Source organism: Neovison vison, chromosome 12 (assembly GCF_020171115.1).
Source record: "Neovison vison isolate M4711 chromosome 12, ASM_NN_V1, whole genome shotgun sequence".
NCBI classification, from domain to species: domain Eukaryota; kingdom Metazoa; phylum Chordata; class Mammalia; order Carnivora; family Mustelidae; genus Neogale; species Neogale vison.
The window spans coordinates 130,531,521-131,672,285 of NC_058102.1; the positions used below are offsets into that span (position 1 = coordinate 130,531,521).

Genomic DNA, 1,140,765 nt, shown 5'->3' on the forward strand with positions numbered 1-1,140,765 from the left:
GCTCAGGGCATAAGAGTAACTAAAATTTCTAGGAGAAATGGCAGGAGAAAGAAACCACCATGTCCAGCAGGCTGAGAATTCCATGCTGGATCAATTAAGCCCCCATAATGGTTGTCACCAGTGAGTCACTGAGGCATCTTTCTTTTATAAATAAACAAAAATATTAAAAAAAAAAAGGTTCACAGAGGAGGCTGGAATCAGAGCAACATTGAAAGGAGAAAGGATTCAAATGGTAAGAGGGGGAAGAGGGGAGGTATCTCTGGGCCCACACACCGGTGAATGCTGGCTGTTGCAAGGACTGTGGTGCATTCAGATCAGTAGAAAAACAGTTCTATGTTCCCTTAAGGAGTTCCTATGGAGCACTGGGGAAATGGTTGGATAGGTGGGGCAGGGCTACATTACAGAAGGTAATGACAGTCTGGAAAAAGAGGTTAAATTTGATGCATTAAAGATGGTCAACTTTATTTATTTATTTATTTAGATTTTATTTATTTTGACAGACAGAGATCACAAGTAGGCAGAGAGGCAGGCAGGCAGAGAGGAGAAATCAGGCTCCCTGCCGAGCAGAGAGCCTGATGTGGGGCTCGATCCCAGGACCTGGACCGTTTATGACCTGAACAGAAGACAGAGGCTTTAACCCACTGAGCCACCCAGGCACCCCAAAGATGGTCAACTTTAAAACAAGGGAGTGATTTTTCTTTGATGTATCTTGACTTAAAATAGAAGTCTTATTTTTTTCTTATTATAGGATTAAACCTACCGATTATAGAAAATACATGCATCTTAGGTATTTTTTGATAGAGTCCGATGGGACAGTTCTGTTAGAAGTGGAAAAGCTTGAGGTTTGAGATTAGATCTAAGTTAAGGTCATAACATGGCCCCTGGTAGTCTGTGACCTTAGGGAGAGTTCCTTATTCTTCCTGAACTTTGGTTGATTTCTTCATCTTTTAAATTGGACACATGTGGTAGACACCTTTGGATTTACTCAGTTCTCTCCCCCTTTCCCTAGAAACTTTCCTGTGCCCCCATCTGCAGGGATCAGTCCTTGGGAAGCCTTATACCCCCAGTGCTCTGAGTACACATCTGACTAAAGTTGTGTTCATCAGTTTAGTTCTTTTGGAAATTCGGCACATTTGTCGGCCTGGGAGGGTAACATTTGAATTTAGAAGGCCCTGTGTGTAACCTCTTCCAGAGTCCTGGGGAAACAGAAGAGGTAGCTGGTTTGCAGAAAGCAAGGAGAAGAATGAAATCAGGTGCTGAGAGAGCTGGGTGATGGATCAAGAATCCCCAGCTGTTCATTTCCAGCACTGACCTTTTTTGAGGGCTCTGTTGCTGTCTTGTATCCTTGTTGTAAGTTACCCTTTCTCCCTTAAGCTAATTCAAGGCAGTTTTTATTGACTTAAAATGAAGAGTCACATGAGATAAAAATAGCTCTTTGTATAGCTTATGCACTTCTCCATATTGCTTGGCTTTACCTCCAAATTTTGATGTTGGTCCTTGCTGGATGGAGATCCCAGTCACCATCTCTTCTCTTGGTACCACTGGCGGCCTCTGCTGCCCCCATAGTAGAGCTTCAGTATGGCACCCATCACACCCATTATGGGGAGACTGTCATGGTTTCAGTGATATTGGATCGGAGCCCCAGAAACCACAGCTCCTCCAGCCATTTCTGGACTCCACGGAAATACTGAAACATGGATCGCAGGATCTCGCTTCTCCAGCAGCTGCCCAAAGGGCCAGCTAACCCCAATCTCTACTGTGGTCAAGTCCATCAGTTGGCTTTTGCTGTGCACCCCAAAATGTAATGTCTTTAAACAACACCCTTTTTTTTTTTTTCTCACCGTTCTGAGGGTGGCTGGGCTGTTCTGGTCTACGCCGCCTCTTCTGGCTGGATAGTACAGAATGGAGTGATAGGCCTGTTAGCTGGCAGCTGGTGGTCTGCAGGACCTCCCCCACATCTGGCAATTGGTTCAACCTTAGCTGGGACAATTGCATGTAGCTTCCGTGTGTGGTAACAATGAGTCTAGGGTTATGCACCTGGTGGCAGAGGTTCCCAGCAGTGAGAGAGGGCATGCCCCAATGCACATGCGCTTTTCATGTCTCCACTCAGCATCATATTTGCTAATGTCCCACTGGCCAAAGAAAGTCATATGGCCAAAACTAGATTCAAGGGGTGGAGAAAGAGACCTGTCCTCTTGCTAGGACTTGCTGCAAAGTCACATTACAAAGGGATACATACAAGGATGTATACAGAAATGGTAGGAATTATTGTGGCCATTTTTGCAAACTCTACTACTGGGCTTTAATGCCTACTGGGGTGAACTTGGATGATTAGAAGATAGAACAGAAAGATCCACAATCGCTTTGTTTACTTCCTCCCCATTGGTCTGTTCTGAGGTGCACTGGTTCCACATGTGCTCCCTGGGGGTGTCCTGTGTGATGAGGTAACTGTCGTGACAGCTTTCCTTCTTCCCTAGTCCTCAGTCCCCACTCTTGCTGCCCTGGGCTAGTACCCACCAATAAAGCCTGCATACAGTCTTTGCCTTGGGTTTATTTCATATGTATGTATATATTCTGAGCAAAGACACTATTACATCAGATTCTCGAGGGGATTAAAGAGGATATAATGTTTCTGGGTTATACTCCATAAGTTCGTATTACTAACCAAAGTATTTCATAATAATAAAATCTTAATGGACTTTAAAAGGATAGGGATATCTCCCTTTACTGCACTTCCTTTACTGTGCCTTGCAAATATTGTGTTTTTTACAAATTGAAGGTTTGAGCAAGTCTACGGGGCCATTTTTCTGATAGCATTTGCTCGTTTCATGTCTCTTTGTCACATTTTAGTAATTCTTGCAATATTTTGAATTTTTTCATTATTATTATATTTGTTATGGTGATCTGTGTTCAGTAATCTTTGATGCTACCATTGTAACTCTTTTGGGGTTCCACAAACCACATTCTTATAAGACAGTGAACTTTAACTGATAAATGTTTGTGTGTTCTGACTGTTCTGCCGACCAGCCATTCCTCGGTCTCTCTCCCTCTCCTTGGGTCTTCCTATTCCCCGAGACACAACAATATTGAAATTAGGCCAGTTAATAACCCTACAGTGGCCTCTAAGTGTTCACTGAAAAGGAAGAGTCTCATATCTCCACTTTAAATCAAAAGCTAGAAATTATTAAACCTAGTGAGGAAGGCATGTCAGAAGCTGTGATAGGCCAGAAACTAGGTCTCTTGAACAAAACAGTTAGCCAAGTCGTGAACGCAAAGGGAAAGCTCTTGAAGGAAATTAAAAATGCTACTCTAGTGAAGCATATGAATGGTAAGAAAGGGGAAACAGCCTTATTGCTGATATGGAGCAAGTCTGAGTGGCCTGAAGAGAAGATCAAACCAGCCACAATATTCCTTTAAGCCAAAGCCTCATCAGGAGGAGAGTCCTGACCTTCTTCAATTCCATGAAGGCTGAGAGATGTGAGAAAGCTGCAGAAGAGAAGTCTGAAGCTAGCAGAGGTTGGTTCGTGAGGTTTAAGCAAAGGAGCCATCTCCATGACACAAAAATGCAAGGTGAGGCAGCAAATGCTGATGTAGAAGTCACAGCAAATTATCCAGAAGATCTAGCTAAGATCATTAATGGAGGTGGCTATGCTAAATAACAGATTTTTAATATACATGAATCTGCCTTCTATTGGGAGAAGATGACACCTAGGACTTTCATAACTAGAGAGGAGAAGTCAATGCCTTGCTTCATACGTTCAAAGGACAGGCTGACTCTTGTCAGGGATAATGTAATTGACTTTAAGTAGAAACCAAGGCTCACTCACCATTCTGAAAATCCTGGGGCCTTTAAGAATTACACTAAATCTACTCTGCCTGTGTTCTAGAAATGGAACAAAGCCTGGGTGACAACACATCTCTTTAGAACATGGTTTACTGAATAGATTAAGCTCATTTTTGAGAACTGATGTTCAGGAAAGAAAGATTCCTTTCAAAATTGTACTGCTCATCAACAGAGAACCTGGTCATTCCAGAGCTCTGATGGAGAAGTACAGTGAGATTAATGTTGTCTTCATGCTTGCTAATACAACATCCACTTTGCAGCCCTTAGGTCAAGGAGTCATTTTGACTTTCAAGTCACATTATTTCAGAAATATGTTTCATAAGGCCACAGACAGCTGCATAGACACTGATTTCTCTGATGGATCTTGGAAAAATAAGTTGAAAACCTGCTGGAAAGGATTCCTCATGCTACATACCATTAAGAACATTCATGACTCATGGGAAGAGGGCAAAATATCAAACATTTACAGTTTGGAAAAAGTTGATTCCAACCTGCATGGATGACTTTAAAGGGCTTAAGACTTGAGTGGAGAAAGTGACTACAGACAGGGTGGAACAGCAGGAGAATTAGAATTAGAGGTGGAACCTGAAGACCTGAGTGGCTGCAATCTTGTGATCTAGCTTGAGTGGACAAGGAACTGCTTCTTTGAAATGAGCAAAGAAAGTGATTTCTTGAGATGTGATCTGCTCCCAGTGAAGATGCTATGAAGATTGTTGACCTGACAACAAAAAATTTAGAATATTACATAAACTTAGTTGATAAAGAAGCAGCTGGGTTTGAGAGGACCGACTCCAATTTTGAAAGAACTTCTACTCTGGGTCAAATGCTATCGAACAGCTCTGTGTCCTACAGAGAAATCATCTGTGAAAGGAAGAATCTGTTGATGTGGCAAACTTCATTGTTGTCTTATTTAAAGAAATTTCCACAGCCAACCCAGCCTTCAGCAACCACCGCCACGATCAGTCAGCAGCCATCCACATCAAGGCAAGACCCTCTGTCAGTAAAAAAAATTGTGATTTGCTCAAAGCTCAGATGACAGTTAGCATTTTTTTTTAACAATATAACATTTTTAAATTAAGGTAGGTGTATTTTTTTTTAGAGATAATGCTATTACACACTTAATGTAAACATAACTTTTATATGCACTGGGAAAACAAAAAATTCATTTGACTCATTTTATTATAATATTTGCTTTAGGGATGCCTGGTCTGCCTTCACTTCAGGGCATGATCCCAGGGTCCTGGGATTGAGCCCCACGTCGGGCTCCCTGCTCAGTGGGAAGCCTGCTTCGCCCTCTACCACTTTTCCTGCTTGTGTTCCCTCCCCCCTGTCTCTCTCTCTCTGTCAACTAAATAAATCTTAACAAAATACATTTGCTGTATTGCAGTGCTCTAAAACATATGTCTAAGGTATGCCTTAGAAATTATACAAGCTACCTTCTCAAGTCACACTGCAGTAAAACTAGAAATTAAAACACTCTAATTTGATGGACAAAAAGAAAAACAAAAACAAAACCTCAAACATTCCTAAGTAGCATTTGGTCAATAATACAAACAACAGACTATTTACAAAGTAAGTGAAAAGGGAAAATTAATGTTTAGAAATCTTCATGGTAGACAGCCAAAACCGTTCTCACAATTAAATTCCTTAATGGTCTTGATAAATAATTTAAAAAAAAAAGACAACAACAAGACCTAAAGTGAGTATTCTACTTAAGAGATTAGAAAAAGGACATAAAACAGACCCAAGAAAAGAGGTTACCAAAATAACAGAGGTGCAATGGAGTCCAACCTTAACTGGCTGCTCAGTCGATTTTTAGGAATTTGGGGAGGTTGTTGTTAAGTAGCCAGCACTAAAGAATCACATTAAATAAACTTCAGTAACTTGGGTTAAAAACAAAAGTGTTAAATTCTCAAGTTGTTACTTCTTAACTAATTTAGGTCATTTTGCTAGTATATATGTTCTTGAGTTTATTTAGGTCAATTGCATCTGTAGGGTGGAAATCCCATGCATCTCTTTGCAATTCTGCATTTGTCGACATCTCATTGGCAGCTGGAAATCAGCCACGGTGGGAGTATTTACACCGTGGCATTTGGTAGGGCTACAAATCAGAGCCTTTGTCTCCTCCTCCTCCTTTTCTACAGAGTTGCTGTTAACGAGCATACCACTGGCCATCAAATAGATGATCTTTTTTAAGGAACATGAAATTCCCAGGTTGAGATTAGAATAACAATAAAGCATGAAGATGCTTTATAAAGTTCAAACTTATTTCGGGGTGGTGGAATGCTCCAGCTTTCAGGGATACATTTCTTTCATTGTGATGCTTGCAGTTAAATCAGTACTAATTAATGCAAGATGGACCTTAACATTCAAGAGTGAGCCAGGTCTCACAATGTTTTTTTGGATTAGTAATAAGTAAGGACTGGACTACACAGAAGTTTTCTGGCCAAGTCGCTGAATACTTCTAGGTTATTAGGGGGGAATGTATTGCGGTATATATGTGTGTGTCTATATATATATATATATATATATATATATATATATATTTTTTTTTTTTTTTTGGTCAAATGAAATATACCTTATACATGTTTTTCTATAAAACATGAGGAAAACGTAAGTAGGCTGGTGAGTATTAAGTGAAAAAATAATGAATAGCAACAGTGACTAAATCCCTTTTTCACGGTGGGGGTTATTTTCTTTGGCTTTGGGATAATTCTTAGTAAAAAATTCTTTGTAAGGGTGCCTGGGTGGCCAAGTTGGTTAAGTGTCTGCCTTCAGTTCAGGTCATGGTCCCAGTGTCATGGGATCAAGTGCAGTATCAGGAACCACATCTGCCTTCCTGCTCAGCAGGGAGTCTGTTCCCTCTCCCTCTGCCTGCTGCTCCCCCTGCTTGTGCTCCAGCTCGCTCACTCTGTCAAATAAATAAAGAAAATCTTTTTAAAAATTCTTTGTAACAATTTAAATTAAGACATTTTAAACCGTAAGCTTAGTTTAAAAAATAATGTTAATTTAAAATACAGAGTTATGTTAATTAAGTTGGTTGAGGAAAAAGTGGGAGCCAGCACCCAGCTCCTTTAGGTACCAATAGTTTATTCCTGCTTGGTTTTTCAAATTCACTAAACTGATTTTGGGAAGAAAAGGTTCTCTTGATTCACTCTGTATACCTGATTACGTTTGTTTTTTTTTTTTTTTTCACATTTCATCGTATTAATATTTATACATAATGCAGAATGGATTTTGGAGGAGAAATTGTACTGTGAAGGAAGTTTCTGGCACAGCTCTCTCCTTTATGCCCAAGTTGTGCTGTGGCCCTGTGAGGGAAAGGAAATACTTTGGAGCAATTTACCCCTAGAGCAGAGTATTATTGAGGTGTCAATGCTTCAGTTTTTAAGAATGCTTAATTTGTGCCCAAGTTCTTATGGCCTATAGAATATATTCCATCTTTTATTTCTTCATTTGATTTTTTTAAAAAAAGAGTTAGCATTAGGCTTTAGCTTTTTTTTTTAAACCAAGACCTTTCCTTATGCTAATAATTATTTTTACAAATTCTCTTTAAATAAGGTAAGATTTATTTTCAAGTCTGTTAGAAAATTTTCAGCTTGAAAATAAACCATTTCCAAAGATATCTTTGAACTCAGTCTGACATCTGAACTTTCTTTTTAATTTGTTCTTGGCATTGTTAGCTCTTGTGCATTCCCTGGGCTTATTAGAGCATGTGAAGCTCTTACGACTTTCAGTTAATATAATAAAACCTGTTAGTGTAAATTTATCTTAGTGTTCTGCATGTGTTTGCTGATTCTGCACACTTGAGTCATTCAGATCTAAATATAAAAGATCATATTTTGAAAGTAAGGAATGAAATGATCCTTTCCAATTATGTTAAAATACTTAAGCCTTTGGATTTAGTTTTAGACTAGATTAAAGATCTCTGGGAAATATGACTCTGCATGTTTTTTCATTTGCCTCTGGGAGATAACCTAGTTGGTTTATAACATATGTGAAAGTGGATTTTCTTTGCTTGCTTTCTTTCTTTTTTTTTTTTTTTTAAGATTTTACTTATTTATTTCAGAGAGACACAGAGAGAGGGAACATAAGCAGGGGGAGTGGGAAAGGGAGAAGCAGGCTTCCTGCTGAGCAGGAAGCCCAATGCAGGGCTCAATTCCAGGACCCTGGGATCATGACCTGAGCTGAAGGCAGGCGCTTTAAGGACTGGGCCACCCAGGTGCCCCGTTAAAGTGGATTTCGAAGCGGAATGGGCTAACGTGAGATTTGGGTGACTCTAGTAAACAAAATGGGATGAAGGATAGACATTATGGACCATACCTCTTATTGGGTCATGAAAATCTATCCCTGGCTGTTTAAGTAAGTACTCAGTTTGAGTCATTAAGCATGATTTGAAGAGCCTACTGTTAAATAGCTCTTTTACCTACCTAACCTGTATAAATAAATATTTGTTAAGTGACAGGGAAGGAAATCATAATCTAGAGTAACAGTCCATGTTTTCCAGCTAATTTTATATTTTTATTTGAAATCTCTTACCTTTCTAAATGTAAGTTTAAGTAACAATCTGGGTTATTTTATTCGTGGATTTGCCCAAGTGAAATTGAGGGCTTTATCTGCAGTCTATTTTTGTATCATGATAATTCATCCATTGGAAGCAAGTTTGACATGCTGAGGACGAAGTGGTGTCTTCTAATGAGGACTCCCAGAATAGAAGCAGCATATTAATAAACCCACCCATCACCCATGTGAAATCCACTAATTGAGCATTGTTTGTCAGCTAATCACAGGTCACGCCTGTGCTGACATTTCTCTTCCCCATCTTTAAATTTCACTAATTCCCAGCTATTGAGCTCATTAGGTGTTTTTAGTAGAATAAAAGGGTAGTAAGCTTTGAAAAATGATAAATGATGGTTGTTTACTTAAATTCCAAAAGCAGAGTCTTTAAAAAATACCTTTTGTATGAATTTTAAAGACCCTCTAATTGATTACAATGACCAGTTAACAATCAAATCTGTCATTACCAGAACAGCTACTACTACTTGATTGATTTTAACCAACAGGTATCAAGCAACTGACGGTCCTTAGCACAAATAGGGTGCCCCTATAGAATAGACTCTTTGGCTAACATATTATGGATATATTGTAAGATTTTGTCTTCTTGGTTGTCAGTCAATTAAACAGGAAACAGTAAGAGATTTCACAAATACCTATGAGGGTAGGGTCGGCGTGGAGCTGAATTTTTTTTTTCTTTTTCTTTTTATGGGAGGTTTAGCTTTATTTCTACTCTCAAACTCTTATAACTTTGCATAAAGTCCTCATCCTGACTTCAGAGATGTCAGAAACTACAATAAGCAACCCCCTGCCCCAAACAATATGTGAATTTTAATATCTCTCTCTCTGGGGAACGGGAGGTTACACTACATGCTTTGGGAGACATCCCAAAGATTGTCTGGCACTTTGCTACAGAAATGCTTTGGTCCAATCTCTTGTTGACTTAGGATACTAAAAGGCACAGAAAATGGGCTGTTCAACCCTCTGACCTGGGGTGGGACAGAAAGTAGACAGCAAGGTGGTCTGGGACAGGTGGGCAGACCATAGGAGTGGGCTCAAGTTCTTGGACAGAGGTAGTTGATCTTGGGTGGCTGCTGAGGCAGCCGCAGATGCTGCTCTGGTGGCCTTCATCTGCCTAGTTCACCAGCTCACTGGAACCATAGCTGGTCTTCCTCTGGGCCCCCTCCATGGAGTCACTGTGATGTTCTGCTGATGTGGATGCTAAAGTCCTCCCTGATGGTGCTGGGGCAGCCTCAGCTGAGCTGGGGGTCCTCCATGGCCCTTGAGGCATAGACCATGTTGGGGCCTTTCTAGACCATGGCCACCATGGGGCCAGAGCTCACGTAGCTGATGAGGCTGGGTAGAAGGTCTTCCTCCTCAGGTCACGGTGGTGCTCAGCAAGGATGTTCTCTGGTGCCTGCGATATCTTCATTTCTATCAGCTTGAAGTCCCTTCTCTCAAAGCTTGGGATCACATCCACAAGGAGTCACCAGTGCACCCCATCTGGCTTCATGACAAGGGTCCATTCCTGGGTCCAGGAGGGCCTTCCTGAGCTGGGATCCAAGAGCAGGCTTGGCCAAGTGCTGGGGACACCATGAACTGCTCAGCAGCCCTGGCAGTGAGGCATACCCCAAGAAGCTACCCATGACCCCCCTACTGGCTCTGAACGTTTTTTGGTAATAGACATGTTTGCCTGTAACATTTACCAATTAGTTGCTATCCACATGAATACCTGACAGCAAATTTGTTATATTCTAGCACTATGATTGTGGTGAAGTTGGCATATACCTGAAAATTCAAGAGAAGTATTCATTTATTCAACAGATATTTACGTAATGAAGTAGGAGATGAGGCTGGAGGTGGGGGCGGGGGGGGGCCAGGACTTGTAGTGTCTTGTAGGCAACAGCAAGGAGTTTGGGTTTTAATTCTAAGCAACTTGGAAAGAAATTGAAGGGTTTTAAACAGGAGAATAAACAAAAAAAATTTGATTTACTGTCTAAAAATATCTCTGTGCTGAGTAGAGAATAAACCGCAGTAAGGCAAGAGTTAAGGGTTTATGGCAATAGTCAAGGTGAGAAAGGATGGCAGCATAAATTGGGGATGAGTCAAGGGCAATGGAGAGAAGTTGGCAGCCTCAGGTTGTATAGTCTAGAAACTGGTAGTTGAGCAAACAGAAAATTTAAACTCTACTTAATACCTAGACCTTCCTTTCTTAGATGAAAGATGATCTTGCCTCTCTTCTGAATTCTTCAACCTGAAGTTTTGGAAAAAGATCTACAAATCATGCCATCTCACCCATTCTACAGTTAAGTGTCTGAACAGAACTGTATGACAGGACTTGCAAAACAGAACAGAACAAACAGACCACTAAATATTTTCAAATGATGTCCTGACAGAACTTTCTAAAGTTCCAGGTGAGTGATTTTCAATGCAGAGAGAAAGGTAAAGTTTTCTCCCTGTTGAATGATCCAGGATAATTGTTGGTGAGAACACAGTTCCTATACCGGTGAAGCCAATTTTCTACCGAGTGGAGATGCAGCGTGCAAGGAGGTTGCGCAGGGTATGGGAAGGCCGACAAGTGACACGGAGATTGTCTGAGCAGCAGTCCAATATTTGGGCCATGTCACCAAGTGATTTGTGATTCTCATGTACATCCTGAAAGGTCAATTTGGTTGAGGAGATTTTTGATTCGAAGCTTTCAGGAAATGATTTAGTGAGGTTGGTCTGGCTGGGAAGAGAAGCCATCACTTCTTTTTATGTGTTATTCCTACTGACGGTTTTAGGACAACACCAATACAGCGAGGCACTGAATTCTCTGTGAACACATTTTTTCATCTATTTGAGGATATAACAGATAAGCATGCAAAAGCAATGAACAAAATACCTTGAACTCTGAGAATTCCAAGATGGCAGAAAGAACATAGACTTTGAAGTCAGCCGTAGCTCTGAATCCTGCTTCTTGCTTCTATCAACTGAATGATTTCAGGCAAATTACTAACCTCATCATCTTTTTTAGTTTTATCTGAAGGAAAAAAAATGGAGGTTTTGTTTTTGTTTTTTCCTTCCAGTTTCCTAGGATTAAATTAAAAAAAAATCCATTCAGATTTTTGTTAAGTAAAAAGGAAAACTGTGAACAGGAATATGTACTTAATGTACATTTTGAGATTCAGGAAAGAAATTTTGAATTCAGAGCAAACAAAACAAAAGGAAACAATCCCCAGCATCCTCATATTGAAGGAGTTAGGATAACCATTGATAAGAAAAGATAAGAAAACCGTTAGCATATCCATTTGTTGTAATTGTCTCAAGGTTTGAGATGAACGGGAGTGTTAGCTTTCATGCTATTGAATAATCAGAGACTAGAGAAGCCTAAAATGTACAAATTGTGCAGTACAGGCAAGTGTAAAAGGAATTAGAAAGGGAAAGATGAGTGTAGGCTTTTAGTAAAGCTGGAAACTATTAGTCTCAGAAGGCTGATCAGAATGTGGATAAGCATGTGGGAGAAGGGTGTGACAGGAAACTGGAAATATCTATTACCTTTCTTTTCTGCACTGAAATTCTCTTCCCTGGCCGGCATCCCGGCTCGCAGGGCCAGCCAAACCAGATGATCTTTCTGTGTTCCTTTTCTGGTTCAATTTCTGCAGGACTCTGACTCGCAGCCAGAGTAACTCAAAAGGTCTCTGCTTTCAAAGCAGGTTTTCTGCCAACTCCTGTCTCCACATCTTCAAAATCAAGGTAGACTCTTATGCTGCCAAATGCAGTGGGACAAAAAGCAGAATGATTCCAATTTCTTAGAAGCAGTGATACACAACGGAGCTCCTCTCTTCTGCAATGAAGCTTATGGAGTGCTTTGTAAAATAGATCTGGAAATCGGGCTTCATCTCCAGGCCTGAGAGAACTCAGAATCTAGGCTAAGGGGCTGTGGATATGTGGAATGAGACCGCCCTGAGATTCAAGTGGAAAAATCCACCCATCGAGGGGTGGTGAAGAGGGAAGGGTGTTCTGTGAAGGAACGACAGCCCTATAGACGGTTGCTGTTGGGAAATGAGCAAAGTAAATGACTAAATGGCAATGAACAAAATAGCTTAAATACTGAGAATTCCAATATAGCAGAATGAGCAAAGTAAATGAGCAAAGACGGAGGAACCCTGAGCATAGTGTGCATTCAGCGAATGTGAATTATTGTCTCCAGTGTTTCCTAATTTGCCTAGTGATAAAAAACCACATGGAGGGACTTGTTGAATTCAAAGATTTCTGGGCCCCTCACCGAAGATTCTATTTCAACTGGCCTAAAGAGAGGGGGGTGTGGAGTTTCTATACTTAGCAAATGTTCCAGGATTCCTTTGTTTCTCTCAGTTTAGAAAACGCCACCTTAAAGCAATTGTTCTGAGGGTTTGGGTGCTCTGGTCCCCTAGGTACTCCACCCTTAAAGTCCTCAGTAGGAGTGAAGAATCTGCATTTTTAGGAGTCCAGGGTAATTCTGATACCTGTAGTGGGGGAAAGGGGCTTGCGCGCCCCACACCCAATAAATGTCTTCTCAAAGAGATTCACTGACTTCTTGTCAACTATTACCAAACTTTGGTTCTTGGCCCAAGTATCACAATTATTGGGGTCTGGAAGGGGAGGCAGGTGAGTAGCTTTCAATTTCGATTCCTACAATTATCCTGCTAAGATTCTTTATCAGTAGGTTTGGGCTGGGGTCAGTGCCTTTCTGTATTTTCAGTTTCCTTAGGCAAGTTTGTAATGCACCGTGGTTTGGGACCCATTAGACCCTACCCCAGAATAAGGCAGCATGATTGGTATTTACATATCTTGGGGAAAAATGTGTCCGTTCAGATCAGGATTGGTCCTTGGAGAAACACAGGGTAAAAAAAGAGAGGCCCAAGGCAGGTGACGAGCCTCCTCAGTCAGGGCTCCTGCTAATTCATTTTTGCTTCCAGGTTTCTAGACCTGCCCCGTCTGTGGGGTTGTCTACATCAGCAAGCTCAGAAAAAGGAAACTGCTATTCAAGACCTCACTAGGGTTTTCTTCCAGGTGGGTCTAAGAAGTCCCTCCGGTAGAGGCCCTCTGTTGGGCATATACCCATGGCCTTCACAGCCTCTTCCCATTGGTCTTAGCCTGGGATGTAGCTCCTGGATCCCCTGATCGCTGTCCGTTCCCTCCCATCAGCCCTCATTGCCCCAAACAGCTTCCTGCTCCAGCTGCCTGCCAGCATATGCCTTCCATATGCCTGCCAGCCTTCCCTGCACCGTCCAGAGCTCCCGTTCTGTGATCAGCACATGCCCTTTGGCCTCCAACTACCTTAGACTGTTTTCTTCACTTTCTTGGCTCTACCGAGAGCTTCTCTCATCGGGGCTCTTTCCCTAAATATCTCGCAGTCGGGATGAGGGGAACAGTGTCCTTTGTGGTTCTCTCCAAAGCCTTTTCAATGTCATGGGTCCACAATGGAGGGCAAAAATCTGTCTTTCTCCTGGTTCTTACCTATCACCTCAACTCCTGATTGTCTTAGGAGATGGCAGAATAAAATAATCTTTAAAAAAAGAAGAAGAGAAAGAAAAAGAATGGGGGTGCCTGGGTGGCTCAGTCAGGTGTCTGCCTCCAGTTCGGGTCATGATCCCAGGGTCCTGGGATCGAGTCCCGCATCAGGTTCGCTGCTCAGTGGGAAGATTGCTTCTCCCTCTCCCACTCCCCGTTTGTGTTTCCTCTCTCACTGTCTCTCTCTCTCTGTCAAATAAATAAATAAAATCTTAAAAAGAAAGCAAGCAGGCATTAGTACCTCATATTTGCCTTATGAATTACCATAAAATTTACCTAATATGTTGTGAAAGAAGTTAAGTTTTTGGATACAGAGTAGTCCTCTGAGTGGTGGACCAAGCGAGAGAAAGTGAGGCTGGTCAGCCCCAGACGCAGTCAATAAAGGAAGGCACTGATACAGAGAATTCAAAAACAGTGATGAAACAAACCAAAAATCAATGCAATTTTTAAAAAAATCATCACATGCTGGCAATTCTAAATAATATTAATAATAAAATGCACCGCTCCTAAAAAAATCAGTTCTGAATAACTGCCGTGGTACTTGTTGAGTTTCTGTGAGAGAGAGAGATCACAAGTAGGCAGGGAAGCAGGCAGAGAGAGGGGGAAGCAGGCTCCCCGCTGAGCAGAGAGCCTGATGTGGGGCTTGAGCCCAGGACCCTGAGATCATGACCCAAGCCAAAGGCAGAGGCTTAACCCACTGAGCCACCCAGGCACCCCAACATGAGCACATTTTCATTAGGTGTCCTTTAATCGCCATTGCATTATACCTGGAAGTTAATTTAGAGAACTTCCGGTTATTCAATGGGCGCTCTCTGTGTTTTTATTCACAGAATACACTTGCCAAGGTTTGACCTCTCTGGAGCTAGCCTGAATGGCCTTTTCCAAGCCTGTGGTATCCCATATTCCTTCATTTGACAGTAGGCTTAAAATAAAGTGATAGCACAGGCATTATGAGGACAAAAAATGACTTACTTCAGATTTGTCATTCTCTGTGACTGCTTGGGGTTTCTACTTGCATTAAAATCTTGAAATTGTGGGAAAGAGCAGGAATTGCAAGGTGCATTATTTTTTGTTTGGTAGGCACAAGTTTCAGGTCACACATGAAATAGTTTGTTGAATTTGAGTAATATCTTTAAAACTGAAATGTTAAATTTAATCATAAATTATGTTTTACAACTAAAGAACAAATCAAGAAAATAGTGATTATTACCGATTATTGCATGATTACTGCTTTTTGGCATATAGAAGAAGGGGATGTTAAAACTGATAATCTTTGGGGCTCTGTGTGGTTCAGTTAAAAGGCTGTCTTCAGCTCAGGTCATGATCTCAGGGTCTTGGGGTGGTATCCTACATTGGATTTCCTCCTCACTGGGGAGTCGGTTTCTCCCTCTGCCCCTCACCCTGACTCATGCTCTCTCTTTCTCTCTCTCAAATAAGTAATTGAAATCTTAAAAAAAGACAAAAAAAAAAAAACAACAAAACCCTGGTCCACTCTGATTGTCCATTATGGGTAATATACTAGGTATACTAGATGTGCCACTGGTTCCTTAAAATACCACTGTTGGCTTCAACTAAGACATCACATGTTAATCAGGATAGAAAGGAAATAGACCTTAAAACCAGCTTTTTGTCTCCCTCCTCCTATAATAACTCAAGACAAAAAAAAAAAAAAAAAAAGGACCAATGAAGACCTTCCAGTATGCTTTAATTTGGGACCTGTGTGTTTCACACACCAAAGGAATTTGTTTCTTGACCCTTCGGCATTCCAGACTTTGCATATGTCTGTATGATGGTAATTTCAGGAGGAGTTGCCTTTTAAATATGGTATACAAACTGAGGGGTATTTTAAATTTGTTCATTATCTGCAAAAAGATTCCTAATAATTTAAAAATAGGCATATATTCTTGGCATTGAGTGGCATCAAGTGGCACAACTCATGAAGCAGTGCTGGATTCTGCCACCTAGTTTAATTTCAATAGGGCGGTGTTTTGCATGTTCTAATGGCAACACTTAGTGAAAGTTACTTTTGGAAAACTAAGCTCTTGGATGAGCTATTTGTAAATCCCTGTTGTCCTGCTGGCCAGGATATTGTCTCAGATTGGGCAAGTTTTCACTCCTAGTTGCCATTTGACCTCCCCTGCACACACTCATGCAGGCTCTGGCGGTGATCACCTGAACTACTTAAATCCTTTCCTTGCCCTTCTCCTCTCCTCTCCTCCTCCTTCTCTTCATCACCCATCTGCTTTTTTGTCCTCCTCCTCCCATTTTTACCACATCACCAAGGCTTAAGTTTCAGTTCCCTTGATACTGTCTCATTAATTTATATATGATGCAATTCCATGGTATTTGGCAAGTCACGACATTTTGGCTTCTATTTTCATTTAACTTGCCCAGTTCAGGAAACAGAGCATGCAGGATTCAGATCAGTGCATGGAACATGCATTGATTATTATGTGCAAGCTTTTGCAGAGTAGACTGACCTTAAAAGGTATTTGCTTTGGGGCCTTGCCAAAAGCATACTTCTGATTCTCTAGGGTTAGTGAGGAGTGGAACTGTCAGGGTGCCAAAAGTCAATGATTAGTCAAAGGGTATTTCTACTGTCCCCTTTTTTTTCTACCCAAAACCACATTAAGCAATATCTAGATATTACTCTCATTGGTTTGGGGGCATCGACAAATGAGATATTTCTTCATAAAATCTTGGAACAACCCCGAACTCTTATTTATTTGGGCAAAAGTGGATATAAGGAATTTGCCTGCAACATACAGCTGGCCTCTATGACCCTGAGTGCATTCTACTCCAAAGGGCAACAGTGTTCTACCCCTTAACACCTCCTCTAGAATAGAATAGAAGATGTTGTGGAGAAGACATCTAGCCATGGCTCTCTTCCCTTTGGAGGCATGTTTGCAGGGCAGATTTTCTCTAGTAACTATCCTAATTGGCAAAGGTACACACATTTTATGTGACAGAAAAATTCTTACAGGCATTTTGCAAACATAACATATTCTTCCCTTGCTGCAATATTTGTCTTTTGGGAAATGGCCTGCAGAGCCTTGTGGTAAATTGCTTAAGAGTAGTTATAGTCTGTTAATCCCATGTTTTCCCCCCTAAGAGAGAGCGGAAATAAAACTGTCTGGTGAATATCAGGATCTCTAGGCTCATACAGGGGCATTGGACCAAAGGTCTCCCAGAAAGCAGTGTTTTATTCTAAAATAAAAAGACTGGCTTACCAGAACTGGATCTTAACCAGAGTTCATGGCAATTTTGGGACCAGAGTCCAAGGGGCATCTTTGGTGGGGCTACAGGATTCTGGAGATCTCTCTTAAAAAAAAAAAACACAGCTGCACTATGTTTTTTATTGTATATACATTTCATCAGGTTTTTTCAAATGCTTCTCTTTCTTTCTTTCTTTCTTTGACAGAGATCACAAGCAGGCAGAGGCAGGCAGAGAGAGAGAGAAGTGGGAAGCTGGCTCCCTGCTGAGGAGAGAGCCTGACATGGTGCTCCATCCCAGGACCCTGAGATCATGACCTCAGATGAAGGCAGAGGCTTAACCCACTGAGCCACCCAGGTGTCCCAAACGCTTCTCTTTCTAAAATGATTTTCTGCAGCTTTCAGAAGCTAAGGCTTGCATCTCAAATTATGTTAAAATTCTTTTTTTCCCCCTTCTTTAAGAGAGAGTGTGCGGGTGTTGGGGAAAAGCAGAGGGAGAGAAAGAAACTCAAGCAGACTTCACACTGAATGTGGGGCCTGACCCGGGGTTTGATCCTACGACCCTAAGATCATAACCTTGGCCAAAATCAAGAGTTGGACACTTAACCAACTGATCCACCTAGGCACCCCTAATATTAATTTGTAATGGCATGCCATTGCCATAGTCCATCTTTCAGGATGGAATTTTTCAGAGCCCATATGTATCTATCACCCAGTGCTGACAAGCATCCACATGGGACTAGCCTGCTTCCTCTCTTATCCTGTACCTCCTGCCCCATTTCTGTTATATAGCAAGTCCTAAACAGCACATTAATTTATTGAAGGGAATATTTAAAGAAACAAAAATACAGGGGCATCTGGGTAGCTCAGAGCATCTATCTCTGGCAGCTCAGGTCGTGATCCCAGGGTCCTGGAATCGAGCCCTGCATTGAGTTCCCTGCTCAGCGAGGAGTCTCCTTCCTCTCCCTCTGCTGCTCCCCCTGGTTATGCTCTCTCTTTCTCAAATAAATAAAAATCTTAAAAAAAATCAAAAAAAGAAGGAAACAAAAATACACATCTCTGGGTGAGAATTGTGATCCCATTATTAACAGTATCTTGGATTCAGCTATTGTACTTATGTACAATTGTATTGTATTTTGAAATGTACTATCTCCTTATTTTAAAAAATATTTATTTATTTATTTATTTTATAGAGGAGGGGAGGGGCACAGGGAGAGGGAGTCTCAAACAGACTCCATGCTGAGCACAGGGCACCATGTGGGGCTCTACCGTGGGGCTCAATCTCACAACCCTGAGATTAGGACCCAAGCCAAAACCAAGAGTTGGCACTTAACTGACTGCACCACCCACATGCCCAAAATTTACTATGTCTTAAGAGAAATATGGCTTCAGAATTTTTTTTCTTGCATCTCAGTCTGCCAATCACAGAGAAATTTGGTAAGTGCCCAAGAAACTAGGTATGATCACCTGGGTCCTTGATTTTTATTTATTTATTTATTTTTACTTTCACCATAATATTTTATTACCTTTTTTTTGATGTTCCATAAAATATCTATGATGTCTATGTCTTGGCTGTTTTATGTTGCAGAATTGTATGATTTCTAACTGGTGCTCTCTTGTTATTTATGGGCAAATATTTACCTCTATTCTGTTCAAATGGAACATCCTGAAATTACTTGGTATCTCAAAATATTACCAATTTCTTTGTTCAAAAGATTATTATTGATCTCTAAAATTATTATTTATAATTTAATCTTTCAATTAGTTTTACTTTTTAAGTCAGAAAGTAAAGCTACTTTCTGCAAAAAAAATAATTTTTGGAGGAAATCAGAGGTGTGCCTTATGACATATGAGTGTATATCGGTAAATGTTACCAAGCTCCCTCAGTTATCTGTGCATACAATATACAACACACTTCACAATCTACAGGGTTTGAGTACCAACCAAGAAGAACAAGACATTGTCTTAGATCTAGGGAAAATTGCTGGATATCCAAGAGGGCTCCTGAAGTAGTTGCTATAGCTGTACCAAGAAGACCCAGCTACCAGAAGACCCGTTCTATTGTTGAAGGACTGTGGCAAGAGCCTAGATTCCATCTTGATACAGGCTGGCCAAGGAATCATTTACAATACATTCTAATAGAGCAGCATGACACTGAGCAAAGTCTTCAAAATCAGAAAGGCCAGTTTGGATTCTGCCTTTACAGCTTGTGTAGCCCTGGGTTTAAAATTTCTTATCCTCTGGGTGTAAGATTTCCTTCTTCATAAAGGAGCGTGGAGACATCCTCCATGTAGGGTTGCCAGATGGTTACAGCTACCACGGTTTAAACATAGTGGCCAGCCCACAGGAAGAGAGCAGGCACTGGGGGGTTGCCACCATTCCATTCATTTCTGTGGCCCCATTCTTCTGGATTGCTCTTTCCTTCTTGGAAAACCTCTTCTGGGCTCTCGTCTTGAACCTGAGTGCTTCCCAGCTGCCTTCTGTTCTCTTTGAGCTCACTCTCTCCACTGATCTTATCCAGAACACTGACTGTTGTCCTAATCTCAGCAACAACTTCCTAGCCTGAACCATTCTTCAGCATTTCTCCTGGGCTCCCAATACAACTTGTTACTAGTAATTTCTGCTTGAATATTCCCCAGCTACCACAGACTCCACATGTCCACTATTGAACTCACCATCTTCCCTGTCACACTCTCTAGTCGCCTCCCCTACCTGGGTTAAAGTAGCGCCATTCACTTATTCTCTTAAGCCAGAAAACCAAGGGTCGCTTTTGAACATTCATTACCATTTTTATATACAAATATGTCAACTATTCCTGTCAATATTGACACTTAAGTATCTTTTCATTTCCACTGTCCTAGTTTAGGCCCCCATTGTTTTCCTACTATTAACTAGCTTTCCCCATTTCCAGCATTAACCATCTTCAGACTATATACAAAGTCAAGAGAATCATTTTCTTCTTGATACTACCTTCTTTTAAAATTTTTATTGTACCCAAAATGGCTTATAAAAAGATCATAAAATACAGTTATATAAGAAATAACTACCTATAATCCACTAGCCAGATGAAACCACTACTAAAATTTGGCATACATTCTCTCAGACTATCTCAGACTTCTAAATAGTAGACTGTGTTGTAAGTTCAAACCCTAACAGTTTTGGAAAGCTTGATATGGTGAGACTGAAACTAAACAGCTAACGGAGTGCCTGAGTGGCTCAGAAGGTTAAGCCTCCCGGTCTTGATTTTGGCTCAGGTCATGATCTCAGGCTCCTAGGACCCAGCCCTGCATTGGCGTACCCAATCAGTAGGGAGTCTGCTTCCTTAAAACTCTCTCTCCCTCTCTCCCTCTCCCTGGTCGCTCACTTTTTCATATAAATAAATAAATAAATAATAAACCCATTTTGAAGAAAAGAAAAGAAAAAAAAAAAGGAAATGAAAGGAAAAGAAACAACTAGGATCTGCCACCTGACCCGCACTGGGCAATGGATGGTCCTTACACTGTGCTGATAAAACAGAGGCCGACCACTGGCTGGAGATTGATTTTTGGCCAATTTCATTTTAAAGGACATATGGTCAAATCACGTACCTTTGTTAAGATTATAGTTTCTCCTGAAAGAAACAGATGCCATCTGAGTGATCAGTCCTGGAGCATGAAACTCGGACGGTAAGCTGAGGTGCGGTAAAAGGCTTTCTTCTCCTTACTACCAGAATTTCCTTCAGCCCGGACTCTGAGGATTTCCGGGCATTTCCGGTGACGTAACGGCAGCGGCTACACCGGGGAAGCTGGGAGCAAACCAGGCTTATTAGAGACGGAGGCTGTGCCCTGGTCATGCGCAGTAGAAATTCTGCCGGTGGTTCTTCCTTTCTGGGATTCCCAAAACTACAGCGAGACTCAAGATAATAGCCTGCTTTCTGCTGAACCGTGGAGAAACAAGAGAAAGGGGCTGTTTGATACTCAAGACAAAATTAAATGGCTAAATACATGCAACTAGAAAGGCTAGACAGCTAAAATAACCAATAAGTAAATGTTGTTGAAATACATTCACTGCTCAGTGACTTGAAGTCAGCAGCAATTGAAGGCGAGTACGTTGTAGCAGACAACTGTCCCCTTTTCAGCACTGATGGGTCTTAATTTACTCGCACTGTGTGTTTTATAATCCTGTGTGTGGAAATAATTGAATGACCTTTAAAAGGTAAAGTCTTCTCTAGGTGTTTGATTTTTAGCTAGATGCCAATCCTTTGAGAAAACAAGCCTTCATAAACAATAGGTGGTCCGTTTCTTTGTTTGGTTTCATTGTTCTGAAGCCTTTCATTGCTGACTGTCATTCACAGGTTTTGGTCACCAGTGGGCAGTTTCTGGGGTTAGCAGCACCCTCCCGCCGCCCCCAACCAAGATATTTCAGTGTTGCCTGGGGGTAGTGGTGGTGCTTTGGCATTGGGTGTATGATCCATTATCTTGTGTAGGAACTTGCAGCTCTCCAATTTAAGTCTGTCTTGTTAATGCTTCCTTGTTCTACTCTTGGAAAGTAGATCTGAGATTTCCCGAGTCTCAAAAGGCATTTTTATATACCAATTATTTTAGGCTAATATCTTTGAAGACAGCAATTAACATGGTATATTTAAATGGCTAAGTTAAAAAAAAAATAGCTCAGTTTTTCCTCTGCATATCCTGGCCTCTGAAATGTCACTGATCATGTGTATCGCATGCTATTTAGATCATGGGGAGGAGGTGTTTCAAATTAAAGTAAAAACAAATTCAGCCTTTCCATTCCTAAAGTTAGTTTTATTTCATTGTTGTGTAACAGATTCAAGTGGGAATCTGTTTCTGTAAGTTACCTTTAGTTGCTTAAGAATACTCTTCTCACAGAGTTAAGCTAAGTATCTTTTCAGTCTTTTTCTAAATATTTGCATTTATGGATAAGAAATGGAAATATTTTTAGTTTTCGTAGCACCAAGATTATTTCTGAACTTTTTATAATGCAATAAAATAGACCAAGATGATGTCTGTTTTATAAATTGTTATACAATTATAGATGATTTATATTAATTGAATTAAATGTACACTAATGTTTAAATATTCATTTATTCCACCATTTAAATACCTGTTTTCTTCTAAGGCCCAGGATAGTGGGTTGTTTATACCACTAGATTCCCAACTTTAATTTGTACCCTGATTATCTAGAAAATCCTGGGTCCTATCCTGAGTATCTGATTCTATAGATCTGAGGAGGGGCAAGAATTTACCTTCCTAACAAGTTTTTAGGTGATGCTGATGCTTCTGGCCTGGGGAACCCCTCTTGGAAAACCACTGGTTTAAAACATTCAGAGGGATGCTTTTCATAGGGCTTGTCTGGGTACTGGAATGTTTCTGTGCCTGATAGACACAAATAGGGACTTCTCACAAATAGGTTCTAAATCTAAATCCTTTGGTTTTACATCTCCACTTAATTTTAGGATTTTTGGCATTCTGGCACTAGGGACAGGAAGAGAGCTAATGCCATTAGCCCCAAATCAGTTACAGGAGAGTAGGCAGGAGTAGAAGAGTGTGTTAATTTGGGTTTGTACAAATTGAGTTGGATGTCCAGGTAGAAGTGTGCTAAAGGCAAGTAGAAATTATGGACCAGCACTCAGGAGCAAGAACAGGGCTGTCGAGAGAAGGAACTAATAACTTACTGATGTTGTTATGTTAGTTATGTTGTTAGTTGTCTATGTCTTCACTGTTTTGTTTCATTTAATCCCCATAAGTCTCCTGAGGGTAGTCAAAAAGTATTTTTATTTTTATCCATGGGGAAGGAAACTGAGATTTGGAAATTAGGTAACTAATAATTAATTGTCTAGGACCCAAATTTGAACCCCAGTTGGTCTGTTTCTAAACTCTTTTTTATATTTGTGGATGAGAGGGTTTGAGAAGGGAAGGTAGGCTTTAGTGTCCTGTACTGCAAAAGGATCAGGCAGCAAGAAGGCTGAGAAAAGTCATTCAGAGTTTCTCTCTGAGAAGGAAGCCTTTAGTATTTTGGTTGATAGTGTAAGTCCATCAAATGCGGTAGGTGAGGAAGAAGAGGCAATGAGTGAAGTATTCACTTATTGAAGATTGGTTTTAAAAGGAAAAAGACAGGATATTTTGAAGTTGACAGTTGATATTTTGACAGTTGATATTTTAAAGATTAAGGCCTTCCCTGGTACAGGCACCTGTTAAGGACTGAATGTTTGTATCCCACCCAAGTTCGTAAGTTGTGGTCCAACCCCCCCAATGTCATCATGATATCATCATATTTGGAGATGGGGCATTTTTGGAAGGTGATTAGGTTTTGATTAGGTTATGAATATGGGACCTCCATGATGGAACTAATGCCCTTGTAAGAAGAGGAAGAGACAGATGTCTATTTCTCCATGTACTTGGCACCCAGAAAAGGCCATGTGAGCACACAAAAGGAAGGTGGCCATCTACAAGCCAGAAGAGAGACCCTCGCCAGAACTGGACTATACGGACACCCTGTCCTCAGACTTCCAGCTTCCAGAACTGTGAGAAAGCAAATGTTGTTTAAGCCACCCGGACTATAGTCTTTTATGAGAGCAACCTGAGCTAAGACAGCGCCCATGCAAACTGGTGGGGTTGTTTACTCAGACACGGTCCATTAGAAGCTTGCTCTGAGGGTTTTGAATATATGAAATTGGTTTCTCTTGATGTCTGCTCCCATCCCCACTTCTGTTGGAACACCTACAAACAAGCAGGGTATCCCAGTCTTGTCAGCGTTCTCCTGCCAAATATGCTTAATTATGTAACTGGGTGAGGTGTGCATTGCTTCTTACATAAGAACCGGTTTTTCTGTCATTTATCAAGCTGGATTGGGCTACTTCTCTTTCGCTCATGTGCATGTGATACGTGAGGTGGTAAAGGTGGTTTAAAACTATTCCTTGAAAAAAAAAAAAACTATTCCTTGAATGGCTTTCAGTTTTAGTTTGAGCTTCAGCACTGATGAGCTAAAGTTCTTAACACTTAACGCTAAGGAAATCAACCCTATTATATTAGGTCTCTGTAGTATTTAGAGAGCAACCCAAAATAAATGAAATATCAAATTATTGATTCATATGGGTCACTCCCTTCATATAAAAGATACAATGTTATTATACAATGTTATTTCTGTTCTGCTTTGAACTCACTGTATCTTTTGATTTTGAACTTAGAGTGGAGATGACTTATAAATGACTACAGATTTTATTTTTCTGCGGCATGACTAAAAAGATTCATAGTTGATTTATTACCGATCTCCCAAATATGTAACAGGTAGAGCCAAGAGAATGAAAAGCATATTAAACATGAAGCTAGTGAGGCTGAACTTCTTTTTCAACCAGACAGAATATAGAATGACTAATATATCACCAAGATACTAATTAGAATCTAGGAGAAAATGATATTGCTGATATCACATCATTTCTATGAATTGGAATATGTTTTGGAAATGATTTATGGGTTTTTTTTTTGTCTGAAGAATATTCTAGCTGAGGTTTTTAAATGGGTAGGAATTCTTCCTGAGGGTAAACATGAAGATTGTGTGAAGCTATGGCCTTATTGTTTAGCAATTTGAGATGTCAAGAGTAGACAGACACCCAGACTTCCCCCAAAGTCAGCCCGGTGTGTAGGTGAAATTTAATAACTATCCATAGAAGTTTAGAGAACCAACAGCAGCTTCTAAGATGGATATAGATATAGATGTCATCTTTTACAGGCCAGTGGTGGCACTATCTTTCTTCTAAGTCACCTGGAAAAAAAGGATATATAAAACCATAACCTTTTTGTGTCTCATCTGTAAAATGGGGATAAAGTACCCACTTTATAGAGTTGTTGTGAAGACTAACTATCAATGCACATTAAGCCCTTAGAACTATACCCACCATAGAGAAAGTCCCCAATTAAAAGTAATATATTTACTACTTGGAAGGGAAAATGGAATAAGTCGTCTTCTCACAGCTGTCAGCAAAGAGTAAGAAAAAAAAAAAAAAGACAAGAAAGGTAGGGTAGAGACAACTCAGCCAGAGAAGCTCAGCAGTGAAGGGGCAGACTGGAGAACACTAGTGCCGGTGAGGCCACCCACGATGTAGAGGGCACGTCACAACTGAGATCTATCTTTCTCACCTGGAGCGCACTTCTTGTGGGGACCGTGTCTCCCGGTGGGTGGCCAGGGTAGGCAGGGATGCCCCTCTTAATTCCCTTTCCTTGAACTAGGTATTTGCTGTGGATTATTGGCATCTCTGAGTACGAGCTCCAATTCAAACATTCTTTGAAGGAAGCCACCTTCTCCCGTTCAAGACTCAAGGTTCACTTAGATGTGGAAGGGACTCTACTTCTTGCCCATGCTCTCAACTCTTGCCTTCGTTTGGGAAGACGGCATGTGGTTTGCCTCTTTAAGCATGTATGGACAGATCCTTTTCTGAACGGACCTCTCTAATCAAAGACTCACAGAGCCTCCTCCAGATATATATTTAGAAATGTTGCCATGGTCACTGTTTCCTGTTTGGGCATCTGTCATCTGGCTGCCGCAGCCTGCAGGTGAGCTGCTTCTAACAGCTCATCACATATGTCTGCGCCAGCTCAGTGGGAGGGACGAGGACTCGGGAAGAATCCCTTATTGCCATCAACAGTCTTGCTAATTGCTTTACAATTTAATTGTAATTGGGCAAGTCCCTTGGCTTCCCTGGACCTCTGTTCCCTCCCTATGTAAAATGAGGGTGCTGGGTGAGCCTCTAAACTGCTTTAGAGTATGATGTCACATCTGATACACATGATCCCGGTCACAAAGAAGTTAACCAACTCTAGGTCTGGGTCTGCTGACACATTTCTTATATACCGATCACAAAAGTGATCCGATAGAAATCCCTCCCACTCAGCAACAATCTCAGGGAGATTGGATCTAGTGACCCGGAAGCCACTATTACTGTTGACTTCCCCTTGGGCTCCATGCCGTCTAGTCTGACCTATCCCCACCCTCACGTTACTTGAAGCAAGATTTGCTGTTATTTACTTCTTGGAGGCTCCCAAAGTTCAAACCAGTTCTTCAGAAAGATTCCTGGGCTCACAAGACTTTGTGGAAGTGAAAGCTTTTAATTCGAGCCTGGGCAGGATCAGCCTGACCTTGGTAAGAATGGTCTGAGTATCTTATGGGATTCTTCTGTTATTGTCCATTGCTGATGTAGGAACTGTTCGATAATTCTTTGAATAGGGTCATTTTCCAGTCATTATCATGACAGCATTTTTCTAGGTGGCTAGCAACCGTGCAGAGAGGGAATGCAAAGAAAATTACTAATATGGACTACGAGGAGGCTGTAGAATTGCAAAATGGGCTTTTTAAATTTTAGGGATGACAAAATGATCAGCAAGAAAGTATAATGGTGACTCCACTAGTGACTGGCAAGCTCTGGGGTGAGCATAAATGAGCCCATGGATATTACATATGAAGATGAGATTTGCTCCCTATGTATTTTTTAGCAGCCAGACATTTAAGTGTGCAGATAGTCTATTTATGCAGAACATGAACTTGAACTTGGAGTGTTTAGATCAAAGCTTTTGTAAATTATTTCATGGACTTCTCGGGAGTAGGCAATGTCTATTACATGTTGTCATAGCCCAGGTACCAGAGTTCATTACACTCAAATAGAGGTTTAGCTGCTTCAGATGATTTGAGATGAAGAGAAGAGATACCTATATATATAAATAAATTGCACAGTGCGTTCGATAAGTATTTTAAGTGAAAATGTGGTCCTCTCGTCTCTGAGAGAAGCTCATAGGTACTCTTGAGCAAATGACTTCTTTAAAATGTTCTATTTTCATTTTCTCATTCTGGTTTGGGGACCTAGAAGATCTGTCATACCAGAATACACAAAACAAGAAATTTTCTTAGTATTGTTAATATCTCGTCCTGGTTTATTAGGCTTGAATGCTGTCAGGGAGCTTTAATGGGGATGTTAAAATCTAAAATATTTTTATGAAACAGGTAAAATAACTTAAAGTACTAAGGGTATGGGGCACCTGGGTGGCTCAGTTAAGCATCTGCCTTCACTCAGGTCATGATCCCGGGGTCCTGGGATCAAACCCCGAATCAGGCTCTCTGCTCAGCAGGAAGCCAGCTTCTCCCTCTCCCATTCCCCCTGCTTGTGTTCCCTCTCTTGCTGTCTCTCTGTCAAATAAATAAGTAAGAAAATAAATAAACAAATAAATAAAGTGCTAAGAGTTCACTTACTAATAAGCCAAGCTGTGGCAGATATGCCTCCATCATCTCCCCCTCCACCCCTGCTGAGAGCTTCAGGAGGCCCAGGAGTACACACAACTATTGTAGACCTGTAAAAAGTGTAAGTGATAGGATAATTAGTACTCACTATACATACTGGTCACCTGATTTAGGAACATCACAAATACAATTGAGATTCCCCATGAAACCCCATCAAAAGTGTTCATACTTTTACTACATACTATATAGCCTTAAAATTCTGGTATTTTTTTGGCATATCTTTAAATTTATGTGTACCATGCCACGTATGTCCTTCTTCAAAAACCTTTTTTTTAAATCCATGTATTTTTTTAAAAGATTGTATTTATTTATTTGACAGAGAGAGATTACAAGTAGGCAGAGAGGCAGGCAGAGAGAAAGTGGGGGAAGCAGGCTCCCCGCTGAGCAGAGAGACTGATGGAGGGCTCGATCCCAGGACCCTGAGATCATGACTTGCGCCAAAGGCAGAGGCTTAATGCACTGAACCACCCAGGCGCCCCATCCATGTATTTTTGACATTTAACCCTATTGGCAGATGTAAGTTCTATTTTGTTCACTTTCACTGATATTTGGTATTGTATTAGGTGAATAGATCAAAACTTTTTTCATCTGTTCTCCTGCTGTTCATTGTTTCAAATTTTTCTGTTTAAAAAGATATCACATTAAACATTCTTTAACATTTCTGCATCTCTTATGGAAGAGTCCCTTTAGGGATAAATACATAGGAGTGGAACTTTTGGGGTATAAGGTACACACATCTTTATCAAGACCAGCTGGGACCAAATTTTTTTTTTTCCCCAAATTGTTCTTTAACATGTCTATGTCATGTCACCTGGGTGACTCAGTCAGTTAAGCATCTGACTCTGGTTCAGGTCATGATCCCAGGGTGCTGGGATCAAGCCCCACATCAGCTTTGCTCAGAAGAAGAGGGCCCACTTCTCCCTCTTCCTCTCTCCCTGTTTGTGCTCACTCTCTCTGTCAAATAAAAAATAAATAAAATCTTTAAAAAAAAAGGGGGGGTCAGTAATATTTTTTCTCCCAGTCTGTGGTGGTTGTTGTTGTTGGTTTTTTTTTTTTTAATTTTTAAGTGTTATCTTTTAATCAGCAAATAATTTGCTAATTATTTTTAAAGTTTTCTCTTTAATAAAGCTTTTCAAACCCTGGGATTATAAAGCTGTTTACCCCAATTTTGTTTCATAAACATTTCAAAGTAATCCCCTCCCTGCATTTAACTTTTAATTTATCTTGTAAATCGTGTAGGGTAGGAATCTAATTATATTTTATTTTCTTATGTAAATAACCAATTATTCTAGTAGAACTTTGAGAGAGAGAGACAGAGAGAGAATGAGTGTGGGGGGGGAGGAGAAGTGGAAGGAGAGGGAGAGAGAATCTTAAGCAGGCTTCACGCCCAGCACAGAACCCAAGGCTGCCTTGATCTCACGACCCTGAGATCATGACCTGAGTGGAAATCAAGAGTCTGACTCTTAACCAACTGAGCCATCCAGGCACCCCTCAAGTAGAACTTACTGAATGGAATTGTCTATGCTAAGAATAGGTGAATTTTTATTAATCCAATTTGGGTTTGTTTTGCTTCTTCAAACTAAGGGATAGGATTATTATCAATTCTGGGAAAACATAAGACATTATCTCTTTGGATTTTTTCTTTCCTGCATTCTCTTTATTTTCTTTTTCTGGAATTCATATTAGAACTATGTTCGAACTTCTGTCTTCCACATTTCTTGATTTCCTTTTCCTGTTTTGCACATCCTTGATTTTCTGTCTTGCCTTCTGTGCAACTTCCTCCAACTTAAGTTCTCTCTTACTAATTTTTTCTTTAGCTGTGTCTACTGTGCTGCTTAACATTTCTAAGTTTAATATTAATGATTATATTTTTCATTTGTATAACTTGTAGTTAAGTCTTTTTCAAATCTCTCTTATCTTTTTTGTGTTTTTTTTTTTTTTCATGTGTTCAGTTGCTCTTCTGCCTTTATTTTGGTGTACTTGTTTTATGTCTCTGATACTTTTGTTACCCGCAGTTTTTCCACCATGGGTTGATTTTAGGTTGGTTTTTCAGTATAGTTTCTTTGATTATTTGTAAATTTTGGATTATGAAATCATCTCAAGTGGGATTTATTGGTGGGAATCTTGTACAACCTCCAGAGCAATTTCTAATCTCCTCCTGCCAAGGATATTTCTAGCTTGAGAGGACCTTTTGTTGTTTATTTGGTACCTTTTTTGGTTCAGACATCTCTAGACAATGTAACAAGTGCATGATTATACATTTTGGGGGGGATAATTATTATTTCCACTCAACAGTTAGGTCAAGATAAACAGTCTTCTTTTCTTGGGCAGCTCTCCCCGCCGCTTCCCCCCCCACCACCACCACAGTCTACCTTTTATAGAGGGGTAAAACTTTCTGGAACCTCTCTTGATTCAGTTTCCTCAGTTCTACCTCTCTTGCCTCAGAAAGGCACCAGATGTTATCTGTTACTCATGTGGTGATTAAGAACCTCAAATTCTGGTTACAAAGACACACAAAACCCTGTGGAATCGTTTAGTATTATCAGCCTCTTCTTACCTTTCTAGTTTAAGTGTTTCAGTCATTTTTGGCCACTGTAGATTTCTCTTGCATAAGTAATTACCTTTAGTTTTATAGCAGGAGCATTTCAACTCCCAAATTGCCAGAAAGTCTGCTTGCTTACCTCTTAAAGCTTAAGCTATTTAGGTAACAGTCTTGGGTTAGGATGAAAATGATTTAACCAGGGATAGAGCCAAACAAACACAGAGTGTCATATAAGTGGGTTTACTTTAAAACTGGGTATTGTGATTTTTGTCTGCATTTGACTGTATCTTCAGGAAAATAACTTGCTCCTAATTGAAAATGTTTTTATTATTTCGACAGGCTAGTACTAAGTGTCTGATCTGCCTGACAGCCTGGTGTATTGACTACTGTGTACTATTAGTGTATTGACTACTGACCTATTTCCCTCTTGGCTAAGAGATAAACAAACCCATGTGTGAAATAGAAAAAATGACAACTGATGTGGTGCAGATCTTCTATAAGAAAAATGTCTCCTTAAAACAAAACAAAAAGAAATTAGGCAGTGCTGGAATTTTGACAATGTTGTCATGAACGGCTGCCAATTAAAAGCAATTAGCCCCATTGTTCTTTATTAACTGGACATGCAGCTTAATGGAGCTCAAAGGGCTCACAGTCTGAATCTGGTCTGATCTCTTTTTACAAGTAATGATGACTCAAGGGAAGACTGAATAGATGTATCTACAATTATACATAGTGTATGTCCACTTGGTTCCCTTAGAAACAGTGTCCTGTTATTTGTACCAATTTTCTCGAAAATTAACTTTTCCAGTTGGGCAAGCTTGGTTTACTTGGCAAGAGAATGCATAAAAGCACCCATTTACATCTATTGATTTGGCAGAGCCAGAAATGGTATGGTGAGTAATGCTGTTCTATTAGGTACACCTCTCCTGAAAGATTGCTGCAAGGGATTTTTGAAACAAAGTATTCTTTTGAGAAAAAAATAACCAAAACTAAAAAAGTAATTTTATTATTATATTAATAAACCATTTTTATTATTACTTTATCTTATGCCTATAACAGAAAGTTTCTCTGTCCTTAAATGGCTATGGGGCTGCTAGGTATAAGGGTCAAGAAAAAATAACTAGTTCTTGGAGCAAAAGAGATCTTAGGAAGTTTGTTCCAAGGTCATTGTGACCTTAAAGGAAGCAGGGCACAAGCAATCTCCACATTGCTCTTTCTATGGCCTTAAGCTCTTGTGAAGTGGCTCTGAAAACACAAATGACATCCCTTGAGGATGAAGACAGAAGGGCAAACATTCATGAATGCATTGTCATGGCTTCTCTGACATTTTCTCACCAATGCCTGAGCGGTCCATGGAATCCCCGCTGCCAAGGGTGATAGAAAAATCTGTGTGACCATTTTGCTTCTCTCGTAGTTGAGCTGTCTAGGAGGACTGCAAAGCTGCCAGCTTCCCTAGGATTGAATTCATGATTTCTTTGACTCCATAAATCATCAAGGAATGAATGATGAATTTAAAAACACTTAATGAGAGCCTACCAGGTGCTTGGGTTGAAGTGACAGAGGCAATTAAGAAATACTTCCTGCCCTGAAGGAATTCCCAGGGTGGCTGTGGAGGTCAGCACAATGGATGAGTGTTAACATGGATAGAGTAGGGGCACAGATCCAACTCCGAGAATGTGGGGGAGAGAGTCAGGAAGGGATCTTGGGTGAGTGACCTCTGGCTTGAGTAAAGAGGGAATTGCACTGGGACGCCTGGGTGTCTCAGTGGGTTAAGCATCTGCTTTTGGCTCAGGTCATGATCCCAAGATCTTGGGATCAAGTCCCGAATCTGGCTTCAGCCTCAGCAGGGAGCCTCCTTCTACCTCTGCCTGCCGCTCTCCCTGCTTGTACTCTCTCCCTCTCCCTAACAAATAAATAAATAAAATCTTAACACCCCCCCCAAAAAGGGAGTAAATTGCAGTGTGCAGCTAAGTCTATGATGGGAATCATATTGCATTAAATAAGTATATCAAATCAACACATTGTATACCTTAAACTCACACAATGTTATATTTTGATTTTATCTCCATTAAGAAAAAGAAGGGAATTGCATGTGTGTTCGCCAAATGAAGAAGTGTTCTCAGTGATCAGAGAAAAGCAAAACCTAGGAACACAGTAGGCATAGCTATCTTTCGTAATAAAGTATTCCATTTAATTATCTTAATTTTTGTTTAATTTCCTTAAAAGATTTTAGTTTTTAAGTAATCTCTACACCCAATGTGGGGCTTGAACCCACAACCCCAGGATCAAGAGTTGCACGCTCCACCAACTGATCCAGCCAGGCACCCCTGTTTATTTTTTATTCCCTTGATAACAGCCCCTCCTATTATGTACAGTGTTATTTTTATTTATTTATTTATTTTAAAATATTTTATTTATTTGACAGAGATCACAAGTAGGCAGAGAGGCAGGCAGAGAGAGAGGGGGAGGGAGGAAGCAGGCTCCCCCCTGAGCAGAGAGCCCGATGCGGGGCTCCATCCCAGGACCCTGGGATCATGACCTGAGCTGAAGGCAGAGGTTTTAACCCATTGAGCCACCGAGGCGCCCCTACAGTGTTATTTTTAGAAGCAAAAGCGTCTCACATTCTGAATAACTTAGACTTTACCGATCACAATGAATACCTAGCGAGTGAGTGCTCCATTATCCACTCCAGGTCTGGGCCTGACTTGCAGGAAGAGATGCAACGAGAGGGCGGGCAACAATGGACTTTTCCTGTGCTCAGGAACCACGTTAACTGGGAGACTTGGAGTGGTTGTAGACAGATCTTCAGCATGGGGCCAGCATGAAACCAAATGTGCCTTATAACTGCCGTGCTTAGTGTGAGGCTTAGACCATTCGTTTTGGGCTCTGTGCTGGTGAATGCAAACAGTGGATTGATTGAAATGAAGAAAGGTAGCTTTAGGGTGAGGGCATGGCAAATCGGGGGCAAACACTCAGAGATTCCCAGCACAAAGTGTTCTCTCTCCCTGTGCCAATGAACTGACAATTTCCTACAAGAAATTTAGGAAATTCTTTGTGTTATTACAGAAAGGAAACAATTTAATTCAACATGAATTCACTGTGTGCTAACTTCTAGACAGCTACTATAATGAATGCTGGGCTTAATGATAGTGATAGAAGACTTCTGCCTCAAGTTACTCACAATGTCGACAGACTCTGAAATCAAGGTAACCACAGTACAATAATAGAATGGATTTGGCTAATTCATGAAAAGATTATATCCCTGTGACCTAATGACCACTGATTCCCTGACCAGCCTGACAAAGTGCAGGGGGAGATCATCAGGCTCTGAGTTTTCCGTTGCAGATCTTTCCAGAACTGTCTGTCGTGCCACGATTTTGCTTGCATTTCATACCTCCAGCTCTCGGTCCCAGTGAATAGTTTGTCAGTTTACCATGTGACATTTGTGGAACTGCGCAGTGGCATGAAACCCCTGTTCTTTAATTTCTAGGTTAGGCTCTGTCTCCAGATTACCCCTGTCCCTTGAACCCCCACCTCTGTTCGGTGTCTCCCCTACCCTCGTGTTAACCTTGGCCCCTATTTATTCTCAGTCTTTGATGGTGTCCTCTTCTCCTCCCGCACCCTGCCCCGTCAAAGAGTCCTGCCATTTTTGAACCCCTGTGGGGGTCAGCAAGATAATCACTCCTAAGCGTTGCATCCTGGGTGGTTTAAAAACCCCACGGGTGGGACTTGCAAAAATAAAGCCAGGATCCTGAAAGGGCTGAAGGTGGCAGTATAGGAGTGAACATACTCTCTGGTCCCGCTGCTGGGAGAAAAAAAAACCCGAGCACCGAATACAGGAATTCTAGCTAGTTTCTGTTTCTCTTCTCTTTATTCCTGATTCATCAGATTCTCTCTCCTTTCTGATTTCCTTTTTCTGAGTCTTCTCAGTTGCTTTCGAAGACCTGGTGCAAGCAGAGAGAGCATTTCTTGTTCTTTTTTCCTCCCCATCAAGAAGTATTAAATCGCCTGTCTTTTGCTTCTTTGCCCATTTTAAGTCTTACTAAATAAATGGGCTCTTGGGATTGTTAAAAAGAAAAACCACAGGGCCCAGACGGCATCGCTTAGGTGAAGGCCCAAGTCAGTAAACCGGGGCTCAATGCCTGATCTCATGGTACCCCAGGAACAGAAGTCTTAACCGGTCAGTCAGGAATTTCCTGCTACTCACCAAAGAGGTTTCTGTTTCTGGGCCTTCTCCATCCAGAGAAGAAGAGATAATCCATATAATAAAACCCTCTGCCCTTCCTCCTAAGGGAAGGTGATCTTGCCAGAAACAACCCTTCCTTTTCTTTTGCTAGTAACTTTCTTGCGCCACCTTCTTTCCTTACAAAACCTTCCATTTTGTGCCAGTCCCCAGAGCTCCCCTCTATTTACTAGCTGGGGTGCTGCCTAACTCACAAAGTGTTTAATAGAGCCAGTGGGATCTTCAGATTTATTCTGTTGAATTTTGTTGGAACTAATCCAACAAAGTATGTTCTCTATCTTCTTTAATAAAAAACTTACCAAAAGAATACGGGCTGGGTAAAATTAACATGTGATTTTAGGCAATTGCCTGTAGAATTTTTTAGCCATGGCTAAATTATTTAAGGAAAGTCCTCAGAATTATCTTTTCCACCTGTCCCTGAGGGTCAGATCTGGGCTGCTGCTTGTTTTTCTAAAGAAAGTTTTATTGGGACATTTCCAAGGTCATTTGTTTGCCTCTAACCTCTGGGTGCTTTTGCATGATAATGGGGGAGTTCAACAGTCCTAAGAAGACTGTTGGGCCTGCAAAGCCTAAAATAACTTACTTTCTGGTTCTTTACAGAGTTTTCAGACTCTGCTCTAGGTGTCTATATTAATTAATTCAACATGAATTCACTGTGTGCTAACTTCTAGACAGCTACTATAATGAATGCTGGGCTTAATGATAGTGATAGAAGACTGCCCCAGGGTATTAATATAGAGGCAGATAATAGAAAACCTCAGTGGTTGACCACAAAGGGCCACTTTCTAGTCACCTGTGGCCATTCTGGAGGGTTATGCTTTGATGTCTCACTCCAGGCTTGGGGCTGAAGGAGCAGCTCCCATAGGGGATAGTGATGGTTTAGGAAAAAGGGAAAAGAGAGAAGGCAGAATCATGATCGTTCCTAAAACGGATGCTGCCTGGGGACCCAGAAGGTGTCCCGCAGGACAAGCCAAGAGGGTCCTTGGCGTCATGTAGGATGAAATCAAATGGGGGCCAGCAGCAGGTGAATGCACAGTTTATGGAAGATGGAGAGACAGCAGATACAGGTGGGCCCTCTGGGAGACTCTGAAAGGGAAAGGAGCTTGAGTCTCCTCTTTGACTGGGCTCTGGGGTTTTTATTGGAAATCGTGGTCTGATGCACGTGTCCTCTCAGCCCAGGCATCCAGGAACTGGTCAGAATAAGGATAGGAGCCGAGTGTCCTTCATAAGTCACTCATTCCCCAAAGCCAGGGGTCTTGGTGTCAAGGTATTTATAGTCAGTGTTTTTTTTTTTTTTTAAAGATTTTATTTATTTATTTGACAGAGAAAGATCACAAGTAGGCAGAGAGGCAGGCAGAGAGAGAGAGAGAAGAGGAGGAAGCAGGCTCCCTGCTGAGCAGAGAGACCGATGCGGGACTCGATCCCAGGACCCTGAGATCATGACCTGAGCCGAAGGCAGCGGCTTAACCCACTGAGCCACCGTATAGTCAGTGTTCTTAAAGAACATTTACGACGACCCGCCCAGTCACTCCTTGGATGTTAGCCTTGGTGCTGAAGACTCCACAGGGAAATCATTAACTCTTTGACCTTTACGAGGAGGACATACATTAAGGTCTGAGTTAGGTGGAGGTTCAGGTCCTAGCAAGAGTAGAAGCAGAAGAAGAAACAAAGGAAAAACCCCACCTTTTTCTTTCATGGCGTCCTTTCGGTTGGCCTGCCCCAAACTCTGATGGCATTGTCACTTTCACTCATTTCCCTCATGTTTCCTTGGCCAAGCAAGTCACAAGGTCAAATCTAGGAAAGGAAGTTTATTCCTCTGTCAGACTTGCCAGAGGGAAAGGCCTGGTGAGGAATTCAGAGAACACTTTGACAATAATACGGCCTATTACAGTGGCCATTCAGCTTTTGTTAAGGGTCCAATATCAAAATGGAGACTTACACAAGGTCTCAGGGTAGAAAGGCTAATCATTTTTGTCTTCTCTTCCCTTAAAGCATATCAAAGAATCTACAGTAAGTACAGTCACAGATTTCTGTATGTCCTGGGTTGAAAAGGGAATCTGGAGTCCTGGCAAGACTCTCCCACCTGGCCCTTCTCCTTCCAGACATCCTAGTGTCCCCTTACTCTTGGCTTTGAGAATCTCAGGTGTCCTGTCACCATTTTCCTGGTGTCACGGATGGAGTTCTGTGAGATTTGAGCACAGGTGTTCATGCTGGGCCTTCCTTCAGCAAGGGGCAAGGGGCAGGGAAGGTTGCAGAATGGGGCCTAAGCAGTGCAGTGTGGACTCAGCAGAGGCCTGCACAGATCTTGCCATGTCAAGGGAGAGCTCCCGGCAGCTCTGAAGACGCCCTTCTTTGTCCCACTTGTGACTGAACTCACAGGAGTTCATTCCCTGGGGAGTGACACAGGCAGCGACACTGCCTACACCAGGTGGAGTTGTCCTGCAAAGGAAACTTCATTTGCAGCAAAGTAGAAGAGCATGGGGAATAACTTCCAAAGCTATCACTCCCTGAGTGGGGCTGAGTGGGTTTCTTTTATTGGGGGTTAGGATGAATATTTGGAAAGGGGAGTTTTGTGGTCACAGGCCAGGGCGGGCATGCAGTTGCACAGATGTACTTAGAAAACATGCCTCGGCCTATATCCTGTGTTACGTCAGGGACGCTTGGGCTCCTCCCTGGGTGGAGACTGTAACGTTATAATGAGGTAGAGGTAACTGTCGGACACTCTGGTCCAACTGTGCGACTGTGCGGCGTGAGTCAGGGGTGGGGCTCAAACTGGTCTGGGCCTCCAGAGCGCTTCCTCCTATTTGCCTCTATAAGATAGAGTTCACATTCCTGTGAAGAAGGCCAGGTCTCGCTGGCAATGGTTTTAACCTCCCAACCACCTACCCGCCTCCCCCACACTCAGACTTTTTGGAATTCACTATATTCATTTCTCCGTATCTACAAATTCTTCTCTAACCGTTTCTCACCTCTTCCTGCTCTAAGGGAGACCTCGCCCTTCCCTGAGGCCATTGCTTCCTCAGCACATCTTCCAAAGGACACTTTTTTCTTGCCTACACCCTGTAGCCCTTTGGGCACAAAGGGTTGGCGGGTATCCTCTTTTCCCCCTCACTGACACTTCCAGGCCCTTCTCCTTCCCTCTGCAGTAATACTCTGAGCCCCAGTCCTCCTGTCAAGAGACACTGCCATCCCCTGCTGCTCCTTGTTGCCGACCATGGGTCATTCCTGCCCATTCCTTAAGGACTTTAGCTCCTGGCATACTAACTCCATTAACACAAGTTCACAACTCTAAACAACATCATTTTTGTGATCTAAATGTCCATGCTTTAACCCACTGATCTCCCAGTTTGTTACCACCGCTCCTGGAATGCCTTTGGGACCCACCCGTCCTCATCACATTCCCCTTGTTCCTTGTCTTGATTTTGTTGTTACCAGCGATTGTATTCCATCCCAAGTCCCCATTTTAAGCATCTCCACTCTCTAGCCATCATCTTGTATTTGTCCAACTCGTTTCCTCTTGGCTTCTAACTCCAGTAATTCTTTGATCTTGTTGGGACCTCAACTTGCACTTTTCACTCTGTCCGGCTGAGAATCCTTGCGTGCACCCATCATCCATTGTATTGTTTCTCCCTGGGAAAAAGTTCAACCCTTACCCCACTGCAGCTGGACAGGGCTTGAGAAAAACATGCTTGTTAAATTCATATACTGTTTTAGCCCATTCCAGCTGCTAAAACAAAAGACCACAGACTGGGTGGTGTAGAAACCACAGAAATTTCTTTCTTACAGTTCTAGAGGCTGGAGGGTCCAATATCAAGGCACGGTCATGCTCTGATGAGACCTCTCTCCCAGGCTTATAGCTGGTACCTTCCGGCTGTAGCCTCACACGGTGGAAGGAGAACAATAGGGGCTCTACCCTTGTTGCCTAAGCACCTCCCCAAGTCCTATCTGCCAATACTATCGTATCAGGCAGTGGGATTTCAACCTATCAATTTTGGGGACATTCATACCATAGCATGAAACTTCAGTGAGGTCTCAGGGCCATAGGTCACGATGACCATAGTTATGCAGCCTGTTTCCTTCCCACCTATTCTAGATAACAAACACTTCCACACTCTCTCCTTTCTCCTCAAGCTCCCAACATCTTCCTCTTCCTCTCAGCTAACTTAGTTTTTCGTTGAGGAAATAAGAGCAAAGAGAAGACTTTTCTCATGTTCTCATTTCCATCTGTGCCCATGTAGTCCTCTTGACGTGATGGAAGAACCATCTTGGTTTCTATCCAAAGTCATACCCCCAGCCCACTTTTATGTAGCAGATCCTTTCCCTTCCTACGTACGCAAGGAAACTGTTCAGTGTTTTGTCTTCTCTTATCCATAATCAAATGATTCTTGTTTAATATATTAATGGTATCAGCAAAGAAACATGCTGTCTTATCTTCCATCTTAAAATGCTTCTCTTGATCCCACCTCCCCCCCTAGGTACTGCACATTTCTCTGTACCTTTCAGGAGCAAAATGCAGAAGAATTGTGTGCACTCATTGTCTTCTTTTCCTGTCCTTCCCCCCACTGCAATTCGTCTTTCATTCCTGTCCCACCAACAACCCACCAAAAAGGCTTCCACACTGTGGGTCTAATGGCCCATTCTCTATCCTCATCTGACTTCACTTCTTAGCAGCATTTGACATAGTTGATCATTTTCTCCTTGAAATATACTCTCTCAGCTCCCAAGACACTGTAAGCTCCTGGTTTTCTTTCTGTCTTGCTGGCGTGTGCTTCTCAGTCTGTTTTGCTTGCCCCTCCCTATCCTCTGGGGTTGCTATATACTACAGTACTTAAGTGATTCTCCAGCAAACATTCTCTCTACTCTAACCATGCTTCCTCCTGAGGGAGTTTATTTAGTGCCATGACTTTAAATGCCATCGAATGTTTTTGTAACTCCCAAATTTATTTCCACACCCTGGACCTCTGCCTTGATTCGAGACTCATAATCCAGGTGCCCACTTGACCTTTCCACCTGGATGTCTCATGGGCAGCTCAAAATTAGCATCTGTGACATTAGACTTTTGATAATATCTGTCATGAGGTTGTTTTGTGAATCAAGTGAAGCAATGCATATATTGTATTTAGATTATCTGCTATGGTAAGCATTCAAATAATATTACCTATTATTATAACTGCATTCAGCAAATATTTGTTAAATAAATGACTATTACAGTAAACCACTAGGTAATAGTATGCTGTCTTAAGTAGTCAGCAATAATAAATACATGTTGATAATAAAGAGAAAGAGTAATATGGTTTATTTAATTTAATATCTACTATGTACCAGGCACTGTTATAGGCACTGAGAATGTAATGGTGAAAAATAACAGACAAAATCCTTTTTCTTTTGAAGTTTACATTCTGGAGGGTACAAGGGGAAGGAGACAAATAAACAAATAAAATATATACTATGTCAGATAGTGATAAATGCCATGGAGAAAAGTACAGTAGGGGAGAGAGATTAAGAGGGTGGGGGGTGAGTGCCTGGGTGACTCAGTCAGTTAAGCATCTGACTTTGGCTCAGGTCATGATCCCAGGGTCCTGGGATCAAATCCTGCATTGGGCTCCCTGTTCAGTGGGGAGTCTGCCTCTTATTCTTTCTTTCCCTCTGCCCCTCTCCCCCTGCTCATGTTCTCTTTCTCTCTCTCTGTGTCACATAAATAAAAAAATAAAATCTTAAAAAAAAAAAAAAAAAAGAGTGCTGGCGTTTGGTAGGGGAGGATCTTTTGGATAGCATGGTGGATTGGTAAATTATTGCTATATAACAAACCTCCCTTAAACTTGAAACATTATTATTGTTATTGTTATTATTTACTGTTATCTCACACAGTTTCTGTGGGTGAGGAATTTCAGGGCACCTTAGCCTGGTGGTTCTGGTTTGGAGTCTCTCATGAGCATGCAGCCAAGATGTTAGCTGAGGAGACCGCCTTCTGAAAGGGTGGCCAGGCCTGGAGTTGGCTGGAGGCCTTAGGCCTCACCATGTGGACCTTTTCATAGGGCTGCTTCATGTCCTTACATCATGGCAATTCGATTCCCTTAGAGAAGATGATCCAAAACAGATCAAAGCATGAGCCCCAATGTTTTCTATGACCCAGTCTCCAAACGACACACTGTCATTTCCACAGTATTCTGTTGGTTACACAGGTCAGTCAGGTTCATCGTGGGGGGGGACCACACAAGGTTGCCCATACCAGGAGGTGAGGTGCAGGGACAGCTATCTTGGAGGTTGGCTACTACATGGTTGCGCAGTCTCTGACCTTCCATCTATTGGCAAGTGGGGTCTATATCACCTTCTCTCCTGTCCTGGACTGTGAGGCGTGCTCTGAGACGAGGCAGGCCCAGAGAATCTAACAGAAGTGACCCTATGTTAGTTTCTGAGCCCAGGCTTTAAGAGACTGCGAGCTTCCCCTTATTGCTTCTTGAAATGGAACACCTGCCCCACCATGTCAGGAATCCTGACTACCTGAGACCCCTGTGCTGTGCGGAAGCCCAAGTTCGCTCTGGGAGAGACACAAGAACTCTGAATGAAGAAGCCTTCAGATGATTCCAGCTTCGGCCTCCATTTGACTGCAACTGCATGAGTGCTCCAAGCGAGAACCTCCCAGCTGAGACCTTCCACCCCCAGAATTATAAGAGATAATAGTAATTTGTGCAAATCACCAGTTAGGGGACGGTTCCCACAGCAGATGATGGGAAGTCAGGGATAGCTACTCTGGAAGATAACATTCTACCAGGGATCTGGCTATTTGAGGACAGGGCTGTCCAGGCAACAGGAAAAAAATAATAATAATTGAGAAGCCCTTGAAGAGGAGCAGGTTTGGTGAATTTGAAGAACAGCAAGGCAGCCCATGATGAATCAGAGTACACGGACCAGAAATGTAGGTGATGAAGTCAGCTTATGAAAGTTATAAAAACGTTCAGTTTCACTTTGAGAAACACAGAGGTTGTTCAAAGGGTTTGTTGAACCAGAGAAGTAATTCACTGAACTTTTATCTTATTTATTTATTTATTCATTTCTTTATTTTTAAGTAGGTTCCATGCTCATGGGGCCCAATGTATGGAGTGAACTCATGACCCTGAGATCCTGACCTGAACTGAGATAGAGAGTCAGACACCTAACTGACTAAGCCATTTAGGTGCCCCTGAACTTTATTTTATTTTATTTTTTTAAAGATTTTATTTATTTATTTGACAGACAGAGATCACAAGCAGGCAGAGAGGCAGGCAGAGAGAGAGGGAGGAAGCAGGCTCCCTGCTGAGCAGAGAGCCCGATGTGGGGCTCGATCCCAGGACCCTGAGATCATGACCTGAGCTGAAGGCAGAGGCCTTCAGGCACCTCAGCCACCCAGGCACCCCCTTGAACTTTATTTTAAATGGCTCAGACTTGTTGTTCTGTGGGGGAAAAAAAATTCTAGGAAGGCAAGAGTGAAAAAAGAAGAGTAGTTAAGAAACTGTTCTTATATGTCTAGGGGGTAAGCTGGAGGTGATGGGGATTGGTAGAATTCTAGAGATGGATTGGAAGAAGAGTCAACAAGATCTACTAATGGATTGGATGTGAGCTGCAATGACAGAAAAAAATACATCAAGAAGGAGTCTAGGGTTTAGCCGAAACAACTAAATGAACCAAGTTGGTATTTCCTAAGATGGGAAAGAAAATGAGGAGAATTCATGTCTTATTTTGGGGGAGGGCTAAAGTTCTGTTTGGGGAAGCTTAAGCTGACTTCCAAGTAGAAATGTAAGTTAGATAGATATGCCTGGGTTCAGGGTAGGACTAGATACATAATGAGTCATAAGCATTTAGATGGCATTTGAAGCCAGCAGACTGAGATCATTGTGGAAGTGGTCAAAGAGGTCCAAGAAGAAAGCCCTAGGACATTTCAGCATTTATAAGTTGGTAAGAAGAGGCTCCATCAGAGAGGTTGAGACTGAACGGCCATGGATGAAGGAAGAAAGCAAGAGTGTGTGGTCCAGAAACCAAAAGAAGAAATATTTCAAGAAGGAAGCATGGTCATATGTGCCAAATCCTGCTGATTAAAGAGGGAAACTAATAAAAATTAATGATTGGATTTGATCATGTAGAGGTCATGGGTGACTTTGATGAAAGCAGAGGAGTGATATAGTACCTACAGGGAAATGTGGGGACAATAGAGATATTTTAAAATGGAATCATGGATAAATGCTAATAGAGATGATTAAGTAGAGAGAGTAAAGTTGTGATATAGGAAAAAGGCGGTATTTGCAGAATTGAAGTTGCTGAGTAGGAAAGAGAAGGTGGGACTGAATTCACAAAGAACAGATTCATTGTTATAAAAGGAAAGACAAGGAATATAGCTACTATAGGTGCAAAAAGTTAGTGGATTTGTGGGCAGGGATTTTATTTTTTCTCATTGAAATAAGAAGCAGTTAGCTGATCTTGCAGAGAGTAAAGGGTTTGGGAGGTTTGAGAAGAAAAACGGAGTTGTAGAATATCTGTTTAGGACAGAAGACTTTCTAAAAGCTCCCAAGAATTGGCAGGCAGCATGAGGACCGGCCTGTTACTTGTAGTTGTGATCTTACAGAAAGAGCAGGCAGCGTGATTGTGTCTTCCTTAGTAGCACCGGTGCAGGGAAGGAGAGGCGAGAGAGGGGCAGATGTGGCCAAGGTTGGAGTTTTTTAGACAGTTACACATAAAGGAGTGATGAAACTGACATTGGGGGGTGTCTGCAAAGGAGGGCTTATATTGTTGAGCATGGAATTTGAGCTGAGTGTGAAGAGAAGTGAGGGTGGGGGAGGGGGAATAAACCATGAAAATGAGGTGCCAGTAGGGCCAAACACTGTTGGAGTTGGGGTGTAAGAGGGCGAGCTGGTGGGAGGAGAGTAGGAGTCTGAAAGTGGGGTTTTCGATGGGATGCACTTGTTGGTAATGATGCGACTAGGGTGTGAGCATGGAGGGGTGTGGCGGAGGTGAGAAGGAGCCAGATCCTTGATGGTGAAGAGTCAAAGATTGGTAGGCTAATGAGTTCAATGTATCTTCCATATAGAGTAGTGAAATCCCCAAAAACGATGGCAGAAATATTGTTGACACTGTATGGGCTCTAAAAGCTTGAGTGAATTAAAGGCAGTGACCGAGAGATCTGTTGACAATGAGAATAATTAAAGGTTGCAAGTACCTTCTAATGCTAATTTTATGAAATTAGCTGTTTCATTCAATCAGTATTGGTCACATTTTACTGGACAAAAAATGGGGAAGTCAGTCTATGCTATCTCCAAATTCCCCCTGTTCTAAGATTTGACAAAAAATTTATTTATTCATTACTTTTTTAAAAAAGATTTTATTTATTTATTTGACACAGAGAGAGAGAGATCACAAGTAGGCAGAGAGGCAGGCGGGGGGGGGGGGCTGGGGAGAAGGCCCCTTGCTGAGCAGAGAGCCCCATGCAGGGCTGGATCCCAGGACCCTGAGATCATGACCTGAGCGGAAGGCAGAGGCTTTAACCCACTGAGCCACCCAGGCGCCCCTATTCATTAGTTTTTTTTTTTAAAGTTTATTTATTGGGGCACTTGGCTAGCTCTGTCAGTTAAGCATCTGACTCTTGATTTTGGCTCAGGTCATGATTTCAGGGTCATGGATGCTTGGCATCCTGCTTAAGATTCTCCCTTTCTCTCCCTCTGTACCCCACTCTGACCTGCAAGCACAATCTCTCTCTTTCTCTCCCCAACCTCCCCAAAATAAAAGTTTTATTTGAGTAATTTCTATATTCCACATGGGGCTCAAACTCACGACCCTGAGATCAAGAGTCTTATGCTCCCCTAATTGAGTAACAAAAAACTTAAAAAAATATGAATGAAAATATGATTGAAATATGAATATATATATATGAATGATGATCTTTGGAAACTCTTCTGATAACTAGAGAACAGCTGAACTGTAACTATTTCCAATTTCCTGACCATATAAGGAAATCTATTTATTTCCGGCTTTAATGTGTAACCGTGCTAATTTATAAGGGCATTTTCTTAGAGCTAACAAGACAAACAAGGGTCTTGTTGAGTTAAAAGAGGTGGAGAGAAGGAGGGAGAAGGAAAATTCAATTCTGCAAGTGTTTATTAAGTACTAACCTGGGAAATTTGGAATTAATGTTGTTGGAGTTTTTACCATTCAAGAGAAAATCTCATGACTTTTTAGTTTATGAAACGAGTCAACAGGGCGTCTTTGGTGCCAGAACTCTAACTGAATGAACACCCCCACATATCAGAGAGGATTCCTTCACTCTTCTATTCCCAACCTTCCTCCCTACCCCACCCCCGCCCTGACCTTGCTGTCATCCTCCTGCTAAAGCACTTTCTCATTGCAATGTAGTAGTAATTTGATTTCTTCTCTACCGCTCTGTCTGGGATTGGAGGTCCGGGAGGGAAGGATTGTTTCTTATTTATCTTATTAAAAGCTCAATGCATTATCGCTAATCACTTGATAAATAGCTCATCAATTCAGGATCAAACGATAGATTGAACATGTGAATGGGAGCAGTAGCCACGCTTTTATTTGCTTTACCATCTATTAAAAATGACCATTTTATAGGTTGTTGGTCCTGCACCATTTAGGAGACTGTAGGTATTTAACATGTCTCGTGGAACTAGAATGTGAGAAAATCACCTAACTAGGTAGTCTGACAGGATGGCTGCTTCCTGCTACATATCATCCCTTATTGTCGAATCTCATACATGTGTGTGGCGGTATCTTCTTTCCTCGTTCGACGCCTTCTGATTTAAACTTACGTTACACCAGCGAAATATTTCTAATGATCTAGGTCTTTTAGAAACTCAAAACATCTAGAGGAAGAATTTTGAGAAACTGGGACCTCTCTTGCCCTTGCTTTGTTGGGGCCTTGGATATAGTGTCCCGCATTGGACTTTGGAGAGTCAGGGCCAAGTGTGAATGGGAGGAGTCTCATTGGTATCTTATTTCGAACTGATAACACTTTATTTATTTTTTTTTATTGTATTGTATTTCTAACTGGACATTGAGTGATTTGCCCCAGTCCTGGAAATAATCCGTGAAGCTCTGACATGAACCTTCTCTTCTGACAAGCCAGGCCTATTCTCAATACCTGGGCCATCCCAGTGGCCACTGGTACATGGAGCTCTTGGGACTCAGGGGTGTGTGTGTATAGGAGTGTGTGAGGGTGTGTGTGTGTGTGTGTGTGTACGGGTGTGTGTGGGGGGTGTGTGTGAAATCATTCACTGTCTCACCTTTGCCTCTAATTGGCTGAGAGACAGTAGGCAAATTGCTTCCCCCATGGACAGCTCTTCTCGCTGGTAAAACAGAGTCAACCTAAGAGGACTCTGTCAGTCTTTTGCAACTCTCATTTCCGAAACGCTGTGAACTTACTGTTTTTCTAGTACGGGTTGTTCTTCTAGCTCTAAGGGAGCCCAGCCTAGCCACTCCCTTCTTGAGATAATGTTTCAGTTGCAGTTTTCTCCCATCTCCACCTCGGTCCTCTGGTTTTGATCTCTTATATCATTGTTTTCTTGTTCATAGCTAGCCTGGGTTGGTTTATAAACCTTCTGGAAACATTGAAATAGACTCAACATGCTCTGGGGACCCAGGAAAATCTCTGTGCCCCAAGCTCACAGAGCTCAGCAGGAACGTCAGTTAGCTTGATGGCTGTGGATGCCGCTTTAAGACTGTACATGCTCACGAACATCTCCTCTCTCACCCACCCTGAAAATTCCATTTATGGATTTCTAAAAGGATATAAGGGAGTTACCAGTAGTATCAGTGACTACAAATGGTGAAGAGCGTTTTTCTCTGCTTTTTTGGAGCCAAGATAATAATGGACCTTCCATCTGGTATTAACTCACTTGGACTATTCCATTTGGCAGAATGGAATAGAACTGTTATCTTACTGTGACTATTGACTATACATATATATATATATATATATATATATATATATATTTTAAATTATTTTATTTATTTATTTGACAGAGATCACAAGTAGGCAGAGAGGCAGGCAGAGAGAGAGAGGAGGAAGCAGGCTCCCCCCAGGACCCTGGGATCATGACCCGAGCCGAAGGCAGAGGCTTTAACCCACTAAGCCCCGCAGACGCCCGATATATATATATATATATATATTAACCCTGGGGAAAGCATGAAGTAAGAAGTAGGATGTTTAAAATTCCGAGGACTTGGAGTTGGAAGGAAAGGAGTGCCTGTGTGCTATGCGGAGCCACGGAGCCACCCTGGAAGGAAAGGAGGGCGGTCAACCAGGGCGGACTGAAGGCGCAGTAGCGCCCCCTCATGGTAATGTTGTTGAATTACTTCGCTGATACACTGTTTACCCATTAAGAGTGTTTGAAAAGCAAAATTTTAGCTTCACTTCTGCTCCAAGAGAAGAAATTCTATTTAGGGCAAAGGAAATTTGCTCAGTTCCACTCCAGGAAAGATCTGAGCCAGAGTGGGGGTCGGGAAATGGCAACTTCCTAGGTTTCCATTGTGAGCTTCGTTTTGTGACCTCATAGCCTCCAGTAAACACAGTAAACAGACTTCCAGTAAACACAAAATACTTCCAAGGAAAAATTCCAGTGAGTTTGGAATGGTCCTCACCTCTGTGCCTATCCATTATCTTAAATACTAGGGAATTGAGAACGGTATATTTTACACACTTTATAGTTGATTTGTTTGGTAACTCTTCATTGTTGGGTAGTTTTATTGTCTGATCATTCATTGTTGACATTTATCACTAATGAATGACTATCTAGAAAAAAATTATATCACTTTCACACAGAATTTGTAAAACACTAGAAAACATGCTTGCTGTTATGGAATATTTAATTAGAAAAAATGCATTTTAGGAAACACATCTTTTTAATGTAATTTATCTCATCTTTTACCACCACTTCTGAGCTCTTATGTCCTCTCCTGAATTGCTAGCTCTTTGAAATAGAATATCATTTTGCTCACTTTTGTGTTCTTTCCAATTCTAAGTACCTATCATGAAGGAAGAATGTAATAAAGGTGTGGCTTAATGATCATGGATTTTAGAAAAACCCTGTGATAGAAACAATGACCCAGCTGTTACTTGACAAGAGAGGACAAGTGACTTGCCCATGGTCATACAGCTAACGAGTGGAAGGACCAGGATTCAAACACAAGCAGTAGTTCCAGAGTTCCCCATATTTAGTCAGGTGTATGCGCTCACATATACCCCTTCTTCTGCCCTCCCACTGCAATTGATATGGTCTCCCTTTCCCTTAGGAGCCCTGCCTTTTACACTGGTATCCATACCCCTGCATGTTGCTCATTTACTGGGGAGTGCGGGGAGATGATTTCACTTCTGGCTACTGAGATGGGGCATGTAGCTTGGGTCTAAAGTAACAATGGGGTTCCTTTTTCTGGCCAGACCTACTGCATCGGGGGTGGGCAATAACCCTGCAGACCATGTTTGCTGAGGAACTTCTCGGAGAGAATTGTCCTCTCTCTTCTGGAAAAACTTTGGATTACCACCCTCATCCTCTATCCTTAGACAGGAATGGGAGCAGGCAGCTGTGGATAGCCAAAGGAGAGAGACCCTGGGAGTGAAGCTGACATGGCCAAGGTCAGACAGATGCAGAAGTAAACCTGGTCTTGGAGGACACTGATGAGTAACTGAGTCAAATCACCCTTGAAATCAGCCCTACCTCTAGCATTCAGTCATGAAAGCCATTTAGTCTCTTCTACTGTTTCAAGCACTTTGGGTTTTTTAAAAAATTTATTTATTATTATTTTTTAAAATCACCTGGTGGAAAGTATTCATGGCCTTAATTTTGGAAGGTAAGATTCTCTTTCTCAAAAAGCCAGCTTGTTAGAACTTTGACCAAGCATAGTGGTTAAATTTGGAAAGAAGTAATTAGATTTCAGTGTTTAAGAGCTATGAGATAACTAGTTCATGTCATATTTACAACTCTACATTCAAATAAAACCAAAATGTCAGGTGCCTGAATACAAATATAAAAATATCAGGACCTGCTGTTACTGCAGCTGAACCTAAATGATGGTTCCCTAGGGAGAATCAATACTTCTCTTTTAAGCCCAGCTCAGATTCCTGCATGTATTTCCAAATGACAAATAATAAATGCTCAAGGAAAATATTTTTAAAATACCTCTACTGAGGCTAAAAATGTAGGGGAAAAATGCTAGTTACCTCCTACAAGAGTTTGAAAAATCACCCCTTAAGGTCCTCCCATACAGAGGATTCTACATCTCTCCCAAAGTAGAGCCAACTAAATAACTTTTAGAACAGAAGTTTCGATTATCAGTGATTATAATGACAAGTAATTCAATGATAGAGACAAATAATCCAAAGATAAAACCAATATCTTGAAAGAGCATTTTTTTAAAGATGTCAAGAGTCCTAAAATTTTATACAAGAAGGAAAGAGCTTCTGTTGGTATGAAGAAAGCCTAGAGAACCAGGTATCTTTAAAATAAATATCAATTCCTGGTTAGGAAATCTCTAAGTCCCTCCTATTCTAGGGTCCTTGTTCTGTTTTTCCTTCTTTGACAGAATCTAAATGCTAAATACTTCCCTTTTCGGCTTGTAGACAACCTCTTTTCTTCACCTCCTGGCACTTTATCTTGAACAAACAAAATTATAAGATGCTTATTAAAGTTGGGGGGAAAATAACCATTTTCTGCTCTTGTTTTATGTGTATCAGAAAGACTAGAGGGTCCCAAGCCATCAGATATAATGGAAGCAGCATACTTTATTTCAATAACTAATTATGAATAGTTTGATTTCCAAGGTCCCCAGACTACAGAGAGCTCAAACCCTTGACTGCAAGTTGTTTGCCTCGAAGAGACATAAATAACCACAAATGCCAAGAAATAGAGCAGGTAATCTCTAGAAATGCCTGGATAAATTAAATGAAATACAATCCAAGACTCTAGGCCTTCAGACCCCATCGAATACTGCGTTCTCAGTCAACTGCCAGGATTTTAATTTTATTATTATATTTTTATGACAAAATATAACAGAACTCATTCATTTTGTCCATTAATCCTCTCTCCTTCATAAAAATGGCATACATGATGATGACGTGTATTAAAGAAATTGTCTACCATGTGTAGTGTTATGATGATAATCTGTAAATAGCATCAAAGTTTGTAGAAAATTAAAGTATAAAGCATATAACTGCAGAAAAAGATATAAATCTTTAAATATTTGGCTTTTTTCCTGCATGTATATTATTTTAGCCACTTGAGCCACCTAGTGGTAATATCTGTGAAATATGATTTCTTACACTGAAAACTAATATAAAAGCTTTTAACAGATTCCAACTTAAAAGGACTGAAGTAAATAAAGTGAATGATAACCATTGTATACATTCAGATTTCCAAATTAATATTTATTTACTAATAGGGATAAATTTATAAGTAATTAGCAAAGTAAGCAAAGTGCTATGTTTTTATAATTATTTTACAATATTCTATCTACCAATTTAGCATCCATGTTTGTTAACAAATGTATTTATTATTAATTTATAAATTAAATAAACAAATTATTAAAGCATAGCCCTTCGCTTATTTTGTTTCCTCTAGTAAAGAAAAACAGCCAAGAAAATAAAAATTATATGGAATAATTAATAAAGGGGAAGTTTTCAACATGTATAACAAAGAAATAGCTATCAAACATTTAATGAAATAAAATGACTAGCATACTTTAGAACTTGTATTTAAATGTAACCTTCGATCAATGGTCTTGGATATAGCCCTGTTTTCCAAATCTGTTTTCTGGCATATCATCAGTCTCTCGTCTTCTTCCATTCAAAGGACAAGACTTAATTACCAGTCTGCTTTGTGGTCCACTAGAAATACTCCATACCCACATTATACCATGACTAATTTTAGATTTCTTTAACTGGAAATTGTAGCTTAAACTAAGTTTCCACGTTGGCTCTGTGCTGGTGCAAAAACTTCCAGCAGAGCCAAATCACAAAATACTTACTAACTTCACGTGTTAGATTCCACATTCGTCTTTGCCTTGTTAACTTTTAAGAAGCTTTTTATTTGTTGTTCCAAGAATATCAGGTTCTTTGGTTTCCTGCTTTCTTAAATTACCATATGTCTCTAAAGTGTGTGTGTGTGTTTGTGTGTGTGTGTGTGTAAGAAATCAGAATTGCCACAAAGGAATAATAGATTTGTTCTCTTTGAATTCGTGGAGCTCTATACTTAGTAGGATTGAAAAGTCATAATATGAAACCATCAGGGCAAATGTTATCTCTTTTGAATGATCCAGCTTTACGTAAACTCTGCTCTCCCACTTCTCATTTGGCTGGCATTAGGTGAGCAGAAGACAGGTAGGTTTCATGAGTTCCTAGAAGCAAAGGGATCTAAGGAAGTTTAGAGGAGTGAAGAGGGTCAGCCTGAAAGCCAGTAAGACCGTTAAGGAGTGACTGACCAGAATAAAAATCAGTTCTAAAGGAAGAGCAGCTTTGATGCCTAAGGCACCCCGGCAGATCTGGTGGGGGAAATGAGGTACCAGAGGGAGGATGCTGCTGTAAGCATCTGGGGAATGTCTGTGCCCTTCCTTCTGGGAATGCCATCTTTCCGGACAAACTGGGCCAACCAGAGAATTTCCTCAGGCATGTTGAACTTGGGACCAGTGAGAATGAGTCTGACATGGTCTTGGGGGGATGGGTCCTGGTGGATTTATGGTACTTCTTATTGCTCTGTGGAGAAAATCTGCTTGAGAGAGGAGAGACAGAAGCCAAACTACGGAGACACAGGGCAGGAAGGGTGTCTGAACCAAGAGTGTCTGAAGATCACTTAGTTTGACTTGGGCTTCTGTCGCTTGCAACCTAGAGAGCTCTGATTTATTCAGAGTAGATGCCGCCTGCACACTGACAAGTGACTTGTTCAAGTATTTCACTGAACAGAATGTGCTGAAAGGTGAGGGAGAAGACCAGGTTCCAAAGCCCTGAGAATCGGGTAGATAATGACCAGAAGAGCCTGCCCAGACTGGTGTTGACCAACACAGGTTCAGTCACCTCATGGAATATTCATAAGACACTGACATAAGGTATGCCCATATGGGTGTTCAAAGGATTGCTGGGGCATATGGAATTTTAATCCATTCTGAAATGCTCATTACAGACCGTATGTTTCCTCAATTTCTTTTTTCACCATTGACATTTCTACCAATACACTGTAATGATGACTAACTTTTATAAGTGGGGAGTACCCAAGTACCTAATACTAGTTCTGCATTGGGACTGATGCTAGCTACATCAGTTTTGGTGCCTGCTATGCCCATAGCCCCAGAGTAAAATGGCCCAATGTTCCCCTTTCCTAAAACTGTACTTTCCTGTGCAACCATGTTTGGTCTCAGGTGACTTATGCATCTGCATCCTCATCGAAACCCTTCCTCTTAGCTCCTTAGACAGATTCAAATTTGAAAATGTTGTGTTCATGAAATAACACAAATCTCCAAATGAACTCTAGAACAGTGAGTGAACCCATCCGGAGAATATGGAGGAATAGGACTTTCCTTTGTTCTGGGTACATGTTGAATGTAGAGTGGTAGACGACAGCTCAAGCTAGGGTCCGCTCATGGTCAATCTGTTCTTGATTCCCACCTACTCCTCATTCTTAAGATTTTTTTTTTAAAGATTTTATTTATTTATTTGAGAGAGAGAGACAGCGAGAGAGAGCATGAGCGAGGAGAAGGTCAGAGAGCGAAGCAGACTCCCCATGGAGCTGGGAGCCTGATGTGGGACTCGATCCTGGGACTCCAGGATCACGCCCTGAGCCGAAGGCAGTCGTCCAACCAACTGAGCCACCCAGGCGTCCCCTTACTCCTCATTCTTCATGGGTTCTTTGAAGGAACTTCTTTACCTTCATGATTTTAGCTCCCACCGATGTGGTTGCTAATGGCTCCTGAATTTGTACCTCTACTATTGAATTCTTTCTTGAACTCAAGATCTGTATATCTAATTGTATATTGGACACTGCTTCTTAGTTCTATGGAAATGTCCAAATCAATGCACCTAGCAAGTAAACTCTTCCTGAATTCTTCATATTCCCTGGGGCAGAGAGTGGTATCACTACCTACCTGGTGCTTAAGCCAGAAAGCTATGAATCCTTGGTGACTCTTTCAGTTTTTGACCCCTAGATCTTATTGTTTGTATTATTTTCCCACACCATCTCTTTATTATTCCTCAAATGCATCTCTTTCTTTCCACCCCCACCATTATGTCCTTAGTCAAGATGCTTATTATTTCTTGTGTGACTTTTTATAACAGCCTCTTAACTTTTGTCCCAGCCTGGAGTTATTTACCACTTTAAAAAAGTTTATTTGTTTGAGAGAGAGAGAGAAACAGCAAAAGCAGGGGGTGGAGGGGCAGAGGGAGAGAGAGAAACAGACTCCCCACTGAGCAGGGAGCCTGAGCCACCCAGGTGCCCCTGAGTTATTCACCACTCTACATCACCCTCCTTTCTGTAATTAACTTTCTCAACTGAAGATCTCATGGTGTCGTTTAAAAAATCTTGCGTGATCCCCTAGCCAAAGGACCGTAAGTTCTTCTGTATGATTTTCCCTCTTTTTCCCACATGATCATAAGTCAGTACCTTCCTACTCTTCTAGTTCCCAGCCATGCGAGTTGCACCCCAAATGGGCCGTGCTCTTCTTTGCCTCCGTCAGCAGACTGCTCCTTCGGTGAATCCTGAATCCACCCCTTCCCAATTCAGCCCAGCCACTCCCTTCTTCAGAAAGGCTTTCTTAACCTTCTTATTATGTGGGTAGTTCCACCACAGACTTAACACTGTGCTGTGCTATCCTCTGCTTGCTCCCGTGTCTTCCCAAATGGGCTATGAAACTCCTTGAAGCTAAAACCAGCACCTGGCTATTGACTGAATAAACAGAGTCTTGTATCCAACCGATGAGTTCAAAGATGAATAAAACCGTGAACCATTACTAATTATTCTGTTTGGAGTTTACCCTCTGGGCAGCATCAATTGTGAAGCAATAAATAAGAAAAATGGAGATGGCAGGACTATATTAGTATTGACAAAAGACTGCAAAGGAGGATCCTCCTGCCATTATCTGCCCACTTCTAACAGAACAGATTGGTGGGTGAGAAAGATGAAATATGGTAACTTGAACTGACATAAGTTAGGGTGGGAGGAAGGCAGTCCTTTTGTTCTGATGGAGTAAAATCCACATAGAGACTCTGCTCCATTATTAACTTTGAAGCAGATCTAATAGACATTGGCAGGTGTCTGAATAAACAATTTGGAAAGCTTCTGATTCTCCCCCCTCAAAAAGACTGGAAAAGGCTTTTCTTCTTCTTTTTAAAAGATTTTATTTATTTATTTGACAGAAAGAGAGAGAGGGCATAAGCAGGAGGAGCAAGGCTCCCCGCTGAGTGGAGAGCCCAACAAGGGGCTCAATCCCAGGACCCTGGGATCATGACCTGAGCCAAAGGCAAATGCTTAGCCAACTGAGCCACCCAGGTGCCCCTGGAAAAGGCTTTGCTAGAAACAAGACAGAAGAGGAGCTATGTGGGGTTCTATGAGGACTCAAACAGAGGAACAGATTTCATTTGGATTTTTATGTTCCCAGCTCAAAGGAATTAGCCAGGTAGTTTCCTGTTGTTTTATCAAGACTTTTTCTGTCTTGATAACATTTAGCAAAATAGCATTTGCTTTCTTTGTAGGTCAACTAAATTAGTTGTAGGATTTTGGCCCCTTTTCTCCTGGGACCGCAAGCCAGCTCAACTACCTGTTGGAGCTACCATGGTCTTTACCCTCCACAAAGGGGAGCTAGAGACACACTTGAGGGACATAAAGCAAGGGATTTATGAGACTGGTCAAACAGAATTTCAGGAACATTTATTTGGCACCAGCTCAGATGTTGCTTCAGAATTTCTATTTAAAAAGGGAACTAGTGCACAGTTTATTAGTAAAGGGGAATGGGAAGAGGTTGAGGAAGATATGGAGATTATGGAATGATAGGGTGAAGCTAAAGCCCTCCGGAGCCCTCTGTGTTACTATGGTAATTAGTTTCTTAGTAAATTGTGCTGGACGTTGTGGGGAGTTAAAACAAACAAACAAATAAACAAACCAAAAACCCCAGCTTGATTAAAATGAACTCTGGCCTGAAGGAAATTAGAGTTTAGCCAGGAGAGACAGAAAAACTAACAGGTTTAAGAGGCTGTGAATCAAGGACACATGGCTGGCTCAGTCAACCAGTAGAGCATGTGACTCTTAATCTTTGGGCGGTGAGTTCAAGCCTCATGTTGGGTGTGGAGCCTACCTTAAAAAAAATAATAGTCAAAAAAAAGAGAGAGGCTCTTAACCCAGAACAGTTTTCTGGAGGCCAGTCTGTGAGCTAATTGACTGGGAATTCTGGGCTTCATGACATCATTTAAATCCCTTTCTAGTCCCAAACCCAATTTGGTACCACTTGGTAGTCCTTGCGTCTGTCCACTGCCTAAATATCAATACAATAGAGATGATTCTGGGTCGTGGGCATGGCTAGGCTTACAGGGCAGCAGTGGGCATTCAGAGATCTCTGGGTTACATGTGCCCCTTTTTTCAGCCAAGTGAGGGAAAACTGGGCTGAGAGATTGCTGGGGATACAGACATGCTCCCCTCACAGCCCTATTTCCTAAAGCAAAGTTGCTACAGTCTCTCCACCCAGCTTTACCTCCTCATCCCATCTGTTTTCCTTTCAGAAAGTGAGAGTTTTGCATGCTCTGCTCTGTTTGAAAAGTGGGATTGGGCACTGGTGAAGACACTTGTCAATTTCCAATTGCATTGTATCTAAATTTACACTACCTTGGGGCATGATTATCAAGGGAATTTTCTATAATAATGTTCTCTCTGAGTTGAAGGAAATCAGAGTACTGCCCGGAGGAGAAAGAATTAATAAATAATTAGTGTATACGGTGGCTATGTGGGAATAATAATAACCAAGGATTATTGAATCTTTTCTATATCAGGCATTAGTCTAAGCAGTTTATTCATGTTGCCTCATTTATTTCTCACAGTGGTCCAGTGAAGTCTCACCTGTCATCAGCTCCATTTTAGAGAGGTGGAAATTTGGGTATAGATAAACTAATTTGCTCAAGAGTACATAGCCACTCAGTGGCAAAGTTGGAAGTATAAGCTCCGCCAGTCTTACTCTGGATGCCATGTTTTTAACCACAAAGTTATATGGAAGTGAAACAGTATATATAGGTTGTCTTCTCTTACTTGTTTTGCTTTAAAACTAGCTCAGACTCATAGCTTAGCTCAAATTCACAGCTGGACAATAATAATTAAAATCTGAGCAGCGAGCTTTGTTATAAATGGGAAGAGTACCACTGGGATAGGAAAACCCTGCAAACACTTAGAATGTTAATTTCCCATTTCCAGAGAAATTCTGATTTGATATTTAAACCTAGCCTCTTCTCTCTTCATAGGAACATTTTGCTGCCTTACTTGCTTTTGTCTTTTCCTAAAGACTGCAGCTTTTCTCTCTTAATTTCTTCTTCTTTCCATTTATATACGCCCATGTCTACTGCATCATGGGGGATAAAAGTCTTGGCTGCTTCCTCTAACTTTTTAGAAAGACCTGTTTCTTCCTTGCACTTCCACTCCATTTCCTCAGGTTTGTCCCCTGAAGCTCCAGCTGATCTCTTTTCTAAGTTCAAAGGCATTTGTCATTTTCATTGCTTCTGGCTCTTTTAGCCTCTGTATTACTGTAAGATCCAGCTCTTCTACTTCTCTTTTTTTCTTTTTTTCATCTCTCATCTTCCTCCTATCTACTTCTCTTTTTTTCTTTTTTTCATCTCTCATCTTCCTCCTACCCACCCTCTGTGAGCCTGTCCAATGGGTACTTCTTAGAACATTGCTTATCTTTCCATGCATTCTTCCCTTTGGAAAGGTCAAGGTCATCCATTTTTAAAGTTTCATCTTTTCCTTTCATACTGGCTACTTTATACCTATCTTTACCTTAGTCATTTCCTCTTGCCCAAATGTATTTATTTCCAATAAATTCTTCCTGAAAATTTCCATTTAAGGATTCCACTGCCACCATTAGGCTCAAAGTGAATAGCCCTTAGTTCATAATCAGTATTTCCCATGTGAGCTCTCGTGAGAACAATAATAATAGAAAACACTTATGCAGCATGTACACTAAGCCTGGCACCATTCCACTTATCATCCTGACTTCACAGATGAAGGAACTCAGCCTTGAGATGTAAAGCAATATTCCCCCAACTGACATCACATAGCCAAAAAGTGGAGGGGCCAAGATTCACTCCAGACAGTTCGAGGAATCTTTACTCCTGGCCATCATTTGATATTTCTATGCCATGTTTTCTGATTTCTCACAGTCAAAGTATTCATCAGTGTTCTTTTCTTCCAGCCCAATTCATAGCTTTTTACTTGGCCCATTCAAAAACAAATAAACAAAACCCAGTGGTACAGTTAAGGAAACCAGCAACGGATGGCAGAGCTCCCAGGTGTTAACACACTGGGATGCTCTCACTATCCCTAATCTTGAAAGGGTGTGGGGTGAACAATGCTATGGGAGTGCAGAGAAAGCTGGGGCTATGGAAGTGGGACCATGTGCCAGTAAGGCATGGGGATGTGCGTGGAGAGAATAAATACCCCAACTCCCTCTCTCCATGGCTTCTGATTTCCTACTTGTGCTTCACTGCCTAATGCCTGGATCATTATGGCTGTCTCCTCAATGATCTAACATCATTTCCCTCTACTTTATCCTGCTGCCCTATCACCAGACCAGAATCTCTAAGATGCCACATTCGCTCTGTGAGTTTTCTTGTCACAACCTTCAGAGGCTTGTCATTGTTCTTCATTCTATTATCAACAGTCTTCCAAATCCTGAGTCGAATCCCTCTGTCAAATGTTCTGTTCTGCAAATATCCTAGCCTTTCACTCCAATTGGCCTCCTCATTCTTGTCCCCTCTTCTATAAATATATCCCTCTCATATTTGCAGCAAATCTATGGCTCATATCCTTCCCAAGGCCTGAATTGCCTTCTTTAGTCTTTTACCCAAATGTTATACATCCTTCAAGACTCATCTCTTCTGTAAAAATTTATCTGACCATGCCAGATACATGGTCCCTCTATCTTCCCATGTTTCTGCTGAACTGTGGATAATACCTTACCAATTAAGTCTTTTCTAGATGTTTCACAAACATGAGCCTTGTCTCCTCTAACTGATGGGTAAAGACCCCAAAATCAAGAGTATGTTTTTAAAAAAATTTTAAAGATTTATTTATTTATTGAGAGAGTGAGAGAAAGAAAGACAGCAAGAGCAGAGAGAGGGTCAGAGGGAGAAGGAGGAGCAGGTTCCCCACTGAGCAAAGAGCCGAATGTGGGGCTCAATCCCAGTCAAGTGGGGATCATGACTGAGCCAACGGCAGACACCCAATTGACAGATTGAGCCACCCAGGCACCCTCAAGAATATGGTTAATGATTCATCAGTGTGACTCCCATTTTCTAAGCTATAATGGTTTGGAGAGGCACAATTAAAGCAGTGTAGGGGATGGCTAACATGCCAAAAAAAAAAAAAAAAAAACCAACCATAATCTATTCTCTAAGCCCCCTACTGTACAAATTGGGGCAATCCCAGCTTTCAAGTCCCTCCCTTTCCTGGCAGGGCCCCCATGTTCTCCCTTGCTGCTAGAAGCACTTCAGATGAAGTGCCCATGGGCATCTCTGTTATGCCCCTTCTTTGCTTCTGTTGGCTGCAGACCAATAAAATTGATCTGTGCTCTGTAGGCATCCTTCAACTTTCCTTCTGGTGACTTTTCATATCCATATGACTGGCATTCTTCTTGTTCTTTTTGGTATAAACCATCCTGTTTTCTAACAGTTGCCTGATGGGTGGGGTAATTTGGTTCAGATGCCAAGGGAATTCCAATCTACTGACCCCCTACCTAGTATTTCTGCCTTAAACTTGTCCATGTCAACTCTCCCACTGTGTAGGGCAATTACTGGAAGATGATCGTCATTCCTATTCTTTGTTTAGGAATCCCAGTGCTGGAGCTGTCTGTGAGCTCCTTCTGGCTGAGAACCCCCCTTTGAACACTGTGACATGCTTGGACATAGCTAAGTTCCCTTAACAACTATTAACTACTCATTCTCACAGGATCTTATCTATCTGCCATCTACTGTGATGTCTACATATTGATTTTTTCTCTTTACTTTTCTAATCTCATAATGTAAAGACCCTTTACATTGTGTTGCTGCTACTAGGGAGTCTTAAAAATGAACTTTTAATAGTTAAGTAGAGGCAGAATGAGTCAGTGAGTATAAATGGACTCATTCTATTGGTCATTTGGATGGGTTCTCTGACCTTAAATTAGAAGTGTCTCTCTCTCTCTCTCTCTTTCTCTATTAAAAAATTTCTCTACCCTATCTTTTTCAATGAATGTTCCTAGGACGACAGTTCTCTAATAGGTTAATCAGAACTAGAGTAATAAAAACAAACAAACAAACAAACAATCCTAAGAAAGGCCAACGTATTTCAGAGGGAGGAAGAATCTGCATTGTGAAATCTACTCATCATGGATATACTGGGTTTGTTTGAATGACATACGTACGGCTAAAAAATTATTTGTTGTGCCCATTAATTTTGGAGCAAGGAAATGCAACGTTCAACTTTCCTACTCGACTGTGGTTTGTAATTAGGTGATGAAAAGCAGTCTTCTCCAGATTCAGCAGCTGTTAGCTATCTAGATGTTTCTTTCCATCAAGTAAAAGCTATATTGCTTTTTTAGAGATGATCACAGAAATGAAAAACATCACCAGTCTAGCTAAATCAAGACATAGGGAGTGGAGGAGAAAAAAAAAGAACCATTTAAAAAAGCAATTGAGTCCCTACAAGAGCATTCCTTCTGAAGATTTTGACATCCTGAAGGAACTTATTTGTCTACCTCAACTCTTACAAAATTGCATGATATGAAAGAGGGAACTAGAGCTAGATGGGGACAGAGGAGGGGGTCTGGGCCATTCCTTTTGCAAACACAAAGACCTTCTTTTGTTAGAATGGAAATGAAAAAAAAAAATCAGAAGCTGAACTTAGTGGGTTTGAGGGCTTACAAATGTAACCAGCTGAAACTTTGTAAACATTTAGCATAAAACTCATTTTTAATCTCATAAACTTAATTTTTTCCCCTAGCATATGGGATGCATAAAAAGGAAATAAAACTTTAGTAAATTGAGCCTTACTTGTGCTTTATAAAAAAGAAATTGAATTGCTCTAATGGCAGCTGCAGCTGGCATTCAGCTTCGAACAACCAGTGTAAATCTAGTTTTTAGTGCTTGATTTAGTAAACACTCAGCTGCAAACAGGCCTCCAGAACAACAATGCAGTGTTTTCCGTAAAGGCAGTTATGTAACCTCTGTGTGTTATGCCTTTAAAATATGTGAAGAATAGCAGAAAACCCTGATTGAGATCTCTGACAATTATCCTTTACTCTATATTTAAATCTGCACAGAGTTTGCTGCTCATTATACACGGCGCTTGCACAAATGGATTCTAATAGGCCGTAAATTTCAATGTATGCGTAATACGCATTAATAATGTAAAAAAAGTAGAGTGCTAATAACCAGCTCGGACGCCAGAGTGGAGTTGGCCCGGTTGTCTGGTTATCGTATCTCCAAGTGATAATCACAGCCTGTGTGTGGTTCTGTCCTTCTCTGAGCCTTGTCCTGCTCCCCCACGTTGAGAAGCCACAAGAAACCCTGTTTCGGATTCTGTTTAGCAAAGGCTGCACGTGCCCGGCTTGCAATTTTTGCTAAAAATAGAGAGAAAAATCTTGTCCCTGACAAACAAGATGAAACGTCCAACTGGTTTTAAAATGATGCACAAATAACTGTTAGGATTCTAATGCCAGTTTATCCTAAATATTTCTTAGTGACCTGGGTTCAGTGGGGATTTCTGTGTATCGCTTGTTGTTTTTTTTTTCCAATCCCTCCATATATTCACTGGTAGACAAAATGAGGATTGGCACCTTGTGGCGTTTCTGCTTAAGGAATCTTTTGTAATAATTCTGGCTCAGACGGCCAAGGTTAAAACCCTGGGAACGATCTGGATTTAGGATAAAAGGGTGCCTCTTGCTTCCTCCGTAAATATCTTACAGTATCTCAGGCTTATGTTTAAGGGGCTGCCAACCAACCCTGTCTAAGGATTTCTCTCTTTCACAGGGACATTTCCAGACCCAGATTTGTGCGGTTTGCAAGGCAGGATCCGGGGTGAATCTTCTGGGCAGAGGGCAGTTTGTTCTAAGGCTGGCTCTAGGAGGAGCTACTGGGCTTTCGAGAAGAAATTCACATCCACCCTCTCTTTTTCCCACCATCTGGTTGTTCGGCTGCCAGCAACTGGAGGTATTATACAAATGGAGACTTCATGAAATTTGAAAACAAGACTGCCGCACGGCATGGTAGGTGGAGAAAGTCAGGAGTTGATGCTTCTACTCACCACATGGCTGTTACCCGCTGAGCTTCCTTAGGGAAGTCACTCAAACTCTCTGAGCTTCTGTCCTTCCTACGTTTCAGGACGGTGACAGGGCTACACATAAACATGAGAAAGTCATTTGAAAACTTGGGTTATGTATACAGCGAGGAGTATCCTCTTATTCCCCAGGAAAGGCTGATCGGCACCCGTACCATTGTGTTTCAGAGAAATTACGTCAATGTACTGTAGCAGATTCTGTTATGCCTGTAGATGAAATTCGAGATCCTGGAGAAGATTTGATCTCTGACTACTCAAATAATGAAAAAGGATAAAAGCAACTACTGAAGTCAAGTGAAAGTAGTAAGGGGGAAACTGGTGGGCTGTTCCAGATATAATCTGTTTTATACCTCTCCCCAGCCAGGAGACACAATCAAATAATATCACGCCTCTTTTTAATATTCAAAATCAATCACCTGAGAGACCACCTGTTTATCTTGTGTTTTTTTTAAATTTTTTTATTTTTGAATTTAAAACCAATCATTCACAAGCATATAGTTTTAAAAGTTGAACAGTAATAAAAAAAAAACTATTACAAAATTTACTTTCCTGACTTGCCCCTTCTCATTTCCCTAGTTCCCTGCCTCAAGGGCAGCAGCTCTAGACTCTTTTAAAGCTCCTCCTGGCCTTTACAACTTTCCCAAGTTCTAAAAATGATGCATATATTACTATTGGTTTATTGTCAACTTTAGACATTCTCTATTGAATTCCTATCATGGAAGACAGAGGTTGCTCTTTATGCTGCTGTCATTTTGCTTCTCCTTTCTCAACTTCTTCATATAATTCTATTACAATTTTGGTGAAAGTAGTATTAGGATTATTCTCATATTCTTTATAACTGCGCATGGTCACAAGCCATGGTTATTTTTTCCTTACTTACTTTATATTTTTCAAGAAGTTAATAATGCTTGTCTTTCCTTTGCCTCATGAGTTTTCTTTGTGTCTATTTTTAATTATTTCCATTTTTTCTAATGGCCTCAAACAAATGTCAATCACAACACACACAATAACTATCAGTTCTTGTATGTGGTTTTTGAGACACTGCCCCTTTGTGCCTCCCATCTGGCTGGACTGTGGTCATCTCTGGATTACCTTTGCTCCCATTCCAGGCCTGGGTGGGATTTCTGAACTCCTACCTTGCTCTATTTTTTTCCCTCTCTAATTTTTTATTGAAGAACATTCTCTAACAGTTTCATCTAGTAGGTGTTATAGTAGCAGAGGGAATCAGGATAGCAGTCTTTGCCATGCCAATTGTTCCAATCACACTATTTCATTCATTCCTTATCCTTGTGCCCAGTTATCATTAGAAATCTCTCTACCACCATCTTGAAAATTGTCCTTTTTCTCTCTCCTGTTTTGAAGTGACTCTTCCTAGTAGCTTATGTATTCTTCCTCCAAGCACTCCCTCCCTCCCTCCAGTGAGGGCATCTTCAACTGCTTCCTGGGATTGTGTGACTGAGAAGCACATTTTTATTTTTATTTTTTTTTGAGAGCTTACATACCTAAAACTGTTCAAATTTCTCCTCATCTATAATTTATAGCTGGGTACTGAATTCTAAGTGGGAACTTATTTTCCTTCAGAATTTCGAAGGCCTTGCTCCATTGTCTTCTGGATTCCAGAGTTGGTGCTGGGAAGTACCAAGCCCATGCAGAGGTACCATTCCTCGGTCCACAGTGTTCTGAACTGATGTGCCTCAGGATGACTCTATTTTTGTCTCCATGCTGCGTGCTTAGTGGGTCTCTCAGTCTGGAAACTGATGTCTGTAGTTCTAGGGAATTTTGCTTCTAACTTCCTCTCTTCTGTTTTTTTCCGTTCTTTCTGGTCATCAGCTAATTCTGGTATTGGAGTTCCTGGAATTGTTTCCTAATTATCTTATGTCCTTAGTTGTCCTTCTCTTTATCTCCTTCCCCAGTTTCTGTGTTTTCTCACTCATTAAGGTTTTTTTTGTTTTGTTTTTTTTTTTTAATTTCCGTTACCATGTTCTTAATTTTCAAGAATGCTTTTTGTTCTCTGAAGGCTTCTTTTATAGGATTCTGTTCTCACTTCAGGAATGAAGTATCTTTTCTTTGCTTCTGAGGATACTAGTTGCAGTTTTGTTGCTAAAGCATTCCTCTTCTTGGATTGTTTCTGCTTTCTCCAAGTCGTTCTTTTCTGTTTCCTCTGATCTTTATCTTCCACTTTTGAGGGTTTCCTCATATGTCTGCCCTTGTTTGCCTGCTCATGATCAAGGATTAGGAGGGAACTAAAACTCTGATTGGAATCTCAGCAAGCTCTGGGCTTGTGAACTTTGACTGTCACCATGGGGTCATCTTCAGCTGGGTCATTTGTAGGGGAGCTCTCAGTGTTAATATTTTGAAGTCTCTCTCCTTTTCTCTCTTATTGTTTTGCTAGTCTTTTTTAAAATAGCTTTTTCTTGTTATTTATTATTATTTTTAAAGGTTTTATTTATTTATTTGAGAGAGAGAGAGCACAGAGGGAGAGGGACAAGCAGACTCCCCAATGAATGGGGATCCTCATGCAGGGCTGGATCCTGGGATGGGACCCTGGGGTTGTGACCGGAGCTGAAGGCAGATGCTTAATTTACTGAGCCACCCAGGCATCACTTTTTTGCTAATCTTAATGAATTTTTTTCCCCTGAAATTTCTAGCTCTACATAGCATCATGCACAGCAGTATAAGAAGATACTGCTTAAGTATAAGAAGATACTTCAAATAACTTTTGTTATTAACTAAGACATTGCGAATCTTGTTTCTTTTTTCTTTTCCTGATCTTGTAAGCTATGTAATTATACAATGTGGTTTATTGCATATTATATTCCTTTTGAAAAAAGAGATTTTTCCATTGCAAGTAAGACAAACAATGATGTCTTTAAAATAAAAGAACTATTTCCCGGTCTCCTTACTTGAAACACATGATTTTCATCAGCTGTTTTTCTCTCTTGGCAGCAACCATTTGGAAAATGACAGACTCGACTCACACCATCCATATCCACTCTTTCCGCCCTCTGCCTTCCCTCCAAGCCAACAGACATACACTCCTATCCCCAAAGCAAATCCAATCAAGGATTATTCTCCAACCACCCTACTAGTGATGGTTCATCAGCATATACATTACAGATGTCATAGGGTGTACCCAAATTGAGATAGGGGCCTTGTCTCTCCAGCTATTAAGTAAGAAGAATTCTGATATTAGAACTTGGGCTTCCTTGTCTCTCCTAACCTCCCTTTCCCCATCTTTAAAAAAGCAGATAATGACACTAATTTTCAGGGTGGTCATGTGTATTAAAACATTATTAGGCAGGAGGCTTTTTTTTTTTTTTTTTTTTTGGTTATTGCCTTAGAACATTCTTAGCACTTGGAGATTTTCAAGGAGGGTTCTGAGCACCTTAAAGCATGCTTACTCTGCAGAAGAATGCAGGTATCACCCAGCACCCTAATATACAGACTTTAGGGCATATGTTGTTTCAATAATTACTCACTTCAAGATATTTCCTTATGAGGTTGGTTTTGTTCCTTATAAAAATTTTATTGCAGAAAAGAAAGCCAGGTTATGAGAAATCACTGAGTTTGATTTTTCATATTGCTGTAAGGGACAAATGGAAACAAAGTGCTGTGTTCATTCTCTTTTTTCTTTTCAACTACAGGTTCTATTGGATGGGCTCCAATGAATGGTTTTACACTGGTACCACTACAACTACACTGATACACATTAAACGTGTTTGTTCATTGGGGAAATCAGGCCTGATCTGGGGAGATGAGGTCAGAGCATGAACAAAGAATGGATTCTAGAGCCAGACTGGCCTGGGTTGGAGTTCTAGCTTAGTCTCCTGCCTTTTTCGCTTTGTGTGAGTCACTTGACTGCATTTTCCTTGTCTGTAAGATGAGGTTAATGACACTTCACAGTGTTGATGAGAATACTCAGGGAAACTATGGTCATAAAGTATCTGTTACATAGTCGCTGTTCAGTTAATATTAGCTCTCTTCTACTTAAACTTTTTTTGTCTTATAATATTTGTTTTAAAATATTCTTACTGTAGGGGTGCCTGAGTGCCTCAGTCATTAAGTGCCTGCCTTCGGCTCAGATCATGATCCCAGAGTCCTGGGATGGAGCCCTACATCGGGCTCCCTGCTCTGCGGGGAACCTGCTTCTCCCTCTCCCACTCCCTGTTTGCTTTCTCTCTCTTGCTGTATCTCTTTCTGTCAAAAAAATAAATAAAATCTTTAAAAAAATACTTGCTGTATTTAAATGTGTGTTTATTACAAAATAATACCAAATAATTGTTTTTACTAATAGTCTATATTTTCTTGTGGGCTTTTTATACCTTGGCCTGAGTTCATCTTTCAAACAGGATGCAAGTTACAGGCTTCCCGGGATAACTACCCACTGTGATTCAGAATGGTTGCTCACTGACCCCGAGGGGAGGACAGATACCCAAGGGCACAGATACTCCATGGCCCCCAAAGTCACCAGTATAGCAACAAGATGTCTCTTCTATGAACAGCTTTTTTCTACCCTGGGATCAAATGAGCACAAGGGAAAGAAATACCTATACACTGTTATAAATGCATGCATATGAAGTTCAACTTCTCTTTCCAAGATAACATCTGTCCACTTAATGCTTTAGTCCAAATGAACCTCTTAGTCCTTCCAGCTGCATTCACTTTATTATTCCATCTCTCTGTGTATTTGTATTTTCTATTATTCTATCTCTCCATACATTTGTTCCTAACTTCAGATATTTTTTAACCACCATTCTTTTTGGAAGAGGGTGGAGGAAATGATTTCAATTCGTTTTGAACTTGTGAGAAACCATTTGTATTAAATGCCTAATTAGTTAAGCTTCTAAATGAGATATTTTATTAAAATCCAGATATATTACATTTATAGGATCCATTCTAGCCACTGAAACTCCAGCCAACTTGATATGCATTTATCCAACAGGTCTGGGGTGGATGGGCAAAATAGTTGTAAGGATTATGTTAAGTTGCAATTTGAATTTTTAAGTGGACCCCTGAACACATTCTTAATGTTTGCTATCTGTTAAGCTGAGAAATATAACACAGTAACCACCAATCTATAAAGTACTTGTTAAATACCAGGAAGAAAATGTGTGGAACAGAAAAGTACAGTAGTTAGTGGTAAAAGCAAGAGTCCCGGAGTCAGAAGGACACATTTCAGTCCCATCATTTACTAGTTGGGGGGTCTTGTATAAATTTTTTTACCCTCATTTTTAACCTAAAAAATGAAGATAATAATAGTTTTCAATTTACAGGGTAATGAATATCAAATGGAATAATGATTTCACATTACTTAACATAGTTTCAGTGTATATTAAGTTTTAAATGAAAGTTCAAAGAAATGGTTTTTATAATTTCAGTTAGCATATCAACATTTCATTAAACAACCATTCAAATACCTGTCTATGTATGTAAATTCATGAAGACATGAAAAGATTTCTTTTTATGTAAATGGATCAAACTACATATGCTATCCCACTATTTACGCCATTATTTATTCACTTAACTGAATGTTGTAAGATTTTCCAAGTCAAAAATAAAGATCTCTATCATCTTTTTAAGTGGTATAGTACATTTTATTTACTGTATTTAATATAGTTTATATAACCGTTTCATTATATGTAGAGTCAATTTGTGTCCATTTTTCTAATTAAAAATTCTGGAATGGAAATCCTTATGGGTCATTTTTGTTGTTGTTGTTGTTTTTAAATACATGTGCATTTTTCTTTACACAGTAAGCTTCAAAAAGCAGGATAACAGGATCTTATTGCAAGTAAGATGCCAGTTAAAATCTTTATACATGCTTGTTATGCACATGTATGACTAGGTCTCTAAAACAGATGAGAGTGGAGTTTTAGGGCCAAATAGTAGGCACAAATATAGCTTTAATAAAATGTTGCAAAAATAACCATCCAATGAATTTTACAAATTCCTACTCCTGCCATAATATATGAAAATAGTCATCTGCCCACAGCTTTGCTGATAGGACGGTATCAGTCTAAAATACTTTTTGCCAATTTGATGGGTGAAAAAAATGCTATTTTAAATCATATTATAATTAATAATGAAATCAAATGATTTTCAAACTTCAATGTTTCATCCATAGCCATTATTATTTTTCTATTGGGTTCCTTATTGACTGTAGCGTATTTTATAAGTACTTTTGTATACGGTGAAGATGCATGTGCCCATACACCAATTCCTGTTCTTTTATATACGTTGCAAATATTTTTTCTAGTTTATACTTTGATTTTTAACTTTGTTTATATGGTCTTTTCTTGTGTAATGTGTGTGTGTGTATTAATGTACTGTCTAGTACAAGATAATAAGCACATTTTCCTTGAATTTTTAACTATATATTTTTACTAGCTTAGGTATAAATCACATATCATAAATTTTTCTATTTAAAGCACACCAATCAGGGATGCCTGGCTTGCTCAGTTGGACAAGCATGTGATGCCCAATCCCAGGGTCATAAGTTTGGGTCCCATGTTGGGCACAGAGATTATTTAAATAAAAACTTTAAAAAAAAATAAAGTGTACCATTCAGTAGTTTTCAGCATACTCACAGAATTGTGTACCCATTATCACAACTAGTTTTAGGACATTTTCATCAACCCAAAAAGAAACCCCATAATCCATTTGTAGTCACTCTCCATTTCCCCTCCACATTCCTTTGTCCCACCCGAGACAGCCATTAATTTTTTTTTTTTTTTTTTTTTTGGTCTTGTAATGTTATCTATTCTGGATGTGTATAAATGGAGTGATGTTCTATGTGATCTTTTGTGACTGGTTTCTTTCATTTAACATAACATTCTCAAGTTCTATCCATGTCGTAACTTTATGTTTTTAGAATTAGATGTAAGTCTATCTGGAATTATTGATTTGTATAAATTGGGTAAATAATCATATATGTATTTTTGATCTTTTAAAAAAGTATAGCCAGTTGTTAACAATATTATTTAAGATTCGGTCTATCCTTTCCCAACTAATTCAAAGGGTCTCCCCACACATATGTGTGGACCTGTGTCTGAAATTTTGTTTATTCTTGTGCCTTTATCACATGGCTTTAAGAGCTGTAGTTTTACAGTATAGTTTTACTATCTAGTAGGGCAAGTCTTCCTTCATTTTCCTTTTCCCAAAATTTTCCCTTGCTTTAAAATTTTGGAATCAGCTCATTGCATTTCATCAAAATCCTACTTAAATTGGATTTGAATGTCACTGTACATAGTAGATCAGTTTTTGAAGAAATTTCATCTCTATAACACTGGTTTTTCCTATATTCTTATGGAATTTATAGTTATATTTTTTATTCATTAGAGAGAGTGTAGATATTCTACCTGGAATTAGCTTTTTAATTGGTTATTGATGTAAGGAAGGTCACTTACTGTGGTAGGAGCTGCAGAGGGAGGAGGAGAGTTTGATGAAAAGATAATGAGATCTGCTTCGATGCATTCTGCCTGAAAATGTCGATGAGAAATGAAGATGAAGATGCACACACCAAATGTTGCACCATTTATGTTGGTGACTTTTTAAGAATGGCAATAGGAAGGCAGATGATCCATGAGGTCTTTTGAAGGAGAATATGGTGTTTGAACTAAGAATGTTTGAAACAATCGGATTTGAAAAGAGCAGAGCTTCTATCCTTTCATTGCAAAGTTCTTTTTTAATAAAGAAGAAACAAAGCATAATTAACTGTTTAATTTGACTTAGCTCCTATTGAAAGGCTACTGGAATAAATAATTCTTGAATTCTTATCTGGCCAGAGGAGAGCTGTCTTGGGCTCCCATCAAACAACTGTCGGCATGGGACTGGGTAGCTGGATGTGCTAAGTGACTACACTGTGCCCAACATCTCCTTCCTCTCCAGTTGTCCAACTGTGTGTGGGGCCTTGACTTTGAACCAAGATTGCACATCAGCACCTTCAGTATTGGTCCCATGTATACATAGACCTCTGATGCCCCATCATCAGGGCCTTCCAGATATGACCAGAAGGTTGAATTCTGGGATGACTACAGTTTAGGTTCAAGCTGGAACTCCTTCTTCTCATCAAAGGAAATGATTCAGAATCATGCATTAAGTTTGAATCATCCTGTTAGGCTTGTGTCCATCTGCTCATACTTGCAAGGAAAGAGACAAATTGTGGTTTTGGGCATATGGCTTTTGCTACTAAACCTTATTGTTTTCTCTTAGTGGTGAAAGTGATACATTGTTTAAAACTAAGGAATTATTATAGCATGTTACTAAATGTGTAACAAAATACTATATAAATCATATTGATAATTTGATGCTCAAACTAATGGAGTAAGTGTAAAGGCAAGAATGGATGGAACTTAGAGAAAATTATAGTTATAGACCAAAAAAGCCCAGATTATTTTTTGGCTCATCCTCTCCTCTCCTCTTTTTTTTTCTTTTGATTAAGAATGTCAGGAAGTTGTTGGAGAGGATACCTGGATGGTCACTCTTCTTCTCACCCAGTAGCGAGCCTTTTGGTAACCACTTTCCCTGTATTTGTCTTTCTCTTTACTTCAAAAGGATGAAGAGGTTTGGTGCCCTCAGCTGCCCAAACCTGTAGGACCTGCTGTGGATGACACTCATTATGACTTCTCTGGTTTGGATTTATCTGAGCCACTGAGAACACAAGATGTAATTTCAGAGAGTACCACCTTGATGATTTTAAAGAGTCGAACAGTAGTAGGAAGAGATAGAAAGATGAGTATCACACGTGAACTTGAGAAGCATGCTGTTCTAAGCCAAACTCTGCTTTCAGACAGGACCTCAAGTTGGTTGTCCATTGCAATCTAATGCTTATTTCAAAGATTCCTGTGGTTACAGACCCCTGTGTCTCACAAGCATTATTATTTAGGAAGAGTTTTCCAACTTTTGAAATCTAAGTCATCTATTCCTATTCCATCTGCAGTGAAAATGATGAATAGTTGAGTCTTCCCTGCTCCAAAATTCATGTGGAATGGAATGTAAAGAAAGTATAGAAGCTCGGATATCAGACAGACCTGAGTTTAAATCCTGGCTTCACCACTTACTAGATATGTGACCTTGGGCCAGTCATTTAACCTCCCCAAATCCTGCTTTTTATAGCTCTACAGTGGAGATCTAATGCCCATCTCAGCAGGCAGTTAAATGAACTAAAGGAAATGATAGATGTGAACATGGCTGGCATGCATTACATGTTCAACAATGCCCTTGACCTTTATGCTATTTTCAGACATGCCCTATGTCCAAGGAATTATTTTGCATTGATACTACTGCTTATGTAGTAGGTGATGTCAGCAAGGGAAGAGTTCATTACAATTAAGGAAGTCTTTGGGAATCGAGCTACAGACTGAACATTGGACTGATATCCAGGAGATGGAATTATTTTGCAACCTAAGATTGGCTCAGTGAAAAAGATTAATGAGCCACATTATAGAATCAGCTTAAGCTAATGACAAATGAAAATGTTCTGGGTTTTAGCTAGAGTTGATTTAATAATATTTGTGCAATAACAGCATTAAATTCAAAGTCTGTTCTAGTGAGCTGGCCTTTACCCAGAGCTTTCCTCTTGGAGGTGAGGTCATTCTCATCATCTGATTGACTGTGCTGGAGGCAGCCCCTTCTATGGTGCAATTTCAGGGATGGCAAGAAACCCTTCAATTCTCAAACACCCTGCTCTTTCTCCTCCCTCCTGTGATGTAACTATGAGGTGATCAAAGCTTTCATCCACTTATTTCCATGAATTAAGTCCTCTGGAAGAATCCTAGATGAAGCAAGAATCAGGCATTCATACCTTTATAGGCATTAATTTATCTGACTAACCCCAGCAGAACATACAGTCCCAAGGTAAATTGCTTTGGGGAAGAACAAGTCAGAGCAGGAGACCCAGAACCCTTGGGAAGAAGTGGGTAATGTACAGGGGCTGAGCAACTTCTGGTGAGGGGTTATTTAGTACCCCCAAGCTGCCAGAACACTGTTTATGTTTCAGTTCGTATTTGGGCCAATTATGCCTTCTTCTAACATTACTGTTTTCATATTTCTGTCACTCCCAGTAGCCCATAAAATCTTCAAGGGAAGGGAACTTCCCTTTCATATCTCTGACTTTCCCTCAGAGTGCCTTCCTTATGTCTAGCAGGCATTCATAAATGCCTGTTGAATGAGTAAGTAAGTCAGTGGAAGTAAAGGGGGATATTCAAAGTGAAATGAAGAGGCATTGAAGAAAGTCTTTTTTTTTCCCTTGTTTTAACCTAGGGCTGAATTTCGTAATTCTATGTTCATTTGTTGCTCCAGGTAAACTACCCTTTTGTGAAGTCGTTTCTATTTTTTGCCTAGATTTGGGTCTCTATGCCCCTTTCTTTTGATCTTCCTGCTCATCAACCCCAATATATCTGAGCTGCCTCACCTTGCATGTCAACTTGATGTCTGTCTCTGCTTCTTTCTTCTCATTAGAATCCTGGAGTCCACACTGTGGGCAGGAAGAAATCCATCATTTGATTGTAATATCACACAAGTGAGAAACAATCAGGAATCACAAGGCTTATGAAGTGCTTTGTTTTTAGGTGCAAATTATAGTACAAAAGTCAATTAATTCACTGATAGAAGCAAACAAATATTGAATACACCAACTATATGCCAAGACTGGAAATAGAATGTTGCACATGGTGTGAAAGCTCTCAGATACATACAAATTTTGTTGCCCTGAATAATTTCTAAAGTTTGTTCTGAAATATTGGAATGGTTTTTTATTACAGAAAATTAATTTAAACATTTATTTTATTTAAACGAATTGTGTTGGTTCTTTCTCTTTTTTTCCCTAGGGGAGAAAAATATATTCAGATATTTTTATGATTGTTTATCTTGAAGTAATTGTATATTCCCATGCACTTTATGAGATATAAGACACAGAGATCCATGTACCCTTCCTACAGTTTCACCCATGCTAATATTTTTGCAAAACTACAATACAGTATCACAACAGGGGATTGACACTGATGCACTCAAGACAGAGAACATTTCCATCACCACGACCAACATCCTTCCTATTGCTCTTTATAGCTACATCCAAATCCCACCCCACACACCCCTTTCTTAATCCCTGGCAACAACTAATCTGCTCTCCAGTTCTATACTTTTGTCAATTTCAAGGTAGTTATATAAATGCCCAGACCCAGAGCCTGCCTCTGGAATCTCTGCTTTGGGGCAACCCTATGATGGAAAACAGCACTCTTCCCATCCCAGTGAAAGCCACCAAGGGAACATCTCCTGTCCCCAGAAAGAAACCGTGTTCTTGGACCTGTGTCAAACCCTCAGGGAAGATGAATCCCTAGGAGCATGTCCCTAAAAGGAAACCATGATCTTTAACTTGTGCCAATGGAATCATATGATCTATAACCTTTTGGAATTAGTGTTTTTCACTCAATATAATTCTCAGAGGTTCATCCAGGTTGCTGTGTATATCAATAGTTCATTCCTTTAGAGTGCTATGGTATGCCTGCACTGCAATTTGTTTAACCATCCATCCATTTCTAGTATGGGGCTATTACAAATAAATCAACTATAAACATTTGGGTATAGGTTTTGCAGGGAACCTAAGTCTTCATTTCTCTGGGATAGAGACCCAGGAATGTTGATTCCTGGCTTCTATGGTGGTTGCATGGTTGTTATTATTTTTCCAAAGAAACTCCCAAACCATTTTCCAAACTGGCTGTACCATTTTACATTCCCACTAACGATGTGTGAGTGATCAAATTTCTTAGCTTTTGTGGCAGCATTTGGTGTTATTATTTTTTAGTTTAGCCATTGTGATGTGCATAGGGGTATCTCATTATGGCTTTAATTAGCATTTCTGTAATGACTAATGATGTTGAACATCTTTTTATATGCTTATTTGCCATTTCTATATCTTTTTTTGGTGAAATGTTTCTTTATGTCTTTTGCTCATGTTCTAATTGGATTTTTAATTTTTTTTACTGTTGAGTTTTGAAAATTCTTTACATAATCAAGATATTAGTCCCTTGTCAAATATATCACTTGCAAATATTTTTCCCCAAGTCTGTAGCTTGTCTTTTAATCCTCTTAGTAGAGCCTTTTACTGAGCAAAAGTTTTTAAATTTTATGAAGCCCCATTTATCAATTTTTACCTTATGGATTGTGTTTCTAGTGTCAAGCCTAAGAAATCTTTACATCAGTCCTGAAGAATTTTTCCTATTTTTTTCTAAAAATTTTACAGTTTTACATTTTAAGTTTGTTGATACATTTTTAGTTAGTTTTTCTATAAAGTGTGAGACAGATTGAATTTTATTTTTTTGCCTATGTATGTCCAATTGCTCCAACACCATTTGTTAAAAGGGCTATCTTTTCTCCATTGAATTGCTTTTGCACCTTTGGCAAAAGTTAGTTGGGAATATTTTTGTGAGTCTATTTCTAGGTTCACTAGTCTGTTACACTGACCCATGTTTATGTTCCTTCACCAGTAACATCTAGTCTTCATTACAATACCTGTACAGTATGTCCTGGAATCAGGTAGACTGTTTCCTCTTACTTTAACCCTCTTTTTCAAAATTATTTTAGCTATTCCAGTTCCTTTGCCTTTATATATAAGCTTTGGTATAATCTTGTGTGATGTTTGCAAAAGAATCTTGCTGGGATTTTGACAGAAACTATATTAAAGCAATCTGGAGAGAATTGCCACCTTTATTCTGTGGAGTCTTTCAATCTATGAAAGATATCTGAACACTGTACATCTCTCCATTTATTTGGATCTTCTCTGATTTCTTTCATCAGTGTTGTGTAGTTATCGTACAAGTCCTACACATTTTATTAGATTTACACTTAGTGTTTAATTTTTTGAGAGGTTATTAATGATACTGCATTTTTATATTAGATATTTATGTATTCATTGCTCATATGTACAAATATGCTTGATTTTTTCCCACCTTTATTGAGAAATGATTGAGATACATCACTGTTTAAGTTTAAGGCATACCAACATGATGGTTTGATTTATATATATTATGAAATGACTACTACAGTAAGTTCAGCTAACATCTGTCTTCTCATATAGATGCAATTAAAAAAAGAAATAAGAGAAAAAGAAAAGATTTTCTTCTTGTGCTGAGAAGTCACAATTTACCATCTTAACTTTCTTGTATGTCACACAACAGTGTTAGCTATAATCATCATGTTGCACATTACATACTTCATGCTTATTTATCTTATAACTGGAAATTTGTACCTTTTGATCCCATTCTTCCAATTTCCCCTCCTGCCACCTTCTGCCTCTGCTAAGGGCAAGTCTGACTTCTTTTTCTATAAATTTCGGGGGCTTTTTTATAATGTATTTCTGTGCTTTACCTTATATCCAAGTGACCTTGCTGAACTCACTTGTAAGTGCTAGGAGTCTTTTTCGTAGATTCTTTTGACATTTTTATATATAAATCATGTCATCTGCAAATATAGACAGTTTTATTTCTTCCTTTCTGGTCTGTATCAGAATGTCTTTTTATTTTTTTTCAATTTTCTTGTCTGAATGCACTGGCTAGAACTTCTAGCACTATGTTGAATAAGACTGGTGAGAGTAAACATCCTCCTCTTTTTCTCAATCTTAGGAAAGCTTTCAGTCTTTTACCACTAAGTATAAGGCTAGCTCTGGATTATTTTTAGATGTTCTTTATCAAACAGAGGAAATTCTCCTCCATTTCCAATATTCTGAGGGCTTTTTACCATGAAGATGTGTTAAATTTTGTCAATACCTTTTCTTCATCAATTGATGTAATCATGTAACCTTTTTCTCTAGTCTGTTAATATTATGAAATATCTAGATTGATTTAAAAATATCAAACTAGCCCTACATTTCTAGAATAAAACTCACTTGGTTATAGTAGCTAAATCTTTTTATATATTATTATTTACTATCATTTTATAACTATATTAATGTAATATATTATTCTGTAGTTTTATTTGTACTATCTTTGCCTGGTTATGCTATTAGGGTAGTACTAGCTTCATAAATTGGGAAGTGTTCTCACCTTTTCTATTATCTGAAAGATTGTGTACAATTGGTGTTAATTATTCTTTAAAAGTTTGGTAGAAATCTTCAGTGAAGTTTCTAGGCCTGGAGACATAAACTTGTGAATTCAATTTCCTTAAATGTTAGAGGGCTGTTCAAAAATTATCTATATCCTATTGAATGAGTTCTGACAGTTTGTGTTTTTCAAGGAAGCAATTTGTGTCATCTATGTTGTCAGATTTGTGTGTGCAGAGTTGTTAGTGTCCCCTTTTACTTTTTTACTGTCTGCAGGGTCTGTAGTGATAGTCCATGTTCCATTCCTACATATACTGGTATTTTGTGTCTCTCAATCTTCCTACAAGTTTGTCAGTTTTTTTCAATGAGCTTTTTGTTACTATTTTCTCTATTTTTTGTTTTGTTTTGTTTTGAACTCATTGATTTCTGCTATCTTTATATTCCTTTCTTCTGCTTGCTTTGGATTTATTTTTGTTTTTCTTTGTCTGTGCTTTTGAGCTGGAAGTTTAGATTATTACTTTGAGACATTTTTTCTGATGTCTGTATTTAGTACTATAAAATTTCTCTTTCACATTGCTTTAGTTATGTCCTATAAATTTTGATACATTGCATTTTTGTTTTTATTTAGTGCAATGTATTTTTTAATTTACTTTCAAACTTTCTTTTTGACTCATTGATTACTCAGAAATGTGCTGTTCGGTTTCCAAGTGTTAGAGATTTTCTCGTTATCTTTCTGCTATTGATTTCCAGTTTGACTTCATTGTGGTTGGAGAAAACACAGTAAAACTTCAGTTCTTTTAAGTTTTTTCAGGTTTGTTTTATGGCCCAGGATTTGGTCTATTTTTGTGTATCTTTCCTGGGGACTTGAAAAGAATGTACATTTGGCTACTGTGGATGGAGTTCTATAAATGTCTGTTAGATCCTGTTGGTTGATGGTATTGTTGAGTTCTTTGATAGCCTTGCTGGTTTTCTGTTTAGTTGTTCTATTAGTTGTTGAAAGTGAGATATTGACATTTGACTATAAATTGAATTTGTCTTTCTCCTTTCAGCTTTGTCAGTTTTTGTTTCACATTTTGCAGCTTTGTTGTTTGATACATGCACATTTAGGATTACTGTGTCCTCTGGTGGAATGGACCTTTTATCATTATATAATGTTCCCCTCTGTCTTTGGTAATTTTCTTTGTTAAATCTACCTAGTCTGATATTAGTGTATATATGACATCCCTTTTCCATCCTTTTACTTTCAACTTACTTATACTCTTAGTATTTGAAGTTTCTTTTCTTTATTTTTTAAAAGTTTTTCATTTTTATTTGAGAGAGAATGAGAGAGAGAGAGAGAGAGAGAGAGCAAGCGCACGCACAAGACAGGGGATGGGGCGGGGGAGGCAGAGGAAGAAGCAGACTCCCCACTGAACAGTGAGTCCGATGCAGGGCTTGATCCCAGGACCCTGGGATCATGACTTGAGCCAACAGCAGACGCTTGAGCCACCCAGGCGCCCCTTGAAGTGAGTTTCTTATAGACAGCAAATAGTTGGGTCATTTATTAATTTATTCTGCCAAACTGTCTTTTTATTGTTTTTAAAAGACCATTTACATTTAATGTAACTAACCTGCTATGTTGGGGATTAAGACTGCTTCTTTATTTTTTGTTTCTATTTGTTCTGTTTTTCATTTCTCAATTTTTCTCCATGTGGGTTACTTGAAAAAATTTTTAAATTTTGTTTTGATTTTTCTGTATAGTGTTTTTGAGTATATCTTCTTCTGTAGTTTCTTTAGTTATTCTCTAGGCATTACATTTAATAATTGGATGCCATCATTTTACCAGTCCAAGTGAAATACAGAAATTTTACCCCTCTTTACATTCCTTCACCTTCCCTTGTTTATAACATACAGTTGATTTTCATCATCACAGTAGTTGTATTTCATAAGGTTTCTGTGAATACTAAATGTGCAAATACTAAATCACTTCTCCTGGAGGAAACACAGAGTTAAATTCCTTCAAGCCTCAGGTTACATTTTCATCAACTGATCAATACATAACTGTTTAATGTATGTTTCCAGTTAAAGACACCTTATTTAATATATATTGTTGATTTAGTAACATTGAATTCATGTCTGACAGCACTATAACTCATGCGTGAATGAAGCTTATCTAACACATATATTTTCTCCATAAAGCACATTACAACCTTCTTACATTTTGGAACAAAAAACAAAACTTCAGCATTACACTTGGAGGCCATTTTAAACAACATTTATTCATAAATAAGAAGTATAGAAAATGTCACACTAGGTAGATAGAGGAAGCATTTGTTTACAATACAAGAGTTGAAATGAGGAGAGAATGTCACCTTGTTTGATCTCAGCTTCGAACACATATGTCAATGACTCAAATTTTCTGCTAGTCAGCACCTGTCTGCAAATACTGTAAAAATTAATTAAATTTTAATGAGCCAATGAATTTGCAAATATAGAATCTGTAAACAATGAGGATAGATTATAATAGTTTTAAATATTTTTTCTACATACATTTAGAACTACATCAAACAGTTATGATTTTTGCTAAAATCATAAAACAACTTGGAATGCTCAGGGAGATAAAAAAAACTTATATTTATATTTTTGCTTGCTTTGTTCTTTCTTCCTTACTGATGTTCCAAGTTTCCTTCTTTTATCATTTCTTTTTTGTTTGTTTTATCATTTCTTTTTGTTTGTTTTCTCTCCATCTTTTTAGGGTAGGTCAGTAGGTGACAAATTCTTTTTTTCTTCTTTAATCTGAAAATGTCTTGATTTTCTCTTCGTTCTTTTGTGATATGTTTGCTGGGGGTAGGATTTGAGGTTGTTGATTCTTTTCTTTCAGCACTTGAAAAATGTTGTCACTTCCTTCAGATATCCAGAGGGTCTCATAAGAAATTTGCTGTGGGGGCACCTGGGTGGCTCAGTCATTAAGCATCTGCCTTCGGGTCAGGTCATGATCCCAGTCTCCTGGGATTGAGCCCACATCAGGCTCTGCTCAGCAGGGAGCCTGCTTCCCCCCACTCCCTCTGCCTGCCTCTCTCCCTACTTGTGTTCTCTCTGTCAAATAAATAAATACAATCTTTAGAATATACATATATATACATACACACACACACACACACACATATTTATATATATATTCCTTATCACTAGAGAAAAGATACAACTAAGTTTCCTTGAGGAACTTCTGAATTTTTTGTTTCTATCAAAAACAAATGAATTCTTTTATTTAAAGTAAAAGTCTTCACCTCATCTGGGCCTGTCAATTGCCTAGATACTCTATCTTCACCCATGGTAATTTTCATATGCACACCTACTGTTTCCTTCTGTCTTTATTCCAGTATTTCCTGCTTCTCTCGCGCCTCCTCTATTCCTTGGCTTCTCATTGTTTACTCCTTTGAATGTTGGTCTTTCCAGAGCATTTTGCTTTTAAAATAAACCACAGCAAAGAGGGCGTTAAGTTAAACTGCTGAAAGTGTTAAGTCAGTGTCTCTTCACCTGAGACATCTCCCCCTGGGTGCAGGAAGGGCATCTCAAGTTGACCATGGAAAGGTCAATAGAAGAGACTGGCTGAGGAGCTGATTTTGAAGACTGAAACCCGTTTCCTCTGAGGAAAGGAAATAGTGCAAAACTATTTGAGGTCATATTTCCCTGTCTTAGCCACTTGAATGGTGTGGTGGTAATCAGAAACTATAAATAGATAAACTTTGCTAGAAGCATCTTAAAGAACCATCAGGAAATGGCTGGCCTCGTTCATGATATTTTAGAAACCGGCACATTAGCAGCTGATAGCATTATCTCTAATTTCACTTTTGCAAATATTATTCATGGACATTGTTATCCCTTTGTCAATCTCTGGGATTCTCAGAAGTATCCTTTTATTTAATGTCCCATCCCCCCTGCTCTGCACACTCTTGGGCTTCTGGATGGCCAAATAGTATTTGGGTGATTGATTAGCCAAGTTTTACTAATGATTTTGGTTGGCTTTATTTGTTTAGCATGTAATAATCTTTTTCTGGTAAATGAGGGTTTAGTCACAGTATTCATACTTGATATAATTTTGGATTAAGATTACCCCAGCTAAACTCAACTATATTTATAATTTCCAAGCAATTGTAGAACAATTTATCCAAACCTACAATACTTCTATCTTCTGAGGTGAAATAAAAATCCTGTTTTATTTTGTTTTAAAATATGAAGTAATTTTTGCTTATGAAAGACGACTGACAACACGGGTTGTGGTTTTAAAAATAATGGTTTCCAACAAATTGTTGGATAAAATTGGTATCAATCTAGGATATAGTAACCTTTTCTTTGGAGAGGCATTTGAATGAGCTGGCCTTTGAGATCCATTTATTAGATTAATCTCTTTTTAGAATCCTAACTATGCCATATCTGGCATCTGGAAAAAAAGAGTATCGCGTCCCTGTCCACTTTTGTTCACGGACCCCAGTAAAACCCAACTCACGCGCTATGCATTCAGCGGGCGTCTGGGCAGGTCTCCTTTTACCCCTGAGAGAAAATGGAGTAGTTACCGGGACTCATCCAGGTCAGCACAAGAGCGCGGCTGAGGGGATCTTTACCTGAGCCTTCTCTGGTTGCGTGGGGAGCCACCTGAGCCCTCGCTGAGAGGAACAGAAGCGCCAGGACACCTCTCTGGGCTGTGCTGGTGACGGCTCCTTCCGGGGCCTTCCAGGAAAGCCTCCGCGAGGAAAAGGAGCCTCAGCACGCCTCTTCCGGTCTGCGTCCCGTCAGCCATGTTCTTCCGCCCACTCCCTCCCGCCTGCCGCGATGCTGAGTGTGAACTACTTCCTGGAACTACTTTAAGGGCATCCCAATTGGCTATAAAGCCTTTCCAAGAGACTCGCTGCCTACTCTCTTACTTGCAGCTGCATGTTAATAATATTTCCTTTGGAGTTCGATGAAAGCGGCGTCAACTCTGATGTTTGTATGATTCCATAGTGGTTACAGAATGATCTCAGCGGAAGCTCCCAGCGTGACACAATTCCTCCAGCCCCCCCAGGGGACGGCCACCACGTTGGCACAGAGGAACTCCCGTGCACAGGCCTCCCGGGCCACCTGGCTGCTGTGAATGGCCTCTCCTAAGCAGGTGAAGGAGCTACAGGCGGGGGTGGGGGGCTCGTCACCATCGCGCTAATGCTGCTGCCTGAACAGCTTCCCAGCCTTCGGCTTGGTTTTCCCGCCGCTGACACTGGTACTGGCGCTGCTGCTAAGCCGGATAAGGCTGGGTGGGGGCCGCAATCCCGGGACTACTCTTAATTATGAAGGAGCAACACGTCTCGATGGACACGTCCGCTGGGGGCCAAATAACTGGGTCTGCGCGAGAGAAGTTTTGTTCTCTTTAAATTAGCAAAGACAAACGCGTGAGTATTTGGGGACGGGGGAAGCTAAAGGGTCGTGGCCATATCCTGATTCTGATTTGGAACGGAAGCTGTTGATGAAAAAAGCACCTCTTGCCCTCCGGACTCAAGCCGCTGGGTGATTGAGGGGTCCGTTTGCAGACACGATCTACAACTTCATGAGCTGGACCTTGACTCGGCCCCACACCACGGAGCACTTGGACCCAACAGCACAGAGCCCTAGCGGGGCGCTGCGTGACCACCGTGACTTAGCGGCTTCTCTTAGCCTAAATGAAGCTCCTCGAACCACACATCGAACCTATCTACAAGGTAAATGTTTCTGCTCAGCCAACGCTGGTTCACAGCATCGAAACAATCCTCGTCTCTCTGCTCCCTGTCGGCCACCGGGCACGCGGTGAGTCCTTGCTGGGTGGTGTGTGCCTGGGGTTGGGGGTTCCTCAAGCTTTTCCCGCGGTGATCACGGGGCGCCAAGGGTGAGCCTGAGGAATGGGCGCTGTGCCTTTTCTCTCCCCTTTTTTCTTTCTTTCCACAATTGGAGGGAAAGGTGTCAGGATTTTTTGAGGAGCAATAAAATTGGATTTAACAAGAAAAAAAAGCAAACCGCTCGATTGAAATACCTCAAGTTAGCAAAGGAAAAAGCCAAAAAAATTGAGGCACCTGGGTGGCTCAGTGGGTTAAGAGGTTGCCTTTGGCTCAGGTCATGATTCTGGACTCTCAGGATCGAACCCTGCATCACACCCTGTGCTCAGTGGGGTGTCTGCGTCTCCCCTTGGCCCTCCCACCCCCCCATGCTCTCCTGCTCTCTCACTCACTCTCTCTCAAGTAAAAAAATTATATATATTAATAAATTAAATATTATATATTAAATAAATTAAATATTATATATAATATATTAATAAATTAAAATAATAGAATAAATTAAAATTATATATTAATACATTAAAACATTTTTTAAAAAGACATAAAATAAAATTAGTGGCTGGATGGGTTATCTCCAAATGCTTATTACTGATGAGATGACGCTGTCTTGAAAATCTGACTGCAATGACTAATCAGAAGTATCTGTTCCAAATCTGAACAAGAGTAGGTTTCTGGGAGTCTGCAGGGGTATCCTGAGCACATGACAACTTCCCTTTTTCGTTGCTGGGTGTTGCACATCCACAGCAGAAAGAGTGAAGAATAGAGACAGACAATTCACTCTGAAAAAACAATAAAAATGAACATAGAAAAATGGGTTGCAATGCACCAGTAAGCCTAAAATTCAAATGAAAGCAATCTATTTTTGTCTATCAAGTTTGCAAAGATAAAAGAAACTGCAATTCCCTGTATTGGCAAAGGGCTGGGGAGCTCTGAGTATCAGACTGGTTTTGCTCCTTAGTTCTTCCTCTTCCTGGCAATGGGGACTGGGTCATGTAATTTATTTTCTCTAAGACTATTGCCTGTTCTGTAATATTAGATAATAGTAGTAACCACCTCACAAGGGTTTTGAGAGATTTCAGTAAAGTAATGCTTAGAAAGAGCTTACTATATCATTGGACACAGAGTAAATGCTTAATTAACATTAGAATTACAATAATTATTATTGGAAGCTAGAAACCTAGTGCATTGATGGGAGAGTATGAACTGGCAAAATCCTAAATAATAAAAACTTGACATATGTTAAAACCTTAAAAATGAATACACATCTGACTTAAGCATTTCACTTCCAGAAATCTGTTTGGGAGAAAGAGAACACAATAATATGTTTTACAAGGGTATCTTTCATGGTATTTTTTTATAATGACAGAAACAGAAACAATTTAAATACCTAACAGTAAGGAAGTAGCTAAAATTATACTTTGTCTGCCTACTAGAGTTTCAGTCAGGTAGGTGTCTCCAAGAGAGGCAGAGCATGTTTTTCAAGAGTATTTAATGGCTGAGAAGAAATAATACTATGTGAAAATAATGGTTTTCAGTGGTCAGTGGAATTGCCTATAATTTGTGATTTTTAAATTAATCCTTGTTTGTAATTTTAAATCTGTAATCAGTCAACAAACACTTTTGGGAGATCCATGGTAGGCACCATGGATAAGGTCATGAATAAAACTGATGGAGTTCTGCCCTCACAGAGCTTCCGGTCTCTCCACTGAAAATGTGTTCCTTTTATAACAGAGGACTATTAGTAAAACAAAAGGGGAACCTATAGTAGTTTCTTAGGGTTGCTATAACAAAGTACCATGGGTTAGGTGGCTTAGACAACAGAAATTATTTTTCTCACAGTCCTACAGGCTTCAAGTCTGAGATCAAGGTGTCGAGACGGTTGGTTTTATTCTGAGACCTCTTTCCTAAGTTTGCTGGTGGCCTAGGAAAACCTGGCCTTTCCTCTGTAACTGTGCCAAATTTCCTCTTCTTATAAGGACACTAGTCTGATTGGATTAGTGTCTACTCTGTTGACCTCCTTTAAATTAGTTACCTCTTTCAAGATCTTATCTCCAGATTCAGGTATATACTGAGGTACCTCACTTGGTGGGGGAGACAATTCAGCTCCTAATAGAAACCATTTGATAATATTTCTTGTATGGTTATTACTCTTTTGAGCTATATGGTAAAGAAACCATGTGCCTCTTCCTTTTCCTTTCAATGGGGCATTTTAGCCCCTTTGGAGAGCTCCTTTAGGAAGACTAAGAACAGGTACCTCTCTGAAAGCCTGTTCATTGGCCCTAGCATGGGCAGCTGTGGAGATTTTAGTTCAGAAGAAGGTGACCTCAGATGGGAAGTCCTAAATCATCTGTAGATGATTATGATGTGATGGTGACATTCAGGGGTTTCCATGGCACTTCAAGTCTAAGTGAGCTTCAAGTATGAACTTGAGTCCAGGGTCTCCACCTCAGCCCAGAACTAAGCTTTCCATGTTGACCTCCCAGGGAAGACTTCCCAAAGATGGTGTCCCAAGGTCTAACCAGATTCAGGTGCATAGTTTGAAAATGAAATCTTCTGGATATGGCAAGTGCCATCCAAGGAGAAGGAGTCTTGATGAAGAATAGTAAAACCCAGAAGTTTCTTTTTTTATATAAATCCAAATTTACTTTATTGAAAGAGAGATACACAGAAGAGGGGATAGATGACTGTTTTCACCTGGAGGATTACCACAGCGTCAGATTAATGTAGATGTGGATGGGACCTACAGACATCAAGTCCATTCCCTTGTTTTGATGGTCAGGAAACTGGCCCACCAAAGCCACCTACTTTTGCCCAAATCACACATGTGATGAGCAGCAAAGGCTGATCTCAATTCCAGGGATCTTGATCTTGATCCAAGGTTCTTTTTTTTTAACTTTTTTTTATTAAGATTTTTTTTTTATTATCTATTTGAGAGAGAGAGAGAGAGATCACAAGTAGGCAGAGAGGCAGACAGAGAGAGAGGGGGAAGCAGGCTCCCTGCTGAGCAGAGAGCCCGTGCAGGGCTTGATCCCACGACCTTGGGATCATGACCTGAGCTGCAGGCAGAGGCTTTAACCCACTGAGCCACCCAGGTGCCACGATCCAAGGTTCTTGATCCAAGAAACAAACCTAACTACCTACTTTTCTTCCTTCCTTCCTTCCTTCCTTCCTTTCTTTCTCCTTCCTTCCTTTCTTCCAAGATTTTATTTATTTACTCGACAGAGCTCAAGCAGAGGGAGCAGCAGGCAGATGGAGAGGAAGAAGCAGGCTCCGCATTGAGAAGAGAGCCCTATGTAGGGCTTAATCCCAGAACCCTGGGATCGTGACCTGAGCCGAAGGCACACTCTTAACTGACTGAGCCATCCAGGTGTCCCAATCCAGGGTCATTTCTGTTCTATAATATGAGGGATGGTGGGATCATGTGTGCGGGAGGAAACAGTGGACCTGAAATTCTGCCCTAGCTGCTGACTGATGGGTGCTCTGAGTACTCTCTTTGGTCTTCTGTTGTTGGTGGTGGTCGTGGTGCTTTTTACCTTCAAAATAAAAGTTAGATAATACAGGGTTTTTTTTTTTTAAGATTTTATTTATTTATTTGACAGAGAGAGATCACAAGTAGGCAGAGAGGCAAGCAGAGAGAGAGAGGAGGAAGCAGGCTCCCCTCTGAGCAGAGAGCCCTATGTGGGACTCGATCCCAGGATCCTGAGATCACGACCTGAGCCGAAGGCAGTGGCTTAACCCACTGAGCCACCCAGGCGCCCAATACAGTTTGTTTTAACACAAATGTCCCACAAGTCTTCCATGGGTGCCACTCATTCTACAAAAGATTTCCAGCACACTAACGAAAAGAGCCATGGCATCATGTTTTGTCTAAGGAAGACTGAGAATCAGAAGGCAAAACCAAAATAAAACAAAACAAAAAAACATTGCAAAATGTGGGAAACAAAAGATAGAAGAATTCCCAATCTTGTGTTTGCCTCCACTTACATTAAAGAATGAGCTTCTACCTCCCTACTCATAGAGTGATTACACACTGATACATTTTGTTTGCTTTTTCAGATTCCTGCAATGTCTTTTTTTTTTTTTTTTAGGATTTTTATTTATTTGAGAGAGAGAGAGAGAGCACATAAGCAGAGGAAGAGGGAGAAGCAGACTCCCCGCTGAGGAGGGAGCCAGATGTGGGGCTGGATCCCAGGACCCTGAGATCATGACCTAAACTGAAGACAGACACTTAACTGACTGAGCCACCCAGGTACCCCATACCGCAATGTCATTCTTGCCTCTGTTTTTATTAGCAAGTGAAATATCTTCCATCTCATTTTCCTCCCCTCTTGAAATGCTACACTGTAGTTCTCAGGATGCCAAATGTCAAGGGATTGATAACAGTTATTTTAACTTTTTTTTTTGATTAGTTTTAAATGTTTTTCTTTTTCTCTTCCTTCTCTCTGTCTTTGTGTTCTCTTCAGTGTGTGATTAGGTTTGTTTTCAAAAGGTGTTGTAACCTTAGCAAAATTTTCATTAGCATTCCCTGTGCATGCTTTAATTAAAGGAAACTCATGCTTTGCTCAAGCCATCAGAGAAATGAAAGGTATAGTCTAATGCTCTACATGCTTGTACTTTGCATTAAATTAACTGGACCCCCTTCTCCGATGTAAGAACAGAAAGAAGGCCATAGACCAACACCCACTCAGAAAAATTCATAAGTAGCGGGGTTCCAAGACTGTTTCCAATTATCTCATGTCCTTTTTGGTTTTAAAGGACAAAGATCTAAATGAGGAGTTGTACCTTCCTGGATGAAATGGAGCATTAATTGCTGACATTTTTACATGCTGCTTAGAGTGTACGTGAGGTGAAATGCATATATTTCTACAAGGTTCCTGCGTCAATTATACAATTTTTTACTTGGGTTTCTTGCATTAATCCTTTTACTAAATCGATGCTGCTAATTTCATTTATTTTGCAAAAATAGAAATTTAAACCATTAGGCTTTCCTTCAAATATACAGAAACCTACTAAACTATATTTTACTTGTCAAATCATCTTTTATTATACATAGTGATTATGGAAATAAGGGTTCTTAGAATTTTCTGCTTTTTTAAAATTTCGGCAACAAGGGAAGACCATCTATTTTATTTTGATATGAACTCTCATTTTCTGTGATTTTAAATGAACCTAAAACATTGCTCTTGACTATCAGATCCAAGAATCTGTATTTTTAGCTAACTTCACATGGTCACTTTAAAAGTTTGCTTTTAAAAAATCTTTCATTTTTGTGTTCTTTGGTCAGTGTGACTTAGAAATTACTCGGGTTGGTGAGTAAATTTTAAGATAACTCTCTCCGTGTGCCAAAGAACAAAATGTTGGAATAACTGCCTGTTGATTTGCTGTGGTTGCTTGACAAAGAATCTTGAGCTATCCAGGAGCCCGCTGAGGCCTGGAAAGAACTGACAGTTACAGTGCATGACCCCTGCCCCTGGTCCAAACTCCTTCCACCCTGTGTTGTGGGCCTCTAGCTCCTTGTTCCTTCAAGGGCTGGCCACAGAACGTGAGAGGTAAAGTAAGAGCAGTTGAAATGTCCAAAGAGCAAAGTGGATGGGAGCCCACCTACCTCAGTTTATGATCAGAGCACATGATGACCTGAAGGTAATTCACTAATTCATAATGAGAAATCACTGTCACAGAGATTTGAAATACTTAGAATCTAAATGTCCTTCTCATGGACAGACTGACATGGGAAGTCAAATAATAATTATAAAATTGCTACATGAGAATGGAATTAGAAACTAAGGAGTTAATGGCATCCAGCTAAAAGAGTTGAACATATCCATTTCATAAAAGGGATGTTCTTACTAATGGGACCACAATATTTGAAGTCCATTAGCTAACTCTCCTTCATCCCTGGATATGCTTGGATAGGCATTCTCCCATTTACCTCAATGACTCACCTTCTTCTATGTTTCCTAACTGACTGGCTCCTTTAATGATTTATACATTCTTTATTTAGACATATCAATACATTTAATCATATCATGGTGAAATTAGCCCTGCCTGGGAGCCATGCTGTCTCTTTAAAATGATGGTCATTTATCCATCAAATATTTATAGAGTGTCTCCTGTGTGCCAGGACTTGTATTTTGCATTACTCACACAGCAGTAAGTGATGACAAACAAGTTATACAGTCTGGTGGGGGAAATAACTAAACAAGCAATTATAGTCACATGTGACAGGTGTTACAGAAGGAAAAGGGCAGGGAGTTATGGACCACGTCATCCATAGTCTAAGGGACTCAAGAGGGTTTCTGAGAGAAAGTGACACCAAATTTGAGAACTAAAGGACAGAGATGGGAAGGGCAGAGATGAGAAAAGTACTCTTGGGAACGTCCTATGTAAAGGCCCACGCAGGAGAGAGTGCAAGTGACCTTCAAGGCACTGAAACAATTTCATTAAGGGCCACAACACAATGTGGAGATGATTAATGGCTGGTGAGCTCAGCAGGGACCAGATCAGGAAGGGTCTTATTAGACGTACTGAGAGAACTGGACTCTCTCCACACTTGCTACATTTCATGATGAGCAGAAATAAACCCAGGAGGTTGGCACAAAGGACATCCACACAGGCTTCTGGATGGGCTATAATACAGCACTATGCCTTGGACTAGTCTGGGAAAAGTGGAGGAGAGTGGAGGGATTCATTTGCCTGTTTTTTCCCGTTTCCTGTTTTCCATTATTAAAGGCTATCCCAGGTGTATCATTTATAGTTACAGTTAACCAGAGAGGCAGAACGAATGGGAGACTCTATACATGGATTTGTCACAGGAATTGGCTTATGCTGTTGTGGGGGCTCGCTCAACTGTCCTGTAAAGCTGTCTCTGTATCTGAGGCTGACGCTTGAAGTCCACAGGACAGGTGGTCTAGAGGAGGTGATCATGAGCAGGCTGGAAGTCCATGAGGACAGAACAGAGCCTACATCTGTTCTTGTTTCCTTTGACCTCTGTGAAGAAGTTGGTCTGGAAGAAACTGGTGCTCTTTGTCATCGAGCTTAACACACACCCATGGCCTAGGACTCACAAACACTGAAGGTGAATTGAGAAAGTAGGACAATGTCAAGCCCAGCTGCTGCTTCATGTGAGTGCAGTAAGTCACCCAATTAGCAACACATGTCAGCTACAAAATGGCATCATCCTTTTGTCCACCTAATGAATCTCCCTAGAATCCCCCTGTGATCCATCTTGGGGCGTGGCTTTCAGACCAGAATGCCACCTACTTCTCCTCCAAACCTCATTCTCGGACCAGTTCTTGAAAGCACAAGACCTAGTGGGAAATTAATTCTAGGTGGCATCATCTGGCCTTTCTGTAGTGTGGGGCTTCATCCAAGTGTAGAAATTCTAGGAGAAGCCAAATACTTTGAGCAGCTGTTGTTCAGGCCTGGCATGTGTAGAACAAGTGTTGGTTGGCCCCTAACAACCAACACTTGGTAGCAGAATGGGCTAGGAATCTGAGGTGCCTTATAAAATAGGACTATCTGTTGGGAAATTTCAAAAAAATTATACATAAGAGGATGTTCAAGTCTGAATGGAAAATGTTTTAAAATTGAGCCAGAAGACTTTGACAAGTTTATTTTTGTTGGGCAAAGAAACATAATATTTCAGAATTATAACCTGTAAACTGAAGTTTATAGTTCTTATGTAGTGACTCTAAAACCTTTTGCGTGATAAATAATTTGCAAATTTGGGTACTTTACCACTAAAATTTTTTTAAAAGATTTTATTTATTTATTTGAGAGAGAGAGCATGAGATGGGAGTAGGTCAGAGGGAGAAGCAGACTCTCCATGAAGCTGGGAACCTGATGTAGGACTGGATCCCAGGACTCCGGGATCATGACCTGAGCCAAAGGCAGCTGCTTAACCAACTGAACCATTCAGGCATTTACCACTAAAGTTTTTAATATACATATGTATCATTAAACATTAATAACACAGGATGGTGCTTCACTGAGATTGAGAACTACAATTCTAAAAGCTGGTTTTGAATGAGAATAACCTTTTGGTCAGCTTTTTAAATGTTTTTGTCAATAAAACTTACTGATGGGATTATTCCCATTGATTAGAGTGACTGGTTGTAGAGGGGGGAAGGATTAAACTAATCGTGATGTTCCTTTGTGGTTTGAAATAATACTTTATATTATTTTTTAAGTTATAAACTGATTTATCAACTGATCAATTATCATAACTTTCTTGTGGGGTATAGATCAATTTGAATTTCTTGGTTAACTTCAAGTGAAAACAAGCCAGAGTGTACTTTTAGAAAACTAGACAGTAGGAATGATCATGGACAGCTTCACAAAGGTGGTAAAGGTGGTCTGTAGCTATCCTTTGTCTCTACTTCAATACTCACAAAAATTTGTCAGATATTAGACATGACTCTTTAGACTGTGACAGAAAACTGACCTGAAGTAACTTAAGCCAAAAGAAAAAAAAAAGGGACTCTATCAACTCTTGTAACTAAAGTCTAGAAGATTTCCCAGGTGGCTGAATTTAGAGACTCGAGTGATATTGTCAGATCTTTCTGTCTGTCTCTACCTCTCATGCACACAAACAAAATTTCTACCAAATCCAGCCTGAGGTATGCTCAACCCTGAATCACCCACTGAGCATTGTCATAGGATGGGATGTTCCAGCTGACCAATGTGAGTTAGGAGGTTGGCAATCCCATTTTGTAATAATGAATTGACTTTACCCAATGAGAGATCTGGCCTTGGTCCTGGCCCTAAACCCTTAGAATTTCCAAAGTGATGGGAGTGTCTTAGTTACCCATGGTTGGCTCCTTGGACCACGTCTGATAGCTTATTCTAGTGAGGTGATTCAAGGCAGGGGCATGGCCACACCAGAAAGATCAGCCATTTGATGAGAAAGTTGTGACTTAAAACCATGAAATATCAGCTAAAAATCAGGGGAAGGGTGGTGGTTAGAAATTGAATTCAACCAATGTGGGCAATGATTCAATGAGTCATGCCTAAGTAATGAGATCCACTTTGGAGACCAAAGCTTGGGTGAGTTTCCCTGAGTATGCTACAAGCTTCATATTTAGAACCCTCTCACACTTTACCTTCTGTATCTCTGGTTCTAATTTGTACCATTTTGCTATAATAAAGCCATACTTCTAGTAAACTGAGTGTGCTCAGGGATCCCCTAAATTTGTAGCCAGCTAGTCTGAAATTAAAATGGCCCTGGGAACCTCTGAGCTTCTGAGGTGAGGATAGGCTTGTGAGAACTGTTCCTTCAGACTTTGACATTTGGCATACTGATCAGAGTTGGTGTCAGAAGTTTTGAGGAGACTTGGTAGTCTAGAGGACTGTGTTTTTAACCTTGAGTTTGTCTACATCTGGTACCCACCACTGGTGAATGGCAGTTTCTGAAAGGAAAAATCCTGGGTGAACAACAAAATAAATAAACAAAACAAAATAAAAACAGATGCCCAATTAACTCCCTCCATCACTCTCAAAAATATGGTACCTATAACAATGCTCCATGGCTACTGTTATGGACTGAGTGCTTCTACTCCCCCCAAATCCATATGTTGAAGCTCTAAACCTCAGTGTGATGGTATTTCGAGGTTGGCTTTTGGGAAGCAATTCGGTTTAGATGAGGGCATGAGGAATGGGACTCCCATGATGGGAGTAATGTTCTTTTAAGAAGAGAAAGAGAGACCAGAGCTCATTCTCCCTGCCATGTAAGGTCACAGAAAGAAGAAAATGGATGAATCTGGAAAAGCAGTGTTAGAAAGAAGACAGCTGTCTACAATCCAGGAAACAGGTCTTTATCAGGAACTGAATCTTGATCTTGGACTTCCAGCCTTCAGAACTGTGAAACATAAATGTCTGTTGTTTAAGCCATCCATCCTGTGGCATTTTGTTATAGCCGCCCAAGGCAAGCAAGACACTACTAAGACCTTTCAGGATATGCTTACCCAAAGCTGTAATCTTTGACAACGTTTTATCTTTTGTACCTTCCCTAATGACCAGTCCTGAAAGAAAAACTCAAGTTATGTAGCTAGTTATTAATAATGAATTAGTATGTTACCTTTCTTCTAACATTTACTTTTGAAAGCCATTGAGTGTTTAACCCAAATCACGGAGTCATCTAGAATGTAAGCTTCAGGAGGGCAAGGACAAGTTAGAAATCTGCCTGGTGTCAAAGCAGTAAATTAAGACAATGAGCCGAACACTTAAGCCTTTATTCACTTCCTGCAATAGTGTCAGCAAAAATCCACAAAGAGAAAGAAGGTGCTGGCTTCCCCGCTGTTTCACGTACTCATAAAGGGAGCTGAGTGAGAACCAGGTAGATCAACATATTGCTGAGGGAGCATGGAACCACAGGCTTCTGCCATGTTGTGGAAGGAGAAATTGGAGGCAGGAGAAGGAGAAGGGCAAGGGGTGGAAAAGTACAGAGTGTGAGTCAGAGTGGAGGAAGAGATCTTCTAGGACCCTTCCTGCCATCAGGAGGTTCTCCGGGAAGCCTGCCAGGTTAAAACCTTGTGATTATCTATGGTCAGCCTGAAAGATCACATGTAGGATTTTGGCCTGGGGGGGGTCTCCTCAGGACCCTTTTCTCTTTGTTCCCTAATACATCATAAGTGCCTGAGACACTGTGAGGCACGTAGCAGGCGCTCAGTAAATGACTTTTATACCTGTCAACACAGAGCCACCAAAGATGTTCCAGGAGCTGTTCCATTGGCCCTAATAGCGTCACTGAATGTTAGAGCACCTGTCTCCAAAATTGATGAGCTCAAGAAACACATCAGATGCCCAGTCCAACAGATGCCCGAGTCTCCCAACAGAGCAGTGAACACTGGAATTGTGGCATGGGGTTGGGAAGTAGAAGAAAGAAAACAGCCTGCAAAAGACCAAAAAAAAAAAAAAAAAAAGTGAAGAAATGAATGGACGGTTACTGGAGGTTTGGGGAAGTGCCCTTTTGTCCTCATTGCATGAAAACGTAGCTTTATAATTCTAAACCCTCATGTGAGGAAAGCAGATTAGATTGTAAAATTTATACCAACTCCTGGCACCTCTGCCATTTGGCTTTTGGGCTCATTCACAATGTAATGGTCACAAGGCGTTTTGTTCCCAGAGGTCAGCAGACGAATGCTCTTCCCATCTCTGATTATAACATCTTCTCATTTAAGAGGGGCCTCTCCTGATCTTTGCACGCTGCTCTCCCATCTGTCCTTCCAGTCTGTGCATTTGCCTGAATCTAGAGCTGTAACTCACAGTTCACTCCGTCATGTGGGATGTCTGTGGTGCTTACTCAGCCTTAACTCACCGGTTTGAAAGGATCAAAGAACCTAAACTTTTCTAAACAAGAGAAGTCGGCTCTGTTGAATGCTTCTTGGAAATTTGCATATTTTCATTTCATTGCCTTATAAATTATTACCAGGAAGTTAAATCTTTGTAGTCTATAAACAATATGATGGAGTGCGATTTCTTCCCCCTAATGGATTTGTTTTTAAAGAAACAAAGCTTGGATTCAAATATTTCCAAGATGTTTTCTATGATCCTGTGTTATTTAAAATTCATTCATTAAACATCTGATGAATAGGCCTATTACATTTTTTTAAAAAGCTGATTGCTCATTTTGGAAGGATGGAATGAATTATCACACAATGATTTCATTTCAATACGTCTTTGTAGGTGTCCGGTGTTATAGGGAATTGAATCAGAATTTGCTCTACAAATTGACAGGCTAGCAATCATTATTGTTCATGTAAAAGCAGGAGTCTATCTTTAATCTCATCATATTTTCAGTGGTAGAAGAGATGGAGGTGGTGAAGTATTATTATTTGTCCCGCACAGAAAATTACGCCACAAAATAAATCATGTCCAGGACTGTCATAATGGTCACAATGGTTATGGTGACAGGAAAAAAAAAAAAAAGAGTAGTGACGGCTAGCTTTCAGTGCACAGTGAAATAGTGAACAATTTGTTAAATATCCCTGGAGTCAATTAAACTGGCATATGATCAGTTTGGTGGCTGCCAAGCCTCAGTGGGAGCCAATTGGAATTCACCAAAAATGAAAATGGATGAATCTGGAAAAGCAGTGTTAGATTTACGGGGGAAAGCACACATGTCATCGAGCCAAGAATAATGTTCTTGGGCATTCTCTAAAGGAGATCGGTAAACAGAGGACTGTAGCGTTTTCCACGTTCACAGTATTTTGAATGTGTCCTCTGCAATATTTTAAGCCATTACTGCTAAGGAATTAAATTAGTCAGATTTAGCCTACACTACATGAGAGAACCATTCCGCAAATTGCAGCCATTATTAATTTTGTTCCAGACGCTGCCTTGCATGAAACATTAGAGTGATTTTTCTTTTCTTTTTGCATTTAAACTACAGATAAACACTGCAGATTGCTCCAGATGAATGCTACAGACGCTGAAGACTGTCCGACAATTTCTTTTAAAGTCAGATATTCTATTGTGAAAGATGTTCGAACCATCTAGTGATGGATGTTCATTAGTTCGCTGCTGTCAAGACGAGTTACTACTCCACATCTCTGATACTGATCGTGTTTTTGCAGTCATGATTGAGTTGTTGAAGAAAAAACACTCCATGGAGCTCTCTCGACTGTGTCCAAACCAGCACTGACTTGAAATATCATTGGCTTACTCAGCAGCATCAAAACCCACAAAGCGAATAGGCCAGATTCATCCCAGAGACTTTTCTCCAGCAGTAAATGGATTTGCCCTCTTTAGAGCAGGGAGCAGAGTTCCAACGCAATTATTCTTATTGGAACAGACTAAAGAATTTACTTCAAATGAGGTTGCTGGTTATCCCGTGGAAGCTGTGTCAGAATAAATATCCAGCTACTCTTCCGAGGCATAATTTGTTCATTCTCCCATGAAACATTCGTGCCACGTGAGCGGTCGATACGCAACTTTGTTTGGATGGAGGAAAAAGTCTTTCCCTGTAGCAAAACTTGCACGTGGCTCAGGTAGGGTCCTGTTTTAACGAAAACCATGTAATATTCAGTTCTTTGCAAAGAGCCATTTCCATATGCCAGATGTCCTGAAGCAATAAGCCTCTGTTACTTGTTCACCATCAATTTTATTAAGGGAAAAAATTCCAAGTGACAGATGTCACCAGTGAATGTCCACGTCAGTTTAATGAAGATCTGGCTTTGAAATGTATCATTGCAGGGTAACTCTTTAAATGAAAAACCTATACTGTTAACAATTTGACAAGATAGGATGCTTTGCAAATTTACAGCAACAGGCACAGACAATTTCTCACGTGGTAGAGCATATACTTTATCCTTTTTCAGCTCCAGATCTCCCTAAGCTTAAGCTAGGGCTTGAATATAGTTAATACTCAGGAGGGGTTTGGTAAATGAAAGAGATGATGAATGTGGCCCAGTGCCTTTTATGGGGTTGTTTGGCAAGTGAAGGCCAAAACTGGGGTGACTGGCATATGTTATAGGAAGTGGGAGTGGGGTGGGATGGGCTATCAAGAGCAAACTAAACTTTATGAAAGTGTGAAAATTCATTCTTTTCAAATACAGTGTGTCCCTCCTAGGTATAAACTATGAGAATAGGAATTTCCAAGTGATGCAAGTTTACTCTGTGATAACTTGATGTGGCTCAGGTTGTGCATGGTGGCATCTCCTTTCTTCATATTGAAACGTAGGGTCTACCAACTATGAGCTTCCAGGGGTTTTTTTAAGAAAAAGATTTTATTTATTTGAGAGAGAGAGAGAAAGAGAGGGATGGAAAGCTCAGAGGGAGAGAGAGAAGCAGGCCCCCCATTGAGGAGAGAGCCTGATGTGGGGCTCAATCCCAGGACCCTGAGATCATGACCTGAGCCGAAGGCAGATGATTAACCAACTGAACCATGCAGGTGCCTGCCATGAACTCCCACTTAACAGAAGGTCTTAATATTGGCTTATAACAATCTGGAAATGAGATAGTGCTGTCCCTAAGCGGAGCTTTTTGGCAGGGTTTCTTCAATTGGACTGAGTTAGTTAATAGGAGACCCAAGGATACTAAAAATGACCTTGGGAGCATTTACATAAGTCATTCGTAACAGCAACATCACTATGCATATTTAATGCAGCCGTTGAGGGCACATAATGCTTGTATCTTATTCCTTGTCCATTGACACTGTTTGGAATTGTCAACACCATTTTGTGTTTGTCTGAGATAGCCTCCATTTGTATATGTCAAGCTGGGAGACACACTTCAGTTGACCTCATAAACTAATGCTCCTTGTCAGAGACATGACCCTAGGATCCTGGACTTGACCGTTCCCTGTCCTCCCTGTAAAGTGATCATTAAGAAACATGTCCAGTCTTTATCTTCTTTGTGTGTGTTGCTGGAGTGAAACAGGTGTTACTATCTTTTGGTAGAGATTTTCTTTCTCCTTAGACTTTCTAATCCTTTAAACATTTAACCCATTAAACCGAAGGCTACCAGTGAGTCTGGTCTTTCATTGGTACCAGGGATAATAGTGAGAGAGACAGTATTGGAAATATCCCATTTTCAAAGGTATGGCTCTTTTTTTTTTTTCTTTTCCCATTTGGTATTTGATTAAATCAGTGTTTCTAATTTATCAGCATGTTGGTGACAAAACCAGTCAATTTTTGCCAGGGCCACTCCATCTTCTAGTAAAGTCTCTAGGACACAAAGAGTACATTTATCATGAAGAGATTATAAATGTTCTCTTCAACATTTCAAGGGGGACTGATTATATGTATTCTTTTCATAAGATGATGAAAGTCTATGTGAATATCGGTTATGTACAAGGATCTTCCAGATCTTGATGACTTCCCTACCTCCAAAGTTAGACTATTGGATCCCACAATTAAGAGAAAGTTTTTCTTTTCAGCTTGCTCTGAGCTGAATATATTTGCTGCCCTCCCATTCATATGCTGAAACCTAACTGCCAAGGTGATGATATTGGACAGTAGGGCCTTTGGGAGCTGCTTAGGTCATGAGGTCTCTCATCACAGTGACCCAAGAGAGAGTTAGCTTGTCCCTTCCACTGTGTGAGGTGACAGGAAAAAGATGTCATCTGTGAACCAGAAAGTGGGCTCTTGCCAGACTCCAGATCTGCTGGCACTGTGATCTTGGGCTCCCCACCTTCTAGAACTGTGAGAACTGAATGTTTGTTGTTTAAAAGCCACCCAGTTTGTAGTGCTTCTGTTATAACTACCTAAACTGACCAAGATGCTTAAATAAGATTTCTAGTATGTTGTAAGTAAAAGGAATTTTTAAAAAGATTTTATTTATTATTTTATTTTATTTATTTTATTTATTATTTTATTATTATTGAAAGAGATAGAATGAGCAGGGTTGGGGCAGAGGGAAAGAAAGAGGAACAAGCAGACTTCCCACTGAGCAAGCAGACTGACGTGGGGCTTGATCCCAGGGCCCTGAGATCCTGATTGAGCTGAAGGCAGACACTTAACCAACTTAAACGACCCAGGTGCCCCAATAGATGGAATTGTAAAAGCTTTTGAAGCACATCTATAATATACTGATAATTGGGAAAGTAAACACTTCTTACAGTTTTGTTTGTTTGATTTTTTGAGAGAGAGAGAGAGTGTGTGTGTGTGCATGCAAGAGGAAGGTGAGGGGCAGAGGGAGAAAGAGAATGCCAAGCCGACTCCATGACCATTGTGGAGCCCAACCAGGGGCATGATCTCATAGATCCTGAGATCATGATTTGGGGGGAAATCAAGAATCAGATGGTTAACCATATGAGCCACCCAGATGTCCTTCCAAGCCCTTTTTCTTAATGATTTTCTGAATCTACCCTAAATTTCTTCCCATGCAAAGAAATCATTTGCTTTCAAGACAGGGCTCCATGGTTTATAATAAGAATAGATGTTATTTACTATTTGTTTACCATGTGAACAATGAGCATGTGAAAATTCATGTGTAATTAATTAATCGGAAATTATTTATTCAGTAGCATTCATCAGCTAGAAGATTCTAGATTCTAGGTGCTTCTGTGTTCCAGGTCACTGACAAATCACTGCAGTTCCTCCAAGTAGCCTCTATGAATCCACAGGACGGTGCAGATGAAGGCCCCACAAGCCTATCAAGTGGATGATGCCACATTGTAATTGTGTAGTCTTGCAGCAGAGAGCAAGTTAAAGAGCATCCCGGACTTTACTAACACATCTGTTTTTAAAACACTGACAAATCAGCATTTGATAGGGAAAGGGGGAAGGTGGTGAAGAAAACTATATGTTTTGGGTGCCTGGGTGGCTCAGTCAGTTAGGCGTCTGCCTTTGGCTCAGGTCATGATCCCGGGGCCCTGGGATCAAGCCCCACATCTGGTTCCCTGCTCAGTGGGGAGCCTGCTTCTCCATCTCCCTCTCCTCCCCACTGGTGCTCATCCTCTCTTTAAAATAAATAAATAAAATCTTAAAAAAAAAAAGTTCGGCAGCATATTGGGGGAAATGGAGAGTTTAGAACATTGTTAAAGAAAGTGCCTTTTTTTTCTGAAGCATAAAATTGGTGTTCAGACTAGGGATAAGGAGTGGGAGGGGATCCAGGGATGCAGCTAAAATGAGCATGGGTCAAGAAGTCTTGAGTACATGACTCATTGATAATAAATCTCTGGTCAGTAAACATGTAATGAAAAGGGACTCATTTGGAGGAAAGTTGATGGCAAACTTCATAATGGAGACATTGAATTCATTCCACATGGACACACTATCCAGTTTTAGCATCACCAAAATAACTGGTACAACCAGTTACTACACACCTGATGATGCAGTATAGCCCACATCATCCGTGAAGTAATCTTGTCTACAAAAAACAATCTGAATCTAATCAGTTTTCTAGACCTGAAGTTCTGTTCTAGGAAATACAAAGGAGAGAAGAAATAGTTAGTTGGCTTAATGAGGAAGCATCCGGCCAAGTTCAGAACGTGTGACATTCCGAGAATATGACTCAGCTTCTCTAACAAACCAATGACACAAATAAAGGGAGGGAGAGAGGGGTGTGGTTATAAGATGGAAAATGCCCAAAATATTCATTAAATACTGTGTGTGGACCTTATGTGGAACGTGATAAAAAGATAAGCCAACTGTAAAAAGACAGTTTTGAGATAATTAGGGAAATTCAAATATTATTTGGGTTTAAATGCAGTTAAAGAAATTATTGTTAATGTTGTTATCTACGATAATGGCATGGTAGGTATGTGTCTTTTTAAAAAATAGAGGGGGAGACCTTGTTAGTTAGAAATACATACTAAAGTGTTAGATATAAAATAACACAATGTCTGGCTGGGGTTTGCTTTAACATATTGCAGCAAGAATAAAAAACGGGGGTGGAGGGAATGAAGCATAAACAACAGAATGTTGACAATGGCTGAAGTAAGGTACATGTAGGTTTATTATACTAGATTCTCTATCTTTGACTATATGAAAATTTCCATAATAAAAACTATAAAAGAGGTACCTGGGTGGCTCAGTGGGTTAAGATTCTGACTCTTGATTTTGGCTCAGATCATGGTCTCAGGGTCGTGGGATTGAGCCCCGTGGGCTCCATGCTGGGCATGGAGGCTGCTTGGGATTCACTCTCTCCCTCTCCACTCTCCCTCTCCTTAGGCCCTTGCCTCCCAACCCATCCCATTGTATATATATAATCATACTTATGTACATATGTGTGTGTGTGTGTGTGTGTGTGTGTGTGTATATATATATACGCACATCATCTTCTTTATTCATCTGTGGATGGATATTTGGGCTCTTTCCACATTTGGGGTATTATGGACATTGTCGCTATAACCATGGGGGTGCAGGTGCCCCTTCGGATCACAGTGTTTGTATCCTTTGGGTAAATACCTGGTAGTGCAATTGCTGGGTCGTTGTAGGGTAGTTCTATTTTTAACTTCTTGAGTACCCTCCGTACTGTTTTTCAGAGTGGCTGTACCAGCTTGTGTTCCTACCAAGAGTGTAAGAGGGTTTCCCTTTCTCTGCATCCTCACCAAAACTCATTGTTTCCTGACTCGGTAATTTTAGCCATTCTGACTGATATGAGGTGGTATCTCATTGTGGTTTTGATTTGTATTTCGCTGATGACAAGTGATGTTGAACATTTTTTCATGTGTCTGTTGGCCATGTGGATGTGTTCTTTGAAGAATTATTTGTTCATGTCTTCTGTTCATGTCTCTTTCTTGACTGGATTTTTCTGGAGGGGTGTTGACTTTGATATGTTCTTTACAGATCTTGGGTAGTAGCCTTTTGTCTGATAAAACATTTGCAAATATCTTCTCCCATTTTGTAGGTTGTCTTTTGGTTTTGCTGACTGTTTCCTTTGCTGTGCAAAAACTTTTTATCCTGATGAAGTCCCGATAGCTCATTTTTACTTTTTTTTTCTCCCTTGCCCTTGGAGAAATGTCTAGCAAAAAATTGCTACAGCTCAAGTCAAAGACGTTGCTTCCTATGTTCTCCTCTAGGATTTTGTTGGATTCCTGTCTCACATTTAAGGTCTTTCAACCATTTGAGTTAGAAAAAAATTAAAAGAATAAAAATAAATAAATAAAAACCGGTGTTTAATTATACTTGTGATACACGAGTACATTCTCCCTCCAAAAATCTGAAACACTACTACTGGCAAAGCAAAAATTTAATATTTATCCTGGGGTTATAAAGTAATTCTTCCTGAATAGATCTCCACAAGTAACAGAAAGTAATTAAATCAAATGAGCTTACTTTCTGCAGCCACGGATGGGGAATTGTTGAGGATGAATCCTCTGGAATTGACCCAATTTTCTGTTTATTTCCACGGTGTAGCCTGGCCATGTGTTGCATGAGTTAACAACTTATGTCTGGGGCTTACTAAAAGGAATTTCAGGGGTCATGTAGTTTATCGCCCATCTGGAAGCAAAACCAGCAAAGATTCCATTTCTCAGGGGATTTGGCAATGGCATACACTTAAAAAAAGACCACGGCGATATTTTCTGTTTTGTTTTTCTAAGATTATTTCTCTTTCTGCAGATTCTATAATCAGAATAGTATCCATTCTACTACTTAAAAAAAAAAAGTAACATTTTCTGTGTCATGATTCTAAAACATATTTTTAGCTTTGTTTTTGTTATCTTTTCCTGTAGGCTCGCATTAAAGTATGCCAATGAGAAGAAAAACAAAATTAAAAGCTGTTCTAAGAAATGAGAAATTAAGATTCTTAGAGGCATTTTTTTTTCATGTAGAAGAAAAATTGGGGATTTGAGGTTACTTTCATTACTGCTTTTCAAAAATCACAAATAGCTTTTACTTTTTTCCTCTTTCTTCTTTTTTAAGCAGTTCAGACAGTTTTATTTTAAAATAACCTTCAGTCTAGAAAAAAAGGCAATGTAAAACTTGAGTATGGCAGAAGAATCTGGATAAACGTGTAGGGCACTTTTTCCCTGGGGGGCTGGAAGACTAGGGTTAGCTCCTATATCTGAATTACCAGTGGGTCTTTTTCAAACTGTGTTTGCTGAGTAAGGGCAAGACGGGAATAGAGGGGATTGAAGGTGATAATGTGAGGACAGTGGCCCCTTTCCTACCAAAAGTGGTTTAGGCTGCATTTTGTCAGAAATGTTGAGAGGTTCTCAAATGAGTCAACATTTCTAGATTCTTCCTCCTTCCCTTCTTTTCTCTTTTGGAGAAATTCTTTTAACACCTGAACTCACTTGCTCACTTACTTCTCACTGAAGAGGCTGAAAAAAAGCCAGGTACTTGGCCCTACCCCACTCCCACCAGCAAAATTTGAGAAAATGATTTGGCTTGACCAATCACATGCTCTCATTGGAAATCTGAATTAAGAGCAAATGGTGCATAAAGGCAAGGCATCTCCAGTTGCCGAGGGCAGTGGTGCCATGGCCATCCTCAGCCCTCAGAGCTGGGAAGAGGGAACTAGCCGCAGAGAGGGACCTACGTGCATTTCTGGTCCTAGTTCCCTGGCCCAATTTTGGGAGCCAGTCAGTGTGCTTCTGGCACATTCTTTTTCTGCTTCAATGATTCAGAGTGGGTTTCTGTTGCTAAGAAAACAATCCTCACTGACACAGGCTCTATCTGAGATTTGGACCTCAAGATCTTGAAGTGAAAAAAAGCAAGAAGCATTCATGGGCGAGGGGAGGGGGTGACCTTTCTAACATCTGACCTGGTCCCTTGCACCAGATTTCTCTCAGGACACTCTGCTGGCCTAAGTACCCCAAGAGGTACTTAGGGAATGATGTCATCACCAACTCTCAGAGGGAACAGAGTCAAAGAGGCATAATTTCATAATGCCACTCTTTCCAACCCTTTCAACATTGGTAGAATACTTACTCTTTCTCCGAGAGTGATAGCTCTGGAAAAGGGACCCTGTCTGGAGGTTCAGTCTTGGGGTTTACTTAACTAAGCCTCGTCGAAGACAAACTTGCCAGTTGGTGATCATTACCTTTTCCTAATCCCTTCCTACCCACCCGTTGAATTCACTCACGGGAGGTGAAAAGTAGCAACCAGACCTGAGGACGGCTATTACCTGCTAAGGCATTCGGAGATGGAGCCTCTGAAAATGAGAATAGAATTTATCAAGCAGTGTGTGTTCAATGATTCAGAAAGATCCATATGTGCTTTTGTTTCAGCTACTCTAATGAGAATGTGTCAACTTCAGTTATATTCTTCTATTATCAGCCTCGCTCCTGACTAAAGCAGACTGGCTGCTTTCCAGAGGCATGTTCTCACTGCAAGGATATGCTAGCTTTGCACAGAGGCTTTCTTCATCATAGAGGATCTTCAGGTTAGGACTGAGCCCCCTCCGATTGTCAAAAATCAGTATTTTATTTCTAGAAGGAGTGTGATAACACTCCAGCATCGTTATCCACCACCAGTTTTTGGAAAGGGAAGAAAAAAGTCTAAGGCAGTATCTTCAAGAGTGAGGGATGCTGAGGGGTGTGGGATGGGCTGAAGCTAGAGGCCGAGACAAAACAAGATGTCACATTGTTTAACAGACCAAAGGAAAATGACATTTCTTCCAGTTCTCTGCTGAAACGAAGGACAAGTCTTCCGGTTTGGACACAACCGGTATCCCAAGGGGACAGAATATTTTACGGTTATAGGAATGTGTTGTCCAACAGTAGATGTTGAGATACATGAACGGCCAAGGATTAGTATAAATGTTCTACTGAGGGAAAATGATCCTCACCCTAATTCAGCAAAAACCCAGATGCTTTTGTATCAAAAGAGAAAACCCTGAGGATAAAAATGGGAATTTAGTGTGAAGCAAATAATCTTTTTTTTTTTTCCTTCCAACTCAATAGCCCATCTGCCTTAAGGGTGAAAAACACATAAGAGTCGCCATGGCAGCAGGAATTAAAGCAGGGGTTTGTCCTTAAATAGCTCAATGTGCTCTACGTGGGGGCAGTCTAATGCCTTATTTGCAGTGATGGTCATTTAAGGGTGGGCTGTGTAGAAGGTGGAAGAAGAGGAACCAGGAAGAGCTCTTCAGAATCTATTTTTATGCCATCTCTTGGGGCGCCTGAAACCAAGATGCTTCACCTGATTGTCTGGGTTGACATTTTCATGCTGACTCCTTCCCAGGCAGTTTGCAATAGACAATCTGCAATCCGATGACACATCTTCACAAATTTGCTTGGTTTTACTGTTTGGTGGCTATCTCTTTACAAAAAACCAGTCCCAGGAAACTTCAGTAACAACTGCCAGCCCTTACAAGGACAACACAGTAGAGAGCAAAAATCTGAGTCCTCCTTGGAAACATGGAACCTCACGGATTCTTGGATGGAAAACCCCATCTGTAACTTACTTCTGCCATCCTCCCTTTTGAGTGATGTCTTTGTGTTCACTGACTAGTTTCTAGTGTTTATGGCTTCATAACAGGCTGACGCCATCTTGAGATTGTTGGCAGGTTTAGCAAATTACTAGAATTTCGACAGCATTCGGTCATTCACCTTTTGATGTTCTAACAATAGTAAATAGTCCTATTTACTGAGTGTCTGGTATGTGTCAATCACTGTGCTAGGTGCTTTATGTACATTATCTTCAATTTGTATAACAAGTCTGCTCTCGTTTTAAGGATGACGGAACTACGGCATGGAGATTATCTAAGTAATTTTTTCCACACTTGTTGTTTTCTCCTTTGCGATGATGTTGGTTTGGTTTCATTGCATGAGTTCCGAGGGGCGGGGTGCGGGTTGCTGGCATTGGGGGTTGATTAATGCATGTTCCTGATACTTCGCTTCTTCATGCACATCTCCCTGCCATGTCAGTAACACCTCACTCGATTTTGTAATTGTTTCTGATCCTTTTCAAGTTAAAGCGGCTTACCTCTCCGTTCAGCTGGGTATCAAAGTTGGCTGCTGGCAGTGGATAGGCATTATCAGAAGCTGCAGATCAAAGATGCTTCATCACACAGAGTGTGCTTGGCTCCCAGAGAGCAAGCAACTTGGGCATTCCTTTCCATCACTGTGATGAGACGTTAGTAAGAATTACCTAATTTGCTGTCTATAAATGGGTGTCTTTGACTCAAAGCCCTAGAACTATGCTAATACTGCCTATTATCTGTTTGAAACCTTCTACTGAAATTTCTAGAAGTCTTAAAAATGTACTGCCTTTGAGTACATAAAATTGTCCTTTTTCTAGATGCTGGGTTAGTTAAGCATACACACACATGAATTCGATTTCTTTAATATTTGACCACATGCTGTCAAATAAAAGAATACATATAGGACATGTATGAACCAAGAATTCTTAAGTATGGATACAAAATGAGCATCCTGGGAAAGAACTGTTAAGATTTCTAAATAAGAGTTCCCAAAATGATTATAACATTTCTCAAAATATATTCTTCGGGACACTAGGCCCCAAGTTGTTCTTTAGAAACAGGAAGTTAAGCGGTCATGTCAATCTGGGGTACAGCGCATGCTTTATTTCTCCCTTAGAGAGTCACGATGTACATCAGCAGCCTGTAGAATCTGCAGCCCTCTGCAGTGGGCACTCTGTGCTTTCCTCAAGCCCATTTTTTCCTCCAATGCTTTGGGAAATGCTAGACAGTGAAAATGGAAAGAAAGAGACAATTGTTCTCTTTCTTTTTTTTTTTTTTTTTAAAGATTTTATTTATTTATTTGACAGAGAGAGATCTCAAGTAGGCAGAGAGGCAGGCGGGAGTGAGGGGGAGCAGGCTCCCTGCTGAGCAGAGAGCCCAATGCGGAGCTCGATCCCAGGACCCTGGCATCATGACCTGAGCCGAAGGCAGAGGCTTTAACCTGCTGAACCACCCAGACACCCCAAGTTTAAGCTTTTTAAATGTGGAGTCTTCTATTAGGGGAGATTTTGAGGGTGCCAATCCCTGCAATCAGGTTTCTTGCAGCTTCGAGCCTATGAAAAAATTTTGGGGGTTCTTCAGCAGGGACAGACTTGTACTGAGATGCCCATGGTCAACGCAAGGCCACCTTCCAACAGCCCCGTGTATCATTTAGACCAGCTCCCCACCGGATCCTATCCCCATCCCTTGATGTCACTCTTAGAAACTGGAGAGGAGATCCAGTGTCCACCCCTCTCCCCCTACCACGTGCAAGGAAGGGGACAAGGTCTGAGAAAACTGGGTAATCAATGCCCATATGTATTTTTAAGAAATTTGGTTCATTAGAGTTTTTTTCAATGCGTGTCACATATATATTTTTCTCTTAAATGGAAAAAATAAGACTTTTGAGCATCCTCTGATCAGTCTTAAGGTCAGTTTTCTATGCACTGATCTCTTAAGATCAGTTGAACAAGGAACGAACTCATATCTGTCACTCATATCTATTGTTTCATATTTGTTTTGAATGTGAATACTGCATTTCATGTCTCCTATGCTTTGCCGCACCCTGTTATATTATTCTTGGGAACTATTCCAGGTAGAGCGTGGCCCTTTCACGCTGGTCCAGCCTCCACCCAAAAAGGCACTGTGTCAGTTTTCATTAGTGCTTTTGCTTATGTAACAAGCATCCAAATGGAAAAAGTGACAGGGCAGAGTGCAGGAAGTATGGGAAGGCTCTACCGTTCCACAGATCAACAACTTGAACTTTTAAAAGAGATTTCGTGTCTTTTGGCTGTCCTTAGCAGAAGCAGACTAGATCAGGGTTTCATATGTTTGAATTCTTGGGCCATGGCCTCTCGCCAGCTTCCTGGCAGGACCTCAACCAGCTTTCAGTCTTGCCAGCCGGTTTGTGACATGTGACTTCTGAAGAGAGCTTTCTGATCTGATAACTACACTGTCCCCTTGTTGAGACAGAATCTGGAAGGACATTCATGGCCCTCATGGAATCTCATTCAGCCTAATGTACTTGGAAATGAATTCGCTTGTCAGAGAACAATTGGCAAAAGCAAGAAAAATGTCGATTAAATTTTGGGTCTAAAAAAAGCTGCTCTTAATCACTTCTTAAAATAGGAGCGCTCCATTTGATCATTGAACCCACAGAAATGTGCAGGCCTGAAATTTGGTCAGCCTTGTTTCAAAGACATGCTTATAAAGTCTGCATCGGCCTTTGCTACTTAAAACAAAACAACAAAAAACAACCACATACATATACACCAATCAACCAGAAAAAAGTAAGTTACTTCCTAAGCCCATCCCTATATGTCCTTGTATTATTCGGGAATAAAACTAGCTTTGTCTTTAGTGAACATATTTTATTAAGAATTTTTTAGCATCCAGGGATTCCAGCCCAGAGATAGTCAGGACAATGGTTATCATGTCCGTGTCTTCAAGTGTCTCAGTCTTCTGAAATAACCACTGAATGCCTCTATCAGTGAGGATTGCAAAGTGTGACCCAAGCCTGAGGGGATCCCTGCTGTCCTGTCCATATGGACAAGTTAATCAGTTCCCTTAAAATGGTGTCTCGCTGGTGTAGAAGGAAGAGAAATCTGCTATAACTGCAGTGGTTGGAACTTGGGGTCACCAGGCAAACAGATAGAGATAGACACATAGATACAGGACAGTGCATGAAAGTCGCAAGTTGCGTTTCTTGGGGAATAGACTCGAACACGAAGAGTAATTTATCAGCTTATCAGTGCACTTGGAATCAGTCTCTCTGGAAGAGAAGGGATAGCAGCGAGATTGGGCAAATGGAGAAGCTGGTTTGCGAAGCTTTGATGCTGGGGTGGTCCTTCAGTATGGAGCCAGCTGGAGCCAGGGCACTGTCCCTTCACACTCTGCTGGTGGGTCATTGGACTGATCTGCCCTAAAGGGCAGGGTGACACAGTTCCCAAAGGGGCCTGACAGCTGAGGGGCTTCTGCCAGAGGAAGGCCCAGTCCTTCATCCCAGAGGGAGTGTCCACTACAGAACTCTGCAGTTTTCTCTCTTAACACAGCCGTAACTCAGTTAATGACCCCAGCGAATCAGAGCTCCATTAGGACAGAAAGTTTTATTTTAAAGAACTGCTCACGACTCAGGAGAAGCATGGCAGCCAGGGGCCATGGTCCAGTTTTCTACAAGTTGGGGAAAAGCTCTGCCATAATCACAGCTTCTCTGAAGGGTAGGAAAGCAGTTTCAGTTGTGAAGAGTTTGGTTAATGATGTCCTGACCTTGGCTTAGCACTCTTTCTTTGCTCCCCTACACCTCTGCCATGACGCTGTCTCTTCTCTTCACTTTATCCCTTTGCCCCACAGACCCCTTAAGGCACACTTTTTTTTTTTGCATATTTAAAACTATTTTATTTTTAATAATTATTTTATATATGCCCATTCCTTTGATATCCTTATATTATATTTCAACCTTGGTAATGAAATTCTGACAATGAAGAATGGGTTGAACATTTTCTTTTGTTATTATGAAAAACAGCAGGTGTAGAATTGAAATGCAAACCGATGACCAGGGTTTGAACCTGGCCCCACCACTCATCTGCTGGGCCAATTGGACAAGTTGTTCACTCTCTGTGCCTCAGTTTCTTCATCTGTAAGACAGAGAGAACAATAGCACTTTTCAGAAATTATAGTAGGGTTTTCACAAAACAGGTTGCTATGAGAATTAAATGAGTTATTTGTGAAGCGTTTAGGATAGTACCCAGTATATAGCAAGCATTATAGAAATACGTTCGTACTAAAAAGTGAATTAAAATACTCCATGCATGCTATCTACATTTCTTTATCTGGAAAGGGTCAGGTTTTGGAAGTGGGAGGAAGGAATTAACATTGCTAAGCACCTGGGGTGCCTGGGTGGTGCAGTCCGTTAAGCTTAAGCACCCGACCCTTGGTTTCCATTCAGGTCACGATCTCTGGGTCCTGGGATCAAGCTCCACGTGGGGCTCCATGCTCAGTGGGGACCCTGCTTCTCCCTCGGCCTCTGCTTCTCCCCTGGCTCATGCACACACACACACACACACACACACATTCTCACACTCACTCTCTCTTTCTTTCTGAAATCAATCAATCTTAAAACAAACATAATTAAGCACCTACTATATGCCAGAAACCATTAAGGCACACAGATTAGGCTCTACTTAATCCTTATGATAGTCCTGTCCTCATATATTATCCCCTTTTACAGACGAAGAAATTGTGATTTTCAGAGTTTAAATTGCCCACCATCATAGAGCTTCTGGGTGGTGAGCTGGAATTCAACCCCCAGAGGACCTGGCATCAAAAGCTTGCTTTGTTCCATTTTGTGATCCTTCCCATTCCATTCTTGCTCCATGTTTATGATGCCCCCTCACAGTGGCTTTCCATTTTGCAGTGAACAAAAATTGATGTACTCAGAAGTGATACAAACCAGAACTTCTAACTCCCATGAGAATTTCCCCTAAAACTGTTAGTTTCATTTTGTTTCTCCTGCAACAAGAGTAATGGCATGAAAAATAGGACTTGACAACATCATTTATATTATAATTTTTCCCATATTATGAACTTTCCCCCTAAAACAATGCCCTTTATGGCAAAAAGAATAGCTTACTTTTGCCCTATTATCAATTGCAAAAATTACGCTTTAGTTTTGTGGATTTATTGGTAGTCAGTGAATTCATGAGCAAACATTTCTACAAAGAGTCAAACTCAAAAGTGAGAAGATTAATTCATAATAAGTCAAATTTTGATGCTAAAATAGTTTGATCTGAGATTACCATTGACTACAAATTGCCATCTGTGCTTACTCGTTAAAGATGTCAAGTGTAATTAATTTAGTGGACCCCCATTTGACAACCTCTGTTAACGGGATCTGCAGAATACATACTGTATGTTAATTTTCAAATTGAACCTGCCAAGGGGTTGTTGGCTTTATGAAAGTAACTGCTTTCCTCTTTGGACCAAACTTCGAAAATCCCATAAGGGGAAAAGAAATGATCATTTATTAAAGACATACTGTATGCCAAGCACTCTGCTAAGTACTCTTACCCACATTAACCTTATTCATCTTCCATGCATTCCTGCAACGTGTAGCTATTAGCTCCTTTAGTGAAAAAAAGGCCCAGAAAGCTTTTCTCCACACCCTATGAGACATGAGAACTCTTACTCTAGCCCTTTATATGCAAAACTCATTGTTAACATATATGTTAACATATATGTGCAGACCAGATGTCCCTTTCCATGTTCTGGGGGGGAGTGCAGAGGACAAAGAGAAAGAAGGGAATCAGTTCACTCTATCACTCATGTGTTTCTCAGTAACAACCAGTGTTCTACACTCTGAGAATTCCTTGCTGGAGGGCTGAAGGGGAGAACCCAGTAGGCTGATCTTGTTCTTAATGGTTAGGGAGGAACGCCATCTTGGGTGGAGGAACCAGGGAGTGGGAAGGAGAAGGGATTCTGGTCAGCTGCTGCTTGTGAAGAGTATCAGAAACAAGACATTGATCCAAGTCATAATAGTGAAGGGAAAGATTTGACCCAGGAAATTGGCCCTGAAACTCTGTATCTCTTCCCCCAAACTTAGGGGGAAAGATATCTCTGCATCTCTTCCCCCAAACCTTGGGAATTGAGGCATTGCCTCACTGCCTCACTGCCTCATTTCCTGTCAGTCTCATCATTAGTCCTGCCCACTCCAGCCCCTACACTAGCCTGCAGAGGCCTCCCCAAGTGTTCTGGGTTGGAGAAGTTCTCACCATGGGCTGACCTCAGACAGAAGAAGGGACGGATGAAGAGGATGTTCACAGTTCACCTCAGCATGGGAATAAAATGCATTTCTGATACCTCAGCTTGAAACACAACTAATTTCCCATGATATAACTGTAAGAAATGGTACATAGACTCTTAAATTTTACTGGAGCTAAACTTCAGCAACAGTTTGTGAAAAATAGGTTGTTTGGTTGGCTGATTGGTTGTTTTTAATAAACTGTCTTGAGGACCTAATAACCATGAACAACAAATTTCTCTAAAGAACAGTATCTACCCAATTTCCTAAAAATTTATTTTTTACAACATTCTTAGCAAAATATCATAAGATGGGGTTAGCTTAAAGTTAAAGAGCTATGGAAATCACAAGAATCTAACAAATTTCCACAAGTAGGAATGGAACAGATGACAGATGAGATTAGAAATGGCTCACGAGGGGCACCTGGGTGGCTCAGTGGGATAAGCCTCTGCCTTCGCCTCAGGTCATGATCCCAGGGTCCTGGGATGGAGCCCCACATCAGGCTCCCTGCTCAGTGGGGGGTCGGCTTCTCCCTCTCTCTCTGCCTGCCTCTCTGCCTACTTGTGATCTCTGTCTGTCAAATAAATAAACAAAATCTTAAAAAAAAAAAAAAAAAAAAGAAATGGCTCATGAAAGGAGTTACTAAAATTGACCAAAATGGAGGGAAAAAAGTCCAGCTTTACTTTGAAACAATTAAGTAATTCACAAAATACATTAATGCTCAACTTTACTACATTGTTTTCTAGACTTTATCTCAGATAACATGCATTCACCGCAGGATAAAATGCACATATATGAATTTATTTTACTAATTTCTTTTCTTTCTTTCTTTCTTTTTTTTTTTTTTTTGAGAGAGAGAGCACACATGTGAATCAGGAAGGAGCAGAGGGAGAGGGAGAGGGAGAGAAAGAATCTTAAGGAGGCTCCACGCTCAGCGCCGAGGCCGACATCTAACATACTGAGCCACCCCGGAGCCCCACTAATTTATTTTCATTTAAAATTTTATATATTTGGACTAGACACCGATATATAAATATGTACCACAATTATTTTCTGAAAAAAATGTAGATTGTGCTAAATATTGTGTCCAATTTTTTAATTAATAAAACAGATCAGGGGCGCCTGGGTGGCTCAGTGGTTCAGTCCTCTGCCTTCGGTTCAGGTCATGATCTCAGGGTCCTGGGATCGAGCCCCACATCGGGCTCTCTGCTCAGCGGGGAACCTGTTTCCTCCTCTCTCTCTGCCTGCCTCTCTGCCTACTTGTGATCTCTGCCTGTCAAATAAATAAATAAAATATTAAAAAAAAAATAAAACAGATCAAGCTTCCTGGTTTTTATAGTCTTGCAGTATCTCACTGTACTCTAGCTTTTGTTATTTTCAGTATTGTCTGAGCCCTTGCTAAGTGAGGTTTTCTTCTGTGTTTTTATTTCTGGACTTCTGTATTTAAGATTGGGCCTTTAATTTCTGTATGGTCACAAACTAAAAGAAAAAAAATCCTTGCTTACGTTCTAGGCAAGGTATGGTAGCTAAGGAAAAGCTTTCTGTTTCTTTAATATTTTCTACATAATTTGATCTATTTTAGCAGTCTGAGTTATTGCAGCTATTATAAACTGAACAATGGAGGAAGGCCAATTATTCCAAAGCTGCACTTAATGGCTGCTCACCTAGCACAGATATCTCTCTTCAAAATCAGCTGCAACACAACATGCATTTTCTGAGGAATTCAAGAGGCAGGCTCATCAACACCATTAAATAGCATCATTTTGAACTCTAGGAGCAGACATTAAGAATCTTGGACCATCTGTACTTTTATCCTGCTTTCTTAGAGTTCTTGGCCAGTTGCACTCTTAACTATATTTAAAAATGCCTATCCATGGTTAGGAACTATGTCAAATAATTTTTGTTCATAAAATCTTCTATAGGAGAAAAGAATGTTCTCATATGTCCTATGTACTCAAAATAGATGTGTTTTCCCAAGATTAGCCTCAAAATTGGCTTGAGAAAACAGCCATAAGCATTAGAAGAAATATGTTGAGGTGAAAATCCGAATGAAAAGGTACCAGTTGAAAGAGACTGGGAAATTGGGTAATAAAACTCAGTTTACATAAGAGACTCTTAATCACACAAAACACACAAAACAAACTGAGGGTTGCTGGGGAGTGGGAAGGTAGGGATAGGATGGCTGGGTTATGGACATTGGGGAGGGTATGTGCTATGGTGAGTGCTGTGAAGTGTGTAAGCCTGACAATTCAAAGACCTATACCCCTGGGGCAAATAATACATTATATGTTAATTTAGAAAATAAATTAATTAATTTTTTAAAAAACTCAGTTTAGAAATAGCAAGTGAGTAACATTAGCTAGTAAAATGGTCTCTGTGTGTCCAGGAGTGATGTCACTAAGGCAAACCTGACACCTAACAGTTCCCAGGCTATTTGACTGACTCCTCTTTGCCTTAAGAAAAATGGTCACTGGGGGGATGTTTGTTTTCAGCACCTCCCTACTTTATGTGCTCGCCCATCATTGCTCACCTCAACATCTTGCTTCAGTTTCCTGAGTGCTTGGGATCCCTCCCTGCCTTATACCCTTCTTGGCCAGTGTCCCACATCACCAATCTTTCCTGCCTTGTCCCCACCAAAGTCTATCATTCACTTCCTTGAGGGCAAGTCTCCCACTGAGGTGGCATAGCATGATTTGGGACTCAGGCCTGGGTTCAAATTCTGACTTGGATAATTATTAACTGTAAGAACTTGGGTGAAGTATTTATGAACATCAGTATGTTCATAAATGAAATGATATAACAATAGGAGTTCCTAAAAAGGTTGTTGTGAGGATTACAACATAGTACATTTGAAGTGCTAATATGATATCTGAAAAACAGCTAGACCCAAAAAATGGATGCTATTATAAATGAGTTGATAATTCACAGTAAAGAGGGGAAGAAAAGGTTCCACCTTAGTGAAAAAAATCTAGGAAAGAATGCACAAATGCATCATAAAAATTACAAAACTTCAATGGGAGAAACTAAGGAAGATCTAAATCAATGTGGTGATATGCCATGTATATGGATTAAAAGAGTTAATATAACAAGGATTCAAACCTTTCCCAAATCAAACTAGATATTCAATGTACTTCTGATAAAAATCTCAATAGTCTGAATTTTCATATTGACCAGCTGATATTAAATTTTATAAAGAAATAAAGAAAATCCCAAGAATATTTGAGACACTCTTGCAGTAGAATAACAAGGGAGAATTTATTCTGCCAAATATTAAAACTTGTGAAGCTACAACAATCATGACTTTGTGGTATTGTTACAGGTAAATAGACCCAGGGAAGAGAACAGGGATACCTAAGACAGAGTCATGTTTATATTGATATGATATATGACAAAGGAAACGTTCCAAAACAAATGGAGAAATGACTGTCTTCTCATTAAATGATGTCAAGATAATTAGGTATCTAAATGAGAACAGAATGAAACTGGACCCCTTCCTCACACCATATACAAAAATCAACTCGAAGTGGGTTGTAAACTTAAACGTGAAAGAAGAAAATATAAAGTGTTTATGTATTTATAAATACCTCCAGGACATTGGGAAGTATTTTAAAATATCATAGGAAAAGAAAAGAGTATAATAACATTAAAGTAATTGAGCTCATGAAAAGATACTATTTTAAAGAGTGTGAAAATACAAGCCACAGAATGAGATATTTGCAACACATAATCCACAAAGAACTTGTATCCACCAGTCAATCAGAAAAAGGCCGACAACCCAATTAAAAAATGAGCAAAAGACTTGAACAAACACTTCACCAGAAGGAAATGCAAAAACTAATAAGAATAAGCAAAGATGTTTAAGTCCACTAATGATCAGGAAGTACCAGCTAAATCAAGCAGAAAGCTAATGTCACACACACCAAGAATGGCAAAATAAAAAATCTGATAAAAACAAGTGTTGGCTGGGATGTGGAGGAATGAGAGCTCTCATGTACTAGTGGTGGGAGCAGAAATTAGTATAATTACTTTGGAATCCAGTTTTCATTTTCTAATTAAATTGGAGCTACACATAACTCATGAAATAGCAATCCCACTCCTGGGTATATCCCTAGAGAAATACATGCATTTGTATATCCGAAGACATGTACAAAATGTTCTAAGCAGAATTTTGATAATAGTCTTAAACTGTAAATGAACCCAGTGTCCATTAAGAGTAAAATGGCCATAACCATTAACAGGATGAATCAATTGTGGTATGTACATTAGTACACTGAAATTCTTACAACAACATAAAAAAAAATCAGAGCTTGTTTTGGAGGAAGGATCTTACTATACTAATCAAAAGAAGCAGAGCACAGAAGAATGTATGCAGTATATTCTTAACTGATATACAATTGAAAAATAGGAGAGACTGTACTTCAGAGGGGATGAAATTACAAAGAAAAACTATGAGCGCAAAGACGGAATCACCATTAGAATCAGGGCAGTGGTTACCGCTAAAAAGAGAAAGAGGGTTTCAGTTAGCAAGGGACACCCTGTGAACTTCAAAGGAGCAACCAATATTTCATTTTATATCTTGGACATTGGTTGCCAGCATAGTTCCTACATAATCATACATCACACTATACATTTCAATGTTTTTGCATTCTTCTGGATGTGTATCATATGTCAAATACACACACACACATACACACACACACACACACACATATGTGTGTGTATTTATATATCTCCACCCCAGAAAGAGAATCATGTTGGTCTTATTTTAGACTCCAAAATAAAAGTTATTACTCAGCCTCTGTGCTTTGAAACATAAAGCCAATGTCATGGTGACATCTTGAGCAGCCTTCCAACTGTCATTGGCAAGCTTTATTAACTTACATAGCTTACATAAATAAAGAACTTACTATAGGCCCGGCAACGTGCTCAGGGTCCAGCACACATTAGCTGATTTAATCCTCCCAGCAACTTTGTGAGGTACGGCTATTATAATCATTTTATAGGTAAGAGTCATGCGTGTTCATCAGGGAAATATTTATGGAGTCTCCCTCAGATGGAAAGAATGGCAGAGGTGGACCCTAACCCAGGTCTGCTTGACTGCCCAGAAGGCATGCTGAGCTACTGTCCTGTGTCACGCCCTTGTTAACGCTGAGATCTCATCTTTCATTGCAAAATCTTGAACATAACCAGATTGCTCCTTCACAGAGATGACGGCATTCACTCATCCCACCCGTGCACCAATCTCCACATTGGACTTTGTGGCTACACAGAGGAAGAGGACACTAGCCTTACCCTCAGGGAGCTCTTAGTCCAGAGGAGGGACTCAGAGAAGTAAACAAATAAAATCAGTAGTTTATTGGAGCTCAAAAATGGGGTGAGGACAAATAGGGCTGGAAGAAGAAAATAGGCAAAGGTAAGAGAAGCTGTTTTAACCTTTAGCCTTTTAGCCAACCAACCTATTCTTCTTTATGACCTGTTCCTTTACTTGCCTCTAACTACCTTGAAGTTAAAACTCTGTCCTATCACTTGTTTTTTCACTGGGTTCCAAGTTTTTCTATTTTTTTGTCTTAGAAAGTTTGATTCTTTTGGATTCCCCTCTCCCTACCCTCCAGCCCCTCCCCCATCCTAGTTCCCCACCTCTCGTCCCTACCTTCCCCCACCTTCTCAGCCTCTTCCCCTTCCTCATCCTCTTTTGACTTCCTGTATCAGACGTATTCTTTAATGTCTGGATCAAATGCACCTTTCTTCGAAATCTTCCTGATACTCGCCCCCGCCCCCAACACACACCCCTCCAGGAGTGAGTATTCCCTTTTTGATATCCTTCCACATTTCATTCATGCAATTTTTGCAGTCTACAGCATATTTGATTCTGTGTTATAATTATTTATGAGCATGTTTTGCCTCCCCTGCTAGAGTGCAAGCTCTTCCAGCCCAGAGACCATGATCAATTTTGCTTTGTGTTTGTCCACAGCCTTGCTGAATAGAAATGGGCACTTAACCAGAGCTTAGAGGTGTTTGGAAGCAACCTGGACAAATTTTTGGAGGTTGGATGGGTCTTTTGGAAAGAAGGTGTCATGAATTGTATAATAATAGCAATTTTATTGCTATTTTAACATATTAAGACATTTTTAGTTGGGAAAAATAGAACCAACAAAGAGATACTGTCTCCAAACCAAACACTACTGCTGTATTTTCTCCTTTTGCAAGAAAAATCATTTATGAGGAAACATAGCGTGTCTTCACATGTATAGAATATGGAAAGTATGACAAAACACCCACTAATCTAGTCCACCATGCTCAAGAACTCTACCTTTAGCAGTTATGATTATAGAATTTAGAGCATGAAAGGTATAAAATACTATGTTACCTTAAGTTTACAATTGTTTTGTTTTTGCTTAATGTTACTGAATCCAATCATTAAAATTCTTTCAATATTTTGGTTTGGAAATTTCTCCTCTTTTTATTTCTTAGTGGATTTCTTGTCATTTCTTTATTACAGCTTTTTCTGGGATTTTTCTCTCTTGGAAAAAAATTTTCCAGCTACCAGACTTTTAGAGTAGTTAGGAATTTGATGAAAATCTATGAAAGTCTGATTACTTTCAAAGACCTTTCCTTGAAATTTCTTTATGTTTTTGCATGTTTAATGTTAAATGATCCCTAGGGAACTCCACTGCATAGCAAGCTAGAAGTTCAATTTAAAATACTCAAGTTAACCACATTGGAGGCATGCTTCCAAAAGAGAATGAATCACAGAAAAGGTGCAATTTTTAAGGCCTATCAGTGGGATGCTAGCCTTGATTCCAAATCCCTCCTCTCCCTGATAGCGTCTGAGGACGGTTTGCACACTCTCTGTGATCATTTGAGTTACCCCTCCAAAGGCTTGTGGCTCTGATCTTCCCTTCCTCCGTCTCTGGACATAAAAGGCAGTTGTCCTCATGGCAGCACAGATCAAAATTGGCCTCTGTCTGGTGGTTGGGCATTTTTCCAGGGACACACTTGGGGTGACTCGTTAGTGGGGATTTAATGTGAGGAAGTACAGGAAGAGAAGAAGGTCAGACAGCAGCCCTAACTCTGGGCTTCATGGCAAAAAGGAGCATTTTCAAGATGCCACATCACTCTGGTGGCTGTCCCTGCAGGACTGGGTGACTGCTGCTCTGTATATATTTCTGCAGTGGCCACAAGTGTTTTGAATAATAATTCAAAATTATTTTTGAATTCATCAGTGAAAACATTTGAACGTGCTTTCCCCAATACATGCATTTACCAAAAAAAATTTTTTTTTAATTAATTTATTTATTTGAGAGAGAGAGAGAGAGAGAGCAAGCACTCCCTTGAGCAAGCAGGGGGAGGGGCAGAGGGGGAGGGAGAGGATGAGGGAAAAAAGCCCAAGCAGACTCTCCGCACTTAGCCTGGAGCCTGACCTAGAGCTCGATCTCACAACCCTGAGATCATGACCTGAACCAAAACCAAGAGAGAGATGCTCAACTGACTGAGTCATCCAAGTGCTTCAGTATATGTATTTTTTTAAATGCGCATAAATAGTAACAATGAAGAAACAATGAGATAAAGAAATGTAAATAGTGTTCTAATATTTTCTTCTAATGGCCTCAGTGTCTCTTGTAAACTTCACCTTGGATGTCATTGCTTGGTTAGGGGTAACCACTATTAGAGCGTCTCAGCTACCCTCTATCTGCCTCTTTTGCTGCTGCTGGAGCTAATAGCGAGCTTCTATGTTATGACTTCTCCTTACCGTACTCCCTGTGTCTCTGCACTTTCGCTTTGCCTCCTTCGGTGCTGATTCCGTCTGTCTGGGTTCCACACAGACTTCCTGAGAAACAGATTCAGCGAGGCCCGTCAGTCACTGCTCTGTGTAGAGCTCTCGTGAACGAGCTTTCTTGCCAGGCCCCACGAGAACTGCTGACCAGCCTAGAAAGCTCTGTGAGTTCCGTGTCAGGCCCCAGGCCAGCCATCTATGGGCAGCAGTACTACATTTTAGAATGAGGGCCCCAGTTGTGGAGGGGTCCGTGGGGGTGACAATTCCTGATGGAGACCATGCACGGCTCTGTACAGGGTGGTGGCGCCCTTCTTCTCAGAGCCACTCCTCTGTGGTTTATGCTGGGGTTGTTGATGACAGATCCTGATTTAATTCTTTCTTTCTTGTAGTCTGCCTCTCCAAACACCCCCAAACCTCCCAACTTCAGAACCACAATTTACATACTAAGCTCACAGTGGGAAGGCCCTGCTACTTCTGTCCTCTGATGTCCCCAGTAAAGATGCATTCATTTAACCCACTCTTTGTTAATACAAGTCCCCGTACTGAGGAAGGCAATGAGTTTTCAGGACAATGTGGCACATCTCAGGACGAGTCCTCTTTGCATATTGAACCCTTCCCAGGAAGTATAGGGGTGGTTTTTTGCCCACCTCTTCCTCCATGTTGGAGCAGTTTAAATCTAGAACCAGCTGACTGCAATCATTTGTCTGGGTCTTTCCTGGAGCTTCTGGACATTTGTCCAAATCGTATCCGTGTCACTGAGCACAACATGCTTACTTGTCCTGCATGCCCTGGAGGCCAAGAAGACAAGGCTTCCTCTGGGCCTCACTCTACCTATGCAAAAACAGCACAGAATGAAGGCTAAGATCAAGGGCTTTGCAGCCAGACCACCAGACAATCCAAGGTTGGCCAGTATTCACCCTATGATGTGAACAAATTACCTAATCTCTTTATACTTTGGTTTCCTCCTCTGTAAAATGGCAATAATGATAGACATGCCTCACAGGATAATTGTGAAGAACAGCTGAGTTATTCTATAAATGCTTATTATAGTTAGTGTTCAGTAAATTCAGGTTTTTACTCTCTAAAAGGAACAGTATATAGTTGACCCTTAAACAACGCAGGGCTTAGAGACATAGATCCCCTGTGCATTAGACAGACACATATCACTACTGATTTCCCCAAAACCTAACTACTTAGAGCCTACTGTTGACCAAAAACCTTACCGATAATGTAAACAGTTGACTGACACATATTTTGTATGTTATATATATATACTGCATACATATGTACTTCACACATACATACGTACATATATATGCATACATATACTGCATATATGTATGTTATATATATATTGCATTCTTACAATAGAGTAAGCTAGAGAAAAGAAATGTTATTAAGAAAATCATAAGGGGCGCCTGGGTGGCTCAGTGGGTTAAGCCGCTGCCTTCGGCTCAGGTCATGATCTCAGGGTCCTGGGATCGAGTCCCGCTTCGGGCTCTCTGCTCAGCAGGGAGCCTGCTTCCTCCTCTCTCTCTCTCTCTGCCTGCCTCTCTGCCTACTTGTAATCTCTCTCTGTCAAATAAATAAATAAAATCTTTAAAAAAAAAAAAAAAAAAGGGCGCCTGGGTGGCTCAGTGGGTTAAGCCGCTGCCTTCGGCTCAGGTCATGATCTCAGGGTCCTGGGATCGAGTCCCGCATCGGGCTCTCTGCTCGGCAGGGAGCCTGCTTCCTCCTCTCTCTCTCTGCCTGCCTCTCTGCCTACTTGTAATCTCTCTCTGTCAAATAAATAAATAAAATCTTTAAAAAAAAAAATATTAAAAAAAAAAAAAAAAAAAAAAGAAAATCATAAGAGAGGGGCGCCTGGGTGGCTCAGTGGGTTAAAGCCTCTGCCTTTGGCTCGGGTCATGATCCCAGAGTCCTGGGATCAAGCCCCGCATCAGGCTCTCTGCTCAGCAGGGACCCTGCTTCCCTTCCTCTCTCTCTGCCTGCCTCTCTACCTACTTGTGATCTCTGTCTGTCAAATAAATAAATAAAATCTTTAAAAAAAAAAAAGAAAATCATAAGAGAAAATATGTTTGACTACTGGGTTTATAAAAAAAAAAATCCACATAAAATTGGACCCATAGAGTTCAAAACCATGTTGTTCAAAGGTCAGTCGTACTTTTTGTGATTTTTCAGACAAGTAGGGCTTACTACACTTTTTGCTGAAACAATTGAAGATGAACAAAGTGGATGGATGGGTTTTATTACCCGTGAAATGCATGACCAGCAAGCCTGTATCTATCTTGTTACTCCTCTGTCCTCAGTACTGAACCCCATCCCTGATGCCATGTAAACACTCAATAAATATTAGTTACTGGTTTAGAAAATGTTAGAAAGTATAATTGCATAAAAATGACTATTCTTAAAGGGATTTCAGTATGTTTTTATTTGTTCGAAGAAAATGCAGTGATGTTTGTAGACTCTAGGGATGTGCAACAGTGATCATTTCCACTTCTTGAAGACCTCCCCCTCCCCCAGCCAGTGTCTTCTGTACACCTCATAAAATCCTCAGAGGTGGATGGTAGTAATCACATTCTCCATGGGAAACAGATCATCCCAGAATTTGTGACTTTCATGGAGGTTGCAGGGCATTAAGGGGCATAAGGAGGATTTGAACCATGGCCCCATGGATGGTTCTAATGTCTGTGCCCTTTTGCGGCTCTATTTTCACAGAGGAAGACCTGTCATCCAGTACCTCAAACGTCTAGAAACTTGATAGTAAAGGGCCCTTCCGGGATGTGGAGTTCTCAGGCTTCCTAGATGTGTCACTTAAAGCACCCTTACCATTCACTTCCTAAACAGATCATCAGAAACTGGTGTTCATCTGATTAGAATTAAGAGATAGACAAATTACTGTATGAAATACAAGTGCCTGATGAACTTTTTACCAATGTCTTCTCTTGTTTGATATTTCTTATTTTTTTAAAATGCAGAGTCTAATTGATGTATTATGCAAGAAGGAGCAGGATGGCAACGATAGATATTTGGGAGCGAGGGGGAAAGTTGCAGAGAGTGCGGAAGGGGGCAATTAATTTCAAGCTTTTGTTGTCATCTACAAAAGGAGTTAATGCCTACTTACCTTTTAAACCAAAGGGGAATTTGCAGGAAACATTATTTAATGCTTAAAAATTGGTTTTTAAATAATTAAGATAAATGCTAAAAATAGCTAGGCAATAAACCTCTTTTAAATATTTTACCATAGTCTATTGCTAACATGACTTACATTCAGACTATGTCCTGATTTGGATATTTTGTGTTTCTACAGTTTACTTTGTAGATCACTAATCAGAATTAAATAGTGACTATGCCTAATTATGATGATAAGTTTTGCCAGGCCACCAAGAGAATGACGATTTTTAGAAATAAATGCTTTTTTTTTTTTAATTTGTAGAACCAACTAATTGTATTTTTATTTTTTTTATTAAGATTTTATGTATTTATTTGACAGAGAGAAATCACAAGTAGATGGAGAGGCAGGCAGAGAGAGAGAGGGAAGCAGGCTCCCTGCTGAGCAGAGAGCCCGATGCGGGACTCGATCCCAGGACCCTGAGATCCTGACCTGAGCCGAAGGCAGCGGCTTAACCCACTGAGCCACCCAGGCGCCCCAGAAATAAATGCTTTTGCTCTGAATGAATTCTCTCTGAAATAATTTGTTGCTTAGATGAGTAATTTGTTAAGATAGTTATGATATAAAGGAGTTACAACCAGAAGTAATGAGATCAAATGAAACAACAGAAAACTCGGGACAAGTATCAAGAAAGTATAAGGTTTTAAACACTTAGACTGGGTGAAAGCCTTCTTGGGGAACAGGTAAAAGTCCTGGGTATTTGTATCAGCTAAGCTCCAAGGTGATTATGAGGCTGTTTATTCGGCAGGAAATATCCCAGTGCTTCCTAAATACCACTCAAGAATATTATCAAGCGCACTACTAATGTTATCTCTTAGCTCCTGAGCAGGTTAGACTTGGTGTCTGTGAGTAAACAAGTCATTATTTCCCGAAGTGATTTTCTGGAGAAGTGTAAATTGTCCTAGTCTATCTACCGGCAAAGATGGGGATGTTTATCTTGAGCGATGGCCTGATCTTGCTGGGAATGGCCTGCAAACCCTGTATCCCTGGATGAAAGATTGCTCCAAATTTTGCTCCGAAAGAGAGAAGGCAAGGGGGTCAACGCTTAGGGACCAAAGACCCTGTGCTCTTCTTTGTTCCCACTTTTATTGGTCCTTCAGGATAATCACAAATCCTTATCACTGTTTCTCAAGCACAGGATGTGTGAGTCAAGGGGTCTTACTGGAACTAGGAGGAGCTGTTTATGGGAAAGACACGATATGCTAATTCATGGTGCTAATCTGCCCATTCTCTGAGTTCTGCTAAACAGAGCCTAAGGGATAATGCTTGCCTCTCTTGGATCACAGGGTGGCGGTTTGTGCTGAGAAAGCCGCTGGGAAGGCAACTCCCTGAGGCCTTACTGGGGCTACAGGCCTCCGCATTCCAAATGCCTACGCCCTTCTCAGAAACCTTCCCTGCCCCCAGCAGCCTCTGTGTTACATTTTAGCAAGCCAGGTAATGTGGCTGATTTCATACCCTCCAGTAACCCCAACCTGATCTGATATGGGAATGCGGAACCAAATGCAGGAATCTGCTCAAGGTCCTCTCCTTGGGAATCCGGATGGGATGTAAGCACAAGCACCTCCAATCCAGACAATAATGCGGTCACATTTGATTTGCCTGGGGGGTTTTCTGGGCATCAGGAATTTTTTAAATAGTCCGCGGAAGTGGTACAGAGCAGCCGAACTAGAACCCCTGCCGGGACAGCTGAGATCTGCATCCCTTCTCTTCTCTGCCCTACGAATCTCTCTCACCTCTTCTGATTCTGGTGCGTCTCCAACAGCTGCCTCCGTGGTTTTGCCTGAACTCAAGGAAAGGGGCCTATAAAACCTCTACCATGGTTCTTAACTGTGATGGTTAATTTTATGGGTTAATTTGCGTGGGCCATGGGTGGCCACATTAGGTGTGTCTGTGAGGGTGCACTGAAACCAGTGGACTCCATACATTCGGTTGCCCTCCTCAAGTGGTTGGGCTTTATCTAGTCTTTGGAGGAACTGAATACGACAGAAGGCAGAGGAAGGAAGACTGTGTCTCGCTTTTTTCCTGCCTCACCAACTGAGCTGGTAGGTCTCATCTTACAGACTCCTGCCTTCCAGCTAGGATTTATGTCGTCGGCACTCCTGATTCTCAAGACTTCCAACTTGGGCTGAATTACACCACCAGCTTTCCTGAGTCTCTGGCCTACAAGTTCCGTATTATGGAACTTCTTAACCTTAATAATTGCATAAGCCAATACTTCCTTATATATTATCTCCTACTGCTTCTTTATCTCTGGAGAACCCTGACTGATATGGTAATCCTTCTAAATTCATTGATACCTTGAAGAATCTGATAAAAGCAATGGACCCTCTCCCAGGAAAATGCACATTATCTTGGCTATAATTCAAGCATGTTTTAGAACCCCAGAATCCCATCCCTAAAAACTCAAATTAAAATCCCTATCTTACCTAGATAATGCCTGAAACCAGATGCTCCGTTCTTCTCTAATTGGAGTTGTTGCCTCTGAAGTTGGCACTTGAGCCCAGGGGACTATGAAATTGTCATGTCCTTTCACTGTAAGGACCTATTTAGAAACTGTCCCTGCTCCCCTTCTCTCAGGGGATTTACTTGGAGACAAGTCCCGGAAACCAGCTTCAGGTAACAAAGCCCAGATACAAAGGTGGGTCAGGCCAGGTGGAGACATCTGATCAGTGGGGGGATGCATACTGTCTCCCTGGTTACCAAGGAGTATGGGCCCCGCCCTGTGGGAGCCTTTTTGGCGCCAATCCCAATCAAGGTGTAATAGGCTGGTTCAAATGTCTACTAGGGTAAATCGTAACTCAGTTGGTCACTTAGCATCACTGTGGAGTTTCCTATGTTGTTACAATCTCATTGGCCACGTGTGAGTGGCCGACCGCATGGCCTTTGCCCTTGAAAGCTAGTCTGTGAAACAGAGAAGGGTCGCCCTCTCTTTTAAGAGGTGTGGCCCAGAATGTTCGGTTAGATTCTTGATGCTTGGCGTGAAATAAAGCTTTGCTTGACCTTCGCTTTGTATCAGTTTCACTCCTTTAATCACGGGCCCATTATTGGGGCATAACATTCACAAAGAAGCGGAAGAGGCCACTCGTGAAACCCAATGCTGAACTTCACGGATGAAGCTGTTCAAATATTACCCAGAACCCTGGAGATGCAGACAGGAAAATACAATTCAATACCAGAGCAGAACTGCAAAAATTCAGCCCCATAAATGTTACATAAAAATGCCATGGGATGAATTGCTTTGGTCTGGTTGTCAGAACCAATCTTAGCAGCAGAGCAGATGGGATTGACTTGATTGGTTTATTGGGTCTCACCCCTGCAGCTGCAAGAGAGTGGACGGACAGTACAGGGGCCACTGTGGAAACAACCCCAAATTCAACACATGTTCTCTGTGGTTATCCTGTCGCTCTAGGGCATGCGAGATTCACTGCAGAACCTCTGACCACATGCTCTTGGAGCTTGTGACTCCAACGAGACGGCCACATCCCTAAAGTGTTCATCATTTGTCAGGAATCCCAATGTCTGAGTCTGCTTTCAAGTGCTTTAACAAAAATGGTTTCTTCATTATTAAAGGGCTTAATTTTTCACCTAAAATTTAAGGACCTATAGGATCAGGACATAAAAGTTTGTGGAACACAATTTAGTTCTAAACAAGAAGCATTTGAAACTGAATTGCTTTGTTTTATCAGTTGCTTAATAGAGAAATATGGTTTGAATCATAGCTCCTCCAACTACTCATCTGAACTGGGATTTTTTTTTCCATTTTAAAGAAAAAAAACCACGATCATCTTTAATCCAACACCTCTCCACCCAAATGCTCATTGGTCCATTTATTTGAAACGTTTCATTTTTAGACTTTTGCATACCTTTCTACTTGGCAGTACTCAAAGTTAGAAAATCCAAATGAAATGAATGATAATCTAAAAGTCATTGGCTCAAAAAGAGAAAAATTTGTTTAGATCATTAACTATAGTAGTGAAAAGCAGACAAATATCAACATGTCTCAAAAGGCAATAGATCTAGTTTATGGATGAATTCTGCAAACCGGTCAAGTAACAGGTTTATATTAATAGGTTAATATTTTAAACAGGTTTAACAGGTTAATATTTTAAACTGTTGAAGAGTATTAAAAAAGAAAAGGAGGGGCTTCCTAATTTACTCAGTATAACTAGCATAAACCTGATTTCAAAACTGGACAGGCAGGGCATTCAAATGAATTACAATCCAATTTGAAAATAAAGATGCAAATGCACAAATAAAGTATTAGGAAATCAAATCCAGTAGTATTTTAAAAAATGCATGGTGACCTAGTAGGTTTCATCTCGTGAACAGAAAGGTAGTTCAGCATCAGGATACCTATTATTAATCTAATTCACGATATAACAAATGAAAAGAGAGATCAAATTCAACCCTCAATCATGATAATGATTATTTGAAACATGATAAAAAAAATAGAAGGGAACTTTCTTAAATCCCTAAATAAACCTGATGATGAAACATTAAAACCCCTTTTCACCATAATTGGCAAAAAGATGAGGATAACTACTGTCACTGTCACTATTCAGTATTTTTTGGTCATTTTAATTATTGGAATAAATCAAGAAAAAAAATCAAGTAAATGATCTGGAAAAACTATTAGAGAGGACTTACAAGAGAATTAAAAATGTGGATGAAAACAAGAACATACAAAATTGATGGCATCTGGAATTACCAATTAGGAGATATCATGAATAAAATAATGCCATTTATAATTAGCAACTCATCTTTAAAATACTTGATAGGGGGCGCCTGGGTGGCTCAGTGGGTTGGGCCTCTGCCTTCGGCTCAGGTCATGATCTCGGGTCCTGGGATCGAGTCCCACGTCAGGCTCTCTGCTTGGCGGGGAGCCTGCTTCCTCCAATCTCTCTCTCTTTGCCTGCCTCTCTGCCTACTTGTGATCTCTGTCTGTCAAGTAACTAAATAAATTCTTAAAATAAAATATCTGATAGGAAATGTTAGAACTATATTAATAAAATGAAAACAATGTATAAGACATAAATCAAGGTGTATATATATTGCTGTATCAAGGCATCTTTCTCTTTCTCTCTCTCTTTACCTCATGGGAACAGCCAACATTATAAAGACATCAAGTCTACCTCAAATTTATTGATTAATAAATATGACACTAATCAAAATACCATCTGAATTTATTCAGAAATCTGAAGCTTATTCTAAATATCACATGAAAGGGGGATCTGGGTGGGTCATTTGGTTAAGCGGCTGCCTTCAGGTCAGGGTCCTGGGATCAAGCCCTGTATCCGGTTCCCTGCTCAGCAGAGAGCCTGCTTCTCTCTCTCCCTCTGCCTGCCACTCTGCTTACTTGTGCTCGTTCTCTCTCTCTCTCTCTCTGTCAAATAAATAAATAAATAAAGCCTCTTACATATATATATATATATATATATATGTTTTACATATATATGTAAAAGGTTTTATTATTTTACATGTAAAAGATCTTTTACATGTATTTATATAAAATGCACAAGAGTAACAGAGAAATTTATGGAGAAGAAGAACAGAGAAAGGGAGATCTTCCCTGCCAGGCAGGAAAACATGCCTAGTAAAGCTATCATAAATAAAACAGTAAGATAGTGCATAGAAATAGACATGGTAATCAATAAAACCCAGGAGTCCTAAGACAGACTCCTCCTGTAAATATGGGGATTGAGTTTTGATATAGGTAGCAGTTTGTTTTGTTTTTTTTAGATTTTATTTATTTATTTGACAGAGACACAGTGAGAGAGGGAACACAAGCAGGGGGAGTGGGGAGAGGGAGAAGAAGGCTTCCCGCTGAACCCGGAGCCTGATGAGGGGCTCCATCCCTGGACCTTGGGATCATGACCTGAGCCAAAGGCAGACAATCAAAGACTGAGCCACCCAGGCACCCCTCGGTAACAGTTCAAATAGGAGATAAAGGGTAAGCAATTTAATAAATGGCTACTAGATAATTTCCCACACATTTGAAAAAATATAAAGCTATAAAGTACCAACATGTACAAGTAAGGTATTTAAGAAGGGAATAAAATACCTCTTGGAAGGCATTTTGTCATTCTGTATAAAAATGAGAAAACAAAAGTACAAAACAAAATTCAAAAATTATTAGGAGGAAATAGAGGAAATTTTTTTTAAAGATTTCATTTATTTATTTTAGAGAGAGAGAGAGCACATGAGTATGGGGAGGGGTAGAGGGAGAAGGAGAAAAAATCTCGAGCAGACGCCACACTGAGCCCAGAGCTGAGGTGGGGCTTGATCTCATGACCTCAAGACTCTGAGACCATTACCTGAGCTGAAACCAAGAGTTGGATGCTTAACAGACTGGGTACCCCTGGAAAATGTTTTTTAAGGAAGCTCCATGCCCAATGTAGAGCCCAACACTGGGCTTGAACCCACAACCCCAAGATCAAGACCTTAGTCAAGATCAAGAGTCAGACCTCTAACTCACTGAGCCACCAAGGCACCCTAGAAAATGTTTTTATAATACTGAGTTGAGGTAGGCCTTCCTAAGCAAGACAAAAATTTTAGAAACACAAAGCTAAAACAGAGAATCTCTTCTTTAAAAATTAATATAAAAAGACAGTATCGTTCCAATTTTAGTATATGTGCTGCCAAAGCGAGCACAATATAAAAAGACAGTAAAGGAGAATTAAAATATGAGCAATAAGACTGGGGAAATATTTACAACATATTTAATAGGTAAAGGTTACTATCCAGAACATGTACAGAGAATATATAAATCAATAAAGAAAACTCAGATTAGTTGAAAGATATAAACAATTCATGAAGTGGAAATAAAAAGGGATAAATGAAAAAGTTCTTAATGTCACAGGTAATCAAGGAAATACAGATAAAAGCTCAAAATATATTTTAACCATCAAACTGTCCAAATTGGAGAAAATGCTTATCTCCACTATTTGGTACGGATGCTGGAAAATATACATTTCTATAAACTGTAGGTGAGAGTGTAACTTGATATAGCCTTCTGGAAGGCAATTTGCTACTTACATAAATGATAGAAAGTTCCTAGGATTTGGCCCATCCATTCTTTCTGGGATTCAAGTCTTCGGGAATATTTACACTTAAATATAGGAACATATGTACAAAGAAGTTCCAGTATTGTTTTTAGCATAAAGAATTGGGAATCATCTAAATCTTAAGCAAAACATGGTATTTCTGCTACTATTGAATCCTATGCAGTCTTTAAAAGCAATACTAGAAAATCATCAATTCATAAAGTATATAGCTAGTAGATCCCATTTATAAATCTTCCATCACCTAAACATCTGTGTGTGTGTGGGTGGGTGTCTGTGTACACATTCACAGGAAAGTTTTAGGAAGGATCCATCAAGTACTGACAACCAATATTATGTCATGAGCAGAAGAGAGGGAAGAGGCAATGTTACATTTTCTTTTTTTTTTTTTTTCATTTATTAAGTCTTTCAGTTGAGCAGCAAAGTGAAAGGTGAGACATGAACTGGGAGAAGATATTCTCAATGCACAGATTTGACTGCGGACTTGTATTCAGAATCAATTAAAAAGTTAAATGGACAACTCCTATAAATCAATAAGAATTGAAATAAACAGCAGAACACATCTAGAATGATAGATTGAGGATCTCAAAATATCTGCTCCTCCATAAAAGCAGGCAGATAAAAATTGTCAAAATAAAACTTTTTTTGGAACTCTGGAAAGTAATTAAAGGCTTACAACAATCCAAAGATCATCCAAAGACATCACAAAAAAAGAAAACTATGGATCAATATACCTTATAATATTGACACAAAACCCTCAAGGAAATATAAGCAAACACATAAAATTAAACATAAAAAATATAAAATGAAAGCAACACATAAAATGAATTATAAACCATGACCAAGTGGGTTGATCCCAGAAGTGCAAGGTTGATTTAACAAACAAAAATCAACCAATGTAACACAGCAAATTAAAACAATAAAAGACCAAGAAACATGATCCTCTTAATAGAAGCAAGAAAAAAAAAAGCATTCAACAAAATTCAATGCCTTTTCATGATAGAAACATTCACTCAACAAAGTGGTAGAAGGAAATTTCCTGAAACTGATTAAATCCACCTACAAAAACCCCACAGTTTAACCCTTAATGGTGAAAACCTGAAATCTTTCTCCTTCAGATCAGGAACAAGACAACAATTTCGTCACTGCCATCCAGCACTGTATTCAAGGTTCTAGCCACTGCATTTAGGTAAGAAAAGACATAAAATCCATCCAGATTAGAATGGAAAAAAATGAAACTATCTCTATACATAGATGACACCAGCTTACACAGAGAAAATCCCAAGGAGTTACACACATACAAAATGTTAGTACTAGTAAACAGGTTAGCAAGGTTGCAAGATACAAGATACAGAATCAATACACAAAAGTCAATTATATTTCTATTTGTTAGCAATGAAGAACTTGACAATGAAATTGAGAAAAATAGTTCCATTTACAAAAGAATAAACTACTTAGGAATAAGTTTAACAGAAGAAATGCAATATGTATATAGTCAAAACTCAAAATTTTGTGGAAAGAAATTAAAGAAAACTAAGTAAACAGAAAGACATCCTATTTGTATAGGGTATAAGTTTTAATATTCAGATGGCAATACTCCCCAAATTAATCTACAGATTCAACATAGTCCCTATCAAAATTCCAGCTAAATTTTTCCAGGAATTACCAAACTGAAATGGAAATGCCAGGGATCTAGAATAGCCAATCTTAGAAAAGTTGGAGGACTCACACTTCCCCATTTCAAAACTGACTTCAATACTACTATAATCAGGAAAATGGGGTACTAACATAAGGCTGGCATACAGATTAATAGAATAAATTGAGAGCACAGAAATAAACACTTATATTTATGGTCAATCAATTTTTGATAAAGATACTAAGAAAATTCAAGAGGGAAAGAACAGGTTTGTTTTTTTTTCCTTCAACAATTGGAGTTGTATCCATATCTATAAACAAAATAATGAACTTTGGACCCCCATTAAACCATATACAAAAATTAACTCATAATAGATCATAGAAATACATGTAAGAACGAAAACTTCAAAACTCTTACACGAAAACTTGGGAGTAAATCTTTTTTTATTTTTTTTAGGATTTTATTATTTATTTGACAGACAGAGATCACAAGTAGGCAGAGAGGCAGGCAGAGAGAGAGAGAGGAGGAAGCAGGCTCCCCGCTGAGCAGAGAACACGATGCGGGGCTCGATCCCAGGACCCTGGGATCATGACCTGAGCTGAAGGCAGAGGCTTTAACCCACTGAGCCACCCAGGTGCCCTGCGGGAGTAAATCTCAAGATCTTAAATTATACTGTGGTTTCTTAGATGTAATACCCAACAAAAGGAAGACCAAAGAAATTGGATTACATTAAAATGAAAAACTTGTGTATGTCAAAGGACACTGTCAAGTAACTGAAAAGACAACCCACTGAATAGAGAAAGATATTTGTAATTTATATATCTGTCAATATAGATATATTTTCTGTATATAGATATACACATACATATTATATATATATATATATATATATATAATGTCAGTATATAGATATCTTCAGTAACTCAACAGTAAAAAGAAAAACAACCCAAGTTAAAAATGGGTAAAGAATTTGAATAGATATTTCTGTCAATAAAGTATACAAATGGTCACTACACATGTGAGAAGACGTTCGAATCATTAGTCATTGAGGAAAGAAAAGTGAAAATCACAATGAGATACCAGTTCTAGAGATACTCTCTAGGATGGCAGCACTTAAAAAAAAAAAAAAAAGACAGGCAATAACAAGTCCCAATGAGCATGTGGGAAGAATTGCTCATGGTGGTTTTTTTTTTTTTTAAACATTTCATTTATTTATTTGAGAGAGAGAGATCACTTGCACTCGAGAGCAGGGAGGAGGGAGAGAAGGAGAGGGAGAAGCAGACTCCCCACTGAGCAGGGAGCCTGAGGGGGAGCTCAAGCATCCCAGGACCCTGAGTCAAAGGCAGACACTTAACTGACTGAGTCACCCAGGTGTCCCTGCTTGTGATACTTTAAAATAGTGCAAACTTTGGAAGTTTGGCAGTTCCCCAATATGGTAAACATAGAATTACCATATGATCCAGCAATTTTTCTCCTAGGTATATATCCAAGAAAACTGAGAACATATGTCCATTTAAAAACGTGTATACAGGAGTGCCTAGGTGGCTCAGTTGGTTGGGAGTCTGTCTTCGACTCAGGTCATGATCGCAGGGTCCTGGGATCCATCCCATGTTAAGCTCCCTGCTCAATATGGAGCCTGCTTCTCCTTCTTTCTCTGCTCCTCTCCCCTATTCACTCTCTCTCCTACTCTCTCTCAAATAAATAAAATCTTAAAAAAAATAAAAATAAATAAAAATGGGTAAACAAATGTTCATAGCAGAATTATCAATAACAGCCCAAAAGAGTTAACAGTCTACATGTCCACCAAGTAATGACAGAAATAAAAAAGTGACATGGCCTTTCTGTTCAATCAGCTGGTAGAATGGCCACAGAGATGCCGATCTCTGTGAAGACCTTGACAGGCAAGACCATCACCCTCGAGGTTGACCCCGGTGACACCACTGAGAATGTCAAAACCAAACTCTAAGGCAAGGAGGGCATCTCAGCAATGTCTGAGTTTCACAGGGAAACAGCTGGAGGATGGCCGGGCACTCAGACTATAATATCCAGAAAGAGCCCGTGGCAGTTCACCTCTGGGGTAGCATCATCCTTCCATAGCCTTCCTCCACCAGCTCACCCAGAAATACACCTGCAACAAGATGATCTTCCCCGAGGGTATGCTCACCTATCCTCCCATGCTGTCACAAGAAGGACGAGGCCATACTGGCAACCTGTGCCCCAAGAAGGTCACATAAGGGCCCTCCACCTACTTTTTCTTTGTCCACAGGAGGCCCAAGGCCCAGAGGGGCTTCAATAAAGTTTCCTTTTCATTTAAAGAAAAAATGTGGCATAACCATATAAGGGAATATTGTTCAACAATAAAAAGGAATAAAATATGGATACATGGTACAACATGGTTGAATTTTGAAGATATTAGGTTCAGTAAGAAAAAAAAGCAACAAAAAATCCCCTCCAAAACAACACCCCCCCCCGAACTAGGCACAAAGTGTCACATCACATGATTTTTTTAAAAAATATGAAATGTCTAGAATAGGGATATAGACTGGAAGTAAGTCATTGGTTGCCAGGCGTTGTGGTAGGGGGTGGGGGGCAGATGCAGAGTGACTACTAATGGGAATATGGTTTCTTTTGGGGGTGATAAAAATGTTCTGAAATTAGATGATGCTGATAACTGTACAGCTCTGTAATATACTAATACCTCCTGGATTCGTACTTGAATACCGAGAAATTTATGGTATGTGAATTAAATCTCAATAATGCTGTTACTAAAAAAATGGGCAAAAGACTTTCACAGGCACTTTTGAAAAGAGCGTATCTGACGGTAAGCATATAAGAAGATGCTTAACATCATTAGTCATGGAGAAAATTAAAATTAAAACCACAACAAGATATCACTACACACCCACTAGGATGGCTAAAATTAAAAAGATTGACAACACCCAGTTTGGCAACAACATGAACCAACTGGAACTCTTATGCATGGCTGGTGGGAGTGTAAACTGGTACAAACACTTTGGAAGATAGAATTCTATACTCAAACTAAATGGATACCTACTTTCATATTCCCAGTAATTCTACTCCAAAGTCTATGTCCAACAGATAGGAGTAGAAATCTCTACAAAAAGACATGTACAAAAATATTCAGAGTTGGTTTCTGAGGGGGCACACTTTTACCATCCTCCCCCTGTCTTCTCACTCCCTATGCTTTGTCCATCGCTTTCCTACTCTTTTTCACGAGCTTAACTTTTTTTTTTTTTAGATTTTTTTTAGATTTATCCCTTAGATATAAACGATGCCATATCTGGTTTATCTCAGTGAGTATAACTGCCCTCCAGTTTTTTTCAGGTTATCACAAACACAGGACTTCTTTCTTTTTAAAAGCTGAGTAATATTTCATATGTATTTCAATATCACCTTTTGTTTTCTTTTTTTTTTTATTATCACCTTTTCTTTATCCACTCATAGGTTAATGGACACTGAGGTTGTTTCCATGCTTTCTTTGTCTATGTGAATAATGCTGTGACGTACGGCGTGTGCAGATATCTCTTCAAGGTCATCATTTGGTTTCCTTTGGATCTATCCCCAGAAGTGGATGTGCTGGATCAAATGGTAGTTCCATTTTCAGTTTCTGCAGGAATGTCCACACTGTTCACCATAGTGGCTGTACCAGTCTACATTCCCATCAACAACATACGACCTTTCCCTCTTCTCCACATCCTCACCAGCACTTGCTATCCCTTGTCATTTTGATAATGAACATTCTAACTGGTGTGAGGTGATGCTCTCTCGTTACGGTTTAGATTTGCATTTCCCTGCTCTATGGTGTTGAGCTCCTCTTGTACCTGTTGACATTTTGTCTGTCTTTGACCAAAGTGTCTATTTGGGTGCTTTGCCATTTTTTCATCGGGTTATTTGTTTTTGATTTCTTTAAATTGGTTTTTTTTAATTAATCTTTTATCAGGTATGTGGTTTGCAAATATTTTCTCTCATTCCAGAGGTTGCAGAAGCTTTTTAGTTTGATGTAGTGCCACTTGTGTATTTTACTTCTGTTACCTTTGTTTTTGGTGTCAAATCCCAAAAAAGTACCGCCAAGACCAAATAGCTTACCACTTATGTTTTCTTTTATAAGGTTTACAGTTGCAGGTCTTACATTCAAGTCTTTAATCCATTTTGAGTTGATTTTTGTGTATGGGGTAAGAAGGGGTCCAGTTTCATTCTTTTGTATGTCCAGTTTCCCCAATACCATTTATTGAAGAGACTGTCCAGAATAGTTCAACATTCTTTTCTGATTCTTTTCCCCAAAAGAGAGAAATAAGAATTTATTTTTGTAAGCTCTCCTAATTTTTAGATGTTGAAACTATTTCATATTTGGTTTAAAATCATTCTGCATGCCTAACAGACCACACTGGGCATGTTCCATTCAGATCCATGGACAGCCATTGTGCAGCGTGTGAGCGACACTATTCTTGTCCCCTTTTCCAGGGTTAAGTAATTATAATAGACTTCTGGATCTAAATGCTTATTTAAAATGCCTTTGTAAGTAGCTACTTTACAGTAATATATAATTAGTAAAATTCAATAGTGAGAGTTTTAGTTCAGTAAGGGTGACATCAAATTAACAGATAATCCATTTGTCTGGGAGTTAATCTATTGTGGAGCAAAGTAATATTCTTTCTTTTGTGAAAGATTGTAGTAAAATATGATATATTCTTAGAAGCATTACCGGCAAGTGAAATAAGGAATAAGACGGAATAATAAGATAGGAATGCACCTAAAATAATGGCACATAGAGAATGAGAAAAAAGATGGCTCTAATGACAGAATGTCAGACTTGTAAAAGCATATGAATATAGAATCTCCCGAACACAATCGAATACTAATTCTTTCTTCTTTTTACTGATCTCATCTACAAATACTGTAGCTTTCTCTGAAGTGGGTTATAGTTTCCATGAGTATGTAAACACAACAGACCTTGGCAGTTACAATACATCAAACTGATAGAATTTACTACCCGATAAGGAGAAAAAAGGTTCTTCAGGATCCCATTTCAGGGAAGTGATTGAGACTGGGGTAAACAGAAGCCTCTGGGAGGAGGCTGGGAGGGACTTGGACTGAGTTCGAGATTGAGCAAAACCTGTAGGTGCTGAGGGAGACGCTTTCTGACAGATGAGGCAAACTAGAAAAACAGTGAGGCTGCAGGGCTGATGAAACTTATTTCTAATTAGAAGGAAGTGAGCCAAACCTTTTTGTGTCTGAGCAGCAGAGAGAACACACTTGAGAAGAGGAAAATGTTGGCTTTCATCACTCAAACGTTAACGGGTAAATGTGAGGGTTCTAACTGACAGTGGTCTGTACAATTACCTAGAAAAACAAAATCATTGATTTAAGTGACTGAACTCGTTTCCTGGGCCTGCCTTAATAAAGGGTCATGGACTGTGTGACTTAACACAACAGAAAATTTATCATCCCGCGGTTCTGGAGGCTAGAAGTGTGAACCTCAAGTGTCACCAGGGCTGTGGTATCTCAGAAGGCTTTGGGAAAGAGGTCTTCCTTACCTCTTCCTAGCTTCTGGTGCCTCCTGGCCCCAACTTCTGGCTGTCTTTACATGCACTTCTTCCCTGGGACTGTGTCTTCAAATCTCTGTCTCCTTTAGGGGCTCCATTCATTGCGTGTAGGGCTCGCCATGTTTCAATATGACCTCACCTTACTTGATTACATCTGCAGAGACCCTATTTCCAAATAAGGTCACACTCCCAGGTGCCCAGGCTTGGGACTTCACCATGTCCTTTTTTGGGGACACAATTCAACTCACAACAATGACCACAGCTGGGGTAACTGTGAAGAAGGCACACGAAAGTGAAATAGCAAATTACCTTCAAAAGAGTTTCCATTATATGAAAGATGCAACATAGACAGGTACACAGTTGAAGTCCAATCGTATGCATAAAATAAGGAGAATCATCATTTCAGAGCTTGAAGAGATATCCAAAATCATCCATTCAAAGCCCTCATTTTCCATAGGAAGGGACGTCTGGTAGGGGACTGGAGTTACCTGTGTTTTGTTACCATACAGGACATTTTAATTTATAAATACGCTAATTTTTTTTATCTTGATTTCCTTTGCTATATCCAGCAAGGTATTTCCCAGCACCGAATTATAATATTATGAATTGACATTACTTTATGATTTTATTTTCTTTATACTTAAACTTTTGGATATTGCACAACGTAGAATGACAGTTAATGCTTTTCTCCAAATCACCATTGTTTATCTCATTTACTATGTCTATACTGACTAGACATAGTAAATGAGATAAAGAAGATATTCTTCTCTTTCTTTAATCATCTCTTTCTTTAATCTTTTTGTTTTTCATGAATTTGTCTATTCCTGAGTCAGCATCTATTTGTTTTAATTTCTGTGGTCTTACAGTATATGGTAAAGTAAGCCTTTCCAGTCTTTTTCAAATATATCTTTGTGCATCTCAAGCTGTTCTTCAAGTAGAATCTTAGCATCATTTTTTGAAGCTCTAAATAGATTTTGTTTGGAATTACGAATGAGATTGCATTACATTTATAGAGTTCTGCAAAGGATAGCAAAGCTGGAGCAGGGTACAGAGGACGTTCATATGGGGGGGCAGTCTGGAGGGAGTTGTCAGGGTGCAAGTAGGGTAAAGAGGAAAACCACTCAGAACCATCTTTTGGAATCAGGTGTCAAAGCCTAAGGAGGGCCTGGGGGATAACCACAAAGGTGGGGACAGCTTAGCAGGGGAATCAAAAGCTCTTGGTTCATATCTATGGCATTCCTGCTAAGGATGTATAACTAGAATTCCATCAGGAGGAAACCTCAGACAAGGCCAGACTGAGGTACATTCTGCAAAACAACTGGCCTATTGTCTTCTAAAGTATCAAGGTCATGAAAGTTAAAGGAATGCGAAGGCACTGTTAGACTTGAAGTATATTAAGGGAGAGAACTAATTGACATGCATGATTCTGAACTGGATATTTTTGCTGCAAAAGATCATTAAGACGATTGATGAAATTTGATTATGGGCTTTAACAATTAGATGGCAGTAATATAACAGTAATAATTTCCTTATTTGAATTGTTGTATTCCCATTCCATAGAATGTCCCAGTTTGTAGGAAACACACACTGGAGTCTTTGATAATAGGGAAGCAGGAAAAGCAGTTTACTTCAGATAATTTGGAAAAAAGCAGGTTTTCCTCAAAAATAATTTTTCAAACAGGAAGCAATTATGTGCTCACAATAAATTTATAGACTAAATTGAAAGAGAATTCAGTGTTTTCAAGATTGACTCTTCCCATTTAGGAACAACTAACTTGTCTTCATTAATTCAAGATTTTTTGTTTTTTTGGTTCTATATTATCCAGGAAATTATTATTTCTTCTGTATAGACCTTGATTATTTAATTATCAGGCATTTTATAATGGATTTTGCTATTGTGAATTTGTGAATGGGATCTTTTTTTCACCCCCCCCCCGCTTTTTTTTATGCTGACACATAAGAAATCTATTAAGATTTATATGTTTATTTTTATCTTTGGCACTCAGCTGACTTCTGACTTTTTATTCTATTTTCAGTTGTTTCCCTTGTATTTCCTTATTAATAAATCATATTTACAAATAATTTTGGTTTTGTGCCTTTATTTAATGAATTTTTACCTTATTTATTTTTTTCTCTTATTATAGTAATTCCAGGATGAGGTAGCATAGAGTCTTAAAAGCTGATATGTTTGTCTTAATCATGGCTTCAGTGGGGTGCCACTAATATTTTACTCTGAACTATGATTTCACTACTTGTTTTTAGTAGATACTCTTTATTACACTAAGGGTATATTCTCTTATTCCTTAATTTGTGAAGATTTTTTCCCGCAAAGGATTGGATATCGAATTTCATCAAGTATTTTTGTGGCAATATTCACATGATTTTTCTCACTTTAACCATTTGAGTTTTCCTACATTTCCTACAGTTGACTTGATTAATAAATTCTCAGAAAAAAATTCAACTTTGGAATTAATATAATGTTGGGTTTACTGTGATTTAATGTACTGTTGGATTTAATGTTCCCCATAAGATTTTACAACTATAAAGTACCTTTAAAATTTTCTTTTATAACTATTGATAGTGTATCCACCATTATTTTTCAATATATTGATATTAGATCTGCTTAGCCCTTGCTAGCTTCCCTTATTAATTTAACTATTTCTTTGAAGAATCTTTTGGCTTTTCTATAGACTGATGAATCATAGACCTGTATCCCTGAAACAAATAATACATTATATGTTAATTAAAAAATAAATAAAATTTTAAAAATTAAAAAAATTTACAACTATATTAAAAAATATTACTGCTCATTTGTTTGTGTCTATTATGTTCTTGTACATCTTTAACTTTAGAGCAATGGAAACCTCATAAAATTAATTGGGAAACATTCCAGTGTTTCTCTCTTTTGTAATTGCACAGATAACATAGAACATGATCAAATCTTCAAGGAATAGAAAGATCTTGTCTATAAAGCATGTAGGTCTATTGTTTTTTCTTTTCTTTTTGTTATTATTATAATTATTATTTTCTAAACTTTTTGGTGTCTTTCTTAATCATTATGCTCCATAAATTTGCTATGCTTTTGAGTCAATTTTGGTATTTTACCTTTTCCTATAAAGTCATTTCTTTATCATGTGTATCCTCTTCTCTGGTGATTTGAAGGTTACATGTCCAATTTTTTTCTATTACTCATTATCTTTATGTTAAAAATATATTTGAATTTAAATTTCTCTGTCATTCTCAAGAACAAAATAATATCTATGTACTTTGCCTGATCTGTTTTTCTCTCCTTTCCCCAAAAGCTGGTGAGTTAGAATGTTTTATGTTGCATCTTTTCAAGTCCTTACTTAGATTCTGTTTAAGTAGCTCTAGGTTATTTTAGGTTATTTTAAAATATTATGTATTTTCCCATGAACAAGGTGTATAATCGCTTTACCCTTCACAACCATAATTATTATTCTTTAAAAATTTTATTTCTTGGGGCACTGGATGGCTCAGTCAGTTAAGCATCTGTCTTTGGCTCAGGTCATGATCCCAGGCTTCTGGGATCAAGCCCCAAGGCAGGCTCCCTATTCTGCAGAAAGTCTACTTCTCCTTCTGCCTCTCCCCACTGCTTGTGCTCACTTGCTCTCTCTCTCTCTCTCAAAAAATAAATAAATAAAATCCTTTAAAAAATTAAAAAATTCTTTCCAATTATCAAGTAATAAAGGAATATATTCTAATCGTAAAACTTTAATCTTTACACATAAAACTAAAGTCTTCTTCTATTAGCACTGGCAATGTCACTTCCTTCCAAAGAAGTCATTGCTGTTATGAATTTGATCTGTCCTTTCAAGTATATGGTGATGCATGCCATATATACCCAAACCATGTGCTGCATGTACAATATTTAGAATAAATAGTTTAATAGGGCACAAATTATTATGTAACTTCCTTTTTTTAAAATTTATTTTTATTTGACAGAGATCAGAAGTAGGCAGAGAGGCAGGCAGAGAGAGAGGGAGGAGGAAGCAGGCTCCCCGCTGAGCAAAGAGCCCGATGCGGGGCTTGATCCCAGGACCCTGGGATCATGACCTGAGCTGAAGGCAGAGGCTTTAACCCACTGAGCCACCCAGGCACCCCTGTAACTTCCTTTTTTAAAAAAACTGACCAGCATATCATAGAGCTTTTTTCACGTTAATATGTATAGATTTACTTTATTCTTTTTAACTTTTTAACTTCAGTATCCCATAATACAAACGCACCATAATCTCTCCGCCCATTCCCCTAGGATTAGACATGTAGGTAATTATTTTGAAGCTACTGCAATGTTGAAGTCAGCGTCAATTTACATGCCTAGAGTTACATGTCAATTGCACTTTAACTCAGGCCATAGAAAACACTTTAGGCTTTCCAAATGTAAAAGGATTTAATATAGAAACAAGTTGTTGATAAAATAATTTTAGTGCTGGAGGTGTGTAAGTGAGGATAGTCCATTGGAACTCTGGCTTCCGTTTTGGCCACTGCTGATGTGATCCCAGCGTCAGGTGATGACGGCTGTCACCGCTCTCATCACCACCATCTACAGTGACTAAGACAAGCATGATGACGTTTGGGACTCCCTCACCCTTGACGGCTTGGTTGTCTGTTCACATTGTTGCAGAAAGATGGTGTAACTCCTTCTTCTGTCTTTGAAAAAGCTCACGAAAAGCCATCTGATTGGCAGAACCGAATTTATACCCAGAATCCTCACAGTAAGATAATCTGAGGAATGTAGTTGTTAGCTTTCTAATATTTTCAAATAAGAAAAAAGGATGAACTAGTTGAGAGAGTCAAAGCAATCTATCACAGTGTAAATCTTTGCCTACTCAATATCCCTCAGCAAGTTTTTATGCATTTGGAGCCTTCCAGACAGTCACAATAGCAAAAACTTACTCCCACCTAACATGCAACTACACCCCATACCAATAAAACACACTCTCTACCCAAAGAAAAAGCACAAATCCCATGAAGTCCTCTATCTACCCCTGAAGACATTCAGTCCTTTTCCAGTTCAGTTATGTACCCATCTTGGTATGCAATAACCTCAAAACTAAATTACAGTTAACCATCACCTCATAGATATAGACATGAAAAGGAGAAGAGAAATAGAAAATTGGTTAATACATACAAATATACACATAATAAAGCAAGCAGGAAAAACATGCACAGTTAGGATAGTCCCCCAGTCCTACAACAGATTAGAAAAACATCACTGGAATTTGTAACTTTCTTTGTCTACTACCAATCTTATGGGTCAATTTGCCCTTAGTCATCAATTCAATGTTCTATATCTTTATGGGGTGACCCAAGCCTGCCTTCCATAATTGCCTGAGTTCTGTTGTGTTGTGTTGCTGAGGTCCTCCATTAATCTTTGGTATTGGATGTAGAAGTATTAGGAGACACCCAAGGGATGCTCTGGGTTATAAATACTCCTCCCTGCCCTTGATATGTACCAGTAACTCTATTTCTGCTTCATAATCAAGGTCAATCACTCAAGCTAGGGCAGCAAATCCCTTCTTTGTCTTTGTTCTTTCTTCTTCAGTAGCAAGAGAATCCAAAGGTGGCTGGCTGGCTAACTCATCTTTTAGTTCGGTGAAACCACTGTTGTGTCATAGGTGGAAGTAGCCATCCATTGGGAAATAAGAAATTTAAGCCAGCAGAGTTCAAAATCATAGCAGAGGGAAGTAAACATTTTGCAAGTGAGTCTTACGATAGGGAGAGGAACCACTCAAACTTTGCTCTCTTGATTCCCAGACCCTCATATTTTAAAGACAGGCAATCAGCACCGTATTATAAGACTGTCCACAATATCAGGGAGTTCCCTTTCAGCGGGTGCATACATGAGTTTTCAGTGGACCATCTCACCATTGTATAAGGTGTTGAGATCAGAGTTAAGATCCATAAATCTTGTAAAAATAAGTCCATTGTCCCATTTAAAAATATATAAAATGAGTTCCTTGGTCAGAGGAGTATCGTGTGAAATACTACGACAACAAAAATGACATCTGGTAAGATCATGGATGATGATTTGCAGCAAAAGCACTTGGACAGAGAAGGCAAACCCAAATTCAGAATTAGATCATTTCCTGAGTTCTATATGAAAGACTAGACCCAAGCAGGTCATGAGGAAAATTTCAGGAGCTTCCCTTGCTGACTCTGACCTGAGAGTCAGTCAGCTGGCACACGGAGGCATGGCCAGACCAGAGGTCAGAATATTTAAATACCTCTGTATGGTTAGTAAATACTACTTCCAGAGCCTCCTTCTCTGAACTCCCTGGCTGCCCAGCAACTCCTTTCAGCTCTAGGCAGTAGGAGGAGGAAAGGTATAAATGATCAGCTTTTGATTTTGTTATTGTTGTCTTAGGGACATAAAGACATTCACGTTTGTTCACATACTGTCCCTGACATTCCAAATTCAGCTGAGGTCGAAACCTTCTCCTTAATGAGTAAGAACCACTACAGCTTTTCTGGCTCCACATCTGTACCTTGTGAATACATGTTACACCCTCACTGTATTTCGTTTGATAAATTAAAATGTCTTAAATTAAACTTTGATTTGAAACTTTTCCCCTGTGAGTTCCGACCCGAGACTCAAGTTCAGAACTCGGCTTTACCCCGTCTTGGGTTTGTCCTGTCCCATGTTAATGAGCTTTTGGAGAGAGAAGGACAGCGTCCCTTAGCTGACCTGACGGACTCCGGGACAACAAACAGCGGTATGTTGGCTGTGGATTTGTCTCACCATGTCCCTCTCTGCTTTCGCCAGCCAGTCTCCCTGAGAAGCCCTCTGTCTCTGCATAGAAGCTGGCACAGTGCTCTAGCTTATGTCAAAGCTCTGCGTTTCTTCTTCTATATGGCTCCCTCCCTCCAGTGGAAAAGTAGGAGGGGGGGAAGGAAAGAGATGCATAGGCTCAGGCTCCAATGTTTGCCTCAAAGCGTCTCTAACGAAGGGGCACCAGGGTGGCTCAGTTGGTTAAGCGACCACTCTTGATCTCAGCTCAGGTGTTGATCTCGTGCTGGTGAGTTCAAGCCCTGTGTCGGGTTCCATGCTGGGGTAGAGACTGCTTTTTATTTTTATTTTTTAAAATTTTCTAATGAAGTTCCTTTAAAAACCTTTCATATTTAGGGGTGCCTGCATGGCTCAGTCAGTTGAATGGCCGGCACTTGGTTTCTGCTCAGGTCGTGATGTCAGGGTTGTGAGATCGAGCCCCACACAGGGCTCCATGCTCAGTGTGGAGTCTGCTTGAGATACTCTCTGCCTTCCTGCTTGTGCCTTCTCTTTCTAAAATAAATAAATACATCTTTTAAAAAAAAACCTTTAATATTTATTCTGAATATAAAAATAATACCTGGTCATTTAAAAATGTTATCATACAAAAATATATGGGAAGAGAGGTTTATTCTCACACCCCTCTTCCAGTGATGACCACTGGTAGCAACTTTATATTTTATGCAAACACACATATGCATGTATGTACACTACTATAATAACTTATTAGTATTTTTACTAAAAGGAATATTAGTATGCATTTTTAAAAATTTAATACTATATTCATTTACCCTTAATGGATCATCTTGCTCATCTTACTCCTTTCAACAGTGAGTGGTGAAGGATTCCCTAGCTGGTCTGTATCATGATTTATTTAATCAGTGCAGTATGAGTAGAAATTTGATAGTTTACACATTGTGCTTTTTTGTATCTATGTGCCTATGGTGATGATTTTTAAAAGTAGAAATTTCACCTTTTCCTCCTTGGACCTTGGACTCTTTACAAAAGTTTGCAAAATTAGGCCATCTAAACCTCTGGATTCACCAATGCATTTGGAAAGCTGCATTTGTTGTTGAGGGCTAGTTCAGAATCATTTCCAAGCCAAAAAGGCTTCTCTGGTTTTGTTTGGAGAGGAGCAAATTGGAGCAGGTAGTGTTGGTAAATGTAGTTGTGTACAATTGTTCCTTAAATAAATGTGTGACATAAAAAGCTTTCTAAAGAATTTATATATCTGTAAGGCACATTAAAAATAGCCTTTATTTTTGTCTTTAAAGACAATAAAAGTAATCTGTGCAATATTTTAACTGAACACCCCCACACACACATTCACACATACCCACACACACACTCCCCCAGAAGTTGCAACTGCCTGGATTAGAGAGGTTTTCATACTCTATGTGTAATAACTAAGTTTTTTAGTCACTGAACCATCCTATCATCAATTTTCATTTCTTTTTATTTTACTTGGAGGTGGACTGGTTCCAAGCTGGCTAAGTCACACATTTAAAATAATTAAAAGTTTCATATTGCTGAAGAAAAATATACTCTTTCCTCCACCTTGGTGTGTGTCCTTTTCTCCATTCATTTATCACCATAATGCTGAAAAATAGTAAACCAAAGCAGCATTTCATGTCTAACCTTCCCACCTCAAACATCCAAGATGAAACCGGTAAGTCTCTACAAGCTCCAGGGTGCGGGGCCTATAGTCTGAGCAAAGACGCCAAAACAACTAAGGGTTTTTGACACTATAGTTACAAATAATACTTGTATATTTATAATATTTTAAAATAAGAGTACTTCCTGCTAGAGATGTGGCTCTCTACGGAGAGTAAACCAAGGTGAACAAGACAAGTGCTATGTACTGCTAAAGGCAAATGCATCTTATTTGGAGACAGATGGCAAAGCCCACTTACATTAATGAGGTCACACTAGCCTGGAAATTCTCTTCTCTTGCAATCTCCTTTTCCTACACCCCTTCCCTCCCCACCTCCATAAACTGCTCTTCTGAGTGCCTTGCACTTATATTTATTTCTCTAATTTTAGGCGATGGAGATTCCAGAATTCTAGCACAAGGACTTAAGGGGGTGGCCATTGTGTAGGGAGAACTGGAAGCTGGATTTATAGTGCTCTTTACAAAAATTTGAGAAATTATTAATTATAGTAAAGAATGCCCTTTTCCCACCTACAATCCAACAATACCAGTGCCTTCATTTTCTTTTTCAAAGATTTTATTTATTTATTTGAGAGAGAGAGAGAGAGAGAGCATGAGTGGAAGGGAGGGCCAGAAGGAGGGGAAGACGCAGACTCCCTGCTGAGCAGGGAGCCTGATGTGGGGCTCCATCCCAGGACCCCAAGATCATGACCTGAGCCAAAGGCAGATGCTTAACCAGCTGAGCCACCCAGGTGCCCCAATATCATTGCTTTTAAAGTAGAAAAGCAATATAGAGAGAATCCGTTCTGATTCTCTTACTTCATCCATTAGGTGTGCCAGCTAATAGCACATCCAGTCCCCTGCCTCTTACTCCAGTTTGGTACTTAATGAAATATATTCAAAGCAATAAGTAATTACCACCAACTTGGTATCTGGTTTTTGGAATTGACTTCGTATTTATGTTTAAATGTTGCTGTTCCTGGTTTTGATTTACTGGTGAATTTAGGAATCCACGTTAAATGAAGAATGAAGTCATACAGCCAAGATCTAACTTAGGGAGAATACACAGAAGTTGAAAAAACTCACTTGTTTCCTCTTTCTCATCGCAACTTCTCTTGAAATTTTCCTAAAATAGTGTTGTGGTTGAATGTCCAAGTGTTCTTTCTGCTTCATGACAATTTAATGCTTTGGATGCACTAAAAACAAAGTTTCAGCAAAGATAATTAGGGAGTTTATTGTAGGTTCTTTTTTAAAAGCATTGAAAAAGATTTTCTAGGGAGAAGCTGTAATGAGCTTGAAGGTAAGATGATCGCTTTATCTACAATGACAGTTTAATTTGTGCTTATGTGGAGATTTGGAAAGACTGACACGATGGGATCTAAATGCCCTCCTTGCCATATAAGGTTCCATCTCACCATGAGTACATCTTCCTAGTCTTTACTTTCACCCAAACAGAAAAACATGCCTTGAGGGTACACTAAACACCCCCCACCCCAAAGATTGATGTTAAGAACTTCCATACTTGTTAGCAACAACACCAAATTGCTTCTGGAAGTGAATATCCACAGAACCATATGTGTTGGATGCCAGAGAGAGTTCTATGAAACAACTGTTGCATTTTTTGTGTGTGCAAAGGTCCAGAGATATGAGAAATCTTGGTCCTTTCAAAAAGGTGCAAAATTTTCAATAAAAGTGAGCAGTGTCATCCAAGAGAACTTTCTTCAGTGATGGAAATGTCTTATATCTGGGCTGTCCAATACAGTAAGCATTTGCCCCATGTGGCTACTGGACGCTTGAGAAAAATGACTAGTAGAACTAAATAACCAAATTTTAATTAATTTGATTTTAATTAGTTTATATTTAAATAGCCACATGTGGCTAGTGGATACCCTGTTGGTCAGTGTAATTCTAGAGCATAAAGGAATGGATGAGAGCGAGATGGGCGTAGAATAAGCCATGATAGAAAGTATGGCCTTTGTCCTACAGGTAACAAAGAAGAAAGGAATAGCTGATGGCTCAGGGCCCTGAAGTTAGCATGAAAAAAATAAGCTCAAGGGCACATGGACTACAACATGTTACCGCCTGGGATGAGAGGAAATGGGGCAAGTGTGGGTGTGAGAGAAGCTACAACTTACAAAGGCAATGGGAAGGGAAGGAAAATTTGAGGCAAGTCACATCAGGTTCATTTGTTCCCCAAGCAAGAGACCAGTTTGTCTACTGAAATTGAGGGAATGGAAGGTGAGCAGAGTGCTTGGAAGATGGGAAGAGGAGAGAGAGTAGCGTTGGTCTGAAACCTCACTTGGGACTGACCAATGAAAACTGATGGGATTTTCTGGTGGTGGGACTGATGCACAGCTGAGGTTGAACACGGGCTTTAAATGGCTCCAATCTGCAGTTCCAGAAGGGTTTATTCCTCGGGATATGAAATGGAAGAAAGTATATGTAGTGAGAATCCAGCGTTGTAGCCCCAAGCAGTTGCTGCAAAAGGCCTGGAGTGTGAGGAAATGAAGTAAGCTGGTGAGGGATAATAAATAATAATAATAATAATAATGATGATAAAATATTTATACTATATGTGAGGAATATATTTGAGGGATATATATGAGGTATAATGTTATAATTATATAATAATAATTATTATATTTATATTATATATGAGAGATATATATGAGGGATAATATTATAATTATATATGAGGGACAATAATAAATGAAGTAAGCCAGTGCTTCAGATAATGACTTGAAGTTCTGAAAGACCTAGAAGAGTAAGTTAGATCAAAGAGTAGAAGATTGGAGTTAGGGACGCCTGGGTGGCTCAGTTGGTTGGACGACTGCCTTCGGCTCAGGGCGTGATCCTAGAGTCCCGGGATCGAGTCCCACATCAGGCTCCCAGCTCCATGGGGAGTCTGCTTCACTCTCTGACCTTCTCCTTGCTCATGCTCTCTCTCACTGTCTCTCTCTCTCAAATAAATAAATAAAATCTTTAAAAAAAAAAAAAAAGAAGATTGGAGTTAAAGACTTCAGAGGCATGCTTATGTATGACCACGAGAGCCATGGTGTGGCCCTGGTGATTGATATAGGGCTGCAAAGGATTAGTGAAAGTCAGTGGAGTTGAGGTTGGAGGGACATCTATATTAACAAGAAACAATATGGCAAGACTTTTCCCTATGGGCTAGGGAAAAGTGATGTGAGCCAGATGTCACTGACCCATGAGAGAAGCTAAAAAAAAATAAATGAGAGAAATTATCAGGACCTCAGAAATAAACATGCAGAGGAGGAAGAAGAAGAAGGCGGCATTGTAAGGGGACGGGAGCATTAAAGAAGGACATTTTTATGTGAAAGTGGAAAAATCATGCCAACTCTACCTCCTGACTCTGGAGCAAGACTGTTGGGAGATGCGAGGTCTCTAGCAGCTTGGGCTGATGGGGAAGCAGTATCCTTCAGAGTAGCAATAGACCTCAGTTAGGGAAGGAGATGGAGGCAGTGGTCCCCAAGTTAATGATGTTGGGGAGCTTATTTCCTGGATATGGAGATTCAAGAGGGCCTGTGGGTTATATACAATGAGGCGACCCATGAGAGAGAGGAGAAATGATAGTAGAGAGATGGTCTTTTGATAGTGTGACAAATTTGCTAATATGATATGTAGTCTTTTTTGCTGACTTCGGAAATGTTTTAGGGGAAAAAACCCCCCCAGAATTTAGACCCTATTGTCAGTTAGATACTGCAGCAAACAGCCTCTACCACAGGTGTGGGATGAACAGGTCTAGGATTTTGCTTTTTCTCTCATCCAGCACAGGGCTATGCATTCAGAGAGGGAGGGTGGGATGGAAGAGGTTTGTTGATCTGCTTTTCTGACATTTTGAGAAACAGGATAAATTCTCATTAGTCTCGGATGATTCAGGTGTGACTGCTTACCTGAAGGGGAAGGATAAATTACATTACCGCCCAAGTGCTTTTACATTCCAGTGATTTTGTGAATCTAAGCTAAATTAGCTTAGATTTCCAAATATTGTAGACATAGCAGAATATTGCTACAACATTTTTTGAGGGTTCATGGTGACCTTTTATAGACTCAAAACCACAACACATGATCCAGCAGTAGATGTTTTCTCATCTCTAAATTGAATAATATGAAACCACACTTGGTTAAACATTGAATGTACTGCCTTTGTAGAAAAGAATAAAATAAATTTATACTGGAATTGTCCCAGAAAAGCCCAAGATATATGACTACTATGCTTATAAGTGAGAATAATTTATCAGGTGGATATTTCAGTAACTATACCTTTTGGATATAGTTTAACAAACTCTGATCTAGAGCACGGAATGTCCCAGTGAGGTTCCAGCAAAGTGGTCCAAATTCAAGAAATGAAAGGTATCATTTGAATGGAAAGATTTAGACTTTTCTTCTCTACTTGAAGGCCCTCTGCTCTTATCTTTCGCCTGTTTTTCCAAATATTCATGCCTTATTCGGGTTCCTTGTTTAATTTGACTGCTCAGAAACACATTATCTCACTTAAAGAGCGGTAGTCAGCGAGAGAAAGTTGGCTCTGTTTGCAGTGCCGTAACTCAAGGAAAATTCCTTCTTCTGCAAATGATAAAGAATTCTCAGCATGTTTAGCCACAGCTAATCCTATTCCTTTGGGTGTAGTGTGGGGCTGCACGTTGGAACGTTTTAAGAGCATTACCCAGTGAAGCAATAAACATGCTTTTAAGGGCTTATAGGTAATACGCTGACTCAAAGCAGGAAAAATATGATGTTAAGTTGTTACATTCTCCTTCATTCTTTCTAAAGACCCGTGTAGGCTTTTCAAGGTCTTTTGGCCCCTCTGCGACAGTTTGCTTATGTAAGAGGTGTCTCAGATTTCAGTTTGTTCTATGATCTTAAAACAGAACAAACCAAACACAAACAAGAAAATCTCAATATTTATTTGAAATTTCATGAGGTGAGGACTTCTCAGCCCAGGGATCAAGGGTAGCCTCTTCTTACTGGTGGTGCACCTGGAGTCACCTATGAGCTGTGGCTGGGACTTGCCCACTCGGCAGAAACCACTTTTTGGTGACAAGAACTTTGGTTGCGCTTATAGGAACTGGAGGAGAAGAAAAATAAAGGAGAAAGGAATAAGAGGAAAGATACCCCATTGGAGTTGAAGTGGGCAAAGAAAGGTAAGGTTAGAGATAGACTAGGGGTTTCTGAGAATAAAACTATGGGAGCAGAATGGAATTTTCCATAACTTCTAGAATCTGAGGGAAAAAGATGTTTAAAATACATATTCTTGAAAATGTGGGAGCTTTTTCTGAAGTTCCAAGATAGTAAGAATGAGCGTTAGGAGCTACAAGTCCATGAGGACCTTGTAAGAGTATCTGAACCTCATATAATGGCCCCAAGTTATTGTTATTACAGTAATACGGTAGACTAGATACGTCAAAATCTTGCAACAACAAATCAGTTAAAAATACCAGGAGATTTTTATATTAAAAAAAATCATATCAAAGGAAAGTCAAGAAAAGCACTGTGGTCAGAGACAAAGGGAGAAAGTCAGTCCTAGGAGAGCAGGGTTTGCTGAAACTGCTACAGTCCCCAGGAACATATAGACAGCCTCCTGCTAGCACTTTCGTGAAAGGAGTTTTAGGAACCGTTACTACCTAAGAAATAGAGGAAGAAAACAAGTCTAGAAGACTGAGACAGCAAGGACTGTCTCAGCCTCAATTTGGAGTAGAGATGAAAAAGAATCTCCCTCAAGATTTTGGGGTCCCCAGTCATAACAAGGGGTTTAAGTCTTGAATGTGTACTATTTGTGTGATGTATAAAATCCCGAGATAAAGGTGGCCCTGTTTAGACATTCCCTCAGATGACCTCAGAAGTAAAATCAAATTCTTCCTCTGGAAATGCACCCTCAACCTAAGACTTTCAGTCCCAAAAAGGGAGTTTCCACAACTCTGAGCCTGTAAACACACACACATGCATGAGGCAAAAACAAGCCAATATGAATGAGTTAGCAGAAACAACACGCACAAAACTGCATCCACAAAGAATTATCAGAGGCAATGAAACAGCTAGGATTATACTTTTAAAGAAACAGAAGAGTAACTTTTTTTTTTAAAACATGTTATTTATTTATTTGACAGAGAGAGAGAGAGAGCGCACAAGCAGGGGTAGTGGCAAGCAGGCAGTTAGAGGGAGAGGGAGAAGCAGGCTCCCCATTGAGCAAGGAGCCTGATGTGGGGCTCCATCCTAGGATGCTAGGATCATGACCTGAGCTGAAGGCAGGAGCTGAACCAACTGAGTCACCCAGGTGCTCCCAACTTTTTTTTTTTTAGGTAGGCTTCACGCCCACCATGGAGCTCAATGCGGTGCTTGAACTCATAACCCTGAGGTCAAGACCTGAGCCAAAATCAAGGGTCAGATGCTTAACTGACTGAGATGCCCAGGCACCCCAAAAGAGTAACTTTTTTAAACGCATGAGGGAAGAGAGGTTATACAATGATCACTTAGATTAGAAAAAGAACCAGATTACTTGTAATATTTAAGTGAGGTACTTAATGGAATGGTTAAATCACCAAATAGACATAGCTGAAGAGAGAATTATGAGGAATACGTATTATTAAAATAGCAGAAAATACAAAAGGGAGGTCAAAATATCTGATAATTTTCCAGACTTGTTGCAAAAACACATCTCCAGTTCAGAAGACCAAAACATCTCCCCCTGGATAAATAGAAAAAAACTCATATCTAAACTCATACTGCAGAACACAAAAAATAAAGAGATGCAGTTAAGAGCTGCCAGAGGAAAAAAAGAAAATTTACCCAAAAAGGAATAATAAGCAGAAGGAAGTTTGAGTCCTCCACAGCAGCAATGGAAATGTGGACCGCAGAATATTAAAATTTCAAAGTACTGACAGAAAGCAACTCTAAGACAAGAATTGTGTTCCTTGAAAAATTATCTTTCACAAACAAGAGGGAAATATTTTCTCTATAATAAAACTGGGACGATTTACCACCAACAAATTTTCACTTATGGAATTTGCTGAGGGTGTGTTTTAAATGGAAGGAAGAGATCTCCAAAAGAACATCTGAGCTACTGGAAAAACGTAACATGAATAAAACCACAAACGTATCACTAAATCTACTCAGTATTAAGAGTATATAACAAGAATGCCTAATTTGTGAGGCTCATGATAAACGATATACAACTAAAAGACTGGACAAAAATGGAATGTAAGCTGGGGGATGGGTTAGCAGACGTTGGAAATAAAATAAAATTCTGTGTATTATTTAGAAAGTGGGTAAGTATATCCTCTAAAAAGCTACAACAACACTAAATATACATACACCTAATATAACAGACTAAAAATATGCGAGGGAAAAATGAACAGAACTATGAGAATAAATTGACATTTACAACTGCACAATAAAAATTTCAACATACCTCCCATTATTTATAGGTCATGAATTACAGAAAAAATATAAGCATTTGAACAACACAATTAGCAAGCTTGAGTCAATGGACAATATAAAATTAGTTAAAGAATAGGAATATTCTCTAACATGGACATTTACAAATTAATCACATACTAGGGCATAAAACAAGTCTCAGTGAAATTTTATTTTATTTTTTTAAATTAAAGATTTATTTATTTATTTTTCTGAGAGAGAGCAAAGTGAGCGAGAGAGAACATGACTGGGGGGAGAAGCAGAGGGAAAGGGAAAAGCAGGCTCCTCACTGAGCAGGGAGCCCCATGTGGGGCTCCATCCTAGGACCATGGGATCATGACCTGAGTGAAGGCAGATGCTCAACCAACTGAGCCACCCAGGAGCCTTATTTCATTTTATTTTTAAAGATTTATTTATTTATTTATTTGAGAGAGAGGAGGGAAGGGACAAAGGAAAAGGGAGAGAGACACTCTCCAATAGACTCCCTACTGAGCATCGAGTCCCAACACTGGTTCATCATGACCTGAGCTGAAATCAAGAATTGCAAGCTTAACCAACTGAGCCACCCAGGCTCCCCCAATGAATTGCAATAAACAGTTATATAGACCACATTCTCTGACTGCACTCAAATAAGTAAAAAACAATTCACGAAAAAATGAATTAAAAAATCTCAGTGTATTTGGAAATTTTAATTAATTCAGTAACTCATGGATCAAAGATGGGTCAAAATGGAATTAAAAAACACTTAGAAAATAAATGATATGAAAACACCATATATTGGGGCACCTGGGTGGCTCAGTGGGTTAAACTCTCCGCCTTCAGCTCAGGTCATAATCCCACGGTCCTGGGATCGAGCCCTGCATCAGGCTCTCTGCTCAGCAGGGAGCCTGCTTCCCCCCCCTCCTTCTCTCTGCCTGCCTCTCTGCCTACTGCCTACTTGTGATCTCTGTCTGTCAAATAAATAACCAAAATCTTTAAAAAACAAAACAAAACAAAACAAAACACCATATATTGAAACTCAGACAGTGCAATCAAAGAGAGGCTTCAAAGGACATTTACAGCCAAAAAATGTACATAAGAAAAGGAGAGAGTTGAAAATTAATGCAATTTCCAATTTCAAAAGTTAGGAAATGCAATAGCAGATGATAGCAGTAAAGATCAAAGCAGGAATCAGTGAAAAAGAAAAAGATACAGTAGAGAGAATAAAAAAAGTGAAATGATGGCTGTCTGAAAAATACAAACAGAGAAATCTTATTAAAGAAAAAGTGAGAAAAGACAAATAATATTCTGAATGAAAAAGGGACACAACTAGAGAGAGATACAGCAAAGAGAGAAGATGGGACAAAACCACCAATAACATTTTTTCCAATAAATTTTGAAAATAGATTAAATGGGAAAGCTCCTAGAAAAACAAAACTTACTATAAGTGAGTATCAAAGAAATTAAAGCAATAGCTAAAACTCTTGTCAGAACCAGGAAGGTTTTTAGATGATCTCTACCAAACTTTTAAGGAATTCCATTCCAGTCTTTTGCTAACTCTCCCAGATACCAGAGAGGAAAGGACAATAGTCCCAAATTCATTCTGTGACCCAGTTTACTCTTGTATCCCAACCAGATATGAACAATAAATAAGCATATTTATGAAAATAAAACAAATAAAATGCAACAGAATGAAAAAGCTAGATGACAATGGTACGTAAGCTCTGACATCGGATACTGGGCTAAAGTATCCTAAGCCATTATATTATTCAGTATGCTGGTAAAGATACTGATTACTGTAAGAGTTTTAAATGTAAGCATGTTAGGGGTACCTGGGGGGCTCAGCTGGTTAAACTTTCAACTCTTGATTTCAACTCAGGTCATGATCTCAAGGTCATGATATTAAGCCCTGCAGTGGGCTCATTGATCTGTATGGAGACTGCTTTGGATTGTTTCTCCCTCTCCCTCTGCCCCTCTGCCTGCTTGTGCTCTCTTTCTGTAAATATATAAATAAAATCTTTTTTTTTTAAATGTTAAGCACGTTAAAATTTCAAGGACAACCACCTGAAAACTAGAAATAAATATGTATCTTCTGGATCATTGTAGGGGAGAAAAAAAATGAAATGAAAAGAAAAAATCAACTCAGAAGACTAGAAGGAAAAAAGGTGAACTTTAGAGAAAAAAATGGGTGAAATAAGATCAAAGAAATTAAGACAAATATATAAAGAACCACAGTGAATGTTAAAAGCAAAGATTGATAGTCTAATTTTCAAAAAGTCCAACTATATGTTGTTAATAAGTAAAAAATGATAGAAATTTTCTTTACCTGGTTTATCTGTGTGAAACTATACTAATTATGCCTACTCTGAATACTTCAGGTGCCTAACATAATAGAAATTCATAGATGTCTGAGCCAACAAATGTCACACAAGTCAGAATTAATTTGCCTCCAAGTTTCTTAGAGACCTTCAGAGGCATGTTTTTATTTCATCAGTCACCGTCTTGGGAGGGTGAGATATTTTAGGTCAGTTCACAGTTCTTTGAAAAGTCTCTCCGGATCTCAAAGAATTGACCACTTGACCAAATACTTGTACAAAGCTCTTCACTATTAAAACACCATGGATCTTGGCATAGAACTTCAGCCTCAAGATGTTATTCTAGGACCTTTTCCTAGGGCTGAATTCTTTCTGGGAGAGCCTAAGGGCTGACTTCACTAAAATCCGATTCCCCGTTTTCTGTCTGTAGTGACATTTAGTTATGTCAATTTCATAATGTCAGGACCAATCTTATTATATAGGCTGGTCGTCAGCTGTCTAGGGCAGGAAAATATTACGGGCATTAAAGTGCTGGGTGACTATTTATGCTGTCAGAAAAAAAATCTATTTAAAAGACCTCACAAAAAAGAAAACAGAGCTAAAAAGAAAACTTTAAAATATAGGAGTTCTTGTGCCTTTGCTTCCTTTAAAAAAATGCTATAAGAAAATGCCAGTCTGAAACATAAGAATCATGCTGTGCTTCTTTCCTTCCCCAGAAGGAAACTGAGAGGGCCAGCTATAGACCTAGGCAGATCTGAAAAATAGAAAACAGCTTCCCTTTTCTCCAAAATATATTATCCTGCAGACTTCCACTCTGACATTCTCACAGTAGCCAATAGCTGTTAAAAATGTTTAAATTATAGGGGTGCCTGGATGGCTCAGTGGGTTAAACCTCTGCCTTCGGCTCAGGTCATGATCTCAGGGTCCTGGGATCGAGCCCCGCATCGGGCTCTCTGCTAGGCAGGGAGCCTGCTTCCCTTCCTCCCTCTCTGCCTCTCTCTGCCTACTTGTGATCTCTCTCTCTCTCTCTCTGTCAAATAAATAAATAAAATCTTTAAAAAAATGTTTAAATTCTATTTTTATCAAAGTAAAACAGGGATGAAGTTTTTAAAAATTAACACACCCAATCAAAATCTTTTGCCCGTACCTGAGCTGGGTTTCATAAAAGCACTCTGTTCATTATTTTCAGTTCTTTCTTCCAATGATTACTTACATAACTCTAAATACTAGCTTCACTTTGATTTTTCAGTTTTACACATTGTCTGTTGACTTCTTAGCATGAAGGATGAGCATTTGGAACTCTTATGAGACCACTCCCCACCCAACTTCCTCCTTCCCCTATCTTTCCAATATGTTTATATAACACTTTTTAATAAAATCAATAATCAATACTGCATTTTGATGGTTATGAAACTTTCATTTACTGCTGAGCAAAATCTCATTCTATGTTTGTATTTTCTTTATTTTTTTTAAAGATTTTATTTATTTATTTGACAGACAGAGATCACAAGTAGGCAGAGAGGCAGGCAGAGAGAGAGGGGGAGGGAGGTAGCAGGCTCCCTGCTGAGCAGAGAGCCCGGTGCGGGGCTCAATCCCAGGACCCTGGGATCACAACCTCAGCTGAAGGCAGAGGCTTTAACCCACTGAGCTACCCAGGCACCCCATGTATTTTCTTTTTTTTTTTAAATCAAACTTTCCATTTTCTTTGGAACTGACACTGCTTCAGTTTTATTAGATTATTTTTTCACGTTCCTATCACAAATCCTTTTCAAACTCTTCACAAGATCTATAACACCTGTGCTAGTATTTAAAATACTTTCCTATGGGCACCTGGGTGGCTCAGTGGATTAAGCTGCTGCCTTCAGCTCAGGTCATGATCTCGGAGTCCTGGGATTGAGTCCCGCATCGGGCTCTCTGCTCAGCAGGGAGCCTGCTTCCCTCTCTCTCTCTCTGCCTGCCTCTCTGCCTGCTTGTGATTTCTCTCTGTCAAATAAATAAATAAATCTTTTAAAAAAAAAATTAAAAAATTAAAAAATAAAATACTTTCCTATATGGTAAAACATTGCAGATAATCTATCAATTCCAGTTTGCTTCCCCCCAGAGACATAGTTCTTGAATCCTTCTATTCTCTTCTAATCTGGGTCGTGTGATATTGATTATTGCAGAGATGGCATCCAGGACTCCCCTTTTCTCCACTTCTGTATTAGGTCCCATGTACCTTAAGGATTTTTTTTTTTTTTGACAGAAAGAGAGAGAGAGAGATCACAAGTATACAGAGAGGTAGGCAGAGAGAGAGGGGGGAAGCAAGCTCCCCACTGAGCAGATAGCCCAATGCGGGGCTGGATCCCAGGACCCTGAGATCATGACCCCAGCCAAAGGCAGAGGCTTAACCCACTGAGCCAATCAGGCACCCACCGTGTAGATTTGCTTTCTTTGTTTTTCTTGTTTTCTCTGATTTTGCTATGTAACATCATCCCATAGCTTCCTAAGATATAATCATATGGGAATTTCCATGTAACATTTCTGAGATCTCAGATGTCTAAAACTGTGTTTATATTACCTTTGTACTTTTGATAGGTTGACTGGATATGGAACTTATTTTTTTTGCCCCATAATTCTGGAGATTGCTCCATTGCCTTCTAGCTTCTAATGTCTCTAATAAGAAGTCTAACGTCAAAAAAAAAAAAAAAGTCTAATGTCATTTTGATTCTTTAGCCTTTGAAAGTAACTTAGCCTTTGAAGGTATGTGTTTTTTTCCTGGAAGCTTTTGGATTTTTAAGAAAATCTCTGGTGTTTCGTAAATTTGTAATGACATGCTTTGCTTAGGTCATTTATTACTCGTTTTGCTGGGCTTATCATTTCAATGCTAGGAAATTATCTTGAACCTTTTATTGGTCAAATCTCCGCTCTGTTTTTTGTTGTTTGTGTGCTTGTTTTGATTGTGATTGATCTTCTTTTCTATATTACCTATTATTTTAGATGTGGAATTTTGAATTAATAACGTAATTTTCAAAAATTTCCTTTCATGTTTTATATATCTTGTCCTTAGGTTCTGTGTTCTGGGAAATATCCCTCAATTTATCTTCTAGCCTTTCTGATATTTTTTATTTTGCTGACCTCTTTTTAATGAATTATTTATCTTTCTCTGATTGTGGTTATTATTATTATTATTTAAAGATTTACTTATCTGAGAGAGAGAAAGGGAGGGAGAGAGAGAGAGACTGTGTGTGTGTGTGTGTGTGTGTGCGTGCTCACGCGAGTGCATGCATGAATGCATGTGTGCATTTGTGCATGAGCTGGGGGGTGGGGCAGAGGGAGAGGAAGACAGTCTCAGGCAGATTGCCCTGAAGCTCAGCAGGGGTGGAGCTTGATCTCACGACCCTGAGATCATGACCTGAGCCAAAACAGAGTCATTGCTTCACTGACTGAGCCACCCAAGTGCCCCTATTATTATTACTGTTTTTTAAATTAAGTCATTATCTTCTCTTAGCTATTTGTGGATATTAAATGCAGGTTTAATATTTTTTCAACTTTTTGCATTGTTATATTCCCCCTGAAAGCCTATGGCTTCTTGGATATCTCTTTATATTAAGAAGCTATTTGGAATATATGTGTGTGCAGGTCGGACATATCTGCTAGGGCTTCATGCAAGCTACATAGCAGAGGCCCAGCTCTATCAGTGAGTAGTATCAAATGTCAATATATGCAAATCTTTCCCTCATCCTCCACTCAATCTTTTTATATCTCAACAGAAGAGAATTATCTAGTCTCCAGCCTTGGGGAATATGTCTAGTTGCCTGCATTCTTGGGATTGAGTCATGGAAAAGTAGTGGGTGTCTCAATATTCAGTATATAGGTTTTTAAATTTTATTTTTAAACTTACATACAGTAGCATTCCCTTTTTTTGGTGTATAGTTTTATGAGTTTTGACAAATGCAAAGAGTCACAAACCACCACCACAATAGAAATAGAACAAGTTCATAATCTTCCAAAATACCTTCACGCTTGCCCTTTGTAGTTGATCTTTCCTCTACCCCTAACTATTAGCAACCACTGATCTCTTCAACATTCCTGAGGTTTTGCTTTGCTAGAATAATATATTCATGGAATCATTCATTTTTTACCTTATCATTTGGCATAATGCATTTACAACTCATTCATTCTATTATGGATGTATCACAGATTGTTCATCCAATCCCCTGTTGAAGAACATTTGGATTGGTTCTGGTGTTTGGTGATTATTAAATAAAGCTTCTATAAACATTTGCCTACAGGTCTATGCATGAAAATTTTCATTAAATCCCACCCTCTAGAAGGAAGATCATATGGTAAATGAACATTTAACTTTGCAAAAAACCCTGACAACAGTTTTTCAAAGTGGCTGCCTATTTTGCATTTGCATGAGCAAAGTCTGAGTTCCAGTTGCTCTGCAACCTTACCAGAAACAGTATTAAGATTTGTTTGTTTTTTAAGTCATTCTAATAGCTGAATGGTGATATCACAGTGTGGTTTTAGTTTGCATTTCCCTAATGACTAATTGTGCCGATTATCTTTTCAAATGCCTATTTGTAATCTATATATTTTATTTGATAGAGTAGCTTTTGAATATTTTGCCCATGTTTTCTAGGATGTTTGTTTCCTTTTGTTGAATTTTAAGACTTCTTTATGTATTCTGGATGTATCATGGCTTTTTCAGATACCTGGTTTGCAAAATTTTTTTCCTAGTCTGTGGCTTGTCCTTTTACTCTTTTAATAGTGGCTTTCACAGGCATAAATTCTTAACTCTTTTAGTGAGGTACAATTAGTGAGGTTCAATTTATCCATTTTTTTTTTGTATGAATTGTGCTCTTAGCATCATATCTCAAATTTCTTTCATAAATGTTTCCTCATACAAGTTTTATTGTTTTACAAGCATTTAGATCTAAAACCCAGTTTAAATTAATTCTTGTAAAGATGTGAAGTACATAACAGTAGTTTTTTTTCATATATGTATGTCTAATTTTTCCAGCAACATTTATTGAAAAGATGATTCTTTCACTGTTGGCTTTCCTTGCCCTTTGGTCAAAAATAAATTGACCATATTTGTATGAGTCTATTTCTGGACTTTATGTCTTATTCCATTTCTCTATCCTTGAACCAAATATCTCAGTTTTGTTGGTTTATGGTGAAATTAAAGGTCAGATTGTATGTGGCCTCCAACTTTTTCTGTGTCTTCAAAATTTTTGTTGTCTTTCTCTTTCTTTTTACAGAAATTTTAGATCACCTTGTTGATATCTACAAAAATTCCTCTGGGATTTTGATTGGGATTGCAGTACAAATATTTGTAGAGGACATATATAAGATACTTCTCAGAGGCTCTTAGATATAGTCAAGAAAAGTTTGCAAAAGAGTTCATCAGCATGCATTTCCAACAAACTTTGACATAGGACTCCTGCTTCTGGTCATGGTGGAATAACAGGAATTATTTCCTGGTAGAAACAACAACAACAAACTAGAAAAATATATTAAACAATGGGTCCCAAGACATTGTGCATCAATGAATAAAGAGCAGTTTCCCCTGAGAAATGGGAACAAATGAGGTAGGTGTTGTGCATGATGGACTTCAGTATCTGGGAATGTGAAGTCTGATAAAATCTACAGGATAGAATGCTAGAGAGGAGAATGCTGCATTGGGAGGGAACTCTGGAGATCTCCTGATATTACCTTTTCAGTATTCTTTAGGGAAGGATAAACACGCCCACATGAGAAAACTACTCTAGGCACAGGGAAGGACCACTTAAAAGGGTTAAAATGAATGTACTTAGTATTTGCATGGGGACTGAAATAGTGCTTGTTGCCACCAGCCAAAATGGAAAAACTCAATTCTGGGAGAAATGATAGAATGCTCAATGAGCTTCTGCCTAAGAATTCAGGTAAATAATTAGTCTTAGACTAGCACTACTCTGAATCAAACTAACAAATCAGGAAGGCCATATCCAAACAAATATCACTGTTTTTCAATAACTTAACTGCATCCAAGAACAAAGCTTAAGAAGATTTATAGGAATACAAAAATATCCAGTACCCAATAGGATAAAATTCTCCACCTGGCATCAAATAAAAAATTATCAGGCATGCAAAGAAACAGGAAAATATGATTCATAATGAGGATTAAAAACCTGAACCAATCGAAGTGGACCCAGAACTGAAACAGATGCTGGAATTAGCAGACAAAGACGTTAAGACAGTTATTATAACTGTATGCCAGATGTTCAAAAAGCTGGAGGAAAATTGAACAAGTAGAGACATGATATAAATAAAAAGCCTAAATCATACTTTTGAGATGATAACTAAAATCTCAGAGATGGAAAAAGTCACTGATAGAACTACTGGAAGATTAGACATCACAGAAGAAATAATTATTAAACTTGATGACACAGCAAGAGAAACTAGGCAAAATGAAAAACAGGAAAAAAAACACAAAAAATCAAAAAACAAAACAAGAATAAGAGAATCACTAAGATATGGAATCACTTCAGTAGTTCAATATGTGAACTTGAAGTCTACAGAAGAAAATACAATGAGGTTGAGACAGAAAATATTTGAAAAAATAATGACTGAAAGTTTTTCAAATTTGATGAAAACTGGAAACCCATATGCCCAAGATGACAGATGAATCCCAAATGAAAACACACAAACAAAATAACAAAAAACTACATCAATGCACATAAAATCACATTCTTCAGACCATGAAAAGGACAAAAATCTAAAAGGGGCCAGAGGGGGAAACGATGCATTAAGTAGAGAGAAACAGAGATAAAGATTCCAGCAGATTTTTTTTTTTTCCCCACAAAACAATACAAGAGGAAAGGCAGTGGAACAACATCTGGAAAGTTTGCTGGAAGAAAAACTGTCAACTGAGACTTCTATACTCAGTAAAAATGACTTTTAAGTTCATACATGAAGTAAAGATTTTTTCCAATATACAAAAGCTGATCGAATATGGCACCAACAGAGAGACAATACAAAAACTATTAAAAGAAGTCCTTTAGGGGCACCTGGGTGGCTCGTGGGTTGAGCCTCTGCCTTCGGCTCAGGTGATGCTCTCAGGATCCTGGAATCAAGCCCCGCATCAGGTTCTCTGCTTGGCAGGGAGCCTGCTTCTCCCTCTCTCTCTGCCTGCCTCTCTGTCTACTTGTGATCTCTCTCTCTGTCAAAAAAAAAGATCTCCTAAAATCTTTAGGAAAAAAAAAAAAAAAAAAGGAGTCCTTTAGACAGAATGAAAGTACCAGATGGAAATATAGATCTACACAAAGGAATGAAGAACACTGGCTACAGTAACTATATGTATAAATGCAAAAGGACTTTTTCCTGTTTACTTAAATGTCTGAAAAGGATAATTGACTATTTACACAAAAACAATTAACAAGGCATTATGGAGTTTAAAACATATGTAGAAATAAAATGCATGATTACAGCAGCACAAAAGACAGTTGGCTGAAATGGAAGTATACTGCTATGGTTCTTTTATAATATGAGATGTGCTACAATATCACTTGAGGTTAAAGATAAGTTAAAGGTATATATTAAAGTCCCTAAAGCGATTGCTAAAATAAAAATGTGAAGAGTAATATCTAATAAGTCAACAAAGGAGATAAAATAGAGCTGTAAAAATATTTTATTAATTCAAACATAGGAGAAATGAAGAAAATGGGAACAAACAGATGGGAAATATAACAAGATTTAAATCTAACCATATAACTAATCACATAAAATTAAAGGGTTTAGGGGCGCCTGGGTGGTTCAGTGGATTAAAGCCTCTGCCTTTGGCCGAGGTCATGATCCCAGGGTCCTGGGATTGAGCCCCACATCGGGCTCTCTGCTAGGTAGGGAGCCTCCTACTCCATCTCTCTCTCTCTGCCTGCCTGTGATCTCTCTGTCAAATAAATGAATAAAATATTAAAAAAAAAAAGGTTTAAAAACTTTAGTTGAAAGGTAGAGGCTTTCAGATTGGCCAAAAAGCATGACCTAACTATTGGCAGCCTACAAGAAACCCACTTTAAATATATTAGAGTTAACAGTAAAAGAATGGAAAAGGATATACCATGCTAAAACTAATATAAAGACAACTGGAATGGTTTATTAATAACAGACAGAGATGACCCCAGAACAAAGAATATTATGTTGGATAAATGATCATTTCACAAGGATAAAGACTTCAATTTTTCAAGAAGATGTAAATTTTATGTACCTAGTAGAAAAGTTTCAAAATACATCAAAAAACTTACAGAACTGCATGGAGAAAGAGACAAATCCACAAATGCAATCAGAGAATTAAATCTAGCTGATAGGATAAATAGACAAAATGTTAGTAATGATATAGAACATATATAAGGATATAGAACATCTATACGGATACAGAACATATATAATACTATAAATCAACCTGACCTAATTGATATTTATAGATAACTTTAAGAGCAATAGCATACACATTCCTTTCAAACATGTGTGGAATATTTGCCAAGATAGATTGAGTTTTGGACCATAAAACGGTCTCAAGTTCTTAGACCACAGTGGAATTAAGTTAGAAATCAGTAACATACTTCTAAATAATCTACGGGTTAATTAAGAGATCAAAAAGAAATTATACAGTATTTTGTACTGAATGAAAGTGAAAACAGAAAATATCAAACTATGTGAGATGCTATTCAAGCAGTTATTAGAGGGTGATAATAATAAATATTACTTATGATATTTATTATTAATAAATAAATAAATGTCTATATTATTAGATAAAAAATTTCTCAAATCATTGACTTCAGTTTCCACTTTAAGAAACTAGAAAAAGAGCAAATTAAACCCAAAGTAAACAGAAGACAGGACATGATTAAAGATTAGAATAGAAAATAAAGAAACAATAGAAAAAAATCAGTGAAACCAATAATAAATAAAAACTGTTTATTTAGTATTTATTTATTTTTTATGAAAACAAATAAAATTGGTAACCTTATTTATTAGAGACAAAATAGAGAAGACACAAGTTACCAGTATCAGGAATAAAAGAGGAAATGTAATGATAAATTTTACAGACAATAAGTGGGTAATAAATATTATGAAGAACTTTATGCCAATACATTTGACAACTTTGAAGAAATGAACAAATCCTTTGAAAGACACAAAGCACTAAAGCTCTCACTCAAGAAGAATTCAGATAACCTGAATAGTCTTATATCTATCAACGTACTTGAATGTAGAGTTAAGATCTTCCCTAAAAAGAAAAATCCTATTTTCATTGGTAAATGTTATTAAACTTTTGGGGAAAAAAAATAATACCAATTTTATATGAATTCTTCCAGAAAGCTGAAGTATAAGGCGTACTTTCCATCTCATTCTATGTGGATGACATGCCCTCGTACTAAAACCAGACAAGTATACAACAAGAAAAAGAATACAAATCAATATACCTAGAGGACATAGATAATGAAATTCTTAACCAAACTAGCAAATGAAATCAAACTGAATGCTTTCCCCCTAAGAAACAAGGCAATGATGTGCAACCTTACCACTTTTGTAGATCATCTTGTGGAGTTTATAGCCAGTGCAACCAGGCCAGGAAAAAAAAATAAAAGGCATTGAGATTAAAAAGGAAGAAGTAAAATACATGACGTGGTTGTCTATGGGGAAAGTTTGAGGGAAATGTGCAAAAAAGTTACTAGAACTAATAATAACTTAGAAAAGTTGCAGGATACAACACCCACATATGAAAGTCAATGTGCTTCTGTGTATTAGCAATGAGCTATCAGGAACTGAAATTTTAAAAATATCATTACAGCAGTACCAAAATTATGAAATATTTGGGATGAGTCTGACAAGCAAAGTTCAAGACTACAAATCACGCTAAGAAGAATTTTAGGGAGATTTAAGTAAAAGGAGAGATACATTGTGCCCATATGTTGGAAGACTTAAAACTGATGAGGTATCAATTCACTTCAAATTGATCTCTAGGTTCCACATAATCCCAGCGGAGAACAACAAGGTCCTGGCTAACATTCCGCTAACACTTATAAGCCACACGGTAGAATGAGCTAGAGGAGAACTAGGGCCATTGTTACCACTGCACTAGATTCCCGACTTTGCAAAGTTGCCTGCAACTTAACTTGGCCCCAACTGTTCCTCCTGCCAGCTGGGATCCCACTCGTAAAGACTCTGCCTTGCAATCACAGCTTCTGCTAAAAGCAAAAGGCTTTGTCATCACTCTCTCCAGTAAAATGAATGCTTTGCACGGAGGTGGTTTCTCATGTGCCCACTTCTGGACTGAAGTCTCCCAGGGGCATAACACACCACTGGCACCCAGTTACCTGCCTGTACTCTAGCTGCAAAGGAGGTTGAACAAGTGAGACATCCACATGTTTAATCTTGAAAAGGTGAAACTCACAAAGTGGAACATTTCCCAAAATTAGAAAGGTGTTGGAAAGTGTTGGGAAGCCAGAAACGTGACATATGTCCCGTATATAGGCCAAATTCTAAAAATAATCAACATAAAATAATTGGACCTTTGCTTGTGTTTTAAAAGAAACTGCCTACATTAGAAGTATGGGAATCCTTGTGTTAGTCCTCCAGACAAGAAAAACCTGCATTTTAAAGCAGGGTGTACATCCATCTCCACTTCCAAAAATGTGTATACAGATGACAGAAAGACAACATACAAGAACAAAACAGAACCTAAAGGATGTGGAGGGTTTTCACCAAAAATCTAAGAAGGAACAACCCATGTCTCTTTGCCGATCTGCATTGCTTTCCAGGGAGTCCTACAGGCAAGGGAGACAGGGGCTCATAAAGCAGTTAGCTCATGAGCGGACATGCAACTCTTGGGGGAGTGTGTCTATCAGGGAGCCCTACCTTGAATCCTAAAGCTTAGGTAGAGGAACTGTGGCAAATGAAGTTTGTAGCTTTCCAGCCTCCTCAGCTCCGGGTGCCGGGATGACAAATGAGTGAGTTGATGAACAGTAGCAACCACTAATGGCCAAGAAGGAGCTCATACATAGACTCAACCCATTCTCAGAGAGAGGAGAGGTCTAGTGGAGCTGGGCTGTAGCAAGGAAGGGGTCATTTTGAGAACCTAAATGTCTGTCACTCAGATGATCCTCTCGCTCATGTCCCTTTATGTCAGCGACTTGGAGAGAATTCTAGTAAGAATGAATGAGGCATTTCATGGCACCCTCTCCAAGTCCCCAAGCACACAAAGAAGCTCTGCTAGGAGCCTCAGTAATGAGGTGTATATACACAAGGGGGGGAACTTTTCCTTTACAGAAAACACAGCAGAAGGAGGACTGACTATGAATGTCATTGGCACAAGAGAGCACTAGCTGTATTCACTATGGCAGCATGGTGGATCTCCCAGCCCTAGAAGGTGGCTCCAGCGCCATCATCATTGGTTCAGAGGACACTTCCCTGGTCCCCTGGACCACCCGGAAACCAGAGAAGAGGGAAACCCCATGATCCCCAAGGTAGCTGAGAGTAGCTTTCATAAAAGAAGCTTTTAGAGGCTTAGAAATAATTGCAGCCTCTAGGGTCAGGATCTGCTGATTAGAGGTGGGGGGAAGCTGGGTTCAGTGCTGAGGAGCCCTGAACAAAAGGCGGCTGCATTTTTATGCGCCTGTGGGGGAGGAAGGGGAAGGGGAGGACTGATCAGGAATGGAAAAGTACTGACTCAGAGTTGAGAAAAGTGCCTTAGTCGGGGTCCCCATAAGGAAGCTTCTACATGGAGGTGCTTGTGCTGGGAGTACTGGTCTGAGGATGGGCATGGCTGGCCTCGGGGGCCCTCAGTCTTAGCGGGTAGCTCCCCGAGGCAAACTGCAATGCCGTGGCTGGGCCCTGAGTCGGCTGTGGAGAGGGCAGCGTGGGGCCTGCTGGGCAGAGCCTTTGTAATCTCCTCTGGTTGACCTGCAAAGATCCCACATAGGATTTTGGCCCAGAGCTGGACTCCTCAATGCCTCAGAACCATGCAAGGAATGCTCTTTAGGTGGAGAATCAGTCTTGTCATAGAGTGTGGGGGTGGGATTATATAAATGCTGTGTGTGTGTGTGTGTGTGTGTGTGTGTACCCTTATTAAGTCTCTACTCTTAATGGTGGTCTGGACAAACAGAATACGTATTTTTAGACTACATCCACTTAAAGCTATATAAAAAAAATTTTTTTTAAGCCAAGAGGCTTTTTTAAAAAGCCAAGACACCCATAAAGAAATGTACTGTTCTCTCAAAGCCTACTTGCTTATTTGTTCCCCAAGACTACCAGTAATGCCTTAAATTATAACAGCGATGTTAACAATGACTCTGCTGCCTGAATTCCCTCCCCACCCCCCGGGAACTTCTGAAATCCTACAACAACAAGAAGAAACCATGCGAGGGAAAAGCCCTGAGAGCCAAGCACTAACTTTTCTAGAAACATGTCCAAGGAGGTGGCCCGTGAGCCCGGGTAGCCTCAGAGGTCATGGCCAGCCAGGAAGTTCGGTTCTGTTATTTTCTGTATGACATTTCTGGTGAGAACTTTTTCCTCAAGATCTTCCAATGATTTTGTGAGCCCCTAATTCCGGACATTGAGTCATTGCTTTCTCAAAATATCCAGAGTAATTTCTGTTTCTACACCTGTCTTGTAAGTCGACCTCTGGGATGCAAGTTGAAATGCAAGCTGGAATGTGTTTCACCTTAAACCCAACTATCCTTTGCCGCTATAAATATTTCTCCTGGCATATATATTTTTTTCCTTCCTAGCACTGAGTAGCGTATATCCTTCCACGGTGTTTTAACTAAGAATATATATAGTTTAAAACTTCAGGAGCTGTTGCTACTTTTAATCATTTTAATGGGAATGTTCAGGGAGGCATTTTGACTTGCATTTCTCACCGGCCATGGTCCTTCGCACACAAGTTTGAGGATTAGGTCAGGACAGCTTTTCATTATTAAAAGAAAAAAGTTTCTTTTTTTGAAGTAGCTGCAAGTGAAAACTTACACACCTAATGATTATTTTGGTGGATTGGATACTGTTTCAAATGATAACATCTTCCAAAGTCAGCTCCATGTACTGTAAAATCAATGAGTTTTGCTCTGCTGGAGAGAATGCGGAGAGCCAGAATTGTTGAGTGCAGATTTTGGGGGCTTTGCCAGATGGAGCCTCTCAGCTCTGTGGCCAGCCAGCAGTTCTTTCTGGGAACTATGCCTTAGGGATTTCTGCGTCAGTGTCAAAGGGGTTTTTACTATAGGGTGCTATATCCAATTAATTCAGAAGACTAAAACTACAGCCTGAGACACTGGAATTTTTGATGGTAGAAGTCTCTGGCCAGGGTTCCCATTCTGGCACATTAAAATAACATTACTGCACTAGAAGAAAACCCCTGGGCAAAAAAGCAAGCAAGGCAGGGAGCTCCCTCTTCTTAGGTAGTAGAATGGTGTGAGGTTTTCAATTTTATGTAGCACTGCTCTTTCAACAGTATAGCTTTTCAAATGCCATGGGTATTTTGGTCATGTAACCTGTCTACCTAAGATGGAAGCTGTAGGACTAACTTGGTAACCTCAACCTGGTAAGTTTATTGCAGGAAGAGATCAGCAATGCTTATTGTAAAGCAAGAGGTATTTATCAACTGCATTTTCTGCAATTTCTTTGCTCTTCTCCTCTGAGTTTGAAAATGCAAGGCAGGGCGCCTGGGTGGCTCAGTTGCTTAAGTGTCTGCCTTTGGCTCAGGTCATGATCCCAGAGTCCTGGGATCCAGTCCCTGCTCAGTGGGGGAGTCTGCTTCTCTGCCCCTCCCCCCTGCTCAAGCGTGTTCTCTCAAATAAATAAATAAAATTTTTACAAAGAAAGAAAATGCGAGGCAGTTCACTGTTTTTATAACAAAATCAGACTAATTTTCTGGTTGCTGTTTAATCAGACAGCAAAACATCAAGCAGCTTACAGCTGTGCCATTGGTAGTTACCAATGGCTAAAGCTTACAGGAATGACCCAAGGCCCTAGATTTTTTGCAATAAGTGAGTGTAGCAATCTGTAATTCTCATGCGATCCTTTATGTGGGGCAAATTATACATTCCCATCTCCTTGTTCAAGTTACTCCTTTAGGACACATATATCTTAGCCACACTTAATGCTGGCTGTCTTTTGGAGAGGAAAAGGCTGAAAAGGAGATTACTTTGAATAGTTTGCAGCATGAATACAACTTAAGTATCACCCTGCCATTTCTGAATCTTAGAGGTGGGTGGAGGAAAACCACAGGTGCATCTCTCTGCCAGAATATATAGGAACATATTTTTGGAAGATTGTATAATGTAGTGCCCATTATACCATTGGTTTCATGAGGTAATTATGAAGCACTAGAGCAAATCAGCATACTAGACTGGTTGAATATGTTAACATTCTAATTTCGTATAGAGGGTGATTACTGTTATTATTATTTATAAGTGCCCTAAGTGTACAGAATGCTCTATAAACACGTAGGCAGATAAGAGCTCTGCCCAGAGGTACCCAAGTTCTAACTGCTTGCATTAGACAATCTAAATGAAAAGCAAAACAAAACAAAAAAACCCCACAGTAAATAAAACTACTCTGTGCCAAAGTGGGAGGAGACCAGGCCCAAAATGGGGTTAAAGAAATAAGTGCTCTAGAAGGACCGAAGCTTTGAAGCAAGTGTACTTCCAGATTTGAGACTGGAACTCCTCCACACAATTCAAGGAGAATCAAAACACCGTAACACATCCACTTAACAAGATTTCCTGACGCCCCTTAAGAAGTTCTAATTGGCTCTTACAAATTCAATCCTCCCCTACTTGCCCAGGTACAAATGTTTGGGCTCTGAGCCCATTTTTTTCATTTTTTAAATGTCTAGTTATATTAGATCCAGCACAACTCACAGGAAATCACATGAAAACCAGCCTGATCACATTCTTTCCTTTTTATTTTCTTTTTTCAACCAACTTTTATCAATTCCTTTTTTAGGGTCTTTTTAAATTTTCATCATTACAATCATATTCTATCCCTTCATTGTGTTTACCCTTATTTTTGTATACATATAAGTTTCTCTTTCTTTAAAATTTTGGGAGGCAGTTTCTTCTAACAGACCAAAATACACTCAAAATAAAGTGTGTGGCTCTGTTCTATTCACCAGTGTATGTTTATATATATATATTATATATATATAATATATATATTATATATTATATATAATAATAATTAATAATATATATATAAATATATATTATAAATATATATAAATACATTATATATATATATATATATATATATATATTTGTTTTTTCCCCTCCTTTCTTCTTCCCCCTTACCCCCTAGTTTAGGGTCTCTTCTGATTTGGTTAGTGTATATTTTTCTGGGGTCATTGCTACACTTTTAGTATTTTGTTCTCTCATTCATCTATTCTTATCTGGATAAAATGACAAGGTAGGAAAACACCTCAAAAAAAAAAAAAGCAAGAGGCGGTACCAATGGCTAGGGACCTAATCAATATGGACATTAGTAAGATGTCAGATCTAGAGTTCAGAATGATGATTGAAGATGGTAGCTGGGCTCAAAAAAAACCATGGAAGATACTAGAGAATCCCTTTCTGGAGAGATAAAATCCCTTTCTGGGAAAAATAGAAGAACTAAAATCTAACCAATTGACATTTAAAAAAGCTATTAATGAGATAAAATAAAAAATGGAGGCTCTTACTGCTAGGATAAATGAGACAAAAGAGAGAATTAGTGATATAGAAGACCAAATGATGGAGAAAAAAAGCTGAGAAAAAGAGAGATAAACAGCTACTGGATCACGAGGGGAGAATTCGAGAGATAAGTGATACCGTAAGATGAAACAGTGTTAGAATAATTGGGATCCCAGAAGAAGAAGAAGAAAGAGAGAGAGGAGCAGAAGGTATATTGGAGCAAATTGTAGCAGAGAATTTCCCTGATTTGGCAAAGGGAACAAGCATAAAAATCCAGGAGGCACTGAGGACCCCCCTCAAAATCAGTAAAAATAGGTCGACACCCCATTATCTAATAGTAAAACTTACAGGTCTCAGTGACAAAGTGAAAATCCTGAAAGCAGCTCAGGACAAGAGGTAATATATATTTATATATATATAATAGGACAAGACCTATCCACAGAGATCTGGCAGGCCAGAAAGGACAGGCATGATATATTCAGAGGACTAACCAAGAAAAATATGCAGCCAAGAATACTATATCCAGCTAGGCTGTCATTGGAAAGTAGGAGAGATAAAAAGTTTCCAGGTTAAATAAATACTAAAAGAATTTGCAAATGCCAAACCAACCCTACAGGAAATATTGAAAGGGGTCCTCTAAGCAAAGAGAGAGCCTAAAAGTAACAGACCAGAAAGGAACAGAGACAATATACAGTAACAGTCACCTTACAGGCAATATAATGGCACTAAATTCATATATTTCAATAGTTATCCTGAATGTACATGGGCTAAATGCCCCAATCAAAAGACACAGGGTATCAGAATGGATAAAAAAAAAAAACAAACAAACAAAGACCCATTGATATGCTATCTGTAAGAAACTCATTTCAGACCCAAAGACACCTCCAGCTTGAAAGTGAGGGGGTGGAAAACAATTTACCATGCTAATGGACATCAAATGAAAGCTGGGGTGGCAATCCTTATATCAGATAAATTAGATTTTAAGCCAATGACTACAATAAGAGATGAGGAAGGACACTATATAATACTTAAAGGGTCTGTCCAACAAGATCTAACAATTTTTTTTTTTAAAGATTTTATTTATTTATTTGAGAGAGAGAGACAGTGAGAAAGAGCATGAGTGAGGAGAAGGTCAGAGAGCGAAGCAGACTCCCCATGGAGCTGGGAGCCTGATGTGGGACTCGATCCTGGGACTCCAGGATCACGCCCTGAGCCAAAGGCAGTCGTCCAACCAACTGCGCCACCCAGGCGTCCCAAGATCTAACAATTTTAAATATCTATGCCCCTAACAAGGAGCAGCCAATTATATAAACCAATTAATAGCAAAATGAAAGAAACACATCAACAATAGCACAATAATAGTAGGAGACTTTAACAGCCCCCTCACTGAAATGGACAGATCATCTAAGCAAAGATCAACAAGGAAATAAAGGCTTTAAATGACACACTTGACCAGAAGGACATCACAGATATATTCAGAACATTTCATCCCAAAGCAACAGAATACACATTCTTTTGTAGTGCAAGTGGAACATTCTCCAGAATAGATAACATCCTGGGTCACAAATCAGGTTTCAACCGGTACCAAAGATTGAGATCATTCCCTGCATATTTTCAGATATGAATATATCTACTTTGAAACTAGAACTCAACCACAAAAGGAAAGTTGGAAAGAACTCAAATACATGGAGGCTAAAGAGCATCCTACTAAAGAATGAATGGCTCAACCAGGAAATTAAAGAAGAATTAAAACATTCATGGAAACAAACGAAAATGAAAGCACAACTGTTCAAAATCTTTGGGACACAGCAAAGGCGGTCCTGAGAGGAAAGTATATAGCAACACAAGTCTTTCTCAAGAAACAATAAAGGTTTCAAGTACACAACCTAACCCTACACCTAAAGGAGCTGGAGAAAGAACAGCAAAGAAAGCCTAAACCCAGAAGGAGAAGAGAAATAATAAAGATGAGATCAGAAATCAATGAAACAGAAACCAAAAGAACAATAGAACAGGTCAACGGAACTAGGAATTGGTTCTTTGAAAGAATTAATAAGATTGATAAAGCCCTGGCCTGAGTTATCAAAAAGAAAAGAGAAAGGACCCAAATTAATAAAATCATGAAAGAAAGAGGAGCGATCACAACCAACACCAAAGAAATACAAACAATTTAAGAACCTGTTATAAGGGGCATCTGAATGGCTCAGTGGGTTAAAGCCTCTGCCTTCATCTCAGGTCATGATCCCAGAGTCCTGGGATCAAGACCCCGTCAGGCTCTCTGCTCGTTGGGGAGCCTGCTTCCTTCTATCTCTGCCTGCCTCTCTGCATACTTGTCATCTCTGTCTGTCAAATAAATAAATAAAATCTTAAAAAAAAAAAAAAAGAACCCATTATAAGCAACTATACGTCAGCAAATTTCACAATCTGGAAGAAATGGATGCATCCCTAGAGACATATAAACTACCAAAATTGAACCAAGAAGAAATAGAACACCTGAACAGACCCATAACCAGTGAGGAGATTCAAGCAGTCATCAAGAATCTCCCAACAAACAAGAGCCCAGTGCCAGATGGCTTCCCAGGGGAATTCTACCAAACATTTAAAGGGAATTAATACCTATTCTCCTGAAACTGTTCCAAAAAATAGGAATGGAAAGAAAACTTCCAAACTCATTTTACAAGGCCAGCATTACTTTGATCCCCAAACCAGATAAAGACCCCATCAAAAAGAAGAATTACAGATCAATATCCTTGGTGAACATGGATATAAAAACTCTCACCAAAATATTAGCCAATAGGATCCAACAGTACATTAAAAGGAGTATTCACCATGACCAAATGGGATTTATTCCTGGGCTGCAAGGTTGGTTCAACATCCAGAAATCAATCAATGTGATACAATACATTAATAAAAGAAAGAACAAGAACCATATGATACTCTCAATAGATGCTGAAAAAAACATCTGACAAAGTACAGCATCCTTTCTTATTCAAAAATCTTTACAGTGTTGGGATAGAGGGTACATACCTCAATATCACAAAAGCCATCTGTGGAAAACTCACAGTGAATATCATCCTCAATGGGGAAAAATTGAAAGCTTTTCCTCTAAGGTCAGGAACACAGCAGGGCTGTCCACTATCACCACTGCTATTCAACATAGCACTAGAAGTCCTAGGCTCAGCAATCAGACAACAAAAAGAAATAAAAGGCATATGAATCAGCAAAGAAGTTAAACTCTCACTCTGCAGATGATATATTTTATGTGGAAAACCCAAAAGACTTCACCTCAAAATTGCTAGAACTGATACAGGAATTCAGTAAGGTGTCAGGATATAAAATCAACGCACATAAATCAGTTGCATTTCTATACACCAACAGCAAGACAGAATAAAGAGAAATTAAGAAGTTGATCCCATTTATAATTGCACCCCAAACCATAAGATATCTAGGAATAAACCTAACCAAAGAGGCAAAGAATCTGTAGTCAGGAAACTATAAAGTCCTCATGAAAGAAATTGAGGAAGACACAAAGAAGTGGAAAAATGTTCCATGCTTCATGGATTGGAAGAACAAATATTGTGAAAATGTCTATGCTACCTAAAGCAATCTACACATTTAATGCAATTCCTATCAAAATAACCATCAAATTTTTTCAAGGAAATGGAACAAATAATCCTAAAATTTATATGGAACCAGAAAAGACCCCAAATAGCCAGAGGAATGTTGAAAAAGAAAACCAAAGTTGGTGGCATCACAATTCCAGACTTCAAGCTCTATTACAAAGCTGTCATCATCAAGACAGTATGGTACTGGCACAAAAACAGACACATAGATCAATGGAACAGAACAGAGAGCCCAGAAATGGACCCTCAACTCTATGGTCAACTAATCTTTGACAAAGCAGGAAAGAACGTCCAAGGGAAAAAAGACAGTCTCTTCAACAAATGATGTTGGGAAAATTGGACAGCCACACGCGGAAAAATGAAACTGGGCGATTTCCTTACACCATACAAAAAAATAGACTCAAAATGGATGAAAGACCTCAAAGTGAGATAGGAATCCATCAAAATCCTTGAGGAGAACAGAGGCAGCAACCTCTTTGATCTCAGCCGCAGCAACTTCTTCCTAGAAACTTTGCCAAAGGCAAGGGAAGCAAGGGCAAAAATGACTATTGGAACTTTATCAAGATCAAAAGCTCTTGCACAGCAAAGGAAATATCAACAAAACCAAAAGATAACCAACAGAATGGGAGAAGATATTTGCAAATGACATATCAGATAAAGGGCTAGTATCCAAAATGTATAAAGAACTTATCAAACTCAATACCCAAAGAACAAATAATCCAATCAAGAAATAGGCAGAAGACATGAACAGACATTTCTGCAAAGATGACATCCAGATGGCCAACAGAAACATGAAGAAGTGCTCAATATCACTCGGCATCAGGGAACTACAAATCAAAACCACAATGAGATACCACCTCTCACCAGTCAGAATAGCTAAAATTAACAAGTCAGGAAACAACATGTTGTTGGCTAGGATGTGGAGAAAGGGGAACCCTCCTACATTGTTGGTGGGAATGCAAGCTGGTGCAGCCACTCTGGAAAACAGTGTGGAGCTTCCTCAGAAAGTTGAAAATAGAGCCACCCTTCGACCCAGCAATTGCACTAGTGGGTATTTACTCTAAAGATACAAATGTAGTGATCCGAAGGGGCACATATACCCCAATGTTTATAGCAGCAAAGTCCACAAGAGCCAAACTATGGAAAGAGCCTAGATGTCCATCAACAGAAGAATGGATAAAGAAGATGTGGTGTACATATACAATGGAATACTGTGCCATTTGCAATGATGTGGATGGAGCTAGAGGGTATTATGCTGAGCAAAATAAGTCAGTTAGAGAAAGACAATTATCATATGGGCTCCCTGATATGAGGAATTTGAGAGGCAGGACAGGGGGCCGTGGAGGGCAGGAAGGGGAAAAAATGAAACAAGATGGGACCGGGGAGGGAGACAAACCATAAGAAACTCCTAATTTCAGGAAACAGACAGGGTTGCTGGGGCAGGGTGGGTGGTGCGGTGGTGCGGAACAGGGTGGCTGGGGATGGACATTGGGGAGGGTATGTGCTATGATGAGTGCGGTGAATTGTGTAAGACTGATAATTCACAGACCTGCACTCCTGAAGCAAATAATATATTATGTGTTAATAAACAAATAAATAAATAGAATTAAAAAAAAAAAAGAAAAGCTACAGTAAAGTAGCATTATAACTGTAAGGACCTATTTAGAAACTGTCCCTGCTCCCCTTCCCCCAGGGGATTTACTTGGAGACATGTTCTGGAAACCAGCTCCAGGTAACAAAGCCCAGATACAAGGGTGGGTCAGGCCAGGTGGAGACATCTGATCAGTGGGGGGATGCATACTGTCTCCCTGGTTACCAAGGAGTATGGGCCCCAACTTTGGGAACCCTTTTTGGCACCAATCCTAATCAAGGTGTAATAGGCTGTGTCAGATGTCTACTAGGGTAAATTGTAACTCAGTTGGTCACCTAGCATCACTATGGAGTTTCCTGTGTGTGTTACAATCTCATTGGTCATCTGTGTGTGGCCAGGCCCAACCACATGGCCTTTGCCCTTAAAAGCTAGACTGTGAAACAGAGAAGGGTCGCCCTCTCTTGTAAGAGGTGCGGGCCCGAACGTTCGGTTAGATTCTTGATGCTTGGCGCGAAATAAAGCTTCGCTTGATCTTCACTTTGTATCAGTCTCGCTCCTTTAATCATGAACCCATTATTGGGGCATAACAATAACATATAAACACATGTATAAGTTAAATGTTGTAATATTTTAAAATATAGTAACACCACCCTAATCCAATTTTTAATCACAAAATTATTGTTAATCTGTAATGGTACTTCAAGAGTACTCTTTTTTTTTTTAATATTATTTATTTATTTATTTGACAGAGAGAGATCACAAGTAGGCGAGAAGCAGGCAGAGAGAGAGGAGGAAGCAGGCTCCCCGCTGAGCAGAGAGCCTGATGCGGGACTCGATCCCAGGACCCTGAGATCATGACCTGAGCCGAAGGCAGCGGCTTAACCCACTGAGCCACCCAGGCACCCATCAAGAGTACTCTTTAAAGATATTTATTTACTTATTTATTTGAGATAGAGAGAGAATGAGAGAGAGCAAGCATGAGATGATGAAGGTCAAAGGGAGAAGCAGACCTCCTGCTGAGCCCCACACAGGACTCAATCCCGGGACTCCAGGATCATGACCTGGGCTGAAGGCAGTCGCTCAACCAAAAAAACAAACAGACAAACAAAAACGAGCACTATTTATAAATATATTATGCCACCTACTTGTTTTGGTTATGACATTTGTCAAATTTGAAATTTGAAATCATTTATAACTTTAACTTCTTAAAATAAATTAGCCACTTAGATTTTGTCTTTGAGGTTAACTCTACCAGAATTAGAAGGTACTATAAAAACTATACAGTTCAAATACAAAGCTATCAATATATCATGAAGCATAAAATATTAAGAGCAAATCCAAGTCCTGAGGGAAGTTACAGGAAAATTCCAGTGTTTTATAGCGATTTTACTATGTTCTAAAAACAAATGTTTACAATTTTTGATGTTTTCTTTAGTGTGAGCTATTTTGGGTTCTTTTTATTCTTTTTAAAAAATGTAGTATCTACATAATTGGACAGATTTGTTAAAATTATTTTGACCATAATCTCTCTTTATAAATGCATAGAATAAATATATACAAGATATATGTGGTTTTTATTTTAAAGACTATTTATTTGAGAGAGAGAGACAGAGAAGGAGCACAGGAGTGGTGGGGGGGGGTAGATGTTGAGGGAGAGGGACAAACGGACACTGCTGAGTCAAGTCCAATGTGGGGGACTCAATCCCAGGACCCTGGCATCATGACCTGAGTTGAAGGCAGACCGTTAAACCTACTGAGCCACCCAGGTACCTCACAAGATAAATGTGTTAATTGTTTTTTTAAGGTAAGCCCTATGTGAAATAAATTTTTTTCATTTTTCCTTTTTTTAAGGTTTTTATTTCTACCCCAGTTAGTTAAAATACAGTGTTCTATTAGTTTCCGGTGTACAATATAGTGACTCAACACCTCATACAACACCCTGTGCTCATCAGGACAAGTGCCCTCCTTAATCCCCATCACCTGCTTCACCCACCCCCCTGCCCACCACCCCTCTGGTAACTATCAGCTTCTCTATAATGAAGAGTCTGTTTCTTGGTTTGTCTCTTTCTCTTACTCCCCCCACCCTTCGCTAGTTTATTTTTTAAATTCCACATATGAGTGAAATCATATGCTATTTGTCTCTCTGACTTATTTTGCTCAACATTATACTCTCTAGCACCATCCATGTCATTGCAGGTGGCAAGTTTTCCCATTCTTTTTTTATGGTTGAGTAACATTCCACTGTGTGTGTGTGTGTGTGTGTGTGTGTGTGTGTGTGTGTGTACGTACTACATCTTCTTTATCCATTCATCAATCAGTGGATATTTGGGCTACTTTCCTATCTTGTAAACAATGCTGCAGTAAACATAGGGATGCACATATCCCTTTGAATTAGCTCTTTTTATTCTTTGGGTGAATACCCAGTAGAGGCAATTGGAGGGTCATTAGGTAATTCTATTTTGAACTTTTTAACCTCAACCTCCATACTGTCTTCCTATATGAAATAATTTTAATCTTCATTCTTGTCCCTTTTTCTCCCCTCTTTCTTCCTTCTTTCTCCCCCCCCCCCTTTTTTTTTTTGGTTGTTGTTGCAGAAAATAAGAAGTTGAATCACAGAAATTGTTTTGCTCAAGAGATGGCTTCCGGTAAAACAGAATTATGAGTCTCCACAGTTTTGCCAACATTTATTTGCTAAAGGGTTTGGTTTAGAGGCTTTAATGGCTACAGAGTGTGCGGTAAAAAGCTACTGTTATATTTTAATAGTGCCTCCTTTGAAAAACCCCCACCCTGACTCCCAGCAGAGCTGTTCCTTATTTGTAAACACGATAATCTGACTCTGCGGTAGCTATGAACTGGTGTGTACACGTACATAATTTTCCACCTGGTCCCTGGACTGTGTCTGTTGATTGAACTGCTCGGCCACAGGTGTTCTGTGTTAGAGAGCATGGTCGCAGAAGCACTGGCCTGCAGCCTATTGGGCCATATTGGCAGTGTCTGGGACCCATGTGAGCTGTCTCACACTGATTAGGGCCAAGTCCAGGGTGAGCTGAACTAACACCTCTTAACGAATCAGAAATGCTTAGACCCAACTGAAATTATTTGCTGCTTTCTGACCAGTGGGAAAATACCTGTAATGCACTTTGGATAGTGCTTCTGTGCTCCAAACATCAAACTTAAAATACATAAATAAATGTCAATTCACAAACATGAAAGGATTCTCAAGGGATAAGATCATAGGGTAAGGGATATTTCTCTGGACAATTTAAACTCCAACTCAGCCACTTATCCTCTTGAGAAATGATTTTTTTCCTCCCCTTTTCATTTCATATATAAATATATATAAGATATATATATATATATGAGACACACATATATATACTGTATACATTTTGTTTCACATAGATGGCATGAGACAGTTTGGAACACACAGATTTTAACTTGTAGTTATTTTAGACTCCTTAAAAAGTAGTTAATTCAGTCAACATGTATTTATTAAGTGCCTATCATTTTCCAGGCACTGTCCTGGGTCCTGTGGAAAGAAAGGCAAAATTCCTGCTCTGAAGGCGATTTTAAATCTAGAAGGGAGACAGACCTGCAAACAACCAATCATATTAGAATGTGAAAAAAAGTTCTCCTGGAGCTGTGAACAGAATATAATAGGAAATCAAGGAAGGAGTACTTAGGCCTGCCACATTAAATAGCCATTACTTACCTTGCCTATGCCAGCCAGCTGTCATACCTGCAAAGATAGCATTACTAATTAGCTGTTGACAGAGAACATTAGGAAGCAAAATTGTGCCCCAGCTTAGAAGGTTCATACGTACCAGGTTAGCTGCCACTTCAAAATCTTGTTTTCAAACCATTTCTTTGTCAATGCCTTGCTCATTCCCACACTGTTAATCTGAATTAACATTTTCAGGAACTGTCATTCCTACTGAGGAATCGCTGTTTCTGAAACATGCATAATTAGGATCTAGTTATGTAATTGCTTTGTGATGACAGAGTGTTTTCCAACTTATATATTAAAAATAAAGGACCATCTCAAGAGGACCTGGAAACTGATACCCTATGTCCTTCTCTGAAAACTTCCTGTTTTTTTAAATTAGGAATATGCTGTTTCTTTAGTTATTTTAATTATTCTAGTTGTTGAATCTGACTCACAGTTAAGAGTATCCATATATTGTCTGATTAGCTAGAATTCTAATTTTCAAATGTGGGAATTCCTGAGACTTTTAAATCTAAGGCAGTGGCCCAAGATCCCAAACGTTCTTCTATTCTGTTAAGCTTCCATTTGAGATTCAAGAATGCAATGAAAACTTTCTACTGCTTCAAGTAGGGCTGAGCCGACTTTTAGTAACCTTAAGAATCTGAAGTTAAAAAGTATTGTGGACAGGGGATCTTTTTTTTTTTTCATGCTGTTCACTTCCCACACCTCACCCTTTCCGTTTTAACCAACTATTTTAATGAATACGAGGCACATCAGGAATCAGCGTTCAGGAAGGAAGACGCTGGCGTTAAAAATCAGCGCCACTCAACGCGGGCAAAATTGCTAGGGTCTGCTGCTGTCACTGCAGTGCGCACCTGACGTTTCGCTGCTGACAGCGGATCCGGCCTCGCAGGGAGCGCACTGCACATTTTGCTCCAGCCGGGAGGCGGCAGGCGGCGGGCACTCCCAGCAGGGTACAGCCGAGCGGTGCAGAGCCCAGCAGGCGCACGGAGCCAGGCACCCCGCCCCAAAGATGACTAGGTCGCCGCTAAGGGACAAACGCGTCAGGGACAACTTTAGCCATCTCAGAACCTCTCGAAGGTCCCTCATTGAGTTCTTCGCAGAAACTGTCTCCCATTTTTGGTCCCCAGGAGAACTTCAGAGAACGAGGAAAGTTGGGCGGCTACTTAGGTCTCTTTTAAGAGTAAGGATCTGGAGTGTGGCAAAGACTCCAACTGTGGGCCTTGTAACACTGATGGTCTCTAGGGACTCTGCGCAGAGTTCTGACCATCGCAGCCTGAGACCCAGAACCCGAGGGAAGGGTATCGCGCCTCTGCAGCCCATTCTGGGTCTTGACCCCTTTCTCTGGTTCCGGGTGCCTTCGTCCAGCTGGGGCGGTAAGTCCCCCAGGCTCACGCAGGGCGGGGAATTAGGTGGGTAAGTCCCGGCCCCTTGATCCCTTTGCAGCAACTTCTAAAGTACACAGCGGCGGCGGGTCGGATGTCTGCTCAGAGTAGGCGACAGACGCCCTTGGCAGACCAAAGCGGGCCCCTTCCTAGGGCCTCTCGGCGGGAGTGGAGGACCCCAAGAGGGCTCTTCCATCCCCACCCGCCTTCTTCCTATAGGAGGTGAAAAGCAACCCTCCCGCAAGGTTTACTCCTGTCTTCCTCCTCAATCTCCAGCGCAGCGTTGTAAAGGCGTCCAGCGCATCCTGCAACTTTGGGGAAAGAGAGAGCCCAACTCCCGCTCTCCCACGGCCCCTATCGCGTTAATCCGTTCCCTCTGGTCGCCTTCAAACTCGCGGGGGGTAGTATCCTCGCCCCAACTAGGAAGCGAGCGCCCCCGGCTGTTCACAGCAGCCCCTCGGCGCCTGTTTGCAGGGAGCTCGGTTTTCTGACTCGTCGCACATCCAGCTGCGGTTCCGACCAGTCCCCGGCCTCGCGAGGCACACGCGCGCGTGCACACACACGCGCTCACACTCCCGCTCACACTCCCGCGTCCTCGCTCCCGGCACCCCACCCTCCAAGCCGCTCCTCCGCGGGGTGGGGGGGGGTGACGTCAGGACTGCAGTCCCGAGGAGAGCGGCTGGAGAGGGTTGCGCGCTCCTCGCCTAGGAAGCTGGAGGCGCACTCGGGCAGGCGCCGCTCCCGCGCTCCTCCCTCTCCTCTGCACCCGCTGTCACGCTGCCCGCCCGCGGGGGAGCATCGCGAGCCTCCAGGTGAATTGAAAGTCGTTTCCGGGGGAGGACGGAGAGGGTGCTGCAGTCCTGGCATGCACTGAAAACTGCAACTCGGACAGAAACGACCCGGCGGAGGAGCGGGCGCGCGGCGCCGTGCGCAGCCTCCCCGGGCTGCTGGAGGCGGCCGCTGCACAGCTCGCAGCCGAGCGCGGCGGCCGGACGTCGGCCCCGGGACTCAGGCCCTGGGCGCGCTCGCCCGGGAGAGACCCCCACCCCACCCCCCCGTCCCCGGTCCTGCGCATTTCGCAGCTGCGCCGGTGTGGGGAATGCGAGCGCAGTGGCTCCAGGTCGCCGCCGAGCAGCTGCCTGTGGGAGAGAGAGGCGAGGCGAGGGGGCGGCAGCCTCGGCCCGAAGTAAGTGCAGCAGAAGTTTGCGTCGCTTTCCCCGCCGCTCCCCTTGAGCGAGTGGGAGGCACATCTCCTCCCCTCGTTCGCGGAGGATACGGAGGGCAGACTTACGACGAGGCAGTGTCGCCCGGGAGAGAAAGTGAGCGTTACCAAAGGGGGTGAGGACCCCGCAAGGGCAGAGGCAGGGAGGGGTCCCGATGGGGTGAGGGGTGCCCGAGGAAGAGACCCCAGCTGGGGTGAGCGACGCTGGAGGAACCCGACCCTGGAGATCTCCGAAAGGGAGGGCTCTTGCGGGGGGTGGGGGTGAAGGTGGAGGTAGTCACGCCTATTCTGGTGACCTTGGTGTGCCCCCCTGGAGTGGCGAGCCGGGGGCTTGTCAGAGGTTGCAAACAGTACGACTAGGATATTGCGTGGCTTCTTACCCGAGGCTGCGGTGAGGCCATCGCGCTTCCGGATGCGGGACGACGAGGGCAAGAGGAGCGACAAGCCGGCGCCAGGCGGCGACGCTGGAGGGTGGGGACGCCGGCGAGTCCGGAGCCGGAGCTGGGAGCGCGAGGTTTGGGGTCCTCTGAGACGCGCTAGCCTCGACGGAGGAGACCCGGGTCGAGGAAGGAGGGGGGTGAAGCTTCAGGTCGCTGCCCTTGCTGCTGGGCGTCTCGGGAGCCTCGGTGGCGAGTGCTCGTAATTGCGCGGCTTCTCCCAGGGCCAGGGCGCTGGGAGCACCTGCCTCCGGCTGCTCCCTCTCTACGCCGCCTCGAATCCCCAGAGTCTGCAGGGTCTTCCCCGCCGCCGCGAAGGCCGGGCGCCGCCGGAGTTGCCCGAGACCCTAGCTTTCTGCTCACGCGTTCTCCGGGCACGTTCCGCTCTTTCCGGCTCCCATCTCTAATCGGACTCCCGGAGGAGGTTCTATCCTTTAACTGACCAAACTTCTAATGGGGAAAAAAAAGTTCATGGAAGCCGCGCGCCTCCCTCGGAGCAGAGCCCCACAGAGGGCAGGCGGGGGCGCCGCGGGCCGGCTCGTCCACCTCGTCTCACCTGGGGAGGGCTCTAAGGGAATTTTGTGCAAAATGTGAGGCGATCCTTCTGGGAAGGCGACGGAGACATCTTCTTCTAAAGTAGCACTGTCTGTGCCTAGCAAACCAGGATCCTACCCAATTTCTGGGACCAAGGGTAGATCCATTTTGGAGGAAGAAGGAGATGGTTAATTAAATCCCATCTTTTAAAAAAGTCATTCACGATGCATCCTGATTACCCCATTTCATTTACTCAGATTCATTCATTCATTCATTCATTCGTGCAAAGCACTTTATGAGACCCAGTGTGTGCCAGGCATTGTGTTAGATGCCAGGGCCATAGAAATGACCAGTACTCAGGGAGCTCACGGTTTGTAAGAGCATGATCCGGAAAGAAGATGGGAAAAATACATGTCCTACAGGAAAGGGCGGGTGCTACCTGGTATTCACCACAGTGACTCACTCCGGGCTCATTAAGTGTGGAGCCCAGCATCTGCTATATTTTATCCTCCCTGAAGGCAGGGATACTGTCGTTCATGTTTGATGCTCAGAGGCCAACACTGTGCCAAGCACATAGTAGGTCATCCATAAAGTCTGTTAAATGAATGGGTGAAGGGATAAATTATTTATAGTGACAAGTGTCTTAAAGATAACCATGCTGTATAGTAGTCCCCCCTTATGGGAAGGGAAGGGGACACTTCCCAGACCCCCAGTAGATGTCTGAAACTTTGGATATAGTACTGAACCCTATATATACTGTGTTTTTTCCTGCACATACATACTTGTGATAAAGCTTGATTTGTAAATTACACAAGTAAGAGATTAACAGTGACAAATAGAATACTTATAACAATATACTGCAATAATTATGTGAATGTGGTCTCTCTCAGAATATCTTACTGTACTGTACTCCCCCTTCTTGTGATGATGTGAGATGATAAAATACCTCCCCAATGAGATGAAGTCATTGTGATGAGGCATTAGGCCACACTGACCTTTTGACCAAACCTCTGTGGGTAACTAAAGCCTTGGAAAGTAAACCTATATAAGGGTTGTGAGGCTAATGTATTGGGGAAACATCAAAGGAGAAAGAATGAGTTGAAAGGGAAAGAAATCAAGGGATCTGGAGAGGCCAGAGGGGAAAAAAAAAAGATAGGGCTTGTGAACATTTGGAAGTATATATTCTTTAACAAACAGCTTTTGTCTTCCATGATAACCCAGTGGAAATTTGCAGCACGCAACTCAGTGCTCTCTCTCTGAAATACATACGTCTCTGTGGATATTGATTAATAACTTTTTTAGAACAAGGCTCTATTAATTACTGTGTTATGGTAAATATTAAGATCATGATGCCGTATTCATGTGGATGTGTTGATAATATGGTGAATGGGATGTGTCTAGGGTAGTGGAACAGGTTGATGAAAGCATTCTTTAGAATTACCAAATAATTTTTTTCAAACATCTTATAATATTTTGCTATTTAATGTGCAAATTTCTACTTGTGTATTTTAACCATATTTAATTTAAACTTGATTAAAATAATTACACATAGATCTTAACCAGTGTAGATTAAACACATACACAAACTCTCCTTGGCTTAAGAATTGAACTCATTACACAGGTAGAAGGTGGTAAATTCCCAGGTAAATGATAAGGGTTTTATCCCCATAAATTTAATTGTATTACTTTTACCAGAAACTAAATCTTCATATTTTTTAATTATGTGTACAACTGCATTACTTACTTTTTTAAACCAATATTTGTCAATAGTAATAATAATTTGGTGGTTTGAGTCAAGAGTTTATATGTGGTAATCCTGGATTTAGTTATTGGAACCTTAGTGCTGTGTAAGTTGGGACCATTCTAGAATTTTTATAAACTTCATTTTTTGTACTTATGAAACAAGATTATTTTACTTAATTGATGTAATTAGGCATTTAAAATCAGAATATGTCAGTGTAAGGTGTGCTATTTTTAGACATTGTATTCTGTGGTTGATGTCATTAATTTAGTATACCAACACTGACAAACGATTTGTATTTAATAAATAGAAAATAACCCATATTTTCCATTATTAGGTATTTTGAAGATGTTTTAAGACATTATCAGAGTTCTAGGGAGAGTATTGTGATCGTGGACACTGTACGATGATTAAAAATTGTATTTTAGAAGTAAATATAAATAAATACTTCAAAAAGGTAGCTGAACTTTGGGATTCTTTAGCCAAACACTGAAATGTTTCTTCTGTGGTGGATATGTGACTTGAACTATTATTAGAATTACAGTGTTAGATCTAATGACTCTTTGAATGAAACTTACAGATTTGATAAGGAGCACATTCCAAAGGGCAGGACTTTATTTTGGAAATGTAGTTAGGGTACAGAGATGCTGAGGTTACGGGAGTGTGAGGTCCTGGATTACTGAGTTTAGAAAGCACCTAGCCTTGTTTCTGCAGATGAGAAAATTGGGGCCTAGAAGGTGAAGGATTAAATTTCCCACCTGCTCACCTCCTCCTCTCCCTGTTCCTGCTGCTTTTCCAGGTCCTTCACAGGACAGGACAGTGAAGGACTTCCTCAGGGATCCATGACTTCCAGCCTCACACACAGGTCTAGACCCAGGCAAATCCATGGAGGGAGTCAAGTTTGGACTGGGTGCTTTCCACGTCTGCTTTCCTATATTTCCCACTGTGCGTCATAGGGTTCATAGGGTTGTGGTTTCAGAGCCAGAAGGGGTTTCAGAGATCATCGGTCTTTACGTAGCTTGTCTTGGAGATGAGAGCATTCTGGCTTGGAAAAGATTCTGTGACAGTCCTATTAACAGCCCCTGTGCAGGACTTCAGGTCCAGTTCTGATTCTCTTTGGCTGCTGTGTTCTGTCTCCAGTGAACAGCACTGGCTGGTGTTTTATGGCTCCAGTAACATAACTGTGTGGGCTCTGGAGAGAGACAGCTTGCACTGAAGTTCTGGCCCCGTCCCTCCCCAGTTCTGCAACCACGGGCAATGACTTAAATGCCCAGCACCTTTGTTTATTTGTTATCAAATTTTTGTTTTGGTTCGTCTATAGATACAGATGTTTCCATCGTTGTTCCCATCTTTGTTCCTTTATTGCTTTGCTTTAGGTTGTAAGTTTCATAGGGAAAGGAACGAAGTATTTTCTTACTTGCTGCATGTCCAAGACAAAGCATATTGTCTGGCGCACAATAAACGCTCGGTAAACATTTGAATAAAGGAACGAATGAATGATGAATAAGTGAGTTATAATGACGGAGTGAAAGAGGGGGGGTGTCACTTAGGTAGAATTAGAATTCTGGATATGAGAGCCGTGTCCTTGTAAAGATTCTAGATGTAAAATGCTGTACTCATTGCGTATCACTTTCTAGGTAGATGGGACCCTGAAATGCCCTTTCTCTAAGCCCAGTTCTGGCCCTTACTCATCCTCTCAGCAAGAGGCAGCTCCATTTTCCTGGTGGCTTGGGCCAGAAGCCTCGGAGTCCCCCTTGACTCCTTCTTCTTTCCCAGCTAGCATTTAATGCATCCACAAATCTCTCAGCCGTGCCTTCAGAGTATATTCCAAATCTGACCAGCTCTCACCACCTGCCTTGCTACCAGCCTCAATAAAGCTTCTACCATTTCTCATCTGGATTATTGCAGTGGCCTCCTTACTTCTTTCTCTGCTTCCATTCTTGCCCCACACCAGAGTGTAGGGTAAGCACACAGCCAGAGCAATATTACCAGCACCAAAGTCAGGTCACACCTATCCTCTGCTTACATTTTACATATTCCCACCTTACTCCTATGTTTCATCGAGACCTTCCCATTTCTTTTAGTAAAGAAAATGATCTAGCCCCGTCTAGCCCTTCTGACTTCTCCCGCTTCCCCACAATCACTGTGTTTCTGCATACTGATACCCAATGTACTTCCTGCCTTCCTCTTCCTGTGACATACCACATACTCTGTCTCCTAAGAAACTTCAGACTTGTTCTATCAATTATCTGAGAGAGCACTCTCCTAAACTCCTGCTTGGTACTCTACCACTTCCTTCAAATCCTTTTTTTTTTTTTTTTTGAGACAGAATGGGAGAGAGAACACAAGAGCAGCCCAGTGGGGTGGGAGACGGAGGAGAGAGACAGAGAGAGAATCTTTAAGCAGGCTCCATCTCAGCACAGAGCCCTTCCTAGAGCTTGACTTCAAAACCCCCAAATCATGACCTGAGCTGAAACCAAGAATCAGTTGCTTAACTCACTGAGCTACCCAGGCGCTCCCCTTCAAATATTTCTTTAAATTCCTCTTCTCCATAGGGCTTCTCTTTGCTACCCAAATTTACGATTATACCCCCCTAACGTTCCATCCTTTCTTGCACTAATTTCCCTTTTAGCTCTTGTGACTATAAATACCATATCTCCTATTCAAGCTACGTTTTGTGTTTCTCTGTGCATCTGGCATGCAGTACATGCTTAATTAGTATAAGACATTATTCTTACTGTGTCATCTATGGTCTCTTGACCTTTTAGTCTCTCCTTTGACCAAGATTGTGGTCAGAGGCAGAATTCTGCCAGGATCCTCAGCTCTTACATTTGGAAATGACCTTGAAGGAGTCCCAGGGGTTGTTTACATCTGCTGCTAGAAATAATTAGGAAATAAAATGCAGTTATCTCTCCAAGATATGGCCTAATCATTTCCACAAATACCTTCTGACCAGGGGCTTCTGGAAGGATGCTGGAGTAAGGTCCATCCTTGGGGTGACATATCACATTTTATCATGCTGTCCATGCAAGTCCTTCCTATATGGGGCAAGGGTCTTCTTTCCCTAAGGGATCGCATTGTATTTCTTTTTTTTTAAATTTATTTATTTTCAGAAAAACAGTATTCATTATTTTTTCACCACACCCAGTGCTCCATGCAATCCGTGCCCTCTATAACACCCACCACCTGGTACCCCAACGTCCCACACCCCTGCCACTTCAAACCCCTGATTGTTTTTCAGAGTCCATAGTCTCTCATGATTCACCTCCCCTTCCAATTTACCCCAACTCTCTTCTCCTCTCTAACACCCCTTGTCCTCCATGATATTTGTTATGCTCCACAAATAAGTGAAACCATATGATAATTGACTCTCTCTGCTTGACTTATTTCACTCAGCATAATCTCTTCCAGTCCCGTCCATGTTGCTACAAAAGTTGGGTATTCATCCTTTCTGATGGAGGCATAACACTCCATAGTGTATATGGACCACATCTTCCTTATCCTTTCGTCCGTTGAAGGGCATCTTGGTTCTTTCCATAGTTTGGTGACCGTGGCCATTGCTGGTATAAACATTGGGGTACAGATGGCCCTTCTTTTCACGACATCTGTATCTTTGGGTTAAATACCCAGGAGTGCAATTGCAGGGTCATAGGGAAGTTCTATTTTTAATTTCTTGAGGAATCTCCACACTGTTCTCCAAAAACATAGGCAGTAATCTCTTCGATATCAGCCACAGCAACTTCTTTCAAGATATGTCTCCAAAGGCAAAGGAAACAAAAGCGAAAATAAACTTTTGGGACTTCATCAAAATCAAAAGTTTCTGCACAGCAAAGGAAACAGTCAAAAAAACAAAGAGGCAACCCACGGAATGGGAGAAGATATTTGAAAATGACAGTACAGACAAAAGGTTGATATCCAGGATCTATAATGAACTCCTCAAACTCAACACACACGAAACAGGCAAACATATCAAAAAATGGGCAGAAGATATGAACAGACACTTCTCCAATCAAGACATACAAATGGCTATCAGACACATGAAAAAATGTTCATCATCACTAGCCCTCGGGGAGATTCAAATTAAAACCACATTGAGATATCACCTTACACCAGTTAGAATGGCCAAAATTAACAAAACAGGAAACAACATGTGTTGGAGAGGATGTGGAGAAAGGGGAACCCTCTTACACTGTTGGTGGGAATGCAAGTTGGTGCAGCCTCTTTGGAGAACAGTGTGGAGATTCCACATTGTATTTCTTAAATGGCAGTGTCATTGGGAGGCCAGAAAGAGTGGCATTCCAGGACTCAAAAGTGGAGATCAGGGCTGAATTGGAAAACAGAGCTGTTGCTGGAACATTCTGTCTTAATGGAGTCACCTACTGAAGTCAGGTTTAAGAACAGGAACGTGAGAGGAAACTGGGAGGAACTTTATACACCACCTCGTTGATCACGCAGGTCGGATTTTCACTCCTTTTTCTTGTCTCTTGCTACTGGGTTTTCTTCTTGCTTGCCTTAACATGACCATTCTTTTTTTTTTTTTTAAGATTTTATTTATTTATTTGTCAGACAGACAGAGAGGGAGAGGGAGCACAGGCAGAAGGAACAGCAGGCAGAGGGAGAAGCAGGCTCCCTGCTGAGCAAGGAGTAGGATGTGGGGCTGGATCCCAGGACCCTGGGATCATGACCTGAGCCAAAGGCAGATGCTTAACTGACTGAGCCACCCAGGCATCCCTTAACATGGCTATTCTCACTGGTTGTCCTGAGGAGGAGTTATGAAGCCATATCAATTAACCAATGAGACGCTACATGAAAAAATAATAATTAAATAAAAGGATCCCTGTAAAGCTATCCCGAGGGCTGGGAACAGCCTGTGCTAAATAACACTCCTTAATTGCATAATAATAGGCTGTCCCTGTTTAATGCATTGTTGGCTGAACCGATAGGATGTTTTTATGGGTTCTACCAGGATGTTATGAGCAGATATAGTGCTTGTGTGGTAAAGTTGGGCACGCTATTACATTTCTGTAAAATTACCACACTAAACTCTACAGCTTATAATTCCTACTAGCTCAGAGTAGTCTTGAGCTCAGAGCAACTTGTAAAGTTGACTTAACAGGCAGTCTTTTCAGTCCGAAGTGTTCATAATGGTTTTGCTTTAACAGAGAGAAATGTTACCTTGTGCCCATTTTTTGCTCTAGAAATAGAAAGAGAGTCTTGGATTTAGGACTTATAGGTTACCAGTTCTGTTCTTAGCACTCTCTGTGACCTTGTCCAATTTACGTTAGTTTAGAGTGGCTTTTCTGGAGCCAGGAAAAGTTACCACAGCAGCAAAAATGGGGCCAACAACCTTGAACTATAGCCGTGAGAAATCCATTTTCTTTTAACTGTGAAAGATGCAGCCAAAGCAACTCTAAAGGAGAGACTGTGTGTGTTTTGGGGGAGCGGGGCTGCGGGGGGGGGGCACGGAGGTGGGGTCGGTGGTGGTTCCAATTCAAGGATAGAAACCCAAACTGTCCTAACAATGAAAAATGGAGAGGAAGTGACTTTTAGCTTTTCAGACAACTGGTATACACATAATTTTTTGCCTAGCTTACAAACACATTTTGTTTGGAATGGTTTTCATTAAGTAGGTTGTTTGGAAATGTTTTTCTCATAGGGACAATGTTAGGTGTGGAATTTAGGTTCCCAGATGTCTTGGAAAAAGCCTATTTAATTCATTGCTGAGTGTTAAAAAATGATACTATACTTTGATTTTTTATATGGGAAAATGAGTATTAATTTCTAATGAATAAAATCCGAATATCTATCATATTACACCGTGATAATCTAGGTTAGCAGCTTTGTATGTAGCCTCTCTCTTGGCTCCTTACATGCTTGTTCTACAGTACAGAATACAGTTGACCCTTGAACAATGTGGGGTTGGGGGTCCTGACTCCCCATGCAGTCAAAAATCTGCATATAACTTTTGACTCCCCCAAAATTTAACTAATAGCCTGCTGTTGGATGAAAGCCTTACCTATAGCATAAAGTAAGTTAGCACATATTTTGTATGTTACTCGTATTATCAACTGTATTCTTACAGTATAGGAAGCTAGAGAAAAGAAAATGTTATTAAGGAAATCCTAAGGAAGAGAAAAAACATAGACTATACAGTACAAAATTCGTGTATAAGGGGACCCACACAACGCAAGCATACCTTGTCCAAGGGTCAACCGCGTGTCTTATTTATTTATTAGCTTTTAAAAACAAGTTTATAAAATCATGTTAAATTAACAAAGTAAATTAAATGTAAAAAATGCATATCAACATGAAGTATGTAGACCTCGTTGAGAATTAAGATTTCATGCAAGGCAAGTATCAGGGTTGATGTTGGGAATCAGGATGTTCTCCTAGCCTCCCATCCTGAGGCCTCTGCTTTGACTCCACTCTGCACAGGATATGGGTACTCTGTTGAGAACTCGCTGAGAGTTTTTATGCCAGTTTTCTCAATCTCACCTGTGTCCTTTGCTCACCAGGTCCATCAGATTGGATGCTGGCATCTAGTACCTCTTTGTAGAAGACAGAAAGCAATTACTCTTTTCTCTCCACTTCCTCCTCCTCCCCTCCATTCCGCAGTCTTCCCCTCCTTCCTTGTGGCTTCATTTTGACCAGCGTTCTGATCTTTCAAGTTCCTTTGTGCAAAGTGGGATCTGCCCTCCCTCTAGTGGTGATCAAGAAATCTTCCCTTCCAGTTGCTGCCCCCTCTGCCCCCAATTGAGATGTAATTGACAGAACATTGTAAGTTTCAGTTATACAGAGTATAACATTTTCATTATGTCACATAATTACCATTTCTTTTCTTGTGGTGAGAACATTTTAAAATGGACTTTCTTAGCATTAGTTTACCTGGGTTAAGGCCAGGAGCTTGTTTTTACCTACTGCAGTCTTGGCTGTGTCTGGGTCCTTTAACTCACAGCCGCCTCCAGGGACCTGGGCCTGGATATCCTCCAGGCAGACAATCATGCAAAGAATGGGTGTCTTGGCAGAGGAGGGGCAGGGGGTAGGGTGCAGGGGATTAGAGACAGTCACAGTGAAACTCAAAGGTTTCTTTGAGGACCTCAAACATTGCCCTATGTAGTTTCTGTCTATTTCATTTCTAGCTTTGTACCGTGGTGTCCTACCTACACATTCCCAGTGGACCAGAAAGCAGGTTCAAAGCATCTTCCTTAGCCTCTCTTTTCTGAAAAGGAGAGAAGGGACAAGATTTTCAGAAAGTTTTCATTTAGCTGGGTCTCTGGAAGAGAGAAAATCGTGGCTATTTTTACGATAGTCGACTTCACCATGCTATCAACTGGCTCACAAATTTCTTGAAAATTTAATAATTAGCTCTCATGAATCTGTACAAGCTGGCTTCCAAAGTCTAGTCTTTTTATTGTGAACAGTCATGATAAAAATAAGTTTTCCTCTTGTCTTCTCCCTCTCCTGACCACCCCCCACCTTGCAGCCTTGCCTTTTTTCACTCAGTGAAGCGTAGAAAAAAATTGGATAGACCCAAGAGTCATCACATTTGTTCTATAAAGGTCTAGATAGTAAATATTTTAGACGTTGCAGTCCACATTCAGTTTTTGTCACTTTTTTTTAAATAAAAAACAGCCATTTGAAAACATAAAATGTATTCTAAGCTACAGGGCAGTATGAAAACAAAAAATAGGCCAAAGGTTAGATTGGTCTGTGGGTCTTAGTTTGCTGACCCCTGGAATAGATGATCAGAGTAGACCTTTGGAAATTCTAATTTCAGGAATTTGAAATTGAGGATACATAAATATCTAATTAAAAAATATATATATAATAGAGATTATATGATACATCACATGAATTATATTATATATATTTCAGAGAAAAAGTCCTGACTGGGTGAAGTTATCCTGAGCATTTCACCATAGGAGCCAAGCTTGCATCTCTGTTGGAAGAATGGGGTCTCTGGGAATTGGGGGTGGGAAAAGAGATGAGGACACTCAGTGTGAGTAAGCTCAGTGGTAAATAAGGAAAAGCATGGCCTCTGGGTATGTTTTTTTCTACCCACTTTCTTACCCAAAAAAACCCAGTTTTTTATTGAAATATAATTCATATAATACAAAATTCACCCATTTAAAGTACAACTTTAAACTTCAACTTTTCTTGGAGGATTCATAGCATTATGCAGTGATCGCCACCATCTCATTTTGGAACATTTCCATCTCCCCTAAAAGAAACTCATACCGTTTGTTATTCCCTTTCTGCTGCCTGCTCTGCCAGTCCCTGGAAACAAACCACTTACCTACTTTCTGTCTCTGGATTTGCCTTTACCGGACACTTAATATAAATGGAATCATAAATATGTGGCCTTTTGCGACTGGCATCTTTCACTTAGTGTAATGTTTTTAGGGTCTGTCCATGTTGGATCAGTGCTTCATGTCTTTTTATTGCCAAATAATCGTCCATTACATGGATAGACTACATTTTATTTATCCATATATCAGTTGATGGATATTACGGTTGTTTCCAATTTTTGGCTATTACAAATTATGCCCTTAGGAAGAGTTGTATAACAAGTCTTTGTATAGATACACATTTCCAGTTCTCTTGGATGGATATCTAGGGATAGGGGTGTTGGGTGGTATGATAACTTAGGTTTAGCATTTTTAGGAACTGCCAAACTGGTTTCCAAAAAGGCTGTATCATAGTACATTCTCACCAGTAGTATAGGAGGGTTCTGTTTTCTCCATGTTCTCCCCAATTTGGCTCTTGTTTTTGATTACAGCCATCTCAATGGGTGTGAGGTGTATCTCATTGTGGCTTTGATTTGCATTTCCTTAATGGCTAATGGTAATAGGTGAATGTCTGTTCACATACATTGTCCATTTTTAATGATTTATTTATTTATGCATTTGAGGGGGGGGGGAGAGAGAGAGAGAGAGGAGGGTGGCCAGAGGGAGAGGGTGAAGAAGGAAGCAGACTCCCTGCTGAGCATGGAGCCTTATGCAGGCTCGATCCCACAACTGACCCGAGACCCAGACCTGGGCCAAAATCAAGAGTCTGATTCTCAACCAACTATGCCATCTAGGTGCCCCACATGGTCCATTTTGAAATAGAATTGTCCTTTTATTCTTGGTTTGTAAGTTGTCTAGATATAAGTTCCTCATCAGATACACGATTTGCAATATTTTCTCCTTACAGGTGGGTGTCTTTTCACTTTAATGATGGTTTAGTTTACAGCACAGAAGTTTTGATACTTTAAGTACAATATATCTGTTTTTTTCTTTTGTCACTTGTGCAATAAATCCAAATTCAGTAACACTTATTCTTACGTTTTTTTCTAAGTCTTTTGTAATTCTAACTCTTAATTTAGGTCTAATACATTTTGAGTGAATATTTGTGTCTGGTTTGAGGAAGACATCCAATTTCATTCTTCTGCATGTGGATATCTAGTTGTCCTAGCATCGTTTGTTGAAGAGTTGAATTGCCTTGGCATCCTTGCTGAAATCAGTTGAATATAAATGTGAGGGTTTATTTCTGGATTCTCAGTTTTATTCCATTTATGTATCAATATGTCTGCTTTTATGTCAGTGCCACATTGTCTTGAATACGATGTGTTTGTAGTAAATTCAAATTGGAAGTGTGAGTTCTCCAGCCTGCTGCTTATTTCTCAAGACTGTTTTGGCTATCTGAGTCCCTCGAATTTCCATAAAATTTAGGATCTGTTTGTCAAATTCTGTTAAAATAGCGAGTGGAGATTTTGATAGGAATTGTGTTAAATCTGTAGAGGCATCTGGGGAGTAATGCCATCTTAACAATATTAATTCCTCTGACACATGAGCACATGATGGCTTTCCATTTATTTAGGTCTTTAATTTTTTCATCAGTGTTTTATAATTTAAGAGCATAAGTATTATACCTGTTTGTTAATTACTCTTAAATATTTCCCCCTCCTTTGCAATCTGAATGCTTGCTTTCTTCTTACCTCCTTCTCCCTTCCCATCGTCCTCCCCTCCCTCCCTCCCTCTCTTTCTCCCTCCCTCCCTTCCTTCCTTCCTTCCTTCCTTTTCTCTTGCCCTGGATAGAAACTGCAGAACAATGTTAAATAGAGGGATGCCATTGGATGTCCTTGTCTCGTTTTTGATCTTAGAGGGGAAGCATTCAGTCTTTTGCTGTTAAGTATAATGATATCTGGGGTTTTTGCAAGATGCCTTTTATCAGGTTGAAGAAGTTCCTTTTCCCTTCCTGGTTTGTGGAGTGTTTCTGTTATAAAATGGTATTGAGTTTTGGGAAATGCTCTTTCTGTGTTTATTGAGATGATTGTTTGATTTTTGTTCTGTGAAAGTGATATGCTATGTTAATCACATGTTAAACCAGTGTTGCATTCCTGGGATAATTCCACTTGGTCATGTTACACAGTCCTTCTATGTTGCTATATTTAGTTTGCTGGTATTTGTTAAGGATTTTTGTGTCTATATTCATAAGGGATATTGGTCTGTAATTATCTTTCCTAGTGATATATCTTCTTCTTGTTTGGGTATCAGCATACTAGTGGCCTCTCCTCTCCTGTCCTTCATTCTCAATACTGCTGTTCTAGCCCCTTCAGGGACAGTACAAATGCAAGATGGGAAGAAGAGAAGGGAGTCAGTGGTGTTCTGGACCCCAGGCAGCACATGGATATGGGGAAGAAAACCCCAGCAGGGTCTGCAGAGACCACAGGATTCTTGGTTGCCAAGTGGACACCACGCTGGGGACTTACTGTTGGGAATACGTTATATATAGGATGTGTTCTGTTCTGTTCTTTTTCTGCTAATATTCTGTTAATAGGTGTGATGGAGGTACATTTGTTATAAGTTTAAATAGAAGTGGTTCCTATCCTATGAGAACATAGAGGTTAAAGGAGTAGGCAGATAAAATAAAAATAATCACAAATTAAATATAACAGTACGGCTGCATTCAAGACAATGAAGGGAAGGGTTCTGGTGGCCTGACAGTGGGTAATCGGGGAGTTTGGTTGAGCATTCTGGTGGTGGGAACGGTGTGCCTGAAGGCTCTGCTTGGGGAATGAGTGAGGGGGGCCAGTGTGGGTGGAGTGCACAGAGCAGGAGGAAGAACGGGCAGGAGGCTGATCGAAAGAGCCAGATCACCATGGCCTGCAAGTCCAGGTTACAGGCCTGCGTCATGAGCTCAGAGCACATGGCACGTTTTCACTCTTTAAATTTCCTTGTCTGGATTCACCAATCATATTTTTGTTTCTTGTTTTCCTGAAAGAAGGAAGTGTATCCCTCATTATTTCTGCTCTTTCCATTTATTTTAGGTTTTCACTTTTATGAGGTTCAGAGTGGAGACCAGGGGGACATGAAATAGAATGAGGCATGGAAAGATGGTTTCAGGCTGGTCCTAGAGAGAAGGAAGGAAGGAAGAGAAGATGACAAGGTCACGTTCGTTTAAGGGCAGAAGAAGGATGGGAGCTGGACGGAAGAATGAGCGTGCGTCTGGCCCCGCCCTAATTTTACAGGTGGATGCGTAGGCCCAGAAGCACCACCAGGTGACTTCCCTGCTCACCTAGCCTGAGGCAGCAGAGCTGGGATGCCCTCTCCACTTGCACACCTTCCCTTTGAGTACTCCTTCCTCTGGTGGACACTGTTTCTCAAACTGAGCTCTAAAGGAAAAGAAGCCATTGAAAGAGGCTTCAGGGAGAGGGGCTGATAGGCAAAGTCCTTGGGGCAGGAGAAAGCTTGAATGCAGACCTGAAAGATGGCCACTGTGTTTGGAGCACAGGCAAGGAGGCATGCAGGGGAAAATGAGGTAGGGGCCTCTTCACAGAGTGTCTTGGAGGTTGGTAAGGAGTGTGGATCTTGTTTGAGCACAGCGTGAACAGTCCCCCCCCCATTTATTTATTTTTTTAGTCGACATATAATGTATTACTTATTTCAGGGGTACAGGTCTGTGACTCATCAGTCTTACACAATTCACAGCACTCACCATAGCACATACCCTCCCCAGTGTCCATCACCCAGCCACCCCATCCCCACCCCTCCCTTCCCTCAAGCAATCCTCAGTTTGTTTCCTGAGATTAAGAGTCTCCTATGGTTTGTCTCCCTCTCTGATTTCATCTTGTTTCATTTCTTCCTCTCTTCCTCCATGATCCTCTGTTTCTCAAATTCCATGTATCAGGGAGATCATATGATAATGGTCTTTCTCTGATTAACTTATTTCGCTCAGCATGATACCATCCAGTTCCATCCACGTCATTGCAAATGGCAAAATTTCATTTGTTGATGGCTACATAGTATTCCATTGTATATATATGCCACATCTGCTTTATCCATTCATCTGTTGATGGATATCTAGGTTCTTTCCATAGTTTGGCTATTGTGGACATTGCTGCTATAAACATTGGGGTGCACGTGCCCCCTCGGATCACTACATTTGAATCTTTGGGGTAAAAACCCATAATGTGATGGCTGGGTAGGCAGCGTGAACGGTTTTAAGGAAGGGAATAACATGAAAAGATTGGCATATTAGGACAATGACTTGCTACTTTGTGGAGAAGAGGTTAAATGGGACCAGAACGGAGGTGACCCATCCAGATAGGACTGTGGAAGGTGACATGGGCAGACATGGACAGACTAGAGATTTGGTTTCGAGTTAGAATTGATAGGATTTGCAGATGGTACCTTTAAGGCATTGGGGAACTTCCTAGAGGATGTTGGGTGTGCTTAGACGAGAGAAAGGGTCAGCAGAGCTCCTCCTGAGGGAGCTAGCTTTTTCTGGAAGTAGACGTATGGGCGGGCTCTCCCTGAAGCTGCCCCACCAGCAGTGGGGGAAGATCCCTAAAGAAAGAGAAACTCGGGTCCACCTGAAATGCCCTTCTTTCTTTTGTGTTGGACAAATGTTTATCTGTTCTTTGAAGCCTGTCTCAAATTCTTACCTCTCTTTGAAACGTCAAGTTAGTTATGTAACACTTCTATAGCATTTATTATGCCTGTCTAGCCCTTATCACTATGACTGTATAGCTCTTCTTGTGCCTAAAGTGCTGTCATAATTTCTGACTCATACCCAGCACCTGGGTAGCTCAGACATGAGCCTGACTTCGGCTCAGGTCATGATCTCTGGGTCGTGAGATTGAGCCCCATATCAGGCTCCTTGCTCAGCACAGAGTCAGCTTTTCCCTCTCCTGCTGCCCCTCCCCCGATGCTATCTATCTCAAGTAAATAAATAAGATCTTAAAAAAAAAATACACAGCACTAAGAAGCAAGATTAGTCACCAAGAGGTGGCCTGGTTCCACAGACCCGTGCTCTGCCACTTGGCTGTGTTGCTTCTTGCTGGGAGCTCTGTGTAAAATGACTGACTGCTCCTCTCGCTCCCAGTGACCTCTGCTATAGCTCTTGGCAGAGCATGTGAAGAGCTCATCTTTTGAGTGTTTTTCTGTGAACCAGTCGAAGGCAGGGACTATGCTGTTTACTTTCACATCTTCGGGGTTGGGCGTATAATAAACGCAGGGTGAGGGAATGAATGAATGGACAGACATGAATAAATGAATGATGTTTGAGGGAATAAGAAATACAGTGGCAGGAGTGGAATAGAGCCTTTCCGTAACCTTCTGCAGCCTGCATTTTTCTAGGCCAGAGAATCCCTGAGCTGCATTACAATTCAGGCCAGCGTAATTTCTGGCTTTGCCATCCTATTGTTTTAGAATTTCCATTAATGCTTTGTTGTGTTCTAATCAAATAATGCTATTCTCGGTTAAACAGATGATGAGGCTCCTAGCAGGTATTATGTTCTTTAAACACAGTTGCTCTGTTGTCACCAAGGACATTTCTGCATCTGATATTGATTTAGATATTCAGTTACGAATGTCAGGAAGACAACTTTATTTATAGCTAATGAGGATTGTATTGGCTGAAGAAACTGACAGTGTGAACAGCGTGGGTTTGCTTGTTAATTCAGTGGGAATGAGCAGAGTTGCTTCGTTGATCAGCATTCTCCAGGCTTCTTGTTCTGTACCGATAGGAAATAGGAAAATACCGGGCGTTATGATTTTACTGTATTTTAGTGTCAAATAGTGAAAGTGTTTTTGGAGAATTCGTTGTATTTTGCAGAGGGTTCGTGTTGTGTTGAACTTGCACTCAAGTTAAGATTTCTACAGGTGTGCCTTGATTTTGAAGAGTCTGTTTCACTAAACCTGAATTGCAGAAGAGGTACATTAGAAACCAAGTCCGTTTGGGGCACCTGGGTGGCTCGGTGGATTAGTCTCTGCCTTCAGCTCAGGACGTGATCCCAGGGTCCTGGGATCGAGCCCCACATCCAGCTCTCTGCTCAGTGGGGAGCCTGCTTCCTTCTCTCTCTCTCTCTGCCTGCCGCGCTGCCTACTTGTGATCTCTGTCTGTCAAATAAATAAGTAAAATCTTTTTTTTTTTTTTTTTTTAAAGAGGGGTTCCTCATTGGCTTAGATGATAGAGCATGGGACTCTTGATCTCAGGGTTGTGAGTTTGATTCTCATGATGGTTGTAGAGATTGCTTAAAAATAAAATCTTTTAAAAAAAGAGAGAAAGAAACCAAGTCTGTTATAAGAATATAGTTGGGTAGGTCATCACATATCTGCAGAGTGAGTATAATGATTTTTGGGGACTGGGACACCATCTCCTCTTCTCATTCTCCAGGATTCTGATCTGTAACGCAAACCAACCAGGCAAGACTGCTAGCCAGATGGAAAATATAAGTAGGGATTTTGTCTGTATCATCTTCAATGCAGAGTTTTGTGCAATCTGTATTACAGTATGTGCTTTGGCTTCATTCAAAGTAGGACTTTGTACTTATATTCTTTATTAAGAATTGGGCCTTACAACTTCAAGTGTGCTTGCAGAGGGACAGAGAGACTAGATATTCATAACAGACCCTGGTACCACCTGCTTGGATGTGGAAGAGGCTGGCAGGCTGCTTCCAGAGGAAGATGTGGCAGAATAGTGCCTTTCCCCTGGCCGCCCAGTGTCCACATCCTAATTCCCAAGAGCTGTGAATATTTTACCTTACATGGCAAAAGAGACTTTGCGGATACGATTATGTTAAAGATCTTGAGAGGGGGATATTATCCTGGATTACCTGGGTGGTCCTCTTATAATCACAGGGGCCTTTTTAAGAGGGAGCAAAGGGTCACAGAGAAAGATGTGATGACAGAAGCAGACACTGAAGTGATGGAGGGCCACAAGTTGGGTGATGTGGACCATCTACAGGAGATGGAAAAGGGAAGGAAGCAGATTCTTTCCTAGTGCCTTCAGAAGGAACACAGCCTAGCCAACACCCTGATTTAGTCCCATGAGACTTCTGACCTTCAGAACTCTAAGATAATGAAGTTCTCTCACTTTGTGGTCATTTTTTTACAGCAGCAATAAAAAATAAATACAGAAGTTGGGGGGGGCTGCTGCCAGATGTGCCTATTGCATGGAAGAAGGAATATGGACAAGTCCTCTGGGTCCCTGTGAAAGGAAATGTACCCCTACCTGCTGGTAAAACATCATCCAAGGAATAGCAAGCTTCAGCAGATCAAACCAACCACTCTTCCCTCCTGGGAAAAGAGTGAGTGAGAACACGCGGGAGTCAATTAAGACAACTTCGCAGGAACAAGTTTAATTCTGGGACTTAGAGACGCACACAACCATTAGAAGATGGGAGAGCCAAGCCAAGGACAATCATTTTTAGGAAATCTGGACATGGCAAATCCCTGGGTCAAAAGTTACTTTGGTTGTCTGCTGATACTCATGAGCCCACCCGTGACTGCCTTCCAAGAACAGTACCTTGCACTTTCCAAATTTCACATGAGCTCTAGGTAGGGACTTTGCTGCTAAGGGAGAAGTGTAGCTTCTAGACTTTACCCCTTTGAAGCTTGAGGGCTGAAGCGTACAAGGAAGGAGTATAAACATCCCTCCCTCCAACCTCCAGTTCCTTTGTGCCCTTGACTTGTTGGGGCAGGGCTGTAGCCGCCATTATGGGCCCAGGGAATGAAGGGCTGCCAGTTTCTTTGTTAACTGCAGAGCTGTGCAGTAACCTCGTCCCGAAGAGAGAGGAGATGGATGTGAAATTGAATGCTAGTGGGTAAATTTTTAAATGATTGTATTGTAATGTAACCGCAACTTAGCAGGTATCTATTTTGAACCTACATTATTTCAAGGGCATTTTTCTTTGAAGCTTTTAACAAATAATTCAAGTTGAATTAATATTCATTGCAAATGTCAGAAGCAGTTGAATTTTATTTTCATAGGGCCTTTGAACTTCTGTGTTTACTGTGAAAGATCAAATGTTATGCCATTATTTCTACTTTTAACATTTGATGAAGTTGCACATGTAACTGTAATCTAATTATTAATCATTATAAATACCATTTAATTGATTAATGCATGCCTTATTTCTTATTGCTGTCAATTGAGTATTTTCAGATGAGTTGAATATTACCTAGTCAGTCGTTAATTGCCTCTTAAAAGTATAGAATTGCTCCCTGTATGCCAAAAGCAGCAAGGAGAGGGCTGGTTGGGGTGGAGGGGAGCAGACAGGCTTTTGGTTCTATATGTAATCTCAGAGGATGAAGGTGGGGAACAAGCCAAAGGTAACAACAGGAGGTTAGTAGGAATCTCTATAAACTGGGCAGGGTGGGAAGCCAAGTCAAGCCAAGGTTTCCAGCTGTGATCTAAGGGTTTGGAAAAGAGCAGGGGTAGGGATATGTCATGGAGTAATTGACAGAGCAGACGGTAGGAGAGCAGAGAGCAAGTTGTTAGGACATTACGGGATAGTCCTCTTTGAAACGATCATACTTTGGACTGCATTTACCTGCTCGGGTACCCGGGGTGGCCCTTGCAAGCCCGTCGGGCATGAGTTCTGGTCTGTAAAACTGTTCTTTTGGCTTTTGCCCCTGGCTATCATCCTGAGACATGTCTCCGTTTCTAAGAACCATAAGGCCAATATCAAGGGCTGTTGATTTCCGTTCACAGTCACTCATCATTTCAGTTTTATTTTATCATCAGAAATTTTGTTTCTGTACTTCCAGCAGATTCATTTGATTCCTTACCCAAGCAGACTCTCATGGACCAGAAGGAAGATCCAAATACCATTCTTCTCTAAAAACGCATCCATAAGCAAACATCTTAAAGGCCCTTTGCCTGTTTACCAGCATGAGAGGAATGATCATTTCAGTCATCAAGACCATTCTGCAGATCATGTTTTCAGTTAATATGGAAGTTCTGCTCTTCTATGGTCTAATTATTAAGGTTCTGCCAAATTTTTCTCCATCTAGGAGCTTGTGTTGATTTGCATGGTGATATTTTTGTCATTATCATCATTAGCAGTAGGAGTTTTTCTTACATAAGCCACCCATTAAAACTCTTCAGTGTCTCTAATAAAGTTTGGCTTTAATTCCCAGTAGAATATGTGATGTGATTTTGGGGTTGAAAATATTCTTTAAAAAATAGTCAGGTTAGATTATTCCAGTCTTCCGCAAAATTAATGCTTCGTGATCTCCTATGTCTGGTACTTCTAGGAAATTTCCTTTATATCCTTGGCTTCACACTTAACTCTCAAATCTGTTCAGCTTAGAGTTCTTTTCTGAAGCCAGACCTGCGTATATACTGACATAAGAAGTACCATTCGGAAATAATTACCCTTTCTTCCATTCCTCCAGATTACTCCCCATTCTATATTTGCTTCCTCAGAGATAGATGCCAGCGAGTTGTCCAAGTCTGATAACCTGCACTTCTCTTAGATTTCTTCTTTGACCTTGTCCATGTACAACTGGTAGTTGAGACCTCTCAGGTAAGGTGTGGGGTGGTTCTTCTATCCCCAGGGTAGTTTCTTCTCCTGTGCCTTCCCAGCATAAGTAAGCACTTCTAGTCTAACAGTTATTTGATTATATTGTAACTGTTACTTGCATGTCTGCCTCTCCCTTTTGATGGTAGAGGAGAGAGACGAGGCCTGTTCATTTTTATCCCTTTGGCAGTTAGCTCAATGTTTGTTCAGTCAATGAAGTGAGTGAAGAAGTAAATAAATTTGATGGAAGTACTATGACCAGAGTTTGTACATAGAATGTCCTAAATAATTTATTTATGATGAGCCTGTGATTCCTTATTTTACCTTACTTTCTCTTTACTATTGAATATTATGTGACCTAATGATAAAAATTGATTAATTTTGGAGTTTCTTCGACATAGCTATCAGATTTTATGTTTATTTTATGCTTCACAATGTGAAGTCTCAAGTATATACCAGGGAGATTTAAAATGAGCATGAAGCAGATGATTATCATGTAACTTTGGGAATTTCAATGTCAAAACATATATATTCATTTTCTCTCATCTGTAGACATTATCTTTACCAAAAAAAAAAAAATAATAATAAGGTGGAACTGATTCTAAAGGAAATAATCACATTACCTAAATTTCAACAGTTAAACTTGCCCATGAGAGAAAAGCAAAGCCGACATGATTTTACATTTAACTTTCACAGCATTTTATTTAAAAGATAAATGGCATTACTAAGTTCACCAAAATGACCTTTGAAGGACATGATCTTTAAAAAAAAGTTTTGTTTTAAAGGGAAACACTTTCCCCTAATTTGCAAGTTAATGGTTTTATTTTTGCTTTAACAGTGATAAGAAAGTAGAAATTGTGGCACCAGTGATACAAATGGTGTGTTTCTGTTTTGAAAGGAGTTATTGTTCTTTTCATTCCTTTTATGGGAGCATTCTGACTACTGCCATATATAAGAAATTTATGCTTATACTTCCACATTAGATGAGAATGTATCATTAAAATATATGAACTGTGCACCAAAATGAAGCAAAAGTATGCTCAGGGCGTTTTGAAAGTTTCTCCTTATGAAATAAATGAGCAATACCTTTATTTAAATCCATCTAAAACAAAACTTTGATATATGATGTTGGGCTTAGTGTGATTATCAAATTCCCTTTGTGTTGGATTCTTATGTGTACATTTTTGTCGTGGTTCTGAATAGGTAAACTCATCATCCTTTTGTACTAGGCATCCCTTGTGTTAAATCAACTCAACATATAAAAATTTTGGGTAACAAATTACAAATTAAAACAAATTCAGTATATACAGTTAGGATTTCCTGCCCTTTTCCCAAATAAAATGAAATTTGCTGGACCTTCCCAAGTATTGTATTTACAACTGACATCTCCCTCTGGTGACTCTCCCCGCTCCCCACCTCCTGTCTGGCCCAGCATTGGACACACATAGCAAAATTTGAAGTTATAAGTCTATGGGGAAAGCTGATCTAGTTTACTAGGAGCAGCTTTTTATATCTCCATCTATTGTGTAAATTAAAAGGTATTCACATGTCCATAACAGCAAATGGACATGACCTTTTTTTTTTTTTTTTAAATCTTTGACATTATTTGTAGTTCTTTGAGGTACTTATTTTTCATGTATTCAACTTCGCATATGTAAGGTTTGTTTATACTTATTGTCATTGTCCCTGAACCTGTCATGGTGTATATTAGTGTTTTACCCATTTTGAGGGGTTGCAGAGAGCAAATGAGCAGGAGCATGGTGGGGGAGGGGCAGAGGGAGAGGGAGGGAAGGAAGGAAAGGTTCTCAAGCCGACTACCCTCCCTCCCCCCTCCCCTTCTCCCCCCAGCCTGACTCCCCCACCCAACCCCCGGCTGAGGGTAGAGCCTGAGGCAGGGCTGATCCCACGAACCCAAGATCAGGACCCAAGCCACCCAGGAGCCTCACATGTTTCCCCCATCTGAAGCATGCCCACAGGCACAAACACACCTTAAACAAATAAACAGAAACCATGCACAAAAACAGCATTTTCCTTCAATACTAAACTCTTTGTCTACTTTGCCCTTCTTTTTACAACTTGTCTTAACCTCTTCACCTTATCGTCACCTCCAGGTTTCTCTAAACTCAAAATTCTTCTTGGTATTAAGAAATGCTTAGTTTCCCTCACGCCAGTGCACTTGTAAATGAAGCAAATTGGATTCTGCTTTCAGATTTTTTTCAATTTGCTCTAAATTAAGCTCACAGGAGGACTTGTTAATATACGTGGCTAACAAGAGCCGATTTTTACTGAGCACTTAGTATGGTCCGTGCAGAGTACTAAACTCTTTGCATGGATTGTGTAAGTCCTGCATCACAATCACACGATGAGGTATGAATTTTACCCGCTGACAACTGAGGGAAAGTGAAGCCCAGGAAGTTGTGCCCATGTTCTCAAGCTCAACAGTAAAGATCGCCCTAAGATTGCCCCAACCTTAAATGATCACAGAAAAGATACCATATAAGGTTAGAATCCTACTATCCCAAGTCCGGTTGTGAGTGGGATGGCTGGAGATGCTGATTTCTTTATATTCTTACATTCTTCCCATTAGGTTTTAACCCAAGTCAGAGCAGTCAAGATACATACAGTGAGAGTGGAAACGGGAATAGGAAGATAGTGACCCGAGGATGAGATTAGTATACAAAATGGACGCTATGAAATCCTCCTCCTTGGAGATGTGGTTCGGAAAATTGGGCTCTGAGCTCATTAGCAGCCAATGCCAAGGTAAAAATATCATCAGCGACATGATTCGTTGTGTCTACCATGTAAAAACAAACCAGTTGTTCAGGAAAAGTGCAGCTAATCCTGATAATGAGACCTAGACCCTATGATCATAGCAATGATCATAGTGGATTACATATAAATCCCTTGAAAATATGTGTGTCTTCTTAAAACATTTTCATACGGGTTTCTTAACTTTCTAGAGCTGTGTTTTAGTGTCAGAGTCATTACGATCAGGCTTTCCTGCTGGTTAGCATAAATCCGCTTTGTTTCAGTTTTCAGGGTGTGATTTAGTAGGTGCAGCATAAATTCGAATGTTCTGTCCCTCCTCACCCAGTATCCTCAATAGTGTGGTGCCAGGAGTTAACCTAAGGGACAGCCTCTGAAATGGCCCTTCATCTATTAAATATCTTTGTGCCTAGGAGAACAGTTTTCTTTTTCAAAATATTCCAACGTGGTGTATAGGATAGCAGAGGATATTCTGAAGAGCCATTTCTTTATAAGCAAGTTTTGTTGTCACCCGGGAATATTTCATGATTCAGGATTTGTCTCGTTTGTTTTTTCCACGTTTAAATGATTCTCATTTGCTTGCTTTGTTATTCATCACAACCTTAAAGCAGTTTTAAAATTGCATTATTTTTTAGTTACTGATAAATCCTTTATCTGGGGAGAAGAGTATGTGGGTGGAGAAAACATCAGGACTAGTTTGATGTGGAATAAATGTACAGAGATGGCAAGCAAGGAAAATCTATACATTTTTAAACCTGAAATCTGTTTAGCGAAAGAAGATAAATGATGGGATTTCTCTTTGTTAAGAAGGACCATATTGTTTGCAATATTTTCTTAGAGCAATCTCCAGGTTTATGTAGATGAAGTCACTATTGAATAAGTAGTTTTGGAGTATCTGTGAAGGTATATCAGGAGCCATATAACTTGGGGAAAAAGAAAGAGACGGAAAGAAGGAAAACGAGCAAGCACAATGCAGACTTAATTCAGAGTAAGGCCTTCCATTCAATTTATTTAGAGTGTACACACAAGGTAAGTTCTGTGCTTCATGACTCCTCCAAAAGCTAAACGTGGAATTACCATATATTCCTGCAATTCCACTCCTAAGTACATACCCAAAAGAACTGAAAACAGGTATTCAAACAAGTACATGTATTTGTACAGGTGTCTGCAAAACATGGAATAGTATACAGCCAGGATAAGGAGCAAGGTCATGGTACATGCTATGGCATGGTTGAACCTCCAGGATGTTATGGTAAGAAGCCAGAGAGAAGAGCTTACCTATTGGATGACTTTATTTAAAAGAAATATTCAGATAAATCCGTGGAGACCAAACACTGATTGGTGGTTGCCACGGACTGGGGTGGGGGAAGATGGAATGGGGAGAAATTGCTTAATGGTTAAGAGGTTTTACTTTGGGAGGATGGAAATCCTCTGCAAGTGGGTAGAGGTGGCGGCTGTACGACATTGGGAATGTCCTGAAGTTCACTCAGTTCCTCACTTTAAAAAGGTTAATTTTATGTTATGTGATATTCACCTTGTTAAATCAAGAAATAGCCTTATATTACATATTATGGGGAAATGGGGAGAGAGGTAAATGCCAGATCAAACAGCCGAGAAATTCGAAAGTGTTTGCCTCCACGGCAGAAGAGGGGCAGTTTGGGGAGGGAGTGGGGTAGTGTCAGGGTATTTCTGTTTTTAAACCTTGAGATAGCATTTAACCTATTTAACCTGTGTGTGTGCCTTTGTAAAATAAAATGAAAAATTTAAGGTGTTGCTTACCAATATTTTATAGTAATATACAGTAAACAATAATGAAATATCAAGATCCTGGAGAAGTACTGAGTAAAGAAACCAATTAGAATACAGAGGGTTACTTTTTTTTCAAATCTCCTTGTGGAAATGAACTTTGAGTTGGATTTTGAGGTTGAGCTGAATAGAGGCATGAAAGGAATTGTGGGGGGCAACAGAAGGAGGGGAGACAGGCGGAGGGACTGGGCTGAAGCACTATAGCATCGCGAAGGACCTCCCCAAAAACGAAAGGAGAGGTAGCAGGAATCCAAAAACCTATTAGCCCCTTTCCACTTTTGTTATTTACCTGCCCTAAACACCTCTCTTTGCCTTCAGTTTTCCATTTGGTTAAACAAAAAAGGGCATTGGGGTCTCAAAACTCCCTCCTGGACATATTATAAGAATACTCTGTTCTGGGACAGGAAAACCCATCCAAAATTTCAGAGATTAAAAATTCAGTGTAAGTATATTAATCACTTTAAGCCTAGAATTATTATTACACTAACATTCACAGGTCACCCATACAGAAATGGCTCACGTCCTCTAAGGGATAAAAAACCTGTGAGTCTGGGTTTTGCTTAGAAAATTAAAATGAAAAGGTATGAATTCCACTGACACCTTTTTAACTTATCAAAGACCCTAGGAATATTTTTGGATTCAGGGCATTAATAATAGCTTCCACGCACCCAATTTTGTATGGTCTTTTGTTGTCTTTAAGTCCTCGTTTTTAAGGCCCATTAAAAAATCATTTTTAGAATGAAAATGTGAGAATTTCATAAAACATCTGGGAAATTAGCCAGTTGCCCTGAGGAAGTGCCCTTGAAAAGTCAGATAAAACTTCCAGACTGCCATCAGAACCCAGTCCTTCATCCCATCCTGATCACTTCTGCCCCAAAAGTGCAACCACTAAGCAGATTGGAAAGTGGGTTAAGGGCTTTCTGTTCCCAGTATTATTTTAATTTAATGTCTTAGAGTTGTCACCTTTCACCTGCTTGGCTCTGACAGACCCCAGGCACTGCACAGCATGTGGGTAAAATAATAGGTAAAGCATTATCATCTGTTGGAGTCAGGGTCACTATTATGAATAACATCTTTTATTCTTTTTTAAAAAAATAATGAAATCCTGCTATTGCTTTCACTGCTGGGCTGTTATTCCTTTTCAGTGCTTATATAAAAGTATAAGTAAATCAATAATCCCTGTTCTTGGTTACCTAAACCGATCCAAACCAACGAAGGTCATTTGGAATGTTCTCTGAGTATGTTCCCTTTAGTATAAATAAGGTGTTAAAATTTTACTGAAAAATTTCCCTCATTTAGGAATCAGAGTATTTGCCTTCTGGGACAATGGATGAAATTAGCATAACCCCCCCTGTTCAGAGTTGAAAAGAAATCAATCCTGATGCCTAAACACACACAGTGGGTGCTTCTGATAACAATTTTGGAATTTTTCCTTTGCATTTAATCAGGCGCACAAGGTTTCCTGCATTTTCCTTCATTATTCTTGTTTCTATTCAGATTTCCTTTCTTTTTGATTTTCCAGATATTTTGCCATTGCAACCCAAGTGTCCGTTGACAGATGAATGGATAAATAAAATGTGGTAAACACACACACACACACACACACACACACAGGAATATTATTCAGTCTTAAAAAGGAAGAGAACTCTGACCCATGTTACAACAGGCATGAACCTTGAGGACATTATGCTAACTGCAAGAAACCAGTTACATAAAAAGTCCGTTAGGGGCACCTGGGTGGCTCAGTGGGTTAAAGCCTCTGCCTTCGGCTCAGGTCATGATCCCAGGGTCCCGGGACTGAGCTCCGCATCGGGCTCTCTGCCCAGCAGGGAGCCTGCTTCCTCCTCTCTCTCTGCCTGCCTCTCTGCCTACTTGTGATCTCTATCTGTCAAATAAATAAATAATATCTTTAAAAAAAAGTCCATTATAAGGCACCCAGAGTGGTTAGATTCATAGAGACAGAAATAGAATGGTGGTTGCCAAGGGCCAGAGGGAGGGAGAGTCGAGAGTGAGTGTTTAATGGGTACAGAGTGTCAGCTTTGCAAGATGAAAAGAGTTTTGGGGATAAAAGGTGGTGATGATAACCCAGCAGTATGAAGGTAGTTAATGCTACTAAATAGTACACTTAAGATGGTTAAGATGGTCGGGGTGCCTGGGTGGTGCAGTTAGTTAAGTGTCCCACTCCTGGTTTCGACTCAGGTTGTGATCTCAGGGTCTTGAAAGCAAGCCCCACATTGGGCTCCAGGCTCATTTTGGAGTCGGCTTGAGATTCTTCTCTCCCTCTCCCTCTGTGTCTCCTACTTGTGTGGCCTCTCACTTTCTCTCTCAAATCAACAAATCTTTAAAAAAATGGTTTAGATGGTAAATTCTGTGGTAAATTTTACCACAATTAAAATTACATATATATAAATTAAAATATTATGCATATATAGCTATAAACAGTTATAGCACTTTCCATTAGATCTGTTATTAGCTCTGGGATTAGGATACTCATTGTCATGTTAAAGAAAAAACTTCGTAGAATTTGTTATTAATTACCTTAAAATAAATCTGGACAAAAATATGTTCCACTCGATCTAGCTTCTTAAATATAGTCTGTTTCTAGTCTTGATTTTTGGGATGTGCCAGCCTTTGGAGGAACAGACTGCCATATGATGCAATATGTTTTTGCCTTAAATTTTCACAGTTATCAATGAGGAAACTTTTCTCAGTGTAAAGCTGAGGCTCAAAGAGATTAAGTCCCTTACTCCCAAGTCCCCCAGTTCAGCTGCAGCCAGGTCTTCAGCTGAATCTGTGGGATGAGAAGTTCTGGACTGCATGGAATGGAAATCCCAATGGAAAAGGCTTCAATAGGTAGATAGTACAGTTCACATAGCTCCTGATGGCCAGGTTTTGAGTCTAGTAACTTGGGTCTAGCTGTTCTTCTGTTCCTTGTTTAATTCTGCCCTACCTCTTGTGCTGGGCACCATTCTCTGTCTGTGGCAAATGGCCAATGAATTCTTGGGGGTCATCGCACAGACCTCCTCACAGAACTCATTGGACAGGATTGGTTTGCATGCCCATTTTTAGACCAGTCACTGGCCAGCAGAGAGTGATGAACTTATTATAATTTGGGGTCAAGTGGATATTGAGGAATCCAGCACAAGGACCATCATCCTGTCCATGCCACTTGTTTGGGGCTATTGATGTCTTTGATGTCTTTCTGCACTGAATGGCCCTACACTTTTTTTTGGCTTTTTGATGAGTGTGTCCGGTTGGTTAGTTTCTAACTCTTGCTGTCACTGTTTCTAACTCTTGCTTGCACTTTTTGTTAGTGCACTTGTCCCTGCTACTATTCTCATTCCCCCCTGCTTATGTAATTATCTACTTTTTAACTGCTGTGTCCTGGGAAAATGAAAAAAAGTGACCTTATTAGGGGTTTATATACAAATTAAAAAATAGACAAATAGTAATGGTATGTTGGTTTCTTCTAAAACAAAAATGTGTGAGCTTTAATTGGCATCATCCCTTTTTGCTCTGCACATTCATGTTTGTACATTTATTCCTGCTTCGTAAGTTTCTCAGTAGTTGAGACGGGCTAATGAGTAACTTCTAATTGTGAATATTTGAAGTTATACAAAGGAGAACGTAATACTTGTACATTTAATTTTTTTTTTAAATTTTACCAATTTTCTGAGAGAGAGACAGAGCACCAGTAGGGTGGAGGGGGAGAGGGAGAGAGAGAACAGACTCCCCACTGAGCAGGAAGCCGGATGTGGGGCTCTATCCCGGGACCCTGAGATCATGCATGACCTGAGCCAAAGGCAGATGCTTAACCATCTAAGCCACCCAGGCACCCCAATACTTGTACATTTTTTACACAATTAGTAGAATTAGAATTTTTAGCATTCTTAAGGTGTTGTCCAAGATTTGTTTGTTTGTTTGTTTTTGGAGGTGTTACTAGATCAATCTATCTGTCACAGGGGAAGATTTACTTATTATAGGGGAAGATAACGTTGAAAGGTGGACAAGAATCTTATTGTGAAAGATTTTTATTGCCATGTTGGGTAACTTAGCAGATTCTCTCAAATTTTACCCCTGAGTAATTATCCCTAAAGGAGGAAGAAGAGAATGAAGGCATAATCCCAAACTAGGGTAGTTAGCCCTAAGTGGTCTAAAAAAATAAAAATTAAAAAAAATCAAAATTTATTTAAGTCCTCGTGTTGCAATTTATTCCCCTCCATAATATGTGTGTAATTATTTTAATATGAGTTATGCTTTGATTACTTGTCATTGAGTTAATTGATGCACCAGAAAGACATGCCATGTTTATCTGATAGCTTTGCCTTCAGATTGTCCTATGCCCAGGAGAACTTGCTCATCTGGCCATGACCTTGGTCCCAGGTGGAAGTTGAACCCCTCAAGTCCATTCTTTCAGCTATTTGAAGCGGTTGTGTCTGCCTCAGTTTAACCCAGTGGGCTCCCTCCAATACCCGGTATTTTACACCAGATTTTCTAGCAAAGTTCTTGCAGCCTGCCGACCTCATTGATCTTCTTAGGTCTTCAGCTATAACTGCTTCTGTGTTTCTGGCATTTTTCTACCCTTTTAAACCCTGGATTTGGATGCTAGCTATCCTGCTGTCTGCACCCTAGCTCAGCCCATTCCATAAAGGAGTACTGAAAACTGAAGGTTTTCATAAAATAGGGCGACTGAGTCAGAGTCTTTCTGGAAAATTGCCCTGAGAATGGTTTGTGAGAAGGTTTCAGTGGGCAACAGCATAGGGACACCCATTAAAAGACACATTGAAAAAAAGCCTCTTTGGCAGGAAGGCTGGTGTGATTTGATGTTCCTGCATAAAGACTATAGAGAGACTGTGAACTAGGTCTTGAATCAGACTTTTCGCCCTCTTTTGATTAAAGATGGTTATGTGGGCGAAATGTTGATTCATGTGAAATGTTTAGGCATTTCCCTATGTTTAACTTTATGATTGCAATCATGTATGGGATCTATGAGAATAAGACATAATTAAATATAACGCAATAAATGAGCTAGCTTCCCCCTTTCTTCCAAGTAGAATAAAATTAAGAACATTGTAGTTAATGGAATAATTAATGTCCACCACTGATTAGAGTGAATTCTTTGGTTTGGAACAATAAATGTCATTCTGCTTACATACAGGGCTTGTTTATTCATTGAACTTTTGACTTACGGAAACTAGCATTTTACTGTAATAAACACTTGGTTACATCTGTTACAAATTGAACACAATTGGTTATTCCAAGAATAGTGTTCCAACTCTAAACCAAAATTATAAGCAGCTGTCTGCTAATGGATATGCACACCAACTCCTCACCTTTGTGTCCTGTTGTTTAAAAATGTGTGTATCTTAAAAGTCAAGTTCAAATGGATATACTTTCTCACTTGAAAAATATGTTTCAGGGGTTCGTATTCTTTTCTGTGCTCACTCTGAAAAAAATGAACCACTCTGTGTGGAGAGAAAAAGGCTGTTGCAACTTTTTTCTCTGCATTGTCCTTTTATGTGAATTCAAGGAAATATTTCTCTATTTGTTTTATTCACTATTCCAACTAAATTTAGCTTTCTTTTTTTAACTTATGGGCTTTTAAATTCACTTTGTTAGGTTTTGTTTTGTTTTGGTGTTTGATTTTATTTAGTACCAGCTTGGATAATGTTCCTATGACTTTGGGGAAGGTAAAACTAATTTGTTTATAAATGGTAAGCCTAATATTTAAGCATTAGCTTTTCATTTTCTTATTAACTCCTAATGATAAAAAAATTATAATTCACATACGAAAACCTTGGAATATAGAGAATAGTAAAAAGAAATAGAAAAAAAAATTTGTTATCAACCCAATAAAACTAGTGTTATAGTTCTAGAGTATTTAATTCCATGACTTTTTATAGACTTGTTTCTTTTTAAAAGTATAGTTGTCATAATGATGTGTGTACATCCTTACCTTTTTTTCATCAAATGTTTATTAACATTGCTTTTTTGTTGCATGATGTTCAAAACTATCAACTTTTATGCCTTTGAGGAGATACATGATGATTTTCTAAATATTTTCCATGTTGTTGAATATTTACTTTTCACTATGATGAATAAACTATAAAAATAAAGATTATAAAAAATAAGATATTTGGCTTAAAGTAGAAGAATATTTTCAGATGCTAAAATGTTTTGCTAATTGACTTTTTAGTAGTATCTTAGGATAAACAAGTTCCAGGATTTTAAGTGTACAATAGAATTATAGCTATATAATAGTTGATAATTTAGTTGACTGTAATATGTGGCTTCAAGAGGCAATTTTCTGGATTTTAGGTGAGACTGAATCTTTTTCCAAGTTTATTTTCTGGGTGCATTTGGTCTCTTGTAAATTGTTCTTTGTTACCTGACAACTTATCTACTGTATTTCTAACATTTGTCTTATATATCTGCATATTAACTTATTGCTCTTTATCATGCTAAGAAGTGTAAAATTTTTCTTTCAGATGTTTTTACCATGTAGTATTTGATACATACAAAATGTTGAAACACATGTGTAAGTTGTAAAAATAAATCTATGATACCAAGGTAACTGGAACCCAGCAGCTTAACCAGAACATCAGCATTTACCTTAATGCTGTCTTTCCCCCATCAGTTCACTGGTGTGTTCTTCCTAGCCTCCCCTTCACTGGTAAGCACCAGTCTATGGGATTTCTTATTCTCTTAGGCTAAGTTAGAAGAAATAGAAAATCTGAACAACTTGATTACTAGTAATGAAATTGAATCAATAATCAAAAAACTCTTGGGGCTCCTGTGTGGCCTAGTCAGTTAAGGATCTGACTCTTGGTTTTACCTCAGGTCATGATCTGGGGTTGTGGGATCAAGCCCCACTTCGTTCTCCAAGCTCGGTGAGGAGTCTCTTAAAGTTTCTTTCTTGCTCTCCCTCTGTCCCTCTGCTTGCTCATTCTCTCTCTCAAATACATAGATAAATCTTAAAAAAACAAAAACCCCCAACAAACAAAAGTCACAGACCAGATGGCTCTACAGGTGAATTCCCCCAACCATTTAATAAAGAATTAATATCTATTATTAAATTTTTCCAAAAAATTGAAGAGGTTGGAACGCTTCCAAATTCATTCTGTGAGGCCAATGGCAAACCAAAAACACGACAGTATAGAAAAAAAGGAGTATAGGCCAATATCACTGATGAACATAGATACAGATATTAGCAAACTGAATTCACCAGTACCTTAAAGGGACCATATGCCATGACCAAATGAAATTTATTCAGCACTGCAAGGATGACTCAATAGCCACAAATTCAGTGTAATACATCACATTAGTAAAATGAGGGCTAAAAATCATATGAGCATCCTAATTGATGCAGAAAAAACATTTGACAAAATTCAACATCAATTTATGATAAAAACTCCAAATTATGATAAAAACTCAACAAACTGGATATAGCAGGCCTATATCTCACCATAATAGAGACCATAATACATGACAAACCCACAGCTAACATCATACTCAAAGATGAAAAGCTGAAAGCTTTTCCTGTATGATCAGGAACAAGACAAAGATGCACATTCTTGCCTTTTTTATTCAACATAGTACTGGAAGTCCTGGCCACAGCAATCAGATAAGAAAAACAATTAAATTGCCTCCAAATCAGTGAGGAAGGAGTTAAACCATCAGTATTTGCAGATGACATGATACTATGTATAGAAAACCCTAAAGTCTCCAGTGAAGAATGATTAGAACTAATAACTGTATTCAGTAAAGTCACAGGATACAAAATTAATATACAGAGATCTGTTGCATTCCTGCACACTAGTTAACCAACAGAAAGAGAAACTAAGAAAATAGCCCCATTTATAATAGCATCAAAAGAATAAAATTAACCAAGGAGGTGAAAGACTTGCACATTGAAGTTATTTTTAGGGTTTTGTCACATATGTTTGCATTTTTAAAGCAATGCTTTGTTTGCTTTTGCTTTTTTTAATTTTAAAAAATTGTATACCATAGATACATTCTATGCAGCTTGGTACTTCATCTGCAATATGACATTTCTGTGAATTATCTGTGTTGTTGCATTTAGACTTAGTATATCCATATTTATCCTGATAAATTTTTTGGTTGAGAGAATGTACTACAGTTTATTCATCTGTTCTCTGGTTGATGAGCATTTGAGTTTTTTCCAGTTTGTTACTATTGTAAATAATGGTACTGTGAATGCTGCTGTAGGTATTGACTAATATGCATGTACAAGAATTCTCTAAAGTGTCTTCCTGAGAACAGAATTGGTGGGTTATAGAGTATGAAGAACTTCAATTTATGTGAAAGCGGCATTTGTTTTTGAAGTGGCATACCATTTTAGCTCTCCCAGTGATGTGTAAGAGTTCTTATTGATCTGCATCCTTGTGTATGCTTTGTATTGTTTTCCATAAATATGTGGAAGTAAAATGGTACATTATTATGATTTTACAATTACGTTTTCCTGATTACTAGTGGGATTGAGCATCTTCTTCTTAGTTTATTTACCATTTGTGGTCCCTCTTCTGTGAAATGCCTGTTATGTCTTTTGCCTGTTTTACTGTATTACTTGTTTTATTCTCATTGGGTTCAAGGACTTTAAAAATATATGTTGAATGCTATTCTATATATATGTGTGTGTGTGTGTATTTTATATATATACAAAAATATATATAATGAATGCTATTCTTTTGATGGTTATATGTATTGCAAATAGTCTTCTTCCAGTGTTTGGCTTGTCTTTTAACTTTCTTTATGATACCTTTTTTAAAAAATACAGCTTAATTGGGGCACCTGGGTGGCTCAGTGGGTTAAGCCGCTGCCTTCAGCTCAGGTCATGATCTCAGGGTCCTGGGATCGAGTCCTGCATCGGGCTCTCTGCTCAGCAGGGAGCCTGCTTCCTCCTCTCTCTCTCTCTGCCTGCCTCTCTGTCTACTTGTGATCTCTCTCTGTCAAATAAATAAATAAAATCTTTAAAAAAATACAGCTTAATTGAGTTTTGATTAACCTTCGATAAACTGCACTTATTTTAAATGGGCAACTAAATAAAATTTGACATCTGTATACATAGGAAGCCATCAGCACAATCAAGATAATGAACTTACTCAGCACTCTCAAAAGTTCCCTTGTTCCTCTTAGTAATCCTTTTCTCTTATTCCCTACACTCCCCATCTCCAGGTATCCACTGATCTATTTTCTGTCACCTAGATTAATTTACATTTTTTAGAGTTTTATAGAAAGGAAATCATATGGTCTGCATTCAGTTTTGTCTGGCTCCATTCACTTAGTGCAGTTATTTTGGATTCATCCATGTTGTTGCATATATAGTTAATTCGTTTTTATTACCGAGTAATACTCAATTATATGGATAGGCTACAATTTATCTATCCCCCCCATTTTTAATAAGATTTTATATATTTGAGAGAGAGTGTGTGCATTAATGGGGGCAGGGGGAAGGGCAGAGGGAGAGGGAGAAGCAGATTCCCCACTGAGCAGGGAGCTTGATGCGGGGCTTGATCTGAGGACCCAGGATCATGACCTGAGCTGAAGGTAGACACTTAACCAACTGAGCCCCTCAGGTGCCCCATCCATTTCGCTTTGGTTGCATATTTGCATTGTCTCAATTTTTAGGCTGTTAAAGCCATTCACAGAAGCCTTTGGATGAACATGTATTTCTTTTATCTTTTAGCATACCGAGTAGTAGAATGGCTGGGTGTATGATTGGTGTGCATTTAAATTTTAAGAGAGTGCCCAACTGTTTTCCAAAGTAGTTATACCATTTTACACTACAGCTAGCAGTGCATGAGGGTTTCTTCAGGGTATCTTTCTAGGAACAGAAATTCTTAATTTTAAGATGGTTGAATGTATTGATAATTTCTTTTATTACCTCTTCATGTTACTTAAGAATTTCCTTCCAACCTGAGACCATAATGATATTCTCCTATATGTTTAAGTTTTTTAGGTTTTCACTTTTGAATTCAAGTCTTTAATCCCTTGGTGTGGTGAGTGTGCTGTGATTTGGAATCCAATTTCGTTTTTCCCATGTGGATAATGAGTTGTCTTGGCATCTTATATTAAACTTGTATCCTTTCTCTTGTGATCTTTAATGCCACCTCTGCCGTACATCACATTTTCATGTGTAAGAGGCTCAGAGGGTCATCTCTGTTCTGTCTCATTTGTCTGTCCGTAAGTTAGTGCCACACTATGGTGATCAGTCACTACAGTTTTATTATTGTAAGTCCTAAGATCTGAGAGTGCAAATCCTTTTACCTTTTCTGTCTTCAAGTGCTGTTCTTGGTTTTTGCTCTTCCATATACAGTCTGGAATTGACTTTCCAAGTTCTGTTGGAAAAAAAAAAAAACATGTCTGGAATTTTGATTGAATTGCATTTAATTCAGAGTTCAATTTGAGAAGAAACAAAATGTCTAAAAAATTGAGTATATTATTGTGACCCACGGACATGACATTTCTTTCTCTCTGAGTCCTTAGTCTCTTTCAAAAGAGTTGTGGTTTTTTTCCATGCATGTTTTGCACACATTTGTTAGGTTTATTCCAAAATTTTGTATATTGAAGGAAGATAGTCTCTTTTAAATTCTACCAGTGCTTCACATTTTAATAAGAATTTAGTCTCTTGCTTTTCAAATTTCCCTACCATTATCCACTCCGTCAGTGCACACACAGATTTACACTTCCATGAAATTAATCTGAAAGTTAACACACAATAAACAAATCTTTTGGAATAACACACCCTTTTTTTCAATAAATGTATGTTTTGCATTCTGTTTCAGTTACTATATAATATTAATTAAAATTATATTTGTTAGACTATATCATTTTTTTCATAACTATTAATGTATTTATTTAATTATCTCTTGGTAATTTAACCCGTTTCTATGTTTACTGGTAATTATTTTCTTTTAAATGCCTTCATTTTTTTTTAACTTAAATTAACCTCTTGGTGAGCTGGAATGTATCATCAGTCAGTTTTTGTAAAAAACTTATTGGGAGGTAAATTTATCAACTTTTTTCATCTGCTAGCTGATTTTTTTTTTTATAACATTCTTCATTTGCAGGGTAGTTACTTAACAGATGTTGTCCTAACATATGGATAGTACATAGATACTTATAAAAATCCTAAATCATAAACTTTTCTCCTCCATGTGCTATAAACGGCCTTATTGTCTGGCATTTATTATTATAGCAAAGATAATGGAAAAGAAACTGTAGTCAATTTTTTCCCCAGTTTGGTTGATTTTAGGAAACCTTAAAAATATTCCTTAAGTTTTGAATTTTTATGAGGCTATGTCATAATATTTATTTCTGTTCATTAAGTTTCTCTGGAAGATGTTAACCTATCAAGTTCTGATGTCAAGTTTGCTTTTTTTAGGTCTGGAATATTTTATCTTCTCCTTCCTTCTATTATTGTTTCTTGTCCATTTATTCTTTACAGGTGGGTTTCCTATCTAAGATTTGCCCTTCAAATATGCCATTTCTTTTGTGCATTTTTTTTTTACAACTTTATTCATTTGGCCTTTATTCTGGGAGTGCTTCTCAAGTTTATTCTCTATGATATGAATTGCTTTTATGTATACCTACTGATTTTATTTCATTTACTACATATTTCATTTTGCTATGCTTGTATCTTATTTCAAGTAGTTCTTATTTAATACATTCTTTTAACCTATTGGGCTCAAAAAGCAGATACTCTTAAAAATATTTTTCTGTTTCTTAAAGTCTGTGTGAGCGAGAGGATGAGGAGGAGGCAAGAGAGGGTTTTTCTTTAAGTCATATACTTTTCTTTTTTCTTTTTTTGTGGGGGGGCAAGAGAAATTTACAGATAGGTAATTGATTAATTTGGCACATACTTACTGAACACGTACTACATCCCAGGCACAGTTTTAGGCACTGGTGATAGAGCACACACACAGACACACATGCACACACACACACCCCCACTCTCAATGGAGGTTGTAGTCTGTTGGGGAGACACAGGCAATCAGCAAACAAAACGTTTATACATCAGTGGAGAGAAAAATAAGGTGAAGAAATGAGAGAGGAAGTGTTGCCTGGGGGTACATTTGGGCAGCTTTCATAATGGTAAAGGTAAAGATTTTTAGGGGAGGGGATTCCAGGTGGAAAAAACTGCTAGTCCAAAACCCTGCAACAGGACCATGCCTGGTATGTATGAGGACGGATAAGAATGCCCAGGTGACTTGAATTGAACCAGTGAGGGGCCCAGTAGCAGGACATGATGTCAGGAAGGCAACAGGGACCAGATCGCACAAGGCTCCTTGGCTTTGACTTCTGGCTTCATGAGATGGGCATGTAGCAGAGGATTTGAGAACAGAGGTGTGACATGATCTTACTTTTTTTTTTTTTTTTTAACAGGATCACTCTGGTTTCTTGGTTGGACACTGAGTGTAGAGGCCGGAAGACCAGCTGAGAAGCTGTTGCAGTGGCCCAGGTAAGGGATGCTGGTGACTTGGGCCAGGGGGTAAGCGGCAGAGAAGTGCCAGCTCTAGGTTGATTTTTTACATACTTTGAAGCAGAGATGACATGATTGGGTGAAGCTTTGGATGTCAGGTGGAAGAGAGAGAATTCAGGGTAAGTTCAAGTTCAAGGGTATTTGCTTGAGAAGTGAAACGGAGTTGCCACCTCTGAGCAGAAGACAAGAGAGAGGATCAGATTTGGGAAGAGGAGGCTTCTGTTTTACATGTCGTAGGTTTGAGCTGCCTCTTGGATATTGACATGCAGACGATTGGACTGGCCAGTGTGAGGTTGAGGCGAGAGGTTCGTCCAGAGAAATGACTTGAGAGTTACTGGTGGGTGAATGGTCTTTAAAACCGGAATTCCAGATGACACCAAAGGGGGAGCTGTAGATAAATAACTATGCTGATATTTCCGCCTGTAATTCACTTTTGAGTTTGACTTGTTGATCATTACTTATCTCTGCAGATAAGTAATGAGGAGATTGGCTTTAGGGAGATTGGCTTTAGGGCTTCTCCGGCATTTGTGAGCGTGTTGGGTTGTTCTGTGAACATAGAAGGTCCACGTGGGTCTGTGTGGGAGCAGATAAAGAGTGGGAGGTTTGTCCTCCCCTCTTTGCTGCTGAGTGCAGAGATTTTCTTGTAGACCTAAATTCTGTGTGCAGGTTGAGATGAAAAACATCTGTCGTACCTGGGATAAAAAAGACATTCGCAAATCCTGGTTCGTTCTGCTGGCTGTGGGTTGCCCACTCCTTCAGTCTGGTTGCTTAGCACGCTGGCCAGCCTCGGCTCTGTTGCTCTTCAGCTGGACCGCGGGGGTGAGCACCGCCCTCAGGCGTGTACCCCTGGACAAGGCATTTGTCCAGTGGTGGATGCAAGGCCCCTCGAGTCATTCCTGGGATTGATAAAAGGCTTTTGGAAAAAAGAAATCCCCTTTCCACTGGAATTACTTAATGGTTACAGTCCCCAAATTGACAGTTGTTACTCCCTGGCTACACAGAGGGAGCATGTTGATAGCAGGGGAGAATACAGCTTTCATAAAGAGGACGAGCGAGGTGAGAGATGGGAGAGAAAATGTGTCCTAACAATATTGTTTAAAGATCCTCCTCTGAGCCGTTGGATGGCTTCAAGCTTGCTTGTTTCCTTCCTTCTTTCCTTCCTCTGCTTTTCCTCTCCTTCCTTCCTTTCCTTTCCTCCTTGCCTCTCTTCGTTTCTTCCTTCTTTCTGGAATACGCTTTTTGGAATTGGCTTTCTGTACATTTGCAATTGGAATAGTTCTGATTTCATGCCCGTTCAGTCCTTCAGGCAATCCTCAGGCACAGGTGTGGGAAATAAAGGTCTTACAAATGGTTCATTGAATGAAAGAAGCACGTTCAGATGCTCAACTAAACTCTTTTTTTTCTGTATCTCAGAGATGCCGTCACTAAGTCGCATCCGGGTGGGGTTTTCTGCGGCGCGTAGGCTGGGGGAGCAGAGCCAGCTCCGGTCAGCTTGAACTGCCAGCCAAGACCGGAGTGGGAGTCCGTGGCGAATGAGTTTGTAGAAGTCCTTTCCTCCCTGTTTGCATTTTAGTGGAGGAGACAGATATTAAACAACTTATTTAAATAATAAAGCAGAGAAGGGGACAGGATGCTTAGGCCCAGTTATGGATAGGAAGAGCCACTCTGGAGAGAGGTCTTTGAAGATCGTAAGAGCAAAGTAAGCGTGTGAACATGTGGTCATCTGAGGGTATGCGGTCCAGGCAGAGGAAATAGGGCCCCGAGAGGGAATGAGCTTGTGTAAGCAGCTGCCAGAAGGCTGGTGGGGGGGCGGGGACCATGGTGAAGGAGGGGAAGAATGGCAGTCAGAGGTGTAAAGGGACCTGGTTCTGTCCAGCCTCAGGGTGTGAAGGTAAGAATCTGGGATGTTCTGAAGAGAGGACCTTCATGTGGGTAAAATTAGGGAGGGCTGCTGGGAGGAGGTGGCAGGGCCAACAATGCTGGCCTAAGCTCTTCCCATCTGGGCCTCTTTCTGCTTCACTGCAGCCTTGGCGGTTGGGGAGGAGGGGGCGTGGAACAGGGTCTACAGGCCACAGCAGGATGTTGGTATTTGTCCAAGAGCAGTGAGGAGCCATGGAAGGGTTTTAAGCTGTAACAGGGTATGGTTGGATTTTCATATCAGTATAGTACTTGGAATCAGAGGAAGGGAGCGTTATATAGTAGAAATCTCTGGTATTCCCCCCACCCTGAAAATATATTTAAGATTGAAAACAACAAATATAAAATTCCCTCTAATCCACACCTTTCCCCACCTCCTCAGAAAAAAAGAAACCAGACCACTTCTGAGTGTAATGAGGAGCCTTAGGTTGGCACTTTTTCTTTTTTTTTTTTTTTAAGATGTATTTATTTATTTGAAAGGGGAGGGGCATAGGGAAAGGGGGAGAGAGAGTCCCAAGCGGACTTCACGCTGAGCATGGAACCCTGACGTGGGGCTCGATCTCACAACCCTGAGCCCAACTCTAGACCCGGCACTCAACCCGCCGCACCACCCAGGCACCCCTGGACTGGCTTTGAACAGGGAAGTGATGTGATTCGATTTATACTTTAAAACCATCACTAATGTTAGGGGCTGACACTGTGGTCCAGGGGAGAGGCCGCGGTGACAGAAAGTCGCAGAAAGCGGGAGATAAAGCTGATGGGATTTACTGATGAAGTAGCCCTGGTGTTTGAGCAGGGGACAGTCTCGTATTGCCTGAGGGAGTCATTGTGCCTCTTTACAGATACGGGGAAGTCCCAGGGGCACATTTCCAGAGAGGCTGTAGAAGAGTTGTATTCGAGTGCCCTTTGTGCTCACATAATGTGGCTGTGCGGAGCTGATCCAGATGTCCCGCTGGAAGGGCATGTCTGCTGTGTGGATTTGTCTGGAGCTCTCGGGAGAGGCCAGAGAAGGAGATACTTGAAGAAGTCAGCGGCCTGCAGGTGGATATAAGACAGTCCAATGGGTTGCGAGGTGCTAGGGTGTGAGCTTGGGGAAGTTGGAAGCCTGAGCTCCTGAAAGAAGAGGCTTCTGGGGGCGCCTGGGTGGCTCAGTGGGTTAAAGCCTCTGCCTTCGGCTCAGGTCATGATCCCAGCGTCCTGGGATCGAGCCCCACATCGGGCTCTCTGCTCTGCGGGGAGCCTGCTTCCTCCTCTCTCTCTGCCTGCCTCTCTGCCTGCTTGTGATCTCTGTCTGTCAAATAAATAAAATCTTTAAAAAAAAAAAAAAAAGAAGAGGCTTCTGGACTTGAGAAGGACTGCCACAAAGCTGGACACTAGGGCTGTGTGGCGCCCTGGGGACCAGGTGCATGAGTGTTTCAGGAGAAGGGGGTTTGTATAAAATACTGCTGAGTGTCCAGGTATAATCAGTGGGACATGAGTCATTGGACTTGCCTTTATCATCATACAACATCAAGGCCAAGTTTTGAAAGACATGGAAGACACTCCAGCCAGAGACTGGTTCTCGACCAAGCACAGAAGGGGCAGTCCCTGCTCTGTGTCAACCACTAGGTTGGACAGGACGTCCAGAAGCTGCCGGAACCCAGTCCGGCTCTGGAGCAGTATTATAAGTGATGAGTTGACTTATCTGGTATAAAAGCCAAAATGGCACCCCTCATGCTGTGGTGGGGAAAAACACAGGATGCTGGGAGTTTCAGTAAGAGTGAGATTATTTTATTACTTCTGTGTAATTAATGTTTAAATGTGAGCCACCCAGGAAACGTGAATGTTAAGTTCGGTACCAAACTGAAGCTGCTGCCCCTGCCCAACCCCCCAACACGGCTCTGCGGGCTCCAGGCGACAGATGAACTTTGCAAAAATCAGGGCGTGGTTATGGTAGTTCTTAGCATGGTCTGTTGGCAATCCCGTCCAACATCTATTTCCACGATTAGCTCAGATTTATTGTTTCTTTTGCAAATCACCACATGATATGTGCTGAAGTCAGTCCGGAGCATTTAAATGGATTTGACATGTGATGGTTTGGAAAGTTTGGGAGGCATCTTATTAGGACATTTCAGTGGAATAAATTAATAGCCACTTGAACTATTTTGAAGACAGCACAATTCCATTCCCTCTTAGGGAGGAAGGATCTAAGGATTAGAGGTAACAAGGGTGATTATGATATAAACAGTTGTAGTTGTAGAGCGCACACCCAGCTACGTGGAGAGAAATGACCAGGACTTACCTCATGAGCACTGCACTACATGTTTTTATATTTTGGAGTTCTCATATTTGAGGCTTATATCTGGTTTATGAGCCAACTAATCTCTGGAGAGTAGCCGCTACTGAGCTGTCCAGTGCTGTCAGCCTGTTTACAAATTGCATTTTTATTTATTTTTATTTTTTTTAAGATTTTGTTTATTTTACAGAGAGAGACACAGCAAGAGAGGGAACACAAGCAGGGGGAGTGGGAGAGGGAGAAGCAGGCTTCCCGCCAAGCAGGGAGCCCCATGCAGGGCTTGATCCCAGGACATTGGGATCACACCCTGCGCCGAAGGCAGATGCTTAACAACTGAACCACCCAGGTGCTCCTACAAATTGCATTTTTAAAGACTGGTACTGAGAGAATAGAACCAGTAAAACCTGAACCTTCTCATAGTTAGCTCAGTTTTCTCGAACACCTTTCATTGGGCTGATGTCTGAATATTTGGTTAATATGACCCTGTTTTTGATGTGTCCTTTCTAATCTTCAGAAGAAATTTAAATATCTCTGGGAACACAGTTAAGGGAGTAATTAACTTTTGCTGGCAGGGGTTAGGAAAGACTTCAGAAAACATGTAACATTTGAGAGAAGGCTGGAAGAACGGGTAGTTTTCTGATAGAAAAATGGAAGAAAGCACCCCACACAGAGGGGAAGCAGGAGCAAAGGCGTGACCGTATGGAAGGGCCCAAAGGCACTTAGATCCAGGCCAATCCCAATGAGCGAATGAATACTTTGGAATGAAGAACTTTAAAGACAGGATCAGACCTTTGTGGTGTCCACGGTTTCTGGTTAGCAAGTACGGGAGCTGCTAGGTGGCCTGCTGTCTCTGGGGCAGGATTGATTGCCGCTTCCTACTGTGGCACTCTCCTGCTGCTTTGACATTTTCATGAACTCAGCAGAGGATGCAAACTGGTATGGCTCAGAACTAAGGATTGATTTTCATTCCCAGGAAGGTTTGTAGGGGACTTCTGGAGCCAGCAGAACTGGGCGATTTCCCCGAGAACAGGTTAAGGAGGTACCAGGGGTAGGTGCCTAGGGTCCGACTTCCAAAGACCAGGCTTTCCTTGATAGCTGTTAACCCAAGTGGGGGTCCTACCCAGGTGTATCATGAAGGGTGTCAGGGGAGGGGCAGGGATAACCAGTTCCTCCAGTGCTGGGAAGTATGTGGGAGACGCCGTCATGGACATGAATATGAGTATGGGCATGCTAAGACTGGAGACTTTCCCATCGAGATCAGAATACCCCTGTATTAGTCAGGGTTCTCCAAAGACAGAGAATCAATACATGTGTGTGTGTATGTGTGTTTGTGTGTATATAGAGAGAGGGCAATTTTAAGGAATTGGTTCATGTGATTGCTGAGACTGGCAAATCCAAAATCTACGGGTCAGACAGAAGACTTAGGACTGAGCTCATACTGCAGTTCTTATTTGAAGGCTGTCATCTGATGAAGTTCCATCTTGTTTGGGGGAGGTCAGTCGTTGTTTCTTTAAGCTCTTCAACTGATTGGACGAGGCTCACCTATGTTATGGAGGGTAATCTGCTTTACTCAATGTTTGCTGTTTTCATTATTAATATTTGGGTGCTTTGGTGGTACATTTTGTTGAGCATCTGACTCTTGATTTTGGCTGGGGTCATGATCTCAGAGTCGTGGGATCAAGCCCTGAGTTGGGCTCTGTGCTTAGCCAGGAATCTGCTTGTCCCTCTACCACCCCTCCACCCTTCTTCCCCGCTCTCTCTCTCTCTCAAGTAAATACATAAAATCTTTAAAAATAAAATTAAAAAAATACCAATATCCAAAAAACATCCTCACAGAAACATTCAGAATAATGTTCGACAAAATATCTGGGCACCATTAACCATCACAACCTCTAACAACTGATACAGAATGAGGGCACTCTGTTAGAACTCAGGATCCATCTATCATCTTTTTGCCAACAGCAGGGATTCTTTATTATTTTTTCCAAGTTGCTGTGTCCCCAGTACAAATAGTATTCCCTGGCACATACTAAATGCTTAAGAAGTGTTATATAAATGAATGAATAGTAGAATAAACACTTGATTTCAGTTATTTAGAAACATAGGACCTGATGGTTCCTTCCATCCTTCCCACAATGTGCAAACATAATACGATCGCACTGAGCTGCTCTGTATGTCGGGCTTGACCCTGTGCACCTTCCCTGACGTAAATTAGGCATCTGTGGAAATTGATTGTGACTTTTTTCATGTTGCTGATTACCATGCAGACACTGGGACTAGATTTCCTGCATCATGGTTTGGCAGGTTGCACTGAGCAGCTCTGCACTCATTGAGAGACCCCAGTGAACATTGTGGAATTTCAGTGATTTTAGGTGTGTATATTGTAGCGCTTTGAAACACAAACCCAGCAGAGCTGGTAAGTGACGGCTGCTTGTAACTGTACCTGGCCCACAGATCATGGGAAGCCTTGGAACATAAGATGGGCAAATGGGGAAGCTCTCGTAGAGCCCACGGTGAAATGAGTAGTAAGTTGCAGCCAGTGTGTGTATGGTTAAGCCCAGGGAGAGCACGCTGGCAAGAGGAAGTTCATCAGGCAGTGAATGCCAGTGCGAAGGGCAGTGAATAAAAACATCTGCTTCTGATTTTGTCTACAAGTGAATGAAGAGAAGCCTGACGCATGCTTGTATTTCTCTTGTGGTTCCGATTTCCCCATTATTTTGCACCCCTTGCCAACACTGATATTATTCTGAGGACTGCACTCAACAGTCACACACCCTGTTCCCTGCTCCATTCACCTACATCCCAGATGGGTGTTTGGGGCCGAAGTGTGTGTTCACCTTTTCTACCTGGGGTGGCTACATTATCTGTATGGATCAGAATTTGAGTGAGAACTTCTGTGGGCAAACAGAGGAACTGGGGGATGGACTAGGGGACCATTGTCTGCCAGCTGCAGTGGGGAAGGAGTCTGAGGATGGTTTTGGAAGGATGAAACAGAGTGCCAAAGATTATTTGTTTGGTTGGAGTGGAGGAAAGGGAAAGGCAATCGGCACAGCAGGAAAGCTGGCAGAAGGCCTTGAAGCCACCAGAGGAAGCCACTTAGGAAGAAGCTAAGATTCTAGGGCCCAGAGGACCGTTCTGACTCATAAGAATATGTCTTTTGGAGGGCACTTTATAGTGTGTAGCACTCAGCTCATAGGAATGTGATCTGATCCAAATATTTGGCGAGAAAAAGACCTCTTGTGTCTCTGCAGATGAAACTAGCAAGAAACAAGGGGTTGGCTGAGGGGATGGCAGTAGCTAGAGTTTTGTCTTGAGGAATAAAAGAGAAAAGAAGGCCATGAAGGTGTTGCGGGAAGCACTGGCATTTTAGTTCTTTCAGAATTTGGATCAGGATAGTGATGCGTCTTTTATTTTCTGGTCGCCTGACCCTGGGTGACAGGGGTGGTGCTCAGGGGTTTTATGAGGTGAGCAGCATGGTGGGTTAGGACTGTGGTCTTCAGGCAAATATCCTACCAATACAACTGTAGATCGACATCTTGGGTGAGGCCAGAACATGTCAGGATGGGCCAACTACGGAGACCATGGTAGTGGAGATAATGATGGATGCAAATTCCTTGTTAAGAAAGTATCAAAACTGGACCCGAAGGGGAGAGTCACATATCGTGAGGAAAATGATGAAGATGAGCATCAAGGAGATACAAAGGTTCAGAAGATACCAGGGTCAGAAGTGGGTTCTTTTAGAACCACAGTCTGGAACCGTCTGGCTCCTTTGCAAAAGGTCCACCTTCCTCCTGAGCACCAGGGCTGTTTCAGTAATGGGCATTGGGGAAAAAAATCCCCATGCCTCCACTGTCCTATGCTCAGATTCCCTGGGCCCCCAGTCTAACCAAGTCTAGGCTGGTTTTGTTATGAGAACCAAGTGCCGGAAGCTACCATCGTATTGCACATTTTAATTCTCCAGGAAGCCCCATTAATCAGGACCTGCCCATTTGGGATGAATTCCACTGGAAACCCCAAGTCCTGTTAGCCAGTTCCTCCAGGATGCACGTCCGATGTTTTTAGTTGCGCTACAAATGGAAGTCCCTACAGCGCGTGTTGCCTCTTCTGGGCAGTCCAGCCTGCTCTGGACTTCCTCCTTCTGGCCCAGCCTCCACCACTGCCTCCCTCCAAAACCTGTGCACTGAGCCTTATGGAGAACCAGTTTCCTCGTGAACAAAAGTCCCTTCTTTTGCTCTCCTCTTCAGTGGAACAAATTACTTTGGGTCTTTTTTTTTTTTTTTTTTAAGTATTTTTTTTTTTTTTCTTTTTGAAAGAGAGAGCTAGCGAGCACAAGCAGGAGAAGTGGCAGGCAGTGGGAGAAGCTCACTCCCCGCTGAGCCGGCAGCCTGTGCAGGGCTCCCCGGGATCATGACCTGAGCCAAAGGCAGCCACGCAATGGACTGAGCCACCCAGGTGCCCCTACTTTTGGGTCTTAACTGACATTTTCCTCCATCTCAAGGCTTTCACATGTCCAGCAGGCTCCCTACTATAGGTTTTGGGAGAGCAGGAAGCACATGTGGATTCATTTATCCAGAATCTTCCTGGCATCTAGCACAGCTCCCAAAGTAGCAGCTACTGAAGAAATACTTCTTGAATGAATGAATGAATGAAAGAATGAATGTAGAATTTGCTCATTTGTTCACAGTGATGTTCTGAGAGCCAGGAGTAGGGGTTGAGACCCCTTTGTTTTCCCATCGCTGTCAACAGCTGTCCTCACGTCTGTCCCTCATGTCATCAAGTGTTTGTTCTCTGGGTCCTGCCTCACTGCTGCACCAGGTCTGGAGTAATTTCAGTGATTATGCCACAACTGACAATTTTGTTCTCGTGGGCGGAAATTTCTAGAAGTGGACATTCACAGTTCATGAAAATGTTCTTTATACTCGTCTCCAATCCCTCATCTCCAAGTGCAACCTAATTCAGTCCAGTTGAGCATTTGTACAACCAAGATTCCCAACTCATCTGTCATCCTTTTTTTATTAAATCCCTTGCACTTTTCTATTTCGGTTGACAACTTGGCAGCTCTTGCCAGTTGCCAGCTCTTGCCATGACTGCTGCCTTCTTGAAGTCTTTGATCTTGGTTTTCTCTCTACGTACTTCTGCAGTTTCTTTTTTCTTCTCCTTCTTTATTCTTTTCCCTCTTTGCCCATTTCTAAAATGTGGGTGCTTTCTTAGTGTTTAGTCTTCTGAGCTTTTTTCCATTAATCTTAAAATTTCTACCTGCGCTATCTCTGCCACCCCTTGAATAATCATTTGTATTGGAGATGTGTCTTCCAAATATAGATCCTCCTCCCACCCGCTTGTGAGGTCCAGATAGGTATCTCATTGTTCTGCACTAACTATGCATTTGACCTTAAATGCAGCTGGTTATAAATTGAACACATCATTTCCCAACCATCTCTCCAAATTTGTTTTGTTCCTTCTTTTTCTTTGGTAACCTTCCTTGTATGTCTTGATTCTATTTCATTCTCTTGAATTTTGCTCCCATAGCCTTCTGGCCATCAGCATTTATTGCCTGCGATAGTGCAGTCCTCTTAAGCTGCTTTCCAGGTATCTACTCCTAAGTGCATCCCATATAATATCCAAACTGTCATCTTTCTTTTTTTTATTAAAAAAATTTTTTTTAAGATTTTATTTATTTATTTGACTGAAAGAGAGAGAGCACAAGTAGAGCAGGCAGCAGAGGGAGAAGGAGACGCAGGCTCCCTGCTGAGCAGAGAGCCTGACGTGGGGCTCCATCCCAAGATGTTAGGGCCATGACCTGAGCCAAAAGCAGACGCTTAACTGACTGAGCCCCCCAAACCTCCCAGCTCTCATCTTTCTAAAATAAAAATCTGATCATGTCATTCTCCTACTTAAGACCCTTCACTACCTCTGCATTGCCCTTAGTAAAAGTCTAAACTTTTGGCATCACCTGAACAATCTTTCAAAATCTAACCCAGAGTATACTTGCTGAATAAATGAATGACTAATTTAAGAGCGTGAATGAGAAGCTGTGACAGACTAATGGTGGCGTAAATGCAGGAGGGTTCCAGTAGCAGCATCCTGGTGGCAGAATTAACTTGGTCTTGTTTTATATTAACGTTAATACGTTCAAGTGCTTTGTGAGCTGGGAAATGCTCGAGGTTTAATGCTTCATCAGCAAGCATGCACCTTGTCTTTCTTCCCCATAACGAGCCAGCGCTGGAGTGCTGTGTGCTGTGTGCGGCGTCCCGTTCCCAGGAACGGATGTATTGTGGGGGAGGTTTGTTCATTCACAGATTTTAATAATTTAAACCAATGAGAGTTGTGTGTGCTGAAGCATTTTGAAATGTAAGCGGAAACCGTGTCTTCTCATTCCCACTTCCCCGCATTATGAGTCATGAGGTCCTTACAGGAGCTAAAATGTCTTTCGGATAATGGGACACCATTTCTCCATCTCTTCCCTAAGTGCCCTTGAATTTACTTTCAGTATGAAAAAAAAATTCTCAATTTCATCCCATTTTACCGTGATTGATGAAATTAATTTGTCAGTGTGGCTAATGGTCTTGCAAATCAAATAATTTCCTTGGTTTAGCAGATCTTGTTGAAGAAAAATGTGAAGAAGGAGTTTTAACCTCCTGGCTTGCTTTACTATATTCAGAGACGTCTCCAGGGGCCTTCCTGTCAGATTATGTGTCTTGAAAGTATTTGTGACTAATTACGGGCAATGGAAACTCAGGTTACAGGTTTTGAAAAATGTTCAGAGGAGGGAACATCAGCAGATATATTTTATTGTGTCTCCTCTTTAAATAAATTTTCTGGAAAATTTTCTTTACAGGTGAAAAGTGGGTCTGTTGTGTTATTACTTGTTTTGCTTTTGACAGAGGATTCTGTGTTCACATGCCTTCGGTTAGAGGGAAGACAGAGGCAGTTTGTGGGTGTTTGTGAACCCTTGCTAGAGCCAGCTGGATGCTGGCTATCCATGTTTAATTATCCTATGGTGTATGGTAAGCACAAGATAGTTTTCATAAAGAAACAGATTGAATTTCACTGTGAACATTCTCATCAATTCCTGAAATCTCAGAATGTCATTAATTAGCAGTTGGAAGTGTTGTGCTGTGTGTCAGGAACGATTTAATGAATTGAAAGAGTATTAACTTTGACTTTTGTTTTTGTTTTTTGTTTTGGTTCCTAAGACATTTACATTTTATTTACTCTTTAGCTGTGGGCTTAAGCGAGCCTTTTTCTTTTCTTTTCTTTTTTTTTTTATTAAGGGTGGAAATCATTGAACAAAATATTTGTTTGCTTCAAAGGTAGGTTTATTTTATCACTTTGAATTGCATGGGGGGAAATTATAATTTGATCCAAATGTTAATTGAATGCTGAAGAATTGTTTGTCAAAATTTGACTATTTTTAACCACCTTGATATAAGCTCTAATTAAAATAACCACATATGACATTCACCTTTATTTTCATTAAATCAGAATTAAGAAGCGTGTTATAGATATAATTTTCCACTATTCATGCAATATTGCACTTTCTCTGTTTCCCTGAGGTAGTTTATGTTTGATTACATGGATTTTGAAATGGTTTTTCGTCCTCTTATATCAAAAGCATTAGTTATGACATGTTACTAATGAATGTAAGCATAAAGGAGAGACATTTTTATTAAATCCTAAGTATTAGATTTTGTTCAGTGCCTTTAGGTTGTTGGCTACTAAAAAAAACTCATCATGAGCCAAATAAATGGGTTATTTGCTGGGTGCCTTCAGTGGGTAGGCCCTGTGCTAACCTATGTATGCTACAGACATTATTGCGTTAAACCATATAAGAACCCTATAAAGTACTGTCATCTCCACTTTTCTTAGAAGGAGCTAAGTCACAAAGAGGTTGAGTACCTAACCCAGGTTTGCCTGTTGATGGGTTTGGGATCATAGATCTTTAACATTAATGATAAATGCTCTGCAAACCTATTCACCAGTTTAATGCTTCTTACTTTTTAAGGGAGCTCAAATCTTATGTAGAAAGTATTTTTGCCTATTTGAAAAAGATTACAGATTTGATATACAGTGGTGCCAATGAAGAAGATAATAGAGGAACAGTAATAGAGGAAAAACTAGCTAACACCAGTGTCACTGGTTATAATCAGAGTGCCCATGTTTCATCATTTAAAAGGCTTGCAGAAGGGAAAGATAAAATCCTCAGTACAAGAAATAAGAGATCATTGTACCCAAAGAAGTATGACCACTAAACTCAACAATTAATGGAAATAATTTGAGAGCTGTGGGTTGTAACATGTTCTGTTTGTTATGCCTACTTCATCTGTACATTTGCTTAGGAACATAACCAAAAGTCGAATAGCTATCCGTCTGTTTCTTGGCTGAAGTAACATCATAGTTTTAGAAAATTTAGGATGCAAGCTGGGAATTAAATTTGGAGTTTTGCAGTTTGCATGCGGCTGAGTTGACCCAACTCTCTGTAATGTACTCTCCAAAACAGTTGAGAACAGAAATCTCATGATTGAAGCAAGAGTTGTCCGCGCTTCCAGGTTCTAGAAGAATGTTGGTGAATAGAATGGCGGTCTACTCCACAATAAGCAAATTCATCTTTTTTAATGATTGAAAGAACCATATGTCCAACCTCTAAATTAATCCCAAGAGCTGATCAATGAAAACTAATAAAGATCTTCTGATATGCCAACCTGAGTTTTAAGACATCTGTGTTTCAGAACATAAAGGAAATTATAGATCATAAAACTTTCAACTCCACCTTTGCAGCTTAATTACTCTGTTCCCTCCTTGTTTTCCTGGCAAACTGCTGCTCACCTGCAAGACCCAGCTTAAGTGTCCTCGTCTATGAATTCTCTCCCCAACTATTGGCTCACTCTTCCGTCCTCCCTGCCCCCATCAGAGTTAATGCCTCCCAGATGTCCCCTCTACTGTTGAATGACCAGTCTTCCTGGGTATTTCCTTTGCTGAGCTGGGAGTGCCTGGGAAGGAGTGGGATTCATTTCAGAAACTTCAGGGTATGGACAGTGCCTGGAACATAAGAGGTACTCAGTGTTTGTTGAACAAATGAATCGGTGACACAAGGTAGCCAAAATGTGTGTGTGTGTGTGTGTGTGTGTGTGTGTGTGTATAATGGAGACAATCATATCAAAGGAGAGAGAGAAAAGGAAGGAGAAGTTAGTTTCCCAGAAGAAGTACAAAGACAAAAGAATCCTATTACTGATTCATCTCTATTTTAAAGAAATGTGGTGATGGCTCCTGGCACATGTGACCCATGGGAAGAGTTTCTTCAGAATGAACCTTCCCTAAAATGTACTTTCTGTGTTCTGCCCAGGGACCTTCCCAGTATTTTCCCAGATAGCCTAACAGACAGACTCTCCTCCTTTCCCCTTACAATCTTTGATGAATCTTGTTGGATATTCTGATCCTTTAATAGGGGACAGTTGAGGCCTGGGGGGAGGAGGTGGTAGATGTCAAGGCTGCTGCCTCCATATCATCCCCCTCCCCTCTCTCTCCCTTTTTCCTTAATGTCCCCGTGTCCCAAGGATATAGCATCCCTTCCCTTGTGATTCTGCTCTCCATCTTCTCTTTGGGGCCCTTGAAATCTGACATTCGACTTCCGAATGCTCCTTCTTTGTTGCATTCTCATGTTTCCTTAATCTCTGGGGGAAGGAGTTGTTGGGTCCATTGTACATTTCCTACAATTTTTTTGTGTGAGGATTGCTGATTCTTTGCATTTGTGAGCCATAATAGGTGGTATTTAATTGCTGCATTAAGAGGAATAGAATCAAAGGGAAAGGAATTTTAAAATACCATTGGTAAGTGATTTAGAACCATGGGATTATCAAAACAATAATTAAATACAAACTGAATTTCATCCTCATTATACAAATACTCAGGCAAATCACAGGCTGTGTAGCCGCCAGGGTTGATGCTTCCGATCCAGAGGTCTGCAGCTGCACCACCCCCATCCAGACTCTTGGAGGCCCAGCTGCCTCAGGCTGTGGCCCACATTCTTTCCCGAGCTGCAGTGCAAATGGAACAAAAAAGTTGGGAAAAGAAAATAGCTTGGATCCTTGGCAATGGCTAAGAGAAGTTAAAATCCTGAAGAAATCTTCAGAAGCCAAATCTATGGGTAGAGAGATAAATTTTTAAGAGTATATATGCAGTTCCTAACCATGGATCTTTTGGCATGATCCGCTGGATGGAGACTCCTGGTGTAGTCCCAGTGCAGTTGAGTAATTCAGTTTTATTATCCATCTGGCCATACAATTTTCTTCCGAGTCTCTCCATCTCTGTCATCTTCCGTGATCATAGTAGTCCCTAATAGCACTAAAGTTCAATACCTCTGTGATCCTGTTGGTAGGAGTATCCAGAATGTGCAGTGCAGGGATTAATGGAGATTATCTTTTCTCCCCAGGGGCCTCGAGTGAGGAGTGAAATACTTATAGCTATGTGAATGTGAAGCAACAACAGATGAGGAATGAACAGGGAGGAGAAACAGAAAATAATAAGCCTAGAGTGGAAAGTTTTAATATGTTTTGTAGAAAGTACAAAGACCAGCAGGAAAAAATATAGAAAAGTCAGTAGTCCACATAAGAAGTGTGGCTGTGCCGTGTGTCACTGAGAGAGCGTGATGGACTGATTGGGAGCTGATGATTACAAAAAGGATTTCAACTTACCTCAAGTAACCATGTTATTTGGTTACTTCTGTCATTTACGATTATGAAGCAGTACGTTATCACATTGATACTTCCTTTTACTTTCTGTTGGCTCACGTGGATTCATATTACCTGTGGTTATTATGTGATTTTGAGGCCTGCTTTAAAGAAGTGTAAGGTTAAAAAAAAATGGATATCTTTTGAATTCGTGTTTTCATTTTCTTTGGCTAAATACCCAGATGTGGAATTACTAGATTGTATGGTACTTCTATTTTAGTTTTATTGCAGCATTATTTACAATGGAATGATGAAGGGTCAAACAAGATGTGGCATGTATATACAAGGCAATATTAATGGAATATTACTCAGCCAAAAAAAGAATGGATCAAATCATACATTCATAACAACATGGGTGGACCTAGAGTGTATTATGCTGGATGAAATAAACTCAGACAGAAAGACAAGTACCAGAGTTTTCACTTGTATGTAAAATCAAAACAACAAAAAAAATGAATGACCAAACAAAGATACTGACTCCTAACTGTAGAGAACAAACTGGTGGTTTCCAGAGGGGAGAGAGGCTGGGAAGCAGATCAAACAGGTGATGGACATGAAGAAGTATAAACTTATAGTTATAAAATAAATAAGTTATGGGGATGAAAAATACAGCATCGGGAATATAGTCAATAATACTGTAATAACTTTGTATGGTGACACAGATTGTAACTATACTTACCATAGTGAGCATTTTATAATGGGTATAATTGGTGAATCGCTATGTTGTACACCTGAAACTAATGTAATAGTGTCAACTATGTAGGCTTCAATTAAAAATTTAGAAAAGAACAAAAAAGTAGAAACCTATAGATAAATAAGAATTAATGTGGGTTAATATTTTAAAAAGTAATATTGGGAATGCTAAAGGTAAATTTTGATGGTCAAATATGTGGTGTCTGTAGTGTTTGTTAAAAGATTGCTGTCGATTTTTAGATTATAAGGTTTGAATTTTTTTTTTTTTTTACATTTTCCAGTTTTAATTGGAAAATACACATGACGTAGAATTTATCTTAACCATTTTTAAGTGTACAGGTTGGCGGCATGAATACAGTCATATTGCTGTGCAGCCATCTCCCCTGTCCGTCTCCAGAGCGGTTTTTATCTTGCAAAAATTAAACTCTATACTTATTAGACAGTACTCCCCATTTCTTCCTTCCCCCAATCCCTGGCAGCCACCATTCTACTTTCTCTGTGATTGTGACTGCTCCTAGTCCCTCTTGTCGGTGGAATCATATGGTATTTGTCTCTTGACTGGCCTAGTTCACTTAGCATCATGTCCTTAAGTTTCATCCATGTTGTGGTACCCAGCAGGACTTCCTTCTTTTATTAAGGTTGAATAGTATGCCATTGTGATTCTAATACCACATTTTGTTTATCTGTTCATTGGACACATGATGTGTTTCCACATTTTAGCTACTATGAATAATGTAGCCTGAACATGGGTATACAGATGTCTCTTCCAGACCCTGCTTTCAATTCTTTTGGTTATATATCTAGAATAGGAATTACTAGATTATATGGTCATGCTATTTTAAATTTTTTGAAGAGACACCGTACTGTTTTCTATAATGGTTGTACCATTTTAAGTTCTTATTAACAATGCACAAGGATTCCTTTCTCCACATCCTTGCCAAAACTTGCTTTCTGTTTTTTTTTTTTTTCCCCTAAATGTAATCGTCATTCTGATGGGTCTGAGGTGATATCTCATATAGTTTTGATTTGCATTTCCTTTGTGATTAGTAATGTCGAGCATCTTTCCATGCTTATTGTCCACTTGTTTATCTTCTTTAGAGAAGTGTCTATTCAGATTCTTTGGCCATTTTTGAAATAGGTTGTTTATTTTTTTTGGTGTTGAGTTGAGTAATTCTCTTATATGTATGATTTGAAAATACTTTCTTCTGTTCTGTGTGTTGCCTTTTTTTTCTGTTGATTGTGTCTTCTGAGGCACATTTTAAAATTTTCACCAAGTCCAATTTGTTTACTTTTTCTTTTGCTGTCTGTGCCTTTGGTATCCAATCCAAGAAATCTAATATTGTGAAGCTCTTGTTCTCTATTGTCTCCTAAGAGTTTTTTTGTTTTTGTTTTTGTTTTTTCCTATTTTGGGGTTTCACATCTGGGTCACAGATCCATTTCAGGTTGAATTTTGTATACAGTATTAGCTAAAGGTCCAGCCTCATTTGTTTGCATATGGAAACACAGTTTTCTGAGCACCATTTGCTGAAAAGATTTCTGGTGGTCTTGACGTCCTTTGTCAAAAATCATTGGACCACACATGTGCAGGTTTATTTTTGGACTCTCTCCTATATCTTTGGTATATCTGTTTATCTGTATATCTCTTTACTTTAAAGGTAAGGTACCACACTGTTTTGATTACTGTAGTTCTTTTTTAAAAGATTTTATTTATTTATTTGAGAGAGAGAGGGAGAGAGAGAGAGATTGAGGGGAGAGGTCAGAGGGAGAAGCAGACTCTCTGCCAAGCAGGGGGCCTGATGTGGGACTCGATCCCCGGGCTCCAGGATCATGACCTGAGCCGAAGGCAGTTGCTTAACAACCTGAGCCACCCAGGTGCCCCTGATTACTGTAGTTTTGTAGTAAGTTGTAATCAGGAATTTTGAGAACTCCAGTTTTGTTCTTTCAGAATTGTTTTGGCTATTCAGGGTCCCTTGTGATTCCATGTGAAGCTTAGGATGGATTTTTCTATTGTAAAAAATGTCTTTAGGATTTTGATATGGATTGCACTGAATCTGCAGATTGCTTTGAGTAGTATTAACAACACTGTTAAGTCTTCCAACCCATGAATAAATGGAATGTCTTTTCATTTGTTTATGTCTTGTTTAATTTCTTTAAGAATGTTTTATAGCTTTCCTTGAACAAGTCTTTCAGCTCTTTTGTTCAGTTATTAAAAGGAAATTCTTTCTGATGCTACTATAGATGGAAATATTTTATTTATTTATTTATTTATTTAAAATATTATTTATTTATTTATTTGACAGAGAGAGAGATCACAAGTAGGCGAGAAGCAGGCAGAGAGAGAGGAGGAAGCAGGCTCCCTGCTGAGCAGAGAGCCCGATGCGGGACTCGATCCCAGGACCCTGAGATCATGACCTGAGCCGAAGGCAGCGGCTTAACCCACTGAGCCACCCAGGCGCCCTCTTTTTTTAAATCTTCCTTTTAGATTGTTCATTGTTAATGTTTAGAAACGCAATCGATTTTTGTGTGTTGGCTTTTTATCTTGCTACTTTGCTGAATTTTTTTTTTATCAATTCTGACTTTTTTGCATGGAATCTTTAGAGTTTTCTATGTATAAGATAATAACAAGTGAACAGAGGTATTTTTTCGCTTCCTTTCTAATATGGATATCTTTTATTTCTTTTTCTTGCCTAATTTCTCTGCCCAGGTATTCGGTACTGTTTTTTTTTTTTTTTTAATTTTCCCCCTCCATTGTATTGACATATAATTGACTTACATCACTATGAAGTTTAAGGTATAGAGGATGATGGTTTGATTCACAAATATTGTGAAATCATGACCCTAATAAGTTTAGTTAACATCCATCATTTCATATAGATACAGTGAAAAGAAAAGAAAAAAAAACTTCTTGTGTTGAGAACTCTAAGAATCTATTCTCTTAATGACTTTGCTGTATACCTTAGTGCAGTGTTGGCTCTAGACACCATTATATCCTTAATACCTACTTACCTTACTGGAAGTTTGTACCTTTTGACCACCTTCCTTCAATTCCCTCTCTTCCCATTCCCCACCTCTGGCAACCACAAATCTGCAAATCCAATCTCTTTTTCTATGAGTTTGGTATCTTTTTTTTTTTTTTTTAAGATTCCACATATAAGTGAGATCATGTAGTATTTGTCTTTCTCTGTCTGACTTACTTCATTTAGACATCTCTGTTGTCACCAGTGGTAGGATTTCCTCATTTAAAAAAAAAATTTTTTTTAAAGATTTTATTTATTTACTTGAGAAAGAGACAATGAGAGAGAGCATGAGCGAGGAGAAGGTCAGAGGGAGAAGCAGACTCCCCGTGGAGCTGGGAGCCCGATGCGAGACTCGATTTGGGAACTCTGGGATCATGACCTAGGCCAAAGGCAGTGATCCAACCAGCTGAGCCTCCCAGGCATCCCCTGATTTCCTCATTTTTAAATGGCTGAACAATAGTCCCTTCTACATGTGTACCACAACTTCTTTATCCATTCATCTGGTGATGGATACTCCTATCTCAGCTACTGTATGTAATGCTGCTGTAAACATAGAGGTGTAGATATCCTTTTTGAGCAAGTGCTTTTATTTCCTTTGGCTATAGTCCCAGAAATGGAATAGGTAATCATATGGCAGTTCTATTTTAATTTTTTGAGGGACCTCCGTACTGTTTTCCATTATGGGTCTTCCAATTTATAATCCCACCAACAGTGCACAAGAGTTACCTTTCCTTCACATCCAGGCCAGCATTTGTTATCTCTTATCTTTTTGATAATGGCCATTCTAATAAGCACGAGGTGATATCTTATTATGGTTTTAATTTGCATTTCCCTAATGAATAGTGGTGTTGGACATCTTCATATACCTATAACTATTCATAAATTTTCTTTGGAAAAATGTCTATTTAGATTCTTTACCCATTTCCCACTCACAAAAATTAACTCAAAATGGGTTAGAGATAAGACGTGAAACCATGAAACTCCTAGAAGAAAATACAGGAAAAACACTCCTTGTCATGGCTTTTGGTCATGAGTTTTTGGAAATTACACCTAAAGCGCAGGCAACAAAATAAAAAATAAACAAGTGGGACTACATCAAACTGAAAAGTTTCTGCACAGCAAAAGAAACCATCAGCAAGGTGAAAAGACAACCTACAGAAGGTGAAAAAAATATCTGAATATCATGTTTCTGATAGGGGATTAATAGCCAGAATATAGAAAGAACTCATACAGTTAAATAACAAAAAAGCAGTACTATGCTGACTAGAAGTAGCAACAGTGGGCATTTTTGCCTTGTTTCTGATCTTCGAGAAAAGCTTTCTGACTTTCACCATTAGTATGATGTTTGCTGTAGGTTTTTCATGTCTGGTTTTTATTATGTTGAAGTATATTAATGCTTAATTTTGAATGTTGCAATGTCTCTGAAGGCGTGTTTTCAGAATAGGTAGCTTTATTGAGTGGACCACAACAACAGAAACAACAGTCCTACTACAATGATTTGTTAATGGTGTAGAGAGAGGATGATTACGTCTGACAGACCGTGGGCTGATTCACAACTCTTCTGTTTTCTGGATATCAGATTGGAACAAGGTGCTCAACTTCTGTGAGCCACTTGTTTTCTGTCTTTGGAATTTCCCTCTAGAAGTTGTACGTGTGCTTCAGAAGTCTCCATCCACACCTGCAATGCATGTATGAAGAATACTTTACTTCCTGTGCTTCTTGAGTAGAAGGAGGAGGAAATTATTTCCTTTGATTTGATGCCATGTTCCCCTTTAGCTCCCTTCTCCCATTGCCTCATGAATACCTTACTAGGGAACGAGTCAATTTTATTTTATTGTGAGCTTTTTTCTCTCTTCTCTGATTTAGGGAAGTTTTAACTCACTGTCCAGGCCATCACATATGTTTTTAGGAGATGTCACACATAGGTTAATAGACAACCATGAATCCAGACAAGAGGGTGAGAAGCTGAAGATGTATTCCACCATATTTTTGCTCTTCCACAGGTCAGCCTTCCTTTCATTTGAAGCACGGAGGGTATGAGGAAAAGGGGCACTGGCCATAATGAGGGCTATAGTCATCCCTGGGGCAGATGGAATAATCCTTTATATCTTAGTGATGGTTGATTTTTTTTTTAAGATTTTATTTACCTGACTGACAGGGATCACAAGTAGACAGAGAGGCAGACAGAGAGAGAGAGAGGGAAGCATGCTCCCCGCTGAGCAGAGAGCCCAATGTGGGGCTCGATCCCAGGACCCCAAGACCATGGCCTGAGCTGAAGGCAGAGGCTTAACCCACTGAGCCACCCAGGTGCCCCAGTGCTGGTTGATTTAAACTCATCTTCAATGTTCCCATACCATCTGAATAGTGAAAGTGAACTTAATAAAGAATTTGTGATATCCTAAGGTTGCCTCAGCATACACTAAGTAATGATCAAAAGGGGTTTGGACAGACACATAGACCAGTGGAACAGAGTAGAGAGCCCAGATATGGACCCTCAACTCTGTGGTCAAATAATCTTCGACAAAACAGGAAAAAAGATACAGTGGAAAAAAGACAGTCTCTTCAATAAATGGTGTTGGGAAAATTGGACAGCTATATGTAGAAGAATGAAACTCGACCATTCTCTTACACTGTACACAAAGATAAACTCGAAGTGGATAAAAGACCTCAACGTGAGACAGGAATCCATCAGAATCCTAGAGGAGAACAGAGGCAGTAACCTCTTTGATGTCAGCCACAGCAACTTCTTTCAAGATATGTCTTCAAAGGCAAAGGAAACAAAAGCAAAAATGAACGTTTGGGACTTCATCAAAAGCAAAAGCTTCTGCACAGCAAAGGAAACAGTCAACAAAACAAAGAGACAACCCACAAAATGGGAGAAAATATTTGCAAATGACAGTACAGACAAAAGGTTGATATCCAGGATCTATAAAGAACTTTTCAAACTCAACACACACAAAACAGATAATCATATCAAAAAATGGGCAGAAGATATGAACAGACACTTCTCCAGTGAAGACATACAAATGGCTATCAGACACATGAAAAAATGTTCATCATCACTAGCCATCAGGGAGATTAAAATTAAAACCACATTGAGATACCACCTTACACCAGTTACAGTGGCCAAAATTAGCAAGACAGGAAACAACGTGTGTTAGAAGGATGTGGAGAAAGGGGAACCCTCTTACACTGTTGGTGGGAATGCAAGTTGGTGCAGCCACTTTGTAGAACAGTGTGGAGATTCCTTAAGAAATTAAAAATAGAGCTTCCCTATGACCCTGCAATTGCACTCCTGGGTATTTACCCCAAAGATACAGATGTAGTGAAAAGAAGGGCCATCTGTACCCCAGTGTTTATAGCATCAATGGCATGGTCACCAAACTGTGGAAAGAACCAAGATGCCCTTCAGTGGACAAATGGATAAGGAAGATGTGGTCCATATACACTATGGAGTATTATGTCTCCATCAGAAAGGATGAATACCCAAATTTGTAGCAACATGGACGGGACTGGAAGAGATTATGCTGAGTGAAATAAGTCAAGCAGAGAGTCAATTATCATATGGTTTCACTTATTTGTGGAGCATAACAAATAACATGGAGGACATGGGGAGATGGAGAGGAGAAGGGAGTTGAGGGAAATTGGAAGAGGAGGTGAACCATGAGAGACTATGGACTCTGAAAAACAGTCTGAGGGTTTTGAAGGGGCGGGGGGTGGGAGGTTGGGGGAGCCAGGTGGTGGGTTTTATGGAGGGCACGGATTGCATGATTGCATGGAGCACTGGGTGTGGTTCAAAAACAATGAATTCTGTTATGCTGAAAAGAAATTTAAAAAAAGAGGGGGGTTTGGAATGGACAGTGGTATAGAAGTTGAATTCTAGCAGCCACCGTTGAATGTCTACACTGTTGTCCAAAGATTTTTTTCAAAAAAATTTTTTGCCAAAGCAAAGAGAGGAATAGCAATAGGAACCCCCCCCCCAAAAAAGTATCAACATGGAAGGATGAAAAAATGAGTCAGAGGTTAATAGTTAGACCAGGGCTCTGCATATGCTCATGTTGAGGCAGTTTCCCAGTTGGTAAAGAAAGAAAAGCTCATTCATGTTCAAAGCTGATCTAGCCCCAAATTCAGTCACTAAAACTTTAATGTCGTTTTAAAAAATTTAACTGGGCAAGCCATGTACTTTGAACTTCCTTATTAACACATTGCAGTGTTAGTTATGATAAATACTGTAGGACAGCTGGATAGAAAACTCTTTTCCTTTTCTTCTCTTTTCCTTCTCTTTATCACTTTTTTCCAATCCTAGAAATATGCATTAAACATTGGAATAAAAAGCATTCACTTGCCATCCTGCCTAACATTTGCAGCTTTCAAATTTCCGTGTCTTATCAGGGTTACTCAGTAATTTAATTTTTTTTGAATATTTACAGTGAGGGAGAATTTGAAGGTGACTTGCAGAAGAAAATGTGGCTAATAAGAAGTAGACAGCAGTTAGATTTCTTTAATTAGCAATGGTTTCAGTATTCTACTATGTTGGAGATTTGAGTCAGATGAAAATTTTCAGTTGAAAATCATGTATTGTAAAAGAAAACTGGGTCCTTCCCCAAGAGACATTTACAACTTCTAAATCAGGGGTGGTTTCTTTATGCCCTGTAATTGTCACTAGTGGTGTGGTAGGGTGAATATGGCAAATACTGGTTTTGCTTTTGTAACATTTAAAGAACAGCTTTTATTTATGGCAGTTATCTATTATCATAGTTCGATCAAGTTTATCATGATGTTATTTCCTCTAGGCACTGCTTACCAGCAAAGCACAGTAATTTATTTTTCATCCCCAATGTTAACTGGAAGTTGATTCAGCAAATATTTAGGTTGACAGAAGCCAATGACAGCAAAGGCGTGGTCATTGCTCTGCGTTCATGTGTCCTCTCCAGAAACATGGCATTCTTAGTCTCATTTCTGTTAGTCATTCTTTTAGCAAATGTTCATCCAGAGCCGATCCTGTGCTAAGTAAAAGAGATACAGAGGTAGGCGGAATCCTACCTCCTTAGGACCTTATGGATTAGCCGGGAGACACAGGAATGTTCAGGGTGCTTTGGGAACAAAGAGAAGCCATGAATAGTAGGATATTGGTGAGCAAGGATGTTCATAAGTGGTTTCTAAAAAGAATGGACAAAGAGGGTGGGGAGTGAGTGGGAAGAGGCTGGACATGTGTGTAATAACCCCCGAAACTTACAGTTGAGGGTGAGAGAAGATGGGGCAGGAAAGGCACGTCACATGAAAAAGTTGGGCTTCGCTCTGAAAGCTTTGGGGAGACAGAAGTTCTGAGCGAGGGAGTGATGGGATCAGGCTTGCAAATTCCTGAGAGGTGCTAAAGCCCCAACTAAGGAAACAGAAATGAGAAGGACATATTTGCATTCTACCAGGAAAGAATTGCAAGGGCAAGGTAGCAAACTGTGAGTAAGGGAGAAGAAGGACAAGAGGACCACTTGGGTTGGGCCCTGGGGAGGCGCGGATTACTGAGAAAAGAAAGGGCTGGCAGTGGATTGGGTTGGGAATGGCATTTTAATGCTCTTCTCCCTTCTGTAGTTCCCTAACATAGAAGTGTATACATAAGGAGAAAATGTGAATGAGACATAGAGCATTGCTTTAGTAATAATCAGGTAAGCAACTTACACCCCAGACTAAGCCCAGACACAAGGCCCAAGTCTGGGACTCGAGGAAGAGCTTTTCTCTTTCCTCCTCGAACACGGATGACTGAATCTGGGAGGCAGATGCTGCGACTTATGTTTCAGGAGACCAGAGGAAGTGGGGTGGCTGGTTGCCCTAGGGTGTGCTAACCTTGGGAGAGCAAGGTGTAGGAGAAAAGTTACCTCTGAAGTAGATAGTGATAACGATGTGAGTGAAGCCTCATTCTGTCTCCAAAGAACAGAAACCCCACACTTTCCGAAAATGCATCTCAATCAGTATTTCAAGAGCTGACCAATAAGATTTTAACTTTTCTCTCAGGGAAGAAAGAGTGAGGGGGTGGAAAGTGCCCTGGGAACATTATGTCTTCTGTGGTCAGAACTACAAGCATAAGGACAGGGACAGAAGCGTGTTCCTTTTCACCCAGCTACCCCCAGCACTAGCTACAGTGATTCTAGAGGCTCTGACACAGCCAAGAGGACACATGGCAGGGATTTTTGCCCTGGAGAGAGAGTTGCTTAGGAAGTCATCCGAATGTTGGCTGTAGTGAAGTGTGGGGCTGGGGGAGATCCCTGGAGAAGAATGTTTCATGAACGAGAGGGGAAATGTGTTGAGGATGGAACATGGGAGCCAGTATTTAAGGGACAGACTAAAGAAATAGTGTCTCCGTAGGTAAATAAAGGCAAGAAGAAACATCATCACTGAATCCAAGAGACGAGAAAGTGTCACAAAGTGTCAAGAAGAAGGGGGCAGTCAATAGGGCAGAGTCCTGTCAACAGATCAAAAGTGCCTGTTGAAGTACTCAAGTAGGGGCCACAGGTAAGTATTAGAGTGTGGATGGACAGTTGGTGGGAGAAGATGGATTTGGTGCACACGGAAGCAGAGAAGAGAGGGAGAGGCTGGAAATTCAGGGGCCATAGGGATAAAAGAGGGAGCCAAGTTCCTCGATGCTAGGAAAGGTAGCTGGGAGCTGGATCCTGATGTTCCCCAGCCTCCTTCCTGCCTCAAGGACTTGACATCTGTGCTCAGACTTCTTCTTCTTCTCTTTCATCTTTGTCTTCGTCTTTGTCTTCTTCTTCTTCGTCTTCATCGTCATCGTCTTCTTCGTTGTGTTCTTCTTCATCGTCATCGTCTTCTTTGTTGTGTTCTTCTTCATCTTTGTCTTCGTCTTCTTCATCTTTGTCTTCGTCTTCATCATCTTCTCCTTCTTCTTCGTCTTCATCGTCTTCTTCTTCTATTTAAATTCATTTAGCCAACATTTAGTATATGGTTAGTGTCAGATGATGTAGTGTTTGGTAATTTATCAGTTGTGTATAACACCCAGTGCTCGTCACATCATGGGCCCTCCTTAATGCCCATCATCTACTTACCCCATCCCTCAGACCACCTCCCCTCCAGCAACCCTCAGTTTGTTTCCTATAGTTAAGAGTCTCTCATGGTTTTTCTCCCCTCGTACTTCTGATTCTTTACCTTCCAAGTCTTGCTCATCTTACCCGTCACTTTCTCAAAGAACATTCCCCAGAAACCTCAATCTAAATAAGTACCTCTATTTTATTTTCATCAACACCTTACATCTGTTCTTGAATTTCAGAGCACTTGCCACTGTTGGCAGTCACCTAGTTTTCTCCATGCTTATTTGTTTAATGCTTGACTCTCTTATTAGACCAAAAGCCGCATGAGGGCAAGGATCAGACCCAGTGTTGCCTGTGGTTCTGTTTTTGGCTCTTAGGATGGTCTCAGGCATATATTTAATGCTCCATAAATATTTGTTAATTTTATAGGTAAAGTTTCTTGGACTACTCCTGTCTATTGGAAGATACTTTGATTTTTAATTGTGCAGGAACAAAGGTGTATTTGTGAACTCTCTATGAGGAAAGTGTAAGCTGCCATTTTAAGGATATAAGGAAAATTAGTACCGATTTTTTAACAGAGCGGTTGATCTTCACTGTGGCTCAATATCGCAGGAGATGAGGGGTTGAAAAAAAATACCCGAACATGTCTCTTTACTATTTACTGCAGCCCAGAAATGGGGTAATTCAAGGATCATTGACTTGCCCATGGGCAGTCTTGGGCTGAAATTATCTGGAGCTGAAGGTGATGCAGGTTTACCTGAAATTTCTGGAGTCACACAGAACCACAAAAATCTTCCAGAACCAGCCCAGGGAAGTCAGTGAGCATTGACCCCTGCACTGCGGGGTTCCCATTGCTAGGCGCTAGGTGTCCTCAGCTGAACAGTGCCTAAACCCCCATTCCCACAGAATTTCCTGTCTGGTCAGGACTGCGAGTAATGGAGAAGGAGGTGAGCCAGCTAGTGGGTTTTATCAAAGGAATGGGAGTGATTGCTACAACATCATTCTTTCATCCCAGCTCTCTCCCAGGTTTTGCTTTAACGACTTTGGAGTCTAAGAAACTCTATTCAGAACACCAGAGCACATTTGGCTTTGACATATGCAATCAGTGCATGCCATGGGAGCTCGGCTCCCTCAAATTCAAAATTAATTATAGGCATTTATATTTTCAGAAACCAAAATGGGTAATCAGGCTTAATTAACTGGTAATCAATCAATGCTTCTTGTCCTCCCCATGTACAATGGCAAGTAAGTGAAGATGATTTTGATTCTGAGAAGATTAAAAACCCTTTGGAGACTAGGGAGAACCCTTCTGACATCATGCATGGGGAACCTGCTGTGTGGTTTCCACTATTGTTATTGACGTATGGTAGATCAACGCCATCTTTCTTGTTGTGCTCCCAACCCACTCCTGCTTGGGGTTTTCATGTCTTCTGTGCCAGGGTCTGTACTAAGTTTTGCATATCCCATATCGTTACTATCTTATTCAGATTGCAGTTGAGTTCAATTGAGTTGAGTTTCACATTGTTTATGATTATTTCAATTTCAAAGATCCTTTCCATCTAAACTTAATTTTCACCAACTACTCACTAGTAGGTAAAATTCAGTAAGTTCAGGTGTGATGATGGAAAAGAGAAAGACAGGAGTGGGTGACATATCACTTCAAGAACAAGAGCAAAACATTGCTACATTAGCCTCCAAGGATGGAGAAGACCCTTTTGAAAAAGGTTACTCTATTTTAGCAGCAATCTAAATGTTATTTTCTAAAAGAAAGTTATTGTATTGAAGCACCAATCTAAAAAGTTACTAAGAGATGAGATCTAAAAAGCTCTCATTTCAAGAAAAAAAAGTTGTAACTGTGTTAAAAAAAAAAAGTTAGTTTCCAGTGATCTTTTTGAGAAACTGATAGTAGTTTTCCTCTTATTCACCACTGAGTCAATCTTGATCCTCTAGAATCTCCATGATGCATGGGTCTTCCCAATTTCCTCCAAACAACCGGGAAGACAGAACTGGCTTCTATGCACGGATTGCCCATTGTGTGTCTCTGGAGTCTCCCAAGAGCTGTCTGTTTTTCCAATGTCATGGAACTCAATGAAGTGGGAAACCTGATAGGATTAAGGAATATACTGGTTATAGAACACAAGTTACCTTTTTTATGACTGGATGTTTTAGTGCTGCACATTCAAGGTACGTCTAGCCAAGTTAGAGGCACTTCCTTAATATGACAACATAAATTAGCATATTACCAACCAGGCATTCTTTTGGTGATCAGCTTTTCTCTCGGTTCATCGCCTTGATAGAAGTCCTCAAGTTTTTCTAAGTTCTAAGGAACTGCAGTCTGTAAAAGCTGAAGTATTATTGTATGGATGCCACCCCGTATGATAATGGTCTTTATTATGCCACTGTTAGATCCACTCTAGGAATGGTTTCCAACGACCGTAAAATAGGAAGCTTTGCCTCCTATTTTAGTGCAGGTTGAATAAAGCTCTCTTCTGATTCAGATGACCCAGTTTGTAGAGTTTCTGCAGTGAATTGTAGAACTTGGTTGTTCCTCCTCTTCATATAGTGTGTTTCTGAACCACTTCCTTGTGCTAGACATGTTGATTCAGGAAATGCAAGCAGACTTTTAATAGCATGAGTGAGATAGAGTTGGAAAAATACCTGTTTTACTACCAAATCCTCCAAATCATGTAACTCTAATTCAGGCCATTAATTTGTGCATCGAGGGTAATGGTGCTTCTTGATGATACTTTGTAATGTTTACGCTATATATGGCAACCCTGGCCACTGGACAAAGGATAAAATTGAAACTCTTAAGGGCTGAACAGAATAACGTTTATTTCTCATTCACATAGTGTGTGTTCCTGATTAGTGGATAGTACCCTTCCAAGTAGTGATTGGAGACGCTGCTTTTCCTCTTCTTGTGGCTACGTTGCCATGAAAGAGGAAAGGGCTGGAAGGATTGCATGTGTTCAAGGGCTAGGCTGGCAAGAGGCATGCATAATTTCTGACTCACATTTCCTTGGCCAGAATTCAGTCACATGCAAGAAAAACTGAAACTAGAGTCCAGCAGTAGAAGACATAGCCACCACAGTCCTTGGCCAGCCTGTCCCTGTCACAATTGTTTCCTCTTTTCCTTCACATCCTTCTCCTTTCCTTTGCAATTTATCTTTTTTACTTCTACAGTCTAAAACTTGGCAGAGTAGCCCAAGTGTTGAAAATTTAAGAAAGCTTTTAGAAATATACAATCTGTCAAATTTTATGAATTTTAAACTATGCGAATTTAAAAAGTGTGATTTAAATGTTAGTAAATATTAGCAGAATCTCATTTTACGTGTAAAATTTGAAAAAACCAAAATATACCAAATTTAAAAATAATCTAAATTGTATGATTTCAAAGTTGGCTGGCAAAGCGAATTGCAAAGTATTTCTGCCATTGACACAGTGATGCTGTCTACCTTATGTGATAACAGAAATATCCACCCTCCTCGGTGGATAGAACCTCAGTTGTAAATTTCTTTACATGCATTAGAATCTCTGATGATTTTAATGGATTTTAATGACTGATGTGCTTTCATCTTAATGTCCATTTTTATTTCTAATTTAAAAATCTTTTTTATATTCTAAAACAACGTTAAACACTCATCAAATGATGATATTAGGGACCATGTTGGAAATGTACTTAAAAGTCAATACCATTGAAATGGAAAGTGAGTGATAGGATTCAGGTGGTGGAAAAGGATAAGAAGCAACAACAGAAGAACAGAAGGAAAAGATTAACATTTGTGAGCACTGGGCATTGTTCTAAGCCCTTGCATTATATTGATTGTTTTAATCTTCACACGAACCCTCTGAGGTAGGTAGGAAGGTTCTATGATCACTCTTTTCTAAGAGCAGCAGCATAATACTCTGGGTAGAAAGCCACACACTGCCATCTCGTGCCATGCCACAGCGTTAATTTAGAATGAACATTCTAGAGACTATTAGGGATATTGCAGAGAAGAGCTCTGCAAGAATTCATCGAAGAATGAATGCAGTCTTTTCACCCTGCCCCATTCTAGAATTCATCCTAAAGGATTAATTAACAATTACCTGTTGTGATGATATAATTCTTCAGAAACTCATCTCTGATGTACAAGCAGCTGCCTTCTTATTTTCTTTATACACAACCCAGAAGACACACCCTTGTGAGTTCTTTGTACTTTTGGAGCTAGAGCCCTAATTTACTCTTTCTCGTTTCCCTTTCCACCACGTCCTCACGTAAATAGCCCGTTTCACTCCCATCCTTGGGGTGCAGTTTTATTTTTCCCTCCTGGAATCCCAGATGGATTTAGAAATCTAAATATGAGAATGGAAGTTAAGGAGGCAAACAACAGGGGCTGGGTTGAGATAGGGACATAACAGAACGATTCATTCATTGATCGCCTCATTCATTCATTAAACTGTTACCAAGGGTGCTATGTACTAGGCATTTTGGTAGACTTGGGAGATTCAGAGGAGGGAAGAAGAAAAGCCTCAGAGTCTACTAAGGAATAGGAGTGTTAGAATATATAAAAAGAGGACTGCAAAATATTTCTGCCTTCCTTGGGAGAAGCCTTCTCATACAGCTTGTCCAGACAGGAAGATGGGAAAGGACTTGCCATATTCCGGGAACCAAGAGGCATTCCACGTTGCTGCTGTGTGTGTGGTGTGCTGGAGCATGGCGTAGCCCTTAGAATTAGGTGACAGGACAGGCACCCTTCCTTGATTTAGGTCTTGCACTTTGGAGGGTATCACTCCGGTAAGAGGTTTGTGGGGTCTGGGGTGACCTGCCAACCTGGAGCTCATGCTCCCTATGCTCCAGGTACCCCAGGATGCCCTGTTCATACAGCCCCCATGTTCACATCCAAGGTCTGTGTAGAGCTCTACTGGCAGTTCTCCCGAGGTGGGAATGAATGGTGGATGTAAGCATCTCTAGGCCTAGGTGGCTGTTTTCAGGGGTGTGTGGTTGAGCTCTGACATCAGCCAGGGGTATCCACAGCCCGCCCACAAGGTTGTTTGGGGGAAGCCCAAGAGTGGAAGCAAAGGGGGATGAGGTGGTGGAATGCAGGCTGTGGACCCAGATTATTCCTCTGCTCCTCTTTTCCATGTGAGACTTGTTCATGCGAGGCGTTCAGACATTCTAAATTCCCTCCAGCTCTTCAAGTTCTTTAAGCAGTTATGTTTGTTAAGATAGAAACCTAGAGCATATTTAATAGCTAAAACTTGATGTATAAGTTTTAATCTTCATAAATGTGGTCTATGGGCCCCCTTTTCTGCTCTTGCCTAGGCCCACAGGTGGAAAGGGTGGGCTTCTTGCAGAAAACGAAGCCGATGAGATAGTTTGCTGTAAAATGTTAAATATCTTCTGGATCATGCCAAGTAGCAGCGGGGAGTCAAGAGACATTTTTAAGAAGATGGATTTTTGCAAAAGACAGCCCTGGGGACAGGTGAGGTGTAGACGGGGAAGACCTTCCGGCAAGGAGCCAGTGAGAAGCTGTTGGCGTTGATTAGCTCACAGATGAGGAGCAACTGAGGAACGGCTGTGGGAGACGCAGGGAGTGTGAGGGCAGGATGGTGTGGAGGTTCTGGGTTTGAGGGACATTTATAAGGTGGAATCAGGGAGCTTTGCTCATGTATTACTAGATTTATGGGTGGAGTGACACAATGGGAGGTGGGTTGTTAGAAAAACAGCCCTTGAGGATTGAGAGGGCCTATTTTTGTTGTCGTCTGGGAAACTGTAAGGATGGTAGTGCCGTTGGTGGGGTTTGGAAAGCAGAAGGATTTGGGGGAAGACATACGCGTTCAGTTTCAGGAACCCCGAGTTGGAGGTGTCACTAAGACAGTACAGAGCACACACTGGGGGAGAGGCCAGAGCTGCACCTGGAACTTTGACCCTTCCTCATGCCTTAGACCACACCCATGTTGTCCTGTGAGGTTGACCAACATTTCCCGTCAAACGAATGGCCAGCATTAATGATCACTTTGACTAAATAGACTAAATGCCAAAGTTAATTCAAGATTTTCAGCTTACTTTTGGGTGGACTTAACATTTTAGGTCATGCTAGCATTTCATATTATATGGAGCTTCAGTGTGATTAAATTAACTCTCTAGAAGTATTGCATGAAAATGGGATAAATCTGCATTTTCTTCCTTTGATGTAACTGATGTAATTGATGCAAGGCATTTCCATCACACACATTTTCCCACTGATCGGATGCCTCTCTCTGTATTTTATATAGCCTTAATTTAGACCATTTTATGTTGTAACCCTTTAGCTTCTATAACTATAAAACACAGTTATCCCTCAGACATAACAGATAATGTTATGAAAGTAACACTGAATCAGAATGATTTTCACTGAGTCAGGTAAAGATCTCTTATTATTTCTTTTAAAAGTATAGGGCAGCCATGTTCAGAAAAGAATCAAATATTAATTAGAAGAATTACGTGGGATTGGTGCCTGGATTCTGGAGAGAGACCACTGAAAATGATAGTCTGGTTTCCTTTGGATCCTGAATCCAAACCATGTCTCCTTGATAGAGCCATCCCTGACAGTAAGCCTGGGGATGAGTGTGATTCTTCAGAGTCTTTTCTAAAGGGTCCTGGTAATAATGTGGTTTATAACTTGATTCTTTAAGGAAGTTAGTCAATGCTAAAGACATGAGCTTTGGGGAACTATTGGGTTCCCCCAGTATGTATAAATATACATAAATGAATGTTTATATATTTAAAAATTTTCACCTAGGCGAATGTAGTTGATGGTATTTCTGTGCTTAGCTCCTGCTGCCTTATTCACACATTTATTTCATACATTTATTCATGATATTTCTTTTATGTCAGATTCTTCTTCCAGGTGACAGTTACTTGTACACAGTAAGGGGCATATTTGGATGTAGATATTACCTGGGACTAGTATCTCAATAAAATACTAATAGTCATAAACTCTAAAGACCTAGTAGTATTTTAAGATGTGTAAGTAAAATTACTAGAAAAAATACATTGGAATTACTAGTATGTACACTGAATGGAATGACAGTGGTACTTCCCCCCCCTTCATATAATAGCCTATATTTTCCAAAATTTCTCCGATGAACATAATATTCTTACATTTGAGAAAAAGAAATCTGTCATTTTAAAAGAAAGAAATAAGACACAGAAGGGACACAACACATATGGTTGAGGAACAGAGTGATGAGGTCACAAGAAGTCGTTTCAATTTTCATGTGCATGTACTCTTATGCATTAAAAAGGAAATAAAGGCAAGAAAAAAAAAGAGAGAGAGAACAACTATAAATATCTCACCATCCTTGTAGGATGGAAAAGAAGTTGAATTACAGGAAATTCTGGGTTTCTGCCTTTAAAAAGTCCCCAACTACCAACATTAACTAAAGATGTATTTGTGGCAGGTAGAAGCATCAGTTCCTGCATAAGAAATATTTTTACTTCATGATTGGAAGAGTTACCATTACAGTTGCTTTTTAGTATCATTAAAGATTTAAGTACATGGAAAACTACAGAGAAAAATGTAACAACCATCAGCTCACAATTCAGCTTTGTCAAAATGAGGCAGTTTGCTAGATTTGCTTCCGATACTGAATTTGTGGTAAGAAGAATACTACATCTTTATAGTGGGAAAAGACAGTTCAGGAATGTCCTGATTGGAGGCTGTAGGCAGCAGGAAACTGTAGTTGGTTTGAGTAGAAATGGGGCACCCTCTGTGACGAGTTAGAGGTGAGTATTTGGCTTTTTCTGGTCGGTCCTAAGTTGGAAGCAAGACAAAAATCAGGAAGGTTATTAATCATGTCCTGGCCATCACAGGATGATTATTATAGAAATTATTGTGCAGCCTTCTGGGTGGTCCCTACTGATAGCAGTCTAACTTTCTGAAAGTCTGACTTAAAACACACTGTCTGCCTGGGCTGGTTATTGGAGATATGGGGTGGTTTTCCTGGGTTGTTGGTCACCGTTTTATTTTTATACATGGTTTGGCCATTGTCTTGTTGCTGTGTTCTGTCCCTCATGATACATAAGCCTCAAATTCATTTCTGTGTACCAACTGAATGATATTTGTGTGTATCAATGTACAGCAATGTTTATCGATCTTGGAGTTGATCTGTTTGGACCCCCGCTTTTTACCAGTGTGAACACTGCTGCAATTAATATTGTGTCTATCTGTAGAAAGAATGTTTCATACCATGGCTTTCCTGCCATAGGCCTCCTTTTTGTTCTTGGACATGGAAGACATGATGACTTCTTGTCTTTCCCTTTGGTCAAATCTCATGTCCAAGATCACTAGAAATTACTAAAGCCTATCTGGGACTTCTAGAACCTACAGAGGTAGGCCAGCAAATCACATTTCCCTGGTGTTTACATTCTTCTGGTTAAAAAAGAAAATCACTATTTCTCCTCCTTCTGCAAAAATACTAGTCCCACCTTCTCTTCCTCCTTCTGTTCTCTTCATCTGAGATTAATCATCTCCACCACTTCACCAGGATAGGTATCTCTTTAAGCTAGCCATTATGAATAGCCTTCAGTGTTGTGTGTATAGGACATTATCACATAAAGCTTACCCAGTGTGAATGTTTTTGGTCAAGGCCATGTGACTAATACATACTTAACTAGAAGTTAAATTGACTGCAAATTCTAAGATGAACCTTTGGTATTGAATAATTGTCAACACACTTATTTTATGTTTACCCTCTCCTTGCCCAGCTCTTCTGTGTTTTGAATATTAATATTGCAATACAACCTTTTACATGTATATGCTTTCTAGGGTTTTCCTAGTTTTTCTCTTCACTCCAGGTAATGGCTTAATGCACATTCATATAAACAGTCAATATTTATTTCAAAGAAATAGTAGAAAAATAAATACATACCTGATAGGAAAAATAGGAACTTAACAATCCTTATTTATGTGACCAAGTTTCAAAAAATCCAATCTCTTAACTCACAAACCTGTTCCATTGCCTCCATTATTGCTGGCCTGAACTTTCAGAACAAAAAGGCACTTCATAAGGAGTCTTGCTGTCCCTGGGCTTGTGCCCTTCAGTCTGTTCTTCCAGCTGCTATCAGAGTAGTCTTTCTAAAATGAAAATACAATTATTCCCCTATGTAAAACCAGTTAAGGCATTTTATCACCTGTAGGATAAATTAACAGCTACTTAGCCTGGTGTGAAAGGCCCTTCGTGACCAGAATGTTTTTTCTGGAAACTCCCCTTCTGGCCCTCTCCAGCATAGCCGCACATCAGGCAGCCCTATTCCCCAGCTATACCCAGGAGTTCCTGAAGATGCCATAGAGCCCTAGACCCTTGGCTGGAATATTCCTCCTTCTCCTATTCATCTGACTAACTCACCCTTCAGGTCTCACTTCTGGAGTGATTTCTCTGAAGCTTTTCTGGAGCCTGCTCCCTTGCTCACCGAATCTGGATTCCCCTCCCCCTCTGCGCCCTGGGCCTGCTTGTGCCAAAGAGTTCTGCAGCTGAGAAGACATAAGCTTGTTCTACCCTATCTCTCTCTCTCTCTCTCTCTCTCTCACACACACACACACACACACTCACACGCACACATACACGTACCTGACTTTAGCTCTTCTCTGACACTTGTTTTTGGACTTGGACATGCTATTTAACCTCAAGGCTTCACTTTTCTTTTCTTTTTTTTTAAAAGATTTTATTTATTTATTTGACAGACAGGGAGATCACAAGAAGGCAGAGAGGCAGGTTGAGAGAAGGAAAAGGAAGCAGTCTCCCCATGGAGCAGAGAGCCCAATGCGGAGCTCTATCCCAGGACCCTGGAATCATGACCTGAGCCAAAGGCAGAGGCTTTAACCCACTGAGCCACCCAGGTGCCCCAGGGCTTCACTTTTCTTATGAGGAAGTTGAGCCTGGTTAGATCTGGGGACTTTGGAAAAGTCACTGAAAATCTGAACCAAAGATCTACCAAGAATAAGGCTATTTCTCTGGATTCCTTTTTCTCTGCGTAGCACCCAAGGAATAGCTAGCTCAGTAAGTGTTTGTTGACCAACATGAACAAGGAAAGGAATGAATGAGGAAGGAGGGCAGGGAGAGAAGGCGAAAGGAAAACAGGCACAGGGGAAGGGGGCAGAAGGGGTGAGAGGGTCGGAAAGGCACATGTGACAGTGTGAAGCACTTCCTGAGATCTGGACGGGTGAGGGAGACACTGACCAACACTGAAATTCTGTCAGAGTGAGGAAACTGATGCTGGGTGGGCCGCTCCCACCCCAAAAATGTTTCTGGGATATAAAACTAAATCAGACATGAGACTTGACCCTGAGGAACTTTCTCTCTAGTAAGGGAGATGAAAACACGTTGTCTACATAGAACTGCAAAGCAAGCGGAGAGAATCGTCTGGGGCAATAAACCTTCTGTAAAAGTCTGTTGAATGAATAAATAAGTGAGCAAACAGAAGAACAGATAAAGTTCTTCGGGAACTTCAGAGGAGGAATAAATTCCACCTGGCTGAAAGGCTCTGGGGAGGGAGAAACAAACTTACTTGGGTCTTGAGTACAAGGAGGATTCAGAGAAGATGAATAAGGGGCAAGGTTTTGTGGTGAGCGAGGATGGCGAGGAGAACATTCCAGGTAAAGAGAGGAGTGCATGGGGACTGGGATGAATTCTGTCTGGCCAAACAACTCCGTTTTGGTGGCTTATCATGAGAATGGACATGCCACTGTTGCCACAAATCCTACAAATTAAACATGCCTTATTTTCTCGTCTTGGCTTTTCAACTGCTATGGTGACCGTCAGGTGTCCTTTCCACCACTCTGAAATCTTAAAAATATGATCGGAAGTAACCAGAAGAATAGTAGTCAAAGGTGAAAGGTGACTATTATAATTCCGGCCTTGTTACATGCACCAAACTTGGGGACTAGGAGGCGAGCTCCCAGATGTTGGAGGAGGCAGAGTTTGCATAGTTCTGGTGCCTAATGGATGATTGGGAATTCCTTAGCCAGAGTAAACCAAAGGCTAGATGGGGTGCTGAGATCAGCAGGTGCAGCGAACCCAGGTAGAGACTGAAGTGGGACCACACCTGATCACATGGCCCTGTCCTTCCTGTTTGTGCAGCTCGGAAGCCTGGTTCCTGAAATAAATAAATAAAAATGAAAGAAAGAATGAATACTTGCCCAGTCGTCAAAGTTTAACCTGTAATGGTCATGACAGCTGTGTTTGCGTGCCGCTCACAGATCCTGGGTAGAGGAGGTTGCATATGACCATGAGAAAGGAAAAAAATGTTTTGTTTTATAGACATTTAAAAAGTGTTAACGTTTAATGGCATGATCCTTTTCTTTCTGGTAACATTTTGAAAATTTGAAGTAGGTTCCTGAATCATTTTGTATCATAAGCAATTGTATAAGCGACAGTACAAGGGGAAGTTCAATGTATTTTTTAAATGATAGGAAAAAACCAATTTCCTGATTATCATGGATTATCTCATATTTCCCAGTGCTCACCAATCACATTGATTCTCTGGGGCAATTTAAATATAGGACTTGGTAAATGGAAAATCCTCTTGCTTGACAATAGAATGAGAGTATATGAGATTCTAAGAGATTATGTTACTCAGCTTTCGATAACCACTAGTTACCTGCTGCCGTGAGTGCTACCAGGCTGGGTGTCGGGGATATAATAGTACAGAAACTTCCCTCAGTGTTGTGGGAGGGACAGGAGAAGCAAGCAGGGCCACACAATATGGGGCCATGGAAGTAAAACAGTGATAACACAATTGTTTCCTTGCACAAGGACACGTGACCCAGCCTTGAGGATCAAGGACAGATCCTGGAAGACACCCCATTGAGAGGGAATGTTCTGGGACAGAAGGAACAGCACATTAGGAGGCTCAGAGGTGGTAAAAAGTAATATTGCAAGGAGCTTTGAGGAAACCAAGCCAGAATCCGTCATGTCGCCCATGCCCCGTATTCCGTGTGCCATATACATATTATATTTTCTGAAACGGAAATAGCCTCCCTTGATTGATACTTTGCTTCTAAACAGATTGGGGAAACAACGACTTTTAAAGTGTTCATCTACTGTAATTTATTCCTTTACATTCTTTAGGGCAGAGATTTGTGAAAAGTCAGTTAACCTGTGTTTAGGATTCTGTCAGTGGTAAACCCTCTTTTGAACATACTTGGTTATTGGGAAAAATTAAGATCCGTTTCCTCACCACAGGTAGATAGCCTGATGGGAGGAACGTGGAGTATCTGTGCCGAATTCCTCATGGAATTCACAGGCCTTGGCTCACCGAGAAAGCCACCGAGTTCCACATGGAGGAAGTACCTTGCCCAAGGTCTCGCAATTCTGCAGCTAGAGCTAGATCCAGCCCCACACAGCTCAGGTGTTTAAATCCCCACCCAGTGCTGTTCCCCTAACCCCTGATGTTTAGTCCTTTGTCCTCAGTTTCCTTTGTAGGGATCCGCTCCTCCATTTGTTAGGTGTCGGTCATGACGGTCATGACGTCATCCTTTGCTGCCAACTTCCCTCCTCCCCCCTGTGGAGCTTTCAATTAATTAATGAAAGGTCAGGTGACAAATGATTTGCTTTCTGATGGGATTTTGATAGGAATTGTTGAGTGTGATTATGTGTGCATATTTTGGGGACAGTGGCTTCCTTACAGCCCTCATTTGCATGGCTAATTAACCGTGTGCAGCACTTGCCGGCCAACTCTGACGGGTAGGGCAGGACAGGGACAGGGAGAAACCACCAAGGACGTAACACAAAACACCCAAATTATGCTGTTTCATAGCTGAACAATCAGAGGCACGTTTTAGATAAAGCTGAGTGAATTGTTATTACAGTTCTCAAGGTCCTTTTACTTGAGGCTGCAGATGACCATAGAATGCAATGACGAGAGAGATGAGCTGTAGGTCACAGGGGGCTACTTTTGATAAATTTCTTTACAGTGCGAGGGGGTAAGTGAGCTCTCAGTTACCAATAAAATGCAGAGCTCTTTTTACATCTCTCTGATTCTTAATAAATCTCTTACAGAGACCAGATGTTTTTTTTTTTCTATTTCCCTTCCTGTGATTGCCAAATAAATTTAGAAGGGAAAAGAGGAAATAAAATAAAATAAAATTTTATTTATTTATTTATTTATTTATTTTGAACACTGGACCTAGTTAAGTCATCAAAATTAGACCCTGGTGATCCTTAGCAGTGTTGGTGACCTTTGTTTTTAACCTTTGGTGGTTAAGCTTTGCTATCTTGATTTCTGAAACAGACCACTACATAAGTCATCTGGGATCAGACAGTCCACGGATCACCTGCGACAGAAAACTGCCATTTCTTAGCTTCTCCTTCTTCTATAGACATATGGTTCAGAACCTCCTTTGAATGTAGGCTCTGAAATCTGACATTTTTTCATTCCTCTCTGAGCTGAACTTCTCAGCCTCTGAAAGATGTTAGGTAAGTTAGAAAATTTACTTAAACTTTCCGAGTTTCAATTTTCCTACCTGTACAATTGGCATGACAGTTGTATCTGTATTTAAAAAGAAAAAAAAAAAAGATTCACCAGCATTTTTGCTAAGCTGTCATATGAACACTTGCCTGTTGTTATATATAAACACATATTTTACTTTAGTTTATTTTATAGATTTTATTTGACAGAGAGAGAGAGAGAGAGCACAGGTAGGCAGAGTGGCAGGTAGAGGGAGAGAAGGGAGAAGCAGGCTCTCCACTAAGCAGGAATCCCAGGGTGTGGGTTCAATCAGAGGATCCTGAGACCATGACCTGAGTCAAAGGTAGACACTTAACCGATTGAGCCACCCAGGTGCCACAAGGGGAGGGTTTTTTTTTTTAGTTGTGCATATTATTTAAATTACTGTAGCACAGTATTGAAGACAAAATTTAAATTTGCTTTGCAATTAACTATCAGTGAAATAGAATGAACTTTGTTATCCTCTTTGGTTAAAAAAAAAAAAAATAGTGTCCATATCACAGGCTGTGAGGATTCAGTGAGATGAAGCAGATAAATCCCCTTGACAAGGTACCTAGACAGACGATCCTAAGAACTCAGTAAATGCTGTCAAAATACAACGTGACTGACAAGGTTAGAATTTTTAAAATTTTCTAGATTGCGTTTGATATTTTAAGCTTTTGTAACTGCGGCAACCCTGAATTCCATTCCTGAGAAATGGCCAACTTCAGTTATAAATGCTGAAGCATCTATTTCTCTAACATTTACTGAGTTGTCTGTAAGTCATCATATTGGTGATACGTGTAGTAAATGCTGTGCAGAAATCTGGGGGGTGAAAATGGCTCATTTTTATTTATATTTATTCGTTATTTTAAAGTAGGCTGCATGCCCAACGTGGAGCCCAGCACAAGGCTTGAACTCATGACTCTAGATCAACACCTGAACTGAGATCAAGAGTCAAAATGCTTAACCGACTGAATCACCCAGGTGCCCCCGGGAGAAAATCGCTCATTTTTAAAGAATAAGTGATTTTTTTTTTTCTCATTGTACTACTAAGTAAAACTAGGGTGAAAGGACTGCCTGGTCTGTAAATCTCTTGATGTAGAGCTTTCTTTCAAGGGCCCTGTTCATTTGTTTTATTGATGTAGACATCCTTAAGCTAATAATACTATGACTTCTGCTCATCATAATAATCAAATATTTTTTAAAAAAGATTTTATTTATTTATTTGACAGAGAGGGAGAGAGAGCGCAAGCAGGTGGAGCGACAGGCAGAGGGAGGGGGAAAGCAGACTCCCCTCGGAGCAGACAGCCCGCCATGGGGCAATAAACAAATCTTTGAATGCTGCTTTTAAAAACTTTAAAAGCATGCAGCATGCATGCTCAAACATGCATGAAAAGCTCAAACATACACGGAAGTGGACAGAACAAGATAATAAACCTCTGTATATAGATCATCCAGCCTCTGTAATTAATACATGGACTGTTTTTTAAAGTGTTTTATTCTGTTTTTTTTTCTAGCTTTATTGAGATATAATTGACATGTAATATTGTGTATGTTTAAGATGTGCAATGTGGTGATTTGATACATGCATTTATTGTGAAATGACTACCTTAATAAGGTTAGTTAACACCTCCACAAGGTTAGTTAACACCTCCATCATGTCACATAATTATTATTTTGTGTGTGGGGGGCAGGTAAGTATAGTTCAGATTTAAAATTCAAGTACGGGGTGCCTAGGTGGCTCAGTCAGTTCGGTGTCTGCCTTCGGCTCAGGTCATGATCTCAGGGTCCTGGCATCGAGCCCCTCAGGGAGCCTGCTCAGCGGCAAGCCTGCTCCTCCCTCCCTCACTCCCCCTGCTTGTGTTTCCCCTCTCTCTGTAAAATAAATAAATAAAATCCTAAAATAATGTAAAGTTCAAGCACATACTAATACAGTATTGCCAACTATAGTCACCGTGCCGAGCATTATATCCCCAGAACTTACTCATGTCATAGGTGTAAGTTTGATGAAACTCTTCCGGTTGCCCCAGCCCCTAGCCCCTGGCAGCCACGACTCTACCCTCCCTTGCTATGAGATGGCTTTTCTAGATTTCACAAATTAGTGAGATCATACAGTATTTGTCTTTCTAGATCTGACTCATTTCACTGAACATGATGCCCTCTGGTTCCATCCACGTTGTTGCAAAAGTCAGAATTTCCTTCTTTTTATGGCTGAATAATATTCGTGTGTGTGTGTGTGTGTGTGTGTGTGTTCTTTATCCATTCTTCTGTCCATGGACACCCAGATTGCCTCTCTGTCTTGGCTTTTATAAATAATGCTGCAATAAACATAATGGTCCATACATCTTTTCAAGATACTGGTTTGTTTCCTTTGATTTTAGGTCCTGCATTGAAGTCTTAGACATTTCGAGTTAGCGCTTGTGTGTGCTGTAGGATAGGATTCCAATTTCCTTCTCTGGCATGTGAAAACCTAGTTTTCTCATCACTGTTTATCGAAGAGACTATCTTTACCCCACTGAGTATTCCTGGCTCCCTTGTCAAACATTAGTTGATTGTATGTGCATGGGTTTATTTCTGTTCTGTTGGTCTGTGTGTCTGTTTTTAGGCCAGTGTCATTCTGTTTTGAGTACTATAGCTTTGTAATACAATTTGAAACAGGAAGTGTGATGTATCTACCTTTGTTCTTTCTCAGAATTGTTTTGACATTTTGTGATTCCATACAAATTTTAGTATTGTTTGCTCTATTTCTAGAAAAAATGTCATGAGAATTTTGATAGAGAGTGCTCTGAATCTATAGATAGCTCTGGACAGTATAGACATTTTAACAATATTAATTTTTCTGACCCATGAACAAAGAATACTTTCCATTAATTTGTATCTTCTTAACTTTTTTCACCAATGTCTTACAATTTTAAGTGTCTACATCTTTCACCTCCTTGGTCAAATTTATTTGTAAGTATTTACTATTTGTATATAGTATATGAGTGTTTTTGATGGTACTTTAAATAGGGTTGTTTTCTTTATTTTTGAGAGATTTTTTTGGTAGTATATAGTAACACAACTGATTTCTGATGCTGATTTTGTACCCTGCAATTTTACTGAATTTTTTATTAGTTCCAGCAGGGTTTTGGTGGAGCCTTTAGGCTTTTCTACATAGAAGATCTAGAGCAAGGAACAAGTCTAGAGGCTTGGTCCATGGGAGCTGGTCTGGCACTAGGATGAATTGGGTCCATGGTAGCTGCCTGGGGGCCCAGGATTGCAGAAACTGGCCTGGAGCCCGGTCTGTCAGGGCTGGCTTGCATGTGCAGTGGGCTGGGAGCCTGGGTTCACAGGAGCTGGTCTGGAGAATCAGTCTGTGGATACCAGCCTGGTGCTGGGGTGTGCTGGGAGACTGGGGCTTCAGGAGTTTGCCTGGAGCAGGTGTGGGCCCGGTGCTGAATTCTGTGGGGAAGTCAGGTGCTTACTTAAGTCTCCTTTCCCCATGGGGACTGGATGTCTCTCCACTCTGGGCTCCCTGGGCTTGGGGGATGTGAGGGGAGAAAGGTAAACTCTTTCCTACCCTCTTCAGTGCATCTTTTCTTATTTCTGTGCTTTACCCAGGTGCTCTAATCCCTCTCCTGGACTACTTAGCTCTTCTGAAAGTATTTTCGTGCATGGATAGTTGTTTAAATTGATGTTTCTAAGGGAAGACAAGAGCTAGAAATTTCTATACCACCATTTTGCTGACATCACTCCACTATACTGGGGGCTGTTTTGTTTCATCTAGATCCCCACTCATTTTCCTCCTGCCCCATAGTACTGGGTTCTTTTGAAACAAATGTCAGATGTCATATAATTTCATTCCTAGATAATTAGGAATTTATAATTAGAGAATAAAGACTCTTTGATGGTAATATAACCACAATACCATTATCACACCTTAAAGCCATTAAGTTACAAAGTCCCTAATACCACCAAATATCCATTCAGTTCTCAAATTTGTCCAAATTATTTTATGCCTGTTGTTGGACAGTTTGAGAATATCACTTATGGATAAATGAAAATTTAGAAATCTATTACATAAAAATAATTTTAATGTAAATTTATGTTCGTGTGATATGCCATAATAGTTTCTGGCAATTGCCTCTTAGAGAGCAGAATTGTATCACCTAAAGTATGGAAAAATATATCTTAGTACATGAATTTTATAATTCTGTGGAAGGTTTCATGACCTTGATCTCTAAAAGTGCTGAGTATCCTAGGAATGAATTAAACACAAACTCTTATCTTTTGGGTGATTGTTTTATGATGTTTTATCTTTGCAAACTATGACACTAGACGGCAAAACATTTAACCTGTCCAGCAGGGTTAGGAAAAGGGCCACCCTCTTCATGTTCTGCCATAGATATTCCAGAACGGTCGCAGGCAAATCATACTTTCAGAGCAAAGCCATGCTTTCAATGCTGCAGAAGCTGGCTTTTTAATGGAGAACTACAGAGAAATCTTTCACAAAGTGAGGAATACATTGTTCTAAACCTTGAACAAATATTACTAATTTAATTCTCTTATAGTAAGCTTTCATATATTAGCCTTTTCCAAGTGGCTCTTATTTGAATGTCATTACTATTAAAATATTACCCTATTCCTACTATCTTTGTCCTGAAGTGAAAGTGGTTATGGATAAAAATTTCAAGCTTCTATGGTGTTGTAACTGCTCCGTTTTACAGAATTGCATTTCCCCGGGAACAGTTTGCTTTCTTTTCTCTGAGCCCGTGTTAGGCTGTAGTGAAGCCAGTGCCTAGTCTTTATTTCTGGATGCCTTACAGATTGTTCGATCCTTGAGTTGAGGGACTGTCCAGGAACCATTGCTTCCCACGTGGGAGAAGCAACGGCAGGAGGGATGCAAGGCCATTTAGGCTCTAGACCAAGTCATGGAAGAAAGGAGTGAAGTCTTGTGGACTGTTCTCTTCCACTGATTAATAACTGCGTGTGTCGTATTCCCATGACTCTACATATCCCACCATCAGAGCGAGACCTCTGACTCGACTCAGCTGTCCCACTGCGGTCACAGAGAGAACCCCGGAAGTGAGCATGGCTCCAAGGAACCCACTTCCGCTCATGGGGAGGCAGCTCACAGGGTGTGCTCATCAGGGACTGGCATCACCTGGAGGTCCTGGGCCATCCCCAGATTAGCCTGTGTCCGAAATCTGGCGCTTCCTGTTTATTCCACGGAGCGTCTGATTCCCTCGCTAGGGGTTAGATGTCTGTGTGAGCCAGTAGCCACCTGCCCTTTCATGCCTTCTGTCCTCTTTCCCTTCTTTTCTTCAAGGGGTGGCGCCATTTTCTTCCTTGACCATATGCCCTGCTTCCAGGAGAAAATTCAGTCATTCAGTGAAAGGTTAGCACTGTTAAATGTACTTCTACCAAGAGCAATCTTGGCAAGAGAAACAGTGCCTTGGCCGGCAACCCACTGCCTGAAACACTCTGATAGTTCCTAACCATGCACAGTTTTGCATATAAAGTGTCTAGTTTGGAAGCACCTGCTTCTGGGCCTGGATTCTCTGCTCTTTTCCTGGTGCTGGAGCTGCTGCCACTGCCTTCCGACCTACAGCACAGACTAGCTATGGCCAAACATGACGCGTCTGCCTGTGTGAGCTGTGGGCTCAGGGCTGGCAGACTCAATTGAGGCTTCTGTCAGTAAAAGCACTTAAAAGCAAAGGAGATGATTTCATTTTGACCTTTTCTCCCCATGGTTCAGATCAGGTGAAATTAATCTGTATAGTCACTCATCAAAGGCATTTTGGCTATTATAATAAAATCATGGCTTTTAAAAGTAAGCAAATGCCTATTAGGAGGAAATTATTGGGCTTTCAAATAGTCTTCAATTTAAAAACCATCCTTTAGGGGCGCCTGGGTGACTCAGTCAGTTGAACGTCTGCCTTTGGCTTGGGTCATGATCCTGGGGTCCTGGGATGGAGTCCTACATCCGGCTCCCTGCTCAGTTGGGGGGAGCCTGCTTCTCCCTCTCCTTCTGCCCCTCCTCTTCCTCATGCTAACTCTCCCTCAAATAAATTAATAAAATCTTAAAAAAAAAATCCTAACAACATAAAATCATATAGAACTTCCAGAGTTTCTTCAACTTTGCTTTGCAACTTGCCTTTAAGTTGTTCACTTACAGACCAAAGGGCAGGGAGAAATATGTCCTTTCTTCCCATCTGTTTGGGAGGTTGCTTTTGTCTAGTTCTTCTGAGGGACCTGTTTCTTGTTGGCAGTCATTATCAGTAATCAGAAAGTACTTCAGCATTTGGGGGAATATCCTAACGCATATGAAATGAATGTTGGGGGGAAGTAAAAAATCTTTTATACAATAGCTTGACTTGCGGGTAAGTTGAGTAGTAAAGCATCTGCTTGGCTTGTTCTGCTTTCTACCTCCTTCTGATCAGAAGGGACCAAGCAAAGCTCAAGTTTTCACTAAAGAGGAACACATTTTTTCCTCAAGCTTTTGCTTATAGAAGCAGAAAAAGCTGTTGTTCATGTTTTCATGTAGCTGACAAAATTGCAGTTATCTATTTTAGGGAGTATTTGATTTTTGTTAACAACTGTGAGTCCTTTCATATGTAATACATGCTTTGGTTTTCATCCTGTCCAATGTCAGAACAAAATTTCAGATTTCCTGAAACAAACATGGAATGCATGATTTATTCAATGTAGTATAAGCCAGACATATAAAGGTGATGAAGTAAAATAAATGCGTAATGACTTACCTTCACCTGGGAACTGGGGATCCTTGAACCATCTCGAAACGCCCTGGGAAACATATGCTGATTTTAATGGGTGTGTGTCTCTTTTGCTGATAAGAATATAAGGATATATTCTTTTATCTGGTTGTTAGAGGACATTGGACTATCACTTGATTTTACACCCCCTTCCTTGTAGCACCACGTTGTAGGACCTCTCTGAAGAGATGCTTATGCTGGCCTGACTTGCTTCCCAGCTTGGGACACCCCGAAGTTTATGGGAGAGCTGGGCGGCCTTGGGGCTTCCTTCCTCAGGGGATCCTTAGCCTTGTAGGTCCCAGGTTTGTGCAGTAGTTCCTGCCTTTCCTGGCCCTGCCTGGCCACAGAACCCAGCTTCCTTCCCAGTCAGGTTATTTGAGAAGAGCCCCATTGATAACATTTCCTGATTTGAGTAGCCCTTACTGGCGGGATTGAGGGAAATGGGGAGGGATCATTCAACAAGACCCCCCTCTGGTCTTCCTTGATCCCTCCTCCCCCAGTGCATTTCCTCTGCACGTACCGAAGAAGCACAGTCCTCTACTCAGGCCTCACTAGTCCCCTCGAGGTTCTCAGCCTCTACTCTTGGTGTTTATCTAGATACTTTCCAAAGGAAACATGGAATATAAAATGATCTCCATCTTGTTATACGTGCTGCACAAAGATACTGGCTTAGGTTCCCAAGGGGCACAGTAGTGGGTTAGGGAGGAGCATTTCATCTCTCTAAACCTCAGTGTCCCCATTTGTCCAATGGAGGTAACATCACAGTCTCCAGCCTGTGATGTTTGTATCTCCCTCTCCATGCCCTGTCCTATATATATCCTGGAAGGTGGAGCTTTTCCAGAATCTCCTCCTTCAGCCCAGTGTCCCCAGGATAACAGACCAGCTATAAACTCTCGAAGTCCTTAGGACAGAAGCTTTCTGTGAGGAGCTGAGTACTTTGAGTACAATGACTTGAGCATTTTATAAAATGTATATTTTTTATTTATTTATTTATTTATTTATTTATTAAAGGTTTTTATTGATTTATTTGACAGAGAGAGATCACAAGCTGGCAGAGAGGCAGGCAGAGAGAAAGAGAGGAGGAAGCAGGCTCCCCGCCGAACAGAGAGCCCGATGCGGGACTCGATCCCAGGATCCTGAGATCATAACCTGAGCCGAAGGCAGCAGCTTAACCCACTGAGCCACCCAGGCGCCCCAAAATGTATATTTTAATATACACACTGGCCATGCTGTCATGTATGTGTGGAATAGTTCAGCCATACCACCCTTCCCCGTGAGGGTCCCGGGCAGACATAAGGGTATTATCAGGCTTGACGGGTTGAGAGGGAAGAACTCTGTCCCCTGGGTCAAGACAGGGATGTCTTCATTGAACACACCTCATGTTACTGGGCACTTCATACTCATTTTGCATTTACTACTCAACCACCACCTTGAAGATAAAATATTTTTATCTCTAGTTCAGAAAGAAGGAAACCGGAATTTCTGAGAGATAAGCAAGTTGCTCAAGGTCACACAATTTAGAGGTATGTCTGATTCCAAACTTAGGTATGCCTGACTCCAGCTCACGGTCATCTTACTCCAAGTTAGGGGAGATTGTTGTTCATCTTAGCAGACAAATAGCATCTGTACTTCCCACAGCCGCCGGTTTTCTCGAACCTTAGAAGGCTTAGGTTTAAACTCAGAGGAGCGATATATTAAGACCTTTCAAGCACTGTCATTTACAGCATTCTGAAGGGTTATGAATCCAATTCTTCAGCCACAGGTTAACCTAGGTGCTCATGAAAGGGATTTCTTTATTCCTTGGCTTTGTCGCTTCCTTTCGAACAACGCTTTCGGGAGCGTGACGTGAAAGACAACCCATTTGCATGTGGGAAGAAAATACCAGCCCTGAAGAGGACGTTTCTAGGCTGTTAAGGCCTGGCCTGGAAGTCAACATTTCTGTATTCTGTTGGTCAGATGTTCACACACTCCTCCAGACTCAAGAGGAGGAGGGAGGCCCCACTTCTAGATAGAGACAGGATCACAGAACGTGTTGCGAAGAACCATGTGTAGGAGTTCCGTGCTCTGCTCCTGTTCTCCACCACCTCCATGCATGGGCTGGAGCCCCTGACCCTCCGAACACTCCAGGGGGGTTTTAAAAGATGTATCCCAAGTTGTTGAAGCTAAAGAGGGAAGCTATCCCTTGAGTTCAGCAATTTCCAGCTATGAGCCAAACGGAAAACTTAATGGTGTAGCAAAGGTACGCTCCCTAGGGTTTGTGGTCTGTCTCATGGATACTGGAAAAAACAGGTACAGGTTATGTGTCCCCAAGCCTTCTGAAGCATGTAGTGATCTCTACTGAGCAAAGCATTCTACTTCTGTGGATTCACATCCCAGTAACAGGTAGCGGAGTCTTTGCAGAGTCCGGACTAGGATGTTCAGGTTGGCTAGAATATAGAGTCCACTGGTCAGAGGGATGGGTGATGATACCAGAGAGAGAAAAGGGACAGATCACGGGGAACCTTTGTATTAATTTGCTAGGGCTGCTGTAACCAAGTACCACAAACAGCAGATGACACAACAGAAAATTCCTTTCTCACGGTTCTGGACGCTACAAGGCCAGGATCAAGGTTGACTCCTTGTGAGGGCTTTGAGGGAGAATCTGTTCCCTGCCTCCTGCCTAGCTCTTGTGCTGCTAATCTTGGCCATCCCTTGCCTTTCAGAAGTGTCACCCCAATCTCTGCCTTTGTCATCACGTAGCATTTCCCCTTATGTTTGCATCTGTCCCCAGATTTCTTCTTTTGGTAAGGACACCGGTCATATTGAATTAGAGCTCATGCTGTTGACTCACTGTAACTAGATTGCCTCCCTAAACCCCTGTCTTCCAGCGAGGTCACATTTTGAGGTACTGGGGGTTAGGATTTCAACATAGAGATTATGGTGGGGGAGGAATTCAGCCCGTAGCGGTTTTGTAAACCAGCAGGGGAGTTTCAACTTTGTCATCAGAGCTTTTATCAAGATTATGTAAGATAATGTTTATGAAAGCACTTCACAGGCTGTGAAGTACAACACAGATGTGAGCGACTGCTATTGTAATTGCTATGTATTTAAGTTTTTCAGCCTATTTCTTCCAATTTTCCTCTGATTTTTGGACATTGCAGAGCAGACTGGCACTCTCTAGAAAATGTGAAGAAGGCAAAATGCTTCTGCTACTACTGTAGGATTATTAAGAGACACACACAGAAAAAGCTGCCCTTAGCATATTCTTCTAAAGAATTAGGATCTACTAATTAATTTCTGATTTTCTGAGGGAATTCAAGAAACTTCCTCCAGAATTTTTATTGGATTTATTAAGATTCACTCTTGTACTCAAGGCCACTGGGTTTATGTATGAAATTGAAATGTTCTGTTAAAGGAAACCTAGGAGCCTCCATTCTCTGCTTAAAAGGAAAAGCCTGAGGACTACCTTTTTTGTAATGTCAGATTGAAAATATAAGAAAGGGTTTATATTAAAAGAAGCAGCAAAGAGGATAGTGTTCTGGTAGACTAAGAATTAAGGATATATTAGCCCTAAAAGAAGTGCCTAAGATATAAACAAGATTAATTTTAAAGTGATTTCTTTTTCTTTGCCTGTATAATATTTTTCTGGGAGCAGTTTTGTTTGCTTTGAAAACTATCACTACTGGGTGTCTTCGAAATTTCTTGATTGCTTTCTCATCTGCTTCGAGCCCACCAGTCCTCCGCCCTAGCCTCTCACATTTTCACAATAGAAGATCCACATGCATTAAACAGGATGGAGAACATCCGTAAAACAGAGCAAATAGCATAATAGGAAACAAGACAGTCATCCATTCTATACAGATGTGTTGCTCTGTTTAGATGCATAATGTCTTTATTACTCAATGGATTTGTCATGGTTCATAAAACCACATAAATTACAATAAGATTAAATAACATCTGAGGTAGCCAAGGCCAAGGAGGGAACATGGGGGATGAAATTACGAACTAGCGGTAGGTTTAATAGAGTGAAATGCACAGCAGAGTCATGTGTCCTTGTTGGAGATGGTCCCCGTGGTCCCCGGCTTCTAGAGGCCATGGCATTCATCACCAGGTGGCTGGACTATCTAAGATAATAAAGATAATAAACCCTTCACCTGATCAGCTCCCCTGATTCCTGGCCTGCAGAGAGATTCCTTTGGAAGCCGGGCCGAGCCAGTAGATAAGTAGCAGGTGCCATGAGGCTGGTTGACGGTATCATCAGTCCTAAAGCCTAATGGAAGAGGAAGAGCTGTAAGAATATAGTCCAGATCAGAACTTTCTGGTGGTCTGATTCCATCAGAGTTGTAACTGAGAATATCCAGAGCAGTGTTTCTGAATCTTTCTGGACTTTCAGACTCCTTCAATAAGAGGAATAATGGCAGGTCTAAACCGAGCTCTTCCTGCAGTCTGGCATTGTTCGAAGTGGTGCACCCAGATACCTGAGATTTTCTTGTTCATTCTGCACAGCAACCCCTAGCATACGTACTATTATTAGCCTCCTATTACAGATGAGGTGTTCGAGGCCTGGAAAGACAGGTAACTTGTCCAATGACACACAGCAGTGGAAGGAGGTATAATTCAGGCAGTCTGAGTTCAGTCTGCCCTTACCCACCATACAGAACTACCTGTAACAAGGCCTTCGATAAGTACATGCATGGACACAAACACAAAACACACGCCTCATCTTTACAGTGTTCATATATTCCCTGAATTTCCCCCAAATATGTATTTTTTTAAATATTTTATTTATTTATTTGACAGACAGAAATCACAAGTAGGCAGAGAGGCAGGCAGAGAGAGAAGAGAAACAGACTCCCTGCTGTGCAGAGAACCCGATGCGGGGCTTGATCCCAGGACCCCGCGATCATGACCTGAGCCGAAGGCAGAGGCTTTAACCCACTGAGCCACCCAGGTACCCCATCCCCAAATACTTTAAGAGACCCCACTTGCAAAGACTGAATGATGACTGTCATTCAAATATTCTTGGGAAGATTTGTCTCATTAGGACTTTGTGACTGGGGGGCAGAGAGCCGAGGGCTCTGGTCACGGGCAGGCCTCAGGAAAGAGACATGCCATTACGGACAGATCCATGAGCATTTACAGTCAGCTAAGATGCCGGGAAAGTGAGAGTGCTCTCAGGGAAGTTAAGGATGGTTGCTGAGTGGGTGGTAGTCCTGCGGCCCACGAGGAGAAGTTGGTCCAGAGAGACCCGCAGGAACATGCTCGATGTCTTCCTTAATGCATGGATGAGTAAGTCATTGAGGCCTGGCAGTTTTTTGTTTTTGTTTTTGTTTTTGTTTTGCAACATAATCATCTTAGCCAGGAAATACTGCACCGGTAGCACAACATGGCCATAGGAAAATTTTAATAAAGCAGCCACAGTGTATCATCCTTTTAAATGGTGCCATTTCCTGGCAACCTCCCTAGATAACTCTCAAAATTGGGCCCCCGGGTATCTGATTGACTTGACCTGTTGCATAAAATTAATGCATATGAGCATTAAAGGTTGGGGGACATCTGACAGCGAAGATGGGTTTGGCTTTAAAACAGTTGCCCCGATGCTATCATTTCTGCTATTCTCGATTGTCTGTTGAAGCTGGTATCCTGACAGTAAAACTAAGAACAGAGGAGAAACTTACCTTTTTTCTTACTAGTGCCATGAAAGTCACCCATAGGTAGTGTGCAATCATTGGGCTGCCGGCAGAAAAGAGGTTGATGGGAAACATATCACAGGAACCTAAAATACTAGGAGACTGAGCAGGTTTCTGACTCTGACCCTGGAAATGGCTTGTGAAGTGGATTCTGAATAAGCATTCCTAACCATGAAGTGATACTGAGCTCAGAGACTTTTCCAAAAATAATAATTCTGGTTATAGCTAACTGTGTGACAGGTGCTCTTCTAAGACCTTTGCATGGATGATTTAATTTATTCTGCACACCCCATGAATTAAGTACTATTATTACCATCCCTATTTTGCCGATAAAGGAACTGAAGCCCCTTCCACAAAGTGGGCGGGCATTTTATGCCAGTCAGATTTCCCTATAAGGTGATCGAGGGCACTTTTCCATGTGGAAAATCTGGGATTGAGCCCAGTGCTGGGTTCCCTGCTACGTGGGGAGCCTGCTTCTCCCTCTCCCTCTCCATCTGTCCCTCTCCCTGCTCATGTGCACATGTTCTCTCTCAAATAAATTTTTTAAAAATCTAAAAAAAAAAAATAAAAAGGAGAGAGATGGGCCATGGATGTCTTGTAGTGGTGTACACCACCCACGCCTCCCCTACCCCCTTTCAGGCCCAAGGCATTTTTCCCACCTGTCTGGTGTGTCACCGCTACTGTCTCGGAATGGAGTCAATCCCCAGGCATTGCCGAGATTGTGCCCCATCACTAGGGAAGCCAACATCCTAAGACTGGCCAAAGCAGGGATACAAGGACCCAGCCCCCTTTTGAAACTGAAGGGCCATTCACTTCCAGCCTCTCCCTATCCTGCTGTCTTCACTCCCCATAAAAGTGCTACTCCCAAGGGCACTCTACGGTAAACCTCACACAGACCCATTTTAATCTCAGAATCTGCTTCTTGGGGAACCTAACCTATGATATCTGTCTTTGTTTACAGTATTGCCTTCTTCAATTTTAAATCAATGAAAGATTGCTTTCTCATTTTACATAGGATGTTTATTAAATCAGTTTTATGTATAAATTTATTTTTCTTGTATTCCACAACTTTGTGGAAGAAATACGTCTTCCATTGCAGTTTAATAAGACTACCATAAGAATACTGTGATTTTACTTGGTAGATTTATCACACACACACACACACACACACACACACACACCCTAAGGGCTAAGCTAGTGATACAGATTCATCATAACATACGTGTGTGTATATAAAATTAAAATTGTTAAATACAACTTCATGAAACAGTGATACAAACATGGACAAAAATACAGACATAAAAATAAAAAATGTTTTGCAAACACAAATTATTGTGCATGGTTCTATAGACATATAGACGTACATATAAACAAAAATATACACTTATAGACAAGAGGATGGCCAAGGATATAGATGTGCCTTTTTGTTGTTGGCCCTTACTGCTTTTTCTCTTCACTGCTGGTACTTCACCTTTATTAGGAGAACAGGTGAAGTGAAACTGCTAAATATGGCTTAAATCAACTGCTGGGATACTTCGGGGAAGGGTATAATTATATGCGGCAGATACGCCGCAGAACCCTGCAGGGCAGTGAGTAAATCTTCCTGAACCCCTTGTCAAGTGGCTTGCTGTCTGTTGGCTTTGTGCTCTGAATTACTTTTCCAGGGCAGTGCTGGAGGTATCTACCCTTGCCAGTGTCCCCTGGCCAGTGTCCCTGGGAGGGAGCTGGCTGGACAAAAGTGTGTAGTCTCCGACCCAGACGAGATGACAGCATTCCCATTAGCCCTCTAGTCAACTAACCAACCCTCATAAATTGAATGAAACCTCCATTTGAACTCAAGACCAGGGCCCTGAAAGAAGACACTATTAGGCGAATCATTTTAGTTAAATCTCTGATCATCTGGGGGCCGCTGGGTGGCACAGTTTGTGAAGCATCTGACTCTTGGTTTTGGCCGGGGTGGTGATCTCGGGGTCGTAAGTTCGAGTCCCCTATCCAGCTCCATATTCAGCATGGGGTCTGCTTGATATGTTCTCTCTCTCCCTCTGCTTCTCCTGCTCTCTTTCTCTCCCTAAAATAAATAAATAAATCTTAAAAAAAAAAAAAAAAAAGAAGTTCTAATCATCTAATCAGAAGGAATTCCCTATCTTGGGAATGCCTAAGATATTCAACCCAGAGATGCCTGAGAGTTGATTGAGTGTGTGTGTGTGTGTGTGTGTGTGTACAAGACTGAGGGGAATGGAATGGAAATGCGTGTTGAAAAGAATCTTGTCATTGATGAGTTGTATGACAATATTCCCCCAGCTAAAGAGTATGCACATCTAAGTGCAAATTAAAAGTGATGGATAAACAGGTCCAAATAGAAAAATAAATAAGAAATGAATAATAAATGGGAATGATCTTTTTTTTTTTTTACGTGAAATTGACTCTACTTTTAGGTACTAGCATAAAACTGGAGACTCAGTAATTTTTCATTTCTTCAGATTCTGCTCTAATTACTAAAACTCTGTTTACCTTCGTGATGACCTTCTATTTTGACACTCATCAGCCTTCCTAAGAATACCATTCCGCATTCTTATGAATCATGCTATGGAAAAAAAATTCTCAAAACAAACATCTGGGTGGGTTTGTTTTTTTTTTTTTTTTGGTATTCACATTTCATATTCTATTACTTTCCTCTGTCATCTCTTCTCGGAATAATGATTTTTTGCTGGCCTAGTTGAATCTTCTTAGGCTTGAACCAACTGTCTTTACTCTTTTGAATGAGTTTAATTTGCACTGCTACTTTTTCTTTTTGCCAACTCTTTGAAGATTGCAATCAACTCCTTTTTGGCCTTCACTGTACATTTTCAAGTTATTGATTCACTTGCTATGTGGTATATAAATGAAGCTTACAAATGCAATTTCTTTGGTGCCTAAGGTGTTTTTTTCTTTTTTTCCCCCTTTGGTTCTCTGATGTCCCAGCATTTCTAACTCCACATTCACAACATCTTGGCCCATTAGCAGCTAGGATTTGTTTGGGCACAGTGAACTATATTTCCTTGCTCTCATGAAGCACACAAAATGTAACTGCTATGTCCTCAGCAGGCTGCCCTTTCCAGGGAGGGCAGAACAAATATTCCCTGAGAGCAGGGAGCTCAGCCCTGAGAACTTAATCAACTCCAAGGTACTGTCTACATGGGACGGTTGCAGCTGAAGGAAACTCAGCAACTCACGTTGACTGGGTCAACTGCTCCTGTCAGCTACCACCTTCCTGGCCTTTTGAATGGACACTCTCACTGTCCTGTTTGGGTTTTGTTTGGTTTTAATGCCTTGGTGACCTCGATGACATAGCCCGTTCTGCTTTTAAACCCCAATTTATTTTTTCTGGAATGGAAGATTCACAGAGTCTGTAAGTTCACAGTCTCGATGAAGGTAACAAAATACCATTGTTAGAAATAGAGATTGGACCTAGAAGCCACCCTTCGGCGACATTTCTTTAAGATGTGGGGTTACATGGAGTATCGGGGAAAGAGCGCTGGATTATTATTGCTGAAGTAGGGGGTGTGGGATTTCGGGGATGTGATTGCAGGTGAAGTTGGGGAGCCAAAATCCCGCCTGGATATGAAGTTTTTAAAATGCCAGAAAAAGAGGGTGAGTTTATTCTTCTAGCAAATGGGTACCCATTAAAGGCAATGTGATCACATTGTGTTTAGAAAACTAGGATGGATAGGACGGGGTTGATGGGAAACAGCCTCCTGGCTCTTCATGTCAACATATGGGAATGTCAGCAAAATATAAAAAAATGTGAATACCTAGCCCTGGTTCAAAATCAAGAAATGGAAATCCTGAGCTGTCAGAAATGAAGAACTCAAAGCCAGTTCAGTGAGCAGGAACTGAAGCTTAAATGGGCCATGAGAGAAGGCAATAAAGATGTAGGCCTTTACTGTTGGCAACTGAAGTTTTGAGTCCCATGGAGAGGTAGGTCAGGCCACAGTCTTAGATCTGTCCTACATGTGCCAAACCAGAAATCACAAAGGGCTGCCTAGCCCATTAAAAAAGGACTAAGAAAACTGTGCACAGGCTCAGAGAATTTGTGACAAAGCTTGCTGTACATCTGGGGGCACAGAGAGAAATATCACCAAAGAGAAATGAGAACCCAGGCTATTGTTACTGCACATTTACAGCATTCCTAGAGAACCCAATATTGAGAAAGTAACATGAAAACTTCCGGATCAGGAGGAATTAGTAGACCTTTGGCAGAGATGTCCACAACCATCACATTGGTATTCTTGCCAGCAGAACTTCGATGGAAAACAGCTTGCGAAAAAGAGCTCATAAAAAGTACAAACCATATGAGTAACAAAGAGCTTCAGAGAAAACTAGAAGACCCAACAAATGGGACAGTGTAAGCTCTAAAAACTAGAAATGATTGAATAACCAGGTACATCAGTATAAATATATTTAGAATGTTCAAAGAAATAAAGGAAATCAGAAACACCATAGGGCAAGTACAGAACTATGTACAAGTAGGAGTATTTGAAAATACCCAATAGACTTTCTAAAATTAGAACTGCAAGCATTTCAGTAAAAAAGTGGGTTATGTAATCAAAAAAAGATACCCAAAAAATGGTGAACTGGGATATTAATTGGAGAAAATAGTGGAGAATTCAGTGCAGAAAGACAGAGATGCAGAATATATAATAGAAGTTTAGAGAAATGGTGGCCACATTGAGAAAAGTCAACACACATTTAATACAGGTACCCAGAGAAGAGAAAATAAAGAATGAAAAAGAAGCAATATTCAAAGTGGGAGTTGTAAGAATATTCCAAATTTAAAGTGAAGGAGCAAGGAGCACTGAATATGGTGAGTACATAATAAAAGTATAAATCCATACAAGTCACATGACTGTGAAAATACAGAACATCAATAGCACAATGAAAATTTCATAAAGTTCTAGAGAGAAAAGTAAACATCTAACAAGGAAGGGCAGTTAGGATAACAGGACACTTTGCAAAAAACAAAAAAAGAATAACAGGACACTTTGCATCTGCAATAAGACATGTCATAAAACAATGAAATAATTTCTTCAGCGTGCAGAGGAAAAATAATTGTCCACTTAGAGTAATATGCCCAGATAAATTATTTAATAGTGATGATAAAAATACAGATAATTTCTGGCTTACAAAGAAAAAAGCATTTACTACTCTTATTCCACAGTGGAAAGATGTCATTCAGAAAGAAGGAAATTAAATCTGAAAAGGCATGGTCAATGAGGAATTTTTTTAAAAGGCACGTAAATACCAATATTTAAAACATCTAATTATGGGGATTTAACAAAAAAGGTAGACATGGAACAATAATAGCATAAGATGTTGGGGATGGACAGAGAATCAGGTCCTTTGTTACTCAGAAAGAGATTTTAAAGATACAGGTTAAATATAGACATACAAAGATGAAGATTGTGAGAACTTTTAAGGTAAATATTACAAGAAATGGAATGGATAAATTTGGGAAACAAGCTTATAGCAGAAAAATAAAAACGAATAAAGAAAGAAATTTCAACAAAAGTGGGTTAAGGAGGGGAAAAGAAAGGAAAGAAAAACAAGGTAAGTTCAAAACACAAAATAAAATGGCACAGTAAGGCTGAATGTGTAAGCAATCCCAGGAAACCATAAATACTTCAAGCAGACTTTGTAAAAGAGAGAATCTCTTACAAAGAATTACAAGTTACTAGGAATTTAAAAGGTCACTAAGTTGAAGCTCAGTATACAGAAACTGTATTTATATAATATATAATGGCAATGAAATACATTTTGCAAGATAATATAGACAGCGGTTGCTGGGAAAAGGACAGAGTAGGGAGCATGGAGAATGCGTCCCTCCACCTAGACAACAAAGGACATTGGCAGGGTCTAGTGGAACTATTTTGGCCTGCAACTTCCAGAGGAGGGCTTGAGTGGGAAATTGCAGTCAGTTTTTGTCAGTTTCAGCTCTTGGCACAGTAGCAGCTACCTACCTCCTGGCAGGCAGCTGTTGCATGTGTTCCAAGAGCAGTTTGCTTCCAGCTTGTGGGAGCCAGTGTGGGTGGAAAAGGACCCTTCCTCTGAATATCAGGGATCTGTGCTATGATGCTAATTAATTCTTATCTCCGAGATATAAACAAAGAGGTAGACAAGTCATTTTTGTTGTATCTCCTGTCATTGTTGCAAGCCCTTCCTATCTGGCCCAAGTGATTTCCAGGGGATTTAAAGGGACAAATCCCTTTTATCCCTCTTCCTTTTGTTTTTCTCTTTTTTCCTTTTGGAAGCCAGACGTTGAAGACTAAGACATTCTAAAGTAATTGCATAAAGTGGGGAAAGTAGAAGGTCACTGTGCTTGCCCATGGAAAGGCACAGTCTAAGAGAAGACCCGAGAAGACCTTAAATTTCATGTCTGGCTAATCCTCAGCATAGAGATGACCTACAACAAACAAACAAACACAATAACCAAAAAATAGCAAACCCTGCAGAAGTTTACCCCTGATTGATAAGATGATATCTAGATTTACCATATTATTAGGTGCAAATGTCCAGTTTTTAATGAAAGAATCACAAGGCATACAAAGAAGCAGTGACGTATCAAAGGAGAACCAAAAAAAAAAAGGGAAAAACAAAACAAAAAAACACCCAAAACACTATCCCTGAAAATGACCTGATAAAGGAAAGACTTAAAACAGGTGTCTTAAGCTCAAAGATCTAAAAGAAGATGTGGAGAAAGCCAAGAAAATGATGTGTGAACAGGATGGAAATGTCAATAAAGAGATAGAAAACTTAGAAAGAAATCAAAAAGAATTCTGAAGCTGAAAAGTTAATAACTAAAATGAAAATTTCATTAGAGGGAATGAAAGGCAGATGTGAGCAGGCAGAAGAAGGAATCAGCAACTTGAAAATAAGAATGGAAATCATCAAATCTGAGGAATGGAAGAAACAAGATCAAAGAAAAGTGAACATAACTGAAGAAACCCATAGAACATTCATCAGGTGGGTCAGCCATTACATACATTGTGGGAGTCTCAGAAGGAGAAGAGAGAGGGAAAGGGGCAGAGAGACTATTTGAAAAAAAAAAAAAAAAGACTGAAAACATCCCAAATTTGATGAAATACATGAACATAAATATCTAAGAAGCCAGAAACAAAAAGGGGCACCTGGGTGACTTCATTGGTTAAGCATCTGACTTTTGGTTTTGGCTTAGGTCATGATCTCAGGGTCCTGAGATTGAGCCCTGTATTGGGGCGGGGGTGGGGTGGGGTGGGGGGAGGTCTCTGCTCAGCAAGGATTCTACTTGGGATTCTCTCTCTCTCCCTCTGCCTATCCCCCTGCTCTCCCTCCCTCTTTCTCTCCCCTTTGCTCTCTAAAAATAAATAAATATATAAATAAATGAGAGGGAAGAAGGGAGGGAAGGGGGGAAAGAAGAAAGGAAGGAAGGAAGGAAGGAAGGAAGGAAGGAAGGAAGGATGGAAGGAAGGAATCTTTTTTAAAAGGCGCCAGAGACAGAGAGAGAATCTTGAAAGCAGGAAGAAAGAAGTGACTCATCACATACAAGGGACCTCAATAAAATTAGCAACAGATTTCTTCTCAGATGACTGGAGGCCAGAGGCAGTGGGCCAGTATATTTGAAGTGCTAGAAGAGACAACTATCAACCCAGAATCCCTTATCTGGCAAAACTGTCCTACAGAAGTGAAGAAAAAATGAAAGCCTTCCCAGATAAGCAAAAACTAGCATTTCATTACCATTAGACTGCCCTGCAAGAAAGGCTGAAGAAATATTATCAGTTGGAATGAGAGGACAGGAGACAAAAACTCAAAGCCATATGAAGAAATAAAGATCCTATAAAGGTAAAAATGTGGGCAATTATAAAAGCTAGTATTTTAACAGTGGTTGGCAACTCTACTTTTCATTTTCTACATGATTTAGGAGACTAATACATTTTTTTAAAGAAATGTTTCTAAAGCAGTTTCTTCTTTCTTTGGGACCCAACAAATTAAGCAAATATTTCTGCTTTGTCAGGTTCTTCTGAATCTGTTTATTCCTTCTGCTTTGCTCTTGAATTTCACTGAATTCTGCTCCCCACCAAACTTGTATCTCTGCCTTCAGCTCTTAGGAATGTCCCCATTTCTTCTTCCTGGCCTCACTGTATTATAAAACTCTACTTCTTAGCCACTCCTTACAGGTACTATTCTCTTTTTCATCCCCTCTTACCTTGGCAATACTCATTCTTACTCTTTGTGAACAAAGTTCTTCTGAACTTTTACGCTTTTTTCAGAAATTACCTATTACAGTTTTCATCAGTAACTTTCTCCAACCTTTCCTATTGATGACACTGACCTCCTCTTCTTTCGGTGCATGGAGCTCTGAAAGGTGATTTTAGCTACATTTAGTCGCTAATGATGAGTCCTACTTTCAAATTCATCTTACTCCACCTTTCAGTTCACAGTTTCTGCTGGAAAATGCAGACCCATTTATTATTATCATTGTTATATTTTACATGTCTAATCTGAAGAACCAAAAGCTCTCCATATGGAGATATTTGCACAACATTTTGATTGTAATTAATACCACAGAATCATACACTTAAAATGGTAAATTTTGTATTATGTATATTTTATTACAATGAAAAATACAAAAAGGTAAAAAAAATCCAATTTACAATAGTATACTATCAAGAAATCAAATACCAAGAAATAAATCTGATAAAGGTATGCTCAACATTCACTTAGAAAACGATTAAACATTATTTAGAAAAGTTAAAGAAAAACTAAATCTTTTCATTGAAAACTCAATATTGTACAGAAGTGAGAAGTTCCTTAACTGATTTGTAGAGTCAGTGAAATACCAAATGCTAATCCTAGAACGTATTTTTATGGAAATGGAATTAACTGATTTCAAAGTTATATAAAAATGCAAATGGAAAAGGATATATAAGAATTTTAGAGAACAAAATTGGAGAACTAATAATGCTAGCTATCAAGACTTTTTATAAAGTTACAGTAAATAAAAGAGATTGATGTTGGTGCAAAGATAAGTAGACCAATGTACAGAAAAGAGAGTCAGAAACAGATTCGATATATCAGTCACCTGATCTACAGTGAAGGTGCTGCTTCAGCGTAGTGCAGTCAAGATTCACCTGTCTTTATGGAAAAGCAGACATTGATCTCTGTTCATACCATATGCCAAAATGAATTTTAAGTCAATCATATATCTACATTGCATAACAATAAAATTTCTTGAAGAAAACAGCTTGACGATGTAGATGGAAAGTTTTTGAACAGGATACAGAAAAAAAGCATAAGAAAGGATGGATTAGACTTCATTGAAATTGAGAATTTCTGTTTACTCTTATGATTCAGAGAATGAAAAATGTGCAATAAGATGTTTATAATTCATGTATTTCTTAAATGTCTAATATCTGAATGTGTCAAGAACACCCACAAATCAGTATAAAAAGGGGAACAACCCAATAAGTGCTGAGCAAAAGACTGGAACAGGCACTTTGCTAAAGAAGATCAAAATGGCCAATAAGTTTATCAGAGAGATAAAGTTAAAACTATGATATAGACCCACCATAATGGCTTTATAAATGGGGATGGGAATGCCAAATATTGGTTATGATGAAGAGCAACTAGAACTTTCATTTAATATTGTTGGGATTGTACAGTGGAAACTGGAGGTTCTTTTCTAACACTGAGCATGTGTAGAATTAATGACACAACAGTTCCATTCTAGGTGTATGCTCATGAGAATTATATACGTATATGTTTCAAACGACATGTATAAGAATATTCATGGCAAAATTATTACTTACAGTTCCAACTGGAAACAACCCAAATGTCTACCATGGAGTATATATATATATATATATATATATATATATATACACCATGGAATGCTATACAGCAATGAAAAATAGCTAACATGGACTACACTCAGTAACCTTGATAAAACTCACAGATGTGTTGAATGAAAGAAGTCAAGTACAGAAGACAACAAATACACTTTATTCATTTATTTACACTCAGATAGCATTCAGAAACAGGCAAATTTAGTCTATGGTGATAGAGGTCAAAATAGTGGTGATGTAAAGTAATGACCAAGGCCAGGGGCAGGTGCAGAGGAAGCTTCTGAGGTTTTTGATCTGAGAGATGGCGATATAAGCGTGTTCATTTGGTAAATTATGAAGACATACCCTTAAGATATGTACCATTTACTATATTTATGTCATACCTCAATGAAAAAGTTAAATTTAAAACATACAAAGCAGTACATATTGTACATATGAGTGTGTGTATATTAAAAATATGTACTGGAATTATGCACTTACAGTCATAAAAACACCTTTGGGGCAGGAAGGAAGGGAGTGAGACTAGGAAGGGAACAAAGGTAAATGCAGTTTTGGCTGAAATCTCTATTTCTTCTTAGAAAAAAATATCACATTTACTGCAAAAGTTACATTGTGTTGACATGTGTCAGTTCTTAGGTTCTTATATGATTTTCTGCATTTAAGTGTGTTTTCACCTTTAAAAAAATAAAACTTAAAGGGAAGAAAATTAACTGTAACCTGGGGACAAGAATTGGAGGAAGAGGCTGGAATGAGAGGCTTGATTTAGGAAATAGTTGTCCTGTCTTCGGTGAAGATGGGGAAGGCATGATCCAGGTAGTGAGAGAGAGAGTGGAGCCTTACCTGCAGTGACATTTAAGAGGTAGGATTTTAAGACCTTGGTGATGGCCTGGGTTGGGAGCTGAGGCAGTGAGCAGACTCAGGTGTTTCTGAGATTTCTAGACCTGATTTCTGGGAGGATGCAATGCCATGTTCTACCTGAGAGGTAGAAACGGGAAGACATGTGCATTTGGTAGAGCAAGAAGGGGGTAGGAATGGAGAATTAAAATATTGTTTAAAACTTCTGTTTGAGATGTTAGCTGGGCACCCAAGTGGAAATCTACAGGAGACAATTGGAAATACAGTTCTGATTTGGTAGAAATCTACAGTAAGTGACAAAGTTATGTATGAACTCTTAGAAAAAGTGGAGTGAGAAATGATAATCCCCATTCTTTGTTCTTTGTAAGGTTGTGACAGAATATGTAAAATCTGTATAATTAGGTATATATATAAATACCATAGCACTATTACTTCTAGTATGGATTAGAGTTAATTCACATAAACTCGAAAACAGGGATTGACTTCATTTGTGAATCTTTCATTGCGTTTAGTACAGGCCATAGTAAAAGCTTGTTGTAGGACTGATGGATGAAATAATGAGAGTAATTAGTCTTGCTCCCTTGGTTTTTTAAATCAACTTTATTGGGATATATGATTCACTCATTTCATATCATATCATATGATTCACTCATTTAAAGTTCAGAGAAATATACAGAAGGAATTGTTGAGTCATTATGTTGTTTGAGGCACTGCGTTGTACAGGAAGCTAATATAACATTGTCTGTTAATTATACTTGAAATAAAAAATTTAAATATTATAAACAACTAAAAAATAAAAAGTTGCAATTCAGAAAAATAAAACAACCAAAAAAGTGGAGTGCCCAATTCAGTGGTTCTTAACATATTTACAAAACTGCGTAGCCATATCTGCCATCACTCCAGAACTTTTTTATTACCCCCAAAAGAAACCCCATCCTCATTTGTTCTCACCTCCCCCAACATGGCTTCTCTCCATCTACCTTCTGCCCTAGCCTCAGTTAACCACCAACCTATTTCCCATCTCTCTAGATTTGCCTATTCTGGATGTTTTGTGTAGATGGACTTAATGCAGTATATAGTTATGACTGACTTCTTTCACTGGCATAATGTTATTGAGACTTACCCATTTTGAGGCATGGATCATTACTTCATTTTTTTTTTTTACTTTCAAGTAATCGTTCATTACATGACTATATCACATTTTATTTACCCATTCATCAGTTGGTGAATAATTGGGTTGTTTCCACTTTGGGTATTATGAATAATGTTGTTATGAACACTCACGGACAAGTTCTTGTGTGGACTTACGTTTTCATTTTTCTTGGGTAGATACCCAGGAGTGGAAGTACTAGGCCAGATGGTAACTTACTATTAAAACATTTGAAAAATTGCCAGATTGTTTTCTAAAGTAGCTTAACCACTACATTTCCCACCAGCAGTGTATGAGGCTTCCAATTTCTTTACACCCTCCCCAGTATTTGCTAATATCTGACTTTTTGACGACAGCCATCCTAGTGTGAAATGGTATCTCATTATGGTTTGGGTTTATACTGATGGTTAATCATGTGCATGTATTTCCATGTGCCTATCGTACATTTGTGTATCTTCTTTGGACAACTCAATTTCTTTGGCTATTTTAAAACTTGGGTTGTGTTTTTATTAATGAGCTTCAGTAATTATTTATATATTCTAGATGCAATTCCCTTATGAGATATGACTTGCAAAACTTTCCTCCCTATCCTGTGGGATGTTTTTGCACTTTCTTGATAGTATCCTTTGAAGCACAAAATACTGCTGATGTTTATTTTTTCATTTGTTGCTGGTGCTTTTGGTGTTATAGCTAAAAAAAAAAAATCACCTAATCCAAGTTCATTCTCCTTTGATTTTTAAGAAATAACTTTTATTTAGGTTACTTTAAAAAAATATATTTTATTTATTTATTTTGAGAGAGAGGGAGTGAGCCAGCAGGCACACCAGCATCTGAGGGGAGTGGCAGAGGGAAAGGAAGATAAAAAATGCCCTGCAGAGTTCTTGCTGAACCCAATGTGGGGCTCCATCTCAAAACCTTAAACTCATGACCTGAGCCGAAATCAAGAGTTGGACGCTTAACCGACTGAGCCACCCAGACACCCCACTTTTTGGTTACTTTTATACTTTTTTGTTTTTGTTTCATTACAGGGTTTTTTTTGTTTGTTTGTTTGTTTGTTTGATGCATATGAACCTTGTCTTGTCCTTTTCCCTCTTTCTGTAATAACCAATCTTTGGAAAAGGTCGTCATGCATACAGTGGTTTGTATGTTTTTGTATATTTTCCCACATCATTAAAAATACTTGGAAAGAGCCCATAAGTGGCTGTAAAGCCTGCTGTGTGAATTAATACATTATAATGTATTTAAATTGTTTCCATATTCTTACACATTTATATACTACTTCCAATTTTGTGGTATTTTTATTAAGAGTTAGAGACCATGCATATGAATATGCCTTGGTGCAAATACCTAATTCTTTCCCTCGAATAGATTCTAGTTGAAGAGATGGAGTTACTGAGGCAAAGGGTGTGAACATCTTTTTAGACCTAATGCAAATTGCTTTCCAGAAAGTTGTGTCAATTTACCCTCTAGTCAATGCCTGCTTCATTGTATCTTCATAAGTATGAATGTTATTTTTAAAAATCAGGTAGTGACTATAGGATACATCTCTTTTCAGTCTCTTCATTTATTTAAAGCTGAGAATGCAACTGCCAATTCCAGTATGAGGCAGTCCCCCTGGGAAGCCATAAATTCTGCCAAAGCTTTTACAGTATTTCTGTGACTTTTCGGTGACTTCACACTTCATTTAAAAAGGCACAAAACAATTACCAGGTCATTAGCAAGTGCTTTTTTTTTTTTTTCAAGGAGCTTCAAAAAAGCTTTTCTAGAAATGCCTTGTGAGCTGTTGTTTTATTTTGGAGAGAGAGGTGGAGGGTGGGACAGGGTTAGTGAACAGAAGTGAACAATTTAAAGGCAAGTGTCAGGTTAGCGCAAGAATGAGTGGGTCATCCTCACTAGATCTGGGTGATTCTTCCCAAGGCTGGGGTTCTAGTTTACTTTTACAATGGAGGGCCCTTAGCAACATAGCCTCTGGGCAGAGATCTGTGTTTTAGAACCAGGCACAACCATTTTCTGGCTGTGTTACCTTGCGTTGGCTTTAACTATACACAAACTTCATAGCAGCTAAGCACATTCTACGTTTTCAATAAATATTAGCTATTTTTGATTACTCTTCATCTCTGTATCCCCAAAAGGACAGTAAACACTGGAGATCACTGATAACAGTACACTAATTGAATGAGTAAGTGAATCAGTTATGGAAAATCTAAAAAGAGTGTGTGTGGAAGGAATCTTCCAATATCCATATTAGAGACCACTCATATACTGCATTCCAAATTTGAGCCATCTCATGTTAGAAACTTCCTTAGGCTATTATCTGCTTAGGTTCCTTGGTGAGATTTTATTCTGAAATAAACCATTATTTGTAGCCTGTCATGTTTCTGTTGTTGCAGGGGTATGCATTGTGTTTTACTTCTGCTATGTTAAATCATTTAACAGATAACACCAAAAAAAAAAAAAAAAAAGAAAAGAAAAGAAAAATCACTTAGAGTCTGATTTAATCAAGAGACACAGGATGAAGGTGTGAAAAATCCAGTGTTGTTCTGATCCTCGGCTTTATTGAGGACTGCAAAAAGGTATAAATTAAGTGACCTTTCCAGGTCAGGAGCTTTATGGCTCTGATAAATTCCCCAGGCTTAGCAGTTGTCAGTGAAAAACATGGAGTGAGAATATGAAGATCCTTTCTTCCAACCACATTTTTCCAATGAGTAGTGAGATCATGGATTTGAAAGTGCCTTGAGAAAAGTACTTTTATAAATTTAAAACATGATTATTGTTTTTTTTAATTAATTAATTAATTAATTAATTTAAATTTATTTGACAGAGATCACAAGTAGGCAGAGAAGGAGGCAGGGAGAGAGAGAGACACGAAGAAGCAGGCTCCCCGCTGAGCAGAGAGCCCGATGATGCAGGGCTCAATCCTAGGACCATGGACTAGGATCATGATCTGAGCCAAAGGCAGAGGCTTTAACCCACTGAGCCACCCAGGCACCCCTAAAACATGATTATAATGTAGATGATATAAGCACAACAGAAATTTGAAGGAATTAAAATTGAGGCAAAGGTTTTTTGGTTTTTGTTTTGTTTTGTTTTTTAAATCATAAGATCTTACAACGAAGGGGATTGTTAGGGGCTTTGTGGTCCCAATCTCTCATTTTTATGTATGAAAAAAGAGTTAAGTTACTTGGTCAGGATTGCATTATTTAAAACTAAAGTCCTATTACTTTATAGAAATAATGGTAAGAATTTTCTAAAAATAATGGTAATAACTAAAATTTAAAATGTTCCTACAAGGCTATATTATTTATCTTCACGATGCAAGAAAACGTAAACTACGTTAATATAGTTTATTTATAATGAGTTTGAGTGCCTTTTAAAGGTGACTCTCCTAAGGTGAATTTTAAAACCTGAAATGAGAAATTTCAGTTATGCAGCCTTCCTTGGAATTGATCATTTCAGTGTTTTGCAAATGATTATGCTGCATAAGCAGCATGAAGTTTAAGTTCCCCCTCTCCACGCTCAAGGTCAGTTAACTCTACCGCTCTTCCTTTTTGGAGAACTGCTTATAAGGAGGGTGTGATCTTTCCTGGAGGTTAATTTACACTTGAATTAATAAAGGTAAATGAAGTCTTTAGGGAACTCCCTCCCCCGCCCCACCCAGGGGCCCCATGTTTAAAGTTAAGCTGCTGCTTCCCTCAAGCAAAAATTTAAGAAAGTGATTTCCCAGTAGCCAGCATTCACCTTACCTTCGGCTATGAAAGTACTGTATGCGAGGTATGGAGTGACATTTTGAACGCACAGAAGCAAACACTAAGTTGCAATTTTTTTTCCTTTTTGCGAATATTACTTTGATCCTTAGGAGGAATAGTTTCCCACACTCACTTCTGGATGGTATTCTATTTAAAATACAATTCTTTCTTTGGTCCAGCTCTATTGGGAGGAACTGAAGGGCGGGGTAAGGGTTGAGAAATCTAAACCACTTTAGAAAGCTCTAGAAAAACTGCATTTTACCATTGTAATTTGAAGGACAAATGGACACGTGATTGGAGGTTAAAGCTTTGGTATTACTTGTCATTAACTGGAGAGACCCTACTCAAGAGGGGAGCCCTGGAAATCGTCCAGTTGGACACTATTCTTTCTGCATCTGAGTGGGGCACTCACAGAATCTGGAAAGGAAGCAAAAGAAAAGAAAGGGAAATTGGAAAAAAAAAAAAAAAAAAAGATGACTGTGCTCTTTTCAGGCTTCCACCTATACTTGCTGTCCCTGATCTATGAACTTGAAATAATGAATGCTGCAGAGTACGTATTGCATAAGTGCTTGACATCAGATTATCTTGCATAGTTGGGAAGCAAGAGGATTCTTTTCCCCTTCCAAAAAGATGAAGCACTTGTTCTTCCAAAAGCAGTATTCTAAGACTATTACATAACACTCAATTTTAAATGATTTGAAATAATTTTAATTGGTACTTACCTGGGAGCCTATATCACTTTCATTTCACCAACTCTCCCAAAATGGCTTTGAGAATTGCCACTCATCAGCAGCTGTGAAAGTATGATAAGACAGGATGATATATACAAATGATTTCTTCTTCAGAAGAATTCATCCAGAAGAATTGTCAAATTATTTTTAAACGGCTGTACTTCTTATTGGAACATTGCAAAAGAAGTTTAAAGCTTCACTTGCATTCTGTGACCTTGCTATTTGGGAATCCTAGGGTAGAATCCTGGGATCTGTTTGATCTGGGACATGCTTTGGGGACTTTCTTTTATAAAGCACTCAGTTTTTTCAAATGAGATAGAGATCCAGAGAGGTTAGGTAACTGGAAGCCTATAAAGTCATTTCGGGGCTAAAAGGAATCTTCAGAAATCCAAAAGATCATAGTCACAGAATGGATTGTGAAGCTGAAGGAATGATATTTAGAGTTTCTTCACTATTGACAAGGGGACATGATTGGAGATGGGAGAAAGAGAAAAGGAACCAGGTTGTTAGGAGAAAGAGTTCTTCATCGATTTTGGTTACAACGTTGAAATAATACTAGGCTCATTTCGAGATAGTTTTTCAGCAGTTTTTTGGCTGATAGTAATGTGGGTTTTCTATATGAAATACGGGGAGTCAGGCTCTTTCGCTGAACAGCTATCTGGGAAGGGCTTAAACGGACTGATTAGGTCCAACGTGGAAAATATTTTGCATTTATTTAAAATCTAAATTTTGAGTAACATGGTTTCCAGACCCCTCTTGGTAGTATCCCTAGCATGAGGCATAGGAAAGAACCCACAGTCTTCATCTCTGTAGTTTGGATATGGACCCCAAGACACCGGACATTCTGTGACAGAGGCAGAAACCAAACCTCAGTCTCTGACTTCTTGTTTTGAAGTGCTTGTCTGATCTGGACATAGGCGACCACAATCCGCTGGGGAGAATGAAGAGCCTCGGTTGCCTTGGCAATGATTTGGCCTTTCGCAGGGTTGAAGGGAGTAGGAAAGAGGCAGAGAGGTGGGTAGAAGGGACTGGCCAGACTCTTAAAGAAACTGACCACTCCTGTAAGCTCTCTTGACAAATGTCATGACCAGGAGATTAATTTCTTGCTTTCTAAAATTTCTAAATTTACAAACGACTTAAAAATTATAGAAATTTAAATTTAAAAATTATGGAAATTTAAACATTTCTAAAATTATGAACAATTTTCTAATAGCCCTAGGATTATTTTGCTGCTGTTAGTATCCATAAGGCCAAGTTGTGAGTTTATAGTAATTCCATTTTAATAAAATAATTCCTTATGTATTAAATGTGCTTCAAATGATTGCTATTAGGCTACTTCATATTACTTTATCTCTATAAATCATAGCATCTATTTTAGTACCTGGGTTATTTGTGGAATATGAAGGCATTCTTTGACTTTATCAGGAAGGGGATGGCTGAGCAGAAATTCTGTGAAAAAGGATGCTGGTAGTTCCTTCAATTTATTCTTTCCTTCTTGCCTAGTAACAGAACCCTGCTATTAGGGGGCATGTGGCCACCATGATAAAAGACTACATGGTCCAGGGTTCTTTGCAGCCAGGTGGGGCCACATGACTAGGTTAGAGTTAAGATGATGTAAACAGAACTGTTGTTCACTAAAGCCAAGAGATCTTCACGAAGAGTGAGGTGTATCATTTCTCTGCCCTTTCTCCTTCTTGCTGGCTGAATTCAGAGGACATGGATGAAGCTCTAGGAACAACTGAAGCTCAAGGAAAATATGACAGAGACCTGGAGCGGGAGGGATACGGCTCAGACCTGTCTTGGGTCGGTCCCCTGCTGCTGGACTTTTTTAGGTGACAGGAAAACGAATGTCATTTTTAATTCTTATTGGGGATCTCTAATTATTACTTTAATTATTACTGTGGATATGTTCAGCCAAAGATAATGTTAAACAATACACATCTTAAAGTATTATACAAAGATACATAGCCCATATCAAAAAGTCATCAAGCAGAGGGCTTTGTCAATAGACACAGAAAAAAACATGATGTCATTTAAGTGTCAATTTTCCCAGGAGGCTTGAAAGTTTTTATGACATAATATTGAGTGTTTGAACCTGATTTCCCCTTATGTGCTTGAGAGGAACACTGGACTAGGGTTCAGGAGCCTGAATTCTGTGCCATCGGAGTCACTTCTTCATGCTGTGTGCCCTTGAATAAACCATCCTGACCTCAGTTTCTCCCTCCGTAAAATAAAAATTCTTGGCTAAGTATTCCTATAAGTATTCTTCCAAGCTCTGTAAAAGCCAAAAATTTATAAAATTCCCTATGTCCTTTTAAGTAGGCTCCACACCCGGCATGGAACCCAGCTCTGGGCTCAGCTCCATAGCCCAGCATGGAACTCAGCTTGGGGCTTAAACTCCCAACCGTGAGATTAAGACCTCAGCCAAGATCAAGAGTTGGGCACCTCTAAGTGACTGAGCCACCTAGGCGTCCTTTGCTTGTTTCCTTTTAAAACCACTAAAACTGATTGGTCCCGGCTATATATGCAAATATGTGGTAGCAAAGACTACTGATGCTTTTTCTATGCAGATGATCTACCAGCTTTGCATTATATGAGATATGTGTGTGTTAGTTGGGAGAGGAGGGCCACAAGCTTATTTTCAAGGTATTTACTTTCTAAATGTGTAGAAAAACTGGACAAACATCAAGCCACAGGATTTTGAATGACCTGTGCCTCCTGGCTCCTTGTTCAATGCTATTTCATGCTATCTCATCTCATGGCTACCTCATCTCTTTTATGTTCCTTGTCTAACAGAACTCCACATATTTAGGGACGCCTGGGTGGCTCAGTGGGTTAAGCCTCTGCCTTCAACTCAGGTCCTGATCCCAGGGTCCTGGGATCGAGTCCCACGTCAGGCTCCTTGCTCGGCAGGGAGCCTGCTTCACCCTCTGCCTCTGCCTGCCTCTCTGCCTGTGCGCTCGCTCGCTCTCTCTCTCTCTCTGACTAATAAATAAATAAAATCTTTAAAAAAAAAAAAAAAAAGAACTCCACATATTTAATTGACAGAAGTCTACTGGCTTTGTGGTTTATAGAGCTCTTGGTAAGCTCCAAAAATTTTATTTGTGCCAGAAGATACAGTTCCACTGTGTTATACTCATGTAAGATTGATCTGTTTGCTATGATGACATCATTGGGCCTCTCTCTAATTAACATTGTTGTGCTTTATCTTGCTTATAACACTACATGTCAACAAGGGCAAAAGATTCTGTTCTTAACTGGATACCTATGTGTTGTTGGAAGAGTTCATGGAACAGTTAAATTAAAAAACAAAAAGGCTTTCTGGAGAAGGTGAGTTTTGATCCAAAGTTCTAGGGAGGTCACAAATGTGAGTTGTTAGGGAAGTGGTCAAATTGTTTTAAAGGGGCTGAATGGTACTTTCAAAGAGACTGAGTAAAAATGATGAGGTGTGTGGGCAGATGGCAGCCAGGTTGGCCGCAGTGGGGTGTGGGATGGATCTGGGAGGAGTACCGCTGGAGAATTTCCCTGCTGTTCTTTTTCTGCCCTCTCTTATCATCACTGAAATTACCATTGACATTGGAAGTGGATAAAATATCATGGTGTTCAGTGTCAGCTCTGGCCTCTTCACAAACCTGCCCAACAGAGTCATGACAGTTCCCAGACACTGATTTGGACATTGTCACAGGAATAAAGCACATGGCCACATATTCCCATAACACATCACGAACTGTCTCCCGCAAACTGGATTGGCCCAAAAGGAAAGAGTTGCCTGCACACTACAAATCACTGTTAGTATTGCTTTGTGCTTTCTGTCAGAGCCATGGAAGAAGTTTTTCTACTTGGTCTTCTTCCAAGCTTCTCTGCAGACTTGCTTGATTGTGACTAGTAAATATCCATACATAGCACCAAATAGAAACAACAGAAAAAGCCTTGAGAAGAAGAAGAAAGCAAGGGCCCTTTCCACTCTACCCCCCTTTTTTTAAATAGCTAATTTCTTGGATTCCTTTCATTTACTCACTCTCATCTACCCATCCATGCATACCCACATAGCTGGCATGAATTTCTCTGAAATAAACATATTAAAAAACCCCACATTGCTTAACGTTTCTATTTCTGATAAAATCTTTGTTTTAGCATCTGTTCGCTAGGGTAGCTAGGGACCCAATACCAGTCATCATTAGAGCCCTCGGCACCTGAAAATGGCCCAAGAAACCAATGGTCTTGTGCAGTTTAAAAAATTGAGGAGGGCCACCAACTCTTTAGGCAGTTTTGGTTGCTGCTGAGATGCAGGTTCTTCAAGCCTTTGTGGTCAATTCCAAGGCGGGATGCCCTTCTCCTGCAGTACCAGTTATGGGTTCTCCACGTCAACCAAGGCCATACATAGCTCCTGTGCTCAGACTCCATCATCCCAGACCATCCCATCAGACATCCTGGACAGTAAACAGGAATTGGGGGCAGCTCCTTACAGTTACCATTTTCTTCTGTTAGGTTTGATGTCATTCTCACCATCTAAATTCAAAGCCACATCCATCTTTTTGGCTAGTAACAGACTCCAAGACCTGAGTAGGGGGTTCTAGCAGTTTCTGTTGTTTGTCTCCTAATCTCAAAATTTCTGAAGGCCCTGAACTCAGAACTCAAGAGTTTGTACTATTTAGAAGATGGGGGGAGGGTGCACAATTTGCCTTACTTCTCCAAGATCCTATGGCAGTAGCAGGAACAAGAATATAAACTCCTATTTTAATAGACTATCTTGCCATTTATCTATTATAGGAATTTGGGGCAGATGAAAAGAAAAACAGGATTTCTTTTTTAACCAGAGAAAATTGGCAAAGTTTTTTGTTTTTATTATTGCTGTTGATGTTTTTTGACGTTATGAGGCACAAGAATTTTCTTAAGGTCAACGTGACTGAAAAATTGAGTCAATAGGTAGAATCAACTAGTTGTTTCTGCATCATGGATCTAACAACCTGTTGTTCTGTTTCTAAATTTAGGTTAATTATTCTTCAGTTTTGGTAGTGTGGTAGAGGATAGTATATCCCTCGAATGCTTGGAGAAGCAAAATGTTTTGGTTACATCTCTTGCAAGTTTGAAGAGGTATTTAAAAAAAGCCAAATGAGGAAGTTTTTCCCAGAAAATTTTGTGAGAATGATAACCAACTAAGTGTTGACAGTAATGATATGTGTTTTGAGAACGAGTTCCTTTAGATTACTAAGTTTATCCTTAGATCTGAAAACATGACAGTGATTGTAAAATCAATGAGCACCATAGCACCATGTATCCAGACAGCCTAAAATAAAGATGTGGTAGGCAGTTCTTTTGTTTATGGGAGCTGCTAACTGTGAACCACTCCTCCCCAAAGTAAACAGAATAAATATAATGTATATATACTGTATTAGTTTTCCAGTGCTGCTATAACACACTGCCACAAATTTAGTGGCTTAAAACACCAATCTGTTATCTCACAGTTCTTGGAAATCCTGATACAACCTGCCTCAACTGGGTCTTCTGCTTAGAGTCTCTCAAAGCCAAAATCAACGTGTTGGCAGGGCTGTGTTCCTTGCTGCTTTCAAACACATTCTGGTTGTTGGAGTAATCCAGTTCCTTGTGGTTGTAAGACTGGGGTCTTGTCTCCTTGCTTGCTGCCAACTGGGGTCCACCCTTACCTCCTAGAGGCTCTCTCTGATCCTTGCACGTGGCCTCCTCCATCACGTGACACTCTCCAGCAAGAGCTTTGACTCCTCCTCAAGCTTAGAATGTCATTGACTGACTTACTGTGTCTCTTCTGTTTCTAGCCGGAGAAATTTCTCCACTTTTATAGGCTCATGTAAGTGACTTGGGCTTACCTAGATGATCCAACATAATCTTCTTTTAAAATTTATAACTTTAATTATGCCTGCAAAAAAAGTCTCTTTTGCCATGTAATTTAGCATATTCATAGGTTCCAGAGCTTTGGGTATAGATTTCTTTGGAGGTCATTCTATCTACCAAAATGCCTTTTTCTGTAGAAAAAGAAGTATGAAACATCCAACTCAGCTGCTTTTGAGTTAAAAAAACAAAGAACACAAAACTATTCAATAAAAGGGAAAAATTTTAAACTTTATTTCAGTCCCAGATAATGGCAAATTGGGATGGGCTTGGCAGGATGGAGGCAACACAGTATCTAGAAGAGAGAATTTGTTTTAAAAGGGAGAAAAGGGATGGGGTGCTGACTGGCTCAGCCAGTAGGGTGTGGTTTGTTTGTTTGTTTGTTTGTTTTAAAGATTTTATTTATTTATTTGACAGAGAGAAATCACAAGTAGGCAGAGAGGCAGGCAGAGAGAGAGAGAGGGAAGCAGGCTCCCTGCTGAGCAGAGAGCCCGATGCGGGACTCGATCCCAGGACCCTGAGATCATGACCTGAGCTGAAGGCAGCGGCTTAACCCACTGAGCCACCCAGGCACCCCGGGTGTGGTTTGTTTGTTTGTTTGTTTGTTTGTTTTTAGTAGACTCCACACCCAACGTGGAGCCCAAGGAAGGGTTTGAATTCACAACCCTGAGTTTAAGACCCGAGCTGAGATCAAGAATCAGAGACTCAACCCACTGGGCCACCCAAGTGCCCCTAGAGGGTGTGACTCTTGATCTCGGTGTCATGAGTTTGAGTCTCATGCTGGGTGTAGAGCTTACTTTAAAAAAATAAAATATTTAAAAATAAATAAGAACACATAAATAAATAAAAGGGAGAAGAGGGAAGAAGGAGAGAGCTTCATGGATACTTCAGGGCAGAGCCACAGAAAGAGAGGAGAGAAAGGGAAGGAGAAAGAAAGGGAAAGGAAGGGATGGAACTAGAAGTAAAGGTGAAGGGAAGATGAAAAGGAAGGACAATATATAAAGATTAAGAAAGATACATAATTATCCAAAGGAAATAAAATCAGGATGTCAAGAAGCTATCTACACTCCTTTGTGCACTGTAGCATTATTATAAAGAGCCAAGACATGAAAAAAACCCCTAAATATTTGTTGAGAGATGAATGGAGAAAGATGATGTGGTCTGTAAATACAGTGGAATATTGCTCAGCCATCAAAAAGAAGGAAATCCTGCCATTTCCTGACAACACAAATGAACTGGAACTACATTATGCCAATGGAGATAAGCCAGATGGAGACAGATACTGCATGATCTCATTTATATGTAAAGTCTTAAAAAGTCAAATTCATAGAACCAAAGAATGGAGCAGTGGTTACCAGAAGGTGGGCACGTGGGGTGGGAAAAATGGAAAGAGGTTGGTCAAAGGATACAAACTTCCATTAGCAGATGTAAAAGTTCTGGGCTCTAACGTACGGCATGGTGAGCAGTGGTAATAATACTGTATTATAAATGGAAGTTGCTAAAAGAGTATGTCTTAACTGTTCTCACCATGCCAAGTAAAAAAAAAAGGTAACTCTGAGGTGATGGGTTTACAAATCAACATGATTGCGGAAATAACTTCACAAACATGTACATACATTGAACCATCCTGTTGTACACCCTAAAAATAGGCAATTTGTGTTTGTAAATTATACCTCAGTAAGACCAAAAAAAAAAAAAAAAAAAGAGAGAGAGAGAGAGAGAAAGATACATAAAAATACTTAAAGGAGAAAAGAGATGTTTGAGAGCATGTAAATAAAGTTCAATAGGCTGTAAAGTGAAGGTCAGTTGAAGGTCTTTGGGGCATGTAGGGCATTTGTCATCTATTAGGGTGACCGTACCATGACAGTTCCAGGTTATTCCAGTTGTTCTGGCATATTTACTTCTTAGTAGCCTCCCTTCACACTCAGAAGTGTCCTGATTTGGACAGTAGTGGTATTATAGTATCTAGATATTATATAGTAATCCTCCCTTAACAGGGTTCCATCTGGAAGGTACATAAGCTTTTGACCATTTTTTGTACCTTTTAACATGGTCTCAGGACATCTGCTCCACGTGCATTTGGTCTCAGAATTCTGCAGAATGCGTGACAGTCATTAATGATCGATTCAGTCCCCTGAATCAGGTTACTATTCCTGAATTCATCTGTTGTTCATCTCTAACATTAAGTCTGTAAGCTCTGTTAGTGGTATTAGAAAATGGCTGGTTTTTTTTCTTTAAACAAATTTCCTCTCTCCTTTCAATATGTCATCATGTAACACACAATTTACAATGTAATCTTACACTTTTTGAGAGGAGAAAAATGAAAACTTATTATCTCTTAGATATTAAAATATGTTTTCTAGTATTTTATCTTTTCCACATTAAAATCTCAGCTTCCCCTTATCATTCGGATGCACTTCAAATGATTTAAGTTCTTAGAACCCATATTCAATTTGCCTGCTAATTAATCTATTGATAAATGCATGTATAAATAACGATGATGAATAAGAGAGCAGGTGACCAACAGAAAAATTAACTCTGGCTTTAATGAGGCTGTTTTTCAGGTTGTTTTTGGTTATTAAACAACATATAATGCTCTTGCTTTACAGTTATTACACTCAGCAAGACTGGTTATTTGATTATGAGATGGTTTCAATATTGGTTTAAGTAAAATTGATTTTCACAGACTGCAGTTAGGTCTGGAAAATCTGTGTATTATTCTGATCTGTAATGCATTTAGGAAGTAGCAGATAAAGGAAATACCAATTTGCCATAGATTATCATGGCATCCTTTGCCCAGGTCTAGTAGCATGGCAAGGTAGTAAAATAAAGCAAACGTGGGAGTCAGGCAGATGGATCAAATGCTAGCTTGGGTTCTTAGCAGTTATGTGACCTGAGACAAATTGCTTATCTTCTCTGATACTCATTGTCTCTATGTGGAAAATGAGGACATCAGTTTCAACCTGGGCAGGTGGTGTTGATGTGGGTTAAATGACATTAATGAGAAATCACTAGTACTATTGCTGATACTCAGGCAGGGCTCAAATATTATTAGTTACCATCTTGCCTTTTGGGGAGGCAAGTACACTAGTATATTAACTTATTTTTGTCACCCAGTGTGAACTGAAATGCTAATTTTGTGAGGAAACTTTGGTCTATTTAGATTTAATATCCTTTTATATTGCTTTACTGTATTTGAATTTTTTTTTATACACCCTCAGGGTTTACTAAAAGAAGTTTAAGTGTTTGATATGATACTTGCTAAATCAATAAAAAAGTGCATTTTTAAAAAGATTAGAAATTGGAAATCTCATAACAGGGCCAGAAACAATAAAATTCTATTATTTACTTTAGATTTGTCATTTCAGTAGCAAATGCTCTTCATTGAAAGGTCTTACATGAAGAGTTTAATGTTAGTCATTCTTCTGAAGAGTAGAAAAAAATCTACGTTACGTGTTTTTTGGAATAAAAGAGAATTGTTTTGATTGGTGATTTGGGAGTAGGGTCATAGTCTCCCTCTGGTTCCTTTGGTGCCTCTGTTAGGACTCCTTTGAGATGCCCTTGTCCGTGGTGCTGGCCCAGGGTGCCAGCACATAAAGAGTGCCCTTTGGTTTGTAGCTGCCATTCTTCTGTGTTGAGCCTGTTGTCATTTTAAAGCTCTTCTCAGACATGTCAAGTGCTCAAAGGGCCCAACTGTTCCCCGTTACCATTTTTTAAACACTCCTATTCGATGTCTTGATTCATACTATGGTTCAGTTTTTCGAAGTGTTTCTTGGCCCAACTCACTCATGGTTGTTGAAATTCAAATCCCCTACAGTGGTGCATTCATTTATCCCCCAGAATCTTACAGATCTCCTCCCATTTAGTAGAAATCTCAGTCATCTTCCTGTGTTTCCCTTTCACTCTCACACTACTGCTGCACTCAGAGTGCTTCAGATGCCAGATGCCAGTAGCAAACCCAGATTGTTAACCTGTGCTTCTGCCCAACTGGCTACAGATCCCAGGTGCCAGTGACTCCACTCCTTGGGTTCCATTAATTTGCTAGAGCAGTTCACAGAACTCAGAGGAAAAGTATAGATTATTGGTTTGTTATAAAAGGATATAACTCAGGCATGGCCAAGTTGAAGAGATGGATAGGGCAAGGTAGGGAGAAGAGGCAGGGAATTTCCATGCCTTCCCTGAGTACATCACACTCCAAGCACCTCCATGTGCTCACCAACTTGGAAGCTTTCCTGACCTGTCCTATTGGGTTTTTATTGGAGGCTTCTTCGCATAGTCACAATTGATGAAATCATTGGCCATTGGCAGTTGGTACAACCTGCCACTCTCTTTCCTTCATGAGGTCAGGGGTAGGACTGAAAGTTCCAACCCTCTAATCTCATGATGTGGTCCCAGGCAATTAGTTAGGTTACCTAGCAACTTTCAAAAAGTCACATGATTTAAAAAAAAAAAAGTCACATCATTAATGTAACAAACGACACATTAATCAGTGTCGTCACTTAGGAAATGCCAAGGATTTGGCGGGAGGCAGTGTGCCAGGAATGGGGATGAAGACCAAATATATATTTCTCCTTATGTATCATATCCCTTTTTTTTTTTTAAAGGGATATTTTTATTTGACAGAGATAGCAAGAGAGGAAATACAAGCAAGGGGAGTGGGAGAGGGAGAAGCAGGCCCCCTGCTGAGTAGGGAGCCTGATGTGAGGCTTGTTCCCAGGACCCTGGGATCATGACCTGAGCCAAAGGCAGATGCTCAACAACTGAGCCACCCCTATATCATACCTCTAAGTAGAGACTCCTATCTTAGGCACTATAGGGAAATAAAAGGTAAAAATGATTTGATAATTGACTTCAAAAAGCCGAATCTGGGAAGAGGTGCAGGTGGGAATTAGTAAACAGATTGGGGAAAGTGAGTCAAATAAACTAAGTATTGTAGAAGAGATACAAGCGGTGTGCTGTGTGAGCCTACAGCAGTGACTTGCAATCCTGGCTGCCCACTAGAATCACTTGGGGGAAGGGTGGCTTTTAAAAATCTTGGTCCCAGGACACCTGGGTGGCTCAGTCGATTAAGCATCTGCTTCAGCTGAGGTCATGATCCCAGGGTTCTGGAATCAAGCCCTGCACTGGGCTCCTTGCTCCATGGGAAGCCAGCTTCTCCCTCTGCCTGCTTCTCTATCTCACTCTCCTTCCCTCTGGCAAAATAAATAAAAATCTTTAAAAAAAAAAACAAAAAACAACAACAACTTCATCCACATGCTCAGTCCCAGATATATTTAGAAACTGTAGGGTTGGAGGTCAAGTTATCAGCACTTTGAAGTCCCCAGGTGATTCCAGTGTACCGATCTTGTTGAGAAATACGAACCTAAACATGGACCTTACATATTCTAATTCTAACTGGCTCTGCAGCAGGGCAGTATTAAAGTCTTGGACACCTTTGTTTTTGTTGATTTCATGCAACTGTCTTCATGCTTCATACTGGATTTTGTTACTTTGTTAGGGTGCTTGCAAAACCATGGTGGTGGGACAAAGCTGGGTGAGGAGCATTGCAGATACCACGCGAGAGAGGCTGACTTCTTGGGAGCCAGGAGACGGTGCTGGGAGGGGGTGGCCTTTGTATTGGCCCTCAAGGATGGCTGTGCTCACACGAACTGAACAGGAGGGAGAACATTTCAGGTAAAGGAGGACTCCAAGTCCTGGAGACGTGAGACTAGGGCACATTGAGGAGATTGGAGGCCAAGTGTGAGGGGCCTTTTGTAAAGTTAATTAACTTTTATTGATTTCCTAAAATGTTCTGAGTATTGAGCACCAAGAGGGTGGCAAACTGTTCCTGGGTCTGGCTCTGAGCTCATATTTGTTCAGCAAAGTGGTGGCAAGCTCTGGAAGTCTCCCAAGGGCGCAGAGGCCTTCTTGATTCAGTGTTCCAAAGCCACACCCTGCAGGAAAGGCATGGAGTTCTGGCTTCCATAGTCAAGGTCACCTCTCCCTGATGCAGCCCTGGCAGGTGGGTAGGGACTCCCCATCTCCAAGCATCCAGAGGCTCTAGAAGGAGGTAGAATCTGGTCTGACAGATTGGGCATGGGGTTTGACTCTCAGAAGTAACAGCTGGTGATCCTAAGAAAATGGTGGGTTGTTTTTATAATACTATCAAAGCCAGGCTATAAACATTAAAATAGGCTTTGGTATCCTAACCTGGAATTTTACCACCACTTATAACTTGTTGTCTAAAACAAAGAGTAAACCGTGTTCCAAAAACTAAAATTTTTGAGTAACAATAGTAAATGCCTCTGAGTTTTATCTTTGCTTCTCATTATTACTTATCTACTTTTCTCACCAACCTTCTGAGCTATGCCATATTATTCTAGCTGCTTTACAGAGTGTGTGGCTTATAACTGGCAGAGTTGGGATTTCAACCCAGTGTGCAGCATTGGAAACTGTGTGTGTAACAACTATGCTGGACCATTTTTGGAAGGGGGCTTTTTATTAAATTGATTAATTTTCTCTGCTTATCTTATACACATATCTCATAGTGTCTGCAGAGGATTCGGTGAATAATTAAGGTAAAACAGATTGAAAATAAATGCCCCAAATATAGGAAGAAAAATACCACACCCCTTTTTCTATTCTTCTACAATGCTTATTGCTATACAGGAAATCCTTCCTCCTGAGTACTGTTGCTTTAAGAATGCCAGATAAAGGGGTAAGGAAATGTAAAACTATTCAATTTGGCAGGAATTTTAGCTAAGGCTACATATGCAATTACTCTGTTCCAAGGAATGTTTTCAGACATAGTGGCAATAAGATGATTCTGCTTCTGCAAAACAAGACTTAGAAGGTTAGGATGAATTCAGCAGTTACTAAAACAAGGGCTGGGATTTGCTAAGTGTGTTCCTTGATCATCTCCTTTTGCCCGTGATACCTAGAGAATTGCATGGGGCTTGAATCAATTTACACCTAGCCATTTGATGGTCCAAAGGACCTGAAGGAAAGGGTGAACTCTTGGCCTTGTGGATTCTATTTGAAGGTATCGGTCATCTCCACAGGAGGAACACCAAGATTGCTTTGATGAGGACTTGTAGTTGAAATAAAGGGGAGAACTGCAGAAACAAAATGCCTTCACAGCGATCTGGAATTTCAGTAGTAGTCCGTTATGATCTATTCACTCCTTTTTATTCAAAAGTTGAATTATTCACACATTTTCAATTTTTTGCATGGCTTGACATCTCATCCAACTCTTTCATGTTTATTCATTGGATTGTCTAAACATGTTCTCCCTTTCTAAACTATTCCTGATCTTTATCGTAATTTGATATGATTAAATTATATCCTATAATCTAAATAACACTCTGTCGAGTGCCTTCTAGATACTAAGTATTGTATTTGTAAATTTTTTGTACATGTGGTGGTTTCTGGTACCAAAGAGTTAACAAAGCATCACATAGTTGTTAGACATCGCCAAACATTTTTAGTGAAGATATGAATTCACGCAACCTCTTAGTAAAAAGAAATTAATTGAACTCATGCTGTGAAACCAAATAAATCACTAGGAAGAAAAATGGTCGGGTTTCCTAGCGGAAGTAATTAGATCAAAAGATTCTTCTCCATTGTACTAAGATGCCTCTGTTTGTTTCTGAATGGCTGCTAATGTTGAAATCTCAGGGCTGCCAGATTTTCACTATTTTGCCAACAACGTTTTCTCTGCTCCAAGTGTTACTGGAAAACTAATCAGATGCAGTAATTGATTTAATGACAGAACGAGTCAATAGTTGCAATCTTCTGTAAAATCTCTCTTCTTCTTTATTCTTAAGGTAAATTATCAGTTCATGGGTCTTCACGAGAAGCAGTTCTCTTTGCTCCCTTAAGAAGAAGAGTTGTTGCCACTCAGATTTGTTTGGGGGTAAAACGTGCCACCTATGGAGCCCTGTGCTGGGGTCCAAATGTTTCATTAACGATGGAGTCAAAGATGTAGTCCCATGTGATAATTAGATGATTGTTTCAGATTGCATGTAATCAAAATGATGCAGCCTTGATAGCAAGATGACCTTGTCCAGGGCTGTCTGAGAAGAATTCAGTGGTAGAAGTTTGTGTGCTTGCCTGTTCACTGTGATAAAGGGTCTGGAATTTTGCTTTTGGGAGCCTGAATGCTCATCTGTACCCCTAGTGCCAGTCTTGGGATGGCCAGCATGCAGTCCGCCCCTTACAGGCTTGTGTGATATAAGGTGTATGTACACACATACCCACATAAATGCATTTATTTGTATGCATATGTGTTCAATGACCAGAGGAAAGGACCAGACATGAAAATTGTAGATTTCATGTCAATACTGCTTCATGTCAAGTGTTCTCCAGTGAGCACAGATACAGAGTGTGGCACAGGGCTCTAGTAGGGAAAGGGGCGGGTGATACCACTCTCTAGAGCCCTGAGCTGAGTTGACCCCCTCCACCCCCCGCCCCCCCCCCGCCCCTGTTTCTCAAACTTGCTTCTGTGCTGATTCCTGGGTAATTGGCATCTTCTCTTCTGACAGCCAAGGACCCTCTTCTTTGCTGCATGCCTCTACTGTCCCCACAGCTACTGTTTTATACCCCACTTGTACACTCGAAGGATTTTTATCATGTCATGTGCACAGTGATAGTAAAATTTGAGTAGTACAGAAATGAGAATACAGAAAGTAAATATCCCTCCCCCAGCCTTATCCTCCATCTCCTCCCATTGCTGTTTTTAGTTCTTCTTGTGATTAAATTTATAGTGATCCGAGGTAATGTGCTGATACTTCTGCCTTTTGATTTATCAACTTTAGACAATAGATATTGATTCTCTGCTATGAAAGATTACAAATTTAGCATACTTGTGCTATTGCTTCCATCTCTTAAAAAGGTTTTATTCATATTAATAATCCACTTTTTAATTGCCTTTATAACTACAAATGACGTACTTAAATCTCTTTCTCCTAATGCACCCACCTTAGGCACTGTATCTAGACTCCTCAGTATATCTGTAAAATGGGAATACTTATTTTATAAGGCTGTTATGAGGATAAAATGAGAGAGTATATTTAAAGTGTTTAGCAAGAACCTGGTACTTAGTGAATTCTCAGTAAATTTGGCCAGTAGTGTTCTGTGAGGCAGTTGCTAACTTTCAGCTCTTCACTACCTTTACAATCTAATCTGCCTTAGCCAGCCAGGAAGTGTAAGTTACACATTATCAATGTGAATGTCATTTGCATTGCAAACTGTAACATTTCTTGTTGACATAAAAACAATCGGCTGCCTTCACTTGATTTCTAGCATCATCCAGCTCACTAATAGCCCAGTTTGTTACCCTTGAAGACATTTCCCTTTGGGTCTTTTGCTTTCCTACTGGAGTTTGGACTGATAACTTTCTAGGTTTGATAGATGGTCCTCATCTGGTTATCTTAGATAAAATGCTTAGGGAATACCTAATGGGGAAAGTGATATTTGAGCAAAGAACCAAGGAGGGGAGAATTCTAGGCAGAGGAAGCAAGTAGAGAAAGCCCTGAGGCAGGAGCACTCTTGTCTGCTTGGCTAGAGTGTGGCTAGAGTGGGGTGAGCAGACAGGCTGAAAGCAATGAAGGTAAAATGAGCAGTATATTGAAGACCAAACTAAATGAAATAGTTGCAGAAGAAGGTAACAAGGACTCTAGGGCAACTCTAATAATGGTGTTCTAAGCTATTGGAATGATCAGGTTGCTGTTTACTGTGAAAACCTTGGGAAGAACAGGTTTGGGCCATGTGGGGTTGGGTCACATGTGGCAGGAAGGGGCAGCGAGCATTTTGAGCGAGTTCCATTTTGGAAATATTCATTTAGAATGCCTACAAGACACCCAAGTGGCGATGTGACTTGCAGGGCTTTTTGTGTGTCCTGGAGTACAAACGTGGTAGTTAGGCCATGAGATGGGTGAGGCCATGGAGGGAGAGAACGAAATCAGAGACGAAAAGAAGTCGAGCTGAGGGTCAAGCTCTGGCTTATACCTAAGTGTAGAGGTGGGGGAGATGCAGAGGAGTCCATACAGAAGATGAGAAGGAGAGGCCAGTAAACTGCAACAAGTAGGACGAGGTGGTCTTTGGGAAGTCAAGTAAGGAAAGCATTTCAAGAGGAGAGAGTGAAAGAATTACAAGGAGGATTAAATATGGAAGAGACAGTGAACAAACAGATCGAATGTTCCTAATAGGAAAAAGACTGGGAAGTTTTGAGAACGGACTGCTGGATTTAGTTAAAGGGAGCTCATTGGTAAACTTCTTAAAAGCTAAGTGATATATATATTTTTTAACTTTTCTAAGGAGAGGAGGGAGACCGTGCCCAATCCTTGGAGCATTTTTCTTCCGAGAGATGATGAGCCCCCCGCCCCCTGCTAGCATCAGCATTAACACTCAGCAGGGCTGGGCTTTAGCCATTGATGTTTCTGCTCTGTTCCCGGTCCAGAGTGATATTTATTTCCTTAAAAGCCTGCCTGTGTTGTCTTTGTTTGCTCTTTTTCTATTTGATCCCATTGGCATGTGTGCAGAGAAGTGGGAGTGTGAGAAAGTATGAACCTACTAGACTCTTTTGACTGAAATTTCTTTCTGCTAAATCTTTAACTTCTTTATTAAATATTCCTTTCATCTTTTGGCCTTTCCTGCCTCGCTATTGAGGATGCGATTTTTGTGGTCACTTTCTCGAATGGAGATGCTTTTTCTTCCCCGATCCACGTTCAGTTGGATTAGTGAAGTTGGCGTCTCGCTGTACCACAGTGTCCCTAAAAGTCATTTCTCCTTATTTATGCTCATCTCATTTGATACTTCCTCCTCTTTCCCTCCTAGTTTTTGTCACGTATCAATCTCCTGGTCTCTGCCTGTTATGGGCTAAATTATGTCCCCCTCTCCACACTCAAATGGTGAAGTCCTAACCCCCAGCATTTCAGAATGTGACTCTATTTGGATATAGGGTCTTTAAAGAGGTAATGAAAGTTAAATGAATTCATTCACATGGGCCCGAATCCAGTATGGCTGGTGTTTTTCCAAGAAAAAGGAAATAGGACATTGATGTATAAAGAGAAGACCATGTGAAGATCCAGGGAGGGGACAGCCATCTGCAAGTCAAGGACAGAGGTCCCAGAAGAAGCCTGTCCTCAACACCTTGATCTTGGACTTCTAGCCTCCAGAATTATGAGAAAAAAAATTCGTGTTCTTTAAGCTACCCGGGGTAGCATACTTCATTAGGGCAGCTCTGGCAGACTAATATACCCCCTTCATTGACAAAAGATTTTGGCACTTAGTTCACAGACCTTCTTTCCACCCAGTGCCCTGCCTTCCTCCTGGCTAACTAACTTTACCAGGTGGTGGGTATTATAGAGGGCACGGATTGCATGGAGCACTGGGTGTGGTGAAAAAAATAATGAATACTGTTATGCCGGAAAAAAAAAAAGCCCAGTAAAAATGGTTCATTCGGTTTAATCATCCTGAGGCCATTCTTCCACTCTACCCAAGCCAAGTACTACCAATGTAGTCCATGACTTCCTCCTTACCCAGCTTAGACTCCATGAACCATGCCTTCAGCCAAGCTCTACTGGCAGCCGTCACCCTCTTGTTCTGTTGTCTTTCTGTTGCAGCTGCATAGCAAACATCAAACAAGGATGGATCTGATGCCCACTTTCTCCATGTTGGCAACTGAGACACATTATAATTTGTTTAATGATGATTGAACGTATGGGGATTATTTCTCTTTTTTACTATTAAGTGAGACTGTGATGAGTATCATTCATTGTACATATATTTTTGTGTATTTCTTTGGTTACTTAACTAAATTCCTAGAAGTGTAGTTTACAGGATCAAAAGGTTTAATACTTGCAACATATATCTCATTGCCTCTCAGTGGTTTGTAATGATATTTCATCATTGATGTATGAGAAATCATAATTTGCTATAAATTTCTCAGAGTTGAGAAAAGTGAGTTTATATTTTTTAATCGATTAACTGAATGAAAAATAATACCTGTAAGATACTATTTTCTTTTATTGGTAGGACGATAATAGATTTATATGTTTATTGACCATTTATTTTCTTGGGTTTTTTTTTGTTTCTATTTCAGATGTGTGGGTTTTGTATTGATTTTATAAGAGATCTTTTTCTCATTAAGTAATTATTTGATGTATTGGTGGCTCGGGGCTTTCTTAAATTCATAAATGTTCTGAGTTTGATTATTGTTTCAATAATCTATTATTTGCTTATTGCATCTTTAGGACTACCAATTGTACATACATAAGGGATTTTTTTCTATTTCACATTTGTCATACTTTTTTTTTTAAAAAGATTTTATTTATTTATTTGACAGGGAGACATCACAAGTAGGCAGAGAGGCAGACAGAGAGAGAGAGGAGGAAGCAGGCTCCCTGCTGAGCAGAGAGCCCGATGCGGGACTCGATCCCAGGACCCTGAGATCATGACCTGAGCCGAAGGCAGCGGCTTAACACACTGAGCCACCCAGGCGCCCCTATCATACTCTTTATCAATGTTCATCTCCATCCTTTTCGTCTGTACTCTGGAATATCTTCTCCATTTTGTTTTTCATTTTACCTTGATGTTTTTGTATTTTTTAATTCTTTTTTTATAATGTCACAAGCAGATTTTTAATTTTGCCAATACATTGCTAGTATTCTTATAACATCTCCTTATTTTATCTAGTTCCCCCTTTTTCTGTTATATCTTAAAGAGCTCTTCTTAATTTGTTGATGTCTTACTCCTTTCTTTTCTTGTTTCACAACCTCTTTAAATTTTAGCAACACAAAGCAATATATTGCTGGAAATCTTGTGAGCCTTATAGTTGACCTTTTTCTGAAGCATGTCGTTACTCTTCATCTTAAACATGACATTGCTCTTATTTCGAGGTGCAGAATTTTTTTTTTTTAAGATTTTATTTATTTATTTGTCAGAGACAGAGGGAGAGAGAGCTAGTGAGCACAGGCAGACAGAGAGGCAGGCAGAGGCAGAGGGAGAAGCAGGCTCCCTGCCGAGCAAGGAGCCCAATGTGGGACTCGATCCCAGAACCCTGGGATCATGACCTGAGCCGAAGGCAGCAGCTTAACCCACTGAGCCACTCAGGCGTCCCGAGGTGCAGAATTTTTTATTTGGCTTTTATTTGTTTCCTGTTTGCACCTCTTTAATGAGAAGGTCCCTCTTTAGGTCTGATTTTGTCAAGACAGGGTGAATGAGTTCTTTTTGGTGTCCTGCACATTCACTTGGTCAGGCTTAGAATTTCTCTCTCACATAATAATAGCCTGGATTATTTTACAGAGATCCTTTCCTAATCTCCTGAGTTTGGTGATCATTTATATCCAGTATGATCATGCTGTACTGCAGGGGGATCTTCTGCTTTCTCATTGTCTATTAATGTGAAGAGGAATTTATTCTTAAATTCTCTGATGATCATCGCTTTCCAGAAACAGTGTGAGAAAACTATCTCCTTCCCAGTTTACATGGCTCCTACAAACTCTTTCTTCTCCTCATACAATAGATTGTGTATCCCAGAACGCATGCTCCACAAATCTGTCCTTTCCATCCCACGTCAAATAGTTTTATTGAAAATGCATGTATCCAAACAAGTGTGAAAAACTATACTTTTAATGGATAGAGATGGGTGGGGAAAGGGTTCCTGGCTCCTGCACACCACAGCTTCTGAATTTAGTTGATGGCTTCCCTCCTTGTGTCCCGGGAATGTTCCAAACCTGCTCAGTGGGCAATGGTGGTGATCACCTAATGCCCTGTTCTAGGATTCTGTCAATGCTTGCTTAATACATCTAATATACTCTTAATCAGTATTCCTTACCTCCAGTGCTCTGGAGGTAATGTTTCTCTTACAGTGCTGTTGCATTTCAATGAGAAGGTAGAAAAGGGTGAATGGGTAACTACTAACTATTCTTCATCTTAACATGGAAGTCTGTTTTTCTTAGAAGTTGGAGAATTTGGTTTTGAAAGTAAGTTTAATAAGGGAAAGAAAAATACAGGCAAAGAAACAGAATGAAGAATCAGGGATCCTTTTACACTAGCTTACATTATGTCATGTAACAAAAAACTTAAACATGATTGAACTTTTATGGGTGAGTGTTTTTCACCTATTAATACATTTTTAAAATTTTATTTTGATTCCCATGTAGTTAACATACAGTTTTGTATTAGTTTCAGGTGTATAGTATAGTGATGCAGTAATTTTATACATTACTCAGTGTTCATCATACTAAGTGTACTCTTAGTCCTTTTACTACATTTCAGATTTTTTTTTTAGTTGATGAAGGTACATTTATTATACTTATAATCCTTTATCTCTAATTCTTAAGTACTTGCAGACCATCTTCAATCTGTAAGGAAATTCATGGACATGGACATAATCATTAAGACAATCTGAAATATTTAAGTTTCCTAGATAGGAAGAATTCAAGAGAGCTGATAATAGTTGACTTTCTTCATATTCCTCTACTGGTAGTCACATTTTAGCTATATTTCATTTTAAGAAGAAATAGCATAGTGGTCAAGAGCATGCTCTCTGGAATCAGACTCCCTGAATTCAAGTTTCATGTCCCCTAATTACTAACTACAGGTCCTTGGGCAGTTTTACTTAATCTGTGTATATTTCCATGTACTCATGTACAATGTGGAAATAATAATGGCATAGGTTCATAAAGTTGATAGGAAGATTAAGTAAGTGCATGGTTATAGAATTTAGCTATGGTTAGCACAATGTATACGACTTTTGTTAGTATTAGTTCTTTGTGATCAAGTAGGACTGTTTAGCAATTCTTATAAATGTAATTTTTTCATAAGGATGTCCAGAAACCTGAGTATTGGGAAGGAGGCTGCAATATGAGACTAGAAGGAAAACCATGTCTAAAAGAAGCAACTGCAGAGATCCAGAGGTGGGGGTGAACTTGTCAGGTTCTTGTCTCCTGTGTTCTTCAATCTAGGATAACGTTAGTTGACCTTTCTCCTTTTGGAAAACCAATGTCAGTTTCTATGGGCTTTTTTTTTCATGAGCTGGGCAGATTTCCCAGTGAAGCTCAACTAATCTCTTCCTGATCTTACAAGCCTGGCAGCAATATATAAATCAAGGAAGAGGGCTTTCCATAAAATTTGAGTCAAGTCGTCTTTTATTCAACATGGTACTCTAGTTCTGGTTTTGACTGGAGCCCACTGGTCCAAAGATCTTGTTCTGTTCTGCAGAGAATAAATATCTCCTTGTGTGTTGGCATAGGGAGGGGACAGCTGTATAGCTACCTGGTGTGAAAAGGGTAATGAAGACTTAATTGCTTTTAAATTATTTCCCACCAGTTCTTCTATGTTTAGCAATCCTTTGATCCTTGCTTCCAGAGTGACCTAGTGTCATGATTTCTTGAGACTTCTGGCATGATCTGAGATGGAATTTCTGTTGCTATTTTGGTTTTCCTACCAGGTTAGGGTCCGGATTTTTAGAGTATCCAATGTTTCTGTTGTCTCTTCTTTTCTCTTTATATTTTATGCCTTTTAAAAAATTCTTTTACTTCTGCTTTAGAGCAGAAGGGTTTTTGGAAGAGAATAGGATAAAAGTCCATTTCAAGTATGTGCTATGGTGAGTGCTGTGAAGTGTGTAAACGTGGCAATTCACAGACCCGTACCCCTGGGGCTAATAATACATTACATGTTAATAAAAAAAAATTAATTGAAAAAAAAAGTCCATTCCAAGCCACCATCTTTAGCTGGTGATCTCTCAACTCTCTTTCAGCTTATTCAGGATACAATTTCTGTCTCCCATTATACCACTAAAATATGCCTTGCTAAGTTACTATTGAGTAGTGTTGTATTGGAAATACAGGCCTCCTTCTCATTTTACTTGATATTTTAGCAGCATTTAGTTATGTTGGCAGCTCTTCTTTGAAAGAGTCTACCTTGTGAATTTCAAGGTAGCACATTCTGCTGGTTTTCTCCCTCTCTTTAGTCCTCTCCTCAATATCCTAAACTAATTAATGTTGAAATGCCTCAAGGCTCGGTTCCAGGCCCTCTTCTGACCTCACTATATACCATCTCCATAGACATCCTCATCCATGATTCTGCCTTTAATTTTCTCCCATTTCCTCATGACTTTCAAATTTATCTCTCTAAACTCTAAACTCTCTAAAATCTCTAAACTCCAAATGCCCACCCAGAGTCTCTATTGGAATGTCTCAAGAGAGCCCAAAACCAACATGTCCAAAACTGAATTTAGCATCTTTTGCAGCATGCATGAAACACATGCACTTTCTGCCCCCACAATCATAGGTGTCTTGTAGCTTTTCACATTTTAGTAGATGATAACATCAACCATGTAGCTTGACCAATCTTAAGGGGTCATCCTTCACACCACCCTGTTTCTCACCCTCCATATCAGACACACCTCCATTTTCTTTTGCTTTTACCTCCCATCTGTACAGTGAGTTGCCATTTAGGGAACACTTGCTGTCTGCCTGGAGAATTGAATGGTTCCATAAAAGATTTTTTGTGAACAAGAAATGTACCTTTGTTGTTGCAAGCAATGAGATGTGGTGATTGTTTGTGGCCAGAACATAATTTAGCCCATCCCAACTAATGTGATACATGTCATAATTTGTAATTATGCATTCCTTGTATTTTTTGTCTTTATTTTTGTAAAAGATTTTATTTATTTATTTGGCAGAGAGAAAGAGAGAGAGAGAGAGCACAAGCAGAGAGAGTAGAAGAGGGAGAAGCAGGCTTTCTGCTGAGCAGGGAGACCCATGTAGGACTCAGTTCCAGGACCCCAAGATCATGACCTGAGCTGAAGGTTGTTGCCAACCAACTGAGCCACCTAGATGCCCTATATATTCCTTTTAGTTATTAAGCTAATGCCTTCCTCCCTTCCAATTGTTAGCTTGAGTAGGGGAGAAGTTGCATCTATTTTTTGTATCCCCAGAACCTGGTACAGTCCTACTACAGAGAAGGGATTCGAAAGTGTATGTTCCTTAAGAGACACTAAAAGACAACCTAAAGCCTAATACTACTGTTGATATAGTTCCTCAAATAAGTAGACTTAAGTATTGGTAGAACAAATGAATAAAGGAATTGATTTTTTTTGCTCTAATTTACAGCATTTCACCAATGGAAGCCTTAAAATATGTAAATTTTAAATCAAGAAATAGAAATTAATGTTGGAGATGAACAAGAGGCTGCTATTGAGTCATATTTTCTGGGAACCAGTTCTCATATATACATGCATTCGGCATCCATCCAAATTCCGATGTTTGGGGAACTTCAGTAGCAGCTAGTTCTTGTGCAAAGTTCTTTGCTCTCCCTCTTCTCAGGACAAGCACTCTGGGTCTGTGCTGAAATAAAGGGAAGTGAGGCAGTTGTTCTAAAATCACCTAGAGTGGCACTTGCTTCATAGCATGTTACTCCATCAATCCCTCCTAAGGGATATTCTGAAACTTCATATCAAGGTAGCGTTCCTTTAAATACAACTGAACCTCTCACCTCACTAATGTTTAAGAATTGCTCTTCCCATCCTTCCAGCTCTGCTAACTCCCCTCTCATTCCCTAGATGAGTCAGAAGACTTGCTCTTCAAATTCACTCTCTACTGTGATAGCCTAAGGTCTTCCAATGTGACAGTCTCTTCTTCGTTGACCTTTCTCTCTTTTCTCAGGAGTCTTCTGCTACTTTCTAGGTACTTAGAAACATTCATGCATACAACAGACACTTCGCAGTCTTGCTTGCTTTCTCATCTGCAGAGTCTATATATCCAACCTTCAGGGACTGCTGTGATTTTTTTTTATTGTGTGCTCAAACTGGGAAGCTATTTTTAGACACAATTTACAAATTGGACTTCAGAAAATGAGGTGGACCAAATTCTAGCATTTACCCAAAGTAAATGCCTGAAAGTCCATTCCATTAAGAGTTTTTAATTAAAAAGAACAACCCACAGGTGCCTCATTGTTCTAACGTACAGGATCATTCAGCAGCCTTTGGAGGAAACAGAAGAGTTGGCTCCATGGTTAATGTCCTTCTGACCGAATTAAGCCTGGGAAAGAGCTGGGATGGCCAGTAGAGGCCAAGGTAATTTTGTTTGAAGTGCTACCAGCAATTCACTTTCATTTCTTTAAGTTTCCTGGAATAACAAAGAAAAAAGTAATTATGGTCTCAATTCTTTTATTTTCTCCAGACACTATTTTAATATAAATCTCAAAGGACACCAGCAAGCAATACCACTGTAGGAGAAAAGCAATGCAGAAGTGTAAATAAGGATAGGAGCCTTCTCTTTATTACAAACTGCGATCTTCATGAAGGAGGGCCAAAGATTAACACACCTTACAGAGTACAGCCAGTGTAATAAGCTTTCAATCAATGTTTGTTGAATGGAATTCACGGAAGATTATGCAGTGTTTTCAATTAATAAATTATGATCTCAGACAGATAAAGTCCCAGTGATTTATTAACTTATGATGGACTTCAGGGACCAGTCAGTTTTATTCTTCAGGCTATGAGAGTTTCCTCTGTCACTTCTACTGAACATATTGTCCAATAGACTTGATCAGCTTACTTTATTTCTTAGAGGAACAATGACAGGACTCAATTCGGGAGGCCAGAGGTATCAAGGAGTAGGAATCAAATGATCAACTAAAGAAGTCAGTTGCTGGAAGCAAAGTTCTGTCATTAATAATGATCTTTATTTGTAATCAAAACTGCTTTGTAGATTTATTCATGTAAGGACCCCTTTAGCCAGAGTGCTTCCATCCGGTTAAACAATAACCTTGTTGTTTAACCCTTAAACTGTCCCTGCCCCCCTTCCTGCAGGGGACTTTCTTAAAAACAAGTCCCGGAAACCAGTCCCAGGTAACAAAGCCCAAGTACAAGGGTGGGTCAGGCCAGGTGGAGACATCCCATCAGTGGGGGCGTGGGGGGGGCACATACTGTCTCCTTAGTTACCAAGGAGTATGGGCCCCCGCCCTTTGGGAGCCATTTGGGTACCAATTCTGACCAAGGTGATAGGCTAGTTCAAATGTCTACTATAAGGTAAATTGTAATTCAGTTGGTCACTTATCTGTGACCTAGCGTGGCTGTGCAGCTTTCTCTGTGTGTTACAGTTTCATTGGCCACCTGTGTGTGGCCAGGCCCAACCACATGGCCTTTGCCCTTAAAAGCTAGTCTGTGAAGCAGAGAGGCTGCTGGTAGCTTTTTCTTGGATGCAGCAGGAAGAACAACCAGAGAAGGACCTCCCTGACCACGCACAGGGGGACAGCGAGGGCCAGATCTCCTTCTTCCCTGGCTCCACCTATGATATAGTGGGACAGACTGGGCTCTGTGACAGCTCAGATGGTCGTTTGCCCGGTTGTCAGGGAAAGTTACTTAATCTTGCCAAGTCTGTTTCCTTTCCTGAAAAACGAGAGGGATGGAAAAGAGCAGTGATTTTCAATTCATCACGAGAATCTGCTTTTCTGCGTCATCGTTTTTATGTCTCGTGAGGAAGCCAGCATGATGGCCGCTGTCAGTTTAGTAACCATTGATTGAAAAATTCACGCTACTGCAGCCACTCTGGAAACCAGTATGAAGTTTCCTCAAAAAGGTAAAAATAGAGCTACCCTGTGACCCAGCAATTGCACTACTGGGTATTTATCCAAAGGATACAAACATAGTGATTCAAAGAGGTACCTGCACCCCAATATTTAGAGCAGCAATGTCCACAACAGCCAAACTATGGAAAGAGCCCAGATGGCCATTGACTCATGAATGGATAAAGAAGATGTGGAAGAGATATTTATTCAGCCATCAAAAGGAATGAAAATCTTGCCATTTGTAATAACTGGAGGGTATTATGCTAAGCGAAATAAGCCAGAGAAAGGCAAATACCATATGATTTCATTTATGTGGAATTTAAGAAACAAAACAGATGAGCGTACAGGAAGGGAAGGAAAAATAAATTAAGACAAAAACAGAGGAAAGCAAATCACAAGAGACCCAGCTATAGGAAACAAACTGAGGGTTGTGGGGGGAGTGGGGGGATGGGTTAATTGTGTGATGGGCATTAAGGAGGGCAGTTGAAGTAATGAGCGCTGGGTGTTGTATACAACTGATGAGTCACTGAATTCTACCTCTGAAACTAATAATACAGTATATATTGATTAAATTGAATTTAAATAAAAATTTTTAAAAGAAAAATTCATGATACCTGAAGGATGACAAATATAGCACTTCTTTTAATTAAATTTCATTTCATTTAGTACAATATCATCTATATACATTGTCAGAGAAGCTGTATATAAGCATTTATAGCAGATACCGATATTATTCCAAAAATTTTGGTACATACAAAATGCCACTTTTTAAAAAAAATTTTTATTTTTTATAAACATATATTTTTATCCCCAGGGGTACAGGTCTGTGAATCGCCAGGTTTACACACTTCACAGCACTCACCAAAGCACATACCCTCCCCAATGTCCATAACCCCACCCCCCTTCTCCTAACCCCCCTCCCCCCAGCAACCCTCAGTTTGTTTTGTGAGATTAAGAGTCACTTATGGTTTGTCTCCCTCCCAATCCCATCTTGTTTCATTTATTCTTCTCCTACCCCCTTAAGCCCCCATGTTGCATCACCACTTCCTCATATCAGGGAGATCATATGATAGTTGTCTTTCTCTGCTTGACTTATTTCGCTAAGCATGATACGCTGTAGTTCCATCCACATTGTCGCAAATGGCAAGATTTCATTTCTTTTGATGGCTGCATAGTATTCCATTGTATATATATACCACATCTTCTTTATCCATACATCTGTTGATGGACATCTAGGTTCTTTCCATAGTTTGGCTATTGTAGACATTGGGTGCATGTGCCCCTTCGGATCACTACGTTTGTATCTTTAGGGTAAATACCCAGTAGTGCAATTGCTGGGTCATAGGGCAGTTCTATTTTCAACATTTTGAGGACCCTCCATGCTGTTTTTCAGAGTGGTTGCACCAGCTTGCATTCCCACCAACAGTGTAGGAGGGTTCCCCTTTCTCCGCATCCTCGCCAGCATCTGTCATTTCCTGACTTGTTGATTTTAGCCATTCTGACTGGTGTGAGGTGATATCTCATTGTGGTTTTGATTTGTATTTCCCTGATGCCGAGTGATATGGAGCACTTTTTCATGTGTCTGTTGGCCATCTGGATGTCTTCTTTGCAGAAATGTCTGTTCATGTCCTCTGCCCATTTCTTGATTGGATTATTTGTTCTTTGGGTGTTGAGTTTGCTAAGCTCTTTATTAGATTTTGGACACTAGCCCTTTATCTGATATGTCATTTGCAAATATCTTCTCCCATTCTGTCAGTTGTCTTTTGGTTTTGTTGACTCTTACTTCACTGTGCAAAAGCTTTTGATCTTGATGAAATCCCAATAGTTCATTTTTGCCCTTGCTTCCCTTGCCTTTGGCGATGTTCCTAGGAAGATGTTCCTGCGGCTGAGGTCGAAGAGGTTGCTGCCTGTGTTCTCCTCAAGGATTTTGATGGATTCCTTTCTCACATTGAGGTCCTTCATCCATTTTGAGTCTATTTTCATGTGTGGTGTAAGGAAATGGTCCAATTTCATTTTTCTGCATGTGGCTGTCCAATTTTCCCAACACCATTTATTGAAGAGGCTGTCTTTTTTCCATTGGACATTCTTTCCTAATTTGTCGAAGATTAGTTGACCACAGAGTTGAGGGTCTATTTCTGGGCTTTCTATTCTGTTCCATTGATCTATGTGTCTGTTTTTGTGCCACAAAATGCCACTTTTTAAAAACAACTTAAATCTGGATCTGAATGTCACAAAAATGATTTTGCAAGAATAGTAATTTATCTAACTTCAGTCATTGTTGGGCTCCCCCTCCAGTCCCAGGATTCCTCCAGTCTTCTGCTTTACTGATTACCACTGAAGCACTCAGTATTCAAAACCACTTAGTCCTCTTACAATTGTATCATTTGCTGGTTCTTGGGAATGGTAAACCTTGCCAAGCCTAAAGTCCTGGTTGTTGGTCATATTAGAAAACTAGAAATTTTCCCTTGCACATTAATTCTTTTGCTCTCCCAGTCTACTGTCCAATCTCAAAAGATGTTCATACATCTTTATCAGGATGGAAAACCTTCCTTTGAATTAAAGCTCCCGCCTCTCTCCCCTGCTTGTAACTTAATTCATTCAGGGAGCTTAGGGTTTCAGAAATAAAAAAAAAAAAAAAACCTGGAAGAAATTCAAACCTATTCTGAGCCAGTGTTGTACAAAGAGCCTGACTACCATCTTGGAAAGGAGAAGAGAACACAAATGATTTCAGTGTCTTGTAATTGAAAACGTAGTGATTATATGTGGATGTCTTTGTGTGTGTGCGTGTGCTCATGTGCTGTTTATATGAGACTTGTTGCCTTTATAGATCTATAGTTCCTTTCTTGTGACAGCAGCTGGACGCCCATGGACTGGGATTGTCTGAATTAGAGGATCTCTAATCCATTCCAACCCGAGTATTTAGTGCTCCTAGGATCTCTTTGCCCTTTGTCATTGCTCTTGACAGAGAGCTGCTGCAAACCTACAGCTTCCAGAAATAGGTACTAAGTTCTCCATGTGTAATGACAGGAGTAACTTCGGATAGGATTGTCGCTGTTGGTTGGTTGATTGGTTTTCTAATCTGAGGTGAAACAAAAATATATTGAGAGTCCTATCTGGAAAAATAATGGCAACAACCTTCCACTGACCACATGCCTTGGGGCATTCTTTGCTCCCTTGCCCGAGGAATAACCACTGCCTACAACAGCCAGACTGCGGCTCAGTGCTTCGTGGGTTCTTCCACACATAAGCAGCTGTTTAATATTTCACATTTAAATCTGAACTTTATTACTTTTGGCCATGGCCTGTTGCGAAGCTTTCAATCCAAATAACAAGTACAGAGTGTACTTCAGAAAAGGTTATATGCTTACAACAGCATTTCCAAATACACCTATTTACAACATTTTGGGTTTATTAGCCTCATAAAAGCATCACTGTGGTTAGACTGAAGTGTCTAAAATGACTTTACTCTGATTTTTTTTTTTTTTTTTTTTGGCAGCCGGTACGAAAACAATTACTTGGGGTCACAGACATATCAGCCTTCGGCTTCTGATTTACAGTAGCATATAGACTTTCAGCGGCAGATAAGGCTCCCTCCTATGTGCTCATTTGCCTAATGGCATTTGCAGCCACTGTGCTGAGTATCATCACTCTAAGGACAAGAGGGAAGAGGTTGAGCCGGAGGACTGAGACAGGCGCGCAGCTAGCTCTCCCCCTCCCCTGTGCCGACTTCCGCGGCCTTTTCATTTCAACCTGGGGAGCAGCACAGGCTAGGTCTCCCAGCCCAGCACAGGCTAGGTCTCCTGGCCCAGCACAGGGTCCTGCTTGCTTTGTCCTCTGCTGCCTGCCTTTCTTCTCCTTGATGCAGCTCAAGCAAGTGCATGTTTTGATCTTGACAGTCAACTCTAACTGACCCTAATGGTGAAACCTTTAAACGCTTATACCTCTGGTTTCCTAGGTGATAATTTAATATCATTCCTCCTTGTTTCCAACCTACCTGGAAACTATTCCGTTTCACTTTGGGCCTTTTTTTTTAGTGTGGCTTCCATGATATTACCCTCATCAAAGCTGGCAGGATTCCCTTGGCACCTGTAAGAAGTATATCGTTTAATGACATTAATATTACACGTAGTAATGGAATGTCTATATGCAGGACTAACCATGTTTAAAATAAATAGATTAAACAAGTAGAGTTTTGAGGTTGAGAATTCTTATTCTAAGTACTTAGGATGTTCCTTTATTTATAAACAATTTAAGCGTCCATTTTTTTAAACTATTCAAATACATTATAGCTGTAGTAATTAGAGTCATAAAATAGCACTAATCATGCAGACTATAGTTATCTTTATGGGCTTGCTTTCAACTTGCTATGGGCAAAATAAAGGTTAAGAAATGTTAATTTTCTAAAAAATGTTCCTTAGTACCTACTCCCCCCAACCCCGCCCCAGGGAAGTGTTCACTATTCCTGTGTTATACAAGGAATCTGACTCTTCAGAGTTCTCAATAGGAATCATAGAGGGAATGTTTGTGTCCCCCTACAATTCATGTGTTGAAACCTGATCCCCACTGTGGTGGTATCTGGAGGTGGGGACTTTGGGAGTGATGGATCCCTCCTGAATGGGATTAGTGTTATAAAACAGACTCCAGAGAGCTCATCCCAGCTTCCCAGCTCCCTCCCTTATCGCTTCTGCCAGGTAAGGACACAGAGAACAGAAGGCTTTCTATGCAGGAAGCAGGCGCCAAATCTGCCAGGGCCTTGATCTTGGACTTCCCAGCATCCAGACGGTAAGAAATAAATGTTTGTTAATTAGGCCACCCAGTGTATGGTAATTCTGTTACAGAAGCCCTAACAGATGGACCGTGGAATGGACCTTGTCTGATGACACAGGCATGAAACCTGCGTGAAGGAAGGCACACTTCGCCAGATTTCCAGTTAACTTGGATTGAATGATGACACACACAGACTCAGGGTTGGGGAGAGGCCATGTCCTCATTTTATGGGCTAGAGCAGTGAGGTAGGCAGAATCGATTCCAAAGTGTCCATGCTGGAGTCCCTGGAAACCATAAATATGTCCTTTTATGTGACAGTACAATTTTTTTTGGATATAATTAAGGTTATAGACTTGGAAATAGGGAAATACCTCTGGATTATCTGAGTGGGCCCAATTTAGTTGCATTCATCTTTAAAAGTAGAGGACTTGCTCTGGCGGGAGTCAGAGAGACATGGCAAAAGGGAGATTCAAAGTACCAGGAGAGAGCCTGGGGCGCCTGGGTGGCTCAACTGGCTAAGCATCTTTGACTCTTGGTTTCAGCTTAGGTCATGATCTCATGGGTCCTGCGATGGACCCTCCACGTCTGGCTCCCTGCTCAGTGCGGAATCTGCTTGAAGATTGTCTCCCTCTGCCCCTTCTCTCCCCTTCTCAAAGAAATAAATAAATCTTAAAAACAAATAGGAGAGCGCCTGCTGTTGCTGGCTCAGAGATGGAGGGGATTTTATGATGGGGATATAGCATGGAAAGGGGGCCCCCAGTCTTGCAGCCACATGGAAATGAGCTCATACAACAATGGGAATGAGCCTGGAAGTGGATTCTTCCCCCACAGCTTCCAGATAGGAGTTCAGACCAGGTGACACCTTGATTTTCACCTTTGGAAACACAGAATAGAGCAATCAATCAAGCCACTAGGATTACCAACCCTGAGCTCCAAGGGAATCAAACAGAACCATGAGAAACAAACGGTGTTGTTTCAAGCTGCTAAAACATCGTCATCTTTGGGTGCTGGGGGATTCCATTTGGGGTGAATACACTAGCTCTGTGGTTTTCAGTCTGGATGAATTTTATTAGTGCCCGAGGAACTCTGTGAACCTAGTGGTGCCCAGACCACACATTCAGAGTTTCTGAATTAATTGGGTGGGGCAGGGTCTGGCCATAAGTATTTGCTGAAGCTCCCCCAGTGACTATAAGATGAAATTAGAAATCAAAAGCAGAGGCTGAGCCAAGAATTAAGTTATTAGGTGACACAAGAGTGACTTCAATGGGCTTTCCATGCCTCTTAAGTACAAGCGATGGAAAAACACAAGTGTTTTTAATGTGTTTAAAAACACAAGTGTTTTTAAAATCATATTGATGCGGAATGATCCACCATAAAATTTCTTGAAACTTATTGGAGGCATATATAAAGGCATATATAAATAAAACTAAAGGGCACATCCCAGTTTTGCTAGAGGAATTTCTTCATGTTCTGTGTGCAAGAGAGAGAGAGAAAAACCATTAATAATGTATTCTGAGCCCTCCGGAGAATTGATTAATCTCCACATGACTTTCTCTTTCAATCTACCTTCACCCCCGTCTTCAGATAAAACATTGCTCATTCCTCACTTCCACTTTCCTTCTTGCAAATGCAACTTCCTGTCCTCTTTCCCCCAAATCTGACGTGAGTCCCTTTACTTGTACAAAATGTTTCTTGCTTGATCTCAACCCATGTGTCTGTTCTGTGAGACTTGTGTGCATTTTTGCATTACATTAACTTGTGTGTGCACATTATATACACAGAATTAAATTACGAGCTTCCTGAAAAGTACAGAGTGTCTCAGATTAATTCCCTTAACAAATCTTCATTGAGCTTCTGTCATGTATTAACAACTGTTTCAGTTGCTGAAGATATTGTAAGGAACGAAATCCCTCTTCTCACGGAGCTCATGTTTGGTGTTGGAAGGCAAATGGTAGACAACATGGTGATGGTGATGCGTGCTATGAAGAGAAAGAAAACAAAAAGAGCAGTCGCACAGCCCGTTAAGCAACAGACTCTTGGCGTAGGCTCAGGTCGTGATCTCAGGGTCGTGAGATTGAGCCCCGTGTTGGGGTCCACACTCAGCAAAGAGTCTGCTTGTGACTCTCTCCCTCAGTTCTACCCCCACTTCTGTGTTCTCTCGCTCTCAAATAAATAAATCAGTCTCCCCCCCCCTTAAGAACAATGGAAAATGATGGGATAGAAGGAATACTCTTTTCAATAAGCTGAGCAGGGAAGGTTTCTGGCAAGGAGACGTAACACACATCCTGGGGAATAGTGATTCAGGTCAAGAGGAGAGTGGAGTGTAAAGTCCCTGTGGCAGGAGAGCACGTGTGTGCCAGCAGAGGTCCATGAAGCCAGAGCGCAGTTGGTCAGGGGGAGATTGGCAGTGATGGAACCAAAGAGAGAGTTGGGGGCCAGATCATATAGGACCTTATAGGCTAATGTAAGGATTTTATTTTGTTCTGAGAGAGTTAAGGAGCCTTTAGAGGGTTTCCAGCAGGGGCAAGATATTATAACTGCCTTCCTGTCTGTCTCCTGTCCTTGGCTATTTTCATTCCTTGAAAAAATTAGTCACTGTTAACCATTTCCTTTTATGTATGCTCTGCTTTTAAAGTTATCGAACCCAGACCCCGTAAGGATAAGGTTACCTCCCAATTGCCAAATCCAGTGTCTTTTTTGAATATTTATTCTTCCAGGCTTCTGGCAACCCTTAATGCCTTTGACCGTGGCCTCCATTTTGAAACTCTCATCTTTTCATAGCCCGGTTCCAGTGATTTTTGGTTCTTTGACCCTGGGCAAATTGGTTAATGTCTCTGTTCTTCAGTTTTGTCATCTGTGAAATGGGGAAAGTAATTGTAACAACTTTGTAGAGTGTTGTCGAAGTCATAAGAGATAAGCATTCAATAAATATTAGCTATCATTATGTCCGAAACCAAACCTTTTTTTCTTTTTTCTTTTCTTAAAGATTTATTTATTTATTTTAGAGAGGGAAAGAATAAGGAGGGGTGGTGCAAGGAGGGGCAGAGGGAGAGGGAGAGAGTTTTCAGCAGGCTCCATGCTCAGCACAGAGCCTGAAACGGGGCTCAATCTCATGACCCTGAGGTCATGACCCTAGCCGAAATCAAGAGTTGGTCGCTTAACCAATTGAGCCATGCAGGTGCCCCCCAAACTTTTTATCTTATACCCTTCTCCCAAACCTGCTTCTCCTCCTTGGGTAGCAATGCTGTCTACTCCAGGAACCTTGGTGGAATCTTTAATATTGAATTAATCTTGCAGATTTTGCCTCTGAGGTCCTCCCTTCCACTCATTCCCTCTGCTACCACCTCTTTCCTCTGTGTCAACTGTGTGCACACACCCATAGACACACACATCCCTTTCCTTCTATTGCTCTGGTTGTATTGAACTACTCTACCAACCACTGAACTACTCTTTGCAAATTTTGATGGACTCTCTCATTGGTCCCCCAGTAATCTTACACTGTCTCTAGTGATAATAACAAAAGCTACGGGAGTGATAAAGGTTAACTACTTCATGCCAGCAAGCAGCATCCTGAGTGCCCTTCATACATGATCTCGCCAGATACTCACAAAGGCTTGTGAAGGAGGTATCATTATTATTAATCCCATTTTATAGGTAAGGCACTAGACTCATACACAACATATCACACTCAAGTAAGTTTGCTTATTTAAATATTAATCACATCTGAGGGGTGCCTGGGTGGATCAGTGGGTTAAATATTAATCACATCTGAAAAAAGATCTTCATGTCTAGACTTGTGTTTGACCACATATCTAGGCACCAGAGCCTAGTCAAACTGACACAGAAAATTAACTCTCACAGTGTATTTCTTTCTTTTCTTTTCTTTTTTTTGTTTTCTTCTTATTTTATTTTATTTTTTAAAATTAATATATAATGTATTATTTGCTTTGGGGATACAGGTCTGTGACTCATCAGTCCTAACGTGTTTCATAAAACTCACCATAGCATATATCCTCCCCAATGTCCATCACCCAGCCCCCCATCCCTCCCACCCCACCCCTCCAGCAACCCTCAGTTTGTTTCCTGAGAGTAAGAGTCTACTGTGGTCTGTCTCCCTCCCCGGTCCCATCTCGTTTCATTTTTTCCCTCCCTTCCCCCCACGACCCCCTACCTGCCTCTCAAGTTCCTCATCAGAGAGATCATAGGATACTTCACAGCACATTTCTTTATAACTGGGTCTTTCTCACAGATAAGGTGTCATTGGTATCCCTCCAGGTCAATAGCTACAGATCTCACTTATTCTTCTTAATAACTACACAACATTTCATGTTTTACATATTTTTAACAATATCATGCACCATAATTTATTTAGCCTTTTGTCAATTGATGTATATTCCAGCTATTTTTACTGAGTCCTTTTCTCTATTTTCAGAGAGGGAGGACACTACAAATAATGCTACACATGGCATTTATTTTGCTAGATATCACTGTATTACCTTTTTAAACTATAGTATCCATGTTACCACCAGCCACATATGAGAGAAATTCTTCCTCTGTCCTGGCTGGCACAGGGGGTTAGTGTTCTTTGTAATTACTGCCAGTCTAATGGATGGGATACAGCATCTTTCAGTACCTTTAATTTGTATGTTCCAGACTATCTGTGAATTTGGGCATTTTTTTATGTTTATTAACCATTTAGATTGTCTTTCGTGAATTGTATTTTGAGAATCACACTGTATTCCTTTCCCATGTTTGCATTGATTTCTATGCCCTTTTAAAAAAATCAATTTATATATTATAGAATTGAACTCTCAATCTCTTACGTGGTTTGCAGATACGTGGTCTGTCATTTGTCTTTGGACACTGTGGAATCATTTAACATTCCAAATATTTTTTTTTAATTTCTTTTTATAATCAAAGTTACCTTACAGATTATACCTTTGGAGATCCCCATTATACTGAAAAACTCTTAAGTTTCATCTTCTTTTTAAATTTTTAAACATTTAAGTCTTTAATTCATCTAGAATTTATTTTTGTATTTGGTGTGGCTTGAGGACTAACTTTGTTTTCCTCAAAATGGTTAGTCATTTATGCTAGCCAAATTTATCAAAAAATTGAAGTTCTCCAGAAGAAAAAAAAGTAATTACATTTTAACTTAGCGGAGACAGGATTAAGTAATCATTCTTTCTCCTCTCAGTTAAAATACCATTTTTGTCCCATGTCCATTTCCCAAGGATACTCAGATCTTTTTCTGGACTCTCTATTGATTTATCTGTCGCTTCTATATTGGTTTGATCAAAGAAACTTTAAAGTAAGTTTTATAGCTGGTAAGGCAAATGAACAATTTCTTCAGCCTCAAACACACTACACTTTATTCCTGTTTTAATTTCATAATACTATTGGCGGTTTATTCCTCCATGCAAACATCAAATTACTTTTCCCAGTTCCAAAAATAAATAAAATAACTCCTATCCTACTAAACCAAACACACAACCCTCTAGGATTCGACTTATAATTGCATTACATGTTATTTCAGGGAGAAACCGTCCTGTCTTCATGATATTAAATCTTCCCATTGCAATAAAAGTTTTTTTTATTTGCTGAACCAATATCATAATAGTTGCTTCAGGTTGATGAAGGCTCATGGAGGACACCCCCATTGGATCTGGAAGATTCTGTTTAATTGATTTAAAATCACTAAAATAAAAATAGGTGAAATTTAGTGAAATAAAATTTTATATTTTCACAACTTTCTCTCTTTGCTAGAAAAAGACCTAATGTTTCCTGGCAGTGTATCCACTCTTTAGTATTCCAAAGAGTAAGAAATCCCCAAGATGTCATGGGATGTCAAGGGCAGGGTTGTGGGGTGCGGGGGAGGCTCTTTATTTTCTCCACACAGCAGCACCTTTGCCCCAAGCATGTCTTCCTCCAGTGGGAAGGGGAACCCAGCCTCCGGTGCACTCTACCCAGGCTTAGAAGGGAAGGTGCCTTGAGAGGTTATCAGATGCTGCTCTCCCTCACCTTCCTGGTTGACCTGAGCCTCCTGGCCTGGCCACACTGTCTCCAGAGCTTGCCTGCTGTAGGTCCTGAGCGATCGTGCCACAGCAGAGGCAATGGGAGCGAGCCTGGCCTTCCAGAGCTCCTGTCCTTGCTGCCATCTTGGCGTGCACTTCCTTGTGTTCCCTCATTTCCCTTGGGTTCAGCCCTGTTTGCTTTTGTGTTCTTTTTACCCTCCCTCACCCAATAAAATAACTCCGGGCAACCTGGTTTTCTTTGTCACAGAAAATGCAGCCCAGATAGACAGCTACCCAGCTAAAGCCAGTCTTGGCATGAAGGATTCCAAGACAGACCAGCAAAGCCTAGGCAAACACTGCCTTGACCCAAGCCCACTGTGGCTCCCAGCATACCGCCTAGATTGTGCCTGGGCCTCTGGGAAGAATGGGCAAGAATTTGCCTAAATCTCTGTCCTTGTCTGTGTCCTTTTTTTATGGATATTAAAAAAAAAAATGCCCATCTGCCACCAAACCATGGCTCTCCTGGCAGTCAGCCTGAGTCTGGCTGCAGTGGTTCCTCCTTGTTCCTTCTGTAGGTTGACATTTTCCAACATCTGCAGCCTCGATGTTGAGCAAATAACTGCCTGTCAATTCACTCCAGGGGAATATCCTTCATTTCTCTCGTGACCTCTGTCTAGGACACATGGCAGGGCCTGAGCTGTCTGTCCTCGTTATTAGCCAAGTCTCCCAGCAGCCAGGCCTGCTGCACAGTCCGGGGGTTTGCAAAGGCGCTTTATGGGATGTAGTAGCTAATAAGAAAGTTAGCACTTGGTATCACATGTTGGGGGCTACACTTTGAGTGCATATTTTTGAATAACATTTTAAAAAGCATCTTTCCTTTGGAAAAGCTAGATTGCCTCTTATAAAAATAGACCTATTCTGATGTCAGTTTTCTGCCTGAATAAAAGTGAATGAATATTAAACATCGCTGCAGGCCATCATGTCATTGGAATTAAAGATTCTCAGTTATAATAAATAATTCCATAAAAAAACCCACAAATTTTGTCTAAGCGACATTCGGCCCCAGTGTTTTGTAAATGTATTTTCAGTACCGGGTACCTATATATGCAGCTCAATGTATGAACGTGAAATGGACGTTTGAGCCTGAGTAGCATGTATTTTGAAATAGTAGGGGGCACCTGGGTGGCTCAGTGGGTTGGCTCAGTGGGTTAAAGCCTCTGCCTTCAGCTCAGGTCATGGTCTCAGGGTCCTGGGATCGAGCCCCGTATCAGGCTCTCTGCTCAGCAGGGAACCTGCTTCCCCCTTTCCCTCTGCCTGCCTCTCTGCCTAATTGTGATCTCTCTCTCTCTTTGTCAAATAAATAAATAAAATCTTAAAAAAAAAAAAAAAAAGGTAGTCATAGAGCCCTGTGAAGACGTGGTTCAGGGGGTAGCTGGAGAGGGGATGATTCTTCCTAGTGGGAAGGAAGTATATGTCTTGGAGGAAAAGCGAGTCCCATCCAGCACTGCTAAATGGTTATTCACTTGAATAACACACTGGGTATGTGCTGAGGGAGATGTGATGTGTGTCATGTGAAAAGAACATTGGACTCAAATCATCAGGCTTGGTTTCGAGCGGATGTGGCGGCTTCGCGACTCGCTAGCTGCGTGACCTCGGGCATCTAATTTATGCTTTCCGAGCATCACTTTTATCGACTACAAAAGGGAAGCATCCGACTGTGTGGGAGCTTTAAACCGCGTTGAGGTGTCTCCATCGATTCTGAGGTAAGTACTTTATTGCTACTAGAAATAAAGTCCTGACGTCTGCAGACAATTTATGGTGGTAGCCGAGGTAGGTGTAGTTAGCCCTGTGATGTCATGCTCACCAACATGGTTTCTGAAGTGGCTTCTTGAGAGAGAGAAGAGGGTGAGTTGCGGCCGCCCTACTGCTAAGACAAGTGTCCCTGCCTCCAGAAACTTCCAAATGGCCATTCATTACTTACATAAAATGTTTTCATGGATAGCACACCCAGAAAGTCTCTGGTCATCTACCCTGCTTCCGTACAAATATTTCTCATGTGTGTTTTCTCCGTATTTGTCGACATCTGGGCACAGTAGGAAGAAGACAGTGTCTCTTAAATGTGGTCCATCCTATGTGTGAACTCCTGGGCTGGATTTTCCCCTTTATTCGTTCCAGTTAACTTACTACCCTCTACGCAGTAATAGATGAGGACTTTCACACATCTGGAGTCGGGCAGCTGAGGGAGAAGATGTTATCTGGGTCCAGAGGTGGGAATGTATCTGGAAGCAGATGGATCTCTGGAATGTTTCCGCTGCTGGCTGCTGGATCACAGACATGGACTTCCTTGCATTCCAGTACTTTCAGTCTCATACTCCATATTTTCACATTCTAGATTTTCTTTGCCGCGAGGCATCATCATAAAGTTACGTGATAGCCATTGAGCTGTGATGAGTCTCCTTCCTACCCCACCCCTCTCCATCCCAGTCCACCTGCTCCCACGAAACACACATACTTAGAGAAACACCAGGAAAGGGACACACCACTGCCAAGGAGAGGAACTAAGAACCAGGGTAGTGAGGACTCAGCCTGAGTTGGGCCAAAGTTTATTTATTGCTTCTTCTGTGCCAGACAGAGGGGTTGAGTTTTCCCATACGTTCATTTGTTAATTTGCATAACTCCATGAGGTTGGCATTAATAGCTGCATTTTGTAGACAAGAATACCGAGGCTCAGAGATATTAAGTAACTCACCCAACAGGTAGCAGTTGGCCAAGAGATACATTCAGACAGTCTGGCTCCAAAATCAAGACTCTTGACCACTCTTCTCTACCACATCATCTGCACTGCAAGTTCATGGGGTTTCTGCAGCTCCTTTCCCATCCCTATGCTGTGAAGTCGCTCTTATGATCATCCCATTGTTCTCTTTGAAGAAGCCAGGGGTCAGTAAAATTAAATGATGTGAGTAGGGTCACACGGCTGGAAATCCTGACAGGCAGTGTAGGAGATGAATTAGAATCGTGGTACTTCGACCTAGGAAATGCAAGAGACACATAAGAAAGTGAGCCATCTGTACCTTCCAGAAGGCAAGGACTTCCCAGGAGCAGATGACCAGAGAAGAGCATCCCAGAATGAACTTGGAAAGGACCAGTAGATTGTCTACGAGAAGTACTTAGGAGAAGAAGATAGAAAGTGGAAGGCGTTTAAACACCATTACCAAGCCTCACTCTCAACTTCTAGAAGAACTTTGCTCTCAGCTTCTAGAGAGCAAAAGCTGCAGGGGCCAATGGTACCATCAGCCTGGCAGGGACAATCCCCCCAGGACTGTGTTGTGGCAGCCTTGCTACATCTGCAGACAGCTTCCTTTACCACTGCTGAGATACCTCCACTAGCTAGCGCTCACATTAAGGGAAACGATTAGCGAGTTAATTACTTTTTTTCCTGGCTTTTCTATTTGCAAAGCTGCTTTGCCTTGATCAGTAGCCTAAGCACCATTATGTGCCCACCAACCTTGTTTCCAGGGTTCTCGATGCAAGGTTTGTGAAAATACAGCATTGTAGAAAAAAGCCAGCCAACTAAAGTGAAAGCTTAAGTTCTTTTTCTTTTTTTAAGATTTTATTTATTTATTTGACAGAGAGAGAGAGAGAGGGAACGTAGGCAGGGGGAGTGGAAAGGGAGAAGAAAACTCCATGGGGCTCGATCTCAGGACCCTGGGACCATGCGACCTGAGCCTAAGGCAGACCCTTAATGACTGAGCCACCCAGGTACCCCTAAAGTTTAATTTCTAAGGGCTGTACTCAGTGGAGGCTCTTTACACATTTACTCACAGTTAATTTTTAGAATAGAAATGGAGGTGTATTTTCAGTTGTCCTTCCTGGAGTTTGTCGATGACGTTCAGGATTCAAGATCAGATTTCCAGCATTTGGAGAATGAAGCAAACCCAGAAAAAGCAGCTGAGCAGTCTGACCTAAAGTACCAGTAAGTGACAGAAGTCTGTTACGAAGCTCATGCATTTCATCCAACCAGAAATACAGAGCTTCTTATGGGTTAGAAATCATGTAAAAGAAAGAAAGAACCAAATTAAAAGCAGGATATTCTGGTACCAGAAATCAGGCTCAGAACAACACAGTATGAGGACAATAATCTGGGGCCATTAAATACAAGGAAAAAGAAATAACTTTTCATACCTTAATATCCTTTCCAACCACCACATATTTTAAATAAAATAATTGCTAGTCATACTCTTCTCAAGTATAAAATCAAATTAGGTTTAGCATAGACTAAGAAAAACAGGGTCTTGATTAATGTTCTTTATACATAATTCAATAAAAATAATATTTTTCTGAAAGATGACTCAAAGGAATATAATTTATCTGAAAAATGGATTTGTGTGGAAGAGTTGTGTGAAGATTCTAGATGATGTACTAGGATTTATCATTGAGTGTGGTGCATCCTATCTTACGAGCTAGGTATTATACTCCCAATTTTAAGATGGGCAATGCATTTTCATAAGGTGAATGGGCTTAAGCAATGTTTGAGCATGCCAGGACCAATCCAAGATGTCAACATCTCTTCTCCATTTACTAATCTCTTCCTTTGCAAGTTCAGCCTAGAAGGGTGGAGAGAAGAAAAGGGAGCGCCCCATTGTTATCCTCTTTCGGTCCTCCAACCGATCTTTCTCTCTCTCTCTCTCATTGCTCAAAGTTGAATTGAAAGTTGAAATAGTCTTTGCTTTAGGTCAGTGGAAATTACAAATTTTCAGTCTAATGCCACTGTAAGGCAAGAAAACCCGATTCCATACCCAATTGGATTCCATCCAATTTGGTTGGATTTTACATAGTGGTAGCAGTGAAGTGAACCAGCACCTATCATTAATTGAGCACTTAGTGTATGCCAAGCACTACACTGTACATGGTAAGAACATATCCAATATGACCTTTACTTACATGGTGAGAAAACATGCAGCATTTATGGAGTCATTTTTGTAATTCATCCAAACCTGTATTCTGTTTGATATTAACCAGATTGTTTGGTTTTTACCTTGACTTTCACCACTCATAGTTTGCTATGGTATGTTAAGCAGCCAGCTTCTCCTACAAGTCTGTGGTGAGCCATAACGGATTTACCTAATAATATATCCTTGAATGGTGTATGATGTTTGCCTCTTGATTGCCATGTTTTGTATTTTGAGTAAAGCTAAAATAACTTCCCTTTATGTATATTCTAAATGTCCTCTCCTAGCTGTCAAGGAAGGTCTCTTCAGTGTTTAATCATTTCATGAGATCATGTGACCAGAGTTCTGGATCTGCCACTAGTTTTGAGATCTTGGTTGGTTTTTTTTTTTTAGAGAGAGTGTGTGTTTGTGTGCATAAGGGGTGGGGGCAGAGGAGGCGGAGAAACAGATTTTAAGTGGGTTTCATGCCAAGCGGAGAGCCTGACGAGGCGTCAGTCGATCTCATGGCTCTAAACCATGACCTGAGCTGAAATCAAGAGTCAGACACTTAACAGACCAAACCACCCAGGCACCCATGAGATCTTGACATACTCAGTTAGTATCCTCTGACTTTATTGTAACAAAGGGTGGTCCTTAAACTTCTGATGTCCCTTCCAGCTCTACTTTATCTAGGACAGTGCTGTCATTATATATACACCATCATTTGGAAAATACCTGATACAGGGCCCCCACTCCAGACCGATTAAATCTTGAGATGGAGTCCAACATCATATTTTCAGAAATTCTCCAGTTACTCAAACCTGCAGCTAGAACCAAGAAATACTGGTCTTCACTGAAGCACCCTAATTTTACCTTTGGCGTCTCCATTGGTCACTACTACAGATAAACAACCAGAAGGGAAAGGGAAAATGTCCTCAGATCCTCCCTTATAGAAGTAAGGGGCCAGGAGTCTGATAGGAGGAAAGTAGCCAACAGCAGAAGAGATGTCATGACTTTGGAAGATACCATAAAGGAGCCATTGCTATTTAGGTTCAGAATATGATCCTTCAAAGGCTTGGCTGGCGGAGTTCCAGAATAACCAAGAAAAAGAGTGTTTCATCTTGATTTTAATCACTGTTTAAATTCGAGTTTTCCCCATGAAAACACACCTCTGGTTTTGTAAGGCACTGTGGTGGTCATGGAGTATGTTTTACGAATATCCTTTGGGGTCACCGTGGTTGGAACGAAGCTCCACAAACATGAGGTATGCACACATCTGTTACAATTCTGGCCATGTCCCATGTCGCATGTCCTCCCCTTTCATAAATTCCACTGCATTGGAAAGCCATCTTGCAGCCGTTGAACTGGAATCTATAATTCAGTGCCTTTTTTTTTTTCTTGACTGAAACTTTTACCTTCCTTCCCATAAAAAAGAAGTGGTTGGATTTAAAGCAGTATGTGTTCAGGGCTGAGACCACCATGAAATTCTACAGCTATATTTGATGACAACAGTAAGGGGTGAGTTACGAAGAGTTAGGTTTCGGGTGAGAGGCGCATTGAACAATAGAGACACCAGCTTTTGCGTCCCTTCATCTGGAAATTAGACTTACTCTGCCACTGAGTGATTTGATCTGCAGACTTCTTTTTAACTTGTAAAAGTTCTCCATTTTAATGTGGCATGGGAGCTGGTGACAGGATCCTCTCCAGGGTCCCTTTCATCAGTCAGGTTCTTACATGTCATGAGCTGCGCTTTCTTTGGCTAACAGATGGATTGTCTAATTTTCCTCTTTAATTGGCACTGAAGTTTCTAATACTTCTGTGAGATGGGGTCACTCGGGAGGTAGAGAGCCCAGTGGCTGTCTTCTCCAGAGCCGGCATTCGACCAAGGAGCTTAATAAGTCCCAGCCGTGGTACTGGTGATTGATTTCTCACTTTAATTTCACATAGGCTTCTCTATCTGCGGGACAGAATTTGTTTTTTATATGTCCTGATATGTGAAATTCTATTTATCATTTTTAACATTTCTAGGACAGTTCCCCTTGACCTTCAGTCTAACACTTTCCATCCACAAACAAAACTCTTTCCATAGCTAGAAATATCGAATCCTGGGTGAGGGAGACAGTCCGTAATTGACATGTTTGTATTAACAGTGCGCATGCCTGGGTGTCTTGAGAAGTTAATATAGTTTTGCCCAAAGTAATTACAGTGCCCCTATGAGTACATGGATGGGTTTCCATGAGCTGTGTTATCTTTTTCCCTGTTAGATATGTACAGTTGTCTTTAAAAATTAGGAAGCTAATTCTCTTTAATAACTTCTGAATAAATGTTCGCTATCAAAGGCTTTAACATTAGATATAAATTGACACAGGAACATAAAATAGGCTTTAAAAATCTCTCTTCTGACTTGGCAGTCATCTGTTTTGTTACATACCAAATAAACATGGGTATATAAAAGATTTATATTGGGATGCCAGTGTTCCTGGTGGAGGGGTTCGAGGAGACAAAGAAATCTTGATTTGCAGCCATATAAAGGCACAGGTTTTCCTCTGTTTCTTGTCAAGCGCCCGCAGAGGCACCAGGAGAACCAGACGGCCCAGGGCACCCAGTTCAGCCGCATCTACTGCAAGTACAGGGGAATTACCGTAACACAGATGTGTATTGTCACAGTGAAGAACCACAGACGGCCTCCGATTTTTCCTGGCAGGAAGGCTCTGAAACACGGAAGACTGACTTATGAGACAGCTTGGCTCTGAGCAGCGTGAGACGTTGAGTCAGATCACAGCAAGAAACAACTCAGACATGATTTATATTGAAATAACACACTCTTCACATATGACGTTTTTTTGGAGGAGGCGTCATTATGTGACAGAATGCTTTTTCAGGATCTCCAAACCACTGGATGGAATCAGAAAGTGGTGTTCCAACTACAGTCTGGGTCAGTGCTTCCTTCTTGCTTAAAATGATCACACTGCTTTTCTCTTGGTTTAGTTATAGAAGTTTATTTCCACCAGCGGGGTTTGTTTGCTAGGATATAAAAGATTCAATCATCCATTCAGCAAATATTTATATTCATGTTCTCAGTTCTATTTCAGATGCTGGGCCCTCTTGAGTCTGTATTTGAAGGGAGTGACAGAATTAATAAATAAATAAAAGATGTGGTATGTCACATTGTGATACGTGGAATTGAAGAAAATAAAGCAGAGAGTGGAAATAGGGCATGCAGTGTGGGAGAAGGTGTCTTTTAAAACAGTGTGGTCAGGGACTGTCTCCCCTGAGTAGATGATGTTTGGGCAATGGACTGAAGGAAGTAGGGAGTAAGCCATGTGCATGTCTGGGGAAAAGCAGGGTGGCAGGAAGAGAGGTGATGGGAAGTGACAGGTTCTCCAACTATTTTAGAGGTGGAAATGACAGAATTTCCTTTCAGATTGCATGTAGGGTATGAGAGAAAAATAATCAGGGATGACTCCAGGAATGTTGACTGGGCCAGTTGTCAGATGGAGTTGTCCTTTACTGGCATGGAGAAGACCACAAAAGCAAGTTTGGAGAGGGTAGGTTAGGCATTCTGCTTTAGCTCTGCAAAGTTTGATACGCTTTAATGACACATCCATGTACAGAAGTCATGTGGTCAATGGATATTCAAGTGTGGAGTTCTGGGATAAGTTCTGTGAACACATATATTCTAAGGTATCAGTTCTTAGATGGCATTCAAGGTTACAAAGCTGGATGAGATCATCTAAGGCAGTGATTTTCAGTTGGTGCCCACCTCTACCCTTAGAAATTCTTCTCTGATTGGTTTGTGATGGGTCCCAGACATTGTAAAACCTCTCAGAAGATCACTGTGTGCAGAGTGGGTTAGGGAATAAGTGTGGTTAGAGAAGGTAAGGACAGAATCCAGGACATGCCAACATTTAGAGGCCAAGGAGATGAAGAGGAGCCAGCACAGAGAAGGAGCTGCTGTGAGGCAGGAGAAGAATTGGGAGAGTGAGGAGTTCTGAAAGCTGAATGAACAGGGTATAGAGTTGGAGGGAGTGACCAACTTTATCAAGTACCATGGACAGTGGTTAAATTAGTGAAGGCTGAGACCTGGCCAGCAGATTTAGCAATACGAGTCCACTATGGCTTTACCAAGAGCTGTATCAATGGCTCAAGGGGGCGGTAGCTTGACTGGAATGGATTCAAGAAAGAATAGAGGAGAGAAATGGAAGTGAGTCCTTATAGACTCCCTTTTGGCAAGTTTATCTATAAAAGGGAGCAGAGAAGTGGGGGGTTAGCTGGAGGGAGACATGGGAGTAAAAGTTTTATTGTATTAAGATGGGGAAAATAATAGCACATACAAATAGGACATTTGTATGCTCTCAGAAATGATCCGGTAGAGAAGGGAAATGATGATGTAGGAGAAGGAAGGAATAATTAGTGGAACAATCCCATTGGGTAGCGAAGAGGGGGAGGTGTGTGTTGTGGGTGGTTCACTCTGGACGGAAGCATGGCTGGTTGTTCCACAGTAACAGGGAGGGTCTGAGTTGATGGACCATTTGCAGATAGGTGGACGCTTCCGGTGACAGGTGTGAATGACGTTGTCTTCTAAGGGCCCCCATTTTCTCAGAAAAATAGGAAGCAAGTTCTTCAGATGAGAGAGGGAATGGGAAGGAAGGATAAGATGCTTAGGGAGAGAACACAAACCATGAACTACCCATAGGGAAAACAAGTCAATGGACAAGGGAAGTGACGTGATGGGCAGTTCAAGGATCACGGGTTGGGCTAAGACCAGCAACGTGGCAGTTGTTGTGTGTTTTGCAGCAATATTCAGGGCTTGCCTGATGCAGAATGACCTGGAACCCTGGACTCAAGTAGGGTGCACTCTCTGCCAGGGGAATAAAAAGAAGTGAGAGTTTCCTCAGAGTTGAGTGGTTTGCAGTGGTGCAATTAAAATGACAAACCCTCCGAATTAGGCCAGTTGAAGTTAAGTGAGGATGCCATGGAGAAGAAGCATCAGGAAAAGGAGGTAGGATTAATGGATTGGGGGTCTGGATAGGGTCAGGAAATTGCTGAAGACATGGGTTTAGTAGTCCATTTATGCCACAAAACCACTGTCTATTTTGATGAAAGGTAAGCACACTCATCGCTGAGGCTGATTTCACTTTGAATCTACTTAATTAAGTTTTCAACTATTAAAATTAGTTAAGTTATGCAAAAGGACCACAGCTATGCACATTAGTATGCATTCTTTCACTTACAATTATGAAATGAATATATTAGTGTATAATCTAAAAACAATTAGTGATTGCTAGAATACATCTTCGTAATCTGTCTCTTGTAAAGTAATAAATTGCCAAAGACAGAATTAAACTATCCTGAGCACTTTTTAAATATTTATGCTTCTTTGTAACCCCAGTGGTTTGGGGAAATGATGACAAACAACATAATGTATCTCTCCGTCTATTTTGTAAATCACTTTAATTTTGCTAAATTGCTGAAAAGGGATTTACTATGGTTAAGAAACACTTTTCAACAATGTAATTGATAAAGTTGCGTTATATAAGACTGATGCCAGAGCTATAAAATGCTTGACTTTGGGAAGAGTTTGTCCATTACACCTCAGAATTTCTTTGTGTGAATGGGGATTTAGCTGTCAGACAACCCAATGACCTTTCACTCCATTGTGTAGGGGGCACGATGGCTTGGGTGTCTTGCTCCATGCCCTGCTTCCCTGATGGTGTGAAGAGTGCCAACTTCTTCTAGCATGAGGACCCGGCATGGTGGACCCATGTACAACTACCCTCGTGTGACACAGCCTTGTGGCCCGGTCACTTTCCACCAATTTCATTTTGACTGGTCCAGGCATATGTTCTCTTGTCTGCTGATGAACCCTGCCTCGGATCCACTCACCAAGGTATAATCACCTGACAAGTGTGAGGGGAACAAACATGGGCTCTTTACCTTTTCTAGAGGACAAAATATGGTTTCCAGTTCTGAAAAATTAAATGCCTCTTTATGGTCTCAAAAGTGTTATAACTTTCACCACCATCAATGTAAACTTTGAATACATTTTAAAACAATAAAAACACGTACGACGCCCCCGCCCCTCCCCCACACACACAATGTTGAGGTTTACTGGATTCCTGGGTAGGATGAAATGACTCAGTGTTTGCTTGAGATGACTCAATGTTTGCTTTTGTCTCTCAATTTGGGAGTTTCGTGCCCTCCGTCTTCGTCCACACTCAACTCGCTCAGTCCATCCATACCAGTGGCATTATGTTCGAGATGAAGTTGAAAGTCGTCACTATTATTCTCCAGATTCTCAAGTCTAGACTTATTGACCGTTCTTTTGTCTTCACATAAGATCAGTCTGGAGCAGCAAATGGTCTTTTGGAGAATTGCTCCCGGAAATATTTCTTATGCCAAGTACCAAGTACTGGAACACCTCCTACTTCATTTTGGGCTTAAGCGTGTTTGTAAATTCTTCTTTGTGAGGCATTGTATAGATTAGAAAACATCTGTGTGATTTTTTGTGACAGTGGGCTGAAGAAGAAGAAACTGGGATGAATGCCACAATTAATAAATTAATTAGAAAATAATTTTTTAAAAGTTTGGGCAGACATGATGAGACACAGTAATAGTCTTGGCGGGAGAGCTTCCTCTTTCAGAATGGATTTCTCTGATAAGCCATATGATGTTTTTACCTATAGTGTTTTGCATTATAGTAATAGCTGCTTCAGCTTATGTTCCTTTAAAAAAAAAAAAACCCAGATCAGATCATCAAAGCAGGGACAGATGTACTCCTTCAATTACTATGGTCACTTCAAGAGCCAATCAAATAATACTATACTCTATTAAAATCACAGTATCTTGAACCGAGCCGGGTTGAGAGGCACGGTCTGTTCTAAGTTAAACTTCCAGGCAATGAGTTGAAGATGGAGCACTAGGGTTAATGAGTAACCGTGGAGACCTGGGATTGTTAGCATCCTGGGGAAACCAGCAGGTGCGAGACCCTTTACTCTTCCAAGTCTATTGTCACTGTCCAGTCATTGTCCTCACTCATTCTTGACCTCAGGCAAATCACCTAGAGGAAGGGCATGAGACTAGTTAATATTTCAGATTCTAACTTTTACATTTTAAATTGTGCAGAATAAAAGGTAGGAGGCAGGTGAGATGTTTTTGCCTCTAACTTAAAAAATTAAAGTAAAAAAAAAATACTGTACTGGAGTATTGGTTGCTGGATACAAAAGAAAACATTGGTGTACTTTCCTTACCCATTTTGGATTATTCTGAAGCCTCAAAGTGTCTCTGTGGGTGACCAGAGATGTCTGACCATTGGAAACACGTTGACAACAGGAAAGGGGAAAGTGCTGTCAGTCTAGTGACTGCCTACTTGTCTCTTCTCAAAGCAGCAAGTGGGCATGCCATAACTTTCATTCACTTGGTTAGCCTGATAATGCATTGCCAGTTCTGTCGTCTCAGAAGCAAAATTATTTTCCAAGGTAAGGAGGCTTCTTTCTCACCAGTGTCAAGACTGTTACCTAGAGAAAAATAAAATTCAGCCACTGTAATACATAATCTCTTGCATTTCCGGTTGCCTCTTTAATTATCCTGTCTCGGGCACTGATACATGGTAGAGTTAGAGGAATTGTTCCAGCAGATTTGCCCTTCACTGCAGGGTTCAGGTTTGTTCCAAGTAACTCGTATTATTTTATATCCTGTTCTTTGGAATAGTAAAGGGTCTGGCACCTGCTGGTTTCCGGAGGATGCTATAATGCCTGGTCTCCACGGTTACTCATTAACCCTGCACTCCATCTTCAACTCATTGTCTAGAAGCTTAACTTGGAACAGACCTCTATGGGGTGGGTTACCCCTGCCACCTTTCCCTCACTCTGTCTTATCATGCCACGCTCTTCTCTCCTGGTTGCTTAAATTGCTGTTTTGTGGAAGGAAGCATTTCTGCTTCCTCCAGTCAGAGAGACTGGGTGGTCTTCGCAGTATACTTTTTTAAGGACCTAAGCTGAAATTTCTAGAAGAGGACAAGGATGGAAAGTAGGCTTGAAGATGAGGGATCTTACCGAGGAGGAGGTGAGGCAGAAGCAATATAGGGAGCAAATCAGAATGACAGATGCTTCTCTCACCAACTCCTTTATAGACTTCACCTCCGAAAGTTCAGGAAAAGTGCCTTTTTCATCTTTGTATCTTCAGCATGTAGTCTCTGTGTTTGGCTCTTAGGAAGTACTTGATAAATATTTGTTGCACTGAGTAGAACACAGACACACACAGCTGTACCGGGGATGGCAGACAGTTAGTGACTGAGTACAATTGAAAATGGAGTAATGAGAGAAGGGAGGAAATAAATTTCTCATCCCGGCTTCTCTCTCCAAATATCTCTCTGCTGTATCCCCCTTGGAAGCTGGGTGTTTATATAACCCATTTGCACAATTAGCTCTGAATTGAACTGTCTTTCGAATTATTGAAATATTAGCAATTGTCGTACCCATGTTTAGTGGATTATTTGTGTAACCAGAGGGGCTCAGACAAAATAGCTGTTTCCTATGGTCACGTCTCAAATGTGAAGCATTGCCTGCTCTTTGAAATGTAATGACTTGTGTTTCTGATTCCGTTCTGGATATGGTAGCATTGGTGAAGCCTTCTATGCCAAGGGTGGCTGTGGCGTCTACAGCTGTTAGTAGATAAATCATTATTGTGATGTTGCCTCCTGTTTATCGTCTGCCTTGATTTAACATAGAGTCAGAAAAAGAGAAGAAAAGCTGACCCTTTAGTGACACTGTAGTGAGTTTCCCTGATTTCCAGCAGCCGGGAGCACCAATATCGCTTTTATAGTTTTTATTGCTAATTGAGTGGATGTCAACATAGGTATCTTTGTACTTGAATCAGAAAGTGGTATTTCTCTAAAACGCTTTTCTTTGAAAGTCGGGAGTCTTCTCTTTCATTCAAAACCGTGTCACCAGTTTACACGGGTGCCTGCGTTGACCGGTCAGTCATGGCTATTGATCGAAAGACCTATCCGAAAGACAAAGGCTCTGTGTTAGGCGTGCTTGGGGGAAGTGATTGTAGGAGAAGCCCTATCGGTCTAGTAGGGTTAGATTAGGAGGTCAGACCAAGGAATCTCCCAGGCTTTGGTCTATTTATTTCATTTTTAACAAGCCCACTAGGGTGCAGCAGGGAGAAGTTGTGTGCATTCCCTGAGACTGACGTTCTCCACCGGAGAAGCCAAGAAACTGACTCAGATCAAGGTCAGCCGAATGATCAGGGGAGACTCCAAGTTCAGGTTCAGGTTCATGCTCTCTGTGTTCAGTATCTGAACAGAAGTCTTCTGTTACTAGTTTCACTTCTCTGAGGTGGGGTAGTTTGTATCTTTATTAGAGTTTAGAAGTATTTTTTCCCCTAAAAAGGTGATATGTTACAAATTAGTAGTTATTAAGAGACTAGTTGCTAAGAGAAAGGAAAGTATAGCTGGAACGTTAATCACCTTGAATTTTGGATTCAACTGTTGGACCAGTAGAGAACATGTTCCAATGCCTCATCTTTAATGTGGAAGGGATTTGAGGACCCTCCTCACTTAGTCTTTGCCATTAAGATATTTCTGTCTAAATTTGATGGAGAAACAGATTCAGGCTCAGGAGTCCTAGATTTTAGGTTTGGTATTGCCAGTTTCTAAATTTCTTAGGTTGGGGACATCATTAAATCTCACCGGACCTCAGTTTCCCCAGTTGTAACAGATAGAAGGATAATGGTATCTTACCCATTGATGATCACATCCAATAAAGTATGTCAGAATATTTCTTAAAAGTATAAAGCATTATGTAAGTGTTTCTATTTAAGACAGAATGTGAATTCAGAAAATACATTGTGTAACTGCTGGGGGGTGGTGTTTGTTTTTAGTCTCTAATTCACATTCCCTTTGAATTTTTCCATTACTGATGTTCTTACAACAGAGTTTCAAAAAAATAAAGAAAGAAAGAAGCACCGCTATAGGCAGCCATTAGGATAAATTAGAATCTGTGTTTCAAGAATATAAGGCTTTCGCATCTCTGTCCTGAGGGGTCAATATCTACAGTTACCCAAAAAACCCAAAATTGTATCTGCGAATACAAGACAGTCCTGAAACTTCCTTATATTGATTATAATCAGGATGTAAGAGCACTCATTTTTGCTTATCATTTTTATATCACATTTCTTGGTTTCTGTTAAAAAAAAAATCTCCCTTTTCTAGCTTCCATGAAGATCCAGGTGTGGTATATATAAACCTGCTTGCTCTCTCGCGCTCGCTCCCTCTCTTTAAAAAAAAAAAATAATAAATAAATAAATATATATATATATATATATATATATATATATATATAAATCACCTGTATGGATTTTTGAAATTTAGGGATAGTATTAAGGATGTTGTTTCACATTTAATTTTCAGCTAGGCTTGTTCTTAGCAATTTGAGTGTAGAAAGCCAGGTAATATGCAGAGGCAGATGAGAAGGAGACTGTTTTTAAGTGTGTAATTTAATGGATTTTGCCAATTCTATAGGCCCATGTAGCCAACACCCAAATCAAGATATGGAATGTTTCTGTCACCCAGAAAGTTCTTTCTTGCAGACCTGCAGTCATCCAGCTGCCTCTCCCCACTCCCAGCGATTACTGATCTGACTTCTAGCCCTGTGGATTAGTTTTCTCTGTTTTAGAGCATCCTATACTTGGGGTCACACAATCATGTACATACTCAACTGTGTGGGGCTTCTTTTAGTCAGTATCCCTCCTTTGAGGCCCATCAATCTTGTGGTCTGTATCACTAGTTTAGTTGGTTCCTTTTTATTACAGATTAGTTGCTATAGATTGAATGTTTGTACCCATCCCATCCCCCAAACTGAACAGGTTGAAACCCAAACCCCAATGAGATGCTGTTAAGAGGTAGGGGCCTTTGAAAGGTGATAAGTTCATGAGGATGGGGTCCTCATGAGTGGGATTAGTGCCCTTACAAAAGAGGCCCTAAGCACTTGTCACCCCCTTCCTCAGTGTGGGGTTGCAATGAAAAGACAGCGTGGTCTGCAAGCTGGGAAACAAGTTTCTCACCAAACACAGAATTTGCCCAGTGCTGTGACCTTGGGCTTTCCAGCATCCAGAACTGTAAGAAATAAATTTCTGTGGCTTTCAAGCCACTTGCAATAATTCTGTTACTGCAGCTTGAAGAGACAAAGGCAGTAGTATAGTTGTGCCTGCTAATCTGTAGTCTTCTGTCTGGGGTTTCAGTTACTCACAGTTAACCACGGTCTGGAAGCAGATGATCCTCTGTCTGGATTACTGTCAGAAGGTCAGTAGTAGCCTTATGCTACATTGTGATGCCTGTGTCATTCACTTCATCTCATCACATGGGCATTTTATTTCATATTATCCCAAGAAAGGTGAGTACTGTTAAGTAATATATTTTGAGAGAGAGAGACCACATTCACCTAACTTTTATTATAGTATATCATTATAACTATTTTATTGTTAGATATTGTTGATATACTTTATTTTATGTAATTTATAAATTACATAAAATTTATAAATTTATAAACTTATAAACTTTATAATAGGTATGTAGGTATAGGAAAAACATAGTATATATAAGGTTTGTACTATCCATAGCTTCAGGTATCCACTGGGGGATCTGGCAATGTATTTCCTGCAGATTAGGAGGGGGACTACTGTATTCTCTCTTATGAAAGTGCAACAGTTCACCTTTTCTGGACATTTGAGTAGTTGACAGTTTGGAGCTATTATGATTAAAGCCACTCTGAATCTTTAGTGCAAGGTATGGTTTTGACATGTTTTTACTTCCCTAGGGTGATACTCTTGGTCATACAGTAAGTGCACATAAAACTTAAAAGAAATTCCCGAATGGTTTCCAAAGTTATCGTACTATTTTACACCCTTATTTCTAATGTGTGAGACTTGAGTTGCTCTGCATCCTTGACAACACTTGGTATTACTGGGGTTTTTTTTTGATTATAGACTTTTTAATGAATACATATTGGTATCTCATTGTGGTTTCATCTTTCATTTTTTGGTGACTAACGATGATGGGTGCCTTTCTTAGTTATTATCCACTTACAAGCCTTCTTTCATGCAGTGTCTCTTCTCATCTTTTCTCCATTTATCAGGTTGCCTTCATATTACATATTTGTGAAAGTTCTTTATATATTCTAGATACAAATTATCTGGCAGATGCGTTTTGGTAATATTCCCTCCTGGATTATAGTTTGCATTTTAATTTTCTTAAAAATATCATTTGAGGAGCAGAAGCATTTAATTTTAATGAGGTCCACTATATCAAGTTTTCTTTTATGGCTAGCATTTTATTTTTTTCCTATCTAAGAAATATTTGTCCACCTCAGATGAAGTCAGAAGGGTTTTGGGGTGCCTGGGTGGCTCAGTGAGTTAAGCCGCTGCCTTCGGCTCAGGTCATGATCTCAGAGTCCTGGGATCGAGTCCCGCATCGGGCTCTCTGCTCAGCAGGGAGCCTGCTTCCCCCTCTCTCTCTCTGCCTGCCTCTCTGCCTACTTGTGATTTCTCTCTGTCAAATAAATAAATAAAATCTTTTTAAAAAAAAAAGGGGGGTTTTGACCCCTTTGTTTTATTCAGAAATACAATTGTTTTTTGTTTGTTTATCTTGTATATATACTTGGAATCACAAAGTAATGCACATACTCTTGTATGATTCAAAGCTACAAAATTCAGTAATTAACTATTAAATATTTATTTGGCTTATTATCATTCTCTTCTTCTGTGAGTCCTATGATGTATATTCCATAGGTTCTTGAAACTCTTTTCTTTTTTTTACTTAAATCTTTTCATGCTCTGTTCCTCCATTTGGATCATTTCTACTGGTCTCTCTTCAAGTTCACTAGCCCATTTATTCTCCATCTCCAATGCTGTGAATGTTTCATCTGGTGAATTTTTCATTTTGGTAATTGTACTGTTCCATTCTATAACTGCACTTGACATGTAATTTCCATTTCTCTTATGATATTCCTCCTCAGTTGACTTATTATAATCATCTTTATTTTCTTGAATGTATTTTTTAAAGTGGTGATAAAGTCTCTGTCTGCTAATTTCAAATATAGGTGGTCTGTGGGTCTGTTTGTATTGGTTATTTTTTCTCTTTACAGTGGGAACTATTTTCTTCTTTCTTCAGTAAATTCTGACTGATACTGGAAATCGTAAATGATATGCTGTAGAAACTGAATTCTGTTTTCTTTCTCTAAAATTTATAGATTTTTGGTCTTGTACAAAGTTTAATTTCTGAATAATCATGTTGGACTTATATTCAACTCTCTTACACTTTGTCAGATTGGATGTTTGGAAAGCTTGGAGTGTTTCCTAAGCTCTTCAGATCTACAAATCTCCGAGCTCTGTCTCCCCTTTTGATCTGGATGAGTTGTAGTTTTAGTTTGTAAAGGCAGGCATAGTGGAAGCTTTATTTAAATTTCTGATACTTTCTAGTGTTTCAGCAGCATCAGTATTGTATGTCAGGATGTCACCAAGGTCTTTATTACCTGGTTGAGTCAAAATACCAAAATTTCCCAACACTGCTTGATTCTACTACATGTGTTTTGCTTTCAGCTTGGTAGCAGCAGCCATCTGGTAAGCCGTGAGTATTGCTCTGTGCATGCACAGCCCAAACCTGAACCAAGGACTTATGGGAAACATATATTTGGAATTCTGAGTCTATTTCTCCCACAACCTGGCAGTTCTCTGCCCTCCAGCACCCAGCCTTTCAACTTTCAACACTTTCAACAACCTCAAACTCTGCTCTTTGTCTTCTTAGATCAGCAGAACTGCTATGCTTTGCTTGGGCTCCAGCCCCTCATATCAGTCAGGAAATTGTTCTCAGGCAGAGACCCAGGGTAATTACAGGGCTCATTTCATGGGTTTCTCTTCTTCCAAGCATTGCATTCTCATGCTTCCTATTGTCCATTGCCTAGATATTCTCGTGTTGTATATTTTGGCTAGTTGTTTGTGGAAGAAGAACTGGTCCTGTTTGGGTTAGAAGTTGAAGTCTCTAAATTCTTCCTGTATGTTCCTTTTATCTGTTTTCCCCTTACCTCCAGGTGTTATTTTTCTCTTACGTAATACTTCTCTACTGTTTTTCTATTCTCAGAACTATTTGTTTTTACACTTCTTAATTTAAAATTTTATTTCCCTCTGAATTCTTATTTGCTTGATTTAAAAAATGAAAAACCATGTATGTGTGTGTATATATCTGTAATTTGATATACATAAATTGATGTTTGGAAAGCAAATGCCATCCATTCATTTATAATCATTAATCAAAATATAAAGAAAAATACAGTCATTAAATGCTTTAATGTCTGTTTGACTTGAAAATTACCTTTTAAATATTTCTTGTCAAGTAGTAATATATAGAGGTTTCTTTTATGAGAAAATGGGTAACATTTAAGTAAACATTACCTTTTATGAGATTTTCCTTTAGTCTGGTTTCTTCTAACTAATGGAAATAAAATTATCATTACAGTAAGCTGGAAGGCTATTTCTAGTCCCCCATGGCATGCTTCAGAAGCCTTGTTGAGTTTTGTGGTACATCTGGTATAGCCAAGTGAGTCATCTTTCATAATATGTTCAGTGTCTGCTGGCCTCGGGACTAGGAGTCTGCTGATGGATGTTAGCCTCTCAGTAACAGAAATCAGCCTTTGAATTAAGAGTTATTAATGACATGCATTAACCATCAGTTTTCATTTCCTCCAGGGAGGAGAAATCTCATGGACAATTTGCACAGTGTACCTCATTTATTGTGTTAAATGTCTTTTAATAATGATGGCTTAGTTTTTAATTTTACTCATTTGTTCAGTGTTATAAGTAAAAGAAAAGATGCCTCAGTTAAGAATTTTGATACAACTGGGAAAAAGAAAAGAAACCTACAACTTAAAATTGAATAATGCCATCATCAACAAACCATGACCTTGTGGTAAAAGAAATAGAGCCCCTATTCCTGATGTATGGTATAGAAAACATAGCATGACATTGAAGTCTTTTTGAAAAGTAGAATGATCATCAAAGGCAAATGGCTCTCTATTTCTTTATTCAATTTACAGGATCCTTTGTGTCCACCTTTCAATTCATTTTTTGTTTTTTCTTGTTTTTTTTTAATAAGATTTTATTTATTTATTATTTGCCAGAGCTCACAAGCAGGCAGAAAGGCAGGCAGAGAGAGAGAGAGAGAAAGAGAAAGAGGAGGAAGCAGGCTCCCCGCTGAGCAGAGAGCCCGATGTGGGACTCGATCCCAGGACTCTGGGATCATGACCTGAGCCGAAGGCAGAGGCTTTAACCCACTGAGCCACCCAGACGCCCTCATTTTTTGTTTTTGTTCGTGGTGTCATCATCATCTGTACCGTCCAGTGTTCGTTAGATGCAACTTGAGATTTTATTTCAACAAGTGAAAAAATACTTCTGAATGAATTTGTCACACTTTCATCAGCACTCCTACCCCACATTCTTGCTTTATACCTCTGTCCTCTTCCTTCCCCTTCCCTCATCTCCCCCCAAGGAAGTCATTACCTGACTATACTGTCTTAGCTTCAGGCAGTGAGTAGTGGTCCTGCTGGTGACCTCCACAGCGCTATTTATTCTTTGTAAGTCATACCTGATTTCTTTTGGCCTCTTGATATCTTTGGCCTATCATACAGTTGGGTAATGTTGGATGATGAGGACTTGGGAAGAAGAGTTTTATTATTTATTATTATTATTATTTTTAATATTTTATCCATTTATTTGACAGAGAGATCACAAGTAGGCAGAAAGGCAGGCAGAGGGGAGGGGGGGAGCAGGCTCCCCGCTGAGCAGAGAGCGCAAAGCGGGGCTTGATTCCAGGACTCTGAGATCATGACCTGAGCCGAAGGCAGAGGCTTAACCCACTGAGCTACCCAGGTACCCTGGAAAGAATAGTTTTAAAATAAACTCCTGTTTTACTGCTGCCGTGGATTACTTGGGGAGTAGCATCCTAAAGATTGGGGGAAGTCTTGAGCCGCTGTACCTGGACAACACTTGCATTCCCTGCGAAAACATCTTTAGACCCGAGATGTTTTCCATTATCAGTTAGTATTTTCAAATTTTTGAGGTTGCCTAAGACCTGGGTTTTTGTTTTGTTTTGTTTTCGTGAAGTTGAATCATATGAGAAGAGACTTTGTACATTGAAGCTCTGACTAAGGGTGAGTGGTGATTTATAAGGTATACAGATTAGAAACTCAATTCAAAGTGGACACCTAAGAATTTTGCTGCTTTAATTTATTGGCTGGCCTCTCTCCATTTTGTTTTGTTTTGTTTTGTCTTCAAGATATTTTATTTATTCACTTAGAGAGAGAGCACACTTAGAGGGAGAAGCAGACTGTCTGCTGAGCAGGGAGCCTGATGTGGGACTTGATCCCAGGACCCTGGTATCATGACCTGAGCCGAAGGAAGATGCTTAACAGTCTGAGCCACCCAGGCATCCCCCTCTCTCCATTTTGATAGAAACAGTTTTGGTCAGTATAATATTTTAAAGACATTCCTACAATTCCTTAATAATTTTTAGGAAATAAGTGCTGAATTTTTGGAAGGTAAGTATATGAACCTTCCTAGATGTTCATGTAGTTAAAATTTTTAGGATTGATTTTAAGACTTCTTGCTAGAAATAAAGAGCTGATGTAAATAATTCCACTTTTTATTAACAGATACCATAGGTTTAAAATGACCTTGTCATCCTATCTGGTCAGGCATGTGATCCGGGGGTCTCCATCAACTTCCTTCATCCTCATTTTACCTGTAAATGAAAATAAAATCATTCTGCTTCTTTATTTGCGGCAGTGGCCCAAGTTGTCTGACATGCCAATAGTTTTCTCAGTGTTACTTCTTGATTTGATTTTCTGCTTGTGTATCTGCTGCCCTATCTTTCTACTCTTGGCTGCCCTCTGAACCATCCACAGGATCTGTTAGTGCTCCCCTCTGTAGGAGGAACAGCAGACTAGGCTTCAGCGATGAGATTTTCATGGCGGCCGGGGCTGAGGGTGGAAGTTGCGAATCCTTGAGGATTTGACCAGCTATAGAGCCAGGGTGCATGGGTGGATCGCACCCAACTGTTATCCAGCAGTTTCTATATTGAAGGGGTTTCCATTCAGGCCACTGGAACCAAGAGGAATGAATGCTAACTGGCAGCATAGAGCCCTGCCATTATCTTCAACCTTCACAAAACTCAGATGAATAGTAGGGCAACGATTTTTAGTTTTATTTGATGGGAGGACAAATCACTGTTCTATGTGTAACCGAAAGGTTATTCTTTTCTAAATATATCAACTCTTCGAATTTCTGTACAGTATTACAAAAATCTAATTTCCTAAGAAAAATCTGACATGACATTATATTTTATTGAATAGTAAACAATCTTTAAATTGCTTTTTTTTTTTAAAGTTCTCCTTCAGATCCTCAATTCCCCTTCTTTTACAAATAGAATTCTATTTTGGGTTAGCCTAATAGTAATAGTTTAGAGAGAAACTGCCAGAGCATCTGTGATATGACTGGGTTTTCTTCAGTGCCAGTGCTTAGCTGTTGCTAAGCGAGTATAAGAAAACAGTGGCTACTCATATTTTATTGAACAGGCTGCACATAAATTCTGACTCTAACCAGGAGATTGGGTGCTTTATTGCAAACAGAATGACTTTCTAACCTGGAACTTGGTTTCATATACTCCATCATACCGATCTCAGTTCTGACATTCAGACCACAGCATTTTGGCTTGAAAAAGTTTATATATTTATAAGATCTATGTATGATACATGTACAACCGTAAAACTGTATCCAACACCCAGTTCAGGGGTCGGAACACAGCAATCATCATTGAAGACCCCATGTGCTCTTTACCTTCTATTATCGTTTACCACAAATGTCTGTATCTCTAAGAATTTATATGGTAACTTTTCAGGTGTTTAAGATTCATAAAAATCAATACCCTTTTCATTCTTCTGAAACTTACAAAAATTTTAATTGTGGTGAAATACATATAATGTAAAATTTAACGTCTTAACCATTTGCAAGTGAACAGATCAGCATTCTTAAGTAAATTCTGTGTATATTGGGGCACCTGGGTGGCTCAGTGGGTTAAGCTTCTGCCTTCGGCTCAGGTCATGATCCCAGGGTCCTGGGATCGAGCCCCACATTGGGCTCTCTGCTTAGTAGGGAGCCTGCTTCCTTTCCTCTCTCTCTGCCTGCCTCTCTGCCTACTTGTGATCTCTGTCTGTCAAATAAATAAATTAAAAATCTTTTAAAAAATCGTTCTGTTCATATTATTGTGCAACCAATCTTCAAAACTTTTTCATCTTGCAAAACTGAAATTCCATACACATTAAACAACTCCCCACTTCCTCCTCCTTCCAGCTCCTAGAAACCATTGATGAATTAGAAACCATCTATGAATTAGACTACTTCAGATTGCTTACATATAAGTGAAATCATATAGTATTTGTTCTTTTGTGACTGGCTTATTTCACTTAGCATGATATCATTGAGACTCACCCACATTGTAGCCTGTGTGAGAATTTTTCTTTTTAAGTTGAATGCAGCTTTCTTTTGATCCACTCAACCTTATATCCTTGCTAAACCATGTTGATAAAATTAGTTCTTCTTGAGTTATTTTCACTGCTGTATGCTATTCCATTATGGAACCATTCCATGACTTATTTTTCTATTCTCTTTTTTTTTTTTTGGACTTTGAGTTGCTTCCAGAGTTATTAAAATTTACTTTATAACCAACTCCCCTAGAGCCAGTTGCTCATGGTATCTTGTTCATGTTGTATGTGCTTGTGCAAGAGTTTCTCCAAAGTATAAACCTGGGGAAGTGCTGAGTGATGGGGTATATGCATGCTGCATTTACTAGATAATGCCAGATTCATGTCCCGAAATGCTTCTCCTGATTTACAATTTTATGTGAGAATTCTTATGGCTCTATATCATTGCCAGTCCTTGATATTGTCAAAAACTTTAATATCTGCTAATTTGGGGAGTGGCAAATAACTTCAGTGTGGCTTTATATTGCATTTCCCTGATTGCTGATGAAGTTGGGGTATCTTTTTGTATGTCTAATTTGAATCTTCAGATTTATTTTTGGACTAATGGAGAAGAAATACAAGTCAAGGGAGAAAAAGAATAAGTATAACTCCATAACTCTATAACTCTAACTCTGTAACTCCATAACTGACCACAGCTTTGGCAGCTTTGTTCCGGAGCATTCTAAATACATAATATGAGCACTGCCCCTAGATCCCCTGTTGAATGACTTCTTTTTTCTTATTGAGATATAATTGATATCTAAAATTATATTAGCTTTGGGTATATAGCGTAATAATTCAATATTTATATATACTGTGAAATGATCAGCACAATAGATCTAGCTAACATTCATCACCACATATAGATACAAACATTTTTTTCTTGTGATGAGACCTTTTAAGATTTCCTCCCTTAGCAACTTTCAGACATGCAATACAGTATTATTAACTATAGTCACCATGTTGTACATTATATTCTTATGACTTATTTATTTTAAAATTGGAAGTTTGTACCTTTTGACCCATTTCACCCTTCCTCCACACTCTCCCCTCTACTTCTGTTCCTCTGATGCTGTTCAAAATCTTTCAGTGAAAGGAATCGCATGGTCTGCTAGTCAAGCCATGAGAAAGCTCAGAGTACCAGAGTCCAGCTTTTTTTATTATATGTGAATGTGTAAGTGTGTTGTGTGCAAATGTATGTAAAACACATAGAAAAATAACACACAAAATAAAACAAAATTTCATAAAGTAATACATTTACTAAGTATAAGTAATATACTTCGATATTTTTACTCTAATTTATTCTAGCCTTTTTTCTCCCTTTCTCTCTCTCTCTCTCTTTCTTCCCTGTCCCCTCCTATCCCTTCCCTCCTTTCCTTCTTCTCTTCCTGGTTGGCATCAACAATGTTGATTTCACAATCCAAACATGCAGTAGTTCTCGACGAGGACAGCACTGCTTCCAGGGAAGGTGCTGGCTATTTGTGAGGGCGTTCATGCATTTACTGGCCAGGAACCAGAGATGTGCTGTGTGGCCCAGTGCCAAACAGTGAAGAATTATCGCATTTATCACAGAACTTTTGATATCACTACAGGTGATCACTGGATACTCATGTCAGTTTACAAGAAACTGTTTACCTAAGAACTTTCTTTCCCAAAGTACATTTTGCATAGTTTCAGCACGTTAGTCTTCTAATATGTCAGTCTGTCTCATAAAATTAGGAGGTCTGTCGCCGCCAGAAGTGGAAGCTCCTTGAAGGCAGGAGCGGCATAGTATTCATCTGAGTGCCTACAAGTGCTTGACAATGGGCCCTGTGTCTAGGAGGTACGGAGGAGTAAGTGCACAGGCTTTGGTTAGAAAAAGATGTGGTTTATTGTGTTACGTTAGTCACCATACAGTACATCATTAGTTTTTGATGTAGTGTTCCACGATTCATTATTTGCGTATAACACTCCGTGTTCACCGCAGTACATGCCCTTCTTAATACCCATCACCAGGCTACCCCATCCTCCCTTCCCCTCTCCTCTGAAACCCTCAGATTGTTTCCCAGAGTCCACAGTCTCCCATGGGTCATCTCCCCTTCTGACTTATCTTCCCCTTTTCAGTTTTCCTTTCCTTCCCCTGATGTCCTCTGTGCTCTTGAGAAAGACGTGGTTTAAATTCCAGCTATGTCATGTCTGGTTGGTGTGGCTAAGTGTACATCACAAAGCTTCTTTAACCATCAGCCAGTCCTCTGCAGAGTGAATCAATAATGCACATATCACAAAACTTCTTGGGGGGGTAGGTTAAGGAAAATAATGATTGTATTATGATAACTATTGTGAGTGGTAACCATTATTTTTCTTGAAGAAATATTTGTCCCATTGATTTTGACCCATCTTGCTCTAATATGTTTTTTTAACCACAATAACAAGCACTAAAATTTATTGAATGCTTGCTTTATGTCAGACATAAAAGCTTTTATAGGACTATTTTCGTTCTTTCTTTTTTTTTAAGATTTTATTTATTTATTTGACACACAGAGAAAGATCATAAGCAGGCAGAGAGGCAGGCAGAGAGAGAGGGGGAAGCAGGCTCCCACCGAGCAGAGAGCCCAATGTGGGACTCGATCCCAGGACCCTGAGATCATGACCTGAGCCGAAGGCAGAGGCTCAACGCACTGAGCCACCCAGGTGTCCTATAGGACTATTTTCCTTCAGTTAATATTTGCTGAAACCCTATAAGATAATTATATATATATATATATATATATATATATATCTAGCTGAGAAAATTTAGGTAACTTTCTCACCATTGCGCAGAAGGGTTTGCACCTAGGGAGTCTGATGTCTTAGCCATTTTGCTGTCTTGTTCGCTAATATAAAGAACTTTAAAAAAGATTCCACAGGGGGCACCTGGGTGGCTCAGTGGGTTAAAGCCTTTGCCTTCAGCTCAGGTAGTGATCCCAGGATCCTGGGATCGAGCCCTGCATAGGGCTCTCTCTCACTGGGGAGCCTGCTTCCCCCCCTCTCTCTCTGCCTACTTCTCCACCTACTTGTGATCTCTCTCTCTCTCTCTCTCTGTCAAATAAATAAATAAATAAACAAAAAATAAAAAAGATTCCACAAGACGGTCTTCAACTGGTTTCCAGTTTGACAAAGCCTTGATATTGTCCTTGAGAAGTTAAAGGATACTGATACAAGGCAGGAAACAAAGCCTGTGCCCAGAACACAAACATGAGAAACTGTATGTAAGCGTTGCAGAACTAACTTATGTTGGAGCTCAAACCTCTAGCTCCAAAATTTAATGTATGACTTAGGGTTGGATCTGTTACAGAACCTTGTTTCTCTATTTGTTCTATAATCAGCTAAGAAGGGAAATGTTAAAGAGCTAGCGTATTTAGGTGTGAATCAAGCTAATGGAGTCAACCATAAGGGTAATATGGTTATAATAACAACATATATATATATATATATATAAAATAGGATATCCTAATATATTTATCTCATATTAATATTAATATGATTTAATAGGGTTACAGATACAGATTAATATATAAGGCTAAATTTCAGGTGACTGTGCTGAGTCTAGCATGAAGTACAGTACTTGTGGGCCTCGCCTATCTTTCCTCAGTTCTCTATGTCCTGGTCCACAGCCCTCTGACCCATGGTCATGAGGGAGTTGTATTTTTACCTGCAGCTAAGTATCAGATGTAAGCCTCTAATCTCATGGAGTGAGAAGTCAGGGTGGGGTGATGTGAACACATCGCCGCTACTGGAAACACAACTCCGAGCACCTTGCCATCCCGGGCTGGGGTCAGCTGATGCTTCCTCTTTGCGATGTACCCTCTGTCTGTGATGAATGTATGCATGAGCATGAGGAGAAGGACACGGAGGCCCCACTGAACTCCTGAACCAGTGTGTAGCATTCCTTAAGGGGTTACAGGAGACGCCCGACAGGGCTGCATCTTAACGCAGTCCAACGATATTGCAAAAGAGCTCATGCACAATTTAATTTAGCCGATAACACATGACCAGCTGTTGAGGTGCCGTAGAGTTAAGACAGGAGGAAAGAGTCACTCAGCGGAGCTGGGGCCTGGGGATAGCTGCGGATCTGCCCCATGGATCTGAGAATGAGTCTCTGAGCTCAGCTTCATCCCGAGGTCCAAGTAGCTGTAGAGGGGAGAATGTTGTGGAAGGAGGATGTTAGAACAGCTGAGGAAAAGACTGAAGTCGTGCCAGAGAGAAAGCCTTGAGGGTCAGGGGTGGGGGTGTTAGTGACAGAAGGGATCTTAAAGTAATGTGAGCCAGTTTCTATGTGGATTTGAAAGAATATATGGGCGTAGGAAAATGACGACCCTCGGTTTCTTACCATAAAGTGATTTTTGTCGTCAGTCCACACGAATGACAGAGGTAAGGAATGGAGACGAGGAAGGTCGCTCTCCCAATACTTTCGTTTGTTGCTGTTTTTGTTAATTTATAAAACGGAGTCATTTTAAGTTTTGGTTTTCCTTAAAACTTTCACACATGGTCAACTTAGTTTCTGTCAGGCGTGGGTGATTTGGTGGATATTGGGAAAAAACTTTCAGAAATTCTTCTAGTCCTGGGGTCTGGGGACATGGTGAAAGGTGCCTCCTTTAGAGCAAATGAAAGAGAAATAACTCCATACAAAATCAGTCAAGTGTCTTCAGATTATCCAAAGTTGGCAGACCACTTTGCTCAAATAAAGTTCAGAGTCCTGTGCTAGAATATACAAGTTCATTTCCATGTCCTTCTCTTGAAGGACAATGTTTCTGTATGTTCTGAAATACTTTTTTTCAGCTCTTCTCCACCCAGCAATAACCTGGAATGTTCTACAAAGTGAAAGTCTTTAGTATGAGTCTTTGGTTTGATGATGAACTGTCATTATATTTTCAAAAGGTATGTCAGCTGTAAATGCAGCTGGTATATAAGGTATTTAACAACAAAAATAAAATATTGCATATGTATTACCTGGAATAGTATCAGAAACATGCTGGGTGCTTTATATGATGGCAATGAGATGATGAGAATGACTTAACTTAGCAGTAGTCCAGATACGTTATCAGGCTACCATGCTCTGGTGCTACCCTGTTATGATACTGTGATGCTATCATGTGTGTCTTCTGTTAGTGTTCATCACATCATCCCAATAGCTGCCTGCAATAACTGAATTTGCTTCTTTTGAGTGTGTTGTATTTAGCAAAATTTTTCTTAAGGGTATTTGTCAGGATAGGGAACGTTTTGTTGTACATATATCAGTCTCCAAAATATTCTTGGTTTAACACAACAAAGGCTTATGCCTCATGCTTGCAAAGTCAGCTGTAGGGCGAGATGGCTCTCTAGGCAGTTGGTCAGGATTGCTTTGCCTGGGGCACTCCCATATCCTTGCGCGCCGCCAGAGTCCTACCGGAGTCGTCCCGGCAAGCAAAGAGAGAACATGAAAACTCATGCGTTGGCTCTTGAATCCTTCCACCTAGAAGTGCAACGTGGCTTTTCTATTCAGATTTCACTGGCCAAAGCAAGTCATGTGTCTATGTCTGACCTCATGGAAGCGGGCAAGTGCCATCCCGTGACCCAGAGGGAAATGAGAAAATGAAACACGAGTGAGCATCAGTAATATCCCCACACATGCATTATCTTATGTATCATTTCATCTTTTAAAGAGTTCTATGAGACTCCACATTTTAGTTATCTTGTTTTGCAGATGAAAGAAGAAAGAACCAGAAAGGTGAAGCAACTTACCCATGGCCAGCCATCTAATAGAAATGGGCCGGCATTTGACCCCAGCCTTCAAACTCCATAGCTTTTATTTTTCTATCCAAGACAGGGACGAGTCTATAGCTGAGAGTGTGTGTTTGGGAACAGACTTCCCATCACCTTGGTTTTCTGCAGAGTCGCCACCATATTGCCAAGTGTGTAGTTGTACCTGAAGTATCAGTATGAAACGGAGGTCAGGAAGGGGCTGCCTACTATGTTATTGCCAGGAAGGTTCCTAGTTGGAGTGGGAGAGAATGTGCCCGGGTCCCTGGAACCGATACGCTGCCTGCTAAGTGGGTCCAGAGGGTCTGGACGGAATGAGTAGTTGGAGATTGTCTCTGTAAGTGTCCCCGCGTAAGAGACTGGCTTTCTAAGTGTCTTGTGCTCTACATTCACAGCCAAGGATCCTGGAGATGAAGGAGTGCAGTCATTAGTTGACCTTTCTTGACCTCTCTTTCAGGGGTCCAAAGGGTGCTTTCTACTTTACAGATAATGGTAGCAGGTTCTTGAAAGGTTCAGTCATTTGCCCAAGGTCAGAGAGCTAAGGGGGTTGGGGAGATCCCAGGACTCCACAAACTCAGGGAGACTCTTTCCATTTGCACCACGTGGGCTCCTCAAAGGGGCCCCACAAGATGCTCTGCCACAGACTTCTGAGAGCAGATAAGAGGTGGAGAGGTGGGGGTGGACATCAGCTGGAAAGAGCCTATTCTCTGGTGAAAAGGGGAGGAGTTAGTGACTATCTCATTAATCAGGCAGCAGTGTCATTATCATCCCCCCCCAACAACTTTGAAATATTGAAAAGCAAATAACAAGCCATTCTTCCAAAATTCCAGGACAGATCGCCACAGCAGGGAAGTGCCAACAAGTACGCACAAGCACACACACACACACACACACAAAACGTGTAATCAAGCCTCTTCTCAAGATCTCTCATGTTCCTAATCTCTTCACTACCCACTATTTTCATAGAATAGCCACATGTAAAATGGAGTGTGCTTAAGCAACTAATAGAAAGTGGAGAGAGAAATCACTTTTGTTGACGTTTGGGATTTTTTTTATGGTTATGTATGATCTTAGTTTTTTGGTTTGGAGTAAAACTGTAATTAAGGTGAACTTTTAGATTTGTGCACACTAGTCCTACTACCAAAAATATTTCATAAGCTCCCCACTTTCCAATTTCTTATTGAATTGTGTCTAGGAAAATAGTTCTGGGTAGACTCCTTAAGAAAATTCATCTTCTCCAGGACTAAATCCCAGCATGCCTTTCGTTTCATGATTGCTAAGAGGTAATGAGCCTGGAATGTATGAGAGAGGTGAGAGAGGATGTAGGAGAAGACAAGAAGAACCTCATGTAGTTCTTGGTCTGGAGCCCAACACGTGTGTGACGTCAAGATAGGAGAGAAGTCTTGGTGTAGGGCTGATGTCAAGTCCCCCCCACCCTGTTTCCGTTTTTTTATTATTATTAATGATCATATACATCAGGGCCACCATGACAATGTTCCCTTACATTTTATGAATACCTTTTTTGAGAACATGTGCAATGTAATGGGATAAATTCTATTACAGAGAGAATGTTTATGAGGAAAGAAAACTGCCTTCCTCAATGACTCAAATATTTATATACCGAGGTACTGAGAACATCAGCGTATATGAAGCCATCTGAGGCAGCATAAAGCCCTTTATGGATTTCTATATATAAATAATTGACATGAAAACTGCATACCATTCTCCCTTGTGTATTTAAGCAAATGGCCTAAGGGCCTTTTATTGGGCTGCTGCTTTGCTTGAATTCTTCAGCAAATAGGCTGTGTCTCTATTCTTTTCTTCTTTTCTCCTTACAGCTTTCCTCCTTCCTTCCTTTTTTTCAACCAGTAATTAGCAAGGGCTGCTAGAGGGCCCTCCCCCCTTCTAGACCCTAAGGGAAACAACCATGAACAAGGTGGAACTCTCTTCTCATGGAGTTAACATTTGAGGGTGAAGGGGGAACATAGCATCACTTGTCCGAAGATCATTTTATGGGGTGGGGAGTGTTGTGTGGTTAATGACATGAGGTTGGCAGTGATGCCGGGTTGGGTAGTCAGGGAGTGAGCCTCTGAGGAGTTTTCATGTGAAACGTGAGCCAAAGACCTCCAGGAGACCTGGGCAAAGAGGGTCCCAGGAGGAGGGAAGGGCGGAAGCAAAGGCAGAAGGTAGGGACGAGGTTAGTTGAGAGCTGGAGCAGAGAAAGCAGCAGTGGCAGGGCCAGGGTGAGGGGTGGCCAGGATCCATATTGCATGGCAGTGTCCGCTGTCAAGGAATTCAGGTTTAAGAAGTTCTTGGTATACTGTTTTGTTTCAGCGTTTTTCCACAATTTGGGTTTCATCTTCTCAGCCTCTACTTCCTCCAATTTCAAAAGCTGATACTCTTCCCTTCGGAACTGGTGTCCCTACCCATGCCCCCCCCCGCCCCCCCGCGATGGTGGTGGCCTCATTCTCTCCTTTCCTTCCCACCTCTCTGACTTTTTACCCTGGCTCCTTCACTGACTCTCTTCTTTCTCTAGACACCTTCTCGGGGTGACCTCTTTTGAACCATGGTTTCTGCACCATTAGGTCTTCAACCCAGTTTTGACTTCTCAGCTGAGCTTATAGGCCAGCTCCTCTGGGAGAGGTCCACTCTGTTCACTGTCAACCTTCCAGTGTCCCCTACTCCTAAAGGAGCTAGAGCTCCTGAGTGACCTTATACTCTGTCCTTGCTTCATCTCAACCCTATACCTGCCTCTTCCTGTGAGACACAGGCTGTGAGACACAAGGAGGGCATCTGGTGGGTTACTGTCACCAGTTCAGCTCTTCCCCAGATGTAGCTTCACCAAAGAGCTTGTTCTAGGAAGTTGTCCACCTACGGTTTGTCAGATGGTGCCCTGTGCTCAGCCCATGAAGGTGAACGGGACTTTGTGGATTCATCCTTGAGGTGGAGGAAGTCCAAGGTGACGGTGAGGTGACAGAGTGTGGGGCAACCAGTGAGTAGTGCTCAGTAGTAGGACTTCGTGGATTCATCCTTGAGGTGGAGGAAGTCCAAGGTGACAGTGAGGTGACAGGGTGTGGGGCAACCAGTGAGTAGTGCTCCACTTATTTCACGAGTAAGTGGAAGTGAAAAATGTGCTTAAGATTTTTTTAAAGGTCAGATTTTTTTTTAAGACAAGAAAGTGAGCAAAGGCATACTTGAAGGGAGGAGAAGGGTTAGAAAAGGATTAGAAGGTGGAGGTTATATAAGGAAGGAAAGCTGAGGAGAACTTAGGCAAACCCTTTCAGAACCTTAGAGGAAACTTCCTTCTGAAGAAGCAGGGGAAAGTGGGAACTTCTAGATGTGAAGAAAAGAATAGGGGGACTCCCAGGGAAACTTCCAGATTGCCTTGACCAGACTGTCAGCATTGGGTCCAGCTGCACTCTTGGCTACAGTGGACATTACAAGCTTCACCAGGGAAAGCAAAATGATCTCCCCTAAGAACAAAGCTAGGTTAAATGAAAGAAAATGAAATTCTGTAAGGAAGAAAATCAAATCCTGGGTAAAGAAATCGGAGGCGTGACAAATGGCAAAGCATCTAAGAACAGCCAGAGGCTCTTCATTTCCATCAGACATGATGTGGAAGCTGGTTCGGCCACATGACTGCTGTGAACAGCCACAGGGCTGAGGGCTGGCCCATGGTGGTGATATCTGGCTCCCAGCAGCAGAAAGGGGCTGGCCAGGAGACAAATCAGGCCCTGGGCCTCCTGGATTCATCCTCGAGGTGGAGGAAGTCCAAGGGGAGGATGACAGAGTGTGGGGCAACCAGCGAGCGCTCAGAGGGAATAAGTGAAAGTAAAAAAAAAAATTGCTTCAGATTTTTTAAAGGTCCAATTAATTTTAAAGACAGGAAAGTGAGGGGCACCTGGGTGGCTCAATGGGTTAAAGCCTCTGCCTTCGGCTCAGGTCATGATCTCAGGTCCTGGGATCGAGCCCTGCATGGGGCTTTCTGCTCAGCAGGGAGCCTGCTTCCTCATCTCTCTCTGCCTGCCTCTCTGCCTACTTGTGATCTCTCTCTGTGTCAAATAAATAAATAAAATCTTAAAAAAAAAAAGATGAAGAAGAAGACAGGAAAGTGAGCGAAGGCATGACTCGAAGGGAGGGGAAAGGACAGACAGCCCCTACGAGCAAGATGCTTGAACTTGATGGGTCCGGTAGCATGGAGTCCCAGATGGTCTTTTGACCTGTACTACTCAGGATCAGAGTCAGAAATGTGCATGTTAGAGATGGTCAAGAAGACTATTCAAGAGAATTACCTCAGTGGGGTTCTGGAGTAGGGGAGAGAAAGGGGAGCTCAACTGCAGATCCAATAAGGACAAGTGGAGATTCATGCCTAAGGAACAGGGTGGGGGGTTGGTGGATGGAACAGTTCTTGTCATATGCAGCCTAGAAATGTGAGGATATTAGAGCCATTTCTGAGTGCCCTGACACAATGTAGATAGATCCACACTTAGAGAGTATCATCAACGTGCAGGGTCCTGTGTCGAGAACGCCCATAGATATTTGATTTCATCCACACAGGTATTAGAAGTTGAAGAAGCAACCAGCCGGCAGTCTTATCTCCAGTAAGTGAAAAACCACGAGTCAGGTCATCTCACTTCAGGTTCAGAGGTATTACCATGGCTATGTAACTGTCTGGGCTGACCTTATTATTTGCCTGCCTCTGGGCCCTTTATCACTTTTAAATGGTAAGAAGACACCCCAGACTACTTCAGTTCCCCACTCCTGCCCAGTGGGTATTTCAAATGAGAACCATTTTAATCACTGTCAGCTTTACAGCTTCTACCATTGAAAGGCACACGACTCACCCTTTTCATTTTATCTTCACATAAGAACAGAAGCTGCAAGAAACATAGGGGTGTGTGTGTGTGTGTGTGTGTGTGTGTGTGTGTGTGTTTAGGAGTTTCATTTCTCTGTCACACCATTCTCTTTCCCATCTGCCCCCTAGATTACCAAGAAATCCATAGTAGGCTTGAGAGTGGAATGTTAGTTATTACAGGGGTGCGTAAAACTGGGCTGCCATCAGCCGGTGGTCTGGCAAGGCTGGTCCTGCCTTCCACGGTGAAGGTGAACGTCTAGGCACAATGTTAATGATTACCCAGGAAGGTCAGCTGGGGCCTCCGGCTCTGATGTCTGTGCCCAACAGCAATTTCAAGTCGGTGGGTGGTTGGGACGGGACTTCTTGGTCAGTGACCCCGTGGCCCCTTGCACTTGGAAGCTGAGTTCCGGTCCTGCTGGCTGCTTCCGGTGATGATGGACGGGAACCAAACCTGCCACCTCACAGCTTCTGTCCTCATGGGAGGCAGCCCTTTGCTCCTTTGCCAGGCTTCTGCCCCATTGACACGCTCATCCCAGTCATGGGTTCTCTTAACAAAAGACTAAAGTTCTAGGAGAGCTTTAAGTGCAGTACCTTACCGTGAGGAAGGTCACACAGTGACCTAAAGCGAAGGCAGGGGTGATGGTTCCCAGAGGATTCGGCCTCAAGTGCTGATCGGTGGGGAGCTGTTGGCCACCTTTCTGCATCCAGATGGAAATGAGCCCATTAAAGAAGGTCTGGCAGCACCAGGATGAACTGTGCGTCTTTAAGGTCAACTTGAAGGCAGTGCATAGTAAAATAGAGAAGACTTCGATGTGATTGGAGGAACATAATACACATTTCGCTGGAAAGAATTTGAGAGGCAGAAACAGAGAGCAGACATTTCAGCAGTGGCAGCAAGAAGAGAGTGGGGATGCCAGCTTTCTTAGAGCCACTTGGTTGTCCTTTGTAAATACGGTGACACCGTCTCAGCCCACTTTGGCCAGTCTGTCACTGGGGTTTTCCTTGGAGCGTCAGTGTCTCTCCTGAGTCTGTAACGCACCCAACACAGCATGGCTGGCAGGAGAAAAACGGAAGCAGCATGATTTTGATTCATTTATCCTTAGGAACAAAGGTCACCCTTGGTAACCGTTCTTTCCTAAGACAACTTGTGTATTCCCAATGACTTGTGACAGCCAGCCGGAGTCTTAATGGAGACCTTCCTTTTACTGAGAAGAAGCCCCCTCCGCCCGAGGGCTCCGCGTCAGCCTCCTTCCTCTGCATCAGCCTCCTTCACTACTGGGCAGATAAAGGAGTTGTCATACTAAATCGTGTCCCGAGAACACACAGCCTAGCAAGTGGAGAATGTTCACGGGCAAGGAAGATAGCAGAGCTCCCTCGCGCTGGCCTTTTTGTACCCAGTGCCTTTGTGTTCCTGCATAAAGAAAAGGAGGCTCTCCCCTGTTCCTTTGTAACCCTGGCCCCACAACCTGCCTTGTGAACTTGCATGGACGCCTGCAGGTTCTTAGATGAAGATGCGATGCAGGGAGAGTGGGGAGATGCATTTAATTAGAAGTCTAGGGCTGGAGTGGAGAGAGAAGTGCGGCCATACATCCAGAGGCTGCTGGAGAGTCCGGGGCTGGTAGAGGCTTGCGCAGGCTGCCCAGGAGATTCCAGCTTCCAGAATAGTGCTGGTGCTTTCAGTTGGCATATATAGGCATACCTCAGAGATACTGGGGGCTTTGGTTCCAGATCACTGCAGTAAAATGAATTGAATTTTTTTCTGTCTCCCAGTGCATGTAAGAGTTATGTTAACCCTATACTGTAGTCTATTAAGTGTGTAATAGCATTAGGTCTGAAGAAACAGTGTACATTACTTAATTAAAAAAGACTGTAGGGGCACCTGGGTGGCTCAGTCTGTTGAGCATTTTTACTCTTGCTTTTGGCTCAGGTGGTGGTGTCATGGGAGCGGGATCGAGCCCCAGATCTGCCTCCCTGCTCAGCCGGGAGGTGGCTTGACAGATTCTGTCCCTCTATACCCCTCCCCTCCCCAGCTCTTCCTCTCTCTTTCTCTCAAATAAATAAATCTTTAAAAAGATTAAAAAAAAATACCTTATTGCTAAAAAATACTAACCATCCTCTGAGCTTTCAGTGAGTCATAAACATTGAGGCCAGATCACCATAACGATGTAATAATAATGAAAAAGTTTGAAATATGGTGCCCAAAATGTGACACAGAGACACAAAATGAGCAAAGACTATTGGAAAAAGGTTTCTGATTGACCTGCTTGTGGAGGGTTGTCACAGACCTTCAATTTATAAAAAACACAGTATCTGTGAGGTGAAGTAAAGCAAGGTATGCCTGTACCCCAAGAGAGGTAAAAAATCAGGCAGATTCTCCAGATAGACTAAAAAATACATTATTTCTGTCCCTCTTCTAATTCCTCCTTTACGCACTGGGGAGGCGGCGAGGCCAACAGACAAACATCTTCAGGGTTCGGGGGCGGAGAAAACTGCTTCCGGTTCCTTGGACCTGTTGTCCTCACACATGGAAGGCAGAGCTGGGTGGTCTGTCCCCACCCATATGGCCCTTCATTCACTTAATCCAAATTCGTTAGAACCTCCCCGGAACCTCAGACATTCCATCAGTGCTGGTGACAGAACAGTTAACACAGTCACACTCCCTGTGCCGATGGAAGGCTGGGACCAACGCTGACCCAGAAGGAGAGCGAAGTTACAGGACAGGGGGACCCACAGACTGAATAAGGGGAATCAGACTAAATAAGTGCTCTTATTCAGCCTAAGGTCTTAAATAAGACTGCCTTGGGGAGGAGAAGCTCGGGTCAGGTTCTGGAGGATGGCTGGGTCTTGGCCAGTGTTCTCGATAGGGAAGATCTTTCCAGATGCAAGAAAACTTTCTAAAGGCAGGATGCAGCTTGCATGAGGGTATGATGGGCCAGTCACCAGCATAAACACGTCCACCTTTTTCTTCCATCGTAGTACAGAACCCTGATGTCCCCTCTTAGGCAGCCCACGGCTTTGAGGGCATAATCAAATGCCACAGCAAGGTACCCGCGTGTGCCCCCTCGGCGACCCCAGCCCGAGCTTGGGGACAGTGTGAATACCTGTGCAGCCCTGTGTGCGTAGGTCCAGGATGAGTCTTCTTTTTGGTTAAAATCATTCAAACAAGGAGGAAATAATTGGTGAGCTGCCTGCTTTGTTCTGTGTGGCAGCTGCTATATCTTAGATACAATCCAAACCCCCAGCCCAGTGCAGGACGGGGCGTGGCAGAATGTCTCAGGCTAGGGGGAAAGGGGTCTTGGGCCCTGGAAGGGAGCAGGCAGATGAGGCGGCAGAGCTGGGCTTTCTTGGGAAGCAGGTGGGGCATATGAAGCTCTGCTCTGTTGCCCTGATGGTCAAGGGAGATTTGGGGGTGTGGACGTAAGTTCAAGTCATTTGATCTTTTTTTTTTTTTTAAGGTTTTATTTATTTATTTGACGGAGAGAGAGAGAGACAGAGAGAGAGGGAACACAAATGGGGAGTGGGAGAGGGAGAAGCAGGCTTCCCGCTGAGCGGGGAGCCCAACATGGGACTCGATCCTAGGACCCTGGGATCATGACCTGAGCTGAAGGCAGATGCTTAACAACTGAGCCACCCAGGCGCCCCTGATCTATTTATTAATTGGAGAATTAAGGAAGTTCTCAAAGCTAAAATGAGTTGAGTGAGAAAGGCAGGAGAAGGGGAACCTCATAAGAGAAAAGAGAAGGGGAGGGAGGGGCAGTGGTAGTGGGGACAGGAGACAAGAAGAGAGGAGGGAAGGAGGGAGGAAGAAAAAGAAATGCAGGTATCCCCCACTTTTTCAAAGTTCATATTGGGCCACTTTGTTTTCACAAAAAAAGTTGCATTAGAACCATTTTCCCTATCTAAAAGAAATCCAGAGAGGCCCTGTGCACCCTGGGCACTGCTATGCTCCTACCCTGGGAACTCCACTCAGCACGAACCCGCCACGGCTTTGACCAGTGTCTGTGAGCATCTGTGCTTTATCTCTGTATATTTTGTGCATCCCTTAACAAAATGTGTCCTAAGGCATCAGAGACGCCTCAGAGATGTTATTTTGGGGGTCTGGGAATATGCGATTTTTTTTTTTTCATATAAATGAGTAGTAATTGCTTCTTTGCTTTACCGCATTGCGGTTTACCAAAGGTTTCATAGGATGCTTTGCTTTCCGGATAGCAGGGGAAACCTGTAACAGGAAGGGAGGTTGCAAACCGCAAAGGGAAATCATGTGGAAACCAGGGGAAGTGGTCCAGGCTGCAGAGAAGTCATGTAGCTAAGTAAAGGGGAGCCTTCCTTGGATTTAGAAACACGTGGGTCATCCATAACCTGGAAAAGGCTACAGGCAGTGGGCTGACGTGTGGACAGCAGTTAATCTGTGAGGGAGAAGGGAGATAGGGCCATAACTGAAGGGAGTCATGGATTTGGGACAGAAGCTTTTATTACTTGTTTTTAATATTATATGGACTTGGATAAGTTAAAATGCTACTGGGGACAGAATAAGGAGATGAAGGGAGACTAGTGAAATCCAAGTCAAGTCTGGAGTTTAGTTCATAGTAACAGTCCAAGGTCTTCAGCACCTTAATCTTGACAGGCATGCCCCTGCGATGTAAGATGTTAGCATCAGGGAAGGAGGGATGAAGGGTATTCAGGAACTCTCCATGCTATTTCTGCAACTTTCCTGGAAATCTAAACGCGTTTAAAAACAAAAGGTTATTTTGAAAATGAGCTATTGGGTAATTGCCTCCACTGAGACCAAGAAGAGAGAAAGGAGCAAGACCAGTAGGAAGTCAGGGCCACGAGCAGATGGAGGAGGGAGGTGTGGGCAGAGGGACAAGTGCATTTATAGAAGTGAGAAGTTCAAGGCCATCTCTGGATGGCATCTTTCTCTGACAAAGAAAAGGTCCTCTCATGGGCTAAATTGAGGGAGGACGGAAATGGAAGATTTAGACAGTGGGGAGATTCTTTCAAAAGCCACAGCATATAATGGGACAGAAAGAATGCCTGGGGCAATGTGGAGAATATCTGAGTGTCCTGGGTGGCTTTTAAGAACTTTATTCTTTTCTGATTATGGATATTCTATTCTGGCACTTAAGAACATTCGGGCATTGGTTGTCTAGACCACAGTCCAAGTTGCTCTTGTCACATGGTCACCTGGCTCCGTTTTAATGAAAAATAAAAAAGTTTATCGGAAAGTAGCTTTTAGAGAAAAGCAGCATTATTTACATGAGCCAAATGATGGGAATAGCCCAAGAGCCCATTGGTCAATGAATGGATGAGGAAGATGTGGTCTGTATACACAATGGAATGAGGTCTTGCCATTTGCAAGGACATGGATGAACCTAGAGGGTATTAACGCTGAGCAACACAAGTCAGAGAAAGACAAATACCATATGGTTTCCCTTATATGTGGGATTTAAGAAACAAAGCAAATGAGCAAAGGAAAAGAAAGAGAGACACAAACCAAGAAACAGACTCTTAACTATAGAGAACAAACTGATGGCTCGGGGTGGGGGGGGCGAGATGGAGGGAGATAGAAGAAATGGGAGATGGGGATTAAAAAATACATTTATCAGGGCGCCTGGGTGGCTCAGTGGGTTAAAGCCTCTGTCTTCAGCTCTGGTCATGATCCCAGGGTCCTGGGATCGAGCCCCGCATCGGGCTCGCTGCCCAGTGGGGCGCCTGTTTCCTCCTCTCTCTGCCTGCCTCTCTGCCTACTTGTGATCTCTGTCTGTCAAATAAATAAAATCTTTTTTTTTTAAAGTATGTTTATCATGGTGAAAAAAGTAAAATAAAACGATAGAAAAACAAAAGTGGCTTTTATAGATTGACCGATGTCTAATGAGGATGAGCTAAGCCTTCCATTGTCTAGATTCATAGCAAGTGGTACAGAGTGCATCTGTTAAACTTCACTAAAGCTGTGGGTTTGAGGAAAGTTGAATTAATGCTTGCTATCCCTTGCTTTCCTCTTTGGCTGTGTGACCTAACCACACTTAGACGGTCCCCCCCACCCCCGACCTCCCCAGCATCCTGCTCGGGCGGTGTCAGTCACTTCCTGCACTAAGCACCAACTCTTCAACCCTTGAACGAGAAGTCGCATGATCTATTGCACTGCAATCACGTGTTTATTTAATACCTTGGAGGTAGATTAAAATAAATACATCAAACCTTTCCAATGCTCAGTATAAAAGCACGTCCTTATAAAAGTTACTAGAAGTGGTGACTGGAGAGTTTCTTACCCATGTAGCTTAAAAACAAATCCTTACACCTAGTTAAGTTGAATTGGAAATGTGTGGCTTAATTTTTTTTCCCCTCTCTCTCTCTTCTTAAAAAAATAGAGTATTTGTATACCAGTGAGACCCCAAATTTTACTATTTTAAGAATTTAAATCACAGACCTGTACCCCTGAAACAAATAATACATTTGATGTTAATTTAAAAAAAAATTGGGTCATACTCCAGACTATTGTAGCATGTTAATGATTGTGTGGTGGCTATTGTGCCCAAATTAAACAGTGAATACTGGAGAAAAACGCAGATAAGGATGGTATTGCACAAAAATCCTAAAATTAATTCAATATGCAGAATGAAAGTCTTGCTGAATTGCACTTTACAAAACCAAATGTTTCTTACCAACAAGGAACCACTATGATTCCAGTCCAGCCAGTGGCCAGATCAGTTGGGCTCCAGGACAGGGGGAATACACAGATCCTTCCTTCTCACTCGAGAAAAATTCTCTAGAGTGCTTTTCCTGTGAGAGTCCTTGGAACAAGCTTACAGTCTGGTCGAAAGAGGACAGTAGATACAAGAAGTGGAGATTCTTGCATGCCGTGAGGCGAGGGCAAGGAACAGGTGTGTTTGAGAGCCTGGAGCCACAGGGGGGCGGGGGTGGGAGTGGGGTGGCCCGCAGGACTGAGCAGCTGATTGGAGAGTGTGTGGGAGTGGTAAGTGACTTGAGTTTTAGCTGCAAGATGTTCTTTCCTAGAGTTTGTCTGTCACAGCTAATATGAAAGGTCAACAACAAAAAAAAAGCCAGCTAGAGAGTCCCCAGGATATAACCCAGGACTCTCCCCAGCTGTCCACACAGCTGTCACTGACAAGTGATATCTGGTGCCTGCTTCCAGATTTCATCCCAGTTTCCATCAGCGGGAGAGGATGAGGAGAACTATTCCATTGCCTCAAGCTAGGGGGGCCTGGGAGTCTGTCTTGCCTTTGGTGAGCTTTGATGGCTGGACTGCTCTATTTCTAGGTTGAGGTGTGTGTTGTGTTTATCTGTATAGATATATGTGTGCGTATAATCTGCTGGGCCAGTTTTAGTTTGAATGTTTTTGAAGAGGATTTATTTTTTTCCAATTGAGAGACAATATGCTATTTATTTATTTGAGAGAGCGTATACTTACGTGAGTGGGGGCGAGAGTGGTATAGAGGGAGAGGGAGAGAGAGAATCTCAAGCAGACTCCCGGCTGAGCATGGAGTCTCATTCGGGGCTCCATCTTACTACCCTGAGATCATGACTTGAACCAAAATCCAGAGTTGGGCAGTCAACCAACTGAGCAACCCATGTGCCCCCGGGTAAGTTTTTTATCTTGCAATTAGAGAAAAATTCCAAGAGCTACTGAGAAATTGGCTCATCTCACCCATGGGAAAAATAAATGGAAGAACAACCAGCTCTAAATGGATCTTGTCATCATAATGTAGCATAACTGACCCTTGGCTGGTCCCTTCAGGAAGCTGTTTTAAGCCATGGTGACCTTTGCATGTGGTCTGCTCCAGCGCTGGGTCTTGGCCGAGATCCCTTTGGGAAAGTCACCATTCCCACTGTAGCTTCAGCAGGAAGGCCGCCTGGGTCCTTGCTCCCTTGCAGACCTGCTGTCATTGTGAGGCGGCCACTAACCCCTGCATGTGACAATGACAGCAAGGTCCAGGGTGCTCCCGGCATTGGATGGAACAGGAATAACTTTATGTTCCATATATATGGTGGTAGTTTTGTGATCTTTAGGAAGCTAAAGAGAAATATACAGTCAGTGTCAACAATGGCACATCCAAAAAAATGGCTTCAGTGGGCAAGGCTTCTGTTTTATTATTATTGTTATGTTCATTTAGCCAGTATATGATACATCATCAGTTTTTGAGGGCAAGTTTTCTGAGAACAGATGGTGGGACACCTGTCCTTACACCAGTGGGGCTGCTACAGAGTCAGAGCTGGGTGTCCCTGAGCCTGATTAGAAGCCACTCCATACACATCTGGGACAAGCCCATGGGAGCAGGGACTTGTGGCCTCAGTAACCGATGGAAGTGACTCATTTCCAGTCTATCATGTTGAAAGAAACAGAAATGACTTGGCCTTCCCCGATTACTTAGTGTTTATTGTCCTTGTTTGGGACCATCTGGGGGAAGGTTTAATGTCATTGCATAGTAATATGGGAATCCCTAACCAGTAAGGCACCACAAGTCAAATGTCAATCATGTATGTTTGAAGCTAGAGTCACAACCTTTGTAAAACATATTCACTTACCTTGGCTACAGCCCCTCCACTAAATCTCTAACAGATTGTGGCTCCATATAGGTTTCTTCACTCATTTATCAAACGTTCATTCACACTTACTGAGTGCTCAGGCACTGTCCTGGGCTCCAGGAGCAAAGGACAAGATTGATTAACCCAAGAATCCATTCAGTCCCAAACCTAATTTTTCTGGCACTGGCAAACAGAGTTGGACGTGAATCTGGAGGAGTCTTTGTGACAAAACCAGAAAAACCAAAACTTCTGCCCCTGCCTCCTTGCTTCTTGACCACCTAGTTCCTATGTGGCTTCTCCAGGGTAGAACACGTTACTAGAGTTTCCTGAGCTCTCAGAAGCAGGGAGTTTCCTGGGACATGTCCAGAATGAGTCTCCAAGAAAGAACAATTCAGGGCTCGGTCCTCCAAGAGAAGACTCCAAATGGGGGGACCTTAAAGAGGCCTTGCCACATGGGCCAGAAGTCATTAACCCTGCTCTCCATATTCAACAACCTAGCACAGGAAGGTCCTTGGTTTTGACTCTACCTCATTGCCAGTGCTCCCACTAACATGGCTCAGCCCATTTATGCTTGATCCATTTTAGGGAGGATTCACGTGAGGAGGAGAGGGCCTACATGTTCTCTTCCAGGAGCTCACTTGGGCCAATGTTAGGGGTGCAGACTCAGGTGTGGCAACTGAACCTTTCCTCTGTTAGCCTCTGTCTTCTTTGTCCTACCCAATCCTCTCCTTTGGGAAGGTTCTTGACTGGCTGGATTGTTAAAGTGCACTCTCTTTCTGGACCTATAACATTTTGCTTTAAAGGCATCTGGAGCTTTTTGGCTGACCACAGAATTCACTAGTCTCTCTCCAATCTTTCAGATTGATACTAAAGATGAGTCATCAGACCCCTTTAGAATCAACCTTAGAATAATTAAACATCAAGCTTGCAAGAACCTTTGAGAACTTTAAAGGTGATCGTCTCCTCCATCCCATTTGTCACTTAAATTACTCTCCAAGAGGTAGTGATCTGGCTTCTTTTACTTTTTTTGTTTTTTAAAGATTTTATTTATTTATTTGAGTGAGAGAGAGAGAGTAACTGGAAGGGAGAGGGAGAGAGAATCTGAGGCAGATTCCTTGCTGAGCATAGAGCCCCATGAAGGGCTCAATCCCATGACCCTGAGCTAAAATCAAGAGTCAGACACTTAACAGATTGAGTGACCCAGACAACCCTGATCTGACTTCTTTTTGAACACAGTCAGGGTGGGGACTTTTCTACCTTAAGAAGGCTCAATCCACTGATAGCTCTGACAGAAGTACTGTTGTTATGGGAACCCAGTTTCGGTGTCTACTAAACTTGTTTCCATTTTAATGACAGTGCACTTTCATCTTTATGGGGGACCATTTCAGCAACTGGAACATTTGTCTCTGCTGAAGTATATATATGTGTTAGGATTCCTGCACCCAACAGGAGATGACTGGTTTCTCCCAAGGGATTGGGTCAGAAAGACAGAACATTCCTTCTCTGCAGCTGGAGTCCAAAACAGACAACAGTTGGGCTTCTTTTGGCCCAATTTTCTGATCCAGGGAGCAGATTCCATCAGAGAGAGCATTTTGGTTTTTCCTGGTGCCATTTGCTTGAAAGATTTAGTTCGAGACACACACACCTTGTTGTCACTTCCTTCTGTCATGGTCGGAATAGTGTTGCCTGTCTACTCTACTCCTTGCATCGTGCAAGGAGATCTCTTAAACTTTGCCAGGGAAATCAGAATCCAGGCACCAGGATGTTCAAATAGCCTCTGTTTAAAATATGTGATATTTTGAGATGGGTGCCCAGAGTAGTTTTTGTGGAAGTCTGTGATTTTCTTCTGGGAGGGTGCCTACAGAAGAGCAGATTTTCCCAGCGGGCTGTTTGGTTAAGAGACACACATGTTCCTTTTCAGAACAGGGGCCATTGGGCGCCTGGGTGGCTCAGATGGTTAAGCATCTGCCTTCAGCTCAGGTCACAATCTCCAGGTCCTGCGATCGAGCCCCCACGTTGGGATGCCTGCTCAGCCGGGAGCCTGCTTCTCCCTCTGCCTGCCTCTCCCCCTGCTTGTGCTCTCTCTGTCTCTCTCTCAAATGAATAAATAAAATCTTAAAAAAAAAAAAATAAGAAGAGCATTCGGTTTATAGCTCTACTTTTAACTTGTTATTAGCTCAATGTTGTTATTTGCCAGATTGTGACTGTGTGTATCCTTGACTCCAGAGATGAGAACATTAGAATTCAATAGGTACTAAAGACTATATGTGGGTTATTTTAATGACAGAATGTGGCTAAAGAATATGTCTGGAGGGGAGAAAGTAAAGATAAACAACCAAAACCAACGGTGCTACATACAGTAACAAAAATATCATAAACTAGCTTGGCTTATGAAGAGCAGAAATTTGTTGCTCACAGTTCTGGAGGCTAGAAGTCCAAGATCAGGGTTGCAAACTGTTGACTTCCCTTTGTGTCCTCACATGGCAGAAGGGGCAAGGAACTTTCTTGGGCTTCTTTTATAAAGGTACTAATCCTATTAATGAGGGCTCTGTCCTCATGACCTTGTCACTTCCCAAATACCCAGTCTCCTAATACCATCACCTTGGGGGTTAGGATTTTGGAGTATGAATAACAGAATGAGTAACAATACTTTAGAAAACAGTTTAAAGCAGTTATTTTTGATGCTGATTATCAGATAAACTGAGTAAGTCTTTTTAAAATAAAAACCTTGTCCAGAATGATGAGAACAGCATTCTCTGGTAGGCTGAGTCATGATCTGTACAGATGTCCACATCCTAATCCTAGAATCTGTGATTGATACTTGATCTGGCAAAAGGGACTTGACAGTTATGTTTAAATTAGGGATTTTGAGAGGGGGGGAGATTATCCTGGATTATCTGGGTGGGCTCTAACTGTCATCTTGAGGGTCCTGTAAGAGGGAGGCTGAGGGAGCTGTGACCACACAGAGGATGTGCAGACACGGGAGATATGCTTTGAAGATGGAGGCAGGGGTTCCAAGCCAAGCCATACAGGTGACCCCTAAGAGCTCATAAGCAAGGAAATGGCTTTTCCTCCAAAGCTTCTAGAAGATACCAACCCTGCTGACACCTTGACTTAAGCCCAGTGAATCTGATCCCAGCTTCTGACCTCTATAGCTGGGAGATCATAGTGCCTGGGTTTAAGCCACTAAATTTGTGGTATAATTTGTTACAGCAGCAGTAGGAAACCAATACAAATACCTTTAGGTACTTTTCTCAGTGGTTAGCAGAAAGCTGAAAATCTTGGAGACTAATCAGAGGAAATGATAATTACCAGAAAGACCAAACAGAAAAGTCTAATCGTGAACATAAGGTGTGCTAAGTAAATTGGGAAGCGTCTGCATGAGAAGAAACTGTAAAATCGTTTAGCACATTACATTGTAAGAGGAAGGTGTAAAGATGATTCACGTTTTGTGACAAAAAGAGACCAGAGAACAGTGGCAGAATCAGAGTATTTCAGAAGGGAAGTGACCATCAAGGTCCAAATTCTTCAAAGTGACCTTAAAGTTCACTTTGGTTCATCCTCCCAGAGTGAAGATGAAAGAATTTGGACATGAAGAGCTTCAGGAAAGAGCCCAAAGTTACACAACCAGGCCACTGTGAGCTGGGACCACACTTCTGCCTTCTGACTCCACATCCCTCCGGGGACTTTTCTCCTGATCCATGACATCTGAAAGTGGGCAGATAACCTATAAGGAAAGGAGAAACGATATAGATGACTCAGTGCACAGTGCTCAGCAATAGACGCCAGGTATTCTTGTCTTCATTATGACTGTTACTGGGTACAAAAGAGGGAGCAGCAGGACATTACTTTTTTTTATTTTTAAAGATTTTATTAACTTACTTGACAGACAGAGATCATGAGCAGGCAGAGAGGCAGGCAGAGAGGGAGGAAGGGAAACAGGCTCCCCGCTGAGCAGAGAGCCCAACTCAGGGCTCCATCCCAGGACCCTGAGATCATGACCTGTGCCGAAGGCAGAGGCTTAACCACTGAACCACCCAGGCTCCCATAGCAGAACATTATTATTGCCCTTTGCAAAGCCTACCAAATCAGGATATGAAGTTGGGCTCTTAGGGAAAAAGTGAATAACAAAGTGTTTAGAAGTGGTCTTTAAATTTAGAGATTCGAAAAAGCAGATTTACTGAGAGAAGGCATTTTAAAAAAAAAAATCTGGTAGGCACAATAGCATTATCGTGGCATGGAAACTAGACTTGTTTTTCCCACTCTCTTGATCTGAAATGTCTTTGAGGTAAAATATCCCCCAAGATTTTGGCCCCCAAAATATTAAAATAATACAGAAATGTGGAAGAAAGAGAAGAAGAGGGAGGGAGGGTGGGTAGAGCCAGAAGAAGAGGAGGAGAAGCAGCATCAGTAGCAGCGAAAGCAGAAGGAAAAGAAATGGAAGCAAACAACTCACAGGGAATTGTATGGCCCACTCTCCTCTCCTCCAGCTAAAACAGGCACGTGCCCATTGAACAAATGTTGATTAAGCTGGTGCCAGGTCCTGGGTCAGGTACTGGGGGGGCATCCCTGAGCAAAACTGGCAGCTTCTCTCCATTTATGTGCAGTAAACCATAGACGTGGTAAGAAAAGCTAGATACCAAGCCCTGACTTCCTCTCCCACCCCACCTCCAACCTGCCTCTTGCCAGGATCAGTATCTTCTGACTGTCTCTGCCTTTTTCCAGTTTGCTAATCATTTTCTAAGTTTTTGGAAGAACTTCTTGAGTGAACTGCAGCTTAACATGAGCCTGGATGCTGTCTCATGTTTCATAGGCAGAAGCATTTTCTTCTCAGTCTTTCAGAATTTGTCGTCTCTGATGGTGTTGCTGCCTTTGCCTAGTCCTGGAGTGAAAAAGTGGAAGGAGCCCTGGGCGAGTGTAGACGGGCTTGATTAATTTCTGATCCCTTTCTGTTTTTCTAGCTGTGTGAGCTTGGGCAAGTTATTAAACGCCCCTAAGCTGGGGGCTTGGGATTGGAGGAGGGCCTCTAAGATAACACTCCTCTTTTCTGCCTGAGTTTTTTTTTTTTTTAAGATTTTATTTATTTATTTTAGAGAGAAAGCGAGAGAAAAAGTGAGGGAAGGGGCAGAAGGAGAGGGAGAGAGAGAATCTCAAGCAGACTCTGCACTGAGCCGAGAGCCCAGCCCAGGGCTTGATTCCGGGCCAAAACCAAGAGTTGGACACTGCATGGACTGAGCTACCCAGGTGCCCCTCTGCCTGAATTTTGATCAGCTGAGAATCAAAACAAAGTGGTAAAGCAGATGGGTATTAAAGCAACACCTGAGTTCTGGATAAAGACGATATGGAATGATTTGGCTTCTATCTCCAGGCCGGGAGACTGTCATATATTGAATTTCAGAAAGTCTCTACTTAGCCACACCCCATCACAGATGCACTAGACCCAGCCAGCCTCCTCCCCCCGGGACAGAGTGTGCTCCTGGGGAAGCAGGGTGAAACCTGTGCTCAGGCACATCAGTCCTCAGGAAAGGGAAGGAAGACGGGGCAGATCCAGACAGGCCTGGTGTCGCCTCCCTGCTTCTCAGCCTGAATCACTTCTCCCCATAGGCAGGTGGGGGATGGGGTGTAGGGGAGGGAGTTTTCACAAATCAGGAGGGTAACCATTGGAGTTCCCTGCATATAGAAGGAAACAGAAGTCGACGGAAGTCTAATAGCTGAGTTTCTCATCTTTAAATTGAGGTTAATATTTATTTCCAATGGATATGGTGAACATGAAACACCCAGAAAATACCCCTGTTGAAATGCCTGAAAAACTGTTACCTGCCTGCCTCCCTTTCCCACTCCTTCTGCTCTCCCTCCCTGCTTTCCTTCAATCCCTCTCTCTCTTCCTCTCTGTTTAGAGGAAGTTATTTGAGAAAGTTATTGCTCTAGCAATAGTACCATTTTCTCTCAAGTGGCTTTCCCTAGCAAGCCACAGGAAACGTGCATGTGTGTGTGTGTGCATGTGTGTGTATGTGTTTAGCCAATGTTATCTGTAAGTTAAGGTTCTTCTCTTGTAATACTACTGATAATTTTTTTTTAAAGATTTTATTTATTTATTTGACGGAGAGAAATCACAAGTAGGCAGAGAGGCAGGCAGAGAGAGAGGGGTAAGCAGGATCCCCGCTGAGCAGAGAGCCCGATGCAGGGCTCAATCCCAGGACCCCGAGATCATGACCTGAGCCAAAGGCAGAGGCTTAACCCACTGAGCCACCCAAGCGACCCCCCCTTTTAAAAAGATTTTCTGAATATTTTTAAAAAAGATTTTATTTGTTTCTTTGAAAGAGAGAGAGCACGTGCAGGGAGTGGGGAGGGGCCCAAGGAGGGGGAGAAGCAGACTTCCCGCTTAGGCGGGGAGGGACCTGGGGCTATATCGCTGGGCTCTGGGATCACGACCTGAGCCAAAGGCAGATATTGAACCAACTGAGCCACCCAGGCACCCTGATAATTATTTTATTTAAAGTATAACATGGAAATCATAGGATAATTAGTGTTGTATAAAACTTCTAATAAATTAGAGATAGAATTTTGAGGCATGAAAACCAAATTTTACCAAGAAAGAAGGATGGTACCATGCTGAGAAGCTCATATCTGGTCCACAGTGAGTATATGAGTTCATGAAAGTAATATCTTAAGGAAGATAAAATGGTGATTCATTGAGCTTTGAGGCAAAGCTTTTCAGGATGGGATTTACAAACCTTCTCTCTTTTGCCAGAATAAACACTTCTGAATGTTTTCTTGCCTTGTGTCCCCCGAATGTCACCTGTTTTTGGTATCGTGGGTTTTGCAGCAAAGATGCAGGTATAAACAGATGTGTTGTTCTGGCCTCTGGAGACTGTGAGTCTCTTTTCCAGGCTTAGTTCTGAAACGAGTGTGCAATAAACCAAATGTCACATTTTAAGACCGGGAACTCACGTATGAAAATAAATATCATGATAACCGCTAATTAAATGGTAAAAAAAATTTTTTTTTTGTTTTTAACGGTAAACCCACATAATCCAATCACCGAGGACTGGTGCTGGTGAACCTTAGGGCAGTTGCTGTAACTAGTTCCCAGGAAGGCAGCCAACGCGAGTTCCCGACACGTGCCTACCTCTGTAGGCTTAGCCGGCTTTTGCACAGACGTCAAGCAGCCCAGCCCCTCTTTGAGGCACTCTGCTCTTGTGTTTCGCAAACAAGCCACATCTGGAAGCTCTCGCCGAGCTGCCCAGGGTCCCCTGGGAGGAGGTTAAGCTTGGGAGGGCCCCGATCCAGATCTACGTGGTTTCCACCGTTTTCGAAACCAGTAACATATTCTAGTTGAAATCATTGCCTTAAAAACCAGATACCCGAGAAAATAGCTTTCCCGCAATGGCAGTGGAGCAGTTCTAGTTTTCAGTACCCTGATGATCTTTCTCTTCCCAAGTGGCCATGGATGTAGTGGTCAGTTTGGTTATCAACTTATTTATAAAAATGTATATGGTTTAATTTTATAAGTACTGTGCCTGCTCGGCCCTGGGGATAGAGTATTGAACTGGGCATGAGAAGGTCCTTGTTCTCGTGGAACTTAGAGCCTTTTGGTATAGAAAACAGCTAATGAACTAAGAATCAATCTCTCTCTTTCTCTCTCTCTCTCACACACACACACACACACACACACACCAGTGCTTGCCCTGTGCCAAGCGCCCAATGAACTCACGAGGTAGCTACCATCATCCTCTTCACTTCACGCAGGAGGAAATGGAGGTTCTTGCCACTCTAGGGCTCACACAGGTGGTGGAGCTCTTCAGACACCCGTTTTCTTCACCTGACGTGGAAAATGAAAATACAGTGAGGCAACAGTCTCTGAGCGGCCCCTTTGGGTTGCGAGTTCTCAGTCGGCCTCTCCACCCGAGGCGCTGACCTGTCAGCTGAGGTCTGAAGAACAAGAAGGCAGCTGTGCAAAGCCTGGAGCAAAGAACACTGTGTGCAAAAGCCCTAAGGCACCAATAAGCTTAGCACGATGAAGCCTCAAGAAGGTGGCCCAGGTGGCTGGCAAGATGGAGGGAAAAAACACGAAATGAGGCAGTCATGTAGAGGCCACCATCGGGTGAGGTTTTGTAAGCCAAGAAAAGGAGTGTGAACATTTTTTTAAAAAAATTGATATGGACCCCAAAATAAAATAAACTTTAAAATACAAAAACCTCGGGGTGCCTGGGTGGCTCAGTGGGTTAAAGCCTCTGCCTTGGGCTCAGGCCATGATCCCAGGGTCCTGGGATCGAGCCCCGCATCGGGCTCTCTGCTCAGCAGGGAGCCTGCTGCCCCCTCTCTCTTTGCCTGCCTCTCTGCCTGCTTGTGATCTCTGTCAGTCAAATAAATAAAATCAAAAAAATAAAATAAAATAAAATACAAAAACCTTTCATTTGCTGTTGGTTATTCATGAAGTTTTCCTTCATGGCTAAGCACCATGAAGTCTGCACCAGTGAGAAAGGAAAAAAAAAAAAGGACACACTGAAATAAGGCATTTTATTCACTATATTTTGTTTATTATTTATTTGAGAAAGAGAACACAAGCACAGGGTGGGGCAGAGGGGGAGAGAGAGAATCTCAAACGGACTCTTCTCTGAGTGTGGGGCATGATGTGGGGCTTGACCCATGACCCCGAGGTCATAACCTGAGCCGAAATCAAGATTTGGAAACTTAACTGACTGAGACACCCAGGCATCTCTGAAATAAGACATTTTATCTTGTTATTTTTCTTTTTTTTAAATTAACATATATTGTTTCGGGGGTACAGGTCTGTGATTTATCCATCTTACACAATTCACAGCACTCATCATAGCACATACCCTCCCCAGTGTCCATTACCCAGTGCCCCATCCCTCCTACCCGCCCCCCAGCAACCCTCAGTTTTTTTTCCTGAGATTGAGTCTCTATCATTTGTCTCCCTTTCTGGTTTCATCCTGTTTCATTTCTCCCTCCCTTCCCTTATGATTCTCTGTCTTGTTTCTCAGATTCCTCATATCAGTGAGATCATATGACAATTGTCTTTCTCTGATTGACTTATTTTGCTCAGCATAATACCCTGTAGTTCCATCCATGTCATTGCAAAGGACAGTATTTCATTTTTTATGGCTGCATAGTATTCCACATGTATGTATATGTGTGTGTGTATATATATATAGAAGAAGATAGATATATATATATATATATAGAAGATGGATAAAGAAGATCTTCTTTATCCATTCACAAGTTGCTGGCCAACTAGATTCTTTCCACAGTTTGGCTACTGTGGACATTGCTGCTATGAACATTTGGGTGCAGGTGCCCCTTCAGATCACTACGTTTGTATCTTTAGGGTAAATACCCAGTAGTGTGATTGCTGGGTCGTAGGGTAGCTCTATTTTAAACTTTCTGAGGAACCTCTATACTGTTTTCCAGAGTGGCTGCACCAGCTTGCATTCCCACCAACAGTGTAGGAGGGTTCCCCTTTCTTCGCATCCTCACCAACATCTGTTGTTTCCTGACTTGTTAATTTTAGCCATTCTGACTGGCGTGAGGTGGTATCTCATTGTGGTTTTGATCTGTCTTTCCCCGATGCCGAGTGATGTTGAGCACTTTTTCAGGTGTCTGTTGGCCATCTGGATGTCGTCTTTGCAGAAATGTCTGTTCATGTCTTCTGCCCATTTCTTGATTGGATTATTTGCTCTCTGGGTGTTGAGTGTGATAAGTTCTGTATAGATTTTGGATATAAGCCCTTTATCTGATATGTCATTTGCAAATATCTTCTCCCGTTCTGTCAGTTGTCTTTTGGTTTTGTTGACTGTGTCCTTCAATGTGCAAAAGCTTTTGATCTTGATGAAGTCCCAGCAGTGCACTTTTGCCCTTGCTTCCCTTGCCTTTGGCAATGTTTCTAGGAAGAAGTTGCTGTGGCTGAAGTCGAAGAGGTTGCTGCCTGTGTTCTACTCAAGGATTTTGATGGATTCCTGTCTCACATTGAGGTCTTTCACCACTCTGAGTCTATTTTAGTGTGTAGAGAAAGGGAATGGCCCAGTTTCATTCTTCAGCATGTGGCTGTCCAATTTTCCCAACACCATTTGTTGATAAAAATGTCTTTTTTCCATTGGACATTCTTTCCTGCTTTGTCGAAGGTTAGCTGACCAGAGTTGAGGGTCCATTTCTGGGCTGAAATAAGGCATTTTACTTTAAAAAAAATTTTTTTTTAAATTTACTTATTTATTTGACATTGGGAGAGATCACAAGTAGGCAGAGAGGCAGGCAGAGAAAGAGGGGGAAGCAGACTTCCTGCTGAGCAGAGAGTCTGATGCAGGGCTTGATCCCAGGACCCTGAGACCATGACCTGAGCTGAAGGCAGAGTTTTTAACCCACTGAGCCACCCAGGCTCCCCATGAAATAAGGCATTTTAAAACCAACCTCTGGATCTTTCAAAAGAAATACAGAAAGTTGCCAGGCTTCTGTGACATCTGCTTCTGTGTCATCTCACATAGTCATCATCTGAACATTGCCACTGGAAAGTGGTTGGCATTCCTATCACATGGCGCTAGGGCTTCACGAGAGCAGGTCTATATTGTACACTCTCTGCGATCAGTTCCGCGGCAGACATTTTCTCACATTTGAATGTTTTTGAAATTGGTTTGCATCTGCAATCTAGACGTACATGTGGATACCACCAAAATAATCGTCAGAGTCTTTTAGAAGTTGCAATTTCTGCAGTCTTATTGGGCAGTATGAAAATTGAGCTCTTCGCAGTTTCAGCAGGAGCCAGGGTCTGTGAAATAGATCTTTCCAGTGTATCCATGGCTCCTTGGGAAGGAGTTAGATGCCTAAGGATGTTCCGGCCTTTTTCTTCATTACACTCTAGCTCTGTCTGATTCCTGCAAGTTAACTCACAATGAAGATGGTATTTCTAAAATTGAGCCCTGGATTCCGTGCCTTCAACAGTCTCTTGCCCTGTGTGCCTCACGACCATCCAAGGCTCCTCGGGGGTGACCTGTCCTTCCTCAACTGTGTCCCTCCGTGTTGTCTGAAGGATTCAGCCAATTATATGGAACTTTCGCTTCAAATACCTCAGTGTCTTTTTAAGAATTAAGAGACAAATAATTGTCTTTGAGCATCATTGCTAGAGAGAATATAGCAGCAGATTATTATATTAAATGCTTTTCGATACTTTCCCACAGTCTCTATTTCTAGGCTGTGAGGTAACCCACTCTGCCTACTCTATTAGGTATCACTTGGAACGACAAGTAGCATTTGTAGTATGCTCCTTAAGGGTCAAACACCATGTTAAGTTCTGTACTTCGCTGCCTTGACTAATTAATTCTACAACACACTTGGATGGCATTAGCATCTCCATTTTATAGATGAAACACTGAGTCCCAGATGGAATGAATCACTTACCTTTGGTCACATCCCCAGTCACTAGCCAAGCTGGGATTTGAATCCACACAATCCTATTAACCTAATGCTCTTGTGTCTCATCCCTGTTCCTAGAGATACCAAGAGAAAGAAGACTCACTACCTCAAGACCACTGTAACACTTACCTAGAGCACCAACTAGATTGAAAACTCCTTGAGACAGAAATTATGGGTTGTAGTTTTCCTCTGCCCGCCAAATGCCCAACACAAAATCTCTACAGGATTTTTATTGGTGGATGGATTATCCTACCCAAGTATCGGAAAAGTTATCAGACTGACCTGAAAGCATTAGTTCACCTACAACAAATGAGCACCATTTTCCTTTCTTACCAGTGATGTGAGATTTAGCTTCTAATATTTTATTTGATTATATGGGAGATTTGCAACACCTTGCTTACTCAAGCAGAATAACTGAGGACTGTTGACTCAAGGGCTCTTTGCAAAAGGGTGGGTAGGGTTTCAAGGAATCATGCAGTCCTCCAGGGCTAGAGGTTTGAGGGGGATGTCATCATCCCTTTGCCTGAAAAGGCAACAGGGGAGGGGGCAGGACTAGACTCCAAAGAGAGAGCTGAATGGAGAAGACCACCATGGCAAGAGCCATCGTGGCCATTGAGGGAAGAAAACCACAGGGAAACGGCAGGTGGATGACCACCTTGGTCTCTTCTTTCTCCCATCTCTGTCTCCCTTACTACAGTTCTAAACTCAGTTTTCTGGATGCAGATAAAGTGCAGAAAGGGCATGTACCTGTATAGTTCAAAACTGTGATAGCTCTCACTTACTTTATTCAGCATTCATTCATTCATTCAACAACCAGTTGTCGATGGTCTCCTACGTGCTAGGTAAAGTATATAAATTGAACCAGATTCTTCTAGCCTTTAAAGTGCAACTTGAGAGAATTTTGGAAACATTAACTCTTCAAAGACACTTGAGTCATATAATGCATCATCAACTCCAGGAACCTAACATGCAACTTTGCAGAAATTTATACGTGGGGAGTGTGGAATAACTATAAAATTTTACACACACAGAACTCCGTCAGAGACCATTGAATCCTACCTTGTGGAAAATTTTCTTTATGATTTTTAAATAGTAATATTTTAGCATCATTTTTACCTTTTACTCTTTATATTTTTTTCTGCTAAAAAACATAAGTTCTGAAGTCTTTAGGTGTTATTTTTCTTTAGAATAGACAAATAGATGGTATTAATCATTACCGTCTTGTTTGCAGATTGTGGCACATTGAAATGATTTCCTTTAAAGTGCATTGGCCTAAATTAATACTTGGGATAATGATGAAGCAAAAATAAATAAATGAATAAAGTTGCTTAGAAGAATTGATAAACAGTAGGGTAAAATTCAGGCCATTTATAAGTAATGCCCTTGTTGTTTTTTTTATTGTTACTTTGACAAGCAAATTGTATATCCTAAGAAACTGTTACAAACAATTAGTTAGTCAATTACCTAGAACTATAGGCGGTTTATAATATAAGTGCTGTAGAGACACTGTATTAGCATTTCAGCATTGCTTATGATTGCTATTATTTTGCCCATTCCACTTCCTGTATAATAAAATCAGCATATTCTTTGCTGAATATTGTGGAGCTAGGGTCTGTTAGTACAGACTCTGTGTTTACATCTTCCCTGCAAGCTGTTTAATGACACTTCGAAGGGAGAGCTGACGATTGAAGTTGATAGAATTTCCAACTAAAGGATATTATTTGAAAAGCCTCAAAGGGCAACAGTCTTTTCAACAGGATGGCTGAGTTAGTTTCTGAAATGGACTTTCCACTTTGAACTAGGGCTCTAGGAATACAGGACATGCTCTTTACTAGGGGACTAACCCTTGTGCCTACAGCAAATCTTTCATTGCTCTACATTTCTTCAATTGTAAAATCATTACTCTAACTTTTTCATATATACATATATATGTGTATATATATACACATATATATATATTTTAATATATATATATATATTTTAATGAACATATAATGTATTTTTATCCCCAGGGGTACAGGTCTGGAATCGCCAGGTTTACACACTTCATAGCACTCAGCATAGCACATACCCTCCCCAATGTTTATAACTCCACCCCACTCTCCTGGCTCCCCACCCCCCAGCAACCCTCAGTTTGTTTTCTGAGATGAAGAGTCACTTATGGTTTGTTTCCCTCCCGATCCCACCTTGTTTCATTTATTCTTCTCCTACTCCCCTAACCCCCCATGTGGCATCTCCACTTCCTCATATCAGGGAGATCATATGATAGTTGTCTTTCTCCGCTTGACTTATTTCACTAAGCATGATGCCCTCTAGTTCCATCCATGTTGTCGCAAATGGCAAATTTCATTTCTTTTGATGGCTGCATAGTATTCCATAGTTTATATATATCACATCTTCTTTATCCATTCATCTGTTGATGGACATCTAGGTTCTTTCCATAGTTTGGCTATTGTAGACATTGCTGCTATAAACATTTGGGTGCATGTGCCCCTTTGGATCACTATATTTGTATCTTTAGGGTAAATACCCAGTAGTGCAATTGCTGGGTCATAGGGTAGTTCTGTTTCCAGCTTTCTGAGGAACCTCCATGCTGTTTTCCAGAGTGGTTGCACCAGCTTGCATTCCCACCAACAGTGTAGGAGGGTTCCCCTCTCTCTGCATCCTCGCCAGCATCTGTCATTTCCTGACTTGTTAATTTTAGCCATTCTGACTGGTGTGAGGTGATATCTCATTGTGGTTTTGATCTGTATTTCCCTGACGCCGAGTGATATGGAGCACTTTTTCATGTGTCTGTTGGCCATCTGGATGTCATCTTTGCAGAAATGTCTGTTCATGTCTTCTGCCCATTTCTTGATTAGATTATTCTTTGGGTGTTAAGTTTGCTAAGTTCTTTATAGATTTTGGACACTAGCCCTTTATCTGATATGTCATTTGCAAATATCTTCTCCCATTCTGTCAGTTGTCTTTTGGTTTTGTTAACTGTTGCCTTTGCTCTGCAAAAGCTTTTGATCTTGATGAAATCCCAATAGTTCATTTTTGACCTTGCTTCCCTTGCCTTTGACAATGTTCCTAGGAAGATGTTGCTGTGGCTGAGGTCGAAGAGGTTGCTGCCTGTGTTCTCCTCAAGGATTTTGATGGATTCCTTTCTCACATTGAGGTCCTTCATCCATTTTGAGCCTATTTTTGTGTGTGGTGTAAGGAAATGGTCCAATTTCATTTTTCTGCATGTGGCCGTCCAATTTTCCCAACACCATTTATTAAAGAGGCTGTCTTTTTTCCATTGGACATTCTTTCCTGCTTTGTCAAAGATTAGTTGACCGTAGAGTTGAGGGTCTATTTCTGGGCTCTCTATTCTGTTCCATTGATCTATGTGTCTGTTTTTGTGCCAGTACCATGCTGTCTTGATGATGACAGCTTTGTGATAGAGCTTGAAGTCCGGAATTGTGATGCCACCAACTTTGGCTTTCTTTTTCAATATTCCTTTGGCTATTTGAGGTCTTTTCTGGTTCCATATAAATTTTAGGATTGTTTTTTCCATCTCTTTGAAAAAAATGGGTGGGATTTTGATAGGAATTGCATTAGATGTGTACATTGCTTTAGGTAGAATAGACATTTTCACAATATTTGTTCTTCTAATCCAGGAGCATGGAACATTTTTCCATTTCTTTGTGTCTTCCTCCATTTCTTTCATGAGTACTTTATAGTTTTCTGAGTATAGATTCTGTGCCTCTTTGGTTAGGTTTATTCCTAGGTATCTTATAGTTTTGGGTCCAATTGTAGATGGGATTGACTCCTTAATTTCTCTTTCTTCTGTCTTGTTGTTGGTGTAGAGAAATGCAACTGATTTCTGTACATTGATTTTATATCCTGACACTTACTAAATTCCTGTACAAGTTTTAGCAGTTTTGGAGTGGAGTCTTTTGGGTTTCCCACATAGAGTATCATATCATCTGCAAAGAGTGATAGTTTGACTTCTTCTTTGCTGATTTGGATGCCTTTAATTTCTTTTTGTTGTCTGATTGCTGAGGCTAGGACTTCTAATACTATGTTTAATAGCAGTGGTGATAATGGACATCCCTGCCGTATTCCTAACCTTAGCAGAAAAGCTTTCAGTTTTTCTCCATTGAGAATGATATTTGCGGTGGGTTTTTCGTAGATGGCTTTGAAAATATTGAGATATGTGCCCTCTACCCCTACACTTTGAAGAGTTTTGATCAGGAAGGGATGCTGTACTTTGTCAAATGCTTTTTCAGCATGTATTGAGAGTATCATATGGCTCTTGGTCTTTCTTTTATTAATGTGTTGTATCACATTGATTGATTTGAGGATGTTGAACCAACCTTGCAGCCCTGGAATAAATCCCACTTGACCATGGTGAATAATCCTTTTAATGTACTGTTGAATCCTATTGGCTAGTGTTTTGGTGAGAATTTTCGCATCTGTGTCATCAAGGATATTGGTCTGTAATTCTCTTTTTGGATGGGATCCTTGTCTGGTTTTGGGATCAAGGCAATGCTGGCCTCATAAAATGAGTTTGGAAGTTTTCCTTCCATTTCTATTTTTTGGAACAGTTTCAGGAGAATAGGAATTAGTTCTTCTCCTAGGAAGCCATCTGGGCCTGGGCTTTTGTTTGTTTGGAGATTTTTGATGACTGTTTCAACCTCCTTACTGGTTATGGGTCTGTTCAGGTTTTCTATTTCTTCCTGATTCAGTTGTGGTAGTTTATATGTCTCTAGGAATGCATCCATTTCTTCCATATTGTCAAATTTATTGGCGTAGAGTTGTTTATAGTATGTTCTTATCATTGTTTGTATTTCTTTGGCGTTAGTTGTGATCTCTCCTCTTTCATTCATGATTTTGTTTATTTGAGTCCTTTCTCTTTTCTTTTTGATAATCTAGCCAGGGGTTTATCAATCTTATTAATTCTTTCAAAGAACCAGCTCCTAGTTTCATCGATTTGTTCTATTGTTTTTTTTGGTTTCTATTTCATTGATTTCTGCTTTGATCTTTATTATTTCTCTTCTCCTGCTGAGTTTAGGCTTTCTTTCTTGTTCTTTCTCCAGCTCCTTTAGGTGTAGGGTTAGGTTGTGTATTTGAGACCTTTCTTGTTTTTTAAGAAAGGCTTGTACCACTATAAATTTTCCTATCAGGACTGCCTTTGCTGTGTCCCACAGATTTTGAACCATTGTATTTTCATTATCATTTGTTTCCATGAATTTTTTTAATTCTTCTTTAATTTCCCGGTTGACCCATTCATTCTTTAGAAGGATGCTGTTTAGTCTCCATGTATTTGTGTTCTTTCCAAATTTCCTCTTGTGATTTAGTTCTAGCTTCAGAGCATTGTGGTCTGAAAATATGCAGGGAATGATCCCAATCTTTTTTTTTCTTTCTTTTCTTTTCTTTCTTTCTTTCTTTCTTTCTTTCTTTTTATTAAATTTATTTATTTTCAGCATAACAGTATTCATTATTTTTTGACCACACCCAGTGCTCCATGCAATCGGTGCCCTCCATAATACCCACCACCTGGTACCCCAACCTCTTTTGATACCAGTTGAGACCTGATTTATGACCCAGGATGTGATCTGTTCTGGAGAATGTTCCATGTGCACTAGAAAAGAATGTGTATTCTGTTGCTTTGGGATGAAATGTTCTGAATATATCTGTGATGTCCATCTGGTCCAGTGTGTCATTTAAGGCCTTTATTTCCTTGTTGATCTTTTGTTTGGATGGTCTGTCCATTTCAGTGTGGGGAGTGTTAAAGTCCCTTACTCTTATTGTATTATTGTTGATGTGTTTCTTTGATTTTGTTATTAATTGGTTTATATAGTTGGCTGCTCCCACATTAGGGGCATAGATATTTAAAATTATTGGATCTTCTTTTTGGACAGACCCTTTGAGTATGATATAGTGTCCTTCCTCATCTCTTATTATAGTGTTTGGCTTAAAATGTAATTTATCTGATATAAGGATTGTCACCCCAGCTTTCTTCTGATGTCCATTAGCATGGTAAATTGTTTTCCACCCCCTCTTTGTAAATCTGGAGGTGTCTTCGGGTCTAAAATGAGTTTCTTATAGGCAACACATTGATGGGTTTTGTTTTTTCATCCATTCTGATACCCTGTGTCTTTTGATTGGGGCATTTAGCCCATTAACATTCAGGGTAACTATTGAGAGATATGATTTTAGTGCTATTGTATTGCCTATAAAGTGACTGTTACTGTATATTGTCTCTGTTCCTTTCTGATCTGCTACTTTTAGGCTCTCTCTTTGCTTAGAGGACCCCTTTCAATATTTTCTGTAGAGCTGGTTTGGTGTTTGCAAATTCTTTCAGTTTTTGTTTGTCCTGGAAGCTTTTAATCTCTCCTTCACATCTGCATTAAGCTTTGCACTTTATTTTTCTGCCTTTACTCATCATTTATTGGGTCATATTTAACCTGGAGTTCTCAGTGTAACATGCAACATAACCTGAAATTCTGTAAACTAGGTTATTTAATCTTTCAGACCAAAGTATATTAGCAACAGACTAGGAGTTGGTAAAGGGAGACACAGAAAAATACATAATAAAGACAAGGGAAGTGAGTCTTCAGAGCCTGGATCCCAGGAAGAGATAAAATAAACGAAAGATAGAAAATTATATAATTACAACTATGACAAACATTCATAATAAAGTTCCTGGGTCATTAACTTTATTAATTGTACATTAATTATATATAACATTATTAGATATTATAACAATATTATATACCATTAGTTATATGTTAAGTTATTTGCACCGATACTCACTTAAGAAACAATATATGGCATTATCTCTACAGGTTTTCATCAAAATAGTTAATTTTTCCTTTGTGTTTTGGTGCTATAAGAGATGAGTTACAAACACGTTTTTAAAAAGTAATCACTTATTTAGAAGAACTGAAGCCCGACTTATGTCAGTGTCTCAACAGGAAACAGATGGCACACACAAATTAGGATAATTCTGGATGGCTTGTTAATAAAGGGACTAATTATAAAGGAGACTGTAAGATAGACTACAGGAGCTATCAGAAGCCAAGCCCTTTGTACCAAGAGTGAGATGAAGAGTTTACTGGACGTGGGAATGAGGCAGAGTCAAGTAGAGCAGGTGACCTAGTAACCTTCTGTTAAGATACACAGCAAGGCTGGGATCACCTCAGAGAAGGGAATCAAGTAAATAAATTCTCTAGCCTTACTGTTCTCCAGTCTCTCCAACTCAATCCTGGGGCTTCCCATGTCACTGAACCCAACTAGAAGCCAGAGGTTATGGGAATCCATTGATGTAGCCTGTATAAGTCATCCTCCAGGGTCTGAGAGAACAGTAAAGAAGGGCAGAGTATAGAACTAAAGGTCAAAAGAAGATATGTGACACACTACATGTAGTGGATTGAATTGTGTCCCCCAAAATGTGTGTTAAAGTCCAAATCCTGGTACCTGTAAAGATGATCTCATTTGGAAACACAGTCTTTGTAGATGTAATGCTCCCTTACCCAGCAACCCTATGGCACATTGACCAGCCAACTTCTACTGGTTTCCCTGAACCTCATCCCTAGAACCTGTCCTCCCATTTCCTTTGTGACTGACTTGGCTTGTACTGTCCTTTCAGCTTCCACCCTGTCCACTATAAACATTAGGCAATGATGCCTTGGTTCTGTTCATCAGAATCTGCATGTCACCCAACCTCACCATCAAAGGTTTCATATGTTGCTTTGAAAAACTAAGAAAAGCAAAAACCCACCACAAACAACAAAAACGAGGCTACAAAAGGTTGCTGACAAGAAGATCCATGGCATAGCCAATTAATCCCTTCTTTGCTTTCTTACAGCACATTGCTAAATTTGGTATCATCATAAATAAATAGAAACTTCTGCTTTAAGTCAAATTAGAGTAATAGGGCCCAAGTTTTCCTTCTCCTCTGAAACAACAAAAAAAAACCTGAGAAAATATGAGAAACAATGGTTTTCAGATACTAGCAGTAGACAATATAGGGCAGTAATTCCTGAGAGAGAGGAAATAAATGAAATGAGCCCTCTTGTTGCCCCAGTTTGTTTATCTCCTGGAGTGAGTTTCCAGACTCCAACACAAAGAAAGAAACCCAGGGAAATACCAGAGGAATCCCAGAAGTAAGAAAATAGAGTTGGGAGGGGCACCTGCATGGCTCAGTGGGTTGGAGCCTCTGCCTTCGACTCGGGTCGTGATCTCAGGGTCCTGGGATCAAGCCCCGAATTGGGCTCTCTGCTTGGCGGTGAACCTGCTTCCCTTCCTCTCTCTCTGCCTACTTGTGATCTCTGTCTGTCAAAAAAAAAAAAAAAAAAGATAGAGTTGGGAGCTCAGGGGAGCCAAGGTGGTCAGTGTTTCCAGTGCAGGAAGGAAGACCTGCTCAGAGACAGAGCACTGGAGATCTAGAGAAGGTCCTTTCCAAGTCTTCAGGACATATGTGTGAAGAAACTTCCTAAGATTGAAGAATGAAGCACTCAAAATAGCAAACAGAATTTTCTTCAGAGTTCACATAAGACTTGAAATAGATGGTGTTTTACCAGTCAGAGTAGGAATATTTCATAATACATGAGGAATTAGACAGACTACTTAGAGTAGTATTTGACTCAGTATTGGGGAAGATAATCAGCCCTAAATTAAAGTCTGCCTTGATCCTATTAATTAATCTTAAATGTAAGTCTCAAAAAAAAATCAAACTGTTTCCAAATAACTAAAATATAACCTTAAACAAAGGTCATATGTGTGTATAAATACATATAGTACTCAACCCAGTAAAAATCACAGTGTGTGATATTCAATAAAAAATTAATAGGCATACAAGAAAGTAGGAAAATAAGACCTATAATGAGGGAAAAAAAGCCATTTAAGCTAACCCATAAATGACATAGGTGATAGAATTAAGAGAAGGATATTAAAACAACTGTAACTGTATCCTGTCAGCCCAATAAAGTAGAGGAAAATATAACAATGTTAGAGAGATATGGAAGATACACTGTCAGTTAATGGTATATATTACAAACACTAACACAGCCACTTAAAAAATAAGTATAGTCATAAACCAACAAAATAGATCAAATGAAACAGTTAAAAAATAAATAAATAAGTAACCCAAAGTCCAGAAAAGAAGGGAAAAAAGCACAAAGATCAAGCAAAACAAGTGTGGGGGGGAGGCAGTAAGATGGTAGATTTAAACCCAGCTATATCAAAAGTCACATTAAATGTAAATGGTTTAACCATTCTAATTAAAAAGCAGAGATTGTCAAATTGAGTATTTCCTGTGGATGCATATGTGTGTGTATTATGTACTTTAAAGACACAAGTAGATGCAAAGCAAAAAGGTAGAAAAAGATGTACTGCTAATGGAAAGAAAGTTGAGTGACTGTATTAAATATCAGATGCAGTAAGTTTCAGGGGAAATAATAGTACCCTGGGATAAAGAGATTCATTTCTCAGTGAGAGTTGGGTCAATCCTCATGAGAACTGAATTATTTTATTTAATAATTTATTTATTTAATAATTCAATATTTATTTATTCAATAAATATTTTATTTAATACACACACACATATACATACATACATACATACATATATATATATATACATATATGTTTGTGTGTGTGTATTAAATAAAATAATTAATTCATTTATTTGACAGAGAGAGACCGTGAGAGAGGGAACACAAGCAGGGGGAGTGGGAGGGGCAGAAGCAGGTTTCCCACTGAGTAAAGAGCCCAACATGGGGGTTGATCCCAGCACCCTGGGATCATGACCTGAGCCAAAGGCAGATGATTAACAACTGAGCCACCCAGGTGCTGCTGTTCCTTGTATTTTAAAGCTCTGGCATTAGGTGCAAATACATATATATATATATATATATATATATATATATACACACACACACATATATATGTATGTATATATGTATTTATATATATTTATATGTATATATATGTATATATATGTATACATAAATATATATAAATACATATAAATATATGTATTTGTATATATGTATATATACATATATATGTATATATGTATTTATATATGTATATATGTATATATGCAAATACATATATATACATACAGATATATATGCAAATACATATATATACATATATATGTATATATATATGCAAATACATATATATACATACAGATATATATGCAAATGCTCTGGCATTAGGTGCAAATACATATATATATATATATATATATATATGTATATACACACACACATATATATGTATGTATATATGTATTTATATATATTTATATGTATATATATGTATATATATGTATACATAAATATATATAAATACATATAAATATATGTATTTGTATATATGTATATATGTATATATACATATATATGTATATATGTATTTATATATGTATATATGTATATATGCAAATACATATATATACATACAGATATATATGCAAATACATATATATACATATATATGTATATATATGCAAATACATATATATACATACAGATATATATGCAAATGCATATATATACATATATATGTATATATATGTATTTGCACCTAATGCCAGAGCTTTAAAATACAAGGAACAGCAGCACCTGGGTGGCTCAGTTGTTAATCATCTGCCTTTGGCTCAGGTCATGATCCCAGGGTGCTGGGATCAACCCCCATGTTGGGCTCTTTACTCAGTGGGAAACCTGCTTCTGCCCCTCCCACTCCCCCTGCTTGTGTTCCCTCTCTCACGGTCTCTCTCTGTCAAATAAATGAATTAAATCTTAAAAAAAAAAAAAAAGCAAAACAACAAATTGTCAACTCACATATCTATAATTACAGTTACAGATTTCAACAGTTACTGATAACTCTTGAAAAAACTAATAGACAGAAAGTCAGCAAGATTATAGAAGACTTGAATAAGACTTCAACCAAAATGACCTAATGGACGTATATAAAATGCTCCACCAAACAGCAGAATACACATTTTTTTTATATATAAGTGAACATCTTTTTATGAAGACAAACCATAGTTTAGGCCATTAAAACCAATTGTCAGTAAATTTTAAAAGATTCTATAGCACAGTGTATATTCTGTGACAATAATGGAATTAAATTAGAAATCAATAACATATGTTTGAAAATTCACCCAAGTAACTGGAAATAATATACTTTTAAATAATTCAGGTCAAAGAAGAAATAAAAGTGTAGGTATTCTGTAAAGTCTTTCTGATCACTGTCATGGTATTTCAATTTCTTAATTCCATTTCTATTTATGACTGTGCCAAAGTAAATGAAACAATGAAAACATAATAATCCTCTGAAGAATAAGTAAGCAACTTGTCCTAATTTTTTTTGACAAAGCAGATCTATATTTCTGCAGGTTTCTGCATACAAAAATAGTTCACGTGGCTACAGTCTTGCTGGAGGTATAGGCAGTTACATACCTGTTACTTAGGCATAGACAAAAATCTGGAGGGGGAAATTTCAAATTTTTAACAATTGTTTTCTGGATAGTGAAATTACAGGTAATTTTTCCTTACTATATTTTCTGAATTTCAGCATTATTCTATAATAGATTGAAAATATATTTATAAAAACCTGAAAGGGAAAAGTCAATCCTTATTAAACATATGTATGGAAGACTTCTGGAGCTACTAATGGTGGAGTGAATTAGATTGGACTAATTGTACAACATAGCAGTAAGTTTAACTACTAACAGAATATGAACAGTAGCTATTCAGAGTTCTTACAGAGTGCCCAAAAGAAGGCAGAAATAAGAAGAGAGTTGATCTTGGATAAAGAGAACCATACGGAATCAGATTGACATTTATACAGCTTTTGGCCTAAGGCTACCTGCCTCCCCCTGCCTATACAGCACTAGAAAGCTGGAACTCAAATTTAGCTGTATTCATACTTGGTTGATCTGTCACAGAGTTTGGAAACAGAGAATATTCCAGGAGGAGGCAGTCAGGTTGTGGAGCTTGCATATTTGTGTATAAAATCTTAAATTCTTGATTGACTCCCAACCTGAATATAGATAAAGGAAATTTCAAGTATCCCAGCAAAAAGTAACAGTGAATGGCTGAGTAGTTCAAATACTGCCTGGCACAGAGGTGATAGTTTGGGACCTAAATTCAGTTATATTAGAGGGTTTTGGTAACATAAAAAAAATCCTGTTGAGGAATGCCTGGGTGACTCAGTCATTTGGGCGACCAATTCTTGATTTTGGCTCAGGTCATGATCTCAGGGTCATAAGATCAAGCCCTATAAATGGCTCTACGCTTAGCATGGAGTCTACTTAGGATTCTTTCTCTCTCCCTCTCTCTTCCCCTCCCCTTCTCCCCATTTGTATTTCCTCTCTCTCTCTTGCAGATAAATAAATAAAATTGTCAAAAAAAAAAAAATTCTGTTAAATCTCTAGAAGATCCAAGCCTTAGGAGTCAAGTCTAAATCTAAGACTAAGGATTCATCCTAAAAGTAAGGGGAAAAAACCAAAATAAATCTTTCCTCAAAAAATGCAAAAACAGGGCTGCCTGGGTGCTTCAGTGGGTTAAAGCCTCTGCCTTTGGCTCAGGTCATGGTCTCAGGGTCCTGGGATCGAGCCCCGCATTAGGCTCTCTGCTCAGCAGGGAGCCTGCTTCCTCCTCTATCTCTGCCGGCCTCTCTGCCTACTTGTGATCTCTGTCTGTCAAATAAATAAATAAAATCTAAAAAAAAAAAAAAAGAAACTAGTAAATTAAAAAAAAAAAGCAAAAGCAATGCTTCATAATGTTGTCAACCAATAGAACAAAGATTTACAGTCTTCAGAGGAAGAAAACAGAATTCAGATCTTCTGTAATATGTCATTGGCAATGCCTAGTATATAATGCAAATTTTCACTAGACACATGAAGAAACAAGAAAATGTGGTCAGGAATCAAGAGAAAAAGTCATGAATAGAAACAGTCACTGAGGTGACATGGATATGAATTGGCAGGAAGGGACATTTAAACAGCTTTTATAAATACGTTAGAGAAAGTAAAGGAAAAGATGGTAATAATGAATGGGTAAATGAGGAGTGTCAAAAGAGAAAATGAAAACTTAAAGAAAACAACCAAATGGAAATTCTAGAACTGGAAAACTCTAGAACTAGAAATGAAAAAAATTCACTGGATAGGCTTAACAGCAGAGTGGAGACTGAAGATGGGGTCTATTAACTGGATTTCAGATCAGCAGAAATTCTACATTATGAAGAGTAGAGGAAAAAAATAACTTTGGTGACACTGGGTGTGGTGAAAAAATAATGAATACTGTTTTTCTGAAAATAAATAAATTGGGGAAAAAAATAACTTTGGTGAGAACAAAATGGAGCAGAAACAGTATTTGAAGAAATGATGGCCCAAAATTCCCTAAATTTGTGAAAAACATTACCTTACAGATCAACAAACTCAACTCTGAGAAATCAAACACACACCTAAGCTCATCAGAGTAATATTGCTAAGTATAGAGTATAAACCAAAGGAAAATGTTACATTATATACAAAGGTACAAGAATAAACAGGAATGTTCATTCTGCCCACTTATATTCATTGTGCTGGAGACCCTAGCCAAAGAAAATTTATTTTTATGTATGTATGTATAAGGAAAGTAAGGGGAAAATAAAGGAAGTAAAAAGCTGTCTATATTTATAGATGACCTGATTGATTTTTAGAAGTTTTTGAACAATATACAAATCAACTGCTAGAACAAATAAATTTATCATTTTCAGAATTCTAGGTCAGTATATAACAATCAGTTATGGGCGCCTGGGTGGCTCAGTGGGTTGGGCCACTGCCTTCGGCTCAGGTCATGATCTCAGGGTCCTGGGATCGAGTCCCACATCGGGCTCTCTGCTCAGCAGGGGGCCTGCTTCCCTCTCTCTCTCTCTGCCTGCCTCTCTGTCTACTTGTGATTTCTCTCTGTCAAATAAATAAATAAAATCTTTAAAAATCAGTTATAAGGATGCCTGGGTGGCTCAGTCAGTTAAGTGTCTGCTTTTGGCTCAGATCATGATTCTAGGGTCCTGGGATCGAGCCCCACGTTGGGGCTCCCTGCGTGGGGCTCCCTGCTCTGCAGGGAGCCTGCTTCTCCCTCTCACTGTGCCCTGCTCACTCTCTCTCAATCTCAAATAAGTAAATAAAAAATCTTCATAAAGAATCAATTATATATCTATGCAGTAGATGTAATGTGTAATGTGAACATTTTTAAATGTGAATTTTTTTGTGTGTGTATTCATATCTTCTTTATTTTTTTAATTGATTAATTTTTTTTTCAGCGTAACAGTATTCATTGTGTAATTTTTAAAATAAACATGCTTTGCCAAGAGATGCACATTGGGCCAAGGAGTTTGGCAGCTTCTTAAAAAGTTGAAGGTCCATCTAGTCTATGATCCAATAAGTATCCAACCAAGAAAAACAACATGTGTCCACAGAAAACATTCCTATTCATAGAATAGGAATATTCATATTGGCTTCATACATTATATCCACAATTATTACCATCTTCTTTAATAGAAGAATAAACATAAATTGTGATATGTTCATACAGTGGAACACACTTCAGCAATAAAAAGGAATGAAATATTCACACGGAAACCACATGGATGATTTTCAAAACCATTAAGTAAAGAAGCCAGGTACAAAAGACTGAATCCTATATGAATCCATTTATGTGGTTTCCAAAAAAGACACAGCTAATTTGTGGTGTAGCAATTAGAACACTGGCTCCAGGGTGCCTGGGAGACTCAGTCCGTTAAGAGTCCGACTCATGGTTTCAGCTCAGGTCATGGTCTTGGCTGTGACATGGAGCCCTACATCGGGCTCTGGGTTCAACTCAGGGTTGGCTTGAAATTCTCTATCCCTCTCCCTCTGCCCTTCCACCTGCCCATGATTGCTCTAAACAAATAAATAAATAAATAAATAACATCTTATAAGAAATTAGAACAGTGGCTGCTTATGGGGGGAGTTGGGGATTGACCTGCCAAAAGGGAATTTCTGGGGTGATGGAAATGTTTTATATTTTAGTTGAGAAGATCGTTATAGGACTGTGTACATTTTCCAAGACGCAACGAATTTTACATTTAACCTCTGTGCGATGTAAATTTTACCTCAAGAAAAAGACCTCACGAAGCCTCATCTCAAGGAACTCTAAGAAGCTATCACAAATCTTTCATTATGCAGGATATATTTTTAAAATGAAGTCTTTCTTAATTTAAAATAAGTGGTGCATTTGCTGGAATTTGGAAGCGATTCTCCTATATATTTGGTTTCTAATAGTAGTAGCGAGAGTCATTGTTTTAAGAGTCCACCTCTGTAAGATTGCACACATATGAAATGATAGGACTGTAAGTGAGAAAGTAGTAGAATGTCTTTCTCTGATGGATGAAGGCTCTTTCGCAGCTGCAGAAGGGCCCTGCAAATCTGAATACCTATTTTTAGCTCTTGGGTAAATGTAAAGCCTGGTTTTTACACCCTGAGAATATTTGGCTTTGGAACCTACTCTTGTGGTTGGTAAAGCTCGATGTAGATAATAGTTATAAACCACACGGAATTCATTTTGGCCATACCCATTTTATGAAACCTACCTCACCCCTTCTGGACAGCTTCCCATCCTTCTCCACTGGTTTCTGCCTGCAGCTTGTGTGCCTCCAATGTCTGTTCTGTTAAAAAGGAAAAAAAGTAAGGAAGCTATTTGGCATGTAGACGGAAAAGATCATGTAGGAAAACAACCTGACTAAAATCTCATTAAGGCTTCCTGATTTATTTCAGGGGCTCAGATTGTCTAAGTGTTTCCTTAATTACGTATGTATTTCTCTAAATTCATATTTTACCCATACACGTAGCCACTGTCGAGTTTAAATTCACTTGCCCATAACCAACAACAGACTTTCAAGCAAGTACAATTGATGTCTTCACCTTCCAGAGAAATTAAAAAGCGGTAATGTAGAATAGCACTGGGGAGAAAGAATCACTGCTGTGTGTGTGTGTGTGTGTGTGTGTGTGTGTTAGGATTTTTATTTATTTATTTATTTATTTATTTATTTTGAGAGAGAAAGAGAGAGCGCACCTATGCAAGGGGCAGAGGGAGAGGGGCAAGCCGACTCCCCATGGATCCCAGTGCCCAGTGTGGTGTTGGATCCCAGACCTGAACCCAAACCAAGAAGTCAGTTGCCCCACTGACTGAGCCACCAGGCACCCCTGCTAAGTGTTGCTTTTCTCTTTCTTTTTCTTTTATTTCTCTAATGCCTACCGGCAGGACAAAAGTATTATCACATAATCGTAGTCCATATATAGACTCTTCAAGACTCCCTAAGAACCCACCTTTCCCATGGATAAAGCGTTTGGATAATATTCCAGTTTGCAGAGACGGGTGTAGGAGGAACTTTAGAAAGACCACTTTCTTTATTCCTAAGAGAGTTAAAATAGAAGGATCAGAGTGAATATATGTATCATGAAACATTTATGACTGGAAAAAGAATGTAGTTAAATAAAAATATTTCAAAGGAGGTCTTGTTTAGCGGGCCAAAATCAGGATTAGGACTTTTACCCAAGGAATAAGTCCAAATGCGTAGATGAACATCCCGAACTTTTCTTTTAGCCAATCTTATAGACTTCATTCCCTTGCAAAGCTTTTCACCTAATTACTCAAAACGGTAAAGGCAGACTTTTGCATTTTATAATCTTTTCTCTTCCTCTCTTTTTTCAGTTGATGACTGTAGTAAAGTTACGATTGGAAGATTACCATTAAATTTCTCCATTTATTCAGTGAATTTTTATTGAATGCCTTACTATGTGGCAGGTGCTGTTCTTGGCAAGGAGATACAGTGGGAGACCACATGGAGAGAAATTCTGCCTTCATGGAGCTTGTGCTCTGGCTCAGGGTACAGACGACAAACAAGATAAGCACGTAGATGACATCATAGATGGTGATGATTAGTAAGAAGGAAGGTTAGGAGGAAACACCCAGATATGGGAAAATGGCACCTCATCCAGTTGTGAATACCAGAAATTCCTGTGTTCCCACCAAATCCCCACCCTGACAGTAAAGAGGATCATTTTTCTTAACTCATAGACTTAGATCCTTCCAACCCTGATCATTTCCCGAGTTAACCTTTCACCCATTGTGGCGTGAGTGCAGAAACTTTCCAATGTTTCTGTGATGGTATATCTTATATACAAAAATGATACATTGTCTCTTTGATTGGAGTTTGATCGGAGTGTTTGCTGGTGGAGTCATGGGGAATTAGTTTGTTAGTGGATAAGGGCATAGACTCTAGAGAAAACTGCCTTGGCTCAAATCCCAGTGCTCACCAGCTGTGTGACCCCGGGCAATAGACTGAACTTCTCTGTGCTTCATTCTCTCTCTCTTTTGTTTTTAAAGATTTCATGTATTTGATAGACAGTGATCACAAGGAGGCAGAGGGGCAGGCAGAGAGAGAGGAGGAAGCAGGCTCCCTGTGGAGCAGAGAGCCTGATGGGGGCCTCAATCCCAGGACCCTGAGATCCTGACTGAAGGCAGAGGCTTTAACCCACTGAGCCACCCAGGCGCCCTGTGCTTCATTCTCTGCAGCTTTCGACTGAAGATGATAATGGCACTTAACTCACAGTGTTAATGTATATATAAAGCACTCAGAACAGTGCCTGGCAAATTCCCAGTTAAGAAAAACTATACAAAGAAGACTGCTTGGGGCATCTGTTTGCCAGGATTTCAGATTTAGTTTGGGTTGAATGTTGTGTTGGACGCCACACCTACTCCTCAGACATCTCAAACAAATGCCATTTTGTTTCTACCTCACAGTGACACTGGGTTTGATAAAGTTTGCTTTGAGACTTGAAGAGGGGGAGAAGCTGTTTCTCCTAGGTATGCTGTGGTTTTGAGAAGAAAATGGAGTCCCTGTTATATCAAGAAAAGCTGCATTTGTTGTTTACTCTTTATTGTTATTTTTTCTTCTACGGAAAAGTAAGCTCCATGTAGCCACGGATTTTTGTTTTGATTTGCTTTGGCTTTTGCTTTTTGTTGTTGTTGTTGTTGTTGTTCATGGATGTATTCCAAGTGCCCAGAATAGTATTCCGCATTTGGTAGGCATCCAGTATGTTGCACAAATAAATGAACAAAAGAATGAATGGCGAATGGTGAATGAATGAATGGTGAATGAATGAATGAATGAATGAATTATGAGTGAGTGAATGAATAAATGAGTGAGTGAGTGGAGTGAGTAAAATACAATGTAAACAGAAGTCTCAGGAGCCTGGTTTAATTCTGGCTTAGTCACTAATCCCAGTAAGGCTTTGTCACTTACCTATCTGTAAAACTTCCTCAGTGTGGTGCCTGGGTGGTACAGTGGGTTAAACAGCTGCCTTTGGCTCAGGTTTTGGGATCTGCTCCCTGCTCAGTGGGGAGCCTGCTTCTCCCTCTCCCACTGCCTGCCGCTCTGCCTGTTTGTGTTCTCTATCTTTCTCTGTCAAATAAATAAATTAAATCTTCAAAATAAAACAAAAACTTTCTCATTTTTGGAACTGTAATAGAAGGCCAGTCTGTATAAGGTCATCTGCTCAACTGTGAGCCCTCAGCAAGTTCACAATTTGGTAGCAGGGTTGGAAGGGGACATAAATAAATAACACAAGGTAAAAAGAGCTAGGATTCTGAAAGAACAAACAGAAAGTCAGAATTGTAAAGTGAGAGAGAGACCTGGAAGAATCAGAGATTTCTTACTGGTCTTTTATCTTTTAGGGTTACTTGGCTGATTCAGGCAGTCCCGCCGCGAAGTCTTCTTACACAAATCTTTTGAAAATTAAGATATCTGCCAGGTTCACAAACCCTGTGAAACCCTGACAGAGATGCATGGGGAGTTCAAGCGTATTAAGATGCCTTCGAGTATAAAAGCAAATAAGCAGTGAGAGAGGACAGCGGTTCTTTGGGGCCGTCTGATGAGATTTTGTAAGTCTGATTCTTTTTTAGTTGATTCATATATATATTTACACTTCCAGTTGCTTTGTTACTTTTCAGAGTTATGTATGTAATTTAATTTGTAGAAATACACAAGATTGTTTGATATATGCATAGTGAGAATTTGTTTCTCTGACAATGATTACTTATATTTGTACGGAATAACATTACACATGCATGAAATCCAGATACCCCAAAGAAATTGCACCTATAAATTTCATTTACCAGAAAAGTAGACACTTCTTTATTTTCTTACCTTTTTTAGATTTAATCTTTATAATATTGAAGACAAGATTGTCTAGGTTTTTTTAAAGAGATCCTAGTGAAAGTCTTTTATGATCATAATAATGCAAGTACTGTGAAGGAATTTTTTATTTTAAAAAGCTTTTTGGAAAGTGTTCAATTTCATACGTATGAAGTCATCAAGAAATATCAAAATGAGAAAATAATAACATCTTTATAATTAAAATTCTCTAGTTTGTTTACTAAAGCATCTCCAGGCTCATTATGAAGGAAATAAAGTGGGACAGCATGACAATCTTAAATCAGAACAATAACAGCCAACATTTACCGAACACCTTCTGTATGTCAGAAACTCTTCTAAGACATGTTTTAATTCTTTGGATCCTTGTAATAACCATAGGATGTTGATGATTTGATTATCTCAATCATATAGATTAATACATCCAATGAGAGGCTTGAAGGGAATTGCACTCTTCAGGGCCAGAAAATGGCAGAGCAGAAATTTGAACCAAGACCCCTCTCCCTCTAAAACCCCACCACCCTGAAGGACCCCAGACCCAGTGTGTTGACCCACCAGGCAGATAGTGGTTACACAGTAGTTGTAACCATGGCAGTGATCCAGCCTCTGTCCACATGGCTTGGGACTTATCCCCCATAAAATTACCAGGATTTTTTGGGTAATCATTACACTGAAGAGCTATGAGAATTCTATGAATGCTCTGTGAGAAGATAGCAGCTAAGATATATTCAAATGCTGAATATTGGAGTCTTTGAACATTTTTTTCTTAGATGTTTTTATAATGTTAGCTTTAGACCTCATTATTTCTGACTCCCTAAAGGCTTTAAAGAAGTAAATGGCAAGACTCCATCACAGACAGGAGGATTAGAGGGGGCGGTGGGAGGGTGGGAAGGGACATTCATGGAGCACATAATAGGGCCAGGCCTATGCTAGAGACTTCCCTGGTATTAACTCAAACAACACATGAAATAATTATGTTTCTCGTTCATTCATTCATTCATTCATTCATTCATTGGGGATTGTGATGGAAATGAATTTCCAATTAGAAAACTATAGATAAAAATGTGATAGGGTTAGAGACTGGGATAAGGCCCAAAGTTGGGCCCAAAGATGTGGAAAAAGGTGGGATGAAGATGGCTTTGTGTTGGGGTGGAGATGGAATGAGGTTGGAGACAGTGTATTATCATCTGACATAACTGTGTATTTTACTTACTCGTTGATTGTCACATTCTCCCTGCTAGAAAGTAAGCTTCCAGAAGGTTCAGATTGTTTTCTTATTTTTTTCTTTTTTGAGAGAGAAAGAGCAAGCAAGTTGGGGGAAGGGCAGAGGGAGTGGGAGAGAGAGAGGATCTCAGGCAGACTATGCGGTCAGCACAGAGATTGATGCGGGGCTCAGTCTCAGGACCCTGAGATTATGACCTGAGCCAGAGTCAAGTTTTAGGATTTTTCACTGACTGTGCCACCCAGGTACCACTTTTTCTTGTTTCCTCTACTGTTAACATTTCCAGGGTCTAAAAAAGACCTAACATATAGGAGGTATAAATACTTAACTACTGAAGGAAGGAAGGAAGGAGAGAGGGAGGAGGGGGGAAGGAAGGAAGGAAGGAAGGAGAAGAAAGGAAGGAAAGAAAGGTTTCTTAAGTATTCATTTTGCTGTGCCAGTCATTTCACTGGTGTTGGGGTGCCCATGATAAAAGAAACTGCCCTTGCTCTTAATAAAGCTTGCAGTGGAAGGATGAACATGGAGGCAGGGCACTACCATTGCTGTGGAAGGTACTTCTGAGAAGCAGGAATTCAAGAAACACCTGTGTGAACCTAATCCGGTCCTAGGGAGGCAGAACGGCCTTCTAGAATAGTCAAGAGCATTTAAGCCAAGACCTAAAGCAACACAGGAGCAGCCAAAATGTTGGGGGAGGATATTCCAGGCCAAGGACACAGTAAGGAAAGGTTGTCAAGGAAGCATGGCAGGTTCCGGGGACTCGAAGGTTGCTCTTAATGTCCTTTTTCTCATTTTAAGAAAATTGAAGGTCAGAAATGGAAAATAATTTTCCCCACGTCACACTGAATCAAAAGTCCAGCTCAGTTCCGTCTGCATTCGAATGCCACAGCTCTTCGAATCTGCCATATATATGTGACCTCATGGACCAGAGTCTCCTCATGTCGCCAATGCTCTCCTCCTCCTTTTGTGGCAGTAGCTTTCCAAATGGGAAATATTAGTCTCATTTCTTACTATTTCACGTATTCCCCAGAGAGCCACACAGCTAATAACTCTTCTGTCTTTTCTTATGCACTGTAGACTGGGACCAAACAAAACATACAGGAAGTTGTGTTCACATTATTAGGACGCCAGAGATTTACTGTGTGGACCGGTATGTCCATTTAATGAATGTTGCTTAAGAGGATAGAAGAGTTCATGCACCATCCAAAAAGCTCATTTTCTCCTGGGAAATAGTTTGTTCATAGGGATTATCATCCCTGTTCCAAGAGAATAATTGCTCAACAATTGTTGGAGCAAATGTCGTACAGGCAAAACTCAGATACATCATAGGTTCACATCCAGGCTCCTGCAATAAAACAAATATTACAATAAGATGAGTCAAATGAATGTTTTGGTTTCCCAGTGCATATAAAAGTTATGTTTACATTATACTGCAGTCTGTTAATTGTGCAATAGCGTTACGTCTTAAAAAAACAACGTATATATCCTAATTAAAAATACTTTATTGCTAAAAAATGCTAACCATCATCTGAGCTTTCAGCAAGTTGTAATCATTGATCAAGATCTCCATAATAAATCTGATAATAATGACAAAGTTTGGAATATTGTGAGAATTACCAAAATGTGACACAGAGACACAAAGCAAGCAGATGCTGTTAGAAAAATGGTGCCGATAGACTTGCTTGCCACAGACCTTCAGTTTGTAAAAAATGCACTGTCTGCAAAATGTAATAAAACAAGGTATGTATGCCTGTAATAAGCAGAGACTAATTGGTGCAAGTTTGGGCTTCTGTCCAGCCAGTATCATCTGAATATATAGCCCTCATCATACATTACCTGTTAGTGAGCTTTGCCTTCTTCTGAAGACTTTGTTTGCTCTTGCCCACGGAACCACATTTTTTTTTCTGAAGTTGAAAATATTTCTATCCTCTTATTACACATTTCTGCCTTAACTGTCACCTCTCATATGCTCTAGACCTTTCTGTCTCCCGTTCATCTTTGTGCACTCAGAGGGTGTCTCACAAAGGTAGAACATCATGAACTTGAGGTTTATAGAAGGCAAACGTATTGCAATCTGTTCTGAAACCATGGGGTACTCTAGTAACGTCCACTGCTGGGAGATATTGCATCTCTGACCAAATGCTCCAAAGGGGGCTATTCTAAATAGGTGGGGTGACCTGGTGGGTGAAAATGGCCAAGAGGAGTGCTGAAGTCTTGTTAACACTGCCAATGGAGGAGTTCTTGAATCAGCACCAGGGTTCCCCAGTCTTTTTATTATTACATCAGCCATAGCTTGAGATACAAATTAAGTGGGTGCTTTCATTTCAAGTCACTATGACCAGCCATCCTTTTGAGCAAGAGGACTTGGTTCAGTGATGTAGAAATATTTTGAAGAGTATCAGTAGTTCCTTCAGGTCACTTGGACTGCCTTCATTCACAAAAGTGTCAAAGGGCAATCACATGGATTCCAGTGATTTCACACGAGGGTTCTAGTAACATCACTTCTTATCTAATTTGAGAGGCAATGCATTCTATTTTCCTGCTGAAGCCTACTTTAAATATTACTTAAAAAATCTAACATTGGGATTGGGCTCTTGGCGGACATGAAGTAAGTGGCCCAGAAGGTATCACATAATGCTTGAGAGTTTGTGCTGGGAAGTCTTCCCAGTGTTCTGACATGATGTTTTAGTTTGGTTTGCACTAACTTATACCTAAAAGGAACAAGTTAATCTTGAAATATCAGTGGCTTAACAGACTGTAAGTTTATCTTTTATGTAAAATGTTTTATGTGCAACCAGTAGCAGTTTTCCATTCAGTGTCTCAGGAATTCAAGTGCCTTCCAGTGTAAGACATGGCCATCTCAACATGTGGCTTCCAAATGTGCCAAGGCAGGGGAAAAATTTGACACCCCAGCATTTGAATGCCTTGGCCTCTGTGTGTCACTCAACCATTTTCATTCATGTTTCATTGGCTAGAAAAGTCTCATGGCTTTGCCTAACTTCCAGAGTTTGGGTAGTGTAGTCTTTCCATGTTACCAGGAAGAAGGGGAGAGCCAACAAGGAGAAGCATTAGGGGTCTCTACCTTACCCAGTTCCAATCCTTTTGAAGCCAAGTGAGTTTTGGCAAGTTAGGTTTCCTTATGTATAAAATAGAAGTAAAATAGTTTCTACCTCATGTGGCCGTTGTGCAGATCAAATGAAATAATGTACATAAAATGCTTACCATGCCTGGCACAGAATAAGTAATTAATAAATGTTAGGTGTTACTATTGTTGCTACTGATTAACTGGCTGCTTACTAGGCAACTGTATTAGGACTTGATGAAGACATTCCATAGCTGATCTCTGAATTACTCTATGGAAAGCCTTCAGCACAAGAATCAGTTTATTTCCAGGAGTTTTGAGGTTTTTTTCCCCAACAACTATTAAAATGTGATGAGTTTTATAATGTCTAAAGAAAATTCTTCTCTTGCTTTGAAACCAGTGCTCCCTAGGTCAATTTTATCCAAAGGCCAGATGAAAATGCATTTCTGTGATAAGATGTCAGCTTTGAAGGGTTTGTCATTTTCTGCATTCATCAAACAAGATCATGATGCGATTTTTTTTTTCAGATGGCTGTTTTGTTTGTATTTATTTATTTATTTATTTATTTTTTAAAGATTTTATTTATTTATTTGACAGAGAGAAATCACAAGTAGATGGAGAGGCAGGCAGAGAGAGAGAGAGAGAGGGAAGCAGGCTCCCTGCTGAGCAGAGAGCCCGATGCGGGACTCGATCCCAGGACCCTGAGATCATGACCTGAGCCGAAGGCAGCGGCTTAACCTACTGAGCCACCCAGGCGCCCCTGTTTTGTTTGTATTTAAAAGCATCTGGCGCTTTCTTCTTCTAGTGAATCAATTGCTATGAAGATTAAGCAGATATAACCAATGGGCAGGAAAATTCTTAGGAGACCTGGCTTCTGGCTCAAGAGCATCAGTGAGCACATACTGATCACCTGCTCGCTCTGAGCATCTGACATGCCCTTTCATTTACTCAACATAGCACATTTGTGCGATCAGTACTATCCCTTGGTGCAGACATGAGAAAAATGAGTCTCACGAGGGTCCAGTAACTGGACCAAAGTCTCAAAGATAGTAATTGGCATGGCTTAGATTTGAACCAGGCTTTGAGGTACGGGAGGAAAATAACAGAAAGAATATATACTTTGCAGTGAGAATGAGCGGAGTTTGAATCTTGGCTTTGCCCCTCACCAACACAGTATCTCCCTCAACTTACACAGCCCAGTTCACCCACTTGTGATTTATCCATAATGAAGATAATAACGCTAACAGTAACAATGAACACTTAGTAGGACTTTTGGGCAAGTTTTTTTTTTTAAAGATTTATTTATTTGAGAGAACAAGAGTAGGATGGAGGAGCAGAGGGAGTGCGAGAGAGAGCCTTAAGCAGACTCTGTGCTCCCACAGGGCTCAATCTTCCCACCTTGAGATCATGACCTGAGCCAAAACCAAGAGTCAGATGCTTAACTGACTGTGCCACTCAGGCACCCCTCTTTTACCTAGAGCTTACTATGTTAAGTTCTCTGGATGTACCCTATACATATTAAGCCACGTAATCTATACATTATTATCCTTTTTTTATAAAAGACAAAACCAAAACACTCAATGATTAAGCAACTTGCTCAAGGCCCCACAGCTCTTAAGGAGTAGAGCATGAATTCAAACCCAAGCACTCTGGCAACCGAGTCAAGTCCTTAGCTACTAGCTGTCTTCTGCTCAAAGTAATAATGCTTCGAGAAAGAAAAGAGAAAAATCTTAAAGTGCAGTGCTTGCTCATGGCAGGACACCGTTCACAGTCTGCAGTACTGAGATGGTACTTCCAAGGGGTGTCATCCTTGCAGGAAGGGGTGATCTAGCCCAAGGATGTCTGACCACTGGCTCAACTCTGAAGGACGCTCCACACTCCCTTTATCCATCCGGAGGCTCCTCTCCCACCCTTGCTGTTGTCAAATTAGAGTCCAAGCCTGTGGTTTGAGAAGACCATCCATCAAAGCATAAGTTAGCTGGGTAGTATCACTGCTTAAAGATTTTATCACGTATTTGGTTTTTGCTAATGGAGAGCTTAACTATAATTCCCTTAAATGGATTAGCTATTTATTCCTGTTGTTCGGCCGAGTTGTTAAGAATGGTTCTCATTTCCTTTCTGTTCATCTTATCGCAGAAATCTAAGCGATGAAGAGAAGGCCTCTTTTCAGATGAGCAGTGAAATGGTCAGGAACAATGAGAGAGAATGTGAAAGGCCTGAAATCTTTAGCTTAGATAGAACATCTAATGAATTCGGAGGAAACACTGCAAGCGGGAACTTAGTTGCTCGCTGAACAGAAAGATGATGAACTATATTGACTACAGAGAGGAGTCACGGTAAGTTACTACGAAAATATTTTCCAGACCTCCAGGCAAAAGCACAGACTCAGTGAAGACAAATAACTATCAGAGTCATTTTGTTAGGTGAATCCATAAGGAAGCCACAACTTACCAACGTTCTCTAATGGCCCCATTTTAATCTTCTTCCTCTCGAATGCTAATAAAACAAAGTAGAAGTCAGGGTTCAGTGAGAAAGTGGTCTTCCAGGACACCTTTGTGTTCCTGTATCTTTTGACACGTTCTTACCCCAAATTTAAGACCTAAAAAAATAGTACACGCATGCTCACGTGCACACACACACACACACACACACACACACACACGTTTTTAGCATAATTGCATAGCATATGAATTGCTGGGTGCCCTTGATAACTTATGGCCACATTACAGGAGTTTAATTCCATATACATCACTGAAGATGTATTATGTTCAAGGCAGTAGGTTAATTACCTCGCTGCATTAAAAAAGATGTCTGCGGTAGTCACCTTGATGCTCGTTCTAAACCCCGTCTAATTAGTTACCAAATCCCGTGGACTCCACTGAGGACCCCTGCCCCCAACCTCTTCCCCCTCCACTGTCTTCCAGTTGCCACCAACATGCCAGGTCTGCAGCGCCCCGCCAGCTTCTCACCTGCCTCCCCATGTCTCATCCCTTCCTTCAGATAGCAGCCTGTCCTTCAAGATGTAAATCGCATCTTGCTGGTTCCCCATGGAGAACTCAGCCGCTCTCAGCCTAATAACTCACCTCCTATCCCACAGGGGCTTGGCATGCACCGCCCTCAGCGTCCCGGCCATCATGCCCACGTTCCCTTTTCCAGCGGCACAGTTCTCCAGATCCATTGCTTTTCATCATTTCCTTCCAGGAGCCCCTGGGTCCTACCCTGTATCTGCTGCTTCTTTGTGCCCAGCTTCCCGCCCTGGCCAGGGCACCTGGCTAGCTCATGTATTCTTGGAGCTCTCCATACTTTTTCAGCTCTGACTCGATCCTTACATACTTAGTTGTAGAAGGAAATTGCAAGGAAAGCAAAGTCAGAAGTCTTCACAAGGAGGTGGGGATTGCTATATCCTCGAGTCAGGCACAGGGTCCCTACACAGAGGTGCTAACTATCTGTTGAAAGAGTGAATGAAAGAACTTACTATTGTTAGCAAGAAGAAGAATTTGCAACTAACATAAATCAGAAAAAAAGGAACAATATGGAGGAGAGACTAGACAGCCATTCATTCCTGTAGTGGGGCTGGAGAACTTTCCAGAGATTGAAATGGATTTTTAAAGATAAGCAAAATTAAGATAGGCAGAATTAGGGGAAAGTCCCTCCCATGCAAAGAAAAGCATGAGGCCTAAGACAGACCAGTTCCTGGCACCTTAAGGAAAGGTGAGAAGACAAGTAGAGCTCAGAGCTAAGGGGCTGTGGTAGAGACAGAGCAGGAAGGAAGGGTAGAATGGAATATGGCCTTGAATGCCACACCAAAATGTGGGAGCAAGCCTATAGATAAAAGCCTTCATTGTCTTTGTGAAGGAGAACAGCATGACCCCAGATGATATCAGGAACACTTTATGGGTGGGTAGGAAAAATCTAGGCAAAAATATTTACGCCTAAACCTGGCAAACAGAATAACAAAAGCAAGGAACCAATTCAAGAGATAGTGCAAAAATCAAGTGTTCTTTTCACATTGAAATCCTGGGTGGCTCAGTGGGTTAAGCCGCTGCCTTCGGCTCAGGTCATGATCTCAGGGTCCTGGGATGGAGTCCCGCATCGGGCTCTCTGCTCTGCAGGGAGCCTGCTTCCTCCTCTCCCTCTCTCTGCCTGCCTCTCTGTCTGCTTGTGATCTCTGTCTGTCAAATAAATAAATAAAATCTTAAAAAAAAAAAAAAAAAGAAATCAAATACAAGCTTAATATTAAGTTTTTTTGTTTTTTTTTTTTTTTTAGAACAACTGTAACTTTTCCCCTGTGAATGATTCATTCATTTGAAATGACTCTTCCTAACTTCTACAGGAAATGAGAGAAAGAGAGAGAAAAAGATTGTTTGGGGATTGATTTGGTTGTAAGAGAGATGAACTTAACCCAGCGACTTTAGGCAAAATTGGGGATTTATTGGCTGTCTCGCCATACAAAGGCCAGTTCACTGCTTGAGGCTCTCTTTCCTTCTTGTCATCTTTCATGTTTACTTTCTTTGGGTATCAGTTTTCCTTTTGCACACAGGTGCTTTCTGAGCTTTTTCTTGCAGAGGTTGTCACTGTGCTAGCTGCAGATGCTGTTAGGAAACTCCTAGAAACGGGCGCTCAGCGACATGGTTGCACAGCGCGTTCACTTCTGGAGTCTGGAAGGTGTTCTGTGCCGGCCCTACCCTAGGACCATAGACCTGACCTTGTCTGCTGGGGTGGACCGCTGATAAAAAGGGGTTCCATTAAAAAAAAAAAAGGGGGGGGTTCCATTATAGAAGGAAGGAAAAAGTCTGGTGAGACATCTGCTGTTTTGTCTCACCAGACTTCTTCCTTCTTTCTATAATACCAGGCTGTATTTTATATACACCATGGTGTATAGTATCTGAAATGATGAATTTTGACATGTCTCTGGGGACCACACAGAACTTCCCCCATACCTCTTCTTGGTATTCATTCACTTGTCTTCTGATAACCCAAAACGTCGTCTCCAGCATGCCCTGCTTGCAAGTGGAAGATAACAGAAAACAACTCTTTTTCCCCTCTTAAGGCTCTTGGGTTTGGTTAACCAGAAGATTATGTTCTTTTAATGAAGCTGGAGAGCACTCTTTCCATTCCAGAAATAAAAGAATCTTTGCGTAGAAAAGGAAATAGCTGAACACAGTGTTTCTGCTTCTTCTGACTCTACCTTGCCTCATGGTTGAATAATGTCCTAGCTAGCCAAGGGGAAATAAATAAATGGAACCAATATTTCTCTTAAGAAATTTAAACGGAGCAAAACAAATACCCATTACAGTTCTGGGAATCTAACTCAGGGACACACCCTAATGGCTTCATTAAGTCCTTGTTCCAAAGAAAATCAAAATAATCCGTTAAAAAAAAGACAACAGATGAATACAGACTAACTGCTTAATAGTTCATCTTACGTTTCCTGTAACCACTCTTACATTATTTATTTTATAATAGTAAAACAGGGCTCGACAGCTGTGGATCTGAGCAACTATAACCTATTTAAAAGAGAGATCTTGATATTCTTAGGAAATCAAAGCCACTAAAATACGAAATTACAGTGCATTAAGAACGTTCAAATTATATTTTTATGGATTATAAATTGTAAGATTTTTACAAAGCCTCCAGGGAATTTGAGAATTTGCGTTGGAAGCCTATCTGTGGAATTCCATAAAACATTTTAGAGGTAGGAATTTTCACGGGTCACTAAGGACTTCTATAGAGTCCCATAAAAGCACAATTTCTACAAAATATTATATTAATACATTTTAGCTTATTTATCTTTGTGCCTTTCCTCCAGCCATAACCTAACAGTCATCTCATCTTTTATTTGTTTATGTTACTTTCTTAGGGTTATATTCAGATATAAATCCGTACATTCGTTATATTTCATGTGGCCTTTGGGACGACCATGTTATCCAGAAATAATATTTGAAATGGCAGTGACAAACATTTTTGTGAAGCTATCAGCCAGCAGTGCCATGGGTTGAGAGCAGGTTGCAATGGAGACTTTCAAACATTTCTAAATAAGAAGATTACATAGCAACAAATTTCATGACAGCCTCTATAATTTAAAAAAAAAAAAAGGCCAGTGTTGCCACCTTCGTTCTCCCCGTGTATGCCACAGGTTGGCTGGTAAAAACACACTTTCTCACGTGTGATTACACCTATAACCTACCTTAAAAATAACCCTTACCCTTCCTTTTTTAACATAAGGAATCAAATTAAATGGACCTATTTATGCCCAGAAAAACTATGCGATCTGGCAGCAGCTGAGCTAAGATGGTGTATTAGTTTGCTAAAGCCAATATAACAAAATAGCGGAGTGGTTGCCGTAAAGAGCAAGGGCTGTGCCTGAAGGGAGTTTCAGGTCACCTTCCTTGGCTGGCAGATAGGTGGTCGTTGTCATCTTGTCTCTTTGCATAGCCTTCCGGTTGTCTGTCTCTGCATCCAAGTCTCCCCTTATTATAAGGACACCAGTGATACTGGGCTAAAGGGCCCCCGCTGACCTCACTTCAATGTAATTTCCTCTGTAAAGACTTTATCTCCAAACACATTCATATTCTGGGGCACCAGGGGTTGGGCTTGATTTATTTTTAATTGTATTTATTTATTTGACAGACAGAAATCACAAGTAGGCAGAGAGGCAGGTAGAGAGAGGGGAAGGCAGGCTCCCTGCTGAGCAGAGAGTCCGATGCGGGGCTCAATCCCAGGACCCTGAGATCACGACCTGAGGCGAAGGCAGAGGCTTAACCCGGTGAGCCACCCAGGTGCCCCAGGGGTTGGGATTTAAACAGGAATTTAGGGGCCACTCAGTTTGATTCAGAATAGACAGGTTGACCTGCCTGTTGGACCCTGCAGGTCTCCACCAGTCAAGAATGTTGTTGCCAAAAGTATAGGTCCCAGGGCTTAGATTGAGGTACTGCTTCTGATACTTGTTATCTGTCTGATGGGAACTAATACTTAACCTCACATGATCGCAGGTTCCGTGTCTGTACAATAAGGGTGAAAAAGAACCTGCCTCATGGGGTGTGCTGAGGCTTCCATAACAGAATCCGTAGGAGTGCTTAGTAACTAGAATTAATAGCCACCCCTAGAAATAGACTACCTCCTCTTATCATTTTTATTATCATGCTTTCTGTCTATTGTTCATGTTGCCCTCCTATTGGAAATTTTCAGTGATAACACCTTTTATAATTATGTTAACAAAAGAAGGAGTTCCCTTGGTTTGTTTCAGTATTTGTAGCTTGGTTATGCCTCAAGGAACTTTGAGTGAAAGATACTAAGTATACTGCCTAAAATCTGACGATCTTTGGAAAACTAGTGGCTTCCCGGGAAAGTACATATAAACAATTCTGATCCCATCTAGGACTTAAAAAAATTATTCTGTGCACACAAAACTGGACCAGAAGTTAATTGGACTAGATATCCTAGTCTAGATTGTACGACTTTTCTGTGTCTCTTATCCCTTCTCTCTGTCTGTTATAAAAGAAGATGCCTGGCTTGAGGTTAAGACTTTGTTGTTTAGATCTGAAAAACAACGGTTCCCCTTCAAACATGGCTGCTAGCTGCCGGTCACCAGACAGAACATACGAGCAGGTGTGTTAAGGCTCCGAGCTTGCCTTGTTTATACTGAGTATTTTACAGACCAAATTTTATTAAAATATAAAATTTCTAAAGAGAAAACAGAAAAGCTGTTCAGGTCCCAGGTCATGAACTTCTTCATTTAAGTAGTAACTTGAACTATAGTGAAACATAGAATAGTTGACCTTTTTTGGGGACTTACAACAATTGCAGTTTCTTGGCGAAGTGGGATCACTTCTTTCAGTGCCACAGGGACAAAAATGGTTTCCACCCCAAACTCTGTGTTAAAGGGGAGGAAATCCAGGAACATGAACTTTCACTGTTGTGTTTGAAATTTTCTCAAACTGAGATGTTTAAATACTGTAAAAATTATTTCTGTGATTTAGGACCAACCTGAATTAGTAAAGATAAAAGGACGTACATTCACGTTTATAATTTTAGAAGATCTTTTCAGGAAGAACTTGAACTGTGCGTAGAAGCTTGAGCAAGCATCATGCCTCATGCAGGGAAGAGCCTCTGTGCATGGCCTTGGGGAACACGTGACCTTGTAGATGCTGGGGGCTCTACTGATCGGTGTCTCCTCTTACCTGTGCGTGTGCTCATTGGCACAAACTCTACAAGGTCTCCTGCTCTAGGTCAGTCAGTGGCAGCAGAATAGAGGTTGGTTGAGTCATTGTGAATAGAGGACCTTGTGTTTTGGGTGCTTTTCCTTGTTTCCAGCTAATTTCCAGCTTCGTGCCTGGGCCTGGATGTCGCCTATAGCTGTGTGTGAAAGAGGCTGGCGTGGCACTGAGGCCTGGGCAGCCAACACTCTTCAGCAAGCATATGGGCGTGATCACAGCAGAAATGCACAGGGTGCTCATGAGGTCTCTGTGGACACGGGGAGAAAAGGAAGAGAGCAAAGGCAATAGTAGCAAGTGGGCTTTTACAATAACCCACAATCGGCTGGTTAAGTGTCCAGCTCTCGATTTGGGCTCAGGTCATGATCTCAGGGTTGTGGGATCAAGCCCCACCCACATTGGGCTCCTCGCTCAGGGAGGAGTCTGCTTGAGAGTCTCTCTCTCCCCCTGCCACTCCCCCATAAATAAATAAATAAAATTAAATCTTACAATCCACACCTAGATATCTTCAGCATAGTGTAGGTGGGAGTGCTGCCTTCCAGAGTGACGAAGTTACACAAAACTAAAAATATATGGGAAGGAAACACCGTGCCTTGTGCCCACTGGACCTCTGTAGTGTTTGTCATCCTGTTACCCTGATGTCTTTAAAAGATGCCCATTCATTTATAGCAAGGGAGGGTAGCAGTGTCCCCGTAGTTAACATTGTTCTACTGGCTTATCCTTGACACAGCACCATCCTTTCTGAATCTTGGCATTAAGGCATGTTTTAGCCAACACTATTCCCAGGGCATTGTTAGCAGAGCAGCTGGGGAGGCCAGTGACAGCAGAGCTGGCTTCCTGGGTGTGTGACCTGAGCAGTCCTACAGAGCTCTGTGCCTGATTTAATGCTCTGCTGTCTCCATCGGGAGATTCTTAATTTTTTAACAAGGGCCTCAAGTTCATTCTCCTATTCCCCGGGGGCCTGCAGATTACGTTGCTGCTGCTGACTGACAGACACCAAGGCTTTGCGGGGACCATCTTTAAGGAGGTCTGAAAAAATGCTCTCAGCATTGTTTATGGAACTGAAATGAACCTCAGAGATGAGGGTGTGTGGATAACGTGACTCTGAAGTCTGTCAGGAGGAATGTTTTGTGAAAGCTTCCCAGAAGAGCTCATGGGATAACAGAAGTATGGTCAGGGTACCCACCAAACTCAGCAGAGTGGACTGCTGCCAGCTGGACGCCCTCCATCCTGTTCTGCCTTCTCAAGAAGAAGCCATCAGACTGCCCTGAGAGTCTTCAGCTTATGGTACACTCTCTTCTGCCTCCCTGCCCCGCTGTCTGTAGCCTTCTTGATAAGGATGAGCGGAGAGTTTGAAGCAAGAGAATCAAAAAGGCGCTCTCGTCCCTTCTCATATGCAGTAATGAGCACGGACCCAAGCTCCTTTCTTCCCTAGCTGGACCTTCTTGAGGCTTCCAGAGAAATGTGAAGAGGGCTGGACATTACAGATTTATGATAGAGACTGGTGAAATCCTCTCTAACTGTCCATCCCAATGAAAGTGGTAATGGTTTAGTAAAAACTTACAAAATGACTACATAATTACATAATTAATCCTCTCTGGGTTGGCAGTGAATTGAATGTTATTAAACCATCACAGGCAGTTTCATTTCTATTCTTTTCAATAGGCAGGCCATGTACCTCTTAAAAAAATGTATAGTACTTGATTTGGTAGATGGCCCCTCTCCTCTAAAACTAAATAAATATTGAAAAAGTTGTCAGGCTGGTGTTTTCACAAAATTTGATTTCATGGAAAACAGAGAGGCATACATTTTTAAAAGAACAACTACTTGAAAATGTAGAAAACCCTCTTGCAAACAACTGTTCAAAGAAAACAAATTATAAAAGACGTAGAAAATAAAAACCGTAAAAACAATTTATAATCCTAATGCTTACACATGTATGTCAAATAAAGGAAAATAAGTGAATTTAAAGTCCAAATCAAGAAATAGAAAAGTAACTATAAATGAACTTAAGAAAGTGGTGGGAGGGGCACCTGGGTGGCTCAGTGGGTTAAAGCCTCTGCCTTTGGCTCAGGTCATGATCCCAGGGTCCTGGGATCGAGCCCCACATCGGGCTGTCTGCTCAGCAGGGAGCCTGTTTCCTCCTCTCTCTCTGCTTGCCTCTCTGCCTACTTGTGATCTCTGTCAAATAAATTTAAAAAAAAAAATTTAAAAAAAAGAGAAAGTGGTAGGAAAGCAGAAATGGATGAATAAGAAAACAGAAAATAACAGAATTAATAAATAAGCCAGCCCAAGAGTAGACTTTTTAAAAAGATAAAAGGAAAAAAAGACAATGGCTGGTCTAATCAAGGAAAGAAAAAACAATGTGTAATTGAAAAGATTAGAAATGAAAAAAAAGAAAGAAATCGCACTTTGAAAAATAGCCAGCTAATCAAAAAGTAACTTACATGACTTCAAACGGTGCCTGGCTGATTCATTTGGTAGATGATGTCAGGATCATGAGTTTAAGCTCCAGATCGGATATGGAGACTACTTAAAAAATAAAAAATAAAATAAAAAAAAATACATGGCGTCACAAATAAATCTGAAAGGTAGGATGAAGTTTTCTAGGAAAATAAATGCTACCAGAATTGACCTCAGGATAAATAGACCAACACATTCAGAAGAAACTAGTATTATCAAAGCCTCTCCCTCTCCTCTGAACACACACATACCATCACACTAAATCTGAATTAATTCACACGTATGTTCTTCAAACCTTACAAAAAATACATAACATGGATGTTCTGTAAGTTATTTTAGAGCATAGAAAAAGGACTACCAATTCTTCTCATAGGGGTAAAAACTAAAACCTGTATGTAATGTCAAATCCCCAAAAGAAACCTGTAGACCATTTATTTTATTTTATTTTAAGTTTTTTTTAGATTTTTATTTATTTATTTGAGAGAGACAGAGAAAGGGAGCAGAAGGAGAGTGAGAAAGGGAGACGCGGACTCCCTGCTGAGCAGGGAGCCCAAATGAAATTCATCTCAGGATTGCAAGGATGGTTCAATATTATAAAACCTATGCAAACAAAATTTAGTTTTGCCTTTTGTCATAAACATGAAAAGATTGTACAGATCTTTAAATTTTTTATTATTATTTTTATTAACATAGAATGTATTATTAACCCCAGTGGTATAGGTCTGTGAATGGTCAGGCTTACACACTTCACAGCACTCACCATAGCACATACCCTCCCCAATGTCCATAACGCAACCACCCTCTCCACACCCCCACCCCCAGCAACCCTATTTGTTTTGTGATATTAAGAGCCTATGGTTTGTCTCCCTCCTGATCCATCTTGTTTTGTTTTTTCCTTCCCAACCCCCCAAGCCCCACACTCTGCCTTTCAAATTCCTCATATCAGGGAGATCATATGATAATTGTCTTTCTCTGATTGACTTATTTCACTCAGCATAATATCCTCTAGTTTTTACTAAATTTAAAGGGTATGTTTGGGATTCATATGACTAAACTATAAGCTATATAGTTGCAGGGAGCTACCCCAAGGAGAAGGCAGTCATCTTCCAGAACAGTTGTAAAAATAGACAAGGTTTCAAAAATACGCCTCACAGCCATGCAAAGGCATGAGAGTGGAAGTTGTAACTTACAGGGCAACTTTCTCATGTTCTGCAGCATGAGAAGCTGAAGTTTGTGTAACAACAGTTGGAAGATTTTCCAGAACAACACTGATACTATGCTGATTTTATGGTAAATATTAAATGTAGTGGTATTTTTAATCAAAGACAGAAACAATTCAAGAAATTCCACTACTACTACTATGACTTTTATTTAACATCGCTTTAGAAAAATTAGGCAAAGTAACTAGACAGAAGAACTTAAACGTTACATATATAGGTATATGTGGGTGTAAATGTCATATATATATATGTCATGTATTTTATACAAATAATATATATGTTAGGATAGAGAATAAGTTTTAATTACTTAATGGATGTGTAGTATATGACTATAAACCTTGATTAAACAGAAAATCAACAGAAAAACATTAACATCAATAAGGTAATTCAGAAAGAGGACTAGTTCTACATTTAAATATAAAATATTAGCTTGCATGTGATTTACCCATATTCAAACCAATCATCAGAGGATAAGTATAAGGGATAAATGGAAGTATTTCATTTATGATAACAAAAAATACTTAAGAACAAACTTCAAAAGAAATAAGCTGAATTTAGAGGAAGGAAATTCTACCAGTTCTATTGAGGGTTATTTACAAAAATTTGAATACATGAAAGACACAACTTGTCTTTAGGACAAATCATGATTTAAAAATACCAGTTCTTCTTAAATATCAGTATACCAACAAAATATTTTTCTGGGACCTTAACAGAATGAATCTGGAGAAATAAACATGTGATCTTAGCTAGGATATCTTTGGAAAAGAATAATGAGAAGAACAATCAAATACTCGTATTTGGAAATCAGTTAACTAAGTAATTAAAATTAAACTTTGCTTTTTACTTAATTTCAGATTTGTAAGTAATTAAAATACTTTAGGGCTGAAAACAAAGTTGTTAGAAAATCATTGGAATAGAATAGTCAAGAAATAGACCCAAATTAATGGTGTTTGTGAAATGTTCTTTAGGCTAAAAAGCAAAATTTCAAATAATTGAGTAAAGTCAAAATAGATGTTAAGCATTTTAAAAAATAGAGAAAGGTAAATATCCCATTTGTTATCGCACCGCAAATTCCATATGCATCAGAGTTATAACTGTAAAGAGTAAAGCCGCAAAGTACCAGTATAAAGTTTAGGTTTGTTTATTTCTAATCTTGAAGTGGAGAAACCATTGTTAAAGAAGATACATAGCTCACCACCATAAAGGAAGAAATCAACAAATAATATCACACAAAGTTTTATATGTTCATATGGAAGGTTAAAAAAACAAAATGAGACATATTTGCAATGCATAATCAGGGAATGCCTTAATTTCTTTAATTTTCTGTACAAAATTAATTAAAACTTGAAGTTCACAGAAATACAAATGGCCAGTAAATAAGTGGAATGATGTTTGGACTCTTTCATAACTAAAGAAAATTCCATTTAAGACAGGAATATATGAGATTTCACTTATTAGAATTCAAGATAGTATTGGCAAAAATGTAAGGAAATAAACATTCTCCTCTATAGCTGGTAGGAATGTAAATTGGTTCAATTTTGCGGAACAATTTAGCACTACAATTCCTTTCAAAGAACTTATCCTATGGATATACTTATAAATAGATGTTCCCCAAAGTATAGCAAAATGTATATGTATAAATGTATACAAATATGTATGTAAATATATAAATATGAATATGAATATTTATACATATATTTACTGCAACCTCAAATTCAAGGCTAGAAGCATTCCGTGGCCATGACGAGGAAAATAGTTAAATATATGATGATGCACTTACAGACAAAAATAACAAAGCTGTTTAACAATGAATGAAGCTGGTATGTATATGCTTAATGGGGAAGGCTCTCCAAGAGATATGGCTCATCTCCTTTCATTTCTTGGCTCATGTAGATTGGCCTTATGTAATTTGACTTCTGGAAAGCACCCAGCACTATCTTCCTTTTTGTTGTTCTTTTTAACATCTTTATTGAGATATAATTCATAGGTCATATGATTCACTCATTTGAAGTGTACAATTCAGTGGTTTTTAGTATATTAACAAAATTGTGCAACCATCACCACAATTTTTGTCTCCCTTAAAATAAGCCCTAAAGCCATTAACAGTCACTCCCATTACCAACCAGCAGCCCTAGACAACCACCAACTGACTTCTGTTTCCATAAATGTGCTTATTGTGGACCTTTTATATAAATGGAGTTATACATACACACCTAAGAGTGGAATTTCTGGGTCACAAAGAAACTCTGTGTTTTGAGGAACTGGGAAAATGTTTTTTTCCAAAATGGCTATACCATTTTACATTCTTATCACAATGCACGAGTGTTCTTTTTTTTTTTTTAAAGATTTTATTTATTTATTTGACAGAGAGAAATCACAAGCAGACAGAGAGGCAGGCAGAGAGAGAGAGAGGGAAGCAGGCTCCCTGCTGAGCAGAGAGCCCGATGTGGGACTCGATCCCAGGACTCTGAGATCATGACCTGAGCCGAAGGCAGCGGCTTAACCCACTGAGCCACCCAGGCGCCTCTGCACGAGTGTTCTAATTTCTCCACTTCTCACCAACATTTCCTATTTATTATCCTTTGTTTTGATGATCCTCTTGTGTGCTCATTGTGATTTTGACTTGCATTTCCGTGATGCATGTTGAACATCTTTTCAGGGGGCTATTGGCCATTTTTATATGTTTTGGATAAATGTCTTATCAGAACCGTTGCTCATTTTTTCAATTAGATTATCTTTTTATTATTGTATTATAAGAGTTCTTTATATATTCTGGATACAAGTACCTATCAAGCATATGATTTTCAAATATTTATTCTTACTTTCTGCATTGCCTTTTCATTTTCTTCATGGAAATTTTGTAGCACAAAAGTTAGTTTTGTTGAACTCCAATTTAATCTATTTTTTTCTTTTGTCATTTATGCTTTGATGTTGTATCAAAGAACATTTAATCCCTGGTCAGAAAGATTTGCTTCTGTGGTTTTTTTGTTTTTTTCTTTTTAGATTTTACAGTCTTAGCTTTTTAGATATATAATCTATTTTAATTTAAGTCTTACTTATGGGGAAAGAAAAGGGTCCCACTTCATTCTTTGCATGTGAATATCCAGTCAATCCAACACCATTTGTTGAAAAAACTATTCTTTTCTGCATTGAATTATCTTGCCGGTATTGCCTGTGGAATATTCTAGAATCAAATGTTGATTGATGGTTGGTGAATTTTTATAAATTTTTCATTAAACAAAATTTTTCTTCTTTGTGAGTGAATTTACATAGAATTTACATTACATTTCATGAAAAATTAACCACTTCACTTTTTGTTACCCTCCAGTTTTCAGACACATTTGTCAGTTTTAAGGTTCTGTTTGAATTGAAAAGGCTCAATTTGAAAGGCTCTAATTATTTTTATTTTTCTCTATTGTAGCAAAATTATATCACTTTGTCAGCTGATGATGATGACTTAAATATTTTTTAGATCCTTGTCATTTATATATTGCAGAATTAAATGAATGAGAAAAAATAGCCCTAGAGAATTATTGAGTTATTGAAGAATTTTAGCCTGATTATCATAACCACAGCTACTGTTTATTGAGCACTTACTCTTCACTACATATATTATCTGATTTAGTCCTGGAAGCAACCTATTTTACAGATTAGGAAACTAAGATTGGAAAGACTTAGTAACAGCCCTGAAATCACACTATTTATAGATGGTAGAGCTGGGCTTCAAAGCTGGGTCTACCTGAATTTCAAGTTCAAAGACAGTTAAACTGCCATTCCTGGAATAGTGCCCAGTATGACACATGGCTCATGCTGAAATTCTATAAAATGACATCATGTCTTAGGGGAATAAATTCATGTATTTGTACAGATAAGAGACAACTATCTCTAAGGCAGACCAGTTATCAAATTCATAACTTGTTAAATATGCTTCAGACAAGCACCTTTCTCCCTTCTGCAAAGCACTTTCCTTATTCCAGGCAGTCAGAGGTAACGAGAAACTGTGGTTCATGTTGGCAGCCTATTTGCTTCTCTCAAATCTTAGATTTCACACCAATCTCAGTCAGCAATTTTTTTTTTCCTATGAGACCAACTTCTGTTGAAGACAGAAAGCATGACTTGGAAAAAAACTCCTATTTCAACTGTGGAAGGGGAATGCCATCACATTCCTTACTGACCTTGCATGTTCAACTCTGTGGACCAATCCTAGAAGCAGATGTTGATCAAGTAGCCTCCAAATGCATAAGCAATTTTTTAAAAGTTGAAAATGAGAAAAGATGTGAATGAATATAGAAGGCAGTTTGGGTTCATTCATTGGTGAAAAGACAGAAAAGCATTTGTGTTGACTGCGTGAATGACCCAGACTGAAAACCACTGATTAGTGTCAGGGCTTAGCCCTTGGCTTTCAGCATCTCCCATGTAGGGTACTGCATGTGTTGGGTGGAGGGGTAAAAGCGTATGTTCTGAAGGACTGGGCTTGACGTCTGTGTTCAACAATTTCTAAGAGGCTGGCCTTGGAGAAATGACAAAACTCCAAATTTCACTTCCTTGTCAATGAAATGGAGGTGATTTGAACTATTAAATATGGAGTCTGATGCAGAGATCAGGGGCCTGGACATCATGCTTACTTATATCAGGGTTCAAATCCTAGTTCCTTCCCTTATCAGCTGTGTGATGTTGGAGAAACAGGTAGCCCCTCTGAACCTTGGATTTGTCTTCTTGGATGGGGTCATTCATACAAAGGGTTTGTGAAGATTAAGTGAGAGAACATGTATAAAGCACATAAAAGTGAACTTGGCTCATCCTCTATGCTAAAAAATATATGCACCATTTCTTGTTTTTTTTTTTTAAAGATTTTATTTATTTATTTGACAGAGAGAGACACAATGAAAGAGGGAACAGAAGCAGAAGGAGTGCGAGAGGGAGAAGCAGGCTTCCCGCCAAGCAGGGAGCCCGATGTGGGGCTCTATCCCAGGACCCCGAGATCATGACCCAAGCCAAAGGCAGCTGCTTAACAACCGAGTCACCCAGGCGCCCCCCATTTGTTGTTTATTATCATTATTATACTTACTATGTGAGCCACCTACTACAATGCCTACCATGTAGCTGGAATTCTATACAGATTACTCCTCTCTCCTCACTTTTAGTCTCAAAGAATATTTATGGTTTAAGGATGATCCTTCCCCATGTGGACGGGCATTTCTCCTTTGGCTATAATGTAATTGTAGAAAACTTCTGGCTCCTTTTCATGAGGTCTGGGTATAGCTATGTTACGACTTTCTCCTTAGAAGTGAACCTCAGTGTTAAGTTTAATTACTCAAAGCCCATTGCAGAAAGTATGCCCATCCTGGGTCAGAGATGCACGTAGCTGATAACCCACAGAAGTAAGGGAGCTGGGCAGTGGCTCACTAGCACCCCTTCTCCCTACATGGAAAATGTGCATTTTCTTTCTTTCTTTCTTTCTTTCTTTCTTTCTTTCTTTCTTTCTTTCTTTCTTTCTTTCTTTCTTTAGATTTTACTTATTTATTTCACAGAGAGAGATCACAAGTAGGCAGAGAGAGAAGGGGGGAAGCAGGCTCCCTGCCGAGCAGAGAGCCCGATGCGGGGCTTGATCCCAGGACCCTGGGATCATGACCTGAGCCCAAGGCAGAGGCTTTAACCCACTGAGCCACCCAGGCGCCCCGGAAAATGTGCAATTTTCAATTAAGAATCTCTGCGGAAGCCACTGACTCCAGAAGCAGAGACTTATTTTTATCAGAAGTCAGTCCCTAAAACTTCCTTTGCCAGCTGATTTTTACCACAACTTCACTCCTCTTGTCTGGTCCCCCACATCCTTTTCCAACTGGAAATGAGAACTACTTTCAGGGAAATGCTTGGAGGTAGGCAGGCAGGACATGTTTTATAAAAAGCAAGGATCTGAAATTAAGATTTCAACCTGCTGTCCCTGCCATCAGCTCCTTCCAGCTTCTACTTTCTACCCCTAAACGAAATTAGAAGTCACGAAAGTTCCCTGAAAAATAAAAGGGGAAAAGATGAAGCACTTCCTTGGTTCTTTTTGTTTTGTTTTGTTTTGTTTTGTTTTGTTTTGGTGCTGAGACCCGGGAACTTCCTTGGTTCTGATTAAAATGCACAGGCCAATGCTTCTTTAACTCCCTCACATGAGTCTAAGGGAACTCAGATCATTTACCGAGGTAGAGGTCACTCCCATGGAAGATGCTGCGGTTGGAAGAGACGTGAAGGTCAACTCTCCTTAGCGAACTCTGAGACTCCCAAGAATGATACTCGGAGCCTCACATGTGCAAAGGCCCCCACACTACCACTGAACAACATATCGTCTTGTATTTGAGCTCCTGGAGTAAAGAATTTCTGTTCCTTTGGCTTTCCTTCACTTTTGAAAATGTTGCAATAGATCCCTGTTCATATGAATGACTTATCTGGAAATAGAGATGGTTTCACGTGAATGTTGGAATCCCATGCCCAATTCCTTCTTCAGTCCATTGCATCCATTTTCCAGACTGCTTACCAGAGCTAGCCACACAGAGTCTGGAAACTTCCCGTCTGTGTAGGGGCTGCTCCCCCTAGCAGTCTGTGCCTGTCTTTTGACTCATCACCCACAGATCAAGAATGACTTTAGAGGCTCCCTGCTTAATGTCAGAACTTAATCAGATCACCCGGTTGCACCCACTCATTGTCAGATGAAGGATTGAGTTGAGGATTAGGGAGATAAAGCAATTAATCCACCGTCACCCAAGCAGCTTGTGGCAAAACCGGGACCACAAATCAAGATCATTTTTCATCATTCCAGACTGTCCCTCTTCCTGTGAGGAAGCCTTGGGAGTTTACTGAGTAGCAGCTTAGCTGGACATATTCTTGCTCTACAAGATTATAAATGGTCTATTCTCAGATGAACTGCAACTGTTAAATTGTTAATAACAATTTAGGTATATTAAAATATGATAATTTGTGCCCAAAGGCACAACTCCTATTTCTAGGCAGATGACATATACATCTGTGACAAAACTCTCCCTCTTGACTTAGGCTCACATAATATTTCGTATACAAGATAATACCCCTTATTACTCAATCAGTGCGTATTTAATGAGCATCTCCTGTATGCCCAGCACTCTTCTAGGTGCTGTAGAGATTAGAGGGAAAAAAGTCATCAGCACAGATTTGTAAGACTAACGATGGCTATGGAGGAAATACACAAGAAGTGAGTCCAAAGGCTTTGGGTCCTGAAGTATCAATGCCTGCTGGTGGGGGGCAGGGAGGGGCAGAAATTTGATCTAGAGTTTTATCGAGACAATGTGATATCACACTGCCCGGGTCAAGGGAAAACTCTTGATGTTTCAAGATGAAAAATGCTTTACATTGCTTAAATCAAGACTCTGTATGTGGTTTTAATTTGTCATTTGCAGTCAGAGAGCTAATAAAACCTCACGAGACACCACTTTCTTTCTTAGCAGAATAATAGCGAAAAGTTAAAGATGATTATGACTTTTAGTCTGTGAGCTTTTCTGCTGACAGAGATCTTTTTCATGTGTATGTTATATCTAAATGGAACGATGGATGTCCTTGAAAAAAATGTTGCCTCTAGAATTAGGTTCTTCTTGGTTCCATAAGGATGATTTGTGACTCGAGGTTCAAAAGGAATTTGATGTAGTTGTAAGAAGAGAAGCACATCTTGAAATGGTTTCCAAGTTTGTCAGACTTCTTTTCTTTAATGAATTAAATGCCATCTTCCAGCCCTAGCTGTTAGAATGCTATAAATTTATATAACTCTGAAGTTTGTAAAGGACTTGCATTCCCCTGCTGGGAGAGGAAGAGAGGGCCGGTATCATTACGTTCGTGTTATAGATGAAGAAACTGAGCTTCAGAGAGGGTAGGTGACTTGCCCAAGGTTATACAGCTAATAAGTGGCAGAGTTAAATGGGAAGAGAAGTCTTCACTGATTCCAACCAGTGCTGCTCCTTCTGTCACACTCTAATGGCCTAGCATTAAAGGAAGGAAGGGGAAAGTAAGTAAGATGAAGGCAAGGGTTAGGACTGATGAGATACTTGCTAAGGTAACCGAGCTTCCCCCAAAGTAAAACAGTTGGAAAAGAAAATGGACTCCATTTTTATATGTTTTAAAGCCCTCACCCGTGTTATATAAAATGAAAAATTAATGAACACCTGTAAAAGATTTCATTGCCCCACTCTCTGGGGCCACAATTTAAAGTTAATGTTATTTTCTGTATTAATAGCCGCTCCCAGTGATGTTTCCTTTTAAATTAATGCAGATGCCAGGCAATTTGGAAGAGACCAAATAGACCAAGCAGAGCAACTCGTATTGCTCACTCAGCAGCCCTCTCGTTTGAAAAGAGAGCTCCAGGAGCCGTTACTACCTCTGGGACCCTGTTGGCAGTCATTAGCCGCACACAAGCTACTCCTTAAGAATAACATCCTCTATTTCTCATCCTTTGGAAAACTTGTGGGCTCCTCGTAATTGTAGAATAGAATTCCATTATCACAATACTCCCACTGAGTTTCTCTTCCACTCTTCATTTTTTAAACATTTTCCTTAAACATGACTGCTTGCTCCAGCACCGATAAGGGAGTGGGATGACACGTTCTGCTCATAAAATGGTAATGATCATCATCGGGGTGATTGCAGATGAGGAATGGAAATGTCCTCGGTCGGGGAGCCTGGGCTTAGAATTCGGAGGCATCCTCGAGAATTTGCAAACTCTCCAAGCCATGTCTTCATTCTGGAAGAGCTGAGGCTGCAGCCCAGCCCGCGTTAGCCTTCAGCCTAAACTCCCTCAAGGAAAGTGGACCTCCTCCATGTTGCCACGTTCACGGCCGACCCTTTCTCATCAGAGGTATAATTGTGTCTCTGGACAGGAAACAAGGGAAATGTGTGGGTGTCTTTTCTGACGCTGGTTTGAAGTTACTCTGATAAATTAGCCTGAGGCAGAGTAGAATTCCTCAAATGCAGTCAACATTTCATTTTGAATGTATGTTGGGCCTCTGTATGTGCCTGCTAATCTCTTAAGTTTGCTTTTGAAGCCCAACGATATGGAGAATTAATGAAGCAGCTGTAGAAATAAGACTCCAAATATTACCAATAATATATGCACCATACACACACACACACACACACACCATACATGTATACACCGTATATATATATTTTCACATGCTACTGTATAAATAGGTACTAATACACAAAAATGCATTTTAATCTATGCATAGAAAAATGCAAAGCAAAGGTAAGATAACTAAGTAGAAGCTGTATTTTTCCTTTACTCTAAAGGATCATCTTAAGTCCTTCCTTAACCAAGGTTTTAAAGTCTTTATGAGGTCATTGGACTCACCGTTGCATTCTAATCGCCATTTTTTCTCTAGTGACACTGTGGGGATATGGTAGGGAGAATAATCTTAATGTACTTTATAGACAGTCCCTGACTTAGGGGATGGTTCGACTTTATGATTTTTTGACTTTACATGGTATGAAAGCAGTATATATTCAGTAAAAACTGCCCTTCGAATTTTGGATTTGGATCTTTTCCTGGGCTAGTAATGTGCGTTATGATATTTTCTTGGGATGCTGGGCAGTGGCCGGGAGCCTCAGCTCTGTCAGCCACATGATCACGAGGGTAAACTACTAGTAAGTACACTCACAATCATTCTGCAGTCACACAACTGTCCAATTTTTCACTTTCAGGGCAGTATTCAATAAATCACATGAGATATTCCAACACTTTTTATAAAATAGTCTCTGTGTTAGATGATTTCACGCAATTGTAGGCTAATGTAAGTGGTCTGAGCACGTTTAAGGCAGCCTAGGCTAGGCTATGATGGTCAGTGGCTTAGATGTCTTAAATGCACATTAGACTTAATATTTTTAATTTACAATGGGCTTATTGGGACACGACCCACTGTAAATCAAGGAAGACCTGTACTTGAATTATTCCTACTTGCCTGTTACCTGAGTAGCAGCGGGAGCTGGCCACATGAATGGTGGCAGAGCCTCATGGTCCCCAATGCCTGGAGCGTCACACAAAGAACAGTGGGATTAAAGACTCAACTCTCTTTCCTTTAAAGGCACGTCTCAAATGAATGACTACATGTCTTGATTGAAATGCTCCTATATAAAATCTGTTTGAGCCATAGAAAATAGAAGAGGAGAAAAAATACTATTCTTCCCAACATTCTCTGGACTTATTTTAATGGAGTCATAGAAATAATCTTATAGATGTCCTCACTGAGTCCCAGAGACTTGACATGAACATGTCCGAGTTTACATGGCCAGTCCCAGTGGGTAGCAGGTCTTATGCTCAAATCCTTCTGTGCTCATTCTCTGTAGAAGAATTTATATTTTAAGGTGGAGAAGTGTTGGATTTCTAGGGCATGAATAATCGGGTCACATTTTATGCCCCCTAAGTTCATTTGCTCTTCATGCCTTTCTTAAGGGAAAATGTACTGAAACATAGTTTTGTATGTGCCCTTCTGTTTTTCTGATTTAAGATGATTTTTTACCATTTTATTGTAAAATGAAATGTAGATGCAGAAGAACCACACAAAAAAACAAGAGAGATTTGGGAGCATTCTTGCTGGACCCACAGCAGGTTAGGTGTGTTTCCCTTCTCCCCTTTACTTCTCTCCCCACGCTTCCTTGTCCTCTCCCAACTGATGCTTTACTGGGAAACCAACTCAGGAGATTGCTATGAACCCCACTCTCTCCTGGTCCCACCCACCCTCCTGTCCCTGCATAGGCTCTGCAAAGCACTTCCCCAGGGACATTCCTTTGCTGATCTCAACTGATTTTTTATTTTTTAAAAAATATTCTTGGGGCACCTGTGTGGCTCAGTTGTTTAAAGCCTCTGTCTTCGGCTCAGGTCATGATCTCAGGGTCCTGGGATCAAGTCCCGCATCGGGCTCTCTGCTCAGTGGGGAGCCTGCTTCCTCCTCTCTCTCTGCCTGCCTCTCTGCCTACTTGTGATCTCTGTCTGTCAAATAAATAAATAAATAATCTTTAAAAATATATATATTCTTTGTTTCTTACTGCTCATCTCTTTGTTCTGCTTTCTGGAAGATCTCTTTAACTTTTTTATCTGATTATCAACTTAAAAAAAATGTTGACTATCTTAATTTCATTTTCCAGGAATTATTTTCTTACTCTTGGTTTCTCTTTTCTAGTATCCTGTGTTTATTTTATAGATACAATATTTGCTCTTTCTGTCTGGTGATACGTTCAAATATATTTGAACTTTTCCTCCATGTTTTTCAGTTTCTCATTTTCCTCTGTGATCTTTTTTCCTGGTGTTTGTCTTGGCCTGTCTCTTTTAGACAGGAGGCTTTGCTCTGGGTTTGCTGTCTGTCCTCTTTAGGGCAAGGAGGGCGTGCTGCAGACTTGACTGAGGGCTGGTGCTGGGAAGGCTGGCTCTGCTGACAGGTGATCTGCACTGCCAGGTGATCAGGGGACTAATCAAACAAGTGACAGATGGCATTATCTGGAGACTGTCTCTCTGAGGTCTTAAGTTGCCTCAGAGCAGAATTATCCAACTTAACTGACTGCCAGCATTCTGGAAGCAGGACAGGGAAGGTGTCCAAGGATCCCACCATTGAACATGTGGAGTTTCACTTCGTCTGTTTTGAGCTCTTCTCTCTTTGACAGTCCTTCAGTCCGCCTGCTGCTTTGAGTCCTGAGTCATCCTGAGAGGATACTTAGCGTTCGTGTGGGCAGGGTGCATTGTGGGATGGGTGGAGAGAGAAGGAAGGGGATATACATGTTGTAAGGCATCAGAGAAACCCACCGTTCTTTCAGCCATCCGCCGGCTTTGGCCTTGTCCCCCTTCTGTACCTCCCCACGACCCCACTTCCGCCCCACTTCCTGGTTGCTGGTGCTTCCAAGAGCCTCATGGTTCTGTCGGGAGAATCAGCGGGTTGCTTGCTGGTGTGCCACTCAGCGGGCTTTTGAGCCATCATTCTGCTCTGCTCACCCTGCTCAATCTATTACTCCTCCATCCTTTTCCTTTCCCCAGTCCGTGTTAAAACTTCTCATCCCTTGCCGTATCCTCCAGTTTTCCACATCCATATGCTTAATGCCTCTTTAGGTGTTGAGAAAGAAGAGAGATAAATGGGTCTAGCTATCTTGCCATTTTAAAATCTGGTATCAATAGGGCTACATTTGTTTTCTCAGGGTTTCTGTAAAGGAACTTCAGTTACATGATTCATTGTTCAAGATTGCTTAAAATTTTTAAGTGAAATTACATTTAGACTAAGGTCTAGAGGAATTTTATTTATGCACCAGTAGTTCCTTTAAAAAAAAAAAAAGAGCAAAGGATTTATTACGTGCTCAGACAGTAATGATTTGAAACAGGTGAAGACATTTATCGATAACATTTATATGAGATTTGTTTTGCTACTTTTTGAAATTATAAGGAAATTTTATTTAACTTGGATAGTCATTATTTGAATTATAGCATTTTGTATTGTCTTTGTTTTAGGGAATATTTTCTTGAAATAATTTTCTTTGAAGTTTTAATAGCTTCATCTCAGAATTACAGCCGTAGCTTTTCCTCTTCAGAAAGGCTCTGCTAGATTTAGTTAGCCCAAGCTTTATCTCGGGCTTCTTGTTCCATTGTAAAGTCCCCATGTTCTCATACATAAAAAGACTATTGGTGACCTTTAATTCAGAGGTTAATTTTGATTCTACAAGGCTTTGTCACATCTATAAGCAGGTGAGGGTCATTTTCAGAAAGGGTAATAATTTAATAAAGTAAAAAATATGTGTTATTCTCTACAAGGACTGCATTATTCATTTTTTATAATTCAGAGTCAAAGGACTTTGTTATTTTGCCTGAATCACCTACATTTTCCTCCTGGAAATTGATGTCTTTCTTTTTATTTTATTTTATTTAAAGATTTTATTTATTTATTTGACAGAGAGAAAGAGAGAGCACAGGAAGGGGGAGAAAAAGAGGGAGAAGCAGGCTCTACACTGAGCAGGGAGCCTGATGTAGGACTTGATCCCAGGACCCAGAGATCATGACCTGAGCTGAAGGCAGTTGCTTAACCAGCTGAGCCACCCAGGGACCCCCGATGTCTTTCTTCACACACCTCAGGACCAGCTCTCCTTCCAAGCAACCTCTTCTCTAAGATACTCACAGGCCTCCTAACCCAGCTGAGAACCATTCATGGCCCTGAACTTTTCATTACAAGTCATTTCTTGGGTTTGGTCATGAAAGTTCCAGCTAAAATGCAAATATATTAGTAACATTTTCAGCTACCACCATCTTGGGATAATTGGTACAACTGAATTCAGAGGGGCCATAGGACAGGTAAGTTGTAATAGGACGAGACCAAAAAACAGTGATGGAAAGCACCATCTAGCACTTGGAGAGGTGAGAAGTAGAGAGGAAGTGGGATTCCCTCAAAGCTGCTTGAGATGGAAGGGGCTGGTTTTGAGGGGAGTGCGCCATGCTCCTGACTTACTTATGCAGATGCCAGAGGAAAGCAGGTCGAGATGCTGTCATAACTATAGTTCCCTGTAATTACGTAGCACACGACTATTTTCAAAATGTTTTTATATCCATTATCTCCTCTCCTTGACACTCAGTAATCCTCCGAACCTTGTGAAGTAGAAGTTATCATTTGTGAAGAAGGAAACTGGGTACCAGAAAAATAGTGCGACCGTTCCCAACCTCACACCATTGGTGATGAATATGTGGAACCAGCATTAGATCCAAGTTTCCTGGTTCTAGGCTGGGACTCTTTGCTAGACAATGTTTTTCAAAAGATCCCCTAAAATGCCCATGACAGTAGAAGAAATGGCCAGTGAGCCCTGAGGTCTGAAAGTGTAGTCTCAAGAGGCCCAAATAAGTGTGACGTTTTCTTGAAGTTCTTGTTTTTTCTTAAAATATAGTGAAGGTTTGTGCTTCACTGTATAGTACTGTTTTTTCTTTGTAACGAGCAACTTCAATGATCTCAGGGCTTAAGACAGTGAGATTTCTGTTCTCACATAGGGATCTGTGGGTTAGCCATGACTGTGTAGGCTTGGCTAGGATAGGCCCACTGTGTGCTGGGTTCAGTTCTGCTCCATGGGTCTTCTCATTCTCCTTCAACCAGCAAGGACCCAAGACAGATCAGAGGAACAAGTGGAAAGAGGTGCTGCCTCTTAAGGCAGTTGTCACCCCCAAACTCCTTCTGAGTGCTGAACCATGTCATACAGCTGAGCCTAAAATCTGTAGGGTAAGATATATATTCTGTTTACTGCACTGCAAAGTCACATGACAGAGGAAATGAAGACTTGAGAAAAGTAATCAGTCAACCACAGTTGTTTCTCTCGGCTACAGTCACTTATTCCCATCTGTGAAATATATTCAACTCTGCCCTAAGACTCCACAAGTCTTCTTGATCCCAACAGTAGACACAAAATCCTGAATCTCGTGATTGACATCGGTCCAGATGCAACTCCATAAGTCATGGAGAGACTTAGAAATGAAAAAGGCAAGTTACCTGCCCCATATGAACACTACATAATCAGTATTTAATGGTGGAAGAGGCAAAGGTTAGAAGCCAGAAATATTCGGCGGATCAAGAATGGGAGACACAAAGAAGTTACTAATTCACTGGGATTCTGAAATCCCACTGGAAAAAATGTTGCTAGGCCATACATAGATAAGGGAGTGTTCCTTGATTGGACTGGGAGGTTCTGCTCCCTGGGAGCAGAAGACCCCAGTACATTGCTTCCCACTGCTCTTGGCTCTATGTGCCAGAAAGTCCTTCCTTCTTGATCATCTTTCGTGTCCACATTTGAGGAGGGTTGTGGTGAATATGTTCTTCCTGGTGGCTGAGCAGCTTTCTCTGCCTCATTCCTGCCTATGGGCTCTTGGTTGCCCTTAAGTCTTATTATGGCTTCTTTTAATTAAGTCTGACAGTAGTATAATTATCTGCCGGTATAATTATCTCAAAAGCTTTGCAGTTTTCCATGTATTTGATTCCAGGCACTCTCCTGTGCCTAAGCCACACCCACCATTCTTTCTAGACATAGATCTTTCTGGTATAATTATCTCAAAAGCTTTGCAGTTTTCCATGTATTTGATTCCAGGCACTCTCCTGTGCCTAAGCCACACCCACCATTCTTTCTGGACATAGATCTTTCTATAGACTTGATTATAAGTCCTTTAAGCTTAATAAACTTCCAGGAGACCATACCTTTAATCTGTGTACAAACCAACTATTTTCTAGTCAAAACCTTCTATAGGAGCCAATTTAATCCTTTCATGTGTCTTTAAAAGGTGTGACGACCAGAGTCTTGAGTCCTGAGTAAGTTTACCTTGAGGGTGCATTTTAATGGCAGTGCTCTGGATCAGGTCTTTTCCTGAGGCAGCATATTAATGGCTTCATCTTTGACTTGATAAGAAACAGTTTCATTTTCCAACCCTATAAGTCCTCATATCTCTGGGCTCTCTATTCTTCTACAAACTGGCCTTTTCTGAATTCTTATCTTTCTTATAGTACCCTTACCCAAGGAGCCAGCTCATTCCAGCAATACTTTGCCTCAAAACTCTCACCCAATGCCACAAGTTATTACAGATCTTTTCTGTGTTCTGAGTTTTACCGGAGAGGACAGTCTGACCAAATGGTTTGTCAATTATAGATCAGAGGTCACAATTTTTCCATTCTCCTTGTAATGTTCTCCTTATTTCCTATCTCCTGATCTCATATAACCAATACTGTGATATTTATTACTAGCATTCTACTTTAGCTACCAATTTCTGTATTATCAGTGTTTGCTGTGTAACAAACAAAATCAAAATCTCAAGGGGTGGGCGCCTGGGTGGCTCAGTGGGTTAAGCCTCTGCCTTTAGCTCAGGTCATGGTCTCAGGGTCCTGGGATGGAGTCCCACATCGGGTTCTTTGCTCAGCAGGGAGCCTGCTTCCCCCCCTCTCACTGCCTACTTGTGATTTCTCTCTCTGTGTGTCAAATAAATGAATAAACCTTTTAAAAAATCAAAATCTCAAGGGGTGAAACAGTAACTATTTTTCTTCTTACGGCTCTCCAATTTCGCCTGGTATGGCTCCTGGCTGTAGGTTGGGTTTCAAGCTGACTACACAGGTCTCCTCATTTCCTTTGGACCATGGGGCAGAAAGAGGGGAAGAATTAAGAAAGTCCAATTTATCATGCATTTCATGAAGTATCTTTGTTTTAATGCAGTTATTAAAATATTGTTATCCTGAAGACTTCAGGTAAAATCAATATTCTAGGATTATTCCTTCCATTTATTATCACTTTAAAAACTCCTAACACTCTACCAAGTGCCTCTCAGAGGTACATGTTGTCCAATTTGGAAAGCAGAGCTTCGTAAGACTGTGCCTCAGCGTTGGAAGATACAGTGGTCTGATAAGGTTATTCGGCTTCTATGGCAAGGGATGGAGCGGAGGGGTTGTGAAGGACACTGAATGCTGTAGTCAGTTCATAATTTTGCCTTAAGCTGGTCTGAGTCAAATGATGTCACTTCTGAAATGTGGCCGCGCATGTTCCCTATCTTCTAGCAACAAAACTACAAGAAAGACAAAATGAATGCAAGAGAAATTCTTCCTTTGAAAACAAGTAGCTTGTTGCCTACATGTACTAGAAAAAGAACAATACAAACCATGTCTTTTTTTACTCTTTCATCCAACAGATATCTTTTTTTAATAGATTTTTTAAATAGATTTTATTTTATTTTTTTTAAAGATTTTATTTATTTATTTGAGAGAGAGGGACAGTGAGAGAGAGCATGAACGAGGAGAAGGTCCGAGAGAGAAGCAGGCTCCCCGTGGTGCTGGGAGCCCGATGCGGGATTCGATCCCGGGACTCCAGGATCATGACCTGAGCTGAAGGCAGTCATCCAACCAACTGAGCCACCCAGGCGTCCCCATCCAGCAGATATCTTTGACATATCTATCATATGTCAGGTAATGATGCTTGTGGCTAATGATATGATTATACAATGGTTAACAAAGTGTAGGCTAGGGCACCTCGGTGGCTCAGTCGGGTAAGCGTCTGCCTTCAGCTTGGGGTCATGATCCCAGGGTCCTGGCATCAGGTCCTACATTAGGCTTCCTGGCCACCGGGGGAGCCTGCTTCTCTCTTCTGCTGCGCTCTTTCTGACAAATAAATAAATAAAATCTTAAACAAAACAAAACTGTGGTCTAGGGACCCTGAGTGTTCTGAGAAATTTCCAGGCAGTCTTCAAGAGCTATTTCCATGACAATACTAGAAAGTTACTTGTATTTTTTGGTCTTGTATTTAGTATCTTAATAGAAGATAGAGAAGCTATTGCCTGTTACACTAGACATTTAATAATATTTTTGAAAATGTAAAACAATGCCACTCTTGTCACTATTTTTTAAAAAAAATTTTTGAAGTAATCTCCATGCCCAAAGTGGGACTCAAACCCATAGCCTTGAGGGGAAGAGTCACATGCTCTACCATCTGAGCCAGCCAGGCATTCCACGACTTTTTGTTTTATTTTGGAAAAATACAGTCATTTTTCCTAAGGAATATTATATTTAAGTTAATATGTAAGATTTTATTATTGTTACTTTCAAATGAATTAATACATTAGCACCGTTAAGTGTTCACAATTTTAATTTCCCTTACAGTGAATATTGATAGATAAACAGAAGTTCCCTTTCATATCCTCAGAGAGTCTTAAGTCTGTACAGGATTGCGAGACCATTTACCATGAGAGTAAATGAAAGCATCATGGCTCCTTCCCGTTTGGAGCTTGTACCGAATTTTCTGCAGAGCGCCCAGCAACACTTACTCCCTCTATGCACCACCTACTATCACAGGGGCCGGAAACCTGAGAGCTCATTTCCTAGAACCCCTTGCCAGGAGGGTCCCAGATTAGATTTTGCCAATGAGATGCATTCTCACAAAATTTGGAAACTAGGAGCCAAATCTTTACTCCATGGGCAGGTGTCCAGCCTGCAGCAGATGTGAGATTTTTCAGAAGCTCTGGGTATTGCTGTAATCACTGGTTTAAGTTATTCCTGCCGCTCTGATTATCACCAGTAGTTTCAGAAACTTCCCGACTTTCTGGAAGCTAGTGGCAAACTTCAATTGTTCTCCTTCTACCTTTTTGAAATTTTTGTAACCATGAAATTCCCTTATTTATGTCCCTTTCTGCTCAGAACACCTGGAGAGATTTTTGTCTTCCCAAACCAGTTTACTTTGTAGTTAGAAAGTCAAACACCGAATCAACAAATAAATTACAAGACATACAGACTGTGATAAATACCATAAGAGAAATAGATGATTGCTGTAATATAGACTAAGAATACAGGTTTTTCCTTAGGTTACAGAATGTATATGCGGGAACTGTATAATCTTTTCATTTGTGTTGGTGATTACATGCCTTTATTTTCTAAGAAGGCATGCAGTTTTTTTTAAAGTTTCAGTGTATGAGGAAATAAAATCATAAAATTATAATGGAAAAATGACATTGACTTCAAGAAATTAATACCAGTGTTCCTTGTCACAATGATTTGTGAATGTGCTACAGAATTTTACGGGTTTTACCATATGGAAATGTTTTACACAGAAATTCTTGGGAACATAATTTAGAATCTTGTTACATAATAGCTTGATATAAAACATTGATTTGCTGATGTGATTAATGAAAAGCAAAATTTCCATTAATTTTTATTTTCATCTCTGAAAAATATTCTACTTCATTAACTCTTTTAGAAGTATCAGCACAATCTAAGTTTTATGAAACAAAACTCCTAGTGACTGGGGCAGAAACCTTAGATTGCAGCAATGAAATAACATCCTACCTCAGGTCTGCAGAAATGAGCAGTGCTCACCATTGGTAATCCTTTAATTAAAATATTTTACCAAAGTTGTAATGAAGACATGAAAGTCGTAGTTGTATTCATCAGATAAAATGATTGCGTGTGTGTGTGGGTGTGTGCATGTGTGTTAGAACCAGATTTCTCTGAGACTTATTAAAGCTGAGTTTTAAGGTCTTTAAGACACAAAAGAATGTGACACAGAGGTTCACACATTGGTCATTACAAAGAGCAATAGGAGTCAAATACCAAACCAGTTCATTTTCCAGATTTCAAAATTCGATAAGGACAGTAACTTGACTGATCCAGAACGCAGCTATTGCCTTGACTCCAGAGCAGTTAATGGAGCCCAAGACCCACTGGCCATGGCTCAAGTCTCTGGAATTTTTCTCCCAAAAATAATAGATCTTTGAATCTTTTCCTGAATATAAAATTTACTACAATGTTGTAAGTACTTTTGAATGACTCCACATTCTTCCTCCAAGATGGTTGCAAGTTCTTCCCATCCCAATCTCACCCCTCAAGAGAGCCTCTCCCCTCTTTGAAAGTTCTAGAGGAAACGGTGTTTAAAGAAAGTGAAGATGAAACTTTGAAGTGTTTTTCTTACATATTTAATTAGAGATTCTTATTTAGGAATGCCGTAGGAGATGGAAATCTGGTATCAGATCTACCTTCATGTAACTGTAATTTACTAAGCAAGTAACTCATATCCGTTTGTCTCATTTGACCTAAGAAGACAGTGCTAGGCTTCAGGGGAATCTAATTCTGTTGTACACATGAGTAACTGCCAGTTACTCAAGTTTCTTGAGCCTCAGCTGCTGAATCTGCTGCTGCTGCTTTTTTAAAAGATTTTATTTATTTATTTGAGAGAGTGTGAAAGCGGGAGAGGTCACAGAGGGTGACAGAGAGAGGTCACAGAGGCTCCCCGCTGAGTGGAGAGCCCAACATGGGGTTCAATCCCTGGACCCTGAAATCATGACCTGAGCTGAAGGCAGATGTTTAACAACTGGGCTACCCAGGTGCCTTGAGTCTCAGTTCCTTAATCAACAAGACAAGGATGTCCTACCTAGCAGCTAGGACTGTAGCAGGGGCTAACCCAGCAATGAATGGTGCAGGCCTTGATAAGTACTGGCATATATGTAAAAATAGTAATTCCTTCACACATTCACCTTGGGCATAGGCTCTGAAAGTAAGTTGATTCTATGTCCCCCTTCTCATTCTGTCATACATAATGAAGTTTTGAAGTACTGAGGAGTTGGGCAAGTTGCAAATTTATTTGTTGGTATTAATTCATTGGTTATGAGCGATACAAAAAGGAGAGAAGAGCTGTTTGATTAAACGTATTGTGTCTCCTAACCTCAAAAGTGAATCATGGCATATATTTTCCAACTAAGCAGGTTCTATAAAAAGCACCACACAAGTCAAGGGATTGGATTTTCCTCTTTTTATTTTTAAATTCGGCTTAAATCTTTCCCTGGTCATTTTTTGTTTTTGTTTTTGTTTTTTAATTAAACCCTTAAAAATAATTTTTCTTTCTTTCCAGTAAATATTCATATAATATCTTTCACCATTATTAATAACCTTTTCCAAAAATGAGGTGGTCATTTTGTTTATATCTAAACCACATTCTTTTCTTCGTTCGGTTTCTGTGGGCACCTTTCTCCTCTTCTAATGATGAGTCAGATCTGTGGGTGCTGGAGAAAGAAGAGGTTACCTAAAATATATTTGAGAAAAGCCCATATTTTACTTTTTTTCTGAGTTTTCTTTTTTCCCACAGGAAGCACATTTGTTTAAAGTACTGCTAGCTTTGTAAAAATGAAGTTGCTAGAGGAAGAACACAGAGGCACGATCAAATGAAATATTAAATCAAATGTTTTAATTATTTTTAAATTGTTGCTACATATCTTTTTTACAAGAGGTCCTGACCAATGGATAGGATGACTGCTTTTTTTTTTTTTTTTTAAACCTGGTGCAGTGGGTGTTAATGGGTGTTAAGTGGGTGTTAATTAACTGATGAATGGAATGAAAACCAGAGAAGAAAGAAGGGACCCTAGGGAAACAAAGTAGGTTGTAAGGGTGTGGGAAAGGGTGTTATAATAGTAGAAAGAATCTTGGAGAATGACCAAATACTCCACAAATCCCTTGCTTTATAAATGAGGAAGTTGCAGGTAGGGGAGATACAGTGACAATGACACTGAGACTTGTCCCTGAAAATTCAAGAGTTGCCTGGGACTCCATTTGCACATGAAAAGCAAAGTGAGACATGGAAGCTTTCTCTCCGCTTGAATTAGGATCAGAGGCAGAATTATCAAGTAGTGCTGTCTGTGTTGATTGGGTTGTCAGACTACTTGGGAATTTTCCTAATTTCCAGCAAAAGTTGTGCATTGTGAGCCCAGCAACTTCAAGAAAGTGAAAGGTCAGGCCCAGCAACCCTGCAGCTCCCTGAACAAATTCTAGCATCACATCCAGCTCCGTTTTGTGCTGAAAAACTACCTTCCTGCTATCCCATTTACGTCAGCTTCTCTTGTTTTTCCCGTAGTCTGCGATCTGTTCTCTAGGCGTCCATGAGATGCATGGCTCCAGGTTCGGTGTTTAATGGGGATACAAAGTACACAGTAAGGTGCTTTAGGAACTTACCATTTAATTAATCAGGAAATAAAGAGATGGGTGGAAAAGGGGGGGTAGGTAATGTGCCTGCATGTGTGGGAAGATCTGATTCAGCAGAGGGGGTGACGTCATACACTGCCCTGCATTTGAGCTGTACCGGAAATGTAGATAGGTTCCAGATGTGTGGAGAAGACCAGGAACTGCATTTTAGGGAAGGAACAGCATGTGTACCCACTTTAAGTTTATAAAAAAAAAAAAATCACATATATCAGGATCAGGAAGGAAAGTAATCTGTTGGGGGAGTAGGGATTCATGATGAGGAATTGTTAGATCTGTTTTATGGGGCTTGAATACCAGCCTGAAGCACTTTATATTTCTTTCCTTAAATATAGCAGTCCTACCCATCACAAGCCTATTAGGAGAAAACCTATCCACATGGTGGAAAGTAGAGAAGGTAAATTGCCTTGTGATCCGTTAACATATGACACGAATGAAGTTGCCTGATTTCCCCCAAACCTGATTTTATGAGCTGGTAAAAATTCTTTTCTGATTCTGCAACAAGACCATAGTGCTTTGGGTTGTCTCCTCATGTGAATGTATAAGTCTTCATTGTTACTTCATTGTGGAAATTGTTATGGCAAATACGTATTCAGAAGTATGTTCAAAAAGCAAACGCTTACGAAGGGAAGAAAGTAAAAATGTGGTGGGTCTGACAAAACAACAGAGAAATAGAAACGAAGAGGCTTGAACCTCCTGTATGTATGTCAGTATTTTGTGTGACTGGACCAGAAGGAGGCACAACACCTTGCCTACCCCTTAGCCACCTCTTGAAGGTCAACATGAGACCTGAGAAAAACAGGAAAATGACGAAAGCTAACAAAGGAAAGGAACTGAAGGAAGTCCTTTGGAAGATGCTCACAGCCTGATCTGAGGTTGAGAAGCTACCAGGATAAGGGATGGTCCACATGCGATATATTTATGTGGCAGATGACAAAGGTCAAGGGAACGCAGTTCCATCATTCTTTCTTGGAGGCCCTCATGCAGAGATAAGAAGGAGCATGTCTGAGCTCATGGTCTGGAAGGAGTCTTTGATGTCAGGATGTGAGTTGTCACGGGCTCCCATCTTGGGACCTTCCACTAGGCTGGGTGTCCCCATTGGCACCTCCAGATGGACCAGAAGAGCCTGTTTTGGGGCCACACAGGTTGTCCTACTCCAGGGAGCTTGTAACTCCAGAAGTGACACCTGCAGAGGGCAGTGGGTCAGGGGAAGAAGCAAAGGCAAACCCACTTAACCAGCCAGACCAACTGAATCCACTCTGCTGGACATCAGGATCTAGACTGTCACAGCCTGGTCCACTCCACCCTGCTTTGTGTGTGTGCCATTTAAGAGCCACTTGTAGTCTCTTCTCTTTATGGATTCTGAAAGCTTCATTTTCATCCCCACCTGTGTAAATTGGCTGAATCGCAAGCCTCATGGCTCTTTCTCTTCTCTCGTCCTGAGCTGTATCCCCAGCCTTGTCAACTTGGTTAGAAGCAGTTAACACCTTTGGGAACTCCATGTAAATCTCTGGTTACTGGGTAGCTATCCGGCCATTTCAGCATCTTGGGGTTCACGTGTTTGGCGTATAGGCAGCCTTTTCTAAAGAGATGTTGGATGGAAGAGAGTAGTCTGAGTTTACCCGGGTTTCAGCCGAGGCTTCTAGGCATTCAGGAGACCAAAGGAATGATCCTGAGGTTTAAAAACCCTCCTGCTTTTCTCCATCTGGTGGATGGGGACGTGCATCGAGTTTAACAACTGTCCCAGCTCATGAGCAGACCTGGGGAGACTTACAGGGAAAAGGAGTAATGTGAGTGACGTAACCAGTGCCCCTTTGGACTAATCTAGTAATGAGTGTGTTACGTTCCCAACCCAACCTGGCCTAGATGAACCCTCACCTTGAAAACACTTTATTTGATTTCTAAACCACAAGTTCATGACTGCTGAAGCTAAACCTGACTTCCGTGGTCTTTCAGCTGCCATGTCATAGCTGGGATCGGAGTGTGGCTATGTGGGAGTCTGAAAAATGAGGTCTCAGGATGACTGATGATAGGAAACTCTTTTTGTGTTGATTTTCAGACCTAGGACAGTCCCACTGCCCGACGCCATCTCACACGTGGGCTGTTGGGTTACTGGGTTCTCCATTGGAGTCCTACCATCCCCCTCATGAGCAGTTTTGCCTTCCTCCCTGGTTCCCAGGGCAAGCTCCACAGAATGGAACAGAGGCAATATATGAAGGTTGAGGAGGGGCCTGAGATTAAATTTATAAACCTAAGCTAGGAAGTCTTTCCTGGAGGTGTTGCTATGGAAGCCAAAGAGAATGTCCAAGATTGATGAAGTTTCTGAGCACAGCTGAGCGTGACACCACCAGGGGGCAGTATGAAGCTATGCCCATTACTCATTGTTTCAGACTTGACCAAAGTCAAATTCAACCTTTCCCGTCCCTGTACAGGAGCTTCACGGAAAGCCCTTAGGTGGCATTTAAACTTCAGAGCTGTGGAAATGTTTAGTAAATCTGACAGCATCATTAAGAGGAGGTTGGATTTTTCCCTTAAAACCAATACCAAATTCAGTTTTACTGGAAGTACGTTGCCATTCATTTTCTCATCTGAAATGTCCATTTTTCACTGGTTTCACTGTCTGAAATAAGAATACATTATTTAAAATTATGTAAGTCCCTGCCCTAAGCTGCAAAACAGAAGACTTTTTTTCTGTGTCTTGTAAAGCTTTGCCTCCAATCCATGTTATTAAAATTGAAAAGTACACAAGGACAGCATGATAGATCAGAGGTAATTCATATGCAGAGTAATTTTTGTTCAGCTCTCGTCCTGTGTCAAGCATCTCCCTGAGAAAGGCATAGCTCTTGCCCTCAAAGAGCTTATGGTCTCCCAGGGGATCAGAAAAAATAACAGAAGGGCCAGTTCACTAGCACTCGGTTAGCTTTTAGAGAATAACTGGTCAATTTGGAAAATGGAAAGAAGAAACAATAGAATCATTTCTGGAACCATTACAGCTTAGAGAACCTGACAAGTTCATAATCTCTGATTTGGGGGTAATATCCGTCAAGTGCCAAATGTATATTATATATTATAATAATGTATTTTTTATATATTATATGTAAATATGTATATTTATATATTATATGTAAATACATGCTAAACCATTTTATATATATGTATATATATAAACCAAATTACGATAATTGTATTCCTCCTTACTAAGAGAGCATTTTTCTTCTTTCCTACAATTTTCATTGCTTCCCAAGCGATGTTTTCTTAGGGCAGTTTGATGCATGGGAATAGACACCACTTGAGTTGATAATCCAGTAACTATCTCATAAAAGCACTGAGGAGTTTGGAAGAACATGGAGTTTTGGGATTGAAACAGCAATAAAATAATGTGACTGCATTACGAACCAGGTGCTACATTCTTGCCTAATGTGTCTTGATTCTAATTAGTTAAACAGCAAAATGGAGCCTTTCCTTTTTGGCAAGGTTAAGTGTATGGTTGAGTGCGCTCAGCACAGGTTAGGGATTTATAAACTCTTAATCCTGGTCCCAGGTCTATTATTGACTTTGGGAAAGTCATTTAACCTCTTGTTTCTTATTTCTCTGGAGTACAATGGAAGTAGTAAAATGCCCCTTCTCACTGGGATGCTTCGATGAATGTCACAATTGATGAAAATATGTTTTGCAAATTCAGTTGGTATCCTAGTGCTGGTGTGAACCCTTAGCAAAGGGGCATGTGTCTGGTTTCACAGAGAAAGAACCCCTCTGCTTCCCTTTTCGGCTCACCCTCCACCTTTGAATATGTCCAAAAGGTCATCCAACCCTTCTTGCCTTTATGTGAAGCAGACACAGTCATTTCAAAGACATTCAGAAAGCATCTTACCTTACGTTCTTCCGGAAGCAAGGACTGCTGAAATCAAATTATTATAGTTTTGGTTACCCCCCGCCCTCTTGCCTCAGGGGGATGGGGAAGGTATAGGGTCTGGGAAATGTAGGGACTAAGTGGCTTTATTATGTAGGAAGGAGATGATTTCTTTATGGGAGAAAGAGAGCATTAGGCTAAAACCTCTTGCAAGGGGTTTTTCCTCAGTAGACAGCATGAAAGCAGGAACGAGACAATTTTTTCTTTTTTACTATATACCCAGCAGCTGGCACAAAGTAGCCATGCAATGATTCGTTAAAGGAAAAGTGGAGGAAAAGAATCAGCTTGTTCACCTGACATGCTAGCAGTCACACCAGAGAGCTTAGAAGCTGCATTTTCTAGGAAGATCTAAGTAATAAAATAATCATGAAATAATGGAAAGTAATAGTAATCAATTTTATCTCAATTTGCATGTAAAACAAAAGTTTAATAATTAAAGAAATGAATTTTAACGTTCATCTCTGTTGGTTCCTTGAATTTTTTTTTAATCAATTAAGTTTTTCTATAAGCCTGAATGCCCAGAACACACAAAAGTGAAGAAAGATGCTGGTTTAAACTTACATTGTGGAATTGCCGACTAAACCCAAGTTGCTCACATGGAAAAATGTAATTTTGGCTAGATGGACTTTATTCCTGTTTACTCCTAAGCATCGCAAATATTTCAAAATGTAAAGGTATAAAGAATAGATACAAATGCCTTTCAAACCTACTGTTATTTTGTAGAAAGAAGCTCAGTATTACTTGAGAACTGAAAACCAGGGTAGCTCAGTGGTCCAAACTCTTCCAAATCTGGAAGGATTCCCTAGGCTCACCTACAGATGGTTTGTAGTGGGATTTCAACAGTGTTTTTCTCTCAGGGCTCTGGTAGGAAGAAGCAGTCACATTTTGTGATTTTCTACCAACTTAACAGAAAGTTCTAGCATGAAAGAAGGAAGGAAGGAAGTTGGTATTCTTTCAGGAGAGGAGTTCTGTTCTCTCAGATTACATGTTCCTAAAAAGCTATTGTAGAAGGAACAGAGATTACTGCTTAGAAGAAAATGTCGGTTTAAAGCCATTTTCAAAAAAAAGCCCTTTTTTTTTCACATGACTTGGATCCATATTCAATAAAGAGCTTTGCTAATCATTTTTCCTAATTACTTTGGCTAACTCATATTTGATGAAAAAAATATATTGTGAAAACTGCAGTGAAGTATAAGTTGCTCTCCCATGTAATTAGTTTGTTCTCGGAGCTCATTTTTATTATGAAAATAATTTGTGGTGGTGAGTTACAAGGGAGAGGCTCAAGCTGGAAGGCTTCGGGATAATATTTCCTCCATGAAACTTTCTCTACCATGACAATTCATTTTATTCCTTGGAAGTCAAACATGTATTTTACATCTAATTCCTGATATACAGACAAAACAAGCCCAGGCCCTCGACTGCCTGACAAGCATTTCTGGGGCATTCTTTCATGGAGGGAAGGAAAGGCTTCAAGCATCTGTGGCCATGTGTTTCCTTCCCAAGAATCTGCTTCTGGGGCCCTGCTTCTCCCTGCAGATTTGGTTGCATGGGAGGTACAGGGCCTAGTGAAAGAGGGAAGGAGGGGAAAATCATGCCCAGATATTCCTGGAGTGACTGCCCTTTGGGGACATAGGCTGGTGTGGTTCTTGGTTCCCTGAAGCCAAGAGGAAAAGTGAGGGGGGGGCTTTCATATTCTTTTCTAAAATCAGTCTCTCTGCCAGTCCTCTGGTTCCTACCCATATCAGCCCCCCAGGAACTTTCTCTCAACTATTTTTCAATTTATCCTCCACTTGGCTCTTTCTCCTTTGCCTCCAAACATGATGAGTAAGTTCATTTGTATCCAAAAAGAAAAAAGGACTTAACCTTACCAAAGTCTTCAAACAAATGTTCTTACCCTGGTGCTTTTCTTTCTTCGTGACCCACTCCCTGTCGTTTAGGTACTTTGCTGTTTGGCTCTCTCCTATAATACCTTTATTTCTAAAATGTTAACTCAGTAAAAATCAGCTTGAATTCTGTACAGCAGAGAGTTCCCAAATATTTCAGAGGCCTCGGGTTTTGGACAGCTCCCCCCGCCGCTCAACCCCTCCCTCCTGATTCATTACAGAGGGGAAAATGTATTAGAAAACCCTGGCTAATAAAAATTCCACGTGCCCTCTGCTGATTGATTAAGGCTACTATAGATTTCATAACACTGCTATAAGCATGTTTAATATATTGTAATAATTCCCAGCATTTTTAAGTACAACTCAGAAAAGCATTCCCTTATACAGTCGGCATCAGGCGCTGAGGAATACAGCTTGCATGTTGGAGGCGATGATGTCATTTTTCTTCAGCTCTGGATCTCTCCTGTGCTTCACATGAAACCAGCAATAACTAGCAAAGGATTTACATGCTTATTTAATAGCCGCTAAATTAGAAAGACCTCCCGACCTTTATACTCTACCAGTGGTATTTCTTTAACTCTGAATATCATCCACTATTTCATAGTTAGGAGAAATCTCATTTTACTTTTTTTTAAAGATATTTACTTGAGATAGACAGAGAGTGTGTGTGGGGGGGAGAGAGCATGAGAGGGGAGAAGGTCAGAGGGAGAAGCAGACTCCCCACGGCGCTGGGAGCCTGATACAGGACTCGATCTCAGGACTCTGGGATCATGACCCAAGCTGAAGGCAGTTGCTTAACCAACTGAGCCACCCAGGTGCCCAGAAATCTCCTTTTTTTTTTTTTTAAGATTTTATTTATTTATTTGACAGAGATCACAAGTAGGAGAGAGGCAGGCAGAGGGTGGGTGGGGGGAAGCAGGCTCCCTGCTGAGCAGAGAGCCCCATGCGGGGCTCAATCCCAGGACCCCGGGAGGGTGACCTGAGCTGAAGGCAGAGGCTTTAGCCCACTGAGCCACCCAGGTGCCCCCAGAAATCTCCTTTTATGTTCTTGTATTCTGTCAAGTTAGGCAGCCAGTTTGGATTTCCAAAATGAGGAAATTTGAGTGGTAGCCAGTGGACCAGAGGGAGAAATTCTGTTGCAAAAAAGAGGCAAGTTTCACAATTGCTTTTCTCATGAAAGATGGTGCTGGCAAAGGATGACCAAGGATTAGCATGCCGTTTGGCATCACGGGGTGTTTTCCACAATTCTGCCACTAATAGGAATTTGCAGGAGTCAAACAACCAAATTTCACTCAATCCGATTTAGTAGTTTTTATATTCATCTTGTCTCAAAATCTTTACATTTTGAAATACTTGGAACTCAGCTGGTTTGAAGTTACTGTTCACCTAAGTAAAATCTCTCTTCCCAAATCTTACAAACTAGGCAGGAATATTCAAAACATTTCACAGGGCTTTGAATCTTACTTGAAGATGAGATTTTTTTTTCAAGAAACACCAAGTACCTTCCGTGCATTCATTTCCTCTTTTAACAACCCAATGATTGTAAATGTTCTTACTCGTTCATTACAAGAAAATACTAAAGGCTTCTACTTGGCTATATTTAATAGTGCAGCTGAAGTTACCTTGTGTACAAGTAATAAACTATATCTCTTTAGGGACGCCTGGGTGGCTTAGTCGGTTAAACATCCGACTCTTGATTTTGACTCAGGTCGTGATCTCAGGGTCATGAAATGGAGCCCCAGGTTGGACTTCATGCTCAGCGCGGAGTCTTGCTTGAGATTCTCTCTCCCTCTCTCCCCCTCTGCCCCTCCCTTTCTTAAAACAAAAAAAGTTCCAAACAGCTGCACACAAAGCTAATGAACGTGGTTCCCTGTTTTAAAAAAAAGATATATATGTATCTATATCTATATCTATATATATATGAAAAAATGCTATAATACACTTTTTAATTACCTTACCCAATTAGTCTGAATTTACCACATCTGATCCTAAAGAACTTTTCTAGAAAGGTATCTAAGCAATGGATTATTATTATTATTATTATTATTACTACTTCCCCACAATCCCCAGTGACCAACAAATAATTCAAGATGGATGTTCCCGTTCTGTGCAGTATCTACTCTGTTTACACACGATTGGCCTGCCTGCTAATCTATAATGCTTTCATAGGACCCTTCTCCCCTTTCATACGTAGTGGCATGAATAGGAAGGGGGAAGAAGAATGAAATGGCAGCCATCGGGGCAAAGCTTTTTGGGAGGAGGGGCAGAGAAAACTAATACAAATGTTTGGAATTGGGCAGATCCTGAGGGAAGGGAGGGCTGCAAGTCTTAGAACCAGGGGTGACCGCAAAGCTGGTGTGGTGTCATGGGACCCATATTGGGTGGTTGGATGACAAGATCTAAGAAAAACGGACAGGGAACGGACAGCCTGGCAATTTTTGTTCCCAATAGTAAATGTATTCACCCAGAATTACCAACTATGACAAATACAGAAACAGTAGCCACTGAGAGAAAGAAAGGGCCGTGGAGTTCGCCTCATGTGGGTTTGAGATCAGGCTCTGCCATTTACGATTTGCTTTTTGGACAGCTTACTTAACGTCTGTAAGCCTCCATGTGCTCATGTGTGGAATGAGGCTGGTGATGCCTCCTTGCTCGTAGGGTGTGATGGTCTCGTGAGCTAATGTGTGGGCAGCAGTGCTTGGCACTCAGTATAAACTAGTTCTTGTCTTTATTGTAATAAAGCAATCACATAGCTGCATTAAAAATGTGTTATTTGGTAAAACAATCACTCCTTGGCCTGGTCCATGGTTTACATAAGTGGAAGGATCTCGGATTTTGAAGTCAGACTGACCCGAGTTCACATCCTCGATCCACTACTCAATCGGAATATAATCCTTTTAAAGATTTTATTTATTTATTTGACAGAGATCACAAGTAGGCAGAGAGGCAGGCAGAGAGAGAGAGCAGGAGAGCAGGCTCATTGTTGAGCAGAGAGCCCGAAGTGGGGCTCGATCCCAGGACCCTAAGATCATGACCTGAGCCGAAGGCAGAGGCTTTAACCCACTGAGCCACCCAGGTGCCCCCAGAATATAATTTTCAATGTGGAAACTCTTACTCCTTCTGAGAATAGAGGATCCATTCTGCCTTTCTCAGATAGTTGTTATCAGGATTAAAAGTGATACTGGTGGGCTTAGTAGGATTCTTTATTAAAGGTAGTTGGCCTAGTGATTTTCAATTCTCAGTGAAATTTCAATTTCAGAGTTTTTGTCATTCCGTGGCTCACAGAGCCTAGTGTGGTAAGTGTGCAAGTATCAAAAGGAAGAACCCAGACTAAGTAAGGATGTCCACAAAGCATCATGATAAAGTGGTAGTAGATTCAGCATTAAGAACCTGGAATGTTGACCAGCAGAGTTGGAAGACAATTCTCTGTTATATCAGTATTTATAACTACTTGAACTCAACACAAGAAATAATCTAAATGGTATGGACAGAGGCAATATTTTAAAAGTTTAATAACACGGCTATTTCGGAGTCAAAACTCAACAATGTTTATGATCTATTTTAATTGTGGCATAGTTCAACTTTTTTTTTTAAATTTTTATTTTTTATAAACTATATAATATATTTTTATCCCCCAGGGTACAGGTATGTGAATCGCCAGGTTTACACACTTCACAGCACTCACCATAGCACATACCCTCCCCAATGTCCATAACCCCACCCCCCTTCTCCCAACCCCCCTCCCTCCAGCAACCCTCAGTTTGTTTTGTGGGATTAAGAGTCACTTATGGTTTGTCTCCCTCCCAATACCATCTTGTTTCATTTATTCTTCTCCTCCTCCCCTAACCCCCCATGTGGCATCTCCACTTCCTCATATCAGGGAGATCATATGATAGTTGTCTTTCTCCGCTTGACTTATTTCACTAAGCATGATGCCCTCTAGTTCCATCCACGTCATTGCAAATGGCAAGATTTTCTGTCTTTTGATGGCTGCATAGTATTCCATTGTGTATATATATCACATCTTCTTTATCCATTCATCTGTTGATGGACATCTAGGTTCTTTCCATAGTTTGGCTATTGTAGACATTGCTGCTATAAACATTCGGGTGCACGTGCCCCTTCGGATCACTATGTTTGTATCTTTAGGGTAAATACCCAGTAGTGCAATTGCTGGGTCATAGGGTAGTTCTATTTTCAACATTTTGAGGAACCTCCATGCTGTTTTCCAGAGTGGTTGCACCAGCTTGCATTCCCACCAACAGTGTAGGAGGGTTCCCCTTTCTCCGCATCCTTGCCAGCATCTGTCATTTTCCTGACTTGTTAATTTTAGCCATTCTGACTGGTGTGAGGTGATATCTCATTGTGGTTTTGATTTGTATTTCCCTGATGCCGAGTGATATGGAGCACTTTTTCATGTGTCTGTTGGCCATCTGGATGTCTTCTTCGCAGAAATGTCTGCTCATGTCCTCTGCCCATTTCTTGATTGGATTATTTGTTCTTTGGCTGTTGAGTTTGCTAAGTTTTTTATAGACTTTGGACACTAGCCCTTTATCTGATATGTCGTTCACAAATATCTTCTCCCATTCTGTCAGTTGTCTTTTGGTTTTGTTAACTGTTTCCTTTGCTGTGCAAAAGCTTTTGATCTTGATAAAATCCCAATAGTTCATTTTTGCCCTTGCTTCCCTTGCCTTTGGCGATGTTCCTAGGAAGATGTTGCTGCGGCTGAGGTCAAAGAGGTTGCTGCCTGTATTCTCCTCAAGGATTTTGATGCATAGTTCAATTTTTAATAACATAACTCTTTTAGTGTCAACACTACATCTGTCCATGACACATTTTCATTGTGTTCAATGACTTTTCTCATAGTCTCATTCCTGATTTTCTTTCCACTTAGAAATGCGTTTCTCTGGATCTTAACAAGGGTTGATACAAACAGATTTCCATTTGGGGAAATGTTCTAAAAAGTCGTACTCTCCCATGTGCACTCATTTCACGGACATCAACTAAACTCAGCACAACTTCTGGAAGCGTAGGGATCTGTTGATTACAGGGGAAGAGTGCAATGTCAAGTTTGATTTTCTGGGGCTCCTCAGTGATCCTGGAATAGTCCTTCACAGAAGAGGTGCCTCTTGGGCTTGGCCAGGATTTCAAAATCTTGGTGTAGAGCAACTTATGTTCTTTGTCGGAGTAGTCACCCCAACCCCTCTGCCACCACCACCCCACACCCTCCCGCAGTCCCCTGGCTGTTTACCACTGGGCACAGCAGGACTAATGGAATCTAAGCATCTCTACACAGTAGGCTCTTCTGAGAATACAGCAATCACTCCTGACCTTCACCCCCCAACAAAGGGAACAGAGAGGCGAATCAGAGATGGTTCTGCCTTTGATGTAGCCACTCTGATTCTCAGTTGGCTTTTGCCAATTATCTCCTACCCCCAACTACGTAAACTTGCTCTTATTTTCATAGTTGATGTAGCTTTACATGTGTTTACCTTCCTTTGTAGCATGCGACTAATGTTTTCTGGAAAACCGGAAGTTAAAACCTCTCATTTGGGATATACTGCAAAGGTGTATGTGTGATTACAAGGCATTCTGGGCTACACATTATATATGCATCTTACTCTGATCTTCCTGTATTTTTAAATCAGCATGAGTTTCTAGCTATCAGCAGTTGCTTGATGGAAACAGTGACATTATTATTTGTATTTTTCAGGTGGAGAGACTGAGGTCCCACTGTGTATTCTGTGTCTTGTAGACAGTTGGAGCCCAGATCCAGAGCCCCTGGGTGTTGCCCCAAAAGATCACACTACTTATCTGTGGAAGACTCCTTTTCATTTTCTTTTTAGGTAAGGTCTTTCTTTTTATTGAATCCTAAAATAAACATTCATCATCTTAACCATGAATGAATTATGAACTCAAGGCCTGTCTGTAAAACTTGACTTCTTGATTTGTTCCTCCCTGAGCCCACTGGGATATAAGGTCTGTGTTGAACCTTGCGGTCTCCCTCCAGTGTCTGTGTGCTCTGATATGCAGCTGTTTTATTTTTTTTAACCATTCTTTCTTTGGGCTGCAGGCAGTGTCCCTGATAACATGTGTTGCTTTTCTGGGCATGTTCTGTATTCCCTTAGATGCCTGTCTCTGTGTTCAGACTCTGGCTCAAAGCTATACTAATGACTAAAGAATAAGAGAATATTCCAAGAATATGAACTTTTAGCAAATGATATGTGGTCCTTGGTAGGTATCTGATGACTTTGTCTATGGGCTGAATAGAATGAGTAAAATGTAAGAGTCTCTTTTAGGCCTGTCAAGTAATATGACTTTAATCAAAGTCAGGTTCCCACAAAAGTAGAAAAGTAAATTTGCCAGTTTCCTTGAGGTCCTTTTGCTTTGCTCAGATCAGCCTCCTGTAGGTGGACTTTAGTGTCTGGAATGAGAGAATGGAGTGACCAGATCGAGCCCCAGCTTTGGTCCGCATTCTGATCATAAATCCATTAGTTCCGTTTTCTGCCCTAAGAGAAGCAATTTCCATTTTGAGTTTTCCCCCATTACAGAGGTCCTCATACAGCCCTCACCATTCTGACACCACACTGTAAAATTTTGGTATTTGATGCGGAGGGAGTTAGGGAAGGGAATAGATAGATCCTATCCCAGTACAGTCTTTGTTCAACTCGATTTTTGCTTTATTGAGTAGTGTGAATCAATACTCAGCCATATTGCAGAGCACCTAAGAACATCATTATCTGAGAATCACTCACAAGATGTTGTTGAACTTAGCTACAACAGTGCCCGAGTGGGGAATTCACGGCTTCTGTGTTCACACCAACTGTACCACAGGAAGTGCACTGAGTAATGCAGGAGTCCGATGTGCAAAATCGCCTCCGAATTCAAGGAACCAGAGCTGGCATTTCTTTTCTTCCCATCAAGTGACAGTGTCAGTGGAGCACTGTCGGATTAAAGAGAGCGTGTGGATGCTGGATTTTGTGCAACTACAGAGCTAGTTTATTCTTGGCCAGAAACTGAACTGGCCTCAGAAAGGGAATTCAGAAGTCCTCTTAGCGCCTGGTGATTTACTCCAATTTCCCGCTGTAGGCATATGGATTCGATTTTCTACTGTCTCTGTAAATACTGTTGTGTCTGTCTCCCTGCCAAATCAGCTACCTTTCTCACCCCAGAGAGAAGCCAGAGATCAGACATTCCTCTACTACAGTCCCATTAGACACCACTGTAAGGGGAGGGAGCAGATCTGGCCGTCAAAATGATGTGTGTATTTGAGTCTTGAAAGAGCCAGGCTAAACTTAGAGTCAGTGGGCTCCCATAAATAACCTGTGTCCCCATCTCTTTGTGTGGTTTGGAATGGAATGCCTTTCTCTTTAGAGTTGTACAAGCAGCCAGAGATCAAAGAGTCAACCGTTTATGGATGCATAGTTCATTACAAAGTCATCGTACTCAGCAGGAGGACTCTGGCTGAAGCACAAATAATTTTCTCCCATTACTATTTTGTTGCATGGATTGGGGTTGGAGGGCACAAAAAGACCTTGCAACAACTTTAAATAATTTAAAAAGAGAGAGAGAGAGAGAAAGAAAGAAGAGAGAGAACGAGAGATGAAAATTTACTTTCAAAGGAGGGTTAAAACTAAACTGACATCTTTTTTAGGGTACGGTATGTGGTAGGAGGAAAGAGGAAGTAAAGAAATTGACCCAATACCACATGGAATGTGATTCAGGAAGAATAATAGAAGGCAGAACAGTATGCTGTGTAATTGACTTACCCTTGGGTAAGCATTACGGAGAGCCTTTGATAAGCAGAGCAGAACATACACAGAGATTTTTTTTTTTTTTTAAGCCCAAACTAGATAATGTATTTGAAAAACAGGCTTTGAACTAGTTTGGTAAAATGTGAAGAATACATGTGTTTTAAATTATAGCATTGGTGGTGTTAGCAATCTCGGGACTGTGGATAATCACAATGATACAAAGTAATAACTAGTATGCATTCAGGGTCTACTGTGTGTCGCGTGCTGTGCAGTGTATGCCGTAATCTTCCATCCTCCCAACTAGGCACAGAAAGGCCTTGTTATCCTCATTTACACACAGGGAAATGGGACTCCAGAAAGTCTAAGTGCTTTACGCAAAGTTACGCAGTCATTAAGTGGTGAGCCCAAGATTTGAACTGAACTCTGGAATGAAGCAGAAACTTAGTTTATAGTTGTTGTGTCTGGCTCCTATCCCCTCTGCTGGCCTCTTTTGCAGGAGTTGTTGAGGCTCTTCTGATGTCCAGGCTTGGGGCTTTTGTTCACAATAAAGAGCCATCTCAAATCTGTGATGGCCACTCTTCCAGCTGGGGTAGATTGCCTCCATTCGTAATGGCCGCTCTTCCAGCCTGGGTAGATCGCCTGCCTCTAAGTCCTGCTTTCCTGTGTCTCTATTCCCCTTATCCACACCCTCCTACTCTGGCTTCTAGAATTGCCACTGACCATACACAGGCCTTCTGCCAGAAATGTGATGAAGAAATTGCTTAGAGGAAATACTTTGTCAGGTCTTTCGCACGTGTCAAGGGCAGTAAAGGACCCTTGTTGGACTTTTTGTTTAACTTGTATAGAAGGTGAGAAATACTTTATTTGAAAGAAAACTCAAGGCACTGAGAGTTTGTCCATGTGAGGGCCCTGTCACTGTGCTGTCGTCCATAGGTAGTCAGGCTTGCTGATGCCTTACCCCTCATACATATCAGTAGGAATGCTTGATCCGGTTAGGGACTGTGTGTCTTGTAAAAGATCTGTCACATGCCTGATCAGTTACAGTGATAACTGAAGAACATTTCCTCAACTGTATTATTTTAACAGATACCATGTTCTGCTTTGTGTTACTTTAATTTTAATCAAAGCAGAGTTGTGTGAGTCTTAAAGGGGGGGGGAAGTGTGGGATATAATGCAAAGAATTTGATGCCTAGACTCAGTAAAATCCCAGTGGCTAAAGTCTCAGTGGCTATGCAATCCCTGGGAGTCTTTGTCCTTGTCACTGATACAACCTGCCTCACAAGGAGGCCATAACATCAAGTAAGTAAGATGAATGGAAAACCACAATGCTCTCCAAATGCTACCTTGTTTCTGTTCTTCTCAGTGATACTACCTTTTGTTCAACCCATCTCTTCATGCTGCTTTGAGTAATAGTAGTTCAAAAGGGTCAGCCGGGTGCCTGGGTGGCTAGTAGTTGAGTATCCAGCTCTTTATTTGAGCTTAGGTCATGATCTCAGGGTCCAGGAATCAAGCCCCACATTAGGCTCCATGCTCGGGGTGGAGTCCACTTAAAATTCTCTCTATCCCTCTCTCTCTGCCCTTCCCCCCCAGCTCACTCTCTCTGGATATAAATAAGTCAGAAATAGAAGCAAATAATCAATGAATTCTTTTTTACCGATTTAATTGAAAAGTATTTGAGAGTATCATCCAAAATCCTGTGGCTCTTCCCCCCTCCACGTTTTCTTGAAAGCTTTCGCACGTGCAGTGTAAGAAATTATGAGTCAGCCTTCTCCAATCCTGACTTTAAGAGTTGCAGAAATCAGCTGCCAGGCAGCACATATGTTCTGAGTTCCATGAGAGGAAGAAAACACATTTGCTGAAAAGAAATGGAAACCTTAAAACCAGTTAAGTCGTAATAAAGACACTTCATGTTTTGCTAACTTCTTTTTCCCCTCCGGTCCCTTGGCTGCCTTTCTGGCCCTGGACAAGTCCTCTTGTTCCTGAGGCATCTGTCACCCCAAGCACTCCCTCCCTGGGGTGTGGGCTCCAACTGGCCATGGCTGATGAGGGAAGGCACAGGAAGTGCAGAATGGCCGAAAGAGGGGATTATGATGCAGAAATAATATATCAATAGTGAGTACTTCTTGAATGCAAGGCACTCAAAGGCTATAAATCATTCTCTTATTAAGATCTAGTAACAATTAAATGTGGTAATAAACTTTGGTGATAAATTACAGTCTGCAGTTGAGGAGATGACTTTAGAAGGTTAAGTCACTTGGTCAAGGTCACACAGCTAGTGAGCCAGGCAGAGGTGAATAATGAAGCCTCTTAGCAGCATCACATATGGGACCTCCAGACACTGGAAAGGTATTTTCTTCTGGGCAGTTGTCTTCAACAGGCACGCCTAAGAGCCACCAAACATCTGAAGGGGAAGTACTTGCTAGCAAGTTCTCTGCCTCTAGACTAACATGGTAGAAACCAGATTCAAACAGGTTGTGGGTTTCTCTTGGAGCAAAAGAAATCTATTACAAGGAAAATGAAACTCTCAACATAGTGCCTGCTTAAGACACTTTAAACTCATTTCATGATGTTTTTGCCCCTTTCACCTCTTATTGAAGCAGTTCTGTTCGTAGTCACTGGGATTCCACTGTTCTTGTGGATTGTCGGTCAGCGTGTTTTTATTCCTCAAACTGTGTGAGTAAAAACTGGTGAGATGGAAGAACCATGGCAGCCTCAACCACAGAACAAAGACTTTTCTAAACCAGCCTTTCTCCCATAACATCTGGGGACGTGTTTCATGTGGGTTTTCTTTCCCCAAGTATCCGATGGCATGACTTTTGTGTTCAGAGGGAATTGACAGTGACATTTCATTTGACCGAGAAGGAGCAAAGAAAAAGGAAAGAAACATTTCTACTTTTAACAAAACCCAAAGGCAACTTGAAAAACACTTTGAAAGCTTATTTTCATTTTGTGGTCTAAAGCAGACCTCAGGTGTTTCTGCAGACTGGTGGATGCTGGTTGTAGCTCTTCTGAATCCTTGTGAGAAAGATCATGTTGACTTTCTGAGATTATTCCAGGATTTGTCATCACAATGGACTTTGAAACATGGTTTTAAACTCCCATTGAAATGGGTCACAATGTAAATCCTAAAGGAAAAAAAAAAACAATCCAGGTAAACCCAGGATTTTGGTTCCACGTCAGACCTCACAATTTGAAACTCCAGAAGTTCTCCAAAGCGAGACTCATCTCTGCACATGCTTGCCACAGACACCAACCCTGTGGTTTCCTTGACCCCGCTAAAACTCAGCTAAGAAGCAAAAGCTCAGAAAATACCATTTGGCATAAATCTCTTAGGATGAAGAGAAGGCCACCCAGAAGAAAGCTGTTCCTCTGTCACAGAAAACTGTGGTGTTTGATGGTAAGGTAGTTGTCTCTTCCTTCAGGATTACTGGAAAGAATTCTACTTTGTGCCTTTGAACGAGGGATTTCCCTAAAGATAATACTGACCTCTGTGTTTAGTTGCTGGAACCCTGCTGGCCTGGGCTATAAAGAAAGGTCAGGACTCTCAGAGGAAGCCGGAATATAACGCGCATTATGACGAGTTGTAACTTAGAAGCACTCTGTAGAGACAAAGAGAGTTCAAGGCTTTTTAAATGTGGTTTTAACAAAAATTTCCATTTTGGTTGGGTTGAGCTGTCCCTGATGTTCCAATGCCTCAGTCAACCAAAAAATGTACCTTTTAAAAATGGAACTTTTTCTGGGGTCACTGAGAGCAACCTAGCCCATAACATCTGTCTGATTTAAGTACAGTCGATCTTCACAGATTCTGCATTTGCAAATTCTCTAACTCACTAACATTTATTTGTACCCTTGGCATCCGTACTGAAAAGGGTGCTTTTGTGGATATTCACGGAAAGCACAGAGTGGCAAATGATTTGAATTGTCCCCAGCTGAGGTCAAACAAGATGGCGCTCTGCCTGCTTGTTTCAGCTCATACCGTGTACAAGTGTCTTTTTCACGGTCTATTTAGGGCCGCGTTTTTCTCATTTTTGTGCTGTTTATCAGTGGTTTCACTGTTTCAAATAGCCCCAGCACAGGGTGGACGTGCTCTGTCATGTTCCAAAGCACAGGAAGGCTGGGGTGTGCCTTAACAGAGAAAATATGGGTGTCAGATACCCTTCATTCAGGCATGAGTTATGGCACTGTTGGCTGTGCATTCCGCGTTAATCAGTCAACGATACATATTAAATAAGATGTCCTTAAACAGAAACACACACAAAACAAGGTCACATATTGATCAGTTGATGAAAATGTGACTGGATAGTATAGACTATAACTGTTAAAAATAATGAAAATTGGTTGTGTTTGACTGAAAGCTCTCCACCATCGGCTGACTTGAGTTGCTTTGCGGTTTGTAGAGAGTGTCCTCTTCTCATCTCAAATGTGACTCAGAAATGTCCTGCTGTGTTTAGGATGCAGTTACAGAGAAGTTCAGGAAGTTAAGATAGGCTGAAGGAGGATCCGGTGAATTTTACACATGGGACAAAGAAAAGGAAGGTGATTCTGGAACATAGGGCGAGAAGGGAAATTTGACCATAGGCATAGCCAGGAAAGGAAAGGTTGGAGGTCGAGGAGGAGGCGGAAGAGAGACATCTGAAGCTAGAGGAGAAGGTGAGTGTGCTCATGGTGAAACTGAGAGTCGACACCCAAGATAATGCTGCTAATCGTTGGGTATGTCCCAGTCTGAAAGTGTTCAAGTACATCTCCCACCAAAGTATTCAACAGGCAAATTCATGTGCCTAAAATGTCATTTGTTACATACATATGTACACACACACACATTGGAGAAGAGTAGGTGAGATACCACCACCGTCTGCAGAGCTTAATGGCATCATTTTTATGTAAATTGAGTTCTGTTTCTGTGTGTTTCCTTCTTCATGTAAGGTCATGACTCTTTGTTTCATGGCTACCCAGAAAAGATAATTTTGATCTTGAATAAATGGCATCTGTGGAAATGTTTTTCTTAAGCCAGAAGCACTTGCATGCACTTAAGTTAATGGAATTTAATAACCTATTTAATACACTAAGGCAAGAGAGAGATTTTCACCAGCTAACTCAGAGAAACTATGTGTTCTCATATTTGTGCAAAAGGTAATTTGTTTTATAGGCAGCAAATAGAGTATACAGTTTGAAAGAAACAAATCATTGCTTTAAACAGTGTAGGAGAAAGTACACTACTTCAAAAATAATTGCTTGTTTACATGCATTTGCTTGTTGGAAACAAAAGACTGAAATGAGAACTCCTCTATCATCAGTCTGTTATGTAAAGAAATGAGAAAATATATATACAAAGCACAATATATATACAAAGACCCAAAGCAGTAGAGAGAATTTCCCATAATCCCATGTGAACATGATAAATTGTACTATTTTGCCACTTAATGGTATATTAGATCAATACAGCATCTAACTCATGAGCTTCAGTTACAAATCTCAAGTCTGATAGAAAAGTTTGGGTTTTTTTTTAGGATTTCAGGAAAGATTCTCAAAACTTTAGCAAAAATCAGTGCTGATGAAATATGGCCAAGTTATATCTTCACACATGAAAAATGTACTACATTTTTTTTCCAGAAGTTTGAAAATCATTTTGAGTTCTGAGTTTTTTTAAACAGTGTTAAAACCACACTGAACTGCTGCTGACAAGATATAGTTATGCCCATCTTATATTTTTTGAAAATTGTACAATAAAAGGCACGTAAAATACATAGAACAACAATTAATGCAAATTGTTCAGTGAGTATTCACTGTTATAATAATACTGTTGGTATAGTAAGTGTTAACCCTGAAATAGTGTATAATTATCAAAGTTGCCTTAAACCAAGTACTTAACTTTTGACTATCATATGTTCAGTGTCACTCTTGAAAATGCCCGGAACCAACAAAGGTAAAGATAGGAAACAATGAGGCAAAAGGAAATTTTGAGGGCTACAAACAGGCTTTCCTGAATCATCCAAGACATTTCCTATAAGGGACTGTGTGATGATTTGGGGAATCACCATTCATATGTGTCATTAGTCAGGGTAATTAAAACTAACTGCTATAATGAGCAACCTCCAAATCTAGGTAACTTAAAACAATAAAGATCTATTTCTTTCTCATGTCATAGTTACATAACACTCAGGTGGCTATTCTGGGGTTCTCTTTTAAAGAGTTTCTTTCGTCTTATATTCTCTCCAGTCTCAATGGAAGGGAAAAATTTGTGTACTTGGGAGGTTTATGGTCAGGTGTAGAAATTGCAACATAACTTCCCACTCAACGTTCTTTAAACCAGAATGTAGTCCCAAGGTCACAGTGTAACCTCCCGTGTTCTGGGAGGTGTTGTCTTCCTGTTTACATGGAGAAAAGAAACAGGATATGCTTTCTTGATTCTTCAGAGATAGAAAGGTTTAAACCTTCCAGTATGCTCAGTTTATTTCTTAGCATGCCATTAAATGGGTTTGCCAATTTATTAAAAGAGAAAAAAGGCATTATCGGACATCATAATTTATGTGTCTCAGCACACACGGTTGAAGTTGGTCTTAAGGACAGCTTGAGTTCCAAGTCTTCCAGAAACTTCCTGACCATCTCACCACACCCTGTTATAGTGAGATTTAGCAAATATTTTTTCATATTCTTTATACTTCATTTTTTATGTATTGCATCTGTTATCTTCTTATTATTAAACTCTAAGCTTTCTGCCTATGATAGCTAGGATACTGTAGTGTAGCGCAACACTGCATAGTATCAGATCATATAGTATGGACATGGGCTCTGCAGTCAGATTGCACGGATTCAAATCTTGTTTTCATTACTAGTATTTACATTATCTAATTATTTAACCTTTTTGTACCCAGTTTTGTCATTTAAAAATAAACATAGCAACTAAAGTACATATCTCATATGTTGGTTATGAGGATTAACATGCTAAAATATATAAAGCACTGAGAACAGTAAGAATTTAAAACACATGTAATGAGTCCTTGGGAGATGTTTAATATAATTACTAATACAACTAAGAACTGTGACTTTATTTTCTTGAATTCTCTACTGCAGCTAGTATATAGGCTCACCCACAGTAGGTCACTACAGATATTTACTAAAAGAAGTGATGAATATTTTTGATTAATTAAGTAGGGAGTCTTCTACTACCATGTAAAAATCTTTCCCAATGTATTTCCTCCAGTTCCACACAGAGAGCAACATTTATTAAGATAATAATCTTGGAGCACCTGACTGACACAGTCAGTTAAGCATCCAGCTCTTGGTTCCCTCTCAGGGTATGATCTTGGGTAGTGGGATTGAGTCCCATATCGGGGTCTTCACTCAATGTAGAGTATGCTTAAGACTCTCTCTCCCTCTGCCCCTCCCCATCCCATGCGCTTTCTCTTTCTCAAATAAATAATAAATCTTTTTTAAAAAGATATATTCTCAAGGGGCACTTGAGTGGCTCAGTCAGTAGAGCTTCTGACTCTTGATCTCAGGATTGTGATTTTATTAAGCCCTGTGTTGCATGTGGAGCCTACTTTAGAAAAAAATAAAAGATATAATCTCAATACAGAAGTATAAATTATTTTTGGAAGAAACAATTATTTATGTAGCAAATCCCAAAGAAGGAACAACAACAACAAAAATGTTAGAACTAATAAGCAATTACAGCAAGGTCACAGGGTACAAGATGAATATAAAAAGGTTAGCTGCTTTCCTATATACCAGCAATGAACAAATGGGATTTGTAATTAAGAACACAACACCATTTACATTAGCATCAAAAAACTGAAATACTTGGTATAAATCTAACAAAATATGCGCAGGATCTATATAAGGGAAAACTGTAAGCTCTGATGAAAGAAATCAAAGAAGATCCAAATAAAGGAAGAGAAGTTCTATATTCATGGATGGGAAGATTCAAAATTGTTAAGATGTCAGTTCTTTTCAGATTGATACATAGATTCAGTGTGATCCACTCAAAATCCCAGTAACTTGTCTTGTAGATATCATCAAACCAATTCTAATGTTTACATGAAAAGGCAGAATACCAAGAAGAGTCAACGCAATACGGAGAGAGAAGAACGAAATTGGAGGACTGACACTACCCATCTTTATGATTTACTGTAAAACTTCAGTAATCAAGAGAGTGTGGTATTAGTGAAAGAACAGAAAAATAAATCAATGAAACAGAATGAATAGCCCAGAATTAGACCCACACGAATAGTTGACTCATCATTGACAAAGGCAGTTCAGTGGAGAAAGAATAGTCTTTTCAACTCTGGGCATCCATGTAACAGAAAAATGAATCTAGACCCTAACCTCACACTTTTCACAAATATTGACTCAATTTGGATCATAATCCCTGACTTTTTTTTTTTTAAAGATTTTATTTATTTATTTGACAGACAGAGATTACACGTAGGCAGAGAGACAGGCAGAGAGAGAGGGTAAAGCAGGGAAAGTAGGCTCCCCATGGAGCAGAGAGCCTGATGCGGTGCTCGAGCCCAGGACTCTGGGATCATGACCTGAGCCAAAGGCAGAGGCTTTAACCCACTGAGCCACCCAGGCACCCCCATGATCCTTAACTTTAAAACCCCAAACTTTAAAACTTCTAGGAGATAGCACAGGAGAAAATCTTTTCATTATTTAAAATTAGTAGCAGCGCGGGGCGCCTGGGTGGCTCAGTGGGTTAAAGCCTCTGCCTTCAGCTCGGGTCATGATCCCAGGGTCCTGGGATCAAGCCCCACATTGGGCTGTCTGCTCGGCAGGGAGCCTGCTTCCTCCTCTCTCTCTGCCTGCCTCTCTGCCTACTGGTGATCTCTGTCTGTCAAGTAAATAAATAAAATCTTTTTAAAAAAAAAAAGAAAAAAGAAAAAAATTAGTAGCAGCGCTATCAACAGTAGTCAAATTACAGAAGGAGCCCATATGTCCATTGACTGCTGAATGGTTAAAGAAGATGTAGTATAGGTGGGGGGGGTGTAAAAAAAAAGATTTTATGTATATATATATATACACATATATATCTCACATCTTTTTAAATATATATATACATACACACACACACACACATATATAATATTACTCAGCCATCAAAAAGAATGAAATCTCACCATTTGCAACAACATGGCTGGATCTAGAGTGTATTATGCTAAATGATATGTCAGTCAGACAAAGACAAATACCATATAATTTCACTCATATGTGGAACTTAAGAAACAAAACAGAAGAGCCTAGGGGAAGGGGAAGAAAAATAATAGAACTGCCCTATGACCCAGCAATTGCACTACTGGGAATTTACCCTAAAGATACAAACGTAGTGATCCAAAGGGGCACGTGCACCCGAATGTTTATAGCAGCAATGTCCACAATAGCCAAACTATGGAAAGAACCTAGATGTCCATCAACAGATGAATGGATCAAGAAGATGTGGTATATATACACAATGGAATACTATGCAGCCATCAAAAGAAACGAAATCTTGCCATTTGCGACAACATGGATGGAACGAGAGCGTATCATGCTTAGTGAAATAAGTCAAGCGGAGAAAGACAACTATCATATGATCTCCCTGATATGAGGGAGTGGTGATGCAACATGGGGGCTTAAGTGGGTAGGAGAAGAATCCATGAAACAAGATGGGATAGGGAGGGAGACAAACCATAAGTGACTCTTAATCTCATGAAACAAACTGTGGGTTGCTGGGGGGAGGGGGGTTGGGAGAAGGGGGGAAGGTTATGGACATTGGGGAGGGTATGTGCTTTTGGGTAAATTGGAAGGGGAGATGAACCATGAGAGACTATGGACTCTGAAAAACAGTCTGAGGGGTTTGAAGTGGCGGGGGGGTGGGAGGTTGGGGTACCAGGTGGTGGGTATTATAGAGGGCACAGCTTGCATGGAGCACTGGGTGTGGTGAAAAAATAATGAATACTGTTTTTCTGAAAATAAATAAATTGGAAAAAAATAAAAAAAAATAAAATAAGATTAAAAAAAAAACAGAAGGAGGTGAACCATAAGAGACTCTTAACTATAGAGAACCAACTGAGGGTTGCTGGAGGGGGTAGAGGTAGGGGATGGGCTAAATGTTTGATGGACATTAAGGAAGGCACATGTTGTGATGAGCACTGGGTGTTACACGAAAGTGATGAATCAGTAAATTCTACTCCTGAAACTAATACTGCACTATATGTTAACTAACTTGAATTTATGTAAAATCTCGGAAGATAAATATTTTTAAAAATTTAAAAAAATGTAAGTTTTCCACAAGTAATTTTCAATCCAGTTGAAGAAAAATATCTCAAGCAAAATTTCTTTTCTAAGAAGAGAAATTCAGATTAAGGCATTTTAGGATACTATCCTAATTCTCAGCTCTTTGGAATTATACTTGGTTTTATTGGGGAGGGTAGTGAAACAGTTTGATTCACTGGTTTACCTTCTATTATTTTTTAAGTAAAGCTTGGCTTTGCATACATCTCTTTAAAAAAAGATTTCATCTTAATTAAATCATTTAAGATATAGCATTAAAAGCATGGTCCGTGAAGAAAAAAAATCATAATTTGTACTTCATTAAAATTAAAAACTTCTGCTCAGTGAAAGACGCTGTCAAGATAATGAGAAGACAATTCACACACTGAGAGAAAGTATTTGCACAACATATATGTGATTTTAAAAACTTGCCTCTAAAATATACAGAGAACACTTAAAACTTAAGAAGAAGACAAACCGGGGCGCCTGGGTGGCTCAGTGGGTTAAAGCCTCTACCTTCAACTCAGGTCATGATCCCAGGGTCCTGGGATCGAGTCCCATGTCGGGCTCTCTGCTCAGCAGGGAGCCTGCTTCCCTCCCTCTCTCTCTGCCTGTCTCTCTGTCTGCTTGTGATCTCTCTCTGCCAAATAAATAAATAAAATATTTAAAAAGAAAAAGAAGAAGAAGAAGAAGAAGACAAACAACCCAGTTAAGAAATGAGCAAAAGATCTGAACATACACCTCATGAAAGAAGATACATAGATGGCAAATAAGCACATGAAGTGATTCTCAACATCATTTGTCATTAGGGAATTGAAGATTAGAACAATAATAAGATACAAGCTCATGCCTATTAGAATGGCTAAAATTAAAAATACTGACAATACTGAATGATTGGCAAGGATGGGGAGAAACAGGAGCTCTTACCGTTGACGACAGTATGAATGAATATGTCAAATTATGGAATTGACATGAATTGTACATGAATGGTACATCCACTTTTGAAGACAGTTTTGCAATTCTTTAGAAAATTAAACATAGTCTTATGATTTAATCTAGTAGTCACACATAAGTATTTTCCCTAATGAGTTGTAGATTTATGTCCACACAAAAATTTTCACACTAAGTTTTAATTTCCTTTATTTCTCATAATTATCAAAAATTACAGGGAACCATGATGTTCTTCAGCAGGTGAATGAATCCACAGATTGTGGTATATCTATACAATGGCATATTATTCAGTAATAAGAAGAAATCAACTATAGGGTATCTGGGTGGCTCAGTCGTTAAGTGTCTGCCTTCAGCTCAGGTCATGATCCCAGGGTCCTGACGATAAATAAATAAAATCTTTAAAAAAGAAGAAGAAGAAATCAACTCTAAAAAGATGGATGACATATATTAGTAAGTGAAATAAGACTGTTTGAAAAGACTATATGATAAAAAAAAAAAAGAAAGAAAAGAAAAGACTGTATGATTCCAGTTGTATGACATTTTATAAAAGGCAAAACTGCAAAAACATTAAAAAGATCAGTAATCGCCAGGTTCAGGAGGGAAAGAAGAGGAGACTCAGGATGCATAGGTGAAGTACAGGGGATTTTTAGGGCCCTGAAGTTATTCTGTATGACACTGTGATGTCATATATGACATGCATTTGACAAAACCCGTAGAATTACACAACATAAAGAGTGAATTTTAATGTAAATTGTGGGCTTCAGTTAATGATAATGTATCAGTACTGGTTCATTAATTTTTGGGGGCACCTGGGTGGCTCAGTGGGTTAAAGCCTCTGCCTTTGGCTCAGGTCATGATCTCAGGGTCCTGGGATCGAGCCCCACATCGGGCTCTCTGCTCAGCGGAGAGCCTGCTTCCTTCTCTCTCTCTGCCTGCCTCTCTGCCTACTTGTGATCTCTCTCTCTGTCAAATAAATAAATAAAATCTTTTTTAAAAATACTGGTTCATCAACTTTAACAAATATACCACACTAATGCAAGATATTAAAAATAGAGAAAATTTTAGAAAAATGATAGAGAAAATTGTGTTCAAGAGACACAATTATATACCCTATAGACCCTATATACCTCTGAAGGGTATATAGGGAGTCTGCAGTTTCTAATTTTTCTGTAAACTTAAAAATGATCTAAAAATAAAGTCCTCTAAAATGTTTTTTAAATACTCAAATGAGAATTCTAGATTTGAAAAGTAATCAAAATGAAAAATATTCTGAGTGGTTTCAACAGCAGTTTTGAGGTGGCAGAGAAAAGAATCAGTGAATTTGAAAATAGAGCAACAGAAATAATTCAATCTAAATAGCAAATAGAAGAAAATATTTAAGAAAAACAAACAAAATCTGAGTGACCTGTTATACTGACATACATGTAATGCAAATCCCAGGGGGAGGCAACGGAGTGAAAAAGGTAGAAAATTAAAGGACAGTGTTTCCCAAATTTGATGAAAACTATTCACCTACAGATCTAAGAAGTTAAATGAGCTCCAGGTGGATGAGAGAGAAGAGAGATCAGTCCACACCTCGACCTATCGTAGTCACACTGCTGAAAAAGCCAAAGTTGAAGAGAAAATTTTATAAGCAGCAAAAGAAAAATAACTTATCACATGCAGTAGGACTGACAAAATGATTGACATAGGACATCTCACCAGAAACAATTGAGAACAGAAAATAGTGGAATGACCTTCAAAGTGTTGAAAGAAAAAAATTATTAGGCAAGAATTCTAAATGCAGCAAAATTATCCTTCAAAATGTTGGGAAAATAAAGACATTATCAGATGATCAAAGTTAAAAAATTTATTGCTCACAGACATCCATTTATAAGAAATACTAAAAACAAATTTTTCTCATCTGAAAAGAAATGACACCTGATAGTAATTTAAATACAAAGGAAAAGATGAAGAGACCAAATATGCTAGAAATGTAGATAAATATAAAGGTAGTTAAAATGTCTCCTTTTTTCTTTTAGTTTATGTAAAAATCATAAAATTATATGAAACAATAATTTAATGCTCTATTGTTGGGACTATAGTCCATATACAGGCAATATTTATGACAATAATGGCTCAAAGTTGCTGGGAAGGATAAAGCTATATTATATATATAAAGCAAAGTAGCTGTATTTTTCCTGGAACTTAATCAGTATTATTCTGAAGGAGATTGTGGTAAATTAGAATGAATATTATAATCCCTTGAACAGTCCCTAAGAAAATAACTTGAAAATAAAGTTTAAAAATAATCAAGGAATTAATAATGGTACACTAATATTTCTTAAGCAGTAAAGATAGTAAAGAAGGAAAATAGAAAGAAAAAAAGACATGAAACATTTAGAAAATAAATAATGGCAGATATAAACCTAACCCTATTAATACATATTTTTTTAAGATTTTTTTTTTTTAATTTATTTGACAGACAGAGATCACAAGTAGGCAGAGAGGCAGGCAGAGAGAGCGAGGAGAAAGCAGGCGCCCTGCAGAGCAGAGAGCCCAATTCGGGGCTTGATCCTAGGACCCTGGGATCATGACCTGAGCCAAAGGCAGAGGCTTTAACCCACTGAGCCACCCAGCCACCCCTATTAATACATATATTAAATATGAATGGACTAGATGCTCAATTACAAAGTAAAAAAAGTAAAGATCCAACTATATTCTGTACTTAGGAGACACACTTTAGATGCTAAGACATAAATAGACTGGAAGTAAGTAGAGGAGAAAGATAGACCATGCAGACAGTAACCGTAAGAGATTTGAAGTGACCATAGTCATAAAACACAAAGAAATGCTACTATAGAAAAGGATGGTTATTTCATAATAATAAAAGAATTGATCAGGAAGATCTAACAATTATAAATGCACAGGTTTCTAACACCCCAAACCAAAAATATGTAAAGCAAAAAAATGGCAGATTAAAAGGAAAGAGAGACAATTAAACAATTATATTGACAAATTTCAAAAAGAAATACAGTGGTATATTTAATAGAAAAAAGACAAATCACCCCAAAAATATCTGACTATGCCTGATATCTCAACAATGGGAGTCATAAACAGTGGAACAGTATCCTGAGGAAAAATAAATGTCATTCTTGGATTCTGTACTCAGCAAATAAATCTTTCAAGAATGAGAGTAAAAGCACTAAGTTAAAAAGAGAGAGGACTCAAATAAATAAAATTAAAATGAAAGAAAAGACATTACAACCAATACCATAGAAATACAAAGGATCATAAGACACTGCTATGAGCACTTATATGTCAACAAACTGGACAAACAAGAAGTGATACTTTTTTTAAAGATTTTATTTATTTATTTGGAAGATCACAAGTAGGCAGAGAGGCAGGCAGAGAGAGAGGGGAGGAAGCAGGCTCCCTGCTGAGCAGAGAGCCCGATGCGGAGCTCGATCCCAGGACCCTGGGATCATGACCTGAGCTGAAGGCACAAAATTTAACCCACTCAGCCACCCAGGCGCCCCGAAGTAATACATTTTTAAGAAACTTCCAAGACTAAATCATGAAGAAACAGAAAATCTGAAGATCCCAATTACTTGTAAAGAAATCAAATCAGTAATTAAAAACCTCTTTACAAATAAAAATCCAAGAACACATGCCTTCATAGGTGAAGTTGACCAAACATTAAAAGAAAAATTAATACCAGTCCTTCTCAAACTCTCCAAAAAATAGACAAGGAGGAAACACTCCCAAACTCACTTTATGATGCCAGCATTACCTTGATATCAAGAGCAGACAAGGTTACCACAGAAGGAAAATTATAGGACAATGTCCCTGATGAACATAGATGCAAAAATCCTCAACACAATATTAGTAGACTGAATTTAACAACACAGTAGAAGACTCACACACTATGAGAAAGTGGAATTTATCCCAAGTATCCACAAATCAATCAATGTGATATCCCACATTAACAAAAGGAAGGATGAAAATCATATAATAACCTCAATAGATCTGGAAAAAGCATTTGACAGATTTCAACATCCTTTCATGATAAAAATTCTCAACAAACAGGTATAGCTAGAACACACCTCAACATATATAAAGGCCATCTATGACAAAGCAACGGCTATGACCATACTTAATAGTGAAAAGCTGAAAGCTTTCCGTCCAAGATCAGAAATAAAACAAAAATGTCCACTCAACTCTACTTTTATTCAACATAGTACTGGAAATCCTAGACAGAACAATTAGAAAAGAAAAAGAAGTAAAAGGTGTCCAAATTGGAAAGAAAGAAGCAAAATTCTCTTTCAGATAACATGATATTATAAATAGAAAACCCCGAAGACTCCACCAAAAAACACTACTAGAACTAATCTATGAGGTCAGTAGTTACAGTATGCAAAATCAATTTAAAAATCTCTTGTGTTTTTATATACTAACAATGAATTACCAGAAAAAGAAATTAAGAAAATAATCCCACTTACAAGAGCATCAAAAAGAAGGTTATCAAAAATAACATCAAAAAGTTATTCCATGTTCTTGAGTGAGAAGAATTAGTATTGTTAAGGGGCACCTGGGTGGCTCAGTACGTTAAGCCTCTGCCTTTGGCTCAGGTCATGATCTCAGGGTCCTGGGATTGAGCCCCACATCGGGCTCTCTGTTCAGGGTGGAGCCGGGCTTCCCTCCCTCCCCCTCCTGCCTCTCTGCCTATTTGTGATCTCTGTCTGTCAAATAAATAAATAAAGTTTTTTTAAAAAGGAAAATAAAGAGAATTAATATTGTTAAAATATCCAAACTATCCAAAGCAATCTACAAATTCAGTTCAATCCCTATCAAAATTCTAATGACATTTTTCACAGAAATAGAAAAACAATCCTAAAATTTGTATGGAGCCACAGAAAAACCCAAGTAGGCAAAACCATCTTTAGAAAAAAGAACAAAGCTGGAGGCGTCATGCTTTCTGATTTCAAACTACATTACAAAGCTATAGTGATCAAAACAGTACGGTATTGACATAAAACAGAAACATAAATCAGAGGAACAGAATAGAGAGCCCAGAAGTAAACCCACGCATAAATGGTCCATTAATTTATAACCAAGAAACCAAGAATATACAATGGGAAAGGTACTGTCTCTTCAATAAATGATTAAACTGGACATCCATAGCAAATGAATGAAATTGGACAGTTGTCTTTCACAATACACAAAAATCAAGTGAAGATGAATTAATGATATAAATGTAAGACCTGAAACCACAAACACTCTAGAAGAAAACATAGGGTAAATTCCTTGATGTTGGCCTCAGTCATGATTTTTTGGCATTCGACACCAAAAGCAAAGACAGCAAAAAGCAAAAATAAACAAGTGGGATTATATCAAAATAAAAAGCTTCTGAATAGCAAACAAAACTACCGACAAAAAGAAAAGGCAACATGCTGAATGGGAGAAAATATCTGCAAATAATATATCTGATAATGGATTAATATCCAAAATATGCTAAAACCTCATGCAACTCAATAGCACACGAAAAAGTTGAATTTAAAAATGGACCGATGACCTAAATAGACATTTTCCAAAGCAGACATACAGATGACCAACATATGAAAAGATGCTCAACTTCCTTAATCACGCAAATCAAAACCACCGTGAGATATCAGTTTACATTTGTTAGAGTGGCTGTTATCAAAAGATAAGAAATAGCAAGCATAGACAAGAATTGGTGGGGGAGGAGGGGAAGAAAACACTTGTATACTGTTGATAGGAATGTAAATTGGTGTTGTCACTGCGGAAGATAGTATGGAGATTCATCAGAAACTTAAAAATAGAACTGCTGTATGATCCAACAGTTTCAATCCTGGGTATTTATCCAATAGAATGAAGAGATTAACTCAAAAACAAATTTACCCCCGTATTCATTGTAGCGTTATTTACAACAGCCAACATACGGAAACAATCTCAGTGTCCATCAGTGGATAAAGGGATAAAGAGGTGGTATATGTATCCTACAGTGGAATATTACTCGGCCATAACAAATGAAATCATTCCATTGGCAACAACACAGTTTATGCTAAGTGAAATAAGTCAGACAGGAAAAGACAAATACCATATGATCTTCTCTACATGTGGAGTTTAAAAAGCTTAAACACAAAAACAAGTTCATAGACTGAGAAAAAGGATTGGTGTGTATCAGAGGTGGGGGGGTGGAGATGGGCAAAATTGGTGAAAGTTGTCAAAGGGCATGAACTTCTAATTAAAAAATAAGTCATAGGGATGTAATATACACTGTAGTGACTATCACTAATAATATTATATTGCATATCTGAAAGTCGCTAAGAGTAAATCTTAAAAGTTGTTATCAGGGGAAAAAATCCACAATTATGTATGGTGACAGATATTAATTAGACTTACTATGGTATTCATTTTCTAATATCTATAAATATTTAATTATTATGTCATACACCTGATGCGCATACAATGTTGTACGTCCATTACATTTCAGTTTTAAAAAATAGTTGCAGTGGTAAATTTAGTTATATATATTCCACGAGAATTAAAAATAAGCAATTAAAAACACCCAAAAAGAATAAGAGTAAAAGAAAGACTTTGTTTCAAAATAATAAAAAATTCAAAACATATTGTACCAACAGGACCTCACTAAAGGGATGCACTTTGCATGTCTCAGAATGACGATAATTAAGATTTGCTTTGTTGGATGTGAGGGCGATCTGGCTGAGACATCTGTCACCCCATTGATCGCCAGGGTTGATTCGGCTGATCTGGCTGGCTAGGCGGGTGTCCCCTTCCTCCCTCACCGTGTGCGTCCTTGTGCGTCCATGTGCGTCCCTCCCGAAGCTGCGCGCTCAGTCGAAGAGGACGACCTTCCCCAATAGAGGAGAGGACCGATCTTCGGTCAAGGGTATACAGTAGCTGCGCTCCCCTGCTCGAACCTCCAAACAAGCTCTCAAGATTTGCTTTGTTACGTGTGGTTGACTTCAGGAAGTTTGAAAGTCAATTGCATTTCTGTATAACACTAAAAATTATATAAAAATGATATCATTATAGTACATTCAACATAGGCGATCTGTGAATATAACAAATGATGCGTAATAGTAAGTCTTAAGTTAAATTAGACTCTTAAGTCTTAAGTCTTAAATTAACATGGACAGCATCTAAAAAAAACTGCTGTAAACTGTTGAACATTACAATGACAGTGATGTTTAACTAAGTTGTGTTTTTTTTTTTTAAGGGTGAGGGGATAATTAAATCTTAAGTAAGGAAGGGATGGTTGAAATTTTATTTTCTAATGCTTTGTACTTGTTCTAAATAAAGGGGAGGGGGAATATTAATTATTTTCAGAATTTTTAGGGATAAACATTTATATCAAATGTGTAAGGTAAACATAAAGAACAGAATGCATTTTCCTAAACTTGTGGAAGGAAAAGTGCCAAGAATGGAGAAGAAAAACCTTAAGCAAAGAAAAAGGAACAAAAACATTAAATAAAAAGGACAAAATATGAAAATAGAAAAAAACCAAAATATATCAGTATCCTCAATCAATACAAATGAACTATCAATGTAAAACATTACATTAACAGCTTGGGGGGGGAAACTGAATCCCAAAAGACTCAAAAAATTTTAAAAAGCACATGGTAAATGTCAGAATCGTTCATGGTCAAAACTGTTAATAACTGGGAATTAAAGGAGGAAATATGTTTACCTTGAAAAAAGAATATAAAAAAACCTGCAGCAAATAGTTTAATGACGGTTGAAATATCAAAAGAATTATCTTCGTTTTCAAGAACAAGACCAAATGTTCACTATCACCATTTGTTTTCTGCATTGCACTACTGGTGAGCTTAGCTATCACATTAAGACAAGTATAAGGGTTTCCAGAGGGAGAAACAAAAATTCCATTATTTGCTTGTTATCTAACTAGAAAATCCAAATGAATCCGTACATTAATAGAGTTAATAAGGCAGTTAAGTAAAATTGCTGCAAGTGAGATCAAACTGCAAAGCTAACTTTCAATGCCAAATACAGCTGAGCAGGTGAAGAAACTAACGTTCACATACTTTGCTAAGTAAAGAATAAAATTTTACAACTGCTCGGGCAAACTAATTGTCCGCATTTGTGAGGCAAAATAACAATAGTCTTTCAGCATGAACGTGTTAGCTAGAATATTTTTTTATCAGTGTCTTTGATCGGACTGAAGAAGTTCTCTTTGATTCTTGGTTTATGAAAATATGTTACTTGGAGTAACTGTTGACTTTAGTCAGATGCTTTTTTCTGCTTCTATGGAGATGATTACATGGTTTTTCTGTGTTAGTCTGTTAAAACCATGAATTACATTGATTGATTTTCAAATGTTAGAGTACCTCTGCATTTCTGGGATATATCTTTCTCAGCCATAATGTATTATCATTTTATATATTGCTAGATTTAACCTGCTAAAATTTCTTAGAGACGTCTACGTGTATGTTCATGATAAATTTTGATGTATAGTTTTCTTATAGAACTGTCTGGTTTTGGTATCATAGTGATTATGACCTCATAGAAAGTTATGCAGTATTCCCTCTGCTTCCATCTTCTGGAAGACTGGGTAGAATTTGTGCTCTATTTTCCTTAGATATTTGGTATAATTCACCAATAAAGCCATCTCCAGCTGGAGTTTTCATCGTGGTAGAGTTTTTAATCACCAATTCAGTTGTTTTATGTGTATATGAGAACACTACCTACATCTCTTTGAGTGGGTTCTGATAGTTTGTATCTTTAAAGCAATTTGTACATTTCATCTAGGGAGTTGAATTTGTTGGTATAAAGTTACCCATAACAGTTCCTTTTTATGGTGATGCCCCCTCATTTCTGATACTGATAATCTATGTAATTCTCATTTTTTCTTGATTAGGCTGGCTAGACAATTATAAATTTTATTGATCTTTTCATAGAACTAACTTTTGCTTGCATTGATTTTTCTCTATTGCTTTTCTTATCTGTTTCATTGATTTTTTTGTTATCTATTGCTTTTCTCCTTGTTACTATGCATTATTTAACTTTTGAAGGTGGACTTTAGGTCATTCCTTTCTTGTTCTCTGGCAAAATACCTATAATATAAGCCTATATAAATTCTATAATACTATAACATTCTCTTTAAGCTTGCTTTAGTAACATCACTTAAATTTTTATGTCATGTTTTCATTTTTATTCAGTTCAAAAATGTGTATACTTTTCCTTGTTATTTCTTCTGCAACTCTTGGATAATTTAGACATTTATTTAATTTCCAGTTGTTCAGGGATTTTTCAAATATCTTTCTGCTGTTGATTTCTAATTTAATTCTTTTGTGATCAGAGAAAATGCTCCATGTGTTTCCAGAACTCTGCGTAGCACCCTCTTGTGATTTTTTTTTTTTTGCCCTGAAAATTATGCCTTTGCCTCCCTGAACTTTGAACTGTATTTTTTAAACTCAGAGACACCCGGCCTCTATGCGAGTGCCCGTTCTTTCCACTCCGTAGACTAGAAAATGCCCCAAACAGTACCCTGGGTCATTTGTTGTGCTCACCTCATTTGTTTTTGTTCTCTTAAAAAAAAAAAATCATTGTCTTGTGCTGTCTATTGTACATGTCTAAAAATGACCAGTTCATATATTTTATCTGTTTCCTAGTTGTTTGGGAAGGAAAGGTAAGTCTGACACCTTTTACTCAATGATTGCCAGAAGCAAGCCAATAACTGTTGAAAGTCAATTCTGTTTCCACGTAAAGCAACAAAAAAATGTAACTTTGAAATGACACTTTAGTAGCAGAAAAAAAAGGGTACCTAAGAATATATTTAACAAAAGATGTGCAGTTTGTAGACTGCAGTAGAACATGCTAAAATACATTATTTAAGACCTAATTAAGTGGAGAAAAATATTGTGTTAATGAATAGGGAGACTCAATGGCATAGATTTATTTGTAGATTGAATATGCAATACAAAGGAAAATTTTTTTCCAGCTTTACTGAGATAAAATTGGCACATAGCATTGTATAAGTTGTATATATGACATGTTTGTTGGACAAACATAATTTGCAAAAACATTACCACCATAGCATTTCCTTCATTGTGCAGAAGCTTTGTAACTTGATGTAGTCCCCACTTGCTTCTTTTTGCTTTGTTGCCTTTGCTTTGGGGGTCAAATCCAAGACCCAAGTCAAGGAACTTATACCCATTTTTTTTCCTAGGAGGTTTATAGTTAAAGGTCTTGCGTTCAGATCTTCAATCCAATTTGAGCTGGTTTTTGTGCATGTTGCAACAGTGGTCCACCTTCATTCTTTTGCCTGTAGCTGTCCAGTTTTCCTAGCACCATTTACTGAAGAGACGATCCTTTCCCCATCGTATAGTCTTGGCTCCTTTGTCATAAATTAATTGACTGTATATGTGTAGGTCTATTTCTGGTCTTTCTGCTCTGTTCCATTAATCCATGTGTCTGTTTTTATACCAATACCATATTGTTTTCATTATTCTAACTTTGTAATACAGTTTGAAATCTGGGAGCATGACGCCTCCAGGTTTGTTCTTTCTTAAGATTGCTTTGTATTAAGATGCCATTGTAAATGGGATTATTTTCTTAATTTCTCTTTCTGCTGGTTTATTGTCAGTGCATAGAAATGCAATGGATTTTCAAATTGATTTTGTATAGGGCAAATTTCTATATTGATTAGTTTTAACCATTTTTAGTGCAGTCTTCAGAATTTCTCATATATATAATATCTTGTCATCTAACATAGAGACAATTTTACTTCTTTCTTTCCAATATGGATACCTTTTAATTTTTTTTTCTTTTCTAATTGCTCTGTTTAGGACTTCTAGTACATGTTAAATAAAAGTGCAGAGAGTAGACATCCCTGTTTTATTTCTTTTTTTTAAAAGATTTTATTTATTTATTTGACAGAGATCACAAGTATGCAGAGAGGCAGGCAGAGAGAAAGGAAGGGAAGCAAGCTCCCTGCTGAGCAGAGAGCCTGATGCAGGGCTCTATCCCAGGACCCTGGGACCATGACCTGAACCGAAGGCAGAGACTTTAACCCACTGAGCCACCCAGGCCTCCTCCCTGTTTTATTTCTGATCTGAGAAGAAACTCTCAGCTTTCCAGTGTTGAGTATGATAGTGGCTGTGGCTTTGTCATATATGGCGTTTATTTTGTTGAGATATATTCTGTCTATACCCAGTTTACTGAGAATTTTTATCACGAAACGATGTTTGATTTTGTCAAATGCTTTTTCTGTATCTCAAGATGATCACATGATTTTTATCCTTTATTTTGTTAATGTGGTCTGTCACATGATTGATTTGTAAATGTTGAACCATCTTTGCATTATGTGAATATGTCCCACTTGATCATGGCATATGATCTCTTTAATGTATTATTGAATTTGGTTTGCTAATTTTTGCCTCTGTGTTTATGAAGAATATTGGCCTATGGTTTTCTTTTCTTGTAGTGTCTTTGTCTGATTTTAGTATTAGGATAACAGGGCCTTGTCAAATAAGTTTGGGAGTGTTCCCCCCCCTCCTTTTTGGGAGACTGTGAGTTGAATTAGTATTAAGTCTTTTTCAAAAATGTGGTAGAATTTACCTATGAATCCCTCTGGTCCTGAAATTTTCTTTGTTATGACTAATGAAAAAAATGTCATCGTTTTTGCTTTGTGTGGAACTTAGCAAGATGCTTATAAAATCTGCATATTAGAGCAAAGGTCTAAGAACACCCAAATCACGCCTTAAGATGACCCTTTGTCCTAAAAGAAATAAGTCAAGTAGAGATAAACAAGCTTCATTTATATGTGAAATCTAAAAAACAAAACAAATAAGGTGCCTCGTTAGTGCAGTAGGTAGCACGTCAGTCTCATAAAAAATAAAACAAATGAATAAACCTACAAACCAAAGGCAAAATCAAACCTATAAATAAAGAGAACAAACCACTAGTTACCAGAGGGGAAGGCAGTGGGGAGATGGTCAAAATGGATGAAGGCTGGTAGGAGATACAGGTTTCCACTTATGAAATGAATAAGTGAAGAGAATAAAAGGTAAAACATAAGGAACATAGCCAGTAGTATTATTTAGCATTGCATGGTGACAGATGGTAGCTATGCTTTTGGAGAGCATAGTGTAACAGAGTTGTTGAATCACTGTCTTGTGTATTTGAAACTAATGTAACATTGTGCATCAGTTACACTCTGGTTTAAAAGAAAAAAAGACTCATTGCTCAATGAGGTATCATGATTTATGATGAGTCAGATCTGAACAATCTCTGTGGATAGACTGGGCTTCTTAACCTTCCTAGATACCTATAATTTATTTCTCCGAACCTCAGTTTTCTCATCCATATAATGATGACAGTGCCCGCTTCACAAGGTAATGATGAGGAATGCATTGGTTAGCATGTGCAAAGTGCTTAGAACATCCTGGTATGTCAGGATGTATTAATTATTTTTATTATGATTTAGCTCCAATTATTAAGGCAGCCAGCACAGAGATGGACAAATAGATTTTTAAAAAAATGTTCTAGAACCCATTAAAGACTTACACAAAAATAGAAACTAATAAATAACAAAGCTGATTCTTCAGATCCATGGGAAAAGGTGGATCGTGGTGTAGTATAATTGATGGATTGATTATCCATATGGAAGAAGGGAAAACAGATCTTTGCTTCACACTAAAACAAACAAATGTTCACTAACTGCAGATTATGATACATTCATTCATTGTGATATGTTCTTGTTGTGGACTACTATCCCAAGTGAAAGTGAATGAATTACAGTATATCCAATTTCTACATACATAAATCTCAAGAAAGGTAATGCTGAGCCTCAAAGTAAGTCACAGAAGGGCAAATTCTATTTGAAGTCTTTTACAGAAAGTAAAAGCAAAACTAAGCAATATGATTTTTTTAGACATCTGGACGCATTTGTAAAACTTTGAGGAAAAACAAAAGAATCATTGAAACTAAATCCAGGGAAGCCGTCACTTCAGGGTTCAAGGGGCATGTGGCCAATTGGGAGCATGTAGAAGACTTCAGCTTTTTCAAAGGTGGTGTTTTATTTCCAGAGCCTGAGAATGGGTATGTTCTTGTACTATTTTGAACTACACACTTTAGTATATATCCTCTTTATACTTGCTGTACTTACAATTTGTTTTCAATGTTCTGAGGAATACCAAAAAAAATCTGGATATCATTTTTGGCATATCAGAGTTGCTGCTTCCATCATTAAGTGTTATATTTGTTATTTTGAAATTGCTAACCCAAAAAAATATTCTAAGTTCTGAATTTCCCAGGAAGAGCCTTTCCAGAAAGCAGGCTTTGGGTGGGTTAAAATTAGGGATCTCCTGAGGACATAAAAAGAGATGTCAAGGAAGAAACAGGAAGTGAAAGGAGCCCAGGGCTATGAAGTGACATAAAATATAATGGAAAATAAACTTGTATTTCACAGTTTTCTTAACTGCCCATAAGCGAATACATTTTTTTCTTGGTCTGTGAGTTGTTTTAGAGAGGAAAAGAATCATATGATCTAGCCTTCCTTCAAATGAAGTTGGAAGACACTTCCAGAAGAGATCTTTAGAGCCTCATCTGATTTTGTAAATTAGAAGTGTTAAAAGAGGAGAAACACCAGACTTCTCTTTAAGATAAATGCTGCTCTGTTTTTCTATACAAATATCTATATTGCCTTGTTTGTGAACACAAGTCTGCAGAGATAGGAGGGTTATAGACAATTCTCACACAGCAAGAGTAAATTCTTCCTTTCATTCACTCTAAAGAGTATTCAGGGTCTGGTGGGAACTTCTTTTATTGAACAGAAACAGTGCAGGGTGCTCCGTGCTTCTTCATTTATTTAGAGAAAATGGAAACACTCTACTGCAGGAGTTTCTATAAAATAATTCACTATAAATTTTGGAAAATAGGGGCCAAAGTATTTGCTAGGAAGGATTCTGAAGCCGTGGGGGTACTCTCTCTCCCATTTTGAGGAGAGTTTGCTAGGCCTTCCAAGAAAAAGAGATGCTCTCCAGGGAGAGCTGAAGGCCAGTGCCAGAGAACCAAAGAGCCAGGAGATGAGTTCTAGAAAGGTGGCTTTCAGAGTCTTTCTGAGACGAATTCATCTTTACCTTTCTTGCTCATTGCTTTTAGAATAGTGTTTGCGTTTGTCTTTTCAAGACTGTTGGGGAGAGAGAATGGAATAAGTTCCCTTTCAAGAGTTTGTATCATCTGCTTTGCAGTGTGGCTGCTGTGATAGTGCAAGGGGGTAATGTTGGGTCAACCAGGTAGCCATGGTTAGGCCGCCGTGAGAAAATCATGTCTGTCCTCCGGTAGCAGGATGACTCTGGACATCTCCTTAAACCCAGTTCCCAACTTGTGAAAAAAGAATTTGCATTACCTGAGCTACAGAAAGTTAGAGAGATGGACAAAGTAGACCATTGTGTAGTCTAGGTGCATGAGGGGGAAGTAGAGTATCAAATGTGTGCAAATGGGAATTTGAATTACCATAATATTAAATTTACCACTTGGGCCATTTTTATTTTTAATTTTTATTTATTTTTAAAGATTTATTTATTTATTTATTTACCTGAGAGAGAGAGTGTTCAAGAACAGGGGAAGGGGGAGATACAAAGGGAGGGGGTGAGAGAGAGAGAATATCCAGCAGAATCTCCACTGAGTATAGAGCCTGATGTGGGGCTTGATCCCACAACTGTGAGATCATGACCAGAGCCAAAATCAAGAGCCAGGCACTTAACAGACTAGGCCACACAAGCGCCCCCATTTTGGCCATTTTTAAGTTCAAAGTTCTGTGGCATTAAAGTGCACTTGCATTTTTGCAGAACAATCAACACCAGCCATTTCCAGAACTTTCTCACTTCCTCTGTTGAAACTCTCTACTCACAAATTGCTTACCCTCCAGTGCACCCATCCTCCAGCCCCAGTGTTCTTTCTTTCTCTAAGTACTTGACTACTCTAGGTACCTCATGTAAATGGGATCATGTAATATTTGTCCTTTTATGACTGGCTTGTTTTACTTAGCATAGTGTCCTCAACTTCACTCATGTTGTTATAGTATATGCCAGAATTTCCTTCCTTTTTGAAGGTTAAATAATATTCCACCATTATTATATGCTTGTACCATACTTTGTTTATCCATTCAGCCATCGTTGGACACCTGGGTTGCTTTCACCTTTTGGCTTCCATGAATAAAAATGGGTGTACAAATATCTGCCCAAGTTTCTGCTTTCATTTCTTTCAGGTGTGTCCTCAGAAATGGAATTATTGGATCATATGGTAAATCTATGTATAATTCTTTGAGGAACCACCAATACCATTTTCCACATTGGCTGCACAATTTTATATCCCCACCACTATTGCACACGGACTTCAGTTTCTCCACATCTTTGCCAAACACATACTATTTTCTGATTTTGGGGGTCATAATTATCCTTACATTTGTGAAATGGTATCTCACTGCAGTTTTGATTTTACATTTCCCTAATGATCTGTAATGTTACATCTTTTAATTTTTAAAGCTGTGTGATCTAATATTCAAAGAAAAGAGCCATTTCTTAATTTTACTACTTTTTTGGATGCCTGGTTTCTTTACTACTATTCTGTAAAATTTACTTAGGTTTTAATAAAGAAAAAGAGGAAATGTTATCTTTAAACACATTTGAAGCCAACAATGTATGTTGTCTTTATTGGTGGATCACATGACTTTCATGTTTAATGGATACACTTTCTCTTAACTCACCATTCATCAAAAGTTAATTGAACATCAGGTGCCTGAGTGGCTCAGTAGATTAAGCATCCAACTCTTGATTTCAGCTCAGGTCATGATCTCAGGGTCATGAGAACGAGCACCATATCCCGCTCTGTGCTCAATGCAGAGTCTGCCTGATTCTCTCCCACTCTCTCTCTCCCTCTGTTCCTCCTCCCACTTGTACTCTCTCTCTCTCTCCAAAAGAAAATCTTTTTTAAAAAATTAATTGCACAGAGCACTAAGATGTTACTTTATATTTTGATTAAAAGTTAAGAAATTTTTTAAAAAGTTAATTGAACATGTAGAATTTCCCCAGAAGATTTAGCACATTGTTAATTTTATTCATTTTGCTCTTTCATATCATGATTAGTTCTACCCCCCTGCTGCCACTAAATCAAAGCCTATGGGAACCAGAAAGGTATCTCAGAAAAGCATCACACATCTGTTGAGCTAAATGTCATTCCATATTTGCACAAGTGCCTGCAAGTTCTGAAATAACCTCCTCTTACTTTTTTTTTTTTTTTTTAAGATTTGGCTTTAATTAACCTCAAAAATTCAGTTTGTTGGATGTTTCATAATAATTAAGAACCTGAGCAAGATAACTTGAAATTATACAAATGAAGACCCGTCACCTTTTTAAGTTATAGCAAGAGACTTCATAAGCTCAACCACTTGTCAGATAATCATCGTGTTGCTGCTTCACTCCTTGAAGTCTTCAGTTTTCTCTTTTGTTTTCCTTCTCAGAACTATCTAGCTCTAATTAGAATTCTTTTCAAAAGAAAGAGGTGTAGTTTTCTAACAGCATTGCCCTGTTCGCAGTTTGGAGTGAATAAAGGGCAGTACTCATTAGAAATACAAGTATTTAAAACCTTGTGGATAGGGTGCCTGGGTGGCTCAGTGGGTTAAGCCTGTGCCTTCAGCTCACGTCATGATCTCAGGGTCCTGGGATCGAGTCCTGCTTCAGGCTCTCCCTCAGCAGGGAGCCTGCTTCCTCCTTTCTTGCTCCCTGCCTGCTTCTCTGCCTGCTAGTGATCTCTCTCTGTCAAATAAATAAATAAAATCTTAAAAAAAAATAAAACAAAACAAAAAAAACCCTTGTGGATATATCCGAGTACACTATACTAAGTTACTCATAAGAATGACTTTCAGATTTTCCAACATATTCAGGTGGTTATACCTCTCTATCTTCAGTAATATCACCAAAGCCCAGCCTAATAAGAAATGACTTTTCTTTACTTCAGGATTCTACTCTTAAGTGTAAAATTTTAACTTGCACTTAGAGCTGATAAAACTCTTAAAATAGAACATGGAAAACCTTCTGTGACTACAAAATTCCAGCCTCCATCACACAACCTGGCTGTCTAACACATTTTTGTACAACTTTTCCAAGCTGCTTTCAAATCTACTGTTGTTTCAGATAAATCATTCAGGCTTCCATGTATGGGAGTGTTCTGCAATGAAAACCAGAGAAGTTCTTCTTGGCATTGGCAGTCCTATAATTTTGAGACCCTTTTACAATATAGAAGTACAGATGGGTGACATCATGGTGTAAAGCAACTTTTATTGGACTCATAAGAAATGCCTTTTAAAGGATTCTTAGAAATTAGAGTTGTTAAATCAAGAAATCTTTGTAGCATTTAACCAGGAAATTGAGGAGTCTAAACTTAGAAGTCTTTGTGTTGCATCTATGAAGCAAGGAAAATTGTACAAGTCAAGTTCAGACTACGAATTTGGTTACCCTTGCGCTCAAACCGTGCCTCCTTCCTGGTGGCAACCTATGTACGTTACCTATTGGTACAAAATGGCAAATCTGCTATATTCCAGCTAACCCAAGAGGCGGGTACTACTCCTGTCCTCCTACATTTTGTCATTAAGGGAGAATCAATATTGGGTGTTCATGAAGTCCGTCTGAGACTTTCCTGAATGTGATGTAAGGTCCAAATGGTAAGAGTGAGGTAATTTGAGAAATTGTTCACATCTATTTTTGGAGACAGAACACAGAGGGCACTCATCTAGACATAGAGGGAGGCAAAGGGTCAAACAGCAGGTTTTAGTCAAGAAGACAGGAGTCAGAATGATACTGTCCTTCCCAAATGGTTAATGAGCTGCTAGACAGCAGAGATCAACACACTAGGCTCAACTCCCTCTGGCCAGCTGTTTTTGTAAATAAAGTTTTATTGGAACATAGCCTTGCCCAGTCATCTCTGTGTTCACACTGTGAGAGCAAAATTGAATAGTTGCAACACGGACCATATGGCCCACAAAACTGAAAATATTTACTGGCTGGCCTCTTAGAGAAAAAGTTTGCTGATCACAGCTATGGAAAGATTTTGCTAGGATACCAAAGCAATGTTTAGTCCAGACAAAGAGGAAAAATTGGTCATTTACAACCATACAGGTTATTACCTTTAACTCATGTGTTATTTTACAACTGGCCATGTGCTTTCATATTGATTATCTCATTTAATTGTTGTAATAAACAGAACAGATACAATGACACCTTAGTGATTTGGTCTTAAGAGGTGAAGGGACTTCTCTGTGGTTACACAAGTTGGGGTGTCCATTCCTAGGTGTATGAACAGGGTGAACTTAGAAGTCAGACAGATCCTGGCAACTTGTTCTGCTTGACAACTGGCCAGAAAGCCAGATCAGGAGACAGGGATGGGAAGGGTCAAGAGGCCTGGGCAAAGCCAAGGCTGAGCCCCCTGGAGTCCCCAGGAGAGCATTGCTGCCACTGTCTCACTCTTCCCCTGACCTTGACACCACGGGCTAGTAGGTTCCATGAGAAGCTGCTCACTCACACCCTCCGGACTGCCGCTCTCTCCACCTGCCCCCCAGCACAGGATGTGTGCTGCTAGGCTGGTACCACTTGGTCCCTATGATGCTAAACTCCAGCAGGCGTCCTGTCCCCAGCTTGTGTAGCCTACAGGGTTGTGGCGCATTTGGGTGACCGGCCTGTGACATCTGAGAGGGCAGAGGCACTTTTCCCATGTACCCCTGTGACTGAACAGTCACCGAATGTCCACACTCGGTACGTGGTATGATTTGCAGCCAGACTTTTTGATGATCGGAGAAGAGGGCAGGGTCTGGGTTCAAATTAACTGAGTTCAAAGCCCAGCTTCAGTATGAATGATACGTGAGCTCCTGGGTGAGTTTCTGGGCCTGTGAGTACTTCAGTTTATTCATCTGTAAAATGGGATAATAATAGTACCTGCCTCTTAGGGTAGCTGCAAGGGTGACTTAGAAGAGTTTGGGAGTGTTACCTATGACTGTAATGATCATCACTATCTCCAGGAGAGCTGGTGCCCTGTAGCAGCCTAAATACAGTTCTCATCGGGAGTGGCATCTTTATTGTCTTTCTGTACCAGTTGCCTTTACATCCTCAGTTGCATGTGAATTGTCATGGACATCTTCTCAGTCACCCCAAGGATATCTTGCAGTTTGGAACGAAGATAGAACTTAGGAAAACCCACCCTCTGTCTGCAACACCACGAGGCTGGTACTGGGAAGGTACCGATCACTCTAGTTTTTAAGTTAGAGTGTAGTCAACGGCGCATCTTTGGAGGGCGGGGTAAAGAAATTCACATCTATTGAGCGATGTCACTTGCCAGACAAGGTGCGGATCTGTCACTTCAGCTGAATCACTGTCTCAGTTTTATTGATGAGAAAAGAACTTGCCCAAGGTTGAGCCCAATTTAGGATTTAGAAGTAACTTCATGTCCAATTGATTCTAAAATGTATACTCTTTCCAGTGCATAGTTCTGCCTCCAATAAAGTGCTAAGTAGCTGCGCATTTATCAACTATAAACGGGGAATGGCATGGTATTTACACTTGGAGTGGTGTTGGAGGATCACGTATTCACAGAACCTTTTTATAGTTCAGAGAGAGTTTGTGTAGACTCTCCCTAAGGGAACACAGAATAATTGAGGTTGGAAACAGCTTAACCCCAAGTCATAAAAACCACTGACAGGGGAAACCAAGAGGAAAATGGTTAGCCTTAGTGGGGAAGGGGTTGTGCGCTCCTGGTACTGATTTTGGTGGAAGGAATGTTTTCATCCTAGAAAATATGACCTCCTGAATGCTTTATTGTTACATCACAATTGGTCTTTTAGAAAGCCTGGTCATTACATGTATTCATTTGTTCATTGGAATAAAGTCTACGCTCTTTAAAAAGTAAAATAAATTACAGGGTGCCTAGGGGGCATAGTGGATTAAGTGTCGGACTCTTGGTTTCAGCTCAGGTTATGATTTCAAGGTCATGATCTCAGGGTCATAAGATCGAGCCCCACATCAGGCTCTGAGTTCAGTGGGGAGTCTGCTGGGAGATTCTCCCTCTCCCTTTTCCTCTGCCCCTCCTTCTGCATTCTCTCTCTAAAATAAGTTTAAAAATAATGTTAAAAAGAAAGGAAAATAATTTCTACCTCTTCCCAGACCCCCGCACCTCACCACACACACATGCACACAACTCACACACACACACGTGTCCAATGTCACAGGACACACAACTTTTCTTATCGGTCCCTAGGTAGTCCCAGTAGCCCAGACAGGTATGGAAATTATATCCTTCTGTTTCCTTCTTTTCCATGGTGCTATGCATGTTCTATAAACAGCCGGAGAAGTAATTATGTAGGTGGGCATTCACTCCACAGTCAACTTTTAGAGTATAACATAAGAATGTGCTAAGGCGAGGAAATATTTGCTTGAACTAATGCCTGGAAACCGAATGTGGTATGTACTTCATAGTAATATAAACCGCACATCTGGTTCATTTTTGTATATTGTACCTGAGTGGGTGGGGTAATATTTGCATTCATTTTCCACTTCTAGGCTGTCTGTCCCGTGTCTAGTCTGTGCACGCTAGGAAGTTCTGTGTGTGCGTGTCTTTTACATTGCATATTCGAGCATCTGCCGTTCACTCCGATTTGGAGCGTTTCCCATTGCAAAACTGTCACCGGGGTCTTCGAAACACACATTTACATTCCACAGGTCTAGCAAATGGGCTGTGTGGCTGCATGATGCCTTTTGTTTAAAAGAAATCCGGTGGCAGCCCAGCATTTTCTATACGGCTGCACTCTCCGCTGTAACTGTGGCAGTTGAAGAGAGAAGCTCAAAGGAATTTTTAGAATCTGCTGCCCCAGCAGGTAACATTCTTGGGTTGGTTCTTTTTATTGTTGGGTTGTTGTTTTTTTTTTTCCTGCTGTTTAAAATGTCCAAACCTTCTCGCTTGGCTAGACCTTTCTTTGCTAATGCAGCTTCCAAGCTGCCATCACCTCGAAGGGACGAGTTGAACAGCAAACAGAAAAAAATCAGTGTAGGTGAGAAGATTTTGAGAACTGGAAGTGAAGGAAATTTGGTCAAACAGCAGCAGGTGCAATCGGCAGCCACTCCTGCTCAGAGGAAGGCTTCACTACACAAAGGTAATGTTTTTAAATCCCTGCTTTTGTCAGCGTAGGCTTGGAAAAATACTGCCAGGTACCTGCCACAAGCAAGACTTTTTACCGTTTCAAAAACTTACCCGATTGCGTGAGATTTTCTAAAAATCCTGGAGAATGTTGCTAAAATAACCAGCCATGAGGGAGATGGAAGTAACAGAACTTCCCTTCGTTAATTAAGGAACGATAAAAGAAAAACGGAGTGTTTTCACTTCTTTTTGGAGGATGACGGTTTTTATTCTTGGTTGTGCTTCGTAGTCTGTCCTCGTCCATTTATCCTCCTATGAAGTTTCTTTTATTCCTTAGCGCTATGTCCTCAAACCACATCATTAACTGGCCGAAGAATTTTTCTCTTTTAAAAATGAATTTGTGTCTGAAATGATAATCTAACCACATGATTCCCTGCCAAGTATGGCAAAAATCTCTGCTACACTGTTACCTGGAACATTTCGGTGAGCGTTCTGAGGTGCATGTCACTGAGCAAGGATATTGTTGACTGTTTGACCTGGAATTGAGAAATATGGTGACCAAACTGTTATTATTTTAGGATCCATCACCACAGAGGGCCATGAAACCACAGCTTAAAACATTAATAACAATTTTTCCATATTATACCAAGAACTACATATTAAACCACCAAGCAACATTTATAGTAGTTATTTTTTTAAAATAATATTTTGAACTCTCCATCAGAAATGTCATTTTTGACACTGTGATTTTATAGTAAAATAAAAAATTGTTTTAATATTCTCATTCTTATCATTGGAAGTTTTTACTTTATAAAAAAAATGTGTTCATTTTATAGTTTTAATCCTGACCTCTTCTCTATGAAAAACTATTACAAATGAATGTGTAGTGACACATGTACTAGTTCAAAGATGCAAATTTATTTCTGGAAGATTTTAACTTTTTTCTTAACTTGGCTTATTATTGTTTTATCCACTTTAATCAATGGAATGCTTGGACAGTAACTATATTGACCAAAATACTATAATATAGAGAGAGATACATATAATGAACACTGAAGGACTTTAGAAATATTAATGATAGTTGCTTAATAGGGTGAATTTTGATGACTTAGAAGGAAAGTTCTCTTTGATATTGTAATATGTGTTAAAGTCTGAAAAAAATTCTTAAGAAAGGAATTTCAGCCACCTCAAATTGAAAAGTATCCAGACATTTAATGGTGTCTGTATATGTGTCTGAGTAAGGTATGCCTAGGAAGGGACTTTTTAAGCAAACAGTACAAAACTAAATGCTATTCCAAAGATTTTTCAAAAAACCTTCTTTTGACAACCTGTGAGGATATCTTTGAATAGTCTTAGGGGATGAAAATAGTATTTCTTTGAAAACAGATTTGTTTGGGGGGGTTAGTTAAAAGTCATTTGAAACCAAGGATGATTATTGAGTTGAAAGTTCAGTATAGATAATGCATATTTTTGTTAAAAAAAAAAGGACTGGGAGTAGATTCTATAATAGTAATATATATAATATACATTATGCATATAATATATAATATATATAATAATAAGGTGGTATTTCCTTTGCATTTCCCTGAGAGGATTCAGGCTGTCCAAAGGGAGAGTTCTACCACAACAGTCCTGAAATTGGCAGCAGGGCTGGATCGTTCTGAAAGACAACACTCCTCAGAATATGTATTTTATTAACATTTTAAGTATTTATTTTTTAATCAGAATTCTTGAATAACCACACATATCCTATCACACAGTACCAATAGAACCTTTCATTGCTGGAAAACAGAATGAAGACTGTAGGGCAGCCCTGTGTTGGATTAGGCTTTTACTTAAGGCAGTAACAATTACGCCGTCTTAGACTTGTGTGGACTTTGTGTGAGTTTTGCCTGTCATATTAAGAACTCAGTGTCCGTTCTTCGGAATGCATATTTCATTTGATCCACGGGGGTTTAATTGAGTCTGTACAGTTTCTCAAGTATCTGACTCTCATCTTTCCCCTCTTGTGTCATTTTAAACAACTAAACTTTATACAACTGAACTTTTTTCTGAAGTTTGTTGTCATTTAGTTTATTTCATAAATCAATGCAGTGACATTTCCATTCAATGCTTTTCCAATTTCCTCTCTTAAATTTTGTCACCTTTACCTTTGTTTCCATATTAATATGGTTAATAGTAGTAATTTTCTGGTTAACATAATTAAGTTTTAAGGTAATTCTATAAGTTGCAAAGCAATAAAGTGTATAGCTAATGAGGCCCCATGTTGCTATCACTAAGCTAGAGACGTGTGCTCTAATCATTTCTCTTACGGTCTTTCCCTCCTCAGTGCTTCTAATTCTTCCAAGGATGATATAGATGTGATCATACTCACAGAACTCCCTTTTCTTCCAGCCACTTCTCTCTGTATCCCTCCGTCCTCCTGCCCTCCTCTTTCCTGACTGATTTCTCTAACACTTGAACAGGTCTCTCCTAGATTTCTTCTTCATTTGGTGGAAGTACATCCCTAAAGGAAGCGCATTCCTTTTCTTTCCTAAGAAAAGGAAAATGGGGAGTAAACTTTTGGAGTGGTTACCTGTCCAACCAATATCTTGACCCTCTTTTTTTTTTTTTTTTTTTTACATTTCAGTGATAGTTGGGATAGGATAGATTTTTAGGCAGAAAGTAATTTTTCCCTCATAACATTAAAGGCCTTTCTCCATTACCTTTTGGGATCTAGAAGTGTTGACGATAAGTCCCATGTTGTTCACACCTTCACACATTGCTTTGTGGGTGACTTTTTCTCTCTTTCTTGAAGCTTTGAGGATATTCGCTTTATCCTTGATGTTCTGAAATCTCACTGATCTATCTTAAAGTGTGGGTCTTCCTCATTGATTTTGATGGAATACTTTGATGGGTGCTTTCAATTTGAAGAGTAATGGCCTTCAGTTTTGTGAATTCTTTTTTTTAATTCTTTGATAATCTCTTCTTCTGTATTTGCTCAGATTTTCTCATTGCAGTGCTCCTTTGAGTTGGCTTTCAAATCTACTGCATCAACTTTCTGAACCTTAACCTGTTCCTTACTTTTTTTTTTTTAGCTCTGTCTGTTTATGTTACCTAGATGTTCTTGACCTTATCTTCCAACTCTTCTAATTTTGATCATCATATTTTTAATTTCCAAGGAGATTTTCTTACTCTGATATCGGTCTCAAAATATTGAGACCAAAAATACATGGTGCTATTTTCTGTCTGTAAGCATTAGACCAGTGTGCTTTATTTACCTGTGACAGTTGTATTTGACGGTACCCTACATTCATGTCTAACGATGCAACCACATCCCTGTAATGTTAGCGTGCTTTCCATTCTGAGCCAATGGTCTAGATGAGCTCTTAGAACCAAAGACATTGGCAATCAATAAACTTGAGGACAGCAACATTCATATCTAATTTTCACCCATGAAGCACTCTCTTCATCATGAAAACCCACCAAATGAAAGATGAATGTTGAAGTTGTACCAGTGTTGATGTGTACCAGCAGTTTTATTCAGGACGAGGGTATAAGTTGACATTTGAGAAAGTGGCATTTCTTCCTGCACGTTCTGTGTTCTGCTGCACTCTGGTTTAGGTATATTTTCACAAAATTCTTTTGTCCTGATTTTATTTATTTATTTATTTATTTGGCCTCTTCACTGTTGTTCTAAATTTTTTTTTTTTTTAAATAAGTGTGCATGGGGTCGCCTGGGTGGCTCAGTGGGTTAAAGCCTCTGACTTCAGCTCAGGTCATGATCCCAGAGTCCTGGGATCAAGCCCCGCATCAGGCTCTCTTCTGAGCAGGGAGCCTGCTTCCCCACCCCCCCACGCCTGTCTCTCTGCCTACTTGTGATCTCTGTCAAATAAATAAATAAAATCTTTAAAAAAAAAAAAAAGTGTGCATGAACATTGACCAGTCACTTAGTTTAAAAATAGAGTTTTCATATCTTACATATTTTTAATGATGATGGTGATGATATCTGAGCTCTGAGTTCTTCCTGTGTGCTCAACACACTTCTTTTTTTTAAAGATTTACTTATTTTAGAGAGAGGGAGAGAACAGTGGGAGGGGCAGAAGGAGAGGGAGAGGGGATCTCAAGCAGATTCTGCTGGGCACCCGTGCGGGGCATGTTCTCATGACCTTGAGCTCACGACCAGGGCCAAACCAAGCATTAGACACTCAACTGACTGCGCCCCTGCCCAGCACACTTGTAAGCACATTATAAATGTATTGTCTTATCCTGTGTGATCCTGACAGCAGTCCTGTGATGGAGTACTACTACTGTCCCTTTTCGACAAGGACACTGAGCCATGGAGCTTCAGTTATTTGCCCAACATCATGCAGGCACGAAAAGGTAGAACAGAGTTCTAGTTCTGGAAGTTTTTACTCCTCAACTTGTACACTTCACAACTGTCCTAGAGCAACCTTTCTACAAAGAAAAGCAATTTGTCTTCCCAAAAAAAGTTACTATAATGAAAACCTTATGACTGGACAGTCTGGTCTCTGAAACAAACAAACAAACAAACAAACAAACAAAAAAAACCACAACCATCCGGTGACATTCTGTAGTTCAGAATGTGTTCGTCTGGTTTCAGCCTTTTTTTTTTTTTTTAAGATTTTATTTATTTATTTGACCGACAGAGATCACAAGCAGGCCGAGAGAGAGAAGCAGGCTCCCTGCCGAGCAGAGAGCCCGATGTAGGGCTCAATCCCAGGACCCTGGGATCATGACCTGAGCTGAAGGCAGAGGTTTAACCCACTGAGCCACCCAGGTGCCCTTGGTTTCAGCCTTTTTACTTGTTGCCCCAGATTTCTGTTTCTTCGACAAAAGAAGTGAAAAGCGAAGAGAACAAATTTCCATTAATCAATTTATCACAATACAATAATTTTTTTTAATATTTTATATATTTATTTGACAGAGACACAGATCACAAGTAGGCAGAGAGGCAGGCAGAGACAGGAGGAAGCAGGCTCCCTGCTGAGCAGAAAGCTCGACGCAGGGCTCGATCCCAGGACCCCGAGATCATGACCCCAGCCAAAGGCAGAGGCTTTAACCCACTGAGCCACCCAGGCACCCCTATAAATGTTTTTCTAATAGTGAGAAATGGAAGGACACACTGAATATAGGACCTTGCAGTTCCAGTATGTGTCCTCCTGCCTACAGACTTGAGTGTGCAGGTGCACGCGCGCACACACAGAAACACAAATAGTCTGCACGCAGTTCAGGAAAGGCTCTTCCATCATCCGTGACCCGGTGGTCCAAGTACAAGCCCGTAGGCCAAAAATCACTCAAGTCTCATTCTTTTCTAACACAGGCTCCCTCTGTGGCCCTGAGCAAGGCCATTATCCTTCTTGACTGAGTTTCATTAACCATTAAAGAATAATCACACATGGTTTATGGGGAGAAGTAGCGGTGAGGATTAATGACTTAACGTGTATCCAGTGCTTGCGGGAGCACATGTGCAGCGCGGAAGCTCTGAGCCAAGCACGGGGGGCTCTCTGTTTATCTTCAGTGGCTGCAGAAGGTAGACACTTACTCTCTCACGAATATCATGTACCTACACCAGGAAAACACGATAAACCCCAGATGCTTGCTCTAAATGATTCTTTGTGCCTAAGGGTAAGACCACGTGCGTCTTACTCGCTAACCCACAGGTTGATTGGGATTGTCTGGGAAGATCTGGAACACCGTTGTCCCAGTCTATAAGGAGAAAATATTAATAACCAGAGCACAAAAAGTGTGTTTTTTCTTCCTCATGGGGCTCAGTTTCATTCTGGATACTACTGATGAGTGCCGTGACATTTGGCCCTTGCACAGCAAAATAGCAAGGAAGGTGATTGTGGCTCTAGGTAGGCAGTGCTTTTAAAAGGTGTACTCCCATTATTGCTTTTTTCCTGTAACAAACTGATGGTGTGAGTAAATAATCAATACCCACTGATAGGGACTGCCCTTTGTCTAGTATTTTCCAGAAGCAGCAGTGGATTTGTACTGATCACGCGCATTACTTTGACTGTCTTTGTGAGCAGTCCACTCATTTTTAAGGAGAGCTGAGGTCAAGGGCGTAGTATTTCTTTCGTAGAACAATGGTCAGTTATGCCTAGTTACTAAATTCATAGCTTTAGCTCGTGGCTGATACGAGTTAACCCAGAGTCATGCATCTGCCATCTGTGAGGCCAATAAGTCTCTCTCCCCGTCTTACTACTGAAACTCACATGGCTTCCCCTGGAAGTTGTTTTACAAATAAAAATGAAACCTTCCTAATGCTGCTTACCAGAATTTAATGGAATTTTTCTACAGCTAGATATGGTATGAGCTATGACTTTGTGAGTATTGAAAAGTAACATTTATTTCTGGAGTTCTCTTTATTAATCTTACCTTTATTTGTCTTCTACCCAGTAATAGAAGTAAGAAATATAAGTAACCAGTGTTCTCGTATTTCTCATATTGCTTACTCGATTCTGTTAGAATTTAGTGTGTTGGGAAAGGAGTGTGAAACAACCTTTTTAAATTATTCTGTGGTTTTCTCTGAACTAATCTGTGTATTTTCAGTATTTTCACAGTCCACTTAGGCTAGCGAGGTCAGTAGCTCACAAGCCTGCTGAAAAATTAAATCCATCCGCATCAGAGAAGCATGGAAGTCACAGTCTTAAGAGTTTTAGAGTGGGATGAAAACTTAAAGATCACCCAGTGTATCTCGCTCTTTTGATATATATGGAAGAAGTCTAGTTACTTCTTTTGATCAACACTAGAGGTACGCAGTCTTGAGCCAATGTCTTCTAACTTGATGCTGTTATCCTTCCATATATCCTAAGCAGCAAGGCGATATCTGGTAGAACACCTTCAGGTTTCCCTTCAAACACTCCCTTCCTTGACATGGACTCCTGCAGACCTGTGAGTTGTAGTGTCTCTTGTTCTGTGCTCCCTACTCTCCCCGTGCTCTGTTGTTACTTGCCTACTCACTCCAAGTTCAAGATCCCTGGGCAGTGCCTAGTGCAGTCACAACTTACTTGGGCTGATCCTTTATCAGATTTTATCTTTGTAACTAAATTATAATCAGGACTTGTTTAATACTGGAAAGTTGTGAATAGTGTCTCTTATTATGTTTACAATACAGAGTTTTGCTTTTGGTCATTTATCTCTAATGGGCCTGATAAAAGAATATTATTTCTTAGCTCAGTCAAGTTAAAAAATCATAAAATGGTTTTCTGTTTCTCCTTTAACTAGAATTGAAAGCTAAAGCAACAAACTCTGTTTGTACAAATATTTTTCTAAAATCTGTATTATTTGGTACCTTCCAAAATTTACATCTATGTGCCAGTGAAAACTTTATTCTATAAAGAGCTTAAGAGTTTGTATACAACCACAAGTGAGGCTTGCCAACCTCAATGGACTATTTTACTGCCTGAACTCCTTAAACTTTCATTGCCATACTCAGATTTTTACTTTGCTATCTATGTTGCTTCCAATTTTAAGTTTTCAAGCTTAATGAGCCACCTTATCTTCAAAATATTTCTATTCTGTTGGATTCATTTAAACAATAAGAATTGGGGCATTTAAAAATAATCAAAATTCATATCGATGAACAAATGTGTGGTTACCTTTTTATTTGGGGGATATTATAATAATTCTTCCAAGCAAATAAATCATGTCCATATAGCATTATATCCTATATATGTTCTTAAGAATAGTTTCATTAATCTTGGGCATTTAGGAGCAAACTACCCTGAGTCTCTCTACCTGTCTGGCTGTCTTGAAGGCTACTTACCTCTTCTATAATCACATGATACCAATCTTCTTAACTCATGGCCAGATAAGGGAAGGATAAGTGTCTGGGAATTTGAAAATCTAGACAGAAGAAAAACCTTCTTCATCATGATGCTGCTGTGCCAGGTTAACTATTATGGTTTCCTGAGTTAATGATCATCAGGGTCTTAAATTAAGTAAAAAAAAAAACAAAACAAAACTCTACTTCTGTGGTTTTTGTCTCCTTTTGGCAAGAGGAAAAAACTCAAATGGGTTCAGGTTACCTTTATCTTCCATGTTTCCAAATGTACAATCACACTACCAAAATAAACTAGAAAACACCACAAATTGGTAAGGAATCCTTTCTTATATACAAGAAACATCAGTCAAATATATGTCAGGGATACAGATTTTTGTTGTTACATTTTGTATTTCTTGACAATTTGTGTTTGTAAATACATTACACAAGGTAAATTTAAAGGAAATTCACTTTTAAACAATTATTTATTCGAAGTACAGAATTTTATGTTTATATCTGACAGTTTATAATATACATTATGAACATATATAATATACTGGTATGTTGCCTATTATGTATATGTTATTTTTAAATTAATAAACTCAAGAAGTTCCATTTGAATATAAATTAAATATACATTAGATTGATTCTTTTGAGCCAATGTTTTAATAGTTGATTCTGGTGATTAGGTTGCTTTTTGAAAACATAATTGTTACCATGACCTTACTGACCACCTCCCAGCCCCCATTCCCCCCCCCCCAAAAAAAAGCTCATTGACCATCAACTATGTATCTGGCATTGTGCTAAATACTAGAACGTTAAAAAAAAAAATTAAGTAAAACATGGCCCTCTCCTTGTGGAGGATTTTATACTGAATGGGATATCCTGGTTATCTGGATGTCTAAATACAATTTTCCAAAAGCTTTATGTACAAAATTGTATGAGTGCATAGAAGAAGCAGAACAGGCTGTTGGCCCCAAGTAATGAAAGTTTACCAGGTTGGGCAGAGGGAGAGGAAGCATCATAAAAGACCTTGTTGTGTTTAAGAAATGACAAAGCAGAGCAGTGCTGTTGGGCTAAAAGAAAGCTGAGAAAAGACGTGGCAGTGGGGAGAGATTTTAGGCATGATTTCAAAAGAGAAAAGGGTGTTCATTTTTTTCCATTCGTTCCGTGAAAAGTTATTGGGCCCCTTCTAGGGTCAGGTGTTGTTCTAGGCTCTAAGCAGTTGAAGCAAGGTCTAGACTCTAATCAACCATGGTAGATGAAGGCTGTGGCTCCGTGGGGCTTACCTATCAATGTGAGTTCTAGAACAAAAATTAAACAATGCCAAGTGATACAGAGTAATGGGAAGCAAGGCAGGATCAGGTTCTGGGAAATGCGAAGGTCAAAGGGCCTGTTTGTGATGTGAGTGTGAGTGTCCAGGTATTAAGTAGGAAATTAGAAATTAGAAATATGGATCTGGAGATTAAGTCAAGGTGGAGGCTGCTGATAGCAAGCTAGTTGGTCACCAGTTACAAGTGCTGTTTAAAGCCATGGGACTGGATGAAATCACCTAGGGAGGTGGTAGGATGGAAGGTACAGAAAAGAAAATGTGGCCCATGTCTGAGAACCCTGGGACACTGCAACATTCAGGGGTCAAAGTGGTGAGCACGGGGGGGATGGCCAAAATCTCAAGGCATGTACAGGTGTGTACACCAACTTGAGAACTTTATTTTAAAACTCTAGTTCAGAGTATTCGAAACATTCCTTCCCAACAGAAACGAATACATTTCATCCCCCTTATGTAGTTGCAAACAAAAACTCCAAGTGTGAATTTTCTTTTAAAGCTTTTATATTTAAAATGAGGCAAGTATTATAATCTAGCCCATAACATTTGTTTAATATAACATCATATTTAACGGAATTATCATCAAAATTAAAATGTCTCCTGTCATGTTTAATTTGAGGTTCAGGTCTCCACAAAACCTATCACATATCACTGGAGATAACCCATCCTACTCCAGTTGAAGAAGAAAGTCTGAGAAATGGGGAGCTATTAAGAGGCATTCAGCATCTTTCTGTGCTTATTTGTAATTTAATATTTGCATCCCATAACCATTTTATAGAGTTTGTTAGTGTTTGTTTGGCTATCTTTCCTATATCCCCGAGAATGGAGTTTTCTGGTTTTGATTAAGAACTTCTTTCTCGGAAGGTGAGGACTAATTTGTTACTTCAATTTTGAGCACAACATAATGTGAATTTTTTATGGTGAAAATTCTGTTTACATTCTTAGAGATTCATGAAGAAGCATCTGAATATTTAAAGATAATACACTAGGAGAACCTCAGATCTATTCTATTTGTGACCTGTTTCTTAAAGTTACTTCACAAGGATTTTTAAATAGCTATCACTAGAAGAATTGTCAACAACATAATAGATGTTCAGAGAATACCCTCCCAGGAGAGCAAAGCAAAAAAAAACACTAGCTTTTTAAAAATTATATATATCTTTTGAAATGCCTAGTTGATCTGACAGTAAATTAAAGGAATTCCCTGGAGGCAAAAACAACAACAACAACAAAAACCACCCCCAAAACACACGCAAAAAGCCAACCAAGAAAGTGTCAACACAAAGGAATAACTGAAAGTTAGAACCATGATTTGTGTAGCGGTCTTTGTCCATTCCCTGTGGTCTAGGGAATTTTAATAGATGCATTTGGAGAAGAAGTGACTCCTCATGCCAAGAGTGAAAGTCATTTTAAAGCCCTTTGCATTTGACAAAGGTAATACTTTCAGATACCATGAAAAAATACCTGTCCTGTAGAGGGGCATCTTGGAGAAAGCTCTTGACTCAACTTCAACTCTGGGTGGAGATGAATAAAAGGAATGCCCTGAGAATGTCTAACCTCATGTCTTCACTCACCTGGTCTTGGGACTTCAGGTCATATTATTGTGGATTAGGAAAAAAACAGAAAGATGAGACCCCCTAAAAGTTGAAAATATTACTTAACTGTCACAGATTGTCAGTGTCTCTGCCTGCCTGGTGGCAGAAGACGAAAATGCTCTTACAAAGAATGTATTTTATATAGAGACCTCTAAGAATTCCCACAGATAAAAGTCCAAAACATGCACTTACAATAAAATTCCCTGCATACGTAGGGAAACAAGTGACCGTAGACAAAAGTCAACAAAGGAAAAGAATCACAGAATGAGATCTACACAAACAGCCAATATTAGAATTATTAGATGCAGAATATGAAATAAATGCATTAGATACATTTAAAGAACAGATTCTAACTATAGCAATCTGTGATATTTGAACAGTAGATTTTCTAGGGATGAAAAATACAATAACTAATGGTAAAAATTCAGTGTATTTGTTAAATGGCATAGTAGATACAATGAAGAGAGAACTGGTGAACTGCAAGATAAACTTTTAAATTCCTAATAATATGGCCTTGAGAGACAAAGTGATGGAAGAGACAAAAGAGAGATTAAAAGATACAAAACAGGAGACTGAGAAGATCCAACATAAGTCTAACGGGATTTCCAGAAGGACACTATACAGACATTGAGAGAGGCGTTATTTGAAAAGGTAATGGCTGAGAATATTCCAAAAGGCCATTAATAGCTGAAGTCTGGAAACCCAGTGATTCCCAATACACTGGAAAAAAACATCTAAACAAAAAACCCTACACCTAGACATATAATAACAATAAATAAGTATTCAGTTTTTATGCTTATGTGGAGGGTTGTGATCAAACAGCAGTTAATAGGTTGGTATATAATACTTCATCGATTTTGATTTGAACTCTGTAGACATGTCTCTGGATTATGTAAATTAATTACCAATTCTTGTTATAATCCAGGCACATGCATTGGAGAGATGTGAATTTTATAGCCACATCCTAGTTCTTGAATCAACCAGAAATACAATAGTTAAAACTCTCCATGTGAAGTTTAATAGCTATTATCTGTTTTCCCATGAGGGGAGAGGGAAGGAATTTCAGTGCTCAATTTGTTCAGTTTTTGCTGAAAATGTTCAGCTCACTTCCATTAGCATATCATTTGAGAGAAAAGTTGAAGAAAAAAGGAATAATTATTTAGAGACTGATACTCAAATAGACATTAGGAAATAGAATTCTAAGAGATCGTTGTTTGATATTTAGAGCAGGTGCAATTGTCCCCTTATCCACGTGGGATATATTCCAAGACCCCCAGAGGACATCTGAAACTGTAGATAGTACCAAACCCTACATATACTATGTTTTTTCCCATACTTGCATACCCATGATAAAGTTTAATTTATAAATTAGTCACAATAAAAGATTAACAATAACCAATAATAAATAGAACAATTATAACAAGACACTATAATAAAAGTTATGTGAATGGGGTCTCTCTTTCAAAATATCTTACTGCACTGTACTCACCCTTTTTCTTGTAATGACATGAAATGATAAAATGCCTACATGATGAGCTCAAGTGACGTGAATGACATAGGCTTGGTAATGCAGTGTTAGGTTACGTATTGTCAGAAGAAAGATGATCTGCTTTTGGACTACAACTGGCCACAGGCAACTGAAACCACAGAGGGCAACACTGCAGTTAAAGGGGGGACTCCTGTATATGTACCAATGAGAGCGAGTATTTATCAATCAGTATTCATGTTGCTTGGAAGACATTGTAGTCTTACTGCTGTTGCCAAGGATATCTCCATAGTCATCATTTCATGAATGTTCCAGAAAGTAGGTACTGTATCTACTAAATAAATCACTGTCTGTTAGCATGCCTAATGAAACCAATTAAAGGGAACACTGTGCCATCATCAAGGGAATTAGAACTTTCCTCAGTTGATAATCCTTAATTACTGAAGATAATATAAAACTTGTTTCTTTCCCAGTTATCTGTTTAAATAGCGAGAAAATCTAAAATCTATGCAGATAGTTATATAATCCTCTTCTCTATGAGTGAGTGAGGAGTGGAAAAAATACTGTAAGTCATTTATAAAACCCTTATTGGGGAAAATGTAGAAGTACCTTTGCACTGATTCATTTGCCTATTTAAAACTTGATCCAGCTAAACTTGGCGCACTTAACATTGGCTATCCTAGGGCTAGTTTTTCTCCTTCCACTTATACACAGAAAATCTTAGTATTTCTTCAGGTCAGAGTCTTAATTGCTCAGTGAAATCAGCAAAGAAAGAGAAGAGGGCTGGTATTTTTAAGTCCATCTTTATAACTTAATATTTAATTACACTATACTTAATGATTTCTGATTTTGAAGCATGTTTAAGAAGTCTCATTTCTGCTCAGTTGATCTTCAAATGCCAAATGGTGAGCGAAAAATCAAGTGCAGCCTGGTGTGGACTTACATAAGATGAAGAGTATATTTGCAGTGCGCTGAACGCTTAACTGAATGTCATCGGTTACCAGATGACAGTAAACATGAACTATGACCGCAGCGATGACCCTGAAAGCGCATTGTTAGCCATCATTGTCAGAAAGTGGGAGAAAAATACAGGCAAGTGTTGAGGAAGGAATGGGGAGCATGTCACAGAGCGAGAAACAGAAGAGAGATGAGAAAAATATATTTGGAAAATGAAAAAAATAATAGAATATTATTTTGCTAATTATTTCGCTACCTTTTAAGTCAGTCTACAGAACCCTTGATTACAAAGGACTTCGTCAGCATTATTTTTAATGAATGTTCCTGAAAAGCCAAAAGGGAAAGCGTTTATCATGTTTTAATAATAAAAACCCAGTTCCAGAGGAGAGGTAACTTGGAAAGCACTGATTAAGTGCAGATATTTGAAATGGAAACTTGGTCTATCAATCAGGAGAGAAGAAATAAATATTCTTTCCTAAGTGTATAAGGAAGACATTAAAAATAATCACATGATCATTTTTGTGCTACTATTTAGAAGTTTAAACTCGGGTTCTCAATTGTGTTTTGCCTGAAGAGGATCCACTGAGGGGCTGGGTGTGTGTCTGACAAATGTGGTCAAATAACTTCAAGGGTCATTATGTCAAATGGCAAGAGTCATGCATGGGCAGCTCGGCTGAGAACACTGATAATCCCGCCAGACTTTGGGGACTGTTGATTAGGGAGTGAGTGACAGGATCAGATTTATACTCTCAAGGCATTTTGGAAGCAGTTTCAAGAAAGGGGATGGAGATTTAAGAACACAGGCAGAGAGGAAGTGAACCTAAGAAAGAAAGACAGATTCCGTTCGGAAAGAAGACTGTTCCTCAAAGGTTCAACAGCCTTGGGCAAGCGGAGGCCTGAATGAGTGAACAAGCAGCAGGTGGAGAAGAGAACCATGAAGGAAATGCAGTTGATGACTTTCCATGATGGGAGATGGGATGGGGGTGGGGTCTGCCTGGGGCAACCAAGTTGGAAGTGAGCCATTCCCGCCGCCATGGAATAGGAAACACCTAGCAGCTTTGCGGAGGAAGGTGCTAGAAATAGGGCATATTGTATCGGAGGCGTCTTGAGAGGCACCCAAGTAGATGCCTAGGGGCCAGCTGGATATATGGCGCTGGAATGTGAGGGTCCTGGGCTCCATATACAAATCTGGGCATTGTCAGATTATTTGCGTTTTCCATGTGGATAAAATTGCCTTGCAAACATGTCCAGCACTGAGGACTAGAGGCTGGGGATTTGAGATGGTCTTGTTCTGGCTGCTGCACTTTGCAAGAGGCAGTGATAACCTGGAGCAATCTTGTGATATGGAAGTGGTTGGGAGGACATTCCACCCCAACACGAGGGTGACCCATAAAGCCTGGGCTCCCCAACTTCCGGTGCAGAGCTGGGGCCAACCAGGACGAGTGACCTGGAGGGCGCTTTGAGCTTCATAGGATAGAAGCCCAGTGCGTAGCTGGACTGCCACAAGAAACAGGCCGCCTCACCAAGGAGCAAGCTTCAGGCCCCTCCGCCAAATGGGGGACAAGGCAGAGCAGAGTTAGGCTGAGAAGCGGAATTCTGTGGGTTTTCCTGCTGCTTTCTACTCTCAGGTTCTGGGATAGCAGGTGTACTCCTACCAGAACAGAATACAGCAAGATTTCAGCCTAACAGAAAATAAGTGGACTCTCCCTATAACGGAAGGTTTGAGGTTGTTTTTTTAAAAAAACGATTTTTACAAACCTCCTGGTTTTCAGTTTTCATTTTCTGTCTTTATTTACCTCCATTACCCCATTTCTCTCTGATTTCTCCTCTTTCTTCCTATGGCTCTCCATAAGAGCCTGTCAGTAACAAACTCTGTTTCTGTCACCTCAAAAATGTCAAAGAAACCAAATAAGAAAGAGAAGAGCAAGGAGAGGCAGGTCATGCAACATTTCTTTGAGCCCTAATGTCTTTTTATTTTTTTCTTTCTTTCCGTTCATATTATCTGACATTATCATTTCATCTCCGGTACTGCCTGTCAGGTAGCTCTCTGCGCTGCCCCCTCTGCTGCCTCAGAGCTGCCTGTCCTTCCTGTGGGCCCAAGGAAGCTGAGAATGCCCTTCCTCTCCTCCTAACACACACACACACACACACACACACACACACACATACACACACCCTTCCTTGCATGCTGAGCACAGCCTGAAATCCCAGAAGTAGGCACTTCATTAAGGGAATCCTCCTGCTAAAACACGCGCCATCTTGGATGACGCATCATTCCAAATTATTACTGGTCTTCTATGCCTTGTGTGAATGAATGTTACATCTGTTTTATAGCTGTGTTGTTGTTGTTGTTGTTGCTTTATGTGGGAGATAATCCAAGGATGTTGAAGTTTAAGGAGGCGGAAGGGGAAGATCCCAGGGTTACAGGCTTGGAACCTCTCTGCCCCTTTACTGCTGGTCTTCAGATACCACCGCTGCATGTCTCCTAGGACTTGTGCCTCTGGTAAGAAGACAGGTTACCAACATTTTTCCAACTTACTTTGAGTGTATCCTGTCTAGTTTCTTCTTCCTCTCCTTAATTGTCACCATGGTGATTCGCTTCACTCAGAGATATATTATTTATATTTATTGAACAAGTCCTCTATCTGATTATTTTATGCTCATATTAATGTCTCTTTCATGGTTTCCCTAGTGATCTGAAAATCTGGTTCTGTCCCAAATCTTAGGCATTCTATCCATTCTCATTACTATGCTTATTAACCAACCTTAATTAAAAAAAAAAAATTCTGAATGGTCATTACTAAAAATGGTCTACCCTCTAAGAGAAGCTTGGGAATTCTGTTCTTCCAGGAGACATTTTCCATGGGGAACCGCCTGTGGGAAGCAGGGCCCTGGAGGGCAAGTCTGGCAGTGAGTGGGATCTTATCCACGTACTGGGGTCATCAAGACCTGAGACAAAGATTGGTAGCCGGCTTGTGATAATTACTCCACACAAGCATGCCTGGCCCTTGAGTGAGTAACAGGCTGTGTGCTTATTTTCCTACTGAGCTCATCTGAAGATTGATACTGAGTAATTATGCCATGTTTAATCCTGAACTCCCAGCATCTACTGCTTAGAGAACTTACTGATATTCAGCAGTTTAGAAACATAGGGGCTGCCCCATTACTTGGCGTGGCTAACAGATGTACAGATACATTTAAATTGTGGTCATAAAGAAATAGCACTTACCCTAGGGATTTGTCATCTGAGCCTCTTCCCTGAGCCCGGCCAGCTCATCCTGTGTTTCTGGAACTGAAGATCCAAGAACCTTGGGATGGTGGTAGGCAAACCTGTCTTTTTCTCTCTCAGGGAACTGTTTCTGCCTCCTGACCACTCTTGACCATTCTAGGAATATTCGTTTCCTTCTGTCCAGAGTAGCTCTTTTTGATCCCCGCAACAACCCCATGTACAACTGAAGCTTAGGAAAGTTAAATGCTTTATCTAAGGGTCTCAAAACTGGAGAATTGTGACGCAGACTCGGGGACCTTTGTCTCCAGCACCCATGCCCTCCCTTGCCCTGAACAATAACCTAAAATAAATGCCTGTTCTCTTCACTATGCTGAGAGAATACTAGGGAAAAAATTAGAGGGACTTGACGTCCTGTGCATTCAGAGATTTTTAAAAGAAAAGGATGCTATTATGCTCTCAGACCTAATAAGCTAAAACCACTATTTAAAAACTAATGCCAAAAATACTATCAAAAGAAGGTTCAAATGTAAAGTACCAGGAGAGTTAAAGGGAAAAAATGTCATTTAGGAAAGATTTGGCTCAAGGGATTTGAATTGACCTTGGGGTTTGGAGGCTGGCAACAATGACCGAGGAGGAGCCCAGATGGCGTGGTGCTCTGGGGACCCTGAGAAATCATGGCATCTGGAGAAGGAAGGAGCAGTCAAGTGGGAAATCTTCTCACAACATAGCTTGAACTTACACCAATGACTTTCTAGGATTTCTCTGTAGCAAATCCATTCACTTTATTTTTTTTATTTTTTTAAAAGATTTTATTTATTTATTTGACAGACAGAGATCACAAGTAGGCAGAAAGGCAGGCAGAGAGAGAGAGAGGAGGAAGCAGGCTCCCCGCTGAGGAGAGGGCCCGAGGCGGGGCTTGATCCCAGGACTCTGAGATCATGACCTGAGCTGAAGGCAGAGGGCTTTAACCCACTGAGCCACCCAGGCGCCTCCATTCACTTTAGATGGCATTATTTCTCTCTCAAGAAAATTTTCACATCAGACATTCAGCAGTGATGCTGATCGGTGGGCAAGTCCTGGAGCCCTAATCTCAGTGTTTCCCCCCCAGTTGAGTGACTGTGAGGTTTAGAGTCGAGACACAGTTTAGGGGCAATGGGAGAGCAGCAGTGACCCTTGATCCCATGGCAGGTGGTGGGGGGTGGCGTATGGAGCTATAATAAGGCCACAGGGCAGCTCTGGGCAGCAGAGTTGGGTTTGGGCACACTCTGTCCACAGTGTGTCCCCTGGCACACTTTATCATATGGCCACCTCTTAATCATTTTCTTTCTCTGTGATCAGGATAACAATCTCCATTTCCCTTAGAAAATAAATGGGATAATACCATCCACTCCCCCGTGGTATTATATCATCATTAAAAGGAAGTAAGATAAGCCTATTTAAATACAAAGAAGGTATCTGATTTTCCCAGTTCTTTGAAATACTGACACGTGCTTCCTGTAAAAGATCTATGGTTGATCTTGGATAAGAAATTACCTATTCCACAGTGGAAGGTTTTTTGTACCTAGAAATTCAGTCATTGGCGAAGGGGAGTGTGGCCCCCGACACAGGCTGTAGGTGACGTTTGGGCACATCCACATCTATATCCCCATCACCCACAGACATGGCCCCCTGTAGCCACGTTTGCATCTGCAAAGTCAGGGCCCACCTGTAATGAGATGCTCACATAACAGATCTTCTCTTCTGAAAAGTTAGACTTGTATCTAAAAGATGGTAGGACGTTTCTCTTGGTACGACAGCCAGAACATCCTGGCATATCCGCACTTGGCTCGGTGCATAGGGAATCCGATGACGTAGTTTATAGGGAGAAAACATTAAGAGATCTGCAGAGAGGTGGAGAAGGACGGACAGACGAGGCTGCTGAGTCCGGACAATGTCTGCGGCCCTTCGTGCGTCCTGCGTCTGTCTTGAATGCCGTACCCCCACATCCTGTAAGGTCTCCGTTTCGCTTAAACAATTGGGAGTGGATTTCTGTTACTTAAAATCAAAAGGTCCCTAATGAAATAATCCTGATTTCCAAGACTTCTTTCCCTTTCTGATTTGTGTTGAAGGCTTCCTGTAAGTGTGTCAGACCTGGTGCAATTTTAGCCTAATGGACAATGAAAGCGGGTTCATTTCACTAGTAATGGCTGCTGACTGAGCCAGCTTCTTCCAACTCTAATACTGTAAGCTGTTTGTTTGTTTATCTGGTCCTCCTTGGTCAGTGTTTAGCCTCCGTTTTATTTAAGAGGATGGAGGAGGAAGAAGGGACACTCTGTCCTTGGCTGACTAGTATTGTTCAGTGGCCCATCTGTTTACCTAAGTCATTAAAGGGCCTTCCAGAAGCAGCCAATCCTTCCTCAAGCGTTAGGTCAGCAGTCTTGATTAGAATGAGCGTCAACCACCCATGAAACTAGAAGCTTCCCCTGTGATTTAGTGTTACAATAAAACCTCACTAATTAACCATAATTGGGAAGAAACACTCATCTCAATTTTTGGATTCTAAAAGAAGCAACATTCTCATTTCTTCCAACTTTGCATAGTGATTTAAATTAGGTTAACCAAGTATACTTGACTTAATGCATAAATAAAAATTATTTCTAGATAGCACATCAACTTAATATGTGCATTTTTGGTATGTAAATGGTCTTCGGAACAGCTTGTTCCTTCAGGCAGGCAATTTCAGCATTCTGCTTCTGTTCTTACAGTCTTAATAGTTTAGAACGTGCTTTTCCCCATTGAAAAAACAATGATTAACTTAATCTTAACACTTGTCAAAATTACTTTTAAACAAGTGGGGCCTGAATTGCAGATATTATTGTTATTTTTGGATCAATATGACGATTGGGGGAACAAATGGTAGGAGTTAGAGTGTCATGAAAACCTATTTTACAGCTTCCTACGTCTTTCCCACGGATTTACACCGCGGCTGAAAACAAAGTGATTTAAGAATCTAGTGGAACGATTGTGTGGTAGATATATGGAAAATGACTTCTGCACGTTTGATAATGCTGGGATCTTTAGGCCCTGGATCTAAGTTCTAAAGAGATGAGGGTACATGTCAAGAAGCCTGTGACAGGGTGTTGGGTGTCCCGGATCATTTCTCCTGATTGTTGATTTGCTGTTTGTGAAGTCTAAAGAAATGAGCTGGGAAGCCAGAGCTGGTGTTGTGACTAGAGATGCCTTATACAGCTACACTCATTTAAGGTATACGGGAATATCTTTTTAGATCGCCTCACCTGTGCTGCATTGGGCTATCGAGACACAGAGTTTTTGTTTTCTCGGGGGAAACGGGGAAAGGGTCTGGCTCACACAGGCCATTCATCTTCCGGAGAATCCCCCTCCCACCTGGTTCCTCTCCCTTCCTGTCGCACCGGACGCTTTCCGCTTCCTGTCTTGCTTTTAACCTGAGTCCGTGAAGTCGTGTGCGCTGTCTAGCAGGATGGAGCGTGCCTGAAAACTAAGGCAGGTTTCTTGGACACTGTGTGCATGCCTGTGTTCCTTCCAGCAGAAGCAGAAGCTGCAGCCTTGCCTTGCTGGACCCGGAAGTACCTCTTTGACTTCCTGGGGTCAAGTCTCCTAGCAGCGTGCCCTTGGCAGATCTCCCAGGCAGTCAAGATGGGACTAAACACGGCATGAACGTTGCCAGTTAATAAAGAAGATGAAAAGACGCTTTCTGTTGTGGAAGGCTGTGGTGCTTTGTTCCCACTTGTAGTTCAGCCTCCGGACAGGAATGACTGACGGCCATGGGTAACTTCACCCCCAGGAGTCCATCGTGCTGGCCCAGGGCACCCGCCTTTGTCCCAGTTCTCATGGGCTTCGACATTGTCGAGTGTGTCTTGCCATTGGTTTGGCACCTTTGCTTCCTTTTTGCAGTCTTTCATCTTACATATAAGTAAAGCATTGTGAGATGCCAAAATCAAATTTTTCTAAAGAAAGATGGGAAAGAAGCAGGAGCTGCGGCGGCAGGGTGGGTGGGGGTCCCGGGTGGGTGGTGGTTTCCCCTCACCCCTACCCTCCCATCCATGCCCTTGCTGTTCCTGGTGGTGCCACAGTCTGCCTCTGTGCTTCCCTCCAGTGGTGGCCTCCTGGTCACAGCAGGCACGTGGCCGTACAGAGCGCTGGGTGTCACTCTGCCTCAGTTCTCATCCAGACCCCATTACTGACTGTTGATACACCCTCAGGAAAACAACCACATCTCTCTCAGCCTTGGTTTTACAAAAATTAAATAAAAGGAAGTGCTCAATAATCACTAGCTAGCTTCGTGGCATGAGTTTTAGGGCACTCTGTGGACCTCTGCGTGTCCCGGGAGAGAACCAGTCTCCGTGTCTTGTCTAGCCCGTCTTTGGGAGAGGGGAATAACGCTTTACGTTTTGAAGCATATGGACGCACGTCTCTCAGTATTTTATCCATTGAATGTTACTTAAATGATGCTTGCTTAATAGGTGAGGTGATAAATTGACAACCGAATGTAAATCTAAAATGACTAGTAGTTGCCACAGGAAAAAGTTTCCTGTTGCATGCTCGATATAGGGGAGAGGAGGTGAATGGGGTCGCAGCTACCGTGAGTTTTGCCTTATGCAGGCGGTATCGTTCACCAGGCAGGGATCTTGGGGGAAGGCTCTGTGATGCGTCTGTAGGCATGCTTCATTTTATTGTGTTTTATCTTATTGTACTTTGCAGATTTTGTGGGTTTAAATTAAAGTTTTAAGGAAATCCTGCATCCAACAAGTCTGTTGGTGCCATTTTTCCAACAGCATTTGCTCAATTCATGTCTCTGCATCACATTTGAGTAATTCTTTCAATATTACAAGCCTTTCCAGTATTATTATATTTGTTATGATGACCTACGATGTTACTGTTGGAATTGTTTCAGGACTCCAAAATGAAATGATTAAGTTAAGCAAAGATGGCAAGTCAAAAAAAGCCTGGATAGGCTGAAACCCAGACCTCTTGCCTCCAGTTAGCCAAGTTAGGCATGCGAAGGAAAAGTTCTTGAAGGAAATTAAAAGTGCTACTCCAGTGAAGACATGAATGGTAAGAGTGAAATAGCCTGACAGCTGATAGGAAAAGAATTTGAGTGGTCTGGAGTTAAAAGATCAAACCAGCCACGCATTCCCGTTAGCCAAAGCCTCATCCAGAGTAAGGCCCTGCCACTCTTCAAGAAATCTTTAGTTGGGTGGAAGCCAAGAGAGTTAGGGAAGCTGCAGAAGAAAAGTTGGAAGCTAGCAGAAGTTGCTAAGTCGTCTTAAGGAGTCGTCTTCATAACATGAAAGTTTAAGGGGAAGCATCAGGGGCTGATGGAGAAGCTGTGGCAAAGTATCTAGAAGATCTAGCTAAGATCGTTCATGGAGGAGCCTGAACTAAACAACAGATGTCCAGTGCAGACAAAACAGCCTCCCAGTGGAAGAAGATGCCATCTAGGACTCTTGTAGCTAGGGAGGAGAAGTCAGTGCCTGCCTTTAAAACTTCAAAGAAGAGACTGACGCTCTTGTTAGCATCTAACGCAGCTGGGGACTTGAAGTTGAAGCCAGTGCTTCTGGACCATTCTGAAAATCCCAAGATCTCTTAAGAATTATGCTAAACCTACTCTGCTTATGCTCTGGAAATGAAACAAGGCCTGAATGACAGCACGTCTGTTCACAATGTGGTTTGCTAAATATTTTAAGCCCACTTTTGAGACCTACTGCTCAGAGAAAGAATTCTGTCAAAACATGATTGCGTGTTGACAATGCACCTGGTCACACAGGGGCTCTGATGGAGAGTCACAATGAGATCAATGTTGTTTTCATGCCTACTAACACTAGCATCCATTTTGCAGCCCGTGGATCAAGGGGGTAAATTTGAATTTCAAGTCTTATTATTTATTATAAGAAGACTTATAAAAAATAGATACTTCTATGACATGTCTTATAGAAATCTATTTTGGAAGGTTTTAGCTGCTATAGATAATTCCTCTGGTGGATCTGGGCAAAGTTAGCTAAAAACCCCCTGGAAAGGATTCCCCGTTCTAGAAGGCATTAAAAACATTTGTGATTCATGGTAAGAGGTCAAAAGATCAACATGAACAGGAGTCTGGAAGATGTTGGTTCCAACCCTCATGCATGACTTTGAGTAATTCAAGATTTCAGTGGAGGAAGTAACTGCAGGTTACTGCAGTTGGCAATAGCAGGAGAGCTAGTATTAGAAGTGGATCCTGGGGCACCTAGGTGGCTTAGTCAGTTGAGTGTCCAACTCTTGTTTTCTGCTCAGGTCATGGCCTCAGAGTCATGGGATGGGCCCCACGTCACTGCACTCAGTGAAGAGTCTGCTTCTCTCTTATCTCCTTCCCTCTCCCTCTGCCTCCCGTCGCCGGTCGCCGATCTTGTTCTCTCTCTGTCTCTGAAATGAATAAATAAATCTTTTTTAAAAAGTGGAGCCTGAAGATGGGCTTAAATGGCTGTCATCTCATGATAAAACTTGAGCAGATGAGGGACTGCTTCTTACGGATGAGCAAAGAGAGTGGTTTCTTGAGATGGAAGCTCTCCCTGATGAAGATGCTGTGAAAATTGTTGGAATGACACCAAGGGCTTAAAATACTGTATAAACTTCATTGGTAAAGAAGCATCAGGGTTTGAGAGAATCGACTCCAAATTTTGAAAGAAGTTCTGCTGTGGGTCAAATGCTATCGAACAGCTCTGCATACTACAGAGAAATCATCTGTGAAAGGAAGAGTCTGTTGATGCAGCAAACTTCATTGTTGTCTTATTTTAAGAAACTGCCACAGCCAACCCAGCCTTCAGTAGCCACCACCCTGATTAGTCAGCGGCCATCCACATCAAGGCAAGACCTTCCATCGACACAAGAGTATGACTTGCTCAAAGTTCAGATGATGGTTATCATTTTTTTAGCAATAAAGTATTTTTAATTAAGGTATGTGCATTGTTCTTTTAGACACAATGCTATTGCTCCACAGTATCATATAGCTTTTCTATGCACTGGGAAAGCAAATAATTTGTTTGACTTGCTTTATTGTGACATTGGCTTTATTGTGGTCATCTAGGAGTGAACATACCATGTCTCCAGAGTGTGCCTGTTTTCGAGGACCTGTTGAGTGTGCTTTGTCCACAGAACATCTAAGAGAGATGTGTAACTTGAGGCTGGGTCTCAGGAGAGAAATCTAAGAGCTAGTAGGTTCTAGTTAAGAATTGTCAGCTCTTTACACATGCCATCCGTCCTGCCTGAAACACACTCCAGCTACCTTCACGGTTCACTCCCATCTCCCTAAGATCTTGGCTCAAATGTCAACTTTGCAGGAAGACTTCCTGGCCACCTAATTTTATGTGGCACCGAAGCCGTTCTTGTCCACCTTGTCTGTATCATATTTGTCCCATAATACATAACATTATCTAAACTACTGTATATTGTACTTACTTCTTTATTTCACTTACGATACCCTACCTATTCGCGTGTATGCATGCTCTGTGCGGTCAGGGACTTTGGTCTGCTTTGCCTACGTCTGTATCCCCAGCTGCTAGCATGGGGCCTGGCACATAGAAGCACTCAACAAATAGTTTCCAAGTGAGAAGATGAGTCCTTACGTATGCCTGACGCTAAGTACTTCCCATGTAGCATCGCAATTGATCTAGGTGAGAAAACTAAATTTAGGAGATGTTGCTGTGTAGTTAGTAACAAGAGCCAAGAAAATGAATGAGATCTGCAGGGAGAGTGGCTAATGAAAAAGAGAAGAGGACCTAGACAAAGAACTAAAGCACATCATCCTTTTAGACACAGGCAATTGTGGAAATGGACCCCACATAAGAAAACAAGAAAAGCCGATCAGAGCAGGAGGAAAAACAGGCTGCTGTAGGGCAGACAGACCAAGAGGGAGGAAGTGTCCAAAGCTGTCGGATGCGACGGAGAAGTCGGCTTAGGTAAGGAGCCCAGAGTGATTGAGGGAGATTGTGTGTGTGGTCTGGCCTCCTTTGTCTGCTGCACCTGGTCCAGATTCACTGCTGGCAAGCCTCTTAACCAAAGTAAGTGTTGTTCTGTAATAACTCATTATGCCATAATAACTTTGTATCTCGAGCTGCTCGGACAAAGCATATTGCAAGGATGTAAATGGCACAGTTTACTTTTAAGCAAAAAGTAGGTGATTGGTATACAGTTCAGTGGTGCCCAGACTTTGGAATGTCGTGAACTGATAACATTTGACGGGGAGAAATGGATCACTGAAACATTAGACGCCTCGCAATCATCTAGTCATTGTGCTCAATCCAGAAAGGTTAGTCCAAGTGCTGGGAATGAATAAAGTAAGTATCACTTAGGAGAGTGGTGCCTGGGTGGCTCAGACGGTTAAGCATCTGCCTTTGGCTCAGATCATGATCTCAGGGTCCTGGGATGGAGCCCTGAGCCCCACATCGGTCTTCCTGCTCAGCAGGGAGCCTGCTGCTGCCTCTCCCTCTGCCTGCCGCTACCCCTGCTTATGCTCACTCCCACTCACTCTTTTTCTCTCAAATAAATAATTTTTTTTTAAAAGAATCATTTAGGAGACATGAAACCCAGACAACAAGATCACTTGTGTTGGTTTGGTTTGTGGTCCTCAGTGCAAGTCAGAAATCTTTTTGGAAAAGATACGACTTCAGTCCTTTGCCACCAGCAACTTGCCCCATTGTGGACACTGTGATTTGCCCTGTCGCTCCATTTGCCGCGAATCACTTTCTGAAAATCTGGATCGAGGCAGAGAAAACAGCTCTCTGGGTGGTGCCAAGGAGTAATCTGAAAAGTTTTTAGCACCTTTGGTAATCTTCATCAACCTCCCCATCCCACGCCACAAGTAAATACACCATCATGCAATTGCAGTTTTAAAAATATGCTCGTTAGGTTACTTTTCCGGCAAGTCCCTTGGCTGCCCTCACTGTTCCCTAGCTTACCCCCACCACCCCTCCCCCGCCCCAGGACACACACACACACACCTGACACCGGGCAGGTGAATCTCTGAGCAACGGTGTCTGGTGCTGGTTGTTAATAGAGTAAAGCTTTCAAGGGCGGGAGATTACTAAAAACAGGTTGGAAGTAACTTTAAAACGGAACTTCAACAAAGGAGGCTTTTTTCCCAGGGCCAACTCTGCCTTCGGCGCTTGAGCCAATTAGGCATTCCTTTTGCTTCTGACAGTATTTCAAAACTGGATAGCCTCCCTCGGTTATGGAGGAAACAGAAACTCATTCATTATCAGACTGACATTAGCCAGAATATTTTAATGTCAACAAAGACATTTGAATGATAGTTAGCCTAATTATTTCTTATATCCCCTTTGGAAGTTTCCCTGTGTACAAGATTTTAAATAAGGAGTATGTCCAGATTGATTCTTTTTTTGTTCCCCTAAGAATCCCAAATTTTATCAAGCATGCAGTCTAATTGAACTCGGAATAAAGCTTTGGTTTCATATTTTCTGGCTAATGTTCCATAAATGTCATAACTTTGCTGTTTAATAAGGAGTGTGTTTTTATGTAATAGATATGCCAAACATTAATGAAGGGAAGAAGAGAGAGAATGAGTGAGAAATGCCAGCTCAAGCTTAAAGACATCAAAATTAGCAATAAAAATGGAAGTTTCTTATCCCCAGGAAGGGGAGGGAGATCGTCACAGATGTAAGAGCAGACACAACCTGATCCCCGCTTCTGGTTTCCCATGAGGGCCTCTCGGTGCCCTTGACCCACGTCACGTGTTCAACTGCCTCATGCCTGGTCCCTTCATGGGTTCCCTGGGGACTGTGGTGCTTCCTCACCTAAGTGGCAGTGAGGTCTCCTGTGGGTGCGAGACCCACAGGCCTGGGTCTTCCTCATCACCCTGCTCCCCAAGATTTGGGTTAGAGGCCTTAATCCAATTTGGAGATTTGTGGGGGATCTTCATGGTATCCAAACTCAGCAAATCTGTTCCTCTCTAGATGAAAAAGTTTAATAGCAACTGTCCCTTAGGGTGGCAGAAAAGAGTCATCCTGATTTAGTTAGAAGTATGAGTCTTAGAAAATTTTCAAGAAATGTAGTTTTATTAATTGGAAAGATGTATAAATAACTAGGGTCAGGTTAAATCTGGACCCAGTGGCCGGTCTTTCAGAAGCTACTTAGACACATCTTTGAGGATAGTCTATTCTTAATATATTGTTTATATGCTTTTCTGAAGGTGTGTCTCAGGTAAGGATTCTTAGAACGTCCTGTCTTACAGTCTGGGCATTCCTCTACAGCTGGATGCTCTTTGTGATTTATTAGGTATTAGGTATTTATTTCAGTTGTAAATTTTACATACTATCAAGTGATTCTCACATTCCTTACCAAAAGAGTCCAAATATATAACATTTTCTGATGGTTACATTAGACCCCAAGTTTTCCCTGCTCTCACACTGGTTGGGCAAGCGTAACACGTCTTTGAATGAATGAGTTAGTGAATGAATGAATGAATGACCAAAGGCCAGAGAGTCAGTCCTCATTCTGTTGAGTTGGCTTCACTTTATTCCATGTGCAGACAGAATTTTGAATTCTGACCGTCTCCTTCATGCTACCTACAGAGGCTCATTTGTACAATCTCAGCCCCTGTCTTAGTTCAGGATCTGATAACTAAATACCAGAAATAATGGAAATCATTTCTCACAGTTCTGGAGGCTGGAAGTCTGAGATCAGGCTGCCAGCAGGGTAGATTTCTGGTGAGATCCCTTTTCTCGGGTGCAGACGGCCTCCTTCTCATGATGTATGCCGCACGCGGCACAAAGAGCAGAGAGCCCTCTGGGGTCTTCTTTGGAAGGGCACTAGTCCCATTCATGAGGACCCGACTCATGACTGAGTCACCTCCCAAAGGCTTTGCCTAATACCATCACCCTAGGGCTTAGGATTACAGCCTAGGAATTTTGGAGCAATGCACACATTCAGTTCCTAAGAGCCACAGAGGAAAGCATATTACGCTATACTCAAGGGTTTTATTCCATCCTGGCAGTCTTCTTGCTCACGGTGACAGATCTCCGCGCTTTTTTCACATCTACACATTTAGAAGTGAGAAGGTGACGAGCTTCCTGGCTGCACGAGGGTTAGAAACAGTATGTTGTGAGTGGTTTTCTCTATCAAGCCAGAGCTGTGTTGAAGCTCCCAGGGCTTCCCGTAATAGGATAAAACTGGAGCAGAGCAGCTACTGGGTCCCCGAGCCGAGGAAAGGGACAGTCCACTTCTAACAAGGTGTTCCCCATGTCCTTTTCCTGGGCTCACTCATCCGTTTCCCATTCCACATCCCGCAGGAGCTCTGCAGCTGTGTGGCACCAGAGAGACTGCAAGGGTTAGGTGGAGAATGGGTTTTCCCCTGGAGAGGGAGGCTTCTGGCTTTGGGAAGTCAGGGATGCCAAGCTTGAGGAGTCATTTTCCAGCCTGTGATCTTGGCTTCTGTGTGTCTGAGCACCGTCTTGGCTGCTCTCTGTCTTTGCCTTGTTCTCTGTCTCTTCTATCAGAAGACCCTATTCCTTCACTGAGATCCAGTAGACTGAGAATGCTTTCCTAAACAGGTCTTCTCTAGATTTTCCAAACAGAGCTAATCTTCCTTTTCCTCTGCCCTCCGTGTCACAAATCACACTGGATTCTAGTCTCTGCTTGCCGATCTCTCCCGGAGAGCATCTGTGGGGACGGACGGTAAGTGCTTCCACGGAAGGAACATCTCTAATCCACACTGGGTCCCCAGCCCCAGCGTGGAGTGGCTGTGGAGAAGTCTGTGAATGATTCAAAATCAGGCAACAACTTTATAATCGCAGAGGCTCTTCCTAACATTCTTAGCCCTGCTTTAAAGATGCTAAGTAGCCTAGAAGGAATTTCTCAAAAGTACAAGCAAATTTATTTATAGAATGGCAGTTCTGTGATGTATAACATTGTGGCTGGAAGAAAATCAAAACAATAACCAGAAGTCATTAAAACATTAGTCACCTGTGTAGTTATGTCTGGATTCACAGCCCGACGTGCCACCTGCCGAGTATTTCCCTGATTATATTAGACTTACGACTGTCTCCAAACCTTTTTCCAAAACCAAAAAATTACGTTTCCTGTCTTTAAACGCCTGGCTGTTTTCGGGTACACTGAGATGAGATTCCCACAGCAAGTCTTTTTGTATGCAACTGTTCCACGAAACATTTATTTGTTCCCGTGAGTTTTTAAGGTATTAAATCTGATCTCCGACAACTGACTGTGTGATTATCAATCTTGGCTCACAAATTGCTCCACTGCCTATCAGAACGAGACTTTCTAGAATCTGAACGACTGGCTGAAGTCATTTCAGATATTCCCTGGAGGTCTTAAAACCATGATTTCTTCAACAACATGCTCCGCACACTTGCATTGTCATCATTTAAACGAACACAAATGCTGTTTTCTTATCATGTCATGATTGTTACCACGACTTTCTTTTTCTACGAGTAGAAAAAAAAAATCTGTCCTGCTCTACTCGGGAATGAGTGGGAAGTCACCACAACTTCTAATTATCAGGGGTCAGTGTCAGGGGCCATAGAAAGGAAACGCGTGGATGTTATCTAGAAGGCTGGCGAATGTGCCAGATTGCACAGAGTGAGGGGAATTCTCATGAGCGTGTCCCCTGCCCCCACGTCTGGTGCATGCGCAGGTGTTGTGACCTTGGGGTGTCTATTGAACTGGGGGTTATTTGGGACACAGAGATCATACTTTGCAAATAAGTGTGTTTTGGTAGGAAATAAAGCAAAAATACGTGTGTAGGTAAATACTAACAGGCCGCTGAACTGGGAGCTTGGCTTCTTGTCCTGAGTGCCTGCCCCATCCCAGCTGGCTGGGCAGAGGTGAGGACTGCCTCCTCCCCACACTGACCGGCTCTTAGAGACCAGCACGGGCCTGGTGTCATCACAGGACACTGTCTGGTGGGGTCAAGGGCTTATGCAGGCAGGTGCTTTGAAAGGTCTGAACTTGTCTCCCACTGTCCTCTATGAGGTCACGTTAAGATCAGACTAAGGCTTCGAGAGGCTCCCTGCTTTCCTGTTCTCTCAGTAAAATGAAGGGGCTACTTCCTTGTCATCTAAAGCCAGTGTCTCCTGTCCTCACAGAAGCCTGCTTACCCCTCCTTCCACTATTATCTTTATCTTCATCCCCTCCCCGTCTGCTTTCTCCTTCCTGCCCTCATTAACCATGAGCCAGTCTTTTTTTTTTTTTTTTTTTAATCTTTGCCAAACCCTTCCTCCCTTAACCTGGGGGCCACCTCCAGCAGCAGCCCTGTTCACTCTGCACATCCGCCAGATTCCTCCAAAGCCCTGCTTTCACGTAATTCATGTACCTCCTTACCTCCCTCTTTTTTTTTTTAAAGATTTATCTATTTATTTGAGACAAAGAGAGCGAGAACATGAGCAGGGAGGAGTGTCAGAGGGAGAGAGAGAGAGGAGCAGACTCCCCGCTGAGTAGGGAGCCGCGCTCAGGGCTTGATCCCAGCACCCTGAGATCGCAGCCTGAGCCCAGAGCGAGAGTCAGATGCTTAACCAACTGAGCCACCCAGGCACCCCACCCCCCTCTCACTTTTAACCATCTCCAATCCTGTTTTGATCCTACCACCTCACCAAAATCACAGAATCATTAAGACATTGGTGATTAGAAAGTTGAACGTAGCCTTCCTGGGCTACCCCGAAATTGCACTCCCAAGAGAAGTGAAAACTTTTGTTCAGACAGCACTTGCTTGCGAATGTGTATGACGGCTCCGTTCATGGTCAGCAAACACTGAAAGGAACCAACATGTCCTTCCACCGCTGAACGCATAAACAGTTTGTGGTTAGAGCTGTACAATGCAGTACCACTTAGCACGGACAGGAACGAGCGAGTCACGGAGGAATCGATAATAACATGAATGATCTCTACACAGAGTTTGCCGGGCCCCAAAGGCTGCATAACGCGGGATTCCATGTATGGCATTTTGAAAAAGACAAACCTCTCAGAATGGAGACAGATCAGTGGTTTCCTAGGAATTGGGGAGAAAGATTGAGTTAATGGGACAGCATGAGGCAGCCTGGGGGGGGGCGGGGGAGATAGAACTGGTCTGTATCATGACTGTGGTGCTGGGCACATAACTCTGTGCCTTTGTCAAAACCCAGAGAACTCTACAGCACAGGTGTATCTTGCTATTTATAAATTTCTTCGAATAGCAGCTGGGATGGAGGGGATTCCCCCGAGTGGAATCCAGACTAACACATGGAGACGTTAAATGTACACATGATTTCCGTAGCTCCACGGGGCTTCGTGCTGCCTTCAACGGCATTTAACAGCCCGGGCCTTTGGCACACTCTCTTCCCTTAGCTCTCCAGATAACACCTCCTCCACTTTTCTCCGACTTAATTAGCTTCCCCTTCTCACACTCCCTGGCAAGGTCTTCCATCTCTACTCACCATTCCACCTCCCAAGTTCTCCCTGTCAACCTCATCCCCTCCCATGGTCACAATTATCAACTATTCCAATGAATCTCCAATATGTTTCCCCACAGGGACCCCTCTTCTGAGCTCCACATTGCCATATGCTCCCACCTGTTGGGGGAATCCACTGTGGACTGAACTATCCCAAACTCAGCTTAGCATCCAGGGCCCTCAGCTCAATAAAGACCAAGAACTTGGCCATCTTCCTTAACCTGACTCTGTCTCTCCTCTCCCTGCCCCTCACTGCCGCTAACCACATCTCATGCTCTCTTGAATCGTCTGCTCCTTTTCCACTCACTTCCATGGCACCACATTGGAAGCCATCACCAATCTATTATCTATCCCGCAACACTTCTGTTTGGCCACTGGCAGCATCTTCTTCCAAACGTCTGCGCCGTGCAGCTGGGGTGATCTTTCTAAAACACAGTAAGTTGCATTCCTCTGCTTCAGACCTGCCTGTGGTTTCCCATTGCTTTTATAATGAAGCCCAAATTCCTTAGCGCATCCTACGAAGGCCCTGGGTGACCTTCGGTCTTTATTCTCCACTGTGCTTCCCCGCTCTCTGCATCCAGCTTCGCCAGCCTTCTTTCTTCCCACGGATGCATCAGGCTCTTTTCTACTTCAGGCCCTTTGCATATGCTGTCCCCTTCCCCTGCCCAATAATCACCAATATTTACCTGGCATTCAGCCTCAGTGTCACTCCTGGGGAAGCCTCTCAGGACCCTAGAAATAGCTTTGCTTCTCTCACTGCATGTTTTCATGGTTTTTCTTTCTGAGCATTCATCTTCAATATCCAACCCCCTTCTCTAAAACAGAAAGCAGGAAATGGACCTGGCTAGTTCATGGCTATCTCCCAGGGCTAAGGGTGATGTGGAACACATTGCAGGTACGTACTGAGTCAATATCTGTTGGAAGGAAGTGACAACCGAGTTAGTAAGTGTAGTAAAACACAGCACAATGCATTGTATATGGGTAATGGGGAGTGATTGAAGGCATCAGTGCATGCAAAGTCCAGGAGAAAACGTGTTAAATGGTACCGGTTTGGCAGTCATGTGAAGGGCGGGTTGGGGACACCTAAAACATGGAGATAGTAGGAATGAGGAGGACAGGTATATATTTGGATTTGATGACCAGTTATATTTGGAAATGAGAAGGGGGAAAAAGTCAATTCAGAAATTAGGGCCTGCTGATTTGCGAAATAAAAATAAATTAAGAAAAGTGAGCTGGGTTGCAGAGGAAGCTCATGATGTCAAGTCAGTAACTTGTCATGGGGACCATGAGACTTAACACAGAAGACTTCTAAGTGGCCGACAATACAGAAGTCGTATTTCAAAGACTGTCTGCATACCTTTATTCCGGATCAGGACCGTCTGCAAGGGAAGCTGAAGTGAAATTTTTATTTATGTAGATCGTCTTCTCTGCAGGTGGTCTCCTGGTCCTGGGGAGGGGGGCGGGGAGCTGTGTGAAGCCAGACCACATTTCACACACAGTCATGGCCATAGCGCCACTGGGGGGGTCTGCCTGGGACCCGTAAGCTGCGGATTGTCCTATCCCCGGGCCATCCTATGTCTTCTGCTTGCACTCCCCTCGAGCTGCCACCCATCCTTGGCGGAGATGACCCAGAATGAAGGACGGTTAGTCCCAGACAATAATGCAGTGACGCGTGAGTGTGTCGCTCACAGACCTGGTAAACTCTGCTTTTCTGAGCAGCTGTCAATAAGGCGCATGGGAGTCTAGGACTGCAGGAGAGTTTCCAGAGATGGGTCCCGCTGAGGGGCTCACCCACGTGTGGAGGAGATGGAACTGTTTTCGCCTAACTTAACTGATCAGAAACGTAAGAGGGGTTTTAGACTCCAGAGCATAAAGGAAAGAAGATGGTCTGAAATACGGGTCTCAGGGGAGTGGGGGTCGCAGCAGCCGCTGGCGCTCTTACGGACAGGAGCCATGGGGACGGCCCTTCTCTGTCCTCTCCTTGCCTGCCTTGCGCCGGCAACCAACCTGCTAGGTGTCTGTGTCTTATTTCAGGGGTCTTCAAACCTATTAGGGTGTCTTCATCAACCCCACCAGGATTCAGGGGTATGAGGCTGCTGTTGTGGTAGTTACATGGGTAATAAGCCCAAAGTTGTTACTCTAGTTGGCCAATAACTTCTGAGGGTGGCAGGTGCATGTCTGTCTCAGGGACGAGAAACAGAAGGTTTCTCTGCACGTGGCGGCCTTCTGAGTGAATGTTCGGATGGAACCCAGAGAGAACTCTCCGTAACTACCAGTGCTAAGTGGGGAGGCAGCCACAATGCACTCTTAATTTGGACAAAATTCACTCCCCCCCCCAATATATGCCATGCTTTCGGCCCGAAAATGATTAAAAAAAAAAAATCAGCAACAAAATAAACATAACCTGATGTTGCCAAACTATAGTGTAGTCCTTCTCTAGACAGATCCTCAACTTCTACTATGAATAGGATGGCTTTCAACTCAGATCTTATGTAAGGCTAGCACTTAATCGATGAAGCGAGTATTGCTCTTAGCAAGTCTGTCACTTAGTTTGTGTCCTGACCCAGTTAAGAAAGTTGCCTTAAAGGGAAGAAATACCATTAATTCTTCTCTTCCCAAACTATTCTTTAAATATATTAACTCTTGCGTGCCTGGGTAGGTCAGTGGATTAAGCACCTGCATTTGGCTCAGGTCATGATCCCAGGGTCCTGGGATTGAGCTCCGTATTGGACTCCCTGCTCAGTGGGGAGTCTGCTTCTCCCTCTACCCCTCCCCCTCATTCTGCTCTCTGTCTTTCTTTCTTGCTCAGATAAATAAGTAAAAATCTTTTAAAAATATATTAGTTCTGAAACAAAGGATATATTTCTACCTAAGTGCAGTTTATAGTATTCAGATGTCAATTATCCCTGATATTTTGCTTTTTCATTTTCTCCCTTTTAGTGTCAGTTTTAAGCCAACTGTTTCTCTGACATTCTCTTCATCAAATGGCCAAGGAAAAGAACATTTCGGCTAGGTAGCCCTGTTATTAGCTGCTCCAAGAAAACACGTGCAAAAAACATGTCCAAAGGACCTGGTGAATGTTTAGTATCAGGAACTTCCTGGCCATTTGGTTGGGCATTTTAGTCCTTCTGACAAACATTCTTGAAGGTTTAATGGTTTTTCTTTAAAAAAAAAAAAAAATCCACATAATAACTATTATTCAAAAAAACTAAAACAAATAAAATGCAGTCTGTCCAAACAAATCACAGTAAAAGCCAAGGTCAAACTATGGTCACGGCTTGGCCAAAACAGCCCAAACAGCCCAAACAGCCCCTGTGTGTTATTAGCATCCGTTGCTGCAGAAACCGAGCGGACAGGACGCCGGGGGAGGAGCTGCCTGGCCGTGGGTACACTGTCCTGGCTCAAGTCCCTGCTGCTTTTCCCTAATGGTGACTGTAGAATATATTTGTGACTTACTCATGAAATTCTCTGACAAATATAAGTACTGTACAAAAGTTTTGTTAAAATTAGTTTTAAGCCAGGTCCTTGGGCAGCTCAGTCAATGGAGAGTCTGTCTTGGGCTCAAGTCATGGTCTTGGGGATTTGGTATCAAGCCCCGCATGGGGCTCCCTGCTCAGCAGGGAGTCTGCTTCTTCCTCTCCCTCTGCCCTTCACCCCTGCTCGTGCTCTCTCTCTCTCTTTCAAATAAATAAAATCTTTACATACATTCATACATAAATAAAATGAGTTGTATTTGGCTCCCCTTTCTGTGCATGTTGGGGCAACAGGCTCCCTGCTGAGCAGAGAGCCCGATGCAGGGCTTGATCCCAGGACCCTGGAATCATGACCTGAGCCAAAGGCAGAGGCTTTAACCCACTGAGCCACCCAGGCACCCCAATCACAATAGTTTCTTTATCTTGGATGTTGGATTCCTTCTGTAAAATGTGATTCATTTAGGCAGCAGGGAAGGAGCATACTCAATTAGTGAGCATGGGATTTTTTTTCTAGGTGATGAAAATGGTCTGGAATTAAATAGTGGTGGTGGTTGCCCGCTTTGTGAATATACTAAAACCTACTGAATTGTATAGTTGAAGAGGGTCAATTTTATGATATACGAATTAATTATATCCTCATTTTAAAAAATTATCCAAAGGTATACAGCTTGGGAAGGAAGAAATAAAACTCTTTGTTTGCAGATGACATGATGATCTATACAGAAAACCCAAAAGAACTAACAAAAGTCTTGGAATTAATAAGCAATTACAGCAAAAATGCAAAGTCTATTGTTTTCCTCTATACCAGCAACAAATAGTTGGAATTTGAAATTTTAAAAAAAAATCACAATGCCACTTACCATTAGCACTCCAAAAGTGAAATTCTTAGGTATAAACCTAATAAAATATATACAAGGTCTATATGAAGAAAATAACAAACTCTGATGAAAGAAATCAAAAAAGATAAATAAATAAAGAGAAACCCCGTATTTACAGACAGGGAGATTCAATCCCTTCAAGATGTCAGTTCTTCTCAATTGAGCTATAGATTCAGTACAATCCAAACCAAAGTCCCAGCAAGTTATTTTATAGATATTGGCAAACTGATAAAACTTATATGGAGAGACAAAAGACCCAGAAGAGCCAACACATTACTGAAGAACATTGGATACAGCCTGCCCTTAGGACTTACTAGAAAGCTACAGTAACCAAGACAGTGTGGTACTGGCAAAAGAAGAGACAAACAGATCAGTGGAACAGAATAGAGAGCCTGGAAATAAACCCATATACATAAAGCAATGGATCTTTGACAAAGGAACAGAGGTAATACAATGAAAAAAAAAAAACAAATGTTGTTAGGACAACTGGACATCCACATGCAAAAAAATAAATCCAGACACAACCTTACATCCTTCACAAAAATTAACTCAAAATGAATCATAGAACTAAATTTAAACTGCAAAACTATAAGTCTCATAGACTGTAACATAGGAGAAAATCCATATGACCTTATGTTTGGCAATGGCTTTGTACCTACAACACCAAAGGTGTGATCCATGCAAGAAATAATTGATAAGTTGGGCTTTATTAAAATTAAAAACTACTGCTCTCTGAAAAACAGTGTCAGGAGAATGAAAAGACAAACCACAGACTGAGAGAAAATATTTGCGAAAGACACATCTGATAGAGAATCATTATCCAAAATATACAAAGAATTCTTAAACTCAATAATAAGAAAATAAACAACCCAGTTTAAAAATGGACAAAATATCTGAGCAGATATCTCATCAAAGAAGATACATAAATGGTAAAAAGTGCATGAAAAAGTGCTCAACATCATATGTTGTTAGGGAACTGCAAAATAAAACAACGAATGCCTGCCTAAACCTGTCAGGCTAGTTAAAATCCAAAATACTGACAACGTCAGATGCTGGGGAAGGTGTGGAGCCATAGGAACTCTCATTCACTGCTGGTGGAAATGCAAAATGGTACAGCCACTTTGGAAGACAGTTTGACAACCTCCTGCAGAACTAAATGTATTCTTACCATACAATCCCACAACCAAACTGCTCAGTGTTTTCTCCAGTGAGCTGAAAGGTTTTATCTACACAAAAACCAGATGCTTATAAGGAGTTGGTTCATAATTGAAACTTGGAAACAACCAAGATGTCCTTTAGTAGGTAAGTGGTTAAACAGTGGTATATCCATGCAGTGGAATATTATGCAGCAGTGAAAAGAAAGGCACTCCCAAGTGGTGAAAAGACACGGAGGAAACTTAAATTTTACCAAGTGTAAGAAATCAATATAAAAAGGCTGCCTCGTATATGGTAACAATTATATGACATTTTGGAAAGAGCAAAACTGTGGAGACAGTGAAAACATCAGTGGTTGCTAGGAGCTGAAGAAGGGAGGGATGAAGAGGCCAAACATAGAGAATTTTTAGGGCATCGACTCTATTCTGTATGATACGATAGCGGTGGGTAATCATACGTCTGTCCAAACCCATAGAATGTACAACACCGAGAGTAATCCTAAATGTAAACTGTGGACGTGGAGTGATAATGTTGCGTCTGTGATTGTTCATCAGTTGTAACAAGTGCCTCATTCTGATGTCACTGTTGACAGTGAAAGAGGCCCAGCATAGGATGGCAGGAGGTGTATGGGACCTCTGTACTTGATGTTCAGTTTTGCTGTGAACCTCACTTCTCTCAAAGTAAAGTCTATGAAGAATGGATTCATACCCAGACAGATCCATACCCATTCAAGCCCCGAATTACCTATGAGCTGACACTTTTTATTCGCCAAAACAAAAGTCTTGTTTTTTTAAGCTTGATTTTTTTTTTTAAACATCTTGTTGAGGGTGCTGTGTATCTCACTTTACCCATTGCAGAGTGCTGCCTGGAGTAATCACAGGGGCTTCCCTAAGACACATTCCTATCTGTTTCAATTTTGGAATAGTTTTCTACTTGGAATTTTATGAAGACACCAAAGGAAGTGTTGGCAATGACTCACCTTCTGCCACCATACGATGATAATTACACACATTTTATTTTATAGTTGTGTAAAAACAAATACACATGGCCAGCTAACTAGAACACATCTACGAAGTCCTGGGTTTGGATCCCGATTGAAATCCTAGGGGCTCACAGAAGCAAAAAAAAAAAAAAAAAAGGAGTAGTAAGAGGAAACCCAAGAGAGAGTTCCAGAAAAACAGGCTCAGGAAACACCAGGGTGGTACAAAGCATCACATCCCAGAGAAGACTAGTGGACAGCTAAAATAGAAAATGGTTGTGTAAGGGTCAGCCAGATGGAGTGGGTTCAGGAGAGGGAAGGGCGGATGGAGTAAGGGTTTGTGCTCAGAGACATTCATGCACCAAAGAGGGCAGCTTTTTAATGAGCTCATCCTTCAGCTTATCCCATAGATGAGGACAGAGCCCTGAAGAGCAGCGAGCTGGGACAGATGGAGATAGGCTTCTAGTTTCCTTCTGCCTAAGAAACCAGTAGTGTCTGCTCTCACCGAGGACCCAGACTCTTTCCATTCCAGCCCCACTGAAATCTGGTAGCAGCAGACACAGTTTGGCCTGTTGCCCCCTCAGCCGGGCTACATTGCTTCTGTGTGGGAGGGTCTGATTTTGTTCTTCAGCAAGTCTTTCTGGAATACCTGCTACGTTGCCAGTGCTCTTCTAAGATATGGTGGTGAAGAAACAAAGAGAAGGCTAAATCCCTGTCATCGTGGGACTTTCAGCCTAGGGTGGAAGGCGTGGTGGTCATCAGGCCACGAGGCACATACGCATCTGGAAAACTTGCCCTGGGCAGAGCCCGGGGTTGGAGGTGTGGGGGAGGTGCGTGGGCTTTGCAGTGCAGAAGGACCACCTCCATCTGGGCAGAGAAGACCTTCCCAGGAAAGCGGTGCGGGACTGAGGCCTGCAGGAAGCGTAATAGGGGTCACTAGGAAACTGGACACCAATTCTTGGCCCAGGGAACGTGGCGATGGGATGGGACTTTGCACCACAGTCTTAACAACATCCTCATAACCCATCAGGCGATGGCAGTTTATATAACCTGCTCTTTGTAACCACTTCAGTACCTGAGGGTGTCCGAGGTGTTAGTGATCGATCTATCATTGCGTTTTGCTTCCTTGGTAACAGAACTCAGGCTTGTGGCTGACGTCATGGCATCTGGAGAAGAGATGCCTTTTTTTTTTTTAAGCTTTCCTAAAAAGTTATGGCTTTACAACTACAGCCTAACCAAGGAGATATGGTTTATCGCAGAACTTCAGGAAAGCATCTTTAAAGCTGGAGGTGGGAGTGGAGGGAGCCAAGAACATCATCTTCCCTCTCTCCTTCCTCCTGCCTAGAATTCAGATCTAATGGTTGGAGCTCCAGTAGCATTTTTTGGACCATGAGACAATTGGAGTCCAAAAGTCCAAAAACCCTTTCTCAAGATACTACATTATAAAGACAAAGTGCGACCGTGTCCCTGATTGTGTGGCTCTCCCATTCAAGCCCCAAATTGCCTATGAGCTGACACCTTTTATTTGCTGAAACAAAAGTCTTGTGTGTTTATGCTCCACCTATGGGGGTGAGGACTGTAGTAACCTTTAGCTTAATGAGAAGCAAGGAAATCGATTGTCATTGAGTATCCCAGCTTGTCTTGTCGTTCTGTTATCAGGTACTCAATGACAGATGACAGCAGAATCCATCCCAACCTCCTGTGACCAGTTTTCATGTTTTCTGCCTTGATGAGAGAAGAACACCAAATCCTCTTGAAGGGTCCACCCAGCTCTTTCATCTGTCCTTGAACAGTATATTTTGCAAGCGAACATCTTGCAACATCAGAGCTCCCAGCAGTAGTGAACAACACCCCAGCTTTTTTCCCCTTCCAACTCATACAAGGAAGGAAGAGTATTGCTTAGTGTTTCAAAGGGGGAGGACAGTACCGGCAAGGTGCTGGCTGGGAAAACAGTGTGTAAGTTGCTTTCTGCTAGTCGTGGAGCTAAAAAATAACAAAGAAAAAAGATGAACAAAAAATCAATGGTCTGGTAACATATTCCATGATATAGGAGGTGGTGGAATGGAGTTGTCCAAGCAAAGATGAGTCTGGGGCTCATCTAGGAGCACGTCCAGAGTCTTGGCATACCTCACTTACCCAGGGAAGTAGGAAGGAGAGAGAGAAGAAGAGATAAACAGCCAGGAAGCCTACAGGTGTCAGATTTGACCTCTCATCCTAAGGCAGGCAGAGTATTTTAACTCATCTACTGGATGTGAGCAACTTTGTAACTGGGGCGCCGGCGGGTGGGGGGGTGGTGAGGGGGTGTTGGTTATATATATGTGAAATCACACATGTTCAGAAAAATAGTAACCTTGATTGAGGCAGGGCTGGAAATGCTGGGATTATCCTATGGCCAAAAATATTTAGGTGGCAAAAACGGATAAGGACATCTGACAGTCATGTTATTAACTGGAACTCAATGACTGAAGGGCTCTCAAGATTAGAAAGACATAGCGTTTGGGTAGTAAATAAGAACTGGAGGGAAAAGAAAAAGATGTGGTATTTTTAGTTTTAAAAGATATTAGCAAAATGCATCTTAAGAATTTACTGCCCAGAAAGTGTAGCTTAAATCCATGGTGAAATAGTTGAACAAATATTAAGAGAAGAGTAACCTTTAAGCCAACTAAAGGTTAGAAAAACGAGGAGCAGAAATCATGTTTTACTAACTCAATTGCTTTTTTATGGAATGATAAAATTAATGGACAAGGAGAATGCAGTGGGTGTAATATATCTGAACTTTCGAGAAGCCATTATTGCCATGTCACTGAATTTTACTCGATAAGTCAATTCAGACTTGCCACGATCTAAATATGTTCCCTAGATTAAAAAGTTGATGAAAATCTGAGCAACACCTAATGAGGAATGATGCGGGAGACTTGGGAGAAAGTCAAGTGCTCTCCAAACTGGCTGTAGCTTGAATTTCACTTTGAAACTCTTCTCATTCATGATCAGAGGTGGCTCAACACCAGGAGAAACAACAAAGGAAACACACAAAATGCTACTATGGGTGTTTAGTCAGTGTCACAAATAGAAAGAAACTTACCAACTCTTTTGTTTATCTTCCTAGTTGCATTTTAATTTTTTTCATTGTGACTACTACCTTGTTTTATGTAAGTAGTTGAGTTTATTTTTAGTTGAATTGTGATCTTTTTTTTTTTTCTTCCTTTTTGAAAAAGATGCTTAAGGTTGCTGGGTATATTACTGAGCGGTATTTACACGGACCCACAGCTAATGCCTCCCGCTTTCCATCACCAGTTTTCTGGGTGAGTTGCACTGGAGAAATCCAGCAGGAAGGAATAAATGGTGACTGGCAGGGGCAGTGAGCATCCCCTAACCAGAATCTGAAAGCAGCAGAGATCCAGATGGATAGTCAGGGAAATGAAGAATGTCGAAAAGGAGACAAAAAAAGCTTAAGCATGAAAGAAAGGAGATGAGTGATCCAGGAATAAATACAAAAAGAACCAGGAATAAAAAGAAAAATTTAGGGGGGGAAGAACTGGGCACCTGTCGAAGGGATCAAGGACAGCAACAGAGGGTTTGGTTTCGGAACAATTTGGAATTGGTGATAATTCAAATAAAAATTCCACTTGATTGTTGCTAATTCATTCAGATTTTTTTCATTCAAAAAATAATTTTAAAGATTTTATTTGTAGGGCTCAGTAGGTTAAGCATCTGCCTTGGGCTCAGGTCATGAAAGCCCCACGTGGAGTCAGGGCTCAGCGGGGAATCTGCCTCTCCCTCTCCCTCAGCCCCTCCCCCATGCTTGTGGGCTCGCTTGGTCGCTCTCTCAAATAAATAAATATTTTATTTATTTATTTTATGATTTCATAATATTTTATTTATTCGAGAGAGAGAAAGGGAACAGGGGGAGGAGTAGAGTGAGAGGGACAAGCAGACTCCACACGGAGTGCAGAGCCTGACATGGGGCTCGATCCCATGACCCTGATATCATGATCTGAGCTGAAATCAAGAATTAACCTGTTGAGCCACCCAGGCACCCCCCATTCAGAAACTTTTTATATACCCATCCAGTACAGAATGGCTCTGGGCTAACTTCCATGAGAGCTGGGCTTGGGGACTGTCTTACTGGAGCTCATGTAAGAGAATTATGGCACACAATTTGCCTTGTCAGTGTTGGCAGATCAATCCATCTGTGTCTTCGTATGAAGATGGACTCATTGTATGTTTTTATTAATCATAAGAAGAGTGAAGTATCAGGCCGGATGTTTGGAGCCCTCCTTTATCCATGTAAGAGAACTATTAATTAAGTAGGACAGTCTGTGATTTTATTCTGTGCCCTCGGGAAGGAAAAACAGGAATTAAAAACGTGAAGATTTATTTTCCAGAGGAGCTTGTGTTCACTATTAATGATCGCTATTATTAGACAATAAAAACACACAAAATTAAGGTCTTTGGCATCCCTTCACTGGTGAAATAAAAGGATGTGATTACGTGGCTAGAGAAGATAGATACATAGGTTGAGGCATATTTATGCAAAGTTCTCACCAATACCTCTTTTTCCGTCTTTCTGTGGGGCTGATTCTTCTGTGGACCTAAAACACAAATTTCAAAATGTTTTTTTGGTCTTAATTTTTCCACCTAAAGCAAATGGATTATGAAACTTTGTTGACAAGTGTTGTGAGAAGTAATTCATTGATAAATGTAAATGTGGCCAAATGGCAAAATGGCACAGGTTTTAAGTGCCTATTATACCAGCAATGTTTCTGCATTGTAAATTTGAATTTTAAATTATATGGGGACAAATACTCAGCTTAGAACAATGCAAGTTTTAGTTTCCTCGGAGTGTTTATGAAAAATGAGGTAATTTGAGAGCTAACCACCAAAATCTATTTCAGATTATTTTTTCAGATGCGACATATTTCGTTGATTTTTTTTCTTTACGCATTCTTATTATTTAAATATTCAGATTTTTTTTTGTAGCAACAAGGGCTATTGTATTAATATTTGCAATGACACATTAATGTGTGCCAAGAATGATTGTGTTATGTGGTTTGTTTATACCAGTAGTTATTTTTGATGTTAGCTATTCAGTGCAAAATACCATTCGTACACGTTATGGGAACATAAACTTTATTGCTGTCTCATTACCCTGCCGAAGACAAATATGAGCAAAAGAATAGCATCCTATATTAATCTTCCAAAGATTGGTTATGGGTAACCCGAGTGATTGTATTATAGTTTAATTAATGGAATAAGAAGGGAATAAATAGCTTTCAGTGCTGCTTGATAAATGTAATTCTCTCCTGGCAAGATACGTACAGTGAAAAACGATAAAACAGTTCTGATGGAATGGCTTTTTGTCTAGTTCGGTAATGCAATTTTCTTTTCTCTGCTCATAAAAAAAGATATCTCCATCCTTAGGCTATATTTTGTAGTGTCATTTTAGGTATTCATTTTTGGGGGGAAATACTTGCTTCTTTGGCTTAAGGAATTAGATGCCATTGAACTAGAAAAAAAGTATCTAAAATAGCTTAAATTGTTTTTTGATTTGTGAAATGTAAAAAGTCGTCACTGTACATGAGTGAAGCAACATTAGTTTCAATGACTTTGCCCGACCTTTTTCTCCTCTGCACAAACACTTGTCCTTTGCTAACGGTACCGTGGAAATTTCCCTAGGCAGAACAAAATCAGAGAGGTGCGTTCATGGAGGGAAAAAAAAATTCAGATGAGGTAGCTGGTATTTTTGATGGTTTATTTTGGGTAAATTGTGGACATTTTTCTGTAGCTTTAAGATGTTCTGACAACAAATGCTTCAGAAAGAAGCAAGATGTCACTGCAGATACAGAGGTACCGTGAAGGGTAGGACTCTGAAGGTAAAACATGGTAAATGTCTTTCATTTTTTTCCACAACAGCATGGTTACTGCCACGTCCTTCTAAACTCACATGCCCATTGCCCGTTCGTTCAACTGGCCAGAACAGATGGCCAGAAGATCAAGATATTTGACTTCTCTGTGGACCAGAAGGCCTTACTTCGTTCAGTTGGCTTGAAGGGTATTATGGGTTGAAGAGCATCCCCCCAACCAAAGTTACATCCACCTAGAGCCACAGAATATGATCTTGTTTGGATGGAAGTAAGGTCTTTGCAGGTGTAATTAGGTTAAAAGGAGGTCACAGTGGATTAGGATTGGTCCTGAATCCAAGGACTAGTGTCCTTGTAAGAAAAGGAGAAAACACGGAAACACACGAAGGAAAACACCAGAAGACCAAGGGGGCAGAGACTGGAGTACGGAATGCCAAGAAAAGCCAAGATTTGCTGGCAACTGACAGAAGCCAGGAGTGAATCACAGAACGGACACTCAGAGCCATCAGAAGAAACCACCCCTGCCACACTTTGATCTGGAACTTCTGGCCCCCAGAACCATGAGAGAATAAATTCCTATTGTTTTAAGCTCCTGTGTTTGTGGTAACTTGCTCTGGCGGCCACAGGTAACCAATACACCTGGTCAGACAGCTTGTTGACATTCCTCCTGTCCCATGGACATCCAGGTGAGCTTGTCGACAGGCTGATGCTCCTAGGCCTAAGGGTACATCTGTGAGAAAAAGGGGGCATCTTCACAATTTAAGGGGGTTACTAATGTGCCCAAGTCTCTACCAGCCGCTCAACAGCAGTCAGGCTTGCCGCCTCATGAACAGCGTGTCCAGAACACAGAATCTCAGATTCTGCCATCTCAACACTACGGAGTATGATGACAAAACAGGAAAAAGCTCTTCAAGAAGCCAGCTCGTTCCTCCCAGAGTATCCTTAATTAGGTAGGAGTCGTGTCCAAGATAATGGCTTCCACTGTTTGAAACAGAAAGGGGATCTTGCCCACAGCACCAGAATGGTGCTAATCTGGAGGATCGGGGTTAAGCTGGGACTCCAGAAATGGCTCCCGAGCTACCCCCATGCGTGGGCCTGGACTGCCAGGGGCTACTCCCCTCCCCCCATGGTGACGAGGGAGCCACGGTCCTAGATGTTGACACCCGAACCGACCACGCCACCTGGGGCGACATCCAGGGAACTGGAAGCTGTTGCCACACCTACTGGCTCTGGGAGCACGTCACCCCAGGGAGGGAGGAGCCTGAGCCCAGAACTGTTGGCAGGACTGGCTAGGTCATCGGTGTGACCCAGGACAAAATGAAAATGCAGGCCCCTTGTTCAAAATCAGTAAGAATCAAGGCAGTGACCTCAGAGCAGCAGACCCAGTTCAGAGCCTTAGTAGGCCTGGGGCCCTGTGTGACTGCTCCGGTCACAGCCCATGAGGCTGGCCCCAGCTGGGGTCTGCAGAGCCCTGCTGCCGGCTTACTGAACCTGCAGATGGGCTGCCCCTGTGCCGTCGCTCTAACGCACTAACGGGACCAAGTTCAAGTCTGTGAGAGTGGGCAAGACTAGCAGAACCCTGGCTGCAAGGGCCACTGAGAAATGTCCTTTTCAGCAGCCCAGGCTTTCCTGTTGAAGGAAGCGCTTTAGAAGGAGCTAGAAAAGATACTAAGTGAGTCATGGACTGTAGCCACCCAGATGTTCAGGCTGCAAGAAGCAAAGGAAACTTTGTAAAGCGGTGTGTTCTTTCCTCATTTTGTGGTTTCAAGACCCACCGAGCTCAGTCTTCGCTCCTCATACCTGACGTACAGCAGACGGAGAAACAGGCACATGCATCGCTTCTCTGTGTGCTGCACCTGCTGGACCCTGGGGCTGTGGTGGTGGCAAAGGAACACGAGGTCCCTGATCTGGAGTTTCCTTCAAGGGGGTGGAAATGAAAAATTAACATGCAAACAACTAAATGAGATGATTTCAGATGATTGTTTCCGGGGGCAGAGTTGTTAGATTCCAAAACACATCTCAACACCCTCCTCTTCCCTTGAACGCGAATGACAGCATTTTATCCCAGCCTACACCTACTTCTCGACTGATACCCTGATTTTCACTCTTAACTGCCTCCAATCCATTCTCAACAGCAAGGTTAGAGAAATGCTTTTGAAAACATAAATCAGATCACAGACATTCCCCGGGCTTAGATCCTTCCCATAGTTTTGCTTGCTCTTGGAAAAAATCCAGACCTCATTATTCCTTCCTAGACCACACACCAGCTGGTCTCTTCCCGTCTCTAACCCTTCCCCCACTTACCCACTGTGCCACACCAGTGTCCCTTCTGCGTTCTGGGACGTGCCATGTTCCTTCCTACCTCTGTCTTTGAACTCACAGTTCTCAGAGTCTTCTACAACTCACTCCTTCTCCCCTTCCAGCTTTGGCTAATGTGTCACCTTCTCAGAAAGTTCTCTGGCCTCCTTGTCTAGGACAGAATCCCTGCCCCACCCCCACAGTTCCTCTGTATCTCAGCATTTTGCTTATTGCTCCCCAAACACTTATGATCTGAAATTATCCAGTCCATATGCTTTGGGGTTTTTCTTTTCTCTCCATGAGGCTCGAGACCTTGGCTGTCTTCTTGAGTCCTTAACCCCAGGCTCAGCAGAGTGCCTGGTGCATACTAGCAGCTCAAGAAATACTTGTTGATGGGCTGACTTACTGACACATGATGGATGAAAAAATAGCTACATTTGCCAGGCCTACAAAGTTGGGTCATTCATTCATCATTTAGGCAGTAGGAATTAAACTTAAAACGCGAACGATTTTTGGGGATGGCTGTGGAGTTTGGGGAAATGAAAGCAGGGAGTTCAAAGTCACAGGCAGCAATCAAATCATGCAGGTCAGCTGTTCTGGAAAAAAATGCAGGCTGGCTTTGGGGTGAAAAGGCCAGGGCAAAACTATCCAGTAGGACAGATGATCTCATACTTGTTTACTGGTTGTTTTGAGGTTATCCCCTTCCCGTTCACACGCTGCGAGCTCTCCCAGCGAGATCCCTTACTCAGGGAACAGAGACCCTGTCTTTCTCCAGTGGCTCGTGGTGGCCCCCAGTAGCAGCAGAGTGACTCCCTGCTTTTTACCTAAGCTCTCCAGAGTAGGAAGATATTAAGCACTGGGAAGGCATGGCTTTCAGGTTTGTTGTATTTTGGTTTTTTGGTGTTTGTCTGTTTGTTTCTGCTCGCCTTCCACGGGCTTTCTCCATAGCACCAGCAAGTAGGGCCGCCAACTCTCCAGATCCTTGGGACTGAGGAGGGTGCAGAGGAGTCCAAATTGGGACATATTAGTCATCCTTGCACCAGGCCACCAGAAGGAAGGTATCCCACATCCTTCCTTTTTGCTCAAGGTCTTAGTTCGGACCGCTTCTTCCAGTCATTTCATCCTCCATATCCTGACGTGTAACCAATCTTCATTATTTTCCCTCCTTTTATGGCTTTATTGTGCTGCTCCGTTCTCTCTCTGGGCCCTGCTTCTCTGGCTTCCCTCCCTGATGATGTCTGCATTCGGCCCCTGACTCTGCCATCCTACAACATTCCAGTGTGGCCCGACCCATTCTGTTTCCTGGGAGCTTGGGGTCCACCCACACCCCATACCCCCCTGTCACATCTGCTCTGGGAGTCGGGGGAGGACATTTGAGTGATTGATATTTCCTTAAATATGATCCTGTGATACCCCTGACTACAGGACTCAGGAGAAAAAGCCTAAGGATCCCTAGTTAGCTAGTGGCCCTCAATTATACAGAAGAGGGCTCTGCAAGCTTTCTCTGGAAAGAATAAGATAGTAAACATTTTAGGCTTTGTAGACCATACAGTCTTTTTCATAACTACTCAGCTCTGCATGAAAGCAGTCACAGATGCTACAAATGGGTGAACACATGGGTGTGCCTCTCTTCCAATAAAACTTTATTTACAAATGCTGACAGTGAGCCTTATTTTGGCCCGTGGGCCATAGTGTGTGGACCCCAGATAGGATAGAACTTTCCAGATGATATTAAAAAGTTTTCTTATTAAGCCCTTTCAAAGTTTGCTTTGTCCCTACCACCCAGATAGGCCGAAGCTCCAGATACAACTTACACATCTGCATACCCATCTTTACTGGTTTTAATCATTTATTCTGTTACTCAGTTGGGCTTATGGAAACATCTGCTCCGCAAAATAAATGCTTGCATAAAGGCATTGGAATGGAAAGAAAAATCATGTGGAACGTATTTTTAGAGGATGTTTAACACCAGTTTGCAATATAAAAGATGGATACAGAGTTAGAGTGAATTATTAGGATAATTGAGGCTAACAAATGGTTAATGCTTTGATAATGGGATTGCTAGATTAATAGGAGAGGAACTCCTCTGCTGGGCAGAAGTATCCTCCCTCCCTGTTGGTAATGACGTAGAAAGTAGCCCAAATAGTGCTTTTAAAAGTAAGTTCTTGATATTAACTGCTCTGTTTCTTATATTCCAAATTAAAAAGCATCAAATCACGGAGTTGGTAGACAGACCTCTGTAGTGGTGGTTGGCTTCCATCAAAGACTGTTTTCATCCTAAGTGCAATTTTCTATCTCCACGTCTTCATAGCTTATTTTGAAATGTGCCATTTTTAGACATGTACTTCGAAGGAATAGAAGGAGAAAGGAAAAACATCAGTAACATTTTAAGTTGACTTTCGGGTACGTTCTCACTCAGGGCACGTATCTGGACACTGCTTATCTTTGATAAGAAATCAGGAGATGACGATTAGGAGACAGGGAGGAAGCAAAGGGGAAGAGAAGCCTGTATTCCGGCAGAACGCCCTTCCCTACAGTTATCTGGTCCGGGAGGTCAGATGGGATTGCGGCACTGACATACTGTTGACCAGCTCCCTACAAGTCGTCTGTGCGGGTGGGGCTCCTGCGGGGTTCCTGCAGAGTTCCAGAGCTTTCTTTAGAGCAGCAGCGGCCCAACAGGGCTCAGCGCTGAGCAGATATTGCTGAGCCTAGAGAACAGAGCCTTAACAAGTAAATTCCACACCCCCTCGAATTTGTGCCTCAGCAGGGAGTCCTCAGCAGGAAAACCTCCATATGTTTTCCTTTACTACAAGGAACTTCAGAGCATGAGTTCATTTCTCTTCAAACCTCCTCACATTGCTGGAAAACAGAACTGGCTGGCTGATGAGAAATGCCACCAGGAAGACAAGGGGACTCATTCAGACAGAGGTAGGGGAACAGTTCCCCTTCCGAATTAGATACTAGTTTTGGAGAGGCTTTCTTTTTCCTTGGCTGCTTTACATTCTGGACTTTGGCAGGATTTTGTTTTGTTTTTAAGGACAGTCTTTGTTTTTCACTACTTCTTGGTAGAGCTTGAAAACTTGGCAAAATAAATATAAAAGGAAGATTTCTGCAAGATGTGTCCCACGGAGGATGGCGTATGCTCTGAGGACCAAAGGATTGTAGCTCAGATCAGTCTTGGCTCTTAAACAAAAAAGCCAAGTTTGCAATTCAGGATTACTTTAAAAAAATATCACTGCAAGTAAGTACTTTGTCTTTGTTCTCTTTTCTGCCTTCTTACTCCCCTAATAAGCATCTTTTGCATATTATAATCTCAATCAAGTTATCAGTTGGACTCCTTGAAACTTAAGACGATTTGCCAACTCATAAATTAATTGCAAGGTGAGAAAGGGAGTGTCCTGCGCTTACCACCATTTAGCAGATAATATTTACAGTAATGTTTATGTTTTCATTGCCAGGAATCACTTTGTTTCATTAATGTTTCAGGTGACTATCTTTTGCTTCCGTTCCTCCAGGAACATAAACTGTATTTTAGACTGGAAAATGAGCATGTAAAATTTTCTTCTGAAAAAGAGCATTGTTACTACAGCAAGCCAATCACAAATCAGCTTCTGCCGACTCCTCTGGATTGCTTAGGGAGATGCTCTGCTAAACCTGTAAATCCCGAGAGTAAAATTCCCTAAAACTGCAGCTTCTTGTGAACCCCTTTTGAAAATGCCATGAAATGGTGTTGCAGGTCTAGGGGACGGAAGACCTCAGTCTCTGGCAAAAGGGCCTTGAAGCATAAGATGTTTCAGCTGCTCTTGCCTTTCCTTGGATGACGCTGTGAAATTGAACAAAATTTCACAACGAAATGAAATTGCACATGTTGGTTCCCGCTCGGGTACCTAGAGTTGACAGGCCGATCTAGCTGGATGAGGTTAGACAGTGCACAAGTAACCAGGGACGTGGACTAGAAGTGGCCAGGGTTCTGTTTCCCTCCAGACTCCCAGTTTCCACCCCGCATGTCCCAGGGCTCTCCTCCTCCTGTGTTCATTGTAAATCACGAGTTTATTACCGAATGGGGTCTTGGTACCTTTCTCAGCAATCATTTAAGGGAGGAGCTGGATGCTTCCAAGTGTTCGTTAGCTGATACCTGGGCAAGACTGAACAGAGGAATGATCTATGCCTCCTCTCCCAGTCCCCCACTTTCCCACCAAAGCCATCATCCGGACGACAGCTTTCTGCAGACCGGGTGATCTGAAACAGTGCATTCAAAAGAAAGGTCATCACTGCAAGCCTCTACCATGAATGGAGAGTTGCCTTCTCCCCTCTGACTTCCCCGAGTCTTTAGATCCTGTCTGCCTTGTCCTCTAAGGAACATGATTCCTGTTCACCCTGGTAAACATCAGTCCTGATTGCTAACCCAAGGGCTCCCAGAACCAGCCCTGTTACTGTTTAGCCTGTTAGTTAAAGATCATTATCTGCTAGCCCATCTGTTATTTTCATTTAGGAAAGTATATGATTTCAGGGCCATAGATGTCCTTTAAATTCTCTCCTACATGTCGTGTAGGAGTTAGATGTAGTCCAAGCCTGCAGTCCTGTTGTGAACGATGGGAATCAGTGTCCCACTTTTGAAAGCATTAGTGGTAATGGCGCAATCTTGGATGGCCTGAGCAGGAGGGGGTAATCCCAGAACAGTGGAAAATCAAGCCAGATGAGAGTCTGGTTCTTGCCATCCTGGATGGCCGTTGCTTTTAGAGGAATGACTTGCTCCCTGATTTAGCTGTGTGTAAGGATTTGTGGTGCTTTCTGTTGGCCACGTGCTGCTGCTCCCATGGCCCCCTTATGGTTGCAGACTACTCATGAGTAGGGCAATTCGGGGGCTCAACTCTTAGAAGGGACAGCCATGAAGAATATGAATTTCACTTCTTGTCATCAGTTAAGAAAATGATTGGTAGATTTCGCCTTTGTCAAGTGTCCTGTTATCTACCTACTAAGTGAGAGTGAGCCTCCATGACTTTATTTCTCCCCAGTGGCAATTATATTGCTGAATTTCAGAGGATCAGGTCATCTCTGCAACCTTGGACAACTCTCCTTTGTCAAGAAAATGGTTGCTTTGAGCAGGTCTTCTATAAGCCCATGTCCTGGAAAAATCCGAGGTCCCATAATCCTCTGGTGCTAACAAGCGTTGGTGGTGATGATGATGATGATGTCGGTTTTTAGCAAATACTGGCTGCCATCTTCCGCCAGGTATCATACTCAGTATTCTGTAAACACTTACGACATTCAATCTTCCTTACCTAACCTGTAATGCAGGTCATGTAGGCAGCCTCCTTCATGCATTTTAATTGATGAGGAAGAACAAAGATCCAAGGATACACCTGTCAATCAGCATCCTGTGTTCTTTTCATTTGTTGTCGATGTTTCTTTCATTCAAGTGTCTAACAAAGGTCGTGGCTTGTCCAGGCTCCTCTCTATAGTACTTATTCTACAGACAGCATTTCTAGCAGAAAATAGGCAGCCTAGAATGGGTAGCATCCTGGCCTGAGGTGTGAGGAGAAATTAGGACTTGTGCAGTGAGCTTTCGTACCTCTGTTGGAAATGGATTTCATTTTCCTCTGCTCTGCATTAACCTCTTTGTAAAGTGTGATTTCACCCCCACGTCATGCTTCTCTGTGCTTTACTTTTGCAAGGTTATGGAGATAATTAAACCTTGTTGGCTAAAAGCATTGAAATCCTGGGGAGAAAACAGCACATTAGTGAGCAAATGGGTCTTAGTTGTTTGTGTTGGGCCGGGTTCTCATTGAAAGCAAATAAGATAAACAGAAGACAGAATAGTTAATTCAAGTTACCGGAAGGTGGGGGGCATGAAAGGAGTTCAGGTTTTTTTAATAGTATAAAACATATATTTTAAGTAAAATTTACCATAACTTCTCCTACTGTGAAATTTTTATTAACATATGACAAATTGGGAGAAGCTGGTTTGTATATGATCACTGATGACATGGCATAGGAAATAATGAGAAAATGAATCAAGAACCAGTACATTTATAAATTTGCAAATGGAAGACATTGAGGATTTAATAATATCTTCTCTTTGTTTTACTGTCATTCCTAATCTAGCTCATGAGAACATTTTGAGCTAATTTGCCACTTTTATTACATCTTTGAGTCAATGATGGTTTACTGAATATCTCTTAGGGCAGCACTTTCTAGAATGATCCGTGAGTGAGTATAGACTTTGGAGATGGTTTCCAAAAAAAGAGAAAAATTAAATCCAGGTATAATATCCACCCACTTTAGATGCAGAGAAATTTGAAACTAGACTAGATCTTGGATCATCTTATCCAACACCTTTCCGTTATGTATGCAGAAGCTAAAGCCAGTGTGGGCAAAGGATTTACACATCCCTAACTAGCTGCAGAAGTCAGATGAGAATTCTAGCCTCTGGCCTCCAAATTCAGGGTCTCTTGTGTTTACTTTTTAGTTCTATGTTTTTAAAATAATTTTTTCAGTGGTAAAAAATAATTATAAAGATATAGCCCCATGATCAGTTATACTGCTCTTTTGCCTTTGTTAATATAAAGTATCTCAAATAGGGACACTTGGGTGGCTCAGTTGGTTAAGCGTCTGCTTTCTGCTCAGGTCATGATTCTGGCATCCTGGGATCCATCCCCACTTAGGGCTCCCTGCTCAGTGGGGAGTTTGCTTCTCCCTCTCCCTCTGCCCCTCTCCTCAGAGGGAGAGGAAGCAGCGGATTGCCCACTGAGCAAGGGGTCCCACACAGGACCCCGAGATCACGACCTGAGCTGAAGGCAGACACTTAACCAACTTAAGCCACCCAGGCACCCCCATAACTTTTTTTTTTAATTCAACATTGTTTTGAAGATGTATGCATATTGATACATAAGTGTCTAGTCCATTTATTATAACTGCAGGATAATACCTGCAGGATAATACCTGGTTGGATAAACCAACCTTGGATTATTCATTCAATTTATCCAAAGGAAATTTGGGTTGACCTTGCAGTTTTGCTGTTATAGTACTGCAGTGATCCTTGTACATATCTTACATTTGTGCTAGAATTTCTTGAAGGGAGTTACCTTCAAAGGGAGTGGAATTGTTGAGTCGTGGGGATGCACATCTGTACTAGGTATCGCTGAATTGCCCCCCAGACAGGACTGGTTTGCTCGGCCATTAAACATGTTGAGCAGTAGTTCTAAACTGGCTGACAAAGGAATCAGGGAGCTTTTTCAAATTACTATTGCCTAAGTCCCAGTCTAGACCAATTAAATCAGAAACTTTGGGGATGGGACCCAAGAATGCTATTTGTTTGAAAGTTCCCCGGATGAATTGCAATGCACAATAAGGGTTAAGAACCATCAATTTAGCATTTCTGTTTCCCTACATCTTTCCCAATGGTTGGTATTATCAGACATTCCATTTTACTCCTATCTTGGATATAAGGACTTTCTAATTATGGGTAAAGCTGAGTATACATATTCTGGACAGTAATTGGGAGAGGGACTATATGATTTGCAAATATCTACCCCCAGGCAATAACTTACTTTTTCCGTTACCCATAGCATAATTTATTACATAGAAATTAAAAATTTTTAATATTGGTTAAATCTGTAAGTATTTTCCTTTATGGTTTGTATGTTGGGGAATCTTAAGAAATCTTTTCTCCCATGGCTTAATAAAATGATTTTTTGGTTCTTTTCTTCAAAAAGCTTTACAATAATACTTTTCCCCTGTGAGATCATTAAACAACCTAGGATTTATATTTCTGTATGGTGTCATGTACTGATCAAATTTTCTTTTTTTTTTGTATGAATAAGCAGTTGTCCCAGTATAATTTATTGATTAGTCCATTTTTTCTCTGTTACATTTAATGCTATTGAGCCTCCATATGTCTGTTTTCCAAACTCTCCTTATACTAATACCACAGTTTTAATAGCCTTGTAATAAGTGAACTCTTTTTTACTATTTTTGTTCAAGTGTGTCTTGCCTATTTTTAGATATTTTACTATACCATATGAATCTAAGAATCACCATTTCAAGGTTTCATGAAAAACAGTGTTGGGATTTGGGTTATAATTCCATTGAATTTATAGATTATTTAGGGATGAAAAAAAATATAAATAAATAAATAAAAGCTAGATTATTTGGGGATGATTTCTATATCTAAGTATTAAGTCTCCCCATTCATGGAGATGATCTAGCTCTCCATTTATTTAAAGCTTACTTTCAGGGTGCCTGGGTGGCTCAGTCAGTTAAACATCCAACTCGTGATTTCAGCTCAGGTCATGATCTCAGGATCCTGAGATCAAGCCCTGCATCAAACTCCACACTGGGCCTGGAGCCTGCTTAAGATTCTTTCTCCCTCTCCCACACTGTCCCTCTCTCTTTAAAAAAAAAAAAAAAAAAAAAAAAGCTTCCCTTCATGTCTTTAGTATACTTTACAATTTTCCCTACAAAATTTTCCCACATTTTTGTATGATTTATTGCTAGATACCTTATACATACTGTTGAAATGTTTGTTTTTACTGTAAATTTTATTTTTTCTTAAATACTCTAATTATTGGCTGATAGTTTGTAGAAATAGAATAGATTCTTGTTTAACTCATTTCCAGTCATCATGAACTCCTTATTAGTTTTAAATTTGTAGATTATTTGGATCTTCTAAGTAAGCAATCATTATGTATGCAAACAATGATAATTATGTTCATTATCTTATAATTATGTTCATTATCTTATTTAATTTTATTTTAGTATATATTGAATTTATTTATATTTATGTATTTATTTCCCCCACCCCACCCCAGTTTGCTGTTACACTTAGCACCTCTTGTACGGTGTTAAATAGAAGCTGTGAAAGGAAGCATCCTATCTTGTTTGAATTTTATATGAAATGCCTTTGACTTGCTGACCTCAAGTGTTGTATTTTCTTGGATTTTCAATGAATAGTATCTTTTATCAGGTTAAGGAAGTTTCTTTCTATTTCTGATATACTCTTAAGTTTTACCAAAGACGTGTTTTGCATTTTATTAAATACTCCCTGCATCTCTAAGAGGTACTTACGGATTTTCTCTTTTAATGTGTTAATTGATGAATTAATAAATTTTCTAAAATCAAATGATCCTTCTAATCTGGGAGAACCCCTACTTGATCACAATTTTAAATGTTCATTTGAAATTTAGTTTACTAACGTTATACTTAAAATTTTTATATTCAGGAGTGAGATTGGCCGGTAATTTTTCTTACTTATTTTATATCAAGTTTATCTTACCTCATAAAATGAGTTTTAAGAAATATTATCAGTTTAGGCATGCCCGGTGGCTTAGTCGCTTAAGCCTCCAACTCTTGGTTTCTGCTCGGGTCATGATTTCATGGGTCATGGAATCAAGCCCCACATCAGACTCTGCACTCAGTGGGGAGTTGGCTCGAAGATTCCCTCCCTCTACCCTTCCTCTGCTCTCTGTCGGTCACTCTGTCCCTCTAAAATAAATAAATCTTTTTAAAAAAAGATTATCACTTTCGTATTTTCTATGGAAAAGTTGATACCAGATTAGAACTACTTTTACTTTGAAAGTTGATAAAAACTTGTCTGAAAGAATCCTGGGTGTGTGTGTGTGTGTGTGTGTGTGTGAACGAACAGACTTTTCGCTAGTGATGCAGTTTCACTCATGCCTTTGGTCAAGTCAGGTTTTCTGTTCCTTCCTGAGTAAATGTAAGTTGCATTTACAGTGAATTGACCATTTTGGCTAGATTTTCAAGTGCACTGACATAAAAAATGGTTCTTGATAATTCTCTGCTAAAAAAATCTCTACCTGGCTGTAGTTATATCTCAGAAATTTTTCTTTGTACTAATGTAGTCATTTCACTTTCTCTCTTTGTAAATTAATTTTGCACGAATTTGTCTCTTTATTGGTTGGTTTTTTTCAAGAAACAATTTTTGGTTTTCTAGGATTTTGTAATTCTGTCAGTAATTGGCAAATATCCTTGACAGTCAGTCAATAATTTAGGTGGGTATATTATTCTAGATTGGCGTTTATTTTCATCCATTCCTTTAAAAATAGTCCATTGACTTCTGTTACTCTTTTGAGAGGTCTACTGTTGTTGTCTAATTGTTATCCCTTGATAGATAATTTGTCTTTTCTCGCTGGTTGCTTTCATCAAAATGTATCTCATCAGGGATTTGTCTTTTATTTATCTGGATTTTGTCTGAACCCATAGGAATCAGATATTTTAGCAGTTCTGGGACATATACAGCCATATATCTTTGGGAATTGATGCTTCTGTAATTCTGCTCTTCTACTGAAATTTATATTAGACAGATTGAGTTTTTTTGTTGTTATGTTGTCTGTTAACTTTATATTTATCTCCTTATCTCACAGTGCTCCATTCTGAGTTGTTTTCTTAAATCTGTCTTTCAGATCATTGTTTATGTCTTCACCTGTGTCTAAACAGCTACTTCGCCTATGCATTAAGTTTTTTCATTCCATTGCTATAGTTTTTGTTTCTAGATGGTCTATGATCATTTTGATACTGTCTTTTCCTTTTCATACAGCTTGTATTCTCTTTCATATTAGTAATTTAAAACAGTTTAGGGGTGCCTGGCCGACTTAATTGGTAGAACATGCAACTCTTGATCTCGGGGTCGGGGGTCAAACCCTACACTGGGTGTAGAGACTACTTAAAAATAAAATCATTTAAAAGTTTAAAAATCTGTAATTTTGTTCACTCATTCAAATTTCTTAGGATTCAGAGTCTTTTATTTATTATGTCTATGATGGGAGTCTACTAATGGATGGTTTCTTCATGTGATTTGTAATTTAGGATCATCCACAGGGAACACTATAAAAACATGTAACTAGGGGCACCTGGGTGGCTCAGTGGGTTAAAGTCTTTGCCTTCGGCTCAGGTCATGATCCCAGGGCCCTGGGATGGAGGCCCACATCAGGCACTCTGCTCAGTGGGGAGCCTGCTTCCCCCTCTCTCTCTGCCTGCCTCTCTGCCTACTGTGATCTCTGTCTGTCAAAAAAAAAAAAGAAAAAAAAATGTGTAACCAGAGTGGATATATCTAACCCTTCAGAGGCATTTTGCATTTATGTTTGCTTAGTGACCTACAATGTGTCCTTAGGCTAATTTCTTGATTCAGGTTTTCCTGGACCGTACACATAGCCTTCATTAGAATTCTGAATAGATGCTATCTTTTCCCTTCACTTGGCATCTTGATAGAGACAGACAGTCATCATTACTGTGTCCATTTGCTTCTACGGAGGATGTTAAACCTAAGCTTCTAGGTTACTAAGAATGCAAGCCCCCTTAATGCAAATCAGAGTCTATTTGTGTCCTTACCACATTGCTTTCTAGATCTCTCTCTTTCTTTTTCACTGTTGCTTTCTCTCTCTCTTTTTTCCTCTTTCTCTCTCTCTCTCTTTTCTGCCAATTCAGTAATGTATTTGAAAGAATGATGTCTTTTTATCTGTTACTTCTAAGCATTGTAGTGTCAAAATGGTCAGACTTTCTTGAGAAAAGTTTTAGAACAAGAAGTCTTACTTTGGTCTTCTGACATAAAAAAAAGAAGTCTGAGAGGGGCCTTGGCTGGCATGTTCAGTGGGGTATGCAATTCTTGATCTTGGGATCGTAGGTTCAAGGTCCACATTGAGTGTAGAGATTACTTCCAAATAAAATGTTTTTTTAAAGGAGTAAGGATTGCACAACTGCTATTCTTCATGCAAAGTGTTCTTGCTGGCTTTTGTAGGAATGCAGACTGTCCAAATATCAGCTAAAAAATTATTAAAGTAATGTAACCCTGAACGTTTTATGACTACTGAGGAGTTGCATTCCTTTGAACTTCTACCATAAACTCAGCCACAACTTGGTGTGTTGAGAACAACGGGCTGGTGGTGAGGAGGGCCTGTATCCTACTTTGAGAAAATTTTCAGGGAGTCTTCTATAGGGGGACAATTATTTTCTGAAGTAGTATGAATGTCTTTTGCTTTTCCTTATTGAGACACCGGAAGATCATACTTTCTGAAAGGTTCTGATAAAAAGCCTGAAGTGCTTTCTAGCTCTAGAATTCTGTGATTTTCCTACTACCTTGAGACATTTTCCCAACAGATCACGTAGCCTGTTTACAGCTTTGTAACCAAATCTTAGGTATCAAAGGTGTGCAGTCTTCTCAAGACACTCTCTGGTTCTCCCTACTACTCAGCACTGCACCATATGATGTGGCTCATATTCAAAATTTTTTGTTGTTAATATTTCTTCATCTTATTTGTCCACATATAATTTTTATGACATGTCAAAGACTACACTCCCAAGGAAATAATGAGTTGATTAAAGAGAATGTTGGTTATTGAATGTTAATCTAAACATGACATATTTTGAAATATACACTGTTGTAAGTTTTTATTACTTCCACTGGACATGCTATAATTTTGAGATATTTTGTCCCAAAATTCTCTTTGGAAGCAACAAGTTAGTAATAAGACACAGTTGGAATTAAAACAAAGGCTTCATTTAAAAAATACAGCAAATATTATTTCAATACTCGATACCCAGAGTTATTTCTGAAGCCTCACCATATTATTTTAGATTAAATATATAAAACAAATTACTACAAAAATAAATCTATCTCTTTGCTGAATTTTATTCTGTGTTTGGATTGAGGTGGAGTCCATTGTTAGCTGCATGATCAGAGCACAGACGCTGAGTCTTTTTATTTTCTTAATTAAGAATTACTGTTCCAAACCCTTGTCAGTGGTTTACAATGGCAGTAATCCCTACCAAAATAGTTGTTATTCTAGATCCCAAGTGGTTGGCCAGAACTTTAACCTCACCTTGACCCCTCATAGTCACAGGAGTGAGAAACGAGGGCCAGCAGTCATGTCTAGAAAACTATAGAGCTTGGGGTGCCTTCTAGATTATATAACTTGCCTTTAAAAATAATTAGAATGTGTTTGTCATTTAAAATGACTGGAATCAGCAGGACTAATGAAAATGTTTAAGGCCTTATCAGTCGGAACATGAAGGGCTGGCTCCAGAAAGTGCTGACCTTGAAATTTTTGCATTGCTTTTGTTGATCCTGTCTGCTGATGCACGAGGTCTGCTGATGTGTGGCTTGGCCAGCCATAGAGACTTACTCATCCATGATATATGTGGAAGGGGCTTCGGGGCCTCTACATGTGCTGTGCCACATTCCTCCTGTTCTCCAACCAAGCTTTTAATTGGCGGCTGTGACTAATGAGCATGAAGTCCCAGTGGAAATGGAGCCCCGTCTTCCACCACCCATTAAGATGAGCTCAAGCCCCGGGCTTATCAAACTTGAACCAGGAGAAGCTAGGGCCAAAGGCTTGAGATAAAACAGTCACTGAGAGTTTCATAAACTGCATTAATAATCCTTGGCCAAATTAAACTGCACATTTAGTGTTACTACCCAAGCTATGGGAGCCAAGGTCCTTCCTGGCCCTGGTCATTAAAGGCGACGTCGCTCTTTTCAGGAGAATCCGGATTAACTCCGCTTTACCTTAGGTTTCTCTGAGGCTGTTTCTCCAAGTAATCTCCTGTCTTTGTGCAGAGAAGCAATCTCATTCTTCCCGAGATCATGTGGGATGAAGTCAGTGCTGGAGGTGGGCCATAGTGAGTGAGCTGGTGAGAAATGTACAGAAAATCTTGATGCAGATGGTTCTGCCTTAGGATTTCTGTTACTTTTTTTTTTTAATTTAAAATTTCAGTTATGTGCCTTGCCTGCAGTGTAATGGAGGAATAAGCAGATTAGAGGAGAAGCAGGACAAAGAACTCATACCCGTTACCTATTATTTCTTCTATTTGGCTGGGAATGTCAAATAAATTAGGTCATTAAAAATCAGTAAGTTGCTGGGACCAGGGAGGGGCTCCTTTCCTAAGACCTTAGCCCTGATGTTTGAAAGGACGCTTGAAGTTCTCATTTGGCCTTTGGTATGTTATAGACTTCATACTTCTAAGTGACTTAAGTGACTCTGAAGACATATTCAGTAAAGACACTTTAAAGTCCTTGAAATATACAAAAATTCTTAATTTTAAAACTGTTATAGTCTTGCCACTTTTATTGTTGATTTTTATTTTAAACAGCTGTCTCTCTACCATACGACTCTATTATTTCTTGTGTATATATATCCGTATTCTATCATTTCTACATATCCATCTCATTTACTTTATAACTCTGTTTACACATTCCTGGAAAATTGGCTTGAATGCCCTTTCATCCTGTCCACATTGGCCATTCAGTCCTTGGTTTTTCACGGAGCTCTTCTTTCTTTCCCCTTTTGTGGCATTCAGTTGGCTCACCATTGCTCTTAATCAGGTCCAGATTCATGACCACAAACCTCATGAGTCTCTGCCCATATACCCCGTCTCACATTACCTTTGACTCCCCGGCCTCCTCCTCTCACACGAAAAATGAATCTCCTCACATTGCTTCCACGTTCAGTATGTAAGTTACAACCTAGCCTTACAATGAAAACTTCCTCGATTAAAACTGTTGGTTATTTGAAGTGTTACTGGCTTCAAAGACATGATATAACTTGAGCAGTTATTTCCTGCATAAAAACATGGGTAATTGGAAAGCAGTGGGAAGGCTATGTTTCATTATCTTGCTGGATACCAGATTATAGGCTCTTTTAAGTCAATTACCAGGTTTCAGGTCCTGTAGCATCATGTGGGAACCCATGAACCTTTAATTTACACAATCATTACCACAGCAATTAATAATGATGGTGGTCTCCAACTCTCTCTGTAAAAATGAACTTCTAGCAAATAGATACTGAGAACATAGAGTTGGCAGAATACCATGGAGTCCCTGCATTACACTTAAAAAAAATAAGAAATTATACAGAAGTAGGTATCCAAGAACCACCCAAAGCAGATAAATCACCCAGCTGCTCATAAAATTCAGAACAATATCTGTTGAAAGTGCTTTTTATGCACCTAGTGACTGGCATATAGTAGGTTCTCAATAAATATTAGATGTACTGTCATTGGACTGTATTTTCAACATCATGTGATTAATCACCTTCATTAACTTCTCCAGCCATTTTTCTGTAAAATCTCTAGCTATTTCAAGGTTGCTTTAAAGACTCCTAAAGGCTATTATGAACTCAGTGCAGCAACTGGCGGTCACAAACTTTAACAAAAGTTGAAGTTTTCAGCACTGATAAGATAGTGACAACATCTCTTCCTCATAGAGAAGTGAGAAATGAGAGATTACTACATGAATGATTTAGTTAAAACATAAAGAATTATTGCACTTCAATGTTACTGAATATTGAAACAGATAATAGTGGAAGATATGTCATCACCTTTCTTATATTTTATTAAAAATAGGAGTACAAGCTGTGGTCCAAGGTGAATTTGGAGACTGATTTAAGCTCTATAGACTTAAGATTTTACACTTATCAATAATAGTTACCTTGTTCTTTGATTACACGGTGTTTCTTTTGAGTTATTTTTAATTTTAGAACATTGAGGCAAAGATGTTCAAATTCAACCTTGGAGCTTAATACATCCTATCTTCTGCCAGAGACATTTTACTGATCCTGTGTTATTTAAAGGCCAAGTAGAACTGTTATGGTGAAAATCTGAAAAGAATGTCAGAACTAACGCAGTATGGAGATCACATTTTCACAGAAATAATGATTCCAAGTCTTGTAATTTAATTTTCATGGTTGAATGAACTTGTCTTTCTCCTACTCCAGAAATACAGCCTACCACATCCTGAACTGCAGCCCCCCAGAAAGGAGACCAAGTCCCTAAGTTGGAATTCCATAATTATGCCCACTCCACACCTTCATACCCAGTAGCAATTTTTTAATTAAAAATGAATTCTGAGCCTATAAGCCTGTGCTCCCTGAGAAAATCATGGGAGAGAGAAAGATGTGCTCTATATTTCTCTTAACTAAAAATAAAGTCACTTAACCTAGAAAAGCAGTGAGACTTCTATGTCAGGTGAACTGTCGCAGAGAGGAAGAGACTGTGTTACCTGGAACCGAGAGAAAATACGTTTCTGGCACTTTCTCAGGGGACTTGAGAACATTCTTCCTAGGAGAATTTCCCTAGCTTGATTTTATGGGTAAATTATTAGAATCTAGCCCTCTGTGTTTGTGGGCATAGTTCTGTGATGAACAGTTTCCACATTTCAGAGCCTCCCTCACAGAGAAGTGAGAAATGAGAGACGACTACATGAATGAGTTAGTTAAAACATAAAGAATTATTGCAGTTCGGTGTTACTGAATAGTGTGTGTATTACTCACACCATTATAGTGCCTCATCACTTTATTATAAGTGTGTGTATTACTCACAACATAGTCCAATGGCGTGATGATGAAGATGGTGTAAGGGCTCTGTTCTAGGCGGAGCCATCCCATCAGGAACCCAGTCTACTTATAATGTGCATGTTTGCTAGCTTCTAGAACCCTCTAGAACCTTCTAGAACCCTTCTAGAACCCTCTGCATTCAGCTGACCTGGTAGAGAAAAATCTCAAGGGACTTCCCAGAAGGTCTTCAGGAGCCAGATCTGAAAGTGGTGTATGTCACTACTGCCTCAGCCCATAGACCAGCACTCAACCCTACGCCCCTACTAACCACAAGGGAGACCAAGAAATGAAGCATAGGTGGATGCCAAGAGGAGGTAGAGTAGGATTTGAGGACCACAGAGCAGCCTCTGTCGCATCTTCAGTAGTTGTGAACTGGCGTTAATTGACAGAATATGGGAAAATAGCCCCAGGGTTGGTCCTGGGTGCTAGCAGCTATAGGAAAGTATAGGACCAGCATGTCCATTCCAGAAAGCTAGAGCTTTATGCCGCCTACTAAAGACGGTGTTCAGTTTTAGCTGCTATGAGAGAAATAAGATGAGTTGGAGATTGTCTCTGCCCTCAGGCTTATACAGTCTCCTCAAGGAATAGGCAATCTATATGACTAGCTATGTTCTAGCTTGTATAAAAGGACATTAAACCAGAAGTTTCTACTTGAGGACCCTCTTTCTAATAGACCGGAAACTCAAAAATGGGGTAGCAGATCAAGGTGCAGGTTTTCAAAGGAAAATCAAGAAAGGGTTTTATGATCTAAACTTTGACAGCTACAAAGAGGGGATAGGGAAGGTCCCCGAGAGTGAAAATTGAAAGAAAATTTCATGAGGAGGATTTCTATTTTAAAAAATTAAATTAAAAAAACGTTCTTATCACGCTGTGTTTTCTACCTATATCCCTAAGGATGAAGGCTGTGGGACTATCTGCTGCCTCATCTAAATTTCGGTATGACTGACTTCAGCAGGACCATTTGGAGAACTTGACACCTATCGCCTGAGGTTGGGAGAGGGGATATAGTAGACTGATGTCTCTCTGCGGTCTGAGAACCTTGGAGGAGGATGCTGCCTACCTATTCAGATGGCAGGAGCGAAGGAAAGTTGTTGTGCAGTTGAAATCATCCTGCCTCTCGAGTTTGTTCAGCCAAAGGATGCACTGGGGACTTCTTAGATTCTGTCCAAGATGGCCACTCAGATGGGCCCTCAGCAGAGAGAAGCTGGAAATGGACCACTAGATGCCCATGGGCTGGGGAGGATGTCACCAGCTGAGCTAGGGCCATCCTGCCCACATCAGAAGGTTGGAAGAACAGAGAGTGGAGAACCTCGGAAGAGCTCATAAAAGTGGTCTTAAAAAGAGTTAGCTTTAAATAATAGCTGTAGGGGCGCCTATGTGACTCAGTCAGTTAAGTGTCTGACTTTGGCTCAGGTCATGATCTCAGGGTCCTGAGGCTGCCCCGAGTTGGGCTCCCCACTCAGCAGAGAGTCGACTCGTCGCTCTCCCTCTGCCCTTCCGCCTGCTCATGCTCTCTCGCTCTCTCCCGAATTAATAAATAAAATCTTTTTTTAAAAATTAGCTTTAAATATTAAATATTTAAATATAAGCTCCCTTCTGATTCTGTGAGTCAAAAAGATCTTTCCTGTCCCTCTGATCTCTCTTCCTTACTTCAACTATGAGGTTGGAGGTGGGTCAGGAAGAGCAGGAAGTGAGGGGAGAAGGATGGGAATGAGAAAGATCGAGGACACCGAGGACATTGTTTCTGTTGAGGCCAGCGTGGGCTGGGAGGTGGCGAAGAAGGGTTCGCTTTGAGTGACGGTTCCAGCGCAGATGAATAGTGGGCTGGACATTCTCATTTCTGAATTGAGACCGTGTTTTGGAATCTGAAGAGAACATAGAATGTTTTCTTAACTAGGATTGATCAAAAAAGTCATAGTTCTGCTGGAGTTTTCAGAGTTTTTGTCACGGGCAGGGGAAGAGCTAATCCTTTTGCTCAAGCTTAGAGAGACGTTGACAGGCAAAAAGAATGTTCTTTTATGACTACAGCTGACAGAGCCGATCTGTTCAATGTGCCATTTATTTTTGAATTCTGGTGGAGTGCCCCAGGAGAAATACAAATAAAGTGTTCTGGGAGGTCAAATAAAAAGTCTTTGCTTCTAGCTGGAGTGGAAGTGGAGATTTGGGATGGGCTGGGGAGGATAGGCGGCTGATGGTGCTTTGTTAAAGGCATTTCTAGCAGAGCAAACGACATAAAAAAGCAAGGAATGAGTCAATATAGGTTCATCCTTGTTTAAAAAAAAATGTACAGGCCTGTTGAGTGACGTTGATTATGGGGGACACTGTGTGTGTGTGTGTGTGTGTGTGTGTTGGAGAGTATGGGAAATCTCTGTACCTTTCTCAATTTTGTTGTAAACCTAAAACTGCTCTTTTAAAAGGTATTAAAAAAAATCATGGAGACAGAAAAAAAACATAGCAGATGCATATAAAATAGCAATTTGTTCCGTTTGGCTGAAGCCCAAGCATGGGGCAATCATGGAAAATAAGGTAGAAAGTGTTGGCTTCTAGCTTGAGTGAAAGACCTAAGACATGCTCGAACCCTCTGCAGGAGGTCTGCAGAAGAGACAAGGCATAAAGCAGGAGGCAGGTGACCAAGGCAGAAGGCAAATCCTCGTAGTTAGGCCGACCTTCATGGGAAGTAGCCAAATGTCTACCGTACAGTGTCCAGCAAGGTATGGGGCGTTAATTTTTACCTAGATGGATGAGGCTGATATCCAAGGAGGGTACTGATGTGATCAATAGGGTGTGAAAACAAGGACTTGTAGGCAGTGGGGATGGTAAATTCAGGAAGTGGTGGTTGAGGGTAATCATTTCATCATAGAGTAGGTTTAGGAGTGCTATGTATATAGACAGGAAAAGCTTCTTTTCAGACAGGGAGCTCCAACACACCTGTTCTGTGACCTGTGACAAGTTATTTGTCTTCCCTAAGCCTCAGTTTCCCCCATAACAATATATAATAACACAACCCACACAGATGACTCAGTAGGGTGCCTGGCACATTTATAGGGACCGAGAAAAGCTAACACCTTTCCCTTTCCTTTAAGGGGGAAAGGATGGAGATTCTTGATAAGCAGAATGCAATTCAGGTGATGGTCCCGGCCTCCGTGAGCTAGAGAAAAAAAATCCAGAAGTCACAGGGAATGCTTTTTCATGGACCAAGACATCAGTGTCAGGAGGGGGAGGCTGTAGGTCAAGGGATCTTTAGATCCCCTCAGTGTTGAGCTTAGGGCAAGAAACATCCGCCCTATGGCCATTCTGAGTCTGCTGGCCTTGGGTGGGATTGGTTAGGGGACTGAGTGGGACTGAGTTTACAGATCCCAGATCCTTAGTGTCTGGGAGGTGGTCCGGGAGACAGAGATGAAGTGGAGAGAGGGGAGATGTGCACGCAAAGGAGCTGGAACATGTTTCTGAGCCCCTCTCAGCCCTTTAAGGAGGGTGAGGCTGGGAGACGGGAGAGACCGAGATGTTGTATGCCATGCAGCTGTGCAGAGGCCAAGGTCAGCAAGTGCAGCAGCCCTGGGAATGAAACCAGCGTGGTACAGGCCCTGAAGGCAGGAATGGTATGAGTCAGGATGCAGAAGCCCTAGGCCAGACCCTGCTGCGAGGCTCTCTGGGCCTTGGTTTCTCCGTCCATCAAATGGACTCAGGGTGACACTTGACTTACCCATAGTCTATGATCTGAAACTTGGTCCACCAAAATTCAGCTGAAACAGAAGACTAAATAAAAATGGTCCTTAGGGGCGCCTGGGTGGCTCAGTGGGTTAAGCCGCTGCCTTCAGCTCAGGTCATGATCCCGGGGTCCTGGGATCGAGCCCCACATCGGGCTCTCTGCTCAGCGGGGAGCCTGCTTCCCTCTCTCTCTCTCTGCCTGCCTCTCTGCCTACTTGTGATCTCTGTCTGTCAAATAAATAAATAAAATCTTTAAAAAAAAAATGGTCCTTAGGTAGTCAGTGTCAAGGTTATTATAGGCTTCATCTGAAAACATGGAACGGTTTGAGTATTCCCATGGCAGACCATGCATCAGGACGACATACTGACATGAACATGTTTTTTTTTTTTTTTTTTTAATACATCTGACATTGTAGTGACTCTTCCCAGAGAACTCAAGATGCACATTGGGGAGGGATTAGAGTATGAGCTGTTCACAGGAACAGAAAGGTGGAGAGCCCACTATAAGGAGATTTTTTTTTTTTTAAGAAAAAGCTATTTTTATTTTTAAAAGAGCAATGTGGATCCAGTTAGTGTAGAGGCAAAGGATGTATACATCTCCATATGCTCTGGGCCTACCTGTGTTGTGCTACAGTTTCTGGAATCTGCAGACTAATGGGTAATTGATGCCTGCAAAGATAATTCTGAGTCATCAGTAAATGGATAAATTATGTCCCCAAATCCTCTACTTGTTAAAGAGAGAGGGAGGGGACTGGAGTAGATTTTAAAACTTCTATTCAAAGTTACAGAATTTAAAAAATTTGAGTCTTCATTCTATGAAGGCAAGTCATCTTTCGAAGAACATTCATTTGTCTAATATTTGTCTTTTGTAGCTCACAGATCTCTTACACAAGCCCACTGTAACTATAAAACACACAGCCTGCTTTAAAAAAGAAAGGAAACAGATCAGAACATAGTCAAATGAATAGTCAGTCTCCTTGGAGGGCTGTAAACTCATACTTTACTATCCTGCTATTGCTAAAAATATTTTTGTGATTTGTATGTATTTTCTATATAGACTTTTTCATGAGTTTATGATGATACAAAGGCCACACCCTCCTTGATTTAGATCTTGAGTTATTATTCACAAAGAAAACCACCACCCCCAATGGCAACATAGGTTGTGCCTGGTTCTTTTTTATTTATTTATTTATTTATTTGACAGAGATCACAAGTAGGCAGAGAGGCAGGCATAGAGAGAGGAGAAAGCAGGCTCCCTGCTGCGCAGAGAGCCCTATTCGGGGCTCAATCCCAGGACCCTGGGATCATGACCTGAGCCGAAAGCAGAGGCTTTAACCCACTGAGCCACCCAGGCGCCCCTGTGCCTGGTTCTTTTAGCAACATTGGCTGAGCACTTCACTTTATAAGACCATAAGAAGGAGTCACTGGGTGGCTCTTGAAATTAGCCCTGAAGTGAAACTGAATTATCCATATGACTCACTTCTCAATGGCTTGTGAAAACATCAGACCTGCCCTTACAGGTCAGATCGTTGGCCACCATTGAGAAGACGTTTTTTTAATGTGCCATAAACTCTGGTGTCAGGGTCCCAAAGTAGAGTATATCAGCGGAGGCTTGAGTGATGACAGCACCATTAAAAAAGGTCACTCCTTTGAAGGGGACAGCACTCATTGAATATGTAAATTCTACCATATTCATTGTTAAAATGCATGGCATAGAATCACATTTGAGAGAGCATTGACATTAATCCCTCTACAAAAGTAAAAATATTGCCACCACCATTGTTGTATCGGAGGCCACGTGGATCCCTGAAGATTACAGAGATTCAAGTTCACCTTCACTGCTGTCGGTGGGATCATAGTTCTCTGCCAGGTGGGTTGAGACTGAATCCTGCTGAGACCCAAGGACTGCAGAAGCCCGGGCTTGCCACCGAGCGTCCCTAGACCCTCAGCAGAGCTTTCTCCCAGCAGTGATTCAGAAGAGAATGACAACTTTGCAAATAGCATTTATCTTCTGCTCCCCCTACACCTTTTTTGAAAGCCTACACATTTGAGCAAACCTGCTTTCTTGAGATGTTGAGCATCACGAAGGTGGGCCGGGAGCCAAAACTTTTTGCCCAGACTTTGTTTTAAATTGTTATGAGCTGAGTTTATCTTTTAGGCAGGTAGTTTTAAAACCTAGAGTAAAATCATATTATTACAGAAAGTATCCTAGGTCATTTATAACTCTACCGGGATGGGCCAAGCCTGAACTTGAAAACAGTGTGCTGTATTTGGAAGGTTTCAGCATCAAAAATATCCTATTCATCCTAATAACTATGAAGCATTAAGATTTAATTATCTGTTTATTCCCTCACTAAACTGATGTCATGACATCTTACAAAAAACACTCCTTTTCTACTCATGATCTTAAAAAACAAGGGTTTAAGTAGACATGTCAGGTCACATTCAGCAGTTCTTTCAAATACACAAATGAGTTCTGCTGGGATTTTTTTAATTGCAAAAGACATTCATCCTATTTTGAATAATGCAACCTCAACTATAAAAGTAATACATTTTTAATGCAATCTGAAATATAGAGGAAAAAAATCTAACAATAACCACTATTAAAAATTGGACTTTATCAAAAATTAAAACTTTTGCTTTGCCAAAAAAAAAAAAACCACAGTTGGGAGAATAAAAAACACAAACGGTGGACTGGAAGAAAATATTTGCACATCACGTAGTTAACAGAAGACCTGTATCCAGAATGAATAAAAACCACTTAACGCTCAGCAATAAGACGCAGACAACTCAATTAAAAAACAGGCAAATGGGGCACCTGGGTGGCTCAGTGGGTTAAGCATCAGCTCAGTTAAGCATGACCTTCAGCTCAGGTCATGATTCCACGGTCCTGGCATCGAGCCCCGCATCGGGCTCTCTGCTTAGCAGGGAACCTGCTTCTTCCTCTCTCTCTGCCTGCCTCTCTGCCTACTGTCATCTCTGTCTGTCAAATGAATAAATAAAATCTTTAAAAAAAAAAGAAACCCAGACAAATGGCTTGAACAGACACTGCACCATAAAGCATACATAGATGACGAATAAGCACATGAAAAGGTATTTGACATTATAAGGCATTCAGAAAATGCAAATAAAATGCAAATGAAACCATGAGAAGATGCCATAGGCACCTATTAGGATAAAATTTAAAAGACTGACAATACCAAGTGCTGGTGAGAATGTAGGGCAAGTGTGACTCTTGCTGCTGGTGGGAATGCAGAACGGTATAGCCACACACTCTGGAAAGCGGCTTAGCAGTTTCTTAGGAGGTTAAAAATACACTCACAATATGACCCAGCAATCCCACTTCTAGGTGTTTACCCTAGAGAAATGAAAACTTGTGTGCATACAAAACCTACTGTACAAATATTTGCAGAAGCTTTATTCATAATTTCCAAAACCTGGTAAGAACACAGTACTTCTTCGAAGGGTTAATGGTTAAACGAGCTGATAAATACAGATAGGGGACTGGCTGGTCCTCCATAATAACATGGAATGATGTTGGGTTTTTTTTTTTTAAGATTTTATTTATTTGACAGAGAGAGACACAGTGAGAAAGGGAACACAAGCAGGAGGAGTGGGAGAGGGAGAAGCAGGCTCCCTACGGAGCAAGGAGTCCGATTTGGGGCTCAATCCCAGGACCCCGGGATCATGACTTGAGCCAAAGGCAGCTGCCCAATGACTGAGTCACCCAGGCACCCCAGAATGATGTTTTAATACATGCAACAACTCGAGTGAATTGTAAAATAGTTATGCTGGTGGAAAGAAGCCAGCTGAAGGAGTTCACCTACTCTATGATTACATTTGCAGGACATTCTCCTAAAGAATAGTGACAAAAACATAGTGACAGAAGATCAGTGGTTACAGGCCAGAGGACAGTGTGACTACAACTGGATAGCGGGAGAGAATTCTGAGGCCTCATATGGTGTCCGTGTGTTTAAATTCATAGAACACACACATACTCACCCCAAAGTTAGTTTTAGTGTATCGTAATTTAAAAAATAAATATTGGAGTATGCATAGGTATCATTGTGTGTATGAGAAAAACTAATTTTACTATTAAATTATGACAGCATAAGTAATTTTAAAGGAGTTCTAGAATTTTAGTTGACTTCGTAATACAGGTTACAGCATATTTGAGAGCAATGTCCACTATTTTACAGGGAAAAAAAACTGTTCTCCGCCCACCCCAGGCTTTCGGACCTAGGAATCTTCATTTTGTAATCAGGGAATCATAAAATTTTGTCTAGTCGTCCATACTAATCTTTTTCATGCAGTCACTGAAGAGTGCCAGCATGTAAAATTTGGTTAAGTGATTAAGCTCTTGTTCAAGGGTCTCCTGAGGGTTCCTCAGTAATGGAAACACAATGATCCAATGCACAAATGGGTGGACAGCTTGCCTCCCCAGACTGTAGAAGGTCTGTGGACAGGGTAGAGCAACAGAGCAGGTAAAAACAGCCCCCCTGGAACCCGGGGGAATGGTTTCTGTGTCCAAGAATATCCTGTTCAAGCAGAGGTTTCCATAGTGTTGAAGAACGATCCTTCCTGTTTGGTGCAGAATTACATAGAGAGAGAAAAGATGACTCCAGTACAGATTCTCACATAGAAGTGAAAGGGTTCTCTGCCTTGACTGTGGACTTAAGTCCCCGGCGATTCAGTGGGAAAGGCTGTTCCCGTATCTCTGGGGGAGTGTGTTCTAGCCGGAGGACTTGGCTTGGGGGAGGCACCTGGTATCTGAGTTCTGGCAGGGGTGACTCTGTGCTCGCACCTCTGTGATTTGCGTAGTCTGCAGGGGTCTCTGTGATTTGGTGGCTGTCACTCTGAGAAATGAGAACTGCTCGATGTCTTCAAGGGGATATTAAACCTTTGGGTTGGAATTTTGGCTTATTTTTAAAGCCACAAATACCTCAGTGGAAAATGAGTTTTAGATGTGTAGTAGACAAAATAGAAATGACTCTTTTTCCCAGAGCACAAGGCGCTTTTTTTTTTATTTTTATTTTTTTAATTTTTTTTTAGATATTTATTTATTTATTTATTTGAACAGAGAGAGCACAGGCAGGGGGATAGGCAGGGGGAGAGAAAGAAGCAGACTCCCTGCTGAGCAGGGAGCCCAATGTTGGGCTCAATCCCAAGACCCCAGGATCATGACCTGAGCAGAGGGCAAAGGTTTAACTGACTAAGCCACCCAAGTGGCCCCCCATGCACAAAGAGCACAAGTCTTTTAAAAAAAAGAGGAAGGGAGGGTTAGTATTGATCTTGCTTCAGCATTTAAATATCCATGTTGGTTGGGTAAAGACTTTATTAGCATTGTTCTTAACCTGCAGATGGTATTAGCATTGTAAATTAGCATCGTTCTTAACCCTCAGATGTTTGCAGTCACAAAGGGGCTGATCGTGACTACAGAGTATTTGCACTGAACTGAGTCCAGTCGCTGGATGGAACAGCTGTGGTCTAATTACGTCCAGCCCTGGTTCTCTAACACATACGTTTCTGGGGCTCATCGAACTTGTAGTGCCAAAGAGACGTAGATGATAAAAGCAGATTGAATCGGTGTCTACTTTTGATCATTTGGAAGGAGCCAAGATCAACATCTGCATAGAGTACAGGCTTACATATCTGTAACATTCACTTTTTAAAGGTCATTTTACTTGACTTACTAAAACTTTGAACAAAGTAACCCGTAAAAATGATGTTAACATAAAGAAAAAATGATTCTTAGGCTCTCCTTAGAGAATCTGTTTACTCCATAATATGGCTGAACCATTGAAAACTTATCACCACTCACAACCTTATTTCTTTTGGAGAATGAATTCCAGTATACAAGGCACACATCTCTCCAGCCAGGCAACTAGAGAACGACCCCCTCACACACTTACTGGGTTGCCCACTGGACGGGCTACACATTTCCTGAAGGTATAGACACAGCAGAAACACTGAAACTTTGCCAGATTCTGAGTATTTGTACTGCTTTCCTCAAGTTAAGTTCCTGAAATCCTAATCCCCAAGGACATGGAGTTAGGAGTTGGGATCTTTGGGAGGTAATTAGGTAATGAGGGCAGAGCACTTATGATTGATTAATCTCCCTATAAATGAGACCCCAGAAAGCTAACTCACCTCTTCCCCCACTAGAGATTACATCAAGAAGGCAGCAGCCCAAAAGAGGGCCCTCACCAAAGCCAGACAGTGTTGGTGTCCTAGTCTTGGGCTCCAGCTTCCAGAAGTGTGAGGAATAAACATCCATTGTTTATAAGTCACACAGTCTCTGGTAGTTTTATTCTAGCAGTCTGAACAGACTAAGACAAACTTATTTTAAGATAATTTGATTTTAAAAATATATATATGATATATAATATAAAGTTTTGAGGCACTCATGGGAAAACGTAGAATTTTGCTGAACTTCTTTAAGGTTAGTGTTGCTTTCATATTGAATCATACATGGAGATCACTAGGGCCCCCGAAAGTCTTAATCAGGGCCTGTTCCCTCCATCCTGTCCTCCTATTCCTTCCTTTGTCGATTCCCACAACCTTGGCCCCAGCAGCAGAACCTGACCCTGAGAGTTCAGGAGGTTCTGAACCTCGGGAACCTTAGCAAGCAGTGAGGACAGCCGCAGAGGTGAGTTTCCTGACATGGAGTGGCAGATGGGGGACAGGGTTTTTCTCTGGCTCTTCTGTGACCTGGTATTCGTTGTAAGGAGTCTAGTAACAGTGGAGCCAGTAGGACATCGGTACCGCTCCGTGAGCTTGTGTGGTTCTGAAATCGGGTTCTGCCTTCCGAAATATCATATATTTTATGTACTCCAGGCTGTTACGGCCATTTCAGGTAGTCACAGTGTAGGAACTGTTTTGTTGTTTGTTTGTGTTTTGCATTAATGGGGAGGACCCCATAATGAAAGAGGACCATCCTGTACGAAGGCCAGATGATAGGGAATGAAATTGGATGCAGGTGATCTTGAAAAGTTTCAGCAAATGGGAACCTGAGAGAAATCTTATGAGTGTTGAGTAAGAAGTAAACTTTGTTCAAGATTTTGAGCTTGGGATAGCAAAAATACATAAATGAAGCAACAAACCCATTTCTTAAATGGGCAAAGAATCTGAACAGTTCTCCAAAGAAGCCATACAAGTATATTAAAATTGTTCAGTATCACTTCTCATAAGGGGAAGGTACACCTAAACTACAAAGAGATATCACCCTTAACACTGTTGGGATGACTACGATGAAAAAAACAAAAAACAAAAACAAAAACAAACTAAAATAAAATAGCAAGTGTTGGTGAGGATGAAAAGGGAAGTTGCTGGAGAAAAGGGAACCTTGATACATTGTTGGTGGGAATGTAAATTGGTGCAGACAGTGTGGAAAACAGTATGGAGGTTCCTCAGAAATTTAAAAATAGAAATACCATTTGACCTAGGAGTCCTACTTCTGGGTATTTGTCTGAAGGAAATGCAACAAGGAACTTGAAGAGTTCCTCAAGGGTTCTGTACTCCCTTGGGGGCCTGGGTGGCTCAGTGGGTTAAAGCCTCTGCCTTCGGCTCAGGTCAGGATCCCAGGGTCCTGGGCTCTCTGCTCAGCAGGGAGCCTGCTTCCTCATCTCTCTCTGGCTGCCTCTCTGCCTACTTGTGATCTCCATCTGTCAAATAAATAAAATCTTTAAAAAAATCTTAAAAAAAAAAAAAGAGTTCTGTACTCCCCTGGCCACTAAAGCATTATCCACAATAGCTAGGTTATGGAAACAAGCTAACTGCCCATCTACTGATGGAAGAATAAAGAAAATGTGGCCTATCTGTCTATCTGTCTCTTGCTGTTTATAAGCATATGAATGGACCTGAACAACATTATGTTAAGTGAAATAAGTCAGATACTCAAGGATAAATACTGTTTGATCTCACTTATATGTGGAATCTAAAATAGTCACACTTGGGATGTCTGGATGGCTCAATCGGTTTGGTATCTGCCTTCAGCTCTGGTCATGATCCCAAGGTCCTGGGGTCGAGTCCCTCGTCCAGCTGCTTGCTCAGCAGAGAGCCTGGTTCTCCCTCTGCCTGCTGCTCCCCCTGCTTGTGCCTTTTCTCTCTCCCCCCCTGACAAATAAATAAATAAATAAAATCTTTTAAAATAAGTAAATAAAGTAAACAAAAAATAAAATAAAATAGTCACACTCATAAAAGCAAAGGGTAATGCTGGTTTCCAAAGGCTGAGGGGAGGTGATGGTCAAGAGGGCATGGTAGTCAGTGTTCCCGAGAAAAACAGAACCAATAGGATATATAGAGATACATACAAGAGGAGATTTATGGTAGGAATTGGTTCATGTGATTATGGAGGCCAAGAAGTGCCCTGATCTGCCATCCTCGAGCTAGAGAGCCAGGAGAGCCAGTGGTATAATTCAGTCTGAGTCTGAAGGCTTTAGAACCAGGGACGCTGCAGGGCAAGAGCCGGAGAGGATGGATGTCCCAGCTCAAGCAAAGAGAACAAATTTGCCCTTTCTTCATCTTTTTGTTCTATTCAGGCCCTCAGCAGATGGGATGATACCCACTTGCATTGGTGAGGACTTCTTTACTCCGTCTACCAATTTACATGCTAATCGCTTCCGGAAAAGCACAGACATAGCCGGAAATGATATTTTAACAGCTTCTCTGGGCACCCCTTGGCCCAGTTAAGCTGACCCATAAAATTAACCATCCCAGCGTACAAAGTTCCAGTTACGTAAGATAAATAAGTTCTGGAAATCTCTACAGACATACCTCAGAGGTATTGTGGGTTTGGTTCCAGGCCACTGTAATAAACCAAGTATGGAAATAAAGCCAACCAAATGAATGGTTTGGTTTCCACTGCATATAAAAGTTATGTTTACACTATACTGTAGGCTATTAAGTGTGTAATGGCATTGTCTAAAAAAGCCGTGTAACATACTTTAAATAAAAAATACTTTATTGCTAAAAAAAAAAATGCTAATCACCATCTGAGCTTTCAGCGAGTTGTAATCACTGATCACAGATCGCCGTAACAAATACAATAATTATGAAAGAGTTTGAAATATTGCAAGAATTACCAAAATGTGGCACAGAAACACAAAGTGAGCAAATGCTGAGGAAGGACACTCACAGACTTGCTCTAGACAGGGTTGCAACAAAACTTAAGTTTCTTTAAAAAAAAAACCCACAATATCTGCAAAGCATAATAAAACGAGATACACGTGAACAGCATAGTACCTGTAGCTAACAACCCTTTATTGTGTATCTAAAATATTGTATGCCTAAAATTTGCTAAAAGGGTAGATCTTCTGTTAAATGGTCTTGCCATACACACAACAACAATAATTATTAAAATATTATTAAAAATATTAAATTGGGGGAGCCTGGGTGGCTCAGTGGGTTAAAACCTCTGCCTTCGGCTTGGGTCATGGTCTCAGAGTCCTGGGATCGAGCTCCGAATCGGGCTCTCTGCTCAGCCAGGAGCCTGCTTCCTCCTCTCTCTCTCTCTCTCTGCCTGCCTCTCTGCCTACTTGTGATCTCTGTCTGTCAAATAAATAAATAAATAAAAATTAAATTGTTTATTAAATTAAATGTTTATTAAATCATTAAAATTTGGGAGGTAATTATTATGTCTGTGGCTTTGATGGTGATGATGGTTTTAGGGTGTATACTTACTTTCCATTGAATTGTATATATTAAATATATGCAGCTTTTTACATATAACTACCTCTTCAGTAAAGTGGTTTATTGAAGGGTTTGAACCGGAAGTTGACCAGGAGCAAAAGTGTGATCCAGATATGAAGAACTAAGGTTTGATTTGGGAGTGTTCAGAAACTATCTTATTGAAGATGGCAGTGATTTGGGGAGGAAGAGAAAAAGAGAGAGAGGGAGAAATACACACAATTTATTTACTATACTGAAATTAAAATTGGTCATAATGAATATTCTCCCATTTCTCAGGACTGGAGTCAGTTTATCTGTCAAAGAAAGGAAATTTCCATTTAGGATTAGGTAGATCTATGCACGTACAGTGACTTTCTTATTGATAGTAATATAATGTGAGCCACAGGTATAATTTAAAATTTTCTAATAGCCCCACTCAAAATGTAAAGTGAAACTGGTGGAATTAATTTTAATAATATCTTCTGTTTAACCCAATATGTCCAAACTATGGGTTCAGCATATCTTCAGTCATTCTTAAAAAGTGTTAATGGAAAAATGTTATTAAAAATGTTAATGAGAAATATCTCATTATCTCCACTCTTTCCAAAACCCAGTGTGTATTTTACATTTCCAGCACAGCTCAATTGAGACATTAAGTTTTCATCAGAAATACTTGATCTGTATTTAGATTTCATAAAATTTGCAATTGAAAACAGATACACAGACAGAAGTTGTTCCAAAGAGAGCTCGAAGCTTTCCAGTAACTGAATTGAGTATCAGCTTTTAGATACAGGTTTATAAGTTGAGGGGCTGGACTAGGTGATCTCTTTCTGGTTTGATAGTCTGTGGCTCTGTTTTTTGCTCAATAATAGAATTCAGCATTCGTGGGTATGGTCTTCGGATGGATGACAAGATGTCAAGGTCTTGTCGTGATGGAGATACAGTGGTTGCCCGGTGTCCAGAAAGACGAGAATAGAAATGAATGGGACACACACAAGAGCTGCAGAAGAATAGAGACTTGGCAAAGAAGGTGCTATGGGCTATCGTTAGAAACAGAAGAAAAAGAAAAGTACTCCCGATGGCAGGAGACAGAGTGGCTGTCCACCTTGAACACTGCTGGGCGTTTGAAAAGGATAAACCGGTTCGGCCTCCCCTGGTGTCAAATGACCCATGACGGTTACCAGGAAACATCACAGTTGTCCCTTTAGGTTTAATACCAAAAAATGACTGGGGAGAAAAAAACAAAAACAAAAAAAAACACAAAAAACTGGAGCACTGTTCTTGATACAAAAAAACAAAAAGTATATATCCAGGAAGAGAAAAAGAATGTATTACTTACATCAAAGACCAAAACTATAGTAATTCCACACCCGGGGAAAGACATGAATCTGTATCAAGCTGAAACTGGTTTCTTAACACCATGAAAAAGTAGGACAGAGAGGAGACCTAGCAAGGAGCTTTGATTGTAGACTCGTTAGGGTTACAGATTACGGAGAGAGCTTCAGTTTACCTTCGTTGAATAAAGTTTAAAGCTAGAGCCGGAAGGAGGGAAGTGTCTCGGAAGCCGCATAGAAAACTCATGGAGCAGGAAAGCTATGCAGGATGCAGCTGGCCGCCCAGCTGTGCTCCGGACACCCCAGCTGCAGTGACCTTGGGTGACCTTGGCAGCCCCTTGGCAGCAGGCGTCCGTTTCTCCTAAACCTGTGCTCTTCCATTTTGGGGACTACCTTCTGTTTTTGCTTCTTACTTTGCAGTCAGAGCTTATTAACTAGTCTTCCCTATGAGCCCCTATCCAGTCTCACTAAGAACCCGAGCGTGATCTGTTCAGCCAGTCCCCATGGCCTTGGGTGGCCTTGTTGGCTTATCTGGCCTCCTCCTGTGCTAGCAGCCAGCCTTCCGATCAGGACCTGATTCCTGCTGAAGGCAGCTCTGGCCAGCACCTCCAGGTTGTGGGGTGCAAAGCATCTGGCCTGTATAAAGAATTATCAGTGTTGGGACGCCTGGGTGTCTCAGTTGGTTGAGCTGCTGCCTTCGGCTCAGATCACGATCCCGGGGTCCTGGGATCGAGTCCCACATCACGCTCCTTGCTCAGCAGGGAGCCCACTTCTCTCTCTGCCTCTGCTGCTGCTCTACCTGCTTGTGTTCTCCCTCTCTCTCTCTCTCTCTGACAAACAAATAAATTAATTAATAAAATCTTAAAAAAAAACGTATCAGTGTCATCAGAGGGGCGTTCCGGCATGACAGACATTCAGCGGACCATGGACATCTCAGTCAACTGAGGGTCACATCCGTTAATCCTACTCTGGAAAAAGGAATGTTGGCTGTCTGCACTGTGAGGTTCGATGGAAATTGTCGTAATCTGGATAGAAAAGTGAGAAAACAAAGGGACCGGCAATAAATGAGATAACAAGAATTCAATTGATCAGAAGTGTTATTACATAGAGGGTTTTGTTTTTATTGATACATCCATTCAAATCTTAAAGTACTTTTTAATAGTTCATGAGGGACTCTACTTCCAAAGCGTGGGTCTCATTTTATCAGTCATCTAGGACGCATCGGTCGTTCCGAAGCCTTTCATCGACTAGTGTTAAGAAAGCAGACCAGAAGAAAAATTACCCAGCATCTCTTGTAGGAAAGCAGAAGGCAGTGGGGAATAAAAGGAAAAACACTAAGCAAAAAGGAGTGTAGAGTGAGCTCTGCTTCGAGAAAGGACGCACGATTTAAAATGTGTTTGCAAGTCTTGCCTCTGCTGTGCCCTCACGCTTCTGTGGTTTATTGCAGAGATGAGAGGGGCAACTGCTAATGACTCGATTTTGTGATTTGTGTAAATTCGCAAAGAGAAAGCGATGTAACACGTGACTGACCTTTGAAAGTAAGACATCAAGAAATCCTGGCATAAGGACCAAACCCCGTAAAGCAGGATGTGTAATCAGTGTCCTTCCTGAATAGCGAGGAAGGAGATGATGCATTTTTAAGAGGTGCCTTTTATAGATCTGAACTTGGAAGTAGCAGGATTTGGAATACAATGGCAGACAATATCTTTAGGACCATTTCCTACAACGCCGCTATTTTTAGATGTTTTGTGCTTCTTTTTTCCCTGAGTCCCGGACTCTGCGTTTTAGTGTCCTCCTAAGTTGCTGGGTGTATCTGCTTTTCTTTCTTGAACCCCCTCTCCTTCCACACTCACGTTCTTTATAGTTTATATATCCTGTTTCTCCAAGAGGTTTCAATCCTAGACAAAGGGTTATTTACCACCGCCAAATGGTCACCGCGTTTTTGTAAACAGGGAACTTATTTGAGTTAATGATTATCATCTTATTTGGGTTTTCACTAGAGATCAAAGAACACTCTGGAACACTTTGATTTGGTATGAGATTGAACGTTTTAGAGGGTGTACTCTGGAGTCGCACAGGGAGAAGAATGCAAAGTCACCCCACATGACCGGGCTCATGTCCTAAGACCCATGTTATCTCTGACCCATCTCCACTAGTTAAACAAACAGATCTTGAATTACTAGAAGATCAGGATGACAATTTTATTTTATTTTTTTTTTAAGATTTTATTTATTTATTTGACAGAGAAATCACAAGTAGGCAGAGAGGCAGGCATGGAGAGGAGGAAGCAGGCTCTTCTACGAACAGAGAGCCCAATGCGGGGCTCCATCCCAGGACCCTGAAATCATGACCCGAGCCAAAGACAGAGGCTTTAATCCACTGAGCCACCCAGGCGCCCCCAGGATAACAATCTTAAACAGTTTGGGCAAGAATAACTTATTACATTCTTCCTTATCTGTCTCACGGTGACTTTGAATCCTTGCTTATAAACATGGCTAGGTGCTTAAATTATAATTAAGCATTCTGCATACCTATGAATCTCCTACAAGAACTATTCTGGCAATTAATTGTTATAAAAGAATTATATAAATAAGACCTCAAGAAAGACAAAGCCAGAAAATAAGTACTCACTGAGTAACAAGCATATGATTTTTTTTTTATGCCTTTGTAAGAAATTTAGCATTTGCCCAATGAAAGGAGATAATCCTCTGCCTGTAACAGCAATCAACCATTATATATGGTATTTGTGATATCTGGTCAGGAAAGATCCAGTGACATATAAATATATGGTTTTAATATAAATATAAAATCATTTTTATATAAATATAAAATCATTTAAATTCTTCTCTGCACCTACACTTAAAAAAATTTTAGCACTTCTCAAAGTATTTGGTATGAAGAGCCTTTGAAGTTTGAAGAAAATTCAGAAGTTGCTCATTCTCACTTAAGGGCTAAGTTTCTAAGTTCTATGAGGTATTTAGAGGAATACTCCCTTTTTATAATTTGGTATCCCGAAGAGAATCCAGGGCATGACTGCAGGGACTGTCAACTTGATCTGTAGAGGGACAGAGTCCTTAGCTGGACATGATCTCATCATTACCAAGCATTTATTAATTCCTTGATGGAAATACCAAACAAGAAGAATACAGCGATCCCAGCCTGTGTCAGCTAAACCCACAGAGGAGGAAAAGTGGCCAGGAGAATCTACCTCTCTACCTCTCAAAACATCCCCCTACCTCATCTCCCAAACGTGGAGGGGAGAAGTGTCTAAGAGAGTTCCTTGGAAAATATTTGGTGCTTCTGTAGGATTTCTGTAGGATTTCATTTCAAATACTTGGGACTGCTCCTCTCTTCAACATCATGAGCTGTGGCTTGCAAATTTCAGTGTATCTAAGAATCACTTAGCTTATTTAAACTCCCACCCCCACCCCCAAGATTCTGAATCCAATTCAAAAGCTTTGGTGAGGCCCCCGGATTGGCATTTTTAATTTCCCTTCCTCTGTAGTTCTGGAATGGTCTGAGTAACAGCTTCTGCCGGTGGGTAAATGTGGAGCATCTTGTTCTTTTCTGCCCACGTTTTCGTTGCAGAGATCGGGCACACCCTTGTTTCCTTTTGACCCTTGGCAAGTTTAATATTTTTATTTTTCTAAATCAGGGAGGGTGAAGAGTGACTTGTCTTTATTTCTCTAAACACATTTGGTTTTGCGGGAAAAGGAAAACTCTTCAAAGTGATCTATATTGTCAAGTCTTAGAGAGCCTCTTCTAACCTTGAAAGCACTACTTTGGGAATTCTTTGAAGGGTTCAGTTAATGTAGCAGAGTTTCAGAGAGTAGGCTGTCCAGCTGTGCCGTGTCTAAACAGGGGTGAAATACTCATCAGTGCATGTTCAACGAAATCATTTAGTCTTTTGCAAAATGAACTTTCTACTCTGCCTGGATTCACTTTTCAGCGATGTATTTTCAGAAATGTAAAATAAAAGCTATTAAACTTAGCATATGTTTTATCCAAACACTAGTTTTTAAAAATAAAGAGTTAAAATATTGTTTTAAATATAGTCACTTTTGAACATATAAGTCCAAAAGAGCCAGAAGGTTTTTTTCTTTTTCCAACTTCCTAAAAATAAACTGCCTTTGACTTAAAACCATATATGGAATATTTATCCCTAAAGGAGGCTTTTTTCTTTCTTGATTTTAAATTACCAAGACTCTTTTGCATTCTTAACTACAGTATTCATTACTACGAATAGATTTTAATTTTTTCTTGTGCATTTTTGAACTGAGTTTTACAGAATACTTATGTAGTATTATGTAGAAGAATTGCCACTTCTTATGCTAATCTTTTACATGTAAATAAAAGGACAGTTTCCTAAAGCTAAAAAGAAAAAAAGAAACCTGGAGTTAAACTTAGCATTTTTTCCCATGTACTTATATTTAATTGTACTGGGAAAAGATGTATTCTGTTTATCTGAATATATGTTTTCATTTCTGTAAAATATTCATTCCTGACCCTCTGAGCTGACTCTATTTTATGTGTCTTTAAAATACTACGGAAACTGCAGGGAGATTTTAGTTCTGTTGGTAACAGATAACCTCATTCTGTGCTAAAGTGAGAATCTTTGGGTTTTTTGTACATTCCATCTACTGCCTGGTGTTGCATTCCCCCACAGAATCATAGTTAAAGCCTCCTAGATTTGATCGAAGCGTGGTGTGAATGGTTTGATAGAACTGCCAGTTTACAAAAGGGTACAGAATCAACAACTGAATGTTTCTCCTCAAATCAGTATTTTTTTTTTTCATGTAAGAAACTAGAGGCAATTTGTTTATAAACAGATCCTGGACTTTCTGTGTGTAAGTTTGAGGTGTCTGGAAGTAAGGAAAAAATATATTAGGAACAGATTTTTCTCTTTAAATAGAATTGCAAGATAAACTGTGTTTTTCTCAAACATTTGTAAGCATTTTTTGAGAAGGCAGTAAGATCTCGATCACCAGGGTGTCCCTATTTAAGAAAAGAGCCAGTGTTGAGAATTGATTGAAGGGCACAGTCAAGTCTCCTTCTTGGATCTCCAGGGACTGCTGTGATTTCTAGTTTCGTCGGGGAGGGTGGACCAGCCCAGGGGAGTTCCGTGGGCATGGAAGGGCTTATTTAGAGGCACTCCTGAAGGTTCCACTAATTCCCTTCCTTGACTCTTCTATGCAGTCTTCCTCTCTCACTTGCCAGGAGCAGAAATCAGCCCAGATTGGCCTGGCAGTAGGCTGGGATAAAGTTAATCAATTGGTTATGCAATAAAATGAGATCGGCTGTACAAGCATCAGGCCTGGCTGTAATCAAGGTCACTGTCATTGGGAATCTCTTCTCCTGTCTCCATCTGTAGGCTCTTTGTGTCTTCCCAGTGACTTCATTCTCAATAACTGCATGATCCAATAAAGCTGACAGTTACAAAAAAAATGAATCTTTAATAATGAGAACTGAAGGGCGCCTGGGTGGCTCAGTGGGTTAAGCCGCTGCCTTTGACTCAGGTCATGATCTCAGGGTCCTGGGATCGAGTCCCACATCGGGCTCTCTACTCAGCGGGGAGCCTGCTTCCTCCTCTCTCTGCCTGCCTCTATGCCTACTTGTGATCTCTCTCTGTCAAATAAATAAATAAAATCTTCAAAAAAATAATAATGAGAACTGAAGTAGTATTCCTCCCAGGAGAAACAGAGGGAAGACTGGCCTGGTTGGCAGCCTTGCCAATTCTGGGTTCCAGTGCACCCCTGAAATAGAAGCACATGTTGTCCAAAGCGGCCAGGAGTCAGATGACCTCAAGACTGAAGCTTGGAAGGCTGGAGAACTACGATCAGACCTCCAGTTCTAGGAGACAAAGCCCAAGGGTTGGAAGCCCGGGAGTGTCTGGAGCTGACCAGGGAGACATAATAAATCCAGAAGGTGGGAAGCTCATCGGAGGGGATTGCTGGAATTGAGTGTACAAAGCTCCCAGTTCTTGTATCTGTTGTTTGTTGGCTTTTTGATTGTAGAGGGTGGGAGGAAGAACTTACTAGAGACAGACAGAGCATACTTCATGATTTCATGGTAGCTTGGAGCTACTCAGACTGAATTTTATGCTTATCTCATTGGCTAAAAAAAAAAACAAAAAAAAAAACAAAAAATCTTAGAATGATCGACTGTTATCATTATCCCGTGTTAAGGATAAGGAGATGGACACTTGAAGGGACTAAGAAAGTTCCCGCTGTCACCGGTCCCAGATAGGGCTAGGATCTGGCCAGAGGAGGGATTTTCCTGGAGTTCATTCGCTGAGCACCTAGCGTGTGCCAGTCACGTTTGGGGCTCTGTGATGCGGGCCAGGAGGATGCCCTGACAACATGATCCGTGATACGTCCCTAGAGGAACCAGCCCAGCACTATAGGAAGTGATGTCATTTGGGTGTGAGTGCTTCAGGAGGACTTAAATTCTCCCTGGAGAGAGAATGCTCCCTTATCTCAGGAAAGAGTACATCTGCCTTCCTCCCTGCTCGAATTCCTCCCTAAATTTTGCTGAGTTTTCTAGAGCTCGTGCAGGGCCCCTTGCTGGATGCACAGCTAGTTTTTTGTGCTCCTTTACCAGAGAATCGCAGCCTGTGAAAGCCACACAAACCCAACGAAAGGCTAGAGAGGCTAAGCCAGTCCCTCGTTTTCTTGGATAGGGCACTGAGGCCGGAGGGGTTGCCTGGGTTACTCAAGGTCATGGCGGGGGTTGGTGGCAGTGTGAAAACTTGTACCTAATCTAATTCCGAATCCTGTGTTCTTTCCACACGCATCTCAGCTTTTTCAAGTTTCGTGTTTAAATATCCAAATAGAATAGCAGTGGCTCGCTGTGAACCAAAGTAGTTCCATTTTGTGACCATTGGAAGTTAGAATAGTTTTCACACTTTCTTTCTCTCTTCCTCCCTCCCTCCCGCTTTCTTGTTAGCCTTCCTTGTCTCAAGAATGCTTTGGTTCTTGGAATGGACCATAAGCTCTCACTCTCCCGCTCTCGCTCCCTCAGCATTTAGTGCATCACGCAATGAGTATATAATTTTCTTCTGATGTGATTTTATGTATTTTAAACTCTGGTTTGACGAGTAGGCATTTGCTGTAAATGCCCAGATTGCAAATGGTAGCGGAGTGCTATAAAAATAAAAAGTGGTTATCGTAGTAAATATCCACAGATAGAGAGCGAGGGCCCGTTCCCACCTCCATTTCCTTTCCTTCTCATTTACTGGCTAAGTACTCAGCCTCTTAAAAACCTTTCTGTGCACATCAGTATGTAAAATGCTTGCTACGTGTGTCCAAACTGAGAGTTAATGAATTACAAAGCATTCTTATTTTGTGAATAGCATTTTCAGTCTCTTCATGCACGAACTACACAGCGAGACACAGTAGCTCTAAGCGTGGCGATGGTCTTTACGAAGCAGAGATCATGTTACTTCTGTGAAACTTGCAAATCCAGCTCCACATCCAGTAAATCTCCCTTTGGACTAAATAAAGCAGAACCTACTACGCCTTTTTCGTCCATTGTCTAACACTTAAATAAACTTTGCTCTCTTGTACTTTCTGTTCTCTTAAAAAAGGTAGACGTTCTCTTTGTAAAGAAAGATCGTATTGATTTATTTTGGACACGATGCCAAATCTTTGAGCAAGAAGGGATGACTCTAAAGTCAGAATGTGTTTCTTTTTTTTCTGCTCATTTAAAATAATCTGTTCCTAGAAATTGTGGAGTGCCTGCGAGATTCCTTAATAATGAATGCATAAGTCTCCAGTGACCAGTATAAGAGGGAAGACATTCACTCATTTTGGAGTTTAGAATAAACCTAAAAATAGTACTGTTTGGGGGAAAAAAAATCCTTGTATGTCCAAAGGGCTGTTTTGACCCAGAACATACCTCCTGGGGGCCGATGACTTGGGGTTGGGTTGCAGAACCCGTTGTCAGATCAGAAACTGTTAACGTCAAGTATTGGCCCATCATAGGCCTTGTATCCTTTCCACCATGAAGTCTGGCTGTGGGGCTGTCTGGTTCACTCAGGGGTTGATTGACTACAGCTGGTCTTGGGAGCAAATGTCCCTTCTTATAACATTAAGGGTCACAAATTCCTACACCCTAGGATTCACCACCAGCTGAAACAGCAGCCGGGAAGGAGTTAGTTTATGCTTCTGAGGGTAAGAACGCAACTTGAGGTTATGTTTGTCTGGAATCCTGTTCTGTGTTTTCTAGAGACTTTTAACTCTAAACACTGCAAGCAATAAGACCGTATAGAATGGTCGCATGGAACCGTACCTCTTTCGGAAGGAGCTTGGAGCTTTACACATTGCAGATGAGACAGATACTCATCTAATGTCACCTTGGTTTGGGGCATGAAGTAGTATAAATAAACACACATATGATTTATAGAGATGCGGATACTGAGCCACAAAAGCTTTAAGCGGTCGACGATGGCCAGTTGAATCAGGGCTGGGTATTGAATGAATTCCGCTGACCTTATATTGTTCTTGGACTTGCTAGGTCACTGACGTTTCATTGAATGCACTGTTACCCGGTTACAGCAATGGAAGGACCAGGACTTCGGAACTAGCTGGTCGATGTTTCCGTCCTGGCCAACTGATTTCCTAGTTGTGTGTATAGAGCTCCCCATCAAAGCCTTAGTTTGTATATCTTCTGGGGGAAATAGAAAAGGATAATCCTTCTCCCCTGGCTTACTGACAGGATTAAATGAGATACTAGAAGAGCCCTCAGTGCTGCCTTATATCCCTGATGTTAGGCACCCAGTGTGGTCAAATTCATAGAGGCATAAAGGAGAAGGGTGGTTACCAGTGCTGGGAGGAGGGAGGATAGGGAGTCAGTGTGTAATGGGTACAGAGTTCCAGTTTTACCAGATGAAGAGTTCTGGAGAGGAATGGTGAGGCTGGGTGCCCAAGAGTGTGAACGTACTTAATGCCACTGAACCGTACACTTACATACGGTTTTGATGGAATATTCCTTGGTATTGTCTTCTACCGCAATAAGAAAAGCACAAGTGCTTTCAAGGTAACTTGGGTTAACCCGCCACTTTTGCCTCCCTTCCTAGTCTTCTTGTTGCGGTTGGCAAAGGGCTGACAGCCCTTTGAAGATCTGACCAGGGGTTACCTGGAGCTCTCTGAGTGGGCAGATCCACAAACCCTACATAGTGAAGCTGTCCCCACTGGCCAGAAGCACAGAGTCACACGTTATCAGAGATGATGGAAGCTCAGAGACCATCTAAATCCCACACTGTCCTGTGATCCCCAAGAAAGCTAAGGTCTGGAAAAATGGAGTGTTTTGCCTAAAATGACACAGCAGATGAGTTGCAGAGCTGGAACCAAAACCTGAGGTCACTAACTCCTAGTCCAGTTTATTTCCCAAGAAGCCTTGGATCTGTAGGTGTGCTGGGCCACTCTGTGACCTCAAATCGGGCTAAAAGTTTTCTGTACTCTGATCTGATCATTTCAGAGACTAGAATATAAAACACTCCTTCGACAGGCAGTTGTAACTGCCTTTATCAATGAGGTGTACATGGTCTATAGGAACTGCGCACATTTCAGTTGTGCTGTTTGAAAACATATGGAATATTCAGCTGTAGGCTGTCAGACTCATTAGTCTTTCCCTCGGTGATCTGTTCTCCCACTTTGAAGTTCAGAAAGTCTTTCTCGACCTGAGGTTATTAAAGATATATTTCATTATCAAAGAAATTTTACTGTTTGATAAGCCTCGACATATGTGTCTACCGTGAAACCATCATCACAATCAAGATAACGAATGTCCATCACCCCCAAAAGTTTCCTTGTTCCCATTTTTGTGTGTGTGATGACAACTCTTTGGATCTATCGTCTTAACTTTTCTGTATATCATACAGCTTCGTTAGTCATTATGTTGTGTATCTCCAGTACTTATTTTATCTTATCACTGGAAGTTTGGACCTTTTGACCACCTCCCTCCAATTCCTCCTCCACCTCCCGTCTGCATCTGGTAACCTCAAGTCTGATCTCTTTTTCTATGATTTTGGTTTTTTGGTTGCAGATTCCACATACAAGTGAGATTATACAGTATTTTTCTGTCTGACTTATTTCACTTAATATATAATCCCTTCAAGGTTATTCCTCATTGTCACAAATGATAGGATTTCCTCATTTTTTTATGGCTGAATAATACAGCATTTTATATATATATATATATATCCTTCGGTGGACACTTAGGTGGTTTCCATGTCTTGGCTTCTGTAAATTATGCTGCTGTGAAATGGGGTGCAGATACCCTTCTGAGATTTATTTATTGGAGAGAGAGAGGGAGAAAGTGTATGAGCTGGTAGGGGGGAGGGGCAGAGAGAGAGGGAGAGAGAACTTCAAGCAGACTCTGCACTGAGCATGGAGCCCAACATGGGGCTCGATCTCACAATGCTTAGATCATGACCTGAGCTTCAGCCAAGATTCGGACACTCAACCAGCTGAGACACCCAAGTGGCCCTGGTCATTCTAGTCTGAATTTTTTGAGTATCCTTTATACATTGTCCATAGTAGACGCACCAGTTTATAATCACACCAACAGTGCCCAAAGTTCCACATCAACACCAGCTTTGTTCTCTTATCGTTTTGATGACGGCCATTCTGTAGGCATGTCGGTGATTCCTCCTTGTGGTTTTAATTTGCATTTCCTGAATGATTAGGGATGTTCAGTGTCTTTTCACCTATGTGTTAGCATCTTGTATATCTTATTTGGAAAAATGTCTATTCAGTTCCTTTGCCCATTTTTTAAATTGAATTATTTATTTTGTTTTGAGTTGGATGAGGTTTTTTTTTTAATATGTTTTGGATATTAACCCCTTATCAAATATATGGTTGGCAGATATTTTTTGTTCTGTTTCATAGGTTGTCTTTCTGCTTCACTGACTTCATTTCTGCACAACCAAAGCTGTACAGAAGCTTTTCACTTTGAGGTAGTCCTACTTATTTTTTATTTCATTGCTTGTGCTTCAAATGTCATATCCAAAAAAAGCATGACCAACACTCATGTCAAGGAGCTTTATTCTTTGTTTTCTTCAAGGGGTTTCATGGTTTCAGGTCTTATATTAAGTCTCTAAGCCATTTTGAGTTAATTTTTGTGAGTGGTGTAGGATGTGGATCCAGTTTCATTGTTCTGTGTGTGAATATCCAATTTCCTAGCACAATTTATTGACAAGTCCTTTTCTCCATTGGGTATTCTTGGCTCCCTTGTCAAACATTAATTAACCATATGAGCATGGGTTTATTTCAGGGCTTTCACTTCTGTTCCATTGGTCTGTGTCTGTTTTTATGCCAGGGCCTTACTGTTTTTGATGACTATAGCTTTGTAGTATAGCTTGAAATCAGGAGGCGTGATGTGTCCTGCTTTGTTCTTCTTTCTCAGGATTGCATTGGCTATGTGTGGTCTTTGATGATTCCATATAAATTTTTAGGAGTACCTTTCTACTTCTGTTAAAAAATGCCTTTGGAATCTTGATAGGGATTGCACTGAATCTATAAATGGCTTTTGTTAGTATTGACATTTTAACAATACTTATTCCTCTAATACATAAACATAGGACACTTCTCCATTTATTTGTTTCTTCAGTTTCTTTCATTAATGTCTCATGGTTTTCAGAGTACAGATCTTTCACAGCCTTGGTTAAAATTATTCCTAAGTGTTTTATTGTTTCCAATACTATAGTAACTAGGATTGGTTTATTCTTTTTCAGAAAATTCACTGTTAGTGTATCCTTGTTTATTTCATATCATTCTCTATCCTATCTCATCACAGACAACCACCGATCTGTGTTTTGTCACTGTAGATTAGTTGCTGTTTTCTGTGATAAGTAGAATCATACATACTCTATTTTTGTTCCCTTCTTAAACTCAGTATAATTATTTTGAGATTCATCTGTGCCACAGTATCCCATTCCTTTTTACTCCTGGGTAGTAGTCCATTCTTTGGATATGCTGTAATCTGTTTATCCATGTAGCTGTTCGCATGTATTTAAGTTGTTTTCAGTCTGGGGCTCTTACAAATAAAGCAGATATGGTCATTCATGAGAGGTCTTTGTATGGACATGTGATTTCTATATTAACCAGGAGTGTTCAAGTGCACCTTTTATATGCAAACTAACCAATACAGAACCCAGCTTCGTCTCTTAGGAGGCTCTTATACTCCAGACCACTACCCACCTGCTTTAATCATCCGGGGCTCTGTATCAGACAACTAGGAGCAGCCCCCACACCCTGCGGCCTACTGATACTGTTCAAACTAGCAAATCCTAACCCATTTAGCTTGCTCGCCCTGATTCTCCATTCCTTCCAGCAAAAACCACAGTAAAGGCTCTTACCGATGTTTTCCCCTCACTCCCTTTGCCTCCCAGTTGACCCTGGTGCTTCCCCCTGTGGTGCCCCTGTAGGTGTGCCATGCCTTCTGTTTCTAGGGGACTATAAGTAAAACTTCTTCCCTCATAACAGTCATGTCTGTGTCTGTGTGTCTTATTATACCTAATTAAAATAAATCCTAGGTGCATTTTGAATATTTATTTATTTATTTGCAAATGGGGGTGGGCAGAGGGAGAAGGAAAGACATCCTCCAGCAGGCTCCCTGCAGAACACGGAGCCAGTCACTGACTCGATCCCAGGACCCTGAGACCATGACCTGAGCTGAAATCAAGAGTAGGTCACTTAACCAACTGCACCACCCAGGCACCCCCCTAGGTACATTTTAAAACACCTCAATTGCTCCTGAGTCTGTCCTAGTTGTGGAATGACTAGATCACACGGTAAATGTATGTCTAAGTTTTTAAGAAACTACCAAATTGTTTTCCAAAATGTTTGTGCCATATTACATTTTCAAGAGCAGCATCTGAGAGTTCCAGTTGCTCTACTTCCTACCAACGCTTGGCATGATCAATGGTATTTATTTTAGCCATATTAAGCAGCATATATCTCAGTGTGATTTTACTTTGTGTATCCTTAATGAATAATTATGTTGAGTGTTTTTTGTGTGCTAATTTGTCATCCTTATATCTTCTCTGGAGATGCATCTGTTCAAATCCTTTGTTTGCTTTTTAATTATAATTTTTCTTACTGCTGGTTATATATATATATATATAATATATATATGTGTGTGTGTGTATATATATATACACACAATTCTTTATATATGTATATGTGTGTGTGTGTGTGTATCCAATTCTTTCAGCACCATTTGTTGAAAAGACTATTCTTTCCTATAGAATTGCCTTCACACCTTTGTCAAGAATCAGTTGTCCCTATATGTGTAGGTCTTCTGTATTCTCTATTCTGTTTCATTGATAGATTTGTTAATCTTTCTGCTAAGTCCACACTGTCTGGGTTGCTATAGCTTAATGCTAGTCATGAAGTCAGATGGTGTTAGCCCTCCAACTTTATTGTTCTTTGTTCTTTCTTATAGCTGTTTTGGCCATTTAAGGTCCTCTCCATTTGATTTGATAGGTCCTCTCCATTCTGATAGCTCCAAATGATACAATCATTTTATCAGTTTCTACCAAAAAAACTCTCTGATATATTGATTAGGAAGCATCAATTCGTGAAAAACTGACATCTTGGTATTAAATATCCTAACCCATGAAAATGGTATATACTCTCCGTTTGTAAAGGTGTTGACTTTTCTAAACAATATTTTGTTATTTTCAGTGTACATGCCCTGCACATTCATTTGTAAAATCAGTGCTTAAGTATTTCAAGTTTTTGATGCCATGTGAATAATGGCCTTTTTTTTTTTTTAATTTCAATTTTCAATTGGAAAAAGCCTTGTCACATCAAACTTGACTGCCCTGTTTCCATAGAGAACAGACAAACAATGCTTTCGCTGTTCTATTTTGGCCCCATCTCTCTCAAAAAGTTCTGCAAATGGATTTTCCCCTTGGCCTTTCAAACTAAATGCCAAGAGTCCTATAATGAGACTGAAAATGTAACCACATTGCCCTGAAGGAACTAACCGTGCTGTCCTCTTTTGCAAAAGCAGCTCAGCAAACTGAGTATATTAGAGACACAAATTTCTCGGGCTTGTATGGATTCTGTCAAGAATGTGTAATGGGGATGAATTACTCTTGCCATGAGAACTTCAACTTTTGCACTTCCTGGCTTGACTGTGACTAAAATTGAAATACTAAAGTGGTCCCCAAAGTGCTTGAATTTAATGGCATTAATTACCAGCTCCCCAAATCTATAAATTCTTATTTAAAAATTCAACTGTTCTGTTTGTAATCCCTGGAAGTGCTTCACATTTATTGCCCCACCTGTAAATGTTTCAAAAAGCAAACAATCTCACCTCTGATATCAAATCCTTATAAGGAATGAGCGAGAAGCTCTGTCTCCCCCAAAGAAATGCCCGTCCGCAGGAGGTATCTTGCGGTCTAAATGTGGCTGGATCTTATCTCCTTCCATAAAACGTTTATTCTCTCAGAACTCTGAGGAAGCATGCCTGCTAAACTACTTCAGCATAAAATACTAAGGACAGAGAACAGGTAACCCTCCTAAGAGTATTTGTATTTCAAAAGCCTGTAAATCAAATGGAGGGACGTCTATTACAACAGCAGATTTCAGTCATCAAGGGAGAGAAAGAAATAAGGGGACAAGAAAGTCTCCTGACATCCCTGCAGGTCTCCTTGTTTGTCGTACCTTTTGGTACTTCTGAACCAACCCTTACCTGTCACGATGTGAAGGTTGGATTCTAACCCCTGAATGACATTACTAATGCACCCAAGAGTTTTTTGACTTCATATCCCAACTGTGTCACAGTGGATCATGGATTTGTGGGGTTTTTTCTTCCTTTTTTATACTTTTCTCACAAAAAAAAGTTGAGAATATAGAATGTGATGTGCAAAGTCACACTAAAGAAGTTCATGTCTAGGTTGAGTTAGGATTATTACCATTTTCCAACTCCTTCCTTACCATACTGGCGTTTTAGGCACTGACATCTTTGGGTGGCATTTATTAAGTCTGTTCAAAGTCTTGAATGTCCTTCAATTCAGAGAATCAATGTGGGGAACACAGGAAAGACACACAGAGACAAGGGAAACATAAACCCAAGCTCAGCTGTACTCATACATGAGGACTAGTGGTGAATAGGTGATGGATAAGATATGATACTAACTAAATAGAATCACCTTAGAGATGCTTTATAAATCTAGTGAGCTCAAACATAACTCTGAACAAGGAGAGAGAAATCACCTAGCAGAGAAACGAAGGTGGGATGACCCAGGTGCCAAGTGGTACCTTTAAGACCCAGACACACCATAAGTGTATCCATACCCTAAATCACAAGTATTTTTTTAAAGATTTTATTTATTTATTTGACAGAGAGAGAGATCACAAGTAGGCAAAGAGGCAGGCAGAGAGAGACGGGGAAGCAGGCTCCCGCTGAGCAGAGATCCCGATGCGGGGCTTGATCCCAGGACCCTGAGATCATGACCTGAGCCAAAGGCAGAGGCTTAGCCCACTGAGCCACCCAGGCGCCCCTAAATCACAAGTATTTTAATGATTCCACATCCTTGGAACTGGCTAAGATGTAAAATTTGAGTTCACTGACATCTTCAAAATCTTCTCTACCAAATCCTGGGTAGGGAAAGGGCATCCTCTGAAAATTTCAAGTTCTCCTGAAGCATGAAGATAGCAGCAAAGATTGTGCATGTTTAAAGGAAGTCTGCCCAAAGCCATGCTTTGTGTTCACTCTTGTCTGTGAACATCAGACTACCACCATGCCTTTGTTCTAGGTTTTCCAACGGCAGTTGAACACAGGCTAACATCTGGCACGCATTATCCTTGGGGAGGCATTGTTGGCATTTGGCACAGCCACCCTCCCACCTCTTCATCCCTGTTGGCAGAGACTGAGTTGAGACAGGTCTTTGAGCAGAGCAAGCGTCTGCCTCTCCCCTGCATGAGAAGAGGCGAGAAGGAGTTGTCTCTGAGTAATGCAGCCCATCACATGGAACCCAGGGTGATTTAGAAGAATTGAAGCACCGTGCCTGTATTAGTTATCTATTAATGAGCAAAAAAACTATTCCCCTGAATGTCAGCCTAAATAAGAAATAGTTACTGTAGTTTTTCCTGTATTAGAACTCGGTTTAGCTGGATAGTTCAGGCTTAGGGTATGTTGGGAGGTTGTAGTCAAACTGTCTCCTGAAGCTGGAGTCACGTGAGGTTGAAGGATCTGCTTTTAAGCTTACCCATGTGCTTGTTAGCAATACTCGGCTTCTTGCTAGTCATTGGTTGACTATCTCATTTCCTCTCCATGGGCTCTTTGAGTGCCCTCACAATATGACGGTTGGTTTCCCCAGAGTAAGTGATCCAAGAGAGAGAGACCAAGGTGGTAGCCACAGTTTTTTTTTTTGTTGTTGTTGTTGTTGTTGTTTTTGGTAGCCACAGTTTTAAAACCCAATCTCAGAAGTGACATGCCATCTGTTGGTATATTCTGTTGGTCATACAGACCAACCCTGGTATAAAGTAGGAGGGGACTACACGAGCATGAGGTAGGAATCATTGGGGTCCATCTTGGAGGTTACCAACCATAATACATCTAATCTAACTGTGCTAAGAAATAGTTGGTTCTGGTCTTCGACATAATGTATATGAGATAATGTCTTAGCTTAGAGATTCTGCAGTGTAGTGGCAAGACTAGTAGACTTGAAGTAAAGAGGTTTGGATTCAAGTTCAACTCCACAATTATGAATGTTAGGCGATTTTGGAATGGTTTTTAACCTTTTGGATATGTTATCTCAATTATAAGATGAGAAGGTTGTTATTAATGATTTCAAAGGTATCTTTCAGCTCCAAAATTCAATGCCACCAAGAAATATGCCATTTGGGGCATGAATGTTATAAAGGCAACTTTGTTTAACAAAATGGGCAATTCCAGTGAGCTTTCCTTATTTCAGAGTAATAAACCATTGAGAGAAATGGCACCTTTGAGCTGTCTTGGACCTTATTTCTTTTCTCTTCATTATACATACTTTATTCTAGTAAGTAAGCCTCACAATAACATATTTTTCATTATATTAGGCCTTAAGGTGTAACACACACATTTTAATAGGCTAGTAGACTCATCCATAAATCCCATTACGAAGAAATTGGACATGAGAAGCCTTCTAACTCTGTTCTTCCATTGCCTGGTGGCTGATGTTTCCATGGGTGGCAACTTGGCCAGAGTTACAATAGCTTTCTGATAAGAAAACTCCCTGGTACATGACCCACATAAATGAATTAAAAAGGCTCCTCCATGTCTCCAACCTTTAAGTCTAGAGAGACAGCTGCAACAGTCTAGCATTTGCAGCGTGGACTAACAGTGGAATAAGCAGTGGAGATCTTTATCTCACATCACAGCGTGGAGCAAGCAGAGGACAAGGAAAAGCATATTGGGAGGTTCAGCTCCGAGATGAGAATGGAAAAACCACTCATCTGCTTATCTTTTAGTTGTGTGAACACGCCAAGCAGGCTCCCACTTGAAGGCCTTTGCGTTTGCCCTGCCTGGGAATCACTCACTCCAGGTCTGTGATCTCCCCTTCAGATAAGCCTTGTCCAGCCATCAAGCTCAAGTGGTGACCACCCCTACCCCCGCACCCCTCCCCCCATCCACGCAGTCATCCTACACTGCCTTCTGCTATTTTCAGAGCACTTAGCACCATCTCCAACCATCTTGGCAGCATTCCTGTCTAAGCGTTCATCTCCCATTGAGTGTAGACCGAGAAAGGTAAGCCTGTCTGTCCTGTTTGCGGCCATATCCCCAGTGCCTACCACAGCTCCCAGTACTGAGCGGGCCCTCAAGAAATCCTTGTCAAATGGATGAATGAATCGGTTGGTTTGATAGAGGTGAGTTTTAAGAGATGTTGGGAATTGCCAACTAGGGACTGAATCTGAGAACAAAGAAGGTCCGGGTATCCCACACATCGAAGATAGCCCACAACAGCTGGGGGAAGGACACCGTCCCCAAGGCTCTGAGAGGAATTCACTCTGCTACTAGAAACGACAGTGCCCCAGGAAAGCAAAAAAAAAAAAAAAAAAAAAAAAAAAAAAGAAATAGATAGGGGTCTCTTGAAGTAACTGGCCCCATTCCATGAACATGGTGCTCACTGTGAGTGGGGAGTCTTTTTATGGGGATAGTAGGGGTTCTCTCCCCTCTTACAGACAAGAGAAGATTGCCTTGATGGGAAAGATCCTAGCAAGAGGAGAAGGCTGTCAATCCTCTTGGTGGCCAGACCTCTGCTCAGGGGGCAAACCGGCAGATGGGTTCCTGTGCCCTGCTGGTTCAGGGAAAGGGAAGAGAAAAAAAGGATTAGCATGGTGAAGCAAAGAACTGTCTAGGAAGCTGAAGGTAGTTAGGGGCGTGGGGTGGCAAGGATGGGTGGGATTCTTGCATGGATCAGGGGGGTGAGCGGGCACCACTGTGAGAGTTTTCTACTAGCACACAAGGGCTCCTGAGTTTCTAAGAGAATGCTTGGGCATGGGCTGGAGGGAGAGTGCTTCTGGTAGGGGGAGCTGTGTTGGAGTGCGAGATGTTGACCAGTATTCTGATGGCGCTCCTCCAAGAACTGTGGAAATCCTCCAAAACCAGCCAAGAAACACAGTCAGGCACCCAAGAACCACACTTAAATTCTGTCACATAATAGATGCCAAGAGCTTATCAGAGTTAGCCCACGAAGCAAACAAACAAACAAAAAACTAAACAACAACAACACCCAGAGAGGATTCACCTGATACCTTCTCACTGCCTCAGACCCACTGAGGAGAGAGATTCTGCAAGAGGGTTGAGAAGATGGGGGGGAGGGGTTGACCAGAGGCAGATGAGTTCGGGTCCCAATGGCTTATCTGGCTTATCCCTAGAACCACAGCCTGTTTAGGGGGACAGAAGGTGATGAAATTTAAATCAGATACAAGATGAAAGTTTTTAGGCCAGCCTGGACTTTCATAACTGAACGTGACCAGGTTTACAGGCTGTAGCTAGGATGCCATTAAGGGTGGGAAAAATGGTATTTGACAGCATGGCTGAAGGCAGTAACTGGGAAAAATAAATTAAGCCATTCTGTGCTTTCAACACAGAGTTCAGACTATCCAGTCACCTAGTTACAGGAGGAAAAATTCAGTGGCCTTTCAGTAAAGCGAGTTTCTCAGGCATTTGTTTTTCTTTGGGTGAGCTATCGCTGGTTTTCGTCAGAGAGTGAGGCGACAAGACAGCTCATAAAATCCACGATTTCAAGACTCACGTTTCAAGAATGCTGCAGACTCTGTGGCCCTTTTTTCTTCCTGGCACTCTCTGCCTATGAAGACTCCAAGCTAATTTTCTGAAACTCATTTTCTTGCCACTTCAAAGGATTTTTTTAAACCTTGGGGCAAATCGCTTTTAAAATTTCAAAGCTACTTTTTCCTAAAACTGAGTGGCCAGATGAGGGAAAAACACCCCCCTCATATCCTTCTTACTTGATAAATAAATCACTAGGAAAACCTGTGAGACTGTTTCTGAACGGGTGGACGTCCTGGAAAGGCATTTTCTGTTGCTGCTGGAAGCCAGTGCACGGGAGGGCTTAGTGAAATCCATGTCCATTCAGATGCGCCTGTGTCAGAGGAATGGGTTAGCTATTGATAGCTGGAGGAGAAATGGTTTTGGAAACGGATGATCTTGATTAAGTTAAAAGTTAAGAATACGGTTATTATAGAGGGCACGGATTGCATGGAGCACTGGGTGTGGTGAAAAAATAATGAATACTGTTATGCTGAAAATAAGTAAATTTAATTTTAAAAAAAGAACATATTTTTCAATGTGAAAATGAAAAAAAAAAAGTTAAGAAAACGGCTTTGAGTTGTACATCAGCTGTTTTTTAAAGAGGAAATATGGGGCATCTGGCTGGCTCACATAATATTCATAACTGTGGAGTTGGACTTGAATCCAAACCTCTTTACTGCACATCTTCTAGTCTTGCTACTACATTGCAGAACCTCGAAGCTAAGACATTTTCTCATGCACATTATGTCGAAGACCAGAACCAACTATCTCTCAGCACCGTTAGATTAGATGTAGTATGGTTGGGAACATGCAGCTCTTAATCTTGGGATCATGAGTTCAAGCCCCACATTGGGTAGAGAGCTTACTTGAAAAATAAGAGAAAGAGAATGCATTTTTTGAATGGTGATATAAAATAAAACAGAAAACACAGTTACTTTTAACAGGAAAAAAAAAGATACCTAATGAATAGTAAACGGGTAAAACCCTGCCATGCTTGGGCCTCTCTAATCTTTGTTTAATGGTGGCTCTGCTCTCAAGAAGTTGTCTCATCTACCTGATAAAAAGCTCTGGGTAATGGAATAACATCCACCTAGAGATATTAGAAAGGCTGTGTGTGTGTGTGGTGGGGGTGGGGGCTGCCTACCTGTGTATGTTCCTTTAGGTATAACAAAAAGGTAAAGCAAACCAAAGCCTTGTATGTGTCCTAAAATAACTTTGTGGAATTCATTAAATTCCAGTAAAGTAATTTAGTAAATTTAGTAAAGTCATTTGTTGGTTAAACATCACAGGGCATGATGATCTTCCCTGAGGTTCAAGACAGCCTAGGCGAGACCTAGCCTGAGATGGAACAGCCTTCTGACCTTCTCCTGAAGTCACAGAGTGGCTGTCATGCAAGGGACCAGGCCAGGCCATCTCACTTATGGGGGCCTGAGGCTTTTTCCACCTTGGCCCAGCATTGACTCCTGTGGAAAACTTAACTGGATTTTATCCATCAACCAGCCCCTTTCCTCATTGACCCCACTCCCTTCCCTTACTTTATAAAAAAACTATTTTCTTGTCATCATTTAGACCAAGTATAAGAATTGGACTTTATCTCCAGTCGTGGTTGCCATCTATTGTGAAAGGGTGCCCAAGGTACTGCATTGATAAAGGGTGCCCAAGATACTGCTGAGCAGGGTTCTGGTCAGGATTCAGTGATAAAGAGGAATATGATGGGTCAGGAAGGTCCTAGAGAACAGTGGCAACAGGTTTATAAAACATTTGTCTTTCCCTGTCTAGACACTATCTCGTCCCTTAAAACTGTGACCTTTGTTATAAAGAAGATGTCGTATGTATACAATGGAATATTATGCAGCCACAAAAAGGGAGTGAAATCTTGCCATTTCCAGCAACAGCTAGAGAGTATATGCTAAGCGAAATAGGTCATAAAAAGACAAAATACCCTATGATTTCACTCATATATGGAATTTAAGAAACTAAACAAGCAAACAGATGGGAAAAAGTGAGAGAGAGAGAGAGAAACCAAGAGTCTGATGGTTACCAGGGGGTGGTGGGTGAGGGAATGGGGGAATTTCTCACTCTCAGACTGCTGCTGAAATTGAATTCTGGGGATTTCTGAGGGTATGAGACATAGAGAACTAAAAAGTTTAAGATTTGAATTCCTATTTGAATAGTTAAAAAATTAAAAAAAAAAACTACGACCATCAATAATTCACTTTCTACTAGATGCTTGGTAATAAGGCAGATAGAAGTATAGATAGAGACAAGGGTGTTCAAGTCCCGTCTTTAAAGCGTGCTTATGAACATAATAAAAAAAAGTAATTATAGATAACAGTAAAATATTTTAAATTAAAACAAAATAAGGAGGGAAGTAGTATTTTTTTTTTTTTTTAGATGAGGAAACGGGCTTGAAGAAAGTATGTCATTCGCCCGAGGACACACACAAGCAAGCAGATAAGCTGAGCTTCGGTCCTGGGTTTGTCTGCCTAGAGCATGGCCTCATTCCAAAGAAAACTTGTAAGCAGAAGCTGAAATATTGCAGGGCCATTTCCTCTGTGCCATGGAGACCTTTGGCAAGGAGGGGGGGTGTGGAGAATTCTTCCCCTCAGTGATGCCTGCGTTGTGTTTTTTAGGAGAAACATGACAGAAGAGCTGATTACTCGAGAATTAGATTCTTTTCTCTATGATAAAGTGAGGTGGGAAGAACAAGCAGGCTCGCCCAGATGTTGGAGGATTTTCTGACGTTCCCCCGCAGCAGCGGAAGGGACGGCCCCCCTTTTAGTGTCCTCAGCAAAGCCAGTTTCAGGCTCTCCCTGGCCACCGCTTGACCTGAGCAATGTTCGCATGCGTTAGCCTCAGAGGACACCCTGCTTTCCAGCACCCACTCCCCCGCCAGCTCTCCGTTCCTGGAGAAATTGTTTTTCATTTTTTAAGCAAAACAAAACCCCACAGGAAAGAGACCATTTTTCATCTGGGTCGCCCAGTGGTGGTTCTGAGGGTGTGTTTCCACGCTCAGGTGCTTGCCAACTGTGCGACTCGGGCTGGAGGGGCTCCTTCGGGGGGCATGGTGCATGAGATTCCGGCTGCCAGCAGAGCCTGGTGAACCAGGCAGGGAGGCTGGCTGCCCCTGGGAGCCGACTTAACTCCAGAAACACGAGGTGCAGCCACATTTCTCAACATTTTCCGCACATCACATTTTTGCACTGTGCCCACTATTGTCTTTATTGGTTTTTGAATTACCAAGGGCATTGAAACTTAGAGCTTTGAGGCAAGATGGCTCTCAGCAAACGTATCAGCACTTCTCATCACACTGGGTGTAAAATTTCACAAGACCCTCATGGTTTGGCTCATGTCAGCCCTTCTTGACCGTGTTCTAATGCTCTCCCCTTTATTTCCTCTGTTCTGGTCTCTTCTAGAGACTTTTTGGTTCTCCGACAATTTACCAGACAAGCTTTGCCTCAGTATGTTTGCACATGTCTACTGTTCCTTCTACCTGGAATGTTTTCCTCTGGATAACTGCGTGGCCCCCTTTATCACCTCATGTCAGTCCCTAAGCACCAACATGACCTCAGGGAAGACACCTTCTCTCATCATCAGCATTGAAATAACACTTGTCCTGCTTTGTTTTTTATTACAATGCATCTACCAGCCTTTGTTTACCGTTACCCATGCCACCAGAAGGCTAGCTCCAGGAGGATAAGAAATGTGTCTTGCTCCCTATTATATCCCAATGCCTAGTAGTTATTCAGTAAATCCAAAAAATAATGATAAATGAAATGTAGGTTTGGAAAAGATGATGGTACTCAAGCAGCAAGTCAGGTTTTACTGAGTACTTAACCTGTCCTGGGTTCACTGTGCTAAGTATGTACAGCATTTAGGCATCCCAGGGTGCCAGGACCCTTCCATTCTCACAGACGGAATAAATTTCTCTTCTAGTTTTGGTCGCCATCTTGCTTTTATAGCGGTCCAATCATGGCACTTGTGACGTTGAACAATTTATAGAAAATAAAGTATCCTATACTCATAAAATAGTAAACATCTAAGCCCTACTGTTTTGGAGGATGATTCACTAATATTCAAAAAGTTTTGAGGGATTTTTTTTTCCAGAAACGGGCTATACTTAATAGCAATAATTTAATATATTATACCAGTCCATCTCTTTCCTACCCACGGAAAATGTACAGATTTTGCCCTAGTGTAGGGAGTATTGGGTCTAATTATTGACACATATCCATGCTTTATACAAAAACCTGAATTAAGAATAATACTTTTGAATGCTAGTCTGGCTCTGTCCTAACTACAGCAGCATTGAAAAGACTCTGTTTCGTGTTCAGTATTTTGCAGCATTTGCTGCTTCTTATCTGGTGGCAAGTTGAGACTTCAGAATAGGGAAATAAAGTCACTCCTGGAAGCAGGAGAAGAAGGTGGGAATCCCAGGGGGAACTGGCCTTTGTGTTTGATGAATGAGTCTTTTTCTGGTGTCTCTGTTCTTTAGTTTTTAAAAGGAAATAGAGACACTCTTCTCTCTGTCCCTACATCCATTGTGTGAAATTTGCCTCATTTGGAGACTCCATTATTTTCCTGGCTGTGAAATGGAGAATCCATGGGGTTTGCCGGAATGCACTGCCTGGACGTATTCCCAGAGGAGGCTCTTCTTTGGCAGCCTTCCTCATACTACAGTCTGGGGAAGACTTAGAAAGTAAATTCACATTCTACGATAGAGAGAGGACAAAGGCAGTGGTGAATGCATATGGTGGTCAAAGGACCCCTCCCCACTTCTGACCTGTTGTTCCTATCCCTGCCACCTCTACTGTGTACATAACAAAAGATGGAACTTGGCCCCATCCATTTCTTTTCTGAATGGACTGGAGTTGCATGACTCTAAAAGACGCTCTATTAAGTTAAAGGAAATTCTGCATGGACCGAAAGCTCGAAAAATTAAAAATAGCATGGTTTGCAATTTCAAGATATTCTCGCTGGAACTGCCTCATGGGTAAAGAGGCTTCATGTCCTCTGGGTGCTGTGGCTATGACATCCTCCAAAGGGGGTTCCAGATGGATGTGCTTGTTACAGGGTGGTGTTCTGCCCAGTAATGATTCATGGAAAAGCAACGTTCTCATGTAGTTTTATAAACACTCTCTTTTCTCTGAATGGAATCAGCCAAACTGAGCCTTACCAACCCATGAGGATAGCTAACAGCCCAGATTGGCAGGCTCAGACTGCCAAGAACCAATAAGGCATAAAGCTCTTCATTTACTCGGAGACTTCACTTTGTTCAGTCAGAACTGTCCTCAGCGAATTACACACTGCTGAACTGTGAACGCTCTAAGTGGTAACGTTGGTCATAAGTATCATCATCGACGTCACCGTCATGTCGTAGTGAACTTACAACTCCAAAATACACATCCCCGATGAGAAACGGTCCAAGAAACGTCTCCATTGAGAAGATCTCCTAAATAAGGAAGATGGCATGACTGAAAGGGACTTCATCACTCTAGATATTTATGAAGACCTGGTGGCATGTTTTTAAAATAAAAGTCCTTGAAAAAATTCTAAATAAAAGCACTGAAACTATGTAAAGTAAAATATTGTTTTCCCTTTGGTGGTGATCAACACCAGAATCCAAATCATAGAAAATAACCAGGAGTTAGTGAAAGCTTCCTGTAATCTAGTAGCTATGAGGAGCACTTTACATACTTATTTTTAATATAATCCTCATGACATCCTCTGAAATCAGTGCTATTTTTTTTTAAGAGAGAGCAAGCGCTCACACACACATGCAGAGAGTAGAGGGGCAGAGGGGGAGAGAGAGACTCTTAAAGAAGGCTCCACGGCCAGTGCGGACCCAGTTGTCCAGTGCGGGGCTCATCACATGATCCTGAGGTCATGACCTGAGCCAAGACAAGGAGTCAGATATTTAACTGACTGAGCCATCAAGGCAACTCAAGGGCAGTGCTATTTTTATCCCCATTCTACCAAAGAGGAAACTGAGGTCGTGAGAGGGCAGATGACCTGACAAAGGTCATCTAGCTGGTATGTGATGGAAGCGGAATTCAAACCTATAATTGTGGGCTGCTGCACTGAATGTGTAATTCACACAATGGGGTACAGAACTGAGTATATCTGACAGTCTCAATTTCTATTGAGGCAGCAGTCATTTGAACGGGAGCTAAGGCTTTGCTGTGACTTGCCCTGAGGTGGTGAAAAAGGAGAAAAACTTTAAAGGAAAAGCTGTCAAATCATTTGTCATTTCTAGAGGAGTCATTCTCCTACTACCACCAAACCAAGAAGGTATTTTCTTCTGGTCCCGATTCAGATACAGGATAAGAGCCTGTTTCCGGATTCTGAAAGAAGACCGCTCAGTCACAATTTTGAAAGATAGTCTGTATAGTTTTTTGTTTTGTTTTGTTTGTTTTGTTTTAAGAGAGAGCATGTACAAGTGCTAGCCAGGGTTGGTGGGGTGGGGGGCAGAGGGAGAGGGAGAGGGAAAATATCCAGCAGACTCCCCACTGGGCATGGAGCCTGACAGGGGGCTCAGGCTCACAGTCCTGAGATCATGACCTGAGCTGAAATCAAGAATCAGATGCTTAACCACTGAGCCATCCAGGCACCCCTCTCTGTAGTTCTTAAAAACACAAACTCTGGGGTCAAACTCTCTGAGTTCAAGTTCTGGCCCTAATACATACAAGGAGTGTGACCTTGGGAAAGCTAGCTTCTCTGTGCCTCTGTTTACTCCTCTGTAGAATAGAGACAATAATAGCACCTATTTCTCCGAGCTGTTGGGAGAATGAGAGTCAATATTTGTCCAGTGGTTAGGGCACACTTGGCACACCATACAGTTGGCCTTTTCACAATGTAGGGGTCAGGGGTGGTGACCCCCCAGTGCAGTCGAAAATCCATGGTTAACTTTTGCTTTCCCCAAAACTTAACTACATTAACCTGCTGTTGACTGGAAGCCTTACTGATGATATCAATAGTCGATTAACACATTTTTTGTATATTTGCATGTTTACATATATGTAGAATATAAAAATAAAATTATATAATATATATTATATACTTTTCCTTACAATACAGTAAGCTAGAGAAAAGAAAATGTTATTGAGAAAACTATAAGAAAGATAAGTACTTAGCACTCAGTACTTAGTACTGTACTGTATTAATCACACATGAAAAATCCACATATAAGTGGACCCATACAGTTAAGCCATGTTGTTCAAAGGTCAAATGTAAGTACTTTATTATAAAGTGTTGGCTACTACTAATGCCCACCTGGGAATAATCCTTAGGACCCAATAGTTGACCAAAGAGGTCAGTGCTATTCAAGCTTCCCTTCCTGTCCACAAGTTCAAACTCAAGGCTCTCCATGCATCTTGGTCTAAAGGAATTTGAGGTCTATTGTTCACTCCTGCTTTCGCCCTTTGTGATGTGATGCTTCAGACCTTTTCTCAACTTCCTGGCTCACTCTTAAATGAACCATGGACTTTTACTTTGTTCTGCACCCAAATAGTAAGTTTCAGTCAAGTTAACTAAGAAGGTAATTCACAGATTCCAGCTTGCTGCCTTGTGATCTGGCCAGCTCACTCCTTCACCTCAGGGTGTCCCCTGGGGATGTCCACATCTTAGGATCCACACCCCCTCACCAGGCCCTAGGGAAAAGGAAGGCATCCCTCCCCACCACCTTCATGCCTACACACACATGCACACCCAAGACTAAAGCTATCCCTTAAAACCCAATTTCCTATTACAGAGGAGGATTCTTCCTGGGAGATTGAAGAGTGAGAATTCCGTGTCCTTCTTAGGGAAACCGCATCCTTCCAACAAGAGAGTGTTCTTGCCTCTTGGCCACCAAAGAAACAATTTATATGAGAACATCTTGTTCTGACATAGTACATTTGGGGTCACAGCTCAGCTAAAATACTCAGCTTATGTAATCAGGTCACCAAACATCTGAAATATCTGCTTCCGGCATTGCTTTAGTAATTGTTGTCTTTCCCTTGCTTACATTTCATTGATTAAAAAGCCCATTGTCTGCCAAAGGTTAAATTCAAGTCTGTCAGGAACTATAAAGGGCTTATAACTTTGATTGATTAAATTAATTTGATTATTAAGACTTAAGGTGTAGTCTCAGGGAAGTCCTTTAGAAAGCACAACCTGATATGTTCCCACCAACAGGCATACAGACACACACAGAATGCATAAATTACAGAAAGAATATTGATGACTTGGCATGATATTCTTTACAAAGGGGTCCCTGTAAATGTCTTCACAAGGATGCAGATTACAGGCCCTTCCAAAGGTTTATGTGGGAAGAGATGGTGACTCTGACAAGGTAGGTCAGATGTGCGATCTCTTTTTAAGGTAGAGAGAAAAGATCTCCTTAAATGGAACTGTGTAAATTGGATATTTAGAGTTCTAGAGGAAGGAAGTGATTTTGGTAGAATATTACTTAGCCACAGAAAAAAAGGAGCTATTGCCATTGTGGCAACATGGATGGACCTTGAGGGCATCATGCTAGGTGAAATCAGTCAGACAGAGAAAGACAAATACTGTATGATCACTAATATGTGGAATCTAGAAGAGCCGCACTCAGAGAGACAGAGTATATTGATGGCTGCCAGGAGTTGGGGGGATGGTGGAATGGGGCAGATGTTGGTCAAAGGGTCCAATTAGGAGATGAATGAGTTCTGGGGGTCTGGTGTATAGTACCGTGCGTGACAATAGTTAACAATACTGTATTTATATTTGAAAGTTGTTTAGAGAGTAAGGCTGAAATGTTCTCAACACAACAACAAAAATGGTAATATGTGAGGTAATAAATGTGGTAATCATTTGCCAATATATCTCTATATCAGATCATCACATTGTACATCTTAAACATACACAATGTTTATGTCAGTTGCATCTCAGTAAAGCTGGGAAAATGTATTTTAAAAAAAGTAATTTAGGGCCTGAGTAGATCTGTGAATGGGGGTGTCACAGACCTAGGTGGGCTCATGGGTCAACCAGATTTGGAAGGAGAGGGGCTAGGAGTGATAAATTAGGAATTTTGCTTGGGGCATGTTAAATTTGAGAAGCCCATTAGATACCTAGCTGGCAAGTATGAAGAGACAGATGTGCATATCTGGGCCTCCAAAGAGAGGGGGGAGAAGAACCTGAAGAAGGGATCTGCAGGGAGAAGCAGGAGGTGAGGGCAGTATCCCAGAAGCCAGTGAAAAGAGCATTTCAGGAGGAAGGAGGTGAACAAGCATCTTAAATGCAGCAAAAGGCCAACTGAAACCAGGGCTGAGTTGACTGTTGGCTTTATCAAGGTGAGGTTGGTCACACCCACCTTAAGTGCGAGGGCGTTCAGTGTCAGGGGTGTCGAGACAGGAGTCTGAGGGCAACACTGTAAAGGGACCTATGCAATCTTCTTCGTGGAGATTCCCTGGCAGGCTCTGACTCTAAATCGCGACTGAGAAATGACATGGGGGTCTTAATCTCTTCCCATAATCCTAGTTATCTGGAATACAGGTAGAGCTTTTATTTTTATCTTTTTCAAAGAGTTCATGTATTTATTTGAGAGAGAGAGAGTGAGCATGAGCCAGGAGGAAGGGCAGAGGGAGAGGGAGAAGCGGGCTGCCCATTGAGCGGGGAGCCTGATGCGGGGTTGATCCCAGGACCCCGGGATCATGACCCGAGCTGAAGGCAGATGCTTAACCCAATGAGCCACTCAGGTGCCCCCTGCATAGAGCTTTTAAACATCTCATAGAGGAGGTGGTTTTGTTGTCATCAAAGCACATGAAATATATAATTTTCTGAAATGTCGGTGATGAACATTATTACTGAAATCTCAGAACTGGAGGACTGAGGGGAATGACCATGAGGATGCTATTAACCCCATCACGGTACACATAAGCATTGGGATGATGCACAGCAGAGGAGCCCTTCGAAAGGTAGTCTCCCACCTGCTCCCACCTCTCTCCCCTGCGCCGCCCTCACCTGGTTAGGGCCTGGCTGGTTCACCTTGCATAGGAAGGAGTAGATCTTACACTAACCCTCAGAGGTAGTGGTACACCTTGGTGTACCAGGGCGGAGTAGGGGGTTGGGTTGGTTTGGGGATCTGGTCGGAAAGCTGAGCTGCAGCCCAGTTAGGTGGCAGTGGAGGGCAAGAGTGAAGACACACTGAGGTTGACTGTAGAGGTGAGGATTGGAGACTGAAGTGGGCAACCAGTCAGAAGGAGAGCCGGAGCTGGGAGAAAATTGGACTCAGAAAGAAGAGATGTTGAGAAGAGATTCCCAGCATGGGAGGGATGTACAAAGAAATTATTTATTTATTTATTTATTTGAGAGAGAGGGAGGAAGCGTGAGCAGGGGGGAAGGGCAGAGAGAGAGCAGATCTCAAGCAGACTGTCTCCCCACCGAGCGTGGAAGCCAACGTGGGGCTCGATTCCATGACCGTCCACTATGGTAATAGTTTTGGGAGAAAAAGCTCACAGTTGCCTTATGGGATCATCTCAGGGGGGTCAGATTTGTGCTATTGAGATATTATGTACCCAAAAAGGGTATGTTGAAGTCCTAACCCCCATCCAGACCAGTGAATGTGACCCTATTTGGAAATAGGATCTTTGTAGAGGTCATTAGGTTGAGATATGGTCGCACTGGAGTTCAGTGGGCCCTGATCCGATATGACTGGTGTGCTTATCATAAGAGTAAAGTGTGGACACAAACACAGGAGGAAGATGGCCACGTGAGGGTGAGGCCACGGTGGGAGCCATATGCTACAAGCCAAGACGGGCCTAGAGCTGCCAGACGGGGCAAGAGGGAAGGAAGTCTCCTTCCCTAGAGGCTTGGGAGGGAGTGCGGCCTTCTAACAGCTTGATTTCAGACTTCCAATGTTCCAGAAGTGCGAAGAAACAAATTTATCTTTCTTTTTTCTTTTTCTTTTTTTTTTTTTCTTATCTTTCTTAAAGCCATTCAGTTTTCCATAACTTTTTACAGCAGTCCTAGGAAACCAGTATAGGAACCATAGACATTTTTGGACTTACACATGTATCTATGCACATAAATCTGGATAAAGATTTTCTATTACTTTTACAAATCTCGAAGAGGATGAAGTTTTTAAAAAAAAAAATAAACTCGGGAAAAAAATGCATAAAATCCAAATCAATGCCTCTCTTTATTTTTTCCCCAAGTAATTAAACAAATGTAAGGTGGTGGCGGAGGCTAGCTTCACTTGATTTCCAGTGAATAGTGCTGATGAGTCAGGACCATTACCCCTCTCCGAAAATGCCCCGTAAAAAGCAAAATCTGAGTGTTGTGTTTACGAAAGTGATACCATATGTTGGTTGATTAACAAGTTGTCAGAATATTAGAAGTTCTTGGCTGATTGCAAGAAGGAGCATCTGTTTGCTGAATCTCTTATCTAATGTGTGTACAGATATCGTCAGGTTTGGCACTTTTCCTAAATATCAGATACAAATTCCTGCAGTATTTAGCCTTCGGAAGTAACACTGACGTACCACTTAGGTTTAAGATGTTTATTCTCAGGAAGGCAAGGGGGGTGAGGCCAGAGAGATGACACGTATACGTAAGAATGTCATGTACCGCTCTGAGGCCAGAGAGACGGCACGTATACATAAGAATGTCATGCCTTGTACCATCTACCACAACTAACATTGACTTGAATGTTATGTGCATGGAAATTTAAGGGGGGAAAGGATTAAATCAATTTGAGAGCTATTGATTGCTTTATCTGTGGATAGACTTTCACAAGGCTTTCTATTTCTAAAGGGACGTACAGTTCACAAATGCTCTCACACCGCATCCCTACAACCCTGTAAAGATGGCAAGAAATTGTATCTCTGTTTCACGGAGGAAGAATCTGGAGGGGAGCTGAGGGGAGTCCATCATTCAGGTGTTGGAACCGGGACCTAAAGCCAGCTCCTTTCAGTTCCTTCCTCACACCACCTACAAACCCATATATTCAGGAGCCAGCTGTGGGCACTCTCGATAGGATCTAATCGGGGTGGAATTCTGGAATTTTCCTTTGTTCCTTTTTTAAAGGATTTTATTTATTTATTCGAGAGAGAGTGAGAGCACGGGGGGGGGGCGGTGGGAGGGAAGTGGGAGAGGGAGAAGCAGACTCCCCGCTGAGCAGGGAGCCCTATGCAGGACTCGATCCCAGCACCCTGGGATCATGACTTGAGCCGAAGGCAGAAACTTGACCAACTGAGCCACCCAGGCCCCCCTCCTTTCTTTGTTCCTTTCCACAATCCCTGTTTGAGTCAGTCAGCCACCATATATTGGGGTTGGGCCGTTTTGGTTTCAGCAGGTAGCTTCTGTTGGGGAGGACAAACTTTTCCTCTAGCCTTCAGTGTATGGGGGTGGGGGAAGGCTGACAAATTTAGCTGAGAAAGAACAGATTAACGGGAGGAAAGGAAAACAAATTTTACTAATGTTTTACATGGATGGGAGTTCTCAGGAAAGATGAAACTTGAAGTGGTTCGTGAATTTGTATACCATTTTCACAAAGGGTCTTCTTTGGACCTCAAGGGACGATAAATTACGCAAAAGTAATGAGAATATATTAGGAGGGGGCTCCTGGGTGGCTCTGTTGGTTAAGCGTCTGCCTTCGGCTCAGGTCAGATCTCAGGGTCCTGGGATCAATCCCCGCATCGGGCTCTCTTCTCAACAGGGAGTTTGCTTCTCCCTCTCTTGCTGCCTGCTCCCTATTTGTGTGCATTTGCTCTCTCTCTCTCATAAATAAATAAAATCTTCTTTTTTAGAAAAAGAAAAATGTACGGGGGAAGCTAGTGAAAGATAAGGGTAAATTTTTTAAAGTTTTTAAAATTTATTTGACAGACAGAGATCACAAGTAGGCATGTAGACGCATCTCAGTGCTGACCCTGTCTGCATGATAAGAGTTGTTCTCTTCTTCCGGGAACAGGAGTGGGGGACACCTTCACAAGGGGAAATTTATGCCCTGCTTTCAGGCAGAAAGGAGGACAGAGAGTCTCTCCTGTGTCTGCTGTTCCTTAATTGCCTTCAGCTCAAAATAATCCTTAAGCCAAAGTGGAATATTTGGGGGTTGAATATCCCGATCTGTTTCAATCACTCTCCACCACTCATCGAAGCAGACATGAAATAAGTAAGGTGGAAAAAAGGACTTCTCTCATGTTAACTGAGTTCACAGTTAGGCTAGATTTCAGTTGTTTTGCTTCCTTTGAAATTCCTCAGAGCTCGTGGTCTTAGAACTAAGCTCCTTTTTAACATGATGTATATACCACCTTGTTCTTTAGCCTTGATTTTTTTTGTCCTCTATTTTTATGACATACATGAAGCCTACATTACAGAAAAGTCTTTTGATACCTCAGGGAAATGGGACATATTATGAAAACAGAGTATTTTTTTTTTAAGTATCTCAAATTTTAGCCCTTTATTTAAATTGCAAGGCAGGACTTTCCTTTGGGAGTTTCTGGCTGTCATTCCTTTGCTTAATGTCGGAGAGGGGAAAAAACTTCACCTCTATCCTCTTACGTTCAGTGACTGAGACCTGTGAATTAAAGTGACAAGAGACAGATTCACAGAAGAGGTGTACTTCCTAGGCACAGAGGGGACCTCACATAAAAGAATTAAAAACCTTACGACACCTCATGCTGGCTTAGTCAGTGGAGCATGGAGCATGCCACTCTTGATTTCAGGGTTGTAAGTTCGAGGCCCATTTTGGATGTAGAGATTACTTAAAAATAATACAAACAAACAAACAAAGGCAGGTAGACCTGGAAGCTTATACTATTTTAACAAACGATGGTAAGTTGTAGAAAGGTGACAGGGCAAAGGAAAAGAGGTTTGGGCTTCTACAGGAGTTGATTGTGGAAAGGTAGATAAATATAAGAGGGAAGATAAGGGTTTAGTAAGATAAGGATTTAGTAAGTCTGTTATGCAGATTCAACTTGGTGGCCTCTCTGGTGATAAGAGTCCTCTCAGCTTCCTGGTAGGAGAGAGGGGAGACGGGACACCTTTAAAGAGAAATACGTCCTCCTTTTTTTTTCTTTTTTTTTTTTAAGATTTTATTTATTTATTCAACAGACAGAGATCACAATTAGGCAGAGAGGCAGGCACAGGCTCCTCGCTGAGCAGAGAGCCGGATGCAGGGCTGGATCCTAGGACCCTGAGATCATGACCTGAGCCGAAGGCAGAAGCTTTAACCCACTGAGCCACCCAGGCGCCCCTGTATGTCCTCCTTTTAGACTGAAAAGAAGATGGCAGAGAGTTCCTCCTGCATTTGCTGCTTCTCCATTCCCTTCACCTCAAAGTAATCCTTATGCCAAAGTGCCATATTTTAGGGGAGCCTATCCTGACTCCTTCAGTAACTTCAAGGACCTCTCCAGTCAGGCCCTTCTCTAGATTTCTAATCCTGTTCCCCTCCACTCAGTTTCTGGACTGTCCTCCAAGCAAAGTGCTTTACTTCCTTACTCTTTATCCCCTTCCTCTGAACTCACGCTTCTGTTGTCTCTCTGCAGTACCATTTCTCCATCTCTTCCAAACTATTCCTCAAATTTCTCTTCCTATTCTAACACCCCCCCCACTCCCGCCCCGCAGACTTCCAGCCACTCCGGATGGCTGCTTCTAAGTGTGTTGGGCTCTCATGGTCTGAAGATTTAATCTGACAATCCATCATTTCGTCCTTCAGATGGTCACTGCTTATTTGAACAATTACACGAATCATCTGACGTTATTTAACTTCTCACATTTTGCTGCCTTTGTCTCTTTAACCCCAATTTTGCTTCTCTCCCCCTCCCCACCCCCACTCTCTGTATCCTGGAGTATTACCCTTCAAATACTCTTCAAAGTATTACTGCCTGTATCCTGGAGTATTACTCTTCATTACTCTCTTCTGGAATATTACTCTTGTTTTTAATTTTTTAATTTTTTTATTAACATATAAGGTATTATTGGCCCCAGGGGTACAGGTCTGTGAATCACTAGGTTTACACACTTCACAAAACTCACCATAGCACATACTCTCCCCAATGTCCATAACCCCACAACCCTCTCCCTCCCCCCAACCCTCAGTTTGTTTTGTGAGATTAAGAGTCTCTTATGGTTTGTCTCCCTCCCTATCCCATCTTGTTTCATTTATTCTTTTCCTACCCCTCAAACCCCCCACGTTGCCTCTCCACTTCCTCATATCAGGGAGATCATATGATAGTTGTCTTTCTCCAACTGACTTATTTCGCCAAGCATAATACCCTCTAGTTCCATCCACATCGTCACAAATGGCAAGATTTCATTTCTTTTGATGGCTGCATAGTATATCCTGGAATATAACTCTTGAAGCCAAGAAAAATCTGGACTCAAATCCTCCAGAGCTCTTGTTAAAAAGCTCAATTCCTGGGCTGGATCATGGATCTGCTACGTTGGCTTCCCAGGACTCTTCTGCATAGTGAAACTTATGAATCATGGATTTAGACAGCACATGCCAGTCATTCATTCATGTGTTCATTCAACAATGATTCAGGCACAGCTCAGGGGAGAGGTACGTGGAATCCAGCGCTGACTGAGGCCGACGTGCGCTGTTAGCTAGGAATTTCTAACCTCCTTTGGGAAACTGACAATGAGGGAGGGCTTAAAAGTATGATGTAGGTTACAAGGTGAGATGAAAGGAACCACGGGAGCGTTGGGTCGGGGGGTCGGGGGGCCGGATGTGGCAGGGGTAGGCATGAGAGAATGCTTGCTTGTTCAGGAGGAGTTGAGACCTGAGGAGGAGTAGGACTTGGGGAGGAAGGGCGAGTGGAAGGGGACGAGGGCCAGAAGGAAGAACATGCAGGAAGCTCTGAGGTGGGAAGGAGGATGGCCCCTTCTTGGGAGGGCTGGGGAGCAAGGTCAACAGGACTTGAGCCCCCCCCTCCCCAGGCAGAAGTGAGGGAGGAAGAGTTAGAGAAGTAGCACATCAGCAGATCATCAGCAGATCGTGCAGGACCTTGTGGGCAGGCTGAGGAGTTTGGAACGTATCCTAAGGGCAGCCATGGGACAGAAGTGGTGTGATCATTTCTGTCTTCCAGATCACGTCAGCTCTAGTTTGGAGCAAGGGTGTACCTGGAGACATGGGCCAGGGAGTCTTTGCAACCTTCCCGGAGAGAGGTGATGCCGGTTTGTCCGGAGAGCTGGTGGGATGAATTCAGATGGTACACAGGAGGTCCATGAGGTGGGCTTCAGTGATTAATTACCTGTTGTGATGGGGGGGAAAAAAAAAAAAAAGGTGGGGTCAGGGATGTCTTTCATTTTTGTTTTGATAACAGTGCTTGGAGGCGTGGAACCCTGAGGAAGGACCAGACTGTGAGGACACAATTACAAGTCCATTTTTGTATGTAGAGACTTTGAACTACCTACGCAACATTCGGGTGGAAACTACCATGGATTTTCTCATATTTCAGAAGAAAAAGTGGGCTTTGACAGAACTGTGGAATGTAGATTAGCACCCGTGGGGATCCTGTCAGAAGACCACATAGATGCTGATCCGTCTTGGTGGGATTTTTTTTTTCTTATTTACTTAATATTTGGTGATCATCTGAGTTCATAGCTCTGCATTTTTTAAAAAAGATTTTATTTATTTGTTAGAGACATAGATCACGAGTAGGCAGAGAGGCAGGCCAAGAGAGAGGGAAGCAGACTCCCCGCTGAGCAGAGAGCGCCCCAAGTTCTGCATTTTTAAAATCCATCTTCAAGAGTGACTCTTTTCTATAAGGAAGTGATGATGGCTCTGTTTGTTTGTTTGTTTGTTTGAATTTGGTTTTGTTTCAGAAGTAGGTTTGGGTCCGTAGGTCTCTTCGCCTGTGTTTATGCTTGTCCGGGGAGAGGGGAGTTTCGTGGGGCTGTGTTTGTTCTTTCAAGTTCATCTGTAAACACAACTTGGTCATCCAGCTGTGAGTGAGCTCAGATATCCTGGAAGATACCAGAGCACGTCCATGAAGAGGACAAGTAAGAACAAGAACTCTGTCATTCTGTAGGGATGTTGCAGTTCTACTGGTGAAAATTGGCGTCCAGTGAGCAAATTTAGGGCTATTTTTAAGGCTGCATGGGCCTCTGATGAAAGTGCACTCTGGGTGTGCCATGGTTTACATTTGCTAGGACTCTCCCAACGGAGCCTAATTTCCAAGAAAGAGCAGATCATGGAAAGCTTTGCATTCTCCTCCTACCTACCCCTCCTCGTTTGATTTTCCTTCCCTTTTTTTTTCTGTTCATCATCTGCTTCTCATTCATCTCCCCCAAAGAGGAGAATGAATACAGAAGCAAAGGGGCAAAACCACTGTGTCCTAAAAATAACTCCCCCCAGCCATTGTTCTCGAAGTTTCAAAAAAGATACACAGAGCTTTCTAACCAAGCCCGAATGCCAGAAGGTAAAAGCATGGATGACCATTGGGTTGGCCCTACAGTTTCAGTGTGAGAAACCTCCCCACACAGTTTCTGAGCAATGCTCAGCTTGACTCTACTGGGTTATTCTTAGTGGCCGGGAGCTCCCCCTCTATTTTGAGAATCAACCCATTGTATTACTAAATCTAATTAGACAGAATAGCTTTCCCGCAACGAATCAAAATGAGCCCACTTGCCGACACTTGACACTTGTTCCGCACCTCTCAGCAACACAGAATAAATCTATTCTGTATTCTGCGTGACAGCCTTTCAAATGTATTAAGACAACTACCGTGTCTCCTCAAGCATTCTCCTCTACAAACTAAATGTCTCCAATTCCTTCAGATGCATTTCTCCTATGACACAGTTTCTGCATTCTTCACCGTCTTTCTCCAGATGAGTCTCCCCTGGGCCCTCTCAAAAGGCAGTTGCCCCTTTCTGAGCGACACCCACACCGACCAGAGCCTTCCAGGGCCAGGCGCCTGCCTCTTAGTCCATCTTGTGTTTCTCTCCGTGACAGACACTTCATTTGAAACAGAGGGCAGTGAGTTGGGGGCCGACGGAAGCGTGGGCTGTGTGTTGTGTTTGGAGCTCTGAGACATTCCAAGCTTGGTGGAATATTTATGTTTGGTTTATAACAGAGCGGTTTTTCATCTTGTGGCACTTGACATGAGCTGAATCCCGGGGAAGTGACTGGCTAATAAATGGGGGGGGGGGGGGCAGAGGCTTGAAATTCCTCCAGTGTAAAATGGGAAGATGTTCCTGTTTTTCACTTTTCATGTGACAGTTGTACCTTAATCTGTTTTGAGAAACAGCTGTGATAACAGATGTTCGTTTTAGATGGTATAGTTTTCGTGTGTGTGTGTGTGTGTGTGTGTGTCTTTTTTTTTTTTTTTTTTTGGTAGGATACCTAGCAAAAATCCTTCTCATGGAGAGATGTTTGTGAAAACTCAGATCTTTTTGCTAGTGCAAATAGGTTGCCATTTGGACAGTGTGTTCACACCGTCAGGCACACTGCTAAGCACCCTCCAAGGGCATGGTCCTCTCTCTGCCACAGGTTCTGTGTGGTTGTGCCTGCGGCCAACACCTCTTTTCTCGCTTCATGAGACTCCCTGTGCAGCCTTATAGCTAACATGGAGGGCATTTGTCAGCAGAAGGTGTCTAATAGAAACAGGGAACTTGAACCCATGGCTGGCCAAATTAGACATAAAACCAGGAACAGCAGAAGATTGCTTTTCTTCCTGTCAGTCCTCACTCCCATGGTTGGGCCCCGGGCCCCACACATTTTCACACTCTGGAAACACGGACATGTTGGCGAATCCAAGTCTTGGCTGGTTTGGGGTGAAAACTATCACCTCAGAAAAGAAGACTTATTTCTCTCATTACATAGAGTGTATAATACAGATATGTGTAACATTTCTAAAGTAAGTGCTTCTGCGTGTAAAACGAGAAAGACACACAACACCGAAGTAACAGTTTTCACCTATCTGAAAGCTTGACAAGACAAGAGCCTTAGGAAGAGTCTCCCCTTCCAGGCTCTGTTTCCATTTACCTATGCTCTGAAAGAGGAAAGTCTTTTCTGAAGAGTGAACCTTTGGGATCACCATTTACCCAACCATCACTGGTATAAAAGTCTTTCTCCTTTCTCTGTGTATCCTGTAAAACCACGGGTGACATTCCGGAGTATTGATGCTCCAAGAAGATTTATTCTCCCTGGAAGATCTCTTTTTTTGTCGCAACTCTCTGTTATTTTATTATTCTTTTTTTGTTATTTTATTATTCTTCATTTACTTTAATAAGTAACTTGTACACATGATTAAAAAATGAGAATGCTAATTCCTACTTCTATTACCTGATTTACTACATATCAGGAATGCCTTTGATCCCCCATTTGAAGAATTGGGAAAAAAACATAACTAGTTTAACTTCTGTTTTCTCTTCCCAATACGCGTTAGCAATATTGTTCTATTTAAGTGGCCGTTCATAAAATTTAAGTTCTGAAATTTTAATTTCTACAATTGTCTTTGTTTTAGGACTAAATATGTTCTGTCCTCAAAGCAGCCCTTTTCCTCCAGCTTTTTTTTTTTTTAAAGATTTTATTTATTTATTTGACACAGAGAAAGAGAGATCACAAGCAGACAGAGAGGCAGGCAGAGAGAGGGGGAAGCAGGCTCCCTGCTGAGCAGAGAGCTAATGCGGGGCTCTATCCCAGGACCCTGAGACCTTGACCTGAGCAGAAGGCAGAGGCTTAACCCACTGAGCCACCCAGGCACCCCTATTTTTCTGAGTTCTTAAAATTAAATACCATTCGCCCTTTTACTTGAATGACAGTGTGAAGTGCAGACTTCTTGAGTCACACTTGACCTCTCTGAAGACTTTTTATTGTTACACACTGCCTCGCAAAGTTGACCTTTTTCCTTGTATGATTTGACCTGTATCCATTTTTGTCTTTGTCTATATTTCAATCTGTAGATTCAAATCTTTTATTTCAGGAAAGCTTCCAGAGTTAGCTTTGGATATAATCATATCTTCTTCTCTTACATAGGCTTCTCCAGAGATGCTTATTATTTAAAATTGGCTTTCCTCTGTTTTCCTCAGCTATGAGTTTTTATTTATTCAATTTCACTCTTTTTCCCCCCAGCTCATTTTAACTTGGCTTCCCCAACTCTACACTCTCTGACTCAGATTGTGGTTCCAACATGGTCTCCCCTCTTTTCCTCTTCCGACATTGCCCCATATCTAAGCTGGTTTTATTTAGGTGCCTTTGAAACTTTCATCACATCCCTGACCTACCAACCCGGCTCATGTCTTTAGGATCTCTTCGTAAGTGATTTCTGAAGATGTGACTAGGGATCCAGTCTTTCCCTCAATGTTCCTTAACCCAAGCTTTCCTCCTTGCCACAACATCATAGGTTCATCAAGTTTCTGTCTCTCCTTTTTTCCCTTTTTGACATTTGTTCACATAACTTGCGTGCCCTGACTGACTCACCCTAAGTAGGCTCCTCACAGTTCCACCATCTGCCCTGCCTCCTAGATCATGTTTTCTTTCTCAGTTTCTAAAAAATACCACTGTCTAGGTGTCTATCCCCTTTCACTAATACGTTCTTTGCTTTGACCCTGTCCCCACCTCATTGTGAAGCAGCCTGTTACCAACCCAGAAGAGGGAACAAGGAACCCTGGGAATTCAAGGGGGTCACCCTGAGGGGGTTGACCCCATGCATGCAATTTCTTTGAAGTCCAGTGTTCTATCTTTAGAAGAAGGCAATATTTTTGTTCAGCTCCATGATTTCTGTGTTTGTGTTCACTATTTGTGGCAAGTGGTCTAAATTACTTAGCTATCATTACTTAGCTTAAGTCCCCCACCTTAACTCCAGTCTCTGAGTAAAGCTGAACCTCAGAGAGATAAGCCATAATACTGTTTCAGGTCCTCCCAGCATGCCGGCGGGGATCCTGCCTTGAATAAACCACAAGTTTAAAAGGGCCCCTCATTAGCATCTCTGAATCTCCTCCTGTCTGCCGTGGTACCAGATGCCTATATGTCATTACATAATTGTTTGTAGAATTGACTGGAACTGAAGTTGGGAGATTTCATCTCCATGGCCAATAGGCCACTGCCTGTCTTAGCTTATTCTTGGTGCATTCTAGCTAAGATGTCATTGTTCTTCATACTGAAGGAAAGATCAAGGTGAGGCACTAAGGCATCCACTGTAATGTGTGTTTATAGGGTGATTGCCAAGACTCAGCCCTTGAAATAGGTGTTTCTGGCCATCCCCTCCAGCCTCAAGGAAACCAGACATTTTTCTGGAGGCTCAGTGAGGAAGTCCAGCGGACAGTCTGGGAGCACAGGCTGTGTAATCAAACTGCCTGGTTACAGACCCTGGCATCACCCTTGACATTTGTGTGCCTGTGGACTTGTCCGCTGACTCGTCAAGGCTTCATTTCCCTCCTTTGTTGTATGGGGATGATAAGAATGCTACTTCAGCGGATACATGATGCCGTATATGGAAATGTTCGACCTAAATCCCGAGACAAAGTATGTCCTCATTAAATGACGATGTTCTTACTACTAAATGGTTGACTGAAGGAATAGAGAGATGGTAGGACGAACCCAAAACATTTTGGTTAAAAATACTTTGGGGGCGCCTGGGTGGCTCAGTGGGTTAAGCCTCTGCCTTCGGCTCAGGTCATGATCTCGGGGTCCTGGGATCGAGCCCCGCATTGGGCTCTCTGCTCAGCGGGGAGCCTGCTTCCCCCCACCTCTCTCTGCCTGCCTCTCTGCCTAACTTGTGATCTCTCTCTCTCTGTCAAATAAATAAATAAAATTTACTTTTAAATATAAAATACTTTGAAAATGTGACCCAAAATCTAGGTAGCAGCTCTAGACAATAAGAAACTGCCTTTGTGTGAAACTCCTTAATTCCCTCAGTGAATATAACGATTAACAATCTTGTCCCATCCCCACCCCACCCCCCCACACACACAATGCACATACATTCCCACCCAGAAATAGTAAAATAGTCAGAGGAGGAAGGTTTGGCCTCCAGGTGTGTGCTATAGTCACTTCTCATCCTTCCTTCTAAAGCCTGAATTTCCCCGATAGCTTCGTGCATGTGGGGCGCTGAACCACCTACTTCAGAGTAGAATGGTAAACAGCCTTGGGCTTCCACTGAGCTTTAGAAGGTAGCTTTCCAGCTTTCCCATAGCAGGATTGCCCTGGTTGACAAACATAAGGAGCCCAGAAGTTTCTCCTACCCACAGATTCCCCCGTTCCTCCATATGTCCTGGGAGAGCCCAGTGCTATCTAGGAATTCCAGAATTAGAACCAGCCATTGGGAATGTCATGTTTAAGGGTAGGCAGGCTGCTGACTAGTTATTTTCTTAACATCTTCCCATCCTTTGGTATCTACTCCAGGAAATGCCAGCCAGAACTCTCCAATTAGCTACCATATGGAGAGCATCTATAAGAAAACAATGTCTAGGGACGCCTGGGTGGCGCAGTTGGTTGGACGACTGCCTCCGGCTCAGGGCGTGATCCTGGAGTCCCGGGATCGAGTCCCACATCAGGCTCCCAGCTCCATGGGGAGTCTGCTTCGCTCTCTGACCTTCTCCTCGCTCGTGCTCTCTCTCACTGTCTCTCTCTCAAATAAATAAATAAAATCTTTAAAAAAAAAAAAAAAAAGAAAACAATGTCTAATCTATATGACTTACATGCTCTGATGAACACAATTTCATGGCTGGAAAAGGGGAACAAGGAGGTAGTTTGTCACACTGTCCTCTTAAAAAGTTATTGAGCGACCTTACACCACAGAGTCTATGTTCTCAAGGCACCGTTTTACTCTGTTCAGTGTGACTTAAAGACCCGCATTCTTACCGATTGGCTTGGCTTAGGCAAGAGTAAGAAACATCTAAAGATTTTATTTATGTATTTATTTGTCAGACAGAGAGAGCGCACACAAGCAGGCAGAATGGCAGGCGGAGGTGGAGAGAGAAGTAGGCTCCCTGCCGAGCAAGGATTCCATCCCAGGACCCTGGGATCATGACCTGAGTCAAAGGCAGCGGCTTAACCTACTGAGGTGTCCCAGGAGTCAGAAATATTTAATGGGCAGAATAAGAAAGTTCTCCAACCAGGAGAAGTATTTATGGTTTTCCAATTCCTGCGAAAGAAGTCCAGTTGAGAAATTCCAGGGCATGAAATAATCATTGTGACCTTATTTTCCAAAGCTATTCCCACAAGGTCAAACACTCCACATCCCCCTCGTTCAGGGCCCAGACTTCTAAAAGAAGCACATTTCCGACAGATGACATGGGGGCCATGCTAGGTTGCTCCAACCCAGAGCCAAAGGTCACACCCAGGTTAGGACTAGCAAGATCTCTAATGGACTGGAGAAAAGCATAAGGTCCAGTGGGGTCGTTCTGGGTTCGTGACCAGAAGTGGCATGAACGATGGCCAGGGCAATGCTTACGGCAAGAACATGGAAGCTTCTATTGAAAGTGGCTAAAAAGTTCTGGCTTCATTCAAAACTCCCCTCGGGTAACTTTTTATTTGGCTTAGACAAATCTTAATAGCTCTGGTTTTATCAGAATCCTGTGACTTGTCTGGGGAGAACGTTTGCCGTGAAGGAGTCGGTGTCTAATAACCAGATTTTATGCCAGAGTCCAAATGATTCAAATGCCAAGTCTTAGGGGGACAGAGGGGTCTTTGCTGTCCCGTGCTTTGCTATCTGTCCTACTGAGTTATAAACATGGTTTTGGGGGACTTCTTCATCTTCTCCGTGGCCGGGTCGCATAATGCTCACCTTCCCTTAGCTGGAAGGGGAGAATTCTCTAAATTGTAGCTATCTAACCTGAACAAGAACAATGGCTTAAATTGTCTCTCCTTGAGGAAATAAGTGAGCCGCTAGGTGCGCTAATCCGGATAGCTCCGTCTGTGTCAATAGTAAATGAGAAAAAGTGTTCATTCTTAACATTTGAGCTGTTAGAGCAGATCTCAGCTCTCAGCTCTCTGCGAGGGCACTGGTTTTCGTCGTGGTGTTTGCTCCTTCAGAGTTCATTTAAAGAAAAGAATAGTCACACACATGGACTCTGGTTTGTTGATTTAAAGAAAATTTAAAATAACTCGGTTAGAAAAGCATGAGAGGATTATACCACAGAGGAAAGCCTTGCAGAGGCAGCATAGCCTGGTGGTAGTTTCCGGGCTGACAACCCTCCAGTGGGTTTGAATTCCGGCTTCTCTCCTCCTCAAGTGGATGACCTTTGCCGAGCTAATGAATGTATGTTTTCTCATTTGCAAAATAGTATGGTAATCATGATGGAACCTTCTTCCTACAGATGTAGTGAGAAGTAAATATATAAAGAATTTAGAACAATGATCCCCACGTACCAGGAGATGGGTTGGCCCAGATACACCACTTTGCCTATCCAAGTTCTGAGCAAATTAAGAGGTAAACTAAAGACAAAGAAAGAGACTAAAACATCAGTTTGGTTACTTGTTAAAGTCAATACTAAAATACAGTTTAGGGTCAGGGGAACAGTGGGGTACTAAGTTCGTTTGTTCATTCGTTCCTTCCTTCCTTCCAGGATTCTATGACTAGAGAGAGAACATGAGTGTTGGGGAAGGGCCAAAGGGAGAGGGAGAAGCAGGCCTCGCACTAATAAGCAGGGAGCCAATAACTCGTGAGGCTCCCCCCATCCCAGGACCCTGGGATCATGACCTGAGCCGAAGGCAGATGCTTAACCAACTGAGCCACCCAGGCAACCCTAGGCTAACTTTCTTACTTGTTCCAAACACGTGTGGACCATTACAGGCCTCTCAACCTGAGGGCCCAGAGAGAGAGAGAGAGAGTTGGACTGTGTCTCTCTTGGAAAGGCTAAGGGGAGGGGCAGGAAGGTTTGGGGGGAAATCTGTCCTTCCTGAAGGTCAGGCAATGGGAAATGAGTGCCCCCACCCTGCCCCCACCAACTCGATCATTTGTTGTGAGCAATTACAATGACACTGTGGACATTTCATGCTTGGCCTGCATCATTCCTTAGTTGACCTGGGACACGGGAGACGCTCAACAAATGTTTCTGAAGGACGGAAAGAAGGAGTGTTATTTGTTCTTGTTAAAAATCATCTCCAAGGAGACTACAAATAACTTGCCAACCCTTCTGGAAACTTCCCTGCCATCCTGGCCTTTCACCTTCTTCTGTTGAGCTCTCAGATGGGGTGTGTCGAGCTCACTTGGTCCTTAGCGCAGGCAACTTCTCTGTGTTTTTGTTTGTTTGTTTAGAGAGAATACAGATGGAGAGTGAGAGGGAGAAGCAGACTCCCTGCTAAGCAGAGAGCCCAGGTTTGTATTTAAAAAATTATTCATTATTTATCTGCAACTCGAATTTAACTTGTATCCTCCTTGGCGCATGGGCCCTCGGGCTGACCTCCAGGCTGCTCTGAGCTGCACACCTGGCAGCGACTGCACAGGTGCTGCCAGCTCAAGGTGGTGCCTCACCAAGTCCTGCTTGGTCAGTCTTGGGAAATTTGCCTCATTGTTTCCTGTCTTCATTTTTAAATTATTATTACGGGGAAAAAAGGAAAAAGAAAAGCATGGCCAAAAGTGGATATTTCCAGTTTTTCAGAGGTGAAATTGTACCACAGGTCCTGCTGTACCAAGCCCTGGGCACTGTTAGTAAAAGGGAATGTTACAGATGCCACCCTAGGAAGCATGAAATTCCCCCCTGCGGAGCGGCACTGACGTTCGGAACCAGGCTTTTGACTCTCTCGCCCTCTAGTGGCCGAACGCCTAAACAGGGATTCGAGTCCTACTTCAGCTGTGCCCTCCCCTGAGACCGCGCTGTTGCTTTGACTCTCAATAAGTGAAGTAATTAAGACCCAGGAAGGGGGCAGTGCAGGTGCAGATCGGTCCTAAGCCCAGCCTGAGAGGCACTTAGGTCCAGGAAAGAGATGGAGGACGCTGTGGCCTCTTGCTTCTTGAGCATGCTCTAGGGCCAGATTTCCCCCCTCCTCCCCCTCTGTCTCCCTCCCCTTCCCCCCAGCAGGACTGCATCTGCTGGTGGTCACCTGCTTTATTGCTCCTATGTATAGAGTCTCTTTGATAAATGGTCAGTGGGCTTCTTGACGAGTCTTTACAGTTTCACACGTAGTATCCGTCAGATGGCATATCGTACAAAATGAAAGCCGTGGGCCTAGAACCATGCATTCCTAACTTTATGGAAAAAAGAGGAACTTGGCAAAACATTAACTTTCTTTCGTTTTCCTAGAATGTGCAGGGCCATTCCGGACACTGAAAGAACCTACCAACAGTAACGTATGCGGGCAACGAAGTTGTTCCGGAAATAGTTGGTGTAGGACTGACCAAACCAAGTCCGTGTGAAAACCTCGCCGGGATGTCGTTGATGTGTCATCTGAGACTGTTAGCTGTGTGGGGTCATCTTCCCAACTTCTGTCACGAATCTATGAATTCTGCGAATCCGCACAGCATTCTGATCTTACCTCCTGAGCATTTCTCAAATCCACCTCATCTTTTCGTCTTCCCTAACTCCTTAGTTCAGACTAAGGACATTTGAGTGTAGTCCCTTTTCCTGCTTTCTTTCTTTCTTTTTTTTTTTTTTTAAGATTTTATTTATTTGACAGATCACAAGTAGGCAGAGAGGCAGGCAGAGAGAGAGAGAAGGGAGGAAGTAGGCTCCCTGCTAAGCAGAGAGCCCCATGCTGGGCTCAATCCCAGGACCCTGGGATCATGACCTGAGCCGAAGGCAGAAGCTTTAACCCACTGAGCCACCCAGGCTCCCCTTCCTGCTTCTTTCAAGTCCAGTTTCCACCCAGTTAATTTAAAACACAAATGCGACCATATCGTTGCTGCTATATCCTGTGCATGGCTCCACCATGCTCACAGGATCAAGTTCAAGCTTTCTGAGCGTCGAATTCATGGGTCATCTATCTAGCGTCGATCTAGCGTCCAGTGCTGTCATCTGTCCAGCCCATCACGCCATCATCCGTCTTCACATGTCGCTGCTACTGTCTTGTGGGACCCCTGAACTAGTTTGTGGACTTGTTCCAGACACATACATCTCCTTCTCTGGGCTGCCTTGCTTTTCATTTTCTCCTTCATAAAACCAGGGCCCAGAGGAGACATGTTATGAATCTTATTGACTGTAAAATGCTTATCAGATTCCAGAGGATTCCTTCTCGTCCCTCCCTCCATGCCTCAGCTGTGTAGCATTCTCTAACTAATTCCCTTTGGGTGTTGTGTCACTTGGATTTTGACCTCCACGTAGAGTAGAAATACTTAGGTCACAAAGGTTCATTCATTCATTCACTCATTCATGAAATGGTACTGGTGGGGTGAGAGTGGGGCCCACCCCCCCACCCCGTCTTTCTGAAGGAGCAAGATCTTCCCTGGCCGATGCTTCCTGCACTAGAGCTAAGTTTCTCCACGTTCTAACTTTCCCAATCAGTCTTGCAAACTTCATGCTGCTGACTGTGCCTCATCCAGATCCTTTCTGTCTAGATGACTGCGGTCACTGCATTTTCTTTTCTTTTCTTTTCTTTTTAAAAGATTTTATTTATTCATTTGACAGAGAGAGAGAGCTCACAAGTAGGCAGAGAGGCAGGCAGAGAGAGAGGAAGGGAAGCAGGATCCCTGCTGAGCAGAGAGCCCGATGCGGGGCTTGATCCCAGGACCCTGAGATCATGACCTGAGCCGAAGCAGAGGCTCAATCCACTGAGCCACCCAGGAGCCTCATTGCATTTTATTTTCATGTAGAGCACTGAATAAAAATGCCAAAAGAAATAGCCTGAGCAGTGGAGAAGACATGCTACCGTGTGGGCGTGAACTGATGAATGCTAAGGGGTCTTGTTGGTCTGTCGGACGTGGCACCAGCAACTTAGGTCCCACAGCTTTGATCGCATGTCTGGACCCTGTAGAGATCATGACCCACGTTGGGATAGTAGGGGCGGGTGCTCACGTGGTGACCGACAGGGCTAGAACGCCCTGTCCTGTTACATTGTTCACTCACTCACCACACTTAACGTGGCACTCGACAGTGTGTCGGGCATGTCTTTCTTTCCTCCTCCCAGCAACCCTAAGAGATAAAGTACTATTCTGATTTCCATTATACAGGTAGGAAAACTAAGGTAGCCTGCCCCAGGTGGCACAGCAGGTAAGCAGTGAGGCTGGGATTCAGGCTTGGACTCCGGCGTCCGTGCTCCCTCCGCACCGACATTGAGAAATCGTAGCAGCTCAGAGCGGCTGGACCATGGTCTTCCCCTGACCTTGAAGCTATAGCCTTGTCTGTGCACTCAGGATTTGTATGAAGGAAGAACACAGAATAAACACAGGTAACCCTCCTTTCCCTTCCGTTAGTGAGGTTGGGGTAGGGGATGGCAGCGCTGTTTGGGGCGGGAACAGTCCCCAGCCTGGGTTCCCCCGCCTTACCTCTATGAACCTGGCTTCTCTGAAAAGCTCTAGAAGAACCGAGACAGAATGTTATAATTGAGAAGAGTGTCTAAGGGTCTGTAGCCTGGAGCCTTCATTTCACACATGAGAACCCCCGGGGCCCAGAGAGCTTAAATCACCACTCATCCAAGATTACACAGCTCGAGAGCAGACACAAGGTGGTTTCTGCGTGGACTGAGAACCTGAATGCTGTTAATTCCCAGCTGCCTGCCTCTGTGTTGTTTTCTTTTGATTTTTAGCTCACCGGGCCACATGTGATGTTGTTTGTTTTTTCCTCTTATTGGATACACATAGATGCTGGTTTGACCATCCACGTGATTTCTGCCCAAAAGTGACTCAGACTTGTGTGTAGTGGATAAACTTGAACTTGGGAGAATATTTCAACCTGGGTGGCAGGCTGTAGGGCAAATACATGGGGAAGGCAGGAGGGGGTAATGGAGGCACAATGACCATGGCTCCCAACAGACACACACCGTGAAATACAGTGCGTGTATCACAGCTTCTCACCGACTGCGTGGCTGTTCCCCTCCAGCTCTCCCCCGTCCCCCACCCCACCCCAGTTCAGTGCACCCAACATCAGGCCAACAGAATCACTTTTCTAAAGTACAGATTCGACCCATTCATTCCCCATCGCCTACTGGATACAATTTCAACTTCTCATTTGAAATGCAAGAACCCTCCAAATTGGTCCTTACATATTTTATTATCTTCTGCCACTCCCGATCGCCGTCATTAATTTTTTTTTTTTTTAAGATTTTACCTACTTATTTGAGGGAGAGAGTGAGAATTGAAAGACTGCACACAGAGGGAGGAGCAGGCCCTCCACCGAGCAGGGATCCCAACTCGGGGCTCGATCCCAGGACCTTGGGATCATGACCTGAGCCAAACACAGATGCCAACCGACTGAGCCACCCAGGCGCCCCCCACCCCCGTCTTTAATATTTTTTAAATGTCTTTACTTTCTGCTGTTCTTTGCCACCACCTGTTACTCCCCACACTCCTGACCACACACACCGCACTCAGACTCTCTCGAGGCAATGGCCACTGCAGTTGAAGTTCCTTGGGTTGAAATGCTCTTTCCCCAGTGATGCACCTGGTGAAACCCTGTTACCACTTTGAGACCCCACGTTACTTTCTCTCCCAAACTTTCCTGTTCTTGACCGATGTGGCAGCGCCTCTTTCCCTGCTTTCTGTTTATCTCTGCTAGGGCTCTACTCTTCTTTCTTTGATTAAGTGAACATAGACGTTCTCTTCGCAGTCTACATGGTTTCATCGTTCCTTCATTGATGCCACCAGGCAAAAAAAAAAAAAAAAAAAAATTTCCTTGGCATCTCAGTGCATGCAGGGCTGTGGTAGGGGTTGGGGTTCCAAAGTGACCAAAGCTAGTCTTATCTTTTGTGACTTCTTAAACTCATGGGAGGGGCTCATGCATAAGCCAGTAAATACTGCTGTGGTGTGATGAAAATTCACTTGGCTGGGGCTTGTCTTTTTAATGCCAGCATCCTTAGCATCGCCCCCTGGCAGAGAAGTGATCAATAACTTTTTTTTAAAGATTTTGTTTTAAGTAGTGTCTGCACTCAACCTAGGACTCGAACTTACCACCATGAGATCAAGAGTCACACCCTCCCTGAACTGAGCCAGCCAGGCTCCCCTGTGCTCAGTACCTTTTTTTTTAAAGAAAGGGATGAGTGAATTATGGGATGGATGGATGGATTTGTTACCAATACTAAGCCAATACCCTCCATGCTACAGTGTCTTATAAAGCAGTGACAAGGACGCCTAGGTGGCTCATCGTTAGGTGTCTGCCTTTGGCTCAGGTCATGATTTCAGTCCAGCCTACTCAGCAGGAAGCCTGCTTCTCCCTCTCCCACTCCCCCTGCTTGTGTTCCCGCTCTCACTGTGTCTCTCTCTGTCAAATAAATAAATAAAACCTTAAAAAAAAAAAAAAAGCAATGGCAAAAATAAAATATTTAACTTTTTTAAAAAGATCCGTACTTCCTGTATTGTAAGAAAAGCCAGAAACTATACGGTTGTTTTTTCAAACCCATAATTTCAAGAATATTATTAAGGAGAAAAAGCTTAATTTTTTTAAGGAGTCAATATTAAGTCAATACTAGTATAAAATGTAACAACTTGATAACAGCAAACAAATTGCTGATGTTTGAGAAGCAATGATCTGAACAAGGTAATTTTCAGTTTCCTTTTCCTTGGTTTTTTTTTTTTTCCGGAATCTAATCCACGTTAATTTACCTCTAGAATTTTTGGAACTCCTTGAAATAAATCATTTTGCTGCAAAAACCTGCACCCAAAGGCAGTTGTGAACTATTTAGTGTAAATCTTGAAAAGGGGTAGGACGGAGAACATTGTGTTTTGAAGATGAACCAAAGCGTATTTATTAATTGTCTCAGAAGGGATTCTGTAAACTCTCAACTTGAGTGTCCTGCTTGCCCCAGGCCAGGACCCCCTCGGATGAGGAGGAAGAGACCTACCCATAGGTTGGGTTGTTCTGTATATGAGGAAGCAGGAAGATTAGGAAATGGCTTTCCCAGACCTCTTGACCAGCTGGACATGGTCTTTCGACATTGAGGATCGAGCTGTGGACCCTCTGTGAAACAAAGAGAAATCTGTCCTTGTCCCTCAGCCCGCTGCTCCGTCCCTGCCAGCTTCTTTCTCTACTGCTGCTGCTGCTCTCTGGCTCACACCCTCTCTCTCCTCCTACTTCCCACTCCCCACCCCTTTCTCCCCTTCCCTTCCACCATCCCTTTCTCTTCCTGCCTCATGGCTTTGCCTGCTAGTCTGTTTGTGGGGCTCCGCTTTGGCCGCCATACCAGGGTGACCGCCTGCACCTAGATTTCTCAAAATTTTCCTGGTTTTAGCGTAGACATTTCTGCATCCAGGGGTGCCTGGGTGGCTCAGTCCATTAAGAGCCTGCCTTTGACTCAGGTCATGATCCCAGGGTCCTGGGATTGAGCCCCAGGTCAGGATCCCTGCTCATCGAGAAGTCTGCTCTCCCTCTCCCTCTGCCCCTTCCCTCCCCCGCCTCTGCTCATGCTAATCCCTCAAACTAAATAAAATCTTTTTTTAAAAAAAGGAAATTTCTGCATCCTGGGACCACCCAAAGTTCTGGGCAAACCTGGCCTGTTGGTCACTTTTTCTCTACACCTCATTCAAATTTTGTAAGAAGAGGGAAGAGCTGATGGGTCTCTGAGCCCCTCTCCAGCCCCGATTACCCGGAGCTCTCCCACAGGGAGCACTCCAAGCCGGTCCCTACTGACTTGGGGTGCACAGAGAAGCTTCCCACTGCCTTCCTCAGAACAGGCTTGTAAGCAGGGCACATTGGAGATATTATCAGTTCCTCGCTGGTCTACTTTACTGTAGCAGCTTGCCACTTATCAGGGTCTTGGGTCCTTTTTTTTTTTTTTTCTTTAAAGATTCATTTATTTATTTTAGAAGGGGAGGTAGATGGAGAGAGAGAATCTCAAGCATCCCCCATGAGTGTGGAGCCTGACGCAGGGCTTGAACCCACGACCCCAAATTCATAACTCAAGCTGAAATCCAGAGTCAGACGTTCAACCAACTGAGCCATCCAGGTGCCCCGAGGATTTGGGTTCTGATGTGTGTGTGTGTGTGTGTTGGGGTGAGGAGCAGGTAGAAACGACTTACCATTTTATTCTTTTGCTTTTATGAATTCGATCGCTTCACATAAGCTAGACTCCTCATAGAGTATTGTGGAAAACTTGGCTCAGCCTCTAATTAAATATTTTATCCCACTAAAACCTTGCCCAGTTGAGCAGTTGTAAAGTTTGAGGAAGAATGTATGTCAAAAGCAAAACAGTATAATCTGGAAAAGAAAATGTTAAGCTCTAGTAGCACTTGGGCGGGGGAGGGGCACAGAATTGACCTGGGGGAGGGGGGAGGGAGAAGCAGAGCCACAGACACTTGGTAGATGCCCCCTCCCCCCTTCTTGTCTTCTTCCTCCTCCCACCTGGCTCCTGAAATTAGGTCCTTCATTTTTAGAACTATTTTATTTCATCTGCAAGGAATACCAGTTATCCCCTTCCTTAAATTCTGTGGCCTGGGGTGGGAAAAAATGAAATCACTGTAAAAATACTTAAGTTGTGAAGCACATGATTGGTTTTCAAGAATTGGCCATAAAAACCTGAGGCTGAGCTGGGCTTGGTGGAGAAGCTGGAGAGTGGGCGCCCTCCCCCACCCCCGCCCCAGGCCTGAACATCCCTGGAGCCCAGAGCACCTGCCCCTGCAGTGCCCGCCCCCCCCAGCAACGTGTCAGCCTCCTGGGGGTGAGCTAGAACAGTGAGTTCACACTGACCTGTTCTTTGTCATCTGCGGCTCTCACTAATAGTCTTTGTGGTCATTACTCGCTAAAACTAAAAATGGAAGAAAACATGAAAAAGCAAAAAACAAACAAACAAACACACTAAGTGTGTTATTGAAACCAAGTCTAAGTCAGGGTTTATTTGGCAGAAAAGCATACAGACGCGATCAGTGCGGTGTCCCGTGTTTCTCCCCTGCCTGGTAGGGAAAGTGAGGAGCTCTGAGTTTTTGGGGGGGGGACGGGGAGGGACAAAGAGAGCAAAGGCTCAGAGGCAGCGGGGAGAATGATCCCGCGACCTCTCTTTCTGCTGTACCAAAGTCAGAGCCCCCACACCCCACGTCTGTGCTGTACCCCAACCCACCAGCCTACAGGACCATTCCTCTCCCCCACATTCCGCTCAGGCTGTTTCCCTTATCAGACCAAGTACAGGCTCCTGTTCATTCTCTCTGCTGGCTGGTCCCCGCTGCACCTCCTGGGGAAAGCCATGTCCCACCTGGGATGTCCCTGGCATCATTGCACCAGCACACACCACCTCTCAATGAGCAGAGAAGGTACCAGTGCCTAATGCCTCATGGCCTGTATAGCAATGACCCCCACACAATATCGGACCCAATTCTATGGTTGATGGGAGAGGGACTTTAGAAGAGAGGTCTACTCTCCCCTGGACCAACCCTGATTCTACTGTCCATAGAGCAAAAGGAGGGAGAATAATTGAGGGGTCCCCCAGGGTAGCTGTGAGAAAAGAGTACAGAAGATCCTAAGGATGAAAGGAATTCGACAGAGTCATGGCTGACTAGGGAGGCCGACTGTCATTAACTCCCTGGGCCTCAGTCTGCTCATCTGCAGAATGGGAGAGGGCAACAGACTCCATGATTGGCTTCCCGTAGTCCCTGCTCCCCCAACAGCTCACTACAGCTTTGCAGGGCATGTGGGGAAGCCCAGGGGCAGAAGTAGGCCAGGGAAGTGCCTTCTCGGTGAGACGTCACCCCACACTCTCTCATGAAAGGGTTCCCTCGAGACCCACTGGGTAAAGCGAGAAACAAGCAGGGTGCTGGCATCTGAGGGAGTGTTTGCATTCTCGTGGGTTCCACTCTGGGCCTTCAGGAACTCTATAGAATATGTCAAGGTTCAGCCGGCTCCGGGGAAAATTGCAACTTGCCACCTGGGATCCAGACTCGGTCTGCCGTGCTCACCCGGAGCTTTCTCCGGGACGGGCTGCCCACGAGGCGGTCCGGCTACACTGTCTGGCAGACGTGGTCTTTGCTTTCCAGCGTCTTCCGACTTAAAAAGAGATAAAAGAGACCCCGATAAAAATGAACATCAATGGATTCTCTTGAAGAGCAAGCAAATACGCTTAAAGCATGAACACATTGGATCTAAGAGTAGTTCCTAGTTATAATCGCCTGAAGAATTTTATGGGGTAGAAGAAGCAAGTTCCAGGACATGGAAATAGGCCGGAGCAGTGGGGGAGGCTTCCTTGTCTGGCCAGGTCTCCTCGGAGCAGCTGGGATTTTTAAGGACGCCCGTATGATCAGGAAGATTGGTTACCCTCTGGAGAGAATGCCGGAGATATAAATGGTTCTGTGGTCACATCTGTGAGATCTGCGCCCTAAACACAGAAAGGAAAATTCCTTTTGGATGGATGGGCTGTACAGCATATCGTGTGGTGGAATTTGTATTCTCTGATGTGAAATTTGGGGTGGGGCTTGTGAAACCGCTCAGACGGGGTCCACACCTTAATTAAGTAATTTATTTTTATTATTATTTATTTTTTTTTAGTTTTATTTATTTATTTGACAGACAGAGATCACAAGTAGGCAGAGAGGGAAACAGAGAGAGAGAAGAGGAAGCAGGCTCCCTGCTGAGCAGAGATTCCCAATGTGGGGCTCGATCCCAGGACCCTGGGATCATGACCTGAGCCGAAGGCAGAGGCTTTAACCCACTGAGCCACCCAGAGGCACCTGGGGTCCACACCTTTAATTAACGCTTACATGTCTCTCTTGAGGGCCCCTCAGGGAACCTCAAACAGCATTATTCATGCTCATTTTGCGTTTGGAAACCTGAGGAGCACATGGGGCTTATCTTGGACCACGCATAGGTGACCATCTGTGTGGCACTGCCAGGGACAGTCGTGGTTTCTGCATCTTGTCCTGTTGCGATCATGAATAGTGTCCCCTTTCCCTGCCACAAGTGCTCTGGTTTATATTTAAATATAAGGTCACCCTAGCCAGCTGACACACTGCTGGCAAGAGTAGGATGGGGCAGCCTACATTTCATTCACCACCAGATCATCCTTTTAAGCAAATGTTTTCCCAATTGTCAGCAGTCTCACTTCTGAACTCCAGGGTGACACACAGCAGTGTTCCCGTAGGAAAGGCCATGTGTAAGAACACATCAAGGCACGGGGGCTCTGGCTGAAATATTTTGGTTTGTTTTTCACCTGATTTTGCATCTTTTTTTTTTTTTTTTTTAGATTTTATTTATTTATTTGACAGAGATCACAAGTAGGTAGAGAGGCAGGCAGAGAGAGAGGAAGGGAAACAGGCTCCCTGCTGAGCAGAGAGCCTGACTCGGGGCTCGATCCCAGGACCCTGAGACCAGGACCCGAGCGGAAGGCAGAGGCTTAACCCACTGAGCCACCCAGGCGTCTTTTTACGTTAAATTACCAGTCTTTGAAAAGTATATGTTATGGCTTCTGCAAGCATGAATAACTTCTTTCGTGTCCTGATGTCGGATCAGGGTAGGCTCTCTTGTTCTTAATAGGGTTTAAAATAAAAAAGAATTTGATGGGGCGCCTGGGTGGCTCAGTGGATTAAAGCCTCTGTCTTCTGCTCGGGTCATGATCCTAGGGCCTTGGAATCGAGCCCCCCCCCCCTCGCATTGGGCTCTCTGCTCAGCAGGGAGCCTGCTTCCTCCTCTCTCTGTCTGCCTCTTTGCCTACTTGTGATGTCTGTCTGCCAAATAGATAAATAAAATTTAAAAAAAAAATAAAATAAAAATAAAAAAGAGTTTGAAACCCACCAACACTGGCTTCTAGCAATTCCTCTGTTGAAGAACTTGCATCAAGGACGTTGACATGTTTGTCGCAGCCCTGTAATTAAATAGGCCTGCTAAGAAGTCACATGCAATAGTTTCCGATCCTTGGAAGGAGCGCCCGTCGTGGCGACTGTGTGTTTAAGCTGCGCGAGCAAAACCAGTAGCGGCCCAGTTCTGGAGCAGGTTAGCTCCGCCTGCAAAATCACCATTTGCCCCCTTACCTCCATCACTTGTCTTTCCTTTGAAATGACACTTTTTTTGTGTGTTGGCTCATTTGGAGGCATGAATTGCCGACATACGGAGCCATTAAGCAAGAAATAGTCTTGTACCTTCGCTGGTTAACAGAAATGGAGTTGAAAATCTAGCCCCCTGGTATCATTATTGTAGCTCTCCGTATGACTGCAGGAAAATCACATTTCAAGTTCCTCCCGCTTTCCTTCTGCCTTTCGCAGCAAATTTCGAAGTACGGCAGTAGGCAGATTGGTTTGTAATAGCAATTTTTCAACCTAGAAATTAAATTAAACCTAAAAGCACGGTGTGCTTCTAGTTCAAAGAGGGTTTCTTCCAGAAAGAACATTTCCACGGTGACAGCAATGACAATCATAGTATTTTTCATGAAGATCTGAGTTACTGAGCTTATGGGGATTGTAGAAAACAGTGTTTTCTAGAGACCTCTCACAGAGAATCTGACAATCAAGTCCTAGCAAGGTCTGCGTGCTCTGGAGAGAGACACACGTGTAGAATAAGTCAGTGCCAAAGCATCAATACAGTACTTTCTCGAATTGTTTTCAGTTCTTGCTCTCAAGGAGAAGGAACAAAGGGCCAGTAACTATAGTCTGGTAAGAAGCTTTCCCCCGCAGAACGGTCAGAAAGTTTAACTATTCAAGAGAACGTGATTTACTGTAAATATGTGTCTAGATGTTGTGATCCTTAATGATTTATGTTAATTATCTTTCCTGGTAATGCCTTTTTCTTTTGTGCATTCCACAAAGAGTTTTGCCTGGAGGAATAGCTATACCGCCTGCCGGAGGCCTTGCCTGTGGGGGAGGGGAGGGTCCCAGCAGCTCCAACACATGGTGGGCAGAGGGACTTCCTTGGGCCGCCTGGAAACTAACCAGAGTTTAGAACTGGTGGGAGAGCTGCCCCTCTTTTACCCATTTGGGGAGCAACAGGGCCCTGACCTCACATTTTCCAAACAGCCCCAAGAAAGCAGAATCTACGTAATAAAATGGATTTTTTTTTTCCCCTGCCTGGATTGAAAGGCTTCCCAGCAGGCTGGGTGCTGTTGGTTGGTGTGGACTGCCAGTGCAAGCACGCTGTTGTCTCTTTCATCCCCGGGGGTTTCCCAGTGGCAGGTGGGAACTGTTAGGAATAGGCTCTCCTCCCACCAAAAGAAAGTTCCGTTCACGTCCGAGCCCAGGGACCTCTGGTGTAGACCTGCGCTCTGGCTGCAATGTGTCTCTCCCTCTCTCCCCCACCCCCTTGCCTCCACCCCAGTCATTTCTGGCATTAATAATTTGAAGGCAAATACACAACAGCTACACAAGGATCAGGATAATCTGGGCCCGGGGGCCTGAACACGGATCCCTCCTTCCTGAACGCTTTGTATCTGAGAAAATAGTAAGGTTGAAACAAGATTCATCTGGTGTTTGCCTGCGGGGAACCAGTACAGAAACTGTGTAAGATTAGTTCCTCCTTAAAGCAAGATTACCCGGTAATTCTGTTACAAAGTCGCGGAGACCTTGAGCTCTGTCAACTCAACTGCTGTATTCATGCTGCCAGGCGTAGCTTTAACTTTCTAGAAGATTCACCACCTCTTAGATTTCAAGAAAAATCCCGAGGAATTTCGAGATTTCTTCTTCCCTTCCTGACGTGAGTTTGGCTCCCTCTTGGACATGGCCATTTTCCTTTTGGTCTGTATCCTTTGTCCTTTAAGGGCTTCCACATCTTTTTGCCCTAAATGGCCAAAATATGTCCCCCACACTGCCAAAACACACAGGTGACTCAAGGTCAGAATCTGGAGGATAGGCCAGCCATTGTTCTGGTGGCTTCTTGAGCTAAATTAATCTAAAACCTTGTCCGAGTGGCCTGTTAAACTGGGTCAAGGTATGGTAAGCAGGCTAACCATTGCTCTTTTTTCCCCTTGGAGTGATGGGGCCACTGCAGATGAAAATATCACAGTCCTGCTAGTGATTGTGTGACTCTTAGATGGCTAGAGTGGCCGACCTAATGTTGCTTAAAGTATTTTCCCATCCTGTGTGTGTGTGTGTGTGTGTGTACATTGTGCCTCCTATTTTCACTTTCTGGGAAATCTGCCAGGTTTTCAAGGACTGGGTAGAGAACAAAATAAATATTTGTAGATAGTTTAAAAGGAGACTGGGTATGTTGGATGCCACTCTGCCTATCCGAAGAAAAGCAATTTTATTGCCTTTCGGATATTTTAAAGTAACTACCTTGAGAACCCCAGAAGGTTGATTTTATTAGCTTACTTTTCAGAGTTGTGACCAAGATATGTGTGTGTGTGTGTGTGTTGGGGGAGAAGGCCGCAGTCAGAGCCTAGGCAAATGAGCACAAACTCCTTAAAGTTCAACTGAAGTGACTGAAATTGTGCGAAAAGCAAACCACCTCTCTGTATGTGTTAATCAGGTTCGAAAGTTAGTGCCAGAAGGTGTTTACTTAACAACATTCAGCATGCACGCTTTGTTTTCTTTTTCTTTTTCTTTTTCTTTCTTTCTTTCTTTTTTTAAGGGATTTCACCGAAATTTGGGATGTTCAGCAGTTGGCTGTTTAGTAACCCGTAAATCAGCCTCCTTGGGAGGCTCATTCTGTGTCTGAGATTAAAGCAACCGGAGACCGGGCGTTCAGCGCCTGCCGCTGAGCCCGTGTGAAATGCTTTCCTTCCCGGGGCTGCGGAATCTGGGCGGTCCGCCGCGGTGCAAACAGGCGGTCTGGGTGCCGGGTCGGGAAGCCCATCACCTGTTGGGGCCTCGGGCGCGCGCGGCGCGGGGCGGGCCCAGGGCAGGGGCAGGGGCAGCGGCAGCGGGCGGCTCGGGGAGCGCAGCCTCCCCCCTCCTTCCTCCGGGACCGTCCGGCGGGCGGGCGGGCGGACGCGGGGACGCAGGCACCGAGGGACGGGGCGGCCCGACGCTGGAATGCAGTTTTCTCGGGCGGGAGAGACTTTGCCCCGGAGTGGAGAACAGTTCGGGGTGGGGTTTCGCACGGTCCCCTCCCCGCCCCCCGCCCCCCGCCCCGGGCCCCCTTCCAGGCGCTCTCTGGGAGCTTGCAGAACTGCGCTCCGAAGTTTAAAGAGCGGCGAGCAGCTTGTGCCGCGGGCGGAGGGACAATGGAAGAAAATGAAAGCCAGAAATGCGAGCCGTGCCTTCCCCACTCAGCAGACGGCGGACAGAAGCAGGGTAAGTAACAGACTCACTCAAAGATGGAGTTACGGTTCCGCGCGCTCCTCGCCGCGGGCTGCTTTTTAGAACCCGGGACGCGGCGCATGGCGCGGGGGACGCGCGCTTCTCGGGCTGGCGTGCGTTTTGGAAAGTGCGTGGAGCGCTGTGATTTCTTGGGTCCGACTTCGGCGCTGGCAGGCTTTCCTTAAACAGCCAGAGAAGTGGCTTGGGGATGCCGCGTTGGGAGCCCAGAGAGCAGGCAGTATGTGTTGTATCTCTAGGCGGTGACAAAATATATCGCTAAAAGCAGCTTTTTCATACTCGCTGCTCCCAGCCGTGGGAGAAAGGAGCTGTTTCTGGGCAGCTATCTCGTAGGAGAAGGCAGCGTTTCCATTCATTGATTGGGGGAATCCCATGAGGCAAAGGCATGCTGGGTTGCACATTTTGCAGAATTTGAGAGTTAAATTACAGAGTTTAGGGATGTTTTATTTTGCAGATCGGAACAGCAGGGGAGCACGGGTCCATCCGGATGATAGATGGGGCTGTGCGGAATCTTTGCATGCTTTAATTCAGAAGTTGGGAGTTGTTAGACGATTTGGGTAGATTTTCTCCAGGCAGTTTTCCTTTAATTGTGTTTGTGATAGACTTGTCTTTTCCGTAGGGAATTTCCAGAAGCTTATGTTGTTCCGAAGAAATTTCACAGTGGGGTTGGGTGGAGAAGGGACTTCTCTGCCCTCCAGTCAGTGACGTCTATGATGCCAGAGCCTATCATCTGGTATCATATAGGCAGCTTGTTCAGAAACCCGCACAAGCCCGAAACCATCCCCGCCCACCCTACCCCAGGTTCATCCAAGGGCCAGTTAGGAACTAAGAGAAGCATTTGCGGGGCTGCCGTGCTCTGCGTGGGAGTAGGGATTATACACAGGGGAAAAGGTGTGTGTGTTTTAAAAAGGCAAAAGGGAAGTAACAAATGACTCATCCGCACTGAAAATGCAAAACTAAGCTAGATTGAAGAAAATGGAATTACAAGATGTAGGAACCCCCCCAACCCTCTCCGCCTCCCATCCCCCCTTACTCCTGCGGGTGAAACTCAGGAAACTTTAAGCTTAGTAAACCCGGGAGAATCCCCCATTTTACAGTCTTCAGTCTAGGTATCTGTGTTTGTGCTTCTAAAACAGAACACTCTTCCTGGAGGGCGCCTGGTCGGTGGGGTCCGGTGGGAGATAAGGCTCCCTTCCCTCCCTTAACTGATAGGACAGGATCCTACCACAGAGACTGAGTCTTCCGGCCCTCTGTTAAAATGAATGACACAGAATCTAGAGAGGCAATTAGAATGGGATCAATTTAAGAAATAACTTTCAAACAACCACGGCAACTCAAAGATGCTTCAGAGGCTGGAGATGGTTGGGCTGAGGGAATGTGATCACTTTATTTACTTACTCATTCATTCAATGAATATTGAGCATCTGTTACGTAGTAGTTACTGTTTTAACTGCTGGGGACCCAGCCATGAACAAAGTAGTTGGAAAATACTTGCTTTCATTGAACTTATGTTCTAAGAACCAAGTTTGGAGGAAAGGGGGTAGGAGAGAGAGAGAGAGACTATGAACAGATAAATGAAATATATAGCATGTTAGATGGCAGCGTTGCCAGATTTAGCAAATAAAAACACAGGATGCCCAGTTAAATTTGAATTTCAGATAAACAATGAATATAAGTATATCCCATGCAATATTTGGAACATACTTGTGCTAAAACTATTCCTTGTGTACCTGAAATTCAATTTTAACTGGGCATTTCATATTTTATCCAGCAACTCTATTAAATGGAAATCAGACCATAGGGAACCAGAGGCTGGAAAAGGGAAGAGGGAGTATGGAGAGAGGGTTATCAGGGAGAGAGCCGCACTGGTGTGTGTTTAGAATAAACATCTGAAAGAGGCTAGGGAGGGAAGAGGCAAGAACTTGTTCAGAGAGGGACATGGGAGAAGGGTGGGAAGAAAGAGGTAATCCCAGGCCAGATCACACAGCTGCTGGCAGGTCTGACTCGTCATATAAAAGGGAACTATTGGGTGCTGCACTGACACTAACCCTGGTGGGGGCAGGGGAAGGGCAGAGAGACCATGTCAGAGGCTTCTACAGTAAGCCATACAGAAGCTTGGACCAGCAGGTAGATAAGAAGACAGGTTCTGTGTATATTGAAAGTACAGCCAAAAGAATTTGCGGAGGGATTGGATGTAAGATACAAGAGAAAAGGAGGAGTCCAAGATGATTTCAGAAATGTCTGTCCGCCTGCCTGGGGGGATGGAGTTGCCATTTACTTATATAGGAAAGAAAGCATTTGAGTGCAGCCGAGGAGAGGAAAGGGTGTTTCTGGCTTGGAAATGGAGGACACCAGAAAGTCCTTTGGATAGGTGAGGATGGAGATATTTATCTCACATCCAAGATGTCCGGAATGCTGATAGCTGCGTGGATATTCTCCACCGGCATTGAGGAGAAAGGTCTGGGGCCTGTGGCGGATCTGCTGGGATGGGGTCTGTGTGTACAGGTCCCAGTGCGCTCTGGGGCACTTGAGCATTTAGAGGTCAGGGAGGTTGGAGGGGGAGGGGGGCTAGAGAGATTGTAAGGGTGAGAAGTATTCAGGTTATATGTGCAGGGTCCCACTGAGTTCTGTAAAGAAGGACGGCTTCTGTTCCAGGTGTACGGTAAGCACGAGGACCGTACAGGGAGGCCGGGCCTCTGCTCACATCACCTGTAATACCCCATGCCCGCTCCTAGCCACTCCTAGCCACACCTGATGGTATTTGTTTCTGTGTCTGTTTCACTGGATTACAGTGCGGAATACCAGGGCCGGCCAGGTCTTCTTCATCCCTAACATTCCCTCTACCCAACACACAGCCATATAGAAAGCACTCAGTAAATATTTCTTGAACAAAAGGCTAATGATCCCATCCCAGGGCTTGGAGTTCACTCATCAGTCTACTGTAGGTTAAGGATCCCCTGGGTGATGTGTAACTTACTATCTAGACTGAGACACTTTTGAAAGTGAAACGGCACCCTATAAATAATTTTGCTGGGATGGCAGCTGTAATGCACAACTGTTCAGGCAAACCAGGGCGTACGGTGACCTCAGGAAGAGCTCTCATCAACGAGGCTTCCGTGGCTGGATAAGCAGCCTGCTTAGGTCGGCAGCAATGTGAGTCTGTACCTCGAGGTGCACCGCACCGAGCAGGCACTCGGTAGTTACTGGCCGAATTGCCGTCTAAAAACCTGACTGCTCCCTTTGAAGGCCGTGGGCTCCTCAGAGCTATTCTGGGGCGTTCCCTGGGATGTGTCAGCCCTGAGGTGTCTGCTTTTCCTCCGGCCCCTAAGCTCTTGAAACCCCTGGGCAGGTGAAGTGTTACCGTCCACCTGCTTGCCTCCCCCACCCCTGATTCACCAGTGTTTCAAGGTAGTGTTTGCTTTGGGTGGGGGTAATCATTTTGCAATATATAAATGTATCAAACCAGCACACTGTACACCTTAAACTTGCAAAAAAAAAAAAAAAAAAGAGAGAGAGAGAGAATGCATTGGCAGTGCCCCACTGCCCATCGGGGAGTCCCTGATATTCAAATCTTTGCTCAGAACTGTAAAACTGCCCCATCGGTCTCTTCCCCTTACCTGTTTCATCCTTCCGAGCACTTATTACATATTATTTGTTCATTGTCTGCGTCCCTGTTTGTAATGTGGATCCGCTGTGAGGCAAGGGGATTATCTCTGTCTTGATCACAACTTCACTGCGTTTCCTAAGTCCTTTTAGTGTACAGAGCAGACACTCAAGATGTATTTTTGAGAATGAATGAGTGAATCATCCGACCAACACTTGAGATGAGAATACTTTTCTGGGGAGCAGAGGGACTGTTCCTCTTTTGTCCGAAAACCCATACCAGAAAACTTCTCTGTCACTTACTTAATTTTTCAGGATTTTTAGGTGAATAAGTATCATGGTCTGATTTCAGCTGCAGTTTCTGTGCCAGTTCGTGTATGGGGGTGATCTGTGGGATGGTAACAAGGGAACTGGCCAACCGAGGAACCCCATGGGCCCCCAGCAGAATATGTGATCTGTATTAGTCAGGAGGCTGATTGTAACAACACTAAAATCTGGGTGGTTTAGTCATTGTTAATTTTTTGAACACAAGGAAATGCGGACATTCCTGGCCAGGTGGATCTCCTGGGCGCCCAGCTTTAGGCTGACTCTGGGATCCCATTCCCCGAGGCTTTGGCATTTTCCACTGGAGCCATTGCATTCAGCTAGCAAAGAAGAAAGAGAACGAGCAAGGACGATTATTCAGGAAGCCTGGGGCGGGGACTCAAGGTGTCTCACCTCACTTGCATTGACTGGACGAATTATTAGTCCAAGACCCCCCGCTAGATGAAGGGTCCTGGAAAATGCAACCTTTCTGTGTGTGTGCAGCAGGAGGACACTGTGGTGTGAAGACACAGATGGACAGGATACTGTCGCTGCCACGGGGTTGGGACAGACAACCAGACAAAACAGCAGTTCCTCATGGTGTTTCTATGGTTAGAGAGGAACTTGGCACAGTTTTAGAGAAGCTCGCCAGGAGCCACTGTGAAGAAGTGAGGGGCTCCTTCTCAGAGAGGCCGTGACTTACCTAGTCTTCGCTCAGGAATAAAAATCCCAGGGAAGTGTGGTTGCTGGCTCTCAGGGAGAAAGTGGGTGTGGAATGTCCCAGCGATACAAGGACCCCGCTGTGAGTCAGTGGACTTGGCTGAAGCCATCGGAGCTGTGGCCCAGGGGCCCCATGGTCTCCGGCCCGTGGGATAACTTGCTGCATCTCAGCCCTTTGAAACTCTCGGGCGCTTCTGCCCTCCTCACCCCTACTTCTGCTCCACGGAAGGTTGGAGGGGTTGTTCCCTGCCCCAGGCTCCCCCTGTGCTCTCTGCCCTGCTCCCAGCAGCTACAAAGGACTCGCCCTGGGCTGGGCAGAGGCTGGGAGCGGCAGGAAGGGGAAACTGAAAGCGGGTCTTCATGCTCCAGCCCCGTTCTTTGTTTGGCACGGATTCCCAGAATAGGGAGCCGCGGGACACACCCCTCCTTAAACGTTAGCACCCAAACGCATTCCAGGCGAGAAATAGAACTTTATTTCTGTGTTGATGGCTTTGTGGATAATGAAGAACTGGCCCGGACTTGGATTTCTGACTCCACGGCTGTGGAACTGGGATTCCGTGACTTTGCCCATTCCCCTCTCGTTTGTTTCTCTCCCTGCATAGGAGTTGGGGCTCCTCAGGCGAGAGATCACATTCTCCCCCAAAAGACTGGAATGGTGAAATTGTCACTTCTGCTTCCGGCGCGGAAGTCGGCAGCGCCCAGGAGCGAAGCCTCCCTGGGGAGAAGGCTCCGGTGATGGGGACGCGTGTTCAGGGTGGCTTTGTGTGGATCGTGGTGTTGGGTTGTTGTCGGGGGTGCCTGGGAGGACGGAGCAGGTGCCTGGTGGTCAGATGGAAACAGATGGGGCCCATAGCTGGGGGAGGTAGAGGGCAAAAAGGTGAGAGGCGGGGAGGAGTGAGCCCCACCGGCTCCTGGATGTCTGCCAGGGGACTGTGCATTAGTCCTCGGTGCTGTTCGCTGCTTTCCACCAATTCATGTTAAACCTTGTTAAGCAACTGGAGACATTTTAGAAGAATCCACCAGAGAGAAAAAAAAAAAAAGGCAAAGTACCATAAGGTCGATAGGACCTTGCAGAGCAAAGTGTTAGGAAAAAAATAGGGGTTAGAATGTGGGCAAGTCGGAGCTGCCCAAAGGTGAATGGTGACAGAAGATGGACCCTGAACGCCGCCCCTTCCCCTCCTGTTCCTTTCCCAATTTATCTGAAGGAAGAAAGCGGAACACTCTTTTCAAAAAGTCTCCACGGGGCTACTGTTCTGGCTGCCTTGACCTATCCTGAGGAGCCTTGGATGAAACAGCATAGTTCTTGGGAGTCTTGTGACAGAGTGAGACGGAATGGAACTTTCTGCCCCTGTTGGTGTGGAAGGTTCCTGAACGTTCATCCGTGAGCGTGTGTGTGTGTGCCCACGTGGGGAAGTCACCTTTCCAGAGATCCAGTCCTGCTCATTAATCTAGTTGTCCTGGATAATTTTGAAAATATGTTAATGATGTCAAAAGTAATCGTAAGAATCTGTTTAAAAAGTCAACAGCGTTACATCAAGTGTACAACAAGTTTTGGGCTAATATAAAACTCATGTGCACGCATACGCACTCCAGAAGCTAAAGCTAAACCAGATTGCACACGTATTTACCAAGCTGACATATGGCATTTTCTGCATCTAGCTTCACTCAGCGGATCCTGTTCCTTCTGTTTTATTCAAGAAGACACCACACAGAAGGTAGCCGTCACGTGAGTGCACGTCACGCGAAGGCAACCTAAATAAATAGTACGGTTCATCTCTCAATATCTTTTTAGTCAATAGTTTCATCTCCCCCCCCCCTTCTGAATTTACTGCTGAAACACGGGAAAAGTAGGAGAATTAACCAGTTTGTCTATTTTCTTCCTCCCTTTCCTCATCGGTGTTGATGGAGATGCTATAATTAGCAACGCAATGAGAAGTGAGGAGTAAACAAGAAGAATTATTCCCAGAACACTCTTCTAGGGATGGAAAAGCAGAGTAGGAAAGCCAACCTGAGTTTAAAATGTTTTCTATGCCTAACCCAAGGGTGTTGTACCTAGAGTCCTGTAGAGAGACGTTTCTAGACAGTGAGGTGGGGAACGTGTTGGTGGCGTTGCCTTTAGACGAGCTCGTTTAGGCATAAGCCGGGCACTCTGGGTGTCTCTGGTGTAAAGTCTTGTTTCTCTGTCTGAGACTCCAATCTAGAACTTTCGAATATTAGATCTCTTTTTCTGCACCTAACTTTACAAGATCAATAGTTAACAAATGGAAACGTCTTTAACAAATAGAGTAGATTTTACAGGATGTAGAGCTAGAAGACTGTGTATCTATTACTAGTCCACCATCTTCATTTCAATCACGAAGACAGTGAGACTGGAAGGGATCTAAGTGTAGCGTGAAAGGCAGAACTCCTGAGACCCCCCCACTCTGCTTTTTCCTGGGAATTCAGTGAACAGGGACACTCTGTTTGGCCGGCATCTGTGTAGGGTATAAGAACTCTTCCTTACAAAGATAATTTGCTTGCTGTTCGCGGGTTTTTGAGAAGTAATTGCCTTTTTCTTTTCAGTTAACTGGAATCTGCAAATCCAACAACCCATTTGCCAACCACCGAGAATGAGTAGAGATCCCCTGTCCGCATCCGGCAGGGGAAGCATTGTCATTGCCTCGCTCACTTGCTCCCTTCTAGGTGGAAGTCAGCTTGGCCCTTAAAGCCCAGGTCAGAGGCAGGGTCAAGCCCAAGGGTCTAGGTTTAGGCCATCCACACATATCATATCTCTTCCCTTTTCACTGTGTGTTTTAAAGTCCGCTTTCCATAAAATGTGTCTAAGCCTTTCCATTCCCTCCATTCTTACCCGATGATAATATTAACCTAATAATATTCCATTTGTTTGCTTTATCCAAATTGGCGGGGGAGGCTGGATTTTGTATGTGGTTCACCCATCAGTGATTATGAGAGCTTTTTTTGGGGATGAAGTAAGTGTCTCAGATTGTAGAAATGCAAAAGTCCTGTTACCAGCATGAAATTGTAATTTAAAAAAATAAAGAAATAATCAGAACCACTGGAATTAACTTTTCTATAATTACGGATGAAGGTAAGGGGGAACCCAGTAGCCTGCAAACTAGTCTGACCACGTGTTCTCATTTTGAATAACCTCAGGGAAGAGTCAGACATAGCCCACTTTTTTCTGCAACTTTTCCTTTTAGTGTGATTTTTTTTTTTTTTTTGTAGTTCTTTGATTGTTGATTTTATTCCCCCTTCTTGCCTTAAAAACAAAAACACCTGCTAGGTTACACTTACACATTAACAGCTGCCACATACCCTCTCGGTATTCTTTAAATGAGATATCTATTGAGATCACTAATTATGAACGGTACTTTGTTCTTTTTGTCTTTCAGAACAAGGAAAAAGCAGTCTCCATGTAACGTCCTTAGAAGATGCAGAATGCCGCAGAACCAAGGAACGCCTCTCTAATGGAAACAGTCGCGTTTCAGTTTCCCGGTCGTCCCGCACCATCCCAAGGAGACACACGCTAGGTGGGCCCCGAAGTTCCAAAGAAATCCTGGGAATGCAAACATCTGAGATGGACAGGAAGAGAGAAGCTTTCCTGGAACATCTGAAGCAGAAATACCCTCATCATGCCACCGCAATCATGGGCCACCAAGAGAGGCTGAGAGACCAGGTAGGAACATGGCGCCATTTTGCTGTGCACAGCTCATTCTGAAATGAACACGAGGGAAAGCAGAGTGACCGGCAGTTCAGAGGGGGAAAAACAGTGGAGTCGATTGTGCCCACTGTTGGGTTGTTCCAGATCTGTTTTGGGCCTTGGGAGAAGAAGGCAGCCTGCAGTAAAAGGTTTGACCTGAAAGCTCAGTTCTCTTGAATGCCAGAGAGGAGAGACCCAGAGAGCCTGCGGTTCCCCCAAAAGGAGTGTCCTGGGGTCCAACCACAAATACATCTGACGTACAGGCAGTAAGGGGTATTACTCTCCTGAGGGAGGCCTGGGATCAATTACTGTGCACTCAGAAAGCACTTGAGTGCTTAGCACAGTGAATGAATGAATGAATACATGCATACATAAATACGTTTTCAGGGTCAAGCGGAGCACAGAGGGGTAGACTTACGGTAAATGCCTTTTCCTTAGGAAGCTGACATTAGGGTTCAGTTTCTGCTCTTTTTTTTTTTTTTCTTTTTCCCTTTTAATCACAGATGTTTACCTTTTGCATTCTTGGCTTTCCGCTGTCATCAGCTACCTGTTTTCTCAGGTTATCTTGACAGCTTCACAGATTACCACCCAACTGTGGCTTCGGATGTTTCTGTTTTTGTTTCTTGGCTGCGTGCAATGACTTCCTTAGCAGACAGTACAGTTTTGGGGTCGCAGGAGATGGGAGGTCTCCCGTGTAGGCCTCACAGGCACGTTATCCGATTGACCTTTGAGGGTGGAGGACATGGTGAAGGAAGCAGAGCCTGCTTGGGGAAGAGGGCAGGCTGTTACTGATTTCCACACTCCAGGTAGAGGGGCGCATTCGCTGTTTTAAGTCGAGTGTCTTGCCAGTTAACTGATTACAAGAGTAATGTGTAACTAACTCAGCTTTTGGGCGTCCGTGGAAATGGAAATTGGCGTTGGCCTGAATAATTTGAACCTGTACTTCATCCTCAGTCTCATTTTATGCATTTAAATTCAACCTTTTCTTCTCTGAAATCTTTATTAGAGTGCCTAAAATGATAAAATGAGCTTTATGGGCTATATGTTGGGTTTTTTGTTCATGTTGCCAAAAGGCAGCAGACCCAGAAGAGAGAAGGGCAGGGAATCCTGGTTGATGTAGAGCCGATCGATTCTTCAGTAATTAAGAAAATGGTGACTGTTTTCATTTCAAGTGCGTATAGAAAATACACCTGGGGCGCCTGGGTGGCTCAGTGGGTTAAGCCGCTGCCTTCGGCTCAGTCATGATCTCAGGGTCCTGGGATCGAGCCCCGCATCGGGCTCTCTGTTCAGCAGGGAGCCTGCTTCCTCCTCTCTCTCTCTCTCTCTCTGCCTACTTGTGATTTCTCTCTGTCAAATAAATAAATAAAATCTTAAAAAAAAAAAAAAGAAATGAAAATACACCTATTATATGTATGCATGTATTTATTTATTTATTTATTTACTCACTTGAGTTTTGTCCCACAGTTTTATAAGATATAATTGACATATATAAAAATATCCCTATTTTTTAGTTGCTGGTAGGGTCAGTATCCATATAAGTAATGTGTCTTGTTTTTATGAGGCACCATACTTTATCCAAAGTGGTTTAGATTGAGGAAACTCAAACTTAGAGTAGTTACAAATACACAGATTTCTAAGGCAAAGTTGGAATTTGAATCTGGTTAAGTCTGAGTTTAGAACCCTTGTTGAGTCCACTGTTCTGTAAGTTGATCATTGCCTGTAGAGCAGGTACTATGGCAAAAAAAAAAAGAAGAAAAGAAAGAAAAAAAAAAGCCTTCATTTCCTAGGTTTTTGACTCATCTAATAATTAAATTGATGTAAGACAGAGTAACAGGCGAAAAGCAAACTAAAGTTTAATAAATGTATACTTCCTGTGTATACATGAGAGAGACCCAGGAAAACTGAGTAACTCCCCAAAATGGCCAAAGCCATCAGCTGAAGTACCACGTTCAACTAAAGACAAAAACAGTTGTTGGGGGTGGGAGTCAGTTATGGGAGGTTACCCTGAAAAGCATAATAATCAAGGATAAAGTTGTTATGATCTAAAATAATTTAGATAGTGTGCCTGGCTCAAAAAAGGAGCTATTAACTAGAGACTACTATTTCTCTACAAGACCTTTCTGTACAGCAGGGCAAACATCTAATTATCAAACATCTCTTCTTTTTGTTCTGTGAATCACCCTCCTCTCCTTTGAAGCCCTAAGCCCCTACCCCATTCCTTAGCTTGGGATGTCCTATAAGCCTCAACTGACCCTACGTGTTCTTGGGTCTCATATTCTTACAGGGTTCCTATATATACATAATTAACTTTGTTTTTCCCATGTTAATATGCCTTATATCAATTCACCTGCCAAAAACTTGGAAGGGTAAAGGGAATTTTTTTCCTCCCCAACAGTCTGTACATGCGGTGTAAGGAACATGGTGAGGTTGTATGTGTGTGTGTGTGACTATAAGGACAGGGGTGAGGGTAAAGGAGGTTAGGAAATTGATAGTGTGTTGAATGAGGAGGGAGAAAATATATTTTTAAAATTAGAAATATATTCATTTTGCTGAGAAATTGAGAAGTTAGTATTTCAAAATGGTATATTTTTCGCATTAAAAATATTTGTTAACTTTACTGTTATTCATGATCTCATAATTACTGCTACTGCTATGATGAGGCTTTGGCTAAAACTCTCACATGGGAAGCCTAAATATAACGTGAGGGGTTCATGGGATCAGATGACTGGGAATAATGACTGTGGCTTAGCGGCCTCAACCTCTGATCTATCCCTACATCTCCGCCACAGGTGTCTTCTGACCGTGGCTGGTCAGCTGTCCCTTTACTGGGTAATTCAGGATGAATTCTTGGGTATTCCAAGCTGACCATTTAAAGGGGGAAAGTTTCTGATGCATGGATTTGTGTACGTGTTTTTTCCTTCTGTTGTTCCTCAGATGACCGCTACTCAGCGTTGTGCACATCAGAGATAAGCTCAGGCAGTTCAGGGTTTAGGAAATTCCTATGGACAGCACTTTGTCTTCTGGTTTTTCCATTCTTTTTCTCCTACTGTCTGTTTCCTCTTTCCTGTCCTCTTCTCCAGGACACCCTTTGTTCCTCCCTGACCTTCTTAAAGTGGATTATTCCAGGCTTCCTTTGCAGGAAGATCGTATGACCAGCCGTAAGGAGGAATTCAAATAAACAGGTCTGACCACTTACCTAATATTGAGGTTCTAAATACCACATACTCTTCTGGTGGCTGTTTTCCTGGCTGTCTCCCAGAGAAGTGGCTTTAATGAAAACAGTGCCGCTGGGGGGAGTTTAAGAGTAAGAGGTAACCATGCTGTATCTAGCATCTTACATGAAATACCTGGGTACTAAGGGAATCTAGATTCCAGTTCCTTGGGATTAAACCAAAGGAGAATTAGAGCATACCTTACATTTCAATCTCAGTTCACACACTGTGAGATTTATGGTTGAAAACTTGTATTTGAGCCTTTGAAAAGAAGCCAATCAAGAATTTTCTTGAGTCTGAATTACTGAAAAGAGGTTTCCTTAACTTCCTTCTACTGTCTCCTGAAAATGCAGATGACCATTAGTGCAGCATAATACTTATCTGCATAGTAGTAGCTTTTTTTTTTTAAAGGATCATATTTATTTATTTGACAGAGAGAGAGGGAGATCACAAGTAGGCAGAGAGGCAGGCGGGGGGTGGGGGAGGGAAGCAGGCTCCCTGCTGAGCAGAAAGCTGGATACAGGCCTTGATCCCAGGACCCTGAGATCATGACCTGAGCCGAAGGCAGAGGCTTAACCCACTGAACCACCCACGCACCCTGCATGGTAGTAGCTTTAATGGTACTAACCCCCTGACATACGTGTGTGGGGCAATCTGAGCATGAAGCCACATCACCTGGCAGCTGAGAATTTGGCAATGAGGCCTGGCAGGGCTGGACTGGAATTCAGCCTCCACCATGGGCTTAATTGTATGATTGGAGCTAAAGACTTGATCCTTCTCTGCTCCCGTTCCCTCATTTGTCAAAGGACAATAACACCGGTATCGCAGAGTACTGAAAAAGAAAGCCGTGGGTCCTCTTACTGTTTCAAAGGCAGCTCCTGCCTTACAATATTCTGGTTGATGGGATCCAAAAAAAGAATCTCCGCAGCTCTTCTTCGCAAATTGGTATTCAGATTCATTTTACATTTTTACCAACCGTGTTTGGATACCTGAAGATTGTTTTTTTCCATTGCCTGAGTATAATTTTATTACCTTTCTGGAACGTATTTGTATATTTCCGTCATTAAAAGCTTAAAATTTGGATTTCTTTCACTTACTTATACCATATAGCTTTATTTGGCATCTGCCATGGTAAAAGCTCAATGAGATGTGGTCCCTGACATCAAGTCAGTAAAAGAAATAAAGCATTTGTGTATGGATACTGATCCTTCAAGGTCCGGCCCAGATGTCATACCTTCTGAGTTGGTCACACGTCTTTTTTTTTTTTTTTTTTTAAGATTTTATTTATTTATTTGACAGACAGAGATCACAAGTAGGCAGGGAGAGAGAGAGAGGAGGAAGCAGGCTCCCTGCCGAGCAGAGAGCCCGATGCAGGGCTTGATCCCAGGACCCTGAGATCATGACCTGAGCCGAAGGCAGAGGCTTTAACCCACTGAGCCACCCAGGTGCCCCTGGTCACAACATCTTACAGTACTTATATTACACTATCTAGTAATGCCTTTATCATACTTCTCTTTCCCATATAGAATGTACTTATGGAGGGCAAGAACCTTGTTTTAGTTACCTTTGTAAAGTCAGCATTTAAGGGAATATGCAACCTAAATGAAGCCTCATCAGTTTTTGTTGAATGAAGGAATGCATTTCTAATACAATTAGAATGTGATAGGATGGGGCACCTGGGTGACTCAGTGGGTTAAGCCTCTGCCTTCGGCTCAGGTCATGATCTCAGGGTCCTGGGATCAAGCCCCGCATCAGGCTGTCTGCTCGGCGGGGAGCCTGCTTCCTCCTCTCTCTCTCTCTGTAAAATAAATAAATAAAATCATTAAAAAAAAAAAAAAAAAAAAAAAAAAGAATGTGCTAGGAACCATATGAGGGATAAGGGGTAGGGGGAGAATCCAAAAATTAAGAGGTCATTTGCAGCTTGGGAAGTCAGAACAGACTGAAGCTAAGAAGCTAAGACAAGATAAGTAATTTCCCTCAAGTCAAGAAGCCACCATTTGAACCAAGGTCATAGTCCATCAAGTCTGTGGTCTTCTTATTTGTTACTGACTGGTATTTGCTTCCTCCACCTTTAGTTTTTCTGAAGTTTTGGTCACAAAATTAATGTAGATCACCGCAGGTCGAACAATAGAGACATTTCGTTGCCATTTCTTAAAAAAGATTAATCTTGGGGTGCCTGGGTGGCAGTTGGTTGAGCATCTGCCTCTTGGTTTTGGCTCAGGTTGTGAGCCGGTGTTGGGCCCCACGCTCAGCGAGGTGTCTGCTTAGGACACTTTGCTTCTCCCTCTGCCCCTCTGCCCAGCGCAAACACGCATACACACCCCCTCTCTCTCAAATAAGTAAATAAATCTTTAAAAAATAATAAAAAATAAAAAGATAAATCTTAATTCCAGCATGCATGACATAATCATAGAAAATAGATTCTTGTATATATTTTACATTGAAAGGCAGTTACTTTTTTGAAGCAGCTCTGAGTTCCGAAGGGTCTTTAGTTCAGCCGTCTCTCAGTCAAGGTCGCCGTGTAACTACACAATTTGGGAAAGCCCTTCTTGTATGTCTTCACTAACAAGCAAATGTCCATCTGTCCATCTTGCTGTCACCAACAGAAACCAGCTTTCCGCCCTTAGTCAGAAACCCTTCTGAAAATGATGTGTCAGTTTTTATTTTCCAGTTATGCACTGGAAATAACTAGTAACGAACTAGGTCTGTAGTATCTGCTTTGTGGTCACAATTCATTTATATGTAGTCTTTTTTTTTTTTTTGAGATTTTATTTATTTATTTGACCGACAGACATCACAAGTAGGCAGAGACGCAGGCAGAGAGAGAGAGAGAGGAAGAAACAGGCTCCCTGCTGAGGAGAGAGCCTGATGTGGGACTTGATCCCAGGACCCTCAGATCATGACCTGAGCCAAAGGCAGAGGCTTAACCCACTGAGCCACCCAGGCTCCCCATTTATATGTAGTCTTATAGCTAATGTGGTGGAACTTGATCTGGAATGAGTAATACATTTTTGTTAAATATTTCAGACTTTTTATTAACATATAATGTATTATTTGTCCCATTTTAACATGAAAGTTTACTGTGTACTTCCATTTAATACAGTGAGTGAGAGGGACGTGAAGGTGTATTTTTCTTTGATAAGACATTGTGGAGGGGTCAAATAAGGAGATAAGAACGTGAACAATAAAACTATCTGATAGCGGTCAGTAAACCCGGGGGGGGGGGCCTTCCCTCAGGCCAGGGCTACAGGCCATCTCAGTGCCCCCCCCCCCCCGGCCCCCCATCCCCCAGCCTCGCCCTTGTGCTTGTTTGCAAACAGCACTGGGGCTGTTTCCTCAGTGTCTGGTTCCTTTGGCCCCACTTACCATTGTTTACCACAGTCCAGGGCGTCTGGTGCTGAAACGTGCGCCACCAATGGTGAAAGTGAAAATAAGGAAAAATTTTATAAATGTATTTTTTATAAATATTTTTATAAATATTTCCTTTATCAATAAGGAACATATTTATCGGTCTTTTTATTCATAAATACCCCAGCTTCTGGTTCATGCTACTTTTTTTTTTTTTAATGACTTCTAAGAAAACTTTATTTATTAGTGAAGCGTTGTTCTATGGAATTTGGAACTGTAGGCTTCGGGTCAGACTCAACATTATCTGTTCTTTTGGCTGACATCTCCTTTTCAGAAGGTATATCCTTGATTTTATCAAGAATCATGGAACATTGGCGCGCCTGGGTGGCTCAGTGGGTTAAAGCCGCTGCCTTCAGCTCAGGTCATGATCTCAGGATCCTGGGATCGAGCCCCACATCGGGCTCTCTGCTCAGCAGGGAGCCTGCTTCCTCCTCTCTCTCTGCCTGCCTCTCTGCCTACTTGTCATCTCTGTCTGTCAAATAAATAAATAAAATCTTAAAAAAAAAAAAAAAAAAAAAAGAATCATGGAACCTTACCCAGTTAGAGACCGGGAGTGAGAGAAGTCTTAACTGCACTTGAATCAGAACAGCAGGTCTTAAGACTCAAACACACCCTCAAGTTGGTAGATGAAAGATATTCTTACTCCTGTTCCCTCCCAATGTCACCGAAAAAAAGTGGAGGGTATTAACCGTGGGAAGAGAGAGAGAAACGTTCTCCATCTCGAACGAAGCAAGGAAGTGATCAGGACCCGTAATCAGGAAGGGCTTTGGGAGACTAGGGAATGTCTTCGTGGAGGCCCAGTGTGCACGGAATGTAGAACGTGGAAGTGGAGTGGATGGAAGGAAGTTTGCTGCCGACCACTTGTGTGTACTTGACCTCACCTTCCGCAGGTGAAGCTTTCCAGATGGAAAACAGGGTCAGTAGGAGAGAGGAGACAATGATGACCAGATCACAACACATCCAGTCACAGAAGGGCTGTGGTTTAAATGGCTCTGCTGGGGGGTCTGGGGGTCTCAGTTGTTTATGTGGCCGACCTTTGGTTTTGGCTCAGGTCGTGATCTCAGGGTGGTGAGGTCAAGTCCCACATCGGGTTGAGTACTCATCGAGGAGTCTGCTTGAGACTCTCTCTCTCTCTCTGCCCCTCCTTCGCGCTAAAAGTTAATAAATAATTCTTTAAAAAAATAAAATAAAGGGCTTTGCTGTATGCCCCACAGACACTGAATGCCACAAACTGAAGCGTGAGAGTGACACACTTTTAGCGCAAAACAAGTAACGTTTTGTGGAGAGGGCACTTGATGTCACAGACCAGAAGTGAGGGTGTGACCTGCCTCTGCTGACTCCTCCCTCCTACACACTAGTTTTCAGTAGTCAGCCAGCCCCGTTCAAATGGGAATTCTAATACGAAAGAAGCCAATAAGAAACATGTACCTTTAAACTGATGTATTAGTCAGGATGGTCGTGATTATGCTGCACAGCAAATAAGCCCTGTGGGGGTTTTTGAGCCATGATACCAAAATATTTGTTTTGTCATGCATGCAGAGCTGGTTGTTTGGGCAAGTCTCTGGAGAAGCTGTCCTTAGATGACTTAGTGTTTCGGGCTACTTCCATCAGGTGATGATGCTGTCTTACGACACAGATTCCGAGTCTCCACTGCATAGGGGAGAGCACTAACAGTTCAGCACAGGCTCTTAAATATGTTGGCCCATTTGTCACTGTCCTTTATTGTAGCATCTTAGTTCTACAGGGATGTTTGACTTACCTAGATTTTTGAAATTGCCCCATTTTCTGACATCAGCTTTCCCAAATGGCTTTATCTGCACATAGTATATCTGTACCTAACACGTTATGTACTTCTCTATACAACAGCATCAGTCACATTTGTAGCTCATATAAATGTATTAACACATATTTACACCTATATGTAGTGGCATTTTTGGACTTACTTCAGATGAACTTCTTCATATTATGGAAGAGTCTTAATCACACTGGATTACTCCTCATGCGGGAGATCTCAGGGTATCAGGTATACGTTGGGGAGCTGATGTAGTCCCTCTGTCATGATGAAAACTCTAAATTATTCAGATTTTATTCTTTTTTGGGGGGGGGAGATTTTATTTTTAAGTCATCTCTGCACCCGGTCCACACATGGGGCTCAAATTCACATCTCCGAAATCAAGAGTCACATGTTCTTCCAACTAAGCCAGCTGGGCACCCCAATCAGATTTTTTTTCTATCAGATATGTTCTAACCCAATCACCCTATGTAAGTGAAGTGTTCAAAATTCCCAAATATGCATCTACGTCCATAGATATGTGTGTCAGGGAAGCCTGAAAAGTGAGCAGAATTGAAACTAAAGGTGCACCAAGATCATAGACCCTCGTTAGTGGAAGCCTTTGGCCATAGTCAACATGTGAATAAAAGGCTAAAGTTGTAAAGGGGCAAGTTTGAACAATTATACATGTTTTGTACATATGTGAGTACATACATGAAAGGTTTATAGATTATACTAAAGTAATAGACCTAGATAAGGCATTCCCCTTTAGAGTTACTAATTTCTTCTGATCCAAAAAGGAAAATGGTGAGAGAGGAGCCACATACAGTAATAAAAACCAGTTGGCTGTGTGAACCAGTGACGGAGTGTGCATTTACAGACCAATTTCTTGCCCACACCTTAAGGGAAAAGGAAACAATTTCTTGGCAGTTAAGAAATCTGATACAATGTATATGCAGGAACTGTTCATATCAAGCCACAGTAGAATGGAGGCAGAAATGCCCTTACGCAGATGGCCATGAACGTGGAGAATGTTAGCTACATGTTCAGCATTTCTTTAGCACTGTTTTCTCAAGCACTATTTATAGTGGTGAAAAGTGGAAAAGGCTGCAAGGAGTACATATTATTGGCATCAGCTAAGACTGTGACACTGTTGCTCTTTGCACATACTGGCATATTTCATCCTCCCAACAAGGCCGGGGGCAGGCGGTATTAACCTTCCTCAACAGAATGGGAAACTGAGGCACCATGTAATTAGCTCTTATTCAAGGTGACACGGCAAGTCTGTGGCAGCACCGGGATTTAAATCCTGTGATCTGGCTGTGGGAGGGTCTTGGCTTTTACCTCCAGATCACACCATCTCTCTGATGAAAGGCAAAACCAAAGGACATCTATCTAAAATGTTGAGGAAAACGGGGAAGGACTAGAACGGGAGGATGTGTTTGGCTCAGTGGCAAGAAGCACGACACTTGGTGGGGATCCTAGAATGGCTGAAATGCCCGCTTCCTACTTAGATTGGCCTTCAGTAATCTCAGGAAGAAAAGGAATTCGGCACGGAAGAAGCAATGAGATCAGTAGTGGTAAGTATCTACGGAGGTAAATGTTGAGATGTTACTCCTTCCAGGGCCACACCCCCGAGTGGAAGGATCGTGGTGTCGTAACGAAATTACAAGTTGCCTTTAGAGGATTTGTATCAGTGTATCCGTGATTGTGTGTTTAACGGAACATGAGAGCCTTTGAATAAAAACCACGATAAGATTTGAAAGAATCAGGATAAAAACAATCGTCGTCAAAAGTTCCAAATCTTCCCTATGTCTAAGAGAAGTCAGAATGGGATCAGAAACAACAGTCATCCAAATTTGGGCGTGATGAAAAACAATGGGGAAAAAATAAGCAGAGAGAACAGTCTAATACTTAACAGATGATCTTACTTGAGGGACCAGATGAAGGAGCTCGCTGGGAATGTTTCCCAGCGGTCTGATTATTTTGAATTGTGTCTTAAAGGGGAGGGAAGTGCATTTCTGAGAATTTGGAATATTACATAGTAGGACATCTTGTGATGGTGGTTTGGGGGGGAGAGAGCTCAGTGATCAAAAAGACTAAATTCAAGGGGTTGCAATTTTACTTGCAAAATTGACTTGAAGTTGACATTAATCATAGAGGATACAGAAAAAGAGAAAAAGAATCCTAAATGTGGATTATTCATAACACATGGCTTTTGATCCATGTTTAATTGGGTGCTACCAACCTCTACTTTAGCTTTCATTTTAATTAGTGTTGTGGAAGAGCAGGAGAACAGTGCTATATTCAGGGGAGCTCTGGAAAAAAAAAACCAAAATAAGATTCTGCTGGAAAACCTGCTAAGGCGTGTCTGGGAGTAGGTGGATGGCAAAGGAGAGTCAGAAACCAAAGTGACGCTATGTGGTGGCAGGAGATGTCTGGATCAGACCAGCTGAGAGAAAATTGCCCCCGATTGGATAGAAATTTTCAGGATTGAGGCATCCAGAAAGGACCAGTGTGATTCTGTCCAGAACATTGATGCGGAACTCATAGTGCAAGTGTCTAAATGGTCCTTCCGCTTGTCACGATTCAAGCTTATGTCTTGGCTATTACCCATTCTTCCTGCAGGTGTTTCTTGGATTAACTCAATCTGATGGTGATTTAGCGTCAACCTGCACCGTGAGCCCACCCTACACCATGAGCTCGACATCAGGCAGTAGAATGCACTTGGGCTGCCAAGGATGCATCTGTTTAGTGGGAAGAGTACCAACTTGGGGGTCCTATATAACTGAGTTTTTTTATATGCCGGGACAGTCTTAGTTGTGGAATGTAGGTGAATCATCTGTTTTCCTGGGGCTTTTTGGTAACCGCAGAAATGAGACCGACAGTACAGTTGTGGTGAAGATTACATGAGATGCTACATTCTATCAAATAGCACGTGTGGGATGCCTGTCGAAGCCCTTTTCATTCAGGAGAACCTCATCACTGAGAAGTGAGGGCCGTCCACATTAGGGCAGCATGAAACAGTGTCCGATCTAACTGGCAGTGATCTAGAATACACTCTGGGAAATCTGAGGTCCCCTGGCTGTTCGTAGCTGGTTGGGGAATGGAGAGAAAGTTTCTAATTTGGGGATATTTTTGGTTAATCAAAGCTAAATGAATTTCTATGCTGTAGGGCCTGATCAGATCTTTTAATATGCTAAAAGACTTTGTAAATCTCACTTGGAGTTTGGGAGCAGGTGGAATGAAAAGTACAATGTTTCCCAAGCCTATTTGACCACAGAATTACTTTTCTGGGGACTCTTCTTTTGTGAGACACACAAGGAAATGGCAGTATGTACCTTAGAGCCTTGCTGGAATTCAGAAGCGTCTGGGTGGCTTCATTGGTTAAGTGCCTGCTTTTGGCTCCTGTCATCACCTCAGGGTCCTGGAACTCGAACCCCGCATCGAGCTCTCTACTCAGTGAGGAGTCCGCTTTTCCCTCTCCCTTTGCCCCTCCGCACCCTCCGCTTGAGCTTTCACTTTCTCTCCCTCCAAATAAATAAAATATTGGGGCGCCTGGGTGGCTCAGTGGGTTAAGCCTCTGCCTTCAGCTCAGGTCATGATCTCAGGGTCCTGGGATCGAATCCCACATTGGGCTCTCTTCTCAGCAGGGAGCCTGCTTCCCTCTTACCCCCTCTGCCTGCTGCTCTGCCTACTTCTGATCTAACTCTGTCAAATTAATAAATAAAATAAAATAAAAAAGAAAATCTTAACAAAATAAAAGAAGTAGCAGCAGCAGCTTGCTAGAGCCCAGAGCACTGAGAGAACAGAGAGGGAAGATCTCACATGGAGATCAGAATTCAGATGGTGCCTCTTGGAATGACAGAGGTCTCCTGGAGGCTCCTGGAGACTTGTCTGATGATCTGTTTCCTCAATGCCCAGGATGCAATAGGTGCTCAGCGAGGCCGTTGATCGATTATGATCTGAATGCGTAGAATGAAGCCGTGGGTGGCTGGTGATGGAGGAGGGCAGACAGGCACGTGGAGACAAGGACAGGGTCCCTTGTGAGTCAGTGTATAGACCAGGGGAAGTGAGCTGGCACTGTCATTTGGAGGAGGGGGATGTCAGTGACGTCAGGTAGAGGAAGGCTAGGTTGTGTGGGACCTTGAAAGTCGGCAGAAAGCTTGGACTGGCAGATGCAGAGCAGCCTTGAGCCTTGAGCTCGGAAGTGGAATAAGAGCAAAGTTCAAGGGTAGCTGCTCGGGGGCTATGTGGGAGGGACCTCGAAGAGGAGCCTGAGTCCCAGCCTGGAAGTGCTTGCAGTGGCCAGGAGGCAGTGGCCAGGAGAGCGCCTTCAGGAAAGGAGCTCAGCCAGCACTGAGGGATTGAATGAGGGAAGAAGAATGGAAATGAGGGGTGGGCGCCTGGCTGGCCCAGTGGGTTAAGCGACTGCCTTTGGCTTGGGTCATGATCCCAGAGTCCTGGGATCCAGCCCTCCGTTGGGCTCTCTGCTCAGCAGGGAGCCTGCTTCTCCCTCTCCCTGTGCCGCTCCCCTGCTTCTGCTCTCTCTCTCTCTCTCTCTGGCAAATAAATAAAATCTTTAAAACAAGGAGAAGAAGAATGGGAATGACTTGGCGTCTGGAGCGGGACGGAGGGACGGAGGGCTGCGGCTGGGGTCGTGGGAAAGGCGAGGATGCTCAGTGAGCACGCCACGAACTTACCAAGTTCCTGCCTGCACCCGGGCCCTGAGCACGTCTAAGCTCTCTGCGTCATCTTTCCGTCTGTGTGGAACCACTGAAACATCTCCCTGGACTGCCACGGCAGCACACGAGTCACCGTCGCCAGAGGAACGGATGGAAAAGGCCCCACCGTGTTAATGGTTGGGATCAGCTGATAGGGATAAAGCTAGGAGGGAAAAAAAATCTGGCCTGGAGCTCCATGGGTTTTTCTACAAGATTCTGTAGGGTCTTCTTTTTGAAATGCTTTCAGACTTCAGCACCAAGTCCTTTCCCATTCCCCTCTTGGCATCTTTGTTTTGTCAAGCCTGTCCTTCCCTCTTCCTTTCCTTCCCCGGAGTCGAGGTGTTCGGGACAGCCCCTGCACAGGTGCGGAGGTGGAGCGTGAACAGTGGGTCAAGTTCAAGTTCACGCTTGAAACTTTGAACCAAGGCATTGATTTTGACAGCGCGGGGACAGACGCAGCTTACTGTTAAGTCATGCTTGTACCCAAGGAGTATTTCTGGGTTAATGGAATGTGCGAGGACTTTTGTCCAGGAGTGCTTTCTGAGGTCCCAGCTGGGACAGTCACCGATCTTCCTCAGACATCACCAGGATGCTGAACGGAGAGGAGCAGGTGGATGTGGTGGGGCGGGGATGGCCTCTACGGGAGACACAATGGGCTGTACGCGCTGTCATTACTACAGACTGATTCCAACTTTTGTGTCCTTTGTCTTCGTTCTGTGCCTTCCCCACCCCATTTTGTTGCTTCTTCCCTTCCTTTTTTTTTTTTTTTTTTTTTAAGATTTTATTTATTTGTCCGAGAGAGAAAGAGAGAGCACATGCACAAGCAGGGGGAGGAAGAAGCAGGCTTTGGGCTGAGCAAGGAGCCCAATGCGGGACTCGATCCCAGGACCCTGGGATCATGATCTGAGCTGAAGGCACTGAGCCATCCAGGTGTCCCTTCTTTTTGTTTTTAAACATTTGAACTGAGCTGGAACATTCTCCTGTATGAATGTGTGCTGAGTATTAAAAGTGTGAGGACAGGGAGCCTGGTTCTGATATTTATTGTAGTATTCAGTGTACTGGATTGTATTTCTTCATCTTAATTTGATAGCAAGTATGTCTCTTCTTTACTAAATTCAATTCATGTTCAGTAAATTCTAAACAGTTACTCAAGTTTCAGTCTTGAAAAGCAGCATTTGAAATGACAGTAGGTGCACCAAGTAAAAATGAGTGTCAGACAACACTAAGAAAGTAGAAGACAACTGGAGCCCAAGCCTGGGGAGATACACGTAATTATGGGAACTGGAAAGTCTGAAGTCTGTAGGGCCACACCATCAGCCTGGAAATTCAGGGAAGAGTTGATGTTGCAGCCTTGAGTCCAAGATCTGCAGGATGGAAACGCAGGCAGGGTGTCTATGTCATGGTATTGAGGCAGATTATTTTTTTTTCAGGTACTCTGAGTTTTTGTCTTAAGGCCTTCAACTGATTGAATGAGGCCCACCTATGCACTCTGGTCAGAGCGTGCCGGCTCAGAGCCTGCTGATTTAAATGTTAGTGACATCTAATAAATATGTTCACGACAGGCATTTGACCAAACTGGGTCACCACGACCTAGCCAAGCTTACACATGAAATTAGCCAACACCATAGCCAAAGCTGACCAAAATGTAGATGGATGATTTCTAAAGCAAACAAGGGCTACAAACAAAAAAAGAGCCAAAGTTCAAGCTTTAGGGAATTACTGCAGTTGGTCTTCATTGTTTAATTCAGAAATCAAAGTACCCTTATTCTTTTGGTGATGCCTCCTATCTGTGTTTGACCTGTGAAGTGTGTATTGGATTTTTTTATTATTTGTCAGTTTTTCTTTATTTTTTAAAATTTTTTATTTCTTAAAGATTTTTTATTCATTTATTGGACAGAGAGAGACGCAGCGAGAGGGGGAACACAAGCAGGGGGAGTGGGAGAGGGAGAAGCAGGCTTCCTACTGAGTAGGGGGCCTGAAGCAGGGCTGGATCCCAGGACTCTGGAATCATGACCTGAGCCAAAGGCAGACACTTAAGAATTGAGTCACCCAGGCGCCCCTGTCAGTTTTTCTTTAGACCAGAGCTTTAGGCTGCAGATCCTTCTTGAGAGTCTGCTGTTTCATTAGCCTTATCTGCGTGCTAGTGGTTTGTTTGTCCTGGGGTGGACGAGTTGTGGTCCATGAATCCCACTCCGGGCAGTCCTCCGCACAGCCTGAAGCTAAATGAACCCACCTTGCTACGTGCTGCTGGGCGGATGGGCCACCCAATCAGACCCTCCAGCCCTCAGCCAGTGTATCTGGAAGGATCTGCAGAAGATTTCTGTTTACTCTTTCCTGCCCAATATGAACCGTCAGGTTAGTCTACAAAAAAAACCACACACACACACACACAAAACCCCCTCCTCATAGCATGGCTTAGGTTAGTTGGGATTTTAAGATCCTAATTAACCATTAGGATACCACATTTTAGGGGGACCTGGGTGCCTCAGTGGTTTAAGCCTCTGCCTTTGGCTCAGGCATGATCTCAGGGTCCTGCAATCGAGCCCCGCATCAGGCTCAGCAGGAAGCGTGCTTCCCTCTCTTTCTCTGCCTGCCTCTCTGCCTGCTTGTGATCTCTATCCATCAAATAAATAGATAAAATCTAAAAAGAAAAGAAAAGAAAAGGATACCACATTTTATTAAACCAGGATGATGGTGCCTAGTGGTTAGGCACATGTGTTTTGGATTCTGGTCTTGGGTCCTGCCTGGATTAAAATGGACACTCCCACGCTTAGTAGGGATGTAAAACTTCCTCAAATTACCCAAGCTTTTGAGGGTCCCTTTCTCCATTTATAAAATGGGGATAATCACTGTTTTTACATCATCTTTTGTCAGGAGATTTCAAAGAGGTAACAGTTGCTTATTTTAATGCTAAAAGTACGGCTTTTCTACCCAGAGAAGCATCCCTTTTCCCCCTGAAACTTCCGACTCTTGTTTTTTAAGAAACAAAAACTCAGGCCATAACCCAGCCTCTTCCACCTGCATTCTTATATTTTCACGGCCTTTTTCAGCGAGGAGTTTCCACATCTATTATAAAAGCTTTCTTGAAACAGATTCAAGAGAAAGAATCTCATGTGCTGTCCAAACCAATTCTGGATACCTCTGATGTGGCTAAATTTAGAAACAGAGCAGCCCCTCTGCGGGCCTTTCCAGAGCTCTGACTGGGTTAGTGTGCTGCTGGGTTGCTGTCAGGCAAATCCCGCTGCTGTACCAGTCCCACTGGGCATTTTCCTCATTCGGGGACTGTAGGAAAAATCATTACTGGATTCGTCACCTCTAAGCAAGCCTTGGCATTTCAGCCCAGCTGGCTGTGTTGTTTCCTTATTGCTGAGAGGACTGTATTCCAAACTTTCCCCGCCCTAAATCTGTCAAGACCTTCCATCATCATGCTGGTTCCAGATTTTTCTGTCGGTGCTGACCTCTGCCTGCCTGCGGACCATCGGGGAAATCAGCTTGTTTTCACATCTGAGTTATCTCTGTGGCCATCTTCATTTGCCTGACTCTCAGATTCCGACTGTTCTCATTCAGTCTCTTTTCTAAGCTTGAACTCAGTAAGTAAAAGCTGAGATATTGTCATTTCCTAAATAACCCAGAGGGAAGCTTGGGCATAATTTATAACCGCTCTGACTGTTGAAGCAACTTTCGCATGCTCCCCTCTCTGATGGAACTTTGAGGAATTACTGTGATTGAATAGTACCTCCATCCTGTCTGCGGATTTCGCCAAATGGAGCCTCGATCTGGTTTTTGTTTGTTTCACGTTGTGTTTGTGCCCCACTGGGTAGAGCCCAGGCGTGGGCTTCATCTGGATGTATTTTCATTTTACAGAGGCAGTAATTGAATCTCTGACAATAGTCTTGCCTCCAAGGAGTGTTCCAACTCGGGCTGCTATATTAAACCGGGGTAGCTCTTGGTTCCCTTGGAAGGTAATGTCCCATCTGTTGACTGTGAACTCTGGCAAATGCAAAACTCTTATAATTGTCAGAGGAGGGGATGTGGAGCATTTACTGTTCTTTCTAGGGGAGAGCCTTCGGAGGGCTCTTACCTATGAATGCTCCCTCTGCAAACATCTGGGTAGGCTCAGCCATATGTGGGGGTTAAACTCTGCTCTCTGACCTTTCAGAGATGTCGCTCATTTTTGCGGCAGGCTCCGTGGCAAGTTAAAGCAGGCTGCACTCTCTTCCCACTGCTTCTGCTTCTGCGACTCTGCAGTGTGCTAGGAGCTTCTGCTGGGGGGCTGCCTTCAAATGCTTCCCAGCTCCCAGCAGTCCCACTGCAGAACTCTTTAAAAGTAGCATTTGACAGCCATCTGATAACATCATGGTGAACTGTCATAGGTTTGGACCAAGTCCCATTCAGACCTTTCTGGCACCTTAAGGTCAGCAATCTTAGACTTGAGATTGCAAGGAGGGTCCGCAGTAAAGTTAGAGGTGAGATGAGAGCTGAGCTCCCTGTCACCAAGAGGGGCTGGGCACAAACTGGGCAGAAGTTTGTGCAGAGCTTTATGCAAACGTTAGGCATTCTCTAAAATGTGATTTGATCAACTTCGATGTTACTCTGGTAACTGACGTAAATTAGAACAAAGAGAAGAAAGATGTGGGTATGTTAGGAAAGAGTTAAAAAATGCTCAACACCTCCTACCTCCTCTGCAACAGGCCAAGAGAAAATGCAAACACACACACACACACACACACACACACACACACACATATTCCAGCAAAGAACCTGTTTCGCAAGTTTTGCTGGTAAAAAGTTGGAAGGGGGTTGCTGGAGAGTGGAAAACCTTAGAAGTATCCGTTCAGAGTTTTTCAAACCCTCCGTTTTCAGCGTAACTTTATCCTGCAGAGAGAGGCATATGGGCCACTGTAGGTTTTTCTTTAACCGATTAAGTGCATTGTTAGACAGGGAGGGGCAGATTAATGAATGCCTATAATTTTGATCATTGTTTTCTGCAAAACAGCTCAGGCTTTGAAAATGAAGCCATCATTCTTGGCTAAGTTTCTGCCAACAGCACAAATTATACCGTGCAGAGATCCAAAGCCCCTAAAAAGGTTTCATTAATGAACAATTTCAGAGGATTGTTTAAGTCTTTGCTTGACAGGTAACGTTGGCATGTAGGCAGGTGGGGTTAAGGTTTCCATGGAGATTTATGATGTCATGCTTGAAAGAGCATGTCAAGACAGCCAATTTAACGAGTAGCTACTCAAAAAGTCCTATAGGCTGGAAGTAAGCTTTATGCAAATGACAAGAGTTTCACTGGGAAAAACTGCAAAAGAAAACAGCAGAGACATGGAGGGGGTTTACCTGACAGCTCCGAAGGATGACCCTGGCGTCCATTAGAGACGGAAATTTCCAGAAGAAGAATTAGATTTTTCCCCCCTTTAACTGCTGCTTCACCTGTGGAGCTCTGGGTACAGGTAAATACGAGATTTTTCTTTTTCTTCTGAGTTATTGCCAAAAATTATTTGGAAGCACCGGCTTCTGTTTCTCTGCATTGTTCTCTTGGCAGGAAGAACTAAATCAGTAAGCGCAGCTTTCTCACACCGAATTTTCGTGTTTGGGGGCTGTGTTTTGGGGACTTTTTTCTTGAATGAACTGAGTTTTCTGAAGAGGTCTGAAAAACAAGTGATGCGGTATGCATTCAGCTGATTTTACCCTGCAGAATAACCCTATAAAGTCTGTAGAAAAGGGTTAGAAGGGCGATTTGAGGTACTGTGTATTTGTGGATTATTCCCAGATGTTGGTTTCTTTTCTTTCTTTTTTCTTTCTTTCTTTTTTTTTTTTCTTGTTTAACTCTTAGACCAGACCTGAAGTTGGGATTGCGTGTATTTCTGCATTTTCAAGTTGTAGAATGCCAAAGGTATAACCTACGAAGTATCACAGAACTTTGGATGCATATTGTGTTTTCCATTTCAGGGTGTCTGTGCACCTTTTGCACGGAGGCATTTTGTAAGACTAGCAAAAATAAGCCTGTTTGAGATATCAGAGTTTCCGCACTCAGGGAAGCAGGATTTGTGTTCTGAGAGGACAGGTAAAGGCTTCTAGGGTAGGGGAATGGTTGATCAAAGTGATTTTGAAAGCATGCTTTCAAAAGGAAACCTCATTCTGGCAGTACAAGGCTTTCTGTTTGCATCGGGTCCTAGCGAGACAGAGTCAGCAGTCTTGCCAGAGATACGCATGGGATAGTGATCAGTAAAGGTAGCTCAAGTGATCACCAAGGTGCGGAATTCACCTAAAGGGGTTAGTCTGGGGACATGAGGCTGTGATGCGAATAGTCTGGCCCACCAAGCTCGAAAAGAAATGAAAAACAGTTTTGAAGGTTCAGGTGCAGAGTTAAGAATAAGCGAAAGAAACCTGGGATTTGGGAATTGGGGCTTTTGAAACCCAGACTGTTCAGGAGCAGAGGGGCAGGCACTGAAATATTTTTCTAAATGCCTAAGGTGGGAGAACGCAGACCTCCGGAGAGCTTACAGCCCCATCCTGTGGATTAGTAAAAGCTCCGGAGCTGCTCTGGGCGGTCAAGGGTTGCCTGCCACAAGTCACCATGGAACCCCTTGACAAAGAGCTGTGGCCCTCACCTCCGAACGCCTGGCTTTGGAGTCCTGGCTTCGCCACTTACTCCCCGTTCACGGCATTCAGCCTCAGTTTTCTCCTCCGTAAAATGGGGGTGCTAACAGCAGCGTTGTGAGGATTGACTGACAAAACACATAATGTGGTTCTCAGAATTCCGGCTCCACGTGTTAGCTGTGGTTTTTAGTCACTGCTGATGTGGAACCTGAGCGGTTCATTAATTGTTTTTGTAGCCTTCATCGTATTGCAACAGTCCAGGGAGATTAGTAGAATCTTTTTAGTCTTACATTACAGATGACGAAATCGCAACTCAGAGAGGTACCGACATCAACAATGCAACAAACTATCCTTCTGTGTTTTCTGCTATCTTTTTTTCTCATCTGAGGGGTCTAGGAAAAAGTTACTGTGCTGCTGAGATAAGCCCCAGATGCAACAGTCATTTCTATAAATGAATTAAAATACAAAATGTGAAGCATTATCAAAGGAGGTGGGATAGTCATGTGTTTATATTAGTTAGGCTTGCGACACTGTTTCTAGGCAGGCTGGAGGAGTTACGTTGATTTACTTTTTGCTGGCACCTGTTGATGGGAGCTCGGGTCGTTTGGAAGACTTACAGTTGTAACTCTTACCTGCTCCAAGAAGAGTCAGGGTTTGCTGTCACAGGTATATCCTGAGCAGGAAACCAAGTCACCAAGGGGCTGTGGGAATTGCCACAGGGAGCGAGGGGTTGGACACAATGTCTTTTTTCCTTTTGTATTCTAGACTTTGGCAGCTACCTCCCTTGCCTATATCCCAGACCGAAACAGCCCATAATTATGTTCTACATCCATTGTATGTAAGAGACAAATATGTTTTTCATTGTGTTATTTTTAGCAGCTGTGTTTCTAGCCAGGGAAAACACTCTATTAGTTCCAGGGTTTTCCTAATGACTTTTCCAATTTTTCCAAATTTTCCACATCAGATTGCTCAGGATTGTTCAGGTCCCACACTCCTGGGAGAGGGCTCTTAGCAGGAATGTTGGGTAGGCTCATCTAGTGGGATTCTGAAGGCATTCTGATCTCTGAGCTGCTGAGGCTGAGCTCATTCTGTGCCAGACAATGAGTAAATTAATTAAATGTGGTCATCAGACTGCATTGTGGCCTGCAGTTCCCAGCACTGGTTTGGGGCATCCGGAAAAGGTCTGGTTATCTCAAGGGCCGATCTGTGAGTCTGAAAGCAAATATTTATTTCATTCAAAGTTTCAGTTCCAAGTATGAACCACAAAGCAGCAAGTTGAAGGTAGAAAAGAGTCATGAAATTACACAGCTCTCGGGTGCCAAATTCCAAATAGGGCCAGAATCACTGCATACAATGCATATTTTTCTACATTTTCTACCTATTCTAATGGACTTTAAAAAGTCCATTAAAGCTTTTTATTACACTTAATTGTTGTATTGTTCGGAGATTATCTGTTGATTAATAAGCAGTGATTACATCTAGAAGTGTGTTTTACATCTTGCAGGTTTAGTAAAGGTCTGTTGAGTCAGAGGGGCTGGGTGAACAGGAATTCAGAAGCCGCGTTGCCTGGCTTCGAGTCCTGCCTCCATTACTTATTAGTGGCACAGATTTCCCACTGAAGAACATACGTGGGTCTATTCATATTCCAAATAAAGTATAGCACCTAAACTTAAAAATCCTCTTGGGACACCTGGGTGGCTCAGTAGGTTAAGCGTCTGCCACCGGCTCAGGTCATAATGCCAGGGTCCTGGGATAGAGTCCTGCAGTGGGCTCCCTGCTCAGCAGAGCGCCTCCTTCCCTCTCTCCCTCTGCCTGTCGCTCCGCTTACTTGTGCTCTCTCTCTATCTCTCTGTCAAATAAATAAATACAATCTTTAAAAAAAAAAATCCTCTTAGTAAAGGAATTAGTGGTCTTTAAATAATGTTTTTCTCTTAATTTTTTTTTTTTAAATTTCCGTGGAAATCATTTGTTCAGAAAGAAAGACACTGAAATCTCCCAGTTCAGGAACTGGAAGTAAAACTTCCTCCAACCCTGATGCATCTTATAGCTCTCCTCAGTGAAAGGGAAGCTCTGTCCAGAAGCTGCTTAAAGTTCAGGCTTCAGTCACTGCTCTTTGTCAATTTAACGTCATTGGAAATGCTCCTGTTTGAAACTGGTCAGGGGCAGTTTTCCGACATCTATTTTTCCAAAACCTCAACCTGAGAAATGGTGTCCTCTCAGATGATGTGGCTTCTCTTCACGTGTGTGGCTGCTGAGGCGTGAGCAGGTAGAGTGGGAAGGGCGCTTTCCTCATCCAGGAACCAAGCTCCCCTCTTGGTTTTCTTTCCTTAACTTTCTCCTAGGCAGGGAGAAATGTAATTTAGTGGAAGCTGAAATTCCTCAGAGAACCGGAGTTTGGGATCTTTGTTTTGGTCCCCCACCCCCCAATTTCAGTGTGCGTGAGAGAGTGTGTGTGTGTATTTAAGTTATTTATTGAAGTACAGTTGACACACGATGTTAACGTTAGTTTTAAGCGTATAACATAGTGATTTGACGCCTCTGTCTGTTATGCTGTGCTCACCACACCACAAGGGTAGCTGTCATCTGTCTTTATTTATGTTTTGTGTTATGAGTTGTGTTTTTAGTATGCGTGGTGAAACAGCAAGGCCAGACTCTGCATATTAAATTTTGGCCATTCCGTATTTCAGAGTGGAATTTTCCTCCGCAGTCATTCCAATATCGATCACCTTCTGAGAAAAGGATTTTTGCTTTTGCTTTAATTTCTTTTCTTTTCTTTTCCTTTTTTTTCGAAGTCAGAGGTTACTAAATCTGCCACCCCATATAAAACCCAAACAAGTTCTCCTTGGTTTGTGGTGATCATTGTGTGACATCTGGACAACCAGAAGCCGTGGTACCTGTGGAATTCAGGGCGAGCTTAGATGGGGGGAAGGACCAGGGAGGAATGGAAGATGGAACAAAAGATGGAGACTGGGCTGGACTTCATCCTTCAGGGAGGTCTGCTGCTTTAGCTTCCAGACAACAAATGTACAGGTAGCCGAAAGAATTTCGGACTACTTACCCCACAAGAAGAGCACATGTAGAGAATTATCCATGTAGACGATTTCTTCTCTAGGGTCACAAAGCAAGGAATGCACAGATGATTTTTTTTTTTTAAAGATTTTATTTATTTATTTGACAGAGAGAGATCACAAGTAGGCAGAGAGGCAGGCAGAGAGAGAGAGGAGGAAGCAGGCTCCCCGCCGAGCAGACAGCCCGATGCGGGACTCGATCCCAGGACCCTGAGATCATGACCCGAGCCAAAGGCAGCGGCTCAACCCACTGAGCCACCCAGGCGCCCCACACAGATGATTTTTTATGAGGGCATGAGTACAGTCAGTCCAAAGTGAAGGGAGGTGGTAGCTTTTGTGGCCTCTCCAGCCCCAGGGTTTACTTCATACCCCTGTGTGCCTTTGCCCGATACCCCTCCACTCCCGTCCCCTTGCTCATGATTAAGCAGTGGAAGTGAAAATGCTGTTTCCTACCATTGGTTTTACAAAGGTTCATAAATGCACACGCTCATGTTGCCCGTAAACCCAGTGGTGGGATCGTCCTCAGAGCCGTGGATCCTCTTTGCCTGTCTGCCTTGCTCTGCACTTGGCCCGGATAGTACAAGACAGAGCCAAGTCCCCCGGTGGGAGATGTTGTTATCGGCCTATCATGTGGCGCAGCACACTTTTCAGAAAGGACCTTTTTCATCTTACTTCTTGCCACCCCAGAAGCAAGCTGCCGCCCCACAGATTTTTTTGGAATGGCTAAGAAAACAGTTATTTGGATGGATCCTGGGTCACTGTTGGTCTTTGACATTAAGAAGCTTTGTAAACGCCCCTCACAATGATACTGGGATGTCAGATCATGTTTCCACAGCTGTCGCCAGTAAGGTAAACGTGCCACCTCCATCACTCAGCCTACTCTGTCTTCTAGAGGGACAATTTTTTTTTTTTTAATCATCTGCCTGAATTTTGCACCAGGATAGGTTGCATGGGCCCCCTTCACCTTTGAATGTCATTTTATTCAAATCCTTTTTCAAGGTAACTTTTCAGACTGCAGAAGAAGGTAGCTCTGGCCAACTGCCTTACAAAGGATAATTTTCAATTTGTTCCTCGTGGAGTGTGTCTATGTCTCTGTGTCTCTGATGAGTATAGCACAAACTCTGGTTTTTAAAATTCTTCTGTCTTCAGAGCAACGATAGTAGTGGCCCCATTATACGTTAACTTGACCCCCTTAAACAGCTGTTTGGGTTGCTTATTTTTTTCTCTCCCTTTGATGAACAGGGCTGCAGTGGCCTTCCCTCTGTGCACGTGTCAGGAAATACAGAGAACAAATTCCTGCCTGTCAGATTACTAATTTAGTCCTGTTGGTTTACTAGGATTACTAGCGTTGAAAGGTACTGCCTAATTTTCGCTCAAAAAGACTCACCAGTTTATTCCGTCAATAAGAGTCTTAGAGAGTGTGTTACGGCACATTCAGATAATACAATCCACTGTACTCTTGACGATATACGAAATAGATCCTATGTGCCAGTATGAACCCATTACGAAGTCATGTTAAATAAGCATTATGGCTTACGGAGCAGTACAGAGAGCATGGTCCCGTTTATTTTAAAAAGGCTGGATCCCATTTGTGTGAAAAGGCCTATGGATTTCTTGTATACTTATCTATACATTAACAGTTTCAAGAATGATGCCTAATAAATCAGAGAGAGAAACTAGTGGGGGAGTGGAACTTTTATTATTCATTTATTTATTTATTTAAAGATTTATTTATTTTCTTAGAGAAAGTGAGCGCACATGTGTAGGAGCAGGGAGAGGGGAAGAGAGAGAGAGAGAGATTGAGAAACACAGGCAGACTCCACACTGAGCGGAGAGCCCGATGCGGGACTCGATCTCACAACTCTGAGATCACAACCTGAGCTGAGATCAAGAGTCAGATGCACTTAACCGACTGTGCCATCCAGACACCCGAGGAAGCTTTTATTTTGGACTTCTGGACCTCCCTGCTATTTATATTTTTATCACATGCATATCATTGCTTGCAACTTTGAAAGTCGCTTACAACAAAGACAGGTTTGCCCCACAGCATAGCCTGTGTCCTTCCAGACGCAATGGGTTGTTTCCAGGTAGTCTGAGAAAGTGACTTTTTCCGTCTCACACACCAGCCCAGGAGCGTATTTGGGTCTTCATGTAGTTGTCCCTTGAAAAAGGAAGTGATTCTCTTTTTCCCTCCTCCTTTAGAGGAACTGTCATTTCTGAAGGTCTCATTTCTAGCAGAATCTTCCCTAAACAAGTTTATTCAAGTCAGGATCCTACCTTTCTAAGTAAATGCTCTTTTGGGTTCTGAGCTATCGGGTGTATCTGGATTAACTATATTTAAGTTGCCTGAACTTTTCTTTTCTTTTTAAGTGTATTTATTTATTATGTTCAGGGAGCCAGCATATAGTACAGCATTAGTTTTTGATGTGTTCAGCAATTCATTAGTTACATATAATTGAACACAAATAAATAAATAAAGTGTATTTATTTAAGTAACCTCTACACCCACTGTGGGGCTTGAACTCACAACCCCGAGATCAAGAATCAAGTTACGTGCTCTTCCAACTGAGCCAGCCAGGCAGTCTTGAACTTTTCAACAGAAGCGGTAAATTTCCCTTCCTGGGTTACGACATCTTCAGCCCCATTGTCTGAAACATTCACTTCAAGTTCACATGAGTGTGCTCTGTAACTAAACTTCACGCCTAGCCGAGTTTCTGATCAGTTTTGGATGAAGGGGACATCAGCTTTCATGCTAAGTCTGTAACTGTAGAACTATAATTCAGTTTCCTAAGTGAAAAATCTACAGAATATGTAGATTTCTAAAGACATCTTTTACTGCGAGACAAGCCCAGAAGATAGACTGTCACAGGATATCTTTCGAAAGAAAAGAAATGACACTTTTTATACTCTCAAACCATTGAAGAAAGCCTTTGACATTATTTTAAACTCCAAATCCTTTTTAATTCTGATGCGCAGAATGCATTTAAGCCATTCTAGGTGGTAGATTTATGTATTCCTTTTGTGCAAATCAGTGCATATCTTTGGTAGTTAGATTTTTTCTTTCTCCCTCTCAAAAGCTGCTTTTGAAACTTCACCTTTTCCCTAGATATAATTTTTTTTTCACTTCATGAAATATCTCCATTCTGTCGCTAACTGCGAATGTTTGCAGAAGGGAACCGAAATAAAACAAATACCTCTTAATATGGTACTTTGTGCATAAACAAACATCTGACATTTGTTGGTTAATTTAAAAAAAAATAAGGAGAATTAACTATGTTAGGAAAAAAAGCAAAGAGTAGGATTGTGGCTGTGATGGGCAAAACAAGGAAGGAAAGCTGTGATTTGAGCAATTTCTTTCTTTTAAGCGATTTCATTATAGGTAATATAATTATTATGGCCTCCAGGTGGGGGCACAGCACTTTTAAGGCTAATTGAACTTTTTCTATATCATTAGAAAAATGGGCCAAACTTCCTTTATCATGGGATAAATACAAGATTTCCTTCCTCCAAATATTTCATGCCCGTGCCTTTTAAAGACATACACGGTACCTCTGAATCCCAGATGTTGTCGTGAATGCCAACACGGTGCAATAAACAGTTTGTCTGTACGCTTCCAGACCACTGCGGGTAAGAACTGGAATGCCCACAAGGGTGATCGCTTGCTATCTGCCGGAAACTTTCACACAAGTTATCTCGTATAATCCTCCAGAAATCCCTTAGGAAAGCATGCCTAGAAATAAGGAAACCAGAGCTCCAAAGAGTCGAGAAGCTTGGTTCTTTAGGCTGCAAAGCAGTTGTGACTCAGCCCGAGAGCATTTTCCTGGGATCCCTGAGGACGGTTGTTCATTTTATGAGGCTGGATTTCCAAACAACATAATCACGCAGGGAGTGATTTACTTCTTACCTCTGTTGCCTCCAGTCCTCATATGCACGCCTGCCCGCTTGCTTTCTTTCTCTTTCTTTCTTCCTTTCCCTTCCTCCCAACCCCTTTTCTTTCATTCATTCATTCATTCATTCATTTATTTCAGTGTTACCCCAAAGGGTGGACTCGAGGACACGAAGGAGGCTGGAACAGCTGTAGGTTTTCTCCTTGTGAAGTACCTCTTAGGTCAAGCCTCGAGCTAGCTTGTCAGGAATGCATTTCTTAAGCAACCGTCTTCCTTGCATCAGAGGAAGAAAGCGGCACATGCCTTGATCAGATAGATCTCTTCCCTCAGTGTGCTCTGGGAGCAGACCTTTAGAATTCACCCCAGAGAAAGCATTACTTAGTGGTTCATCAAAAATGCTTCACAAAATGCTGTTGCTCCCACATTTTGCCTAATAACCCCCAAACGCACTGCACTCCTGTTGCCGTTATTTTTGTGTCTGATTCCAGAAGTTCTTAGGAGAATTGAATGGACAGATTGGGCAACTTTCATAGGTCATTCCTTGTGCGGGCCAGCGTTAGTATAGATCAGAGGCCCCAGACCTGGGGGGGCCGCCCTCTAGAGAGGCCTGCACTATGGCCTCTGCGTATCTTGATAAACAACCAGAACTTTGTAGAATCGGGAGTTTTTACAGAAAAATCAATTTTCTTACATTTTGAGGGAGTAAGAATCAGATGACCAGGAAACACAGGGCTCCAAGTTCTTTGTTAAAAAGATGTATGAGAGCTACGTAGCAGCTGCCCTATTAAGATGTGGGGTTCTGGTTCTCAGGTTCCCCACAGCTCCCCCCTCCCTACCCCACACCTGTCTCCCTTATCCGCCTGACTCCTCTGGAGCTAGCCCGGCCATGCACGTAGGCCTGCTGTCCTTGAGGCACTGCGGTGAGGAGGCCGCCATCTGGCTTTTGTTGTTGGACAGACTTACGTTCCCGAACTGGTTCTACCACTTACTATTTCTGTGGTCTTGGGCGAGTTTCTCAATCTAAGGAATCTTCCATTTCTGCAGCCAGATAGTTTCCAGGTCGGGGACAGAATCTGAGAAGTACTTAACCCACGATCTGGCTTGGTCTGCTCCTTACCTGAAGCAGCTGTCACGGCAACATCTCTTAAAGCATTTTGGGAGAAAGGATCAGTGGCTTCCAGGCAGGGTCTTAAACATTCGTGGTTGTTCAGTGTGGGAGGGGCCTTGGAACTGCGGCTGAAAACACCCTCGTTTTCTGGAGGAGCGATCAAAAGCCAGGAGCTCACGAGTCCCGCCTGACTCGGTGACTTCAGGGTGAACAGGTCCAGGGCCAGTGACTTTCCAGCAACCCACAAAAAGGCCTCAGAGTGTGTAGTTTTGGAGATGGAGTCTGTGATAGTGCGGTTTGCGTTGAGTGTGAGGACGAGGGAATTTCGGCTAGCATAAAGGGGGTACAGCTGCGGGGGTGGGGGTCACTGGGGTTCGAATTACTCCTGGGACCACGGCCTTCACGGGGCTTAGATGCCAGGGGGGAAAAGCCAAGAGAAAACCGACGTTCAGATGACTTCGGATTGAAACACGTGGCAAGAAGGCAGTGGAGAGGATTCCACGAGAGGCAGCAGGCGAACAAAGCAGAGGCAGCATGTTCTCAGGGAGAATAGTTACGTGCAGGGAGCCCTGGGCAGGAAGGGGCTTGTCTGGTGAAGGGCTAAGACCCGGGCGGCCCGGGGAAGGTGGCGGGGGGCCTAGGAAGCCACTGAAAGGAATTTGGATTTGATTCTTAGTGCAAAGCAAAAAGCTTTAGAACATTTTAGAGTCTTTTTAGCTTCTGTTGAAACATTGTTTTACACGGAAGCCCATTTGCAGGGGTGGGGTAGGGGCTTTTAACGAAGCCCTAAGTCTCTCTACCCTCCATCCCGGAGATGTCCCCAAAGTGTCCTTTGTCACTCCAGGGCTGGATGGTCACTGTGGAAACCCCCAGTACCAGCAGTTTACAGGGTCTTGGGAATCTGTGACTTGCTCACCAGGGGTCCCACTCCTGGGGTCCAGAAAAATCCATCATGCTTGTCATTAACCCAAAGGCCAAATGCTGATATTTTTCTTCTTTTTTTGTTTGTTTTTTTTCCTAATTATTAACACTTCCATTAGGTCTCACATGTCCAGAGGATCCACTGAAATGTTTCATCTTGACCACAAAAAAAAAGGCTTAAGTCGACGCAGCAGTGTCTGAAATGGGATACACATGTCCTAAGTCCTTGGGTTGGGCAATTCCCAGGGGCCTTGTGATACATGTAATGTTTGCCTTTTCATCTGCTCCCAACTCACAAAAAGAAATCATTAATTTATATTTCAGTCCAAGCCAGTGTTTTTCATTTTGCGGTCATTGATTTGAGCTCAGATATGGTCAGCAGGTGAATTCGGCAGCTCCCATGGGGAGCCCCTCGGAAGCTCCCCCTTGCGCAGAGGACAGGCCCAGCCTTCCTGTCACACCCGGCTGGGGTTGGCCGACAATGGCACGTACAGGGTGTGGGTCCCACCAGCACCTTCAATGCTGGGCATTTGTTCAGTGTGGGCTTGGCTTGCAAAAACCTTCGGAAATGCTGGAGAGGTCAGGGGCTGGCATTCTCCTTCCTCATTTTGCAGGTGAGAAAACTGAGCTTCGGAGAGGAGCTGTGCTTTGGGTCCGCCTCACGGCTTATGAGGTCCAGGGCCGATGTGCGATCCCGGCTTCTGAGTCCCGGTGACCCACTGACCTTTGCACACCAGCACGTGTTCTTTGGAGCCCAGGCTCTGAGGGCAGTCCCGTGGGGGCAGGTGACACCGGCTGTGGCAGTCAGGAAATCGGAGGCACGTTCTCTGGGTAGTTCTCAAGCATTTGGAAATTGTAGCGCCACCCCCCCCTTTTTTTTTTTAAGATTTTATTTATTTATTTGACAGACAGAGATCACAAGTAGGCAGAGAGATAGGCAGAGAGGGGAGGAAGCAGGCTCCCCGCTGAGCAGAGAGCCTGATGCAAGGCTCCATCCCAGGACCCTGGGATCATGACCTGAGCCTAAGGCAGAGGCTTTAACCCATGGAGCTACCCAGGCGCCCCCACCCCTCTCTTTCTTCTTCTGTTCTAGAAGCTCTGGCCTGGCAGGTTTTGAGGCCGAGAGGCATTGACCGTGACTGCACTCTTTTCAGGATAAAGCAATTTGAGCAAACAGTTTGAGACACCTGGCGGGTTGGTCTTTGCCTCATGATGTGAGAAATAAGTTTTGCTGTGAACTAAGCCGAGATCGGTCTCTGTTTAATCTGCAAGTGCACAGGGACGTCAGCTGCCCCCTTCTCACCGGATGCCATTCAAGTTAACTCTAATGAGAGGTGCAGGGCTGAGCCGCTTGGGCTGAGTGGAATACACAGGGAAAGAGCAGTGTTATGCCCTCCTTTTCGGTGTCCACATCCGGATTTACCTAAACCCCACCCAGGCTGCATTTGCGTAGCAGTGAAAAACCGGTATTTTCTATCCATGAATCACACTGCAAATCCCGGGCCTCTGTCCTTCGGGTGCGTCAGGCCAGCTGTGGGGAAGGATGGGCACAGCTGAAGGCGAGCTGAGCGTGGAGGGGAAAGGTCCCTCCGCCTGGGGGCCGAGCAGGTGACTGCCGATGACCACCTGCCCATCTGGACATGGAGCCATCTGTCTGCCCTCCTGGAGAAAGACCGAGAAAGGAAGGCGGAGCCCTGAGTTTCTGCTGTCGGGGGCTCTGCAGGACAGAGAAAAGCAAGGTACAGCAGTCGCACGGTTCTGGGGCTTGCCGTTCCTCCCTGGGGTCTCTCACCTGCTGTGCCGTGTGGCCCCGGCCACCTGCCCGCAGCAGCTCCCGGCCATCGATTGCCAAGTGAGGGCCGGAGTGGGCTGGGGGTCGCTGTGGTTTCTTTTAAGTTAAATGACGCTTCAGTGCAGAGGGTGATTGCCCACAGCAGTTAAATGTTGTTTAATGATAATTAAATTGCTTTTCTCTCTTCGGAAAGCCCTCCTCATTTTTCTGGACAAAGGCAGGAAGCATTTTTCCTTGATTATACAGAACGACTCTAGGTAAGGTATAATCCATCTTACTGCGCCGGGGCCCTCAAAGGATGAGTCCCGGGATCCTGATTTGGAAATGGCACAGACATTAGGAAACCAAGTGCTTCCAAGTTTAAGAATCTTGTCCGAAACCAAAAAAGCTGCCTTTCCCTCCTGCCTCCTCCTCCATGCGTTGGTTGGGAATCTCTTACAACATGCACGGCTGCTTCTAGACTGGTCTGGATCCCCTTTACAAAGCGTGGGGAGGCTTGGCATGTCCCGTCCTGTTCCTTCCTGGCTTAGTTCCTCCTCAGAGACATTGGGGCTCTGCCCAGGAGGCCTGCAGCGCTTTGCCGGGAGAAAGCCCCACTCTTCCCAGGGCTTTGAGAAGTTGACCAGCTTTCTTCCCCCCGGGAGGAAAGCATTTTCAGACAGTGCGGGGAGCCCAGAGACGTGGGCTGGAGCCCACTGAAAGAAAAAAGGCTTCAAAAACGAGAAGCCCTGAGACAGGATATTCATTTGATAAGTCTTTGTATCTGATCTGTTGTTTCATGTGCCTGGTGTCCTGCTGCCAGAATTAAGATGCTCTAAAAAGAAACCTTAGGAAATAGATCACGATGATCCAGTTTGATGTAGGAATAAAATGGAGACGAAAAAAGGAATGTTCCTGAAGGAACTGAACCAACTGTGATTGCAAAAAACTTGCGCTTTAAATCTTAATAGAAATGATGGCGAAGGCGCTTGGGTGGCTCAGTGGGTTAAAGCCTCTGCCTTCGGCTCAGGTCATGATCCCAGGGTCCTGGGATCGAGCCCCGCATCGGGCTCTCTGCTCAGCAGGGAGCCTGCTTCCTCCTCTCTCTCTGTCTACTTGTGATCTCCGTCTTTCAAATAAATAAATAAAATCTTAAAAAAAAAAAAAAAGAAATGATGGCGATATGAGGTTTGGGGTGTGTGTGTGGGTGTGTTTGTGTGTGTTTTGTTTGGGGTGTGAGGCTCGGAGCATTACGGCACAGGCTACTTCTGCTTTCTCGGTCTTGGATGTCAATTCCATGGCCTGGCGTGCTTCGTTTGGTGTTCTTTGGGTGGCACTGAACTGGGAGGAGGGAGGCTGCAGGTCAAGGTTTGGGTCCGCGGAGAATCACTGCAGAATGAGACACGCGAGCTCCCAGGCAGGAGATAACAGATGCTGGTCACTTTCGTAAAGGGGGGAAGCCCAGGGACCAAGGACTGTAAAACTTGGACTGGGCAGAACAGAGGAGTCTGGGCACGTGTAAGTGTATTTAACCAAGATGGTCAGCGAGTAGGGGAAGGTGAGGAAAGGCACAGTCATGCTGTTGGTGGCATGATAAGGAAGGACAGGGTAAGGACCTCCACGTGGAGACTTTAGTTCTGTCCCTCCCAGAAGAGAGGATGTAAGAGCATTCCATTTTGGAGCAGCTCCTTCAGTTTCTACCCGATTTTCTTTCTTTTTATTTATTTATTTATTTGAGGGAAGAGAGAGAGCGAGCACGTATGAGCGGTGGGGAGGGAAAGGAAGAAGCAGACTCCCCTCCGAGCAGGGAGCCCAGTGCAAGGCTTGGGTCTGGGACTTGATCCACAGACCCTGAGATCATAAAAAGCTGAGCCAAAGGCAGATGCTTAACCAACTGAGCCACCCAGGTACCCCTCTACCTGGGTGGACTCTAGTGACTTCTTAAAACTTGCGTCTAGGAAGAAGTAAAAAGGAAGATCTCATTTGTTGGAGAAGCTACTGGCAAGCAGTGCTGGGCTCATTCTTAGGGAGGATGGTGTGACTTGGGGTAGGGGGTGCTCTGGAGCCACAACCAGACTTCCCCTGAGCCAGTCAAAACCCGGACTGGGTCCCTGATGGCCTCACACACTCCCAACACCCTTTCCTCTTGCGTTACCACCTGGTTAACCTTCCTAGACTTGAACTGCGAATCAAGACTAACTCAGATCAAAATGTAACTCACAATCACAGAAGGGGGCCGCGGGGTCCACCCAGCCATCCTCAAAGGATACATGAGGTCCCTTGGGCCAGAAAACGTAGGTGACTTATTCAGGGTCCCATCAGTCTTCCTGACAATAGCCTCGCCGCTGTTGGTTTATGCTTTTTTTTTTTGAGGAGGGACAGAAGGCACTGGAATAAGGCATTTTTGAGGAGGGACTGAAGGCACTGGATAAGGCAGGGGAAGTTAGGAGTTCCGGGTAGCTTAGGTACACATTGCGACAGTTTCCTTAACGTCCCAGCATCCTGATTTCTGACACATCAGGCTGGCTAGGCTCCGCATTTGTTGTCTTCTCTTCCTACCGTGGACCATGCCGGGTGGCCTGGAGGAGCTGAGTGGTGTTCCTCAGTCCTCCCTTGTTTCCCAGTGCCCCGATAGTCACTCCATTAAAAACTCCAGTGATGGGGGCGCCTGGGTGGCTCAGTGGGTTGAGCCGCTGCCTTCGGCTCGGGTCATGATCCCGGGGTCCTGGGATCGAGTCCCACATGGGGCTCTCTGCACAGCGGGGGCCCTGCTTCCCTCTCTCTCTCTCTCTCTGCCTGCCTCTCTGTCTACTTGTGATCTCTGTCTGTCAAATAAACAAAATTTTAAAAAAACCAAAAAAACAAACTCCAGTGATGAGTGCTCCCTCTCACAAGTGCTATATGTTAGACAGGTTTGGGATATGGGGAAAGGAAGGTGATTAGAGGGGAAAAGGAGAGTGTTATACCTGATTATATACTGTGCTGTCCAGACCCCAAATGCAGAGACCCACACAAATACACATAGACAACAATGGGACAAAGATATTTGAGATCCTGACTGGCTTTGAAAAGCTGGGGCTAACCGTCATACTAAGGGCAAGGCAGATGAGGAAAAGCAAATTTGGGAAGGATCCAGGCTGACACTGGGGACCTGTGACTTGAAGTACAGTCTGTTGTAGTCAGGCATTACGGAGACTAATATTGGAGCCCGTCCAGGTTGCAGACAATGCTTAGAGGCATTTCCTGTCTTCCGGGGGCTTACATTTTAATGAGCCCGTAGATGCCTATCAGCACTGTGTCATCACGACGGTGATAGCTTTTTCCAGCAGGCTCTTTTCCCCTCAAAGCCCAAGGCTCAGGGGCAGCTCTTCAGAGATGAACCACTGTCTGATTCTCGCAGATGCACGTGGGGCGGAGTTAAGCTCTCCCTGCCCTATTCAATTGCGAAGAGATTTCCAGCTCAAGTCAGTAATCAAGGCACTGTGCTTGCAAGGGATGCTGGTATTTTTTAAAAATAGAGTAATCTGTCTGTGTGTGTTTGCGAGTGTGTCTTTCAATAGGAAAATGAGAGTGCAGGGTTGTTTTTTTTTTTTCACAAATTGAACTTCGGCTGTTCCACATAGCTTTTCTTAACTGAACGCATGCTTGCCAGATCACTTGGAATTACCCTACTAGGAACTTGGTCAAATTACTTAGTGCTAAAAATGGGCCCCACTGGGGGGCCCCTTCTGGAAAGTCCTGGAGTCTGGAGCTGAACCCTCTGTTACCCTCACTTCCTCCTTCCAGGAGCCCAAGCACCCCTGAAGTGAGGATGGTGGCCTCACAGGGTATCCTGGTAACGGCCCTACTTGCTGGGGTCCCACCTCCAACCGCCGTGTGGAGGGGTCACTTGCAGGCACAAGGCAGAATGTTCTCAGTGCTTCCCACTGCCTTCAGCATGAGAGGAATGAGAGCAGGAGAGGAAAAGCAGGCAAACCTCCACTTCCTTCCCTGCCCCCAGGCCCAACCCCCAATACATGCACACACACTCTCACACCCCAGCACTGAGATTCTTTCTCCTGTGAAACTGGATTCTGAAAGGCTGAGCCATTGCGTCTGTGTTTTGGCTCAGCCGCTCAGCAGGGCTCAGGTGTCTAAATTCAGAATTTTCCCATGGCTTTAAGATTCGGGCTGCAGCTCTGTCCCCTGCAGGAAACGGAGGAGCCTTCCTTGGGTTTGTTTTTCTCACCCTGCAAAGAAAGCAGAAGGGTTTAGGTCTCATTGGCATGAGGGCCTAAACAGGAAGGAACGATAATTAATTAATTAATTAATTAATTGGAATGATCATTTAGATCGGAGTGTTCTTATTGTAGAATCCTAGGCCTGGATGTCACATGTGCGCCGTGTCAACTGCAAAAATGAAAGTGAGGGCCGCTTCTCGGAAGGGTTAGGAAGGACGAGCAAACAGGCAGCCTGTTGGCATACGTGTTGCTCAGAAAGGCTCCCCAAAAGGGGTCAGGGAGCCTTTGACTAGGCAAGACACCATGAAAAACAAAGTACTCGTTAGCTCCAGTGATGCTCATTCAAGCCACAGTCAACATGGGACTTGTGTGTAGTCCCACAAAAGACACGAACGTATTTAAATTTTTTTTTTTTTTTTTTTGAGATATGGGGGCACCTGGGAGGCTCAGTCGGTTAAGTCTCTGTCTTTGGCTCAGGTCATGATCTCAGGGTCCTGGGATCCAGCCCCCACATCGGGCTCCCTGCTCAGCGGGGAGCCTGATTCCCCCTCTCCCTCTGCCCTTCCCTGGGCTCATGCTCGGGCACGTGTGCTCTCTCAGTCTCTCTCAAATAAACAAAATCTTAAAAAAATTTTTTTTGAGATATAGAATAGTTCACTAACAGCCTTATCTCGACTACTACCTTTCCTCCAGATTTACCAGAAGTTGTTAAATACTGGAATGTCATATTACTTACCTTGCCTCTCCTGTTCTGTGAATGGATCTGTCCACTCTTTATGGAGTTTGCAGGACGATCATGAGGAAAGAGGAGGTAATAATAGATTCATATTATTGGAAGTGGCAGGCTCAAAACGCATCTCAAAAAAAGAGAGTTATAGGTCATGCAGAGTAATTAATTGTTTAATATCATCAGTGCCAAGTGATGGTTCCCAGGGCCACGGAAACTACGTAGCGGTACCTCTCTGCCATTGTTCCTCTACCCCAAATGACTGTTTATGGCTATAAAAATTTATCATCTAGGAAGGTCCTATGGAATCTGGCACCCACGTTCTAAAAAAGTCCTTTAATCTGGGAATTTGCCGACCTGCTGTGCTCTCATTCTGTTGTTTCGATGGGAAGTGGGTTGGGGGTTCTAATTCTGTTTCTTGGGGCTTAGTGAGCCTTCTTCCCCAGGCTGTGATGGCCCGAGAGGGGATTCTTTCCCCTATGCTGTGGGCGGAGAGGCTGTGTTCGTAGCGGGGGTCCTCCTGGGATGTATGATGGGGTGAGAAGAAGACATTTCCCTAGTGGTCTGCGAGGGGTTGTGGGAAGGGGTCGCAGACTCTGCCCGTGAGGGTGGCTGGGTGGAGCTCTTGTGCAGTGGTTGGGGGACAGCGTAAGCCTGCTTACTGTAACCAAGACCCTGAGGAGAGACTGGGGGCCAGTTGGTGGCTGGGCAGAGTTGCAGGTTTTGCTGCTGTGGACATTACATGGAAGGGGCGTTTGCTTGAGCTAAGCCATGGGAAAGATCTAAGCACGAGACTTGAGCTCCTTCTGGCAACTGAGCCAAAACACAGCAGATAGAATGGTTTGGCCTTTGAGCATCCAGGTTTCGATACACAAGGATCCCGTTTCATAGGAGAATGAAGCTCCCCAGGTCTTGTGTGTTTATGGCGGAAAAAATCAACATCCAAGATCCTTACGCTGTATCGGATCTTCGTCAGTGTCTTCAGGCCTATTCTAGTCCCCACAGAGGATTCAGGGAGGAAAGGCGACAAAAGCTACTGTAACGGGAGGGTGAAAGAAATGGGATGATGCTGAAGAGAAGGCTGATGGCGGCGCGCTTGTTGTCCGGAAACACACAGCAGCTGTCCTGAAGAGGATTCTGACATTACTTCCCAGGGTAGAGAGCCACGCAAGGAGAAAAAGATCTTAAGGTGAAGTATGGGTTGACCAAGCTGTGACACAGCAGGGACCTCTGTTACCAGTCAGGTAGGTGAGTGGTGGCTGTCTCAGAGGCTGGTGGTCATCTGTCTTCAGAGTAAATATTCATGGAGGCCCTAACTGGAGGGGGGAGAGAGAGTGGGAGCTCTTCCTATGGCTTCCTTAAAGACAAAACACCTTACGGAAGGACTCTTGAGTAACTTCCGTGTCGTGGACGAGGGCACAGATCCACCCACATAAAAAGTGCTCCCCATGAGACGACTCTTCTGGCTGTGTCTCGGCACCTCCTCATGCTGAGGTCACCCATTCTGGCTTTCCTGCTTCTCTGTCCCAGACATCCGTGATGCGTGTGCGTGTGCGTGCGTGTACCAGGGCTTCATGCAAAGCCCAGTGTGCTCGGGTCAGCCTCTCTCCCTCTTTCCCGGTCTCCTTCTTTCCTCCCCTCTTCTCTCTCTGTGTATATAAATACCCACAGGAGACTAGCATCTGTTTATAAATTTTCCCCTTGTGCTTCCTTTAGAACGACTCACTGCTACTCCTGTTCATTGGTGGCTACAAGGGAAGAGTCTGTATGAAGGAAGCGGAGAATTGAAAATGTGCAAATCCTAACCCATTTGTAGGGGGAGAAGGGGAGAAGCTTGAAAAGAAAGGCTTGGGTCATTCCATTGTGCTTAGCTCTTGTGGGACATGCTTGGCACATGAGGCTGCTGCGTCATCTCCTGCCTGGGTTTCGGTCACTCTGGGTGGTGTCTTCAGTGTCCTATAGGAGGGCTTCTGGGTTCTGCCAGTTCTTCAGCCATCACTGACTCATCTTAACTCCGATAAGGCATTTTAACCTCTCAGTACCTTGTTTGCCAGCCAAAGATCGTTTTTGGTGTCCTGCGTGTGTTTTTGAGACTAACCACTAAGCATTTAGTTTTGGAGGTTTGAAAGGCTGTTTCTTTCTCAGGTGACTGCCCTAACCTTACCTAATTGAATGAACATATGTTTACATTTCTGTGTGGAGCCTCTAATGTTTTTATTACGAAAATATTCCCTTTTTGTTGTCTACTGAATAGTAGGTTTGGGAAGGGTATTTAAGATTTTGTAGGGTAGGGGTGCCTGGGTGGCTCAGTGGGTTAAGCCTCTGCCTTCGCTCAGGTCATGATCTCAGGGTCCTGGGATCGAGCCCCACGTCAGGCTCTTTGCTCAGTGGGGAGCCTGTTTCCCCCTCTCTTTCTTCCTGCTGCTATGCCTACTTGTGCTGTCTCTCTCAATGTCAAATAAATAAAATCTTTTTTAAAATTGTAGGATAATTACAGATTTAGTGCTAGATCAATGGCACACCTCAGATCCATAGCGCAAGTGTAAAGTGATTTTTCTCTTCGCTCTGAGGCGAGTGGGCCAGGTAGAACATACACAGTAAAGGTCAAAACTGTGTTGGAGGGCTTGAAATTCAGTCTCTCCCGATTTTGTTATATTTCTGAGGCATAGAGAGGGACAGGAAGAAGCTGCCTTGTGGAATGATCTGCTAGTGAACACAAACCCAGTGGTGATTTGGGAAGGGAATCGTCAAGAAGGAGCCAAAGCAGACAGGTTCAGATTTTGTCAGATCGCCACGGTTGTGTAAGGAGGTGAGAGTTGAGGTCCATATTAGTCTGTTGACCTTGTAATACCAGCGTTAGAGTTCAAAGAAGAAGACAAAGGGGAGGGCACGGAGGAAGGGGACTGAAGCGGGGAGAATGGGAAGAGGAAGAGGAAAAGGTAGAAGGAGAAGTGGGGGAGGGGGAGGAAGAGGAAGGAGAAGGAGAAGAAGAGGAGGAAGGAAAAAGCACACACACAAAGGAGCGGCACACAGCATTCCAGGAAATCATTGGATTGTGGGCGAGATAACATGTTTCCTTCTCTTCCAGAATAGCTGGGATGGGACTTGTAGTATGAAAACCATGTAGGGGATTTGTAAAGGAGAGGGAAAGTAGCAGGGCACCTGGGTGACTCAGTTGGTTAAGCATCTGCCTTCTGCTCAGGTCATGATCTCAGGGTCCTGGGATCGAGCCCCATGTTGGGCTCCCTACTCAATGGGGAGTCTGCTTCTCCCTCTGCTCCCCCCCCAACCCCCCACTCATGCTCTCTGTCTCTTGCTCTCTGTCTGAAATAAATAAAATCTTTTAAAAAAAAAAAAACCAACACAGAGAAAGCAACTGACATGTGTATCATCAAACTTTTTCTGAAGTTATTTTAATATGGATTTGCTGTTGTGTTGGTCATGATAATTTAATACAAAAACCCATGCCACGGCCTTCATAGTTTATCTGAACTCGAAGACTTCGTGTCTTTGACCATAAGTAATGCTTAAATTGGTTCTATACATGGTCTCAGATTCACTTACATTGGATTCGGGTCAAATAACCATCATCCTGACAAAGCCGCTGTGTGTGAGTCCGGTCCTTTAGAAAGTATTTTAAAAATCTCCTGGCAACACCTTGACCTTCCTCCTCATATTAACACACACTCCTTAATCCTACAACATGCACCGCCCGGTAGAGCTCTCCTTAGATTGCTTTCTTAAGCTCTTGTCTTTATCCCAGGACTTTCTGAACGAAGGTTTCTGTCGTGAAGCCGCTGAGTGAAGAGTGGAGGATGAGAAGACATTGGGCAGCCGTAGCTGTTCGTTTCCCACCTCGGTGTCTTTGTCTCACCCATGTTCCTCTGAAAGGTTTTCTTTTTCCTTCCTTCCCCTTTCCCCCTAGTCACTGAACAGAGAGACTGAGTACGGGGTACGGTGCAAGGCGTGGACATACCACAGTGAAGAAGATGGTTTCCATCTTTGAGGGAACCAAATACGAAATAATCACAGCTAGAGTGAGTATTAAGGAAAGATTAGGGAGGTTAGATGCGGGGGACTGACATTGCCTGTGTGTGGGATAAGGAGTTGGGGAAAGTATGAGTAAGCAAAGCCAGAGAGGAAATCAAAAGACTCTGGAGTTATGTCTAGAGAACAGGAAGGAGAAAGTACAAATCCAAAGGGAAAAGAGCAAGAGATGATTTGTTTTATGCAGAACCTTGGAAACCATATTGTATTCTGTTCTAAATCTGTGGATCTGTGAAGACTGATTTTTTTTTGTTTTGGGAAAAATATTTTTATATAAGTTTTTTTATTTTAGTTCACATGCGGTGGTAGGTTAGTTTTAGGTGGACAGTGTGACGCGACCATCCCAGACGTGACTCAGCGGTGTCTCACCTGTTTCATACGTGACTCAGCTCATCGTGATACCTGTGCTCTTTAATAGGGCTGATGGCTTTCTTTTTAAGTTTTATTCTCCTTCTTGAGGTTGCATTGTCATTTTTAACATCATGCCCCTTCCCTTGCTTTTCAACGGTAGCACCCAAGGAACTCCATCTTCCTGACCAGCCTCAGCCTCCTTATCTGGGAGATGATGCCAGCACACGGCCCATGTCTGTGGATGTTCAGGCTTGGTCCCAGCTTCAATTGTTCAGGGCCTTCTTTCTGAGAATTTCAGAGAAGAAAGGTCACTTGACTCTCTCTCCCTTCCATTGTGCCCATGAGGACCAGGAGACCTGCTGTGATGAGGGGAGGGGTAGAGATTTTGGGGGGAGGAGGTTCACTGTGGGGAAGGAAGGCTGAGGCAGCACACAGGGCGGGGCCAGCTCAAAGCCTGTCACCCCGACTGCTGGGTCATTTTAAATAACCACATTATTACCACTGTATCCAGCAGTCAAGGGATTTGTTTACAATGAACACCAACCTAAAAGTGATTTCCTACATTATTAATAGAATCAAGGACTGATCATTTTTTATTGATTATCCAAATACTTCATCTTTTCTCTTTCTCTGATACCATTACTTTTATAGATTATACCGTTCATCCACAACTCCTCGCCCCCCGGGTACTAGATGACAGGAATCAAAAACAAAAAACAAAAAAACAAAGGAAAGCCCAGGCAGGATGCTATTATGTTCACGTAACTCGCTATAATTGGAGGTGAGAAGTTTGGCATAGAAATTGTCAGTTTTGATTACAATGACATTGAGTTATTTAAACTTGACGCTTTTCCTCTTCTCCGTAAACACAATAATCAATTCTCATTAAGCATCCAATAAGATCCAGGAATTCACAAAGCTGATGGGGACATAAAGATTAGCAAAGATGTTTTCTGTGCTCAAGGATCTCCAGTCTAGTGGCAGATATAGATAGGTAGTTAGATCGATCGATTGATCGATTTACAAATACACACACACTCATGCGTGCACACGCGCACACAAGACAGATGGACTAAATCTTCTGTGGGGAATATGGATAAGGTATTATAGGAACCCAGAAGAGGAGATTTCTCCCCGGGTGAGAGAACCTGGAAGCCCTTTAGAGAGCAGGGGTATTTGCACTGATCTTAAAAGCATGAAAGACTACTAATACAGCTAAGTAGGCATTCTTAAACAGTCTGATTATTTTCGTGTTAATGCTTAATATGCTTGATAATGCTTTAAAGCGAAAAGGCACCTGTTGAAGCAAACCTGTTTTCCTTTCATCTTGGCATCATACTTGGCATGTGTTGATCTAGAAACAACTTAATATTCGGCTCACATCGCTGAATGGTCTGCCTAACGTTTCGCAGGAGAGGGAGTCTTGAAATTTGGATGTAGGTTGAATTTTCATTAATCAGACGCATTTGCCATTATCTTACATTTAGTTAAAGAGACGGTGCGCTTTCTGATTACCCCGTAATTGGCAGTGGTATCTCACCCTTTAGCTCTCGTCTTCTGCCCTAAAGCCCCCTTCTCTAGCAGTTAGTTAATCATCAGTGCACGGAGACTAACAGTGAGTTACCAGGGGAGACACAATTAAAAAAAACAAAAGCTGAAGCAAGATGTTGTCTGCAAAGCAGGAAGGATTCTGGGGCAGGTCGTCCCTCCCTAGTTCATTTGGAAAGAAAGGTCCAATTTCCTGTATTGGAATTTCATATAACTGGACAGACTAACAGTTCCCTGTGTACAATATGTCAGCAACCTGTTATAATTGCAATCACTCTTTAAAATGAGGCGTAACACTGCACTACACTTTCTCCCTGCCACTTAATTGACTTGCTAACCTCCTGCCAAGATTCGTCCATTTTTAAAAAGGACTGCTTTAAACATTCATCAAAAAAGCATATAGCAAATTGTACTTTGGCAGAAACATGAAGGCTAATATTTGGATCTGAGCGCCCACTCACTCGGGGCTTATCCCATTGAAGTCGAAAGGTATGGGGTTGATTTTCTGTCAGAGAAAGGTTGCTTTGGGACAAAGCGCCCTTGGTCTTTGTTCTGTGGAACCTCCCCCCCAGAGGGTATGTTTAGTTACCTCAGATTCTGTGATGTGTTCAGACAATGCAGATATTTATCAAGGGGTCCTTTTGTGAGTAGAAGAGTGCTAAGACATTCCCCCCCCCAAAGTTTGGGGCCCCATGCTATATAAAATACTAAATAATTACTCTGACTCCTATGGTTGTAAAAGATGGTGAGATTAGCCCTCGTCTCTTCCCTTCATCTCCTGTCATCTACCATAGACGCACGCCCAGAGCAGCGCACGTAGGAAGGAGTGTCCCCCAGGTTGGGGTGTTGCAGTGGGAGGGGGGTTGTCGGGTGAGGAGGGCAGTGGGTGATGGACATAGATTGCTGAGCTCTGGTTCCAGGTCCACCCAAGTCACTGGTCTGGTCTCTTTCCCTCACTGCAGAAGGAAAGTGTTGGTCATGGAAAATCCTTAATACGCTCCTTCATTTCCAAAAGAGAACAATTTTCATCATCTTTTTGAGTAAATCTTTCACATTTTGAACGCTTGTCTTGGATCAATACCTAAGATTGTTGTGGAGGTACAGAATAAGTGTGGTCGCCGAGCTGTGTCCCATCCAGCTCTGTGACAGTTACATGAGGAGGTGGTTCACATTTACCCGCTTACGAGATTCCCATGACGCCCTCCTGTTAGAAACGGGCTGCTAAAATACTTACAGCCCGTGCCTCCATCACCCCGAAGGCACACATTCCATTGAAATAGAATACACTGTCCCTAAGTTGCGAGAAGAAGGGCATCTTTGTTATTTTCATCTTTTCGCCAATTACCAAGCATGAAAAACAACAGTGATAAATGAAGCTACTGCATTGAGAAGTGTAGCTTATATTTCTTTCTTTCTTTTTTTTTTTTTTTTCTGATGATATGCAAAAGTGGTCCTGGCATGGGCCACCCCCTCCCCCCCGCCCATCTCCATTGTAAAGCAACATGTCTTTGAACTTCAAGCCACAACGTATAGCTCTCTGTTTATTCTTCTGAAGGAAAATGGGTGAGATTGCCAGACTTCTGGGACAATTATAGGGTTTTCAAATCCTCGTGGAGAAAATGACCGAGGTTCAGTGTCATTGGAAAAAGCATATTCTTAATTTGCCTATAATTTTTCCTTTAATTGGTACTTTGGTTCTCCTTTCAAAGCACTTTTGAAGCTTTCTTTTTTGATTTGGTTCAACATTACGAAAAAATGCCATTTAATTCTAGGATTATTATCTGTTTTGATTGACGTGAAATGTGTCATTCTGAAGGGGAAAATATTAACACATATTTTTGTTAGGCACTTCAGCTAAGTGGGGTTTTGTAATCACTTCTCTAAGGACAATGTTCAGTGGCAATAGATTTTGGGAAAAAAATCTCTCAATATAACCAGCATGTGGTCTGAATCTTGGTAGAAATTCCAGATTACAGGTGCTAATTTTGGTGCTAAGGATCATCATTCCATCAACTATTACTTGCTTTTGATTAAGGGAATAAAGAATAGGGATAATGAAATTTTAAACACAGAGTCCTTCTAACAAAGTTTTCCCCTGTGTGTAGCTCATTCTACCTTAATATATTCCTTGGATACCTCCTACATTAACCTATCCCATGAAAATTGTTTCATTCAAAACTGTGACTTGCCCTCATACTGGATAAAATAACACTCATTGTCAGGTTCACCTCTGTTTTAGGATGGCCACAAGAAACACAGAGAGACCCGGGTTTGTGGGGACACTCACAAGAGTGACAAATGGTGGTGATGCGTATGTGGTGGGGTCTGGGGTGGGGAGATAACCTGGCATTCTTCTACCTTGGCCAAGCGGTGACATTAGAACTTCTCTCCGGCCTCCTAGTCCTTTCTCTCCACACGATTAGGGCCCACTCCTATAACAGATGCAGTGTGTTTAGGCAGTAAAATTAGACAGGGAGGAACCACCACGAAGTCCACTACCCACTTTGGGATGGCAGACATGTTCGCTGCAGGCCCAAGATGGCACTAGGAGCCCCAGGCCAGAAGGCAAGGGTGCTCCAGTCCAGCCCAATCCTATTTCCAACTCAGTGTGGGAACTCAGTCCCTTAATCTTTTTTTGGTTTTGGTCAATTTACCTGTTGGAAAGGATGTTCAAGTTGTATGCAGGTTGAAACGATGTCTGAGATTTCTTTAACTCCAGCATTCCTTGAGTGAGTAACCCATAAATTTCTAGAACCATATTCTGGGAGCCTTGCCTTCACCAAGTCGCTCCATCGTTGTTGAGAATAAAATACTGAGGTTGACTGTCCCAAGTCCAGTCGAATTGAACGTATATCTGCAAGGTCTCACCACATTCTAGCTAAATTGTGATCTCTGGGACAATAGTAATGGGTTTATTTAATAATTGTCTTTGAAAATTTTTTACTTACCTCTTTTTCAAGGCTGCCATTAACAGCCATCCTGGAATTTCACCAGAGATCTGTTTCCACACCCTCCTCCGTGATCCCTGTGAAATAAATCATGTTGAAGGGATTTTTTTTTCCCCTTATGAGTTATTTGCCTGGAGGAAAAATTCTTAACTTTCCTTTTCTTCTAAATGCACATTGAAATAAAGTGTTCTTTGAAAATCTTAATGAAAAGAGCAAACATGGGACTAGCTTTCCGTCTGATTCTTTCTCTGGGATGCGGGCTCCGAGAAAGGAGGCTCTGACTGCTGGAGGAATGTCAGGGGACTCCCATCTCGTAAAAGTCTACGCCCTTCTGCCCCCTAGACAATTGGTCTGTTGACTATTTATGGAGCGCAGCCTTTGTGAAGAAAAAAATATGAAAAATTAGTTCATATCCTATGAGTTATTTTAGCCACATCGAATACATAAGAGAGAGAAGCTGGCATTTGTGTGTGTGTGTGTGTGTGTGTGTGTGTGTGTGATGCCTCGTTTTGCCCAACTCAAGAGAGCGAGACAGTAAGAATTGTGTGGAGAGATTAGTAAAGTTCCCTGTGGTTCCTATCAAGAGATCAGACTCTTACTAACTTTTGCCAAGTGTGAACCAGGAAGAACACTTGAAAAATAAACTCCAAATGAAGTATTTCTCTTTGTCTCCTTCCCCTTTCTCTAGAGGCATTCTTGGGCCATGCCAGGCGTTAACGTCTTCTCTGAAGCGAGATATGGCCTTGCAGCTTCTCTTTTGTGCTTTTGTGGTTGCTTTTAAGTTCTTCCTTTTGGGGTACTTGAGGCAAATGACACGCAGAATCTCTCACATCCCAGCTTGCTAACCTGACGCAGTGAGGATCCCCCATAAAGACGTTTTGCCCCTCTCTGGGGACAACGGCCCCACACCATATCCTTCCTTAGAACCCCACATTGTCTTTGAGGGAGATGTGGCATGTCTTCTTCCTTAACTCAATTTAGGAACGTGGATAATACTCCCAAACATAAAAATGTGAGATCTTGAGCTTGACCGGAGCAGACACTCAGTGCAGCAGAATTTCCAATACGGTATGAACAAATCAGAAATATGTACCTTAAGCCAAAAAAACAACTGAAATCTCATAAACAATAGGTCCCGGTTCGTGGTCCGCACATCATCAAGACTAATTCTAATAACACACATATCTGTGAACTGATCTTATGGAAATAACTAGAAACTTTAAAGTCAGGGGAAGATTTGATGTGACTGATGCTTACTTTCTGGTTGGTCCGGTATCCTTGGGTAATTCGGGGGGAATAACGAATGCTTTCTGAGACGTGGTGATAAGAAAATCCAACTCTTGGTTTTCTTTGAAAAACCTTGGAACTCGATTTCACAGAGCAGTACCCAAATCAGACAAAAGTACATGACGACAGAGGTGTTAACACTGTGGTGGAGAAGGGGTCCTCAGTCTACAATCAAGAGGATTTGCCTGTTTTTTTGTGTGTTGTTTTTTTTTTTTATATTTTACTTATTTATTTGACAGACAGAGATCACAAGTAGGTAGAGAAGCAGGCGGGGGGTGGGGGGGAGCCGGCTCCCTGCTAAGCAGAGAGCCCGATGCGGGGCTCGATCCCAGGACCCTGGGATCATGACCTAAGCCGAAGGCAGAAGCTTTAACCCACTGAGTCACCCAGGCGCCCTGAGGATTTGCCTGTTTTTCTTCTAATAACAGAGTTGCTGAAGTTTAGATTTCCATGAAAAAAATAGGTGGCTGTGGCTACATGGCCTAGCACGGCATCGGCATAAGGCTCTCGGTTGAAGCAGTGGCCTAATAGCATTTCCTATTGTTTTAGGTATAGTGCAGCTTTGCAGAGTGAGCATGTCCTAGTCTTCGTCTGCAGAGTAGGTAAGACTAGATTTGAGGGCCTGAAGCCTTAATTCCCCAGGGAATATGAGTAGTGCACCTGTGACATTCTCATTTCCAAGAAGTCCGTTTTACAAGGATGAAAATATACTTCATATTTAGGAGTTAAAAATAACAATTACGACTGATTTCTGATACAGCATCACAGTTTAGAGGAACACATGGGTATCCAGCATAAGCCAGCATTCAGCCATGGTCAGATTAAAAAATCTGCAAAAAAGTAAAAAAGGTGACCTCGCTCTCTGTAAATAGCCTTGCGTTTCCCCCTCCAAGTCCTGCTTTACATATTGGTGGTGTTTTGCCTATAATTTGAAAACACAGATCTTGTTAGTTGTAGCAGCTGTGGTCTATACATGGCTTGAAAACACTGAGTAGGTGAATACTGAATTTATCAGAAAATACTGGATTTACTAGTGGGAAGTACATAAATACAAGGTTAGGTTCCTTTGAACCTCTGGTCACAACGTTCATGTCAGCCAGTCAATACAGAGTCTTGTTTTACATGTATTTCTGTTTAAAACCACCTTATGTAATATTCATCGGTGATTCATTAACATTGAACCTGTGGCCCAAAGCACTATAAATCGTGCCGGGATGAAGCTTATCGAAGACGACTTTCTTGTCCGTATACACATTGCAAGCCTTCTTGTAAGTAGGAACCCAAACAGTGCTTCAACACATTTGGGATCCATTTTAAATGGTGAAATTGCTAAAATTAAAAAAAAAAAAAAAGTGGTAACATGGTACTAAACAGTCTGTGGAAGGGATTTTTTTTAAAACCTGAGAACTAAAACAGAAAGGCAGAAGGTGGCCATGTTGGACATCAGGTAGGGGCGGTGCGTTCCCTCTCCATGTGTCAGTGAATGAATGTAAGGTGCTGGGATTATTAATGTAGGGGCTACAGATAAATTTCAGCAAGCAGGCAAGTTTGCAAATACGGAATCTGTGAATAATGAGGATTGATTGTATAATAATAATACAGTAGTTTCTAGTAGCTTTCCTTCCCATTAAGCCTACGCTGCTTAATGATGAATGATGTATACATTTATTTTAATTTTTTTAAAGATTTTATTTATTTATTTGACAGAGAGAGATCATGAGTAGGCAGAGAGGCAGGCAGAGAGACAGGAAGGGAAGCAGGCTCCCTGCCAAGCAGGAGAGCCCGACTCGGGGCTCGATCCCAGGATACTGGGATCATGACCTGAGCCGAAGGCAGAGGCTTTAACCCACGGAGCCACCCAGGTGCCCCTGATGTATACATTTTAAAATATCTCAATATTATTTGTTAATTATACCTCAATAAAAAGAACTTTGACCAGAAAAAAAAATTCCAGGTGAGATTGAGGCTACTGGCTTTGTTGACTTTGAACATTCGTGTAATTTGGTGGTTGATTGAATTTTCCGAAGTAGAGTTCATTTGCAGTTATGATGGGACAGGAGCAGACTAGAGCTCTATAGCAGGAGTCCTGCCCATCGGTTCTGCGTTCCTGGATTTTATGGATATTCTCTTCCAACCTGTTCTTCCAGATTCAACCCTCCGGTGAACTTGACAGTGGTGCCGTGAATATGAAGGGGGGAGGCAGATGCTGCCCCAGTCCTCACCGTTTCTCTGTCCAGCCAGGCCTGCCCCCCAGTGAGGTTGAATCTAATTCATAAATTCTACAGCTTGAGTGCGGTTCATTTTGCTCTTCTTTAGTGAAACTGTGATTGAATTGGGCGGCAAGGTCATTGGAATCAGGGCTGTTTCATTTCCTATCATTTTACATATTATTCTAATAATAGGGCCAAGGGACTTAGATGCTATTTGCTGAATATCTTATTGATGTCATTGAACAATCGCAGAAACACAAAGGAAATTACGTGGCATTTTCAGCTTTGATACCCTTTGAAAAAAGAAGGCCTTTCCAGACATGTAAAAGACAGAAAGACTTAAAATTCCATCTAGTTCTGCTTGCTTTGAGAGCGTCCCTTCCCGTTCCTGAGTAGCTACTAAATCCTGTGGAAATCTGGGTTTGAATTTTTCAAAAACTTTGAAACCAGTGTTCTGGTGTTTTGTTCCCTTACAGTCCCATCCACAGTTTTGTAGATTGGAAATCTCTGTTTCGTTCACACCGAGGCTTACCTCTAACTTGATTAAAAGGAGGTGACTTTTCAAATCCAGGCTGTGCCCACTCTTAGCCTGGATTGGTTTGTTCCAGGAAATGGCCTTTTCCGGATTGCCCAATTTATTTATTTATTTTTAAGGCGCCCCTGCGCCCAGCGTGCGGCTTGAACTCAGGACCCTGAGATCAAAAAGTTGCACGCTTGACCGACTGAGCCAGCCAGGCGCCCTTGAGTTTATGATTTTTCATATGTTTCTGAGGTAGATGGGGAACGAATCCCATATGCAGTGGAGCCAGCTGTCCGCCTGTGGCAGGTGTCCCTTCTGGAGCAGAGTGGGGGAGGCACTGCCCTCACTGGCCTTTGAATAGAAAGACGGAAGCCTGCCTGCTCTCTCCATTTCTCCCACGTCCTCTGTCTGACTCACCTTCCCCAGAGGCACACAAGTTCAAAGGGCAGCGGCAGCAGCAGCACGGTGTCCACCAGACCTTGAGTTCAGTGTCTCCTCTAATAAAGCGGCACGTGCTGGCTTTGCTTCATGGGGCTTTTGGACGGCAGCTCTGACTTCTGCCTTTTGTCCTGTTGACGCGTGGTCTTGGCCATCGTGGTCTTGGACAGGAAGCTGTCACGGGGCAGGGGTAGGAGGGGGGATGCTTTAAAGCGTGGTGACACCGTCACCTCCGCTCCGTGTGAAAACAGCCAGGAGAAGCAGGGCCCTGATGAGCCACTTCGGGGAGGGCTATAGGCACCGATGGAGAAAGGCGAGGGGGGGTTCAAGCCACAGTGAGGGGGTGCGAAGGGTCCGCAGAACCAGCAGCTTCTAGCGAGGCGTCATCTGTGAATGACTGTCAGGCAGAGAACAGATTAGAATGACTCCGTGAGGCCCAACGCGTAGAACCCTGGTCATTGTGCACGGCCCGGAGCACAATGGGAGGCAGTGTTTGCAGGGAGATAAGCAGGAATTTTTGAAACTACATAGACCTGGTCTGCAGTTCGCCTATGAGCTGCGTGACTTAGAGAAAGCTGTTTAATTCCGCCGACCTGCATGTGTGAACTGTTCAGAAAGAATGCAGAGCTTACAGGGTCATGCGGATGAGAGATAATCTATTCGAAGCACCTGGCAGGCAGGTTGCCCCCATGCAGTGGGCATTCGGTAAGTGCCAGTTCCCTTGTTTTGAGTCTCATTCATCCATTCAATGACTGTTTGGCTGCTGATTCTGTTCTGGGTGTGGAGTTAGGCACTAGGGAGACCAGAGGGATAAAGGAGACAGGGTAACCTGGTGCTTACGGTCTAGCGGGACAGCAGACAAACAAGTAGTTAAAATAGACTGTGAGAAGTTCTGTCATAAAAGAAGTTGGCAACATGCGGGTACATAGAAGGGGTTTCTCAGCCGTACTTGTGGGGGTAGGAAACTTACCCTTGAAAAAGAAATATCTCCACCAAGCTGTGAAAGATGGGGGTAGCGAGGTGAGGAGAGAGAGGGCTGGGCTCCTAGGGACACAGGCATATAAAATGTAGAGGCCTGGAGGGAAGAGAACACAGGTCTTGAGTGGAACTGAGCAAGGTTGAAGGCCCTGAGCACAGGCCTAACAGGCCCCAGTTGGAAGTGGGTAGAAGGAGAGGGAGGAGTCAGGTGACTCCAGTTTCCAAAATCGACATCAGGATGGACGACGTTGTCTTCCGCAAGGTGAGGGAGTGGTTTGAGAGGTTGAAATAGAAAAGGAATTTGGTTTTGGCTCCTGGGTTTGCGATTGCGTAGGACATTAGAGGGGAGATGTCCACAACACAGGGTAAAGCCCCAGAGAGAGATGTGGGCTAGAGGGATTGATTTGAGAGTCACCTGCATAGAGCTCATCTGAAGTCCACGGAGTGGCTGGAATAATCAAGGGGAGTGGGCTGAGCAAGGAGAAGTGGTCATAGGGCAGACCCTAAACACAGCAAGGCACTGCCAGAAAAGTTGAGAACTTTCCAGAGACTTCTTTGCATTCTACCAGTTTTGTTTCATTAAACAGCGAAGTTTGGGAATTTTCTATGCTTTTTTATTGGCTAGTAAAAAACCGAAGACTATATTTTAGTAAAGCAACTTTTCATGAGTAGAAGCTTAGTGAGGAGGACTTTATAGAGACAGACTATTCTAAGAGAGTAAGACATTTCTGAGGGAAATCATTTGCATAGATCAAGACCCAGCAATAGCAAATCTAATGTCTAAGTGCTGAGGAACTCAACGATCAAACATTGTTCCTTAGGGGACTGTGAAATTTTTCTCTTGGGGTGTACGATTTGAGCTCTTCCAGTCATGCTTCACTTGCATCTCTTACTTTGCAAATAAAATAGAAACAAGAGGGCTTTACTCTGTAGGCAGATACAGTTGTTTTTAATTGCATAAGTGTTCTCTTCAGTAATATGAAGGACATTTTAATTTAAACCTCTGGAGCTCTCCAGCTTTGCAGAAAGGGTACAGGAATCAAAATTAATGTTTGGGATTCTTGGCATTTATGTTCACCTCTCAGCTTTGCAAAGATTTCCTGTATGATTAGCAATGAGGATACATTCTCTGTGTGCACAAGAAAAGAGACTTTTTAGCATTCACTGATGTTCAGTTTAACATTTTTAAAAGGCTGTGCTTTAGTCCCTGGGTCAGGAAAGGCTATACAGAACCATTCAGAATGCACATTGGGAAAACCGTGTTCCGTCTTTGAAAAAGTGACTCTTATCTTATTATCTTCAAATTGCATTTCTATTTGAGACACTTTATTTAAAGTAGTTTCTGCAGAGGAAATTGGCACAGTTAATGATCTAGATCTTACAGGAAGCCAAGAATATAAAATGAATGCTGTGTCCAACACACACTTTAATTTCTCAGCAAGGTAACTCGGGCTAGAAGGCCCTATGCCCAAACCCCGCACTGTGCCTCAGTTTCCATGTTAATGGCCCCAAGACGTGAAGGGATTTAACATCTTGCTAACGTACGGTGCCTGTGTTGGTGATACAATTAGAAATTAACAAACAGGTTGGAGATGAGGTGCTGCTACATTCTTTATTTACGTTTGAGGCTCTGGTGACTAAGAGGCCATGCACACTCTTTCTGGAGCCTTAGGCAGCTTTGTGTCCTTCTCCAGGATATCTGTGCTCAAATATCATAGATGGAAGCAATTCCCCAGTTTCGTCTGTTTGGACAGAACACTGGAATGCCGTGGGCTTTCCTGAAAGCCATCAGTCATCTTGCCAGCATCTGCCTATGCCACGGATGTGAGGGTTTGCATTTTGACCCTCCCACACTCTATATCTGAGCGTGCCTCCTTTCTATTCTGATCCATCTGCCTACCATAATACGCCTTTCAGATGGAATTGTACAAAACCTAAAGATTCACTTGTGTTAGGGGGGACCTGACTGGGTTTTGGGGACTGGCATAATTACTAATAATTAAAATTTTCTTTATTCTGGTTGAAATGTTGGAAAAATAGGAAAAATGTCCCTTCCTAGTCCCATCCCCAAGAAATGAACCGCGTTAACATCTTTGTTTGTAATTTTCAGTATTTTATCTGTGCACAGGTATTTTTAGACCAAAAGTGGGATCTTTTGGCACACTCTAACCTTCTAAATTTGTCGACATTTCCTAAGCACGTCCTCAAGTCATCAAAGTAAGGGATATCAATTTTTAACTTCATTCATGTCCTCTTAAAACTGAAAATTCATTGTATTTCAGCTCTGATGCCTTTGCCAATGCCTAGCTAACCCCACTTTTAGAGACTGTCTTCAGGTAATAACTGTACAATTACCTTGTCGTAACAACACCTTCAGGAATAATTCCGATTCTTCTATCTTAGTTATACCGGAGATGCCAGGTTAACTTGTGATGGACAACAGGAGTGCCCTGTTGGTTTCATTCAGTTGAGAATCCCAGCTGGGTATGTGGAATGCCCTAACTGTCACCATGTCCACCAGAAAGCATTAATTAGCCACGTAATTCATAAATTACCCACAATCCCCTGATCAATAGGAAAATTACTATATAATCTCTGCCTTCGAGGATTTACCCCTGTGGGGGAATGAGCTCCTGGTTTACTCCCTCAGATACAGGGCTTTGATACATCACACATCATGTAAACCACAAATGCGCACTCTAGCCATGACGTATGTTCTCAAAAATCGGGATTGAACCAAAGCGCCGTGATTCTTGAGTCCACTAATTCCAACAGCCAGATCCCCCTTGTGGAATGAATTGGGTGTCCCCACCAGCCTGCTTTACAATGTCGCAGTAGATAGATACTCACTTCATCAGTTGGCCGGTGGCCTCTTTGTTTAGAAGTAAAAAAAGAGGGAATTGGAGATTGCTGAGTGTGGAATCACTAATGAAGCTGAGACAGTTGAATCTGCTGGGGCTGAGCTCAAATGCATGGTGAGGATTGGGGAGAAGGCAGGGTTGGAATTAGGGACTTACCCTTTCTCCTTCTGGTCCCTTACATCTTTTTTTTGTAGATGCACCAAAAAAAATAGGCAGTGCCCTTTACATACTTTGCTGGAGCCCAGAGCACAGTAGCATCCTTGATTTCAAATCATCGGTGGTGTCTGATTCAGTCATAATTGTCTTTAACACATCACTATACAATCCACAGTATTAATCAAGCGGACGTGTTCGCCATTCAACTGGGAGGTATTGCTGATTAATGAGTGTGTGGAAAGTTTTATCTAGAAAAATTAAGTGTCTGTGAAAGGAATGAAGGATTTTTGCAGAATAGCATATGAGAAAGATCTTCCAAACCAAGGGCTTATGAATTCTGCATATTAAATATAAATAGCTATTAAAATATTTACTTTATTACAATTAAACAAAATCATTAGAGTCTATCATTAAGAATCTGAAATTTATGTGAAAACTTTTAAAACGAAAATGCAATAAATCTAAAATGGAAAAAAAAATGTCACCAATTAACTCCAGTGAAGGCCTTTTGCTTCTTCTTTTAGTGCCAGAGGGGAAAAGTTACATGCTAAACAGGTTACTATGGTAAAAAAAAAAAAAAAAGGTGGGGGGGAGAATAATATTACAAGTGGACAGAAAAAATGGTGAGAGATATTGAGAAGGCTCAAGTTCATCTGGTGATTGTAGCCCTCATGTTCTAAGAAAGTCTGTCATTTGAGTATCCAGGTTTGATGTTTGACTTTTTAAAATCTAATTTGAAAATTCATGGTATGCAAGGCTCAGGGGAGACTCATGTTGGTGAAGAAATGACTCCCTGAGGTCAAATGGACACGTGGGCCCTTATCATTTTTTACATGATGGAGAGTTTAGGCTGATGGGATAGGTTTGAAGAGGTAGATGGGGTTTCTCTGTGCTTTGGTTGATCATAGTCAAGCTTCTCTGGAAAGGAATGCTTTTTTTTTTTTTTTTTTTTTTTAAAAACTCGTTGGATGACCAGTTTGTCAGAGTATATTAAAAGCTATGGATATAGCCAGATGAAGAGATCCAGAACAAAGACGCTCTGTCCCCATGGAGTTTGGAGCTCTGCATGGGGACCTGGGGAAGGGTTCTGGTTCACCAACCCAGAAGCTCTCTGGACCCCCTACTTTTGGGTGTTCATGATTTGAGTTTCTTAGGGAGGCTTCATTAAGTGGGCATGAGCGATTAAATCATTGGCCACCGGTGACTGACTTGGAATGTTGAAGTCGTTTATATGGACGTTTACCCATGTCAGAAACAGGCTAGTGCCTGCAGTTGTATGTGGTTCATGCTAAGAAATTCTGAACAGGACAGAGACTATGACTTGCCTGAGTTGGCAAGGAATGAGTTTCCATGTTTTAAGGACAAAACAATGTCTGTGGAAAGATAACAAAATCAAAAGAAGCAAAATATTGTTGTTTCAGTGGCATTTCTGGAGTAGTCTGGGAGTGCAGAGGTGGCCTTATCTTCTGATCAAGTAGGATAATCTCAATACAGGTGAAGGACAATATTCCTTAGATTGGCATATTGATGGCTTAGTGTAAATCAACATTTTTAATTTATTAAACCTAGACTGCCAACAGGTGATATGTGGTAGGAAACAATGTAATTTTCAAAACTTGATTTCTGTATATTTTTAAAAGATTTATTTATTTGATGGGGGAGGGGCAGAGGCAGAGGGAGAGAGAGAATCTCAAGCAGACTCCCCACTGAGCATGGATCCCGACGTGGAGCTCGATCCCATGACCTTGACCAAAATCAAGAGTCAAACACTTAACCAACTGAGCCACCCAGGTGCCCCTAAACTTCATTTTTATATTTTTCAAAACGTTTTTACTTTAGAATAATTTTGGATTTACAGAAAAAATTACAAAGTACTACAGCCCCCATATACCCCCCACAGTTCCCCTCCCCCCCCCTTTTTTTAAAGATTTATTTATTTATTTGACACAGAGATCACAAGTAGGCAGAGAGGAAGACAGAGAGAGAGGAAGGGAAGCAGGCTCCCTGCTGAGCAGAGAGCCCGATGCGGGGCTCGATCCCAGGACTCTGGGATCACGACCTCAGCTGAAAGCAGAGACTTTAACCCACTGAGCCACCCAGGCGCCCTGTTGGGGTTTTTTCTTGTTATTGTTTTGTTTTGTTTTGTTTGTGCTGAATAATATTCCATTGTCTGGATGTCTCCCAGCTCATTAATTCATTCATCCACTGAAGGACATCTTAACTGCTTCAGAGTTTTGGCTTCTGTAAATGTCCATAAGCAGGTTTTGCTTTGTTTTGTTTTTTAGGTTTTATTTGTTTATTTGAGTGAGAGAGAGAAAGGGAGCACGAGTGGGCGGTGGGTGGGGCAGAGGGAGAGTGAAGCAGGCTCCCCGCTGAGCAGGGAGCCCAGTGTGGGGCTAGATCCCTGGACTCCTGGACCATGACCTGAGCCCAAGGCAGACGCTTAGCTGACTGAGCCATCCAGGCACCCCATACACAACTTTTTGTGTAGACATAAGTTTTCAACTCCCTGAGGTAACTATCAAGGGGCACACTTGCTATAGTCTATTCTAAGAGTTTGTTGAGTTTTATAAGAAATCACCAAACTGTTCTTCCAAAGTGGCTGTACCATTTTGCATTTTCACCAGCAACAAATTAGAGTTCCTGTTGCTCCATATTTTCACCAGCATTTGGTGTCGTCAGAGTTCAGATTTCTGCCATTCTCTTATGTGTGTCATGGTATCTCATTGTGGCTTCAAGTCAATGTTTCTCTGATGACACAGGAGAGGGCACATCTACTCACGTGCTGTTTGCCACATGTGTCTTTTCTTTGGTGAGATGTCTAAATCTCTGGCTCATTTTTTATTGGGTTGTCTGTTTTCTTGTTGTTGTTTTAGAAGTTCTTTGTATATTTTGGGTAATAAGTGCTTCATCAGATGTGTCTTTTGCAAATATTTTTTCCAGTCTGTGGCTTGTGTTCTCATTCTCTTGACATGGTTTTTTTTTTCATTTTGACAATGTCCAACTTGCCAGTTATTTCTTTCATATATCATGCCTTTGGTGTCACAGCTAAAAAGACGTCACTATGCCTGAGGTCATCTGATTTATCTGCGTAATAAATTAGTTGTATTTCTAACGCATATGAGAACTTTTGTCTCTTGAACCTCACTTATTTATTTGATCAGTTGTTTATATCCATTTAGACTCATGGATTTTTTTTTTATAGTTTGGATCTTAATCTGATACTACTTTATTATGTTGCTGAAATTGTTCCAGCTTTGGCCACTGAAACTCTTTCTGTTGTTCCCTTTGGTAGACGTGTGTGTGTGTATGTGTGTGTGTGTGTGTGTGTGTGTGTGTGTTTTGAGATCTTCTTTATAGTATGGCACTAAAAGATACTCCAGATTCATCTTATGTGTGTGTTGCCATAGTCCTAGAACCAGCCATTTCACTAAGGAATTTTGGTTCCTTTTATTAGAACATAGTATTAGAGACCAAGATTTCCTTTTTGCTCCTGGGGGGTTGCTTCTTCTAGGGTTTCTTTGTGATGTAGCGAGGAAATACATGTGTGGACATTAACCCACGAGTACACACATACCTCTGACATTTCTGTATGTAATCATCTATATGGATATTAAGCTAAACATAAGTTCATACTGATGTTCCCAACTGTCTTCCATTGCCACATGGATTATTCTTCCCTTTGCTCATCCATAAACCTCCCACTCCAACAGGGAGAAACCCTCCTCCTACCATCTGTCATTCATTTACTTGAACATTCACTTCCAGTATACATGACTAATGGTGTCAGAACATTAGCCAGTGCCCAAGGGAATGAATTTATCAACTAGAGTACAGTGCTTATGTGCAGTTTCCTCTGTCTTTAGTTTTGTGGATTTCACTCCTTCCCAAAGTTGATTAGGTTAGCACCACCTCCTCCCCCACAATGAGATTGTTTCCTACATTTGTAATGAAGTTACATTGTTCTGTCACATTCTGTATTTTATCCTGGGATCTCCCAAACTCCTAAGTGATTTTTTAAAATTTATATACATTAAACTTTTCCCTTTGTGTTTTAGAGTTTTGTGGGTTTTGACAAATAGGTAGGGTAACATACCGATATTATAATATCATACAGATTAATTTTACCATCCTAAAAAAAAAAACCTCAGTGCCTTACCTGTTCTGCTCTCCACCCTCCTGGCCAAACTCCCAGCAATCACTGGTGGTTTTTTTTTTTTTTTTTTATCATCTCTGTAGTTTTGCCTTTTCTGAAATGTCATGTGATTGGAATCGTACCTCATGTAGGCTTTTCACCCTGCCTTCTCTCCCTTGCCAGTGTACATTTGAGATTCATCCATGTCTTTTTTGTTGCTTCAGTGGGTTTTATTGGTAAGTAATGGTTTGCTGTTCGAGTGTACAACAGTATCATTGACATACTGAATGGTCACCTCATTGCTTCCTGTTTTGGAGATTATGAATAAAGCTTTCATTGGCGTCAGTGAGGAGTTGTGTATACAGTTGTTTGTAAGTTGCCCAATCAGTTGTGTAAATGCCTAGGATCAAGATTACTGGAGTATATGGTGAGATGGTGTCTAGCTTTGTAAAAAACTGACAGACTGTGCTCCAGCATGGCTGTCCCATTTGGAATTCATGAATGAGAGGTTTTGTTGCTCTGCGTTCTTGCCAGCAGTCGGTATTGTCAGGTTTTTGTATGTTAGCCATTCTAATAAGTGTGTAGTAGTATCTCATTGTTGTTTTAATTTGCAGTTCCCTAATGACAAATGTTGTTGAGCATAATTTCAACATGCTCATTTGGCATCTGTGTGTTCTTTGGCGAGATGTCTGTGCAGATCTTTCCCCCATTTTTAATTGCTTTTCCTCAGTGTTGAGTTTTAAGAGTTCTCTGTATCATTTTACTTATTTTTTTTTTTACAACCAAAATACCCTGTGTATTTTAAAAGGCCCTAAGTTCTATCATCAACTTCTTAATTTTACAAGATTTCTTACCAACTTAGAATACAGATTAGTACAGGTTAGAAGATTTAGAAAATTTAGAAGATTTACTCACTTAATTTCAACCTTAGGTTCAACAAATATATATATATTTGTGCACATCAAATGGGCCAGACAAGGATCCTACTTGTAGAAGTTTACAATTCAGGAAGGAAGATTCAGTGGGAGGTGTTCTTATAGATTTAATTTGTTCGGAAATGAGGCAGAAAGTTTCAAGGACATTATCCCCTTAATATCCTCTTTACCCTTTACTGATTCTGGCTGTAGAGACTTCAGAAGTTCTTTCTGAGGCATTTTTGCATCCTCTGAGGGAATGTTAAAAAAAAATCATAATTTGGGGTAATTTTGTGTTACTCCAGACTCTGAGCTCTAAGGTTCTGTTTTGTAGTTTCTCACCAAGTCATTCTGTTCCCTCCAGGAAGGGAAACATTAATGAATACAAACCACCCACGCTTACTTGATTTTTCTACCTACCACCAATTAAAAGACCTACCTGGTCAGCCTGTTTATTTCACTTTTAGCCAAAGATAGGGGTTTATGATTTTATTTGATTCAATCAGATAATGCAAAATTCCCCAGTCGGTGCCTACGGAACCTGCGCTTTACCTCTCCGAAGTTTTTCTCACTTGGGTTCAGTTAGGATGCTTAGGTCACTGACAACTTTTGTGAGTCAAAAACGACCATATTCATATTTGAGAAGGCTTTGGCTGACAAATCAAGTTTTTAATTACAGGAAATAATCACAACTACTGTAGATGCAATTAAAGGCATTCTTCTTTGGGGGAAGCTTGTTTGTCTTCTATATTTTACCCCAAGCTCATTATAAAAAAAAAAAAAAAAAAAAGCTAAACTCCATGCTTATAGCCTGAACTCTCTAACTTCCTGCTGTGAATATGGAAATGGATTTTGTTGAAATCAAAGGAATTAGTTAATAGGATTTTTTAGTCTGTGGGTAGAAGCGGCTTATCGTTTTTCAAGAAAATATTTGCTTTGTTCTTGATTTAACTGAATAAGACATCTGACCTCTGATGTCTGTCATCTCTTATCTCTCTTTCTGTGACCAATGAATTGCTTTGAGTTTTACGAGTAGCAAACTGATGAAATAAAACCATAATCCGATTCTCTGAACAGGTTAGGATTCAGATGTATAAAGTGTATCTCAGTGATGTGAGTTTTTGTTTGTTTGTTTGCTTTTCTTTTTAAATGTGAACTCTGACAGTTAGTAGCCATCAGAGAAATACTGGGTTTGGGGAGGTATTTCAGGTCAACTCTGAACACCTGCAGAAGTGAGTTGGCAGAATACAATCCTGCAAGTTGAATTGTAGCCAGCCTTTGGCATTTATTCTCATCTCGAAAGTACTACAGGAGTTTTAAATAATATAATAAGTATGTGACTTAGGAGCCCGGTCCCCATATTCCTCTCATTACTTATTTGCCAAGATGACTTGTTTATTTGGAAGTTACTGGGTTGGGGCGCCTGGGGGACTCAGTTAAGTGTCCAACTGTTGATTTCAGCTCAGATCATGGTCTCAGGGTCCTGAGATCAGGCCCGGAGTTGGGCTCCTGGCTCAGTGCTGAAGATTCTCTGTTTCCCTCTTTCCCTCTCTCTCACTCGGCCCTCCTCTACCCTCCACCCCTGCCCCGGTCTCCTTCAAATAAATAAATAAATCTTTAAAAAAAAAAAAAAAAAGAAAGAAAGATACTGAGATGGAGGTTGGATCACATACATTAGTCCCTTTTTTTCCTGTATATTATTTCATTTGAAACTGTCCAAGTAGGGGCACGTGGGTGGCTCAGTTGGTTAGGCGACTGCCTTCAGCTCAGGTCATGGTTCTGGAGTCCTGGGATCGAGTCCCACATCAGGCCCCCAACTCCATGGGGAGTCTGCTTCTCCTTCTGACCTTCTCTGCTCTCATGCTCTCTCTCACTGTCTCTCTCTCAAATAAAAAATAAAATCTTTAAAAGAAAAGAAAAGAAAATGTCCAAGTATATTACCAAGTGTTCTCCTATTTCCCAGATTTGTAAACTGAGGGACATGATTTTGATGGGCTGAAGTCCCAGGGCTAGGGAACCATTTCGCTTTACCTTCTAATTTCACTGCAGTGCATTCAAGGCAGTTGACTCTACAGCGTTTTCCCCGAGTCCTATTTCTGTTTGACATTCCTTCAACAAAATGTATATATTGGACAGCAGGCACACGCCCAGCAAATGGAGCTGCAGATACGGCCAGTGATCAGCGTGTGGGAGAGAGAACCCAAGACTGTTATGTAGGACGTGGTGCTGACTCAAGGGACGGAACGTGCCGCGACGCCCGCGGGGTAGGGCACCTAACCCAGGAGGGAGTGAGGAGAGGGGAGGCAGTTCGGATCAGGGAAGGTTGCCCAGAGGACTGACCCTGAAGCTGATTCTTGAAGAATGAGTCAGAGTCTGACAGACACAAAAGAGTGCGTTGGAAGCAAAGAGATGATGGTGTGTCCAAGTGGCCCGTACGTAGTTTAATGAGCAGTGGGGGGTGTTGGGATGTGAAGGAGCGGAGGCTGGGTCAGTGAAGTACAAGGTGTGTCGGATTAACAATCTTGGACTTCATTCTGTGGACAGTGGGAAGCAATGAAAGATTATCATTAAGAAAGTGCCAAGATCGAATTTGCATTTTAGGCAAGTCCATGAGGAGGCTTTGAGATTCATTTTACAAAAATTCCTTCTAATGCCCCTCACACGAAGACAGCTGCCATGTATTAATCCCCTGCTGTATGCCTAAGCATGTCTGTATACTCGTTCTTCTACTCTTGACTCCCTTCTCTCTATTGGCTTGTAACTTCCCTCCTCCCATGCCAAGTTTATAAACAGAATTAAGCCCAGCATTAATTTATTTATAACGAAGTTATTAATACAAATAGAAATTGATATTTATTAAAATAAATTACTTATAAATTAATACTTGTTAATATAAATAAAATAATGTTACAGAATTAAAGTGAGGATATTGCCATCCCTATTGGGTTCAGCGTTGGTGAAGTCGTGCAGCCTTGGAAAGAGCCATTTCAATTGAGGACAGGACAGTGGGTTGGGAATTGAGGGGCATCTCCAGGGGATGGTGAAGTGGGGAATACAGTCGCTCTCTCTGGATGCCTCCCTGTGAAAGGAAGGAGTTCACCGAGGGAGACAGCGAGAAGTGTGCGGTCCCCAAGGAAGCCTAGGAAGAGAGAGCCTGAAGGGCTGGAGAAAGTTGGCAGGTGGACTTGCTTTCCGTGGCGGGAGGAGGAGGAGGAGGGATGCAAAGATCTTTTCCACTGTCAGTGAAGGAAGACTGGAGGTTGGGGCTGAATATAGATGAGATGGTCTGTGGCAGTGTGGTGAGTTAGAGAAGGCTTGCCACCTGCCTTGGATTTTTCCATGAAGATCTTCTCCTGAGAACGTTGGTGAGGAAGGAGCTTGGAGAGGATGGATGAGGTTTGAGTACGGGGTGTGTGTGTGTGTGTGTGTGTGTGTGTGTGTGTGTGTGAAGGAGGGAGGAATGTGGAGAAGGATTATCACCAAGGCGCCGGGTGAGCCCAGCCAAGGTTAGAGACCACAGGTAGGTGGAGGCCCCTCAGCGAGCTGGGGAATTTTCTTTGGCAGTGGCCAGCAACAGAAGAGGTCCGTCCAATACGGACCCGAGGTGGAGCTGTGGTTGTGTCGCTGTGGGAAAGGATAAGAGGTCGAAGGAGTTGAAGGTTTTGAGAAGAGTGTGGGGAAGGGATGGATCATGACACACGATCTCCTTGGGAACGGGCAGGTGACAGTGAGCGGGTGGCAGGACCAGGTGTGCGTAGAGTCGGGGTTGTGGGGACCAGAAGCTTGTTATTGGGGGCGGGGAGTAGGGCTGAGGGTTTCAGACGTGGAGCAGCAGGTGGGAGCGGGGCCCAGCTCCAGGGGCTGGCTGCGAAAGCGGGTGGAGTGCAGGCAAGGACACTCGGAGCGGCCTGCGAAGGTGTGAAAGGCATGTCCTCAGGGCCCGGAAGCTGCCCAGGGTGGTGGCAGAAATCAGAGTAAAGACAGGGTTATAAGAGGGGAGCTCCCAGGTCATCAGTGAACAATGGAGTCAAGATCAATGTAATGTGTACAATGTGCTTCTGCTATGGAAGGAAGCTTCTTACTTGCACCAACAGTATTAAAAGTAACTCTGAAAATCCGATTTTTTTTTTTTTTTTAGATTTTATTTACTTATTTCACAGAGATCACAAGTAGGCAGAGGGGCAGGCAGAGGAAGGGGGGGAATCCCAGGACCCCGAGATCATGACCTGAGCCAAAGGCAGAGGCTTTAACCCACTGAGTTACCCAGGTGCCCCTGAAATTCTGATTTTAATCATAATTTCTCACCATGGATTTGAGGATTTTGGAAAAGGTCAAAAGTGCCCCCCAAATAGGAGCCTGTTGGAATTCTTAAAGTATCCTGAAAACTATGCGTAACTGTTCTGTCATTCATCTCTTTGGGGTTTTATAAAGAGACGGTTCTTTCTCCTTTGCTGAGTTTCAGGCTTATCACCCTAATATAACAGAAAGAAAGTTTAAACCAAGCATAACAGAAATAGGTATCTATCTGTCTTAAGACTTTTTTGGCAGGGGGTACAATATATCCAGCAGTGATAGCAAATTGTTTCCTTTTTTTCAAAAACTTGTTTTTCATCTGTCACTTACTTAGGTTCTTCTGTTACATACTAAATTTTGTCATATCTACCTCCTGTACTGACTACAGTGTTCGTTGGGATTCGGAAGTGTAGCCCCCTGAGGTGGTCTTGCGGACAAGGAGACTCAGCCTACTTTTTCTTGCCACATACCGTGGTTGCTTTCAGATCCCAATCTCCCATGGGAGACTCCCAGCGGCTTTTATCTTAGAATACTTTGGCCAGCTATTTTATTTCTGTCCTCTTCTTCCTCTCTGGCGTGTGGGGACATTTCTAGGGCTCTCTGTGGGGACAGTGACTTGTGTTCTTGTCCACTTAGAAGCTTTTATCGGAAGCATGCTTTTGGTCAAACAGCACCATTTCTCTGTCCTACCACAGAGCTGACAAACAATATTAGGCTTTTTGGCCACAATTTTAAAAAGAATCATACTAAGGACTATGTTTCCTTTGCAGATTTCTCAAATCAAGAGCTATTATTTAACCACAGGAGATCCCAAAAGTCTGACACACACACACACACACACACACACGTAGGTTCTTAGGTCAAACATAGTAAATACGTGATCTCTATCTCTGGGGCATGTCTGGAGAGTCCGTATCCTGAAATCAACTGAAATGACATAGGAGGATTTTGTTTAATGACTTAAATAATATTTGAATCACTGCCCAAGTCTGTCACAGAGATGCTTGGATGAGTTCTCTGGCGCTTTTCTAATCACAAACAGCTCACTGGAAAATTAAAGAAGACGGGCGTGAACAAGTAAAAACAGTCAACACAATGCAAAATTGTTCTGGATTATTAGAATGATGTTAAGAAAAGGGGGAATCCCAAAGGAGTAAATTGATTAGTTTGAAGTTAGGGCTGAATTGTCACGAGGGTTAGCTGTAGACGTTGTTTAACTGATGGATGGGCCCAGAAAATTAACTGGACCCATATGGACCAATGATAACCTGAAGCTCGGTACTACCCACTCTGTTCCTCCAATCACAAACTCTCCCTGTCCCCAAAACCCCTTCCTCTGCTCTGACAGCTGACACTGGTTGTGCTCACTTTCCCCAAGCCCCTTGTTGTTCTGGCTGTAAAGAAGTCCACTGCCCTCAGGTGTCAAAAGTGAAAGGAGTTTATTCTCTGTAACGGTGAACAGGTTAGGGAGAAGGGTGGGGAGGCGGTGTGTTTTCTTACATTCCACCAGGAGTTAGGCATATCCTGTTAACTTCTTAAAACCCTGACAGCATTTGCCCCAGACTTGGCATGGCACACTGCCTGTTGCCTACAGAATTTGCTTTGTAGCTCAATGTGCTGACTCTGAAAATAGGGAAACCCATTGCACTGCTTTGTGTGTTTGTTTGTTTGTTTCTTCCTTCCTTCCTTCTTTTCAAGATTTTATTTATAAGTAATGACTACACCCAACATGGGACCCGAGCTTAAAATCCTGAGATCAAGAGTCGCATGCTCCCCTGACTAAGCCAGCCAGACATCCCTGCTCTGTTTCCTTGATAAGGAAAAACTACCACTCGTGGTTGAGGCAGACTGTTTAAAGAGATCAAAGTCAAGTTAAACATTCAGGACTTACAGCCTGAGTGTGAGACACTGCCTAGTATAACCACTTCTTGAAGTTCTTCATGGTGGGTGGAGAAGGGATGCACGGGACGTCCTTGGGTTGGAAAACAAAACAAAGAAAGGTGGTCTAAAATTCTCACTTAAGGCATCTCTGGAAATCTACAGACATCTAGCTCTTCAGTTGTAGCATCTTAAGAACCAGAAATCTGACTCCTGCTTGCTTCAAGCTGTACTGCAAAATGTACCCGACTGAATATGCTCAGGAGGTCTTTTATAAGGGTGACAACCAGATGAAGTCTCTTGCCTTGGCTAAGCCTGAACTCACAGCCTCCTTGTCCCTCTTCTTTTTCCTAATCACACATACATCAGAGGAAAGCACCTGGCGTTTTGCATCTTCCTCTCTATATGCAGGAGATGACAGACTAGCTCAGGGACTTTTCCTCTAGCTTGTAACCAAGCTTGTTTGCCAGGCTTGGCAGCCATCAGGAGCAGCGTAGCCTAAAAGCTTCTGTCGTTGGTCTCCACTTCCAGCGTGTGCCACGGGGCTTAGAGCTCCAGGATGTTTTGTGTGTGTGCTTCAAACACCAAAACCCTCCGTTTGTCTGCTTTTCGGGTAGACTGCGTCATCAGCAGTGTCTTCAGCTAATAATTTCTCTCTGCCGGCAGTTTACCTGCCAGAGTCGACATAGGGTTTCCCCGTCCTGAGTGCCTGTTAATGAGACGGGCGTGTGGGACACAGAAACCCATGCGGGGTCTGTTTTGCCAGCATTCCTGGCCCATCGTGGCAAGAAGAGTTCCCCAGAGCTGCCCTCTATAAGCCCCTTCCACCAAAGGAGGGTGAGGACTGGCCACGTTGGGGCTCCACGTTTACCTGCTTGGTCCATACAGGTTTCTCCTGGACCATGTACATTTCACTCTTCGCCTCCACTAGTTTCTTTCAGCGCAGGTCTTAATGGGCTAACCTGCTCAGCTCTAGGCTTTCTTTAATAGTCCATCAGCTAAAGACTCCAGTGTTTTGTTTTTTCTTCGTATCAATGAGATGGAGAAGGAACAACTGACTTGGCACATTCCCCGTCCTTCAGGGGGTGTGACGTTTGCCGTGCACGCGTGCTTCCTCTCTCAGGCACGTTAATGGCAGTTTTAGACACTCACACCGAGGAGAAAATAGACTCCTGAATATGGATTTCGTAAACAGAAATGCAGTCAGTGCATCTGTTTCCTTAACGGAGCCGAGTTCTGCTGCAGTGTACAATTCAACAAACTGCTTCGGAGCGAAATTATTCCTTAGAAGGGTTTTCACTTAATTAGGATTTGGAAAGGAACATGGAAACTTAAGACCCTCGATGTGGTCTGCTGCAAACTACAGGGACTTCTGCTGTCTCCTGCTGAGATGGGGGGGCGTCAGGGGTCTGAAACTTCTAAGATTCAGAAGGTAGGCACAAATTGGACATTGCCCATGGTATTAGACTATCAAATCACTTAGACCCTGCCTGATTCCCTCCCTGCCTTGGGGAATTTAAAATTGTACTATTTTCCAGCGTGGAACACCTTGCATTCTCCCACTCTGTAAACTAATGTTTTGGAGGTCGCCTCTGGTAATCTATTTCAGAGCCGGATACTTTCCTCTGGAAATAGATCTCTTTCTGGGGATGACCTAAAACTGACACAGTGCCCAGAACTGGAGGAAAAGGAAATGTGGCTAATGACACCAAGATCACCTCTTCTGAGAATGAAAAATGACCGAGGATTTTGTGTTAGGTGGGACATTATTCATTTATAGCAAACTTAAATTCAATTTAAAGTCTCTGAAACAAAGTACATGTCTTTGTTATTTCCAAGAGAATTCCAGAAGTGAGCATTCCGAGAGCATCGTGTTGTAATTTTTAATTACTATATCAGTGTTTCCCAGACCCTTGAAGAAATGCTTGTACCTTTGCTTATCAAGACAGAAGGTAGTTCGTTATTCAAAATAAAACCCAATCTAGGTAATTAAGGTATAAATGGCTCAGCTTCTTTTTTTTTTTTCTTATCAAAGATTTATGACTGTCTCTATTTCGGGCTTTCATGTTCTCTCTTCTGGACTATTCCAGTAGCCTCTTCAGTGGTCTGTCAGCCTGTTTCCCTTCCTCCGCCTCTTCCATCTGTCCCTTCTGCTGCTCTGTGTGTAGCTGGCCCAAGTTCAGTTCTCGATTTCCTGACTGGGTGTTGTAGGGAAGGAAAAAATTTTTACTCTACCCTTCTGGGTTCTTTTGGCCTGTCTATTCATTAAATCAATGTAAGAAAGAGTAACGGGGGGTGGGGGAACAACTTAATAATGAACGTATAGGAGCCCTGTGAAAAGTAAGAGACCCACGGGCAAGTTGGGCAATTGAGGCTTAAATGCTGTCCTGTGCTAAGAAATGCGATAGGAGCTTGGGGCTTTAGAGCGTGAGTGAGTGATTCACAGGACGATAAGAAGAGCAGACGTTTGGCAATTAGATGTTTTTCCTGCCATACAGATAGGTCATTCAGATTAAAAAAAAAAAATTATCTCCAAATAGCTCCTTTTCTGATACAGATGCCCTATCTGAATTCTTTTAGGTAGTTGGGGGGAGGGGGACAGAAGTTTTTTCTGAGTCTGCTGGCCCTTTATTGCCTTTAGCTTAAAATAGTCCACAAAGTGGCCAAAGTGGCGAATTTTGGGGTCACATATTTTCTCCTCTCAGTGTCTTCGGTGCTTCCCAGAATTCTCTCAGGCCAACTTCTAAACCCCGTCTCCCACTGTTTTATTCACACCTATGGTCCTTCCCTCCAAATGAAACTTGTCCCTCTTCACCTGAGCAGGGCACATTTTTTTAATTCTCTACGTTGGTTGACACTGGTCCTCCTCCCTCCCTGTGGCTACTTGTCCAATCTGCTGTCCCTAAAGAAGCAGCCGAAAAGCCACCTTCATTGTGTCTTCCCAGAAACCCACCCAACAAAGAGTCATTCTTTGACCTTGAATCACACTTTACCTGTTCCGTTGATCTTATAGTACGTAACTGTTCTGTTTATTTGAAAGACATATATCCCCTTATCTAAACTGTAAATCCTTTGAAGACAGGGTCCATGTTTAACTTAATTATTTTATTCTCTGAAGTGCCTCATTACTCAGAATACAGTCTGCTGACCAGCAGCATCAACATCCCTTTGGGAGCTTGTTAGAAATCCAGAACCTCGGGTCAACTGGGGGGTTCAGTGGGTTAAAGTCTCTGCCTTCGACTCAGGTCATGATCCCAGGGTCCTGGGATCGAGCCCCACATCGGGCTCTCTGCTCGGCGGGGAGCCTGCTTCCTCCTCTCTCTCTCTGTCTGCCTCTCTGCCTACTTGTGATCTCTGTCAAATAAACAAATAAAAAATCTTAAAAAAAAAAAAAAAGAAAGAAAGAAAGAAAGAAATCCAGAACCTCAGTACGCATCCCAGAGCTAATGAATCAGAACCCACATTGTACCAAGGCCCCCCCAGGTGGTTACAATGTACATGAAAATTCCAGAAACCCTGCTGTGTTACACTGCACAGAACCTCATGCGGACCAAGGACCCCATGAATATCTGTTGAATGACTAATGAATGAATAACATTAAGAGCTGACATTATTATTGAGTTTTGGGAAGATGATCATATAATACAGACCTAAAAAAAATGTAACCTGGCATATTGTTTTTCTGTGACCATTTTCAGCCTTAAATCGTGGAGACCCTTTTCTCTTTTTAAAATCTTTGATTTGCTACTTTCAGGTCATCTTCTGTAGTTTTTTGTTGTTGTTGTTGTTGTTGTTGTTTTTGTTTTGGCTTATCCCCTCGCAGGTCAGTATTGGCCTTAGGTGAGGAAGTACAGAGGAAAAGCTTGTTAATTGGATTCAGATGTAGATTATGTGCAAAAAACAATTGCTAGCTTCTGAAAATGAGCACTTGTATGGCTTTTGTCCTCTTAGCAGCTGTGATCTTTGGGACCAAGTAAGCGGCAGCTACAGGCAGGGAGGATGTTCTCGGTCATTGCCTGGAAAGCTGAGCAGTCCAGGTCGTACTTCCTTGCTGATGACCGCAGAAGGAGATGACCGTGGAATACGCTGGGAGTATTCAAGCACTAGAAGATTTGATACTGCAGTATCCTTAGCTGTCTAGGAGTAAAAGGAGAGTAGGGAGACCCTGTAAAGGAAGGAGGAGTCTCGCTTACAGCTTAGAGCAGCCGGAAGCACCACCCGTGGTGGTGCGGGGTGGAAACTTGGGGGGCCACCTTTGCTTGTCAGAATAACTGGGGGGTGACACTGTCACGGGCTCAGGCCAGGGATGCGGGCTGCCCTGCGAGGAAGTGCATTGTCTCACACGGTGAAGAGCGGTCTTGTAGGAGGCCACGACTTCAGAGCATCCAGCTAGACAGTTTTGGGGTGAAAAAAGGTTTATATTACTAGAATTTAACCAAAAAGACGTATACATATATATATATATGTTTTTTCTTTAATACATGCTGAATTTGCTAGGAACGTAACCACCATATTAATTGAGAGGATATTGTTCTTTTTGTTTTGTTTAGAACTTTACCGTAGGTTTATTTCAGAAAAATAATGTCACTGCTCCTGTCGGTCTACCGGCATACCTGTTGAATTCACTCTGATCTTACCTAGAGGTTCAAGCAGCTGCCTTCTTAGGTCTTCTGGTGTAGTTGTATGTGAATATGCGCGTATCAACGTTCATCTTATTCGTTATCAATTTCTCTTTGGTTTCTCCTTTGTATAACAGTTAAGATGCGACCTTGATTTCTTTTTTCATGTGTGTGCACTGGGCAAGTTTTTGACAGGAGTCAGACCTGATAGGTCTGAGAACCAGCCTTGTTAGTTTTTGCCTAAAGACAGGCAAAGTAAAGGCCCAGGCTCAGAGTGTACTCATAGAAGAGTCACATCCCATGCAAGGAGAAGCGTGGGTCGGGGCGGCTGTGCAGGGGACGTGTGTGTTGGGCAGAAGGGATATGAAGCTTGGGCTCCGAGGTGACCACACTCAAGCGCCAGGCTCTCCCCTGCCACTAACTATGGGTAGCCGTGATGACCCTCGTGAACTCAGGCTTCTGGGGATCCTTGTGGGGTCTGAGTGGACATTAGAGACAATGACCTTGAAACACTTGGCATAGAGTTGCAAACGTGTTCAAATTATAAACAATATATTGTTTTATATGTGTATTATATATAATTTTAATTATCTTCATAAATATATATGTATTTGTAATTTATATATTAGTATATATAATATAAATAATCTGAATATGTGAAATGGAATAATAAAGAAGGTGCATTACTAGCAGAGAGAATTTACTAGCAGAGAGAATGCATTACTATCCAGAGATTTTGGCCAGGATTTCTATGCCTCCTCAGGGCTTGATGGGACCGGGACTCCAAAATCCAGGTCACCTAAGATATTACAACATGACTAGCCAAGTGCAGGCAAAACTCCTGACTTGAACCACTGTCTCCCTCTCTGAAAATCCCCTAGACTCTTGCTTTGTTTTGTGGGACTCTTCCTTCAAATTCCAGCAAACATCACACAAACCCTATAAACCCCTCAGCAATCCTGTGACTTTCCCGGCTTTCCCGGGCCAGCTTCAGTGTCTTCAGCACAAGTTAGTTGTGTTATTTATTTATTTATTTATTTATTGCTTGTTTGTTTGTTTGTATTTTACAGTCACTGAAGTCTTATGCAGGAAGAGGAGATGATAAAAATATCTCCTCCCCATGAGATCCCTCCTTCTGCCCCAGCTTCCCTCTTTCCCCGAGGCCTTTCTGTTTCCCTTCTCTTTATGCCCCCAGAACCTGCGCAGACATTGAATCCAGCCCCAGCTTTTCTTATAGGGTCTTTCCTAGTTTGTTTAATATCAGGTAGGAGCAGGATGGACTTCCCAACTATCAGGTCTTTTCAAGAGTGGATTTATTTTTAACCTGGCAGGGGTGAGGTGGGGGGAGTGAGGGTGGGATTCACCAGCTCTTTACCGAGGCCACGCAAATAGGGACCTGTTCCCCCCACCCCCATTCATCCTCCTCCCTGGGACATCTGGAGGGATTCATGGAGAATCTTTGTCAGACCCTGTGAGTTAGGTATTTTGCATGAAAACTCCTTTTAAATGGTAAGGCTGAACGGGATCCTTGTTCTGCTGTGCGAAGGGCTCACTGCTTAGTCAGTTTACTTTTGGAAGAATTAATTCAGATTTCTTTTGAAAGTTAAATGTTTATCATTTAAAAAGGTGACGTTGTAGCCACTTGAGTCTATTCTGACCTTTTTGTCCACTTTCCCTCTCTCTTCATCTCCACCTCTTGATTCATTTGTCCCAAAGTGGTTGCAGAAGTTCCTCCCATTCTTGTCTTTGGCATGATTGGAAGGCCTGATTGTCTTTAAGTGTGCTGCAAATACATCCCTCTTCTGTTCTGTGACAAAGGCCGCTCTTAGCATTTTGTGCATGGCTCCCTTAAGCTGTGTATGCATTTGGGGAGGCATCTACCTTCTTAAGGCTGCTTCTAAGTTTCCGCACCTTGGACAGTAACACCCAGTACGTCTGGGGCGGACAGTGCCCTCTGCTCTGACACTTCGCTTTGGTCTTGGGTGTGTTAAAGTTAGACCCAGGTCATTATTACTATTATTTTTTTTATCAGTGACATTTGCATAATGCACTAAATAGTGGAGTGTTAAGAACATCAAAAAGGGGGCGCCTGGGTGGCCCAGTGGGTTAAGCCTCTGCCTTTGGCTCAGGTCATGATCTCAGGGTCCTAGGATCCAAGCCTGCTTCCCCCTCTCTCTCCGCCTGCCTCTCTGCCTGCTTGTGACCTCTCTCTGTGTTAAATAAATAAATAAAATCTTTGAAGAACACCAAAAAAGAGGGGCGGGGGCTAAAAATGACCAGAACATTTCCTGAAGCATTTAATATGAAGGATATTAATCGTTCGTATCTCTTTCTTAATATAAATTGGTTGTAAAGCAGATTGAGTGACTCCAGATCAAGGTATTAAGTATCTGGAAAACTGAAATACAATTGCAGTCTACACCACGTGCCCAGCTGAGCCCTCCGTGCGGTAAGCACCTCCCACTCCCACTCCCCAGATAGTCCTAGGTCCTCTGCACACCGTTCCCCAAAGCCCTGCGTAAAATGGAGCCAGCCCCAGAAGACCCCAGCTGGAAGTGATTTGCCCTTTTCTGAATTCCAAGAAGGCTTTTGCTTGCAAAAGACGCATCAAAGATTCCACATTCAATCGTTTACATTCATGCTTGATCTTCCTGAGTACAGTGCAGTATAGACTTCTTGAAGGCAGGGGATGGCTGGCTGGTTGATCTTTCCCTCTATGTGAGCCTCATACACTGCCTGTCCCATACTACACGGTGACCTTGGAATGACTAATCAAGTATCACTTATGCACGTGCTTACGGACTTTCACCATGGTCCTGCGAGAGAGAGGAGAGGGAGAGAGACAGAGAGAGACTCATTATTTTAAAGAAACTTCCAGGGAAGGCAAAGGATTTTCTTTTTAGCATGAAGAATCCCTACCTAAATGAAGTACGTTTGCTCTGGCATTACAATTATTATGTGCATTACAATTACTTTGTACATGTCTTGCTTCTCCGCCCGCCTCTCACTTACTCCGCGTGTGTTTTAATAAGGACATGTCTAGGTGTGGGAAAACAGTAGTGAACACCACAAAGTCCCAGCCTTCTTCGCACTAACATTTCAGTGTGAAGACAGGCAGACGATAAACAAATATAAAATGGCATGCGTGGGTGTCAGGGCTGTGAACAGAAATCAGGCAGGGTAAGGGACGGAGAGAGATTGGGCTGATTGCCTAAAGATGGGAGCAAAGCCCAGGGAGGAGGGAGGGAGGGAGGGAGGGAGGCAGGCGGGCAGGTAGAGGCTTCCCACGTAGAGGAAGAGGCCAGTCTGCAGAGGAGATAGCAAAGGCCCTGAGGTGGACGTTCCCCTGGGATTTCTGGGGAAAAGGGTGCCTGGAAGCAGTGTGGCTGGAGCAGGAGGAACCGCTTTGGGGCAGGGCTGGGGACTGAGCTGGGCAAGGGGAGGGAGGGCCAGGAGGCCAGGGTAGATACTTGAGTTTTTACTTAAAGAGGGGAAGTTGTTGGAGGTTTTGAGGCCTTGCATACTGTTTTTGCATAGAAGGACTCTGTTGCAGGTAGACGAAGCCTGCAGGCAGGAAGCCTGAGCAGAGGCTTATCACTCACCCAGTGACAGGCTCGTCACTAGGGTGGTGGCCTCAGGGGCCAGAAGCAGTTGGATGTGGTTTATGGAGTTGGCGGGATTTGCTGCTGCTCAGACCATTAAAGGGCCTCGAGAGAACGAGAGAGCGTCAGGACCGATTGTAACCGAGCTCTGTGGCCTCGGCAGCTGGCAAATTCGTGTGTCACTTAGGGAGATGGGGAGCACTGAGTGGGGGGCTCGAGACGGAGGGACAGGCCCCAGCTGGGTTTTGGACGCACTAGATGTGAAGTGCCTTTTGGACCCCCAAAGCTATTGGCTGCGAGTCTCCCTTTCAAAACCGTGAGTCCTTGAGTTCAAGGTCATGGCTGGGTCATCTCTGTCTTCTCCACTTAGTTGGCGGGGACCCTCGCTCACACGACACCCCATGCTCGTGTTTGACTACAGAATTCACACTGGCATGCAGGGGCTTCTCTGAAAGTGGCCTTTGGTCTCCCTTAAGTCTCCCTGCTCTTGTTCATTATCATCTGTAGAAGCAGAGAAAAGACTGGGGAAAAAAAAATGCTGGATGAAAGTTGCTGAAAATGGGTAGGACCAGAAATGATGCTGACAGGGGGTTTGGAAGAGGGAACTACAGAGTCCTCAGACCAAATACAAGAAAATTAACATAAATCCTCCTTCCCTGATTTTCATGTCTCTCTCGCCCGATTTGGCTGACTCCACAGCTGCGTCCGTGGCTGCAGCTGTGTCACCCCCCCACCCCCACCCCAGTCCGTGCACGGGAGACCTAGTGCAGTCTGCCACAGCCCCAGCACTTGCAATTTTATGCAAGGTTCCCGGTTTTTTCGTTTTTTTGTTTTGCTTTGCTTTGGGGTTTTTTTTTTTTGCCGGCCCATATGGTTAAGAAAAGTCTTGGCATCTGTCCTCCATTCTGTTCACGGTTTCGTCTGCTTTCATTTGGGGTTTGGTTTTGGGTCCCCTCGAGGTTTTACTATTGGCTTTGGGGCCCTCCAGGCGGCTCCTCTTAGAAGTTTCGAAACGCTTCTCTCAGGAAACTTTCTCATGCCTGGTTGAGCCTCAGGATGGAGAGGGTCCCAGGTGAGGAGAGACCTCGCGGGCAGAGGGAAGGGCAAGTGCCGAGGCAGGCAGGTGGCCGCTGGGAGGGCGGGTGTCTAGCGTGGTGGACAGGTGCCACAGCGTGGGCTCCAGGGGGAGTGTGAAGAGAGCCGAGACAGGGCCAGCGGGGGACAGGCAGGCAGTAAAGATCGCCAAGGACTATGCCAAGTAGTCTAGAAAATGAGGAGTATCAAAAGGCTCTGGAAATACTGTGACAAGATAGGTTTTTTAGGCAAAGCTGGCTATGGCTGCTCTAGTAAGAACAGAAGGCAGGTGAGGGATAGTGGGGAGAGGGTTCGCGATGATGAAGGCAAAAGATGATGAAGGTCCCATAAAGTTCTTAGGACAGGGACTGGCGCAGTCGGCCCTCTATCCGTGTTCGTAAAACAAAATTAAGTAAATGAAAGCAGAAACGTTCGTGATGGGGAGGAGAACCCCATGCTGGAGAGCTGTCTTACAGGCAGGATTCCAGCATCTCCTTGGGTGCATGGTGATGTCATCCCCAGCTGAGGAGCAGGTGGGGTGAGGTGGAGGTTGACGAGGGGCCGTTGTTCTGTCTGGACATGTCCTCCTTGTGGAGCCCCGGGAGCATCCATGAGGCAGCTGGAAACAGAGCTCTGGGGCTCGGCAGAGACCTGTGGGAACATGTTCGGAATGTGTTTAGAAGTCCTCAGCATCTAGATGCGGATGAAAGAGATCGCCTCAGGCAAGGAAGAAGCAAAGGGAGGACACAGTCAAAGATGGCGTCCCGGGGAAGCCCACGGCGTGGACCCAAGAGCCTGTGGAGCTGCTGGTTTTACCACTGATGCTGAATTTTAAAAAGAGAAGAGAGTTACCTTCAGATTCTGTTTTAGTTTGTCATTAAACTTTTCCGGCTAACCAACTTGTGACTGTTCCTGGAATTTACTAAGTCAGTTTTGTTTTATTGAGGAAAAAAAATACCAGCTTCGCGCATCCTTCTGGCAGTGCCAGACAGCGTCCGTGGAAGCATCTCAGTCAGGTGCCCTTTGTGCTGTGAAGACCCTCCAACCGTCTTTCAAGTTCAGTCCTTGCAGAGGATAACGGATGGTCTGACTTCTTGAAGTCCGTTGCTTTGCAGCTTTGGGCATACCCATACCCACTCTGTTCTGAGTATTGTACAACAGTCAGTGGTATCTGAGACTTTAGGAATCTTGTTTTTTGTTTTTTTTTTTAAGATTTTATTTATTTATTTGACCGACAGAGATCATAAGTAGGCAGGGAGGCAGGCAGAGAGAGGAGGAAGCAGGCTCCCCGCTGAGCAGAGAGCCTGATGCGGGGCTCGATCCCAGGACCCTAGGAACATGACCCGAGCCGAAGGCAGAGGCCTTAACCCGCTGAGCCTCCCAGGCGCCCCAGACTTTCAGAATCTTAAGGCATTGAAGTAGAGCAGCCTTGTTTTGCCCCAAACCTAGACCCCCACACCAGAAAACCAAACAGCCTCCTCTGACCAGCCATATGGATTCCTGAAAGATACTATGGGGTAACAGTGAACTCTGAGATTTGTGAATTCTCCAGAACTCTGGGTCCTTATTGCAGGATCTTATGCCACCTCTCTGACCACGTGGGCCATAGTGACTTGCAGGCAGCTGTCAGCCTGCCCCAGGGGTTATTTTCTGAGGCCACAGGATGGGTCAGGGAAGGCTGGGCCCATGTCACCTATGGGCGTGGAAAGTAGAACTTTCGGCAGCAGCATCTTGCAAGTGATAAAAATAACTTGGCCTTCATCAGGAGCCCTGATGCCAAGTGTCGCCTTTCACTTCCTGTTCTCTGCTGGTATCCTACAAAGGAACATCTTGTCTTCCAAAGTTTGGAATGTGATGTTTCTGGTCTCGCTAATCCATCTGTCTGTCTGTCCGTCTCTTGTCGGATATTCTGAGCGTCCTGGCCCCTTTGCGCTCTGAGTTTTGCGTTCCTCACAGGCCTGTTGTCCACACAGTGGGAGTCTGTCAGCCGCCTGCCAGGGACGAGCTGGCGTAGATGTTTATACTTTGATTTCTCTTGTTTTCCTCCCTTTTAGGCCCAGGCTGTCTAATTTGCTGGACAGGAGCTTTCATGTCAATGATTCTCTTGAAGGTCTTAATTTATTTTATTCCCTTGTCACGGAAGTTCTTTCAGGTTCTGTATGTTCTGATAATAGAGGCATGTCCTGCAAAATACCAGACCATCACCTTTATGATTTCAGAAGACTGACCAGTGAATCTAATTTCTTCTTTCTCATTAGCCTGAGGTTGAGCTCCTTCTGGAGAGTTCTTGTGTTAATAAAGCCTACATCCGCGCAGGGGTGGATGGTGGGTGTTATTAGTCATAGAGAGATGTGGCTGCCCGTGGTGTTACTTCCTGTGTCAGGCTTCCCACTGTCAGACCCGGCCAGGAGCTGAAGCGCCGTGGGGACCGCCTTCATGGAAACACCGCTTGACTGGTCACCGCACTCCGTCCTTCCCATTGTGACAGAATGGTGTACACGTCTGCCCAGCACGCCGGGGCGGGTGGGCTTTCTCACTCACAGCAGAGAAACCCCTCCCGTGTACCTGCTGGCACAACTGCTGAGTGGCTCGTTACTGAGGGAAACAAAGCAATGTTAAGTCACCGCCTGAGTCATACACTCATGGCCTGAGCCATGGGAAGGCCTTCTTGTTCTCGGCAGCCATGTTGAGCTGACCAGTTACTTCTAAGATCGTCAGAGAGAACTACAGCCTAAGATAACTGGGTACAATACAACAATTTATCATATCTGTTATTACATATAGAAACTGTTGTTTGGGGACTAGGTTCTTTACTAGGCAGTGAGGAGCCTTCCTTTTGAACTCTTGGCTCTTCTTCCCCATCATTTCCTCCGCCATGTCCCTGCTCAGTCTCCTGTGCTAACTGATAGCACGTGTGGTTCAGAAGGGAACCTGGAGAAGGAATGTGTATGGCCCTCGTATGGAAATACCATTCCAAATTCCATATGCTGTGAGATAATACATTGGCTAGACCGTCCTGAGTCCCCCCAGAAAGGGGGAATTTAGACTGGAAAGGAATCAAAGGAATTGTAGAGCTAATATAATTGACTCAGTGAAGCCGTGATAGGGTGGTCTGGACAACTGGACGAAGGCCAAGTTCAAAATCACAGGCAATTCCCCGTACCCTCTTAGAATGAGGCGAGGTCCACTGAAGGGAGAACAGGGCAAGTCATCAGCTTTCTTAGGGTTTAATCCAAACGTGGGCCCTGAGCTTTGTCTTTTGTTCTCTGAAAAGGGGATAGATATTGAATCCAGCCAGAAAAAGCTGTGCTTATCCATCATACACATCCACACGGTGACTTCTTTTATCCCCTCGTCCTTCTCTTTCAGAAACAGGGCTCTGAAAAAAGTTCTTGGTTGTGTCTGATAAATGCCAGCTGATGCCTGTCACTCCTTCAAGTCCTTTGTCTTTGGCATAATGTCTGGGATAATGTATTTGGTGAATGAATGAGTGAATGAATGAATAGCAATGGTGTTAGAAAATAAAGGGAAAATGGTAGTTATTGGAGGAAAGGATGAAAACAACAAATCCTAGTTTTAAGGGTAAGGAATAGGGGCGCCTGGGTGGCTCAGTCGGTTGAGCGTCAGACTCTTGATTTCAGCTCAGGTCCTGATCTCAGGGTCGCGGGATGGAGTCCCACATCGGGTTCCATGCTAGGCATGGAGCCTGCTTGGGATTCCCCTCCCCTCCCTCCCTCCCTCCCTCAATAAATAAATAAATAAATAAATAAATAATACAAAACAAGGAGTGTGCCCTCAGTGCCCTGGGGAAACTGATACAGTCTGAGTGTGGGATTACCAAACTATTTTATCCCACAGAACAGTGGACCATGACAGATTCCACAAACACAAGCACACACAGGCTTCTGTGATCTGACAGGTGTTACACACTATATGTACATGTACATGTACATACACACATAACTTGTGTAGAAATATGTATATGTCCTAGTCTGAAGACCAGCTGGCCTGAGACCCAGGAAGAGCTAATGCTGCAGTTCAAGGCCAGAGGCAGGCAAGACCAGTGTCCTGGCTCAGGCGTTCGTTTAGGAAGTAATTATTTCTTTCTTAGGGGTGGATCAGCCCTTTGGTTTTATTTAGGCCCTCAACTGATTGGACGAAGCCCACCCACAGTGGGGGAGAGCAGTGTTCATGGCTTCAAATGTAATCTCACCCCCAAACACCCTGGCAGACAACCCCAGAATAATGTTGGAGCAAATATCTGGGCACTTTGTGGCCCAGTCGTATTGCCACATAAAATCAGCTATCATATACCCCAAAGTTATAAATCACAAATTAGGCATCCTCCTCTCTTGTTTCTCTGTTTTCAAGCAAGGTCACCAGAACCCAGTGGAGTGTCCCTGAGTTCAGGGACCTCATTCTAAAAGTTCCTCCAAAACTCAGCCCCTTTCATGAGCTAGGGCATAATTGAATATTGTCAAATAGTCACACATCAGTTATTATTAACAGTTTAAGTATTTGAAGTTTGAGCAGGGATGTCCTTGAAGTAAAAAACTGCTGTTTTTTTCCAGGGCCAGCAATCATACGAGGGGACCCCAGGCTTTCTGGGGTGGTTGTACAATGAGTCCAAGCTCAGAGCTCTGTGCTCTGTGTGCGTAACATGGCCCCAGGACCAGCTATGTATTGGGTTCTGGCCTGTGCCCTGTGACAGTTGGGAGAATGAGTGAGACTGGCTTGTATTGGGAGAGATGACAAAGAAACCTTTCTTTTGCCCGCTACTCTGCTGTTCTCCGAGCACCCCAAGGGCTGTAAATGGATCTTCGACTCCTCTCTGAGCCTCACACTTGGCCTTGCACGCAGGAGTCCTGCAGGATATACTGGCCGAGGGCATCAGCAGATGTTTGAATATCCACTATGTGTTCTTCGATATTTGCTAGGGAATTAGTGATAAGGTGGGGAAAAGATCCAAGGAAGCAGTATGGAGCTGCTCTCTGAGCTGATCAGGGACACAGACCATGTTACTTTTCTCAGCCCGTGGTTTCAGCTTTGTGCAACTATTCTGTTTACTACCTGAGATAATGCCTTCAAACCCGGATAGCTCCTCAATGCTTGTTGGGTGGTACTGCCGTGGTGGCCTCTGTGTTTGAGTGATTCCTTATCTCACTAAGAGATACGGACAGATGCAAGGTCAGGGGTTATAAATCACTGGGGGACTTTTGTCAACTGGGGGTGGGGGGGCAGCTTCCAGAAAGTCCCAAAAGAAAAACATGCTCTTTACTCTGGACAGATGAAAGAGAAATGCAGTTGGGAGAAGCGGGGGCTTCTCGTAGACTTGACGAGAGAAGGGACTTGACATGGGATGCCCGAGCTCGGGAGGAAGAGAGCAGTCGCACAGCCAGTTTTGTGAGACTCACGGCCCCGTGGCCCCCGGATAGGACGCTTCCTGCCCTGCAAAGTGGACTCTTCTTGCAGCAGGATTTTGTTTTCCTCCCTGGGCCGGTGTTAGGTTCTCTGGACACATGAGGTGACACGAGGAGAAGCCGGTGGCGGCAGCGTGACCGTTTATTTGTGGAATCTGGGCCTCCGCTGCAAGGGCAGTGCTTTTCGTCCGGAGGAGACGGCCTCACCGATGCCCAAGATGCCTGCTCGCTCTCTGAGCCTTCCTGCACAAAAGCAAGAAGGGGAGGCATCCGGCTTTGGGGGAGGGGGACATCCATAAGTCATTTCCTGAAAAATGGACGGAAGTAGACATACGTGGAAGGCCGAATGTGTATTCTGCTGTCAGAAGATGAAAAAGGAAGCTCAAATCATAGGTTTTCACGAAAATTACTATTTTCGGTAGGCACCAGGTGTGGAAACTGGTGAACAACCCATTGGTTTAAGAACCTATGAAAAGGAATTTTGCATCATCATTGCTCCCCTTCCCCTCCCCCGCTTCCCCCGTGACCTCCTCCGATGAGCCCCTTGAGAAAAATCAACAGGGGAGTGGGACATATTTTGCCGTTTCGCTCAGGCTGCTTAGGGGACCTGGGCGGGTGGCGTTGCAAATGTTTCTCCGGAGACAGTGACGGGGTCCAGGTTGTCGGCGGAGCTGACGACGAAGTAGTTCTGTTCGCTGGCAGCCACTGATGCGAATACGGGACGGGGTGCTCCCATGGGTGGGTCTCGGGAAGAGTAGCGTGCCCGAGGGTTCTTATTTAAGAGCGAGCCGTGTGGCTGCGCGCAGGAGAGCCCGTTACGTGGGGTGTCGTGCTCATCAGCGGTGTAATTAAGAGGAGAGGGAGGGAGGCTGCGGAAATATCAGTGGGTTGTGTTGCTAAAGCTGTCTGGGTCTGGAGCCAAACGGGGCTTTTCAGTATGAAGTCGCTAGGAAAGTCTTCTGTGTTTTCATATCCGATGCCCTCCCCCAGAGGAGGTTGGTTTTAGATAATGATTGTTTTGCCTCTTTGGGATACCACCTGCAGAAATGTGTTTATTTTGACTGTTTAGAGATTGCAGAAAGCGGGCGAAACTGTCTTGGGAAAGAGGATTCTTTAGAAGGGTATTTTCCCAACGGATGACAATGCCTGACTCGGAATTGCTGACAGGCTCGGGAGAGGCCGTGATGTGAGAGCTTGGTGGTGGTTTATGAAATTGCCGGTAACGGTTTTGGTGGGCATCGTTGGGATCAGTGGAGCGGATCTTTATTTTATCTTATTTTATTTGTTTGGATGAAAGAGAGAGAGCGCGAGCACAAGCCGGGGAGCAGCAGAGGGAGAGGGAGAAGCAGACTCCCCCCGACACGGGGCTCGATCCCAGGACCCAGAGATCATGACCTGAGCTGAATGCAGACAGTTAACAGACTGAGCCACTCAGGCGTCCCCGTGGATCCAGGAAGCCAGTCTTACTTCTGAAAGACAGCTTAAACCTCCACAAGAGAGCTTAAAAAATGCCTATGATTCCATTCTTTGATTTTAAAAAAAGAAATCCGTGTCGCCTTGTTAGCTCTTACGAAGCCCTTACTGTAGTTTTGTTGACATGTCATAAAATGAAGAGAACAGTCAGTTGCCCAGCCTAGCATCTGTAGAGCTATGGCAACAGTTCTGCCTCAAATGCAAGCATCCTGAGAACATGGGGAAGACTCAGGAGTGGCCAGGGACCTCTTCTGCAGAGGATAACCTTCAGCTCAGCGGGCTTGTGCGCTCGGTCCAAGGTGGTACTTGAACGGGTGCCGTGAGCATTGGTGTGCACACACGTGTGCGGCATGAAGCATCCCTTAGTGTGCGGCATGTCCTAGAGCATCCCTTAGTTCCTTTGCATGTGATCTTTGATGACTACGAGCTACCAAATAAACCCCTTGTTGGCAAGACCCCGTGTATCATTTGGGTGGTTCAACACCTAGGCTGGGGGCTGACAGCCTGTCTAGCACAGGGGTCTTCCCTGGGACCAGGCAGTGTCCTGAGGCATCTCAGGAAGGCTGACACAGGAAAGGAGGGGCGTGGAAAAGGTCGGGGGTGGGGGGGAGAAGGTGGTCCACAGCAACCAGGAGCTCCACAATGGGTCTATCTTAAAACAAAGGGAGGATGAAATTTGAGGTCCAGACTGAGTGGAAAGAGCCCAAGAGTTTCCCACAGGATTTGCCCAGCACATAGAGGAGTTCCCCGTCTTTGTCTGAGCTTTGGCTTCGAATATGGAACTCCTCTAGTTCAAAGAGATAGAAACCTGGGGAAAGTTAACGTGCCTTTCTGCCTGTTTTCTGAAGAGAGGTTCTGAGTATTGGAAGCCACCTGAAAGGAAGGAGGAGGAGTTTTGACTAATCATGAAAACAGCACTTTTCTCTTTTCAAAGGGGTCAAACTCACTCCTGCCTCTGGCTGGAAGAGTACATCAGCCAGATCTCCTTCCGCTGAGCTCTGAGCATTAGTCTGTTTTCAAATACGGTAGTCACTGGTGAAAGTGATTGTAATTCTCACTGTTGCCAGAATGAGAGCTCAATATTTTTAGGACAAGAACAGTGAAGGGGTATCCGTTTATACTCTCATTTTTTATTTATGTTGATTCTGACTTTTGATCATTTAAAGTACTGGATGGATGTTTATCTTGATATTATCCACTATTGGGGGGGGCAAAATAGCTTAAAGGGAGAGGCCTGGGAGGCCCAGTAGGTTAAGGATCTGATAGGTCATGATCCCAGGGTCCTCAGCGCGGAGCCTGCTTCTCCCTCTGCCCAACCCCCTCGGTTTTGTTCTCTCTCTTTCTCAAATAAATACAATATTGGAAAAAAAAAAAAAAAGCTTATCAAAGAAAGATCTGATGGGGTACCTGGGTGGCTCAGTGGGTGAAGCCTTTGCCTTCGGCTTAGGTCATGATCCTAGGATCCTGGGATCAAGCCCCGCATTGGGCTCTGTGCTCGACGGGGTGTCTCCTTCCCCTGCTCTCTCTACTTGCCTCTCTGCCTACTTGTGATCTCTCTCTCTTTCTGTGTCAAATAAATAAATAATATCTTTTTTAAAAAAAAGATCTGATATAATGAAGATTATAAAGAGAATAGTTACTTGCTTAGCTAAAATCTCTTTCTTTATACACTTTAGCTGTCCCTTTCTACCGGGAAAATGAACTTGGAGCCCAGTCTAGAACACCTTTAGCTGTCTTTTTTTTTTTTTTAAAGATTTTATTTATTTATTTGACAGACAGAGATCACAAGTAGGCAGAGAGGCAGGCAGAGAGAGAGAGGGGGAAGCAGGCTCCCCGCTGAGCAGAAAGCCTGACGTGGGGCTCGATCCCAGGACTCTGGGATCTTGACCTGAGCCGAAGGCAGAGGCTTAACCAACTGAGCCACCAGGTGCCCCACCTTTAGCTGTCTTTTAATATGTTCACTATACACCCGGATGATGTTGGAAATGCAGATTTCCTTTCCTTGCACTGGGTGATGTGTCTACACCAATTGGTATTCCTCGCTCTGGGGTATTTATCTCTTCCTGGTTTACTGTGCTTAGAGTCACTTCAAAGTCAGGTCACCTGCCACATGTTATACTGGCCTGTCTCGGTTTGCCAGAGCAGAGGGGCTCCGGAGACTAGGGACTTTCGGTTTTCAAACTGGGTAAGTCCTGGACAAACGGGGATAAGTCATCATGTGCTGTGGGGTAAGGGATTTGACCATCACATTTCAGACTATTAAGCAGTTGACATTCTGAATGTTTCTAAACATATCTCACCATTTGAAGTGGACTTGTTTCCAGAATCCCCCATGTCCATGCCTCGCTGACTTTATCAGCTCTTGAAATTCTGCTCCTAGAAGGGAACTCCAGGATGATTTCAGAGTGGGTCTCATTCCCCTTCAGTGGCTCTGTGCTCCCGCAGTCCTCACCCCGCCCCCTGGCCTCCCACCTTCTTTTTGAAGCAGGGTGTCACCACTTTTATCTATCAGGAGAAAGCCTTTAAAACTCAAATTTTTAGGGTGCCTGGGTGGCTCAGTGGGTTAAGCGACTTGCCTTCGGCTCAGGTCATGATCCCAGAGTCCGGAGATCGAGTCCCATATCGGGCTCCCAGCTCCATGGAGAGTCCGCTTCTCCCTCTGACCTTCTCCTCTCTCATGCTCTCTCTCACACTCTCTCTCAAATAAATGAATAAAATCTTGAAAAAAAAAAACACAAAAACTCAAATTTTAAAAAATAGTGTATTTCCAAGCCAGTGACTAGATGCCCGCATACCCCTTTTGGTTCCAATGTTCTGTGGTCTTCATGGAGAATTGCTAATTTTCTGAAGGCTTTGAATGGAATGAATTTAAAGAAAGCCGCCTGTTCAAATAGTTCTTATGATAGTGAGAGATGCTCGCTGGGTGGTCCTTTTATTTTTAGTAATAGTGTTGGAAAATTCAGGTTATGTTTATTCTGAGTGTCTGGAGGGGGCTGGTAAGATTGTGTAGTCTAGAAAGTGCTGGAATTAGAAATTACTATAAACGTTGGCCGGTGGGGAAATTCATACACTAAAAATACTACAATTCATAAGTTAGCCTATCGATTTTTCCCAAGTTCATTGCCCCCAAGTGTATACACTGAGAGAGTACTCTCACAGAGAAGTATAAATACATTTAACCGTGCTATTCTTTCGTCACACGTGTTTTTATATCAGATATCTTGCTTGTCCCCAAACCCCCAATTATGAGTTTATTTATTTATATTTTGTTACTTTCCTTGTCAGTCTCATAGCGTGGACTTGTTTTTCTGTTAGATAAATACGTTCAGATCGTCACAGTTGCTCGTTTTTAGTATTAACCAAATATTGTATGGACTTTCCCTGAGCTGTCAGTTGTTTTCTAGTCTTTTGATGTTTGTTTTCACAAGAATCCTGAGCTCTCCACAGGGCTGCCGACATCCTTAGGTGCTGGAGGGCTGGTGATAGCAGCCTTCACTCAGCTGGAGCCAGAGGCCCCCTGTGAACGGGCTGGGGCTGGCGTCTTTTCATGGCAAAGCAACTGCCCTCAATGAATAATGAGTTCCCCTCCTTGAGAGAGAAAAATCACATTGCCTCGGTATCTCAGGAATACAGTTCCATAAATATTATTCTGCATGATGGAGCAGCATCTTTATTCAGTAGGGCAGATATTGCCAACAAAAGTGAAATTAAAGAGGGAAAAACTTCTAGCGGTTTCCAGCTTTAATGATGAGAAATAAGTGAAAAAGAGAGTTTGCAGTCAAAGTGTTTTGCACAGGGATCGCTGGCTATCTGTTACTCTTGGGTGCATGTGTTCTTGGGGGGAATAGATAAGATGAAAATTTTTTTAACATTTCTGCCTCTGGGTTTTGCCGTATAAGGTCAAGGGTCCACTTGTCCTTTACGCCACCCGCACACTCAGCTCTTTGGGTGGGATTAAGTTCATCACTGGGACAGAGGCTGGCTCAAGTGTATTATGTTGGGGTGGCCTCGTCATATCAAGACTCATTTTAATGCAGTGTCTGCCTACAAAATGTTTCATTAGAGGCAGTGTTGTATTGGATTTTTTCCCCCCAAATCAAGGAGAGTTTCCCTTACAAAAACATAATAATTTATCCATGGCCTATGTGCTTTCCCTATCCTATCTTGACTGCTTTTTCTAAATATGAGTAATTGGGAGAAGTTAAAAATAAACATTTCCCTCCCCCTGAAAAATTATGAGCCCGTAATTTTGACAAGGGCTTTCATCTTGTCTACATATCTATAATAACATACATCACATAGGTAAGAATTACTGTCTTATGTTTCAGAGGAGTTCCATGGTGGATTAGAGAGCAGTGGGTAATGGGGAGAACGGGTGGGTGAGATTAAAAATACATTTCTGGAAATCAGATTGACAGTAGGTTCAGTGGAAGAAATAAGAAACTTGGGTTTGGGACTTTTGAGGGAAGGTAACTGGGAATTCCTCTCTTTGGAATATGTAAGCATACTGGCACGCATTGGAATATGCGTGTTTATTGAAATGCATTTAGAATAGATGTATATTGACAAGCATGTAGAATGAGCATGTCAAGAATTTGAGAATTAAAAAAAAAAGAAGAGAGAATTTGGGAATACAATCTGGGCTGCAGTCATCAGCGGGTATAGGTCAGACGCTCTTAAGCTTTTCTGTTCGTGGCATTCTCAGTGCCTGTCAGCCAGAAGAAATACCTAACAGCTGCATTTATTAAGTAGTAGAGCCCAAACAACTCAGTAAGTATTTATGTCCTAACGATGTAGTGGCTGATGAAAAATACAGTTGTATAAATTGGGAAGAAAAAAAATAATGTATTTTTCATTCTTAAGTGGTAGTCAATTTTTTGAGTCAACTTGGCTCGGCCATAGTCACCGGATATTTGGTCAGGCATTAGTCTGGATGTTGCTGTGAAGGCATTTTTAATTTATTTTTATTTATTTATTTTATTTTTTAAAGATTTTATTTATTTAAGAGAGAGATCAAGAGTGAGAGCATGAATGATGAGTGCTGTGAAGTGTGTAAACCTGGCGATTCACAGACTGTGCCCCTGGGGATAAAAATACATTATATGTTTATTAAAAAATTAAAAAAAACTTTTTTTTAAAGATTTTATTTATTTATTTGACAGAGATCACAAGTAGGCAGAGAGAGAGAGAGAGAGAGAGAGAGAGGAGGAAGCAGGCTCCCTGCTGAGCAGAGAGCCTGATGTGGGGCTCGATCCCAGGACCCTGGGATCATGACCTGAGCTGAAGGCAGAGGCTTTAACCCACTGAGCCACCCAGGCGCCCCTAAAAATTTTTTTAAAAAAAGAACTAAAAAAAAGAAAAAAGAGCATGAGTTGGGGGAGGGGCAGATGGAGAGGGAGACGCTGGCTCCCCACTGAGCAGAGAGCTCAGCATGGGGCTGGATCCCTGGGTCCTGGCATCATGGCCTGAGCTGAAGGCAGATGCTTAACTGACTGAGCCACACAGGCGCCCCGTTAAGCCATCTTTTTCAATGAGATTGACATTTGAATCAGCGGACTTTGAGTAAAGCAGGTAACTCCATACAGTGAGTGGACCTCCTTCAGTCAGCTGAAGGCCGTAAGAGGTAACAGCTGAAGTCTGGCAAAGGGGAAGGAGTTCTCTGCCTCCAGGTTGCCTTCAGATACAAGCTGTAAAAATCAGCTCTTCCATAGGTCTCCAGTCTGCTGGCCTGCCTTGCAGATTTTAGACTTACCTGCCCCCAATAATGGCATGAAATAGTTCCTTAAAAATCAATCTTTCTTTCTGTGTTACACACACACACACACACACACACACACACATACTCTGTCGGTTCTGGTTCTCAGGAGAACCCCAGCTGATACACTTAGAGAACGTGCGGGTCGTACACACATGTTGGGCACTGCACAACTTCTCTAACCTTGGAACCAGACTGGACCCCATATCCTGTTCCACTCTGACTTTTGTACAGTACTTTTTATCACGACTACCTCTGCGAACCCCACTTTGTAAAGGCAATAATTTCCCAAGGAATGTGGGTGATCTCATGTCAACACTGTGAACTACCTCAAGCTAGTATTTTTCCCAGTATCCAACAAGCGTCAAATAATGGCCACGTTTTCCTCAGAAATTTAATATATCCCTCAGTGCCTCTATAACTTCGCTGTGACATCTTAGGATACATGGGCACCCAGTTTGGGAACCGTAGACACAGGTGGTGACAGTTGTCTTGGGGTAGATTAACTCTGGGAGAGAGAGCAGAGATGAGCTCCAGGGAGAGGAGGCAGCACAAGAGGAACCTTTGAGAGGGGACTAACGGGAATCTAGAGACTCAGGGAGAAATGGACTACTAGCTGCGCAGAGCAAGGGAAGTACGCTTACAGCTAAGAAGTGACTCTAGATGAAGCTTACGTGGTTGGTGTCTTGGGACAGTGGGGCTGGGGTGATACATTCACCTCTGCTCTCTTTTCCAGTTTTTTGAAGTCTGTATCTCCTCATTGTATAATGAAAAAATACAAATCTTTACAACCCTGAAAAAAAAAATGTGTAGCTCTACCGTGACTCCACACGGCTGCTCTGTTCTGTTGGGTTGGTTTTCCTTCTCATGCGCCATGTTTCTGTTGAGCTCGGGCCCCGGGCGGTGTCTTTCCAAGTTTGCTTTATCTTCATGAAACATTCGGTGAAGTTGGGGAGACGTCCTGTGAAGTGGGTTTGCACAAGGCCCTCTTATGGGGTGATGGAAAGACACCAAGGCCAGGAGCGCCGGATCAGAAGGTGGAAGGGATGCAGGGCAGGAGCGGCCCTGGGGAGGGCGTGAGGTTGGCACAGGTAGGCCCAGCCAGGACCAACACCCCCCCGTGAGGCTTAGTGCAGGGCTCGGCCAGCATCCCAGCAGCGGGCCCTCAAGAGGGGCCTGCCCAGATGGTGTGTGGCCCTGCTGTCATTCAGAACCACAGTCTCTCAAGTTTGCACCAAAGCCCCTGGTGTTGGCCAGAGCCCCTGAAGGGGCTTGGCATTTTGAAATTAATTTACCTCCAAGGAAACTCAGATATCCAGCTTTGTTAACTGTACGTTCAGGTAAAATGTGTGTGTGTGAAAACTAAAGTCCGTATTCGTGATAGAGCCTGACCAAATGAAAAGGCAACATAATTAAGCCTATAGAAAACTCCAGATTCTCTGCAGTTACGATCATCTTGGATCCGGTTTGTTTCCTCAGGTAGAAGCAGTGATTCTGAGAACGACGTGGCCAGAACCGGTGGGCTTTTGCATCCAATGTAAAACGCTATCTGGCATCCTTTCTTATTTTAAAGGAAAAATAAAGGACGAGAAAGCATCCTATATTCCAAGTCTCCAAGAGGGTTATGTTTTTAATTCCACACCACAGCGAATGCAAACAAATTTGTAATTACACTTCATGCATGGAACCCTGTAGAGGAAAAATAAATTGGTATCCATCTACCCAAAAGCCATAAATCAGACATAGAATGGCTAATCACAGATATAAATTATATGCTCGGTGCTGATTACTTTCTCCTCAGTCTGTTGTGTGCAATTAACAATTTAGATCTTGGGCCGGGAGTGCTGTTTTTGAAATATGATTCCAAAAGCACACGGTTCATTTTTTTAAGTTTTCCTAATCCTGGTGTACAGTTTCGGTTCCATTTGGTTTTAAGTATTGTCTTCAGGAGGCTCATACTAAATGATAAGTACGTCTTGGGACCGATTTCTTCGCCCCCCCCAGCACCTGTCCATTTACTGGAATCGCCAGAGCGCTGGGTGACTGAGAAAACACGACCGTTTTTACTGTGTAAACACAAAAACACGAAACGGTGGCAAGTGTCCTTTCACTGATTGAATGGGGTGGGGAAGGTTCCAGTGGCCCCAGCTCTGTTTCTCTACGCTCTCATTCTCGCCAGCGTCGCTAATCATCCTCCAGTTACAGAGAAAATCATGCAGCTGCTCTGAAAAGAAGTGCGGTGGGTCCTCAGAAAAATTAAAAACAGAATTACCCTCTGACCCAACAATCCCGTTTCTCAGGATATAGCCAAAAGAATGGAAAGCGAAGACTTTAAAAAATAAATAAATAAATGGAATGTGTATTTTTATTATTTGTTTTGTTCTTCAAATTCAAGTCTACCCCCAGAGTCGGGCTTGAACCCCCAACCCCAGGATTAAGAGTCATGTGCTCTGCTGACTGAGCCGGCCAGGCGCCCCCGAAAGCAGGGACTTGAAGAGATCTTTGTAGACCCGTGTTCATGGCAGTATTATTCGCGGTGGGAAGAGGTGGGCGCAAGCCATTTGGAAGCGCCGATACGCAGTATCCATATACGCCGTATCCATATACCGATATAGTGCGTGGTATCCATACTGTGGAATAATACTTGATCTTAACCAGGAAGGGAGATCCTGTCAAATGCTGCCACACGGGTGACCCCTGAGGACATTATGCTAAGGAATAAGCCAGTCACAAAAGGACAAATACTGTATGATCGCACTTACATGCAGTCCATGGAGCAGTGAAATTCAGAGACAGAAAGTGGAATGGTGGTTTCCAGGGCCTGGGCGGAGTGGGTAAGAGAGTAATCATTTAATGGGCGTAGAGTTTCAGTGTCACAACATGGTAAGAGTTCTGGAGACGGACAGAGGTGACCACGGCTGTTCACCCACATGAATGCATTTCATGCCGCCAAAGGGGACACTTAAAAAATGCTCAAGGTGGGGCTCCTGGGTGGCTCAGTGGTTTAAAGCCTCTGCCTTTGGCTCAGGTCTTGATCCCAGGGTCCTGGGATCGAGCCCCATGTCTGGCTCTCTGCTCAGTGGGGACCCTGCTTCCCCCTCTCTCTCTGCCTGCCTCTCTGCTTACTTGTGATCTCTGTCTGCCAAATAAATAAATAAGTAAAAACCTTAAAAAAAAAATTCTCAAGATGATGATTGTAGATCAGGTTCCTTTTACCACAGTGGAAAGAGCAAAACTATAGAGGAACAGGCCACAGAAATTCAGTCCACGCTGTGGTGATGCTGGCCAGAAGCGTGGGGTGATCTCCGGAGCCGTCAGACCCACGTGGTGCAGCCGGGAGTGGGAGGCCCGCCTGCCAGGCGCTGCGAGGGGATTGGCCAAGCCCTGGGAAGGGCAGGACAGCAGTGCAGGGAGGAGAAGGTTCTCGGACAACTGGGAAGAGCCTGCACCCTGCCTTGGTCAGAGACCCCAGTAAGGGAACTTCCATGAGGTGAGAATAATTTGAGTCCGTGGGCTGAAGGGTCTTTCGGTCCCACCGAGACTGCCATCCTGCAAACCACTTGAAGTCCACAGGTGTCCGCTGTGTCACTAGGAAGCACCAGCTCCGTCCTAATTAATTAATTAATTAATTAATTTTTTGAAGAATTTCTTTGACAGAGAGACAGAGATCATAAGTAGGCAGAGAGTCGGGGTGGGGGAAGGAGGCTCCCCGCTGAGCAGAGAGCTGGATGCGGGGCTCCATCCCAGGACTCTGGGATCATGACCTGAGCCGAAGGCAGAGGCTTAACCCACTGAGCCACCCAGGCGTGTTTCCACACCCCCAACCCTGTTTTTATTTATGACACGTGGATGTGGTTTCAGCCCTTTTGTTTCCTCCTGAGCCTGGATTTCTCCCAGCCCAACAGCATCTTCCTGAACACCGGGTTAACGGAGGGACCTGTGCGTCCACTGAACTGGTACACCCAAACAGAGAGTCGGATGCATGCTTCAGCGGCTCCCCGAGTAAGACAAACCGCAGTTCGATTGCGTAAATCCTCCCATGCCCTGAGAAATCCCTGCCAAGGCAGCGTTTCTCCTTTTGCGAGGAATTTTATAGCAGTCGATAATAGCTAGGCCTGGTATCGCGACCCCAGCTCTTTATCGAGTGCAATTCATCTCCAGTGACCTTTCCTTTTCAGCGATGGTCCTTTATTTGTGGCGTACAGATGGCAAACCGTCTAATCGGCCTTCTGGCTTCTGCTTACTAGCCTCCTGTCTGCTTTAGATGCTGCTGTGAGATCCAGCTGTGCGAGGAAGGAAAAAAGTATAGACTGAATATTTTTCTCTGGAAGACAAATTTGTGTGGCATCAAGATGGTCAAATAATAGTGGCTTTTTTTGCTCACGCGGGGATGTGTGCGTGCATGTGTGGGGAGGGGGGCGGTGCGTGGGTACTTCTTAGTAGTATCTATGAACAAGAAGTTTCTAAGAACCAAAGCGGGAATAGTAGTTTTAATCATAAGATGTAAATAATTTTATTATAAGTCATATAGTGTCACGAAGTTAAGCATTAGATCTTGGGCAAATATGGAAAGGAAAATAGGGATAGTTTGGGGCCCAGAGTGGGAGTGGAGGTAAGAATTCTTGGATTTGGCTTCCCAAGCCGTGGCTCATTAGTTGTTTGCTTTGTAGTTCTACTGCCTCAGTGATCTTTGTGTCTTAGACCCTCACTTTTTACATTTAATTTCTTTTCAGTGTAACAGAATTCATTGTTTATGCACCACACCCAGTGCTCCATGCAATCCGTGCCCTCTGTAATACCCACCACCAGGCTCAACCAACCTTCCACCCCCCGCCCCTTCAAAACTCTCAGATTGTTTTTCAGAGTCCATAGTCTCTCATGGTTCACCTCCCCCTCCAATTTCCCTCACTTCTTAAAAAGATAATGTTGGTACTTGTTTGTATGCTGGTCTTGTCAGGTCTTGCAGACTTGTGCTGCTATTGTGCTAATTTCTTGGAGAGGAGCCTAAGATTATCATGTGTTCATAATAATGCTTACACTTGCTTTTATTCCAAGGTTGTTTAAAAGAGCCTTGCCTTCCTGGGTTGATCCTGAGCTCGACCCCTGAGCTCTATGACCGTGTGGAACTTGAGCTGGAGAAGGTGTAAGCAGTGACCATCGAGGTGCTGGTCGGCTGTTACCTTCTCAGCTTCAGAAAATTCCAGTTCCGTTTATCAAAGAGCAATGCCAGCGCCACCTGGGAATAAGCAGGACATTCAACTGAAACACAAGTTTTCTGACTTGTCTTCGTTCTTTCAGCATTTCCTCATTACAGATGTGTAGGGCAGTGATTTGCAGGTTCTTTGAAGGTGGTGTTTTGTATTGGGGCTTTTCTTTTCCCTTTCGGGTTTGGAACTGAGCTCGTGGATTCAGGGAGGAAAGCTCAGGCAGGCCATGGCATCTCAACCGACTCTGTTGGCATCGGTTCCTGGAGTTACGGACACATTGGGAATTATTAGGGGGAAAACATGGAAGTAAGATGAGTTGAGAAAGAAGGGTGTGTTTGGTCCCCGGTTGTTCATCTAAGCAAGAAAGCAAGAAGGTCATGTGGTCTCAGCCCTCCAACTTGTAGATGAGGCCCTGGAGAGAAGCCATGGACTCAGCTAGTTCATGGCAGGCAGCTCAGCCTCCAGACCTCTTTTCAGCCACTGTTTACACTCCGGTAGGGATGGCTTCTCTTAAACCTCCCGGGCAAGACTAATTATGAGCGGCTAGTTGATCCTATAATTCACTGATTTGTCTGATCTGGCCATAAGATTAGCGAAAATTATGCTCTTGATGCTGAGCGAGAAAAACAGAGTAGCAGGTAATGGGGCGGAAGTCTTGCTCTGCACCTGGGTAAGCGGGGACAGGTATGAACGTGTCTGTACACTTTGGAGGGGTGAGGAAGAGAAGTCAGTGAAGAAATTGGCCCATTTGCCAGTTTCTGTCCTAAATTCAGTTTTAATATTTTGTCATCTTTCTACCCTGTGCCGTTTTCTTTTATGAGTTTATGCTCTTTGGATTGGGTTGTGTAAGACTAGATTTGGGGTTCTCGTTCCTCAAATGCAGAGTTCATAGAATTATTTGAGCTTAGTGGTTAAGTCACCTGCCCACTCTGGTTGCTTGCGTTGCTGATATACAATTGTGGCTGCCCGGAATAAGAGCAGGTTTTCGTCACCTCCCCCCGCTCCCCAGCACAGTCTTGGATTACTTCTCAGTACATGCTGGAGAAAACGTGACCCTATAAATAAAAAAACAGTGAGTAGTAAATAACAGGTGTTATTTGTATAACACAACGTTTACATGTGACTGAAAAACTGGCTCTAAATTTTAGTGAGCCTTTTAGTAACAAAAGAGGTTTATCCTGGCAATGGACGTTTTTCCCTAAAGTGGAATTTGGAGGAGTTGGCATAGGGATGAATCCCAGGACATGAACTTCTTCCCCTTGTCCCTTGTCTGGACTGTAGGTCTCTTGTGTCTTGTAAGTCATGGGCTCTTGCCTCCATTTTCAGGCATACTCTGTACACCATGATCTTTCAGGATTGTCTCTCTCCCAGGCGTCCCCAGGGGGGCACGCAGGTCCAAATCCCAAGCTTACTCAAGAGGCTTTCCAAGCGAATACCACTCTTCCTTTTTCCCAGACGCGTCAACCCAGCATGAACAGAGGATGTCTTTCCCAGTCACCTCCCTGACTTGCCCTGCCTCCTTCTTGGGAGATTTACCCATCAAGGCATCCGTGCATTTGAGAGAGAATTGCACTCTCTAAATGATCGCACCAATGCACCTGCAAGGAAAAATCTCCTTTGGGAACACCAAATGGAGACACTCCCGTTTTTGTTTTAATTTTTTTTTTCATACTGTATGTAGCCTCGTTCCATTTCTGTGTTATGTTGTTCATGCAACAGCGTATTCTCCAGCTAAGTAATTTTCTGAAAACTGCTTAGTTTTCATGTTTTTAGAGCTAGAGCTGAAGGGTAGATCATCTTCAGCATAGCTACAGTTTCTCGGTTACACGTAATCTATTATATGTATGTGTGTACATATATATGTTTATATGTGTTATTGCATCATATGGGTAAAGGGAAACATGAACATAGAACGATCATTTTCGAGTTTTTAGTATATGTGCAGCCGAAGCGAGCACGATTTTCTATTTTTTAATATGAGCAGTATTAAGGCAAGCTTGTGTGCTCCCGATAATGATCTAGGTGTGTGGGGGGAGACAAAGGACTGGACAGTGGAAGGGCTGGCCCCAGGAGCAGAGACTTTTCCATCTTAAGAAGAGGAAAGGCCATTAATACCTAGGTACGCAAATTTGGTAGATTAGAGGGTAAGAGGAGGTAGTTCTTATCTGTGACAAATGGAAGAAGATGATCAGCTGAGAATAAGAAAGAAGAGGAGGTTTGAGGAGAGAGGGAAAGCTATGAAATAGATGGTCATCCCAGAAAACCATGAAGTGAAATAACGAGGGAAGTGTAGAAGAATCACCTTGCAGAGTCGAGTGCTCGCTTGAGATTTGCAGTAACGAATTTAAGACCATGAAGCTATGAGCTGTGTGGGTATTTTCCCTCTTGCAATTTTAGCTGCTCTGTTGCAAATGGTTAGGCTGAACCTGTATTGATTCCCAGACTGGCCCAATGGTGGCAGAGACGGGCAAGGCAGATGAAAATGTTTGCAAGGAATTGATCATAAACTCGGACCACAGAGTCTAAGTTAGGCTTGGAGGACAGTGAGCCCGTTGAAATGGGAGAAGATTAGGGTTGAAGGATAAGGTTGATATGGGGTCAAACAATCATAGAAAGGAGGTGCCAGGTAAGTGGCTTTGACCAGTTTATGACTTCCATCTGACTATATGACTGTCATTGTTTGAACTCCAGCATATAATCAACTGTCCTGAGGGCTCATGGTAGGGGGGTAGGGAAAGGATGCATGTCTATAGGTCCAGTAACCAAACTCTCATATATGGGGAAAACTTGGTAACAGGATTTTTATTTAATAGATTCTGTTAGCATTTGAAAGATGGCAGAAGGTTTCTTTGTTTGTTTATCAGCCTTTATTCCATTTGAGGTTAATAATAATTTTTGAGAAGTTCAGTTGTTTTTAATGGATTTTTTTTAGAAGTCCCTTTTTAAAATTTCTTTTTTAACTGATTCTGAAAGTAAATCATAAGTAAAGAGGAGGATTAATATTTAGTCCTCTGGAGATATTTTTTTTTCCCCAAAGACTAGTTTCTTTATATTGACAGTTTTCGTTGATCTTTCTTTCTTTCTTAATTTCTTTTTATAAAGATTTTATTGATTTATTTGACAGAGAGAGACACAGCAAGAGAGGGAATACAAGCAGGGGGAGTGGGAGAGGGAGAAGCAGGCTTCCCGCCGAGCAGGGAGCTCGATGTTGGGCTCCATCCTGGGACCCTGGGATCATGACATGAGCCAAAGTCAGATGCTTAACAACAGCCACCCAGGCACTCCTGGAGATAATTTTTTTTTTTTTAAAGTAAATCACATCCATTATAGAAAGTTCAGAAAGCATTTTTAAAAACCCTATTTTATGGACAGAAATGTCTTTCCATTTTTTGGCAGATTTTTTAATATAGTTTCTATTGCTTAATGTCTTGCTATTTTATTTTTAATGGCTATAAGATATTTGTGTCAATTTTTTGAATATATGAAATTACTATTATTGAAATATATGAATATATGAAATAAATATGAAAATCTTTTCACATTATGGGTAACTCAGCAGTGAACCCCAGGAAAAGACTATCTTAAGCTGTAGATCAGCCAGTTAAAGGGGCCATGACCTGCCCTGCTAAGACATTGTTGGGAGCAGTGTTTCTATTCCAGAAAGTTCCAGAACCATCTGGAAGAAAGTGCCATTATGAGGGCTTCAGATACCTAGAAAAGTAGATGTGTTGACGGTATTAAATGTTGTAAGTTGTAAAGGTTCCTACAGGCTACATTTTACTCATTATATCTCCTAAGATCATTCATTTTACCATGGTATTGAAATTAACATCTTACAGGAGAAAAGCCTTAAGTCACAAAAATTCTACTTGCTTCCTTTGTTCCCTTACCCTCTTCGAATTAAAAAGAATGCTATTTTGCAATTTTGGTGGCACAGTACTTTGGCCTAGCTCATGAAATACAAGTATTTCGAGTAGCCTAGTTTGAGAAAAATGGACGAAAGCACTTCATAACACAGGTGTTGTAGTTGTATAATTCATTCTTTCTAGTATGCTCTAACATTTCTCAAATCTGAAGGTGTGAAGGACTTGCTTACCAAAAACAAATAGATATGAGTGGGGCTGTGTTCCTAAATGTCATGTTTCTTGATTTGTCAGTCATCTATTATCTAAAAAAAAAAAAAAAAAAAAAAGGATTTTCCTACTCTTAGGCTTTTGCATTTTCTCAGCTGAGCTAGCTGCTAGAAGGCTTATAGCCTTCTTCTTTTCCAATACAGAATGGAAATCTAAATTGCTTTTGGTCCCTTTTCCAATTATATGAATTAATATTGGCCCTTAAAACTCTTCTGCAGGAGAAGGGACTATTGAAATAGAATGGTGTTTCGATGCTAACTAGGGAGGAGAATGAAATGAAACAGATGATGGTTTATAAACGATGCTTCATCATTTAGGAAAAGAAAGGTGATAAATTGTTGTCCATGTTGGAAATGTTTTGTGCATACCATTTCTAGGTTGTTTTTTTTTTTTTATCACATTCTACTGCTGCTTGTTATTTTCAAAAGACAGCATAAAATACTTGTTTTTGAACTGTTTTCTGGAGGATAAGATAAAAAGTGCAAACTCATCACATTTTTATTGGAATGGGTGTAAGTTAAGTGTAGTCTTCCAAATTGATATTGCTTATCCTTTGTTGAGAACTAGCTTTGGTATTGTCAGCATTTTAGAAAACCATATCATGGGTGCTGTCTTGGCAAAGCCAGATAAGATGCCAAGTATGGAATGGATGTTTCCAAAATACAAGTTCAACAGGCAAGCATCACTGTGATACTCAGACCAGTCTTGGCATATCATATACATGAGATGTATAACAATCTCTCTCCAAGTTCGGTTACCTATGTGATTTTAAGTGTGTGTTTTTATTTTATTAATTGATATAAAATCTCCTTTCTGTGTAAACGTAAGGGAATTGCTTATTGAGTCCTACGTGCTTTACATGTATTAAGGCCTCTCAAATACCCTTTGAGATATGTAATTCTGTTTTCATGCCCATTTTACTGATGAGGAAGTAGAGGCATAGAGGATTTGTATGACCTGCCCAGGATCACAGCTAACAAATGGTAGAGCCAGGGTTCAAAGTCTAGTTCCAGGGGCGGCTGGTTGGCTCAGTTGGTATAGCATGTGATTCTCAATCTGCGAGTGTGAGTTCAGCTCCAGGTTGGGTATAGAGCTTCTTAAAGAAAAAAGAAAAACCCCAGTTCCAGAAAGTGTTAACTTGTATGCTGCTATTTCCTTCAGTCCCAGGATTCTGGGCTCTCATGTTCTTCATCTGTTCAATACTGTCATGGTGCCCCCGTTTTGAAGATGAAGTGTTAATGTTGTCTCTGTGTGTGACCCGGACTGGGCCACTGAGCAGTGAAACAACCCTGTTCACAGAGATGGCCATGTATCTATTTATTTTTTATTTACTGAGAATCAATTAGTAATCGGTATGTTATGTTTTGATCATTAGTAAGTGACCATAAGGTCATTTAAACCATTCAAGTGAACAGGTTCAGAGAATCCATCATTAGCCAAGAAATCAAAATGGCAGGAGGCTCTACAGATGTACTTTTTTATGAGTTTGCTAAAATATAGGAAATAAGGAAAATTGGGGGAGGGAATTCCCTCTTCTTGACTTACACCCTGCTTGACTTGTCTAATGTGTAAATTACCTAAGAATTCAAAAGTGTGGACTCTTGAAGAATAGGTGGGGACTTGAAAAGTAAGGCTGTGCCACCATTTGCACAATTCTTTTTGTCATTTAAGAGGACATAAAGAGAGATCATTGGGAAGTTTCAGAATTAATTTAATTTCAGAAGTAAAATCTTAGAAAGAGCAAAGGGAACCCTTTCAAGTAGTTTTGATGTAGCTCTCTCATTTAAGAGAAGCCATGGGCAGACTTTCTGGCCACTTAACCAACTCAAAGACCTGGGTGGTGTTAGGGATCTCCGTGTCCTCTTCTGCCTTCTAGAAACAAATAAACTCCCAGAGGAACAGTGGGATCATTTGGAGAATACAGCAAGAAGATCTGAAAAGGATGGAGGCCATATTTGAAATTAACTATTACACATGTAGGATTTAGATTGGCATCAGTTGTGAAGGTTGATAGTATTTCTCAGGATCTTCAATGTCAAAAAAGTTAAAGTCGAATTAATGAAGTTGAATTTGTGAAAGTGACTTCAGGTATTTTAAGAGGAAAGTACTAACTATGCTTTCATGAAATTCAGGTAAAGGAACAATGAAAGGTCATTCTAACCGAGGTAGGTAAGGTAGGAGGAAACCCAATGGGAGGAACAAAGAACTGCTTGAATAGTGGAGACAAGAACAAGAACACTACAACAAAGTTGGGGTGGAGGGGTGGGGAATGGCAGAGGGCCAAGGAGGAATACAAAGAAACAACAGTAGAGGAAAGTCAGGAAAGCTCAAACAGGAAATGAGAGGCAACCTTCAAAACGCGTCAAGGGAAACATTCTTTAAATACATCAGAAGCAACAAGACAGGGAAATGTGGTCTCTCTGTCGGGTAAAGGAGGGAGTTGGTTTTTAATGACAACAATAGGTCAAGTTGTCTGTTTTGTTTTTTTCAAAAGCAGGACTTCTTTGTTTTAAAAAGTCTGGTGATGTTGACTTGGAGTAGGGGGAGGAAGCAACATTGTTAGAAGAGGTGGCCGGTAGAACAGCTAAAAGACTGTTTTAGCAGATTGCTTGGATTAAAATCTGTAGGCACTGATGAATATGGAAACAGTTGTTCTGGGTGAAACCCTCACAGAGCATCAGTTGTAGAGAGAATATGGAATTAGAACAGGAGCAATATGTCATTTCTATGTACCACAGAGAAAGAAGGACCTTGAGATGACACATCTGAAAGTGTTTATGACCTGGAAGAAAATGGGGCGTTTGGGGAGAAGTAGTGGATATCATCAGCAAATCAATTTGGAAACACCTTGGAGGCTGAAGGGTAACCGGTGTACCAGTGTGGTTTGAAAGAGAGTACGTTCTGTCAGACTGATGCGATCTCTCCGTGTGACACAGTAGCAGCCCAGTACGCTGAGGGAAAGTGGAAGAAGTGACCTAGCATGATTTAGGGAAGCTGACAATAGTCCTCCCCTGGTCACACTTAACGGGACCTCAAACAAGAGATTATACTGTAAAACTCTGTGAGGTGCCTCCTCTTTGTAACACATTGAAAGTATGCTTAATTAGGAATTAATGTTATAGTGGGTCTGTAGGGTCATAGCAAGAAATGTTTTTGAAGTGATCACTAAATCTAGTGCTTAGTTGCAGTATTCTATGGAATGTTCTATAGATGTGCAAGAAACACAAACAAATGACCCGGCTGTTGGTGGGAATGGGGAAGAGGGATGGATTTAAGTCAGAATGATTGTGGCCATTGGGAGGCGTGGTCAAAAAAGTAGTAGACGTTAATGTCAAGGGCAAAAGGGTAGGACATAAGAGAATGCTTACATTTTTATATGGAAGGTTCATGATGATGTGATCGCAATTTGAATGCATGCTCAGAAGGCATACATTTTGAATTTATCCGATAGTGGCATTTTCCCCCCCAAAACAGTATTGTGTCGGCTTCTTTCTGAGTCCTATAAGTTGATCCTTTCTGGACCAGCTGTCCTCTAAGTAGAGTTAAGAGAAGGCCTTGTGGGTATAAAGCTGAAATCAACAGGCCAGTCTACAGGTCAAGTAACAGAGTACTTTGTACTAAGTTCTGGCTTTATCCTTAGGTAAACAAGAATCTAGTCTTAGGTCTGCGGAAAGAAGTGGTGGAAACATTAGAAAGCATCATAAAGATGATCAACAGGTTAAGAAAATAAGGCTTCCAGGTAAAACAAAACTTGAATTCAGTGTGGAAAAATATTGAGTAGTAAGTTATTAATGTTAAATATCAGAATGAACCCTGAAAGTACATTGGGGATATCTGCTATATTTCTTTATATTTATATAAATATAAATACATACATATATTTATATATTTATATTCTGCCTTTGATGGCAGACTAAGAGGGCAAAGACTTACCTGAATGAAGGATTTGGATAAGATTTTAAAAAAGATAGGGTGGCCTTATATTGAGGTAAGGTAGTGTGGAAAGATGTGTGTCTCCTTAGAGATCTTAAAATTATGAACCATTATGTTTTGGCGATGAATACATTTTAGACATTTATAAGATGTTTGGGTTGGGACTTGGAGTAGGCAAGGAAGGAGATGAGCCCTCTGATCTCTTTAAACTGTATATTGAAACTTGCATTTGTCTTGAAGGACTTAATCTTCTGTAAGAAAGTTTTAATTGGCATTTTCCTCTTCCTACTACAACTAGGTGTTTAGCTCTTTTCTAATTACCATGTAATTCCTTTATGGTAGTGTGTTTAAGTTTTTATTATATTTGCTCTCTTAATTAACACTCTCAGGGTGCCTGGTTCAGTCGGTTCAGCATGCAACTCTTGATCTCAGGGTCATGAGTTCGAGCCCCATGTTGGGCATGGAGATTACTTAAAAATAAATAAATAAAGATTTTTTTTAAAAAAAATTTTTTTTTAAATTTTTAAATTTTTTTTTTAATTCTTTTTTTTTAAAAATCAGCACTCTCCTTGGTGCCTCTCAGCTCGGTAAACAGCCTGTGTCTATCTTGTTCACCATTGTAACTCCAGTTCCAACACCTTATCTGGCACACAGTTGAAGTATTTGTAGAACGAAAGATAATATCGAAAGAAGTTTGGCTTAGAAAGCTATCATTTTGGGACTGATGTTTTGGAGACCGGAATAGCATCATAATGTATTTCTCAATCTTGGGCATTTTGTTGAACTCCACACTGCTGGAATTGTGTGTCATTTGCATCAAAGAACTTCCTCTCTAATCATCTTCTTTTAAAATGCAAATGGAATCCACACAAAAGCTTGTACATGACTGTTCACAGCAGCATTATTCGTAATTACCAAAGAGTGGAAATAACCTGCATGTCCATCAGCTAATGAATGGGTCAACAAAAGATGGTATATCCATACAACAGAATAATATTTGTCAATGAAGTTGAGGTAGTGCTGATACATGCTACAACATGCTAAGTGAAAGAAGACCATCGCAGAGGACTACATATTGTATGATTCCGTTAACATGAAATGTCCAAAGCAGGCAAATCCATACAGATAAAAAGTAGATTTGTGATCATATAAAGCTGAGGAAGTTAGGGGGAGCTGGGAAGTGACTGCAGGGGGTTTCACTATGGGGTGATAAAAAATTTTTTTTCAACAAAATAAGCATTGTGGCGTGTTGCTGTTTTCTATTAGACTTCCTAACCTTAACATTTAGCAGAAAAGATCGTAAGTATGGGTTTTTGTGTCTATCTCAACCTTCGCAACATGAGCAAGAGTAACTGTGATCTCATCTTTTTCAGTGCTGTGTCCATGTTGATTTATCCAGGGCCTGGCTCATGGTAGGAGGACCACAGATGCTTGCTGGGGTACTAATACTTCAGTAGAAAGGTCTGGGGGGATTTTGCTTAATGAAATGGCACAGATTCTGTTATCAGCTTAACAGAGTTCCTTGCTTAGAAAAGGCTTTTAAAGAAATTGTTACTCAGATGATTTTCAATAAGAGTGTCAAGACTATTCAATGAGCAAAGGACAATCTTTTAACAAATGGTGCTGGGGAAACTCAGTATATAGAAGTTGGGAATTTACCTTACACCATATACAAAAATTAACTCCAAATGGATAAAAAACCTAAACGTTTGAGCTAAAACTGTAACTCTTAGAAGAAAATGTAACAGAAGTTTCATGACATTGAATTTGACAATGATTTCTTAGATAGGATGCCAAAACACAGGCAACAAAAGAAGGAATTGGGCTTCAAAATCAAAACTTGTGCAGCAAGGGACACTATCAATAGAATGAAAAAGCAGCCCGAGAAAATGAAGGAAATATTTGCAAGTCATATATCTGATAAGGGATTAATATCAAGTATATATAAAGAACTCCTACAACAGTACAGTAACAACAACAATTTTTAAAAATTCAAGAAAGTACAAAGAACTTATAAAAGAAAAACACTTTCTTCTCAATATTTCATTCACTTTTGATGCCAGATGTGTGGTTTTTCTATATCAAATTATTCTCCAATTCTCAGCAGATTCTGAACGCTTGCTCTACAATTTAACTCAGTTCTGGCACTAACTAACTAGAATTAGTGCAATTCACACAGAGGAAGGACTCAATCCCACAAGACTGCCCCTGGCTTCAGACTCCAGTCATAAGTAGTGGGTCCCAGATTACCCACAACTTCTGTCTGACCTTACTACAAATCAGAGGTTCCCCTGTTCCCCTCCTCAGGTTTGATAATTGGATAAAACGGTTCATAGAGTTCAGGAAAATGGTTTACTTATTACTACCAATTTATAATAAAGGAGATCTTAAAAGACACACATATGCCGACAGATAATGAGATGTACCAGGTGATATCTGGAAGGGTCCTGAGCACAGAACCTTTAATCCCTGTGGAGGGCCACCCTCCTGGAACGTGAATGCATTCTTGTTCACCAACCCAGAAGCTCTTCAAATCCCGTTGGTTAAGGTTTCTAATGGAGTTTTCACTGTATTGGTGTGGTTGACGATATCATTGGCCTTTGGTGAAAATTCAGCTGCCGGTCCCTCTTCCCTCCATGGAGGTTGGGGTTGGGACTGGAAGTTCCATTTCTCTAATTGCATGGTTGTTTCCTCTGGCAGTCATCCTAGGGGATTTCCAAAATCACCTCGTTAACATAACTCAGGTGTGGTTGAAAGGGGCTTTTTATGAATAACCTTTATTAATCAGAAGCTGATTCAGGAGCTGGGGACACAAATCAAATATTATAATAAAAAGTTGCTCTTATAGTTCTTATCACTTAGGAAATTGTGAGGGTTTTAGGATCTCTAGCCAGAAACAGTGGGAAGAGACCAAATATACTTTCTTTTTTTTTTTTCAAATATACATTTCTTACTGTGTTTTAAGTTGAATAGACATTTTTCCAGAAAAGACGTGCAGGTGTCCAATAAGTGCATGAAAAGATGGTTAACATCATTACATGTTAGACAAATGCAAACCCAAACCACAATGAGAGCGCTCTTCACATTCGTTAGGATGATGATTTAAAGGGAGGGAGAAAGGAGGGGAAGAAGGAAGGAGGAAGAGCAGAGAGAGAAAGTGAGAAAGGCCGGGAGTAAAAGTGTGCAGTCATAGTAGTGTTGTTGAAGGTGTGGAGAAATTGGAACCCTCGGACATTGCTGTTGGGGAGGAATGTCAAATGTTGCAGATACTATGGAAAATGCTATGGCCGTACCTCAAAAAATTAAATAAAGAATTACCATGTGATCTAGCAAAGCTCCTTCTGGGTATATACTCAAAATTAGTAAAAGCAGGGTCTCAAACAGATATCTGTGCACCCATGCTCATAGCAATCTGATTCACAATAGCTAAAAGATGACAGCAACCCTAGTGTTCATAGTTAGGTAAATGGGTAAACAAAATGCGGTGTGTACCTACAATGGAGTATTATTCAGCCGTGAAAAGGAAGGGGATTTTGACACATGATAAAACATGATGAACCTTGAAGATATGATGCTAAGTGAGCCAATTACAAAAGGAAATAATATTGTTATGATTCCACTTTATGCATTTTCTAGAGTGGTCACCATCATAGAGACAGAAAGTTGGTTCCTGATCAGCAGGGACTAGGGGAGGAGGGAATAGAGAAAATACTGTTTAAAGGGGAAGGAGTTCCATTTGGGAAAGATGAAAAGGATGGTGGTGATGGTTGCACTTAATGTGAATGTACTTAATGCCAGAATCATATACTTAAAAATGGTTAAAACGGTAAAATTTTGTTATATATTTTTACCATAATAAAAAAATTATTGGGGTGACTGGGTGGCTCAGTGGCTAAAGCCTCTGCCTTTAGCTCAGGTCATGATCTCAGGGTCCTGGGATCGAGCCCCACATCAGGCTCTCTGCTCGGCAGGGAGCTTGCCCACCTTCCCCCGCACCGCCTGCCTCTCTGCCTACTTGTAATTTCTGTCTGTCAAACAAATAAATAAAATCTTTAAAAAAATAAAAATAACAAAAAAATTATTTTAAAATAATGGTGTTTATTTGTAGAGACCGAAGTCTGCCATAAAAGGCCCATGTTACCCATCCATGCATCACTGTCTCTAGTTGCGTCTTCTAGACAAAAAGCAAACACAGCAAGCATTGCCTCACCTTGATTCTTTTATAGCTTTTACTTCAGAATTACTGAGTGAACCAAGCAGTAATTGATAACATTTTCAATAGTGCTTAATACCCTATTGAAAAACTTGGGACTTGTTAATCATCTTCTGGGCCAAACTCTGAGGTTTCATAGTATTGTTTTTTTCTTGTTGTTGATCTTCTAATAATTTTTCATAGTAACTTATTTGATTCAGTAACTTAAGAATAAATTTACAAAGAACGTATTCTTGAGAGAAACCACTGAGTCTCGCAACCGGTTTCTTAGTGGAAAGCAGAGTCTTCCTGATAATGATGGAATGCAGTTTGATGCTTGGAAAGGGGTCTTGAAAATTGAAACTGTCTACACATTATTTCTTCCATGACCTTCGGCTTACCATCTTGGGTTGGACTGCCCACACATACCTTACTTCCTGGGAGCATAACACATCACAGTGTGTTAGTCTTCAAACTTAATATTTCTGCATTTGCCTTTTTGCTGGACTTTTTGCCAGTTTCAGCAAAAATAAATGGGGCATTGTAATCTCTGAAAATGGTTTTAACTTAAGTGAGTTTGTAGCCTAAAAGGCAACTGACAAGTGCCCAATCCGGCATAAGTCTCAATGTCCTACCAGCTTCATTCAATTCCCCTGGAGTCCCTTTCTAGGCCAGAAGTCAGGAATAGTATTTGTCCCAGTGTGGGTAATTATCTAGTTTCTCTGTCAAGGCTTCCTTTAGGGTACCTTCCAAGGTTATCCTGGTGTCTGAAGTGCAGGGCCTTTGTACCTTTTAGAATACTTAACATCCCATTATGGGGATCTGGACCTTAAGCGGTCTTCTCAGCCCTAGTCCCCCAGTCCTGGAGGATCACACCTAAGAAGCCCTGAAACAAATGGTTTCAATGGCCCCAGCCTTCTAGAAGACGGGCAGGTCGTCTTCAAGTCCTATAGGATGTGGACATGCTGGAAAGAACCTCATGAAATTATTCATGTATTCGAGGTGGGCTGAATTTAATCTTTCAAAGAGAAGCAGCTGTCAAGTTTTTAAAATGTTGAGCATATTTCGCAATTTTGACCTTGACGTTCAAGATATTTCCCTGTGTCGAACCTCAAATTTGTTTGGAATGAGTTTTCTTTTCACATAAAATAAATTTATATGTTTTCCCCCCAATTCTAGGAGTAATATATGTTCCTTTGAAATATTGTCAATTGAAGGCATTTTAAGTTTATTCCCTTGGTTCTTTTCTTATGGCTATGAAATTTAGATATAATTGAATCTTTTAATACAGATGACTTTTAGGAAAGAGGGATTTAATCTTAGCAGAATCATGTTGAAACTATCTTATAGAAGGACACAGAGAAAAATATAAACTATGTTTCTGGGATAAATTCCATTTACATAGAGAAGGAAAAAACTGAGTCATAAGTGACTCCTATGTAGATCCAGATTTATGCCTGAAGCAGCTTTTTAAAATAAATTTTTGAAGCTTGGTTTCCTTATCTGTAAAATTGAAGATACCATATTTTCTCAGTGTCAGTGTGTAGATTAAATAAAATGCGATATGGGAGAAGGATAATGAGTATCTGGTACATAGAGCTTCAAGTAGTGATCTTTGAGACCTTCTTATCTGTCTACCTCATCTCTTTTTCTTAAGTATTATCTCTTTTTAGATATCCCTTTATTAGCACAGAAAATATATTTCTTTTGGGTTGTAATCATTGCAGTGGAGTCACTGAACATATTTTCTTCCTGTGGGTATTGTCACCCACTTTTTGGCCATTCGAGTAAGTATCATTTATAATTCATTAGCTATTACCTAATTTCAGTCTAAAGAAAAACCCGCCTTCGAAATGGAGGGAAATCTTGTGCCATTCGTTGTAAGGGGTTTACTCTCCCCGTGTCAAACTAGCATGTTTGGGCCTTGGACTCCACTTTGAAGAAGCTGGCCACCTCAAAGGTGAGATGATAGTTAGGAATTTGGGTCCTATTTTTTTTTTTTAATAACTACTGTGGGCTGGGAAGGAGGACAGGTGCTTTATACCTGTTTCACATTTTAATCCTCGTAACTCCTCAGTGGGTGTTATTATCCCTCGTTTACGGGAGAAGAAATGAAGGCGTGCAGAAGTTGAATTAGCTCACTCGGCATGGCCCGTGAAGGGAGCGCTGGTTCCGTGTTGCGCTACGGCCTGTCTGCCCCTCTCAGTGTTTTCCACAGTTTAATTGCACTTAGGGGTCATGCTTATGAGGCGACATCCTTTAACATACGGAACTTAGTATCCCACCAAAGCCAACATTAAAGTCTGTCTCACAAAACAGATTCTCTTTTCCCCCTGACTCCATCTTCTCTCCCACTGGGCCTTGCTTGCTAGAAAAACAGGTTGTTTGTTTAGACTTTATTGTTATGTAGGGCTGTTTCCAAGGTAATCTTGGCGTCATGATGTCAGGGAAGAAAACCTACTGCAGATTGTACTGTCCTAGGAAGAAGGAAAGGAGAAGCAAGTAGGGACTTGATCTCCAGGCATTCGGGATCCGGTCAGAAGGAGGACTGCTTACGTTGGCCTCTGTCCTGGAGACTCACAAAGCCAACACTGCCATGATTGTTGTCCTGCCCTTCATATCAGCAGCCCCCACCTCTCCCTGCCCATCTCTGTTAGCGCCCATGCCCCCATCCGAGGGCCGGGGCCAGGGAGCGCACTCCTGGCTCAAGCAGACTGACTCCCTGTGAAATCTACTCCAGGAACTTTCTTTGGATGGAATCAGCACCTTCTGTAGTTGACTGCCTCCCGTTGAGTTGCCTGCTCTTCTCTTCTGAGAGAACAGCCTCACAAGGAATCATGGAATTTGCTTGGAAGTTATTTTCAAGTAAGCAGAACACTTCAGTCTTCCATCCAGCTTTCCAGTTGTGGGAAATTCCTTGAGCGTGTCTGTCCGTAGCTGTGTCTAACACGTGTTAGGTAGAGATAGTTCTCTGTTGTGTCATCCTAAGAAATGCAAATCCCTTTTCTCTGATTGCTTTGCTCTTTCCTTCCCCGTAGATGCTGTGCTGTGCTCAGTAGGCTGCCAAGTCTGTATGGATTAGAGCTGCTTAGTCCCCTTCCATAGCTCCTGTCAAAATAATCAACCATCGTGGTGCGAAAGGAAAACCAACAGATGCATTCTCCCTGGCTGAAAGTGGGACTCGGTGCCCCAGCCTGCAGATGAACTCTTCTCTTATTTCTTTCTAGAAGCATCCTGCAGTTGTATGTCCTAAGATATCCTTTCTCATGTCTTCTGCACGTAGGCAACGTCTTTCCTACCCCCCTTGTCAGGGATGGCAGTTGGGATCCGTGGGAAAGTTGTCATTGCCAGGATGAGTCCTTCACCTCCATTCCTAAAACAGAGACCACATAGAGTTGTTTTCATTTAAATTCAATGTTTTGTTCATCACAATCTGAACTTGAGTCCTCCTTTTGCTTCCTTTTCAGTGGAGACTTGCTTATTTCATGACTTCCAGTTCTGGATACGTATAGCTTTGCCCCTATCTGAACTCAACACTTCTGGGAAAACTGTATGAAACGGAATCAGGAAAACAAAATATATTTGCTTTCGCCCTCTTTGTCATGTCATATACCTCATTTATTGTCTGTTTTTGTGAGCCGAGGTTGTAGTTTAGATTTCCTTAGTGTGGTTTTCTGAGTGAAAAACCACAAAACTTCAGGAGATCTAGGATTTCCCACCGGCTCTGCCAGTTGTTAACTGGTGGCCTTAGATAAGACAATGGACTTGTCTAGCTCCGAGCTCTCCAACGTGGGGGTCGAACTGAAAGGCATTGAAAGTTCCTTTCGGGTCAGCATTCTGGGACTCTGTGAAAAGATAGTTGCATAGAGTAGGAATACCCTTATTTGTTCCTAAGAGATTGTCCTTGATAACAATTGATGTTGTTTGAAAGGCTGGCATACACAGATCTTGGACAAATAATTACAATTTAAGGAGGCCTACCAGATCACTTTTGCTAGCATGAAATTGTGTTTCAAGGCATAGTACTCTGGCCTTTTCAGGGAGTCTGCTTGTTTCTGAGAAACACCACGCACTGTGGACATGCCAGGAGCTGGTGAGCTCTACGTGTAAACATGTCAGGCCGCAATCACAGAGAACAACAGCCACAAAATCTGGAATATAGCCATAAGTCCAGATGTGGAAAAAAAACAGTCAAGAAACAAAGGATTGCTGTGAAGCCTAAGCATTTTAATTAGACAACCACCTGCCCCACATACTTGACGAATTTTGTAGAACACTGTGACGACAGAAAAGATGGTTGAAGGACCACTTTTTTAATCAAAAATTTTGAGTTAAAGATCATATTTGTACATGGTAAACTCTTCCACTCATACGCCTGACACACACCACAGAATTAAAAACTTCTATCCTAAATTCTCAGTCCTTCTTTCTAAAAGTAAGCATTGTTATAGTTTCTTGATAGGTCCTTTCTCAAAATAGTAGATGCATATCCCAGTAGAACTGTACACAGCTTCTTTTTACATTTATATAAATGATCAGAATGTACAGTTGTTCGGTGCCTTCCTCCTCCTATAATGACTTGTCTTCAACATACACATCGGGTCATACAGGTCCAACTCATTTCTCAGTGACATGTTGTTTACGCTGTAGAGATTATCATGCTATTAAATCCATCTCCTATGCAAATTAAATAATCATCTCTCTTGTTTCTACTTTTCTCAATCCGCAACCCCTGCGTTCAGGTCGTTGTTCTGTTTATCAGGAAGGCAAAGCTGCTCTGTCGAACATCCTGTTCATAAATCTGGATTTTTACCCCCAGCTATTCTATCAGGGTAGATTGCTGTAAGTAAAATTGATTGTTCAGGATGTTTACAAGTTCTACCAGAAAGGCTGTGCCAATGTTAATATCCCTGCAACATGGAAGAAGGCTATTTTCTCTGTTATTGCTAACCTGGATACCAATTTTTTTTTAATTTTACATATCTAATAAGTGAAAAAAAAAAGACACTCATTATTTTGATTTTTTTTAAATAAATGATGTTAAGGTATATTTTCCTATTAATTATAGCTGATTTTCGTATGTTGATAAGGTTCTAGTTTGCCCATTTTTGAGTTGGATGATGACTCTCTTACAGTGATTTGTAAGACTGCATTATAAATTATGGGATTAACTTTCCACCATAATTGTTGGAAGTACCTTTTTCTAGTCTGTCTAGGCTGTTGTTTGTGGAGGGTTTTTTTTCCCCCTTAGAAGTTTAAAATTTTTACAAAATCAAATTTAGAAATCTTTCCTTTTGTATTTCTGCCTTTTAGAGTTGTGTTTTTAGAAAGGCCCTCCACATTCAGATATTACACATTATAAAATTGTTTGTGTTTTAGTTTAGCACTTTTAGAGTTTAACATTCTTAGGCTGTACTGTTTGATCCAGCTAAAGTTTATTTGGGGGGGTCAGGAGTTTGATAAGGTTTCAGCCTTATTTCTTTTTCCAGGTGGCTAGTTAGCGGTGCCATTACCACTGACTGAATAATTTAATGTTTCCCCCACTCATCTGAAATGCCACCCTGTGAGACCCAAATTTCTGCTTGTATTTGACTTTATATCTGAGCTCTGTGTTTGGTTCCATTGAACTGTGTCTCGCTTTTCTGATTCCTGTATGTTTAAGGTACGGTAATTTCAGACATGAGTCAAGCAAGGGGGAAGATTAGCCATTGTTCTGCTTCGTTCATAGGCACGCTGTTTAGTGCCTACTTAACACAGGGACGTCTGTTTTTAATTTTCTCTATGAACTAATGTTCGTGATAACATTGTGTCATCTGAAGAATTAACTTCTGCTATTATACCAAGCTTAAAAAGATTGAATATATGCCAAATTAAAAATAAACAAGGTGACTTTTTAAAATAGCATGAAAAAGAATGTTTTTCAAATTGTATCTAGAAATCTCACTTTTGTGACATCGTTCCATAAATTAGACATTATAGTATCTCTATTCATGTACACATTTATGGGAGATCAGTCAGAAAAGTGTTAGTATTTCTTGTGCCGTGTCTTTCAGTATGTGGCCCATCAAATAGAGTTATGGGTTGTCCGGATCTGATGGATTTCATATAAAGGCCTTTGCTTTGGCAGCAGTTGGGACCTATTCACTTTCTGAGGTAAATCTTGTAGATCAGGAAGTTGAGGTTTTGGGGTAGAATCCAAGAGTCAGTTCTGATCTTATTGTTGGGGAATGTGGAAACCTAAAGCCTTTCTTTAGCTAATAACATGAATAGTGGAGGATCCTTTTTCCCCTGTACTAATTAAGTATTTTCTAAAAGACAGTGAACTTTTAACAACAGGAGCTTAACTGGTCATTTTTCACAGATCTGTGCTTAAACATGGTCAGAGAATGGTCCCCGTTTTAAAATCTCCTTATCTGTGCATGTTGTAGTTTAAAGGAGGAGCCTTACTATTTATGTGGAGAGAAATGAGATTTCTTTCCGTCTTCATACGTTCAGTGGTAGATTCGTGTCTCGGGTCCTATTTTGAGTTACAACTGACTGTGGATTCAATGAGTTGCAACAATTAAGAACCGTTTTTACCTCAGAATCAACTCTGCAGAGTATCTCAGAGAATCAGTTATCAGCTGTTCAGGGGATAGATCCATCTTGAGCCAAATGAGCAGTTTTATTGCTTCTTTTCAATTGAACAAACATAGGCGCTGATTTGTCCCAGACCTTGTCAGAGAAGCAACGTAAGTGTGTGAAAAAAGAGTATATTTATTCTACAGTCTTGTCTTCAAGTGTGAAAAAAGTTTTTGTAGTCCAGCTAACTTGAGACACCAAGCATAGTGATTTCTTCACAGACATTAGGACTGAAAATGAACAAGCTGTATCTTCCTCTAATACTTAACCAGAGGCTTGGGAAAAGCCATGGCAGAAGGCAGTGGAGGGACAGTTGGAGGACTTGGCTTGACCTCTCCTCAGCATCCAGCCACAAGTAAAGCAGCTGCTTGGTAGGAATAGAGCAGGGCTTGCCTACATATAAGGATCTCTCTGAACAAAAAGAGACAGCCTAGACCAACTGCAATCTACCTCAGCGAGCCTTCCAAAGGGCATCTGTAATAGCCCAACATTTGAGGTTAGAAAGCTCAAGGAATCAGAAGATTGGCAAAATACGAAAGGAACCATTAGGTGAAATGAAATGTGGCAAAGATCTTCATTCAAATTTAATTGAGTCCAGAGCCATTCCTCTCTGGAGAGAGCCATTCGGATAAGACCTTGTGTGGACTGAACACACAAGCCAGGATTACCATCACACCATGGATGATATGCTAAAAATAATTTGCCGTCTGAGCCCTCCTTATATCTTTAGGTTCTTTGTAGAGAACCCAGGCTAGGAGTTGTTCTTTCTGTTCACTTTATTTTGCTCTCATTTATCTTGACTGTTGACAGTATTTTATTAATACAATTTTTTTTCTAGATTGTGGTAAAATAAACATAACACAGAACATTACCATTGACCATTTCTAACTGTACAGCTCAGTGGTGAAATCATTACTGAAATCATACAGTATTTGTCTTTCTGTGTCTTACCTCTTACCTCACTTAGTGTTAAGTGCCCTCAAGATTTAGCCCCGTCAGAATGTCCTTCCTTTCTGAGGGATCCTTTTAAGGGCTGAGTACTATTCTGTTATGTGGATATACCACCTTTTGTTGCCGAGTCATCTGTCAATGGACATTTGGATTTTATTTTTGACTTTTAATCAATAAAATGGACCCACAAGACCATTCCCCACAGGAATATGCCTCAACAAAATAGTTCCAGAATTTGGAAATACTTCCTGGTTAGACTTCTGCCATTGTTGATAACTGTGATTTGGCTTAGTGAGTGTTACTAGTAGAAGAAATGATCACTTTAGAAATGAATTGCAACAATTGATCGCTAGTCTTGAGAATTCATATCTTCTCAGTTCAAGTTCAAGCAGCTGCAGGATCCAATAAACAAAAAGCCAAAGAACAAAGGTGGCAACCACTTGGTGAGAGATGTTTGTTTTCTTGAATCGATTTCCCTGTACCCGGCATCCAGAAAAATGTGTTTTTCGTGGACATTTTAAGGCCTCTAAGCTTGAGATGTGGGTTTATTTCCTCAAAGACCCAGTACGTGATCTTTCTCACCAAACTCTCTCTCAGGCTCCGCTAGGTAAACAACTCCCAAGGTCCGGAAAATGGGAGTGAGGGGAGTCATTTAGATTATTTCACATCCTCTTGCCCCGGAGTACTTTCCTTACCCAACACTTTCCTCACGTTTCTCAGAGGAAAAAAGAAATGGAAACTTGGTACATTTATTTTTTACATACATGCCAGCTTTGACCACTCTTGGCAGTAGGTGAGCAGGAGATTAATGATGGGGATCATGCCATGGAAAAAGCCATAAGGCTTTACATCACAATTTTTTGTTTTTAAAACATTTTGTTTTCATAGCTGGGGATTACTCCATTTGCGGAGGGTAGGGAGAATGAAAAAATATATATAGTAGAATAAAAGAGAGAGTACTCATTCCAAAGAAAAAAGTCACAAAGCTGTAACCAATTCCATTTCAGTTTTGGGAAGAAATGCTTTGAGTTTTGAGGCGAATGAACAGGAAAACATCCTATGCGTATGCTATTTTGCATACCATTCCTTTCCTGAAGAAAAAGACCATATATTGATGAGGTAATTATTGTCCCAATGTACTTAGAGTATGATTATTCTTTTTTTTTTTTTAAAGATTTTATTATTTATTTGACAGACAGAGATGACAGGTAGGCTCAGAGGCAGGCAGAGAGAGGGGGAAGCAGACTTCCCGCTGAGCAGAGAGCCCGATGTGGGGCTCGATCCCAGGACTCTGGGATCCCTGGGATCCTGACCTGAGAGGTAGAGGCTTTAACCCACTGAGCCACCCAGGTGCCCCAGAGTATGATTATTCTTATCCTAAAAGGATCACCAATAGATTTACTTTAAGAATAGAAGTGACTTTAGTTCATTTCAGTATTCACGTATTGGACTTGACTTGTTTGTCTGCTGTACATTAAATGATAAAAACTTAATTGAGGATAAATTGCAAAGGAAAGTAAAAGCATGTGTATAATTCTAATATGTAACCAATTGAGAAATGAAAAAAATATAATTCCATTAAAATTTGTTTGACTTAATATAACGTTGGGGGAACATAGTGGGTAGCCTGATAATCACAAATAGCTAGAAGTTTGTAAGTGGATGGCCATTTAAAAAAAAAAAAAGACATTTGTTTGTTTGGTTGTTTTTTATTAGCACATAATGTATTATTAGCTGCAGGGGTACAGGTCTGTGAATCGTCAGGTTTACATACTTCACAGCAATCACCATAGCACATACCCTCCCCAGTGTCCATCACACAAGCACCCTCTCCCTACCCCTCTGCCCCCGGCATACCCTCAGTTTGTTTTGTGAGATTAAGAGTCTCTTATGGTTTGTCTCCCTCCCAATGTTTGTTTGTTTGTTTGTTTGTTTGTTTGTTTTTAAGCAATCTCTATACCTAGCGTGGGGCTCCAACTCATGACCCTGAGATTAAGAGTGGATGCCATACCGACTGAACCAGCCAAGCGTCCCACTATTTTTATTATCAGTAGATGCAGTGGTTTTAGAATAGTGTCTGTAGCACAGTGTAGCAAATGGACAGATTCTTAGCTCTGAGTATATACTCACAGCAACTATCTCTATCCATTTTACTCTGTATTTATGGTATAAGAGATCTTTTAAAAATTATCTTGATTTTTTTGGTAAAAATTACCTAAAGATAAAGGGATGTTGTATTTTTTTTTTAAGATTTTATTTATGTATTTGACCGAGATCACCAGGCAGAGAGGCAGAGACAGAGAGAGAGAGAGAGAGAGGAGGAAGCAGGCTCCCTGCTGAGCAGAGAGCCTGATGTAGGGCCTTGATCTCAGAACCCTGAGATCATGACCTGAGCTGAAGGCAGAGGCTTTAACCCACTAAGCCACCCAGGTGTCCCGAAAGTTGTATTTTTTTGAATGAGTTGTTAGTGCGGTCTTAGAAAACTGTATACATACTACGAAAGTCACCTTCTGTGTGTTCTGTAGGGTCTTGTAGATAATGGAAACCAGAAAAATCTAAATTAAGATAGCTCGGGAATAAGCAGGCTGAATTCTCATACCTGTTCTGGGAGCAGTGAGTTTGGTGAAAAGCAGTGATTTGGGGGAGAAACATGAAGTTTGACAGAATGCTCCCGCAGGATAGACCCAAGCGTGCAGGGTAATCTGGGGTCTCATGGTTTTACAGGAGGTTATGTTGACTATCACTAGGTGAATATTAACTTTGTCATTTTGTGAAGGACATGTAACCGTGGTCATGTGAAAGAAAAAGGGAAAAAAAAAAGACTGCCGGAGTCAGCCAGCGGATAATATAGAAAACACCCCTACCCCCCAAGTCTGGGGAACCCCTAACTTCTGTGTGTGTCTTAGGAGGAGATTTGAAGAGAGGTTGACGAGAAAGGATAAATATTTTTTTAACATGGACCCAGTGCCAGGCGTGAACTCCTCCCTGAAACGACCTGCTGGTGGTCCCATTTTGCAGATGAGAAGACTAAGGCTCAGTCAGCCTGTTGTTTAGGAGACAGTATTTCTAGGACCATGTGATTCCGAGCCTGAGCCCTTTCCCACGCAGGCCCCTGCTCCTGGTCAGCTTCTTCTAGCAGACACACTGATCTGGAATGTCCCTCCTATAACCTGAGGCAGTCTTACCCGCCCTGCTTTGGGTGTTAGAATAGGCATGCCAGTGGCTGAAAGCCATTAAGGAAAATGAGTCACTGGCTGGACACACTGAACATCTTCCGATTAGGAGAGCTTCACGGAGAAGTAAAATACCAAATGATTTTTCTTCTTAAAAAGAACTGAATCTCTCTCCTGAGTAGATAGAGATTGTTGGCAAGTTCATGTGCATCCCGGTCAGCAGAAAAGAAATATAAGCAGTAATGAAAAACCTGTGGACTCAGAATACCTTTAGTCCCCAGAGCTGCAGAGCAGGCCTTCGGGGAATGATGTTGAAGGCATGCAGAATGGAGGGGGTGGGCATAAAGAGAATTCTGGTCTAGGGGGTAAAGGCAGGGAACAGAAAATGAAGAGATGGAAGGAAGGCACGCTGGGTGGTGACTCTTCACCCCTGGGTAAGGTGGTGGAAGCTGCTTTTGTTTCACCGCTTAGCCCCCAAGTAATTTTAAAAAAAAAATTTTTTTTTTTTTTGGTAAAGAAAGAGAAGAAAATATTTTTGAGGTAACTCATTACCTTTTGGCTTTAGGCCTAGAAGCCTCAGAACTTAAAAGTAATTTTATATGCTGCAGATGCTTCCTGGTTTTAAAACTGGGACCTGGCTTCGAAACAATGATGACATCAACACTGAAGGATATTATTCTTCCATATCATGTAATTCCAGTAGCAGCTGGGGGGAGGGGGGAGCCTTTACGAACGAAGGGGGAGGGGAGGTAGTCCGATGTAGATCATGAACTAACCAAAAAAAAAAAAGATATTTAGCTTGATTTCCATTGTAGGTAAAGATTAATTTGGACTGTGTTCTAGTTCTGAGACAGTACAGTAGATAAACCTGTCTTGCCTGTTAGTATTTTTAAAAAGGCCTTGATATTGATTACAGACCTTTGATGTGTTTTCATGACAGTTCAGACTACCCACGCCCTAAAATACCAATAATTAAGAAAAACTCTCCTTCAGAAGAGAATCAAGGCAACTCTGCTTCCATGATTTAATTATTTTTTTTTAAAGATTTTATTTATTTATTTGACAGAGAGAAATCACAAGTAGATGGAGAGGCAGGCAGAGAGAGAGAGAGAGAGGGAAGCAGGCTCCCTGCTGAGCAGAGAGCCCGATGCGGGACTCGATCCCAGGACCCTGAGATCATGACCTGAGCCGAAGGCAGCGGCTTAACCCACTGAGCCACCCAGGCGCCCCTCCATGATTTAATTTTTGACGTCTCTGGAGGGATGCGACAAGCTCTTTTTAGCCATTAGTAGTTGATCTTGAAATAGGGTATGTACTTTAGTGAGTCTCAGTTTTATTCTTGAGAGCATGAGATTAAGTGGTAGAAACAAAAGGAACTTCATAGAACCTTGTTTCCAAATCCTGTCCTCCTATATTCTCTAGACCTGGCTGACAGTAGATCGGGTAACATTTATGGTTGGTCATACCTACCGGGCCATGTGTTTCAACTGTTACTTTTTGGAAGAGTGGATATATGACTTTGGGATCCAGTTCTGACTTCCTGTCTGGTTTCCCTTCTTCCCTGCCTTGGGCTTCATTTTTTTCTAGAGTTCTTGAAGTCTCTAAACCATGCCCTTCCCAGCACAGTCCAGGGTCACTGGATGTGTCTTCGTGACTCTTTGGTCATTTGACGGTGTTGGGCGAGTGTAGGTGTGCTCCTCCACTGTGCCCAGAAGACACACCAGCAGAGGCTCAACCACAGTCTGGGTCTGTTGCCCCGTGTGAGATGGGAGGTTCGTCCTGTAGGAGAGGGGAAGCTGGGGAGCCAGTGAGAATACAGGATTTTTCCTCACCTTGTGTCTAGGCTCATGAACTCATGAAAAACAATGAAATAAGGAACAGTTGCCTTTGCATAATATATTTCATTTCTGGATCCCTTTTGCATCCTATCAAAATCTTTGCTCTACAAAGGCTCTACTAAATTATTGGTACTAAGCCTATCTGATAAGGTTGCTGTTGTGTCTCTCCCCAGGGGTCTCTGCACTTTTAATAATGGAGTCAGTCCAAACCCCCTGCTTAGCTAATCAAGGAGCTGTGGGTTTGCAGGGTCAGCTGGCAGGTTGGTGTAGTGTTCCTGGAACAAGATGGCTTCTTAGTTCCCATGAAATCACCCTCTTCTCCCACAGCCCAACCACAAGCCACTACCCTGCCTGCTCACAGGGCTGACGCTGCTCTGTGGTTAAAAAAGAGATAAGAGCCTACACATGCTGGTGGCTGGTAACATGGTAGGAAGACCTGTGTTCTCCTGCCTCGGGGTGTAATACAGCCCAGGGCCAGGAATGGGCCTTCTGGTCAACCTTGGGATGGATCGCCTTCCCAGCAGGGCTGTTTTGCCTCCTCCTAGGGTGGCGAATGCTGGCCACCAGCATGACTATTCTGTGTGGACACTCGAAGCCTGCCTTCCCTCTCTGTAGCACCGTTTGCTCCCCTGGACTAGGAAAGAGGGCAGTAGACAAACCTACATCAGAGCCAAACATTGGATCACACTTGCCACATAAGTCTCTTCAGCTGATCTAAGAGCTCCATTATGAATGGGGAGGAGAGGTGACCCATTGAGATAATCCTTGAAAGAGTGATCCCATTCTTAGAAAGCTGGCCTTTGTTCCGTTGTTCTCTACAGAATAATCATGGGCCACATCATACTTTCACATTTCTATGTCATTAATTGCAAGGGGTGTGTGTGTGTGTGTGTGTGTGTGTGTGTGTACTTGAAGTATCCACCTAAAAACATTGCTTTACTTTTCTCAAAAATGGGCTCTGATCTGCCCATTTTAGCCAATGGTGGCCAGAGCACCGCCGTTCCATTGAAAACGTAGTATTTTCTTATGCCAACCAATCAAATGCTCTCCATTTAAAATGCTGTCCTTCATGCTGGATCTGAAAGCTCTTCAGTGACATCTCAAGAGAGTCAGCCCTGTATTGAGAAGGTCATTGTCAAAGTAGGAGTAAACGAAGAATCAAGGTTATTCTTGCTCTGCACTCTTGCCCTCAGAGTGAGTTACCATTCCCAGAGGCACAGGAACCATGCTGTGCCTGAGTTATGTGTTTGCGAGTGGGATTTATTAGCTTCAGGGAGGAAGGAGGTCATCGTGATACTTGGTAAATTATGAGAGGGGGGTCAGAGGGTCAAAAAGAGGGAGCTCCCTGCCAGACATTCCTGGCTAAGAGTCAAAATACCATGGAGCAAGTAGTTTGGAAATGATGAGTAACCTTCTCAACTTCATCCTAGACCCTCAGGCCCAAGAGTGTACCCTAAAGGAGAGAGCAGAGCTTTGCAGGAATTTGGAGGTGGGAGGATGGTGGGTGGACAATTTCTTGTGGGTTTCTACAGTGAGTACTAAAGGGTGAAAATAGTGTCAAGTGTTCCTCAAAAGCTCTAGAATGACCCTATATTACGTCCGCATCCGCCTCAGACCCACAGCGGCCTCCCGGGTCTTCCAGATGGAAGAGGAGAGAGTCAAACCAACAGGAAGTGCTCATCTCAAGATGTGATGTGGTTTCCTCTTCGCTCCCTGACGGAGGGTCTCTCCTTTCCTTCACCGAACAAGACGTCCTTCAGAGGAGGGAAAAGAAAGCCTCCTTCCCCGCATGGGGTTGACATTCCAGTAGTGCAGCTGCCCTCGGGTCTAAAGGACACGAGATGGACTGCCTTGGTAGACGGTCCCGGTGGAATCGCGTGGGAACTCAAAATGTCACCCCAGCACCCATGTGGCGCTTGCTTCTGGTGGAGCACCGCCTTCACAGGAAGGAAACTGAGGACTGGGCAGATGCCTCAGTTGCATTGAGTGCCCAGAGAACCTTCTGGCGCTGTAGTTTGCTTGTGAGTTAACAACTTCCGATTTCCTTTCTCTCAATGTCTTCGTCACTGCCTCTGTTCCATCCTATATTTCCGACTTATTTTGGTAGCGTTTTGGTGGAAGAGTGTCAGGGAGTTTCTGTAGTAACTGTTCATTCGCAGCTTCAACTTGCGGAAGTTGATCATCTTAACTGGTGTTTGAGAGCCTTTTAATGGCCCCAGCCAGTGCCCCGTTGATCATTTTTGAACTTTGATTTGCATGGCGGCTCCAGAAATTCCATACTGAGGATGCAAAACAGGACCTGTAGGACTTTGCATTCTGCTGAGAGGTTCATTTCTCTCTCTCTATCTCACTGTCCGTTTTTCAGTGTAGGGCCAGAAGCTCCTCGTGTCCTTGGAGAACTGCTTTCAGCTTTTTGCTCCTTCTCTTTCCAGGTAATTAGCAAAAGTCTGTTCAATTGTTGAACTGTTAAGTGTGCACATTCTTTTTTAATTCACGTACCAGAGGGATGCCTGTTACACATCTTCAAAGAAGAACTCCTAGAACCCAGCCTGTTGTTTCAAAAGATTGAGATCTTATTTTATGAACAAAAAATTTACTTGGGTATTAAAAATGACAACATATGGTATTCCTTCAGCTAGAAGAACGTATGAACTCCAGTAGCTTCAAAATCAGGCTAGAAGGCTGTAGCTGGGTTGGCTTCTTTTCACTCCACCACAGATTATTTTCCTTAATTGCAATGTTAAAAATACTAATTTGTAATTATGGTCCCAGTTATGTTGTATTAATTATAATTATAATGTTTTGTCACACAGACTAGCAACTGATGATGGCCCTTGTCAGTTTAAATAATATCAATCCATCTTTGAATTTAAGAAATGGCGCCACTTATTTAATCGATGTTAGCAGTGAAATGAAACTGTCGAGAAGACTATTTGTGTACAAAGGCATTTTTATCCCAATAAAGTTTATAGCTTTCACAATAATCTTCAACCCCCCATGCATATCTCTGGGGATTGCCAGACTAGAAAGTGGGAAATGGGAAATGAGACCAGGCTCCAGCTCCGAGCTCTTGGGTAGCATGGGCTGAAGAGGGCTGGCGCGTTGGCTGAGCCCTGTCCGTGCAGCTTTGCACACCTGTGGCAGCAGAGAACTGGAGATCAAAACACCAATTTGCCTGAGGTCAGGGAGTTGGCAGCCCCACAGGCAGGTGGGCCTTAGGGACAGCAAGTCTCAGGGCCCAGACCCCCCCACTGGGGATGGAGATCCTGACATCTGCCGCCATAATTCTTACTTGCTCATGAGTGGGAATGCATGTTCAAGTTGAAGGTCTTGCATCCCTGCAGCTAAGAGGCCTGGAGTGGACAGAGCCAGCCCTCATCCTTCAGCAGCAGAACATTCAAGGAACTCTGGTCTATGTGTGTTTGCCTCCAGCTCTTCCTCCTTAAGAAAGCACAACTGCTTTATTATTATTAGAGCCAATGTGTTTGTCCAGTTTCCTCCTTTGCCCTTCTTGGTGACATTGTGAGGTAGGCGGGATGGCTGTTGCCATTTTGCTGGCGTGAAGGTGAACCTTGGTGGTTTAATGGGTCCAGTACAAAGCCTAATGTCAGCCTAAGTAATTCATTCAAAGCAGAACAGTGAATGAGAGCCGAACCTCGGTCTTGTACCCAGGTTCTTCCCACCAGTGCTTGGAACTCCAGCCCTGCACGCTAGGCCTTCCTCAGTAATGGCTGTGAGTGCCGCGCTCCTTGGTGTGGCCAAGGATACTAGGAGGCCGTATGCCTCTGGGAGTGACCCAAAGCTAAGGTCTGCCATAGAGATTGAATCTAACTCTTCATTTTGCACATAAGGAAACTGAGGACTGGGCAGATGCCTGAGTTGCATTGAGTGCCCAGAGAAGCTTCTACAATCCAGACTCGGACTATCTGCCCAGTGCTCTCTGGACCACTGAACCTCACGTCTCCCTCACAGAGTGGCATTAGCCATTATTCTGCAAACGCCCCATTCATGTCACCTCCAACCGTTATGGAAACTTCTGGAGTAGATGTTTTGTGAAAAGGCCAGCCAGTGCTTCCCTGTTGTAGGTAGTAGGTAGGGGAAGACGAGATGTTCAGAGGCATCCTTATCCTTCAGCTGGTTTGGGTGGTGTGAATCCCCTTGCTTCAGGGGCAGGTTGGTCAAGATCTAAGAGATTCTAGTCTCTGTGACGATTTTCTCTGGGAGAAGAGGGAGGATCAGAAGTGCAGTGCGTTCCTGACTGGTTTCAGTAAATGATCCCATTTTATATCCTTCCTTTCTCCGAGTTAAAATTCAATTATACCTTCTCTCCTCGCTATTAAAATTCGTACCTTCAGTTACGTCTCAAGTGCAACAACTTAAGCTTCTCAAGCAAGGCCTGGTCCCATGGTGGCCTGACTGAGGCAGGTGTCGGTGGGCACCCAGTCCCCAGCAGTGTCACTCCCCTTACAGCAACAGCCATTGAAGAAGGATGGAGTGGATCACAGAGGTTTGGAATAATGAGGGAGAAATAGAAATCTGGGGTTCAAAGCCCCCCCCTTTTAAAGTTTTGACTATTTTTGTTTCCCTTGAGTTTAGTGTTCGGGGAGGAGGGTTTTGGTGGACATCGAAGGGAAACCCTGCCAAACAGAATTTCCACATCAGATGGAGATTTTCCTCCTTCCAAGAAGGTGTGAGAGTAGCCAAGAAGCATTAAAGCATGGGGGGAAGTCAGGGTGACGGGTAGGAACGCTCTGGATGGAGCATGGGGGCTGGGGATAGTCCCACGGGTTTTCTGACGAGGCTCATGTGAGCTTCGGGGAGTTTCTGGGCCAGCTCCCGGTGCCTGGACTCCTCAGACCTGAGCTAGTCCAGGGACAGGAGGTAAGCATTCAGATCAAGCCGGCTGCCAAAGCCAAGGCTCCCTGAGCACCACGGTCTTCTTCCAGTCTTTCTGTTCATTCTGGAAGGAAGTCTGAGCCCTGGAGAGAACCCTGCCGTCCTGGTGCTTAGTGGAGGGTGAGGACGGGCAGAGAAGAAACATGCAAGCAAATGAGCTATCTCGCGTGTCAAGTAGCACTAAGTGCAGTGCACGGAAGTCGGCAGAATTCTCAAGGAACGGGTCATTCCGATGCCCAGAGATTGCATCTGGTCAGGGCAGTTCCGAGATACCTGTCCCCCTTGTGGAGCTGACCTGGCTTAACTCTTCCCAGACATTTTCTCTAACAATACCTGGGCGCTGTGCTTCTTTTCCTTCTTTGGTAAGTGGAAATGTGGAGGAACGACCTTAGGAAAGCCCGCTGAGATCTGTTAAGGAGACATGGGTCATTTTATAACTAGTATCCTCATCCTCGGCCTTCCCTTTGCATGAGACCCAACCTTCGCGGATCTCTCCAAGGTCTGTTGCATCGTTTCTTCCCGTATTCTGTGAGTTACGAGGGTGGGGTTGGAAACCCCAGAAGTGGAGAATGACTAGGGTTAATACCACGGTCTTCCACAGCTGCTGTCCCGTTCAGAACACTGGCCACAAACACCATGTTGTGTCTACAGCTTGGACCGGTCAAATGTCTGCCCAGAGTGGGACAGGTTTCCTTGCTTACCTTGCAATCCGCTTTTGCAGGCCACCGCAAGGTAGTAGAAATAACTGTGTAACCGAGTAAACCCACTTTTTTGAATGCCAGCACTCCATTGTATGCACAAGTCAACAAATATATTTCTTTCTTTCTTTTTTTTTTAAACATCAGGCTCCCTTCCTCCATTGCAGTCACGAGAAGACCAGCACGGGAGTTGTGGCCATCCTGATGTGAGGCATGGATTTCTCATTTTTTAGAACTTATCTCACTTCATACAACAAAACTCTAATACAAATATTATTATTACTAATTTTTAGCACTTTAAGGATGAGGAAGCTGCACATGACCCGTGACCTCATCAGTATTTCCAAGGTGAGGTGCCCCAAGACATTAAGAGCTGAACTTGAGGCTCAAGGCTAGTTCTCTCTTTCCAAAAGTTATATCCCCCATCGCTGGCATGAATTCACTGTAGAATTATTTGCAATTCTCAGGAAATTCGAAATTCCTAGGATTCCTGCCCTGAATCTTTTTCTTTTTGAGATGTTGTATTTTTTTTTGTGGGGGGTCTGTTTGCTCTTGAGGGTCCCTCATACTTTATCTTGTGTTTTAAGGTTATTGTTAATCAATTATAATACTGACCATGACTCACAAAGTCTCTCAAGGCTACCTACTTTTATCCCATCTTTAGTATCTTAAACATTTTTAGAAAGGAATTATGTTACAGTTGGGTCTCTCCGCTTATAACTTTTTCTTTTTACCCCGAATAACCTGAAATTGCTTTGGTCCCCAAGTTACTGGTAGAACTCTGTGTGTTTAGGATAGAATGACTTCTCACGCAATTTCCCCAATATTGGCTTATGTGATGTTCTTTAGTTTTGTGGGGAGGGAGGGGGCACTACTCATTTTTCTTTCTTCAATGGTACCTTCATTAGACTTGCAGATATCAGCTCTCTGCTGTCATCGGTGTTAATGACACAAACGGTCACCCGTTGTAATTTTTTCTGACTGGTTACATACAGCGAAAATGTACTGTACAAGGGACTCTGGGGCATTCTGAAGAGTTGAAGACTGACTCCCAGCCATCAGTGTGAAGTGTGTCTTGTTTCCTCCCAAGACTGGGATTTTAGCGGTTTCCTGCCCTCTTGCCAGGGACTGTATTCATGGTACGCCTTGAGTTCAAGGCGCCCCCTCGTGGTGCGACTGATACATAATCAACATGAGAAAAAACGACATGCCAAGCACAGCCAAGAGGCTGTGCATCCAGATACGATCTTACTGTTTTAACCATTTTTAAGGCTATCAAATGAACAAAATCTCGTTTTCCAATTTTCTTTTAAATTCGTCTGTAGCTGTTTATACTATATTCAGTGCTTCATGTTGGGGGAGGGAGAAACGAATCAGAAAAGCACAAGTCGCAAATCCTGGGCAACTTTTAAATAAATACACATACCCACACATATATTTTAGTACAAAAGTAATACATGTTTATTCTAGAAATGCTAGAAAGAGCAGATAAAGGGTAAAAAAATCATGATCTGACAACCCATATGGATTAACATTTTGGTGTATGTCCCATTTTTTTTTTCCAAGTATATAGACTCAAGGAAAACCAAACACATGTCATTTCAGCTACCATGATTTTTCCTGCTGAATTATACCCGTGAAGTCCATTCTCTTTTGTTACAGGCTCTGCTCCTTCATCATTGCTAGTGCCTGCTTAGTTCGGTTGGTTCCATGGCGTGCACGCTTGTGGGTTACTGCAGATTATTTCCTTAAAGTCAGTTGCTTGAAATCGAACGGCCGAATCAGAAGGATATGCACACTTGTAAGGCATTGGGTACTTACCGCTTCATTATTGTCAGTAAAGCATCTTTGGGGGAATGCAGTTGTTTTTAGCAAAGGCTTCAAGTTCCTAGCATTTGTATTCTTAGTCTGTACCAGGAATTGTGCCTCTTGGTTTCCATACCCCCTTCCCATTTGATCCTCATAACAACTATGTGAAGTAAATACTATTATTGTCCTCCCTTTCCAGATAAGGAAAGTCAGGCTTACAGAAATGAAGTAGCAGTCTGTGGTTCCCAAAGCAGGAGACAGAGGGCTTTCAGAAATTGGGTAAAAATAGCCCTTTGCATCCCTTGAATCTTGAACTGAGTGGAAACTAATACTGATAATTCTCCATTGGTAAAATAAAGAACAAGGGTGTTGGCAGTAAGAGAGGAGGAAGAGGAAATACGGGTCCGCCAATTTAGAAACATGAAGAAAATTCTAAGTTAAGGCTCTGGCAATTAGATCTTCTTGTTAGGAGAAGATGCGGTGGACAGCTCAGTGATTACTGTGTAATTATAAAGTCTGGGGGAACTCCTAATACAGACATGTTTTCACGAGATCTTGTCATTTTCTTCATGAACACGTTTTCTTGGACCACAGTTAGTCTTCAGACTGCTTAAATTACTCCTAAATAGTCGACAGTTGACTAGAAGGAAAGTGTATCAGAAAGCCTTCCATTTCTGGGCAAAATCAGAACCTTTTTGCGAGCTTTTCAGTTTTGGCAAATCTCCAAAGCCCTTTATGATTCATATCTCTCTCTCTCTCTCTCTCTCTCTCTCATTCTCACTCCCAAGGGACCTATGTTTCCCTTTTGCCATCTTTACCAATATTCTTCTCTTTCCCTGTTATTATTATGTAATTATTGTTATTCTAGAAAATTCAGAAAAAGAGCAAACGGCATCTACCCAGTATCTGCTCTTCCTGTTCTACCCTTCTCAGGCTCATCAGTCCTGTCTTTAATCTTAGGACAGGGGAGCTTTTGAACCTCTTTCTCTTCCTGCTGCACTTAGCCTCTGCAAGAGCTCTGAAGCACCTTTCCCCTCTGTAGTTTCCCTTGACCATTTTCCTCTGTTGTTTTTTTTTTAAAGATTTTTATTTATTTGCTTGACAGAGAGAACGTGTGCATGGCGGGGGTTGGGGGTGGGCAGAAAGAGACGGAGAGGCAGGCTCTGTGGGACTCGATCCCGGGACCCTGGAGCAATGATGTGAGCCCAAGGCAGATTCTTTACTGACGGAGCCATCCAGGCGTTCCGACCATTTTCCTCTTAATGATAGCCACTGGATTTACTAGGAGTCTTTGAAATAATCAAGATGTCCTTCTGTTTAATTTTTATGGCATTGTTATGATTACCGCTACAGCTTTTTCCTTGAGGTGAGGCTTGCGTTTTCCCCGTCACGTTTTCCCATTTTCCCTTAGCTTGATGTAGCCTTGTGATGTCCATAAACGACAGCTCGCCATTAAAATTCTCTGAAATGACTCGTAGCCACTCCTTCCCCACCCACACTGATTTTTTTTTTTTAGGAACAATTTTCTGTTTTATGGTCAAATCTATAAATCAGACTTCCAAGCTCTACACACTTGATTTAACCGGAGTATGTGAGTGGCCTAATAAGATCCAGTTTCCCCCCTCCACTTCCTTACTGGGGGGCTCAGAACCCGTGGAGCTCCAAACATTTCACACACGGTACGGAACCTGCCGACAAGGGAGGAGGTTTTCTCACTTGAGTTTAATTCTATAATCCTGGGAAAAGGTACCTGGCATTCCAGAACTCAAGTTCCTGTGGCCTCAAGTTCTGGAACCCCTTGTCTGTAGGAACTTCTGCAGCTTCTAAGAGAGGAAGGCCTCCTGCCTGTCCAGCACCCCAGGGTCCTTTCCTCCCGGCTTCTTTGTTTTCCTTGACTTCCATCCATGAAGCTGGGGAAAAAAAGCAACCGGTAGAGTTGGTGTTTGTTCCAAGTTTGAAGCCTTTGACCTCTCCTGTGTTTCTGCCCCTGCTTTCTTGAGTTTCGGACAGCTCTTGCCTACAGTGGCTGCTTTGGGGCCATTCCTTGTCCCCTTCTGCCTTAGTATTCTGTTACTACTCGGCCTGTTTCCTCTGCCGAGAGTCCCCCTCTGGAGAGAGATTGGGTTTTCTGCCCTCCTGGCAGCCTCTTTGTAGGGGCGCTGGTCTCCTCCCCGTGTCCTTGGCCTGCCGACTCTGGTTTTCTGCACCCTTTTCCCCTTGCCTGTCCACAGAAGCTCATCACGTCTGTCACCCTGCTTCTGTCCTGCACGTTTATTTACCACGCACCTACAGGGCTTTATTATTTGTGATCCGACTTCAGGAGATTTCTTTCATAGTTGATGAAGCCCGTAAAGAATTGGAGGGCCTACAGCAAGCCTCACCTTTCTAGAGAGAATATATTCACCCAGCAAAGGGCTTTTATGAGGCCAGTCCAGCTCATAGCTCTTCTCATGGTGTCACTCTTTTTTTCCTCTTCCCAGTCCCTTCGAGTTCTTTTCCTTTTTATGGGCCGCCTCTGAATGCATTCTGGGTAGACCATTTTAGTACCGTTCTTGTCTGGAGACCCGTCTTTGGGTTTAGGGATGTCACCATCGGTATTAAAATGTTTTTTTTTTTTAAGATTTTATCCATTTATTTGAGAGAGAGAGAGAGCATGAGCTGAGGGGAGGGCAGAGGGAGAAGCAGATGCTCCTCGGAGCAGGTAGCCCCAAGTGGGACTCGATCCCAGGACCCTCATGACCGGAGCCGAACGCAGACACTTAATCCCTGAGTCACCCAGATGCCCCTGTTCTTTTTCCTATAGAGATTTGTGTCTGGTATGTATGAAACTGGGTTCTGTAAATAACATAAAATTATTCAGAAATACAAGAAAAACAGATTATATATACGTATTCTCTCTGTGTCTATTAATGGCGGGATGGATCATGGATACTATATAATTCAGTTAGGACGAGGTTTAGAGGCTCCGTATAGGTTGGTCGTTCAAATGTTGTGTCTGGATTATTTTGCTTCATATAATCTCAAGGTGCACTCCTGTTGTAGCGTGTGTCTGAATTTCTTTCCTTTGTGAGGCTAAGTAAGCTGTTACGTGTCTATACCGTCTTTTGTTGATTCACTTATCCATTGGTGGACACGGGGGCTGCTTCCACTGTTTGGCCGTTGTGAATAAGGCTGCTGTGAACGTGGGTGTGTGCACCTATTTCTCCGAGGCTTCAGTTCTCACTGGCTGATTTTGGATTCAAGAGTAAATCATTTGCTCGGGAGGATTATGGAAATTTTCATTTTTCAAAACAAAAAAATGTTTTTCCGCCATGGTCTTTTCAAAAGAAAATAAAGTCTAAAAATCAATCTGTGGATCAAAGAGAACTGAAATATTTAAATACTGGCCAGAGTAAACTAAAGACACATACTCCAGGGTCACCCAGGTTTCAATGACAGAATTAGTTCCCTCAGTCATAATCCTGACCTTCCGTTCCTTTAAGTATTCACGCCGGGTCTAATCATGTGAGTCTTGTCATCCCGTGTGGCAGAGGACAGGCGAGTCGTAGAGAAGCCCGGTGGCCAGTGCCAATCAAGATGGCGGGCTGGGCCTCCCCACCCAACTGCCCTCAGACTAAGGAAGGCATTTCAGTCTGGTTCAGCAGGCTCCCGTAGCTCCCCTGCAGCCCTGGGACAACCTCAGGACAGTGGGCCCAAGCGACACATTCTCAAACGACAAGGTGAATTTAGATACAACGATGGCAAGATATTGTAGGGAAAACTCATTCCCAGTCAAGGCTTGCTTTCAGCATTTCAACATTTCTTCCTAAAATACAAGGATGGGACTGTCACCATTTTCTCCTTCGTTGAGCGAGACAGGGGTTAACTGTGATACATTTTCCTCATGAACGAATCGATGGTCCATGTTGGTCAACCTCCTCTTTTTCTCTTCATGTTTTCACCCTTTTTCTCGTCTATCTTTTTTTCTCTCTCTTTTTCTCCTGTCATGCAGGCTTCGCAGTGCATGCTGATCTCTCTTCAGGCAGAACTTGACATTCAAAGGTACTTGATGAAAATTGAATCAGCTCAGCGAGTTAGTACTCCCACCTTTTCTTTCTCTGCATCGAGTTGTGCCTCACCTCCTGCCTTTTTATTCCTTTGCGTGTGGCATTCTAATCAGCATCCGCCACTAAACCCGGTCGGCTGTCCTTTCCCCCCGCTCCCCCAAGGCCTGACTTAAACCCATCAAAGCCAGCCAAATGCTTGCTGCATTCTGAAACACTGTGTGTGTGTGTGTGTTTTAATTATGAGAGTTAATATTCAAGTGAACACTAATTGCATGCGTGCTTCCAAATATTTCATTTATTTTCCCCAAATTGAGCTGTGGAATTGGCAGCGATGAAGGGTAAGTCAGAGATTATAGTATAGTCCTATGACGCGTGGACTCTCCCTCGGGACCCCCTTCTCCCCAGCTTGCTTGAGGCACAGTAGTCATGGCGGTCGGACAGGAGCTGTGTCCTTCAGATTACCTCAGAGCCCTACGGCTCTTCCTTCCCTCAGCTCCAGGACGTCCCGTGTGGGGTCCAGACCATTCTGTGGAAGTGCGTCTTCACAATATAAATGAGAGGAACAGACCCACTCACACAGGACCCAGTGTGTGCCAGCCACTGTTCCAAGTGCTTTACAAGTACCAACTTCTCACAGCAGCCCAGGGGGTGGGCATGGAAGTGGGGAAACTGAGGCACAGAGAAGTTAAATTACTTGCCCAGGGCCACATCGTTCTAGTAAATAACAGAGTTGGGATTTGGCCCCAGGCAGTCTGGGCCCAGAGCTGGATTTGACATATTATTTACCCACAGTCCTCTTGTCCTCTAGGTCATAAGGGGTCCGTTTAGAACTAGAAAGGGTGGGGAGCGATTCCAGTGCTAGGACACCTGGCTCGGCAGTGGACACTGTGCCACCTGACCCTTTGGCACATCGCCACCTACCTCCTCTCCCCTCCCCACCTGCTGCCAAACGTGGCCTATTTCTCTCTCGTCTCCTGAGCAGACACAATTCTGAGGTGTTTGCTCCTTGCTGTGAGGCCTTCAACACACGGCGCTTTAGGAAGCCTGCGCCAGACTGGCCTTTGTACAAAAGTGACCTTCCTCCCATTCCGTCAGCCTGCAGGGACCAAACTGATTTCATTGCCTTTCCCTTGTTTTTTTCTTTTAAAGATTTTATTTATTTATTTGACAGAGAAATGGGGTGGGAGGGGGGATATAAGCAGGGGGAGGGGCAGAGACAGAGGGAGAAGCAGGTTTCCAGCTGAGCAGAGAGCCCGGTGTGGGCCTCCATCCCAGGACCCGGGATCCTGACCTGAGCCGAAGGTAGACCCTTAACTGAGCCAGCCAGGAGCCCCTGTTTTCACGTTTTGTAATTCCTGTAATTCATCGAAGGCAGAGGTAGCTTGATTCTTTCCTTGCATGCGTGTTGTGTGTTAGGGGTGCAGGTGGGGAGGAGAAGGCCGAGTGGGCTCCTCTCTGCGGCTTTATCTGCGGCCATTTTTAACTGCCTTTCTTCTTTCAGAACAAAGATTTGACTGCCCGATGTGGGCTTCTCCATCATAAACCGTGCAGAGTTTGGGGTCCGCCTCACTATTCTTAAAACAAATTGTCAGCACCACCTTTTTTTTTTTTTTTTTTTTTAATGTATCAGCCAATAATAGGATATATGAGAATTTTTTTCAAGGGTTCTTTTTTCAAGCATTTATACCCATGACAATGGCAGTAGTGTATTTTGGAGGACTGAGATAGAATAAGGTCGGAAATTGATGTTCTTCCTCTCTGGTAAAGGAGTCCCACTCCACCTCTGAGGGTGTCACATTCTCCATCTGGAAACCGGAAGTCACCATTTACCCACGTCAGGCAGGGTGGACACGGAAAAAGGTTGGTCATATTCTCTCCTCTCACGCGGGGCCCCACAAGCTAAGGGAGCCCCCCCCGCCGCAGGACCTCAGGGAGCCCAGCCATCTAGAACGACCTTCATTGTTGGTTGACAGATTGCTGTGTCTTATTTTTCAGTGACCCCTCACCACAAGCACATCAAGTAGATATTCTGGTTAGTTCGGAGAAGTGCGAGCAAACGTTCAGAGAACCTTCACATGGGGTCGCTGCCCGCGCAGAGCAGGGTTGGGGTCTACGAAGATTCTGTAAGAATAGCGTGATAAAAAGAGAAGAGGTCTCATTCTAAATCTTGGCTTCCGTCTTCCCAAACCCTGATGTGCTCTCCTAGGGCAGCTCTAGAGGAAAAAAGAGACTCAGCCTGAAGCTAGACCTTTCACAGGTCTTTTTTCATTTGAAAAGCATTCCTGGGCCATTGGGAGAGCTGCTTGTGGTGGTGGTGATGTTGGTGATGGTGGGGAGTGTGTGTGTGTGTGTGTGTGTGTGTGTGTGTTCACGCACGCGCCTGTGGATGTGAGTTGGAAAGTATCAGCAAAGCCTCTTTTCAGAATGTCTCAGGAGGGCCTGGCCACAAGCATTTGGAGGCATGGAGGCCTTGGGCACCCCAGTGTCCCCGGGCACCCCAGTGTCCCTGCTGGCCCAGCTCCCTCCCTGGGGCCTTCCTCAGTGGGTGTTGGGGGGGGTGTACCTTCAGATCTCCCAGGACAGAACAGCCAAGCCTTGGCTAGCAGGGAAGGCCTCTTTGGTTTCATAACCACACAGCTCAGCCCCACTGCGGCCTGGGCGTGGGCATGAACTTACAGATGGCTTTGTTAGGAGGCCTTCTCTGGGGTCTGCTTAGCCCTCGGTGTTGTGCTGGTTGTCTTGCAATTTCAAAGCCTGCTAGCAGGCCCCTTCCCTTTCATCACCATAATAACAGCAGTCCTGACTTGGACACCTTTTATCCTGAAGCCTTTTAAGTGCATTCCTGGCTCTCTGAATTGTAAAGGCATCTGGCTTCTCCCAGTGAGGACAGCAGGAGCCCCAGCCTGCGAAAATTACTTGTTTATACGGCACACCTTCCTGGTGCAAAATAAAGCAGAGAAGAGAGAGAGACTGAGTGATTGATTCAAGGCAGCTTGATAAAGAGACCTCTACCTTGGGTGGATAAACTAAAAATCCGAAGGCAAAACCTCAGAGGAGGAGGAGGAGACAAATTTAGGAGTACAACGAGATGGGATTGGCTTGAACATTAAATGTACGGTCAGCCTTTCTGCTATATGCGGCATTTTGTATATGTTCTGCATCCTTCTCATTATGGCACAAAGTACTGTTTATTACTCCTTCAGGAGGTGAAATTATTTTCCTTGTTCGAAATTGTAGAAGTACCATTGTTTTGCTCATGGCTTCAGAGGGGGTGGCCATCCGCGGAAGAGACGGGGTCCACAGGGAAACCGCAGCGTTCTCCGGTCGGCCTTCTACTCTGTATCCACTCGGTCAGGAGGAAAGCAGGACACTGGATAAGAATGGCAGGACTGTGCGTCTGGAAGGGGTGGGGGGCTGAGCTAACGAGATCCAGATTTGAAACTTGCTGATGGTGTAACTTTCTATCCCCGCGGAAGAATGTTGAAGACAGAGGGAGGCCAGCCTGGCCTTATCTTCTTTGAAAAGTCTTGGTCTCTTTCTGGCTTTGGAGGGAGGTCCGAGAACAGCCAGTTCAAGGTGTTGCTTCAGAAAGTGAGTCTGGGTCATACTCCAGGTAGCACACCTGGCGGGCAGGTGGCCGGTCGGCCTCCAATCTGGAAAGTGGAAAAGGCTGCCCCCCCCCACCTCCCTGCGCTGACCTGGCAAGGGGCTCACGGCCCATCTGGAAGGTAACTGTTTTTAGCTGCTCCTCTAGGCACAAATGACTTAAAGGAAAAAAATGAGAAACGGATCATCTCCATACCGTGAAGGGGCTGAAATGTAGAAAATATCCAAGAGACTGTAAAGTATGGCTAAAACTTCAGATTTACCTGGAGTCACATTTTAATCAGAGCTTTAAAGTTAAGTTATGGTAATGGTGTCAGAATGACAGATTTGGGGGCGGGGGGGGGGGAAGAGCTACAGATGTGAGAATCTTGTCTCCTTAAAAGGTAAAGCCCATTATCTGCATGTCCAGAATGTAATGGATGGCTTTGGCTCTTCTTCCTTAGCTGTAATCTTTTTTGGAAGTGGAAGTCCACGCAGTTCTGGATTCCTGCACAGTTTGGCATGGCATGAAAATGAAAATGCGTCTTCATACCCCTGCCCTGTCTCCCCCTGCCCCCACCCCATGAATTCCTGTCCTTTCAGGGGCCATCTAGAAGGATAAGTCCTTCTACCTGGGATCTCATTATACAGAAGAAATATGCTCGCAAGGTCAGGAATGAGCCGCAGAATCTTCGGGTCACCATAGACAAGCATCTTTCCGGATTCTAAATGTTTTGTGAGCTAGTCTTCCCTTCCTCTGATCAGCTCTTTAAAACTATGCTTATTCAGTCATTGATCTGCAAAAGCGGGCTATTCTCATTTTGGAGAAAGAAAGAGGAAATTATGTTACTCAGGATACTATCATATAAAGAAATCCGGTGCTAATATCTGAGTGTATTGCTTCCATTTCTCAAGTTATATGTAAAATAAATAAATAAATAAATAAAAATCCTTTAAAAAGCCCAGATTATGACGGCGTAATACTCCATGGTCTGGTTCCATGGTAATTTGTTAGCGCACCTTCATGTGACTCTAGGCTTCTTTATTCTGTATTTCAGATGTCATCTCTACAGATTTGCTCCCCGACCCACTAGTGCAGGAAGTTATCACCTCTCTAATTTTTGCAAATCAGATTAATCTGGCTTGGCTTCAGCAATTATTAAGAAATTGATTCTTGTCACTTTGGGGTCATAAATCCTAAGGACAGCATCTAGTCCCATAAAACTGGGTAAGGTTTCTGAGTCTCCGGGGACCCGGTATAATGGTCTTCCAGCAGTCCGTGTGCGGTGGGCTCATGGGGGTGTCTGGCAAGCGTCCTAAGCTTGGGCACTGGTTTCAGCCGCTCTAGTGTGCCACACATCCATCCTGCCTGGTGGGGCCACTCCTTGTAACCGAAATCCAGGTCTCCATGATTTGAGGAACACCACGGCCATGACCACCACCACCGACGGCAAAACTGGCATCCTCTAGAGCACCTGGGTGGCTCCGTGGGTTAAGCCTCTGCCTTCAGCTCAGGTCATGATCTTGGGGTCCTGGGATCGAGCCCCACATCTGGCTCTCTGCTCAGCAGGGAATCTGCTTCCTCATCTCTCTCTGCATACTTGTGATCTCTATCTGTCAAATAAATAAATAAATATCTTTAAAAAAAAAAAAAAACTAGCATCCTCTAGCTGGCCCTCCAAATCATTCACCCCCTTTTTCCTGTCCAGTTAGCAATCTTCCTCTGCTCTGCAGGGCGGGAGGACCCTCCCATATTTATCTTCCACATATCCTTACCTCCTAAACCTAAACCTAAACCTAATCTGGCCTCTGTAGCATGAAGACACTGTTAACAGACCTCCCCCGGGATGACCTGAGAACAGAGGCTTGGCAATTGTTTCAGGGAATAGGGGTTAGGAGTAGATGTTCCATATTTATTTTTGTTGCTGACAACGATGAGGACATGATAAATTAATGTCTCAAAAGAGTCATCCACCACAGAAACAGCTTGAAAGCGAGTGTCTATGTAGTGGGGTGCTTCTTTAAATAACGAGGAGGCATCCTTTCTGCACCAGATGCCTTCGTCATTTGTTTCTTGGGATCTGTAGAAGGTGCTTTGCGTGGTGAGAGGGGGTTAGCGGAGGGGTTCCGCGGCTCGCGGAGGGGTTCCGCGTGGCTCGCAGGGCGCAGTGACATGCCTGTGGCCGGATCTAGCTGGGGAGGCAGCGGGCAGTGACTACTTGGCCTCGCTGCCTTTTCATCTTTCTGATCTGATAATGAAGTAACACACACAGGGAAGGAAAATGTGGAAACAAAAAACACAGTTGTACTTTGCTCAACTGCTGAATCGTCTGATTTTCCTCCAGACCAAACAGTTTTCTGTTTTCACAGGTGAAAATCATGAAGAATGTCTGGGTACTCTTTTGGTGGAAAGAGGGAGGAAGGGGCTGAAATCCTACCCTTGAAGAAACAGGGTATAAACTGAGTTTATCAAGGGGAACTCATCAAAATAAATCCCGGAGAAAATGCTTTCCCCCCGATGTCCAAGCTGAGGAAGGGAAACACTGATTTTTCAGAGCTAAACTTAAGACATGGGGAAACTTCTGAGAATCTCAGGTATGCACAGTTGGAAGTCGGCCTTAAAGTGGGGTTTGGGCAGATCTGTCTTTCCAGTTGTAAGGCCCAGGAGTTCTTGATTAGAGGCAAAGCTGGTGTGTGTCTGCACACTTTTGCCTGGGACACAGATACGCACTCAACAGTCCATTGTGTGTCTTTGTACTCTCATCAGGACCGCGCACTGCTTGCACGCAAGATTTTTATTAAAAATAGAAGCTGACTTCTCATCTAAGTCTTTAACACCATTGTTATAAAACCAAGCATTTCGTTCTCATGTTTGTGCACTAGTGCTCACCTCCACCTGGCCTGTTCTAGAATCGTGGATGTCCTCTGTCTATTCCCCCGGCTGGCCATCAGCGCAAAATGGACCCTGAGGAGAGAGCGGCTTGGGTTTTGCTTCTCTGGCCTCAGAAGTGGTGGGAAGGAGCCAAGGAGCTTTGCAGAGCCCAGGGCCTGCTGCTGCTGAAACGTACCTGGCTGTGGGCCCTGGGCTCGGCTGAGAGTGGCAGGTGGGCCACCTGAAGGGAGAGAACGTCAGCCTAGACAGATGCGGCCACTGGGGTGGGTTATGTAAGGACGTGGGCCGGAGGAAGTCAGATACGCCCAGGAGAGCTCTTGTCATTCTCCCCATCGCCAGGCCCAAACCCCACAGAGGCCTTAGACTATGGAAACAAGGAGGGGCGCCTGGCCGGCTCAGTCAGTGCAGTCTGTGACTCTTAATTTCAGGGTCGTGGGTTCAAATCCCACGTTGGACACAGATATTACTTAAATGAAAGAAAAGAAAACAACTTGGAAACAAGGGGAGGCAAAGAAGGGAGGCAAGGGACTGCACTGTGGTTTATAGAAAGAGCTCTAAGCAAAGGAGACACTTTAGCTTCACTTAGCGACGATTCTTAATTCTCCTGAGGCCACTGTGGAGGCCGGATGGTGGAGTAAACAGAAGTCTGGGGATGATCCCTGGTTGTTAACTTCTAATATTTGGCTCCTTGAGTCTTTCACAAGAGTACCGAAGGGCTAGAAAGTTCTCTCCAGTTGAAGGCAGAATTTTAACTCAGTTTGAGTCGAAAGCTTCCTGAGTACAAGAAATGGGACCAAAATGTCTGAATGTCGTGATTAGATTAACCATGTCAGTTAACGAGTACGGTTAATCCTTGAACAGCGCAGGCGTGGGGGAGTGCCGACCCCCCTCACAGCCACAAATGCCTGTGTAACTTTGACTCCCCCAGAACCTAACCACTAAGAGCCCTGGAAGCCTTGCCGATAACATAAGCAGTTGACTAACACATATTCTCTGTGTTACATGTGTTACATACTTTATTCTTAAGATACAGAAAGCTGGAGAAAAGAAAATGTTATTAAGGAAATCAGAAGGACAAGAAAATACACTTACATCCCTGTACTACATTCATCAAAAAACTCCCGGTGTAAGTGGGTCTGCCTTCGGCTCAGGTCATGATCCCGAGGTCCTGGGATCGAGCCCCGCGTCAGGCTCCTTGCTCAGCCCGGAGCCTGATTCTTCCTCTCCCCGCTGCTCCCCTTGCTTGTGCCCTCTGTCGCTCTCACCCACACAAATAAATAAATAAAAATCTTTAAGAAAAAAAAAAAGTCAACTGTGTGAGGATAATGAGTCACCCCAAATACATTTGCATGTGAGAAACGTCCTATCTCCGAATTCTCTGTGGAAATTGAGCATTAATTAGAATGATGCAAAACTTCAGTAAGGCAATGTTGAGTTTTGTTTTCAAAAGATAACGGAATTGGAAGTGAAGTGTCTAGCCCAAGTAACCAGACACCTCACGGTTCCTGACGACTAACACGTTACGCAAAGCTATTTTTGCAGGCTTCGTTTTTTTGGACCTCAGCATTTCAATTTTGACTTTAAGGGGTCCGAAAAATGGGAGTGGAAACCCACCACGAGTACCTGTAGCTTAAACTTCCTTTTCCCTTTGGCTTTGATCTCCAAATAAAGCAACATTGTGAAGAATGAGAGTAAATTTGATCTCCTAGCACAGCATAATGCTTGTGGTGAACATTTCAGCAAATATTTTTCATGATGATAAAATGCAAGTATGGCAGTCTTCTCAAAAATTAATGCTGGCCAACTGTGTTGCATGAGCTTGAGGATGTTAAGTGTAGAAACCTCAATCCTCATGCTATAGCGAAGCTGCGTATTTCTGTCCAGCAAGTGCAGTAGGCTAAATAATTTGAAAGAAATAATAAACGAAATTCTTCTGGGTGATGTGGTTTTTTTCCTCCTTTGTGTGGTGTGTATGTGGAAGTTATGAAATCTTAATCCTTTGTCCTTAGACGCCCAGTTCAGTGACTTTACCACTTTACTAAACGACCAGCTAGTTCAGCCTCTCTGGTCTTACAGACGAGAAACTAGGACTGGGGGAGACTCTGAGTTTCCCACCTTTCGGTAGAAGCTTAACTAGAGCCAGCATCTCCAGACTCCCTGTTGAATGTCTTTAGCACTGACTGTCAGCTCTGGATTCCTCCAGACTTGGTCCTGGTCCCTTCACTCTCTAGAATTTCAGGCAGGTTGCTTAAACGGTTTGTGTTCTCAGTGGTGACCAGGGTCATGAGTGGCGGTGAGGTGTAAATGAGAAGCCCTTAGGTCAGACACGGTGTGACAGGCATCCGTTCATTCCTTCTGGCTCACTCTCCCCTCATCTCTCCACTAGGAGGAGAACCTTCCTCTAGGACCAGTCTGCCCTTGTTGCAGATGGAGCCAAGAGGAGACCTGCATGAGGCCTGTTACCCCAGCATCTCTCGGGGATAGAAAGCCCTCTTGGAAGAAGGGATGACTAGAAAGGGGGTGGGGGGTTCAGATGGTTTGGTTTACACAAACCATTCCTTGGGGTGCAGGACCCCAAAGGAATTCCTGTTTGGATTTGAAGGTTTGGAGGTCGCCTGGGGATTTGGGGAAAACATCTAGAAAGTTGCGATGGAAACAGAGGGAGGTGGATTGGTATCCTGGGTCCCCATGAAGCACAGAGGGAAATCCAGCCTTCCAAACCCTTGAGTCCCATTCCTATGGCTCATGTAGAATTTCCACCATTCACGGCTCCACATTTCTTCCCGTGAGGGTCAGCTCTCCACACAGCAGCTTGGGGCAAAGGCTCCAAATGCCACAGACTGTGCCTGATGGAGAAAAGGCTTCGCCTGAGCCAAAATGAGAATAGCTCCCAATGTAAATACTTTTTTATTAGGCCAAACCTGAGATTATGTGAGTATCCCGCCCCCCTTTTTTGTTAATTAAAATAATCTCCTTTCCTACATAACCATATACCATACACAGTAAAAATTTCAGTAGAGAGGACATATTTGGGTGCCCCCAACTTCGTGAAAAACCATCGTAGTAACCCTACAGCATAACCTCCCCCATAATTTTTTAAAGAGAGTTTCATCTGTGAAATGCATGTATTATCATGCTAATATTTTAAATGTAGGCAATGTCTTAACTGCCCAAGGCTGGGAGCTGTTAGAATTGGTCTGTTTCCGTGATAGCTTGCTTACAAGGCACAAAGTCATCTGAAGCCAGTTTAAGAACAAAAATGGAATTAATTGGAAGGAATTAATGGGAAAGGCCCCCCAGCACGCTGAAATCAGGCCCCGGGGTGCCCAGTGGCCCAGATAGCTGCTCTCCACCCTTTGGGTCATGGGGGTCTCTCATCTCTGTTTTCCTGAACAGATCTAACTGTTCCCTGTCCCTATCAGCCACGACTTCCTATGACCTCACATGAAATCGCTCCTCTGTCCCAGGTCTCCATTTCTTGGGGAGAGAACATAACGGGTCCGGTCAAGATCAGGTGTGGCTACTGCTTGGTCTAGTCCGCTGTGACTGAGCCGGGCGTGGGTGACAGCAGTTGCCTGCGCAAACCAATATACGCTTGAGAGTGAAAGGGGGTTTCTCCCGAGAATGACCCTAGGACGACAGGTGCAAAAGCAGGAGTGTCCCCAGGGAGCTGCCCCGTATGCCCCCTCCCCCCACCTCCGTCATATAGGACATGGGTCTTCGGGAGCTTATCCAAGTGGGCAGGGAGGAATGAGTGCCACCGGGGAGGAGGACATCATTTGGGGGCGGAACTCTTTCAAAGATGGCTGAGCGTCAAGTCAGATAAAAGTGACGCTTTTTCACATATTTGGTATTACTGAAGAGTGTAGCAGGAGGCAAAAGCCTGCCCCGAGGTCGCCTCCTAAAAAGAGACCGCTTGGTACCCTGCTGCTTTGAACCATGAATCTGTGGGCTCAGCTGAGAGAGAGCCGGGGGAGAAATGTCCCTTGAGAGGCCAGCAGATGTCCCACTTTCTCCTCCTGGGTGACCCCCAGGGCACAGAGACCTGAAAACACGGGTGTGTGACTTGGTTCAGTTCACGCATGTTCTTCCCCTCCCTGCCCCCCACCCTATTCGCCCTCCAGTGCCAGCAGCCCTGCCCCCAGACCCCTTCTGCAGACACCCTGCCGCACCTCTTAGCTCCTCTCGTCCAGCTGTTAATGAATATGTTATCCTTGGCCCCAAAATATGCCTTCAGTGCCTTAGGAGCTCAAGAACCCCGTGCAGCATTTCTGACCCCAGGAGCCTAGCACGGTGCTGAGCGCAGAGTCCCTGTTCCAAATGCCTTTTGCCTTTTGCCATAGCAGCAAATCCCAGGGTAGCCGACATTCATTAGTATCAGCAATTTCCATTGTCTCCTCTGCACTATATGATGTCTGTGCAGCGAGAGCTGGCATCAGGGGAGGGGACCCTGTGAGGAGACTGCGAATCCGCAATGACAGTTTGCAGGGGGAAAGTGAAGGACACAGAAAAAGAGAGGGGGATTTTATATTTGGAACTAAGTGGCTGTGTACAGGAAGTTTAAAAAAAAAAGATTAGCCCTTACAACTCTATTTTTATACATATTACCACCACGGTGACCCTGAACGAGAAACAGAAATTTGATTCTGACTCTCTTCAAGGATTATTGCCTTTTGCAATGGAAAATGACAAGTCATCAAATGTTTCCTCTCTGCCGTGGGCTGCGGAGATGACCAAAACGGCAGAGGCCAGGAACGTGGTCCTGTTGCTTAAAGTAATATTATCTCTTGGCTGTTTTGCTAAACTGAGTGCGTCGTCTTTTTCTTTTCTTTCTTTCTTTTTTTTTTTTTTTAAATCAGAATGAAGACATCTTCCCTGGATATTCTGCCGAGCATAACAAGCAGGTACCTTCTTCATTGAGGACCCTGTGACTTTATCTAGATGTCCGTGGGCTAGCCAGGGGATGGAAAGATTTTTCTAGTCAAGGAATATGCTCGCTGAGTGCCAAAGCCAGATCCCAGTCTTTATTCCAGAAGCGGACTTAATGGAACATAAATCTGGGAATCAACCACTTTTGGGGGATGGCACAGAAAAATTAACTCAAGGAGACAATTTAACTGTTAATGGGTGTCCTCTCTGGCAGGTAATCTGAGCTGAGCGTTTGCTCTGAAACACTCAGGTCGGTCCTGTCTGTGAAAGCTCACACTTCAGGGAGTGCACGGATCTGTGCGCTGACCTTTTTCTGGTTTTCCTCTGTGGGAAGGCCCCGAGCGGCGTAGCCAGGAGCGGCGGTGTAGGTGATGTGATAATCCCCCTGCCAAAAGGGCTCTCCTTGTTTAGCAAGAGATGGGGGAACGAAGCTCATCATTCTGCCGTTAGTAGGGTTCCTGGGTGTATCAGGCTACATATTTTTCAGTGTGCCTTGTTCTAGAAATCATTAAGAATTTCAAGACAGGGTCGCCTGGGTGGCTTGGTTGGTTAAGCATCCCGATCTTGATTTTGGCTCAGATCATCATCTCAGGGTCATGAGATCGAGCCCTGCATCAGGTTCCATGGGAGCCTGCTTAAATTCTCCCTTCTCTCTCTCTCTCTCTCTCTGTCTCCCTCCTTCCCTCTCTCCTCCCTCTTACCTCCTTCCTGTATCAGAACATGCCCCTCCAAATCCTCGTACTCTTGCTCTCTCTCTCAAAAATAAATAAATGAATAAATAAATAAATAAATAAAATTCAAGACAGCCACAGCGGAGCACGGGCATAGGTTGCACACCCGAGAAGCTGCTCCTGCCTTGAGAATTAATTGGTGCTTAGTTTCAAAAATGCACTGGCCTCCTTAGGAAGGCTTAAAGGAAATGAAGGAATGCAAACAAATGGAAAATCCAGCTGTTGTGGACTGCCTGTAGCCCAGCACTGGCCCCTCAGCGCCTTTGGCATCTTAGGAAGAAAAAACTCACCTGCCTGATTCATTGCAATCAGTCTGCCTTCCAGAAGGCACCCGGGATCCGGTAATGCCTGTCCCAATGGGCATCTCGAGAGGGGAGAACTGAGATAATGGGTTCCTTTGGCCTAATCCCTGACTTCTGCACTCAAGGACCCCACCCCCACTAGTCAGAGTTAACACTGTCTCAATGCACCTTTACTTTGTCTTCTGTGTTGGTCCCCTGAGTAGACTGTGAACACCAGGAGGGCAAGGCTATGCCCCTTACTGCATCATTCTGGCCCCAGGACCTAGCACAATGCCTGGATCATAGTGGTACTCAGTCCATGTCTGTGGGAAGGATCAGTGGATGTACCTCACGGTTCCTACCGTACACTTCACTACCCACTGATCTGTGTTATTTTGTGCCCTAGAGGAATTGCACCCATCAGTTCTGAAACGCTTTGACGTCAGGCAACCTATTGTCTGTTCTTCTCCGTCTCCCACACTGTTCACCCCTGGTCCATGTTCAAGGAATGTCCTTGACGAATAGATCATGAGCATTTTACACATGAAATTTCCTGCCGTCACAGCATAGATAACTTAAGAATTCAGTTACGTGCCGTGTGTGCATAAGTTACTCTAGATGCTTCCTGCTGATTGGTGAGGTAGGTAATAACGAAAGCTAGACATCATCTGACCTACAGGATTTCTGGCTCAGAGGAAGATATCCAACTGTGATATAAATGTCTCCTTCACAATCTTAGTTTTACTGATTTTGGAAACAGTCTTGATGGAAGACTTGGAAGGACCAGTTGTGTTCAGTTTTCTGTGGTGTGAGTCCTTATCCATTTAAGTATACATAAATGTGCACAATCCCGTCTGTTGTCATAACCACCATTAAAATGTGTGGGGCCGAAGGAATTGATTTGCCATCGTTCTTTCCTGTGATGTGGCTTGTCTGCAACTGCTTGTTCAAGCTGGAATTTGTACTGTAGATGCTCGGTGATAAGAATCTTATTGCAATACTCCCGGACAACATGGGTTGGTTGGTTGGTTGGTTGGTTTTTTTTCCAGTAACTTCCACAACTGATACTTTGCCCACTGGATCTTCTGTTTCCTGTGTCCAGTCCTTCTATCGGACTTTCCCCCTGCCATATTGTTTGCCCAGCTCTGCAGAACTTGATGGCATTGAAAATATTTTCAGCGTAATTCAGAGTCATTTATTTTTCTCTTTTCTTTCACATGCCTTTTGCAGACAAGAAGTCCCAAGCTGTCTCATAGTCCCCAACCTCCCAATTTGGGCGACCCGGTCGAGCATTTATCAGAGACGTCTGGTGATTCTTTGGAAGCCATGTCTGAAGGAGAAGCTCCAAGTCCCTTCTCCAGAGGCAGCCGAACTCGAGCGAGCCTTCCAGTGGTGAGGTCAACCAACCAGACGAAAGAAAGATCTCTGGGTAAGCTCAGAGGGTAGTTTTTGATGCCCGTTTTTACTGCACATGTGTCTTTTTATACTTCTGAACCCATGGCCCAGCATCCAAATGTTTATTAGATCTTGTTTGTGCGAACACAAGTCCTGAGAAACTTGACTGAATAAACATCGAGCTGAAGAAACAATAAGTCCAAACCGTCTTTGGGGCTGGGCCGCGCGCCTGTTAGTGAAAACCATAAACACAGGGCTCTTCCCACCACCCACGGAAGGACAGAGGTCTTGGTGTGCAATTTGCTATAGCTTTTCCTTTCAACAAGCTTTTAAAGAAAGCGGTAGAATTCTGTTGTTCTGTCTTTACCACTTACCATTTGCTTTTTTTTTTTTTTTTTTAATGTTGGAAATTCGGTTTCTGAGTCGCTTTGCTTTTTTTTTAAAAAAATGTTTGGGCCCTTTAACAAAATGTACAGACAATAAGGATTTAGACCTCTCTGCTGATTTCATAAGCTCAACCTGCTATTTCAAGGTTCCAGACCAGTACTTGTTTTTGTAGATAGATGGGATCACGGGGTAGGAGGGAACAGGAACAGGATCAACCCACAAAAGGCCTCGGGGTCTGGCCCCTGTACAAGACAGTGCGAAGACGCCACGCGAAACCAAGCAAATGTCTTGCTTGAAGGGCAAAAGAGCAGTGAACGCTTTGGGGGAAGAAGGCTGATTTTGATTTCGTTCCCTTGGTTGCAGATGACAAGAAAACTCGTTGCAAACATTCTCTTCGCTGGCCTTAAGGAAAGGGGAAAAAAAACCAAACTATTATTATTTGTATTATCTGTATGATAGGTTCACATTAAGTTTTATATAGATCCTTCTAGGTTAATAATCCAGGGTCCTCATTTTTACAAATGAGAGAAGAAAACAACAGAGGAATCTGCTTTTTCTTTTCCTTTTTTGTTTTTTGGGTTTGAGGGGTTGTTTTTGTTTTTATTTTTGGGGGGTCACATAGTTCGATGGCAGAAGCGGGCCTCCAGTTTCTGTTCATCTCCTGCCCAACTGAAGGAGTGGGACACAGGGGTGTGATACACCCGAGGAACATCCTGGGCCAGGACAGGGTCAAGAGGACACAGGCTTCCACACCAGCCGCAGGTTGGGGCGTTGCATCTGGGTTCCAGAGCTCTGTGCTCTCTTTGCCCCACTCAGTTTGCGGAGCAGGAGCCAGTCCGGGAATGGAATGTGTCCTTTGTGCTCTGCAGGAAATGAGGGAGCTTCGGGTCCCTGGAAAGATAGCCTGTGCTTTGCAAAATAAAATGAAGATAAGAATGAATGCCCAGGGGGCGCCTGGGTGGCTCAGTGGATTAAGCCGCTGCCTTCGGCTCAGGTCATGATCTCAGTGTCCTGGGATCGAGCCCCGCATCGGGCTCTTTGCTTGGCGGGAGCCTGCTTCTCTCTCTCTCTCTCTGCCTGACTCTCCGCCTGCTTGTGATCTTTCTCTCTGTCAAATAAATAAATAAAATCTTAAAAAAAAAAAAAAAGAATGAATGCCCAGGTGCCTCCCTCCGTACCTGAGTTACCTGGGGAATGCAGAGCCTGAGATAATGGTTCTTTTGTCCTGCGGGGCAGGAGTTTCCTGCAGCAGTCAGACACTGCGGCGGGCAGTCCAGGTAGATCCTGGCAGCGTTCTGGAAGCAGCCTGGGGCACAGAGGCTGAGGGCCCCGGTGGCAGCCTTGGCCTCGAAATTGCTGAGAGTGACTGGTGTTTTCTCACCAAGTGGCTGCCTGCGCTTCTGCAAAGCTCTCGAGTTTTACCGAGCACAGCCAGGTGTGCAAGTTCTGGGGCGCTCAGGGTCACTGCAGATTTAAAAGCGTATCCGAGGTGCTTTTTCTTCTAGCTCCACGATGCACTTTTTGGCCTGTGATTTTTGCAACTCTTGGGTAGAAAGGAAGGAAGGCGGTGAGCAGAGAGGGGGAGGGGGAATGAGAAGTTTGCCCCCAGGCCTGAGGATCCAGGGTTGGAGAAAGGGGGCTGGGGCGGGACCAGTGGGGTTGGCACTGCCCTTGACCGCCTCTTTGTGGCCAGTTTGGGAACGTCCTCCTAGCTGCACCTGGCCTTGTGGCGTAATTCAGTTGAGCTGGGATGGGAAATAAACAGGAAAGTGTGAGCCAGGGAGAGTCTAAACACGGTCTCCCTGCCAGGGGCCTTGCTCTGCTTTGTGTTCCGGAAAATCCTGAGTGTGCGTGTGTTTATTTAATACGCACAGGCGGGCCCTGGGGAAGGGCAGGCTCCCCAGAGAGCCCAGAACCTGGAACAGTGGGTGTCCCCCAGCAGGTTGTGGCCAAGGAGCACAGCTATGAGACTGCCTGCCCCAGAGGCCGCAGATGGGGGTACTGAGCCGTGATCTCTGGCAGACCCATTGTCACTGCCATTTGGAAGCCCCGCATAATGTTTGGGATCTGGATACTGTCACTTTATAGTTCTCTGCAGAATTTTAAGATCTGCCCCGAAGCTCTGTTGATCCTGTCTTTTTATTTAAAACTCTCATAGTTTGTTCATGATGGATTTTTGGCATTAATTCTGCGTTTTAAAAATCTCACCTGAAAATACTGTTTGGCTTGATGACTCACTTTTGGGAGGCCCTTTCGGTTTTGCCCCGGACAGGGGGCTCCTCTCTTCCTCATGCCAGTGGCTGTCCCCTGTGTCACCCCAGGAGCAGCACAGGCATCTGGAGGGTCTGCGGCCTCAGAGGCCGAAGTGAGGTTGAGCTTCTGCACAGGCATGAGGAGCATCGGGAGATGAGGACTCCCCTAGCTCGGGCAGCACCGGGAGGAGGCCTGGACACCGGGACAGTGGGGGCCAGGACCACCCAGCATCCTGAAACCACCTCGCTCCCCGGTGGGGAGGAAACCTGCTCTCACTTCAGGCAGCCTGTGCCTGGAGATAAACCTGCCTGCTTAATCACGTTTCCACCTGACTAATTCCTCCTTTCTATTACTTTAGCATATTTAGGGGGTGTGAGGAGCCCGGGAAGGCTGGGCATGGTGCGTGTCGCATGTCACAGAGGCTTTCAGAAGACGTGGAGGAGAGAGAAGGCTGTGGGGGTGGGGGGCACAAGGTGTTCGTTGTTCAGCACAGAGAAGTTAGACATCATTGGTGTCTGTGTTACACTGTCCCTGCGTGCAGGATGTGAGCTGCCCGTCTGGGAGGGGACTCTGGGACCACAGGTTTGGCCAAATGACAACAAAACCCACAAGTCCTTTCCTACGCCCAGGGCAAAGTTAGCCACTCTTGGAGATTTACGAAGCAGAAAAGCAAAGAGAGAAATGCGCTCGGGGTCTCTGACTCCTCACATAGCCAGGTCCCAACGATGTGCCACTCGGTATGCCCACTCCTGCCGTGGTGGCTTCCCCGCCCACGCGACCCATCCAGAGCCCAGAAGAAATCTTTCTTGGTGGAACCGGTACTGCTTCTCTTTCCCTCTTGCTTCAGAAAAGAGAAAGCGAGAGGAAGTCTGCAAAATAAAGTCAAAACCGCTTTGCAGTCGAGTTTGGTTTTAGAAATCATTTCCATGGGGGGAAAAAAAATGTCCCACTGATATTAGGTCTGGGTCTTAATGATGGAGTCGTTTGCTTTTCATCATGGCCATCTTCGAAATGCCTGTCTGGAACAGGACCAGGAGCAGGGGCTGGGGTCTGGCTGCTCCACAGTTGGCTTTGGGGAAAGGGTAGCCACAAGATGTTCCCACCCTTCTGTGTGCCCTCAGGAATTTGAAAATAAAACTCCTGTGAAAACAAGAACAGCAGTAGCAACTTCCTCCTAGCTGCCGCCAGATGCCTTTGTTGACCGGATTCTCAACACTTCACTTTGGGAAAGAGACCTCCCATACCAGCCCGGCAGCCAGAGGTGGTACCATTTCTGTAACAGATCGCCTCCGAAGGACTCAGCCCCGACAGACGAGAATGATTTTAAACGGCTCGAGAGGATTTTAGACTAATTGAGGGAGAATTTTCTCGGTGCCTGTGAATGACGGAGCATCTCCCTGTTTGTTCTTTTATTCCAGAATCATAACAGTGAGGGTGATCATTCTCTGAGAGTGATTTGGGGGGAGGGGCGGAAAGTTCATGCTTGCTAGGATCTCCCCTTCTGTGCACAAGACTGAGGAGGAGGTTGTAGCAAAGGATTGAGGAAACCACCCCCATCTACAAAGTGGAAAAGCCAGGAAGGATTGGGGCAGAGACGCTAAGACTCACATTTGGGTACTCGATGATTTGAGCATGAAGGCTTAGCCCTTGGATAATTAAAAGAGAAATAAATTTCAGACAAATGGAAAGAAACATTGCTCTATAGGATAAGTGCAACATTTATGAAATGTGTTTTCCTAAGTGCCAGGAGCGATTGAAATGTCATATAAAAGCAGAAATATAAAAAAGCAGAAATATAAAAGCAGAAAAAGGTCAAGAGGTTTGGGGCACATTCCTGATCTTTTTAGGGTGCGACCCCAGAAGAGTATTGTCTCTAGCATGGAACTAAGTGGACAGGCATGGGTGGGTCTGGCATTGCCCACTGAGACCTTCTAGTGAGCCTTCCTTCACTTCCGGGGCTGGAATGCAGAGTCGTTCTAGAATATCAAATACTCTGGGCTCCAAAAGTAGGGACCAAGGCATTTGCGGAGGCTTTTGGATTTGTCATTTGTTATTGTCCCAGGGTGTAGTCACGGAAGCTAGCGTGGAGAGTCAAAGGGCAAGGCACCCATTTTTCTGGTGCGGGAGGCACAAATGGGGTCCGGAGTCTCTAACCCTAGGAGTAGCTTCCTGCTCAAGAGAGCACTGCTTTGGAGTCACGGGTGGGGGAGGGGTGGACGGGGGAGGGTGTGGAGGGTGGCGGCTGGGCAGGAAGCTTCCTCCTTGTCAAACTGGTTCTTTGGTGTCCTAGTTCTGTGGTCAAAAGTCAGCCCAATGATCCTGCAAGTTTAGTAAATCCGTTTTTGCTTAAATTAGCCCGAGTCGGTTCAGGCCCTGCAGCTGAAGCCTGCCTGATTCAGAGGAACTGATTTCCTATATTTGTTGAAAATGTAGTTCCACCTGTTCTGTGTGTTTCAAGAAAATACAAACACCGGTGGGTGCAAACCTGTGACTTCTCTTGGCAGTGAACTGGAGAAGGACGTGGAGATCCGATTTTTCGACTGTGTTTCTTAGAACTTTAGCGTTCTGTGGAGTTTTCTCACAAAATGCTGCTTTTATATAAGATTTTATTTGAAAATGGGCTATGCTAAATTCACACACGCACAGTAAAAGCGTTAAATAGACCAGGGGGCATGGGGGGAGGGAAAAAAGGAAGGAAGGATGAAGAAATTTCCTCTATACAACGGAAGTCCTTGAGTACCTTAATTTGGCTAGAGTGAGTCAGGAGGATTGCCTCTTAGTTTGTTTGCGCTCCAGGTAATGAAGGTCACGAAAGGTAGCTTTTTGTAAACCAATCAGTCTTGAAGCTAAGGGGGAAAAATGGGTTTGGGGCTGGGAATTAGCCACTGAAAGGACTATTCTAGAAATCCTCTGGTATAGTGAAGCATGGTTTTTGCAATGCAAGTAACAACTCTAAATTTTCCTTTATAAGCTAAGGTTTTCATAGATGAGGTTTTCTGAAAGAAGGGAGTGCACTTATCCAAGTTTACCCTCTTGGCTCTCATTTCACCCATGAGAAAGAATGTTTCTGTAAAAGATCACTGTGTAGATTCATGGTTTGTGCTTATTTTATTTATTTTCAAGATTTTATTTATTTATTTGACAGAGAGAGAGAGCACAAGCAGGGGGAGGGAAAGGGAGAGGGAGAAACAGGCTCCCTGCTGAGCAGGGAACCCCCCCAGCCCCTCCCCACATGACCTAAGCCAAAGGCAGATGCTTAATCCACTGAGACATCCAGGAGCCCCTTTATTTTATTCTTGTAAAAAGAGTTTTTAAATTTATTTGACAGAGAGCACACATAAGCATGGGGGAGGGGCAGAGGGAGAAGCAGAGGCCCCGCAGAGCAAGGAGCCCAACACAGGATTCGATCCCAGGACCCCAAAATCATGACCTGAGCCAGAGCCAAAGTCAGATGCTTAACCAACCGAGCCACGCAGGTGTCTCTTGTGCTTATTTTAAAAAATAAAGTTCATCAGATATCTTTCAGAATCTCTTGCTATTAACTGCTGGGTTGAAACCCTGTAATAGAGTTCTCAGATTTCAAAGAAAGCATTGTAGTAAGATACCTGAGGAGCATTTTAGTAGGATACCTGAGGAGATCTAGGCCTTTACCTCCTCAATATCTTGAGGGTACTTTGCAGAGAGGATGCAGGTAAAATCCAAAATTGAAAAACCTTTGGTACCAAGAAAAACATCAACGGAGGTGAACAGAAGATGGGATTGCTTCTCAGGGTCAGAGTTCCGTGCTCCCCACCACCTACCCACCCCCCCACCCCACCCCCACCGCTACCATGACTCTACAGGGTCTGTGGTTGGTTAGGTCGAGACAATGAGGCATCCCGAGGAAGACTCGGGATCTGCTGTTTCCGTACCCCCTGTACAGTTGGGTGATGCAAAACCTGGATTTTTGCAGGTCACCTCCTTGTAAGCTAACATAAAATATTTCAATACTGCAGGTAGAGCTATGCGGTTTGATAACTCGAAAGGTGCCTTAAATTTCCAAAGCAATTTTAGGAGCTCAACCTGCCAGTAAGCGGGTATGAAATCTCTCCTCCTTTCTGTCTCAGCTGTGATACCCCAGCCTAACCCAGACACCTAGACGATGTTTTTGCTTTCTTTTTTTTTTTTTTTAAAGATTTTATTTGTTTATTTGACAGACAGAGATTACAAGTAGACAGAGAGGCAGGCAGAGAGAGAGAGAGGGAAGCAGGCTCCCCGCTGAGCAGAGAGCCCGATGCGGGACTCGATCCCAGGACCCTGAGATCATGACCCGAGCCGAAGGCAGCGGCTTAACCCACTGAGCCACCCAGGCTTTCTTTTCCAATGTAAAAAATAATCTTTTTCAAAAAAGAACCCTTTGTCAAGTTTCTTAAGGCAACAGGAGAAAGTAAGGCAAGCTTTATCTGTTATTTATACCTCTCTACATCCAAAATAGATTTGATTTGGCTCATTCAAAGACAATGAAAGTCTATAAGAACCATTAAAACAAGAATTAACACCAGTAGCAGTTGGGCACAATATGTGTGCCAGAAAAATTAAGATGGGGATAATTGCCATAATTGCAGCCAAGACAAAAAAAGAAAATAAAAGGGGAAATGTAATGAGTCAAATGGATTCCATTATTGAAGAAGAGGTTTTTACCAGCTCACGAGAAGGAAGAGTCTAAGGCGTTACCACACAAGAACTCCTGCATTTTAATGTTACTGACAACATATTATGTAATAGACAGTTGCATTTAATAAGTTGTTTTACGAATTGTTGTTTTTCTTTTTTCTTTTTTTTTTTTTTAATATTTTTTATTTATTCATTTGACAGGCAGAGATCACAAGTAGGCAGAGAGGCCAGCAGAGAGAGAGAGAGGGGGAAGCAGGCACCCCGCTGAGCAGAGAGCCAGATGCCGGGCTCGATCCCAGGACCCTGGGATCATGACCTGAGCCGAACGCAGAGGCTTAACCCACTGAGCCACCCAGGTGCCCCCGAATTGTTGTTTTTCTATTTTTTAGTTGCTTTTCTATTATTTTTTTTTAAAAAGATTTTATTTCTCAGAAAGAGAGAGAGCAAACGCAGGCAGAGAGAGAAGGAGAAGCAGGCTTCCCACTGAGCAAGGAGCCGGATGCGGGACTCGATCCCAGGACTCTGGGATCATGACCTGAGCTGAAGGCAGTGGCTTAAACGACTGAGTCACCCAGGTGTTTCAGGAAAAGATTTTTCATATAGTGACACCTTTACATAAAAATTCAAAATCTCAGGACCCAGTATGAAGCCATGTTGTTAGAAGACACATTTTCTTGGACTCTGTAGGTTTCTGGTGATCTAGTGTAATACACAGGGAGAGTTGATACAGTCTTTTTTTTTTTTAATTTTATTTATTTATTTGACAGAGATCCCAAGTAGACAGAGAGAAAGAGGTAAGCAGGCCCCCCTGCTGAACAGAGAGCCTGATGTGGGGCTTTGCCGCAGCCAGCCTGCGTAACAAATCGACCAGGAAAACGTGAGGGTTAAGAGGATGGTGAAAAGAAATTAAGAGACAAAGAGATGGGAGCAGGAGGGACACTGAGGAGGATGTCCAACGATGCCGATTTTATTCCACATCTTACAATCATTTATAAGGCAGACCAGAATAGAAGTAATACATCATTACCTAGTCAGATGATCTGTATCAAGTTTACATTAACTACAAGCAAAACTCGTGATGCCAGTATTTTCAGTGAAAGCCATTAGCAAGCTAATCAGCCAGGAAGTGGGTTAGGGGAGGCACAGAAACAACAAGGACCAAGGAAGAACTCATGACCCCTGACCACATTGTTCCCTTCTGTAGGGGGAGTGTGTGGGAAGTCAACGTAGGCGAGCGCGCGACACAGAGCACAGACCCTTTTCTCAGTTTACTCAACTTTCCCGTCCTTAACCTTGTCAAGGTGTCCAGACTTTGAAGGAGACACAAGTCAGGGCCTGGTTTGATCCTTGACTCCAACCATCCCGTCGTCTCCAGCAGGGCTTGATCCCAGGACCCTGAGATCATGACCTGAGCCGAAGGCAGAGGCTTTGAGCCACTGAGCCACCCAGGCGCCCCTGATACAGTCTTGATAGTTGACCTGGCTCTTAGGTGATTGGCTGTTGACTACTCATTATCTTGTCAGGGTGGGTGACTGCAGGCAGAATGGAAAATTTGAGGGGCACGTCATTGTTGAAGGCTTGAATGACCAATGAGACTTAGAGAAGGAATCTCTCCTATCACTCCATGGAGATGAAATTCCAGATTTTTAATGTGTCCTAATAATATGAGCTGTTACTCCATACTCTCTCCAGGAATGTGTTTGGGTGTATCTGGATTCAGATGATGTATTCTGATGTGCTTTGCTATGGTTTGGTTGGAATAAGAGAGGAGATGTTCAGAGATGTTGCCTGAATGACGTTTGGGAGGAAAGATTCAGTTAATCCATCTCTTTTGTTTTCCTTTGCCATGAACTCCATGTAAAAGTCTGGTGACTCTGTCTTGCTATTTTTTGGTAAATGCAAGATTCATTGCACACTTGAAGGTTTCTTGCCACGTTCATTGTTCCTTAAAAGCTGTCTTTAAAATATAACCCTTTACATTCTTCTAATTCTATAAGAATTCCCACACATTTTTTTTGCACCAGCCTTTAAAGAATATTCTATGAAATGTGAAAACAATATTAAGATGCAAGCCAGCTTTCTGTCATAGACCCAAGTAAGTAGACCTCCATGCTTGGTGCTGTCATTCTCTCCATGGCCTCCAGAGGGCTGCCCACTGACATCTGGAAGCAGATTTTTGGCAGCTTCTATTTCAGGTAGAGCATAAGAACATAGGAAGGAACCTGTTCTGCACAGCTACGAGGTAGACCTATGTCTCCTTGGGTGAAGGAGCTAGTGAATTCCTGTCCAGATTTATCGAGTTAGCTCTGGGATATGGGAATTGCCGCTAAACAGCCTTGACGTCTGGAGATGATGTTCTGTGTGGACCACCAGGACTCACTCTCCATCCAGAAGTTGCTTTGGAGAATGACAGCCAGCCCAGCAAGCCCTGAGGCACCACTACGATGACCTCTAGCTTCTGGTTAGTCTGAACCATTTTCCCAGGGGCTATTGTCGGCTGAATCGTTCCCCTCCCTTTCCCCCCCCCTGTATAAGAAGAGGAGGTAAGCGCACAGACGTAGAGGAAGACCTTGCAAAGGCACAGGGAGAAGGCGCCATCTGCGAATCAAGGAGAGAAGTCTCAGAAGGTAACAGGTCTGGCAAGACCTTGATCTCAGACTTTAGCCTCCAGAACTGTGAGAAAATAAACTTGTGTGGTGAAGCCCCCCACCCCAGTCTGTGGGACTTTGTGATGATCACCTAGCAGCTCATACAGAGGCTGAGGACACCCTTCTCCTTCCTACTTTTTTTCTCATTTGAGGGGACGGTCAGCCTTATTGCAGTTACCACAGACCTTAAGTGTTTCTTCAAGACAGGACAATAAGGTTTGTTAGGTTTCTTGTTTAGTTTAGTTTCATTTTATTTTAGCCTCTTCAACCTTTGCACAGTGCATTGACTTGGTTTCTCAGCATCTTAAGGAAAAATTGAAAACGCTTTGGTACCAATTCAACTTCTGTTACTACTTTTCTGTTTGGCGTCTCCCGAACCCCATCCTCCAGTTTAGGAAATGAAAGTCGTTTGACATCCAACTGATTTAACTATATCCCATCAAGAAAAGCTCCTGAGTTTGAGTTCTTGAAAATTTGGTGAATGTCATTAAAAATGGTGTTCTCACCAACTTTTCACTGTCAGAATTTTTCTAAGGTGTTAATTGGCTTTCAGCATCTCTGGCTCCATGTCTTCCCGGTAATATTAACTCTAAACATGATGGAAATAAATCTTTCCTTTTATTCCCCCAGCCACGAGTTTTGCTCACTTCCCAGTTTTTTTTTTCCCTCCATTTATGTATTTATGCATTTATTAAGAATCTATTCCGTTTGTGGCACTGTGAAAGGTGCCATGGTGAGTTATTTAGAAAATACATGAAATCTGGTTCTTGTATTTGAAGAAATTTCAGTATAACTAAAGACACATGGTAACCATGTAAGGACTTTAAAATCTGCATAAATCAGAGAGCACACAGGAAACTGCACACGCCGGCCATGTTGCCTCTTGGCAGTCCCAGCGGTCCAGCCTCTCTCCTTAGGGACTCTGCCCATGCTACTTTCTCTGCCTGGATCCAGTTCCTCAGTCCTGGCACCCCCACATCATGACTGCCCCCCACTCTGCTCAGACCTCTGCTCAAATGGCGCTCCCGCCAAGTAAGAGAGCACTCTCCTGCCCCCCCACCCCCGATCTCTCTCTGCGTATCCTGCTACATTCTTTCTCATGACACTTTTCACTGAGGACGCTGGTTTTCCAACATGAGCAGTGACCTTGTGAAAGCACCCATTTCTGGCTCTACTACTTGGGTTTCTGATTCAGTGGCTCTAGCACAGGACCCCCCAGATTTGCAGCCGTAAGTAAGTCCCCAGGGGCTACTGCTGCTGCTGCTGTCGATCACTGAATGAGGGTCATGGGATGCCCGAGGAGAGGTGGAAAGCATCTTCACAGCATAGTGCCACCTGAGAGCATTATTTTCTTTTAAGTAGGCTCCACACCCAGCATGAAAGCCCAATATGGGGCTTGAACTCACGACCCTGAGATCAAGACCTGTGCTGAGATCAAGAGTTGGCCACTGAACCAGCTTGAGCCACCCAGGAACCCCACGTGAGAGCATTTTAATCAGTCCTCAATAAAGGATGGAAAGTAGTTATTATATTTTGTTGGGAAAATACAGAGGCTTGATACGTCTGGCCTGGATAACGTCCTTAAACTAGAATATTTAATCCCAGCACACATCAGTAGCAGGGCCCTCACGGGAGGTCTGGGAATATGCATCCTTCCCACCATGAGCTGGAGAACATCTGTTCACTAGCTCTGCTTCACCTTCTACTCTGTGCCATTCCTATTTTTGATCCCTGGACCACCTTTATCTACCCTCTCGCCTCCCCCCCCCACCCAGTTTGACATGCTTAGGTAGACTCAAAAATGAAAGGGCGGCTGACGTTTTCATATAACTTCATGCCTGTTTACATGCCCATCCCATTTCTGGAATTCAGGGTTTTCCCTTGCCGTTGTCCTGTCCTTGTCTGACCCAGGGGACCTCAGCCCCGGCCATGGTCATTTGGCCCCCGGATGTTGATATTGTTCCTGGTGTTGACAAGGCAGAAGCAAATGAATGAGGCCAATGCAGCTGAAGATTTTCCTGGGGAAGTGAGTTCCTTTGAACAGATGCTTTATGCTTTGGTTCAGCAGTTGGGTTGGTTTTGCATGATTCTGGAGTCACGTGCTCTCCTGTGCTTCCATTTGCCTTCCTAAGAAAAGACGAGTAACATAAGAGCCTTTTGTAAAAGCGTTCAGTGTAACAAATATGTACTAAGGGCTCACGTGCTATGTTAGGTAGGAGGAAAGAAAATCATTCTTTTAACAAATCCTTACTGAGTTCCTACTAAGGCAGTCTTGGGCGCAATCAATGAACCGAACAGTCATAAGCCTCTGATCTTCTGGAGCTTTTGTTCTGTTGGGGAGGCAGATGGTAAGCAATTAAAATTTGTAGTAGATGGTATAAATGCCATGGAGAAAAATAAAATGGGGGCATGGGTACAAGGAGCACTGAAGAGGTCAAGCTATTGAGGCTGCCTTTTAAAGCATGGACAGGGAGGCGAACACTGAGCAAATGGCCTTTGAACCATGACCTGGAGTGTGTGAGGATGTCAGCCTCGCAGACATCCAGGGGAGGAGAGTTCCAGGCAGAGGGAACAGCCAGTGCACAGACTCTGAGCGAGAGCATGTCTGGAGCCTTCACAAAACAGCAGGGAGACCACTGTGGTTGGAGTTGCAGAGTAACAGAGGAATAGGAAATGAGGTCAGAAAGGCGGTGGGGACTGGATAACATGAGCCTTTTACAGCAGTCAAGATTGGGCCATGCTGGCCACATCAGAATGGAAACGGTCATATTGCAGAATTAGGATCAGTGAAAGATTGGGTTCTGGCTCCTGGTTTGGAACAGACTAAAGGGGGCATGGGCAGAGGTGGGAGACCAGTTAGAAGTCTTGCAACAATCTAGGGAGATGAAGGTGTTGGCAGAGAACGTGGTGAGAAGAATTGGCATTCTGCAGGTGTTTGGAAATTAGAATGAGGTGGCTTGCTGCCATCCAAGAGTTTGCGTTTAATAGAGGTGGCAGACGGATGAGAAACCATGAACGCACATGCCATCAGCATAGCTACAGCGTGCTTGGCATTGACCTTGTGCCAACCAGCACTTACTCTAGGCCAGGCCATGTCTAATCCACTGAGCAGCAAAGCCAGGACTTGAACCCTGCTGGCCGTATCCAGCGCCCACACACTTAAGTATGACACTGGACTAAAAAGGCATAGAAAGGTATGCTATTAGGGATTTGGTAATGTGGGAGGTTTTTAATGAAAAGTAGCCTTTGAAATGGACTTTGAGTGATAAATAAAAGTTGGGCTCTTTGAAGAAAAGGAAAAAAAGGACGGCTCTAGTATGAGGTCAGTAACCAGAGGAATAGATACCCCGCCTTGAACACGCCTCCTCCTCTAAAAGCTGAGCTGGAACCCCTGTGGTGCCTTCTGTCTGCCCTATTCAGTGCTGTCCCGTGCTATTCAAGGCTGTAGCTGTGGCGTCGTCCCCCTCAGAAAAGGACACTGAGTGTCACAGAAGTGGCGGATGTAGTAATTAGGACCACCTCCTCGGACTCCGTTACTTACCTGATAGGCGACTTTGGGCAGGTTACTCCATCTCTGAGCCGCTTCCGTAAATACCTCCCTGTACAATAGTTGCAAAGAACAATGGAGACCATGCAGGTCTTAACGTGGTGCCGGCACATAGGAAGTACCCTGTCAATTAGCTTATGTTCATAATGGCGAGGTGCGTAATAAATCAAAGTGTCAATTGCATCTTTCATTTTCTCAGGTAGAACATTATGGATTTCATTTAGAAATCCTTAGTTAAAACCATATTGAGATACCACCTTATAGAATGGCCAAAATCAACGAGACAGTAAACAACAAGTGTTGGAGAGGATGTGGAGAAAGGGGAACCCTCTTACACTGTTGGTGAGAATGCAAGTTGGTGCAGCCACTTTGGAAAACAGTGTGGAGATTTCTTAAGAAATTAAAAATAGAGCTTCCCTATGACCCTGCTATTGCACTACTGGGTATTTACCCCGAAGATACGGATGTAGTGAAAAGAAGGGCCATCTGTACCCCAATGTTTCTAGCAGCAATGGCCACGGTCGCCAAACTGTGGAAAGAACCAAGATGCCCTTCAACGGACGAATGGGTAAGGAAGATGTGGTCCATATACACTATGGAGGATTATGCCTCCATCAGAAAGGATGAATACCCAACTTTTGTATCAGCGTGGACGGGACTGGAGGAGATTATGCTGAGTGAAATTAAGTCAGGCAGAGAAAGTCATTTATCGTATGGTTTCACTTACTTGTGGAGCATAAGGAATAGGATGGAGGACATTAGGAGAAGGAAGGGGAAAATGCAGGGGTGGGGGGGCGGGAATCGGAGGGGGAGATGAACCATGAAAGACTGGACTCCGAGAAACAAACTGAGGGTTTTGGAGAGGAGGAAGGTGGAGGGGTGGCTGAGCCCAGTGATGGGTATTAAGGAGGGCACAGATTGCATGGAGCATTGGGTGTTATATGTAAACAGTGAATCTTGGAAAACTACATCAAAAACTAATGATGTATTGTACGGTGACTGCCATAACATAAGAAAAAAAGAAAGAAAAAAGAAAGAAATCCTCATATGAAAATGGTGAAAATCAAAACATTCCCTGTAGGAGATTTATTAGCTTGTAATTTTATTTGCCCACAAAGTTAATGAAAGGGATCACCTCAGCTTTCCCCCAGTCCAAAATAAATGCCCCCCCATTGCCCATTCACAGTATATTTCCCTCACTCGGTCATGAGCTGTTTTACAGTAATACCATTTTAGGCTGGCTGATTTCCGACAGCCTCTGCTTGCAGCAATCACGTGGCTTTTTCTTTTCTTTTTTCAGCTTTATTAAGGCATAGTTGAAAAATGAAACTGTAAATTATTTACTGTGTGTATCATGATTTGATATACATATAAATCGTGAAAGAATTCCTTCCTCCCAACTAGGTAATTAATACATTTTTCACGTCACTTATTTATCTTTTCATCTGTGTGTGTGAGAACATTTAAGTTCTACCCTCTTAGCTAATTTCAGTTACACAACACGCTTTTTTTTTTAAGATTTTATGTATTTATTAGATTTAGAGAGACAGGGAACACAGCAGGGGGAGTGAGAGAAGGAGAAGCAGGCCTCCTGGCTGAGCAGAGAGCCTGATGCGGGGCTCGATTCCAGGACCCTGGGATCATGATCTGAGCCGAAGGCAAAAGCTTAACAACTGAGCCCCCCCCCGCCCCGAAGTCCCTCAGAACACTGTTAACTGTGGTCTCCATGTTATACATTGGATCTTCGGGTCTTATATATTTTATAGCTGAAAATTCATACTTTTTGCCAATCCTTCCCTATTTTCCCCACCCCTGGAAACAACTTTCTACTCTGTTTCTATGAATTTGTTTTTTTTTTTTTTTTTTTAATTATTTTTTAAGATTCCACATATAAGGGATACCATGCAGTATTTGTCTTTTCTCTGTTTGGCTTATTTCAGTTACCATAATGTCTTCAAGATCCATCCGTGCTGTTGCAAATGACAGGATTTCCTTCTTTTTTAAGGCAGAGGAACTTTCCATGAGTCACGTGACTTTAAATTGCACTGTAGTCTATATTGTTTCTGGAATTCCCCTGCAGGCAACTACCCCCATCTGTGATGTTCCCTCCCTATTTGATTGTTAGACATTAGTCTCTTCAACTCTAATCTCCCCCTCCAAGTCCATTATTTATCCGGATCAATCTCTTTCAAATACTCTGTTCCTCAGCTCTAAGGGTGTGACCCAGGCATCCCAACAGGAAGAGAGCTGATGAGCTGATGTGAAGTCGAATGTGGGTAGTGTTTCAGAAAGAGTCCAGAACATGTAGAAATTGTGTTTATAGGGAGATTCTTAGGGAGATTTCTAGCAATATGCAAAGGTTAAGGAGCATAGAATGCCAACAGTCCCCTTCTTCCTACAAACACATGGAAGCAAAAGATAAAATATATTAACAATGGAAAATTAATACATAGCTGAGTTTGCAATAAAGAAAAGGAAGTCCCTAGGTTCCAGAAGTGGAAAAGGATATCAAAGTAGAAATGCCAGTGAGCATAGATATTTCAGAAGTGGGTATCGGTTGCAGGCATTTGGGCTAGAACTCTGATACTTATACAGCAACAAGGAAATGAACAGAAACATAGACTAATGGTCCCTGCAAAACTAGGCTAGAGGTTCAGATAGGTAGGAATTTACTAAAATGGGTTGAGGATAGGAGAAAAACTTCCTTGCAGCCCAGGAAAACAATAAAGAAATTTGCCTTCTGACCTGAACATTGGATGAGAAAGAAAAAAACTTGCTTATGAACCACTCACATGGAGGGAATCTGAACTTGTAATAGCTGCATCTGGGGGGAATCCCCAAGTGTATCAGTCAGCATAGGCTATGTAATGCTGCAGTGACAAACAATCCCCAGATCTCAGTGGCACTTACCACAACCAGTGTCTCTATCTTGCCCAAATTGCATGTCCAGTGCTGGGTGGCAGAATTATCTGTCGATCTCATAGCCACTTAGGGACCCATGTTGATAGAAGCTCCATTTCAGTGAATCACTAAACAGGAAAAGGGAGAATGACACATCCTGCTCTGGCTCTCAAAGGTTCTGCAAGCAGTGATATTTCAGTTGAAAGTCAGCACAAGGCTGTGCTCCACTTTAAAAGGGACAAAGGAAGTACAACCCAGCAATGTGCCTAGAGAAATAGAGTATTTCTGGAACAATGCTAGTGACAACCATGCCGAACCTATAAATTTACATAGAAATTATCAGGACCACCAAAATCCCTAAAGCAGGTTATTCAACTGAAGAGAGAAATAATCGAATAGAATTTAAATCTTGGGAAATTTACAATCTGAGGAGAGATTTAAAAAAAAAAAGAACACAGAAAACGTTGAAGGGCAATTCAGAGAGAGCATAAGGCAATCAAGACCACCTGTGTCTAATAGGATTTCCAGAAGACAAGACTAGGAATAATTGAGGGAAGATGATAGTAGAAGATGTAACAAATGGTAATTTTTCTAAAACTGTAGATAGACCTGAGCCTTAAAATTGAAACACGACACAAAATCCCAAGCAAGATTTAGGGGGGAAAAAAAAATCCGCACTTAGGCCCACTGTGGGGAAACTTCAAAACATCATATGTCAAAAGAGTATCTTTAAAGCGGACAACGAGAAAGGACAGGTTACCTAAAAAGAAAAGAAAACTTGACAACAGCATACTTTTATTATAAGTCCAGAAGTCAGAAAACAGTGAGATCATATCTTCAAAATCCAGGGGGAAATTTCACTTTTAACCAATATTTTTTAGACATCAAAATTATTACTTAAGAGTGGGCACAAAGAAGACATTTTGAAATAAACAAAATGAGAATTTAGCCTTCACAGAACTCTGGCTGAAAGAACCAGGATATGTGTTTCCCACAAAAGTCTCAACAAAATATTAGAAAATCAAATCCAACAATGTATGAGGTTAGTAATATGTCAAAACCAAGTGATTTATTATTCCAGCTATGCAAGGCCATTTAAATATTTGAGATTCAGTCAGTGTAATCTACCCTATCAATAGGCTAATGAAGAAAAATCATATGGTGACATCAGTTGACACATTAAAAAGCATTTGAAAAAAATCTAGTACCCATTCATTATTTGAAAAAATGAAACTCTCAGCAAACTAGGCATCGAGGGGAACTATCTCACCAAGAGCAGCTACAAAAACCCTAGAACTAACGTCATATTTAATGGCAGCAGGTGGAGTGTTTTCCCTCTAATATTGGGAACAAGATGAGAATGTCCCATTTCACCACTCTTGACGCAACATAATTTCAGAAGTTCTGGCCAGTGCCATAGACAAAAAAAACAAAAGCTGTGCTTTTTTTTTTTTAAAGATTCTATTTACTTTAGAGAGAGTGAAAGAAATAGCATGAGTGGGAGGGGCAGAGGGATAGAGAGAGAGAATCTCAAGCGGACTTTGTGCTGACCATGGAGCCTGATGCAGGGCTTGGTCCCAGGACCCTGAGATCATGACCTGAGCTGAAATCCAAGAGTCAGATACGTAACTGACTATACCACACAGATACCCCAAAGTCACGTTGTTTAGAAAGGAGAAAGAAAATGGTTTTTCTTTCCAGATGACATTATCTACTAGGAAACCCCAAAGAATGTACCAGCAAAACAAAAACAAACACAAAACCCACCTCATAGAGGTAATAAGTGATTTAGCAAGGGCAGAACATAGAAGATCAACACACAAAATCCATTGCATTTCTATGTTCTAACAGCAAACAAATGGAAGGCGCAAAATAGAAAACACAATACCACTTACAAGTGCTTCAGAGAAAATAAAACGCTTAGGTATAAATCTAGTAAAACATGCATGTTGGAAATCTGCGTGCTGAAAATTCCAACATGCTGATGAGGGAAACCAAAGACCTGATAATTGAAGAGACACACTGCTTTCATAGGTTAGAAGCTCAACAAAGTAAGGATGTTACTTGTCCCCCAGATGGATTTACTGGTTTAAAACAATTCTTGTCAAAACCACAGCAAGATTTTTTTTTTAAGGTAATCCTAAAAAGGTGAAGGAACTAGAATAACTAAAACAGTTTTGGCAAAGAAGGATAAAGAGGGAAGAATCAGGTTACTTGATTTCGAGTCTTACCATAAAGCTACATTAATTAGGACTGTATGGGGTTGGCGGAGGGAGAGACACATATGTCAGTGAAATGGAATAGAGAACCCAGAAATACACTCACACAGTGATACCCAACTGATTTTAACCAAATTGCAAATTTCAGTGGAGGAAAGATAGCTTTCCAACAAATCATGCTGGAGTAATTGGACATCTGCAGGCAAAACCCAGGACTTGAATCTAAGTCTTGGACCTTATGCAAAAATGTACTTGAAATAGACCATGGACTTAAACGGAAAATGTAAAATTGTGAAACCATCTAAATAACAGGAAGTATTATTTAGGACCTTGAGCTTTGTGAAGAGTTGTTAGCCATGACCCCCAAAGCATGATCCATACAAGGAACAGTTGATAAAATGGGCCTCATCCAAAAAAGACCCTGCTAAGAGGATGAGAAGACAAGCCACAGTCTGGCAGAAGAATCTCTGTAATCACGTAACCAACAAAGGACTAGTATGCAGAATATATAAAGAACTCTCAAAACTCAATAGCGAAAATCAAACAGTCCAGTTGGAGAATAGACAAAAAAATCAGGAAGAGACATTCCCCTGGAGAGGATATACAGAGAGTAAATAAGCAGAGGAGAATACGTTCATCGTTTGCCTTTTGGGAAATTCAGATTCAAACCTCCGTGAGATACCACCACACACATTTCAGAATGGTTAAGAGGATGAATACTAACAACACCGAATGCTGGCATGGATGCAGAGACACTGGGTCATTCATATATTGCTGGTGGGAATGTAAAATGGTACAGCCACTCTGGAAAATAATTTTACGGTTAACTTTAAAACTAAAACTGGACTTACCATAGGACCCAACAGTTGCACTCTCTGGCATTTATCTCAGGAATATGAAAACTTAGGTTCACTCAGAAGCTGTGACTGTTCGTAGCGGCTGGAAACCACCCAAGCATCCTTCATTGGGTGCATAGTTAAACAAATGGGGTACATCTGTGCCATGGAATTCTAATGCGGTGAAAGGGACAAGATACGGATACATACAACAACTTGATTGGACATGAAGGGAATTAAGCGGCGGGGGGGCAGAGCCCCAAACTCTAAAGGTACTGTTGCATTTATATAAAATGCCATAAAGATAAAATTGTAGAGATGGAGAACAGAGTAGTAGTTGCAAGGGGCTTTGGGGGTGGTGACTATGAAGGGGTAGCATGGAGGAGCCTTGTTATGGTGGTTCAATTACACAGCAGTGTTGGGGTAGTAGTTACGTGAAGTTCACACACACACACACACACACACACACACACACCAGTGCTTATATGAATCTGAGTAAGCTCTGTGCTTTGTTGCAGTTTCAATGACCTGGTTTTGTTATTGTCTACAGTTACACCAAATGTCAACATTATTGGAAGCAGGGTGTGGGTGCATGGGACCTCCCTGTACATTTTTTTTTTTTGCAACTTGCTGTGAATCCAAATTTTTTTCTGAACAAAAGGCTACAGAAATATGCATATTCCACTAAGAAATGTAATGAACCTAGGTGAGGAGATGGAGTGTGTGCGGTGATGCTTAGATAAACTGGTAAGATAAGCTGGGGGTTTTTTTAGTTTTGTTTTTGTTTTTGTAAAATCTAAATAAACATCAGTCATAATGAATCATTTAAGGGAGTTAGAAGCAAGGTAAAATAAAAATACCAGCTAAAGACAATGTAAGACCAGAGAAGGTGATGAGAGAAAAAGCATTCTAAAGCCTCTGATTGTCTAGAGAGAAGGATAGAAAACCATATGTCTGAAATGTCTTTGTGATAAAAAAAGGTAGAATGGCATCTAAACCAACCAAAGTTATTTTAATTCACACTAAAATCATCTGCGGAACACCTGCTCCGTGTCTAGAAACCCACCGATGTCACTAATTGCTCCCATAATCCTGAAAGATGGCAGTGTGATCCCCTTTTCATTGATGCAACGGGCTCCGTGGGGGCGAATCACGGCTGAACAGCCACGCCCAGCAGTCAGGGGCGAAGCCAGCATTTGAACCCACGCTCGCTGACACCTTAAGCCTGCGTTCTTTTAATTCCACGATGCCCTGCGATGCGAAATGAGTATCGAAATAGATTAATTTTCCAAAGAGAGTGCCTGCAGTATGTTTTGAATGTGAAATATTTTTACCTTATATGGACTGAAATATGTATCCTCTCCAAAACAGAAAACAGAAAGCATTTGTCTTACCCTTTGCATTTCGGTGTCCAGCCTAGGGGGAGATTTTAGTGCAAAACAGAAAGCTTTCATAGCTTGCCTTTTCCTTTGTGAGCCCTGAAGAGTCATCGTGAAGCTGTGTGTCACAGAAGCTGGTTCAACTAGTTACCTTACCTGGGAGAATGAAGGGCAGCGGTTAACATTCAAGTTTATGTTTTCTTGGGAAAGCAAGGAGCTTAGAGATGACTTTTTTTTTTCCTTTCCATTTTATTCTGTTTGGATGGGAAAAGGGAGGTAACATTTTAAAGATCAAGGAAAACACCAGCCTCTCCAACTGTTAGTTAATTCCCCATCTGCAAATCTTGTTTCTGTTTCTCCGGATGCTGAAATGCTCTTGAAGCCCGTGTCTGTCCTGATACAGCGTCACACCCCCCATGTTCACAGAGCAAGCAGGGAGAAGGCACGGATGCATCGGTCATAGGTGTCAGCGGCTTTGTTGCTCGTGTTTGTTGACAGGTTTGAATAAAAGAAACCTGAGGATTTGTCTCTGATCTCTCAGGCCTTTTCTCCTTCTTTTAGCCAGGAATAAATGACTAAAGCTCTCCATTTTATAGGACTGAAAAGAAGGAGTACTTTTATCTTGAAACATTGTGCCGCATAAGTTTCTATTTACTGGCTCATAAAAGATTTTATGCCTCATCTGTTGTACTTAGGATGACTATAGCGGATGTTCTAGAAAAAGCTTGGAAATGTGTTGCCTCCTGAAGTTAGAATTATAATCAGGTGTATTACCGAACAATCCAACTTTCCCTAATGTGTACAGATTTCTGCCTTGGCAGAAAGTGTTGAAGTACGCCCAAATAGAGCATTAAGCAAAATGTAGCCCGAAACTCTAAAAACATGGGTGATTGCCCGCCCCTGTGTGGAGACTTCACAACATGTTTGTAAGTAGACTCATCTGATGAAACAGCAGAAGCACCTGTCACAAGCTGAGCTCAGAGCCTTCTATAAAAACATGGGGACCCTGGGGCGCCTGGGTGACTCAGTGGGTTAAAACTATGGGGACCATTCTGATCTCAGCATTACCATCCCTGCTCTGTCATGGTAGAACTCAAGAGACCCGAGGTAAATCTCTTCTTCCTGGGCCTCAGTTTCTTCATCAGTGAAATCCTGACCCATTTCCCAGGAGATCTGAGGGGAAGACCCAGTTAGGAAAAGCAGAATGTCTCCCAGAAATTCTTAGTGATGGCAAAGTAGGGGACCATCGGCTCTTAATAAAGAGAAGATAGCTATTCTTTTACTAAAGAAAAACTGGAACGAAGGGTACCAGAAAGAAAGGATTCATCAGAAGACAGGCAGTTAGGACTGAGGAAGTAAAGCTCTGAATGCTTGATGCCCAGCCCCCGTTTTGGAGTCCCATGCTTTTCCAAATGCTTGGAGTCCAGTGCTTTCTGTGGGCAGCCTTCAGCAGCGCTCACCGTGAATGTATTTGTGCCTGTGGATAGTGGCCAGGGAGCTTGACCTTATGCAAGAAGACCTGTGAAAAATGGCTTATCTTGTTCTTAACAAAAGATGAAAAGGTTATCTCTGAAATTTTTGTTTGAGACCCTAAGCTTTCGGTGAATGATGATCATATTTGTTTCTCAATTTTTTGATTACGTGAGGTTCATCTGGATCAAAATAGTTATTATTTCTCTTTTACATTAACCTTGAGATGTCATAGAACATAGAAAGTCTCACCTCCAAAGCCAGATTGCCTAGAATCATCTCGCAGCTTTGTCAACTACCACTATGTGGTGTGGGTCATGTTCCGATCTACTCTTTGCCACAGTTTCCTTATCTGTAAATGGGTATAAAAGTAGAATGTACTTCATAGTGTCGTTGAAAGCACTGAAGTAATTAATGTGTGTTAATTGCTCAGTATTGGTCCTGTACCGTAATAAATACTACATAAGTTGGGAATGTTGTCATTATTAAGGATCCATAAAGCCATTGTGGGGGAAATAAATCATGAGCTGTTGGCCCACTTTCAGAATGTATCCAGACCCTGGCCACTTCTGGCCTCTTCCATTTCCAATCCACCACCACGTCTTGCTTGGACTTTTGCAGTAGCTTCCTCCTGGTTTCCCTGCTACTCCTCTTGCTGCCGCCGGTCTCCACAGAGCAGCCCGGGTAGTGATTCCAGCCCCCTAAGTCACATCATAGCATTCTTCTCTTCCCTGTGCTCCATGGCCCATCATTTCTTTCAGAGCGCAAGGCCATCCGCCATCCTTTCCTTTTCGGTTTACCCTTACCTGCTTTATTTCTCTACAGTGGACTAATTACTGCCAGACCTAGTATGTGATCATCTGTTTATTGACCTCTTCTGGTCTCTCCCCGACTAGCATAAAAGGTCCATAAGAACAGTGTCTTACTTTGTTCACTGCTGTTTTACAAGCTCCTAATACACTGCCAACATATAGTAGACGCTCAATTAAAAACATATCGACTAAATTACTTAACTGGAGGGGATGATACAGTAGTTTACATTTGACTATCAAAGCACTTCTGCTGTCTTATCAAATCCCATGAATTGGGAATCCTGGCAGGGGAGGTGGGGAACAGTGTAGGGGGCAAATTTCTTTGCTTACACTTAAACATATAAAGAATGAGCCAAATCCCAAAGAGATTTCTATAGCGACAGAAAGCAGATCAGTGGTTGCTTAGGCAGTGGGGAGGACTGCCAAGGGCACACGAGAGCATTTGGGAATTGAGCAGTTATTCACGATCGTCATTGTAGTGATAGTATGTGCATATATCAAAGCTTACAAAATTTCCGCATTTTAAATACATATAATATATCGTGTGTTCTTTTACCTGAATAAAGCTGTTCTTAAAAAAGAAAAAAAGTTAGGTAACCTACCAAGGTCACTCCGCATTTTTTCTGGCCATGCTAGACCAGACCCCACCCCCATGGGGTTCTTCAGGTTCCCTGCACTGTCCACCAGGTGACCAGTGAGAGTTGGGTCCTTAACAGTAACAACACCCGATTTTCTCTAACATTTACCTATATATACGCCTCTCTGCTGAAAGGGGAACTTTGATTCTACCTTTTGGAGGTACTTTCTATCACTTACATAAGTTTCCATCCCCTAAATTCAGTAAAAATCAAATTACCAAAAATAATTGGATAATATTTGAGGACTTGTAGCTTTACAGAAATTTTAGATGAGCAAATTGAAAGAATTAAGTGATTTGACCAAGGTCATCGAGAGCAGCAGCTTTGGCCCAGGAACGAGAAATTGGATAACCCCAGATTTTGTTTTCCAGCATAAAAGCCACATTTCTCTTCTTTCCATATTTCATTGGCAAATTATAACTCTGTTTTTTTTCTTTCCAAACTACCAAGAATATGTTTCTTGAAGTCCTTTGTGCATGTTTTCTTTTTCTGTCCTATGAGTGAGCTACTCTAAAATGTCTTCTGACCCATATAGGAGTCACTGTTAACGCCCTTTTTTTGTTTATTTTTTAATTTACCACGTGAGAGGGGCACCACCTTTTGAAAACAATACTGATAGAACTGAACTCAGTGAAGATGTCAGCAAAATGTGCATGTGAAATTAGGGCTGAAATTCTATCTCTTTTGGTCAGATGGGCCACACCTTAATTAATAAATCTGTTGCTGACAAAACCATTGCTCTGAAATTGATCAGTATTTTTCCTCTCAATAAAAAAATGTCTTGCTCTGTGCTACTGAGTACCTACTAATGTCCATTGACATAGGGGTGTACAGAGATAGGTCAGCCCAACTTTTGAATAAACAGAACAAATGCACAAGTACTTTGTAATGCAAGGAAAGCATACTATTTTTAAGACTCTTATAAATGGTTTTGTTTTGTTTTGAATTATTACTGAATCTTAACCTTTTAGCTTTTATTTTTTTAAAAGATTTACTTATTTATTTGACAGAGAGAGAGAGAGAGAGAGAGATCACAAACAGGCAGAGAGGCAGAGAGTGGGGGGAAGCAGGCACCCTGCTGAGGAGAGAGCCCAATGCAGGGCTCGATCCTAGGACCCTGAGACCATAACCTGAGCCGAAGGCAGAGGCTTCAACCCACTGAGCCACCCAGACGCCCCCAACCTTTTAGCTTCTAAATCTATTGGTGTATCTCCTTTATTGCACTTATATTCCCAAGACTCTTTGTGAAAGAATTTATAATTGTGAATCTAGGTGCATTTGGATACTAACTGCTGCTTAAAGAGTATGCTTGGTGAATTCTTTCATAAACTAATAATTACTCCTTGGTTTATCCATTATGAGAAATTGTGTGTGTGTGCATGCACATATGTATGTGTGTGGATGTATGTATATACGTACACATATATGATTTCCTTAAATCGGGACCACCTTTTCCCATTATATTTGCAAGCATCACTAATCTTAGGCAAGCTTACTCTGGCAGAGAGAAAGAAAACAATGGAAAATTTAAACTCCAGTTGATTTTTTTTTTAATTTGCAACATGTCTCACCTCTCAATAGAAACTAGTATGTTTCTTTGAGTCTAGATGCAAACATTGAAACATTTTAATGTTTCTCTGGAATTTGGAGGCTAGATACTATCAGTAGGAAGTTGCTAATGAAAACTGATGCTTTTCCTTCTGGCCAGGCATAGCAGAGACCATGGCAGGACCATATAACTCGTGCACAGAGTATGTCTTGTAAAGCCAAAGGACTCATTGTAGTGGGTGGGTTGCTAATGTCTGCAAAGGAACAACCTCGAGCTGGTTGTTGGACATCACTATGACCAAAATTTATTTGCGTCTGCAGAATTCTAAAAGACCCTGTGCAATTTTTCGTTTGTTATAATTTTCCACTCACATTGCAAGAATACCGCAAAAACACTTGGTCAAAGAAATCTGAACCTTCTAAAAATATTTCTATAATTACTGATGGCATTTGAGCTGTGTCTCATCTGACTTGCTTGTCAGTCCTCAGCGATCATTTGGAACTATTTTGAGACTGGATTACCCAACGCTTTAGCTTAAGCTCCTCATATTTGACAATATCCCCATCCGGCTACTGTTCCATTAGGACAAAATGACCAGAAAGTGTTGTCTCTTAAGCAGTATCTCCAGTCCCTCTCCTGCAGTTTCTCTTCAACCCACCCATACTGACCTTCAGTCCCACCACTCCATAGACAGCTCTGGTCAAGGTCACCAGGCACCCCCACATGTGATAAGCCTTCCTTTTACTTGATTTGTCAGCGCCTGACATGCCAGACCACTTTCTATCCTTAAGATATGTGCTTCCCTTGGTTTCCTGGACACTTCTCACTTGGCAGTCTCCCACCTCACTGACTTTCCCTCTTAAGTCTTCTGTGTTGGTTCCATCTCATTTTCTCACCTATAAGCATTGACCTCAGCCCCCAGACTTCATCTGTCCTCAATTAAACTAGTGCCCTAGGTGATCTGACCTAGCCCCGCAGTGCCAGATGTCCCCTGTATGATTGACTTAGTCAGCTTGGGCTGCCGTAATAGGGTATGTAGACGTGGTGGCTTAAACAATGGAAATTTATTTCCTCGTGGTTCTGGAAGCTTGGGAGCTTGTCCAAGATCAAGCTTGGACAAGCTTATCCAAGATCAAGCTGCCAGCATGATTAGGTACTGGTATGGTCTCTCTTCCTAGCTGGCAAATGACCACCCTCCCTGTATGTCCTCACATGGCCTTTATTTTAGTGCCTGCAGAAAAAGAAAAGAGAAGAGAGAGAGAGGGGAGAGAGCAAGCAAACTTTCTGGTGTCTCTTCCTATAAGGTCTGATTCCTCTATGAGAGCCCCAGCGCCATGCCCTCATATAAACCATATCACCTCCTAGAGCGCCCACCTCCAAATACTACCACATTGGGGCTTGGAATGTCCACATATGAATTTGGGAGGGACTCAACTATTCAGTCCACAACAATGTTAATGACCCCTCTGGCTCAAACCTCTTCCCTGAAGTCTAGATTAATATGTTACATCATCTATTTGACATCTCCCCCATAATAGGTCCAAAAGGAACTTCTAGTTTTCCCCCCCGACAAAACCTAATCCTTCGGTAAATTGCATCCCCCTTCTGCTAGTCGCTCATGCCAAACCTTGCTGTTCACCTTGACTCCTCTTTTGATCTCATTTCATACCTAATCTGTCAGGAAATCCTAGTCACTGTACTTTCAAAATATATCCAGCTATCTGATCATTTATCTCCATCTCTAGTACTCTGCCCAAGTCCAAACCACCACCATCTCTCTCCTGGCGTACCGACTTAAATTCCTGTGGTTTCCCGAAGTTAGTTCTTGTCCCTGGTACTCAGTTCTCAACCCAGCCAGGCTGGTAGGTAAACCTCATTTGCCTAGAGCCCTCTGTTGGCCTCACAGCTCAAAGAGCGTGCAAGGGTCCACGCGGCCCGACCGCTTGCTGCCTTTCTAATCTCCCCTCATCCCGTTCCCCATCTCGTTCATTTTCCTGCAAACATACCAGCCCATTGCTGTTCCTGGAACACACCAGGTATGCTCCTGCCTCGAGAAAACTACTGTTCCCTCTGCCAGGATTGTTCTTTGCCCAGATATCTGCAAGACCGGCTCCCACATTTCTTTCAAATATCTTACCAGCAGGTCATCCAACTCCTGTGAATAAAATAGCAATCCGCCCACGTCCACTGCAAAACTCTGTCCCTCACACCCTCTTTTGTCTTGTTCCCTGTTACTTGGCACACTCTACCCTTTCCTGCCTGTGAGCTTATTGTTTCTCGTACATCAGTAGAAGCTAAGACCTCTGAGCTTCCTGTTAGATCCCCAACCTTCAGAACACTGTGTGGCAGGTACCCCATAAATGTTCCTTGAGTGAATGGAATCTGTCGTTTACGGTACTGCTTCGACTGAAGTGAGCCCCGTGCCCCTGCTCTATAAATCTCAAACAGCCCCGAGCTTCCCGGAACATTCTCGATTCCTGAAGCTTTCCCTTAAGGATCAATCTCCTCCGCTTCTAGTTGTCTTAACTCAGAGAAGCACGCTCTGTAGGTTGAATCGCCATGCTGTGGCAAAGCGACAGAGTCCCTTATTCTCCTTTTTGTTCCACTCATTTTATTAAGCATAATGTTTATATATCCGTTGAATTGCCATTATGGAAAATTAAGCCAAGAGAACGCACGGGGGCCTCTAAGTGGTAGTGATTTGGGCTGGGTGACGTTTCTCCGGGTTTTTTTCCAGCAAGTGGAAGGTGAGTCCATGGGTTTAATGTGTGTTAGGAGGGCAGCCCCAGAGAGCGACTTGGCTTGATTTCTTCTTTAGCTAATCGAGCGGGTCCAGGTGCTATAGGGCTCGTGGCTTCTCTCCCGATACCTTTAGTAGGAATGTCAACAACTGCCATTTTGATCTTGAGGCACTTAGCGGGGACTCTTACCTGTGAAAGTGGGGAGAGAGGGAGAAGGGCTGTTGATGGTGAATCTGGACGCAGGGATGATCTTTTACCAGCAGTGACCCGGGGGTCCCGGGGACAGGGCTCCGAGCGCGGATGCTTGGTCACCACGGCCGGTCCCCACCCCCCGCTCCCAGGGCTGCTTTCGCCCCCCTCCGACATTTGTTCTTTATTGTGATCTTGTGGTTGAGAACAGAAGCTGCTCTCAAAAGGCAGCACTGCAACTTCAAAGGGAAACGGAGAGAAGGAAGTAGCCGCGTGTGTGATGTCTCCTCCACGCCACTTCCGAAAGTGCCAGAGGGAAATTGAAGGTAAAGATACAATAAAAAGTCTTTGGGGATCTGATCTGAGGGCAGTTAGAAAGCTCAGTTTTCAGAGCGGGGTCCTGGAGACGGACGTCTTGGCCCTGAGCCCCCAGTGCCAGTCCCTTCCTTGGAGTCCCTGTGTGCTGGGGACCGGGCAGTGACGGGGGTCCGGGGGCGGGCGCATCAAGGGGTAGCCTGGGCAAAAGGACATAAGCCTGACAAAAACTTTGAAAAGCCCCTCCCCCACGTACACCGCAGGCCCTGGATCAGAACAGCTGATCAATAGGCCAGTCTCAACCCCCTCCTGTTTCCTCCCACTCAGGGACCCCGTATGCACCTCCCCAAGCACTCTTGCTGGCCTGGGAGGCTTTGTGGGGGGCCTTCACCCGGCTGTCTCTCTGGAGTCCCCTAAGCAGGAGCTCTCTTGGGGACCCCTTTAGGCTTTTGGCTGGAGCTGAGAGGACATTCCAGATCTCCCCTTGGGGGCAGGGTGTGTAGAGGGGCAAGGACAGAGGCTTCCAGAAGATCCACACCCTCTGGCATGGACCTGAGGACACAGGAGGAGGGATGCCGGAGCAGCAGGCAAGACGCGGGGAGGAGGAGCGGGCAGGAGGCCAGGGACAAGCCTCGGAACAGACTCCCCCTGCCCCGTGCTCTGTCACTGCTCCCTTGGGGGCTGGAGCCCGGCTGGTTCTGTCTGGGAGTGTCCACAGGACGGTTGTGGCTTGAAAGCCACCCCGGGAAAGTCTGTTAAAAGCCCAGAGGACTCAGGTAGCGAAAAGATAACAGAAATATCCAGCATGTAATAGTAAAAGGAAACGGGAGCTGAAATAGTGCCCAGAGCAGTTCGACGATGTAGAAAACGTGCAGCTACTGAAAGCAGCTCAGCGGGACTCTGCTTTTCCGACCAACGTAAAACGGAGAATAAAGTGACCGAATCCCTGGAGAAGGAGAGGGCACGCCGGGACCTGCTTCCATGAGGACTACTCAAAAATTAAATACAGAATCCCCTGTTGATGCAGTGGATGGCCCACCAGCTTGAATGCCAGAAGGCGAGGACGGGCCCATCCCTTGCTTCAAAGCCGATGTTGAGGAAACGCGGCTCATCTTTTCTGGGTCACCCTCCGGCCCGCCTGGGGCAGGAGCAGAGGGGGGCTCATAGACCATCTGTCTAAATATTTTTAAAGCTATAAATCAAGCTGGCAAACGGTTAGATAAAATATGTGCTATCCTCATACTTTGATAAATAGACCGTAGTGACCACAGAGAAAGCAAGATTGGATTTTCGCCTTCTCAGAAATGCTCGCAAGAGTTCTCTGCTGGATCACGACGAGATGGAGAAGGCCCTCGCCACCCCCTGTCCGTAGAGCCCTCCGCCCTGCCTTGTTCTCGTTTCCAGGACGCGAACGCGAGCCACGCCCCAACCTGCATGGACGAGTGCGGTCCATGGGCCCCCCACGCAGCCCTGCCGCCCTCACCCCTCCTCACCCCTCCATACTTGGGGGGCATGCTCCTGTGTCGGGGCTGGGAAAAACCCCGCATTTCCATGGAATCTGATCCCAAATAGGAAGGAGGTTAATCATTCCCATAAGAGTTGGCATTGGGTGGGTTGCCTTATGTTTTAGGGTCACAACGGAGAAACAGCAATTCTGTATGTTTCTTTTTAAGAGCTCCAAATGAAGGCCAGTGAGATATGAATTCCCCCAAACTGCCCACACGCTCTTTCTCACCACTCTTCTGGAAAAGAATTCTGAGCCTCCCCCTCAGACACCTAAGAAGAAGCTGAGAATAAGCCGCCCAGAAAAGGAACAGCTGCTCTGCCCAGTGCGTGCCTCGCCCTCCTAATTGGCCACACGCCCTGCTCTGCCTTTTCCGCGGACCCTGGGAGCGGAAGGGCAAGGAGGAAAACCCGAGTGCTCCTGAAGAGCTCTCAATGGCTGCCTGTAGCCAGAAGGTCACCCTCTGACTGAGGCAGGTCCCTCTTTTGCGCCCGATGACATGAGTGGATGCACCCCAAGACCTCAGGGTGGCAAAGACCCCCATCATTTACTGGTTATCTAAGGGTCATTCCCCCCCCCCAAAATATTTCCCTGAGCTGGTAGAGAGGGGATGAGTTCCTGAGAATCACAGACCAACAGGGACTACTACCATGGCTGGGGATGGGAGCCCCTGTGGAAGCCTGGACTTTGGCAGGAAACCAAGGGTGCAGCTGGACAGAGGGATCCTGCAAAGGAAAAGACATGGGCGGAGTTGGCACCAGAAGGCAAGGCTTTCTGGGGCCCAGGCATCCCCCATTTCCTACTTAAACATGAGTTTCGAAAAGGAGGGAGTCTACCCTACAGAATGGGATTCGAGAGATTGAGTCTACCAGCATTTGTTGATGACATTTCTCATCACAGGATGGTTTTTATTTTATTGCCATTAGCATATCAAAGTATAAAGAAGCACCGCTGCTTTCATTTACCTGGAAAAGTTTCCTCTGGAAATTCCTGGTGATCCTGAAGATTTTCTATCCTATGAGGATAGAAAAGAGGCTCAACTTATCAATGTCTGGCAAAGTCTTTCTCCCCCAGCTTGAGGACCGAACAGTTGTTACCTTTCCAAGCAAAATAACATCCACAGAATAGTAGAAAGTAAAAGAAATTCTGAAGAATAAAATTAACACTATATACTGGTGGGGTTTTTTTAATCTACCTGTAGATAACATAAAAACTAAAATTTCGTACAGAAAACTTTTCTAAAGATATATTTATTCATCCATAATAATTACTAGTTATTATGTAAACTGCTAATAATTTAGCAGAGAAAGTAAATTTCAGATTAACTCAGATGGTTTCTTACTAAGGTCTGTGATCTCTGTGCCTATGATTGAAGAAAATGCAGGGTGTATAAATCTCCTAGTGGGGTGGTTCTAGGCTTTTTTCTGAATTATAGCTAGAGTCTTTCTGATCCTTTGAAAACATGCATTGGAAACTGTAAAAGTTGAATTTTTCATATCCCTGAAAGGTCAATTAATTTTTTTTCTGAGACCATGATTACTGTCTTATACTTTTGTTCTTGCCTTTAAGAAAATCTCCTTCTTCCTTTTGTGGCCTTTATCCTTTGCTTTGTACTATAGAATTTCGATACCCATTATTTTTTCACAAGTCAGGGAAAACATCCTGAATTCCCATAACTACATCCATGTGTAAGCTCCTAGAAAGGACACTTGCCACTGTCTTGTGGAAAGGACACTATTTAGACAACGTTATTTGGCATTCTTAAAATACACACACACACACACACACACACACACGTGTGTATACACACATATATGTATTCACACACACACACACACACACACATATATATATATATATATATATATATATATATATTAGGGTTTTTTTAATAGAAAAAGACAGAAAACATAATAGACATTACCAAAATTAAATAGAAACTCGCATCTGTTTAACACCTGAGAGACTGCACGGTGCAGCGGTTGCAGTCATTAACGGAGTCACACAAGTTACTTCTCTTGCCTCAGTGTTCCTCATCTGTGAAATGGGAGTAGTTACAGTAGCAGCCTCATAGAGAAGATTAAAGGAATTAATATTTGCAAAGGTCAGGGTCTGACACATGGCAAGTGCTCTATGTTTCTGTCTTTTTTTTTTTTTAAAGATTTATTCGTGTATTGTTTTGAGAACTAGCACATGCAGGAGGGGCAGGAGAGGGAGAGAGAGAATCTCAAGTAGGCTCTGCACTCCTCTTGTAACCCTGAGATCATGAGCTAAGTCAAAACCAAGAGTCTGACACTTAACCTACCGGACCACCCCAGTGCCCCAGCATCTGTCCAGTTTTAAAAGGAAAACTATCTTTTTTTTTTTTTAAGTTTCTTTTTGTTTGTTTTTAGTAATCTCTACACCCAATGTGGGGCTCAAACTCTTGACTGCAAGATGTAGAGTCCCATGTGTCTCTGACTGAGCCAGCCAGGTGCCCCCAAAAGGAAAACGGTCTTTCTGTAACTGCTTCCACCCTCTGGCATTTTTAAAGAAGTAAAATGTAACATTCCATCACCTCCCATCCCCCTCCTCCTTTCCCAGAGCTAACTCCATGCTGAAGTTGGGGGACGTGACTGTCCTGAGAGTTTCGGTGCTTCCACCCATATCTTCATAAGTAGTACATGTTATTTTTCTGTGTTATAAAACGTCACATAAATGGGAACATACTGCATGTATCCTCTTTAACTTTCTAGATCCCCTCAAATGAGGTATCTGAGATTGATCCCTGTGGATACATGTGGTTCTGGTTCATTCACTGTGAGTGCTGTTTACTGTCCCATTACAGGAATAAACCCCTGAGAACCAATTGGTGGGAACTAGGGTTGCAGCGAGCGTTCTGGAACAAGGGCTTGCGTGTGAGATTGCTCTCTGGGGTGGATAATTTAAAGAAATAGCCCGGGGGACAGGATGCACGACTTCGGCTTTATCAGGTGTCCCACCAGCACTGAGTAACTGACCTTGACAGTACTTGGGGTTATTAGGGTTTACTGACTTTAGCCTCTGGGTTGGGTATGTCATTGTTTCCATTTTTACTTCCATAAGGAATAGGGAGGCTGGAGACTTTTACGATTATGGACTGCTGTTGCTTCTTCCTCTGTGAGTTGACTTTCTGTGACCGATTTTGGATATCTGTTATTGCTCCATTTCATTTTCTATTTTCTTATTTATAAGGTTCTTTAATTATTCTGAATACTGATCCTGGGTAGAGCGTGTGAGCTGTAAGTGACTTCTCCCAGACTGTGACTTGTCTTTATTTTGATGAAAATGCCTTTTATAGTAAAAATATTCATTTTAATGTAGCGTCCTTAAGCAGTATTTTTTCTCTGTGGCTTTTGGTTTTTATTTCTTGTAAAAAGTCCCTATACTGATGTGCTGGGAGATAGCACCGTGTTTTCTTTTGTTTTTTCAAATCTCATAGTATTAACTTCTCACATATAGGTCTTTAGTCCATCGGGAATTTATTTTACTTGTGGTATAAAGAAAGGTTTTTGTTTTGTTGGGTCCATGGTCAAAGGAGTGAGACTGATACAAAGCGAAGGTCAAGCAAAGCTTTATTTCGCACCAAACATCAAGAATCAAACTGACCGGCCAGGGCCGTCTCTTGCAAAGAGGCGACCTCTCTCTGCCTTACAGATGAGCTTTTAAGGGCAAAGGCCACGCACAGGTGACCAATGAGATTGTAACACAGAGAAAGCTGCACAGTCCTGCTAGGTCACACATAAGTGGCCAATTGAATTACAATTTACCATATAGTAGATATTTGAACTAGCCCATCACCTTGGTCAGAATTGGCGCCCAGGGGGCACCCTAAGGGCGGGGCCCATACTCCTTGGTAGCTAGGGAGACAGTATGCGCCCCCACTGATGGGATACCTCCACCTGGCCTGACCCACCCTTGTATTTGGGCTTTGTTACCTGGGACTAGTTTCCGGGACTTGTTTTAAGTAAGTCCCCTGGGGGAAGGGGACGCAGGGACAGTTTAAGTTTTACTGTATAAACAACAAGGCCATTGTTTAACTAGACGGAATCGCTCTGGCTAAATAGGCCCTTACCGTTTTTGTTTTTTATGGTTTTTGTTTTGTTTTGTTTTTACTTTTTCCATTTGGAGAACCAGTCTTCCTGATACTATTTATTAAACAGTAATTTCGGGGCTCCTAAGTGATTCAGTTAAGTGGTTGCCTTTGTTTCGGGTCATGATCCCAGAGTCTTAGAAGAGAGCCCTGCATTGGGCTCTCTGCTCAGCAGGGAGTCCGCTTCTCCCTCTCCCTCTGATGCTCCCCCTTGCTCTCTCTCTCTCTGTGTCAAATAAATAAATAAAATCTTTGAAAAATAAATAAAAATAAACAGCAACTTCTCCACAGATTTGTACCAGCCGTCTGTCACATATATCAAGCTTTCATAAAATCTGGGTCTTTGGCTAGGCTCTTCTGTTCTGTAATTCTGTTTGTTCTATCCCTGTGCTCAAGCCACAGTGTTATCAGTGTTGATAGAGTGAGTATTGCTTTTTTTTTTTTTTTTAAGATTTTTATTTATTTATTTATTTGACACAGAGAATGAGAGAGAGAGAGAGAGAGAGAGAAAGAAAAAGATCACAAGTAGGCAGAGAGGCAGGCGAGTGGGTGGGGGGAAGCAGTCTCCCCACTGAGCAGAGAGCCTGATGTGGGGCTCGATCCCAGGACCCTGAGATCATGACCTGAGCTTAAGCCAGAGGCTTCACCCACTGAGCCACCCAGACGCCCCTCCAGTATTCCCTCTTACTGTTGTTGTTCAAAATTGCCACGTTGTTGCTCTATATTTTTAGTAAACTGCATTTTCTAATTTTTTCTAGTATTTGGGGTTGCTGTTGATTCGATATATTGATCTTACATCATTCAGTCATACTGAATCCTTATTGGTTCTAATAGTGTCTGCAGGTTTCCATGGCTTCTCCATTAGATCACCTGAAAATGATCACAGTTTTGATTATCCCTTCTAATCCACATGCCTTTTCTTTCTTTTCCTTGTATTAACAGTGCTCATCCGACTGACCTCAGATGCACCAACAGCAAAATATTTGAGTTTAAAGATGTTATTTTTAAGAAATCTCTACACCCAACATGGGGCTCAAACTTAAAACCCTGACATCAAGAGTCACATGCTCTACCAACTGAGCGAGGCGCCCTCCCAGAATCTAACTTTAAACTGAATGGTTCTGATATTTCATCCTTAAGCGTTAAGAAAGTTAAGAAAGTTCTCTTTAATTCTTAATTTTTTAAAATTATGAATTTATTTTGGATTTTTCTTAACATTTTTCTGGCACTATCAAGATTATCCTATATAGCTTCTCTTTACTTCTTTCTATTTCTTTTTTTTTTTTAAGTGATAGAGAATGCAAGTAGGGGAGAGGGGAGAGTCTTAAATAGGCTCCATGCTTAGCACAGGGCCTGACTCGGGGCTCAATCCCACAACCCTTAGATCATGACCTGAGCTGAAACCAAGAGTCGGTGCTTAACTGACTGAACCACCCAGGAATCCCTTTGCTCACTTCTTATTGCAGACTGTATTAGGACTAGATTCTGTAGTCCATATATTCCTAAGATAAATTCTTCTTGGTTGTGATGTATTTTTTCATACATCGCTAGACTGGTTTTACTAATATTTTATGTAGGGGTTTGCATTTAAACTTGAAGTTTTTCCTCTTACTACTTTCGTATTATTCATACTAATACTAGCTCATAAAATGAATGAACATCGTGATGTTTAATTTAACTGACAGCTCTCTGTAAGTGTAAGAGAGAATTCAGTTACAGTGGTACAGTACCCATACTCAATTTAATTACAGTGTTTCTCACAGCATCTTCGTACTTTTTCTACCTTAATTGCTGAGTAACCTTTAAGATTAAATGATTGACTCCGCTGACATTGCTGCAAGTTCTTTCGTGACTTTGCATTATAGCTTCTTCATAGACGCGTGTCTAACCATCCGTGGAAAAAGACAGCAATATCCCCTGGGAATGAATATGGCCCCAGTACTAGGAATCAGCATCAGACACATTTATGACTTGAACACAGTGTGATTCCAGAAGTCATCAGCAGATGCTTCAAGGCATTTTATTTTTAGAGAAATGCCTTGGGATGCTCACTTCAATGGTATTATCATTGAGTCCCAGCTGTATCATTTTATTGGGAACAAAACAAAATGGAGGGGTTAAGCCCTGATGGTGCCATTACTAAGACTGTGTATGGAGAATGAGTGCCTCCGAGCAGAACTCTGTCTAGTGATGGCTGTCTGTCAGGCTGTTGAGGGGGCAAGACTCTATCGTATTCAACTTGCAACAAACGCATTGCTCTAACATGTTCTTCCATGATGCTAAAAACAAATGGACCCACAATTATGAGTCTTTGGAGCATATTCTAAACCAGAATTTGGCACAAAACTGCTATTTATTTGCTTGGAAATTTTCAGCCTTTCAACAGGCTTTCAACAGTCTCCATTAGGGACTCTGAGAGGGTCTCCATAGTTCCTCGGGTATAACTATTAGAAGATAAATTAGCTAAAGACTCAACAAAGTCTCACATTGCCTTTAAATATCAGGTATTTGGATGGAATGAAAGATTTGATGGATACAGTCATTTTCAGAACGCGATGCAAAGACTTGGTGTTTACTCAAAACGAAGAGACTGAAATCGGAGAGTGGTCAACTTATTCCAAAACTAAAGAAGAATAAATTTTCTATCATCTCGTTCGTCCTCACAAGGCAAATATCTCCATCCTGCTTTGTCACCTCCTTGAAAAGCTACTCCGTAGGAAGCGACCTCGCAGCATGGGTCTTCTCCGGGATGGAAAATGTTACTGACCTCTGAGGGTGAGCTGGAGCTGTTCAAGGAACACACGCAGACTGGTCTGGAAATCGCTGCTGTGTCTGAAACAGAATGTCAGCTGGTGTGAGGTGTGAATTGCTAACTTCTAAAGAACAGTGTCGTTTATGGAACCGTTGGTGGGGTGGTTAGAACACAGAGGGTGACCACAGGGTTAGCGTTGAACCTCCCATTCCTGGTATAGGACCTGGCACACCATAGAGGCTTATGTAGTGAATGAATGAAGGCACCCCAGCAGGTCCCCCTCAATTCATTTTGTCTTAAATCCAAAGACTCTTGAATTCAGCCTTTTAAGGGTACACGAATGTGCTACCCATCCTGGAATCTTTTGTTTATGTTCAATACCGATGTCTTTCCCATTTCAGAAGCCAATTTACATTCTGCCGGCTCCCCCTGGAAGTTTCTGTAGGAGCAGCCTCCCATGGCCCATCTCTTTTGGCCCAAAAATACTCAGTTTACTGAGTAGAATCCCTAATGGGCCAGTCTCTTTAGATCCATGGGGTTATCTTTTCAAGCGATCAAATCAAAGCATACCTATTTTAGAAAGTGTAGAACAGAAGGTACAGAAAATCATAGTGAGCATTACCAGCCATGAGCTTACTACCCAGAAACCATCAGTCTTGTCATTTCGGTGTGTGGTCCTCAAATAGGTAGACTTACCATGAGCCTGATGCAAGCAAGGTTCAGCCCCTGTAAGTAAACAATTAACTTTCAAACTGAGTTTTAGGTTTCTAACTTGTGCTGTTGTTCTTAAAGAGGGGCCTCAAAACTCTATAAGCTTCAGACCATACAAAACCTGGATCCGTTGCTGCCGTCAAGGGGAAATCGAGTTCCTTTCGGTTTGCAAATCGAGTTCCTTTCTGTTTTGTAGTGTGTTTTATCATTTAGCAAAATATAAAGGTTTTCTCGTGTTCTTCTAGGTTTCCTTTTTAAAGGTTTTATTTATTTATTTGACAGAGAGAGAGAGAGATCACAAGTAGGCGGGGGAGGGGGAAGCAGTCTCCCCGCTGAGTAGAGAGCCCAATTGTGGGGCTCAGTCCCAGGACCCTGAGATCATGACCTGAGCCGAAGACAGAGGCTTAACCCACTGAGCCACCCAGGCGCCCCTAGAATTCCTTTTAATAACAGTGTCGTGTTCAATGAATAGATTTCTTAAGTGAATTAGTTTATTACTTGAAAACCCTACTATTGGGATTTCCCTATACTGCTCTTATAGACGATGCCTTATCAAGCATCCCCATTACTGTATCTTTGTGCACAAATATGTAGAAATGGAATTACTGGTTCAAAGCATATATATAATTTGGGCAGCTTTTGACATATATTAATAATGAACCCTTTAGAGAGTGGTGTCATTTGATTTTCCCAACTGTGGTATGTGAGAAAATTCATTTTCCCAACCCTTGTCAGCATTGTTTATTGTATTGCAAAAACCTCTGCCAGTTTTATAAGCATAAAAAGCTATCTTAATATTTTAATATTTATGTTTTTCTTATTAAGTTGAAGAGGGAGTTTCCTACTAAAAGGTACTATAAGAGCCCTTAATATTTTTAAGGTGTTAGACATTCGTAGTAGTTGTAATGCAAATATTGATCTGCATAATCTTTTTTTTCTTTTTTTTTAAAGATTTTTATTTATTTATTTGACAGACAGAAATCACAAGTAGGCAGAGAGAGAGATTGGAGGAAGCAGGCTCCCCGCCGAGCAGAGAGCCCAATTCGGGGCTCGATCCCAGGACCCTGGGATCATGACCTGAGCCGAAGGCAGAGTCTTTAACCCACTGAGCCACCCAGGTGCCCCAATCTGCATAATCTTAAATTGGATTTGGGGAAACTGAGGAATTTAGGTCATTTGGAATTGTCACCATCATCTGCCTGTGGAAAATGCCATTTAGGGGAGATTGTAGAAGGCAAGACAGAAGGGAAGCTACTTGTTTTTTTGTTTTGTTTTGTTTTTGTTTTTTTCTTTTCAGCGTAACAGTATTCATTGTTTTTGCACCACACCCAGTGCTCCATGCAATCCGTGCCCTCCTTAATACCCTCCACCTGGTTCCCCCAACCTCCCACCCCCCACCCCTTCAAAACCCTCAGATTGTTTTTCAGAGTCCATAGTCTCTCAGGGTTCACCTCCCCTTCCAATTTCCCTCAACTCCCTTCTCCTCTCCATCTCCCCTTGTCCTCCATGCTATTTGTTATGCTCCACAAATAAGCGAAACCATATGATAATTGACTCTCTCGACTTGACTTATTTCACTCAGCATAATCTCCGCCAGTCCCGTCCATGATGCTACAAAAGTTGGGTATTCCTCCTTTCTGATGGAGGCAGAATACTTCATAGTGTATATGGACCACATCCTCCTTATCCATTCGTCCGTTGAAGGGCATCTTGGTTCTTTCCACAGTTTGGCGACCGTGGCCATTGCTGCTATAAACATTGGGGTACAGATGGCCCTTCTTTTCACTACATCTGTATCTTTGGGGTAAATACCCAGTAGTGCAATTGCAGGGTCCTAGGGAAGCTCTATTTTTAATTTCTTGAGGAATCTTCACACTGTTTTTCAAAATGGCTGCACCAAGGCAAGCATACTTGTTAACTTGGCCACATCACAGGGAGAATTGGATTCTTTTCAGCTAAAAGATATGTGAGCATCTACTTTGTGCCAAACATTCTACTATACTCCCATCTAATGAATACAGCTAATCATACTGTGGAATTAAAAACTGTGCTTACAGTTTTAGTAAAACACAATGTGAGCACTTATGTTAGAAAAATTCATTCCTCAATTCTTAGTGGCAAAGTGATAGAGGAGTGGGGGGAAATCGCCCAGAGAAGGTCCTGTGTGTGCCAAGGAAACTGGCGGGGAGATCACCGAAGGTGATGACACGGCGTGCAGCAGAAATGTGCCTGACAAGTTCACAGGACAACAGGATTTCTGGAACTCTAGTGCCATGGGAATATGGCATGATTTGGGATCATAAGGCAGGAATAGGAGATAGGTCTGTATTAGTCCATCCAGGCTGCTATAACAAATTACCACAGACTATCTTTTTTTTTTTTTTTTTTTAAGATTTATTTATTTACTTATTTTTGAAAGAGAGAGTGAGAGCTCTCATGCCCCAGTGCATGTGGGTGGGGGGAGGGGCAGAGGGAGAGAGAATCCAACTCCCCACTGAACTTGAGGAACCCAACCTGGGGCTGGATCTCAGGAACCTGAGACAGTGACCTGAGCCAAAATCAAGAGCCAGACACTTAACTGACTGACCCAGGCGCCCCACCCTAGACTGAGTATCTTAAAACCATTTGTTTCTCACCGTTCCAAAGGCTGGGAAGGTCAAGACTGAGGCACCAGCAAATCTGGCATCTGGGGAGGGCCTCGTTCATGGTCTACAGGTGACAGTCTCCACTTTGTATCCCCACACAGCGAGAACAGAGAGAGAAAACCAACTCACTTCTTAGAAGGGCACTAATCCCACCAGGGTGCTCTGTCCTCCTGACTGAATTAGCTCCCAGAGGCCCCACTCCCCAAACCAACGGGGGATTAAGATTTCAACAGAAGAAGGCAGGGTGGGGGCTGGGACAGACACACAGACATTCAGTCCAAGCCAGGTGACCCGGTGAAAATCCTTGCATACCAATCAAGGTAACTGAGAGGATGTCCCACGTTCCAGACTGATTCTGAGGATGTGTTGCACAAACGTGACCTGCCAAGTGTACTTTTTTTGGTAAAAAATGACTGAGAGTTCTAGGTGAAAAATCCACATTGTCTCTGCAGGGCCATTGAGGTGGAAGAATTCTTGAATATTCTGGCTTCTCAGAGAGACTCCAGGTATCCCAAGGTTCATATCAACGCTCTCTTGCTTCTGGAGCTCTGTACCTCCCTCTCCCCCAGCTCCCCTCAGCATGCGGATTGTTTCTAACCATGTGTCCACACTGAAGCTGACTTAAAGACAAGAATCTTTTCTCTGAGCTGACCTCCTGTCATGCTCAGCGTCTTCAAGCAGAGGGTCAGGCAAAAAGTGTGAGGACAGCCAAGAGTGTCCAGAAAGGGAGGTCGAAGGAGATGGGTGTCACTCAGGGTGGGATTTCAGAGGCCACAGGCTTCAAGGAAGACACCCTCAGGTCTGTGGATGGACAGAAATGGGATATATGAGCGCGTTAACCATTTACTAGCTTTTACTTTAGGCAAATTACTGGAACCTTCTGAGCTTTGTTTTCCCCTCTCTGTGAAATGGGGCCATAATACCGACCTGAGAAGAGATGCTGTGCTGATTAAGTGAACCCTGTGCGTACCATTTCTGATGCATAGCAGACGTCCTGTAAATGCATTTCCCTGTCCTCTTCCCTTCTTCATAAAAAGGGAGTTTTTGATCCAAAGGCCTTCAGACTTCCCCTGTATTCTGGAGGAAGCCGCCACCCTTTGAGCTAGGAAAGGATGCCAGAGCGTACTGAATCTGATCACAGTGCCAGTAAAGGGCCATCATTCATTAAGAGATTTCCTTCTGAGTTCAAGCATTTCTAAATACCTCTCCTGAATTGAGAAAGCAGACTGAATCAAGTACAAAAAGACTGTTCTCCTCTGTTTGTAAAGGCATCTTTCCCATCTTCTCCGGATTTTCACCATCTATAACTGGACTTGTGTACCCAGCTGGCGGCAGCACCAGCCAGACCCTGAGGTAACCGTAATTTGGGCCTTTTTTTTTTTTTTCACTCAGAGCCTACAAATTCTATTTCAAGCACACACATGTACAGAATGCAGATGTAGGAATGAAAACCAGGCCCTTCAGGTAAATGAGGCTGTGCTGTTTGACTGTAGTGAGGCTGTAAGTGGCCCATTGGCAGGCGACCTCGCCCAGGCATGGTCCGGGCCCAGACCTCAAGAGTGGTTTTGGCCTTTAGCTGTGGCATCACGGATCATGTGGGACAGTCACCACATCTCCCGTTTGGGGTGAAGAATTGCAAGATCTGTGATCAGACAGACTTGAAAGGATTTTTTGGGATTCTGTGGAATGTGTAACAGCATGGATGTCTTGAAAGTAGTTCCCTGAAGAAGCTGAGTATCAAAATTTCCTCTGCTTATGATTAGTGCAAAAGGACTACTCCAGTCAAGGAAACAGCCACTTCAGAAAATACTTCTAATGTGTATTCAGATTGGGAACAGGTCACGAGGCTGTTTCATGTAGCAAAAACTCCTGTAGCTTGGATAGACCCCAAATGAACACTCCTTTTGGCTGACTGGTAAATCATTCATTCTTTCATTCATTCAACAAACATTTATTGAGAACCTGCTGTGTAACAGGTAGTATCTATGGGTTCTAAGGGTACTGAGGTGAACAACAACAACAAAAACATTAAAAAAAAAATCCCTGACCTCGTGAAGCTTATAGTCTAGAGGAAGGAAGTGATGATAAGTGATAGTAAGAGTTAAAATATGAATTATAGTATATGGGAAAAGTGCTGAGGAATAGAAATGAAACGGGGGGGGTATGAAGTATTTGGAAGAATGGGTGCTGAAATTTAGACAGAGGTGGTGAGGGAAGGCCTCACTGAGAAGCAGACTTTTCATAAATATCTGAACGATGATCTGGATGGATAGTGATCTCGATCAAAAATATTGCCCTCTGGATGTTCGGAGCTATTTCTCTGTTAGTCTTCTGGTTTCTGGGTTGCTGTTGAGAAAACTCATGCCTTTCTGACTGTTGCTCCTTTGTTTGTGACTTTTCTCTCCAACGCTCTGGGAGCTTGTAGGACTTCCTGGTCTCCCCTCTGCCATCTGGAATGTCTCAATGACCACCCTGATTGTGTTGTGTATTTCAGAACCTTTTTCAGTCTCCGACCTCAGACTCTTCAGTGTGGGGGGAAATTTTTTATAATGCTTACGTTTATAAGTCTTCCGTTTTTCCTGATCTCTTTTACCCAGATTCCCATTAGTAATACTTGGGATGCTCGGAAATCATTTTCTGTTTTTCTTATTATTTTTCACTCTCTCCTGTCCCTTCATCTTTTTGCTCCACTTTCTGAGATTTCATCAACTTTTCTTCCTCCCTGAATTTTTTTTTTTTAATTAAGTAAACTCCTCACCCAACCCCAAGCTCAAGTCACATATTCTACCAATGGAGCCAGCCAGGCATCCCTCTTCCTTCCTGAAGTTTTAATTCCTGCTCTCATTATTCCCAGAGTTCACTCTTGCTCTCCAAATGTTCCCCTTTTCTTGGACTCTCTCTTCATTTCTGAGTTTCTGTTTTCTGTTTATTTTGGTGTCTCGTGTTAGTGGCTTGTATGAAACGTCTGTTAATTCTGGGTAGCCTGCAAATGTGTGAGTGAGACGTGGTCATACTGACTGGAAGCTTTCATATATGGGTTGGGCCAGTTCATAATGAGGATTAAACAGAACGTGAGCATCACCCTCAAAAATCTATTGATCTTTTCTCACAGGCCAGTCAGCTTTCCTAGAGGGGTTCCTCCAGTTTCTTGACTGAAGGTCACCCCTTTGCAAACATTCTGTGAGAAGGCACCTCACCCACCCTCCCCATGCCTAGTGAGCCAGAATCCAGTCTGTTTGGTTCTACCTCTTTGGTCTTCTGTGGATGTGGGATGTCAGTTGGCTGAGTGGGATAGAAAGCAAGCTTCGGAGAAGTTTGCAGCACCATTAGAAAGAAAAGAAAATTCAGTCAGGCCTAATGCTTTCCACTCAGTCTGCCTTCCTCCCCTCAGAGGGGTCTGGTCCCTTGCTTCTGGAGCTTCCCTAGCCCTACGTGTTTTATCTGGAGTTCTCCCCTTGAAGACTCAAGTGTCAGAGTTCTCCCCTTGAAGACTCAGGTGTCGGCCTTTTCTTGTCTGGTACTCTTTCCTCTCTGATTCCCTTAATTCTTTGATCTATGCTTTTTTAATCTTCATTGTCACTTTAATGGAATTTCAGGAGGAGATAGAGACAAATTTATTACATAAATTGCCTTACTGTAACCAGAAGTCATATTCTGTTGTTTTTCTGAGTCTCCTGCCAAAGCTTACTCTAGTGATAGTAATCTGTCCTCGGTAGATCCTCACAAGAAGTGGATTCAGATTAAATGTCAGAATCTTTGATACCCTGTTTCAGTTACGCATTTTTGAATAACAATTCACTATGTAAACATAGTGAATTAAATCAACAGTTACTTGCTTTATTCTGTAATTTGGGCAGGGCTTGGAAGGGGGCATCCTGTTTAGGTTCCATGTGCTGGCAGCTGGGGCAGGTCACCTGGAGCTGGGGGTTCTCCTCCCAAGGTGGGTCACCCCCACGACTGGCCAATGGTATATAGAATGGATGCTTAGTGGGGGCCTTCAGTCAGGGCTTTTGTTATTCTTCATGTGGCCTCCCCCTGTGGCTCAGCGGGACTCACAGAAGCTTGGTTCTTTGAGGGAGCATCCAAGATCACACATCAAGAGAGCAAGCACTTACCAAGCCTCCATTTTGCATCTTACTTGCTAAGGTCTCATTGGTCAAAACAAGTCTCATGGCCACGCCCAGAGTCCATGTGGCAAGGGACTACACTCCCCAGGAGGATGGGTACTGGGAGGTACTATACCCCCAGGAACTCTAAGATTCTATGATCCTATGCTTCTGTTTTTCTTTATGTAACTGACTTGTTCATTTTCTTTCTGAAACACTAGGGTGCCAGATTCTTTTCCTTTGATAGTTGCAATTTGTATAAACATTCAATAAATATGTATTAGAGTCACAGAAACATTGTAGCTTTTCCACTTCAAATGAATGGACTAGAAAGACTTAAGCTATATTACAGCCTATCCATCGCTATAACGATTGTGTTGTTAGTTAATGAAAAACCCAGTCAAAATCGCCAGACGGGGTCAAATTCTTAAATATACCTTTCAAGGGAATAAAGTATTGTCTTTTGCTTTAGGCTACCAGAGGTTAGCTTCTTGTCCTTTTGGTTTTAAAATAGTTGGAAATTAGCCTCTTTAACACCTGCCTGGATTCCAGAGAATAAAAGTGAGCATTCATGTGATAACCAGAAGGGCGTTCCTTGGGACTTCCAAACAAACATTTCTTGTTACATGCTTTCCAAGCTTGTCCTGACCATTGGTGCCTGGGGTAAGACAGAAAAGGGTAAGCTTTTGCTGCACGTAGCGTGAGTCTTGATCTGGGGCTGATAACTGTGTTCATTTTGCGTGCAGGGGTTCTCTATCTCCAGTACGGAGATGAAACCAAGCAGCTCAGGATGCCGAATGAAATCACAAGCGCAGACACAATCCGTGCTCTCTTCGTAAGTGCCTTTCCACAGCAGCTCACCATGAAAATGCTAGAATCGCCCAGTGTCGCCATTTACATCAAAGATGAAAGCAGAAATGTCTATTATGAACTAAATGATGTAAGGTAGGTAGTTACATCTTGGGGGGGGGGGCGGTGGGACCCACCATACTCCATTTAGCATTGCTACAGTGTATACTGGTCCTGATTGGGTTGGCTTATCTCACCCAGGTGCGAATTCACCATCTGTTTTTCTATAATCCATTTACAAAGTTTACTTGGTTTACAAAGATGAGGACAGACTTCTCCCACATAGATCTCTGCCTATGATCTCTGAGAAGAATATAAGAAGTAACCAATCCACTGTTTAAGAGCTGGGGGAGCTGAGACCCAGAAGGTAGTGGGGAGACTTGATCGACCTCATTAGGACATGCTTGTGACTGGAACTTGCCCAGCAACTTCTCAAGTGCTTTTTCCCCTCACAGAGACTGTGAACATGTTGGGTAGTGATTCCACTGGGCCATTATTTACACCAACAGGTTAGAGTAGAAGCAGGGAACCCTGTGCTGTTGTCCATAAAGAGACTGAGAAGCATTCTCCGTCTCCATGGTTTTCTTAAGTAGCTGCCCTCGCCAAAAAAATCTCACTTTCCAGGTGGGCTTTCTCCGGGTCCCCTAGGAGTATGTACCCTCAAATGAGGCCAAGAGGACTCATGCTACAGCACAGAAATAAAAGCATCTGGGTTCACCATGATAGTGGTGTGTCTAGAACAGAAGGGACCCATCCGATCTCTCCCAGCCAAACAGCCTGACAAACCAGACTTGAATTAGCACAAACAAGAAGGAGTCGCCTAGTATAGCTCCTAGACATTTTAGAACGTAAAAAGTTATTGAATGACTAATTGATCCCTTTTATTTTATGGGATAAATGCATAAAAGTTAAGGGACTTACTCAAGATTACACAGCCAGCCCCTTCATTTCCAGGTGCAGCCCCAGACCTGACTGTCCACATCCTTTGTGAAGAGCTTTTTTTTTTTTTTATTCCCTCAGAATGTTCCCTGCCCAAATGATCTAGTCCACGACTTGGATTTTTGGGTCCCTTGCCCATGGGGAGAGCAGGATGCCCTGTTTCTTCATTATGGCATTAATAGAAAGCAGTTTTGTTTTGTTTTTTTAAGATTTTATTTATTTATTTGACAGAGAGAGAGATCACAAGTAGGCAGATAGGCAGGCAAAGAGAGAGGGGAAAGCAGGCTCCCTGCTGAGCAGAGAGCCCAATGCGTGGCTCCATCCCAGGACCCTAAGATCATGACCCGAGCCGAAGGCAGCAGCTTAACCCACTGAGCCAGCCAGGTGACCCCCGTAACCACTTTTTAACAGTGTGCCTCTAGTGCATAACACATGTGAATTGATAAATACCTAACAGTGATCACAAATGACATTTTGGCGTGTGCCAAGGTGTACGAGTAATTTAGGGCTTTGGCATAGGCCCTAAGGTATAGGGGCTACATCTGTTGTAGCACCTTGCTACCTTGAAAAGGCATGTTTAAATATTCATGGGATCGGAAAATTCATGTCTGTTTTTTGAAATAAATTATTAATCAGCCTGTCACTTAAAAAAAAATTGAATTTACAGAGCACAAACTTAAACACGGAGTCATCACGTTGTATCTAAAGAGTATGTTTGTGGTTATACAGTCCCAGATAGTGTTTTCACACAGGCATCTTGTTTTACGGCTATTTTCTTGACTTTCCATGTTTTGTAGTTAGAGGACTGGAGAGAAATGGCCATAATGAATCTGTATGAAACGACATCGAGCCATTTTTGGTTTTGGAGCTCAAGCCTCATGAGGTTATTAGGAACAATCAGATCCTACTGTCTTGCAGCCCATGCAAGCATTTTTATTTTATTTTATTTTTTCACACAAGCGTTTTTAAATTTGCAAAAAGTCATGATTTTCCAGAGCCTTTCCCAAACCTCAAAGCATTACTGCTAGGGCTACCTTTATTCATTCTTCCGGAGTGTCGCAAGGAAGTTACGAAAAGAGAATTGGGAGGGAGGACAAAGGGGAAAATTTGGTCCCCCTCAACTTTCAAACCAAGATGATCCTCCTTGATGCAAAGCCTGTTGATAAAACAGATGAAAATGGTGCTTGAGAGAAGACAAGATCCTTTCTTTCAACAATAATAGTTTTCAGTTAATAGGTTAACATTTGTGAAAGTCGTTTTTTAAAACCTAATTTAAAAATGTTTAGTGGGAAACATTGATTTATAAGATTGTCTGTAATTTTCCTTTTCAGTATTTTGATTTACTGATAAAAATGGATCTAAAAATATTTAAGTGGTTAAGGTGTTTTTATTTGATAGTGGATATAATGTTCATGCTAGGTGATCCTGTGTATGTCTTTTTCCAAAGAATTCTTCTCTCTCTTTGCTTATATGCATAAAATGCCTCAATTGTATTTTGATTGGTAGAATAAATTCTCCCCAACAACATTATATAGATTCTCTCTGTCCCCTCCAAAAATCTACCATGTAGACTGTCACTGAAGACAATGGCTTTAATCTTCTGAGCCCAGGACAAATTTCCTTTCATATCCAGTGTTTTTGAAATGAGTGTGTATTGGTTGAACATTTAACTATTTCGTTACTGGGTTGGGTTCTTCATATTTTCCTTAGGGAAATGCTATGGAGTATTCAGGTTGAAATTCCGTGTTGTAAATGTTGCCATGGTGAATGCAATCTGGGCCTTCACTGTTGGTTCATCTCGGATGAGCATGTTTCTAAATTAATCATAAACCAACCTCATGTATTTTAAATACCTTTAGAATCCCACTACGTTTTTTTCATGGCTCAAGGAAGGTTTTCAGTTTCTTCCTATTGTCACTCGTGACTCCCCACCCCACCCCCAAAGCCACAGCGGGGATTCACTGAAGGAACCCCCCACACACACATCCTCACCTTCTGTGAGCTCTTGCCTTCATAGTAACCTCGCCCCTTTGAGATAACAAGGTTCTGCATGCTCCCCCTTACGCCGCCTCGTAACGAGCTCCTTGAAGTCTGGAACAGCCCTGCAAGCTTGGGCTAGTCATTGCTTCAAAGCAATTACTGACAGATATTTAAAGGAGGGAAGCAAGACCAGTCCAAGAATCCTCCACTCCATTTAAAACAAAACATAACCCAGTAATCCCAGAGATTGCGATCAGCCCCCAGAACGTGCGGCTGCTGCACCTGGAGGAAAGGAATGCATCTTTCTGCACACGCGTTCCTGAGCTCAGCGCGCCGGGCTCAGGAGGACGCAGTGTAGACGGGGCTAAATGCGCCTTGGGTGGCCCTTCTGCTGGCGAAAGCTGAATGTGGAAGGAGAAGGACTTCGTAGACATTCCTATGCTCTTAAATAATTTTAAGGTAGGCTTTGAGCAAGATGTGGGACTTCTGTCCTTGGCTGCGGCGTGACTGACTTCCGGGCGCTAAGTGCTGGGCTCCGGAGGAGAAAGAGGCAAGCAGAAGACTCGATCTGCTGCTCTTCCTTCTAAAGACTCTGCCCATCTTCTCAGACCTCTTGTACATAGACGAGTTTTTTTTAATAGCCACTGTGGAAGGAAAAAAAGGCATTGTAAAGATACTGGTTTTGATCTTGGTGGCACTTTTTTTTTTTTTCCTGGACTGCAAATAACATTTACTGTTCCTTGCGGAAAGTGTTTGAAGGAAAAACCATTTTCCTTTGTGTGCGTTCGTGAGATAAGCAGAAAACCAGGCGTTTGGGCAAAGTAAACAATTAAGTATTTAAATATTAACCAAATCTCTTTGAACGTAGTGTGAGTATTAGAGCTTTATTGTCCCTGAAAGTGTTAGCTTTCCTTGCTCCAATCTTGAAAGAAAGTCCACGCTACCTGATACTTGTGGGTGGAGAACCGCAGGGAGAGATGAATACTTTCCTGGGGAACAAAAACGGGAAAGAGAAGCTGGAGTCCCTTTTCTCCTTTTGCTTATTGATTTTTGCCTATTGTATGGTGAAGGAACTTTTTGTCCGGTTGACTAGACAGCCTTCGGATTGCCTGTTCGTGTCTTCTGCCTGATTCTGCAGGGCAGGCAAAAAAAGAAATGGCCAAAGTGAGGCTCCTTTCATCTGCCGTAGTCATTGATGTTTTTGATTCCAGGAACATTCAGGACAGATCGCTCCTCAAAGTGTACAACAAGGACCCCGCACATGCATTCAACCACATACCGAAAACTGTGAATGGAGACATGAGGGTAAGTGTTCCCGTTCTAGTTTTAATTTTATTCTATAGGTCAAACCATCCCTTTCTCTGGTATGGTCTCCTGATGAAGCCACACCCCACTACCGGGTTTCAAGGCTTCTCACCTCTCATCTTGTCTGATGACTCGTGATTTGTGCCTTGGTAAAGAATTCAATGTCGCGGACATCTGGGGCAGGGGGACCAAAATAGGACCTGGCACATTCTCATTTATCTCTGAGCATGGACTTGAGTTGTGTCCTCCCTCCAAGGGGATCCTAAAAGTCTTTGCCTAAAAGCATCTTTGGTCCGTACACATTAACTTGCTCAGAGGATCTCTTGTTATTTTTTCTCTAATTAAAACTAACTTATAAACAACACCACCAGCAAACCCATGTCCAGTTCCATGTAGAATCTCTTAATAGCCTTATATCAGCTATTCCAGGCAAGCCCTAGTATTCTAATTAAATTATTGACCTTCTGATTCATGGCTGTTTGCAGCTGTACTGTATTAAATATCATCAAACCTTCTCTGAATCCCATCGAAGGCATAGTCCAAAAAACTGCACGAGGTGGGAGCTGACACTCTCTAGATTTAGATGATCTCCGAAGATTATATCCAGACATTGAAAGCACCCAGGGGTGTTTTGAAGAGAAGAGAACAGGGAAACAGAAAAGACAGATTTTAAAAATCATATTAAGGCAGGTTCACTAAAAAAGGGACTGAGTTTCTAACAATAGTGCTGTGTTCCCCTCCAGCTGTACCTCCTCCCCACCACACACACAAATTTAGAATATGCTGCACCATTTTATACCATCCTTTCTGGGGACTAGCACCCCGCTGGGTGCTGGAGTTTAACTAGGAAGAAAGTAAATGAATAGGTCTTCTTGCCAAAGAATCCCTGACCTTGCTTATCCTAGCATTGTGGTTGCAATCCCGAAGTGGGCTCATCTCTGCATCCTGGATAGAATGTATCAGTTTGTTATTGCTGCTGTAACAAGTTAATACACATTTCCTGGCTTAAAATGGCACAGATTTACTATCGTTCGGTTCTGGTGGTCAGAAGTCCCACAGGGTCTCAATGGGCTGTCTGCTCAAGGGGTCAGTGATGGGACATCCGCTTTCCTTTCTGGAAGCTCTAGAGAGAATGTTCTGGAGATCACGCATGTTCCTCAGCTTGTGGACGCCTCTTTCCATCTTGAGACTCAGCCAAATAGCATGTCTCGGATCCAGCCTCCATCACCACATGTCTGACCTTCCCTCTTCCACATTTAAGGACATTTGTGATTACACTGGGCGCACCCTGTGCCCCAGAATAATCTCTTTATCTTATGGTCAACTGATTAGCACCCTTAATCCCCCTTTCTTGTGTAGTCAGAGGTTTGTGGATTAGGAAGCAGACATCTTTGGGGGACCATTGTTCTGTGTACCCTACATGGTGTGTGAATTTAGGACCAAGAGGCCAGGAGGTCCGATAGAAAGTGCTGGAAGAATTTCTAGGGAATTCTGGGCTGGAATATGAGTGATGACATTGTGGGATCGGAGCCCATATTTTGGAAGGGAAAGGCCCCTTATATCCTCAACTGCTGATTCATGTGTGTGTGTGTGTGTGTGTGTGTGTGTGTGTGAAATGATGTGCGATTTGAAGTGAGGTCTGTGTTGCTACTTCAGAAAATCTAGGATTTTGAGGCTTATTTTTAGCTAGTTACACTTTAAATGTGAACCAGCGCCACGTGAAGACTGAGTCATGCTGATCATGACACACGGACTGAGTGTTACAGGACCCTTGCTTTGTGTTATTTCGTTATTTCTTCTCAGTGACATTCTTAAGAGTCTTTGTTGCCCCTGGATATCTTTAATTTTTTTGGAATGTCTAGCCTTCCAACTGGAGTTTCATGGCACTCAGAGATCTGTTTCTGCTACGTGGAGCCCACACAGGGGCCCCAGAATCGCCTCTGGAAATCTTGTTTAGGGCTGGGGAGGACACCTGTTTTAACTCTCAAGCAGATGTGGCACCTACATAAGGAGCAGCAGTGAGCACGTAGAGACTCAAATACCAACCATATGGGCGAAGCCTATTAGAATTCAGGATGTGTGCTGTGGGTTTCTAGTTGTTCTGCTTTTACTTTTAGACCAGACCCTAGTGATCATTCTGTGTCACCCACAGCCTTCTTCAGGCAGCATTTTTTCGTGTGAGGAAGTCGACTGTTGTCCCCAGATGACAAGACAACAAATGTTCGCCATCCAACCCCCAGACAGGCTTGTAGGTTTCCAACAAGACTCCTTAGACACGAGAACTAGAACCTGGTTTTAAAAATCAACGAGGTGTGATCACGCCTGCCGTTTGTAACTTGGCCCCTGGTCACAGATTCCAGAAGCTTCAGACGTGGAATTCCTTCTGCCTCACCTTTTGGCTGTGGAGGTTGGAATTCTCTGACCATGAGTATAGCTGCTTTGCCATTCAAGGAAAGGAGGCTTGGCTGAGCCCGGCCTGGAGCCCAGCTGCACCTCACCCCCCACCCCCCACTTATGGTGAAGAACAGAGAGAGAACAGAGCAAGGATCAATGGCTGTAGACTAAACCAAGCCGCATGGTGGGTTTAGGGCGCTCACTCCTTCCGTATGGTTGCAATGTGCGCGTGGCCATGAAGGAATTTGATAACTGCTCGCGTGAGTCCGGGACGCAGCCCCGCGCCTGATGTCATTCGCCTTCCACCGCCAGCTTCCAGACGCCGCCTGGGACAGCCCGCCCCGCGGCCCACTCGTTCCCCGCAAACACGCCGAGCAGGGAAGACGTTGGTGGTTGGATCGAGCAGAGGCGCAAAAACCGCAACCGCAGAAGTACGGTGGCCTCCGAGACCGTCCTTAACAGTGCGTTTAAGATCTTAGCCTGTGAAACCAAAGACCGCGGGAGACTGGAAATCTACCCGGGTCAGTTGGCCGGAGCAGTTTAATGAGGACGATGACAACGGCGGTGGTGTCCCCCAGGAAGCCTGCTAGACTGAAGTATTGACTTTGAGCTTGGGGGCCCCAGAGCATGTAGGGAATACGGGCCTGGTGGGGAGAGCCTGCGTCCAGCTTCTCATTTAGCGTCCGGCTGAGCACTGGGGAGGCTCGTGTGTGCACGGAGACGTGTGGTTCTCTGCTGGAACGGAGCACACCCGGCTCCTGATTCTTCGCACATGGGTGCAAATCACCCCGATCCAATTTAAATCACGTGGCTAGTGTTTCCTGACAAAATTAGATAGTAGTTTTTGAAATCTAGTTCCCAAGGGACTGAGCTCACCAGATGGAAGTGGCCTTCTTGCAAAATTAGGTATGTGCTCACTGGGCCTCGTCACTCACAAATGCACAACTCAGAGAGGAGCCGTTCCATCTGGGGACTCTCAGAGGGCACCAGGAACTTCCGGTTCACCAAACCCGGTGGCTTTTTCGCAGTTTCGGGGGCTCTTCCACCCTCCAACGCACGTTGAGATGACTTCTGCGATTTTTGCTCCTGTCATTCAGTTCTTTCCCTCTTATATGTCTTTTGTTTTTACGTACATGGGACAGCTCCCAGATTTGCCTTTATTTATCTATTTTAAGATTTTTTAATTTATTTGACAGACAGAGAGCACAAGCAGGCAGAGAGGCAGGCAGAGAGAGAGATGGGGAAGCAGGCTCCCCACCGAGCAGAGAGCCTGATGTGGGGCTCCATGCCAGGACCTGAGCCGAAGGCAGAGGCTTTAACCCACTGAGCCACCCAGGCACCCCCAGATTTGCCTTTAGAACAGCCTCGCCAGACCTGGCCAGCCATCTTAAATACGTCCTAATACCAAAATCAGTCGCTGCCCCCCAGACCTCTCTTATTTCAGCTCTGCCTCTGACACCCAGGAACGGTCTCCTTAGAAACCTTGGGATTCTATTTACGCCGCCATTTCTAAATCCCTTGCTTACGTTCAAACACATCTCAGCCTGCTTCATTCATTAACTCCTCTTCCTCCTGCCCCTCAGTGGTCTCCAGTGTGCTCAGGCGGACTTCACCAGTGTGTGTGTGTGTGTGTGTGTGTGTGCATGCATATGAATTTGTTGTTGTTGTTTTTTTAATCTGCATCCTTTCACTTGTGGTTTTTATCTTCCTGCTGACTTAACCATTACATCGATGTGGATGACCCTTAAAATTATAACCCCAGCTCTGCCGTCTCTCTAGACTTCAAGAGCCCGGTGTTTAACTTCCAAGTGGCCATCTCCACATGGGTATTCTTCCAATGTTTCCATCGTATCCCATTGAAGAAAAAAAAAAATCGTAATCCTTTTTTTTTCCTCCGAAGTCCTTTTCCTTCTTGCTTTTTCTGTTTAGGCAAGGTAGAGTGATGTTGATGAGGGGGTGGAGTATGCAAGTTGCGAAGAAGAGATTTTAAAAAGTTGAGTTATCAGTGATTGTTTGATTGCCTAACTCCTGTTTCTCAACACTTCCCCAGCCACCCGAGCTGGTCCAGGCAATCCGGGAAGGCCTCTTACAGATGCCTCTTCTGCCATGGCCTGCACTGTGATAGCTCTTCTCACAAAAGCTAACTCTTTTGAGCATTTACTAAGCACTCTTATGAGTGATCTCATTTAACCCCCCAAGACAACATTTTGAGGCAGTATTGGTTGGTATATGCCATCCTCTTGACAGCTCAGAAAAACAGTTGCTTAGGTACGTCAAGAAATTTGCCCAAGACCACACAGCTAGAGAGCGGCCAAACTGAGATTTGAACCCAGGCAGGTAGGCTCTGGATCTCCGGCTCTTAGCATCACTAGTGATCAGTCATGCAATAGCCTTTATCCAGGTTCCCACCTCTGCATACCCTAGTCCAACTGTTGCTTCCCAAGCCAACCCCCTAAGCCCACCATCCCCCCACTCATGGACAGTATCATCCACAAACCAACACCCAAGCAGAGTTACCTCACAGTTCTTACTGCGGGTGTCTGAAATTCCCTCTCCCTCCCCACAGATCTGCCTTTCAAAATCACTTCCATCTAACATCCAACAGGACAATTGAATTGCCCGATTCCTTCAATAAACCGCTGGTCTGGGGAAAAAAAAAAAAAGGTGGGCGGACCCTGTATGTTTCCCAGGTCACGTCTATACCATAACAACCAAATGCCTCGTGGGCACCATGTTGGGATCCTGACTGGAACAACCCGCTGTCAAAGACATCGGTCAAAGTCTGTGGGAAATTTAAACATGTGTTGGGATTCAGGTGATGTTGGGGCACCTGGGTGGCTCAGTCAGTTAAGCGTCTGACTCTTGGTTTCGGCTCAGGTTGTGACCTTGCGGTCGTGGGATCAAGCCCCGTGTTGGGCTCTGTGCTCAGTGTGGCGTCTGCTTCAGATTCTTTCTCCCTCTCTCTCTGCCCTTCTTCACCCATTCTCTCTCTCTCTCTCTCTCTCAAGTACATAAATAAAACCTTGAAAGAAAAAAAAGGGATAAGGTGATGTTAAGGGATAACTGGTCATTCCATTGGGTATAGTAATGGCTTGGTGGTTATGTTTGATAACATGAATCATGCCAAGTATTTACAGGCTAAATGGCATGATGAATGGGATTTGCTTAAAAATACCCCAGCAGAGTAAACCAAAAAAGCCGATACAGGTGAAACAAAATCAGTGAACTGCTGAAAAATGCAGGTGGATAATGGGAGTGCTCGGATCATTTTCTCCTGTTTCCAAATGGCTGAAAATCTCTGTATTGAGACGTTAAAACATAAAAACTAAAAGACCACCTACTTGATGAAGATTCCCATAAGGCTTTGGCAGAATTCATTTTTCCTCTCCATCCAGGGGTACTTGGCATATTGTCCTAGTGTCCTAAAACATTTAGATGCCTATGCCTTTCGTCCGCAAGACTGTAAATTCTCCCAAGGCGCAGACCATCTTGTGTCCATCTTTGTACCCCCCACAGAAGCCGGCCGCGATGTCTCACCCACGGGGAGCGTAAACCCAGCGCGCACGGACCACTGTCACCGTCGCGCCGCAATTCCTGTATTGACGTGTTTTCTGTCATTAACGAGAACCCGCTGTAAAAATACCTCTGTTCTCATCACCACGGAGAGCCGTGCTTCTCCTGGTTTATTTCTGTCATGTGGACACGTTGAATCTTGAAAGTGATCATTTTCCCTCTTGGTGCTGCTACTCTAAAGCTTAGAATTAAATGTGTGGTCCGCCCACGACAAGCGCGCAGGCATTCACCGCATGTGTTTTGTGTGTTGGCCACGTTCCTGGCCTCCCTTTTCGATTTTCCCACTTTCGACTTCTTGTCAGATGCTCCACGGTGACTTTGGGGGGGGGGGGGCAAAATGGTAATAATTTCCGTGAATTCTGTTCATTTCTCTGTGGAACCAGGCAGGGCGCAAGTGGTATTTGTTCTAGACTATTGTTTTTTTGGATGTAAGATAACAGCCTTTTTGTATCTTCACAGCAGGCAATGTGCTAACTACTTTACATACTGATTAGCCAATAACTCTGCCAAGGAGGTAACTGACTCCATTTTTATCGATGACGTGGCTGAGGCCCGTGAGTCTTTCCGAGGCCCACCCAGCTGGTAAATGTCAGGCACTGGATTTGAACCTAGTTCTCTCTGACTCTCTGTATTCAGCTGTAGCCTCCCTTCTTGGCATTTCTGTTAAGGCTTTTCAAGTTTTGATACGATGCTCCTGATGAGATTTCGGAACCCATTAAATATCCTTCCTTTTTCTTTTCTTTCTTTTCTTAAATGTCTTTCACTTCTTAACCCTGTTAGGTGACTGTTTCATGGCATTTTTTAATGTTTGACTTTGCTCCATTTTGTTCTCTTTTCAACCTGGCTAAAAAGATACCCTTGACCCCCATCCCCCTCCAAAATGAAAGAAGAACATGAATATGTCATTTAGTATGTATGTCCGAAACGGGCATGCATTAGATTCTTTTTTCCATGGGGCAGTGTTCTGGTTGAGAGAAAGACTTTGGGATTTGGAGAGGGGATGAAGTAATCCTATAGAAATGGAAGAGAAGAGGGGGGCGCCTGGGTGGTCCAGTCAGTTAAGCACCTGTTTTCAGCTCAGGTCATGATCCCAGGGTCTGGGGATCGAGTCCCACTTACGGCTCCCTGTTCAGCGGTGTTTCTCCCACTTCCTCTGCCCCTCTGCCTTCTTGTGCGCTCTCTCTCTCTCTCTCTCTCCGCCCCTCTCTCTAATAAAAAACGAAAGGAAGAGAATCCCGTAGAAATGGAAGCTTCCAAAAATACTCCTAGCGAATCCTCTTTCAGTCATTCAGGGTTCTCCTCCATGACCCACCACCAGCAATCGTGACAGTGACTGACATTCAAAGTAATACCCACCCCAGGCCAGGCCCTGTGCCGAGCACCGCGCTTCCATTCATTCTCATTTGATGTCCAGAGCAAGCGCCTGTGAGGGGAATTCCTGTTATCCCCTGTTTCAGATGTGGAAGCTGAAGATCAGAGAGGTTAGGGAACTTGCTCCAAGCCACATAGCTGTTCTGTGGTAGAACCAGATTGGGAGCTCGGCAGGCCAACCCCAAGAACTGGCCTTCTTGATCGCTCTGGTGGTCACGACTGTCCTTCCCCACTCCGCTGCCTTCATCATCGGTGTCCATGTGCCACCCAAGTGTGAAGAACTAACTCAAAGGCTTCATCAAGACTTCCCTACCTCCTCCCTTTTCCAAGCTTCTCTGAAACTCCCCAGGACCTCACCTGTCTGCCTCCGTCCCTTGGCCTACCGACGTTTTTCCTGCCTGCCATGGACACACCTTCAGTTCCTTTTAAATCCCTACTTTCTGCAGGCGTGAAGTTCCCATTCGGTTCATCTTCCTGCTCCCTGTGTTTTCCTCCAACAATGAGGAAGTTCTCATTAATTGTCAGGATGAAAAAGGGGTCCACTTGAGCACTTCCCCTATCGAAGACTTTCAGTGGATCCCCTCTTTGCGGAGATCAGTACAATTATTTGTAAATATTAATATGAATATATGGAGTCTGCGGCACATTCCTGAGCTTATCTCAGTGGTAGTTCCTGACCAAACTAAGAAATAAGAATATCCGTCTGTCCCCAAAAATCCCCCTCCTATCAGTATAATTTCACAGAGTTGGTAACCCTCAAGTTTAAGATGAGAGTGACGGATGGGTCGGGTTGAAAAGTGATTGTCAGAAAAGCATACATAGGGGCGCCTGGGTGGCTCAATGGGTTAAGCCTCTGCCTTTGACTCAGGTCGTGATCTCAGGGTCCTGGGATCGAACCCCGCATCGGGCTCTCTGCTAAGCAGGAAGCCTGTTCCCCCTTCTCTCTCTGCCTGCTTGTGATCTCTGTCTGTCAAATAAATAAATAAAATCTTAAAAAAAAAAAAAAAAGGAAAAGAAAAGCTCACTTTTTAAAACTTTCTTTTTTTAAAACTTTTTTTAAAAAGTTTTTTTTTTTTTTTTTTTAAAAACTGCTTTTTAAAACTTTCTTCTCAGGAGTTAAATTCAAGTGTGGTACAAAGTTTAAGCTAATTCTGGATACCAAATTAAAGAAGACAGATCTTGTTTTGCTGTATGTATAACTCAGTAGGACAAATCTTAACCTGTAGGTTGCGTTTAGTCAGTGTTTCCTGTTGGATACTCCAAGTACTCCAGATTCAACAAAGTAGGACAGAGAATTCTAGACCAGTTAACCTAGCTCCAGGGTTCACTGGTTAGCTCACCCAACCATCATGTCCCGTCCCTCCTCTGATTCTGGCTCTTGTGCAAGATTCTGGGGATACAGTGGTGAGCGAGTGTGGTCACTGCCCTCACCAATCTTCAAATCCAGCAGAAGGTCCAAAGTCAGTAATCCACAAGTCCAAACATGAAATCAGTCGCGATATAGACATCTGGATGTTTCCACATCAGATTCAGGCTCTGTGAAATCCTTGCCTCCGTTCTATTACTTGCTTGAGTTAAAACAATGGAACTCACTTGAGTGATGTATCTAATTATGCCCTCTTTATATCATGCTTCTCTGACAGGCAAAAAGATGTTTACGTTACCAGTGGTAAGGAATTACTCTTCTTGAAATGATTAGCGAGGCAAACGCATTGGAATACAGTGGCTCTCCAGAACACGGGAGATATTTTCTTCCTCCCTGGCTGCTTCCAGTTAGACTTTATTTTATTTTCCAAGAAGCAAAAAAGGGTAATATATGCACATATGATAGGCAGCTTCTAAGTGATACAAATCTCATCTTTCCTGCCTTGTGGCCGCTTGCCTTTCCTTACACTTTTTTTTCTTTTTTTCTTTTTTTTTTTTTTGTCATTGAGAGGTTATGACAACATGAGCCATATTGTATTTATAAACATCACGTGTTTCCTTGATATGGCTTGCAGTTTCTGCCAGACGGAACACATGGAAGAAACATTTCTCGTTAGCTCAGCATTGGTTTTAGTTATGCTGATTTCCGGGACAGGAAAAATGCCTTCGTACTCGGATTTAACTTTCATAGAGTAGAAACAAAACCTCTGAATGTCCGTGAAATGGTTTTAACAAGGGTGGATACTGCTCCGTTAAACCACATATTTTGACTAAAAGCTTCCTTCTGTTAAAAAAAAAAAAAAATCCAAGCCTTGCATTTAGTCACCATAAAGACAGGCAGAGCTGGAAATCTTCGAGAGATGGGTAGTTTGAAGGTCTCTGCAAGTCTAGAAAGTTTCTTCTAGAAGAAAAAGGGTCACGGAAGATGTAAGGTAAGAACTGTACCTTTATAACAAAATACAATTTTCAGACTTTTTTGTCATGCATTGGGACATTTGCCTTCAACTGAGACAGATCTTCTGTATTTCAGTTCAGTGAGGAATTAAAATACAAGGTTTTTAATTTTCACTTCGTAACGCACTGCTTAGGAGGAAACTTCTTTGTGATTGGTGATAGTCTGTTTCTTAAAAGCCATTTAAATTGCGTTCGGCTGTCTTCCGTCTGTAAATCCTACGATCTAGTTTGTGTAACCTTATAATTTGAAAAGGATTTAAGGTGTCCACATTTTCTGCTAGTACAGATCTCAGGGATGTATGTGTTTTGTGACCATTTTCAGTGTTTTCATGAAGATGTTGACTTGCATTTAATTTCTGAGACAAATGTAGAAAATTTGTAGATGTGCTAACAGTTGGGAGGGGGACCTGAATGTGTGTCCTTCAACATCTTAAGGAAAATTATTTTCTTAAGGAAAATTATTTGTTGCTTTTTTCCTGGTGAAAAACACTTCAGATTTTAAATTACAAATAGCTTCTGTGTCTCAGTTTTGACGTTTTTGAAAGAAAGGTCTTTGTAAGCTTTAAGAGTTCCATTTAAAACTTCTACAGTTTTACATAACAGATACAATCCTATTTTGTCAGGCTTAATGACTGCTTGAAAAAAGGCTTGGCAGAAATTATATGTACTTGAGATGACTTTTATCTTATTGTTGCATTGGTAAAGTCACAATTTTGCATTTTTTAAAAAGGAATTCAGGAGAGCAGTGTCCCCTTAAATCAAGTGTGTTTCCCTTTAAAGGTTCATGGATCTGCTTATCCATATCCCCGTGGGTATCTTTATCCCAATTTGGAGATGAGTTTATGTGCATGAAAAAGTTGCTACCTAATGTGGTCTCAATAATATATAATATATATTATTTATATATTTAATATATAGTATATAATTAATATATAATACTTAATTATATTATATATTATATAATATATATTATTTCAGGGCGCCTGGGTGGCTCAGTGGGTTAAAGCCTCTGCCTTCAGCTCAGGCAATGATTCCAGGGTCCTAGGATGGAGCCCCGAATAGGGCTCTCGGCTCAGCAGGGAGCCTGCTTCCCTTCCTCTCTCTCTGCCTGCCTCTCTGCCTGCTTATGATCTCTCTCTGTCAAATAAATAAATAAAATCTTTTTAAAAAATAATATATATTATTTCACGTAGTCCTCAGAATAATTCGACTTCATAGGTAGAGTTAGACCCATTTTTCGATTGGAAAACTGAGGCCAAGAAATTAAATAACAAGACCACATCCTAGCAGGTAGCAAAGCCAGAGTTCAAACCCCGGCTGACTCTCTTACTAGTAGCCAAGAGTTCCAAGTCTGGAGTCGGATACAGACGACTTAGTTTGAACGTAGTAATTACACATCAGCAATGCTTTTTTGACCTAAGAGAAATTATTTTGTACACTTTTGAATGTTGTTTTGTTTTGTTCTGTTTGGGTTTTTTTTGTTGGTGGTGGTGGTGGTTGGTTGGTTGGTAGGTCGGGATGGGTAGCGTCCCAAACTAGTATCAGACTGGTTGTCTTTTCCGAGACTTGGTGACAGTTTCCTCAGTGAAATGAAAACAGTCAACAGTAGATCGTGTAGGGAGAGTTTTAGGCAAACTACCCTTTCCTCCTTGCTCTTTCCTTCTTTGCTTCGGGTGCTGTGTCACTTAAAAACTGCTTCCATGGCCCTGGGAGCGGGGACTGTATTCGTGAGCTTGCTCTGGAAGTGAGAACACGTGTTTGAGTGGAGAACTGCCTGCCTGTCATGCTGCCGTCTGTGCGGCTTTCGGCAGAGTGCTCGGGGGAGGACGGAGAGGACGCAGCACCAGGGACTGGGGCTCTCCTCCCCTGCCTCCTGGACACGGAGGCATCCACTGGGCCACAGAAATACCCGGTTATTTGTGGTGCGAAGTGATTACTGCCAAGGATGTCAACAGGCGATGTAAGGGTTCATTGCAGCCCTGCCCTTGGGCTTGAGGACCAACATAGCTAGCGTCCAGCCCCATGTCTGCCCAAAATCCAGGGCTGGCCAACCAGCCAACTCAGCTGAAGGTCCGCTGGAACAGGACCGTCCTTTAGCGGGTAGTGGGGTACTTCCCACACTTCTACACAGAACTCCCAAAGAGTTCTGTGCCGGTGCTTGAGAGTATGGGAGAGGCTTCCCCCACATTCCCCGCCCTTTGATATCCAAACCACATCCCTTCTCTTGTCTCACGTAAAGAGAGATGTTGGTGGAAATTGCCTTTGACTGGGAGCATATGTCCTGGTATTTTCAAGTTGTAACCCTTGCCCCTACAAGCTGTTTCCTTCCTGGGGCTTTGCCTTTCTGTCTCCTCTGTGGGTCCCCATCGGTCCTGACTCTAGGAAATTGTCTCTGATGCTGTCCATGCAGCCTCCCCCACCCCCACGATCTTGCCCTAGAGAGGCTTCCAGACAACAGTTCTTCTCTTGACACTTTTTCTAAAATTTCTCTGGTGAGTATCTGTTACTTTATTTAAAATTCTGGGAGGGGAGTAGCACACGTTAGTTTTTTACAGGGAAGACCAATGTTTTTAAGGTACGTAGCAATTGGTGGTAAGATGTTTCCTCTCTGCCCTGCTTCTCTCCGCATCAGGTTAGCGATTACTTTGCTCGCGCGTAATTGGCAGGAATGAGACTCTGTCTGCTGCTGGACATTTGCGACAGAGGGGGTAGCTGGTAGCTGGTGCAGCCTCAAGAAATAGTCCTGATTTATTTAGCATCATGGGGTTTCAGAGGTGGAAAGACAGTCCTTATGCATCATCTTTTATCATCTTTCACCTGTCTGTGAGGCGAGACTCAGGAGGCCTAGCATGGTTGGAATGACTTGGGGTGACAAGGTCACAAAATAAGGGAGGGACAAAGATAGGGCAGGAGCCCAAGCCACCTGTCCCTGAGGCCAGGTCTCTGTCCATCTCCATTGCTTCCCTGCTTTTCATTCTGGCCCCTCTGCGTCCCACCTGATTGATTTGAGAAAACGTTGTCTGTCCGACTTCTCCATAGCCAGCCACCACTGTAGATGCATAGGGCTTGGCCTCACCTCGTCTCCGCGGGGTGCGTGTCTACAGTGGGAGCAGAGCTCATTAATTAGAAATGCATGGGCCTGGACCAAAAATAAATGGATTTTGAACTAACCAGATTTAGATGATCCAATATTTTTATTGAAGGAGACTAAGCCATCAAGTCAACTGAAAAACAGCAGCTGCTTCAAATTACGAGATGCTTTGAATAAAACAATACATACTGGCTTAAAAGGCTTGTGTAGGATTATAGCATTATTTTTAAAAGTCAGCCTCTTTGCTAAGGAAAATGGCTCCTGCCATGACCCTGTTTGAAACGTTAACGTTTTACTGCTCAGACCACTTCCAGCGCTGGTTTTCACTCGGAACCTGTGGTTTTCGGTGGTACCTAGAAAAACAGGTTTTTTAAATTTTAATAATTAATTATATAATGTTCTCATGAGCGTTAGAGAAGTAAGTGGCACAAAGAACTTGACAGTTAATGAATACTATTGTTTCATCACAGTAAGTAAAGGAAAAATAACGAAAAGCATTAAATGGGTAATAGCAGTGCAAGGAAATGGCCAAAGTGGGGGATCATAGTATCTTGTTATTGAATGAAGTGTAAAACTCCCAGGCTTTAAGACAAAAGACCGGTCCGGGGCTTGTGAAGACTGAGCAAAATGTCACTAATGATTGTGTCATTGAGAAAAATGAGCCATTATGATGTCAGAATCAAAACTAATTCTTGTTTAAGGGTTCTCAAGAACTCCAGCACTTTCTTTTTGGGCACAAAAGAAAAAATGTTCATTGAAACATTTCTGTGCAGATTTATTTATCTGAGGCCTGTCCCCACAAAAGGTGTGAGGACCCAGCCTGCGTTTATAGCTAGAGGGTGCTTTCTCATGTTCGGGGCAGCACCCCCTCCATATTCCTGAAATACAGAAAATACTGTTTCCCTCAGTTGGTTGATCGATACGTGCACCTGATTTTTTTCTTTACATTTTTTTCCTTTTCCTGTGAAATCCAAGTTCATGCCCTTCCTTGTTCTGATTTAACTCTGTGAACCCTTCTGATTTAACTCTGTGAACCCGTACGTTTTCACTTGCCCTTGATATCACAGGAGGGGCTGCCAAACAAAAACCCAAACAGCAATAAGACGTCATAATGATGTCGGTGATAAGATAATTCGGGATGAGCAGGGACCTGCTTGACCTTCGGTGCATGTTTTTTTATAAGGCACGGGCCTCCGAAGCGATGGGTGTCACGGTCAAGGTCTGATCACTTCATCTAGGAGGAGAGCGTCAAGGACTGCTCCTCGCGCTGACTTACCAAGAAGGAAGGCGACAGATAGAACATTCCGTCCATGGCGGACTCCTCACAGGAGGGACTGAGGGAGCATTCTGGATACATATCTACACAGTGGATACCATCTTTGCTCGACTTTAAAAGCAAATCTAAAAATATATTTCCTAGCAGCTGTGTAACGGCAAAACAAAAAACTCTGCTCCAGCAGCGCAAATTACTTACCAGATATCTCCAGGGTTCCGATCTTAATGCTTCAGAAATTTCCTTTAGATTTTATTGTATATATTTAGACCAAGGAGCCTATTAGCTTGCGATCTGGGCGAACCTCTGCGTTCTCATGAAAATGAGAAATGCGCCACTGCTGGCAACCTAAGGCTATAATTATGTTAATCTGACCATTTTAAGGCTGAAATATGTTGTTTTAAAATGTTTCTGTATTTTTATTATTCGTAACAATGATCTGAAGAAATTTCGTGAAATACTAATAAGTTTCTATTCAGTATCGCTCTGTGACTGGAGCATGAGAATGAGTCCAATGTGGCATTCTGATATTTTTTAATTTTGATGGAAAATTTTTATCCAGAGATAATGTGTTTCTATAGATAGTGCATCGTAATAATAGAAGAACCACCCAGACCTTTTTTTTTTTTTTTGCATTTTAGATGTAGATACAGTGAACGTATATGTAAGGCCATCACGACATAAAAGTTCAGTAACAACATTTCTACATTTACATTAAATCACACTTTGCAAAAATAAAGAGATAAATAAATAAATAAATCGCCACACTTTGCTATATTTAAAAAAAAAAAAAGAGAGAGAGAGAGAGAGAAAGAAAAGCCAGAAACAATTTTTTGAGCATTATGGCAAGGTAGATGTTTTTCTATCAAGGAACTATCCTAAAGCACACAGATTTTGCTCTTTTTAATATAAATGTGGGGCAGGACTAGAATGGACAGTGTAACTGAAATTCTAAGAGCATCCAGAAACTTGTGTTCAGCCTTACCCTCACCAACCAAAACTTCTGTTCTGGCGCTAAGCATGTTTCATTCCCGGAGAGAGGCACTCCCAGGTGCTAAGACGGGAAAGGAAGGAGAAGGACCTGACGCAGAGATGTGGGTCATCGCCCATCCCATAATTTTTAGAAGTAATTGACATTTGAGTATACTTGTCATATCCATATAAAGGGGACTGGAAATCTTTTATCTAGCCTGATCTGACTTCAGAATCGCCAGTTCATTCAGGAATGGGAATGAGGAAAACCACTTTCTTGCATGGGAGCCCACAGCCTATATCTGAACCTTTGTCTCAAGGATATGTCTTTGGAATATAGTACAGCATGGCTTTCCTGATTTCAGAACCCACTCTTTCCTCCCGTGAGCTCTTAGGATCTCAAAAGGAGAGGGTATCATTCTCATCACATTCCTATGAATATATTAAAGTGAGTATTATCCATTCTATTCATTTTGCTCTCATGTGAGTGAGCCCACGAACGCTTATGGGCGATTTTCCTAAGAACCCATGCTGGTCACAATTCTCTGCATGTGAAGTCGTGCAAGAGTAATTCAGCTCACTGGGTGCTCCCAGAACTGGGCAGGTGGGCACAGAAGGTATTCCTGGAGCCACAAAGCGGCAGGACCAGAGGCTCAGAAAAGACCAGAGAGGGCCACAGTCACGGCGGCGAGACCACAAACAAGGAACTCCTCAGAGGAGAAACCCTCTTTTCTTTTCTTCATCCAGCGCCTGTCCCTCCACAACCCCCCGCCTTCCTTGGCCACCATGGTGGGGAGCAGTGCTGATGGAAGAGGAAATTCTGGGAGGAGGCAGCCGGTTTGTCGAGTGCAGTCCATTGAGGGTGAAGTGCAGAAGTTGAGGGTGAAGGTCATCAGAATGAAGCCAGTGTCTCGGGGTGCGGGCACGTGTTGGAAGAAACTCCCTCTGTCTCTTTATTGACCCATGTCTTCCCATCCTTTCTGGAAGAAACTGGGTCCCCGTGTCGCTTTTCAAAGGAAGACAAGTAAGAGAAAGGGAATACAAAGAAGAAGACGACTGTGGCTGGCCTGGCCCGTGGGGGGAGATGGGCCCTTTTGGAGTCCACCTGGAGCCTCTTTCTCCTTGACATGAGTTGGAAGCTCTGGCTGCCGAGTCACGAGCTTTGAGAGGCTCCGCAGGTGACAGAACATCTTCGCCAGCTTTACTTCTTACGCGACAGAGGATTCTTTCCTTCCCGTGTTTTGGGCAGGGGGACACCTAGATTGTGCCCGCCCCCTGGCTGGAGGTGGGCACTTGGTCACCTGGACGGTGATTTCTTGGACACGGGGTCACCGAGCTGGTAGCCCTGCGTTTGTTTCCTGGGAGCTACCCAGATTCAGGAGTGCAGGGCTGTCCTCGAGGGGAGGAGTGCTTCAAGTCCCGCCGTCCTGGGGACACGGGGGGAAGCAGATCTCATGTCCAAGGAGCAGGTTGCTGGCAGTGTTGGAAGCGAGTGGGGAAGCATTGGCTGGCTCACCTCCCCCAGCTGTCGGGCAGGGCAAGGCCGGGCAGGGCGGGGGCGGAGAGGCCTGCCAAGCCCAGCCTCGGGGTATGCACGACTCCCGAACTGCTTGTCTGGGAAGCTGTCATTTCTCCAAATAAGGAGAATTGGTGGTTTTGCTGACCATCTCAGATTTCTGAGCCGTGTCCACTGGCTTGCTGGCTGGCTGACTGGGTATTTAAACTGAAAACACAAAAGTATTCCTTTGAAATGGAGCACTCTAGTGGGGTTCATGGCTTTCCTGGAGTCATCACGTGGAAGGTGGTGGTTCCCCACTTCGGTAGATCACCTTAGGAGGGTCGGGTCTAGGTTACTGTTCTCTTGCGTCTCCGTAACCTTCAATACAGATGACTCCGTTCCGGTATTTCTGAGCCTGATTTGAGATGGGAAGAACTGATCTTTGTGATCTTGACCCCACTGCCTGTCTTTGAAGAGCATTCAAAGATAAGCCTCCACACTTGATTTCTTACCGCTACAGTGTAAGATTTTTCTGGCACTTCACAGATCATGGCCCAGTTATCTGCCTTCGGGCAGGACCCTTGACCTCACTGGGCCCCAGTTCCTCATCTGTAAAATGGGGATTATAATGTTTATCCAATGGGAATCTGCCGGGAATTCAATGAGGTGATGTCAGACAGCATTTAGTAAATAGGAAGTCTCTGAACACAATAGTTCCCTTGTTCACTTTCCATCTTCTCCGGGCAGATTTAGATGAAAATAGTTACAGAGAGTTTCTAGGTAGTTATCATCACCACCCAAAGTTTAACAAGGTCAGCTTTCGGAATTAAGATTTAACCAAACCCCTCTGCTCCCTAGAGCAGTGGTTCTTGAAGAAGTTCTAGAACCCACAGCTCAGGGGCACCTGGGGGCCTGTTGGAAATCCAGCTTCTCAGACCTGCTCCATCAGACACTCCATACGTGGGGCCCCTTCATTCGTGTCTGAGCAAGTACCCGGGGGGATTCTCATGCATGTTGACCTTGGAGAACCCTTTGCTGTTTGGGTCAGAGGCCTACCTGTTCCCCCAGAGCATCTGGCATCTCCCACTCTTGTCTCCAATCGTGCCTTCCTTCCTGCCCAGACTACCTAACAAAGCAACCTTTTCTTGCTTATCTCCTGAAATTCTGCTCATAATTTATGGATTCCTTTAAATCTCACCTTTTCAGAAAAGTGTTTCTCCACTCTCCAGCCGGAAGGATCTCACTCTGGAGCAGATTCTGAGAGTGTTTGTGCATTGCACTCATTTAACAGTTGCCAGAGTTATTCCTGCTTGGTCTGATTTTGAATATTCATGTATGTGCCTCATTATCCCTACTAGAATGTAAGCTCTTTAAAGGTAAGAAGTCTGTCTTAAAGATCCTCGTTCCCTCATTGGCCTTAGCCCTGGGCTTTTAGGCCTAGTAACCATCCCGTGGATGCAGAGAATGTGGTAGTTGAGAATCACTCTAGATCGGACTTCTGGTTTATATGTATTGGGAACCTGATGCTAACATCTGGATCGGAAGACCGGTTCCACGGAGCTGTATGGACCGTGGGAAGACTCCTCAAAGGGGGGGGGGTGCATTTGGGGCCACTGGCTTGGTCCCAGAGCAGGTGTTCTCGTGTTGTTGTTGTTTTTAAAAACACTTTTTTTTTTTTAAGATTTTATTTATTATTTTGACAGACAGAGACCAGAAGCAGACAGAGAGGAGGAAGCAGGCTCCCTGCTGAGCAGAGAGCCTGATGCGGGGCTCGATCCCAGGACCCTGAGATCACGACCTGAGCCGAAGGCAGAGGCTTAACCCACTGAGCCACCCAGGTGCTCTGCTCTCGTGTTCTTTGACTCAGACTCCATCAGACCCAAGGAAAACAGATGTGTTTTCAAAGGTCTATTCATTTATAAACTCAAAACCTTTTCGATTCTTTCCTAGCTACTGAGAACTGGGGAGATGGATGGGCTTCTATAATTACACAACAAATGGCAGCGATTTTCAGTCTGACACGAGAGAAGTTTCCCAGCTCACACACTCCACATACCTGGGATACCCATGGAACTTCTTTCGGTTTTGAAAGCCGCTGCTAGGAGGAGCGCACTTGGCTCTTCTGAACCCAGGAAGAATGGGCACACGGGCTGCTTTGATCTGCATCTGCGTTGTTGTTTTTTCATGTTTATTTTGAGGAAAAAATTGAACTTGGTGGCCTTGTGAATTACTCTCCTTCAGCATAATCCTCTGGGGCTCTCCCCTCCCGTGCTCCTTGCTGCTTTGGACACATTAGCTAATATTGTTCAGCCGAAGGTCAAAATAACAGCACAGCTGAACAACGTCTCATCAGAGGCGACCTGTAAAATCCCCCTTTAAACTCGCTCCACTGACATAACCCACCTCGTGTTGCGCGCTCCTTCTAGGACTGGGTCAGAAAGCCAGCACGTGTCCCTCTTTGACTGACGTGAAAACAGGCAGGGGGCAATGCCAGCAGAAGGGCCATGATTGTCACCAGAGTCCACAGGGTTGATTTCCAGAGGAGCCGTGAGGAAAGAAAGAGGTGCGGAGGGACCCTGAGTAGACCCCAAGAGGTGACACCCAAGAGGGAACACGGGGTGTTGAGACACAAGGACTGCTCGCACCCCGCGGCGGGGTCCCTGGGATGTGGCAGGACAGTGACAGACCGGGAATGAAAGACCATTTGGTTTCCAGCTTGGCACCCACCACCCATCGATGTGTTCACCACCATTTTCTCCACTGAAAAATGCCCACCGTTAAGCTGCGGCTGCAGAGCCCAAAATCTGACCGAGATTGCCGTCACTTTGCTGTTTCAGTTCAGATGTGATGAGGCGTTGTTACATCATCCAACTGCAATTTTAAAAAAAAAAACTTCTTACACTGTGGTGACCATCCTAAAGCTATCTAGTGTTGTATCAACCTTTTCCACTTAATAACGTAATTGACTTGATCAGTTTCCCTAATGAAAGGTTGGAGGGGCGGAGGATACAGTGACAGATACAGTGACAGAATTGTAGTGCCGCCTCCAAGGGGTGCGGTCCCGGGAATGTCCCAGACATTTTGTCCTGTAAGTAATCTGGCATCTGCGACGAATGAAAGTGTGTGTGAGTGTGTACATGTACATATATACATGTTTACACATATATAACTCGTGGCATAGTGATAGCTACATCTACATAATTAGCCATACAGAGTATTTTGGTATATGTCAGTGTAATGTATATAAACATGATACATACTAACATGCATGTAACTGATTTTTTAAAAGATTTATTTATTTTAGAGAGAGTAGAGAGGGGCAGAGGGAGAAGGAGGGAAGCAGACTTGCGGCTGATTGGGGAGCCCAACGTGGGGCTCCATCCTATGACCCTGAGACCATGACCTGAGCCAAATCAAGAGTCAGTTGCTGAACCAACTGAGCCACCCAGGCACCCCAACATGTAACTTAATTCTGAGGCAAGTAATCGTAATCAAGAGAGCATCTGGCTAGTTAGATGCTAAGCCTGCTGAGACGTCTTGCTGTTCCTTTCCTTTGCTGTGGAAATCGGGGTCAGACGGACGCAGATGAGGAGCATCTCCCACAGAGTTCAGTGCCCTGCACACTGAGGGTCAGAACTCAAGCAGATGAGCCCTCCATAATCCCTGCAGGAAGGGCCTCGTGGGGCAGGAGTCCTCACAGAGCAGCACACGGTATCCTGGAGGACAGGGGGTTTCACACTGTGAAACTGTGGAAGAAGCAGTAATAAAGTTTAATAATAATAATGTAATAAAGCCTCACAGTGGCAAGGCTGAAGATGGGCATTCTTGTGCCTCCCTGCTTTGTCGTCATGTGACACGGGGGAAGCTTCTTTCTTTTTTCCTTTCTTTTTTTAAAGATTTTATTTTTAAGTAATCTCTACCCCCAGTGTGGGGCTCGAACTCATGACCCTAAGATCAAGATTCTCCATGTTCCTTTGACTGAGCCAGCCAGGTGCCCTTGGGCAACGTTCTTAACTCCTTACACTTCCATTTCCTAACCCATCCAGTGGGGATAGGAACGCCTGATCTGTGTATTTCACGGAGTTCAATTGGAAGCTCTGTGTGAGCTGCAAACTGCGGGTGTTTATCGTGGGTATGTGTGTGCTGTTTATCGTGGGTATGTGTGTGCCTCATCATCCAAAATCCTTTATAGAATGAGAAACGTTGCCAATAAACAAAGCGATGTCTTACATATTGCACAATGCATGTTGACAAGCTAAGTAGGAGTTTAGAGAACAGTCATAAGAGGAAAAATAAAATCGAAGGGACTGAAAAGTTGTATTTGGGTGACAGAAACGACATAACCACTAACAAAAAAAAAAAAAAACCACAACCACAGAAGCTCCAGAAGGGAGTCCTGTATAAAAGACCCATGTCCGTACAGGCACCTGCAGGATGTGCAGAGACAGGGCGAGAAGACGGGAGAAGTTACTAGTAACTATCTGTTACAAGTGGTAGAAAGAAGATAACGCTTTTACAAATGTAGCTATTTTAGGTACAAAAGGAGGTTGTCCTTGGCCTGGATGGTACAGGAGTATCCCAGAACAAGATTGAGTATTGGTGAGAGGAGCACATTTTTCTTTTATCTGTCCTGCAGCTCCCCACAGTTACTGACTGTGGCTTGGAAGTTAAATGATTTATTTAGCATTGCTTAAGTCTGTTCCAGACTCGGATCTTTAATCAACGTTGGGCACAGCGTTAAGTCAGTCAGGCCTGTAGACCGGAGAGCTCAGCAGAGTTTCCCCTGTCAAAATATTTGTGGGAATAACGCTCATCTTAAATATAGCCATCAGCTAACCACCGACTGGACCATCTCTTTCCTGAGAATTAAGTAATTTTGGCAACAGTCTGTCTGTCTCGTGTCTGGGAGACATTCCATTTATGATCAAATGAAACATTAATAGTTTCACTAAGACCTCGCAAATGACCGTCTGTCCAGTTTTAACAGCATAAGCAAGATGAACTTGAGATTTTCCGACATCATAATTACTTCCCTTCATGGTGCGGTCTTCCTGCTTATAAGCTCATTCTAGATTTCCTTTTATCCTATGTAATTTTTAAAAAGCCAATAAAGTAATGAATGAGAGAGAGGAAATAGAAATAAATTTCACAGGACCGCTTGCCTTACCAGAGCATAAACATTATTTCCTGTTGAGGTAATGCAGAATATTTACTAGCATGTTCTATTTTAATACTAACTCAAAAGAAATAAATTATTTCTACTTTGCTTATAGTGCCAGTTAATGAAAGGAGGAAGGAGAATCGATAGTAGAACACTTAATACACCGCTGGGAAGAAGAAATTCTCAGAGGCCGTAGCATCCCAGGATCGGTCACGCTGAGGAGGGTCTGGTGAACAAAGGACCCAGCGTGCGGAGAATTAGTGGTTGACCGCACCCAGACTGAGCCACATTTCCTGGGGAACTAGACTGAAGGAGCTGTTCTCTGGAGAGCACGAACCAGACAGGTGAAGCCGAATCCTGCCCAGCCCCAGCGTATGGCTTCGGAAATTAGCCTGCCCGGTCCCTCAGCGGGGACTCTAGGACCTCAGGATGGTGACATCCCTCCCTCCACAGCTTCCCCCCAAACCCCCAGCCTCTAGCATGACCTGCGTACTTCTTCCCAGAGGGCAAAACACATCCTGATTCGCCACAGGGCAGGACCAGCTTTCCAACTCCTGACTGGGAATTATAGCTCTCCTAATGACGATGCCAGGGGTGTCGTCTCCAGACTGTTGCTCCGAAGCATCTAGAAAGTGAAAGGAAATTGCTCTGAACAGGTCAGGAAGGGGGAGATGGGAGGGGCAAACCAGACCTTCTCTCACCTTGCACCCCCCTGACTCGCACGGTAACCGGGTCAGCAGAAGCCACCTGTCTCTGCTGCGGTAGGTGGGGACTCCTGTGTTGGGTCTGGTGTGTCACACGTGGCGAAACGGTGGTGGCCGTCGTGTGTCATAACACAGGGTCTTCGGGGATAGGTTAGGGATGGGATCGTGGCTAAAGCAGACAAGGGAGACCAACCCCGACACCCCCTTTCTGGAAAGCATGTGTTTGAAGAAACCAAACCTGCCAGATGCGTGCCAGATGCGTCGGGGGCTGACGGGGTGTGCTTCCCGTCCTCCGGTGAAAATAACAAACCCCAGGCTGATTAGATTAAAAATCGAAACAAGGGTTTTCACATCCCTTCTCCTCCTTCCCGACCTCTTACTTAGGTGGCATCTGTTGCAACACTTTGTCCAAACATTGTTTCTAATGAGACGTCTTAGGAGGGGGACGGTGTCGTGCGCTCCGCGGTCCCCCTCCCTTAATAACCACAGAGCATTTGGACGGCGGTAAACAGTTGTTGAAGAAAGCCTGCCACGCTGACGGGGTCTGAACCTGGGAGACATCATGGAATTCTCTGGGTCAGCAAAACAGCCTCTCCAAGCCTTAAAACGTTTGAAAAATGCGCAGGCTTCCCAGAGCGTGGCCGTGGGGCATGGCGCGAGGCCAGTGGGGCTCCCCCCAGCCCGGCATCACCCATTTCTCGTCCCCGTCTTCCCACTCGGGTAGCTGCTGCACTCGGTCCCCGAGGGCTCAGAAAGCTCGGTGGTGATTCAACAGAGCCTACCTGCCAGCTAAGGAAATGCTTTTCCTCCCTCGCCTTTTGTCAGTAATGCCTTGTTAATTCCTGTCCTTTGCTCAGCACCGCACAAGCCACTTCTTGTCGGGAACACACACCTTCTTGTGCCCGCTGCCCTGCAAGGGAACAGCTGCGTTGACATCAGTTGCCAAAGGAGAGGGGGGTGATCCCTGGAGACGCCTGGGCCTCTCCTCCTCCGCCCTGTCGAGGGTGGGGCCGAAGGGCTCCGGCTTCCCTTCTCGAATCCCCTCTTGGCGTCCGTTGGTCGGTCCTCCCTATCTGTCCCTCTTCCTCTCAGGTACGTTTCCCAGAGCGATCGCCGTGGTTGCTTTGCGTGGGTGCTGCGTGGGACTGATGCATGGCCGGCACCCAAAGTTCAGCTTGGTAGAACCAGGCTGGTTAATTAATACACAGCCTCCTTAATCACCCTTCTGGTTTCTTTCTGCTGGTCTAAACCAGGGAGAGAGGCTCCTGTTTTCCTCTGCTCACCACTCCGCCGACTTCGAAAGTCTGGCAGCGGGATGAGCATTGGGTGCTGGTCTCCCCAGATTTTCCCAGCAGAACACAGTCCAAGAGGGGGCCCAGTGTGGTTAAGGAGCATACCGAGTTTTCCTGCCAGCTTTGTGGTGGCTGGTTGTCTGTCTGTGAGGGATCCTGTTTGCCTGGGTCAAACCTAGTTTGTGGTATTTCCTTCCCCGTTAACCCATTTACCTGGGCCTCCTAGGGTTTGTTCGTTGGTGTGTGTTTTCCATGTAAGCAATTGTTAAAGGCCTGAGTCACCCGTGAGGTAGCCTGTGGTTGGATGTGAGCTGAGGTTACTCAGTGACTAATTTCCAAGGGGAGGAGAAATTGGCTTATCATGGGGAGGACTACTTTTCATCCACGCCTGTGACGGCCTCGCTCGGAACACGGTGGGGAAAACAAGATGGTCTTCAAGGGTGGTAAACACTCAAGCTGGGAACATTTTAGGATCTGTGGCCTTTGCGATTTCTTCCCTGAAGAGAAAACTGTCTAAAATATCCCAAAGTGGAACGGAGGATTTAGATGAAGCCAGCAAACAAAGGACTCGCGTAATTGGGAGCTGAGCCAATTTGCTTTTTTCCACGGCATTAGTAGTACAGGTGATTTCCTTAAGACAAAGTAAGTGGCTTTAATTCTCTGAGGATGGAAGAGTCTCCTGAGAATCCTTTTCAGTTTTGTGTGGTTCCTTCATTGTGTGGTCTGACTGAGTGGTATGTTTACAAATTCTAGACTTGGAATGGTGGGGTTTGAAATACAATAAACTGTGCATAATACTCCCTTTCCGCAGAGAATATGTATATTTTAAGTAGTCCGCGAAGAGACGTGATTACATGAGACAGTTTCCCAAAATGATTTGAAATAAACATTTTGCATGCTAGGTTTTCTTTTTTCTTTCCGGAAATAATTATAAGGTTTTTTGCCCCTTCTTACCTTACATTCAAGAAACTTATAAATGAGCTTATAAACTTATAAATGAGCTTAAAACTTGTAAATGAGCAACGTTTGATTTAACTCGCTGAGTTTTAGAGAAATGAGATATAGGTATATGTAGGATTCCTAACTCAAATTAATTTGAAACTGCCCCAGATTTCATCGGGCCTCTAGGAAGTAGGGGCCAGCCAGTTTACTGAGGTCTGTGCGGTGGGCAGGGACAGCGGCTCCCAGCCAGGACCACGGTGCTGAACTCTGTAAATGCCGCTGTTTACAGAAACTGGAATTGCTCAACCAAGAGAAAGCAGGGGTTTGAGTGGTCATGGTGGGAGGGAGAGCCCATGCCCACCAGAGGAGGTAAATGAGGGACAACAGTCTAGTTCATACATTGCCGTTGTATCTAGAGTAGATAAATGAGCATTTTCTTTGTCTGGACCGAGGTTCAGATAAACAGATCTGTTTTGGATTCTGGTAAGGTGTTAAAAGAACCTTTATTCTTGGGTTTAGGTTCTGTTTTTCTTGCTATAAGATGAAATTCTTGGGGTGCCTGGGTGGCTCAGTGGGTTAAAGCCTCTGCCTTCGGCACAGGTCATGTTCCCAGGGTCCTGGGATTGAGCCCTACATCAGGCTCTTTGCTCAGCAGGGAGCCTGCTTCCCTTCCTCTCTCTCTGCCTGCCTCTCTGCCTACTTGTGATCTCTCTCTGTCAAATAAATAAATAAAATCTTTTTTAAAAAATGAAATTCTTCAAGGCTCACATAAAAACATGAGTGTTGAAACCTTCTGGGACAGACGTGTCAGAAGTGTCAGTGACATAATGTATGCAGATATTTTGAGAGAGATGATGGAGAAGATTAATGACATCAGAGAGACTAGTGGGAGAAGGGAGGCCGATAGATTAAGGTGGGTAAGAACCGTGTGTGTGTGTGTGTGTGTGTGTGTTGCCAATTTATTTTACCTTTAAAGTTTGATATAATTTCCTCCTAAGAGCTCTGACTTGGAGGACTAGTGCAGGAAGAACTCAATATGCATTTAATGCTACTTCTGGACTCATTGGCCCAAAAAAGACCAGTTAGACAACAAAACTGTGTGGGTGCCTGATTCCAGGAAGATATCTCCATGGGAAGAACACTAGCATAGAAGCCTGGAACTTTTTGAAACTATGTATCATAGAATCTTAATCATCATGCTGATTGTCAACCAGACAGCGAAGTGTATGAAGTCCACCTTTTATTGGAATAGCAAGTGGTCTCCTTGGGAGATCACAGTGCAGCCTTGAAAAAGATTCTCTTTTCATCTTCCCATCCCTTCCGCCTCGTTTTAAGAGTGGCCGCCTTTGGTTGCTCCATATCCTTTAGCGTATGAACTGAGGTTTTCAGATTTGAAAGGTTCGCTCTCACTGTGGGTGGAAAACATCTTCCCACTGTATAATGGAAACATCGCGTCGTTCTCCTTCTGGGCTCTCTGTAAAGCCGAGGATGAAATTATCATGGGTTCTTTTTTGAAACTCAGTCCTGTAAAGTCAGTCATAGCTTGGCAAAGCAAGGTAAGAATTCTTTCAAAGGCTTCCAACCTCCAAGTCATCCGGATTGATGGAGATCGTCCTGCTCTGTCCTAGCTGAATGCTTGCGTCTGCCTGCATTGTAGGTGACTCAGGTGGACAGTGATTCTTTCAGTGACCCTGTTGGGTGACGGCAAGATTAAAGTGAAGTGGACCAGGCCGAGGCTGATAAGAGCATTACCCTCAGATACATGATGCTAATAATGTATGGCTAGGATCCATCCTTGTTGGCTGAAGTCCCATTCTGGTTGGTTGGTACCCACATAGTACTAGCTCCTGGATGGTAAATACCTTGACTATCACCCACATTCCCCTATGAGTGCACAGTGCATCAGAATTATTATTAATTCTTACATTTCTTTCTGAATCCATCTACACACGATGTCAAGAAAGTCCAATGAGTTTTTTTTTTTAAAGATTTTTTTAAAGATATCTACTGTGTGCTGGGGATGTGGGACCAGTGGAAATAAAACTGCCACTGCTCATGAGGAGCCTGCGTACTCTGGGGTCCCCGGAAACACTTGGCCTCCCAAGGAAACTCAGGAGCCCCTTCAGTGGAGCTCAGATAACACACCCTGAAAGGGTTCCTTTTGGTTGCTCGGTATTTGCATCTTGCTTGCATTTTTTCTAATAGGTCATTTCCATGATGAAATCCACCATAATTTGTAAAATTCCCAGGTTAGGGATTCTGCACTGCTGGATTCTTCCAGAGACAAGACAAGGAAGCTGCGTGATTCCCGAGGCTTCTTCCCCTACCTGCTTCTCTAAGAGATGTCCACAGCAATGTACCTTCTCAAGGGCGGGAACTTGGCGTTAGAACTGTATCCTAGAACAGTGTCTGGTTCTTAGCAAGTGCTTGGTAAATACTGCTTAGTAAATGAATGCATTTATAAAGTAGGAATTTGGTATGTATTCAGAACCTTGGACTCTGTTTCATTTTCAGCTTCTCCTGTTGCCTCTGCTTTTGCTTTTCTCATTCCCCATCACTCACACCTGGGTCTTTTGACTGCTTGTTTTGGTGCTTGTCCATTCAAGCCCACCTCCTCTCTCCTCAGGCCCCTACCTTCCCCACCTCCAACTGCTCATGCTCTCTCTGTCTGTCACATCCCCCAACAGTCTGGATGCGGATGTGGGCTCCTCTGAGAGCACAAACAGAACTTGAAGAGTGGGCTGTCCATCCTATCTCCTGTAGCCATGTGAAATCTCAGCGAGTTAGTTATTACCCTCTTGGGCTTTAACCAAAACAAAAAGTATCAAATATTCCTATTTTGAATTAATCTGTATTTCTTTATTCTGCCCCCCTTGCTACACACAATAGCGTAATTGCAAATTAGTTTCCACTCCCCACTCCACCCCCCCCTTAACTTGATGCGATATAATTGACATGTAACATTACATTCGTTTCCGATGTACAACGTAACGGTTCAATATGTGTATATATCGCACGTGATCACCTTGGTAAATCCAGTTAACATCCATCACCATATATCGTTACAGATTTTTTTCCTTGTGATGAGAACCTTTAAAATCTATTCCCCTAGCAACGTTCAGATACACAATGCGGTATTATTAATTATGGTCACCGTGCTGTACATTACATCCGCATGACACTTTATTTTACAACTGCAAGTTTATATACCTTTTGAGCCCCTCCACCCACTTCACCCAACCCCAATATCATGTCTCCGGCAACCACCGATCTCTTCTCTTGTGTCCATGATTCTTGAGTCATTGACTTTTTAGTCATTGTTTCTTCCAGAGGCTAGCTAATGGAAGACCCAGTGGGAGTCTTCAGTCTCTTGAACTGGATGGTAATGACACAGCCCAGAAGTCACTGCTGTCTGGGCTCAAAGTAGCCGACTTAGGATGGACGGCTCCCATCAGACTCCTTATGACATGGCAACCCCAGAGAGGCTCCCTGGGGCTTCCCCCGCTATCCGCCATGTTGAGATTCTCTCTCCGTTCTTCTCCCTTGTCCTCTCCACGATGAGTTCTGCCTCCGATTGCATTCTTAGCTTCCAGATCATTAACGTCTTCCAGCGTCTTAGCGCTGGTTTCTCCTAGGCTCGAGCAAACAGTTGGTGAATGAATGCTTACCTCCAAGTTTTCCCTGTGCATCTTCTTACCCTCCCTGGCCATGTCCCTAGATTGTATCTGCTTGGAAGGATGGAAAAAGATGCTCACTATTTTCCAGGGTTAATATTAGAAAATGTGCCTGGGAGAAATTTTTAAAAATGTAATTTTAGCATGTTTGACATATTAGACCCACATTTATTAAGCATCTCAGAAAAGCTATGATCTGAAAAAGTTTAAACCCCTGCACTGTTTTTCCCCCAAACCTCACAATGTTGAGCTCTCTAATGGGTGTTTCTTGTGGTTACAGTAGCAAGCGCCCACGAGCGTAGGGGCTTAAAACATCACAAATTCACTATCTTACAGTTGTAGATATCAGAGGTCCAAAATGGGTTTTACAGGCCAGTTTCAAGGTGTTGACAGTGACCATACTCTCTGTAAGCTCTCGGGGAGAGTCCATTTCCTTGCCTTTTCCAGCTTTTAGAAGCTGCCTGCCTCCCTGGGCCCCTGGGCCCTTCTTCCATCCTCACAATCAGCAGAACATTTTCCAGTCTCTCTGTCTGACCCTGCTGCTGTCCTCACAGCCCTTCCCTGACTCTGACTCCTTCCTCCCTCTTTCACATGTCGTGTGGTGGCATTGGGCCATCTGGATATTGGCCCAATACACTGGATATACTAGCTCAGTATTCTTACAAAGGAACATCTACAGGGTCCCCGTGGCCGTGGAAGGTGACGTACTTACGGGTTCCAGAGATCAGAGTGTGGACATGCTGCCCAAGGAGGGGCCCTTCGGCCTGTTGCCATGGGAGAGCCACGCTGTCACCCTGAGACAGCTCCAAAAACACAAGTATCAAAGGAGATCTTCTAACTTCTCGTTTTATTTTCAGATGCAGAGAGAAATTGTGTATGCGCGAGGAGATGGCCCTGGTGCCCCTCGACCGGGATCCACAGCCCATCCACCCCACGGCATCCCAAACTCTCCACCATCCACTCCTGTGCCCCATTCCATGCCTCCTTCCCCATCCAGAATTCCTTACGGGGGCACCCGCCCCATGGTTGTTCCTGGCAACGCCACCATCCCCAGGGACAGACTCTCCAGCCTGCCGGTCTCCAGGTCCATCTCGCCCAGCCCGAGTGCCATCCTGGAAAGGAGAGATGTGAAGCCCGATGAAGACATGGGTGGCAAGAACATCGCCATGTACCGGAACGAGGGCTTCTATACCGATCCTTACCTTTATCACGAGGGGCGGATGAGCATCGCGTCTTCCCACGGCGGGCACCCGCTAGACGTCCCCGATCACATCATCGCGTATCACCGCACAGCGATCCGCTCGGCCAGTGCTTACTGCAACCCTTCTCTGCAAGCGGAGATGCACATGGAGCAGTCGCTGTACAGACAGAAATCTCGGAAATACCCAGAGAGCCACCTGCCGACCCTGGGCTCCAAAACGCCCCCTGCCTCTCCTCACCGAGTCAGCGACCTGAGGATGATAGACCTGCACGCCCACCATAACGCCCACGGGCCCCCTCACACCTTGCAGCCAGAGCGGGCCTCCCCGAGCCGCCAGACCTTCAAGAAGGAGCCGGGCACCTTGGTGTATATTGAAAAGCCACGGACCACTCCGGGATTAGCCAGCATTGTGGACTTCGGCCCTCCTCTCTTGGAGAAGCAGGTGTTTGCCTACAGCACTGCTACCATCCCCAAAGACAGAGAGACCAGGTAAGGTGGTGAGGGCGGCCCAGGGTGGTCTGTGTCTGTGAGTGGTTGAGGGCTGCCCTGCAGGGTCAGACCAAGGGGACAGAGGTTGGCTGAGCCCCAGCCCCCACCTCGGGCAGCTGGGAGAAGCCACAGCTTCTGGGATCAAAGGCCATCCGGGTCTGCAAAGAGTTTCCGCATAGGTGGGGGTTCGGGTGACGCAGGCCAACAGCTGTGACAAATGGGGGGCGGTCCGTGGGAGCGTGCGGATCGTGGATCTAACAGCAGCATCATTAGTGTAAATCCAAACAAAAGGAAAGAAAATGGTGATAAGCAGAAACCGTTTGGACAAATGGATCAGGAGCTCGTGGTAATTGATCTGCCAGTGAAAAGAAGGAGCGGGTGGTTCAAGTTTTAACTGTCTGAAATGGCAATTTGTGTTTTCCTGTGGAGTGCAGTTCTGCTTTCTCATCTGGCCTTGGGAAATGGAAAGAATGTGTCACTGACTGTCATCTAGGGTGATAAAGCACGAATTTGCATGCGAATAGGATGGTTTAGATTTAATACTCAGGAGTGGTAACTGAGATCAGCAAAAATTTTTTAGGGAATGAGACACTCTTGAGTATTTCAATTTCTTTTCTCATCTACTCTTTTTTGGTGTAACTTACCAGCCTAGTCCATTTCAAAGACCCTCCCAATCTCGTATAATAATAGGAAAGCTAATTTTGATAGAGGGAATTTCTCTAGCCTAAATCAATTGAAAGAAGCCAACATAATAAAAATCTAGTCAAAGAAATGGAGTCTGAAAGAGGGTAAGCGTTTTAATCTCTTGTCATCTATGAATTCAAAAGGGGCGTGAGAAATAAGATTAAATATTCAGGGAATCAGCAGTTTATTAGAATCACTCTTCTCTGTTTCTCGCCAAAAAGATAGTATCACCTACATACTATCAGCATCCTGATTTTTTTTAAAGATTCATTTGTTTACTTTAGAAGGAGAGAGCAAGCACCTGGGGGGAGGGGCAGAGGTCGAGAGAAAGAATCCTGAAGCAAGCTCCCCACTGAGCGTGGAGCCCAGTGCTGGGCTGGATCCCAGGACCCTGAGGTCATCGCCCGACCCAAAAGCAAGAGTCGGCCGCCCAACCGACTTCTCTACCCAGGCGCCCCCATCATCCCAGCTTACAGATGCAGAAACCGAGGCTCAGAGAAGTTAAGTCCTTCCTCAAGGTCATAGTACGTGGCATAGAACATCCATATCTGTTAAAGAATCCTGACCTTTTACCACCGTGAAATAGTCTGCCAGATGAGTGGGACCTGTGAGCCACACCTGCACCCCGCAGAGAAGTCAGTGTAGGGGTGAATTCTGAACATTTCTACCAGAATTCTTAAGAAATTGTTTCGGGTCTAGATGCTACGCAACTGCTCCTGAAGGATATCTACAGTCATAAACGGGGTAGCATTTGCATAATTATGCTGCTAAATATATACCGGCCATTTAAAATATAACTGCCCTAGCTAGTATATTAGCACAAGTATGCGGCGAATGGGGGAAGAAAAAGTATCTTTGATAGGCATTTATTTCTGAAAAATGAATGCAAGTACTACGTCAAAGAAAAATTTTTCAAAACAGGAGCGCCAGAAACAACTACCGAAGCACGAAATCAGAGCCCATTGTTTGCGCCAAAAGCCGGCTCTTATCTTAGATTTAATCTGTTTATTTTAAGAGTTCAGCCCCTACAAGTCTACCTTCATGGCTGTGGAGTCGAATCAAGCGCCAAACCCATGTCTGTCGCCCTTTCGGAATATTAAACAGCAAATACATCTTGAGAGCGCGTCTTCTCCAAAACTCTCAAGTGACATTTTACATCTAAGATGTGAAGCTACAAAACGCAGGGGACTGAGAAATCCGTGGCACTCCTTTCTTTTGGACCCTGCTGGGTTCAGGTGCCGTTCCAAGGAAATAGCCCGGATAACTGCAGGATGTTTGAAATCAGAGAGAAAAATTCTTTCTTTCTCATCTGCACTTAGGAAACCTCCCGTGGTAGCTTTTTTTCCTTTCCTTTCCTTTTTTTTTTTTTGAACATGATTTTATAACTGCTCTATTGACTTGAAAATGAAGAGTTAAGGATGAAGTCATTTCATCTCGCTCCTTATATGTAGTCGTGTGTCTTGATCAGATGCATTTGGCTTCTCTTGTCTTACAAAGACACTTCCGGAAAGCATCTAGTGAGGACAAATTTTATATAGAAGATCTGGGGGGGAGAGGCATGTGTTGAGTAGAACACAGAGGACAGTAGGGCTTTCCTCCCAAGATGGCCATGGATTTGGGAGGTAGAGATGCAGGATACAGCCATGTTGACTTCTTTAAGACAGCAGTTTTCCTGTCTGAGCTTTTAGAAAGAAAAACAATCTCAAGTGAGAAGGTGGCTCTATCCAGATGAGTTCCCTTCAGCCGGGAGGCCAAGAAGAGAATGGTCCACATGGCTGTGAGGGAGTGTTGGGGGTGGGGGGGGTGGACAGTGTGTGACAGATGACTCAGTGTGTGAGGCTCTGTCTTCCCTAGGTTATAAAATTCCTTCATTAAATAGCATCGTTATTTCTATTCATGGCACATAAAGCAGCCCTCAAGAATTGTAAAAATCTAGGACATTTATGTTTTGCTACTTTCTATTTATAGTTTGGATCCTATAATGTAAAATATCTTTATTGAAATTCAAGAGTGCTCATCGCAAAGTGACTAAGAGCTCCCTTTCCAAATGTATACCAGATTCCTTCTAATGTAGTGTTGTTCAAGACATGGTAAACTTGAACCGAGATCATATTTTTACATCATTCCACACCTACGATAGCTAAATTCCACACGAGTCGAGAGTCCACTGGGGAGTAGATTCTCGCCTAGCCTCGGCGCCTCTGCCTGGAGGAAGAAAAGCCATGTGAGATGGCATCGTGATCTCTAAGAATTCCCCAGTTGAGAGAAACAGAGGTCCCCGCCCCGGGCCCCTTAGAAGAGAAAAGAAACTTCTGTGTAGACTGAACAGTGCACGCTAACTGGTGTCCATTGTTATCACTTCATGTCACTTTCTTACTGGAGGAGGATTACGTGTTACTCTGTGGGTAGCTTCGAGGGGTGGAATGCCTCCTTGGTTGAACAGTGGATTGAGCAGAAGTCTGAATTCAGATTTATGTCATTGAAAAATGTTCACAGTGACTGGCAGACCTTTGAAGATTTTCAAACTATGCTTTATCCTAAAATTGAGGATTAATTTGTGTTCCTTTTTCCAAGCGCTTATTCAAAAGTGAGCCGCATCAGAAGCCTCCTAAGTGGTTAGACTTCGGATCTTTCTAGAAAGAGGTGTCTTACCTTTGTCGCTTGTTGATATTTTGGGCCGGATGTTTTGTTGTTGGCTGGGTGAAGGGGCTCTTCCGTGCCCTGAAGAATGTCTGGTGGTGTCTCTGGCTTCTTCCCTGCTGGATGCCGGAAGCAAACTACCCCAGCCCCGCCCCTCGTAAGGACAGTCAGAATGTCTACAGACATTGTCAAATGCACTTCCTGCGGGGTGGGGGGGTATGGTGGAGGAGTAAGGGTTGGGGTCAGATGCAAAATGCCCCTGTCTGAGAAGCGCCGGTTCTCAAGGAAATTTGGACTTTTTCTGCCTAATGAAATACAGACGCGGAAGAGTACCCCACACTCAGATAATGTAAGTTGTGACATTCGTAAAACACGGATCTTGACAATCGTTACCCCATTTTAGCCCTTCACCTCTTGGTGAAGCACCTTCACTACCGTGAAAACCTGCTCTTACGACCTTTGATTCAGTCTATCCGTGATCAACCATTCACTGAGGGGCAGCAGTGTGCCATGTTCATGAACATGAACTCCGAAGCCAAACTGCCCGGGGTTCACATCCCGGTTCGGACACTGGCTAGCAGTGGAGACCTTTGACGGGTTACTGAACCTCTGCCTCAGTTTGCTTATCTGTAAAATAGGTATAATAATAACACCTGCCTCATGGGCTGGAACAACTCGTTACAATTAAGAGCGTGTGTTCTACATGGCAAGGAGTTGTGTGTTTCTGCTTCGAGCAAAGCACCCTACTACATGCTGCTCACCAGAGATCAGTGTGGAGAGATGGCTAAGACCGGGACTGTGCCTAAAGAAGCAAGGAGACGGATTGTCAAGTGTACCCCCAGGAAGAACAAAAAGCAGGTGGGCAGGTGTGGAGAAAATAAAACTAAGTGTGAACAGAGAAGAGAATTAGCTGGGCTTAAAGATCCAAGGTAGAATGTTTAGAATATCAAAGCCATTTTAAAATCCAGTTCAGGAGAGCAGTCAGAGTTCCATGTCTTCTGGGGTCCGGAAGCAGAAAGACAAGCCAGGATTAGGACATCCTTTTAAATGCACCTAAGCTATGTGAGTGATGACAGAGATGCCTGACCAGGAAACACTGACATTATTAGGTCATCGGTTTTGCTGCCTAACAGTGCCTGACTGATTTCGGCTCTTGTCTGAACTGCTTTCCCACGTAGCTCTAATTATGGATCAATAAATGTTTATGGAGCCCCTCTTAAGTGCTGAGCTGCAGACTGGATGCTTTAAGGCGTAGAGAGAAACCTCGATGTGGTCCCCACGCACAAGGGATATAAACTAGGAAGACAGTCATAAAACATGAAAAGCATGATACAAGCGATGCCACGGTTAAGGAGAGGAACTTCTGAGCTGAAAATGCAGGCTAAAAACGGTTTCGTAGGAACCACCACAACAGTAGGATTTCTCTCATGGGTGATGCCCAGGGGTGCTTTCCTTGTCACCTGAGGGTGACAACGTCTCCTAGCAAAGCAAAAGGGAGGACACAATTCCAGGTCAGTGAGAGGGGGATGTGTCTCTCCCCGGGGCCTGCAGCTCCAGGGGCAAGATCTGTTCTCCACATCTCCACGTCCAGCTGGAAAGTCAGGACACGTTTCACTTGAAAACAATGAGGAACAATGATCGCGCTAATAATACCCTGTAGGTTGAAGAGGCTTCCGTGGACCAGCTGGAAAACCAGCCACCATCTATTCCAAGTACGAAACAATGAAAGTACAAGTAAACTTTTCAATTACAAGGCTGTCATAATCTGGGGAACTGCTTGTACATAATTAATTCAAAAGAAGTGATACAGACAGTAATTGCTGTGAATTCAGGAAAAAAAAAAAAAGAGCCCTTTCCCGAACTTGCGCTGGTCTGGGAGCTTTCGTGAGAATGTCGGGATGGACTGCGATTCAAGGGAAATGCATAATGAAATGAAAAGATGTCATTTGGAAAGACGGACTGATCTCTCTCCCAAATTTGCTATATTTCTGCTTTATGGTTCCAGACAAATAACTCCTGCGCGTGTTGTTCTGCTGGTCTCGGAAGCCAAATCGGTGTCAGTCCATCGAATTATTACTTCCTGCACAGGAATATAACGTCATGGTTAAGTAATATTTGCTTGTCGCTCCTTAGGCTGCCGGATTCAGGCAAGAGCTGACTGGTAAACATGATGCTTAACCATCGGACAAATTCATGAAGCCAGTTTATGGCTGTAGGGATATTCTAGCAGAAATACCGGCGGAATGAAAGCTTCGAGGTCTGTGTTACCTTAAGCAAACGAGTTTCTCAAAAGGGAAAGCCATCCTCTGTCACTAATTAGATGACATTAAAATGCACCCCGTATCTCCTTTGAATAGTCACGAGGTGCTGTCAGTCCGGTGGCTTAGACCCAAAACCAGAAGCAAAGCCAGAGCGACCTAAATACTGTGCGATTCGGATAATCCCCTTTCCTCGCCTTCTTCCAAAAGAAGAGGAATACACGTTTAGGGATGGGTTCTATGGCGAGAGCCGCTCAGTGTGGGGTCAGTGTGGTTCCCATCCGGCCTGAAGATGGGGCACCTCCCAGTTGCCCGATGGCCCAGGAACTGGGTAATCCCGGGTCCTCGTGATGTCCAGGCCATATTTGAGCCTCTCTCCTGACTGGTGGCCCATCCGTCTGGAGGAGATCGCGGAGATTTTACGCTTGGCTTTTCTTGAGTTTTTGGAGTTTTATTTTTCACGAGTGAAGTGTCAAAAATTTCGCCAGGTCTAAGCATTAATTCAAACATTCAAAAATGGCGGGTCTACAGAAGTCAGGATTGGCCACCACACTCGTGTAGGGCCAGCTGGTATGAGGAGTAAACCCCTCCTCTCCCTCCCCGACCATCTTCAGAGATGACCCGGGATCTGAGAGGCCACTCTGCTCATCGCTGACTTTACAGGAGAATCAGACGAGAGATTTCCCACAGAGCCTGGCGTCTGGAGCTCTTCCAGCCAAACGATGTCGTTACTGTCAAACTGTGTCAATATTTTTTTTTTGTCTTTGTAATAAAAACAGTATGTCCCTCACGCCTCCAGTAAACACAGACGTCTAAGAAGGACGAAATGCAAAAAGACAGGAGGGAGGCCAGCTCTAGGAAACGCCTCCCTTCTTTCTCCTGAGTCTGTCTTTTGAGTTCACCCTAAGGTTTTCTACGTCAAAAGCAGGAGGAAGCAGAGAGCGTATTTCCACAGCTCCTGTAGGACCCCCTCAAGAGACCCATCTCTCCATCACCTCTGACACCATCTCTGGTTGGAAGATCAGTGGCAGCCCCCGTCAGGTGGCTGGGACACGAACGAACGGCTCTTCGGACCGGTTTGTACCTGTGCAAAACCTGCGAAGTCATTTCCAAAAGCGTGAAGATGAAACATGACCTACCCTCAGGGAGGAGAAAGAAAATGACAAGTAGGTGATTTCACAAGCCAGGGTGTAGGCTCCTCCTGGGGAGCGAAGGTTCTCACCTCCAGGGAGATGAAGCGCCTCACCCCAGGTGGTGAGTCACTGTCCTTGGGAGGGGCCCTGCCTAGCTAAGCCTCCCTGCCCTTCGCTGTAACAGGGGGATGGGAGTATGACCTCTTGATGGTTCTGCACAGCTTGAATGACATGGGCATACACTGGGAAGTGACCTGGAAGGTTCTATCAGAGCAGTGCGTGGCTCTGTTCTATAGGGCCACTGGATCTGGCCCTCTGGATCTGAGCGACTGTGTCCTCATGCCTGATGTGGGCTGTATTCTGGTTCCAGCCAGTACAGTCTGCCCGGAAAGCAAGTTGTGAATCAGGTTAAAGGCCACCTGGAAAACTTCCTGGCGTTTTTGCTGTGCCAGGCAGAACGCTCTTGGGTGATCGGGCTCCTGGGAGCTCGGAGCTGGGTGTGGCTGAGCTTAGCGTGACCTGCGGGGCCCGCCATGCCCCTCCCCCCCCCTTTATTTTTTGGCTTGTCAAGATCATTAAACCAGAAGGGAAGGGAAACGGTGGGGCCTAACTAAGTTCCTTCCAACCAGAAAATTCTGTCATTCTAGAATCCTAAGTCTGGCCGCATTTCAGACATGGTATGCTCTTGGAGGGTTGGGCATAAGGAAATGGGCACCTCTGTTTCACAAGGGGTGCCAGGCTTTGAAGGCCCCATCTCCTCTGTGCGCTGAAAGTTCATTCAGCCTTTTACGTAATGGGTCACGAGCTCCTGGTTCCCTGGCTTCCTGTGTTTGAATGTGTTGGGCCTTGCCTACCTCCGGGACTTTGCACTTGCTCTCCCTCTGCCTCGTGCCTCCTTCTGCCCGTGCGTGGTTATTGGCTCCTCACCGACGTCAGGCATTTACTCAACGCCGTCAGCTCAGTGAGACCTTTATTGGCCATCTACACACACACACAAACAATAGTATAATTCAATAAAATACCTGTTTCTACACAAGAGTATACACCTATGTTTATATGCTTACATATATGTTTTTCTCTCCTTCCTTAGTTTGTTGTACCCTCCCCTCATAAGCTCCATGAGAGCAAGGCCTTTGCTTGATTCGCCGCTGCATCCGCAGCTCCTAGGTCTGTGCCTGGCACACAGTCGATGTTGGAACAAGGTTTGTGGGATGGATGAAGTCCAGGGGAGGAAAGGAAGCCTCGTGCATCCCTCGTGTCCCGCAGGCGATAATGTATTTGCCTGTGCACTTTTTCCCTTGCCCTCATCCCCACGCCTCTGTGAGAGGACACCCCAGGGGGACAGAGAAGGCTGTTGTTATCCTAGTTGGACGGTTGAGGAAATGGAGATGTTCGTGTTGTGACATGGGAGTGCAGCTTTGTCCCCCCGGCGGGCGGCCGCAGGTCAGCTCGGGCTCCGTGTATCCAGAGAGTCTGTCCCGTCTCAGGTGTGCAACGCAGGCGTGACCGCTTCATTCATCCCGTACTTGGGTCAGAGGCCTTGGCATCCTCTTGATTGGTCTCTCTCCCACTCCCCATTTGGACAACCAGAGAAGGCTGTCCCTTACTCTAGCCCTCTTCCTCGAGCTTCCTGCTACCACACTGGTGGTGCCAGCTGCCACCCGTCTGTGACGGTGGCCTCCGACCTGGTGTCCCTACCCTGTCCCCGCCCACCTCTGGAGCCAGAGAACAAATCTAAACTAATGCCTGCTCCAGAATTGTTGCTTCCATTGAATGTTCTTAGTCTAATTCCACTGCTCTTGCCCCAGGACTCCCCTAGTGTGTTGTTCTCCTCTCTTTTCCTGCTGCTAAATCCTATTCTTTGGGCTTCATTCACGAGTCTCCTAATAGGAGGAGTTGCTCTTCCCCAGCTGACACCGTCTGTGTCCGTCCTCCGGGGGCACTTGACCGTTAGGAGCACCCGGACCTAGATCCCAGCCAGCTATGCCCACCCCTGCCCCACCCCCAGTTGGGTCATCTGAAGTCTAGGGTCAGCAAGAAAGATCAGTAACATTTTCCCCCAGCACCTGTCACAGGGCTCACACTCAGTAGCAATCACGGAAGTTACTAGCAATCAAATGTCACTTGAGTCCTTTCGGGTAAATAGCACCAGTTACAAGCTAATATGCAAAAAACTATTTATTCCAAGGAACACAGCATTCTCTTCACATCTCATCATGAGCTTTCATTTTCTCAGTGCCTCAGTGCCTCTTTTATAAAGAAAGGTTAGAAATAGCTTTTTTCCCCCCAGATCTTTATAAATGGGGCTCCATTTTTTGCCTGTTTCTTTACAGGCGTCATTAGATGTGCATATCTTCGTGGCCATCCGTCAAAGGCAGAGCATTCCAGATGATCACTTTTCGCTTTGGTCATTATTTCTTTGTTGAGTTGGGGAAAAGCTGGACTTTGCAGATCTAGACAGTAAAACCAGACCAAGTAAGAACCGAAGGTCAGAGTATGTCTGAAGAAGAGTCGAGCGTCTTGGAATGGCCAACTTGTGAAAGGGTTACCTGAGTGGATGTTGACACTCTAAGAGATAATGAATTGGAATGGGACAGGAGGGAGGCCAGCCTCCTGTGCTGAAGTCCTCCAAGGACGTGGGAATGTCCCAGATGCTGGTAGGGCATTTACGGGTGAGGAAGTCAGAATTCAGAAGCGTGGCAGATGTTGAGCAGCTGGCCAGAACAATGGACTGAAGCAGTAAGAGGAAACATGGAGCATACCCAGTCTTCCTTCTCCATGGGCAGAGGATCAGGGGAGAGATAGCAGCCTTCAAGGTCAATGTTATCAACACCATTTCTTCGTGACCGTCTGTATCTGGTTTTCGTCCAAGGACTGAGAACACAAGAAAGTGCCAGACATGGTCACATGCAGTGGTTGGGGGACAACCTTAATGCGTACGGAACACGGCAGCCCCATGGCAGTTACTGGCCACGCCCACAGTGTCTCCTCAAGAAATCTAGAGGTTTCCGTGAGCAGTTAGATTGATTGGGCGTTTTCAGAGGAATGTTTTTAGTTATAGAGTTCTTTCACCGATAGGTTAACTTTGGGCAGAAATAGAAAGTTCCCTGCTCGGAGTCCTATTTGAAGCTTTACCACAAATTCAGATCATTTGAATTCCAGTGTTCTGTTGAACTCTTCTGAAAACAGTGACTTGAATTACTTTGGTTTTTTTTTTTTTTTCCCCCTCATACCAGAGAATCAGGGCACGAGCAAACAAGGGCATAGCCCAGCTTTAAGCCTGTTCGCTATTCCGTTCTGGAAAATGCCTTTGGCACTGCCAAGACTAAAGGGTTTTTAGTTCACTTAGATTTTCTCCCAGAAACAAACAAACAAAAAAGTGACTCTGAGGAAGGAATGATGATGCTTTATTCATCGTCTCGTCCACACCCGCTTATTCTGTGCCTAGCACAGAGTAACGTGCTTGAAAACATTCGCTGATGGCTTGTCTGCTGTTCATGACTTTTTTGGGGGGAGATAGAGAGCACAGGGAATGATCAGGAACAGATAGTAAAAATAGTCACAAAATATCGGAACTGGAAATGAATTGATGGGCCCCCTGGGAAGCACTCCCAGAAGGCCAGCTCCCTACCCCCCAGTCGTCGCCGTTACTGACTCTGCTGAGCCAGTGGGCTCAGCGTTGGTAACTGACTCGGGAGGTGAACGACCCTCCACTGGGGTTGGTCCCATGAGCTCAGCCAGCTGTTTCCCCTCAGCTCCCCGACACTCCTCCTGGATGGCTAAAAACATACCTTTAGGGGTTCATTATAAGATTACCAGTCTCCTAGTTGTTACGGCACAGACTTGTTTTTTAATAGTCATTCATTTACCTAGAGATAAGCCAATAAGGACTTAATTCAGGTTTAATGAGGCCTGGGTCAGCACAGAGGCCAGTCCCGGGTCAAAAAAAGGCTGAAGGTGAAAACTTGAATCCAAAAGTTGGATAAGTGGAGTTACTGGCTAAACGTCTTCCCCCCATATCAGACTCTTTCCTTCCCTGTCCTCTGAAGGCAGAGAGCAGACCACGCACAGTCTGGGCTTTGCCTCATCAGCGGCAGACGTGGGCTTTCAAGGAAAGCTGGTTGTAGCAGAGGGAGTTTAAATACTGGGATCAGCACTTTCCCTGGATTGGACTTGAATTTTTTTATTAATATTGTGCTTGGGCCCCAAGAAGATGCATTCAGCCAGGCTGACTTACGGCCCTAAATGACTGGTTAACCATACATACTAATCACATAAATACGGCTTATGGAATGATACAAAAAGGTTTATGAAATCACTTTTAAACCATCTTTTCAACAGTAATTATACCAGTCCTGTAATACCTTAAGCCAAGGAATATTGGCAAGCATTGGCTGAAAAGTCTTTAATATTCTGATGGTTATCGTACAGAATTGCCACTGCAACAAAATGACAGGGTCGTATTTAATTTCTCGTCTTCCGCTGCGTTTCTCTTTTCTCCTTTTCACATTAAAACCTACTTCATAACATTTCATCATGGGAGAAGGCTGCATAAGTTTCCAGTCGCTGTAATTTAGTTAAACCATAAAATTGTTTCCAGATTACCAACCATGAAATGGAAAGACAATCTTATTTATGAATTTATAAATCAGATAATCTCCCTCAAATGAATCCTGAAACCAGAAACACTCTGATGATTAAATAGGAGGGGAAAAAGTTTTCTCATTACCATGTGTCAAAAGAATTGTATTTTTGAAGAGCAGTTGTGGTCGAGGCAGTGGAGCACGTGTGTACGATCGCATGGGTCGGTCACGTGCACGCCCCGCTGTTTCCTGGACAATGGGAGAGAGTTGTCTCCTGACCTTGGCCGTCGGGCTCAAGTATTCTGTACTCTCAGGGCTCTGATAGATCATGTGTCCTTCCTGGTGGCCCCAGCAGTGACTTAGCCTAGAGGAGGCCACGCAGAGAGCTTTGACAGCCGTCCTCAGAGAGAGAAAGGGAGAACCAAATGTGTATGTATAGAGCCGAGAATAAGGCATTGCTCCAGAGCATCCAAAACTCCTATCCCAGGCAGTTGGGTGATGATGTCAACAGAATGTCTGATGAGGAAGGAAGAGTGGAGTGAGATTTGGGTGTTGTCTTTCTCTGCATCCTAAAACCACCGTGCAGGGAAGCCCAGTGAGCAGCTGAGTACCCACTGAGCCAAGGAAAAAGCCAAAGGCATGTACGAAGCCCTTCGGACGCCTGTGTGGAGAGGACCCATGGGGATGAATCAATTGAAGAGCAGTGTTCTGACTCTGAATGACTCAGGTGCTTTGCTTGGTTTTTGATGCCACTGCCCTCCCTTGTTAAACAGGGTAACGAAAGCTGGTGACCAGAGAGTGATCAGAAAGGGCCATATTCGGGATGTTGGAATCCCTTCTGCCATTTCCTTCTGTCAGATTCTCACTTAATGCTTTATAGTCGTAGACTTAGCTGGTTCTCACCATCGCTGTCGCCTGTCTGGTTAGGTTGTCACCGTGCCTTCCTATCCCACGCTCCAGCTTCATAGGCTCCTTTAAACCATTTCCTAACCAAGGCTGCCTAGACTCTAAAAATGAGGTGTCACTCAAGGAAGGAAGGCGGGGTGGCCGGGAGGGAGGGAGGGAGGGATCTTCTGCACGTGCCTAGGATTGAGTAAGAGCCGTGAACTAGTACCATCTCAAGGAGCTCTGAGTTCCCCTCTACTCGAGGTCATGAGCTTGACTCCAGCATTACTGTGGGAAGAATGGGGGCCTGGGACGACTTTCTTTTGCTGCTCGGCAGAACTCCTGGACATCATTCATTTCCCAAGAGCCCATTTGTCTAAGTCTTTTTCTCCCACTCAGCAGGCAGCATGACCGACCACCACTTTCCTTGGCCACTTGGGTCTGATAAACTTGGGATTGCCATTGGAGGTTCACTAACCTGATTTCTTGATTAGAATTTCTTACTGAGTTCTCTGTTTGCGACATGCACTGTCTAATGGCAGAGAGGAGGCCAAAAACACAGGTAAGACTCAAAACGCTATGCCACTCAGTTCAGCCTTCACTACTCTGCCTGGAAGCAACTAGAAAGTCACTCCAGGAACTTCCACTCTATTTGCAATTTTTTCTCTCTACCATAGTTTCTTGCAGTAGAACAAAAAAATCATACTATTTAGCACGTCAGCTAGATACTTTTCCTTACTGTGTTTACAACCAGTGACTATTCAGATCGCGTGACTTCCATCCGAGAAACTCGGGATTGTGTCAGAACCATCAATTTTAACCTAAAGAAAACGCATGCGACTGTGAAGTCAAAGTCATAATTGTGCAGTTAAGCTCAGTGTTTCATATGGCGCTACGGGTTGTACTCCCAAGGCAAAAAGCAAGGCCAGAGGTTTTTGTACAGACAGAATTACCTTTGCGAAGTTGGAGATACAGATACGTCATCTCTTGATTAGTCCAGCTCAACCAGCTGTTTGTTGTCTAGCACAAGAACAGGCCGCCATGTTTTTTTCCATGCAATACCAGATAAAGAAGTCAGCTTGTGCTTAAAAGCTACAATGTCTGAATATGCTGTTTGTAGTACGGGAATCCCCAGGGCTAACACTACCAGGGGCCTGTGGGGTGAGGAACCGTGGTGGAGAGTGGGGTCACGTCTTTGTCTCGAGCCATCGCCCACTGGGACACCTGCTGAGGGGATACTTTGGCAGACGAGGTACCCCCACTACTCAGGCTGTTCTCCGCCGTCTCCCTTGTCTTGTTTGAAACCACCATGTAAGTGTCATTGCGTTTCACTGGCAGTGACAGCCATTGCTGCCCACCATCCTCGATCAGGGGAGGTCACTCTGTTGTGGTGGTGTTTTTATCACGTGCTGGAAATAACGGTCATCATTCTGCGAAACTGCCATTGGCCAGGGCTCGGAGAGGGGAACCTGTGTGAAAGGCCAGATGGACGGTGCCGTGACCTCAGAGAGCCCCAAACAGAGGGGGGCAGTGTCTGTGCACAGTTCCTCATGGGGGGATTTTTCACTTGTGTCTTCAGATGGTCAAGTTGTCAGGGATATTTGTCTTCCTGCTGGATCCTGTGAAAGCCCCCAGATTAAGGTTCCTATGACGTTAGACTCGGCAGCCCCTTCCCCCAAGTCAGACAGTAATTCCAGTCCTGTTTTTCCTTCGGAGACATCCATTTGTGTCGCTCTTGGGCTGTGAAACAATTTGTACTCCACACTCGGCCAGTGTCTCCTTCATTGACACCGAAACCTCGGTGACAGCCTTCCAGCCCATGAGGACAGTTTGCAAGTCTGTGCCACCGGGCCCCAGCTAGCCTAGGACATGGCCGGTGTCAGCGATCAATTTGCAACAGCAGGGCAGAAATTCACAAAAACACTGCAGAATTTTTTCCGTTTTCCAGGAGGCCTGGGCTGGCTCCTCTGTCTGGTGTTGGTTTTTTTTTTTGTTGTTGTTGTGTTGTTTGTTTGTTTGTTTGTTTTTTTCAGTGAGCTCAGTGGGTTAATATTAAACTCTGATCATTGAATCTTGAACCCAGCAAGGAGTTGTAGGCTGTTCACGTCCCCGGGATGGGATGAACTTTGGCAGCCTCCTAGGTGGTCCATTTTATAACCCTCAGCGAATCATTCACCTAGACAAACCAGTCTGAAAGTCAATAATAGCTTTAACCAACGATTCTCTTGTTTTACAGAGAGAGGATGCAAGCCATGGAGAAACAGATTGCCAGTTTAACTGGCCTTGTTCAGTCGGCGCTTTTTAAAGGGCCCATTACAAGTAATAGCAAAGATGCGTCTAGGTAAAAAGAAGAAAGCAAACCAATGAAAAATAATTCGATCTGTTTCTCTTTAATCATTATGATAATCCATTCATTCAAATCCGTTTTTCTTGTAATCATCTCAAGGCTGAAAATATTCCCATCTCTATGAATCATGGTGTGTTTGTTTGTTTTCCTTCTGGTAATTCTTGGTCGAAGGTAACACTTTGGCCCAAGAAGGGTAAATGGGCTTCCCAGTGCATGTGGCTTCACGGACCACAGCGCCCGTGCCCGCGAGCGCCATCCACTCGTCTCCACGTCCGCCTCATCTGAAAGTCATGAGTGCTGCTCGGCTGCATTCCACCCGCAGTGGCAAGTCCACACCTGGGAAGCCTCTTCCATTCTGGCCAGTGGTGATGCTGACGCTCAAATACCCTCATTGCTTGATACCATCACGAGCTGCTGCTAATCGCTTAGAATGGTGAATGGAAGGGGCCAAAAAAAAAGAAGAATTTTGGAAACTGTGTAGCTGACTCTCTTTTTCTTTTGTTCAGTGAGAAAATGATGAAAACCACAGCCAATAAGAGCCACACGGAGAGCGCAGGTGAGTGTTTTTCCGAGCCTCGGCGGGCTGCCTTGGATTCGCTTTGGCTCGTTTCGGAGCATTTAACGTTTCTCTACGTCGCGTAATTGGTTGGATTTCAGAGGCTTTCTGGATAGCGCCCCCCCCCAACCCCAACCACCACCAACACCCCTTCCCAGCTTAATGCTGAAATTCCAGAGTAGTCACTAATTAATTCGGGGTGGAGGGCGTGGCCTAAGCCCTTTGGTCCTCTCCATTCCGTTTTTCTTCGTCCATTCACTCTTCTTTCATTTATTCAAATAAACGGTCCCGCATCCGACAAATAGGTGTGCCTGGCACTGGGCAAGGACAGTGGGCATCCTTGAGGCAGGGCTGCCCGCCTAGAATTCCTAAGCCTATGGGGAAAGCAGATCCAGAACCAGTAATTACGAGTGGTTAAGACGGAGTGCCGGGTGAATATTTAACCGACAGATCTGGCCTCGATGGAGACCTTGCCCAGAGGAAGTGACAGAGGCTGAGGCCCCAAGGATGAATGGGGACTACTTAGGTGAGTGAGAGGGGCGGGTAAGAGTGGGGGCAGGGGGCAGGGAGGCATGTGTAAATGCTGGGGAAAGGAATTTAGATGTTACTCTAAGTGCAAAGTGAAGCCATTGGAATGTTCCACAGGGAGGAAGGAGCTCAGCCCAGCTCAAGAATGGGAATGAACTGGAAGGGAGCCCGTGGTCAAGGTGGGAAGGGAAGGTGTGCTCCGACCAGGGCCAGTTTTGTAAATGCCAGCATTCCCCCCAGAAGCCCCAGTTCTGTTCCCAGTGGAGTTCACCAATATCCACGTTTATTTGATGTCCACTTTATGTGGCCGGCTCAAGGCAGGCCTCCTCTCAAGAAAATGAGACCTTCTCTTGCGTTGGATTAGAAATAGAAATTATTACCAGGGACATGTTCAGCTACTGAATGACACAGGAAGCATGTGGCCGGTTGGGTGAAACCCCTAATTTTGGGGAAGCCACAGCATGTTACACAGCATGGTAGAACGGACAGATCTCGGGGCTGCCCCTGAGACCTCTGGTCGATCTGGTTCCTCCCTGGCTAAGTACAGACAGTTCAGCTGTGAAGCTGGCCGGGCTGGACGTCCAGTGTTTCCAGGCCTCGTGGGATTTGTCGGTTTACTTAGAAATCAATCGGTGACCTTGGCCACAGCCAGAGAATTATTTTGCGGAAATTGCTAAACTTGGCTTCAGACCAGTTGCCAGTTTGTTTGGGAGATGTCTGTCGGTTCATTTATTTTCTCGTCTATTGTGAATGCAAGGGGGTGGGGTGGAGAGGAATCTATTGAACTCGAAGAAGCAGAATCATAAGGTGGTTAGCCGGGGCTGAAGGTTGGGGGAAATGGGGAGGAGTTGGTCAAAAGTGTCAGCTTCCAGTTAGAAGATGCACAAGTTCTGGGGCATCTAATATGAGCACAGCGTTGTGATTATAGAGAACACTTCTCAGCTATATACTCGGAAGTTGCCAAGAGAGTAGATCTTAAACGTTCTCACCACAAAAAGGAAGCGGCAATTACGGGACATATGATGGGCGTGTTAGCTGACGCTCCCATAGTGATCGTGCTGTAATATGTAAGTGTATCATCAGATCAACACATAGTACATCTTAAAGTCACACAGTGTTCTGTGTCAATTACGCGTCCATGAAGCTGGCGAGAACAAAGGGGGCCCCGTGAACTCCTGAACGCCACAGCCTTCCGGGCCCCTGGATTCTATTCTAGGAACGCTGAGTACCCAATGCCGTTGTTCTAATCGAGATGCACACACTCTTTTACATTCTCCTTTTCCTCCCTTTCACTTTGGGTGACATCATCCTCATAATCGCAGGAAATGTTTCGTGATTGTCTCCTACGTGCCCGGCACTGTTCTGGGTGCTTTTCATGCCGGAACTCATTAGGTCCTGATGCCTCTCCCCTATATGGGTACAGTTGTTACTCCCACACTCAGATGAGAACACTAAACGCATGTCCTCACACGACACATACTCACACGGTGGTCTCCCCTGCCCCCCACCTGTCATTTTACCTCATTCTTCTGTGTTAAGTTGCCCCGGTCTCACTAAAGCTATGGAAGCTGTTTTCACTGCTTTGTTGCGAAACATTTTGTAATGGTTTTGGAGCAAAGGGGAAGGAGCAGGTGTGATATCCCCGGGAAGCATTTCCCAAAGTGGAATCAGTAAGTCCAGAGGGATGAACTTGAGTAGCATGGTCAACGTGCTGCCAGTTTTCTCCTCCACAAGGGCTGAGCCAGTTGTTGATGCTGCCGGCAACTGCCTGTGCATTGCCGCGTCCCCATGTCCCTCCTGAGTTTGGTCCCTCTCATTCTCACGGGTCACGGCTAGACGTGGTGCACGGAGCTTTCGTTGTCATAGCAGCCTTGTATAGTGCGCAGAATGTTTGAGTTCTTCTGGAATCCTAGGAAGTAAGCTACAAGTCCGAAAGTATTATCGCCCTCCTACAGTCAAGTCCATGGAAGAGAGACATCAAGGAGCTCTTTGGGCCAAGGGTAGATCAAAAAGGGAAAACCAGATTTCCGGTTACTCAAGGAATATTGGGTTTACGGTGGATCTAAGAGAACCAAAGAAGCCTCCCATTTCAAAGACGTACCATGGGTCTTATATTGTACATTCTGTCATTTTACACACATAATCCTATAAGGAAGATACGAGCCGCACCACTAGGGGGCGTCACGGCCAGTCCCGCCCATTCCCAAGCCCATGTTCTCTCTGTCATGACAGGATACATGAAGCTCGCATCAAATTTGCGTTAATAAGATTCATCTGACAGCGTACTTGACCTCAGGCGGTCAAGTGGGGGGGAAGGGCGACATGCATAGAAAGGAGTGAGCTTGTGCGGACTAGTGTGGGCGCTCCGGGAGCAGAATGTGCGTGCCTCCTGTGTGGGTGTGGAGAGCACATCCTGGTCCTGTGCATCGCCTCTGAAGGGGAGCTCGTTTCCACACTCTGGGTTCCCACCCACCAAATCCAACTCCATCTTTAAGATTTCGGGGCCCCTGCCTCTTGACCTTAGCCCATTGCTGTGAGTCTTGGCTTTTCTACTGCCTGACACTCCCAGGTGAGGCGGGGAAGCTGGCAGGGTCTCCTCTTGCCCACTCTGCTCAGAGAAATAGTAATCACAGTTCCCAGCATTGGCGCAGTTCACCAGGATGAGCAGTTCACATGCGTTAGTTCCACGGTCCTCCCCATAGCCCACTGACCCACTTGACAGATAAGGAAACTGAGAGAGAGGTCGTGTTACCTACCTGAGGTCATACAGCTCGGATGTTGGATACTGAGAATAATTTCCAAGATTCTCATTTAAATAATTGAGTGGATAATAGTGCCACTGGCCAAAATCAGGCCTCTGGAGACAAAGAGGGTTGGGGAAGAGGAAGAGAAATCATGACTTTGACCTGCTCATAGAGGTGCCCTGGATCAATGTCAAGGTCTTGGTGTGTGCATGCGAAGAGACCTGGAGGCTGGAGACAAAGATGTGGGAGACGTTTGTAGGTGGTCCTAGTAGACGTGACCTCCCTGGGAAATGTGTCCGGTGAGAGGAGAAGCTTCCCAAGAGAACACACCAGGTAAACAACTGGCTGAGGAAGAAATGAGGAAAGACAGTGTCCGAGATGGAGTGGCAGAGAGCTAAAAAGAAAGGAGACAGGAGAGTTTAAAACTGACTGAGAAAGAAGGGAGTGAGGCAAAGCCCGATGTTGCCCACTGTCACATGGGCCCCACATCTGTGGGATTGACACCTGACCGCTGGCCGTCTTACAGGGAGCCACCGAGTGGGTGATGGAGATAGAAACCAGATGTAGTAAATTAGATGGTGAAGAAATTGGACAGATGAGTGTGGATTCCGTAGAGAAATTTGGGGACAGACGATGCTTTTTAGAACCAGTGATTGGCATGCAGCTCTACCAGATGGTGCGTGCCCTGTCGCTCTCACCGTGTTGAGAAGAGGGGACGGAGAAGGCATGTGTGTCTTCTTTTGGCTGAAGAAGAGCAGAGAAATTCTTAACCCCAAGTCGGGGGGTGGCTAGTGAGCCCTGTGTCATTTTCCTTGGAGAAATACCTCGATGGTACCATTTGTGGTACACCTGGCGCCGTATGCTGTCCGTGTGCGTGTGTGTGTGTGTTGGTGGCACGTCCGCGTGTGTCTCTGCCTGTGGGCACAGAGCCTGCTCCAGGGGCCTGGCTGGTTCTAAAAGGAAAACGTCCAGTGTGTTGTGATCAGCCTCGGAATCCTTGATCTCGAAGGTGCTTGTTCATTGGGACATGCTGCAGTTACTGGATGTCCTCGTACCGGAGACCTTCCCAGTTGGAGAATATGCTGTGGGACCATTGCAGAGATGGCAAGTCTTCCTCTTCCGGGGGGTGATTTCAGATATACGGGAGAGCAGCCCCGCATGGCCGGGATGGTAGGAGTGGCCAGTCGGCTTGTACAAATAACAAACAGCTCTTTGTCTGCCCTGCTGGGGTCCCTTCGGAAATCCTTCCAATGCTTTCTGTTCTGTTCTCCTGACTGCCCCAAGGGGGCCGAGAGAGGGCTGGTCCTCAGAGGGTGAGGAATTTGGTGGACCATCAGTGCGCATCGACATTGCTGGGAGCCGACAAGAGGACAGTTGTGAGCGCTCCCTGGCCCACGGGCATGTCAGCTTCACACACCCCCGCAGCAGTTCCCCTGAGGCTAGGCTGTGTGCGCAGGGGAAGGACTTCCCTGTGTGCTGAGCCCAGATGGAGAGAGAGGCCACTGTGTGCACCCACTTCAGAGTGTGCGAAGCAGCAACAGGGTTTGGTCCGGGAAGGCCTGCCTGCCCTATTGCAGACTATCCTTTACAGAAAAAAGAGAACTAACCAGAAGAGGGTGTGTGCGTGTGCTCACTCGTGTGTGTGTGCGTGTGTCTGTGTGTGTGATGTAAATTCAGTCTACTCTGGATGCTTCTTCCAGAGAACTCCATTGTCCTGGAAGACAGTGGTACTTCCTTTTGATTCCTGTACCTTGCTGATCCTGTAAATGCTACTCGAGATCCTTGGGGAGGCATTTTCTGAATCAGACTCAGTCAAATCAGGCCCTTCCCAGATGGACTTAGGAAATCCATGAGGCTTGTTTAAGTTGGCCCCAAGAAGCACAAGTTTACGGCAGCTCGAGAAGTATTTAGGAGGATTTTCTTCCTGCTGCCTTTTTTGTTTCCTCTCCTAGAGAATTTTTGAACCATGCCTGATTTTCTCGGTAAACGAGATGTGAGCAGAAGTCCTGCTTCTTTTGGTCTGAAAACCCACAGGGATTCACAAGAAGACCCTCTTCTTATTACTTTCCCCTTGGTGACTGGGCTGAATCTGCCCAGAACTAAGTGTCTGTTGTCCAGATAATATATCTGACCATGAGAGCACCCAGTATTAGGTCCCAGACTTTGAAAAAAATGTATTTTCTATTATAAAAATATATTTTCTATTATAAAATTACAGATATTCACCATGCATATTTAATGATACAAAAAGTAGAAATATAAACATATATAAAACTCAGGGCACTTGGGTGGTTCAGGCAGTTGGGTGACCAACTCTTGATCTCAGCTCAGGTCTTGTTCTAATGGTTATGAGTTCAAGCCTTGTAAGGGGCTCCATGTCTGGTGTGGAGCCTACCTAAAAAAATAATAAGTAAATATGTGTGTGTGTGTGTGTATACACACACGTATATATTATATATATATATATGTAATTATATATTTTTGAATTAAATATATTTTTTATATATCATGGAATACTAGCGGCCAGAAAGAATGTTAATACTTTGTTATAGATACATCTAATCTTTTCTCTGTGCAAACTTGTATAGAGGAAGGAAGGAAAGAAGGGGAAAGGGTAGGGAACGGAAAGGAAAGGAAAAATTTAGCTTCCTTAATGTGGCATCAGTTCTGTGTTCTGCCTTCTCCAACATCACATTTACAGACTGCATAGTATAACCTTGCATGAATGTGCCATCATTTAAACCCAATTCTTTTTTTTTCCCCCCGCCATTTAGAGGACCGACATAATTAAAAGTTTTTTCATACTGAAGGAGTTAATGGTGATCTGTATCTGGATGAGACTCAGAGCTCCCACTTTCTGGGACTCTGAAGTTCTTGGCTCTTCTTTTCTCCTAGGAATGCTGCATGTTTCCGGAGGCAAGACTGTGGGCGCCCTGGAGTCCTCGGGGGTGTCCAGCCAGCCCTTGCCTGCCAGCCCCTCGGCTCTGCACATGAGCCTGCTCGACATGAGGCGGAGTGTGGCGGAACTCAGGCTCCAGCTCCAGCAGATGCGACAGCTCCAGGTACCCGCCAGTTCCGCATGGAGGGCGTCCTCTGGCTTAGCTCCCCAGAGTCCGCGTACTCCTCCCTGCTCACCTCCCCTAACATCCCCAGCCCCTCAGCCCCTTCCCCGGGCTTTCTCTACTCTGTGTTCCTAAGGGCGAACTGAAGACCTAAAGAGGAGCCCCATCGAGGCATGGTTTCCTCTCTCACACACACAAAATCGCTCTAGATCCTTCCACCGCAGTTCGAGTCAGTCTGTTACCACTTCTGGAAGCGAGGGATGCTTTTACACATGAAAAACCATTAAACATTTGGTTTTCTGGAGGACAGCTAGGAAAAAAGGAGCCCACGGAGCATCTAATAGCCAGTTAAAACTTCCTGCTTGCAAGTGTTTTGGCTCCTTGGTCCTCCTCAGGGAGCATGCGCGAAGGTAGGACAGGCACCTGCGCTGTTTTTGCAAAGAACTGTGATGTACTTAGAAGTATGACTTTAGAATAGATGATGAATTCATAAGGAAAAGAAGCCGTCGTGGAAGACTGGTTGAGAAACACACCTGCATTTTATCTGTGTAGAGTGTGTTCCATAATATTCTCCTTACCTTTTTCCATTTATTTGGTAACATACAAACAGTGCGGGAATCGAAAGGGAGGGAAAATGACCCTCTGTCTCACCAGTCTGGGGGAATCCGTCCCATCGGTCTGATGAAGCAGAGAAATGTTTTGTGGGGCTCTGAGTAGAAGGAACTGGGGCTGTGCATTTCTTTATGAGATCGCTTTCCGAGACCTCTCTGGATGCTTCCTGTATCAGCCTCATGGCCCTTGCCTTTGGGGCAGGTTGGTCATTGAGGATGTGGTGCCGGCTTGGGCTCCATGTGGGGATCTTCCCGACTTCAGGAAGCTCATCTTCTAAACAGCGTGGTGTCCTCAGAGCTGGTAAGGGAGGGGTGGTGGCAGGGAAGGGCTTCCTATCACAGCTTCGCTCCCCCTTCTGCTTGCTCATGGTTGATCCCCACGATTCTCACCACCTAGTTAAAGCTAAGATGGTGATTTCACAACCCAACAGCACTAGAGCCTAGGGTTTTTCTGGAAACCGAGGTTTTATCTGAAATTTTAGTATTCATTCTAAAAAATGTTGGAAAGTATTAAAAACCAATGATTTAGTACCCTGTAAATGTGCTGGCCAGAATGGGTCTGCTGGGTCCCGGGTCCTTCCCTGGGATTTTTTTTTTTTTTGGAGGGTAAGCCCCTCCTCACGTGGCTACTGCCCATTAGTGCCACCTGCTGGCCATTTGGAAATTATCTCCCCTTCCTGGACCCTCACAAGAATTCCTAAATCTTGTGTGTGCTTTCCAAAGCAAGCAGGTGTTGGCATGGTGGGGTTGGGGGAACGGGGGGTGGGTAGAATTGCTTCAGTCTAAGTACCAGGCTTCCTCTGAAGGGTGGCTCATTCAATATGGAGGGTGACGTGTGTGCCTGTAGCATCACCCTGGCCTTGTTTGGTTTTCCAGCCGGCGAGGGGTCGGGGGTTCCCCACAGCCCGCCTCTCCTGGTGAACCTTGAACTGTGGTAGCTCGGTTTCAGAACTATCCGTCCTCAAGCAATGTGGTTCTTCGGTTCAAGGTCTGGGAATGCTATCTTAACCACACAGGTTCCTTTATTGCCCCGAGATTGCTCGGCCTCTCTGGCTCGGGGGAGGGGGGTATAAAGAACAAAGCAAATACTCTCTTGAGCTTTGACGTGTGAGCAGAGACATAGGGGAGGCTTAAACATTTTGTTTCCCAGCCGATGGTGGTTGTTTCTACCTCAGTCTTTGTATTTTGTTCTTTGAAATTTGTCCCCATCAGGCTTCCTTCCTGTCTTTTCAATCAGGGGAGTCTCTCTGTCTAAGACAAAACCAGTTTAGAATAATTAAGCCATCTCAGCACCGATTCTCCTTCGGCGTATGTGTTATACACTGAAAAGGAAGTGCAACCCCAGCGTGATTATAAGTCCAAGAATGGAACTATCATTAGAAATATACGGAACTCCGTGGAGGAGTCTCCAAAGAACAAAAATTGAATTAGAAATTCAAATGTTCTTTGAACTGTGTTATAAAATAGTGAAACTGAATGAAATCTTTTGTGCTTGGCAGCCGGCTCTAGTAATTAGATAATTAAATCACTGGAAAATCCTAGACTGTAGAGCGTATCCTATTTGAGCATTTTATTTTCAGAATTGATGGATTATTCGCAGGGATAGAAATTTGATGAGGACACAGTGGGATGGGTAGTTTAAATTGGGCAAAAAGAATGTCAAGGGAGGCACGAGGGGCCTAAGCAGAAGATGAAGAAGACCCCTAAAACTCTTCTTTGGGTAATTCCCTCCTATCCGATTTCACATGAATTATTGGTCTAAGACAGTGGTTCTCAATCCTGGCTACCTATCAGAATCACTTGAGGCCTTTAACAAAAATATCGGTACCTGGGCACCCCTGCTAGAGTCTGACTACACTGCTGTGAACCAGACGTCAGGTACTGGTGATTCTAGAATGTTCTGGGGTAAGAACTCTTGCCTGTGGGTATTATGAACCCTCAGTCCTTTGAGATGCCTCTTAGAAATATTGAGATCTCAGCTATCACCAGGGTGAAGCAGAAGCAGTTGGGGTAGCCACCACCCTGTAAGTGTGGAAGACACACTTGATGACGTCAAAACCCTGACTTCAAAAGATGTACCCCATTCCCAGTGGCAAATAGAATGTGTTCTCTACTTAGTTATAATAGCTACAAGAGCTATATGGAACTTCTGTGTTGTCGTGTTCCATTCTGAGGTAAAAGTTGGGTTGGCACTTAGCAGGCAACAATGGACAGGTGACAGGTAAAGGTCTTATACCTAACAATTGTTTCCTTCAAAAGATTATTTTCTTTATCTATTACCTTTTCTGGTGTGATTTAGAAAAAGTTTGCTCTTCCTAAGTGATGAGATCATCTTTTTTTTTTTTTTTTTTGCTCGAAGTGCCACAGTACCTGGATTTTCTCAAAGTAATCCCATGCCCACCAAAGTGATTGCTGTTCTGTCCCTCTCTGTGGGCTGAGGGGAGATATAAGCTTCTAGAAAATGTGATACAAGTTCTGTGAGGGTCAGATGAGACTTGGCCTAAAGAGAGAATGGATATATCCTGCTTCTCTAATTCCCAGAGGTTCCCCCCACCCCCGGCTCCTATTTCCTTATTCTGCCTCCTGATAATTTTTTTTTTTTTAAGTGGGAGTTATTCTGAACTTAGCGTTCTATTTTTAAGACTACTGAGAATTTACTATGTTTTCCTAAGAGAGGAAGGAGGTAAAATACCATCACAAAAAAGAAACATAGCAGTACATGAAGACCTTGTATTTGAAATGATATAATTCAATACAGTTATCTTAAGGTGTCTTTTTAAATAAAATAGTACCTCATGGAAATGTGCCAGAATCTCATTTAACTTCTGACATCCAAAAAAAATGATCATGGGACTGTGTCCCTGAGAAAAGCACACCAGAATTTCGCCTGTGCTGAGCAAATCTGTTTTTTTCCAACTGGTCAGAAATAATTAATGGAACTAGTTCAGTGTCATACAGTTTACCAAGCCCTAGATAGACTCTCACACAGAGGCTAAGATGGGGAGTCCTCTCCCAGATAGCAAGTGGTTGTGACCAGCATCTTATACATTGTTCCCTACAGCCCGGAGAATTTAACGGGGTAGTCAGGAGTCATTCTGGGGTCTGGCTATCATCAGGAAACCTCCGATTTATAATATAACTACTTTTCAGTGTCACTGCTGGACAGAAAATCAGTCCCATTGTATTGCACTGTTGGTTAGACTGATAGTCTTAGGTTTTACCTAAGAAGTCAGGATTTAGTATGTGAGGTACATACCTATTTTGAGGTGCATAGAACTAGTTTTAGGCAGTTTTCTAGTCTCTGGATGTTGATGGGGCAAGTTATTTGGTTTATTAAATATTTAATGGCCAAGAACATTATTTCTGAGTATTTTTATAAAAATGTCAAAGCCTAGCATTTATAATAAATTCATGTTTCCAGAATGAGGGGGTAACTATAACAGTACCTACCTTCCCATTGTGGACAACTAGAAACCTAAAAAATAAGTATATATATGTATTAAACAACTATTTCCAGGCATTGGATGACAGACAACACAGGACTGTAATCCTTGGGAGAACAGAAGCAAAGGAAGTGAATGAAACCTACACTTGACTCAGCTTTCTGCCTGGGGGCGTTTTCAGATCATGTTGTAGAAAGGGATGACTGAGCAGAGCACTGACAGCCTGATTGAGAAGACAAGATCAAACTTGACTGAGCTGAAACAGCTAGAATTTGTAGAGTAGAATACCAAATAAGAGGAAGCTCTACAAAGAAAAGACTATATAAACCTGTGGTCTGTTGTTGAATAATAAGCCAAATATGTATAGTGAGAAAGATCACCAAGCCAGGCAAAAGTAAAATGGGAGGCTTTAAGCTAAAAAAAATACCCAAGGGCCACACGGAGCTGGGAGATGTCCATACTTTTACAAGCGAGAGTCAAGAGGCTTCACTGGTCACTGGGGCATTCAGTAAAGATCAGAGAAGGACGATGTTCCTGTCTTGGGACTAAACTAGTCCCTGAGTAAAGAATGTCCTAGATTCACCATAACAGAGCTTAAAACCAAGCCCCTAAAGACCAAAAATGATCCACAAGTAACTGAGCCATCTGCCAGAGCAACTCCATCCAGAACTGCCTGTCCAGCACTCAGTCAAAAATTACTAGACATGTAATCCATAACCTTAAGAAAAATTGGTAAAAACCCAGAACTGCCTATCCAGCACTCAGTCAAAAATTACTAGACATGTGATCCATAACCTTAAGAAAAATTGACTGATTGGAAGCAACCACTAATTGCAGGGATAACCAGAACAGCAGCAAGGGCTTTAAAGCAGCTATAGTAATTATTCTCAAGGATTTAAATAAAAACATGAACACAATAAGACAAGAAAAAGATATTTTAAAAAATCTGAGTGTAACTTTCAAGAACTGAAAAACAGTATCTGGATGGACTTAATAGAAGATATATTACTGTCAAAACAAAATATCATTTTGAAAACAGCAATAGAAACTGTTCACACTGAAATATAAAGAAAAAAAGACGAGTAAATTAATCAAATCTTAATAATTTGTGGAACAATATTAAGTGGTCTGAAGAAAAGAGAAACACATTAGAAGAAATAGTGGCTAGAATTTTTCTAAATGTGGTGAAAGCTGTAAATCCACAGACTAAAAAACGTTCAACAGACCCCTGGGGTGGAGGGGAGGAATTAATAGAAAGTCTTATAGGCAGCGAGAGGGGGGAAAGAAAAAGGTACCTTACCTGAACGCCTGGGTGGCCCAGTGGGTTAAAGCCTCTGCCTTAGGCTCAGGTCATGATCCCAGGGTGCTGGGATCGAGCCCCACATCAGGCTCTCTGCTTGGCAGGGAGCGTGCTTCTCCCTCTCTCTCTGCCTGCCTGCCTCTCTGCCTACTTGTGATTTCTGTCTGTCAAATAAATAAATAAAATCTTAAAAAAAAAAAAAAGAAAAAGAAAAAGGTACCTTACTTATAGGGAAATATAAATAAGAATTACCACCCAATTCTTCTGAAAGACAAAGTTAAGTCTGGAAATAACAAAATGACATTTTTACAGTATTGAAAAAAAAAAGAAGAAGAAAGGAAGTCCGTCCTTCAGAAAATAGAGGACACTTCCCAACTGGTTTTTTAAATCCAGCATTACCCTAACAGCAAAACCAGTCAAAGATAATTTAAGAAAAGAAAATATAGGCCTCTGAAATAGGAACGAAGATCGCCCCTTCTTATGGATAGACACAGAGAGATTACTCAGTTTCCCCGCAGTCACATGGCTACTGAGGGGTAAAACTAGAAACTGAACGCAGGCAGTTTCTTTCCGGTTGGCCCTCCGGTACAGAGCTGGGCCTGGAACAGGATGGTGGCTCTGCTTGTTGCCCGTGTTGAAATGTTTTCTCTGTATTCAGCAAAACTGGACAACACGGAGACGTGTTGAGTTGAGGGTCACATAGCATTTGCACACAGTAATGGACACCCGGCAAAGACCTCACTCTCCGGAGGTGATACACAGTAGTTGTCCTGCCGTCCCTGAAACCAGGAAACAGAACAGACGAGTAACAGCTCATTGAAATTTCAGGGAAACTTTAGGGAGAATGTAATAGGTATAACGTAACTACTGTCTTCAAAGCTGACTGAAGAAATGCCCTTGATGGATATGCTATCAGAGAATTGTCCTGCCCCAGAGAAATACTGAATGCAGGACTTAGCAACAGGACTCAAGTATTTGACTAGATTGCTAGGAATTCAGGTGCAAACCACATGGTATACTCTGTAGGCTCATAAAAGAGAGTGCTCTGGAAACTACATGGCTGTTGGGATATTATGCATGCAAGCAGCCTGTGTAAAATCCAGGAAAAAAGAGTGAATTGCCAAGAGGCTTAGAACTCATCTGGAATCATCATCCTTGCAACCATCAACATCAAAAGTACTATGTTTCAGGGGTCTGCAATCACGTGATTTGGGGTACTTGGACCTGTATAAGCAAGAGGGACACAGATTCTCCTCTAACTGATAACGCTAAAATAGTCCAGAGCCAAGTCTACATTTGTTGAGTACTTGTTCTAGATCGAACAGTATTTCCTTCAATGCTCAGACAAGCTCTAGCAAGGGAGGTGAATCCATCCTCCTCATCCTTGAAGACAAGGAAATGGAGACCAAGTGAAGCTAAGTAACACGCCCATGTCTCATAGTAGTCAGGGCTGGGGGTTTGATCCAAAGTGGAACCACAAAAGACCCCAAATTGCCCAAAGCCACCCTGAGAAAGAACAAACCTAGAGGCATCACACGGCCTGATTTCAAAATATATTGGCAAAGCTGTAAGAATCAACATAGTATGGTATTGTCATAAATACAGACACACAGGGGCACCTGGGTGGCTCAGTGGGTTAAAGCCTCTGCCTTCGGCTCAGGTCATGATCCCAGGGTTGTGGGATCGAGCCCCGCATCGGGCTCTCTGCTCAGTGGGGAGCCTGCTTCCTCCTCTCTCTCTCTGCCTGCCTCTCTGCCTACTTGTGATCTCTGTCAAATAAATAAATAAAATCTTTTTAAAAATAAATACATAAATACAGACACACAGATCAATGCAACAGAATACAGAGCCCAGAAAAATGGTCCCACATATATGTGGTCAATTAATTTATGATAAAGGAGCCAAGAATAGACAATAAGGAAAGAATAGTTTCTTCAGTTTAACGGTGCTGGGAAGACCGGACAGCCTCATGCAAAAGAATGACGCCAAATGCAAAAATTAACTCTGAAATGGATTTAAGACTGGCACATAAGACCTGAAACTATGAGATTCCTAGAAAAAAAACACAGGTGGTAATCTCCTTGACAGAGGTCTTGGCAATGAATTTTTGAAAGTAAGACCAAATGTAGAAGCAACAAAAGAAAAAAATCCACAAGACTACATCAGAGTAAACAGCTTCTGCACAGCAAAGGAGACCATCAACAAAATGAAAAGGCAACCTCCTGAATGGGACAAAATATTTGCAGATCACGTATTTGATAAGCGGTTAGTAGCCAGAGTATATAAAACGCAATACCAACAAACCCAAGCAATCCAGTTTTTAAATATTTACAATTTAAAAATGGGCAGATCTGAATAGATATTTTTCCTAAGAAGACACATGACCAACAGGTACATGAAAAGATGCTCAACTCTGTTCATCATCAGGGAAATGCAAATGAAAACCACAGTCACCCCACACCTGTCAGAATGGCTAGTATCAAAAAGACAAGGAGTAAAAAATGCTGGCAGGGATATGGAGAAAAAGGACCCCTCATGCACTGTTGGCGGGAAGGCAAATTGGGCAGCCACTGTGGAAAACAATATGGAGGTTTCTCAAAAAATAAAAAGTAGAATTACCATATAACCCGACAATTCCATTTCTGGGTATTTTAGAGCAAAGACAGTAATCAGACGTATGCACTCCTGTGTTCACTACTGCACTATTTACAGTAGCCAAAATATGGGAACCACAGTGTCCGTCACTGGGTGAAGGTCAGTAATCTTGACACAATAGTGTGTGGCGACTACACGGACTGTACTGATACTGAGTGTATAGAGTTGTTGTCACTGTGCTGTAGACCCGAAACTAATATAACACTGGATGTCAACTTCTATAATAAAAATTTAAAAATAAAAGTATCAAAAGAAGGTGTATATATACCATGGAATATTATTCAGCCATTAAAAAAAGAATGAAATCTTACCGTTTGTCCCAATATGGGTGGACCGTGAGGACATAATGCTAAGTGAAAGGAGTCAGAGAAGGACAGATATCATGCAACCTCTCTTACAGGTGGAATTAAAAAAAAAGAAGAAAACCTCACAGACTGGTGGTTGCTAGAGGAAGGGGTACGAGAAATGGATGAAGGGGGTCAAAGGTTTAAAAAAAAAAAAAAAAAGGAAGCCTTGGAGATCTAAAAGACCAAGCCATAAGGGTACTTTGGGCGCTGCGGTGGGTCCCCTAACACCATAAGCCGTACTCCTAAAGGTCCCACTCTTGCAGCTGGAGTCTTGCACTGAGAAAGAGAAAGGGATGTTTCCCGAGGTCACACGGGTTCAAGAAGGGAGGGTGGCCTGGGCCACTGGGTTCTGCGCTATCCCATGCTCAGTTCCGTGTTTTAGTTCGGGGCTTGCAAACGATTCCCAGGTGCCTCTATAGATCTGCAAAACCATCCCAAACAATCGCTTGGCTCCAAAGCTGGTGTTCTCCGCTGCGCCCTATAAAAACACGTCAATGAGAGTTTATGCCTGTTGCCCACGAGGCGCTGACCAGAGTCTAGAAAGGCTCCTGGTTTTTTTTGCAGACACAGACACAAATGTCTAGTTGGGTCAGTTCGCAGCCGAACCTCAGACGGTGGTTGAAGTAGCAATATTATGCACAATTGTCACTTCCTTCCCTTTCTCGCTGGAAATAAACACTCAGCTGCAGGGCTGTTTCCCCAGACCCACTTCCCAAGACTCTCCGGCAGCCAGAGCCCAGCTGAGGTTGATTTCTTTTGTTTGACAGCTGCAGAACCAGGAACTGCTGAGGGCCATGATGAAGAAGGCCGAGCTGGAAATCAGTGGCAAAGTGATTGAAACCATGAAGAGGCTGGAGGACCCCGTCCAGCGACAACGCGTCCTGGTGGAGCAGGAGAGGCAGAGATACCTACACGAGGAGGAAAGGATCGTCAAGAAGCTGTGGTGAGTGGGGGACACCTCTCGCCTGTCACACTGTGTGACCCGGGGAGGGCCCTGTCCTCTCCCACGACAAAGCCCTTCCTCGGTGGTGCTCTCTCTTTCTCTCTTTATTGAGCATCTACTATGTGCAAGTTAGAGTCCTACCCTTCCGGGCCTCCGTGGACCCTTAGCGCCATCCAGACCCAGAAAGTTCACCTGCGCCCCTCTCTTGAAGCACATGCTCCTCTGTAGGGCTCAGCAGCACAGCAAATGAAAGGAAGCAAATGGCAAGACCCGATGATAAAAGGGAAGTCTGCCTTTAATCTCAGTAAATGAAAACGAATAGCCAAAATCACGGTGTTAAAATTATCTTCCTATTATTCAACGGTAGTTAAAAGCGCAAAAGAAGAATTCAGATGTAAAGTATGTGTGATCTAGGAATGAAAGATGCCTCCTGGAAAGTTACCCATCTTCCGTGAGGTTCTTATTGAAAGCATCTATCAAGTCCCACTATTGAAACGAGCAGTTCATTTCCCCCCCCCCCCCCGTCACTAAGGCAGGCCCATCTTTTATGGTAATCTATGTTTTGTTATGCAGTGAAGATTTATCATAGAGTGATTTCACCTTCTAGGATCATGAATAGTAATTTTTCTGCGTTCTCCTGCTGTCGGTAATTCGCTTCTTAAATCTCCCCAGTTGGGAATACAAAGAGGCAACTTCGGCATTCTTCCCGTGAGCAGAAGGTCCAGAAGTCTTCATGGAAAGGGATGGAAGGGGTTAATTCTATAATCTATTTGATGCTTGGGCTTGTATTCCTCAGATGCCAACCCCGCGTGTCTCATTAAAAATAGAATGTTCCTCTCAGTAGCCGTCCAGAGGGGGGTTAGAAATCAATTATAGAGTTCTTACTTTCCTCAAAAATGGAATTTGGCTACCGTTGACGGACATCTCAAAATCGCTTCCAGAATCTTACGTAGTCGATGCATTTGTGGACAGTCGATCACCCACCGTGAGGCGATAAGGCTGTTTGTCAGAAATGTTTTTGTGACAGCCCAGTTGTCTCATTCGAGGTGTTAAGATTCTTCTGGAAAACGTCTTTAAAAATATATTGCCTTTTCAGAATATTTCGTCAGTTTTCCAATTGAATGATGAGAAAAGGACATTTTCTTGCTTCTGGCCTAGAAAAGGCATCTTCAGCGTCAGTCCTAGCCCCGCCCGCGGGAGATCTAGGGAGCAGCGTGGGGAGCGGACGGTGGGGAGACGCAGTGGGCGGGCCCCCCACGGGGAAGACGGGCACGGGGCCGCTGGGGAACTCGTCGCATGAAGCCAAGCGGATGAGTGTGTGTGGAGCACGAAACAGATGACTCACAGGTGCCGGGTGAAGCCACACAAAGGAGAGATTCCTCTGGGCCCCAGGGATCAAGAAGACTGAACCTGAAGTTATTCATGTGCGCCCCGGCCCAGGGCGAGGCCCTGTGTGTAGTTGGGTCACAAGTGGCTTGTTAAACTGAACCAAGCTGGCCTGGAGGACAGGTGGGGTTCCATCAGTGGAGGCTGGAGGGGGCTGGGGGGCTCCTGGGCAGAGGGAGCCTATGACCCAGCCTGTCTCAGGATGGGGAAGGCACAAGGTATCCTTGGAGAACTTCGAGTCATGCATTTTGCCAGGAGAGCGGGGTCCAATGTGGGTCTAGATTGTGTCTCCTGTGTGGGTAACGCCGTTCCCGTTTGCTCGGTGACTGCCCGTATCTGAGACCACACTCTGGCCCAGCACACCTGCTCGACATCCGTGGGGCCTGCGGGTACCGAGGTCACCTGGATCCCTGGCTTTTCGTGAAAGCACCTGGGTCCAACCCCAGGTTCAGAACGTCTCTGGATGGAGCTTGAGAATGTGCATTTTACGAAGCTACGGAGGACATTCCGAGATGTCTTGACATTGGACAGTTACTGCCGGCCTGAGGAGGAGGTGCTGATGTTTCTGATCAAGGAGGTGGTGACATCAGAGCTGTATTTCAGAAAGGTCCCTCTGGTGATCACGTGCAGGACAGATGGCGAGGGAAACACCGATGTCAGGGAAGCCGTATTGGAAGGGCAGTAACAGTCAGTCAAAAGTCAGTAAGGCCTGGATCAAGGAGGAGAAATAGGAATGAGAAGAGAAATCAAATGCAGGGGACTGAGTAGGGGATCTGAGTAGCGACTGAGTGCAGGTTACAAAAGACAGCCCGAAATTTCAACTCTGGAACATTAGGAAAACAATTATCTCCTCTCCCTCCCCTCCCTTCCCCTGCTTTTGTCCTTAAACACACACACACACACACACACACACAGGAGAATAAATTCCCTTGTGCCTCACGTTAGGGTAAGTTGCTGGTGAGCCATTCAGATGGCAGAAAAATGGAATTTGGGTCTAGAACTATGGAGAGAAGTTGAATCAAGATCCTCTCTCTTTGGTGGGTTTCCATTTGGAAGTAATAATTGGGCTTCTAATAATAGATGAAACATAGTTCAACAAATTGATGCTTCTTTTTAACTAAGGTAGAAGGAAAAGCAACTTACACAAATAGAACAGATTTACATGTAAACCACAGCATCTGGGAACATCTGTCATTCCTTTGAGCAGAGTTCACATCTCAAAAGTCACATTGAGTACATAATATTGAAAAATTGTTTTCAGCACTCGTTTTAGCTCTCTGATCTCTGTTACGTTGTGAAGAAACACATTTGATCCGACTGATTTCTAACAGCATGAACGTGTGAACAGAAGTGACATTGTTGTATACGATAATATCAATACACTTTTGTATATATTCCTTGATCAACAAAGGAAAAGCTGTGACATTTAGGGGTCTCCTGTGTGCAGAGTTATGAAATCCAAGAGGCACACTGTGTAGAAGAGATTAAAATAGAATTTTAGGCAGACTGACTCTCGGTCAGATGATAGCTCCTAAGACTATTAATTACAGCCTGGCAAGCTGGTGGGTTTTTAATGGAACCGTGATAACATTTGGGTCTTAGCTCTTCCCTCAAAACTTGGAAGGACTGGACAGTGTGTCCTGTGTGCGCTCTTAATATTTCAGTTTGATGATGAAATGGAAAATAACTTTTCATTTCAAGTAACACGTAGGTGCCATTTTTAGAGCTCCTTGGAGGGACAGCACAGGTCCTCCCCTCAGGGATGTGGCCGCTGTAGGAAGTTTCTGTGGGGGGGACACAGAACACTGGTTACCTCTCCGTAGTTCACGGTGTGGACCGGGAGCGGAAAAGGCTTTCGCTTTTGGTTTGAAGTTGCATCATTTCATCTGAAGGAGTCACACACAGGCAGCTGGGTGGGTCCCTTTTCCCTAACAGAATAAAAGACGTCACCAAAAGCCCCATCCTGCTTCTCTGTGGCGGATGAATTTGTTGTTTTGTCCAAGGCTCCTGTGAAACATACATAGCATCCCCCCGGGTCCCTCCTGCAGTGGCTGTGCCATCCGTGACTCCCGCCTGCGCGCCCACTTTGAGGAAAGGGCCCGGACCGACCTTTTTTATTTTTTCTTTTTTCTTCTTTTTTTTTTTCTTTTTCCTTGTCTTTCTCTTCTTCTCCTTCTCTTCCTCTTTCTCTCCCTCTCTCTCTCTCTTTCTTCTTTCTTTCTTTCTTCCTTCCTTTTTTTTTTCTTCCAGATCCACTGTCTTTCTCGCCTGCTCTAAGCGCTACTCCAGCGGCAGGTGGAATGTTGGTCGCTTACTGCCCCCTAGTGGTTCTTCATCTCTCAACAGCCTTTTCCTTCACCTTCTTTAAGAGAGAGGCTTTCTGTTGTCAGGTTTACAGGGAAATGGAAGTGATACGAACATGTGTTTAGGACAGGGTTAGTAATGTGCCCAGGAGACAGGACGTTGTCATTTGGTTGGGTGGTTGGTTGGCTTGCGTTTTGAAGCGGAAGACCTTAATTCAGTTCTGTTGGAACTCTAGCAATACCTTAGGGTGGGGGGGTGGGCTGTGTGTGTGGGGGGGGTGTTTCTCCACACTCTCCTACACATACAGACACGCCAGAAATCAGATCTGTGATCATTTTTCCTCTGTAGCTTAGAGTGGAAAGTCAGTCCGTATTGATGAGATCATCAGTGTAAGCTAGAGGTTCTCGATCAGGTGCAAGTTTGCTTCCCTCCCCTCCCCCCCTCCAAGGACATTTCCCACCATCTAGAGACATCCTTGTTTGTCCCAGGCTCGGGGCAGGTGCTACTAGCATCTAGTAGCTAGAGGGCTGGGATGCTGTTGAGCACCCCACACTGTACAGGGCAGGCCCCCACAAGGAGGGATTATCCCGTCCCAAATACCAAGTTCCAAGTTGAGAAGGCTGATCTAAACCCATCGGGACCCCCTCCTTTTGCCCCGCTACAGCGTATACAGTTGATCCTCTCTGTCACATTACAAAGTGCAAAACACCCGTCCCTCAGTTGGCATCGGTATCCCCACCGGAAATAAATAAAGAAAAAATAAAATAAAAAACAAAGAAGGGATGTCCCATGAACAGGCCCTGGAAAACTCCCTTGCACCTGCCTTACACCCCAGCAGAATATTTAAGCCAGACCAAGCCACTGTTGTGAGCTGCCGTCTTAGCAGAAGGCGAGGGGAGGCGGGGACAAGCCCTTGGCTACTGCAGCCGCTCTTCTTGTGGACCCGGTGTTCACCCCCATCTGCTGGTCTGCTCCTCCCCTGCCCCTCACAGTGAGCTGGAAGACTTTGTTGAAGACTTGAAGAAGGACTCTACATCTGCCAGCCGAGTGGTCACTCTAAAAGACGTGGAAGACGGGGCTTTCCTCCTGCGACAAGTGGGGGAAGCCGTAGCTACCCTGAAAGGTGAGCCTTCTCCTTGAAGGGAGGAGTCTGGAGCCCATCTCCTGCAGGGGGGGGGGGTGTTAAAAATCTGTCCAGTAGTGAAGGATGCATCATCCATGCCTGTGTGCGTGCACATAGTCCCCAAGCACCTGCATGTGCCAGGCACCGTTCTAGGCACCGGGGATGCCTCCCTGAACGAAACAGGCAAGTACCCTAAATACCCTGTAAGATTCAGGATGAAGGGACCCTAATGACAGGCGGCTGCCTCCCGAAGATGGTGCGGAGCACATGAGCCCCGCGCTTCTGAGACTGTCCAGTGCGCACGCGGGGTGGGGGCTCCACGTCCTGCCTCTCCGGTGGCTCACCCTCTGGCTCTTGGCCTGCAGGAGAATTCCCAACCCTACAGAACAAGATGCGAGCCATCTTGCGCATCGAAGTGGAGGCCGTGCGGTTTCTGAAGGAGGAGCCCCACAGGCTGGACAGTCTCCTGCAGAGGGTGCGAAGCATGACCGACACCTTGACCATGCTGCGGAGGTAACCGGGCCTCCTGGGGGGTGGGGAAGCCTCCTGAGGCGAGGCAGCGACTCCTTCCCACCGCACTTACTCCGTTGCGCTGTGACCGGGAGGTCTTGAGTCTTTGCTGCACTTGGCAGCGCCTAGGGCTTAACATTAGCAAACCTGGTAAACTTTCTTCTTCTTTTTTTTAATCATTGGAAGGTGGTTCTTTTCAGGAACACGTTAGAGCTGAAGAATGGCTCACAATATTTTCGTAGCCTCCTTCGCTTCGGGAGCAGAGAGGCCTTCAGTTAGGAGAAATGCGCTGGGAAGTTCGAGAGACGGTGTTGGGGTGTGGGGCTGCCCAACTCGGGGGCGGGGGGCGGGGGCGGGGAGCAGGTGGAAGGAGAGATCTAGAACTCGAAGTTGCCTTCATGAAGCGGACTCGTGGCAGTGGAAGACAGGGCACAGTAGCATGAGACAGAAAGAGGGGAACAGATCCTTGGGGATCCTTGGGGATCAAAGGAACAGAAGTGAGTAGCAGAGGAGGGTCACAAAGGCAAGGTCTTCTTTTCAAATCAAAAAAGAGAGAGAAAACATTTTAATAACAAATGGAGGCACCGATTAGAGGTTATCAGTCAAGTTGGGCATTGTCTGACCTAGAACTACGTTGATCCTAACCATAACCTGCGAGGAAGGCCTTTAGAAGGCATTCTCATTCTCTTGTCCTCGTCCTCATCGTTATTACATTTTATAGAAAACGATGTGAGGCTCAGAAAGGTGAGGTTCCCAACATCATACGGCTAGAACGTGGCAGGAGTGATGACATTCAGGCATGGGTCTGGCCTGACCCCAAAGCCACATCCAAATCAACAAATAGCGTGACAAGACCCCAAAAAGCAGAGGAGGTTGAGGACTAACCTACGTGCAAGATTTGAAGTCGCGGTCGACCGTGCAGAAAGGCTTGATCGAGTCCAGGTGGAACAGCCTGATCACACGAGGCTGGAACGACATGAAGCGGACCCTTGAACAACTCGGGTCTCAGCTGCACGGGTCCCCTTGTGTACATTTTTTTTTTATAAATACAGGGCAATACTGTAAAATGCATTTTCTTTTCCTTCTGATTTTCTTTTCTCCCTTTATTGTAAGACTACAGCAATAACGTACAAAATATATGTGAATCACCTGTTTATGATCTAGATAAGGCTTCTGGTCAATAGTAGGTTAGGCTTCTGGTCAATAGCAGTTAGGATTTTTTTTTGAGGGGGTGGCAAAAGTTCTACTGTGATTCTCAACCGTGTAGGGGGTCAGGACCCTAACCCACCCCACACTGTTCAGGGGTCCGCTGTAGGAGCTGCCCTCTGCAGGGGTTCGGCAGTGACAGGAGGAGAGCTTGGAGGGATCAGGAAACTTCAGAGGTTGGAACTGAGCCTGTCTGAGGGCTGTTCCTCTGCCAGGACTGTTCCCAGGACTGGGTACAGGAGTTCTTGTTAGGGTCCTGTGTTCACTGTGTGTCAGCACCACGCAAATAGTGACGAAACGGTGTCTGGGTGGGCTTGACCGAGCTAGTGGAGAAAGGGAGAGACAGACCCTATCTTAAGGGAAGGACTGAGAAAGCGGCTACCAGAGGCAGCCAGGAGACGACCGGAGGGCATTAGGAAGTTGCTATGGAAACCCTCAACACTGAGCGGCTCCTCGGGGTTTTCGAACGTCTTAATTCTGCAGCAACAGCCTGCCTGGCTTTGGGATGACACAGCGTTCAAGTTCATGCCATAAAAATAAAATGCAGGCTGCCCCTTGTAAGAGTTAATGCTGCTGTGCCTGGTCTCTCCCAGACACGTCACCGACGGACTCTTGAAAGGTACAGACGCGGCCCAGGCCGCTCAGTACGTGGCGATGGAGAAGGCCACGGCCGCCGAAGTCCTGAAGAGCCAGGAGGAGGCGCCCCACGCCTCGGGCCAGCCCCTCCACGCGGCAGGAGTCCCCGGCGACGTGAAGTCGGAAGTGATGCCCTTGACCGTTCACCACGCGCAGAGTTCCCCCGTGGTCGTCCAGCCCTCCCAGCACTCCGCCGCCCTGCTGAACCCCGCCCAGCACCTGCCCACGGGGACCGGTCCTCACCCGGCCGGCCCTCCTGCCACCGCCCAGGAGGGGACCTCCGCTCTGCCGTCGGCGGCTCAGGCTCCGCCGTCCCCACAGACGCCCGTGAACGGTTCCACCATGCAGAGCTTGTTCATCGAGGAGATCCACAGCGTGAGTGCCAAGAACAGGGCGGTGTCCATTGAGGTAGGCTCCTATTTCCATTTCTCGTAGCCCCCCATAAAGGAATAACACCTGGTCCTTTCCCTAAAGAGCGTATGGTCTGGTTGTCAAGGTCATACATGTATGCGCATAAGGATCGCAGATAGATTTGTAGCCCTATCCATGGGTTTCAATGGTCGGATTAAGAGAAAGATTAAGATTTCAAGAACGGTGGATGGTGTGACCCTGGTGTCCTGGGAAGTGTTTAACAACCGGCTTTTGGGGGGGGGGCGCGGGGAACTCCCCGATTTGTAAAATGGCCCATTTCTGTGGGGTGTTTTCCCATCGCCGATTTCAAGTTACAGCGGGATATTGGGGAGCGTGCAACTGGGGAGAAATGTGAGTCGGCTGTTCCCGGCCAGCGCGTGCCGGCTCAGGCTTCCCCCTGGTGAATGCAGGCCTGCAAAGCGTTTGTCGGTAGTCTCGAAAATTCTGTAGAGCCTGGGTGAGCAGAGCAGGGTGGCAATAGCAGGCTGAGTTAGAGGAGTGTTAGAGCAAAGGAGTCACAAGTCAGGCTGTTGAAGGAACCTGTTTAAGGGAACAAGGCAGGGGCAATGAGGCTGGCAAGACAGGCTAGGACCGGATTTCGGGGAGCTTGCCAGGCAGTCTGAGGAGGTGTGGGCATCCCAAAAATCCTGCTGCTCGGACCGGCGGTAAAAAATAGCATCTTCAAAAAATCACTCTGAAACAATAGAGTCGATTCAGGTGGTGGGTCTAGGATTAAGGGTTCAGGATAGAAGTCATGAGCACAGGCTTGGGGTGAGAGGCAGAGGCAGTCAGAATGGAAAGAGAAAACTAGGCCTTAACGTCACAGAACAGAAACCAGGCCATGATTTTTAAAGATTCTTTTTACCCAGGGCTGGTGTCCGTGCCCGAGTAGGACAGCTTGCTTCCTCCTTCCTCCTGCCCCGTACGTCCTCCGGTCCTGACCCCAGACCATGGCCTTGACCGTCCCGCATCTCTCACAGATCAACAGGGATAATTCAGGTCTCAAGAGAAAAAGAACCTCTTCAGACTGCCCTGGCCACGGTCCTGGCAACGGGGCCTCGGAACTTAAGAGTCTGTTAAAAAATGCCCGGATCTGGGGGCGCCTGGGTGGCTCAGTTGGTTAAGCAGCTGCCTTCGGCTCAGGTCATGATCCCAGCGCCCTGGGATGGAGTCCCACATTGGGCTTCTTGCTCGGCAGGGAGCCTGCTTCTCCCTCTGCCTCTGCCTGCCATTCTGTCTGCCTGTGCTCACTCTCTCTCCCTCTCTCTCTCTCTCTGACAAATAAATAAATAAATAATCTTAAAAAAAAAAATGCCCGGATCTGCAGAAAGGAGGCCTGGGCCTTTCCTGCCCACCCCGCTGCTGACGGCTGAGGAGAACTTGCTTCACAACCAGGATCTGAGCCCCGCTATGCTGTAGGTCCTCACGGGCTCTGGGGCAGGCAGTGAACCAAAGGGACGAAGTCCGTGCTTTCAAGAAACATGCCTGCTTGTAGGGAGAGATCGAGAACCCGTGTATGCCGGATGAAAATAAATGTTAGGAAAGACAAAGCGGAGGAGGGTTTGGCGAGGATGATGATGGTGGAGACTCGGGCTTACAGGGTGACTCTTGGGCAGATCCTGGTCTCAATGGGCCCCAGCGTCCTCTGGCTAAAGGGTGCTGAGAAAGCCATCTCCTCTGTCCTTCCTCATTCTCCCATTGTGGGGTTCTCGTAATCCTGGTGCTAATTTCCCCTCTGCCCATCTGGGATGATTCCTGTGCCACCCCAAAATCACAGGAAAATGTTCTTTTCAAAAACGTATGGGTATTTTAAAATGCATTTCGTGTATTTCTCCCTACTGTAGAACTTGGTGGAGCTCAGACGTAATCTAAAAAAGCCCATTTTAGACATAAGAACGTTTGACCCACAGGCCATAGAGCTGTTCTTTGGCAGACGTGGAAAGCAGGCGTAGGAGTCTTTGTTCCCAGTGAGGGTTTTGGTTTTGTTCCTGTCCCTTTGCACATCTCCTCCATGAAAGCTCTTGGTTTCAGGACAGAAACCTGGTTGTGAGATGTGTGCTTCGGAAAGCACATCCCTGTGTCCTTTTTATTACTGTTTGGAGAGTAGCAGTAAGTAAGTGCTCAATAATCAGTTAACAAATGAATTTGGGTTTCTGAGCTTGCTTCTCTGTGAGCGAATGTCAGTCACGTCGGCTTCCGTGGCAGCGAGCCCAGAGGCAGGTTTGTCTGAGGGGCAAACATGTCCCTCAGCACGGACCCCAGACCGCCCCTTCCACCGCCGTGAAATCTCTAATTAGCTTTCCCTTCTGGTTGCTAAACTTCCCTCCCCTGTGATTTTTCCTTCAGAAAGCAGAAAGGAAATGGGAAGAGAAAAGGCACAATCTGGACCACTATAACGGGAAAGAGTTCGAGAAGCTGCTAGAAGAAGCTCAGGCCAATATCATGAAGTCAATTCCAAACCTGGAGATGCCACCAGCCGTGGGCCCACCACCAAAGGGCGATGCCTCAGGAGACAAGCTGGAACTTTCAGGTGAGGCGCTCCCAGAGCTGGGCCCGGTTGGCTGCCCACTGGTCCTGCACGTGCTGGTTGATAGGACCAATCTCTCGCGTCTCAAGAATTTGGTAAAATTGTGAAACAGGAAGAACAAATCCTCAACAGTCAACTGGATTCTCACTCCTGCTTTTACACCCAAAACCCTAGCAGGGAAACTTGTGTTCTGCATTAGGGTACCAGAATAGTGCCCAGTAAGGTAAAATTTAGATTCCTAGCTCCTACATTTCCTATGAATTTATGCCACTTCACAGCACCAGCTAGGAGGATAAGAGGGCCGCGTTTAAAGTAAGAGCTTTTCATCCGCTGCAGGAAGAAAATACCAGCCTTTATGAGCTCCCAAGGGGATATTAGATCATAAGGCTAAATTGCATTTTTTAAATCAAAATTATTAGATTGTATATTGAACCCGCTAAACTCTGGAAGTTAAGCATCAGTGTGTCATTAACAACGTAAAATAACTGCTAGAAAACCCAGCCTACTAAATCTCCAGCCAACAAGCCCCACGCCTCACTCTGACTTCAGAGCTGAGAACAGAGAGACCATTGTACTCACAGCCCAGTGCCTCAGAGCCAAATTCAGGGATGCCTCGTCCAGGAACCAAGGTAATCTGAGGAAGAATCGCCATCTTGACTCGCATGTCCAGGAACGTGGAAGTAGATACGGTTTAGAACCACTGAAACCCTGTCTCGGGTTTTCCTTCCCCAACGTTGCTCTAAAATCCCACTCATGGAAACTCTGCCCATGAGCCTGTGCTAAGTTTTTCACCTGCTTTCCCTACCTGCCAGCTGTGGGAGGAGGCCTGTTTAGGGACGCTGAAGGGGGAGGCAGCACGTGCCCGGGAAGAAAGGGGCCTGGGAGGGACGGCTCTGCTCTCCTCAAGATGGCTTTTCTCCCAGAGTTCTGTGAGGAATGTCTCATGGCGGAAGCATCTTACCACCACCACCCCCACCCCCGCTTCTGTTGCTATCTGGCCTAATTTGGCTCTCCCCATTTTGAATTCTGTCAGATAGTCCCTGGATGTTTTAGAATCACAAGTAAATTATTTTTAAAAAATAGTTACAAATTAGAACTGTTCCTTCTCCATGATTATATAACAAAAATAATAATGCTATGTTTTGTTAACTTACTGCATTTGGGCTTTGTGTTCCTGCAGAGTAAAAAAAATTTGCATGAAGTGTTTTTAAAAAATTAGTCTCCGAAGTATTTTTCACTCAGTTAAAATGTTCTTATCGTTCTTTTTATTTTATGTTGAAATAAACTTTACACCCAGTGTGGGGCTTGAACTCACAACCCTGAGATCAAGAGTCGCACACTCCATCGACAAAGCCAGGCAGATGCCCTTGTTTTTTGTTTTGTTTTAACATGTGGCCTGACTTCCTGTCGGAGTCCACGAATGGACAGGCTACCAGAAATGCATAAGGGTCCAAGCCATTTCCTGCAAACGTTGGTTCCTGTCATTTTTACTTATTTGGCATGGATGTTATTTTTATTTATTTGTGTTTTTACTCATGAGGTAAAATTCTACACTGAGGGTTTAAAGAAAAGCTTTTTGTATTTCCTCTGTGTGCACTGACTACTTCAATAACGGGCATGGACCACTAGCTCCTAAAGGTCGCTGGAAGGTTTTAGGGACTGTCGCCTCATTCCATGCCATAGAAAAACTATTCGCAGAGCTGTGTGTTAAAAAGAGCAAGGAAGACTTTACTCGAGACCACTGCAGTGCGGGAGAGAAATTGAACTCGACTCTGAACGCAGCAAATCAAGGGCAGGGAGATTCGTGCTAAAGGCAGGCTGAGGGCTTGGCTGTCCAGCGCGGGGAATGAAGAACCAGATCCGATGTCTTGCTAAATTGACTTAGTAGAATTCTTTGCTAAAACTGGGCTGAGTCGACCAAGGGCAAAGCCTAGTGGAAGAGTGGACTCAGAGGAGCCTCACTGAAGCTGGTCAAAGAGGCAGGCTTTGGGGCGCCGGGCTGGCTCAGTGGGTTAAGCGTCTGCCGTCAGCTCAGGTCATGGTCCCAGGGTTCTGGGATCGAGCCCCTCATCAGGGTCTCTGCTCAGTGGGGAGCCTGCTTCTCCCTCTCCCCCCAGCTCATGCTTTGTCTCTCTCTGTCGATATTTTTCTCTTTCTCAAATAAATAAAGAAAATCTTTTAAAAAAAAGAAATAATAACAAAAAAAGCATCTCCCGTCATTACACGGGAGAGGAGACCTGGGCCCACCTCGGGAGCCTGTCAGCCTGTGCCGGTCCCTGGGGTACCCACAGAGCTGATGAGGGCATCCCCTGGCTGGGCTGCTGGCTTAGGCACCAGCCAGGGAGCCCAGTGCTGCTCAGGCCTCATAACCCAGCACCGGACTAGAACCGGCCACTACCCGGAATCTCGGGCATATCACCCTGATGATTTATCTACATCCTTACTCTAATTTCAAGTAGAAACTCCTCAAACAGCTCTGCCTGGGTTGCTCAGAAGAGACAGACACGTTCCAGGGAGGGCATCTTGTCCCTAGAGAGAGCTGGGCAAAGCGCACTTGGAAGCCCTGACCGTCCGTGTGCGCTTCTTCCGCTCTGGTGAGCTCTGGGCCTGAGTGCCAGTGAAGGGCGGAGGTGAGGCTCGTGACCAAGGCAGGAATGGGGCTGGTGGTTTACATTTCGTTAAGTGCCTTCTGGGGGCAGCTCTCTGGGGAAAGCCAAGCTGGTGTCTGCATTCTCTAACTTGTGGTGTCCATCCTAACTTCTGCTTCTGCGGTTGTGTTTACTGCCTCCTTCCGTTAGCGAAGAGCCCTTTCCGATCACACAGCTGTGACCCAAACTCCACTCTCTCCCTGACTTTGTTTTCTCTTCCGTCTGCCTCCCACTCTCCTTCTGGCCCTTCAGCGGTCACATTCTTCTAGCATCCCCTGCTCCAACCCGTCCTGCTCACATGGTGGAGGCTTTAGAGGCTAGGTGGGGGGCTCTGGATTGTTTTTTTTTTTTTTTTAAGATGTTATTTATTTATTTTGGAGATCGAAGAGGGAGCAGGGAGAGGAGCAGAGGGAAAGGGAGAAGCAGACTCTACACTCAGTGCAGAGCCCAGCACAAGGCTCGATCCCACCACCCTGAGATCACGACATGAGCCGAAAGCAAGAGTCAGCCGCTTGACCGACTGACTGAGCCACCCAGGCACCCCTGGATTTGTCACTAGGCTCCAGTATTTCATCTCTCCAAGTAAAACCCAGATTTTTTGTTGAATAAGGATAGCTCATACTTGCATTTACATATCGCATTTACAATAAGCCAGTAAGCACCGTCCCAAAGCCTTCCTGTATATTATTCCATCCTCACAGGCCCCCAGTGGAGAGTATAATAATACCCATTAAACAGATGAGAAAACCGAGGCAGAGAGAAGTTACTTAACTTGAGCAGGATCTTTCTGAGATTTCGAGTTCCGGCTTCAGGGTCCATACCTTTAATCATCACACTAGGAAGAAACTAGAGAAATATTAAGGTCTGACTGCATCAAGTTTCTAGAAGTACCCTGTTCTGGACGTTATCCTGCAAAGAGATTATTTTTCAATGACACACTGTTTTCCAGAAGACTCTCCGAATTCAGAACAAGACTTGGACAAGCTGGGGGGTAAGTCCCCGCCTCCTCCACCCCCGCCCCCTCGGCGGAGCTACCTGCCAGGATCAGGGCTCACCACCACGAGGTCCGGCGATGTGGTCTACACCAGCAGGAAGGAGAACACCATCGCTAAGGTCTGATGGGTTAAGTGCTGGGAAACTGGTCTCCGGGTTCAGATGATACCTTTAGACAAGGTTCTCTCTATTTCCCCTTTAGAACGCAATCTGTAGTGAGGCAGAGGAGAGAACTGACTAAGCTAAAATCACAGGAAGGCCCCACAGATGGGAAAATGTCATCCAGTGTTTCGGGGCCAGACTCAGTACCACGAGCTTTATCCTTACTTGACTTTTGGCTGCGAAAATGTAACATGCGGATTACAAGCTACTTCCCCAGCAAGACGGCATAAGATTGAAAATGGGGGCGGGGCGGGGGTTGAAGAGGCCGAAGAAAAACCATCTTACAACGCAAAGGGAGATTGGCTGACACAGTTGTGCGAGTCTATACCGAAAGATGTTCAGTGAGTTTCCGTTTCCACTTCACTTGGCAAGTTTTGTCTTTGGTGCTAAATGTGAAAGACAGTTTCCGAGGAGCTGTCGTATGGGCGGGCCTTTCTTAAAGGCACCCACGTTGAGTCGTTCCAATTTTATTAAAGATCTTAAGGCCATTCACAAAATGGCAGCTTGTACTAACCAAAACCCAAACTGAATGGAAGGGGGGGGATGTTACGGTCTTTGAACTGCGTTTGAAGAGGCAGGAAACTAGCGCACCAGGCAGTAGGGGAGCGCGTGTTCTCGTGATCCGGCCCTCTTTTTGCCGGAACCTACAGGGCTTAAGCCAGTTTCTGATTTGACTATTCCACAGGCAAGCAGTGAAGATGCCGGACCAAGCCCCCAAGCAAGAGCCACAAAATGTCCAACAGAGGAGCCTGCTTCTGCCTGGACCTCATCCCCACCACCAGTCACGACCTCCTCCTCCAAGGATGAGGAGGAAGAAGAGGAAGGAGACAAGATAATGGCAGAACTGCAGGTATGTGGATGAGGTGGCCGTGGCTCCTTGCCTTCCTATCTGGGACTCTCCGGCTGTGTCTCTCACACATTCGTTAGCTGGCGAGGGCTGGCGAGAAGCCTTTGGACCTAGGCCCCGAAAGTTGTGTGTTCTGGCCTTGGCTTCCGCCTTTCCAAGATGGCGCTCAACTAGGCCCTCAGGGAACCTCATGACATGTGTAAGGAATGATCATCTCACAAAAGAGCTTGGGAAGTTCATACAGAAAATCAATTGCCAGGTTTCCTCACTCTGGCTGAGAGGATTTACTTTACTTTTAGTCTTGATAGTTGGCGTCATTTCAAAAGCAGTTAGACAGGGATCCAAAATACCAGCCCTTGTCTTGTCTTCATCAGGACGAAGGCCTACTTCCGGTGGGGTCCCCCTCCTTGGGTTTTATTACTTAGAATGGCTGCCCTTAGGCCTTCTGCACTCCATACCAGGCGTTCATTCGTTGTCAGCGTCCCTTTTTTAATATTCTGACAAGGTAAAAGATTCTATTTCCCATTTTCTTTGGCCTGTTTGAGAAATGATACCTTACATATTAGTTTTGGATTTATATTTTTGAACTAATTGACACAGTCCATTCATAGGATGAAGGGTGGGCTGCAGAAACTATACTCAAAACTTATCCCAACATTCAAACCATGGCTGGGAATCTACCTTGGGTGAACATTCTAGGAACTTTTCTAACCAGCGGCGTGTGCATAATTCCCAGACCAAAGCCTGTTGTTCATAGAATATTTCATTATTTTGACCCATACTTCTTCTAGGATGTTTCCCCGCTTTGGATGGTCAGATGGTCAGACCACAACCACGTAGGGCTCCAGAACGGGCCGCCTGTGCACCAGCGTACTCCTGGCTTTGTGCAGGCCCCACGGATCCACGTTCTTCCCACGGAGTAGAGAGAACTTGCCAGCTGTGTCATTTCTGCCACGGCTGTTCTGTTTTGCCTTCCTGGGTGGTAACTGTCAAAATTGGGCTGTTTGCATCTTCCAGGACGCCTGGCTTGATTTGTGGAAATGGGTGCGTCCTTCGGGGCCTCACTAAACCTCCCAGACTGGCCTGGGACACCCCTCTCACCAGTCAGCTTGCAGACAGGTTTTCAGAATGGCTGGAGAGTGTCGTTTGTAGGAACCCTAGGTTGCTAAAGTTAGTGACGCATGCAAGAGTTGTGAGCGTGGAGGCGTCCGTCCCTCCGCAATCCCGGGAGGATCCCCGGGGCCATGGACGCTGGCTGTGTCCAATGACAAGGCTGCCTGTTGCTAGGGGATTGGGTCTTGTCCGAAGACATGGAGGCAGGTTCTGGAACCCTTCGCTGTAGCATCTGGCCCACAGCACGGTCTGAATTGGTCCTGGCCCGGTCTGGTTCAGGTGGACGACAAAGGGGTCGATGATGTTAAACCTGTGCGAGGTGAAAGGTCACTGCTGATCCTAGAGGCGAGACGTTCAGGCTCATGAATAACTAGGCCCCAAACAGAGGTCATGTGTTCAGCCGCTTAGAGCTGGTGGCCTGAGAACTTTTCTCTGCACTGATGTCTGCCTATCTCACGGTGCTTTCTCTGGCTGAACATTTTCAAAGGCTGGAGTACTTGGCTCCTTGCTGTCTTGGTGGTGGTTAAGTAATACTGGTAAATAAAGTGCTCTAAGCCTAACTTAGCCAAAGCCAGACAGCTGGGCGGTGGGGGTGGGGATGGACCCAACCCGCTGCCTCAGCAGGTCAGCCGCCGGCTCTGGACTTAGGTGCCCCCAGGCAGGACCAGGAGCAGGAGCAAGTTTCCGAATGGAACTGGGGGACACCTGCCCGCTCCGGGGTACCAGGCACCAGAGGAAGCCATAGGCTTCCAAGTCCAGGGGCTGACAGCCCAATAGAGATGGTGATGGCCTTAGTGGGCTTCTCCAGGGCCGGCGAGGACTGGGGTATCTGAGGACCTGCAGGGGGGAGCCAGCACTGCAGGAATGGAGAGCGAGTGGAATGGGGGAGAGCAGGCCAGGAAGGGCCCAGGGACCGGCTCCATTCGTATTTCAGGACCGTACTGAAATGGTTAACTTGGTGCGGGCACAGGTTATTCGTTCTGCCCACAGAGTTGGTTCCAAAGGACCCTATTTGACATTAAGAAAATATGAGGCAATTATTTGGGATTTTTTTTTTCATTTAAATAACTGACCTTTAATCCTGGCTGTGCATTTGATTATTTGGGGGAGTTTTTGTTTTTTTTTTAAGGGAAGAAAAGGCCTCTGAATGGATTGTGTTTTGGGTGACGCCCAGATAACAGAATTTGTTTTTTAATGAGGTGACACGGCATTGAGTTGAGAACCACCGATTTCAAGAAACTGGGCGCTGGGGTTCTTTATCTTTCTTGCTGTCACGATCGTATTGTCCCTCCCTCTGTATCCCAGCGCCACAGCCTCGGCTTTCTGTCCGTCTGAGAACTCCCTCGCCCCGTGTGCACACAAGCCGACGTGGGCTCCTCGAGCCAAATTTGATAGTGTTCAGGGACAGGCCTAGAGGCTCAGGCAGCCCCGAGACCACTCAGAATCCCGGGGTGCTAAAGATGTCCTCTTTTTCCTCCAAATGCCCCTCAGAATGCCCCAGAGCATGGGAGTCCCTAGTACTACCACGGACAATGAATTAGTAAGGATGACTTCTGTTGTAAGATGGAAAGGTTTACAATATCCTGTGCCCCTTTTTCTCGGACCTCAAGAAAGCTGGTTTAAAAAAAAAAAAAAGAAGAAGAAGAAAAGGATCAAGAAAAAAGAAAGATAGTTTTTTGGCTTCATTCATTTACATAGTCATGATTTTTTAAAGGTCAAAGCAAGAAGACCTACTAAGTGCAAATGAGGTTCTGGAAGGAAGGCCATTCCTTGCAAGACTCCTGTCCGTAAATCCTGCCGGGCGCAGACACTAAGGAAGTCTTTGGCCCCTGGCTCTGTGCTCACCTTTGGTGCCCGAGGCCCAGATGCAGAGCCCGTGTCACAAGTGCTGCCTCCTTGGCTCCGTGTGACCCGCACGCAGGCCTGGCCTGAGGTCTCTCTGCCTCTGGACCCCCTGCCTCCTCCCTCTGTCCTCCTCGCTGCCCTTGGATCCATGTTAACCTCAGTATTTTAATCCCTCAGGCTTTCCAGAAGTGTTCCTTTATGGATGTAAATTCAAACAGTCATGCTGAGCAGTCCCGGGCTGACAGTCACGTTAAAGACACTAGGCCGGGGGCCACAGTCCCAGCCAAGGAGAAGAAGGTAACGTGGCAGAGACATTGGCCACACAGTCCGATGGTCCTTCTTTCCTTGCTCTGACACTAACACTGCTCGTGCGTTTGTCCTTCTGTGCCCTCCTTTTTTCTCTAGCCTTTTTTTTTCTTTTTAAACTAATGCAGACACAGCCTGAGGTTTAATCAGAGATTAACCTGTGACCTCTGCATTCCTGTGCACAGCACCCAGTAGTCTGTGCAGAATTTCAGACATTCTCTTCCCAAACTGTAGAGTATGCACACGCCTGGCAAGATTTTTCTCGAACTCCAGGAAAAAAAATAGAAACATTGATCGAGTGTGTAGCGCTTTTTCTAATTTTTAACACGTCTTCTAGGTCCAACACACCTATGTTAGAGTAGGACTCTACTTCCTCGGACTCTAGGAAGAAGACACACGGCAGAGCTGTACGTCCGCCGCCGTCCCCAGGGGTACCCTCATGGAAATGCACACAAATGTATTTGCACACACGTTCGAGGATGCCAGATAGAATTTTTATTAAGTACAATACATTCTCAGGCTATCCCTGGCAAGACCACAAGTCCATTCTGGGTTTAGTGCTGATACACACTGTGACATCCAGACAGATGTCCTGGCTCTGAACCAGAATTCACTGTCTTTGCAGAAGTACGAGGGAAAGGACGTCAGCCTGGTTTTCTTAAAGTCAGCTTTTTAAGTCATATCTGGAGCTTTTTTGATTTTGGGGTATAGAGCCATCTTATCTGAAGGAAGCCTCTGTCTGCACGTCAGGATTGAAAGGTTATCATGACCAACTCAAGTCCTAGCATTTTTTCACCAGGAACGTTTATTTCAGAAATCGAAGGTTCTAGCATCCCATAGATAAAGTCAACCAAATCGGCCACCGTGTAGCCTAATAGGGACACCAGCTGGATACCTCAGTCCCTGTATAAGAAAGCTCGCTCAGTGTGGGGGAGAGAGGATCCCAAGACAGAGGGCTGTTCAGACATGATCCTTTACGAGATTCAGCCCTGGGGCGCATCGCTCCAGCCATGAGGCCACGCTGAGGAGGCCGATCTCCTTCCCCTGTGTCACAGCTATCCCAAGGCCGCCTGCTAAGTTCCATCGGCCACGTAACACTGTTACAGGCGGGGTGAGAGGGGATCTGTGCACCAGCAGAGGTTATGAGACTTAACGATAAAATCTGTTAATCTGGATGGAACCCAGGATGCTGTATCGGAAATCGTTTGCTTTTTCAGTCTGTAGGATTGCCCTGTGTGGCATTATTAAAACCAGCTCATGAAGGACCCTCGCAGACCCTGAGTCACAAGGCATGCCTGGACTAAGGGGACCGTTGCTGACTAAAACACTGCCTGGGAACCAGGAAGTTCTGGAAGATCCCTCTAGAGACAGTCATTGTCTCGCGGAATTTTACTAATTGGCGAAAAAGTTGCACGCAGTTCCTTGCCCTGCAGTTAGAAAGCCATATCCTTCCAGTCTCGTGATTCTCAGGCGAGTCCCTTAGGTTAAGCAGGTCTGTCACAAGAGCCCTGTAGGGACTCTCCTGCTTATTTCAGATCATTATACTCAGTAGATTGACCTGTTTCGCAATAATGACGACCATTGGACTTGTCCCCGAATTTGTATCCTTATTAACCTCTCCGCAGTCTATTCATCTACCCTTCTATAAATCAAATATTTCCTTAAAATTTTCTGCTGTCATGCAACACTAACCTAGTACTTCACCTGTATGCAATTTTCCTGTAACTGTGTCTCTGATGGTTTTGGCTCATTGCCCACGTGTGTTGTGAGCTTGCTACATAGTTGTTGGAACAATCCAGATCTCAGAGCCAGAAGCAGATACAAAGAGGCTTAATTATTAACCTTCTTACACAGAGTCTTGACCATTGAGATCATATCTAAGATGTTGTGAGATGACATGACCTTTGTGACCAAGCTACCCTGGGTGAGGTCAGCGCACCTGCTTTAATACGCTCATTCTTTTCTCTAGCCCAGTGACCAGAATGACAGGTCACATGAAACCTGCCCTTGGCACGTTTATCTCCATGGCTTTCATTAGATGATGGCTGCTACTCCATCTTTTCTAAAATATGTATGTCCCTGGGTACGATTTGAAACACTTAACCATGGGGATGGCGTGAGCTCGGACCGATCGGAACAGAGGCCATTCCGACTCGTCAGCAGCCCGATGTCATACATGCCCCTTCCTTGTCCAGCCCCTGGGTAAATCCTCACTCGAGTCTTAGCATGGCACGCTAACTCCAGGTTTGGGGTCAAGACCTCATTTAGTCTCCCTGAGACCTTTTATTGGATGAGTTAGTTGTTTAATAATCCAAGTTTAAAATCCCACGTTCGACATGGCGTTGTTCAACCACACCAGCTGAATCGTTGCACACACTTGGGGGCCTTACCAGGAGGGGGCAAGTTAAACAGGAGGTGCGGGGTAGCTAAGACACCTTGTATCCTATATGATGTTTCCATGTGATTAATACTGACTTTGTTGTTTGTATGTTACTCCTGGAATGTGTATGGACGCTCTTTCCATTTGTAACAAGGTGGTGGGATTGTGCGGGGTTGACGGGTAGGATCTCGTGATTGTGCTTTGTTATGTTGTCATTGCTTTTAACCAAACAATCTTCTTGGGACTGTGACCCATCCATAACCACCTCTTCCTCTCAGGCTTCAGCAGCAAGAAGAGAGGGCAGTGGTGCCTGGGAAACAAGGAGGCACAGCTAGTGTTAGTGTCACAGCAGGGCCCGAGGGAACAGATACACACGGGCTGGGAAAGGCCACGCTTCCTGGTCAAGCACTGTCCCCACCTGGTCCTCACCTGCTGGCTTCTCACGCCCTGAATCTTGGTGAGAGCCTCAGAAGTGGACCTTCGCTCCATGTTGGAGGATTTAGAGACTAGAAGCTGAATTACGATGTCACGGCCATCATGGTAGTCTCACATGTCTGCTTTGGAAATGTTTAGACGTTTTGGCGACATTACCATTCTGAATTTGGATTTGATCACCTTGGGTCTTGTTAGTTTGAAGGTTGTTGTGACACGTTACTTTGCGAGTCCAAGTTAAAAAAAAAAAAAAAAATGCAAGTACCTTTTCCATCTGTCCTTTGACCAGGGGGAAAAATAATGGGTTTTTTTCATCTCCAAGTACCACACCCAACAAATGCAGAGTCCTTGTAGGACAATTCCCGTGAGAGAAGCAGAGAATGTAGTGAAAGATCTAGCTGGAAGGGACGTGAAAAAAATCAGGTCTAGTTCCTCAGTTTATAAGCAAGAAAACTAAGGCCCGGAAAAGTGAAGGTAACAAAGCGAGGTGGTCGGTCTGAATTAGGATCAGAGTCAGGATCAGAATCTTCTGCCTGCTGAGATCTGTGCTTTCCACAGCACCACACCCCTCTTCCCGTTTTAGATTCTGCTAGGCCCACCATCAGATGCTGGAAAGAGAACGTGTTGACACAGACTTGGTCCCTTTATCCTCTTGGCTGCTCCCTCACAAAATTCGAAATACTTAAAATACTTGGCTAATTGAGATTTTCGTCTTGTGCAAACACAGGGCGTTTTTGGAGGTTGGAGAACAGAGCAACCCAAGGTAAACAGAGTTGTGTAGGTTTCGGACTGGTGTGTAACCAATGTGCTTGGCCCGCATGGTTTGGAAGTGTAATGAAAGGAACAATTTAGTGGTAGTCCACTTTGGGGGGGATGTGGTTTTGTGGAGTAACATGTCCTACACTATCCTACCAGAATTTGGAATTTTTCCATGAAGACATACGGAAATCTGATGTTGAATATGAAAATGGCCCCCAAATGGAATCCCAGAAGGTGAGTGTAGCACATCCGTGTTCCGAATGATACCGTGCAGATTAATTACCTTCTTTTGTGGATCCGTTTCTGATTAATGTGTGTGGTTTCCCTCCTCCACTGTCCCTCTCAGGTTACCACAAGGCCTCTAGGAGCTCTTGGTCACCCTAAGTGGGAAATGGCAGTGGGGGATGGTATTTTTGATGCATCCAGAACCTCAGAGTACAAAAGAGACATCCTAAAGAAGGAAAATTCCATGCCCAACAAGAGTTTATTTGGAGATAGTAGAAACTATTCCCAGAAAAATGCATCTAAAGTCAACTCCAGCCACCCTAACACTCGTCCATCGGAAGTTGTAATAAACAGAGGACCTAAGGGCTCGGGACCTCAATACCCCGTCTCTGACACGGAGCATCAGAAGATGAGTTACGGAAAGACAAAGGAGATGGGTCTAGAAGGACCAGAAAATACCGATAGGTGTGACCTTCCCTCTCCCACTAGGTCAACTGAATTGAGCCCGTGTGATGTCAAAAGTCATGATCAAGAGGTTCCCATGACAGAGTTCAGCCAGGTCGTCCTGAGACCCAGGGGCGCGCGGCATGCGAATGTGAACCCCGGCGAGGACGGGGAGTCGACCCCAAGTTCTCCCACGGAGGAAAATGTGACCCCTGACAACATTGCCTTCATGATTACCAAAACCGCGGTCCAGGTGCTCTCCAGTGGGGAGGTCCGAGACATAGTGAGCCGAAAGGGGGAAGATGTACAGACGGTTAATATTGACGCCAAAAAAGAGACCGCCTCCCAACGAGGAGGAAGTGAAAATGAAGAGCCGGTCGTGTGCCTGGACAAGAAACCAGTTATCATCATTTTCGACGAACCCATGGACATCCGGTCCGCGTATAAGAGACTTTCGACCATATTCGAGGAGTGTGATGAGGAGTTAGAGAGAATGATGATGGAGGAGAAGATAGAGGAGGAGGAAGAGGAGGAAAATGGAGACCCAGCCGTCCAGAACAATACGTCTGGAAAGTTCCCCAAGGAGGTGGCCTCCGGCAGCCCCAGACGGGCACGGCAGGCTGACTGGGAGCAACAGCCACACAGCCCGTCGGCCGAGGCCGACACATCAGGACAGGAAATGAATAAAAGGGAGCGGGGCAAGTTGGGCCAAACTGAGTCTCCAAGTTCAGATAGCAAGGGCGACGGGACAGAAGACCAGTTTGAAAACCCCAAGAAGAAGTTCAAGTTCAAGTTCCCTAAAAAGCAACTGGCGGCTCTCACTCAGGCGATTCGCACGGGAACCAAAACGGGGAAGAAGACCTTGCAAGTGGTGGTCTACGAGGAGGAGGAGGAGGACGGCACCTTGAAGCAGCACAAGGAAGCCAAGCGATTTGAAATTACTCGGTCCCAACCTGAAGACATGCCCAGAAGCACGCCTAGGAGACAAGAGCTGCCCGGTCCAGAGAGCACAGCTCTGATTTCCAGGACTGATGAAATTAGAAAAAATACCTACAGGACGCTGGACAGCCTGGAGCAGACCATCAAACAGCTTGAAACCACCATCAGTGAAATGAGTCCAAAAGCCCTAGTTGATACTTCGTGCTCTTCCAACAGAGATTCTGTGGCAAGCTCGCCCCACAGAGCCCCAGAGGCCTCTCCCCGCTCCCTGCTAGTTCTGGAGGAAGCTCCCACTGCCCCAGAGCCCCCCGCGTCCGTACCTTCAGCTTCACGTAAGGTATCTTGGTCTGATGGAGAGTGGAAAGACCCAGCTGCTTTCTTACATCTGCCATAATCACCATTAGCAACAGGTGTCTTGTGATTGACTTGCTTCCTTTCAGGTGGCTCATTGTGGGTTTTTTTGTTTTTTGGGGTTTTTTTTTTTGTCTGTTGGCCACGATCCCTTTCACTCACACTTTCTCCCTCACCTTCAGAACAACAACGACTAGGTGTCTAACAGCTAATCGATTCTCTTTTTTACCTCTGTTGCTGATTGGTGTTGGGTAAACGCAAGGACGCTGGGTCGGTCATTTGCTGTTGAAATGATTGCTCTGATACTCACATTAAAATCCGTTTGATCAGTAGTGGAGCAGTTTCTTCTGTTTGATTCTTCAAATTAACCCCAGTGATGTCTCCTGATGTCCGTCTCCTCGATCTGTCCTGCATGTAGGGCTGTGGCTTCTCACGTTGACCTTCTCTGCACCCGGCAGGAGAGCCTCGCAATAACCCACTCACGTGCTTCTCCTTCTCTTCCCCTCCCGCCGCTCCTCCCCCCAGGGCTCCGCTGGGACCCCGCAGACGAGCAGGATGCCAGTCCCCATGAGCTCCAAGGGCAGACCCGGAAGCCTGGACAAGCCTGGCAAGCCGTCCAAACTGCAGGATCCCCGCCAGTATCGTCAGGTAGTTTTACCTTAAAAAAACCCAATTTTGGATGGACGCTATTGCGGTTAAGAAGCAAGTCGCTGACTTAGTTTATACCAAATACTGTGTTTTCTTTGTAAGATATGGTTTACATAGACATCCTGGATCTGGGGCATGAAGAAAGTCTTAAAAAAAATTTTTTTTTAAAAACCTTTGTTAAACTCTCCACCACGCTTTTGCATGCTTGCAGTAAAACACCTTTTACTTTGTGACTCCAAAGTTTAACCGTTAACACAAGGTGCCAGGCTCCTTGGCTTTTCTCTGGTGAAGGTAGTGGTTCATCAGACCGTGTCGGGAAAGCGAGACAGAGCTGTCCTTGAGCTGCCCTGAAAGTCACCAGTACTAACGTAGATGCTGACCGCATTGCACGGGAGGCACATTAACTGTCCGTCACGATGGCCCCGCCCCGCCCTCACCCCAGTAACCGCCCCCCCCCCCAGACGCATGGCCAGCCTGGCACCGGGACGGGCGTGGGATGCTGGATGTGCCTGTTCTCACCGACACCTGTTCTTCCCTCTTCTCCTCTGCCGCACGTCCTGCGCTCCGTCCTCTGGGGGTTTCTGCCAGGTTCAGTACAGCACGACAGGACTTAGCTCAGGCCTTGAACTGGTTTGGTGTGGTTTGGTTTCTGGTACTGAATGGTTCTCGGAAGGGCTGTGTTGCCAGACCCTGGGCATCGATCGTGTTACGAGCTTTCTGACAAACTGTCTCCCGCCATCTTTATTCACAGGCTAATGGAAGTGTTAAGAAAGCTGGTGGGGACTGTAAGCCTCCTTGCCCCTCCTTACCTGCTTCTAGGATTCCAGCCCTTTCTCCCAGCTCTGGGAAAAGCAGTTCTGTGCCCTCTTCTGGTGGTGACAGCTCTAACTTGCCTGTCCCACCTACCGCTAAGCCACCGGCTACTTCTAACCCTCTCAGCCCCCAGACAGGACGATCCGCTCCCTCTGCCTCCCTCATCCCCTCTGTCTCTAATGGCTCCTTAAAGTTTCAGAGCCCCACGCACGCAGGTAAAGGCCACCATCTCTCATTCTCACTGCAGACTCAAAACGGCCGAGCAGCCGCTCCCCCGTCCTCCTCCTCCCCGCCCTCCCCCGCCTCCCCCACTTTACTGAGTCAAGGTGCCAAGGGCGTCCGAACCATCCACACTCCTGGCCTCACCAGCTACAAGGCACAGAATGGAAGTTCCAGCAAAGCCACCCCATCCACAGCAAAAGAAACCTCTTAAAGGCCAAATCCTATTAGGCACAAGTCGGAGTTGCATTAAAAAAAAAAAAAAGAAAAGAAAAGAAAAGAAAAAGAATTTTTTTTTTTTCCCAACAGTCTTCAACAACTGTTTTCACAAGAGAATGTACCATATTGCTATACTCTATGGGGCTTCATGCTAAGTATGTGCTAAATACTGGACGACTAGATCTCGGTAAAGCTTGTTCGTTCTTTTTTTTTTTTTTACTTTGTTGCTGTTGTAATTACATAGTGTTTACTGTCTATATTCGATATCTGTTACATGAAGTAAGCATGTGTTACAGAGAGAGTGGCTGGCAGGAGAGAAGTGAGCGTGTGAGATGGGGGGAGGGGGAAAGGTATTCAGCATGTAAAACATGTATGATTCCAGAATTTTAGTATGTTTTGTACAAAAATATTTTTCATTACGGAGACTAGACACGAACAGAGAAATACACAAGTGTGACTATACAAATTGTAAAACAGATACTATAATATTTCCTTTTATTTTAGTGTTATTTAGCTTTATTACAGATTTCTATTTTTGTCAGAACTTCATGGTTCCTTTCAAGATCCTTTTTGCCAAAAACATTTTGATACTATAACATTGTACCTGTGAAAGTAGTGTGCTAGACAGTAGCCGTGAACTTCGACACAAGCCAGCCCCGAGGCGAGTGTCGAAGGCAGTTTATCAACCTGTTGCACAGCCATGAAAATTACGTATGATAATTTGCAGCCCAAGCAAGCTAGCTTTCTTTGCTTTTCTTTCTTTTCTTTTCCTTTTTTTTTTTTCTTTTTTTCTTTTTTTTTTTTTTATTCAACATATTGGGATTCTCTAGCCGGTTTCTTTGCAGTATCGAACCCCTTCCTTTGCTTTCAGAGACCTGGTAACCCACACTATTACATTGTGAATTTTAACATGTACACTTCTGTACGGTTCTGTCAACTGATCAACTTTTGTACATATATAAATAGACATCAGAAATACTGTATGTGACAGCACAGAGTAGTTTTCCCACACCAAAGTTAATTTTTATGCATGCTTTAAAACTTTATCTCGGGATGGGCAGAAATGGGGGCTCCCCGTACATTTTTAAAAAGCAACAAGTTTGCACAGCTAGAGTGTTTTTTTGTAAATAAATGTATTTGTATAACACAGTCATGTAATATACAGAACTATAAGCAGAGACTTTGCAAAACTAAATAAAGGGCTGCATGCTTATTATTTTTTTGTACCGTGTCCCTCAAACTACTTCCTAATTGGAGAATAAACGTTAATTATCGCCGAGTTAAATGGTTTGAGTTTTGAGGACGTTGTCAGTGACGTGTAATCGGACATGAACTGGTTTTCGGAAAGCCCTGCTTTTCTGAGTCATGATGAGCTCCTGGTACATGCATTTCCAAGAGTGGCGCCTTCGTAACCTGCTGACCCTTGTCTCTGCGGCTCACCCAAGGTTTGTCGACCAGAAAGCAAACCTGGGGACAGAGTTTCCACCCTCACTGACCAGAGGGGCTTGTATTACTTTTTTCCTTTTTTAATTCCCGGTAGAAGTAAATTAGAAATAAACCATCTTTGTCACTACGAGCTTTTGGAGTTCTCCGTTTAAAAAAAAATACCATTGGTGTACAGGGACATATGGGAGCTAACGTGACACTCTGTGTGTTCGTTTGAAAAATGGGAAGAGCACTTAGGGAAAATAACACCGAGATTCGGAATCACAAAGAACAGTCCCAGGAAGCTGCCTATTACTGTTTTTTTTGCCCCCAAATATTTAACTGGGTTTGATGTAAAGGCTAAACTGTTATTACTTTAGCACGTGTCCAGAGCTGCAATGGCTTCCTCAGAATCAGCATATTCTGTCTCTTCTCATTATGTGAATTGTTATCGCAGGTCTCCGGAAAGTCATCTTAGCGTTTTTAGGCATAGAAAGTGCCAGCACGTCAGCCATGCCCATCACAGCTCAGCAGCTGCATTATGTGAAAATACATCCCGCAGCCAGCTGGCGCGTGCGAGTTTATTTGCTCCTCTGTACGGACAAGCTGAGACTTCTTTGTAAGCAGCTAGCCATGGGTGGTAGCTCCTGTCCTCAGTTTACCCTCAAACGTGCCAGAGCGCTGGCGAGGATACACAGGGGACGGTCAGTTGCAGCCCATGTCATCACGAAGGCATGTCCCCCAGGTGAGGAAAAACTCAGCACGGCTCAGCCATAACGCTGAGACCCAGCAAATACCCACCCGCCTCCTTGGTACATTGGAGGGAAACTGAGTCCAGCGGAAGGGCACCTGGGTTCCTTTAACAGCTAAAGTGGGTGATGCTTGATGGGCTGAGCTCTTAGGCTTTCAGATTTTGTTCAGTGCTACTAGACTCTCACTCCGTTAACTTTGAAGCTCATCATTCAACAGAGAGTTGCATCTGAAAAAATACTCTTAGAAATAAACCATAGGGGCTTCTCTGGTTCATTCAACAGTCCATGAGCCCGGGCTGTGTGCTTGTTGTGCAGCCCTGGGCGTGCCTCAGTTGCTCAGCCATGGAGAATTAATAACAGAACCTGCCTCACAGGATTGTTGAGAAGATTAAATTTGATGCGTAGAGAATTCTTAACACAGAGCCTGACGGGTGCCGGGGCGGCTCAGTGGGTTAAGTGCTCGAGTCATTTTGCCTCAGGTCATCATCTCAGGGTCATGGGATCGAGCCCCTCATCTGGCTCCACACTGGGCTTGGAGCCTGCTTAAGATCCTCTCTCTCTCTCTCTGCCTCTCCCCACCCTCTCTTCCTCTCCAAAATAATAATAATAATAATAATAATAAAATAAGTAAATAAAAATAAAAATTTAAAAAATTTTAAAAGCCTGGCACAGATGCACACTCACTATTGTCCTTATCACCACTACACGGGTAACTGGACACTATATCTGCTCCTAAAAGGCCTCCATCTGGTCATGGAGGGGATGGCACCGCCACGGGCAGGCAGAGAAGTCAGAGGAGCCTCCCGGTGGGCCGCAGGGTTCCTGTGGAGAGGTCGTTCGCACAGCGATGACATTTGGTCCTCCATGGTACAATACAGAACTTTTAACAGTGTTCCAGCATTAAAGAGGCTGCTTTTCTTTCAACACTACTTGTGACTCCGACTCTTTCCAAAGTAAAACAAAAGACTGATATGGTCTTGAACCAAAGCCAAGGTCCTAGAATCATGGCTACAAAAGAGTGGGCCTTTTGCAAGGTTGGGTGTTTGGGATTGGGAGAAGGTAACCCCCCCCCCCCAAATCATGGAGTTGATGTCCATCCCTGAGCTGAGAACCAGGGGCAAGACCCATGAAGAGAAGTAGACACGTCCACTGGGCTCCCAGAGCAGCTTTGGCCATGCCTGTCCCCAAGGCTGCTTCCTGACCGCCCCACTCTGTAACTGAAACTAACTTCTTCCCCTTCTCCCTGGCTCTGAAAATGCAAAAGCATTTGAGAGCAACCGAGAAGCGTTTTTGGAGGGAGTGGAGGAATGCGGACTCATTCAACCAAAAGCCCCAGAGGTCATTTTGCAGAAGCAAGGAGGTGACATTGTTGGGGAAAGACACCCTGGGCCACAGGCAACAGTGCGCTCTGATCTCTGCTCCTGAGAAGATAATGTCCAAAAGAAAGAAACTGGTCATGCGAGCTGTCATGAGGAGGGAACCCCAGATCTGCCAGGGCTCACGGCCATCGAGCTTGAAACAGAAGCTCATGCTGATGACCTGGAGCTCAGAAGGTCAAGTTGTGCCCGGAACCCTGCCAGGAAAAAGCAGTGGAGCTTACAGTGCATACCTAGACTTACACAAAACGCTTCATTATTTAATTGCCTAGCATTGATGAGGAGGTCCTTGATCCCGGTGTCTGTGAACATGTCAACAACACTGCCATCTGCTGCCTGTCTTGGGCCTGGTGATGCTAAAGTGTTTTGCACATACCGTCTTTTAATCCTCGCAAAAACCTTGGGGGAAAGTTACTGTCATTATCTCTTCCCCATCGTGCTGTAGAAAACAGGAGAGAACGTGCAGGACGCGCGTCTGGGGTAAGGCTAAGGTGCGGGCGCCCGATCAAAGTTCTGCTTGGGATCGGGGCCCCTCGGGTTGTCTCTGAAAGGACTTGCTGAGCAGTTTTTCATTCCTGGACCAAAAGATAGAGTATCTTTTAAAAATAAATAAGTAAAACTTCATTTAGGCATCCTTACAAATTTTGGCTGCCTCACCTTCAAAACTTCGCAGGTAGAGATGCACTCCGCTTAGGGGGTTCATATTTTCATCCAGCGTCACTTGGAAGGAAGATGAAGCCGGGTCGTTACCTGGGATCACCGACTTCTTTTTCCCTAAGGCACCAGGGCCAGATCGCAAAGAAATCAAAGAAATCAACCCACCTGCCAGAAAGGCCCCGCCCAGACCACGCCCACCCAAACCACGCCCATTCCCCCCGCCTACACGCAGCTAGGCCACGCCTCTCCCTCTCCTGCAATCCTGCCCCAAGCCAGGTTGCTACAGCGACTTCTCCACTTAGTCCCCTGGGCAAATGGCTCCCAAGCGCCCCTCAAAGGCATTTCTAAGGGTTTCCCGACACACTTCCGAGGCACAGGACTGCTGAGCGAGCAGTTCAGCGTCTCAAGAGAGAGTTTGAAATGCAAGGAGGAGGGTCTCAGTCTTCTCAGATCCTGTGCTCCCTTTTAAGTTACAAATGCTCTGTAGGAAATAACATTCTCGTTGATCCTACCCACTCACATAGTTGCAAAAACTAAGCTCCTTCATTTTACACCTTCTTAGAAAGTTGTTGGCATACTTTAAGAGCGCCCAAAAGCTCCTTTGGAAGGCAGGATTGGCCTGTAGCCTCAGATCATTGTAAATACGTTTTTCACTCACATGAATGTTTGGCCGGACGTCACCAGGCTCTGCTGGAGGGGACAGTTCCTGGCCGACCATGGGAGGCCCCCTGGCATCCCTGAGCCACACCCACACCATGCCATTTTGCCTCCACACTGGGACAACATCAGAGCTCTCCACAAATACCCACACTTGCCCCTACAGGGCAGAACTGCTTTGGCTGAGAACCACCGGGCATAGAATAAGAACACACACCTCCTTGTTGCGAAAGTCTCAGCAAACCCCTAGGGTGTTAGGATCTAGCCTGGAAGATCCAGCCCAGTGAGCCCTTCTCCACAGGATGGCGACACTTAGAGGACACACGCAGAGCTCAGGTCCGCTTGAATAGCTTGCCTTTTCTGGAACTTGTTCGCTACACCTCTAGCCATATTCTCATTTATGCTCTCTGCATTCATGCCTAGAAGGGCAAGCGATTAACCACAGAAGAAACCCAACCTCCAAGCATTTGTGAGGAGGAAAGGCGCAGGAAATCTTGAGAAGATGGGCGGGAATGGATTTCTCTCTTCTAAACGTTGAAGCTCTGGGATTTAGACCCAGAGCTCTACCTTGTCACAGACACTCCCACCTAACGTGAAAGGGGGAAAACGGGCTGATGGCCAGGAGGAAACACCCTCACGGCAGAAGAACCCAAGAAATCCTGGTCTTGCATTTGGGATAAACTTGCCTCGTATTCCAGGTTCACCAACTTGGCTGCCCCCCGTGATCACATGAGAAGCTTTAAAAGATGCTGAGACCTGGGTCCCACCCACAGTCTGAATCAGGGGGGACAGAGGCTCTGTCCGTGCAAGGGATTAGCAAACATTTCCAGGTGATTCTAATGGGAACCTGGCACCAAGAACCTAGGTCTCACACTAGAAAGCAGCGGTCCCAGCAGTAATGAGAAGATGCTGTCTCTTAAAAATCAAAGGTGGCTATTACCCCAAGACAGCAGATTGAAACTTGAAAAGTATTTTAATTTTTTTTCCAAACTTTCCAGCTGTTTAAATTGGAATTGATGGACGCCATCTTTCCCTCCCAGCCAACGGTGTGCGTGGATCTAAAGCTTTGCTTGTGTTTTGACCCTTCCAGGGCTGCCGGGTCTCCCCAAACCGGCTACACGTGGGGTGTTTGTTTGCAGGTAGCCAACAATTAGAATGTTCAAATGCCTTTGGAGTGGGAGTCATTTAAGGCTCTGACTGACCATTAGAGCCCCTCACTTAGCCCTGGAGATGCCTGGAGTCCCCACAAATGTCCCTAATAGTTGGTTAAATGAGACATTTCAAGTGCTCTTTGTACAGAGTTTCCACCTGATGGTGATGTGTTTCAAATGGTGCATCTAGGTCCCTGTTTGAAATACTATGAATTTGTAAAGCAAAAACCATGCTGAACGACTCTTTTTGGGGAGGGGAACCTGTGGGAGGGCGGCCCACATAGGTATGGAAACTATCTGAGTGATGTGGGGTCTGAGGACAGGGTTCAGAAGTCCATGGTTAGTGGAGGAGGACCAGGCAGGAGAAGCCTATCTCTGAGTTCACCCCGGTCGAGTGAGAAGGTCAGAGGGTGGTATACAGGCTCCCAGATTCAGGTTAGAAATATAGGCAGAGCCAGGCCCACACTAAGAGGGCTTCTCCCCATGGGGCGCCTGGGTGGCTCAATGGGTTAAAGCCTCTGCCTTCGGCTCAGGTCATGATCTCAAGTCCTGGGGTCAAGCCCCGAATCGGACTCTCTGCTCAACCGGAATCCTGCTTCCTCCTCTCTCTCTCTCTCTCTCTGCCCTGCCTCTCTGACTGCTTGTGATCTCTGTCAAATAAATAAAATCTTAAAAAAAAAAAAAAAAAAAGAGGGCTTCTACCCTCCAAGTGTCCCTAGTATGTCCCTGAAGGGTGGCCCAGCACCTTAGCCCAGCTCCCAGCCCCCAGTTTCTCTCTTTCAGAGAAGACCTTCTGCAGGGCCCCATCTTGGTTGTCACCCCCCATTGTCACCCCCCACCACCACCCCTCCAACCCCTCTTCCGTTCCCACCGCGCCCTGAAATGCCTCCCTTCAGGGGCGCCAATGCTTCTATACTGTGACACCCAGGACACATTTTCCAGTCCCAAGCAGGCAGAGAAGCAGGGAGAGAGAGGAAGGGAAGCAGGCTCCCTGCTGAGCAGAGAGCCCTACTCGGGGATGGATCCCAGGACCCTGAGATCATGACTCGAGCCGAAAGCAGAGGTTTAACCCACTGAGCCTCCCAGGTGCCCCAGTACCTTCCCAGTTTGTAAAGGGAAGTAGGGACCATCCTGTACCCTGGCCACTGAGTTTACCTCTGCAGGCCGGAAGGAACACAGATGATCGAAAACACTCTTTCTGTCTGGGGGAGGCCGGAAATGCGTCTCTGGAGCCGGGCGGGCTTCATCAGATTCTGGGTGCTTGAACACTAAAAGTGGTTTTAGTGCCACCCCTCAGGCAGATTAGACCTAAGATTAGAGACAGAGAGATAAGATTCCTTAGATCTGCAAGGAAGGCCAAGCTTACCTTTGACCTGTTCCGTCCCCTTTCTGGGCATCTTTCCCCGGCTGATTCAATGTTCATTGGACTGTGCTCCCCAGGGCCAGAGTCTTGGGCCTCCCGGGCAGGGTCCCCACTCTTTCCAAAGCAGAGGACCCTGTCCACCTCCTGTACCTTGAGAAGTGTTTTTTTGCCCCAGCATCTGGAGAAAACCAAGACAAGAGGATGGAGATATGTATATATATAACATTTTCAAGAGGGTATATTTTACCCACAAGCAAGAGTTCACTAGCCTGGAAATGGAGTCAGGGAAGGAGACGTCCAGGAATAAACAGACTATTGCACGGTGATTGCGATCAGACGTTCTTCATTGGTGCAGAGGACTAGAATCTCACAGGGGAAGGGCTTTGCCAGGTCTGATGCGCCTTCCACATCTTGGAGAAAGAATGTTCTTTCAGAAACTGACTCTAGAGGAAGAGGTCATGCCCTCCTCTACTCCTTAAAGGAGACCCTCCAAAGTGAAGCAAGGCCTTCCTGCCCTCGGGGATCTGACGGCTGCCTGCCCTCCTCCTGGGCTTACCCCACCTGCCCCGTCACTCCCTCTCTTACCGCTGCCCTGCCCTCTGCTCTATTGCTCCAACAAGCCTGGCCACAAGTTGCTCCTCTGCCTGGAATAGCCTCTCTGGGAAGCCTGAATCAGGGCCCCTGCTAGTGCTAGGAGCACCCTCCCCTTCGTGGCATTTAGGGGAGTCGGAAGAATATGGTGGTGTGAGTAAGCACAGGAATTAATGTCTGTGCATACACACAGACGGGTCCCCAGTAAGCACAGGAATTAATGTCTGTGCATACACACAGACGGGTCCAGCGCGGGACCATGCTCCTTTGTGGAGACACAGGCTGGTGAAGAGGGAGTGGGAGGCTCATGCTGTTCCCACCGTTCAGGTCACCCAGAGCAAGGATTGAGTCGTTCCTGAGTCTGCAGGGTCTTGGGGGGAAAAAAACAAAACAACAAAAAAACTCTTCACCTGCTGCCACCTGGTGGTCATTCCTGGAACTTCCTCTAAGGGACTCCAGGAGCTTTCTGCTTTGCACCCAAATCTGTTTTGGGACGTTTTAGAAATGCACAGTCCACCAGCCGTGGCCCTAGAGGGAAGCGGGAGATAGGTGGCATTTGTCCTCACCGCAAAGTCTCTCTGAACAACTCACGACCTCTCATTACTCCTCTTTTGGGGGAATATGAAGGAACCGCTCCCTTCCTGGTAGTGTAGGGGGAGAGGAGGAGGGCGGGGGGGGGGGGAGCCCAGCTTGCAGGGGCGGACTCCCATGCCTCGGAGGGCAGGACTCGTGGACTGAAAGTGGGTGCCCCCCCACCATTCAGATGTTGAAGCCTGAAACCCCAGTGCGAGGGTGGGAGAGAATGAAGTCAGATGAGGTCAGAAGGGGGAGGCCCCCAAATGTACACAAAATGCATCCCCGTTACATTTCCGCCTGTTCCTGCTGACAGATCATTCCAGGGACATTTCGATAAAATCCGAACTCTTTAGGAGAGCCTCTAGGGCTCTGCTGAGCGGCCCCTGACAACACCTCCAGCTTGGCCTCCTCCCACCCCCAAAAAGGATGGTTTTTGCCCCACGGGTGAAAGCAAAGACAGCCACTGTGGATCAGGCACCCCCGGCTTGGTAACTCTCATCGTGAGAATGGTGGGGGAGGTGTGGAAATTTCCATCTGTAACAGGGCTCACGTGCTACCAAAAGATGAGGTCCGCCCTGACTTCATTTCAAAGTGCTGCTGTCAGCACGTGGCCCGTCCAGGCCCTCCGGTGTCAGCCCGATATGAAAGCCAGGACCCCTTCCAGCCTGAGGTGTTCCTGTCCCCTGTTCTCTCTGTCTCCCGGCCTGGGGCTCCATCTCCTGGCGACCAATACGTCTGTGTCAAGGGTCCTCAACACGAGGCGACTTTGCCCCCAGGAGACACCTAGAGCTGTCTGGAGACATTTGGGTCCTCCCAGCTGGGCGGAGCGCAGCGTGCATCCGGTGAGCGGAGGCGCAGAGAGCGCACTGCGCAATCCCCGCAGCAAGGAGCGGCCCCGCCGGGTGTCAGCGGGGTCAAGGTTAAAAACCCGGTTGAGAAGCCCTCTTTTGCCCCGGTACGCACCTTAGCTGGGACTTTAACGTCTTTATCACAACGGAGAGGCCCGTGAGGACAGGGTCTGGTCACACGGTTGCTTCGAGCACTGAAGATGCTAGGGAGTGAGTAGACTGCCTCCCATTTTATACCCAAATGCTGTCTCTCAGGGAAACCCCACCTGAGCAGCCTGCCCCCGCTCCCCGCCCCGCCTCGTACCCCTGGCCTCCTTCCTCTCGCCCTCACAGCCCTGCCAGTTTTGACCCCACAATGGAGGCTTTTCAAACTTTTGCCCTCTCCTCTGTTTCGAAGGGGTTTGAAGGGAGCGGGCAGGCCGCGTCAAGGCCTCAGACGTCTCAGGTGCGGGTCCTGTCCCGCTCAGCACGGGAGCAGCCGGGCGACGCTGAACGTGGGGCCTGAGAACCTCACCGGCCTGGCGGAGGCCGGGCCCGGGCGCGCTGGAAACGCTCCCCGGAGGCCTGAGCGCCGAGGGGCCAGGCGGCCGCGCTACCTGGAAGGTCCACCAGGTGGCGCTGCGCTCCTCCGCCGGCGCCTCGGGCCTCCCTTACCAGGCCGGGCGCTGTGTGACCTGCTCTTCTGAGTCGTGCGTGGCGAGGAGGTGAGCAGCAGGTGACCGGAGACTGTTCCCTTGGCCGCACCGCAGGGGCTGAACACAGCCCTGAGCAGTGCAGGCAGTGCAGTTAGCCTCGTAGTTGGCGGGGGCGGGGGCGGGGGGCGGCTGCAGCGAGGATGGGTGGGAGGAGGGCAGAGAGGACCGAAGGGGTGTGCCTGGAGAAGCCCGGGGCCATCGGAGCCCCCGCAGAAGAGCGGGTGGCAATGGCCGGGGCTGAGTGTCCTGCGCAGTCTCCATTCCTGGCGGCTTTTGAGGCCCAGTGCCAGTTGGTGGGTTTTGGTTTTATTTTTAAGCAGGTTTTTTTTTTTTTTCCTTAAGATTTTATTTATTTATTTGAGAGAGAGAGAGAGCATGAGCAGGGGGGAAGGGTACAGGGAGAAGCAGGTTCCCTGCTGAGCTGGGAGCCCAGTGTGGGGCTCGATCCCAGGACTCTCGGAACATGACCTGAGCCGAAGGCAGAGGCTTAACCTAGTGAGCCACTCAGGCACCTGTGTTCATGGATTTTAAACAAGAAAGTGATACAACTGCGTCTTGAAAAGCACTTTAGGGGTGCCTGGGTGGCTCAGTGGGTTGAAGCCTCCACCTTCGGCTCAGGTCGTGGTCCCAGGGTCTCAGGGTCCTGGGATCGAGCCCCGCATCGGGCTCTCTGCTCCGCAGGGAGCCTGCTTCCTCCTCTGTCTGCCTATTTGTGATCTCGGTCTGTCAAATAAATAAATAAAAATCTTTAAAAAAACAAAAAGATGTTTTAAAAAAAAAAAAAAAGGAAAAGCACTTTAGAAGTGGGGGAGGGATGGGTGAAAGCGGGGGAGGGGGGCGGTGTTGGAGGCTCAACACTGTGAAGGCTCAAGACAACTAAGCCGACAGACCGTAGAGATGGATAGAAAGAAGGACCTCGTCGGTGCCCGATCAGATGTGCCGAGACTTTCCAGGCGGCCCAGAATCTCCCATCTCCTACACTGCATTCTCTCACTCCTCCCACCTCTGCCTTCTGCAAGATTGGACTATCCTGCCTGCCGGCAGATGAGATTCCGAAGAGGAAAATCTCTGAATCCCGTTGGCAGCATGCCCCAAACACATAGCCCTCATTCTGTTGCCATAGCAATACCAGATGCTTCTGGCAAGATCCTGGCACTGAGAAAATCTGACAGTATTTTAGACACACACACACACACACACACACACACACACTTTTTTTAAAACTATAGACTAGGGGTGCCTGGGTGGCTCAGTGGGTTAAAGCCTCTGCCTTCAGCTCTGGTCATGATCCCAGAGTCCTGGGATCGAGCCCCATGTCAGGCTCTCTGCTCTGCAGGGAGCCTGTTTCCTCCTCTCTCTCTCTGCCTGCCTCTCTGCCTACTTGTGATCTCTGTCAAATAAATAAATAAAATCTTAAAAAAAAAAAAAAACTATAGACTAAAGTTTTGAAATATTAACTCAATGACTTTCGTAAGTTCAGTCACACCGAAGCCTAAAGGAGGACAGACCTCCCTGCAAATGGCTGGACACTTGCCCAGCTGCCTCAAAGAACCGCTCTTCCGGGGGGAACCTTGTGTCCACCATCCCTGAGGTCCAGCTGCCCCCTTCCTGTCACTGCCAGAACTGTCCTGCCTTTCCGACACCGAGTGTCACCCCGCTCGGTAAGCCCTGCGGTGACGACAGCCAGCTTGTTCTGGGAGGAAGAGCACAGACCCTCAGAGAGACCCGCGCGGCCTGCAGCCCGGCAGAGAAGCAAGTTGACACGCCTGTGAAGGCAGCCGCAGGCCCCCCGGGAGCACAGGCTGCCCACCCCGCACTCCGCCTCTCAGTGACAGCCATGGGCTTGGGACTAGAAATGGCTCTCTGCCAGGCGACCTTCCTGCCACAGAATTGGAGACGACCAGACATTGCCCAGAGTAAGAGACCAGATCAGCTTACTTTCCCCAAGACCTTGCCTCCTGTCTTTCCCAGTGGGAGAAGGGTGGGAAAGTGGTACCTGAGGGGGGGTGGCCGTTATTCCAGGGATGCGGGGAGGGGAGCAAGGAGAGGAGGTGAGAACAGAGATGCTGGGGGTGATCTCATGGCAGCCAGCGTGGCTCTGAAGTCAGGAAGCGTGGCAGCAACGTCCGTGGTGGCTTCCAGAAGCCCAGAAGCCCCGAAGAGGAAAGAGAGGCCGAGTCAAAGAAGACTCCCGACAGTGGAAAGAGAAAAGATTGTAGCAGCGCCTGCCTGTCCTTTTAAAGACTCTTGCAGGAAGTTGCACCTTCTGGACTGGGGGCGAGAGCCGCCCCCTGTTTGGAGACGGGCTGGGAAGTGCGGTCTGCAGGCGGATGCTGGGAACTAAGCAAGACGGTGCCGCAATCTGGTTCCCAGGGCGACTGTGGGACTCAGCGTGTCAGTGCGTGGAAAACACGTAGCGATGAGGCGGCCCGAGCCCCGGTCTCCGCTCGCTTCGTGTGAGCTCGTAGCGTCATACGCGGAGCGGTGGAGGTAGGCTAATTGGCACTGGAGAAACGTTCATCAAAAGAGCTCCCTTTTCAGTGGTCCGTTCTTTCTTTTCGTTTCTTTTCTTTCTTTCTCCCTCCCTACCTCTTTTTTCCTTCCTTCCTTCCTTCCTTTGTTTTTAAAAAGATTTTATTGAGTTATTTATTTATTTGAGAGAGAAAATGAGCAGGGGGAGAGGGACAAGCAGACTCCCTACCGGGTGCAGAACCCGATGCCTGGATCCCAGGACCCGAGATCATGACCTGAGATGAAGTCAGACCCTTTAACTGACTGAGTCACCCAGGCACCCCTTTTCTATTCTTTCTTATCCCTCATTATTTTCTTATCCCTGATTAGACTCTGGGATTGGGGCTGGAGAGAGAGGCCAAGGGGTTGTACCTTCTTTATTCAGGGGAGTCAGGGGGCTAACTCAGGCTTCGAGCAGAGACTCTATTACCAGCTGTGGGCCCAGGCAGGGGCGGGGGAGTGGGGGAGGCAGTGAGGCCTGGGTGGGCCAGAGAGTACCAGCTCTGTCTACAGATGGCTACGACCCTGTCTCTTGTGTGCTGGAAAGTGGGACTAGTGGGGCCTTCCAGTTTTCCAAAAAATCGGAATTTTTATGTGACACATCTGTTTGTTCACCTTGGCCATTCTTGTCATGGCCACAGGCAAGCAATCAGTCGGTTAAGACCACATGAGATGAAAGTAATTAGGTAAAGGGAGGGCTGAGAAAGCAATCAGGAGCCACGGCTGGAGGGCACACTTTTGAAATGGGAGGCAAGCTTGCATAGGAGGTGAGCTCAGGGGGACCCCGCAGCGGGACCCTCCTTCCGTCTGCACACCCTCCACAGAGGGGTAAGGAGCCCGAGGGTGTTTGAGGGCTAAAGCGACAAGGTCAGGATTTAAGTTTTGTTTGCATGATGGTCTGCTCAGGTGGGCAGAAGGAATGGGAGGATTATTGTTCCCCAGTTAAAAATGTTATCTATCCTAGAACTATAAAAGAGCATTCATTAAAAAAAGAAAAAGGAAAAGAACAGTCACATTTGTGTTTTTGTGTTTGAGTCTGCGAAGCCACCTGGTTTGAGTTTTTGTTCTGTTGCCCCAGGTGAGAGAGCTACATGCACAGGGAATGGCCTTGCTCGTTTCTTGTTTGATGGGGAATGAATCCTTCTCTGTTCAAATGATGTTTTCCCGGGGTAGGAATGGGCAGTGGTGTTAACCAATAATAATCAACCACCGGGCACCACGAGCATCTGGAAATTCAAGTCCTGGCGTCCGTCCCTCCTGATTCCACAGCCAAGGGGTCCTGATGGGCTCTATTTGGGTTTTCAGAATAGGTCGTCATGGTAAATGGGAAGAAAATAATTGGATATTTCTCCTAAGAATTTCTGAGAAGGAAAAATTGGGGATGTTAAAATGTAAAAATGTCAACGCAGCCTAAGGGAAACTTTAATGGGTTTCTTCGAGTCTATCACTTTGGCCAAAATGAATAGAGATAATGAACAACAAATTACAAATTTAAAGCTCTCTCCGGCTGCTTGAAAAATGAAATGAAGGAGGAGGAAGAAGAAGAGGGGGAAAGAGGGGCGGGGGGTGGGGAGAGGAAGAGATGAGAATCAGACCCGATGGAAATTATTATTTCCTTCATTCCACATGTGAGGAAACAGAGACCTAGAGAAGTTAGGTGCCATGTTCAAATTTACTGAGATCTGAAGCCGGGGATTTCGGTTCCAGAATTCATGCTAAAATAAAAATGTCCTTAATAGTTTATAGAAATAAAAGAAATCATAATATGTGATTGATGCAAGCAAAAAAAGGGAGTTCAACATTGTCTAGGCTGTTTTGGAATAAAAAAAAAAAAAGCAGAACTTCTAAAAATGAGAGAAAAGGGAAATTGAAAACCCCATGGACAGAGTCAAACACCGAGCTGGAAAGTAGCTCTAAAAGTAGCCTCTTGCCCAGATGCACCAAAGAGAGAAAGTGAAGCATAAAGTGTGAACGCGAAGGCAAGGAGGGATCGAGCGAGGTCATTCAAAAGACATTTAATAGGGGCTCCTGGAGGAGATAAGAGAGCGAAGAGGGAGAGGAAATATTAAGAAATGACTGCGAAACTTTATAGAATGGATGGAAGATGTCGGTTCCGTTTCAGAGAACCAAATTCTAAGAAAGATGATAAAAAGAAGCCCATACCTAGGGGAGCCTGGATGGCTTAGCCGATTGGGTGTCCCACTCATGGTTTCTGCTCAGGTCCTGATCTCCAGGTCTTGGGATCAAGACCCACATCGGGCTCCATGTACAGAGCAGAATCTGCTGGAGATTCTCCCTCTGACCCTCCGCCCTGCCCCCTGCTCTCCCTCTCTGCAGTGAATAAAATCTTTAAAAAAATTAAAATTTGAATTAAAAAAAATCCATACTTTAGATACTCTGTAGCAAAGGGTCAGAACACCAAACACAAAGGGAAACTCTTAAGCTAGTGAGACAGTAAAAATAACAGATTACCTACATAGACCCAGCCAGACTGCTGATTCCCAACAGCAACATCGAAGTCCAGAGAGAATAGATTTCTATCTCATGACGCGGAGGGAAAATACTGCTGTCAGTCTATAGCTGTATATCCAGCAAAACCATCTCTCCTGAGTGAAGGCAAAATAATTACATTTAAAGATAGATAAAAGCTGAGTATGTTCATCACTAACAGCTCTCACTATGGAAACGTTGGAAGGATCTAAGTATCTAATTCAGGTAGAATGATCCCGGGCAAGTGGCCTGCGGTGCAGGACGACACAGTGATGGACAGAAATGGTAAATACAAGATTAAGTATCAGCACTGCATTCACATTATAAAACAGCAATAATGGGTGCCTCGGTGGCTTGGTCAGTGAAGTGGCTGCCTTCGGCTCAGGTCATGATCCCTGGGTCCGAGGATGGAGTCCTTCACTGGGATCCCTGCTCAGCATCGAGTCTGCTTCTCCCTCTGCCTCTGCCCCCTTTTCCCAGCTTGTGCACACACACACACACACACACACTGTCTCTCTCTCTCTCTGATAAATAAATAAAATAAAAATAAAACATTAATGGTGTCCACTTTATGGAGTAAAAAACAAAAGTAAAATTCTGGAAAGTGAAAAATTCTGGAAAAAATAGTATATAAGTTGGGATAGGACAACTGGAAAGTATACCTATTAAGTATACCTAGATCTTTGAATAGCTTGGGACCAGGACAGACTCTGAGGGCACAGCCTCCCCTAGGGAACCTTGATTTCAACCCAGTGAATTCCGACCCCCGAAATAGACAAGCCTAAATGCATGTAATCCTGAGCCACCAAGTCCATGCTGATCTGTCACAGCAATGTTAGGAAGTTAATAGAGTGGTTATTTCTACTGAAACAAGCTCAGGCTCAGGACTGCACCCCTCCTTTGGAAAACTCTGTCTCTCCTAGGGCAGGAGGGAGCATGAGCACCAGGACGGGATGCAATGAGCTAAACAAGACGCGCGGGGAGAGTGATAGAGCTTCCCATGTCCCGCTTCAAGAGGAGACCCCTTCGCCCTGTAGAAGCCAGGAGCCCTTCTGGCTCTGATCACCAAGAGCGAGGGTGTCCCCAGCCGAGGCAGTCTGCCCGGTTCCCTTTTCTGCTGATGCAGTGACTGGTGACTGGAGCAGAGCGGCAGTCAGTGGCCCACAGTCGCCGAAAGCAAGTAAGGAAGGAGCCTCGCTTGTTGTGAGCCGCGGACCTTGGATTTGCTGCTGCCGCCGCGGGTCTCGCTCATCCCGAGGGGTCCAGCAGGCAAACCTTAGTGAAGCCACATGCCTTCGCTGATCTGCAAGGAGACGGGGGCTACTGGGGGGGGGGTGCTTACGGGATCCTTACTGGGCATTCAGTTTTGGAAGAATGGGCCCGGGAGACGGAAACAGAGCCGACTATGCTTATGTTTTTAAACATATGAGTGGGGGAGGAGAGCCTGGAAGGACTGATTCTGGAAACTGTGTCTGTCTGTCTTGCTGCTTAGAGAAAATACCTTTCGAGGGAGTCCAAAAATACGAGTTCTAATACTAAAGTAAGTATTTGAGGAAACTGAGGGTATAGGTAGGTGAAACATTAAGGCAAGAATGAAACATTAAGGCAAAAGAATAGCAGTGCCGGAAGCTGGAGATAACGAATTTACACACACGTGCCCACTGAGTTCACCTAAAGAAGGCCACGCACAGGCTTGGCTGTCCTTTGCTTTGAGAGGTAGTGTCTGGTTTCCCTCCCTTTGCATCTGGTCTGGGCTTGGTGCCTTGCTTGACCAGCGGAATGCAGCAGAAGCAATGTTCTGGGCTTCAGAGCGTAGGTCACAAGCAGCCTGGCAGCTTCTGATCGGCTGTCCTTGAGAGCGGCTTGATGTTGGGATGCCCCCGCTTGGAACCCAGCCTCCATGCTGGGTGAAGGCCGAGCCCCTGGGAGAGGCCTGGGACTGGTCCACTGGGGCCGCCGACAGCCGTGAGTGAGCTGTCTCGGACGTGGAGCCCAGGCAGGTGTCCGGGTGGGAGCTGCCCCAGCTGCTAATGAAGCCACCCAGTCCTACAGGAGCAATTTAAGCATTGTTACGTTTAAGCCACGGCATTCTGGAGCGGTTAATCATTCAGCAAGAGATTACTGGAGCACCTACGTGGCCCTTCTGCGCTATTGTTAAAGGGAGCCTACGACATCAGAGGCTTAAGTCTGCAGAGTTGCCAGAAGGCTAGGCGAGCTCACAGCCACATCAGGGGACGCTCGTAACTATGACAAGAAGCGTGACACAGGGGACATTCTATTGCCTTCCACAAGGGCCAACATGTAAGGATTCAGATTGGAATTAGGTGTCTTTCCATGAAAGAAAGTCGGGTTAACTTATTCCCTGTGGATGGAAGAAAACCCTTACAGACCAAAGGCAGTAGTAGACATGATTGTTTTCGGGATATTAGAATTTCCTTGTTTCTTCAAGTGAACAAATGTCCTTGGCAGTGATCACGAAGGTGTGCTTCCCAGGTCGCTGAGGTAAGATCTAAGCAGAAAGGGGAGTGTGGGTCTCCGCGAACAATACTCCGTAAGGAGGATACAGCGTCTGCGAGAGCCTGCACACAACCTGTTTCCAAAATCCACTTTCTACTTACCGTCCGTCCAGCAACAGGCTCCTGAAGGGAAGCACGATGGAGGGTCATCCACACTGCAAACGTGGCGAGTGAGAGGCAGGACATCCGGACGGCTGTCAGCAGTGGGGTCCCCTTTGCGCTCTGCCAAGTTCACCTTTTAACACAACTGGTCAGAATTCCCTTCCTCATACGGAGACAATATTCACCTGCTTCTAATTTTTGACCACTCTCCCATGGTAAGCAGTTAGAAGCCTTAAAGGGGAAAGAGATGAGGTTTGGGAGACATGATAAAGGTCTTCAAATATTTGCTGGATAATTCTGTAGAAAAGGGAGATCGACCTCAAAATGTAAATTCAAAAACCCACCACGAAACTGTGAAAATCACTGTAAGATGACCCAAACCTCGGCAAAGAAATAGTGCAGTCAAGAAGGGGGGCAAAGTAGTTCACCTACTAGAACAAACATATCTGCATTTCAAAAGTCTTACACTGACTGATCTCTGTGAAATTCAGCACCCAGCACACGAGACCCTGGTGTTTTGTTCAGTTCTGTCGGCAGGTCTTCGTAACTGTCATCTTAATCCTACTCTCAAAAGGTAAAGGCCTCCAGGCATCTTTTTGCTCTCTGTCTGTAAGAAAGCATCTTTAGGAACCCCATAGCCAAGCGGACAATTGATAAACCTCTATCTGCATTTCCCAATATTTTTCCTTTTGTAGCTGCTTTAATTGGAAGGTTAGGAGATGTCTTCTCTCTCTCTTGTTTTTCTATTTCATTTGACTTCTAAAATACAGCTCTGGCTCTCACCTTTGCTGTCTCAGCAGGGGTGCTGTGAGGTGGGGGGGGAGCCGAGAGCAGGTGTCATTCCCCCCCACCTCCCCCCACCCCGCCCAGCACTACCCACTGCTCCCCTTCCTTTCTGAGCAGCCAGTGTCACAAACAGCTCCTACGGACGGGAACTGAGGAGGGCACGGATTGCATGGAGCACGGGGTTTAAATGCCAACAATGAACCACGGAACGTGACAGCCAAACCTAATGGTGTCCCGTATGATGACTAGCGGCATAATAACAAAAAATTAAAATAACAAAATTAAAAAAATAAATAAAATAACAAAATTACATTTAAATTTAAAATGGTAGAAAAACAACTACAACAACAACAAACACCCAGCTCCTACTCTTCTCTCTGGGCACAAAACAAGCTGAGAAACTGTTGTCCCTGCTGGTGACCAGTAGGGACATTTCTTTGTCTTGTCTAAGAATTCCTGGATCTACACCTGAAACTAGTGTAATACGGCATGTCAACTATACATAAAAAAAAAAAGAAAGGAATTCCTGTGGATCTGGACTTTTGTAGCAAAAACCTCAGCAGTAACTACCATAGGAGAAACAAAATGTCATCATACCACCTCACATTATTCATTAAATAAATCCCAGATACCAAAAGCCCTAACACTGAAAACCACAGGCGAAGCCCATCAGAAAACAGACACAGCTGTTTTCCCAGCCAGTGGGTGGGAAAGGATTTCTTTGCTGGGGTTCAACGTGTGTAGATAAAAGCTAGTAACTCTGATTAAATAAAACAAATTTAAAATATACCATCCAACACCTTAAGGTTCAAAAAACTTCAAACTGAAAGAAGATACTTGAAATCCAGCCAACAGGTAGAGGATTCATATGCAGACTATATAAAGATTTCTGAGAAAAAGCCAATGACAGAAACACCTTCTTGACGAGTAATGTAGAAAAGGCACAACGGTCAGACATCACCTCACATGTATCCATTTCCAAAACAACACATTTAAAACCCCCCAAAATATCTAGCATCCACGGGGATGTGAAAAAATGAGAGAACTCATATGCTGCTGACGGCGTCAACTTGGAGGTTAATTTGACAGTCAGGTTGGAATGGGGCATAGTAGCCAGCAGTGGCTTTAAGACAGAAAACTTCAGAAAACTGAAGTCAGGGCGCTTGGGTGGCTCAGCAGGTTAAGCCTCTGCCTTCGGCTCAGGTCATGATCTCAGGGTCCTGGGATCGAGCCCCACATCGGGCTCTCTGCTCAGTGGGGAGCCTGCTTCCTCCTCTCTCTCTCTCTCTCTCTCTGCCTGCCTCTCTGCCTACTTGTGATCTGTCTGTCAAATAAATAAATAAAAATCTTAAAAAAAAAAAAAAGACACAAGGAGGCGAGTACTAAGAAAGCAAACACCATGCCCACCGCAAGGAAAAAGGGAAAACAGAATAGAGCTACATGGTCCAATAAAGACAGATCTCAAAAACATATGAAGTGAAAAAAAGCAAGTTAGATACTATGCTGATTTAGGTAAATTAAAGATAGAACCCTGTGTCATAATTATGGTTATGTATATAATAAAAGTAAAATGTAACTGGCAAGATATGCCCATGATGTTTGTCTACAGGGAGAGGGGAAGAGAGGGGAGTGGAAAGGGTAACGGAGCGGAGTAAAAGCTTGACAGAAATATTTGTCCTCCTAAAAAAGAGCTGATGCAGAGATTACAAAATGTTGGTATCTGTTCATTCAGGGCAATAGAGTGTTATATTCTTTTTTTTTTTCTTTAAGGTTTTATTTGTTTATTTGAGAGACACACAGAGAGATAGCGAGAGAGAGAGAGAGAGAGAGCGCGAGCGCGCACATGAGCAGGGGTGAGAGGGAGAAGCAGACTCCCCGCTGAGCAGGGAGCCAGAGGCAGGACTGGATCCCAGGACTCAGGACTGTGACCTGGGCAGAAGGCAGATGCTTACCTGACTGAGCCACCGAAGTGCCCCTTTTTCTTCTGTTGTCAATATTTTTTCTTACTTCGGGGCACCTGGGTGGCCCAGTCATTAAGCGTCTGCCTTCCGCTCAGGTCATGATCCCAGCATCCTGGGATTGAGCCCCACATCCGTCTCCCTGCTCTGGGAGCCTGCTTCTCCCTGTCTGCCTGCCACTCCCCCTGCTGTGCTCTCTGTCAAATAAATAAATAAAATCTGTATAAGAATATTTTTCCCTACTTCTTTTAAAAATAAAGGAATGTTGCTGTATCTAAGGGTTCTAGCATTAGAGTCTCCAGAAGAATGAAAATGGTAGAGCTGAAATTACATTATGGTCATCTGTTCTAATTTGTTTTCACAGGTGGGAAAACTGAGGCTCAGAGAAGTAAAGTAACTTGCCTAAAGTCACACAGCTGGCCAGCATCAGGTCATGGTTGTACGCTGGTACTCTGAAGATCCAATGCAGCACTCCAGGTAGGTTTGAAGTAAGTTTGAAGTTTGAAGAATATTATCTCATTTAAAAATCAAGAAGGAGGAACCTCCGGCATTTCCGTGGAATGACCTAGCTCCCTCTGTCAACTCCACAAGAGGGCAGAAACTGCGTTTCAGCAAGCACTTCACCAGTCTCTCAAAAAATGAACCCAAAATAAATGGTTTCAGTAATGAAGCTGTATAAACTACTTTCAAAATGAGACCCCCCCCAAATCTACTATAGATCAGTTTCATCAAAAAGTAGAAACAAAACGTAGCCACAATGCCTGTTGCATAAGCTAGTCTAACCATGACATTTTTACTGAAGTGGAATGAGAATAACCAGCTGAGGGCACTTGAAATGACTACACGCCCTGCTGAAAATCAGATGACCTAAGGGGGCTACCTGGTGATTTGGGTGCTCTTAGAGAATCCACCGTTTCTAAGAGTTTTCAGAAAATACTTTGTTTTACTATTTCAGCATATCAGTACATCCTCCCCTATTGTTAGAAGAAACATAGCTTCACCCTGGAGGCTCCAGTAAGACAAGGCTCGAAATTCCCACACGATTAAGGGGTAGCTTGTATCTCACATGGGTTTTATTGTTCTGTCTGACACTGTATAGGTGATGAACTGACGTATAATGATTTGAGATTCGGGAACATCTATTTCCAACCACAGTGGAATAGCTCATAACTGACGAAGACCCGTACTGAGAACCATGAGACAAGCTGGAGAAAATAACCACCAGCCACTCTGCCAGTCCATAAGCAAACGAACTGGAGAGCTGTCCAGGCAGTTCAGGCAGGGAGCGAAAATGAAAGCCAGGCTTGGGGGGACAGGGGCTACTCGGAAGCTGGCTTTCCTCCATTTTCCTGGACTGGGCTGGGAGTGGCAAAGTAATTAAGTAAAAAGATGCCCAGGGGTGTGGGATGCTGAGTCTGGGCTAAGACGCAGGGAAACAAAATCCCCGAGCAAAGTGAATCCTAGAGGGGAGAGCCCCGTATTTGGTGATTTTACCTTTAAAACCAGTGCTTCAACCATTCAGGGCGGAAGGCCAGTTAGGAAAGAGATTGGTGTGTCTGGTACAGTCTCAGAGGCTGAGGTGACAAGCAACACAGTGGGGTTCAGGATATGCCCAGGGGGAGGGGCCACAGCAAATCCCCTAACACTGAGATACCTGGAAAGTGACTACAAGCATGCCTTACCAGCTCCGCCCGCCTGCAAACATAGGGAGACCCAGACAATTACCTTCGAAGCACCAGGAAGACTTCCAGCTCCCTTCTCAACAGTAATGATCAGTAACGATCAGTAAGGATAGAAACCAGACGAAAACAGAACATCTTTAAAGCGCTGAAAGAAAATTCCAGCACTCTCTAGGCAGTAAGCACATCCTTTGGAAAAAGGATGCAAAATAAAGACATTTCCAAACACACATAAGCAAAGAAACGGCACTAGCAGATCCGGATAATAATTAGAGCTCTTTAGGAAAGACCAGAAAGACGGCAGATAAAAACATGAAAATACAGCGAAGAATGAAGAGCGGTAAAAATGGTCATTCTTAGAAAACAAAAATGGTCATTGTTGGTAAACGCAGATGAATATTCAAGCGTATGAAGTAATAACGTCTTACAAGGTATGGGGATATATATAATTTACTATAATAAGCGGTATGTGGAAAGCAGTAAATGTTTAATTTAAACATTAGTTTAATTAAACATTCACCTATTAGGTGAAGAACGTCTCTAGAAGACTAGTAAAAGAATAAATAAGTAACCTGCTAATAGAAGGTGAAAAGGGTATAATAAAAATATTTGATTAATTCAAGGAGGCAAGAAACAAGAGAAAAGGGCACATAAACTTGTGAGACAAGTAGAAAACAAACAGTAAGACGGCAGCTATGAATCCAAATACATCAGGAATTTCATTAAAAGTAACTGGATTACATATTTAGTTTAAAGACAAAGATTATCAGACTACATTAAAAAAAAAACTATAGGCTGCTAGAGAGAAAAACTGAATATAAACACAAAAGGGTTGAAAGCAAAGATGAGAGATCGACTGGGCAAACACTAACCAAAAGTAACTGGTACAGTCACAACAATATCATATAAAATTAAACTTTAACACAAGCAGTTTCGGTAGCGATAATGAAGGGCATTTCAAAATGAGAAAAGGGTCACTTCACCATGAAGATAAAATAATTCTAAATTTATGTCCACCTAGTAAACTAGCTTCAAAATGTATAAGGAAAAAGTTGACGAATAAGGGACATATAACTCTGTAATTGTAACATAAGGCTTTATCACCTCTCGGGAAATGCTGAGAGCTGAGTAAAAAATCAATAAGGATATAAAAGATCGAAAAAACACGATTAAGAAACCTGACCCAGTCAACATGATAAAGCAGCCAGTCTCTGAGTACAGATTCTTTTCAAGTATATGACATGGAACATCAAGTATATGGGCATGGAACATTGAATAAAAATTGGCCATATGCTGGTTTATGTAATGGATGTCTCCATTAATTTCAAACAGCTTAAAACTACCAAAGTATGTTTAATAATCATGTGAATTATACTAGAAAGAATTTTTTTAAAGATAGAGAGATTCCAAATGTTTACACATTAAGCTATATACATATAAATAACTCACGGGTTAAAAAAAATCACAACAGATGTTAGAAAATGTTCTGAAATAAATGAAAATAAAACAAACAGTCTTTTAAAAAGCAAATATCAAAAAAACAAACAAAAACCTGGAAATCAATGAGCTAGGATATGCCTAAGGTTCCAAAGAAAATTGAAGCTGATAAATATAAGAGCAGAAATGAATAAAATATAATTATTTGAGCCTTGAACCTAACTTCTTTTTTACATATAAAAAGTATTTTTGATGATCTTAAAAATACATGGCTTTTCCATAATGCACATATTATGCAAACTTGGATAGAGTGTATTTTTATTTTGTTCAGAACTTTACCATCATTTAAGAAAATCGCATCATCGATAGCAAAACTATTCATGAGACATGAAGTTATTGCACTGTTAGTGACTGTATATTGGTGCAAATATCTGACTACTTCACTTACTGAAATGCTTATTCCTTTATTATAAATCACTTTCCTTTTCTTTTCTATAAAAATAAGAAAATCATGGACATCCCATACTATATTAAATAAAATTAAAACTACATATGTAGATTTTTTATATAGGTAGGTTACATTATCTGTGAATTTCACTGCAGAATAGTAAAGGAGAAATTAAAAACTATACAGTTGAAAACCACTAGATTTGATGACTTTTAAGGCCCTTTCAGTCTACCCTTCTGAGATTTTAAGTATAGGTTTGACAGATTTTGCAAGTCAAGTGTGGCAGGCGCTGTATATGGAGTATCTCATTTAAATCCAATAACCCGGGGCTCCTGGGTGGCTCAGTGGGTTAAAGCCTCTACCTTCGGCTCAGGTCATGATCTCAGGGTCCTGGGATCGAGCCCCGCATCGGGCTCTCTGCTCAGCGGGGAGCCTGCTTCCTCCTCTCTCTCTGCCTGCCTCTCTGCCTACTTGTGATCTGTCTAATAAATAAATAAAATCTTTAAAAAAATAAATAAATCCAATAACCCTTACAATAGATATTATTATCATTTTTATATGAAGGAACAAATTCAGAGAAGTTAAATAATTTGTCCAAGTTTATATATCTAGGAAGTGTAGAGTTGGTCTGATTCCCAAATGCATGTTCTTTTCACTCATTATCGCCGACAAAAAGTAAACAACACGTATTACTTTAGCTAGAGAAGTTAAATATTATCGGTGTACAGAAGTGAGGTTAGGCCAGTGTAAATATTTGTAAGAGATCCCTACCCAGCCATAGCAAAAAAAAAAAAAAAAAAAAAAAGGAGAAGTAGAATATAGAAAGAGAGTAGGTACATTTTTTTTTTTTTTTTTAAAGTAGGTTCCATGCCCATCCTGGAGCCCAGCTCCGGGCTCAAACTCACCACCATGAGGTCAAGACCCCAGCCAAGATCAAGAGTCCAATGCTTGACAGACTGAGCCACCCAGGTGCCCCCGGAGTAGGTTATATATATATATAAATCAGGACCAATTAAGGCAGTTATAAATGGGTAACATTTGAAAATACACTACAGTGAATTTCAAGACATGCCAAGTTCACCAAAACAATTTTTATTTCCAGTGTTTAATTGGGTATGCACACAGGCATGACACAGGTTTGGATTCATTAAGTCCTCATGCAGAATTATATTCTTCTCGATAAAGAAGCCAGTTCCATCCAGGTCACTATCTACACATCTATGTTACAACATTTATATCAAATCTGGTATCTGAAGAAAAGATACACATATAATATGTTCATTTAAGTTACGTATTTTACAGAAAGATTAAAAATTCAAGTCACACAAAACTCAAAAACTGTATTAAAAGTTTGAATATAAAACTCAGATCCACCTGGAATGAGGAGAGAATGCTAGTTCTGTATCCACCTGTGTTAAAACTGGTAAATGTCATGAAATTTGTTACCAATAAAATGCATTTATTTATTCAACGTAAGTTATCTAATTTTAACAATATGGCACCCTAATAACCAAATGGATTTTTATGATGAGGCACTTTTGTTAGTGATGAAACCAAAAGAACAAATTTGCTGCACACAAATGCCGATGTTTGCTTCAGTCATCTCGGGTATACACTGTGTAGTAAGTTGCAACAAATACCTTGCTCATTTGTATACAACTGTCCAACATTTGTTACATATATATATATATATATATATATGCGCATGTATACACACACACACACACACACATATATATATGTTCTTCTGGCTGTAGTAATGCACTGTGAAGCTATTCCACAGTGCAGAATGATGAAACCAGCCCAAATGAAGGCTGCATAATAACAATTCTGGTACAAGAAAATATTTACAGAGTTACTGGAACGTGTAACAGTAGCTTTTCAGTTGCTGTAGTGGACATGCCCCAGATCAAAGACCGGGATGAGACTGTGCTCCACTGCCTGGGGTTTCGGCCAGTTTCCGAGGCTGGGCATTATAATGCTGCCGAACTAGCATTTTGGCTCATGTTCTGGAAGCTTTCTCCGTTGATCTGGTCGGGTGACCGTGGCGGTATGGAAAGAAGGGGCCTGGGGGCTGGAGCCGGGGGACCCGGAGATGCGCCCGCGGCGGGCTGCGAACTCGGGGGCGCGTCGGGCGCGGCCCCGTCGACTGCGCGGGCACCGCCGTGGGGCGCCGGGTCCCCCGCGTCCGCCCCGCTGAGGTCGGAGGCGCTGGTGCGCAGGCGCTCTCGGGCCAGCCAGTCGGAGATGGACAGGTCCTGGGCGGAGCACTTGGGCTTCAGCCGGTGGACGGCGGAGAGCTCGGCGTCCCTGTCCGCCGCCTGCTCGTGCGCCTTCCAGAAGCTGAGCACGCTGAGCTCGGCCGCATCGCGGTGGCCCCCGAGCGTGTGCCGCCGCTTGATGCTCTTGCGCTTGGCAGCCTCGGCGCCGGCTTTCTGGCTTCCCACGCCGAACATGTCGTCGGCCGGCGCCCGGGGCCTGAGTTTTAACCGGTCCGCGATCTTCGTCTTCCAGGTGGGCTCCTGCTTCTCCGACTCGCTCCTGCTGGGCGGCAGCAGGCTCCCCGTGGACTTGCCTTTCTTCATGACGTCGAACACCCTGCTGATGACCGGGCTGTCCCGGTCGCCCCTGGCGTCCCCCAGGCCGCCGCTGTCGGACTTGAAGCGGCCCGACTTCCTCCTGGACAGGGTGTCGCACTCGATGAGCTTGTGGGAGCTGAAGAGCGGCCTCCGGCTGTCCAGGCTGGGCGTCAGGCTGCCCTCGGTGCCGCTGAGCTCGCTGCCCTCCGAGTTGCGGCGGCCCGCCTTGCCGGCGTCCTGCAGCGGGCCCCGCAGCAGCCGCTCGGACGCCAGCGCGCCCGGGAACACGGGGAAGTCCGTCTCGCTGTCCGTCTCCACCGGGCGGCCCTCGCTCACGCGCTCGCTGCGCTCGTCGTCCGCCTCGTCGCCCCGGCTCTCGGCCACGGAGCGCACGTCGGGGCTGAGCCGGCTGCCGTCCAGGCCGGCGGGGTGCGCGCCCGGGCAGTCCGACGCGAGGGCGCCCGGGGCGGCCAGAAAGCCGCGGTGCCTCGCGCCCGGGCTGCCGCACTTCCCCGCGGAGAGCCCGGCCGCGGACGCCTGCGAGCCGGAGTCCGAGCCCGGCTCTTCCAAGGGGCAGGGCCTGGGGGCGCCGGGCGGCCGGGGGCTCTCTCTCGGCCCCGGGAAGCGGCAGCTCGGCGCCGGCGACTTCGGGGGTTTGGCGCTGTGCGGCGGGGAGGGCTCCTCCGACGCGGCGCTCTGCTTTCGGGGCGGCGTCTTTTCGTCTTTGGGGGCCCCGGGGTCCTTCTTAGCCGTGTTTTCTTTGGAAATGGCGATCCTTTGTTTTCTGCACAAGGTCTCACTCTCTTTTTTTGATTCTTCTTTAATGTCATTGTGACTCTGTTCTGTGTTTTCTTTCTTAAAAAATACATTGTCCAGTTCGTCTTCTGAGCTGCTGGGTTGCGCCTTTTCTTTGGGCTTTTTCCTCTTGCGACTGGCGGCTGCGAAGATGGAGGACACCAGCAGCTCCCTGCTATACTGCTCTTTTCCTGACCCCCAGGAACCCTGCGAGAAATCAGAGACAGGAGACTGTGAACACAGGCACACCGCTGAGTTCCTCTTCTGAAGAGGTGTTCCCCCAAACGTTTCTTACTGCATTAACTCTATTAAAGCTCCGGAAGCACGGACAGAACGTGGTTTTTTATACCTCCTTGGGACCTGCTCATGAGGTACACTGTTACTTCTCTTCAACTAGGTCCGTTTCTTGGCAACTGGTGGTATTTAGCGGCTGGGTCACGCCCCATATACATCCACCTTTCAGAGACGTGTTTTGTGTTTTGAGCTGTCTAGCGCTCCTATTCTCGTTCATTTCCCTGCATCTCCTGACTTCCCCTGCTCCTGGGGGCTCCACGTTCTTCAGGTTCCTTAATCTGGAACACAGGCTGAAGAGTTAATATCCTGGCACAGCTGAGTATAATGTCCGGACATAGGTTACTGCAACTCTGTGACTGACTTCCCCTTCCTGATTACAGACGCCATATGACACACACACTGCATGGGGCAAACTCACTACGGGACTCTCTGGTTTTCCATCAGTTCAGCCAGACTCGATCTTCAGACTTGCCTCTCAAGGTAACAACAAAATCAGAAAACTCAACGTAAGGTCAACCGAGGATCTTAAATCCTTACCATGGGGGCACTCTCCCTGATAAAGTTGTAGTGCAGGCTACTGGCTTCCATAGCTATGCATGATAGGCCCTTGATGACGACTGTTTCATCAGTTTGCTCGGGATGCCTACTGGCTAAGTGAATGGTGGGGGGAGTCAGGAACACTCGCTTGTTAACCAGAGACCATGTAAGACGAGCAGGAAGGCAGGGCGTACGCTGAGTAAGAGAAGCAGAGTGGACTTCTCTATAGTCGTAAACATCCCAGACAAACTAAAACTACTATCCTGAAGTCTTGAAAAAGTAAAAACTTAGGCTGCTGTACTAAAAAGGATTCACCAGAATGAAACTGCACATTAACAGAACTTTGTTTCTACAAGTAAGAAAGGACTCCCTGATTATCCAGTACACTGCTTCGTTGGTTATCCACATTTTAACAGCTTCCGCTAGAGAGAAAGAGACTAAGACATGTTAAGAAATACACATCTAATAAGGGGGAAGGAGGAAATTTCAAACAGGTCTCAAATCTCAATCCAAATCTAAATCTAAATCTGAAATCTTCTCTTTGGGGGGGGGGAGAGAAACAGTCTCAAAAGCAGCCCTAAAAAAATTAAAATAAAGTGCAAGGGATGATCCTTAATTTCATCCTATACAGGAAAATAAAAAACAATCTACATTTACATTACTGGGACTTGGGACAATTGGAGAAATTTGTGTAAAGACTCCATTAGAAATAGTAATGTTGTGTACTCATGTTAATTACCTGGGTATGAGAATTACCCTGTGATTACAGAGGAGAACGCCCCGTTTTCAGAATGTGCACGCTGAAGCATTTAGGGTAAAGGGTTTTCATGTCTATAAGTAATTCTCAAATAGTCACCTCCCCCCCTCAAATGATATATATCAAGATGGACCAGATTAACAATCTAAGGCAAAAGGTTTGGGTGCTAACTATTATCCTCGTAACTTTTCTCTAGGTTTAAAACTTTTCAAAATAAAAAGTTGGGGCAAAAAGCCAGTAAGAAATACAGGGTAAGTGATAATGAATGATATGACTGGAACACTTTGTAAAATCTCCTGCAAGAATTATAATTTAATCACAGACAAACTCACTATGATATTTAAACATGATATATATGTCTCACATCCAAATAGAACGATGTTGTAAGAAATCTATTGACAATTCTAGCTGCTACTGTCTCAGCAGATCAAAGTTTGGATAAACTGGATTAATAAAAACCCTTCTAAAACTAAGAACTTCCCAGAGCTACTCAAAATTTGTAATTGGTGGTGTCAACAGAATACAAATTATGTAAAAATACTGATTTTTCTGAAAGGCAGGCAAGAATATATTTTTTCTTAAGAATGTGTAATGATACTGAAAACTGTATTACTGTATTTACAAGTGAAACATGACGCTTGGGCTTTGCTTCAAGGTAGTCCAGGGGGAGGGAAGTGGGGGTGAAATGTACATGGAACCAGATGGCCACGCACATGTTAATTGTTGAGAATGGATAATGATTGCATGGGGACTCATTATACCATTGTCTCTGCTTTTGTGTACGTTAGTCTACTCCTCTGTATTAGGCTAAACTATGCCAAGAGAAACCCAACATTCCAACACACAATCCCTTGTTCTACCACAGTCTACGAACTCATTTTTCCCTCTCAAAGACTCTGTCGGTCTGTGTCATCTGACCCAGAGAGGGATGCGTTTGTAGCCTAGTCCTAACAATCAGCCAGAAGGAAACTTCCCCACTACCAGGTAGTTCAGAATTGTATGAAACCATTTACCTTAGATTTTGTTGAGTCACTAGTAGCTGAATCTGTGAGAGGTTAAACAAAACATGGTCAGTATCAATCAATCTTTGCTGCTTTCAACAAACAATGCAAAACTTATGGAAAAGACAGGCACAGAACGAAATGAGAAAGCAAAACTCAAACAAAACAAGAGAACACAGTGGATAGTCAGAGCTCACAAAGATGCAAGCTGCACCACAGAAAGCCACCGCCATGAAAGGATGCTGTGAATTGTAGGCAGAATCAGCTCAATGAGAGGAATGGCAAAGGAGCCCTGTACTAAACAAAAACAGAAACACTAGTGTTTATCAAGATTTCTAAATATTAAATCTAGCAGTAAAGAAGCTGGAAGACCTTTTTAAGAATTGTACTATGTGCCACATCCTGTATGTGAAACTGATACACAATGTAGAACTTTCAAGATGGTTGGCTGTCCTAGCTACAAATCGAGACACTCATACTTGGTGCATTTACGTTGATTTTTGTCAGACTGTCAAACTCATATTTTGTAAGCATATATTTGCATGCATCTGGATGCATTAGGAAACCCTGCTTCCAGGTCACTTTGGTTTTTCAATAATGCTGATCTTTGGGCTTCAGACCCCAGTTTCACATCTGTGCAGTCAGGGATCCTTTTGACTAGTTTGGTGAAATTGCTACCAGTTTTGTAGTTATCTATCACAAATGCTATTATGGAAATGGAAAAATGGAGACCATAATTTTCACTGTCTGGCAAAAACTCAGATTATACAAGTATAAAGAGGGTAGGAAGGGGCTAGCACTAGTCGGGAGAAGACCAATTGGGAAATTTTGTCTTTCAAGTTGAGGGAAATTGATTTTCAAGGTTAATGAGCTGAGCCCCGTGCCACGCCCCTTTGAACACATGGCTAAATGCTTTATGACTTTAAGAACTGGTAGACCATACCATGCTATTTCTCCTCTCGGTCTGCTTCAGAAATAACAAGAAACAGCAGAAAAACTTTTAAGAAAGTAGTATTGATCTGTTTACAATAATCTTTACGAGAAAATTTACACCACAGATCAGCCGTGTTTGCATTTACAAGAATCGGGGGTTTCTGCAGACAAGGCAGCTACAGTGTGGACAGCAGTCCTGCTTCTTCCTACAGCTCCAGCTGTCCATCAGGGCCACCACAGAATCCACTAGCGACATTACCGTGTGATAGACTCCTCCCACTTCGCCTGCGCAACATCAGTATAGATTTGCCTGTGTCAGTAAGTGCTGAAAAAACCCTTTAGGACTCAAACAAGAACTAGAGACAAAGGGAGAACAGCGTGTGAAATAACATGCTAGATATAGTGCAACAGTTCGGCGGGAGAAAATCGTCAGCAAAAGAGCCTAGGAAAACTGCTACTTAACCACACATTAGGGCGGCAAGAGAGAACAGAAGGAAATGTCAAATCAGTTCGACTTCTACTGTGACATCTGCAGCGACAAATAATGTGCTGTATTTATGAAAATGGCGCCCATTAGCAGTTCGACCTTTTTCACTTGCTGCTTTTAAACAGAACGTCTAGCTCAAGAATAAGATCTACTTGTACAGTCTCGATCACACTTTCTGCCATCACAGCAACCACATATTCAGCAGCATATATCTGTTTTACCTTGTGATGACTATTACATGGAAACTGTGAATTAAAAAAAAAGAACAAAACAGTGGTTTGCATGCTCATTTCCCTCAGATTTCCACTCTGACAAGCATTACAATCCCATGCACTGCCAATGGCATTAGAGGCACTGGAAGATAATTGAGATCAATCAGAAAAGGAAGATTCAGTTTTTTATTAGTAGAAAGGGGGAAAAAAAAAAGGAGAAGAAAAGGAAAAAAAATCATAGTGAATTGTTACTTATGATTGATTTCGTTCTTTCGTGTTACGAGGATTTGGCTTAACCTTAACCAGATCGGTACTGCCCAGGCAAGAGTTACCTGATACATCTCCCGGGGAGACTCCTGTCCTTCCAATGTTGGTGAGTAAATGATCTATGTTGGGCACTGGCTGGGAGTCTACTGTGTTTTCCTCCTGCACTGTTGTCTATGGTTAATAAACAAAGATCTCTTCATCATCTCTTCAAAGATCATTTCTTTAAAATTCAAACAACATTTAGTAAAAGACACATTTACTGAGTGAAGCACACGTGCTTAATTTTTTACATCGTTTACACGTCATTAATTAACTACGAAATAAGCATCATACTTGTATTTTCACTTGACCGGAAACTGAGGAGCTATAGACCTGCTTCCGGGGTGCAAAGCGGACAATAGCATACAAAGCAGGAAGTTGACGCTGTTGGGTCAGGAGCTTGTGTCCCCAATGAAAAAAGTCAGTACGAAGGCTGACGGACAATACTTACAAGAGGTTCTTCCACACCTTCTTCTGTGAAAAACCAGTCATGCTAAAATTTAAAATAAAAAAAGGTGAAAAGAGAAACTAAAGGACCCCCATAATATATCTATATTTTGGAGGATAATACTGGGGGGGAGGAGTTTTCTTAGAAAACAAAAATTACAACCAAATTCTGCCCTACCAAACACCAGCTGCTCACAAGAAAATTATTTTCTGGATGAGATGAAGCCTGAACTTACGTGCTGGATAAGTGTCTCTACGATCTTGTACTGGTCTGGCATGTGAGTGACCATGTGGGTCATGTTGTCTTCGGATGTTCTCACAAGAGTTGGACCAAAAACTATCGCGAGGTTTCTTGGTTCCATCTGGAACAAAGGATGTTATTGAAAGATATCAGCATTTTTCTTAAGAAAGTAGGCTTAAATTCCCATCGTGTGTTTGGCATTTTATTTCTGAAAGGCTCTTTTGATGAAAAAGAACTCAAAGAAGAACGGTGACTGATTGTGTATAAAAAAACTAATGCTTCCTAGTTAGGCTTTCTATAAGCTAATCTACACTTAACGTCTTTTTCCTGCTTTAATGACAATGTACTGTGTTTAACTGGCATTCATTTTTTCCATGAAGTCTTTGATTGCAAGCAATTGATCTGCTTCAAAACTAGTATTACAAGAGCTGCATTAACTGACAAAAATATTAAAATCAAAGGGGAAAAAACCTTACAAAGAATAGGGCAACCCTCTTCCCCTCAAAAACTAGAAAAACAAAACAACAACAAAAACAACAACCCAAAAAACAACTAGAAAAAAATGTTCAAAGACATATTACCTTTTTTTTTTTTTTTTTAAAAGATTTTATTTATTTATTTGACAGAGAGAGATCACAAGTAGGCAGAGAGGCAGGCAGAGAGAGAGGAGGAAGCAGGCTCCCTGCTGAGCAGAGAGCCCAATGCGGGACTCGACCCCAGGACCCTGAGATCATGACCTGAGCCGAAGGCAGCGGGTTAACCCACTGAGCCACCTAGGCGCCCCAAAGACATATTACCTTTTACAAACTTGCCCCCATGGTACATCAAAAGTGCTAACACTTAAAAACCCAATGTCCAGAAATATTCTTTTTTGACCAAGTTTTACTTCAACAAAAACTTCCAAAGCTCTTTGCTTATCCTTGTGCCAACCTGAACACCTCAATATAACATGCTTCTATGTTTGGACATTCATTTCCACGGTATTTTGTATTCCTTAATTACGCAATTACCAAAGGTATAGATCTTTTGTTTTCCTTTGTTGTATCCTATAGTGTCTGGTGTAATATTTTGAAGTCAGCATTTGATTAAAATATCAAATAGCTTTAACCAACCCTGAAAACTTACCAGGGGGGTAAATGAATGAATGAATGAATGAATAAATAAATAAATAAAATAAATCACTGCAGAACTCAGAAAGTTGAACTGGTTTAGGGAAGCACACTACTATCCTGTTTTGGTAGAGCCGCGCACATGCCCAACAGGTATACACAAGCACATTTCAGGTATGGTGGAAAGCAGAAAATGCACAGATCTCCTGTTCCGAAGCAACTGTTCAGCATCAAATATGTCATCTACCATAACACACGCATCCTTACACTTTGCTCAAGACAGAGATATAAGGAGAAATTGTGATCAAAGCCAGTATTTTCAGAGCAAGTTGACCTAGTGGAAAGAAAATCTGACTGCAGGAAGGGCTGACTTGAACTGGGCGCACAGGCATGTTTCTTATTCTCCCGCTGGAGGATGTCATCTTATTCCCAAATCTGCACTGGTGAAAATGGCTCAGAAAATCAAGTCCATCTCAAAGGTCTGCTGCAAAATTTTTACTGGGTTCTTGTCTACTAGGATATCATTTCAGTTTTTGTAGACTAATCACTGCACACATTATTATCTATGTGTATACAGTCGTATTTACTATGTGGGTATGTAGTTTTAGCTGGCTCTTACCTAAAGCTGGTAACATAAGTAGTTCATCACTTATTTAGTCATTAATTACCCAAGGCAAATTCTGTATTTCTGGAAAGACGTCCCATACATGTAGTCACAGTGTTAGTTAATACAGTAAAGCCAGAATAAATTCTACAGTAAAGAATTTCTGTTTATAAAAATTACATTACATTGTTTATGTAACATTACATAACTGTTATATTTTGCTTAATTCGGTGCTTTCTAAACTAATGAGACCATCAGATGCTATGACCCCTACACTGCTGACATCCAGCAAAAGTGATGAATGATGTAATGGGCTTTGGGAAATGCGGAAATAATTAGAAAATATTTCAGCTACAATTATACTGAGAATTTTCTGGATGAACTTCTGGAAACCGTACCATTAATTGATACTAGCTCTTTCTTTCTTTCTCTCATTCTCTTTTGTTCCTTTTTCCTTTTATGTCCTATCATTGTTGAGGAAATTGAGAATCTAAGGGATATTATAACGCTGCTTGTAAACGTCCCACAGGTAATAGGGTTTGATCCTGTTCTCAAACCCCAGCCTTACTACAACTGTGAGCAAATGTCTTCTGGAACATGACAGATGGTAAACTGACCTGAATGAATGCATTTTGCTTGACCTTCAGCAGGCAGGACCTTTAGGGAAAAGGTGACAGCAGTGTTTCGGAGCTTGTGGTATTGTTTTTTCTCTTCTCCACAAGCCAAGATGACTTCGTTTCTATATTTTTAAGTAATGCCTGAGATTCAGAAAATCATTGTTTTGCAACCTCTAAAGGTATAGAGGCAACAACCATGAAGAATGGAATAAAATGATATAGGGGTGCCTGGGTGGCTCAGTGGGTTAAGCCGCTGCCTTCGGCTCAGGTCATGATCTCAGGGTCCTGGGGTCGAGTCCCGCATTGGGCTCTCTGCTCAGCGGGGAGCCTGCTTCCCTTCCTCTCTCTCTGCCTGCCTCTTGCCTGCTTGTGATCTCTCTCTGTCAAATAAATAAATAAAATCTTAAAAAAAAAAATTAAAAAAAAAAAACTTAAAAAAAATGATATAAAGTTAAGATTATAGCATATCAACTGAACACACTGTGTGAACCTTTAGATACTGATTTAAACAACCAGGGGGGAAAAGACATTTCTTGAAATCAATCTGGAAAAACCGAACATGAACTGAGTAGTAGATAATATGAAGGGATAACACATTTTGGTGTGTTTGACAAAGGCGATGTGATTCTGTTAAACAAACAAACAACAAAGAAGAAGGTCCTCTCTGCTTAAAACGGAACAAAACAAAAAAAAAGAACATGTCTGTCAGTTTTCCCTGTATACTGTTTGGTACAACTTGATTGTCGCATTGCACAAAAGTATAGCAAATGCACAGATGAAAAAGGAAGTAAAATTTTTGACTTCCATTTTTCTTGCTGGATAAATAGAAAAGGAAATGTCTTTTCAAAATGGTGACAACTGATATTTTGGGATCTTTTGCTTTGAAGAGTGATCTTTAGAGGGGCTCCCTGACCAAGAGTGTGTATTTGAGAGGTTTTGTGAATTATAACCATGATTTTAATTGACGTGAAGCAATGACGCGTATCTTTTCAACTAAAGCCCCGAATGCACACTTCTTCAATATATACTTTACACACCTTATTTTTTTCTGAATTTTCTGCCACTGTTTTCAGATGAGCGGAAAGGAACTTCAGAGTTTCATAATGATGTTCGGGCAAGTCATGAATCTGAAACATATTATTTTCATGATGGATTTAGAGGCTGAATTTAAGTTGCACCTCCAAAAATATAAAATAATACCTACTAGTCTTTTTAATGTTTTCAGACGGTCTAGAGGATCTTCTTTACGATTGGCCTCAATAAAATCGGCATATTTATCTGACAACAACAATAAGAAGAATAAAACAAGTTTATCTCAAATTGCTTAGGTGAGTTGTGATCAAGATTTCTTTCAAGGTTTGGCTTCAAAACCCAATACAAAAATTTAAATGTAGGGGTGACCCCAAATGGCCTTTGAAATGTAAGTCTCCAAAACAGCTATCATTTTTAATGACTCCTCAAGTCTTATCATCAAATAAAATACCCTAAAATATGAGTTCTCTGAGAGTACCGTCCTGTATTTATAGTCTTCACTCTCCAACCACAACATCAAGAACAGTGTCTTATATAAGTTAAATATTTGGCTTGACTGAAAAAACGTTTTTCTACTAATTGTACTTTATTGTGTCTGAAGACTTTTGACAGCGAATAATAATATATTTTTAACTTGGCAAGCAAATATGGATAAACAGGATAACTTATATTTTACTGAACCTAAATGACAGAATAAATTCTCATTTTTCACTGAAATTTATCCATAAGAAAAAAAATCCGAGAGACAAAAAATAGCCATAATTATGCTTTACAGAGAATTAACAACTGAATGAAATCTCCTGCTTCCTTTGACAAAATATCAATAGTCTTTGGCTTTCCAACAATGTAATTTTAAACTGTTTCAACTGGTATATTTTGTGGGAGTTCACTCACCATTTGTGAAGAGAGGCTCAGGGAGTTTTCTGAAGAAGGATTTTAATAAACTGCTTATCACATTCAAATCTCGCCATTTCTAGGTGGGTAAAATAGAAACATGGCGTTTTTGTAGTCAATACCATCAAAGGGGGAAAAGAACCACAGATCAGGTATTCAGACAGAAATAAATACACTTACATCATCTTGTATGTCAATGTCAGCCATCCCCTTGTTGAGTTCTTCTTGCATACTTGAAATGGCTGCGTTATTTCCAGGGACTCTATAAATACCTGTATACTCAAGACCTCTTTCTTCAACTAATTTGCAACATATGTCAACTATTAATGGAATATACTGCAAAACAAGAAATAAATATTTTATTTAATACAGCACAAACGTTTCTATTTGTTAGTAGATATATACCGTAGCTAAGAGGCCCTTTCCCTCTGAGACAAAATACATACATCTCTGCTATTTGATAGAGAGAAAACGCAGAATAGAGACATTGACTGCAGAACCGGGGATGGAGCAGAAGCAGCAAGAGATCTGGGACAGTGGGAGGGGAACGAACAGGTCAAGACCGGGAGATGAACATTGGAGAGGAAATGAGGCAAGTCTGAAGTGAAGAGAATGTGGGAGCAGCACTCGTGAATAAAGGCGAGTAAAGTCCAAAGGAGAAGGGGGGAGAGAATAACATTGCGACTCATGACAGAAACCTCACAGACGCCAGACACACGCGCACACAGACACATGTGCGTGCACACACGCACATTTACACGTGTTATACTTTCTTAATCAGGTTCTTGTTCTCATCCTTCTTTTAAGGTGCTAGAAGCAGAAACACACAGGATTTGAACATGAACTCTTACCATTTCAGATACATTCCTAAGGACGAATCATTACTCTATCTCAGAGTCAATACATTAGAAAAAGAGCATTAGATGAAATTAGAGATGAAATTACTCAACACGGCCTTAGGGAAGTTGGGTCTTCTATGAAGAGGAAGATACTCATCAGATTAACAGATACTCTGTGTCATCTGAGGGGCTGTGTACTCGGGTCCTATAAGGCTTCCAGCTGAGCTAATGACCGTAGGAAGTTTGGGAGGCTGCGGTCTCCTACCCGATTGGTATGCGCTGGTGGGCAGTCATCCAATCTGACACCAAAGGTTCCAGTAGCAGTGGGCTTTTTTTCAAATGTCTTTCTCATAATACTTGGAATGCCTTTTCTCCACGTGCCTTTGTCTTTTGGGGGACTGGTATCATCTTTGGATTTTATGCAAAAAAAAAAAAAGAAAAGAAAAAGAAAAAGAAAATGGAAACAAGCATGTTTAAATCATGACTTTAAGAGTCTTTCATCAAGATTTATATACATCAGGTTCCTGTACTATAAATGAAAGATCCTATATTTATCAAAAATATTGTATTATATTCTCTTCCTAATAGAGCATTCCTTTTAACCTCCCATATAATTAAATCGGAATCAGTTATGCTTTTCTATCCTTTTACAATCTGTACCATGGTTTTCTTTAAAATAGTCAAGAAAACAGGATCAGCGTGACATCTCAGTAGTGAGATTGTAGCAAAAAGAAACATGATGGTTTTATCTCAAAGTAACAGTGCCTGGATCCCCTGCATTAAATCCGTAGTGCCTTTTGTGTAGATGTATATCTTCCTTCATTTAATCTTTATTACAAGACAAAGACTCACCTTAAGGGAAAGCCCCATTAGCCTAGACGGGGCCCAGGGTCACCTTTGAGCTAGCTCGCACAGGACTGAGGTCAGCAGAAATGGTACAGAAGAACATAAAATACTTTTTATTTATTAGTTTAAATTTTTTATAGAGAGTGAAAGACTGAGACAGAAGTGGCAGGGAAGAGCAGACAGAGAAGGAGAGAACCCATCTTAAGCAGGCTCCTTGCTCAGCATGTGGCCCGATGCGGGATTCCATCTCAGGACCCTGGGATCGTGAACTGAGCCACAATTGAGTCAGATGCCTAGCCAACTGAGCCATCCAGCTGCCCCATGAAATACCTTTAAAACCCCAACTTTAAACCATCGTCTTTGTTAAATTTATGCAGGAACACTACCATCAGTACCTTTACTGAGAAGTTTCCTTTCTGACTCTTCCTTGGGAGAGTGCGGACTTTGGGTCTTTGGCTCTGATTTAGCACCAAGCAGAGTCTGCCGAATGCTCAGACTCTGGCGAGGTGTTTTTGGCAACTGTTCTGCTTTGCTGCTGAAAGAAATGAACATTTCTTAACAACTGTAGGGCATTTTACATCCAAATTAAGTTGTAGGCGTCGTGGGATTCTCACCTCATCAGACTGTTATATTCTTTGATTCTTCGGCTGATTAGATCCCTGTTCGTCACTCCAGTGTCCTACAGAATAAACAGGAGGTAAGATTAGAAAGTCAATTCGAAACATGAGTCGGGATCCCTACTCTTCTGAGGCTCTGTTGTACGCACTGCTTAGCCCATCCGGCTCCTAGACTCTCAGTGGAGTTGTTTAAAAATCTCTGTTCCACATCACCATCCAAAATCACTATGCAAGAAATGATCCAAGTACCCCCCATCCACTGCCAAAAGAGCTTTCTGTTTATTGTCTGTACTCCTACAATCCCTAGAATAGTACCAGCAAGCAGCAGGTGCTCAAACTTACTGATGTGACATTTTTTTATAAACGACTGGGAAGCAGCAGGCCAGGTTTTTTTTTGTTTGTTCCTCTCTCTCTAATCCCAGAAGGACTGATCAGCATTTCAAAATAAGACAGTTGGATAAAAGATGGAAAAATACTGTCAAAATTTGTTAATGATGAATTTACAGGAGCGGTGAGACAGAGGGTCATTTAGTGTCAGAAGCGGCACTGATATTACCAGAAGAGAAAAAGCTCAAAACTGGGCATTTCAACCTTAATAGATTAGCTTTTATAATATGCTGTATGGTAAACTCTGATTTCACCATGAAGTGATGACTTTTTTCTACTGATTTCAATTATACATTGACATGTAGCATCAACTTTTTTTTTTTATTACTTGTTTCATTTTGATTATAACGAGCAATAAAATTTACAGATATAAGCTTTGGAGTCAAATAATCTCAGATCAAATATTCTTATCAGTTGAGAGATCCTATGGTCAGGATCTAGACTGAGATTGCCAGGGTTTAAGTCCCAGGCCCTGATACTTAATAGCTGTGTGACCTTATGGAAATTATGTAACCTCTCTTTGCCAGTGTCCTTGTTTGCAAAATGGTGATGACAGTAACAGCACACATTCATATGGTTGCTGAGACTTATTCATGTAAAACATTCTTATTTTCCCTGTTTACTTTGCAAACATGCATGTCCGATGCTTTCTTTACAGTGCTGGTTAGAGAACAAAGGTTGATTTGACACGGATCTGGTGTTTATTTTTAACCACAAACAAGGCAGGGGTGTAAACTGTCAGAGAAAAACGGCACAGTCATTTTGCCTATGACCTAAGTTTTCACAATTTGAATTGGACATAACTGGAAATGACTATATTAGAGAACATATTTTGCACAACCTCACAATTAACGTGGGTGTCCCTGTGTCCCGTGAGTTAAGGGAAGAGAACACTGCATGCTTTTTTTTGTCATAACAGTGAGCACAAAAAGTGAGAACAACATGTAAGAAAAACTGTGTTAATGATATTAAAAGATACTCTTGAGCAAAAGCTAGACTTAATCACTGTGGAATTTGCTCTGTCAAATGTATAATTACATATGCTAGAGATACTACATTACCAATGAAGTTCCTGTTGTAAAAAAATATCCTGATGGCTATGAGCCAGAAACTTTGAAGTCCCCAAACATTCCTTAATAAAAAGAAAAATTGGCTTTTCGCATGATTTCTGACAATGCAAGTTTCCTTCGAAGCCAGAACTGTCTGCAGCAGGCTCTATTATATTCTCCAGTGCGTATCTCATGAATGAAAATCCTCGTATCTGTATCTCTTTGCATTTACACAGTAATTTGTTCTGGTAAGTATCTTCACTACACTGTAAGCCCCAAAATAATCCTGTCTTTGAGATAAGGAACCAGATCTGGAATGATTTAGTCATAAAGGTAATGACCAGGACTAGTCCTGATCCTGCTTCTGAAAAAGTAAGCAAAATATATGAATTATCTATTTTTGTAGTTCAGTAATGCTGATCCCAACATAAGTGAAAGTAATATAAAGTAGGTACACCTGAGCTTTCCTTTTGATCAATTTTTCAAGGGAAAAGAGTGTGTTTTAATTTTTTAAAATGTATCCATTTCTTTCAGTCTTCCTAAGAAAAAAGTGATGAAAGAACCTGGTTTGATTCCTGTCACTTGGACACACACCTCCTCGTTGAGTGTGCTGCTCTCCTGAATGGTCTTGATCCACGCGAGCATGTCGTCTCTGTCCTCGGCCTGAAACAGGCACTCGCAGTCTGGCGTGGTAAGCCGAAACACGTTCTTCCTCTTGGTCTCGCTGTAAGAGATGTCTATTAAGCAGGCGTTGACGCTGATGGGCTGCTCTTCTTCGGATGGCGTCGTCTGCTCTCTTTTGTCTTTGTACAAGTAAAGCGAATGTCCCCGAAGCACAACATACATCTGTTTCCACGGCCGAATACTTCCACCAACTCGCTGGAAAACATGGAACAGTGCGGGGACACTTCATGCTTGGCTGAGTCTCAGGGCAGGACAAACACATCAAGCAACACTGTTCACACACACGTGTACACCCAGCGGTTACAGCGGGTGTCTGCTTCGCGATCGCATCTGCTTTTTTTTTTAAGATTTTATTTTTTTATTTGACAGAGAGGGATCCCAAGTAGGCAGAGAGGCAGGCAGAGAGAGAGGAGGAAGCAGGCTCCCTGCTGAGCAGAGAGCCCGATGCAGGGTTCGATCCCAGGACCCTGGGATCATGACTGGAGCTGAAAGCAGAGGCTTTAACCCACTGAGCCACCCAGGCGCCCCGAGATCGCATCTGCTTCTTAGGAGACGAATGACAAACCCTAGAGCAGAAACCAAGCGGGGCAAGGTATTCCTGACCAAAATCAACTTTAATCTGGTTGGGGAAAAAAAACCTGTTGTATTGTTCATGAACAAAGTAAATAAGAGAAAATGAATAAAGTAAGTAAGGTAAAAGAAGAGTAGCAAAATATATAAAATATATAAAAATGCTAAGAGAATAGAAAATAAGAAAAAAATCCATCAAAAAAAATTTTTTTGAGTGAGAGTAAGGCTTAAGAGAAGCCCCAGATCATGCAATTGACAAACACTACATAAGGAGATTCCAAAACAACAGGCATGAGTAATGAATGAAACTAACAAAACTGATCAACTTTATATGGTCCGGCAACAAAATCCATATGCAAGTTGGGTTTTCTTCAAAATTAGACTCTTTTGACAGTATCAAAATTTTTTTATAACTTATCTGCCTAAATATTGTAAGCAATTTTATGGCAAAGTTTTTATTATATTGAAATCTACTTAATGAAGCATATAAATACTGTGACACTCATTTTTATAATCCAATATTTATAAAATAAAGTGAAAGGAACAAATTATAAAGGCAATTTAAAAGGAAAAACTGGGACAAGCTAAATTAAAAATTTTAAATTATTAATATGGAGAACTGCCACTCCCTAAAGGAAGACTCTGGGAAAATCTATGGCTAATAAACTATTTAATAAGAAAAGCTGAGCTCCTTCTTAAATACTCTGATTTCTCTTTTTTGTTGGCAAAATATAGGGCTGTATATTCTATTTGCAGTTGATACACAGGATGAAAAATATAAAATTAAATCATCGATTAGAATTAAAAAATGTTTACTTCCTTTATGCAGAAAAAGCTATCTAGAAGTGATATTTTCTTCTTTCTTCTGGGTAATTTGCCATTTGTCTATCCAGACTTCATGTGCTATTTTACAGGGACTGCATTTCATATACCCACAGCTGCTGAGAAAACGTACTACCTTGCCCTTGTCGGTGACAAGTGGTCGGAAGTGGAGCCACCCTTCCTTGGCAGCATCGCTGAAAACCTCTGAGGAAGAATCTTTCCTGGATCCAGAGTCTTCTGATGACTTCTGGCTGTCTACCATCTACAGAAAAGGCCAAGAAAATACAGTAAAACACCAGCTTTCTCTTTTTATCAACGTTTGCACATTGAAATTAATTTGCTAAAAAGAAAATCTTTAATGTTCCAAATGAAGGGTTATTTTTGAAAAAAAATACTACTGTTACCAATTACATTAGAAAAATTTCTGGTCTCATTTAAAAAAAAACTGAATTGACTACCATCATTTTTTAAAAGTGCAGGAATTTTTAATCATTAAAAAATAACAGAAACAGTATAATTTTCCTGCTTTCAAGAGCTCATATTTTAGTGAGAAAAGACAAATCAGAATGAAAAAAACAAGAAAATGATCAGACTAAGATTAGTATCATTTGGGAGAGGAACAGGGAGACACAGTAACGAACGACTGAGTCGTGGCTAGAAGCTGGGGCTGTTATGGCAAGGCCTCCTGAAGAAAGAATTATTTTACTTTATTTTATTTTATTTTTAAAGCTTTTATTTATTTATTTGACAGACAGAGATCACAAGTAGGCAGAGAGGCAGGTGGGGGGGGGCAGGCTCCCCGCTGAGCAGAGAGCCTGATGTGGGGCTCGATCCCAGGACCCCTGAGATCATGACCTGAGCCGAAGGCAGCGGCTTAACCCACTGAGCCACCCAGGCGCCCCCGAAGAAAGAATTTTTAAAAGATGAAATGTGGAGGAAAGATTTTAAAAGGCGCCATCCATGAAAGGTCAGGAAAAAGAAAACTTCAGAGAGGATGTATAGTTAGTGATTAAGTATGTTTACCATTATTATTTTATTTTATTCATTTTTTTCTAAAGATTTTATTTGAGCTGGAGAGAGCATGAGCAGGGTTGGGGGCAGGGGGAGAGGGAGAAGCAGACTTCCGGCTGAGCAGGGAGCATGACATGGGACTCGATAACAGGACCCTGAGATCATGACCTGAGCCGAGTCAGATGCTTAACCAACTGAGCCACCCCGGTGCCGCTTGCCCTTTCTCATTTTAAATATTCGCTGTTCAGTGTGAGAGAAACAGCTCATGAATAGATTGTTTAGGGTCTTTTAGGACACGGTAGGAAGAGCGATGGGAAGTGATCAGGTGAGGAATCGGAGGAGTAATATTATCTGGTCTCAGTTCAAAGGTCACCCGCTTGCCACCTGGAGAATGGGTTCTTCTCCAAGAAAGTGTTACTGCAGGGATCCAGGTAAGGCCCGATGGTGGCCTGGACCAAAGTTAACTTAAGTGAAGGCAGGGAGGAATGCAGAGCTTCACAGTGTGTCCCGAAGGTCGAGTGGATAATACTTGATATGAGAGGGGGCGGGGAAAGAAGCCACAAGGCTAATGCCCAGATCTGGGGCTTGAACACCTGGGGAAAGTGAACTTCGTGAGATGGGGAGAGCTGGTAGATAATCGTGTCTGGGGGTAACCCGGATCTCTTTGTCCATTAAACCGTGGTCACTTATTAAACACCCCCCTAAAGACGTCAGCCCACCCGAGCTGCTGCTTAGGGCAGAGGCCAAGGCTGGCAGTGTAAACTCTGGGAGACCCTGGTCAAGATCATGTCGGCAATGAGGGCGGACAGAGAGGAAAGAGGGTCGGAACCGGTTGAAGACATGCCACCACTTTAAATATTAGGCAGAGGCAGAAATGGAAACCAGCAGAAGAAAATGTTTTAGGAAGGGAGTGGGAAATTGTGCGGAGACTACTGAGAGGTCAAAGAAGTTAAAAATCGAAGATAACTGTTAGTTTGGGAGCCTGAACGACTCTGGTCGCTGTGGCGTGAGCACTGTCGTCCTGGTGTGTGCGGCCTGATCAAGACGTGATGTGAGGAAGTGGACACGACAGACAATTTTTTTCAAAAATTTCAGTTTTGCTGTGAGAAAACAGGCCTAGGAAATCGAGGGGGATGTAGATTTAAGGGAGGTTTTTAAACAATACATAGTCCACAGTGGAATGTGCTTCTGTGATGGTGAATGAGCCCCTGGCAAGAGCGATTCTGCAAAGGGGAGAGGGATCTTGAGAAAGTGAAAAGCTCTAGAATCAAAGAGGAAATGTGATGTAGGTTTTTCACAGGATCACGTTCCAAGTACAGATACGTAGGCTAAGAGTATAAAGGGCAGAAACTGCGGGCACAAATGAAGGTGGCTGACACTTTTGGAGAACATAAAACAAAGAAATTTTCAATGAAGTACGAGGGAGGAGAAGACGGGCAGGGCAGGGGCGGACAGCACGGAGAAAGGTGGAGGCGAAGCCTGACAGAGGAATTCTGAGGAGAGAAACGCACGCGTACGACATATACAGGATTGCTGGGTAGTCAGATTTTTGGCCGTTGACCAATGAAGTGAGAAAAATTAGCACAATGTGTGCAAAGTATTATATACTTGATGAGTATGTTTAGAAATTAGGAAAGGACACTTAACAGGTAATATTTTCCAAATGTACCTGAAACTGACAGAATATAGGGCAATAGAAATAATTCCCTATGATGAGCCAAAGTAATAATCTAAGGTAAATAGAAGTAGTTATCATTTACTGAGACTTAAACAAATACTGAATACCAACCTTGATTCCTTTCAGGCTAGAGACGTGCTTGAAGGACCTGTTGGAAAGAAGCATGTAAGTATGTGCAGTAAGTACATGACACACCTTAAAGAAGTAAAAACAATTTGAACATTACTAGTAACCTGTCAGTGATAAGCTGACATTTCACCATTACCATGTTAAATATTCACTGTGCCATGCAAATGAAGAAACGAGCTAACTGTATCGGTACTTAAACTCCTGATTCCACAGCCGAAGCTTCCTTAGTGGAACTGGTAAATTGAAACTGTCTCTGCAGGAAGTGGGAGATTTTATCTCTTCTTTTAGATGAAAGAAAAAACTACTTGGGCTAAACACTGAGCTTTAGGATAAATGATTAGTTAACCATAGTGGCAATGCTGTTTTTTTTTCAAAGATTTTATTTATTTATTTGACAGACAGAGATCACAAGTAGGCAGAGAGGCAGGCAGAGAGAGAGAGGGGGAAGCAATGCGGGGCTCGATCCCAGGACCCTGAGATCATGACCCGAGCTGACGGCAGAGGCTTAAGTCACTGAATCACTCAGGCGCCCCAGTTGCAACACTCTGTTAAGGGCTCCGCAATGTTAATAATGAGGGATAATGAGGCAGGGAGAGCGTCGTTAGGACCAGTCTGGGCCCACCACTCCTCCTGCCCACCGCAATCGGGATGCTTCGGTAGGAGACCCGCTGCTGCCCACTGAAAAGGCTTAGGGCTTCTGAAGACAGGTTTGCGTTAACTATTCAAAACGATTTAACTTTAGGGGACAAAGACTTATTTTTTTTTTTTAAGATTTTATTTATTTATTTGCGAAAGAGAAAATGAGAGTGAAAGAAAGAGAGAGCATGAGAAGGGGGAGGGTCAGAGGGAGAAGCAGACTCCCTGCCGAGCAGGGAGCCTGATGTGGACTCGTTACCGAGACTCCACGATCATGACCTCAGCCGAAGGCAGTCGCCTAACCAACTGAGCCACCCAGGCGTCCCAAGACTTATTTTTTTAATTCAAAATTCATTTTAAGGAATTTAGGATTTCAAAATATGACTGCCATCCCCTTTTAAAGCACCCCAAACCAGACAGCCAGAAACAGATAAGCAAACTGTGTCCCCAGCACGATCAGGAGACACCTGTAAGTCTGGGCGGCAATGGATCCCTGTACACCAAGATGGGTTAAATGCAGTGAAGGAAAGGCTCGATGCAGGGAGGCAGGACACCACTCGTGGCATATCTCAGATCAAACTGCACTGCACTGCTCTCTGAAGATCAAAAGCTTCCCTTGTTTGGGACTGTGGGAAACAGCAGGAGCCTCACTCACTGCCGCGGATATCGTGGTATGAGAACGAAGGAGGAAACACACAGTCCTGTCATCTTTGCAGGAAGCGGTGTGCGGCTGCTGTAGCCATCTTTTTAGTGAGGAAGAAGTAAAGGCTAAAAGAGCTCACAAACTCAACTCTGCATCATCGGAACAATTCCGGCTAGTCTGGACCACTGCGGTGGCCACGCCCCCACACAAACCTCCCGAGTGTAGCCGGTCCGGGAAGCACTGCTATTATTGGAGTATAAATCATCATCAAATGGAACTTCAGAAAATCGATACAAAAACACGGATAAAAAAGACAAATTGTTCTTTGAAAGGTTCAGAATCATAAAATGTCAATGTTCCTTAACTGTATAAATTAAAACACTGTGTTGCTAAAAATATCCATAAGAATTTAAGAACTAGAAAATTGACTTTAAAATTCAAGTAGTAAAATAAACAGAAATAGCCAGAATTTAGAAAAAAACATGAAGTAATGAGAGAATGGTCCCATCAATAGTAAAGACAGTATAAAACCACTACAATGAAAAGAATCTGGTGTACGTGAGTACACAGATAAATCATCTGATCAGAATGAAGGCTAAAAATAAAACTAAGTATGTTTAATAATTTAGTATATAGTAAAGATGAAGTATCAGTGGGAAAAATGTAACATTCAATAGATGCTTGGGGATAACTGAGACACATTAGAAAACACAAAGTCGGCCCTTTATCTCACTAATTGGAATAAAATAAACTCCAGATGAATCAAAGTTGTAAATACACACACACACACACAAAGATAAAGAAAAGCATAAATCTAAGAGGAAACATAGAAGAAGTTTGTTGTAATTTGGGAGGAAAGGCTTTTTCAATATGACTCAAAATCTGAAGCCCATTAAAAAAAAAATCCTAAATTTGACTGCAAGGAAAAAGTTTAACATTTTTGTACAGTTTAAAAAGAAACTTAAGAAACTCCAATGAAAGGTGCCTGGGTGGGTCAGTCCATTCAGCGGCTGCCTTCTGCTCAGGTCATGATCTCAGGGTCCTGGGATGGAGTCCCGTGACAGTCTCCCTGCTCAGTAGGGAGTCAGCTTCTCCCTTTCCCTTTGCTCTCTCCCTACTCATGCCTCTGTACTCACTCTCTCAAATAAATAAATAAAGTCTTTAAAAAAAAAAAAAAAGAAAATCCAATGAAAAATACTTAATTGGGAAAAGACTTTCAACACTCATCTCAGAAAAGAGCTAGTTTCCTTTAATAAAATAGCCCCCAGATGTCAATAAGGAAGACAGTACAGAGATGGGTGAAAGATATGAACAAGCAGTTCACAAGGAAAATACAAATATCTCTTAAATACATATGAAATGATATTCAATTAATAAGAAATTTTCCAAAAAGAAAAAAACCCCATTATGTGATACCACTGGATTTACAAAAAATCAAATGTTAAATAGCACGCTGGGCTGATGGGGGGCAGAGACTTCTGGAAACTGTGGTGGGAATGTGATTTGGTATAAGCTTTATGGAGAGCAGCTGACAATGTTTATTAATATAAAAAATACACAACCCCTCGATGTAACACTCTATCTTCCAACCATACTCACTTATATACTAAATGAACAAATATAGTCACTGAAGTATTGTTTGCAGTAGCATAAGATTCAATCAGTCTAAATGCCTATTGATAGAATATAGAATGACTGTTAAATATATTTTGGTAAAACTATTCGATGGAGAATAAAATAAGCACGAGAAAGCTGAGCCAGGAATAGACACACTGGATAATCGCCGTGATCAGTGTGCATGGCATCTATCATTTGTTTATAAAAATAATTAGAATATGTACACACACATATAAGCCTGTGTAAATGTCTCTGTGATTTTATGCAGAGAAGAGCTCAGAAAACAGTAACGTACTGGTGTCCGAGAAGACACCTGGGTAGCCAGAGGCCTACAGTAGCCATGATTGTTTAATACAAATAATTTTGGCATTATGTTTGTGTATTACTGATTTTCGAATGCTAATTTTAAAAATTCAACTGAACATCTAATGGAATAACTATTTTATTTTTAATTTGCATTTCTAATGTTATAAAGTTAAAAGTGTAAAAGAAATCATTAAAATTCAGTACTTATATGTCAAAGTCATGCTGAACACCCACAAATAAATATTTAAAATGATATGCTTAAGACTTACAATTTTGCATCTTCTCTGTAATCATCCAGGCCCTCATCATAGGATTTTGATCTTTCGGTCTTTGAGCTGGGCTGGGCCTCCAGGCTGGGAGGTCCGACAGATTCTGTAATCAAAAGCCAACATTTAGACATGGGCAGGTGGTTTCCAGATCCTTTTCGTAATGAGGAGACCATAGTTTGTCATAGTGTGGAAAAGTGAGAAGGAGAGATGGTTTGCACAGCCACTCACTGAAACGTACCCTGGTCATGGGAGAGCTGGCGGCGAATTAAAGGAGCCGACGTGGTGAGGCTGGGAGGGACCATTGCTATGGAGGGTGCCTGGGGGGCCTGCGGGGTGGAGGCTGAGATGACAGCAGAAGCGGGGATGTGTGCAAGGTCATGATCAATGCTGGGGCTCGTTGGTTCATCTAGAAAATAAAATGAAAATAAATATTGGTGGGATGCCTGGCCAGTTCAGTCAGTGGAGCATGTGACTCTTGATTTCAGGGTCATGAGTTTAAGCCCCCCACTTGGCTTAGAGCTTACTTAAAAAAAAAAAAAAAGGAGGAGGAGGAGGAGGAGGAGGAGGAGGAGAAGAAGAAGAAGAAGAAGAAGAAAAGGAAGAAAAAAAAAAAGAGAAAAAGAAAAAGAAAAAAACCACAGAATGCTAAATGACCTAATGATTAATAATCAATACACATTATTTTTTTAAAAAGATAGATTTTAACACTTAGACACTACAGTACCAATATATACAGTTAAAAATCTTATACAGTTATTAGTCTAGTAATTCCAAATAATTGAGAATGTGATCTAAGAAATTAAATAAGTTGCTGCTTCTACCAACAATTAATAACTTCATTAACAGATAATCAAGATACCAAAGTTATAGGTATTTAGAACCTGAACCTATGAAAGCAGAATGGTAATCATGTACCACCTTAAAAGAATTTCTCTCCTAATTTTAAATGTCTTCATTTCAGGAAGCTAAGCAAGGTGACCTGGCTGAGGCTTACCTTTCAGAGTATCAAGTCCTAAAACCTTCCTGTGCACAAAACACACGAGTGTATCTTCAATTTTTATGGAAAAATGAGCAAGGACAGTTTATGGCTTCCAGAAAAAGTTACACATTATCAAGACTGCTGCTATAGATAAAATGTTTGTGTTCCCCCCAAAACTCATCTTGAAACCGAATCCCTAATGTGATGGAATCTGAAGGTGGGGTTTTGGGGACTGATAAGGTCAGGACAGTGGCACTCTCATGAATGGTATTAGGGCGCCCTTCAAAAAGTAGCCTGAGAGAGAGATCCCTTGACCCTTCCTCCATATGAGGACACAACTTCTATGAACCAAGAATCGGGATCTCATCAGACACCAAGTCTACTGGCCTCTGGATGTTGGACCTTCAGCGTCTGGAACTGGGGGAAATAAATGGCTCTTGTTTAAGCTGCCCGGTCTGTGGTATTCAGAGGCCCGAATGGACTGAGATAGCCACAGGTTGAATGTTTGGCACTTTTGTGCTAATCAGGAATAGCCGCCCTCTTCCCAAGCAAATGTCGGCCCTCACCAGAGGAGAAATCCCCACTTGCCCCCTTGAGCAGACACCCTGGTGCCCCTGTAGAAATATAGATGTTTTAGATGTTATGAATTTCAAGCTTCTCCAAAGCCTGTCACTATCTGTCAGGAACAGAAATGCTATATGCCCGGACACATTAATAACAACAGCTAACATATGCACAGAGCTTGGTAGGTATCGGCGCCATTCTAAATACTTTAAATATATTTTTCATTTAATTCTTATGAAACCCTATGAAGTAAGTACTATTTTACGACGAAGAAGCCAAAACAGACAGGTTAAGTAACTCGTGTAAAGTTACCGATCCACAGGGACGGAATGTGGACCCAGAGAGTCTGATGCCAGAATTTCTAATCCAGAAGTGTAAACTATATTTGTTTTCCAAACTGGTGAGTAATAGTTCTGTTCGAAATTTTTACTCTTATACAAACATCAATGGTTTAAATTCCAACATTCTAGGCCAGGAGAGTGTAATTTAATAGAATGCTGGAACTCTATTCCCTAAAATCAAATGCCTTAAGTCTTAGAAAATCATAAATAACAGCTTTTATAAAGAATATACTATAATGATGACACAGACTTTGATTTCTTGATTTAAATGATCAAACTATTTTAATTTTGTCCAAATTCTAAGAATGCTCTATCATTTTAATGGGTAGCATTTTCATCAAGATAACTAATAATGATATAAACTCTAACATTTACAGCTAAAATCTACAAATTCTGACTATCTTGAGCTTATTTTACATTTTTATGTTTTTACAAAGCCTTTATAATTTAGCATCAGAAAACATTTTTTAAAAAATTGTCTATGAATCAAGTTTACTAATTTCTCTATGAATCAAGTACATGACAACTAAATATCCTGTTAGTGAGCATGAAATTATTCTTTTTTTCAAAAGAAGAGAACTAATTTTAAATCAACTGAATAAGGATAAAAATTTAACTTTACTAAAGATTATAATATTCTTGGGGCACCTGGGTGGCTCAGTGGGTTAAGCCTCTGCCTTCGGCTCAGGTCATGATCCCAGGGTCCTGGGATCAAGCCCCACATGGGGCTCTCTGCTCAGCAGGGAGCCTGCTTCCCACGCCCGCACACCCTCTCCTGCTTCTCTGCCTACTTGTGATATCTCTCTGTGACAAATGAATAAATAAAATCTTTAAAAAAAGATTATATTCTTTAAAACTTTCATTATGATGTAAATTACCACAAATTAATCAACTTTTTCAAATAATACATGAAGTAAGTTGGGTCCTCTGGGGTCTGCCTGAGACACCAATCTGTTATGGATTCAGATGCATGGTTATGAATGGGAAAATCTGTATTGTTTAGAAATTACGTGGCATATATAGTACCGAGAGCATTAATAGCAGGAGAGAAAACATTCTCAACAGTGGTGGGCAATACGTATGTCAAAGAGTGCCTAGGAAATGCCATGGGAAAAATCTTTCAGGACAATTTTAGGCCTTGCAAAGTAATTTAAAACATTTCTACACGTATTTATTTATTAGAATTAAATACCACACAGTGAAATTCACAATGTTCATGGATTAAGTATTAAACTAAATTTCAAAGGCAATTTTTGTTGTGACTCTGGACTTCCTAGAGGTATGCATATAATCTCTTTTGACTTGCTATATCTTGGAGGAAGTTTCTGTATTACACTGGGTTGGAATAATCTCCGCTTTAAGCATATGTGTACAAAAAGGGCTGGGACAGACACCTACCTGCTCTAGGGAGCAAGGGTGAATGGAGAGGCCTGGGCGGGAGCCTAGCACCCTGTGCTCACACACTTCAGTCCTGTTGCACTCTTTAGAATATATACATGTATTACTACGTTAAAGAGAGATGAGGAAAAGCTAGCTGTACTTCTAAAATACAAAGAATTATATTACCTCATATTTATAAGTTGTACTTTAATAAATCCAATTCTTCATTTGCTGTAAAAATGTAAGAACTTTCCATTGTAAGATTTTATTTATTTATTTATTTGACAGAGAGAGAGAGAGAGAGAGAGAGATCACAATTAGGCAGACAGGCGGGGGTTGGCAGGGAGAAGTCTCCCTGCTGAGCAGGGAGCCCGATGCAGGGCTCAATCCCAGGACCCTGAGGTCATGACCTGACCCAATGGCAGAGGCTTAACCCACTGAGCCATCCAGGCACCCTCCATTATTTTAAAAATACTATTGTTGTTGTGATGATTAATTGGAATTTTAAAGCCCTAATTTTAACCTATGCTTTCATGATCACCAATGTGTAGACCATGTGCAAACAAGAATGATTCAGGCTTATCTCATTTTCCACTGTAAGAAAATGTGCACTATTAAGTTGTCCAAAGAGAAAACCAGGGGGCAGTCAGATTTTCGACAAATTTCTATATTTTTAATCATCAAACTTAAATATTCTGTCAGATGAAAACAACTGATCATCTCTGAGGCATGTCACACACTACATTAAGATGTTAAGTAATGGACACAGAACACAGTTATGAACTATCAAGGCTGTAGACTTGCTATTATCAAGTGGCATAATCCCTCCTGAACTACATAATCCAAGGACTGACTGAACATCTGAGGCCTTAATTTCCCTTATTCACTAAGAGCCCCATAGCGCTTCACAATAAAGAAAAGGTGGAGAGGACACTGAAATTGTTATATATTCAAATTCAAAGTGATCACTCTTCCTTCATCTGTAAAAAGGACAGACCTAAATGCCCCAAATCTTTATTTCATTTTTGGAAAATACTGTCTTCCAAAAATAGATAAAGAATGAATTCTCACAGAAAATATATACTCCATGTTTCAATTTGGATTTTTTCCAAAGGGAGACTACTACAAATTATTATGTTTAAGCTGATGATTCATACCTGAATAAAAAAAATTTCACTGTTATCTCTTTCAATTAAAATTCCAGAAGAACATCTATAAGATTTCACAAAAAAGAAAAATATAGGGGCACCTGGGTGACGTAGTCAGTTAAGCATCCGACTCTTGGTTTTGGCTCAGGTAATGATCTCAGGGTCCTGGGATCGAGCCCCTCGTTGGACTCTGCTCAGCATGGAGTCTGCTTGGAATTTTGTCTCCCTTGTCCTCTATCCCCTGCCCCCACTCTCTCTCTTTTTCTCAAATAAATAAATAAATACATCTTAGAAAAAAAAAAAAAGAAAAATACAGACAGATACAGAATCAGTTAAGCATACTGTAAAACTTTATGTGTAACTCTTAGAATTGCTTTTCAAACAACAAAGAAAAAAATGGAAGCCCTAATACACATTGAGAGCTCGTATGAATAGGAACAACTAAAATCGTAACAGAAGAGCAGAGCACATGAAAAGACAAATCATGGAAGAAATGCAAAAGCCTAATAAAAATGTGAAAGAAAACCTGACTACTAATGAAATAACAAAATAAAACCAAGTAAAATTGGACAGCTATTTTTCATCTCATAACCTGGCAGATACTTTCATCTCATGATGTTCCTATCCTGGTTGCTCCTCTCCATCTTCTGCAAGATGACTGCAGAGAATGGATGCTGCTAGCTGCCCATCTCTGTCTTTGGGGTTCAGCGAGGCTACCAGAGTGCTCGCCTTTCTGTGGATGTGCCAAGCTTGACTCCGCAGGAGGCCCTTGCTCACTGAGTCCACAGTGATGGGCCAAGGGCGAAGAAGCTGATCCAGTCAGGACCAGTCATAGTCTCTCCACTGGATTTGATATATGGATACTGAAAAAAGTACAGTCTTTTTCTTCCCTTCCTTGAGGAACAAGAACTATAAAAATCAGTAAACTGAGCTGCCGGAGGCCATCTTTTCTACCATGTGGAGACAAAGTATCTGAGAATGAAGAAATCAAAACTGAGAAAAAGATACCCAATCTTGATGCCAAATCACTTGAGTTTTCAGATCCAGCCATGCACAGAACTAGGTCTACCCCAAAACTTTTTCACTGTGAGCCGACATTCCTTTTTGGCATGAGCTAATATGAAAAAAACTATCATTTGTCATCAAGAGAATTCCAACCAACACAAACATAGAACACAGAGTGTTTCCAGTTCCCCTTCACAAACAAGCATGACTCCTCATGAGACGTACTGTCCAGAGCTGCGCGTTAGAACAGAGCACAACGGGCCTTTCCTAAAACGAGCTGGGTTATGGGGAATTTTTCTCACCATTCAAATAATTATGCAAAGAAAGCATGACATCAACGTAGTTTGTATTTTAAAATTATAGTTGAGGATCATTTTATAAAACTCAGTGAAATTACTGGAATTTGGGGCGTAGACTGTGGCTAAACAGTCCATTCCTGGAAGTACCTTTGCTCTTCATTTCACCTCTGCTGGGAAGAGGTAACCCTACCCCTCCCCAAATTGCACTATCATTTAAGGAATGTTAACATCATAATATTCAAACACGATTCAGAATAAACTGTATGTTGCAAAGGGAGGAGTATAAGTTGGAAGAAATGGTGACTAATGTAAAAATGTATATGGAGGGGCGCCTGGGTGGCTCAGTCAGGTGAGTGTTCGACTCTTGATCTCAGCTCAGGTCTTGATCTCAGGGTCGTGAGTTCAAACCCCGCATTGGGCATATTTCCAAAACAGCATGAGTGTGCTTATATAATTTTTACTAAAAGTATGGACTGAACAAACTGCTTCTGTTCCAAGTCCACAAGAAGGGACACTGACTACAAATGACCTAGAAAGTCAATCTATCCCTCAAGCAAAATATGTATTTAAAAACCTTTGAGATTTTTTCCTTGTCCTTAAGGAAAAGGAGAATAAAATAATGCAAATGATTCTTTTTCTTACAAAGAAATTCAAATGGGAAAACTGTCTTTTTTTACTGGCCTTCTGAGATATTTACACTCAGTGTAAATCAAAGGGGATGGACAGCAGTTACATCAGGCTGAATTCTCCTTCCAGTGGGGAAGCATGAGCTCTTTCTTATGGACTAACAAGTAACAACTCATTATTCTTTGGTGATACATTTAATCTAATGTAACCACAATGAAATAAAGTCATTCTAAAAAACTGAACTCCCTAGGAAAATTTTACTTTACCCTATTAATAGCAATACTAGTTACTCAACATCGGGTGGAAAAGTTTTGGGTTTGATAAAGATGACGTGCTCAAGAAACTCCACACACCTTAAATTTAAGAGGTCTGGTTAGAAAGAATGCTTAAAAAATAAGCCAGTAATATATTAACATGAGGTTCTCATCTCTGATCATCAAGTGTCAGATCTCTACTTACTGAAACTCTTCATTAGTTACAAACAGAGCTCTGGAAACAGTAGGTCCTATTAAATTTTATATCAACTGGTAAAGAGTCCTATCACCTGGTCCAAATATTCCCATTTTTTAATAATAATTCAACTCATTATCATAATAGGATTTATCATGGCCAAACTTCTTTACTAATCAGCTCAGTAACATGCATTTAGGTAAACACTTAGCTTTGTGAAAGTCATTTTGAGATTTGGTTATTTTCATCACCAAAAATCCAATGCTCCATCTTCCCAGGAGAGACATGATTTTTTTTTTTAAAAGATCAGGAAGGGAGGAGAATTTTGATGCTTTATGCATGTTTGCCATTACCAGTTGGCAGCTGGTGCTGAGGGAAAAGGAGTGGAGCCGTAAATCGAAGACAAACTGTCGTGACAGTAGGGACCGGGAAGGGGGGAGATGAAGCGAGCGGGGGCTGTGCGTGGCCACGTGGTCAGTGCTGGGGTTGGATGGCGAGCGGACAGGACAGCATGAACATGTTTGCACAGCAAGTGATCCACATTTAAAGAGGGCAAGTGGAAGCCCACTTTTAGACATACCACAGATAACCGTTCCATTTACTTTGCTGAATTCCTGCCATCCCAGAGATGAGACGGGTTAACTCAAGGTTTTAAGATTCTGTGTGTGTGTGTGTTGGGGCGGGGGCACGTGGGTATGAAAATCGGCCCAGCTCACTAGCTGACAAATGCTGGAAGTAGTCATTTCAAGAAATCCGACAGTTACTTTAAAAACAGTCAATAAACAAGAGGCACCAATTTTTCTTTCAAATGAGTAATCTTCACACAGAAAAGAAGCAAGCTATGAGGAACAGGGAAGACTGGGCAGGGGGTCCTGTCTTGTTTGACTGTGTGAAAGCCACTCAGTTTCCCTGGATATTGAGTTTGTTACCTATAAAGTCCCGTAACTGGACGAGGAATATCAGGAGGGTCAATTCTGGCCAAGAGGTCTATAGTAATAAATCCACTAAGGGTGTAAAATGATCATTTGTGTAGTAATTTAAAATACCTGTAGGTTTTTCTAAACCAGGGATCTGTCAGGGGGCTTTTGAAGGTTTGGACTTTTTTTTTTTTTTTTTAAACTGCCAGATGTAGCTGAGAGTGTAATTACTATTAGCGCTGTTTTCAACATGAAAGAACTAGAACTAGCTGAAAATCGAGAAAGTCTAACTTGAGGGAAATAATTCTGTAGTTTTCATAGAGCTAAGTTAAAAATTTTTTTCCCCTAAATAATTCAGTATATTATTCTACAAGGTGTGCTGCAGATAAATTTGAAATAGTTCGGGATAAAAGCTAATGCTACTACCAAAGGAAGGTAAATGGGCATCTAAAATTATTCCATGGGGAAGAGCTTTGTTAACAACTCGGAACACACTCATTTATTTACTGAAAAGAGGCTAATTCAATTTTACGAAGTCTGAGTTAAGAATGGTGAATACTGAATGTAGAATTAGTTTCTGGGTTTAGCTTTAAAAGAGTGAAAGCCAGGGGGTGCCTGGGTGGCTCAGTAGGTTAAAGCCTCTGCCTTCGGCTCAGGTCATGATCCCAGGGTCCTGGGATCGATCCCCACACTGGGCTCTCTGCTCAGCAGGGAGTCTGCTCCCCCTCCCACCCCTGGCCTGCTTCTCTGCCTACTCCTGATTTCTGTCTGTCAAATAAATAAAATCTTTTAAAAAAATAAAAGCGTGAAAGCCAGGATTTAAATTGTAGCACATTTTTAGGGCATTGTCCAAAGAATAGGAGATTCCGAGCTAGCAGAGAATCAACTCTGCCAGTTACCTGCTGAGAAACCCTGAGCAAACGACTTAACTTTTTTTTTTTTTTTTTTACGACTTAACTTTATAAAGTGGTTCCTTTATGGATACACACCTACCTCCTGACCTACACTCCATACCGGGCTGTTAAAAGGATGGGTACATGAAATACTTGTTAGGTTATAAAGTACTACAGAAGTTTGGGGATTTTGTTGTTGCTATTATATTTAAAAATGAACTCCACCCCATTACTCAACAGAAGTAAAAATTTTAAAAAGTTTAAGTGCCAATGGAGTCACATCTTGTGGGAATGCCGGTAGATGAAAAAGACTGTAAGGTGATGAGTATAATTTTTGTCTTTATAGATCAGATGCTTTGTAGAAAGACTCAATAAGTATTAGTATCAAAGAATGGCCGGGCACTCGGTGCACTGCCCGTAATATCACCACTGGCATTAGGAGACTAGAGCTCCTAGAGGGAGAAGCTGGGTGTAAGGGGACACTCACCCACTCCCACTGCTGCTGGGTAAATTTCATATATATCTCACAAGCTTTAAACCTGCTAAGTTGGTTTAAAAAGGCAGGACCAGTAAGGCTGTACAAATCTAATTCAATTTTACATAGGCTAACGCTAAGTACATGCATATGGGCCAACTTTGAGATGAGAACAGAGTATTAAAGATACAGCAAGAAATTTTAAAAATTTGAAACAAAATTTAAAAAATAGCAAGAAAAAGGGAGGAAAATGAATTTGAAATGAAATCTGAGTGTGGGTTATACAGCTATAGTTTCTCTATATTAGTAATTATAAGAGTAGTATAAAGAAATGTAGGAAGTTCAGATTGTAGAATACATCTTAAATCCTCCTAGTAAATGTCAAATTAGTTATGAACTCATTACTCATTTTGTTTTGTGTTTACTCATAAAAGAAGTAAAAATTTATTTTCAGTACTTACTATGAAGCTTTATAAACTGCCTGTGGGGGGTAAAGAAAATACTGCCCATGACTGATATTCCTAATTTAAAAACAAATAAAATGGTTTATTTTCATTTCTCTAAATCTTTGTGAACCAAAAGAAATATTAGACATTAAATGTATAACAAAATGTTGGGAAATATTCTTTTTGTAAGACATACCATGTGCTCTCTATTATAAATGACTAAACAAATGAATTGGCTCCATTCTCTGGTATTTTGGGAATAAAGCCAAAGCACTTAATTCTTTTTTTTTTTTTAATTGCATTAATCTAAAATGTTTTCTTTCTTTTTTTTAATTTTTTTTTTTTTTTTTAGAATTTTATTTATTTACTTGTCAGAGAAAGAAAGACAGTGCGAGTGAGCACAGGCAGACAGAGCGGCAGGCAGAGGCAGAGGGAGAAGCAGGCTTCCTGCCAAGCTAGGAGCCTGATGTGGGACTTGATCCCAGGACACTGGGATCATGACCTGAGCCGAAGGCAGCTGCTTAACCAAATGAGCCACCCAGGTGTCCCTGGAATGTTTTCAAATGATATAAAATCATTATTAAAATCACAGAATATAAGATTCTAGAATGTGATAATACAAAGGCAAACCTACTTTCTTTCCTTTTAATTAAAGGTTCCATGAGAAGGCATCAAGTATATTCTCTGAAGTGTGTTTTATGATATATGTTAAACAGAGATCCTCTAAATAAAAGGATTCATGGTCAAATACTTCTATGAAAAATAGTGTTAGAAAATATACCTGGGGGGCCCTGGGGGGCTCAGCCAGTTAAGCATCTGCCTTCGGCTCAGGTCATGATCCCAGGGTCCTGGGATCGAGCCCTGCTTCAGGATCCCTGCTCAGCAGAGAGCCTGATTCTCCCTCTTCCTCTCCCTCATCCCTGCCACTCTGCCTATTCGTGCTCTCTATCTGTCAAATAAATAAATAAAATCTTAAAAAAAAGAGAAAATACACCTGGGAAATACAAAGTAGCATGTTTATGATTCTAAGAGTCCCATAGTAAAGACAAACAAAACCTGTTAAGCTATTTAAATCCAGCATTTCTCAGTTTATTTGATCACTAATTTTTTTTCCTCCTTAATCAAATGGAATTGATAGAAATATATCGGCAAACATTGCAAATAGTCTCTTTTACTCCATTTCAATGTTGATGTTTTATCCCAGTTTTATATATATATAAAATTACAGATCTATATCCCACGTATATATATAATAAAATTTCACAGTTTATATGTTATAATATATATTCACGTATATATAATTTAAAAAATAGATTGGAAAGAGAAACACCTATGGGTCAGATAACAGTTTAAAGCTCAATAATAAAAGGATTTCGATAGTGATTAAATTATGGAACTTATGCTTAATGAAATCTAAACGTTCTCTTATTGACTAAAAGTTTCTTTTATTTTATGGAACTTATACTTAATGAAATCTAAAAGTTCTTTTATTTTCTTCTTAAAAAAAGCATAAAATAATCATTAGTCCCCAGTTAATTCTACATGATGTGTAAAATATCTAGATGATGTGTAAGGTTCCATTTTGGGCAAAGTTCTATTTTCTGAGGTTAGATTTAAGGGTATGGATATAAATATGACTACAATTTAGGTTGAGATTCCCCACAAATGTTTACAACCTGCATATATCTTATTTATAAAAAATAGAAGTTCCACAGAACTTTCTCAAAAGCTGACTTTGATAGTGTTGCCTGACAGTCCAACAGTGTATTTAGAAAATTTCTCTTTGAGCAACTTGAAATGTTGCTCAAAGAGAAGCACACTATACTGTAAGATTACGGAGAACTCCTCATGAACTCATAGGGTAATGGGGTGAGGACGAGTACCGCCTTGGCCTCAAAAGAAGGCCCTGCGTCCCACAACTCCAGGGGGCGCTCTTCACAATGCATCTATGTACATGGCACCCTCTGGAGCTGTGCTCTGTGAGGAGGCTGAATCAGCCGGCCAAGTGTCAGTCTCTACTGCTTATTAATTGTGTCACTTTAGGGAAGTCATTTAACCTCTCTACAGCTTAAACTAAAGACAATACTAAGGACACACACTATAAGCCTGTTAGCGGATTACGCGTTGGAGCTGCACAGTAACTACCCTGAGAACTCTTCTTTTGATTTTGCTATATACTTAACCATCATCTCAAAAATTACCACTGCCCATCATTTCATCATTTCAGCCGGTATTTACTGAGTGTGTGCTACATGCCAGCCAGTGCTCTGGGTACTGAGGCTACAAAAGCGGACAAAAGATCTAAGAGCCTGGCTCTAAGGCAGCTTATATTCTAGCTCTGCAGAGAAACATGAAACAAAAAATACATCCAGCGGAAATAAGTGATCCGAAGATAAATAAAGTGGCAGACGGGGACAGAGGATGTCAGGTGCTGTGTACGTGTGTGTAGGGGGGGTACCTACTGCAGACAGACTGGTGAGGAATAGCCGCTTTGATAAGGTCAAACTCGAGCTCAGACCCCAGTGCAGAGAGGGAGAGAGTCTTGTGACTCTCGACGAAATGTGTCCCGGGGCTGGGAAGTGGCAGTGCCAGGGCCCCGAGGCATGCCTGGCGTGGTCCCACAAGTGCAAGGAGGCTGGGGCAGCCGAAGACGGGAGACGGGCTCGTAGAGGCGGAGTGGTGGTGGGGGGCACATACCACAGAGGGCCCTGCAGGCCACAGCGGGATTTGGAATTGTACCCTGGGTGATGGGGAAAGTAAACAGAGGGTCTGGTCAGAGCAGTGGCATGATCTGATTTTTCCGTCTTTAAAACACCACACTGGCTGCATTGTGGAGAGTACACCTGGGGTGTGTGGGAGCAGCCGCAAACCTAGGGGGACATACTAGCCCTCTACACTGGGACACATGTTGTAATTCGAGTTATTTTTTCCAATTCTATCCCAAGATTTACTCCAAAACAAAGTACCTTGACAACGAAGAGGTCTATTCATTCAGCCCAAAGAAATAGGAAATAAGAAAGTCAAAAGCACAGTTTAAATAAAAACTGATTACTAATTATTAAAACCATTCAACTTGGCTTTTGATTCAGAAGGATCATCAACTAGGTACCATTTGGTTTGCTGGGTCCCTTGGCCCAGACAGTGGAAGTCTGTTTCATTAAAAAAAAAAAAAGAAAGAAAGAAAGAAAGAAAGAAAGAAAGGAAGGAAAGAAAGAAAGTAAAGTATTGAGTAGATAATGTTAAAATAAAAAAGGAAAACTGCCACCTGACATCATTTTTGAGGGTAAAAAGCTATGGCTCTAGCTTTAGCACTGTTCAGGAAACTCAGGACAAATGTTTTAAAAATCACCGTAAAATTTTTGTGTCTGTTGCACTAGAAAGACCACCTTTCTGGAAAGATGTGTAACGTATCTGACACAGTAGCCACGGACTACCCATGAGCTCACCTATGAACGGGATGGAAGCCAAGGAATCCCCCGGTGGGCTGGTACTCGAGGCCTTCCTCTCCTCCATCCGCTTTATATGGACCTCGCGGCGCGCGTCGTTGGGCAGCCAGCAGGTGGTGTCCGACCCGGTGTCCTGGTCATTCACCGCCAGGATGTAGGACTGATGCCTTAAAGGCTGTGGTGTCTGGCGACCGGATGGAGGTTTCTCTCTGAGGACGACAGTTTCTCTACTATCTAAAGTATCTGACTCCTGAATGTCAGCCTCTCGGAGAGTTAAGTCCTGACTTCTCTGAGTGACAGATAATTCTAAATCCAAGGCGCCCGAGTTCTCCGTGGTCTGAGGGGCAGGCGCAACGGCAGCTCCAGATAGAGAGGGGGGTTTCCCGGGCTCCACCTGGTGATCGGGGGCACTTTCGGTCCTCGGCCATGTCTGCTGATTCAACAGACTGTTTTGATGCAAGTGATTTACTGGTCTTTGGTCTTTGACAGAAACAAATGAGTTCTGGTTAAATGATGGTTTTGTGACATGCGTAGAAGGCGCTTTCAGAGAATTACTTCGGACTTTCACAAGAGGTGACCTGTCTTGCGAAACGCCTCGAGGCAGTGACATTCCACAAGTGGTTGGAAAGTTTCTGTTGGACTGCAGTGGTTTTAGATCTGGTGGCACTTTTTTAAACTGAGACACAGATCCCACTCCCCTGCCAGGCATTCGCCTGTTATCGGAATTCACAACGCTTGCAGCCACGGTAAAATTCGAACCTCGAAAAGGCTTGTGAATTTCTTGCTGCCTGGGTCTTTCATAAATCCCTCGTCTATCATCTTGTTCAGTAAATCCACTCCACTTGTAGGTCTGCTTTCGTTCTCCATTTGAATCGGGCGTTTGACTCTCCGAATTGACGTTTTCTAAGGTTTCACCCTGTCCCTCGATATAATCCCAGGAACGAGTTCTATGATTGCTAAAACTAACAGATGGAGAGGTCAGGGCTCCTTGAGATGCACTTCGTGGACAATACGTCACTAACATAGAGTCCTCCAGCCTCTCCTGGGACACACTGCGCTGCCGGATCTGAACAGACTGGGGCCCTCGATCGTGGGAGGTGCTTCGACGTCGTACCTGCAAAGCAGTGCGGTTCGGTACCACCTGGTTATAATCTGCTGTGCTCTGAGATGCTGCTCTTAAACTATCTAGTCTTTCTTGAATTGTCCGACAACCTATGTGCGATCGTCTGTTATCAATATACTCTTTGTAGGTTTTATAGTTTTTCCAGTCTATGTGTTGATGGGAATTCGGAGAATAGTGATTAACAGACACGGAAGGCGAATCCACAGCCTGAGGTCTACTGCTGGAGATTCCCTCCGAATGTCCACTGTAATTGCCAGATTTAAGTAAAATTCCCGAAGGTTCCAATGATCTGGAGCCTGCAGTCTGATGAAGGAGATGGGCGGTGGGAATCGCTGAGGATGGGGAAGTGGTTCTGGACACTGTTTTCAACGAGGTCTGCTCGCTCATGCCATACCTCACCTCTTCAGTTCTATGTGCAGGAACTGTATGGTTGTTTCTATTAGTTAACAAATCTACAACCTTCTCAGAAGGTACAATAACAGTCCTTACACTTTCATTGCAAACACACACTGCTGTGTTCGACTTTGCGACATCTGTGGGAGACGGAGGCACTTGTATTTCCATTCTGTAGGCCCTGCTGGGTTGCGTCAGGACTGGGGTACTGGTTTGCTGTTTGCTCGATGATGGATCTGGAGGAGATACTTCCACTGGCTGTGCCATGGCTGAGGGGGCAGATGGTAGCCAGGGGTAGCAAATAGGTGGAGGTTCGGGGATATTGCGGGCATTGCCACTGTAGGCTTCATTGCCTTTCAGGTAGGCATCTTGAGAATACGCCTACGTGCAAAGGAGAAAAAAGTGTCATTTAGGATTCACAAGAAGAACAACAATTTCCATTCTTGCAATGGACCATTTTGGTTTATGGTGCCGTACCTTATTCCTAAGTGGCATTCGCTAAAGCAAGCATGCAAACACAACGTAAGGATGCGCTACACATTCAGAAAAGGGCTAGCCTTTCCGAAATCAAACTGGAGAATTTGCAACGATATTAATTACAACTGCCTGTTTTCTCAAAAGATGGAGACACACCAGTTTTATCCCTCCAGCCAATTAGAGATAGCTTTGGCTTCTAAAATCTTCCCCATTCAAATTTTATGATCTTCCAGCATTTGACAGGTTAAATGGCTGCCTGATAAATCTCAGCAAAAGAACATTTTGATCTTTTGCCAGAGTGAGGGTGAAGGTATTAAAAACGTTAACCAAATATATTTTTACTGTAAGCACAAGTTAAATGTGACATACTGAGCAGTGTCTTGTCAATGAATGATTACCGAGTTTCCTTAAAAATAAGCCATTTTGATAAATTAAGTCCTAAGCCATATTTGAATATTTAAAATATTCAAATATTTCAAAAATTTGAATATTTAAAAATAAGAGAAAACATGCATGTTTAAATTGAGCATGAAAAGTAAAGGCACGAAATTATGAAAAAACGTAATTCATCTTTCTGTATATAATTTTTATTTTTTATTTTAAGCTAATGCAAAATTATAGTGCACACATTTATTTGGTCTCTTTTACTTACTGGGAGGAGGCATTTCTCTATTACTAACAGGCAGGCATGCAGCTCAAATTCTGTTCTATCTATTATTTATAAAACTATCTAGCAAGGTATTTCAAAACTTGAAAATAACTGAAATTAAAGACAGACACACAATAAAACAGAACTAATTGATAGTAACTGAGGACTAGGTCAGCATCTGAGACACTGAGGTGTAGTATCATGTTACATATCCTCCCCTAATCAAAACAAGCTTAATTCACATCCATCATCATATCCTGTCTTTGCGTTAGACATCTAAGCTTGCAAAGCTCAAGTGCAGCCACACACACAACAGCAAAGTCCCGGGGAAAGAGAGAGGGTGAGATACTCAAAAAAAAAAAAAAAAAAAAATCCACATATAGGTAGATGTTATTATGTTTTAACACCAGTTATGCACAGGATTCAAAAGAAATCAAACATAAAAACAAAAAAAAAATAAAGAAAATCAGATATCACAAACACAGTCCACAATTAGTAAGATTAACATCATACTATGGAGGGTTTCTCTAAGCAAACTGACAGTTTTAATAGGTTGGCTTATTACAAATCTCTATAGAACGTAACTTAAAAAAAAAAAAAGCAAGGAAATGGCTTCTGTGCATTTCTTACCAGAGCTGTGACATCCTTTGTAAACTGTAGCTAGCAGAAAATAGGAAAACATAGTAGAAGCTGCTTACTGATATAAAGACAGAATCATGTTGTCATATTGATGCTGTAAACAGCAAGCTAAAAATACATCTATACTGATTACTCTGGAAGGTACCAAGAGAAGTAAAGGGCAGTGGAGCATAAAGAGTAACTTCAGTATCCTTCTGAGCATCTTTTTCTCGAGCTTTTATCTGGTTCTTATTTGGGCTGTCTACCGTTTCTGAAAGCAAAATACGTGTGGTGACAGGCTTTCCTAACGGCTATTTCCTTCCCTCGGCACCGCTGTGCGGTGATGCGCCCCGAAGCTTCCCTTCCACGAGAGCAACATTGATGCCTCTCATCTCCCCTGAGCTTCTTCCAGCTCTGCTTCCAGATGACGAAACGAATGCTCTATCATGCATTTAAAATAGTACAACCTCCTCCTTCCCCTGCACATCGGAGCACCACCACAAGCTGTCAGCGACCGCGGCTGTCCGGACACGAGGATCGGGAGAGAAAGGATGACTGTTGCGTTAAGGACGTTTCACTCAGAAATTCAGATCTTTTCCTGTACCTTCTGCCCTGGGTTACTGGCTTAAGAAAATGATGACTGGGTGGACATAAAAATACTACTTCCAGAGGAATTCTTTAAAATTGATAGGGAATATCAGAGAAGCCAGGATGCGTGGAAAAGCTGAATGAGTAGATTCAAGAAAGCATGCGTGCTGTGATATCTTTAAGGCATGAATATAGTCAAAATCCACATTTTGGGTTATATGCCACTGTCTTTTTGATGCTGATTGTATTCACACCAAGACTTTTCCACGCCAGGGAGATTGTGTCTGGGTGAGTGAACACTCTGGGACAGTGTTTCCCACAGTGTGTTTGTGTAATTTTATTACGCATCACCCGGAAGGGAGGGGGAGGAGGAGGAGGAGGAGGAGGAGGAGGAGGAGGAGGGGGAGGGGGAGGAGGAGGAGGAGGAGGAGAGCACGCTCTCTCTGCTCCATGATGTAGCGAAGGACGGACTGGCAGGCTTCCCGACTCCTCAAAACCTCTCCCGCATTCATGTACGTTGTTAGACTCAAAGGGAAATGACAAGCTTATTCGGCCACAGAACCCATTTTTTTTCTCAGGGGTTTTCATACAACTAGAAATTTCTGCTGGGAAGTACTGTTTTAGAACTAATAATTTAGAGATACCGCCTTTATTCAAATTTGGGGATAAGGAAGGTATATGACAGGAACAACGAAAAACCTGAAAAGATATCTGGCATATTTCGAACATCTCTAAGATTCCTATATATCAGCTCTAAATACTAAATCGCCCATGTTTGTGGGTCCTCATTTCGGATTACTCATTTCTGAGTAAAGTTATGCCAAGTGGGTCCTCACATACACACACAGGGACCATGCATTAACAGCAGACTAACTAAATAGAATATTCTACGCAGACAGTATTCTGTCTAACGTAAGCAGATATAATTGAGATGAATAAAACATGAATTCATTCAAGAGCTTGACTGAATTTCCTTATTCTCACAGTTCATGAGCAGTAAAAAACAGCCTGTTTATCTGTTTAAAAGTTCCTCATTCTCAGGGCACGTGGGTGGCGCAGTCAGTTGGGGGACGGACCCTTGGTTTCGGCTGGGGTCATGAGATCGAGCCCTCAGCTGCACTCAGTGCAGAGTCTGCTTAAGACTCTCTCTTTCCCTCTGTCCCTACCCCTGCCCCTGCTCTTGCTCTCTCTCTCTCTCTCTCAAGAAAAAAAATCTTTTAAAAAAAATTAGTCTGGGGACGCCTGGGTGGCTCAGTTGGTTGGACGACTGCCTTCGGCTCAGGTCATGGTCCTGGAGTCCCGCGATCGAGTCCCGCATCGCGCTCCCAGCATCATGGGGAGTCTGCTTCTCCCTCTGACCTTCCCCTCGCTCATGCTCTCTCTCACTGTCTCTCTCTCAAATAAATAAATAAAATATTAAAAAAAAAAATTAGTCTGACTATGGGTCAGTCCTGGGTGGTCTGGGCATGGAGCCTGCTTAAAATTCTCTCCCTCTGGCGGCGCCTGGGTGGCTCAGTTGGTTAAAGTCTCTGCCTTTGGCTGAGGTCATGATCTCAGGATGCTGGGATCAAACCCCCCCGCATTGGGCTTTCTGCTCAGCAGGGAGCCCACTTCCTCCTCTGTCTCTCTGCCTGCCTGTCTGCCTACTTGTGATCTTTGTCTGTCAAATGAATAAATAAAATCTTAAAAAAAAAAAAAAATTCTCTCCCTCTGCCCCCGGCCTGGGTTACTCCTTTCTCTCTCTCTCAAAAGCAAAAAAAGAATTCTGCATTTGCAGTAAAAATTGTAAAGAGCATATTAAATAAAATTTAGTATTAACAGTCTGGATCTTGATTCTTTGTACAGTTATCTAACAGTAACTTAGTCCCAAAATAATCTTCAAGCTCGGTTTTGGTGGAGTTGCATCAAAATCACTATTATCATGCCTGTTACTATTATAATACTATTATTATTGCATAATTATTGTCAAATAAATGGTAAAAACAAACAGAAAAAAAAAACCCCACAAAAAAACCCCTGCAGAGTAACTAAGTTGGTAAGATTGAAATTCCTCCCTACCATTTCACCTTCAACAGGCTGACCTATTAATTTAATACCATTTTTACTTACGATAAAATAAAAAATAATTACATGTCTGTCTGCCTAATAAAATACATGCCAAACATGCCACCGTGGGGTGTGGGAAAAGGGGGAGAGTGTGCCTACTATATAAGTTTCTAAATTATTTGTAACTTTTCTATCAAGCTCATAACTATTCTTATAATTATTTAAAAACTGATTTTAAAACAAACAAAGCAAACACAAACTTGCAAAATATGAAAGAAACCTCCAGAACTCCTACTCTTGCTTCCCTACTCAAGGCAGGACCACCTTCATGCACACTTGACAAATGGTTACCTAATTTTAAATGCAATATATATTGATTATGGAACTTAATGTTATATATATTATATATAATATATACACATAATAATTATTTTGAAAGTAATTCTAATAAATCTTAAGAAAAACTTTAATTAAATTACATTTTCCAATTTATATGATGTATTTACAGAGTGGCAGAGCACTGGACTGAGGGTCCAGAGATGAGTTAGAACAAGAGCTCGGCACCTACTAACACGGTGACTGTGCTAAGCCACCTAAGTCCTCACCTGGACCCAATGGCAACAAGGACTGTGGTCCAGCTGAAAGTCACAGGCTTTAGTCTAGGACCCGCCTCAGGTCACATCCTGGTGCCACTGCTTTCTTTCTGTCATCCCAGAGAAGCTGTTTAGCCTTGCTGTGTCTGACACAGAACAGCACAAAGCAGGCTCAGGGTGCCCCGGCCAAACACTAGACACACCCAAGAATCTCTACAGCTATCAGAGCCGATCGGCTGAAAACTCAGCTTTGAGTCCATTGAGTCAGTTGCTTAACAATAACGTTGTGATGGGTTCACTGAAAAGAATGGCCAGCTCTCAGTTCTCCCGTAAGCCCATTCGAGGAAGGGTTTTCTTTAGTCAATATCACTATTTAGGTGACTTGATGGGTGGTGGCTATTTTTTTTTTTTTAATTTATTTATTTCAGGGAGAGAGAGAGAGAGAGAAAACGGGGGGGGGGGCGGTAGGGAGGGGAAGAGGGCGCAGCAGACTCCCTGCTGAGCAGGGAGCCCAATGTGGGGTTGGATCCCAGGATTCTGAGATCATGAGGGTTAAGCTGAAGGCAGACGCTTAACCCCTTGAGCCGCCCAGGCGCCCCAAGGTGGTGGCTACTTCATTCATGCACAGTCAACATTCAAAAGGGTGAGGAAACCATTCTGTTTCCTTGAAAATGGAACAGAAAGTGTTTTTTATTTTGTAGTAATACCTTAAAAACATGAAACTAAGATATCAGATTCTAAAATATTGTTGTAAAATACAAAAATGACTAAAAATGAACGTAATATATTGCTCACACTGTTAATCTAGAAAATATATGTTGATTTAGCAAATGAGGCTACCAAGAACAGGAACATTATTACCAGCACTAGTGTGGTACCAGAATGAATTTCTTAATTTTATTTCATGTTTTTCAATATTATATCACAATTATCTGTAAGTAGAAATTTATTATTATATACTTATCCTTACACAAGTCAAACTTTAAACCAAATTCAATTCTCCAAGCCACCTCTCAAAGAGGAACTGAGCACTTCTAGAACTGTCTGGTTCCATTTCAGGGAAAGAAAAGTCCCCGACACACGGTCCCGCCATTGCCCAGACTGACACATACAAACTACAAGAAGCCTCCGCTCGAGTAAACCACGTTCACAACGGCCGGAAAAATGTTTGTGTTTACTTTTTCTTTACGATGAATATTCAACCTCACAGTACATGTCTTTAAAAGCGTATCCAATGGGTAACAGACCAACATAAGTACTGAAGGCCCTTACAGAACATCTTAACCCTAGAATCTGTTAAAGGGAAGAATTTCTGCATATGGTTTTTGAAATCCCAGACTCTCTTTGTCTTGTATAATAGCCTTAAAAAAATGACCCTCATAAATGTCCCAGCTAAAACCACTGATGCCAAAAAGAAGTTGCCAAGTCCTATTGTCCTTTAGGAACAATGTGTAGTAGGCATTAATTACATACACTCCTTTGATAGTCTTGTGAATTACAGTGCATTCAAATATGAATGAAGGCTGGGGTTAAATGCGAGGTTTTCTTGTATCATTGAGAGCATATGCTTGTAATCTCTAAAGATTTAAAATAATTCAAATAACATGTTTGAAAAACAAATGTTGTCACAATTTTACTAGACCCCTTTACTAATGAACTCAGAAGATGTGTGTCTGTGCCACTCAAGCGAGCCAATTTTTTCCTGTGTTTGCAACACTTTGTATTTTGCCTTTGTTTGAAATAAATATATCTTAACTAAAACATAACACAACAGACGAATTAACCTTCTCTCCCACTGATCACGAAATTAGACAACGCTTCCTTTCAGGGCCGCTGCTCTTCATCGACCACACAGCAGGCTGCGATGGCAGTTCTGGGCTCGATTCCTGCCCTAGGAGCTCAGGACAGTGCCAGCCGTGCTGTGAAATGAGCACTGTGGTAAACAGCATCCCACCGGTGCCTTCACCTCGGCAAGGCAAGAGTCCAGTGAAGATGAGCAAACAGTCCTGTTTTGGAAGCGCATTCTGCCTTTGAGTCATTGGATTGCCAACGAGGATTCAAGGTAAAGCCTCCCCACACCTGTGCCTCCTCTCCTAGTCCTTTGTGTAGGAGGAACACCAGAGTTGATTCCCTCATCTATTTCTAATCTGGTGACTCCCGCTGCCTTCAGTGGTTATGTCTGCGGCTCTCTATTCTGCTGAATTATCAGGGCAGGTTCTCTATGCCCAGGAAAACACCCCCCGTCAGTTGCACCTTCTTGAGACTCCCCAATGCCATAATTCATTAGCCCTAAAATCAGCCCTCCCCTGATGGTCCATTAGCCCTAAAAAGCCATTCCTAAATAAAATCCACATGCTTTGAAAACACAAAGCAGATCTCCATGGATTTCAGTTAATTACATTTTGCATCAATACACTGAATCATCAGGATCAGCTTTAATGATATTTCTGTGAAAAAAATGTTTGCAGAAGATTACTTAGAACTCATGTTGAACTAAAGTCAAACTAATGGCTTACAAAAAAAAAAAAAAAAAAAAAAGAAGACTACCGTTTCCATTCCTACCACAAAGATTCCTTGAGTTCCCTGTTGTACTTGAATTAAAAAAAAATTATTTGCTAAAAAAAATTTTAAAAACACAAATTTCAGTGGCCACTGCCATTTCTTAGTTCGAGTGGTCAGCTTTCATGTGTTATTTCAAAGGTTTTGCTCATGCTGTTTTATTCTACTGAACAAAAGGCAACTGAAGAAAAGTATTATTTTCTTGAATGCAATTTCTATGTATGTTACTTTCTTTTTACTTTCAGCAATATTTAAGCTCAACAAAGGAGTCAAGGATTCTGTTCATTTTCTTTCTAAAAATGAGGAAAAAATTTAGGCTAAAATGTTAAAATCTTCCGTATAGTTTAATTTTCTCTTGAAGACCCTGACACACTGGTACAGACTCGTTCACTGTGAACCTTACTTCTGATAGAATGAACTGATACTGTTCCAAAACTGCTTGGTGAGTTAATTTACAGTCATACATATTGAAAAATTAAGAAATGGCTTTCATAAAATTTCTATTCTCATAAGAAAAAAAAGATTCTAATTCCTGGGGATATACACTTGTACCCTGAGCTTTGGCTTCTGCTCAAATGACTACCTAGGATGCGACATTGGGGCAAACTCATTAGGAATCTCATTCCAAACGGCAACAACAGAAACTCACTGTCAAACACATAAAACATTCTTATGTCACTTAATTGTAAAAACTGTCAATAGTTCTTTGTTTGTTCATTTGTCTTTTGGTAAAATGTCGAGAATCCCAGACTCTGCTAAATGAACTGGAGGGGTTTCCCCCCTCCAGAATCTTATATTCAGTCCCCCTCCATCTTTAAAGGATCTTTATTAACATTTGAGACTATAGAACAATGCATATTTGAGTAAATAAAACTTACCACTTGGAGAATGTCTTCATCTTTTGGCATAACACTAAGTTCTAATGTTGTATCACTGAAATTGAACATAAAAATTATTTTAGGGGACGTGAAAGTGTATCAAAAAGACATAAAAAAAGATGATTTGCTCAGAAAGATTTTTTAAACTTGCTTATGAATTTAATTTTTTTTTAGCCTTTATTTTTCAAGCCCAAATCATTAAAATAAAAAGAAGTCACTTTCATATATAAAGCTAACTATGAATGAAAAGAACACATCCTGACATAAGTTTGAACTATTCTTAAGTAGGCAAGTCTTCTTTATAACATGTTTCTAATTTAGGAACATGAAGTATATTACTTATACTCCTGGAATAAAACTCCTCAGTATATATTTATTTACTATTTTAATTCAAGTCACAGAAAAAGCTGTAAATTTTTACCACATATTTTCACTATTTATAAAGTTAAAAATACATTCACATGGAAATAACAAAAGAATCCTCAAATTTAACATTTCAAGTAATATTAAATATCTAAATTTTAAAATAGTCCCTCTTGGCCTCACAAGTGAAGGGAACTGGAGTTTACCACCAAAACTATCAAAATGACTCATTTAAAAAAACTGTACAGCATCTCAACTATTTGATTTCTTCTCTGACGTAATTTTAGAGTCTTTACAGAAACAGCTCACATTCTCACTTTCTTTTGGTACTATAAACTGTCCAGTTAAAAATGACAGAGAAGTTTCTCGAGGTTTAAAAAAGTACAAAGGGGTAAATTATACCAGTCTTGATCTGGTATTACATTTGGAAAACGCAAGGAGAGTGGACTATCCCTGTTAAGTGAGTCAGTATCTAACTCTAACAATTAGCTTTTTCTTCCCCCAATACAATCAAGAGATTAAGAAACAACCAAACAACAAAAAAGAAAACAAAACCTAATAATTTTACTAGTGTCATTTTTTGTTAGATTTGAACCCTTATCAGGTTCATAAATGCTCAGAATAGTAAACCATAAGAACCACAGGTTCAAATAAATAATACTAAATATACAATAAATAATAATAAATAATTAAATATGTAGGTACTTGTATTTCAATATTTGGAGTTGGTACAAAATACATACTGATGTTTAGTTAAATTCTTCTACAAGGATACATTTTACATTAATACCCTGCAGAATCTCAATGGCTTTCTGCTGCATTATCCATTTGCTACCAACTGTAGACAAAAGGAACACAATTGTTTAAAAGAAAATAAGATGATGAAAAAATAGTGTTTCTCTATTTTTCCAATTGCTTCATCAGCTGAAAAAAACAAGACTGTCATTCCAAAGTGTTATTATTCCAAAAGATAAACTGCACCAGTAACAAAAAAATTAATGTGGATTTTGAGGAAAACGAAGATTAAGTTATGGTTACTTTGGGAAAATATTATTTTTCAAGAAAAGATGTTTAACAAATACACTAAAAAAATCCTTAAATTACAGGTTGATAAAACATATCAGTGTATCTATGATGATCTAAATTATTTTAAGGGGAAAAAAAATTGGGTGATCTCCCCACTGCCTCTGGGGTGACTTTAAATTCTTCACTAGGCCCCTGTTTTCTTCAGTACTTAAGATCAAATAGGGATCATTGTCAGGAACACCTAGAATCCAACATTAGAGGGAAGATTTAAGATTTGCTTTCTCTAAAAATTTCATTATATATTAAAACAGTAAGAATACTCAAGAGAGCCATAAATCACAATCACATCATCTAATTATAAAAATGACAATGCATTAGGTCATTCATGTAAATAACTTAGACTATAGCATGAACTGTTTTAGACATCATTATAAAAACTTCATAAGTCTTCAGAAAATAATGAACTTGAATTTAATTACAATGGGATGATCCAGGCAATGGGACCCCAGTCAAGGCCTGTTCTTGACAGGAATTCAACATGGTAACCACTTTGGCTTTCAATTTATTTATTTATAACTAAGAAAAATTTTCTCGGTGTGTGGTAAAAAGAAAGTAGGACTAAATTATCTTTAAGGTCTCCCAGTTACTCTGTACATATTTATTTGCTTTGAGAGCTCAAAAATGCAATCATTCTGTAGCACATAGGCAGACAGATGAATTCAAAGAGAATTTCTTGCTGTCTTTGTTAAAACAAATGAATAAATTTGAGCCAAGAATACTACTCAATAAGAGTATTATTCAATAGTAAGAGTATTACTCAATAAGATATCAATAAAGATATCTGAGTAAGAGGTTTTAAAATAAAATATATGTGCATTTATTTATACTTTTATTATAACAAATTATAAATTTAATTGTCATTTCAAGCAAAAGTGAGGAATTTACGGTAAATCTAAAACATGTTGCTTTTGGATTCTAAAGGACTTTAATCACAAATCTGAGAGATTTGCTGAAGCAAAGCACCAAGTAAGCTATAACCAGGTCCTTGTCCTTGACAATTCTCAAATGGTTGACCCACTTGGGAAAGTCCCACTGCTCCCCATCCCATTGTAGGATATAGACAAGACTATACTGAATCAGCTTGCTCCACTGATTTATAAATATCCATTTTTGGCCAAAATAAATCATATTTTGAGAATCTTACCTGTTCTGAATTAAAGCAATTACTTGGGAATAGGTCTTTCCAATCACACTTTCTCCATTGACTTTTATAATTCGATCACCTTCAAAGAGGAGTAAAAAAACATATCAGGAATTCCTTAAAGGTCATTTCTGACTACTTTTGAAATATTCCTTGAATAATGTACTTATTTTCTATATGTTCTTGCTCGCTGTTTTTTAAAATGTCTTTCACAAACATGAATCTAAATTTTAATATATTCAGCTTCTGATGAAATATAGCTTATGTCTTAAGAGCCCTTGTCAATGATGAATTTAGAAACTTTAAAAGGTATCACTAAGTGACCATGGGTATACTCTTTATGCCCCTATCATTTGTTTTCTGAGTTGCAGAACTCCTAGTTATTCCTCTGTCTATTCCGTCACTTCTATACGATGTATTATAGCATATATATGTATATAAATATCCATATATAAATATATAGCATATATGTTATATATGCTATAAATAGTGCTATATTATAAAACTGAAATATGGGTATGCACGTGGTTTTGACTTTATGTGTATTAACGTGTTCTTCATTTTAATAAAGAAAAGGGCATTTGGATTACCAATAAGAACTCAGGGGGGCAGAAAGGAAAAGACTGAGAGAGAAAAGATAAGGAAAAACTGGAAAAAAGAAATAAAAAGTATCTTCTGTGTGCTTATCACAGTGTCTCCACATCTTCCTGATCTCGTGAGGATTAGAATATACATGATAATGTGTTAAGTAACGGAATCCCATATGGATGCTAATATACATTACATATATGTTAATGGGATTGGAACGAGATTGGAATTATATACATGTTAATGAGATCGGAGGTTGGAACCACGACAAAAGAGATAATTAACACATCCTAGTAAATCTTAGCAACGACATCCGCTGTTTACAGTATTTATAGCTGAAAACACTACATTTTATGCAAGAGGCAGTAAAACATAGTTTTTCACTAATTCCCACTTTAAATTACTTAATGTTCAAAAACAAAAGAGTAACTATTTTAGTGTGTGTATTAAATCTCTGCTCAGGTTTTATTAAAATCACATATCGCTGACTAGCTACCAGACCACAGGCAGGGAACCCTACAGAAGAAGCAGGGCTTGCCTCGCACTGGAGACTTAAGTCACTCTCCATAGTACAAATCAATTAATTCACCTCTAGCAGATAAGGCACTTCGCGAACTTGGGAGATCCAAGATTGTTTCAGTTATGTCCATAAATATCTTCATGATTTTGCTATTTTGTAATCCTAGTCAAAATTCAAAGTATGTTAAACAGGTGCTTTTAAAAGGGCCTCCATGAGTACATTATCTAAGTGGTAACCAACAGTGCTACTAATTTATAATTTATCTTAAGTTATTTCTGTCCAAACCCACCCATTCGGGTATCAAGAAACAAATAGCTAACTAGGTCTCAAAAACAGTAATAAGTGATGTGAAGACACAGGAAAAAAACATACAGAAGGAGATAAAAATATGGAAAATGAAATACGGAAGAAGGACGAAATGAAGTAGAAAAGAAATTTAAAAGTATTGTTTAAAGAAGAGTATCAGCACCTGTACATAATCCAGCTTCAAAGGCAGGTCCTCCTTCTTTAACCTGTTTAACAAATATGGTATCCATTGGTTCCAAGCGATTTCTTTGTTTTCCTATGGGAAAGAAGAAGCCCAAAGCATGATTTTACTTCACTTTATTTCATTAAAATACCAAAATATAAAATGGTATTTTAGACAATTAAGCAAAGACTTTGAATGAAGTGCTAAATACATATTTCTGAATTTGGATGGTAAAATCATAATTTAGGTGTTTTCATTCATTCAGACATTATTTTTTTGCTTCTGTAACACAACCACCACCAAAATAGTAACGGTGTTCATTTAGTGGGTGTATAATGTATGTAATTTACTACACTAAAGACTATACACACCCTGAAAGCTAATTTCCATAGCACGTAAGTGTTACTACCACTATTGCATAAAAGGGGAAACTGAGGCTAGGAGAGATTAAGTCCTCCAGGGTCATATAGCTAGATTACACAGGCAGTACTCACTCTGTTGCTTGTTAACACTGTATTGTGCTAAGCACTAAGTTATAATTGTGACTAAGACAGCCCTTTCCCTTCGGGGACTCTAGTGGGAGAGAGACATACAAACAAAATACGGCACTACAGCAAAAAAAAAAAAACCAGTCCTAGCCAAATACGACATACAGTCATGGCAATGACAAGCAAATAATCAACTCTGTAAGCCAATATTTCACAAATTGCTGTCCACGGATCGTCTGCATTAACACTGAATGCGCTTGCTAGACATCAGTTTTTGGGGTTCAATCAGAAATCTGCTTTGCGGCGCCTGGGTGGCTCAGTCGTTAAGCATCTGCCTTTGGCCCTGGTGATGATCCCAGAGTCCTGGGGCTCCCTGCTCTGCGGGATGCCTGCTTCTCCCTCTCCCACTCCCCCTACTTGTGTTCCTGCTCTCGCTCAGTCAAATAAATAAATAAAATCTTAAACAAGGAAAGAAAAAAGAAATCAACTTTGTCAACAGGTCTCCCAGGTGATTCTTACATACAGTGACATGTGAGAACAACCAACAGTTTCAGTAAAACAGAAGTCAAGGATGAGACGTCAAGGATGCCCAGATGAGAGGGCATTTAAGCTAAGCGATAAGCACCAAGATGAGGATTGCGGTAGGAGAAGAGCAGAGGCAGACAGTGGTTCTCAGTGTGTGGTCCCCAGAGCAGCAGCAATGACATAACCAGGGAATGTGTTACAAATGCTGATTCAGGGACTCCATCTGAGCTCTACGGGATCAGAAACTTAGGTGACTGTGAAGAGCATTCGGGTTTGGGAACCACTGAACCACAGCCCTGACGTAAAGAACATGACTGAGAAAGCAGATATATAGGGAGTAACAGAATAATACTCATTAAACTGCAATGCTAGGCAGAAACATGGTGTATCACAGAGGTGGCTCCAAAGAAATTTCTTTAAAAAGGAATACACATCAGTCACTCCTTTTACATACTTACTCTTTTGCATACTTGTTTACTTTACAAACTATTTACTCTGAAAGCAGTCCTCTAAAGAAGCGAATGACTAACTCAATCACTTACAATGCAACAGGACATAGTGGAAATTGCTTAAGTTTTTGGTGTGTGTGTGTGTGTGTGTGTGTTTAACAAGGCTTCATGCTGGGTGTGGAGCCCAACACAGGGCTTGAACTGATGACCCTGACATCAAGATCTGAGCTGAGATCAAGAGGAGGACGCTTAACTGAGCCTTCCAGACACCCCAAATTGCTTGTTTTCAGAAGCCAGTAGATACAGATCCAAATCCTTGCTTCCCCACTTGACAGTCCAGGTGCAAGTAAGTAAACATTTTTACTTTACTACTATTTTTTCTACTATAATATTAAGAGATAAGTATTCTATATTTTTACATCCTTGAGTTTCTCTGAAGACTAAATAAGATACCATGTGAAAGTACTCAGCACAGTATGTAACTGATTACGTCAGTTATAATTCCTCAGTCAATGTACATTTCCACTCTTCATGGTGCTTAAATGAAAACTAGTGCCCTATTTTAAATCTTTAAGAATTAAAAACTTGTAAGGTAATAAAAACACACATGCAAAGTATCTATTATCCAATTTAAAAAACTGTAAATATGTATCAGATATCTTCCCAAAGAAACTTTATAGGGCCTTCTATATTTGGATGACATGAAAATACTACAAATCCTTTTGTCATTTCGGATTAGCTATGACAGAGAGCCATGACTGCTTTCTCCATGAAGCTTTGGAGGAAAAGAGAACTGATATTCATTAAATCCCTACTTATTATAAAGAAGAATGTCCTAATTCTTAAGAGATGTTTGTTAAATTAGGGACTAATTGTTATCATTATATTACTGTATTATATTATTATATTTCTATAATTATAATTATACCTGCAACTTAATTTTCAAATGGTTGGAGGGAAAAAAATAAACCAAGAGACCCCCGGATACACACACACCCCCCCCCCCACACACACACGGACAGATAGATAAAGCAAAGAGAGTAACATGTTAATTGCTGAACCAAGATGGACAAGGACTTTGCTGTACTTCGAAAATTATAACGAAATGCTGGGAGAAACTTCTTGTATGTGCCAGGATTTATTTTTTTTCATAGAATGTATCACTCACTACTTAAAATTGCCTTTTTATTTGCCTGCATTTTGGTTGTTTGTCCTGCCCATTAAAATGAAGAGCAGGGATTTCTGTCGTGTTCTCTGATACCCACAGTACCTAGAGTGATGCCTAGCACAGAACAGGCATTCAATAAATATTCAATGAATGAATACATTTGTTATTTAGTTTAATTCTCATAACAAGCTTCAGGGTGGGCAACAGGATCCTAAGATTAACACTGTAAGTAGGAGGAGACAGACTAAGTAACTTAGGAAAAAGGCAGAGTCGCATTTGAACCCAGGTCTGAATCCAAACATGGGGTTCCCAGTTATGTCAAAATAATTTAACTACTTACTCTATTTGTCAAGCTTTACTGAATAGAAGTAGACAGTCACTTATAATTACTCTGAATGGAAAAAAGTTTCTTTTCAATATCAGTTGCTTAAAACGCAATTACTTTTGGTAATCAGGATAGGTTTCTCTGTAGCCAACTCAACATTTACAAGAGTTGGCATTTAAAGAAAATCATCTATTTTTTTCGTAGCTAGAGATCTGAAGGTTTAGTAAGTTTCGTTGAATCAAGTCATTGCTTCCATGGATTTAGATAATAATAGATTTATATAATAAAAGAGAAGAAACACTTTCCTCATTAATGTCTTTTGTCTACTATGTCTGGAAGATGATTATACTGTACTTATATTTGAAAATATTAAAAGTAAATTACATTAATGAAGTCTATAAAAAAAGTTAGAAGTTGGCTGGGTGGCAATGCAGTCAATTCTGAAAATTCTGATAGAAAATTTCACTTATGCAAAATAGACATAGTCCAAAATAATTGTTTTAATTTCTATAAAAGAAATATTAATTCCACAATGATTGCCATTATAAAATCAGAGACACTGTACCATTGACAAATCTTTCAATACACTACACGTGAAAACATTTGAAGGTGGAACAGATTAAAATAGGGGCCAATCTTTCAGCAAGAACTATCACATCTGCTGAGAATTATAATTTTGATTCTTGTTGTCACTTTCCTCTCGGAACTTTCTCTAAACTCTGACTTACTATTCCTGCCTAGATATTATCCAATTCCTCTGGACAACACAAAATTGGTATCCCTTAACTACTTCTTTTTAATTTTCATATTCCTTGACTGTCTTGAGTTAAATGCTTGGCTCATTAATTTTAAGGCGTGTCTTTTCTTAAGGAGAACCCTCTTACACTGCTGGTGGGAATGCAAGCTGGTGCAGCCAGTCTGGAAAACAGCATGGAGGTTCCCAAAAAAGTTAAAAATAGAGCTACCAAAAGACCCAGCAATTGCACTACTAGGTATTACCCAAAAGAAACAAACATAGTGATTTGAAAGGGCACATGCACTCCAAGGTTTATAGCAGCAAAGGCCACAACAGCTAAAATATGGAAAGAACTCAGATGTCCACTGATGGATGAGTGGATAAAGAGGATGTAGTGTATATATACAATGGAATCTTTTACTCAACCATCAAAAGAATGAAATTTTGCCATTTGCAATGACACGGAAGGTACTAGAGAGTATTATGCGAAGCATAAAAGTAAGTCAGTCAGAGAAAGACAAATATATGATTTCACTCATATGTGGAATTTAAGAAACAGAACAGATGAACATAGGGGAAGGGAAGGAAAAATAAAATAAGATGAAAACAGAGAGGGAGACAAACCATAAGAGACTCTTAACTACAGGAAACAAACTAAGGGTTGTTGGAGGGGAGGTGGCTGGAGGAATGGGGTAACTGGTAGAAGGGCATTGAGGAGGCCCTTGAAGGAATGAGTACTGGCTCTTCTATGCAACTGAAGAATCACTAAATCCTACCTCTGGAACTAACACAGTATACGTGACCTGCACTGAATTTAAATAAAAAAGTTTAAAAAAAAGAGCGTCTTCTCTTTGTAAGTCACACAGAGAAAGACATATACCACATGGTTTCATTTATTTGTGGAATCCAAATAACAACACACAAACAAAAAAACATAGAATTCAGAGATAAACTGGTTGTTGCCAGAGGGGAGGGAGTTTGGGGATGGGTGAAATGGGTGAAGAGGATTAAGAGGTAGAACCTTCCAGTAATAAAGTAAATCATGGCGATGGAAAAATGCAGCACAGAAAATGTAGTCAATAATATTGTCATAACTCATGTGGTGACAGATGGTGACCACACTTATTATGGCGAGCATTTTGTAATGTATAGAAATGTCAAAACACTATGCCATACACTTGAAACTAATACAATATTCTGTTAGCTATACTTCAATTAAAAATTTTTTAATTTAAAAAAAGGATAATTTTTAAAAGTGTCTTCTTTTTAATATAGTCTACCAGAACTGAAAATTAAAAAAAAAAATTTAAGATTGTGTTATTCCACCTCTTCTGTCTTTAATTTTTTAAGTCAATAAATTTCCGGATGTGGTAAAATTAAAAAAGTCTGATCCTGAACTGTGGTAATTCACAAGGAAAAATGATTCCTTACTTCCCTATATTATCATCTGGCAGGGCCAGATAACTTCCCTGGCAATTCTTAATAAAAAGTCTCTTTTAATTCTACATCTGTGTTTTATAATATCTCATTTTTTTAAGAACACCTAGGAGTGATTCAAAGAAGAACACAGAGGACGTAATACAAATAACTGTTAACACCTTATTTAAGTGTCATTTCCTTGACCTTGTCAAAAGAAAAGGAAAATGTGTCTTTTTAGCAAACACACATAAATCTTTCTACATTTGAGAAAAGGAGTAAAGACAACAATCTGAATAATCTAAATGGTTAAATGATGGCAGCTAAAATGGCCATGTACAGAAAATATCCCATTTTAAGCTACTTAACATGCAATCAGTAAAGACTTAAACAAGAAGACCAAGATGGCTTATATGAATTTACTTGAAGTTGAATATTACTTTGAAATTGATGGGGGGGGAGCACATACTTTTACATTATGGTAAATAAAATCAGCTGGGAGAAAAATAATGTGTGAAAAGCAAATAAACAAATAAGTAACGTGTAGGTAGTAGTTGCCACCCAAATACTGGATAAATATCCAGGGAGATGTGACTTCTATCAATATCCAGGATAATGCAGTAACTAACAGCTTGTGCCTTTTATACAGATTACATGGTTTAAAATCCTAGCTTTGCCATTTATTTTCCAGGGAGGGTTATCAAATGTTGCAAAAATTAGTTGTCTCTCAGAAATTCAGTTTAATTGGGCATCCTGTATTTTATCTGTAACCTTACCTCCGAGTGATTTTAGAAAAATGATTACTTGTTCCAGTTAACTCCTCTGGAAAATGAGGATGATGGTAATACAGTCCCACCTGGCAAGGTTGTTGTGAGGATTAAAAGAGATAATCCATTAAAATGCTTATATAATGTCTAATACAAGAAGGTATTTAATAAGCATTATTACTGTGCTCGTCTGATAATAAACCTTTAGAAGGTTTACATACGGATCAGGGATAAATGAGGCCCAGTGCATGTTACTCTGCAAATGCTTAATCAAATACTGGTTGAAGGATTATCTCTACAAATGTAACTGTCATAATGTGAGGAAATTGAGGAATATAAATCAAGACTAAAGAGCTCTAAAGAGAAGAAGGTGGACAAAAGTAAGAAACTGTACTAAACTAATTCCAGTAACTCTGGTATGAATTACATAACCTGTTTTCAAAGAAACTGGTATCAAAACCAGACGGCCGATAGGCTATCAGTGAAGAAAAATTATTTAAATCTGTATGACCCTCTTTTTATAGAGAATACTAATGCCAAAAATCATCTGCAATATTTAAATTATTTCAAAATCTAAACTTAGAATAAAAGCAAACAGACTCAAGCAAATGGATTATTTTAAGAAGTGACAATTTCGGGGCAGGGGGTGGCTCAATCAGTTAAGCGTCTGCCTTTGGCTTGGATCACGATCCCAGGGTCCTGGGATCCAGGCCTGCACCCTGGCATGGGGCCTGCTTCTCCCTCTCCCTTTTGCCCCTCCTTGAACTTGTGCTTGTGCTCTCTCTCTCTCTCTAACAAATGAAATCTTTAAAAAAAAAAAAATGAGGAGGGGATAGTTTTGAAATATGCCACTTATAAAGAGGACCCTATAATGAATACCCACAGAGAAATAGGTAGGTATAAGTCAGAGAATCCTACAGTTCTGGGGACAAGAGGAAAATATTTCTTAACAGAGTGGAAAAAATAGATAGCTTATATAAATAAATTCCATCCCATGTTTTAAACAAAAACAAAGGAACAGAAAATAATGGCTGTCACTGAGATAAAGCTTTTTAAATTCTTCTGAACTCTTGAAGATGCTACTGGACAATTTTTTTAAAATGGAACCAATCTTCTCTTTCATAATGACAGTTAACTTTTTAAGGTATTCTTTTAATTGATTTCTTCGTTGTTAAAAAAAAAAATCTATGTACGAGAAAACCACTGAAATTAAACTGTGCTTCAGATCAAAGTTATATAAGCCTTGGAAGAAGGACACTCTTCACAAAAGTGGAAAACTAAAGTGATATTTCACATAATAGAGCATTAAAGCTCCAAGCGTTAATTATTTAAAGAAAATCAATTAAATAGCTTATTGAAATTGATGTTTAGTTTTCAGACCAAATATAAGTGAAACCACAATGTAGATTGAAATCGATATCAAAGTTAAATCTAAATAATGAAAAATGACCTCAACTTCTTTTTGATGGGTAACAGATTGCCACAGGGGGGAAAAAATTAGGGCACAAATAAGAATTTATTGACCAAAAGTTAGGAATTAAGAATCTTTTTTTTTTTTTAAAAGATTTTATTTATTTATTTGACAGACAGAGACCACAAGTAGGCAGAGAGGCAGAGAGAGAGGGGGAAGCATGTTCCCTGCTGAGCAGAGAGCCCGATGTGGGGCTCGATCCCAGGACCCTGAGATCATGACCCGAGCCAAAGGCCAAGGCTTTAACCCACTGAGCCACCCAGGCGCCCCAGGAATTAAGAATCTTTTAAGGCAGAAAATAAATGGGGAGAGAGAAACACCAAACTCGGGCCAGTGATTAACTTTGGGAAAGGAGTGGTATAAAATGGCCTTATCCATACTTATAATCATTTATGTCTCAGGTGTGGGGGAACGTGGGGGGTTAGGACTGGGGGGAAAAGATGTAAAATATTAACATGATAAAGATAGGTGGCAAGTATTTGGAAGACATACTTTCCCCTATATTTTGTTTGCCTGAAATATTTCATAACTGTTTTTTAATTGTTGAAAACAGACTTCTAATCTTCATTTTGGGGGTTTGATTTGCTGAGGGCGTACAAAATTATCCTAAGAGCTTAACAGAGACACACTAACAACCAAAAATCCATATATATCGTTATGAAGCAGCGTCCAATTTAAGAAGACTGCTATGCAGATTATTGGGTACTCCATTTCCTTTGGTTATGGCAGAAGGTCTAATTAAAAAAAAAAATAAATATATGCCAGTTTATTAAATCTAGGTATTCCCAAATTCCTAATAAAGATGCTCTCACTTCCTGCGTGATGACTAACACTTTAAAATTACATCTCCCGAGCCTCTAATCTACAGCTCCAACAATTATGAGCTTCAAACCCCAAATTCCAAAAGCCTCTGGACATTGTAGAATGCCGCCTGTTGGATGTTGGATCTCGGTCAGATTCTGTCTATTAGAAGCAAACACATATTCTCTACTCAACCTGGTCTTTAAGTAATATCAGATGGAACAAAATGAAATTTAAAAAATCTGTTAAATATTAAAAAGCAGATCATATTCTCACTTAATCATGATAAACTTTCTTTCAACCCACACCCAGCTAATTATTTCTGCTTGCTTTTTATTATGGAAAATGTCTGGTATACACAAAATTAGACAAAACAGAATTAATCCCCATGAAGATAACTTAAATAATCAAATTTTGTCAATCTTGTTTCACTCCTCCTCACTTTTTCCCCCTAAAGTGTTTTCTTTTCTTTTCTTTTTTTTTTCCTAAAGACTTTATTTATTTATTAGACACAGAGAGAGATATCACAAGTAGGCAGAGAGGCAGGCAGGGGGCGGGGGAGCAGGGCCCCTGCTGAGCAGAGAGCCCAATGCGGGGCTCGATCCCAGGACCTGAGATCATGACCTGAGCCAAAGGCAGAGGCTTGACCCACTGAGCCACCCAGGTGCCCCCCACAAAGTGTTTTAAAGCAAATCCCAGATATCACGTCAATTCATTCAAAATACTTTAACATTTCTCTGTTTATTAGAGAGAGAGAGTGTGGGGTGAGGGGAAGTGGAAGAGGAAAAGAGAGACAGAAACTCAGAGAGATCCCATGCTGTGTGTAGAGCCCGACATGGGACTTGATCTCATGACCCGGAGATCAGATCTGGGCCTGATGCTTAACTGACTGCACCGCCCACGCACACCAAGCCCCCCTTTTAAGGTTTATTTATTTATTTGAGAGAGAGAGAGCAGGGACATCTGTAAATACTCCAGGTACTTCACTATGTATCACCAAGAGAGAGGAACTTCACTCTTTCTTAAGGAAAGATAACAGAACACTCCCATAGTTCTCCATAGTATGTGGTTTTCTCCACAGCGGATGAGAATAAACCGACATTCCACATACCAGTGAGATCATATGATAACTGTCTTTCTCTAACTGACTTATTTTGTGCAGCATAATACCCTCTGTCTAGTTTCATCCACGTCACTGCAAATGGCAAGATTTCATTTTTTGTGGAATTTAAGAAACAAGGCAGAGGATCATAGGGGAAGAGAAGAAAAAAATGAAACAAGATGAAACCAGAGAGGGAGACAAACCATAAGAGACTCTTCATCTCAGGAAACAAACTGAGGGTTGTTGGGGGCATGGGAGGGGACAGGGTGGCCAGGGGATGGACACAGGGGAGGGTATGTGCTATGGTGAGTGCTGTGAACTGTGTAAGCCTGATGATTCACAGACCTGTGCCCCTGAAAGAAATAATACATTCTATGTTAATAAGATAAAATAAAATAAAATTTTGAGTTAAAAAAAAGAATAAACTGAATAAACAAACATAATCTTGCCTTCTATCTTCCTCTTCCTGAATGCCTACTTAACATTAATGAAAAGCAACAGGTCATGATGTAGAAATGACAGCACCAAAAGTTATGAATTAAATTTAGAAAGGCTTCACTTGTGAAAGCACAACAAAACCCTAAATTAAGTTTCCCATCAAGTTAACCATTCCCAGTGGAATGCTCTGCCTACATGTTCAAATTCAGTGAGGTCACACAGGCAGGAGAACGTACACTCCATGAAAAACTTCAGCACACAGAACAGCACCTGGCACGTAGTAGATGATCAATAAATATTTACTGCCGACTTATTCAAATTACAGCCTTGGAAAATGTCAATGGTAAAACTGCCCAAAACCAAGCTGGAAATTTGTTTTAGGAACCAAAGCTACTGTGCTGCAACTGATCTGTAGTCTCCCTGAAAAAGAAGGGAAATGGGGCCACTTAATAGTAGTTTGAGTAAAATACCACTAGGTGTCAGACATGAATCAAAATATTCTGGCATGATACTCTAGTCGGGCAAGAAAGACACTGGCAGAGTGTTATTCGTTCAACAAATATTTACTGAGCTCCTAAATGTGCCTGGGTCCAATTATCCTGCAATGAACAGAACAGTCCTGGGATGTGCCTTCTGGAGTACTTGAAGCTTATGCAGCATCATTTTTTTTTTCTCTTCCTCTAAAGTTTCAGGAATTTCACAAAGTACGTCTCACGTTTGGATTCACAGCCCTGCCATTCCTGTTGTGCTGGATTTTAACTCCTCTGCAAACCCAGGACGTTTGTTACGGTGTCCTAACCACAAGCAAACATCCTCCCGTCTCTGACCCTACCGTTGCTGGACCCCTGAACTATTTCAACTTGCTCTCAAGACCTTCCATCTCCTTTAGCCTCCCTATTCTTTAAGCCTAGCAGTCTCCCTCCAGAAATCACTTTCTTTCTTACTGAGATCACCCATAGCTCAGTATTTCAACAAGATCCACCAGCAACCTCAGCCTCTTTCCTCCCTCGACCTTTCCAAGCATTCAGTTTGCCAGCCTCCAACTATGGAGAATTCCATCCACATGCCTACTCTGTGCCTCTTCTTGTCCTGGTATCTCAGTTGAATAAAACTGCATAACCTCTAACCCACTGATTTACAGTTCCCAAGTTCGGCTAAGTTCTTGATACTGCTCACTAACGTCTCTTGCTTATGTTTTAATCCCCATTCTCTCAAGGTTCTGTTTCAAATTCTAATGATCTTCTTGAAGCCACCTTGATTTCCTCACACTATCTGGATAGCCTTGTCTCTCGCGTCACTGTACCTCAGTGGCTGTATCTCTCTCTCTGCCCATCCTTGCTTCCTCTTGTTCTACCTCAAGTAAGGATTGTTACCAGCCTTCTTCAAGACCCTGTTTCCTTCCCAGTCCCCTCTCATGTGCAAAACTTCAGTCAACCTCTGTTCTTCTCTCCCCTGGACAGACATACCTGTTCTGAGAGACAGACCAAAGCTTCCCGAACTTAAAAGAACAGCAAAACGTCTCCCTGTCCTTCCACGTAGCTACCATTTCTTATTCTCCTTTCCTTCCTTTTCACACTTCTTGAAGAATAGTCTATACACTCATTTCTTGACTTCTAAGTTGAGGGACTGTCAGACACTAGCAAGCAGCCCCTCCCAGCGTGAAACTTCCCACCCACCCCATTCCCATCCTCATCTGGTTTCGCTGCTCTAACGTGTGCTCCAACCGAATGACACTTAGTTTCCGGATCCCCTCTGCTCACTGTACCGATGTTATTCTCAGTAACTTAACCAATTTGCTACTGGTCAAATTAGCTCTATCATTACCCTTTTTTAGTCCCAATCCAAGTGAAATTTCTATGACAAATGGTAAGTCACCCCCCCCCCAAAATGATCGCCCCTCACTTAGCAAGTCATCAACTCCTCCTGGTTGTCTCCATACCTTCCAAATCTTATTCTCAGATTTCCTTTCTGATTCTTCTTTCTCTGACCTTCTTAGATGTTACCTTCCCTAGGGTCCTATCTTTAATCTGTGTTTTCATGCTCTCTGGGCATGGTTTCCTTTATGTCTAACAGGACTTAGCTACAGCATAGCTAATACATCCAAGTTTTTAACTAGGTACTGAACATTCTACAGGCATCTGAAATGCAACTTCTCCCAAACTAATCCCATCTCCCCAGGAGAAGGAGGTGGATATGTTTCTCCTCCAGAATCCCACGGTTAACGGCCTCTCCATCTATCTATTCACTCCTGCCAGAAAACCTAAGTATAAATTCACAAACATCCTGAGTTGGTGACAGAAAAACCATTCCCAAGCCCTACCAGCAAGTCTGGGCAAATATAACTTCCATATCTCTGAAATCTATTCTAGAACACTGGTTTTCCTTTTTTTTTAAAAAAAGATTTATATTTACTCACTTGACAAAGAAAGAGAGAGAGCACAAGCAGGAGGAGTAGCAGGCAGAGGGAGAACCAGATTCCGGATGCAGGACTCGATCCCAGAACCCTGGCTGGGATCATGACCCAAGCCGAAGGCAGACACTTAACCTACTGAGCCACCCAGGTGTCCCTCCTTCCTTTTGATGAAATCCTCATCATCTGTCAAGAGCACAAAGAACATTCCAGAGACCCCTTCCCAGGCGCTCCGGAGAGGATTCCTGGTGCTGTGGTCTGGCTGCACATATGTGATTCTTCTACACTTTCCACCTCCGTCAGAGTGGGGGCTTCTTGAAATCAGGGCCCTCACCTTACAGAGATGTTTGTTAAATGTACACATGCCAGGAACTGTTCTGGGTTTTAGGCCAATAAAATAAAGTTCCTGTTCTATATTCCAACTGAGGAAGAAGATGTTCAACAAGCGATAAGCAGTAGGAGAGGAGGTGATAAGCACCAGGGAGAATAATAAGCAGAATAGGAAGGGGGGAAGGGGGAAGGGGGAAAGAGCAAAAGGCAGGGAGATAAGACTATTTTCTTTTTCTTTCTTAAAAAGATTTTATTTATTTATTTCAGAGAGAGGGAGCACATGCAGGAAGAGGGAGAAGCAGGCTCTCTGCTAAACAGGGAGCCCGACATGGGGTCCCATCCCAGGACCCTGGGATCACGACCTGAGCCAAAGGCAGACCTACTTAACCTACTGAGCCACAGAGACGCCCTGACATGGTCAGGCAAGTCCTCTCTAACAAGTGACGTGGGAACACCTACCTGAAGAAAACCAGGTTAGAGGCCCTACTGCTCCCTTCCCAGCAATGAGATTAGGGACTTGCTTGTGGCAGTGACTCAACATACATTTGCTAAGTGAATGAATTAATAACAGGAAACATTATTTCTAGATTTAATGTACGTAGCATTTCTAGGCAAATATTTCTGTTTGGAAAATTATGTTAGACTTCGAAAGCAGGGACCAGAACTATCACAATTAACTTAATAACTGTGTCTATGAATCACGTATTTTGAATGTAGACTAGGTGGAGAGCAATGAGGAGAAAAAAATGGGACTATGCAGCCAGATGGTGTCTGTGATCAAGCTCTTAAGTCATGCAGCAGCTGGGAAAAGACAGCTCGAATCACCTAATTACAGGGTCACCTCTGCAACATTTTCTGTAGACAAGTTTTTCCAGAGGACAGCCTAGAACATTACTAATCCGGTCATGTACTTTCCTTGACTTTTTCACCTTTATAGCTCTATCTCTAATTAAACTGTCTGAGACCCTAAATTTCATATTTCTTAAAGGTTTTAGAACACTTCCAGAAACTCTTTAAAATTGCATTTATTTTCTTGACTGCCAAAGTAACTTCATGCCATTTAGTCTTAAAACCAACTCCAAAAAATTGGATTTCTGACAGTGCCTACTTAATCCAATCAAATTTCTTTCACTTTAGATTACTGTGAAAATGGTTTTCTGGAACTTTAAAAGTGAAGTTGGATTTTTTTTCTAACTTCTCATTTAACTTGACCACCTGACCAGTGTACTTTCCGAAGAGGTTTCCCAAATTCCTACTAAAGTCCAGGATTACTCTATTTTTGTTCCTACTGCCCCAGCTTACACATTTAGCAGCTACGTGAAATAAGATCTCTAAATTTCAAATATGTCTGACGCTTTGTGTTAAAAGGGAGGAAGGTGAAAGAAAGGAAGGAAGACAGGTAGGAGATAATCATTTTCTTCCTCGACAGCAGAGGCACAGACATGAACATGCAGAGTTGTGCAGCTTTGGGAAGAGCCATTTTGGACCAGGGCCAAGTTCAGGTGGCGGAGCCTCCCTTTATTCAATGTGTTGACTCAACAACATTTGAGCTCCTACCAGGTACTTACTAGGCACTGAAAATTCAACAATTAAAGATAGTTTCCTTCCTTAATGACCTTTGTTCTTAAAAGTAATACATAAAAACACTTTTCATAAAGACAGTGAACAGTTTACGTGTGGGGGAAACCTTCAGTTTACATACTCTAGTGACTAATTTTTTATAAGGGATATAATCGCCCCTCTTATTTCTGCATTTTCCCATATTGGATCTGTGTTGCAACCACTACTTCCCAGGACCAGGTAGAGGAGGAGGCAGAAAGTCTCCTCTTGTTTATAATCACTCAGATGAACTGTCTGCAAAACAACAGTAGGGATTTTCCAGAAGAGAATGAGAGAAATTAACAGAGAAGCATTGAACAATCTACTTATTTCATCTTGTACAAAGTGTGCTTCCCTGCACGTTGAGAATAACTACCACTTTCTTGCCCTCAGCATCTCTCGGACCAGCAAAGGTTTCAGTTCTTGCAATATTTTCAAAAAACTATACATCACAGTTTTAAAATGTACACATATCCTTGCCATCATTGTCCTTTATTTCTGGGGTACCCCTGTGTTTTGACCATGGACTATTTTACCATAAGAGAATCTAGGGGCCCTCATTTCCAATTTCCCACCTATCAAATGGAGAGGAATAAAATAAATATATTGTAGGTAAGTCGCTAATAGCAAAATGTAGAATCACTTACCATCTTTGTGTGTGTTGGGGGTGTGCATGTGTATATATGTGTATGTATGTATGTGTGTGTGTGTGTATGAGCTTACACATTTTTATATTAGGAAACACTGTCCATAAAAGCAAACTACAAATAGCTTGGTAATTTTATTTTATCTATGTTGACACAATATAAAGGTATCTTAATAAGATAAACATATGGGTAGCAAATCTTATAATGAGGTATCCATCGATGTACTAACAAATTGAGCTAGTACAGGGGAATGCGTAATTTATATCCGAACCACAGTGCGTATACATGTAAGCCTGACTGCTAGAAAACCCCATCTCAAAGTACTATTAATATCAATAATATAATCTATGTCCAGGCTACTGAACATGAGCCCCTTCCATTTTAAGAGTTTCTCCACCCAGCAAGCAGAAGAAAAGCCCAAGTCCTGTGTAGTTACAAATCTATCGGGAGATCCTCCCACATTAATAATAAGGGTAACTCGAAATAATGCTCCTACTGACCTAAAGACTATCTGGGTGTTAAGCAAAGAAAGGGGGAAAAGGGAAGGAAACCAATCTCTAAGAAGTGGCTATGGACCAAACTTCACATAGATTTGTAGGCTGAAAATATAATAGCCTGGAAACAACAAATCGAGCTAGTAAAGGGGAATGCGTAATTTATATCCAAATATAAATCCGAATCTATATTCTAGATCTCAAAAAATCCCCAGTAATAATTTCTGAAGGTCAACAAAGGCAGAATAGTCCAATATACAAAGAAAACAACAACAAACCTCAAATAACAAAACAAAAACCCCCTCTGAGCTAGAACCACCAGGGTTAAAAAAAAAAAAAAAGAAAGAAAGAAAGAAAGGAAAGAGAAACAGACCTACAAAAATTCCTAAGTGGAATTACCAGACACAGATTACGAGACAACTCTGCTTACTATATTTGAAGAAGAAAAAAAGCCTAAACATGATAAAGAGAAAACTATGAGAAGCAATCATGTATACTTTGGTGCACTACCCTAAAGAATTTCTAACAATCAAAATGTAAAACCCAAACTGCTAAGAAGAAAATTATTAGACACATATTAGAAGAAATTATCTAAATGCAGCTGAGGAATACTTGGGGAAAAAAAAAAAAGAGGAAAAGACAGAATTTAGGAGCCATGGGGGACAGAATAATAACATCTAACACTTGTTTAATTGATCCCCAGAAGAACTGAAGGAAGCATTGAAAGACAGATAATATGTGAGGAAATACTAGCTGAAAATTTTCTAAAGCTGATGATAGCCACTTGTCGACAGACACAAGAAGCTCAATAAATTGTAAACAAGAAAAATAAAATAATTCTCACCAAGACACATTATTACAAAATGGCTTTATTACAAAGATACAGAGAAAATCTTAACAGCAGATATAAAGTTTGCCTTCAGAAAACCAGTAAAATCAAAATATGAATTCATATAGCAAAAATATAAGACAAAAGAGAGCAGGATAGTACCTACAATATGTTGGAAGTAAATATCAATATAGAATCTGTAGCCAGCAACAATCTCTCCAAAAAACGAGAGCAAAATGAAGACTTTTCAGGGAAAAACAAAACAAGCAAAAACCCCAAGAGAACTGCAATATAACATGAAAGTAACTTGCAAGTACAGGGAAGATGAGAGGTAACATGTCTTAAGACCATTATATTGTTTCAGAGGAGAATAAAATAGGAATTAGCATTAGACTTTGATAAATTTGCATATTATAATTTCTAGGATAACCACCAAAGAATTGCAATATCTTATTTAATCTGAAAAGAGAAAAGAAATATAAGAAATTCAAAATAAAACAGAAACTTCAAAATAAAGTAGATTAAACAATAAATGTAATTAATTACATTAAATGTAAACAGACAAAAATTTCTAAATCTAACGATGGTGAACTAGCTTGTTTCAGAATCAATTCTTCCACCCATGAGCAACAACCAGAAAAGCTGGACTAGTACAGGCAATATTCGTGTAAAGGCAGAGAAAGTCTTCAAGGCAAGAGGACTCAAAGGGACAAGATCCCAAAGAGAAGGAAGTCCAGTGAGGAAAGTTCAATGTTTTGCACTGCTTTTCACCACCTTGGGGTTCTTTCTGCTCCGAAAATACTGGCTGAAAGACTGAGGAGCTGCACAGAACCTCCATCAGTCTCAAAGGGCCAGGAGAGCAAAAATGGGTATCTAAAGCCAGCCAAGGAAGAGGGTCTGGAAAACACCATATGCTGTCAGATGGAGCCTCCAAAGGAATACATCGTGTGAGGAGGGTGAAAAAGAGAAAGCCCAAGCATGTCAAGTGTGCAGGTGTGCTGTACAGATTCCCCTTGAGAGAAACTGCGGTGGGGGACACAGCTGAGGGACAGCCCCAGCAGCCACACCTTCAGATCCACCACCATGGTCACACAGAGGCCACACTTCCCCATTCCTGCTCAAAGCAGGACTCTGCTGAAGGGCAGTGTTTGCTTGGGAGCTCCTCAGTGGTCTCACTGAGACCTCCTTAAATTGTGCTGCAGTCTGGTATATTTCCTACCAAATCCTCCCTTCCCTCTCTTCTTTCACAGATGTCAGACCTGCAGTATGGTCTGAAGTCTTCCCCTGCGTCTCCCACTCCCTTCTCGGTCACAGGCATTTCTCCCAATAAATCTCTGGCATGTCTAATACTGTCTTGCCATTGTTCTTGTTCTGGCATCTGTTTCTCAGAGAACTTGAACTGCTAAACCAAACATCAAAGAGACTAAGGTCTACCTTTAAGTAAAGGCAATCCCTGAACAGAGATGGAAAAACCCTAACTAAATATAACAGAAAACCAAATCTGGCAATATGTGAAAAGTATGACATATTATGGAGACACTTGGTTTGGTCCAGTAGCACAATGCTTAACAGTTGGAAAAATAAGTCAATATAACTCACTATATTGAGAGATTAATGGGAAAAAAAGTAAAAGGTTTATGCCAAAAGATGCAGAAAATTCAAACCTTACCTATGGGGGAGAGACATACAATGTTCATAGATTAGAAGATTCGATTATTTCACATTTTCAAATAATCAAATATGGTAACTAATACAAAACCCATTAAAATTCCAAAAGAAATTTTTTGTAGGTGTAGAAACGGAAAACTGATTCTAAAATGTGTATGGTATTGCAATTGACAAAAATGGCCAATCTAATCATGAAAAACAAAACTGAACGACTTACTCTACCTAATAGTAACATTTATTATGTAGTAACTATAGTATTTAAGATCGCAATCTTGCTGCAAAGAAAGTGACCAATGTAATAGAAAAGAGGTTGGCAAACTGTGTGTAAAGAGCCAAATAGTAAATATTTTAGGCTCTGCAGAACACACATGGTCTCTGCCACATATTCTTTTTTTAAACAACTATTTAAAAATATAGAAGTGTTCTTAGTTTGAAAGCTATACAGAAGTGAGACACAGGCCAACCCCTGGAACAGAAGAAAGTCCAAAAACAGACCTACGTGTATACAGATACTAAATGATCAAGGTGGGTTACGCAGTTGGGTTAGAGTGGGTTAGAGCAGTAAACGGAAGTACAGACTTCTCACTTAGTAGTGCAGGGCTAAATGCATATTCATATGGGAAAAAAGTTAATCCTGACCTCATACTACATATAAAAAGAACCAATCACAGGTAATCTGTAGGTTTAATTGTGAATGATAACACAATACAGCATCTTGTAGATAACACGGGAAAATACCTTTGTGACCATGCAATAGAAGAAATTCTTAAACAGGACTGCAAGTATTGCTCATAGAAGGAAAGACTGACAATTTAGACTATATTAAAATTGGGAACTTCCCTTTGTCAAAATTACTAATAAGAAATTGAAAGGCAAGTCACAGTTTGATATCTGATACAGATAAAACTAGTAAAATCCTCATCAAGAATATTAAAAGAACTCTTACAGGTTAATTTTCTTTAAAAAGAGCACTGATACCTAATATCCAAATAAAGAGCACTCATACCTAATAATCAAATTCAAATAAAAGGTAATCAACCCCATTAGTCAGGAAAATTAAAATTAACCCATATTCCATATCACTGTACACCCACTAGAAAGACAAAAATTAAAGACTGACAAATGCTAAATGTTAGTGAGGATATGGCATAACTGGGACTCTCACACCCTATGGCTGAGTATATAAATTTGTACAATCACTTTGAAAGAAGACTTAGCAATATCTATTAAATGTAACTGTATGAATACCTATGACTCAGCATGTCACTTCTGGATAGACATGACCGCTAGAAATAAGCACATATGTGCCCAAAAGTACATGCATAAGAATGCTCTTGGCTGCGTCGGTGAATTAGCTAAACACTGGTTGAATTAGCTAAACACTAACTAGTTTAGTTAGCTAAACACTAACTAAAGTTGTGTATGTTCCCATTGTTTTATGTCAACTTTAAAGAGGTACAACTTACACATGATAAAATGTACCCATTTTAAGTGCTCACTTCCTAAGTTTTGATCCTATGTAACCACCACAATCAAGATAAAGAGCATCTCCATCATGCCAGAGACCTCCCTTATATGCCTTCCCAATGAACTGGTTTAGATTTATCTTTCTTCTCATACAAATGGAATCAGACAGTCTGTATTTTTTAGTGCTTGGTTTCTTTCACTCATCAAAATGGCTTTGACAGCCAAAAGCATGAGCAACAAAAGCAAAAGTACAGAAATCAGATTTCATCAAAATTAAGAACTTTTATGCATCAAAGGGCATTATCAAGAAAGTGAAAAAATCTACAGAATGAGGGAAAATATATGCAAATCACAGATCTGATAATAATCTACTCTCTAGAATATATATAGAACACTTACAACTCAAAAACAGAAAGACAAACAACCTAATAAAAAAAAATGAGCAAAGGACTTGAATAGACATCTCTCTAGAGAAGAGACACAAATCGCTAACAAGCACATGAAAAGATGCTCACCATCACCAGTTATTAAGGAAATGCGACGGAAACCACAATGAGATCCCACTTCACACTCACTAGGTTGGCTATAATGCAAAAATGGAAAATAACAGGCGTTGATGAGGATGTGGGGAAATTGGGACCTTCACACACTGCTGGTGGGGACATAAAAATGGGGCAGTTGCTGTGGAAGACAGTTTGGCAGTTCCCCAAATGTTAAACAGAGAATGTCCATTAAAACACAGCAATCCCACTCCTAGATATATATACCCCAAAGACCTGAAAGCAGGGACTCAAACAAAAACTTATACACACAGATTTGTAGCAGCACTAGTCACTGTAGCCCAAAGAGGGAAATAGCGCAAACATCCAACGGTGGATGAATGGATACACGTATTGCATCTGTACATGCAAGGGAATGTTTTTCAGCCAGGAATGGATTACTGCTACTTGCCACACACGGACAAAACTCAGAAACATTCACAGGGACAAAACTCAGAAACATTACACTACGTGAAGAAGCCATATGAAAATGTTATATAAAATATCCAGAACAGATGAGTCCAAAGGGACAGAAAACACACCGGTGATTATCAGGGGCTCTGGGGAGGGGAGAAGAGTGAATGACAGCTTAATGGATACAGGCTTCCTTCTGGGGCAATAAAATGTTTTGGAACTACATAAAGGTGGTAGATGCTCAGACAGGTCCTTTAATTCTGTACTAAATGCCAATGAACTGTTCACTTTAAAATGGTGAATTTTATGTTCTGTAAATTTCACCTAATATAAGAACTAGTTTTGGAGATTGAGCCACAAGGCTGTGCCTGTCCCACTGCATGGATATAGCACAATTTCATTATTCTCTTCCTATGTTGAGGAGTCCTTAGATTGAATCCAGTGTTTGCCTGTTGATTATGAATAAAGCAGCTATGAATACTCCTATGTAAACATTTTTGTAGGCAAATGTTTCAGTGATCTTTAGTAAATACCTATGAGTGCCCTTATCATTTCATAAAAATAAGTGAAAAATATCAACAACAGCTCTATCAGTCATGAAGTGCACAGGTATCAAAACTACTAAAAACATCAAAGATGGAAATCAATTGCAAATATTAAAGCAAATGGTGTGGTATCCCTGCTGCTGAGCAGACTTAAGCCAACAGGACATGTTCGATTAGGAAGACGAAGAAGAAAATTAAAGAACAAGTATGAAATGCTAATACGAGGTTAGCCAAAACTGTATCTGAAAGTTGAATTCGAATCTTTTCACACTCTTTACCGTTGAAGGGAACAGAACCCTCTTTCTCACTCATTTCCAAGGAAGAATTATGACAATAAAGAATTTTCTGAGAAGTCATGGTAGAACCTGGGGGGAAACCCTACAACCAGATGGCTTCAGTTCGTAAGTCCAATACTGCCCTTGCTAGTTACTTGAACACTTCATGCCCCCCATTTCCTCGTCTAAAAACTGGAGGTGATACTATGCACTCCAGAAGGCTGATGAGTTAGTCCATGCAAAATTTCAAGACACACTGTAAGTCAGGGGCGGCCACTGCCACCACACTAGTGGCAGTATCGTAGCCAATGAGGTTTATCCGAGGCGCGATTATTGCTAATTGAAACTATGACCACGACCACCACCGGCTCCTCCTCCTCCTCCTTCTTCAACATCATCATCATCTCTAGTTTCTTTCTTTTTTTTTTTAATTATGTTTTTTTTTTAAGATTTTATTTATTTATTTGACAGAGAGATACAAGTAGGCAGAGAGGCAGGCAGAGAGAGAGGAGGAAGCAGGCTCCCTGCTGAGCAGAGAGCCCGATGTGGGACTCGATCCCAGGACCCTGAGATCATGACCTGAGCCGAAGGCAGCAGTTAACCCACTGAGCCACCCAGGTGCCCCTCATCTCTAGTTTCTAAAGTAACTTCAAGATAATGTCAGACACTTGTGGATAGTCTACTGAATGGTATTAAAAATGAATAAAAATATGTAACTAATTAGTATATTTACCTACCTACAAGAGAAACTCAAATCATTGGAACTGTCAATATAGTTAAAAATGGGTCCCAAGGGGTTTAGTTAATGCTCTACGATGTCAGCAGAGACCCATGGAACTCATTTAGTATTGCTACCTTTTAGAAATAATGAAACACACTTCTATTGCCTTACTCCACACTATAGAACATGGACTGCCCATAATAAGAATTTCCTCTTACAACAAACTTTCAGGTCCATTTTTTAGTGTTATATTACTCCGAGGGAATAGGTTTCCAGCCTATTAATGGAAATTAGTAGCATAAAATATACCCAATTTTCTCAGCTTTCCAGAATTTACTTCTTCATTAAATGGAAGACTGTTTGGTCTCTAGGCACAGTGGGTACTGTGCAGCTGGCATAAAATGATGAAATGGCCCAATCAGATTTTGCGCTCAGGGATTTGGAAGTATGATGATGAGAGAGGAAGGAAGAACATACAGTCAGGGTTGTACCTTACACAGATGACGGCTCATGAAAAAACCAGGTATAATAACTATGAAAGTCATTTAGAACCTCCAGTGAATACCAGACTCTGGGTCTTTGGAAGATCAGAGCCAAGATTTTGTTGTTGTTACTCTCTGCATTTAGTAGCTTTCCAGGTCCTAATTCTGGGGCCTGTGGCTCCCTACATATCCTGTTGCCCTTGACACTGAATTTGGAGATGCCCTGATGGTTTTTTAGAATGAACACATCTTTCCTGAGGTACTTTGTGGAAGTTTCTATTTCTTTTCTTTTTCTTTTTTTTTTTTAAAGATTTTATTTATTTATTTGGCAGAGAGAGAGGGAACACAAGCAGGGGGAGTGGGAGAGGGAGAAGCAGGCTTCCTGCCAGGCAGGGGCTCAATCCCAGGACCTTGAGATCATGACCTGAGCCAGAGACAGGCACTTAACAACTAAGCCACTCAGTTGCCCTGGAAGTTTCTATTTCTTGCCACTAAAAAAGCCTTGGTTAAAAAACCCAAACATAGGCTACAAAGCTGTCTAGTCAGAAACAACTGCGATCACAAAACACAAATTTTTACTACAGAGAAAATTTGTAATATCCCCAATTACTTTTTTTCTACTATTAATGCTTAAATATAGATTTTAATCCCAAAGTAGAAATCCAACAGTTACTTAACTACCTAACAAAATGATAAACACATTTTTAAAACATTGGAAATGTCCCTACAATTAAACTGAGACAGAATTTTTACTCACGGAGTAAATAGAAAAGAAATAATAGTAATTATAAACTTTTACTTATTCTTATTTTGATAATTTATGAATATCTTCTCCAGAGACTTAAGGGATAACAGGACAGCAGCAAGACAGCAATTATCTACAAGCAACTATTATCACCAAAAAATATTTTTCTACTTTGAAGGCCTTTTTCTTATAAATATTATTTGCATCATAATACCAAAAACTAATCAATAAGAAAAAATAATTTTAAAACACAAGACAGTACACATATATAGTATATAAAAAACAAATAGAATGGGAAAGTTGGGTAAGGAGAATAATCAGAAAATTAAGTGGCAAAAGAGAGTCCACTAAATTGCCAAAAGGAAAGAACACTAAAACAAAACGTTTCAGCTGTTTCACAGAATTTTGGCATTATAACAGGATCTCTTAGGAGTTTGAATAAATGTCTGGCAATTACTTCCTCTCCAGTGATTCTAGGCTTTACACTGGAGGCTGGGATTCCATTTCATTAAAACAAAATTTACATAAAAGGATTTTGTAATCTCACTATGCTTGAAAATAAGTTTTAAAAGAATATAAAACTGTAAAATAAAAATCATAATGTTCAGTTGAATTAAAATAATAAACTAAATGTAGTTTGCCTCTAAATTGGTTGCATTCTCAATCAAATGATCTATAAAGAAAATTTTTCACATAAAATATATTCTCATGGTTGATTGATGGTTGAGTTGAAAAGGTATTATGAGTGCTGTAGTTTAGTGAAGTAGGCCTCAGAGGACTAGCCCGTGACCCACTACCAACGGGATGACAGGAGCATACCTTGTTCCTGGGAGGCAAAGGAGCAGAGCACTAGGCACTCCTTAACTCAATGAACGTTCTGAGTCCACTGCTAGCCAGGCATTCAGAATTGAGTAGTAAGTGCTGACTGTTCCCATAAGGCTTCTAAACTTGGAATATCTCTGACTTTTATATGAATTCTTTGTCTTTAGGTATCCACAAATATGGAACAAATTTCTTCGTTTTTGTTTTTTAAGATTTTGTTTATTTATTTCTGCCCCACTGAGCAGGGAGCCTGATGTGGGGCTCGATACCAGGACTCTGGGATCATGACCTGAGCCAAAGGAGGATGCTTAATGACTAAGCCACCAAGTGGCCCCTAAACTTCTTTGTTTTTAATTTTCTCAAGGCAGAGAAATATCACAGAATTTCATAACATACTAAATATACCCTATTTCATCCACTGATTCCTGACTTTACATAAGTCAAACTATTTTTTAAAAGATAGCATTATTTATTTTAAAGATTTATTTGAGAAAGAAAGCGCATGTGTGTGTGAGCAGGGGAGGGAGAGAGATAATCCTCAAGCAGACTCCCTGCTGAGTGTAGAGCCCGGCACCGGGCTCAATCTCACAACCCAGAGATCCTGTCTTGAGCCAAAACCAAGAATCTGATGCTTAACTGACTAAGCCACCCCGGCGCCCCCAAGGAAAGTTTTACTTTTAAACAAAAACAAATGAAGGAAAGTTAAGTAAAGAGAAGAAAGATGGCAGAGTTCAGTGCAGATGAACTTCTGAGTTAGACACCTGCTCTAGAAGTTCAGCTCTGTTCTTTAGTGGGGTGATCTTGGGAAGGTCATTTCACATCTTTCTCAGCCTGGGTTTCCTCATCTACAAGATGGGAATACTGGCTCACACCTCTCAGCATTATTATGAGTACCAAATAGGATAAGAACATATACTATGATGCCCGGCATGGATTAAGTCTTCAACCAGATGGTGAAAATAGCTTGTCTTGTGTACCACAGGATGTTGTGCGCGTGGCCTCTACCTACACGCCAGAAGCCCCACCCCCACAGTCAGACAAAATGGCGACCGTCAAAAATGGCTACAGATATTGCCACGTGTCCCCACGGAGCAACTGAATGCAAAGTGGAATCCTGTAACAAAGAAAGGACCCGAGGAGAAAGACTGGTAAAACCCAAGTATAGTCTGTAGTTTAGATAGCAGTATCGTACCAATGCTAGTATCTTAATTTTGTTCACTGTGCCATGATTATATAAGTTGTTGAACATTAGGGGAAGTCAAATGAAGGATATATGCAAACTGTGCTATTCTGGCAACTTTTTTTTTTTTTTAAGTCTCAAATTATCTAGAAATAAAAGTTTTTAAAATGGGTGCACTTTATTGTATACAGATTTTAGCTTATTAGAATTCATATAAAATTAAAACAAAAATATGCGGATGTTATTAAAAACTATCCCTATCCCCAGCCTGATTCTCCTTTTAAACTCATTAAATAAATGCTTAAGTCAGGAGTAAGATTAACTACAAGAAGACCTAAAACACTCTACCTTTCAGTATTTGAGTCCATAAATCTACTAGATAAAACACACAGCACTTCTTACCTAAAAGAATTATTAAATTTATATGATTACTAATTAAATAAAAATATCAGATTAGTTTCCTTGTAATCATTTCTGTTCCTCCACATAAATACTAATATATAATTAAAAGTAAAGTCATCACATGTTCAAATCATAAGACAATGCATCCATAAAACTCTGCAGTTGACAGTAAAATTATTTGACTTCCATGACTCTCACATCTAAGAGTTACACAGTTAGACTCCAAAAACAGTATCAGTTCATTTAATATTACTTCAAGAGCAGAAAAATATGTAGATAAACATTCAGAGAAAAATTAAAACTTTTTATAGCATACCTCCTCTGTTGCCATTTTCTTCATCCTACAATATAAAAAAATACAGCCATATATTAATACTTAATTATAAACGCTAGTGACATCACAGCAAGGTTCAACTCAATTCAAACCACCCTCCCCAAAGTGTGCCAGTAACAATGTCACTAAGTGCCCTTTGCCAGAAGGACAGCGCTTTCATACACAAGGTAAGAGGGGAGGTTGAGAGGAAGATAAGAAGGAGGCAGGAATTATTTTGTGGAGTTTTTTCAGTAACTTGAAAATATATATTATTTTGTAGAGTGATTTCTCTTACCTTATATGAAAATTGAATTGCAGACTCTGGGGGATACACAATAAAATGCCTTAATGTAAAACCAAAGCCTTGAGATGTTCTTTTCAACATAACTGTTTTGGGACCTGGCCAGGAGAATGTTTCATCTTCGGACGGTGATACAGTTTCACTTTGTTCTTTTCCATCTTTAGTTTTTGATACCTAAAATAAGAAGATATTTAAAAGTTAACTTGATAACTCAATACACTTACTCACTTAGGGAAAAAAATCATATGTAAACATATAATCACCTGAGCACAGACACAAACCTAAGGGAGAAAAGGGAATCAGGTTCTTCGTATTATAACAAATCATGGAAAGCATCAAAAATGGAATTTTTTCCTAGAAAGGGATGCTATGAGAGTTAATCAGAAGCAAGAAGGAGCTCTTGGAAATTAGAAATATAATGGCTTAAATTTAAAATGCAATAGAAGGAATGAAGCTAACACCACAAAAAGGAAACTATGAAAGAAAAGATATGTAACTCTTGGGCGCCTGGCTGGCTCAGTGGGTTAAGCCACTGCCTTCGGCTCAGGTCATGATCTCAGGGTCCTGGGATCAAGCCTCGCATCGGGCTCTCTGCTCAGCAGGGAGCCTGCTTCCCTTCCTCTCTCTCTGCCTGCCTCTCTGCCTACTTGTGATCTCTCTCTGTCAAATAAATAAATAAAATCTTTAAAAAAAAAAAAAAAGAAAAGATATGTAACTCTTACTACTAAGGCAGAACACTGAAACTGTTATGAGAGTCCAACAGAAACAAGAGATGATTAGAAACTAATAGACAAGGCCTTCAAGTTCTGAGCACAAATCCAGTATCCACGTCGATAATCCTTCCACTCCCCTGGCCATCCAGTATTTTGATCTCCTCTCCTCCACTCTTGGTTTTCATGATTATAACTGCAAACCCTGTGCAATTTCAAATCAAAGATTCCACTTTTCATTTCCTCTCATTCCTCAGCTCTTCTAAATCTGCTAGGTGGGGCTGCCTCTCCTACCTCCTCCCTGTCCCTCACCAACCCACGTTCTCACTTCTCTCCGAAGCTAGCTTCAATTCACTCCTTTACCTTTCTTGTGCGTCCTCAAAGTCGCCTGACAAAACCTAACGCTGGGTAAATAATTAACATTGCCTACTCCGGACCTGTACCTAGACAGCCGAACAAGACTGGCATTAAAAAAACAAAACAAAAAAACTAAGCTGTTTTCACTCTAAGTTCATAACCACTAACCTCAAGGGAGACTTTTAGTGTTGTCTGTCAGTAATAATACCGTTCTCCCCAGTCTACTCATGCTACGTGACTATCCCATCCCTTCTCCTCCAGTCGCCTGTAGCTAATGACCCTGCTTCCGACTACACTGAAAAAACACGAAGCATGAGATGAGAACTTAATCACTTGTCACATCTACCACTTACCACCTGCAGTGGGATCCATGTTTTCCTCCCTTCCTTCCCATACAATCCTGCTCCGATGGACCATTCTTCTAGGGCCCCTACCTGTATACTAGATCCCTCTTAATAGTCAAAGATGTGGTTCCCACAATTCTCCCCTCTCTTTCATATCATCTATTTTCTCTACTTAGCCCTATCAGAACACACACATTTTATAAATTCTTTAATTTTAAAACAACAACAACAACAACAAAATTGTGGAACCACAGAGCCCTCTCCAGTTACCACCTTGTTTGTCTGCTGATTCTTTAGACCAAAATTCCTCTAAAGTTGACTATGGTAGCTCTCTCCATTTTTCTCCTTGCATTTCCTCTTGGTCCCCCTGAATCAAGTTTTGTCTCCACAATTCCCTGTTACTGCTGTCCTGGTCAAGGTCAACAATGGTTTCTACACTGCTAAATTGAGCAACCGATGTTCAGTTCTTGTCTTGTGTGACATATCGACTGGTTCAAGGATTGCGCTGCCCTTTTTGAAAATTTTTCTCCACTTGACTTTCCATACTGATTTTATTCCTAATTCATGGTCTGTTTCTTCTGCCTTCCTTGTTACTACATCATCTGCTAAACTTTTGAACTTGGGAATACCCAGGGCTCAGTCCATGGACTTTTCCAGCTCTATTCTGTCTTTTGGTGATTTCATCCAGTCTCATGCTTTAAACTCCACTTATATACAGGCGACCCCTAACTTCCAATCTAATAGGTATCTCTTACGTCTGCATTGCTACTAAGATTTTGTATTAAATTACAATTCCAAGTTCATCTTAGCAGTTTTGAAATGTCACTTTTATCAAACAGCAGATACTTGAATTTCTTAAATTGATTTTATTTTTAATGTTTCACTAGTGAACCTATCTATTCCTTCACAATGATTTGCTTCATATGAAGGTGTTAAAATTTAAAAATTATACTAAGAAGAAAATAAATCCAAGAGACTTCTGAATCCTGAATATTTTCATCACATAGTCAGTATCCGGACTGTTACTAGTGACCTATTAATTTCATTTTCTTTTCTTTCTGGAAAGATAGCTAGACAGTAACATTCTCCAACCACACCTGCAGTGAGGGCAGTAGGGACCAAGTTCTACTCAACGGAATGTAAAGAAAGTAGTATACAACATTCAAAAAACAACTGCATTTCTACATACTAACAGTAAGCAAATGGTACCTAAAAAATTTTAAACTACCGTTCAAAATATGAAGTAATAAGGACAAATCTGACAAAAGATCTGCAAAGCCTATTAAACTACAAAACATTGCTGAGAGATTAAAAGAATATCTAAATAAACGGGAAGATATACCATGTTCATGATTCAGGAGACTCAGTATTGCTATAATGTCAATTCTCCCCAAACTGATCTAGAAATTCAATAAAATCCCAGGAGATTTTTGTTTGGAAGTTAGCAATCTGTTCTTAAAATTTACTTTAAAATGAAAAGATTCCCAATAGCCAAAACAAATTAGAAAAAGAACAAAATTGGTATACCTGGAGTACAAGACCTCAAGACTTACACAGCACCATAATCACGACTGAAGCCACCTATGAAGACTGTGCATCTGAAGCTAATTTATCATAAATGCAGTTTAGTTTATCCTTCCTTCTAGAAGTTAGGGATTTTGCTAGAAAAAGGAAGTAACAGCAAACATCAACATGGGAGAGTCAAACTGAGTCTCAATGTGATCATATGATTAGGTGAAATCTGTAGGATAAAGATTATTATTCTGGGCTGAATTACCCAAATAGCTAAGATTTAGAGTGGTGACTGGGCCCTCCTTTTGTGAATGAAATGAGAGAATCCTTTTACCATGCACACAAGCCACCCCCCAATTTATTCAGTAAGTGAATATTGAGCACCTACTATATATCCAACGCTATTCCACCCAGTGAGGATACGAGGGTAAATAAAATATACATAATTTGTTTTCTAAATTAAGCTTCTTATTTTGAGATAATTACAGATTCAGATGCATTGGTAAGAAATTAACACAGAGGGTTCTCCTTGATCTTTATACAATTTCCCTCAACAGTAACATCCTGGAAAACTCCAGTAGGTATCACAACAGGATAATGACATGGATACCATCCAGTCATCTCATCCCCAGCAGTCACTCGTATCCTGCTTATGTTCAGTTCTACGCTGCAGTTGTGTCACTTGTGCAAGCTTGTGTATCCACCACCAGTCAAGGGACAGCAGAGCTCCGTCACCACAGAATCTCTCCTGTGACTCGTTCATAATCAAATCCACCCTCTCCCTTCAGCTCTCACCCAGTCTCTGACTCTAGGCAACCGCTACTCTGCCCTGTATTTCTATCATTTTGCCATTTCAAGGATGTCGTACACGTGGAATAACACAGTCAGTACACTTTTGGGAATGCCTCCTTCCACTCGGCAAATTCTCTGGAGATTCAGCCAAGCTGCTGCCTGGGTCAACACCTCGCCCCTTTTGTGGTCGAACTGTACTCCAAGCTCTGGATGGACAGCAGTCTGTGTAAAGGACATCTCCTTGTTTCCAGTTTGGGGCTACTAGGAATAAACAGGTTATGAGCCTTCATAGGCAGGTTTTGTGTGAACATAATTTCCATCTCTCCGGAATAAATATCCAATGGCTGGGTCACAGGTACCGACATCTTTATAAGAAACCGCCAAACTGTTTTCCAGATTGAATATAGATTTTTACAGTCCCAGGATGTATGAGAGATCTAGTTGCTTTGCTTTTCTTGACAGCATTGGTACTGTCATTATTTTTATCTTAGCCATTGTTACAGGTGTACAGTTACAGGTACTGTGATTATAATTTGCATTTCCCTAATGGATAATAATCAACTTTTCGTGTGTTGCTGTCTCATTATGTAATTGTAAAGCACAAAAGACTCTTTAAGGCTTAAGATCAATAAACCCTTTCATGTTACACATGGGGAAACTGAGGCCCAGATTAGTTAAGTGATTGACCTGAGATTACTGCTGCCTAATATTGGGCAAGAAATAAAATCATGGTTTCCTGAATCTGAAGCTAGAATATCTCATATCTCCTCTATCTCATTTTATTTTCCATCTCTTTTATTCTGTAGCCTGCACGATCCTTCTCCCCAAAGGCTCTCTGATCTAATTTATTATATTTTAAAATTTCATTTTCCTTCAGGACTCTGAATTGAGCACTTTAAAAACTGTACATGTATTAATTTTCTATTGAGTGCATTTTTAGGACTTGGCCCCACAGTTCCCAAATATATTCAAGTTTTCTTCTCTCTTCCTTTGAATATAGAGAGAACCATCTGTATTATGATTTCATGCTTCAAGTTCTGAACTAAGCCTGCTAGGTCTCGTTCTACCGAGTTCTTCACAAAAATGGCGAGGATGGGATGAAGAAGAATAGGCAATTCCTTTTTTGATCCCTATAAACTTTTTAAGATTTCTGAATGCAACACAGCTCTGTTGCTCTATTATTCTTTCTTCCCAGAACATTACACGGAGTCCTCTCCAGCTTCCTATATTTTCCCTATAGGACAGAAGGGAGGATTATACTGCTTTCCACACAGAAAGCGAAGATGAAAAGAAATACACATATGTACCTTCTCGACTCTTTCTTCTACTTACCCACGGAGCTGTTTGATCTGTTGCATTTTATATGAAGGGCAAACCACAGGGACACAGTGAAGGACAGAGCAGTCACAGATCCCTCCACTAAGAAGACCCCTAATCCCACCCCTCTCCACACGTCTCACCTCCCCACCGCGAGCACCAATTCATGTACCACAGCATCAGGTGCAAAAAGAAAAAAAGCGACTAGAACAATAGCAGTTAAATTCCTGTTTATGAAGAACTGTCATTTGATCCCCTTAAAAGACTTCATAACAAGGTCACTTGATTGAATAAATAATAACTCAAGGTTAAAAGAAGCCAAAATAAAGGGCAAGAACTACCCAGATATAAGAATTAGACAAAGCAACCTAAAGGAGTGAAAAGGAAGGTGTAAGGGAAAACAATCATGTAACAATAAAGGAAATTAAAACCTCACAGAAGAGCGTGCAAACAGGCATGAGGGAACTTTGGATCACGTAAATGTTCTAAAAGTAGATGGTGATCACGGTTTCACAGCTGTATAAGTTCAGTACAATTGCAAGTACACTTCCAGTAGTAGCTGAATTTTATAGTATTCTATAAAATTCTATACTATACTATAGCATAGTATAGTATAATGAAATTATACTTCAATAAAGGTATTTTTTAGAAGCTCAGGTAAAAAGTATAAAGTCTAAACGTTATCCTGGGCTGTCATGAAAGTAAACATGAGAGTTCTGAAGGAATGTACACACAATAAACACATAACCCCTCAGCTATCTATTGTAAGTACTTGTACTTGAAGAATGGAGAACTCCCAGTATACGGCAGGTATCACTCGTGATAAAGTACACAGAAGCATGGTTCTGTGCTCGCCGTAAAAGATCCTAATACTGACTCTCCCTAAGATTATGAGCCCTATTCCTACTTCTTTGAAAATATTTCACTTCATCTTACCACTCACAGTGTTAGTAGCACCTGTTGTTTAAAGTAAGATTTTCCTCCTTATTTTAGGGCCAGACTTTTAAAAACTGAAGTAATGCCTTTTTAAGATGTCACTTGCTGAGGAAACATAAGATTGGAACGTCTGGTCCTTAGATTTTTTTTTTTTTTTCTCTTCTACATATTTGAAGTGTTCTCATAGCTATGGCTGTCATCTGGCTTGGTAATTTTTTCTTTCATTGCTCAGGGAGATGGCGTGTGCAGGGGGACGGGCACGGACCCAGGGCCCAGACTACCTGAGTCCTTGATTCTCCAGCTGTGGAGGGTGGACAAGATCCCCACCATAGCCGAGCCTCGGGGCCTCGTCTTTACTATAGGATGATAGTAACAGTGCTTCACATGCTTCTGATGACATTAAATGAGTTAAAGTTTATAAAGTGTTTAAAACAGGATATCACACATACCTAAGCACTAGATAACTGTTTAAAAAAAAAAAAAAAACCCGCAGAGATTGCCAGTAAGTAATGGCTTATTTCAAAAATGTACAAGGAAACCACTTTTCAGATACTAAGAGAATAGCATATAAAACAGTTTTGTCTGAAAGGAAAAACCGAATCTTAACTATCCATTTAACATACACATTTAATGTATATGATACATTTACAGGTATCACAGTGGTTGAGGGATTTGTCAAAAATAAATGGCTAGGGGGTGACAGAATTAGCCTACTTTCTCTGCTCTATGGCATGAGAAGAAAGGAAGCCACAAGGATCATTGAGATATTAGATATTGCTTATTAATTAATTAGTTTGTCTGTTTGAAAGAGAAAGAGCAGGAGGGGAAGAGACAGAGAGAGACAAGAGTATCACAAGCAGGCTCCATGCCCAGCACAGAGCCCAACTGAGGGCTCAATGTCATGACCCTGAGCTAAGCCCAGACCAAGTAGCCCGCTTAACTGAGTGAGCCACTCAGGCATCACTAGATATTGCTTATTTAAAAGTGTTTCCTCTATAGTCCTAATACCACAGAGTAAATCTTGTAATGAATTATTCCTCACATATCGGGCAAAATTTTTCAACATATGTGGAAATACAATGCTTTTAGGGTTTTTTGTTTGTTTAGATTTCAACTGAGCTAAAAAGACTCTTGAATAGTTTTATTATATGCTAAGTATGCTTGGCAACCCTTTACTTGCAGCTTCTGTTTAAAGAGTACTCCTACAGTTGTTTTGTTGTTTGTGTTTTTGCCAACCCAGGATAACAGTTGGAACTATTCTGATGTTGAATATTATTAGATGTATCTAGATGTGGTTTCCTTAGAATTAATTCTAAGTAAATATTTTAATATTTCAGAGATAAAAGATGATGACCAAAGAAACTGAAAAATCTAAATGACTTTAGTCTAAAATATTTCAAATTAAACACTTGGTCCTCATTTTTAAAATATAACTATTTTTTAAGTTTATTATTTACTTGGACATTCCTATAGTATCTTCTATCTAGGGTGACTGTTTGATAGGGGTCCTTTCTTTTTGGTTTTTTTTTTTTTGAAGATTTTATTTATTTATTTGACAGACAGAGATCACAAGTAGGCAGAGAGGCAGGCAGAGAGAGACAGGGAGAAGCAGGCTCCCTGCTGAGCAAAGAGCCAGATGTGGGGCTCTATCCCAGGACCCTGGGACCATGACCTGAGCCAAAGGCAGAGGCTTTAACCCACTGAGCTACCCAGGTGCCCCGATTGGGGTCCTTTCTAAATTGTTTCATTTATGATTGTTTTGAAACAGCTAGTATTTTTTTTTAATGTGATTTCCTTTTCTATTCAGAGTTATGGTTTTTAATGTAATTTTTTACCTAAATGCACTTTTCTCACTTCTGTCTCTTTCTCTCTGATTTTCAGATCCCAACATTTCAAAGACACAAATCCTTAATTCCTCAATTTTACAACTTCATAAAAGATAGTTATTTTAGGGACGCCTGGGTGGCTCAGTTGCTTGAGCGGCCGCCTTCGGCTCAGGTCATGATCCCAGCATCCTGGGTTCGAGTCCCACATCGGGCTCCTTGCTTAGCAGGGAGCCTGCTTCTCCCTCTGCCTCTGCCTGCCACTCTGTCTGCCTGTGCTCACTCTCTCTGACAAATAAATAAATAAATAAAATCTTTAAAAAAAAAAAAAAGATAGTTATTTTAAAATCTGAAGTAAATAAAAAATTGGAAACTTCTAGAAATTTTTAATAGCTTAAACTACTATTATGACTTTGAAAAGTTATTTCTAATTTGCTTATGATCTATATAACCTGGTAACAATAAGTCTCATAAAATGAAAAGATGGTAAAAATCAGAGTATATTTCTCTTCAAAACCAATGATACATCCAGACTCATATCCTCATATCCTTTTCATATCCTCTGAGTTGTTTTATCAGCAGTGTTGATGGTTTAGAGAACATTTAAATTTAAATTTAATCCCCCCTCCTTGTGACTAATTAAAAAAAAAAGTCTTCATGATAACAGGGTAAGAATCTGAGTTCATTTGCTAAAACAGAGAAATCACCTTCAAAATATTATTGGAATAAAAGTTCTCATGTGTCATCTGACATTTGTAAAACTTTCCTTATAATTTGAAAGAATTCCTCCTTACTACTCTGATTCCAGAAGCAGGTATGACTGTGTCCATTTTTTTCTTTTTAGCGGTCTATGACATTACTTTCTAATTCTGTTATTTAAAATATTCATTAAAGTAATTAAGGGAGACTGGAGAATGTGACTACAAACTATTGGCCGAAAGAGGAGACAAAGGTTTGATGATCAGCTACCCAATCTCTAATGTGGTTCACTGATTTTCACTGATGTATAAAATTTCATTGTGAATATAATACATCTTATTTATCCATTAACCTATAAATGGAAATAGGGCTTTTTCCAGTTATTTTACTGCCACGGCTTAAAAAAAATAAAAAAAAAAAGCTCTAAGAACATCTCCCCATTGGAAGGATGTGCTTTATACCATAGTTTCTTTGAAGGATTTACATAGGATTTACCTGCTTTCTTTAAGGCATTGACATAGGTTTACATACCATTTAGATGGTTTCTTTATGGTATTTACCTTTATAATTCAATGCCAGAAGATGGCTTGTTAATATAGTAAATTCCAATGTGTAATTCAGAAATCCGATCTGGACGGTGGCCATAAGCAGACACTATCATAGTCTACTCCTACCATCCTTCTTCACCGAAGGGACATATGGTTTAGGAGACTCTCTTTGAACACACACATAGACTCTGTTCAATATTTCTCCCTCAGAGTTTCACTTGTACTCCCCTAGTGCTATCTTTGGAAATATTTAAAACTCATCTCTCATTTAAAAAAATATTTACAGCTTTGGTTTTGTGGAAAAAGAAATCAAATGAAAAATGTTTTTATGAAGTATTTTGCACACACAGCACACACTGCAGTGTTGTTTCCTAAACAAATGAAAGCCTAAATTCCACTTTATAAGAGTGGAAATAGTTCTACTTCAAGATACATCTTTGGAGCCCCTGGGTGGCTCGAGAGTTTAAGCATCTCAATTTGGCTCAGGTCATGATCTCAGGGTCCTGGATCGAGTCCTGTGTCCCATCGGGTTCCCTGCTCAGTGGGGAGTCTGCTTGACTCTCTCCCTCTCCTGCTCCCCTCCCTCTGCTTGGGGGGTGCAATCTCTCTCTCTCTCCCTTAAATAAAATCTTGAAAAAAAATACATTATACCAAAAATTCTTCAAGTGTTAACTACAGTTAAATATGAGGATAAATGATGCTAAAAATTCAAATAACATCCAGTGAGCCTTTACAGAGCCTCACCCATGTGTTGTCAGTGTTGCCATATTTAATTGTTACTACAGCTCTGAGGAGCATAAATTTACATTTATCAAAAATGAGGCTCAGAGAAGTAAAGTGACTTTCCCACAGTCATAAAACATAAAACTCCAGTTGTAGAGATCTTTCCTCAAAAAACAGCTCTCCATTCCTCTCTCTCTGCCTGCCTCTCTGCCTGCTTGTGATCTCTGTCAAGTAAATTAAAAAAAAGGGGGGGGGCGCCTGAGTGGCTCAGTGGGTTAAAGCCTCTGCTTTCGGCTCAGGTCATGATCCCAGGGTTCTGGGATCAAGCCCCATGCCGGGCTCTCTGCTCAGCAGGGAGCCTGCTTTCCTTCCTCTCTCTCTGCCTGCCTCTCTGCCTACTTGTGATCTCTGACTGTCAAGTAAATTTAAAAAAAATTTTTTTTAAATAAAATAAATAAAAATAAAAAACAGCTCTCCATCCCAAAATGTAAAATAACCCAATCTGATTCTAAGATATTCTAAGGGTAAAATTTTGAGTTACCTAACTAGGACTAAGTTTTTCAGAGAAAGAATGTTGGCTAAATCTTTCTAAAATATACAGACTTCTAAATAATATTTCATTTTTTAAAAGGTTCATCAGTCTGGGGGGCCTGGGTGGCTCAGTGGGTTAAAGTCTCTGCCTTCAGGTCAGGTCATGATCCTGGGGTCCTGGGATCGAGCCCCGCATCAGGCTCTCTGCTCAGCAGGGAGGCTGCTTCCTCCTCTCTCTCTGCCTACTTGTGATCTCTGTCAAATAAATAAATAAAATCTTTAAAAAAAAAGTTCATCAGTCCATTTATTAATAGCAAATAAAATTAAATACGTATTAAAACTAATTCGAGTATTTATTTAATCTAATAAAATCTCCTTATGTTACACGGCATACTTAAATCCATACAGAAGGATGGCCTGCAATATACTTCAAGCATTTTTCCTTTAAAAAAACAAATTATTTCTTTGAGAGCAAGAGAGAACAGGGGGAGGGGCAGTGGAAGAGAGAGGCTCTCAAACGGACTCCCCACTGAGTGTACAGCGTGTTGCAGGCTTGATCTCAGGATTCTGAGATCATCACCTAAGTTGAAATCAAGAGTCGAAGGCTTAATCTTCGACTAAGATTAAGGGGGAGCAACAGCAGTGGGGAGAGGGAGAAGCAGGCTCCCTGCTGAGCAGGAAGCCCCATGCAGGGGTGGATCCCAGGATCCCAGGATCAGGACCTGAGCCAAAGGCAGACGCTCAACCCACTGAGCCACCTGGAAGCCCCAAGCATTTTCTTTCTTTTCTTTTCTTTCTTTAAAAGATTTTATTTATTTGACAGATCACAAGTGGGCAGAGAGGCAGGCAGAGACAGAGAGAGGGGGAAGCAGGCTCCCCGTTGAGCAGAGAGCCTGATGCGGGGCTCGATCCCAGGACCCTGGGATCATGACCTGAGCTGAAGGCAGAGGCTTTACCCTACACTGAGCCTCCCAGGTGCCCCAAGCATTTTCTTTTTAGTAAAGCCTTAGATAATTTAGATTTTACAGAAAACAAAATTCCAAACTAAATTACTCAGGAAAAATTATACTTCACAGAAATTTATCAGTTTGACTACTGGACACTTTTTGAGCATTACTAAAAATAGGTTTATACACAACTGAAATACCAAAATTATTTCTATCTGCTTTACATAAACTTATTTATTTTTATTTAGCTAAAAGAGCAGAGAATCATGTACTTTTCCAACAAACTATGTACAGTACTGTATTAACCAGTACTAAAATTTCTGCTTAATTGCTTTTTCCTTTCCTGCATTTTAATAAATATGGAACTTCCGAACAAGGAGAGAACCAAAGAATGGAAAGAAATAAATCATTTACTAAATGCATAGTTAAAAGAACACATAAGTGCTCAATCACATTTAGTACGCACCCAAAAACAAAACAAGAGTATTATAATCTGCAAATATTCACCATTCAATACAATTTATACAAGGACCAGCATTTTGTCCATACTATCAAAGCCTATCTGAGCTCTACTGAGAATTTATAATCTACTGCCTTTTAAACAAATCTACCAAAATCAAGGAACATAATTTTAGTTACATTCCTCATTTGCTGCTACCTTGCCAAAAAGTATCTGTTAATCATTAAACATGCAATGACAGAATTGATCATTTAGGGCAAGAAACAAATTTCTCTCTTTTCCAAATACAGTACTATATTGCTAGAATTGTCTCCTTAAACATGAAGTTAGTCAATTCCCAAATTCTCATATCATGAGATTTTCAAATCATAGAGGAAAGACCCTGAATTTCCAAAACACTTTTCTGCTAAGGATTTCTGAAGAGAACTACTTTACTGATCTAAAGTTTAGTTAAGACTCTTACTAACAATACTCTCTCTACCCAGATAAGGACATGGAAAAAAAGATACTACCCTAAAATAGATCAGTAAAAAAAAAAATCCAAAAAACTAAAAACAGGGTGCCTGAGTGACTCAGTTGGTTAAGGGTCTGATTTCAGCTCAGGTTATCATCTCAGGGCAGTGAGATCGAGCCCCACAACCGCTCCCTGGTAGGTATGGAATGTGCTTAAGATTCTGTCTCTCCCTCTCCTTCTGCCCCTCCCTACCTACAAAAACCAAAACCAAAACCAAAACCAAAACCCAACAACGTGGCCCTACAGTGTTATAGAAGATGAAATCAAATGCAAATTCCCATACCCTTCTGCCTGGGAGCGAAACGTTTCTGTAAACCTATTCGACAATATTTACCAAGAGACTTAAATTTCAAACCTTTTAACCTCATCACTAGCAAAATAATAGGAGACGACAGTAAAGATTCATATAATAAGATGTTCATTCCAAGGTATTGTAAACTCAAACTGGAAACTAACTTTCCAACAACAGTGACAGAAAGGAACAATTAAATACAATTATGATGTAACTACTGAAGTCACGATTGTGAAAAACTGTTAATGGCATGGGAAATGAATTGCATGCCCAAAATACGTTAAGAAAAAAAGTAAGATATAGAAGTCGGAGTTTTGGTAAAAATTATTTTACACACACGCGCGCGTGCGCGCGCGCGCGCACACACACACACACACACACACACAATCTTTGGAATCTAGGGCCAGTGTCCTCTTGTTTCCACACAAACCATGGATTTTGTATAATGAACGTGCATGCAAGCACTAATAACTTCTCCCACCAGCCTTCAATGTTGTGTAGCACATGCCTTGCTACGAGGTTATATCCTGAAAGCTCCATCTGTGCTGAATGGTCCACTCCCTGTCAGTGCCAAAGAACTCCCCAACCAGTGTACTCCAGTACTCGGAGCAGTTTCCCAGGCCCTTTATCCCACAGAGCATCCTTACTGTAGAATGTATCCTACCATGCTGTAATTACTTGTTTACACATTTGTCTTCTTAATCCTGAGCAGCTTCCTGAGGAGGGGGTCTATGTCTTATACCAGTACCCAACAAAAACCTGACAGAAAGAATTAAATGAGTAGAGTTTACATAAAACAAAAATAATATAAAATGATTACTTTAAAATCTTGTTGGGGAATCGCTCCTGTTCACTTTTCCCCCCATATTTCTCAAGTGAGACAGTAAATGTATACAGCTTTATTTCTATCAAATAGACAAAGATAGAAAAATTCACATAAACTCAAATATAGATGTCTATTTTTACACATGTTTTCTTATAAAGAAGCTTTATTAACATGAGTTATTTTCAGAAGCTACTTATTTTCTGATATGAATAAAATCTTGTTTACTCTGAATCAGAGACCAGATTTATTTTTAGGTTAAAAACAATTATATCCCTACCCTTTACGCAGACAGAAATCTCTAGTTTAAGCTTCAATTTCAGATCATTTTAGCTACCAATGAATAATGCAGTCCCCTGTGAGCAGATAGAAGTAATTCTGAGCATGTACGCAGGCTAGAGAAGACATAGTTATAGAAGGTCAGACCCATGTTATGGGATTTGTTTGAAGCACTAGAATGATCTAGAATTTCAGGACTCATCTTGTTAGATGTACATCCACATACATTTTCCAAATCTAAGTTAATTTAGGATTATCAATGACAGTACACTGGCCAAAAAATGTAAAGAATTGACTCAATTTCACTAGACTGAACTATGGAGACTATATAATTTCACAAAATTTGATGGAGTTGGAAGGAAACAGAGATAATATAATCCAACTTGGTCATTCATCATGTTTCGTAAAATAGAACACGGAGTCTCAAAGGGGTTAAGTAACTTGCCAAAAGTTACACAATTACTGGGGACCCAAACTATTCATTGCGGTCCAAACTGAGGTAGGGTAGGTCAGGAAGAGAGTATTACATCAGATGTGAAGCATCCATTTCTCACTAGCACTCAATGAATGTAGCCCATCATAGTCTGATATTTCCAGGAGTGCACGGGCATCCTGATACATAAGGTTAGATCTGCCCTCCAGGAACTTGCACCCCAATGAATAGAAAGATGCTGTGAAGCGTAAAGGAAGTAGCATAAAAAGTACTTAGAATTACTGACTCAGAAATAGGGTACTTTCTCCCTTTCCCTTACCTTTGGTTGAACGGTAGCCTAAAACAGAAGCTCGGGATACAGAGTATCAAATACACAGAGCTGCACTGCTTGGGGGAGAGGGGCAGGGCAAGTTTGTAGGAAAACCTGCTCCATTCTGCTAGTTCTACAGAAACTCCAACAGTCTGTTAAGGAGCTTATAAGCCAGAGATCTAGTTCAACAAATACAAAAAATGAGGCCCAGAGAGACTTGCAATGGTCTCATAGCTAATTAGTGACATAGTTTGGACTAGAACCTATGTTTCCAGTCTCCTAATCTTGGAACTTTTCCACTACACTACACACCACTAATAGACTGTTTTAGCAATTTTGGGATAACAGCTAATAGGTAACCTATCTTTCTTTTTCCTTTCGTAATTCACATTTATTAAACACATAATATATGCTATGTTCACTAAAGACAAATTAGAAAAATGAAGCTAAGCAAACAGAAAATAATTTCCCTTATCTACCATTCCTCCTCTAGAGAAAACTGACATCAATATTTTGGTGTATATATTTCCTTCCAGACTTTTTCATATGTAAATATATACAAATATACACTTTAGAAAAATGTTCTTCATATCTACTTATTTTTACTTAATATGTTATGAATGCCTTTCCATATTAATATTTATCCACACACTGAATGCTGCATAATATTTCTTTATATGAATAAACCACATTTTATTTATTCACTCTTTCCTCTTTTAGGTATGCACACTGTTCACTAAACTTTCTTATTCTACTATTAGTATTAATATTATTACTATTATAACCACTTTGTAGACAATCCCTGTGGAAAAACCATGAGTAGTTTTTTAGGATAAATTTCTAAGAATGGCTTTGCTGGCTCAAATAGTTTTGTTTTAGTTTCGCATACAAAATTTCAAAGTACTATCTATGCAATAGAGAACAAAGTCACAACCCACTGACAACATCTGGGTCCGCCACATCCATATTCTGGTGTACTATGGGTAATCATTTTTTAATCTCTGCAAATATGCTACAATGAAAAATGGTTCTTACTGTTTTAATTTTTTGCTTCTTTCATTAGTAGCAAGACTAAACGTCTTTGCATATAACATCCTATTCTTAAAAGACCTACAGTATAAATGGCATGGAAAAAATAGAGAGTCTTCAGCTTAAGACCCAATTACAAAAGAATTATGTCGTCAGTGGAGTTCAGAACACATTTCTCGTACAAGATTATAAATGAGGGTTGACAGTAATAGCTTAAATCATGGTTGCAGAAATCAAAGCAAAATCCCTGGGAACTAGAAAAAGAGCTTAAAATACATAGGAACTCAGAAGCAACCATGTGGGGAAACAGACTCCAGAGCTCGAAGAGCAGACAAGACGCTCAAGGAGGGACAGCCAAAATGTCTCAGGTTCAGAGCAATCGGAACACTGGGATGTACCCCAACTTTAGGCGGAGACATTGAACTTTGAGTTGCCAGTTCCAGCAAAGGCAAACAAGATGATGTGATCTAACAGCATCCATAGTCCCCTGGGAAGACAGGGCTGAGAGATGGAGCCAGTGGGCTGCCCTCCAATTTCTAATGTAGTAATATACAGTCTACATATGCGTCACTATTTCTTGGTCAAAGTCAATTGTGTTTTATTTACTTCAAAAACTCAGCTACATAAAAAATTCCAAATGCAAGAGGTCCTTGTTTTATAATTTGTTCATAAAAAGTTATGATTAAATATTAACAAGTATTTTATACACATTTTAGAGGCACTGGTGGAGATTACTATTTAAAGGAACTTTGGGAGAAAGCCTTATGGAAGGCAATAAATTATTTTAATCACTCTGTAATTTATGTCCTATAAATATAACTGCCTTTCAACATAACATATTTCTGGAAACTACATTATAGAATGGATCATTTTTAATAGATAATATTTTCACACAGAAAAAATTCCTTTAATTGGCTAAAATACAGAAATTATTTAACAGTACCAGAAAAACAAAGATAAAACAATTTAAAGCCTCTAAAGCCATTTAAAAATACAAACTTACGATTTTTAAATAGGCATAAATACACCAGCTGCATATCATATAAGGAGGATCTTAAAGTATTATAAAATATGAACAAGTCATAAAAAATACAAATCCAACATACCATAAATTTTACGTTAGAAATAAGAAACAGTAATCATTTGGATTAGCCTGAAAAGCCACAGGGGAATTATATATTAAAAGGAGGGCTTTCTACTTCCTTTACCCTCCACTTCTTTGCTTTGGTTATAGCACAGGTGTTTACAGCTACACTGGAAGACACGGGGTACTTCCTTATATACCAGCTGGCTGAACCATCTTCCAAATCAATTTCCAGATTTTTGTTGATGATACTGATACTGTTGTTGTAAAAGTAATTCAAATTTGGACTAAATAATTATAATTTCCACAGGAAGAAATAAGAGTTTATCTTTCTATAAACTAGTCCTATTTTTTGAAGACTGATTTTCCACTCACTCTCAGTCTGGATCTTCTACCCTTTTTTTTTTTTTTTTTAATTTTAAGATTTTATTTATTTATTTGACAGACAGAGATCATAAGTAGGCAGAGAGGCAAGCAGAAAGAGGAGGAAGCAGGCTCCCTGCTAAGCAGAGAGCCCGATGCGGGACGCGATCCCAGGACCCTGGGATCATGACCTGAGCCGAAGGCAGAGGCTTTTTTTTTTTTTTTTTTTTAATTTATTTATTTGACAGAGAGAGATCACAAGTAGACAGAGAGACAGGCAGAGAGAGAGAGAGAGGGAAGCAGGCTCCCCGCCGAGCAGAGAGCCCGATGCGGGGCTCGATCCCAGGACCTCGAGATCATGACCTGAGCTGAAGGCAGCGGCTTAACCCACTGAGCCACCCAGGCGCCCCGAAGGCAGAGGCTTTAACCCACTGAGCCACCCAGGTGCCCCTGGAACTTCTATCTTTAAAAACCTTTATATTCAGTAGATAGAGTCAGTGAGTTAAGCGTTTAATAAGTAGTTCTTAAGGGGGCACCTGGGTGGCTCAGTCAGGTAAGCGTCTGCTTTCAGCTCTGGGCAAGCCTTGACCCTGGCTCCCTGCTTGGTGGAGAGCCTGCTTTTCCCTCACCTTGCTCGCTGCACTCTCTTGCATGTGCTCTCATGCTCTCTCAAATAAATAAATAAAATCTCAAAAAAAAAGTGGTTTTTAAGGACTTTTTTTAAAAAAAAAGATATTATTTATTTATTTATTCGTCAGAGAGACAGAGAAAAAAAGAGTGAGCACAAGCAGGTAGAGTGGCAGGCAGTGGTAGAGAAAGAAGCAGGCTCCCTGCTGAGCAAGGATGTGGAACTCCATCCCAGGACCCTGGGATCATGACCTGAGTTGAAGGCCGCGGCTTAACCCAATGAGCGGTTCTTAAGGACATCTGATAAATGAAGGCCTGAGACTGATACTAACTTGCTTTGGTTACTCAAGTAGAAACTACTCCAAGAACGGAAAATTGGATGATATTAGTCCATTTTTATGGCTTTTTAAATAGTATAGCCAAAGATATTAGGTAACAAGTTCTCAGCACTGGTGCAACGATCTGAACAAATGCTTCCAAAAGAGGGAATCCAAATAGTCACTAAGCTGAGAAAAGATGCTCAACCTCATTAGTCATCAGACAAATGCAAATTTAAATAAGATACTACTAACTATACATCAAAACACCTAAAAAAAATTATTTTAACTGATAATCAATTATTGGCAAGGATGTAGAGTAACAAGAATTTTCAGATACTACTGATGGGAATATAAACTGGTACAACCACTTTGAAAAACTGCTTATAGTATCTGTTAAAGTTTGGCCATAAAATGTGTGTATCTTGTGTCCCAGTAATTTCACTCCTAGATGTAGATTCAACAGAAATCCACACATATAAAACTATGTTCAAAAAGTTCATAGCAGCATTATTTGTAAAGGCTAAAAGTTGGAAAAAAGCCAAATGTGCCCATCAAATGAATAGATAAATAAATTGTGGTATATTCATACAATGGCCTACTATAAATGCAATTTTACAAATTTACACCTAATGCAACAACATGGATGAACTTCAAAGATAACACTAAGTAGGGGTACCTTGATGGCTCAGTCGGTTAAGCATCTAACTCTTGATTTCAGCTCAGGTCATGATCTCAGCTCATGAGATCAAGCCCATGTAAGGCTCCACACTAGGTGTGCAACCTGCTTAAGATTCTCTCTCCCAGAGCACCTGGGTGGCTTAGTGGGTTAAAGCCTCTGCCTTCGGCTCACCTTATCTATCTCTCCATCACTCCATTCTCCTTTATTTCTCCTCATAGCACTTGTCAGAATCTGAAACACCTTTGCTTCATTGACTGATCGATTGATTTTTCTCTTCCACCCCCTACCATTAAAACATTAGGTCCATAAGAACAAGAACTTTGTGTTTTGTTTTGTTTTTTAGATTTTTAAAATTTATTTGACAGAGAGAGAACACAAATAGGCAGAGGCAGGCAGAGAGAGAGGAAGGGAAGCAGAGTCCCTGCTGAGCAGAGAGCCTGATGCGGGGCTCGATCCCAGGACCCTGGGATCATGACCTGAGCCAAAGGCAGAGGCTTTAACTCACTGAGCAACCGGGGCGCCCCAAGAACTTTGTTTTGTTCACACCCAGAACCGTGGCACAAAGCAGGTACGTATAACAAACTGCCCTGAATCAATAGAAAATGAATTTTCTATTCCCACTGAGTAAATTTTATATTTGTAATTACTTATTTCTGTGTTTATTTGTTTAAGTCTGTCTGCCCTACTTGATTATAATCTCCAAGGACACAGACTACATGTTCAGCATTTTATAGCTAATACCTAGCACAGAAGCCAGGTAAAAACCACGTCCTCAATAAATATTTGTGGAAGCAACAGATATACATCAATGCACCGCTGAAACTTTATCATTTTCTAAGCTGGCTACACATTAGGATTACTGCCTGAATTAAGCTCCTTTAATTTCAAGGCCCGAAAAAGCAACTTTTCTCCCTCACCACTAGGCGTGGGCCCCGAATCAACTATTTAACAATTTTGACTAATGACCATTATTTATGGTAAACTTTACATAAATTCCCATTCCCTCCTGTGCAGAGAAGAGTTAACCTAGCAGGCTTGAGACCACACACCTTAAGAAAGGCCTGCTCACCAGACGGGGCCTGGATTGTCGTCTGGGTATTTGGATTCCAGGAGGGGGCCCCACTGGTCCCTAACCGCTGAAAGTGGCTCACGGTGCCTACCCATGTGTGCAAACAACATGGTTTTGTTGAATAACTGTTTCCCTTCTGGGCGTCTGGAACTTCGGTCTATGACAGGCAGACCGTCTTAAATGCGTTTTCCTGGTAGACATTTCAAACATACTTTCCTATTTTGATGCTGGAGGAATTAAGTGCATTGTGTGTCACTCCACTAGGCAGATTCCTGGACGCTTGTGGGTTACCTCTGAGCTTTGTCCCATATGCCATTTCCTTTGCTGATGTTGCTTTGTGTCCTTGGCTGTTATGAACCATAGTTTAATACTATGCGGAATCCTGGAAGTCCTCTATGCACATCATCAAACCAAGGGTTTTGGCCGGGGGTGGGGGCGGTGAATCCCCAACATATTTCCCAATTCTGAAATGGATTATAATCAACCCCAACTAGACAAAGACAAAAGAAGAAAGAGAACAGTGATCCCTACCATCACGCCTATAGAGAATCCCCTCCCCTTCAGTGTGGGCTGAAACTGGTGAATTCTAATGAATGGAATTCAGCAAATGTGATGGGATGTCACTTCCAAGATTAGATTACAAAAGACTACGACCTCTGTCTTGCCCACACTATCCCTCTTGGCTCTTCTCTCTTGCTCCTTCTTATGAAACAAGCTGCCATCTTGTGAGCCGTCCAGAGAGGAACACGTGACAAGAAACCGAGGAGAGCCCCCAACCAACAGCCAGCAAAGAACTGAGGCCCTCACAGCCCAACAGCCCGTTGGAAACCGAATCCTACCAGCAACCCCGTGAGTGAGCTGGAAGGAGATCCCTCCCCAGGCAAGCCCTGAGATGATGTCACTCTGGCTGACCCTGAGTGTGGCCTCGTAAGACACTGAAACACTCTGGGCCAGCAGACCAGGTGAAGCCACGCCTGGAATTTTAACCCGCAGAAACTGAGATAATAAATATTGTTATTCTAAGTCACTGAATTTGGTAGCTAATCCATTTCTCCACAGTAGATAACACATTCTATTACCTAAAACAATTAAAAATCTAGACAACATACATGAAACAATGGTTTCCAGACACTGGACATCAGACAACAAAGGACAGTGACTGCAGGGGGAAAAAAGAAGGAAAGAAAGAAAGAAAGAAAGAAAGAAAGAAAGAAAGAAAAGGAAAAAATGAGCACTACTGTCCTAGCAGCCTACCACACAGAGAGTGTCAAGGCCGTGGCACATCTGGTGGCCTCCCTAAGTTCAACGCAGTCATGGTGGCAGAGATCACAGGGAAAAGTAAGAGAAAGAAAGTGGCACAGGAAGGGAGCTCTGAACATTGACCAGGAGTTAGCTCCGGGGCCTCTCCAACCACTCTTCAGCTTAGGACTAATGAGCCTTTATGAGGAAGCCAGCGAGGAGAACTGGAGGGACCAAGCCCTGCAGCTCCCCCTGGGATGGGAAGAGCAGCAGCTCCCGCCAGAAGGAGCAGGAAAACCCTGTAAGTCATGGGCACAGGTAAAACACTCCCAAGTATATTGCCTCACCAGTGGGGCAAAATGAGCTCCAGACTACAGCCGCTATGATCCCACTAATAAGGCTTAAAAATCAGACTAAAAAAAAAGGAAGGAAGGAAAAGAAAAGATGAAGGATTATAGGATTATATGCCAAAAGAGCTACAGGCCAACCTATATGGTTATCCTAACTGCGAGAGCAGAGCTGGGAGTCGTCTGAGGGTGTCAGATCCAGGGCAGAACAGGAAGCTGGATAACGGGTAAGAAAAAGGCATTTACTTGACACAGGATCTAACACTGAGGCAGGGAATAAGACAGCAGAGGCTCGGCTATACTACAGCGATAGCGTCAAGAAGCTTGGCGGACGTGCTGTCCCATCTTGAATGAAATACAGATGCTAGAACCGCTGACGGTGACAGAGGCTGGCTCTAGAGGCCAGGGAACCGGGCATGCTAGACGGGTCGAAGGGGCCAGGCCAGAGAAGCAGCCAACCGACCAGGCCCCGTGGGAGGGCCCGAGGACAGCGATTTCCCAAAGCAACTGAGATGTATTAGAGCAGGTGGCTCAGGAGCCCTTCGCGGCAGCTGCGTCTGTCCCCCGCGGGCGGCACTGCCAGTTCTCTTCGGTCTAGATCTGGGCTTCTTAGGGAGCAATGAGGACGACAGGACCACAGAACAGCAGAGCCCAGGAAGCAGCATCGAGCTTTGAGAGTCAAGATGGAGAAATTCAGGAAGGGGTACCAAAATTAGAATGGCATCCAGGGGCCTGACAATCTGCAGAGACAGGTGAGAAAACACGTGGTTCCAGGCGCGATCCGTCGCTGGCTCTCCCCTGCCCCCGCAGAAGACAGGACAAACGTCCGGGAGAGACAAACCACAGTGAGGCAGCGAGGGCGCACGGCTGAAGCTACTACTGCTGGAAGACGGGTGGAGGGAATGTGCAAAGCGGATCTGGGGGAAGGGGCAAGAGAGGGTGTGGGACAACAGCGGCCATAAAGGGAAGGAGGCCTTCCCGTAAGAGGCCAAAGGAGAGACCCTACGCAGCCTTCTGGTTTCTTACTTTTTTCTGTCTCCTCCCTTTCCTAGCCCAGCTTTTCTTCTCCCTGCCCCGATTATTCCCTGTTCAGGCAGCTTTTTCTCCAGTACTCCCTAAATCAGCATCAATCAGAAACATGCTTTTTCCACATCACGAATGTAGCTTTCTAAATGCCATTTTAAAAGCCGAAACATCGAACACTATATTCTTCAACCTAGAGTTTGAGAGTATTAGGTACTGCATTTTGGGGGGGACGTTCTACGGCACTATGTTGGTAAAACTAGCAAATTCTGTAGCTCCTCCATTTGTTTCTGTTCAGACACCCTTGGGAAAAGTAGGTACCGCAGACTTCAATGCACCTACCGCTAAGTTTGTATTAAATTTAAGACTTCCCTATTCATCACCTAAACTGAAAGTCACAGTGAATGGTGCCCTACAGAAGCAACGTTTCCCTCAATCATGAATAAATACGGTAAACACAGGAGTTAAAACGTCATTCCTCAAATATACAGCAGCATATAAGACATATCTTGCTTTTCTTTTTTTTCTTTTTTTTTTAAAGATTTTATTTATTTATTTGACAGAGAGAGATCACAAGTAGGCAGAGGCAGGCAGAGAGAGATAGGAGGAAGCAGGCTCCCCGCTGAGCAGAAAGCAGGATGTGGGGCTCGATCCCACCTGAGCCAAGGCAGAGGCTTTAACCCACTGAGCCACCCAGGCGGCCCCATATCTTGCTTTTCTAAAAATCACTTCTTGTTAGAGCTGGAAGAAAGCAGCCCTGGAATCATCTACTCAGTCTACAGATAAGAACACTAAAGTCCAGAGAATTAGCACAATTGTTCAGAATCACACAACCAAGCAGCAGCAAAGCTCACCAAGCACACAGCCCAACGCTCGCTCTTTCCACCGGACTGTCCGACTTCTCCAGCAAACGGTTCCTCCCAAAGGCGGTGAAAGGTGACACTCAGAAGCTAATATTTTTAGTGCTTTTTCTCCCTGTCATTAGGTCCGACTATCATCAAAAGGCCAAAACAGATCAATCTGCCATTCCATTCAGCCACACACCAGTTAGTCTGTCCTTTCCAAATCTGTCTTTTCCTTCAGAGACTTCTATTTCGTCTTTCTTATTCATTTAAACCTGAGTTGACCCATCAACCAGAGCTCCCAGGCGGAAGAGTACCTTGGCCAAACATGGGCATGACAGAGTCTGCTGCTGGGCCCTCGAGTTCCTGCTCCAGAGGCAGCTGGTCCATGTTAACCATCGATATGAACTACGTAGTTAAACTAAGTTAACATAGCTAAGTTAACTAAGTTAACTACATAGTTAAACTAAGTCAACACAGTTAAATTAAGTTTAACTTAACCACATTCCAACTTAACCCAACTTAACTTCTCAGCTCAGAAGCGATTACGCCTATTGTTAAATGACATTAATGATGCTACTTTTTAGAACTTTATTTCAACATTAAGCTGTGCTCACACAGTCTCAGTTTAGAATGACATTGCTTACATCACACGGTCACTAAGTCAAAGTATATCCACATACATACATGCATATTAGCAACGCTAAAGTTTCAATAACAGAACAAAGGAAGAGCCAAATGACTCATCAACGACCCACATGACAAAAGGGACCTAAAACTCACAGCCACCAATAGTTACTGCAAAACCTAGTTCTCCCTCCTTCGGTTTTCTCACCTGTCTTACCCTGCTCTCTTTGGCCTTTTATCTCCCGCTCTGTACTGTGGATGTATCATTCCAGACATTCCTTTCCTTTTCCTCCCCTCTCCCTGCTCCTCTATAAGCCCTTTCTCAGCCTGCTTCTGCTCACCACTCCCAAAATCAGCCATCAACCGAAAATCTATACGTACTTTATGTCATTTATTCTACCTTCTTCATACAGCTTTAAGGTACCAGTTTGGTTTTTTTTTTAAAATGATTTTATTTATTTAACAGAGAGAGAGACAGAGATCACAAGAAGGCAGAGAGGCATGCAGAGAGGGAGGGGGAAGCAGGCTCCCTGCAGAGCAGAGAACCTGACGCTGGGCTCGATCCCAGGACCCTGAGACCATGACCTGAGCTGAAGGCAGAGGTTTAACCCACTGAGCCACCCGGGTGCCGCACAGGGTACCAGTTTTAAAAGCTGAGGCACCGAACACTACATGACAGCCTTCAGGGCAGAGGCAGTGGAGCGCGGGCTCCAAGAGTCAGGGCACCCGTCACTCCCCGGGCTGCATCCGCTCCGGAGTGTGGCCTTGGGCAAGTGACTTAACCCCAGGGCTCATCTGCTTCCCGCAAAGTGGGAGTGTGAAAATCGGATCATCTGGACAGGGCTGGTATGAGATTTAAAGGGGGTTAACTGCATAAGGGGTCTGACACACGGTAAGTACCTACTAAACGTTAGCTATTTTTATCTCTCACCAAACACCGAGCTAAATAAAGCTCCTTCTGACACCGTTCAGCATTTTAGAGGCTCGGCATTATGGAGCTAGGAGTAGGGCATCGAGCTGTTTTTTCCCCGCCTGTGCCCTAGCCCAGTAATTCTGAGAACCGCAGTGCTGAAGTTTTAGGTCAAGGGTTCTCCAGTCGTGCTGAGGGGATGCAGCCGTGGTCTGCTTAGATTTGTCTTCATGAGGACTAAGGGGCCTCGTTCCTTCAACTCCCAGCCTGCCCGAGCTCACGTGCAAACTCTCCCTGCGCAGTCAGCCCTCTGAGCATGGTGCCGAGGTTAGCTGTACCCCGACACAGGTAAGTGTTGGTGCTAAGTCCCTATTCACCCGGCCGGCCGACAAGCTTCTCCCGTGTTACTTCCCACTGACAGCACCGACGCACCTCTAGTACAAGGCCATTTGTATGGAAGGGAGCAGCGAGCATAACGAGGACAGAGATGACTCAGACGCATGCCGCAAAGCTGCAGAGAGGGCAGTCTTGGAGGTCAAGCCAAGAAAAAAGTTAATTTACACTATTCTGCCTAGCAAAGCTGAAATCCTGAGGGTCCTTCACCAGGAGTCCTCATGTTCAGGCTCCCAGGTTAAAAAAAAAAAGAAGAAGGAGGAAGAATTAACCATTTAGAATTTTTGTAAGTACAATTATCAAAATAATCTAGTAAGTGACAACACCATAATACTTTACAGTTCCCTTAATTTTGAAAGGAAGAAAAAACGTAAAGTAATATTTAAAGAAAAATAGTTAAATTAAACATCTCTAAAAAAAAAAAAAAACCACATTTAACTCTTGCCATCATTTAAGGCAGAGCTTTAATGTATAGGAGAATCACCAGGGGAACTTGGTAAAAGGCAAATTCTGATTTTATAGGTCTGGGGTGGGACCTGAAAATCTGCATTTCCTGTAAACTTCATGGCCATGTAGATACAACAGATAACTACTGGTCTGTGGGTCACACTTAAGAGTAGCAAGAATTTAAGGTACTGTAAGTGTCAAAAGACCTATTCCCAATTTCCTAGCTTATCAATTCAAAGCCTCCTCCAACTGGTGTTAGAAGCAGCAGCGTGTTCTAACAGCTAGAAGGAACAAAGTGAGCCCCTACCAACTGCTTCTTAACAATAAAGGAGCAAAGAGAGGAGCTGGAGAAGAGGAAGGAACTTCAAGGGGGAAGCAATTAAAAAAAAAAAAAGTTCTCTGCAGCCTCTCTTTCCAGCTTCCATTCGGTTTCCCCAAAGAGAAAATGAAAAATGTACACCTGGGTCACCAGTACAGTATGGTTATCTCCTGGTTTCCAACTCGGAGAATTTAATCCAACTGGCTTTTCTTCCCTGAAATCAACTGACACAGAATGGTTATTTCTAATAAATAATTGAAGATTCCAATCATTTTTACAATCTTCTTTCAAAGGAAAATCATGTATCTTCTTTAACAGTATGGTTATTTTTCCCTTTGTAACATTTTACAATGAATTTGAACAGAAGACTTCATTGAGAAGGGGACACGTGAGTAAAAACCTCAAGGAAATGAAAAGGCGGGCCATGTGGCAGTCTGGGAGTGAAGCATTTCAGGAAGAGGGAACAGTAAGTTAAGTCCCTGGGACTGAAAGAGCCAGGAGTTCAGTGTGGTTAGAGAAGACGGGGTGGGGAATTGTCCAGGGAAACGAGGTCGCGGAGATGATGGAGGGGAGCAGATCACACAGGGCCCTTGGCTTTTATATTAACTGACTTGGGCTATCTTGGGGGGGGGGGGCGCTGTGAGTGGAGTAACACGTTCCAGTGTTTAGCAGGATTAGACTGGCTGCTGAGCTAAAAACAGACTGTAGGCCCTACACAAATATATACAAAGAATGATAATGCCAGGGTCTTCCATGCTCAGCGCTTCCCAGCATTCCCTCGGAGTTCCCTAGACATGCGGCCATGCAATAGCACTGTCATCGGGTTTCAGGAAGAATCAAGAACTGGGTTACTGGATATGTCATACATGTGAAGCCTTATTGCCCAACTTCTTGTATGACTCAGCTCCACTATCACCCAATATTCAGCCCCTAGTTCTAAATATTGATTAGAACATTTGAAATTTCATACACCAAGAAAGAAACATAGGGTCCACCCTTCCTAATGGTGTTGTGCGAATTGATGGTACGATAATCTACAAAAATTTAAAATTTGCTCATTTCTCCAAAGTCTAAGAATACTCCAAGACTTTCTTAATATGGAAATGTATTTCATAAAAGTTATCCTTTAAAAGTATTATCACTCACAAACAAATACATAAATAAAAGTGTTATTACTCTGACCTAGTAATTTCACTTCTGAAATGGTATCCTATGCAAGTAATCCTAAGCAGGAAAACAGTTTTAATCACAAGGTATTCACCATATTTTATTTATAATAGCAAAAAAATGGAAGCAATGTAAATGTTCAGCAACAGTTAAATAACTAAATATATTGATAGTGTAATATATAAAATACTAAATACTTTATAATGATAACGTATTATACATAGATAATAAACATTAAAGATATTATAATGATTATAGTAAAGATATATATATATTCTCTAGTTAGAATATTGTGCAGCCATTAAAAATGATGTCACAAGATGTGCATACTATGATTACAACTTGTTAAATACACACACAGAAGACAGCATTATGCGGCAGGAAAAAACCTGCAGTTAACATATCAAAATATTAATCGATTTATATTTTCCAATTTTTATAAGTGACTGTGCATTTTGCTTAAATTTTAAAAATTAAATTAATGGGACTTCTTCACTCCCATCTTTTTATTTCCAATATGGACCTCATATGATATCACCCCTATACATATGCATCAGCCTAGAATATATTAATAAGAACAGTAAACGTTATCAAGCACCATGGTGCCAGGCACTGTGTTAAATGTGGGATCCAGGTTACTGGATTTAATCCTCACAGCAGTCCACGAAGACGCTACTCAAGAGATGAGAGAGAAGAGGTAAGTGAGTAACTGGAGCCATCAGAGAGCCAAGGACAGCACCCGGCCCTGAATCCAGCTCTTGGGCGAGGAAGTCTGTAACCTTCTGCACAGCACTATCCTGCCTCCCCAGAGCAGTGTAGAAGTAGTTAATAAATAATAGACCCTCCATCAGAATTCCTGAGCAGTATGCCCAAGAACGGCCAACTGAGAACCGTGCCAACCATGGCACCCTACTTGGGTCTGCCTCCTCGGGTCTGCCTCCTCTGCTCTTCATCCCGCCTTGTCCTTTACTCCTTCCTTATTTCTCTCCCACAATTCCCTGCCTCTCTCATAAACCTTCCAGCAGCATCCTTGGCACTGCTTAGCTTCAACAGTACAACTCAAATAAAATCAACTGCTGCCCTAAAGTTTTCTAGAAACCAGAAGTTATACACCTGGAAGCCTCACGCCACATTTGGCCACAGATGTATTTTGCTTAGATCTCGGTATTTTGAAAAACGTAAATGAGTCACCAACACTTAAAAATTAGGATGAATTCACATAAGAAGGCTAATTTTAAGTTCCTCTTGATAACTAAATGATTTGCGAACAGGAGGTCCAACAGGGCATCGATCTTCAGATGCTGATTCTCCAGTGTGCCACAGTCTCCACCAGCCCCTGTTGTCTTATTCCTGATTCTTTTCAACTCTCTTCACCTTTATGGAACCTGCCACCTCATCCCCAAAGCACCAAGTTTGTGTCTTCCACAAATATTTTAAGTGGTGGCATAAAGGCCCCTGGAGACATGATCACATGCCATTTTTACTTTCTGCTAAATTCTGCAAACTCTTCTTCTGAATGATGCCAACAACTAAGTGGCCTATTGTTGAATGCAAACCACAGGGAAAGCAGCAACAGCAATCCTGCAAAATCCCAAGCCAACACAGGTCCAAGAACACTTTCTACTGCAAGCTCACTGGATCAACTCAGCCTTAGATTTCGTCAACTCAAATATTCCCTTGGGATTAGCCAGAACAAAGTCTTGACAAGGTCCTAGACCTCAAACGAGAAAATTTTCTAGTAAGTTTAGTAATAACTGTGAACCAGTTACTAAGTACTCATTTTTTTCTTTTTAAGTTTCAGCTTCGGTAGGTTCCTGATACTATGAATTTTACATGCAAAGATAATTGCAGTATCTATCTTCTTTTACCCTCTAAGTAGCCATTCAAAATCCATATTTTTACGGTAATGTAAATCCATTAGGAGAGAACTAGAAAGTGCACTGATGAATCAATCTTGTGCTGGAAGAAATACAGACTAAATGACCTTCTCCATCTCTAATTTCTGATATGTAGTCTATTGTATACAACCTGAACTATGAAAATATCCTCTCGCCATTCCAGAAGGGACATAATACGACATAAAGTAAAGCACTAGAGACCCAAACGTCCCACTTGGAACTAAATCCATGTCTCATAAACTTCTTTTCATGCCGTGGGTATGGGAAAACTGAGAAATGGTGCTGCGTGTTCTTTGGTTGGGGGGCGGGGGCAATGTTACATTTCATCTATCATTCACTCTTTCAATATTTTAGTTTTTCTTTTAAATTTCAAACAATACTAAAGAACATTTTTAAATAAGGAAAATGAATATCCACAAAGTGATTAATAACCTACAAGGTAATTAATTCATAGTTTTTAAAGATTCACTGAGAATTCAAACAAAGCTACCACTGGGTATCTATTTTGTGAGAGAAGCTATTATGCTGAATATATACGATGTGATTTATGACTTACAAAAGCAGTCTGCCCCGATAATAACCATGTTCACTGAAGGCTGAAGGGAGAAATAAGAGTTTTTGCTTCTTAGGAAGGAAAAGTCAAAAGCATCTGACAACTATCATAAAAGACAGACCCAGCAAAGTTTCTCTATTGCAAAAGAACTATTTCCTAAAAGCCTATCCAGGAACAGAATAAGTTCAAGAAAGAATTTCCGTTTAATCCCATAGTGAAAGAAATCAAGAACCATATTTCATTCAAATTGAAAAGCTGGCCAAAAAGCAGCTCCTTCCAAAATCCTGCCTGCCTTCCTATAAACACAATATGAAACGTCTCTAAAAATACAGAACATTTACTCTTACAATTTTATTGCTTTAATTCTTCCTAGTTTTATTTAAGTAATTCATTCTAACTTCCCCTTCCCCACCACCACTTAAAGCTCTACCAACAAAAGTCTCATCTGTGCAACTGAAGAGTTAATTTAATTCTTTTAGAGACATTCAGATGATCAGAGTCGAGATACGCCATGTTAAGTAAGTATTTCAACAAAAAGGAACAGTCTAAAAGATTACCTTTTCAGTTATAGGAAGACACTGATTTTATACCCAGCATTTTCACTGATTTCTTTCTTTTTTTGGTTATACATTATTGCAGTTTTTAATTAAACATTTACCCAAAATACACATATGTTTATATATATATTTATCAAACAAACCTGACCGCTCCAAGCACAGTACAGATTGCACAATAAGCTCCAATTGTGGTTGATCATACAGTCGAAAATCCTGAACTGGGCCATGGCTGCCTAGAGCACACTCTGCATGTCTTCTCTGACTCAGCTCCTGTCAGCACTGTAGCACGGTTACCAGTGCTCTGCAGTGATGGGAGCCGCGAATCCGAGCTTCCCCTCCCTTTCCTGTCTAAGCAGCAATAACTCACTGGCAGAACTACATCATCCTCCTAAATGCTGGTACATTTAAATTATGTGATCACGAAGGGAAGACTTTCCACAAAAGCCTTATTCTATATTTACTATCATCTGAGTTTTAAAAAGATGATGGCTCTCTCCTCCTTTCTGGAAACCAGAGGCTAGCGTATATGGTCCATGAAGACACAACTTGGGAAGGTGGTACAATAAATCAGTGTTGGCCGCATCCCACGAAAAACCAGCTCCCAACGCAAAGCCGGGGCAGCAACCATGCCCCTCAGACTGCATTCAATCCGAAGGGTAGCTCTGAATCCTTTCTTCGTCTCTCAGTGCATCTCACGGCTAACAACTTCATGAAGTCCCTCCTCTTGGGTATCTTCTACCACGCTCTTGCAACTCATTCATTTGTAAAATGGAGAGAACACCTGTCCTCATAGGGGTTTCAGTATGAAATAAAATAACATCTGTAACATGCTTAAAACAGTGTCTAGGGGAGCCTGGGTGGCTCAGTGCGTTAAAGCCTCTGCCTTCGGCTCAGGTCGTGATCCCAGGGTCCTGGGATCAAGCCCGGCATCAGGCTCTCTGCTCTGTGGGGAGTCTGCCTCCCCTTCTCTCTCTGCCTGCTTCTCTGCCTACTTGTGATCTCTGCCTGCGAAATAAATAAATAAAATCTTTAAAAACAAAAAACAAAAAACAGTGTCTAACAGGGGTACCTGGGTGGCTCAGTGGGTTAAGCATCTGCCTTTGGCTCAGGTCATGATCTTAGGGTCCTGGGATCAAGCCCTGCATGGGACTCCCTGCTCAGTGGGGAGTCTGCTTGGCCCTCTGCCCCTCTCCCCCACTCGTGTTCTCTCACTCTCAGATAAATAAATAAAATCTTTAAAAACAAAAACAAAAACAAAAACAGTGTCTAATGAACACCTGGTAAGTAACATTATTAATATTCTTAAGATGGGCTTCCCTCGCTGTCCGCATCAGAATTCTACCTCTCGTTTCTTATGTGGTCCCAAGATACCTCCACACCCATGATTTTATAATTATGAATTATTTCCAAACCTTTCTTTGGCCCCACCCTTTCTTCCAAACTCCAAATCTGCACGTCTAAACTCTTGGTAAGATCCCTTACACCCCACTGAACTCACCTTCCCCCTGAGGACCCGCTCCAGCTCCGCGGCCCCTCCTCTGCAGAGCGGCAGCACAACTCAGCCCCTTAGTCACCAAAACAGAAACCAGTCAGCTTAGACTCCCTCCTCCTTACCGAGTCTCACATCGGTCACCAAATCCTGTCTTCTCAATGAAAATGTGGAGTGAGCCTGTGGCTTTGCCAGTCCCACTGTCACTGCCTAAATTCAGAGCTTCATCAACTGTCTCCTGGACTACTGGACTACCCCGAGGGCCTCTAGCTGGTCTCCCAAACACCGGGCCTCACTCCTGTCTGGAATCTCACCTCCGGAGGACTACCAAAAGAATCTCTGAAACTACAGACTAATCCTGCGGCTACCCCGCCTAAATACCTTCCTTGCCCCTTTCTGCCTGCGGCCGTGTTGCCCAAATAACATTCCGACTTGTTCTATGCGATACAGAATATGAAAGAGTTGAGTGAAAAAGAAGTTTGGGAAATAAGTTTGAGCGAAATAAGTTTGGGAAAAGCCGGGCTAAACAAAAAAACAAATTTGCAGGCCTGCTCAGAGTCTAAGCATGACGATGAGATTCAAAGGCTCCCGGAACGCTTGTTTTTAACTAGTTCTTCGAAACCTTCAGCTTGTTCTTCTTCCTCTAGCTTTCCCTTAATTGCTGGTAGTCCCTACGGTTCTGACCTTGGCCCTCTCCTCTCATCTCTCCCAATGAGCTCATCTATTTCCCGAAGTACAATTACAGTAGACATTGGCTTAGCTGACCTCTGCCTCAGTGACTTGCCAGACAAACCAAAATTCTCGATTCCTGTCGCAGGAACACTGGCTAAGCCCATGGCAAGCTCAACTCTTCCATGTTTGGGAAGACAGTCCCTAGTCACTTATTTCTGCTCCCACCAAATAAGACCCACACTTGACACACCAGCTTATTTTTGCAAATGTCTTTTATGTCAGTTTTATTTGTGTTACTGCTATTATGTAGCTTAGATGATATACAGACCGATGACATAGGAGGAAAAATGAGAGATGGCATGTCTGTGAAAACCTGAATGCCTTGAAAAGATTCAATAAAGGCTGTTGCTCATGCCTATATTTTTTCCTTCCTTGGTCTGATAAGTTTTTATCCAGTAAGATACTGGAAATTCTCCCTAGCTGCTTCCACTCAGCATAACCGGATAGCAAGGTTGCTCCCTCTGCCAGAAGATTCTTCTTTTTTTTTTTTTTTTTTTAAGAGAGACAGTGAGAGAGAACATGAGCAAGGAGAAGGTCAGAGGGAGAAGCAGACTCCCCGTGGAGCTGGGAGCCCGATGTGGGACTCGATCCCGGGACCCCAGGATCATGACCTGAACCGAAGGCAGTTGTTCAACCGAGCCACCCAGGCGCCCCAAGATTCTTCTTTTTACCTAGTTAACTCCTACTTGACTTATCTCAACACACTCTTCCCAGGAAGACTTGCCCTAAGCCCTGCACTAGGTGAAGTCTGGCTGCTCTGTTCATAGCTCCCTGCTCTTCTCCTACAACAATATTCATTGCATGAATTGCACTAAAATTATGTGTTCAATTCTTTGACCTTCTCATTATTCATGTATATCCATTAAAGCGAAGACCAGACCATTTCTGTACTTTCTCACTGGTATATCTTCATTTCTGGCACTTAGCAGGTACTTAGTAAGTATTTTGTGAGTGAGTCAATACGTATGGAAGGACAACTCTAAGCATATTAGGAATCTCTGGAACTAGAAATATCACATGGGAATCATTTTAAGATAGATTAACTTTTATCCTGGGAAGCAAAGGGTCATCATTATTATCAATTGTGAGCGAAAATGCCATTTGCATCCTTCCTCAATAATCCTATTAAGCTGCTGAAGCAGGCAGGATTCTAGCAAAATCCCCCGAAACCTACACTGACACCATCTACTCTATCCCCACCTTGAGATTCTGAAAAATTCTGGGAGAGGGGAAGGAAAGGTTTCAGGCATCTGGTGTTCAAAAGCTCCGAGGTGAGAGACAGACCTTACTAGTTAAGAACCACTGCCCAGATGCACATAACATAAATAAATAAATAAATAAGACCCAGAGGCTCAAGGCCCAACTACAATCAACCTTTTATTAAATCATTCCTGTAATCAAGCTTTTCATACATCATTCCTAAACACAGTGTATAACAATAATATTGTAGCAGTCCTAATTTCCTGTTTTTTTTTTTTTAAGAATGACTGCTTTTCTTCCTTTTTTTTTTTAATTTTTTTTTTTTAAGATTTTACTTTATTTATTTGACAGATCACAAATAGGTGGAGAGGCAGGCAGGGTGGGGGGCGGGGGGGAAGCAGGTTCCCCACTGAGCAAAGAGCCCGATGTGGGGCTCAATCCCAGGATCCGGGGATCATGACCTGAGCCGAAGGCAGAGGCTTTAACCCACTGAGCCACCCTGGTGCCCCAAATTTCCTGGTTTTGATAACCGTCCTATGGTTACTTAAGATGTATGTTAAAGAAATTTGGATGAAGAACGTAAGGCAGCTCTATTTTATATTGCAACTTTTCTGTGTCGAAAGTTATTTCAAAATCCAAAAGTTCATATAAAAGGACCATAAACAACAGCAACCCAGGGGCAAGAAACATCCCTAACATGCACAAGTGATCTCGAACTAACCATTCGCCGCTACAAGAGAAATGGCGGAGTCTAGGTCCTGGTGGGAAATGTACACAAAAAAGATGAACTAGAACAACCCATTTGACAGGAAGGACAAAAGACAATCAGGTTCATGTTTAAAGGACTCAGTTGAAAACCCGAAGAGGCTACCACTGGTCAAAAATGGGACAACTAAGATGCGAAACCTCTGACGCACGTTTGCATCTACCAGCTAAGATACCAGAGGGACAGGCAGATAGGTACATAAATACGTATATACACACACAGGCCGCCTCTGAAAGGAGGAGGAAGTCCTTTCCCAACATAGAGTTTACACTCCTAAAAAATGAGTTAATACCCATTTATAATCCCATATTGACACTTCTGAAATTCAAACATTCCTGAAAATCAAAACTTTTTTTTGTAACTCATTCATGGACAAAACCTGTCCTGCTCTGAGCTGACACAAAGCTCTAAGCTTTTATTTATTCCCCAGAGGATAAATATTCATACATTTTCAGCAGAAATTACTAAGAGCTACGTGATGTCCCAGAACCGGCATTACCTTACATCTCTAAAATCTGAAGACTTGTGAATTCTGAAAAACCTAAGAATTTTGGATAATAGATTACAGATCTGCATAAACAGCACTGGAAATAAGGATAACGAGACAACAGGGGTCCAAGAGGAAAAAAGAACAGGGAAGACCACAGAAAGCAAGACCATCGACCCTGCACTGGGAACATCTTTTTCCCATCGGGTCACTAAGGTCAGAGAAAGCTTTACAAGCAGGTAAAACTGAGCCAAATTTTGAAGGAAGTGTGGGATTTACATGAATGACAAGACATGAGAAAGGCATTTCAGGCAAAATGGACATGAACAGACATGAAAACACTTCAGACGTCACAAATATTTAAGGGACAATGGATCTGCCATCTGCTTTGAGTCAATTTTCCAGGTTGGACAGTAAGACATTATGTGAAAGAAATGTATGTACTCTAAATCCTGCCACAGTCATTCAGCTTTAAGTGAACTTTTTCTTCGGGAAAACATTTCTTTTTACTATATGATAGAGAGTGGCTGTCAGGATTAAATGAGGTACACAGAAATTTTAGAGTACTTAATAAGGGTTCAGTGTTCTCTCTTAAGACCCTAAAAAGTTATCTAAAATTGGTTTATCTCACTGTATGTTTCCAGGCAACAGACATTACAGCCTAGCATTTTCCGAAAGTATATTAAGATCAAATAACAGGCTAGTCAAAGTCAACAGTATAAATACCTAAAGTGCAACAGGAATAAAGAATATTAAAAGACTGTGACACTCAAAACTGGAGACAAATAAATATTGCATGCTAAAAATCAAAGCGCTACAAGTTAATTTTTCTCTGATTTACATGTTTTTAGGCAAAAGCAAGTATAAACTATATGGCTCTTTAACAATCATATCACCCTCTGCCTAAACTTAATTAATTACTGTTTTATTTCCAGCTATTAGGAATCTATTCTGATGGTCTATATTTTTGCTCTAAAACCAAAAAATCCAATTAGCCTCTTTTCCTACTAGAGGTTTGAGACCCTCTGGCAAACAGTCTTCTAGAAATATTCACAGTGAATCTCATAGAAACAAATTTCACTTTTTCCTGACCTTGCCTGTTAGTATTATCTGGAGAAAAGCAAAACCACCACCATAAAAAACATGCAATGGGAAAAAGTCTCTTCAACAAATGGTGCTGGGAAAACTGGACAGCTACCCACGAAAGAGTGAAACTGAACCACTTTCTTATACCACACACAGAAATAAACTCAAAATTAATTAAAGACCTAAATGTGAGACCTGAAACCATAAAAATCCTAGGAGCGCAGGTAGTAATTTCTCTGACACTGGCCATAACAAAGTTTTTCTAGAAAAGTCTCAAGAGAAATAAAAGCAAAACTATGGATACCTGGGTGGCTCAGTCGGTTAAGCATCTGACTCTTGGTTTCAGCTCAGGTCATGACCTTGTGGTCACGGAATCAAGCTCCTTGGCAAGGACCACTACGCTCAGTGCAATCTGCTTTGGATTCTCTCTCCCTCTGCTCTTCCCCCCATCTGTGCTCACTCTGTCTCTCTCTTAAATTAATTAATTAATAAATTTTTTAAAATGATGGGGATTGAAGCGTACACTTTTCATGATGAGCACTGAGTAATGTTAAAAAAGAAAAGAAAAGAAAAGAAAACAACGACAAAACAACAGTAACAAAGTTAAAGACTCACACTCCCCACTTTCAAAACTTACTACAAAACTACAGTAATCAAAACCGTGTGCTACTGGCACAGTGTGGTATAGTACAGACCTGTGGACCAACGGAATAGATGAGGGAGCCCAGAAATAAATTCTCACCTATGTGGTCAATTGATTTTCAAATGCCAGGACCAATCAATGGGGAAAGAATAGTTTTTCAAACAAATGGTACTGAGAACACCAGATACCCCCAAGAATGAAATCAGACCTTACCATATACGATATAGAAGAGCTGGCCCAAAATGAATCAAAGATCTACTTTAAGATCTTTTAAGAACTTAGACTAAGACTAAGAATAAGAACTAAGAGCTATAAAAACTAGAACTTAAGAACTAAGACTATAAAACTCTTCGTTACACTGTGGAAAAATCTTCATAACCTTGGAATTGGCAACCATTTCCTACTTCTGATGTCAAAAGCACAGGTAGCAAAAGAGAAAGAAAAACTGGGTTTCATAAAAATTAAAAGTTTTATGCAGTAGAGGACACTATCAAGAAAGTGCAAAGAAAACATGCAAAAGGGGAGAAAATACTTGTAAATCATGTATCTGATAAAGGGCTGATATCCAGAATATATAAAGAACGCCTATAAATTAACAACAACAAAATACCCAATTTAAAGATGCGCAAAGGTCTAGAATAGACATTTTGTAAACAAGAGAAATAAATGGCCAACAAGCACATGAAAAAATGTTCATCATCAGTCATTATGGAAATGCAAACCAAAAACCACAACAAGGTAATACTTCACTCATACACCAACTGGCTATAATTTTTAAAGTGATTTTTAAATGGAAAATAAGAAATACTGGTGAAGATGTAGAGAAACTGAAGTGCTCATACACTGCTAGTAGACACAGAAAAGAGTAAGCCTCTGTGGAAAACAGTTGGGCAGTTCCCCAAAATATTAAACATAGAATTACCATATGACCCAGCAATTCCATGTCTGAGCATATATTAGAAAGGATTAAAAAATGGGAACTCAAACAGAAACTTAGATAGAATATTTATAGCAGCATTATTCACTTTAGTCAAGGTGAAAACAACCCAAGTATACATCAACAGATGAGTGGATAAGAAACTATAGTATGTACATACAGAAGAACATTACTCAGCCATAAAAAGGAATGGAGTTCGGATACATTCTATAACAGGTGAACCTTGAAAACTTCAAGCTAAGTGAAACAGGCCAGGCACAAACAGGGCAATTATTGTATGATTCCACTTATACCAGTTATCTAGTGCAGGTAAATGCATATTAAAAGTAGAATAAGGGGTGCCTGGGTGGCCCAGTCGTTAAGCGTCTACCTTCAGCTCAGGTCATGATCCCAGGGCTCTGGGATGGAGCCCCGCATTGGGCTCCCTGCTCAGCTCAGCAGGAGGCCTGCTTTTCCCTCTCCCACTCCCCCTTCTTGCTTTCCCTCTCTTGCTGTGTGTTTCTCTCTCAAATAAATAAATAAAATCTAAAAAAAGAAAAAAAAAGAAAAAGAATAGAGACTACTAGGGGTTAGGGGGATGGGGAGTTTTAACTCATTGAGTAAAATGTTTCTGTTTGGAATGATTAAAATGTTCTGGAAATAGACAGTGATAATCATTACACAACACTGTGAATGTACTTAATACACTTAATTGTACATTAAAAATGGTTAAAATGGTTTTATCTTATGTGTATTTTACCACAATAAAAAAAAGTTAATCAAGAATTTCTGAACCAATAAAAAATATAATTACTTGTCATAACCAAGGGAAATGTTACAACATGGGCTTTTACCTACATAAAAATCTAATACTATAGTAATTAAGTATAGTACCTTCATAAGCAAATGAATCAACTACATTTTTTTAAACAAACTGTATTCAGAGAAGTTTACTCATTAGGTAGCCTTCCAAAAGAAATCAAAGGTTTAGATAAAATTAAATTGCCTAATATTTGTATTGCAGTCTCATTAAACCCAAGATGTATCAACATTTTGTAACTTAAAATCTATAGGACATGTAATTTTTCAATTATTTTTCATATTCAATTATTTGTAAGTTTTCAGTGTTACCTTCAATGAAGGAAAACAAATTAAAAATGTTCTCTATTGAAAAACAAAACTTAAGAATTTTGCCAAACTACTTAGGAGGGTAAGAGAAGTCCAATGATACGATCCAACATGATATGATATTAGAGCTTTAAGAAGTCAACTTTCGGAAAGGTACAGCAACTCTCTCCCTGACTGTTCTCAAAAAGAGCTTTGAAATTAGATCTTAGAAATCACAGAAGCTAAAAGTATTTTGAATTCCTTCTTTCTAAAAAATAGAGTGGGAGGAGGCACATGGGTGGCTCAGTTGGTTAAGTGTCTGCCTTTGGCTCAGGTCATGATCCCTGGACACTGGGATCAAGCCCGGAATGGACTCCCTGCTCAACCGGAGTCAGCTTCCCCCCTCTCTCTGCCCCTGCCCCCTGCTCGTGTGCTCTCTCTCTCAAGTAAATAAATAAAATCTTTAAATATATATATATATATATATATATATATATATATATATATGGTTGAAGGATTTGAGAGTCAGAGAAGACAGAACTAATATTCCATTAGTGAGCAAGTGTTTATTGTCTTAGCCATTATTTTTAGTTTTGTCTATTTTTTTTTTAATTTTATTTATTTGACAGACAGAGATCACAAGTAGGCAGAGAAAGAGAAGGGGGGAGGAAACAAGCTCCCCACTGAGCAGGGAGCCCAATGCGGGGCTAGATCCCAGGACCCTGAGATCATGACCCAAGCCGAAGGCAGAGGCTTAACCCACTGAGCCACCCAGGTGCCCCTTTAGTTTTGTCTATTAACTTCTCATTGTATTTTTTCCCCTTGTTTTGCACTTTAAAGAAATATGGATCACTTCACAATTACCTGTCATCTTTGAGCAGGGGCCATGCTAATCTTCTCTGTGTTGTTCCAATTTAGTACATGGGCTACTCAAGTCAGCAGTGTTTTGTATCTGTAATTGTTATTTTCCATATATTTTAATTGAAGCATAAATACACACAATATTTAACACTTATAAATCATAGCTCTTAAGTATACAGTTCAGGATATGTTACACATGCCTGTATCTAAGTAATTCACCCCAACCTCAAAAGACAGATCATTTCCATTACCCCTAGGAAGTTTCCTGTGTGTCCTCCTAGTCATTCTGGAAGTCTCCTCCCTTACCCCCAAGGGGCAATATTCATCCATCTTGCTACTTATTATACTGATACTAATATTCACCCATATTGCTACATGTACACATAGTCTTCTGCTTCGTATGGCCAAAAAGTATTCCACAGTAGGAATATATGAAAATCTGTTTTCCTATTAATAGACACTGAGTTGTTTCTGGTTTGGAGCCATCATGAATAAGGCTGTTATGAACATTCCTGAGCAAGTCTTTTGTGTGAACATGTGTTTTACTTCCCTTAGGGGTAATTACGTAGGAATGAAAATGCTAGATCATAAAGTAGGTATATGGTGAACTTTTTAAGAAAATGCCAAAAGGTTTTTTAAAATATCGGACCATTTTACACTCCCATCAGGAATGTATCGGAGGTCCAGTTGCCGCTCCACACCCTCACCAAAATGTGGTGTTGCCAAACTGGTTCTTTCAAATAAATTTTAGTGAAGTTTCATGTATACACAAGAAAGTCCACTCCTTTGAAATGTACAGTTCAGTGAATTCGGGCCACTGTACACATCCACAGAACCACAGCCACCATACCATCAAGAACACTTTCATCTCCCCAACTCCCTTAATGCTTCTTTCAACCAAAGCCCTCCCAACTCCAGGCTCTCACTGTAGATGAGTTTACTCAGCTCCAAAATTTTTATGTAAAGTAGAACCATGTACTCTTCCAACTCTGGCTTCTTTTTTCTTAGCATTTTGAGATTCATTCGTGGTGCTGAGTATATCAACAATTTGTTCTTTTTAAACTTCTGAGTAGTATTCCATTACAAGGACATACCATAATGTATGTTGATGGATTTGGGGCGGTTTCAAATTTGGGAATACTATGAATAGAGCTGTTATGAACATTCATGTACAAGTCTTTTTGTGGACATTGTTTTTAATTCCCTTGAGTAAACACCTAGGAGTGGGCCACATGATAAACGTGTGCTTCACTTCTGAAAACTGCCAAAATATTGTGCTAAGTATCTATGTCACTTTACATCCCTCTCAGCAATGTTTGAGTTCAGTTGCCCCACAGACCCAGTAACACTTTGTATTTTTACTCTTCTTAATTTTAGCTATTCTAGTGGGAGTACAGTGGCAGCTCATTGTAGCTTTAATTTGCATTTTTTCAATAGCTATTCAATAGCTATTGAACTTCTTTTTCGTGCGCTGATACGCAATTCATGTATCTTCTTTTATGTAGTTCAACTTTTGCCCATTTTAAAAGCTGTGTTGTCTGGAAGAAGGTCCTCAATCAGATACATCTTTTACAAATATTTCTCCCCATCTGTGGCTTTCCTTTTCATTTTCTAAATGGTGTTTTTCAAAGAGCACGACTTTTAATTTTGATGAAATCCAATTTATTGTTTTGTTTTTTCTGGTTAGTGCTTTTTGTATCCTGTCCCAGAACTCTTTGTTTACCCCCAAAGTCATATATATATTGTTCCTGACTAGAAGTTTTACTGTCTTAGCTTTTACATGTATGCCAGGGATCTAATTGGGGTTAATTTTCTGTGTGATGTAAGGTAAAGATAAAGTTCACTTTTGTCCATATGAATATCTTCTTGCTTGCACACCATTCAAAAATCACCCCACCACATTCAGATGGTCATGTTTACGTGGGTCTCCCAACTCTCCACGCCTTCCACTGTTATACATATCTATCATTAAACCAATTCTATACCGCCTTGATTTTTGTAGTTTTGAGTATTTATAAAATAGTAATATAAATAACATAAAACTAATCTTTTTTCAAAACTGTGTCAGTTACTCTGTGTCCTTTGTATTTCCAAATAAATTTTAGAATTAGCTTGTCTATTTCTAATAAAAAAATTTGCTAAACCTTGCTGGAATTGAGTTGGATTTTTACAGCAATTTGTGGCTAAGTCACATCTTAATAATACTGAGTCTTCCAATCAATAAACATAGTATATCTCTCCATTTATTTAGGTTGTCTTCAGGACATTAAAATAATAAGGCTATTGTTTTTATTTCATTTCTCAGTTGTTTAATATATAGAAATACACTGACTTTTGAACAGTAGCCTTGTATCTTATGACCCTGAAAAATCTACTAGTTCTAGGAAGTATTTCTGGTAGATCCCTTACAATGTTCTATGTGCACAATCACACTGTCTGCAAATAAAGAGTTTTGCTTCTTCCTTCCCTTTTTCCTTCCTTCTTTTTATTTTTATTTCTTTTTCATGATTTATTGCACTAAGTAGAAACTCAATAATACTGTTGAACAGAGAAGTACTGAGAGCAGACATCCTATCCTGTTCCTGACCTTACTAGTAAAGTATTCAATATTCTTTACGTAACTCCCTCATCAAATTGGATAAATTTATTTATATTTCCAGTTTTCTGAGAGATTTTATGATGAAAGAGTCTTATATTTCATCAAAGGCTTTTTCTGCATCTCCTGAGAGGATGAGCATAGGAATTTTCTCCTTTATTGTAGCTTGTTAAGCTATTAAATATGTTAATTATTAATATATTAAAATGACAGTCTTTTGTTTTTGCGATAACTCCAACTTAATCGTGACATTATTATCCTTTTCATATATTGATAGATTTAACTCGCTAACATTTTGTTAATAATTTTTGTATCTACCACCCTGTGGGTTAATGGTCTAAATTCCTTTCCTTATAATATTCTTGTCTAGTAATTACCAGGCTTACACTGGCCTCATAAAAAAGAGATGATAAGTGCTCCCTCCACCTCGTTTTTTGAGTTTGGATGGAATTGGTATGATTTCTTCCACAAACACGTTATAGAATATGCCAGTGTGGCCATCCAGATCCAGAGTCTCCTTTGTGGGGCAGTTTTTAATTACAAATTCAATTTCCTTAACGTATATGGCCCTAATCAGACTTTCTTATTTCTCCTGTGGCAGTTTTGGTAATGTGTATCTCTCAAGGTGTGATACTGTGATTTACAGGAAGAAATACGGATTTCGTCTTCATCCCCATTGAAGGCACAGAGCTCCTAAAACCCTTGGAATTTCCTAAGTGGTAAGAGTAACAAAGGTGTCTTTTGTTGTGTTAATGAGGTGACTTTTGGATTGCACCTAAGGATGGGAGGGGGACTGGTTGCCAAGAGAACCAAACCTGTGATTAAAGAGTTGGAATTTTCAATCCCACCCCTCTGACCTCGAGGAGGAGAAAAGGGATGGAGTCCAAATCATTCGCCAATGGATAATCATGTAATCAATTATGCACATGTAATGGAGCCTCCATAAAAATCCAAAAGGATGGGGCTCACAAGCTTCCAGTTTGCTGAACCCAGATGATCTGGGGAGAGCAGAGTGCCTGGAGAGGGCATGGAAGCTTTACACGTTTCCCCATACCCTGCCCCATGCATCTCTCCCACCTGGCTGTTCCTGAGTCATATTCTTTAATGATAAAGAAGTGATCTAGTCAGTAATATGTTTCTCTGAGTTCTGTGAGTCACTCTACCAAATTAATTGCACCCAAGGAGGGGGTGGTTGGAAATTCCGATCTACAGCCTTCTACAGCTGGTGGGTCAGGCAACAAAGCTGGATTTGCAATTGGTGGCTAAAGGGTGAAGAGGCAGTCTTACAGGACTGAGCCCTTCAACTGTGGAATCTGATGCTATGGTGTCTCCAGGTAGCCAGTGTCAGAATTGAGTTGAATTGTAGGATACCCGGCTGGTGTTGGAGAACAGCTTGGTTTGGGAACCCACTCTCCCCATGTACACAAACAAATCTGAATGGGTACAGAATCCCTACACAGAATCTGCTCATTTCATCTAAATTGTCAAAGTCACAGACATAAAGTTGTTCATAATAGTCCCCTTTTATCTTTTTAACGTCTGCAGGCTCTGAATGATGCTCCCTCTTTGATTCCTGATATCGGCATTTTAGGTTTTCCCTCTTTATCACACAAACTGATTTCTCAAGTTTGAAATCCTTTTCAGAGACTGACATAAAGTCGCTCTCTGGTCTGCTGTCAATTCAAAGCCAACCAGAAAAGACATACTGTCAAAAATATGCTAAACATTTCACCACAGTTTGGCAAAATCAAGTAGTATTCACTTTCTAAGTTGTGTTTTTGGTATCCTTATGCATCCTGAATATATGTATGAAAACTTCAGAGCCTTAAATATCTGCCTACCTTTTTCCTAGAGATCCCGCTTGATCCAAACACAATGTTTCAGTAACCAGTAACCAGTTCAAAGTAAGAGTTTGATTCAAGATTATGATCAAATAAAAAGACAGCCAAGAATGATGACAGAAGCTAAGGATTAAATACGGAAAATGATTCTTCTTCCAAATTCCTCACCTAAACTGAAGAGAATTTGCATCATCTCTCGTCTAGAGCAAATGCAGTTCTAGTAACCATAAACTATGATTATTATATGAAGTTCCGTCAGTATCTCCAACTAGGAATTCTAGTTCGGCTCATATCACCCCAAGGAAGACTTCAGGTGTACCTAGTCCCTCCCACCAAGTCTAGAGTGTGCCCACTAGTATAATTTTGAATCAACTGCACATTTTGCTGAGGCACCGTTGGTGCTTTAGGTATCCAAAACTAGTGAGAGTCAGAAATGAAGGCAGCTAAAAAAACAAAACAAAATAAAAAAGTGTATCAATTTAAAAATGGGCAAAGGACCTGAGCACACATTTCTACAAAGACATACAAATAGCCAATAAGTACGTAAAGGGTTTTGAACCTCACTGATCATCAAGAAAATGCAAACCAAAACCACAGTAAGATACTACCTCATCCTGTTAGAATAGCTATTACTGGAAAAAAAAAAAAAAAGAAAAAAGAAGCAAATGGTAAGTGTTAGTGAAAATGTGGAAAAGAGAGAATCTGGCATACCGCCGGTGAGAATGTAAATTGGTACGGTCATTATATCAGGGCTCCTCAAAAAATTAAAAATAGAACTATCATATGATCCCGCAATCCCACTTCTGGGTACTTATCCAAAAGAACTGAAATCAAGATCTCGAAGATAATATTATTCAAACCCAAAAATAAGGAAATCCTGCCATTTGTGACTACATGAACGAACCTGGAGGATATTATGCTAAGTGAAATAAGTGAGTCATGGAAAAGTAGATAAATACTATATGATCTCACTTATATGCGTAATCTGAAATAGACTCACAGAAGAGAGTACATTGTGAGGGGCTAGAGAGTAGCGGAAATGGAGAATTGACTGTCAAAGGGTACAAAGTTTCACTTATGCAAGATTCTGGAGACCTACTATAGAGCTTAGAGCTTATACCTAACAATACTATATCGCATGCTTAAAATTTGCTCAGAGGGTAGATCTTATTTTAAGAATTCTTAACACACACACACATACACACCCCACACAAATAGCAATAACAATTATGGCCTTCATGGAGGGAATGGTTTCATGGGGAATACTTATCCCCAAACTCACTGAGTTGTACACGTTAAGTATGTACGCTTTTTACATATCAATCATAACTTTTTTTTTTAAGATTTTATTATTTATTTGAGAGAGAGAGAGAGAGAGATCCCAATTAGGCAAAGAGGCAGGCAGAGAGAGAGAGAGAGGGGAAAGCAGACTCCCCACTGAGCAGAAAGCACGATGTGGGGCTGGATCCCAGGACCCCGAGATCATGACCTGAGGTGAAGGCGGAGGCTTAATCCACTGAATAACCCAGGTGCCCCTCAATCATATCTTTTTTAAAAAAACCAAAGCATGGACAATATTCAGAACTCTAAAATACGTGGGTATCTAACAACTACTATAACAGAAGGACTTTTGAAGAAGAAATGTTGGACGTCGGTTTAAACAGTTTTATATCTAAGTCAACTCAGGAAGCTGGGATTTCCTATTAACTTTCAGAGGCAGTGTCTCTGCCTAGGGAAAAAAGCAAAAGAGAAATCCATTCACCACTGCCCTTCTTTCTTCTATTGATATATTCATGCCCACCTTTTAGTGTCTCTTGGCACACAGAGATACAAGCATGGGGTTCTAAACTAAACATCACTTCCTAGAAGACAAGAAATATCGCATATATGCCCTCACATTCAAGGGTATCAGTTTTCTCAAAGGCTTTCTTAATCCTTTGAATCCAAATCATCCTCTTCTGAGATGCCTATCAACCTTGGTGATGCCTTCTTCATTTGCTTACTGGTCTCGCTATGCCAGATCCTCCTTATCTTGTCAATGACTTTGCTCCTTCTCCAACATCACTTTCAGTGACTTCAAGAAATCCTGCTTCTTTTGCAGAATGGCAGCTGGACTCTGTAATTAGCTTACATTGTATCTGCACTGTGTTATCCGGTGCATCTCACATTCCACGAGATTGAAAGACAAGACTGATTCACCACGAGATTGAAAGACAAGACTGATTCAAAGGACAGACAGAAAAGCTGCTGGTGTTAAACGAAGAAGAGTATGGAGAGAGAATTCTTCAGTTGATAATTAGTTTATTATTACTTACATTAAAATATCTTCTGAAACCCTTCATGATGTATACTTAAGTAAAGAGCACCACAGATATATATGAATGATGAATATGAAAGAGAACATATGGAGAGAGTAAGTATGTATGTTTTACTCCATTATAACTTTTCCTATTCTTGATAGAGTTAATACAATTGATCATAAGATGCACAAGAGAAATTATTACACCCTTCTGTAAATGACACTAAACAAATTATTTTTATAACATACCTAAAAGGGAACGATCGCTTCAATATGACCAGAGTCAGAGCTTTATCACTTTCAAAATATTACTTTTGATTGAAGTATAACATACACACAAAAATGTGCAATACCTATCAACTGTTGAATTTTAAAGTGCTCTTTAACACGAAGTTTATTTTATCCAAAAAGAATATTACTCTGGAATACTAATGACACGTAGAAATATGTATGATTACAAATAGAAGAAAATAATTACAATTTTAATCTAGAAATTTTCACTTGCTTAGTCATTTAAATTTTCTCTCCATATTTTTGCATGTTTTCTTTACACTGATTTCAATTTGGTCGGAAAAATTCCAAAATCAGGCCACCATTAAGTATTCGGACTTTGGAAGGAGCTATGAATGTCTCTGCGTCCTGTTTTTCCCAAACTTGGAAGATCACCAGGGGATCTTTTTAAAAGTTAAGGCTTTTCAGTCTCACTTCCAGGGATTCTAATTCATTAGTTTAATGGTGGAAAGAAGAATCTGTGGTTTTATAAGTTGTCCAAGTGAGTCTAATGATCACCCAGATTCGCCTGACTTAAATTCCTACCAATGCAGGAATTCTGTCTGTTATTCCCCAATTGAAGGTCATCCTGTCTGCAAAGAATACATTCAATCTCAGTTACGTTCTCTTAAAAAATTATTTCTTCCAGGGCACCTGGGTGGCTCAGTGGGTTAAAGCCTCTGCCTTTGGCTCGGGTCATGATCCCAGGGTCCTGGGATCAAGCCCTGCATCAGGATCTCTGCTCAGCAGGGAGCCTGCTTCCCCCTCTCTCTCTCTGCCTGCCTCTCTGCCTACTTGTGATCTCTGTCTGTCAAATAAATAAATAAAATCTTAAAAAAAAAATTATTTCTTCTGAATACTGAGCGGAATGAATGGGCTCATCTATCTATCCACTGATCCTAGCTCTACTCTTCATAGCCGTACAAAATAAATCTTACCTCTTTCCCATATTACAATCCTTAAAAAATACCTTTGTATAGTGCTTTGTAAGTTTCTTTCCCACCATTTACAAAATTGGTAAGATACATTATGTGTGTCTAAGCATGTATATGTCTTTTTATCTATCTATCCACTATCCATCTACATAGAGAGAACCACATGTACAGAGGGGTGCTGACCCCCACATAGTTGAAAATCTGTGTATACTCTTGACTCCCCAAAACTTGCTGTTGACTGGAAGCCTTACTGATGACAGAAACAGTCAATTAAAACATATTTTGTAGGGCCACCTGGGTGGCTCAGTCGTTAAGCGTCTGCCTGTGGCTCAGGTCATGGGCCCAGGGTCCTGGCATTAAGTCAGGAGGCCTGCTTTTCCCTCTCCCACTCCCCCTGCTTGTGCTCTCTCTCTTGCTGTGTCTCTCTTTGTCAAATAAATAAAATCTTAAAAAAAAAAACAAAACGTATTTTGTATATTATATGTACCATATAGTGTATCCTTCCAGTAAAGTTAGCTAGAGAAAAAAAATGTTCTTAACAAAATCATAAGAAAAAGAAAATACATTTACAGTACTGTCTTGTTTTAGTCAAAAAATGTCCGCATATAAAAGTAGACCCACATAGTTCAAATCTGCGCTGTTCAAAGGTCAATTGAATGTATCTTCCTGTGGGCAGAGAAGGGTGTCTATAATATACCATTAAACGAAAAAAAAAGTAAATTGAAAACACTTCCTAAAAGCATTACAATAAATGCTTGATTTAAACTGGGTGTCCAGAGCATTTCCCTCCCTTCACATTCACTAGGTAGATACATTCCCAGAAGCCAATATGCAGAACCAGAGGAAAAAGTAGGACTCACTGATCAACCTAACACAAGTTTTTTAAAATACAGAATCTTTACTTATTAGCAAACTTGTGGGGATTAAAGATGCCTAAATATCTTGAGTTTAAAAAAAAAATCATGCCTTTTAATCTCCAAGATCATAGTAGCTAAGACATATCCAGAAGAAATGTAATCACAAATCCAGTTTTCTATCTACTGATATTTAAGGATGCTCTCCACATTCTAAGAAAAAAAGAACATCTTGATTTCCTTAAAAAGTTCTATCAAGATATGTTAAAGGTGAATGCAGTGAACAAGAGTGTTAAGTCAAGAGACTCTGTCCTCACTGGAAGAAGGAAAAGGAAGTTGTGGGATGGGAAGCAGGCGGGTGCACACAGCACTCCACATGACCGCCAGATGCGGAGCCAGAATGGGGGTGCGCGACAAGGGGAAAAGGCAAGAAGAAACCAATTCTGCATCAAAAACACACTCAGGATCAAACAGAAGACTCAAGAGCAGCCAGTGTGACTAAGGAAAAGCAAATACACTCTTCAACTTGCCATTTTTTGATAATAATAGTTTGCTCTGGTCTGCCTACAAACTTTCCCAAAGGTGGGTGAGCATTCAGAAATACCAAATGTGGGTTCTCAATCTATTCTCTTATTCACAAATCTACACCATGGGATCCCTTGCATATTAATAGATAACCAGAAAAAAGAGGACTTACAAAAACAATTTCCATCACATTCAGTTTCTTAAACCAAAGTACAGCGTATCCATTTGTCTCAGATTATTTTTGTTTAAAGATTTTATTTATTATTTGACAGAGAGAGACACAGCGAGAGAGGGAACATGGGCAGGGGAAGTGGGAGAGGGATAAGGAGGCTTCCCACTGAACAGGGAGCTCTATGCGGGGCTCAATCCCAGGACCTTGGGATCATGACCTGAGGTAAAGGCAGACACTTAATGACTGAGCCACCCAGGCGCTCAGTCACAGATTATTTTAGAAAAGGCCAGCTTCCAGATTTTATTGTGAAATAAACTATTTGCACAACACTCTCTTTTTTTTTAAGAATATGAAGCTTCAGCTAAAAAACTATTCTGGTGGAAGCAATCCCAAATGAAGATTTCACACGAAGATGTCTTCCTACTCCAAACCAACAGAACGTATAGAAGGCTCCTAAGATTTAACATATTTAATTCTTTATGGTCAATTAAAATTAGATAAATTATAGGACAATCTTTAAATCCAGTAACCTTTGGGTTTACTAATCTAATCACATCAACCGGAAAGAAAAACAAGGGCCTCCCATATGGTCTTTCTGTAACAGAAAGTAGCTGCATTCAGGAGGCGCATCTGTGCGTCTCTTCCCACTGCTCACAGTGCGCTGCTCACACTGAAATCACCATATTGTTAACTATCGGAAGATGACAGGCCCCTTCACGGAGCAAAGAACAAAAGAAATGGAATATCACTTTTGTACTAGAATTATTTGGCCTTTTAGAAACTAAAGAAAGGAAGAAAGGATCAGAGATTTTGGAATCAAGGAATAAGGACTTCGCAAAATGTTTATCTTGGAAGAAATGAACGCTAAGGAACACTGACAACGTATGGAGAAATCTTCTGCAGCTGGGGGTCCTCATTTGTTGATGGCCTGTGTCTCGTGATAGGGTCCCACTCAATTCATTCAAACCCGGACTTCTGCCAAAATGTCCCTTCATGGTTGCTACCGCTACTGCACTATTCTAATTTCTGGCAGGTTCTACCTTTAATCCCAACCTGCAACATAAAGCTTTTGCCATGCAAATGGTATTCTAACATACAGACTCAGGTATACAAAGGAACACATGTTTAAAGTTAAATAATAGTGTTCTATTATGTGGTGGTACAATGAGCTTAGAATGAATCCTAGGCCTGCCCTGAATAAAAACACATACTTTGAAAAAAAAAATTCCAGTATTGTTTTGAGTAGCGTGTATCCTTTTCATAAAGTACTTAAGTATTATTTTAAGCAGTGTAGGTTTTCTAGAAACCAGATTTCCACAAGACTAGTGACATATTGTCTATCTTAAAAAATCTACAAATTTTTTTTTTTTCAGTTTTGGAATTAAGCAAAAAAGAGAAAAATACAACAATAGTATAATCCCCAAATTCTCATCATCTAGAATTAACAACTGCTAACATTTTATCATAATCAATGCCGTGATCATTTTTAACTTGTAATGAAATGCTTATGGTATTAAAAAATACTTAATAAAGAACATTAATATACAAGCCATTCATTTCAAGAAAAAAATTTTTTACCAACACAGGCATGTTATCTTTTTATAGTTTCCCCACCAGCCTGATTCCCCATCCACTGGTGTGTTAATTACCACTATCTCACCTCTTACTGCAAATTATTTCATATATGAGTGCTACACACTGTCTGCGTTACTGTTACTTGGTAACCAGTTTCCCAAAGGGAGGAAAGATGCAAAGAAAAAAGGCATCAAAGATGTGAACAACACTCCTCATGGAAATGGAGGTCTAGAAGACAAAATACTCATACCCTACACACTTCTGTACAATTTAAATTAAGTATCATATGTATACATACATACACAAATTATGTATGTATACGTATACATATACAAACTCAATAACATTTTGGAATTTTTCTCAGTTTTGATTTACTCATTCATTCACTCACTGGCAAAAATATCTGTTGCCAATAATGGGCTAGGCATTCTTCTAGGCACAGAAAATACCACTGAACAAAACGAACTGCACTTAACACTTATATTTTAGATATATGATCTGCCTGAACAAATAAGCAAGATCAGATAGATAAGCATGTCACATGGAGAGTACGTGACAGGGGAGAAAACCATAGCAAGGAAGGAGGGCGGGTTGTGCCCTGGGAGTAGGGGAGAGGCGTTCAATAAACTCAATGGTCAGCAAAGGCCTCACTCAGGTGACCTCAAGGCAAAATCCAGAGGAGACGAGGAAGTGAGCCCGGTGGACCCCTGAGGGAGGAGAGTGCTCCAGGTGAAGGGGAAGCTAGTGGCGGGAAGGTTCTGGGGAATGCCATGCCCAGTGTGTGCACAAGAGTCCAGAATGGACCATACAGAGCAAGGGCAGTGAGAGCGGCAGGAGGGGACATCAGGGAGGTGGTGGGAGGGCGAACAGTCCAGGGCTTTGCAGGCAAGTAAGAACTTTGGCTTTGAAGCCCGGGGGAAATGAGAAGCCATCAGAGGAATGTGAGCAAAGGAGTGACGTGCTCTGATTTACAGAAGGTCCGCTCTGGTCACTGTGTGGAGGACAGGCTCCAGGCTGGCAAGCACTTGAAAGACTGTCAACCAGACAGTCGGCCAGATTTGCATGGTATGTGGGAGAGAGAGCAAAGATCACTCCAAGAAGCCTGACCTGGAAGGTGGAAGGGAGTGCCAGTGCTTGGGAGGAGGAGGAAACTGGGAAAATGGGCAGCAGTAGTTGTAGAGAATCAGGAGTTCGGTTTCCCATATGCCTCATTACTATTCCAGTGCAGACTGAGTGGACAGGTGGACATAGGAATCTGAATTCAAGGGATATAAAGACCACACAGGTGGAGACAACACACGCACACACAGACACGTACACACACACATACACGCACAAGCACACACACAAATATATAGGTGTAAATATGAATTATCAGTATACACTTGATGTTTAAAGTCATGAAACTGAGCACAGAGAGAAAAGAGGGTCAAACTCTGACATATACGAAGATTTAGCAGGCCAGAAAGTTGAGGAAATCCAGGGACTGAGAAGTGAGAAGGAGCGATCAAGGAGGCAGGGAGATAACCAGGACCGTACAGGGTACTGAATCTAAGGGAACGGTGAATAAAAATTAAAGCCCTTCCTACATATTCATTCATTAACTCAACACTATTTACTGAGCACCTACTATGAGACAGACACAGGAGAAGCAAGCACAGTGCCTGTTCTTATGAGGGCTGCAGGCCAGGGGGAGAATACGGATTACTAAACAAACTTGCAAGCACTATTCCTGATAAGGTACAGGGTGTCTGGGGGTAGCACTGTGGGGGCAAGTAATCCAGTCTTGGAGGGTCAGGAAAGGTCTTCCTGAGGAAGTGATGTTGAAGAGACCAGAATGGTGAGGAAAATCAGGCATGGAGGGGAGGGGTGTCGAGGAGGGGCAGCTGGAAGGAAGAATGGGAGAAAACAGCATCTGCAAAGTCCAGAAGTGGAGAGGCCTGTGGAAGGGACAGCCGTGCAGTACAGGACGTGTAGGAGAAGGGCGGGCCTGATTATTTACTGTCTCTGCAGACTTCTTGGAATTTTGAACTTTATTCCAAAGGCAACCGGAAGCCAGAGAAGTGTTTTTACACAGGAGAACATAACAATCAGCCTTTGATTTCAGGAGGAGCACTGTGACTACGGCAGGGGCAGAGCACGGGCAGGTGACAAGGCTCAAGGCTGGGCACCAGGGAAAGTTGTTAGGAAGCCCGGCCAGCGGCTCAGCACTGAACTCGGGTAGCAGCGGCGAGATGCGGAATGCGGACTCCACAGGACTTTGGATAGGAGGAATGAGGAGAGAGAAGGGTCACGGATGATAACCTGGTTTTTGACTGGGACAGATAAGGAGACAGCGGGGCTACTCACTCAAAGAAGCAAGAGGGGAAGGTTGCTGGTCAGAGTAGAATTTGTTAAAGTTTGAACTGCCTGTGGGGGAATAAAAAAATAAAATAAAATAAAAACAACAAAAAAAACCCACCTGGTAAAACAGGCAAAAGGCTACACAGGTCTGGAGATCAACTATAAAACCTGGGATTGAGCTGTAAATTTGGAGCCCCAGCACGCAGAGGAAAGCCATGGGAGAGCGTCAAGTGAAACCCAGGGAGTAAGAAAGAGAAGAGCCCAGAGGAATGGCAAAAGGCCTGGCTCTAGGTAAAGCCAACAGGAAAGGGGCAGAGAAGAAGAAGAACCCCAGGGAGACAGAGAAGGAAAGACAGAGAGCAGGAGAGCGCCTGAGAAGGAACAAGGGAGTCTGGGATAAAAGCAAAGTGCACAGTATTTCAGAAAGAGGAGCAAAAGTATGAATTCTCATAGTTCATACACTGAAAAATACCTTGCTGTGTTATTTACACTATTCCAAAATCAACCAACGATTATCTTTCATCAGCTATAATACATTTAATCCTAGGATAATCCTGGTCTAGATGAAGCAGCAAGACATAAAATAAAATAATTAATAAATAATACTGATTGGCATCAGTAAATATGTTTGTTTGAACAACAGACAGTGAAAGTGCTAAAAATTCTGTTACTGGGCAATACTATGGTCTACAGATAAAGAGTAAAATAAATATAAGAAATAGGAAAAATAGGGGTGCCTGGGTAGCTCAGTCGGTTAAGCATCTGCCTTCGGCTCAGGTCATGATCCCAGGGTCCTGGGATCAGCCCTGTGTAGGGCTCCTTGCTCAGCCGGGAGTCTGTTTCTCCTACCCCCTCTTCTGTTCCCCCTGCTCATGCACTGCTCTCTCTGTCAAATACATTTTAAAAATCTTAAAACAAACAAACAAAGAAATAGGAAAAATAATGTGGTCTAAAAAGCTGAGGACTGTTTTTACCTCTGGTTTAAAAAAAAAAGGCAAGTTGATCCCGGAAGGATGAGCTCTATAGGATATGAAAGGGATGATCACATCAACAAGGATTCAGGGTCTAAATTAAGCGATTCTGTGAGATGTCGGAACACTTCACAGACCAGACTGCACACAGGCACACACCAAAACACACTCACTGGCTCAGAGTGAGTGAAAGATTATTTGCAGACATGCAAAGTCTATAACTCTGCATGAAATAGAATTGTGCCATCCTTACTGCATAATCCCAAGATATAGTCTACTGAGCTGTCACAATTCATTATTTGAAGAGGACTGTTTGTTAGTTGTTTGGTTTTTAACCTTTCAATATATCCTTGGGGAGGGATGCTTATATTTATTCATATTTATTCACGTACCAACACAATTAGATTCTAATACATAAGACGAACAAGAAGTTTCTGAATGTTCTTCAACAGAGCAGTAGCCCTTATTTAGTTAGAAAAGGTGGAATTAACTAACTAGGTAAGTCATGAATCAGAGATTCCTATTAATTTACTATACCAATTTCTTCAGTCATGCACAGTTAAGTCTGTTGGCTGATTAGCAACATGAATATTAAGACATACATGCTCCGGGCACCTGGGTGGCTCAGTGGGTTAAAGCCTCTGCCTTCAGTTCAAGTCATGATCTCAGGTTCCTGGGATCGAGCCCCGCATCCAGGCTCTCTGCTCAGCAGGGAGCCTGCTTCCACCTCTCTCTCTCTGCCTGCCTTTCTGCCTACTTGTGATGTGTCTGTCAAATAAATAAAATCTTAAAAAAAAAAAAAAAAGACATACATGCTCATATCTTTGTTACAAAAAACACATGTAAATTTACTATTCAAAAACATATTTAGGATCACAGCTATTGGTTTCTAAAAGTTTTTAAAGAATGACAGTATACAACTCTAGAATGTAATACTTCTAATAAAATTAAACACAGAAATCAAGTGCCGTGTTCGAAGACTTAAATATGTATCGACCCAAAGTATTCCAATAGTGACTCTACGTTTATTACTAAAAAATATTCAAAAGATTTAAAGTGCATCAGAAGTATCAATGAGAGTTAAATACACAACAATGAAACAGGCAACTCCTTAAGCTGAGATTTTAAAATGCTGTCTGAAAGCATTTAAGCTCCTTTATTCCTATTCCCACAAGCAAAAAATACCTACCTATTCTTTAAAAAGTCAAACAATATGATAGGTTAATATCAAGCTCAAGTTCTGTGTATAATCTTTAAATGAGCAAAATACAGGCAATATAATGTTTTCTTGGTTCCCGAACTACAAATAACACATCTATACCAGCAGTAACTGCCAAACGAGAACAAATTTCACAGCCCTTAAAAAAAATACATAACTGTCAGTGTTAACATAAGCCAAGTTTGCAACTGGAAACACTGCTTTCTAGCTAAGGACAAGATGTATCTATTATAAATTCTTGGTTAGGGGACACCCCTTAAATGACCCCCCCTCAAAAATCAAATAACATTAGTTTTTGCAAATATAATGCAAATAACATGCTAATTAAAGTATTCACGAGACAATGACAAATGAGGCTTTGGGACCACAGCACATATTATTATGTAACTACCATACACATTAAGCAATCACCAAGTTGCAGGTAGGCCTTCCAAAAGGAGTTATTATGGTTTACCATGATCAGAGGATTGTGGTGTTATACTTAATCACGTTTTTACCAGCAAGCAGGTGTTTACAGGTGTCAAAAAGCAAAACACGGATTCTAACTGTAAACGTATAGTGCTAAGGAGTTGTACAGTAATGGCACATTGTACCCACCTCCCTGTATTTTCTGCATAAAACTTCCTAATCCAGTACGAAGTGAGCTACATGAAGCAAGTTTCTCTGCATGCTTTAAAAACAAAATTTCACTTGACTCATTTTTATTAAAACACCAAAACTCACACACTCAATAACTAGACCTTGTTTCGATGGGCATGAAGTGAAAATTTAACACTTACAAGGTACAAAAACAATAGTGAGAGTAAAGCCTCTTTGGGGGAAGTTACTATAATCTATTCAATCCTTCAATAAAAATATACATGGCTCAATACAGACTTTAAAATTTAAAGGGTAATAGTATTCAGTACATTTAGCAAGCAAATTACACAGAAACCACCAATAACCAATTAAATACCATGTAGTCATTATAGAATGAAATATAAAATAAAGAAAAAGATATATATATAGAAAGGGAGAGAGATGAAAGAATATAAGAGGTAACAAGGCATATGGGTGTCATAAATCAATGGATTTTCTGATTTCTGTCCTGCCTGCCTGCTGAAAAAACTTCAGGAAGCCTGGCATATCCTCTTCAGAGCCTTCCCAAAGATGATGGTCCAAAGGCAAAGCCAAGCACCTGACACCCCAAGGGCAGCTCACAGAACTTCTAAGCAGTGAAAGGAAGGGCATAAATAAAAGAACAGGAATGTCAGGAGATTTTTCAGGGACTTGGAATTACAACTCTACAGACTCTATAACTGTTTTTCAAGGCTGTGCTTCAACTGTCCACGGGAAAAGACCTGTTTTTCTACCCAGAGCAGAGATCCGCACCAACAGCAAGCCAGAATACCCACCAGAGCCAAAGTGAGACTGAAGTCCCGTTACAACAAGCATACCAGCTGCCCTCTCTCCACCTCGGAGAGCCAGTCTTGGCTACATACCCACAAAACGCACAAAGCCATCTCCTAACCGGCCCAAATGGGGAACCACTGGCGGATGGGAACTGAAGGAAAACAGAGACACTTGCAGGATTCCCAGTCACCTGAAATGGGAGAATTCCCTACTCGGAGGTGATGGGGCAAGATGGGGCATTTGGAAGTGAAGAAACCCTTCTTGCAGAAGAAATCTCTGGAAGTTCCTGGAAGCAAAAAATGTGCAAGACTGCACCGCCCTAGGGTCAAGCTGGGACACTCCCACAAATCAGCCCAAAGGCCCCAAAGCCTCTCCTGAGGCCCATGGCGGCTGACCCCCGCTGTCCCCCCACTCTCTTCCGGCAGGACACCTTGTAGACAGTGCAGACAGTGGCCCGAGATGCTGCCCCTGCGCTTACCTCACAGGTGGGGGACCCGCAGGCCTTGAGCTTGTCACCATCTCCCTCCGGTAGACCAGTCCGACGTGTGGCCATCATTTCATTTCAAATTACATAGAAGGGACCAGCCCTTTGGAGTCCACATTGGGGGGCGGAATGCCACCACACACCAAAAAGGGAAGAATTCCACACCAGGCTCCAAGGAGGTGCAGGGCTGGTGAAACAGGTAATGTGCCTGGGAATGGAATGTGTTTATGAAGCCCCTTCAAAACGCCCTGATGATTTCTTCGGACTTCAACTGACTTCACCGTCTTCGTCCATTTCTCGAGACTCCAAAAACAAAGACGACGGGTCCTCCTGGCAGCTAACGAGGCCAACTGCAGAAAGCGGTCCCCCTCCTCCTCCTAGCGCTACTCGGAGACCAAGAGGAATCTGAGTGGGTCGCGAAGGCTCGAGCGTCAGCTCCCCAAAGAGATCTCTCCTAGAACAGGGAATAAAGGGCATGAACTTTCTCCAGACGCTGACCTTAGCCTTGCCACAAGTCTACACCAAGTTCGCGGTTCCAACACGCGGAAAGATTATTCGATCCCTGCGGATGAAGCTCCCGCAGGAAAAAGGAAATAATCCTCCCAGATAAAACATTAAGAAAAAAGGGGAAAACTATAAATCAGGGGGAGAGAATGAGAAACATCAGAACTGCACGGTGGCTGCGACAAACACGCCTGGTTGGTGTGCAGCCTTCAGGGGGGGGAAAAATCCGTCTTCAAGTGCATTTTAATTAATGTATTTTCTGGGCAGAAGAGACAGTGTCCAGGCTCTTGGGCATCTCCCAGATCCGTACACTTAACGGAAGTTTTCTCCCCACGAGATTAAAATGGAATACTTTTCAAAAACCCTGCTCGCTCCCCGACACCCCCGCCCCCAAATAAAAACAAAAAGCCAGTCCCGGAGGCGGGCAGCCCAGCTCGCCGGCGTTCGCTGGCCGGCCGGGTGAGTCTGGGCGCCCGCACCCCTGCCTCTGCGCCCCGAGGCTGCCCCAGAGGAGGCGGCTGTTTTGCTTGGCCGGCGGCAGGGCTGGGCGGGGAGGCGTGCGCGGCCGCGGGTGGGACCCGGGCGCAGCTCCCTCTCCGGGGCATTATTCTGGAGCGACAGAAATGAAGCCGCAGCCCAGGCAACTTTTATTTACTTGCTGCTCCCCAAACTACCAGTCGATACACTATCTCTCCCTTTCCCTGGGGCCACCTAGGAAAGAGAGAGAGGGGGAAAAAAAAAAAAAAAAAGCAACGGAAAAAAAAAAAAACCCACCACCCACCTACCACTATTTCCTCCGCCCCTTCCAGAGGCGGGTCGGTGATCTCGATCTCCCGGGAAGGGCGGCCCAAATATGCACTTTTGAAAAAGGTGTCGGGAGACCCGGGGTGGGGGACAAAAAACGAGGGGCTTACCCTTCCCAGCCCGCGGGGCCCAGCTTCCGAGGCGCGGCGGCGAGCAGGAGCGGGGACGCGGGCCGGGCGCGGGGCCCGGCCGGGACGCGCTAGGCCGCAGGCTCGGTTAATATTCATGAGCGGACGGGAGGCGCCCCTCCTCCACGGCCGGCCGGCCGGACCCCGGCGCCCGCCGCCGGCCTTTGTGCCCTTCCCTCCTTCCTCCGGCCCTCCCTCGCTCCGCACACGCGGGCGCGGCCCCTCCGCCCCCGCCGGCCGCCCGCCGCCCGCCGCAGGCTCCCTCCGACCCCGAGCCAGCGCCGGGCGGGGTGGCCTGAGGTGGCGGGAAGGGAGGGAGCCCGCGGCGAGCCGGGCTCTCCACCCGCCCGCGGGCGCTGCGCCCTCTCGGCTAAGGCGGAAAGTAAAACAGACACGCACCGGAGAAAGCGGGGCGAGTGGATCCGCTCGGGGCTGCCCGGCCCCAGGCAGCGCGCCTCGCACGCCCGGCGCGAGCCGCACCGAGCGGCAGGACGATCCGGCGCTGCCCGCCGCCGCGCTCCGAGGCCGCCGCCCCCGGCCGGCCGCTCCCAGGCACCGCCGCGACCTGCCCCGGCCGGCCCCGGGCTCTCGGCCGCCGCGGGAGGGCGTGGGGCGGGGCGGCGGCCGCCGGACTCTCCCCTCGCCTCGCCGGGCCGGGCCGGGGCCGCGCTCGGGCGCCCGCGATCGCCAAGTGACAGAAGTGCCTCGCTCCGCTGCCGCGCCGAGCTGTTTCCCGGGGGCGGATTTCTCGCTTCTTCCTCCCTGGATCCACCTCCTCCCACTCCACCTCCTTCCCCTCCCCTCCCCAGGGGAGGCTCTGAGGCTGAATATTTTCTGTCTTGAATAATACGGTCCCGGGAACCGACGCTGGAGAAGGGGGATTAGCCGGGGCAGGGGGTACTCTCAACCCCCTCCCAAGGCGTCTCCGACCTACGAGCCCTCGCTGCCCCCTCCCTAAAATCCGGCACACACGAAACCTCCCCTGCCTTCCCCCGTCTGCCGAGCGCAGAGCGGGAGCGGCCAGGAACCGGGGTTCCACCGGGGAGGAAGACTAGGTGCCTGGTGTCAGGGCCGGAGAGGGGGACAGCGCTATGGCAGGATTCGCGACTTGGAGGGTCCCCGGTCCCAGGCTGCGGGGAACATTATCTTGGCGAGTTTTCGCCCCTTTCTTTTGGCTGCGGGAGAGGAAAGAAGCTGCGATGCGACGTGCGACTTCAAGATAATAAGGGAGTGTCCCTTCACGCCCAACAGCCAAATAGCGTCTCGTGTTGGGGGAAGGGGGTCGCCGCGAGGCGTTCATTCAATTATTTTTCCTTTTGAAATCTGCAGACAGTTGGATGAAGTCGGCGCGACTAGCGGAACCGAGGGAAGGTGGCTGCGCCGCTCCACTCTACAGGTCACAGCGGCTCGGGGACCGGAGCCCAGCCGCAGCCCCTCCCCACCCATTCCGAGGCCTGCCTCAGCCCCCGGGCCGCTCGCTCCGCCCCGCCGCGCCTCACAACATCTCCCGCTGCAAATGGCCCAATCCGGAAACGCGACAGGAGAACACGAGCCAATCAGAGGCTGCTGACTCACGCTTCCCTCCACCCTTTGCCCCTCCCCTAATAGGAAAAGCCACCGCCCCTCTGTCTCCCCTCCCCAACCACCCCCACTTGTCTCCCCCCGCCCAACCCGCGGGGAGGTGGCTCACCCGCTCGCATCCTCGCCGGGCTGCTTGCAGTGGGTTAGCCCGCTGCGACGGCGGCGTTTGTCACCTTGTCACCCTCATCCTCACCCCCTCCCAGACACACCCCTACTCTCTTTCCCAGTCCTCCTGCTGGTGCTGTTGAGGGTCATTTGTATCCTCACTCCGGCGGGGGATTGCCAGCTATTGTGTCTGATCAGCTGCCACCACCGTCCTGAGGGAAAAAAAAGGAACAAAACCAAGAAGCTACGGGGTCTGCTTACCTTTTCCTTCTTTCTTACGACACCATCCCCCGAAGATTTTAAGACACCTCCCCATCCCCTGCTCCCCGCCCGCTGCCTGGGGTCCTGTTTCTCCATGAGGTAAAAAAAAAAAAAAAACCACCAACCAACCAAACACTTAAAAACACACTCCCTGGAGCCTGAATACCTGTGCCTTAGTTTTCAATATTCCCCAGAGTGGAAGGTGCCCAGAATTTAGAACATACAACTAAATCCTCAGCTTCAATTAGAGGAAAGACTTAGCCTGGATCATCTTTATATGGCCATGAAATTTGCATGTTCGTGACAGCCCCTGACAAAACTAGTCAGCCAGTAACAAAGAACAACAACAACAAAAAAGAATAAAATAGAGGGAATGCCTGCCAGTCACTTGGTAATTTACTGAATAGCCCACTGGGCTATAGCAGTATCCTGTTCTAGATACTGTTGAGTAAATTAAAAAGAAGTGAATAGAAATGCAGGGTTCAAATAGCGTACCTCTAGTGGGCTTATAGAATGTGTCCAGAAAGAAAAAACAATTTCCAGCACAAAACAGCTCCTTACAAATGCAAATGGGCATGCATGGCTAAACGGAGGACTTCTAGGGTTAAGCTTTTTGCCATGGAAATTTTTATAAATGTTGATTTTGAAAAAGATTTTCAGTTTGCGAGAGGAGAGTAAATGGTGGCCATGGAAGGAGGCGCGAAAGGAGGTAAAATACATTTTAGAAATTGTGGGGAAATGACATAACCCAGAAAGACATTTCTATAAAGGATAAAAGGAAGCATCCTGACTGTAGGCTAGCTCCATCACCTACCTTGTGACTTAAGGTAAATTATTACCTACGTGTTTAAGTATTAGAGCTATCAAGGAATAGTACTGACTGTCCTCTATATAGCACCGCCTCTGTGCTAGGTATTCCAAGAGCTTTACACACAACTTAGTGAGATAACTGTGTGACCGCCAGGATTAAGTCCAGAGTCAGCCCCGGAGTCCATGCTTTTCTCCGCAACATTGTACTACCTCAAACATGGTTTTTGAACAATAATAACAACATTAACTAACCTTTAGTTAGCTTGTTATGTGCTAATTATTGTGCTTTGTGGGTAACTAATTGAATCTTAGCTCTGGGTTAGGCATGATTATGATGTGCTATGTTGGGGAATGTTTTTAAGAGCCGTGAAGAGAAGTTATTAGTATTAAATGTGTCTTACTTCTGTTAGGATGGGAATGATCATTACATTCTAAAATTTGGGAATATTTTTAAGAATCATTATGATAGATTGCTATCGTATGTATCTAAGTGAATTAGGCTATCTGGATGGACTGTACCAGTACGCAGAACTAAGATTGGGGACATCTGGGCCCTAGTCCTCTCTTGGGACCTCTGTGACAGAACCTTCTGGAGCTAACTGGACTGTTGAAAGCATCAAATGAGATAATACAGGTGAAGGGGTTTTCAAAATGTAAAAACCTAATTCTGGTTACAGTCTGGTTACAAAGCCAAGTGTTTATCCTGTTCCCCCAACTAGGAACTCTTTATACTCTTTATTTTATTTTTATTTATTAGGAACATGTTTGACCCAGCTAAAAATGAGGTCAATTCCTTTCTGAAGGCATGAGCTGTAATAATACTTTATTAACGGCTTGAGCTCTCATTTAGATGTGACACTATCTGGGCATCTACAAAGTGGCAGTCATCAGTGAGTCATTCGCCATTCCAAAGGCTGATGGTGTCATTAGTGGAGAATGTAAACCCTTGGAGCTCCCCTTTTAGCTGCCCATCTTCAGCATTTCACTCATTAACACCTCCACCAGAGGGAGGGCAAGAGAAAGGAAAAGGAGCCAAACTTAAATCATGTGGCTATTTATTAACTGCTCCAGTGAGAGATTTGGTATAACAATGGGTTTGGGGACCACTGTATCTGAAAGGAGCTTTGGAATTAACTGTGGGCTTCACAGTTCATATCTTGATAGTTTTCTTTATCCTAAATATATCATGGATAAGCAAGAGCTAACAGTAATTCTACCTTTGTTTTACTTTGAAAGGCTAATATTTTCCTCTTTTGAGCAAAGCTGATTAATAATCTAGCTTCTTGGGATGGCTGGGTAGCTCAGTCTGTTAAGTGTCTGCCTTCAGCTCAGGTCACGATCTCAGGATCCTGGGATGGAGTCCCATATCTGGCTCCCTGCTCAGTGGAGAGCCTACTTCTCCCTCTGCCCGCCTCTCCCCCTGCTGTGCTCTCTCTCTCTCTCTCTCTGACAAACAAATAAAATCTTTAAAAAAATAAAAAATCTAGCTTCTTAGAGCTTCCATTGAGTCTCAGAAATTAATACAGCTATATTGATAGCATCTACAAGACAATCTTGTTCACCATAATTCTGACAATGTAGGCAAGACATTTTTAAAGATACGGATTATATCCTTAAAACATAACTTTTGACTATGTTAATGACATAATAATATTGTTTGGTGAACCACAATCAAGGAAAAATGTCAAAGCCAGAAATAGGACCAAGTGTCTTAACCCCTGGTCTAATGTCATTCTGTTATAAACTATGGATGATTTCTACTCTGAATATAGAAGTTGGCAATTCTTAGAGGCACAAGTGTTTGCCAGTGAATTCCACAGATGAAATGTGTAATTTGGGATGAAGCATTTGCAAAACTATGTGTCTGAGGCAGTTAAGACCAATGGCCCTCAGAAGAGTAAGCATTTTTTTTGTTGTTGTTTTAGGACTATACTTAGACTTTACTTCTTTTTCATACAATAGTAAAAAGACACTGCTAATATTTCTTCTGTTTCTGCTTTCTGCTAATAGTAAAAATATTACCTGCTAATATTTCTTGGAAAATTTTCTGCTAATAGTAAAAATATTACCTGCTAATATTTCTTGGAAAATAGTAAAAATATTACCTGCTAATATTTCTTGGAAAAAGACTTTCATGCTGAATTGAATAGTTCCAGAAAACCCACCTCTCTAGCAAGACATTCACAACTATAATCAAGAGAATGGAGTAATGGTCCATAATAAATAAATTTTCTAAGATTCTTCTTTCTTTATCATCTCTTTTACAATAATAATGTAAATCATTTATTAATTTAATGTTCTGCCTTGGCTGGATACATGACATTATTTCTGTCCCCAGGATGACTATCATCAGTTATTAATTTCTAATCTAAAGAGGAGTGACACTACTTAATCCAGTGTATACAGGGCCTAGAAAACTACCATACACAACAGATATTTTTTAATAATTTCCCTGCGCTCAGCTTATTGTGTTTTTTTTCCTCCTATGGATTACTATTCTGCTTGGAGTTTTTTGGATATTTTTTTGTTTATTTGTTTGTTGCTATGCATTATTTACTTGATCATAAACAATCTTATGTTCTCATTTAACTGTAACTGAATATTGTCTCCCTTTCTATCTAGATTTTAAACTTCTGTGGGGAGAATTCGTGGGGCTTTCACTTCTTTTCAGTCCCCATAATACCTACTACAACTTTCACACACAGAAATCACTATAAAATGAGGGTGCCTGGGTGACTCATTGGGTGGCTAGTAGGTTAAGCCTCTGCCTTCGGCTCAAGTCATGATCTCAGGGTCCTGGGATCTAGCCCTGCATCGGGGCTCTCTGCTCAGCAGGGAGCCTGCTTCCTCCTCTCTCTCTGCCTGCCTCTCTGCCCACTTGTGATCTCTGTCTGTCAAATAAATTAAAAATATTTTTTAAAAAAAGATATCACTATAAAATGATTCAAGAATGGAATGCAGATTGCGTCACTATTATTGATAAAGATTGATACCTCAAGAAATTCCTGGCTGGCCAGCAACTCTCCAGAGTCCAGGAAGATTTGTGTACATGCCTGTATGCATATGCTTAAAATGGAGAGTATAAATTACAAGAGTTGTCCAAAAGAGAGCTCTTCCTTCACCTTCCAGAAATGCTACATCCTATCTCTACTTGACTTCACTTCTGGTGAATGAGCTATTTTTTTGGCCACAACACCATGCCAAAAATTAAGGTCACTTGCATTTTGTCAGTTATTCTAAAATATCAGCCCATAGTTTATCCAAAGCCATGTATCAAATGTTTTCCTCCAGATTCAAATTATTTTTCAGCAGCAGCATCTCCATAATTAAACTTGAATGGTACAGTAGTCTTATTCATCAGCATTATTAAGATTATATTTCTATATTTTAAGAAAAACTAGCATAAAAATATACAAGTTTCTATTTTATCCTAAGAATCGTGATTTTCACTTATAAGCATTCCAGTTTTCCTTAAAATATGAGACACGTTTTTAAAAATGTTTCCACCCACCCAACTACATATGAGCTAGAACATCCTGTGAAAATACCATGCAATCTGGGTAGAAAGCCATATTACTGGAAAATGAAAATATGCTTTTATTATCTTGGAATTTAGCTAAGTCTTAACCATTCTAACTAAGAAAGTGTGCTAGCAATTGATTTTGATATTATAACCTTAATCCAGAGCAACCAATCTTTTTCAAAAGAATGGAAAAAAAAAATGAGCTAGCTTTCCCTTCCATTTTCATAGAGCAAAAGTAGGAGAGACATTGAAAAACCTCTGAATTACTTAATTCAGTAAAAGTCTGGGTGTCTTTTAATATTCTCTGGCACTGTAGATTCCTTTCCTCTATTCCTGTAATTGCCTGCATTCCCTACTAATCCAAAAGTCAACTAACCAAGACTTCTTTCTTCAGATAGGAAAAGATTGCAGGAGTATGTGGCAATTCACATCTGGCCTTAAGTATGAAAGATGCAGGCTTGCATAACTTTTTCCCGAAAAGATTTTTTCAATTAAATTTCAATTTTTAAAAATTGTGACATAAAAGAAAAAAAGTCTTTGCAACTATGAGAAAGCCCAGTCTTGTATTACATTTCATGAATCCACCTCTTGCTTTCTTCCAAGCTCCTCATTGGCTGGATCTAACAGGAAGTCCAAGGTACTCAAAAATAATTCCTCCACTCTCTCTCTCTCTCTCTCTCTCTTTTTTAAGATTTTATTTATTTATTTGACACAGAGAGAAAGATTACAAATTACAAGTAGGCAGGTAGAGAGAGGTGGGGAAGCAGCCTCCCCGCTGAGCAGAGGGCTCATGCGGGGCTCAATCCCACAACCCTGAGATCTTGACCTGAGCCAAAGGCAGAGGCTTAATACACTGAGCTACCCAGGCGCCCCCTCCTCCACTCTCTTTTATATAAACAGAAAATCTAGATACGAAATCCTGATCAAAGATGGATGGGAAGAAAATTAAAAGACTGATATAAACATTTTTAAATGAGAGGAGGTTGTAGAGAAGATGAAATAAAGGAGTATATTAATCAAACGAGAAAGAAAGAATATATTATAGAAAACACTCACCCTAATAAGCAGGAATAAAATGGTGACAAATGTTTTACACCCTGAAAGAAATAAAATATATTAAAAGTGAAATAACAAGAGAATAAATGAGACATAAAAGGATTTGGAAGAGCTAAGGAAAGATATTGAGAAGGAAAAAAATCAGACCACGGTAGAAGTAATAAATGAATTAGAAATAAGAAAGAAAAAGAAGGGATATCTGGCAGAAAAATAGTGGGATGGGTAGCAGCCTTTTTGTTTTTAGTTTTTAAATTTTTAAGAGATTTTTATTTATTTATTTTTTAAAAGGATTTTCTTTGACAGATAGAAATCACAAGTAGACAGACAGACCGGCAGAGAGAGAGAGAGGGAGGAGGAAGCAGGCTCCCTGCCGAGCAGAGAGCCAGATGTGGGGCTCCATCCCAGGACTCTGGGATCATGACCCTAGCCGAAGGCAGAGGCTTTAAGCCACTGAGCCACCCAGGCACCCCAAGATTTTTATTTATTTATCTGACACAGAGAGAGAGCACAAGGAGGGGGAGTAGCAAGCAGAGGGAAAGGTAGGAGCAGATTCACGACTAAGCAGGGAGCCTGATGCAGGACTCAATCCCAGGACCCTGGGGTCATGAACTGAGCCAAAGGCAGTCCCTTAACCAACTGAGCCACCCAGGTGCCCCAGTGATGACAGCCTTTTTAAAAGCACATCAAACACAAAGGAAAAAGACAATAAAATTAAAGAAATCAGTTAAGAGCTGAGAAACATGGAGGATAATAAATAATAAAAAATCGAATTTAGAGAAATGGATGTCTCTACCAAAGACTTTACATCTAATGAAACTAAAAAAGAATTTGAAACTATAACTTGGCAGACTACTAAATGTCCTCTAAGAGCTGTTCTCGCCTTCTTAAGAATATCGTTTTCACCGAGCGCATGATCAAAAAGCTAGACTACATCTCCCAGCCTTCTTTCTAAGTAGGCGTGGCCACATGTCTAAATTCTAGGCAATGAAATGTTGGCAGGAAGAAGTGTCTGCTACTCCAGAGGTCTATTAGAAGAGCTGGACCTGTGCCTTCCTAGTCCTTCTCCCCCTTCCTATTGGTTGGTTGTAGATGAGGATTGCTTCAATGTAGCAAATAAAAATAGAGTACCCAGTTGGACTGGAATTTCAGATCAACAATGAATAAATGTTTAGTGTAAGCATATCTCATATATTGCATGAGACATACTTATACTAAAAAAGTGTTCATCGTTTATCTGAAATTCCAGTTGAACTGTGTCCTATTTTTTATCTGGGAACACTCCCAGAGATAGTGAGAAATGGAGCGTATGCCTTTGACGCAGAGAGGAAAGTCACCTGTGGAAGACAGCCGAGACACTGCAGCAGGCCTCAAGTGCCTACTGCATTGTTATCTAAAACAGACATAATTTTGTACGTCGCCATTCCTTTGCATAAGGACCATGCTATTTTTAAGATCTTTTTGGTATAGGCACTTACCCTTTGTTCTAACTGATACGTGAAAACTTTCTTGCAATTCCCAGGATGAAAAGGACAAACCATGTTTCCAGATTTATTAACAGAGAATAATTACCTGGGGGAAGTTATTAAACTTTGAGCATTAAAAAAGGAACTTACAAGCAAACTGAAGTGACTCATCTAAAAATAAACTAGGGCACACAGACTGAATCAGGTCTGCTCCCTATTTTTGTAAATAAAGTTTTATGGAGTTCGTTCACACTCTTGTTTTCATGTCTGTTGCCACTTTAACACTACAGTAGGAGAGCTCAGTAATCGCAACCAACAACACGTGGCCTGCAAAGACTACAGTAATTTCTGTCTGGCCCTTTACAGAAAAAGGTTTGCTGACCTCTGACCCAAAGGAAAAACACTACTGATCTCGGAACTCTTGTCAGCATTAACTGACTAGGAAAAGTTTCGAAGAAAGAAAAGAATGGGGACTTAAAGATCACGACCATATAGAAAGACAGAAAGACACTCTCAAATATGTAGAGAATTGGGGACTGTATCACCTGTCCTCAAAGCAATTACATGGTACGATAGTGTAAACAACTAAAGGGCGATTTAGAGTAACTATGGGAGGGACAAGCTTCAGCTGAAAGAATGGGATTATTATTGTGATGGTACAAAATGTATGTGTCACAAATCTTGAAAGGAAAGGACTACAGTGAGAAGTAATATAGACAAAAATGAGCATGCGTAATATAGACAAAAATGAGCCACCTGGGTGGCTCAGTCCGTCTAGCATCTGCCTTCGGTTCAGGTCGTGATCCCAGGGTCCTGGGATTGAGTCCCGCATCAGGCTCCCTGCTCAGCTGGGAGCCTTGCTTCTCCCTCTGCCTGCCGCACCCCCTGCATTTGCTAACTCAGTCTCTCATTCTCGCTCTCCCTCTGACAAATAAATAATTAAGATCTTAAAAAAGAAAAATGAGCATAGAGAAACATTGGAGAGGAGGAACAGGGAGAAATGGAAGAGAGCATTAACTGATCTAATTCCTTCACTGGTTATGGGGGCTTATAGAAATGATATTCCTATGTTATTTAAGACAGGATGGTTGAGTAACTAATTTGAAATAAAATAAAATAAAAAGACAAGCCACAGGGCACCTGGGTGGCTCAGTGGGTTAAGCCGCTGCCTTCGGCTCAGGTCATGATCTCAGGGTCCTGGGATCGAGTCCCGCATCAGGCTCTCCGCTCAGCGGGGAGCCTGCTTCCCTCTCTCTCTCTCTCTGCCTACTTGTGATCTTTCTCTGTCAAATAAATAAAATAAAATCTTAAAAAAAAAAAAAAAGTAAGGCCCCAACCTTACTTAATAAAAAAAAAAAAAAAAGACAAGCCACAGACTCGCAGAAGAGATCCATGATTAATAAAACCCACCAACAATTTATACTGAAAATTTATGAAGAGCCCCCTATAAACCAATAAATAAAAAGAAAAGATAAACAGATCATTCACAAAAGAGGAAATACATGTGGCCGCTAACCACAATAAAAGATGCTCTATGCCTGGAATCAGGATAATGCAAATTGAAATGATAATGAGACCATTTCAAACCCATCAGACTGGCAAAAATAAGTCTGACAACATCAAGTGTTGAAGTGTTGATGAAAACAGAAGCTCTTACACACTGCAGGTGGGAAATATAAATTCATAAAACCTGTCGATGGCAACACTACTTGCTCGGGTTCCAAACTCTGGATTGTCTGCCAAACCCAGAAATAGCTGTTCTCTCCACCTTAGGATTCAGTAGGGGTCTCAGATTTAAAAGCCTAATGCACTCCTCCCACATTAAGTGGTAATTCTGTTCTTTCTACAGAGAGGGACTAAAACATCCAGGGAAGCCCTGAGTCCTTTTTCTCTCACTCCCCGCATCCTGTTATCAGTAAAACCCGCAGCTCTCGTGCCCAGTGATATCCAGAATCTGATGACCTCCACAGCCCTCACTCATACCGGTCTGTCACCTGGATTATAACGACAGTCTTTATTTAACCAGTCTTCTGGCTGCTGTTCAACACCAGAGCCAAGGGTCACCCTTTTAGGACCTAAGTCAGATCAAGTCACTTTTTTTTTTTTTTTTGGCCTCAAACCTTCCACTGGCTTCCTATTCCACTCATACAAAGCCCAAGTCCTTACCATAGTTTACATTGGCCCTGCTTGTCTACCCCCTGGCTATTTTTTCCGATAGGACAGCAATTTCCTTGCTTTTCCTCAAAAGCACCAGGCTGGGTCCCCCAGTTCCCACAGCTGACCTACTGTTTATACCAGCTCTTCTCCCAGTGCTTTCTCCAAAAAGACGCCCAGATCTCTCTCCCTCATTTCATTCAGGCTTTTGCTTAAACGTCACTTATTGGGCAGGTCTTCCTGACCACCTGTTAAAAATAGTGCCGTATTTACTCACCCACCCCAGCTCAACTGCTCTCTGTCCACCCCTTGCATTTTATATAATTTTTCAAAGCCCCAATTACCATCTGGTGTTTTATATTTTTATTTATTATCTATCTTCTTGGTTTAGAATGTAAACCTCAGAAGGACAGGAAATAAGTCTTCTGTTTATTGATAAGAACAGACGTGGTATATGCTAAACACCCAATGAAATACATCCTGAAGAGTAACTGAATAACCACTTTGGAAAGCACATTTCTTAGGACGCTGGCTAAGAAAGTTGAGGATGCCCATATTCTACTATACAAAAAATCTACTTCTGGATGCCCAGCCAGAGAAGCTCTTGCATAGACACAGACATGCATAAAGTATACCTTTCTAGAAAAGTAGAAATAACCTGTTCTTTAGTAGGTGAATGGATAAAATCGGTTTTCTGCAGGCAGTACGCATCTATTTGGCAGTTAAAATAAATGACTACATTAACGTATACAATTTATAGCAAAAGAATGATGGGTGAAAAAGCAAATTGTCAAAGGAGGAACAATCTGATGATGTATATATAGTATACATATGTATCCATATCTGTAACATATATTGTTTATAGATATATAGATATGAATTAGAAGTACAAAAATTGGGCCACCTGGGTGGCTCAGTGGGTTAAGTGTCTGACTTTTGATTTCAGCTCAGGTCATGATCTTGGGGTCCTGGGATGGAGCCCCACATCGGGGCTCTGTGCTCAGCAAGGAGTCCGCTTGTCCCTCTTCTTCTGCTCCCCCTCCCTGTCCCCAATCTATTTCTTTCTAAAATAAATAAATGATAAATAAATAAATTAAGTCTTTAAAAAACTAAAGTATAAAAATCATGTAGTGATATACATCAACTTCAGGATGAGGGAAGAGGGAAAGGAAAGAGAGATGGAATGAGGGTTTGGCTGCAAAATTTCAGTTATTTAAAATGAAAAGGTAGGGACGCCTGGGTGTCTCAGTCAGTTAAGCAGCTGCCTTCGGCTCAGGTCATGATCCCAGGGTCCTGGGATTGAGTCCCGCATCGGGCTTCTTGCTCAACAGTGACCTGCTTCTCTCTCCGCCTCTGCCTGCCCCTCTACCTGCTTGTGTGCTGTCTCTCTCTCACAAATAAATAAATAAAATCTTTAAAAAAATAAAATAAAATGAAAAGATAACTCTGAAGACATATAATTATAACATATATATTTTATACATGATGCAGCATACAGTTTATTTATCTATTTTTACAACACATTCTAAAACCAGAAACTGTTAACAACATTTGTCTTTGGTATGGAACTGAGACTGGCAGAGGGAAGGAAAGAAGTACCATGTTTTACCATTCAGAGTTAAAAAAATTATTTATGAGAATGCATTACTTTTATTTTTGGAATGACAAGTTTAAAATGCCCTTCTTCAGTCCTTGTCAAATCGAGCAGACAGAAAAATAAAAACACTGATGGCCTGAATGATAGAATTAACAAGCTTGAAATAATAAACATATGTTAAACTCTCCTTCTGGAAATATAAGACTACCTTCTGCCCAGGCTCCCATGAAATAGTAATAAAAACTGACCATACATTAAACCATACAAAAGATCTCAATACATTCTACAAGGTATGAAGAGCATAAAAATTTTTTTTAAAGATTTTATTTGTTGGGGCGCCTGGGTGGCTCAGTGAGTTGAGCCTCTGCCTTTGGCTCAGGTCATGATCTCAGGGTCCTAGGATCAAGCCCCGCATTGGGCTCTCTGCTCAGCGGGGAGCCTGCTTCCTCCTCTCTCTCTGCCTGCCTCTCTGCCTACATGTAATCTGTCTGTCAAATAAATAAACAAAATCTTAAAAAAAAAAAAAAAGATTTTATTTGTTTATTTAACAGACAGAGATCACAAGTAGACAGAGAGGCAGGCAGAGAGAGAGAGAGGGAAGCAGGCTCCCTGCTGAGCAGAGAGCCAGATGCGGGACTTGATCCCAGGACCCTAGGATCATGACCTGAGTTGAAGGCAGCGGCTTAACCCACTGAGCCACCCAGGCGCCCCGAGCATAAAATATTTTTATCATGTACAACTAGAAGCAGTTGTTTGTTTTTGTTCTTGTTTTGTTTTGTTTTTCTCAAATGGAAGCAAAGCTTTCAACCCTTTGGAGAAGTTCATACGCTGCCCTGAACAACTCTTATATCAAAGGTGATTGAAGCCAAAATGTCAGAAAATCAACAAAAGAAAGATAATAAGAACAGAGGAATATGATCAAAATTGTACTTTTAAGAAAATTCATTATTTTATATCACCTTATTACTGAAAAAGAAAAAATGAAAATGATTATTTTTAAAAAATTGAGAAATTAGAAGAAAGTTAAACCTAAAGAAGGCAGAATGAAGGAATTAACAGAATTAAAATATGGAATCAAATCATTAGAAAGCGAAAAGCTGTGGAAATTACAAGTAAACCTTTGTAACACAAGCAATAATATAATTTTATTATTTAATAAGAAAAAAGGGGAGGAAATATGAATACATGGAAATAAAAATTGATAAAGAAAATAACTACAGATCTGGAGGAAAGATAAGAGAAGTAAAGTAAGAACTTGATAATATATCTGAAAACCAGGAAAATAAAAATGTTAAAAATTGACTTTAGACAAATCATGCTAAAAGAGACCAACAATAATGGAAGAAATCAGGAAAATTCTCAAAGAATTATCTTTTAAGCAAGTGCCATAACCAAGTGGCTTCTGGGAAACAGAAATTTTTCTATAGATCTTTAAGGAATAGATAACTCTGATGCCATGTAATGGTTCTAGGACACAAAGCAGAAAAATTTCAACAAATGATATTCTAAAGACTAAAAGATAAATATATGATAGGCAAAGAAAACTGAGCAAATTTTGCAAGTGAATATTGAATTTAAAATCCTAAATAAGATATTAGTATTAGCTTTAAGCAAAATATCACATGAACCATTCAGTACTCGCTTCTAATAAAATTCCTGGACTTCTGTTTTTGGTATGATGGACTAAATGTACTTTCTCTTATTCCTTTCACTAAGTACAGTTAAAAAAAAACCCTAGGAAAAAAATGTATATGTGACACACACACATATATATAAATCATAAGGAATATCAGGAAAGTAGAGATACGGAAGAAGACTGGCTAGGAATTACACAATGATGAACCTCCTGGATTTCTTTTTGCTTCATATTTCCCAAAAGTGGAACTGAAGAAGTTGGCAACCTGGAAAGGGCAACAGATGCAGACACACACACACACACACACAAAATCCCATGAGAGGCTCTCTCTATCCAGAGGACCAGGAAAGGGGTAGCCTAGCAACTAAGAAAGTTTCTAAACAAACACTCCAGTGAAACACCGCAGAAAACATTGTGGCCTCATGACATCTCCACCCAAAATGGCAAAGGTAGTGTAGAGAGCCTAGAAGACCACACTCACCAGGCTGTAATGAGTACTCTCCCCACCGCTGCCCACAAGGTCAGTGGGGATTGACTGGGGGGGGATGGAATTCCATCTGCATCCTGCAGTAAAGAGGTGGCATATTCCCTCCTCCCTAAGGTGTTGTCTAATGAGGTTTCAGAGAGCATCTGGACTTTGAGTACTTCAACGGTAATGAAGCCATTACAATATGGTGCCAATGGAGGCCATGCAGGGAGTAGTAACAAGACACTCTTTTACCATTTCCAGCCAGGAGTTATCAGTGAAAGCCTAGTATATATGAACCAAAATATATGAAGCAAAAATGAATAGAAATGAAAGGAGAAAGAAGCAAATATCCAATTTTTGTTGGTGACATCAACGCACACTCAACATTTGCTTAGAACAACTACACTAATCAGCAAGGATATAGAGAACTTAACAACACCATCAACCAACAGGATCTAATTAATATTTAGAGAATACTTCATGAAAACACAGCAAATAAGCATTCTTTGCAAGTGCTCACAGACTATACACCAAAACCTCTCCTGGGCCATAAAGCAAACCTCAACAAATTACAAAAAATTGAAATTATACAGAGCATGTTAATCATAGTAGAATCAAACTAGAAATCAATAATAGAAAGATCACAAGAAAACCCAAACACTCAGAAAGCAAACAATACATTTATACATGATGCATGATTCAAAGAAAAAGTCTTAAAGGAAGTCTAAAAATACATTTAAGCATATTAAAATAGAAATACAGTCAATCCTCAAACGACACAGATAAGAACTGGATGGGTCCACTTATATGCAAACTTTTTAATATAAATACAGCATAAACCTATAATTGTATTTTTCTTCCTTATGATTTTCTTAATAACTTTTTCTTTTCTCTAGCTTATTTTATTGTAAAATATGGTATATAATACATGTAACATGCATAACGTGTGTTAACAAATTGTTTATGTTATTCCAGTCAACAGTAGGCTATTAGTTAAGTTTTGGAGAAGTCAAATACACAGATTTCTAACTGTGTGGCAGGTGGGCACCTCATCACCAGGTGTCCAAGAAACAACTGTACAACAAATCAAAATTTGTAAGACATAGCTCCAACCGGGGTGAGAGGGAAGAAGCATAGCACTAAAAACACACATATTACAAAAGAGGAAAATTCTCAAATCAATAAGCTCCCACCTCAAAAACCTAGGAAAAGAAGATCAAAACAAACACAAATGAGCAGAAGGAAGGAATTAATAAAGGTAGGAGCAGAAATCAATGAAATTAAAGCTAGAAAAACCAAAGAGAAAAATCAATCAAACAACTGGCTATTTCTTTGAAAGATCAACAAAATTAACAAATCTCCAGCAACACTGACAAAGACAAAAGAGAGAAGACACAGATTACAAATATCAGGAGTGAAACAGAAGGTATCATCACTACAGACCCTGTAGACATCAAAAGGAAAAGCAGATGTGGCTACAAGAGCAGGAGAACAACTGTATCAATGTGTATAGCCTCTATATGACCTTGTGCTGGAGAGTTGTAAAATGTTATTAGTGGGGAATCCAGGGAAATGGTACAGTGGATCTCCCTTTGTAACTTCTTACAACTGCGTGTGAATCCCTAGTAATCTTAAAGTCGAAGTTTAATTTAATGAACTCTAAAAACAATCCCTTAGCAAAGTATAGTTAGAAGCTTACTTCTTTTTTTTTTTTTAAGATTTTATTTATTTATTTGACAGAGAGAGAGATCACAAGTAGACAGAGAGGCAGGCAGAGAGAGAGGGGGAAGCAGGTTTCCTGCTGAGCAGAGAGCTCGATGTGGGGCTTGATCTCAGGACCCTGAGATCATGACCTGAGCCGAAGGCAGAGGTTTAACATACTGAGCCACCTGGGCGCCCCTAGAAGCTTACTTCTTCAACATAACTGTTGTCATGATACAATGAGATACTAGTGGTATCTTCATTAAAGACAGGAACACAGTAAGGTAGGTGGTCTACTTCCTCAACTATATCTTATATTGTTCTAGAAATTCTAGCCTAAGCATTTGGACAAGGGAATGAAATAAAAGGCACAAATGAACAAAAGAAGGCAAAAATTCCAAAGTTAGAACTGATAAGTTATGCAACTAGGATATCCAATAGAAACAAATGACAAATTGTTCATAACCAAGGACTTCAGATAGAAGGCCAGTCATAAAATAAAAATATAAAAATGTTCTCATTTGAGATTGTCAAAATAGGAATAGTTTGAATGTGTATAAGTAGGGATTGATTAAAGACAATATGGCTGATCCAAAGAATGCAATCCCCTGCACCTGCTTAAAAAAATGTGTAGAGCCTTATGTGTTTATATGTAAATGTGTTTGTATCAGTCTGGGTAGGCCTGGTTGAAGCTATCATAACAAATGACTCCCAAATCTCAAAGGACTGTTTTCTTGCTCAATTCACATATCCACTGTAAATCAGCTCTACATCATTTTCTCTATATCATCTTAACTCTAGAACTCAGCATAATAGGACAACCTCTCTATAAAATTCTCTGATCTCACAGAAGAGGGTAACGAGAGATACGATGAAAGTATAAGTTAGCTTTTAAAGCTTTTCCTTGAAGATGATATGTATCTGCTCACATTTCCTTGGCCATAGTCAAGGGCCATGCCTGAGATCAACAAAAATCAAACTTTTTATCTTCACACAGAAAACAACCCCTTAGAAAAGGAGCACCAGGTATAGATGGACCTAATATCATCTCCCATAATATCCATGAAATATTATCAAGTAAAACTCCCTCCAAAAAAAGGTTAGAGTTGGGAAGAATATTCACTGTAAATTTTGGCTATTTTTGGGAGGGTGGGTAGGATTAAGGGACAACAATACTACTATTTTTGCTTTTTATACTTTTGTAATGTTAGAGGATTTTGTAGTAGATATGTGTTAATTGTAGATTAAAATAGTATTTGATTTCAAAGTGAAAAAGAAGAAAAATCTGATCTTTGTCTCTCCTGTTTTCATTTAAAATGCATGGCTTTTCCCTTTGTCATTCGTGGATGTGGAGAATATGTGTGATCATTCACAGAATAATGCTTGGAGGCATTTATTAAATGACTTGGTAGTTTAAAAAAATTAATTTCGTTTGAACCGAACACATAATTGATTAAGTAAGAGTGTCTATGCACTGCATCAGGCTATAAGAAAATTCAAATCCGGTCAGATAGGAAAATACCCTTCCATCCTACGTTCAACTACAGAGGATTACCACGTCTGCAATACATGGCAGAATGTTATTCACCGGAACCAAAAACAAAGGAAGAAAAAAAATATTTCCTAGGGAGTTTCATGGACTTTCCCTTACGCAGAGAAAGAAAAGAGAGGAATGCTGTCACACAGATTTTCCAGCTGTTCTGGCCAATAAGTGGCTTGCTTCGGCCATCAGGCAAGGGTGAAAGTCCCAGTGACCATTTTCAGCTGGGACGCTGTGTGACGCGGAGGGACAGGGGATGAAAAAGAAGTTAATAGAAAGCCAGAGTGATGATGAGGTTGTGTATGGCTGAGAGAAGAGATATTTTTAGCAAATTTCTGTGAAAGTGAAGGAGGAGGGGCGCCTGGGTGACTCAGTTAGTCAAGCATCTGCCTTCGGTTCAGGTCGTGATCCTGGAGTCCTGGGATAGAGCCCTGGCATTCGCGCCAGGCTCCCTGCTCAGTGGGGAGTCTGTTTCTCCCTCTTCTTCTGCCCCTCCCCCTGCTCCATCTCTCTCTCAAATAAATAAATAAAATCTTTAAAAAAAAAGCGGGGGGGAGAAGGACAGGCAGAAGGAAGGGTGTTCTTTCTGTGTGATGTACTATGTAAGACCCCATGAAGAAAGCCTTCTAGAAAGTGTTACAGGCACTTGTTGCAGAAGTAAGGGTCTTCCCTATTCTCCTGTGACGTCAACATGGCAAACCCTTGGCATTCATCAAAAAGATCTATTAAGAGCTCAACCAACCCCCAGGGTCTCAGGTGTAACTGTCAGTGCCGCATGCACTTGCTGCTATGACCTCTGGGGGCTCACAGTGGATGGAGATGAGGGGAGCAAATTGAATTCTTCTGCAGTTCCTCTCCTTCAGAGACAATTAGCAGGGAGCGCAGCCTTAAACACGGTAAAGAAAAACCCATAATTTAAAAACCCAGGCAGTTGTCCAATTAGCTAAGGGCTTGAGGACCGTATTGTTTGGAAAGGCATCATAAGGGACTGCATTTTCTATGCCCAGCGAGGCCCCTTGGCATGGCCCAGAGGAAGAAAACAAGAAGAAAAGGTTTGAAATTGCTCTGGGGTGTAATTTAGAACGTGCTGTCTGCAGTGAGCAGGGACAGCTGTGCGGATTTTCTTGCTTCTAGGAAACTGTTTCTTTCCCTTATTGTGGATGTAGACTATTATCTGTCTGTGAGAACTGTTTGTCCTTGAGAGGGTGTGCGAATGTGTGTGTGAGGGGACGTAAGCCATTGTATCTGTGGAGGAGTATGTTTGAGCATGTTTTTGCCGTTACCCACAAAGACTGCTAGCCTCGGGGAGAAGGAGGGCTTTCACCTCACTTTGGCACAAAGATTGCAAAGACAGCGAGCCTTAGAATGCCAAAACCAACCCTAGAATATTCTGCCCGTCAGAGCTCACCTTTTATGTGAGGTTATTGTCTAAAGCAGGAGTTGGCAAGCTAGCCTCCCAAGAACAAAGTCTGGCCCGCGACCTATTTTTGTAAATAAAGCTTTATTGGAACACAGCCATACCCATTTATCTACATTTTGTCTATAGCAGCTTTCATATTATAACAGCAGACTTGAGTTCAGAGTGACAGAGACCTCATCGCCTGTTAAGCCTAAAATAGGCTACTATTTTACTATCTGTCTTTTTGCGAAAAAAGTCTACTGACCTCTGGTCTAAAGCCAGCACTTCAAAGAGAAAAGGTGCATATAAACATTATCCTTGAAAATCCATTAGGAAGTGAGGATGGATATTTGGTCACCCAGTAAGCCCCTATTAGTGTTTTCTCCAGAAATAGAGGAATAGTGTTTCTTCAACTGAGCCCCAGGTAAACGATTGGCTTATGTTTAGGAACCGTGATGTATGGAAAACGCACACATCTAATGGCAGAATTACCCTTAGCACAGTGAAATGAGAAGCCTGGAGAAACGCTACCCATAAAGGGTATAAGATTCATGTTTCCCAGCTCATTTACACTTTTGGTCAAAAGCTTTTTAAGAAGAAAGTAGGCAGCACTACCTCCACTATACAAATTGTCACTACTTGCTATTTTTAAAAGAGGAAGGGAGGGTTGAATTTGAGTAAATGAAGAGGACCTGTGCTGCAAATCCATTTTGGGAAACGTACTCTGAGGGGTTTGGGTGCTATAGCCTTGGCTGGGGGGAAAGAGTTATTTCAGAGGGAGAGAAAGGTCTTTCCGGTACTGTAAAGAATCAGAGAAAGGCTTTTCTGCACAGAGAGATAGGTAGGTAGATCTTGAGACAAGGAAGACAGGCGAAGGACTAGAATGGGCCAGGAGAAGGCTGTAGGGGAACTGGTGCATTTCATTTCCTTTTGCCTCAGCCTGAGAACAGCTATAGCTTGCCTCCTATTTGAAGTTCCTTTGCCTAAATTGTAATTCTGTCCAGTTGGTTGCAAACCTTGAGGAAATCTTCTTGTGGGCTTGGGTTGGGATAGTGTGGAAAAGCAAAGGCTGGAGTGGTACATGGACATTTGCCCTTCGCCCAAATCATCCCTCTGACCAGCATGACGGTAGAAGGGTTGATTAAGAATGTGGGGTCCTCTCAAACTCTTCAGCAACAACCAGCTGCAAACGAACGGAGGCTTGGTACAAAAGCTAGAAGCCTTGGGAGGGAAGAGGGCCTCGGGAAGCCACCGCTATGCTATTCCATGATTTGGGGACAAACATGAGATTAACTATCTTTTTCTTTACCCCCAAATATACTACAGAAACATGACTGGCTCTCGAAAATGGAGAAGAATATAAGTGTGAGCGTGTGTGTCTGTGTGTGTGTGTGGGGGGGAGGTAAATACAGGAGTTACGTAAACATAGGACGATTTTACATTGAATGTTTTGATGTCTGTCTTCCCACCAGAAGTCAATTGCTCTCTTCACAGTCACCAACACCTTCTTTCTCACTCGGAGGCCATTTCTAACCGGGAGACCAAGGTATCATGCACGAGCCCCCCTACAACCAGCAGAATACTAGGAAACTGAATTGAGCCATGGATACACCTGCCCTCCAACCTAGAGGCCCATCTCCTTCCAACTTGTGCTTCAGCCAAATTGCAACCTGCTGTTATGTCAGAGACCTCCAGTTCGTGCGGGAAGATCCAAGCTACAATATTGAATTACTTTTTTTTTTTTAACTAGTAAAATTTAGAAGCATTTTATTTTTTTAACTTTATTGAGGAATACCTGACAAGTATAATTGTCCTATTGAAAGTGAATAATGTGATGATTTGATAGATATATCCAGTGCGGAATGATTACCAAGACCAAGTCAACTATTTTTATTAATTTAAAATTGATCTGTCTGATCACTGAAGAGAGAACCTAGAACTTGAACCAGAATGTCAAGTATGACTTAGAATTCCAACGTTTTTGAACAACGCAGTTTCATTGGGTTAAGAAGTGAGTTGATAAAAATGGCAGATTAAGTTGACCTTACGTTTGATCAAAAGCATGAAACTTTGTGCTTCTCAACCTAGGCCACATTTGAAACGTCTGGGAGCTTTTTTTTTTCTTCTTCCTCTTAAGGTTTTATTTATTCATTTGTCAGAGAGAGAGAGAGAGTATCTATGTGTGTACACAAGCAGGGGGAGTAACAGGCTCCCCTCTGAGCAAGGAGCCTGATGTGGGACTTGATCCCAAGAGCCCAGGATGCTGGGATCATGACCCGAGCCAAAGGCAGATGCTTAACTGACTGAGCCACCCAGGAATCCCAGACTTCTGGAAGCTTTAAAAACTTCTGAAATTCGGGGCGCCCAGTGCAAGAATCTCAGGTGAGCTAGTCGTTCACCTCCCTGGGGGCTGGGGTGAGGGATTAGCCATCAGTAGTTTTGAAAGCTCTTTCGGAATGGCGGCGGGCGGGGAGGGGGTGGGGAGGTCCCATCCTGCAGGTAGTGCTGGGTCAGTGCTGGTAATCACGGCTCCAGATGCAAGGAAACCCTAAAGGGTATAGCTACATCCCAGAAGCCTCCAGAAACTTGACACATTGAAACGTGTGGAAGGCTTTCTTGTATTCTAGAGCAGAAGGCATTTCAGGAGTGCTTATTTAGTCCAGAAATGGGAATGGTTCTGTTTAGACTTCATTAAAGCACATGTGGGCGATGTCGCCATGAAATCGCTTCAGCCATCTGGCAACACAACAGGGAGTTATTCTGGTTTTGAATAAAGTGCAACAAGGCGGGTGAGGCAGCAATTAAAACTTATCAAAATAGCTTTGATTTTCTGAGCAGTACAGAAGGGTATGCAACCTTTCCGAAGGGATTTTTTTTCTTTCTCTCTTATTTCCATAGAAAATATTTCTAAAGTAAAGATTCAATTCAATTTAATTGGACTGGTTACATTAAAAAAAAATCAAATAAACCCTAGTACTTCAAAGGCTTTACTGAAACCATAAAGCTTGATTTCTTCTCCTGGAGAAGAATGTGTAAATCCCATTAATGGGCATTTGAAGTGAATATTGAAGCATTGTTAAAAACTAAAACAACTTTAAAATGCAAGAAGGACTTGACCAGTCCAGGACTAAGTGGGGAGCAATGAACATTAATCTGGGTTTAAGGTGAAGGGGGAAATGTTCTTGGTAATATGCTTTTACTGTCCCTTAGATGTGGTTTTTTGAAGTAATCATCATATCATCCACTGTCTAGTCTTAACACAGCTTTATTTTATTATATTGTTTTTCATTTTAATAGGTTTTTCATTTGCTTTTATGAGTCCTATCTTTTTAGACTCTAATTTGAAGAATGTCTTTAAGCTCTGCCATCACCCCTCCCCATCTTGCCCCCTCTGCTGTAAAAGATATTATGGTGGCGAATATGAGCCTGTCTTTTTATTGCCCTTGAACACAAATATGGTTTTCTAGATTTCTTTTTTTAAATTTTTTTAAAGATTTTATTTATTTATTTGACAGTCAGAGATCACAAGCAGGCGGAGAGACAGGCAGAGAGAGGGGGGGAAGCAGGCTCCCTGCTGAGCAGAGAGCCCGATGCGGGGCTCGATCCCAGGACCCTGGGACCATGACCTGAGCCAAAGCAGAGGCTTTAACCCACTGAGCCACCCAGGTGTTCCCCCTTTTTAAATTTTTTTAAGATTCTATTTATTTATTTGACAGACAGGGATCACAAGTAGGCAGAGAGGCAGATGGGAGAGTGGTTTCTAGATTTCGACACATTACTTATTTGCTTTTTAAATTAATATTATTGAAGGGTAGTCAACAAGGATGTTTCTTTAGTTTCAGGTGTACAGCACAGTGACTGGACAAGTCTACAGCTTATGCTCTGCTCACCATAGGTATGAGTACCATCTGTCACCGTACTATGCTGTTAAAATCCCAGACCGTATTCCCTGTGCTGCATCTTTCATCCCACGGTTTACTCATCCCATAACTGGAACACATTACCTGTTTCTTATTTAAACTTTTTATTTTGGGAAAATTGGAGATTCACATGCAGGCATAAGAAATGATGCAGAGATCCTACGCTCCCTTTACCCGGGTCCCCCTTAAAGGAAACATCCTACAAAACTATGATACAACCAGGATGCTAGTATTATTGCAGTCAAGATCAAGGAGAGTTCTTTTACTGCAAGAATCTCAGGTTGCCTTTTTTTGAGCGACCCCTCACCCCATTTCTCTTCCACTCCCAATCCCTCTGCAACTTTTTTTTTTAAAAGATTTTATTTATTCATTTGACAGAGAGAGATCACAAGTAGGCAGAGAGGCAGGCAGAGAGAGAGAGGAGGAAGCAGGCTCCCCGCTGAGCAGAGAGCCCGATGCGGGACTCAATCCCAGGACCCCAAGATCACGACCCGAGCCGAAGGCAGTGGCTTAACCCACTGAGCCACCCAGGTGCCCCCCCTCTGCAACTTTTGAGAATATTATGTAAATGAAATTATGTGGTCTGTGACCTTTTGGGATCCCCTTTTTCTCACTCAGTGTGATTCTCTGGAGAGTCAGCCAAGGGAACACATGTGTCAACAGTTTGTTCCTTTTCATTGGTGAGTAGTATTTCATGATACGTATATATCATGATGAAAGACATCTGGATTCGCCTGATGGAAGACATCTGGGTTATTTCTGGGTTTGGGTTGTCACTAATAAAAACACTTGTGTACACGTTTTTGCATGAATGCAAATTTTTATTTCCCTGGGATAAATATCTAAGAATTTGGTTGCTGGGTTATATGATAGTTACATGTTCTTCAAGAAACTACCACTGTACTTTCCAGAGTGACTCTACCATTTTGCTACTACCATTTCCCTCCAGCAAAGTATGAAATCATGTTTCTCACATCCCTGCCAGCATTTGGTGTTATCATTTTTTTTTTTTTTTTTTTACTGTATACAGCCACTCTGATAAGCATAGAGTAATACAGCTCATTGTGGTTTTAATTTACATTTCCTTAATGGCTGTTGATACAGAAATCTCTTCATGTGCTTTTCTTCTGCTTGCTTTATGTATAATATTACAGGGTTGTATTTAGCATCAGCAAGAGGAAAGTTCCACATTATCTTTTATGATGGGTCAAAATACAGTAGTAGTGGAGAGAACAAGTTCTGTTGCTTCATGGCCAAGATCTGAATCCTGACTTAACCACATCCTGGCTTTGCAACCTTGGGCAACTTCTCTTTCCTCAGTTTCCCAATCTGTCAGACAAGGTTAACACCTACCTTGTTTAGGGGATTTAATGAGCTAATGCGAAACACTTCAAACAACATGTTTAATAATTTTTATTTAAATAAAAGTCATAATGCTTTTCATAAAATTATTAATGTAGTAAAAAATAACAGTTTCACAAAATTGTAAGATTTGTTTAACTGTCCTCTGGTATTTCATATGACAGAAAACTATTTTGATGCCGACCCCATTTTTCCTTTTTAAAGTAACCCTTGCTGGACATGCCAGCCCCGGCTGGAGGATTTTATTTTCCTTGCAGTTCCCAGCTGCCATCAGTCTATGTACAGGGGAGCATCTCTTCATGCTTAATAAATGCTTGATAAGCTCTTCCAATCTGAAAATGCAAGTGTTTCAGCAATTTACAGAGTCATGGGTAAATCTGGTCCAGATTCTCTGAATTTCTAAGCATGTGCAAGACATGCTTTCTTTACTCAATATTAAATTTCTACAGTCATTCCCAAGATTAAGAAAAGAAGGCTATATAGAAAGGGGAGAATCTTTTGGAACCTCATTATTCTATTCGAAATCCAAGATATAAACCTGTTTTACTAGTATTTACTCTTCTAAGGTTTTTAGTAATACTCTACTATTCCAAAAACTTGTATACAGTATTTTTAAAAAAGATTTTGTTTGTATTTATTTGAGAGAGAGAGTGAGCACGCAAGCTGGGGAAGGGACAGAGGAAGAGGGATAAGCAGATTCATACTGAGTGCAGAGCCTGATGTGGGGCAGGACCCTGAGATTATGACCTGAGCCCAAACTGAGTCAGTTGCTTAACTGATTGAGCCCCTACAGTACTTTTTAAACTGTAAAATACATCCTAAAAGTGTAAAGATGGAAAATGTTCTCTTGTGAATGACAAAGAAGGGACCATCAAATCATTAGCAACATAATAATAATTTTATAGCACTTCCCAGTCATTCACTAATCCTTAAAGGATATCTACAAATAATGTAAGAAGTATTTTGATATCTTTTCATATTTATTGTACAACAAATAAAACACAAGATTCTAAAGCGAGTTTGATGACATGTATAAAGCTCTCGTCTATGAGGGGACATTTGGCTAAATGGCTATAATATGGGGTTGGTTAAATAAATTGCGGTACATCTCTAAAATAGAATATTATGTGGTTGTTAAGATGAGTTAGACAAACATATGTGCACCGATGTGCAAGGCAATAATAGACATAGAATTACCTCATAGAAGGAAAATAAATTATATACATATATATGGGTGTGTGTGATTTACACATCAAAATGTTTACAAAAAACATTTGTTGTCAGAAGACTATAAACAAACAGCAGAGTGGAACTAGGTAGGGAGAAAAAGATTTATTTCATATCTTTCTATATTATTTGAAAAATTTTAACATTGCACATTACAAAAACAATTTTTTTTTTCAAAAATTGATGCATTGGGGCACCTGGGTGGCTCAGTGGGTTAAGCCTCTGCTTTCAGCTCAGGTCATGATCTCAGGGTCCTGGGATTGAGCCCCGCATGGGGCTCTCTGCTCAGCAGGGAGCCTGCTTCTTCCTCTCTCTCTGCCTGCCTCTGACTACTTGTGATCTCTCTCTCTGTCAAATAAATAAAATCTTTAAAAAAAAAATTGATGCATCACCACAAAGAATATTGGATGTTTGGATGTCCATGGACCAAACACACCATTCCTGTTAAATAAGGGGAAAAAAAATAGAGATAGGGATGTCAGGAACATAAAAATAAGCTATGGTATCATATTTTGTATTTATTTCAGATGCTACTTTTCTTTGTATCCTTAACAATAAGCTCCGTCCAGGAGAATAATGCGGAAAACAGTGAACAATCTTGGCTCTTACTGTAACCGAACACTGAACCCACAAGATGTTTCATGTATTTACATAGCTATGCTTAAAATCCTTATTTGCTGACTGATTTTAAAAGAATTGTAGGATCCTTTGATGAGAAAGAGGAAGTGCTGAAGAATAAATTAATAAAGGGGAAAGGATCAAGCAATAGGAAAGCCACAACAGTGACATCCTTAGTGACAATATTCCAGCGAGGAATCCGGGTTATTTCACGCTGCTGGACAGCAACCATACCGACCATGACAAGAGCTATCAGGACAGCCGATAAGGTCTTTCCTGAAGTGGCCGTGCATTTTGTATTTTAATCTTTGGGCTAACATGTCCTTGAGGCTTTTAACATTTATATTCACAAGTACCGGCCTGTCGATAAAAAATATACGAATGTTAACTTTCATTTAATATTCAACATGAGATGTCGTGTAATATCATAGCTCTGGGGCACAACTCTAATTATGTATTCAATGAACTGAAAACACAATTTAATAAGTTACAGTCTTCTGGGAAAGAACATAGGTGACCCTAAATTTTAGCAAGTCTTTCTTTTTGTAAGCTATTTAGAGCAGCGGATGACATTCAGAAGGTATAGAATAATATTCATCAGTCCTCACAGATATACATAGGTCATATTTACTTTTTTAAAAATATTTTATTTATTTATTTGACAGAGATCGCAAGTAGGCAGAGAGACAGGCAGAGAGAGGAGAGGAGGAAGCAGACTCCCCGCAGAGCAGAGAGCCCAATGTGGAGCTCGATTCCAGGACCCTGAGATCATGACCCGAGCCAAAGGCAGAGGCTTAACCCACTGAGCCACCCAGGCGCCCGGATCATATTTACTTTTAACCATAAGCTGAAATACTCTGTGAAAGTATAACACTATGGGGCGCCTGGGTGGCTCAGTGGGTTAAAGCCTCTGCCTTTGGCTCAGGTCACGATCCCAGGGTGCAGGAATCGAGCCCTGCATCGGGCTCTCTGCTCAGAGGGGAGCCTGCTTCCCCCCGCCCCCCCCCGTCTGCCTTTCTGCCCACTTGTGATTTCTGTCAAATAAATAAATAAGATTAAAGAAAAAAAGAAAGTATAACATTATTTTTGTGTATATAAAATCTTTGTAGGGGAGCCTCGGTGGCTCAGTTGGTTAAGCGTCCAACTCTTGATTTTGGCTCAGGCCAGGATCTCAGGGTGATGAGATCAAGCCCTGGGTCAGACTCTGTGATAAGTGGGGGGTCTGCTTCTAGCCCTCTTCCTCTCCCTGTGCTCTTCCAACCCCCAATCACACTCTGTCTCTAAAATAAATAAAAATAAATCTTAAAAAAAAAAAACTTTTTTAAAATTGTAATTCATTAAGGCTGACATTTTACAATGAAAGTATTACAGCCTTTATAAAATAAATCATATCTTAAACTGACATGCATTAATATAAATGCTATCATAATGCATACAAATAAACTAGAAGTGATGGCAGATCAAAGGCAGCTGATTCTAGGGAATAAAACCATTCAAAAATTGCTTCCTCAATAAAATCTCCTAAATAAACAATTATGTTGGAAGATACAAACATAAACATGCTTAAAATATGGTTCCTCGGCTTCTATAAAAGAGATCAATAGGGCCCTTGAGAATAACTAGAGGGATATATTTTTTTCTTTCCTTTTTTTAAAAAAAAATTTAATTTATTTATTTGAGACAGAGAGAGAGCAAGCATGACTTGGGTGGCAAAGGGGCAGAGGGAGAGGGAGAAGCAGACACCCTGATGAGCAGAGAACCTAATGAGGGACTCGATCCCAGGACCCCAAGATCATGACCTGAGCTGAAGTCAGATGCTTAACTGACTGAACCAATCAGGGACCCCTAGATGGATATATTTCATAAAGGATGATCTTAATCTTCACAAGATCATGGACAATAGGAAGAAACTTATGTTTTGTTGTTGTTGTTGTTTTGGTTTTTGGTTTTTTTTTTAAGATTTTCTTTACTCATTTGACAGAGAGAGATCACAAGTGGGCAGAGAGGCAGGCAGAGAGAGAGCGGAAAGTAGGCTCCCCGCTCCCCCTAGCAGAGAGCCCAATGTAGGGCTCGATCCCAGGAGCCTGAGATCATGACCTGAGCCGAAGGCAGAGGCTTAACCTACTGAACCACCCAGGTGCCCTGAAACTTGTGTTTTGGAGCAAACTTATTTAAAAAAATTATGAGGTTATAGAATTGTCATGATAGGACATTGAACCATTTATTGAAATGTGAAAGTTCATAGGGGGTTTGAATCTTGCCTCTTAAAAGGTGAGGCCTCCACGACACCCCTCTCAAATGTGACCATTGAGATCAGTTGACAAGGGAGATCCTCGCACATCGCAGAACAGGAGCAGACTGGCTAACCAAGAAACCCCCTCTTACTGCAGGGTAAGTCCCTGCCTTTTCTGGGGGATATGATACAGGGTGTGAATTGGTGACTCACTACGAAGTGGTGCAATTCTCTCCCCTTCCCTCTATTCATGTCCTCTGCAATGTGACTTGGCAACTCTTCACCATCAAGAGACGGTGCACCAACACCGTCTTCATCCACTGACTCTGACCTGACCCTGTGACTTGTTCTGCCGATAGATGCAGGTAAAGGGACGCAGTGCCGGTTCTGAGTCTTGGCCTCAAGAAGGTTTGTGGGCTCCTACTCTCTTCCTGGGAACCCTGCCATCACCATATGAACGGGTCCAGCTCGCCTACTGCAGGACGACAGACACATGGAGCAGAGATGAGTCATCTCAGCTGAAATCGTTCTAGACCAGCCAGTCCCCACCCTACCTACAAGCCGATAGCTGATGCATGAGCTAGCACAGCCAAGATTTGCTGAGCGTGAGTTAGCTCAGAAAAACCACCCAGCAGCCCTGCAGCCTGGTGAACTTCTGGTATTGTCCCTAGGTTTTGGTGTAGTTCTTTTTTATTCAGCAATACGTAACTGATGTGCAGAGTAAATGTCTTCAAGTCTTTTATTTCAAAACAAAATTAAATGAATCTTCCAACTATTTATTTACTGTCTTCTTCTCTTCGAGTTTCTTAAATGAGTAGTCTATGTATATCTGAACCTCTTTTCTTTTCAGTCTTTCCTTGACCATTCTAAAACTATTCTTGTGGGGCCCCTGGTGGCTCAGTGGGTTAAGCCTCTGTCTTCGGCTCAGGTCATGATCTCAGGGTCCTGGGATCAAGCCTCGCATCGGGCTCTCTGCTTGGCGGGAAGCCTGCTTCCTCCCTCTCTCTGCCTGCCTCTCTGCCTACTTGTGATCTCTCTCTCTCTCTATCAAATAAATAAACAAAATCTTAAAAAAATATAAATAAAACTGTTCTTGCTAAGGAGTCCAGACTTTTCAATTATTAAGCTCAGTAGGCACTTTCTTTCTTTTTTGAATTATATAGCTTTTTAGGTCACAGTATCTGGTTTCACTGAAAACCGTAATTGATTTTGCTATCACACATCTATTAAAATTACTATTTTAATACTTAAGTAATTCATTTTCTTATAATTTTTTTGGATCCAGATGGGTGATTATTTGCTTTTTAAATTGAGATGGAACTGACATATAATGTTACATTGTCAGGTGAACAGCGATTTGATACTCGTGTATGTTGTGAGATGATCACCACAATAAGTCTAGTTAATATCCACCACCACATGTAGTTACATATTTTTTGTGTGATAAGAACCTTTAGATTTTCTATCTTAGCAACTTTCCACTATGTAATACAGTATTATTAGCTATAGTTGTGATGTTGGGCATTACATTCCTTGGACTAACTTATCACTGGAAATTTGTACCTTTTGACTACCTCCTGTGGGCATTCTCTTTCTTGTCTTAAGTTTCTACACCATTTGACACAGTTGATGACTCCTTTCTTGAAACAGCTCTGCTGGTGTTTATGGCTCTACTGTCATACGATTTTCCTCCTGCTTCTATGACGATTGCTCTTAATTCACTAACATAGGTCCATCTTCTTTTGTTTCCCCATGAATGTACATGATCCTAACTGACCTGTCCTCAGCCCTTATCTTTTCTCAGTATACATATGTCCTTTGGTTGACTTCATCTGGGTTCACAGCGTCTATCATCAAATCTAGATTCATTTCTAAGATGTAGGCTTTCATACTCAATTAACATAGATGCATATGAAAGATGGGTCAGTTTGGTGATATTGTGGAGGTTATATTTGAGGGAAGACGGGAACCAAGAGTTCAAAGGAGAGAGGAGAAATACTTTATCTTGGCCAAAAAACAGGGAAGGGATGTTGAGAAATACTTAAAAGGCAACATGTACCAGATATGAAGAGTAAGGGATAGTGAAAAGTATTAGATGAAACATTTCTTGAATTTTTCTCCTCTTGTCTGTACTACTTGAGATGAGAAATGCGAGTGCATAGGTTTCTTTCTGTTAATTCTGAAAAGTAAACAACATCTGTAGATGAAAAACTGGAGAGTTAAGGTTGAAAATACAAAAAAAAAAGGTTTAGCACACTGTACAAATAAAAACATTTTTGAAAAGCCACAAAACAAAGTTTATTCAAGCGCTATTATTGTTTGCCAGTTCTATTTCTAGTCTTTTTGACCTTATAGCTCAGTAATATGTCACTCACTTTCTTTGGACTAAATTTTTGTTAAGCTTTCAGTTGAGTGAGTTGTATTATGTTTATTAATTAATTTGTTCAATGTAGAAGACAGTTATCTACTTTTTGTCAGGTACTTTGACGGAAGCTATGAAACACACTAAGTGGATAAGCGATGTCGTACAAGAATTTATATTCTAGTAAAATAGACTAAAATTTGTCTCTAAATGTCCATGCTTTGAGGTAGAACATGAGGAACCAAAGGATCGACAGAGGGGAAGAAAACCTGTAGATATAAGAAATCAGGTGAGATTAAAAGATGGAGTAGATTTGGATATGCAGAGGTGGGCGCAAAGATCTTCCTAGAATTAGTAAAATCACAAATGTAGCAAAGTGGAATGCATCCTCGGTGCCCAAGGAGTAGCCCAGATTGGACCACAGGTTGAGATAGAAGGTTAGTGAGAGATCAAACCAAGAAGACAGGAAAGGGCTCAAAGCATGGGACCTTTGACTAATATGGTCCGAACAGTTCAGATTATATTTAGGAGACAGCCAGGGGGTGGCTAGAAGTTCAGAAGCATGTGACCAGGGCCCCTTTTACAGGGATTAATCAGGTAACAGCAGCATGTTTGGAAGCTGAACTGCTGGTCTGGAGAAAGCGACGAAGTCAGAGTGATCGCAGTGAACGCCAGGCAACAGCTTCGGGATGGGGTAGTAATCCTCAACCTGACTCAGGTAGTAAGCAGTGGAAATGGAGGAGAAGTGTTGGACTGTTTAAATCCGTTTGATTTGTGATTTCATTGGCTATATGAGAGCAATCTGAGGAAGGACATCTTTGAACATGTTGATTCCAAATTTCTGGCTGAATTTCAAAGCCCACCAGGCATTTGGAAGGCTGAGAACTAACTTAGAGCCGAATGTGTGTGTGTGTGTGTGTGTAACTATATGTGCCAATGTTTATGCCTATGTCTACATGTATACATATATATGTATATATACACATATATGTATGCATTTACATACATGTATATATAAATATATATTTATTAATATAAATATATTATATGTTTATGATACATATATAAATATATTATAATAAATATATATAAATAAATATATATATTTTATATTGAACATATATAATATAGAAACCAAAATATAATATAAATAAATATAAAATAAAAAATATATAAAATGTATTAAATATAAACACAATATACTTATATATATTACATATATAAATGTCAGTGCATATGCATATGTATATCTTTTTGAGACAGAGTGCTCATGTGTGAGAAAGGGAGTGGGGGAGGGACAGAGGGAGAGAGAGAATCCCAAGCAGGGTCCATGCTCAGCACAGAACCTTTTGCAAGGCTCCATCTCACGACCCTGAGATCATGACCTGAGCCAAAATCAAGAGTCAGATGCTTAACTGACTGAGCCACCTAGGTGCCCCTGAAAATTTATTTTTTACTTGTATTCTTTATTAGTGATAATCTGTAAAAGTAAGCCTCTTCCTTGACTAATATTTTTCTAATCTGTTCTTTAGCTGTTTGTATTTGATTGGTCATTGCAAAAAAAAATTATGATTTTAATTGAAATAGTTTTAAATGGATAATTTAATTTGGGAAAAAGTCACACTTCGTGTATGTGTAAGAATAGACTATTATGCTTTCTTATCCAGAAACACAGATTCTTCTTTTCAGTGATTTGTCTTCTTTTATCTCCCTCAGTGAAGTTTTATCATTTTTTTCATTTAACTCCTGCCTATTTCTTCTTCATTTTATTCTTTGGTGTTTTAGAATTTATAGTGATTTGTGATTAGGATGTTTGTCTGCTATGTTTTCAAACTCTTTATTGGTATAAGGGAAAATGATCCATTTTGCATGTTGATTTTATAACTGGACAACTTATGCAGCCATCTCATTAGCTCTAATAACTTCTGCTTCCCTCCGTTTCTTATATTATATCTGTTTATTTTTCTTGTCTTATGTCATGACTAGAATGCCTGGAGAAATCCTAAATAAGAGCAATGACTAAAGGCAGAACCACTAGATGTTGTCTTAACCCTTGCAATTTCAGGGAAGTTGTTATTTTATCTTCACAAAAGAAACACAATTTTATCTGTGCTGTTTATTTTTACTTTTTCTTATTTTACCCATTATGTTTCCTTTGCCTTTTTATCCCATCCTGTCATCTTTTTGTCCTTTTCTTTCCTCTTTGGTCTTTCTGCTCCCATTCATTGAAACCGTCTCTTTCTGCGCTCTATTGAAGAAATCAAAGAGATTCCTGAAATTCTTCAAAACTTTGTGGAGATTACTCTTTTCCCCTAGTTTTACACTATATTTTATAGAAGATAGTTTTTCTTCTGTTGTTCATTCTTGAATAAGGTGAAATTTAGTCATACTTTTTTTTTTAAGATTTTATTTATTTATTTGACAGAGACAGATTACAAGTAGGCAGAGAGGCAGGCAGAGAGAGAGATGAGGAAGCAGGCTCCCTGCTGAGCAGAGAGCCCGATGCGGGACTCGATCCCAGGACCCTGAGATCATGACCTGAGCTGAAGGCAGCGGCTTAACCCACTGAGCCACCCAGGCGCCCTAGTCATACTTTTTTGTTAACAGATAGCAGTAGGGACTGCCCCGGCCTCTCTCTCTCTCCACATTTATGGGAAGATCGTGTTCTCTTCTTAGATCTATTGTTTGAGAGTGGGTGAAAGTGCTACTTGTTCGGTTGCCAGCTTTTAGAGTATTTTTGCTTATTGTGATTCTACTCATCTTCTCTCATTCCTTGCACTTTGAAACTATGGAGTGTTTGAATAAATGAATATCCCCATAAGGTACCAGTAATAGTTAATTTTATGTGTCAACTTGACTGGGCCATGGAGTGCCCAGACATTTGGTCAAACACTGTTATAGATGTTTACATAGATAAAATTAATATTGAATGTAGAGATTGAGTGAAGTAGATTACTCTCTTGTATGTGGGTGGGCCTTGTCCAATCAGTTGAAGGGACGAATAGCCCAAAATAGGAGGGAATTGCTTCTGCCTGCTTGCCTTCAAGTGAGGGCATTGCTTTTTTCCTGCCTTTGGACTCAATCTGAAATGCTGGCTCTTCAAGCCTGCCAGCTTTTGGACTGGAAACTCACCATCAGCTCTCGTGAGTCCCCAGCTTGCCAACTGCAAATCTTGGGATTTCGCAGCCTCCAAAACTGGGTGAGTCAATTTCTCATAATAAATCTCATTCTATATACATCCTACTGGTTCTATTTCTTTGTAGAAGCTGGCTAACATAGCACTCTTACTGGGATTTTCCAATCTTGGCCCTCTACCTTTGGAACTTTACACACGGCGTCTATACCTGCAATATACTACCACCAGCTCTCCTGAGCCCTACCTTCTGTCTAACCACTCTCTAGAATTATGATCAGCTCTGAATTATAAAAATGAAAATGATAATGAAAATAGCTAACATTGATAGAAACTTATTCTGACTCAAGTACAGTGGCTTTATCCCTAGCATCCCAGCCAATCCAAAAATATAGAAAGAGGTGGGGGGCAGGAGAGTGAGCAAGAAAGAAGAATGAGCAGTCCAACTGCTGCATAGGGCAGGATCCACATACCCAATGTTCCAAGTGGTACCAACATGGTACAAGAATAACAGGGATGATAAAAATCGTGTTTTACCTCCTTTGCAGTGGTTTAGGTGTACTACGAAGCAATGTCTGGGAGATTATAGTCAATTGAGCTAGACTATAAGCTCTGTAAGGACTGGCTGTCATTGTGTTTGTTTATGATGCATTTCTAGCACTTAGCACTGTGTCTAGCACACAGGGAGCACTCAGTATTTCTCATTAATGTTTGTCAAATCTACTTTTCGTTTAGTTAGGATTTCCCCCGGTTTCTGGTAAGTCGTATATCTGTCTTAATTTTCCTCGTGACAATTTTTGATTCCTCTTTCTGTGGTTTCTTAGCTATTTTAGGGAACAATTGAGAGAAATTTTTAAACCAGAAGTCCCTTCAGTAAATTTTAAATGGTAGCGTATTAAAGCTGAGGAATGGCTCTACTAGCGGGCAATAATGCTACACATTTCATTAACTGAAGTAGGTGATTAATGTGCAGGAGTCCGAAATATCAAGGAGGGACAGGATTTGGTGACTAAGTAAATCCCTTCATGGCTCATTTCCTTATCTGTACACGAAGACAATTATAGCCAACCCTTTGGTTTGGGATGTGTGAGTGTGTGTGTGTGTGTGTGTGTGTGTGTAAGAGGGGCTCTACTATATGTAAAACTGAGGATCCTACAATATATTTAATTGTAATCGTAGCAACAGTTTTCTGTGTCCTATGCTAATCTGTGTACAGTGTCTTTTCTGTACCAAGATTCTAACCACATGTTTTATTTCTGTCATTCCCAGAAGCAACAGTGCATACAGTGTCATACTCGATTTCTCTACCCCATTCGAGGGTCATGCTCTCTTTGGCAGGGAGAGAGTTACTGCCCGGGACTCTTGCTGTTGGACCCAGGACAAACCATTACAAAGTTGCGTAAGTCTGTCAGCACAGAGCTGTGGGTCTGCAGGTGTTTTGTGTGTTGACACAGCTCGTGTTTGCCCCGTTTTATTTATTGCTCTTTCTGTTGGAGGAAATCAGAGAGAAAATAGGACTCATACCACAAATGGAAACAGTGTATCTATTTAGCTGGTGAATTCCTCGGGAAAGAGGGAAGAAAGAAGTAAGAGATGCACGAATGAATAAAAAATATTCACGTGTTCATCGTCAAAACACTCTGAAAAGAATAATGAAGGATCCAGATTAGAGACCCAGGAGTTTTGGGAAATGTAGAGGGGAATGTGAATGGCAATTCCATTCATTTTGATAGAGTAAAGGTTAATCCGCAGTCACGTTCAAGGCTCTGAAAGTTATTCCTAGGTGAGTGAAAGCAACAATCCCCATCCTCGCGTTGCTCATAGCCGAGCAGAAAATAGAGCTAACAAATAACTCTGATATAAAACAAACTGTAATAAAATGGCTCTACCCAGCATCGGATCCCCCATTCTAGAAGATCTCAGTAATTCTTAATTATATTAACACTTGTTTCTCAAATTATATATTTTATGATAAATTCATGTAAGTATTTTATTCTCAAATACAGCACGTAGTGAGTCCAACGGATAAACCTTCAGAGAATGATGTAAAGTTTGGGAAGAAATAAAGGTTTTAGAGAATATAAGTAGCTTCTGTCCAAATGTCTGTCTCTGCGTTTGTTGATGGCCACTGGAAAGGCTGAGCATATAGGAAATAGTCTTCTTTCTAATATGAAAGGCATATTTGTGTCCCGTGGAATGAGAGGTATGCGTGGTATGAGAACAGGACCCAAGGTCATTGCAGGGCTCACAGTTGTAACACATATTTCCCGAGTTACGATGATTGCTTGCTGGTTATTCATATCCATTCCTTCTATCGGAGCAGTCCGAGGGTGTTTCATTCTTGTACTAATTTTTAATCATTTCCCCCTGTCTTCATTGTTCTCTATCTTTGTTATCGGGCAGTTTCACTTCTGTCTGGAAGCTGGTCTGATCTCACGTCCCATGTTTCAATAGCATTTGTTGTACAATTTCTCAGATTCTTTACACATGGTTCAGCAATTTTCCACATCTTAAAACTTTTAACTCTTCAGGGAAGTAAAGGCTCGGGATATGCGTGTGCTTCCAAACATGCGTATGTCTGTACAAGCACATGCATTTTAAGTTTGAATAGATGACATGGGTTTAATGAGTAGAAATTGGAAGCTACTTTAAAAAATTAAAGAAATATTGAGGAACACAAATGAGCTTTGTAAACTGTTACTCCTCATTCATATGTTACATGACAAAGTTCGTATTTGTTTAATTTTCAAAGCAAGATTCAGATAGAATAAAATACAGAAATCTGAAGCATACATTTTGATACACCACCACCCCAATCAAGAAAGCCAACATTTCCATCACCCCAGAAAGTTCTTTTTTTTCAAGATTTTATTTATTTATATGACAGACAGAGATCACAAGTAGGCAGAGAGGCAGGCAGAGAGAGAGGAGGAAGCAGGCTCCCTGCTTGATCAGAGAGCCCGACTCCAGGCTCGATCCCAGGACTGGGATCATGACCGAAGCCAAAGGCAGAGGCTTTAACCCACTGAGCCACTCAGGCACCCAGAAAGTTCTTTTATAAACCACCACCCCAGTCAAGACAACCAACATTTCCATCATCCCAGAAAGTTCTTTCATATCTTTTTCTGGGTTAATCTTCAACATCTGGGGGCAACCACTGTTCTGACGCTTGTCACCACGGGTTAGTTTTGCTTCTTCTTTAACTTCACCTGTGGAAAGACACAGGTTTTACACCTTTGTGACTGTCTTCTTTCACTCAACATACTGTGTCTGAGGTTAACCAGTATTGTTGTATATATTAGTACTTTCTTTCTTTCTGAGTATAAATACACTCCATTCTACGAATATACCACAATTTGTCCTTTCAAATCTTGATGGATATTTGGGTTATGTCCTGTTTTCAATTATTATAAATATACATTCATAACTGATCCAAGTACTGTTTCATTTTTTTATTTTTTAAGATTTTATTTATTTATTTGACACAGAGAGAGAGATCACAAGTAGGCAGAGAGGCAGCCAGAGAGAGGAGGGAAGCAGGTTCCCCACTGAGCAGAGAGCCCAACGTGGGGCCTGATCCCAGGGGCCTGATCCTTCAACCCACTGAGCCACCAGGCGCCTCTGATCCAAGTGCCCTTTCAAATAACACTACACTACTTCATGGGTAATGTGAGCACCTTATAAGAAAAAACGTTATCCTAATTCTTCCTCCTGTCTTTTGTATCATTGCTGTCATTCATTTCACTCATCTATAAACACAGATAAGCACGTGTATGTGTGTGTGTGTGTATGACATACACATAAGCATACATAATTGAATACATTGTTACTATTATTATTCTCAGTAATATATTATTGGATCAATTAAAAATAAGAAAAAAAGAAGAAAATAAGAAAAAAAATTTTTTAAATCACTTATTTATTCTTTAATGTTCTTCTTTTCTTTATGTAAATCCAAATTTCTTACCAGTAGAATTTCCTTCTCTTCAAGAAACTTCTTTTAATGTTTCTTGCAAGGCAGGTCTACAGGCCACAAATCCCCATAATTTTTGTTTTGTTTTTCTCCTTCACTTTTGAAAGATAATTTTACGTGAGGTTCCTGGGTGGGCTCAGACGTTAGGCACCTGCCTTCAGCTCAGATCATGATCCCAGCGTCCTGGAATCAAGCCCTGCACCGGGCTGCCTATTCCTGCGGACTATTCCTATTCCTATTCCTATTCCTATTATTATTATATTACTATTCCTATTCCCTCTCCCTGTCCGCACTCCCCCACTACCTCCCCCCCCGCTTGTGTGTGAGCATGCGTGCGCGCGCCACACACACACACACACACTCTCAAATAAATAAATAAAATCTTTAGAAAAAAAAGAAAAGTAGTTTTGCAGAGTACAGCATTCTAAATTGGTGTTTCTCTCAACATTTTAGATATTTCACTCTACTCTCTTCTTGCTTGTATGGTTTCTGAGCATAAGTCAAATATAATTCTTATCTTTGTTCTTCTATAGATAAGTACTTTTTCCCTCTGGCGTCTTTCAGGATTTTGTCTTTCATTTTGAATAGTTTCTATCACTTTATCTTCAAGTTCTCTAATTTTTTCTTCTGCAATGTCTAATTTGCTGTTAACCCCATCCAGAGTGTTTTCAGCTCATGCATTGTATGTTTAACTCCACAAGTTCAATTGGGTCCTTTAAAAATATCTTCCATGTAAAAAGAATACATCTTTCATGTCTTTGTGTAACTTTTTGGACAAGTGGAGTATAATAGTAGTTATTGTTTTAATGTCCATGTCTGTCAACCCTCACATCTATGTTCTGTCAGTTTGAATTGGGGGATATTTCTTTTCATTACAAGTTCTATTTTTTTCTGTTTATTTTATGCCTGGTAATATTTGATCAGTTGCCACACATAGTACATTTTACTTTGTTGTGTGCTGGATATTTTATATTACTATAGATACTTCTCGAACTTTGTTCCAGGGTGCAGTCTAACCCATTTGGGTCTTACTTTTAAATTTGTTAGGAAGAACCAGAGTTCTGCTCAATTATTCCTTCCTACGGAAGCCAGAGCCTTCTCTCTATATATACTCTATAGAATACCTACTGAATTACGGTGTTTTTCCACTCTGTCTAGTGGGAACAGTCACTGCTCCTGGTCATGTGTATGCAAGAGGTTATGTTCCATCAACCCTTTGGGTGGATCTTTTCCCAACATCAAGTACTCTCTTTACATAGATCCATTGATCGGTACTCTGCTGCATACTGGAGGGGCACTTTCTTTAGACAACTAGATTTCTCTTTTCATGAAAAACTCTCCTCTGTTGCCCTGTCCTGAATACTTTAGGTCTCACAATCTCTCAGAACTCTCACTTCCATCTCCGTAATTCAAGGAGTCTACTGAGCTTTGACTGGTTTTCTTTCTGTATATAAAAACCTAGAAGTGCTCAGACTTTCTCAAGGTCATGTGTGTAGGCCATTGTAGCACTCGCCCTGTTCATTTCCTGTTTCTCAGGGATCACTGTCTTCCATTGCCTAATGCTCAGTGGTTTCGAATCATCATTTCATATTCTTGTCTGTGTTTTTGGTTTGTTTGTATTTTGTTATTGCTGTTGCTTGGTTGTTTCAGGTGAAAGAGTGAATCTGGGCTGGAAGCAGACGTCTCTATATTATAGTTTTTGATGGACTTTTCATTTATCTTCCAGTTGTTTTTTGCTAGTACTTAGAAATACAACTGATTTTTGTATCCTCCAAGCAAGTATGGCTTTAGCAAGATCACTGGATCACTCTTACACACATTTAAAGAAAGCTAACCATAAAGGGATATGGTGGATTAAGGGAGCAAGAACTCGCAGCTGGTTGGGGAAATTACTAGAAAGGCCAGATAAGGGAGGTGGAATTTGAAAGATATGTGCAATAGATTATAAATAAAACCTATAGCATAAACAAAGCACAGAAGAATGCATAATCAGGGATTCTGATTATGCTTGATTTGAGCGAAATCAATTATGAGTAGAGTACCCGAGGAAATGAAAATCTATCTGTATATGATACATATGCATAAAACTTCTGTAGGAGAGCCTTCTCTGATCCTCCAGGCCAGGTGAAGTCATTTGAAATAAACTTTATTTCCATTTTATAAAGTGTTCACAATTCTCATTAACTTTTTGTTCACCTATTCATGTAATGTTTGTCTTCCATACCAGACAGAAAACTCAGTGAGGGCAAGAATGATGCCTATTTTGTTCACTGTTTTATTTCCAGTATTTAACAATAAATATTCATTGAATGAGTTAGTAAATTGAATCAAGATCAGAAGTCTGAATTTAATGTCATGTGCAATTGGGAATCTTTCAAAGTGTTTGCTTTGGAAGAATGATATGTCCAGAGTTGTGCTTTAGGAAGATTTTTCTGGCAGCACGTAGTCAATGAACTTGAGAGAGAGGAGTTAGGCATGAGGAAAGATGTGAGGAGGCTACTGCAATAATTCAGACATAAGGTAAGGCGAGTGTTAGCCATGGCAGTGGCATAGAAATAGGAAGGAAATAAATACAAAAGGATCTGTAAAAGGAAAATCAGTAAAGCATAAAAATTGAGGATGAGAAAGAATAAAGGAGAAAAATGGTGTCATTCCATAGAAACAGGAAATCTAATAGCAAGAGCTATGTTGTGGCAGTAGCTGTCCATCCTGAGTGTCAATTACCTGTGAACTTTCTAGGTAGGTCTATTAATTGATCATGCAATTGGAAACTGTGGATCCTGGAACAGAATTGTGTATTAGGGACATGAAATTGAGAATCATTCACCTGAAGGGAATACTTAGCCCTAAGGAACAATGAGATCAGGGAGAGAGACAGAGAGATAGAGAGATGAACACAGAGTAGAGAAGAAGCCTGAAGAGCCCAAGGAAACAATTTCAAAGGACATTAATTTTAGGAGGCAGGAGGAAGTCAACAAAGAATATGGATAAGAAAAATTTTCTAAAGTTGGAAGTAGAATCAATAGAGTATTATGTTATACAAAGAAAGAGTTTGAGTTACTTAACCGAGTATATAGACAGTTTGAGTAACACAAAGACAGAGAAGGCCATTGACTTTGATCACTAGCTCACTAAAAACTTCAAGGTCATTTGAGTAACTTCATTTGTTTCTTAGGATACCCATAAAAGAGAAGAAGGGTATTTTTATCCTCATTTTATTTTTTTTTAATTTTTTTTTATTTTTTTAAAGATTTATTTATTTATCTAGCAGAGTGAGAGAGAGAGCACAAGCAGGGGGATCTGCAAGCAGAGGGAGAGGGAGAAACAGGCTCCCCTTGTTTTTGAGCAAGGAGCCCAGTGTGGGACTCGATCCTAGGACCCTGAGATCATGACCTGAGCTGAAGGAAGATATCCAACGAACTGAGACACACAGGCACTCCTCACTTTTTTTTTAAAAGATTTATTTGTTTATCTGAGAGAGAGAGAGAGAGAGCATGCACACCCACGTGTGCAGGGTGAGGGGCAGAGGGGAAAATATTTAAGCAGGCTCCCCTCTGAGCACAGCCCAGTGCGGGGCTTGACTTCTTGATCCGTGAGATCATGACCTGAGACGAAATCAAGTTGACGCCCAACTGACTGAGCCACCCAGTTACCCCATCCTCAATTTGTAGATGAAGGAACCAGGTCTCAGAGAGTTCAGTGGCTTTTTCAAGGCTGCACAAACACTGAACTTGAGAACTGGATCTTTACCCTGATCTCATTCCCAATGACTGTGTTGTCGGGGTGATGGGTGGTGTCACCCCCCAACACCACTGTGCACATTATTCTTTCTACCATTCTTCAGAAAATTCTATTTGTTCTCAGAACTATACTGTTGTTATGCATCTCATTATTGTCTATTTCCCTAAGAAACTTATAAAAACATTAATCTTGGATCCTGATAGTATAATGATTGATATTAGTAGATATAATAATAGATATTAGTCAATAGCATAGGAAGAGTAAGGGCTCAGACTGTTTACCATCATAAGGCATTGTGTGTTGAAATGAAATATATAAGTAAATATTATTAAGGGGTTTCCCTTTCTATCAGAGCAATGACACTAATTAAGGAGTATGTCAAGTTTCCCTCATCAATTCTATAAGTAAATTAAATATGCTCATATTTATTTGGGTTTCAGCATGACTAAAGGCTCATATATATATTCATCTACTTCATCTAATCAGTAACTTACTGTTACTATCTGAAAGTTATATAGAATATTTAAATACTGATAATGTTTTATCAGTATACTATAATACTATAAAACCCAGAACAGCCTCTTGTCCCAATGTTGTTAAACATTCATCCCAAAAGGCACAGGTATGTGATGAGGGGTACAGAAAAGGCTCAGAGGATTTCAACTTACTAATTTACTTTTTCTTACTAATTACTTTTTCTCAAGAAAATAAAAAGACATTGGAGATAGTTAAGCTATGGTCTCAATTGATGTCTTAAATGAGGAGTTAATATGGGACAACAATATGAGCTACTGTCATCTTCAAGAACTTCTAAGACAAAAAAACCAGGCAAACAAAAAAATAACTGTTCTACCTGTAGAAGCTGTTGTTGGAATCTGTGAGTAGAATATTGGGTTTGCTGATTGCTAAGATGGGTATCTGTACAGAGGGAGAACCGACCCTATCATAATCAATGGTCATTAGAATGTTTTCTTTTAAACCAAAGAGGCTGGTTCATTTAGTTCAGAGAAGAATTGCAATTATTGTCCTGAAAAGCCCGATGTCTGGGCCTCACAGATACAGAACAGTGACTCTGAAGGAGCGAGAGCTCTTTCTTATGCAGCTAATAGAGGTGAGAGAATGTTCTGGGTAGGGAATGGGGTAGGTTGATTCTTCTTTGAGAGTCTCTATTCAGTGGGTATGCTGACCCCTCACACTAGGCTTCAGATTTACTGTATAAATTGATACCATTTTTCAGAAGGAAATAAGGACAATTTTAAGAGCATTTCCATGGATATTCACTTTTCCTTTGCCAAAAAGTAATGAGACAAGCCTACAGGCTTGGTTTCACTTTGGTCAAATTGCAAATATGTGACATTTTAGAAATCTTGGGCTCTTTTACTCTTCACACCCATTTAATCACAGTTTGGTGACTGGGGCTTGATGGAATAAGGGAGCTCTGTAGATTCAGTGCAGTTGTGTTTCTGGGATTTTGTAGCAACTATGGTTTCGGAAGAGAATGGAAAAAATAAACATACTTAGCAACCCAAGGGCCAGCTGCCTGAAAACTGGCTTGGACATTCTGGACTCATCACCGTGACTTTTTCAATCTTTGTTGTTGTTGTTGTTCTAAATTGTAAACAGACTTGTATGGATACTCCCCTTATATATTTATATTTGAGGAAGGAGCAGGTTAGGTTAGTTTTCTTTTCCACATTTATATAACCTTTAGAAATTTAAAACAATAAGACCCAGCTTTCATATTTATTAAAAACGGAGAGAAAAGACTCAAAAGAAATGTAACTAATGACTATTGGCACCACTTGCTTCCCCTTGAAGTGAAACTGGATAATAATGTTTTTCACCTAAATAACACCTTCTTGTCTACTCTGGCAAAGAGCTTTAGAAAACATTCATTTGGACTCAAAGACCTCTACTGTGTGTGATGGCTATTGTTTAGACTTATGTTGTAGGGAATGCAAGAGAAATGTGGTTAAAAGTTTAACCAGTAGAAGTTAACTAAACTGTCCATTTACAGAGTAGCATAGTTGGGAGGTTACCTATTCACTAGAGTCTCTCTTCCTCAGGTCTAGGCAAAGCTCTTGAAATTGAATTCCCACTACTATAGTACATCTGGTAATTTTATACCTTCTATGATACTTAATCAAAGGTATACATCTTATATATATATATATCACGATGGGATGCCAGCATAGTATAGTGGAAGGGGTCCTGCTCAGGAATAGAAAAACCAAATCCAGGCTATACTGTTGCCTAAGTTCTATGAACTCTAGCATGGCATTTTAACACATCCTTAGACATCATTTGGGGGATAGAGTAAAAATGAAGGGCACAGTGTTTATTTTGGGGGTGACTTACAATAATCTATTCTTCTCTTCTTTTGCTTAAAGTACTGTGAGTTTTTTGAGGGGAAACTCTTTGCAAATCCATTGTCCATTAGTCATGAAATTTCAGTGAATGCAGTGGGGTTGACCCAGACGTAGGCCTGACAGATTTAGGCCTATCTTAATATTCTCTCTCGCCATAAGAATTACTCAGAAATAAACATCATCAAATTTGGGTCAGTGACACAAAACTATGTGTATGCTGAGGCTTCAGAGAAGTTATTTCCCCTCAATTCTTCTAGCTACCCCAAAAAAGAATTCTTCCTCTGGGTCAGTTGAGAAGGTCTAGAACTCTGTCACCGTGAACACCAAGAACATTGTCACCATGAATGAAAATGGCCTTAAGACAAAGCTGAAGCATTAGGGGGTGGGGAGGAAGTGTGGAGAGATTAGACATGAAAGATGAGCAAATAACAGGAGGAGGAACCCGAACGTCCCAAGAACCCCTAGGTCAAGGCCTGGACTATCCCATTATGTGGACCAATAAATTCCCCACTCTTTAATTCTTTGGTTAAGCCAGTCTGGGTCAGGTTTTCTCCTACTTGTGACCAAAGGCAACCTAATTGCTCCACAAGGGTTGAATTAGAAAGTAGTCACTAAAGTTACACTGTCCAATAGAAATTTCTGTGATGATAGAAATAGTTTTATAAATGTACTATCCAATATGGTAGCCACATGTGTCTGAGGAAGTAAGTTTTCAATCTAATTAATTAAAATTTAAATTTAAATGTCATATATAGCTAGTGGCTAATATATTAGCACATTGCTAGATGATCTTTTAGACCCCTAATTGTTCTAACACTGTATGATTTTATGCATAATTTTGTACACATAACACCCCTGAATGGATCCAAATTTTACCTAAACTAAAATCTTTGTATATTGCCAATACACACAAGACAACCGATTTCCAGTAAGAACGAGTATATTAGATTTATGTTTTCATTCAAAGTTGCTATGGCAGTTAATTTTATAGCAGATGATGAAAAAATCAATATTCACTACTTCTTCCTGCATTAAGCATTTTATAGCTAGGAGGACTCAGGCAAATTACATAAAATCTCTAATGATATTTTGAGGATTAAGTAAGAAAACGCATGTAAGCTTAGACTCTTGTCCATAGTCAATTTCCAATGAATGACAGTTGTGCCTCTTGCTGCAACTGCTACTTAAGACTAGAACCTGCCACTCCTTAGCATCTAGAAGGGCCATTGTCTGACGGAGCCGACCGGCAATCGTCACTGAAATATGGATATATTGAAGTTGGAAAAGACTTAGAGAGCAAGTAATATATAGTTGCAGAAGGTTAAACTAAGTCTCGACCATCAAAATGACCAGGTCGTTAGTATAGGAGAGGAATGAAAACCAAGATCTCCTGATTCAAAAGTCAAGGTCCTGATGACTCTCCTCCATGGCACTTCATTTTGTTGCACTGGCATTGTCCATTCATTTAGCAAACAGGTTAATCCTGGTGACTTTTAGTAAATTCCATTTGTCTCCTAGGCAATTTTACAATGGGATGATCTTCTTGAGACCATTTAACCTTGTGGGTGATTCTCGATTCCCTCTTCAAGAAGTAATGGGAATGGGCGCCTGGGTGGCTCAGTGGGTTAAGCCGCTGCCTTCGGCTCAGGTCATGATCTCAGGGTCCTGGGATCAGGTCCCGCATTGGGCTCTCTGCTCAGCAGGGAGCCTGCTTCCTCTTCTCTCTCTCTCTGCCTGCCTCTCTGCCTACTTGTGATCTCTCTCTGTCAAATAAATAAATAAATCTTAAAAAAAAAAAAAAAGAAGTAATGGGAAGACTCTTGTCAGTGTTACTGGATGTCTGGAACTGGATGCTTAAAAGATTTCAAAAATTCAAACACTGTTTTGATTTCTTTATTTCCTTTTTTTCATAGCAGGGAAAAATCTTTTTCTTGAATTTATAGTACTATATTAATATGGTCAAAGGCAGAATCATTCCTTATTGAGTTGGAGGTTTTCCTCTTTATTTCACTTTCTTGTTCATGGGCTGACATGTTATTGTCTTCAAAATGGAGCACACAATGCCTAAAAACAAAATCCCTACTGATCCAATATTGAGTTAGTTCATCTTTGGGTCAAAGTGGTAATACAGAGCCCAACTACAATTTATCACTAAATAAACAGATAATATTTGTTTCATCTCTCCAAACTTAGGAATTTCAAAGTCATTCCAGTTCTCTCTGTGGCATTGTAGGGATAGATTGGTTGGAGCGTGAATTTTGTAGCTGCATTATTTCACTAAAAATTATTAGGTCATTATTCCTATCAGATTGTAATTAGTATTTTATGGTTGAGAAATCAGAATGAGAAGTTAAGACTCTGAATGAGTTAATTTTGCATTACATTGCTTCTACATGGGTCTATATCTTTCAAGCTACTGCATGAAATTAAGTATGAGTATTTTGAAAGAAATATCTGATTTACAAAAACTTTTTTGTTCTACCATCCATCTCGGGCCATACCTGATGTTTTAAGAGGCTCACCTAAGCTATCTGAAGAGGAAAAAAAAGATTCCCATGCTTCTATACTTAAAAAAAAAAAAAGTCAGCAGACTGTTGTTTCCATAACTGTAAGAAAAAGTAGAATGTATTTCTAGGGCGGCCATATTTCTTCCCTTCTCATAAGAAAGTTTAAGGGAACAAGTATTTTCTCCAAATAAATATGTGCCTTTTTCTTATGCCAAAGAGTTGGTTTTCCCAGACATTGTTATATATGATGGTTAGATTTCTAGGATGACCACACATAAACACTCAAAAATATATTTCTACCATTTTAGGGATTAAGTTGGCTTTGGGTGGCTAGGGTGGGAATTAATAATGGATTTCAGAATTATTTCTGGGAAATATCACCTAAGCTCCCAAAATAGACTATAAATTTTTAGAACATAAGCCTTGTGGAAGTTGGGGACTTTCTATATTTCTATCAGATTTAAAGTCTGGATGATAAGAACATAAACATTTTAACAATATAGTTCAATTTCTGGGCAACAATGCAAAATAAAATAACAGATTGTGAAAATACAATAATGAATATGTTAAACATAAAATTTCAAAATGTAAGGTATCAATGCAAATGAAAGACTATCAGACATATTCAGGAAGGCATTCTAATGTTGGTAGTAAAATAAAAATGCCTTATTTGAAATACAAATGTTATGGTTGAGATACAGATATATATATTTATATATATGAAAGATGCACTAGGTCAATGATAATCATATCATCCATTGCATTTTTTCACTTTGAAAGTACTGAGAAATCCAGTAGTGACTCATAACCATTCTTCCAAACTAGATCAATTTTGAAGGAGACCTAGCCCTGAGACTAGCTGATAAATGTCATTTGTAATGGGAAACATTTGCTTTCTGGCTAGTTTAGTGCATTTAGGTAGACAGTAATGAGTTGCAGCTGAAGGGTGGAGTGCCTCTAAAAAGAAGTATATTTTTTCTTTGCCAAATATAATGAAGAAAGTATGATTTCCAACTGCCCCACTATTGATATTCATTCAAGAAGGATTCTTGCGATGTGACTCTTCCACAGAAAAAAACCCCAAAACACTGGAAAATCAGAAGAGAGAATTATTACAGCTCAATAGACTGTACAGAGACATAAAAATCAAGATTTATCACTATAGAAACAAAGACACAAATTAAAACAAAGACTAAGATGGCTTAAAGTACAGGAAAATATGTGTATGATAAACCACATATTAGGGTGGGCTAGTTTATGTTTTAGTTACAAATAAATCCCAAATCTTGGGTGCTCAAGACAATAAAGGTTTATTTTTCTCTAGACTCCATGTCTGACGGGGGTCTGCAAGGAGGTTTGCTCATCCTTGCCACTAGACTTTTCCTAATCAACATGAGAAGGAGATTGCAACACCAAACTACTAGCCATGGCCATTAAATGCCTTCTCCTAGAAGGAGCACACAACACTTTCAGTTTCATTTTATTGGTCAAAGCAAGTCACGTGGCCACAGCTAGCTTCAGGAGGGTCAATTGCAATTCTATCATGTGTCTCCCTGGGAATATGAAGGGTGTGTGTGTGTGTGTGTGTGTGTGTGTCTGAGACAAAAGTTTCACAAAATACAACTTACCTTTACTACATGCAATAAACTCTGTTTCTTTCAACAGAACTATGTTCTGTTGTTCTGAGGCTTTCTTTTAGTGCTGATTTCAACTCCCTAAATTATTTCATCATCCTCTAAAGGATCACCACCATAGTTTGAAAACATTGACCTGGGGAAGTTTCTAGTTGGAATGCTACAGGGATCCAGCCTGTTAGACACTTCCCCTGGTGGTTTGAATTAGGGTATTGATTGAATACCGATCATGTTTGCAGATGATATCAGACTGGAAGATGTAGCTGATATGGGTTTAATAGGCTGCAACCATGGGTCCAAGAAAACAAGTTGAAGTTTCAAAGAGTTAATGTATCATCTCACACTTGAGTCTAAATGATATAAACTGTATATACCAAATAGGAGAAATATTTTAGAATTTATTTTTGTCTTGTAGGAGATGTGCCTTAAAAATAGAACATATGGAAAATATTTCAAGATTTTAATTTACTCGAAGTACAATATGAGTCATCAGTGTTAGGTGATTGCCAAAACAACCCGATGAAACTGAGTTGGAGAACAATCAGGTGAAGAGGCCCGGAGAGCCTTTTCTGAAGCCAGAGCTTACCTGGAATTTTGCGTTTCATTTTCAAGAGCACATTTTAATCAGACGGCCAATGGCAAATTCCATAAGGACAGTGGTAGAAGAATCCTGTTGCGTGAGAGATAGTTGATGGGTAAGGCCGTGGAGCCTGAAATATAAGACTAAAAGAATAGTGGTATTCAAGTATCAGCAAGTCTGATATGAAATCCTGTGAAAGAAAGGTGATACTTGCTCCCTCCAATCCAAGAAGAAAGAACCATTCATGTGGTCATTCATTCAACAAATACCTGCTGAGCGCTTACCACGATTTACCAAGGTAGGTTTCAGAAGTACAGGAAGGAGTAAGAGCAATTCTGCTTGCCCTCCAGGAACACACAGTCTAGTGGGGGAAGAAGGACAAGTCCCAGCTTTCTGGGACTTTCTTTTTCCATGGGCAGGTATGGCCCCCTGGCAAGGCGCTCCCTTCTAGGTAGGATTGTTTTATTGGCAGGCTTACTGTACCTGACCATGTCACCATCCAGCAAAAATTTTTCAAAGTCCCCCAGCTACCTTTAGAATAAAATCTAAAATCCAAATGGCACCCCTGGCTTGTTTCCAAAATCTCTCTATATTTTCATCGACATTGCCCACCACTCATCCCAGTATACCTACCTCCAACACTCCAGCCTTCCTGAATGGAATGCCAGTCTTTTGAATGTGCTACACTTTCTCACACCCGTCACAATATTGCATGCCTTTCATCACTGTCAGCCCCTGGCTGATTCGTTTTGTCCTCCATGACAACTCAGTCGCTGCCTTCCTCGTGAAACCTCCATGACTCCCAGGGACCCTTCCTCTGGGCTCCCTCGGCACATGATGCCCCTTTGTTACTTATCCTTGTGAACTTCCACTTATCTGTGAACTCCATGAAGACGGGAGTGGCTCCCATCAGTACCTCGGCACCAGGTATATGTAGTGTGTGTGTTGGGGGGGAGGGGAGTAGTGTACAAAACTGGTCCTCAACCAATACCTGTTAAATGTATCGGTGAATGAACAGTGCAGAATCGCTCTTTACAAAGATAAAACTGTTTATTGGCTTTCAACTTTTGAAAATGAACTTAACTAAAGGAAATATGGCAGAGATCCCTAGAAAGTCACTTCTAGTTGCAAGGCCACCGTTGACGGCTAAGCAATGGGAGTCACTAGTCGGTCGGGTGACAGGAAGGACTTCCCCAAACTTGCTTGCTTGGGACAGCAGAAGAGTCACCCATCAGAAGGTGCTCTCCATTGGCTGCTTTGCAAATCGCCCTCACATGATGGGGGAACCCAGCCTTTCTTGCTTGCGGGCTGGCACCGGGCCGTCCGCGCGTCGGGGCGGCTGACCAACCTTGCGTGAAGGGCAGCACGTTGTCCGTGGGCCATGCCAGCCCAAGGGAACAGTGCCGCCTTTGAGAGACACAAAGAGCCACTGTCCTCGCCTCTTTTTTTCTTCTTCAAATGCTGTAAGAGTCCAAAACTGGCTGTGGAGATAACAAAGGCTCCTCGCAGACGGAGCAGAAGGCTGCAGTTACTCACCTGCAGGATGCCCGCCAACACCAGCCTGTGGGACGCAGCCCACAAGATTAGGGCCGGCAAGCCTCCTTGTTCACCTGGGCTGTAATCTGAAAGAGAAATAAGCTCTGGAGAAAACAGACAATCCCTTTTTTTTCTCAGCATCTCTCTGCTCTGGGCTGCCCTACCCTCAACCCCAGAGCCGGTCCGCTCCTGTGTGCTGGGAGCTCTTCTCGGTAACGTCGACCTCACGAGCTAGAGTCTTCCGTGATGTTTCCGTCATGTTCACTTCCTATAAAAGCCTTGGGAGTTTATTTCAGCAGAGACGGAGGGACCATCCCTAAGGGTGAGTCCTGCCCTAAATGGATTGGCTGGCCACTGAGATGCCTTCCCGGCTGCATAATGTGGGAACATGGGATTCATTCAAGTCCACGGTCACGTGGTGGTCACGTTAATACCCAGCTGGCTCAACTGTGGGCAGCGCTGCCATGGATTCAAGCGCAGAGGGCAAGGGTTATAAGGAGAGAAGAGAGGGAGAAAGAAGGCTAAAGATAGGGCAGAAGAAAATTGACTTAACAGATCTACACCGGGCACTCGCTCTGTTTCAGGTAGGGGCTTGAGCTGCAGGGCTGAAGCTCAGATTTCCTTCAGATGAGCAGTGCAAACAGGCCTGCACCCAGGCCGTTATAGTGCAGCGGAATGGGGGCCGCGGTACTTGTGTGCTATGCAGTGAGGAGAAGTGTCTGCAGGTAGCATAAAAGAAGACTTTTTCTACCAGGTAACAAGTGAGCTGACGCTTAAGAACGAATATTGGCTGATTTAGGCCGGGAGGAGGGCACGGGAAGATGTTCCAGGGTTAGGGGACAGCGAATGGGAAGCAATAAGGGGAGAAAACATGGCTGACATGGTTCAATGCCGGTGGTTGCTTAGCATGACTGGCCTGGAGGGTGTCTGTGGAAAAATGGCAGGAGACATGGTGGAGAACTAGTTAGAGGCTAAATGGTGAAAAACTTTCTCACCATCCATAGTGGTAGGGAATTTACTGCAGCAACAGGAAGCAATGGGTTCTAGACCCATGGGGAAGGAGAGCTACTTCCTGGTAGTGATCCAGGGAGGGGGCAAGACTTTGGAGGGGAAAAGAGACCACAGGTGCTGCCTCATCACATATCCCCTCATCCCAGGCATGGCAAGAGAGTTGACTGAAAGGCCCACATGGGGCAGGGCAACAGACATCTCCAAGACTGACTAGAATTCCTTACCCCTCACTCCTGACTACATCCTGGTACGGTGTAAGGCTCGGGAACACTGTCTGAGATTATGTGTAAGGTTAAATTTCTAGCACCCAGGTGGTTAGGGCTCAGAGCATATGTGATTTATTTATTTATTTTTCAAAGATTTTATTTATTTTTTATTTTTTTAAAGATTTTATTTTATTTTTTTTGACAGAGATCACAAGTAGGCAGAGAGGCAGGCAGGGGGTGGGGAGCAGGCTCCCTGCTGAGCAGAGAGCCCGATGCGGGGCTCGATCCCAGGATTCTGGGATCATGACCTGAGCAGAAGGCAGAGGCTTAACCCACGGAGCCACCCAGGTGTGCCAAAGATTTTATTTTTTTATTTAACAGGCAGAGATTACAAGTAGGCAGAGAGGCAGGCAGAGAGAGAGGAGGAAGCAGGCTCCCTGCTGAGCAGAGAGCTCAGGGGCTCAATCCCAAGACCCTGAGATCATGACCTGGGCCGAAGGCAGAGGCTTTAACCCACTGAGCCACCCAGGAGCCCCAGAGCATATGTGATTTAAAAAAAAAAAATCAGAATTTGTGGATTGAAATTTATTCCTACTCCATATAACATCGCATTTAAGATTCATAATAGGGGTGCCTGGGTGGCTCAGTCGGTAAAGTGCCTTTGGCTCGGGTCATGATCCCAGGGTTCTGGGATCAAGTCCTGTATTCAGCTTCTTGCTCAGCAGGGACCCTGCTTCTCCCCTTCCCTCTGGGCTCCCCCTGCTTGTGCTCTACCTCTCTGTCAAATAAATACAATCTTAAAAAAATAAAAAGGCTCAATAACCTTAATGTGTGAGGTATTATTGTTCCCATTTTCCGGTAATTAAAAGGGAGGTTACATAAAGAATGAGAAAATAAAAAGACATAATCTCATTCAGACACTGCGTTTTGCAACTGAGGTCATGGAGGCTTTGGATAAGCAAAGTGGGTCTTCAAGTTCACAGACTGAGCTTGGAGGAAAGATGGGTTATACCAACTTGCATTTTATTTAACATGAACCCTTTATAAGACAGACACATTTCTTGGAGATTTCCTACTTCCGAAATGTTAACTATAGCCTCGCACAAGAGGCATATGTTGTAGAATATAAAAGCCCTTGGGTCCAACAGGGATAACCTCTTCCTGGAACTCCTCCTGTTGCAAGTTTCCAAGACAGAGGCAGCAAATACAGGGAAAAGGGCAAGGGAAACTTCTGGAAGAGATGCTGCGGCTGTGGCAGCCGGGGGCCCGGAGGGCACACACGGGCATCCAGAGGATCGAACCACACCAACATTGCCAGTCAGCTGTCAGAACAAACAGCTGGCCTAGTGGTCCAGGGGATCCAGGTTAGAGGTGAAAGTTCCAACTCTGCTGTCAGCCTTCTCTCGGGGGCAAGAGGAAACTACTCTTTAAGAGCCTACTGTGGGCCAGGAACTTTCACCTGTGTTATCTGATTTCATTGTAGGGAAATACTATAAGAACGATATTTCCATTTTAAAACAGGAGACAAAACCGAATATCAAAAAGGTTAGGGAGCTTGACAAAGTCAGAGAGCCAGGGCTCAGAGGGCGGAGAGGCAAAGCCAGGTCTTCCTACCCCCAAACCCATCTGCTTTTTTTTTTTTTTTTTTTTGCCCCCCAATCCCTCATTCCGTACCACCCCCCCTTACAGTTTCTCCATTTGTAAAAGGGGTTTACAAAAGAGCCAGTAAAACCTTCCTCGCTTTCCTGAAAATTGAACGAACAAATGTGAAAATATTTTGAAAGCGAAAGATGTAAAATACACGTAAATATACATATGTATATATGTAATATGTACATACCTTTATATAGATATTTATAGGTAAAGATGGGTGTATATCTGGTAGTAAAAAGACATGGATTAGGTTTTGCATTACCTTGAGTTGGCATAAGTCCCCATGAGTAGCCTTAACAGTCAAAACCCTTTTGATTCCATTACTACTACAGGAGAGGCAGGGAGAAGGGCAGACGCACTGTGTTTCCCAAGGATTGTTTTTGGAAAGGGAAAAAAAAAAAATCCTTGGTGCTCTAATCTTGAACTTGAGGAACTGTGCCTTTTTGTCCAGCTGCTGCCTGCCTCAGGATCCTGTGTTTGTGTTAGGGACAATCACCACGGAAGTGTTTCATTTCATTTATTTATTATTCATATCCCTCCAACTTCCAATGATAAATGTAAGGCATGGAAGGAAAGTTTTGCTTTTTGTTTTGTTTTGGGGGTTTTGTTTTTTTGTTCATTTTCATACTCTAGTTCATACAACAACTCCTCTGTTTTGCTGAGACGTCCATTTAAAAAACACGGAGCTAAATACAAGCCCCAGTTGAGAGGGTTAGGGGTAGCAATTACTCCAAAATTTAAATATTTGGATCTAACGCAGAGGTCTAAGGGCTAGGACGAGCTGATCCGTGACTGAAGAGCTAAAGCAGGAAAGTGCCAACCTTATTCTCTCTCCTGACCGTGTAGCAGGGATGCACTGTTGATTTAATCTGTTTATTCTGCCTTGCTGCTTCCAAAGCCACAATTATTCGGAAGCCACGCAAGGGCCGCCGCGGCCAGGAGCCGGCTCCTGAGCGCAGTGCGCCGCTGGGACCACAGAGCCCCGCCGACTCTTTGTTCCGTCCGCACAGGATTCTCTCGGTGGCCAGCTGAAGGCCTTTCTTTGTGTTGTGATTGACAGACATGAATTAAATATCACCCTACTGCGCTCTCTGATTGGAGAATGGCTATAGATTACAAGAATGTCTTGGGAAAATGGCGTTTCATGATAGGGGGACGGGACCCGAAAGGCAGGGTTTTTCCAGCTAATCCTGAACTTGACAACAGCAGAGACCTTGATTCTGTGCTCTGTTTTTTCAGCTTGATCGGCCTTGTTCAGGCCCCGGCGAGAACAATCCTAGAATGGCCTAAGAGGATGAAGCCAAAGGAAGTAAAAATTGGGGCGGGGGGTGGGGTGGGTGGAGAAAAGGATACTTTTCTCAAAATGACTGTTTCTGGAGATGCACTTTAAGGATCTCTATTCTAAAATGGGTCTGGCATTGTCCCAGAGGCATTTTTCTGTCTCAATCTATCAGAATGGCAATTAGCGTTCCTTATGCCAATGATACGCTCTGCGGAGTCTGCGCCATGGGCAGTACGGGAGGCACAGCCTTGGGCGTAAACATCTCTGCACACATGGTCCTCTGGTTTTGAACCAGGGAAAACAGTGCGATAAGAGAGTAGGGCAAAATGGAAGAACCAAGAAAGGAATCCCAGAATTCTAGGCAACACTGCATGTATGTGGTTAACTAGAAGGGGAAGGAGTGAATAGGGGAGGGGGCAGTATGACAGAATGATGAAACAAACCTGCCATCTACTCCAAGAGCTGGCGAAGGTCTGCATGAGTGTGGATTTCAAAGACAGGTGGTGAAGCGGATGAGCTCCCAAGACAGAGAAGGGTGTTTGTGATGAGAGCTCTCACAGAGGTTGGGAGTGGCATCATTTGCCTTCATTTGGATTTTGTGAATGATATTTCTTGGGCCATCTACCATACATGCCAAAGTGGAAAGTAGCCCGGTTCTTAGGTCAGCCACACTGCTATCAGTGAGACTGTAGGAAGAAAGCTTTAGGGAGGGATCTTTTGCCTGGCTGGCCATAAATACCAAATTTGCTTGGCCATTGAGTTGGAGGCAAAATTCCTTGTCCAAGAGGAGAGGAAGGGAGAAGTAGTTAAGTCTGGGCCAGACTTCAGGCAGTAAAAGGCAAAAGAGTAAAGGTGTGACAAGCACTAAGACCATGTTCTTAGCCTGGAGTTCTCACGAGGTATGGAAAGGTAGGGTTCGTATTGGATTGATATCAGGGACAGGCTTATAACCTCAACCGGGAAAACGCACAGGACCCGCCCCTCCAGGTGAGCGGGTAAGAATTGGGTGGTCATAGCCAATGGCTGGGGCTGCTACTGAGTCCACAAGCCAGGCAGCTGAGGCATGGACTAGCCTGGAACAAAGGGGAGGGGGAAACAGACCAAGAAGTACACTGCGTACAGGGCCCAGGAAATTAGGGGGAAAAGCTGGGAAAACCGTTCAAATCTTGGCACGAAAATTTGGGCAACAGGTTGAGTCCATGGCATCGGAAAGATGTTTGAACCAGAGCTTTCTCTGCCTGGAGTCTGTCATGTTCCCTTAAAGAAGCAAAAGCCAATGTTGGCATGGCCAGGCTGAGTAGGCGGTGTGACCATATGGCTCCTGTGCGGGGTGTTGGAGGTGGCAGGGAGGGAGAAGCACAAGGCAGACGCTTTAGGAGTATAAAGCCAATGAGCTAACCACCTACATTCTCTGACTGCTGGAAATGGCATCCTTCTTTTGGGATTAGAGTTGGGGGATTTTCAGATTCACGGAAATCACGACCAAAGGGAGGTCCTTATTTAGAGACGGCACAGTTTGCGTGAACTGTTTGTGACTCTGGTACAAATATGCCTGGGTGCTGTGCTATTAAGGCAGCAATACCAGCCCCTGGGGAGCCTTCCTAAACTGGAGGAGTCCTCCTCTGGGAGAAAATGGGAGTAATACCAGATATGCTTTCTCAGTAGACCAGCGGCTTGCTGGGTAGTAGCATGCTGCATCCCCACCCCCTCCTCCATGTTTTTTTTTTCTTCCTAAAGTACACCGTGTTGCCAGGAAGATTGATGAGCTGTGGGTTATTTTGGCTCCTTCATGAATCCAAACTGTTCGGTCCTGACGTCTTGCCTATGATGTCACTGAGGTCATGGGATTAAATGGGCAGAGAGGTGGACTAGCAATGGTAGAGTATATTAGTTTGGTCTGGAGCCAAAAACAACGTACCCCAGACTGGGCAGCACAAGCAACAGCAATTTATTCTTTGGCAATTCTAGAGGCTTGAGGCTCAAGATCAAGGTGTTGGCAGGGTCTCTCTCTTTGGCTTGTAGAGGGCTGACTTCTCCCTGTTTTCACGTGATCTTTCCTCTGTGCATATCCATGTCCTTATTTCCTATTCTTATAAGGACACTGGAAATACTGGATTAGGGCCCATCTGAAGGACCTCGTTTGCCCTTAACTACTTCTTTAAAGACCTTATCTCCAGATATGTTCTGAGGAACTGGAGTTGGGACTTCAATACATAGATTTGAGCGGGGGTGGGATGGGACACAGTTTGGCCCATAACATGTCATTGGTGGCCTCCATGAATACTCAGGAGATAAACATAAACCTGGGCTTTATAAGATTGTGGTGAGGTAGGTTTCACATGAAAACAAATGTTTGTGGACCTAGAACCAGTGGATTTCCATTTAATCAATCACAGACCCATTTATTGTCATAACCCTGTTATTATCACACACCGTAAAATGATCATATCAATATTAGTAAGTATTTATTGAATAAATGAATAACTCTTCTTTCTTGAAAAGACCTGCCTCTCCTCGTTGGAGGATCTGACAGTCGAGAGGTAGGCCAAGGTCTCAGGTTACGCTGTCAATTGCCTCTTATTGAATGGGCTGTGGGCAGTCTCCAGTGGGCTATAAAGCATCATAAATAATTCAAATGAAACAACCTTTGTCAACAAAATTAATAAAGTACTCTTTATGACACAGTCACTTCAGTTTTTTCAAATCTGTCAGCTTGTACCCTAACTTTTAAATGCCAACACCAGGTGCTGTGGCCGCCTACTGTGGGAATGAGCTCCTCTCCTGGGCATGGAGGAGAAATGCTGGGCAAAACCTCCTTCAGAATGAGTTTCTGTGGAAAATGCCAGATTGGCCCAGACATGGATAGGGATCCTTCATGTCAGGCTCAGTCCAGACTAGAGCCAAACCAGCCCTTGGTTAGTTCCTGAGCCTGCGCCTATGCAGGTTTAATGGCGGATGAGCCTCTGAGTGGCATGTGACTCTTGCCCTAGAAGATTCTAGAATCTGTCTGTCAGCTGTAGTCCCTGAAGACAAGCCCCTACTCTGGGAGCAGAGTTTTCCCTTGGCTAGCATTTTGTCACAGGCACAGCAGCTGTGAGGCAGCCCTATGTCGGGAACGTCTCTAAGTCAACACAATACACCAGCGAGGGCAAAATTGTGGATCAGATCCAGGAAAAGGGGTGAAGAATTGAATTTTGTAATATGTAAGGGCCAAGGATAGACTGATTCTTTTTACTTACTGTGATAAGATATATGTATATATATCTAAAACATAAGTGTATATGTTTTTATCATTTTAACCATTTTTACCATCTTTAAGTGTTCAGTTCAGTCTCACTGAGTATACACCATTGTACAATCATCACCCCTATCCATCTCCAGAGCTGTGTTGATCTTGAAAAACAAGTTCTGTATCCATTAAACACAAACTCCAGTTCCCTCCTTCCTCAATCACTTGGCAAGCACCATTCTACTTTCCGTTTCAATGAATTTGACTACTCTAGATACCTCGTGTAAGTGGAACTGTACAACATCTGTCTTTTTGTCGCTGGCTTATTTCAAGTAGCATGTCTGCCAGGTTCCCTCCTGCCGTAGCCTGTGTCAGAATTTCCTGTCTTTTTAAGGCTGAAAAACATTCCACTGTATGTATATACCACATTTGGTTTGTCCATTCATCCTACCATGGAAACAAGCTTCTACCTTTTAGCTATCGTGACAAGTCCTGCTGTGAACATGGGAATACATATTATCTGTCCGAATTACTGCTTTCTATATTTCTGAGCACTTACCCAACCGCGGGATCCCTGGAAGGTTTGGTTCTTAAAGCCAGGCCTCTAAAACGCAAAGGGACACACACCAAGCACCAGGATGCAGGAGGGATTGGGAAGAGACTATTTGGCAAACAGGGTCCGAGTCCAGTCAAAGAACCTGGGCAGTGGGGCTCTATCCTCAGCCTCCTGAGATACTGCTCATGAGGAAGACTTTCTGCTTTTGGATGATGCATTTCCATCAGATCCAAAGTCCTGTGTCTGTACTAGTCAAATAACCGCCACTACGTTGTCACTTATGTGTGTACTTGAAGTTCCCTAGTAAACGGGAAACTTCCTGAAGGTGTCTATGCTTTGCTCATCTTGGGAGACCCACTAGTACTACCTAGCACAGTCTCTGGAACATAGTTTGTGGTTAATAAATATTTACTAACTAGATGAACCTAATATTCAACATTACAGAAACAGACCTACTTACTCATTTCCTGGAATTCTTCAAGGAAAGCACCACACTCATGTCAGTTTAGATGTTATTAATAGCAACTGAGTAACCAGAGGAAGTAATAATACCACTGTGGGAAAATTAGGCCACTTCTGAAATACCATGTGCAGGTTCAAGCTTGCTTTAAAGAGCCTCTCTCCTAGGTATTGGGGATAATCTAGAAAGAAGCTGTCAGGTGGGGAACAGTTAAATAACTGACTATTTACCTTAGCGACAAGAAGAGACGTAATAAATATCTGTAAATATTGGAAAGATGTGCTTGCAGAAGAAAAAGCTAAATTTTGCTCCAGAGAAAGATCCAGAACAAATGGATTTGAGAGCAAGGAGACCAGACTCATTATAAGACAGAACTGTTGACTTTTTTTTTTTAAATATCTTTATTTAAAGAGATCACAAGTAGGCAGAGAGGCAGGCAGAGAGAGAGGAGGAAGCAGACTCCCCGAGGAACAGAAAGCCCGATGTGGGGCTCGATCCCAGGACCCCGGGATCATGACCTGAGCCGAAGGCAGAGGCTTTAACCCCCTGAGCCACCCAGGTGCCCCAGAACTGTTGAACTTTGAAATTTGAGCTCTGCAACAAGGGCATGGACTGGTTGATAAGAATGGTGAGTTCCCTGTTAACACAGAGATAGTCCAAAATGCGGTAGAAAGGGACATACAGACTAGATCTTGTAGATTCTTGTTTTGACCATCATAGTTTTTATTTCTAAGCCTCAAATAGTTTCCTTTTTTTCTTTTTTTTAAGGCCTGTTTGGTTTCAGAAATGCAATATCCCCTCTTATCCGTCTGAGAGTATTATCCCTGTGTCCTCAGGGGAAAAAAAAAAAAAGCTTCCATTTACTGAGTTTGCTACAACTCATGGGATATTGGTGTTTCTCAAAGGATCGACCATTCTTAGCTGTGAGCTCGCGGTTGAGGGGGAGTCTCCTTGCAGCGCGTCTGAGAATGTTTTCTCTGCTCCCTAGCATTCTCATGCGCAAGTGGGACATCCTGGCAGCAAGGTGAGCCAGCGGTTAGTCTTCTGGGTATTGGGATTCCCCTTTATTTCTGGATGTTTCCAAAACATTCTTCCAAAGCTCATATTCATTGGCCCTGCCTGAGGGCAGAACCTCTGTTTGGCAATAAGGAGTCAGACCTTGTCCCATCTGACCGCTTCTACCAGTTATCCCTAGCTTTGCCTCTGGGCTCCCCTCTTGCTGCTACTTCCAAGCATGGGGTTGGTGTCTTGGAGAATTCCAGAACGTTTCCTTCCTTCTAAAACAGGTCTTTATTTATTTATTTCTGAAAAACACCTTCCTCTGTAATCCCGATCCTCTCCGCCTTCTCTTATTTAGGACTTCTTTCTTATTTCTGGTCCACCAAGAATATCTCTGTTTTCCTGTTATATTGCGGGTTTATTATTTTAAACATGTAACTGCTTTCTGTCATTTTTAGGCATCTGTGTTCAGTTAACCAACTTAATTCAATCTCCTGTCTCTTCCAATTCTAAATGTTATAATTTTATAAATTCAAAAGGAAAAGTAAACAGAAAACACTCAGTAATTATAAAAAGAACTCATTTTAAAATGTTTTTTTCTAATTATAACAGTAACAGCAGAGATGAAATCCACGATCATTCATAATACCAAATTCAGCTATCATAATACATTTCTCTGTTCATATTTTGAAATATATATAGAATATACATAGATATGACTTACAATAACTTTGTATAGAATATGCTACTTTCATTACATGGATATATAAAATGAAAATAAGCTCTTCAAATTACCCTGTCTCTTGAATTCCCTCATAAACTTGTATGTGATTATTTCCATAATTAAGCCACATATAAATTTCTGGTCACCTTTTCTCATTGAACTCTTTTTGGTTTTTCTCTTTTTTGTGCCTTTCCTCTTGTAATTAAGTGTTCCTCTTTCACTGGCTAACCACAAAAGATTGGTTTCTTAGACATTTTTGTTTCCTTCTCTATGAATAGCAACCCCTGCAAGGTTTAACAAATGCAAAAACACGGCGTCTGCCATTCTAGATGTCCGGAATCATGCGTCCCTACTGCCTTTTAAGGTTAATTAATTTTAATTTTAATGACTGTAACACATGAACATACTTTTAGAAATCTAATAGTAATTCTCATTCTTCCTAATTTATACCATAATTTTTCAAGATTTATTTGTTTATTTGAGAGACAGAGGGAGAGAGAAAGAGAGCAGGGGGAGGAGCAGAGGGAGAGAGAGAATCCAAATGCACACACCCCTGCTGAGCCCAGAGTCCCACATGGGGCTCTACCCCAGGACCCTGACTGAGACCTTGACTGGAGCCCAAACCAAGAGTCAGTCATTGAACGGACTGAGCCGTCCAGGCACCTCTATATCATAATTTCTGAGTGAATCGACATTCAGAGTTTGTGTTATTATGACTATAGTTTTTTGTTTGTTTTTGTCTGAGCTAAGTAGAACATCAGGATTACATTCCTTTTTTATGCAAATTAAAACATGTTTCTGGAATTATAGTTATACTGAGTCCTGGCTTGGGAAGCAGGGAGGGCCGAGGGACAGACAGATGTGCCCATCCTTACCCTTCAGACCCAGTCTAGACCCCATACCAACCCCATACAAAGTACTGGCTGGTTCCCCCCCCCCCCAGCTCTGGAGGCTCCAGGCTCTTTGGTGGTCTCCTGTTGCTGCCTCTGCCTTTACTGTGGTGAAGGGAGGCTCCAGCCTAGAATATCCTTCCAGGTTCCCCCACCTGTCCTAACCCCATCTGAGGCCCTGGCTTTTTCAAGAGAGTCAGGTACCTCTGTCCCCCTGGGTCTTTGCAGTTGCCCTGAACCTTGTTCCTTTTCCTCCTCGTGGTGGCGGGGGGTGGGGGAGTGGGGGGGTAGTTGGGGATGCTGGGAGGATGGAGAGAGGCCCCACGGGGACGGGCCACCCTCCAGCTTTCACCTGTCAGTTCAGTAACTGTCTAACCCTGGTGCCTTAACACGTGGGATGAGCGCTGTGGGGCCGTGGCTAACCTCTCACCACGTGAGTCTGCGGGAGCTTGTGGTCTCCGGGTCCCTGCCCCATGGGCAACCATCCACAATCCAAATCCTGGAGGGGTGTGGAATGTGCTGCTGCCTCTCCCCTGCCTGCCGGGGCCTGGCCGGCCCCTGCCTCCCCCAACCAGGGATGTGCTCCTGGCTCCTGGCTCCAGGGCCTCGGGGAAAACCCAACTGCCAACACTGAAGTCGCCTCCACCCCCATCTGGGCGGCCGAGTGTCCTCACGCCTCTGCCTTCCCAGTCCCGGCGGGCAGCTCCTCTGGAGTCCGGGGCCCCAGCAGACAAGGCCGGAGGCAGGGCCTTACCTGTCCCACCCGGGCCTGCAGGCTGTTGGTCTTTCTTGCGTCCTCTGGGCCCGCTGCTCTGCCATCTCTGCCCCAGGCTCTTGCCACCATCCCTGGCAGGCTCCCTGGAGGAAGCAAGGATGCCGTCCGGGGCAGATTGGGCTGGGGGCAGTGTGCCTTTCCCACCTACAGAGTTGGCCCCTGCTTCTCTTTTTCTGACCTGGAAATAAACTTCCTTAAGGGGAAAGTACTATTATGAAAACTAAAATATTATTATTATTAATTGACTATTTTTTTCAATTTGTATAATCATTTAATTCTAAATATTCCAGTAGCTTGATAATATGCCTCTTGATTCTATTTTCTTCTCGGTGCACTACATTAGTTTTGGTTTTTTATAACTCAGAAGATCTCCCTGGAGCTGTCCCTTCCCATAGTCCAGCCTGGACTGGTTGGTTTCTAGGCCTCCTGGACAGCGGTCAACCTGGGTTAGGTCTTCTGGTTCCTGTACTTTCTGTTTCATGGTTTCCTCCCATATTTTTCTGAAGAACATCATTCAGTATTTTTCTGACGAGGGAGCATATGAAAGGTAAAACATCTGAGGATTTAAATATCTAAAAAGATCTTTTAGTCCATCTTTATGTGTGGTTAATAATTTGGCAGGATATAGAACTCTCATGCCAGAAAAAAAAAAAATCCCTCTGATTTTTTGAAGGTAATGATCCTTTGACCTGTAGCTTCTGCTGTCCTGATACTTTTTCTGTGAAATGCTTTACTTTTCCTCTCTAGATATTTTTAGGGTCTCCTCTTTGTTTTTGATGTTCTAAAATTTCCCAGTGATATATATGGTTTGGGTCCTTTGTGGGAGGTGTTCATCAATGCCCTTTTAAATCAAGAGAATCAGATGGAAAATGATTTTTTGTTTCCCATGCATGTGTCCATGTGTCTGTGTGTGTGTATGCGTGTGTACACGTGTATGTGTGGAGGAGGTGGGCAATTTGTCTGGCTGTCAGGGAAGGGACAGAAGCTGAACCATGTGTGCATTCTTTTATCTGTGTTTTCTTTGTAAGTCTAACACAACCTGCCATGCTGCTTGGTGCCTCCTAGACCAGAGTCATTTTAGGTCTCTGGGGGTGGGGGCAAACTGATTCCCTTCTCTTCGTTTTCCCTCTGGAAGCCATTTAGGGTGGCTGGGTTCTCCTTTCTGCATAAAAATCTCATCTATCAAATTTTTGGTTTCCTAAGGAGATATGAACATATCATTCATTTGGTCTCTTGAACTTTTTACTTTTTTATTCCTGACATTCTGTTATTGACATTTCATTAGATTTATTAGGCTTGTGTTAAACCCACTGTATTTTACTAGAAGTCTAACGAGCTAAGGCAAAAATGGCCATCCTTTGCTATCAAAGGAGTTACTGGGGAAATGTTTCTCTGCAAGGCAGAGAACAGGGGTGTAGCGTTTCTCTTTTCTTCAGTAAACTCAACCTCTTGCCTCCTGGCAGGAAATGATACAAATGACAGATGTCCATCAATTTTAGCCTTCCCCTCTTGCCTGAAGTGTTGCGCACGGCTGACTTCCCCAACACTTCTTTGGTTGCTAACAACTGAAGGATCTGTTGTTTTACACTTGGACTGGCCAATGAGTATGGGCAAGGAGTCATTTGGAGGGCTTTTCTGCAAACCTGACCTAAACACAGAGGTTGTTGGAGTAGTTAGTCCTAGTGACTAGATATTACTATACCTTAAGGGCACTTGACTCTGAATCCCCGCCCCCCAAACTTTTTTTTTTTTTTTTTTTTTTTTTTGCAAAAGCAAAGCAAGAAGAAAGTAAGATGCTGATGCTGTGATGTCCATCACAGCTGTGTTGGTATCTGATTTATTTCTGCTGATACATTTTATATACCTTCTAATTCAGCATAGTATCTCTGTCCTAGAGTTGCCACAAGCCTGCACTGGAGCCAAATTGCGGAGGTTTGAATCCTGGCACCATCATGGCTTAGTCCTTGACCTTGGGCAAGAGACAAGTCTCTCGTGCCTCAGTTCCCTCATCTGTGAAATGCAGGTGGAAAAAGAGCAGCCTCGCCAGGTCACTGAGAGCATAAAAGTAAAATAATGTCTCAGGCATTTTAAGTATTATATGTATGTTTGCTATGATCATTGCTGCTGTTATTTCAAATGACAGGATGTGGAGGTTGTGACTGTGGTTTTCAAGAAACTCACGACTGACCAGTCTGGAGTAGACGCTGGTGATCAGATACAAGATAGGGAGCGAATTCCTTAGCAACCAAGGCTCAGATGACATTCCAGAGACTCTTTCTGGAAGACCCACTGAGTTTCTTTTCTGTATTAGTTGTTTTCCAAGGTAAGAAAGCTTGAGTTTGCCTAAGAAAGCGAGTACTCCAGATGTGAATAGAGTGGGTCCAGGGGACGCCTCGTGTGCTCACGTGACATCCCTAGATTTCCTCTTTCCTTCTCTTCAGGAAATCCCCTCTCTTATCTGATTCTTTCTCTATAAATAGATGCAATATGTTTGGAAAGCCATGACCAGCTTGGGGTTGGGAGAAGAAGGCCTGTGAGAAGGGAGATACTTTTGTTCTGCTTCTCTGCAGGCAGGGAGCCCTTACGCAGTGTTGAGGGAGGCGAGGGTCTGGCAGGAGGGAGGGACCAGGGCCAGAGGTGAGCTGTCGGGAACCAACCCAGGGAAGCTTCTCTCGCTAAGGAGGACTAAGGTGTGCCGGAAAGAGCCCCAGGGCCAGAGTCCATCAGATCCAACTTCTGGTTTTATCCCTGATTCCATTGTCGATGTCCTCATCTGTAAAAGGAATACCTCTCAGGGTTGTAATGTGGAGTAAATGAGTTCGCATCTGTAAAATGGCTTGGCACATCTGCAGAGGTCAGGTTTTCAAGGCTCTCCTAAAATGTCTCTGCTAATGGCTTGTTCCCGCTCAGCGATTGAATCAGGTGTATCCAATCAATTGAACCGCGTATTTATTAAGCCCTGTCCTGTGCCCTAGGTACTACAGCTGATATAAAGGAAGGAGAAAGGAGCTTGCAATTTCATGGACAGAAGCCAAACAACTAGAGAAGTAATAGAGAACTTACCCAAGTGATGGAGTGTGGACAAAGTCCGTGACTCACTGATGTTCAGAGTGGGACACACTTGGCTTTGAGACCCTATTCGCCCCTCCTATACTATACGGTCAAGTGTTGGGTAGGGATGTGCTCACCTCATGAAGGCTGAGGGGGGTTTAGGGAATTACATGCCAATATGGGTTGGGGTCTTAGGTGGGGGTGGGGAGGGGAGGCTTCTGGGAGGCTTCTGGGAATGTGCATATCTGCTGATTTATCTTCAGGTGCCAAAATGCTTTCCCAGCCCAGAGCTGTTTCTGTTCGGGATTGTTTTCTCAGCTTCTTGGGGGAAAAGAACCAAAGGGAGAGTACTGATGGATACAGAAAATTCTCTTCAGAACATGCTGTAGCCAGACTTGGCTGCCTACCGATTTTTCATTTTTGGCAATTTGTTAGAAGCAAGGCCTCTGTTTTATAGCATGGAGTCTTTTTCTAGACAATTGTCTTCCTGCCTGCCCCCTCCATTCTGCTCAGAGGGGATGGAGAGACTCTTGTCTTCCACATCAGGGAAATACATGGCTCATCTATGTGACTTCTCATTCACAGAACCTCAAACTCTCTGAAAACACAACTAACATCAGCGACTCAGTGCACAGGTCATGGTTATTGGCGGTTGGCATTTTCTAGGCAGGAGCCAGAGACTGATGATCAGCACAAGGCTCTTTTCTCCCCTTATCTTGTATAAGGATCGGAGGTAGAACTCCCCAGGGTAACTTCCGCTTTCCTTCACTCTCTGTACTCTTTGCCCTGGTTTGAAAGACGCTAATTCTCTTTCCCCCTAATTTGATTGGGTGGTCTCCCGCGTCAGAGAATTCCCCCTTTAAGCCTTGTAGAATAAGTAAAGGCAGACTCATTTTGCGTTAAATTCAGATGCCATCCTGCTAAGTTCAGTCTCGGAGTCTTCTGTTTTCCAGCTGTTGCTTCTCGTCCAGTGATGGACTGACCCACTGGAAATTTCGGGGAGATTCTGTTCTGACCTCAACTTTGCCCAGGCCTCAAAGGTCTGAGGTAAAAACAGCATTGTGTTGAGTAAAAAGCAATACTTTCTCGCTTCTGGCTTCCCTTTGCTAATGCAGTAACTCTGGGAATCTTGAGAGTTCATCCCAGTTTTCTTGAGGGGTGACAACTCAGCTGGTGGTTCATATGAGTTTGCAAAGAAGTCTTTCCTGTGTTGGCCAATTGTTGACTTTCCCATTTTGGCTTCTTCCGGGGACATCGCCCTGGAAGTCACAGCGAAGCCCCTCATCTGAGCAAATGTACTGACACCTGGTCAAAGTCACCCTTAGCAGCTGGTGAAGTCACCACGACCACGGAAGGCACTGGGCGCTCTCGGGATGCTCTCCCCACCACGATGAGACCACCAATGCCATTATCACGGGGCTGCCAATGGGGCTGCTGCCCATAGCTGTTGCCCTCAGGCTGGTTCTGGAGTGGGTTTTGCCCACCAGAGTGGGTGTTGGCGTGGGGCACGGATGCTGATTCCTTGTGCTGCTTTCTGGGGCAGCAGGCACACTGTGGCCACGCATGGTGCCCTGTGCAGAGATGGCCTTCTATACAGAAGAGGGCTAAAACTCGCCTCCCACTTTCAGGGCTCGCTTTCATGCCTCTGGCCCAACTAGGGCAGCTTTGTGTTGCCGGAGTCTTATAGAGAGTTTTGTATGATAACCCACTTCCAATTTTTACATGCCTCCTTCTTCTCATCCATGAAGACTCTGCTGCGTATTTACTAGGGATGAAGCTGTGGAGACATCTAGGTCCCAGGCACAGGCTATTTGCTCCACTCATACTGAGCACTATGTTGAATCAGGCTGCTGAGTACTTTCTGAGGGTCCTTCAGTCCCTCAGACCATAAATCTGTCTCCAACCCTCCTTCTGCAGTCCAGCCAGAAACACAGTTTGCAAATCTACCTTGTTGCAGAGAAGCATGATGGCACAGCGAATAAAAGATCTCAAGGGTAAGTGTCCATATCATGAAGGTGCAAATAACCGGAGGAGTGGAATGGATATAGGTTCAAGGACAAAAATAAAGGCTTTATCATTTCCAAATATTAAATAAGAATCTTCCTGTGTTTGTGAGTGGATGAAAATGAGTCATTACATTGTCCACATACTTCGCTTCCATCAGGCACATTTGAGAGTCGTGTGCACTTTTAGTTTAAAATATCAGCGTTTACCATCTGCTGGAAATGATCTCCTCGGCCATTAATTAAACTTCCGGTGAAAAAATTCTGAATGTTATCTTTAAAACAGCGCAGAGCTCTTCAAAATGACTTTTTTGGAGGGAGTGCTGGAAGCAAACATGTCTGAGAACCTCCCGTGTAAAGTGTTTTGCGAACACGTTCTGAACAAGCGACTGATTGCTATGGATTTTATTTCACAGATTGCTTTTTCATTTGCAATATTTTACGTTTGCTTAGACGTGTTTTTCACCGGAAACCTTGAAGAAGAAGAATGATGTTCGACAGTTACTTCATTTGGTGCACCATCCCTTGTTCACATGCTTCCCAGTCTCCTACTAGACCGACACTACCCAAAGCAAGAGACCTCAGATTGCTGATCACTAGACGAGGAACACACCTTGCAGGGAACCACGTTAACACTCCTATTTTAAAGCCTTATCTGTTCTCATTCTCTGTTGCCTCCTTCTGCTTTTTAATGTTCCAAAAAAAAGAAAGAAAGAAAAATGTGGCAAAACTCAAGATCGCTTGGCAAGGAAGATGAGTGGGAAGGGAACACAATTAGTGAGTAATCCTTAGTTTTCCATGTGAAGTTATTTTTGTTGCCACTCCAAGCCTCAAATATCACTGGGGAGGGAAGAGTTGAGAATAAATCAGTAACTTGATTATCAAGAGAACTCTTTCTTGATTGGAAAAAGAGTAACCGTCCCAGGAAAAACTGGCTCACAGGGAAGGACTTTCCATGAATATCTTTCTACTCTGCTTTGTTGCTTACAAGAGAGATGGCATTCAGGGGCTGGAAGTGGGGAGACACCTCTGGCAGCTGTGTTCCTTGTGGACAGAGAGACAGGGATTTCCTTTAGCAAAGGAACTGGAGGGCATTGGGGTCCTGGGGACTGGCGGTCAAAGACAACATTCTTTTGCTAGGGCAGTGAGAGTCAGTGGGAGGTCAACGGATTCTAGCAGAAAAGAGAAGAGTAGAAGGGTTTTAGTGCCAAAGCCTTTGCACAAAAGCTGAGCATAAGCTCCAGAAGGTTCCAGAGTCGTAAGAGTCCAGAGTGAGTTCAGTCCCTCTTTCACCCTCGTAATGAATATCAGAATCATATTTAGCAGTGGGACCTGGAAATTTGGCCAATAAGGAACTTCAAGTACACCTATATATTTGTATGTATTTAAATCATGTTCTAAATTACATCCACTTTAAAATTCATAGGCAAATGTTGATAAATGGTGTTTGTTAGGGATTTATACTGATAAGTGTATATACAGAGCTTTATATTTATATGAACACAGACATACCCATACACGTATATGTCTTATGGAAATGTTTAACTTACGGCTCCTCTTGCTAAATGTTCCATCAGATCAGCACTGCGATCCCAGGAAAAGCCCAGATGGTTGGTTCACGTTACACAACCAAGCCTTCAAATTCCAGCATTTCTCAACCAAAATGGCAGGAATCATGCCTAAGAGAAAATGAACAGTTTCTAGAGCTGCCCTTGCCAACCCAAGCCTCAAGGTGAGGGCAAATAGACCATTAAATCCAAACCCAAAGGGGGTCACAGAGTCTGACAGGAAATGTCTGTCTGGGAGCTTCCTGCCTCAGTCTCCCTTGAAGCCCATTTCTAGGCTGGGAGCCAAGGTGTCATGTTCTGATGATTTATTTTGGGGAGGGGAGAGGGGCAGAAAAGGAGAGGGAGAGAGAATCTTAAGCAGACTCCACTCCTGGCTCGGAGCCTGACACGAGGCTCGATCTCACAACCCTGAGGTCATGACCTGAGCCAAAATCAAGAACTGGGCACTTTACCGACTGAGCCACCCAGAGGCCCCTCGTGCTCTGATGATTTAAATATGTGTTCTCTGGTGGGTGGTCGGTGGGCCAGAAGAAGTCCAAGAGTGGCATCAAGGACCAGGCTGCACATCCCTCCATTTGGTGGATCGGGGGACAGAGTGCTTGGCAGTCATTAGACTTTGTTGCCTTTGGGGAAAGCCACGGTCTGCACCTGGACATCACCTTTCCTGGCTCTGGGTCAGAAAGTTGTGAAAGGACAGCCCATGTGGAGATCAGAAATTCTGATCTGAAAACCCCCCACCCCTGTGAATAGCAGAGGTATGTATGTTACATCAAAGGGGGCCTCTCTTTGCTTGATTTCCTTGGCTTGAGTGGGAGAAGGAAGCAGAGACTCCAGGATATTCCCAGAGAGAAGGAAGGCTCTGACTAGGGATGTTGTTCGCAATGCCTTTCTGAGAGAATTCTGCCGCCACCGAACTGGCTCGGGCACAAATGTTCACAGCTGCATGAAGGACGCTGCAGGGGACATAATGGCTGCTGTGTGTGCTGGAGGACAAACAGTCCCACACAGGCCCGGCCCTGGGAAACAATGGGCAACAAACAGCCTTCAACACAATGCGTTCATTTCCTGTAATGACATCGGGCGCAAGGAGGCCTAGTGGGTGATGCCACCTGACTGAGACACCCTCCACTTGATGCCATCATTGTTGAGGCGGCTGTTCATTAAGAATGAAGAACACATAAAAAGAAGGAGAGATGACAAACCTTTGTGTGTTTTTTTTCCCCTGCAGAGCAAGATATAATTAAAACTATTTTTTTTTTTTAATGCCCAGATAAAACAGTGCGGTAAAAATACCGGAGAGGTGTTAGAAGCTATTTCAATTTTAAGTCTTTTTGACATTAAATGCGTGTGACTCACTATCACCGCTAAAAATACTGGCGTGAGGCACCCGGGGCTTCTCTGTTTCCCAGCAAGCCAGCTGGCTCTGCCATGAGCTCACCTCTCTGCCTGAGTTTCCATCCTCATGGGGATGAAAGCCCTGTTGAGAGCTGATTTGTGATAGACCCTTCGTAATGGTAATGATAATCATGATGGCTGACATCTATGGAGCTCTTACCCGGCGGCAGGCCCAGTTTTAAATGCTTAAATTCTCATGAGAATCCTATGAGCTGGGTACCCTTTAGTAGCCCCATTTTACCCTCCCTATGCCCCATTGAAGACGTTGGGGCATAGGGAGGGTAAGCCACTTGCCCGAGGTCACAGTCTATCTTCTCCAATAACCTATCCAGGGCCTCCCGTGGACCCACTTTGCTGGGCAACATTCTACTTCACCAGGTACTTGAAATAGTGTCCACGTGTCTCGCACAAGGCAGGCATGCCTGGAGGGGACGAGGAGAGGGCTTCTAGGGTCAGAAGTGTTTTGAGGAGATACAAGGGTTAGGGTTAGGGATGGGAAAGAAGCAACCTCCATGAGGCTGCTTCCTTCCTCAACTGACAATTAATCGAACACCAGGAGCTTCTTCATGGATCTGCTCAGAAAGCCATGACTGGGACGCAGACAGCTCCTGACTTTCAGGCTCGCCAGGCTGTGACTGAACATCGAATATGCCCCCAGACAGCTTAAGATGTTGGGAAAGTCTCAGAGGGGTCAAAGGGTGGTGGTGGGAAAGGATGGGGCGAGCTGGGGGAAACATCACCAAGATAGAAATAAATACGTAGAACCTTGGAACTGAAAGAACCCATAAAGATCATTCCAGTACTTTCTCATCTTATCATTGAGGAGCCCTGAGGCCAGCAGGTGAAGAGCCCCAGCGAATGCCATTCATGTGGCTCAAAACAGAGCCAGGAGGACAACCGAGGTCTACTCTCTCCACCTGAAGTAATGAGCAAACCCAGTTACAACCACTTGTCAAGTGTGTCCTGAACACTGAAGGCCATACTAATGACTGGTCTCATCAGGGATGTGACAGGAAAGAAGTGGGAGATAGATTCCTCCCTTCCTGAGGCGTACAACCTCTCTGGGGATCCACAGGATCCCTGAGAGGAAACACCAATGGATGCGTCTCGCCACTTCCCAAGTCAAGAAGACTCAGGACTTCAAGGATCAACAGGGTGGTAGTAAGGCAGGAAGGGTTTCTAGAAGCACACCTTGTTCTATAGGGAGGTCACTAAGAGGAAGGGGAACTGGTGGAGAGGAAAACAGGGAGTGAGATCCGCGAGCACAGGCAGCCAACAGGTCTCTCTGGCTGGCCCGGAGAGCCTGTATCTATAAGGAATGAGAAATGACGTCATGAAGAGAAACCAACTTTAACAACCTTCCTGTCATACCTCCAAGCAGCAAGCTGGCTGATGTTTGAGATGCTGGAGAATCTGCCCTGGTTTGACAGCTAAGGAACGAGACCCGTCGTAGGCAAAACAATGAAGGGACACGCATTGTTTCCCTCGGGCACCGCATGAGCCTCAGTGATGATGACGCCATCCGCGAGCTCCATAAATGCATCCAGAGCAGGGATGGGGCTCCTGACTCTATTCCAGGTACGATGCTGGGCTCCAGCGATACAAGGAGCAAGATAGGCTCAGTCCTGCTCTGGATGTTCTTTATAAATGGTTTTCATGACAACAGTTCCAGCAGAAAATCAGCTCTTTTTATGTCTTCCAAAACTAAGGGAACCCAGGAATTCTCAGAGGCACTAAATAATCTGTATTTTTCATGGATGTTTAAATGAGGAAACGAAGTTACTGGTTTTTTGTTTTTTTTTTTTCTTTCTGCCCTGCCATCTACTTAAGAAGAGAAATCAGGTGTCCATTTATACGCTTCCTGCTCTTCTGGCCACAAGCCAGGATAGCATTACCCTTTCTCTAAGGCATGCTCTCTCCCTGGAGAAATGCAACGCTCTTCTCTGATCACTGGGCTGTTCTCGCTGTGGGGGCTGCTGGGTAGTACTTTGTAAGACCATGTGGGGAGTGAACTCCCAAGGGAACTCACTGGGAGAAGACCGGGCCAAGGGCTCCTGAAACAGAAGGGACTGTGAAGAAAGCCTTTCTCATTCTCCTTCATTTGCCCACCACTCCTGTTTTGATCAGTCAGGGACTAGGCATTTCCCTCAAGCTCTCCACTAGAACTGATGGGAAGGAGCTGAGGTAGCTGGAAGACGGGGCAGGTTGAACAAGGAGAGGGTTTGCATTTTCATAAGGAAGCCATCTTGTCTTTGCAGAGAGACCGAATGGACAGGATTCCCTCCTGTTGAGAGAGGGCAGGGGAGGAAGGGGTGTGTCTAGAATAAAATAGGCCAGACTGTCGAATCAGTTGATTTCAAGTAAACCAACTCAATTAAGTAAACATTTCTAGGGTACTTGGTATGTGTCCAAACCATTTATAGTAAGTCTGGAGCACCTTAGTATTCTTCTCTATTTTTTTTTTTTTTTTTAGATTTTATTTATTTATTTGACAGAGAGAGAGATCACAAGTAGGCAGAGAGGCAGGCAGAGAGAGAGAGAGGAGGGAGCAGGCTCCCTGCTGAGCAGAGAGCCCCATGCCAGACTCAATCCCAGGACCCTGAGATCATGACCTGAGCCGAAGGCAGCGGCTTAACCCACTGAGCCACCCAGGCGCCCCAGTATTCTTCTCTAAAAATGCATTTCTCACCACCAGACACTTGCAGTCTAGATATATTTAGAAACAGATATATAGCTTTTAATTCTTTTTTTCTTTATTGTCATCCTTTAGGTTTTCATTGACCCTGTTTTTTCCCAATGTCAGCTTGGCTAATCTATGGGAAGTGCCGTAGTTTAGGTGGGGGAGGGGTGGACAGGCACTGTGGCCTTCTGTGAGGCCACCAGCAAGAATACAACTCAGGGAACATTCGGGATACTGTCAAACTGAGGGTGTTGAAGGCAGTGGAGCAACTGAGCCTTCCCATCTGCCTCTTTCCTCCTCTCTGCTCCTTCTGTCACAGTTTGTAGGTTCACAGCTTGGGGTTTGTGTTCATCTGGGAGCTCACAGTTCTGAAAAACCATTGCTTTCTAGGACCTGCATGGAAAATTCGCTACAGAGAGCTCTTGGTCCTGAAGAGGTTACGGCAAGAGGGGAGAGAAAAGAGAAGGTAGCTTCTTCTGAGTAGCGGCTTCTCCTCTGAGGGAAGAAAGTGTTGCTAGGACAACTCAGTTAGCTCCAGCTGAAGGGGGCTGATGACCCCAAGGAGGAGCTGAGCCATTCAGCCTGAGCTGTTGAGAGAGCCCAGATCTCTGTGGGGTCAACTGGTCAGCTGGGCATCAGGCTAGGAGGGATCTAGTCGCTACATTATGTGAGGTTTTCTTTTTTTTTTTTTTTAAGATTATTTATTTATTTATTTATTTGACAGAGAGAAATCACAAGTAGGCATAGAGGCAAGCAGAGAGAGAGAGAGGAGGAAGCAGGCTCCCTGCTGAGTAGAGAGCCCGATGCGGGACTCAATCCCAGGACCCTGAGATCATGACCTGAGGAGAAGGCAGCGGCTTAACCCATTGAGCCACCCAGGCGCCCCTGTGAGGTTTTCTAAACTGATTTCAGACTAGAATCAGAAGGCTCTGAGCCAGTGGGGAAGGAAGCAGAGGGAGTCAGAAAGAAGACAGTGTTGGTGGATGATGAATCAGTTTGGACATTGCCACTGATTAGCTGTGTGGTGTTGGCAACTTATTTAACTTTCCTCAGTTTACTCATCTGGAAAATACAAGGCAGTCTCTAGAAACAGACCAGTTTAAAGTTTTATCACCTTTCAGCAATCTGACCCAGAGAAACTACTTTCTTTTTTTTTTTTTTTTTTAAGATTTTGTTTATTTATTTGAACAACAGAGATCACAAGTAGGCAGAGAGGCCCGCAGAGAGAGAGGGGGAAGGCTCCTGCTGACCAGAGAGCCCAATGCGGGGCTCGATCCCAGGACCCTGAGATCATGACCTGGGCTGAAGGCAGAGGCTTAACCCACTGAGCCACCCAGGTGCCCCAGAGAAACTACTTTCAACTTCCATGAGCCTCAGCCTTCCTCTTGTGTCCAATGAGGGAGAATAATTATTATCTACCTTAAAAGGGTTATAAGAATTAAATATGATGCATGTTAAATATTTAGGCCAGTGGCTAGTACATGATATCCAATAAACATTAACCCTGTAGGATACTAACATAGGATGGATCTAAGGATCCAAGAAACACACACGAAGAACTTAACATATTACCTGACATGTAGTCAATGCCCAAAAAAACATTAGGTATCACGTGACTTTGAGCAACTAATAAATATTTGTTGGAGAAATACCCCAAGGAGGAACGTGCTTGTTCATCTTTGAGTCTCTACTACCTAAGCAGTGGTACATAGTAGGTGTATTAGTTTCCTATTGCTGTCCTGACAAATTGTCACATATCTAGAGACTTAAAACAATACGAATTAACTACCACATAGTTCTGGAGGCCGGAAGTCCAAAACAGCTTTCCCTAGGCTAAAACCAAAGCCCTGGCAGGGTTGTGTTCCTTTCAGAGGATCCAGGGAAAAACCCATCTCCTTGCCTTCTCACTTTCTAGAATCCTGCATTTCTTGGTTCTTGCCCTCTTTCTTCACCTTCAGAGCCAGAAACGAAGCACCTCCTGGCTCTCTGATTCTGACCCCCTACTTCTGTCATTGTGTCTTCTTCTCCTCTCTTACAAGGGCCCTTGTGATACCATGGGGCAAACTGAGACAATCCAGGATCATCTCCCCATCTCAAGATCCTTAATTTAATCAATCCCTGAAGTTCCTTTTGCCATGTATGGCAACATATTCATGCTCTGGAGATCAGGGCACAAGTACCTTTGGGGGGGGCAATCATTATTCTGTTGACTTCAGTAGGAATGAATGAACAGTGTGATGCATATTAGTAATTTCTTCTAGAGCCTTTGCTCACCATGTAAACTTGCTCAACTTGTTTTATATTGAAACAACTCTGGCCTGGAATTTATATCAATTCAAGGACATTTGACTTCACAGTAAGACTTTCCAAATGCTATAATGTGAGCTGCCTTGCCTCAGAGAAGGGCAGTTCGTGATGAAGGCAAGCATCTCAGCCTGTCTCTTTTCCCCAAATTAATCATAAGTGTCTTACTGTTTGCTATTGTTGATAAGTTTACTTTTCTTTTATTAACTCATTATTCCTCATAGTTCATTGGTCTCGCCTGGGTGTGTAGCTGAGTAATGCAAGGCTTAGAGAGGACCCCAGTGGGGCCCAGAATGATAGCTCAATGTTGTAAAAGTCAGAGTTACTTGGATTCTGAGTTTTGGCTTTAAGATTTCACTTCTCTGCCTTTAACTGGGAGAGTAGAACCTGTTTGGTCTTAACTGCTGAAGTTAACTGAGAGTTATGGTGAGATCAAAATTCTCTGTTTTGTACTCTGTTTGGCACTCTTCCTATTTTTGGTGCCTGATTTGAAACTTGCTATAAAGACTTTATGAACTTATGGCACTAAACGAGCAGGGACCCAGCACCTCGCCGGTGAGCGACCCAATCATTCCGGCATCCCGATTAAAAGTTGGAACTTCCTGGACGCCTGGGTGACTCAGTCTGCTAAGCAACTGCCTTCAGCTCAGGTCGTGATCCCTGGGTCCTGGGATTGAGCCCCGCATCCAGCTCTCTGCTCAGTGGGGAATTTGCTTCTCCCTCTGCCTCTCCCTGTGCTTGTTTGTGCTCTCTCAACTAAATAACTAACTAAATAAATAAAATCTTTAAAAAGAAATTAGAACTTTCTTAAAAAGTTTTTAACTAAGTTCAAAGATGGTCACCAAACTAATGTGTACTTAAAAAAAAAGCCATCTGTTCAAATTAAAACAGCCCCACAATTATTTTAACCATAGTTCTGTTAGGAGAAGTTAAAAAACCAAGATTTTTGTACCTTGGTAACAAAGTCAAGTTTCAGGCAAACACTACTTATCCGTGGAAATAGTAATTATTTAAAATACATTAATGAAGCTGAAGGGTAAGCTCAGAGGTGAACAATAAGAAAAATATCAACATTAGGTATTTACATAAGGCCATATACTTGTATGTTGTGTGTAGTTGGGTTAATACAAAGTACTTGGAATTTTAGATATATTATCCTATTTAATTCTCACGACAACTCTAGGGGGTATGTATTGTCTCCGTTTAACTGTATCTCAGGAAAGTTAAGGCACTTGTGCATGGCTTGCAGTTTGTAAAGGGGAAATCTGGACTCAAACACAGGCCTGTCTCCAATGCCTGGGACTTTACCCTCATATTCTAGTACTACACTCAGTGGTGGAGGACAGGGTTCGTTCAGCTCCGCATTTTAAGCATATGTTCTAGAAAAGTAAAATGTCGTGTTGCTAACAGAGAGGGTAAGAGTCAGGTCAAACTGTGAAGTGATTTCTAGTAAATTTTTGCTCCCATTTGTTTCTAAGGATTAGGAAGGAATTTATTTCTCTTTAGCTTTTTCACCTTAGGAAGCAAATGCACAATCTAGTGTAGCTTTGAGGTTGCTGGGGCTGGGAAGAGAATGCCTTTGTTTGAGTCAAACCAGCTCAGATGAGGTAGATGGGGTGTCCTCTTGGAGCTGAAAGGATGACCTGCCCCCTATTAGTCACAACTGTCAAGCTTTGGGCTTCAGCCGTGGTGGATAACGGAGGCAGGGCACGGAGCCAGGAGCAGGCTGGGAATGCCAAGAAGTGGTGGGGTCTGTGGCCGTGGGCTGAGCGCAGGGCCAGAAGTCACGTGAGAAGACTGGGTCTCTGCAGGCCAAGGAATGATGGACAGAAATCAGCAGAACACTCACGTTCCGCGTTAGCTCCGGAGGCCCCAGCACCCCGCAGGCTTGGTCTGGGGGCCTGTGCGTAGCTCCTGTCTCAGAGCGCGTGCGTGGATGGGGGGCCCTGGACTAGAGCTGGGTCACGGTTGTCCGTGTTCAAGGCCAGTGTAGATGCTTATGAGCAAGACTGTGACACCCTCCGTATGCATTTCAGAAAAAAAAATTTTTTTTTAAGATTTTATTTATTTATTTGACAGAGAGAGATCACAAGTAGGCAGAGAGGCAGGCAGAGAGAGAGGAGGGAAGCAGGCTTCCTGCTGAACAGAGAGCCTGATGTGGGGCTCGATCTCAGGACCCTGAGATCATGACCTGAGTCGAAGGCAGAGGCTTTAACCCACTGAGCCACCCAGGCGCCCCAAATATATATATATATATATTTTAAAAGATTTTATTTATTTATTTGACAGAGAGAGATCACAAGTAGGCAGAGAGGCAGGCAGAGAGAGATCAGGAAGCAGGCTCCCTGCCGAGCAGAGAGCCCGATGCGGGACTCGATTCCAGGACCCCGAGATCATGACCTGAGCCGAAGGCAGCGGCTTAACCCACTGAGCCACCCAGGTGCCCTATATTGAAACATAACTGGTTTGTTTATTTCTGGAAATGAAGCAAGAGTCTGTGTAATATTTTTATTTTTATTTTTTTCCCACCTTTTCTTTTTTTTTTTTTTAAGATTTTATTTATTTATTTCACACACACACACACACACACACACACACACACACACATCACAAGTAGGCAGAGTGGCAGGCAGAAGGAGTTTCCCTGCTGAGCAGGGAGACCATCAGAGAGGGGTTCCATTCCAGGACCCTGGGATCCTGACCTGAGCCAAAGGCAGACACTTAACAAACTGAGCCACCCCCACACCCCACTGTGTAATGTTGTTAAGCATGCCTCATAGATATCTAGCATTGTGTTGGTGGTCAAGATCATTGTTTAAACATAGAGAGTCATTCTCAAGATACTCCACTGATTTTTTTTTTTCCCACACTGATTCCCCCCCCAATGATTTTTAAAGGGCCCAGATCTAGGATATGAAAAGGCCATATTAAATAGATGGTAAATATTAGAATATTAATTAAATAATCATTAAATTAATTAGTTAAATTTAAAACATTTAATTAATTAAATATTAAATAAATAAAATATTAATTAAATGGTAAAGAACCAATGCCTACTATATATTAAATGATGAATATTTGTCACATGAATGAACAAGTCTGCACAGACAACAAAAAGAAGGCCACTCTCTTTTGGAATGTTAGTGGGGGGTTCTTCATAAAGCCAGAGAAAACCAGGAACTAATGCCCAGGGGAAATACTTAGTGTGTTTGGAAAGTGGAGAAACCATCCTCCTCCCCACAAGAGTGAAGCTTAGACTTAGGAAAGAGATCTTGCACCAGGGTGGATAATGGAGTGACAGCAGAGAATCTTCCATGAAGGTCATGTTCATCCTTCCCCAGACTTCAGGGCAGAAAGGACTTTTATTCAGCCGCCTGGAGACTGTGTGCACCCACAGCCTCTCAGGCAATGATCTGAAGGCCGCGTTATTACATGCTGCACGTGGGAACATCTGAAACGGAGATTTGAGTTCCTTGGACGTGGCCTTGCACGCCCACACAACAGAGATGGACCACAGTGTCTTTGCTGAGCACAAGAGGGAAGCAGACAGACCTGCAGAGACTCTGGTATTCGTACTACATGCCCCTTCCCTGTGTTCCGGGTCCTGTTCTCCTTATCGAAAAACCAATCTCCTGTGCTATTTGATGTGAACAAAGATGTCTCAGGGAAGGGAAGCAATGAACTGATTGCAAGCTTCAAGGCCTCTTAAAATGACACAGTTGCTTTTGAATTTCACTTCTAGCAATCCTCCTGCCTGAAATCTGGGAACTTCTCAAGCCCCATCAGATTTTGTCGGGATGAATTACTTAACACCTTTGGAGCGAGGAAAGAAGAAACATGTGCATCTGCTGAGATAACAGCAGGTCTCCTTTCTTCTCTCCCTGCAATGGGCAATTTTAAAGCGAGATAAACTTTGGGAATTAAAAACCTTTCTGAAGGAAGAGTAATTCCATATTCATTCACTCATTCATCACCTCCCAACTCCAGAACATTTCTCATGTTCGAAAACTGAAACTCTACACCCATTGAATAATGAATGACTCCCTACCACCCACTCTCCCAGCCGCTGGTTTGACTACTGTAGGTAACTCCTATAAATGGAATCACACAGTACAGTTAACCCTTGAACGACACAGAGAGTAAGAGGCACCCACTCCCCACACAGTCAAAACTCTGCATCTAACCTTGGGCTCCCCCAAAACGTCCCTACTACCAGCCTACCATCAACCGGAAGACTTACAGATTACGTAAACTGTGAATTAACACACGTTGTGTATGTTGTACATATTCTATTCTGTATACTTACAATAAAGGAAGCTAGAGAAAAGAAAGCATTACTGAGAAAATCATAAGGAAGAGACCATGCATTTGTAGTCTTGTCTTGTTTTATAGAGAAATGTCTGCATCTAAATGTATGGGCAGAGGTCAATCCCGTGCTGTTCAAGGGTCGACTGTATTTCTCTTTTTGTGATTGGTTTATTTTACTTAGCACAATAACCTCAAGATTCATCTATATAGCATGTGACGGGGTTTCCTTCCTTTTGAAGGCTAAACAATATTCCACTCTTAGGACAGACCACATTTTTATCCACTCAACCACCAATGGACAAAGTGGGCTCCTTCTACCCCTGGGTTATTGTGAACAGTGCTGCCAGGAACATGAATGCACAAGGAAATAGTAATTTCTTCACCTGCCTACTCTGGTATGTTGTTCACAGAAGAATGAGTGGATTTAAAGTCTCATTAAGGGTGGAGACAGTGCAGGGACATGCTGGCGACCTTTTGAAGCATCAGGCACACTTGAAACTATGCCAAGACCTCAAAGAATTCTGCTGTAAGTATATTCAATGTGTGTATTAATTTCTCTTCCAAACACATTATTTAAAACCAAGTTGTTTTCTCCTTGGGCTTGATGACACAATTTAGTCCCTAATGAAAATAAGAACACAGCTTAAAAAAGAAATGAGAAATATCACATTTATTAAAACCATCCAAACTACCAAATATTCAAGATACCAAATATCAAGTGGATCTAATTATTAGGAAGCTAGAAGAGTTCCATGCAAAGATAAGCATAAAATAGCTTTTGTTGATTAATATCTTATCTATAATCAATATTAGCACCAATATTGGGTGTCAACCAATATAGGTTAATTTCTTCCTAATATTCATTTTGATACCCTTAAGTATCTGGAGTCAATAATTACCTCTTTGCTCAATTTGATTACCATTTATTTTTTAACTCCTGGGGCATTTTTCCCCTGGCAAAAATGGAGATGCAAACAGATGGAGAATAAGTGGCTTGAGCTAACATTTTTCTTTTCCTGAAGAAACAGTAGTAGAAAATTGTATAAGGATCTTATTCAAGTGAATATAATTCCTGTTGTAGACAACAAGCCTAGTTCTGCTCTCCCATTTCAAAGATTAATAAACAGACTAGACCAACACAGGAACATTAAAAAATCCAGGGTTATGTTTCAAGATCACTGAGTAGCATGAATATCACACATAGTTTATCTCTGTCTCAAGCACTGTGAGTCAAAAAGGATGTTAAAAACATCTGGGTAGAAAAAAATACTGTCTAGCTGGGGATACATTTTGCAATTTTTGATCCTTATCTTCTCTTTCAGTGGTTATCAAAGAGGCTAAAAGGATTTCTTAATATAAAATCCCAGAAAAGAAATGCTGTTCGGCTTGGGAAGCGTCTAAGACTGATATTTTTGTTTTCTTCTAATTCGTTCACTATTATTCCTAGTTTTCTTTTTTCAGGGTGGACCAACTCAGAACAAATGAACGAAAGGGATTTAGGAACCGATCATTATAAGAATTTATTGTGCAATATTAGATCAAACTCCTGCATCTTTTTTTTTTCCCAAAATTTTATTTATTTATTTGAGAGAAAGAGAGAGAGTAAGCATTGGAGCTGGGGGGGAGGGGCAAAGGAAGAGGGACAAGCAGACTCCCTGCTGAGCAGGGAGCCTGAGGGGAAGGGCACAGTGTGGCTTGATCCCAGAACCCCGAGATCACGACTTGAGCGGAAGGCAGACACTTATCTGACTGAGCCACCCAGGTGCCCCAAACCTCTGCATGTTTTAATCTTTAGGAAAAAAAATTAAGATGCCAGTGTTAGACTACATGGAGAGAGCAACTCAGAGAAAAATGGAAGTCTGCCAATTGCAGAAACACATTGTCCAGAAAAATCACTGATTGTAAAGAACATCCTCTCTCCTTATATAAGCTACCAGATGTTGTTGAATTGAATTTTAAAAAGAAAAAAGGAAAAAGCTGATGAGTCATAGGGTGCAACCACAGCTAAGCAAAGTTTAGCAGCTCTTTTAATGAAAGCATGTTGCGGTATGTGTAATGAACAATGGTACAAAATGAGAAAATGTAGGTTCTGTACTGAAAGGAGATTTAAATTTAAATACCTTTTACACTTGCCCATTTAGAAAATCTTAATAGCGTCACCTAGTTGCCAGGACTCGGAGAGATCCTAGCTATGGCTTTCACGACCTTTAACTTCCCCCTCTATACCGCCAAAAGCACATTTCAGAGAAATTAAAAAGAATTTTTTATTTTTATTTTTATTTTTTAAAAAGATTATTTATTTATTTATTTATCAGAGAGAGTGAGCACAGGCAGACAGAGTGGCAGGCAGAGGCAAAGGGAGAAGCAGGCTCCTTGCTGAGCAAGGAGCCCGATGTGGGACTTGATCCCAGGATGCTGGGATCATGACCTGAGCTGAAGGCAGCTGCTTAACCAACTGAGCCACCTAGGTGTCCTGAATTTTTTTTTTTTTTTTAATGTCAAAGGTATTACAGTGTCTGCTAGAGAGAAAATTGAGAAAAATTCCCTCCTTATATCAGAATTCATTCAGGTATCACATTGGGCTGTATCTTTTCTTTGATCCCAGTGGAGCTGGAAATCTCTTGCATTTGATTTTCACAAGTGGGGGTTAGCCCTTCACCTCCACAACATCTGAATTAAACCCTAACAGCTCCAAACCTCCACCCTTGCCCAGAGATTTTTCTCTAAGCTTCTTTATTCTGTCATTAGAAACCTAATCTCCCTTTCTTCTTTGCAATTTTTGGCTTTCTCTTGATCACCTTTATTCCCAGAACTGGTGCTGGAACTCCAGAAAAAGTAAGATTAGTTCTACAGTCAACAGGACAGCCCCACTTCATGCAGTCAACAGACTTATCAACTGCCTATTGTGCCCCAGCTGTGTCGGCACTGGTGACAAAGGTGAGGCAGTCACTCAGTTCCTGCTCTTCCCATCATTTTCATGTTCATAGCTCCAGATGGACACACATGATTCATTAGGTGGGCAGGAAATACTAAAACTTCTATTTGTTTCTTATTTTAAATCTAAAAATAAGAAGCTAAACCCTGCTGGCATTTACCATATAGATTGTCATGGGAGCCCTCACATGGCCCATGTGTCCAATGTCACATTGCAGGTAAATTGTTGCAAATGGCCCGAGCCTATAATCTCAAAGGGTCGGCCACACAGTGTGCTAGTCACCCACAGGGTATTTCTGATTGGATTAATTTGAGGGATTATATTACCTGTATTATT

General features: G+C 42.0%; 2 protein-coding genes, 1 non-coding gene and 1 pseudogene across 15 annotated transcripts; 1 reads left to right on the forward strand and 3 right to left on the reverse strand.

Moving 5' to 3' along the window:
* Positions 1-9,374: 9,374 nt before the first annotated feature.
* LOC122891037 lies at positions 9,375-10,044 on the reverse strand (annotated as a pseudogene).
* Positions 10,045-216,822: 206,778 nt separating this feature from the next.
* Positions 216,823-899,548, forward strand: KIAA1217 (KIAA1217 ortholog). 13 transcript variants are annotated; one of them, XM_044226903.1, is made up of 21 exons: positions 216,823-216,841; positions 620,809-621,092; positions 762,190-762,388; positions 807,467-807,665; positions 811,700-811,793; positions 840,975-841,807; positions 856,227-856,331; positions 856,844-856,893; positions 863,061-863,227; positions 872,351-872,526; positions 877,209-877,339; positions 877,705-877,852; positions 879,649-880,099; positions 882,449-882,632; positions 886,227-886,390; positions 887,118-887,282; positions 890,415-890,534; positions 894,271-894,348; positions 894,461-896,059; positions 896,599-896,721; positions 897,473-899,548. In XM_044226903.1, the coding sequence occupies exons 2-21, from the start codon at positions 620,979-620,981 to the stop codon at positions 897,965-897,967; spliced, it is 5,595 nt and encodes a 1,864-aa protein (XP_044082838.1). In that variant the 5' UTR covers positions 216,823-216,841; positions 620,809-620,978; the 3' UTR covers positions 897,968-899,548. The 13 variants fall into 13 exon arrangements, with proteins under 13 accessions (XP_044082838.1, XP_044082837.1, XP_044082832.1 ...); XM_044226902.1 differs by lacking the exon at positions 216,823-216,841 and adding an exon at positions 502,150-502,170; XM_044226897.1 differs by lacking the exon at positions 216,823-216,841 and adding an exon at positions 612,623-612,766.
* Positions 899,549-923,066: 23,518 nt separating this feature from the next.
* Positions 923,067-1,058,393, reverse strand: ARHGAP21 (Rho GTPase activating protein 21). The gene is given in 27 exon segments (XM_044228132.1): positions 923,067-923,965; positions 923,967-925,571; positions 927,966-927,997; positions 929,918-930,023; positions 930,343-930,384; positions 930,575-930,700; positions 933,947-934,036; positions 934,114-934,187; positions 934,836-934,914; positions 935,016-935,171; positions 935,940-936,082; positions 936,916-937,052; positions 937,135-937,199; positions 939,168-939,452; positions 940,786-940,911; positions 943,450-943,486; positions 946,939-947,041; positions 947,177-947,344; positions 959,909-961,805; positions 963,181-963,210; positions 969,833-969,887; positions 972,426-972,504; positions 974,000-974,092; positions 999,571-999,595; positions 999,863-1,000,042; positions 1,056,469-1,056,928; positions 1,058,310-1,058,393. Coding segments are annotated over 26 exon segments (5,877 nt in total). The 5' UTR covers positions 1,056,547-1,056,928; positions 1,058,310-1,058,393; the 3' UTR covers positions 923,067-923,899.
* On the reverse strand, positions 1,038,976-1,039,077 carry LOC122892796. The gene has a single exon (XR_006381482.1). It is a non-coding gene; the product is annotated as a U6 spliceosomal RNA (small nuclear RNA).
* Positions 1,058,394-1,140,765: the final 82,372 nt, after the last annotated feature.

What these genes read in the sequence shown, in the direction of transcription:
- KIAA1217 (XM_044226897.1), top strand. Translation starts at nt 612,697, where the DNA reads ATGGAAGAAAATGAAAGCCAGAAATGCGAGCCGTGCCTTCCCCACTCA. An exon ending in AGGATCGTCAAGAAGCTGTG is followed by an intron (nt 872,527 to 877,208) that starts GTGAGTGGGGGA and finishes TGCCCCTCACAG; the next exon opens with TGAGCTGGAAGACTTTGTTG. An exon ending in CCCAAATGGAATCCCAGAAG is followed by an intron (nt 894,349 to 894,460) that starts GTGAGTGTAGCA and finishes TGTCCCTCTCAG; the next exon opens with GTTACCACAAGGCCTCTAGG.